This window comes from Musca autumnalis, unplaced genomic scaffold, assembly GCF_047663935.1.
Source record: "Musca autumnalis isolate F117 unplaced genomic scaffold, ASM4766393v1 scaffold_4, whole genome shotgun sequence".
Classification (NCBI taxonomy): domain Eukaryota; kingdom Metazoa; phylum Arthropoda; class Insecta; order Diptera; family Muscidae; genus Musca; species Musca autumnalis.
Window position 1 is genome coordinate 8981792 of NW_027411977.1, and position 1153433 is coordinate 10135224.

The 1153433-nt window shown below is 35.7% G+C and overlaps 12 protein-coding genes and 2 long non-coding RNA genes across 30 annotated transcripts in view; 9 read left to right on the top strand and 5 right to left on the bottom strand.

Annotated features, from left to right (window-relative positions):
• Positions 1-5893: 5893 nt before the first annotated feature.
• Positions 5894-63173, top strand: LOC141404138 (LITAF domain-containing protein-like). 4 transcript variants are annotated; one of them, XM_073987459.1, is made up of 3 exons: positions 5894-6034; positions 57088-57662; positions 62306-63173. In XM_073987459.1, exons 2-3 carry the CDS (start codon positions 57370-57372, stop codon positions 62409-62411), a joined length of 399 nt encoding a protein of 132 aa, XP_073843560.1. In that variant the 5' UTR covers positions 5894-6034; positions 57088-57369; the 3' UTR covers positions 62412-63173. The 4 variants fall into 4 exon arrangements, with proteins under 4 accessions (XP_073843560.1, XP_073843562.1, XP_073843561.1 ...); XM_073987461.1 differs by having other exon boundaries at positions 5897-6034; positions 57155-57662; XM_073987460.1 differs by lacking the exon at positions 5894-6034 and adding an exon at positions 56682-56749.
• LOC141404139 (lipopolysaccharide-induced tumor necrosis factor-alpha factor homolog) lies at positions 5897-56150 on the top strand. Of its 3 annotated transcripts, none has more exons than XM_073987463.1 (3): positions 5897-6034; positions 54881-55496; positions 55663-56150. In XM_073987463.1, the coding sequence occupies exons 2-3, from the start codon at positions 55213-55215 to the stop codon at positions 55766-55768; spliced, it is 390 nt and encodes a 129-aa protein (XP_073843564.1). In that variant the 5' UTR covers positions 5897-6034; positions 54881-55212; the 3' UTR covers positions 55769-56150. The 3 variants fall into 3 exon arrangements, with proteins under 3 accessions (XP_073843564.1, XP_073843566.1, XP_073843565.1); XM_073987465.1 differs by lacking the exon at positions 5897-6034 and adding an exon at positions 6394-6495; XM_073987464.1 differs by lacking the exon at positions 5897-6034 and having other exon boundaries at positions 54862-55496.
• Positions 63174-67676: 4503 nt separating the features above from the next.
• Positions 67677-85235, top strand: LOC141401074 (uncharacterized). 6 transcript variants are annotated; one of them, XR_012412266.1, is made up of 7 exons: positions 68115-68471; positions 71476-71610; positions 77931-78665; positions 78726-78907; positions 78980-80608; positions 80677-80858; positions 84493-85235. XR_012412266.1 is itself a non-coding variant. In XM_073980900.1 (6 exons), exons 2-6 carry the CDS (start codon positions 68354-68356, stop codon positions 84706-84708), a joined length of 1389 nt encoding a protein of 462 aa, XP_073837001.1. In that variant the 5' UTR covers positions 67768-67848; positions 68065-68353; the 3' UTR covers positions 84709-85235. The 6 variants fall into 6 exon arrangements, 3 of the variants coding, with proteins under 3 accessions (XP_073837002.1, XP_073837001.1, XP_073837003.1); XM_073980900.1 differs by lacking the exons at positions 77931-78665; positions 78726-78907 and adding an exon at positions 67768-67848 and having other exon boundaries at positions 68065-68471; positions 79871-80608; XR_012412267.1 differs by lacking the exons at positions 80677-80858; positions 84493-85235 and adding an exon at positions 77803-77868 and having other exon boundaries at positions 68130-68471; positions 78980-79485.
• Positions 85236-92252: 7017 nt separating this feature from the next.
• LOC141402496 (palmitoyltransferase app-like) lies at positions 92253-582485 on the bottom strand. 3 transcript variants are annotated; one of them, XM_073983961.1, is made up of 14 exons: positions 581740-582378; positions 444687-444727; positions 400327-400387; positions 391977-392016; positions 342509-342625; positions 164839-167086; positions 140352-140512; positions 139937-140121; positions 122892-123003; positions 122487-122641; positions 122259-122380; positions 120837-121029; positions 120211-120301; positions 92253-94526 (listed from the first exon to the last, which is right to left on the bottom strand). In XM_073983961.1, the coding sequence occupies exons 6-14, from the start codon at positions 165024-165026 to the stop codon at positions 93415-93417; spliced, it is 2319 nt and encodes a 772-aa protein (XP_073840062.1). In that variant the 5' UTR covers positions 165027-167086; positions 342509-342625; positions 391977-392016; positions 400327-400387; positions 444687-444727; positions 581740-582378; the 3' UTR covers positions 92253-93414. The 3 variants fall into 3 exon arrangements, with proteins under 3 accessions (XP_073840062.1, XP_073840061.1, XP_073840063.1); XM_073983960.1 differs by lacking the exons at positions 391977-392016; positions 400327-400387; positions 444687-444727 and having other exon boundaries at positions 581740-582485; XM_073983962.1 differs by lacking the exons at positions 120211-120301; positions 391977-392016; positions 400327-400387; positions 444687-444727 and having other exon boundaries at positions 581740-582485.
• On the bottom strand, positions 116057-120205 carry LOC141401523 (uncharacterized; the record flags this gene model as incomplete). Its single annotated transcript, XM_073981812.1, has 1 exon — positions 116057-120205. A coding segment is annotated over one exon (927 nt), but the record flags the coding sequence as incomplete, so codon positions are not given.
• A 7980-nt stretch (positions 582486-590465) lies between the features above and the next one.
• On the top strand, positions 590466-593499 carry LOC141402498 (uncharacterized). Its single transcript, XM_073983963.1, has 2 exons — positions 590466-590627; positions 590699-593499. Exons 1-2 carry the CDS (start codon positions 590601-590603, stop codon positions 592178-592180), a joined length of 1509 nt encoding a protein of 502 aa, XP_073840064.1. The 5' UTR covers positions 590466-590600; the 3' UTR covers positions 592181-593499.
• Positions 593500-599115: 5616 nt separating this feature from the next.
• Pbgs (Porphobilinogen synthase) lies at positions 599116-600745 on the bottom strand. The gene has a single exon (XM_073983964.1). The coding sequence runs from the start codon at positions 600326-600328 to the stop codon at positions 599342-599344; it is 987 nt and encodes a 328-aa protein (XP_073840065.1). The 5' UTR covers positions 600329-600745; the 3' UTR covers positions 599116-599341.
• An 8534-nt stretch (positions 600746-609279) lies between these two features.
• rasp (protein-cysteine N-palmitoyltransferase Rasp) lies at positions 609280-613918 on the top strand. 2 transcript variants are annotated; one of them, XM_073987384.1, is made up of 2 exons: positions 609280-609515; positions 609640-613918. In XM_073987384.1, the coding sequence occupies exon 2, from the start codon at positions 609687-609689 to the stop codon at positions 611181-611183; it is 1497 nt and encodes a 498-aa protein (XP_073843485.1). In that variant the 5' UTR covers positions 609280-609515; positions 609640-609686; the 3' UTR covers positions 611184-613918. The 2 variants fall into 2 exon arrangements, with proteins under 2 accessions (XP_073843485.1, XP_073843486.1); XM_073987385.1 differs by having other exon boundaries at positions 609291-609560; positions 609640-613324.
• Positions 613246-632975, bottom strand: Sms (spermine synthase). 2 transcript variants are annotated; one of them, XM_073987387.1, is made up of 4 exons: positions 632535-632975; positions 620731-620839; positions 614712-614834; positions 613246-614645 (listed from the first exon to the last, which is right to left on the bottom strand). In XM_073987387.1, exons 1-4 carry the CDS (start codon positions 632814-632816, stop codon positions 614062-614064), a joined length of 1098 nt encoding a protein of 365 aa, XP_073843488.1. In that variant the 5' UTR covers positions 632817-632975; the 3' UTR covers positions 613246-614061. The 2 variants fall into 2 exon arrangements, with proteins under 2 accessions (XP_073843488.1, XP_073843487.1); XM_073987386.1 differs by lacking the exon at positions 620731-620839 and adding an exon at positions 621927-622038.
• An 8893-nt stretch (positions 632976-641868) lies between these two features.
• Positions 641869-642279, top strand: LOC141402628 (uncharacterized). The gene is made up of 2 exons (XR_012412681.1): positions 641869-641986; positions 642050-642279. It is a non-coding gene; the product is annotated as an uncharacterized lncRNA (long non-coding RNA).
• Positions 642280-642942: 663 nt separating this feature from the next.
• LOC141403927 (uncharacterized) lies at positions 642943-644005 on the bottom strand. The gene is made up of 3 exons (XR_012412923.1): positions 643793-644005; positions 643432-643737; positions 642943-643371 (listed from the first exon to the last, which is right to left on the bottom strand). It is a non-coding gene; the product is annotated as an uncharacterized lncRNA (long non-coding RNA).
• Positions 644006-662284: 18279 nt separating this feature from the next.
• INPP5E (Inositol-3-phosphate synthase) lies at positions 662285-696088 on the top strand. Of its 2 annotated transcripts, XM_073981071.1 has the most exons (8): positions 662285-662400; positions 662714-662762; positions 680099-681072; positions 688642-690088; positions 690155-690283; positions 690345-691002; positions 694526-694779; positions 694854-696088. In XM_073981071.1, exons 4-8 carry the CDS (start codon positions 688827-688829, stop codon positions 694960-694962), a joined length of 2412 nt encoding a protein of 803 aa, XP_073837172.1. In that variant the 5' UTR covers positions 662285-662400; positions 662714-662762; positions 680099-681072; positions 688642-688826; the 3' UTR covers positions 694963-696088. The 2 variants fall into 2 exon arrangements, with proteins under 2 accessions (XP_073837172.1, XP_073837173.1); XM_073981072.1 differs by lacking the exon at positions 662714-662762.
• A 151655-nt stretch (positions 696089-847743) lies between these two features.
• Ir64a (Ionotropic receptor 64a) lies at positions 847744-903233 on the top strand. 2 transcript variants are annotated; one of them, XM_073984307.1, is made up of 13 exons: positions 847744-849021; positions 854358-854866; positions 881062-881215; positions 881285-881412; positions 882495-882662; positions 892300-892466; positions 892546-892710; positions 892769-892980; positions 893044-893302; positions 893365-893527; positions 893594-893696; positions 902305-902496; positions 902553-903233. In XM_073984307.1, exons 1-12 carry the CDS (start codon positions 847957-847959, stop codon positions 902488-902490), a joined length of 3279 nt encoding a protein of 1092 aa, XP_073840408.1. In that variant the 5' UTR covers positions 847744-847956; the 3' UTR covers positions 902491-902496; positions 902553-903233. The 2 variants fall into 2 exon arrangements, with proteins under 2 accessions (XP_073840408.1, XP_073840410.1); XM_073984309.1 differs by lacking the exon at positions 882495-882662 and having other exon boundaries at positions 847830-849021.
• Positions 903234-1047084: 143851 nt separating this feature from the next.
• The window catches only part of LOC141402635 (lachesin-like), a 422330-nt gene continuing 315981 nt past the window's right edge, over positions 1047085-1153433 (top strand). The window contains exon 1 of the mRNA XM_073984311.1: positions 1047085-1047334. The gene's annotated coding sequence lies outside the window, so the exon portion shown is untranslated. The remainder of the gene's footprint in view (positions 1047335-1153433) is intronic.

A 1153433-nucleotide genomic window follows, 5' to 3' on the forward strand; every position in this document is an offset into this window, starting at 1 on the left:
TGTAATTCTCTTATTAACGCCTCGTTTTTTCTATTTTTTCATACATCTGCCTATACAATTCTACGGCCCCTAGAAACAGATTTTATGTAAAATTTGCTCATAATAAGAAAGCACATTAATTTTACAGGCCGATTGTAATATACATTGAATCACAGTTAAAAGTATCCACTTCAGTTTCATTCATTAAAACTGCGATTGCTACCCAGCAAAATTTGAAGGAAGTGGTTCCATGCGATGACGTGATTTCATGTCATCTTTTGCATTGGTTCAAACGAAGTCGTGAAAGATCCGATCTTTTCATTAGCATTTGAATCAATGCAAAAGAATTCGTGAAAGATCCGATCTTTTCATCAGCATTGGAACCCATGTAAAGGATGTCGTGAAAGATCCGATCTTTTCATCAGCATTTGAACCCATTCCATCGATCCAATAGAGTTGAATTTTGAGTTTTTATTTGTACACATTTTTCTAAATACAGTTAGTCAACTATATTATTGCAAAACCAATATTATTATAAATTTTTAAATAAAACATAATTTTATTGGTATAAATAAATATTATTATTAATATTTTTGTTAACAATACAATTCTTACACATGTTTATTAATATAATAAAATAAAAAGTAGCTAAATTTCACTAAACATTTTCTTAAAATTAACAAAAATGAGTACAACTCATTATTTGCACTGACAACTAAAGAATTGCAAAATTCACAACTTTTCAGTTTTTCACGGTATTTTTCGAAAAGTTGGTTTTAATATTTCCTATGCCCACATTTGTCATCAAAAACAGCTTGTAAACGTATCTGAATTTAATAAATAAGTTTCGGAATGTCATATTCCAATGGTATTTTTTAGCCATTCTTCTTTATTACATTGTATTTAGTACCCCAGGATAGTGGGCGACCTATTCCCGACTTTTTTCTTCAGGTGTACCTATGAATTGTCGATGTTGGGTTAATATTTAGGCTTTGGACTGGGGTGTCAATGACTTTGGTGCAGTTGTATAACAACCAAGTCCAACATAAATACGATTTATGCGTAGGGTCGTTGTCTTGGTAGTATTCATATTGCAATTTTTTGCATTTTCAGGGTCAACAGGTCCAAATTTCTTGACGTTTTTTTGGTTAAATAATTTTTAAAACACCTAAATAAACGTACTCTGTCATTGTTTCCTTCAAAATCTGGATGTCACCAACGTCACTGCTTGGTATACAACCCAATACAATAATTGACAGTTTTCCGAACTTTGCGGTATGTATTTAATTCTTGTTTTCCATGACTATAAATGGGTTTCGCAGTTCTTTTTGAGGCCCATCGTGATAGTACAACATAATTTTAGTCTTATCAGAAAATATAACGACATCCCAATACATAAGATGGCATGAAAAGTTATGGTAACAAGTCAGAATAGTTTCTATATGTTGTGCTGGGAGGGCAATAGTTTTTACCTAGTCACTCATGATGAAGGCTTGTTATTATGTAGCACTTTTCTGACTTTTCCATGTGAAACACTTACTCCAAATTCTATTTTGATTAGAAAAAGCAATTATCTGTTGCTGCTTTGGGGTCTTTCGTAAATTTCTTTAATCAGTCTCCTGCCAATTCGTGGATTTACTACTTTTGGCCTAAAGTGTGACGTCTTTAGTTTGAACCTGCCTTCTCTCTCGGTGCGGTATATGATGTTGCATATAGTTATCAGCTTATGAGAAGTGATTTTAGCGATTTCTCTGGCGGATTTACTATTATTATAATTGGAATAGACCAAATGTAGCATATTTTTCGAAATCCGTTTACCAGAGTTTATCTTTTTCGGAATATACCGTCTATGTTACACACAGAACAATTAATTTATGATAAAAAATTATGGGTTTACATGTCCACATACCATAAAATCATAAAAATCATTAATTGAAAAAAAATCGCTGGTAAAATCCCACGATTTTACTGCACATTCAGTAATTTTGTAATTATTTAGTTGACAACACAAAAACCAGGTAACTGTACTTTTTGCCCGTTGTTTTTGTAATTTAGGACCGATTTCTACATTTTTTGGCTGGATGTTGTCATTAACAGGTAAATCAACAGATATGTACAAAAAACCCAACATTATTGAAAGAATTTCTTGTAGTAATTCCTAATTAAAAATCTAAATGTTTAACAATTCATCGTTTGCAATAATATAGTTGACTAACTGTATATAAGATTAATTATTTACAATAGGCTTGATGTTGTCGGCAAAGACATAAATACAACAAGATAAGACATTTTTTTGCTATCATTCTTCAGTGAATGGCTTTTGAATTTAACATAATGTTATATCACGATATGGTGATATAACAATTTTTTCTTTTATACATTTTTACGTATTTAACCGAATTTACCGATCCAATTGACATAGAATTATTCTTGAATAGATCCTTGAATTCATAAATTTCGTTTCCGATACCATTACATGAAATGTTCCTCCTTGGTTGCGATTTTGAATTAGCTGCAACCTGTTAAGGGTAATGTTTCTATACAAAGTTTCGTAAACATTTTTTTGTTGCATGCATTTTGTCTAGTCTTAGTTGTATTTATGTCTTTGTTGTCGGAGACTCGAAATCACAACCAACGTTCTTAAAACTCTCGTCGTATGATAATGTCATTGCAAAGGGTGGGTGAAAATGGCATGCCAAAGCATTGGTGGATGTGACATGCCAAAGCATTGATGAAAATGACATGTCAAGGCACTGGTGTAAATGAAATGCTTTGGATCCAAAAATGAATAGCATCTTTTGGGGATCAGGCTCATATAAAATTCATCGATGAAGATGCTAAAAAGATGACATGCCAGATCACGTGCACCCATGATTGAATGGCATCTTTGGCGTCGAACATTTTGCTGGGTAAGAATTGGTTAATGATAGCGATTTCATTCCTTTTTATATTTTTACATTAGTTTCTTAACTTAAATATAATAAAATAAAATGAACGAAATTCAGGTAAATTTAAATAAAAAAAATAAAAATGGTTAAACAACATCGATTTCTACCTCACAGTGAAAAGTATGCAATCTAAAAGTTTCATGAAACAAAAATGAATTTTTAGGGTTTCAGCCCTATGACATCCTTTGTTATCCTTTACAGCTTTTAGCCTTTTTGGCAAAGATTTAACTAAGTTTTCGGGGCAAGCTTCGGAATTTTTCCCCATTCTTCTTGCAAGGCATATTTCAGGGTTCCTATACTTTAGATGTTACGATTTTTTATATTTGTCTCCAAAATACTCCATAAATTACACTGGTCAACACGACTTTTGTTTCAACCGAAGTTGTTGTTGTTTCTAAATGAAATCGGCGAGCTATTTTCAAATCTGGTCACGGTTTTTCTCCATCAGCTCTTGTTCATGAGATATAGCTCAAAATCGGTTTTTACGAGTTTCACCCAGAATTTCGTTATTTTCGGATACAAACAAATATTTTTTGCGGGTTTTTCGCCACTAATATTTTTTGAAATAATTGTGGCGAATATACAGTCAGGGACAAAAGTTTACATACACCCCCAAAATCCCGGGTATTAGGGTTAGTAGTGATTTTTATGAAATTCCAAGTATGCAGTTTTATTTCGTCTCACTAATAAACAATATTTAATAGAACAAAAGTATATTCCATAATACAAATAACGGTAAATTTTACAAAAACCTAAAAATGATGGGGACAAAAGTTTACATACACCCCAAGGAAATATGCGTATTGCCCTGTAATTTATGGAAATAACAGTAAAAGTTATACATTTTATTGTTTTAGCGAATGCCTCTGGGTGTTTGAGATATATTTTAGAGAAAAGAAAATAATTTTGGGGGTCAAATGCCGTTATTTAAGGTCAAACTTATTGTATGGCTTGTTAAAGCTGACCCTTGCTTAATTCTTTGCGATTTTAGGTAATGCACTTTAAAAAAAAACCACAAAGTTAGTATCAGATTACAAATGTTGAGACCCTAGAAAGCTTTGGAGTTGATCTTGTGCAAAATATTACTTCTTGAACGTCGATAAATGCCCGCTTTCCATCAGATTTCTCAGGAAGTTAATAGATTCCGCGGGATTCTTGGTGCAAATTACATATAGAAGGCCTTGAATTGCGTTGTGATATGGTCTGATACAATCCTCTGGCATCAATTAACTCAGAAATGTACAATTATACAAAACTTTTCGCCCCTATAGTGACGGTAATGATCATAATACGAAAACGACGTTGTTCACAGTACAAATTTCATGCTTTTTTTGGTAGTGCTTACATTTTGATGCTTTGGAAGCTTCGGGAACAGGTTTGTAACAGAATATTTCACATTTCTGATTCAATTGATGCCAGAAGATTGTATCAGACCATATTACAAGGCAATTCAAGGCCTTCTATATGTAATTTGCACCAAGAATTCCGCGGAATCTATTAACTTTCTGAGAAATCTGATGAAAAGCGGGCATTTATCGACGTCCAAGAAGTAATTCTTTGCACAAGATCAACTACAAAGCTTTTTAGGGTCTCAAAATTTGTAATCTGACACTAATTTTGTGGTTTTTTTAAAGTGCATTACCTAAAATCGCAAAGAATTAAGCAAGGGTCAGCTTTAACAAGCCATACAATAAGTTTGACCTTAAATAACGGCATTTGACCCCCAAAATTATTTTCTTTTCTCTAAAATATATCTCAAACACCCAGAGGCATTCGCTAAAACAATAAAATGTATAAATTTTACTGTTATTTCCATAAATTACAGGGCAATACGCATATTTCCTTGGGGTGTATGTAAATTTTGTCCCCATCATTTTTAGGTTTTTGTAAAATTTACCGTTATTTGTATTATGGAATATACTTTTGTTCTATTAAATATTGTTTATTAGTGAGACGAAATAAAACTGCATACTTGGAATTTCATAAGAATCACTACTAACCCTAATACCCGAGATTTAGGGGGTGTACGTAAACTTTTGTCCCTGACTGTATATCAAAAAATATAGAAAACATACGATGCATCTTGTAAAAATTGAATTATTTGAGTACTTTAAGCTGTAATTACGTCATCGGGGGAAGTTATAGGAGCTTCATATGGCATTCCGGATATGCTCAGGGTGTCTACTATATAGTCCTGTATTCAAATATATAATATAAAATTCATAGCGCCCACGATTCGCCAATAACCTAAAAATCGTCGCCGACTGATTATAGTTCAGTGAACTATTGAACTATAATGAACTAGAGCTGGCAAACCATCGATATTCCCAACATTAGATATTTTCGATATAATAGTTTAAAATATCGATTACTATCGATATTATCGGTAAGCTGTCAACACCATTAATTTGGAGATGAAAATGGCGGAAATGTCAATGCTTTTCTTGACATTTTGCACAAGTAGTTTACAGAAATGCAAAGGAGAATAAAAATTGCTTTTATTTTATAAAAATATTAAAAAATACATTTTACCTTTCCGAAAAATATGTACGTGTGACTACGGGCTTATTTTCTCACACACACAAAACCGAAAAGCAGCGAAACTTCTATTTATTTTAATGAGTTTTGGGTTGGGGGTTTTTGTTCAAAACTATCTATCGATATTTAATTTTTAAAAAACAATCGATTTTATCGATAGTGCTATCGATTTTTTGCCAGCTTTATAATGAACTATATCGACTGATCTAGTTCATACGCTGTATTCAATGAATCGTTCAATTGAACTAGTTCGGTCATGAACTATACAACTCTATTTCGAAAGTCGATTAAGAATAATCGATTATTCGATTTTCTCACATTAAATAGTCGACTACGACTTTTAGAAAATTTACGGCTAAAAATCGATTAACCATAATCGACTTTACTTATCCCTAGACTAGCCAGTTTATATTTTTCCGTCTTTGGTGAAATACGTAAATACGTGTGTTAACTTGTTTCTATCGAAAAGAAACTAAACAATTTTTCATAAAAAAAACGCTTACGTTCGTGGTGAAATCGTTTTTTTTTACATATAGGAGGCATTTTGTGTGCAAAACGCCAGGAAAGAAGTATGTGTGGCTAAAATTTAATATATTCTACCAAGAAAATACCAAATAGAATAGCAATTCTAAAACCAAAGAGAATTGGTGAAGTGTGTGACAAAAGAAAACAAAAAAACGTAACGAAGGAGATGAAAGAGTTGGCAAATAAAACAACAGGTTTTGTTTGATACGTAAAGAATTGGCATTTCTGTTGTAGTGTATTGAAAGAAAAAACGCAAATACTCTATTTGTATTTATCCTGCGAGAAAAAAAAACAGATGTCTGTCCATTATGGAATGCAAAAATATATTATGTTGATTTACAGTGCAAAAATTTAGCTGATGACCTAAAAAATAGTAAAACAAATTGCATAATTATAAAAATAGACTTTTGAAATATTGACAGTGTATTTGTATTACAAAATAGCTGACGTCAATTACATGTACTTGTGTTTTTTATTTATCATCTGGAAATCTCGAAATACGAATGTATGTTGCAATTTTACTACTGTCTGCACAAGTGTTTGTTTTATAAACAACCAATACCCATCACCCATCCATCGATAATAAATACAGTGTAGCGCTGGTTTGCTTCGGTGATTATTGGGGGGATTGTGATGATATTTCCACCAAAGATCATTAACCGCCATGAAAGAAATATAACATTAAAACAAAATCGAAGGTGATCTTTGAGATGTGTCAAAAATAACATCGAAATGACGTCATTTGCCTAAATCAATATTCATTCCTCAGAAACGAAAGAATACACGCTTACAGAGACGGACAGATACAAATTCGTTTTGTCTGAGGGACAAACAAATGCCCAGAGCTGCCAAAAGACAGATGTTTTTATTTCTTGATCATTCTTTTGTTTGCTTTTTTATTATTATTGCCCACTTCTTTCCATTCTGTTTCACACCTTCATTAAAGACACAATTAGATGTTGTTGGCATCTTTGAGATACATTTCTTAATTTGATATTTCACACATAATTGTTTTTATAGGAGAGAATATGTATATAGGCTACTTACTGTTCCCAGTTTGTCGTTGTCTTCCTCTTTGCATTGTCTCAATTAAAGCAATGGTGCCATTATTATTGAATAAACTGGGGTGGAAGACGTTTATACATTACATTGAACTGTGTTAATTTGAAAATAAAATTTTTTGTACGATTTTTTATCTTTATTTCTTTTTTTGCCCTCAGTATTTAAGCGCAAATACGGCCACTTTTTTTTAGCAGAAAAGGAGGTTTTGGAGTACAGTAAGGATTTTCTAGCAAACATTTGATAGTACTGGAGGGGTCCTTCCTATATTACAGGTTCTGAAAGACAACAAATGTTTTTAGGGCCCACATGATTTTGTGCAGCATGCGCCTTTTCTGCCTACTAAAGCATGTGCTCGTCAGGGTTCAAACATTGTTTTCTTACTAAGATGGCCCTGTTTAGTTTACTAATGAAAAATCAGGGTTTCCACTGATAGCTCAATGGCGGTATAGTGAGTACTGAAGGAGAAAAAAATACAAGAGCAATAGTTAGTATCAGGTAAATATTAGCCGCTAGCAATGAAAATTCCAATTGTCGCAATTAAATTAGTCCAGTAGGTACTAGTTTACATTTCTTTTGTTTTTGTAACAACTAGGTACTTATTTATAACCAAATTTTAAAGCCCATATGTACCCATGTTATTCAAATTTGGGAGGCTGAGCAAAGCAAAGTAAAATTGACAAGATCCAAAAGATTCAAAATAAAATACTCCAAAGTACCTATAGTACAAGGTACATTCGAAAAACCGATCAAAACCTCGACAAAAGTGTTTTATCTGAAGAAATAAAACAAATGCACATACCTACGTACATCATGAAAATGTATCGTCATTCAAACATAGAAATTACAAAAATATACCACGAATGCATCAACAGTAACACCAGAAGGCCACGAATGGGCTTAGTCACATATGTCGTAAATGTCGTATTCTTTACAGTGTAATTATTGAACTATTTACTCACCTAAAACCCCAACCAATATAATATGAATGTAAAATAATATTAGATTGCTTGATGATTTAAACTCCGTTAAAATACACTGGTGCAGGTCAGGGAATTATTGACTTGATTACGCTCGCAATTAATAGAGTAGTTCGCTATGTTTACGGCATTAATAGGCGTGATCACATTACGCCATATACCATTAAATTTCTAGGGACCTTTTTTCCAAATTTTATAAAACTTCGATTACTGGTGTTTTTCTATAAGTTGGTTCGTAACCAATGTCCTACTTTGTTATTGTCTTTGTTCAACTTCTCCACTTTTACAAGAAGGAGCCAATTGAATATTTCTAGTGCTATTTTTTTAATGGATAGATCATTCCAAGTAAGAGTAGCGCGGCTATATAATATTTTGCCCAACAATTTAAAAGTATTTAATATATCACCAGCTTCTTTCTCAAGACATCTTCTGCAACACCTACTCTGACGCTCAGATACTTTCTCTTTCCATCGTTTGATGAACGCCAAATTGTTTTTTTTTATTATTTTAGTGATCTCACTGTTTTTAACTGTCAGTTCAAATATGAAGGGTTATAACCTTATTATTATCTATAGTTTATTTTTTTACATTTTTTTTTAATCTTTTCTTACATTTGAGTAGTGGGAATATAAATATTTGTATTTTGTTTTAGCCTTATGGCTTGGAGTATTTGTAATTATAGGATTATATCATATACCTAGTTTTATATGCACTCTGAGTAGTGATAACATACACATATGTAATATAATGTAATTCATTTAAATTGGCCCGATGGCTTAGCATTATTGTAAAGTTGATAAAAAAAATAAATAAAATACTTACTTATTTATAAATTCTAAAAAAAAAAAAGTTAATAATGTAAAAATCTGTAGCCAGCCTTATTCATTCTTCATCATATGCCGTTAAAATTATTGGTTCAAATGTTATGATTTTTGGAACAAAAAAAATTACGGGCTCCGATCGCCAACGCTTCTCCACATATTTCCTGTAAAATTATAATATCAAGCTTTGTGTGTTTGAAGAGAAACCCATGGATGCGAAAATGTGACAGTATTTAATAACATCATGTTTTGCGAATTAACCGACAATAACATGTGGAGTCTGAAGAAAATGTGCATAAATTTCGCATACCAGTGGCAACTCTGGCTTTCACGCCATCATTAACCATTTATATTATTCTTTGCACATCGATAATCTACATTATTATTCTGCTGTCGATCTTCTTCCCATCCACTCATTTTTCTAGTTGTTCAATTGATATTTTTCTATTGGCATTCCTCTGGAGAGTGGTTTAAAGCCGATCTGCATTTTTAAGCCATATATAGATAGTGCTTGTTTTTTGCAAGCATTTAATGTTGTTTCAAAAACTAGTTAGGAAATCTCATTCCAAAAATTTTAGAAAAATGGAAATGTTTCTCTGATATGTACATACGTACCTATATTCATTTTACGCTTATTTCACTAAATGGTTTTGCTTATTTGTATATAACACCCACTACCTGTTTTTACAGTAGAGAGGAACAGAATACATACAGTTTCACTAAGACGATTCGAAACCAATATCGTTCGAAATAATATCAAACTTTTGTTTTTGAAAAATATTTGATTCAATTGTGTTTTCAATAAAAAATCCAATAACAGGAATTTAGTAGCAAGTCGAACGAATTTTGTTTCGCATCGTTCAAGGCCTATAGAAGGTCGGCCATTAAGAGTTCTGTTAACAACTTTTGACAACAAACATAATAGATTTTACATTATTGTGATTTAAGTTTCTTTGTATTTTAAATCACAATAATGTTTTTGAAAACAAACAACAATCAGCTGGGCTTATTGTCCGACTGTATAGACTGTGGAATCGTCTTAGAGAAGCAGGCCAATAGATTTTGCAGGTTATGGAATTAGACGAAAAAAAATAATAACCGAAAAATAATAAGGAATTAACAAAAATCAAAAACATGTCGATTTGTCTATGTACTACTTACATATCTCCAGAGAAAGCTATCATAAACTGTAAGAAGTAAAAGAAAAAGTTAATTGTTCTTCAATGGTCTCATTAAAGACTCATTTGCCTTTTGAAGATTGAATAAAAATTGAAATTTTTATTTGTGCGGATTACCACTAAAGAAATCTGATAATCGCTTTAATTTTTTGCCTTATATGGTTGCCAAACAACAATGAAGCTTAGTGAAGCGCGCCAATAAAAATACACATGTATTTACATTAGGGCTATTACCAAAAATAGGTCGATTCGGCAGCGATTTCAAAATACCTTTTGATCATATTTTTTTTTTCCTTATAACATTTTCGATTTTCATTTTTGGAACAAACATTTTTGTAAACATACAGTTTGTGAAGTAATTGTTTTCACGCTAAGAAAACACATTTTTCATGCATTAATTAGTGAAAAAAGACAATGGTTGTGATAAAAATGTCGACTTTTTTTGCAAAATTTTCGGTAAATGCTTAAAACTTATGGCATTTGATGAATTTTATTCTTAACAAGGATTAACAGCTAACAAGTATCAACAATATTAGGCATAGAATATCCTACTAAGAGGGTTGCCATATGGACCATTCAAAATTTACATTTTACTCAAGTTATTAAAAAATGTGCTATTCCGATGAAACAATTTAACCGTACAACTTTTGGGATTTTTGAAAGAAAATTAAAAAAAACAAGTAAAAAAGTATCAGTCGGCTTTGCCGACAGAGATATACCCTCAGCCTGTGTCTATTGAAACATTTTTTTTTTTCCAAAAAACGCATGTATTTAGGGAGTTTTAAAAATTTTGGGCGTTTGAACTAACAAAAATGTTGATTATGATTTAATATCAAAAGTTTTGCGGAGGAGATACTAAAAAGAATGGATCTCCAGCCACTACATATGGTACCATAGGGGTTCTTTAGAACTTCAGGGATATTTGCTCAAGAAGTATGAACTTGCCCCTGAAACAACTTTTACCATCGCAATTGAGGCAGCAATGCAAGTTGCTTCAACAAAAATCAAAGTGATTCGAAAGCAGGTCTTAAAGTGAACATGTATCCGACATTTTCAGTGGGAGGTACCGGATGGAGTGGACAAATATAGTCCATATTTGAACCTGATCTATATCTGGTAGATATATTAGGATGTGTAAAGTATGGACCAATTCGGCCACTCTCTTCAAGAGTTATCGTACGCACAATTTTTCCGAACATTTTTGAACTTTTGGGGGAGGTACCTGAAGGAGTGGACCGATATGGCTTATCTTCGAACTTAAACTATGTTTGGACAAAATATTACTAAGGCCAAACTTTGGACCGAATCGGCAGACCTGTTCGAGAGTTATTTTGCCCTCCAACCTCCTCACACGGTGTCATAGGGGTTTTTTGCAACTTTCAGGCTATTTTCTCAGGAAGGATGGACTTGTCCCTGATGAAACTTATACCGTCGTATGGAGGGCAGTGAATACAAGTTGCTAAAGCAAAAATCAAAGCGATTCGAGAGATGTTCCTAAACTGAACTTTTCCAAAATTTTGTGTGGCAGGTACCCGACGGAGTGGACCGATTGAGTCCATATTAAAACCTGATCTAAGTCTGGTACACGCTCCACGATGGGCAAAGTATGGACCAAATCGGTTACACCCTTCAAGAGTTATCGTGCGTACAAATTTTCCGAACATTTTCGAACTTTTGTGGGGGAGGTACCGGAAGGAGTGGACCGATATAGCTCATCTTCGAACTTAAACTAAGTTTGGACAAAATATTACGAAAGCCAAAATTTGAACCGAATCGGTTCATCCCTTCGAGAGTTATCGTGCGCTCCAGCCAGACAGACAGACGGACGGACATTGCTCAATCGACTCCAAATTGTCTGAAACACATTTCGTCCAAACATACTTGGGGTCTAAAACCATTATTTCGATGAGGCACATTTTGCCCGTATGAAAGTGTATATACCCTTCATAGCCTAAAGGCTGAGGGTATAATTATAACGGTACGTTATCGAAGCCAAACTTTCTGTTGAAAGATACTTCATAAAATTTCAAACCAAGATACATACAGTGATGTGCGAAATAATAGAGCCACTGAAGTTACAACGCATTAAACGTTTCTAAATCACTTCTGAAAAGTGTTTAATGGCCCAAATTGCATTTTTATAGTGGAACATTATCCCATAAATAAAATGCAGTCAACATTTGTCCAATTTGGGGGTTGACCTTGTATTAGGCAGGGTAGAGCCTGTAAAGAGGTGTGCGAAATAATAGAGCCACTTTAGGTAAATAAGACAATTTCTTAAGGAAATTTAAACTTGACCGTCAAAATCATAGGGAAAATTTTAGTTTTCCTTCCTAACATTATTTTTCTGAATGAACCTGTACCAAAAATTAAAATTATAATTCCCCTTCTAGAGTTAATGGGGCTGAAAACCCATATGGGCCCAGAATCAAAGATAATGCCCCATAAAGACCTCCAATATATTGCAAATATCATTAATATTTGTGTTTGTTAAGAAAATGTGCTAAACTACTTTCAAAAACAAGAAAACATAAAAAACCGATCGAAAAAAGTTAATATTTTTATGATTTTAGAGCAAAAATATGGGAGGTCCTGTACGGAATATTACGCTTTGTAGCTCCTCTGCTCCAATAAACGAGTAAATAATGGATTATTATGAACTCTAACAGATCTTAGGTGTGATTTAAAAACAGACTTAAACAATTTATGGGTACAGAAATCACGAATCTTAAACATAAAGACAGAGTATGTTGATAACAGTTCTCGAAGAATACCCATCTCTGGCTACCTCCTTTATTGCTGAGTATTTCAGCCCTCATAAAATATCGAGGTTGGCTTTATTAAATGCCCAGGCTACCAGTGGTGAATGAAAATGATATCCGAAGCTGTCCCTTCGAGTTAAATAAATGTTGTACCACCTGTCAAGGAAAATGTTCAGCCATAGGCCAACCCACGCGTTCATCTACGATCACGTGTAAACATATTCTGTCTTTATGTTAAGGATTCGTGATTTCTGTACCCATAAATTGTTTTAGGCTGTTCTTAAATAACATCTTAGATCTGTTAGAGTTAATAGCAATCCATTATTTGCTCGTTTATTGGAGCAGAGGAGCTACAAAGGGTAATATTCCTTACAGGACCTCCCATTTTTTATCTAAAATCATAAAAATATTAACTTTTTTCGACGGGTTTTTAATGTTTTCTTATTTTTGATAGTAGTTTAGCACATTTTCTTCACAATCACAAATATTATTGCAATTTGCAATATATTGGAGGTCCTTATGGGGCATTATCTTTGATTCTGGGTCCATATGGGTTTTCAGCCCCATTAACTCTAGAAGGGGAATTACAATTTTAATTTTTAGTGCAGGTTCATTCAGGAAAATAATGTTAGGAAGGAAAACTAAAGTTTTCCCTATGATTTTGACGATCAAGTTTAAATTTCCTTAAGAAATTGTCTTATTTACCTAAAGTGGCCCTATTATTTCGCACAGCCCTTTACAGGCTCTGCTCTGCCTAATACAAGGTCAACCCCCGAATTGGACAAATGTTGACTGAATTTTATTTATGGGATAATGTTCCTCTATAAAAATGCAATTTGCGCCATTAAACACTTTTCAGAAGTGATTTAGAAACGTTTAATGCGTTGTAACTTCAGTGGCTCTATTATTTCTCACATCACTGTATATAAACTTTCCCGAGGTTATTCCACGGAAATCGACTAAACTGAAGTAACAAAAAGCAATTTGAAATGTGCTATTGACATGAAGCAGAGTGTATGTTAGACAGGAAGGTTAGAGTGTCTATCTCATATCTGCCTAGTGTACGGTATCTCCTTGTTTGCAACATGGGACACCCTCAAAGCAGATGTTCGACAAACTCTATATTCTCCGCATCTTCACATAGTCTGCAGTAGTCAATGCCACTGTCGTCCCATTTTGAAGTTAGGGACCTCACTCTGCAGTGACCAGTTATAAGTCCCACCGCGATTTTCATCCCTAACTTATCAAATGAGAGTAGGGAAGCCGTTCCTCGACGACATATCGTCGGTGTCATGCTTAAGTATTCCATACGCCATTTGCCTGATTCGAGAAAAACTCAAGTTAATGTTTAAGACCATACAGGACAAAATAGGTACAATAATCCAAAACTTTAAGAGCTCAGTTCTACTTAACTAAACTCATAGAATATATCAGTAGTTTATTTTAGTCAGATATCTGTGATAGTCTAGAAGTTATGGCCAATTTTTGTTATTGCAAGAAGTTGCTGAATTGTTCCATGGAATCTTTTTCTCATGTTTTTGGCAGTTTGGGTCACATGGAACACATTTTGTCACATTTCAACCAAAACACTTTTTATCAATCGTGTTCCACCTCCCTTATATGAAGTGCTACTGTGGAGTTTAAAAATCAGGACTTTAAATGAAACATTTATTTTTCTCATATAAATACAATAAGGACCATTATTATAAGTTTCCTTAACATTTATTTAAGGGATTGCCTCCACTTATCACTATTTTTTGTGGTAACATCAAACAAATCGGATCGATATTTTGCATTTCTAAGGTAACATAAAACATTTAACGCGTCTTTCTTATAATACCATTTTTTAGTCGGTGTCCACACTAGCTTCAAGTCGAGTGAACGTTTTTGCGTATATTTTTGTGGACTTACATCAAAATTTTGTCTTTAATCTAGGGATTTTTTTGTTTAAACGATTGATTGATTTTCGGTTTCATATAACAATACAATATTCAAAAATATTTGGATTTAGAAACTATTATTCTTCAGTTTTTAATACGGCGTTTATATTATAGTTTTTTGCAGGGTTAACCTTCTTTATGAGGATTTGTTTGAAGTATATACAATGGAAATGACATTTGAAACCCAGACCCACTGGGTTAACCTTGTTATATATAAACGGCCTATAAACCAAGTCCTTTAAAACAATTTGTTCCATACGCCATATTTTTCCGTAACTTGGCAAAACATGGCAATTTTTTGTTCCAAACGCCATCATTTTTGGTGCGGAACAATTCGTTTTTGTCTATTTTTGTTCCATACGCCAAACGACATGGATATGGAACTAAAAAGTTCAAGATTGTTTTGTTCCATACGTCAGGCATTGTGGATATGGAACAAAACGACACGGTTTTTTGGGTCAAAAAGCGGATATGTAACATAGTGGCATCTGAATATCTCAGAAACTATAAGAGATAGAGAAAAATCGACCAAAAAATCTGAAAGAGCATGGTTCAAAATCGTGTAAGGTACCTTTATCTCAAAATGTCAAAAATGGCGTATGGAACACTTAAGCATGACACCGACGATATATAGTCACCGGTCCTGTAAGACTGCCTTTAAGCCATTTCACCAATTCAGATGCTTTCTTGATAGCAAGAATCTCCGCCTGAAAACACAACAATTATCGTCAAGCTTATATGAGTTTTTTATTGGTGGATTCTCGCAGTAGACGCCAGCGCCAGTACCTTCTTCCATCTTGGACCCATCTGTGTAAATTGCCAGACCTTCCAGAGGAGATATGCACTCAGCCCATGCGTCTCTGCTTGGGAAGATAATAGTTAAGGAGTCAAACTTGAATGAGGTAGGCATATAGTCGCTTACGCAACCATTGTCACCTAATTCAAGTTTGATAGTCGACTACTTTTAAGACATTCGACATTCGAGATCCATGCTACAGTGTTACCATGGAAACCAAAACAACTTAGAGAAGTCTAAGTTACAAAATCAGTATAAACTGGTAATATCTTACATATGCATTTCTAAGCGATTTTGTTACTTTTTGGCCATATTTTGATTTGTTTATGGGAATGCCCCTATTCCTTAATCCAATTTTAGTTAAATAAACCACTTTTAGGCGCGTGTTATGGAACTTGTTTGGTGTCTTTTACTGTAAATATGGCCTGGTATTCTTTAGTAGGTAGTATTTATTGTAATTGATGGCAATACTCCCTCGGACAATATGGTAACCCTGTTAGTAGGAATATTCTATGCCTTATATTGTTGATATTTGTTAGCAGTTAATCCTTGCAAAGAATAACAATCATCAAATGTCATGATTTTTGAGTATATACCGAAAATAGGGGGTATTTTGGAACTTAAAAATTTGAACTTTGAGTGCGATTTACTTCAAAATCCCTCCCTCATCTATGAACATTGTTGCTTCAGAATCCGCAAAAAAATTCCCAGATGTAAGCCGTTTTCATTTAAAGTTAGTTAAGGGTACCGTACCTGATATTGTTTTATAGGGAGGCGATATTTCAAATATTGTAAAACCAAGGAAAAAGTCACAGCTACAACATTTTCTTTAGTCCCATTACTATAGGTCTTGCGGTTTCCAAGCAAAACAGTGAAAACCTAAAAAACCCTAAAAATGTGAACTTTGACTGCTATTTATTTGAAAATCCCTCCGGCGATTTTTTTGTTTTTTAATTTTTCTCATCTATGAACACTGTAGATTCCATTACGACGGTAAAAGTTTTTTTCAGGGCTAATTTCATATTTCTTAGTAAAACAGTCCGAAAAGTGTAAAAAATCCCTATGTCACCGACTGTTCAACTGATTTGGTCCAACATTTGGTCTTCGTCATATTATATCCAAACTTGGTTTCATGGGGCAATACCGGTCCACAACGTCCGGTACTTCTCCCCGATATTAAAAAATGTGACTAAAATGCTAGGACGATATCACTTGAATAGGGCAACCAATTTGGTCCAAACTTTGGATCTCCTAATATTTTGTCAAAATTTAGTTTCACTTCTAAAATGACCCATATCGGTCCTCCCTAAGGGTACCTTCCCCACAAAAGTTCAACATTTGTGTCTTAGTGCAGTTAACTCTTAATCCACATTTTTGTCGACAAGTTCAAATGTACAAAAAGGGCCACACAATTCTAAAGAGACATTAAATACATTCGATCTGTCCGTAGGTGAAAGTTTCACTTCACATTGGCTGATCGGCAAAGCCGTCTGACACTTTTTTACTTGTTTTTTACAAAATTTCGAAATTGCCATTTTTACATGGTACGGTGCAGTTACATTTATTTATTATTATTTTTTTTTTTTTTGCATGGTTCAGTAAATATTTGAATTGAACACTGTAGATTCAGAATCTGCAAAAAACTTCACAGGTGTAAGCACCTTTCATTTAAAGTTAGTTAAGGCGCACCGTGAGAATGATCGGATATTCCATATATGTACATACAATTCAATGTCTGTTCCTTCCGGAACCTGTAAGAATTTACAAATTTTTACTACGATAACAATTTTTCAACTACGATATCGAAAAATAGTAGAAATATGTAGATTCTTGCAGTTCTGGAAAGGACAATCAAATTCAATAAATTAATAGCTTAATATAGAATGATTTTCTGTGGTAATGCAAAAATAAAAGAAACTGTGCGGAAACTTTTTAACGGTAGGGGAATGTGACAATGAATTTCTAAATATTTTTGATATTTGCAAAAATGCAAAAATGTTGTAACCCTAATGTACGTTGTACGTATTTATGTTTACCAGAGATCTGCATGAAATGGCGAAAGGGCACATTCTGGGGTTTTTTCCAAAATAGTGAAGTGTCAAATGTTGTTTGGTGTTTATCTTTGAGTATTTCTATCTTTCTTTCTTTATTTGCCAACCCGTATTCGGGTGTTAGCGATCATACAATTATGTTTTACATTGTTAACAATTTAATTATATTTTTTATTCCATTATAGATAGGTTTCGATTCTTGGCAGCATTCAGGAGGTTTCTTTCGTCTTGCATTCCCGTCCATTCTTGAATATTTCTTATCCATGATGTTTCTTTTCTGCCTCTTGGTCTTCTTCCATCTATTGTGATTTGGATAATGGCTTGGAGGAGCTTATATTTTTCATTGCGCATTATATGACCCAGATAAGATGTTTTTCGGATTTTTACATCGCGTGTATTTCTATCATTGATATATTATTATTAATGTTATTGTTATTATTAATATTATATAGAAAATGGATTGATTGTGTTTTCAGAAAAAATCCAGTGGTTGATTGGAAATACTAGAATGCAATAACATAGGATATGATGGCAGTTGAAAACAATAGAAACCCAAACAGTATGCGATAATGAAATACGATGGAATCAGCTCGTGCAGATCCCTGAGTTACATTGTATACCTCATTGTAATTACATACATATTTATGTATGTACAAATGTATACACTGTTATTATAAAAGCGTATACCTTCACCACTTCATTCACTGTTTATTTTTGTTTTACCCTTCTCCAGTTCGTTATTTTCAACAAAAAAGCAAAAAATGTTTTGGTTAATAAATAAAAACAAGTAAATCATATTGAATTACTTCACTTGAATTTGCATGCAATGATGACGAAAACTATTCTCGGCTGTTAATTATGACAAAAGGGGGGGACGGAGAAATGCAAAGCTCTGCCGGCGATTGAGTTTCAAGTTGATAAATTCCTAATTAACCGCCATTTTGATGTCAGACTGCAATAAAAAATAATGACTTTAATTCAATTAAACTGAATGCTCCTGCACGAGAAAATATGCATTTGACATTTTATTTTGTCCGATGTGTGTTGCAGCGTACTAAACACTACTGGGCATGTACAGTAGGTTGTCCAAAAAATAAAAAACAGAACAAAAAAAAAAAAGGAAGAAATACCCACCAAAAGTTTTTCATTTGACCCAAATCTTTAAATAGAAATTATTATGGTGATCGGTTAACAATACACTAGCCACCACTGCCATCTTTATTTGCATATTAATTTGTATAAGCACACAGATATGCAGTCAAAACTCGACGACTTAATAATAGCCCATTTAGCAAAAGCCTGTTTAAAAATTTACACAACAAAGACAAAGGTTTAGCAATAACAAGTTCTTAAGCGAAAACAGTGCATAGACTAACATTAAATTTAAAATCGGCAAAGCAAACTGCGGCTCCTTCATTAAGAAATAACCCATAATTTTTTTTCTTGCTGTTTATGAAGTTATTTTGTAATGGACCATTCGGCACATGTGACTTACAAATTTTTGCTGGGCTAGATTGGCTCGGGCGGAAAAATCTTTAAGAATATTTCAAATATAGAAATATGCAGGGCTATTCGCATAAATAAAAGTTAACAAACTCGATCTTTGTCTAGCCACTCATAATATGCCTGATGAGCTGAACAACCAACGAATTTAGCATTATTATTCTCCCAGCCTTTAGGCTAACGAGGTTATATACCCTTTGATAATATTAAAAATGTACCTCATGGAAATAATTTTTTTAGACCCCACGTATGTATCGTTCCACTAAAAATGTACCTCATGGAAATAATGGTTTTAGACCCCAAGTGTGGATCGGTCCACTAATTATTTTGACAAAATCTACATTTGTCGTAAAAGGCATATAATTATTGTCAGCGTTCCTAAAACGGGGTATTAACCGGATATGCACATTCTTTGACCTCTCAGAAATGAAAAATGTATGGGCCAAAGAAATTCTAGCTTCAAAAAAGTGTTGTCACGGCGTGTTAGCGTTCAGAGCCAAACTCATTACTTTCAAAGGCTACGCTAAGCGTTTGTTATGGAAGACATTCAATGAATGGACAAATATCCATCTTTGTAAAAACAAATTGCATTTGAAAGAGAAAAAGTTTGATGACAACGAAGCCACTCCACAGCCGATATGTCTGATGAGCCTCTACCAAAGAGAATAAAAGCAGATCAAAGTGACCATATTTGGAAAATGTTTGCTCAAAATTTAAGTTGTTTATTAAAATACTATAGTATCTAAAATAAACAATGATTTTTGAATATTTTTTGTAATTGAAAGGTGTGTGAAACGAATTTAAAATGTTGAGTGTCTCCAATGGAGTGTACGTTTTTTAATAATTGATGTACGAAGTTGTTAATTTTTTTCTAGGTAAATTTTTGCAATAAATGATGAAACTAGTTGTGAGTAAGATCGAGTTGGGCTGTGTACCTTGCAGATATATACATATGTATTGTCGTTGATTCTGAATGTCAGAATATAGTTAACACTGAAAAAAAAGCTTCATAATATAAACGAAATCTTACGTTCCATCAATGAAATTTGTCATTGATTGTGAACCAACATAGAGCTTCATTGAATAAACGAAAAAAGTTTCATTGAAGTAAAATTAACGAATTTGTTCATTAACGCAATGAAATTTTTTCATTGATGCAATGAAACTTTTTCTTTATTGCAATGGAACTTCTTCACTGATGCAATGAAGCCTCTTCATTAATGCACTGAAACTCTTCATTGATGCAATGAAACCTCTTCATTAATGCAATGAAACATCTTAATTAATTCTTTCATTAATATAATGAAATACTTTCATTAATACAATGAAGTACTATCATTAATGCAATGACATATTTTCATTCATGTAACGAAATACTTTCATTAATGCAATGAAGCATTACGTTGATTCAAAATCAATGATACATTTCATTGATGTAACGTAGAACTTCATTTATGTTATGAAGTCGTTTCATAATCACGTAATGAAATAAAAACAAGTAATAAAAGTCTATAGTCGGACGGAGCCGACCATGGGATACCCTATACCACTATCCCTGGACAATCGCTCTCCACGGAACTTCTTTTCAATGATTGTGAAAATTTAATTATCAAATATCAGAGATGAATTGTATTATACTTATGACCAAAACCAAAAAAATTTCTAGCAAGACAAAGACATTTTTGTAGCAGAAAAGGGAAAATTTAGTTCACACAAACTAAAATGTAATGAAACCCACTTATGTAGTACTACTACTTCCGTTGTTTAACCGCTATGTTATTGAAGTTTTTACCAATTTCACAAAAAAGTTTTAGTCCATTTAACCAGCTAAGTATTATCTGATCTTCACGTTGGTTTGTACGCTTCTTCTTCATCATAAACTCAAAATTTGTTTAAAATTTTGCGGGTTATTATTTTGACCTACAGAGCCGCTACAAAATTGGTTATAATTTTGTTTTTGGTCCATTTCATTCCCTGAACATTTCAGATCATCAGCAAAACTAATCATTTCTATTCTGGCCCGAACCCAACCTCCTTAAAAAATTCGTTACAATCGGTCCATAATTGCGGCCTTAAGCTTGTTTACAATTTTTAATGGACGGACACATATCGCTAAATCGCTTTATTTCGCCGAGAGATGAATTTTGGTATACCAAATAAGAGGTCTAGGACAAATATTTCGTAGTGTAACATAAACTTTTGGAGAGACAATATGTAGCATGGGATAAAAATGTGGTTCTCTACACAGAACCCATTATATATTAGGCAGAAGGTCCGTTATCTAGCAAACACTTTATTGCAATTTACATCAGAGGAAAGGTCAGTAGTTTTTTCCCATATGTAGGCTACTTTGCGAAATATATATGTCCTAAGGAATTAAATATCGACCATAAATAAAATTTTATATTTTTCATACAAAAGTAATGGTCCATTTGACCCGCTAAATAATATCAGATCATCATTCAAAATTGTAGGCATCTTTTTCGACCTATACTCTTACCCGGTGCAAAATTTCGGGACTATTGATGTATAATTGCGACTTCTAGCGAGTTTATTATTACACTACAAACAAAGAACGGAATATATTAGGCTGTAACTCTGTTATCTGATCATGCACACCAACATAATTGGCATCAATTGAAAGGTCAAGCGTTCCACTTTCAAGTATATCTCACTTGTCCGGAATGTCACTTCCAAGAATTAAGATATAAGCTGTATATTAAAAATTTTCACAATTTTCACACAAAAGTTTTGGTCCATTTAACCCTCTAAATATTATCCGATCGCCCTCTCAAATTGCAAGCTTCTTCTTTGTGATATACTCTTACCTTTTTTAAAATTACGCGTTGATCGGACTATTATTGAGACCTACAGAGCCGCTAGAAAATTGGATAAATATTATGTTTTTGGTCCATTTCACCCGCTAAATATTTCGCGATCATCACCAATAAGAATAGGGATCTATTCTGATCTGAACCCGACCTCCATACAAAATTTCGCGACGATCGGTCCATAATTGCGGCCTGGAGCGTGTTTACAATTTATAATGGACAGACGGACGGACTGACGGACGGACACACATCTCAAAATCGCTTTGTCTCGTCGAGATATGAAGATTGGTATACCACATTGGGGGTCTCCGACGAATATTTCGCGGTGTTACATGAATTTTTACCAAAACAAACTTATAATACCCTTTTCCACATTGTGGTATAGGGTATAATTAAGTCAATGCCAAATATGTTTAATTCAATGTATGCATTGCAATTAGTTTTGACCATGCATTCAACACTAATTTTTAATTCCTCAGGTATTAACTACATACATGACTGATAATCCTCGTATTCTTGTCAGTAAAGTTGCTAAAGACACCATATACCTAAAGTGCAAAGATTCCATGTAATCTTAACTCAAATATTTCCAAAACTGTAGAAATGGTAGAATCTTGATTGATACCGATATTTCCTTGGTATGTAAGTCAAATAGAGATTTCATTTCTTTGGTGACTTATTGTAAAATTTAGCGCAGAACATTGTCTTGGACGCCATTCTTCTAAAATAAAATTTTGTATGACAATTTTGCCAAAAATCCCATGAAGTACGACCTTAACCCTAAAATTTGTTTTTAATTTTGCATATTTCTGGAGTTTAGGTAAGATATAGAGTTTTGGTGTATTCTAGGACATATAGTAAAAATTGATGGCGAACAAATTTTTAGAATAGTTTGATCTGATACGATCACATTTTGTAGGAGAAGGGACAAAAAAGACACCTTTAATGTCCGTCTGGGGTTAAAAATATGAAAAATGAAACCAGCTACCCTAAAAACATAAGAACCCAAGGTTAGATTTAATGAATGAATGACATTTTTAGAGTTTATGCCACGTTTGCCGTAAAATTAGTCAATGAGCAGCGTCGGCAATTAAATTAAGGTATGAAATGTTTTTATACCCTCAGCATTTATGCTAACGAGGGTATATACACTTTCATACGGGCAAAATCTGCCTCATTTTAGACCCCAAGTATGTTTGGAGGAAATCCATTTCAGACAATTTGGAGTTGATTTTGCAATGTCCTTCCGTCTGTCTGTCCGGCTGGCTGGTGCGCACGATAACTCTTGAATGGATTAACCGATTCTGTCCAAAATTTGGCTTTCGTAATATTTTGTTCAAACTTAGTTTAAGTTCAACTCCTTCCGGTACCTGCCCCACAAAAGTTCGAAAATGTTCAGAAATTTTGTGCGGACGATAACTCTTGAAGGAAATAACTGATTTGATCCAAACTGTACACATCATGAAATTTCTACTAGACTTAGATGAGGTTCAAATAAGTTTTTTTTCGGATAAGCTCAGATTAGGACCTGCTCTCGAATCGCTTTGATTTTTGTTGCAACAAATTGTTGCCATACGACGGTACAAGTTGCATCAGGGGCAAGCCCATACTTCCTGAGAAAATAGCCTGAAAGATTCAAAAAGCCCCTATGACACCGTGTGTAGTGGATGGAGCGCAAGATAACTTTAGAACGGATCTGCCGATTCGGTCCAAAATAAATAGTTTAATAGTTTAAATTCGAAGATAGGCCATATCGGTCCACTCCTTCAGGTACCTCCCACACAAATGTTCAAAAATGTTCCGATGTAATCCATACTTTGCACATCCTAATATATCTAAAAGATATAGATCAGGTTCGAATATGAGCTATATTTGTCTATTCCTTCCTCACACAAAAGTTCGGTTAAATTCACTTTAAGACCTGCTCTCGAATCACTTTGATTTTTGTTGAAGCGATTTGCATTCGCTACCTCCATTACGACGGTAAAAGTTTTTTTCAGGGCCAAGTCCATATTTCTTAGTAAAACAGCCCGAAAAGTGTAAAAAATCCCTATGTCACCATATGTGGCTGTCGGAGAGCACGATAACTCTCGAACTGTTCAACCGATTTGGTCCAACATTTGGTCTTCGTCATATTATATCCAAACTTGGTTTCATGGGGCAATACCGGTCCACAACGTCCGGTACTTCTCCCAGATATTAAAAAATGTCACTAAAATGCTTGGACGATATCACTTGAATGGGGCAACCAATTTGGTCCAAACTTTGGATCTCCTAATATTTTGTCAAAATTTAGTTTCACTTCTAAAATGACCCATATCGGTCCCCCCTAAGGGTACCTTCCCCACAAAAGTTCAAAATTTGTGTCTTAGTGCAGTTAACTCTTAATCCACATTTTTGTCGACAAGTTCAAATGTCCAAAAAGGGCCACAAAATTCTAAAGAGACATTAAATACATTCGATCTGTCCGTAGGTGAAAGTTTCACTTCACATTGGCTGATCGGCAAAGCCGTCTGACACTTTTTTTACTTGTTTTTTGCAAAATTTCGAAATTGCCATTTTTACATGGTACGGTGCAGTTACATTTATTTATTTTTTTGTTTTTGCATGGTTCAGTAAATATTTCAAAATTTGTATTGTTGATATTCATGGAAACCAGAATTGTTATCTGGTAATAATCGTTTGTTTTTCAATAACATATACATAGGTACATATATGAAAAATGTTTTAAGTACTGCGTTTTTATTAAAAATTATTTTAAATTTATTTCCAGACTTTACCAGTAACTGTACTACTGTTTCTATTTTTCTCGTGTCATTTGTTTGTGTGGTTAGTATATTCCCAAGTTACGCGCCACTAGAATGCTTCGTAACTTTGAATGTTCCAACGTAATTGTTGTTTTTGTTGTTGGAAATATTAGTCATGCACCCAAAGTCTTTGGTTTAGTCCAAGCACAGACATTCAAAGTACAAAAATTGCACAAAGCCAAATGTTGTTGGTATTAAATTCCATTTACAATAAATGCCACCACTAACAACGGTGTGTAGATGAATACACTTAAAGTGGAAACTTTCACTTATTTTTTGTTATGTTTTCCTCTTTTTTTTGCAAAAAACGTAAACAACGTTGTGACTAAAAAGGCTAAGTGGTATTCATGTCCAAAAGGTATAAAGAGAATATGGTCACAGTATATTAGCAGATATTCTAGAAAATAAAAGTAAAATAATTTAAATTAATTTTACTTTGGTGGTAAAGTTTGAATTGCTTTGATGGCGTTTATTGCCGCATTGGAAGAGACGTGCGATAAAAGGAAAGTAAATACATACATACAATATTGCAGAGACGGTGCAAGTGGTCATCTGTTTAAGTTTCGCAATTAGGGTTGCGATGAAACGCTATTTTGAAAGAGGCATTTAAACTAAATGCTAAAACAGCTTGTGAGCGTAGCTGATATGGCTTCATACGAAAGAACAACACAAGATTTCTTTTGAATGAATACTTTTACTCTTTGTTTAGTGTTTATTTCCAGCTTATGAATCTATATCCATCAACTTGGGCAAGCGTGGTAGATTATAAACTTTCAATGTTGGCTAAACAAGTTAGAGTGACTTTATTGAAATTTGGATTCGTTTAAGTACTCAACGTGAGAAGCGAGTAAGTCAACTAGTATTGGTTGTATACAAAAGGTAGTAGGATCAAAGATGTAAATTAATAGTAATGTTTACAAAATATGTACATGGTTGTATTTTTAGCTGTTAAATTCTAATATTTAAATCAGGGTTGTATTCTTAATATCTAAATGCTAAATGACAACGTAAGTGTTTAGACTATGATAAATAAAATATGTACATAAGTGGAATTCAGTGAAAAGTAAACATATGAAATAAAGTAAAAATAAAATAGTTCATGGTATTTTAAAGTTGATCCGCTTCAGTCTCCCCCTTCTGATGCCCTAATCGTCCCGATTAAGCATCAGAAACTTTACTTTTTCGCCTTCCTCTGCGTCTTGGGGTTCTTCTCTGTCGGAACCTTGTGAGCTTGTCTGTGGGCATCTCCCCCTGGAGTAAAACTGCATCAAGAGCATCAATGTTTGGTATGGTGACATTTGTTCGTTCGTGAGAAACTACAACATTTTCTTTCGACATGCGAATTCCAATACTGTACAACGGCAGGAATATGCTGTCTATGTACTCATCGTCTTCTTTACGTCTTGCCTTTACCGGTGGTCCAAACAGCCTTGACGTATCTCCTGGAGTTATTTGATCAGCTGGGATGGCACCACGAAATATGTTTTGGATGGAATGAGGCGAGTATTCATGGTTTTGCTGCATAATGGCCATTGATGATACTGCAGGAGCATTGCCTGCGAGAGGAGAAGGGTGAAGATTCTGAATTTCCCGCAATACTCTTGGTGTTGGCGGTATTGGAGAAATCTTTCTCTGCCCTTCCACGAACTCGATGAATTTCGAAATGCCAGCAACGGCTTTAGTTGTTGGTGAGTCTTCATGGCCCTGGACATCCAATGAAAAGACTTGCATCTCCAATGGATTGGTAAACGAATATCTTGTCTTCGGCTCATCTTCGAAATACCAATATCGTTGCGCCATATTCAGTGTGATGCCAGATTGCTCCATAAAATCTGCACCAAGGAGTGTTCTGTTTTTTGTGGCATTCGGGAGACAGACAAATCTAATTTTTCGTTTTCTCTTTCCAATACGTATGTCGCATATCGTAGATTCCACGTTTTCAGTTGTTGATGAGCCATCAGCCAAACTGACATCGGCTCGCACCTTTTGGAAATTGCAACCATTTTCTCTCAGTATGTTTCTTAAATTCATGCTGGCAACACTAATTTTTGCGCCGGTGTCGAAAACAGCTTCTCCCAATAAACCAAACACCTCGACATGAGTTGTAGGAAGAGCGCGACCAATAGTACCAGCGGCAATGGTGTTGAATGAAAGTGGCTGAGGGCTGTCCTTGTTGTTGTTGCTACATGTAGTGCAATTCGCCCTGTAAACACCAGGCGCACCACATCCATAACAAGCAACTGTTGGTTTTCTCTGCTGCACACTTTGAGCTGACGTCTGCGGACGTTGTTGTTGATCTTGCTGCGAGTTCTGTTGTTGTTGTTTTTGCTCTTGTCGCTTCTTTAGTTTTGCACATGCATTCACTTGATGGCCTTTTTCTCGACAGAAATTACAACGAACAGAATTTGCTTCAATTTTCTGCTTCTCTTCTTTCGTGTGCGCTTCTAATAACATTAATTCTGCTTCTCTGCAGGCAGACAATAATTCTTCAAATGTTTTCACATTTTCTCGACGCACACGCTCTCGCATATTCGTGTTGAGCAAACCAAACACGATATTCAATTGGACTTCTTCGGCGATAGGCACTTTCAACTGCGAAAACAACAACCTTTTCTTGCAAATGAATGTGTCTGTGTGCTCTTTTGCTTGTTGCCTGGTCTCATAAATCGACGAAAATATGCGCCAGTCAGGTAGTGGCGGAGAAAATGTGTTTTTTATGAGTTTTATTGCTTCGCTAAATGTGGTGACTGTGTTTTTCACCCCTATCCACCAGTTAGCAGCATAATCCTCAAAAAGCAACTGCAACCCTTTTACTGCGTCGGCGTCAGAGATCGATTCAATTTCTTTGTAAACCGATATGGCTGTTACAAACTCCTCAACTGCGGCGGCATCTCTCTGCCCCCGAAAACGCGAAGTACAATGCGAAAACGAACCCGTCCGGTTATTGTTTTGCATTGCCTGGATCAGTTGTTTGAATTGGCTGTCTGTAAACTGCGCCATCTCTGCTTCTTCGCCTGACACGTACTCGTCGCTATCTGCTTTGGTTTTTTCTTCGTCTTCAATCTTGGTGTCGTTGTTCGTGGCCACTTCGTTGGGCGTCAATAAAGCAGCTTGTTGTTGTGCTCCACGTTGGTGCATCAATAAAGCAGCTTGTTGAGCGTAGCTGATATGGCTTCATACGAAAGAACAACACAAGATTTCTTTTGAATGAATACTTTTACTCTTTGTTTAGTGTTTATTTCCAGCTTATGAATCTATATCCATCAACTTGGGCAAGCGTGGTAGATTATAAACTTTCAATGTTGGCTAAACAAGTTAGAGTGACTTTATTGAAATTTGGATTCGTTTAAGTACTCAACGTGAGAAGCGAGTAAGTCAACTAGTATTGGTTGTATACAAAAGGTAGTAGGATCAAAGATGTAAATTAATAGTAATGTTTACAAAATATGTACATGGTTGTATTTTTAGCTGTTAAATTCTAATATTTAAATCAGGGTTGTATTCTTAATATCTAAATGCTAAATGACAACGTAAGTGTTTAGACTATGATAAATAAAATATGTACATAAGTGGAATTCAGTGAAAAGTAAACATATGAAATAAAGTAAAAATAAAATAGTTCATGGTATTTTAAAGTTGATCCGCTTCAATGCGTATTATAATTGTTGCCATAGCTGGAGTCAGTCAAAAGTCTATTTTCGTATTATCAGCCATAAAATACTATTTAAAATCCCCTTATTTTTCTAAAAATAAATTTTTAATATTGCAAATTCATTCGATTTCATTTGACGCTTCCAAATAATCATTTTTTCGTAAACATTAAATATTAACGCAAAATTAGTGACGTCACCTCATAACAGATCTACATATTTTTTATATACCAAATTTAACATTGTTCCAGTTCTCATTGGCAAATTTCCTCTCGAACAGATGTTTCAATTTAAATTCTTTATCTTTGCTGTTTTTTTTTTTTGTTCATTTGAATTATTTATGAGACCTTTTTCGCCTATTGTGAAATTGTCATTGTATTTATTCATACTAACATTCTATTAAGAAATTATGGATGTATACATCCATGGCGTGTCTCTTCCCATCTATGTGGAAGATGTTACGTTCACTATCGTACAATCTAGACAAACAAAAACACTCAGACTAAGCTTGAAGTAATCTTAGTTTTGATTGCGTCATTTTTGAACTTTAATAGAATTTCATGTTCGACTTGAGCTGAGAAATTTGAATAGAGAGATTGTAAAAAAAATTGACGACGTTATGGTGAATGATTTCGGAATAAGCAGTGTCAATTATACACCTCAAATCCATATAAAACATATTTGGGATACTATGGACCATGTTACAATAAACAAGATGGCATACTAAGACCAGCTGACCAGCTACAAAGTAAGGTAAACAAGCTACCTTTTGTATTACCAGTGGACTGAAAAATAATGGGTTATTTATTTAAAATTTTAGAATGCAATAATACTTTTTTCTTATTACGATGTAATGATTTACAGTGCCAGAGAGTGGTTGTAACCGACTACAAAACAGAGAGTTGTGAGTTCAACGCTCGCTGTCGGTAATCGAGTTTTTTAACAAAAATAAGAAAAGTTGTTGTTGTGTATTAGACTGTCCCAAAAAAAGGCAAACAATTGTTTTTTTTTTAAATGCATATTAGGGTTATGACTTTTCGCATTTTTTTCTTGTTGCAGGTATATTTAAAAATTCAAATTGTATTTTTGTGAACAAATTGATTTGTTTTTAGTCATATAAATCCAAAAGGGGTAGAAGTGTTAAGTCTCATGGCAAAATGAGACACTGATCATAGAAATCGATGAACATCCTTTGTTTTTTAGAATTAAGAATGTACAGTGAGCGTCAAAATAAACTTTACAACTATCAAAAAATGTTTATTTACATTATTACACCGACATAGAAATATTATAGATGTAAGATATAAATGAAACTTTTTAAAGTATTTAGTGGCGAATTAAAATCTAGAAAATATTAGACCCTTCCAACGTTTCGTTAGGGAATAAATGAAGATTACAAAAATAACCCATAATTTGACGCGTCAAAATAAAATGCCTGTTCCACAACCTCCAAGAATCTACATTAAATCAACCAGTGTTTTGTTGTAATCCGATGATATTTCCCCCATTGGACCCGTAGTACCGATTTCGTGAATTTTTATACCCTACACCACTATGTGGTAAGGGGTATTATGTGTTAGTGCATTTGTATGTAACATACAAAAGGAAGCGAGATAGACCCATAGTTCCTTCTAGGGATATACATAGAATCACTTTCTGAGTCGATTTATGCATGTCCGTCCGTCCGTCCGTTCGCAACATACAGGTCGCATTTGTTGACCGATTTCGCTGAAAATTGGGGAATACCATTTTTTTAGCCGTCGGAAGATCAAGTTCGAAGATGGGATATATCGGTCCACGTTTTGGTATAGCCCCCATATAACGGTACCCGATTTGGCTATAATTTGACATTTAGGGTTCTTAAGTGTCAATAAACATATATAACAAAACTTGTGGACATAGGTCCACGTTTTGGTATAGCCCCCATATAACGGTACCCCCGGATTTGCGGTATTTTGACGTTTTTAGCTACATTTTCAGACCGTTTTAGCTATAACTTGACATTTAGGGTTCTTAAGTATCAATAAACTTATATAACAAAAGCTGTGGACATAGGTCCACGTTTTGGTATAGCCCCCATATAACGGTACCCCCCAATTTACGGTATTTTGACGTTTTTAGCTACATTTTCAGACCGATGTAGCTATAATTTAACATTTAGGGTTCTTAAGTTTCAATAAACTTATATAACAAAAGTTGTGGACATAGGTCCCCGTTTTGGTATAGCCCCCATATAACGGTGCCCCCCGATTTACGGTGTTTTGATGTTTTTAGCTACATTTTCAGACCGATATAGCTATAATTTGACATTTAGGGTTCTTAAATGTCAATAAACTTATATAACAAAAGTTGTGGACATAGGTCCACTTTTTGGTATAGCCCCCATATAACGGTACCCTCCGATTTGCGGTATTTTGACGTTTTTAGCTACATTTTCAGACCGATGTAGCTATAATTTGACATTTAGGGTTCTTAAATGTCAATAAACTTATATAACAAAAGTTGTGGACATAGGTCCACGTTTCGGTATAGCCCCTATATAACGGTACGCCCCGATTTACGGTATTTTCACAGTTTTAGCTACATTTTCAGACCGATTTAGCTATATTTTGACACTTAGGGTTCTTAAGTGTCAATAAACTTATATAACCAAACTTGTGGACATAGGTCCACGTTTTGGTATAGCCCCCATATAACGGTACCCCCGATTTGCGATGTTTTGACGTTGGTAGCTACATTTTCAGACCGATGTAGCTATAATTTGACATTTAAATTTATTAGGTCTATAAATAAATGTACCAAATTATATCGAAATCGGTTCAGATTTGGATATAGCTCCCATATATTTTTCCCCCGATTTGGCGTATTTGCTGCACCAAACACGCTATATACGTCCGATTTCGATGAAATTTTGAATGTGTAACTGAATTCGGTCTCAAAATAAATGTCCCAAACTACATCGAAATCGGTTCATATTTGGATATATCTCCCAAATATATTTTCGGCCGATTTGACGTATTTGCTGAAAACACGCTATTTACGTGCAATTTTGATGAAATTTGGAATGTGTGACTGAATTTAGTCTAGAAATAAGTGTAACAACTTATATCGAAATCGGTTCAGATTTGGATATAGCTCCTATGTATATTTTCGCCCGCTCTGTCTAATTTTGATGAAATTTGGGATGTGTATATATATGTATATAAATCAGTTCAAATTGATACATATCTCCTATATTTTACATATTCACAGTGGTGTAGGGTATCATATAGTCGGCCCCGCCCGACTATGATCCTTTCCTTACTGGTTTTATCATAAAATATGCCTCTTTTTAACTTTCTGTCGAATTTTTTTTTTCTGAGGACTCAATGAATTTCAAGTCTAGAGATTATATTGATTTTTCCTAGACACATACATATATGTATAGCAGCATGTTATTCATAAATATGGGCGAACGCTTCAGAACCCTGCCCATATGTTAAATACACCTTTGGCATTAGCTCCATTTCTCTACCCTAGGGTCTTTATCCATTTGAATCCCGAATTTTGTCCATAGAGATAAAAATATTTTTTATATTTATTATGATTAGTAGTCCCAAAAACATGTCCCCTGCGAAAAAGTTCTTATCAATTCCTCGCGGTTAGGAAGTTGCCAAATCGCCGGTGTCATGCTTAAGTGTTCCATACGCCATTTGCCCGTTTTGAGATAATCGCATTTTAATGTTTTGCTTCACAACTGTGTGGAGCTGACTAAAGCAAATATTTATATTTTTGACTTGAAATATTAATAATAGTATATAGAACATATTTGCAAAAATTTAGAGGAATATGTATTGGAATATAAAAGTTATAGAGATTTAAAAAAAAAAGAATTTTTGTCGATTTGTTCCATAATGTTCCATAATGACACAAATATGAAATATTGTAAATCACATGGAACAAAGTGACAAAAATTTTTTCCATATTTGCCTCAATTGCTCTGTTCCACAACCTGCAAGAAGCTACTATTTTTTACTACGATAACAATTTTTCCTTTATGTTATCGAAAAAAATAGTAAAAAGTTGTAGATTCTTGCAGTACTGGAACAGACCAAATAAATTAAATACTTCTAAATCGAAAATTAAAATTCTGATTTTGAAATGTGTTTTTAAACTTGTAAGTTTTTAAAATATTAATTTCATAACCGAAAAAAGTTTATGCTTTCCCGTCGAGGCGTGGATATCTCGCAAACTAGAGCAGATAGGAGAAAGCCGACCAGAAATTCAGAAAGAGCATACGGGAAAAACCTATAAACCACCTGTATCTCAAAAAGTCAAAAATGGCGTATGGAACATTTAAGCATGACACCGACGAAATGTTGCGTGTGGGCAACATTGGGCCATTGTGGTTATAACAAGTAAAAAAGTATCAGTCGGCTTTGCCGACAGAGTATACCATCAGCCTATGTGATTTGAAACTTTCATCTACGGACATATCGATTGCATTTAGAGTCTTTTCAGAATTTTGTGGTCGTTTTGGACATTTGAACTTGCCAACAAAAATTTGGATTAGGATAAGGTAATTGCGGAAGAGGTACTTAAGGGAATGGTATGTCGGTCCAATATGGAAGTGAATATTATTTTCGGAGTTATATCTTTTAGATAAATATAATTCAACTAGTCATTTCAGTGGGTCAAATGTTAAATTTTTGTGGGGGAGGACAAAATATGATGCAAAGATGCAAAGTTTGGACTAAAGAGAGATATCGTGCACACTATTTTAGTGAATTTTTTTAAATATTGGGGGAAAATACCGGATGTTGTGGACCGGTATTGCCCATCTTCGAACTGGACAAAATATGAATAAGGAAAAATTTTGACCACATCGGTTGATCAGTTCGAGAGTTAACGTGCTCTCCAGCCACTACATAGGGTGCCATAGGGGGTTTTTACACCTTTCGGGCTGTTTTCTCAAGAAGTATGGACTTGCCCCTGAAAAAACTTTTACCGTCGTAATTGAGGCAGCGAACGCAAGATGCTTCAACAAAATCAAAGTGATTCGAGAGCAGGTCTGAAATTGAACTTATCCGCAATTTTGTGTGGGAGGTACTCGAAGGAGTGGACAAATGTAGTCCATATGCAAACCTAATCTATATTTGGTAGATATATTAGCATGTGTAAAGTAAGGACCAAATCGGTCACTCACTTCAAGAGTTATCGTGTGCACAATTTTTCCGAACATTTTTGAACTTTTGTGGGAGAGGTACCTGAAGGAGTAGACCTATATAGCTTATCTTCAAACTTAAACTATGTTTGAACAAAATATTACTAAGGCCAAATTTTGGACCGAATCGGCAGATCCGTTCTAGAGTTATATTGTGCTCCAACTACCACACATGGTGTCATATGGGTTTGTTTTGCACCTTTCTTGCTATTTTCTCAGAAAGTATGGACTTGCCCCAGATGAAACTTGTACCGTCGTATGGGGCCGGTGAATACAAACTGTTACAAAAAACAAAAAGCGATACGAGAGCGGGTCCTAAACTGAACTTTTCCGAACTTTTGTGTGGGATGTACCCGAAGAAGTGGACCGATTGAGTCCATATTGGAACCTCATCTAAGTATAGTAGAAATTTCACGATGTATGGGCCAAATCGGTTACTGCCTTCGAGAGTTATCGTCACACAAATTTTCCGAACATTTTCGAACTTTTGTGGGGGAGGTACCGGAAGGTGTGGACCGGTATAACACATCTTTGAACTTTAACTAAGTTTGGGCAAAATATTACGAAATCCAAATTTTGAACCGAATCGGTTGATCCGTTCGAGAGTTATCGTGCGCTCCAGCCAGCCAGACAGACGGACGGAAGTCCTAAATCAAGTTCAAATTGTCTGAAGCGGATTTCGTCAAACATAAATGTAAATGTGTGTATTATAAAATGTTCTACAAAATACCAATTACTACAATTCACTATCTCTATTTATAGTTTTGCTTTTAATCTTTTACTAACCTAGTTACAAAATTCCCTACTTATACAAATATTCACAAATTACAATTAATTTCAAAGGAAACAACTTCAATAGGTCATTAGATTTACAATCATATGCATTTTTTCAAGTGGTAAATTTTTCTGAATTTAAGTTCCATGAAAAATCAAAATTTTTCTACATTAAAAATAAAAATAGTGTATGTATGTTCCTGTGAAAAATAACATTGAATTGTATGAATATACATATGTTTATTAATTGCTTTTTTTTTGTAAATCCACATTTTTTGCCAGTCAAGGTAATTTGACGAACGAGAATAATTTGTAGCACAAAATAGCAACAACGTTAAATAAAACAACAAAAGTACCAGGCTTTTTCGATTTTTCTTTTTGATATTTTTATACCAGTGATGTAAATCGGCATTGGTGTTGTTTTTCCTCTGATAGATGATTCATTCACCATCGTCGTCATCATCAGCATTGATGTTTTGGGTGATATGTGGTACCGACACAGCGGGAAATCATCTATTATGAGGTGGTGTTTTTTTGGCGTGTCTTTGACTATAAAAAATGTGTATAAAATAAATCAGCATAAACTTATTTACACTAAAACAGGGTTATAGCGACCATGTCGATGACATTCATTTACATGAACGACCATTTGCATAAACCCTCTTTTCTTTGCTTTAACAAATAGTCTGTAACAACTCTAATATGTTCATTAAAACCACACTTGACTGTAAATGAAAAATACGCACACATCATTTAGTAGGACGGACATGAAATAAATCTATTTTAGTATTGGTCAAAAAATACTCACAGAAATGTATTTTCGTTTGTAGCTCATTTTTTTCCGTTTGGTTTTTTGTTTGTTATTCATGAGTTGGCTGGCTAATTGCAAATTGAATTGTTGGCTATGACACCGTGTGACATTGCTCCCTGCTGACTGTAAGAAATGCTTTAGGGTAATTTCACCCAGGGAGAATGTTATTGAATTGAAAAATATTTCCAGAATTTCAATGTCATTCTTTCGCCTTTTTTCGTCGTTAACTTTGATTTGTAGTTTAACTTGTTTGTGAGAGGGATTCCCAATAAATGTTATTTATTGATAAAATATAGACGGTCATACTTTGCGTGACAGACAGTGTATTATGTGAAAACATCCAATATCATTACATGATAATAATAAAGTTTCTATTAATTTCATTGAATTAAATTATTGTCATATTTTTAAAGTAAAATGGAGATATTTTATAGCGTGGAATGTGAATATCACATGAAATGATCAAAGACGTGACTCAAAAACCATAAGTTTACAGGATAAGCCAAAAACGTTATACAATGAAAACTGTTTTACAGACTATAAATCGTAGGAGGGCAAGCATGCATTTGATTCCTAGAACTATCCAGTAACATTCCTCCCTTTTTCCTTCCTCCTCCTAGCACTTGCAATTATCGATTCTAGTTAACAACGCAACTGTGTTTTATACATATTTTGTACATGTACGGATGGGAGTAAGTTATGTAACCAAAACCGCGAAAACGCTTGATTTTGGCATCCTTCAATACAACAACATCTACAATTTTCCCATTTCCGGATATGCTATTTCTTGAATAAGATCGTCATTTTTAAACGTAGAAGCTTACCACTTTCGAATCAACTGTCGAAAATTTCCCTTGGCTGTAACCAACGTTACTGCCTAGAAAGTAACTTCAAAAATTTCCCTGGCACATTAACACGCAATCGTTCGTTTTAAAATGAAGTTTCGATTCATATCCTGAACTGTCTGCGAATTAATTACATTTGCAGATGCAGGTTAAGCGAAACATTTTATTGTTTTAGTGGAAATTCTTTAACATTTCACATTCAACCTTTTCGTGTGAACATTAAAATACAAACAAACAAAAAACGAAAGTCATGCATTTGATTCCTAGAACTATCCAGTAGCATTCCTCCCCTTTTCCTTCCTCCTCCTAGCACTTGCAATTATCGATTCTAGTTAACAACGCAACTGTGTTTTATACATATTTTACGATTTTACAAAACTGGATACTGAGAACAATTGGATAAATGGAATGAAACTATAACAACAACAGAGTGTCGTGCAACTGCACAGCTGTTGGAAAATCACACATCATTCTTTGATACTGTCTGTTGTGGTCAATGCAATTACTCCTTGTGTGTGACAATTTGACCCACATCACCAGTTATACTCCATTGGCAATTTAATTACGTGTTAGCCAACAGGGATTCATGGTTGTTGTGGTATTTTTCCTCCTTTTGCTTTTCCCTCTTGGAGGGACATGTTGCAAATGACAAGTGCATTGAAAATGGAAAAATACAGACAGAAATGGTTGCAACATGTGTGCCTGTTGTAGTTGCTAGTTTTTCCTGGAAGAGTAAAAATTAGAATTAGAACTAAAGAGGAAATTTGGAAAATTGTTACCAAACAAGTAAAAAAGTATCAGTCGGCTTTGCCGACAGAGATATACCCTCTGCCTGTGTATATTGAAACAATTTTTTTTCCAAAAAACGTATGTATTTATGGAGTTTTAAAAATTTTGGGCGTTTGAACCGTCAAAAATGTTGATTAGGATTAAAGATCAAAAGTTTTGTGGAGGAGATACTGAAACGAATGGATCTCCAGCCACTACATATGGCCCCATAGGGGTTTTTACACCCTTCGGGTTGTTTGCTCAAGAAGTATGGACTTACCCCTGGAAAAACTTTTACCATCGTAATTGAGGTAGCGAATGCAAGTTGCTTCAACAAAAATCAAAGTGATTCCATATCAGGTCTTAAAGTGAACTTATCCGAAATTTTGTGTGGAAGGTACCGGATGGATTGGACAAATATAGTCCATATTTGAAGCTGATCTATATCTGGTAGATATATTTGGATGTGTAAAGTATGGACCAATTCGTCCACTCCCTTCAAGAGTTACCGTGCGAACAATTTTCCGAACATTTTTGAACTTTTGTGGGGGAGGTACCTGAAGGAGTGGACCGATGTGGCTTATCTTTGAACTTAAACTATGTTTGGACAAAATATTACTAAGGCCAAATTTTGAATCGAATCGGCAGATCCGTTCGAGAGTTATCTGCGCTCCAACCACCCCACACGGTTTCATAGGGGTTTTTTTTCAACTTTCAGGCTATTTTCTCAGGAAGTGTGGACTTGTCCCTGATGAAACTTGTACCGTCGTATGGAGGGAAGTGAATACAAGTTGCTAAGACAAAAATCAAAGCGAGTGGGAGGTACCCGAAGAGTGGACCGATTGAGTCCATATTGAAACCTTATCTAAGTCTAGTACACATTTCACGATGGGCAAAGTATGGACCAAATCGGTTACTCCCTTCAAGAGTTATCGTGCGCACAAATTTTCCGAATACTTTCTAACTTTTGTGGGGGAGGTACCGGAAGGAGTGGACCGATATAGCCCATCTTCGAACACACACGAGATTGAAAAAATTCCACATTCTGAGTTCCCAAAAAAGAACATACAATATTTTTTCAAATATTGGTGCAATGGTATGTTCATTGCCCGATTTCGATTCCCATGCCAGACAACATCATATTTTCAATGGTGACAAAATACACCGTTCATATGCCTTTATATTATAATTGACCTAGACAATGAAATCGTTGCAGTTCGATACGCTTAATTATGTCGATATCGGTATGCAGCTAGACGCCGACATTTATTTTCAAACCCACCAAATACCGTCTCATCTGTTTGCGTAAGTAAGTGCCCATCATCACCAACATCGAGATTCAGATCCATGCATGGACAGACCCATTTTTGCACACTAGGATGACGTTAACCCGTGTCACCGCCAATCTTTGTTCCCATAGTAATTTTTATAGGACCAAAGGTGCATTTTCACGAAAATTCTCTATAGGCCGCAATTCTTGTGGGTAAAAAACGAATCCTACAAAAGTTTGTGGAAATCGGATTTTGATATAGCTATAAAGGGCCCAAAATCGGCCAAATATACTTATTGGAGCTTTCACAAATTTTTGTAGGATTGTTTTTTTTAACTACAACAATGAACTGCTAAAGTTTTTTTCGTCGATTGGACCTTTAGAGAATCTTCACACCAACCATCTCTGCTCTGCATTTCGTGTCTCATTTCCAGTAGAATGTTGGCACCTTGCTTGAAAGATTCGTAGAGATTTCTTGTATTTTAACCACTGATATCAAATCATCATGCATAGCTATACAGATTTCGCAGGACTGTCACACTTGGCTTGAAACAGATTTCATGTTTTAGTCCGAGTTCAGTAGTGCGATTCTCTAACTCATTTTTTGAGTTACCGACAAATGTCGGTAAAATTAAAATGCTTATAATTTCGGTAGTTAACGATATTATTCGGTAAGTTAGCTACCAATAAAAAGTAGTCGTAAAGTTCTACCGATAGCAACAATGTTGTCAACTTTTATTTGAACTTTTCATTCATAATTTTGCGTTTTAATGTTACCGATTTTTGTCGGTAACTCAAAAAATGTGTTAGAGAATCGCACTACAGATATGTTTTATATAGCTGATATACGAGGAAATAAAAGCCAATGTTATGACGATAAATTTGATATTGTTATTTCGGAATCTTGAAATCAGGACCTCATATGCGCAAGACAGACTGCAAGAGTTTCCACGCTCACGTTCTTCCTGTTTTCAAAAACTTTGATTTTCCTTTTCTCCCGATATTTCTTCTCTCGTTCGTGTCTCCCTGCTGCTGTCTTTAACAGCATGGGATAATAATGGGGATTCAAGCAACTGTCAAAGTTGCCAGATCAAGGTGTCATTTGAGTGAATTTTTAGTTTGTGCAATTTAAGTTTTTTGTAGCACACTTTGAGGTGTTTGGGCGTTTTGTTTTACGGAAATTAAGCCAGACTATTTCGAACAATTATGAAAAGCGTTAAGTTCGGTCGGGCCGAACTTTTTATACCCTCCATCGGAAGGTACCGTTCTATGGGGGCTATATGATGGCGTGGACCTATACCTACAAATTTCTGGGGGAAAGTTTTATACCCCCAACGAAGACTATATACCAAATTTCAGCCATCTCGGTGTGATAATGAGGCCAAAACCTTCAAAATACCGAAAATCGGGAGATATCGTCCTATGGGGGCTATATCAAAACGTGGACCTATATAAACATTTTATGGTAGAAATGTTTCTTAGCCTCTGGAAACACAAAATACAAAGTTACAACCGATTCAGTCGTCAAATGGGACCAATACATTCAAAATATATTAAAAAGACGTGTACTTTATATGGGGCGTTTTATGGGGGCTATACCAAAACGTGGACCTATATAAACCAACTTTGGTAGGAATGTTTTTTGGCCTCTGGAGACACAAAATACCAAATTACAACCAATTCGGTGGTAAAATGGACAAATATCTTAAAAATTCCTTAAAACGACGACTCGTCACGCGTCATTTTGTATTGGGTCTATACGAAAGCGTGGACCTACATAGCCCGCTTTCAATACCAAAAGTCCTACGTACAAATAACAAAATTTCATCCACCTACGTCAATCCGTTCGGATGCTAGAGTGATTTCCACAGGCGGACGGACATGGCTATATCGATGTAGAATTGCACGCTGATCAAGAATATATAGTTTGTGGGGTCTACAATGATTATTTCGAGTAGTTACAAACGGAATGACAAACTTAATATAACCCCATCCTATGGTGGAGGGTATAAAAATTGGAAATTTCCAGTACTATTTTATTATTTGAGATTATTTTTAGTTCGTGTCTACACTGCACGCTATCTGTCGGCAAATCAAACAACATACATAGGTTTGTGTCTTCGCTACACACCCTGGCAGCACTGTAATCAGGGTGGCATACTTTGATGTGGCAACTCTGACATCAGTTTCAATCCCCAATATTATCCTACTAGCATCCTTGCGACATTCTTTGATACAATGGATTTTAGGTGTCGGTTTTCTTATACCAAGAATGTTGCCATATATTAGAGAGAGTGTGTCCTTTAAACTATCCTGCGTACATCACTGCATTTTAAGCATCAGTTTCTTATCGGATGTTAGCTCATAAATTCTGAACTTGTCGACAGTTTAATCATTACATAGAATTGATTTATTATGCCCTCTTCACCTATAGAAGTAGATTAAATTAAAAGTTATTACTATATTCTACATGACAACTACCTTACTTGTTTGAGTCATTTTCATAAAAATCCGCAAGGTCTATGAACGATAACTACGAAATGTTGTAATAATTCATTATCTTAATACGTGGGGGTTAAATATTTCTATTTACATTTTTAAGAAATGCTAAACTTAACTGCTGTGGGTTGAATAGTATTACACCAGCAGTGCCGCTCACTTGCAAATTTTGTGACAATTCAGCTGAAATATTAGAACGGAAGTATCACCTCTCTTATTCCAACATCAACTACATAAACTAGGTATTACTGAAGTAAAACTTAATAAAAACTCACAACAAGAATGAGGTGTTTTATCTTATACGTACATATGTATATTAGTTTCAAATGTATGTACATACATATATATGTGTGTTAACTGTCATTCTACTTCCTCTTTTCAGTGGTGACAGCAGCCAACCAAACACGTAAATGCCATTCATTTTTGTTTTCTCAACAGAGAAGTTATGATGTAAATTGCAAAAGTTAAAGCTTATTTAATGTCAACACACAAAACACCCTCAATACCTTTACCTACATGTACATATTACAAAGTGATGCCACTACCTTCAACTCAAATACCCAATAGATAGATGTGACCTGCTCTACATTGTACTTACAAAGTTGTTGGCATCATTGTCATCATCATCATCATCGGCACCATCGACATTACGTATTGAATTTACTTTGTATTGGCCCACAAAATGTGATTGGATGTTACTGCCACATAGCATTCCACCCAATTCTGCATGTGCTTCGCATACCAACCGACGACTGGCAATGACAGCCTCTATGGTCTGCCGTGATGTGTATTATGACAATTCCAGTCTACCCCCCCTCATTGTTAACATCAACAAAGAGATCGTCTTCGCCTCCAATCATCACTATCCACATTCCATTCATCGATTCAGTGAAAGCACAATTGTTGGATTTTCTTTTTCTCATTTTAACGCTTGGCATTCATGGTGAAATTAAGCGTCTGTTTAATATGATTTAAGCAAAAAAACAAGACGAAATTGTGTAATTCCTTTTCTAAGGCTAAGACAATTACAACAATATTCTCTAAGAAATGTAAATATTTTTGCATGTGTACGCCTCAAACAAAGTTTAGTAGATAAAGCTCAATATTAGTTAATTGTTAACTTTTCAAGTAGTTGCTACTAGGTATGGACACACAAATTGTAATTGGATAATTAATTACCTTGGGGACTGCCCCTAAGAGAGTCCTTTTTGTTTTATTAGATAATTACATAGGTTGTCAAATTGTGTTTAATTACAGACAGTTGTTGTTTGTTTAGTTTATAATTAGCAATTGTTGTCTAGAGACTAAGAATGTGAATGTTTGTGCAGGTGGTAGTTTATAAAAGGAAAATTTGATGATATTGAAACATACAAATAAGATTAAAGTTGTGAGTTATTGTCAAACAATCTTTCAAATAGGAAGAAATATACAATTGAGTAAACAAAAGTCTGTCATTGTAAAGGTACATTGAAAAGCTTTCATGTTCCAACTTGATCTGATTAGTTTAGACATTTAATCAACCATACATTTATCATGGTATGCCATGATAGTTGTCTTATGACACTCCTAATGAAGTTATGAAATTTTAGGTAGCGGTTTTTGGTACCCAATTATAGATCGTATGACAGTTTGAAGAGATCGGGCTGTTTCTTGCCATTATGTTTGTGGCCAATTCCGGAAAAACCTGGCCAAAATCGAACAAGTAAGAAAAGCGTTAAGTTCGGTCGTGCCGAACTTTTTATACCCTCCACCACAAATTTCAGCCATTTCGGTGGATTAATGTGGCCACAACCTTGAACATACCGAAATTCGGAAGGTACCGTTCTATGGGGGCTATATGATGCCGTGGACCTATACCTAAAAATTTCTGGGGGAAAGTTTTATAGCCTAAAGAGGACTAAATATCCAATTTCAGCCATCTCGGTGTGATAATGAGGCTAAAACGTTCAAAATATCGAAAATCTGGAGATATTGTTGGCTATATCAACACGTGGACCTATATAAACATTTTATGGTAGAAATGTTTCTTAGCCTCTGGAAACAAAATACAAAGTTACAACCGATTCTTCGGTCAAATGGGTCTAATACATTCAAAATATATTCAAACTAGCAAATGCCCGCTACTTCGTATGCGGAAAAGAAACGAAATATATATAAACAATATTTAATACGGGAATGGTGAATACTGGAGATTCTGTTGTACTAAGACCTATTTTTATTACCAATATTTTTTCGATTGTAGTCAGAATTTAAAAAAATTTGCCGTATCGCATCCCTACACAGCTACCATATTTTTTATTTCGAATTTCCAAAACTACGTATCATATTGCAAATTTCAGATTTGACTCCTAGTTTTACCCCTTCACTAACACAGCATTCTTTTCCAGTACGAATTTCCAAACACTAAACTTTATCTCACCCCTTCACAACAACAATCACGCACATTCACAATTCAAGGTTCTAGCTTTAGCGGTTTCGCCCAGAACCCGAATAGGTCCGTTAAATTTTCGGCCACGTTTTCGTATATCCCCATATAACGGTACCTCTCGACTTAGTGTATTTTTAAAGAAGAACAAATGTATTTTGTCCAATTTTCTTTAAATTTGAATACTCAGCTCTATCCGTTCACCTAAACCCAAATTATAGCCAATGTAGTTCAATTTAGCACTTTTCCATTAGTACGAATTTCCAAAACTACCTCAATCCTACACTCCAACAATAATCTGTTCACGCAAATACAAATTATAGTGAATTTCGTACCATTTAGTACTACTTCGTGCACATTAGTACGATTTTCCAAAGCTACCTCCATATCTCAATTCTAAATTCCAACAGTAATCTTAATTCCAAATTTCAGGATTCCAGCTCTTCAAATCCAAATCATACTAAACTCATTACCATTTACGACTTTTCGACCTTTGGTACATCTTTCTTACTCTTCATCAGTGACCCCCATTCCAAATTTCAGGATTCCAGCTCTATCCGTTCACCCAAACCCAAATTGTACTAAATTTACTACCATTTATTACTTTTCGTACTCTTCATCAGTGATCCTCACTCTAAATTTCAGGATTCCAGCTCTATTCGTTCACCCAAATCCATATTGTACTAAATTTAGTACCATTTAGTACTTTTCGTGCACTTTTAGTTCTAATTTCTAAAAACCTTTCTTTGTTACTCTCCATCAGTGACCCTCATTACAAATTTCAGGATTCCAGCTCAATCCGTTCACCCAAATCCAAATTGTACTAAATTTAGTACCATTTAGAACTTTTCGTGCACTTATAATTCGAATTTCCAAAAACCTTTCTTTGTTACTCTTCATCTGTGACCCTCATTCCAAATGTCTGTATTCCAGCTCAATCCGTTCACCCAAATCCAAATTGTACTAAATTTAGTACCATTTAGTACTTTTCGTACCCTTATAGTTCGAATTTCCAAAAACCTTTCATTGTTACTCTTCATCAGTGACCCTCATTCCAAATGTCTGTATTCCAGCTCAATCCGTTCACCCAAATCAAAATTGTACTAAATTTAGTACCATTTAGTACTTTTCGTACCCTTGTAATTCGAATTTCCAAAAACCTTTCTTTTTTACTCTTCATCAGTGACCTTCATTCCAAATTTCAGGATTCCAGCTCTATTCGTTCACCCAAACCCAAATTGTACTAAATTTAGTACAATTTATTACTTTTCGTATACTTATAGTTCGAATTCCAAAAACCTTTCATTTTTACTCTTCATCAGTGATCCTCATTCCAAATTTCAGGATTCCAGCTCTATCCGTTCACCCAAATCCGAATTGTACTAAATTTAGTGCCATTTAGTACTTTTCGTACCCTTGTAATTCGAATTTCCAAAAACCTTTCTTTTTTACTCTCCATCAGTGACCTTCATTTCAAATTTCAGGATTACAGCTCTATTCGTTCACCCAAACCCAAATTGTACTAAATTTAGTACCATTTAGTACTTTTCGTACCTTTATAGTTCGAATTTACAAAAACCATTCATTGTTACTCTTCATCAGTGACCCTCATTCCAAATGTCTGTATTCCAGCTCAATCCGTTCACCCAAATCAAAATTGTACTAAATTTAGTACCATTTAGTACTTTTCGTACCCTTACAGTTCGGATTTCTAAAAACCTTTCATTCTTACTCTTCATCAGTGACCCTCATTCCAAATGCCTGTATTCCAGCTCTATCCGTTCACCCAAATCCAAATTGTACTAAATTTAGTACCATTTAGTACTATTCGTGCACTTCTGGTTCGAATTTTCAAAAACCTTTCTTTGTTACTCTCCACAAGTTACCCTAATTTCAAATTTCAGGATTCCAGCTCTATCCGTTCACACAAATCCAAATTGTACTAAATTTAGTACCATTTAGTACTTTTCGTACCCTTGTAGTACGAATTTCCAAAAACCCTTTGGTACATCTTTCTAGCTCTCCACCAGTTACCCTCATTCCAAATTTCAGAATTCTAGCTCTTACCGTTTGCCTAATACAAAGGGTACCATATTTAGTACCTTTTAGTACTTTTCGTACACTTCTAGGTCGAATTTCCAAAAACCCAGCCTTATCTCACCCCTACACACCAACAGCAACCTACACCCAAAATTTCAACTTTCTAGCTTCAGCGGTTTCGTCTGGGCGCTGATGAATCAGTCAGTCAATCAGTCAGTCAGTCAGTCACTCACCTCACTACTCTTTTATATATATAGATGACGCGTACTTTATAAGGGGCCTTATGTGGGGGCTATACCAAAACGTGGACCTATATAACCCAACTTTGGTAGGAATGTTTTCTGGCCTCGGAAGACACAAAATACCAAATTACAACCAATTCTGTGGTCAAATGGGTCTAATACATTCAAAATATATTAAAATCACGCGTACTTTATATGGGGCCTTATATGGGGCCTTATATGGGGGCTATACCAAAACGTGGACCTATATAACCCAACTTTGGTAGGAATATTTTTTGGCCTCTGGAGACGCAAAGTACCAAATTACAACCAATTCGGTGGTAAAATGGGCCAAATATCTTAAAAATTCCTTAAAACGACGACGCGTCACGCGTCATTTTGTATGGGGGCTATACGAAAGCGTGGACCTACATAGCCCGCTTTCAATACCAAAAGTCCTACGTAGAAATAACATATTTTCCCAAAATTTCATCAACCTACGTCAATCCGTTCGGACGCTAGAGTGATTTCCACAGACGGACAGACGGACGGACATGGCTATATCGATGTAGAATTGCACGCTAATCAAGAATATATATACTTTGTGGGGTCTACAATGATTATTTCGAGTAGTTACAAACGTAGTGACAAACTTAATATACCCCCATCCTATGGTGGAGGGTATAAAAATATTGTATCAAGTTGCACTAAATACTCGTAGTGTAAAATATTGTTTATAGGGTCCCACTGTGTGTAGTCAGTCGAAGGTCCCACTAGAGTGGTTTCATCGAAACTTTTAGGGATTCTTAAATCGAGTTCCCCACTACAGCAACTTCATGATTTTACTCTAGTATGGAAATCAAGCTAGGAACCCTGGTTTTCATGAAATTGTTTCAATGAAACCATCTAGTGTGACCAAGGACTTATGACGAAAATGTATTCGTTTCTTGTGTAGTACGTTGGCAGTCAAAGTCACCCTATTTGGAATTTTTGTTGTAACAATATTAAGGTTATTAATATAAATATAATAGCTGTGTCTTTTTACGTGATAATTAGTAATAATGTTGCAGATTTTAACAGTTGTATAAAGGAAAAGTTGCTGAAAAAAAAGAAAAACATTTAGTAAGTAAAAAGACACAACAAATATCTACATTTTTTTAATTGTAATGACGTTTATGTGATAGTGTCGCCAATCAGTTTGGAGCAGTTTAATATCCCTCCCACTCACTCCTTCCTTGAGTGGTTTTAATTCATTCTTTCTGAGTTAAAAAAAGTATCAGTAAGGAGGTGTCCAATATAAAAATCCTTTTACTCTTAATTATGCACAGTATTTTGTTTGCTTTTGAGTAGTTTAGTATCCCGTCCTTAATATTTTTAAGCTAATATATTTAATTCATAATTTTTGTTATTTTAACATAAAATTTAGTATACAGCCCTAAGGTCGAAAGCATGGTAGAACAAGAAAAGGTAACAACAATGCCCAGCTGACTGAACTGGGCTGTAATGTTAGTGTCAAATTCCATACGACATTTTATATATTTATTTCTATGTTCGATGTATATTAGGGATATATATTTTTTGAAGAAAAAAATTATTCATCAGAAAAAGAACTATTTCCCATAAAGATTTCTTCATATAATTGATATATAACCTCATCCAAGTCCGAACGACGTGCCGCACACTAAAACACCGCTTATAGAGGCGGTACAATATTTGTTAATATGTGTGGTATTTTGTTAAACTTGAAAAAATAAAGCCCTAATAAACGTGTGCTGTTTTGATTTTAAAAACAAAAGATTGAAGCAACTTCTATTTTCGATGAATTACCAGCGACCCCAAACTTTTTTGCAAGAATTCTACTTTCTGCGAGAAATTATGCATTTAGTGGAATGATATGGAAACATTTAAATTGAAAATCTAACGACTTTTCATTCATGTTCAATCAAATGTGAAAAAATATTAGTTTTTTAAGTTCCAATAATATATAGGGGGAATTCCAAGTGAAATCGGACAGTTCGGAGAAAAGTAATTTTTGATTTCAATTGTTTTTGGATCAATTTATGCTCCTAGCCAACAAAACATTTTAGTATATTTTAAAATTATTTTTTGACCAATGGTAAAGAGATATCGCCTACTGAAATTATCGCATTTTTAAAGAACTATGTTCAAATAAATACTCATAACTTCTTTAATATTGGTCCAAATGGGACCATCTTTTTTTTGATTTGTTTGTTTTTTTTTATCAGCTATCGAAAGAAATATTTAAAAGAAAAATGCACAGTGGGCTTCAATGCAATTTTCGGGATTTAATATTTAAAATCAATTTTTCAATACAATTTTTCCTTAATACCTTTGTCCTATGTCAGCTATGTGGAAATGGGATTCGGACGATTACTATTTTTTCTGAATTTTTTAAAATTTGTCAATACAATTTTTCCTTAATACCTTTGTCCAAAATTTGTATTTCTGTATTTTTGAAGCTAAAGTACATATTTATTATTATATATTATATATTTATCATAAAAAATAGAAAAAAATCCACAGTGCACTTTAATGGAATTTTCGTTGATGCATTTTCAAAATCGAAAAATTACGCAGTTTTTAAGATGTTTGAGATAAATTCATAAATATAAAATCAAAACAAATATTTATAAATGAAGCTTTTAATTTTTTTAATAAAATAATAAATTTTGGACAAAGGTATAAAGGAAAAATTGTATTGACAAATTTTAAAAAATTCAGAAAAAATAGTAATCGTCCGAATCCCATTACCACATAGGGCTTAAAATTTTTGTAATTGAACGTAGTTTAACATAAATTTTTTTTGAAAAAATCGAAGGGTGCAATCATGTTTAAAAATTGATTTTAAATATTAAATCCCGAAAATTGTATTGAAGCCCACTGTGCATTTTTCTTTTAAATATTTCTTTCGATAGCTGATAAAAAAAACAAACAAATAAAAAAAAAGATGGTCCCATTTGGACCAATATTAAAGAAGTTATGAATATTTCTTTGCATGTAGTTTTTACAGAATTTGACTTTTTCAAGGCGCGATATCTCTGGAACCGTTAGTCAAAAAAAAATTTGAAAATATACTAAAATGTTTTGTTAATCAGCAGCATCGCCACAGCAAAAAATAAAGGAAATCAAAGACCTCATCTTGAAAAAGTGTCTGATTTCACTCAGAAATCCCCATAGACATTTCCTTGTTTTGTTTACATTTACCGATGACAGTAACATTACAAACAAAAACACATTTCTATGTGGTTGTTGTTGAGTTGTATTTGTTTTAGTATTAACTTTAACTGGTTTGTTCTACCATGGGTCGAAAGACTGGGCATTAAGAATTGAAATACATTGAAAGTGAAAATTGAAATTTATGTCCATACTTGCTGATTTTTTTTTATCAATTTTTACAATAAATTTTGAAAAAAGTCGTGAGTAAGATCGATTTGGACTGTGTACCTAAGCATTTCATAAAAAGTGAAGAGTATTTTTTACCAATTTCCATCGAAACATCCTGCAGAGATTTGAAATTTTCGTTTTTATGTGGCATTTCGTCTTGCAGATATAAAGAGATTTTTAACGATTTTTATAAACAAATAGACCAAATTAACCCTAAAAACCCCTAAGACCCTTTTGTGATTAGTGATCAATCCAGCATTTTTTTGCTTTTGGTTTTTTCTCATCTATGAACATTGCTGTTTCAGAATCCACAAAAACTTCCCAGGTGCTTTTAACATCATTCGTGTCAAATAATGTTTTATAGGACAATTTTGCATAAACTCACATGAAGTACGACTTTAACCATAAAATTGTTTTCAATTTTTCCATATTTCTGGATTTTCGATAAGATGTAGAACTTTAATATATTCTAGAATCTATAGAAACAAATTTGTAGAATATTTTGATCTGATACGATCACATTTTATAGGTGAAGGGACCAAAATTACCACCTGAGGGTTAAATAATATGAAAAATGAAAACAGCTACCCGAAAAACATAACCCAAGGATAGGTCAAAATGCATTAATTTCTAGAGTTTTGGCCAGGTTTTTCATAAAATTGGCCACTGTGCATTGTGTGAAAACACACACTCTTTTTTATACAGTAGTTTTGACTTAGCTGCCAAAACAAGTTTTGCACGCATTTTGTGGCAGCAAAGCGAATTTCGCACTTATCTTTAATATTTCTAGCTGCCAAAAAGTGGCAGTTATCCGATTCGTTCACCTGCCAAAGAATTGGCTCTTCATGTAATATTCACCTTCAGATTTCTTGATATCCGAAAACTGTTTGGAGAGGAATAGTGAAAAAAATAAAAATATATAATCAAAAAGATTATTTTGCATCAGCTGAAAGAACCAAAATGGAATTAAATAACAATTATTATCGTTATATTTGCCTCCACATCTGTCATTCAATTTCTGTTTCAAAGAAAGTGATGTTAACTTTTTCTTTGTATTATTGCAACAACCTGCAAGTGACGCAATAAATATGCCTTGAACCTGCAGATGTGATATGAGAGAAGTCTTCCTTGTCCCTTCTGGGATGTTTGTGGAATAATTAATAATTATTATTAATTAATATTAGATCCACATTGACAGTTTTGTTGAGATGTGTATTATTTTATTGTTGTAAAATAATTTCAGCTTTTTCAGATTAGGGTATCGAATTATTTTGTCCAGATTCGATTTAAGTTCGAAGATGGGCCATATAGGTCCACTCCTTCAGGTACCTCCCCCACAAATGTTCAAAAATTGTCGCAAAACTTGTGCGCACGATAACTCTTGTAGGGAATAACCGATTTGGTCCATACTTTGCACATCGTGTAATTTCTACCATACTTAGATGAGGTTTCAATATGGACTCAATCGGTCCACTCCTTCGGGTACGTCCCACACAAAATTTCGGAAAAGTTCAGTTTAGGACCTGGTCTCGAATCGCTTTGATTTTTGTTTACGCAAGTTGTATTCGCTGTCCTCTATACGACGCTGTAAGTTTCATTAGGGGCAAGTCCATACTTCCTGAGGAAATAGCCTGAAAGTTACAAAAAAACCCTATGACACCGTGTGTAATGGTTGGAGCGCAAGATAACCCTCGAACGGATCTGCCGATTCGGTCCAAAATTTGGCTTTCGTAATATTTTGTCCAAACTTAGTTCAAGTTCAAAGATGGATTATATCGGTCCACTCCTTCCGGTACCTGTGCGTACGATAACTCTTGAAGGAAGTTACCGATTTGGTCATTACTTTGCACATTATGAAATTTACCTACCAGACCAGACTTATATGAGGTTCCAATATGGACTCAATCGGTAAACTCCTTCGAGTACCTCCCACACAAAATTTCGGAAAAGTTCAGTTTAGGACCTGCTCACGAATCGCCTTGGTTTTTGTTGTAACATCTTGTATTCACTGTCCCGTATACGAAGGTACAAGTTTCCTCAGGGGCAAGTCCATACTTCCTGAAAAATAGCTTGAAAGTTGAAAAAAGCCCTATGACACCATGTTTATGGGTGGAAGCGCAAGATTATGCCGATTCCGGCCAAAATTTGGCCTTCGTAATATTGTTTCCAAACTTAGTTTAAGTTCGTAAATAAGCCATATCGGTCCACTCCTTCAGGTACCTACCCCACAAAAGTTCAAAAATATTCGGAAAAATTGTGCGCACGATAACTCTTGATGGGAGTGACCGATTTGGTCCACACTTTACACATTCTCATAATATCTACCAGATATAGATCAGGTTCGAATATGGACTATACTTGTCCACTCCATCCCGTACCTCCCACACAAAATTTTGGATAAGTTCACTTTAAGACCTGGGCCCTATTCCACGAAACAACTTATCGCTTTTCATTTTGCACTTATCAAAAAGTAGTTATTTTGAAAAGTGATAACCCTTTTTTGTTCCACAAAATTACTTTTCAATTTCCCTTGCACTTAGCAAATTTGTCTATCACTGTTCTTTTAGCACAGTTGTTGTGCTCTCTTGCTCAATTTTTCCGCCATCTTGGTAAGTCTCTCAGTTCTCTTGCAAAGTGTGAATGATATTTGTTCCACAGAACGTTTTATCATCTTTGCATTATTTTTTACTTGGCAATAATAAATAAGAAATGTAAAATTGAGACGAGCGAAAATATGAAAAGAAACTGATATTATTAAAAGTAAATAAAATAAAATTAAATTAAATAAATTAAATTAAACTGAAATAAAATGAAACAAAATAAAATAAAATAAAATTAAATAAATAAAATAAAATAAAATTAAATAAATAAAATGAAATAAAATAAAATAAAATAAAATAAAATAAAATAAAATAAAATAGAATAAAATAAAATAAAATGAAATAAAAATAAAATAAAATAATTTTAATAAAGATTAAATAATAATTAAATGAAATAAATTAAAATAAGATCAAAATAAATTAAATGAAGTAAAATAAAATAAAAAATAAAATGAGATAAATTAAAAAATAAATAATAATAAAACAATATAAAATAAAGTGAAATAAAGTAAAGTAAATTGAAATAAAAAGTTAAAAAATAAATAAAATAAAGTAAAATAAAATAAAACTAAAAAAATTAAGTGAAATAAAATAATCTAAAATAAAATGAAGGCAAATACAAATAAAATAAAATACAATAAAATTAAGTGAAATAAAACAAGTAAAAAGCGTTATGTTCGGCATAGAGTAATTAGTTTTCTTTCTCCACAAAAAGGAGAAGTTACTTGCCAAATTATAACTAATTCGTTCTAGAAATGTATCTAAAAACCTTAAAATAGCTGAAATCGGACGGTACTGCTATATGGGGGCTATAAAAAACGTAGACCTATATCCATAATTTTTTGTGGAGACGTTTCTTGGTGATTGACTGAATTATACCTAATTCGGCCTGGAAATGTAGCTAATAACGCCAAAGTAGCTGAAATTGGGCAGTATATGGGGGCTATAATAAAAGATGGACCTATGTCGGTAAGTTTTGGAAGCATATTATAACTAATTCGTTCTGAAAATATAGCTAAAAACCTTAAAATAGCTGAAATCGACGGCACTGCTATATGGGGGCAATAACAAAGCTCAACTTCCAACTTGATTTAAGACACGTGTGAACAGCATTTCATCCCCCTATCTCAACTCGTTCGGAAGATAGCGTGATTACAACAGACGGACGGCCGGATGTGGTTACATCAACTTAGAATTTTACGCTGATCAAAAATATATGTATATACCTTATAGGGTCGCTAATGATTATTTCGATGAGTTACAAATGAAATGACAAACCTAATATACCCTCCAAATTATGGTGGAGGGTATAGCAATAAATAAAAATAGTCTCTCAAATAGAGTTTAGTCTAAATGTAAAATCGAGAAACATCGATTTGTGAGGTTGTTCGCAGGGTGGAATTTCGGAGAGTGAGAGTTCGAAGTAGGATAGTTGATTCAGAGGGTAGAAGTTCGGAAAAATCTTTACAATTTCTTGTCATAACCGTGTTTTCACTATTTCCGAACAAAATCTCGCTTTAACAATGTACATTGGCAATGAGAACGTTTACCTCGCAAATTATAGGCAAACTTATCAAAATTTGATCTGCAAAATCAAAATGCATAGTTTTCTGGGGAACGAAAGAGCAAATTTTTTTGCAAAATCTTAGCAAAATACGCTTTGCCGTTACAACTTTTCACTTAGCAGAAATAATGTTTGTGGAACAGAAATCAAAAAAAGAGCTACATTATTTTGAAAAGTAAGCAAACTCACTTTATAATTAGCAACTTATCACTTATCAAAAAATAATGGTTCTGTGGAACACTTAACTTTGAGCATTGTCAAAAATATTGATAAGTGCAAAATGAAAAGTTGATAAGTTGTTTCGTGGAATAGGGCCCTGCTATTGAATCACTTTGATTTTTGTTGAAGCAACTTACATTCGCTGCCTCAATTACGATGGTAAAAGTTTTTTTCAGAGGCAAGTCCATTCTTGAGAAAACAGCCCGAAGGGTGTAAAACCCCCCTATGGCACCCCATGGTCTATTTCGGTCCATTCCTTTAAGTACTTTTTCCGCAAAAATTTTGAACTTTAATCCTAATCAACATTTTTGTCGGTTCATACGACCAACATTTTGAAACCCCCTAACTACATAAGTTTTTTGTGAAAAAAGTGTTTCAATTTGCCCATGCTGAGGGCATATCTCTGTCCGCAAAGCCGACTAATACTTTTTTACTTGTTTTCCATAATATCATAGGTTGGCTACAAATGATCAACATAAAACATTTTTCTTCTGTACAAAAGACCCTGTGCATGAGTTAGCAAATGTCGCATGACGTGATTTTAGTTTTGGCTGGTAAATACAAATTTCTCTGTGAAAATGCGTTCATTTTTCCAAATATTATTGGTAGCTAAATAAAATTCGCACTTAGATGAATAGCAGTTAAAAGTGTAATTTGCATTGAAAATTTGACAAAAATGCCAATATTTTAGTGTTTTGGCAGGAAAATCAAATTCGCACTAAAACGATTGGCAGCAAAATCAAAACTACTGTAGTATACGAACGCTTTTGTAGCATAAAATTGAAAAAATAGTACAATATAAAATCATGTTCGAAAACTTCGCAAGTAAAACGTACTTGCAAGTACTTCTCAGTTCTCTTTTACTGAAGAAGTTTGTTATCGAACAGCATCTTTTTACTCGAGTTTGTACGAATTTGTACAATTTTTTGGGTTATCGAACAGGCCTAAAGTGGGGTACACACGATCAGTTTTGCTCAAATAATCTGTTGCTTGCCAGTGTGGACGTTCATTTTTGTCAGACATCAGGCAAAATATTTAGTGGTTGCCGGACAGTTTGACATTTATCGATATTTCCGAAAAATCGACAGTCAAAACTGATCGTCTGTACCCCGCTTAATGTATTAAATTTATAACACAACACGAATATTGACATCTTTGCAGTGCACAAAATTGTATATATAAATTTGGTTCAGGGAGCAGATGTTTGCACATTAAAAAATTGTTGCTTGACTGAAGCTTTTCCTTTCACACAATCAAGCAAAACAATTTTTTGTATGCTGACAGAAACCGATGTTTTTGTCAGCCAAAATTCCTTGCCTTATGCCAGACTCATGAAATTTGTTCGAGTTTTTGGGTAAGAAGATGAAAGGGACTGAGTTTTACCTCCGCTCTCTCCTTAAGCTAACAATTTTTCATGTTATATTTTCCATATCTGACAAAAAGCTTTACTCTTAACAGAGAATAATTTTATTAAGCTATACCAAGAGTGGTAAATCAGTTTTTGTAGAAAATAAACATGATTTTTAACTCGAATTATTTATCAATTGAGTCTGATAAATCTCAAATAATATTACACCGCCTAATCTTGTTTATTCTTAAGAAAAATGAACTAAAGCATGAAATTACAATTTGTCTCCCACTCGACAAAATCATTTAATTTAAGCACAACATCCTTTACAAGAAAGAAACATGAAATCGATTTAAATTTTTCACTTCGTCGTCGCTGTCTTCGATTTTTTTTTTTTTTGTGTAGAGTTTCCACTTCGTTTCACTTTGCCATCAAAGAAACCAAAGTCGACCGCAAATTTATTATTAACATTCCACTCCTTTCTTCCTTTTCCTTCCTTTCCTTCCGCAACCATTTATAGGAAACGGTGAAAAAGCAAATACATTTGAAGCAAAAAATCTAAGGGGAAAAACCCGAGAGAAGTCAAAAGAAAAGAATTAATGCATTTATATGGGAATACAACTGCATTTTAAACTACACCACGAAACGACACACGCATCCCCACTTTAAGAGGTAGTCTTATATGTCCTTATTCCACCATCAGCACAAAGCAGCTGATCTGAAAAACCAACAACAGAGTATACACGACTTGTAGCATTGTTTCAAAAGGCAGAATAAATACAATAAAAACCCCTACAACAGCCGCCGAATACAAAAGCTTACTTACTCTACCTAGAGTCGGGATTACAAAACATGAGTAAAGCCACTACACCACAATACACCTATATACCACCACCAACTGCTCCGCCATCCTATCAGGAGGCTGTGGGTGGTGTAAAGCCTGTGGGTCCATTTACTCCCGTTGTATATCCTGTGGTGACAACCAGAAACGACGACATTGTTACTACCGTTGTGCCCATAGGACGTACTGCCACGCACATGATTTGCCCCTCGTGTCATGCAGAAATTGAGACAAATACACGCCGCACGCCCAGTATGATGGCATATATATCCGGTTGTCTTTTGGCATTATGCGGGTAAGTGTTGCAAATGCAATGAAATCTAAACCATGTTTGTGGCTGCCTGCCAGTTGTGGTGGCTCTGCTGGATGAAGGTAGGCGACAGGCAGGCAGTCAGATACAAATGAATTATGCAAGTGGAACAAAATAATCTTCTTCGCATTTCTTCTCATTTGAATTACAGATGCTTTCTGGGCTGTTGTCTGATACCCTGTTGCATTGACGATTGCATGGAAGTGCATCATACTTGTCCCAATTGCAATTCTTACTTGGGTCGTAATGGACGTTAAACTAAGCTAGCTTATAAACTGTCATTTGGAGAAGAGATGCAACATTTTAAATACGATATTGTTCAAAACGAAAAAAAAGAAAATACGAAAATAAGTACAACTAACTTTTAAAGTTAAGCAAGCAGCTCAACACTACTAATGACGAAAAATAATATAATCTAAGTTATAATGGAATACTTGAAAAGTTTCCTTCACTCTAACTCCAAATTTTAACAGAATTTGTGCGACAATAATTTTTATGGATCTTTTGCGGGTCCTCCCAGCTGGAAGCTAACAAAAGCTACTCGAATATCTTTTTAAATAGTTTTACTAAATTTTTTTTGTATAAAATTATATTTTTTTTTATAAATTTAATAAATGTTATTGGAAACTAAATGGAAAATTCTTTTGTAATTAATTCCTTTAAAATTTTACACACATCATTTAAACATTTCCCTGGAAAAATTCTCATTACAAAACCCTTTACTAACCCATTATTTTAACAATGGTATGTCGGGCGAAATAAATAGTTATTTTTTTCGCCAGTAAAATAAGTTTTTAACTGAGAAGTTACGATTTTTTACTGGGTTTATATGCTAAGGTAATTGAAATATGAACAAAAGTATTTCCGCTACTAGAAAAAATAAACACCCGCATCAGCTAAATACTGATTACTGGCTATGATATTTTATGAATTACCAGTAGACTACGCATAATTAGGTTCTTTCTTTAAAATTTAAAATTGCAAGGAAAACTGCTAACTTTACTCATTACTAAGTAATGAGTAGCGTTGATACGGGTGTGATTATCCAACGGACACACAACTAACAAAAAAAATGAAGTAAAATAAGTTTATTTAAATGCGAGAAATTAACTTATAATTAACGTATTCTAATCTGCGTATAACATATAAAATAACATATTTTACGAAAAGAGTTTCTCAGATGCGGCAAACAATAGCATTATGATTTTGAAATATCATGGACTATGTGGTAGAAACAGGTAAAGTTGTTATCATGAAAATAATCTACCACTAACTTATTTGTAGATCGTTCAAGCTAACAACCTTAACCTTAAGTTTTGAATTTGACATCATTAATTTTCTGCTCCGACCACTGTGAATAAGCTTATGTTTCTCTTCTTCACAATGTAATAAAATATTCATTGATTTCACCACACATACATACATAGATATTTCACTTTAAAATTGATTTCCAAGAAAATGTGAAATTATTTGAAATATCTGCACTTCATTGGTTCTCTTTGGGATTTTGCCATCAATATCAATGCTAACAAAGAAAGATTCAATAAATTTCTAACGCATTTTTGTCTCTTTACAGAATATAAACCTAAAGGCACACCAGAGCACACACAACTAAATAAAGACTTTTTGCATTTCCATCCTAGCATAGAAAATAAAAAACAACTGGTAACCATAATCAGGATACTTTTGCTGACATTCATCTTTATATTGTATTGAAACAACAAAAACTCACAATCACATTGAGAAACTTCGCATCGCACAATTCTTGAAAGGAAAGCTCAAAGGAAAACCACCACGCCGCTGTTCGCAAATACCTACATAAATATCCATCTAAAGAAGGCAAAACACTTTTGTAAAAATGAGCAAAGCCACAGGTCCCACACCACCACAGTACACTTATGTACCGCCGCCCTCTGCTCCACCATCCTATCAAGAGGCTGTGGGTGGTGTTAAGCCAGTTGGCCCATTCACACCAGTTGTTGCACCCGTAGCAACTGCAACAAATGCCACCATTGTAACTACAGTTGTACCTATTGGACGTCAGGCCACACATATGATCTGCCCCTCATGTCATGCTGAAATTGAGACAACAACACGTACTGAACCTGGAATGATAGCATATTTATCTGGTTTTGTAATTGCATTACTGGGGTAAGTTGCAATTTCTGATAAACTACATGCGAACATATGATGTGAAGATGAAAATCAATTGGAAATGTATTACATGTGCCTCACACTTGTGGTGGGGAGATGGGCGTAACAAAAAGAATCGAATTAAAAAAGTAGAAAACAATGAAAATATGTATATAAAATCGTTGAAAATATTTATACGGGCTGAATTTGTATGAAGTTCTAGAGGTATAATACCAACTGTGGACTCAAAATGTAAAATATTGCTATAACCTGGTGATATCTAAAATTTACAGAACTCCTTAAATCGATCCGAATCCTTTTATGGGGGACCTAAGCAGAACGTTCATAAACATTAAAACATTTTTTCCAAGAGATGTTTAATCCCTAATACCCGACAAGCTATAATATAGGCTCCCACTTAAAATTTCATGCGGCCCAATTTATTAACATAAGGCTGTACATATCCTTAGGACTGTGTTCTCTTCGTATGGTCAACTACTCGACTGGATTCACCTGAGCATATTATCATAAAATGAATCCTTTTAACAGACATCAGTTGCAATGATATGTTTGAAAATTTGATTACTGATTTCCCACTAACAGTAGATCTCAGATTCGTTACAAATACATAATATTTCCTTTTGACAATGGTGCTGTTCTTCGTCATAATTAGGGAAATCGGTTCACAATCCTATTATCAATAAATGTTAAAATGTTAGGTAATTTATGAAAGAGTCAATAAAAACAAGTAAAAAAGTATCAGTCGGCTTTGCCGACAGAGATATACCCTCAGCCTGTGTATATTGAAACAATTTTTTCCCAAAATACGTATATATTTAGGGGGTTTTAAAAATGTTGGTCGTTTGAACCGACAAAAATGCTGATTAGGATTAAAGATCAAAAGTTTTGCGGAGGAAATACTAACAGGAATGGATCGACATTGACCGTTATGGAAGTGGATCTCCAGCCACAACATATGGTGCCATAGGGGTTTTTTACACTCTTCGGGCTGTTTGCTCAATAAGTATGGACTTTCCCCTAAAAAACTTTTACCGTCGTAATTGAGGCAGCGAATGCGAGTTGCTTCAACAAAAATCAAAGTGATTCGATATCAGGTCTTAAGGTGAACTTATCCGAAATTTTGTGTGGGAGGTACCGGATGGAGTGGAAAAATATAGTCCATATTTGAACCTGGTCTATATCTGGTAGATATATTAGGATGTGTAAAGTATGGACCAATTCGGCCACTCCCTTCAGGAGCTACCGTACGAACAATTTTTCCGAACATTTTTGAACTTTTTTGGGGGAGGTACCTGAAGGAGTGGACCGATATGGCTTATCTTCAAACTTAAACTATGTTTGGACAAAATATTACTAAGGCCATATTTTGGACGCAATCGGCAGATCCGTTCGATAGTTATCTTGCGCTCCAACCACCTCACACGGTGTCATAGGGGTTTATTTGCAACTTTCATGCTATTTTCTCAGGAAGTATGGACTTGCGCCTGATGAAACTTTTACCGTCGTATGGAGGGCAGTGAATACAAGATAATAAAACAAAATTCAAAGCGATTCGAGAGATGGCCCTAAACTAAACTTTTCCGAAGTTTTGTGTGAGAGGTACCCGAAAGAGTGGATCTATTGAGACCATATTGGAACCTCATATTACTCTGGTAAAAAGTTTACGCTATACACAGTATGGACCAAATCGGTCACACCCTTCAAGAGTTATCTTGCGCACAAACTTTCCGAACATTTTCGAACTTTTGTGGGGGAGGTACCGGAAGGAGTGGACCGATGTAGCTCATCTTCGAACTTAAACTAAGTTTGGGCAAAATATTACGAAAGCCAAAATTTGAAACGAATCGGTTCATCCGTTCGAGAGTTATCGTGCGCTCCAGCCAGCAGGACAGACAGACGGACGGACATGGCTAGATCGATTCCAAATTGTCTGAAACACATTTCGTCCAAACATACTTGGGGTCTAAAACCATTATTTCGATGGGGCACATTTTCATCGTATCAAAGTGTATATACCCTCCTTAGCCTAAAGGCTGAGGGTATAATGAAAGAGTAAATATCAATATTGCGTATCAGATGAACCATGTGGGCGTTCAGAGAAAGAAGTTTATTCCCCAATATAGAATGTAAAATATTATCTTCTTAGCAGAAATTGAAATTTCTATAGAAGTCGCTTCCAAGCTGTTTCTTAATGTCGTCAATTCTAACTATTTTGTCTTCAGATTCTACTGAGGGAGTTCTTAATGCAGTTTCTGTGTCAGGTTCCAAGACATCGTTATAACCGCAATATCCTTCTGCCAAGGAATTCACAGCCTTTTTAATCATTTATGTTTCTGGCTGGTTCAAGGTTAGGTTAAAAGGTTTCGCAGCTGTTTTGACTCGGGTGAGGTCTCTTGACCTTCAGGTATGATTCATCAGTTGACATAACTCTCTTCACATTGTTTTTGGTTGAGAAAAGGGTATAGTTTTGGTATAAACCCACGTGCCCACGTTTTGAGGTCGGTGCTGAGTCAGTTTTGACAGTCCTCTGTTGCCTTGATTTATTTTTGGGTTGATTCTTCTCCTTTAAGTTTACATCATTCAACGGTGTGATGAGGTCAAAGAGGATGGGTAACCCCTGAGAAATTTAACCATCGCTCCCGTTGTGTGTTTAGGGGATATTGGGTTGATTTTGAACTCAATTTCCGTCTGTGGAGATTGGAATGAGAGAGAGTTTGTTGGGGTCAGAATTTCTCCATGGAAGTGGTATGTCCTTCCAAATTTGATCACCACCTACGGTAAGAAATATTTTCTTTAGTCAACCGATGTACGACACTAGCTGGGGTGGTGGGAACTTCCCCACTTATTTCTTTTTCTAGTTTTATTTCTCAACTTCTACCAACTTCGGTCGATGGACAGTCCTCCTAGATTCGCGACGGTTTTGTTTTCATAAGGTTAGTGTTTTCTACTGGGGCAGAGGCCAGTTATCGTCCTCGAATAAACTGAAGGGCTAGCAATTGTCTGCTTTGAACCTTTGGTCGGTCAATATTGTTATCTCTGGTTGGTTCGAAGTCTGTGAAGGCATCGAATTCAATTTTGGGCCCCTGGCTCGTATCGTCAGGAAGAAAGAGCTTATCGAACTAATCGAGTAACCAAATTGGTCATAACTAGACATGGGATTTTTGCATATTTTAAAAACTCTCAACCAATTGTAACTACGTTATTATATAGAATTATATAGTTCCAATTAGAGATGGTAAATGGGTAAATACCCATTAAAATGGGTAAATTGGGCATAAATGGGTAAATACCCAATATGTGGGTATAAACTACAGAAACTAAAATCATACAATTGGATGCGAAAACGTAGTGTTTTAGCAAATTTTATTTTAACTGACTATGAATAAAATTACGTTTTTTTGGATACGGGGCAAGATAAAATATGACCAAGTTTGGTCCATATTTTGTGGTAAATCTCTCATATATTGTGACAGCATTTTTTTGATATTTGATAGCTTTTAGAGCGGTTTGTTGTAGTTGTCCATGCAGAAAAACATAAATGCTGGATCGAGATCCAAACTTTATAATATATCAGGTGGATTAACCCACGACTTCAGTGGATAATCTTGAGATTTAAGTCCTCCTCAACAAAGCAATAATTTTTGCATTTATCGTTAAATTTTTCGCACAAGTAACTCCAACAACCGATATGACATATAAAAAGTTTATTCCGGCTGGTTAAACCGTTTATCTGGTATTCTTTTTGATTTTCTGTTTGACAGAAAAACAAAATTTTCATTTCAAAATAAAATTTTATTTACCCAAATAAACACCCAAAAGAGAAATTTATCGGGTATTTAGGGATTTTATGTAGAATCCCATCTATAGTTCCAATGATAGAAATTCGATGTCTTATTGAAAATAATCAATAATACGTACAAAACTCCAGCTTCTATTGTTTAATAAACGAATTATCTGCATTATAATTTTTAAAAATATGCAAAAATCCTATGTCTAGTTATAACTTTGCATATGGTAATATTACTTCCAGGCATAGATCTGATTTGAATCCACACAAAATTTGTAAAAAGTACAGTTTAACAGCTCGTCTCGGATCGTTTTGAAAATTTGTTTAACAAGTCGGGCTCTGTAAAGTCGGAGAATTTTTTTGGGGTTCAAGTTCTTACATCCTGAGAAAATGGCCCAAAAACTCAAAAAACCTGCCGGCACCAAATAAACCCTCGAAGGGAGAAAGGGATTTGGTCCAATCGTTGTACTCAAAAAACCTTTAGACGTCAGAAGTATTGTGCTTACTTCTTTTCTTTAGGTCTGAGGCTATCTCTGTCGGGTTTATCTCTGTCGGTACAGCTGACAGATACTTTCATACTTGTTTCTGTCCCTCGCTCGCTCTTTTGCTAATTGTACTATATTAGCAAAAGAGCGAGCGAGGGACAGAAAAATGACGACCATTATAACTTTGGATAAAATGTTAAAAAAAATTGAAGAAATGTTTTTTGGATATGGAAACACTTGTTTCGGCTAAATTTCGATTCTGGAACAGCGCTATTTTCTTATATTCTTTCTTATATTCTTATATTTCACCCATTCTTGGTTCATTAAAAACAAGCATTTATAAATATACCTATTCTGTTGTTTTACAGATGTTGGCTGGGTTGCTGTTTGATTCCCTGTTGTATTGATGACTGTATGGATGTACATCACACATGTCCTAATTGCAAAGCTTACTTGGGTCGTTATCGACGATAAACAACTACGGAATGGCCATCGAAAATGCACAAATACAAATGCATAGAAAAGCACACACACAATGTTCTTATATTACAAAAAAATTTTATATAGAGAAATACGCTTAGAATGTTTACGAAATCTTTGGCTTCGAAATGGAAAACTAATTAGAGAAGATTTATTAAAAAACAGAGACTAATTTTAAGAAGAATATGGCAAGGCAAATTAAAAACTAAAACTCGAAACTAGCTTTGTTTAAAAACGAAAAGCCCAATGTAAAACACCTATAATATTGTTCCTTATAAACAAATTTTGATAATCTTAAACTGTCAATCAATGTTGGAGTCATATCATTTGCTCAAATTATGTATTTGTTCGATTCTTGCTTTTCTTTGTTATTCACAGGCTAAGAATTACAATTTCAATTTTTAAAAAATTGAATTGATAATTTAAATGAAACATACACCTTTCCCAAAAATTGAAGTCGTGTTCAAGTAAAATAATAAAAAAAAAAACAAAATAATATTAACAAAAAATAAAACAATGATATAATATGCGTATATTGCCTGGATACAAATGCAACACACCCCATAATATCTACCTACCTATGAATAATGCATGTAATCTCGTTTAATTTTTCAAAGATAATTATTATTATAATTAATTACCAACTTTATACTAAGTATGTATTACATTTACGTAATAAAAACAAACAGAAAACATAATTTTTTCTTAAACAAACCATGTAAACTTTTTATGTACAATAAATGTAATAAAAACGCATTTAACTTTAGTGTTTCATTTTCGTACTTAAAACCCATATCTCGAAATGCTATAATAGAAGTAAAAAAGTGAGCGAAGGCTATAGACGTGATGTGGCCGACAATTTTATACCCTATAATATTACCCCTGTGCATTAGCTTTTCTTTTAGCGAGATGAATGACTTACCAACCAAAATAATTACAGCAAACTCGGAAACAAGATACATATTGTCATAAGCTTGTTCCTTTACGTGCAAGAATCTTCAGATTTTACCACTTTTTACTCGAAAAGTGCTCCTTTACTTGATGTAAGCTCCAATTGGTATGAGAGCATTTCAAAACTTTTACTACTTTTCCCACTTTTACCATTTTTTAAAGCAAAGGAACAGACCAATAAATGTGCATCGATTGCTGCAAAGCTATGTCATATAGAAATCTCGAAGGACTGGACAGACAACATCGGCGCTATCTGTATTAGTCCCAATTTACATTAGGCGAGTTTACTTGCGGCAATTGTCAGTTTGATGGAGAGAGAGGTGAGGTATATGGTAACCCTTTGCCTCTCAACACCCTCTCTCACCCACAAACTGACAATTGCCGCAAGTAAACTCGCCTAATGTAAATTGGGACTTATTTCCAAGAAGGAAATCCTCTGAAAACTATGACTAAAGACTGGAAAGTTACAAAAGTTTATCAAATGAAATTATCAGTCATGTCACAGAAAGCAATTCCGATTGAAAGTGGAATTGATTCCGTATTTAGTTTCTTCAGAAACCGAAAAACGAAATTTTTTCGGAATGAAACCAATTTTAATTTCTCAAGTGGAATTGTATTTTTTTTTTTTTTTTTTTTGGAAACATGGCACTTTAAAACACTCCAAAAACACTTAAAAATATTTGTTTTATTAACAAAATTACATTTAATTTCATATCTTTTTATTTAAAAAATTCGCACATTTCTATTATTTCTTAATCTACGAAAACAATTATTCATATTGGTCTTATAGGCCATTTATTACATGAATGGAAATAAATAAATAACACTGTGGCACAAAATGGAGGTGAACATCTGGGGCAAAGATAATTGCTTTTGGGGATGAAAGACCTTGGTGAGTATATAAAGAATCACGAAGGACAGATCCGCCGTGAGTCGAACTTCCGAGTTATGGCGCGATTAAGTTTCTGCTAAAGACCCTGTAAGGCATCCGAAATTATGAGATGACATGTCTTCAGTCAAATCGAATGAGGATTATTTTCGTAGAGCATTTCGACCTTCTTACTCGCTTCCTTCTATATCCTTTTCGTGCTTTATTTTAAGAACCGCTATAAAAGTACCATCGCACAGTGATCCCACTTGTATGGAAAAGAGTGTCAAAAATAGTTCTAATCGAGCTACCGCCAAAAAGATAGAAAACCATTTTTAGTGGATGTAGGTCCATATTTGGGTATAGCTCCCATAGAAAGGTACCGCCCGATTTTTGATATTTTGATGATTTTGGCCAAATTTACCAACGGATTTGGAGGTTATTTTGCATTTTGAGTTCTGAGTGAATAAACTACCTCCTTGCAAAAAATATTCAATTTAGGTCCACGTTTAGGTATACCCCCCATAAGTGTACCCTCCGATTTTCCTTCTTTTCACAATTTTAGCGAAATTTTCCAACTGATTTGGCTGTAATTTTGCATTTTACGTTCTGAGTGAGAAAAATACCTCCTTTCAAAAAATGTTCAGTGTAGGTCGATGTTTAGGTATAGCTCCCATATAAACGTACCTCCTGATTTTCGGAATTTTGACGATTTTACAGGCGTGGTATAAGAGGAATAACTTAGCGGGTGGCAGATGGGGGCAGCTGGACTTTTTTTAATTGTAAACTAGAGACTATCCAATTTTAAAACCAATTTCGAGACCCACAAATGCTCACAACATTAGTAAAACTCAACATAAATTAATAGTAATTATATTAAAAATAGCAGAAAAGGTCATTTATAAAGAAAGTCAGAAAACGAACTATGAATTTGTTTTTTCGTTAAAACATTTGCTCTGTTCCAGAACCTGCAAGAAGCTACTATTTTTTACTACGATAACACTTTTTCCTTTATGTTATCGGAAAAAATAGTAAAAACAAGTAAAAAAGTATCAGTCGGCTTTGCCGACAGAGATATACCCTCAGCCTGTGTATATTGAAAAAAAAAAATGTTCCCAAAATACGTATGTATTTAGGGGGTTTTAAAAATTTTGGATATTTGAACCGACAACAATGTTGATTAGGATTAAAGTTCAAAAGTTTTGCGGAGGAGATACTAAAAGGAATGGATCGACATTGACCGTTATGGAAGTGGATCTCCAGCCACAACATATGGTGCCTTAGGATGTTTTTACACTTTTCAGGCTGTTTGCTCAAGAAGTATGGACTTGCCCCTAAAAAAACTTTTACCATCGTAATTGAGGCAACGAATGCAAGTTGTCTCAACAAAAATCAAAGTGATTCCATAGGAGGTCTTAAAGTGAATTTATCCGAAATTTTGTGTGGGAGGTACGGGATGGAGTGGACAAATATAGTCCATATTTGAACCTGCTCTATATCTGGTAGATGTATTAGGATGTGTAAAGTATATACCAATTTGGCAACTACCTTCAAGAGTTACCGTACGAACAATTTTTCCGAACATTTTTGAACTGTTGTGGGTGAGGTACCTGAAAGAGTGGACCGATATGGCTTATCTTCAAACTTAAACTACGCTTGGACAAAATATTACTAAGGCCAAATTTTGGACCGAATCGGCAGTTCCGTTCGAGAGTTATCTTGCGCTTCAACCACCTCACACGGTGTCATAGGGTTTTTTTGCAACTTTCAGGCTATTCCCTCGGAAAGTATGGTTTTGCCCCTGCTGAAACTTGTACCATCGTATGGAGGGCAGTGAATACAAGCTGCTAAAACAAAAATCAAAGCGATTCGAGAGCTGGCCCTAAACTGAACTTTTCCGAAATTTTGTGTGGGAGGTACCCCAAGGAGTGGACCGATTGAGTCCATATTAAAACCTTATCTAAGTCTGGTACACGCTCCACGATGGGCAAAGTATGGACCAAATCGGTTACTCCCTTCAAGAGTTATCGTGCGCACAAATTTTCCGAACATTTTCGAACTTTTGTGGGGGAGGTACCGGAAGGAGTGGACCGATATAGCCCATCTTCGAACTTAAACTAAGTTTGGGTAAAATATTACGAAAGCCAAAATTTGAACCGAATCGGTTCATCCGTTCGAGAGTTATCGTGCGCTCCAGCCAGCCAGACAGACAGACAGACGGACGGACATTGCTCAATCGACTCCAAATTGTCTGAAACACATTTCGTCCAAACATACTTGGGGTCTAAAACCATTATTTCGATGAGGCACATTTTGCCCGTATGAAAGTGTATATACCCTTCATAGCCTAAAGGCTGAGGGTATAATTAGTAGATTCTTGCAGTTCTGGAACAGACCAATTGTCAATGCCATCACCTATAAAGGGGTGTTTACACTATCTATGAATGTCATATGAGATGTCAAATTTTCTACCTGTGAATGTTGCACAGATATGGTCTGTTTTTACTATTTGCTTTCGATTTCATAAAGGAAAAATTGTTATTATTTCGCTTTTCAAAATTGTCAGGCTTATCCCATAGTCGTTGTTTTAATATTTTATTAAAACAACTTAAATTTATTAGTGGGAAAATTTGGCGACGTTTACCAAGAGGTAAGGTAGGGAAGACTATAGTTTCGGATCTCGCCTCAGGCTGTAAAACAACGACTATGGGATTAAAACCTCGGTAAAACGTCTGTTATACTATGATTTAAACTGTCAATCCCATACAATATACGTAAAATAAAATCCAGTGGATTTAGAACTACGATTTATTTGACTATATACTATGGAATTGACATTTGAAATCAAGTGGATTTATAAGTCTAATAGTACGTTTATATATAACCGGATTTAACAAACCCACTGGGTTTCAAATGTCAATTCCTTTGCGTATACGTCAATTAAATCCTCATTAAGAAGGTTAACCCTGCAAAAGGCTATAATATAAACATGGCCTAATACCCCCTTTATATATAACCGGATTTAACAAACCGACTGGGTTTTAAATGTCAATTGCATTGCTTATATTTCAAACAAATCCTCATAAAGAAGGTTAACCCTGCAAAAAGCTCTAATATAAACAGCATATAAACGTACTATTACACTTAACCGGATTAACCCAGAGGTTTGGGTTGCAAATGTCAATTCCATAGCGCAAACGTCAAATAAATCCTCATGCAGTGGGTTAACCCGGCAAAAAACTCTAATGTAACCGTACTATAAGCCTGACTATTTTGAAAAGCAACATAGTTATCGTAGTAACATTTTACCATTTTCGATCTTTACCAAAAATAATTAAAAATTTCGAAGCTGAGGCGTCTACCTTATTAAACTCACAATAGTTGCGTTGCCAACTTACATTACTAAATAGTATCGATAAGAGTCATCGGTCATCGATTATGACACATAAAAACCATTTCCCATCCCATCTCCAAGCAAAAAATAAAACTTTAAGATAAAGGCAGAACGAAATTAAAATTTATTTAAATAATAGAGGTGGAATAATAGAGATTAGTAACCTAAGCCCCCTTTTAAGTGAAAAAACCCCTAGAGCGGACGAGCTATTTGAAATGGTAATTTTTGCTACGGAACTGTTTTTGTGTTATGTGTTGTTATCCTTTGTTTTTATTGGATTACACATTCCAATCGTATTCGTAAACAAACATTCAATGTTTTTCTCTGATTTCCCTCTTATTCGACGTATTCCTTATTCTCTTACGTCTTTTTCATATGTGTGTGTGAGTTGAGAGGGAGAGTAAGAGAGAATGTGAAATGAAATAAAATAAAAGTGGGAAATGTATGCGTACGATAAATGAAAGAAATAAAAAAATTAAAGATTAGAAGAATTTTTTCATTTTGACAAGCTAAAAGCCCGAATGAAGGTGTGAAACGCAAGAAAACGTCCTCATCGACATAAAAATAATAGAAAAGCAGAAATAAATTGCATTAAACGCGTTGGAAATGAAAAATAATTTAATAAAAAGAGCGCAAATAACGAAAAGTAACAAATTGTGTTTTGTGTCCAATAATTACAAGCAGGCGAAATATAATTAAGTGAAATTTGTTCTCCCCAACAAAATGGTACTTCGTTCGGGAATTATCATTCCATTTCAGTTCCGAGACACAAAAAAATTATTGATGATTGGAGTGCCTGAGGAGAATCGAGATTTAAGTATTTGGGATTTGAAGAATGTCGGTGAGTGTTTGAGTGAAATAAAAAAAACATATTCTACGGCCTGGCCTTCTTCTTTCCCAATGGCTAATTAATTAATAGAAACAAATTCCTTTTAGCGTACACATAAAACAATGTAGTATGTTCCACCGTTAGCGGCGCCTCCTTGCCTCATCTATCACAATTTTAGAAAATTCAAGTGTGTATTCAGTGCAATTAAAATTTTTTGTTGTCTACTTCGGATGAATGTTGTGTCTGTTCTATGGTAGTTTTGTATTTTTGCCATCAGGTTTGCCATGTATTGTGGAATTTATTACTCCGCCAAGGGATTATGAAAATTACCAATATTTGTTTAAATAAATGAGTGACTCTGCTTGGTATATCAAATCTAGTGGATTTAAGTTTCAGATGTGAACGTAACCAATCTTTATTTTGCTATTATAGTACGGTTACACTAGAGTTTTTTGCAGGGTTAACCCACTTCGAGAGGATTTATTTTACGTTTGCGCTATGGAATTGACATTTGAAATCCAAACCCACTGGGTTAATCCAGTTAAGTGTAACCGGGGTATTACATAGATGGCAACATGTCAATGCTTATGTTTTCGTGTTGAATCCTGTATTTACTAATGATCCACCCGTTATAAATGCAGATGCACCAACACCAAAAAGCTCGTATTATTACGAATACATTAAAAATATTGTTTAATATCGCAAATGACATTGTGGCAAAAATTTATATTGTTGCACTAGATATCAACATTCACCACCTGTTTTTATGTCAATCACAACAACCTTATAGCAACTTAATTCAAATTGTTCCTTGTAACCTGTTAGGCATTTGATCCAATTCATTAGATCACAAATTTCACTAGAACATTCACGGAATCCTAATTCGTTGGCCCTTTTCAAATTTGTAAATTTTCCTATGTCTAAAACATATAATTATCATTATGAAAAGATCAAATTTGAGAACTACTTAGCTATATATAATGATATAGTTATTGCCTCTTGCAAACGAGGATAATTATAATATACAAACTAAAAAATCTATTGTGAAAAATGCTATTGGACTTTTAAAATGCGTAGAAATTTAAAAAAGTGGCCGATATAAATACAATAGAATGTCATTGCGAGACACCAATATTGTATGCACCATTACCGCTCATTAGTCCAAATTTATTGCTAAACTAAGAAGTCTAGAAGTCTGAACAAAGGTTATATTCCTTGTTAACGTGGATGGCGTAGGGCACAATTTTCAGTAAGGACATGAAACGCTAATACTGTGCAATGTAATTTCCAAAGCAAGCAAAAACATGATGATTTAGATATAGTGAACGCAGTTATAAACTCGAAATTAGACTTGAAGAGTCACAAAGAAGATTTAAAAAAATTCCGTTACTGCAACAGATCAGCACAAAGAAACTTTCCCCCGAAATTTCATGTTTTAATCTATCGCACAATGGTTCCTGGCTGTCAAAAACAGTTGTCTTCCTTATACGATTATATTTTGTTATAATCGTATTTTGTTTTGTTTTTTCTTTTATATGATATTCTACAACATCCTTCTATGCCAATGACCATTTTGATTCTGAATTAGTTTTAGAAGAATTGGTAAAAGTTTCCTTAAGTGTAGTCGGTTATGAACTTGATCACATTTTTTCTAATTCTCAATTTGTCACAGATAGCTGTGGCATAATCGGGTAATATGAAAACTTTTGATTGTGACTGTCAGGACTAGTTTTATTTTGTAGTGCCGCTTGAAAGAAGGCAATTAGCGTACGCTCATTCACGTATGATACGATCTCTATGGCGTCTATAGTATGGAATACAGGATAAATAATATACATAGCTTTTACTTCTTGTTGGTAAACATCAAGTACGTCAGTCATCTAACCAGTTTACAATTGTTTAAATTTTCAAAAATATGCAAAAATCTGATGTCTAGTGATCAATTCGGCGGTTTACTGACGGTGACTATTAAATACAGTTGGTCTAACGATTATGTATGCCAGCTCAACTCTAGACGTAATACCAAAACACGTGAAATAAAGTGAAGTCGTCTAGTCTTCCAGAACTTGTGTTATAAATAGCTGTACAGCCCCATTCCATTCTGCGTTACTAGAGTCCAGCTATTGTACAATGTCCAATTTAATTTTCAGCAATTGGGTTTCCTAAATTATGGGCCATTTAATTATGAGTTCATTGGCCGGATTTAGCGCATTATCAGGATTTATTTGCGAAATCTGGTCATATTCTACCAGATGTACCATACAAAAATAAATCCTCGTATTGAGTGGATTTGTTTTAAATCCGGCATTAATATAATGCTTGGTTTGCATTTACGAAATCCACTCGATTTCAACTGTCAAATCCATAGGTTAAACGTCAAATGAAATCCAGATGAGATTTCATTTGACGTTTGAGCTATGGAATTGACAGTTGAAATCGAGTGGATTTCGTAAATGTAAACTTAGCATAAAACTCTGTTTGTTGCATCATGATGGTTTTGCCGCATTTGATTCCAAAGTACTGTGTACTTTTAAATGTATTAACCACAAAACCATTAAAAATACCTAAACCCTCTGCAAAAAACATACACATGGCAATCTTTGCCAAATACATGTTCAATTACTATACGTTCGGTGTTTATTCCGAACCTTTGTTTTGTTTTCATTCGTTGAGCAAGTCAATGGGAAAATTGTGCTACCTCGCTATTCATTGACGAGAAGAGCATGGGCATGATTCTTGTGTGTGTTTTTGTGTTGGAAGAAGAGAGAATATGCTTCTATTTTTAACTTTTTATTATTATGCTTCTATATTAATTACTTGTAGAGCTTTCTGTCTGCTATATTGCGCGCCATGAACAATAATAACACAAACCATCAACCACCGTCGTCACAAACAATGCGAAAACAAATGATAATGGATTTTTAATTTATTATATTTTATTATGAACAGCCCTCCATCCCCCTTTCTTCCAAAGATTTTTATATTTTACTAATTTATGTGTTGTTTACATTTACAGTTCGAGCGGCTTTTGGAATTTATAATTTTGAATTTCGCAACAAAAAGATTGGTTTCAATATACCCGATGAGCTGTTATTACAGTATTTAGCCCAACGACATGACTTAACCAACTTCGTTATAGAAATTGGTCAGGGTAAGTTTGTTTAAATTGTGAAATAATTTTCCATTTAACTGTTTTAGTAATTCATGCTTATTGTGTTTGCTAATTCTATTGAAATTGTTATATTTGAGGTTGTTGTACCTACATTTTTATTCGTAATGATTGGCCCTAAAAGGCTCGGTACATAAGAAGCCTCGCTAGCTGGCTTTTTTGCATCGCATCATAATAAGAATAATAAGAGAACCAATTTCGAACTACTACGCGGCCCTTCCTTTTTTCTTTATTCTTTTATTTTTATTGTCAGAAATGAAGCGGAACAAGAAAGCCAACCGGTGAGGCTTCTTATTTACTGAGGCTGGATTACTGTACTTGCATAAATATATTAAACTGTCTACAAACTATTTTATTATTAATTTCCTAAAACAAACTTTTTAGCCTACATTATAACTTATATGAGGAGGGTATTTAATACTAAAAATGTACCCACATTACCTTTTCAACAATTTTACTCATTTTTTTTTTAAGTGTTAACAGTTACAGAATTGGCCTATTGGTTATGTTAGTAGAAACATGCGCTGCGGCTGGAAATCAATGACGGCCACTAATCTGTCCAACGGGAGTAGCAATGGTAACGATTTTCACTCAAACGTTCCTCCTAAGCCAGCCTGTTTAAGGGTTTTTTTTACGTTTCTGACCATGGACCACAAAAGTTATTTTTCCCTCAGGCAGCAGACATTTACCATCTGAAAATGAAGAGATCGTTGATTGTATGAATTTTGGGAGATATTCCATTGTCTTATTTGTGAAGCCTTTAGAACGTTGGAAGGACGAACACATTGGACAATCTTATGATGTTGTGACCTTAAGCGAAGATTCTTGCTTCTTAGACCGTCCCCTCACTTAGCTTCCTTTCTGTTTATGGGTTTTAAATTTTCGGAGATATTCCATTGTCTTATTTGCGAAGCGTTTAGAACTTTGGAAGGAGGAACATGTTGCTCAGTTTTATGATGTTGTGGCCTTAAGCGAGGGTTCTCGCTTCTTAGTTTTTGCAGCATATCCTTTTGACAATTACTCGCCATGTTAGTTTTCGTTCGGTTTCGGAGCATATCTGACAGTATTTCAGTCCACCATTGTACAATGAGCAACAGATTCCGCCTATTTTAGTTTCGTGAGGATAGATTCTTTCGAACTTCTCCATGAACTTGAGTTTGCTAGGGATATAGAAAATCTCGTTGACTTGATGTTAATTCATCATCAGAATTCATATTTATAATTTATCTTTATACCTAGAGATGGACAATGGGTAAATACCCGGTAAATTGGGTAAATACCGGGTAAATACCCATTTGTGGGTATTTATTTGGGTATTTACTATATTGAATCGCCAATACAACATCTTAAACCCTATTTCTGGGTTTAGGTTGTATAATCGTTTCAAAATGGATAGTTTTACAATACTTTAAACAAGTGGGTAAATACCCGAGTATTTACCCAAATATTGGGTAATAACTCTGCCGAACCACTTGACATATGCTGACAAATTTTGGCTCAAAACTTTCTTATGTCAACAGTATTAAAGGTATTGAAAATGGAGTCCCTGGGTCCATGTTTTGGTATTGCCCCCATATAGCCATACCTCCCGATTTAAGGTATTTTTCATCCATTAGGCACTTTCATCATCCATTAGGCATCATAGGTCAACGTTTTCTTATAGCCCCCATATAAGGGTACCCCGATTTCGAGTATTTACCCAAACGTGGGTAAAAACTCTTTATCTGCCGAACGACTTGACATATGCTGTAGAGTTGTGTAGTTCCGGAACGAACTAGTTCCAAGGAACTATTCCGGACAAGGAACTATTGGAACTATATCCGGCTCGTTCATTTATATAGTTCCTTTAGTTCATAGTTCCAGCCGTGCATATAATTCGTTTCATTTCATTTCTTCGATCATTTTCATTCATTCATTTTTTTCTTCGATCTTTCACGTTTGGTTCCTTCATCATTCAGATGCGGCCACATTGTTAAATAAATGTAAATTACATCCTCGTTACATTGCTGCAAATTTTTTATTTTTATGTCAATTCATCCACCAAAAATTTAAAACAAAAAGAAAGAGAAAGATGCGTTAAACTACTTCATTCTCGGAACTATTTGGAATGAAGGAAATAAAAAGAACGAGGAACGAGAAAGATGCATTGAACTATAACGGTCCCGGAACTATTTGGAATGAAGGAAATAAAAAGAGCGTGGAACGAGAAAGATGCATTGAACTATATCGCTCTCGGAACTATTTGGAACTATGGAACTATATTAAGGAACTAGTTCCTTTTGGCAAAAGGAACTAGAAAGATCGATCCGCTCGAGGAACTATATTGCCCAACTCTAATATGCTGACAAAATTTGGCTCTAAACTTTCTTATGTCAATAGTAATAAATTTATTGAAAATAGAGTCCCTGGGTCCATGTTTTGGCATAGCCCCCATATAGTCGTACCTCCCGATTTAAGGTATTTTTCATCCATTAGCCACATTTTATAACCAAATTGGCTGTAATTTGGCACAGTGAGTCCTCAATGAGTATAAAATATCCTTGCAAACATTTGTCAACGTAGGTCCACGTTTTCTTATAGCCCCCATATAAGGGTACCCCGATTTCGAGTATTTACCCAAAAGTGGGTAAAAACTCTTTAACTGTCGAACCACTTGACTTTGGCTGACAAAATTTGGCTCAAAACTTTATTATATTAATAGTATTAAAGGTATTGAAAATTGAGTCCCTGGGTCCATGTTTTGATATGGCCCCCATATAGCCGTACCTCCCGATTTAAGGTACTTTTTACCTATTAGCCACATTTTACAATCATACTGACTGTAATTTGGTACAGTGAGTTCCCAATATACATAAAATATCCTTGCAAAAATTTTTTCGATGTAGGTCCACGTTTTCTTGTAGCCCCAATATGGGTTTCTGAATCGGGAGGTACGGCTATATCAAAACGTGGACCCAGGGACTCCATTTTCAATACCTTTAATACTATTAATATAATAAAGTTTTGAGCAAAATTTTGTCAGCCAAAGTCAAGTCGTTCGACTGTAAAAGAGTTTTTACCCACTTTTGGGTAAATACTCGAAATCGGGGTACCCTTATATGGGGGCTATAAGAAAACGTAGACCTACGTTGACAAATGTTTGCAAGGACATTTACTACTCATTGAGGACTCACTGTGCCAAATTACAGCCAATTTGGTTGTAAAATGTGTCCAATAGGTGAAAAATACCTTAAATCGGGAGGTACGGCTATATGGGGGCTATACCAAACTATTTTTAATACCTTTAATGCTACTGACATAAGAAAGTTTTGAGCCAAATTTTGTCAGCCAATGTCAAGTGTTTCGGCAGATAAAGAGTTTTTACCAAATATTTGGGTAAATACTCGAAATCGGGGTACCCTTATATGGGGGCTATAAGAAAACGTAGACCTACGTTGACAAATGTTTGCAAGGACATTTACTACTCATTGAGGACTCACTGTGCCAAATTACAGCCTATTTGGTTATAAAATGTGACTAATGGATGAAAAATACCTTAAATCGGGGGGTACGGCTATATGGGCGCTATACCAAAACATGGACCCAGGGACTCCATTTTCAATACCTTTAATACTATTGACATAAGAAAGTTTTGAGCCAAATTTTGTCAGCATATGTCAAGTGGTTCGGCAGATAAAGTGTTTTTACCCACGTTTGGGTAAATACTCGAAATCGGGGTACCCTTATATGGGGACTATAAGAAAACGTTGACCTATATTGACAAATGTTTGCAAGGACATTTTGTACTTATTGAGGACTCACTGTGCCAAATTACAGCCAATTTGGTTATAAAATGTGGCTAATGGATGAAAAATACCTTAAATCGGGAGGTACGGCTATATGGGGGCTATACCAAAACATGGACCCAGGGACTCCATTTTCAATACCTTTAATACTATTGACATAACAAAGTTTTGAGCCAAATTTTGTCAGCATATGTCAAGTGGTTCGGCAGATAATGAGTTTTTACCCAATATTTGGGTAAATATTCGAAATCGGGGTACCCATATATGGGGGCTATAAGAAAGCGTGTTTGCAAGGATGTTTTATACTCATTGAGGACTCACTGTGCCAAATTACAGCCAATTTGGTTGTAAAATGTGTCTAATAGATGAAAAATACCTTAAATCGGGAGGTACGGCTATATGGGGGCTATATCAAAATATGGGCCCAGGGACTCCATTTTTAATACCTTTATTACTATTGACATAAGAAAGTTTTGAGGTGGTGGTGGAGTGGTTCGACAGTTAAAAAGTTTTTACCCAACATTTGGGTTAATACTCGGGTATTTACCCAAGTATTTACCCACTTGTTTAAAGTATTGTAAAACTGTCCATTTTGAAACGATTTCACAACCTATACCCAAGAATTGGGTGTAAGATGTTGTATTGGCGATTCAATATAGTAAATACCCAAATAAATACCCACAAATGGGTATTTACCCGGTATTTACCCACCGTTTAGGTATTTACCGGGTAAATACCCGGTAAATACCATCTCTATTTATACCAGCTAGAGATGTAGGTGCCAAGGCATCCACATCTAAACCTGCTAGGCTCACCATTGCATTACCGTTTCAAATTTTCGCATAGCGGTAATTTACTTTGGGGGATTACTCCGATCCTTTATTAGAGATAGAGAGTGAGAAAATCGCCGGGGTTAGAGAACATCCCGAGTCATCTTTACCTTCGTAAGAGTAAGAAATTATTCTGCACCTGATCACATTTTACTCTATCGAAGTGCAAATTGAAGCGGATTTTTTAATTTTTCGGGATTCTCAGACATGAAGAGACAACACTTTCTGAGAGTATTCTCAGATAGAGATGAGTCAGAGTATCCCAGCAACAATTCTTTGAAGTTGTTCTATGTGAAGTAGTGATTGCATAGCATTTTTTGAAGCAGTCCATGCAGAGTAATGAAAAATGCAATCCGACTGCTTCAAAAAATGCTATACAATCACTACTTCACATAGAACAACTTCAAAGCCTAGCAGGTTTAGATGTGGATGCCTTGGCACCTACATCTCTAGCTGGTATAAAGATAAATTATAAATATGAATTCTGATGATGAATTAACATCAAGTCAACGAGATTTTCTATATCCCTAGCAAACTCAAGTTCATGAAGAAGTTCGAAAGAATCTATCCTCACGAAACTAAAATAGGCGGAATCTGTTGTTCATTGTACAATGGTGGACTGAAATACTGTCAGATATGCTTCATACATAGGACCACTTCAAATAATTTTAGCTGGATGTGGTATAAACTGAGGGGCATATTTTTAGAAAAAGAAAAAAAATTGGAAATATGTATGTATTAAGTACTGCGTTAGAGCTATTAAGTAAGGTTTACACTTATTTAAAATTCAATTTTGAGTTTACCTAGTCAAGTGACTCAATCCAGAAAGATCAACATTACTCGATAAAACTTTTTAAGATATATTACAAGATTTTTTGCACGTTTTCATATGACGGTGTAGTCTATAAAATTACATATGCATATTGGCACTCAAATACATATACATGTATTTGGGAGAGTAAACAAACCCAATTCGACCTCCTTCATTTGTCTAAACTTTCTCATTTCCGTACAGAGCCTCAATATTCTTTAAAATCTAAAAGCATTGGATATTTGATATGTAGGATGCCAAGTGTTTAGATGTCCAGTAGTACGTTCTGTAATGTTTTATTTATACATGCGATGGGAATGTACAATGCATCATTGCCTTTTATTGTCTTATTATATTATATCTAAATACATTTCATTGTGGATTTGAAATATATTTACATATTCTAATGATACAGTATATGTATTTCTGTATGATCTGTTTCACTAAGACGATTGGAATACAAATTCGTTCAAAATGCTACCAAACTTCTGTTTTTTGATAAATATTTGATTTATTTTTATTTTCAATCAATGACAATTTTTCTACAACAACAGAAGTTTGGTAGTACTTCAAACGAATTTTAATTCGAATCGTCTTAGGAAAACAGGCCATTAATGTTTTAAGATTCATTTTCCATGAAATTTGTTTAATGAGTTGGAATATTTTTTAAACTACTGTTTTTTTAATAGTAAATGTTTGTAACTTCATAAATATATGTTAATATTCATTTTAAATCTATTACATTAAGTGTTCGCGACAAAGAGAAAAAATTGTCCATAAATTCTGCGTCCTACGTCCCGTTAACTTATTGCTTGTAAGTCTAAAAGTTGATATTGTCTATTAAAACGCAGCATTTTAAAATGCTTTTTCTTGCAGGTAACGATGAGACCAACATGCTGAAGGAACAACATCTTAACTATGAGCCATCCTGTTCTCAAAAACAAACATGTGTGACTTTGCCACAAAAATCAAGTGAATCATCATCAAATTTGGATTCACCTTTGCCACCAGGCTCCCAATTAGCATCACAATTGTATGTTGGAGGTGGTGGTGGTGGAATGAATGTATCGACTAATATGGGACTAATGTCAAGATCTCGTTCACCTCTCGACGTTATTGACAATCAAAGTGATAACACTAGCAATCTTGAAACCGAACATAAAATAAGAGTATCTCAGGTTTATAATCAAAATAATTCGGATACAATTACACAAGCGATAGGTCCTATGGTTGTGCCCAAATCTGAACAGGATGATACCGATATGATGGAATCAAGAGACTTGAGATACGATCGACCTGAACATGTTATGCAACAACATCAGTTGCAGCAGCAACAACAACAACATCATCAACAGCAACAACATGAGCAGCAACATCACCAGCAACAATTACATCAACAACAATTGGTACAACATTTTGGCGGAAACTATGGAAATCATCATTCAATATTGGCAAGCCAAAACAATTCGCCATTGAGTAACCAATCATCACCATTAGGTCAAGGTCCCTCCTCACAGACATCCGTACAAGGTGTAGCAAATGTTCAACATAACTTAACACAACCTTCGCATCAATCACAATATTCCCCCGTTATGATGAATAGGTTTAGACGTAAGTTTTGAAATTTGAAATAGATTTCAATTTTTTCTCATTTGTCTCCATTATTTTCAGGAAGAGGTGAACGTATGTCAAAGGACCAAAAAGAGTTATATGTAAAATTTTTCGAAGAAAATCCCTGTATGCTAACCCAACGACGTAATGATGTTTTACTGGAGCCATTATGGAATAAATTAGCTAATTTATTGAATAGTGTTCCACAGGGCGCAGTGAAGAATGTTGAAGAATGGAAACAGGTTTTTATCCTTTTATAACATTGACTATAAAGAAAAATCTTATCATATGGTTTAATTTTTGAACACTTTCAGACATTTGATGCCTGGCGATATCGCGTTTTCATGTACACCCGTTACAATAGTAAATTAGATGGAGCCGCTGCCCAAAATCCCAAAAATTATAAACCACTTACACCCACCGATCAACGAGCCTATGCCATGTGGACTAGTCATAAGAGTACCGCACCTCAAGATTTCGAAAAAATGGAAATGTTTTCATCATTAGACGAATCCCAAGCCGATTACGATTACTGACTACGACATTTGCAAATGTCTTCCTCTTGCTGGCGAAAATACTAGAGAGAACTCAAAGTTGTCTTTAGTCAGAGGCGCTTTTAAGGCGCCATAACACACCAGACATATACTAAAAATATGTTTTAAAATTTAAATTATTTTATTATAAATTTCTCTTCTTAATTTACAAATGACATATTTTTATAAACAATTATATCATTATTCCATAAGAAAAATAAACCACTGTGTTTATGCCAAAGTGCAATAAAAAACAAAGAGACCACAAAATCTATTCAAAACTAAAATTTAATGTGTTGTGAACATTTTGATTCGGAGTATATTTTATCTTCTTGTTGATGTCCAATCAGGCATGACATCCTGATCACCCTCTCGCAGCATAGGACAATATTCTTCTGATTTTAAGCAGGAGTTGTATATCAAAGTGGAAGTTAAATGTCACGTGACCTTTAGATTGATTTGTATTTTCCATTACATATGGGGATAAAAGGGGAAAAAAGTTTAAATTGAAACAAATTGTGAATCCATAAATTTGAAAGCTGAAAGCAATTTTTATATTCGCTTTTACAATAAATATCAATATAAAATCTCTACCTCCCTCTATAACCCTTTTTCAAAAATACACATGAATTTAATCAATTACATTTTTGTATTCTCTAATCTTCTTTGCAGTTTTTGATCCCTGTAAAGACAACTATCACACTCTTATATCAAATTGTTTTTCCTGCCGTTGTGGTTCAACACAAAAACAAGCTTTAGATTTACATGAACCTTCGAAAAACCAACACAACACTGCCAGTGGACCAGAACACAACAGCCATCATCACCACCATCAACAACAGCATCCAACAACAGCTCATCCTTTCAGTAGTGCTTCCAATTCACAACATTCACCGGATAACGATGAAGAGCCACCCTTGAAATTACGCATTTCAAATGTGAATTTACTGCCGACCAATAATATGGACAGTTCTGCCACCGAACATTTTGAAATAGAGCCCAAAATAGACTATGATGAAGTATCATCTCCACCACCTGCAGTACACACACAAGAACAACAACAGTCACAACATCACCATCAACCTCCGCCACCATCACAAGCATCAGTTGAGAGTAGCTCAGTGGCAAGCCAACAACAGGCTGCAGCAGCAGCGGCGGCGGCTGCAGCTTTGGCCTTAAGCTCATCAACATCGGCTTTAAAATTGCACAATAATCCCGATACCGATGAAGAGAGCACTTATATGGAAAGGGAATTACAGGAACAGGAATTGCATTTAGAACGCATGCATGAATATTTTCTACAACAACAACAGCATTTACAACAACAACATCAACATCAGCAACAACAACAGCACCAGCCACATATAGAATCTTTATTGCATGAAACGACTACATCAAACAGTTTGAGACGTAAGTTTTGTTGGAATCATTTCAGAAAATTAGCTTAACTTGTTCAATGTTCGCCTTTATTCCTGTAGAGCGTAAAGAACGCATGTCCAAAAAGCAAAAAGAAGTCTATGTCAACTTCTTGGAACAGCATTCAATCATTAATGAACATAGACGCAATGATCCCGTATTGAATCGTTATTGGATTAAGTTGGCCGACATACTAAACTCAGTACCTCAAGGAGCAGTAAAACATGTTGCCGAATGGAAACAGGTTGGTTTTGTGTATTTTTAATTACAACTCTGGGGAAAAAATAAAGAGAGAAGGAGGAAACTAGGGTAATAGTTTAAGTTGCATATACATACATAGGTTTCCACAACATCACCGAAGGGACAAGGTAGATTTCTCTCATTTCGATGAGTGCACCCCGATTCAGAATGGCTTGATTTAAGTTAACCATTTCTTAAAATTCAGTTTTAGGGAAATATGTGTGTATGTAAGATGTAGAATGCATATATGCTTTTGTCATTTCTGGTAAAAGAAGAATAGACATTATTGCGCCATAACAACGTAAACATGAATGATAGCCGCTTACAAATAAAAATGTTTAGAGAGAGCTTCTATTATTTTTATAATTAATCATTACCTCATTCAATGGATATTTACGCCCCTTTTGAAGACTTCCTTGTGGATTCCACTCACAACACAATTTTAATAATAATTATAATTTGTATACCCTCAGCATTTATGCTAACGAGGGTATATACACTTTCATACGGGCAAAATGTGCCTCATCGAAATAATGGTTTTAGACCCCAAGTATGTTTGGACGAAATCCGTTTTCAAAATTTGGGTTTCGAAATATTTTGTCCAAACTGAGTTTAAGTTCGAAGATGGGTTATATTTGTCCACTATTTCCGGTACCTCCCCCACAAAAGTTCGAAAATGTTCGCACGATAACTCTTAAAGGGAGTAACCGATTTGGTCCATACTTTGCACATCGTGAAATGCACTCAATCGGTCCACTCCATCCCACACAAAATTTCGAAAAAGTTCAGTTTAGGGCCTTCTCTCGAATCGCTTTGATTTTTGTTGTAACAACTTGTATTCACTGTCATCTATACGACGGTACATGTTTCATCTGGGGCAAGTCCATATTTCCTGAGAAAATCGGTCCACTCCTTCCGGTACCTCTCTCACAAAAGTTCTAAGCTTTTCGATAAAATGGTGTGCACGGTATCTCTCGAAGGTAGTAACCGAGTTGTTCCGTACTGTGCACACTGTAATATTTCTAAGAGACATAGATTAAGTTCGGATATGGACTATATATGTCAACTGAAAATCCCTTTGATTTATGTTGTAGCAGTTTGTATTCGTTGCCCCCATTATGACGGCACAAGCTTTTTCAGGGGCAAGTCTATAGTTCCTGAGAAATGACCCGAAAGCTGTAAAACCCCTACGACATCAGAAGCTGGAGCGCACGGTAAAATTTCGAACAGATCAGCCGATTCGATGCAAAGTTTGGCTTTCGAAATATTTTGTCCAAACTTGGTTTATGTTCGAAGGTGATCCATATCGGTCCACTGCTTCGAGTACCTCCCCCACAGAAGTTTATATCTCTTAAACGGACATGCCGATTTGGTCCAAGGGGATCAAAAGATCTCGTAATATTTTGTCCAAATGTAGTTTAACCCATATCGGCAAAGCCGACTGATACTTTTTTACTTGTTTTAATAATTATTCAGCAAACTAACACGTTACAGATAATATTCAGAGTTCTATATGTTTTCCAAAACGACCTACATATGTATGTTGATAAATGTTCAGACAAGTTTTCTAGTCTAACCCTTGAAATATGTATATTTTTATATATTTTGATACATTTTGGAAGATGATGATTAAACCTGCCAGTTTCTGTATGGTCTAAACGAGTTGAAAATAGGACCTATGATGTGTAGGTAACAAATTTTATGCGTGAGAAATTTATAGTTGTCTAAATTCTTCAAAATACTCGGAATATGATTTATCGATGAACGCTGGTGATGACTATTAGACGATTTATCTTATGGAGAACAAAAATTCAATTAAATACGTGGTTATGCCCTCAGCCTTCGAACTAAACTAAAATGTGCCTCAAGTATGTTTGGACGAAATCCGTTTCACACAATTTGGAGTCGGTTTATGCCTGTCTGAAGCACTCGATAATTTTTTGGTCCAAACTGCAGGTTATCCTTACGAGCTCTATAACGAAGGTAATAGTGTGAATCCATACTTCCTGATATAATGGCCAAAACGCTCGTTAAACGCGTTCGATAACAAACTTGTTCAGTAAAAGTGAAATGAGAAGTACTTGCAAGCAGGGCTTTAGAGTCGAGGTAAAAATTGGCCGACTCCGACTCCGGAGTCGACTCCGAAAAAGACAAAAATTGCACTAAAAGGATTTCTGATTTCTCTCGATCTGTTAAAGGATTATTTATAGGTAAATAAATGTTTTTACTCTGTGGTTTATGTATGTATGTGTAAAGTGTATATGAAAAGCAATATGTAAAAGTTTTAGGGGTCGATTATGGATAGCAACTCAACTGTAGTTGCGTTGCCAGAAGAGAAAATCATGCAATTGAAATGAGAAAAAATTCGGAAATTTGTGTAAAATTCAATCAATGAGTCTGTCTGGTAACTTGTCCAGCAAGAACTTTCTCAGAGAGTTAGGGGTTTTTATTCTCTTTTGCTAGAAAATTGTAAAAAGTAAACAGACACCTTCCTAGCAAAAACCAGAAAGCAATCAGCTGGCTTGACAAAACAGAACAATTTGTCCGCCAATAAAGGAAGCAAACACGTTGTATTTTATTAAAAATAAAAAAGAAAATTAAACAAAAAAGTATTTTTCCACTTTACAAATTCGTTTTCCATAAACAATGCAATTAGACTATGTTATTTCCACAATAAAATAGTTTTTAATTTTCACTAACATAAATAAAAAAAAAAAAAACAGATGATTGACTGTTTTCAGGAAGAAGAAGAATTTCTAGTGCTAGCTAGAAGAAATTTGTCCAGCAAGAATTTGCAAACTCTCAGTGAAAGAACTGTCAAAATGTCTCTCTCGAATCGCTCTCTTTTGTTGGTTTTTTGTGTTAACAGACGACTTCCAGCAACAATTGGTACAAGTTGTTACACATTTTAGGGTAACCAGACAGACCTAATATCAGTGCTTTGAACCTTAAGTTATTAATTTAATTGTAAAAAAGTATAAATTTTAATGCGGAAGTAGAAAATTCTTTTACTAATACCCTAGACAGACGGCAGCGTTAATTTGCATTAATAACTGTATTTAATTTTGGCCTGACAGACGACAGTTTCTGCATTTACGAAACAGCTGATTGCTGTTTTGTTGTTGTTTGCAATGTATTTTTTGTTTTCCTTGTGTCTCAGAGCATGAATATGCTCTCTCCTCCATATGAATATGGGCTCTCTTCTACGGCATTGCCATATTGAAATACCTAAATGCCTTTTAAATGCAGCTCGATTTTGTGCATTAAGAATGTGGATAATGCACGAATTAATTTGAATTAAGGCAGTTAATGCAAATTAACGCTGCCGTCGGTCTAGGGTATAAATTTGCTGTGAGCAATGCAACTGGAGTTGGGTTGCTATCCATAATCGACGCCTTAATTGTGCGTTTGCATATAACCGGATATAATAAATAAACCCATTGGGTTTCAAACGTCAATTCATCAATCATTGCACATACGTCAAAATAAATCCCCATAAAGAATGTTAACAAAAAGCTCTGATGCAAACGGCGTTTAAGATTTCAAAGGAATTTATAATACACCTGTTGTTCTGTTTTACTATATCATTATCTCTGTAACATATGTCTATTAATTATTTACTGTTTTTCTACTTTCAGACATTTGACAATTGGCGTTATCGTGTATTCCTCTATGCGCGCTACAATTCAAAAATATCCGGTGAAGAAGCCCTGAATCCCAAATGTTTTAAACCGCTTACACTTACAGATAAACGAGCCTACAATATATGGATACGAAATCCCGATACTGCACCGCCAGATTTGGAACATATGCGCAATGTGTTTATGAATCTTGAAGAGGCTCAACCTGAATAACAAATGGCTGATACCAAATAAAAATAACGCTGCTAATGGTTACAATTTCTAGACTATGTTCAAATGGAGTATTTTTCAAACTTTGTGCTATATATACATACATACAAATCAACTACAACCGCCATGCCATCACTTTTGTGTGCTAATAATCACTGATAAGCAAATAAACAAAACATTACTACTCACTGCAAAATTTCAAAACGGATGAAAAAGGATGTTACAACAGAAACATTTCGTCACTACCGCAACTTTACTAACATTACAACAAAATTCGCATACTACTACAATAATTGTTGTCTGTTTTAGCCAAGTAGTTTTTTCTTTTATTTTAGAAATACATTTTTACGTTTTTTATTTTTATTTTTTACGAAGAGAAATGTAAATTCTATATTCTATACACTTGTATAATGCTCAATAGTTTTTAAGAGTATGTTTTTTGTTTTTTTTTTGTAATTATTTCTTAACCGTTAATAGTTATATGTTTATATAATTTTATGTTTTGTAAATAAATTGAATATAAATGAAAATGTTGGTTTCTTTTGAGAAAATGAGGGACTTTATTGTATGATTTAATGATAAACAACTTTTGAAACAATTGTGTCAACTAAAAGTTGCTTAAATATTCAGGAAATTTTAAAATTAAATTTCTTAAAGACACATGCGAATTTTAGCAAAAATTGACTGCGAAAAAATATCTTGCGTTTTTGAATCATGTATTTCAATAGATGGCGCTATCCGGACATTTTTGCCAGAGTTGCCAGCGTTATTGGTATTGCCATTTACGGCTGAAAGTATGCTCTAACATTATAAGGAAACGTTTAAACGATTGGCAACACTGACAAACCTGACCGGATAGCGCCATCTATTGAAATGCATGATTGAAAAACGCAAGATATTTTTTCACAGCCAATTTTTGCAAAAAATCGCATGTCTTTAAGAAATTCGAAGAAATTTAAATTTTTTTTCAAAGCTAATTTTGGCTAAAAATTACATGTCTTTAAATTATTAAGATTCTAAATAAATAATGCATGTCATTATTATTATAACTTTTTACAAAAAAATAAATAAATTACTCTCTGTAATAATGAAGTTAAGCCATTGGGGGGGGACATAATCCAGACTTACACCCATTATTACAAGTCTTCTTTTGTTATATTTTGGATTTACCGAACAGATTTAGAGCGTTCCGCCTAACTTAAAGTTAAAAGTGATGATTGAATTTCAAGGAGGAGCTTCTTGGCATTAACTTTCAATGTAAAAATTATATTTTTAATGCCTCCAAATTGGTTGGTTTATTTTGCGTTTTCAAACCCATCAGATAGTAAAAGAACACATATAATAATGACCCTTAGACAATAAAAAAATTAAAAATATTGACTTCCGACGAAGAAGTTATGTTGCTGCATAAAATTTATACACATATCTGTTTGAATTAGGTTCAGTCAATTAACATAATATAATATACTTACCTTATTCTATACCAAAATACAAAATTTTGCATATTTACTTTTATATATTTTATGTATATATTTTTTCTTTATTTTCATTCACAACATTTTCAATTTATTTATTACACATTTTTTTGTTATATTATCATATATTTTTTATTTAATAATTTGTTATATTTACTATACTCGTTTTGTTTCGTTTCTTTTTTTTAACATTTAAATGTGATGACATTTTGTTTGGAGTGTTTATTATTAATAATTTGTTACTATTGCAATATTCTTCAAATGATATATCTCTTATTTTATTCTTGTTGCTTGGTTGACGTGTTTTTGGAAATATCATGGTTAGTTCCTTTTTTCAGTTGATGTCATAGTTTAACGTTTGTTACGTTTCCTCGTTTATATTCACTTTGTTTCTTATTTGTTCTTTACAATAAATATTTATTTGTAATACATGTTTGTATGTATACGGATTTGTTTCCTGGTAATTTAATTGCATTTGTTTTAAAAAATTTGTTATGTCATTCTCAATGTTAAAACAATATATTCATTCCGTATAAAAATGAATAACTAAAAACAGCTTAATACTTTTTTTCTATTCATACTTTGTATTTCATTTATTGTTTCTCTTTCTTTTGCTCATTATTAACATTTATAACTTATACAAAAAAATGAATGTAAAATAAAAACTTATAAAATGTTTTTTTTTCATAATTGCTAATATAGTGTAATTTATTAATAATTTCGTTCTTCATTTATAATTTCCGTTGGTAGTTTACTTTATTTTTAAATACAAAATATACAAATGACATCTTATGTTCATACTCCATTATGTATAATAATTATATTTTCGGTTTTTTTATTGTTAACATTTTGTTTAATTTCATTTGTTTAAGAGCATATGGTCGTCGTTATGTCTAACTAAAATTTTATATGGTTTTTTAACAATATTTTTATTTATTATTGTAACAAGTCAAGTTCCCCTTTTTTCTTTAGAGAACACAATGCTACAGCAAGATTTGATCTTCTTAGGACACACAATCAGGGTGATTATGAATGTGAACTCCCGGTGATTTCTGCCTTTCTGCCGTTTCAATTTAAAGGGAAAAGTGAGAAAACTCACGGGGAGCTAACATTTATAATTGGGCTGAATATATTCACTTTTGACTGTTGTACAAACTGGAGGTTATGGCAAATTGTAGGAAAATAGTAAAGTATTGCATGACTGGTGTCTGCTTCATTCTACCTGGAGAATTTTCATATGACTGTCGACACAATTGTGTTGGGGTCATCCTAAAAACGATTACCTGTGGCGTTTGATATTTTGTTAGCACAAGATATTTGCGTTAACTCACGATTTTGACATACGCTTTTGTATTACAGTTTGCGCTGATGCCAGAAATGAAAATGAAAAAAAAAAATTGCGAATGGAGATACGAAAAGGCACTGGAGACGCATTTAATTTCCTTACGCATCGAAATAGATAGTAACCCCTCAGAAATAATGAATATTAAAATGCCATTAACAGATCCATCACTGTCGACGCGAATAAAATTCGGGTTCCTTTTATTAAATAAAACCAATTGAAGTTAAACCAAAGCGAATAATTTGTAAAACGTGGGTTTTTTTTGGGTACGTTCGCGACTTTTATGTAGAGATATATAAACTTCGCAAAAAATGATTATCATTATTATTGATGATGATTATCAGAAACGTTTACTTGTGGGAGGTTACTGACTTTCACTATCCCGCTCTATTATGAATTCACAGAGAGGAGCAAAAAACGAATACTCAGGCGTGTCACAGAAACGAATTTCGATTGAAAGTGGAATAGATTCCGTATTTAGCTTCTTCAGAAACCGAAAAATGAAACATTTTTTTGAATGAAACCACTTTTATTTTTGCAATTGGAATTGCATTTTTTGGAAACATGTCACTTTAAAACACTCTAAAAACACTAAAACAATTATACAAATATTGTTCTATTAACAAAATCACATATATTTTTTTTTTAAATTCACAAAATTTCCATTATTTCTGAATTAACGAAACCAATTATTGCCACATAATTTGTTCATGAGAATTATAAATTTAAGCAAAGATAAAAGAAAACAAAAGAAGAAGGAACTCAAGCAAGGTATTTTTAATGTTAAATTCGGGCATGTTCTGGAATTCACCGTGCATCCATTTCACATTACATATGCACTTCACCTGTGAAAGCAATTGCGTTTCTGTATTTCACGTGAAAAGAGCTTTCATATTTCACGAAAGAACTTTGGAAAGCTTTATTAGAGCTTTCAAACTCTATCAATAACAATGAAAAAATATCAGTCTGTGTTGGCGCATCAAGGAATGTGGGTATGTACGCTTTGTTCCTTTAAAAAATAAGGATTCACTCGGCTCTCGCCATCAAAATTACAACAGTGTGAGGAATACACCCCTACTAGGTGTAAAGTGTTTTGCAGAACAGCTTTAGGTGTGTTCGATACACGTGAGGGGCAGAGGTGTATGCCAGAAGAACATTCCCGATTAATTACAGTGCGCCTCGATTACAGAAACAATAGAAAAATTGAAATTTCAAGAAAAATTAACTTTCTTTTTGCCCAAACAAACTTTCTTTAAACAGAATATTTTCACAATTCCCACTTCTACAATGTTTTCTAATCATATGTTTTTTTTTTATTGATTTCTCTAATGTTACCCTATTTATACTAAAAAATACGATTTTCGAAATTCACAAAAAATCGATTGAAATCGGAAGAAGCTAAAACAAAAACGATCGAAATGAAATTACGGAATTGAAACCATTCCGATCGGAATCTGTGACATGCCTGATTAGTAGTCTGATTACACTATGCAACATTGAAAATGCAAACAACTTCTAGTATGGATTTTTTGAAAGTACACATTTAGACTACAAAAATCCTAGTTGGGTTTTGTCCTGTCAGATCCAGTTCGGATTTTATGGCCTCATCTAAACTACAAAAACTGCACTTTTTTGCATTACTCAAGCCTTTATCTCAAAAACGAATAGGAATTTGGCCTTGCTGTCTTTAGCAATATTGTAGCCCTAAACTAATAGAACTTTTCTGTTGAACACACCAGACAAGAAAAACTTCATCCAGGGCATCAAAATCGATAAAATATAGAAAATTTTACATAATTTCTGGAATTGTGGTTGGTATCAGCTAAACTATTGGGAGTTGAACCAAGTAACCTTTTGCAAAAATCATCCAAATAATGTTCTCAGCAATTCTTCAGAACATTCTGAAACTCTAAAATGCTTATTTCACGTTGTTTTAGCGGTATTTGGTATCATATCTTTTACAACACCCACTTCAAACACCTTTCACACGAACACTTTATTATCTCATTTGGGATTTTACGACATTATTGACATATTTATTAAATCGTCGTTGAAAAATATACTAAAAACCACGTGATAGAGGCATTTTACAACAATGGCATGTTCTGAAGAGTTGTGTATCACATTCTAGACATTTAAAAGAAAACATTAAGAACAAATTAACAGTTTTGGATATATGGTGCGAAATGTATAAAAATTAGGGAATTTTTAGATATATTTTGAAATTTGAGACAATAAATGTAGTCTTTCGAGATCATTATTTTTCCAAATATATTATTCTTGTCCTTATCTACAAATTTGATTCAGAGTTCAGAAGAAGGTTCGCATTGGTTTCAGAGATATAGCCACGAATTTCTTTAAAAACGCAATATTTAACTATATTTAGTTAGATGGGGCCATAAAATCCGAGCTGGATCTGACACACCAAAACCAACTAGGGGTTTTTGTCGTTTGGGTCAGTACTTTCAAAAAATCCTTAGTTCGAAGTGTTTGCACAAGATCACCTTAAAAATGTTGCACAGTGTTATCGAAATTAAAATATTAAATAACAATATGCAACACTGAAAATGCAAACCGATTCTAGTAGGCGTTTTCTGAAAGTACATATTGAAACTACAAAAACTTGTTTGGGTTTGAATTTTATTGCCTTATCTAAATCGGGCTAAACAACCTTGTTTTGTACATGTCGAAACTTTATCTCAGAAACTAATAGGAATGAAATATCTTCAGCAATATTGTAGCCCCAAAGGAGTAGAACTTAAGTTTCAAACAGTAGCAGTTAAACTATTAGGATTTGATTTGAGAAAACTTTTGCAATGGAATGAAGGTTCCAAGAGTTGTGTTTTTAATACCAGCGGATGTTTTTTCCAAAGATAACACTACGAACAATTCAACAGTTTTGGAGATATGGTCCGATATACATACAAATTATGAAATTTTAGATATGCATTTTGAGACAATAAATGCATATTTCTCTAAATATTTTCTTCTTGTCCTTATCTACAAGTTTGCTGCAGACGTCAAAACAAGATTCGAAATGCGTTTTAGAGATATGCTCTAAAAAGTGAATATTTAGCCATGTTTAGGTGATGCTATAAAATCCAAAGTCGATCTAACACAACAAAACCCAAATATAGTTTTTGTCATTTGGGTCTGTATTTTCATAAAACCCTCGGTGGAAGTAGTTTGCACACGATTACCTTAAAAATATTGCACAGAGTATTATTATTTAATATTTTAATTTGAAAAGTTTTCCTTCTTATTTTGGCTTCTCACTGTTCATTTGCATTCATTCGAGCAGGTTCTGGAACAGAGTAATTGTTGTAATTAAAAATTAACAACATATATTTAAATTCGGACAAAAAATAATAAATACGTATAGTAGGCCGGGGCGATTTGTGTGGAAGGGAAAAAACCTTAATGGGCCCTTCACGTTTCTGATTCCTGGGATTGAACTGAGCAAAAAAATCCACTGGACCATATATCTACGATGAAAATCGAGCCTCCCGATTTTGACTTGAAGTTTTTTTATTGACGATTTTTGGATATTTTGGCATATAACAGTCAAACCATTGAGATCTGCCAAAACAATTATCAAGAACTCTCTAGTACATCGCAAAAGTATTGGAATGCTCCTTCAGGCAGTTTTGGCCTTGAGGAGGTGCAAACTATTCGGCAAATGCCGATAAATGACATTGTGCTACAAAAGTTGACCAGAACAATATTCAAGCGTTCTGATGCAAAATTTTATCGTGTTGGGATCCATGGACAACGTAAGTGCCTTTAGTTCGTTTGGGTCACTTCGTTTTGTTTTTTATAACGGCAAAAGTAGTGAAAATTTGGCTTTCTTACATTTTCAAATTTAAACGGACATATCTTCTTTTTTCACAACGGATATCTATTGATCCTTCTTCCTTTTTAAGGGGCGAATAATATCTTTCGAACAAGTTATTATTTTTTTTAATCGTTTAATAAATGGCTAAGTTATAGTGGCATAAGTCTGAAAACCCCCACAAAAAAACTATAACTGAATTTCTCACAATAAATAGTTATTTTTTCTACGACTTCTATTTTATCAGGTGTAAAATTTTCATGCTGATATCTTTAAAATTCAACGCACATTCACTACGAGTTTGGCATAATTCAACAAAAAAGTTTTTTGAGTTTATGAAGCACTAAAACACTTCAAATCATGCTTGATCTTGAACAGAAATTTAGCACTGATATCTGGCTAGCTTTTTACAAAATATGGGTCTAAGAAGTTATTTTAGTTTTTGTGTAATAACCTTTTTAAGTTGGGAAGTCAAATTTCAATCGCCAACTTAAAACGCGTTTTTCTCGAAACTGGATTTTTGATATATTCTCGATAGAATTGAAATATTTGTCATTTATTTTTGATTGAAAAATTTGTTTTGACAGCAATGAATTCGCCTTTTGGGTAACCTGGTAATTACATCATGGTTCAAGTGTTTTAAATATTTCAAAACTACAGTTTGTACAACATTCAATAAAATTTATACTGGGTCACATAGAAAATATTACTTCCTGTTTGTAGCATAGTGTAATTAAGTATTAAGGCAGACATACAATCAGAGATCGGCAGGAGTGAATACCAGTCTTGAGTTGAACTCAAATTTTAATCTCTGACTGTGTTCGACAGTTCTTTTGTCTATTCCTTTTCATGCAACATTCTTTTTTGCGGGAAATACTTAATATATTTTCATTTGATGTTTTTAATTTTTGCAATAATTTAATAACGTCTTTAGTATTAAAAACGAAACTTAATATATAATTTAAAAAATTTGGAGTTTTAAAGCATTCTAAGTTTAAAATCTCAATTGATAAAAATTGTTGTAAATATTGCTACAATTTTTAATTTGGTGTCTTATTTAAGGAATTAGTAATAATATTGAATTTGGATAAGACTTTAATTCAATTAAAACTGGTGCTTTATTTAATATATATTAATTATAGATTTATTTAAGGTTTTGAATACGATGTTATCCGGGGTATATGTTTTTTTTAGTGGCTTTATGATTATTTCTTAATTGGGAGTAAATAAGAAAAGAAAAGATTTTAAATAATTTTTACTGGTCTAATGTATTTTTTTATTTATATTGCTTTCAACTCTTATTAAAACAACTTTTGAATGATAGGTAAGCGAAACATAGCCAATAACTTGGAAGAAAATTTAACAATTTATATTTGGATACTTTTTTCATTGGTTATCATTTTTCACCCGGGGACAAATAATACCACATGTTGCACAATAACATCTAATACATAATAAATGTTCTCATTTTGTATTAGAAATTATTTTGCAACCCGTGACTTGGTTCTTATTGATCATGTTTAAACCTCAAGCTAAATTATATTCAAATATGACATACATAATTTGAACAAAGAAACAATCAAAAAGATTTTCTCTGATTTTAATAATTAAAAAACATTACCACTTCCAATTTCTCACAATAATTGAAAATAACTATATTAAAAGACAATTTAATATTCTATATATTACATGCAAGTAAAATGATAAAACTATTACCAAAAACTTAAAACAAATTAATTAAGTAATATAAATAATAAAAATAAAACATAGATAGCTATACATATGTATGACAAATTCCTGATGCTATACTTATTGTTGTTGCAGTTGTACAAAAAAGCACTAATAATCTAATATCTACATAGTTGTGTGTGTTAGTTTATATATAGGAGTTGTTTTCATTACTTATTACTCAATATTTCTGTCATTAACCAAATAGCGGTGGTCACATTTGCCTCATCATCACAAAGTCAGAGAAAATAATAATAAGGTATTAGTTTGTAGGTTAGGCTGAAGTTAAGATTTCCATGATATGCCCTCTGGACTTACAGTATTTTTCATTGTTACACCTTAAAACCTATGGTGGCTGCTGTTGGTGGCGTGGAGGGTGTATTCGTTTGGGTCTTCACCAAACATGATTGTGAGGTATTGGCTAAACTGGCATCATCTAAACTATCCAAATCTAAAGCAGTATCAATCATGGTGGTATCGTGCAATATGCGCAAGCGACTCGAACTCAGTTCATTGGCAGACATCTTTTGTAATTTAACATTATCGGTGGCCGATGAAGAAACTATCAAGGACTTGGGTGTAGTGACCGTTGTTATTGAGCTTAGGACATCGGGTTTATTATTGCTAAAATTAAACGTGCGTTTATCACCCATATTTTTGGAGGAATGCTGAACCATTATGGAAACTGGATCATCTAAATCCAAATCATCACACAGCAGTGTAGATGATAGGTCCAAAGGATTGTGGGCGGCGGTGTGTACTACAGAGGTAGTGGGCATAGCGGATGTTACATTGATTTTATTGTTGTTATGCTGATGTTGATGTTCATCAATTAGATTGGAATATACATGGATATTACTATTATCCTGCGTTGATTCTTCTTTAACATTGGCCACCACGGGGGGTATGTTGCTGTACATGTTTTCCGATTGAGAAATCGATTTGGGTAAAGTACCATTAGCTGGGGTTGTATGCACGTTACTTACACCCATAATGGCGGCGGCCAATAGATTAGCACCACTTCCTGCTGTTGATAAATTTGGCATTTCACTAAGCGGTGATGTTGCCGGCGTCGCTTCATTCGACAGTGTGGCCTCAAAATCACCATTAAATAAATTATTATAACTATCGGAAAGATTGTGACGTTCTCTTGCCTTATTGGTAGCTGCTATGGCCGATACGGCTGCCACTACCTCTGTAGTACCTACCACTACAACTTCATCGTCATCCAAGTTCTCCGTGCTGCTTAGTGCTAAACCGTTGGCATTACCCAATTCTATGTCGTCTAATTCATCACCTGAAGAATCCAAATGATTTCGTTGTTTGTGATGACGAAAGCGTCGCGATTGCTGTAAATGTGATTGTGAATGATGATGGGCAGGGACATCCATTTGTGATAATGGTATTTCATTATCAACCAAATGAGCTAAACTATTGGAATTACCTGTAAAGAGAAAAGCAAAGGTCATGTTATTTGGGTTTATTTCAAATGTGGTGTCGGCAACAAAGAACTTTCAAACAAATCAAAACAAATACATTTAGCAATAGGTGTGTATACTGACAGTGTGTACCAAAGTAATGTAGAATGTTTCTATCCAAGGGACTATGGAATGTATTCCTAGATTGCATTCGGATCTCATGATACGATACTTTTATGAATCTTGGCTAGATCTTGATATTTTTCATTAACTTTGGTTTTATATTTAGAAAACCCTCCACCATACGATGGGGTGTATATTAAGTTTGTCATTCCGTTTGTAACTACTTCGAAATAATCATTGTAGACCCCACAAAGTATATATATTCTTGATCACCGTGCAATTCTACATCGATATAGCCATGCCCGTCTGTGGAAATCATTCTAGCGTCCGAACGGATTGACGTAGGTGGATGAAATTTTGGGAAAATATATGTACGTAGGACTTTTGGTATTGAAAGCGGGCTATGTAGGTCCACGCTTTCGTGTAGCCCCCATACAAAATTACGAGTCTTCATTTTAAGATATTTGTCCAATTTTACCACCGAATTGGTTGTAATTTGGTATTTTGTGTCTCCAGAGGCCTAAAAACATTCCTACCAAAGTTGGTTTATATAGGTCCACGTTTTGGTATAGCCCCCATATAAAGTACGCGTCATTTTAATATATTTTGAATGTATTAGTCCCATTTGACAACAGAATCGGTTGTAACTTTGTATTTTGTGTTTCTAGAGGCTAAGAAACATTTCCACCATAAAATGTTTATATAGGTCCTCGTTTCGATATAGTTCCATAGGACGATATCTCCCGACTTTCGGTATTTTAAAGGTTTTGGCCTCATTATCACACTGAGATGGCTGAAATTTGGTATTAAGTCTTCGTTGGGGGTACAAAACTTTCACCCAGAAATTTGTAGGTATAGGTCCACGCCATCATATAGCCCCCATAGAACGGTACCTTTCGATTTTCGGTATTTTGAAGGTTGTGGCCACATTAATCCACCGAAATGGCTGAAATTTGTGGTGGAGGGTATAAAAAGTTCGGCCCGACCGAACTTAACGCTTTTCCTCCTTTTTCAAATTGATATTTTTTCTGTAGTCTATAGTGGAATTCTGTAACCCATTTTTTCAGTTACCGACAAAATCGATAAAATTAAAATGCTTATAATTTCGGTACTTAAAGCATTAATTTTACCGTTTTTTGTCGGTAACTAAATATGATTTACATACTTCCACTACTGATCTCCTGGAGATATTTCAAATATATTTTATAAATTAATTTATAAAATATACAAATTAAGGCGCAGGGAAACACAGACTATATGCCCATGATTAAATACAAAGTTTTATATAATAAAGAAGAGGACAATATATTATACAAATATTAACAAAATTTAATTTAATATTTATGTAAAGAAATATAGAATGTAGGTTCAGATTTAAACTCATGGAGATATTTTCCTTTGCAATTCATGTTTTTGGTGAACAGATTCTATAAAATACTATATTACCAGAAAAGTCCCTGGACTTGTTAAATTACTTATAGGCAGAAAATCTGAAAACTGTTTTAATTATGGAAACTAATGTTTTTTTATACCTATTATTCATCATTGAACATTTACTCCTTGACCGTATTTTCCACATCACTTTTTTTGGTACACACTATGTATGAAAGGATAATTAAATGCCTATATAAAATAAGTTATTATATAAATATAAATGTTAATTACATAATAGCATTCCAATTTGATTGGTTGTTGTGTTTATAGTACAAAAATAAAATAATATTAAAATTAACAAAACACATCTATTATAAATAACAATTTTTTGCCAAAAGCTTTAATTTTAATACATAAATAATATATTAAAAACAAAAGGTTTAACTTAAAAATTAATTAAAAAGCAGCAACTTATTTTAATTAAATTATCTACAATTGTATTTTTTTTATAATCTAATATTTTTTGTTTTGTAGGGGGGCATAACTTATAAATGTTTTGTTATTTACAAAAATCAAAGAATTAACAAAAAAATTATTTTCAATTAAAATTAAAAAAAAATCACAATCTCTACTTGCAAAAATTTGTCACTTATTTCACATATCCTTATCATTCAAAAACTTTGTGAACGTTCATCGTTTCCCAGTAGTAGGGGTACAACTAAATCAGGGGCTTCAATTCAAAATGAAAAAACGTGATTGAAAATAGAAAAAAAAACAAGAGGTAATACACAAATTAAGAGATTTAGGAAAAAAGTGTTTTGTCAATAGTTGACAGATTGATCATTTGATTGCTTAGTAACGTTTAGACAACAAAATTGATAATTATGAACGATTGTGAATGTAAATGAAGTTGAAGCGAATGTTTTGATTGCATGACAAATATAAATGTAGGAGAATTTTTTTCGTTCAAATTACAGTGAGATTGACTTGGAATGAGAAAACAAACCACGGTATTGAGAAAAAGTTTTTTTTTGTGACTTAGTCTTCTATTTCAATTAGTTTATTAAATTAAATTATTATTAAAATCTCGCGGTACACCTGCTGTTACCCATTATGGAGAGTAGAACACGGGTACCTGACATAACTTTCAACGGTCATAAGACCAGCGTTGCCGACAGTTTTGGTCGGAAATTGTCAAATCGTCATCAAAATTTTGAAAATCGTCAACATAGTCCAAAACTCGGTTTTGATATTTTTGTGAATGAGGCTGGCAACATAAGATACACAACTCACAGCAATAAATCTAACCCAATATCGCTTAAATACCGCTATATAAAATATGATAGTTTCCTTCCGCCCATGTTTGTCGGTACACGTACATTTTGGTTGTTGGACAGTCGGAAATCGATAAAAATTGTCATTCAAAACTGCCTGACAGCTTAATGGCGGCATTAATAGGAAGTTAACAAAGCTGGACTCATATTTTTTACAACAAAATAGATACAATTAATATTTTATCTCGAAAAGTTTTCAAGGAAGATTTTCATCCATTAACAAAAATAAACGAAAATTTTCAGCTGATGTAATTTGAATGTGGGCCAAAAACTATGAAAATACCTGTATTCCAGATATGTGCCTAAATATAGCCACTCCGTCTGGAAATTGCATTAAAAAAGCTCCAAAATCGAGTTTGGAACATTGTTTTCTTAAAATCTTTCGTGAAATTTTGGTCAAAATGTAGTTATCGTCTCTTATTTCATGCATTTCTGTTTTAATGAAAAATCGTCATTTTGGACCATAAAATCGTCAAATCGTCATTTTTCAATTTTGGGCCAAAAAATCGCCAAATTCGGCAACACTGCATAAGACGCAATTTAGTTTTCAGATGTGGCGCAGAAGCGCCACCTTGGTACAACCAAAAACAGTAAACATGAAATGCTCGAAGATAAGTAGTGAAGAGAAGCGTATTGTCAATAGAAAAAGCAAAGAAAAAACGTAAGCGTGATAAATTAGAGATATTCAGGAGTCATAATGATGTCCGAATATATACCTGTAGGAAAAAACTATAATTGATTGGCACATACTCCTCAAAAGAAGATGGAGGGATGTGGTAATTGATACATATAGTTATGCCGACAGGAGGTGGTGGCAATGTATTTAAGGTCTCTTCAGAATTTTGTGGCCCTTTTTGGACATTTGAATTTGCCGACAAAAATGTGGATTAGGAATTAACTGCACTAAGACACAAATGTTGAACTTTTGTGTTGGAGGTACCCTTAGGAAGGACCGATATGGGCCATTTTAGAGTTAAACTAAATTTTGACAAAATATTAGGAGATCCAAAGTTTTTTTACACCTTTCGGGCTGTTTTCCTAAGAAATATGGACTTGCCCCTGAAAAAACTTTTACTGTCGTAATTGAGGCAGCGAATGCAGGTTGCTTCAACAAAAATCAAAGTGATTCGAGAGCAGGTCTTAAAGTGAATTTATCCAAAATTTTATGTGGGAGGTACCCGAAGGAGTGGACAAATATAGCTCATATTCGAACTTGGTCTATATCTGGTAGATATTTTAGGATGTGTTACGTATGGACCAATTCGGTCACACCTATCAAGAATTATCGTGCGCACAATTTTTCCGAACATTTTTGAACTTTAGTGGGGGAGGTACCTGAAGGAGTGGACCGATATGGCTTATCTTCGAACTTAAAAAAAGTTTTCACAAAATATTACGAAGGCCACATTTTGGATCGAATCGGCAGATACGTTCGATAGTTTTCTTGCGCTCCAATCAAAACACACGGTGTTATAGGTTTTTTTTTTTTTTTGGAAATTTTCAGGCTATTTTCTCAGGAAGTATGGACTTGCCCCTGATAAAACTTGTACGGTCGGATGGGGGGCAGTGAATACAAGTTGCTACAACAAAAATCAAAGCGATTCGACACCTGGTCCAAAACTGAAGTTTTCCCAAATTTTGTGTGGGAGGTACCTAAAGGAGTAGACCGATTAATCCATATTGAAATCTCATGTAAGTCTAGTAGAAATTTCACGATGGGCAAAGTATGGACCAAATCGGTTACTCCCTTCAAGAGTTATCGTGCGCACAAATTTTCCGAACATTTTCGAACTTTTGTGGGGCAGGTACCGGAAGCAGTGAACCGAGATAACCCATCTTCGAACTTAAACTAAGTTTGCACAAAATATTACTAAAGCCAAATTTTGGACCGAATCGATTCATCCGTTCGAGAGTGATCGTGCGCACCAGCCAGCCAGACAGACAGATAGACGGACATGGCTAAATCAACTCCAAATTGTCTGAAACACATTTCGTCCAAACATACTTGGGGTCTAACACCATTATTTCGATGAGGCACATTTTGGCCGTATGAAAGTGTATATACCCTCGTTAGCATAAATGCTGAGGGTATAACAAGAGACAGGAGCTGTACTGTTAGGTATAATAATAATTGTTCCAAAAACATCCCAGAAGGGACAAGAGAGACTTCTCTCATATCAATGATCACACCTCGGTTCATATTAGCTCAATGATATGGGAACTACTGTTTATTGCCGAGTCCGAACGGCGCGTCTATGACACCACTTGTAGAGAGGTTTTACATGGCTGAAATATTCAGGAAATGTGGCCAACATTACTGAGGTCACCGTTGAAAAATGTTTGATGTTGCCTGGAAGCGGAATCGAACCCACGACCTTCATTGTGCAAGGCGGGTGTGCGTACCATTACACCACGGTGGTTGATAAGTTGAGTTGGGTAATCTAGTTCCTAGTTCGCCTTAAATATAACGTGTGATATTACGTATACCCAGCTTGTTCATACTGGTATTGAAGGCGTTACATCAGTGAAACTTGGGGTAAGGACAGAAACTAATTGTCGGAAAAAAATAGAAAGCAGAAACTGATGGTTTGCAAAATGAATTGCTTAATGCCATTGATAACGTGCTTACAAGGATTAAACATCAGCTTACTTTTTCTGACTATATAGACAGTACTGGAATTCTCTAACGCATTTTTTTGGCTACCGACAAAAATCGGTAAAATTAAAACCCAAAATTATGAATGAAAAGTATAAAAGTTGGTAACACTGTTGCTATCGGTAGGATTGAACGACAACTGTACCAACAAATTTCGGTAATTACCGAAATTATAAGCATTTTAATTTTACCGATTTTTTGGTAACCAAAAATGGGTTAGAGAATCCCACTACTGGCCCCTATCACACACACGGTTTTATCGAGCGTATTAGGAAAAGATTTAATGACGGTGGCCTACGAAAGACTCATGGAAAACAAATCGATTATTTTATTCATCGAGTACAAGGCCTTTGACAGCCGAGCCCATACGGCGTGTTTTTTGCGACACTGCTGGCATGAGAAGTTCCGCATGGCTGAATTACTTAGGAAATGCTCCCAACACTACGCTGGGTGCGATAACTGCCACCACAAATCAGAGGAACTCTTTCAAAGTGAGTCTGGAACTAAACGATTATGATATCTTCAACAGACTCATGTTACTCGTACTATTACCGGATTATAGACATTGGATATTGGATATTATGCAATGTGAGAATGTTGTTTTATAATTTTCTTAAAAGTGGATCTAGGAAATATCGACTCATACCCAATCGTTAGATCGAGTGCACATGATAAAAGAAAATATGTGTGAAGCGACTGTGGAGGTAAAACTCTACTTCCCCTCCAGATATGAACAAACTATTATGGAGTACTGTGTGAATGAATAATGGACTACGTTAGAATCGCGTCGTACCAATATTCTTATCGACCTAACAAATGAACTATAGACTAGTTTTTCGCATTAGAAAAATGTAGTAATAAAGCCGTCATATCGGAGTTACCACAATGAATTTTTAAAATTGAAAACATCGAGGTTTCAGACAAAATGGTAGTGTGTCGTGACCTTAACTATCTTAAAGAAGGCCAATTTGAATAGAAATGGAACTGTATAATGATCGAATTACAACTATTAAGTTGTCTAGATCATTTCATAATTCCATATAAGAACGGAAACTTATAGCCTTCAATAAAAAGCCAAAGCTCGGCTTAAAATTACAAAACATGCACTAGTTTAGAGAAAATGGAGAAAATACATCTTTCAAAAACCTATGAGTAACGTCATACAAACAAACGTGTGAAATTAAGTATACACATTTTTGCCATACAAACTACCGGAGTTCATTGAACGAGACAGTGAACCGGATCGTTCAATTGAACGAGATTGGTACAACTCTAGTTGACAAGAATGTGCATCAGAAAGCTCAACAATCAATCATGAAGCTCATTTTAATTGATATTGAGTTAATAGAATAATAATATCGAAAAAGGATTTTTACTGTGTTCAACAAATCACAAGCAACCAATGGTGAAGGTGAACATAGAAAGTCCACATTTAAACTATTGCTCTTAAATATTTTTGCCTGTTGGAAGAACTGTTTAAAATGTAGTCGGGTCTAGTCTATTCTTTTGAAACAGAGAGGTAAAGAGATGCTAAATATTTAAAACTTGTTAAGACAATTTAATAAACTGTAGGTGCTCGATAAAAACATTTTTTTAATTTTTAAAATCTTTTTCTCAATATCGTTTTTGTTTTCATTATTAAGGGATATACAATAAGAGGTACAATAACATAAATATATTTCAAAAAAAGTGTCATTAAATAAAAGTATCTTCAATAGTAAAAAAATGAAATAAACGACAAACAAAATACATATATTTAAAAACAAAACATTTTTTAAAAGTAGTTAAGAAAAAGAAAACTTAGTAGAAGAAGCTATTGCAACAAAATCAAATAAACTTGTCAATTTTACTAACTTTAGGATAACCCAAAATGGAAAAACAAACTTAAAAAAGTGAATTATTGTTTTCTTTTTTTTTCAAACAAAAATAGTATAGAAATATTTTATATATATTTTAAATATTTATAAATAAATTTGTTTGTGATAATTTATTGTTGTTTAATTGAATTTTATGTGTTGCTTTTTTTACAATAAATAACTTTAATTTTATGTTAAAGTTTTGTTAATTTATTTTGTTAAACTCACCGTCATAAAATGCTCAACAAAAATGTTATTTTTTTAACCGCTCAAAAAATTCGCATTTTTTTAGTTAGTGTTTTGTTTTTTAGTTTTTTTTTTTTTTTGGGATAACGAAGCGTAAAAGTTAAAGAAAATTATGTTTTAAAAATGTTGTTGTTTAGAAATGTTATTTTGTAGCAAAATAATTGAGAGAAATAATATATATGAAAGAGATTGTTAATATGTAATAGAAAAGTTGTTGGCAATCGACATTATGCCAGATTTTTGATCAAACACCAGGGACTATTCTACTGGAATGTTCAGCCGTTATTTTTAACGAAGACGACAAATTACTCCCCTCGGGGAAGCATGGTTGAGTGCTACCGAACGCAGAGATAACCAGTATATTGTTGTCGTGGACAGTTCAGTGGGTCTCAAGGAAAGTCTTCAAATAGTTATTAGAGTGCTCGTGACAAGTTTCACAATTTTTTGTGTAGTAGAACACACACATGGCTACTCTGGATTCATTTTGGTTGATCAAACAATTTCCTAATCTGTGCAAAACCATAGTTCATCAAAACCATACTTCCTTCTTATTTGTAATCATGCTTAAACCGAAGGGAAAGATAAACATCCATATACATACTCTAGAAGCGCCTAGAGAGATCATATGACCACTGAAATGGAAAATGTGTTTGGCCACATGGTCCTCAAGTTCAACCTTCATGCCCAGCATGCGGTATAGACCCGCACCGCTTTGTGGTTAGAAACTAACGAATGAGCCACTTTCATGACCTGGTTTTTCAGACAACGTGGAAGTACAATGGCTGCAATTAGCCCATCCTTTCAAATTACCGCAAAATCTATACTTGGATACAAAAAAACCCATGCTTCAATCAGGAGTTTAGTAATGTTAGTAAAAAAATGCGGCATACAAGGCAATCCTGAAGTCGTTAGCAACACGAAGTGCGGAAAAAACATGTCGGTAGACAAGAAAGGAGAGAAGTATATTTTTAAAATAAAATGAAGGGACAATAAAAAGTTTACCGCAGCAAGTAAAAAAGTATCAGTCGGCTTTGCCGACAGAGATATACCCTCAGTCTATGTGAATTGAACCTTTCATATACGGACAGATCAAATGTATTTAGGGTATTTTCAGAATTTTGTGGCCCTTTTTGGACATTTGAACTTGCCGACAAAAATGTGGAATAGGAAAGTTCAAAAGTGTTGCGGAGAAAGTACTTAAAGAAATGGTTGGACATAGTCTATTATGGAAGTGGATCTTTTTTTGAGAGTGAGTGGGTCATCGTATAACTTTAGGACCAGTATGTCAGGAAGCATGGATTTGTCCACGGAAAACATAATATGGCTGTAGGCAAGGCCACAACGAACAGGATCGGTATACATTTCCAAAGGATCTTCGCACAGACCCTAAACTGCACTTAGACGCAAATTTTGAACTTTTGTGGGGGAGGTACCATAAGGAGAGCTGTAGGTCCTCTGCTTAGGGCCTTTTTGGAAGTTAAACTAAATTTGGACAACATTTTAGGGGAAAGTTTGGACCAAATTGTTTGCCCCGTTCAAGAGATATCGAGCGTACCATTTTAGTGTCATAGGGGTTTTTACACCTTTCGGGCTGTTTTCTCAAGAAGTATGGAATTGACCCTGAAAAAATGTTAACGTCGTAATGTAGGCAGTGAATGCAAGTAGCCTCAAAGGACATCAAAGTGATTCGAGAGAAGACCTTAAAGTGAACTTATCCGAAATTTTGTGTGGGAGGTACCCGAAGGAGTGGACAAATACAATCCATATTCGAACCTGATCTATATTTTGTAGATATATTACGATGTGTAAAGTATGGACCAAATCGGTTACTCACTTCTAGAGTTATCGTGCGCACAATTTTTCCGAACATTTTTGGGGGAGGTAACTGAAGGAGTGGAGCATTATGGCTTATCTTCGAACTTAAACTAAGTTTGGACAAAATATTACGAAGGCCAAATTTTTGACTGAATCGGCAGATCCGTTCGAGAGTTATCTTGCGCTCCGACCACTACACACGGTGTCATAGGATTTTTTTGCACCTTTCGGGCTATTTTCTCAGGAGGTATGGACTTGCCCCTGATAAAAATTGCACGGTCGTATCGGGGCAGTGATAACAAGTTGTTGCCACAAAAATCAAAGCGATTCGAGAGTAGGTCCTAAACATAACTATTTTGAAATTTTGTATGGGAGGTACCCGAAGGAGTGGACCGATTGAGTCCATATTGGAACCTCATCTAAGTCTGCAAGAAATTTTACAATGTGCAAAGTATGGACCAAATCTGTTACTCCCTTCAAGAGTTATCGTGCGCACAAATTTTCCGAACATTTCCGAACTTTTGTGTGGGAGGTACCGGAAGGAGTGGACAGATATAACCCATCTTCGAACTTAAACTAAGTTTGGACAAATTATTACGAAATCAAAATTTTGGTTGATCCGTTCGAGAGTTATCGTGCGTTCCAGCCAGACGGACGGACATGGCTAAATCAACTCCAAATTGCCTGAAACTGAATTCGTCCAACCACACTTGGGGTCTAAAACCATTATTTCGATGAGGCACATTTTGCCCGTATGAAAGTGTATAGGCCCTCCTTAGCATAAATGCTAAGGGTATAAAAAAGGACGACTTCAGAATCGTCAGATGCTTTGCCGTTTTTAAACATCGTCAAAATATTGCATTGCATATTCATGCATTGTTACTCGAATATGTAAATGTATCAGAAATAAAAATGATATATGTTTGGTTTTTACCTGCGTTAAAAATACGCAATGGTGACGTTTTGAAGTACAAAGCTTTGCATTTGTTAAGTATTACGGCGTTATGAACTACAATACTTAACACATTTTCGGACATTTGCAAAGCAGCTGACGTTTCGAGAGTCAGTCAAAGTGAGAACGAAGTCCGAAAATTTTAACGGATGACGAAAGGGTTCTGCAAGGACAATTTATCAAGCTTTGGTATCAAATATTGGCGGTGATGAAGGTATTCCGGAACTAATTTCAACAGCGGCATTGAGTATTGTAACCACGACCGACTTCCGTATTGTCAGTTGCTTTGTATTCGTGCATGAAACTAGGGGTTCTTAAATCCATTTCCTAATTACTGCAATTTCATAAAATTACTCTATGTAATTATTCATGCACGAATTCAAAGCAACTGACAATACGGAAATCGGCCCACCTTTCCAACGGATAATCAGCCAAACTCTTCCCCACAGGCGTCAACAGGCTAATAAGGGATATGCATCCGGTAAGTAGAAAATGTTGGCTGGACGAACTCATACCCAATAGTTGAAATCAGTGTAGTTGACAGAAGACATAAGGTATGACGTGACTCAGAAGTTACGATTCTCTTCCTCCCAGAGAGAAATTATTATGGAATACTGTGTGAGTAATGGATATGGGCAACGTTATAATTGTGCCAAGCCAATACGGTTGGCGACCTATTAAATTCAACATACCCCAGAAAAAATCCAGGAAACTGGTCAAAAAACTCCTAAAAGCATTTGAGACAGTACTCGGTATATTTGGATGAAATTCCAAAAAACCATCCATGGGTTAAACTCCGATCACGATGAATATCTGCGCCGTATTAACTAAGAGCTGTAACAGAAATACACCTACATAGTTGAAAGTTAATTTATGGGTTATATTAGTCGCCCATCTTGGCAAAAATACGAGACAGTACTAGGGCTGAGTGAAAATTATACGAAACATCAATGTTTCATCAATGCTGTTCAGTGAAAATCTGCCTTGTATGAAGCACGAGCTTAAGCAGTTATACATGTACTGGCTAGAACATTCAATGAGGATGTCAAAAGATGTTCCAGTTAAGAAGTAAACAAAAAAGTACCGGAAATGTAAACGGATAACCTAACAAGTCAAGGTTAACATTAACATTTCCGAGAGTCCACTCGGGTCATTTATTTTATTAAAATATTTACAGCGGACAGACAGACATTCAGTTCTTCACAGATATTATATAATATTTTTCCTTGGTGCATGATGCTTAAAATGGGGTTTATATCTTAGAAAGAAATCAATGAGAGAATAAGAAAATGTTTGATTAAGAATGAAATTGTTAAAAGTAATGTTTCATAGAAGGAGAGAGATAGAAAAAGAAAACAAATCAAAAAAGTATTCATCCACCCAAGTCCCCCGCCGTTACAATAAATTATATTCATTTATATTTTGCTATAAATTCCCATTGAAAACAATATCACATCAAGGCTAATAACTAAAATGGCTAAACTAAATATAATTAATATAAAAAAATTCAATATATAATTATAATAAAAAATAACAAATTTAAAGTTAAATAAATCAATACTAAAGACGTTGTTAATAATTGTTAGTTGTTTTTTTTCAAAATTTCAATTAAAAATCAAATAGTTTTCTTTTCATTTTAGTTGGTATGCGATGATTTGAATTTTGTTTTTAAATATATGTATATATTTTGTTTATTCTTTTTATGTTTTTTATATGGATTTTGAGTTCGTTTTTTTTGGGTTCGAAGCTTCAGCAACATCAATTGTGTTCCAGTACAAAGTGTTTATATTTATAACTAGTTTTATATAAATATTTAATTTCATATTTTATAAATATTTTCAATGACAACAATTTGTTTTAAATTTATGGTGTGATGTTTTTTTTTCTGTTAACATGCTTAGTATTTGATTGTATACAATACATGAAAGTCAAGGGTCTTTAAGACATAAATAAAAAATAAACACAATTTATTTTGAGAAAAAATTCAAAGATGGAAGTTTTTATGTGGATTACTGCATAAAAAGGTTTGCCTTTAACCATTTCCATTCCAATGAAAAAAACCAAAGCAAATTGTTTACACAAAATGGAAGTAAATCATTGTAACTTTAAAGATTTCTGACAATTTATAAAGAAAACATCCTCGGTCCCTCAACATTCATGTATTATTTACAACGAATGTATGTATAAATATTTCCATGATTTTTTAAATATAATTATAACACTTATTATTAGACAATGTCATTAAGATGTACTTTTTATTTATTGTTTCTATTGACATTTTTGCTATTTGTTATGTTTTTGTTGTTGTTGTTTAAAAATCATTATACTGTTTGTTTTGTGTAAAAGGAACTTAAATATGAGTTTGTATTTGTTTGTAATGTTTGTTTTCTGTTTCAATTGTTAAAAATACACTTAGGTTTTACTGGTTTTCGGTAATTTCAACTGCACTTGTAATTTTTGTCCATTATTACATTTTATTATAATTATTTGGTTTTTTTGTTTCGTTTCAATAAAATGGCAGTTCTTAGCTAATTTGTTTCAATTATTTTTGTTTATTTTCGTAATATTTTTTCCTATAATATTTGATCTTTTTCTGTTTTACGGTATAATTTTCCTCTTTGTTTCTATAGTCTGATAATAATTTGTTGTTGTTGTTTTCGTTTTCAATAAAATGTCAGTTATTTAATTTAATATTTTTGTTATATAAAGTGGAAATAGCCACTTTTTACTATTTTTTTTAACTATTTTTTTTTTTGTTTCGTCTTAGTTTTTTTCTTTGCTTTTGTTCGTTTAATTTCAACATTTTCAAATTGAAACCTCATATAAAAAAGTTACAAAATCTTTCAAATAAAAATCTTTGTATTATTGTGAACTTATCTAAATTTGTTTTTTTTCTTGTTATTTTTTTTAGGTAAAACTTACATACTTTCATATATTCTACAATATCATTATTTTATATATAAATATTTCGTTTTTATTTATTTATTTTATAAATAAATGTCATTGATTAAGAGCTCTACAAATAATGTGAGATTTTGAAGAGAAGTGTTTAAAAATATATAACAAGAAAAGTAGTTTGTTTAGAAATAGTTTTACATTATGTGAAGCTACCTTGAAAGGTCACTAGTTAAAATTTGGCGCTCAACACCATCACCCATAAAAACGATAAGAACGTGGGTTAGGGCGTCGGTATACCATGATAGAAAATATTTTAATGAAAAATAAATAATGAACAAAAAAACAAAAAATGTTGACAACCCCCGAAAACTATCTACATCTGGTATATGAGCCCTCTGAATAGAACACGAAATTTGGAATTGGCACCTTCTGTGTAAGGAGGTACAAGGACTTAGGCTAAGTTAGGAAATATGGATTTCCCAACCAAAAACGTATATCGTTATGATCAGGACTATATTTGATAAACAAATCAACATTTTAAAATAAAATAAAACCAGTAAGGAAAGGATCAAAGCCGGGCGGGCCCGACTATATGATACCCTACACCACTGTGAATATCTAAAATACAGTGTTGGTCACAGAATTAGCACACCCCTTTGGTGCAAAATGATTTCAGTCAGCTAAGAGTTTTGATAGGACAAATTGAAATATTTTCGTAAACAAAATCCTTTTCTATAATGTATTTAACAGATTTAATGATATAAGTGAATAGTATTATCAGTAGTTTTTTGAAAATAAAAGTTTTGTGAAGACGCCCAAACTATCAAGGGGACATTTAATTAGCACACCATAATATTTTTTAATTTAATTCAGTTAATATACAAAAATTAATTTATATTGACGTTAGTTCATATTCAAAACTTATTGAACAAATCATTTCTTGAAAGAAAAAATAATTTATCACCCCGGAATCTCAAAATACATATATCCCAATAGAGGACCATTTTTCGTAATGTACACTTAAACTTCAGAAAGTCGCCACAACTTTAAAAACAAATGTACAATTTGATCTGAAATTATTGGAATTGTTAACCGATTACCGAAATTTAAATATAAAGTGCAAAATCTTTTCAAAAAGTGTTTAAGGTCGATGATTCATTCAAGAAAATTTTCGATTTGGAAGGGGTTTATAGAAAGAAGATCAATAAAATGCACCCTTATGTGAAGAAAAATCAACTTATAACACCATTTGTAATTAAAAATTACACGTCTGAATAACACCAAGGACCTATCATTACAAAACTGTCAATTAAGCACTAGATGAACACGTGGCACGTGGGTATGTTTAAAGGTATGACCCCTTTCTGACCATAAGGGATTTTGAGGTTTGCTGAAATTGGTTAAAATCCATGAAAGTAGGCATATACTATTCAAGATAAATGTTTTTTGGATTATTGATTTTAAATTTAATCGTTTTAAGCTCCGGGAAACATATTATCTTGCGGTCTCACTAGACTATCTCCCATTTGCCTTATGTTTAGAAAATTATTGAAATTTGTGTAGGTCCCATAGAGATGAACATAGGTTTATCGTGACATACATCACGACATATCGGTAAAATTCAGTCCAGATGGATAAGTATTTATAAAATCAATAGCTCAACGCATCATATTACAGTTTTTTAATGAAAATTTTTGTGTCAAACGGACTTTACAGATGCACACTGCTGGTGGGTACATCCCACTATTCGCAAATTTACAAAGATGAACAAGAATATGATGTTTTATTTGATGTTTCTATGAACTACTTGCCTCAATGAGTTTGTTACATGTGAAAAAATCGATAGAAAAAACACTAAAAAACTGACATTTCCATCAGTCCTTGGGACTCAAGGTGTACCCCATATAATTCCCATCTGACACTAAAATTTCGGAGACTGGAGGAGAGTATAACTAGCAGACTGGAACTTATTCCCAAACGAAAGGGATTTAAAACTGAATATGGACGAAAATATTGAAACTATTCACAATATTAGTGATTCTTTTAAGGTGTGCTAATTACGTGTCCAGTGAATTTTAGGACATTTTTTACATTTTTGGAGGTTATTCAAATTGACAATTATGTTTCAGTTTCTGTATTGCGTTGTATTCTTTAAGCATACTACTGAGAATATATTAGTACAAATACTTTATTAAATACAACTACTTTTGAAGGACTTTTTAGGCAAAATAAATGTTGGTAGTGGGGTGTGCTAATTGTGTGACCAACACTGTATATATGGGAGCTATGTCCAAATCTTAACCGATTTCGATATAAATTGGCACATTTATTTCTAGACCGAATTCAGTCAAACATTTCAAACTTCATCAAAATCGGACGTATAACATGGCACACTTATTTCTAGACCGAATTCAGTTACACATTCTAAATTTCATTGAAATTGGACTTATATAGCGTGTTTGGTACAGAAAATCGGACAAAAAATGCGATCTGTACGTTGCGAACAAAAATACATGAAAGACGGACGGACATGCATAAATCGACTCAGAAAGTGATTATATGTATATCCCCAAAAGGAACTATGTGTCTATTGCGTTTCCTTTTGTATGTTACATACAAATGCACAAAGACATAATACCCCTTACCACAGTGTGGTGTAGGGTATAAAAATACATTTAAACGAAAAATGTTGACCTCTTGTGGGGGAGCAACAGGAGTGGTAGATTGATAAACTTCAAACGTGATGTTAGTTAGGGAGAAATATTATGATGTGCTACAGGTTGAGGGTATAAACAACAACTGCGGATTTTATTCTTGATCACAAAACCTCCCGAAAGTATTGTATTTGCAAAAGTCCTTCGAAATGTATTAAATAAACCCCCATTGGGGGTTGAGTACTAAGGTAAGGAGAATTTTGAATGCGTAGAAGGCTTGAAGTACGTCCAAGCTGAGCTGATTTAATTTTTTAAATTTGAATTTAGCATATATTCTAATCTACTGTTTCCTTAACCCCAAAGCTATTTTAATACTAACTATACCCAAAGAATTGCGACTTTTTTACCTTGGTTTTAAGTCAACAGAATTTCTGTGTTGCGAATATCTTAGCGACAAGTAGATAATATTTTCACCGAGATGTTTTTCTCGATACATATTTATAACCAATGTAAATGTATTTATATATGGGAGTAAAGGTTTTTATTCAAATCATTTTAACTTTAGAACAAACTTGCTTAAATTATTTAAACGAGTTTTAATTGTTTTAAATTACTTTTTAATTTATTTTTTGTAATTAATATGAGCTTTTCTTAGATATTGAAGTTATGGATCTTTTATTTGTCCGAATGAATGTCCGTTTTTAATAGGGAATCAAAACTAAGATTTTCTGGTTGGTTAGTTTCTACGATTTTCTACGTATTATTAACATATTGAATAGGAACGTAAAACAATAATACGCCACATGTGTTGTTAATTGATATTGATCATACGTCACAGTTCTCGTGACACCTTAACATTATGTTTAAACTTATTATACCCTCCACCATAGGAGGGTATAATTAAATTTGTCATTCCGTTTGTAACACATCGAAATATTCGTCGGAGACCCTATAAATTATATATATTATTGATCAGCATAAAATTCTATGTCGATTTGACCATGTCCGTCTGTCTGTCCGTCTGTCTGTTGAAATCAAGATACAGCTCGCAATTTTAAAGATAGAGAGTCAAAATTTGGTATTGAAGTTTTTATTACTTGCAGGATGGTTGGTATTGAAAATGGGATATATCGGTCCACGTTTTGATATAGGCCCTATAGAACGGTACCTCCGATTTTCGGTATTTTTAAGGTTTTATCTTCATTATCCTACCAAAATGGCTGAAATTTGGTACGTTGTCTTCTTTAGGGGTATAAAACTTTCTCCCAGAATTTTATCGGTATCGGTCCACACCTTCATATAGCCCCCATAGAACGGTACCTCCCGATTTTCGGTATTTTGAAGGTTTTAGATTCATTATCACACTAAAATGGCTGAAATTTGGTACTTAGTCTACGTTGGTTATATAAAACTTTCCCCCAGAACTTTGTCGGTATCGGTCCATGCCTTCAAGTAGCCCCCATAGAACGGTACCTCCCGATTTTCGGTATTTTGAACGTTGTGGCCTCAATATTCCACCGAAATGGCTGAAATTTGGTATTTAGACTTCGTTGGGGGTACTCAAACTTCCCCTTTAAATTTGTCGGTATAGGTCCACGCCTTCATATAGCCCCATGGAAAGGTACCTCCCGATTTTTCGTATTTTGAAGGTTGTGTCTTCAATATTCCACCAAAATGGCTGAAATTTGGTATTTAGTCTTCAATGTGATATAAAACTGTTCGCCAGAAATATGTATGTACAGGTCCATACTTTCATATTGCCCCATTTCTGACTAAAATTCGTCGGTATAGGTCCACGTTTCGATATAGCCCCCATAGAACGGTACCTCCGGATTTTCGTAATACTGAAGATTGTGACGTCAGTATCCAACCGAAATGGCTGAAATTCGTTATTTCGCCTTTTATGAGTTATAAAATATTCCAGAAGTGTATTATCAGTATAGGTCCACGTCTTCCTATATCCCCATAGAAGCTTAATTCTTGATTTTCGGTATTTTTTTAGTTTTAGCCACATTCTCTTACCGAAATATAAGAAATATGGTATTTTGTCTTCTTTGAGCCTAAAAACTTTCCGTCAGAAATTTGTCGGTATAGGTCGACGTTTTGAAATAGCCCCCATAGAATGGTTCATCACATTGTTTTACCGAAATTGCTGAAATTTAGTATTAAGTCTTCATACACGAAAGGAAACTAATTATTCCATTTTACTCCAATACAACTTGAGTGGAGGGTATAACAAGTTCGGCCCGGCCGAACTTAACGCCGTTCTTACTTGTTCTTTTTTATGAAATTTAATTAGTTCATACTTACATTAGGCAATTTTCCTTGCGCCAATTGTCAGTTTGTAGGTGAGAGATGGTGTTGAGAGGCAAAGGGTTACCATAGGCCTCACCCCTCTCTCCATCAAACTGACAATTGCCGCAAGTAAAATTGCCTAATGCAAATATGGACTTGTACCCTCAGCCTTTAGGCTAAAGAGGGTACTCGTATATACACTTTGATACAACCAAAATCGTGCCTCATCGAAACAATGGTTTGAGACCCGAATCCGTTGACTTGTGCGCACGGACGAATCAAGCGATTTGGTTAATAATTTTATGTATCGTAATATTTTGTCCAAATTTAATTCAAGATCGAATATGCATACTAGAAGTGTCGGTCCACTCCTTCCGGTACCTCCCCTTCAAAAGTTCAAAAATGTTCGCTAAAATGGTGCGCAAAAACTCAAAAAACCCTATAGACGTCAGAAGTATTGTGTTTACATCTTTTCCTAAGGTCTGAGGCTGAGCGTACATCTCAGAATGCATATTTTGTAAGCATATATCCTACAATACTATATTGGAACACAAAATGTCAGTTTTATACCAATTCGGTTTGAATATGTGTCTATAAATGTGTCCTTAAAATAATTAATATCGGGCGGTACCGTTAAACTATAGATTTATAGCAATATGTCGAAAATTTGTCGATTGGAAGTGTGGCTATAACCTTCAAAATACCTTAAATCGAGCTATACCTACATATGGGTGGACGTACATATTTTTCTCAAATTCTACTGACTTTAAATACATTTTAAAAAATGTCCTCCACCTACTTCAATCCCTTTGGAAACCAGACTTATTTATATAGGAGTTACAAACGGAATGATCAACTTAACCCACTTAGCACAGAAAAATGTTTTTTTTTTTTTGCGAGAAAAACTTAAAATGTATGTGAAAATTATATTTGTGAGACTTTTTAATCATTGTTAACAAATAATTTTTTTTCTCTAAAACGTATAGTTTTCCTGCAATCGGACCGGACCGGACCGTCTTCTAAAAGTTCCGAAAACTTTGAAGGGTACTACAGGTGTATTCTTACATGCCAATTCCTTAGTTTTTGATTGAGAAAAGACTCTTACTACATTCCTAACAAATCCTTGACATTATTTGAATGATACATTAAATTTTAAATCAAAAGTCGAAAATTATAAAAAAGTCGATTTATTGGAATTGCTTGCATTTTAGGCCAAATGCGTGGAAATGCATAGACCAAATGAATCTTTATAAGCTTGGAAGGACAGATGACAGACAATACTATAAGAAAATGCAATAAATTTTAAAGTGTTAAAATGTGTTGTTATTATAAAAAGTTTGAACGTCTACGTATAATTAATGTGATGAATAGTACATAAAACAATCATACGTATTACATCGAAGGTATTGGTTACACTATGCAACACTGAAAATGCAAACAACTTCTAGTATGCATTTTTTGAAAGTAGATATGTAGACCACAAAAACCCTAGTAAGGTTTTGTCCTGTCAGATCCAGTTCGGATTTTATGGCCTCATCTAAACCGGGCTAAATCTACACTTTTTTGCATTTATCAGGCCTTTATCTCAGAAACGAATAGGAATTTGGCCTTGCTGTCTTTTGCAATATTGTAGCCCTGAACTAGTAGAACTTATCTTTTGAAAAAACCACCTAAGAAAAACTCCATCTAGGGCATCAAAATCTATAAAATATAGCACATTTTATATAATTGCTGAAATTCTGGTCAGTATCGGCTATACTATTGGGAGTTGAACCAAGTAACCTTTTGCAAAAATCTTCGAAATAATGTTCTCAACAATTCTTTAGAACATTATAAACCTCTAAAATGGTTACTTCATGTTGTTTCAGCGGTATTTTACATCATATCTTTTACAACAGGTATTTCAAACACTGTTCACACCAACAGTTTATTCTCGCATTTCGGATTTCTCTACATTATTGACATTTGTATTAAATCGTCGTTGAAAAATGTACTGAAAACAACGGGATAGATGCATTTTACAACAATGAAATGTTCTGAAGAGTTGTGTATTGAGTTCCAGGGAAAATATTCAGAAAAAATTAACGGCTTTGGAGATACGGTGCGAAATGTATAAAAATTGTGGAATTTTTGCATATATTTTGAAATTTAAGGCAATAAATGTAGTTTTTCTAGTTCATTATTTCTCCAAATATTTTATTCTTGTCCTTATCTACAAATTTGCTTCAGAGGTCAGAAGAAGATTCGCATTGGTTTCAGAGATATAGCCCCTATTTCTTTAAAAACTCAATATTTAACCATGTTTAGATGCGTCCATAAAATCCGAGCTGAATCTGACACAACAAAACCCAACTATAGTTTCTTGTCGTTTGGGTCTGTACTTTCAAAAAATCCACAGTTAGAATTATTTGCACAAGATCACCTTAAAAATGTTGCACAGTGTTATTATAAAAAGGTTTGAACGTCTACGTATAATTCAATTCCAACTGGAAAATTTAATGATTGCACAATTTTTGAAATTGTTAAATCACATTCGAAATTTTTAATTTATGAATTATGACAATTATGGGAAACGATCTATGATCAGTTAAAGCTTTAATAAATAAATAAATTAAAAAATAAATCTTAAAGTGTTTAAATATCTTAATGGACAACATTTAATATTTAGAATGAATTTAAAGATTATAAAATATTTAAATGATTATTTTTCTGGTTTATAAATTATCATCAAAATCACAGTATTTATTTGGTTTATTTAGCAGAGCTATAACATTTATATATGTATGTTTATATTTAATATATCAATTATTTTTTATTTATAACTATATTTATAATATATTTATATTTAATATTATATTGTTTAGGAAGCGCTTTTGTTTATCAACAAATATCTTTATATTTACACACACAGACACACTCATGGAGACATTGATTGAATGTCTTCAGTTGATTATTTGAAATTTCTTTACTCAAAAGAAACACATAATCAGCCATCGAGAATCAGTTAAAATGAGTGTTCAGTTATCGCGTTCTTTTTTGTTCTGTTTTCTGTTTATGTCTTTTATTACAAAATTCACATTTATGCTATGTTTTATTGATGATGTTCATTCATCATCAGTTGCAACAGTTGGAGGTGGCGGTGTTATATTTTTTGTTTGTTTGAAAAAACAAACTCATTATTATTTAAATGAAATTGAAAACAAATGAATGGATTATCTTTAAATGAAATTAGAATATTCAGATTGAACAGATTGATCTATGATATATATTGGAAGAAAATAACAAAACGAAACACAAACAAAATGGAGAAAACGACACAAAGGAAGATGGAAATTATTTCAAGTGAATTTCAATTTTTGGTTGGAGAATTTAAAAAGGATGAGCTGAAGAGAAAAAAAACACTTAAAAGTTAATATTGAATTTGTTAAAAATTTACAAATATCTAATATTAACAGTTAAGTGCCTTTGAGGCGATAGGAGATTATTCTATTTCTAAACACTGTGCTCTAGTAATGAAAAATTTAAATGAACCATTTGGAAGATGGTGTTGCATTTAACATAACTTGTTGGTTAGGTGGTTGCAATTAGGGGTCGGGCGGGGATAATATTATCACACTACTTAGACAGGCAAGGGGGGTTTGGTTGTTGGAGGTCATGTATGTATATACAATAGAGTTGTGGGTCAAGGTGGCATCAACATTACTAATACAAAGCAAGCATTTGGGGGAAAATAAATTCATGTTTGAAAACATCGTCAGTCGTTGATGTTCAGCAGGAAACGGAAACATTGTACACAGTTGTTATTACTTGTGTATGTGTATGTAACACTAAATTAACATAAACATGTTGTATTTTTTTATCTACATTTTAATAGCGGAATTAAAATGTTTTTTGTTTTATTTTAAACTATTTACGGCAAACATATACTGTAATACTTGAACTAATTGCAGTTATTAATATATTTTTAACACCAATTTTTAGTTTTGAAAGATAACAAATACCTTAATTTTTGGGTTCCCTTACTGAAAACGCTCTTTCATATGACTTTATCGGAATCTTCTTCTTTATTTGCCTATTCGTCGTACGAATTTTGGCGATCAATACAATTACAATAAAAATTCGATTTTAAATAAAAATATTAGACAAATTCATAAATTTTTCACAATATCAGCAAATATGTCTCTATTTCTGGCAGCACTTATCGGAATAAATAAAAACAATTTTAGAAAACCTAACCAATAGACAATTTTTAAAATATTTAAGAGAAAATTGAGAATAATTATTTGAGTACATTTTCTCAGGTCCAGGAGAAAATTGCCATGCATAGAAACATTATATGCAGCGTTGTCAGTATTTTTTAGACTCTTTTCCCCAACTTGTCCAAAACTTTTCCCCAAAATTCCCCAGATTTTATTAAATTTCCTCAAAAAAATCCCCAAAAATTGTTTAACAAAAAATTCAAAAGTAATTTTGTTTTACTATTGAAATTCATATTATTAAACTTGCAAAGTATTCTATACACTTATATATGAATTAAATTAACAATATTGAAAACTTCACTTTCAAGTGATTCAGAGTCATCAGTCTCATTGGATTTATATATATTTGTATAATGAAAGAGTTGTAACGTTTCTTTAGGTGGGTCAAAATTTCTACAACAAATGGAGTTGTTAGAATATTTATTCTAGTAACTCGTACTGCATTTTATTTCTGAATATAGTTCAAAATAGAAGACTCTACTTAAGAATTACTTGTTGGAGCAGAAAGCATATTTAATACCATCTCCAACTTACGAATGATAACTTTCTCCATTGCGATTCGTAAACAATCTTGGTGATTTTTATGTTGACAACTGGTTCTAAAAAGGTTCGCATAGAGCTAAAATTGTGTTGACCCAGTGAATTGCTGCAAATATTGGGGTAAAATTGCTTGTAAGTTTAAAAATTGCATATTTATAGGCATCGGTTTCAGCATTTGTATTAACAGCGTTTAAGATATTCGGCACTGGTCTTTTTAACTTTAATAATTGTTTACTCAAAAAAGTACAAGCCTAGGTCCATGGCTCCTCATGGTAAATATGCCGAGTCGTCTTCGATCGACTCCACTATATTTTTTAAATATCTTCTTAATTTTTTTATAAATGGTTTCAATATTCGAGTGCACAGGGAAAATTCATATTAGCAGACGAGGCAGCTTATGTACCCAGGCCTTAAGTCCCCTTCAGAAGTAAAAATGATGGAAAATGTTATTTCAATTCAACCCACTGTTCTAGTATAAATTATTAGAGCTGCGACCAGTTAGTATATGATGCATGTATTTTGTGCGTCACGCGTGCGCTACTACTATTCACGTACTGAAATTAAAAAAGATCAGATAATCTGATGTAATTAGTCAAAAAAGAAATTCCCCAAAAATCCCCAAATATTTTTCAGATTTCCTCAACATTTTCCCAATTCCCCAAGTCGAAATTTTTTCCCCATTTCAAATAAAAATTCCCCAATTTGGGGAAAAATCCCCAATACTGACAACGCTGATTATATGTGTCCGAACACGACCCTTAGCTATTAATAATTTAATTTGCGTGTATTCTGACGTGAATATTATAATATCAACATTTACATTTGAGTATTCACATTCCGTTGCAAGAACAGTGACTGCAATTTAAAAAAATTAAATTTAAAATTTATTTTCTCTATTGATTTGTAGCTCAAAATTAGTTTATTATCAATCTCGACATTTTTGATGATCACTTGTTGCTTCTCCGAAAACAGAGTACATGTGTCTAAAGGTGTTTTAGTAACAACACTTGTGTCTAATCCTCTTGCACATCGAATATATCGGTAAGATATAGACATTAAATTAATGCTTGCCCTGAATTGTAGTCATATATTAAATAAACCACATTTTTAAGTTGAAAACTTCTGAAAAAATTTGAAACGTATTTACAAAACTAAAACAAGAAGTTCTAGACTTCCTTTGGCATTTCCATAGGGTGTGGCGAAAGCATGCATTCAAAAGAATCAATCATAACATACATAAGTGGCGGGGAAGGCACTTAAAACAATATCTTGACTGCAGCATAGGGCAGCAGATCAGAAAACCATTTTGGGGGGGTCTTAAAACAAAATTATTTTCGAAATTAAAAAACCAATAACAGAAGAGAAAGAAACAACATTCCACATCTCTGTGTGTACGTTTGTGGAACATTTGTACTGCCAACTCCAGTCTTTAGAGATGATATCAGTTTCAACACAACAAAAAGACAGCGACGACATCGAATTCTATTCGATGCGAATCGATGAAAACCACCACCAATTTTCTTTTGGTTTGGTGCCAAATTTCGTCGTCATGAGTTGTTGAGACGACAGACAGTAGCAACAGTACCAAACGCGATTTAGAACATCGGCAACAAACTCCCACAGTAGCAACAACTGAAACAAAAGAGAGTGGATTTCCATGAGGAGGAATATCCATTCGCCTTTGCTGTTGCAGCTGCCGACCATGAGGTGAATTGCTGATGTTGCCACCATTGTTGGTACTGTTCCTCGAAAGAAGATGATGCTGGTGATTTCGTACTATGACGAATCACTACCCGCCGCATCTTCTATAATTGAATTAAGATCGATATTAAATGAATACTCATAGAGATTCGAGTAGCGATCACGCTCCTTCCAGGGTGATCGGTGATTCATATAAAGATTTCTTTTACTAACACGAAATATTTGGCTATCTTTAATGGATTGATCGTCGTCACATGGCTCACCGCCACCACCAAAATCACATTCACGGATGGTTAGGCGATTCGTGGGCGACTTCAGTTCGAACATAACGTCCTGATGCTTGTAGCGCGGCCGCATCGGCAGTGGCTGGTAGCCGGGTATGACAACCTTTTGTGAGTCAACCGATTGCGTGGATTGGCGGCGCATGCCTCGCCCCTTGTTGAAGGGGAAATTGCGCAGCAGATTCGAATCCGTACTGCGTTGCGGTGAATAGTATTTAAAGTCTGTTGGCGCTGGTGCTGTAGGTCCCGTCGTATGGATGGTGGTCAGTGTTGTTGTACTGGCCGATGGCGCTGCCGATGCCTGTAGCTGGAGTGTCGAGGGACGTTTTGGCTGTGGATGGGTCGTTTGCGATTGCAATGAGACTCCCGTGGCCGATACTGGCGTAATGGCTGGTTGGACTGTTGTTGTGGCCACCGTTGTCGTGGCTGGCTGGTGATGCGGATGATGATGCAACAAAGGCAGCGGTGAGTTGCGAGAATCGAACGACGGTGACAGGGGCAGGTGCAGTGAACGCTTGAGACTCAAGCGATAGGAGGACACAGCCGGTGGGTGCATTAGCGAGGGTGTGGCCAATGCACTGGGCGTTGTATCTTGATGCAGCTGAAGCTCTTGTTGTTTTTGGTATTTGTTATTGAATTGATGAGCAGGTGGTAGTAGTGTTTGTAGTGAACATTTTTGATGCTGATGTTTTTGTTTTTTGTGATGATGTTTGTTGCGTGACTTACCGTTTTGTAAATTGTCATAGCTGCGCGGCCTATAAACACCGCCGGCAGTTGCAGCACTTCCAGCTTCCATGGCTGAAGATGAGGTATTCGACTGGTGTGTGGATGGTTGTGGTGGTTGTATGTTATTGGAGAGTAGCAAATGAAAAACGTTGTGAGTGTAATGAGAATCCACACAAAAGGGGGGGAACATGGCCAAAATGAGAGATCCACAAACAAACAAAAATGTTGATTGTCACATGATGTCAAGGTGTTGGTAATGTATTTTTTTGAATGTTGTTTTTGTCCAATTCAATTGTTAATTTTTATTTGGATGTCATTCGTGTTAGAAAGTGTTGTTGTTGATGTTGTTTTTACGGTTTTTTGCAAATGGGAAATAAACAGAGAAAAAAGAACAAAAAAATCCATGTTTTGATCAGTGCATTATTAGTTGAAAACGAAAAAAGGAAAATACATGTTTTTCTCTTTCAAAGGAAACACGGGTGCTTTCAAAAAATAGTTTTTTTTTATTTAAAAAATCACACCGAGAATTTTGAAAATATTGTAGGTAAAATGAAAGAAAGTTTATCAATTGCACGCACTCATCAATCAGGCGATGCAAATGTTAAAAACTTAAACTCAAAACTTACCTCATCGTAATATCTTGACTTGAGATCGGAACCGCCTATACTAATGCCACCACCGGCACCACCAATCATTGGTTGTGACGTGATCATGGCACCACTACTCACATGTGTGGCACTTATCACATCGCTCAGGGGATGGCGAGGACTTGAATGTTGTTGCATTTGTAAAATATATTCATCGGTAGCGATGCCACGTCTAGAAAAAAATTGTTTGAGAATTAAAAAATAAAAGTTTCTTATTAAGGTTTGAGAACTGAATAAAATTTGTTTCATTCTGTCACGACTCCGACGCGATAAGAATTTCGTTGTTCGTTAAGTCCGTAGTCCGTAATATGAACATATTTTTTAAGTTTTGAAATTAAAAAAAAATATTTTAATTTTTTTTTATTTTATGTTTATTTTAATCGCTGCTCCTCGCACAGGAGTCAATTAAAAAATTAATCTAAACATATTTATTAGCACTCGTATATTTGTGTTTGATTTTGCATGAAAACCGCAGGTCCTATCGAAATGCGATTAGACAAAATCTTGTAGCTGTAAAAATTCTCTACAATACTGACCTTTATGCCTTTTTTCTAGGTTTTACCATTTTTGAGATATAGAAGTTCAAATTGGGACAATGCACTGACTGTATCGCCTCCTTAAAAAACAACGTCATGCTCGTGCATGACGCCTTAACTATCATAAAATGAAAAGTACTTACACCTGAAAAGTTTTTACGGATTCTGAAAAATCGACGGATGGATTTTTAAATACATCGCGGTCAAAGGCCACATTTTTTAGTTTTTTTAGGTTTTCAGTATTTTGCTTGGAAACCGCAAGGCGAAAGCAGTGATGTCGCACCAGCTGTTCGAATATGAAGTGTCAATTGCCTTTATAATAAAATTATTTTTGTTTTAATTTCATATTCTGACACAGCAGCGTTATAGAAGACGAAAAATACAAAAATGTACCTTAGATCTCAATAAACAAAGCAAAGGCAAACTAGTTGGAATTTGGATCGGCTGTTCTTTTTTTGCCAGAAATTACTTCAGCTAAAATGCTATTTATTTAACGAGGCCTTTAAAATGAATAACAAAAGATAACTTGTAATAACGGGCAAAAACCAAAACTATTTTTTTTAACGCAATGAACTTGGTTTAGTTGACATTTGATGTGAAGTCTGGCTTTCTTTCTACTAGTCCCCGTAACATTCCTTATATAAATACTTGATGCTCCTATTAATTAATCCTCCAGCAAAAATACGCACATTCATTTTCTTGGAATTTAAATTGATTTCATATTTCACAATGCCCAAAAAGAATCTTATTTTAAATCTACAATTTAGATTTTATTTCCACGAAATGTTAAAACGTATCTTAATGTAAGGTACCCTCCCTTTAACCTCCTCATTTTAACGTAATTTCAAATTTTGTAAATGCTTACCTATCTATTAAGGAAGGTGTCATGGGACCGCATAATATATGACAACAATTTAAACAAATATTCCCTCTGGAATATGGATTTAAATTGCGTTGGCCGCCTTTGGAAGAAAATGAACCTTTGAGCTGAAAAAAACAGAAAAAAAAACACAGAAAAGTACAAAACAAAAGACAGTAAAAAAGGGCAAGAGGTTTATTACTTCAACACACAACATTTTATATTAAAACTTACATCTTCATTTGTTGTTTGATCACTGGTGGTTAAATAGGTATGAAATCCCGCTAAACCGATCACAGACCAAATGGAAAAGAAGCAGATAAAAACCACAATTACGGTAAATGGTGCCTTTTTGATGACTTCGAATACTTCCTGTTCAGTTTTCATTACTGCAATGAGAAGGAAATTGGAGAAACAAAACAACAAAAAAGAAAAAATGCGAAAAAACACACACACACACAAAAGGAAAGATAAATCGTGGATTTTTTGCATTTTTTATACAAAAAAAGGAGGATTTGTCTCCTTTTTTGGGGTGTTCTATTGCGGTTCCTTTGAATTTTTATACGTAGCCGCCTTCCTTATTTTAATTTTAATTAAGACAATTTTTATTCTTTTTGTTGTTTTTGGTGTTGTACTTACATAATACTAAATGCGTCACAGAGCATGAAAATATGAACACGGCTAAAAAAGCCAACGAGACTAGAAACAGATAAAAGAAGCGATAATTACGTTTACCCACACAATTGCCAACCTAGAAAAGAAACAAAAGAACATTAGATGAATGAACAGAGTGGACAAGAATAAAAAAATTAAAGTTTGAGTTTCAAAAACAAACAGGATGACAAAGATGTTGACAGGCCATGAAAACAATAGAAGTGAATTCAAAGCATACAAGAATAAAATCAAAGGCCTTGTTACAATGCAAGGTCCCTTTTTTAATTTTTAGCAATAAAGGTAGGATATAACTGGGTTCGCTTTTACAGCAATTTGTCAATCAGAATGTTGAATTTGTTAATATGGGTTGTTCGTTCTAGTTCCTGTTTCCCTAATGATTACTCTAATAATTTAATTAGCAAATGAACTCAATAGATCTATAATATTTAATTTTCACAAATCACAAAAAAGTTGATACTCAACCGAACGGTAATTTTTGCTGATTCGCTTCAGAGTCATTAAAAAGAATATTTTTTCGCTAAGACCCATCTCTCGAAAAAGACATATAAGCTTCGTTACAGAACCAGAAAGTTTTTATTTTTTTTTTACATTTTCATAACTTTTTGCCGTACTGCAAAAAGTAACAAACTTCTACGTCTCTTCAAATAAAAATGCCGCTGAATAGCTTTCTCTCGAAAAACTTTTTACATAACAAATTTGCGGAAATAAAAATTAGCAGCATGTGAAGCTTCTGATTGGCTGGTATGGCCGCTTCGACATTTGTTACATTTTTTTGGCGTCTCTGCCATTTTCCGTTCTCGTACTTTTTGAACAACCTTTTGACAGATCGATCTTTTGCAACTTTACCATTAAAAAGGCACGGAAAGGGAATTACGGGGTTATTCCTAGTTGTGTAGACCAAAAAAAAAAATCATAAATTTTAAAAAAAAAAAATATTTTTTACTAGTTCTTTCTTTCATCTGAAAGATCACATTTACATACATTTGGAATTTTTATTGTTGAAAAATATTGTATACTTTTGTGGTAAATTGCTACCTGCGAAAGGATTTTTTTGTAAAAGCGTTTTGCGTTGCCAACGACACCTCGAAAAAATTCTGAACTGTCAAGTTAATTTTTCCTCGTAGGGTTTTGTCCTGTCAGATACAGTTCGGATTTTATGGCCTCATCTAAACCGGGCTAAATTTACACTTTTTTGCATTGATCAGACCTTTATCTCAGAAACGAATAGGAATTTGACCTTGCTGTCTTTAGCAATATTGTAGCCCTAAACTAGTAGAACTTATCTTTTGAAAAAACAACATAAGAAAAACTCCATCTAGGGCATCAAAATCTATAAAATATGGAAAATTTTACATAAAAATTCTGGTCAGTATCGCCTAAACTATTGGGAGTTGAACCAAGTAACTTTTTGCAAAAATCTTCCGAATAAAGTTCTTAACAATTCTTTAGAACATTCTGAAACTGCTTACTTCATGTTGTTTCAGCGGTATTTTACTTCATATCTTTTACAACACGTATTTCAAACACAGTTCACATCAACAGCATTTCGCATTTCGGATTTCACTACATTATTGACATTTTTATTAAATCGTCGTTGAAAAATGTGCTGAAAACAACGGTATAGAGACATTTTACAACAATGACATGTTCTGAAGAGTTGTGTATTACATTCCAGGGAATATTTTTCCAAAAGAAAATATTCAGAAAAAATTAACGGTTTTGGAAATACGGTGCGAAATGTATAAAAATTGTGGAATTTTTGCATATATTTTGAAATTTGAGGCAATAAATGTAGTTTTTCGACTTCATTATTTCTCCAGATATTTTATTCTTGTTCTTATCTACAAATTTGCTTCAGAGTCCAGAAGAAGATTCTCATTGGTTTCAGAGATATAGCCCCGAATTTCTTTAAAAACTCAATATTTAACCATGTTTAGATGGGGCCATAAAATCCGAGCTGGATCTGACACAACAAAACCCAACTAGGGTTTCTTGTCGTTTGGGTCTGTACTTTCGAAAAATCCTCAGTTCAAATTGTTTGCAGAAGATCACCTTAAAAATGTTGCACAGTGATATATAAAATAGGTTCACGTTTCGTAATTAATATCTGAATTTGAAGTTTTAATGGTAATATTTTGGTCTGCATTACATTTTGATGTCTAAATGAAAAAATCCAATTTGACGCCCAAAAATATAATTCGCAACATTTAATTTTTTACTTGTTTCTGTTCTGTTTCAAGCAAACAAATCAAAAGGCTATTATATCTTCTTTTTTTGAAAATGGTTCACATTTCTTTTTATTCACTTTGAATAATAATACTTTTGCGACAACTTCTACTATTTTTGATTTTTTTTTTATATTTCACCAAGGTGGAAATAACTAACTAATTAAAAGTACAAATGTATAAAAGATGACTAGTTACATAAAAAACTTAAATATGCTTGAAGTTTTCGGTTTCCAAGGGTGTGTAGAGGAGTTTCTACCACTAGAAGGAGCAAGGAATTTATTTTATATGACATTGCATTTTTAAATGCATTTAATTTCTAGGGTCTTCTCTGCTTTCACACCAGACATCAGAAATGTACGCAAATATTTCACCCCCAAAGGCCATGCAATAAAAATAAACTAACTCATAGCTCATGGAAATGATAAAAAAAACTGCAATGCAATACATCGTTGGCACAGTATCCAACTTAAGTAAGTTGCAGTAGTAGTTAACGAAGTGGGTAGGTAGTAGTTTCAAAACTATAAATGCCTTCACACATAATTTAAAGTGTAAAGTATTTCAAAACAAGAAATAACAGGTGGAAGGACTGAGAAGAGAGTGATGTAAGTTCAACGTTGATATATATGGCCAATCCAAAATGTTGGACGCTATGAGCATAAAGATCGCGGATTATGGCCCCTTTTTACTAAGGATAGGATCATTTTGAATGTATATATGAATTTGAGTCTATTTAACACGGACACATTAAATGCCGGCCGAAGGCTAGCTAACCCGACTATCTGAATTTAAAACTATTCCATACATATAGACGACTTTTTATTTGCCAAGATCAAAAGCTGCCTTCTGTTTTACGAAGGCTGTTACCCTCAGCCTTTAATTTGTCGAGGGTAGGTATACTAGGGATATGACTTTTACAACCTCTTAAAATCTTAATTATAAAGGTGATTCGATAGAAAAAAGCTCACGCACACAATGCTTTTAATGTTATCATACATCAGCTTTTTCGAACAATTTTTTGGAGTCACTTTAAGCGCATATATTAACTCAAAACAAGCTTTAAAGCCACACGACATAACCAAAATGACATAAGCTTTTGTTTCTCACCAATTTTATCGCCATATCATTACATATATCATTTTATATCATATGGGGATGACTGAGCGAAATCCAGGGTTTTGGAGTCGGAGTCGAGCAATTTTGCTGCAGTCGGCCTTTTTTTTCTAAATTATAGAAATATAGCATAAAATTCGGGACACCAAATTGTTTTTCAAAATATCATTTATTTTGAAAAACAAAGTTGGAGGGCGATTCATAGGATATCTACTATCCTTTGAAGTCAAATCTCTTCATCTATATTTTGATTACAAAATGCATGTAGAGAATATTTTATGGTCTAATTGATGCTTTAATTTTTTGCAAGCAAAAGTAAAGTTCTATGATATTCGAATTATAATTGGACATTTAACGTCTTCCGTACAAGTTCTACAAGCCTTCTGTCAGAAGACCTACTGGTCTTCTCACAAAGATCTAAAATCAAATATTTTTTACAAAATCGATGGATGAAGCACTAGATTTTGATGCTCTTGATAAGAAATATATGGCAATCGGTTTAGTTTTCGAGTTGGCACCGCAAACGCTTTTAGTTTGCTTTTAGTTCATTCATTCCCGCTACGGAAATCGTTTTTGAGATAAAAGGTCAACAAGTCATAACCCTAATACGACCCCAAGTATGTTTGGACGAAATTCGTTTCCGACAATTCGAAGTCTATGCAGATCAGTGCGTCCGTCTCTCTGGCTGGAGCGTAGATATCTTACAAACGGATTAACCTATTGGCCGCGAACTATTTTGTCCCAACTTAGATCAAATTCGAAGATATGCTATATACATACGTCCACTTATTCGCCACAAAAGTTTAACAATTTGCGCTGAATTGGATCGCACGATAACTCTCGAACTGAGTAAGCGATTTATTCCAAACTTTGCACATCGCAATATTTCTTCCTGACATAGACGGGTTTATATGGACAATATAGATATAGGTCCACTCTTTCAGGTACTTCCCCCCCCCCCCCCCCAAAAAATTTTCGCAAAAGTTCGGTTCGAAGCCATGTCTCTGATCGGTTTGAAATTTTTCGTATTTCGGTCGGACTTTCGGTCTGTTCTTAATAGACCGACAGCTTAAAAAAACAAGTAAAATTACTATGGCTTATGAATTGAGTATTTAATTCGGCTCAAACTTTACACATGTTAAAATTGCTATATTAAGTTCCAAGAGGGTCTTTATCAGACAATCATGGATACCTCTGTTACAAAACTATCCCATATAACATCCACTTTCCAAATGGATTATATGTTGGTCCATTCATTAAGGTAATTACACCACAAAAGTTCAACACTTTTGCTCTTTAGTTCACATCAAACAAAACTTAAGCATTTATTCGGAACGTCCATAGCATAGCTAAGATAAATACCCTAAAAGTTCAGATATTTTGTCGGCAAGTTCAAATCCTATAAAGACATAATTTTTAGGAAAAAGGATTCCGGTTGTGTATTCGATTTGTCCATAGATGACAGCCTCAATTCACAAGGGCTGAGGATATATCTCATCAAATTGTAAAAACCACACTTCTCCATATCGAAATAATTCGATTGAGCTAATATTGCATACGAAAACATGTTGGAAAATAAAAATACAGAAGAGATCGGTGTTTTGCTAGTCTTATTAAGTTTGTGCAACGGATTAAAGCTGATACGACATTCCTCAGTTAAAATAGGACATAATGCCTCCGAAATGTTTAGTAACAAAAGGTGTATCAAACAAGGGTACAACAACATACTGATAGAGAAGGTTATGCGATATACAGATTTGTGTAGAACTGACACAATGTACAACAAGGTTAGGATAGGTTGTAGGATGTGCAGCTGCTATTGTTGAAAACAGTTTCTCAGCTCGTTGTGTCCTGCAGTATTTTTTCATAGCAGCGGGTTATATCGAAGATAAGTAAAAGAAAAATATAATCTCATGATCACCAAACAGCCTGTGTCCTTTGTTCATTAGATTAAGGTACATGCAGAGACGGTGCTCGATCTTTTCAGCTTTTCTCGTTGGCAGTGACCAGTAATAACGACTACAGCAATTATAATCTCTGACTTGCTATGTGAGAGTAGGGATGCAGTTCTACATCCTGAGATTACCGGCCAGATTGGCTACGATACCGAGGAAGAAGCAGAACGGTGGCTTGACACAGTTCTACACTTGCTAATTCATAAACTATCCCATTTTCTCAACATTGCAGTGCCCAGGTAAAAATTAATTATAACTGTTCCACAAGTTTTTAAAACAGATCCACAGCATTGTATGATATCCAGTTCTTCTTCGACCCATTGGTGAACATTGCCAGGCTGTCTTACACCCACTCATTCCTATCCAGAATGACAGGAACAGTGTCAACGTCAAGAGTTAAATGTAATCGGTTTCGGTAGTTTTAGTTTACATAATAACCACGATTTTAAAGCTTGACCTAATCATTTAGCCTAACTACATTTGTACTGGCCAAAATTTATATATTTTTTATACCCTCAGCATTTATGCTAACGAGGGTATATACAATTTCATACGGGCAAAATGTGCCACATCGAAATAATGGTTTTAGAACCCAAGTATGTTTGGAGAAATGTGTTTCAGATAATTTGGAGTTGATTTAGCAATGTCCGTCCGTCTGTCTGTTTGGCTGGCTGGAGCGCACGATAACTCTCGAACGGACCAACCGATTCGGTCCAAAATTTGGCTTTCGTAATATTTTGCCCAAACTTAGTTTAAGTTCGAAGATGGGTTATATCGGTCCACTCCTTCTGGTACCTCCCACACAAAAGTTCGAAAATGTTCGGAAAATTTGTGCGCACGATAACTCTTGAAGGGATTAACCATACTTTGTACATCGTGACATTTCTAGCAGACTTAAATGAGGTTCCAGTATGGACTCAATCGGTCCACTCCTTCGGGTACCTCCCACACAAAATTTCGGAAAAGTTCAGTTTAGGACCTGTTTTCGAATCGCCTTGATTTTTGTTATAGCAACTTTTATTCACAGTGGGCAAGTCCATACTTCCTGAGCAAATAGCCTGAAAGCTGCATAAAACCCCTTTAACACCGTGTGTTGTGGTTGAAGCGCAAGATAAATCTCGAACGGATCTGCCAATTCGGTCCATAATTTGTCAAAACATAGTTTAAATTCGAATATAAACCATGTCGGTCCACTCCTTCAGGTACCTCCCCCACAAAAGTTCAAAAATGTTCGGAAAAATTCTGCGCACGATAAGTCTAGAAGCGAGTCACTGATGTAATCCATACTCTGCACATCCAAATATATCTACCAGATATAGATCAGGTTCGAATATGGACTATGTTTGTCTACTCCTTCTGGTGCCTCCCACACAAAATTTCGGATAAGTTCACTTTAAGACCTGCTCGCGAATCACTTTGATTTTTGTGGAAGCTATTTGCATTCCCTACTTCCATTACGACGGTAAAAGTTTTTTCAGAGACAAGTCCATATTTCTTAGGCAAACAGCCCGAGAGGTGTGGCAGTCACGATAACTCTCGAACAGTTCAATCGATTTGGTCCACATTTGGACTTCATCATATTTTATCCAAACTTAGTTTCATGGGGCAATACCGGTTCACAACTTCCGGTACTTCTCCAAATATTTAAAAGATGTCACTAAAATGCTAGGACAATATCACTTTAATGGGGCAACCAATTAGGTCCAAACTTTGGTTCTCCTAATATTTTGTTAAAATTTAGTTTAACTTCTAAAATAGCCCATATCGGTCCTCCCTAAAGGTACCTCCCCCACAAAAGCTCAACATTTGTGTCTTAATGCAGTTAATTCCTAATCCACATTTTTGTTGGCAAGTTCAAATGTTCAAAAAGGGCCACAAAATTCTTATGTTTCTTAAAAGTTTCACTTCACATTGGCTGAGGGTATCTCTGTCGGCAAAGCCGACTGACACTTTCTTACTTGTTAAGATTATTTTTTTAAAAAAATTTTAAAATTTACCTGCTTTTTCATTCATCTAGTTTCCCCTCATGACTATTCTCTACCTTTTAAATAACATTTTCAGTTTCCATTTTGCTTTTAAAGTTATTTTTCTTCTATCTACTAAAAATTTAAAAGGCTGACGGCCATTTCTATCTGCTGCAACTTTTAGGAACAGCAACAACACCTTCGTTTTTACACTGTTTGAAGGTCGTTTTATTTATGAAATTGAATTGACGACGGCGAGGTGTACATGCAGGAAAGAGAAACAGTAAAAGGCCAAAAGAAGTGTGCAGCAATGCGTAAGGGAGAAGCAACATGTTTGTTTACATAAAGCACCATATTTGTTTTTGTTTTTTTTTGTTAACACATGTTTAAAAGCAATCCTGTTTGTTGTCGTTATTTTTAATGGAAAATTCATAGAGACAGTTTTGTTTTTATTCATTCGTCTGTCTATGTTGCTTCTGCAACAGCTGCTGCTCTTCTTTGAGTGTAATGTGCCAGTGACTGACTTTTGCCAATTATCGTCAAAGAAATGACCAGCATACACTGTATTAAGCGCTTTGTTCAAACAACGCAACCAGTCTATCAGTCAGTCAGTCATTTGTCTGAGACTAGGCTTTGTTGTCACAACATTGTCTGCTTTGTTAGGCATAAAAGGTGGTGGTGACAAATTAAAATCAACGCAATATTACAGCTTCAAACAAATGCGTCAATTAGCAACGGAACTTTACAGCACACACATATATTCACACATATACAGGGTGTGGCAAAAGTAAGGTCACACAAAAAACTTTTGGTTTAAGGACTTGAAAATCCATCCAAAGTTACAGAATTTGAAACTACAATCCACAACAAAAACCACTTCCAAGAGATATGGTACTGTCGGAAAGCATGTTTATATTCCTTCTAATTTCTTCCAATTTGTTTGGACATAATTAACACCACCCTGTAGTTGTCAACATTCAAATAAAACTGTTTGTGATCACAAAAACCTTTGATAAACGTGCCTTCATTTAGCCGAATGAATGTTTGATGGTTGTAATGGCTAATGACTAGACAGCGGAATTTTATGCAACCCCTATTTTTGGTCCGATTCATGTCAAATTTTGAGACTGGGCATATTTTTGGCTTCTGATTACATTGCAATCGAAACATATGACATATGCAAAATTATGCAAAATGCATAAATTTTTGCATATGCAAAATTTATGCATTTTACATATTTTCTTATGCAACAAATATTTCAATAATGGGTACAAAAATGTTTGTGTGTAATTTTTTTTTTTGTTTAAAATTCTCTTCAGACTAGTCAATAAAATAGAGAAATGTATAACCACAGCCACAACCTTCAAAATACCGAAAATCGGGGGGTATCGCTCTATGGGCACTATATGAAGCCCTGAACCTAAACCGACAAATTTTAGGTGGAAAGTTTTTTACCCCCAAGGAAGACTTAATACCAAATTTCAGCCATTTCGGAGGGATATTGAGACCACAACCCTTAAAATACCGAAAATGGGGAGGTACCGTTCTATGAAGGCTATATGAAGACGTGGACCTATACCGTCAAATTTCAGGTGGAAAATTTTATACCCACATCGAAGACAAAATGCCAAATTTCAGTCATTTCGGTGGGATATTGAGGCCACAACCTTCAAAATACAGAAAATCGGGAGGTACCCTTCTATGGGGGCTATATTAAGACGTGGACCTATATCGAAAATTTTCAGGTGGAAAGTTTTATACCCCCAAGGAAGACTTAATACCAAATTTCAGCCATTTTGGATGGATGTTGAAGCCACAACCTTCAAAATACCAGAAATCCGGAGGTACCGTTCTATGGGGGCTATATGAAGACGTGAACCTATACCGAGAAATTTCTGGTGGAAAGTTTTATACCCCCAATGAAAACCAAATACCAAATTTTAGTCATTTCGGTGGGATAATGAGGCCGCAACCTTCAAACTACAGAAAATCGGGAGGTCCCATTATATGGGGGCTATATGAAGACGTGGACCTATGCCGACAAATTTCAGGTGGAGTGTTTTATACCCCCAACGAAGACCAAATACCAATTTTCAGTCATTTCGGTGGGATATTGAGGCTACAACTTTTAAAATACCGAATATCGGTAGGTACCGTTCTATGGGGGCTATATGAAGACGTCGACCTATGCGGACAGATTTCAGTTATAAAGTTGCATACCCCTAACAAAGACTTAATACCAAATTTCAGCCATTTTGGTGGGATTTTTAGACCACAAATCCTTGAATATATTTTTGCATATGGTTTTGCATATGCTCATTTTATGCATATATGTACAAATATGTCAAAATATGCACGATATGCAGAATATGCAAAATATGCAAAAATTTCTGGGCCTAATTCGTTTTATTTTGTAATAAAACGAGTTTCTGTCTAATCAGATTTTCTCTACGACCATCCTAACCATATATGCATTTGCATAGGATTCCGCAGTCTACTAATGACGTTATTGTTCGAAGGTACGAAGCATTGTTGGCAGTTGTGTGTGTGTGTTTAGCTTGTGTTAAGCCCGCAAATTTCCCATGGAAACAAAACCTAATTATTATCGAGGGCAATAACGAGGCAAAAGCATTCAGCACACAAAAGAAATGACTGCCAATCAAAAGCTTGATGTTGAAATGAAAATAAGGAAAACCTCAAAATCATTGAAGCAAAGTTGCGGCTATGGAATTTCAACAAATACGTTTTTCTCGAAAGGTAAGAAAATGAAGGAGGATTGACTTAATTAATTAAAGGATTTGTTTTCTTCCTTTTTGTTTGAATACACGGGAAATTGATAAGCAGCTGTATTTTTGGTAAATTGCTGCTGCCGCTGATGTTGTAGTGGCACGTTTTGTTATTGTGGAATCCTTTTAGGCGTTAATTACACCAAGGATTTCACGAAACTTTACCGCAAATTATGCTAAATAATCAGAGATTTTCATTAAGAACGGCAGCATTAAACAATTTATAAAACTTTAGAGGAGGAAAATGTTAATGATTTTATTTTCTTTATGCTTTTATTTAGGTCTGGGCGGCAAGGTAAGAATTGTCCAAGGGATATCTTTTTAAAATGAGAAAAGGCGACCTTAAAACTTTTTCATTTAAATAATAAAGTTATATTTTGTTGAAAATAATTCCTGTGGAAACAGAAATTGAGTAGCAGTAGCATCGACAGTCAACTGTAATTTTGTAGCAAAATACAGTCGTATTGTGGTTCCAAATATAGTGAGGTTTGTTTTGCCTATTAATTGCAGATCTGCACGACTATTACCATAGTTCAATATGAATCGGAATTTAGTGTATTTGGACGGGTTAGATGTAGGACATGACATGTCGTAATCCAGAACTTATTTTGGTTTCTCCATAATTGCAAGTAAAAAAGAAAGTTCGTGATTGTTATCGGTGGAGCTACTAAAGTAACAGTAAGAAATTGAATTAAATAGTGTTGCTGCACTTCAAAAGTCTTTACCTCTCCGCATGTACGGAGACATGCCGACATGCTTGCAACAATATTTAAAGATGACACACCGTAGTATAGGTTACATGAAACAAAAAATGGGTTTGCGTTTGTGTTTTTTTTTCGGTAGTAATCTCGTAATAGGAGTTGTAGAAAGAATGTCTTCCCACGGATTGGTACGCAGCAGAAGCAATGAGAAAACTGCTACAGAACTCATCCCAGAAGACGCATTGAACGCGTAGGTAGAATAAGGTCAAGACAGCAGAAAGCAGTCTTAAGAATGATAAGGTAGCAGGTGTTTATGACTTACCTGTCGAACTGTTTTAGATCAGGGACGATATGATGACGAGGTGTAGTTATCACCATCTGGCTTTCAAGCGAGGGAAGAGCCCATCTTGTTATATTAACATTATGCAGCCGAAGGTTATGCGAAATGGTGTTTCGAACAAAATATCATGGCACTCGCTTTTGCCGCGGACATTGACATTATGTGTTTAACTTTTCCAGGTGTAAAAAAAAAAACAACTTCAAAAAAATAATCTGCTAAGGAGACGCTGGATGTAAATGTCGAAAATATCATATTGATGGTATGAACATCCAGTAGAAGTTGGACTGTACCCGTACCTTCTGATTTAATCTATTATTAATATCCTGACCAATACGACAGTCTTGGAACTTGATATAAATCGGTTATTCCTTTTGAGAGTATTTTGAGCTTTCATATAATTAGCTCAGGAAGCTCGACGTATCCTGAGAGGCCCCTAAATGCTAATTTTTACGCAAAAGTTCAAATGTTGTCCATTGGGTCCTCCGAAGTGGGACTAGCAAATAAGCTTGTATTCTGCGGATGCAAGCACAAGCGGAAAAAGTGGATAAACAACCCGAATCAATGTAAAATTAGTACAGGATTGAGTAGATTGTAGGCAACGGGTAAATCACTCTTGCATTCGGGATATTTTTCAACCGCGTGACAGTGACAAATCGGAAGAGGAATGCGCGTTATTTAATTTAATTAATACAGTACTCCGAGGAAAAGCTACCACAATGAGAGGATCTTTAAATGGTATATATTTAAACCAGATACAAGCAAGGTTTGCATCACATCGGCTGTTCTTTTGGAGTTAACGTACGAATCAACAATACAAACAAATAAACGGACGAACAAGGCTAATTCGAAATTGTGAAATCGAAAGCCATTATATTCAAAGCCTAAAGTCTTTGAACTATACAAAATACTATAAAATATACCTCTGGCACGACCAATGCAGTCTGATACTACTACCCCTTGTTGCAATATGACTGAGAGGCCTAGGCACACAATTTGGATGATTTTGAAACGCGAGGTGTTTGAGCTATACGCCTAACAATGAAAACGCGAATATTTACAATCAAAAATAGATTTATTGTTGTCTCCAGAATTATTTATACACTTTTTCATGTGCTCAAACCAATTGTTGAAGCACTTTTTTCACTTCGATTGTGACAGTTCCAAAAAATCGTTTTTGAACGTATCAACAGCACCTTCTGGCGACGCAAACCGTTGATCACGCTTTTTTGTCTTGATGTGCGGGAATCAAATGGAGTCATTGGGTTCGAACACAGGACGGTACGGCGGATGACTTATCAATTCCACGTTTTGTCGGTTAAAAAGGGCGCTGGTTTGAATCGATGTGTAAGAGCTCGCACTGTCATGGTGCAATTAGTTTGCCTGAAGTCGAATCATTATTTCAGGCAAACTAATTGTAGCGTACCACTCAAAATTAAGCATCGTACGTTTCTCAAGTCGTATAGTACTCACATGGTCAGTTTAGCCGAAGAAACAGGTGACCATTTGCATCGATGTGCTTCTTCCATGAGCAATTTTCGTTGCATTTGGCTTATCTTCGAAGACCCCGATGGTCGATTGCTGATTTTTTTCGGGCTCATACGCATAGATCCAAGATTCGTCTGGGACGATCTTATAAACGTCGTTTGCACCAATCGACAAGAGCCTTTTTTGAGCGATTATCAAATTGTGCTGGAGCTAACGAGTAAACCCCATTTTTGCGGCCAGGTGTTCATGCAATATCAAATGTTAGTTGGTGGAATATATGTCCAAGGATGCATCTATCTCACGGTATATAACATCGCGATCTTGCATTATTCGTCCACGTACGGCATTATTTTTTTTTCTGGCACAACGGCCGTTTTTGGAAGACCCTCATTAAATCCATTAAACCAGTTTTTCATAGTGCTATAGGATGGCACTTGGGTGCTACCGTGGTGCAATGGTATGCACACCCGCCTTGCACCCTGTACGTCGTGGGATCGATTCCCCGACCAGTCAACATCAAAATATTCAACGGTGGCAGTAATGTTGGCGACATTTCCTGAGTAAAACTTCTCTACAAAGTGGTGTCTCAAGACACGCCGTTTGGACTCGGCGATAAACAGTAGGTCCCACATCATTGAGTTAATATGAATCGGGGTGCACTCATCCCTTGTCCCGTATGGGATGTTTGTGGAACAAATATTATTATACCCTCAGAATTTATGCTAACGAGGGTATATACACTTTCATATGGGCAAAATGTGCCTCATCGAAATAATGATTTTAGACCCCAAGTATGTTTGGACGAAATGTGTTTCAGACAATTTGAAGTCGATTTAGCAATGTCCGTCCGTCTTTCTGTCTGTCTGGCTGACTGGTGCGCACGATAACTCTCGAACGGATGAACCGATTTGGTCCAAAAGTTGGGTATCGCAAAGTTAGTTTAAGTTCGACACAAAAGTTCAGGAAATTTGTGCGCACGATAACTCTTGAAGGGAATAACCGACTTGGTCGATACTTTGCACATCGTGATATTACTACCAAACTTAGATGAGGTTTCAATATGGACTCAATCGGTCCACGCCTTCGGGCACCTCCCACACAAAATTTCGGAAAAGTTCAGTTAAGGACCTGGTCTCGAATCGGTTTGACTTTTGTTCCAACACCTTGTATTCACTGCCCCTCATACGACGGTACAAGTTTTATCAGGGGCAAGTCCATACATCCTGAGAAAATAGCCTAAACGTTGCAAATAGCCCCTATTACACCGTGTGTAGTGGTTGGAGCGCAAGATAACTCTCGAACGGATCTGCAGATTCGGTCCAAAATTTGGCCTTCGTAGTAATTTGTCCAAACATAGTTCAAATTTAAAGATAAGCCATATCGGTCCACTCCTTCAGGTACCTCCCCCACAAAAGTTGAAAAATGTTCGGAGAATTGTGCGCACTCTTGAAGAGAGTGGCTGATGTAATCCATACTTTGCACATCCTAATATATCCACCAGATATAGATCAGACTGGAATATGAACTATATTTGTCTCCTCCTTCTGGTACCTCTCACACAAAATTTCGGATAAGTTCACTTTAAGACCTGCTCTCGAATCACTTTGATTTATGTTGAAGCGATTAGCATTCGCTGCCTCCATTAGACGGTAAACGTGTTTTCAGGGGCGAGTCCATATTTCTTGGGAAATCATATGTGGCGGTCGGAGCGAACGATAACTCTCGAACTGTTGAATCGAGCTGGTCCAACATTTGGTCTTCGTCATATTATATCCAAACTTAGTTTCATGGGGCAATACCGGTCCACAACTTCCGGTAATAATTGTTCCACAAACATCCCAGATGGGACAAGGGAGACTTCTCTCATATCAATGAGTGCACCCCGATTCATATTAGCTCAATGATATGGGACCTACTGTTTATTGCCGAGTCCGAACGGCGTGTCCTAGACACCACTTGTAGAGAAGTTTTACAAGGCTGAAATACTCAGAAAAAGTCGCCAACATCACTAAGGGGTATTTTGCCACCGTTGAAAATTTGATGTTGTCTAGCGTAGGAATCGAACCCACGACCTATAGCGTGCAAGGCGGGTGTGCATACCATTGCACCACGGTGGCACCCACAACTTCCTGTACTTCTCCCCAATATTTAACAAAATGTCACTAAAATGCTAGGACGATATCACTTGAATGGGGCAACCAATTTGGTCAAAACTTTGAATCTCCTAATATTTTGTCAAAATGTAGTTTAAATTAAAAAATGGCCCATATCGGTCCTCCCTAAGGGTACCTCCCCCACAAAAGTTCAACATTTGTGTCTTAGTGCAGTTAATTCCTAATTCACATTTTTGTCGGCAAGTTCAAATGTCCAAAAAAGGACCACAAAATTCAGAAGAGACCTTAAATACATTCGATCTGTCCGTAGGTGAAAGTTTCACTTCACATTGGCTGAGGGTATATATCTGTCGACAAAGCCGACTGACACTTTTTTACTTGTTATTATATAGGATGCCCCTTTGTCGACATATAAAGATTTAATTTGACCGATGCATTCTTGCCGTGATTATCATCGTCGAAATTTGTGTTTCCTAAGTAAATTCAATTTTTTTGCAAAGTTAATTTTTTCATGTCACTGTAAACAACACTACTTACTTACTTAGTTGGCCCATTACAGAACATTTGTTCCATAGACCGAACTAAGAAAAGATCTCCATTCCTCTCTGTTTTTCGCTTGACTTTTTGGAATACCGCGCCTTTCCATTTCTTCATCCACTTGTTTGCTCCATCGAAGCTTAGGCCTGCCGATTCTGCGTGCACCGCCATGTGGCATGTATTCATACGCCTTTTTAGCGGGTTCATCATCGCTCATTCTCATGATATGGCCTAGCCAACGCAATCGTTGCATCTCGATACGTTTAACTATATTCATGTCTTTGTATAGCTGATAGAGCTCGTGGTTCATACGACGTCGATATTCACCGTCAACGCAAATCGGCCGGTAGATCTTTCGAAGAATTTTCCTCTCAAACACACCAAGCACTGCCTTATCTGCTTGCGCAAGTACCCATGCTTCGGAGCCATACATTAGCACGGGTAGTATCAGCGTTTTGTATAGTGTTATTTTTGTTTGACGAGATGTGGCTTTGTTTTTAAATTGCTTAGGGGTAGTTTACACTATATGTAAATGTCATATGACATGAAATTTTCCATCGTTATATATTCGCTAATATGTGTAATATTGGAGATTTTCCTTAAGCCATTTACTGTGCGTCCACATCAGCAAAAATGTAAAAAAACTACGTCTCCACATTGCCTCCGTGGGTAAATATGGAATGTTTTTATTTCGTGTCATATGACATTGATATATAGTGTAAACTACCTCTTACTTAGACCATAGTAGCATCTGCAACTCTACACATGATCGTATGTCAAATTGTCCTGAGTACATTTAGGTTAAAAACTGGCAAACTTTCCAAAAAACAAATGACGCCTGGCAACACGCAGTGTCGCCTAGACTAGAAGGTTATCGTGCAGTCCTCGTATACATATACCTCGACAACAGTGTCATGGCCCAGGCCATACTGTAAAAATTACCACTCATTAACCACTTGGGCACTCATGCTAAAGTCATGTAGGAATCTCGATTCTGAATGTCGTCAACAACTTTTTATTTTATTTCCAAAATTGTGAATTCAATCGATGTTCTCCATGACAATCATCCGTATGACACATAATTCTATATAACACATTGTTTTAAAAAGTACAAAAGTAAAAAGTTCTCAAACTAAATTTTCTCTTTATAACGAATTTTCTCTATGACCTAGAAATTCTTCGTTCCCAGCGGCTGCGTTATTGAAAAGATTGACTGTTTTTGAAAACTAATTTGATTGCTTGAGTGGAGTATTCCCCCATTGGCTCAACTTCATTTATTACCCTCTATTACAGAGAGTGATGTTTTTCAAAACGAACTGACAGTGTTGCAAAATTTTACTGATCGCTACCAATATCATGATTTCATCCCGGCGAAGGGAATTATCAATTGGCTTCTCAGTTTTTGGAATGATGCCTTTTTAGCGAAAAACCGAACTCTTTAAGTGTCTAGTATTCCCATATGAATGTGAATCACACTTACTTTTCGGCTTTTCCAAAGAAACACCGAAATCAAAATATTTTGCAACATGTTTTTGAAAACCGTAAACAAAACGTGATGTTGTTTTCATTTTGACATTTCTGAGTGTTGTACTTATAAAATTTATTATTTGTTCGCAGCTGCAAGCATATCTAGGTACTCTATTTACTTGACTTTCACATAACAAATTATGCGAATTTTATGATTTTGTTTATGATGGTCATGACCAGTCATGTCATTGTTATTGAATGCAGTAAAAATATATAAAGTGTCCCATACAATAATAAAAACAATGTCTATTCCTTTACTTACCCAAGGACAATGGTGATCAAAACGATCAACACAATTATCACATAAACTGCAATGTGAAGCACGGGGCGGTCGGAAGATCTTGCATGTAAAACAATATTTCAGTTTTACGGTTTGTCCTTTGACAAGGACTTCTTTTGTACGTGGTGGCGGTCGATATGTGGGACTATTTAATGAATTTGGCACTTCTGCAAAAGAGAATAAAATAAAAAAAACACATTCATAAAAGCAGAAGAAAAAGGAAAATAATAAACAATAAAACTAAACACAAACTACCACAACACAATATATGTATGTTTGTATGTTTCTACAAATTGGCCATAAAAGTTGACCATCACATGATGGCTTGTTGTTGTGATATTATGGTTGGCAAAGTAATCAAATGTCCAAGATAAGAATATGAAATGGGAAAACTTACCAATTTGTTTTTCTATATAGGCTGCCTCATCATATGAGGCACGCGGTATAACACCGGGATCTGTGAAGGTCGTTCGTAGCAAGGAACTCATAGTAAAAAAGTACAAAATAGCACCAACAATGGGTATAATGGGATTAATACGTGTGGCCAAAAAGGGGCAGCTGTAAAGAGACAAAGAAGAAACGAACATAAAAAAGCGGAATCAAACAAATGAGCCTCTAAATGAAATGAAGTACAAACAGTGGAATCGAAAAAAAATGGGGTAAGTGGCCACCAGTCATGCCTTGGCCAACCAACACTTTATATCATCCGTTTGTCGCGCATACACACACAATACAAATTGCCAGCAAATACAGTTCATTTATTTTCACTCTCTCTCTTTCTTTCCGGCTCTATTGCCTTTTGCTTTCCCAAACAAAGAAAAATGAAACATGTGACATACTTTTCGGTTGCCCCCCTTTTATTCTTTCTTGTGTTTTTATCATTGTTAAGTTAGTGGCACGACCCCAGGCCTGACTAGAACTGAACTACTAGGACCAGGCATAAAATATTTATACGACTCTGGGGGGAATTTTGTTTTGTTGGATGAAAAAACACAAACATTGCAACTTTTTTGCTGTTTGCTTTCTTCTTTGTCACAATGACTTTAACAGAAGTCTCTAAGGTCCTTTCTTTGTTTGTAGGTTCGCCGCTTCGTTCATTCCTCCATTTGGCGCAATGTTAGTTTTCTCTGCGTGGTTTTTACTCTACGCTAACTCAACTGGTATTCGCTGGTATTATTTACTGGAATCAAATGCATTTTAGAATGAAAAAAACCTATGTTATGTATGTAGGTTTGGTTGGTAAAATACGACATTACTGTGACTGCATCAAAAACAGCAACAACATTTTTGTCATTTAAAGTGTTGAACTTCATTACTAGCGGAATGTGTTTTAGGGATGTTGGTATGCAAATTGTGGTTACGTTTTTAGAAGTGAACATGGAAAGAATTCAACATCCGTAAGAATGCTCTGTACAAGTCGTATACTCTCAGCATAATTGAAATAATGGGTTTAGACTCCAAAACACAAATCCATTTCGGAAAATTTGGAGACGATCTACCTGGTTAACACGATAACTCTTTTGGGTCCGAACATTCAACATCGTAATATTTCTTCCGAAGTGGACTAGAAGATGGAATATACCACCTTCGGGTACCTGTCCCAAACTTTGTACATCGGAATATTTCTTTCAAACATAGATCAAGTTCGAAGATGCACCTCTTGAACAAAAGTTCACAATTGTTTTATTATATGATTAAAATGATAAAATTTATTTCGTTGGCAAATATATACTTCCTGATTTTAAATACGTAGGGGATGAAAGATACCAAGGAACGGTCCTGACCGGCTTTAACATGGCAAAGTCCAGGATTTATCTTGGTCCCTCTTCATCTCAAGTGGACGCTGACCTCCCCGTGGTGTCACCTGGGGAGCTGCCTTTAACACCCGTTAAAGGTAGTGAGCTAAAATGTGCCGAGCGTTCACCCATAAGAACGTTAAAAACTTTGGGTTTGGCGCAGGGTTAGTAACCCCCCCATAGAAAAAGCAGCCTATTATGAAAAAACAAAAGAAAAGAAAAACAAATCCCTCTAAAGTTGACGACCCGCGCAAACGTTTTAAGGACCATGATCTACGAATCTGCACATGGAATGTTCGCACTCTTTATAGAGAAGGTGCAGTTTACGCATTGGCATATGCACTGGAAAAGTACTAGGAAGTACGATGGAATGGGAAAGGCGTCACAACAACATCTAAAGGTGACGCACTGTATTATAGCTGCCATGACGCAAAAGCATGAGTTTGGTTGCGGATTTGTAGTTGGTCGGAGGTTAAAACACCTGGTGAATGTAGGACATGCTACAATTCGAATAAAAGCTAAATTCTTCAACATCAGCTTTATTTGCGCTCATGCACCCACTGAAGACAAGGAAAGATATATTTTATGAGCGCTTAGGACCGTTGTCCTGCCCATGACATTAAAATTATTCTAGGCGATTTTAATGTCAAAATTGGAAAGGAGAATATCTTTGGCCCAACAGTCGGGAAATTCAGTCTCCACAGTGAAACATCTGACAACGGTATGAGACTGATAGACTTCGCAGCGGCAAAAAATTGGTAGTTAGCAGCACCAGATTTCGACATCTATAAGGGCAACTGGCTGTCTCCATGTGTGAATGTGTGTGATAGATGGAAGACATTCATCGAGCGTGTTGGATGTGCGTTCGTTCCGAGGAGCAAACATAGACTCGGACCACCACCTTGTTGCAGCAAATGTACGCACCCGGTTAAACGTAGCAAACAAAGTACGAACAGACACAACACGAAAGTTAGACATCGGTAAGCTGCAATCACAACAGATAGCCACAGCAAATTCCACTCAACTAGCCCAATTGCTTAATCAAAGCACTCCTCATCCCGATAACATATCAGCGCAATGGCAACGTATTGCCCACTCCATGCAAACAGCCGCAAAATCCATACTTGGATACCAGAGACCTCCACCAAGGAATCCATGTTATGATCAGAAGTGTCGTGCTGCTACCGAAGAAAAAAATGCGGCATATAGGGTTACTTTACAATCGGGATATCGGGAGAAAAGGAAAGAGGAGAAACGTCTTTTCCGCAGGAAAAAGAGAGAGATGGAGAAGAGGGAGTGTGAACAAATAGAGATGTACAGGAGACAGAACGAAGTCCGAAAATTCTACCAAAGAGTGAAGCATCAAACTGATGGCTTTGGTACAGGCACGTCCTCCTGTAGAGACCAACAAGGTAATTTGGTAACTGATACAGATAGTGTGCTCAGGATATGGAAAGAACATTTTTCCAAACTGTTGGTATCCAATAGCAGCGAAGACGACGAAGATACCACAGACCCAATCCCAGAAGATGGTATTGAATGTATACCGCCCAGCCATGATGAGGTAAAGACGGCAATAAATCGGCTGAAGAATAATAAGGCAGCAGGAGCCGATGGCTTACCAGCCGAGCTGTTCAAAACCGGAGGCGACACGCTGATAAGGTCATCAGCTAGTTAACACCATCTGGCAGGAAGAACGAGTACCCGAGGATTGGAACCTGAGTATCCTGTGCCCAGTCCACAAAAAGGGAGATAAGACTGTATGCTCTAACTATAGGGGCATAAGTCTACTCCCTATTGCCTACAAGATCGTGTCAGGGATATTGTGCGAACGACTAAAGCCTATGGTCAACGAGATAATTGGACCATACCAATGCGGCTTTAGACCTGGCAAGTCCACCATTGACCAGATATTTACCCTGCGGCAAATCCTGGAGAAGACCCAAGAGATGGAGATCGACACCTATAACCTTTTTGTCGATTATAAAGCAGCCTTCGACAGCCCGCTGCGTTCAAAGGTATTCCAAGCCATGTCTGAATTTGGTATCCACGCAAAGCTCATCCGACTTTGTAAAATGACTTTAACTGACACGAGGTCCTCAGTTAAAATATGAAAGAACCTCTCTGAAGAATTTAGTACCAAAAGAGGTTTCAGACAAGTAGACAGCCTTTCGTGTGATATCTTCAACATCCTGCTGGAAAAGGTTATAGGCAAAGGCAAACGTCAAAAGAAGTGGCACAATCTACACCAATAGCCACATGTTACTTGCTTATGCTGATGATATAGACATCATGGGACGATCAGTAAAAGAAGTAACCGATACTTTTATGAAGGTCGAAGGAGAATCTCCTAAAGTGGGTCTGGCGGTAAACGGGGGGAAGATTAAGTTGATGGTGTCGACGCGCAATGCGTCCATAGAGATCGGGCCAACTGTTGAGGTAGTAAAAGACTTCGTCTACCTCGGCACCTAAACGTAAACACGACAAACGACATCAGTTGTGAAATAAAAAGAAAAATTGTATTGGCCAACAGATGCTACTTTGGTTTAAGTAAGCAGTTTAAAAGAAAAGCCACATCTCGTCAAACAAAAATAACGCTCTACAAAACACTGATACTACCTGTGCTGATGTATGGCTCCGAAGCCTGGGTACTTGCGCAAGCAGACATGGCAGTGCTTGGTGTGTTTGAGAGAAGAATTCTTGGAAAGATCTACGGACCAATCTGCGTTGACGGTGAATATCGACGTCGCATGAACCACGAGCTGTATCAGCTATACAACGACATCAATATAGTTAAACGTATCGAGATGCAGCGATTGCGTTGGCTAGGCCATATCATAAGAATGAGCGAGCGATGATGAACCCGCTAAAAAGGCGTATAAATACGGACCGCTTGGCGGTGCACGCAGAATTGGCAGGCCAGGTAATAGATGGCGCAAACAAGTGGATGAAGAGATGAAAAGGCGCGGTATTCCATAGTGCGAAGCAACAAATAGAGAGAAATGGAGATCTTTTCTTAGTTCGGCCTATGGAACAAATGTTCTGTAATGGGCCAGCTAAGTAAGTAAGATTTTAAATACTGTTCGATAATAGTTTTGGAATTTTTACTGAAGGTAGTCCGTGTGGTCCTGTTCGATAACTTTCTGGCCTAACAATGAAAAAGCGAATATTTATCATCATAAATAGTTTTATTGTTTTCATAAGTAGTCTCCAGCGTGATTTATACACTTTTTCTTGGGCTCAAACCAATTATTGAAGCACTTTTTCCACGGATGACCCACCAAGTTCACCATTTGTCCGGTAAAAAAGGCGGTGGTTTGAACAAATGTGTGAGAGCTCGCATTGTCACGGTGCACAATGAGTCGTCTTCTCTTGTTCGCTTTTCGAATTTCTCAGAAGACTTCAGGCAAACAAATTGCAGTGTAATCATTTGCTTTGAAGTGCTTCTTCCACGATCAACGTTCGTTGGAATTGGCTCATCTTCTAATACCCCCACGGTCGATTGCTATTTTGTTTCGGGCTCATTCGTATAGATCCAAGATTCGTCGTCTGTGACGATCTTATAATAAACATCGTTTGAAAAACCACGATCGTAGCGAGAGTGTGTAACTTCAGAAACTAATAGATTATATGGCAACCGTATCATCAGACTAACATGCATATATTATTCAAATCTGATTTATCTTTGGCGACATTTACTAAGAATAATCTCGAATCGAATTTTAATATTAAACCATAGATGGCGTTTGGGTATAACAGACAATTAACATAACATTATGTTAGAATCTAGTTCCATCTGCGAGGTATAATAGCAATGGAAATGTCCCACCTAATTATATTATATGTCTTTGCTAATTAATTAATTTAGTCCATTGGGATTTGTGGGTCCTTGAGTTGATTTTTAATAGGAAACCAAACCAGAACCTGAATCAAAAATCTCTACGACCAACAACTTCCCGCCCTCGTAGCCAAGTAACAACAGTTAAATATTAAACAACAGCACTTCCACCAACCACTTGAATGCAAAAGCCTAGTGAGTATTTTAAGTTGGTTGTTTGTATATGATTTTTAGTGTTTATATAAGACTGACTGTGCAGCGAGCGGTGCTCATAAACTGTGCAACAACTAAGGGCTTTCGACGTCCGTGTGGTGCACAGCAGAGTATTGTGTTTTGTTATTATTTATTCATAAAATGTTTAACATAGATTACATAAAAAACGCCAGTGGCAGCAGCAGCATCAGCATCAACAATGACAACAGCTAACATATCAGCGGCAGGGCAAAACTTGCCAGTTGCCAGCAGCAGTGTTTTGTGGCAACAACTGTCGTGGTGGTGGTGTAGATGGAGATGGCAGTAGTGGTAATGGCAGTAATATCAACATTTTGTAACCGCAAGTGGCATGTCCTTTTATTGTTCGCTGCAATGCATACAACTACTCAACTGCATCACTTAATGTCCCCATCACACATTGGCACTCTGTCAGTGAGTGAGCGAACAAAGCCACTACTTATTTACACGCTCCGAAAGGATACAACAATACAAACGCAATGAGACACAATCAACGTTTTGTGTATATTTATGTTAGAAACATGAGTTTTTGTTTGCTGTCCTATGCAATGGCAAATGTCTGTCTGCAGCACAAATATTTCAAATACAATAGGACCACTACAATTCAATAAACCGCCCGTACGTCCGTCTGAATGTCCTTGATGTAGCAAGCATAACATTTATGCAAGTTTGACTATTTACATATTCGAGTGGAGGTACAAATGTATGTATGTGTATGAATAATAGCAACCACAGTGGTTTCACCTACATTCCTATATATTTTACCTCTTCAAATCTAAATCTTTGCATTGAAAATAACTCTTTCAGACAAGCTTTAAAACATTGGTTATACCCTCAGCATTGTAGAGATGTTTTACATGGCTGAAATACTCAGGAAATGTCGCCAGCATTACTGAGGGGTATTTTGCCACCGTTGAAAAGTGTTTTGATGTTGCCTGGCCGGGGAGTCGAACCCGCGACCTTATGCGTGTAAAGCGGGTGTGCATACCATTGCACCACGGTGGTACCCCTGGTGGTGTGTTAGACACGCCGTTCGGACTCGGCGATAAACTGTAGGTCCCATATCATTGAGATAATATGCATCGGGGTGCACTTATTGATGTGAGAGAAGTCTCTCTTGTCCCATCTGGGATGTTTGTGGAACAATTATTATACCCTCAACATTTATTCTAACGAGGGTATATTCGTATACACTTTCATACGGGCAAAATGTGCCTCATCGAAATAATGGTTTTAGATCCCACGTATGTTTGCACGAAATCCGATTCAGACAATTTGGAGTTGATTTAGCCAGTCCCTCAGTCAGTCTGTCTAGCTGGAGCCAGACTTTCTCTTTCTCCGTTGATCTCGAACGGATCAACAGATACGGTTCAAAATTTGGCTCTCGTAATATTTTGTCCAAGCTTAATTTAAGTTTGAAGATCGGTTATATCGGTCCACTCCTTCCGGTACCTCCACCACAAAAGTTCGAAAATGTTCTGAAAATGTATGCGCTCGATAACTCTTGAAGGGAGTAACTGAACTTGTCCATACTTTGCACATCGCGCAATTCCCATCAGACTTAGATAAAGTTGGACCCAATCGGTCCATTCCTTCGGGTACATCCCACACAAAATTACGGAAAAGTTCAGTTTAGAACCTGATCTAGAATCGCTTAGATTTTTGTTGTAACAACTTGTATTCACTTCTCCCCATACGACGGTACAAGTTTCATCAGGATCAAGTCCATAATCGCTGACAAAATAGCCTGAAAGTTGCAAAAAACACCTATGACACCGTGTGTAGGGGTTGGATCGCAAGATTACTCTCGGACGTATCTGCCGATTTGGTCCAAAATTTGGCCTTCGTAACATTTTGTCCAAACTTAGTCTAAGTTCGAAGATTAACCATATTGGTCCACTCCTTCAGGTACCTCCACCACAAAAGTTCAAAGACTTTCGGAAAAATTTTGCGCACGATAATTCACATCCTTATATATGTACAAGATATAGATCAGTTTCGAATATGGACTATATTTGTCTACTCCTTCGGGTACCTCCCACACAAAATTTCGGATGTTTACTTTGAGACCTGTTATCGATTTTTGTTGAAGAAACTTGTATTCGCTGCCTCCATTACGACGGTAAAAGCTTTCTCTATGAAGTGTAGTGGCTGTAGACCACGAAAGCTCTCGAACAATTGGAGTCGATTTAGACATGCCAGTCCGTCTGTCTGGCTGGTGCGCACAATAACTCTCGAACGGATTATCGTCCCACTCCCTCGGGTACCTCCCCATAAGAGTCCAAACTTTTCTCAAAAAGTATACGCACAATAACTCTCGAAGAAACTACCCAATTTGGTCCATACTTTGCACAGCGTAATATTTTTACTAAACGTAGATAAAGTTCGAATATTGTCTATATCGGTTCACTCCTTCGGGTAGCTCCCACACAAAATTTTGGAAAAGTGCAGTTTAAGACCTGGTCTAGAATCCTTTTGATTTTTGTTGTATCAATTTGTATTCGCTGCCTTACGACGGTACACGTTTTTTGGGGGCAAGTTCATACTTCCTGAGAAAATGGCCTGCAAGCTGTAAAAACCCGCTATGGCATCATGTGTTGTAGATGGAGCACCTTAGTTTAAGTTCTAAGATGGGCCTTATCGTTCCTCTCCTCATCGTATCTCACCCACAAAAGTTAAAAAATTTTCGCTAAAATGGTGCGCACGATAACTCTCGAAGGTAGTAACCGATTTGGTCAATACATTGGACATCGTAATATTTCTATGAGACCTAGATCAGGTCCATACTAGATCAGGTGGAATATAGACTATATATGTCAACTCCTTCCGATACCTCCCTTCCACATCAAATTTCGGAAAAGTGCAGGTTAGGACCTCCACTCGAATAGTTTTGATTTTTCTCGCAACAAGTTGCACTCAAGGCCCCAATTACATTACAATAATAAAAGTTTTTTCGTTGGCAGGTCCATACTTCTTGAGAACATGGACCGAAAACTGTAAAAAAAACACCTACGGCCAGCATGTGTAGTGGCTGGTACGCACGACAACTTCCGAACCGAATACTGAGTAGGTCCACACTATATCGTAATATTTCTTCGAATATTAGATGAAATTCGGTACCTGCTCTACAAAAGTTCGAAAATATCCGCAAAAATTGTAAGTGCAATATCTCATAAACGGAGCAAACAATTTGGTCCAAAATTTAGATATCGAAATATTTTGTCCATTCCTTAGGGTACCACCCACATAAATGGGCAACAATTTTGTTTAAGTGCGGTTAAGGGTGTGTGCGACAATCCTTTAGAAATTTTTACCGAAGGTACTCCTAGTAGCCATTTTTACGGCGACACGATGGTTTTCGTGGGCAAGTCCATGTTTCCTGATATAATGGTCCTATCCACTCCCAAAATAAGACACACTTCCAAAATGGACTATATCGGTTCATTCCTCTAGGCACCTCCCCCGCAAAACTTTTGAGATTTCAACCTAATTTATATATTTGTCGGCTACGGCATACGCCCAAAATTTTGAAGACCCCCTTTTTTGGGAAATTGGTGTTTAAATACATACAGGCTGAAGATTTACTTCGGTTGGCAATAGGGGCCTGATACTTTTTTACTTGTTTTCCTTTGATTCCGATTAATTTATCTCATTTGTTAAACCACTGTACTACCTTTGGATGTACCAACGTTGTCCACTTTTTGAATGTCTACCTCCTGACTGACTGGCAACCTGCCTTCCAGGCTAAATTTAGAAAAAAATCCTAACATGCGTTCTATGTCATTTGAGAATGGCTTTGTACTCTTCTCAAACATCATTGTCATTTTACGAGAATATGTATGTGATGAAGTTTTGTGATTCATATGGGGGGAACGAACATTGCCTGGTACCAATTCGTTTTTTGTTGTTTTTGTAGAAATACTCATTGTCCTCATAGTCAGTTTGTATAGAACAAAAACGACAAAAAAAAAAATAAAAAAAACGGCACAAAAATGGAAAGTTAGATAAACATCAGAGATTTTTGCATAGTTGCATATCTAACAGATTCACTGTATTTGATGGTTGTTACGACTCGTTTTCCGATTACAACGACAATGAAATTTAGGATTTTCATGATATTCATTCCATTCATGTCGTTCTGCATTAGCTTGATTCATAAATAACGGAGTACAAAATGCTTGTGAATTTGTTGAATTTGAATTTCTGTTCAGTTTTCATTTTTTTTCTTTTTTTTCATATTTTATGGAATGTGAAATGCATTTTTGTTACAGTATTAGGACAGACATGAACATGTAAAAAATTAAAGTGACAAAATGTTGATTACAACAAAATTGTGCATAATTAAAATTTCTTACATGCATTTGAATGTGTGTGTATTTTTGCAGAGATGGAAACATATAATGTGGTAATATCTGAAAGTTTTAGCCACTTCATTCACCTGAAATGACTGAAATTTGGTATTTAGTTAGTTTTCACTAGGGGTATAAAACATTTCTTTAGAAAATAGAGCGGCACCACCCAATTATTTTGAAGGGTTTTTACCAAAATATAGGGCCGAAATCGCTTAAATTTGGAATTTAATTTTTCCAATGGGTATAAAACGTTCCTGCATATAATTGTCGGTAGGGGCCCTCTATAGAGCGATACTGTCCCATTTTTGTTATTTTTATGGTTTTAGCCACATTATTCAACCGAATCAGCAAGCAGATTCCTTTTCGAATTTTTCAAAAGTGCCTGTTACCGCCCATTGTTCGACCAATGATATCGATATCGTTGACACAAGCAATTAACAAGCCCAATATTTATCGCATAATGCTCTCCGTTTAGATATTGGTAATGTCACACTACAGGCTGTCTCCTTGTCTGAAAACTCGTTTGGTTCTGAACTGTTCGGAGAGTTTTTTCATACTTAAAGTTCAGATCAAGTACCACTTAATGCTATTATACCCTCAGCATTTATGCTAACGTGGGTATATACACTTTCAATGTGCCTCATCGAAATACTGGTATAATAGTTTGGACGAAATCCGTTTCAGACAATCTGGAGCCGATTTAGCAATGTCTGTCCGTCTGTCTGGAGCTCACGATAACTCTCGAACGGATCAACCAAAATTTGGCTTCCTAATATTTTGTCTAAACTTAGTTTAAGTTCGAAGATGGACCATATCGGTTTAAGTTCAAAGATGGGATATATCGGTCCACTGCTTCCGGTACCTCCCCTACAAAAGTTCATTAGGGGCAAGTCCATACTTTCTGAAAAAATACCCTAAAAGGTGCAAAAATAACCCTATTAAACCGTGTGTAGTGGTTGGAGCTCACGATAACTCTCGAACGGATTAACAGATTTTTTCCAAAATTTGGCTTTCGTAATATTTTCTCCAAACTTAGTTTATGTTCGAAGATGGGCCATATCGGTCAACTCCTTCACAAAAGTTCAAAACTTTGCACTAAAATGGTACGCACGATAACTCTTGAAGGGAGTAGCCGATTTGGTCCATACTTAGCATATAGTGAAACTTCTAGCAGACATAGATGATGTTCCTATATGGACTCTATCGGTCCACTCCTTCGGTTAGCCCCCACACAAAATTTCGGAAAAGATCAATTTATGACCTGCTCTCGAATCGCTGTGATTTTGTTGTACCAATTTGTATTTGCTGCTTCTGTACGACGGTACAAATTTTATCAGGGGCAAGTCCATACTTCCTGAGAAAACAGCCCGAAGGGTGTAAAAAACCCTCGTGGCCCATATGTAGTAGTTGGATCGCACGATAACTCTCGAATGGATGAACCGATTTTGTCCAAAATGTGGCCTTCGTAATATTTTGTTCAAACTTTAAGTTAAAAGATGAACCATATCGGTCTACTCCTTCATGTACCTCCCCCCACAAATGTTCGAAAATGTTCGGAAAATTTGTGCGCACGATAACTCTTGAAGGGAGTAACGGATTTGGTCCATACCTTTCAGCAGACATAGATGATGTTCCAATATGGACTCTATCGGCCCACTCCTTCGGGCACCTCCCACACAGAATTTCGGAAAAGATTAACTTATGACCTGCTCTCGAATCGCAGAGATTTTGTTGTACCAATTTGTATTTGCTGCTTTCCATACGACGGTACAAATTTTATCAGGGGCAAGTCCATTCTTCCTGAGAAAACAGCCCGAAGGGTGTAAAAAACTCAAGTGACCCATGTGTAGTTGTTGGAGCGCACGATATCTCTCGAACGGATGAACCGATTTTGTCAAAAATTTGGCCTTCGTAATATTTTGTCCAAACTTTAAGTTAAAAGATGAACCATATCGGTCTACTCCTTCAGATACCTCCCCACACGAAAGTTCGAAAATGTCCGGAAAAATTGTGCGCACGATAACTCTTGAAGGGAGTTAACCGATTTGGTCCATACTTTGCACATCGTAAAATTTCTACCAGACGTATATGAGGTTCCAATATAAACTTTATTAATCCACTTTTTCGGGAACCTCCCACACAAAATTTCGGAAGAGTTCAGTTTCGGACCTGCCCTCGAAACGTTTTGGTTTTTTGTCGTAACACCTTGTATTTGCTGCTCCCATTACGACGGTACAAGTTTTATTAGGGCAAGTCCATATTTCCTGAGAAAATAGCCTGAAGGGTGTAAAAACCCCTACGGCCAGAAAATGAAGTGGCTGGTGCACACGACAACTCTCGAACCGAATACTGCGTTGGTTCACACTTTGCATATCGAAATATTTGTTCGAATATTATATGAAATTTTAAGATGGTACTTACAGGTCCACTCCTTCTGATCGAAAATATTCGCTAAAATGGTACGCGCGATATATCTAAACGGAGCAACAGATTTGGTCCAAACTCAGGATCTCGAAATATTTTGTCAAAACTTAGTTTATGTTTAAAAGTGAGCCCTATCGGTATAATCTTTAGAGTACCACCCACACAAATGTTCAACATGTTTGTTTAAGTGCGGTTAAGGCTCGGTGACATAATGCTTTGGTCATTTTTACCGAAGGTACTCCTAGTAGCCCTGTTTACAGCGATATGATGTTTTTCGTGGGCAAGTCCATGTTTCCTGATATAATGACCCAATAGCTCTAACTGACCAACTGAAATATCGGTAGGAATGACTAAAAAAAAAACAATGGACTATGTCCGTCCATTTCTTTAGGTAACTCCACCGCAAAACTTTTAAACTTTAATCCAAATCAATATTTTTGAAAGCAAGTTTATACGCCCAAATTTCTGAAAAACCCCTAAATACACACGTTTTTTGAAAAAAAAAAAAAAAACATTCTGTTCACACAGGCTGAGGGTATACTTCTTTCGGTAAATCCGACTGATACGTTTTTACTGTGTCAAAGTGTACATAACATCGTACAGCATAAGGCGTAGGGTATAAAAACCCAATTTATACTTTATTAGGACATTTATACGTAGATCCAAGGGTTATATAACCCTATTAACACTGAAAGTATGTTATGAAGCCCATATGGTTTGCCATAATTTCCCCAAGTAATATTATGAAAATTTGCGGTTAGAGTGGCTATAAAATCCAGACTTCATATAATACTTTTTATATGACCCATAATCATCCAAATTTCATATATTTCTATGCTATTCCCCACTTTTTATGTTGGCGATTATTCCTAAATCCCTAAACAAACACACACACAGTTGCAAACGTTTCAAATGCCAAGCAACTAAGGGCACATTTTTGAAACACATTTTGCCCAAGTAGCATAACGAAAATAAGTGTGAATATATTTTCAATTTGCACAAAAAAATTCACACCATGACAAAAAAGCATGTACTATGTATATTTGGACCAAACATTTGCTTGCTAAGGAACATTCATGTAGAAGGGGGATTCCCCCTTCTCTTCATGTCTAAAGTAACAAAAGACATTGTTTTGGTTTGCAAATGTGGATATGTATGTACAGATATGTGTTCATTTTTTATGAAGAAAAAAAAAAAAACGTTCCCTGTCAGTTTTACGACACAATTCATTATCAGCATTCATTGCATAAAACATTTGTTCCTTGTTCCACAAAAATATATCATAGCATCTTTTATCTCTCCCAATCTCTTGTTGCCCCTTTCCCTGTTTTATTTGTTTGTATTACTAGGATGATAGAATTTTGATGAGTTGTAATGTGGTCTATGACGACAACAACTTTGATGATGATATGGGTGGGTAAGCAAGCTCGTTTACACATTGACAATTGAATTGCAATCTGAGCCTAAATAATAATCTTCCTCATCCCACTGCGTTCCGTTCCTTACTCTTTGGGTGGTTTATGTCACATAAAATAAAAGAAATTTTGCATTTGTCTTGGTTCTTCTTTTACAACTCTTTGTGTTGTGGTTTGGCTTTGTTTTGTTGTTCTTTTTTTCATTTATCACATTTTCTGATGATGTTTCTGATTCCGTTTCAGATTTTTGTCAGTACTGCTGATACAGCTTTTGATATGGACGGATGGGCATAATGGCGTTAATGACTTTTGATGATTTGACATTTTACGAAGGGTTCGTACATTGGTGGATTTCATTAAATGAGGTTTGTACATGTACATACATACGAACATATAGATATGTTTGTGGCTTTTTGTTTTGTTATGAATGATATTCCCTTTGTGTGAAAATTTTAATCATGTGGAACTTAATTTTGATTATCAAATACAAGATATCAAAGAAGTGTTGCATTGAAATAAACGTTCAGACATGAGGTTTGGTTTTACTTCTCTCTATTAAATTATTGATTTGGTGCTTAATTTTGAAATAATGTGCATTGACTCATCACATTGTGCAACAGCCAATCTGGGAGTGGAAAATTCCAAAGTCGATTTTTTAATTTTATGATAAAGTCCCCATATAAAGCTACCTTCCCAACGGATTTATTAAGTGGGTTACAAACTCGCACCATCTTCGAATTTTATCTAATATTCGAACAAATATTGGGTGCCACCGCACAGTGTCACGACCGTTGCCAAAAATGGTCAAAATCAAGTACTTCGGAATACAAATTTATTGATGAGAAATCATAGTAAACATTTCAATTTGAAGGAATTTGAATTATGGTATTGATTTGTCAAGAAGTTTTGTCCATGGGAAGGTTCAAATCCGATAATTGTTGCAAAAATGTTTTTTTGTCCTTATTTCACTAAAGTTAATAACTTGTATTATGCTCCAAAATTTTAATATTTAAAGTAATTTATCGTTCTAAAATAAATTTTTATTTTAATTTTGTTTGGAAGTAGATAGTGATCATATGGTATTTACAGCTACCCAAGTCTGTGGTACATAGTACAAATTTTAAAATTAGTGGAGTGGGAAAAAATGTATAAAAGTATCGATATATTATTTGCTGTTTGAGTTGTGAAAAGTGAGTACTTCAAACGTATAAAGGTTCCAGCTGCAGAGATTTGCAGACGAACATGTATATCTCTTTTTCAGCGATCACCTCACTCAGGGGTTACCACCTATTTTACCAATGCGCCTTGCGGTGTTGGTTATAGCGCGAAAACGAATGAACCGATCATCATATATTTTTGTGGGCTTATTAAGTACGTAATAATCTGGCTTCAAACCGAGAGACTTTTAAAAATATAAATTTTTTTAAAAAAAATGGTGAATAGCGAAAGTCAAAATTCAATTTTTATACCCTCAGCCTTTAGGTATATACACTTTGATACGATGAAAATGTGCCTCATCGAAATAATGGTTTTAGACCCCAAGTATGTTTGGACAAAATGTGTTTCAGACAATTTTGAGTCGATCTAGCCATGTCCGTCCGTCTGTCTGTCTGTCCTGCTGGCTGGAGCGCACGATAACTCTCGAACGGATGAACCGATTCGGTTCAAATGTTGGCTTTCGTAATATTTTGGCCAAACTTAGTTTAAGTTCGAAGATGACCTACATCGGTCCACTCCTTCCGGTACCTCCCCCACAAAAGTTCGAAAATGTTCGGAAAGCTTGTGCGCACGATAACTCTTGAAGGGAGTGATCGATTTGGTCCATACTTTGTATTGCGTAAACTTTCTACCAGAGTAATATGATGTTCTAATATGGTCTCAATAGGTCCACTCCTTCGGGTACCTCCCACACAAAATTTCGGAGAAGTTCAGTTTAGGGTCATCTCCCGAATCGCTTTGATTTTTGTTTTAGCAACTTGTATTCACTGCCCTCCATACGACGGTACAGGTTTCATCAGGGGCAAGTCCACACTTCCTGAGAAAATAGCCTGAAAGTTGCAAAAAAAACCCCTATGACACCGTGTGAGGTGGTTGGAGCCAAAGATAACTCTCTAACGGATCTGCCGATTCGGTCCACAATATGGCCTTAGTAATATTTTGTCCAAACATAGTTTAAGTTTGATGATAAGCCATATTGGTCCACTGCTTCAGGTATCTCCCCCACAAAAGTTCAAAAATGTTCGGAAAAATAGTTCGTACGGTAACTCTTGAAGGGAGTGGCCGAATTGGTCTATACTTTACACATCCTAATATATCTACCAGATATAGATCAGGTTCAAATATGGACTATATTTGTCCACTCCATCCGGTACCTCCCACACAAATTTTCGGATAAGTTCACTTCATGACCTAATATCGGATCACTTTGATTATTGTTGAAGCAACTTGCATTCGCTGCCTTTTACGATGGTAAAAGTTTTTTAGGGGCAAGTCCATACTTCTTGAGCAAACAGCCCGTATAGTGCAAAAACCTTCTATGGCACCATATGTTGTGGCTGGAGATCCACTTCCATAACGGTCAATGTCGATCCATTCCTTTTAGTATCTCCTCCGCAAAACTTTTGATCTTTAATCCTAATCAACATTTTTGTCGGTTCAAATGCCCAACATTTTTAAAACCCCCTAAATACATACGTATTTTGGGAAAAAATTGTTTAATATACACAGGCTGAGGGTATATCTCTGTCGGCAAAGCCGACAGATACTTTTTTTGCTTGTTTACAAAAAAATGACCGTTTGACCATAAATCGGTCAAAAAACGTTTTTAAAGAAAAATTCTCATATATAAAGACAAGAGTTTGATGTATTCAATAAGATCACAAAAACTATGAAGACTGAACACCAAATTTCAATCCTTTTTGGGTGGGTATTGAGGCCACAACATTCATTCATACCGTCCTATGGGGGCTATATGAAGGCGTGGACCTATGCAGACAAATTTCAAGGTAAAAGATTTATGCCCCCAACGAAGACTAAATGCCAAATTACAGCAATTTCGGTGTAATAATGAGGCTAAAATCTTCAAAATACCGATAATCGGGAGGTACCGTTCTATGGGGGCTATATCAAAACATGGATTGACCATCCCAGTTTTTTGTCCTGGAGATTGTAAGTCAGTAATAGATACGTATACTCAAATCTATGCACCTACAACAACTCCTTCTTTTTTTGGCCACAGTTAATATGAACTCTCGACATAGTGCACCGTGGTGCAATGGTATGCACACCCGCCTTGCACGCTGAAGGTTCCGAAGCGAGGCAACACCAAATTTTTCTCGGTGGTAAAATACCCCACAGTAATGTTGGCGACATTTCCTGAGTATTTCAGCCATGTAAAACTTCTCTACAAGTGGTGTCTTAAGGCGCGACGTTCGGACTCGGCAATAAACAGTAGGTCCCATATCATTGAGCTAATATGAATCATGGATATGAGAGAGGTCTTCCTTATCCCGTTTGTGGAACAATTGTTGTTGTTTATTCGAGGAAATATTACGATATGCAAAGTGTGGACCAACGCAGTATTCGGTTCGAGATTTGTGGTGCGCACCAGCCCCTACACATGCTGGCCGCAGGTGTTTTATACAGCTTTCGGGTCATTTTCTCAAGAAGTATGAACTTGCCACTAAAAAATCTGTATCATCGTAATAGGGGCCTTGAGTGCAACCTGTTGCAAGATAAATCAAAACGATTCGAGAGGAGGTTATAAACCCCCTGCAATTTATATATATAACCTACTCCACGTCTCGTAGAGCAAAGTATGGACCAAATCGGTTACTGCCATGAGAGTTATCGTACGCACCATGGACCAATATGGCCCATCTTCAAACTTAATTTAAGCTTGGGCAAAATATTACGACTGCCAAATATTGGATCAAATCGGTTAATCCGTTGGAGATTTATCGTGCGCTGCATCCACTACACATGGTGCCTTAGCGGATTTTTACAGCTTTCGGACCATTTTCTCAGTTAGTATTGGCTTGCTCCTAAAAAAACTTGTGCGGTCATATTGGGGCCTGCGAATATATGCTGTTGCAACAAAAATCAAAACTATCCGAGAGGAGTCCTTAAACTGCACTTTTTCAAAATATTGTTTAGGAGGTTCCCGAATGAGTGGACCGATATAGTCCATATTCGAATTCAATCTATGCCTTGGGTTCGAAAACCATTTTTTCGATGAGGCACATTTTGTCCGCATAAATGCTGAGGGTATAAAAAGGTAACATTCATGCGAATTTTGTTACCCTTTACAAGGATCGGTATAGAAGTACATACTAATTCACCAGATACCTACACGTAGAAAAATATATGTTAGAAATATGTATGTTTGGATCCAAACAAATATTTTTTCCTCCGTGTATAAATGAAAAATCCCATGAATGAAAAAATTGGTCTGAGAATGCAAAACCCTTTTGATGTTTTGTTCTCCTGGCCTTACGTTTCGTTTCTGTAATCGTTATGATTGGCCACAGCATCCGATCCTAGTGTTGGGGCTGCCAACTAACCCTATGGGCCGGGTAGCCCTCTCGCGTCTGAGAAAATCTCCAATCCGTTTTATGTGTGTGAAGTTATATTGAAAAAAAAAAATTATTTTTAGCAAATGCACAAACCATTTTCAGGGTGATTCAGAGATATTTATACCTTCTTCATATATTTTGTTCAGAATTATTTATACTTTATAGTTATTCTAATAGTAATGACCATAAATTAAAATTTGCGATTAAATTTGTTCTACAATTTTAATTAAAGATGTTTTCCCTGAATCACCCTGTTAATGGTTTGTGCCTTTGCTAAACATAAATTTTTCCAATATAACTTCACACACATATCCGATTTGGCCTTACATGCATCTGGAATTTACCACACCCCATACCAAATCGGTTCGGAACCTGGACTTGGGAGGTACAGTTTATATGGGGACTTTTTCATAAAATAATAAATTGGTGTGAGAATTCAAAACGTTTTCGGATTTTACTTTTCTGACCTAATACAATCACATCCATATGGAATTTTTCGCCACTCGGACAATATCGATTGGGAACTTGGACTTGGGAGGTACCGTTATGGGGGGACTTAGTTATGAAATAAAAATTTGGCTGAGAATTCAAAGTTCAAAATCGCGGTAACCCTTATGTGGGGGCTATACCAAAAAGTGGACTGGCATGACCCATTTTCTGTACACATGACTCTATAAGTAATCCAAAGATCTCTGTCAATTTTCAAAGCATTATCATTAATCTTGTGAAGTATATAGTATAATATTAGGAACCCATTGATTTTGCGTAAGCTTATATATAAGCCGCTTTAAAAATCAGTTATACTAACCGAATACTATTACCTCCACTTGGAATTTCCCACACCTCCAACCATGAACCGAATATTGTTGCACAGTGTTATCAGTGATCCGTGACGATGTTGAAAATTATGTTTGAATTTTGAATATATTACCCTCAGCCTTGAGGCATATTTGTGACCAACTAAAATGGGTGCTTGACACTATAACTAGGGCAAAGGGAAACCCCAATAGTCGATTTGTCCACAATTCACACAGACGGAGTTTATATCTCTGTCGGCAAAGCGGACTGAAACTTTTCACTTGTTCACAATATTTACTTAAATTTACGAAAAATTGAATATTGAATATTTGTCTATGAATGAACGATGCTACATTTTAATATCCTCCTCTAAAATCAATACAGTAAGCTGCTCAAGAGACTGTCTTGAAACTTACAACATAGCATCACATATTACTGTCATAATTTGCCTCAAACAACACAAACACCGAGCAAGCAACACCAACAAAAATCAAGTTACAAAGAAATGAATATTTCAAACTCTACCCTGAGACTATGGAGTTTCCTTGTTCTTACTGAACCCTCAAGCTAAAGCACTCTCAAAAGACTTGTTGAACACCACATCATTGTCGTCATTGCAATCACCGTGTCATCTTTTAGTGTAACCTCGTCACCGACATGCCTTCCGCAATGGTTGCAATAATTTTATAGTTTGCAAATAATGTCACTTTCATGAGAGTGTCTGTGATTGGTGTGTTGGTGCGAGTACCACACTCTGGAAGAGTTGTTGGTCGTAGGTGTGGGATGTGTGTGTGTGTGTGTATGGACCAAGTAAGTGGAGTACAAGTTTAATACCTTTGGGGCTTTAGTTTCAAAACTTATACCAGAAGTCTTTTAATGCTGCTGATGATGTTGTTTAGAGGTTTCGTTCCATCGTTCCTCTCGAACAGTTTAATGCAATACTGTCAACAAGCATCTTCGCATTGAGGATGGCAAGCAACATTGCGGAAGTGTTTCACATCACCGTCAACGGTCAGGAAGTTCTGTCGTGGAAACTCTGGTGTTTGCTATTCAATGCGTTACTTATAAATTCTTCAAAAGCGGTGGCAGTGTGCGTGTTATATCGATGATTTACTTTTAGTATCGAACTAAAGAGGAGCAAAAAAGCGAAAATAAGTATAAAGTAATTTCCCAAGTACTTTGTGTGCATACATGGATCGCGGAGCTTCATTGCACTGTATGAGTTATTTATGTGTAGTTTTATATGCTGCTACCCACCCCTCAAGGCAATGACAAATCGTTAGACTCATTGCACACCAATACTTCGCAGCATTTCCGCATTGTAAAAGTTTTTCGGTTTTGACAAAAAAACTTGAAAAATTGTTTTTAAGATACGAAAACCTTTTCAGAAAAACAGGAAGGAAATACGAATTGCAATTTTCATAGTTCTCTTGCACTGAGTGGGCTAGCAATGTGCTGCTATTCAATCTGTTAGACAAAAGCTTTTGAAGAAGCACGAAATCCCTTTTTGACAACTTCATGAAAACATTTTGCTGACATTAATGTTCTTAAAGTGTCACCATTCAGTAGTTTATTGTTTTTTGTTGTTGTTTTTTCTTTTGAACAAATTGTAACAAAATAAAAGTTACGCCAAAAGATTTCATTTAATTAAAAGGACATCAGAGAGAAAATCTTTAATTGCGAATAAGAGATACTTTATGGACAAAGCACAGCATGTGGTATAATTTGCATGTATTCGGCAAATCAGTTGGTGCTAATACCATCCACCTATCCAATTGATGCGATTGTCTCCACGCTTACCTGCTCAGCGATAATTGATTATTTTGAAAGTAGCACTTACTCATTCGCCGGCAGTACATAGAGTCGTTTGGGAGGATGATAATGCACCTTAAACGAGCAAAAGGAAGTATAACCCAACAGCCATTGCTAGACGTTTTGCTTTAATTTCAAAGCTGTCGTCCCTCAAAGCAGCAACGATGTGCACCAGCATTCCGCAGGGGGCATTGAAATTCTAAGCCAATGTCGATCAGGAATCCACAGGCTATCTTCAAGGAAGCGTCTCGGGTGAGGGAGCACCTGGTAAGCACGCTTTACCTGGAGAAGTGGAGCATGCACCCTGTGAACAATTTGCGCAAAAACAATAAAAATACAATCCGCTTCTATTAAAGAACACTTTTACATTGATTTTTGTTTTTCTCCAATTTTCTTTCCATATTTGCTACACAAATACCTTGAGAGATTTTAATATCAGGACGTGGTCCTCAAAAATGTATCCATAGAAATTAAGTTGGCTGCCTTCAAATTGAAAGATGGCAAAGCTCAAACAGTCACAGAAGGATTCTAGAATATGTTGGATGAGTTCAATCTGTGGGAATCTATTGTGATTGTGATTGTTGTCGATACAACAAGCGAGAATTCCAGCTAAACGACAGGCATTGTAGTTCGACTGCAGTAATGAAGTTTCTCTTCTACTGAATGGAGTGACATTAAAATATCATATAAGGCTATGTTGTAAAAAAAGTCATCACCCTAATATACACTTCAAAACCACTTCGGGTGATCGGGGACCCAATGGTCAAAATCGAATTTTTGCGAGTAAAATATAAAACAGACGTCTAGAAATTGTCCGTTACAGGGACCCCCACCTGCTGCCTTCTTCGGAGAATCCGTTAATATATAACATGGAAGGATGTTTTTGTGGAGTAGGTAATTGAGTGAATGGGCCGACATATTCTATCTTGGAACTTGATCAGAGCTTGGGAGTTACTCCTTTCGTTAGTTAACGTGTCCACTAGCCTTTTAAGTTGGTCACCGTAGGATTTGTTTTAGCGTTTTCGGACCATTATGTAAGAAAATGTGCACTTGCTAACGAAAAAAATTATATCGTTATAATCGGAACCACGGTAAAAATTTCAAAACGGCATCGAATAGCCCTTTAATTGCACTTAAGCAAGAACTTGTGTGAAGAAGGTACCCGAAAGATTTGTCCGACAAAGAACTTACCAGAACTTGGACCGACCTCTCTTTCTAGATCATTAAGATCTTTCCTACATACCTGGGTGGGGGAGTCCTATCCACCATACAGTGATTGGGATGGTTCTAACGATAACACCCAAGCATACCATTGTACTGGAATAATCTTTGCCTCCTCAGGTAGATGGTCCACTGAAGAACAGGGTGCAGATCTCAGGACGGCATTCTGACAAGTTTAAATATTTTTCCAACGCGTTGCACTTACATTCGCGGAGCACACTGGTGCGGCATATCTTATCAAAGACCGATCTGTCACGCTATATGTAGTCAACAATGTTTCTTAATCTACACCCCAAGTCATTCCTACATCTCCGTTTGACGCAGATAGCTTTGGCATGCGCGGACGATGTGAACATGCTGTCGAATATGTGACCCCTAGAATCTTGGTGTAATTGGTGATCGGAATTCTGCTGCCATCGACCATAACTCAGTACTCATCTCTGCCGTCCATGTGGTGAACAGAGTGGCCGTAGATTTACAACTAAGTTTAAGTTCGAAGACGGGCCATATCGGTCCACTCATTCAAGTACCTCCCCCACAAAAGTTCGAAAATGTTCGGGAAATGTGTGAGCACGATAATTCTTCAAGGGAGCAACCGATTTGGTCCATACTTTGCACATCGTGAAATTTCTACCAGCCATAAATGAGGATCCAATATGGACTCTAACGGTCCTGCAGGTAGCTCCCACACAAAATTTCGAAAAAGTTCTGTTAAGGACCTGCTCTCGGATCGTTTTGATTTTTGTTGTAGCAACTTGTATTCGCTGCCCCCATTACGAAGGTACAAGTTTTATCAGAGGTAAGTCCATACTTCCTAAAAAAAGGCAGAAAGTTGTAAAAATCCCCTATGGCACAATGTGTAGTGGTTGGAGCGCACGATAACTCTCAATGTGACCATCGTAATATTTTGTCTGGACATAGTTTAAGTTGGAAGGTGAGCCATATCGGTCCATTCCGTTAGGTACATCTACCACAAAAGTTCGAAAATATTAGGAAAATTTGTGCCCACGATAACTCCTGAAGGCAGTAACGGATTTGGTCCATACTTTGCGCATCGTAATATTTCTACGAGACATCGATCGGATTTGAACATGGACTATATATGGCAATGTACCTCCCACACAAAATTTTGGAAAAAATGCAGTTTAAGGCCTGCTTTCCAATAGCTTTTATCTTTGTTGTAACAACTTGTGTTCACTGCCCCCCATGACGACGGTGCAAGTTTTTTCAGGTGCTAGAGAAAATAGCACGAAATCTGTAAAAATCCCTATGGCACTATGCGTACGATAACTCTCGAACGGATCAGCCGATTCCAAAATGTGAGCTTCGTAATATTTAGTCCAAACAAAGTTTAAGTTTGAAGATTGGTACTGTCGGTGCGCACCTTCCGGTACCTACCCCCACCCCAAAAGTTAAAAATGTCACTAAAATAGTACGCCCTATATCTGCTGAACGCCCAAACCTTGGATGTCTTAATATGTAGACCAAATGTAGTTTTACTTCAGAAATCGGTCTTGTCCTTAGGGTACCTGCCACTCAAAAATTTTTGTTTAAGCGCAGTTTAGAATCTGTTCGAAGAACCTTTGGAAAATTATACCGATGCTTTGGACAAGTCCATGCTTCCTGACAAAACTCTAAGTTATGCGGTGACCAACTGTAATGACTGGTGGACACAAAATCTATCAAAAGGAATGAATCCCAAAATAAGATCCATTTCCAAAATGGACTATGTCGGTCCATTCCTTCAAGTACATCCTTCGCAACACATTTGAGCTTCAAACCAAATATATTTTCTGTCGGCAAATTTCAAAAAGTGCTACAAAATCCGTAATCCCTAGATTTAACATGTCAATAGATGGGCGTTTCAAATCACATAGGCTGAGGGTATGTCTCTGTCGACAAAGCCGACTGATATTTTTTTACTTGCTTTTTTATTTTTCTCATCTATGAACATTGTAGTTACAGAATCTGCAAAAACTTCCCGGGTGTAAGTCTTTTCATTTAAATTTAGGTCAGCCGCACTTAATTCTACATTTTACAGTAAAAACCCAAATTGTAACAAACAAAAAACAAGACCAATATGATGTCCTTTTCCTCTAAGGGTCTGATCAAACCTAGTGACCTGTTATATAACAGACGAATGAGTTGCATGATTTTATGAATAAACCGTATTTTTATTATTCAAATTTTAATTGGAATTTGTGAAATTAGTTTGTCCATACAATTCCCCTACGGGGTGACAATAGCACCGTATTCTGTAAACTATAACGAATCCAGACCAGCCACAGTTTGAGCTGGCAAACTTATTCAATAATAACAAATTGTATTACATTTACACCGAAAACTTTCTCTCCGGAGGAAAAAAGAAGTAAATAAAAAACAAATTTGTAAAAAAATGAATAAAAAAATTCATCAGTACTTACTCGAAGGCAAAAAATAATGCACTTGTCCCCGTTATCAGGATGCACGTTAAATAAAATACGCCCGTATGCGGAGCAGACATTAACAAACCATCACAATAAAATTTATTACGTCCGGCAAATAGTTCCCATTTGCGTGTGACGCGTGTATTTGGTGCCATGTTACAGCAGCAGCAACAGAATAAATTCATTTAGGTCCCGACGGCGACGACGAAAACAACAGCAATGGCAGCAATAATATAACAGCACACACGTTCACACTCAAACACACACGTTGTGCTGCTGATCCTCCTGGCTGACTGACTCATACACCCGCCGCACATGTACAGAATTGATTTGCACTTTGGTTTGGTAGTATATCCAAGCGAATCAAATTCCCGCCGAGTGATGGTGAAATGATGACGCCGGGTTTTTGTTGTAGTTGTTGTTTTATTGTAGACTATGATAATAGAGTTGCAACAAATTGCAGCAATGAATCCACAGTTGGGTGACAACCGAAATGACGTTGGTTTTCTTGGTGTGTGTGTGAGTGTTACACATGCACCCACTCCTCGGAGAGCTATACAAATCCAATTGAGTAATTGTTTGCAGTTAAATGATGATGTTGTTATTGCTGTTACTGATGATGGTGTTCTTGGTTGGTTGGCTTGTTGGGTTTGTGCGTGTGTGCGGTGCCTGTTGTAGTTCGGCAGACAGACAATGCAGAAGGAGTACCTCTATAAATATAGTCAGACTCTGTTGACTGTTAGCTTGTTTGCCTGGTTTGTAAAGCGTAGCACGTGGTTGTTGTTGCTGCTCTTGCTGCGGTTTAATCTTAAGGATTTAAAGAGGAAGGTCGTCTTAGTAATCCCTGTTGTTATTATCGTTAGCTGGCTGACTGGCTGGAACTGATGTTAATGCGTGTTTTGCAATGTTCCCTTGGTGTTTTTCTGGTTTGTTTCGCCTTCTTTCGTTGCTTCCTCCTTTGCTCGTTTAGTGTATTTTGCAATGCTGGCAGACAGCAAATAACATCATGTCGAGCAATGTTGCCTCCTGTCCAGTTTTACAAACGACACCAGCAATACACATTCATAAAAATTTCGAGAGATCGAGAAAGTGGAATGGTAATGGTCGAAGAAAAAAAATGGAATTACGAAAAATGAAAACGTTTCATTCACGCAAATGATTTTCCTGCTGTTGTTGGCTGGCTGATGGCTGGTGATGATGATGACGACGACTCCCTTCTGTGTAGTACTTGTTGTCGTTATGTTAAATGCTGTTGCTGTTAATGTCCTGGTGGTTGGCCTTTTTTCTTTTTGTTCTTCTCTATTTTGGGAAACAGTAAACGCTGGGGCTTGCACTTTTTGTGGGAGGTGGCGAGAGGCGGGTAGTAAAAATTGAGGATGTCTTCGCACCGACACTTTTAACATAAAATTTGGCTAATTTTTACAGTTGTAGTTCTGCGAAGGCTGAATGCTGATGATAATGACAAGGACGTGGTGAAGCACAAGAAGTGGACGAAGAACGACAATAATGTTGCTGCTGTTACTTTTTCAGTTCTCGTTTTCTTTTTGTAGTTAGATTTTTTGTTCAGTCGTTTTTTATAAAAAAATTATGTTGATGTTATTTTTATTGTTGTTGTTGTTCTTCTTCTTTTTTTTGGTGTTTTATGTTCATTTGTAAAAATTACTGTTTATTTTGTTTTCTTATTATTTTTATTTTCTCTTTCGCAAATCGTTTTAATATTTAAAAAAACTAGACAGGAAATATTATTGTTGTTGCCCGGTTGGCTGTGTTTCTCTGTTCTCTTCCCTTTCTTTGTTTCCGCTTCTTATTCACATTGGTGCTATCGTTGATGTTGCTGCTGCACTTGGTTTTGTTGCCGTTGAGGATAATGATGATGCTCGTGATGGTGGTGGTGGCGTTGGTGATGGTTGTCGTCGTAGCTTCCGTTTCCCCTATTTAATATTTTTCTAAATTTCCCTTCAATTGCTTCTTCTTCGTTGTTGTACTTATTTGCCGTATGTCGCAGTAACATTATGTCCCCTCACTTGGCCCTCTTTCCCTCTCTTTTTGTTTTCGGTTGAGCAAACAGCAAGTTTTTGGGAATTTCGTGCGGAATCTTTGTTTGTATTTTCGCAATGTTTATTGCCGTTTATTATGTTCCTTCAAACTCCATATTAATATTCACTTCATTCAGTTATATTACTGTAAACATTTATTATGCGATGGTGGTTAGACACTTTCCTCCAGACTGTGTGGCTGCTTTGTTCTGAAAAGAAATAAAACAAAAACAAAAAAGAAAGAAAGAACATTATTGAAATGATGTGGTGGATGCTGCTAGAATAATTTTCGTTTATATTATAACTGACACAAGAGACTGACGTAGCGGTGGGGAGGATAATATTCAATGTATTAACATTGCAACAACATGCTATTGAACAATATTTTCGACAGCAATGGACTGACTTCCTGCAGTTTAAGTTATTTGTGTAATTCCAATTATGCATAGAAAACGCATAAAATGTTCTTTTTTGTGTTTATAATTGAAAAAATATGTTGATGAAAGAAAGCGTACATGTTTCGTGGAGGGTGTTCCCCTTATAACGTATCAGTAACGTGTTTTGTTATTCATACGCCACATGGGGTGAGAAGCAATGTAAATTTTATTTTAGTGATTCATTGTCACGAACTTGCCGAACATTTGGGGGAATATTTGAGAAATATTTTATACAAAATTTTGCAATGCACAGTTTAAAATCAAATAAAGTGACAGATGGATTTGCTGAAAACTTCAAGTACAACCTTAAATTAACAGTAACAAATTTAGGTAGAAGTACACGATGCGCCTTAACAAACTTTAAATGAAAAGTGCTTACAACTGGGAAGTTTTTGCACATTCTGAAACTACAAAATAAAAAACTTCCATTTCTATAGAACGGTAAAATCGATGAAAAAAACATAAAGGTCAATTTGTTTGAGAATTTTCGCAGCTACAAAATGTTCTCTAGTCCCACTTCGATAGGACTTGCCGTTTTCAAGCAAAACCCTAAAAATATAAAAACTACAATATTTTTTATTTTTCTCATCTATGAATCCGCAGAAACCTCCCAGATGTAAGCACTTTTAATTTAAAGTTAGTTAAGACGCACGGTGATTAGCAAAAATATGCACAGACGTCCACTCAAGCATGGTGTGTTCAAATTTTACTCTTTGACACGTTTAATGTAACCGCTTAGAAAGAATCTCAGACAAATAAGTTAAAATTAAAAATTAAATTAAACCAGTTAGGGACAAGCGGTATGGTATATGGCGTGTTATGGCAAATTAACAAATTTAATAGCGTATTCTGATTTTTAAATAAAAAAATGCATTCTGTTGGTCGGGATTGATCTAAGGGTTATGGCCACTTACAAAATCGAAAAAAAAATTATTGGCTCATTTTAAAGTACAGGTAGAAAAGAGTTTTGAGGCGGTCGGACACAAATTAACTGAGATATGAGCGTTAAAAATGAAAAATTTTTGCGGTGCCCACTGTAGCTCGAAAACGGATAATCGGACCTTCATATGTTTTTGTGGGATTATTAAACACATAAAAAGCCTGCCCTAAGTTAGAGGCTCTAAAGCTATTCATTTTTTGGTTAAAATTGAAATTTTGACTTTGACAGCTCACCATTTTTTAAACGGATATTTTAAATTCCGTTTCGCCTAAGGACAAGAATACTAGGTTCTTAATGATCCCACAAAAACATAGGCTGATCGGTTTATTAATTTTCGAGCTAAAGTGGGCACCGCAAACTACTTGAGTAACAAGTAAACAAGTGTCAGTCGGCTTTTACGGCAGAGGTATACCCTCAGCCAATGTGAATTGAAACTTTAATTTGCGGACAGATAGAATGTATTAAGCGTCTCTTCAGAATTTATTGGCCCTTTTTCAACATTTGAACTTGCCGACAAAAATGTGGATTAGGAATTAACACAAATGTTGAACTTTTGTGGGGGGAGGTACCCTTAGGGAGGACCGATATGGGCCATTTTAGAAGTTAAATAAATTTTGACAAAATATTAGGAGATCCAAAGTTTGGACCAACCTAACATTTTAGTGACATTTTTTAAATATTGGGGAGAAGTACCGGAAGTTGGGGACCGGTATTGCCCCATGAAACTAAGTTTGGATAAAATATGACGAAGACCAAATGTTGCACCAAATCGGTAGAACAGTTCGAGAGCCACATATGGTGACATAGGGCTTTTTACACCTTTCGGGATGTTTTCCCAAGAAATATGGACCTGCTCCTGAAAAGACTTTTACCGTCGTAATGGAGGAAGCGAATGCAAATCGCTTCAACAAAAATCAAAGTGATTCGAGAGAAGGTCTTAAAGTGAACTTATCCGAAATTTTGTGTGGGAGGTACCCAAAGGAGTGGAAAAATATAGTCCATATTCGAACCTGATCTATATCTGGTAGATATATTAGGATGTGCAGAGTATGGATTACATCAGTCACTCCCTTCAAGAGTTATAGTGCGCATATTTTTTCCGAATGTTTTTGAATTTTTGTAAGGGAGGTACCTGAAGGAGTGGACCGACATGGTTTATCTTCGAACTTAAACTATGTTTGGACAAAATATTACGAAGGCCAAATTTTGCACCGAATTGGCAGATCCGTTCGAGATTCATCTTGCGCTCCAACCACTACACACGGTGTCATAGGGTTTTTTTGCACCTTTCAGGCTATTTCTCAGGAAGTATGGACTTGCCCCTTATGAAACTTGTACCGTCGTGTGGGGGACAGCGAATAAAGGTTGCTACAACAAAAATCAAAGCGATTCGGGAGCAGGTCCTAAACTGAACTTTTCCGAAATTTTGTGTGGGAGGTACCCGAAGGAGTGGACCGATTGAGTCCAAATTTAAACTTCATCTAAGTCTGGTAGAACTTTCACGATGTACAAAGTGTGGGCCAAATCGGTCATTCCCTTCAAGAGTTATCGTGCGCACAAATTTTCCGAATATTTTCGAACTTTTGTGGAGGAGGAGTGGACCGATTTAACCCATCTTCGAACTTAAACTAAGTTTGGGCGAAATATTACGAAAGCCAAATTTTGAACCGATTCGTTTGCTCCGTTCGAGAGTTATCGTGCGCACCAGCCAGCCAGACAGACGGACGGACATTGCTAAATCAACTCCAAATTGTCTGAAACACATTTCGTCCAAACATACTTGGGGTCTAACACCATAATTTCGATGAGGCACATTTTGCCCGTATGAAAGTGTATATACCCTCGTTAGCATAAATGCTGAGGGTATAAAAACAGTGCTTCGTAGGCGGTCAATTGTTAAAAAACTGTGGAATATTTTTCAACAACAAATTTCCGAAAGTAGGTCAAGGTGTAACCTTTCAGATAAAAACAAAATCTTCTAAAAGGGTTTGGTAGATTTCTTTTAAAAACATCATGAATAATGGTTTTTTCGTGCTCAATAATTGGTGATAACCCCTTAAACTATTGTAGTTGTCGTGCCCACCATCCATTTTATTTGGTCACCGTAGTATTTCTCGGGGGAGGCTGTAATCCCTAGAGAACGCGTCGCAGGTGGTGGATAGCGAATGCTTCCCAGATATGGATGGTAGGAGGGAAATGAAATACCTCCCGCGGACCAAACAGGCCTGAGACGTAATATTGATATACTACAACTACGGCGGACGAACCAACCACAACTCTGCTGCGTCTGTTCGAGAGTCGACGGCTACAAAACCTCTGCTCGCATTAAGTGGGGAGTACTATGGTATGCTCGGAAGCCAAGAGGTAGCAGCCCTACCACTATACAGTCAAAGGGCTATACAGTCAAAGCATAATCCTTTATGTACTGCTGAAATTTATAAAGATTCGAGTATTTACAAAGATAATGAATAATAATGGAAATCAGTTGACGACACATGGCAAACGGAAAAGGATAAGGTGTGAACATTGAAATGTTAGAACATTGTTTCAAAGTGGTAAATTTGATTACCTTACAGCTGAATGCGCAAGATTAAACATGGATACATGAACATGGAAACATGGAGCGAAAGCGGGGAAACTCCTGCAAAAACGGCGGACTGCTTTTGCACTCTGGAATGCCAAACGAGAAGGAACCTCACATAAAAGGAGTTGGAATTTATCTCTCCATAAAAGCAAAAAAAGCCTTATTAACATGGAAACCAGTTTTCGAAAGAATCATCACTGCTAGGCTGGCAGCAAAATGCAGAAACATAACTATAGTGCAGGTGTACGCGCCTACAGAGGACGGGGAATTCGCTCACAAAGAAGCCATGTATAGCTTGTTAGACGAAACCCTATCAGAGATACCAAACAGATACATCACTATACTAATGGGCGACTTCAACGCCCAAATAGAATGCGACAATCATGATTATGAAAGTATAATGGGGAAACATGCGCTGGAATCCTGCAACGAAAATGACGAGCTGTTACTAGAGACATGCAACAATCACGATCTAAAGATTGCTGGGTCTGTCTTCCCGCATAAGAAAATACATAAAGTAACATGGAAATCACCGACGGGAACATTTGAATCTCAAATTGACCATATCTGCATCTCCCGAGAATGGTTTAATATTTGCTCTGATGTCAGGAACAGAAGAAGCGTCGAAATAGGAAGTGATCACTATCTTGTGGTCAGTGAACTTAGATTAAACATTCTAAGGGCATAACCACAGGAAGAAGAAGATTTGAAGAAATTAACTGCGAAGAAAAGTGGAGGAAATAAATATCAATTATGATGATAGCACCAACGACGAGATATGGCAAAGGCTAAAAAAAGACCTAAGGAATGCATGCGAATACAGCAAATCCGAGCGGAAAGAATGGATAACAGAAGAGAGTTGGAAACTAATAGAAAATCGGCGGGAAGTAAAGCGGAAAATGCTAGCCACGGAAGAGAATAATGTTCCACCATATGAGGTATTTAAAAGAGATTACGAAAGGCTAAACAAATCAATCAAGAAACAAACCAGAGCTGATAAAAATAAGTATATGGACGACCTCGGAAAGATGCGGAAAAGGCTGCTGGAAAGGAAAATTGCAAGGATGTTTTTAAAACCAAGACCAGAAGTTCCAATATGATTGTAGACGACAACGGCACTCTATTGACAAAAAAATGAGCAAATGTTTGCGTGGAAGCGACATTTTGAACGAACACTAAATGTTATCCCGAACCACCCACATTCAAAACGGCCGGAGCCGATGCAATACATACGGAATGTTATAAGGTCGATCCACAAAAGGTGGCACAGCTGTTTCTGCACCTTTTTCAAATGATTTGAAATGAGGAAGATATACCAAGTGAATGGAAGGAATTTATAGGAATTTTTTAAAAAGGGAGATTTAAAGAACAGGAACAATTGGCGCGGTATATCAATTATTCCGTCCGTAACCAACATTTTAAATAAAATATTACTGTGCCGAATAGTCGCTTAACGACAATATCTTACGCACCTAAGCTGGATTTAGAGCAAACAAGAGTTGCACAGACCATATCAACAGCATCCCACCAAAATCAGAATTTTCAAAATCATCATTTTTCGTGTGTGGAATCTGTTTTTATCTATGGAAGCGAGACCTGGTATGTAACAAAGGCGATAGCTCACAAACTACATTGCTTCGTTAACTGGTGCCTACGCAGAATTCTAAGAATATGGTGGCCACGAACTTTAAGCAACGAACGATTATTGCAAGTGACGAACCAAATTGAAATAGAACGTTACGAAAGGACACTAACGATGTAACTCATGCAGCCCTGGAGTGGAATCCACAGGAAAAAAGAAAAAGAGGACGCCCTAAATCTACTTGGCGCAGATCAGTGACTCGAGAAAAATCTAAATCATTTAGCGAACTTAGAACAATAGCTTGAGAAATCAATGGAAAATGTATACAAATAATCTTTGTGAATAGGCTAAGGTTTATTACAAGATGTAAATAAACATGCCATAATAATACCGTAGGATTTGGCGCTTTTGGGACCACGAAAAAAATTATATGATTGTATAAACGACCCCACAAGTAATACCTTCGGTGAAAATTTCAAACCGATCCTCGAACAGCCCTTAAAGTGGACTTAAGTTTGAACTTTTACTGACAGTTAAACAGACGCAGTGTATCGTGTAGACCCAACCCAAAAGAAGGACATGTGTTGGATCAAACCGATCCTCGAACAGCCCTTAAAGTGGACTTAAGGGACAAGTTTGAACTTTTACTGACCAGTTAAACAGATGCAGTGTATCGTGTAGACCCAACCCACAAGAAGGACATGTGTTGGGAATTGTGTTGTTAAGCCATTCGTGTTTGCCTTGGCTGCTGGCGTTCTTCTGTTGAACTGTATGGGTTGGTATCCGAGTACGCCATTTAATGCCTTTGAACTGACGGTGAGCCACCGTGGTGTAGTGGTAAGCACGTCCTCCAGTTCTCTAAATGTTCAATATCTGGCCAGAACATCAAAATTGTCGACGGTGGCAAGTGTAATGTTGGCTTACATTACCTGAGTATGTCCGCCATAAAAACATCTCTATAAGTGGTGTCGAAAGACACGCCGCATAATTGTTCAGAAATCGATTTTCCTGGCTAAAACTCCAATTTTTTGCCGTTCAGACTCCGCGATTAAAAGTAGGTCCCATATCATTGAGTCAGGTTGAAGCGCCGTACACTCATTGATATGACAGAAGGAGGGAGCCTCATTTCAGCCGCAGTGAATTTAGGAGCGGATATTTTCATATTCCTCAAATGGAAGAACTGTACTAAGTCCTATCCTATCACATATGCCATCGACGATAGGACCCGACGCCAAGATTGTACAATCATCCTCATATGAATGTACATTACAATCTCTATGCAGACTAATTTTGGAATTCTGTCTGTTCTGATGTGTGTGGATATGGCGTACAATACTTTAGTGGTACTATGCATTTTCCGTAAACCATTTTGATGTTGGGCAACTGGGAAGCAGTTTCTCGTCACAGGGAAGAGTATTGCCTATATAATCTTCGAAAATTGGGTAGGAGGGATATCGGCATCTGCAATTTACCCCTGCTGGCATATTTGACTGAAATTGAGAATTCTTGTCAAAAATAGGTCCGATTCAGAACCAATTCTAGCAAAATACATTCCAACATACATAAGGTCTCGAGTATCCATGTATTGTTGATATACAAAAATGAAAATGATAGCATATATTCAAACCAATAGAATAAAGTCTGACAAAAACGCACACAGTGTAGTGAAATCAATTAAACTGCATCTCCATACCACAATATGTAGGTATTTTTATGTGTGCAATATAAAATCTATTTTAGTTAACAAATGTAAATAACTAAAAGTTTATTTTAATTTTCCAAAACAATGATAAAAACAAACAACAACAAAAACAAACAAAAATTTCTTTAACATCAACAGTAATTTATACCGCACATGAACAGGAAATAAATAAAACTGTCTGTTTTCTAAGTTTCAACGATAATAAATTGCATTTTAAGATCCGCCTCTACATCTTTCAGTTCTTAGTTCGCACTTCATCTTCTTCTAGGTCTTCTGCTTCTTCTGTTTTTTTCAACATTTGAAATGTTGTTGGCATCTTTGTGCTGCTGTTGATTTTAATGCTGCTGCGAATGATGCTGTTGCTGTTCTACTTGTCTTTTTTTATATGTAAAAATAAAATAAAATATATAGGAGCACACATTTTGAATATTGTTTTTACCCATTAAAGTGTACAGACGGACGGACATTCATGCAACTATATGTATAATATTATAATGCAAAGTCCAGTATGTTTATATTAGAAGTTTATCTGTTTTATCTGGACAAACAGTCGATCAGATGCAGACAGATAGACGGATGGAAAATATGTAAACACATTTAAGGACAGCAACAACAAAGATGACGACATGTACATGTAGTTTAGCTTTGGGCAAATCTTAAGGACATTTGGCAAAAATGGCATCAACAGTTAGGATAATCTATGGAAAATCGGTTTATCAAGTAAATATAAATAATATAAAGAATGATAACAAAAGTTTTTATAGCATTTAAGTTTAGTTTTGAATTTACTTCAATATATATTTACAGTTCCAAAATTTCTTAAGCAAATTTGTTTAATGGGGGTAACAAATTTCAACTGGATAAATAACAAGTAAAAAAGTGTCAGTCGGCTTTGCCGACAGATAGATACCCTCAACCAATGTGAAGCGAAACTTTCACTTCCGGACAGATCGAATGTATTTAAGGTCTCTTTAGAATTTTGTGGCCCTTTTTGGACATTTGAACTTGCCGACAAAAATGTGGATTAGGAATTAACTGTACTAAGACACAAATGTTGAACTTTTGGTGGGGCAGGTACCCTTAGGGAGGACCGATATGGGCCATTTTAGAAGTTAAACTAAAATATTAGGAGATCCAAAGTTTGGACCAAATTGGTTGCCCCATTCAAGTGATATCGTCCTAGCATTTTAGTGACACTTTTTAAATATTGGGGAGAAGTACCGAAAGTTGTGGACCGGTATGGCCCATGAAAGTTTGGATATAATATGACGAAGACCAAATGTTAGACTAAATCGGTTGAACAGTTCGAGAATTATCGTGATCTCCGATCGCCACATATGGTGACATAGGGGTTTTTTACATCTTTCGGCTGTTTTCCCAAGAAATATGGACTTGCCCCTGAAAAAACTTTTACCGTCGTAATGGATGTAGCAAATGCAAATCGCTTCAACAAAAATCAAAGTGATTCGAGAGCAGGTCTTAAAGTGAACTTATCGGAAATTTTGTGTGAGAAGGAGTAGACAAATATAGTCCATATTCGAACCTGATCTGTATCTGGTAGATATATTAGGATTTGCAAAGTATGGATTTCATCGGTCACTCCCTTCAAGAGTTATCGTGCGCAAACATTTTCCGAACATTTTTGAAGTTTTGTGGGGGACGTACCTGGACCGATATTGCTCATCTTCGAATTTAAACTATGTTTTGATAAAATATTACTAAGGCCAAATTTTGGACCGAATCGACAGATCCGTTGGAGGGTTATCTTGCGCTCCAACCACTACACAAGGTGCCATAGGGGCTTTTTGCACCTTTCCGGCCATTTTCTCAGGAAGTATGGACTTGCACCTGATGAAACTTGTACCCGCGTATGGGGGGAAGTGAAAACAAGTTGTTGCAACAAAAATCAAAGCGATCCGAGAGCAAGTCCTAAACTGAACTTATCCGAAATTTTGTGTGGGAGGTACCCAAAGCGGTGGGCCGATTAAGTCCATATTGGAACCTCATCTAAGTCGGGTAGAAATTGCACGATGTGCAAAGTATTGACGAAATCGGTTACTTCCTTCAAGAGTTATCGTGCCCACAAACATTTTGGAACATTTTGGAACTTTTGTGGGGGAGGTACCTGAAGGAGTGGACCTATATGGTCCATCTTCGAACTTAAATCAAACAAGTGAGCCAAGGCTATAGTCGGATCGGGGCCGACTATGTGATATCCTACACCACTTCCCCTGTGCATAAGCTTTTGACTGGTAAAATTCAAAATATTAAAATTGGGATAGCTTAGCGCCTTTGCTCTGAATGTCTTCATTTATAAAGGACAATTGTATTGAAACGCGTTTAAGTGCATCGTTAGAATAACTCAAATAAAAAATAGAAAAGTGGGATGTATGCCAACTATCAACCATCACATTCCGACCCCTGAATAATATCCGACCATTACCAAAATCAATAGGTTTATTCCTCTGTGGGACCCCCATTAACACCCAAAATTTCGTGACGATCCAATCAAAATTACGACGTGTAGCGTGATTACAAAAAATTAAAAAATAGGACGTTTTACCGACTATTGCTATATCTCCGTTATTTGGCCACATACGTCAACATGCTTTACATCAATGTAAAGATGGGATTTTCTACTTTCATAGTCGGACTTTGCTTTTGGAAGGTCCCCAACCAATGCTGAGCTATTCGTCATTATTATTAAAATCGCAAAAATGAGAAGTTGTGTTTTAATAGCGGCTATTGCGATATCTTCATTATTTTACCACCTACGACAACCTACGTTACATCGTTGCAAAGGCGATATTTTCTACCTTCATCAGCAGGTTTTGCTTTTGATATACCCCTTATAGAAGCGGAGATATTCGCTTTGAAATAAAACGTTGACTTTTTCCCCAAATAAGTTGTTTGCCCATTCCGACCCCTGAATATTATCCGACCATCACCAAAATCAATAGACTTCTTCCTATGTAGGACTCCCATTAACCCCCAAAATTTCGTGACGATCCGATCAAAATTGCGACCTGTAGCGTGATTACAAAGAAATGGAAAAAATGGGATGTATTTACGACAATTGCGATATCTCCGTTATTTGGCCACCTACGCCAACCTACTTTGCATCATTGTAAAGATGGGATTTTCTACTTTCATCGTCAGACTTTGTTTTTGGAAGGTCCCCAACCAAAGCTGTCATATTCGTCATTATTATTAAAATCGCAAAAATGAAAAGCTGTGTTCTATTAGCGGCTATTGCCATATCTTCGTTGTTTGACCACCTACAACAACCTACTTTACATCGTTGCAAAGGCGATATTTTCTACTTTCATTAGATTTTTTTTTGCTTTTGGCATACCCCCTATAGAAACTGAGATATTCGGTTTGAAAAAACATTGTCTTTTTCTCCAAATGCCCATTTCGACCCCTAAATATTATCCGACCATCACCAAAATAAATAGGCTTTTTCCCCTGCGATCGATCAAAACGATCCGATCAAAATTACGACCTGTAGCGTGATTTCTTTAAAAGTGGAAAAATGGGTTGTATTACCGACTATTGTGATATCTCCGTTATTTGGCCACCTACGCTAACCTACTTTGCATCATTGTAAAGACAGGATTTTCTACTTTCATAGCCAGGTTTTGTTTTTGGAAAGTATCCAACAAAAGCTGTGTTATTCGTCATTAGAATTAAAATCGAATAAATGAAAAGTTGGGTTCTATAAGCGACTATTGCGATATCTTCGTTGTTTGACAACCTACGACAACCTACCATACATCGCTGTAAAGGTGATATTTTCTGCTTTCATTAGCAGGCTTTGCCTTTAATATACCCCTTATAGATACGGAGATATTCGCTTTAATATAAAACGTTGACTTTTTCCGCAAATAAGTTTTTTGCCCATTCCGACCCCTAAATATTATCCGACCATCACCAAAATCAATAGGCTTCTTCCCCTCCGGGACCCTCATCAACATCCAAAATTTGGTGACGATCCGATCAAAATTGCGACATGTAGCGTGATTACAAGGTTTAGATGGACAGACGGACAGACGGACGGACGGACGGACTCACATAGCCAGATAGACTCAGCTCGTCGAGACATTCATTTCGGTATATATAAGTATGGGTCTACGACCATTATTTCGATGCGTTACAAACTTTTTGGCCAAAACCAACTTATAATACCCTCCCCACATAGTGGTGTAGGGTATAAAAATCTGGACAAAAAATTTCGATACCCAAAATTTGAACCGAATCGATTGATCCGTTCGAGAGTTATCGTGCGCACCAGCCAGACAGACCGACAGACAGACAGACAGACGGACGGACATTGCTAGATCTTCTCAAAATTGTCTGAAACGGATATCGTACAAACATACTTGGGGTCTAAAACCATTATTTCGATGAGGCACATTTTTGGTCGTATCAAAGTGTAAATACCCTCTTTAGCCTAAAGGCTGAGGGTATAAAAACCCTGTAAGCTACTTGCCATATATAAAAAAAATCAAATATTTTGTTCTGATGTTTTTTGGGAAAACCGAAAATCTCATTTACATGAGAATGCTTGATGCTTAAAGAGTTCAGGTTTTCACCAAAGAAATCATCAATTCAAAAACTGAAAAGCCAATTGATAATTCCCTTCGCCGGGATGAAATCATAATATTGGTAGCGATCAGTAAATTTTGCAGGCTGTCAGTGCGTTTTGTAAACATTACTCTCTATAATTGGGAGTAATGATGAAGTTAAGCCAATGGGGAAATACTCCAAAAAAGTCATCTTTAACAATTTTGTTTAAAATTTCTCAATTTTCCAGCATTTACAACTGTTTTGAGCTTAATATTGTGTTATATAGTTTTGGTAAAATCTTGCTCGAACTGGAAGTATTTTTTTTGCTCAAATTTAAAGTGTTCATTCTCAAAGATTATACTTCTCACATATACTCGTCGCATCAACTCAGCACTCTATTCTAATAATAATGAAGATTTATTTTTAATTCTTATATAAAAGATTCTACTAAAACATATTCAAATATTTTACATTGCAATAGTGGAAAATTTACCGTAAGACAAATGAATTTCAGAATTCCAAGCAGTGTCTTCCACATAAATGTATTAAATGTACTATTATTACATTTACAGCTAGCCAAGCTTCTTTTTCAGCAATGACCCATACATTCGTATGCATACTATTGAATAAATATGTATGTGTATTCAAGCTCATATAATATTTATAAAACATTTAACCAGAAAAGGCAAACATATGCAATTTATCACCAACATATTCGACGAAACAAAAAGGACAAATGAAACGCCTTCCAACAAAACACACAAAATCCAAAGGATATTTACCATAAACGGGCGTGCAAACATAGAGAAACACCCACACAGACACGCACACACATATGTTATGCTAATAAATGACTCATTTGTATGGTCGCATGGTATCACAGGGAAAATATAGTAGAATGTCTTGTTAAGTAGCAGTTGTAGGTTATGTGGTTTGCGATTTGGCCAAAAGCAGAAAATTCAATTGAATCACATATAATAAGAAGTCTACTGGCCACCACCCACATTTTCCTTTCCGAGCCCCATTGAATTCGAAACAAACAAAAAATATTACGCACTGAACTGACAAATGCAATGGCAAATATTTTTGTTTATTTTCTTTTTCAGAGGAGCACGAATTAAGTTGGTTATGCCTTTTTATAGGGAGATAAGGCGAAGAGATTCAGAAGCAAGGGATAGGTAATTCTTGTAATAATGTATAACGTGATCATTGTATTGTATATTTAACTATGTATATATACTTCCATTTGAAATCTCGTTTTATGAAAATAATTGTAAACGTGCCAATAAATATTTATTGACATTTTCCAATGATCCCATCTGCAGGGATTGCGAGTTAAATGCGAAGAAAATTGTTGTGAATATCAATTTCATGATAATCACATCATTTCCATAGTGTGTTTAGCATACCTAGCTGTACAAATCGGCATTGACAACTACGATATTAACTTTTATAAATATTTTTATTAGAGATTTTCTGTTTACAGTCATTTTATTTTCCAGAGAATTTTTACTCAAATAAATGTTAATAGCCATATATAATAATATTGTGGCCATCTTAATATTGTGTAAAATGACCAAAAACTTTATATATGAAATTTTATGACGATCGGTTAAGGTTAACCCGTGCCCACCTAGCAAGCTTTCTTTCCATGGTAAATTGTATGTAAGGTTCAATTTCACAAATATTCTCTAAATGCCATGATTATGGTCCGATCGATGAAAAAACATTACCAGTTTTCTACCAACAATTTTGAAAATTGGATCGGTTTAACCTAGGTTGGCACGGTTTAACCTTAACCGAACGTCATAAAATTTCATATATAAGGTTTTTGGATCAAATGAAAAAAAAATGGGAAATCAAAAACCAAAATTTTTTTTTTTTTTTTTTTTTTTTGGTCACTCTAATGGACATGTTCCCACAGCATTCACGAAGGGACAGGGGAGACTTTGGTCATATCAATGAGGTACACGTCGATTCATATTGTCTCAATAGGACGTGTCTTAAGACACCAGTTGTATAGAAGTTTTTCTTGGCTGAAATACTTAGAAATTGTAATCCAACATTACGTTGAGGGGATTGCAAACTTTAGAGGGGTTTGTTTGTCTTCTTCGTCGTGATTTGATAGTAGAGTCGCAATTTTGATGGGATCGCGACGAAATTGTGAGGGTTGTCAGGGTTCCCAGAAGGGAAGAAGGCTACTGATTTTGATGATGGTAGGGTAATATTCAGGAGTCAGAATTGGCAAAACACGTACATATGTTATCAATGTTTTATTATTATGCTAATATCTCTGCTTCTAATAGATGAATTCCAAAAGCAAAGCCCGTCAATTGAAAAAGGAAAGACCACTAACAATGGTGCCGTACATCTCAGTTTTCCATTTTTTGATTTGAATTGTACTGACTAATATTTCAGTTTTGGTTGGGTGTATTTCTGAACTATAAATTGATCCCAAATATAACAAGTAGGAAAATCGTTAAGTTCGGTAGGGCGGAACTTTGTATACCCTCCACCAAAATTTCAGTCATTTCGGTGGATTAATGTGGCCACAACCTTGAAAATACCGAAAATCGGAAGGTACTGTCCTATGGGGGCTATGTGATGGGGTGGACCTATACCTACGAATTTCTGGGGGAAAGTTTTATACCCCAAAAGACTAAATAACAAATTTCAGCCATCTCGGTGTGATAATGAGGCCAAAACCTTCAAAATACCGAAAATCGGGAGATATCGTCCTATGGGGGCTATATCAAATAGTGGACCTATATAAACATTTTATGGTAGAAATATTTCTTAGCCTCTGGAAATGCAAAATACAAAGTTACAACCGGTTCTGTTGTCAAATGGGGCTAATACATTCAAAATATATTAAAATGACGCGTACTTTATATGGGGCGTTATATGGGGGTAATACCAAAACGTGGACCTATATAAACCAACTTTGGTAGGAATGTTTTTTGGCCTCTGGTGATACAAAATACCAAATTACAACCAATTCGGTGGTAAAATGGGACAAATATCTTAAAAACTCCTCAAAACGACGACGCGTCATTTTGTATGGGGGCTCTACGAAAGCGTGGACCTACATAGCCCGCTTTCAATACCAAAAGTCCTACGTACATATAATAGATTTTCCCAAAATTTCATCCACCTACGTCAATCCGTTCGGACGCTAGAGTGATTTCCACAGACGGACATACCGACGGACATGACTATATCGATGTAGAATTGCACGCTGATCAAGAATATATGTAGTTTGTGGGGTCTACAATGATTATTTCGAGTAGTTACAAACGTAGTGACAAACTTAATATATGGAGAGTATAAAAAAAAAACGCCCATATCCTAATTTCCAATTTGTGGAATTTTTCTAATTCGAATATCTCTGCTTCTGTGGGACATATTATAAGGGGAGGGCTTGATAGTAAATTTAGACCATCTGAGTTTGAAGTTAATACTAAATATTTTGACATTCTAGAGCGCACAACTACTACTACTACTACTTCTGGCTTAAGTGTATGTCCACCAGGACATGTGGGGATTACTCGCCCCTCTGTTCAACCTAACATAACCTAAAAATTTTGACATTGACAAAATATCAGAGTTATTGCAAAATGCACTACAAGCTAGCTCAATTTCAATATTTTAAAGTATTTACTATAATGGTGACCTCCAATTGTAAAGCCCAAAAAAGTCTTTTTTAAAGATTATTTCCCAAAAAAAAAGTTCAAAACTTTTTTGGTAGATTTCATTTTGGTGGAATTAATCTAGTGTCTGATTTTTTATACCCTCAGCCTTTAGGCTAAATACCCTCTACACTTTGATACGGTCAAAAATGTGCCTCATCGAAATAATGGTTTTAGACCACAAGTATGTTTGTACGATATACGTTTCAGTCAATTTTGAGTCGATCTAGCAATGTCCGTCCGTCTTTCTGTCTGATAACTCTCGAACGGATCAATCGATTCGGTTCAAATTTTGGGTATCGAAATATTTTGTGCAGATTTGATTTAAGTTCGAAGATGGACCATATCGGTCCACTCCTTCAGGTACCTCCCCCACAAAAGTTCAAAAATGTTCGGAAAAATTGTCCGCACGATAACTCTTGAAGGGAGTAACCGAATTAGTCCATACTTTGCACATCGTGACATTTCTACCAGACATAGATGAGGTTCCAATATGGACCCTATTTGTTCACTCTTTCGGGTACTCCCCACACAAAATTTTGCTTAAGTGCAGTTTAAGGCCTGCTCTCGAATCGCTTTGATTTTTGTTGCAGCCACTTGTATTCACTACCCCCATTACGACGATATAATTTTTTTCAGGAGCAAGTCCATATATCCTCAGAAATCAGCACGAAAACTGCAAACAACCCATATAATACCATGCGTCGTAGTTGGAGTGCACGATAACTCTCGAACGGATCAACATATTTGGTTAAAATTTTGGGTCTCTTAATATTTTGTCCAAACTTAGTTTAAATTCGAAGATAGACCATATCGGTCCACTCCTTCCGGTACCTCCCCCACAAAGGTTCAAAATTTTTCGCTAAGATTGTGGGCATGATAACTCTAGGAGGGAATAACCGAATTGGGCCAAACTTTGCTATTGGTAATATTACTTTCAGGCATAGATCGAGTTCTAATATGGACTATATCGGTCCACTCATTTGAGTACCTCCCACACAAAATTTGGAAAAAGTATAGTTTAACAACTCCTCTCTGATCTTATTAATTTGTGACACAGCAGGTTGCACTTGCGGCCCCTTCCAATGGGAGTAGTTAAAGGGGATATCTTCAAACACTATCTATCACTGGCTGAAAGTAGATGGGACAAAACGGCAATTGGTAACCATGCAAAACGTTTAAATCTACCGCACAATGACCACTGTCGTAGCTGCGGGAATGAAGAGGAGGAGGAAACTGTTGAGCACCTCCTCTGTTCCTGCTCTGCACAAATGCAACGACGATTCAAAGCTCTAAGACAACCGTTCCTTCGTGATATCACAGAGATAACAGAAGTAGGTCTGGGAGACCTTCTGCGATTCCTTAACTCATCAGGCTGGATTTAACTGCCAACATGCAACAACGAAATAGCAATCTCTGAACGAGTGGTGTGGTTTTTCAAAACGGTTCTCTTACATACTAATTGAGGCTATAAAGTATAGCCACCACGTAAACCAACCAACCAACACCCTACCCAAAGTTTGGGAAAAATGCACTCGTCTTGGATCATTTTGAATTTTGTTGCAACATGTAGTTTTTTGCGGCCCTTTCCATCCTGGAAAATTTTCCCAACAGCTAAAAAACCTACAGAAGTATTGTGTTAACTTTTTTTCTTCGGGTACGTGGCTGAGGGTATATCTCTGTCGGCCCAGCTGACTGATACTTTCTTACTTGTTTTTGTTAAAAAATATTATGTGGCTTTGTGGCAAATGGCCGTCCACGAAACCATCTTCTTGTAGAAGTGTAATCATGTAGTACTTTTATAGCGGCTCTTAAAATAAAGGACGAAAAGGACATTGAAGAAAGCGAGTTAGAAGAACAGTGAACAAAGATATAACGCTAATTCCTGATGGTTTATAGGGTTTCTAGGAAAAATTTCATCACGCCATAACGCGGAAGTTCGACTCACGGCGGATCTGTCTTCTTCTGGTACCTTCCCCACAAAAGTTCGAAAATGTTCGGAAAATTTGTGCGCACGATAACTCTTGAAGGGAGAAACCGATTTGGTCTATACTTTGCACATCGTGAAATTTATACCAAACCTAGATAAGGTTCCACTATGGACCCACGCCTTGGGATACCTCCCACACAAAATTTTGGAAAAGTTCAGTTTAGGACCTGCTCTTTGTTGTAACAACTTGTATTCACGGTCCCCATACGGAGGTACAAATTTCATCAGGGGCAAAATCATACTTTCTGAGAAAATAGCCTGAAATGTTCAAAAAACCTCTATGACACCGTGTGCTGTGCTTGGAGCGCAAGATAACTCTCGAACGGATCGCCGATTCATTCCAAAATTTGGTCTTCATAATATTTTGTCCAAACTTGGTTTAAGTTCAAAGATAAACCATATTCGTTCACTCCTTTAGGTACCTCCGCCGCAAAAGTTCAAAAATTTTCGAAAAATTGTGTGCACGATAACTCTTGAAGGAAAGGACCTATTTGGTCCATACTTTACTCATCCTAATATACCTACCAGATATAGATCAGGTTTAAATATGGACTATATTTGTCCATTCCTTCGGATACCTCCCACACAAAATTTCGGATAAGTTCACTTTAAGACCTGCTGCCCCTATGTCACAATAAGTTTTGAACTGATAAACCGATTTGGTCCAAAATTTGACCTTCGTCATATTTTGTCCAAACTTAGTTTAACTTCTAAAATGGCCCATATCGGTCCTCTCCGTAGGATACCTCCCCCACAAAAGTTCAACATTTATGTCCAAGTGCAGTTTAGGGTCTGTTCAGAGATCCTTTGGTAATGTATACCTATGATGTTCTTTGTGCTCCTGTTTATAGCCATATTATGTTTTCCGTGGACAAGTCCATGCTTTCTGGCATACTGGTCCAACAGGTGTAGGTTAATCCACTGAAAAGATATGACTCTCAAAATAAGATACACTTCCGTAAAGCACTTGTCGGTCCATTCCATCCTTCGCAAAACTTTTGAACTTTAATCCTAATCCACATTTTTGTCAGGAAGTTCAAATGTCGAAAAAGTGCCACAAAATTCTGAAAAGACCCTAAATACATTCGATCTGTCCGTATATGAAAGTTGCAATTCACATAGGCTGAGGGTATATATCTGTTGGCCAAGCCGGCTGACACTTTTTTACTTGTTAGTTTCTATGTTGCATACAAAATACAATAATTTTGTCCCTTCCAAATATCATATCTCAGGTAAAATTGTTCCGATCGACTTGAAAATTTTACCACATAAGCCAATAAACATTTTTTCGATTTTCTGAAATTTACAAGTGGGGGTCACCCCTTAATGAAAAATACCTCTGCTTCTTTTCTTTTGCTCTTTTGCAAAGCGTTCAATCAGTACGAAGTTCATTGTCGACAGTGGTCATATATAAAATTACTAATTATTTTGGTCTAGTTTGGGCCATTGTATCTTTATATTTCATGGGCATAATTACAGTTACAAATCACAGGTAGGTCTGTGACAGTTGTTCTGAGAATTTACAACATTTTAGACCAAAACAGAATTATTATAGTCTCCTACATTGTTGTGCTAGTTGTAAAATGTAAACACTTAGACTTAATCCGACAACTTAAATTATACCCAATGTCCCCTCTAGGATATTCGTTGGTAATATTGTAATATAATATAATGACGTAAATATGTTTTCTTCTTTCGGAATATGCCAAAAAGGCCTTCCTCTGTTTTTAATTGAGTATCATTCTCTAAAGGTTCGTTTATTTTCCCTTATCTTCCTATATTTTTATGAAAGAAGAGTCTGCAATGTAATTTTACCCCCATACTAATAATAATCACACAATAATAGGTTAACTGACTTGAAGCACACTTCAACACACTTCTTCGTTTTCTTTCGACAATAGCACATATTATTCTTGAATATTTAATAGAAAACGTGATTTGATTTCAATCTCTGATATTTATAAACATAAACGAATAATTTTATGAAAATGAGAAAATATTAGCAACAATTTAATGCTCGATATGAACTCAAAGAAGCATTGCAGCATTACAAAACAGAATTACATTTATATACAAACATTGGCGTAGTCAAAACTGCTTCTATGGGGGTTGTTTACACATTTTTGGTTTGTGCATAAAATGCTCCTGGAGCATTTTAAGAGAAGGAATAACTTCCCTCACAGTAAACAGTGTTGTAGGATTGTGTTTTAATTCAAAAATATCTTATTATTGTTAAATGAAACGATGCTTTACATTGCCGAAAATCATCAACAAAATTACCAAAATCAATGATGGGTATAAGCTTTTCCCGACTAGATTATTATGTAAATTATAAAATCCTATTAGGGTTTCTAGGGTTCATTATAGCCCCCATCTACATACTACACATTTCTACGAACATGTTTGCTATAAAAATCTAATAATAAATTCAGGTTTAGAAGGGCAATTTCATAATTTATTTCTGTCTCACTTCATAATTCCCTTTTAATAACATTCAGACCTACAACCATTTATATATGTGTGCGCAGTTAATTATATACGTATGGGAAACAAATATATCCTCTCAATTTTATGAGGACTTCCCAAATTATGGTATTAATTCTCAAAAATTATTTCCTCTTTGTTGTTATTATTGTTGAACATTTTATTGTATTTGATTATTTGCTCGATATGCTGTGGAGTGCAGCAAAATTGTATGTTGGCTGGCTGAATGGCCAACCGGTTGTTGTTAAACACAAAGAATGCTTCCGCATTTTGTGGTTTTAATTGGCACTTGAATGGGTTTTAATGTAGTTACAATGCCTGTTGTCGTCATTTTAATGATATTTACTATACCAGCAATCGAAGGCAGCGCACACACAGTAAGACACACTGACACCATTTGGACATTTGATACAAACACTTAACCACAGCATCATAAATTTACGCACTCACTCAGAAACACACACATTGACATACAAAATTATATTATGTATATTTAAACCATGTTAAACCGCCTAACTACCTACTACTACATACTACAATTGACTGACAGTGTAAATTATTGTAACGGCAGCAACAACACCAACAATAGCTGATAGTCTTTCATTGTTACCAGTGATTGTCAGAACATCAGATTCAATCACTTGTTTGGTTTACTTTGGTTTGTTGAGTTCAAGTTGTTGTTGTTAGTTGAGCTGATAACTGAAATTGATAGCGATGATGTTCACACATATATCTATACATACATATTAATATATAAACATCTATTTAGTCAATTTGTCCCTTTGTCAGTTGGGCGCATTTGTGCCACACCATCACCGCCAAACTAAAAGTACGTTAAAACAGTCATCAGCGACTGTTAAGTGGTTCTGCTGCTGGTAACTGACTAACTTGTCATTTGTTGAAATTGATACCATTTGCGCGCCTTACAACAGAGGCAAACAATTTGATTGTGTAAACTGGAGGTATATTAGATAGGGTGCGTGACCCTAAAGCAATATGCAAATAAAATGTTTTCTTCCTTCAGCCTTATGGCTAAAGAGGGTATATACACATTGATGCCATTAAAAATGTGCATTACTGAAATATTGGTTAAAAACCCCACCAAATCTTAATCAGACTATTTGGAGTCAATTTTGCCTTTTCCACCAAAAATTTTAGATATAGGTTCACGTTTGGGTATAGGCCCCTTTTTAGGAACCTCCCGATTTTCGGTATTTTGGCGGATTTAAGCTACATTTCCCGACAAAATTTTATGTAATTTGGTATTTGGAGTTCCCAGTAGACACAAACATTTTCCACCAAAAATTGTGGACGTAGGACGACATTTTGGTATTGCCCCCCATATAACAACAACACCCAATATTCGTTATTTTGGGGATTTTGTCCATATCTTCAGACCAAATAACCTGATTTTTGGCATTGGAGATTCTGGTTGTTTCTACACATTCTCCACCAAAAATTGTAAACATAGGTCTACGTTTTGATATAGATCCCATATAACTATCCCGCCCGATTTTTGGTATTTTGAGGATTTACGCTACATTTTCAATTTGATTATTCGTAATTTAGGAAGTCGAATTTAATGTGTCAAGAAATAATTGGACTTAACAGTACAGAACATTTGTAGTTACGCTACATTCAACAAAAGTATATTACACTAAAAACCAGGGTTTCGGAGTCAGAGCCTACGAGTCGAAGTCGAGCAATTTTGCTGGAGTCGGAGTTTTAGTCGAAACAAGTAAAAAAGTATCAGTCGGTTTATGTGAATTGAAACTTTCATCTGCAGTCAGATCGAATGTATTTATGGTATTTTCATTATTTTGTGGCCTTTTTGGACATTTGAACTTGCCGACGAAAATATGGAGGTATATAAAGGAATGGACCGACATAACCCACTATGGAAGTGAATCTTATTTTAAGATATATCGCCCTCTAGTCATTTCAGTGGGTCATCGTATAACGGAAAACATAATACCGTTGTAAGCAGGGCAACAACGAACAGCATTTTAGAAGTTAAACTAAATTTGGACAACATATTAGGGCATCCAAACTTTGTACCAAATTTGTTCAAGAGATATCGTGCATATCATTTAAGTGACATTTTTTAAATATTCGGGGGAACTACCGGAAGTTGTGGGCCGGTATTGCCTATCTTCGAACTGAAAGTATAACAAAATATCAGGAAGGCCAAATTTTGGACCAAATCGGTTAGTTCGAGAGTTATCGTGCTCTCCAGCCACTACATATGGTGCCATAGGGATTTTTACACCTTTCTGGCTGCTTTCTCAAGAAGTACACTGCCGCTCACTTGAATAGAACCCCCCTGCAAAATTTTATTCAACCTCCATTTTTTCCGAACTATACAAGATATGAAGTTTTTAACTTTTATTATATTTTGCGTCATGTGTTTGGAGTAACCTTAGTCATTCATTTGCATTGAAATCCAATTTATATAAGAACTATACAAGAAATACTAAATTAAATCAAAAATTGGAGTAAAAAATTTGGCTCATTTGAATAGAACCCCCCTTTAAAAGTTGAGAATACAGAAAGATTGTATTAGAATATCGATGCATATTCACTCTATATTGAAAACGAAGTACTTTCAGTAATATTCAGTAAAAGCATATCCCTCCTCATTAAGGATACACCCGTATATCCTGCTTTGGCAAGGATCCTTTAAATAATCAGGTGTAATGCCCAACAAAGCTTGCTTTTTTCATTCAACAAGTTTATTTTTGGATGCGTGCTGCCTCCTCTAGTCGTATATTTTACGCATAAGTCATTCCCATACATTTTAGAGAATATTTACCACTGTAGAATATGGTGGCCCCTCCAGGATATCCGCATTTCTATTCAAATCTTTAAGTTTCGATGACTCGAAGTGTACAAAAGTTTATAAAATCGTAATGAAATTGCCACTCGGGATATCTGAAAATGTTTCTCAATACTTAAAATGCCTGTTTTAGAACTCCTTTGTAAATTGTCGTGCGCATTTAGGGTAAAAGAAATTAACGCCCAAGTCCTTCATAATTATTAAGGATTCTCCTCATTAAGTAAACAATTGTATAACAATATAACTATTATTTTCGCGTCTACTGAATGGAAGACCATCTTCTAAATTGTTTCTGTAGCGATGAATGAGTTTTTATTGTGCTGGAACGCATTACTAATTATCAAGGACTTGGGCGTCAATTTAGTTCACCCTAAATGCGCACGACAACTTATAAAGGAGTTCTAAAACAGACATTTCCAGTATTGAGAAACATTTTCGGATATCCCGAGGGCAATTTCATTACGATTTTATAAACTTTTGTACACTTCGAGTCATCAAAACTTAAAGATTTGAATAGAAATGCGGATATCCTGGAGGGGCCACTATATTTAACAGTGGTAGATATTCTCTAAACTGCATGGGAATGACTTATGCGTAAAATATACGACTCTAGGAGACAGTACGCTTCCAAAAATAAACTTGTTGACAGAAATAAGCAAGGTTTGTTAGGCATTAAACCTGATTATTTAAAGAATCCTTGTAAAAGCAGGATATACGGATGTATCCTTAATCAGGATGGATATCCTTTTACTGTATCCTTTTATAGTACTGAAAGTACTCCGTTTTCAATATAGAGTGAATATGCATCGCTATTCTAACACAATCTTTCTGCATTCCCAAGTTTTAAAGGGGGGTTCTATTCAAATGAGCCAAATTTTCTACTCCAATTTTTGACTTAATTTAGTATTTCTCTTATAATTCTTATATAAATTGGATTTTAATGCAAATGAATGACTAAGTTTACTCCAAACACATGACGCAAAATATAGTAAAAGTTAAAAACTTCATACCTTGTATAATTCGGAAAAAATGGAGGTTGAATAAAATTTTGCAGGGGGGTTCTATTCAAGTGAGCGGAAGTGTATGTACTTGCCCCTGAAAAAAACTTTTAGTGTCGTAATTGAGGCAGCGAATGCAAGTTGCTTCAAAATTCAAAGTGATTTGAAAGCAGGTCTTACAGTGAACTCGTCCTTAGTTTTGTGTGACAGGTACCAGAAGCAGTGGACAAACATCGTCCATATTCGAACCTGATCTATATCTGGGAGACATATTACCTCGGTCACTCCCTTCAAGAGTTATCGTGCGAACAATTTTTGAAATTTTTGGCTTATTTTCCAATTAAACCTATGTTAGGACAAAATATTACGAAGGCCAAATTTTAGACCGAATCGGCAGATCCGTTCGAGAGTTGTCTTGCGCTCCAACACACTTTTTCATAGGGGTTTTTGCATCTGTCAGGCTATTTTCTCAGGAAGTATGGACTTGCCCCTAATGAGACACCTACCGTCGTAAGCCGGGCAGAGAATACAGGTGGCTACAACAAAAATCAAAGAGATTCGAGAACAGGTCCTAAACTGAACTTTTCCGAAAATTTGCGTGGGAGGTACCCGAAGGAGTGGACCGATTGAGTCCATACTAGAACCTCATCTAAGTCTGGTAGAAATTTCACGATGTGGACCTAGTCGGTTACTCCCTTCAACGGTTATAGTGCGCACAAATTTTCCGAACATTTCCGAACTTTTGTGGGGGAGGTACCGGAAGGAGTGGGGGAGGTAACTGAAGGAGTGGACCGACATGGCTTATGATCGAACTTAAACTATGTTTGGACAAAATATTACGAAGGCAAACTTTTGGACTAAATCGGTTGATCCGTTCGATAGTTGTCTTGCGCTCCAATCACTACACACGGTGTCATAGGGGTTTTTGAATCTTTCAGGCTATTTTCTCAGGAAGTATGGACTTACCCCTAATGAGACATGTACCGTTGTAAGCCGGGCAAAGAATACAAGTTGCTACAACAAAAATCAAAGAGATTTGAGAACAGGTCCTAAACTGAACTTTTCCGAAATTTTGTGTGGAGTGGACCGATTGAGTCTATACTAAAACCTCATCTAAGTCTGGTAGAAATGTCATAATGTGCAAAGTATGGACTTAATCGGTTACTCCCTTCAAGAGTTATAGTGATTATTTTTACTTTCCCGCCGCTAGATCAGTTATTTCGACCAGTATGTGTCTGTCTGAATGGTTGGTTGGAGCATACCAACTCTCGAACGCAGTAAGCGACTTGGCCCAAACTTAGCAAAACCCAATATTTTTTTATCCGAACTTAATTTAAATTCGTACCTTGACCCTATCTGTCTTCGTTTTAAAAAATTATATCATAAAGTACGTAATTCATACATTCCAGTTTAGTTAGCAACATTTTCCAACATCGTCTGTAACTTGGTATTTCGAGTTCTCTGTGGAAAGGTAGTTTCTATATGTACCGCGTATAAAGGTTCCTACCGCAACAATTCCTTTTAATATTTTTTACTTGTATGGGCTTTTTTGGATTTTTAATCTAAGAAACATGTTTCAATAAAACTAAGTCTCATATACATATATACATTTTGGCGATCCAAAACTATTTTTTCGGATCTCCGACCCCCTTTTATCCATTGGATCCAATGGTTAACGTTAACCCGTGTCCCCGAGCGATCTTTATTTCCATAGTAATTTGTGTGGCCCAAGGTGCATTTTCATGAAAATTCTCTAAAAGCCGAAATTATGATCCAATCGAGAAAAAAACTTTACCAGTTCTTTGTTGTGGCTAAAAAACGAATCCTACAAAAATTCGTGAAAATAGGATTGGATTATTTTGAGTCGCCCTGGCATTTACAGTGGTGGCCAATATATTTGCATCAAAATTGCACGTTTTAGAAAAATGTCTCTAAAATATTTTTTTGAAAGTGAAATTAGTTTTAACGTCAATAGATCAGTATTACTCACCCTTATAAGGGTCAAATCACTACGATCATATGTTTTTCGACGCCCAGACTTCTGACTTTTGCTAATAAATTATATAACTGCACTCTTGACTCTGAATTTTATTAAATCAAAAACTGAAATGTGAAAAAATTTCCATTATTTCCGAAGCTTCTGACTCTTGCACCCATGTTCATTCCTCTCTCCTATGACCCGCCAACCCACCGGTGAAGTACGTATGACTGATATCAGTTTAAAAATTTTACTTACTTTTAGACTTCCCAAAAAAAGGAAATGATTTGAGTCATATAAAAAATGATATTTTACAAAATATTGACGATTTTTGCATGCCATTTGGTTCAATTGAATCAATTAAATTTTAAGGCGTGTTAAGTATTTTCAAAAATTTTCATAACTGTTGTTGTATGTCGGGTCAAAATGTTTTATTTTCTTATTTTTGAAGCATAAAACTATACATAATTACAAAAAATACCTAATTTCACTTTCAAAAAAATAGTTTAGAGACATTTTTTGTGCAATTTTGTTGCAAATGTATTGGCCTCCACTGTATGTCTTGACTTTTATATTACAAAGGTTCCTGAAGAAATCCTCCTGTGATGTTTTTTAGAAAATATGTATTTTTTTGAAAGTAGTTCTTACCCACTTTCATGTACGCATCTGGTTGTTTGATTCTCAGTAAATGTCAGATGGTTTTATTACTGCTTTTCCCCCTCACAAACTTCAAATAATTTCAAAATGTTTCGCAGCTAAATGAGTTGTCAGCGAACGCGTAGTGTGTGCTCCAGCGTTTGTCTCTTTGTTTGTCGGTGATTTATAGAATTATTATATATAAAATTTATTGTTGTTGGTAATGCAAATGTGTTAAGTTGTCACAAATTAGTTTTAATTACCCATTGACAATAGAAAGGCAATTTTATAGTTTGCCGGGTAATCATCAGCTGTGGACAATTGGCTTTGACAATTACCACAGTTATTAAACATGCCTTTTTGTGATTCATCGAGTTTTAAGAAGTAATTTAGACTGAAAATTTCATTAAAATATTATATTTAATATGTGTTTTAAATACCACTTGCCGTATACGCGTTGATAATAATCATACGCACTACCATCACTTAATTACTTATTATAAGTGGCTTTATATTCTAAACATAACGTTTTGTTCCGTAGACCGAATCTTATCTAAGATTGATATGGAGACACGGTGCAAAGAATGAATTGGCGTCTGAAGGAAAAACATTCGGTAGTACATTTTTCTGATTTTTCATAGGATACCCGGCTAGATAACATTGGGGAGTTGTTAAGAAAATCAGAACCACCACTAAGACTGCTAAAAAACTTTAGTGTGAGAGGTGTATGAAGGATTTATCTTAAATATTGGGATATATTAGACTCATGTCTAAGGAGGTATTGACTTGTTTATGAAATCCGTATTATGTTCTTGCGTCAAAGCCATCATTTTGGTTTTTCTCGTTTTTTAGAAATGTCGGAATTCCTTCCGATGTGTGTAGACTTCGGGTGACGTAGGGGATGAAAGATACCAAGGAACGGTCCTGACCGGCTTTAACATGGGAATGTCCAGGATTTATCTTGGTCCATCTTTCATTTCAAGTGGACACTGACCTCCCCCTGGTGTCACCTGGGGTAGCTGCCTTTAATACCCGTTAAAGGTAGTGAGCTAAAATGTGCCGCGCGTTCACCCGTAAGAACGTTAAAAGCTTGGGTATGGGCGCAGGGTTAGTAACCCTCCCCTAGAAAATAGCAGCCTACTATGAAAAAACGAAAGAAAAGAAAAACAAATCCCTCTAAGATTGACGAACCCGCAAACGTTTTAAGGACCATGATCTGCGAATCTGCACCTGCAATGTTCGCACTCTTTATAGAGAAGGTGCAGTTTGCGCATTGGCAGATGTACTTGAAAAGTACAAGGCCGACATTACTGCCATACAGGAAATACGATGGAATAGGAAAGGCGTCACAACAACACCTAAAGGTGATGCACTGTATTATAGCTGCCATGACACAAATCATGAGTTTGGTTGCGGATTTGTAGTTGGTGGGAGGTTAAAACATCTGGTCTCCAGCTTCACCCCAGTGAATGAAAGACTTGCTGCAATTCGAATAAAAGCAAAATTCTTCAACATCAGCTTTATTTGCGCTCATGCACCCACTCAAGACAAGGACGAACTGACCACAGATATATTTTATGAGCGCTTAGAAGAAATTTATGACCGTTGCCCTGCCCATGACATTAAAATTATTCTAGGCGATTTTAATGCCAAAATTGGAAAGGACCTTTGGCCCAAAAGTCGGGAAATTCAGTCTCCACAGTGAAACATCTGACAATGGTATGAAGCTAATAGACTTTGCAGAGGCAAAAACATGGTAGTTAGCAGCACCAGATTTCAACATCTCGACATTCATAAGGGCACCTGGCTGTCTCCAGATCAGAAGACAAGAAATCAAATTGATCACGCGTTGATAGATGGAAGACATTCATCGAGCGACATTCATCGTATCGAGGAGCAAACATAGACTCGGACCACTACCTTGTTGCAGCAATGGTACGCATCCGGTTAAACGTAGCAAACAAAGTACGAATAGACACAACACGAAAGTTAGACATCGGTAAGCTGCAATCACAACAGACAGCCACAGCGTATTCCACTCAACTAGCCCAATTGCTTAAAGCACTCCTCATCCCGATAACATATCAGCACAATGGCAAAGCATTGCCCACGCCATGCAAACAGCCGCAAAATCCATACTTGGATACCAAAGACCTCAACCAAGGAATCCATGGTATGATCAGGAGTGTCGTGCTGCGACCGAGGAGAAAAATGCAACGCGTAGCGGACGAGAAAGGTATCGGAAGAAACGTCTTTTCCGCAGGAAAAAGAGAGAGAGATGAAAAAGCGGGAGTGTGAAAAAAATCGAGATGTACAGGAGCCAGAATGAAGTCCGAAAATTCTACCAAAGAGTGAAGCATCAAACTCTTTGGTACAGGCAACTCCTCCTGTAGAGACCAGCAAGGTAATGTGGTGACTGATACAGATAGTGTGTTCAGGATATGGAAAGAGCATTTTTCAAATCTGTTGGTATACAGCGAAGACGACGAAGATACCACAGATCCAATCCCAGAAGATGGTATTGAATGTATACCGCCCAGCCAAGATGAGGTAAAAACAGCAATAAACCGGCTGAAGAATAATAAGGCAACAGAAGCCGATGGCTTACCAGCCGAGCTGTTCAAAACCGGAGGCGACTCGCTGATAAGGTGTATGCATCAGCTAGTTAGCACCATCTGGCAGGAAGAACTAGTACCCGACGATTGGAACCTGAGTATCCTGTGCCCCTTCCACAAGAAGGGCGATAAGACTGTATGATCTAACTATAGGGGCATAAGTCTACTCCCTATTGCCTACAAGATCGTGTCAGGGATATTGTGCGAACGACTAAAGCCTATGGTCAACGAGATTATTGGACCATACAAATGCGGCTTTAGACCTGGCAAGTCCACCATTGACCAGATATTTACTCTGCGGCAAATCCTGGAGAAGACCCAAGAGATGCAGATCGACACATACCACCTTTTTGTCGATTATAAAGCAGCCTTCGCTGCGTTCAAAGATATTCCAAGCCATGTCTGAATTTGGTATACCTGCAAAGCTCACCCGGCTTTGTAAAATGAATTTAACTGACACGAGATCCTCAGTTAAAATAGGAAAGAACCTCTCCGAAGAGTTTTATACAAAAAGAGGTTTCAGACAAGGAGACAGCCTTTCGTGTGATCTCTTCAGCATCCTGCTGGAAAAGGTTATACTAGAGGCAAACGTCAAAAGAAGTGGCACAATCTACACGAATAGCCACATGTTACTTGCTTATGCTGATGATATAGACATCATGGGACGATCAGTAAAAGAAGTAACCGATAGCTTTATGAAGTTCGAAGGAGAATCTGCTAAAGTGGGTTTGATGGTAAACGGCGAAAAGAACTTGGTCTTGGTGCGCAATGCGTCCATAGAGCTCAGTTAAAGTTGGCTCTTATAATTTGGAGGAAGTAAAAGACTTCGTCTGCCTCGGCACCGCTGTAAACACAACAAACGACATCAGTTGTGAAATAAAAAGAAGAAGTATATTGGCCCACATATGCTACTTTGGTTTAAGTAAGCAGTTTAAAAACAAAGCCACATCTCGTCAAACAAAAATAACGCTCGCCCGTGCTGATGTATGGCTCCGAAGCCTGGGTACGTGCGCAAGCAGACATGGCAGTGCTTGGTGTGTTTGAGAGAAAAATTCTTCGAAAGATCTACGGACCAATCTGCGTTGACGGTGAATATCGACGTCGCATGCTATACAACGACATCAATATAGTTAAACGTATAGAGATGCAGCGATTGCGTTGGCTAGGCCATATCATAAGAATGAGCGATGATGAACCCGCTATAAAGACGTATGAATACATGCCACATGGCGGTGCACGCAGAATTGGCAGGCCAAGGAATAGATGGCGCAAACAAGTGGGTGAAGAGATGAAAAGGCGCAGTATTCCAGAGTGCGAAACAACAAATAGAGAGAATTTGAGATCTTTTCTTAGTTCGGCCTATGGAACAAATGTTCTGTAATGGGCCAGCTAAGTAAGTAAGTGTTTAGACTTCTCCGAACCTCTGTTGTCATATGAGCGGCTCAGTGCACACATTGATTAACTCAATAAAACGAAAAGTTAAGAAACGCGATGTTGTAATGTAATTTTGCCATTTAACGATGCTAATCTTTATTATTCAGGAAAGTTATTATAAATATAAAACGTTTTTGCACTGAGCGGCTCCAATACCACCTGTTTCCTGCAGAAAATACTTTTCCTTTCCACGTTTTTTTGAGAACTAGCATTGTGATTGTGCACAATAATTCGTCTTTTCATATCTGTTTTTCGAATTTCCCCGGGGACTTCAGGCAAAAAAAAAAAAAAAAAAAAAAAAAAAAAATGTGGTGTACCACTCAGAATTAACCGTCCTACGTTGTTCAAGCCGTATAGTCGGCACATGGCCAGTTTTTTTTTCGAAGCAACTGGCGACTATTTCCTTCGAAGTGTTTCTTCCATAAACACCTTTCGTTGGATTTGGCTCGCTTTCGAAAAACCATACAATCGACTGCTGTTTTGCTTCGGGATCCTAAGCATACATACAAGATTCGTCGTCTATGACGATCTTATAAACGTCGTTTGAAGCATCGCGATCGTTTTTATTTCCACTATTAAATTCATTAAACCAATTTTTCATTGTGGTATGGGATGGTCCATGGTCGCTGACAGTAGATCTAAAAATATGAAACACGTGTAGCGGCGTTTTTAAAGTTTACGTCGGAAAGTAACCGTAGTAGGCGGGGCAAGTTTCGCCCATTTCTAGTTTTTTCGAAATATACGATATAAGATATCTTGGAAACCTAGCATTTTAGGTATATAGTGTCTTTGGCAACTTCACTGAGGAGGATATGGGGAATATTTCTGTTAAAAGTTTCAACCCTCATGCGGTTCATCAAAAGGGTCTTTTTGGTCCTTTTTTCGAAAATCTTTCAAAAACTCCTTTAAGATGTGATTATATCAAATTCAAATATTATACAAAATTATTCGTCATAAAATTTTACTATAGGTCTCAGGACACACAAAATCTGTAAATCGTATCAAATCGCCAGGAATCTCTAAAAATTAAAAACACGTTTTAGGGTTAAAGTCGGACTTTATCTGAGATTCTTAAAAACTGTCCCACAAAACATAAATTTAGAGAGATGTCATCAAAGACAAAAATATTCTTCGTCAGATTTCACTATATATCATGAAAATATCAGTATCAATTTTGCTGAAAAAACATGAAAATATTTCCCAATTTTTTTGATGAAAATTTTTTCAGTCTTTTTTCGATTTGATCCATGAAAGTAATATATATGAAACTTGGTTCTAGGTGAAAAGTGTAAGAAGAAAAATTCTACACAAAATTGCGCTATGAGTTTCGGAATAAACCATATATCTAAGTATACTATTTCTATAAGAAAGTTAGATTACAAATTTGTATATTTTAGGATGAAATAATTCTCATATTTTAGGTCTACTTTCATCATCTACACGGCTTTTCTCATAATTTTGAAAAAAAATTGAATTTTGTTGCACAGTGTTATAGACATACAAGGATTAAATTTGATCGATGCACTCTTGCCGTGATTATCAATGTCGAAAGTTGTAAAAATTGATCGGACGAAAATGTTCACAAGAAAATACATTTTTTTGCAAAGTGTTTTTTTTTTTTCAAGTCACTGTAAACAATACAAACCATGGTCGTATGACAAACTGACCTGAGTACGTTCAGGGTAATAACTGTCAAACTTTACAAAAAAATTTCAAATGGCGCCTGGCAACACGGATACTTTTCGTGCAGCCTTCTTATCCTATTAATTTCTTTAATTGATTATTATTTATATGTTGGAGCACAGATATTGACCAATGACCAATTTCATTTATAGCAATGCAAAATGTTTATTTTAAACGTCTATATATGCTGCACATGTATGTTATATATGTATGTACATGGTACACAATATCAAAGACAGAAACACCACATAAAGAATATTATGAGATATCATTTGTTTGTTAACACATGGTTTAATGGTCAAAGTTGCAATAATATATTGCAACAATTATGATCGACAAAACGACCTACAATGATGATGTGTGAGTATTTACAATGTACATATGTGTACATCACAATGTGTATGCAAACGTTGTAACATGCTGTGAATTGTTGAGATAAATATGGTGAGTGAGTCTGTATGTGTCTTGTCAATATTTATGCTTATTTGGGGAATTATACATTGTGTCACTGACATACGTACGTAACTCATTTTTTACATACCCCTTCTCATCTACCATTTCAATTGTCTATTGTACTGGTGCAATGTCTCTGTTTGTACAACAAAAAGAAATAAAAAAACTGAAAATTGTGCAATCATAATTTCTTTAATGGCTCAGACATATTTCATTTTTATTCATTTTATTTGTACATTTATTGGACAACATCAACATAACAACAATACACATTGCAGGAGCATGACCATAATACTGTTGCTGCTCTCTGCTATATGTCATGGGAATGAACGTTTGTATATTGTCCGTTTTAATAGTTTTATATAATGACTTAAATGGGATTTTCAATGGATATTCATTCACCCAGCACATTACTCCCAGCAGCACGTTGTCCAAAGACCACCAAGGGGAGAGAAACAGAACAGATTGTCATCATATATGACACAACAGTCTCATTTGTTATGTTACAACAAAATCATTCTTCTTATAGGTATTTGTGTTTTTTATTAACTTGTATCACTGCACTGTGATATGGTCCTATTATTTGAATTAAGGTTAGAGGGTGAGATGAGTAGTATTGGGTAATGACCCAAATGACATTTTTAATATCTATAGTTCTATAGTGTGTAAAGTTATAAAACTATTTATTATAAATGCTTTAAATGTTCATGTGACTACCAGCTTATAGTGAATCAAAGTGAAAATGCATACGCTTCTCATGTTATTATTTTAAATTTTTATTGACTTTGTTTTATGTATTAACAAAATTTTATACTCGTATAGTACATTATAAACATCCTCTAAACGAAAAGTTAATTTTCCCACGTATGACACAGTTTTATAACTAATTACTAGACATCGGATTTTTGCATATTTATGAAATTTCACCCTATTGTAACCAGAGTTCGAAAATAAACAGTACACTAACATAGTGTACCGCTCCGAGAACAGTATCACTAAAATATTTTTAGCGTTAGTGTTCCGGAACACAAACACTAAAAAATATTTTAGTGATACTGATCCGGAGCACAACGATAAACGTAGTGTTCCACATTTTGGTACACTAAAAACGTTGGGTACCGCAGTCGGAACACTAAAAATCGTAGTGCTCCGCAGTCGGAGCACTAAAAATCGTAGTGCTTCGCAGTCGGAACACTAAAAATCGTAGTGCTCCGCAGTCGGAACACTAAAAATCGTAGTGTTCCGCAGTCGGAGCACTAAAAAATCGTTGTGTACCACATGTCGGAACACTAAAAAATAACGTAATGATAATGTACCACACACGAGTTTATTATGATTTGCGAGAAAAATTAAATATTTATAATTTTTGAGATAAGTACAAATTAAGACATAAAAACTCAGATACACCTCTTAAATCCACGTATGTATACATATTAATTAATTACGTTGGGATCTTAAGTAGAAAATATGAAAAACATTGATGCGGTTGTTGTACATTGGCGCACTACAAATTGTAGTGTTCTGACTGTGGATACATGAGTTTATTATGATTTGTGAGGAAAATTAAATATTTTATAATTTTTTTAATAAATACAAATTAAAAAATAAAATTTAATAGAACACGTGAAAAACGCCTGATTTGATTTTTGGACAATGGATCAATAAAAATCGTAGTGTTCGGTTGCGGAGCACTAAAAATCGTAGTGTTCATACTGCCGGATCGCTAAAAATCGTAGTGTTCCGACTGCCGGATCTCTAAAAATAGAAACAATGGAACAATAAATCGTAGTGTTCGGTTGCGGAGCACTAAAAATCGTCGTGTTCCGACTGCCGGATCACTAAAAATCGTCGTGTTCCGACTGCCGGATCACTAAAAATCGTAGTGTTCCGACTGCCGGATCTCTAAAAATCGAAACAATGGAACAATAAATCGTAGTGTTCGGTTGCGGAGCACTAAAAATCGTAGTGTTCAGACTGCCGGATCACTAAAAATCGTAGTGTTCCGACTGCCGGATCACTAAAAATTTTAGTGTTCCGACTGCCGGATCTCTAAAAATCGAAACAATGGAACAATAAATCGTAGTGTTCGGTTGCGGAGCACTAAAAATCGTAGTGTTCCGACTGCCGGATCACTAAAAATCGTAGTGTTCCGACTGCCGGATCACTAAAAATCGTAGTGTTCCGACTGCCGGATCCAAAAACCAAAGAATGGAACAATAAAAATCGTAGTGTTCGGCTGCGGAGTACTAAAAATCGTCGTGTTCCGACTGCCGGATCACTAAAAATCGTCGTGTTCCAACTGCCGGATCTCTAAAAATCGAAACAATGGACTGAAGCTGGAGGAAGTGCCCCAAAGAAGGCAAAAACAATTCAATCGGCTGATAAGGTTATGGCAAGGTTATGGGACTTCAAAGGTATTTTATTGATTGACTATCTGCAAAAGGATAAAACAATAAATTCAGAGTACTATTGCAACCTTTTGGATCAATTAAATGTACAAATTCGAGAAAAACGTCCTGGCTTACAACATAAAAAAATAATTTTTCATCAAGACAACGCACCAGCGCACAAGAGTGTTTTAACAATGGCTAAAATCAACGAATTAAAGTACGAGTTGCTTGACCACCCACCTTATTCTCCTGATTTAGCTCCCAGTGACTTTTACTTGTTCCCAAATCTAAAAAAAATTCCTTGCTGGCAAGCGTTTTACCTCAAATGAAGATGCAATTACAGTTGTAAACCACTATTTTGAAGACCTTGAGGAAAACTATTTTAATCAAGGGATAGAATTGCTAGAAAAGCGTTGGACTAAGTGTATTGAATTTTCAGGAGATTATATTGAAAAATAAAAATATTTTTGAAAAACTAACTATTCTCTTTCATTGGTAGGCTAAGAAGTTTCCGAACCCCCCTGTATATCTAAGGTCTAACAGCTCAACTCGAAAGAGAAGTAATTAAAAAACCCCTCTAAAGTTGACGAACCCCGCAAACGTTTTAAGGACCATGATCTGCGAATCTGCACCTGGATTTTTCGCACTCTTTATAGGGAAGATGTAGTTTACGCATTGGCAGATGTACTTGAAAAGTACAAGGCCGACATTACTACCATACATGAAATACGACGGAACGGGAAGACCTCACAACAACACCTAAACGTGACGCACTATATTATAGCTGCCATGACACAAAGCATGAGTTTGGTTGCGGATTTAGTTGGTCGGAAGTTAAAACATCTGGTCTCCAGCTTCACCCCAGTGAATGAAAGACTCGCTGCAATTCGATTAAAAGCAAAACTCTTCAACATCAGCTTCATTTGCGCTCATGCTCCCACTGAAGACAAGGATGAACAGACCAAAGATATATTTTACGGGCGCTTAGAAGAAACTTATGACCGTTGCCCTGCCCATGACATTAAAATTATTCTAGGCGATTTTAACGCCAAAATTGGAAAGGAAAATATCTTTGGCCCAACAGTCGGGAAATTCAGTCTCAACAGTGAAACATCTGACAATAGTATGAAGCTGATAGACTTCGCAGCGGCAAAAAACGTGGTACTTAGAAGTACCAGATTTAAGCATCTCGATATTCATAAGGGCACCTGACTCTCTCCAGATCAAAGAACAAGTAATCAAATTGATCATGTTGTGATAGATGGAAGATCGTTCCGAGGCGCAAACATTGATTCGAACCACTACCTTGTCGCAGCAAAGATACGTACACGTCTAAACGTTGTAAATAAAGCACGAGCAGATACAACGCGGAAGTTGGACATCGGTAAGCTGCAAACACAACAGATAGCCACATCATAATCCACTCAATTAGCCCAATTGCTTAATGAAAGCACTCCTCGTCCCGATAACATATCAGCACAATGGCAAAATATTGCCCACTCCATGCAAACAGCCGCAAAATCCATACTTGGATACCAGAGACCTCCACTAAAGATTCCATGGTATGACCAGGAGTGTCGTGCTGCTACCGAAGAGAAAAATCCGGCATAAAGGGCTACTCTACAATCAGTAGCAACGCGCACGAGAGAGGTATCGGTAGAAAAGGAGAGAGGAGAAACGTCTTTTCCGCAGAAAAAAGAGAGAGATGGAAAAGCGGGAGTGTGAACAAATCGAGATGTGCAGCAGCCAGAATGAAGTCCGAAAGTTCTACCAAAGAATGAAACATCAAATTAATGGCTTTGGAGGATGTGCCTGTATCCTCCTATAGAGACCAGCAAGGTAATTTGGTAACTGATACAGATAGTGTGCTCAGGATACGGAAAGAACATTTTTCAAAACTGTTGGTATCCAATATCAGCGAAGACGACCAAGATACCACAAACCCAATCCCAGAAGATGGTATTGAATGTATACCGCCCAGCCAAGATGAGGTAAAGACAGCAATAAGTCGGCTGAATAATAATACGGCAGCAGGAGCCGATGGCTTACAAACCGAGAAGTTCAAAACCGGAGGCGACACGCTGATAAGGTGTATTCATCAGCTAGTTAGCACCATCTGGCAGGAAGAACGAGTACCCGACGATTGGAACCTGAGCATCCTGTGCCCTGTCCACAAGAAAGGAGATAATACTGTATGTTCTAACTATAGGGACATAAGTCTTCTCCCTATTGCCTACAAGATAGTCAGGGATAATGTGCGAACGACTAAAGCCTATGGTCAATGGAATAATTTGGCCATACCAATGCGGCTTTAGACCAGGCAAATCCACCATTGACCAGATATTTACCCTGCGGCAAATCCTGGAGAAGACCCAAGAGATGCAGATCGACAATTGCCACCTTTTTGTTGATTACAAGGCCACCTTTGACAGCCCCCTACGTTCGAAGGTATTCCAAGCCATGTCTGAATTTGGTATTCTTGCAAAGCTCATCTGGCTTTGTAGAATGACATTAACTGATACTCGATCATCAGTTAAAATAGGAAAGAACCTCTCCGAAGAGTTTGGTACCAAACGAAATTTCTGACAAGGTGATAGCCTCTCATGTGATCTTTTCAACATTCTACTGGAAAAGGTTATACGAGATGAGAAGGTGAAAACAAACAGATCGGCAAAGGAAGTAACTGATACCTTTGAAAAAATCGAAAGGGAATCTGCTAAAGTGGGTCTGGCGGTAAACGGCGAGAATACAAAGTTAATGCTGTCGTCGCGCAATGCGTTCATAGAGATCGGGCCAACTGTTGACGTTGGTTCCTATAATTTTGAGGTAGTAAAGGACTTCGTCTACCTTGGCACAGCCGTAAACACAACCAACAACATCAGTTGTAAAATACAAAGAAGAATTGGGTTGGTCAACAGATGATACTTCGGGCTGAGTAAGCAGTTTAGGAATAAAGCCACATCTCGTCAACCAAAAACAACGCTTTACAAAACACTGATACTACCCGTGCTGATGTATGGTTCCGAAGCCTGGGTACTTGCGCAAGCAGACAAGGCAGTGCTTGGTGTGTTTTAGAGAAAAATTCTTCGAAAGATCTATGGACCAATCTGCGTTGACGGTGAATATCGACGTCGCCTGAACCACGAGCTGTATCTGCTATACAACGACATCAATATTGTTAAACGTATCGAGATGCAGCGATTGCGTTGGCTAGGCCATATCATAAGAATGAGCGAAGATGAACCCGCTAAAAAGGCGTATAAATACGAACCGCTTGGCCGTGCACGCAGAATTGGCAGGCCAAGGAATAGATGGCGCAAACAAGTGGATGAAGAGATGAAAAGGCGCGGTATTCGAAAAAGCGAAGCAACAAGTAGAGATAATTGTTCTGTAATGGGCCAACTATGTAAGTAAGTAATTTAGTCTTTCTCCAGAAATTTGCAAAAATTCCGTATTTTTCAAAATAGCTCACACCTTCCAATATATTGACCTAATTTTTATACCCTCAGCATTTATGCTAACGAGGGTATATACACTTTCATACGGGCAAAATGTGCCACATCGAAATAATGGTTTTAGACCCCAAGTATGTTTGGACGAAATGTGTTTCAGACAATTTGAAGTCGATTGAGCAATGTCCGTCCGTCTGTCTGTCTGGCTGGCTGGAGCGCACGATAACTCTCGAACGGATGAACCGATTCGGTTGAAATTTTGGCTTTCGTAATATTTTGCCCAAACTTAGTTTAAGTTCGAAGATGGGCTATATCGGTCCACTCCTTCCGGTACCACCTCGAAAATGTTCGGAAAATTTGTGCGCACGATAACTCTTGAAGGGAGTAACTGATTTGGTCCATACTTTGCCCATCGTGAAACGAGTACCAGACTTAAATAAGGTTTCAATATGGACTCAATAGGTCCACTCCTTCGGGTACCTCACACACAAAATTTCGGAAAAGTTCAGTTTAGGGCCATCTCTCGAATCGCTTTAATTTTTGTTTTAGCAACTTGTATTCACTGCCCTCCATACGACGGTACAAGTTTCATCAGGGGCAAGTCCACACTTCCTGAGAAAATAGCCTGAAAGTTGCAAAAAACCACTATGACACCGTGTGAGGTGGTTGGAGCGCAAGATAACTCTCGAACGGATCTGCCGATTCGATCCAAAATTTGGCCTTAGTAAACATAGTTTAAGTTTGAAGATAAGCCATATCAATCCACACCTTCAGGGACCTTCCCCACAAAAGTTCAAAAATGTTCGGAAAATTTGTTCTTACGGTAAATCTTGAAGGGAGTGGCCGAATTGGTCTATACTTTACACATCCTAATATATCTACCAGATATAGATCAGGTTCAAATATGGATTATATTTGTTCACTCCAACCGGTACCTCCCACACAAAATTTCGGATAAGTTCACTTTAAGACCTGATATCGAATCACTTTGATTTTTCTTGAAGCAACTTGCATTCGCTGGCTCAATTACGATGGTAAAAGTTTCGTTTAGGGGCATGTCCATACTTCTTGAGCAAACAGCCCGAAGAGTGTAAAAACCTTTATGAACCATATGTTGTGGCTGGAGATCCACTTCCATAACGCTCAATGTCGATCCATTCTTTTTAGTATCTCCTCCACAAAACTTTTGATCTTTAATCCTAATCAACATTTATGTCGGTTCAAACGCCCAACATTTTTAAAACCCCCTAAATACATACGTATTTTGGGAAAAAATTGTTTCAATATACACAGGCTGAGGGTATATCTCTGTCGGCAAAGCCGACTGATACTTTTTTACTTGTTTTTTTTTTTTTTGTTTTTGTTTTCTTAGTTATGATTACTGTCGAATCCCATATAGAGCTTGTGTTCAATTATATATGTATATTTGCTTACAGTGACATTTAAAATAATTTTTTGCGTGTGGTTTTTTATGGAATCGGAATTGTAGAAGATGGAGTTAATCTATATATAATTCGTCAAATTGTACAGACAGAACACCGGTTAAACGATCGAAATACCCATTTCAATTATAACCCCAAAGAAAACAACACACATAAAAATGAAAATTTAATTATTTAAAGTTTTTTTGTTAATAATGCCAAAAATTTTACTATAAAATGTAAGCATTAAAGCTTGAACCATATTAATATCAACGACAGTATTCGGCGTTTCAGAGATTACCATTTTTTTGTGGATAATACAATCGCCTTAACCATTCTCCAATGTCTGAAAAACTTTACAGACTCTATGCGAATCTGGTGAATAAAAACAAAAAAGCGTGCGCACACACACACACACAAAAGCAAATAACGTAAAATAATAAAGTATTATTTTAATTCCCGTCATAAACATACCAACAACAACTAATACCACCATACAATCATCCTTTACTAAAGATTTTTCCCTGATACATACTCGTATATATTTTTGCTGGTATTAATAGTTTTCCCAGACTACAACAAATTGCTTGTGACCAGAAAAACAGGAGCCAGAAAAAGTCAAACAAATATCCAACTCACACAGAATTTCCAAAAGTTATTTTAAAACTTCCCAAAGTTCGTTTTAATCAGACGCGGTGGCAGGCAACAAAGAAAAACTCTTTGATTGCAGGAAATTTAATCAAATAAAAATGTGTGTTTTTGCTTCTATAGTTTTTTATTTATTTTACAAGGTTTGCCATGAAACTAAACTGAAGGCAAACCGAAATAAACGGCGACATGTGGGTATGTTTCTTTCAAAACCTAATATTTATACTATATATGTATTTAACCGCATATTTTGTTTGATAACTTTTTAACTATATGACATTTTCTAATGTTTGGGACCTCCATAAGATTTTGATTATAAAATTAATTTAAGAACGAAGTGATTTTAAAATGTGATGATTGGTTGCTAAGGGATTTGCAAAGGTGACAGGAGTAAATACACAATTAATTGTGGTCTTACCACACTGGGAAACCTATAGATTTTCCTCTATTTATTTATTTATTTCTTTTTTGGCTAATCTACAGTTTTCTGTAATGTTTATTACAATTATATCAAACATGAAAAACTGTCCACCAACATCTATTTATAACTGAAAACAATACTAATTTTAAAATCAATAACAAGGTATAGAGTTGGTCATAGAACAACAAATTTGCAGTGCCGTATAACATGACAACAGAAAAATATGAACAAATAGCTGTCATAAAACCGATATACACACGTACATATCTACGCGCCTAGTTGGCTCCACTTATGACTACCACACATCATAACCAATGATTATACAGAAACACAAGATCCACCACATCCCAATTGTTTACCTAACTTTTGTTGTTTGGCAATAATCTTGATGTGGTTGTGACCTCTTCTCGAAATGACCGCTTTTCAATTGCAACGCACGGTAGGGTAGAGGAGAGCCTAGTTGTGTTACAAAATTCACATGCCACAAAACCAACAATCTCAGGTGGAGTTGTAGGCCATTGTTCGTGCGTGTGCTCGAGTGCTGTATGTATGATGTCTTTTGTTATTCTTGGCTCAGAAATGTGTTTACCAAAAATTCTACTTTACGACTTACTTGAAATCGAATAATAAATCTCTATTTGCTGCTGTGTTTATTACTGCTGCTGCTGTTGTTACAAAAACAGGATTATGGGAACAACAACAAGACAATGTTCGAGCATAATGCCAACTGTAAGCCTGTATATTTTTTTGGGGGGAACAATGGAGCCTACCTGGTGGCTCATGTCCCAAAAATAAAAGGAAGTTGGAATATTTTTAACAACAAAAGCAAGTAATGGAAATCATAGCCGGTCGAGGTCCACTACATTATACCGTACAAAATTAATATTTGAAATTAGGCCTAAAATTATAAAAGTCCAAAACATTTCCTGACTTTAAAACAAAAAGAGGCAGTCTTTGACTGCTCTTTTGCGAAAAAATTTTAACTCATTTTCAAAAGTATGGGAGCCAAAGGCGAATTGTACTAAATGCAGCAATTATTATGTAGTCAATGAGAGCATTTTACCTCTTCATTGTTGTAACTAAAAACGAATCTTATAAAAATTAAGAAAATCGGGTCAGCGTTTGATATTGCTCCAATATGCATATTTGAGCAATTATAGGTAATTGGGGTCCTATAAAAATATAGCTAATATTAAAATCCGAGCTGATTTTCACAAATTTTTATACCCTCAGCCTTTAGGTTAAAGAGGGTATTTACACTTTGATACGGCCAAAAATGTGCCTCATCGAAATAATGGTTTTAGACCCCAAGTATGTTTGAACGATATCCGTTTCAGACAATTTTGAGTCGATCTAGCAATGTCCGTCCCTCTGTCTGTCCGTTTGTCTGGCTGGCTGGTGCGCACGATAACTCTCGAACGGATCAATCGATTCGGTTCAAATTTTGGGTATCGAAATATTTTGTCCAGATTTGATTTAAGTTCGAAGATGGGCCATATCGGTCCACTCCTTCAGGTACCTCCCCCACAAAAGTTCAAAAATGTTCGAAAAAATTGTCCGCACGATAACTCTTGAAGGGAGTAACCGAATTAGTCCACACTTTGCACATCGTGACATTTCCAATATGGACCCTATTGGTTCACTTTGATTTTTGTTGCAGCCACTTGTATTCACTACCCCCATTACGACGATATAATTTTTTTCAGGAGCAAGTCCATATATCCTCAAAAATCAGCACGAAAACTGCAAACAACCCATATAATACAATGTGTCGTAGTTGGAGTGCACGATAACTCTCGAACGGATCAACATATTTGGTTAAAATTTTGGGTCTTTCAATATTTTGTCCAAACTTAGTTTAAATTCGAAGATAGACCATATCGATCCACTCCTTCCGGTACCTCGCCCACAAAGGTTCAAAATTTTTCGCCAAGATTGTGGGAATGATAACTCTAGGAGGGAATAACCGAATTGAGCCAAACTTTGCTATTGGTAATATTACTTTCAGGCATAGATCGAGTTCTAATATGGACTATATCGGTCCACTGATTTGAGTACCTCCCACACAAAATTTGGAAAAAGTATAGTTTAACAACTCCTCCCTGATCTTATTCATTTGTGACGCAGCAGGTTGCACTTGCGGCCCCTGTTACGACGTTGTAACTTTTTTTTCGTGGGAAAGTCCATACTTCCTGAGATAGTGACCCAAAAAGGTCCAGAAAATCCTACAGGCACCACCTAAACTGGCTAATGTGTAAAATAACCCTTTAAGAGAGAAATCGATTTAGCTCAAACTTTGTAAATTGAAAAGTAAAATTGTAATATATTTAAATTCAGAAAATTAAGTACAACATATTTAATTATATAGTCTGTAAGGAAAATATCCATAGACTAATAAAGAAAAAAAAATATTTCCTACAGATTTGTATTAGGTCCGAATATGTACTACATCGGATCACTCCTATGGGTACACCCTACCCAAAGTTTGGAAAAAAAGCACTAGTCTTGGATAATTCTGAATTTTGTTGCAACATGTAGTTTTTTGCGCCCCTTTCCATCCTGGAAAATTTTCCCAACAGCTAAAAAACCTACAGAAGTATTGTGTTAACTTTTTTCTTTCGGGTACGTGGCTGAGGGTATATCTCTGTCGGCTCAGCTGACTGATACTTTCTTACTTGTTGTAGAAATTGTATTTTAGGAACAGCAATGAATGAACTGGTCCATTTTTCATTGCTTGGATAATAACTGTGGCCTGTGAAAAATTCTATGGGGGTACGGTTAACGTTAACCGATCGCCAAAAAATTCATATTTAAGGGTTTTTGGATTAAATGGAAAAAATTAGAGGGTGAGCCATTAAAAAGAATGACTGGGGGTATAAACCTAGAACGTTATAACATATATGAATATCTTAAGAGATCGTTCAAAGGCGGTTGATCCTAATTGTTGGGATTCTTATGTAAATTTGGAGTCGATTTAGCCATGTCCGTCTGTCGGGATAGAGCGCACCATAACTCTCGAACGGATCAACCGGGTTGGTCCAAAATGTGGTTCTCTTAACATTTTGTCGAAACATAGATCAGCTTCGAATATGTAATATATCGGTCCACTCCTTCGGGTACATCTTACAGGAAATTTCTGGCACAAGAGTAGATGTTTGGCACAAGTGTATATTAAAAACACTTCTCGGATTGTCATAAAACATTTTGCAGGAGTTTGGGTTCGCAGCAGGGCTAGTCCATATTTCCTGAGATAATGTCCCAAGAATTTTTCGAAACTTAGCAGATCGTGCCACCGTGGTGCAATGGTATGCACACTTGGCTTACACGCTGAAGGTCGTGAGTTCGATTCCCCGGCCAGGAAAATGTTTTCATTTTTCAACGGTGGCAAAATACCCCTCAGTAATTACCTGATTATTTCAGCCATGTAAAATTTCTCTACAAGTGGTGTCTTAGACACGTCGTTCGAACTCGGCGATAAATAGTAGGTCCCATATCATTGAGCTAATATGAATTGGGGTGGACTATGAGAGAAGTCTCCCTTGTCCCTTCTGGGATGTTTGTGGAACAATTATATTATATACATATACAATTGGACCTCGATTATCGATTACAGCCGGGACTGGGGGCATTACGGATAATGGAGTTTCCCATATAATGAAGTAACACTGTTTCTCATATTTTTGTTATCAAACACAATGTTTGCACATCGTAATCGTTCTTCCAAACGTATGTGAAATTCGCAGGTGGACTATATAGGATCACTTCTTCCGGAACCTGCCCCTAAAAGTTTAAACATTTGGGCTTACAAACCTGTGGATAAAGTTTAAACGTTAAATTGGATAGTTTTCACAATACTCATTACAACAAAAAATTTTTTGAAAAGCATTCCATGTTGCGTTCGCTTCATCTCATTGCAACCGCGTCAAAAATATGCTGACATTATTAAGCAAAACAATTTGGTTTTTTTTTTTGATTTTTTGCTCTAATTGCGCAACTTGATTTGTTTAAAAGCTTATTATGTGTTTGTAGTACGAGGGCTATACGATACATATCTAACCTAAAGTTGCATTTGTCCTACGCATTTCCACGCATTTGGAATAAAACGCAAGCAATCCAAAAAAAGTCGACTTTCTTGTAACTTTCGATTTTTGATCAAAAATTTAAATATGCCATAAAAATTTAATAAGAAATCTTACATTCATATAACTTCAGGGTTTTTTTCGGAATCTAGTAGGAGTATTTTCTCAATCAAAAACCAGGCGATAGTCATGTAAGAATACACCTATGTATGTATGTTACCCTTCAAAGTTTTCGGCACTTTTAAAAGAAGTCTCGATTGTTGGAAAATTATTCGTTTTAGAGAAAAAAGTTATTTATTAAAAAATTCTTAAAAAGTCTCAAAAATATAATTTTCAAAAAAATATTTAAGTTTTCTCGCAAAAAATTCTCGGCGCTAATTGTGATAAGCATTTTCCACCATACACTTTTTCATACGCTCAAACCAATTGTTGCATCATTTTCTCTACTCCGATTTTGACACCTAAACATATTACACATTTGAAGATATGAAGTCTTTTTGAAGCGTTTTACTTATCCCGTCAACCTAGTGTCTTGTCTAGAATCATTTCTCAATAGATACACATTTACATTCGAAGATGGGGTTTCTTCATGAATTGTAATGCCTTTCATTTCGGAAATTTGATATGATAGTGGCTTAGAACGCTAAGACCTCGGCAACATTGTCCGTTTGTTGGAGAGGACCCAGGTTCCAAACTCAGTCGGGGCAGCGCGGCTTTGCTGTGAATTTTTATTTATTGTTGTCTTATGAGGACAAAGGTCATTATTAATGAATGTTTTTAATTAATTGAATTTTAATCAAGCTAACATGGCCTAAGAAGTTGTTGTATTGAATACTTTTACAGAATCGTCTGGCGACGAAAATCGTTGACCCCGCCTTTTTTCTTGATATGAAATCAAATCAACATAATCAAAAATGGCAATGAAAACTAATTGCTTTAAAATAAGTCCTATTATATTTAGACGTGAAGACTGACACCTTTAAATGTTGATATTTATAATTGTAAACGACATGTCGATATGTAACAAATTTTAGATACAACATAAACGCCCGTTAATCTTATGTGTAGCAGAACTTAATGCATTTAAGGTAAAGTTTTCCCATTTACCATTGCCAAAATTCAAATTCTAGTTGTTCTTATTAAAGAGAATTTCTGTTAGCCCCTATTTGAATCAATCCGAAACGATTGCTGTAATACGAGAAGAATGAATTTGCATTTTTAACCAAATGTGTAATGCAGCTCTTTAAGATTTTTGTTCCATTCTATTGGAATGGTTATCAGATTTTCTTATTTCCCCCACACACACACACACTCGAACGCAAATTGCCTAATCATAAAAACCAACACAAATGCTCTCTGGTATTGAAAAAAAAAATCCAAAAATGCCACCAGCATCCATGGACAGCAAATACATGTGATGGTTTGTAGTAAAAGTGTAACATATTGGACATAGGTAGAATTTTTAGCTAATTTTGTAGATATACACCCAACAAAGTACTTCCCCAAAAATGTAATTACTAGCCACAAAAGTTGCCATAATAGATATGTATAGTTTCTCATGTTTTCATAGGTTAACAGATGAATTTATCGGACTAGGCAATAAGAAGTAGGTCCCATATCAGTGAGTCAATATGAATCGGCGTGCACTCATTGATATGAAAAAAGGAGTACCCGGCCCCTATACCCTATTTCTTTCAAAATGCTATTTTAAAATAATTACCAATGTATCGGTTTGAAAATTAATTTTCGAGACAATTGTGGTTGTGTCTCCGACATTACCTACTTTTTTGGACCTAAAGACTTTTTTCTACAAAAACTACTGAACCGATTTCCCTGAAATTGTCAGGGAATGTACAGTGACGATCCGATCCCGAAAACAGGCTACATATTTTATTTATATCTCCAATACTACTGAACCGATTTCCCTCAAATTTGCAGCAAAAGAACAATGTTTGACGTTGTTATGTATATTTTATGAATTTCGAAGGAGGTGGGTGGTAATTTCCCCACTCCTTTCTTTTAAACGCTATATGGATAAGTCCAACTGTTCCACTGGGCATTCGTGCCAGCTGTTCCACAGGGCATTCGTGTCAGCTCTTCCACAGGGCCTTCCGGTCAGCTGTTTCGTACTTAGCACACAGTAGCGCATGGTAGACACTAGTCGTAGCCCAGACTAACACCCCAACATCGGCAGACGAACTCCGAATACATCGTGGTCCCGAACATCTGCAGCCGAATACATCGTTCACGCCCGAACGCATGCTCCCCGAACATCTACAAACTGTCATTTCGATTTCCTACGAGCATTGTCAACTTACCTGATTCCCGATCATATACGAACCGCCAGTTTCCCGATTAACCACCAGTGAACCATAGCATCTAGCAGAGGGCACGCCAACTCGCCATGAAGTCCCCAGCTGCCAAAACTTCTGCAGTAACGCCGAAGCCCCCGCAATCAACTCCAACGATATCCAACGCATATATTCAACCCCCAGGAAAGGGAGAATACTAGTCTTCTCATTTCGTAAGGTTTATGAGGTCCTTATGGAGAACCTGGACGCGACTGAGCTTACCCCAGCCGACGACAAAACCTCGTTACACTAGGTACATATTTGGAGCCAAATACAGGACCACGCCCACTTTTTTAATACATTATTTTCCAATACTACTGAACCTAATATTTGGCAATTTATAGAAAATGTTCAGGAATATCCCGTTGTCCAAAATGCTATATATTTGTAGACGAATTTCAGGAGCCTATTGTTTTGTAATCGCTATATTTGCTAAACTAGTGATTGCATCGGCTTGCATATTAATTTTCGAGACAACGGTGGTTGCGCCCCCGATCAAGAAAAACGGTATATTTACGAATTTCCTTAAATGGTGAGGTTGAACGGTCCATCAGCGATGAAAAACTAAAACATATAAGTCTCCATAAGCGGGAGAATTCGACTTTAACATATTTTTTTTTACTTTTATAATTAGATCGCTTTAGGATAAAGACAGGGGACATGGAAGATAATAAATCCTAAACAGCATTAATGGGCAAAAAATCCGACAAAGTCCATAAGAGAAAAAAAAGGCTACAGACCAAATCTGTTGATATATTTAAAATCCTCCTCGGTTTGACAATGGACCGAAGAAGTAAGGTACAAAATACTTATTTTTGAATTGTCAAGCATAAAGTCCATAAAAAGTTCTCATTAAACCTCAGCAACGCGGACAGGGGCCTGCTAGTTTATATATAAAATGTTTCATATATAAACAACAAGATGAGAATCATACGTTTTGTACCATTAAATAAATCCTTTGGTATTTTCACCCACCTTAAATTACAAATCTTAGCTCCTAATACAGACCATTACTGATGGTACTTATCTGAAATCCTGGCATGGACAAAAATATGAAAAAGGAAATAACGTCAGTTGACTGTTATGATGTGCAAGTGTGTGTGCGTGTGTATGCATGGCAGTGTGTCTGTCTGTAAGTGAAAAGCATAACAATGACAATGCCAACATTTTATAGGTGACTTGGGTGCCTGCCTACCTGCATCATTTCTTTTGCTGCATCACTTCCTTCCTCCTACAAACCTAGTATTATTATGGCATACTCCAGCATCAGAATGAACACAAAAAAGAAGATTATAACTGTTCTCTGGTAGCTCTTAAACTAAACACCATTGATTACCACCCAGCAGCACCTGCAGATTAGCAAAGAACGTATGAGAGAAAATTTAATAACTTTGTGAGTAAAGTTCAACAGAGAAAAAATTGCTATGACCTCATAATCACAGAGCAACGGATATGCAAAGCTTTAAGCAGTGTTCTTTTTAATATCCAATGTCACAAAGAGGCCACAAACGCACACATGTAGACAAACGCCTATTGGAGAAAATTCAACATTAAAGACTTCCAGAAATGTTTGTTGCCACATGACTTTAAGCATGTCATTATTAACATGCTTTCCATTGGCGTAGATTACTTAACTTGTCATAAGATAATTTATTGAAAATTTGCAATTTTTTTTTGCCAAGTTTTTATGTGTAGATTTAGGAATCCCCGAAAAAATGTTTGTCTATACTTGTGTAGCTACGCCAATGATCTCGTTCATCCCATTAAGTATTTTATTTATTTATAACTTTATTATTGTTGTTATGCAATAATAGAAGAAGTGTTATTACTTTGTTGGACTTTTAATTATCCACATTGGCTTTGTTATCGAAGATTTTCTTTCGAAAGACATGTCATAACTTTCTTTGATTATCTCATTGGCTTATTGCCGGAGTTTGTGGCTAAAGTTCATTCAATTTGGTATTTGCTTGGCTTAGCAAAAAATGTTTTTTGTTTCTGTTTTCATGTTATGGTAAGTAATTGTTGTGAATAAATGTTGGCTTTTGGGTGACGCAGAGCATTTTGTATACTAGACCAGCTGACTGACTTTAACAGTACAAAGTCAAGGACATAGACAGCTAGGTCAAACTTTAATCTTTATTTGCCCCAATGGTGCAAGCGTGGGAAACTAATAGTAATGAAAATGGGTTTAAAAGTTCTGCGAAAAATCTCTACCCTTAAAAACTTTATAGTGGTTGAAGTGTCGGCTTAGTAAAAATATTACGGTGAAAAAATAATAAAAAAGATGAACGGACCGGCTAACGTTTCTGCTAGTGTCCACATGAAATGCCAACACTATTATCAGGATTTACGGAAAATGAGTTTGCCATGTCAGTGAGGCAAAAGCAAGCATAAATGTTTACCCAAGTTTGTTTGGATAAAATCCGTTTCTAATATGTTGGACTCGATTTAACATTGTCCGCCCGTCTATCTGATAGCTTCGCACGATAACGCTCGACGGGAGTAACTGATTTGATTCACATTATAATATTTCTTTTACGCATACATCAGGCTCGATTATGGACTAGATCGGTAATTCGCGTACCCCAACATAATTTCAAAATTTGTACATGTGTTGAAAACTCTTGGACATTTGGAGGGCAATAACCGCCTGGTGTTAGGGGACTTCAATGATCATCATGAGATCTGACATTCCATCGTGGGCAAGACAAGAGGGGTGCGGCGTGACCTAGTAAATTGAAGAGCTTCACATTTTGCACGGTGAACGAGGACGTTCCTACAAGACATCACTATTATGGACCCCATTCTGAAAAATTACGTGTCGTGCCAACCAAGTGAAATGACGCTTCTCTAAGACTATCTTTCTATCATCCTATCCGTTAACAGACCACGCGACTTCATATCCTCTGACTGCCGTAAACTTCTGGAGTTCAAAGAATTTACCAATCACCGTTTCAGAGAGATCCACATTCCCTCATATCCTCGGGTAGCTGAGAGAATTTTCCGGGGCATCATCACAACTCCAGCCCCTCGCTACATTTCTATAGGCCCATACCATAAAATAGACCAAACAACCAGAAGCGTACGGACTCTGAATACCCAGGCTTGGACAGATGGCAGGGTAGCCGCTGTATTGAAGCCAAACAAGGATGCTAACAGATGTGAATTGTGCAGGCCGATCTCTCTCCTGTCGCCAGTCGTGTAGAATCATGAGGTGTTACTCCTCGTGAGCTGTTTTCTAGTTGGCCAACATAAACATGGATTCCCGAAAATGCGCAGTACCACAAAAGCATTACACGCCATATCAATCGAGGATTGAACCAGAAAATGCCGTTCGACCGAACAGTTTTGACCTCTGAAGGGTCTTCGATGCGGTTTAAAAAGTTGGAGAATCATAAATAAGAAGTGAAAGATTCGTAGAGTGAAAAAGAGGGATCCCCAAGACGGAGTGATATCTCTGAATGTGTTTTAACATTTACCTTTCTGAAATCCACACGCTCCAGACGGCATTATGATAGGTTAAATATCTACACATAGCTGACGTAATGCAGTTTTTTTAGTCTGAAATGAAAATAGCCGCCGCTAAATCTACTGTCACACTGCTCACCACCAGGATGACTTAAATTTGGCTCCGCTTGAAGATATTGGTCGATGGTGTTCTAATTCTGACTACTAACTAGAGCAAGTAATTTGCGACAAGGTCAGAAGTAGGAACAAGGTTCTCAAAGTCGCAGACCGACAGTACATAGGATGCTGACAAAGAAGCTTTGTTGAGCTCTTATAAAGCAATAGGCCGGTATGCGCGTGATATGCAAATGGTAGTACTACGCAGTGAATGAATTTTAAAAACTGCTAGAATGTGCCCTGAGGATCGGAACAGGCCAGCAAATAACATCATTACCAAATCATGGGGTTTTATAGTGATTTTTGATAGTCGTAACTACTTACAAAACACTGTACAATCCTATTATTTTAACAAGGCATATCGAACTGCATAACTAGTTATGCTCTAACCAATAGAATACCAATAGGACCAATAGGTGTTGAAAAATATACGAGGGGAACTAGAAAAGTTTGCGGCTTAGGAAAAACGCAGTGTCGCCAGGCGTCATTTGACTTTTTTTTAAGAAAGGTTGACAGTTTTTAGCCTATGCGCACTCAGGACAGTTTGACATGCGACCATCTGTTGGCTTGTTTGAGACACCTCCAAAACATGGTTTTTGGACGCTTTTCCAGCACCTTCTGGCGATTGCTGCGATTTTTCGAGCTCATACCCATAGTTTCATGATTCGTCACCTGGATCCATCTTATAAACATCTTTTGAAGCACCGCGATCGTACTTTTACCTTGTTACATTACTTTGAAATAGGTAACATAATGACTAACGGATTCGAGTTTTTGCTGGGAGGGCACCTTCACACGACATATTTGCGCCATTTTCATGAGGAGTCTAAGGTTTTACCGGGACACCAAAAAATGTGATCTATGCAGTACCTGCTTGTGAATTATTGCCCTGAGCATCCCTATCACAACCTAGTTTACAGGCTATCCCTATCAGGCGGACAATGAAAGATCTTCATTATCTATAAAGAAGTAAAAACGAGAACCTCTACATCGCGTAGTCTTTCAGGCAGACAAACTGATGTAGTTGCGCAGGCAGTACAAAGATACAGTGTGAACTAGGAGATCGCAACCCATCATTTACAGCAAAGAACACGTTTGCCATGGCAGCTGGTGGATAGTTTTAGACCAATTAAGCCCAATGCAGCCGCCACAATTCGTGCTTGACAACCAACACATACCATGCATGTATATTGGGACCGCGCGGCAAGCTGCGTTATTTTAACAAAGGGAGAATATAGCAGGTCATTACAGTATTGTCCGAAATTGATGATATACAATTTATTTGTGAGAAACTCTATTACGCTACCGTAATATAGACTCGTGCGAAATTTAACCCATATTTTTTGGAATTTCTTTACAATATCTCAAAATCTCTTTCTGATGTTTACTATTACTATTTACCTTTTATTACAATAGTTGTTAATTACCTGAAAAAGAAGAAAGAAAAAACTAATATTAATTATGTATAACTTATAATAAAAGCAACATAAAATCACTTCATTTACAAGAATAATTTCAACAAAATCAAACAAAGTTACGATTCTTTGCAACTTCAGTAGCGAAATTTTGTTCACTCCGTCTTAAATTCATGTTTAATAATTTCAAATGCAGATTTATTAAAATTGTATTCTTATTATAATGAACCATAATGTTTTAATTGCATTACCAAACAACTTTGGATATTTTAAATGTATTTCCCTCCAAATAGAGAGAGAGGGAGAGGGTGAAAATATCAACTAAAACAACTTTCTTAAACAACTTCATTTTTTGTTGTTGTCGTTGTAGAATAAATCACCAGTTTTACACAGTTTACAACTTTGATAAATGAACAAAATTTGTCAAGTTGTAGATGAAAGTTTAAAGTGATTTCAATTTGATTACAAAACATTTCATCACATAACTTGCAACAACAACAACAAGAACGAAAATAAAAGCATGACACAAAAAAACAACTAATTTCAAAAACTTGAAGATGAAGTGGAAAATTGAAAGTGATTTAATGTATGGAAGAACGAGTCACCACGACATGGTCGAGAGAAATATGTGAGGGGAATGTTGGGGTCACAAGTTAGGAAGGAAAATATGTTACTCAAATAAGTTGATTATAATTTCCATAACTTTGTGACTTTTAGTAAATAATTTAAGCAAAGTCATTGCATTTTACCAACTGTTGACTGAGTTGGAAAATACCAACCAAGCAAAAAAACAGCAACAACAAGAACAACAACTGCAGTATAAAGCCACAGGCTAAAGTGTTACAAAAACAATTTATGCTATAGCATACTTGCATGGTACTATGGTAATGGTCTTTAAAGTAAAGCATACTTTCAGGATGGTCTTGTGATAATATGTTTGCATAAATTTTTATTGCATACTTCTTCGAGTTCAGCTTCGTCTTCTTCGTCATCGTTTTCTTATGCTTCCACTTTATATTCATTTGCCTTACATAGAGAACGAAGAACTTAACCGTAAGAATAATAATAATAACAACAACAACTATTTTTGTTGTGATGAGAAAACAAAGTAAAAGAGTAAACTTTGTAAATATTTTAATACGTTTTATTGGCAATCCTTAGTAGTGTGCCATGTAATAAATATTGAAATATATGCTCAGTCCCTTGTAATATTCATGTAAACGTTGTGGTAATGCTTGTTGATATGTAAACTTTAAATCTGTATGGAAAAATATATAATTGATATAATTGCCAATTATTTTGCGAAAAGTCAACGGTTGTTGCAGAAAGGAAAATTTAGTTTATTGATCATCAATTCACATACAAATAACTGATGATGATAACTATGATTGATTGACTTATTTATTTATTCTTCAACGACTGGAGAGACCTAAGGAAAATAGTATATTTAATTTTTGTATGCGGCTGATTGAAGGAGCTAAAAAGACATCCGGCATTCAAATTAGTACAGGCGATTTTAATGCCATAAATTAAAAGGAGAACATATTTGGTGCCACAGTCGGAAAATTCAATATCTTCAATGAAACATGCGACAACGGATGGAGACTCAGATTTAAGTATCTCGTCCTGGTTTTAGCCAGATCAAAAAAAAAAAAAAAAAAAAAAATATATTGATCACGTTGCTATAGCTAGAAGACATATATCGAGCATGTTGGATGTACTATCGTTCCGAGGAGCAGATATCGACTCGGACCACCACCTTGTTGGGGACAAGTTAGGTACCCGATTAAAACTGACAAAGTACGAACAGACACCGCACATAGCCACAGCGCAATTGCGTAATGGAATCACTCCTCTTTCCGATAACATATCAGCACCGTGAAAAAGTATTGACAAACAACAAGCCACAAAATACACTTGGATACCGGATGCCTTCACCAAGGAACCCATGGTATGACCAGGACGGTCGTCCTGCCATCAGCAACAACGCAACAACGCGTGGTGCACGAGAGATGCAGAAAACACGCCTTTTCCGCAAGAAAAAAAAACTGACAGTTTGTTACTAACAAATATGGAGAAGATACCACGGATTCAATCCCAGAAGATGGTATTGAGTGATGGTATTGACATCACTATATTAGCTGAAGGATAATAAGACCGCCGACGGAGATGTTGAAAGCCTGGAAAATCAAAAAAAAAAAAAATCTCCGGAGGGGTTTTCAAATAAATCGCGGTCAAAGTTCACATTTTTAGAATTTTTTAAGGTTTTCAAGATTTTGCTTGTAAATTTCAAATTGGGACAATGCACTGACTGTATCGCCTCCTTATAAAACAATGTCATTTAGGGTGCGCCTTTAAAATAAAAAACCGCTTACACCTGGAAAGTTTTTGCGGATTCTGAACCAGCAATGTTCATAGATGAGAAAAATCCAAAAACAAGAAAAAAAATCGCTGGAAGGATTTTTAAATAAATCGCGGTGAAAGTTCACAGTTTTAAGTTTATTTTGGGTTTTCGTGATTTTGCTTGGAAATCGCAAGTCCTATCGAAATGGGGCTAAAGAAAATGTTGTAGCTGTGAAAATTCTCTAGAGGATTGACCGTTATGATTTGTACCTAGGTTTTACAATTTTTGAAATATAGAAGTTCAGGTCACATTTTTAGGTTTTTTCAGCCTTTAGGCTAGCAATGTTCGTCCGTCTGTCTGGCTGGCTGGTGCGCACGATAACTCTCAAACGGATGAGCCGATTTGGTCCAAAATTTGGCTATCGTAATATTTTGTCCACACTTAGTTTAAGTTCGAAGATGGACCATATCGGTCTACTACTTCAGGTACCTCCCCCACAAAAGTTTGAAAATGTTCGGAAAAATTGTGCGCACGATAACTCTTGAATGGAGTAACCGATTTGGTCCATACTTTGCACATCGTGAAATGTGTACCAGACTTAGATAAGGTTTCAATATGGACTCAATCGGTCCACTCGGACCTGCTCTCGAATCGTTTTGACTTTTGTTGTAGCAACTTATATTTACTGCCCCCCCCCCCCCCCCCCCCATACGACGGTACAAGTTTCACCAGGGGCAAGTCCATACTTCCTGAGAAAATAGCCTGAAAGGTGCAAAAAACCCCTATGACACCGTGTGGTTGGAGCGTAAGATAACTCTCGAACGGATCTGCCGTTTCGGTCCAAAATGTGGCCTTCCTAATATTTTGTGCAAACTTACTTTAAGTTCGAAGATATGCCATATCGGTCCACTTGTTCAGGTACCTCCCCCACAAAAGTTCAAAAATGATCGGAAAAATTGTGCGTACGATAACTCTTGATGGGAGTGACAGATTTGGTCCATACTTTACACATCCTAATATATCTACCAGATATAGGTCAGGTTCGAATATGGACTACATTTGTCCACTCCTTCGGGTACCTCCCACTCAAAATTTCGGATACATGTTCACTTTAAGACCTGCTTTCGAATCACTTTGATTTTTGTTGAAGCAACTTGCATTGCTGCCTCAATTGCGATGGTAAAAGTTGTTTCAGGGGCAAGTTCATACTTCTTGAGCAAACATCCCTGAAGTTCTAAAAAACCCCTATGGTACCATATGTAGTGGCTGGAGATCCATTCTTTTTAGTATCTCCTCCGCAAAACTTTTGATATTAAATCCTAATCAACATTTTTGTCAGTTCAAACGGCCAAAATTTTTAAAACTCCCTCAATACATGCGTTTTTTGGAAAAAAATTGTTTCAATATACACAGGCTGAGGGTATATCTCTGTCGGCAAAGCCGACTGATACTTTTTTACTTGTTTGGTGTTCTATCACACTGTAGAGTCAGTGATATGTATGTACCGTAATGTGGGGCTATACCAAATCATTGACATATACCAAACATTTATAGTAACCAAACTTCTTCATAAAGGACTCGAAATATTAAATTACTTTAAACAAACTTTGAAAATAAAAATTGAAAGAGTTTTAGAGTTATCTTGCGCAATAGCCATTTTAGTATATGCTGGCAGGGTTTTGGAGCTTTTGGCCCATTATCTTAGGAAGTATTGAGTTACTCCGGAAAAAAATGTACCGTTGGGAATGGGCGGCTAGAGCAACCTACTGAGAAAAAGAATCAGAACGATGCGAGAGGAACTCTTATACTTTAATTTATCCGAATTTTTGTGTGGGAGGTACCCGAAGGAGTGAACCGATATAGTCTTTATACCAACCTGATCCATGACTGGATGAAATAGCACGATGTGCGAAGTCTGCACTAATCAGAAACCCCCTGCAAGAATTAACTTGCGGATTTGCCAGTATCTCAGGAAGTATGGACTCGCGCAAGAAAAAAAATTGTACCGTCGTAAAGGCAGCCGCAAGGAAAACTTAGTGAACAAATTTCAAAACTATCCGAGAGGAGTTCTTAAACTTCACTTTCTCCGAATTTTTATGTGGGAGGTACCCAAAGGAGTGGACCGATACAATCCACATTCCATCCTGATAAACGACTGGATGAAATAATACGATTTGCACAGTCTGCACCAATCAGAAACTCCCTGCGAGAATTATCTTGCGGATTTGCCATTTTGGTTGGTGCCGTGAGGGTTTCTTGGAGCTTTTAGGCCAATATCTCAGGAAATATGTACTTACGGAAGAAAATTGTAACGTCGCAAAGGGAGCCGCAAGGACAACTTACTGAAAAAATGTCAAAACGATCCGAGAAGAGCTCTTAAGCTTCACTTTATCAGAACTTTGTGTGTGAGGTACCCAATATATATAGTCCATATTCGAACCCGATCTATATACCAAATCAATTGGTCCCTTCGAGAGTTATCGTTCACACCATTTGACAGACTTTTGTGGTGGAGGTACCCGAAGGAGTGGACCGATATGGCCCATCTTCGAACTTGAACTAAGTTTGGACAAAATATTACGATACTCAAAATTTGGTTCGAATCGGTTGATCCGTTCGTGACTTATCGTGTGCACCAACCAGACAGACGGACGGACATGGCTAAATCGACTCCAAATTGTCTGAAACGAATTTTCGTCCAAACATACTTCTAAAACCGCTATTTCGATGAGGCATATTTTTAGTAGTATCAAAGTCCTCGTCTACTCACATAATTGGTTTTTTATATACGAGTATAAGGCACATTAGTTTTCTATCTATGAAAGATCTCCATCCATCAAGATCCTCCGTCAAGAACCTCCATCTATTGAAGACTTTATTGTTTTTAGATTTTTAAAAGATATCATTGCTCTTCTATCTATAGAAGACCACATTGGTCTTGTATCTATTAAATATTTCAATGGTTTTCTATTTGTAAAATACTAACTTGTTCTTCCATCTATAAAAGATCTCTGGTCCTAGATCTATATATAATAATAATCGGCTAAAAAATCGACGTTAAACGGCCAACAATCTTAATTTAGGATACTTCGAAGATTTTACCATATGATGCATATTTTTTTGTATATTTTGCATATGCAAAAATAAAATATTAAATTAAATTTTCTTTGAAACGAATTTTGGTCCAATCAGAATCCTCGTATCTTCATTAATAAAATCATGGGTGCAAGTGATCTGGCATGTCATCTTTTTAGCATTTTTCACTCATGAATTTTATTTGACCATAAGATGACATTCATTTTCGGATCTTAAGATGACATTCATTGTCGGATCCTAAGCATGTCATTTTGACCGATGCTTTGACATGTCATTTTCACCTACCCTTTGGCATGACATTTTCATGTCTTGTTTGGAAAATGGAAAATTCTGTATTGAAATATGATTTTCATGACAAACCAAACTCTTTATTAATTCAAACTAATTCATGAAATAACTAGACTAATTTATCAGCATAAAGTTTACACCCAAAATTTCAATTTTATCACCGCCGCTGCACCGCAACAGAGTTTACTTCGTCCACTCTCAGCCACTGATTTTGTTTCATCTTTCAAAAGCTTTTCTTTTGTTTTGATGTCGCTACATGTAGGGATGTACAAATCGACTTCTTTGTTTCTAGTGATCTGTACAAATGATTCAAATGCCGATGAAAAGATCGGATCTTTCACGACTTCCTTTGCATGGGTTTAAATGATAATGAAAAGATCGGATCTTTCACGACTTGCTTTGAACCAATGCAAAATATGCCATGAAATCACGTCATCGCATAGAACCCCTTCCTTCAAATTTTGCTGGGAAGTCTTTCAAGTCCTCCTTAATACAATACATCATCGGTTCTCTATCAAATGAATACTAGAATACTGCAGAAGATTGTTTTTTTGATTTTTTGGGAATTGTTTTGTTGTACTATTTTGAAAAGGAAAGCCTTGTGTTCCTCAATCCGGATAAATAACACAGTTGGTAAGCCCTCATAAATCTCTCACCGTTATATAAATACATACATATTTCACGAACATTCTAGAAGCGTCAAGGGAGAATCTTTTCATATTAATAATTACTCCCCGATTCATAGCAGACTCCAATCGGATTGTGGAAGGACACCATATGTAGAAATGTTTTACATGACTGAAATACTCAAAAATGTCGCATACATTAAAGGGAGAAGGTCATTGTCCGGCATTCAATATTTTAATAGTGAAAGCTTATCTATAAACACTGTCATACCACGTCAACACGCGATCGAGTTCGGCACTGTTAACATTAACATAATAAAAATAAATAAATTCTTTTTTGTTAAATTCAAACACCAAATTGTGTCATAATTCAAAAACTACAAACTCAAGGATCTTCTTTTAATATTAAGTAGTCCTTGTTATTATGACAGCGTAGTAGCAAACTAGGTCACTTAGCTAGTTTATTTCACTTTTTTTTTAATTTTTCTAAAAGCACAAAACTTGTCATGGCTTTCTTTTCATCTCCAATCATTTGCTTGAGAAAACGCCCTCCTCAATTTGTTGTTCTTATTTCTTTTTTTCGCTCTCTCTCTCCTTCGCTTCTGTTTGATATGGCATCAATTGGGAATTCATATTTCGTCAAGGTACTTGACATCCTTGATGCATTAATGCATTTAAATGTGTAATGATTTCTATTTGTATAACACGGAGAAGGGGGGTGGGGAACGAAAAACACCACAGCCCATTCTCTAAATAGTAATCTCAAGGGGGTGCAGACAGAAAGGAATGTTACGTTGTCAAGTAGCTGCTGCATTGTCTTTCATATTTGCATTACAAATTAACCTAATTTAAGATGTGTGTATGACACGTCGTCTATATCTTAAAGAGAGCAGCTGATTAAAATCTACTCAAGTTAAGTGCAAAGATATCTTACAGAGGACATACATATCAAATATGTCTTATGTACACCCTTTTCGATGTGAGAATCCTTTTGAAGTTGAAGATGAATTTGTTGTACAATCAAGTGATGACAGGTGATGGGTATCTTAAAGGAAATCGAGCGACCAAAAGTGAGTTTAAGGAGAAAGTGATAAAGTGTGGGTGTTCCACAAATACTTATTGGCCTACATTACACAATGAGTGTTATGCGTTTCATGTTGTTCAGTTAGACACACATACATTTTTTATTAGGGTTCTTCGTATTTAAAATCGCTTTGTATAGAAATTGTCCTATATACTTGGTATTAGCGGCTAACAGCTACCACCCACTATGTTTTTGTTTTTGCTTTTTTCCTCTCCAAACAATTTAAGCCACAATCAATATGTCAATTATTGATATATACAATTTTGTATAACATAATTATGTTAAATGAATAAACGCAGTTCGTTTTGTAAGTCAATTAAACATTTATCAGTAGAAATAAGTAAACTAATTTCGGGTAATTACATTTACAAATAAATAAAAGATTTTATTAAATTTCATATTAAACCATCAAAGTTTGCACTAAACCGCAAAGAGCTTTATTTCGACTGAAAAAAACCATAATGTGTTTATGTCAACAAATTAATTGAGCTGGCAGATTTGAATGCCACCTGTAATTGTTCAACCACAATCACATTTTAGTATGCATTTATACATTCATACACACATACACGCACACACACTTAGACACATAACCACATACTTTTTGGTTTATGAATTATAATTCATTTAATCGATTTTTAATTCGACAAATTGCAAATGCATGTTCAAAATACAAAAACACAAATACACAAACAGAGTGGCTTATGTGTCAATAGAAAACCATATGCTATTACTGCTTCGTCACAGTTATGTGCGTAAGTATGTGTTTTTAGACCACATATTTACTGTAAATATTTCTTCATCTGCTATTCTGGAAATCTCTATTCAATATTTCCAAACAATTGAACATTAATTTTCAATAAATGGAAACGTGAAATATTTTCAATTTGTTATTGAAAAGATATTAAGTGTATGCGCGTAGAATGCAACAATGAACTCTTTTTGAGACAGGAAATACACACACACATATACACAAACATTTACATATTCACACTAAACGTGCCGTTTGTTAGAATTACATGACAAAAAAATGTACTTAGACATTTGATTGATACCAAACAACCAACCAACCACCAGCTGCAATGAAGAGGAAAAATGCGACACCATCAACAAGATTGGTAGTAACGGAAGACTTCAATTTGACAATTCATTCTTGGAAATGTCTCATTCCCCTTTTTGCACGTCTTTTTTACAGAACGCAGACTCTTTTTAACCATTCTTGTACAAAAGACGATGACAAATGTTGTTGTGCTAAAAGAAAATTGCATTGCATTTTGATTGCCAGACAATGATTTACAAGTACTTGCATGGATAGACAAGCCAAAGTGATAAATAGTGGGAGAGGAAGACGTCTAATGTATGGGAAATGAGATGATAACATATGTGAACGGATGGTTAGCAAAATAATTGAAGCAAAACTAATAATAGGTTTAAAGAAAGGGTAAATATAGAGTTTTTTTCATTTTGGACTGAACGAACAGTCCAAAGTAGCATTTATTAACAAGTGCTTACTTCTTTTGTTTCAAAACTGGCTGGTAACGCCATGCAGGGAAATTGCAGGTGATAAGCACGGACGAGAAAGGAGGAGGGCATAGGCGATGGGTTGGTAACACTGTGCGACACGAAAAAATTAACCACATTCTGACACCGCAGCCTGATAGAAGACGAAAAATAAGAAGACACGTGTCTCGGCGTTTTTCCCTGTTACTTCGAAATTCGCGGTTATGGGCCCCCAAAGACCTGAGGCGTTGATGTCAAAAAGGACCATTTTGTCAGGCTCATATCTTCTAAACCGCTAAGAATTTTGGTTTACTCGTGGAGGCAAAGTTGTAGCCCTCATCTTAAAGAATAATAATTGTGAAGACATAAAATCCATTCAACCTTATCTTCAAGGTCAAAATCGTTAAGGTCAAGTTTCCGCTATAATTTTTTCTCAGATTTTGGCCTACAGATATCAAACCGATCAAAATTGAATCAAACAACCAACTACAAAAATGTACCTCAGATCTCAACAAACCACTTTCTAGAACATACAAACCCTGTAGAAATGGTTCTTAAAGGACAAAATAGCAAAACAAATGCAATTTTTATTTTATTTTTTCGGTTTCTGCTCCATAGAAATTAAACCATTCAAAATTCAAGAAAACATTCAAACACAATAATGTAGCGAATATATCAGTATACAACTTTGTGGAACATCAGAGCCCACTACAAACTGTTCTTAAAGGTCAAAATAGGAAAAAACTTTGGAAAATATTCGATTTTTATACTTTTTTCTCCAATTTTGGTCAATAGATACCGAACCGTTTGTATGTTCTAGAAAGTTGTTTATTGAGATCTGAGGTACATTTTTGTAGTTGGTAGTTTGATTCAATTTTGATCGGTTTGATATCTGTAGGCCAAAATCTGAGAAAAAATTATAGCGGAAACTTGACCTTAACAATTTTGCCCTTGAAGATAAGGTTGAATGGATTTTATGTCTTCACAATTATTATTCTTTAAGATGAGAGCTACAACTTTGCCTCCACGAGTAAACCAAAATTCTTAGCGGTTTAGAAGATATGAGCCTGACAAAATGGTCCTTTTTGACATCAAGGCCTCGGGACTTTGGGGGACCATAACCGCGAATTTCGAAGTAACAGGGAAAAACGCCGAGACACGTGTCTTCTTATTTTTCGTCTTCCATTACGCTGCGGTGTCAGAATGTGGTTAATTTTCCATGACACAAAAAATTACACACAGTGTAACCCGCCCTTGTAAAAAAAAAAAAACAAAAAACAAAGGAAAAGAAAAGGAAATCCAAATGTTGACACACCCGCAAACATCATGATCTGCGCGCTGAACTTGGTATGCACGAACTATAAATTCAGTTGGCGAAGTTCGTGCCCCGGCAAAAGTACTTCATGAGTACAAGGTCATTAGTCTAATCCAGGAAAATACCATGGAAGGTCTCTAAGATGATGCAAACGTAGATATGAACTCCAAGAGAGCACCGACCGACGGAGAATTGTAGAATGATGTTGAAGCCGATTCTCCTCCCCTAGAAAGTCATATGCACATGATCGACAGGGCGGTAAACAAAAAACTTGTAGGCTGAAGCTTAGATGGAAAGAACTTTCAACTGTTCTGATGACATCGAAGACCTTGGTATCCCCAAACTGGGAAGATTTTGCTAGAGATCGGTAAAGATGGAAATATGTCCTTAGTTCGGCTTATGGAACAAATGATCTGAGCGAAAGCGGAGTCACCAAAGTAAGTAAATTAACTACAATAAGATTTTTATTAGTAAGGAAAAAATTTGATCTGTTTTAAGCACCTTGTATACCCTCAGCATTTAGGCTAAAGCGGGTATTTACACTTTGATATGACCAAAAATGTGGCTCATAGAAATAATACTTGGGGTATGTTTGTATGAAATGTGTTTCAGACAGTTTGGAGGTGATTTAGCCATGTCCGACCGTCTGTATGTCTGGCTGGTGCGCACGAACACAGCAACCGATCGGGTCCAAAATTTGGCATTCGTAATATTATTTCCATATTTAGTTTACATTCGAATATGGCTATATCGGTCCACTCCTTCGGGTACCTCGCCCACAAAAGTTCAAACTTGTGCGCACGACAACTCTTAAAGGGCGTAACCGAATTGGTCATAACTTTGCATATGGTAATAGTACTTCCAGGCATATAACGGTTTCGAATATAGACTATATCGGTCCACTGCTTCGGATCGTAGTGAAATTTTCTTCAGCAGGTTGTCCTTGCGGCCCCCTTTTCGACCATACAATTTTTTCAGGGGCAAATCCATACTTTCTGAGATAATGGCTTAAAAGCTCCAAGGAACGGTACCAAATACATGCAAATCTGCAAGATATTTCTCGCAGGAAGTCTCTGATTGGTCCAAACTTTGCACATCGTATTATTTCATCAAGTCACGTATCAGGTTGGAATATGGACTATATCGTTGCAGTCCTTCGGGTACCTCCCACACAAAATTTAACAGCTCGCCTCGGATCGTTGTGATTTTTTTGGAAAGTTCTTCTTGCGGACCATGTTACAAGTCCATACTTCCTGAGATAATGGGTAGTACGTAAGGTAACCCTCTAAGGGAGAAAATAATTTGGTCAAAACATTTTATATCGTACACTGGCGTACACTAGAATAGAACCCCCCTGCAAATTTTTTTTCAGCATCCATTTTTTTCCGATTGTACTAGAAATTAAGTTTCTAAGTTTTATTATATTTTGCTTTATGTGTTTGGAGTAAACTTAGTCATTCATTTGCATTCAAGTCCAATTTGTATAAGAATTATACAAGGAAAACAAAATAAAGTCAAAAATTGAAGTAAAAAATTTGGCTCATTTGAATAGAACCCCCCTTAAAACTTTGGAATACATAATAATTGCATTAGAATATCGTTGCATATTTACTCTATATTGAAAACTAAGTACTTTCAGTAATATTCAGTAAAAGAATATCCCTCCTGATTAAGGATACACCCGTATATCCTGCTTTGGCAAGGATTCTTTAAAAAAAATAGGTGTAATGCCTAACAAAGCTTTTTCTTTCAACAAGTATATCTTTGAAGCGTACTGTCTCCTTTAGTCGTATATTTTACGCATAAGTCATTCCCATACATGTTAGAGAATCTTTATAATAATAATTGTTCCACAAACATCCCATAAGGGACAAGGGAGACAAGGGAGAATCTTTACCACTGTAGAATATGACGGCCCCTCCAGGATATCCACATTTCTTTTCAAAAATTTAAGTTATGATGACTCGAAGTGTACAAAAATTTATAAAATCGTGATGAAATTACCACTCCGGATATCCGAAAATACTTCTCACTACTGGAAATGCCTGTTTTAGAACTCTGTTGTAAGTTGTCGTGCGCATTTAGGGTGAAAGAAATTGATACCCAAATGCTTCATAATTATTAAGGACTCTCCTCATTAAGTAAACAATTGCATAACTATATAACTATTGTTTTCGCGTCTATTGAATGGAATACCATATTCTAAATTGTTTCTGTAGCGATTAATGCGTTTTTATGGTGCTGGAACCCATTACTAAATATGAAGGAATTGGGCGTCAATTTCTTTCACCCTAAATGGGCACGACAATTTACAAAGGAGTTCTAAAACAGGCATTTCCAGTAGTGAGAAGAATTTTCGTATATCCCGAGTGGCAATTTCATCACGAATGACCTTCATGTATGCTTTTGGGGGAAAGAGACTGAATTTTTCAATTCCAATTTTTATACCATTAACCTTTAGGCTAATGAGGGTATAAATGAAATAATGGTTTTAGACCCCAAGTATATTTGGACAAATCTGGTTTCGGAAAATTCGGAGTCGATTTAGCTATGTCCGTCCGTCTGACTGGAGCGCACAATAACTCTCGAACGGATCAACCGATTCGAAACAAATTTTGCAGTTAATAATATTTTGCCCAAACATAGTTCGAAGATAGGCCATATCGGATACCTTCTCCACAAAAGTTCAACATTTTTCTGTGAAATGGTGTAAACGATAATTTTCGAAGAAAGTAATTAAGTAAGTAATAATTTGGTCCAAACTTGGCACATCGTATTACTCCTTCCAGGTATAGATCAGGTTCGAATATGGACGATATCGGTCGACTCCTTCGGGTACACAAAATTCGGAAAAAGTGAAGTTTAAGAGATCTTCTCGGATCTATTTGTATTTTTTTTTTATCAGGTTGTCCTTGCGGGGCCAAGTCCATACTTCCTGAGATAGGTTATTATTGAAACCACCTGACGGCACCAACTAAAATAGCAAATCTGCAAAATAAGTCTAGCTGGGAGTTTCTAATTGGGCGAAACTTTGCACATCGTATTATCAGGTTGAAATATGGAGTATATCGGTGCCGTCCTTCGTGTACCACCACACAAAATTTGGGAAAAGTGCAGTTTGAGGACTCGTCTGGGATCTACCTGATTTTTTTTGCAGAAGGTTGTTTTCGCGATACAATTTTCTCCGAAGAAAGTCCATACTTCCTGAGGTTATGGCATAAAATGTACAAAACCTGCCGACACATGCTAAAATGCCTAGTGTGCAAGATAACACTCAAACTATTTCAAAACTGTCTTCCAAATTTAATTTAATGTAAATTAAGATTTGGAGTTATCTATGAGTCAGAATTTTGTTTGCTAAAAAATCTTGTATGTCACGAAAAATTTCTAAAATCGTCTTTTCCATTTCAAAAAAAAAAAAAAAAAAAATGTTTTTGATACTACATCACTGATTTTTGGTACATACTCGTAGATTAAGAAATAAATCGTTATTCCAAATCTATTTTCGTTACCAACTTTGATCGTTACGCGCAAAAGATATGACCGTTTTAATTAAGATAATTACAAAAAACTCTAAAAATCGTTGCAAACATACGAATTTGTAATTCGAATAATTTCATTTGTAATTCGAAATTTGAGTGTTTTATTCGTTTTCTAGCTACAGTGGACACCGCAAACTGCCTTAGTAAAAACAGTGTTTCGTAGGCGGTCATTTGTCTGCACACTTTGCCTTAAAAAAAAAAATCGAAAAGTAGTTCAAGGTGTGATCTATCATATGAAAACAAAATATTCTGAAAAAAATTAGATTTCTTGTAAAAAGTTCATGAAAACTGTAATTTTTCGTGCTCAATAAGTGGCCATAACCCCTTAAGCCATTCTTATGTTATTTTTGTCATTAACTGCGTATACTGAATATTCAGAATCAGTTTATTAGTAATACGCCACATGGAACGATCATTGTTAGCAGTCACTTGTTTAAGGGGTTGCCCCTAGCTGCAGACCAAAAAAACTAATTTTTTATGATTTTTTTAAAAAATGCATATATCGTATACAAATCTTTCTATTATCTTTTGACATATCCGTCTGACAGGGCTATTAGTCATTTATTGCGTGTACATACCTAATATGTCGATTTACTTCATTGGTCATACGCCACATTGAACGGCCGTTGTTAACAGTCACTTGTGGAGTGGCATGGTGATACGAGAGTTTGAATTACGACGTTCTTCAACGAAATCAGAGCAAAATTCTGACTAGATATAGATATGTCGTTCTTCCCGTCTGATGCAATAATTTCAGATTAGACTCTAAATGATTCTGTACATAGGCGCTTTTTGTTTGCAGGTCGCTCAAGTTCGAAGGTGGTTATATCGAACCACTTTTTACAATAGCCCTCATATAACAGTACTAACCGAGTTTAGATACATATTTTTAACTCTTCATATAACAGAACCTCATGGTTTTGGGTATTTAGAAGTTTGTAGCTACATTTCCGACTAAATTTGGAGCTACAACTAAAATCCGAACGAGACATTTGGTATGTGGAATTATCAGTGGCCAACTTTTCCTCAAAAAATGTAAGAGTTTTTTAAACTCCTCATCCAAATTTCCCAGCCTCAATTCACAAACCTTCGTCCTTAAGCAATCTTTTTGCCCATCACATGTGAAAATGGAAATAAAAACGAACAACAAAATGTTGAATACAACTTAAGAAACATATGCCAGACACGCACGCACGACGTCATCTTCAACAAATATCATGAAATGGAAAAAATGTCATAAATAAATCACATAAGTAATGCCAACGATGATGCTGTTCTTCTGATGCTGATTGCGAAGGCGTACCCCTGATGTGAGAATTCAGACAATCTACGTATTTTGTGTCGGGAGTGAGTGGCAGCACAACACACAGAAGACACTCACCAACAGCTTTCAACGAAGTGATTTATGTTGTATTGTTACCAAGTTTTTGGTTAAGTTTTTACAATGATTTGACCCTGTTGAACCTTCTCGTATACTTTCATCTCCTAACGAATAGAGTCAAATAAAGTTTTTTTTACTACAAAACCACAGAGGAAATGTTGTTGATTTAGTTTTCGCCTTTTTATGCAAAACGAGCAACAACAAGAAAGAAAAAACTCAAATTTTGTTGTTTCCAAAAGTTAACACCAAAATTATAACAGCTACAACAAATGATATATTTTACAAAAAAAAAACTTGTTTAAAATTCATTTAGAATCACATCTGAGGCGTTGGTGTATGCAAGTGTGTAAATGTGAGTGGTTGCTAACACCCATTTATGGTGTCGTTGATTACATTTTTAAGAGGGCAAATATGTATTTATGTTTGTCTAAATAGAGCGATTTGTCAAACTTTTGTCTAAAGGCAATATGTGTGCGTAAAATGTTAAAAATGTGCATAGGTATATAGTAATGTGAAATTTGTTGTAACATTTGCATGTCGAGACCATACACATAACAAAATTTCGATAACCGAATTACAACCCTGATTGGTTAGGTTGTTTTTAAAAACCGTCGATCTGTCTTCTATTAATTTTGAGATATTCAATGGTTAATATGTTCCATATCCACAATTGAGTTAGACCTGTTTCTTCTATATTCTCATGGAAAACCTATTATTCTTGGCAATGTCACTAGTACATTTTTTCAAAGGCGGCTAAATTCAGAATCGGGTTGAATTCTTTAATATAGAACCTTCGTTTGTTGTTATACCCTCCACCATAGTATGGAGGGTATACTAAGTTTGTTTTCCATTCGTAACGCATTGAAATAATAATTTGCGACCCTATAAAGTATATATTTTCTTTAACAGGGTCAAATTCAAAATTGATCTGCAAGGTGCTTTTGAAGCAAATTTAAATGGAAGGTGCTTGCACCTGGAAAGTTTTTACGGATTCTGAAACTACAATGTTCGTAGATGAGAAAAATCAAAAAACAAAAAAAAAAAAAAAAAAAAAATCACAGAAGCGCTTTTTAAATAAAACGCGATTCAAGTTGGCAGTTTTAAGGGGTTTTTAGGTTTTCACGATTTAGCTTAGAAACCGCAAGTCCTATTAAAATGGGACTAAAGAAAATGTTGTAGCTATGAAAATTCTCTACAAGATTGAAATAGGGACAATTCAAATTCAATTCAATTCTGTACCCCTATAAAACAATGTTATGACTGCAAATTCCCAACTTAAACTTATATATCTAAAAAATTGTACAACATAGGATAAGTTACTTAAGCCAGTCTTGTACAGAATTTTCACAGCTTTAAGATTTTCTCAGGTCCCATATCGATAAGACTTGCCGTATTCAAGCAAAATCGCGAAGCCCTAACAAAAAACCCTAAAAATGTAAACTGAGCTTCTTTATCTCAAAAATGGTACAGCCTGGGAACAACTCATAAAAGTCAATCCTCCAGAGAATTTTCACAGCTACATTATTTTTTAAGCTCCATTTCGATTGGACTTGCGGTTTCCAAGCAAAATCGTGAAAACCTAAAAAAAACCTAAAAATGTGAATTTTGACCGCGATTCACACACCACACACATTTTCAAATCGAAATACCTATTTAACATTTAGGGTTCCTAGTGATCAACAAACTTACATTTCAAAAATTATGGACATGGGTCCATGTTTTGGTATAGCCCATATATAACGGTACTTCCCGATTTTCGGTATTTTGAGAATTCTAGCTACAATTTTTAACCGAACTAGCTGTAGTTTGACATTTAACGTTCTCGGTGGCCACAAAACTTCTCCACCAAAAATAGTCTATATTGGTCCATGTTTTGGCATAGCCGCCATATAACGGTACCTCCCGCTTTTCGGCATTTTGAAGATTTTAGCTAACATTTTTAACCGAACTAGCTGTAGTTTGACATTTAACGTTCTCAGAGATCGCTAAACTTCTCCACCAAAAATTGTGTATATAGGTTAATGATATGGTATAGCCCCCGTATATCTGTACCTCCCGATTTTCGATATTTTGAGGGTTTTAGCTACAATTTCTAACCGAACTAGCTGTAGTTTGACATTTAACGTTCTCAGTGATCGCTAAACTTCTCCACCAAAAATTGTCTATATAGGTCCCTGTTTTGATATAGCCCCCATATAACGGTACCTCACGACTTTCGGTATGTTGAGGATTTTATCTACAATTTGTATCCGAACTATCTGTACTTTGACATAAATGGTTCTTAGTGGTCACACAACTTCTCCACCAAAAATCGTCAACATAGGCCCATGTTTTGATGTAACCCCCATATAACGGTTCCTCTCGATTTTCGGTATTTTGAGGATTTTAGCTACAATTATTAACCAAACTAGGTGTAATTTGACATTTGAGGTTCTCAGTGACCAGGGGTTGTAACTAAAATTTTTAACCGAACTAGCTGTAATTTGTAACTTGAAGTTATCTGTGGTCACGAAACTTCTCCCCAACAATCGAACTAGCTGAAGTTGACATTTGAAGTTTTCAGTGGTCACGAAACTTTTTCACTAAAAATCGTCTACATAGATCCATGTTTTGGTATAGCTCTCATGTAACGGTACCTCCCGATTTTTGGTAGTTTGAGGGTCTTAGCTACATTGTTTGATGGAACTACCAGTAATTTGACTTTTGAGGTTGCCTGCAGTTATAAAACTTTTCCACCAAACTTTGTACAGATAGGTCGACACCTTTGATATAGCGCGAGTTCATATTAACTGTGGTCAAAAATAGGAGCTTTTGTAGGTGCATCAATTTTGTAAACGTACCTATTATTGACTTACAATCTCCAGGACAAAAAACTGGGATGGTCGGTCCACGTTTTGATATAGCCCCCATAGAACCTTACCTCCCTATTTTCAGTATTTTGAAAGTTTTATTTATAATGACCAACCGAAATTACTGAATTTTGGTGGTTAGTCTTCAACAGAGGTATAAAACATTGCAACTGCGAATTTTGGGTGTAGGTCAACGTTTTGTTATAGCCCCCATAGAACGGTACCTCCCGATTATCGGTATTTTGAAGATATTAGCCCCATTATTACACCTAAATTGCTGAAATTTGGTATTTAGTCTTCGTTGGCGGCATAAAACTTTCGCCTTGAAATTTGTCTGCATAGGTACATGCCTTCACATAGCCCCCATAGGACGGTACCTGCCGATTTTCAGTATTTTGGAGATTTTAGCCTGATTATCACACCGAAATGGCTGAAAATTGGTATTCAGTCTTCGTTGCGGGTTTATAACTTTCCACCAGAAACCTGTCAGTATAGGTCCACGTCTCCCTTTAGCCCCCATAGAACCGTACCTCCCCATTATCGGTATTTTGAATGTTGTGGCCACAATATCCACCCGAAACGACTGCAATTTGGTGTTCAGTCTTCATATTTTTGTGACCTTATTGAATACATTAAACTCTTTTCTTTATAAATGGGAAACATTTAAAAACATTTTTTGACCGATTAATGGTCAAAAACGGCCCATTTTTTGAAAAAAAAAAATCGAATTTTGACTTTCGCTATTCACCATTTTTTTTTTAATTTATATTTTAAAGGTCTCTCGTTTCAAAGCAAGATTATTACGCACTTAATAAGCTCACAAAAATATATGATGATCGGTTTATTCGTTTTCGCGCTATAGCCAACATCGCAAGGCGCTTTGTTAAAATAAATAACATGTTCGTCTGCAAACCTATGCAGCTGGAACCTTGATACGTTTGAAGTACTCACTTTTCACAACTCAAGCAACAAATAATATCGATATACACTTTTATACAATTGTTTCCCACTCTAATAATTTTAAAATTTGGTTCACAAAATCGATGTACTAAGTACCACAGACTTGGGTAGCTGTAAACACAATATGATCACTATTGGCTTCAAAACAATATTAAATCCATGTTTATTACACCAATAGCAACTTTAAAAATTTATTTTAGAACGATAAATTACTTTAAATTTTGGAGCGTAATACAAGTTATTAATTTTAGTAAAATAAGGACAAAAATAAATATTTCCAACAATTATCGGATTTGAACCTTCCCATGGACAAAACTACTTGACAAATCAATACCATAATTCAAATTGCAATGTTCACTATAAATTCTCATCAATAAATTTGTATTCCGAAGTACTTGTCGTACCTTTCACCTGGCTGAACACATTTTAGGCATTTGGGGTACTCCACCTAAAATTATGAAAGGAAACTAATTATTGCATTTGAATTAAGACTTTTTATGGTGGAGGGTATAAAAAGTTTGGCCTGGCCGAACTTAACGACTTTTTACTTGTTTTCAAATAATTTACCTAATTGTTACACATTTCTCTTTAAATATTCATCACTAGCGTTTATTTGTTAGTGCTACCAATTCAAAAAAAAAAAACCAGATGATCTGCACAAATGTACACTTGATAACAATGCAACACCAAATACAATCAACAACAGTTGCACAACACATCAAAAAATGGGAATCAAATGCACGTTGTTTCTTTATTTCCTTTTGAATTCATTCAAAAACATGCATTCGTTCAGTAGCTGGATCACATATTCATTCTAACACATACTGAAAAAAAAAACATACAAAGGCTACTAAGGACACAGACACATGCACACATATTCCGCACATGCTGTGCTATTCATGCCATTATGAATAACTGTTGTAGTATTGCTTACAGTTTTGATGTAGTAACAGCAGTATACAACTGCAGAAGCAACCCAGTAAACATTTTATTACTAAATATAGGAAAGGCCCCAATTTTTTCCCCCAACGAATCATACCTATTGAAAGGAACGTCCAATATGTGGAAAAATTGTTAACTGGGAGTTGTCAACAATTTCCGTGAAGATAGTAGTTGGAATTGTACATACATTGACTGTTGCATACTCGTACGCATATAGTAAACAAGGATCTTCATATTTACAAATTGTTAGCGTTCATGCATGCGTTTGAATTTGACAACAAACAACAAAAGTATAAATGTACACAAGCAATGTTGACTTGAGTGCAACAAAGGCTATTCTCTTTTTTCTTTTTCATAGAAAACATGGAAGAACACCGAAGAAAAATGATGACTGTTCGGTTCATTGGATGAAGAATAAGTCATTTATGTATACGTTATAAAGCTTTGGTGGTCAAAGCAAAGAGAAAGTGACATTACAAAAAAGTGGCATGCTAATTGTTACGGTTAATTGCTCAAAGTGCATAAATATTGATACAATATCCAACTGAAACCCGTTAATAATGTTAGCAAAAACAAGTAAGAGATATACCCTCAACCTGTGTGGATTGAAATACCTTTTTCCCAAAAAAAATATGGATTTAGGGGGGTTTTCAAAATTTTTGGCGTATGAACCGACTAAAGTATGGATAGGATTAGAGCTCAAAAACTTGCGGGGATATCGATAGATAGGGCTTTTTTATCACACTACCCTACGAAAAACATAATATTGCTGTAAACAGGGCCACTAGGAAAACCTTCGGAAAAAATGTCCATAGGATCCTCGAACAGACCCTTAACCACACAAAAATTTTAAACATTTGTGTGGGTGGCACCACAAGGATAGGGCCCAAATTTGAACATAAATTAAGCTTCGACAATATTTAGAGATCTAAAGTTTGGACCAATTCGGTTGCTACGTCTATGAGAAATCACGCGTACCATTTTAGAGAACATTAAAACCTTGGTACAAATCATAAAGGTCAATTTTCTAGAGAATTTTCGCAGCTACCAAATTTTTTAGCCCCATTTCAATAGTACTTGCGGTTTAGAAGCAAAATCGAAAAAACCTAAAATAAACTTAAAAATGTGAACTTTGACCGCGATTTATTTAATAAGCGCTCCGGCGACTTTTTTGATTTTTCTTATCTATGAATAATGCAGTTTCAGAATCCGCAAACACTTCCCAGGTGTAAGCACCTTTTATTTGAAGTTGGTTCAGGCGCACCGAAAGTAATTTTCTAAATATCGATTCCATGTATGCAAAAAATACTTCAAAGTAAAATGTCTAATTTAAAGGGTTTTTTAGGTTTTACAAAAAAAAAAAAAAAAAAAAAAACAAATACGTTGAAGATCACTGTTGCCAATCTGTACCAACAAATCATACTACTACGCATAGTAGGAACCGTTAATATGAAAGAGGGCAGCCCACTCTCTTCAAACTGTAGCAAAAACCTATACTTGGTTTCCAATAACTACCTTCCAAAATCCATTGGAATGATCGGGAGTGTCGTGAGGCTACTGAAGACAAAAATGCGTCATACAGGGCAACCCTGCAGTCAGAAGCAATATGAAGAGCCAACGAAAAATATCGAGAGAATATGAGAAGTGTAGGTTCAGAAGAAAAAAGAAAGAGCAGGAAAACGTCAGCGTGAGAAACTCGAGATGTTCAGAAGCTAGAAGTTTTGTCTGCTGTTTAACACTCCAACTTCTAGCTTCTGAACATCCAGAGTTTCTCACGCTAACGTTTTCCTGTTAGTGGAAACCAAACTTTTAGTTACGCACCCGATCGTTTTCCCAGAAAAAAAATATTTTAGAAGTTTTTTAGAATTGTGTGGTCAATTTTAACTTGCCGACAAAAATATGGATTTGGATTAAACTCAAAATGGTTGAGGAGGAGGTACCTGTAGGAATGGACCGCATTGTCAATTTTGGCAGTGAATCTTATTTTGCGAGTTATTTCTTTTGATAAATATCGTGGGGAGTTACCGGAAGGAGTTAACCGATAAAAGCATCTTCGAACTTTATCTGAGATTCCCAGAAATATTAAGATATTGCAGCGCTGCTACATATTGTGGCATTATGGGTTTTTACAGCTTTCGTGCCACTTTCTCTGGAAGTATGGACTTGCACCCATAAGACTTGTACAGGCATAATAGTGGCACTGAGTTAAGTCATCCATTTCAAATAGTTTTAATTTGTTTTGCACTTATGTGAAATTTTGTACCCGAAGGAGTGGACCGTTATAACCAATATTCGAACATGATCTATGTATGTCTGGTAGAAATTTTAGGATGTGAAAAGTAGGAACTAAATCGGTTACTCCCTCCGAGAGTTATCATGCGCACAATTTTGGCGAACAATTTTGAATTTTTGTGGGGGTGGTACTAAGTTTGGACATGTTGGGTGGAATAATCCAAACATTGAACAAGTAAAAAAGTATACCCTCAGCCTCGGACCTAAGGAAAAAAAGTAACACACAATACTTCTGATGTCTATATAATACGATGTTCAACGTTTAGACCAAATTGGTTTCTCGCTCGAAGGTTTATCTTACCTTTTTTGCAGCTTTTGCGCCATTGTCCCAAGAAGTAAGAACGTGCCCCCGAAACAACAACAGTCGTAATGGGGAAAGCGAATACAAGTTGTTCAACAAAAACCAAAGGGATTCGAAACCCAAATTTTGGACCGATTCTGCTGATCCGTTCGTGAGTTATCTTGCGATCCAGCCACTACTCATGCTGCCATAGGGGTATTTTAAACCTTTCGGACTAGTTTCTCAAGAAGTATGGACTTTCCCCTAAAAAACGTGTACCGTCGTAATGGAAGCAGTGAATACAAGTTGTTACAAAAAGAAGTAAAACGATTAGAGAGCAGACCTTAAACTGCACTCTCCGCAAATTTTGTGTGGGAAGTACTCGAATATAGTTCATATTCGAAACTGATCCATGTCCGTAGAGATATAACGATAAGAAAAGTATGGACCAAATCGGCTACTCCCTTTAAGAATTATCGCGGGAAAATTTGTTCCGAACCTACTACATGGTATATCATCGAACTTAAACTAGTTTCATACAAAATATTAAGAGCGCTAGATTTTAGACCGAATCGACTGATCCGTTCGAGAATTATCGTGCGCTCCAACCACTAGACATGGTGTCATGGAGGTTTTTTAAAACTTTCTGACTATTTTCTCAAGAAATATGGACCTGCTCCTGATAAAACGTGTACCATCGTAATGGTGACAGTGAATATATGTTGCTACAACAAAAAATTTGTACCGAAGGAGTGGACCGATTGAGTCCATATTGAAACCTTGTCTATGTCTGGTTTCACGATGTGCAAAGTATGGACCAAATCGGTCACTCCCATCAAGAGTTATCGTGGCCCAATTTTTCCGAACATTTTTGAACTTTTGTGGGGTAGGTACCTGAAGGAGTGGACAGATATGGCTTATGGTTTGTTTTTCAACTTTCAGACTATATTTTCAGGAAGTATGGACTTGCCCCTGAGGAAACTTGAACCTTCGTATAGGGGACAGTGAATACAAGATGTTACAACAAAAACCAAGGCGATTCGAAAGCAGGTCCTAAACTGAACTGTCCGAAATTTTGTGTGGGAGGTACCCGAAGGAGTTGGCCGATTAAGTCAGTATTTTAACCGCATCTAAGTCTGGTAGAAATTTCACGATGTGCAAAGTGTGGACCAAATCGGTTACTCCCTTCAAAAGTTATCGTGCGCACAAATTTTCCGAACATTTTCGAACTTTTGTGGGGGAGTTACCTGAAGGTGTGGACCGAGCCATAAACTAAGTTTGGATAAAATATTGCTAAAGTCAAATTTTGGATCAAATCGAGAGTTATCGTGTGTACTAGCCAGCCAGACATACAGACGGACGGACATTATTAAATCTACTCCAAAGTGTCTGAAATACATTTCGTCCAAACATATTTGGGGTCTACAACCATTATTTTGATGTGACACATTTTGCCGTATGAAAGTGTATATACCCTCGTTAGCACAAATGCTGAGGGTATACAAACTATAGTAATGATCGATCGCGTATGCAAGAATAAGGCTCCAGTACAATATACAAAAGTGCAGATGAACTCAATACGTACTCACATATAATGAACACGGTTCCATTTATATTAAAAAGTTTTCCTAAAGCTCCTAAAAGTAGAAAAATTGCAGTTTGGACTTTTGAATTTTTCTACTAAAACCCATATTTAAGCTTAATAAGCTCCAATTTCTCCTCTGCAACACCACAAAAACGTGGCCTTCTTTACAACGGGGCAATATGTGTTTCAAATCAAGTTCTGCCATCCATTATGGTTTCAAGTTCTTTTGTTTCTGTTCCCGTTTGTCTGGACAGAATGAGGTCAAATTAAGTTTTAGATATTTCCTTGGCTTTTGCTTGCTATGTCGTCGGTTACCACACACACATACACAGTATATAACAATGGTCTTCCCTAACAAGACAAGACAAAAGAGAGAGAGAAAGAAACGCAAATAACCACATAAACATATAGAGGCGCTTAATGCACACAATTGCAATTGTTGCATACATCAAAGCGTGAAACCTAACAAAGTTGTCTACATGAAAGGACCCTTACTTCCTTTAGCATTTCTTCTACTTTGGTGAGAAAGCAAGGACATGGACATGAAATATCCTTAAACACTGCCCGTGGCAAACGAATTGTCTGTCGTCTTATGCAAAAGAATGAAAAGCGAAAGCAAAAAAAAAAACAATGAACGAATGAAAACAAAAGTGAAAAGAAACGCACTTTTACTTTTTGCCTTAATGTTGTTTTAACAGCTGCTACAATTGTTATTCTATTTCGAAACATAACATGTAATATCGGGACACAGACAGGCAAACCAAAGACAAATACACAGACAGACAACCAACCATTGATATACGAACCAACGAAATGTTGTTGTTGCAACCAAATCCGAAAAGTGAAAGTTTAGCATAGATTTGGCACAATACCATGCCACACACACACCATTCCTTACTTTCTTGCCATTCACACAATACAACAATGACAACTGAATCGAATTTGCATTTCAATTTTGCTGTTGATACTCTACACTAAGTGATGTCGTTTTGAGTTAAAATTGTGCAAGTCATGCAAATCCAATTGGTATACATTTTGTTGGAATGGAAACATTTTATGAAGCGATGGAAAGATCATCACGAAACTTCGTATTAATTGAAGTGGTGCAAAACTGTTGAATGTTTATCCTGGGTCCAGTCTCAGGAACAGACGTTCTGCTATGGCCCCTAGAATGCATGTAAGGGCTGATAGGTAGCCCTCAGAACTTATTTTCATACAATTATTTTATGTCCAGTGCTCGAGATGTGATATAAGGTGGTAGCATGTGTAAACTTGTACGTAATAATTCAGCTTATTATCTCATGCGATATTTTATGGTACGCTCCATAATGGCGAATTGGGGACAACGTGGTGTTGTGGCAAGCACGTCCGCATTGCATTCAGAAGGTCTGCGGTTCAATTCCTGACTAGAAAATCATTTACGGCGCACAATGGTTCAGGAAAGTGTTTTCCTGGTCAAAACCTCAATTTTTTATCCTCACCGATTGTTAATTTCTATAAGGATTCGATAATCATATTGAAACAATGGAAACCAAAAACTTAGTTTAAAATATTGGAAGGTTTGGGCGTGGCTTGCTTCTAAAGACGACAATTTTTCCCAATTTTGGAAAATCTGTCATTTTTGGAAATTTCTGGAGAAAGAAATAGCTATTTCTTGCAAACTATAACACATATTGTGTTCATTGTTTTTTTTTTTTGTTAGGTAGGTAGGTAGAATTGTCTTTCAGAATCTTTTCTCTTTTGTACCCGTCCCGATCCGTCCGTTTAACACTTTTTTAAAACTTTTTGAAATTACATGGAAACAGAATAGGAATGCGTGCTTCTTATATTAATTATAGATTTCATAAAAAATGGGATTTTTTTTAAATATAAGTTTTGGTAAGAGTTTTATGAAAACTAAGAGTATTTTTTAAATTTTGAAAAAAATTAATTTTTTTACATGTTTGTATTTTTATGGATTGTTTATAGGTGTTTCACCTTTTTATATCTTTAGCATTTTTGCTAACAGAGGTTTCTGATTCCTGGGATTGAACTGAGCAAAAAAGTATACTGGACCATATGTCTACGATGAAAATCGAGCCTCCTGATTTTGTCTTTAAGTTTTTTATCTACGTTTTTTTTTTTTTTGACATCTTGGTATATAACAGCCAAACCAGTGGGATTTTCGAGCCAACACAAAGACAAAAATTGTAGCCAAGAAGAACTCTCTAATACATCGCAAAAGCATTGGAACGCTTTTTCAGGCAGTTTTGTTCTTCAGAATGTGTAAACTTTTCGGAAAATGTCGATAAATGGCGCTGTGCTACAAAAGTTGACCAGAAAAATATTCAAGAGTTCTGGTGCAAAATTCCATCGTGTTAGGATCCATGGAGAACGAAAATGCCTTTAGTTCATTTGGGTCACTTCGTTTTATTTTTTTTATAACGGTAAAAGTATTGAAAATCTGGGTTTCTAATATTTTCAAAGTTACACGGGCATATCTTATTTTTTACACAACGGATTTCTTTTCCTTCTTCCTTTTAAAGTGGTGAATAATATCTTTTGAATAAGCTTTTATTATTTTAAATCGGTTAACAAATGGCTAAGTTATAGTGGTTTATGTCTGAAAACCCCCACAAAAAACCTATATCTGAATTTTGTGTTGGCTCGAAAATCTCAATGGTTTGGCTGTTATATGCCAAGATATCAAAAAACGTAGATAAAAAACTTAAAGTCAAAATCGGGAGGCTCGATTTTCATCGTAGACATATGGTCCAGTAGCCTTTTTTGCTCAGTTCAATCCCAGGAATCAGAAACGCGAAGGGCCTATTAAGGTTTTTTTCCTTCCACACAAATCGCCCCGGCCTAGTGTATACACTTTCATGCGGGCAAAATACGCATCATCTAAATAATGGTTTTAGACCCGAAGTATGTTTGGACGAAATCCGTTTCAGACAACTTCAAGTGGATGTAGCAATGTCCTTCCGTCTGTCGGTCTGTCTGGATGGAGTGCACGATAACTCTCGAATGGATTAACCGATTTGGTCCCAAATTTGGCTTTCGTAATAGATTGTCAAAACTTAGGTTAAGTTCGAAGATGTACCATATCGGACCACTCCATCCTTCGGGTACCTCTCCCACAAAAGTTATATTTTTCGCAAAAATTATGTGCACGATAACTCTCGAAGGGACTAACCGATTTGGTCCATACTTTGCAGATTGTAATATTTCTACCAGACATAGATAAAGTTCAAATATGGACTATGTCGATTCAATCCTACAGGTACCTCCCAGACAAAATTTCGGAAAAGTGTAGTTTAAGACTTCTTCTCGAATTCTTTTGATCTTTGTTGTAAGAACTTCTATTCGATGCCCCCCATTACGACAGTGGAAGTTTTTTCAGGGGCAAGTCCATACTTCCTGAGAAAATGGGCTTTATCGCTCAACTCCTTTGGGTACCTCCCCCTCAACTTTCAAAACTTTTCGTCAAAATGGTGCGCACGAAAACTCTCGAAGGGAGTAACCGATTTGGGTGCCACCGAAGTGCAATGGTATGCACGCCCGCCTTGCACGCAGATGGTCGGGGGTTCGATTCCCCGGCCAGGTAACATCAAACATTTTTCAACGGTGGCAAAATACCCCTCAGTAATGTTGGCGACATTTCCTGAGTATTTCAGCCTTGAAAAACTTCTCCACAAGTGGTGTCTTAAGACACGCCGTTCGGACTCGGCGATAAACAGTAGGTCCCATATCATTGAGCTAAATATGAATCGGGGTGCACTCATTGATATGAGAGAAGTCTCCCTTGTCCCGAATGGGATGTTGTGGAACAATGTTTTTTTTTTTGTTTTTTTAACGGATTTGGCCCATACATTTCACATCTTAATATTTCTACCACACAAGTCCAGGACAAGTCCATACTACCTGAGAAAATGGCGTGAAAGTTGTATAAACCCGCTATGGCACCATGTGTTGTGGATGGAGCGCGCTGTAACTTTCGAACGGATGCGATCCAAAATTTGGCATTCGTAATAGTTTGCCCGGAGTTAAATCAAGTTCTAAGATGGACCTTATCGGTCCACTCCTTTGGGTACCTCACCCCAAAGTTCAAAATTTTCGCTAAAATGGTGCGCAAGAAAACTCTCGAAGGGAGTAACCGATTTGGTCCATACATTGTACATCGTAATATTTCTAGAAGTCATAGATCAGGTTAGAATATGGACTATATATGTCAACTCCTTCGAATACCTGCCACACCAAATTTCGGAAAAGTGCAAGAGGTTACACTCAAGTCCCCTTTTGCGATGTACAAGCTTCTTCAGTGGCAAGTCCATACTTCTTGAGAAAATGACTCGAAAACTGTAAAAAAAAACCCTACGACTAGCATGCATAGTGGCTGGAACGGAATACTGCGTTGGTCCACTTTTTGTATATCGTAATATTTCTTCGGATATTATATGAAATTCGAAGATGTTGCTTATAAGTCCACTCCTTCAGGTACCTCCCCCACAAGAATTCAACAATTTTCGCCAAAATCGTGCTCATGATAACTCTCGATGGTAGTATATAGGTTCGAATATGGACTATAACGGTCCACCCGAAAAGTGTAAAACAAATTAAAACTATCTGAGTTGGAGGCCTTAACTCAGTCATATAGGTGCAGATCATTCTAGAGAAAATGGCACGAAAGCTGTAAAAACCCCCAACTGCCACCATATACAGCAGCTGGTGCGTTCGACAACTCTCGAACCAGATACTGTGTTGGTCCAAAATGTCAATATCTTAATATTTCTGTGAATCTTAGATAGAGTTCGAAGATGGTGCTTATCGGTTAACTCCTTCCGGTAACTCCCCACAGAAGTTAAAAAAGATTCGCTAAAATGGTAAACGAAATATCTCATAGGCGTAGCAACCGATTTGGTCCAAACTTTGGTTCTCGAAATATTGTGTCCAAACTTAGTTTATGATCAAAAGTGGGCGCTATCGGTCCATTCCTTAGGGTAACACAGAAAAAAAAGATGAACATTTTTGTTTAATTGCGGTTAAGGGTCTGTGCGGGAATCCTTTGGAATCCTTTATCGAAGATACTCCTAGTAGCCCTGTTTACAGCGCAAGTCCATCATTCCTGATATAATGGCGCTATCGAGAGGAATGACTCCAAATATAAGACCCACTTCCAAAATGGACTATGTCGGTCCATTCCTTTAGGTACCTCCCCTGCAAATGTTTTGAGATTTTATCCTAATCCATATCTATGTCGGCGTGTTCATACGCCCAAAATTTTGAAGATGCCTAAATGCATACATTTTTTGGGAAAAATGTGTTTTAATTCACACAGACTGAGGGTATACCTCTGTCTCCAAAGCCGACTGATACTTTTTTATTTGTTCGTACTCGGCGATCAAAAGTACGTCCCATATCATGGCGCCAATATGAATCGGTGTGCACTCAATGATATGAGATAAGTGTACTTATCTCACCGCTTCGAGGATATTGTGGGAACACATGTATGTATGTAATAATATACGACAAATATTGTCGTCGTATAAAATACGAACCAACAGAGCACCATCGCAATCTATGATTGAATGAAGAAGCAGTACCTAATGAGGATGTTTTACATTGGGTACTAAAAGTAAAAGATCACTCCTTTTTAAATCTATTCTATTTTCAGTTTATAGAACTTTTTTACATACATAAATGAATTAATAGAAAAATCCATTCATTATAAGTTCAGATATCAGTTTATTATGATACCAAAACGTTCAATGCACGACAAAATTAACACATGGTAGTGTATCACATGGCTGGAATTGCCAATCTGTACTTGATTCGTACTTGTTTCCCCTTTACGTGCTGAACAAAACTCAAATATTGGCCAATAGACAGAAAATTGCATGAAATTGGTTGCGTGGAAAATGTGTGTGTGTGTTTTCAATAGAAACAAAAACAAATGACCTAAAATCATGCTACTGAACTGAATTTCATTTCAGCGCCTAAATGCAGGCAATGAAATCGATGCTAACAACGATAGCAGTAAGTGATGATAAAAGTACACTTAGAAAACGCTCAAGTTGGCCACTTATTGAGGCTTTAGTGGTGGTTAAATTGTTTGGTTGGACGTCGATATAATTCCTTGTAATATGCCCTCCCGACATCCTTTCATTCAACTCTTCATTGCTGCTGCTGATGATGCCTTGAACTGAAAACATTGCTCTTACTGGCAATTAAACAATTAAGTCTCAAAAACTACGCTACAACCGTTGATGTTGTTGTTGTATTTTGACAAAGTATAGTCCCAGAGAATTTGAATATAGAAAATGAAAATACAAAAACAAAACACTTGTGCCTGAAAACTATGGTCTTTTAGTGTACAAGTGTCTATTGTTAACAGCTTATAAAAAATACGAATAAAACTATAACAAAACCAAAGGACTATAACAATAAATTTTTAATGCACAAAAACACTCGGCTGGCTACCTAACGCTTTCACTCTCATCTTCCGCAGAAAATTTACAAAAAAGACTATAACGACGACAAAGGGTCCGAAAGCTGAAGCAACAGCATCTGAAGGAAATATGAGGAGACTAAAGAATTCATTCATTTGAACAATGAAATTGAGTAAAAGAAAACAAGAACAGCAGAAAAGGGTTATAACAAACACCCATACAAATATAGCATGAACACAGATGACAAATAATAGCAATGAATTCATGTTAAAGAGGGGAAAAAAAAACAACAACTTGATGCACATTTGCTGTTTTTGTTGTTGCAACAATTGTTTTTTCTTTTTCTTTCTTTATAGTACAAGTGAAAGTGAGAATGAATTCAAGTATGAAGAAATGAAAAGAGAAAAGAAAAAACTTTTCTGAAGCATACTTTGAGGAGTACACAATTTATTTATATACAAGGGCTGTTATGACCAGAGGGCCTTTTTGTTCCTTCATTATATACCCAAGACCTCAATCTCCGTTATCTTGGGACTTTGTTTGAGGCTTTGTTTGAACATCAAAGATAACAATCTAGTAAGTCAAATGGGGTTAAGAAATCGAAATGGGTCCTTAGGGATCAAATTTATAAAGAAATGATACATTTAAATGAATTTTGATGGGTATTGTTGTTTTCAATTTTAATATTTTATTAAATATATAATAATAATTGAATGTATTGGTATTTCGTACTTTCTGGGTAGAATGAACCTTCTTATCAAAATTTGTAAACATGGACCCACATTCCGATACAGCCAGCATGTAACTTTACGAACAGATTGCAAGTGTTTTAATTACAAAATACCTGTTTTAGGTGACTTCATAAACTGATTTAAAAGGTAAGCATATATAAAAACGAGGTATCTTCGTTATTCAATTTTAAACGGACATAACTTAAACTGAAGATACCAAACATACTTTTACGAAAAAGGAAATAAAGTAAGCCTTCGAAGCAAAACAACAAAATATGTCATAAAAACGGTGAGTTATGTAATTTTTGTGGTTCAACTTGTTGGTTTTTATAAATATTTTGTATTTCCTAACAATGAAGCCCTAGTGGGTATGATTGCTATTATAATCTTCCCAATTAATAACAATCATACGCCTTAGATTTCCATTGTTAAGATTTTTCGATTTTTTTTCTTCCAAATTTGGCGATATGTTTCATTCCAGAATCTAACAAACTTTGTCCTCTGCCAACGTTTTTTGAATGCAAAACTACAACCGATTCAAATCGAACGGGACACAAGAATCATCAAAATATCTGATATCAGGGAGTAACGTTTATTTATGGGTCCATTCCGTATTGCGACAAGATTCGAGTCACGTTTTCAGTCGTCTCTGCGACAAAATTCAAAATTCGTATTACGTAAAGCGATCAAAAAAATCGCCGATAATGAGTTATCGGCAATGTAATGGAACGTTTTTTATTTTGATTTCAATAAATGAGAAAAAAATAGCAGAACAAATTGTAAACAAAAGGAATATTTTTTCAAAAATGATAAGCACAGTGGAACTATTTGTTGATGATAGAGGAAATATACTTAACGTAGCATCTATAAGAAGACATTTAAGAGGAAAATCGAAACCTTTATCCTTTTTATATAAAGAAGAACGTCTGTTGAAAGCCGAAGATAGGATTTAAACCAAAAAAATTAACAATTATTTTGATAAATATTTGAAACAATTCATCAAAATAATTGTTAGTTTTTTAGGTTTAAGAGACGTTCTTCTTTATACAGCAGAGACATTAAAAAAGACTTTAAAAAAGTGGAACAACTATTCTGTTCCGTAACATCCTTCCATAACTCTTTAAAATTGACCTTAGTTGCGACAAAAAATCTGACTCCACGAGCTACCATTCCATTTTTTAACAAGCATTTCAAATTGCTGTTTTGTAGTAATTTTTGCCATTATTGATACTGAAATACCAAAACCATATCGCTCATTTACTCAAAGAGCCGCCTAACTCAAAAAATGCGTTTTCTGAGTTAGCAATTTTATTTTTTCTACGACTTTTATTTTATCTTGTGTCAAATTTTCATGTTGATATCTCTAAAACTCAAAGAGTTACAGCTCATTTACTACGAGTTTGGCATAATTCAACAAAAATGTTTTTGAGTCTTTGAAACACTAAAACACTTCAAATCATGCTTGAGCGCCGAAATTTAACAGTGATATCTGGCTAGCTGTTTACAAAATATGGTCCAAGTAGTTATTTTAGTTTTTGTGTAATAATCTTATTAAGTTGGGAAGTCAAATTTCAATCGCCAACTTAAAACGCGTTTTTCTCGGAACTTGATTTTTTGAGATGTGTCATTCTTTGAGTAAATGAGCGATATATAATATTAAAAAATTCACTTAAAATAAATGAAAATGTTACTTATGTTTCAATTTTTCGTTTTTATTCACTTGTAAATATGCACGGCGACAGCTAATTTGTTGTAGCCCGAAAATGAACGTTATGGCGACAAAATTTAACGGCGACAATTGCCATTTGAAATCTAAAAATTGGAACTGGCAAAGCGAATCGACGCTTGTCGCAATACGGGGTAGATCCATTAGACACAGTCGGATGAACTTGATATTGTTTTATAGGAATTGCGGTGGCTGTGGATTTGTGGTAAGACGTAGGACAAACATCTAATTTGCCGATTCGCAGCGCCGGATTATGGTCTGGCGAAAATTTAGGATTTTTATTTTGCGACAGATAAATGTATGAAATATATTATTAAAATTATTACAGGCGACTTTATTGTCAAAATTAAAAAGTTAAATGTTTTTAGCTCGAATGTCCGTGAAATTTTACCTCCACCACGAAACATCGGACAACTGAAATGATACTGAAAGACTATAAATCGGTTGATCCGTTTGAGAGTTATAGTCCATTCCAGTAAGCCGGGCAGACAAACAGGGGGACGGACATGAATGGATAGATAGACTCCAAATTCACTGAAACGGATTCCGTCCAAACATACCCAACGGATTCGACTTAAACAAGGGTCTAAACCATTATTTCGATGAGGCACATTTTCATTGTATCAAGACTGCAGCAACAGGACATAGAATTATATTAGAAAATTCTACCAGAAAGTAAAACAACAAACTGATAACCTTGCCACAGCGACATTCTCCTATCGAAATGACCAAGGTTTTCAGTTAATAAATACAGATATCACGCTGAATTTATGGATATAATATGGCGAATAGAAAATGTCATTGAATCGGTATATGGACAATATTTTTTAAAATTTAACATGATTGAAGCCAAGGTTTACTCTTTTATTACCCGCGATGCTTTTAGCTAAATTAAATGTTTTTGGACTTTGCAAAAAATGGGTCTTTAAAGTTAATTTGCGTGCAAGCTTTGGCTATATTTATATTTTGAAGCCAAATTTAAAGTGTTTTTGATAGTTTCTTCTAGTCGCGTTACGGGAACAAGTTTTTCAAAAAAAAAAAAAAAAAAAAAAAAAAGAATCATTTATAGGATTGTAGTACTCGCTATTATGAGTCACGCAGGTTCACAAGAATCTGTATCCAAAGGCCGAAATTTTGTGCGAACATTTTTCTGAAAAATACAGTTAGTCAAATTAATTATTGCAAAACCAAAGTTATTACAACATTTTAAATAAAACATCATATTATTGGTATAAATAAATATAATTATTAATATTTTTTCCCGTTGGAATCGAGCTTGATGATCAATCAATAATGCAAATGAAAAAGGAAAGCCGACGACGACTCGAACCCACACACCCACCACTATGTGACATGACATGTTTCGACTTTGGTAAAGTCTCCTCAGACATATCGGATGTGGAGCGGCTTCGCTGTCCTCGAACTTTTTCTCTTTCAAATGCATATTGTTTTGTTCTTTACAACAACAATGGGGAGAGAAATTAATTAAAAATTAATACTAACAAGTGAGAAAAGGCTATAGTCGGTACGGGGCCGAATATGTGATACCCTACACCACTACCGACCTTGGACTTCATTAGCAGCTTGTTAACGCCTCTGAATTTAATAAATAAGTTTCGGAATGTCATATTCCAATGGTATTTTTTTGTCATTCTTCTTTATTTAGTCCCTCCTGCTAGTGGGCGACCTATTCCTGATTTTTTTCTTCAGGCGTGTCCATGAATTGTCGATAGGGTTAATATCTAGACTTTGGACTGGGGTATCAATGACTTTGGTGCAGTTGTATAACAACAAAGTCCTACATAAATAGGATTTATGCTTAGTGCTGGGAGGGCAATGGTTTTTACCTACTTACTCGTGAGGAAGGCCTTTTATTATGTAGCACTTTTCTGAGTTTTCCATGTGACACATTTACTCCAAAATCTTTTTTAATTAGAAAAAAACAATATTCTGGTGGAGCTTTGGGATTTTTAGTCAAATTATTTAATCATTCTCCTGTCAATTGTTGGGGTTACTATTTTTGGCCTGCCATGTAACGTCTTTATTTTGAGCCTGCCTTCTCTCTCGGTGCGGTATATGGTGTTTAGACAGCGGAATTTTATGCAACCCCTATTTTTGGTCCGATTCATGTCAAATTTTGGGACTGGGCATATTTTTGGCTTCTGATTAAATTGCAAACGAAACATATATTTTGCATATGCAAAAATGTATGCATTTTGCATATTTTTGTATGCAACAAATATTTCAATAATAGCTACAAAAATGTTTTTATGTACAATTTTTCTGTTTAAAATTATTTTCAGACAAGTCAATAAAATAGAGAAATGTATAACCACAGCCCCAACCTTTAAGATACCGAAAATCGGGAGGTATCGATCTATGGGGGCTATATGAAGGCCTGAACCTAAAGCGACAAATTTTAGGTGGAAAGTCGTTTACCCCCAAGGAAGACTTAATACCAAATTTCACTCATTTCGGAGGGATATTGAGGCCACAACTTTCTAAATATCAGAAATCCGGAGGTACCGTTCTATGGGGGCTATATAAAGACGTGAACCTATACCGACAAATTTCAGGTGGAAAGTTTTATAAGCCCAATGAAGACTTAGTACCAAATTTCAGCCATTTCGGAGGGATATTGAGGCCACAACCTTCAAAATATCAGAAATCCGGAGGTACCGTTCTATGGGGTCTATATGAAGACGTGAACCCATATCGAGAAATTTCAGGTGGAATGTTTTATACTCCCAAGGAAGACTTAATACCAAATTTCAGCCACATCGGGGGGATATTGAGGCCACAACCTTCAAAATACCAGAAATGCGGAGGTTCCGTTCTATGGGGGAAAGTTTTATACCCCCAACGAAGACTGAATACCAAATTTCAGTAATTTCGGTGGGATATTGAGGCTACAACTTTCAAAATATCGGAAATCGGGAGGTACCGTTCTACGGGGGCTATATGAAGACGGGTCCACGTCTTGCGGACAAATTTCAGGTGTAAAGTTTCATACTCTAACGAAGACTTAGTACCACATTTCAGCCATTTCGGTGGGATTTTTGCATATGTTAATTTTATGCAAATATGTAAAAATATGTCAAAATATGCACGATATGCAAAATATTCAAAATATACAACAATTTCTGGGCCTAATTCGTTTTATTTTGTGATAAAACGAGTTTCTGTCTGATTTTCTCTACGACCATCTTAACCATATATGCATTTGCATAGGATTCCGCTGTCTAATGATCTTGTATACAGTTCTCAGATTATGAGAGGTGATTTTGCCGATTTCTCTGTCGGATTTAACAAAAAAAAAAAAAAAAAAAAAAAAACATTGTTCCACAACATCCCACACGGGACAAGGGAGACTTCTCTCATATCAATGAGTGCACCCCGATTCATATTTAGCACAATGATATGGGACCTACTGTTTATCGCCGACTCCGAACGGCGTGTCATAAGACACCACTTGTGGAGAAGTTTTTCAAGGCTGAAATACTCAGGAAATGTCGCCAACATTACTGAGGGGTATTTTGCCACCGTTGAAAAATGTTTGATGTTGCTGGCAGGGGAATCGAACCCCGGACCTTCTACGTGCAAGGCGGGCGTGCATACCATTGCACCACGGTGGCACCCTCTCTGTCGGATTTACCATTATTATCAGGCATGTCACAGATTCCGATCGGAATGGTTGCAATTCCGAAATTTCATTTCGATCGATTTTGTCTTAGCTTCTTTAGATTCCGATCGATTTTGTGAAGTCAAAAAACTTAATTATTTATTTTAAATGCGAAATTATATGTAAATTTGTTAATAAAACAACACTTTAATTATTTCTAAGTGTTTTTAGAGTGTTTTAAAGTGGCAGATTTAAACAAAATAAAAATACAATTCCGTTTGCCAAATCAAAAGTGGTTTCATTCCGAAAAATTCTTCATTTTTCGTTTTCTGAAGAAGCTAAATACGGAATCAATTCCACTTTCGATCGGAATTCGTTTCTGTGACATGCCTGTATAATTGGAATAGTCCAAATGTAGCATATGTTCTGAAATCCGTTTACCTGACTTCCCACGATTTTATTGCACATTCATTCGTATTGCAATTATTTAGTTGACACCACCGAAACCTATTTGCCCGTTATTTTTGTTATTTCCGGCCAGGTAAATCAACAGATATGTACAAAAAACTATTGAAAGAACTTCTTGTAATAATTTCTAATTAAAAATATAAGTTTTTTAAAAATTCATTGTTTGCAATAATTTAGTTGACTAACTGTATATTTTTCCTTGTACTTCATTACAAATTTTAGATTTTTAGATTCCGGATCAAATAATCTTTACCCGTGAATATCCATCTACAAAAAATAACAAAAATATTACAACCAATCAACATTCCTACATACCCAATATTATGTTTGGATCGTCAAATTACCTGCAATGAGAAGAAATGAAATGTTATTTAAAAATTCAATATTTAACAATTGATTATAAATTTTGCAAATTATTGTACCTTTTAAAATATTTAAAAATTATACACTTTTATATTAGACAAATATTGACAGGATCTTATTGTTACATCTTTTAACTTGCTGCACAATGAAGCAATTATGCTGAAAAAGAATGAAGTACACCACCTTCAATTCATTACATAGCCCTTTTGTTGCATTTTATTTCATGGCAAATAGAAGGATACAATAGAGCTAATTTGCAGACAACAAGAAAATTTGCATTACAAACACCACGTTTAGATTACTTTTGTCCCTGGTCCATTGTCGTTACTTAGGCTAAATGTTAAGAGAGCACTCTTTTATTGCATACTTAAAGGCATTGACGTGGCACTAAAAAAACTAAAACTGAGAAAATGCAATTTATTACAATGAATAATAGTTACACAAACACTGGCATGTTAGAACAAGACAGGGGGAGGGGGCAGAGATAGACATAAACTGTTCCTGCGGACAATTGCAGAGAATAGAAAAAGCAGTTAGTCAATACAGCATGACCAGGAACCAATTGTGCCTGCTTGGTTAACTTGGCAACTGGCATTTGCTTGGAATTGTTTGCAATCAAAGAGAGAAAAAGGATATTGCAAAACATTTAACATTGTCTGTGTTTTCATATACAACAACGACAACAATAACAAATTCTGTCTTCCCCATCTTGAGGTGCCGGAGTATCTTGAATCTGTTCTACCACTTGCTTTCCTTAGAAGCAAGCAGCACAAGATTTGAGTATCTAAAGAAATCTAGGGTTTGGATGGACAGTAGCAAAAAAAAGTTTGATAGCAGCAAAGAGGAAAAACTAAGAAAATGATGAAGAATTAAGGTTTAGACAAGTGCAATTTTATTGGATACAAGCCAAGCAACTAATTTTACAATGCAACAGCAACAATACTGGCTGTCAGTCAGTTAGTCAGCCATTCAGTCATCCAGCAACATATAACAACCCATAGCCACACCACTCACTCAACTGTTAAACGAAAACGAAACAAAGCAAAGCAACATTGAAGGCAAACACAAAGGCACTGACGACGCTGCTAATGTTCACAAAAAAAAACACCCCAAACAGAAGAAATCTCTCAGGCAAACATAAAGCATAAAATGTCATAGCATAATCCAAGGCGCTTCTCGTCACATCAACTGTACAGTGTACAGCCAGCCACCAGCAGCATAACACCCTCAGCAATACTCGGTGAGAGTGCTAATATTCATGCGGTGAAATCCATTCACGACGACGACAAGTCTTTTTCATTCAAATGTAAAAACGTGGCCAACTGAAAATATTAACAACTTAACTGGTTATTGCTCAGCGAACAGTGCCTTAATAAGCCACTGCAGCAACAATGGCAATAAGAAGAGCATTCGTTCGTTTGTTTGTTCGTTCGTTCGTTATGGCAGCAATGGCAATGTGGAAATGAGAACGAGCATCACAAAAGTTTAAGCAAATAATTTTATTTCATTATTTTTATTTGTTATTTCTTTGCGAACACAGAGATTCACAATGAATAATTGAAGATTGCTTGAGCACACAAAAAAAGCTAAGAAAAAAAGTAGTATTTAAATAAATTGAGGGTCCAACAACTACAATGGTTAGGGATGGAATGCGTTTTATAGCCCAGCAAAAATTTGGTAGGCACATGTCATTACTTTCTGCATTACCAGGTAATGAGTACTCATTACCCTCCGCATTATCAGACAGTACATATATAACCGTTAACATATAACTAGTTACATCCTTACTTACTACTTACTTAAAAAGGAATAAGTACGGTGGCACAGGGCTAGTGTGTCTGACTACAAATCCTAGGTTTGTGTGTTCAAAGCTCACCGTCAGCATGGGAGTTTTTTGTTGACAAAATTACGAAGAAATGTTGATGTACATGAATATTTTTAAACAACCCTTACTATTTGTACGAGTGGCCTAGTGTGTAGTGTGTTTGGCTAGAAATCAGAAGTTCATGTGTTCGACACCGGCAGGAAGCGGAATAAAAGAAAAAAAGAAATAAAAATAAAAAATAAATGGAATGTTGAATTTGAATAAAATTTCACCACATTTGTTCTAAAAATAGAACATATGCTTTTTAGCTTTTTTTTGACTACTGGTAAGTGGTTAAATATGTACTTAAAAAACACATTTAAGGAAGTACTTCCTCCCTATGACATCCCCATGTAAAAATAATGACTTTTACGGTCAATTAGTAAGTAGTTACAACTTCAAAAATTTACTGAATAAAGTCATTATTTGGTAATGACTTTTTTTGCTGGGAGGGGTTTTAAGATGAAATACAGTGAGGATCTGAATACAGTGGTGATATATTTTATTTAAAAAGTCAACATGGAAATACGTTTTAAAATGTACAAGCAGTGCATAAATAAATTCCTTTTGGGGATAAAAACTATGGTAACAGCTATGGCAAGTTTTCGACATATGGCAAGTTTTCGACTTATGGGGTGATAACTTTTTCGATTGCCGCCCAAATTAAGTGCAAATAGACACAACACTGAAGGTGAACGTTGGAGAGCTGCAAACACAACAAATAACCCCAGCATATTCCACATAACTTGCCCAATTGCTTGATAACAAGTAAGAAAGTATCAGTCAGCTGTGCCGACAGATATATATATCTTAGCCTCTATATATACCCTGAGGTCTACAGGGGTATGGATTCACTCCAAAAAATTGTACCGTTTTAACTACGGCCGCATACAAAACATGTTGCACTCTTTCTCAACTTTTCGAAAGTACCTGAAAGAGTGGTCCGATGCACCTATATTCGGACATGATTCGATACCGTAAGGATTAAATGTTTGAACCAAATCGATTTCTCACTTCGACGGCTATCTTACGGACTACCCAGTTAAGTTGGTGGCAGCAAACTTCTTAGGAGCTATCGGCGCCGTCGTTGACAGGGTCCGCAAGAATAACTTTTAGGAAAAAAATTTCAAAACGATTCGAAAAGAGCTGTTAAACTGCACTTTTTCCAATTATATGTGGGAGGTACTTGAAGGACGGGGCCGATATAATAAAATGAGCAAAGTTTGGACCAATCAGAAACTCCCTGCGAGAGTTATCTTGCGGATTGGCCATTTTAGTTGGTGCCATCAAGATTTCTTGGAGCTTTTGTACCATCGTAAGGGCCGCAAAGACAAAATTCTGAAAAAAATCAAAACGATCCGAGAGAAGATCTTATATTTCATTTTTTCCGAATTTTGTGTGGGAAGTACCCGAAACATTGGACCGATATAGTCCATATTCGAAACCGATCAATGGCTCAAAGTAGTATTACCATATGCCAATTTGTGACCAATTCGGGTAATCCGTTGGAGAGTTGTCGTTAGCAACATTTTAGAGAAAAATTTTGAACTTTGAACCCGCTCCCGGTTGCTTCGTTCAAGAGTTATCACGTGCACCAGCCAGGCAGGCAGATGGATGGACGGACGGACATTGCTTAATCGATTCCAAATTGTCTGAAACAGATTTCGTCTAAACATACTTGGGGTCTAAATCCATTATTTCTTATAAAATACCACAAGGTATTCTCATTGATGACCACGTGGCCTTCCTTTAAAATACCACAAGGTGTCCTCTATAAGGAGGATAAGGTCTTCTTCAAAAATAAGGCAAGGTCTCTTCATAAAAGACCACAAGATCTTCTTATAGAAGACCACAAGGTCTTCTTATAGAAGACCACAAGGTCTTCTTATAGAAGACCACAAGGTCTTCTTATAGAAGACCACAAGGTCATCTTATAGAAGAGCACATGGTCTTCTTATAGAAGACCACAAGGTCTTCTTATAGAGGACCACAAGGTCTTCTTATAGAAGACCACAAGGTATTTTTATAGAAGACCACAAAGTCTTATTGTAGAAGACCACAAGTTCTTCTTATAGAAGACCACAAGGACTTCTTATAGAAGACGACAAGGTCTTCTTATAGAAGACGACAAGGTCTTCGTATAGAAGACCACAAGGTCTTCGTATAGAAGACCACAAGGTCTTCGTACAGAAGACCACAAGGTCTTCGTATAGAAGACCACAAGGTCTTCATACAGAAGACCACAAGGTCTTCGTATAGAAGACCACAAGGTCTTCGTATAGAAGACCACAAGGTCTTCGTATAGAAGACCACAAGGTCTTCGTATAGAAGACCACAAGGTCTTCGTACAGAAGACCACAAGGTCTTCGTATAGAAGACCACAAGTTCTTCGTATAGAAGACCACAAGGTCTTCGTATAGAAGACCACAACGTCTTTGTATAGAAGACCACAAGGTCTTTGTATAGAAGACCACAAGGTCTTCGTATAGAAGACCACAAGGTCTTCGTATAGAAGACCGCAAGGTCTTCGTATAGAAGACCACAAGGTCTTCGTATAGAAGACCGCAAGGTCTTCGTATAGAAGACCACAAGGTCTTCGTATAGAAGACCGCAAGGTCTTCGTATAGAAGACCACAAGGTCTTCGTATAGAAGACCACAAGGTCTTCTTATAGAAGACCACAAGGTCTTCGTATAGAAGACCACAAGGTCTTCGTATAGAAGACCACAAGGTCTTCGTATAGAAGACCACAAGGTCTTCGTATAGAAGACCACAAGGTCTTCGTATAGAAGACCACAAGGTCTTCTTATAGAAGACCACAAGGTCTTCGTATAGAAGACCACAAGGTTTTCGTATAGAAGACCACAAGGTCTTCGTATAGAAGACCACAAGGTCTTCGTATAGAAGACCACAAGGTCTTCTTATAGAAGACCACAAGTTCTTCGTATAGAAGACCACAAGGTTTTCGTATAGAAGACCACAAGGTCTTCGTATAGAAGACCACAAGGTCTTCGTATAGAAGACCACAAGGTCTTCGTATAGAAGACCACAAGGTCTTCTTATAGAAGACCACAAGGTCTTCGTATAGAAGACCACAAGGTATTCTTATAGAAGACCACAAGGTATTCTTATAGAAGACCACAAGGTATTCTTATAGAAGACCACAAGGTCTTCTTATAGAAGACCACAAGGTATTCTTATAGAAGACCACAAGGTCTTCGTACAGAAGACCACAAGGTCTTCGTATAGAAGACCACAAGTTCTTCGTATAGAAGACCACAAGGTCTTCGTATAGAAGACCACAACGTCTTTGTATAGAAGACCACAAGGTCTTTGTATAGAAGACCACAAGGTCTTCGTATAGAAGACCACAAGGTCTTCGTATAGAAGACCACAACGTCTTTGTATAGAAGACCACAAGGTCTTTGTATAGAAGACCACAAGGTCTTCGTATAGAAGACCACAAGGTCTTCGTATAGAAGACCGCAAGGTCTTCGTATAGAAGACCACAAGGTCTTCGTATAGAAGACCACAAGGTCTTCTTATAGAAGACCACAAGGTCTTCGTATAGAAGACCACAAGGTCTTCGTATAGAAGACCACAAGGTCTTCGTATAGAAGACCACAAGGTCTTCGTATAGAAGACCACAAGGTCTTCGTATAGAAGACCACAAGGTCTTCTTATAGAAGACCACAAGGTCTTCGTATAGAAGACCACAAGGTTTTCGTATAGAAGACCACAAGGTCTTCGTATAGAAGACCACAAGGTCTTCGTATAGAAGACCACAAGGTCTTCTTATAGAAGACCACAAGTTCTTCGTATAGAAGACCACAAGGTTTTCGTATAGAAGACCACAAGGTCTTCGTATAGAAGACCACAAGGTCTTCGTATAGAAGACCACAAGGTCTTCGTATAGAAGACCACAAGGTCTTCTTATAGAAGACCACAAGGTCTTCGTATAGAAGACCACAAGGTATTCTTATAGAAGACCACAAGGTATTCTTATAGAAGACCACAAGGTATTCTTATAGAAGACCACAAGGTCTTCTTATAGAAGACCACAAGGTCTTCGTATAGAAGACCACAAGGTCTTCGTATAGAAGACCACAAGGTCTTCGTATAGAAGACCACAAGGTCTTCTTATAGAAGACCACAAGGTCTTCGTATAGAAGACCGCAAGGTCTTCGTATAGAAGACCACAAGGTCTTCGTATAGAAGACCACAAGGTCTTCTTATAGAAGACCACAAGGTCTTCGTATAGAAGACCACAAGGTCTTCGTATAGAAGACCACAAGGTCTTCGTATAGAAGACCACAAGGTCTTCGTATAGAAGACCACAAGGTCTTCGTATAGAAGACCACAAGGTCTTCTTATAGAAGACCACAAGGTCTTCGTATAGAAGACCACAAGGTTTTCGTATAGAAGACCACAAGGTCTTCGTATAGAAGACCACAAGGTCTTCGTATAGAAGACCACAAGGTCTTCTTATAGAAGACCACAAGTTCTTCGTATAGAAGACCACAAGGTTTTCGTATAGAAGACCACAAGGTCTTCGTATAGAAGACCACAAGGTCTTCGTATAGAAGACCACAAGGTCTTCTTATAGAAGACCACAAGGTCTTCGTATAGAAGACCACAAGGTATTCTTATAGAAGACCACAAGGTATTCTTATAGTAAACCACAAGGTCTTCTTATAGAAGACCACAAGGTCTTCTTATAGAAGACCACAAAGTCTTCTTATAGAAGACCACAAGGTATTCTTATAGAAGACCACAAAGTCTTCTTATAGAAGACCACAAGGTATTTTTATAGAAGATCACAAGGTCTTCTTAAAACTATCGCAAGGCCTTCTCATTGAAGACCACAAGGCCTTTTCAAAGAAGACCACAAGGTCTTCTTATATAAGAGCGCAGGGTCTTCCCTTAAAATACCAGAATGTCAACTTATAGAGAACCACAAGGTCTTCTTATGGAGGAACGAATGGTCTTCTTATAGAACACTACACGGTCTTCCTATAGAAGATCACAAGGTCCTCCTATAGAATGCCACAATCTCTACACAAGGTCTTCTCATAGAAGACCGTAAGACCTTCTCATAGAAAACCACAAGGTCGTCGACATGCAGTTCGACAATTTCAATCTGCCTTCGATAGCCCTACAAATGCGAAGGTATTCCAAGCATTGTCTGAATTTGATATTTCCGGAAAAAGCCTCTCTGAGCAATTTAGTACCAAAAAGAAATTTCATACAAGAAGACAGTTTTTCGTGTGATCTTGTTAACGACGTCGGGGTAGACAAACGTATCGAGTTACAATGATTGGATTAGCAAGACCATGTCATGAGAATGAATGAGACCATGTCATGATAAAACTAGTAAAAAGTAGAGTTGAACAAATCTAGTTCTAATCGTTCCAAATAGTTCCAACACCGATACAATGTTCGTTTTTCTGTCCTTCGAAATACTTCCTAAATCAATATAATTAAATGAATCTTTCAATTCACCGTTATTTTCTATTTTAACACGTTTTCAAAGTTCTGTTCTCCGGAGTTTTTTTGGTGAAGGAACTAGGTAGTTCCGATACTGCCAAACTCTACTAAAAAGGCGTCTGCTCCACTTTGTTGCACAATGTAATCAGTTCTAGACACTTTAAGCAATTTCCAGGATTTCCATACACATACGGCAGTTATATAAATAATAAAATAATAAACTTTACCTTCATCAAAATCACTGTTCATTCAACAAACGGCAAACGAGAGAGGGCGTTGTAAATACAAAGGTTATGGCAAGTTAAATAAAGTGAAAGAAACATTTTCACAAAGTGTGAAAATACAAAAGAAAAACATAAAAAGTGCCACTTTGTTATTGTTTCTTTACACTGCGGCGAAAGGATATGCAGTGTATCCTTAATAGAGAAATGAATATTTAAATTAAAGTATTTAAAACCAAAAATAAACAGATTCCACTTGGTTTATGGCAGGCTTTACATTCAAACACCCACACACACGATACAACAAAAAAGCCTACAGTGTTTATTTTTGCATACTCCTACGTGAAATGTATTGACACCCACACATACATACGTACGAGTACATGGATAACTGCAAGAAAACACGGCTAGTATCACTATAAATGAAACCATAAAGCTTTTGTTTTCTCATCTCAGCTATAGGAGATGCCAACAACGTGTGCAAACAAAATATTGTTCTGGGTGAGAAGGTTCAGTTACATGGATATTTTCTATAAAAACAAAAAAAAACGACAGCTTCCTCATCCTTCTCTTTCACAACAACGTTTAACAGTTATTCAAGAAATAACAACAACAAGAAATAGGCATGTCATTGATATACTTTGCCAGTTTCTGTGACACTTGTGTGGTTATCCGCACACTCACACCCTCACTCACATATGCCCTCCCGCAGCCAAGCAACCAAGTACACGTGTGAACACCTGTACCTGAATGTGAAAATCAACTCCCCAGGCAGCGAGGTATTCAGTAAAAGTTTTGACAGTTTTACAAAATTAATTTTTAATATTAAAAGTGCCAATGGTTTTTTGAGATTTTTTTTTACTTCACCATCCCAGAAAAGAGTTGAATGAATATATGAGTACACACACATATGGAAGGATATGTGTGAAAATATATTGACAAAAGGCGAAGAAGAACGGTCTTTACGGCAAGAAATATTTATGTAGAAAGAAATATTGCTACAGGCATATCCTCCTGTAGAGGTAACAAATCTATATTGGAAGCTCTCCATGAAATATTAACAACGAAGATACCCCCGAATCAACTAATCCGATAAAATGGTTCAACTTCCTAGCAATAGGGCAGTACAACAATAAGCCGGAAGCAATAAGCCACAAGGAAGTTAAATAGGCACGTTGTCATTGGAGAGGATGAATTTCTGTAAGAGGTTGTTCTTCATGATGCAGGAGTTGTATAAATCGTGCATAACCTTGATCTCCATCTTTTGCAGTGGGTCTTCAAGCATTTAAGAGCTTTTGAGTAGTCATTCAGAGCAACATATTACTTACTTCATTAGATGGTTTTTATTCTAAACAGAACGTTTTGTTCCATATGCCGAACTAAGATTTTCAAACGCACTGATATCTTTATCATGGTTTTCTATGGAAGTCTTCCAGGATGTGGCCTTCCTTTGGGAAAGTATACCGTCAAATTGCTCGTTTTCATAAGCCGTTCTGGCGGGGGCAGCTTGTTCCACCCTTTTGACGCGACCCTGAGTTGGTCAAAGTCTATTGGACGTCTTTGGTATTGATACCACAATCGTGGTCTTGTCGCCGTTTACTATCAGACGTACACTAGCATACATTTTTTTTAATTTTTCCAGAGGTGGCCTTGGTGTCATATGCGTAGGTCAATAACATTACGAGCTCTGCACGATAACTTTCTGGCCTAACAATGAATATCATCATAAAAATAGTTTTATTTTTGTTTTTTTTTTTTTAAGTAGTCTCCACCATGATTTATGCACTTTATGACCCATCAATTCCACGTTTTGTCCGGACAAAAAGGCGCTGATTTGAATCGATGTGTAGGAACTTACATTGCATGATGCACAATGATTCGTCTTTCTTGTTCGTTTTTCGAATTTCTCAGGAGAATTCAGGCAAACAAACTGTAGTGTACCACTCAAAATGAAGGACATAGGACGCTACGTTGCTCAAGACCCAAACGGCCGATTGCTGATCGTATTTATTCCCAATTTCTTTGCAAATATCGACAAGAGCCTTTTTTAGCGATTGTCAAATTGTGCTGGATCTAACGATAAACAAGTAGGAAAAGCGTTAAGTTCGGTCGGGCCGAACTTTTTATACCCTCCACCACAAATTACAGCCATTTCGGTGGATTAATGTGGCCACAACCTTCAAAATACCGAAAATCGGAAGGTACCGTTCTATGGGGGCTATATGATGGCGTGGACCTACACCTACAAATTTCTGGGGGAAAGTTTTATACCCCCAACGAAGACTAAATAACAAATTTCAGCCATCTCGGTGTGATAATGAGGCCAAAACTTTCAAAATACCGAAAATCGGGAGATATCGTCCTATGGGGGCTATATCAAAACGTGGACCTATATTAACATTTTATGGTAGAAATGTTTCTTAGCCTCTGCAAATTCAAAATACAAAGTTACAACCGATTCTGTTGTCAAATGGGACTAATACATTCAAAATATATTAAAATGACGTGTACTTTATATGGGACGTTATATGGGGGCTATACCAAAACGCGGGCCTATATGAACCAACTTTGGTAAGAATATTTGTTGGCCTCTGGATACACAAAATACCAAATTACAACCAATTCGGTGGTAAAATGGGACAAATATCTTAAAAATTCCTTAAAACGACGACGCGTCACGCGTCATTTTGTATGGGGGCTATACGAAAGCGTGAACCTACATAGCCCTATTTCAATACCAAAAGTCCTACGTACAAATAATAGATTTTCCCAAAATTTCATCCACCTTCGTCAATCCGTTCGAACGCTAGAGTGATTTCCACAGAGGGACATGGCTATATCGATGTAGAATTGAACGTTGATCAAGAATATATATAGTTTGTGGGGTATACAATGATTATTTCGAGTAGTTACAAACGGAGTGACAAACTTAATATACCCCCATCCTATGGTGGAGGGTATAAAAAAATGCATTTTTGCGGCCAGGTGTTCATGCAATATGAAAAGTTAGTTGGTGAAAGAAATGTCCAAGGATGGCTCTATCTCATGGTATATAACATGACGATCTTGCATTATCTTTTTAAGCACTGTTTAATTTGTTTGGGGCACAACGGCCGTTTTTGCACGACCTTCGTTTTTAGCGAGTGTCGGCCGCGATTAAATTCATTAAACAATATAGGATAATCCTATAACGGCATACAAATATTTATTTTGATCGATGCACTTTTGCCGTGATTATCCATGTCGAAAGTTGTGAAAAGTGATCGGTAGTAGTCAAACTGTCCTTTGTACGTTTAGGCTAAAAACTGTCAAACATTGCAAAAAAAAGTTTCAAATGGCGCCTGGCAACACACACTGTTGCCTAGGCCAGAAAGTTATCGTGCAGCCCTCGTAATTCCATATCGTATATAGAGCTATATTTATCATTTTGTATATTCGTGTACATTTGCCTCTCATATGAACTTTTACAGCAAATTGTTAAATAGGTCGGTCATACGATAGGCTGTCACATTGTCGGAAACAGCGTTTGGTATTGAAAGTCTCAGAGGGGTTCTATCGTATTTTAACTGCTGATCTTGTGTCAGTTAAAGTTGTTCTGCACAATCATATTAAATTTGCAGGAATACCAAACTCCTTTGACTTTATCTAGCTGCCGAAGGCGGCACTAAAGTCGGCAAACAGGTAGTATGTGTCGATATGTTTTTCATGGGTCTTCTCTAGGATTTGGTGTACAGTAAAGATTTGATCTATTGTAGATTTACCACGTCTAAAACCACATTGGTATGACCGGATTAGTTCATTGACCATAAATTTTAGCCAACCACACAATACGCTTGACAGCAGGAGACTTAACGCATCGATCGCTATATAAGCACCGGGTCATTTCTGGTAAAAGATAATAGGACTTGGCCGTTATTTTATCCGAAGTGACTTAAGAAAGCATGCAATTTCTCTTATATACTGAGGCCTCTATGCCTCCGTAGTTGGCACAAACTGCATTGTTTCTTTTCTGGAGCACGGAACGAGCAGACTGAGGTTTCAATCGTTGGGGAAGCATTCCTCCGATTAATTGCTTCCGTGAACTCACTTTGAGTAGGCGTTAAACTCTAAATGTCGCCGATTGGGTTTGGTTCAAGGGTATCTGCATCTTCCGCCCATGTTTGATACTAAATGCTTGATAAAATGCTTCTTCCACTTTCTCAGTATGCTATCGGTATCAGTTACCAGGTTCATTACATCGTCTTTGCAGGAGAATGTGGCTGCCTTGTGTTTTACACTATGGTAACATTTTCCGACCTCCTGAGCGTTTAGAGTTTCTAACGTTCAAACAATATGCTTTTCCTCTCTCCGACCTCCTCTCTTGCCGACCGTGGGATCAAATATATTTTCCCTCTCAAATTTCTCCTAGAACAATCATACTCTTTTTTATTCATTGCAGGAATATTGTGATGTCATGGCTTTTTACTATATCTATATCATTAATACTGTATTTCTGATCTTACTTATTGTTGCTTATGATAGCTTTTTGCCCTCTTTTTTCTCTTTTGTGATTAAGGCTGGGGAGCAAATTATAATTATTATGCCTCATCGAAATAATGGTTTTAGACCCCAAGTAGGTTTGGACGAAATGTGTTTAAGACAATTTGGATTCAATTTAGCCATGCCCGCCCGTTTGTCCATCTGCCTGGCTGGTTGGTGCGCACGATAACTCTCGAACGGATCAACCGATTCGCACCAAATTTTGGGAATCGTAATATTTTGTCCAAACTTAGTTTAAGTTCGAAGATGGGCCATATCGATCCACTCCTTCAGCTACCTCCCCCACAAACGGTAAAACATTTTCTGTAAAATGGCGTGAACCATAAATCTCGAAGGGAGCAATGTATTTGGTCCAAACTTTGCACATCGTATTATTCCTTCCAGATATTTATCGGGTTCGAATATGGACTATATCGGTCCATTCCTTTGGGTACCTCCCACACAAAATTCGGATAAAGTGAAGTTTAAGAGCTCCTCGCGGATCGTTTTAATATGTTTTCAGTAGATTGTCCTTGCTGCTTCCTTTACGACAAGTCCATACTTTCAGCTATATTGGCCTAATAGCTCTAAGAAACCCTGGAGTCACCAACCAATATGGCAATTCCGCAAGATGATTCTAGCAGGGAGTTTTTGATTGGAGCAGACGTGGCACATCGTATTATTTCATCCAGTCATGTATCAGGTTGGAATATGGACTATATCCGTCCACTCCTTCGGGTACTTCCCACATAAAATTCGGGAAAATTGAAGTATAAAAGCTCCTCTCTAATCGTTTTGATTCTTTTTTCAGTAGTTTGTTCTAGCGGCCTTATTTACAACGGTATCATTTTTTCTAGAGTGAGTCAATACTTCCAGAGACAATGGCCCAAAAACTTCAAAACCCTGTCGGCACATACTAAAATAACTATTATGCAAGATAACTGTAAAAACTTTTCAAAAATGTCTTCCAAAATTATTATTTCGTAATTTAATATATCGAATCCTTTATGAGGAAGCTGACAGCTGACTGATACTTTCTTACTTGTTTTCTTCGATTTTTTGAAAGTGATAAGTAGAGGTAACCCCTTAATCCAATTTTCACAGTTATATAGGCTGGTGCTTCATCGCCATGCAAAGATTTAAGAATATTGATGCTCTCTAATGGCGATAATTCACGTCGAAAGTTGTGAAAAATTATCACACGAAAATGTTTTTTTTGCTTCGATCAGCCTTGGGTGCTGATTATACTGATGTTGAAGAACTTTGATTTTATACTGTGGCCATTCTTAAATCCACCGGGGAAAATCACAAATTCAACACCCAGCCCACTGTTATCTTTCCGTGATCATTACGCACTTCCCGTAAGGCGATAACATTCCCCTTGAATTTGTAAAGTATATCCGCCGGCGCACAAACTCTACCTACACTGTAAATAGTTCGGACATTCCAGTAGTTGATTGGCACATCATCGCCCTTAAAATGGGGTTGTTTTTCCTTTTCATTTCTTTTTCATAGTACAGTCATTTTTTTTTATAGAATTGGGTACTAACCCGACAACCAATCCAAGTTTTTATTGGTTCTTATTGGTGAACTCGTAGTAATGTTCCCCTGGTGACAGTCCGGCAGTTCAGTCTCCGCTTGAGATGAAGAATGTGCCGTATCGCATCCCTACACAGCTACCATATTTTTTATTTCGAATTTCCAAAACTACGTATCATATTGCAAATTTCAGATTTGACTCCTGGTTTTACCCCTTCACTAACACAGCATTCTCTTCCAGTACGAATTTCCAAACACTAAACTTTATCTCACCCCTTCACAACAACAATCACGAACATTCACAATTCAAGGTTCTAGCTTTAGCAGTTTCGCCCAGAACCCGAATAGATCCGTTAAATTTTCGGCCACGTTTTCGTATATCCCCATATAACGGTGCCTCTCGACTTAGTGTATTTTTAAAGAAGAACAAATGTATACTGTCCAAGTTTCTTTAAATTTGGACCTTGAATACTCAGAGGACATAGAAGTTTAATTTAAAAAATCTCCACTTCAATCCACGTTTATTAGAAGACATATTTTGAAGATTTAGACTATTCTGAAGATCTTCTGCACATTTTCCAACCGAAATTCGGAATTTGTGGCATGAAAGATTAGAAAACTTCTTTACAAAAAATTGTACTTAATGTGCACCGGTATGCCAACCGTATATAACGGAAAATTTTTTGAAGGCATTTCAATTTAGGATTTTTTAATATCAGGGATAAATACCTTCTAGTTAACAAAATTGTCGCATTGGGCCACGTTTTCAAATTTACATACCAAAGCGGTCAGAACAAAACACATTTTTTGAAAAGATACTTCACGTTTGACTACTTAATTTCAGTACATTATTTAGAAACTCCTTGGCGTTAACATCAAATCAATGGGACAATATTCAGTACAATTTTTCAAACTCAGAACTTTGTCTCAAACTTTAGAGCGATCTTCATAACAAATATTTTTCCATTTCGTATTTTTTGTACAAATAGCGTATTTTTAAACTATATATAATCCCAGCTCTGTTCCTACACCCAACACCAAATTTAGTACCTTAACTATTTAAAATGGTTTTGGTATCAACATGTTACCCAAGTTTTCCTACACATAGGTAAACGTTTCAAAAATTACTTCCATATATTCAACATATATCCTAACCCCAATTCAATTTTCCAGTTTTACCAGTTCCCCTGAAACCCATTTGAGGACTATTTAGTAGTTTTTGTATAAATAAGTACAAATTTTCAAAAACTCCTCCCTACCTCCACTCTAAACACCAATTTCTAATCTAATACCGAATTTCAAAATTCCAGTTGTACCCTTTACAAAATCACAAATTGTACAAAATTATATACCATATAGCAAATACCAAAAGGTACCACATTTTATTACTTTTCGTACACTTATAGTTCTAATTTCTAAAAACCTTTCTTTGTTACTCTCCATCCGTGACCCTCATTACAAATTTCAGTTTTCCAGCTCAATTTGTTCACCCAAATCAAAATTATACTAAATTTAGTACCATTTAGAACTTTTCGTGCACTTATAATTCGAATTTCCAAAAACCTTTCTTTCTTACTCTCCACCAGTGACCCTAACTTAAAATTTCAGGATTCTAGCTCCATCCGTTCACCCAAATCCAAATTGTACTAAATTTAGTACCATTTAGTACTTTTCGTACCCTTAAAGTTCGAATTTCCAAAAACCTTTCATTGTTACTCTTCATCAGTGACCCTCATTCCAAATGTCTGTATTCCAGCTCAATCCGTTCACCCAAATCAAAATTGTACTAAATTTAGTACCATTTAGTACTTTTCGTTCCCTTGTAATTCGAATTTCCAAAAACCTTTCTTTTTTACTCTTCATCAGTGACCTTCATTCCAAATTTCAGGATTCTAGCTCTATTCGTTCACCCAAACCCAAATTGTACTAAATTTAGTACCATTTATTACTTTTCGTATACTTATAGTTCGAATTCCAAAAACCTTTCATTTTTACTCTTCATCAGTGATCCTCATTCCAAATTTCAGGATTCCAGCTCGATCCGTTCACCCAATTCCGAATTGTACTAAATTTAGTACCATTTAATACTTTGCGTGCACTTATGGTTCGAATTTCCAAAAACCTTTCTTTTTTACTCTCCATCAGTGACCTTCATTCCAAATTTCAGGATTCCAGCTCTATTCATTTACCCAAACCCAAATTGTACTAAATTTAGTACCATTTAGTACTTTTCGTACCTTCATAGTTCGAATTTACAAAAACCTTTTATTGTTACTCTTCATCATTGACCCTCATTCCAAATGTCTGTATTCCAGCTTAATCCGTTCACCCAAATCCAAATTGTACTAAATTTAGTACCATTTAGTACTTTTCGTACCCTTACAGTTAGAATATCCAAAAACCCTTCATTATTACTCTTCATCAGTGACCCTCATTCCAAATGCATGTATTCCAGCTCTATCCGTTCACCCAAATCCAAATTGTACTAAATTTAGTACCATTTAATACTTTGCGTGCACTTATGGTTCGAATTTCCAAAAACCTTTATTTTTTACTCTCCATCAGTGACCTTCATTCCAAATTTCAGGATTCCAGCTATATCCGTTCACACAAATCCAATTGTACTAAATTTAGTACCATTTAGTACTTTTCGTACCCTTGTAGTTCGAATTTCCAAAAACCCGTTGGTACATTTTTCTAGCTCTCCATCAGTTACCCTCATTCCAAATTTCAGAATTCGAGCTCTTACCGTTTGCCTAATACAAAGGGTACCATATTTAGTACCTTTTAGTACTTTTCGTACACTTCTAGGTCGAATTTCCAAAAACCCAGCCTTATCTCACCCCCCCACACCAACAGCAACTTTCTAGCTTCAGCGGTTTCGTCTGGGCGCTGACGAATCAGTCAGTCAGTCACTCACCTCACTACTATTATATACATAGCTAACAAAGACACAATGCAATCTGTGCCATACATGAAAATTGGCAACTTTTGCAAAGTAGTTTCGTATACCCCAAAAAATTGAAATGCACAATTAGAATGAAATATTATTAAGTAATAAAGCCAAAATCAAATACACAAATGTTAAGTCTAAATTTGTTTCCGGCACTTTCGGAATCGATTTAGCCATGTCTTTTCTTCTGTCTGTCTGCCTGGATAGCAACATAACTCTCGAACCGAAATAACCGATTTGGTTTTCAAGACTTTATCCACAATTCCCATCCGAATGGGCGGCAAATTGCATTCTGGGGTCGCAATGGACAGGAAACAACATCTGCACGAATAGTTGTTGACATTAGGGTTATGAATTTTTGCAATTTTTTTCTCAAAAATAATATCCTGTAGTGAGAATGAATGAACTTTTGCCTATTAACGCCTAAACTAACATTCATTCCATTTTATTGCACAAACAATTTTGAAAAAATTCTATGAAATGAAAAAAAATGACTTCCTGTTGCACGAATGAATTGTCTTTTGCCTATTAATGACTAAAATTACTTTTATTCCATTTAAATTTTAAAAAAAATGTCCCGCACAATCCTGTCTTAATTTTTATGATATATGAAATATAGTTATATATAATATAAAATGATATACATATATGTTATAATAAACAACAACAACAACATTGTTCCACAACATCCCATACGGGACAAGGGAGACTTCTCTCATATCAATGAGTGCACACCGATTCATATTTAGCTCAATGATATGGGACCTACTGTTTATCGCCGAGTCCGAACGGCGTGTCTTAAGACACCACTTGTAGAGAGGTTTTACATGGCTAAAATATTCAGGAAATGTGACCAACATTACTGAGGCCACCGTTGAAAAATGTTTGATGTTGCCTGGAAGCGGAATCGAAACCACGACCATATGCGTGCAAGGCGGGCGTGCATACCATTGCACCACGGTGGCACGTTGTTATAATACGATGATAAAATTAAAGAGAATGAAGCGGTTGTGTCATTTTGGTTATGTCGTGTACCTTGTTTTCAGTTAAATATCTGCGTGCGGTGACTTCAAAAAATTTACAATAGTTTTGAAAAATAAAAACTTTAAAAGATTTTTGTGCGGAACCTTTTTTCATCGAATCACTTCATCAAAATATCATACAGGGATGCGAGTTTGTAAAAAATTTCATAACCCTAGTTGACATAGACAATAATTTAGTGTAGCTCCCATTAGCCAATTTTTCGAGTTCTCTGTGGACAGGAAATTTCCTCTCCTTGTTTTAGTACAACCGCCTACATAACGGTAACTAGCGTATTTAGTTATTTGTAAATACAGGCTATAAATGTTCTTCAATTATATTTTATTGTTTTTCTCAAATTTCAACGAATGACTAGCGTAACATTTATTTTATTTCATTTTTTATTATATCTACAAGACATAAAATGTTTGGAAAAAAGTTAAACTGAAATAACATTACAATTGCATTATATAAATTACAACAAAGGGGGAATATAAAATTATATTTTATTACATTTAAAAATGTCAACTTGGCTGCCATAACCCCTCGTATGAAAAACGACAACTACAACAAAATATCCTTGCATTCACTCACTCATTCCTCGTCATCTACATCAACAGTGTGCTCATCATCATCATCGTCATTGCCATCGTCATAGCGCAAACTGAGCCAACTGTCGAGAGATTTTATATTGCAGCATTTTGTTGCATCTCTTCTTCTGCTTCTTGATTTTTATTATAATTTTCTCTGCATGTTTGTCATATTGTTTCTATAGGATTGTATGTTTGTATTATACAGGGCATATCGAACGACACGTGCATAACCAGCAACCCACACGCTTGCACTAAACACTCGCCCATCCTGGTGACATAAAAGCACATGCAACATGCCGCTAAAGGATCGTAAAGAAAACATCAGCAATGTTTTTTTCTTCTTCTTCTTCTCCTTCGGTACTGTTGTTGTCTTCAGATGATTTCTTTAGGGCTAAGTAGACTGAGATGGCAGGCAATGGCATGTGTTTTTGCTGTTGTCTGTGTGTGTGTGTGTGCGTGTGTTTAACAACAGTGTAATTTTTATACTGCAATCTGCATTATTTTAAAATGTTCATAAAATTTGATGTTATTAAAGGTACGAGAAGTGTAAAGACTAAATTATAGTAGTTGCGCAGTTGTAGTTGTTGCTCGTCTTACACCAACACTTACAAGCTCGGATGCTTTTATGCATGCATTCATGAGTATGTGGCACTTTGCGGTGAATGAGTGAGTGAAAAAGTGCCACAGCCGCCCGCCATGGCCGTGAGTGTTATTTTTGTCACACAAAAAATTACATAATTTAAGGTGACATTTGAATTTAGTATTTCATTTTAGTAGGTGTTGGAAAATAGCAGATTTTTAGGGCAGCTTTAAAGTAGTTGCAGATTTAAAATAATGCAGAGGAAAATGGGTTACTTTTTTGTAAACTCGGCCTTATGGCTACAGAGGTTAGAAAGGTGGCTCATTGCAATAATGCCTATGGACCCCACATATTTTAAGACCAAATACGTCTGTCTGTCTGCCCCTGGCTGGTTTATTGTAATATTTTATCCAAACTTAGATCACGTTCGGAGATGGGCTATGTTTATCCACTTCGTCGTATACCTCATACATAAATTCGTTAGTACAGTTTAAGGGCGAATTGTTTGGAATTTTTAACGAAGGTTTTCCACAAGCACAACTATTAGAATGATATCATTTTGTCTTCAAGTCCATATTTTTTGAGATAATGGCTTTAAACCTCTCAAAACCAATTTAAATGACTGAAGAGCTCGACAACTTTCGAACTGAGTATATAATTTTGATATATAATTTTTTTCGTGGACAATTCCAGACTTCCTGCCATACGGACCCAAAAGCAGAGCTCCGAAATACTCGCTTGAATTCTACTTGCGAGTGAAATTCGAGCGAGTTCGAGCGGGAGTACTCGCGCGAGTAGAAAAAATAAATCGAGTATACTTTATTTTTACTCGTCACTCGCGAAGCATATTTCAGACTTGCTTTTACTCGCGAGTGAAAAGTGCTTGCGAGCACGAGTGGGAGTGGAAATGCTCGAAATAGAGTACGAGTTTACTCGAAGAGTAAAATCGAGTAGAAATGAATTGATATATTTTTGGAAAAATTTTTGTGTAGTGTTGGGGGAAGTTGTGTGGGGGCTAGTTGGGGGAGGGAAAGCTGAGGGGGGATATGTTGAAGGGGGCAAGATGGGGGTATGCGGTGGCCGACTAAAGTGGATCCGGAGGGCATGATAGCTGTCAAATTGAGTGACTCCCAAAGATTAAATATGGCCTATTCCTTCACGTACTCATCCACAAATGTTCAATCCCTCGGAGGAATCTTCGACCAGGGAAAAACTCCTGTTGCTTGTAACTTCGCGATGTTTACAGCGTTTTACGGAATGATCGTACAAGAAGGGGATGAAGAGGATTTAACTTCCGTATACACCAGATTGTCCAGTATAAACATAGCATTATTGTGACCTTATAGGGAATATATAGTGGTAGCAGAATTGCTTAATGTATACATACCGCCGACGCCTTGCCGTGCGTTATTTGTCCGACAAATGTTCGTTATTGGAGGGCAAAAATCGTCTGTTGCGAGGGGACTTCAATGCCCACCATGAGCTTTGGCATTCCGTCCTAGGCAATGACAGAGAGTATAGTGAAGGAAGACGCTACTCTTTGAAGATAAGAGGAGATTTCGACTGATACATGATGCAACCCTAAATTTAGTTCTGCTCAGACGACCACCTTCTTACCATCTTCTCCGTTAACAGACCCCTCCTGACTTGATAACGTCTGACCACCGTAGTTTTCTGAAGCAAGGAAATGCTATTGGCAAGGATTCTGAAAATATACCAATCACTGATTCAGACAGCTGCCCATTCCCTCAGATCCTCGGCTAGCTGAGAGAATTTTCTGGGACATGATCACAGCTGCAACCGCTCGTCACATGCCTGCTGGCAGGGTTATTCGAATTATTTTAATTGTAATTAAAGAATTCTATTTGAAATTCGTAAAATTTCATTTGTAATTTGAGAATTCCATTTGTAATTCGAATTATTCCATAAGAAATTTGAATTATTCCGATTGCTAGCTGAGAGAATTTTCTGGGAAATAAGCACAGCTGCATAATTATATTTGTAATTCGTAAAATTTCATTTGTAATTTGAGAATTCCATTTGTAATTCGAATTATTCCATACGAAATTGGAAATTTTGCGATTGTAATTAGACTTATTCCAGTTGTAATTCGATTTATTCCATTCTAATCATTTTATTATATGCTTTAAATTTCCAATAAAAAAATTTAATTACAAATGAAATAATTCGTATTACAAATGAAATAATTCGAATTACAAATGGAATAATTCGAATTACAAATGGAATAATTCGAGTTACATATGGAATTCTCGAATTACAAATTAAATCTTACGAATTACAGCTAATCTGTTTCGAATTACATCTGAAAAAGGTGTAGAGGCACTATCTTTCCCGAACAGTCGCGGTGGCTCTTGACCTATCGAAGGCATCCGATACCATAAACCATGCCAAGCTGTTCGAGGACATAGAGAAGACTTTCAACTATATTTGTGGACGCCAATCGTTTTTGGAATTTACAAATAAGAAGTCTTAGGGAGTTTCCCAAAACGGGGTATAATCTTGCAGAAATATTACGATATGCAAAGTTCGGTTCGAGAATCGCCATTCGCACCAACCGCTACATATTAGTGCCACAATAGTGGTTTTCATAGCTTTTTTGCCATTTGACGGGAAGTATGGACTTGCCGTTAAAAAAAAATTACCGTCGTAATAGGGGCCCGAGTACAACATGTTGCAAACAAAATGAAAACGACTTGAGATGAGGTCTTAAACTGCACTTTCCCGACATTTTGTATTGGAGGTACCCGAAGGAGTGAATTTGATCTATGTCTGGTAGAAATATATATAATAATATAATTGTTCCACAAACTTCCCAGAGAGACTTCTCTCATACCAATGAGTGCAACCCGATTCATATTAGTTCAATAATATTGGACCTACTGTTTATCGCCGAGTCCGAACGCCACTTGTAGAGAAGTTTTACAAGGCTGAAATACTCAGGAAATGTCGCCAACATTACTGAGGGGTATTTTGCCACCGTTTGTTTGATGTTGAATGGCCGGGGAATAGAACCCACGACCTTTAGCGTGCAACGCGGGTGTGCATACCATTGCACCACGGTGGCACCCCTGGTAGAAATATTACGATGTGCAAAGTATGGATCAAATCCGTTACTCACTTCAATAGTTATCGTATGGAATATTTTAGTGAAAATATTTGAACTTTTGTGCCCTTCTACGAACTTGAACTATGGACAAAATACTATGACATCCAAAATGTGGACCCAATCGTTTGATCCGTTCGAGAGTTATCGCCCTAACCTTACAGACACTTATTGTATTTTTATGCAGTAATAGACCGGCGGAATTCAGTTTTCGATCATGCCGACTCAATATTTTTTTACTTATTGCTTTTTGTCAACTGCCGATTACTAGAATGTCACATGCTTTGACACAATTTAAAATTCAAGAACAAAAAGAGGAAGATAAATGTGCAAATTAGATTTTCAATTGTATAGCGTGCAGTCTATACGTTTAAGAAAATTTTGTCAAACTAATAGGCATTTATCACGATAGACAATGACACCACTAATTTGATAATTCTTTTTTGGGTGTTGTTGCTAATTTATTCAAATGTAACACGAAAAGTTATAGAAATTTTAAAGTGAATTGACAAACAATTCAAATAAACAAATTCCCCATCTCCATCCAACTGTCTGAGGGGGTACTTGCAGTACTTTGCACATTTAACCACAAATATTTTCATCGCAAAAAAATTAAATTTTAGTTTACACTTCACCAAAGCAATAAAATTTAACCATTGAAGTGTGAAATTATTTTTGTTCGCATTTAATTTTAATTTCAAATTCAATGCTAAGTAATAAAGTGTTTGGAAATTATTTGTAATATTTAATTTAAAATCATTCGTGTTTAATTAAATTCAAAACAATTAAATATTTACCAAATGTATGTTGCAAACATTTTATATATTTCATTGATTGTTTTACCTGAAAATAGAATAAACAATTTTACATGAAATAAATATTTTTTGTTAAAAACAAATAAATGTGTATTTAGTATACAGTGTGTCGAACTATTTTGAAGCATTTGCTTCAAACTGTCTAAAGAAATTGTCATATATTGTTCAAGCAAACATAAAGATATACATACATATTTAAACACACATTAAATTTACTGTTTTCCATAGAACGTACCATTTTAAAGCGCAAAAAGTTCCCGAAATAGAACATTTATTAGCTGTTTAGTTTCGAAAAAAATGTAAATTACTCTTTATTCGACAATTTAAAAATTCTCTACGATTTTATTGTTTTCTTTTGCAATAAACTGCAAGTGATCAGCCAGTATTCGCCAGTTGAAATATAGCTCCCGGAACAAAGTAACACAATTCAGAGAAATTTACACAATCCAGTTAAATGGGCCAGCAATTTGTAACACAGATTGAATTACAAGCCACTAAAATAAAATAAAAGTTAATGGTCTGATGACAATGTATTTTAAAAAGTAAACCACTTTCGAGAAAGTAACTCTTCTCTCTCGGTTAGTGTTGATTGGAAAGGATGTGTGTATGTGTGTGTCTTAAAAAACAGGATACGTTGTTGGATATGGAACGAAACATAACAACAGCAAAGGGGATATTAAGTAAACGAAATATAAGGTTCAACAATTTCATGAAATAGGTGAAGTAAATACTGAAAATTGTAAATAAAAAGGGTAACAAGGGTTTGCCAGTTCACCGTGAGATACGGGCATCTTTGGGAATGTGGTTTTCTCGTTGGATTCCGTGTTGATGGCCGCAAGAAATTTCGAAAAAAAAATATCGCGGTGTTTCAAAAGACGTTTATAAGATGGTCCCAGGTGACGAATTATGGAACTAAGCGCATTAGCCCTAAAAAAGCAATCGCAAGAAGTTGCTGCGAAAGCGTTTTAAAACCATGTTGCGGGGGTGTCTCAATCGGAGTGGAACAATTGATTTCAGCGCACGCAAAAGTGCATAAATCATGCTGGAGATTACTTAAGAAACGAGTAAAAAAAGCAGGAGTCGGGTTGGCCGATAGAGATATACCCTCAGAATTAAAAAAAGAAGTAACAGACAATACTTCTGCCGTCTATATAATACGATGTACAACGTTTGGACCAAATCGGTTTCTCCCTTCGAGAGTTATCTTACGTACTACCCATTTTAGTTTGTACAAGTTCCGATACAGGCGTATGAACGTGTAGGGGTTCTAAATCTACAGAGTAGCTTTAGAACCCAAATTAATTGTTGTCCAAAGGCGAACAACAACAACACTTTGACAGAGATGATATGACATTTTATGACAGCTTTTATGGCGCAAATAAATATAAATTGTCGAGGTTATCGATACTGACATCCGATAGGCTCCAAACCTCGACATAGTTGCTGCCGGCAGCCTTTTTCAGAGCTTTTGGGCCATTATCTCAAGAAGTAAGAACTTGCCCCTTAAAAAATATGTACCGTCATAATGGGGGGAAACGAATACAAGTTGTTAAAATAAAAAAAAAGGGATTCGAAGTCCAAATTTTGAACCGATCGGCTGGTCCGTTCGAGAGCTATTGTGCGCTCCAGCCACTACACATGGTCCCATAGGGGTGTTTTAAATTTTCGGACTATTTTCCTAGGAAGTAGACTTTTCCCTAAAAAACGTGTACTGTAGTAATGGAGGCAGCGAATACAAGTTGTTACAAAAAGAAGCAAAACGATTTTAGAGCAGGACTTTAAATTCACTCTTCGCAAATTTTATGTGGGAAATACTCGAAGGAGTGAACCTATATAGTCCATGCTCGAACCTAATCTATATCCCGTAGATATATTACGATACGAAAAGTGTGAACGAAATCGGTTACTCCTTTCAAGAATTATTGTGCGCACAATTTTTCCGAACATTTTCAAACTTTTGTGGGGGAGGTACTTCAGGTATATATATATATATATATATATATATATATATATATATATATATATAGTGCTGCTCAAAACATTTGCAACTCAGATGCCTATATCACATTCAGTCTATTTTTAGGGACATTTTGAGTTTTGAAATATGTTTGTTTTTGTTATTTGATTTTTTATTGACCATATTTTCAAGATTTAGAAAGGATTATTCAGATATGAACACTTTTGTTTAAAAAATGTGTGAAATATCGGAGGAACACATGTTTTTGCCTGCTCAAAACATTTGCAACTCCATGTTTCGAATATCTATTAGTTTATTTTTGACGAGTTTTTTGTATTGATTGGCATCAAATTGCTTTTGAATCAGAAGAAAGGGGCAAAAAGCTTTCATGGGGAGTACATTTTATCCCACATATGTTTACTTCTGATAGACAAGCAGGCCGAAAACAAGACATGTCTAATTTTTTAAGAAAAACTTAAATTATGATCAGAAATTTTTATCAACGCTTTGCTAAAAATGGTAATTTTTGAAAATTGTGGATCCAACGAGTTCCAAAAGTAAACATATGAACATCACAATATCTAAAACAGATCTGGATACCGCGTAAAAAGAACAAAAACGCCATAAGATGGGAAGGACATGCGAGGACAACAACATCTACTGCAGGGGATGATCAAATAATTATACGAATTATTAAGCATATCTCTCAGAGGTCATCAACAGATGTTAAAAAAAGACTTGACACCAATAAATCTGTACAAACACCTCCGATACATACCAAGGATACCGCTATACCAAAATAGGCAAATTTTGGGAAAACAGTAATTTCCAGGAAAAATGAAATTCTTCATAGAAATTATGCAAAAAATGTGTGGTTATGTTTTTGGAGTAGTGAAACCGAGTACTTCTTTTCGATTTAAATCAATATTTAAGTTATATGACTCGAAAAATTTGATTGATCACCAGAACGAAGGACAATAAAATTTGTCCCATTATACGAAGAAGTTGACCCAAAATGTAGAAGGTGTTTTATATTGCCCTGGAGGTATTTTTATGGACAGAAATGGTACAGGATGCATGAGGTCGAGATATTTAACAGATCCAAGAACTAACCGGACATATAGCATGTCAAAATAGCACCATTTACACTCCAGAAGTGTCGTATAACAGGATGTTTTGACATAATACCGCTTCCAAACGTATATATAACCACGTAAAACTGGTAATTTTTTGCAAATATGCTTAAGTTCTTATCGGACCTGATCAACTCAAGTAATCTATATTCATATAGGAGGTCCCGGGACTCTAATCTGGACTCTAGACTATTAAATATCGAATAAAACCTTGGTATTTAGCAATTATCCTTAGAGCACAGGATTCCAGGGATATATTAATTTATTTAGTTAACTTGTTTACTTTACGATGTCCCCAGATAATAAATAAAATGTTTAATTCACAATATATTAACAAAACAAAAATAATTTCTTCAGATTTTGAATCAAATTTTCTCAGTTGCAAATGTTTTGAGCAGAGCCAAAAGTGGGTTCGAGCATTGCTTTGTAAATTTTTTTGTAAAATAAGTGCTATTTTTGCAAATTAATTTTTAAATCTTTAAAAAGGATCCAATAAACAATCAATCTACTAAAATATTTGCATTTCAAATCCACAAACTGCCTCAGAACTTCATAAAATATGAACTAGTCATTCGAGTTGCAAATGTTTTGAGCAGCACTGTATATATATATATATATATATATATATATATATATATATATATATATATATATATATATATATATATCAGGAGTGTATGTATATCCATTAAAAGGAATCCAATTATTTGAACGTCCTTTATATCTTTAGCTAGATATTAGCATGGATTCGACAAAAATAATGTGCGTTTTCTCTTACAAAAATTTTATAATTTGGCTCAAAACTGATTTGTATAATTTTGGTTTCATTTGAATCTTCGCGATGTGTACATTATGTAAATATTTTAAAGATGCATAAGCAGCTTACGTAGGGGATGAATGATACCAAGCAACGGTCTTGACCGGCTTTAACATGGCAAAGCCCAGGATTTATCTTGGTCCCTCTTTCATCTCAAGTGGACACTGACCTCCCCGTGGTGTCACCTGGGGAGCTGCCTTTAACATCCGTCGAAGGTAATGAGCTAACATGTGCGGCGCGTTCACCCATAAGAACCTTAAAAACTTGGGTTGGGCGTTGGGCTAGTAACTCACCCCGTCAAAACACCGCCTACTTTGAAAAAACAAAGAAAAAGAAAAAAAACCCCTCTAAAGTTAACGAACCCCGCAAATGTTTTAAGGACCATGATCTGCGAATCTGCACCTGGAATGTCAGGACTCTCTACAGAGCAGGTGCAGTATGCGGACTGGCGGATATACTTGGCAAGTACAAAGCTGATATTATCGCCTTACAGGAAAAGCGATGAACCGGGCAGACGTAAACGAAACATGAACTAGGTGTTGGATTTATGGTAAATAGGAGGCTTAGAAATCTCGTCTCCAGCTTCACTCCTGTTGATGAGAGAATTACCACAATCCGAATAAAAGCAAAGTTTTTAACATCAGTCTCATCTGCGCCCATGCCCCGACCGAAGAGAAAGATGAACAGACCAAAAATATATTCTTCAAGCGCCTAGAAAGAGCATACTACCGCTGCTCTGGCCATGACATTAAGATTGTTCTACGAGATTTTAATGCTAAAATTGGGAGAGAAAATATCTTTGGTCCCACGATCGGAAAGTTCAGCCTTCATGACAACGGAATGAGGCTGATCGATTTTGCAGCGGCAAAAAACATGGTAGTGAGCAGTACCGGACTCCAACACCTCGACATACATAAGGCCACGGGGATATCCCCAGATGGGAAAACGAGAAACCAGATTGATCATGTTGTGATAGACGGAAGACACTCGTCCAGTGTGTTAGATGTCCGATCGATTCGAGGAGCGAACATCGATTCGGACCATTTCCTTGTAGCAGGTACGCACTCACCTTAATGTTGCGGCAAAAGTGCGACCTAACACAGGACGGAAGCTGGATGTCGAGAAGCTGCAAACACAACAAATAGCACAAGCCTATTCCGCCCAACTGACTCACATGCTGGAAGTCGGAACTGCTTGTCCCGATAATGTTTAAGCGCAGTGGCAAAGAATAGCCCACTCACTTCAAACTGCCGCAAAATCTGTGCTTGGGTACCAAGTACCACCTCCTAAAAATCTATGGTACGATCAGGAGTGCCGTAAGGCTACTGAAGAAAAGAACGCGGCATACAGAGCAACCCTGCATTCAGTAGCAACACGAAGCGCGAAAGAAAAATATCGGGAGAAGAGGAAAGGCGTATTTTCAGAAGAAAAAATAAAGAGCAAGAAAAACGTGAGCTTGAGAAACTCGAGATGTTCAGGAGTCAGAATGAAATCCGCAAATTTTACCAGAGTTTAAGACATCGGACTGAAGGGTATGGTGCAGGCACATTCTCCTGCTAAGATCATGAAGGTAATGGTAACTGATACAGATAGCGTATCGAATATGGGCGGTGATGAAGATACACCAGAACCAATCGCAAACGACGACGATGAATGTCTTCCACCTAGCCAAAGCGAGGTCATGGCAGCAATTAATCGGCTGAAAACAATAAAGCAGCAGGAGCTGATGGGCTGCCCGCCGAACTGTTCAAGACCGGTGGCGAAATGCTGATAAAGGAGTATGCATCCGTTAATTACCGAAATTTGGCAGGAAGAGAGCATACCCAACGATTGGAACCTCAGCCTCCTATGTCCCGTACACAAGAAAGGAGATAAGACGGTGTGTACAAACTCCCAATCGCATACAAAGTGCTGCCGAGTGTGCTGTGTGAACGTTTAAAACCCATGGTCAATAATATAATCGGGTCATACCAATACGGTTTTAGAACCTGGTAAATCGACAATTGACCAAATCTTCACACTGCGCCAAATACTGGAGAAGACCCACGAAAGACAAATCGACACATACCAACTGTTCGTCGACTATAAGGCCGCCTTCGACAGCCCAATTCGATCAAAGGTGTTTCAAGCCATGCCTGAGTTTGGTATCAGAGAAATGCGTAAGTAGCTGATTTTGACACTCATAAGCCACATGCTAAAAAACAAGCGTATGTGCGGCTTGCTACTCTAAAAAATAAATAGAAGTGTTGCTTGCCATTCTCAAAATATGTACGAGTGTGGCTATCCACTCACAAATATAAGTTATTTAAAAATGGATATTTTTTCACACTTGTGTATGCTTTGCCAAGTAGTTTTAAATACGCAATTACATTTTCTGTTTTACTTTCTTGCTCATCGCACATCAAGTGTTGTTTTCAACCCTTGTAATTCAACCGGTTGTCTTACGTTCTCCGAGAGAGTGAGAGCAAAAATCATTTTCTAACACTGATTTTCAAACGTTAGAAGAACATGCAAAAGCACGCATAACATTCCAAGCAAATAAAGAAAATCACACACAAACGAAACAACAACAAATAAAATTAGAATTGTTAATTTTTTGTAATGTTGTGTGTGTGCTTCCACATGATAAGTCACTTGGCAAACCATCTACGATTGCATGTCTTGTAACAGTGCAAAATATGATGAATACTTGTTTTACTTATTACGCACAAGCAACGGTCTTGATGCGTCGCAAGTATTTTTGTGATGGTGGAAAAAAATACAGAGTGCAAGAAAACACACACATTAAAAAGCAAAAGGCCCGAAAAACTTGTACGTGCACAATTGGCTTACGGGGGCAAGTAACTCATTGATGATCTCTGTTTGGTATCCCTGCAAAACTTATAAAAAATGCTTGTTTTTTGCAATATTTATATTTTTTTACATACAAATAACCTGCTTACATGGTGGGAGGGGGTCAGCTGCCCCTCCCTAGCTATTCCTGGCTACGCCCATGCCCCTTTAGCAAGTCCTGTAGGGCTCTTTCAGTACCTTTAGGGGTTTATTACATACTTTCAAGCAAAAACCTAAAACGGTCGTAATACGAACTAGTTCTGAGAGTCAGTCATTTAAAGGGCCGATTGTCGACTATTGAACTGAATTAGCAGGAAATACAAAATGTGTCTCCTATACAACTCCCATTTCAAAAAACGTATATATACTTATAATGTAGAATGCACTGTCTTATTATACTTACCTGAAGAATATATAAACTTTAATATACATATAAAACTTTTCGAACTATTTTTATTTTCTTGTACGACCCATTTCTATATGCATGACATACATTTTTATATGTGTATGTATTCAAGTTTTTTAAATGCGATTAAGTTTTAAAGACGCCCCAGGTATGCAACATGACTATTGATGTCTGCATCAAGAAGTGTATACAATGCTGTTCATATACACAGCAACATACACCTTTCTTGTTATTTACAAATTCAAGTATATGTGTGTATATGTGCACATGCAAAGGTGAGAACACCAAGAAACCCACTGATTTTTGGTTGATTGTTGGCTTACGAAATTAAAATTTAAAAGAAACAGGAAAACAGAAGGATATTGTCGAAACACACGCTCAAACATGTAGTATAGACCACCACATAGACTAAAGGATAATTCATGCTGTTCAGCTTTCACACACACACATAGACACATAAACAAGAACCATATAAGAACTTTAACTTTTGGACATACTTTTAAGACACTTAATTTCTTGTTACAATGTGTGTGCGTGTGTGTTTTCGGTCTTATATACCAGCAATCAACCACAAGAGTTTTCCATGTGTCCGTGTGGTAATGACGCGTGTGTGTGTGTTCGAGGAAATTTATACTCATTTAAACAAAGGCCTAAAATGTCAACCACATAAACTTTCTAATTTTATTGGTTGGGTTTGTTAAGTAGAACAATAAACTGACCTACATAAATCTCAGTTCACATTGTGTGGTTGTTGCTTTTGTTGTTTTGGTAGACTTTTCCTGCAACCCCAATCAATATTTGTTAAACCGGTAATTAAGAGAAATATTTGTCTTCCGCAAAGAATTGGTTGGTTATCCTTAATTTTGCACTCCGACCATAACCATTATACTCAGATCTGCTCTGCCTTGGTAAATATAACCAACCAAACCTCATCGTTGTCGTTTTGAAACTTTTTAATCATTTGTCTTCTTCTTCTTTCACTACGTTCAACAGTTCGCTGCAGTTATAAACAAGTGTCAGCTTAAATTTGTTTGCTTTTGAGACATAAAACAGAAAAATTCCATTAAAAGTGCTGCAGCAACAAAGTTCCCCACACAAACAAATAATTAGAATTTTCGAGGAGTGAACAGGAACAGTGGTTGAATCAGGTGGGGTTGGCAATTGGGGACACTCATATAATACGTACTTATATGTATAAATTTTTTTTAAGGCAACAATTTTTTCAAACATCTTCAGACCTATATGCGTGGACTTTTTAGCAGACCTTAGGTCTACTATGAGAGGATCCTCTATGAGAAGACGTGGTAGTTTTCAATAAGAAGATCTTTTAGTCTATAACGAGAAGACCTTTTTGTCTTATTGTCATATTGAGAAGATTTCTCAATCTTTTATGAGATGGAATTTTGGTCTTTAATGAGAAGACATTTGAGTCTTCAAGTCTTCTATGAGAAGACCTTTGGGTCTTCTATAAAAAGACATTTTGGTCTTTTATTGGAAGAACTTTTAGTCGTCTTCTATAGAATGTCATATGAGCCTTCAATAAGAAGACCCTTAGGGTCTTCTATGAGAAGGATTGAAGTGTTCTATGTGAAGACCTTTGGGTCTTCTACGAGAAGGCTATTCCATGAAAGACCTCTGGTTTTCAATGAGAAGACCTTCAGGTCTTCTATAAGAAGACCTTTAGTCCTTCAATTAGAAAACCAATGTGTCTTATATGAGAAGACCTTTGGGTCTTCTATGAAAATACCTTTGGACCTTCCATGAGAAGACCTTTAGGCCTTCCATGAGAAGACCTTTGGGTCTTCTATGAGAAGACATTTGAGTCTTCTATGAGAAGACATTTGGGTCTTCTATGAGAAGACATTTGAGTCTTCTGTGACAAGACCTTTGGGTCTTCTATGAGAAGACCTTTGGGTATTCTATGAGAAAACCTTTGGGTATTCTATGAGAAGACCTTTGGGTCTTCTATGAGAACACAGTTGGGACTTCTTTGAGAAAACCTATTAGTCTTCTATGAGAAGACCTTTGGGTCTTCGACGAGAAGACCTGTGGGACTTCTATGAGACGATCTTTGGGTCCTCTATGAGAAGACCTTTGACTGAATTATGTATGAGAAGACCTTCGTATCATCTATGTGAAAACCAATGGGTCTTCTATGAGAAGACGTTTAGGTTTTTTATAAGAAGACCTTTGGGTCTTCTATGAGAATACAGTTGCGTCCTCTATGAGAAGACCTATGGGTTTTCTATGAGAAGACCTATGGGTTTTTTATGAGAAAACCTATGAGTTTTCTATGAGAAGACCTTTGGGTCTTCTATAAGAAGACCTTCAGGTCTTCTATAAGAAGACCTTTAGTCCTTCAATTAGAAGACCTATGGGTCTTCTATGAAAGGACCTTTGGGTGTTCTATGAAAGGACCTTTGGGTCTTCTATGAAAGGACCTTTGGGCCTTCCATGAGAAGACCTTTGGGTCTTCTATGAAAGGACCTTTGGGCCTTCCATGAGAAGACCTTTGGGTCTTCTATGAGAAGACATTTGAGTCTTCTATGAGAAGACATTTGGGTCTTCTATGAGAAGACTTTTGGCTCTTCTATGAGAAGACATTTGAGTCTTCTGTGACAAGACCTTTGGGTCTTCTATGAGAAGAGCTTTGGGTATTCTATGAGAAGACCTTTGGGTATTCTATGAGAAGACCTTTGGGTCTTCTATGAGAACACAATTGGGACTTCTATGAGAAAACCTATTAGTCTTCTATGAGAAGACCTTTGGGTCTATGAGAAGACCTCTGGAAGACCTCTTCTCAAAGAAGACCGTTAGACCTTTCAGTCACCCATGAGAAGACGTTTAGGTCTTTCATAAGAAGACCTCTGGGTTTTCTATGAGAAGACCTTTGGATCCTCTATGTGACGACCTTTGGGTCTTCTATGAGAGGACTGTTGGGGTTCTATGAGAAGACCTTTGGGTCGTCTATGACAAGGCCTATGGCTTTTCTATGAGAAGACCTTTGGGTCTTCTATAAGAAGACCGTTAGACCTTTCAATCGTCTATGATAAGACGTTTAGCTCTTGTATGAAAAGACCTTTAAGTCTTCGATGAGAAGAACTTTGAATCCTCTATATGAAGACCTTTGGGTCTTTTATGAGAAGACGTTCAGTTGTTCTATGAGAAGACCTTTGAGTCTTCTATGAGAAGACATTTGGATCCCTTTATGTGAAGACCTTTGGGTCTTCTATGAGAATACCTTTAATTCTTTTATGAGAAGACCTTTGTCTCCTCCATGAGAGGACTTTTGGGTCTTTTATGAGAAGAAGACTTTTGAGTCTTTCGTTGAGAGACCTTATGGTCTTCTGTTGGAAAACCTTACGGCCTTCTATGATCAGACCTTTGAGTCGTCTAGGAAGACCTTTTACTCTTATATGAGAGAACTTTCGGTCTTATATGAGAAGACCTTTTGTTTTCTATGAGAAAAACGTTTGACCTTTACCATAATAACGAAGGTGAAATAGTTGGTGGGCACAATTGATAACAGGCGGTATATTGGCGTGCCTCTGATAGTATCGACAACTTCAAAAGCCTCTTCGAAATTAGAACTGTTGGTTTTAAGAAGGATGATCTCTTGTGAGGGACAGACACCAGTTGAGAATTGCTATCACAATACTGAGATGAATTTTTTGTCTTCAAGATTTATACATCCTGTTCAGATGTGTCCTTGAGTCCCACCGGCTATAATAAATCACAACGTCTGCTTAATTACCACTGTTCTAAAAGTTATTTACCTTTGGCGTACAAAAACCTTTGTACTCGAAAAAGATTAAAACGTATCCATTTCGTTCTAAATATAGCAGAAGGGTAAACATCAAGCATTGCAGGACTCAGTGCAATTGAAACAAAATGGAAGTGGACACACTCGAAAGACGAAAGTAAACACAAAACAAAACAGAAAAATAAACAACAAAACAACACTACACAAAAATAATAGCAAAACCTTGCAACGTGTGCACAATACAACAAAAACAAGACAATGGAATTGGTATGCGACAACAGCAAAACAACAACACAAACTATTTCCTGTTTCAGCAGCGCCAACAACAGCAAACAAAAAACGCAATGGAAATTTCAGGTTGAAAATAAATTTGTATCTTCCTCGTTTGGCGTTGTAGCCCATTAAACACTCCACTCTTGCCCCAAACATAGGCATATCCTCACAGAAACCGCCAAAATGGGAAGGATGGTACGAGTGTGTGTACAAATACGAGAGAGAGAGAGAAAGAGAATGAAAACTGCCATCGCATAGCGTATCTAAAACAAATAACTAGAGTATGACACAAGTTCACGTAAACGACCAAATAACTGCCGTTGCAGCAGCTGATTTTTGATAGAAGGAGAGGGGGGAGTAGTTGGTGAAACCTCCTGGGGCGCATTTGTGCTAGTCATTGTGGTATTCTTTCACATTGGATATACGACGAACGACCACAGCAAGCAGCCAAACATGTTCTACTATGAAAACGTGCATTATAGTCATACAGAACTGCTGCAGACTGGTAGTAATAGTATCATCATACAACAACAACAAAAACACTGGCACTTTCAAACACACACATGTCCGTCTGCACACACAATCACACAGCCTTGTGGCACACAACATGGAAACTAGTAACCTAGATCCTCAAAAATGTGTGTCATCTACAATTTACAAGAATTCAGGTTGCAACACAAGAATTTTTGTTGTCATTTTTGGGCTGCTGCTGCTGCTACTGTCACAGCCATTGTTATTGTCCTTTTCCAAAAAAAAAAAAAAGGCAGAAGGAAGACAAAACTTACGCTACATTGAAAATATGTGAAAAATGAGAATGAACCCTAAAATAAAAGGCAAGAAGAACGAAAAAAACAACTGTTAAAAAATTTCTTAATAACAATAGAATGAATATATATTTTCATTAGCATACTTTTAGGAATTTTGTGCAAAATATATGAGGGCTATACTTTTAGCTTGGACCAAGGTTGTCAGGACTTTCAAGCAACACTTTAAATGTTTTGAAAAATCACTTTTATTAAGGACCACAGCTTGGCACACTGCATATGTCCCTTCACAAAGCAAAGTATACTTTATGAAAGCAGATGGGTGTTAGAAAAAAAAATATGTAATACAATTTCAGCTGCATGAACACATTAACGCTCCATATTAGATTTTTAGGTGTCTGCATTTTATTGTTGCCATAAAATATAAAATACAATAAAACGTGGACTTGAGACTAAAATGTAAATTTCACAAGTAGTTTGTGAAACAATCCACTTTTTTTCTCGTTCAACACAACGAAAAAGGGTGTGATTTAAACATTTTGAAATAAAGAAAAAACTAACAAACTTATAAACAGAAATCTCTCTTAAGCTTTTTTTAGCACTTGTTAAAAGTACACTTGAAAAGCTTAAGCTTTGAAATGAAATGTTGTCCATTAGTAATAAAAGAAGAACAAACTTTTGGAATAATAAAGAAGAAAACAAAAAAAAAAACTAGTTGGATCTTCAAAGCGAAACATACACGAGCACACACACACACACATCATTAGCATCACACTAAGAGCAAATGTTGTAATTCCAGCAAAGAAAACCGACAAAGCCAACAGAAGAACAGAACTTTATAGCCGTAGACACTTAATTGTTGAAGTATTCTACTTAGACTTAGACAACAATAAATAAATACAATAACAAAAACAATAAGCAGATAATATCATATCAAAGAACTGCTGTTGGATTTTTTTACAGAGTACTGCAGGAGGAATGTACGCAGATAATAAGAAATTTTTAAATTGCTCATTATTATGCTAATGGCCAGGCAATCTAAAGATAAAGTGGCACTTAAACTGTGATACACATCTTAAAATGCATACATCTATCAGGAAGTGTGGGTAGGGTTTGTTGATGATGTCAAGGAATAGTATAAGAGTTTTTTATCATCAACTTTAATAACACACAGATGTGCGAGCTATATTCAATTACGAGCAGAATAAATCACCAATATTTTTAAAAATTCAACATGACGAAGGCCAGGATTTGTCTTGGTCCCTCTTTCATCTCAAGTGGACAATGACTTCCCCGTGGTGTCACCTGGGGAACTGCCTTTAACACCCGTTAAAGGTGGTGAGCTAAAATGTGTCGCGCGTTCACCCATAAGAACGTTAAAAACTTGGGTTTGGGCGTCGGGTTAGTAACCCTCCCCTAGATAAAACAGCCTACTATGAAAAAACGAAAGAAAGGAAAAACAGACCCCTCTAAAGTTGACGAACCCCGCAAACGTTTAAGGACCATGATCTGCGAATCTGCACCTGAAATGTTCGCACTCTTTATAGGGAAGATGCAGTTTACGCATTGGCAGATGTACTTGAAAAGTACAGGGCCGACATTACTGCCATACAGGAAATACGATGGAACGGGAAAGGCGTCACAACAAAACCTAAAGGTGACGCACTGTATTATAGCTGCCATGACACAAAGCATGAGTTTCGTTGCGGATTTGTAGCTGGTCGGAGGTTAAAACACCTGGCCTCCAGCTTCACCCCAGTGAATGAAAGACTTGTTGCAATTCGAATAAAAGCTAAATTCTTCAACATCAGCTTTATTTGCGCTCATGCTCCCACTGAAGAAAAGGACGAACAGACCAAAGATATATTTTACGAGCGCTTAGAAGAAACATATGACCGTTGCCCTGCCCATGACATTAAAATCATTCTAGGCGATGTTAATGCGAAAATTGGAAAGGAGAATATTTTTGGCCCAACAGTCGGGAAATTCAGTCTCCACAGTGAAACATCTGACAATGGTATGAGGCTGATAGACTTTGCAGCTGCAAAAAAACATGGTAGTTAGCTGTACCAGATTTAATCATCTCGATATTCATATGGGCACCTGATTGTCTCCAGATCAGAAAACAAGAAACCAAATTGATCATGTTGTGATAGATGGAAGACATTCATCGGATGTACGATCTTTCCGAGGTGCAAACATAGACTCGGACCACTACCTTGTTGCAGCAAAGGTACGCACCCGCTTAAACGTAGCAAACAAAGTACGAACAGACACAACACGAAAGTTAGACATCGGTAAGCTGCAATCACAACAGATAGCCACAGCATATTCCACTCAACTAGTCCAATTGCTTAATCAAAGCACTCCTCATCCCGATAACATATCAGCGCAATGGCAAATCATTGCCCACTCCACGCAAACAGCCGCAAAATCCATACTTGGATACCAGAGACCTCCACCAAGGAATCCATGGTATGATGAGGATTGTCGTGCTGCCACCGAAGAGAAAAATGCGGCATATAAGGCTACTTTACAATCCGTAGCAACGCGTAGCGCACGAGAGAGATACAGGGAGAAAAGGAGAGAGGAGAAACGTCTTTCCCCCAGGAAAAAGAGAGAGATGGAAAAGCGGGAGTGTGAAAAAATCGAGATGTACAGGAGACAGAACGAAGTCCGAAAATTCTACCAAAGAGTGAAACATCAAACTGATGGCTTTTGGTACAGGCATATCCTCCTGTAGAGACCAACAAGGTAATTTGGTAACTGATACAGATAGTGTGCTCAGGATATGGAAAGAACATTTTTCCAAACTGTTGGTATCCGATAGCAGTGAAGATGGCGAAGATACCACAGATCCAATCCCAGAAGATGGTATTGAATGTATACCACCCGTCCAAGATGAGGTAAAGACAGCAATAAGTAGGCTGAAGAATAATAAGGCAGCAGGAGCTGATGCCTACCAGCCGAGCTGTTTAAAACCGGAGGCGACACGCTGAAAAGGTGTATTCATCAGCCAGTTAGCACCATCTGGCAGGAAGAACGAGTACCCGACGATTGGAACCTGAGCATCCTGTGCAATGAACAGAAAGAAACAAAACGATTCCCGTACCAATCACACAACGCCACAAACTTTTCAGCTTCTCTGAATCGTTTCATTCTCACAACCAAAACAAAAACACAAACTTTTCAATGTAAAAAGATGGAAACCGTACGATTGCTGAAATGTAACTTCGGCTATGCTTTGCCGAGTTGTTTCATTCACCACCCAAACAAATGGAATTTTTGGCAAACATTTACTCAGTAAATTTTACTGTGCGAAATGATCAACGACACACTCATACACACACACATTTGATTGCTTAACAACCCTCTTATCGCTAACATCAACCCAGAAAACCAAATGTCGGATGTCCGACACGTCTGAACAATTTCGGAAGCAACGTCGTTCAGATTTCGTTCCGGTTTCTAAACGATTTTTCGGAGCGGAAATAGTTCAGATTTTGTACCGATTTCGGAACGAATTTCGGAAAGAAATTTCATTTCCGAATTTCCCAAGGATTTTCTTCAGATTTCGTTACGAAATCGGATCGAAATCGATACGATGTGGCTCCGACATTTCGTTCCAAAATTATGTCAACCACTTCATACAACTTTCGTTAAGATATCGTTACGATTTCGGATCAGACATCGGACGTATCGTCCGAATTTTGTTCCGATTTCGTTAAAATGTCGGTACGATTGGTTTGCTGGGAACATACTGAACATACTACGGTTGATGTTTTCAACCACCAAACGAATCATTCGTTCATTGAATCGTTCATGTGTTTTGAACTTTTTCGTTTTCTGTCTGTTGTTGTGGAATTGAGAACTTTTCGCTATTCGTTTTGTTCGCACACACGAATGTAAACAAAACAAAACTAAACAGTGAGTTCGGTATTGTTCCTATGGAAAATACGAAACGATTGGAAATGTTATTTAAAGTATTTTTACGTACGCTGATCCTGTGTCCCGTCCATAAGAAAGGAGATAAGACTTTTTGTACCAACTATAGGGGCATAAATCTTCTCCCTATCGCCTACTTGATAGTGTCAGGGATATTGTGCGAACGACTAAAGCCCATGGTCAACGAAATAATTGGACCATATCAATGCGGCTTTAGACCTGGCAAGTCCACCATTGACCAGATATTTACGCTGCGGCAAATCCTGGAGAAGACCCAAGAGGTGCAAATCGACACCAACCACCTTTTTGTCGATTATAAAGCAGCCTTCGACAGCCCGCTACGTTCAAAGGTATTCCAAGCCATGTCTGAATTTGGTATCCCCGCAAAGCTCATTCGGCTTTGTAAAATGATTCTAACTGACACAAGATCTGCAGTTAAAATAGGAAAGAACCACTCCGAAGAGTTTTGTACCAAAAGAGGTTTCAGGCAAGGAGACGGCCTTTCGTGTGATTTTTTCAACATCCTGCTAGAAAAGGTTGTACGAGTGCAAACGTCAAAAGAAGTGGCACAATCACACCAATAGCCACATGTTATTTGCTTATGCTGCACAGTGTCCGATTTTCCGAAAAACCTGGCCAAAACTCTAAAAATGAATGGATTTTGACCTAACCTTTGGTTCTTATGTTTTTCGGGCCGCTGATTACATTTTTGATATTATTTAACCCTTAGGCGGTCATTTAAGGGGTCTTTTTGGTCCCTCCTCCTATAAAATGTGATCTTATCGGATCAAAATATTCTACAAATTTGTTCGCTATCAACTTTTACTATGGGTCCTAGAATACACCAAAACTCTATACCTTACCTAAACTCCAGAAATATGCAAAATTATAAACACATTTTAGGGTTAAGGGCGTACTTCATGTGAGTTTTGGCAAAATTGTCATACAAAGCATCCTTTAAGAAGAATGCCGTCAAAGACAAAAATGTTCTCTGTAAATTTCACTATAAGTTGCCAAAGAAAAGAAATCTCTATTTGCATTACATACCAAGAAAATATCGGTATCAATTTTGCCAAAAAAACCAAGAAACTAAAATAGGGTTGCAAGCTTCCACCATTTCTACAGTTTTGGAAATATTTGAGTTAAGATCACTTGGAATCCTTGCACTTTAGGTGTATAATGTCTTTGGTAACTATACTGACAAGAATGCGAGGAATATTTTTCTTAAAAAAATTAACCCTCGTGCGAGTCATAAAAGGGGTCCTTTTGGTCCCTTTTTCCACAAATCTTTAAAATCTCCTATAAATGTGATCGGTTCAGACCAAAATATTCTAGAAATTTGTTCGCCATAAAATGTTACTATAGGTCTTAGAATATACAAAAACACCAAATTATACACAAACGCCAGAAAGTGACCCTATACTATATTCTGACATTGTATGAAAGAAAATCTGTACATACCTGCAAGACAAAATATCACATAAAAACAAAAAGTGCAAATATGTGCAGGATGTTTCGATGAAAATTGGTAAAAAAACCCTCCCATTTTTAAGAAATGATAAATTACACGGCCCAACTCGATCTTACTCACAACTATTTTCATAATTTATTGTGAAAATTTATCTTGAAAAAAATTAACAAGTATGGACATCAATTATTAAAGAACGCACAATTCATTGGCGACACTGAACATCTTAAATACGTTTCACATACCTTTCATTACAATTACAAAAAGCAAATATCTAATAACCGTTGTTTATTTTGCATATTACCATCGATTTATAAACAACTTAAATATTGAAAAAAAAAACAAATTTAAAACAGGGTCACTTCGACCTGCATTTATACTCACTTATTAAACAAGAAATGTATATATTTTTCCATAACTACACGCACTGGGGTCCTATAAACAATATCTGACCCTTTTTAGTGCAATTGATAATTTTTTTCGATTTTTGGCCAGTTTTTTTTTTGGAAAATCTGACACTGTGTGCTGATGATATAGACATCATGGGACGATCAGTAAAAGAAGTAACCGATAACTTTATGAAGGTCGAAGGAGAATTTGCTAAAGTGGGTCTTGCGGTAAACGGCGAGAAGACCATCATGGGACGATCTGTAAAAGAAGTAACCGATAACGCTTTACAGAACAGTGATACTACCCGTGCTGATGTATGGTTCCGAAGCCTGGGTACTTGCGCAAGCAGATAAGGCAAGCAGACGGACCGATCTGCGTTGACGGTGAATATCGACGTCGTATGAACCACGAGCTGTATCTGCTATACAACGACATCAATATAGTTAAACGTATCGAGATGCAGCGATTGCGTTGGCTATGCAATATAATAAGAATGAGCGATGGTGAATCCGCTAAAAAGGCTATAAATTGAAGCCACATTGCGGTGCACGCAGAATTGGCAGGCCAAAGAATAGACGGCGCAAGCAAGTTGATGGAGAGATGACAAGGCGCGGTATTCCAAAAAGCGAAGCACTAAACAGAGAGAATTGGAGACCTTTTCTTAGTTCGGTCTATGGAACAAATGTTCTGTAATGGGCCAGCTAAGTAAGTAAGTAAAAGGCAAGGTTTACCCTTTCAAAACACCGGACTTGTGATTGTATATTACACTGTGTGTAATTTTTTGAGTGATGGTTTATTAACCATATTCTGACACCGCAGCGTGAAGAAGAACAAAAATAAGAAGACACATGTCCCGGCGTGCTTCCCTATCACTTCAATTTTCGCGGTTATGGCACCCAAAGACGTGATGCCTTGATGTCAAAGGGTATCATTTTGTCAGGCTCATATTTCTTAAACTGCTAAGAATTTGGATTCATTTACGAAGTGAGCTGTTTTATTTTTCTTCAGGTACTAAATTGTTGTGAAATTCCAATTTTGTGGACTAGAAAAATGGAACAAAGTTTCGTTTTTGCAGAATGATGCCTGCGAGTTTTCTCTTCCCATGTCGTTTCCGCTTGTTTACATAAATTGACATTTTTATACCCTGCACCACTATGTGGAAAGGGTATTATAAGTTTGTTTTGGTAAAAATTCATGTAACACCGCGAAATTTTCGTCGGAGACCCCCAATGTGGTACAGCAATCTTCATATCTCGGCGAGATAAAGCGATTTTGAGATGTGTGTCCGTCCGTCCTTCCGTCCGTCCGTGTCTGTCCATTATGAATTGTAATCAAATTCCAGGCCGCAATTATGGACCGATCGTCACGAAATTTGGTATGGAGATCTGTTTCACATCAGAATAGATCGCTATTTTAATTGGTGATGATCGTGAAATATTTAGCGGGGGAAGTGGACCAAAAACATAATTGATGTCAATTATGCTGATGTACGCGATCAGATAACAGAGTTAGAGCCTAATATATCCAGGTTTTTGTTTGTAGTGTAATCATAAACACGCTATTATAGCTCAATTGCTCGCAATTATAGCTCAATAGTCACGAAATTTTGCACGAGGTAAGAGTTTAGGTTGAAGAAAATGCCTATAATTTTGCATGATGATCTGATATTATTTAACGGGCGAAATAGACCATTACTTTTGTAAGAAAAACATACAAATTTTATTTTTGGCCCACATTTTAATTCCTGGAGGGCATATACCGGCAAAGTAGCATACATATGGAAAAATAACTACTGACCTTTCACCTTGATGCAAATTGCAATAACGTGTCTGCTAGATAATGGGCCTACCGCCCAATATATAATGGGTTTTGTGTAGATAACCACAATTTCCTCCCACGCCACAAATTGTCTCTATCATTACAAAGAAATTTTCAGTTCAATTGTCCAATTGGATTTTTTATACAAATATTGCAGCCTCAGGATTTTTGGGTAAAGGGGATACATACAAAATACGACCAAAGATGTGCCTCATCGAAATAATGGTTTTAGATCGCAAGTATGTTTGGACAAAATTTGTGTCAGACAATTCGGAGTCGATTTAGCCCTGTCCGTTAATCTGTCTCTCTTACTGTCTAGCTGGCTGGTGCGCACGATAACTCCCGAACGGCTTTACCGATTCGAACCATTTTTAAACTTCGTAATATTTTGCCCAAACTTAGTTTAATTTCGAATATGGGCTATATCCGTTCACTCCTTCCAGTTATGTATCAAGTTGGCCCGTCCTTCGAGTACCTACCACACAAAATTTAGGAAAAGTAAAGTTTGAGGACCCGTCTCGGATCTATTTGAATTTTCCAGAGTAAATCCATACTTCCTGAGATAATGGTCCAAATGTCCAAAAAATAATTCAAAAATCAGAAGTTTGCTTAATAAAATTGATTTCGTATAGCTGTACCTTTACGCCAGAACACGTGTCTTCTTATTTTTGATCTTCTATCATGCTGCGGCACACAGTGGTTCAGAAATTGATTTTCCTGGCCAAAAATCAAAATTTTGTTTTGTAAAAGATATTTCATTTCTATATGGGATTCGAAAGTAGGTTCGAAAATTAGGTCAAAATATTGGAAGGTGTGGGCGTGGGGTGATCATAAAGACAAACATTTTTTTTCCATTTTTGGGAAATACGTAATTTTTGCAAATTTCTGAAGAAAGAAATAGCTATTTCGCGGAAACTATAACAGATATTTTGTTATTTTTTGTTATGTAGGTAGGAGTGTGGCCGTAGCGTCTACACAACATGAACTATTTTTTGAAAATGTGCCTGTTAGGGAGAAGATAATTTTTAATGCTTTTTATTAATTTTCTCGTTTAGAGTTAAGCTTCGATGTTAGTTGGTCAGCTCTTCAGACATGGAACTAAAACTTTTGGTTTTTCAAATGCAAATGTGTTTTTATACAATAACGGACATTTGGCCGTTGTATTGTATTTCTTCATGACAAACGCTTATTTTGGGCTGCATTTGAACGCTAACACGCCGTGACAACATTTTTATACCCTCAGCCTTTAGGCTAGAAAGGGTATATACACGTTGATACAACCAAAAATGTGCCTCATCGAAATAATGGTTTTAGACCCCAAGTATGTTTAGACGAAATTCGTTTCACACAATTTGGAGTCGATTTAGCCAGAGCCAATAACTCTCAAACGGATCAACTGATTCGAACCAAATTTTTTAAGTTCGAAGATGGGCCATATCGGTCCACACCTTCGGGTACCTTCCGCACAAAAGTTCAAAATCTGTCTGTAAAATGGTATGAACGATAACTCTCGAAGGGAGCAATCGATTTGGTCCAAACTTTGCACATCGTATTATTAATTCCAGATATAGATCGGGTTCGAATATAGATTTTATCGGTCCACTCCTTCGGGTACCTCCCACACAAAATTCGGTTAAAAAGGAGTTTAACAGCTCCTCTCGGATCGTTTTGAAATTTGTTTCAGTAAGTTGTTCTTGTGGTTCCCTTTACGACAGTACAATTACTTTCTTGCGCATACTTCCGGAGATATTGGCTTAAAAGTTCCAAGAAACCCAAAATGGCAAATCCGCAAGTAATTCCCGCAGGGAGTTTCTGATTGGTGCAGACTTTGCAAATCATATTATTTCAGTCAAGTTGGAATATGGACTATATCGGTCCACTTCTTCGGGTACCTCCCACACAAAATTCGGATAAAGCACAGGCTATACAGTCGGACTCTCAGCCCAAACTAGTTAGCCCTGACTATTTAGTTTGCTGTCAAATACATTATTGTGACATAAAATACAAAGGAAATCAAATCACAATAATGAACAATCTATTATGTTTGTTGTCAAAAGTTGTTAATAGAACTCTGAATGGCCGACCTTCTTTAGACCTTGGGATAAAGTGAAGTTTAAGAGCTCCTCTCGGATCGTCTTGAATTCTCTTTTAGCAAGTTGTCCTTGTGCCTATTGGCCTTAATGTTCCAAGAAACCCTGACGGCACCAACCAAAATGGCAAATCCGCAAGATAATTCTCGAAGGAGTTTGTGATTGGTGCAGACTTTGCACATCATATTATTTTATCAGTCATTCATCAAATTGGAATATGCGCTATATTGGTCCACTCATTCGGGTACCTCCCACACAAAATTCGAAAAAAGTGAAGTTTAAGAGCTCCCCTCGCATCGTTTTGATTCTTCTTCCGGAGGTTGTTCTAGCGGCCTCATTTTCAACGGTACAATCTTTTTCCGGAGTAAGTCAATACTTCCTGAGATGATGATCCAAGCACCAAAACCCTCCCGGCACATACTAAAATGGCTATTGTACAAGAAAACTCTAAAACTTGTTCAAAAAATTCTTTCAAACTTAGTTTAACGTAATTTAATATTTCGAGTCCTTTATGAAGACGTTTGGTTACTAAAAATTTTTGGTATATGTCAATGATTTGGTATGGTCTCACATTTCGGTACCCACAGATATTAAAGCAAACTCGTGAAACAAAATCAATATACATATGGTAAATTTCAAATTTCCTTTACAATTACATAGAAAAAAAATTAAAAACTTTTTTGGCGAGCACATCCGCCATTTTTGGTACATGGTTTACGAAAAAATCGTGGTTTCAAATCTGTTCGCGTTCACAAAATTGGATGCTGCACTCAAAAGTTATATGCGGTTTTACTCTCTTGTAAAGAAAATATATTTAAAAATTCCTATTGTGTTGTAATAAGAACATTTATATACGAATCGTTAGCAGCATTTGATATCTATCCGTAGATGCTAAAATAGTTGCTAAATTTATTTTTATTTTCGCGGAAAATCAAAAAATATTGAAGAAATCTTGGAATAAATTTTATTTATTCTAAATCAGAGTCCAAAAAATCTCTAAAAAATAATTTAAAAATACGTACAGAATCTAGACAACGCGTAGAAAAATGTGAGACTAAAATTATAAAGATCGCGTTTATAACATGCATATTACAGCAACAACAAAGAACGGAAACTTATTGTTGGAAATTATTTCAAAAATATATTTTTGGTTAAATACGAAAAATTTGAAAAATAAATGTTGGGAGTTATTATATTATTTCGCTAAATTTCGATCCAAATCCTGAAGTATTTTGCTTAAACTTCTACGAGAAAAGTAATTAGTCATCGTGAAAGTATATTCGCTTTCTGTGATAAGCAATAGAAATAAGAAGTAGAGAGTAATATTGAAATTACAATCAAAGAAAAAACATAGACGTTAAAAACCGTATAATTCGCGAATTGGTTTAAATCGGTTGAGGTGCATGTGCTTTTCGGATACAGGGAGTCCATGTCTATCAATATGCATGGATTTTCCCATGTTTCATTCAGCGGCCAAAGTGTGCCATCAGTTGCATCTTACTATTTAAAAAACCTTCAAGTGGGCAAAAATTACGCGATGATTATAAGGTGCATCCGATTTCAATGGCCCCCTATTATTAATACGTCAATTTAAATTATTTTAGACAGATTCGTCAAGAACTGCGGATGTGCCACCGCATTCTATTTTGGGATAAATAGGGATATTACTCCCGAATCCTTGTAATTTGTGACACCTCTTTTTGGCAAATATTATAATCGCGTATAAAGGATTACATTTATGTAAAAATAATCAAAGAAAATCGCGGTTCAATTCGGGGAATTGTCAAAATATATTTTTGCAGAATTTCCTACTTTCAAGGTATATATATCCGGCGTTTTAGTGGATGGATTCGAACGCGAAAGGTCTTATTAGATCCGGCACGAAAAAAACTAAAATCACGCGGGGTTCAGGGGTACCTGTACGACAGTTGTAAATTTTAAAGCCAAAAAATAGGTTTTTTCAGAAAATTTACGCACTAAATTTCCGCCTTTGGACTCCTATTACTAGGAAGCTGTATGGAGCACACTCATGAGATATACATCGAACGACGTGGAATCGCGAGTTCTACTATCCTATAAACTATTTTCGATTATTATCTAGTTGCACCATCTAATTATAAGAAAAATTCGAAAAACACTGAAATCAAAACTCCAAAATGTCAGCATCGATTTTGGGGGATGCAGTGTATATATCGAAAAGTCATACACTAGAACCATATTGCCTAAGGGGTATTCTTTAGTTCTTTCTTTGAGCACAGGTTTGAATTTTCCGTGGTTTGGCCAGAAATCAAGAAAGAACACAAAAAAACTTGTAAACTTCAACACATTTTTCCCATTTTTTTATATTACCACCAGCGCAGCTTCCACGAAAATTATTTGTTATGGTCCATATTATGAGATCGTAGCTAAAACACTTCAATATATATAAATGTATTCATATTTTATAAAATATATTAACAGTTCGCGACTCATTAAATGGTGAACCTCAACTTCAATGATTGTAAAACTTTTTTGAATATTACCATATATTATATTCGGCATAATATTTTTGTTTGGTTTGGTTTTTTTTTTTTTTGTCAGTACAGCTGACTGATACTTTCTTACTTGTTTCGTATGCGGGTTCAAAACCCAGCCGGGTTCAGCCTGTTTTTTATTTTTTGAAATTTTGTCTGTTAGGGCGAAGATCATTTATAATGGTATTTATTTTTTTTCTCGTTTAGAGTTAAGCTTGCGGACCAATTCCTAAGTATGTGAATACTGCCACTTTATAAACATTCGGTTAAAGTGAAAAATAGCTTAAAAATATAAAACATGTGTACATTGATGGAAGTATCCCACAGCTAATAGTTGGCATGGGATGTACCCAGTGATTTAGTTAATATCTCGGAATTTTTCTGTATATCCCAGTCCCATATTTATAAAAATTGTTAAGGTTACAAAGGATTTTTGGACTTACTTTTTTTGTTGTGAATGTTTACATTTACATGAAAAATTTTGCCTTATCTTACAGTCAGAAAAGAACGAGGATACGTACCTGCAAGAAATGAAATTTAAATCATTAAATGGGTAATATTCAGTCAATAATCTGTTTTAAATTCTAGCTACATAGTAAATCTTAACTAAACAATCAATACCAAATTCAAGAATTTCACATCCCTTACAAACAGGACCAAATTGCTAAGCTTTGTATTGACTATTAGACATTTCCACCAGGATAAAAAATTGCCATACTCTATTAAAATCAAAACAAAAAACATACATCTTTGTATTTGTCTTATAAGCACTTTGCCCTTATTCTATTTTGAAATACCAATTTCTTTATTGTTATGGTCAACAACCTGAAAAAACTGTTTGGGGTTATTGGGCTATTATGGCGATCACTGAAAACATTGACATTTAGTGCCACGACCTGGAGCATTAACAAAAATCATGTTTGACAAATGGATTTGATTTCAATCGAACAAATCCCTGGAAACTAACTTTTCACATCCTAAATAAGGGATAAACAAAACGTAATGCGTAGTTCTATAATTATGATGGTGCTCACAGGTTTAAAATTGTTTTAGGATTTTTTATTTTTGTTTGCTACAAAAAAAAAAAACAAACGTTTGTTGGTTTCAATTTCTTGGTAAAAGTTAGTTTTGGTCAAGCATTTCGGTCTCAAACTATGGAGGTCATTGTGTACGTGCTTTTTAAAGAATTCTCTTCACAGCCATCCACTATGAGAGTGTTAAGATTTCGAACGGAAAATGGAAACAAACGGAATAAACACGTATTTTGACGTAATTATGTTTGACATTGTTTATTTGCTCCCCACTTTACCCTTTTCAGTTGCTCCGCACACTGAAACCCAAACATGTCACACTTTTCACATACCATTAAAGTGGACAGGAAAAGTACTTTGTGCCCAGCAGTTGGTTATATTTATGGAATTAGCAAAGTAATATCCTACAGCAAAAAGGAGAAAAACGAAAAAAGAAGTACTAAATAAATCCTAAATAAATATTGACCGAAAAGAAATAAAGTTTTGCTAAAAGAAGAAAAAAAACGACCACGGCACAGCAATCATCATCATTAGCAACAACACCATGAAACAACCGAGTGGTGTTGGGGTATGGCAATAAACTTTGTTTATATTTAACCAGATTTTAAGTGGCCGCAAATGTTGCAATGATAACACAACGATACAGGGATTCGTAAATAGTCACATAATGTTGACAACGACGATGATGATGATGATGGTAAATTGATGAGGTTTAACTACAACCCCAGCAAAGGAAAACTTTGATGAAACAACTATGAAGAACGAAAAACTGGTTCATCATAACTAAAAAGTTGAAGTGATTGTGACAAATTGTTGCTACGTGTAGTGAAAGTTTTTTTTAAAGAAACAAGTTTTTTATACGGGTTGCGATGACATGGCTGCAATGAATGTTTATTCTTTTCTTTGGACAAACACGAATACCACAGCTTTTGAAAATAACAACACCAATGATCAGTGCGGAAGATATGGGAACAATGAAAAAATTGTAGGCATCAATAACTATAAAAATATGGGAGCAAGTATAACAGCTAAGCCAAGGAATTATTTTTAATAGTCAGCAGTATAATAATTTACATTTATTAGAGGCCAAACTGAATTATACTATTTTTTGAGGCGACCGACAGCAGTTTGTTATATATCATAGGGATACGCATTATCGTGATTTTACTGTAAATGTATGTAGGTATGCATGTATTCGAAATATTAAATTAGGATCTAATCGCAGCCATAGTTGAGAAGAAAACAAATAGAAATGTACAAATAATTTTAAAACAAGTAAATAAAGTATCAGTCGGCTTTGCCTAAGCCTATGCTCATTGCCTGGAAGCAAGGACTTCCCCACGGAAAACATAATATCGATGTAAACAGGACAACAACGAACATTTACAAATAATCTTCGAACAGACCCTAAACTGCACATACACACAAATGTTGAACTTTTGTGGGGGAGGTCCCCTAAGGAGAGGACCGGTATGTACCATTTTAGAAGTAAAACTAAATTTGTAAAAAATATTAGGAGATCAAACGTGTGGAACAAATTGGTTGGTGGTATTTTTTAAATATTGGGGGGAAGTACCGGAAGTTGTGGACCGGTATTGCCCATCTTCGAACTATGTTTCGAAACTAAGTTTGGACAAAATATGACGAAGGCCAAATTTTGTACCAAATCCGTTTATCAGGTCGAGAGTTATCGTGTTTTCCAGCCACTAAATGTGTTGCCATAGGGGTTTATTTACATCTTTCGGGCTGTTTTCTCAAGAAGTATGGACTTGCTCCCGAAAAAAAAACTTATTGAGACAGCGAATGCGAGAGCAGGTCTTAAGGTGAATTTATCGGACATTTTGTGAGGAAGGTACCCGAAGGAGTGGACAAATATAGTCCATATTCGAACCATATTCGAATGGTCTATATATCTGGTAGATATATTAAGATGTCTAAAGTAAACATCAAGAGTAGGGTTTTGGGTAGGGAAATCCCGCACCGGGAATTCTCGATTTTTTGCTACGGGATTTTCCTGGCAAACAAAATCATATTTCCCGGGAAATCGGGAATGAATGGAATGAATAAACTATAAACTTTTATACCAGAGAATCAGAGTTCGATTAGATTTTACTGAATCTGGAAATGACAAAAGATTTGGAAATAACTGTAAAACACAAAAGTTTGTTTTTCAGGGAAAAAGTTATAAAACCTGACTAACTTGGACTATAACAACGCATTTTTATCTAAATGAGTGCGAAAGAATATTTAATATTTTAAAGTCAGATTGTTTTTAAACAATCTTAAGCATAAGAACATATTTTTCAAAACATAAGATTTCCGAGGTCCATAAATAGGCATTTCTGTTAAATAACTTGATTGTTTGAGACAAATCTCCTGCCATTGAGCGATTTTCGTAGCTTAAAAAATGGAAAAGTTCAGTGAATCCGGACAACATGGTGGCAGAGGCTCAAATTCGTAATCAAATCCATCATTTGTTCCATATTTTTTTTCGTTTTTACTCGGTGGAGCGAAAACTTGTCAGCAATTTTTTGGAACGGTACTCTCTGAAAATATGCTCTAGGACTCTTAAGAAATGGAACCGGTATTGTATTTCATATACATATGTAACTATATTTCATATACATATGTAACTATAGAAAAATCATGGAAACATTGATCCATCCTCGTATTTTAAATTTCCCGGGAAATCCCGGATCCCCCGGAATGAAGATTTTGTGATTCCCGTTTCCCGGGAATGAAAAAAACCGGTACACACATTTTTTCCGAAAAATTTTGAACTTTTGTGGGGGAGGTAACTGAAGGTGTGGACCGATATGACTTAAACTAAGTTTGGACAAAATATTACGAAAGCCAAATTTTGAACCGAATCGGCAAATCCGTTCGAGAGTTATCTTGCGCTTCAACCACTACACACGGTGTCATTGGGTTTTTTTGCACCTTTCAGACTATTTTCTCAGGAAGTATGGACTTGTCCCTGAACTTGTGCCGTCGTATGGGGCAGTGAACACAAGTTGTTAGAACAAAAATCAAAGCGATTCGAGAACAAGTCCTAAACTCAACTTTTCCAAAATATTGTGTGAGAGGTATCCGAAGGAGTGGACCGATTGAGTCCATATTGAAATAAGTTTGCTAAAAATTTCACCATGCGCAAAGTATGGACCAAATCGGTTACTCCCTTCAAGAGCTATCGTGCGAACAAATTTTCCGAAGTTTTGTGGGGAAGGCACCGGAAGGAGTGGACCGATATAACATCTTCGAACTTAAACTAAGTTTGGACCAGATATTACGAAAGCCACATTTAGGACCGAATCGGTTGATCCGTTTGAGAGTTATAGTGCGCTCCAGCCAGACAGACAGACGAACGGACATGGCTTAATCAACTCAAGTGTGTCTGAAACGGATTTCGTCCAAACATACCATTATTTTGATAAGGCAACAATTTATCCGCACGAAATTGCATATACCCTCGTTAGCATTAATGCTGAAGGTATAAAAATTGCTGTACATTTAGTCCGTCAAAATAGACATTGAAATAGCAAAAATTCCCACAGAGCTGAATTTTGGTGGAGAGATAGGGTTTGCCATTAGAAGCAACGTCCTAAAAGTCCCCATCGATCCCATGTGTTCAAAAAAAATATTCGGGGTCAAAGGTAAAATTTTAAGGGTTTTTAGGTTTTCGGATCTATTTTTTGATAACGGTTGATCTAATCAAAAAGTAACTAAAGTAAATATTGTAGACAGAAAAATTATCTACAAGTTTAATTTTATAATTTTTTTCCTAGAAGGAACCATTCTTGAGATATAGCTGTTCTAAAAAACACATGATTTTTATGCACTTATAAGGGAAATATGTACATATTCAGACGAAGCGGCTAAAATAAGCGAAGTAATCGGGTCTGTCCCCCAAAAAATATATTTTCTTAAAGAGCGAAATTATAGCTATCTTCTAAAAAAATTCCAACAAAATCGGAGCGTGTTTAGTAGAGTTATTCAATGTTAGAGTCATTTTATGCAAAAAATAGCCCATTTAACCCACATGTATAATCGAAAGCCCAACGTGAACGACCCCAACAAAAACTCTCCGTTTTTTTTTTTCAAGTTTTGTCCGAAGGTAGGGTTTGTTGCGCTGATTACGGAAACGTATGATTTTCAACGGTTGCGGATACGGTTCGCCGGTTATTCGACCCGAAAGGCCAAATTTAAAAACCGGGTTAGACCCGGTTCTACTGAACCGATTACTGCAAAGTGGATATCCTTTGAAAGCTTACGGAAGTATCTAACACATAGTGTCGTTACTTTAACCGGTTCGCCTCATAATGTACTTACGCGGCTAATTTTTTATTTGACCTTTAGATCGAGATATCTCGAAAATGGTAAGTCTTTTTTAAGAATCATAAAGACCACTCTTGTAGACAATTATTGAATATACAACTTTTACTTTTGCCGCATTTTGCTTCTTACCGCCTCCAAAAATGTCCTTTGACCCCGAATAACTTGTTTTGCACACATGGGATCGATGGGGACTTTTAGAACGTTGCTTCTAATGGCTAACCCTAGCTATCCACCAAAATTCAGCTTTGTGGGAATTTTTGCTATTTCCCCCTTATAAGCATGTCTATTTTGACCGGACTAATTACCTTCATTAGGAGACGAGCTCTTGCCGGTGCTTCAGCACAATTTTTCAATATGGACTCAGAGGAACCTGAACCGGACAAATGAAAAGATATACGAACGAACACATTTACATTGATGCAACAACAACAACGAAACGTTGCAACACTTTGTCTGCCATTGCCAAATACATAATTATCTTGTCTTTAAGCGAGATATATTTATATACCCTCAGCCTTTATGCTAACGAGGGTTTATACACTTTCATACGGGCAGAATGTGCCTCATCCAAATAATGGTTTTCGACCCCAAGTGTGTTTGGACGAAATCCGTTTCAGACAATTTGGAGTTGATTTTGACATGCCCGTCCGTCTGTCTGTTTGGAACGCAAGATAACTCTCAAACAGATCAACCGAATCGATCGAAAATTTGGCTTCCGTAATATTTTGTCCAAACTTAGTTTATGTTCGAAGATGGGTTATATCGGTCCACTGCTTCGGTACCCCCCACAAAAGTTAGAAAATGTTCGGAAAATTTGTGCGCACGATAACTCTTGAAAGGAGTAACCTATTTGGTCCATACTTTAAACATCGTGAAATTTCTACCAAACTTAGATGAAGGACTCAATCGGTCCACCATTTCGGGTATCTCCCACACAAAATTTCAAAGAAATGCTTTGATTTTTGTTGTAGAAACTTGTATTTACAGCCCTTAATACGACGGTACAAGTTTCATCTGGGATAAGTCCATACTTCCTGAGAAAATAGCCTGAAAGTTGCCAAAAACCATTTGACACCGCCTTCGTAATATTTTGTCCAAACTTAGTTTAAGTTCGAAGATAAGCCATATCGGTCCACTACTCCAGGTACCTCCCCCACAAAAGTTCAAAAATGTTCGGAAAAAATGTGCGCACGATAAATTTTAAAGGGGGTGATCGATTTGCTCCATAGTTTACACATCATAATATATCTACCAGATGTGTATCAGGTTTGAATATGGACTATATTTGTCTACTCCATCGGGTACCTCCCACACAAAAGTTCGGATAAGTTTACTTTGAGACCTGCTCTCGAATCACATGCATTCGCTGCCCCAATTACGACGACAACATTTTTTCTGGAGCAAGTCCATACTTCTTGAGAAAACAACCCGAAATGAGTAAAAACCTCTATGGCACTACATGTAGACTTTGTCATTTGTTGTCCAAACTTATTTTCAGTTCGAAGATGGGCAACAAATTCCGGTACTTCGCCACAATTTTTAAAAAATGTCACTAAAATGGTATGCATCTCTTGACCAATTGGTCCAAACTTTGGATTTGTCTAAATTTAGTTTAACTTCTAAAATAGGCGATATCGATCTTCTCTTCTTTAGGGTACCTCCCCCACAAAAGAGCAACATTTGTGTCTAAGTGCAGTTTAGGGTCTGTTCGAAGATCGTGATAGTGGGCGCGATATCTACCATAAACATATTTTTTATTGATTTATTAATTACAACTGAGTTCAAAAACTCATCTAGCAATATAAATGTAATAGACAATGGGAAAAAAATAGCGGTATAATTTGTGATGAGTATGTAATTCATTAATTACACTCTAGCATTACTTCCTTCCGGGGTTATGTGGCCAAATCCATAGGACATGTCTGCCTAAGTCTTCGGGAATTATTCGTGATATATTCGTGGTATATGTTTTCCATATTTGCGTTTCTGTGTTGACGGATTTTGATAACATACGTCTGCGATTGCTGTTTTATTTAGTCGGTGACAAAATTTATACGAAGATCGCGGAGAAGATCGGCATTTCGTATGTACCGTGGGGCATTTACAATGGATCGAAGAATTTTGTTTTGTAACTTTTGAATTTTTTGAATTTCATGTTGATTTGTATATTCCCATAATGGGTGACCATAGGTCCATATCGGTTTTATTAGTTGATTATATATCAGAATCTTATTGCTTATGCTAACAGTTGATCTTGCAGCAAAAATCCAATTTAGTTTTTTCCAATTTTATTTCCTGTATCTTTTTCTTTCAATTTGATATTTGTATCTAATGTCATTCCAAGATACTTTGAGGTATTTGCGAATGGTATTTTTATTTGTTATGCTATTAATCGGTTTGTGAAAAACATATGTATTGACTTATTCTCATTTAGTTGCATTCTCTATTTTTTACCCAGGAAAAAATTTCGGAAAGTGCTGTTTGAAGTTTAGTTGTAACATCTTTTTCTGTTTTACCACTAGCTAATAAAGATATAATTCTAAAATAAGATCCACTTCCAAAATGGACTATGTCGGTCCATTTCCCCTGCAACATTTTTGAACTTTAATCCTAATTCTGATTTTTGCCGTCATGTTCAAATGTTCAAAAAGGGCATACAAATCTGAATAGACCCTTGATACATTCGATCTGTCCGTAGATGACATAGGCTGAGGGTATATCTATGTCGGCAAAGCCGACTGATACTTTTTTTACTTGTTTATTATTTTTTTGGCTGATCAAATATATTCGTAGATCAACCCATTCATTTTCGAGCTATGGTTGGCACTGCAAAATGCTTTTATAAACAAAGGGGTTTCGCATGTAGCCATTTACCACAAGACTATGTAATATTTTTTAACAACAATAATTCCAAAATTAGTACGAAATGTGCTCTTTCAGTTGAAATAAAGAACTAATCAAAAATATTGATAGTTTCTTTGATAAAATTCATGAAATATTCGTTTTTTTGGTCTGCACAGCTAGGGATGACGCCACATCTCTCCTTTAGAGAACTTGTCATTAATGAATTTATTTGACAAATTAATGAATTTATACAGCTCAAATAAGATGTATGGTAATAAATTGTAAGGTCCCTCCACATGCCCTTTTAATTTTCATCACTTATCTTGGGAGTTATTAAATATTTTAATGTCTCTTTTCAAATTTTTACTTTATAAACGTTTCTTCTATTCAAAACATAAGAATCTTTAAATAGTTTACGAAATTCATCACTTAAGCAAGAAATATTTCAATTTAATTTCAGACATTCCACGTGTCGAAAGGAGTTTTGCCATGTTCATATAGAAGAAGTAAGGAATTCAATTTCTACAGAGAAATGATGACACAAAAGTTAAAGCTTGAACATGAAGAGAATAATCAATCAGTCAATCTCAAGCCACAATAAAATTGCAACAAATACATACATACATAAGAGGATGTTCGCATGAGTGTACGTGTGTTAATATTGTTCAATATAATCCTCGCAATCGATCTTCTGCAAATGTATTAAACATGAACCATAAGCTTATATCTTCTGTTGTGATATCCCAAAAACTTGTTAGAGATGACAATGATTGTTTCCCCCCTCAGCCAATGTATGTGTGTTGTTGTTGGTTGATACACTACTAAGGACGCCTTTCAAATTTGTTTGAAATCGTGTTTAACTACAGGTATTACATGGTGTAGCTACACGACGAATGGCAAGGCACTTCCTTTCTGTTTTTGCAACTACATGGGCGATGTATGGTTTTGCCTTCCAATATTCGTGTTGTGTGGTGCTTGCAAAAAGTAGAGTAGCAATAAAATATATAGCATACATTTAGGGTTTGTCAAATGCTTCGTTTACCTTTTTTTGGGGAAAAGGCAAACAATTTTTTTGCTTAGGTTAAGTATGTGTTAAACAAAGCATCATTTATTAAATGAAGGAAAACGAAAAAGAAGAAAACACATGAATGAATGAGTGAATGGGAAAAAACCAGAAACAAAATGTACAAACAACATGAAAAATATTGTGCCCCTACGATACTAGCATAACTTGGAAAACGTGATTGGAAACAAATATTCGAAGTGGGTATTGACTCTAAATGCTAAGGATGAACTGGTAAATTGACATTTGACATGAAATGTAAACATGAAAGTGTGTCAATCGTTCTTTGTTCCTTAACACTTTAAGTTGTTGTGACAATTTTTCAAACCATGGAGGAAGTAAGTAATATAAATTGACAGAAATGTCAATATAAAAAAAGGTTTTCTTTCTATTGAAAATAAATGTAACACACATACATACATATGTGTGTATATTCGTGAATGATTGTTTCTACCAAATATCCTGAAATTAAATTATTGCTAGATGTAGTTATGTAGGTACTTCAAAAAAAAGGAAATTTTTGAATATAAAGGACATTAAAGTATCCTCCTGTATAGTTATTAAACTGAATATTCTCTACTTATTTTTAGAAATGTGTATGTGTATTGTGTTTCATTAAGAAATATATGTTTGTATGTATATGTACCCTAATTACATTCCATACCAATCAATTCCATATAAATCAATATATGTACATATTTAACACATAAAATACCAAGATCTATGACTTCTATAGATTACGGCATATTTAAATATGCACAGCAAGACGTGGGGCTAAGGGGAGAAATATGAGAAATCAAAGATAAACACAAACATTGTCATAATTTTGTAGACATTCCCAAACCACAAAGACAAAGAATGAGGATTTGCTAAGTTTTACTCCGACATCCGATATGATTTGAATCTTCGAAACTTTGCGAAGGCAAAAAGGAGTATGTACTCAGAGTCTAAAGATGAATGAATTCCATGAAACTTTTACACAAAGCCAGTATGAGTTTATATTGCTAGAAGTAGACAGCCACAGGCAATCAGTTTAAATAGCCCGATTTATATTCATTGACTGCCTTCGTTCGAAAACTAAAGAAGAAAAACAACTTAAGAAGATTTTTGCAAACAACAAAAAAGCTAAAAGAACAATACAAACAGACAATTAGATGAGGTACATAGAGATATGTCGGTTATTTGCTTTGTGAGCGCACAGAAGTTTCTGAGCTTACAAGAATAACAAGCATGGTGACGATGATGGTAAATTTCGAAGTTTTAAAAATGTTATTTTAATGTCCAATATGCAAGAAGAATATGTAACCTACTCATCAGGAAGACCAGCAGAGCCAAAAATAGTTTAAATGGAGCTACCGCCCAGAAATTTAAAGGTTTATAACGAGAAAAAAATAGAAAAAAATTAGTGGATGTAGGTATAGCCTACATGTAAAGGTACCGCCCGATTTTTGGTATTATGACGAATTTTAGACATATTTTGCAACCGATTTAATTTTAATTTTGAATTTTGAGTTCTGAGTGAACATAGCAGCTCCTTGCAAAAGATATTCAAAATATGTATGTCTACTTTTAGGTATAGCTCCCATATAAACGTACCTCCCGATTTTCGGAATTTTGAACTATTTTTGCCAAATTTGCCAACCGATTTAGCTGTAATTTTGGATTTTGAGTTCTCAATACATAAAATACCTCCTTGCAAAAAATTTTGAATATAGTTCCAATTTTATTTAGTTATATATAGCTCCCAAATAAACGTACCTCACGATTTTCGGAATTTTGACGATTTTAGTGCCGTGGTATAAGGGGAATAACTAACCGGGGGCAGATGGATTTTGTTTTATCGTAAACCAGAGACTTTCCCTAGTATTTAAAAAAATATATGAAGTCTCCCAAATACTCCCAACATTAGTAAAAGTCAACATAAATTTAAAAAAAAATGTAATTTACAGAGAATTTATTTTTAAGGAAGTAAGAAAACTATGTACATCATCAATTATAAGTAGACATCGGATTTTAGCATGTTTTTTATTTCTTATCCGATTGGACTCAAATTTTGGATCTAGGCGTTTTGAGGGTCAATTTTTCGATATTTGGGGTCATATCAAAAATATGCAAAAAATATGCAAAATATATGCAAAAAATATGCAAAATATATGCAAAAAATATGCAAAATATATGCAAAAAATATGCAAAATATGCAAAAAATATGCTAAATATGCAAGTGTTTTTTTGACAAAAATCGTAAATTAAACTTGGAAAATCATCAAAAAAGCATTCTAAATTAAGTTTTTTGACGTTTAACATAGTTTTTTGCAGATTATTATGTTATTGAGACTCTCCAGATATTCCGCCACAGCAATAAATCTAGACTAACAAGACTTAAATCAGTTTTCACAAGGTGAGAAAATGTCAAACAACCCAGCATTCCTATTACAACATAATTTGTAATTTCCTTTACAAATGTATACAGATAATGGAAAATTTTCAAAAACTCAATCAGAAATGTCAAAATCAACGTGTCCAAATATGGTGATAGTTTCTAATCGGCCAAAATTGTCTAGCAGAAAAACAAAGGAGCTAGAGTTAGTCATCGCTATTTTTGTTTAGATAAAAGCGCAATTTTTTCTAGTTTTTGGAAAAAGGGTTCGTTTTTTAGCGAAAAATGGGAAAAAGTACTAAAGTCCAGGTTCTGGAATATAACTATAATTAGAAGTATACGTTTTGAATATCCACATATTAGATTTTAATATATTTTATAGTGTTTAGTCCTTTATTCAGTTTATACAGACATAAATTGGCAATTTTTGTTCTTTATGGTCAAAAAGCTTCTTTGGAAAAATGCTCTAACTGCCGCTTTAATACTGATGACATGGTTTTAGTTTAATGCACTAAAAATACATAATTTTATAATTTCGGTCTATATTGTACGCATAATGCAGAATTGGAAAATGTTCACTCCTCGGCGAAAAGTAATGCATTATTGCAGTGGTAAAATAAGTCAAAAACCTTGGAATTGTCTTTAAAATGGCAAAACCACTCACATATTTCTGCTAGAAAAGTATTTGGAATGCTAAAAAATATAGTTCATTCATTCCTGCTACAGGAAAACAATTTTGATAACACAGTCGAAAAGTCATAACCCTTTTGTATACACAATTGTTTAATTTATACCTGTCCGTGTACTCGATAATTTGTACTAATTATTACCAATGCTTTGAATTTTGAAAGTTGTTTAATGGAGAAGTTGGTAAAAAAAATTGTTTCAGCAACATTTAGTAAAAATTATCGAGTACAAGGACAAACCTTTCATGACACATTAGTCTTGTTGTATAGGATATAAATAAATATATTAAAAACAAGTAAAAACCTATCAGTCGGCTTTGCCGACAGAGATATACCCTCAGCCTGTGTATATTGAAACAATTTTTTCCCAAAAAACGTATGTATTTAGGTGGTTTTAAAACTTTTGGGCGTTTGAACCGACATAAATGTTGATTAGGATTAAAGATCAAAAGTTTTGCGGAGGATATACTAAAAGAAATGGATCGACATTGACCGTTATGGAAGTGGATCTCCAGCCACAACATATGGTGCCATAGAGTGTTTTTACACTATTCGGGCTGTTTGCTCAAGAAGTATGGACTTGCCCCTAAAAAAACTTTTATCATCGTAATTGAGGCAGCGAATGCAAGTTGCTTCAACAAAAATCAAAGTGATTCGAGAGCAGGTCTTAAAGTGAACTTATCCGAAATTTTGTGTGGGAGGTACCGGAAGGAGTTGACAAATATAATCCATATTTGAACCTGATCTATATCTGGTAGATATATTAGGATGTGTAAAGTGTAGACCAATTCGGCCACTCCCTTCAAGAGTTACCGTACGAACAATTTTTCCGAACATTTTTGAACTTTTGTGGGGGAGGTACCTGAAGGAGTGGACCGATATGGCTTATCTTCAAACTTAAACTATGTTTGGACAAAATATTACTAAGGTCATATTTTGGACCGAATCGGCAGATCCGTTCAGGAGTTATCTTGCGCTCCAACCACCTCACACGGTGTCATAGGGGTTTTTGCAACTTTCGTGCTATTTTCGGAGGAAGTACGAACTTGCCCTTGATGAAACTTGTACGTTCGTATAGTAGGCAGTGAATACAAGTTGTTAAAACAAAAATCAAAGCGATTCGAGAGATGGCCCTAAACTGAACTTCTCCGAAATTTTGTGTGGCAGGTACCCGACGGAGTGGACCTATTGAGACCATATTGGAACCTCATATTACTCTGGTAGAAAGTTTACGCTATACAAAGTATGGACCAAATTGGTCACTCACTTCAAGAGTAATCGTGCGCACAAACTTTCCGAACATTTTCGAACTTTTGTGGGGGAGGTACCGGAAGGAGTGGACCGATGTAGCTCATCTTCGAACTTAAACTAAATTTGGACGGACATGGCTAGATCGACTCCAAATTGTCTGAAACACATTTCGTCCAAACATACTTGGGGTCTAAAACCATTATTTCGATGAGGCACATTTTCGTCGTATCAAAGTGTATATACCCTTCATAGCCTAAAGGCTGAGGGTATAAAAATATTCGCGCAATATTGTCATTAAAGTTGCCAAATGCACTATACACCTAAAAGATTTTATGGAATATTAATTTACAAAACGATGAAATTATGCATCTGTCTCTAGGTTTGCTTACATCCTGATGTAAACTTTAAAAACGCCATATTTCTAGCACTACTTTCACAATCTGATTGGCTTTTTCTTTTTCTGGATTTTCGAGTAGAAAAATCTCACTAGTTTTTACACGTAGAGCACTTTCATTTAAGTGTTCGTAATTAGCAGTTACAATTTAAAAAAGTATTATTATATAACTTCCACGAGTGATTTAATCATATAAAATAATTTATTTTCCTTACAATTCGTTAATCCGAACATTTTGATAATTCGGACACCGCCGAAACCTGTGGTGTAGGGATTATCGCGAATCAACTGTATATATGGGAGCAATATCCAAATCTGAATCAATTCTTACCAAAATAGGGATCGCCCTAGGGCCAAAAAATCCCCAATTTTTATGCAAAGTGGTCTATAAATGTGACCTGTGCTTTATTTTCAAAAAGACATGGCGAGATGGATAAGTGCGAATCTATGCAGATCATCAAAAGGAACTGTGGGTCTATTTCGTTTCATTTTGCATGTTGCAAACTCATTCACTAAGACATAATACCCTTAGGGTATTAAAATATAGTTATCAGTGCAATCATGAATAAAAATTCCGTGCAGAATTTGTTTCCTTTCCCCAATTTCACAATTTTTTATTTCCGTATTTATGCTCAAAAAGGGAATATTTTTGTCGATTCGACTAGTATACGCCATAATGAAGCGAATCCAGTACTTTTCAACTTTTAACAAATATTGATTTTAGAAGAATTTCATTTTTAAAAATTATTTTCCGTGTGGAAAATTCAGAGGGAAATATTCATGATGGCACCGTATATATTTGTTATATGTTTTTAATTAAATATGAAAGATTTTATGTAATATTCAATATTTCCTTAGTCTTAATTTCTGGCTCATTTGTTATTCTGTCAGACAATTTTGGCCGAGCAAAACCTATCAACATATTTGGATACATACATTTTGACATTTCTGATTGAGTTTTTGAACAAATTTGTATTAGAAAGCAACTTATGTTGTAATAAGAAGAATGTGTTATAGGAAATTTTCTAAGTCTTTTAGTCCAGATTTATTGCTGTGGCGGAATAATAACTAATAACATGATAATCTGCTAAGAAATCGACGTTTAACGGCAATAAACTTAATATAGAACACTTTCTGATGACTTTCCAAATTTAATTTGATGATTTTTGTCAAAAAAATTACTCGCATATTTTGCATATTTTTTGCATATTTTGCATATTTTTTGCATATTTTGCATATTTTTTTGCATATTTTGCATATATTTTGCATATTTTGTGCATATGCAAAATATGCAAATATGCAAAAAAATAAAAATATGAGCCTGTCATTGCATTCAGTTTTCTTCAAAACGAATTTTGGTCCAATCAGAATTTTCGTATCTTTATTAATAAAAAATATGCAAATATGCAAAATCCGATGTCTAATTATAAGTCATAAGCAGCGAATGCTCTGAGGATGTATTTTACGTTTTTAAGGCACCACCCAGCAAACACAATGTCGGACGTCCGACGCGTCTGCTCAAAGTCGGAAGTTTTTTCCGAGGCGTCTGACCGACTTCGGTCCGAACTCTGTCCGACTAGTCTGACGAACTTTTTCTTGTCCTCTCTCTCCCTCTCTGAAGGAAATTTTTCTATTTTCTCTTGTGCTGCTTTGGCAAAATTAAGTGTAAATAAGCAGAGAGAAAAGAATTGTACATGTTTCGCTCGCACATTGTAAATGTGTAATTGTTGATGTGCCGACATTGATGCAATACGAAGAAAAATTTAGTGCTCGGGTTTTAATTTCTGTATCGGAGAACAAATTTGGCTTATTTTTGTTATGTGTGTTGATGCATGATACTGTTTAAATGTTATTCATAGTGATCGGTTGCATACATATTTCTTTATTTTTGTGAAGTTAATTAAAGTAAAGATTTTCTTCGTTTTTTGCATGTGAAGACATGTATTTCCACAGATCGTTTTGACGAATTTGTTGTTCTCTACAGTTTGTTTTCCGCATTTAACACAGCATAAGATGATATTAAAGCCTTTAATATGTTTATAGTAGATAAACTTTTATAGGATTTGGATATTTCTTAATTAAAACACTTTCGAATTTCATAAGATTTTACTTCCGAATTCGGACCGATAGCTGTCCGAAAGTCGGTAAATAAATCAGAAATTTATACGATAGTTCATCAGAGTTCGGCCGAATTCGGTCCGAAAGTCGGCTAAAACATCCGATTTTCATCCGAATTTCGGTCAGAGAACACGTCAACCACGCCATATGACTTTCGGTCAGAGTTCGGACCGAATTCGGATCCGAACTCGGACGTTTCATCCGACTTTCGGACCGAATTCGGTCCGAACTCTGATGTTTATTCCGATTTTGGTTTGCTGGGCACTTACAAATTTCAACTTTTTCGACTTAGTTTGACTTATTACAGCTGTAAATTGGCAAAAATTATACTAGATATTAAAAACTTGACGTGTTTACAAAATATTTATTTCAATCGCAATCAAATTTGTTGCCATAAATTTTTCGATTTTTGTCCACGGGCGGAACCACAGTGCAGATCTTTAAATTAGTACCTAGGTAACTTGGTCATATATAAAACATACAACAAAAGGCTTCAAACATCAACAAGTAGACGTTAATTTCGTGCAACTTTACATTCTTCAGTCGTAGTTGTTGTTGTAACAGTGTTGTTGTAAGTTCATTCTTCTGCCTTATCTGGCTATAGGTCTATCTCCAGTTCTAAGTATGTGCTTTGATAGGATGTAACCACAGATCTACTGGAGTTAGTTGAATAGGTTTGGCAGGGCAGTTGAAACTGTGCAGTGTGTCGTGCGTGTTTGTCGTGGGAGCAGACACTTCTCAGCTGCGATCGACGGGGGATGTTCTCCGAGTACCGCATTCATACTATAGTTGTTTATGACTTTCACAAATGACAACAGGGAATGTACCAGACGTCAAGATCGTACAATCGTCCGCACACGTTACGAGCTCAATGGCCTCTGGAGAAGTGAGAAAAACGAGAGGTAGATGTGGAAGTGTTCCGGAGATAACACCCCATCTTGTTTTACTCTACAGGGCTTGGACTTCTGAAGTCCACACATATACGGGGGTATCATGAATGAAATTTCCCCGTGAGTTTTGTCTTTCCGCCGTTGCAACTTAAGGGAGAACGTGAAAAAATTCACGGGGAATTGCCTTTCATGATAACCCCCATAATTGATTATCCGGCGCTTCAAACATGGCAGGAGAGTTGCCTGCTCGATGTCCTCAATCAGCGTGGAATACTTGACAGTATAAAAGGCTTTTGATACGTCAAGCACCACCATCACTGTTCTGACACACCGCTTGCTCCGAATCAATGCTGATAATCGGCAACTGTATAGCTGTTTCTGACGCTCGGGACGACTAAAGCCTAAAGGATCTTTGTTACGGGCAACAAAAACAAAATCGGCCTGTACGATTCACTTTTGCTGGCATCCTTGCCTGTCCTCTGTAGCGGGACCACCCAGTGAGATACTTACAACCAACTGCTTCATCATTAACATGAAGATTCCATCATGGTCCAAAGCTTTGGATGATTTAGCGTTCCTGATGACATTCACAACATCATCTATTGTAAATATTGGTGGTTCATATTCGGCAGGCAACGTAGTACTCTTCTCTTCGCCCTGCCACTACCGGGTTGCTCGACAAACTGGTGATTGAAATAACTTGCACACCTCTTTGGATCAGTCAGCGTAACGTCACCAAACGTGACTGAGATCTTCCTTCTCTCCAGGGTTCGAGAGTGACTTAACCGTTGCACAAAATTTACTTATTCCGGCTTCAATGTTGCAACTCTTCAGATAATTTAACCACTTGTTCCGTTTATGCTTACCGACCAAACTAGTTATTAGCTGTCAGCTCATTGACTCTGAGGTCACTGGGGTAGACACAACGAAGATCATCACGCTAGTCCCGTCGCCTTTGCTGGCAAGTTTGGGCTCAGTGCGGATATTCCGAGCCGAGCTGATACAGCAGTGGTGATGTCTCGGAACGTCCTTTCCGCTACCCGAACATCAGAGGGATTTGAGATCTCTGACGCGGTGATTAGTAAACTCCTTTCCCATGATTGATGAAAGTGCGACGTTCAGAGGTGATGAAATTGAGCGGTCTGCTGATGGAGACAATTATGGGGAGAGGATCCAAGAGAAACGACGGGTTGCTAATTCTGGTAGGGGCGTCCTCATTGATAGTACAAAACGAGAGTTATCAATATGCTCAGCCAGCACTATACCCCTCTGGTCGCTTCCGAGGACCTAATGTCACAACCCATGATGTAATAGGAATGTTAATTCCCCACGTCAACTTCTGATACGATCCTACCTCAGTTTTTTTTATTTTTATTTTTATTTTTTTTTTTTGTTTTGTTTTTTGAGCTTAGGTTCCTGCACAGCTGCGACTTTGATATTCTTCCAACTCATGAAATCCACTATTTCCTTGACTTTACCTCGCAATCGACCTTCCATTGCAATTAAATTACAAAAAATATGAATTTTCAGGGATTGGAATAACAGCGGCTGGTGTTAAGAGCTGTATGTGCGACTGTATGTTGTTGAGGGGACTGCGGGGGAGTCGCGAGATCAGATGATGAAGACTCGCTGGGGACTGTGCTCACTCAGCATGCAGCTGCATAGTCTCTGTCGTAGCCCCTCGCATTGACGAGTCCAGAACCCAGATATGCATCCACTCTCGACATCTAATACATGTCGCCGAACCTTGAGTGCGACGGATGCGGGCGTGACAAACTGAGAACAACAGCGAAAAAAGATTCATAGCAAACATGGGTGTTTTCTTCAGTCGTAGTTTCTGGAAAAATACTCCTTCACTTCACAAAAGTTGTTTGACTATTTCACTCCTTTACATACCTGAAGTTAGCATTTTTAACCTGTAAAGCGTTTCTTTACCCCAAAAAGTGGTAAAACCGGAAGCAATTTCTATGCGGTTGATTATGGATAGCATCTCAACTGTAATTGGGGTGCCAGATGAGAAAATCATACCTGAAATCATAACTAAAACGACCGAAATTTTTGTCAAATCCATTCAATATCAATGTTTTGAACCTTCAGCTTTTAATTTAGTTGTAAAAAAAGTATGAATTTCAATGCGGAAATGGAAATTTCTATTATTATATTTGCTGTTGGCAACGCAACTGGTGTTGGGTTGTTATCCATAATCGACCCCTAAGAAAGAATGAAAATGGCTTTCTCTTTTACTACAGGCTACCAAAAATTTCTTCAGGTAAGAAAATATTGAGACATTTAATTCAATTCAATTGAGCGTTTAACACTTTTTGCGTCATTGTAAAACAGGATAATTTTTTATTCTGTGTTTTCCACGTAAGTATAGCTTATAAAGTTTTAAGATTGAAAACGATAAAACGTTATGTTGTACACTATGGATAAAGTGCAACTAAAGGAATCGCTTATTCTCCTAACAATATGTTGTAGAGAAGAATATTCAATAATGTGTTTAGTAAACCATATCAATATAGAAATACGTACAGATATACATAACATGGTATGTATGAATATCTATATTGCAGCATACGGTAAAATACATACATGTTACTGACAATGGATTGTTGAGACTGTGTGAACCTACCATACATATGTATGTAGTATAGTAATTTATGTGTATATGTTGTTTATATGTCTTCATAGCGGGTTATTGGTTCATTGCTCCTTGGGCCCAGGATAATCATCTTACCGTATTGTGTAACAAGACAAGACTGTGATTTGTGTGACCCTATTGGAAGGAAAGGAGCCTTTTTCTTTACTTCCTCCTTATGTTGTGTGTTCGACATTCTCAATTAATGTTTGCACAAATAGGGAATGATGGAATGGGATGGTATGGGACGGTATGGATGGGATACGAGAAAGTGGCAACACGGATGAATGGTGTTGGAACCACATACATGACTATTTTATCGCATTTTTTGTAATTTGAAAGGTATCTCCATGAATAATATATGTATGTGTATAGCATGAAGAATTGAATTAAGTGTGGTTAAAATATACCTTAAAGAACCATGCAAGATATGCAAACTTTGCCAATTGAGAATTGTGTAGCTGTTACTGGAGAATTGGTATTAGGAATTATAAAAGGTAGCAATTAGAGTTGAACGATCCGGATCACTGTCCTCGTTCAAAGACGAATGAGTAACATCATAAAAACCAATGTTTGAAATTATGTATACACAGTTTTGTCAAAGAAATCACCGGTGTCCATTGAACGAGATAGGGATCCGGAAAGTTCAATCGAACGAGGTTGCCAAACTCTAGTTGCAATACCTGTGGTTCAGTGTTGCGTATACACATTACAAATAATTATTAATATGAATTATACGCAACATGTTACGCCATTCAATAGCATTTGTTCCATTGTAGGTAGTTAACACGAGCTATCAATGTCATATGATCCGAAATAAAAGCATTCCCAGGCAACGTGGAGACGTAATTTCACTGCATTTTTGCTGGTGTGAAAACAAAAAGTAAATTGTGTATGGAAAATCCCCCAATATTGCACACATTAGAGACTGTATGGAACATTTCAGCACATATGACATTGATAGATAGTGTAAACAACCTCTTAGAAAACCATAGCAAGTTGCTTGATGAAAAAAAAACGGGATTAAATTATGAGGGCAATAAAGAAATAAGTCAATTTCTTCCACGAACAGGTCTCAACTTAAAGCCAAAATTTTTGAACTTTTGTGAGGGGGAGGTATCGGAAATAGTAGATCAAGGAAAGAATTTTTATGAGGTGGAAAATTTGAGTTAAATCAGATACTCATTTCAAAAGTTATGATGTCCAATGATGTCAATTTTAGTTGGTGGCCGTGTGGTTTATACAGCTGTAGGGCAATTAATTATCTCAGAAAGTACAAATCTACCACAAAAAATATACCTTCACAAAACGCGAGGCTGGGTTTCCTGGTGCAAAAAGAACACTAAAACGATTCGAGACATGTAGTAAAACTGAAATTTTGAGAAAATTTTTGAAATTGTGTATGGGAGGTAGCCGAAGTAGTGGATCGATACAACCCATATTACAGGTGTCCTTTGAACGAGATAGTGATTGCCCAACTCTATAAATGATATCATTCATCCTCGAAATTGACCGAATTCCAGACAAAGTATTGGTTCAAAATTTGGACAAAATCGTTTGATGACATAGTTGAAGCCAAGGTTTACCTGTTTATAGCTCGCGAAGTCTGTCAAAGTAAAAGTAGAAGCCAACTGAATAAGGATTATCTCACGAATGTATAACTTTTCAAAATTTGATCTACGTCTACCATTCAATGATGCTAACATTTTTAAGTGTGTGTGTTTTTTTTTTAAAATTTTCTTCTAATTTCATTCCGCAAACAGGTTTCTCAAAAAATCAAGTATAGGATTCTAGAACTCGCTCTATTATTCTTGCGTTTGTGTAAACATTTTTTTCTAAAAATCATATTTTTCGGGCGTAATTTTTACAATTGTCATTCGATTCCCTCGTACTGCATTGCAAATTTTAGATTTTTACGTTGCCGATCTAAATCTAATATCGCGTTTTCTGAGCGTTTTGAAAAAACTGGTACAGCATCTTGGTTTGCGGAAACAAGTATCAGTCGGCTTTGCCGACAGAGACATACCTTCAACCTGTGCCAATTTATAAAAAAAAAAAACATGTATTTAGGGGGTTTCAAAATGTTGGGCATATGAACCGACAAAAATGTGGATTAGGATTAAAGTTCAAAATTGTTGCGGAGGAGGTACTTGAAGGTATGGACCGACATATTCCATTATGGCAGTGGATCTTATTTTGGGAGTCATATCTTTTCGATAGATATCGCGCCCACTAGTCATATCAGTGGGTCATCGTATTACTTTAGGACCTGTATGCCAGGAATAATGGACTTGTCCACGGAAAACATAATATATGTGTAAACATGACCACAACGAACAGCATCGGTATGCATTTCCAAAGGATATTAGAACGGAACATAAACTGCACATAGACACAAATATTGAAGTTTTGTGGGGGAGGTACACTTAGGAAAGCACCGTTGTTGCACACTTTAGAAGTTAAACTAAATATGGACAAAATATTAGGAGATCCAAAGTTGCAACAAATTGCTTGCCCCGTTCAGGAGACATCGTGCATACCATTTTAGTGCCATTTTATAATATTGGAGGAAAGTACCGGAAGTTGTGGACAGGTATTGCCCATCTTCGAACTGAAACTAAGTGTGAACAAAATATGACGAAGGCCAAATTTTGGATCAGGCCGAGAGTTATCGTGCCCTCCAGCAACTATGTATGATGCCATAGGGGTTTTTTACGCCTTTCGGGCTGCTTTCTCAAAAATCAAAGGAGTGGACAAATACAGTCCATATTCGAACCTGATTTATTTCTGGTAGATATATTAGAATGTGTAAAGTATGGACCAAATCGGTCACTCTCTTGAATGTTATCGTGCGCACAATTTTTCCGAACATTTTTGAAATTTTATGGGGGAGGTACCTAAAGGAGTGGACCGATACGGCTTACCTTCGAACTTAAACTAAGTTTGGACAAAATATTACGAACGCCAAATTTTAGACCAAATCGGCGTATAGGGTTTCAACCAGTACACACGGTGTCATTGGGGGTTTTTGTAACTTTCAGGGTATTCTCTCAGGAATTATGGACTTGCCCTGATGAAACTTGTTCAGCGAATACAAGTTGTTACAACAAAAATCAAACCGATTCGGGAACAGGTCCTCAACATTTATCTCAATAACCCCACTACTTTGCTCAAAGGGGAAACCTTCTATGTAAATGTAGATAAAGCAAAATCCGCCCGTTTTTTTGAGAGTTTCAAGAAAAATAATAAAATTACTCCTTTAGATTTTTTCCAATACTTTCAACTCTAGAATGCATATGAAAACTATTTTTTCAAACCATAATTTATTTTTTGTTATCCAAATATGTTCTTATTTCGGCTATAACATCCAAACTATTATCCCGATCATTATATCAGTACTATTTTTTTTGTAATTATTGGCGGTTAAATGAAAAAACTCGGCTCACATTTAAAGTTTTGTCAATTTTTTGTCAACAATTTTCTCGCTAGCGGGTTTGTACTTGTGAATTTTTTAACCTATGTACCAAAAATCATTGATGTAGCGCAAAAAGAAAAATTTTATTTTTTTGGAAATGGAATATGAAAGAATTGGCAATAATTCCCATATACCTTAGCCTAAAGACTGGAGACACATTGCACAAATGACTAAATCAACTTGTCTTAAACCTATAGTAACATTTTTACATTGTGCATATAACCAAGCTTTTTTGAAATATACTGCGAATATTATTATGAAAAAGACAAGCTAACGCCATCCTATATGATTTGGTACATACAAGCGTATACTAAATATGAAATAGTTTCGATATCACTTATACGACACCGTGTACAATTTTCTAAAGAACATTTCTAAGGGGTTTACACCAGTTGTGAAGCTTTAAAAATGTCTTGATCATGATTGTTTTTTTTTTTCAGAAAACAACCGAACTCCTTCAATATAATTTGTTTACTTTTTAATCCCACGACGGTCGGACTGACTCTTCGACCAAGGGCCGTCAACTCAACAATTATGTGTTTTTGGAGTTCGTATATTTTTGTCACTATGGAAGCGGCAATATATACTGTAATACCTACTTCGAGCTTGTATCTTGTAGATAAGAACCCCAGACCTAGGCTGCTTTGACTTAATCATCTCCAGTACTAATGAGATATGGGTAATCTGATTTATCTCCGTCGGAGAGATACGAGAGACACCCGCAGTTTTCCCAACAACAACAAACACAGACACACACAACACAACAAATACACATCTTACATGACAATCAAAGGTTTGAAAATTCAACGAAATTGTAGACTTTATGAGTCGGAGAAACATCATGGTTACCGCAGTCTAGAAAACATACTCGCCACCACCTGTAGCCTGCAACGTTGCGATACAACATTTTGGGGAAGAACTCTACAAGAATTCTGTGCAGTACCGACCCTCTCGCTTGAGCATGGCTCTGGTGACCCATACATGTAATGTCAGTGGGTAGCAGTAACGTGGGGTGACAGTGTGGTATGATTGATTTTAGTCCGCTTTTGAAAGGCAATAACTGTCTGGTGCTAGAAGACTTCAATGTTCAACACACTCATATGAAGATAAGAGAAGATTGTCACTGTTCGGCAGACATCACCATTATGGTACCCAATCTGATAAATGAATGGTGTCCTCGCAACTCAACATTTCCCTTGGCTCAGATCACCTGCCTATCATCGTCACTGTTAATAGACCACCCGTCTTCATAACCTCTGACCACCGTATTATTCTGAACTATTTAACAGCTAATTTGCAAGATAATTTACCAAACACCACTACAGAGAGCTACCAATTCATTACACATTCTCGGGTAGCTAAAAGGATTTTTCGGAACACCATCACAGCCGCTCGCTACATACATGCTGGTCGAATACCCGAAATTATGCCAAATTTCCCAGCATATGCGGCGGAATTAGTAAATGTTCGTGACAATGAAGACCTAAAAATTAGGGAAGTCAACATACTAGTAGGGATTCAGAACCCGAAAAACTAGACCACCTGGTGCATTGGAACATTGATATTGGAGTAAATTGTGGGGAAATCTTAAATCAATCTACAATACGGGAAGGATGATAGAACTGTTGTTTCGAGCGTAACGGTAACTGACACGGAGAGGTGCCCGTGTTTTTTAAGGGGAAATTTTTGTATAACCGTAGAGTGAAAGGGCAAAGAGGAGTGTCAAGGGGAGGCGTAAGCACAATTAACCATGGACGATGTTGTAGATGTCTTCCGATACGTTAAATCACCCAAAGCGTTGGGCCCAAAAGTATTCTCAATGGTAATGCTTAAGCAACTGTATGAACCCGGAGTTGAGTATCAGAAGCCTGGAAACTACTTGTATCATAATAAGTAGCAGTTTCCCTTTTGCACAACATCAACATAAAGTCCGAAAAATGCACAGTACCACAGTACTACACATATCAGTCGAGGACCGAACTAGAACAGGCAGCCCGTACGACCGAAAAATCATGGTGCCTCTTAAACTGTAGAAGGCCTTTTTTACCGTCTAGCACGCTAAGCTGTTTGAGGACATAAAGAAGACTTTCCTCCATCCGTTCTTGAAACATTCGATAATCAAATATATGTGTGGAATTTAGAAATAACAAGTCCATGAACCGAAGTTGTGTGCCGCGAAAGTTGGCAGGGAAGTCCCGCAACATAAGCCGGACAAGGATGCCAGCAAAAGTGAATCGTACATATAAATTGATTTCTTGTCGACAGTTGGGAAGATTCTAGAGGTAGTAGAGAGAAGATAAGCCGTAAGGTTGGATATCCATCCATCCATCGCAACAAAATGACGCAAGCTGCCAAGGCAGACGAGACCGGTTGTAGCCCAATTAAAATTCGGAAGATGCTGAATTAAATTGAAAGTACTACACCCAACTAAGCACTACATGTGGATTAGGACCGAACGATACGCTGCATTTTTTAACTGACCAGATAAACCCATGCACCTGCCTCCTGTTTCATTCATGCGGACAGTCCAGTATGCGTAATTGTTGAGTATGGGCACAGAGGAATCTGATAACTGAAAAATACTCAACAAACGACAAAATAATTAATTGAATTAACCGAGCTAACATGACCTAAGGAGTTTTGTATTGAAAAAGTGAATTCTAGCGAAGTCCACACATCCAACCAATATGCATGTTACGAACGTTTCGCTGCTGGTTTAATTCAGTTCATCGAGCATATGGGATGTGAACGGCTAGAATGCCGAGTTTGATAACTTCAATTTATACAAACATTATTAAAAATTTGCAGATATGAAGTATTTTTGAAGCTTTTTTCTTATCAAGTCAACCTAGTGTCTTGTCTAGATTCATTTCTCAATACATACACATGTATAAATCGAAGGGGGTGTTCCTTCATGAATTTTAATGCCTTTCATTTCGGAAGTTTGATGTCATAGATTGGCAGTGGCTTAGAATGCTAAGACCTCGACAACATTGTCGGTTTGTTGGAAAGGACCCAGGTTCAAACCTCAGCCGGGGCAGCCGGCCTCTGTGCTGTAAATTTTTTAGGGTTTGTAGTAGTTAGGCTTTGCCGACAGAGATATCCTCTTAGCCCGTGTGAATTGAAAGAATTTTATAAAAAAAACGTATGTATTTAGCACGTTTTCAGAATTGTGAGCGTACGAACTTCCCGACATAAATATGGATTAGGATAAAAGCTCAAAACTTTGCGTGGGAGGTATCTGAACACATAGTTCATTTTGGAAGTGTGTCTTATTTGGGGAGTAATTCTTCTCCATAGATATGGCACCCACCAGTTGGTCACTATATAATTTAGAGCTTTTTGGGCAATTATAGCAGGAAACATGGACTTGCCCACGAAAAACATAATGTCGCTGTAAACAGGACCACTAGGAGTACCTTCGGTAAAAATTTCCAAAGGATCATCGAACAGACTTTTAAGCGTACTTGAACCCTAAGGAGTGTACCGAAAGGGCCCACTTTCGAACATAAACTAAGTTCGGACAAAATATTCCGAGATCCTAAGTTTGGACAAAATCGGTTGATACGCGTACCATATTAGCGAAGATTTTGTGGGGGAGGTACCGGATGGACAAAGTATTACGATAGTCAAATTTTTTACCAAATCGGTTAATCCGTTCGAGAGTTATCGTGCGATCCAGTCAGCTGTTATCTTAAAGGCTGAGAGTTTTTATTTCACATACAAAACTCAACAGATTCGTTCCATTCAACGTTTTTATTTCAGTAACTTTTGTTCTGATCGACTTGATATTTTTTATCGAATTTTCTATCTTGCGAAAATTAAAAAAACTTACAGTGAAAAACTGCTGCCAGCAATTCGGCGCTTAATAAATGAGCTTAAAAACAATTTTAGATTTATGACATTATCTTGCGGTTATCTAACCATGTACGAGTATGTATGTGAATAAATGTATTGTTGCCTCAAAGTTTCTTTATCATTCAGAACTGCTCTATGCGGGTGTTATTAATTTACAAAAGTTTTGTTATTTTTATAGAGTTGTCTCTTGATTTAAATGTTCTTTGATGCCAATAATTCTTTAGTTCTAATGCCATGGTAGGGGTTCTACTGAGCGATATCGTTGCATGGATGTGTGTGTGTTTTAGTTGCTCTGTATGTTTGGTATTGAATTACTGCTGTAGTTTTTTCTTTCTTATAATCGTTTGCTGTGATTGATAAAATTTATTGTCAAAGATTTTAAATTATTGTTTTGTAAATATATTGTGAAGCCATTAGGATATCGAATAATTGTTTTTTTGGGAATAATACAGAGTCCATATTTTTTGTGGCTTCTGGCGCCAGTTGAACAAAAATAAAATTTAATTCCCTCACTTAACTTCCCCTCAGTGTAATAAGTATCACTTCAAATTAAAAATAAAGCTGAAAACTGTAACAAAACTCTACTACTTTTCAATATACATACATATATTCCCCACAGTTAATTATTTTAACTAAATAACATTCGAAACAGGTTAAGTACAACTCCGAACACAAATAATTGCACAGTAATGAGACGACAAAAAGTTAAAACAAATTCCCCTTCACCAAGGGGATCGTCATCAACAACCAACGTCCTAGGAATTAAATTACCCCAAGTTTGCACCACCCACCCACCTACAGAGTTTCAATTGAAATAATGCAAAAAACAGAACAAATTATGTACTTCAAACATGTTCGAAACAATTACCATACCCGGAGAGACAGAAGATAACAAAACGAAAACACACGATGTTTTATTTGCTATGGTAACACACTGACATAATTTCTACTAACCTTTTGACCAAATGTACAAATATATACAGCAAATGCACACACACAGAAACACACGAGCACATAGCACAAAAGGCAAATATGCAAATGAACTTTTGTTAGTGAAAATTTAACATTTACGTTTGTGACCACCCTTTGGACGGTGGAACGGAGGGAGGGGCAAATAATGTGCCGGACCAATTATTGGTAGTGGAGGACAGATATAATCTGTTAGTTTTTCGCACGTTTAACAGGGGAAATTATAATAATACAATTTGTAATGCGCTTCCATTATCGGAACTTTGTACAAAAGCTTGAGGTTATTTTTTCAAATATTTTTACAATAATACACACTGATATTTTATACAAACATTGTTGTTTTCACAATGAACATTTTTAAAGGGGTTGAACAATAAAGAGTCTACATTCAATCCTGTACACGAGCTACAACTTTATTTTCGTTGCTAACGAAAAAAGGTGGTATGTACGCCAACAATCAATAGGCTTCATCCGATCAAAATGCCGACCTGTAGTGGATTGCACAAAAAATGGAAAAGGGGATGCATTACCGACTATTGTGATATCTCTGTTGTTTGACCACCTATGGCAACCTCTTTCACATCGTTGTAAAGGTGATATTTTCTACTTTACTTGCCAGGTTTTGCTTTCGATATACCTCTTACAGAAGAGTGATATTCGCTTTGAAATAAAACGTTGACCTTTTCTCCAAATATTTTTTTCTTTTCCAAATTCCGACCCCTGAATAATATCCGACCATTACCAAAAAAATAGGGGTTTTCTTCTGTGGGACCCCTATTAACACCCAGAATTTCGTGACGATCCAATCAAAATTGCGACTTGTAGCGTGATTGCAAAAAAAAAAAATGGAAAAATGTGATGTATTACCGACTATTGCGATATATCCGTTATTTGGCCACCTACACCAACTTCCTTTACATCATTGTTAAGATGGGATTTTCTGCTTTCATAGTCAGACTTTACTTTTGGAAGGTTCCCAACCAAAGCTGTGTATTAGTCATTATTATTAAAATCACAAAAACGAAAAATTGGGTTCTATTAGCGGCTATTGCGATATCTTCGTTGTTTGACCACCTACGACAACCTAAGTTTCATCGTTGCAAAGGTGATATTTTCCACTTTCAATAGCAGGAATTGCTTTTGATAGATATATATGGGAATCTTTGCAGAATCCCTGTTGGATTATACTTATCCGTTCACAAGATGGATTGAAAGAGTTTTGTTTATTAAGATTAAACAATTTAAAAGTAATGAGTTTATTGAATGTTAATAAAATGATATTAAATGGAGTATGTAATAGAATGAATTGATTAATGTAGTAAATAAAATGAATCGAATGGAGTTTATGATTTGCTCACGCCCGTCGTTGCGATTGCGCGTCGTTGAATACACGTCTACTCGGTTAGACTTCTTCGCTTGCACGTCTGCACGGTTTGAATGCTTCTCTAACACTAACTTGTGGGGGTTGTTTGTTATGTTGTGGTAGGCCTAATTTTCTCTCTTCCTACAACTCGGCCATCCTGCAATCAGGTATGTCGTCATCACTTAGGTTATCGGGCCATGGTTTCATGTATTCGGCGCAAGTTGTGGTATATCTCGGTCCTTCACTGCTACCAATTTTGATTACGTCGTAAGTGTTGTTTGATTTAACTTTAACAATCTTGTATGGTCCTAAATATTTTGGTTTGAGCTTGAGTCCTCCACCAAGCTGGGTTCGTTTAATTGCTACCACGTCGTTCTCGTTGTACTGGTTCGCTGGTTTACGTTTCTTGTTGAAAACACGCCTATTTTCCTCCTGTACGGCAAGAATTTGTTGCTTTGCAGAATTTCTTATGGATTCTCTTTGTTCGTCGTAAATAGCAATAAGTTCTTGATCGAGTAGTTCTTTCAAATGTAAGTCTTCTTTGCTTCTCATCTTCGTTCCAATTAGCATTTGAAATGGTGTTGTATCTACACTTCGCTGGTACGTCGAGTTTATAAGTTGTTGTACTGCACTAACATGCTTATACCATTTAGCTGGATCGTCAATACTTAATTTTGATAGTACGGATACTATGATGCTGTTCAATCTTTCGATTTGACCATTTGCACCAGGAAGTCCTGTAGTTATCTTGATATGAACGATATTCTCGTCTTCACAATACGTCTTGAATTCATCACTCGTAAAAGCCGATCCTCGATCTGATATAATTCTCGCAGGATTACCAAAAATAGTACTTTGTGTTGAAAGTCTGGAAATAGCGTCTTTGGCAGAAGTCGTTTTTGTGGGATACAGCCAACAAAATTTGGTAAAACTATCGATAACGGCAAAAATATGGTTGTAAAGTTTACTTGTTGCTTGAAGAGGTCCAAGAAAATCTATGTGGTACGTGTGTAGCGGTGTATCGTCTTTAGGTATCGGATTTAATTCGCCTTCTTGCTTACCACGCTTTCTATTCAAAATAACGCAAGGGATACAGTTCGATATCTGTTTCTGGATTCTCTCTTCTAATTGCGGAATGAAATACTCTTTTGCAATTATCTCTTTGGTTTTCTTTACGGAGAAGTGTCCTTTCTCATGAGCAGTTCTAATAATTTCACTACGCATTCCTTTCGGTACAACTATCAGTTCGTTATCATCAACCAGTTTGTACAAAATGTCTCCTTTTATGAAGTAATCTTTATAGTCTGGCTTATCTTTCAAAATTTCTCGAATGGTGTTTAGATCTTCGTCTTGTATCTGTAAGCGACTTATCTTCGACGTCAAATTCTGTTCGTTGATTATCATAATCGGTTGTCTGCTTAAAGCGTCGACATGTCTCATCTGTGTTCCGGGACGATGTTCTATAACATAATCATATTCTTGCAGGAATAATACCCAACGTGCTACTCTGGTACACAAATCCTTTTTATCTAACGTCTTCGCAAAGGCATTGCAATCAGTGACTATTTTAAAACGTATTCCGATCAGGTAAACTCTAAATTTTTTCAAAGCTTGTATGATTGCTAGCACTTCTAGTTCGTAGCTGGTGTATTTCCTCTCGGCGTCGCTGGTTTTATGACTCATGTAATAGACTGGATGAAGTAAATTGTCATCTGGTGACTTTTGTAAAAGCACAGCCCCGTATCCATCTATTGAAGCGTCTGTATGAACTTCAGTCTCATAATTCGGGTTAAAAATCCTTAAAACAGGTACGTCGCATAAAATCTGTCTAAGTTTGTTGAAAGCTGTTATCTGTTCAGCGTCGAATCTAAACAGAGCATTTTTCTTCTTTAAGTCGGTTAAAGGTTTTGCTATCAACGCGAAATCTGGTATAAACTTTCTAAAATATCCCGCTAATCCAAGAAACCTTTCTACTTGTTTAACGTCTTTCGGTTGTGGATATTTCGCCATAGCTTTGATCTTTTCTGGTGTTGGTGAAATCTGTTGATTTTCTATTATGTTACCAAGAAACTGGATTCGTCGTTGTAGAAAATGACATTTCTTAATGTTGATGTCTAATCCGTAATCTCTGCATGTATCTAGAACTCTTTCTAAATTTGATACAGCTTCTTCTTCGGTCTTCGCTGGAACTATAACGTCATCAACGTAAGGTAACGCTACACCTTCTCGCGTTAAGTCTCTAAATATAGCATTTACATGTCGCTGAAAAACGGCAGGTGAGTTACTTAGTCCAAAAGGTACTTTAAGAAATTGGAATTGTCCGTTATGGGTAACAAAAGATGTATATTTCCGACTATCGCTGTTGACATTGACATGAAAAAAACCGTTGCGTAAATCTATGGTACTAAATATCGTCGCTCCTTGAAGTCTATCGAGCTGGTCTTCTATCAATGGCAGTGGAAAATGATCTTTAACGATGACTTTGTTTATCTTTCTATAATCCACGCAAAGTCTGTGTGTAGAGTCTTTCTTCTTGACTAAAACAATTGGACTACAAAATTCCGATTCCGATGGTTCAATGATACCTTCTTCAAGCCATTTATCTACTTGTTCGTCAACTATTATTTTCTCTTTCAAGGGAAGTCTTCGTGGTGTACAATATATCGGATTGTCGTCAGTCAGGGTAATACGCATTTCTACATTCGTCGTTTTGATCTTCTGAGGTTTGTAATTCTGGATCATATTCTTCACTTTCAGGATTGAATCTTCGCTAGCTTTAGGATCTATATTGATGTGGTGTTCGTCGTCGGTACAAACGTCCATTTTCATAATACTATGAGTCTCATCAGATACTGAATCATTTACCTTTTTGATTTTCACGCCATCAGCTGTAATACTTATTTCAGCAAATCTGCAAAATTCTTTTCCTAAAATTACCTCGACGTCGGTTGAAGAATTGGGTACTACATGGAATGTCAAATCATATTGTTCATTGTCTATTTGCACTTCATGGTTAAAGTATCCTAAAGGTTTAACTTTATTCGCGTTCGCGTTTTTACCGAATCCGACTAAATGAAAGTTTGATTTCAAAAGTTTCGGTTTGCCCAATCGATTATATAGATTTTCGGAAACTATATTGAATTTACTACCTGTATCGAATAATGCAAGTATTTGAATGTCTTCACGAAATTTAACATTTTTTCTCATTATATCATCTGCAATTAATCGTACATTTGTCTTTTCACTTTTCAAAGGGCAATCTTTTGATATGTGTCCGAATTTGTCACAATTAAAACACTTTAGTCCTTTTCCTTTGTCCTTACAGTATTTCGACGAGTGTCCTTTATTTCCACAATTAAAGCATAACATGTTTTTGTCACTTTTAACATTAGATTTATCGCCAGAGTGTTTCGTATCGTTATTGTTTCTGAATTTAAACCACATTGTTTCATAACACTTAAGTTTTTCTTTAAATTCTGTTAGATTACGCGCACCGTATAAAATTGCTTTGTTCGAAATAGAGTCTTTAATACCGTCGATACAATATTGAATTAGAGCACTGTCCTCTATAGAACCACGAGATGCTAATTCTTTCATATGTAGGAAATATTCATGCACACTTTCGTTTTTATTCATTTTTCTCTCAGTGAGTAGTTTATGTAATTGAGCACTGTTCATGGATGATCCAAATTCGCACAAAAGGGCCTTTTTTAATTTGTTCCATGTTGTGATTCCTCTTTCGCTTGAAATAAATAATTTAGCTAATCCCGTCAATGATTTTTTCGCGAATACAAATTTCTGGAAATCATCCCAATACATAACACTAGCCATTTCTTCAAATTCTTCGAGCCATGATTGAATTGACAATGTGCCAGATCCATCAAACAATCGCATTGAATCTTCTATGTCTCGAAAACTCATGGAAAATCTTGGTACATTTACGTTAACTAGGTCACACTGTTGTTTCATCAAATGTTCATCGTTACTTGTTTTGTTTTGATTATTATTAAGTCGTTTTTTCTGTTTAACCGCGGAGTTAACTTCGTTATTATTTTTCTCGTATGTTTTCTTATTGTTGTATGTGTTTTTATTCTTCGTCGCATTATCTTCATATTTCAGTGCATATCGTGAGGCGCACAAGTTAACTTCATTATGATGTGTTTGAGCAGGAACCTCATCATCATCACTATCATTGTCGTTGTCTTGTAAAAGTTCTAATTTGTTTTGAGTGTTGACTATGGTTTGATCGTTTTCGTCGTTGCTAGCCGAATTTTGTTCTTCATCGGTTTCATTCTCTTCGTTCTCCTCATCGTCGGTGACGTCGTCGTCATCACCCTGAGCAACATCAGCGGTCGTCAGCAACATCCCCTTTTTCAAATTTGCAAACACATGTTGAAACAAATCGTCTACGTCATAGTCGATTCCTAACAAACAGCAAATAGAAATAAGGTCTGATGTTTTCATGTGCGTCTTCACATATTCTGATTTTTTGTTGTATTGCTCCTCGTCTTCTTCACCAAAAGAGAAACCTTCAAAACTTCGCAGGCGTTTACGATTACCTCTGTCTCCTTCGTTCTCAAAAACAAATTGATGAAGCATAGTAACTGTCGTTTTTTTCGCCGTCGCCAAATTGTTTCTCACCAATGCAAAATCTCCGAGCATAGGCATTTTGACGGTTGACAATTTTACTTTTACACGTTTCTTTTCTTTTTAGTAAATGATCTAGAGAGTTCGATAGATAGTTCGTTACTTTTCTATTGCGAGAATTGCGTATTTCACAATGTTACAAATTACAGCGAGTAATTTCGTCACTTAGAATTTCTGTTTTTTATGTCGAGTTTGCCGTTTGCAATGTTCACTTTTTATTATTTCGTCGAGTTTGAGTTTTATTAACTTTACATTCGGGTTGAGATTTTCACTTTACATTCGGGTTGAGATTTTCACTTTACATTCGGGTTGAGATTTTCACTTTACATTCGGGTTGAGCCCCCAAATTTATGGGAATCTTTGCAGAATCCCTGTTGGATTATACTTATCCGTTCACAAGATGGATTGAAAGAGTTTTGTTTATTAAGATTAAACAATTTAAAAGTAATGAGTTTATTGAATGTTAATAAAATGATATTAAATGGAGTATGTAATAGAATGAATTGATTAATGTAGTAAATAAAATGAATCGAATGGAGTTTATGATTTGCTCTCGCCCGTCGTTGCGATTGCGCGTCGTTGAATACACGTCTACTCGGTTAGACTTCTTCGCTTGCACGTCTGCACGGTTTGAATGCTTCTCTAACACTAACTTGTGGGGGTTGTTTGTTATGTTGTGGTAGGCCTAATTTTCTCTCTTCCTACATATATGTATGGGGGATAGAAGCGAATATATACGCTTTGAAATAAAATGATGACTTTTTCTCCAAATAAGTTTTTTGCATATTCCGACCCCTGAATATTATCCGACCATCACCAAAATCAATTGGCTTCTTCCCCTCCGGGACTTTCATCAACACCCAAAATTTGGTGACGATTGGATTAAAATTGCGACTTGTAGCGTGATTACAATGTTTAGATGGACAGACGGACGGACGGACATAGCCGGATCGACTCAGCTCGTCGAGACATTCATTTTGGTATATATATGTATGGGTCTTTCCATGACTATTGAAAATATTGGCAACTTAGTTTTCTATGCATATGCTTTTCTCCTTTCCGAATGGGAGTAAAATACGATTGAAATGGAGCAAATTTTACTCTTGCGAATCCCATATGCGCCCACTCCCCAACCGAAGGCTAAGTTGAACAGAACACGGATATATTCTACGATCGCCTTGAGAGATTATTTGACCGCTGTCATAGCCATGAATGGAATCTAATACAGAACGAAAGCTGGATGTCGAGAAGCTGCAAACCCAAGAAACCTACACCGCTTACCCTACTTACCCACATGCTGGAACCAATAATATGGAAGATCGTAGTCACCAAGAATAACCCACTATCTTTAAATTGTAGGAAAAATCTACTCTTGGGTTCCAAAACCCATCTCCTAAAAATCCATTGGAACATTCGAAGAGTGGTGAATCTACTGAAGAGAAAACCTTGGGGTCAATAGCAACACGAAGAGCCAAGAAAAAATATCGGGAGACAATGAGAAATTTAGTTTCAGAAGAAAAACGAAATAACGGGAATAACGTGAACGAGGGAAACTCGGCATGACCAAAATGAAGTGCGCAAACTTCACAAGAGTGTAAAATATCAGAGTGAAAGGTATGGTAGTGCAGGCACTGAAAGCATACTGAGGAGCTGCAAGGAGCGTTTTATCAAGCTTCTGATATCAAACACGGGTGGCGAATATACCCCAGAACCAAACAAAAACTACGCCATTGAGTGTTTACCGCCGAACTAAATTTGGCTGGAGGAATGCATACCCAACGGTTGGAACCTCAGTCTGCTATGTCCTGTGAACGGCTAAAATCTATGGTCAATGGAATAATTGGGTCCTACCAATGCCATTATAGACCTTGCAAATCTACAATGGACCAAATCTTCACTTTACGCCTACTCCCAGAGAAGATCTATGAACAACTGATCTGCATATCGTCACCATAAATGCCCGAAGACGTAACCCACAAAACCAAAACTTTATAGGATATGCAAAAAACGTTATAAAATTAAAACTGTTTTACGGAATATTAATCTTATGAAGGCGACTATATGGGATATTATCGTCAATATACGAAGGGGAATAAGTAGTGAAACCAAAACCGCTGAGTTGCTTAGTTTTGAGATCCTCCATCACAACAAAATCTGCAATTTTATCCCATTTTCCTAAATGCCATTTCTTGAATAGGATCGTTGTTTTTGAACGTAGAAGCTTGAAATTTTGCCATAGCATGTATTTTAGCTTTATATATCAGATTACGTCAAAAAACGAATTTCGATTTTCATGTCGGTTACGTCTTCGGGCATTTATGGTGACGATATACCAACTGTGGACGTGGAAAAATTAAGTACTTATTCCGCAACACTTTTGATCTTTAATCCTAATCCATATATTTGTCGGCACGTTCAAAGGGCCAGAAAATTCTGAAAAGATCCTCTATTCATTTAATCTGTCCGTAGATAATAGTTTCAATTCACAAAGGCTGGGGGTATATCTCTATCGGCAAAGCCGACTGATACTTTTTTACTTGTTTTATTGACGTTCTGGAGTCAAATGAAGTCATTAGGTGCCAAGGCAGGGTTGTACGGCGGATGATCCATTAATTCCATGTTTTGTCCGGTCAACAAGGCGCTGCTTTGAATCGATATTTCATAGCTCGCATTGTCATAGTGCACAATGATTCGTCTTCTCATGTTCGTTTTCCGGAGACGACAGGCAAACAAATTGTAGTGTACCACTCAGAATTGACCGTCCTACATTGCTCAAGGCGTATAGTCGGCACATGATCGAAGAAACAGGCGACCATTTGCTTCGAAGTGTTTCCTCCATGAACAACTCTTATAGCATTCGGCCCGCCTTCGAAGACCCACAGGGTCGATTGCTGTTTTGTTTCGATCTCATACGTCAAATGGGCTTGTAAAAAAGCATAACCCTAGTGTACATAGTCTACTAGTGTCTATTGTTGTTTGTTATAAAATCTGGTCTCGTCTGGATACCGGTATACTGCAATGTTGTGGAAAATGAGTTCGTTAACGACTGGTCGATGGAAGACTGTGCCAAGCACCGCTTCACTTCTTTCTTCACAAAAAAAATAGGGGTCATCACTCAAGAGTCGGAGCACAACAATATTGAGCACTATAGGCTCTGTGAAGATTCGGAAGAAACCTAAACCATGGAGAATCCACTCTATTAGTGTCCTGGTCGTATGAACAAACGGCACAAGTCGTTTGATGTCTATGAGGAGAATATCTTTTCTACTTATATTTTGTAGAACCTGAAGCAATGAGGCGGGCCAGTTGTTGTAACAGCATTTGATATGATAGTATGTTCGATTTCCTGATTAATGTGGATCTAACTCCATCTCCATGTGGCTGCATCGATAATTTGTAACTACAGAAGTAGTGTAGTTGGTTTGGTTGCACCATCCCGAACGTATTTGAGCCATAACTACTCTGGTATATCAGGACCGCTGACGTTTTTCAGCTGCGGTAGTTGGGGGATTTACTCCGATGACCGAATTCCCGCAATAGTTGCTTATGGCATCTGTGACTGCATCGGTGTGAATCCATTCTAAATCTACTTGATAGACCTACTGATCTGGGGATTCTCTCTAATATCTATCGTATGACAATTCCCTCTAGGTCATGAAGATCCCTGCGGACATGTCTGGGTGGAAGAGTCTTATCCACCATGTATCTCACAATAATGTCCCGAGTAAAGGGAGGAAGTTGGCATACTGTAGTTTGATATTCTTTCGGTTCCCCCTTTGGTTCCAAGAACAAACACTTCGGGTATATCCCCCCAGCATTTATAAACTTCGTTATTGCTGGTTAAGAGCTGTTCGAAATTTTTACTGAATGTAGACCTTGTGGTCTTGATTACAACGATGTCATTAATTTTTAATGGTCCGACTGCTCTTCAAAATCCTACGCCGACAAACTGAAATGACTGATGACACGATACCAACCGAAAGGTAGAATTGACATTGGGCATCGTTTGTCATCGATCAAATCAATGATTGGATTATTCCAAGCAACTCCTTCCAGTATCTTCTCCACAAAAGTTCCAGTTCTTTTCTTAAGTGCAGCAATTTTTACTAATTGTTCCACAAACATCCCATGCGGGACATGGGAGACTTTTTTCATATCAATGAGTGCACCCCGTTTCATATTAGTCCAATGATATGAGACCTACTGTTTATCGCCAAGTCGAACGGCGCGTCCTAAGACACCACTTCTAGAGAAGTTTTACATGGCTGAAATATTCAGGAAATGTCGCCAACATTACTGAGGGGTATTTTGCAACCGTTGAAATTTTGGATGTTGCCTGGCCGGGGAATCGAACCCACGACCTTTAGCGTGCAAGGCGGGTGTGCATACTATTGCACCACGATGGCACCCGATAGTCCTTCTTACAACTATAAATTCCCTGTGAATTTTCTCACTTTTTTCTTTAAGTTAAAACTGCGGAAAGACAAAACCCCCCTATATATGTATTTAGGGGATTCCAATACTCTCCGAAATGTGGGCCCAAAATATCACACTATTTAGGGCCGTCCAACATACCTAACGGCGGTGTACGTTTACCACCACTCCTGATTAGTTTTTTAAGTCATTTAAGTCTATCGACAAAGGCGACTGTTTTGTTTACCTTTTTTAGAAGAATTTTTAGAAGTGCCGACTAAAGTTATGTTTTACTCTGGCCCTAGTTGCTAGTTGCGAACTATATAGTATATCTGTATTTATCCTGTCGAACATCTATTACTATTTCTTAATTAAACTTATACAACAAAAAATGTAAAATGGGATTATTGTGATAATGATTTATTTATTTGTTAGAAGCTATAAATGATGATAGAAAATAATTGTACTGTCAGGATGAAAAAGGTTGAAAAACTATTGAACAACTTCCTAATTGAATTTCACAAATCAAATTAAATACATTACAAATAAAAACAAAGTAATTACCTTTTTGCTCTCCTTTGTTCGTTTTATGATTGCCGTCAAAGTATTTCAATTGTTTGGGTCAGCAGCTAAATGCAGTTAAACACTCGCGCACACACACACAGACGGTTACAAAATAATCTGTAATAAAGCAGAAATTGGTAAAAAAAAAACATTCATCATTAAGAAGAAAAACCGAGACAACAACAAAAATAATCCATTTATACAAATGCAATTAAATTAATTGGAAAATAATGTTCCTAAATCCTTTCGCCCACGCAAAAAAAGGAAATACGAATTGTAAACACAAAAATAAAAGCATGGAAACGTAAACACAAAAAATGTAAATTTTTGTTTGTTTTGTTTCAACCCTTCGAAAATGGCGAAAATTCAGAGCTAACAAAAACAAGAAATTATTGTTTACACAAAAACAACAACCAAGCAAAAAAATATCAATATCAGTGAATTAGTGAAAGCTCTGCCTGAATTCATAATAAGTTATTTATTTGTATTTATATTTGTTTTGAAAATAGCTCGTGGCTATTAGATAATAACTTCAACTTCATATAAAACCACAAAACATATATTTAATAGTTTAACTTAAACATCTGGAACATATATGTTTTTTTTTCTTGTGATAACAATAGCGACAGAATAAATTCAAACTTCATATTTATGACGATTTATGTGCGAGATTAAAAAGAGGTAGGAGATGTGAAATACAATGCGGGTGGTACCGGTAGACTAAACATTGTCAGGACTTTTTTTGGTCCATCTATGTCCACGGTGAGCGGACATCACTCCCAAAATGATTTTGAGCGCAAAGCAATGCGGACATAACACCAACAAATCGCGGAAATAACACCCAATTTTTTTTTTCTTATTTCAAAATTATTTGTTTACTTAATTTTGAAATTTATAAATATAAAAATTGTCACAAATTTTAGAGAAGAAGTTAGAATGTAGAATGTATGTTATACATTTGGAAGGACTAAGTGCCAACCAATGCCGAAGTACCCAGGGTAGCCTCGTGATTTCATAAAATTATTAAAAAACAAAATTATGCCCGAAATCATGTCAGTAGCAGTTCGTAGAAGTATTACTACGGTATTCGACAAAGACATTTTGTATACATGATAATCATTTAAATTTTTCAATATAAACATGTAAATATATTTTTCTTAATTCTTCATAGTAAATTGTGATGGTACCTACTCGGCTGAAGTCTGAGGCGTAGCAACTCATCTTTGCCCAATCATTCTCGGTGTACATTATAAACTGCCGATTAAAATAATACGAGCTGCCCTTCCAAACTGTCACCGTCACGACGTTGAAAGTAACAGCCGGCCATTATTTTTTCCTGGATTCAAGACTGATTTATCCGTGGCCCACTATTTACTTAATACTGTACCTATACTAGGGGAACTAGAAAAGTTTCTGGCCTAGGCAACACTGCGTGTTACCAGGCGCCATTTGATTTTTTTGAATGTTTGATAGTTTTTAGCCTAATCGACCTCTGGGTTCTGGAATACAACCGTGGATTGTGTTGCTTGCAATGACTTGAAAAAATCAATTTGCAAAAAAATGGAATTTACTTGTGAACATTTTCGTCCCATCATTTTTTCACAACTTTCTACGTGGATCACGGCAAGGACCCTCTTATTGCACTATGAAAAACTGTTTCAATGGATTTTAATGGTGGCCGACACTCGCTAATAAACAAATGTCGTGAGGTTCGTCCAAAAACGGCCGTTGCCCCAAAAAAATTATGCTGTGCCTGAACGGATAGAGTAAGATCGTCATATTATATACCGTGAGGTAGAGTCACGACGAATCTTGGATCTATGTGTATGAGCCCGAAACAAACCAGCAATACCAAATCCAACGAAAATTTTTCATGGAAGAAGCGCTATGAAGCAAATGGTCGTCTGTTTTTTCGGCTAAACTGGCCATGTACCGACTATACGGCTTGTTTGCCTGAAATCTCCTGAGAAATTTGAAAAACAATGAGGAGAAGACGAATCATTGTGCACCATGACAATGTAAGCTCTCACATATCGATTCGAACCAGCGCCTTTTTTGACCGAACAAAACGTGAGATTGATGGGTCAGCCCTTATTTGGAATCCAACGACTTCGTATGATTCCCGAACATCAAGAAAAAGGCAAGGCTAACAATTTTCTTCGACTGACGATGCTGTTGAAGCGTTCAAATACCATGTTTCAAGTTTGAGCGCATGAAAAAGTGTATAAATCATGCTGGAGAATACTTAAAATAACAACAACAAAAAAGAAATAAATCCATTTTTGATGATTCACGTTTTCATTATTAGGATAACAACTTTTCTAGTTCCCTTCGTATTGCATTGCATCAAGTGGCCTAGCCAGTCTTTCGACTTATGACTAGCGTGTTCAAAAGTTTCTCAAATCTTGGGTCTTCAGGGTTCGTACGACAATGCTCATCACGCTCATTTGCTAGTCCCCTAGCACGAAATGGTTATTGCTCTTCAAAAGCGAACCAATTGCAGGCATATAACGCAAGGCATAGCTATTCATCGTTTTAAATTTGTGTAGCTTTAGGGTAATTTTTTCAGTCAATATGGACTTACCCCGATAAAAACTATACTGTAGTTCGATGTAAAAACGACATGTCCCTAAACTGCACATTTGCGAACAATTTTGAAGATGATCTTTTCTTGGACAACATATTTTGAGAACCAAATTTTGGACCAATCATTTTATCAATGTCAACCACTTATTTTTATATATTGTTTTCTTATTAGGACGAAGTTTATTATTTATGAAAGTTTTTTAATTAATTCGATCCATTTGCACTTTAGTTGTTTAGCAAGCATATACTTGCCCACGAAAAGTATTGAACAGGAAAACAAGATGTACCTTCGGTAAAAATTTGAAAACGCCAATTTTGTTGTGGGATGTACCCGATGATGTTTTTCAATGCATGCCTTCTTGGAACTTGATGTACTTTTTGAAGATGTTTTAGCTGCGCAAAGATTCAGCCAAATCGGATTCTTAATTCGTACGTTTCATCAGTCCTTTAAGTTGGTGTCAACATGGTTATTTAGACCTGTTGGAACATTACATCAGGAAATATGGACTTGCCCCAGAAAAAATTTTACCGTCGTAAAAGGAGCCGTAAGCACAACAGACTGCAAAAAGACAAGTCACTAAACTGCATTCGTGCCAAACATTTTGAAATTGTGTTTCGAAGTAACCCGAAGAAGTGGACCGATTCTATATCTGTTAGATCCTGATCTACTTCTGGTAGAAGTATTACTATGTTCAAAGCATGGGACAAATCGGTAATTCACTTCGAGAGTTACCGGGCGCACAATTTTTGCAAATTTTTTTAACTTTTGTGGGGGTAATGCCACCCATACATTTACTGCCAAACTGCTGCTGCCGATTAACCCTTTGTGTACGTGTGAGATTGAGTAGTGTGGAATTCCTTCAATCCACATTCCAGAAATCATAAATTTTCCTCCAAAACACGGTATTTAGTTGAAGTTTTCAAAAATTGTAAATTTCCCCACAAGCAATATTTATTATTTTCAATAATTGTTTTTTGATTACATCGAAAATAAACAAAATTCATCGGATTGAAAGGTTTTCATTTCCAAAATCAAAATAGTTTTGATTTCTATCATGCAAAAAATATTCACACATACATTGATAAATGCTTCAAAATGTATTACAAATGCTGTCCTGCATGCCCACAGTGTTTGGGCCGCATACCCCATGGGTGTACGAGGCCCAATCGCAGCCAGATAGACGGACGGGGCTAAATCGACTCAAAATTGTCTGAAACTAATTTCGTCCAAACACACTTGGGGTCGAAACCATTTTTTCGGTGAGGAAAATTTTGGTAGTATGAAAGCTATGCCCTCAGATTTTATGCCACCAAAATGAACAAAAAACCGTTCCATCGAAGGATATCATTAAAGCCGAGCTATTTGGTTTTCGATTTCATTAAAAGCTCACTGTAATCTGATTCTGCCACAATCAATATCTGCAATAGCCGGGAAAACATAGATGCTTTCCTTAAGCGGGTTAGCGCTATTACCAACAAATGAAACTGAAGTGGCATTATTAAAACAAAAGTTCTTATTATTATTTTTGTGTTCCAATTTCCTGACTCAATACCTGGCATTTTGGTGGCCTCATTTGTGTTATATGAAGGTATAAACTTTACTTTTTTATGAAATTTAAGGATGGTTTTATGATGCCAAACTTTTTTTGCACAGACAGGGCAAAGTTATAAATAAAATTGTGGGTAAATGACAGCACCAAGTGAACAAAAAACTGCGAAAGTTAATGGTAAACGCCAGGAAGCAAAAAATGAGGACTGGTTGCTGTGTGGAGGCGGCATTGGGCGAGGGTAGAACAAAAGGAATTCTATGAATTGAATTTAGGTTAATTGATATCTGATATAATATTTGATTTATCGAGCAAAGTAGGTGGTGATCGGAAAAGCTGTTTAAAGGGTATCGTACACCATGTAATGTGATGGAAGATAGCTGAGACTAATTCACAAATTTAATTATTAAAACAATATTAATGAGTCATTTATTGCTTACTTTACTTAACTGGCCCATTACAGAACATTTGTTCTATAGGCCGAACTAAGAAGAGATCTCCACTCCTCTCTATTTGTTGCTTTGCACTCTGGAATACCACGCCTTTTCATCTCATCCTCTACTTGTTTGCGCCAACTATTCCTTGGCCTGCCAATTCTGCGTGCACCATGTGGCATGTATTCATACGCCTTTTTAGCGGGTTCATCATCGCTCATTCTTATGATATGGCCTAGCCAACGCAATCGCTGCATCTCGATACGTTTAACTATATTGATGTCGTTGTATAGCAGATACAGTTCGTGGTTCATGCGACGTCGATATTCACCGTCAACGCAGATTGGTCCGTAGATCTTTCGAAGAATTTTTCTCGCAAACACACCAAGCACAGCCATGTCTGCTTGCGCAAGTACCCATGCTTCGGAGCCATACATTAGCACGGGTAGTATCAGCGTTTTGTATAGTGTTATTTTTGTTTGACGAGATGTGGCTTTGTTTTTAAACTGCTTACTTAAACCAAAGTAGCATCTGTTGGCCAATACAATTCTTCTTTTTATTTCACAACTGATGTCGTTTGTTGTGTTTACGGAGGTGCCGAGGTAGACGAAGTCTTTTACTACCTCAATATTATAGGAACCAACTTCCACAGTCGGTCCGAGCTCAATGGACGCATTGCGCGTCGACACCATCAACTTGGTCTTCTCACCGTTTACCGCCAGACCCACTTTAGCAGATTCTCTTTCGACCTTTATAAAGGTATCAGTTACTTATTTTACTGATCGGCCCATGATGTCTATATCATCAGCATAAGCAAGTAACATGTGACTATTGGTGTAGATTGTGCCACTTCTTTTGACGTTTGCCTCTCGTATAACCTTTTCTAGCAGGATGTTGAAGAGGTCACACGAAAGGCTGTCTCATTGTCTGAAACCTCTTTTGGTACCAAACTCTTCGGAGAGGTACTTTGCTATTTTAACTGAGGACCTCGTGTCAGTTAAAGTCATTTTACAAAGCCGGATGAGCTTTGCGGGAATACCAAATTCAGACATGGCTTGGAATACCTTTCAACGCAGCGGGCTGTCGAAGGCTGCTTTATAATCGACAAAAAGGTGGTAGGTGTCGATCTACATCTCTTGGGTCATCTCCAGGATTTGCCGCAGGGTAAATATCTGGTCAATGGTGGACTTGCCAGGTCTAAAGCCACATTGGTATGGTCCAATTATCTCGTTGACCATAGGCTTTAGTCGTTCGCACAATATCCCTGACACGATCTTGTAGGCAATAGGGAGTAGACTTATGCCCCTATAGTTAGAGCATACAGTCTTATCTCCCTTCTTGTGGACGGGGCACAGGATACTCAGGTTCCAATCGTCGGGTACTCGTTCTTCCTGCCAGATGGTGCTAACTAGCTGATGCATACACCTTATCAGCGTGTCGCCTCCGGTTTTGAACAGCTCGGCTGGTAAGCCATCGGCCCCTGCTGCCTTATTATTCTTCAGCCGATTTATTGCTGTCTTTACCTCATCTTGGCTGGGCGGTATACATTCAATACCATCTTCTGGGATTGGGACTGTGGTATCTTCGTCGTCTTCGCTGCTATTGGATACCAACAGATTTGAAAAATGTTCTTTCCATATCCTGAGTACACTATCTGTATCAGTTACCAAATTACCTTGCTGGTCTCTGCAGGAGGATGTGCCTGTACCAAAGCCATCAGTTTGATGCTTGACTCTTTGGTAGAATTTTCGGACTTCATTCTGGCTCCTGTACATCTCGATTTTTTCACACTCCCGCTTTTCCATCTCTCTCTTTTTCCTGCGGAAAAGACGTTTCTCCTCTCTCCTTTTCTCCCTGTATCTCTCTCGTGCGCTACGCGTTGCTACGGATTGTAAAGTAGCCCTATATGCCGCATTTTTCTCTTCGGTGGCAGCACGACACTCCTCATCATACCATGGATTCCTTGGTGGAGGTCTCTGGTATCCAAGTATGGATTTTGCGGCTGTTTGCATGGAGTGGGCAATGCTTTGCCATTGCGCTGATATGTTATCGGGATAAGGAGTGCTTTGATTAAGCAATTGGGCTAGTTGAGTGGAATATGCTGTGGCTATCTGTTGTGATTGCAGCTTACCGATGTCTAACTTTCGTGTTGTGTCTGTTCGTACTTTGTTTGCTACGCTTAAGCGGGTGCGTACCTTTGCTGTAACAAGGTAGTGGTCCGAATCAATGTTTGCGCCTCGGAATGATCGTACATCCAACACGCTCGATGAATGTCTTCCATCTATCACAACATGATCAATTTGGTTTCTTGTTTTCTGATCTGGAGACAGCCAGGTGCCCTTATGAGTATCGAGATGATTAAATCTGGTACTGCTAACTACCATGTCAGATGTTTCACTGTGGAGACTGAATTTCCCGACTGTTGGGCCAAAGATATTCTCCTTTCCAATTTTGGCATTAAAATCGCCTAGAATGATTTTAATGTCATGGGCAGGGCAACGGTCATATGTTTCCTCTAAGCGCTCGTAAAATATATCTTTGGTCTGTTCGTCCTTTTCTTCAGTGGGAGCATGAGCGCAAATAAAGCTGATGTTGAAGAATTTAGCTTTTATTCGAATTGCAGCAAGTCTTTCATTCACTGGGGTGAAGCTGGATACCAGATGTTTTAGTCTCCGACTAACTACGAATCCACAACCAAACTCATGCTTTACGTCATGACAGCTATAATACAGTGCGTCACCTTTAGGTGTTGTTGTGACGCCTTTCCCAATCCATCGTATTTCCTGTATGGCAGTAATATCGGTCTTGTACTTTTCAAGTACGTCTACCAATGCGAAGACTGCACCTTCTCTATAAAGGGTGCGAACATTCCAGGTGCAGATTCGCAGATCATGGTCCTTAAAACGTTTGCGGGGTTCGTCAACTTTAGAGAGGTTTGTTTTTCTTTTCTTTCGTTTTTTCATAGTAGGCTGTTTTTTCTAGGGGAGGGTTACTAACCCGACGCCCAAACCCAAGTCAGTCATTTATTGGATTAGTGGAATTATCAAAAAATGTTTTTTTTTACAATTCCCTGCCACTCACATCGAACGAAACTAAAAATAAAAAATAGGTTCTGTTCAGGGTTTAAAATGCTAACGCCATATTAGCAAAAGCACCGAATATTTGCAGCTTTGCCTGCTAAAATTTCTCCGAAATATGTTTAGCAACAATGAACAACGACAACATGTAGCAACAAATTTCACAAAAATATTGCTAGCGATGCTGACGCTAATTGATATTGTTGCTGTAATAAATCAGCATCGGATACGCATACTCATATTTTGCAGCACACATGATCAACACATATCAGAAAAGAGAATAAGCAACAAAGTTTCAACGGCTTAGCCATGTTTTCAGCAAACAATTGTTTTTGAGATCAGGGTTACCAGTGTAATGCATTAAAAATCACGATATAATTAATTCCACTTTTTCGTTCAAAGGACATGTGAATTTTTGGTGAAGCCGTTCAAAATATATTTTTTTATTTTTAAACAATAATAATTAGTATTCTTTAGATTCTACCATATGATGGGATCATTTTGACATTAAATTACATATTTTTTATTGCTGCGTTGGCAACTATAATGACAAAAAACACCCTCTCTGGCTAATTCGCTGCGACGAATGGTCAGCCGACTGTTAAATATGTAGCGTGGTTGTCGATTATGCCTAACGAAAAAAAGATTAGGCGTAAAAAACGAAATAAGCAAAATTGTACAAAAATAAATATGCGTTCGGTTGCTTATTTAGCCGTGTGTGTGAATATTGTGTAGCAGTTTAAGTGTACAGCTAATGCTAATGTTTTTAGATGCTGGCTTTTAAACCCTGGTTCTGCTCGTTAAAACTAAGAACAAGTAAAAAAGTATCATTCGGCTTTGCCGACAGAGATATACCCTCTGCCTGTGTGAATTGAAATGTCCATCTATCGACAGTATCGAATCTACGGATTACGGATTTTGTGGCCTTTTTGGAATTTGCCAACAAAAAATATATTTGCATTTTGGAAGTAAATCTTGAAATTTTGCCAGAACATGTATTTTAGGTTTATGTATCAGATTACGTCAAAAAACGAATTTCGATTTTCATGTCGGTTACGTCTTCGGGCATTTATGGTGACGATATAGAGCGTTTTTACCTCTTTCGCGCTATTTACTCAGGAAGTATGGACTTGCCCCTGAAAAAACTTTTAAGGTCGTAATGGCGGCAGTGAGTAAAAGTTGTTACAACAAAAATTAAAGCGATTCGATAGCAGGCCTTAAACTGCATTTACCGAAATTTTGTGTGAGAATTACCCAAAAGAGTTGAAATATATAAAGCTGATTTTCGAACCAGATCTATGCCTCGTAGAAATATAACGATGTGCAAAGTATGGACCAAATCGGTTACTACCTTCGAGAGTTATCGTGTACACCATTTTAGCGTAAAGTGTTGAACTCTTGTGGCGGAGGTACCTAAAGGAGTGCACCGATATGGCCTATTTTCGAACATAAACCAAGTTCGGACAAAATATTACGAAGTCCACATTTTGGACCCAATCTACAGATCCGTTCGAGAGTTATCGTGCGCTCCAAGCGCTACACTTGGTGCCATAGGGTTTTTTTACAACTTCGGAATGCAGGGCAAGCCCCTGATAAAACTTGTACTGCCGTAATGGGGGCAGCAAATACAAGTTGTTACAACAAAAATCAAAGCGATTCGAGAACAGGTCCTAACCTGAACTTTTCCGAAATTTGGTGTGGAAGGTATCCGAAGGAGTGGACCGATAGAGTCCGTATTGGAACCTCATCCATGTCTGGTAGAAATTTCTTGATGAGTATGTTATCGTTCTCACAATTTTTCCGAACATTTTGAAACTTTTGTGGGGAAGGTACCTGAAGGATGTACCGATATGGCTCATCTTCGAACTTAAACTAAGATCGGACATAATATTACGATGAATAATTTTTTGGCCTAAATTGCAGATCCGTTTGAAAGTTATCGTGCGCTCTAACCACCAGACTTGGTGTCAGGATGTATGGACTCGCCCCTGATAAAACTTGTACTGCCGTAATGGGGGCAGCAAATACAAATTGTTACAACAAAAATCAAAGCGATTCGAGAGCAGGTCCTAAACTGAACTTTTACGAAATTTTGTGTGGGGGTACCTGAAGAACTTGACCGATGGGGTCCATATTAGAACTTTTGGTAGAAATTTCACGATGTGTAAAGTATGGACCAAGTCGGTTACTACCTTTACAATTTTCCGAACATTTTCGAACTTTTGTGGGGAAGGTACCTGAAGGAGTGGACCGATATGGCCCATCTTCGAACTTTAACTAAGTTTGAACAAAATATTACAAAATCCAAATTTTGGACCGAATCTGTTAATCCGTGAGCTCCAGCCAGACAAACAGACGGACATTGCTAAATCGACTCCAAATTGTTTGAAACGGATTTCGTCCAAACATACTTGGGGTTTAAAACCATTATTTAGATGAGACAAATTTTGCCCGTATGGAAGTATACACGCATAAAAAATGCTGCAAACAAATAATATGTTTGGATTCAAACATATTTGTTTGCAACAGTTTCAAACGTAACATACATTTTGCACCCAAACATATTATTTGTTTGCTGCATTTTTTTCTCCGTGTATATACCCTCGATAGCATAAATGCTGAGGGTATAAAAAGTTTAAGAAATATATATCAAGCGAAACCAAAGTTCTGCTAGCGATGTTGGACAAATATGTATATCTTCTTTAACACACATTCGAAAACCCAGCGTTGTTACGCACAACCATGCTCATCATTTTAAAGAACATACTCATTTATATAATTTGTGTCTCCGAAAAATTGGCTGCAATGACAAACGAGAAAAATAACAAATATCACAAAATTGCATTGGCAGAACCCATAAAATAATTAACTTTTGAGTTATGAATTTTCTCATTTAATTTTTGGCTTATATATAATTTCAAATTTAAATTTACAATGCGGTAAATTTTAGTTTATTTCAGCCAAACCTAAAATACCAAACACACACACACACAGACTCAAAACACCAAATAAAAACTTGTCAAAAGCATAGAAATTCAATTTTCCTAAATGGCTTTTAAATCAATGCAGTGCAACAACCATCAACGCCAAAACTCAGCTCAACACCGCGCCAGGAACAAAATTATCAGCCCCCTCAATCATCATTCCTCATAACGACGAACCACCATACTGCAGGACCAAATGAATATAATACTACATGCATGTGTATTTGTTGCTTGCTTGTTCTCCAGTTCATCACTTTTGTCTGGGGCAAAGAGAGCGTCAGGCAGATGCATTCATTTGAATAACATCATTAGTTTGTTGGTAATTTACTTTATGACTGCACACACACATACACATCCATTTACACAGATTTTAGGCAAATATTTCATTCATTAGGTTTTTGTTTTGGCCATATAAAAATGATGTTTACCATAATTTCATAAGCCACGATTTCATAAACTCCCAAACTTTATTATATTATTATTTGCCGCCACAGCCACCGCTGCTGCTGCTAATAACGGGAATGCATTTAGTTTTGCTCACCACAGTCAAAGCTAATAATTGTGGAGTCTGGAGTGGGCAGCAGCAACACTGTTCAATGTATTTGAAGTGTAAAATTATTATAAACACAAATTGAGTTGCTTTTAATCGTGGCCATTAGGAAAGAAAATTTAAATATTTTTGAAGGCATTTAGAGAACGGTAGAGTGTGTCATTGAACTTTAAAGGTAAATGCGTAAATTATTCATATTGAGTGGTTAAAGCAAAATAAACTATTTGAAGGATATTACAGGATAATTGGCCACGGGTGGATACCAACAAAAAAGTCAAGTGCCACAAGAGTCGATTAAACCATTATATAACAATTTGCACTAACTGCCATGTAATGAGTTATAAAGATTTACAAGGTAAACAAGTTATAATATATTTAAGAGAGTCGTTATACAAGCAATTTCCAATTCGCGAGCACAAGATGGTTTCCTAACATTGGGCCTGCGAATTGGAAATTGCTAAGTAAACACAATCAAAAAAAAAAATCTTAAGATAATCATCAGGATCGACCGGTTTCATATCTCAACAAGTAAGAAAGTATCAGTCAGATGTGCGACACAGATATATCCTCAGCCTCCAAACTAAAGAAATTAAGTAAACACAATACTTCTGACGTCTATAGAGTTTGAGTTTTTGGGCCGATTTTTCAGGAAGTATATATTCTTTCCGAAAACCGTGTACCGTTCTAACTAGGGCCCCATATTTAAAAAAAAAATCCCAGACGAGTCCTTAAACTACACTCTATCTAAACTTAGTGAGGGAGGTGAACAGTGGTTCAGGAATCAATTTTTCTGGCCAAAACCCCAATCTTTTGCCATCATCGATTGTTAATTTCAAGATAGTATTCGATAGTAAACATATTAAACCTAAGGAAACCCAAAAATTAGGTCAAAGTATTGGAAGATGTGGGCGTGACGTGCACCTAAATATGACAATATTTTAGCACTGTTTGCAAATTTCTGGAGAAATAAATAGCTATTTCTCGGAAACTACAACAGGCATTGTGGTTTTTTTTTTTTTTTTTTTTTTTTTTTTTTTTTTTTTTTTGTAGGTTGTCTTGATCCAAAATGTGGCTTTCGCAATATAGTTCAAGTTCAAGTTCGAAGATGGGTTATATCGGCCCACTCCTTCCGGTACCTCCCCCACAAGAATTCGAAAATATTCGGTAAATTTGTGCGCACGATTACTCTTGAAGGGAGTAACCGATTTAGTCCATACTTTTCACATCGTGTAATTTCTATTAGACTCAGATAAGGCTACAATATGGATTCAATCGGTCCACTCCTTGGGGTACCTCCCACACAAAATTTCGGAAATCTTCAGTTTAGGGCCTGCTCCCGAATCGCTTTGATTTTTGTTGTAAAAACTTGTATTCACTGCCCCCCCATTCGACGGTACAAGTTTCATCAGGGGCAAGTCTATTCTTCCTGAGAAAATAGCCTGAAAGTTTGAAGCAACCTCTATGAGACCGTTTGTAGTAGCTGGAGTGCAAGATAACTCTCGAACGGATTTGCTGATTCGGTCCAAAATTGGGCCTTGGTAATATTTTGTCCAAAGTTAGTTTAAGTTCGAAGATAATACATATCGGTCCACTCTTTCAGGTACCTCCCCCACAAAAGTTCAAAAATGTTCGGAAAATTTGTACGCACGATAACTCTTGATATGAGTGGCCGATTTGGTCCATACTGTACAAATCCTAATATATCTACCAGATATAGATCAGTTTCGAATATGGACTATATTTGTCCACTCGCTGTCAAATACGACGGTAAAAGTTTTTTTCAGTGGCAAGTCCATACTTCTTAGGAAAACAGCCCGAAAGTTGTAAAAAACCCCTATGGCACCATATGTAGTAGCTGGAAAGCACAATAACTATCGAACTAATATACCGATTTGGTCAAAAATTTGGCCTTCGTCATATTTTGTCCAAACTTAGTTTAACTTCTAAAATGGCCCATATCGGTCCTTGGGAATTGGAAGTAGTGCAATGTGGACTAGTTCTGTCACGGCATGTTTTGATGCAGTTCAAACGGAGTCGTGAAAAAGGCACTCCAGTCCTCACATGTTAACCACATTTGGATGCAATCCAAAGAATCACATCCCCTTGTCACATTTTAACAACATCCGGATGCAGTTCAGCGGAGTCGTGAAAAGGCACTCCAACTCCTTAGAATTTAACAGCATCCGGATGCAGTCCGAACGGAGTCGTGAAAAAGGCACTCCGTTGGCTACATTTTATTAGCTGTTGTTAGATATCCTTACATGTACATAAATCAGTTTGTACATCTCTACAGGTAGCGGATACATTTTCCAAAAAGAGATAAGCGTGTTAACATTTCCAAACACTTGTTAAGACAAACTAAATAATATTTGTGAACATTTTTCCGGTAACTCAAGAGAAGAAAATTTCCGAATGGAGTGCAGTTGGAGTACATGTCGAAATCTTAACTGGTGATGGGAAGACAACCCATTTAGCAGATGAAGCAAAAACAGCTTGCATTAAATGGAGAGCCGTGGAAACACGCATGTTTGCGATTGAATTCAATGGAGAATTTTCATAATTTGTGTTAATGTAATAAAGATATTAATATTATTGTTTTAAACAAATAATAAATGCATTTTATTTGTTCTGGGATATTTTGTAATGGCTTGCACAATTTCCGCAGAATGCCTGTATCAAAACACGTGCTTTTGACTGCTCCTATTCTACCCCAAAGGTTCAGTTAAAATGCAGTGCCATAGGGTCAGTTAAAATGCAGTGCCAAAGGTTCAGTTAAAATGCAATGCCAAAGGGTCAGTTAAAATGTGGTGCAATGGAGTGCCTCTTTCCGGGGTCACTCCCTTGTAAAAATCATGAGTGAAAATGCATAATTTGATGCACTTCCATATCACTTGTACATATCATTTAACTGCCTCTTTAGAGGCAAAATTTTTGCTGGGTACCTACACCACAAAAGTTCAACAGTTGTGTCTAAGTGCAGTTTAGGGTCTGTTCGAAGATCCTTTGGAAAATTATACCGATGATGTTCTTTTTACACCCATATTATGTTTTCCGTGGACAAGTCTATGTTTCCTGGCATACTGGTCCAACAGGTGTACAATAACCCATTGAAATGACTAGTGGGCGCAACTTCTATCGAAAAGATATGACTCTCAAAATAAGATCTATGTCGGTCCAATCCCTCCTCCGCAAAACTGCAAGCTCAAATGTCCAAAAAGTGTCATAAAACTCTGAAAAGAACCTAAGTACGTTCGATCCGTCCGTAGATGAAAGTTCCAATTCACATAGGCTGAGGGTGTATCTCTGTCGGCAAAACCGACTGATACTTTTTTACTTGTTTATTTTGTAAAAAATTTAAATTTTTTGAAAAAAAATGAAAAAAGTCCTCCTCCACGATACTGTGGGGGGTATATTAAGTTTGTTATTCCGTTTGGAACTACTCGAAATAATCATTTTAGACCCCACAAACTATATATACTTGATCAGCGTGCACTTCTACATTGATATAGTCATGTCCGTCCGTCTGTAGAAATCACTCTAGGGTCCAAACGAATTCAAGAAGGTTGATGAAATTTTGGTAAAATCTATTGTATGTACGTTGGAAACGGGCTATGTAGGCCCACGTCTTAGTATATCCCCTATACAAAGTGATGCGTCGACATTTTAAGGAGTTTTTAAGATATTTGTGCCATTTGACCACCGAATTGCTTGTAATTTGGTATTTTGTGTCTCCAGAGTCTAAAACACTTTTCTACCAAATTTTTTTATATAGGTCCACAAGGGCTGAAATTTGGTATTTAATCCTTCTTTGAGCTACAAAGCTTTCCCACAGAAATTTGTCAGTATCGGTCCACGTTTTGATATACCCCCCCATAGAACGGTGCATCCCAAATTAAAAAATGTTCACCTGAAATTTATCGGTATTCGGTAATTTGAAGGATTTGGCCTCAATATCCCACCAAAATGGCTGAAATGTGGACATTTAGAAAGTTTTAAAAACATTATAACAGGTACAAAACATTTATTGCAAAAAATCAGGCAGCATAAGTCCACGTTTTGCCAAAGGCTACTTGTAACGGTACCACCCAATTTAAAATTTTTTGAAGATTTTCCTATCGAATTGGTTGTTAATAGGAATTTTGTGTTCCCAGGAGATAGAAGAGTTATTCGCTAAAAACTAGCAATTTCTATTTTTTCTACGACTTTTATTTTATCTTGTGCCAAATATTCATGTTGATATCTCTAAAACTCAATGAGTTGCAGCTCATTTACTAAGAATTTGGCATAATTCAACAAAAATGTTTTTGAGTTTATGAAGCACTAAAACACTTCAAATCATGCTTGATCTTGCACAGATAGCAGTGATATCTGGCTAGCTGTCTGCAAAATATGGTCCAAGTACTTCTTTTAGTTTTTGTGTAATAATCTTTTTAAGTTGGGAGGTCAAATTTCAATCGCCAACTTAAAACGCGTTTTTCTCGAAACTGGATATTTTGAAATGTGTCACTCTTTTAGTAAATGAGCGATATGTAGGTTTAATCTAAACTTCATGGACCGGTGTTGCCCAATTTTATGTATATCTAGAGGTTTTTGTCAAAATTTCGAACAGAGATTGCTGTAAATTTGGTATTGTGTTTAGTCAGAGGATAGAAAGAATAACGATGGTCCCTTTTTATGAGTGGATGTTTGGAATCTCAATGGGTAGAAAACCCCACATAGAAAATTATCTGTATAAATTGATTATCATCAGTTAAGATATTATACTCCTCCAACCAATTATACTTAACGTAGAGAAAGAGCTTAGAGTTACTAATTGTTCATATTTACTTCAATGCACTGCCACCACTGCATTTCGGCCCGGCCGAACTCAACGCCGTTCATATTTGTTTTGTTCGATTGTTAGCGTTTGTCCTTTTTTAAATAGTTTGAGCATATTGAAAAACTCAAAAACACTCATATTTTAATGCAAATTATGAAAAAACTCACATTTTTAACTTAGACCTTGAATTCCTCTGCAACTAGTAAACTGAATTCGAATGTTTTTAATGAATCGGAAAGCTGATTATGTTATCTGTCGAACAAAAAACATATGAAAATATTTCTATCCGTTTTCCGTTTTGACCACGAAAAAGCGATTCTGAACCACTGTGCGCCGTCGTCACAGGACCCTTACGAAGAACTTTTTGGAAAAGGAGATGAGCTGTTAAACTGAACTGTTCCCAAAATTTGTGAGGGAGGTACCCGAAGGACGTTTTTTGGATATATACAGCCAAACCATCGAGATTTTTGATCCAAAACTACGACAATTGTTGCCAAGACAATAATTAAGAACTCTCTAGTACATCTCAAAAACATTGGAACGCTCCTTCAGGCAGATTTGCCCTTAAGAAAATGTAAAATTTTCGGAAAATGTCGATAACTGGCACGGTGCTAGAAAGTTGACCAGAAAAATAGTCAAGCGTTCTGAGGCAAAAATTCTATCGTGTAGGGGTTCATGTACAACGAAAATACCGTTGGTACCTTTGAGTCACTTGTTTTTTTTTTTTTTTTTTTTGCAATGTATGTAAATGTGGTGAAAACGAGGTTTCTAAGATTTTCTAGTTTAAACGAAGAGAAATGATTCTAGACACGACTTTAGGTGGACTTGATAGAAAAAAATTCAAAAATCCTTCATATATAATGTGTGTATCAATAGAAGTTTTCAAACTCCACCTTTGTCTTCTAGCCAGTTTTAATTCGTTTTCAATTCTTTACCTAGCTTTTGCGCACAAAAGATATGGCTGTTTTACTTTTGCTTTTAAGAGAAATTTTAATAAAAAAGGCTAATACTTGCAATGAGCAGATTTGTTAATATAACGTTTTCACAAAATCCCCTCGATGTATAGACGACATAACATTTTATAATGTTTATCAATTTTAATTTTAAACTTTTGTCAGCATACTGTGGTGGACATTTTGCTTTCATAAACATCACCATCACAAACTAAAAACATCATATTTTTGAATAAACAAAATAAGCGGACGACAGAAAAAAAGACATGCTCGAGTGTAAAGGATATTTGTTTCGTTCCATAAAAAGTCATTTATTGCGAACAGATCAAATTTGAATAAGGGATACAATTTGATTTGATATTAATTTGAGCACAGTCAGACACATAAACTCGCACACACTCATACACTCATTCACATACCCACACACTCTGATGCAGGCAATTTTATATACATGTGTATTCATGTCGTGTTGCGAAACGTACCAGAGGAGAAAATTAAAAATCATATGCAAATGGATTTTTATGAAGTTCTGGTGCAGTGACAGGCCACCAGCCAACGCTTGCCTTCATCTCCTACTCCTCTCCTTTACAGTGGTGTGACATAGCCAACATCACCACAATATACACCAGGGCGTTGTGTGTGCTGCCTGCATTGAAGCAATTTGGCTGATGGACCAACGATTGGAAATATCATAAAAATGGAACAACAAAAACATCAGCAGAAGCAACTAAAAATATCATCCAACAACAAAATTGGCAACATGAAAAACGTTACCAACACCAAGCTAACAAAAAAAAGTAGCATCATGACAAACACCCAACCGCCCACATCATGCTTAGAGAAGCAGACTGTGATGCAGCAGCTACTGATGACAATATTGGCGGTTACAGTGATGACACACTGCCCTACCACAGAGACTCCAAGCAAAAGTAAATTGAATTCAAATGATGAGCTAAAATAGCATACAGATAGTTTTGATCGAAATGCATGCATTCTTTACGAAATCAATCTTGTTTATGCAAGCTACTTAACTATGTAGTTAGATAAGCACATTGGGCATCTACCTCCTCTTTCACACCTTTGTATGGGCTATTGATAAAGTGCAGTGATCTGTACCGCTTGATGAGAAGATGTTTTGCACACTCCCTTCCTGTTTTACGCGCAGAGAAAAATATGGTTGATCCAACAATATTTAAAAATCCAAAATGTGTATTATAATGATATCGTTAGATTCAGTAGGGACAATTTTACTTGTCCTGAGCCAGTTACATCATTTCTCCTACTAAGAATAAGTATGATTGCTTCAACGATACAAAGTGGTGGGCCAATCATATCATTGGTCGATTTAACAATATATATGATCACATCCATTATACATATATTCCGGTGTGGTGACAAAAACAGTTTTGGTGATAAAATCATCGGAAAACTACTTTTTTTGCAAAATTTGACCGTTTTTAGCCTAAGCGTACTCAGGACAGTTGGACAGACGACCATGTGTTGTGTTGAAAAAAAATCACTTTGCACTCAAAAAATCACTTTTTCACAACTTTCGACATGGATAATCACGGCAAGAGTGCATCGATCGAATTAAATCTTTGTATGTCGATAAAGGGCCATTCCATGTTATATACCGTGAGATAGAGGCATCCTAGGACATTTCTTCCACCAACTAACATTTGATATTGCATGAAGACCTGGTCGCAAAAATGGATTTTTTCTCGCTAGATCCAGCAAAATTGGCCAATCGCTCAAAAAAAGGCTCTTGTGGATTTGTGCAAAGAAATTGTGAACAAAAACAATCGCAGTGCTTCAAACGACATTTATAAGATCGTCACAGATTACGAATCTTGGATCTATGCTTAGGAGCCCGAAACAAAACAGAAATCGACCGTTTGGGTCTTCGAAAGCGAGCCAAATCAACGAAATTTGTTCAGTTAAGAAACACTTCGAAGCAAATGGTCACCTATTTCTTCGGCAAAGCGACACTACGTGTTGCCTAGGCCAGAAGGTTTTCTAGTGCCCCTCGTATACCAGCGTAACCTTAAGTATTTTGGGACCTGACTGTATGTTCTACGCATCAACACTAGCTGAAGTATGAATGAATATTCTTCATGTAGATACTTTACTGGAGTCATGATCAAGCAACTTAATGCATTCAATCAGATTTGAATACTTTTACGTTGAACGTGTTTATTTTTTGTAAGGAGGACAAAGGCAAAACCCTTACATTATCCTTGGCTGGCATTTTCTCCAGACTTCAATACATTTTTTCAGATTTCGGATACATTGTCGATGATAATAATCGACTCCTGCCTGGAGCCATAGAGCTATTTCAGCATTAACATAGAGATATCTTGTTGGTCCACCTCATTGGATGAATGAGCGTTTCGAACCGAAGATATCTCTTCTCTCCACCTTGCAATTGAAAATAATTTTGCCATCTTACAAACATGATTGAAATCCTTGAAGGCTTTTTCTAGGAGTTTAAGAGTGACTTAAGGGGTTATCCCTAGTTGTGCAGACCAAAAAACTAATTTTTCATGATTTTTTTGTTTTTTTTTTTTTAAGAAACTACCAAAGGCTTAAGTAGTTCTTTCATTCTTCTGAAAAAGCACGCACATCTTGCACAGTTTTGTGGAAACCTACTACCTTCGAACCCCATTTTTTGTAAATGCGTTTTGCAGTGCATAGCTCGAAATCTAACACTGAAAGAAAAATGCTTCGTTGTATCAATGAACGGGTTTCATTGATTATTTTTCATTGATGCTATGAAATGTTACATTAATACAATGAAATGTTTAGTTAATGCTATGAAACCTTACGTTAACTAAAATTTAATGATTTTTGGTTTCATTGAATAAATGAAACGTATTTCATAGATGTAATGAAACTTCTAATATCTTTAAATTTTAAAAAATATGTGAGTATTGAAACTGTGCTAAATAGTACGTGCTTAAAAAACTAGTATTCAAACATCTTTTAAGAAAATGGTGGAAAATTTGATATATTTGATGTTTTTAGTTGGCTCCAAAAATTAATGATATAGTTTCATTAAATAAATGAAATAGTTTCATTAAATAAATGAAACAGTTTCATTGAATAAATAAAACATTCTCATTAAATAAATGCAAGAGTTTCATTAAATAATTGAACCATTTCTGAAGTTCCCAACACTATTTTGCGGAATGAAAACAGGGTCTGAAATCTTATCTATATTATGACCCTTTTCTAATTATTTTTCTTTATTAAACAAATGTTTTAAATTTTCCACAATCATAAACAGTATACATTTATAAATCTGCCAAGTACATACATACATAAGTGTGTATAGAATCACATACATCAAACATACATACAGCAGAAGCGTCTCTAAAAGCGTAACTGTACAAAAATTCCTTACTTGCTTTACTAGCGATTGGATTTGATATACATACATATTCATTCTCATTAAAATGTTTGTCTCATTTTTTCTACTTGGGTATCAAGGCTTATTCTCTCGGTATGTTATTTCTCTGTCGTTCCTTGTTATGTATTTCATTGTTGTTATGAAGTAAATTCCAGCTGTGCGGTGTGAATGTGTGTGTGTGCGTTTAACAACCAGAAAACAAGATTAGACAAAACAACAAACAAAATTTGATCAGCAAATTGTCAACAACATTGTTTTAGTTGACATTATAACGCCGCCATGTGCGGATGAATAAAAATTTTACGAATCGTGTTTTTAACTTAGAAAAGTAAGTATGTAAATATTGGACAAACACTTTCTGTTAAGTTTTATGTATTCATTTGTTTATATAAGCGAATTTACATTTATTTGGTTTTTCTCTTTGTAATAGATGCAAGCAATAGAAAATCTAAAGAAGAACGGAATGACGGAGAAAATGCCAAGAGTTTGGTTTCCAGCGACAAATAAAGACAAATAAATTACTAACAGTTTTTATGATTTTCAATTTTTCTTAATGGTGACAAAGCCCAATAGGATCATAAACTTCGTTGAAAGTAGGTATGAAGTGTTTAATGTGAAAAGAAAATACAAATATTAAACTAAAACCCTTTCATGTAGTTTTTATATGTACAGTTGTTTTATGTGAACTTTGTATGCTGTATCCCAACATCATGGAAGTACACAGGGGATGACTGAGCGGCAAAATATGAAGGTAAGTTATTGTGTAGAAAACCAGTTACTTAGTAACGAATTGTTTATTCTTTCAATTTTACTTACAGATGACAACGACCAATGGTATCATTAATGTATTTAGTTAATACCTAAGGAATCAAAAATGACGTATTGTATCCATGGTCAAAACTAATTGCAATAAAATGTATTAAACATATTTAGCGTTGACTTAATTTTTATGCATTACGTGAGTATGAAATGACTTCATAAAATAAATGAAATCTTACGTTACGTTACAACGTAAGGCTTCATTGCATTAAAGAAAGTATTTCTTTACATTAATGAAAGTATTTCATTTCACTAATGAAAATATTTCATTGCATTAATGAAAGTATTTCATTGTATTAATGAAAGTATTTCATTATATTAATGAAAGTATTTCATTGCAATAATGAAGAAGTTTCATTGCATTAATGAAGAGGTTTCATTGTACTAATGAAGGAGTTTCATTGCATCAATGAAGAAGTTTCATTGCAATAATGAAGAGGTTTCATTGCATCAATGAAAAAGTTTCATTTCGTTAATGAAGATATTTCATTGCATCTATGAAGAAGTTTCATTGCATCAATGAAGAAGTTTCATTGCAATAATGAACAAATTCGTTAATTTTACTTCAATGAAACTCAATGAAACTTTTTTCGTTTATTCAATGAAGCTCTACGTTGGCTCAAAATCAATGACAAATTTCATTGATGGAACGTAAGATTTCATTTATATTATGAAGCTTTTTCTTTCAGTGAATGGGCTAATCTTTTATAATTTTGTGGGCGTTTTAAGAACTCTTTAAGAATAATCCTGTCTTTAAGAGGGAAGGAATTTTAACAAATCTTTAAAAAAAATGAGCTATCAAAATCTAAATTTCGATTTCAACATCAAAATTTACCGTTTTGGACAAAATTCGGGCAAAAAAGTTTTTTAAAAAAAATCTGTTTCGCTTAAAGATTTTCGTTTTCGAGTTATCGTCGATTCGTTTTCGAGCTATTGTTGGCGCCAACTTCATAAATGGCATTTCGAGAAAAACGTGTTTATACGAAAAACACTACTAGGGTTTCTTCACTTTGAACGGTCATATCTCCGCCAACTTTGCTCCGATCGGCTTTGCGGCATACTCTATATTACCTGTACTTCAAAATGAGCCAAAGCTATTTTTCCATTTTTTGAAAGTGATAAGTAGAGGTAACCCCTTAACCGTTTCAAACCTTCAGATGATCTGGCCATTTTTCGTTGACTCCTTCGGAAAATACTATCATATATTTAGGCATTTGACCTCGTGGTATATAGCGAACTGCTGCAGCAGTGCTGCAGTGATGGTGTTACGAAAAATAATTTATATAAGCCGAACATCACGAAGATTGGGCTGTTCTCTGAAGTGGCGATTGGTAATCACTCTGGAGACGATAACACTGTGCAACAAAATGGAGGTGAAAGTCTGGGAAAGAGATAATTCCTTTTGAAAATGGATGTCCTTGGTGAGTATATTAAGAAATGTGGTAAATGTCAAAAATGACTATGAAAACACAACAAAATCGTTTAGTTATCAATGAGAGCGGTACCTAAAATTTTCTGAGCGACATTTTTGGAGAACATTTCGAAGCTGAAAAACGTCATAGCGGCTCTTAAAATAAAGGACGAAAAGGACATTGAACGAAGCGAGTTTGAAGGTCGAAGTGCTCTACGAAAATAATCCTCATATGATTTAACTGAAGACATGTCATCTCAAAAATAAGCTTAAGCAACAGCGAACAAAGATATAACGATAATTCCTGATGGCTTACAGGGTCTCTAGCAAAAACTTCATCACGCCATAACGCGGAAGTTCGACTCACGGCGAATCTTTCCTTCGGGGTTCTTAATATACTCACCAAGGGCTTTCATCTCCAATAGGAATTATCTCTTCCCCAAAATTTGTGTTCACAGTGTAATAAGAAGTTTCGAAAATAAATTATGGATGACCAATTAGCGATATTTGTTAGACCGTGTGACACTTATTCACATTCACCGTCAAAACGTAAAACAAATGTGCCAGCGCTCGACCTTTCAGGTCATTGTCTAGGATGAAATGGCTCAACTCTTGATGTGATGTGTGGCCGGAATACACACGTTGAGCACCACTACTTCGGAATATCTACACTTGACTGCTACCCACCACGTACCCCAAGTAAAAAGTATCAGTAGGGTTTATCGACAGAGATATACCCTCAACCTGTGTTAATTGAAACGTTCATCGAATACCGGCTACGCAACCAAAATCCTGTTCCCCTATAATTATGTATTTAGGAAGTTTTAAGATTTCGTGGTTCTCTTTGGACGTATAAACTTGCCGCAAAAAATACATATTTAAACCAAAGGTCAAAATTGTTGCGTACCTAAAGGAGTCCATTTTGGAAGTGGATCTTATTTTGGGAGTTATTTCTACTCGATAGATAGCGCGTTCACTAGTCATTTTAGTTGGTCTTCGTCCAATTTAGAGCTTTTGGATAACTATGTCAGGAAGCATGGACTGCCCACGAAAAACATAATATCACCGTAAAGAGGACAGCAAGGAGAAAGAAGCATAGGTGTAATTTTCCAAAGGATTTGCGAACGAACAAGACCTAAACTGCCCTTAAACAAAAATGTTGAGCTTTTGTGGGGGAAGTACACTAAGGAGAAGACCGATATGAAATATTTTGGAAGGTAAACTACATTTGGACAAAATACCAGGAAATCCAAAATTTAGACCAAATCGATTGCTTCGTGACATTTTTTTTAGCTTTTGGGGGGAGGTACTGAATGTCTGGATCGATATTGCCCATTTTAGAACTTAAAATATGCTTGAACAAAATATTACGAAGGTGAGTGTAAGTTCTTGCATAACATTTAAGCTATTTGAAAGCACGCCTTAAACTGCACTTTTCGAATTTTTTGCGGGAGGTACCCGAAGGAGTGGACTGATATAGTCCATATTCGAACCTGAACTATGTGGAAATATTTCGATGTGAAAAGTATGGACCAAATCGGTTACTGCCCTCGAGAGTTATCGTTGGCAAGTCTTTAGTGAAAACATTTGAACTTTTGTGGGGGAGGTACCTGATGGAGTGGACCGATATTACTAATGTTCGAACTTAAACTAAGCTTGAACATTGAACATTACGAAGGCCAAATGGGCTGATCGTTTGGAGAGTTATCGTGCGCTCCAGCCAACCAGACACACAGACGAACGGACTTTCTTAAATCGATTTCGATGAAACACACTGTTTGGACCCTGGAGTTATATAGCAATAAATTTTCAAAAATCATTTTTTTTTGTAATATACGTTTGTTGAATGCAGCGTAACTACAAAAGTTCTGTAATATTCAGTTCAATTTTTTTAACAAATTAAATTGGACTTCCTAGACTCCAAATAACCAAATTTGACTACAACTAGCCACAAATCTTGCTGACAAATGCATGGAAAATGTAGCTTAAATACTCAAAATATTGTTGTTCGTATTTAGTCCTTTATTATCCACGGACCCAGACTGAGTTTGTGCAATATTTCAGAAACATATCTCCATCTCCAGCTTTGAAGTTATTAATTTCGCGCCGCTAGGATCAGTGATTTCGACCACTGTGGGTAAATGCTGAGGGCATAAACCAGCGTCGCCCAAAAATTGCCATCAGTGTTTTAGTATGCGTTTATATATGGGTGAAGAAAACAACAACCACATGATGTTTATCGTTTGGGAGCCCTCACTATACTTCTTTGCAAAGAAACCCGTCTCTGGTATAACAGACACGTACAATACACGGTGTGCCTTAACAAATTTAAATGGAAGGTGCTTACACCTCGGAAGTTTTTGCTGATTCTGAAACTACAATGTTCATAGATGAGAAATACCAAGAAGCAAATAAATCGCCGGAGGGATTTTCAAATAAATCGCGATTTAAGTTCACATTTTTAGGGGTTCTTTAGGTTTTCACGATTTAGCTTGGAAACCGCGTGTTCTATGTAAATGGGTCTAAAGAAAATGTTGTAGCAGAGAAAATTCTCCTTGGCCTTTATGATATTTTCGTAGGTTTTACCGTTTTTGTATCGCCCCCCTCGATACAGAAAAACAAGACAGTCGGTCTGGTGTTAAATGTAACTTCCCAGGCATATCCCCGAGGAGGACACTAGCCTGCCTCCCTGTAAGCTGGATAAAAACACCAACAGAGCCCTGAATTTTAATATGATAGAGGGAATGTGCTTCATTTCTTTGTCTAGCATCCCATCATCATCTGAGCCAACCTATAACTATATTGGTTCTATTGTTCTTTTGAGCCTATATCGATCTAGAAAAAATAAATGACTTCGCTAGTTCTCAATCGTAGACGAATGTACAGTGTATATGAAACAGAGTGTATGATTGTATCTCTATTGATCATCAACTATAGGTTACCGCCTGTATTGATCGTTTACTATATCTATTATGTATCTATAAATTATAATATAATGTCAACCGAAATGCGTGTCTGAAGACACCACTTGTAGATAAGTTTTTCATTGCTGAAATACTCAGGAAATGTTGCCAACGTTACGCCAAGGGGTAGTTTCGCCACCGTTAAAATTGAGATGTTGTTTGTTGCAAGCAAAATCAATGAAACGTATAGAAACCTCATGTACAGTACCTCCTAATGGAGAAAAAGCCAAAAATGTATACAATGTGTTGGGTTACGAAATATTTACATAACAGACCAACGAAAAATATTCGCAAAACACACACAAGAACCAACACAATGTATATTGGAATAGCGGCCATAGACAGGTAAGTCAAATAGGACATGTAACCAGTCGCATGTGTCCCACTCAAAAAAATGCATAACAAATAACATGACATACATATGTATGTAACAAAAACATTAAATGAATCAGAAGGTTTTTGATTTTTCTTCTTTTAGGTGCCATTGATAGTGTTATCGTCTCTCTTTTTTCGTCCTTTGTCATAGAAATGAAATGGAGCAAAAACCAACAAAAACAGGTAGGTTTTTGTATGTGCCCGGCAACATAGCAGTCAGCGAAAAAACGTACAAAGTCAATGATGATGAAGGTAATGCAAATATTACAAGAGTGTGGGCTGGATGGATGGATGGAAAAATCTCCATCGAAAAATATGGAAAAAGTGAAAGCACACACACTCACCAACATGGCATTTTATGGTGGCAATAGACAAAAATTTACATAAAAAAGGACATCGAAAAAAATTATAAATTTCAGTTAGTCAATAAGTCAACTAACCGGCCAGGCAGCCAGCCAGTCGTTCATTGATTGATCAAAATGTAATTAAGCTAAAAACATATGCAGATTATTAGTTTACCACTACTCGCACACACACACATAGAGAGAGAAAAAACGATTTGACTTTCGTATGCATATAAGCGGATATGAACATTTATTGTTGTTGTTCATTTTATTGTTTACTTTTTTTGAAGTGTCCTCTATTCAATGGCATTGGCGATGTTGATTGAAAAAGTAAAAGAAAAAACTTTTTCAATTTTCTACTTCAGTTTCATTGCAAAACATGTTGATTGTACAAATAAACGCAAGTGAGAAAATACTACATAGTTTTTTTTTTTTCCTTTCTCTCTCTCTCAAGAGTAGATATATGAACATAAACACAAATATCATCAAGTCAAATGAAAATATTGAAAATTATTTTGAACAAACTTGTTGCACACATCACAAGAGAAACCGAACGAGTGACCTCTTTAGAAGGGTTAGGTAGGAAATGGTCGTTGTGGGGTGAAAAGTTTAAAAATTTAATATTGACAATATATAAACAGAAATGCATTAAGAATGTTTTTGCAAAATTGTTTTATTTAACGTATCAAGCTAAGAAAGCAAAACAATTTATTTATCATTCAGGCAAGTTACTTTCGAACGGAGTAAAAAACGCTAAGGTCACCAAATAGGGCCGCTTTGAAATTGGTCACCATCTACAACAGTGCCGAATAGCCATTTGTCGCTGGTTACGAAGATTTTCGGCAATTCACACACATACGATCCGAACGCAAAGAAGGATCGTGCTAGAGAGAGCAAAAGTTTTGATTTGTTTTTGTTTTGTAGCTTGCGTCATAAATGTCATAAATTGTCAATGTTTTGAATACATTCACATTTGTGTCTTCGATCTTCTTGGTCGGCACTGATCTACAATGGCCAATGAGCACGATAACTACTAATAAATATCCTACTCGGCCCAAATCTCCTGTTCTATTTACTTTTCCGTGTTTTGCTTATTTGCTTTTATGCGTCTCTCTTGCTTGATCCAAACGCCTTACTTTTTTCATGTCTTCAACAGTTAAGATGGCAGTCCGTCGACTCCTGTTTGACCTCATTGGGAAGTACACACGCAATTGGCTGTGTGCGATCGCCATACAGGAAGTGCAATGAAATCTGAAGTGCAATGAAATGCCGACAGAGGTATACCCTCAGCCTGTGTGCATTGAAACACTTTTTTCCCAAAAAAAAAAAACGTTTGTATCTGAAGACCTCCAAAGATTGGACGTATGGACTTGCCGTCAAAGATATGGATTAGGATAAAATCTCAAAAGTTTTGCGGGGGAGGTACATAAAGCAATGGCCAGACATAGTTCATTTTGGAAGTGTGTCTTATTTTGGGAGTCATTCCTCTCGATAGGACCATTATATCAGGAAACATGGACTTACCCACGAACAACATCATATCACTTTAAACAGGGCTACTAGTAGAACCTTTGGTAAAAATTTCTATAGGATTCTCGCACAGACCCTTAACAGCACTTAAACAAAAATGTTGATCATTTGTGTGGGTGGTATTCTAAGGAAGGGGCCGATAGGGACCACTTTTGAACATAAACTAAGTTTGGTCAAAGTATTTCGAAATCCAAAGTTTGACCAAATTGGTTGTTCTATTTATAAGATATTGCTTACCATTTTAGAGAATGTTTTCGAACTGTTGTGGGGGAGGTACCGGAAGGAGTGGATCTATAAGCATCATCTTCGAATTTCATCGAAAGTTTGGACTAAATCGGTTGTTCCGTTTATGAAATATCGCGCGTACCATTTTAGTGAATATTTTCGATCTTTTGTGGGGGAGGTATCAGAAGGCGTGGGCCTATAAGCACCATCTTGAAATTTCATATAATATTCTAAGAAATATTACGATATGCAAAGTGTGGACCAACGCAGTATTCGGTTCGAGAGTTGTCGTGCCCACCAGCCAATATATATACATGTTGGCCGTAGGAGTTTTTTACAGCATTCGGGTCATTTTCTGAAGAAGCATGGACGTGCCACTCAAAAACACTTATACCATCGTAGTAGGGGCCTTCCGTGCAACCTGTTGCAAGAACCATAGAAATAACAATGTGCAAGGTATTGACCAAATCGGTTACAGCCTTCGAGAGTTATCATGAGCACCAGTTTAGCGAAAAGTTTTGAACATTTTTGGGGGAGGTACCAAAAGCAGTTGATCCATATGACCCCATCTTAGAACATGATTTAAGTTTGGGTAAAATATTATAACTTCGAAATTTTGGACCAAATCGGTTTATCCGTTCGTGCACTCAGCTCCATCCACTACATGTGGTCCCTCAGCGGAATTTTACAGCTTTCAGGACATTTTCTAAGGATGTATGAATTTGCCTTCTGAAAAAACTTGTACCCTCGTAATGGGGGCAGCGAATACAAGTTGGTTCGAACAGACCCTAATCTGCTCCTAGACACAAATGTTGAGCTTTTGTAGAGGAGGTACCCGAAGGAGAGGACCATTATGGGCTATTTAAACTAAATTTGGACAAAATATTAGGAGATCCAAAGTTTGGACCAATTTGGTTGCACCGTTCAAGAGATATCGTGCATACCATTTTAGTGACATTTTTTTAAATATTGGGGGGAATTACCGGAAATTGTGGACCGGTATGGCACATGTTCGAACTGACACTAAGTGTGGACAAAATATATGAATAGACAGCGGAATCCTATGCAAATGCATATATGGTTAGGATGGTCGTAGAGAAGATCTGATTAGACAGTAACTCGTTTTATTACAAAATAAAACGAATTAGGCCCAGAAATTTTTGCATATTTTGACATATTTTTACATAACTGCATAAAATGAGCATATGCAAAACCATATGCAAAATATATATTCAAAGATTTGTAGCCTCAATATCCCGCCGAAATGACTGAAATTTGGTATTAAGTCTTCGTTGGGGGTGAACAACTTTCCATCTGAAATTTGCCGGCATAGGTCAACGTCTTCATATAGCCCCCATAGAACAGTACCTCCGGATTTCTGGTATTTTAAAGGTTGTGCCCTCAATATCCCTCCGAAATGGCTGAAATTTGGTATTAAGTCCTCCTTGGGGGTAAAAACTTTTCACCTAAAATTTGTTGGTTTAGGTTCAGGCCTTCATATAGCCCCCATAAAACGATACCTCCCGATTTTCGGTATTTTGAAGGCTGTGGTTATACATTTCTCTATTTTATTGACTTATCTGAAGAGACTTTAAACAGAAAATTTTGCATATCCCATATGTTTCGATTGCAATGTAATCAGAAGACAAAAATATGCCCAGTCCCAAAATTTGACATGAATCGGACCAAAAATAGGGGTTGCATAAAATTCCGCTGTCTATATATGACGAAGGCCAAATTTGGATCAAATCGGTTGATCAGTTCGAGAGTTATCGTGCTCTCCAGCCACTACATATAGTGCAATATGGGTGCTTTACAGCTTTCGGGCTGTTTTCTTAAGAAGTATGGACTTGCCCTTGAAACAATTTTACTGTCGTAAATGAGGCTGGGAATGCAAATTGCTTCAACAAAAATCAAAGTGATTCGAGAGCTGGTCTTAAAGTGAACTTATCAGAAATATTGTGTGGGAGGTACCCGAAGGAGTGGACAAATACAGTCCATATTCTAATCTGATCTATATCTTGTAGATATGTATATTAGGATGTGCTAAGTATGGACCACCAAATCGGTCGCTAATATTAAGAGTTATCGTGCGCACAATTTTCCGAACATTTTTGAACTTTTGTGGAGAAGGTGCCTGATATAGCTTATCTTCGAATATAAACTAAGATATCCGTTATCTTGTGCTCCAACCACTACACACGGTGTCAAAGGGATTTTTTGGAACTTTCAGGCTATTTTTCCAGGAAGTATGGACTTGCGGCCGATGAAGCTTGTACCGTCGTATAGGGGACAGTGAATAAAAGATGGTACCACCAAACACCAAAGCGATTCGAAATTTTGTGCGGGAGCTACTCGAAGGAGTCCATATTGGAACCTTATATAAGTCTGGTAGAAATTTCACGAAATTGACCAATTCGGTTACTCCGTTCAAGAGTTATCGTGCGCACAAATTAAGCGGAATGAGTGGACGGATATAACCCATCTTCGAACTTAAACTAAGTTTGGACAAAATATTACGAATGCCAAATTTTGGACCGAATCGGTTGACCCGTTCAAGAGTTATCGTGCGCTCCAGCCAGCCAGACTGACGGACGGACATGGCTAAATCAACTCCTAATTGTCTGAAATGGATTTCGTTCAAACATACTTGGGGTCTAAAAGCATTATTTCGATTAGGCACATTTTGTCCGTATGAGAGTGTATATACTCTCGTTAACATAAATGCTGAGGGTATAAAAATAATCAGATTCTTTAACCTCCCACAAATCTGATATTCTTCTAATAAGCTTATGGTTTTACAAATTAAATTTGCATTACAAATACTTATCCTATTATGTCAGTCAATTTACACATCATCCAACCGACCATTCACTCTTCTATCCACATTCATTTTCATCATGGCAAGTCTTTGAACATCCTTTATTGGTATTATGGTCAATTAGAGTCATTACCACAAAATCAAACCAACGTTGGCAATGACAGCAGCAAATATCGATGCAAATGTAAACTGAAATCTTAAGCAAAATCCAATTGAATTTGCCGTAAAGCCGATTTAAAACAAAAGAAATCTCCCAATAAAACCAGCAGAGGTAGTAAAGGCAATTAGAATATCAAAAAAACTAGATTTAAATATTTTATAACCACTTAAAAGTTGCTTGCTCTTCTTTGTAGTAAAAAGTGGGAACATTTGCCGAGAGTTAACATTTAAATTTACTTAGTCCATGGTTATAATGGCCGTTATGAACACCTAATTGATATTGCTGCTGTATTTTTTAATAGTCTGTTCTCTGTTGGCAACAATATTCTCTGCTACCTCCTTTTTTCTATTCTTGGCTTAAGCATCTTCATCCATTTTGGGATTTCGAAGAAGTTCAACATTTCCGTTTTTAATAAGCTTAAGAGGATAATAGTAGAGATTTTACACTTGTATGGCTTTCTAAAAGTGTTTCTTCTTCGTCTAACTTCCCTCGCTCAGTCTGCTGGACTCACTCATAGCTTTTAAAAAGTCAATTTTTCCTCGCAACATCAGCATCATCAACAGCAGCAAAAAACGTTTTCTTCTTTACATCCTCCACAGTGTTTGAATAAATAATTGAATTTGTGTGAGTGGTAGAGAAGTGTGTATAGAGGACGACGATAAAACCTACTACTGCTGCTGTAAATGTTACCTACAACAAAAGAATCCAATATCCGTCCAGATATTTAACAACAAATCTACGATTAACTAGAACACATTCAACACTAACAACAAAAATCAAAAACTCAGGTCCACCCACATGAAAATCGTTTGGCTACCATGGCAATCTAACAAAATATTCAAAAAGAAAAAACCTTGTATCCTTTTCACTTAAAGGATTTTCACACCACCTCCCCTCCCCCTTCAACCTAACGCATTTCCTATTTTGTATTGAATGGATTTTCCAACACACAAAAGAAGAATTTGTATTGAATTTCCTCCTCTGTAAATTTAAATTAAATGACCCAATCCCATGTAAGTGTGACTAAGCATTTACATAATAATGGCTGTACAACAATCCATTCCATGCCGTCCATCCATTCACTCGTTCGATAATTCATTCACAGGTTGACTTAAATCCCTTATTTTGTGGTCACCAAACATTGATCACTGGGACAGTCAGTCCAAAGAGAATTGTAAAAGAATATAAAAGGAGAATTTCCGCAAAGTGATTGATAAATGGCCGAAGAGTCAATTGAGTGGTGCAGTTGTGTTCCATGGACAAGAAATAGAAAGCCAACATAAATGGCTGGATTATCCAATGAGAAATGATTTCTATTTTATATTCAAAAAATCACAAAAAGTGAAGACGATAGACATCGTTACGTTCAATGTTGGATTTAAAATTTAGAATATAACAAATTGTTTGTTTCCTCTTTATGTCGAATGAACTTTGTCTCTGCGTGTAGAGAGGAGCTAACCTTAACATCCGTTGAAATCCTGGACTTCAAGAGCACTTTTATTGGAAAAAAATTAACGACGCACAGTGGTTCAGAATCGTTTTTCCATGTCAAAACTCTGTAATTTTTTTAGGGATAACACCATCTGCTTTCTTATGCATCAAATACGATCATAGTCTGTCACGTAGCTGCAGAGGAATTTAAGGTCAAGGTCAAAGTTAAAATTTTGATTTTTATACCCTCAGCATTTATGCTAACGAGGGTATATACACTTTCATACGGGCATCGAAATAATGGTTTTAGACCCCAAGTATGTTTGGACGAAATGTGTTTTAGACAATTTAGAGTTGATTTAGCAATGTCCGTCCGTCTGTCTGGCTGGTGCGCACGATAACTCTCGAACGGATCAATCGATTCGGTTCAAATTTTGGGTATCGAAATATTTTGTCCAGATTCGATTTAAGTTCGAAGATGGGCCATATCGGTCCACTCCTCCTTCCGATACCCACAAAAGTTCGAAAATATTCGGAAAATTTGTGCGCACGATAAATCTTGAAGGAAGTAACAAATTTGGTCCTTACCTTGCACATCGTAAAATTTCTACAAGACTTAGTGAGGTTCCAATACGGACTCAATTGGTCCACTCCTTCGGGTACTTCCCACACAAAATTTCGGAAAAGTTCAGTTTAGGACCTGCTCTCGAATCACTTTGATTTTTGTTGCAGCAACTTATATCACTGTCCTCCATACGACGCACAATGGTTCAGGAATCGATTTTCCTGGCCAAAAATCAAAATTTTGTTTTGTCAAAGATATTTAATTTCTATATGGGATTCGATAGTAAACATATTGAAACTAAGGAAACCAAAAAATTAGGCCCAAATATTGGAAGGTGTGGGCGTGGCGTGCCACTAAAGACGAGCATATTCCCCATTTTTGGGAAATACGTAATTTTTGCAAATTTCTGGAGAAAGACGAAGCTATTTCTCTGAAACTGTATTTTCAACCCTACCTACATTTTGTAAGGTAGGTAGGGTTGTGGCCTTTCAAAATCGTTTTAGTTAATTACCGTAGCGTTTACACAACATGATCTATTTTATTTTTCCTCGGGTACTAAATTATATGAAATTCCAAATTTAGTGGACTAGAACTTTTGTGGAACAAGTTGGAACAAAGTTCTGTTTTCACAGAAAGATGCCCGAAGGTCTCCTCTTTAAGCCCATATATACTTTTGTACCCGTCCCGTTCCGTCCGTTTAACACTTTTTTCAATTTATTGAAATTACATGGGTAAAAATTTGTGTTTTTCTATACTGTTTCCATATGAATTACAGTTTTTTGACACAAATTACAACTTTTTTGAGTATATGAGTTGTTATACGAGTTATATAAGTTTTATTAAAACCCAAGGAGAATTATTTTAATTTTTGAAAAAATTTAAATTTTTTTGTAATTTTTTTTTACAAATTTTTTAAATTTTTTTTTCGACTTTTTTTCGATTTTTTTTTAGTTTTTTTTTTTTTTTTTTTGGTAATTATTTTGTTTATTTGTTGGTGTTTGACCAACTTTAATACAAAGGAATATATAAAAACCACAAAAACACTCATATTTTGATGAAAAATAGTTAAAAAACTCAAAAGTTTAACTTTGGCCTTGAATTTCTCTGCAACTACCAGACCGAACTTGACCGCTTATAATTCGTCTGAAAGCTGATTGTGTTATCTGTCTAACAAAAAAAGAATTATGAATATATCTCTATCCGTTCAAAAGTTACAGAATTTTGACCAGGAAAAAACGATTCTGAACCACTGTGCGACGGTGCAACTTTTATCAGGGGTAAGTCCATACTTACTGAGAAAATAGCCTAAAACCTACATATAACCCCTATGACACCGGGTGTAGTGGTTGGAGCGCAAGATAACTCTCGCACGGACCTGCACATTCGGTCCAAAATGTGGCCTTCGTAATATTTTGTGCAAACGTAGCTTAAGTTCGAAGATAAGCCATATCGGTCCACTCCTTCAGCTACCTCCCCCACAAAAGTTCAAAAATGTTCGGAAAAATTGTGCCCACGATAACTCTTGATGGGAGCGACCGATTTGGTCCATTGTTTACACATCCTAATAAATCTACCAGGTATAGATCAGTTTCGAATATGGGATATATTTGCTGACTCCTTCGCGTACCTTCCAAACAAAATATTGGATAAATTCACTTTAAGAACTGCTCTCGAATAACTTTGATTTTTGTTGCAGCAACTTGTATTCGTTGCCTCAATTACGATAGTAAACACGGTGTGCCTTAACCAAACTTAAATGGAAGGTGCTTACACCTGAGAAGTTTTTGGAAATTTTGAAACTACAATGCTCATACATGAGAAATATCAAGAAACAAAAAAAAATCGCCGGAGGGATTCTCAAATAAATCGCGATTTAAGTTCACATTTTTAGAGGTTCTTTAGGTTTTCACGATTTTGCATGAAAATTCTCCACAAGATTGACCTGTATAATATTTTCGTAGGTTTTATTGTTTTTGAGACATACAAGTTCAAATTGAGACAATGCACTGACTGTATTGCCTCGTTATAAAACAATATCATGCACAGTGCGCCTTAACTAACTTTTGATGAAAACCGTTTACGCATGGGAAGATTTCGCGGATTCTGAAATAGCAAATGTTCATATATAAGAAAAATAGAAAAAACAGAAACAATCGCCCGAGGGATTTTTAAATAAATCGCGATCAAAATTCACAATTTTAGGGTTTTTTAGGTTTTCACGATTTTGCTTAGAAATCGCAAGTCGTATCGAAATGAGTCCAAAGAAAATGCTGTAGCTGTGAAAATTCTCTACAATACTGACCTTTAGGTTTTTTCGTAGGTTTTACCATTTTTGAGATATATAGGTTCAGTTTAAATATTTAGGTTTTTATCTTAAGTCTTCAAGATTTTGCTTGGAAACCGCAAGTCATATCAAAATGGGACTAAAGAAAATGTTGAATCTGTGAAAATTCTCTACAAGATTGGATGATTTATTTTTTCCTAGGTTGTACCATTTTCAAGATATATAAGTTTAATTTGAGAAATTGCAGTCATGACATGGTTTTATAAGGAAGCGATACAGCCAGTGCACTGTCTCAATTTCAACTACTATATCTGAAAAACGGTAAAACCTACGAAAATATCGTAAAGGCCAATCTTGTGGAGAATTTTCATAGCTACAACATTTTCCTTAGGCATATTTACATACGACTCGCGGTTTCCTAGCAAAATCGTGAAAACCTAAAGAACCCTAAAAATGTGAACTTAAGTCGCGATTTATTTGAAAATCCCTCCGGCGATTTTTTTTTTTTTTTTTTGTTTCTTGATATTTCTCATCTATGGGCATTGTAGTTCCAGAATCTGCAAAAACTTCCCAGGTGTAAGCACCTTCCATTTAAAATTAGTTAAGGCGCACCGTGTAAAAGTTTAGGGCAAGTCCATACTTCTTGAGAAAACTACCCGAAAGTTGTAAAAAAAAACCCTATCGCACCATATGTAGTGGCTGGAGAGCTCGAACCGAATACTGCGTTCGTCCACACTTTGGATATTGTAATATTTCTTTGAATATTAGATGAAATTCGAAGGTGGTGCTAATAGGTATACTCCTTCCTGCACCTCCTTAAATGGTACGCGCGATTTCTCATAGACGTAGCAACCGATTTGGTCCTCTAAATATTGTCAAAACATATTGTCAAATTTTGGCCCTATCTGTCCAATCCTTGTGGTACCACCCACACAAATGTTCAAATTTGAAAAAACCCCTAAATACATAAGTTTTTGGGAAAAAAGTACTTCAATCCACACAGGCTGGGGGTATATCTCATTCGGCAAAGCCGACTGATACTTTTTTACTTGTTTTTTCATATTTTGCATCAAAATATGCGTTCACCCAGAAGAACGTTAAAAATTTGGGTTTGGGCCTCGGGTTTGTAACCCTCCCTTGGAAAAAACTGCCTACTATGAGAAAAACGAAAGAAAAGAACAGCAAACGCGGCGACCCACGCAAACGTTTTAAGGATCATAATCTGCGAATCTGCATCTGGAACGTTCGCACTCTTTAAGGCCGACATTACTGCCATACAGGAAATACGATGGATTGGGAAAAGGCATCACAACAACACCTAAAGGTGATGCATTGTATTACAGCTGCCATGACAAAAAGCATGAGTTTGGTTACGGATTTGTCACAGTTAAAACACCTGGTCTCCAGCTTCACACCAGTGAATGAAAGACTTGCTACAATTCGAATAAAAGCAAAATTCTTCAACTTCAGCTTTATTTGCCCTCATGCTTCCACTGAAGACAAGGGCAAAAAGACCAAAGATATATTTAACGAACGTTTAGAAGAAACATATGACCGTTGCCCTATTCAGGACAAGAAAATTATTCTAGGTGATTTTAATGCCATAACTGGAAAGGAGAATTTCTTTGGGCCAACAGTCTGGGAACTTAGTCTCCACCGTGAAACATCTGATAATGGTGTGAGGCTGTTTGACTTTTCAGCGACAAAACATGGTAGTTAGCAGCACCAGATTTAAGCATCTCTACATTCATAAGACACCTGGCTGTCTCGAGATCAAAGAACAAGAAATCAAATTGCTCACATTGTGATAGATGGAAGACATTCATCGAGGGTGTTTGATGTGCGATCGTTCCGAGGAGCAAACATAGACCGGACTACCACCTTGTTGCAGCAAAGTACGTACCAGATTAAACGTAGCAAACAAAGTGCGAACAGACACAACACGAAAGTTGCACATCGGTAAGCTGCAATCACAACAGATAGCCACAGCATATTCCACTCAACTAGCCAAATTGCTTAATTAAAGCTCTCCCCATCCCGATAACATATCAGCGCAATGGCAAAGTATTGCCCACTCCATGCAAACAGCCGCAAAATCCATACTTGGATACCAGAGACCTCCACCAAGGAATCTATGGTATGACCAGGAGGGTCGTGCTGCTACTGAAGAGAAAAATGCGGCATATAGGGCTACTTTACAATCAGTAGCAACGCATAGCGCACGAGAGAGGTATCGGGAGGCGAAACGTCTTTTCCGCAGGAAAAAAGAGAGAAATGGAAAGAATCGAGATGTTCAGGAGCCAGAATGAAGTCCGAAAATTCTACCAAAGAGTGAAGCATCAAACTGATGGCTTTGGCACTGGCATATCCTCCTGTAGATATCAGCAAGGTAATTTGGTAACTGATACAGATAGTGTGCTAAGGATATGGAAAGAGCATTTTTCCAAACTGTTGGTATCCAATAGTAGCGAAGTCGACGAAGATACCACAGATCCAATCCCAGAAGACTGTATTAAATGTATACCGACCGCCCAGGCAAGATGTGGTAAACACAGCAATAAACCGGCTGAAGAATAATAAGGCAGCAGAAGCCGATGGTCTACCAGCCGAGCTGTTTAAAACCGGAGGCGACACGCTGTTAAGCATCAGCTAGTAAGCAAAATCTGACAGGAAGAACGCGTAGCCGATGATTGGAACCTGAGCATCCTGTGAACCGTGCACAAGAAGGGAGATAATACTGTATACTCTAACTAAAGGGCATAAGTCTGCTCCCTATTGCTTATAAGATAGTGCCTGGGATATTGTGCGAAAAACTAAAGCCTATGGCCAGCGAAATAATTGGACCTTACTAATGCAGCTTCAGACCTGGCAAGTCCACCATCGACCAGATATTTACCCTGCGGTAAATTCCTTGAGAAGACCCAAGAGATGCAGATCGACACCTACCACCTTTTTGTTAAGTATAAAGCAGCCTTCGACAGCCCACTACGTTCAAAGGTATTCCAAGCCATGTCTGAATTTGGTATCCCCACAAAGCTCACTCGGCTTTGTAAAATGACATTAACTGATACTCGGCCCTCAGTTAAAATAGGAAAGATCCTCGCCGAACAGTTTCGTACCAAAAGATGTTTCAGACATCGAGACAGCCTTTCGTGTGATCTCTTCAACAATATGCTGGAAAAGGTTATACGAGAGGCAAACGGTAAAAGAAATGGCATAATCTACACCAAAAGCCACATGTTACTTGCTTATGCTGATGATACAGACATCATGGGTCGGTCATTAAAAAAAGTAACCAATACTTTTATGAAGGTCGACGGAGAATCTGCTAAAGTGGGTCTGGCGGTAAACGGCGAGCACACCAAGTTGATGGTGTCGACGCGCAATTCGTCCATAGAGCTTGGACCAACAGTGAAAGTTGGTTTCTAAAATTTTTAGGTAGTAAAAGACTTTGTCTACCTCGGCACCCCCATAAACACAACAAACGGCCTCAGTTGTGAAATAAGAAGAATTGTGTTGGTCAACATATGCTACTTTGGCTTAAGTAAACAGTTTAAAAACAAAACCACATCGCGTCACACAAAAACAACGCTTTACAAAACACTGATACTACCCGTTCTAATGTATGGTTACGAAGCCTGGGTACTTGCGAAAGCAGATAAGGCAGCGCTTGGTGTGTTTGACAGAAAAATTCATTGAAAGATATACAGGCCAATCAGCGTTGACGGTGAATATCGACGTCATATGAACCACGAGCTGTATCTGCTATACAACGACATCAGTATAGGTAAACGTATCGAGATACAACGATTGCGTTGGCTAGGCCATGTCATAAGAATGAACGATAATGAAGCCAGTATACGCAGAGCTGGCAGGCCAAGGCTTCGATGGATGGAACAAGTGGAAGACGAGATCGAAAAACACGGAACTCCAAAAGCATAGTAACGAACAGAAAGGATCGGAAATCTTTTCTTAGTTCGGCTTATAGGACAACTGTTCTGTAATATGCCAACTAAGTAAGTAAGCATCGAAATATGAGTGCTTTTGAGTTTTTTATATGTCCCAATCTATTACTTACTTACTTAGCTGGCCTTTTCACAACATTTGTTCCATAAGCCGAACTAAGAAAAAATCTCCAATCCACTCTGTTTGCTGCTGTATTTTCCCAATCTGGGATATGTAGCTTACTGATATCTCGTTTAACTTGTTCGCTCCAACGAAGCTTTGGCCTTCCAGATCTGCGAGAACCTCCATGCGGGCCGTGTTTATACGCCTTTTTAGCGGGTTCATTATCACTCATTCTTAGAACATGGCCTAGCCATCGCAATCGTTGTATCTCGATTCGTTCAACTACATTGATGTCATTGTATAGTTGATACAGCTCGTTGTTCATACGACGCCGATATTCGCCGTCAACACAGATTGGCCCGTAGATCTTTCGAAGAATTTTTCTCTCGAACACACCAAGCACTGCCTTATCTGCTTGAGAAAGTACCCATGCTTCGGAACCATACATTAGCACGGGTAGTATCAGTGTTTTGTAAAGTGTTACTTTTGTTTGACGAGAGGTGGCTTTATTCCTAAACTGCTTACTCAGCCCGAAGTAGCATCTGTTAGCCAACACTATTCTTCTTCGTATTTCACAACTGATGTTATTTGTTGTGTTTTTGGCGGTGCCGAGGTAGACGAAGTCCTTTACTACCTCAAAATTGTAGGTACTCTTCGGAGATGTTCTTTCCTATTTTAACTGAGGATCAGTTAATGTCATTCCAATAATTTCATTGACCATAGGCTTTAGTCTCTCACACAATATGCCAGATACTATCTTATATGCAATAGGGAGCAGACTTATGCCCCTGTAATTGGAGCACACAGTCTTATCACCCTTCTTGTGGACTGGACATAGGATGTTCTCGTTCCAATCGTCGGGTACGCGTTCTTCCTGCCAGATGGTGCTAACTAGCTGATGAATACACCTTATCAGCGTGTCGCCTCCGGTTTTGAACAGCTCGGCTGGTAGGCCATATGCTCCTGCCGCCTTATTATTCTTCAGCCGGTTTATTGCTGTCCTTACCTCATCTTGGCTGGGCGGTATACATTCAATACCATCTTCTGGGATTGGATCTGTGGTATCTTCGCCGTCTTCACTGCTATCGGATACCAACAGTTTGGAAAAATGTTATTTCCATATCCTGAGCACACTATCTGTATCAGTTACCAAATTAACTTGTTGGTCTCTACAGGAGGATATGCCTGTACCAAAGCCATCAGTGTGATGCTACACTATTTGGTAGAATTTTCGGACTTCGTTCTGTCTCCTGTACATCTCTATTTGTTCACACTCCTTCTTTTCCATCTCTCTCTTTTTCCTTCGGAAAAGACGTTTCTCCTCTCTCCTTTTCTCCGATACCTCTCTCGTGCGCTACACGTTGCTACTGATTGTAAAGTAGCCCTATATGCCGCATTTTTTTCTTCGGTAGCAGCACGGCACTCCTGGTCATACCATGGATTCTTTGGTTTTTTTTTTTCAAAACGTTGATTCTTTACAGAACTTCCGTCAACATATATCAGATAAATTTTAAATTTTTTCCTTCAAATATTATTTTCTATCTCATCCTACTACAAATTAAATTTCTAAGATAGCTATACAGAATTTAAAACCAAATAACTTACCACACACATTTTAGTTCTTTAACTATGGTATCGAAGTTCGAAAAAGTTCTTAATTCAGAGAGAGTATCGGTTACTTGCAAAACACGCAAATGTTAACATTTAACACAAACGCCGCCCTACTTGTTACACAGATATCTAAAACACAGCAACTCGTAGCTCAAGCAGAAGACTCTTAGCTCCACCAACAAATAAACTACTATCTACAGCAACAGCAACCAACAAATTTTGGGAAAACTTGTACAAGCAGCCAAAACCACATATAGGCGGTCTTACATAGTCCCCATCAGACGACGACTTATGCAAATAGTTGTGGTTACTAAACCGAAAATGTAAAGAAAAAGGGACCACCGCCAAAGGCTACAACAACATGGATATTCATTCAATGAAACCATTTTACAAGATATTTGAGTGTGTGTGTGTGTGTGTGTGTGTGTGTGTGTGTGAGTGTGTGCATTTGAGTTTTCTACAAAATACAAAGACAACAACGGATTGAAAACGACAACGAAATATGGCTACAAGAAAAGGAATGAATGAACGAATGCACATACACACTCACATGCATGACTACCAAAGAAAAACTGCAACAAATTGGACTTAAAAGCCACATCTGTCAGTATCTGCAAATGCAGATACGTAGCGAAAAACAAACAAACAAACACACATAGCCAATGTAGTTGTTGCAAGTTACGAATTGTGTGTGTGCTACAGATATAGGCAAATATACAGAATGTGTTGCACCATCTGCATTCGGTCATGCACATGAATGAGAAACGTGTTGTTTGAATATTCCAAAAACTCAATACGAATTGTAACAGACGATGAGGATGATGATGATGCAAGCAGTAGTAAGCAGGGCATAAGGGTATAACGTAATGCTTGCTAACAACAACTACAACGAAGCCATTTACGTGTATTTGTTAAATAAAACACTTGGAAAATTACTTTGAATTGGATGTAAACATTGTTTATGTAAAACGATAAAATTATCGAGGTGAGTATGAGCATTAAGTAGGGATTATATTAGAGCTACATTCGACAGTAGGGATTGCTACAAAACCCGTCCATAGGTTGCGAATAGTGACATGTCCAGAAAATATATTGGACATCTGAGAATTCAATACACAGAAGCATACAGCTAAGCGGATCTGGTGGATCTAAGTGGATTGATGGAGCAAATCGTTGAGTTCCAGGAAAGTGTTAAAAGCAATGGGGTTGCCAACTCCGAAAAGTTGATGTTCTGGCCAGAGATAGAACCACATAACTTCAAAGTGCAACGTGGACGTGCTTGCTACTGCACCACGGCAGGTGGCCGATATGCATACCTGCGAAATACATCGTCGTTATTTCCGCTTTACTGATAGACTGGGAAAAAGAGACACAAATTGCATGAAGACCTTCGTTTGTATGTTTGTAGTTAGACGGAGGCTAAATCTATAATTTGCACAGGTTGGACCAATGTCAGTCACTTCCTTTGTTGTGATCGTAGCTACGCAAATATGAGTGTATATACTTCAGTTATCTGGTTCTGGTTCCTCTGTGTCCTCTGTTTAGCTGTGCAGTTAAACAAATTCAACGTGTCGTGCCAATGTCGCACTGTGGGCGAAATTCAAATCTAGCGGGGAAAAAGTCCGAAAACTTACCAAGAGCTAAGTAAAAATCATTAATGCAGTATTTTTCCAAACATACAGGTAGACCTAAAAATAACAATCAGTATTGCATTTAATAGTTGTCAGTTATAACGGTACATTTACTAGGAGTTTTTTTGCAAGCGATAAAATCGACTTTTTTGACGACTAGTATATTGACAAGTAATATGGACAAATGAAAATAAATATGACCGTAATTTAATTTTTTCAGATAGTTTGGAAGTAGTGTTTATTAAAAAAATAATTGTAGCATTATTTGATGCAGTAAATATTCCGAAAAAAATTGTTAAACATTTGTATGAGATTTTTTCTACTTAGAGCACGGAAACACTACAGGACTTTTTTAATATTAAATTACATACTCCGAGGTATCTACTCCCAAAATTTCGTCTGCCTTTTTTCGTGTTATCAACAATTTTATAAACCCATTTTTACATGAAAATACGTAATATAAAGTAGGGCATTTGTATGGGGGATATACCAAAACGTGAACCTAAGTGAATAATGTTTGGTGTGTAGATGTTTTGTCTATATAAAACTCGAAAACAAAACTTGCAGCCACTTCCGTTGGAAAATGTTGCTAAAACCTTCTTATTCTGGATATCGGGAGATACCTATATATATGGGCACTACATCAAAACGTTGATCTAGGTCCAACATTTTTGGTACGGAGGTTTTGTGTGTACTTAGAACCCGAAATACCAAAGTACAGCCAATTTGATTGGAAAATATGAAGAATACATTATCCTAAGACCCCCATCATTGGAACTAATGTTATATACCCCCTGAAGATCCTAAATACCAAAATACAGCAAAATTAACAGTGAAATGTGGTCCACATACCCAAAATACCTTATATGCGGAGGTACCGTTACGAGGACGATATGCTTTAACGGTGAGCTATATTCGCCTTACTCAGTGTAATCATACATATACATATAAGTAACATCTGTACCAAATTATAGCCGCATACCTCAGTTAGTTTAGGAGTTATTAATTTTTCCCCGCTAGATTTGGATTTCGCCCACAGTGTGTCGGTTCCAATCCGCATGCTGGACAATAACACGGCAGCGGGTTCTTTCGTACCGAATTGACCCGCGACCATAGTGTTTCGGCCAACGGCTGCCAACCCAGCATCAAACCTGTGTTTCACGTAGGTTTCTATGCTGCTACAACAACAACATCCACATCGTGTTTTCGTGTCTGAATCGTCCGGATTAATTGACCTAAAATCACTAGAGTTTGCCATGTCAGTTGGCGTTTTTCTGGATGGGGGTGGTCTTCAATGACGAGAAATCAAGGGCCACCCAGACTTTTCCGTCGCACGACTTCTTATGGTCCTGGCTTGTGGTACTGCCCAGTTTCCATGCTGAAGGTGGGCAACTGGGAAACAGAAATTGTGGATCTGGAATCATAGCTAATGGCGATAGGAGGGAAAACGGTGTGCTGGCATGCTTGCCTGGCTTCAGTAGCGGGACCAACCTGCCAGTCTTCTGGTACAATGTGGGTGGCTAACGATAAATGGAGGATGCATGTCAAATCCTCAGCCGCGGGTTCATCCGGTTGCTATTGCAACTGTTGCATTTAGATGCCCACGTTTTGGATTATTTCGCTTTTCGGGTGAAATCAACAACATCAGTTATAGCAAACTGTGGTGGTATCTGCTCTGTTGAGAAAGCGCTTAAACGGCGTAGCTCCCTCTGCCACTTTCGGGGTGTTCTGTCGGTTCAACTAACTCGCTCACCTATTTGGATCTGCCACTGTCACCTCGAATCACAGGAAATTCGTGAATTCGAGCAGCAGGTATGTGGTTAGCAGGTGCAGATGTGATGTTGACCCGAAAATTCTCTAAGCTGCCATAGGATTGGATGTAATGGGCAGCACTCTCAAGCGGTAATTGGTAAATTATCTGAACTGGCTAATTTCCATGCGTCAGAAGTCAGTCAGAGGTTATGAAATCGGGTGATCTGTTAACAAATACGATAATATGAAGATGACCTGAGGAAATTAAATTACGGACACACAAGGCGACTGTGGTAATCTCTTTTTATCCTCGTAATAGCGTCTTCTCTCACCGTGCCAAATGTAGGGCTATCAATTTGTTCGACCAGCGCTGATGCGAAAGCTCATAATGAGCATTGACGCTTATTACCTTCCAAAAGCGAACTAAAATCAGGCATAAAACGCAGGGCACAATTATTCATCGGCGGAATGTACTCATAATGCAACTCTACCTAGGCAGTCTCACGCTTTACTGCTTGCGCCATACATTCTCATGTATGGGTCACTAGAGTCAAGCTCACACGACTTAGATAAGAAGGATAAGAAGGCAAGTTTTCATCCTCCGCAACATTCCAAGCTAAAGTTGGGATTTGTTTCCTGGATTGCGGAGACCATGATGTTTCTTCGACTTCTACAATTCCGCTGACGTTGTTGCGACGGCCGCTGCATTTCCAAATCGCTGAACAACAACATCTGGTGTAAGATACTGTGTTTGATGTTGTTAGGGAGACTGCGAGAGGTGTATAGTATTCCGACGACGAATTTGAAGACACGCTTAGAGATGTTCTGGCGTAGAAAACAGCAACGTAACTCCTATCGTCGTAGTCTTGGACCAGACCAGAGCGGCTAATACCAGAGCAGCCAGGGAAATGCAACCATTCCCTACATTCATTACATACATCTCACCGATTTTGACATATGGTGGATGCTGATCTAACAAATGGAACAGTTCTACATACATGAACCCAAACACAAACCTGTTTAGTTGACAGGCCCTGATCGAAGATTCATCTGAGGCAATTTGGTGCATAAAAACGGCCGCCGTATGATTAAATCACTCCCTTTGATAGTTACCGTGCTCACCAGCCGTGACAGTTGGTCACTGTTGGATTTATACACTTTGGCGAACACATATTATATTGTTGTAAAGAGGGCCACGAGGATAACCTTCAATACGATCCTCATGGGCTTACCCACGAACACATATTAGATTGTTGTAAAGAGGACCACAAGGAGAACCTTCAGTACGATCCTCAAACACTCCCTAAACTACACTTTAACAAACACTTTGAAGTTTTGTGAGGGAGGTAACCGAAGACGTTCTCCGATGTAGAATTTGAGAAGAAATTTTGTGACATGCAATGTTTTGGCCAAATCGGATATTTAATACCTATGTTATCAAGCTTATGAGGCATTTTAGGTGGTGTCGGCAATAGCAGTTTAGAGCTTTTGGACCATTATCTCAGGAAGTATGGCCCCTGAAAAAACGTGTACCGTCGCAATAGGGTCCGTGAGGACAACCTGGTGCAACAAATACCAAAGCTATCAAATACATGACCATAAACTGTATATTAGAGCGACCGAAAAAACAAATATTGTTTTTTTTTTTTGCATCTGACCCAAAAACCTTGTATGCGAAATTTTATGACGATCAGTTAACGTTAACCCGTGCCATCAGAGCGTTCTTTGTTTCCATACTAATAAACTGGTAAAGTATTTTCATCGATTGGACCAAATTTGCGGCCTTAAGAGCATATTCGTGAAAATGCACCTTGGTCCCCATACAAATTACTATGGAAACAAAGATCGCTCGGGTGTCACGGGTTAACGTTAACCGATCGTCATAAAATTTCACATATAGGTTTTTGGGGTCAGATGAAAAAAATTTAGGGGGTAGGAAATCCAATAAACAATTTTTTTCTTTTTTTTTTGGGTCGCACTGCTGTACATTGCACAGTGTCCGATTTTCCGAAAAACCTGGCCAAAACTCTAAAAATGAATAGATTTTGACCTAACCTTTGGTTCTTATGTCTTTCCGGCCGCTGATTACATTTTTGATATTATTTAACCCTCAGGCGGTCATTTAAGGGGTCTTTTTGGTCCCTCCTCCTATAAAATGTGATCTTATCGGATCAAAATAATCTACAAATTTGTTCGTCATCAATTTTTACTATGGGTCCTAGAATACACCAAAACTCTATACCTTACCTAAACTCCAGAAATATGCAAAATTATAAACACATTTTAGGGTTAAGGGCGTACTTCATGTGAGTTTTGGCAAAATTGTCATACAAAGCATCATTTTAGAAGAATGCCGTCAAAGACAAAAATGTTCTCTGCTAAATTTCACTATAAGTTACTAAAGAAAAAAAATCTCTATTTGCATTACATACCAAGAAAATATCGGTATCAATTTTGCCAAAAAACCAAGAAACTAAAATAGGGTTGCAAGCTTCCACCATTTCTACAGTTTTGGAAATATTTGAGTTAAGATCACTTGGATTCCTTGCACTTTAGGTGGATAATGTCTTTGGTAACTATACTGACAAGAATGCGAGGAATATTTTTCTTAAAAAAATTAAACCTCGTGCGAGTCATAAAAGGGGTCCTTTTGGTCCTTTTTCCACAAATCTTTAAAATCTCCTATAAAATGTGATCGGATCAGACCCAAATATTCTAGAAATTTGTTCGCCATAAAATTTTACTATAGGTCTTAGAATATACCAAAACACCAAATTATACCCAAACGCCAGAAAGTGAACCTATACTATATTCTGACATTCTGATTGAAAGAAAATCTGTACATACCTGCAAGACAAAATATCACATAAAAACAAAAGGTGCAAATATGTGCAGGATGTTTCGATGGAAATTGGTAAAAAACCCTACCTTTTTTATTAAATGATAAATTACACGGCCCAACTCGATCTTACTCACAACTATTTTCATAATTTATTGTGAAAATTGATCTTGAAAAAAATTAACAAGTACGGACATCAATTATTAAAGAACGCACAATTCATTGGCGACATTGAACATCTTAAATACGTTTCACATACCTTTCTTTCATTACAATTACAAAAAGAAAATATTTAAAAACCGTTGTTTATTTTGCATATTATCATAGCTTTATAAACAACTTAAATATTGGAAAGAAAAAAAATCAAAATAGGGTCACTTTGACCTGCTTTTATACCCACTTATTAAACCAGAATTGTATATATTTTTTCACAACTACACGCACTGGGATCCTATAAACAATATCTGACCCTTTTTAGTGAAAATTTATAATTTTTTTTCGATTTTTGGCCAGGTTTTTTGGAAAATCGGACACTGTGCATTGACGAAAAATATTGAAATTTTGTGTGGGAGGTACCCGAGGAAGTGGACCGATTCCTATCATTATGGCACACATTAATCTTATTTACACCGTTTGCCTTTATTAAATATGCAATATATATTACCTAATAACCTCTAAATTAATTAATGATTTTCAAAAAACAGACCCATTCCTATTTATTTATGCTCTACCCTCGATTCAAAATCGATATAACCCAAAAGCTGGTGCTCACCCAAACAGTCATTCATTCATTTATACACTTACTACAGTTAAGTCATCCGTGGAGCAATTTCAAATATACAATTGGTTGTGTAAATGGTTTTTCCTACCAACATATGTACATACATATATATGTAAGTAAACTGGGATCTTCAGATGTTTGCCGGCCTGTATGGGTGGGTGATGTAACGGAAGTAGCATTTAAATAATGCGTATAATTTACACAAGATATTGATTGCATTTGGGTTTATTTTCGTGTCGTTGTTGTAGTTTTTGGCATCGGCATCTTTGTCTCAGACTCCATGTCATTGCATATATGCGGTTACCTATAAAGCTTTACTTGTCTATATGTGTGTATTTGTACAAAGTATCAGGGTGGCAGCAGCACGTTTATCTCTGTAATTGTTTGTGTGAGATTTAATCGAACTGTAGGAAGAAAATTTAATTGATCACTTAAGATTTACAATACAAATACAGGTGCGGGTGCAGGTGACACAACACGCAGACACAACAAACGCATTTAAATTGATGTACGCCATATGTCTTAGTTTGTTGCGGAATTAGCGGTGACACTGGGCCCAGAAAAGGAATAGTTTCAGCAACCAAAGTTTGGATATGGAAAAAAGTTGGATCCTGGATAAAATTGGGACTGTAAATATACAGTTTCATATTTATCCAGAATCCACAATTTGAAAGAATTATTCTGCACAATTAAAATATACTAATTATTTTCTACATTCAATATTCTGTCAAGGCCTTTGTCATTTCACGCCCTTACACTTTAGTTCATGCTAGCACAAGGAACGAGATTTTAAACGTAAATGCACTTTTTCACTTACTGGAATGTGAGTGTGTGTGTTGCTTGTGGTAAGCTTTATCGATAGCTCGGTTGCCGGTTGTTTGGTTTATCTTTCCGCACATATTATCTATCGCCCACACATGCCAGCAGCAGCAGCAGATGCATTTTAACAACTCACCCATTTCCACCCACCGGGGGTAGATTAACTTTCAAGAGTTTTAGGTAATGATTGTGGTTTTAAAACGGTTTTCATGTAGTCGGAGAAATGCGAAGAATTTCCCTGTTTAAACGTTATTATTTCCCTTGTTGATATTTTATTTTCATTCGCTTTTCTTTTCGATTTTCTTAACACATGCCGGTGCTATAGTTTACAGAGCGACCTTTGGCCAACCATGGAGCAGCGATGTATTGAGAAAAATTAATTGAACAACAAAAACAACTATAATGATTTATTGGCCATTTTGTTGGCGGAAAATGATTTCATAGTCCATTGATTTGATTTGTAAAATAAATTAAGAAATCAAGATATCCGAAATGGGGAGCGAAAATGTAATTGAAAGAAAATAAATTGAGTTTTAAAACTGTGTTGAAAGTGGTTGCAAAATGAGTATATTTTAATACATGAAATATAAATACATATATAAACTTGTATGAGATTTATATGAACTATCTTAAAAGTTTATATTATTTATGTGAGAAGATTTGGAAAATTCAATATTTACCCAATTCTGATTATAATTTAACATCCTGTTTTTAAATTACCTGCAAATAAATATAAAATGGAAAGAATACTTTAGTAATATTAATATTACATAAATTTGCATAACTGACGACTAACAAAAGCAGAACATAAATAAAACACAAGAAAATACATAAATAGGATGGCATTCCAGACTTAAAAATACTTAAATATTAGCCATAATTCATAAACGTCTTAATTATACCCTCAGCATTTATGCTAACGAGGGTATATACACTTTCATACCGGCAAAATGTGCCTCATCGAAATAATGGTTTTAGACCCCAAGTACCTTTGGACAAAATGTGATTCAGACAATTTGGAGTTAATTTAGCCATGTCCGTCCGTCTGTCTGGAGCGCACGATAACTCTCGTAATATTTTGCCCAAACTTAGTTTCAGTTCGAAGATGGGTTATATGGGTCCACTCCTTCCGGTACCTCCCCCACAAAAGTTAGAAAATGTTCGCAAAATTTGTGCGCACGATAACTCTCAAAGGAAGTAACCCATTTGATCCATAAAACATAAAACACTCATCGCCACATTCAACACGGTGCTTGATAGACTAGTGATAATCCGGATAACAGCTAAATTGTTCAACATCAGCCTTATTTGTATGTGCCAATGTCCAGATTGAAAACTAGGACGCCTAAATGTATATATTTCTGAGCGACCAAATACCTGACAATCACATTAAATCTGTTGAAGACATTTTAATTTTTTAGTCTCCACAAAAAATCACAGACCATTATATGCCATACACAAGACCAACTGGATGTCCCCAGATGAAAAATTAAAAAACCACATCGATAATGTTCTCATAGACGGAAGACAATCTTCCAGTGTGCAAAAGAATTCGAGAAACGATCATCGATTCGGACTATTTCCTTGTGTATTCATTTTCTTGCATATTCATTTTCTTATCGACATACATAAACAGGCCCTTAATGTCGAAAATTTGCCAGCACAACGGATAACTCAAGCATACTTCGCTCAGCTTACTGACATGATAGAAGGCGGCAATCCTTGCCCAATTATGTGGACGCGCAATGGTAAAATATCCCACTCCCTTCACACTGCTGTAAAATATATACTTAGGTACCAAAAAGGAACACGTAAAAATCAATGTCAATGTCATAAGGCTACTGAAGAGAAGAACGCGGCAGTCAGTATCAATACGAAACACTAATGAAAAACATAGGGAGACGAGGAGAAGGCTATTTCGAACAGGAACAAGTAAAAAAGCGGTAAGTTCGGCCGGGCCGAACTTTTTATACCCCCACCCTGGAAGACTCTGATCGTTCGGTCGGTGCCTTTATAGCTAATTCGGTAGCTAAACACGTCAAAATACTTGAAAATGGGAGGTACCGTTATATGGGAGGTATACCAAAACGTGGACCTATATTAATTTTATAATTTTTAGTGGAGAAGTTGTTTGGTCATTGGGAACGTTAAATGCCAAATTTCAGCTGATTCGGTCAAAAAATGGAGCTAAAAGCCTCAAAATACCTTAAATCAAGAGGTACCGTTGTATGGGACCTATACCAAAACGTGGACCTATCTTCACCATTTTTGGTGCAGAAGTTTTTTGATCTCTTGAAACTCCAAGTGCCAAATTGGAGCCGATTTGGGAGAAAAATGTAGCTAAAGTCCTCAAAATACCTTAAATCGGGTCGTACCGTTATATGGGGCTATACCAAAACGTGGAACAAGAGATGTGCAGTAGCCACAATGAAGTCCTGAAATTTTATAAGATTATAAAATACCAGACAGAAGGTTGTGGTGTAGACATACGATATTTTCCTACAAACGTGATGAAGGGAAACTAGAAATTGATGCAGATAGCGTACTTAGGATGTTGAAGGAGTATTTTATCAAGCATTTGGTATCAGACATGGGGGACGATGAAGATACCCCAAAGTCAACCCCAAATAACGTGTTTACCACCTAATGTCTGGTCATGACAGCTATCAATCGACCGAAGAACAATAAGGCAGCAGGAGCTAGCTGAGGGGCTACCTGTCGAACTGTTCAAGAACTTTGACCACATATCGATAAGGAGTATGCATAACTTAATTAGCAAAATGGTTGACTGGTTGAACTCATACCCAACGATTAGAACCTCAGTCTGCTGCACGGGACGTGCAAGAGAAAGGAGACAAGTCCGTCGCATTGTGTGAGCGATTAAAACAAATGACCAATGGAATAGTCAGGTCATTTCCATGCGATGTTAGACCTGTCAAATATACTATAGATCATGCCCTGGATTCTTGCTTTATGAAACTATGAAACGAAAATAATTTTTCATTTGGCATTTTTTGCCTTTTATAAAAGTTTACATTTCACTTATTCATTGAAACAGAAATGGACTCCATATCTACCACCTGTTCGTCGAATATCATGCCGCATTCGGCAGTCCAATTACTTCAAATGTATTCCAATCCATGTCTGAGTTGGGCATTCCTGCAAAAAATTTTCGAATATCTATATTGTGGTAGGGGATCAGCAGTTAAAATATGAAAGAACCTCTCCGAGCCTTTTAATACCAAACGAAGTTTCAGACAAGATATACTGTCCATCGTGTGACCTAACATAACATATTGCTGGAAAAGCTCTTACGAGATGCAGACAGAAATATACACTCAGCCTATGAAATTGAGACATCTATGGACAAATAACCGATATAATTTTCCCCTAATTTTGTGGCCCCATCGAATAAATGCATGAATAAATTTTGCTAATAAATTTAATTTGGATTAAAGCGCAAAAGTGTTGAACTTTTACCTGAGTACCTGAAGGAATGGGAGAACATGGGCTACGTTGGTTTCCTTTGAAAGCGGATATTGTTTTGGGAATCATTCCTGTTGGACTCCAATGCCTTATAGTGGAGACACAAAGAGGCATAAAACCTCTCCAAATAAAAGACCTGAGTTGAAGTTTTTTATTATTTATTGGAGGTGTCTGGGTCTCCTTGACCAACTTCTTTTAATGTTCAAACTAAGCTAACTACATTATAAATTTTTAAAAATGATTTACTTTATCTGAGTTCATCAACGGTTTTTATGTAGTATATGATATTTACATACACATAACTATGGATAAGCAAAAAGTGTTATGTGCCCTTCATGGGCTAAGTAGCAATATAATAAGAGTGAGCAAAAGAGAGAAATGTACTATTTGAAAGGAAGTAAATAAATAATATTAAATAAAAACAAGTGAGCAAAGGCTATAGTCGGGACGGGGCCGACCATGTGATACCCTACACCACTACCCCTGTGCATAAGCTTTTCACTGGTAAACATTTATTTTAGGGAACATAATCCGACTACCACCAAACATATTTTGGTTTTTAATCAAAAAAATATGCCTCTTTCTCTCTGGGACCCCCATAAGCAACCAAAATTTTGTGACCATCGGATCAAAATGTCGACCTGTAGAATGGAAGAATTGGATGCATTACCGACTATTGTGGTATATCCCTTGTTTGACCACCTTCGCCAACCTACTTTACACCAATGTACAGGTAATATTTTCATCTTCCATTGACAGGCTTTGCCGTTGAAAAAAACCCTACTAAAAATCGATATATTCAAAAAGAATAAAATTTTGAATTTGTCTCCACATGAGTTTTTCCCCATTCCGATCCCTAAATATTATCCGACTATCACTAAAATCAATAGGAATCTTCCTCTGTGGGCCCCCATCAACTCCCAAAAATTCGTGACTATCCGATCAAAATTCCAACCTGTAGCGTGATTACAAAAAATGGAAAAATCTCGGTTGTTTGCAAACTTACGCCAACATATTTTGCGTCAATATAAAGGAAATCTTTTCTTCTTCCATTGGCGGGCTTTCCTTTTGGAATACTCCTACTAGAAGCGGAAATATTCGCATAAGAAAAAAAAACGTTGACTTTTCTCCACATAAGCTTTTCGCTTATTCCGACTCCTGAATATTATCCGACCATCACCAAAATAAATAGGCTTCTTCCTCTGTGGGACCCGCATATAATTCCAAAAACTTTGTGACGATCCGTTCAAAATTGCGACCTGTACCGTGATTACAAAAAAAAAATAAAAAATCGGAAAATGGGATGCATTACCGACTATTGCGATATCTCTATTGTTTGAGCAGCTACGACAACCTACTTTACATGGTTGTAAAAGTGATATTTTCTGCTTTCCTTGCCAGGTTTTGCTTTTGATATACCTCTTAAAGAAACAGAGATATTGGATTTGAAATAAAACGTTGACCTTTCTTCAAATAAGTTTTTTGCCCATTCCGAACCCTAACTATTATCCGACCATCACCAAAATCAATAGGCTTCTTCCTCTGTGAGACCCCCATTAACCCTCAAAATTTCGTGACGATTCGATCAAAATTTGGACCTGTAGCGTGATTTAAAAAAAATGGATAAATGGGATGTATTACCGACTATTGCGATATCTCCGTTATTTGGTTACCTACGCCGACCTACTTTACATCATTGTAAAGATGGGATCTTCTATTTTCATAGTCAGACTTTGCTTTTGGAAAGTTTCCAATCAAAGCTGTGATATTCGTCAATATAATTAAAATCGTAAAAATGAAAATTGGGGTTTTATTTGCTAGTATTTTGATATCTTCGTTGTTTGATCTCCTACGAGCACCAACTTTACATCATTAGAAAGGTTATATTTTCTACTTTCATTGTCAGGGTATACCCCATATAGAAGCTGAGATATTCGCTTTGGAAAAAACGTTGTCTTTTTATTCACCTAAGTTTTTTGCCCTTTCCGACCCCTAAATATCACCCGACCATCACCAAAATCAATAGGCTTCTTCCCCTCCGGGACCCCCATCAATATCCAAAATATACTTATTTCGTCAGTTATCGTGGTAATTGTTGCTGACTGGGTTATTTACAGGTTTCTGTCCATCATCTCAGGAAATATGGAAAAAAAACTGCCATTGTAATAAGAAATTGTATGTGGGAGGTACGTACCTGACGTATTGCACCAATATAGACAGTCACCCAGACAAGCAGACGGACAGGACTAAATCGACTCCAAATTGTCTGAATAGTATTTCGTCCGATAATATTTGCGGTCTAAACCCGTATTTCGATGAGACACATTTTCATCGTACGAGAGTGTGTATTAGACTGAAGGCCATAATAAAGATATTAACTACATTAAGGCGAAATATTTTGAACTGTAGAGGGAGAGCGGTACCCAAAGTAGACCAACTTTGAACGTTATCTAAAATTCGTAGAAATATTACGAAATGCAAAGTTTAGAAGAACCTAGTATCCAGTTCGGAAGTTGTCGTGCTCATCAGCCACTACATATGGTGGATTTTTTAAAGCTTTCAGGTCATTTTCTCAGGAAATATGGACTTGCACTTGAAAAACTTTTACGTTCTTAATAGGAACAGCGAATACATGTCATTGAAAAAAAAAATTATAACGATTCAAGAGCAGGCCTTAAACTGTATATATCCGAAATTTTGTATGGGAAATTCCAGAAGGAGTGGACCGATATAGTCCATACCAACCTGGTAGAAATATTACGATGTACAACGTATGAACCAAATTGGTTAACTTCGATAGTTATTGTGCGGACCATTTTAGCGAAAAGTTTTGAAATTTTGTGGTGGAGGTACAAGAAGAAGTAGACCGATATGAACCATCTTCGAACGTAACTCTGTTTGTTGAAAATATTAGGATGTACAAAATACATATAAACATACTTGGGATCTTAAACCATTATTTCAGACAGATTTTAGTCATAAGAAAGTGCACGACCAAAAAAAAATTTAATTTAATTTAAAATTTTACTGTTTAATCCAAAAACAAATTAACAAATTTAAAAATTAAAAAATATAGTATTTATTCGAATCCCACTACCAAATGGGTATTATAACTTGTATAATTTATCGTAGTTTAATACAAAAAAAAAATCAAGAGTACAAACGTTGATAAAACTAGATTTTATATATAAGTTAAAGGACAATTCACATGATATATTTACTATCCTCTGAAGTGTATTCTATTCATCCCTGTTTTGTGGATCCAATTGATTCTTTACATTTTTGCAAACAAAAGTAAAGTTCTATGACACTCGAATTAAGATTGGACCTTTAACCTCTTTTTCACAAAAGTCTATTGGTATTATCATCTTGTTTTTATAAGAAGTCATCCTTGTCTTCACAAAATGGAAGTCAAGATCTGGGGGTGGAAAAATTCCTTTTCGGAATGAAAGCCCCAATTGAGAACCCCAAAGGATTCCATAGATGAAATTACTGAGTTATGACATAATGCATTTTTGATCAATCATTGAGAAAATAGTTCTATATCTCTGTATGGAGATATTGTTTCGCCATTTTTAGATGGCATGTTTTCAGTAAAATATAATGAGAAACCTTTCTGACAAATATGCTGTCCTTCTAGGACTCAAAAAGTAGAACAAAATGAATTTTTCTACAAAAATGTTCCACTGAAAATTATATGTAGGTTTCCCATATCCAAGAAATCGAAATTGTCACGTTTTCAGGGTCCTTTATCAGTTTTACCCGTTACTTTCTCAAAAAAAAAACCGTAGTTTATATATTTCGGTAAATTTCGCATAATCTATTAACTATATATCAAATTTGGATGGTTACGCTTCTGAATTGGGGCATCATAAATTCGTCGTTGGTCAATGACAGATTCATCCCGCCATAACTTAGAAGTCTGACAAACGGCGAATCTTTCTGCTAGGATTCATTATATACTCAGTGAGGGCTTTTGATGTAGACATTCAAATAACCGGATCTGACCGCCAGGAACAGATATAGTTCATATGTATCCGAGTTTTCTACACAATCAATAGCATATACGAAATTCAATGAAATACATAATCATAGAGTTTTCATGAGGAAGGATCGGGTAAAAGTGATAAAGGACAATGAAAATGTGACAATATCGATTTCTTGTCTTAGTGAACCGATCCGACCCTACATAAAATGTTCCTAGCAAAATTTTTGTAAAATATTTTCATGCACGAAATCTCATCGTGTGCAAATTTTTCCTTTCCAGAAAACATCCATCTCCTACGTGCTGGGTGGTGTACACAATATATCTCAAATATTTCAATAAAATTATCCACTCCACACCAAAGTTCAAATTGTAAGTGCTGAATTTTAGTTTAAGGGGTGATCCCTACTTATAAATTTCAGAAAAAAGTTGAAAGTATAAATAGCATAGAATATGTGGTCAAATAAGTCCATCGGAACAATATTGCCTTAGTATGAGCGTTAGATGGAAAAAATTTATTATATGTTGTATGCAGCATATAAACTGTGTTTTTCTCGACAATTGGTTTAATAGTTTTCGAGCTAGAGTTGGCACCGCAACATGCTTTAATACAAAGAGGGTTTCGTAGACAGCCTCAAAACATTGTAACATTTTTCTCTTTCATATGAAGAAAAAAATCTTGCAAAAAATTTCGTAGTTTTTTTTTTCGAAAAAAAAAAAACATGAAAAATTGCCTTTATTGAGCTTTACAACTGCGGGTCTCCTTTTAAGTCTAAGCACACTGAAATGTTGGCTTACATCCAGTTTGAACTTGGCCATGTATTGCTTATAAGTTTTATTGCATGTAGCCCTTATGATTGTATTGACCCTTCATTTTCACATATTTTGAAAGCTTAAAGATTTTCTCAAGGGGAAGAATTCCGTCCTCAATTTGCTCGTGCAAAAAAGGAAAACCGACAAAAACTTTCTAACTTCGATATTTTTCAATGTAAGATTCGGCAGAAACAATATTTATATGTTCGAATGTATTCGAACGAATGCCCTTTCTAATGAAAATATATGGAAAAAATAACACAATAGCCTATATAGGCCAAAATATAGGAAAAAGTTAAACATTTGTGCACATTTTATTAATTTTAGTGGTATAGAAATTCACTCTCGAAGTCGACCTGGAGTCGTGAAAAAAACTCGTGTGGTTGAAATTAAAATTTTGACTTTGACAGTTTACCATTCCTTTTGATATGCATATTTTTTAATTCCGTTTCGCTCAAGGACAAGACTATTAGGTACTTAATGATCCCACAAAAACATATGCCGATCGGTTTATTCGTTTTCGAGCTACAGTGGGAACCGCAAACTGCTTTAGTAAAATGGGCGGCCATTTGACTGATCACTGTTCAATATTTGTTTAACAAAAAAAATCCGAAAGTAGCCGTTTGTGTGATTTTTCAGGTGAAAACGAAATCTTCTAAAAAGTTTGGTATATTTACTGTAAAAAATCGTGAAAGATGTGTTCTTCCATAAGATTCTGATTAAAGGACAAATTGTTTAATATTTACCCTATTTTCTGATGATAGATTTTCCTATGTTTACATAGTTTTTTGAAACAATTTTAGTTACCTGTAAAGAAACAAAGAAAAATAAATTAATAAACTTCAAAAGGGATACTTTAAAATACTTAAACAATTGTCTTGTACGATAAAATATGAGTAATAGAAAATTTTGCCCACTGTGCAAATTACTTTATTTTTCTCGAAAATTATATATGAAATGGACCATGATATTTGTTAAAATAAATGCTTAAATATTTATTTCAATTACAAGATGTGCCTATCTTGTGATGACTGATTCCCTTCTATATAAACAATTGTCGAAGTCAATGAGAACTCCTAATTCACGTCTAACAACATCAACGATTAACATCACATTAAAAGAGCAACAAGAATACTCACTGTGTAATGGGAAACAAACATAGATATGTAAACATTCCTTGTAAATAGAATTTCCGATTCATTGCATACTTTTGGGAATATTTAACGTATTTGCCTTTGAAAGAAGAAACCTAACAATTCACACAATTTCTTATTTAGGCTCTCTGTCTTTCCCTCAACAAATAACAAACAAAGCATACTCATCTCTCTAAACAGTTTACACACAAACACAGGCACGCCCGACAAGTCGAGAACTCAATCAAGCATGAATTACAACTCATTAACCAGAGGCATTTTAATTTCACGGCTTAACTTCTTTTGTACCATTTCCTCTCCTCCTCCACCATCTTTTCTTTGTGTTATAGTGATTAAGGCTCATTTTAAAGCAATTTGCATTCAGCTCAACACGCCAATGACTTGTTTGCTTCTTCACCTCCTATCAAATGACTTCTTCTTCGTATTCTCTTTGTCTTTCCACACTACAGCTAAGGATTATTCCTAGCCGTTTCTTGGGGGATTTTTTAATTTCTTTCTTATTTCAAGGACAATAAACAAAAATTATACGCTTTGCTTATGGCTGCAACTTGCACTACTGTTGCTCTCAACTGCAATGCCTTGCATTGTTTGCCAGTCCATTTATATGTGTGTTTCTGTCCGTCCTTTCTTACCCAGTTTCATTTGGGTTTGTCACACTGAATGGGCCGGGCTATATGCATACCGCCACTAAGGACAAAAGTAAACAGAAAAAACTTTTTTTCTGCTCCTTCTTCTTCGTGTTCCTCAGGCTTAGAAAACTGACTTCTGAAAACAAAAGATATCAGCATGAGGTGACAAGACGTGCTTGCAGCACAATAAGCAAATAAAGAGGCAGGCAATGCCAATGCAATACTCGAAGCAATCACAAACTTTGCCACAAAAGGACGACAACCAAGACGACTAAGCAACCAAACGAGTCAGCAAATGCCATTCGAGTCATTGTTAGACTGAAATGAGAACAAAAAGTACAACGACAACAACAACAAGAAAAAACAGAGCAGAGTAAACTTTTCGTCATAAATTCCCACAGAAATTCAAATGAATTTTGCATTTGAAACTAACAATGAATGCTAACTGAAATGAGAACTACCCGATGAAAAGGTGGAGGAGGACTAGAGGAGGTGACAAGAATGTGAAGAAATCTTCATCAGATTGAAGGTCATTAGTGCGTAAATCATGAATAGTTTCTGATTATAAAGTGTTCCAACAATTTCAATGATTTACTGTGAAAATTGTATATGACATTCCGTTCGTTGTTGTTGTTGTCGTTGTGATTTATAATTAAAAACCAAGGTCTGACTTTTTAACACTCTCAACATTAAAATTGAAAAGACAAAAGCAGATAAAACAAAAGTAATTTCAAATGATGTTAATGAAGATGTATGGGGTGTTTTAATACCCTAACTGAAATAAAGAGACAATTTTCAAGACTCAAGAGGTAAATGAATTGGAAATAAATAAATTATGCTACTTTAAAAGATATTCGTAAATTTTTTCCATGAATATTCCCCATCAACAACAGTGACTCGACATTTTGTTTACACTGACTAAACCCTTATTTTTTCATCGCCACTTTCTATAATACATGTACATATGTACATGGGAATTAAAAGCAAACATATTAAGTGTAAAAATATATATTGTTGCTGCAACAATATATTTTGCGACAGGCGCCTGATACAAAATATATGATAGAAGTTAAAATACAGTTAGTCAACTATATTATTGCAAACGATGAATTTTTCAAAATTTAGATATTTAATTAGGAATTACTACAAGAAATTCTTTCAATAATGTTGGGCTTTTTGTAAATATCGGTTGATTTACCTGTTAATGACAACATCAAGCCAATAAATCCAGAAATCGGTTGGAAATAACAAAAACAACGGGAAAAGAAGGATATGTAAACGAATTAATGTGCAATGAAATCCTGGGGGTTCCCAGCGATTTTTTGCATTTAAGGAACGACTTTTATGGTATGTGGACATGTTAGATCCATAATTTTTGATCGTAAATTAATTTTTATGTGTGTAACATAGACGGTATATTCAGAAAAAGAGAAGGTCAGGTAAACGGTTTCGGAAAATATTCTACATTTGGTCTATTCCAATTATAATAGTGGTATATCTGAAAGAGAAATCCCTGAAATCACCTCTCGTAAGCTGAGAAGTGTATAAAACATCATATACCGCACCGAGAAAGAAGCCAGGCTCAAACTGAGGGCGTTACATGGCAGGTCCAAAATAGTAACCACACGTAGAATGATTAAAGAAATTAACGAAATAGCCCAAAGCAGCACCAGAAACTAGCTTTTTCTAATTAAAAATGATTTTGGAGTAAGTGTGTCACATGGAAAAGTCAGAAAAGTGCTGCATAATAACAAGCACTCATCACGAGTGACAAGGTAAAAACCATTGCCCTCCCATCAAAATATATAGAATCTATTCAGACAGGTAATAGACAACTTTTCACACCATTTTTAGCATTGGGATGGCGTTATATTTTCTGATAAGACTAAAATTATGTTGTACTATCACAATTGACCTCAAAAAGTATTGGGAAAACCCTTGAAAGCCGTGGAAAACAAACATTTAATACATACCGTATAGTTCGGAAAACTGTCAGTTATGGTATGGGGTTGTATACCAAGCAGTGTCGTTGGTAAAATCCTGATTTTGGAAGAAACAATGACATAGGAGGTTTATTTAGATGTTTTAAGAAAAGATTTAATCAAAAGCGTCAAAAAATTTGGGCCTGTTGGCCCTGAACATTCAAACAAATTGCAATATAAGTACTACCAAGACAACGACCCTAAGCATAAATCTAATTTTGTAGGACTTGGTTGTTATACAACTGCACCAAAGTCATTTACATCTCGTTCCAGTGTCTAGATATTAACCCCATCGAAAATTCATAGGTACACCTGAAGGAAAAAGTCGAGAAGAGGTCGCCCACTAACCTGGGGGACTAAATAAAATGCAATAAAGAAGAATGGATGAAAAATACCATTGGAATATGACATTTCGAAACTTATTTATTAAATTCAGATACGTTTACAAGCTGTTTTAGATGCCAAATGTGGGCATACGAAATATTAGAACCGGCTTTTCGAAAAATACCGTGAAAGACTGAAAAGTTGTGAATTTTGCAATTCTTTAGTTGACAGTGCAAATAATGAGTTGTACTCATTTTTGTTAATTTTAAGAAAATTATTAGCGAAATGTAGCCACTTTTTATTTTATTATATTAATAAACATGTGTAAGAATTGTATTGTTAACAAAAATATTAATAATGATATTTATTTATACCAATAAAATGATGTTTTATTTAAAATTTTGTAATAATTTTGGTTTTGCAATAATTAAGTTGACTAACTGTATATATGTAAAGACTTTTAAAATATCTTATTTTGTTATCAGAATATAAACGCCAAAAATTATAAAGGAATATAAAAATGTTTGAAGATCACAATGGTTTCTTCAAGGAGGATACAGAGTCGTTTTAGAAATTTTTTAATTCGGAAGTAAGCGTAGACTTGTCATTAAAAAATGTTAAAGTGTATTGTCTACATGAGACGTGCTATTATTAGTTCATGAACGAACCGACTCAAATGAACGACTCCGTGAAAAGAACGAACGGATCCGCATCCATCTCATTCGTTTAGACATTTACACATTACCATGCTGCTGCAACAGACACAAAACCACCCCCATTAGCTTTGCAGACGAACAAGCAAGCAACACAAGTGCATAGGGTTGCTGAGTTGTGTCGTTCATGAACGATATTTTTCAAAAGAACGAACGCACAGTGGAAAAAAGTACCGATTTAGCGCGCCAAAAGTAAACGTCTATGTTTTATTGTATGTTTGTCCATAAATTCGATATGAACAGCTATAGATGGACAATTTTACTTCATTTATTAATATATTTGGTAAATTTGTATTTTTACCGTAGAATGATACCTATCGATTTTACCTAAAGATTTCTACCACATTATCCAACCGAAACGGCAAGGATTTGGCATATAGTCTCCGTGGGGGTTATGCATACACTCCTATAAACATTTTCGGTATAGGACCACGTTTTCATATAGCCTCCATAGACCGGTACCACCGATTTCGGCAATTTTGGAGGTGTTAGCCATATTATCCAACCGATATAGCTGAAAGTTGACATTTAGTCTTCGTTGGTGGTATAAAATATTCCGACGAAGAATTTTCGGCACAGGTACACGCATTGATATGGCCCCCATAGAAAGGTACCGCTCTAATTTCAGCATTTTTACATAAAAAATGATATTAATAAAAATAGTAATAAAATAAAATGTTGCAGTTTGTTGCAGCTAAAATTTTACAAATTAGTTAAGAACTATGTGTACTAAAAATAAAATAAAAAATCAACGCGCCATCCCGCGACACTCCTTAGTAATAGCTTTAACAAAGTGCTCAATTTGGAAAAAATCGGATGTCACATGTTTTGAGTGTAAAATCCGAGTTGCAATAAATAACATTTTATATTCAACGTTTTTTAAATCACCTGCTTCACGAAATGTTAAATTCAATAAAGCTTTAAAATTACTTTATAGGAAGAGTGCATCCGACGATCACAAATTTACTACTAAACTATATTATGAAAACTAGTTCAAAAAATGTCAACCAAAAACGGATCATTATTCCGCTTAGACTGATGCAAAACTAATTATTTTAAATGCCGTTGCATTCTGTGGACACCTTAGATTAATACTGCAACAATCAATTTTATAGGTATAAATTAAAAATATATTAATATTATTTTGAAATAAAAATTAGTTTTCAATATTGAATGGAAAAATTATATACGAAAATTGACTATTTATGCAGAGAACGAACAAAGACATAAATACAACTAAGACTAGACAAAATGCATGCAACAAAAAAATGTTTACGAAACTTTGTATAGAAACATTACCCTTAACAGCAGAGATCATCAATGAGTTACTTGCCCCCGTAAGCCAATTGAGCACGCACAAGTTTTTTGGGCCTTTTGCTATTATAACGCATGTGTTTTCTCGCACTCGGTATTTTTTCCACCACCACCAAAAATACTTGCGACGCATCAAGACCGTTGCTTGTGCGTAATAAGTAATACAAGTATTCATCATATTTTGCACTGTTACAAAACTCGCAATCGTAGATAGTTTGCCAAGTGACTTATCAAGTGGAAGCACACACACAACACTACAAAAAATAAACAATTGTAATTTTATTTGTTGTTGTTTCGTTTGTGTATGCTTTTCTTTATTTGTTTGGAATGTTATGTGTGTTTTTGCATGTTCTTTTAACGTTTGAAAATCAGTGATCTTAGCTCTCATTCTCTCGGAGAGCACGAGACAATCGGTTGAATTACAAGGGTTGAAAACAATACTTGATGTGCAATGAGCAAAAAAGTAAGACAGAAATTGTTATTGCGTATTTAAAACTACTTGGCAAAGCATACGCAAGTGTCAAAAAATATCCATTTTTAAACAACTTATTTTATGAGTGGCTAGCCACACTCGTACATATTTTGAGAATGGCAAGCAACACTTGCATTTATTTTTTAGAGTAGCAAGCCGCACATACGCTTGTTTTTCAGCATGTGGCTTATGAGTGTCAAAATCAGCTACTTGCGCACTTCTCTGCTTAACAGGCTGCAGTTAATTCAAAATCGCAACCAAGGAGGAATGTAATGGTATCAGAAACGAAATTTATGAATTCAAGGATCTATCCAAGAATAATTCTATGTCAATTGGATCGGTAAATTCGGTTAAATACGTAAAAATGTATAAAAGAAAAAAATGTTATATCACCATATCGTAATATAACATTATGTTAAATTCAAAAGCCATTCACTGAAGAATGATAGCAAAAAAATGTTTTATCTTGTTGTATTTATGTCTTTGGAACGAACGATATTCACAAGAAAATGATAGACTGAAATGTTTTATTGAAAGAAAAAGAACCAACGAACAAAGTGAACGAACCGGATCTTTTTGGTGAACGGAATGAAAAGGAACGATCCGCTCAATGAACGAGATTGCCCAACACTGGCTATTATACTGTAGGACGTTTCGACACTTTATACCGTCAGCTAGAAAGCTGCAATTTTTACTGTTGGTTGCTGTAAGTGTGTAGGGGTGAGACACGGCTGGGTTTTTGGAAATTCGACCTAAAAGGGTACGAAAAGTACTAATAGGTACTAAATATGGTACCCTTGTATTAGGCAAACGGGAAGAGCTAGAATTCTGAAATTTGGAATGAGGCTATCTTAACTGATGGATAGTTAGAAAGATATTCCAAAGGGTTTTTGGAAATTCGACCTCTAAGTGTACGAAACCTGAAATTTGAAATTACGATTACTCTTGAAGTGTATGATTGAGATAAGGGGGTAGTTTTGTAAATTTATACTTATGTGTACGAATAGTACTAAATGGTACTACATTTGGTACAATTTGGATTTAGGTGAACGGATAGAGCTGGAAACTTGGAATTAAAATTACTAACGGAGTATAGGATTAAGATATGGGGGTAGTTTTCGAAATTCGTACTTATGTGTACGAAAAGTTGTAAATGGGACTACATTTTGTACAACTTAAAAACTTGAAATTTGGAATTAAAGCAACTGTGTAGGAAGTGTAGGATTGAGGTATGGGATAGCTTTAGTACTTATGTTTACAAAAAGTACTAAATGGTACTAAATTTCGTAAAATTTGGATTTTGATGAATGGAATCCTGAAATTTGGAATTAAGATTACTGTTGTACTATAGGATTGAAGTGGTTTTGGAAATTCGTACTTATGTATCAGAAAAATACTAAATGTTACTAAATTTGTTTTTCTTTTTGTCAAAACTTTAGTAGACAATAATTGATGATCAAAAAAAATCTTCTGATATAGGAGAACAATTACTAATGATGTAGGAATAAAACTTACCATAGTATTTGTGAACATTGAAAAATGGGTTTACCAAGCAGGAATATAGGAAAAGTTTGGAGTTTCAATTAACTGACATAATTTCGCATATGCAATTATCTAATGAAGTGCGATATATATACTAGTTTCCAAGCTTTGCCTTCGTCTGCCACAACAACAACATCCTAATACACCTGAAGATCGTTTTTACCACCCGTGAAACGTAGTGTAATGGTTGGATGCGTGGGACTTCGGTAGACTACTAATTTTTCAATGTATCTCTAAAGGCCTAACAGCTCAACTCCAAAGAGAATTAATTAAATTTACTAAATTTGGTACAATTCGGATTCGGGGAACGGGTAGCGCTGCAATTCTGAAGTTTGGAATCAAGATTACTATTAATACTTGGTATTATTGTCAGTGTAGGTTTGATATATGTGGTTGTCGAAGAATACGAGAATTACTAAATGGTACTCACTTTGTTATTGGGTGTAGGGACAGAGCTGATATGTAACGTTGGTACAGTACCGTGCAAAATAATAGCAGTGCGGAACTGCTATGTACGAAAATTGCAATAATACTGTTATAAATCGATAAAGCATTTTAATTATCTGTATCAGGCTAATGCTTATAAGGTGCCAGACCTCGCGGGCCAAAATATTTCGCACCATTAATGTTTTCTGCTGAGGAAGCAGCACTTTTATGGATTGGCATGGCCTTCATTTTTGTTATCCAGAACTAGAGCAACAAGTTTGCCAAAGATCCAAAAATGAAAATCCAATCGGTTTCCGAGATATGAAGACAACACCTTATAAACATAAACTAAGATTAGCCGGCTGTAGATAAAGCCATAAAGTGACCGACTAGTTATTGCAGATAGATTACACATAAAAATTCATTACATTTAAAAATCTGTTTTAAGAGCATGTCGGGACTATAAAAATCGTCGATATCGATTTCTTAGTGGTAAATAGTGTAATCTATCTGCAATAACAGCCCGGTCACTTTATGGCTTCATCTACAGTCGGCTAATCATTGTATATTTTTATAAGTTGTTGGTTTCATATCTCGGAAACCGATTGGATTTTCATTTTTGGATCTTTGCCAAACTTGTTGCTCTAGTTCTGTTAATTTTACTTGGCTTACTTGCACTGCTATTATTTTGCACACGAAAAAAACTTCCTCAGCAGAAAACGTTCATGGTGTTTCTTAATAGTTGCATATGTATCTAAAATATTTTAGCCCGTGAAGTTTGGCACCTTATAAGCGTTTGCCTGATGCAGATAATTAAATTGCTTTAAGGAGTGGTAACAGTATTATTGCAATTTTCGTAATAACATTCCCGCACTGTTATTATTTTGCACGCAACTGTATATGAAAGTGGATTAAGAAGTACGTACCATAAATTTACGAAAAGTACCAAATCGGTCTAAATTTGATATTGGGTGTAGGAACACAGCTGGAATTCTTTCTCTTCTTTCCCTTCTCTTTGTTCTTAGAGTCATTGTTAAGATATGGAGATGGCTTTGGAACTGCATACTATAAATAGTACTAAATTGTACAGACTTTGGTACAATTTGTTATTGTGTAAAGGGACTAGCAGGAATTTTTATATACTGGGAGGGTTTCGGAAATTCGTACTTATGTATTTATATTTAAAGTACTATAATTGGTGATGGGGAACTGAGTTGGTATATTGGGTTCAATTTTTTTTAGATTATACCCGGGTGTACGAAAAGTACTAAATTTGGTACCATTTTGGTATTACATGAACGATAACATAAGGATTTTTTTTTGAAATGCATACAAATTCTGATATTTGGCATGAAAGTCGCTGAGGGCTGAAATCGTATTGGAAATACCTACTATGAAGCTACGAAAAATAACTAAATGATACTAAAACTGTGGACCCTCTCTGGACTGAAATCCCTTAATTAAAATACCTCAAAAAATGTGGCTCTCTGTTGATGTGTAGGGGTGAGATACGACTAATTTTTTGAAAATCAAACTAAAGTGGTACGAAGGGTACTTCAATTAAAAAATATTTATTAAAATAGGTATTAGTACAAGAAAATGTTCAGTATTCACCATGTCCATATTAAATGTTGTTTTTTTATATCCTTTCGGCATACGATGTAGCGGGCACTTTGCTAGTATAGACTATATCGGTCGACTGCTTCGGGTACCTCCCACACAAAATTCGGAGAATGTCAAGTTAAAGAGCACCTCTCGGATCGTTGTGAAATTTTCTTCAGGTGGTTGTCCTTGCGGCTCTCTTTTCGACTGTATTTTTTTTTTTTGGCAAGTCCATACTTCCTGGGATAATGGCTTAAAAGCTCCCAGAAACCCTCACCGTACCAACTAAAATGGCAAATCAGCAAGATAACTATCGCAGGGAGTCTTTAATTGGTCCAAACTTTGCACATCGTATTATTCCAACTAGTCATTTATCAGGTTGGAACATGGACTATATCGGTCCCTTCCTTCGGGCAACTCCCAAACAATACTTGGAAAAACTGCAGTTCAACATTTGATTCCAAACGTTTAACATCGTTTTATCTATTATTGTCTTTTTAGGACGAAGGCCATTATTTATGAAAGTTTTTAATTAATTGGATTAATCGAGCTAACATGGCCTAATCTTAAATAAAAACCCATCAAACTCTGATACTAAATACTAGAGTTGGGCAATCTTGTTCAATTGAACGATCTGGATCACTGTCCTCGTTCAAAGACGAATGAGTAACATGATAAAAACAGCGTGTGAAAGAAAGTACACGCAGTTTTTTTCAAAGAAATTGCAGGTGTCCATTGAACGAGATAGTGATCCGGATCGTTCAATTGAACGAAATTGCCCAACTCTACTAAATGCATGACACTTAGCGTTCTCATAGGTGAGTGTGGCGTAGGACGTTTCAAGGTGTCTATGAGTTTCTTCGATGATGGAAGCACTCGGGTGAGACTATTCCGAGAGTTTTCTTAATTTTTTGTTGACAAACGTGACTACCCTCCACTGCGGGGAATCCTAGTCATCTGGAATACTATCGGTTATATTGTACTATTCCTTGTCCAACAACTTGCGTATTTTATAATACTTTAAGGCATTGTGGCAAAAACAAACACTTTTCTGGTAATTATTTTTGAATCACTTAAGGGGTTATCCCTAGTTGTGCTGGCCAAAAAACTCAATTTTTATAATTTTTTTCTGAGAAAACTACCAATATTTTTAGGTTAATCTTTTATTCCTATGAAAGAGCACATCATAAACTACCTTTGGAATTTTGTTGAAAAATTTTGCACAGTATTGTGGTAAATGGCTACCTGCGAAACCCATTTTTTGTAAAAGGGTTTTGCGGTGCCAACGCTTGCTCGAAAACGAATGGGCCGATCTTCATATATTTTGGTGCGCGTTTTAAGAACTTAATAATATTGTCTTTAAGCGGGACAGAATTTCCAAAAATCTATTTTAACAAAAATAGTGACCTGTAAAAGTAAAAATTTCGATTTTAACGAAAAAAATGGACGGATTTTTGTCCAAAAATCGGCCAAAAAAAATAAAAAAAATCTGTTTCACTTAAAGACAAGGTTTTTATGTATTTAATAAGCTCACCAAAATATACGAAGATCGGTCTATCCGTTTTCGAGCTATCGTTGGCACTGACTTCAAAAATGGCATTTCGAGAAAAACGCGTTTGAAGTTTTTATTTCGGTTTACATTAATAAAAAAATGTATTTTTGGTAAAATTACAATGAGTCATCTATTCCTGGTCCATACAGGAGCTCTTCCGCCGACGCCGACGATACAGCTTGTAAAATGGAAATTTCTCCACTTTGAAAGGTCATATCTCAGCCACCTTAACCCCTTAAATTCTGCAATTTTCTTTATTCTCACATAAAATGAGTTTTTTAACAAGCTGTCTACCTCAAATATCTCAAGTAGCTTTCTTCTACCTTCTCCATGCCGCATGTCTTCCACTCAAGTAGCGTTTACCCCCACAAATACCGAATTGAATTAAGCGGCAAACATCATTGTCGTTTTCATTGCCTTAAGGTGAACGAACAACTTTGTAATGTGAACTATTTGAACCTTAAATTGGATTACCTGCAATCGATTTAATTGTCCTGACATTTGTTTCGTTAACAACTGTCAATGGGAGTAAGAAAAATGTGCAAATTCCCAAGAAATTAGAGTTCTGCAAGGCTTACACAATTATTGTGTGCCATTTGCAATTGGTTGAATAAAAATTCCTACTGGAGTATTTTTCTTAACAACCAATCCCGGTATTATCCACAAAGGAGTGCACTTACAAGCTGCTAACTATGAGCTTGTCATCAGGTAGTAATGCAGGATGTATTGGCTGGCCATGAGATGGGATGTTGTGTTTGGTATTACATTTGTTGTGGTTGTAGTCATCGACCATGTTTTGAGGCAGTAAATAAAATAAAAATGACAGTTTAAGATTTCCTGCAACATCACACACACACACTCAGAGAGTTCTACATAGCACACACAACTACTAAACAAAACACTAAGGCACACAATTTATTTGCCAATGGAATATTTCGATATTCTAGGAAAACTACAACAACTTTCACAACTCAAGCATTGCATTATGGTGGTATAATTATGAAGGATTGTGTTGACAAGAGCAGCAAGGTGGTGGAGTAAGGGGAGAAGAATTACAATCTATGCTCAGAAAATGAAAGCCCCCAAAGTAAAGCAAGCTGTGCCCGGCACGACTTCCCTAAAAGGCAAAAGTTAAAATGTTTTGCCATGGGGACTCTGCTTAGCCTTGTGCTCGGTGGTGCTGACATGCAGCAGATAAAGGAACAACAACTTGTATTGCGCCTCATTCTTTTTCCCTCCATGCAGGAAAGATTCTAAATGGCAAAAACAAATTCTAAGAAGACAATCTTTAATTTCACCAAGGAAATCATACAACTCAATGCCACAAAGTTAGTACAACCAGAGGAAAAAGAAGACAAAGAGATTGCCACATAATCTCTTTTCGATTTCCCGCCATAACCAACAGCAGTTACCTCGCTTCACAACAAGGCTAAGTAATCCAGTTTATAAGTAATATGCAGCGACTTGTGCTTGTTCTTATTCTTATTAAGGGCAATATGCCTCTGCGGCCAAACAATGACATTTGTAAAGGAATTGTGTGACAAAACAAGTAGGGATATAACAACAACACCATTATACTTTACTTTTTTCGTGATAGGAACGAACAACTGTAATAAAGGTTTTCTCTGTGGTTGCTTAAAAGCCAACTTATTACTTTTTCAATAAGGATTTGTAAAAGAAGGCGTAATCAAGGATGTTTAAAATCTTTTTAAGATATCGCATTTAAAGTCATTTTGTAATTTATACTGAAAGTATGGCTAAAACATACCTGTGATGTGATATTGTCTGGAATGGGAAGGGAACACTGTGGCATTCAGTGTGTAGGCGGGGATGCCTAAAATTGTGCCACGGTGGCTCCCAAAAATTTTGACCAAATATTAAATTCAGGACACAAACCAATTTGTTAACTACTTAGTTACCATTAGTTTAGCAACCTTACAACCTATCGTAGTTTTTTTGTAGCATTCGTAGCAAAAATGATCAAAAAGGGCACTAAGTAAATTATTTTAAGTACCAAGTAGCCTGAAAATTATCCTAGCATGATGATTCTCCAAAAATGTTCAACATGCCTTGAGCTTTTTTACTATTTTATTATTTCAATTGATGGTAAAGCTTATTAGATTTACGTTGATCCATTGTCCAGGCAGAATTGTGGACGCAATAAAAGACTTCCATCTCCGAACACTTAACCCATTTAAAGACACTGCTGATTGCAAAATTGACGTAAAACTGGTGTATTTTCGCATATTTTTGTGGTTTTTTGCCTTTTTTATTAATGTATTGTCTATTATCTGTAATTCATGCTTATAAAGTTTCTTTTGTTCTATGCTTTTATTTCCACGCATTTGGCCTAAAACACAAGCAATTTAAAAAAGCAATTATTTGCAATTTTCCATTTTGGATGAAAAACATAAATATGCCATATAAATTTTGTCATAAATGTTACATCAATTTGAAATCTGGAATTGGTTAGGAATATAGAACGAGTATTTTCTCAATTAAAAGCCAAGTGATTATCAGTAAGAGAATACCATATCCTTCAAACTTTTAGGCTTCTTTAAAAGAAGGCCTGATTGCAGGAAAACCATACGTTTTAGAGAAAAAAAATATTTAAAAAAAAATGCTTAAAAAGGTCTCAAAAATATAATTTTCATATACAATTTTAAGTTCTCGGCTCTAAGTAGGTTAAGATACTCAATCCACGTTATAAATATTCATAACCGCGACTTTGATAGCAATTACAACAATACACTGCAAAGTGTCTTTTTTATCCTTATTACTCCAAATTGAGCAAAGAACTACGATGTTTTACAGATTCTAACGAATCGTCGTCACGGGAACTGAGATTATTTGGCAACAATCAAAACTATAGTCTTTCCTGCCTTAAAAACAACAACAATGGGATTAAGGCAGACTATTAAAAAAAATATAAAAAAAAACAAAAACAAGTGAGAAAAGGTTATAGTCGGGACGGTGTCGACTATGTGATACCCTACACCACTACCCCTGTGCATAAGCATTTCACTCATAAACATTTCTTTAGAGAGAAGTTTTCACCAATCTGGCTTTTACGACAAATGACATAAGGCGAACTGAACCAAAATAATTAAAAAATTATAATTGACTACTGTCGACATCTACTTGGACCTTCATTCATGAAATCAAGGGTTCTTAGGTCGAGACTAATGTCATGAAGTTGCCGTAGTCGTTAGCTCGATCTAACAATACATAAAAGTTGCAATGATACTACTCTTGTGGGACCTACGACTTAGCAGTTTACATGTCTTTTATAGAAACAGAGGTATTTGTCATTAAAGTAAAAACTTCAAAATATTAAAATAGTCATAGTTTAGCGCCTTTTGCAATAACTCTGATATTTTACCATTCCAAAGATCACATAATTCAGTTTCATTATTAAACTCTCTCCTTGGAATATGTCCATCGGAAGTAGAAATATCTGAGATGGAAATAAAATTGCATAAATTGGAAATTGGGATATATATCTAGTATAGAATCAAAGATATTCCCATTGAAATAAAACGATGACCTTTTCTCCAAATATGTTTTTTGTCCATTCCGACCCTTGAATATTATCCGACCAATAACAAAATAGGCTTCTTCCTCTGTGATACCCCCATTAACCCTCAAAATTTCTTACGATCCGATCAAAATTTCGACTGTAAAAAAAACTTAAAAAATGGAAAGTATTACCGATTTCGTCATTATAATTCAAATCACAAAACCTACTTTTTTTATTTTTAACATTCATTGTAAGGTTTTGCTTTTGGTATACCCCCTATAGACGCTGTCATACGCTGTCATATTTGGAATAAAACGCACAAAAAAAGAAAATGGGATGTATTATCGATTATTGCGATATCTCACTTATTTGGCCACCGACGCCAACCTACTTTGCCTCATTGTAAAGATGGGATTTTTTACTTGCAGGCTTTGCTTTTGAAAAGTCCCTAACCAAAGCTGTGATATTCGTCATTATAATTAAAATCGAAAAAATGAAAAGATGAGTTTTAATTGCGAAAAAACGTTTTCTTTTTCTCCAAATAAGTTTTTTGTCCATTCCGATCCTTAAATATTATCCGACCATCACCAAAATCAATAGGCTTCTTTCCCTCCGGGACCTGCATCAATACCCAAAATTTGGTGACGATCCGATTAAACTTGCGACCTGTAGCGTGTTTACAAGGTTTAGACGGATAGAGGAGGGAAGGACGGACAAACACAGCCAGATCGACTCAGCTCTCGAGACATTCATTTTGGTATATATAAGTATGGGTCTACGACCGTTATTTCGATGCGTTACAATCACATAGTGGTGTAGGGTATAAATACCCTTTTTCAATTATGATTGTGACTATCAAAATCCAAAATATCAGGAGAATAGAAGATGTGTATTTTCGGAAGAAAAAGAAAAGAGCAGGTGAACCACGAGCGTGGGAAATTAGAGATGTTTTGAAGCCAGAATGAAGTCCGAAACTTGTCCCAGAGTGCAAATCAGCGGGGTATGTTGTAGGAATATTCTCATGCAAAAATGATGAAGGGAATCTGGTAAATGATAAAGATAGCGTACTGAGAATTTGCAAGAAACATTTTATTAAGGCTTTGGTATCAGTGTGTGGTGACGACAGTAATTAATCAGCTAAAGACTAATAAGGCTGAAGGACAGCCAGCCAAATTAAGACCGGAAGTATTGTGTGAACAGCCAAAATTTATGGTAATGAAATACTCGAGTAACATCAACGTGATAAAAAAAAAACTTCTTTAGACTATATCCTTGCTCTACGCCAAATCCTTGCGAAGATCCATGAAAAACCCGCTGACTTCTACAGCCCAATAAGGTGTTCCAAGCAGCGCCTGAGTTTGGTAATCCTGCAAAACCGATACGATTATTTAAGATAATGCTAGAAAAGTTCATACGAAATGCAAATATGTATACTCATATAAAATAGGGTAATGAAGTCTTAACAAGTTCACATCCTTGCATCATATCTTGATAAGTTTTTATTTTAGATTTTATAAAAATGTACATAAAAGATGATTTGATAAAAACCTAACGGGAACGCACTACAATTCTCGAACGAATCTGCCGATAAGGTCTAAAATTTTACCATCGTTATATTTTGACCGAACTTAGTTTAAGTCTGAAGATGAACCATATCGGTCCATTCCTTAAGTTACCTCCCTCACAAAAGTTCGAAAATGTACGAAAAATTTGTGCCCACGATAACTCCTGAAGGCAGCAACGGATTTGGTCCATACTATGCGCATCGTAATATTTCTACGATACATAAATCAGGTTCGAATATGGACTATATATGTCAACTCCTTCAGGTACATCCCACAGAAAATTTCGGAAAAAATGCAGTTTACGGTCTGCTTTCGAATCGCTTTTATCTTTCTTGTAAAAACTTGAATTCGCTGTCGCCATTGAGACGGTGCAAGTTTTTTCAGGGGCAAATTTATGATTCCTGAGAAAATAGTCCGAAAGCTGTAAAAACCCCTAAGGCACCATGAGTACGATAACTCTTGAACGGATATCAACAGATATTTTTTGTTGGAAAGTTGAAATTTTTGGGTTATGGCCGAAACATAGGCGCTATGAATTTTAAATTATATATTTGGACTATATAGTAGACACCCTAAGCATATCCGGTATGCCATATGAATATCCTATAACTTCCCCCGATGACGTAATTACAGCTTAAAGTACTCAAAATATGCAATTTTAACTATATTTGTTGATATACATATATTAATCATAATTATTCCAAAAATGTTTTGTATCGAGCGTACATCTCTTCGATATATTAGTGTCGAAAAATCCACAAAAAATATTTGTTTGTATCCGAAAATAACGAAATTCTGGGTAAAACTCGTAAAAAACAGGTTTGAAAAAAACTAGCCGATTTCAGTTAGAAACAAAAAAAAATTTCGGTTGAAACACTCAACTTTTTCAATTTTGTTGAGCAGTGTTATAAACAATTTAGAAAGTGTACCTCCATTGTAACCATCAGGACTCTTTAAAATTAAATTGTTTTTTTTTATCATTATATTGCTACTAAAAAATTAGCCAATTGGAAGCTTAATTAAAGTTGGTTTATTTTTTATTTTTACACGATTAAAATGGGCCATTTAACGTGAAAGGTTGTACTGCGATGCCATTTGCTCCAGCATTTTTTTATTAACGTAAAACAAAAAACGTATAAGGATGTCTTTGGCGAAGATTCTTGCGATGTGTAAGCTTATTTTAGGATTATTTTTCTTGTCATTCTTGTTAAAACAAAAAACAAAGTTGGTAATTTTGTTAAACTTTTTTCGATATAATGAAAAATAATGTCGCAAAATTGTTTTTCTTTGGCTAATTCATTTACCGCTAATCTCCTTACGACAAACAATAACGAATGATGGATGGGCCTTATGGTATTCTGGAAAAAATGTTTATAGCCTTTTAAAATTATTCTACAAAAAACAATAGTCCACAAAAAATACATAAGAAGATTACCTTGAAAAGACCATCGAGGATTAAACTTCGGTTATAAGGAAAAATTCATATTAAAGATGACTTAACATAACAATGATTTATACGATGAGATATAAACTGTTATTATCCAAAATAAAAAGGAAATTTTTTATTGCGATTAACAAGATCTTTCAATGGCATTTTTGCCCAGACATGGTGAAATTCTACAAACTATGTTTAGAGACCAAAAAAATTAAATTTATTTTACATTAAAAAAGTGTCTTTATTTTCTAGAATTTAATATGATTTCGTAAGGACAATTATAAATTTTTTGTATGTAATTTTATACACAAAATTTCTTGCTTCAAGTTGTTTCCATGAGCGCTCTTCAAATAAACGTCAATAGATTATCGAACAATAAAAAATATCCATGATAGTCAACAATTCCTTCTATGAATGCATATGAATGAATACATACGGAAAATAGTTACCAAATATGTTTATGAATAGCTTTGTAGAGTGGAAATATATCGAATAACAATGGGAATATTGTCAATGCCATTGTAATGGTAAATATCCTTGTTGACAATTGTTTCCCATGTATTGATGCGAATAAGGGACGACTGTATACCATAGCGCTATTCCGCTACCAAATTGTAGTTGAAAGAGGAAAAAAACTTAGCTTCCCATTTCTATGGTTCCCCCCTATTTTTCCTTTATTCCATGAACTCAATGCTGACTGCTGCTGCTTCGCTACATTGCTATTCATCCAGAGAATTGTGAAGAGTCTTCTTATTCTCCAACAATGAAAATGATGCTAAGAAGTGAATAGCTTGCTTGCAGCTTGTAGCTGTTGGCATTATTGTTTTCCTACTGACAATAATAACTGCTTAAAATTGTCAAAAATGTACTTTAGAGTCTGTCAGACACTACCAAGCGACAAAAAAAACAAACTAAGCAAAAAAGGGAGACATCTTTGAGTACAGAATATATTTTTTTAGAGTTAATGTTGCTTCTTTCTTTGTGATTATTTTTCTATTATCGAGAATAAAAGAAACTATTCTTCCCTAAAAGACGAAATTGTTGTAAGTATATGAAACATCATCTTTACAAAAAGGGGTTTATTGCATTTTAAAGCAGTAACATCGACTACCAGTGTTCCCAGAGCAACAATGATATCGTTGATATCATAAACCATCCAACAACAATGACTGGAAAGGATATTTAAAAAAAGGGGAGAACAAATCCGAAATAGGGAAGGAAATGATTTTTTCAATGTAAGCATAGATCAATGACAACAATGATTTAAAATGAGGTTAAACGGATATATTTCTGTAAAACGTTTTTTTACAACTTATTGACAATGTGTTTTGCACTTGAATTAGCAATTTTTTGAATTAACAATTAAAGTTTGGAAAATTTTTACTTTTCACAATGTGTTACCAGCAGTAATAATGATTAGACATCGGATTTTGCATATTTGCATATTTTTTATTAATAAAGATACGAAAATTCTGATTGGACCAAAATTCGTTTTGAAGAAAACTGAATGCAATGACAGGCTCATATTTTTTATTTTTTTGCATATTTGCATATTTTGCATATGCACAAAATATGCAAAAAATATGCAAAATATGCAAAAAATATATTTTGCATATTTTTTGCATATTTTGCATATAAAAATATGCAAAATATGCAAAATATGCAACTAATTTTTTTTGACGAAAATCGTCAAATTAAATTTGGAAATTCATCAAAAAGTGTTCTAAATTAAGTTTATTGTCTTTAAACGTCGATTTCATAGCAGATTATTATGTTATTAATTATTATTCCGCCACAGCAATAAATCTGGACGAAAAGACTTAGAAAATTTCCTATAACCCAGCCTTCTTATTACAACATAAGTTGCTTTCTAATACAAATTTGTTCAAAAACTAAATCAGAAATGTCAAAATGAACTTATCCAAATGTGTTGATAGTTTCTGCTCGGCTAAAATTATCTGACAGAATAACAAATGAGCTAAAAATTAAAACTAAGAAAATATTGAATATTACATAAAATCTCTTATATTTTACTAAAAACATATAACATATAAAAACATATACAGGGCAGTCATGAACATTTCCCTTTGAATTTTCCGCACGGAAAATAATTTTAGAAAGTTAAACTCTTTTAAAATCAGTATTTGTTAAAGGTTGAAAGCTACTAGGTTCGCTTCATGATTCTAGTCGAATCGACAAAAATATTCCCTTTTTGGGCATAAATATGGAAACAAGTAAAAAAGTATCAGTCGGCTTGGCCTACAGAGATATACCCTCAGCCTGTGTATATTGAAACAATTTTTTCCCAAAAAACGCATGTATTTAAGGAATTTTGGGCGTTTGAACTGACAAAAATGTTGATTAGGATTAGAGATCAAAAGTTTTGCGGAGGAGATACTAAAAAGAATGGATCTCCAACCACCTCACACGGTGTCATAGGGGTTTTTTGCAACTTTCAGGCTATTTTCTCAGGAAGTATGGACTTGCCCCTGATGAAACTTATACCGTCGTATGGAGGGCAGTGAATACAAGTTGCTAAAGCAAAAATCAAAGCGATTCGAGAGATGGTCCTAAACTGAACTTTTCCAAATTTTTGTGTGGGAGGTACCCGACGGAGTGGACCAATTGAGTCCATATTAAAACCTGATCTAAGTCTGGTACACGCTCCACGATGGGCAAAGTATGGACCATATCGGTTACTCCCTTCAAGAGTTATCGTGCGCACAAATTTTCCGAACATTTTCGAACTTTTGTGGGGGAGGTACCGGAAGGAGTGGACCGATATAGCTCATCTTCGAACTTAAACTAAGTTTGGGCAAAATATTACGAAAGCCAAAATTTGAACCGAATCGGTTCATCCGTTCGGGAGTTATCGTGCGCTCCAGCCAGCCAGACAGACAGACAGACGGACGGACATTGCTCAATCGACTCCAAATTGTCTGAAACACATTTCGTCCAAACATACTTGGGGTCTAAAACCATTATTTCGATGAGGCACATTTTGCCCGTATGAAAGTGTATATACCCTTCATAGCCTAAAGGCTGAGGGTATAAAAATTGTGAAATTTGGGAAAGGAAACAAATTAGGTACGAAATTTTTATTCATGATTGCACTTATAACTATATTTTAATACCCTAAGGGTATTATGTCTTAGTAAATGAGTTTGCAACATGCAAAGGAAACGAAATAGACCCACAGTTCCTTTTGATTATCTGCATAGATTCGCACTTATCCATCTGTCCAGGTCTTTTTGCAAACAAAGTACAGGTCACATTTATAGACCAATTCGCATAAAAATTGGAGATTTTTTGGCCCTAGGGCGATCCCTGTTTATTTTGGTAAGAATCGATTCAGATTTGGATATTGCACCCACACCACAGGTTTCGGCGGTGTCCGAATTATCAAATTGTCCGGATTAACGAATAGTAAACAAAACAAACTTTTTCTGTGATTAAATAACTCGTGGTAGTTATATAAAACTCTACGTGCTCTGAGTGTTAAAAATAGTGAGATTTTTCTATACGACAATCCGGACATTTTTATTGGCATTGCCCGTATTTGTTCCTTTCCTTACTTTTTACCAATTTACCATGCAACAAGACTCAATTTTCCCAAATTACAGAAAACGCCAATCAGATTGTGAAAGTAGAGCTAGAAATATGACGTTTTTAAAGTATACATCAGGATATAAGCAAAACACGGGACAGGTGTGAAATTTAATTTTTTTTTTAAATTAAGATTCCTTGAAATCTTTGCCTTTTAGGTGTATAGTGCCTTTGGCAACTTTAATGACAATATTGCGGTGAATATTTTTCTTAATATATTTATTTATATCCTAGACAACAAGACTAATGTGTTATAAAATGTGTTATATCCTTCTACTCGATATTTTTTTCTAAATGTTGCTGAAAAAAGTTTTACAGCAACACCTAATTAGTTCAAATTATCGAGTACACGGTCAGGTATAAGTTAATTCATTGTATAATTTCTTTTCTACTGTATTATCAAAATTGTTTTCCTGTAGCAAGAATGAAAGAACTATATTTTTTTAGCATTTTAACTACCACTTTAAATAAAACTTTTTGTTTTTAAAAATTTGAAAACAACAAAACCCGAGATTAAGCTGAAATTATTTTACAACAATAAAATAATACACATCTCAAAAAAACTGCCAAAAGTGAATCTAAAAATAATGCATTACTATTCGCCGAGGAGTGAACATTTCCCAATTCTGCATTAAGCGGTTGTATGCTTACAATATACTTATAAAATTATGTATTTTTTTAGCTTTTTGACCACAAATATAGGACTAAACACTATAAAATATATTCAAATCTAATATGTGGATATTCAAAACGTATACTTCTAATTATAGTTATATCCCAGAACCTTGAATAGTAAATGGACTTTAGTACTTTTTCCCATTTTGCGCTAAAAAACGAACCCTTTAAACAAAAATAGCGATGACTAACTCTAGCTCCTTTATTTTTCTGCTAGACAATTTTGGCCGATTAGAAACTATCACCATATTTGGACATGTTGATTTTGACATTTCTGATTGAGTTTTTGAAATTTTTCCATTATCTATCTACATTTGTGTAGGAAGCAAATTATGTTGTAATAGGAATGCTGGGTTATTTGACATTTTCTCACCTTGTTAAAACTGATTTAAGTCTTGTTAGTCTAGATTTATTGCTGTGGCGGAATATCTGGAGAGCCTCAATAACATAATAATCTGCAAACAACTATGTTAAACGTCAAAAAACTTAATTAAGAATGCTTTTTTGATGATTTTCCAAATTTAATTGACGGTTTTTGTCAAAAAAAAAACACTTGCATATTTAGCATATTTTTTGCGTATTTTGCATATTTTTTGCATATATTTTGCATATTTTTTGCATATTTTTTGCATATTTTTGATATGACCCCAAATATCGAAAAATTGACCCTCAAAACGCCTAGATCCAAAATTTGAGTCCAATCGGATAAGAAATAAAAAACATGCTAAAATCCGATGTCTAATAATGATACAAGACATATCTGTTTTGCTTGATCCCTCTTTTAAGACCAATTAGTTTTCCATAATTTGGTAAAAATGTAATGCCCGTACAAAAAGTCATTGATGATCGAATTAAATGTTATTAGACATGGATAAGGTAAATATGAAACAACTTGACTGTCCAGGTCAACGTACTACGTATTATGGGCAAATATCTGTCCATCTGAACCTGAAATATCCATACTCTTCACAGATAAATTAGAGCCTAACTTCTGGTGGAGTAGGTGGAAAGATATTCACAATTTACAGGATGAGCGATGGATGGAATAACTCGCACCACCACCATGTTGTAGCAAAGCGACAGCATATTCTGCTCAACTAACAAAATTCTTTGAATAATGCAAACTTCACTCAGATGAACTAACAAGAAAAGATTTCCAACCGCATCGATCTTCTTTGCTTCGCCAATTACAGAAAATCGTACCGAAAATCTCAATGGTTTGGCTGTTATATCCCAAAATATCAAAAAAAAAAAAAAAAAAAAAAAAACGTGGATAAAAAACTTCACGTCCAAATGTGGAACATGAGTCCGAAATCTCTGCGAGGGACGGAATAGCAAAAAACTCTTCGTTGGACAGAATACCGAAGTCTCAGGAAATAGAGGTCTATGTGTGAGCAGTAACAAAATTATATGAGACAATGTATTATTTGCATCGCCACAATGGGTAGGTCTTTCCAAAATTTGTAAACACAACCTCTGAATCAGGATTTGCTTGGCGGATAGCAACCCCCCTGTAGTACCAAGCTTCTCTTTAGCATCCGTTCCTAAAATACTTATGTGATCAGTAGACATCGGAATTTTATACAACCCCTATTTTTGGTCGGATTCATGTTAAATTTTGGGTCAGGGCATATTTTTGGCTTCTGATTAAATTGCAATTAAAACATATGCAATATGCAAAATGCATAAATTTTTGCATATGCAATATAATAATAGGTACAAAAATGTTTGTATGTACAATTTTTCTGTTTAAAATTCTTTTCAGACATGTCAATAAAATAGAGAAATGTATAACCACAGCCTCAACCTTCAAAATACCGAAAATCGGGCGGTATCGTTCTATGGGGGCCTGAACATAAACCGACAAATTTTAAGTGGAAAGTTGTTTACCCCCTAGGAAGACTTAATACCAAATTTAATCAGCCATTTTGGCGGGATATTGAGGCCACAACCACAACCTTCAAAATACCGGAAATCGGGGCTATATTAAGACGTGGACCTACACCGACAAATTTCAGGTGGAAAGTTTTATACTCCCAACGAAGACTTTATACAAAATGTCAGCCATTTAGGTGTTATGTTTAGGCCACAACCTTTAAAATATCGGAAATCAAGAGGTACCGTTCTATGGGGGCTAACGAAGACTTAATACCGTATTTCAGCCATTTCGGTGGGGTTTTTAGACCACAAATCATGGTATATACCTATGCATATGGTTTTGCATATGCTCATTTTATGCAAATATGTCAAATATATGTCAGAATATGCAAAATATGCAAAAATTTCAATTGTAGTAAATTGAACAAATACGACATTGCCTATGAGAATTATATGCGACGGTGGTGCAATGATAAGCATGCTGCTTTGCAAACTGAATGCCCGGGGTTCGATTACCAGGTCAGGCTTCATCACATTTTTCAGATGACAAAATAAGCGACAACTCCTGAGTATTTTTAAAAACATACTTTAATAAAATAATAAATTAAATAATAAGAAATGCCTTAAGTCAAAATAATCAAAACAAAGGATAACGACACAACAGTTCAACACTAACAGTACAAAAATAAAAATAAATGAAACAAGTAAAAAAAGTATCAGTCGGATTTGTCGACAGAGATATATCCTCAGCATATGTGAATTGGAACTTTCATCTACGGACAGATCGAATGTATTTAGGGTCTTTTCGGAATTTGTGGTACTTTTTGGGCATTTGAACTTGCTGGCAAAAATGTGGATTAGGATTAAAGCTCAAAAGTTTTGCGGAGGAGGAAAAGGACCGACATAGTGCATTACGGAAGTGTATCTTATTTTGAGAGTCATATCTTCAGTGCGTTATCGTACACCTGTTAGACCAGTATGCCAGAAAGCATGGACTTGACCACGGAAAACATAATATGGCTGTAAACAGACCCTAAACTGCACTTCGACACAAATGTTGAACTTTTGTGGGGGAGCTATCTTAAGGAGAGGATCGATATTGGCCATTTTAGAAATTAAACTAAGTTTGGACAAAATATGACGAACGCCAAATTTTGGACCAAATCGGTTTATCAGTTCGAGAGTTACTGTGCTCTCCACCTACTACATATGGTGTCATAGGGATTTTTTACAACTTTCTGGCTGTTTTCCCAATACGTGTGGACTTACCACTGAAAAAACTTTTACTGTCGTAATTGAGACAGCGATTGCATGTTGCTTCAACAGAAATCAAAGTTAGTCAAGAGCAGGACTTAAAGTGAACTTATCCGAAATTTTGTGTGGGAGGTATCCGAAGCAATGGACAAATATAGTCCATATTCAAACCTGATCTATATCTGGTAGATATATTAGGATGCGTAAAGTATGAACCAAATCGGTCCTTTCCTTCAAGAGTTATCGTGCACACAATTTTTCCGAACATTTTTGAACTTTCGTGTGGGATGTAACTGAAAAATTTAACCGATATGGCTTATCTTCGAACTTAAACTAAGTTTGGACAAAATATTATGAAGACCAAATTTTGGATCGAATCGGCAGATGTGTTCAAGAGTTATCTTGCGCTCCGAGCAATAAACACGGTGTCATAGGGGTTTTTTGAAAATTTCAGGCTATTTTCTCAGGAAGTATGGTTTTGCCCCGGATGAAACTTGTACCTCCGTACAGGGGCCGTGAATACAAGTTGTTACAACAAAAATCAAAACTATTCGAGAGCAGGTCCTAAACTGAACTTTTCCGAAATTTTGTGTGGGAGGTACCCGAAAGCATGGACCGATTGGGCCCATATTGAAACCTTATCCAAGTTTGGTAGAAATTTCACGATGAGCAAAGTATGGACCAAATCGGTCTCTCCCTTCAAGAGTTAAATTTTCCCAGCATTTTCGAACTATTGTGAGGGAAGTTCGAGAGTTCTCGTCCGCACCAGCCAGACAGGCAGACGGACGGGCATTGCTAAATCGACTCCAAATTGTCTGAAACACATTTCGTCCAAACATACTTGGGGCCTAAAACCATTATTTCGATGAAGCACATTTTGCCCGTATGAAAGTGTATATACCCTCGTTAACATAAATGCTTAGGGTATAAAAGGAAATATTATTTTCTTCTTTTTATTTAGTTTTATTTTTTGATTCTTATTTTAATTATTACTTTATAAACGTATGTTTTTTAGCTTATACTAATTTTTTCATTTGAAAAAAATGTCTACTGGTCTAGGAATCGAAACAGGGCATTCAGATTGCAAAGCGAGCACGCTTACCCATATTAGCGTGTTAATAACTTTTTGAATTGGACACTCACAAAAAGTATCTTATGAGTGGAACAGTTATTTCCGAGTGCTTGATCTTTTTGGATAAGAACGCGACTATCGCATTCGTTGGTGCAATCGTATTCAAGTGACTTATTGACCATGTAACAGATATCAAATATTTGCAGGGAAACGCACTGTAGGTCTTTGGTTTGCTAGTTGTTGCGAAGGTGGTAGTATCCCTGCAAACATTTGGAAGATTGTTGGACGATTTTTTGATCGTATGATTCTTCTGCGCTTCTCTTTGGCGATATTTTAGCGAATTTTTATATAAAAAAAAATTATATAAAATTCACGCGAGTAATTTGCCATTCGTAGACGATTCCCAAAAATTATTGTTTATAAGCAATCGCTAAGACGAATCTTCTGCTATGCTTCTTGGCGATCTTTCCACGAATTTGTATTATGTTCCGCTGTTGTTAGTGCAGGCGAATAATATATTCTTCCGAACCCTGATCACACGATTGTTACAAAAATATTACAGAACATTTGTTCCATAGGCCGAAATAAGAAAAGATCCCCATTTCTCTATATTTGTTGCTTCGCACTCAGGAATACCGCGCCATTTCATCTCTTCATCCACTTGTTTGCGGCATCTATTCCTTGGCCTGCCAATTCTGCGTGCACTGCCAAGCGGTCAGTATTTATACGCCTTTTTAGCGGGTTCATCTTCGCTCATTCTTATGATATGACCTAGCCAAGGCAATCCCCGAACTCGATACGTTTAACTATATTGATGTCGTTGTATAGCAGATACAGCTCGTGGTTCGTAGATCTTTCGAAGAATTTTTCTCTCAAACACACCAAGCACTGCCATATCTGCTTGCGCAAGTACCCAGGCTTCGGAGCCATACATCAGCACGGGTAGTATCAGTGTTTTGTAAAGCGTTATTTTTGTTTGACGAGATGTGGCTTTGTTTTTAAAGTGCTTACATAAACCAAAGTAGCATCTGTTGGCCAATACAATTCTTCTTTTTATTTCACAACTGATGTCGTTTATTGTGTTTACGGAGGTGCCGAGGTAGACTAAGTCTTTTACTACCTCAATATTATAGGAACCAACATCAAAAGTTGGCCCAATCTCTATGGACGCATTGCGCGTCGACACCATCAACTTAGTCTTCCCGCCGTTTACCGCCAGACCCACTTTAGCAGCTTCTCCTTCGACCTTCATAAAGGTATCTGTTACTTCTTTTACTGATCATCCCATGATGTCTATATAATCAGCATAAGCAAGTAACATGTGGCTATTGGTGTAGATTGTGCCACTTCTTTTGACGTTTGCCTCTCGTATAACCTTGAATGATGTTGAAGAGATCACACGAAAGGCTGTCTCCTTGTCTGAAACCTCTTTTGGTACAAAACTCTTCGGAGAGGTTCTTTCCTATTTTAACTGAGGATCTCGTCTCAGTTAAAGTCATTTTACAAAGCCGGATGAGCTTTGCGGGGATTCCAAATTCAGACATGGCTTGGAATACCTTTGAACAGCGGGCTGTCGAAGGCTGCTTTATAATCGACAAAAAGGTGGTAGGCAGGGTAAATATCTGGTCATTGGTGGACTTGCCAGGTCTAAAGCCGCATTGGTATGGTCCAATTATCTCGTTGGCCATAGGCTTTAGTCGTTCGCACAATATCCCTGACACGATCTTGTAGGCAATAGGGAGTAGACTTATGCCCCTATAGTTAGAGCATGCAGTCTTATCTCCCTTCTTGTGGACGGGGCACAGGATACTCAGGTTCCAATCGTCGGGTACTCGTTCTTCCTGCCAGATGGTGCTAACTAGCTGATGAATACACCTTATCAGCGTGTCGCCTCCGGTTTTGAACAGCTCGGCTGGTAAGCCATCGGCCCCTGCTGCCTTATTATTCTTCAGCCGATTTATTGGCTGGGCGGTATACATTCAATACCATCTTCTGGGATTGGGACTATGGTATCTTCGTCGTCTTCCCTGCTATTGGATACCAACAGATTTGAAAAATGTTCTTTCCATATCCTGAGTACACTATCTGTAACAGTTACCAAATTACCTTGCCTTGATGCTTGTCTCTTTGGTAGAATTTTCGGACTTCATTCTGGTTCCTGTACATCTCGATTTTTTCACACTCTCTCTTTTCCATCTCCCTCTTTTTCGTGCGAAAAATACGTTTCTCCTCTCTCTTTTTCTCCCGATATCTCTCTCGTGCGTTACGCGTTGCTACGGATTGTAAAGTAGCCCTATATGCCGCATTTGTCATTTGGTGGAGGTCTCTGGTATCCAAGTATGGATTTTGCGGCTGTTTGCATGGAGTGGGCAATACTTTGCCATTGTCCTGATATGTTATCGGGACGAGGAGTGCTTTGATTAAGCGGTTGGGCTAGTTGAGTGGAATATGATGTGGCTATCTGTTGTGATTGTAGAATGAAGCGCAGAGAAGATGTAAACAAACTTTGTCAACCATACTGTTGTACACATAACCTAATCTTAATATTCAATATGGAGACAAAGAAATTTCGAAAGCAACCGCATACCTGAATAAATATCCCTCCGTCATTAGGCCCAACTTTAAGAGGAAAATAATAACAACTCAATCACAATATTCTTAATATATAAAACACAAACAATCACCATTAAAAAAACGACCGCTGTTTAAAACTTATGCAGCAACAATACAGACAATACTCAAGATTTTAAAGAACTCTATAAGTTTGACTTTATCAGTCAATCTATGTTAACGAACATCAAATCAAGAAAAAAAAAGGCAAACAAACAAAAGAAGAATAAACAAAATATGCGTTCAAAGCAAACACAAAACTTTGCATAACTGCAAACAAACTATTCTATAAAATATAGAAAGAAGATGAAGAGAAACAAGCTACAGCATATTGTATTTCAATAAACTTTGAACTATGGTATAGAAGGGTGGGTCTTTAAAAGTGATTCACCTTTCAATATTTTATTGGTGGTAAGCAGAAAAAAAATGAAGGAAAACCAAACAATGATGAATATGAAAACTATGGTAAAAGTATTATTATAAGTTTCTCTTTTGAACAGAACCAAAAGGAAATATGCATATATTCGAATTTTTCAAATATTGCAAAACTTACAAACAAAAGCCTTCAAAACACACACACACATATTCACAACTGAATTCATAAACATATTTTTATTCATATAAGACCTTCTATCTATATCTAGCTCTCATCACTATTCCAACATATTGAAATATTACCTGTGTTCTACAAGATTCAGTTTGTCGACGGGAAGGTATGCAGGATACAAGCATAAATATTTCCTCCATTGTTAAAGGAACTCCTCGGAAGTAAGAAACACACGTCTTCACAAGCAGACACTACTATCGACGATAACAAAGGCAATGGTGTGCGTTTACAAAGCAAAGCTTTTAGAAATGCAAATTATGTGGGTGGGTGGATGTTTGATGGCGGTGCTGGTTGTGCTGTTGACAGACATCGGACGCCACATTTCAGTTAAAATGGAACAAACGAACGAAGGGAAAGACCACTCTCGTTTGGTCACTTTTACATGACTAATGCCGGCAATAACCATGAGACATTATTTTATAAAATTCAATTCATCTTCAAAAGCCATAAAAACAAGCGTTTGGCATTACTTCACGTCAGCAAAGGATATATTCAAATTACGAATATTCAGAGTGGGGGATGTTGTGAGGAGATCCAGAGGTACAACTGCAATAAAAGTGCTTTTTAATTTTGGTTTATTGGCCAAATCACAAGCACAAAATGCAAACCGTTTTAAGCACAGTAGATGCAAGCGATACAAATCGAAAAAAGTTAGCTCTTTGGCATGTGGCGTGGATAAAGGGAAAAAAGAAATAATCACAGATACCACCGGTTAGATTAAAAGACTGACTGGGAAAACTGACAATGATCGACTGCACGGCAGTGTGAGTAGCCACCGTGGTGCAGTGGCAAATCCGCCTTACTCAGAAGGTCTGCGTTTCAATACCTGACGAGAAAGAACGTCAAAATTTTCGTCGGTGGCAAATCACCACAGTGTAATGCTGGGTTACCTTTTCTGAGTATTTCTGCCACAAAAAACTTCTCTACAAGTTGAGTCGTAAGACACGCCATCGTACACGGCTATAAAAAGTAGGTCTCATATCATTGAGCCAATATAAATCAAGTCGCAGTGATTGATATCAGATAAATCTACCTTGTCCCTTCGGGAATGTTGTGGGAACATATCGTTCATTTACTCAAAGAGTGTCACATCTCAAAAAATCAAGTTTCAAGAAAAAAAAACGAGTTTTAAGTTGCCGATTGAATTTTGACTTCCCAACTCAAAAAGATTACTACACAAAAAATAAAATAACCACTTAGACCATCTTTTGGAAGATCTAGCCAGATATCAGTGATAAATTTCTGTGCCAGATCAAGTAGTATTTGAAGTGTTCAGTGCTTCATACACTCAACAAACTTTTTTGGTGATTTATGCTAAACTCATAGAAAATAACCTGTAAGTTGCTGAGTTTTACAGATATCAACATGCAAATTTGACACATGATAAAGTAGAAGTCGTAGAAAAAATATAAATTCAAATATAAAATATAAATCAAAAACGCATTTTTTGAGTTATGCAAGACATGTAACAGACATCCAAAAGCATCTACCCACCCGCAATAAAATAACACGGAGGTCTTCTATCCTATAGAATCCTCCTACGGAGGTCTTCTATCCTATAGAATCCTCCTACGGAGGTCTTCTATCCTATAGAATCCTCCTACGGAGGTCTTCTATCCTATAGAATCCTCCTACGGAGGTCTTCTATCCTATAGAATCCTCCTACGGAGGTCTTCTATCCTATAGAATCCTCCTACGGAGGTCTTCTATCCTATAGAAGCCTCCTACGGAGGTCTTCTATCCTATAGAATCCTCCTACGGAGGTCTTCTATCCTATAGAATCCTCCTACGGAGGTCTTCTATCCTATAGAATCCTCCTACGGACGTCTTCTATCCTATAGAATCCTCCTACGGACGTCTTCTATCCTATAGAATCCTCCTACGTAGGTCTTCTATCCTATAGAATCCTTATACGGACGTCTTCTAACCTATAGATGTCTCCTACGGAGGTCTTCTATCCTATAGAAGCCTCCTACGGAGGTCTTCTATCCTATAGAAGCCTCCTACGGAGGTCTTCAATCCTATAGAATCCTCCTACGGAGGTCTTCTATCCTATAGAATCCTCCTACGGAGGTCTTCTATCCTATAGAATCCTCCTACGGAGGTCTTCTATCCTCTAGAAGCCTCCTACGGAGTTCTTCTATCCTATAGAATCCTCCTACGGAGGTCTTCTATCCTCTAGAAGCCTCCTACGGAGGTCTTCTATCCTATAGAATCCTCCTACGGTGGTCTTCTATCCTATAGAAGCCTCCTACGGAGGTCTTCAATCCTATAGAAGCCTCCTACGGAGGTCTTCTATCCTATAGAAGCCTCCTACGGAAGTCTTCTATCCATTAGAAGCCTCCTACTGAGGTCTTCTATCCTATAGAAGCTTTTTACTGAGGTCGTCTATCCTATAGAAACATCCTACGGAGGTCTTCTTATCCTATAGAAGCCTCCTACGGATGTCTTCTATCCTATAGAAGCCTCCTACGGAGGTCTTCTATCCATTAGAAGCCTCCTACGGATGTCTTCTATCCATTAGAAGCCTGCTACTGAGGTCTTCTATCCTATAGAAGCCTCCTACGGAGGTCTTCTATCCTATAGAAACATCCTACGGAGGTCTTCTATCCTATAGAAGCCTCCTACGGAGGTCTTTTATCCTATAGAAGCCTTTCACGGAGGTCTTTTATCCTATCAAAGAATCCTACGGATGTCTTCTATCCTATAGAAGCCTTTTACGGAGGTCTTCTAAGCTATAGAAGCCTTTTACGGAGGTCTTCTATCCTATAGAAGTCTCCTACGGAGGTTTTCTATCCTATAGAAGCCTCCTACGGAGGTCTTCTATCCTAGAGAAATCTTCTACTGGGGTCTTCTTTTCTATAGAAGCCTCCTACGAAGGTCTTCTATTTTGAAGAAGCCTCCTACGGAGGCCTCTTATTTTGTGGAGGCCTCCTATGGAGGTCTTTTATCGTATAGGTATCCCCTACGAAAGTCTTATATCCTACAGAAGTCTCCTACGGAGGTCTTCTATCCTGCAAAAGTCTCCCACGGAGGTCTTCTATCCTATACAAGCCTTCTACGGAGGGTTTCTATGCTACGGAGGTCTTCTTTCCTAAAGAAGCCTCATACGGGGGTATTCTATTCTATAGAAGCCTCCTACGGAGGTCTTCTATCCTATAGAAGCCTCCTACGGAGGTCTTCTATCCTATAGAAGCCTCCTACGACGGTCTTCTATCCTGTAGAAGCCTCCTACGGAGGTATTCTATCCTACGGAGGTTTTCTATCCTTCAGAAACCTCCTACGGAGGTCTTCTATCCTATAGAAGCCTTTTACGGAGGTCTTTTATCCTATAGAAGCCTTTTACGGAGGTCTTTTATCCTATCGAAGCCTCCTGCGGAGGTCCTCTATCCTATAGAAGCCATTTACGGAGGTGTTCTAAGCTATAGAAGCCTTTTACGGAGGTCTTCTATCCTATAGAAGTCTCCTACGGAGGTTTTCTATCCTATAGAAGCCTCCTACGGAGGTCTTCTATCCTAGAAAAGTCTTCTACTGGGGTCTTCTTTTCTATAGAAGCCTCCTACGAAGGTCTTCTAATTTGTAGAAGCCTCCTACGGAGGCCTCCTATGGAGGTCTTCTATCGTATAGAGATCTCCTACGAAAGTCTTATATCCTATAGAAGTCTCCTACGAAGGTCTTCTATCCTGCAAAGGTCTCCCACGGAGGTCTTCTATTCTATACAAGCCTTCTACGGAGGGTTTCTATGCTACGGAGGTCTTCTTTCCTAAAGAAGCCTCATACGGGGGTAATCTATCCTATAGAAGCCTCCTACGGAGCTCTTCTATCCTATAGAAGCCTCCTACGACGGTCTTCTATCCTATAGAAGTCTCCTACGAAGGTCTTCTATTTTGTGGAAGCCTCCTTCGTAGATCTTCTGTCCTATAGAAGTCTCCTACGGAGATCTTCTATCCTATAGAAGTCTCCTACGGAGGTCTTCTATCCTATAAATGCCTCATATGGAGATCTTCTATCCTATAGAAGTCTCCTATAGAAGATCTTCTATCCTATAGAAGTCTCCTACGGAGGTCTTCTATCCTATAAATGCCTCCTATGGAGGTCTTCTATCCTATAGAAGTTTGAATACTTCCTGAAATATGGACCCCCGGTCAGTGTGGAAGTTATAGTCCAATATCCTTTCTGTCTGCATTTGACTATTTATTTGAGTCATTTATACTGAAACGTCTAATGGCTCTAATTGAAACTAATAGAGTCCTCAAAGTCTGGCAATTAGGTCTTAGGATGAGTCACTCGACGTCTTAGCACTTTATGTCTTCTTATGGCATGGGACGATCGCAGTGACGTTAAACTTTGCCAAGGCTTTTAACTCGGTCTGTCCCAATAGAATTTTGCACAACCTTTCTCAGGGAAATGAACTTCATGTTCAAGGTCGTAGACTCGCTTTCAAGCGGCCGATCTGTTAGAGCAGGGGTTCGTCAGGGATCTCTTGTGCATCCCATAATCTACATTATTTTTGTCAGCGACATACTCGAGCCCCCTGCTAGAGGCTGGTTAACAGTTATTACCTGTTGATGTCATCTGGACTATAATATCTCGTCCGAATGCTCACCTAGAAGTTCTACAGGCATAAACATATCTCTGAATGGGTTCTCAAGCTGAATGTTACCAAGTGTCCAGCAATTGTGTTAGGGGAAAAACAAATGTATAATTTTAAGTATTTCCGTTCAGTCCAGAAAACGGGTTGGGTGCGAACTTAAGATAAGACATCTTGGCTTCATCTTCTGTGAAGGGTTGGAGCTTGTGAAGCATACTACTATGTGGAAAGTTTGGACAAAACTGCACACTTTTGTGTAGGCGGTATAGTCCACTTTGGAACTTAATTTTATTTTGGAGGAAATAGTAGCTTGTCTAAAAAATGGTTCAAATTGATTCCTCCGTTCGTTCCGAAGCTGATATTATGTTACCCAAATCAACCTTCTTCGATCCAAAACACAGTGCTGGCTGACATGACTGAGAAATGGCTTTCAATAGCATTAAAAAATTTAAAAACAAAAAGCAACAACAACAAATGTTTAAGAGGATCAGAAGGAAAGACATAACAACGCGCAGCAGGACATATTTTATAGTAGATTTATGGCGTTTAGTTGGCGTACCACCGAATGACTAAATAAATGGATTGGATATGAATGTTTTGCAATAGAAAAAATAGGAGGAGGAGGAGGAACACAAGAAGAACAAAACCAAAAACAAGGAAAACATCCAACGGAACCGGGTACGGAAATCACGCAAATGTTAAAAGTTTACGTGCAAATGTCAAACTAATAAAAGCATGGTGGAAACATGAAGCAATGGCCGGACCAGAGAATGAACGAAGAAAAAAACGGAAATGGCAGAAATTGTAGTTAAATTGTAAAATAACCACATTTTATGGAGGATGAAAGGAAGGCATTGTGAGGATTAATTTTTTGTCTATGGCTTTTCAGCGCTTTTTGTTTGAAAGAAAACATTAAAAGCTATTAGCAGGTGATTTTCGGTCCACAAAAAAACTGAGAAACCCAAAAAACCATTAAGATTAATCTTTTGAAAATAAAATCGGGTACAAACATGACAGTTGGTTTACTGAAACAAGAACCATTTATTTATGACAGTTAAGGAATTAAAAATGTGTTTTTTAACAAGTAAATAAAAGAGCACTTATCTCAATATGTTCTTTCATGTTTTTGATTATTAATGATTATTAATTTAATTATTAATTCGAAAACGAAACTGGAAAAACAAAAAATATTTATTTTTATTTTTTTTCGATGTTTTTCGATTACTGATGCTTTGTTAAACAATCTTGATTTTATTAAATTCATATTAAATTTTGTTTGGCAGATAAGCGAGGTATGTGCATATCCACAGTTTTCAAATAAAAATAGTAATAAATGCACGAAAGTAATTCAATCATTACTCAACGTTTTTAAGTAAATCTCTAGGAACAATTATTTCACTACACCCTTTGTTAAATTGTATTTCAATATTTCCACACACACATTAAACTCCAACAATTAAGAAGTCATAAATTTTGATTTCACACGGCAACGTTTCACTTATTACTCCCCCCAACTGCCATAAGACAACAATAAAGTCATTTCAATTATACGGCAACAATTCCAGAGATAACCACCACACACAAACGTAACTCATAACTCTACACACTACAAACCACTTAAATGATGATAAATATGAAAATAACTTCCAGGCAAGTTAACGTGCGAGTCGAAAGTCCTTAGCACTTGTTATCTCTGCAAACACCTTGATTTTGCAACGTTACCACCACCACCACCATACGACCACACATCATCCATATATATACCTGCAATACCGGCGACGACTACCTCCGTAGCATACATACATAATATTTGCCATAATGATCTTAACTCGGTTAGTAGCAGCAGCAACAGTCATTCGTTTGAGGAAGATGAGAAGAACAAAGCGCTCTTTAAATAAATGTTGCAGCAGTACAAATTACGCACTTACATAATTAGTTATTATTTCATCTGTGATGAAAGCAAGTAAATGAATAACTCATTTCACTCTAATGAATGGAGGGAGGGAGAGGAGTGTATGAAGGAAGGTAATATAACAAGAATATTACCTGTAACGAGTTATGGTTTGTGGGGCATTAAACAGAACAAAAAAATATTTATAATAATCCTTTCAATAGCAAAAGTCAGTGGTCTATTCAGACATGTAAGAATGTTACCCAGCAAACATTCTGGTTTCAAGAAAATCACTCCAGTGTTATTGGCACCCATGTCCCCACCTAAGGCCCATACATATAATGTATGAGACTGCCGAGTTATGGGTGCCTGCCTAATGTGTACACACCGCCGATGAGTTATATGCCTGATGTTAGCTCTTTTATGGTGCTAAGGGTTTTTAGTACTGCGTAATTACAACGGTAAAACGAGGATAAGAGGAGATTGCCACAGTTTGCCAGACGTGACGATTGTGGTACGTGGTCTGATAAATGACGTGTCCAACCAAGCATCTCGTCATTCCACTTGGAATAGCTGATCAAAGAATTTACCAATCACCGCTTCAAAGAGCTGTCCAGTCCCTAAGATACTGAGGGGTTGAAGAGAGAATTTTCCGAGTGTGCTATGTCGTATTAGATCTCTCTCAACAGAGGAAGTACCTCCACAATGTACCATGAGCGATATTGCAGATGTCATCCGAAACAAGATGTCAACCAAAGCGTGGACCACACGGAATCTCGATGGCAATGCTCAAGCAACTGGATGAACCCAAGGTTGAGTATTTGACAATTGTCCTTAACCCACTTAGAGTCGATATTTTTTTTTGGGAGAAAACATAAAATTGTATATTAAAATTATATTTTTGAGACTTTTTATTCATTAAAAAAAAATACAAAAAAGTCGACTTTTTGAATTGCTTGTGTTTTAGGCCAATTGCGTTGCAATTCATAATTCAAATGAAGCTTTATAAGCTTGAAATGGCAGACAACAGACAATATTATAACAAAATGCAAACTTAAATTTTTGCAACCATTTTGTGGCCTTATGTGGGTTAATATACCGCTAGCCACCTAGGTATATTGTACAACAATTACATGTTGTCAGGAATCAGTTTGTCAGTTGCACAACATCAGCTTGGATTCCGGAAAATGCACAGTACCGCAAGCACGGTGACCATTAACTAACTTTAAATGAAAGGTGCTTAAACCTGGGAAGTTTTTGAGGATTCTGAAACTACAATGTTCATAGATGGAAAAAATCAAAAACAAACAAGCAAAAAAGCGTTAAGTTCGGTCGGACCGAACTTTTCATACCCTCCACCATAAAATAATTTAAACAATTTTTGGTCGAGTAACTTTTGGACAACTGGAACCGCAAATGACAAATTACATCTAAATCAGCTAAAAATTGGGAAGTACCGTTTTATAGCGGTTATAACAAAACATGGACCTATGTTGATAGTTTTTGATGGAGATATTTTGTTACCTATGGGAATCTCAAATGTCAAATTACTTATAGTTTGGTTGAAAAACGTAGGACAAATTCTAGCTAGTTCGGTTAAAAATTGTAGCTAAAGTGTTCAAAATACCGAAATTCAGGAGGTGTCGTTATATGGGGGCTATACCAAAACACGGACACGTAGAGGTATAGTGACCACAGAGTACTTCAAATGACAAATTGCAGCTAGTTCGGTTAAAATTTGTATGTCAAATCCTGAAAATGCCGAAAATTGGGAGGTACCGTTTTATATGGGCTATATCCAAGCATATACCTATGTTGGTGTTGGCCACCACAACTTCGAATGTCAAATTACAGCGAGTTCGGTTAAAAATTGTAGGTAAAATTCTCAAAATACCGAAAATCGGGAGGTACGGTTATATGCGGGCTATACCCAATTGTAATTCGTAACATTTCATTTGTAATTCGAATTATTCCATTTGTAATTCGAATTATTCTATTTGTAATTCGAATTATTCTATTTGTAATTCCAATTATTCTATTTGAAATTCGAATCATTCCACTTGTAATTCGAATTATTCCATTTGAAATTTGAATTATTCCATTTGTATTTCGAATCATTCCATTTGTAATTCGAATTATTTCACTTGTAATTCGAATTATTCCATTTGTAATTCGAATTATTTTATTTGAAATTACAAAGGAAATCATTCGAATTACAAATGGAATAATTCGAACTTCAAATGGAATAGTTTGAATTACAAATGGAATAATTCATATTACAAATGGAATAATTCGAATTACATATGGGATAATTCAAATTTCAAATGGAATAATTCGAATTACAAATGGAATATTTCGAATTACAAATGGAATCATTTGAATTAAAAATGGAATCATTTAAACTACAAATGGAATAATTCGAATTACAAATGGAATTCTCAAATTACAACTGAAATGTTACGAATTACAAATAGAATTCTCGAATTACAATTAAAATAATTCGAATTACATCTGAAAAAGTTGTAGTTTGTCGTGGCAGCTGACGCTCCTCAGCTGCAATAGATGGGGGATGTATTTCGAGGTCTTTATTCACACTATAATTGCTTAAGGCCTTGGCAACTGCATCCGTGTAAATACTATTTAAACCTACTTGATACGCTTGTTGATCTAGGGGTTCTCTCCTGTATCGTTGGACCTCTCCCTCTAGAGCATGGATATCCTTCCAGATCTGCCTGTATGTGTCGGGCATACCCACAAGATGGTAATTGGGATGGCTCACACGGTAACATCCAAGCAGGTACTGCAACGAAAGCATCTCATTGTGTTGCTTTACTGGAAGAATCTTTGTCTCCTCATGTAGATGGTCCACTGAAGATTTGAGGAGGCACCATGTTGCTGTTCTCAGGGCGGCATTCTGGCAAGTTTGAATCTTTTTCCAATTCGTATCACACAACCTCGGGGAACAGACTGGCGCCGCATAACTTACCCCAAGTGCTGCGAGGGACTTGAGGACCTTGTTCCTACTTTTCAGTTTGTCGCAGATAGCTGTGGCGTGCGCGTACGGCGTGAAAGTAGTGTCGAATGTGACCCCTAAAATTTTGGGGCAGTTTGTGGTCGGAATTCTGCTACCGTCGACCACGACATTCAATTCTATGCGCTGTCCATGTGGTGAACAGAGTGGCTGTTGATTTTGTGGCGGAAATCTGCAATCCTCGAATGGAAAAAAGGTGGTAAGATCGGTTAAATAGTTGTTCAGTCTTTCGCCGATGTCATCAGGATAGGTACCCGACGCCAGGATCGTGCAATCATCCGCATACGTTACGATCTTGATGCCGTCTGGAGGGGGCGGAATACAGTAGAGGTAGAGGTTAAACAGTTCCGTAGATGTCACCCCACCCTGGGGAACTCCCTGTTTCACTCTACGGGGTTTGGACTTCTTGTTCCTGAATTCCACGTACGACTGGCGTCCACACATATAATTGACTATCCAACGTTTCAAGCTTGGCCGGAGGGTTGTCTGCTCAATGTCCTTAAACATGTCCTTAAACTATGTCCATATTTTTTTTTAATATAAGTTTTTTTGTAGCTAATTCGATCTAAAAATGTGACTTAAAACGTCAATATACCTGGAATCGGGCGGTACAGTTATTAGCTATTCCGAAACATGGACCTAGGTGCACAAGTTTTGTTATATAAGTTTCTTGACCAGCCTGCAAACAAAATACGCAATTACCCCAAATTTCAGCGTCCTATCTCCATTTTTGTGAGTGCTAGAGTGATTACAACAGACGAACGGACGGACGGACATGCACAGATAGACCTAGAATTTTACTCTGATCAAGAGGGAGGGATTTTCTAATAAATCGCGGTCAAAATTCACATTTACAGGGTTTTTTAGGTTTTCACGATTTTGCTTTGACTAAAGAAAATTTTGATTGGAAACGGAAAGCCCTATCGAGATGGGACTAAAGGAAAGAAATGTAGAGGATTTTCACTGCTCCAACATTTTCTATAGTCCCATTTCGATAGGACTTGCCGTTTCCAAGCAAAATCCTGAAAGCTTAAAATAAACCTAAAATTGGTCTAAATTGTGTGACCTTTAACCGCGATGTATTTAAAAATCTCCCCCGCAACTTGTTCTTTTTTTGGATTTTTTTAATTACGAACATTGCTGTTTCAGAGTCCGCAAAAACTTCCCAGGTGTAAGCGGTTAGCATTTAAAATTAGTTTAGGCGCACCGTGCATCCCATTGCTTTATATGAAGGCGATACAGTCAGTACATTGCCCCAATTTAAAGTCAACCTAGTAGAGAATTTTCACAGCTACAATACTTTCTCTGATCCCATTTCGATATGTCTTGTGGTTCCTAAGCAAAATCGTGAAAACTCAAAAAAATCCTAAAACTGTGAATTTTGGCAGCGAAAACGTCCCAGGTGTAAGCAACTTCCATGTTTATCCGCTGGTTTGAATCGATGTGTGAGAGCTCACATTATCAAGGTGGACAATGATTCGTCTTCTCTTCTTCGTTTTTCGAATTTCTCAGGAGACTTCAGGCAAACAAATTGTAGTGTGCCACTCAGAGTTAACCGTCCTACATTTTTCAAGCCGTATAGTCGCCACATGGTCAGGTTTGCAGACGAAACATGCGACCATTTGGGTTGGGTTTGGCTCGCTTTCGAAGACCCAAAGGGTCGATTCCTATTTTATTTCGGGCATCAATCGATTCCTATGCATCAATCGACGAGAGCTTTTTTTTTGAGCAATTTTCAAATTGTGCTGGATCTCATGAGAAACCCCTATTTTTGCGGCCAGTTATTCATTCAATATGAAATGTTAGTTGGTGGAAGAAAAGCCCAAGGATGCCTCTATCTTAAGGTATATAACATGGCGATCTTGCACTATCTGTTCACGCACGGCTTAATTTGTTTGTAGCACAACGCCCGTTTTTGGACGACCCTCGGGACCTTCGTTTTGTAGCAAGTGTCGGCCAAGATTCAATTCATTAAACCAGTTTTTGAAAGGGCTATAGTAGGTTGGTCCTTTATCGAGATACAAAGACTTAATTTTATCGATGCTTTCTTGCCGTGATTACCCAAGTAAATTCCATTATTTTTTTTGCAGAGTGATTTTTTTAAGTCGAGGTAAACAACACAACACACGGTCTTGTGTCAAACTGTCCTGATTACGTTTAGGCTAAAAACTGTCAAACTTTTCCAAAAAAAAAAAATGATAAAAAAAATACGGAAATGGAACTAAGTTCCAGAACCAATGTAACATTTCCGTAAAAATGTCATCCAACTCATTAACAAAATAGTTAACTGGGTACTCTTCTTCACTCAAACACACTCAACATTCCACACACACTCTCAAAACATCAAGCACTCGTAAGTAATACTCTTAAATGTTACAGATTAAAAATTTATTAACACATCCACTCTAAAGTGCATACCAACGGACAGAGACCAACTAAATGACTCATTCGTTCAGTTCTTATAAATATAAAAACGTCATCATTCTAGTATTCCTCTTCCACCCACCTCCAGCCACTTCTCATAACAAACTAAACCAAGTTGTTGGTTTATTGCAGCTAATTAAGAGCCACTAACATTTTGTTGCGTGTGTGAGTGTGCAGTGCAGAAGCAGAAGCAGCAGAAAAACGAAAACGCACTATAGTGCAGGAAAAAAATCCTGGTCAAAAAGGAACTAAAAATCCCTCTTAAGTAAAAAAACAAACACCAAAATCATGTTGAACACATAGACTCAACCGAAAAGTAACTGCCATGTCCGGCCATGCTAAAAAGCTTTAAATAGAAATTTCTTTTTTTTTCGTTCGTCTAATGAAATACTCGCCGCCGCCGTCACTGCAGTTTAGAGACTCTTTATGCTCAGCGAAGCGTTAAGGACCAAGTGCAAGATAACCAACACTAACAGCCAAAGGTTTAATAGAAGACTAAAGGCAAAAATTAAGCCCACGAAGAGGGAGGGGAATGTGATAACCACAAAGAAAGGTGTCCAGGCAAAAGCGAACATTTTAACAGTGTTTTAAATACAGTTTAAGTTAATGTAAAGAATGTTAAAATGCAAACCTTTCTAAATGAACGATAAGCTTTCCAATGGTACCCATGTTGTCCCGGCAGAATTTTCCTAAAAGGATCTGTGGTTAAAAAAATTATCCTTATTGCAGGGTTTATCCTGAAAACACTTAATATCGCGACATCGGGCAATATTTTTTGAAGATTTTATTATGGCAGGGGATAGCACTCTCGATAAGCTTTCCAATGTTACCCATGTTGTCCCGGCAGAATTTTCCTAAAAGGATCTGTGGTCCAACTAATTATCCTTACTACAGGGTTTATCCCGAAAAAAATTAATATCGCGACATCGGGCAATATTTTTTAAAGATTTTACTAGCGCAGGGGATAGCACTCTCAATAAGCTTTCCAATGGTACCCATGTTGTCCCGGCAGAATTTTCCTAAAAGGATATGTGGTTAAAAAAAGTATCCTTATTGCAGGGTTTATCCCAAAAACACTTAATATCGCGACATCAGGCAATATTTTTTAAAGATTTTACCAGCGCAGGGGATAGTACTCTCGATAAGCTTTCCAATGGTACCCATGTTGTCCCGGCAGAATTTTCCTAAAAGGATCTGTGGTCCAACTGATTATACTTATTACAGGGTTTATCCGGAAAAAAATTAAAAATTCAAATTAATATCGCGACATCGGGCAATATTTTTTAAAGATTTTACTAGCGCTGGGGATAGTACTCTCAATAAGCTTTCCAATGGTACCCATGTTGTCCCGGCAGAATTTTCCTAAAAGGATCTGTGGTTAAAAAAATTATCCTTATTGCAGGGTTTATCCCAAAAACACTTAATATCGCGACATCGGGCAATATTTTTTAAAGATTTTACTAGCGCAGGGGGTAGCTGTTTCCATAAGCTTTCCAATGGTACCCATATTGTCCCGAAAGAATTTTCCTTAAAGACCCTAAAAAAGATATTTTTACAAAGAAATCCATTTTTGAATAGCTCTGTTAACATTAACGGTGCTCTGCTAACGCGCTGTTAGCAAAAGCGTTAACAGAGCTCTGTGTCTGCGCTACAGTGATTTGTGTCTTCGCTAGAGAGATTTGTGTCTTCGCTAATTAAATACGAATTTATCTTAATGGACATCATATTTTGATATAGCTCCCATACAAATGCACAGCTAAATTTTAACTAATTTCAAGATAAATATCATCTTTTAAAAGTCCAGTTATCAGAAGATTTGTAAATATTTGCACCCATATTCGGAATCCAGGGAGTCCAATTTCATTCATTAAAAAATAATGGAACCCATGTTCAGACAAGTTTACAAGATGCACACTATACAATTTTGGAAAATTTATTGCTACATAACTATGTACCTCCAGGCCCCAAACTATTTTTTATAATTTAAATCCCATACTCCTCTATCAATTAAAACTAAATGTTGATCATTTTTATTACGAATTTTACGTTTAAGCAAATAGGAAGTTAATTTTTAGCAGCAATTTTTTTTAATCCGATGCAGCAAAATATGTTGTATTTGATAGTGAATAACTGAGTGAATATTTACAACAACAAACAAGTTAAAAAGCTTTAAGTTCGGCCGGGCCAAACTTTTTATACCCTTCATAATAAAATACTCTGAGCTAATATGGAATTATTAGTCTTCTTTCTGTTGCGAAAGTACCTATGCACACAATTTTAGCTGGAGAAGTGACTTGACCACTAGAAACCCTAAGTGACAAATTATAGCCAATTCGGCCGGAGCATGTAGCTAAAAACTTGAAAATACCGGAAATCGGACGGTACCGCTATATGGGGGCTAAAAGAAAACGTGGACCTATGCCCATAATTTATGGTGGTGAAGTTTCTTGGTCATTGAAAACCCTAAGTGTCAAATATAAATATATAGCTAATTCGGTCTGAATATGTAGCTAAAAGCGTCAAAATGGCTGAAATCGGACGATACCGCTATATGGGAGCTGTACCAAACCGTGGACCTATGACCATAACTTATAGTGGAGAAATTCCTTGATGATTAAAAACCCTAAATGCCAAAGTATAGCTAATTCGACCAGATCATGTACTAAAAACGTCAAAATGCTGGAAACCGGGCGGTACCGCTATATGGGGGCTATAAGAAAACTGGTTTCTTGCTCAATGGGAACCCAAAATGTAAAATTATAGCTAATTCAGTCTGAAAATGTGGCTTAAAACGTCAAAATATCTGAAATCGGGCGGTACCGTTATATGGGGGCTATACCAAAACCGATATAGCCCATCTTCGAACCTGATCTAAGTCCAGACCAAAAAACAAGTGTACGAAATTTCAGCCCTGTAGCTCAACTCATTCGGAAGATAGCGTGATTACAACAGACGGACGGTCAGGGCTAAATCGACTTAGAATCGCAAATGATTATTTCGATGAGTTACAAACGGAATGACAAACTTAATATACCCTCCATATTATGGTGGAGTATATAAAAACAAAATTTTATTCCAGAGAGTATCTGTAATCGATACAATATTTACAATTTTATAGTTTGATTTTTTGATTTTGTTTCGACCAGTGTGTGTCAGATGTAAGTTATTAACCGAAATGATTTTTTTTTTCTTCGCACAATAATAGAACAGTTATTACCTAGACAAATGACAACTTACCCCTTTACAGAATCGGTAAATTTAGACCCTAATTTCCATACCTGAAATTAAAAAAAAAAAGAAAATATATTTTAACAAGCAAAAAAGTATCAGTCGGCTTTGCCGGCAGAGATATACCCTCAGCCTGTGTATATTGAAACAATTTTTTCCAAAAAATGCATGTATTTAGGGAGTTTTAAAAATTTTGGGCGTTTGAACTGACAAAAATGTTGATTAGGATTTAATATCAAAAGTTTTGCGGAGGAGATACTAAAAAGAATGGATCTCCAGCCACTACATATGGTACCATAGGGGTTTTTTAGAACTTCAGGGATGTTTGCTCAAGAAGTATGAACTTTCCCCTGAAACAACTTTTACCATCGCAATTGAGGCAGCAATGCAAGTTGCTTCAACAAAAATCAAAGTGATTCGAAAGCAGGTCTTAAAGTGAAGATTTATCCGAAATTTGGAGTGGGAGGTACCGGATGGAGTGGACAAATATAGTCCATTTTAGAACCTGATCTATATCTGGTAGATATATTAGGATGTGTAAAGTATGGACCAATTCGGCCACTCTCATCAAGAGTTATCGTACGCACAATTTTTCCGAACATTTTTGAACTTTTGTGGGGGAGGTACCTGAAGGAGTGGACCGATATGGCTTATCTTCGAACTTAAACTATGTTTGGACAAAATATTACTAAGGCCAAACTTTGGACCGAATCGGCAGACCTGTTCGAGAGTTATTTTGCCCTCCAACCTCCTCACACGGTGTCATAGGGGTTTTTTGCAACTTTCAGGCTATTTTCTCAGGAAGTATGGACTTGCCCCTGATGAAACTTATACCGTCGTATGGAGGGCAGTGAATACAAGTTGCTAAAGCAAAAATCAAAGCGATTCGAGAGATGTTCCTAAACTGAACTTTTCCAAAATTTTGTGTGGGAGGTACCCGACGGAGTGGACCGATTGAGTCCATATTAAAACCTGATCTAAGTCTGGTACACGCTCCACGATAGGCAAAGTATGGACCAAATCGGTTACACCCTTCAAGAGTTATCGTGCGTACAAATTTTCCGAACATTTTCGAACTTTTGTGGGGAAGGTACCGGAAGGAGTGGACCGATATAGCTCATCTTCGAACTTAAACTAAGTTTGGACAAAATATTACGAAAGCCAAAATTTGAACCGAATCGGTTTATCCCTTCGAGAGTTATCGTGCGCTCCAGCCAGCCAGACAGACAGACAGACGGACGGACATTGCTCAATCGACTCCAAATTGTCTGAAACACATTTCGTCCAAACATACTTGGGGTCTAAAACCATTATTTCGATGAGGCACATTTTGCCCGTATGAAAGTGTATATACCCTTCATAGCCTAAAGGCTGAGGGTATAAAAATGTGAATCTTAGAATAAAACCTAATATTTGAAGACACTGTGGCCATTGTTAATTCCCCGCTAAATTTTGTCCTCATGTCAACATTCGTATGCTTGTGGTTGTGTGTGGCCGTAGGTTTATGTGTGTTTAATATACGCAGACGATGGCTGTCTTATGGCTTTTAACTAATGTCCACTTAATAGCGAATGTCCGAACGAACAAAAGGTCGGTCGAATGGTTGGTGTGTTCGTTCGTTCGTTCGTTCCTTGTTGGCTTAGTTAAGAGAGTTAGGACGAATAATTTATTACTTCCATATGTTCGCGAATGTGAGCGGTTATTAAGGTGTAGTTAAGTTTTGTGCTGGTGTTTGTAAGATTTCCTTCTGTCCATGAGTGTTTGGTTTCTCAAAGTGACTATAAGCTTTAGCTAAAGGACATCATAAATTTGGGCAATTTGTTAAGTTAATAAATGGAAGTACATCTTAAGTGCCGGTGTTGGTTTTGTGTGGTGGGGGTTACTTATTCTGAACAACAACTTAATGAAAATTGTTCAGTCATGATTTAAGATACAAAAAGGAATCGTCGTTTAACGTCATCTTCATGAAATATAGATTGAATCAAATTGTTTAAGCCATACCTCTTATTATCATAGTTCACAAGATTTGTTGTTGTATTTACCTTCAAAGCCGGAAAATTAAGCAAATAGCATTACATGCCGCCAAATGAACCGGCAAAAAAAACATCAAAAGCTATCACAGAGTAAAGAACAATAGAATGCCGCAGTTGTTTGCAGCACTTGCAAAATATTTGACGGAAAATTAAAAGTGTAAAAAACAACAGCGTCACTAAACCAAAATTATAATCAAAACAAAAAAGGAATAAAAACGCCAAAACAGAGGACATAGAGCAGCAAAATCCAAAAAGACACAAATCATCAAATAAAAAAACAACATCTAAAGTGTAATTAAATGAAACCTAAAAAAGGAAGCAGAGAAAAAAGTGAACATAGAAAGACCACACCTAAATGAAGCCGCCTGAATGTCACCACTTTGTAATTCAAAGGAAATTAAGTAAGGGTCCCTTTTTATTCCTCTACGGTCGCGAAATAATGGCAACTAAAAACCGTGACATTTTGTCCAACATGGTTTGTTTGCATCACAAGAAAAAATCGTAATTCCCTTCTTGTTTGAAATAAAATCTATCTCTAAATGTGAAAATGGTATCAGTAGCATTTTCACATTTAGAGATAGCGCAGCTGCCATAGATTTTGTTTTCTTAGGTAGCTTAATTATTGTTGACCTGAAAACAGGGGGTATGGTTTACAAATATTGGAAGTTTCTGTAAACGCAGGGAAAAAAATATGATTGATCCAACAAAATTTGATGGGAGGGGTTCTTTGCGATGACGTGATTTCATGGCATCTTTTGTATTGGTTCAAAGGAAGTCGTGAAAGATCCGATCTTTTCATTAGCATTTGAACCCATGCTAAAGCTGTCGTGAAAGATTCGATCTTTTCATCAACATTTGAACCCATTCCATAGAAATGATTTTTTTATTTTTATTTATAAAAAAATTTTTATAATATATAAGATTAATTATTTACAATGGGCTTGATGTTGTTGGAAACCAACATAGTTTTTGTAAAAATTCCAGATTATTATAGTTCCTACCATATGTATTGTCAAAGATTTTTACAATATTGAGGAATTTCGCAATTTGTTTTTGTTTTGTATTTTTGGTTTTGCAATTGTAATGCTTGAACAAAACAAATGAATTGTTGGAACAAAAATAGATATTGTTGTTCCAACAAAAGAGAAAGATATTTTGTCTCTGCGTGTAGTATAAATATATTCTTATTAATGTTAGCGGTGCCTGTCTGTCCATGAGGATTTTCAAGGTTAACCGTTGAGATTGAACTCCTGTCCTTGAAAGGATAACCTCCCACTGATATTCATCCTCATCATGTTACATACACTCATTGATATGAGAGAAGTCTCCCTTGTCCCTTCTGGGATGTTTGTGGAACAATTATATTATCAAGGTAAAACTACTTACTTCACTACTACAAACAAAACTACTACAAACCCAAGGGTTGTGTGTTCAACGACCGCCGTTGGCACGCCAGCTTTTTGTTAAAAATATAAACAGTTGGTGTTGCACATGTAAGTGTTTAAACTACACTTTATGTTGGTATGCGTAGCATAGTGTGAGTTCCGCTACAAATTAGAAGTTCGCATGATCAAATCCAGCAGAGAGCAAAATAAAAAAAATAAAAATATGAAGTGTGTTAAAATGGAAAACAAATTCCACCTCAACTGTTCCAAAAATATTTGGTATTTATTTGGTATATTGTCCTTTCGGGTATGTTCTGAAAACATATGTATGTATATGTGTATCCTCAGAGCATATTAATTAATTAAATTAAATAAGTAAGATATTATTAGTCAGCCGTGCCGACAGAGATATCCCTCAGTCTCTGAATTTTTGGACCAATTACTAAGGAAGTATGGATTTGCCCCCAAAGTATGGATTTGCCCCCAAAGTATGGATTTGCCCCCGTTTTTACTAGGGCCGCATACCAAATATGTTGCCAAACATTTAAAAACGATCCCAGGCGAGTCCTTGAACTGCACTCTTTCTAAACCTTATGTGTGAGGTACCCGAAAGAGTGGTCCGATGTAGTCGATATTCGGACCAATTCGTGGTTGTAATAAATAATACTATGTACAACGTTTGGAACAAATCGGTTTCTCCCTTCCAGGGTTATCTTAGTTACTACCCAATTTATTTATTTTTATTTATTTATTTATTTATTTCATACTGTAATACAAAGCCTTTATGGCCAAAAATATATTACATTTTGATAATACCTGAAATGTTAATCATAATACATATAATTAGATATCGTTGGCTCCCCAGCCCCTTTTATACCCTCCACCATAGGATGGGGGTATATTAAGTTTGTCACTACGTTTGTAACTACTCGAAATAATCATTGTAGACCCCACAAAGTATATATATTCTTAATCAGCGTGCAATTCTACATCGATATAGCCATGTCCGTCCGTCTGTCCGTCTGTCTGTCCGTCTGTGGAAATCACTCTAGCGTCCGAACGGATTGACGTAGGTTGATGAAAATTTGGGAAAATATGTTATATTTACGTAGGACTTTTGGTATTGAAAGCGGGCTATGTAGGTCCACGCTTTCGTATAGCCCCCATACAAAATGACGCGTGACGCGTCGCCGTTTTAAGGAATTTTTAAGATATTTGGCCAGTTTTACCACCGAATTGGTTGTAATTTGGTACTTTGTGTCTCCAGAGACCAGAAAACATGCCTACCAAAGTTGGGTTATATAGGTCCACGTTTTGGTATAGCCCCCATATAAGGCCCCATATAAAGTACGCGTCATTTTAATATATTTTGAATGTATTAGACCCAGTTGACCAAAGAATCGGTTGTAACTTTGTATTTTGTGTTTCCAGAGGCTAAGAAACATTTCTACCATAAAATGTTTATATAGGTCCACGTGTTGATATAGCCCCCATAATACAATATCTCCCGATTTTCGATATTTTGAACGTTTTAGCCTCATTATCACACCGATATGGCTGAAATTTGGTATTTAGTCTTCTTTAGGTGTATAAAACTTTCCCCCCAGAAATTTGTAGGTATAGGTCCCGCCATCATATAGCCCCCACAGAACGGTACCTTCCGAATTTCGGTATTTTAAAGGTTGTGGCCACATTAATCCACAGAAATGGCAGAAATTTGTGGTGGAGGGTGTAAAAAGTTCGGCCCGACCGAACTTAACGCTTTTCTTACTTGTTTACATTGTAGTTATTTCAAAAATAAATCAATTTAGTCCTATTAGCAATAACATTACCCAAAGTCTTATTGTACGATTTGTTATTTATAACTAGTTTGTGAAAGGTATATATCAAGGAAGAATATCGTTATATTATTATTGTTTATGTAAAATTCATTGCATTGGTAGAATAAAAACTATATAAGCAGCCATTTATTCCGAACGATTAGACAAGTGTGCCCTAATCTTAAGTCGAAATGCATTATTAGAATGCGAAAAGATACGCAAATCAAGTGGTAAATAATTCCAGCACCTGGCAACTCGCACCACAAACGAGCCTTCAAACCAAGAGTTGTGTATAATAGGAATCATTATTTGAGTATTTCTGATCGAGCCCAAAAAAGTAAACAGATTACACAAATTCTTAGGAAATCCTGTTTTCACAACTTTATAAAAGTGTAACATATTACGTATATCAACATAATCTCGAAATGAACTCCCTAAAAACTTAGTTACAAAGCAGGAAATATGTTCCCGTGTGCGAATATTGTAAACAAATCTAACTATAGTATTCAGAATACGTTCTAATTTCAAAAAAATAGTTTCATTCGCACCTGATATAATCTCAATAGCATATATAATTCTAGGCATCAAAAGTGAATGAGCAATTCTAATTTTAACCCAAGAGGGTAAAAAAATACTAGTTGAATATAACTTACGCAAAATATAGTAAATTTTTGATTGAATAGTATCTATATGGAATCCAAATTTTAGTTTATTATCCAGTACAAGTCCCAGACATTTATGACTATCCACTACCTCAACACTAGACTGTCCTAAAGAAATATTAAGATTTTGTACTTCAGATCCAATAATAATGGCCTTAGTTTTCAGGGGGTTAATTACTAACGAATTATTTTGAGTCCAGCTCAAAGTCTGGTCTAAACAATTATTGATTTTATTTTCCAAATCAATTATATTATTTTTATTCGAATTGAAAAGGATAAACACATCATCAGCAAATATATGTAACGAACATATACTCATATCAAGGTTTTCTGGTAAATCATTCATGTAGATAATAAAGAGCAATGGACCCAAAACGGAACCTTGGGGTACTCCAGATGCTAAAGAAATAATATTGGATTTCACTCCATTTAATTGCACAAACTGCGACCTGCCACTGACGTAGGACATAATCAGTCTACATGCAGAAGGAGAAAAGTTAAACTGATTCCTAAGTTTTAAAATCAACAGTTCATAATTAATAGAATTAAAAGCTTTAGATAAATCAATCGAGACTAAAGCAGACATACGATTATAATTGCTATGATACCTAATACAGTCAGTCAAATACAAAAGCAGTGATGTTGTGTTATGACCAGAACGGAAAGCATACTGTTCATTAATCAGATTTGTCCTAACCTTTGAAATAATCTGACTTCTCATTATGTGTTCGCAAGCTTTAGATAAAGCGGGGAGTATGGAGATTGGTCGTAAGTCATCTGGATCTCGAATAGTAGATACCTTAGGAATTGGTATAACCCGTGCAACCTTCCACGAAGAAGGAAATACAGATGAGGTTAAAATTGCATTGAATAAGTCAACTAGTATATCAGACACATAAGGAAAAACCTTCTTCAAAAATTCTATAGATATATTATCAATCCCTTGAGATTTAGATTTTATTTTTCCTATAGCATTTAGAACCTCAACAACACTGACACATGAAAAAGAAAAATCGTTATCATTTTCGATAAACGATGCCCAATTTACATCTACATGTCCCTGTGACACTCCACAGGATGCAAAGGAAGTATTAAGTGTTTCAACATCACAGTTATTTTGTAAATTATCTTCTCCCACACATCCATGACATCGAAGAACCCTCCACAAGGTTCGTGTGTCCATATCCCGAAATTCCCACATAAAATATCTACGTCTTTCATTACGTATAGTCCTCTTAGCTTTATTGCGATATTTAGTGAAAACCTTCCAATTTGAATCTGTGCGATCTTCAAGAAAAGCCTTGTAAGCCAAATCTCTCAAATTCTGGGCCAATAATATACTCCTCGATCTAATCCAATCACAATCTTGGGACTTAATACGCCTTCGAACTACAGGAACATTCAAATAAAGGTCTTCTAAAAGTTTGGAAACAATAGAGCATTTGTCATCAACATGTAGAGTAACGTAAAATTCATGATAGTCAAATGATGACAAGCACTGAAATATCCCATCCCAATTTATATTTTGAAAATCGTAGAACTCAACAATTTCTTCTGAAATATTGATCATAAGATCAAAGCTGGCAAAAATTAACGCATGATGCGAAATAGCAGGACATTGCAATTGACTTGTAAAGTAGGACTTCACATCATCACTAATAAGAATAAAATCAATTAAGGACGAACCACCGTGAACCATGTCATAGTGGGTGGGTTTTGAATTATGTAACACTGTAAGATTTAATCTGAGACAAGTAGAGCGTATAATAGAAGCTCGAGATACTGAAAACATGTTGCAATTAAAATCCCCAACCACAATTATGTTGGAGTAATTCAAAAACAGATTAAGGTGTACTTCTTCAAACTTAGATATATCTCCTACAGGTGGTAGATAAACTACTCCAAAAAGAATTTTTGTAGATCCAGACATAAGTTCAATGAACAGCGATTCACACTTTCCAGCAATAGTGCTCTTAAAAACCAACTTATGTTCCAACCTTTTTAGCACATAGATGCCAACCCCACCCCCTCTAGAATGTGGACGATCATTCCTATAAAATTTGTAACCAAAAAGATGCACCGCCCTAGAAGAAATTTCTGACTTTAGCCAGGTTTCTGAAATACCAATAACGTCTAACAAAGACCCAGATAAAATAGATTTTAGCTCATTAAATTTGATAGAGTTATGAGACGGCCTCATACTTTGGCAATTAATGTGCGCTACATTGAACTTGTTACTCAAAGGTCTTAAAATCGACTTCAAGTAACAGTTATTACTAACAACAGGACCTAAATTATTATCAAAAGACATCAAAATTTAATAATGTAATTGAATTGGGGAACCAACTAATAATCCATAAAACAATAAAATATATCATTAATATACAATGTTACAGCTGATTATTATTATTAAATATTGTATATAATCAAGACATCAAGAAATAACATTTGCTTCAAGTTCAAAATATGTTGTATAAGTCGATATATCCGACTATACCTCACCCTACATCATCTCAGTGTCAAAAATAAACAATACATGGTTTTCTGGACAAAATTATTCTTATAAAAAGCAGAATTAAAAATATCAATTATCAATTAGAGATGGAATCAAGTATAGTTGTAGGAATAGACCAGACGGACCGCGGACCAAAAACTTACCCACATATATGTATGATGTAGGGTATAAAAAATCTATATTAAAACACAAAAAGTAAAGTTAGGCCAAAACTGGATCCGCATTAGCTAGGAGAGATGTACATTGTTCCAAGTTACATAAGTCATCAGTTCCATTAGGAAAGAACAGCTTAGCTCTCAGCTTATCCGCATTAAGAATTTTAAACTTTTTTATCAGCCCCTTTTTTAGCAACTTTCTGCAAATCAAGTTTAGGTCTGCCGCAGCTGGCGAATAATGATCATTTAGGTATACGCGTTTGTTAATATCGGATCCTGGACCTTCAACAATATCAGACATTTTCAGGGTTCTGGTTTTAAAGTACTCCTTCATAATTCCATCTCGAATATGTATTGAGTTATATTTTATTAAAATCATTCTTCGACCATGCATGTAGCATACATGGCTTATTTCATTTCTGGATACATGAATTTTGAAGAAATCTGCCAATTTTACTGCTATATCCACAAGGTCCAATACATCTTCAGGCAAACCACTTACAACGATATCACCTCTATTCAATCTTCTGTACAATATATTATTCTCAGCCTCCAACTGGGAGATTTTAGATGCATGAGAAGAAGAAACGTTTTCTATTTTCTTGTTACACTCAACAATATCGTGCTTCATTTCTTTCAGGCAAGTAGTCATCTCTGTTTTTATTTCACCAAGAGCCGATTTAATACTATTTTGTTCAGATTGGTAGTTTGTGAATAAATCATCAAATTTTTTATTTAACACTTGAATGTCTTTAGCAACACCCTCCTGGTTAACCCTACTGTCTAAGTTAGAGTCGCATGTACTGCAAATGTAGATTGTTTTTTTAATTGCTTTAAGGGCATTTAGCTCAATGTCGGTGATGTTGACACATAAAGGATGATACCATTTAGAACAAATTCTACATTTAACGCCTCCGTTTTTTCCTAGGTTCGCATTGCAAGAACCACATAAAGTCTTAGCAGCACCAGGCATCATAAATCTCGTAAACAAACAGCACAATAAGAAGAATCAGCAACGAATTCGGCAGACAAAGAACATCCAATAACAGTTATATTGAATTCAGCAATATAGTTATTACAATATAGTAACAACAACTAGTTGGTTTCTTATGAAGTTTTCAGCATCAAAAATAAAACATTTAATTTTGTATAGTTTTCAGTTTCTTTTTATAAAATCCAATATCCTCCGATACAGTCGATACTGATAATCAAGAATTACTCAAAATTTTGACTTATTTCGATGTAAAGCGCGAAAAATTAGATAAAATGATCAGCTGCTATGTTTTGCACTTCTATTCAGGCATAGCGTTGCCAGATTTTTTGATGCAATTTAGTTGGTACCGGCAGGCTTTTTTGGAGGTTTTATGCCATTATCTCAGGAAGTATGGACTTCTCCGAAAAAAATTGCGCCGTCGCAACAGACACCGCCAGAATTTTTTTGGAATAAATTTTAAACAGATCCAATACGAGTGTGGGGACCGATTTACCCCATATTCCAACCTGATAAATGACTGCATGAAATAATACGATGAGCAAAGTTTGGATCGGTCAGAAGCTCCCTGCTAGATTTATCTTGCGGATTTTCCATTTTAGTTGGTGCCATAAGGATTTCTTGGAGCTTTTAGGCCATTATCTCGAGAAGTATGGACTTACGCAAGAAAAAGATTGTACCGTCGTAAAGAGGACAGGAATGACAACGTGCTGAAAATTTTTCAAAACGTTCCGAGAGGAGCTCTTGAGCAAAGGGCTCAAAAGCCAACTAAAAAGTTGATTACAATCAGAACTCCGATTTACTCGCGTATGAAAAGTAGGTGGGAGGTGGTAAGTATTTGGATGCAATTTTTGGTGGGGGTGTGGCAAGTTTATTTGGGGTGGGGTAAGTTGTTGTTTGGTGGTGGGAGGGGGCAAGTTGCCCATTTCAACTTGCTCGATTTCAAGAAAAGTTTCACTCGCGAGTGGAATTCGAGCAAGCATTCGGATCTCTGATTACAATAAATTTAGAACTAAATGTATTACTTTGTTTTTTCTCCTTAGCCAAATTTTAATGGTAAACTATGTCATGTTGAAATGTGCCAAAAGATATTCAGTGGAACTGAATTTACTTAAAATGTTTTTAGTTCTTATTACCAGGTGTTACAAATGGGATGACCTATATCAAAAATTCCTCTATTTAAATATCCCCCCTTTCTTATTTAATAATTTTACCATACAAATTCCGTTGAAAATATTTACATTTCAGTTTCAAACATTGTAGGTTTTTTTTAATTTAAAACAGCAGACAAACCAAAAATAGAAAAAAAAAATAACAAACCACCAACAATCAAATAAGTAACACTAAACGTCAAGAACACCAACAACAAGAAGGAGATTACAATTCCCAGACAAGTACTGGGAAACACCAAGAAACTTTCCGAATTTAATTATGCGCCGTTTGGAAGAGAGCAACCGAAAAGCTTGAGCGGGTAAGAAAAAGAGCAACCAAAAACTAACCAACAATCTTAACCATGTCGGCTAAATGAAAAACAACAGCAACAATAGAAATACAACTACAACCAGTCACTGACAGCAACTTAGGTTTCGGCGGACAATGAAGTAAAGCATGGCTTGAATGAACTTGAGTCTGTGTGAGTGGGTGCTTTTGAATTTCCATTTGCATTAAATAAGTGTTGCTTCTGGAAAATCACAGTCACAACTAACAACTGCTGCCACAACAGTAACCACCACTCTTTACCACTGTAAACTTGGGAAAAGAAAATGATGTGAATATTCTTGTGAAAGTGTTTGTATTGTTGTTGTTTTAACAACAAAAAAAGCAATGTAAAACAAACAAGAGACCCATGTTATGCCTCTTTAATGCACTGACGGACAGTAGTGTCACGGCAGTATAGAGTTGCGTGTTCCGCTAATGATTATGATTCCGATTCTGAAGCTTACTGCATAAGCAACCATGTCCCTGCGATGTCTTGCTATTAATATTAAATACATTAAATGCTTTAACAAAATCATTACAAACCAATTTCATTCTTTCCATTAAACATGACACTCATTTCGTTGTGAATTCAGACTACTACACTAAAAGATCTGTTAGCCAGTTTCACCTTTGTGGATAAAATCTACATTCTTCAAGATCAGTCTTTTTTCCGAAACAAAGATTACCTACTATTTTTTTAAGAAATTTTTACAAGCTTTTTGAGAAAACATATAATCAATTACAGTCGAAATCGTTTATAACGTCACCGTTTATAGCGAAGAAATTCAAATGTCCCAAATGTATTTTGCCCGCACAAAACATATATCGCTTATTATGACATACCGTTTATAGCGTCCGACTCCGTTGGTCCCTTGATCGTCATTTGAAGCGATTTCGAATGTATCTAACCATGCAAAACGTTATAGCTACATTTGCCCTATCCACAGCGTACGTAAAAATACTTTATGAAACATTTCCAATGATTTCGTGTCGTATTTGCCATATGAACAATACAAAACGAAACATAAATCACGTTGACCGAACTCGATGTTTAGTTTCGTTTTGTTACATTCGTGAGTGCAAACTAAACGAATAGTGAAAAGTTCTCAATTCCACAACAACAGATAGAAAACGAAAAAGTTCAAAACAAATGAACTATGATTCTTTTGGTGGTTGAAAAACATACCCAGCAAACCAATCGTACCAATAGTAGCGAAATAGGAACAAAATTCGTACGTTACGTCCGATATCTGATCCGAAATCGTAACGATATCTTAACGAAAGTTGTATGAAGTGGTTGACATAATTTCGGAAAGAAATGTCGGAGCGAAATCGGATCGATTTCGGTCAGAATTCGGAACGAAATCGGAAGAAAATCCTTGGGAAATTCGAAATGCGAATTTTTCCCTCCGAATTTTCGTACAGATTTCTGAACGATTTCGGAATAATGTCGTATGAAAATCTGAGGTACCTTCCGAACTTTCGTAACGATTTCTGAACGATTTTGGAATAATTTCGTATGATTACCAAAGGAAAACATTTTTCGCTGATGCCTCTTTTTTATTGATAAATTTTCTTTGTTATGTTTTTTTATTGTATGATTATAATTTCAAAAATATCTAATGGTTTTCACTGTTGTTATCATTTTGTAGTTATAGTAGAACAATGTAAACTTTGTGTACGAATATGTTGAGTCTATCAGCACTAGCTTGAATTATTATATGTTGCATTTATATTTAAAATATTTAAAAAATGTATATGCGAATTTTATAACCAACCATTTTGTTTTTCGACAACAAACTAAAATGTTGCTTGTTAGATATATACAAAAGGTGGTTGTTGTGCGAAGGGAAATTTGTTTCCGACATATCGATCCGAATTCGTAACGAAATCGGAAGAAAAACATTAGCATATTCGAAGGGAGATTTACTTCCGACATTTTCTCCGAAATCGGAAAGAAATCTGAACGAATTCCCCTACGATAAATCGTATAGAAGTCGATACGAAATCTGAACGATTTTGCTTCCGAAATTGTTCCGATATGTCGGACATCCGACATTTGGTTTGCTGGGGACTTTCAACCATGTACATATGTTTCAAGTATGTTGTTGATGTTAGCAGATAGGGTTGTTAAGCAATCAAATGTGTGTGGCACTGATCATATCGACAGAAGATGTTTGCCAAAAATGCTTTTTGTTTCGGTTTGAATGAAACAACTCGGCAAAGCATAGCCGAAGTACATTTCAGTATTCGTACGGTTTTCGTATTTTTGCATTGAAAAGTTTGTGATTTTGTTTGAGAGCGAAACTATTCAGAGAAACTGAAAAGTTTGTAACTTTGTGTGATTGGTACGGGAATCGTTTTGTTTGTTTGCGTTCATTGCCTATCCACCTTATCACTCCTCCACCTTGAGTTTGTATGAAACAATAGTCCCTCCTCTCAACAATATTATGACTTTCTTAACCTAACTTAATGTACACTCCACCTAAATGTTCTACTACAGTTCCCGTTACGCGTTTATTTACCACTGGTATACCTCTCTCGTTAATATCATACCTTCTTATACCCTCAGCCTTTAGGCTAAAGAGGGTATATCGTCTGCTCCGTCGGAAAAGGTCGTAAGTCCCTCTCAATAAATTTTTCAGGAGGAAGAAAAAACATTCCAGCGCTTTCTGTATTAAAGATTTTATTATGGTGGTAAAGGCAGTATTTTTCGTTTATTTATTCCGCTTCAATACCTGTACTTTGTTTGATAAAGTTCCGTCGCGTTTGGGAGATAATTGGATGTCTTTGGACTTACGACCTTTTCCTTGTACAGTTTTGTATTTTTGTAGGGACTTACGACCTTTTCCTACAATTTACGGACGTTTTAAAATAAAATATTTATACTTTACAAAACAATGTGGAAAGGGTATTATAAGTTTGTTTTGTTCAATATTCGTGTAACATCGCGAAGTATTCGTCGTAGACCCGCTCCCCTTGCCTTTTTTCCATATCTTGTCGTGATAAAGCGATCTAGCTATGTGTATCCGTCCATCCATTAACAATTGTAATAAAACTCCAGGCCTCAATTTTGGACCGATCATCACGAAATTTTGTGGAGAGGTCGGGTTCCGACCAGAAGTGACCCCATTAGATGTTAGTTATGATCGAAAGATGTGAAATGGACGAAGCCCACAATTTTTACCCGACTTTGTAGCTGTCCTGTAGATCGCAGTAATATTCCGATCAGCGCGAAATTTTAAGAATAAATTGAGTTTAAGACAGAGAATAAGCTTGCAATTTAACATGGTGACGGGATAATTATTAGCGGGTTTAATGGACCAAAACTTTTGTGTGAAATCTAATATATAAAAGACAATGTGTGTATGTTTGTATATTCCGCATAGACTCAAAAACGGCTAAAACGATGTTTTTTGAAAATTTCAGAGAATATACAAGGAACAACCGAGGTGGAAATAGGCTTTATATTTTTTGAACTTCGGAGGGGGTGGGGGCAGGCCCTATTTTTTTAAAAAACGCTTTTTTGCAAAAGTTGTGAAAGTATCGATCATAAAATTAATTTGCGCGGCAACGGTTGTTGAATCTCCGACCCTATTACTTCTAGGATGTTTAGTATTGACGCCTTCATATAGCCCCCATAGAACGGTACCTCCCAATTTCCGGTATTTTGAAGGTGTGGCCTCAATATTCCTCCGAAATGGCTGAAATTTGGTATTTATTCTTCGTTTCGGGTACAAAACTTTCTCCCATATATTTGTCTATATAGGTCCATGCCTTCATATAGCACCATAGAACCGTGCCTCCCGAGTTTCGGTATTTTGAAGGTTAGGCACATTGTTTTACCGAAATTGCTGAAATTTGGTATTAAGTCGAAATAAACGAAAGGAACTAATTGAAGTAAAACTTAATAAAACTCATGGTGAAGGGTATAACAAGATCGGTCTGGCCGAATTTAACGACGTTCTTACTTGTTATTGATAGTCACTTGCATATCCCAACTAATTTGCAATGCAATAAAATATAATTGACATAAGAAAAGGTAACATAAACTGTTTCAAGGGCCAGGAACGTGGACCGGTTCGGCTAATATTTTTAATATAAAACATGACACGTTGCACTTACCACCTTGTATTTTTTTCCTTATGACCTTTTCCTTCAATTAAATTTCATGATTAATTCCGTTAATGTACGTGGTTTCTTAGCTACATTGTAATCCCAAATAGTGTTCTTTTTTGTCTTCCCAAGTATTTCTGCCCCAACTCCCTGCATATTTTGTTTTTGTCTACAAACCATGTAGAATCTTCAGCATGCAATGTCTTCATGTGTTTAGGAAGTTTATCATCAGAGCTTTCAGAATCGCCGTGAAAACCATAGGGAACTAGACCCACGACACCATAGTCTAATTCTATTCCCAATTCATACTGCTCTTTGTTAGCAAAAACCATTATGTCTTCTTAGTTTAATACAATTTTAACAATTATTATTTTATAATCATTTAAGAATATAAACATTGCACTTACCCGTCCATTAGAAAGTATTACTTTATTGAATTCAGAATACAAACTAATCTCGTTATGTGAATAGATGTCCCTAGAGTAACCGCAAATAACCAGTTGATAAAGTTAAGTAAGATATACGACAGAAAAAACAGTAAAAATTTTGATTTTTTTTTTAAATTTTTCAATATATGAGGTATTTGAACACATAGAGCATCCCAATTTGTATCAATGAAAAGGCCAGAAGTCCATCTTTCATATTTAGTTCGCTTATAGTGGAAAATAGATCTCAAATGTAAATTTTCGATGCAATATAGAATTTATCACATTTTTGTTCAAAAGTTTGGTCCACAGGCTCCGCCAAATATCATCCGATTATCATCCAAAGGTGTAGGCAAGTTCTTTACATTGTACCCCAACCATGGATGACGTTAAACATTATATCTGAACTACATTAGTTGTAGTATTCTTTTGAAGTATACATTTTCCTGTGGACTTACGACCTTTTCGTACTCAAATATGTACGTTTTGTGGACTTACGACCTTTCCGACAAGGGCAAAACATAGAGAAAAACGCGACATACTACCATTTTCTTTGTATCATACGACGTGTTTTGACTTGTACTATCACCCTGTAACAAAAACGCGATTTTCAAAAAAAGTGGACTTACGACCTTTTCCGACGGAGCAAACGATATACACTTTGAAACGACCAAAAATGTGCCTCAAGTATGTTTGGACGAAATCAGTTTCAGACAATTCGGAGTCGATTTAGCCAGGTTTGGTCGTCTGTCTGCCTAGACACCATAAATCTTGAACGAAGCAACCGATCAGGTCAAAACAAAAGTGCATTCGTACTATTTTTTCCAAACTTACTTTAATTTCCATGATGGGTCATATCGGTACACTCTATCCGGTACACCCCCACATAAGCTAAAAATTTTTCTCTAAAATGGTGCACACGATAACTCTCGAAGGGAGTAACCGAATTAGTCATAACTTTACAAACGGTAATATAACTTTCAGGCAAAGATGGGGTTAGAATATGGACTATATCGGGCCACTCCTTCGGGAACCTCCAACACAAAATTCGGAAAAAGTGAAATTTAAGATCTCCTCTCGGATCATTATACCCTCAGCATTTACGCTAACGATGATATATACATACACTTTCATACGGGCAAAATGTGCCTCATCGAAATAATAGTTTTAGACCCCAATTATGTTTGGATGAAATCCGTTTGAGACAATTTGGAGTCGTTTTAGCCATGTCCGTTTGTCTGTCTGGCTGGCTGGAGCGCACGATAACTCTCGAACGGATCAACCGATACGGTCCAAAATTTGGCCTTCGTAATATTTTGTCCAAACTATGTTTATGTTCAAAGATAAGCTATATCGGTCCACTCCTTCAGGTACCTACCCCACAAAAGTACAAAAATGTTCGGAAAAATTGTGGAACGAAAATTTCGGAAGGGAGTGACCGATTTGGTCCATACTTTACACATCCTAATATATGTACCAGATATAGATCAGGTTCGAATATGAACAATATTTGTCCACACCTTCGGGTACTTCCCACACAAAATTTCTGATAAGTTCACTTTAAGACCTGCTCTCGAATCACATCGATTTTTTTGAAGCAACGTGCATTCGCTGCCTCAATTACGGCTGTAAAAGCTTTTTCAGAGGCAAGTCCAAACATCCTGTGAAAACAGCCCAAAAGTTGTAAAAATCCTATGGCACCATATGTTGTCCCTGGAGAGCACGATAACTCTGGAACTGATCCCCCGATTTGATCTAAAATTTGGCCTTCCTCATATTTTGTCCAAACTTAGTTTTGGTTCGAAGACGGGCAACAACTTCCGGTACTTCCCTCCAACATTAAACAACTCACGGGGAAATCAATTTGGGCCAAACTATGGATGGATATTTTGTCCAAATTTAGTTTAACTTCTAAAATGGCCGATATCGATCTTCTCCTCGTCTACCTCCCCCACAAAAATTCAACAATTCTGTCGATCTATCCGTAGATGAAAGTTTCAATTCACATAGGCTGAGGGTATAACTCTCTTGAAGGGAGTAACCGAATTGGTCATAACGTTGCATATGGTCGTCGAATATTTACTTATGGGTCCACTCCCTCGGGTACCTCCCACACAAAATTTGGAAAAAATTAAGTTTAAGATCTCCTCTCTGATCGATTTGAAAAATTTTCAGGACATTGCGGCCCATTTTATGATGGTACAATTTTTTCAGGAGCTTCATGAAACGCTGAAGGCACTAACCAAAATAACTCTCGCAGGGAGTTTCTAATTGGTCCAAACTTTGCACATCGTATTATTTCACCTAGTCATGTATTAAGTTGGAATAAGGACTATATCGGTCCCATCGTTCGGGTACCTCCCACACCAAATTTGGGAAAAGTGCAGTTTAGTATCTCATCTCGGATAGTTCTAATTTTTTTTAAAAACTTCTTCTTGCGGGCCCTGTTACGACGCCGCATTTTTTTCGGGGGCCCAAAGGCCCCAAAAAAAGCGTACCTACGCCAACTAAACTGGGTAGTACGAAAGATATCCCTCGAAGGGAGAAACCGGTTTGGTCCAGACTTTGCACATAGTTTTATTCCTTACCGCCTCGAATTACGTCCGAATATAGAGTACATCCACACAAAGTTTGGAAAGAGTGCAGTTTAAGGACTCATCTGGAATCGTTTTTAAAATTTCGACAACATGTTAAGGCGGTACATTTTTATTCAGCGGCAAATCCATACTTTTTACGAAATTGGCCCAAAAACGTAAAAAGTATTGTGTATGCTTATTTTCTTTAGTTCCGAGGCTGGGGGTATATCTCTGTCGGCACAGCTGACTGATACTTTCTTACTTGTTTTAATATTGAATACACATACAATGAAAATATTTATATATAATATAATTGTTCCACAAACATCCCATAAGGGACAAGGGAGACTTCTCTCATATCAATGAGTGCACCCCGATTCATGTTATCTCAATGATATGGGACCTACAGTTTATCGCCGAGTCCGAACGGCGTGTCTTACGACACCACTTTTGTAGAGAAGTTTTACATGGCTGAAATACTCAGGAAATGTCGCCAACATTACTGAGGGGTATTTTGCCACCGTTGAAAATTGTTTGATGTTGCTTGGCCGGGAAATTGAACCCACGACCTTCAGCGTGCAAGGCGAGTGTGCGTACCATTGCACCACGGTGGCACCCGAATGAAAATATTTACCTCAGTTTAAATAAATGTGAATACTTTCCAAGATGTGAGGAAATAGTTCTGAATGAATTCATATAGCTCCTCGAATAAGTATTTCTGCTCCTTGCGATCCTTCCGGATTCGTAAATCGTTCAGTTCCTGCGATCCGTTCGGTATGGAATTCGTTCGATTCAAGCTTAATACGATCGTCACTTACCAGGCGGAGTTAACCAAATTGTCCCAACGACTACACCAAACCAAGTATGATAATTTGTTTGTTGTGGATATCTCTATTTTAGAATCTCAAGAAAAGTACAGAAATTGTTCCAAATGACATGAGTATTAGTGTGTAGGAGTGGGACGATATCCTTAAAGGTAGTAAAAATTTTCATATAATATGTTTTTGATGCCCACTAATTCCCATTTAAGTTTAACAACTCCCACTAACTTTCCCTAATCCTTCACACATTCATAAATGAAGCCTACAGTGTAATTTTAAAATAAGCATTCTTTCTTGGGGGAAGTCATCTATTGTATGGCTATACGATTGGCAGTGAGAGTTTCGGAATAACAATTGTAAAAAACAACAACAAAAGCTTTTTAAAAGAATGGAAAACAATACCTACGAAAATTTTTTTATTTAAATATTTACACGCAATGTGTTTTGGTGCCATTAAAAGAATTTCTCTTTTTTGTTACAACAATTTAGGGTCTGGGCGCTTTGTTCTACAAATGAGCGTTTCCCGAGAGCGATGAGTACAAATGTGAAGAATATGTTTCAATTTCACATTCTTTACAATTTCTATTGTTATTTTTTTTTTTTTTTTTTTTTGCACATAAAATCTCTATACGGCTTTCCTCTTGCACATCACAGCAAATATCTATTGTTCTTCAAATGTTGGAAACAAATTGTGTTAAATGTTTAACGCATTTCATTCCCACATCGCAACATACACTCATACACAATGGTAGAAAATTTCAATGCAAAGAAGAATGAATTTAATTATTTTCCAACAGCAACAACAAAGGAACGATGCAGACGGTAGCAGTGGTGTTTTGGTTAGCAGCAGTTTGTTCTTTATAAAAACTAGGTTACTAAACCATATTTCAGTGGCCTATGTCGAGGTTGAACTAACATCATCAGCGTGTTCACCTGCCCATTGTTGTACTCAGTGATTTGGAGAAACATAAAACGTTAATGATTTCCACTGGAACAATCAATTTGCAAATGCTCAGTTCTGTTGAGTGCAGATGCAGGTGAATGTTTGGTATGAAGTGTATAATTGTTTCATATGTTGGGGAAAATAATGTTTGCTTGGATTGCCAAAACAAATCTGCTTCTAAATTAAGAAGGTTCTCTCGGGAAGACCATGTTAAAATTGTTTAGTGTTGAACAAATGCTTTTGTGAAGATATTATTAAAATTTTTGAATATTTCCATTAACAACAATTATTACATATATTTATTGTTTACTTCCCTTTGGTTTATTGCCAAAAATCCAACTATATCGGTCCACTCCTTCCGATACCCCTCCCACAAAAGTTCGAAAATTTTCGGAAATTTGTGCGCACGATAACTCTTGAAGGAAGTAACCATTTGATCCAATCTTTGCACATCGTGAAATTTCTACCAGACTTAGATAAGGTTCCAATATGTACTCAATCGGTTCACTCCTTCGGGTACCTCTCACAGAAAATTTCGGATAAGTTTAGATTAGAACCTGCTCTCGAATCGCTTTAATTTTTGTTGCAACAACTTGTATTCACTGTCCCCCTTACGACAGTACATGGTTCATCAGGGGCAAGTACATACTTCCTGAGGAAATAGCCTGAAAGAAGCAAAAAGCGCCTATGACACCGTGTGTAGTGGTTGGAGCGCAAAATAAGTCTCGAACGGATCTGCCGATTCGGTCCAAAATTTGGCCTTCGTAATATTTTGTCCAAACATAGTTTAAATTCGAAGATAAGGCCTATGAGTCCACTCCTTCAGGTACCTCCCCCACAAAAGTTCAAAAATGTTCGGACAAATTGTGCACACGATAACTCTTGAAGGGAGTGACGGATTTGGTCCATACTTTACACATCCTAATATATCTACCAGATATAGATCAGTTTCGAATATGGACTATATTTATCTACTCCTTCTAGTACCTCTCACACAAGTTCACTTTAAAACCTGCTCTCGAACCACTTTGATTTTTTTTTTGGAAGCGATTTGCATTCGCTACCTCCATTACGAAGGTTTTTTCAGGGGCAATTCCATATTTTTTTGGGAAAACAGTCCGAAAGATGTAAATAAAATCCCTATGTCACCATATGTGGCGGTCGGAGAGCACGATAACTCTCGAACTGTTCAACCGATTTGGTCCAACATTTGGTCTTCGTCATATTATATCCAAATTTAGTTTCATGGGGCAATACCGGTACACAACCTCCGGTACTTCTCACCAATATTTAAAAATGTCATTAAAATGGACGATATCACTTGAATGTGGCAACCAATTTGGTACAAACTTTGAATTTCCTAATATTTTGTCAAAATTTAGTTGAACTTCTAAAATGGCCCATATCGGTCCTTCCTAAGGGTACCTCCCCCAGAAAAGTTCAACATTTGTGTCTTAGTGCAGTTAATTCCAAATCCACATTTTTGTCGGCAAATTCAAATGTCCAAAAAGGGCCACAACATTCTGAGGAGACCTTAAATATATTTGATCTGTCCGTAGGTGAAAGTTTCACTTCACATTGGCTGAGGGTTAGGTCGGGGCGATTTGTATGGAAGGAAAAAAGTGATAGTGGGCGCCTGGAGTTTCTGATTCTTGGGATTGTACTGAGCAAAAAAGTCCACTAGAGCATATGTCTACGGTGACTTGTCTACGGATTTTGACTTTAAATTTTGTTCAAGGATATTTTGGCCACACCATATCTCAGACACTTGACCTATCCTGAAAATTTCCTTTTGCGTTCTTAGTACACTCACCAAGGGCTTTCATCTCCAAAAGGAAATTTCCACCCACTGACTTTGAGTCAAATTTTGTAGCACAGTGTAATTTATCGATATTTTCCGAATAATGTGCACTTTCTCGGGGCCATAACTGCCTGAAGGAGCGCTTCTGCGATGTACTAGGGAGTTCTTAATTATTGTCTTGGCTATATTTTTGTCTTTGTGTTGGATCGAAAATCTCAGTGGTTTGGCTGTTACATATATGCCAAATATCCAAAAAAAACTTGAAAAAAACTTCAAGTCAAAATCCGGGGGCTCGATTTTCACCGTAGACATATGGTCTAGTGGACTTTTTTGCTCAGTACAATCCCAATAATCAGAAAATCCAGGCGCCCGTGGTGGTGTTCAAATCGCCCCACCCTACTGAGGGTATATATCTGTCGGCAAAGCCGACTGACACTTTTTTACTTGTTTTTATTCATAAAGATAAGGCGTTTTTTTTAAATATGCCCCCTTCAAAATTCAAGAAAATATGCATACTATTTTCACCGGGGGCCATCCCTGTACATTCTCTGACATTTTCAGGAAAATCGGTTCAGTAGTTTTGTAGATGTAACATATTTTAAAATGTGGGTGTGGTCAAGTCTTTGGGTCCTAAAAACGTGGGTAAGATTGGAGACACAACCACAATTGTCTCGCAAATTAACTTCCAAATAGATACATTCGTAATTATTGTAAATATATCATTTTTAAAAAAATAGGGTATAGGGGAAGTGCCCCACCGCTTCCGAACTTAAGCAGATTTCTTATAACTTGTGCAATTACAATGGGTTTATTCTCTGAACAATTCGTAATTAACCGACAACACATGCATTTAATTCTTAACATCTTTGCTTAACTTATTTTTTTCTCCTATTGAGATCTTTTAAACGACTTATGTATTAAATTTATGAAAATGCCCATTGAACACTTCAAGGAACGAAACACTGAAAACACAAGTGTCTGCTTTACCCATTTTCTTTATTCCATTGAAACGTTACAAAATTGGCGTAAATCGTTTTATCATCCTTTTGGAATACGCTAATAATCTCATTTGAATTTGCCTCATCTTTAACCCAAAATTGGGCGCAAAGTAAATAGCACACAACAAGAACCACATTTCTTCATTACGAAAATGGAAGAAAAACGAACGAAAGCGAAAGAAGAAACCACTTGAAGTGCCTACTTCGAATTGCTACTTAATGTGCTGCAATATTTTCTGATTTCATTCAGAGATACGATACGGACAAGTATCATTGGTTTCGCCTCATTCAGGTTGTCTTCCAACAAAACCAAAAGACTTCCAAAAAAGGAAGAACACTTTATTTCTACACAAAAACCCAAATATATTCCTTAAGGGGGGAAATAAACCAAGAAGGAGGATAAATGAGGAAATAGTATTTTATAATTGTTGACAACAAAGAAAAAATGAAGTAGAAAAAATGGTTTTGGTTTTTTTCTTTTGGCAGTGGCATATTATTTGGGTCAGGACTATAAAGTGTATTGCAAATAATCATAATTCAAATTCAAAGGCCTACCTCCTAGTCGTCCTTCCCAATGGATACAGGAATCACAACATAATTCCAGCAATTATTCAATGGGATAAAAATATCAAACTTAAGTAAAATATGAATACCAGTAACAGTAAAAAGTTACGTTACTTGGTTTCGAAACACAATAGTTACCCTAATTCCCCATAGGACGTGTGAAGGGAGGGGTCTTTTGTACATACCGCAAAACTTGCTTCTAGTTGGCCAAAAGGCAAGCATAGGTAAAAGAAAAGAACAATTTTTATTAGCTTATCAACACCTTTGGTAATAATAATAAATGTTTTTTTTTTTTCTTTCTTTTTCCTTCACTTCAAGCAAACTTATAAAAATATTTTAACACAAAGGAGTGCCAAGTAAAAAATACAAACTGAAAGAGAGAAAAAACAAAGCTTATTACAATGTTTATAAATCTTTGGAAGTTCACGCTTTAAATGTACCCCTAAAACATAAATAGGGAAGAAACACAGCACACATAGGAGCAGCTGAAGTGAAAGAAATATCAACAACACCAACAACAATGGTTAAGAGTTCATAGCCACAAACACAAATAGGGATAGGTAGCAGAAGCTATTGTGGGGTTTACAAACAAAGTAGCGGTTTATTGTTTTTTACTTGCTTCCTCAATATGAGCTTAAAACTTTTTTAGTTTCTGCTGTTTGGTTGTGCACGAAGTGAAGTTCTAGCAAGAATGAAACTGCCAACGAGGCTTGTTAAATGTAAGAGAAAAAACTTTGAATGAGTTTGGCGGTAAATCCTAGTAAACTTTCTTTGTACGCAGTGAGCACACACACATATACAGTAGATAGTCACACACACTCATGGTAACAAAGGTGAAAGTTATGCCCTTGTTGTTTTTTCTTTGCTATAATATGTGTGCTTGGTCTTGCGGCATTAAAGTATCTTTAAGTTTTGTATGGATTTTCCTGGTGACTCATTTACCTACAACGACCTACTTTTTCCATTATCACAGTTATATGCAATCTTCCACATAGTTGGGAATGTGCATAGACATACATATATTGCAATTATACTTTGAGAAATTGTTTAAAGAATATCAAGTTACATGTATTTTCAATTAGTTTATTATACTTGTACAAATTCGGAGTTTTGCGAAAAAAAAAACAGAGCAAAATGTCCATACTCTTATAGAGAAGGTGAAGTGTATATACTGGCGGATTTTCGATGACACGGAAAGTCGTCACATCAGCACCCAAAGTTTGACACACTTTCAGCTGGTTGATATTTTATCCTTGAGGATGAAAGACAAGCAACAAAAGCTCAGAATCAGTCTTATCCGCGGTCACGACGATTGGAAGACTATAATGATCAAACAAATGTTTTACGATCGCCTAGAAGAACAAATTACCGATGTGTGAATTTTCTCCAATTTAGAACCATCACAAAGACTATACTATGTTCGACTACAGTCCTAAATCTTAAGAGGTATTAAATCTAAAGAGGCTGGACAGTTTTCTGGTGTCTCCGAAACCTCCAACGTAGTAACTTATTGGGTCCAAACCTCGCACGTCATACGATAAGTTTCATACTTACGTTAAGTTATGGAGACGGTCCATTCCTTTGGATAATAATAATAATATTTGCGCCCACAAATATTGTAGTGCAATCTCTATTCACACTAGCTCAATGATATGTGACCCATTATACTGGGGGTTCTTCGTGAATTGTTTTGAAATTCCCACCGATAGTATTTCTTGATTACAATTTTATAATTTTTTTCTTGGGCAGCCCTAGAGTCCTGACATAATGGACCAAAAGTTCAACATATTGAAAGGAGTTATTGCCATAGTCTAGCCTGTGCACATTGATATATTTTTTTTTTTTTTTCAAATGTATATCACACGCAGAAAAATATATGTTTGGATCCAAACATAATTTGTTTGTGTCCAAACAAATATATGTTTGCAACATTTTATAACATATCTCAATTGTATATGGGTGGAGAGATGAGTTTTGTCAAAGAGAGTAACAGCAGGGCTCTCGCGGCTGCGGAATGCTGTGTCTGTTGTTGCTTTTGTATTTCTATGCCTTTCAATAAACCAGCACCATTTATAAATGTGTGTATATGTTAGAGATAGCCAGTGAGGGCTTACTGAGAGCAAGTGAGCATACATTTCAATGTGTTTTACATTGAAAACAAGTAAAAAAGTGTCAGTCGGCTTTGCCGACAGATATATACCCTCAGCCAATGTGAAGTGAAACTTTCACCTACGGACAGATCGAATATATTTAAGGTCTCTTCTGAATTTTGTGGCCCTTTTTGGACATTTGAACTTGCCGACAAAAATGTGAATTAGGAATTAACTGCACTAAGATACAAATGTTGAGCCTTATGTGGGGGAGGTACCCTTAGGGAGGACCGATATGGCCCATTTTAGAAGATAAACTAAATTTTGACAAAATATTAGGAGATCCAAAGTTTGGACCAAATTGGTTGCCCCATACAAGTGATTTTAGTGACATTTTTTAAATATTGGGGAGAAGTACCGGAAGTTGTGGACCGCTATTGCCCAATGAATCTAAGTTTGGATATAATATGACGAAGACCAAATGTTGGACCAAAGCGGTGGAACAGTTCGAGAGTTATCGTTCTCTCCGACAGCCACATATGGTGACATAGGGGGTTTTTACACCTTTCGGGCTGTTTTCCCAAGAAATTTAGACTCGCCCCTGAAAAACGTTTACCTTCTAATGGAGGTAGCGAATGTAAATCGCTGTGAACTTATCCGAAATTTTGTGTGAGAGGTACCAGAAGTAGGAGACAAATATAGTCCATATTCGAACCTGATCTATATCTGGTAGATATATTAGGATGTGCAAAGTATGGAATACATCGGTCACTCCCTTCAAAGGTTATCGTGCGTACAATTTTTCCGAACATTTTTCAACTTTTGTGGGGGAGGTACCTGAAGGAGTGGACCGATACGGCTTATCTGAGAATTTAAACTATATTTGGACAAAATATTACGAAGGTCAAAGTTTGGGCCGAATCTGCAGATCCGTTCGAGAGTTATCTTGCGCTCCAACCACTACACACGGTGTCATAGGGGATCTTTGCAACTTTTAGGTTATTTTTTCAGGAAGTATGGACTTGCCCCTGATAAAACTTGTACCGTCGTATGGGGGGTAGTGAATACAAGTTGTTGCAACAAAAATCAAAGCGATTCGAGAGCAGGTCCTAAACTGAACTTTCCAAAATTTTGCGTGGGAAGTACCCGAAGGCGTGGACCGATTGAGTCCATATTGGAACCTCATCTAAGTTTGGTAGAAATATCACGATGTGCTAAGTATGGACCTAGTCGGTCCCTTCAAAAGTTATCGTGCGCACAAAATTTCCCAACATTTTCGAACTTTTGTGGGGGAGGTACCGGAAGGAGTGGACCGATATAACCCATCTTCTAACTTAAACTAAGTTTGGACAAAATATTACGATAGCCAACTTTTGGACCAAATCGGGTCATCCGTTCGAGAGTTATCGTGCGCACCAGCCAGACAGACGGACGGACATTGCTAAATCGACTCTAGAACCATTATTTCGATGAGGCACATTTTGCCCGTATGAAAGTGTATATACCCTCGTTAGCATAAATGCTGAGGGTATAATTACGCTACCTTGCTCTCAGCAAGGGCCCACTGGTACATGTATTTGTTTTTGTGGCTTTCGGGTTTGTATTTATATTATAGCTAAACAATTATCTGTTTACACCTAAATATAAATTTGGTTGCACCCTCCGTGCACATTCAAATATGAACATCAACATTTTCACTTTAGAGTATTTTAATCGCTGTTTGAAGATCGTTTTGCAATTTTTACTGAAGATACTCTTTATGATCCTGTTTAAATCACCAACTAAAATGGCAATTGGGCTCGATAACTGTCAAAGGGCGTGTCTGACATTGGTCTAATTTTTGCACATCCGGCAACTTTTTCTACGTGACCAACTCAATTCCGAAATAGACTACATGTCGGCTAATCCCTAGGTTCCTATGTCCTCCGCAAAAGATCAAAATGTCTGTGCTTTAATCCAGCCTAACGCCACTTTCCGGATTATGTTGAAAGTTAAAAGCGGGTACACGTTGTGGTTACGACTATAACATTTTTACGCTAGGAGAAGTCATTACTTCCTGAGGTATGAAAGACCGTAATGTGGCAATATTTAGGATCACTACGTCATATACCTTTCGCACCAAAGATCGACGCACAATGGTTCAAGAAACGATTTTCCTGGCCAAAAATCAAAATTTAGTTTTGTAACAGATATTTAATTTCTATATGGGATTCGATAGTAAACATATTGAAACTAAGGAAACCAAAAAATTAGGTCAAAATATTATTGGAAGGTGCGGGCGTGGGGTGCCTCTGAAGCCGAACATTTTTCCCATGTTTTAGAAATACATAATTTTTGAAAACTTCTGGAGAAAGAAATAGCTATTTCTCGGAAACTCGATGTTTTCTTTTGGCAATGGCAATTGGGCTCGATAACTGTCAAAGGGCGTGTCTGACATTGGTCTAATTTTTGCACATCCGGCAACTTTTTCTACGTGACCAACTCAATTCCGCAAAAGATCAAAATGTCTGTGCTTTAATCCAGCCTAACGCCACTTTCCGGATTATGTTGAAAGTTAAAAGCGGGTACACGTTGTGGTTACGACTATAACATTTTTACGCTAGGAGAAGTCATTACTTCCTGAGGTATGAAAGACCGTAATGTGGAAATATTTAGGATCACTACGTCATATACCTTTCGCACCAAAGATCGACGCACAATGGTTCAAGAAACGATTTTCCTGGCCAAAAATCAAAATTTAGTTTTGTAACAGATATTTAATTTCTATATGGGATTCGATAGTAAACATATTGAAACTAAGGAAACCAAAAAATTAGGTCAAAATATTATTGGAAGGTGCGGGCGTGGGGTGCCTCTGAAGCCGAACATTTTTCCCATGTTTTAGAAATACATAATTTTTGAAAACTTCTGGAGAAAGAAATAGCTATTTCTCGGAAACTCGATGTTTTCTTTTTTTTTTTTTTTTTGGTAGGCAGGTAGGATTATGGCTTTAAAAATAAATTAAAAAATTAGCGTGGCGTTTACACAACATGAGCTATTTTATTTTTCCCACTGTACTAAATTTTATGAAATTCCAAATTTAGTGGACTAGAACTTTTGTGGAACAACATGGAAAAATTTTCTGTTTCCACAGAAATATGCCCATATATACTTTTGTCCCCGTCCCGTTCCGTCCGTTTAACACTTTTTTAAATTTATTGAAATTATATGGGTAAAAATGTGTGTTTTTCCATACCAATTCCCATATGAATTACAGCTTTTTACACAAATTAACATTTTTTGGAGTATATGAGTTTTCATATGAGTTATATAAGTTTTATGAAAAACCAAGGAGCATTTTATTTTTATTTTTGAAAAAATTTAAATTTTTTGTATTTTTTTATGTGAAAAATTTGTGAAAAAAATTTTTAATTTTTTTTTCGAAATTTTTTTTTTTTAGTTTTTTTTTGTATTTTTATAGTTTATTTATTGGCGTTTGACCATCATTAATATATAAGAACATATAAAAACACAAAAACACTGATATTTTGATGAAAAATAGTAAAAAAAAATCAAAAGTTCAACTTTGACATGGAATTCCTCTGCAACTACCAGACCGAATTTGACAGCTTATAATTCACCGAAAAGCTGATAGTGTTTTCTGTCTAACAAAAAAAGAATTGTGAAAATATCTCTATCCGTTCAAAAGTTACAGAATTTTGACCAGGAAAAAACGATTCTGAACCACTGTGCGGCGTACAGAAGTAAGGCCCCATGAAATAACACCCCCAATTGAAAATGAAAATAGACCCCAACAACAACAACAAAGCTTTTGGGGCCTATTTTCGTCTTTTTGGGACCTTTTTTCATCAGCTGTTGGGGTCAATTTGTCTTCACAACAAGTAAATCGAAAATTTGAAAATCAAATTGGGATCTAAATAATATTGGGGTCTAATTGCATTTTGGGGCCTTTTGGCACGTGTTTAGGGCCCAAATGCAATCCAGTGTTTAACAGAAACAACGAAAGTTGTTATTAAAAAAACGAGAAAAATAGGGTGTAATTTCATAAATTTTATTAAGAACAAAAAAACTGTGCCCGGACGTAACTTGCACGGACATAACTCCCAAAATTCGTTGGGTGTTATGCCCGTTCTTAATTTCAAAGATTTGTTTGCTTTTCGAAATTTTTCATTATTTATTATTGATCAAAAAACTGTTATAAATTTAGAGAAAAAGTTAGAATACAAACGGAATTGTACATTTGGGAAGGCTTAAGTGCCAAACAATAGCGAAGTCTCAACAAAATCTTCTAGATTTCATAATATTATTTAAAAATTAAATTATATCGGAATTTGTCAGTAGCAGTTCGGAGAAATTTTCCAGACTACGGTATTCGACGAAGACACAGTCGTACATACGAGAATATTAATTATTTAATTTGAAAAACAATTTAAATCGGAAAATTTTTTAAGTATTTGCATTTCTTTACAAAAACTCTGTATGTTTTCAATAGTAAAAAAATATTTTTGTAAAAAATCGCGCGATGACAGTTTGGGGCATAAATGTAATATTTTTTGGTGCCAAATTTCCTAGTTTGGGGCCTTTTTGTATTGGGGTCATTTTTCATTGAAAGAACACCCCAATAATTGGGGTCCACTTTCATTTCCGTTTGGGGTGTTATATCATGGGGCCTTATTTAGTAGACATTGTAGTGCGCTGTAAATTTTTCCATATTTTCTCCGAGGGACGTTCAGGGCATCAGTTTCATTGCTGCCAGGTATGGTCAATATATAAGTTACATACTTTGTCCCTCATCTCCCCTGCTCCATCAATCAAGGGTGCTGAATGGCACACTGGCATCTCCTCTATAACTCCCACTGTGGAGACCGTAAAGCGGGGATCGCCGCTGGGCAGCAGTTATTGTTGGTTTGCCTCATTTTCATTCAATTTATTGTTTTCACTGGAATAACTAAGTATGTATTAGTGTATGACATGGTATTATGGTAAGTCACAATACTTCAAAAATTTCGATTTAGTTGATTGACCCTATTTTGTTAGTAACACAAATAAATATTATTGTATATGAAGGACATTCCTCCTAGGTTTCAATTCCTACAGTAGAAGATCTATCCACGGTCTTCTAACAATAGAAAAATATCTTCCTCTCCAGCCCTTTGAACCAAATAACTTAATTTCCCCTTTTCACCTATTGGTGTAGGGTATATAAACACCCGCTTTACACATCACCACCCATGGTTCATTTGTGAAGCAACACATACCAATGAAAATATTCCCCTCATAATATGCTCAGAATAAATGACGAGCAATTGAAGTTAATTGCATGGAAATAAAACTTGGCGGTTGTTTGATAAGTAAATAAAAAAGACACAAGACATATCGAGTGAACACCAAACAAACGAGATTCATAACATAATGAAGATGGCGATGCTATGCAAATGAAATTCATCACGCCCCTACCGCCCTCACTATAGAATCGTATACGTTCACACACCCATCTTGACAAATTATGATGAGAGAGCGTTATTTTTTTATTATTATTATTTTTACATATGAGACTCAAACAAGAAATCAATCTAAAATGTCAGCAACAGACATCTTGAAGTTGTTTTAAATGAAAAAGGGAAACATGTGACAGGATAACAATGATATGAATATATAACACAAATGATGCATACAATTAGATTGTGGTTGGTGGTATGGGTGTAAAACTTTGTTGAAGGGCGAAGGGAGGGGAAGATAAATACATTGACAATTAATAACTTTATGAATAAATAAATGTGGGTGTTTGGAAAGATAAGAATAAGTAATGAGTGTGTATTCAATTAGATTAAATACAATGGGATTAGGCAATCAAAAAATTCAATGGGCTGGGCTTTAAATAATTGGTAGGGTTAGAATTCCAATTAATCCTCCAAAATTAATACTCAATGTGTCACACAAAATTACAATAACAGAGAACATTTTTCCAATGTTCCATTTACAAGAATATGTTAATCCTTTGCCTTTCGGAATAATATTAATGTTTGGAAAGAATTCCTTGGCCAAAAACTTCAAGAATTTGTCCCATAACTATCATTCATTTGACTACATGCTTTTTCCTTTTCCTTGAAACATTTAAAGAATTTCAAGAAAATATTTTAAAAATTCCTCAAGGTAAGCTATTTATATCTTCATCCTATTTTTTCGCAATTCTTCAACAGAATTCCTTCAGATGCATTTCAACAACATCTCACTTAAATACACATATACTCGCATATACATAAATACCCAAATACTTCTCTTCGCAGAAAAAAGCTAATCCCAACAAACAACAAATATTGATGCTCCTATAATAAGCAACGAACCAGTCAACCGAGCCATTGAAATTCCTTTGAGAAGAATAAAAAAACAACGATAGCAAGATATTGAAATAGAAGTGAATCGAAAAAAGACGATGAAGAAATTCTGCTCTTTTTCTTCTTCGTTACATTTGCTGCCACTGATGATAATGTCAGTTTCAATCTATTTCTCTGCCTTTTTCTTCTCTAAATCCATCCCGATGGTGTGCGTGTTCCCATTTGGAATGGCAAAAGGTAAATATTCTAAACATGTTAATGCACCTGAATACAACAACATAATCACACGTTTAATAGAAGACGAACACAAATGTTATTCCAAAAGAAAGAATGATAGATACGAGGGATGATTGAAACCTCATAGGAAATGGCAGGATTTGTGTTCCAGTATATGATATTGATTCAAGAATCTGCTAGACATTTTACATCTTTTTAAGCCCTACCAACATAATGTTAATGGTGGTTAATGGTGGATTTTTTAATAATATATTTCAGGGCCCGTGGATTTTTATAACAAATATTTTTCGGGGCTCATGGATTTTTTAAGAATATTTTTCAAGGTTTCTGGATTTTTTTAAGAATATTTTTGAAGGCTCCTGGATTTTTAGGAATATATTTCAAGGCTTCTAGATTTGTAAGGAGAATATTTTTCAGGGGTCTTGGTTTTTTACGAATATTTTTAGGGGTCCTGGATTTTTTTAAGTATATTTTTTAAGGGCTCCAAGATCTTTTAAGAATATTTCTTTAAGGGCTCGTGGATATTTTAAGAATATTTTTCAAGGCTTCTGCATTTTTTTTTAATATTTTTAGGGGCTCGTGGGGTTTTTGCGAATATTTTTCAGAGTTCGTGGATTTTTTAAGAATATTTTTCACGGCTCGTGGATTTTTTAAGCATATTTTTCAGGGCTCCTGATTGTTTTAAGAATATTTTTCAGGGCTGAATTTTCGAAGAATATTTTTCAGGGCTCGTGGATTTTTTAAGAATATTTCTAAGGGCTCCTCGATTTTTAAAGAATATTTTTCAGGGCTCGTGGATTTTTTAAGAATAATTTTCAGGGCTCATGGATTTTTTAAGAATATTTTTCAGGGCCCTTGGATTTCTTTAAGAATATTTTCAGGTCTCGTGAATTTTTTAAGAATATTTTTCAGGGCTCGTGAATTTTTTAAGAATATTTTTCAGGGCCCGTGGTTTTTAAGGAATATTTTTAAGGGCTCATGGATTTTTTTAAGAATATTTTTCAGGGCTCATGGATTTTTTTAAGAATATTTTTCAGGGCCCGTGGATTTTTCTAAAAATATTTGTCAGTGCCCGTGGATTCTTTAAGAATATTTTTCAGGGCCCGTGGATTTTTTTAAGAATATTTCTAAGGGCTCCCCGATTTTTAAAGAATATTTTTCAGGGCTCGTAGATTTTTTAAGAATAATTTTCAGGGCTCATGAATTTTTAAGAATATTTTTAGGGCCCTTGGTTTTTTAAGAATATTTTTTAGGGCTTGTGAATTTTTTAGGAATATTTTTCAAAGCCAATAGATTTTTTGAGAATATTTTTCAAGACCCATGGTTTTTTTAAGAATATTTTTACGGGCTCATCGATTTTTTTAAAGAATATTTTCCAGGGGTCGTGTTTTTTAAGAATATTTTTCAGGGACCGTGGATTTTTAAGCATATTTTTCAGGGCTTGTGGATTTTTTAATAATGTTTTTCAGGGCTCTCCGATTATTAAAGAATATTTTTCAGGGCTCGTGGATTTTTTAAGAATATTTTTCAGGACACATGGATTTTTTTAAGAATATTTTTAAGGGCCCGTGGATTTTTTGGAAAATTTTCAGGGATCGCGCGCACATGGTCTCAGTCACCCGGCGCCTTTAAATCTATATTTTATAAATTAATTTATAAAATATTTGTAAATAAATAAATAAATAAATAAATTTTCAGGGATCGTGGATTTTTTAAGAATATTTTTCAGGGCTCATGGTTTTTTTTAAGAATATTTTTACGGGCTCATCGATTTTTTTAAGAATATTTTTCAGGGCTCGTGTTTTTTAAGAATATTTTTCAGGGCTCCTGGATTTTATAAAAATATTTTTCAGGGATCCTGGATTTTTTTAAGAATACTTTTCAGGGCCGTGGATTTTTTAAGAATATTTTTAGGGCTCGCAGATTTTTAAAGAATATTTTTCAGGGACCGTGGATTTTTTAAGAATATTTTTCAGGGCTCATGGATTTTTTTAAGAATATTTTTCAGGGCTCGAGTTTTTTTAAGAATATTTTTCATGGCTCCTGGATTTTTTAAGAATATTTTTCAGGGCTCCTGGATTTTTTAAGAATATTTTTTAGGGCTGTGGATTTTTGAGAATATTTTTAGGGCTCGTAGATTTTTAAAGAATATTTTTCAGGGACCGTGGATTTTTTAAGAATATTTTTCAGGGCTCGAGTTTTTTTAAGAATATTTTTCAGGGCCAGTAGATTTTTTAAGAATATTTTTTAGGGCCCGTGGATTCTTTAAGAATATTTTTCAGGGCCCGCGGATTTTTTAAGATTATTTCTAAGAGCTTCCCGATTTTTAAAGAATATTTTTCAGGGCTCATGGATTTTTTTAGAATATTTTTCAGGGCCCTTGGATTTTTTAAGAATATTTTCAGAGCCCGTGAATTCTTTAGGAATATTTTTCAGGGCCCGTGGTTTTTAAGGAATATTTTAAGGGCTCCTGGATTTTTTAAGAAAATATTTCAGGACTCTTGGATTTTTTAAGAATATTTTTCCGGACCCGTGAATTTTTTAAGAATATTTTTCAGGGCCCACGGATTTTTTAAGAATATTTATCAGGGCTCGTGGATTTTTTTAAGAATATTTTTCAGTGCTCCTGGATTTTTTAAGAATATTTTTCAGGGCTCATTGTTTTTAAGAATACTTTTCAGGGCCCGTGGATTTTTAAGAATATTTGTCAGGGACCGTAGATTCTTTAAGAATATTTTTCAGGGCCCATGGATTTTTTAAGAATTTTTTTCAGGGCCGTGGATTTTTTAAGAATATTTTTAGGGCTCGTAAATTTTTTAAGAATATTTTTCAGGGACCGTGGATTTTATAAGATTTTTTTAGGGCCCACGGATTTTTTAAGTATATTTATCAGGGCTCGTGAATTTTTAAGCATATTTTTCAGGGCTCGTGGATTTTTAAGCATATTTTTCAGGGCTCGTGGATTTTTAAGCATATTTTTCAGGGCTCGTGTATTCTTTAAGAATATTTTTCAGGGCACATGGATTTTTTAAGAATATTTTTTAAGGCCCGTGGATTTTTTTAAGAATATTTTCAGGGATCGTGTATTTTTAAGAATTTTTTTTTGCACGGCTCGTGAAATTTTTAGATTTTTTTTAGGACACCTGGATTTTTAAAGAATATGTTTACGGGCTCATGGATTTTTTAAGAATATTGTTCAGGGCTCATGGGTTTTTTAAGAATATTTTTCAGGAACCGTGGTGTTTTTAAGAATATTTTTACGTGCTCATGAATTTTTTAAGAATATTGTTCAGGGCTCATGGGTTTTTTAAGAATATTTTTTAGGGACCGTGAACTTTTTAAGAATATTTTCAAGGGCCCGTGGATTCTTTAAGAATTTTTTTCAGGCCCGTGGATTTTTTAAGAATATTTTTTAGGGGTCGTGGATTTTTTAAGAATAATTTTCAAGGCCCGTGGATTCTTTAAGAATATTTTTCAGGGACCGTGAACTTTTTAAGAATATTTTGCAGGGCCCGTGGATTCTGTAAGAATATTTTTCAGGCCCGTGGATTTTTTAAGAATATTTTTTAGGGGTCGTGGATTTTTTAAGAATAATTTTCAAGGCCCGTGGATTCTTTAAGAATATTTTTCTGGGCCCGTGGATTCTGTAAGAATATTTTTCAGGCCCGTGGATTTTTTAAGAATATTTTTTAGGGGTCGTGGATTTTTTAAGAATAATTTTCAAGGCCCGTGGTTTCTTTAAGAATAATTTTCAAGGCCCGTGGTTTCTTTAAGAATATTTTTCAGGGCCCGTGGATTTTTTAAAAATGTTTTTCAGTGCCCAGAATATTTAATGACAATTTGCCTAAGAATGCCTATTGTGCTTTATTCACTAAAATGTATCCTACATTTTTTTAACCGCCTTCGTTCATAGACGTAGTCACGCATTCAGAGATAGATGTTTTTTCAACTATAGTAGCATTACTATGTAACGTAAATATGCATTTGAAATGTAGCAACAAATGTTGCAAAAGTACCTTGTTTTCTGAAAACAAAAAAAAAAACAACAACGCAAACACACAGCATCGGCTCTTCTATTCATGTCTGAAAAAATAACAAACATGAGCATGTAATTCTAAAGACGAATAAAAATATTAGGGTGGTGAATAGCCAACGAAAAAATAATAAAAGGAATTGTGCATCTAAATCAGCCCTGCTCAGATCGGTCACTATCAGTAAGAGCAGTTTATCTGGTGGGAAAAAATGCTCAACCCTCGTCAGATCCAGCATGTTGGCTTCAAGAGCTTCTTGGGTATTCAGGTTAGGAAGAGGTCCACCGCCTCTTCTGAGAGATTTGGTCTTATCTCTCTGGCAGCTATATCATCGTCGATATCCGCAAAATTTTCTCAGTTTCCTGATGGTCTGAAGGACGGTACAGGCGTCAAAAATGGCCAATGAAATTATACGAATCAGTTTTCCGATTGTTCGGAAAAGTACAACTTTCAGAGGTTGTGAGGTCTATGTTTCGTTAACGGATGATAGGAGGGTAGAATGACGGATTGACAAGACATTTATACGACTTAGAGATATCTGCGGAGCTGCTACCGGACAAAACAGAACCATTGTAAATATATAACGAAAGGCACTGTTATTCTTCGATGGTATATAAACATTAAGGGCCTTCAGAACCCCCCCCCCCCCCCCCCCCCCCCACAATTACACACTTTGCAGTTACCCCATCATTCAAAATGTGCGTCGCTATAGACGCGATTGAGCGAGATAGGTATATGGTATGTTCCTATAACATGGAAAAACAAAAATCTCGCTTACATACACCCTATTGTACAAAAAAAGAACTTTTGCAAATGGTTGAGTGAAAATGTTAGTTTATCTTTGGTGTAAGGTGATGTTTAAACATAACAATTTTTGCATATCTTAAAATTTATAAGCAAACTTTAGCTTTTATTAGAGTTGGGTAATCTAGTTCCTAGTTCCTTGTACTAGTTCCAAAACGTATGAGTAACATCATAAAATGTAACGTGTGCTGTTAAGTATACGCAGTTTGTTCAAAGAAAATATGTGGGCCATTGGAACTGCGAAGTGAACGAGATAGTTCCAAATAGTTCCTTTGGCACAACTCTAGCTTTTATCCTCTCTTCTAACTCTAGACATGTTATCTTTCAGACCCACAGACACACATACATTTAAACACGACAACATATCTGAAACGCCTACCAAAAGCCCAAAAATGTAAAGGGAATATGTACAAACGAATTTAAATTATGGTAAGTGTGGGGAACAATCATTTTTTTCAACATGAAGAAAATAGCAATTGCAACAAAATGATATTCCTGAACATTGAAGAGCAAAAGATTTTAGTTTCTACAAAGCAAGAAGTGTACAAAGTACATGTACTGCTTACTCTAACAAAACAAAACCCATTACAACTCCACCTCCATAATACAACTTGAATGAATACGTATGTACATATGTTTGTGTGTATGTATGTACGTGTGCGTGCCTTGTTTTTCTAAAACATTCTTCCTGTTGAAGCTATTCAGTGGCTACATTGTCGTCGGTGTGTGTGTGTGTGTGAGTTTTCTTTGAGCAAATTGTATTCATTCTTTACAAGCAGCTTAATTTTGTTGTGTTACTTTTTTCCCTTGTTGTTGTGTGAGGTCGTTACTGATTCATTCATGTAATCTCTGGAAACACGTAGCATTGATGGTGGACAGACAACAAAAAAAAATAATACAGAGTAAAGGAAACATTTACAGGCGAAATGTTATATTTGATTTGAACATTAAGTTTAAAGCTACATTTGTAATAGAAAATTTTGAAATGACAAGTGAATGTAGCAACAAATGGCACAATATAAACTCATCGCTCACAAAATGTCTCCATTATGTTATTTAAGTTTTTTTTTCTCTTTTTTGTGAAATGATAAATTACAAAATTATGTTACATTTTGTTATTTTTCTTCTTCGTGTGTTAGACATTGTTGTTTACAATCATCCAACCAATAGCAGGAGCATTGCTACTCAGCTTCCATTGACACCATTGGTACGTATGATGCATTGCATGTCATTAATCATACGCACCCACAAACCACAGACAGGCAGCCAATATATTATGATTTCCTTTATTGTTTGTGCTTGCTCTACCTTAGAGAATTAGCTAACAAATTGAGTTGTTAAATCAAATATTCTGAACATATTTTATTGTGTTCTTGTGTTGGATAAATTATTGTAAATGATTAATTTGTTTTTACAGTGTTTTGTTAATTTGATATTAAAAACAAATGAAAATAATATTGGCTGGTGGTAGTACCTACATGCTACATTAGGTTGATGATTTTTCGACTTTTACTCTGAAAAAAATATTATTTTTCGAGTTGAGCTGTCATGGGTACATAGACTCGTAAGACTGTTATCTTTACAATTTACCTCTTAGGCCATAACAACTCTCTCGTTTAAATTTATCTGTATCTCATTAAAAAAAAAATACGTTACCGAGTTTTCATGATACTCAAAACAAAAGAAAATTAATGAAAAACTAAATGTTATTTTATGTATGCGGGAGAAAACTAATGGACACTCTTAAATTATAGCAAAATACCCCTCAGTAATGTTGGCGACATTTCCTGAGCATTTCAGTCATGTAAAACAAGTGGTGTCTTAGACACGCCGTTCGGACTCGGCGTTAAACAGTAGGTGCACTCATTGATATGAGAGAAGTCTCCCTTTTGGGATGTTTGTGGAAAAATTATATTATATGATATATCAGATTGAAGAACTGTCCTAGGTCAGCTATGTAGACATTTAAACTAACACATATGTCATCCACAAACATAACGATCTCAGTGCCGTCTGGAGGGTGTGGAATTTCAGACAGATAGAGGTAAAACAGATCCGAAGATAACATCTCGCCTTGGCGAACTCCCTGTTTCACTCTACCGGTTTGGACTTCTTGTTTCTGAACTGCACAAACAACAAATGTTGTTGATTATCCTACATTTCAAACAAGGCTGAAGAGTGGTCTTCTCTATATCCTCGAACAGCTTGGCATGGTTGACGGTATCGAAGGCCTTCGATAGGTGAAATACCAACATGACTGTTCGGTCGCACGGCCAGTCTGGTTCAGTCCTCATTAATATGCGTGGATTTGGCGTGCAATGCTGTTGTAGTACTGGGCATTTTGCGGAATCCATGTTGATGTTGTGCAACTGGGAAAACAGCTTCTCTTCGTGGAGAGGAGTAGTGCCTCTAGAATCTTTGCTACTGGCGACAGGAGGGAAATCGACCTGTACGATTCATCTCTGCTGGCATCCTTGCCAGGCTGCAGTAGCGGTAGCACCCTGCCAACTTTCTAGGCTTCTGATCCAATATGTGTGGCTAATGATAGGTTGAGAACACTTGTTAAAACCTCAACTCCGGGATCATCTAGTAGCCTAAGCAATAACATTGATTTTGCGTGTGGGTCCAACGCCTTGGATTATTTCGCATTTCTGATCTCGGTTCAAGTGAAATTGAAATGATCCAAAGTTGAGATCCATTCGTTCATACAGTTATCGCACTAAAGCTTTATTTGTCCTGCCATTTATTATTAAAATTTCGCATCTGTTAGAACATTTGAGTCATCCACTCCTTTTTTAATGACAGGCGGAGGGTGGATATCTGTCAGCAAAGCTGGCTGATACTTTTTTATTTGGGCTTTGTCGCGCGTGTTGGATGCTGATCTTTCCCTACGAGAACATCCGACACCACCAACTTTGATTTAGCCTAGCAGGTCTCGAAAATATGACTAAGCAGACCCTTTTTGTTTCCTACATTCATCGGTTTCTTGTTGTCTGAATCTCTTTCTTTCAGTCTACCTCTAGTTTTCCCTAATTCTGCCGATTTTAATATAATATATATAATTGTTCCACAAACATCCCATACGGGACAAGCGAGACTTCTCTCATATCAATGAGTGCACCCCGATTCATATTAGCTCAATGATATGGGACCTACAGTTTATCGCCGAGTCCGAACGGCGTGTCCTAAGACACCACTTGTAGAGAAGTTTTACATGGCTGAAATACTCAGAAAATGTCGCCAACATTACTGAGGGGTATTTTGCCAACGTTGAAAATTTTGATGTTTGCCTGGCCGGGGAATCGAACCCACGACCTTCAGCGTGCAAGGCGGGTGTGCATACCATTGCACCACGTTGGCACCCATTTCAATACTTCTATTAAATCTAACCCTAACTCTATTTATCTTCTATTGGTAAATATTTCTGTAATTGTTCGGCTTCACGATTTTCGTGTATAGGTCTTGTTATACCCTCAGCCTAACGAGGATAAATACACTTTGATATGATATAAATGTACCGACAAAAATCTGTAAAATTTAATTGTTGCTAATTCCGGTAATTGTAGAAATTTGTCGGTAATTTAGCGATTGAAGTAAATTGGTCGGTAAGTTCTACTGATAACAACAGTCAGCATGTCATTTATAAGTTTGCGTTTTAATTTTACCGATTTTTGTCGGTCCACTACAGATATATTCGAACGAATTTCATTTCAGACAATTTGGAGTCGATTTAGCCATGTCTGTCCATTTGTCTGTTTGGCTGGCTGAAGAGCAAAATGACTCTCGAACAGATCGTAATATTTGTCCAAACTTCGAGCAAGTTCGAAAATGGGCAATATCGGTCAGCTCCTTCCGGTACCTCCCATGCAAAAATTTAAAGTTTCTTGTTAAAATCGTACGCACGACAACTCTAGTACGAATTAATCAGTTTGGTTCAAAATTTAAATGAATTCAATCGTGGACGAAACTCGCAGAAAACGAAGATCGTGAGGGTCGACCAGAATCGGCCGTTGTGCCAGAAAAAAATTAAGCCGTTCGTGAACGGATAATGCAGGATCGCTATGTTATACACAGTTTGATAGAGGCATCCTTGGGAATTTCTTCCACAACTAACATTTGATATTGCATTAACACCTGGCCGCAAAAATGGATTTTTCTCGCTAGATCCAGCAAAATTGGCCAATCACTCAAAAAAAGTCTCTTGTCGATTGGTGCAATCGATATTTATAAGATCGTCACAGACGACGAATCTTGGATCTATGCTTAAGGTGCTCGAAACAAGACTGGAATCGACCGTTTGGGTCTTCGAAAGCGAGCCAAATCCAACGAAAGCTGTTCATGGAAGAAGATTTTCGAAGCAAACCGATCGTGTGGCGACTATACGGCTTGGGAAATGTAGGACTGTTAATTCTGAAATTCGAAAAACGAACAAGAGAACACGAATCGTTCTGCATCATGACAACGCGAGCTCTCACACATTGATTCAAACCAGCGCCTGTTTGACCGGACAAAACGTGGAATTTATGGGTCATGCGTCGTACAGCCCTGAGTGGGGATTCAATGACTTCATCTGATTCCAGCACTTTAAGAAAAAAAAGGCGTGGTCAACGATTTTCGTCGCCAGTAGATGCTGTAAAAGCGTTCAAAACCCATGTTTTGGAGTTGTCTCAATCAAGCCACCGTAAACAAGCCAACACATGGTCGCATGTCAAACTGTCCTAAGTACACTTAGGCTAAAAACTGTCAAACTGTAAAATGATTCTTGGCAACCATGCGTGTTGTCTGACTAGAAGGTTTTTAGTGCATTTTGCATTTTGGCTTAGCCACATTTATTTATTCAAAAAACTTATAATTAACAGGAGATGTGACTTACTCCTAAAATCTAAAATATCTTATGATATTGCCTAATATTATTCAGGCTTATAAAATCGGTTTAAAATGTCGGACTTTTTAGCCTCATTATACATTAAGCCTCATATATACATTAATTAATGTCTTCTTTTATATTTCCCAAAAAAATTAGAATAATTAAAAAATGGAATCTATTTTTTCTTAATACTAAGTGGATACAAACTAAATTAACTTAAAACTACTATTTACAAACTAAATCTAATATTTACATATTTACAAAGTTTTTGGGCCGTGGTAGCAAACGAATCCCTAAACCAGCTTTTTATTGAGTTGTTATATAAACTAAATCGTTAATATTAAAACTATTAAATCTTCTATGATAAAATAGAAGTTTTCCATCTTTGTATATCAATTCTTCCTCTTCAAGTTTTGTCAGTGTTGATGGCGGTAGGTGTTTCCACGTACGGATTTGCTCAAAATCATCATCACAGCGTACCATTTCTGTGATAAGTTCGTTATCAATATCTTTACTTTTTTCTAGAAAACGGGCCCCGTTTACCAGAAATCTGTCTATTCTGTCAAAGTTATAACCATCGTATATCCTTCTACAAGAAGGGCTTTTGATGGTACCATCAGATGTTATAGTGGGGTGAAGGCCAAGGCATGACCTTAGGACTTTTCTTTCCCATATACGAAGTCTGTCCATTTGGGCAGACGAGATCCCAAACCACGCGGGGAATGCGTAAGCCAATGTTGGTCTCACTATTTGGCGATAGATGAGGAATTTTATTTGAAGAGATAAGCCATCTCTCATTTTTAGAAGGCCTTGGTAGGCATGAAAAAGACCGTTTGCCTTACGCAAGGTATAGTCGATGTGCCTACAAAAATCAAAAGTATCGTTAAATACCACACCAAGGTATTTAATGCTTTTAGAGTTGCCAATTTGTTCGCCTCCAATCTTCAATTTCGGCGCGAAAGATTTGAAGTTTGGGTATGCCACCTTAGGCTTTCCTTTGAACATAATTGCAGTACACTTACTAATGTTTAATCTAAGGGCCCACTTAGAAAAATAATTGTTCAACTCCTCTAAATAGGTGTTGAGTAGGTTGTTGATGAGACTTGCCTTGGGGCCACGTAATGCCACCAAAACGTCATCGGCGTATGTTAATAAAAGTCCTTCTGGAGGTGGACAGGGTATGTCACAGACATAAATATTGTACAGCATGGGTCCTATTAATGAACCCTGCGGTACACCAGCTTTAATAGGGCGTGGGTTAGAGAGATTTTCCCCCACTCTGACTCTAACAGAACGCTCTTTTAGGAAGCTTGCAACTAACCTGCACGTTTGTCTGTCAAAGCCAAACGACAGTAGTTTATGCAAGATACCATCGTGCCACACCGTGTCAAATGCCTTAGAAAAATCTAAGGCAACGGCGATGGTACCCTTCCGCCTATTAAGACCATCACATACATAGTCTGCTAGAGCAGACAGGGCATGTGAGGTCGAGTGTTGCGGCCTAAAACCGAATTGGAAGTCCTTAAGGATCCCATTATCTTCAGCATATCTCTTTAATCTGGCTAGAATAAAAAACTCAAAGAGTTTACCAAAGGCCTATAGTAGAGATATCGGTCGATAGCTGCCACAAAGTTTTGGGTCCGAACTAGGTTTAAGAATAGGGACCATCATCGCACTTTTCCACATTTTTGGGAAATATCCATTGTTTAGACAGTGGTTGAACAGTATCACTAAAAATGTGAAAAGTACACTGCCTGCCTTCTTTACCGCAACATCAGGGATGTTATCTAAGCCCCTGGACTTTTTGGAGGGTCGCTTTGTTAAGGCGAACCGAATGTCCTCATTGACAAGGAAACCATTCTCCCTCCAGGACGAAGCATCTGAGATGATGCTAAGGTTGTTAGTGCCCCTCGTATATATATATATATATATTTTTTTGCAATAGGCTAACTTTAACCGGTCAGGCAGTCTGCGTTTCCATAGTAATTTGTAAAGTGGGACCAACGGTGAATTTTCACGGTTATGGTCCGATCGATCCAGTTGATTCTTGAGCCCAAAAAGGAATCCTTTCCAAATAAAAGTGTATTTATTTATTATTTATTTACTTATTACACTGTGCAACAAAATCGAGGTGAAAGTCTGGGGCACGGACAATTCCTATTGGGGAAGAAAGGCCTTGGTGAGTATATTAAGAACCTCGAAGGACAGATCCGCCGTGAGTCGAACTTTCGCGTTATGGCGTGATTCAGTTTTTGCTAGAGACCCTGTAAGCCATCAGGAATTAGCGTTATATCATTGTTAACTGTTATTTTTGCAAAAATGTCGCTCAGAAAATTTTAGGTACGGCTCTCATTGACAACTAATCGATTTTGTCACATTTTCGTGGTCGTTTTGTGCATTTACCCTGTTTTTGTTCCGAAAAAGACTATATTTTGTTTTTTGTGCATTCGTTACAGAACATACAAAAAACAAAACACAGTTTTTTTTCTGAGAAAACAGGGGTAAATGTAAAAAAATGACTATGAAAACGCGACAAAATCGATTAGTTGTCAATGAGAGCCGTACCTAAAATTTTCTGAGCGACATTTTTGCAGAATATTTCGAAGCTGAAAAACGTCATCTTGTGGTACTTTTATAGCAGCTCTTAAAATAAAGGAAGAAAAAGACATTGAAGGAAGCGAGTTAGAAGGTCGACGTGCTCTACGAAAATAATCCTCATTCGAATTGACTGAAGATATGTCATCTCATAAATACGCAAAAATAAAAGTTAAGAAAGATATAACGCTAATTCCTGATGGTTTACAGGGTCTGTAGCAAAAACTTCATCACGCCATAACGCGTAAGTTCGACGCACGGCAGATCTGTCCTTCGGGAATCTTTATATACTCACCAAGGCCTTTCATCCCCAAAAGGAATTATTTCTGCCCCAAAATTTGTGTTCACAGTGTTATTTATTTTATTTTATTTTATTTTCCATTTGAGTCAAAAATCGTATACATGAAATTTTATGGCAATCGATTAACATTTACCCATGCCTGAGTGGTCTTTGTTTCCATAGTAATTTGTTTGGAACCAAAGGTGAATTTTTAGAGTTGGGTAATCTAGTTAATAGCCCACTGCACTAGTTTCAAGACGTATGAGTAACGCCATAAAATCTAACATGTGATATTAATTATACGCAGTTTGCTCAGGGTGTCCGAACTAGAACGCAATTTTTAAATTTGGCTCCATTCGAAGTGCCATTGTTTGACATTTGAACAATTGTTATTGTTTGCTAATAGAATGTACGAGGGGTTAGAAGGAAGGAGGAAAATCCTCGAGTGATTCACGAGAAGCAAATGCATCCTCAACGTGTCCCTGTGTGTTGTGGTGTTTGGGCTGTAGGAATCATTGGACAGTCAATGGTATTCGGTATCGTGAAATCATAACCAGTTTTTTCTTGACTAGAGTTGAAGAAATGAATATGGTGGGCGTGTAGTTTGAACAAGACGGCGCCACATGTCATACAGCCAGAGAAACAATTCAATAGCTTTATTTAAAATTTAAAATTTGCGTTCTAGTTGGGACACCAGTTACAAATGGTGTGGACCATTGGAACTGCGAAGTGAACTAGATAGTTCCATATAGTTCATTTGGCACAACTCTATGAATTTTCACGAAAATGCTTTAAAAATGCTTTAGACTTATCTGAAAATAAAAATACTTGGAAAAGAAAAATAATAATTTCCATATATTTATAAAAGCTTCAAATATTGTAAATATGTAGATTATGTTAGTCTGTAAGGATTACATATATCCTATAGACTTAATAAATAAAAAGGGCCGAAGTTTTAAACAGTCTTTGCATCAGGTTACATATTATTACAACGGAACAATTTTTTTTTTTTTTTTTTTTTGAGGGCGTGTCCTACTTCCTGTGATAATGGCCAAAACTGTAGCCGTCCGTTGAACTATAGCCTTTTTTACTTTGTTTATTTCGAGATGTTAAAAAACGTTGCCCTGTTAGAACACTCTTTTATGTATCGCGTTCAAAATTGAATTAAATTTCATCATAAAAACTATGGAAATTTGCAGTAATACAAACAACTTCCCTAGAGACTGTAAGCTTTTTGTAAATCATTTGCGTGACTTACAAAAGTGTAGACAAATAAAATTAAAAGGAAAATGACCAACTACATATATACTTATAATGCGATTACCTTACCAATTTAAATATTAAAATATTCCTTGAGAGCATTACCTGAAAAACAGAAAATGGAAATAGGAAACCATTAGTAAAATTCAGATGACAAGCAAATTTATTCCCAAAATATCAAAAACAGAAAGAAATTCTGAAAATCATCAAACAGTTCATAATAGAGAATGACTTAACAAGTCATTTCAATTTGGCCACACAAAACAACCATTAAAACCATAACTTTTCCCACTGCATTCATCCCCCGGGAGGTAAATGATATTGGTTGGCCATTATCTTTTCTTTCTTTTTTTTTCTTTGGGTCAATAAAATTGTTGTTGGGTCAAACATATTATTTGTGTCATTTCATTTAATATTTAATAAGGCAAGAGGATTGTCCTGCAAAATAGAGGAATGAGTGTGACGGTGTGTGTCTGTGCGAGAGAAGCTGTCAGTTAATGTGAATATTTCCGTTTAACATGTCAAGTGAGTTTCAGTGACCGACCTGTTGTTGTCGTTGTTGCTCCAGTCTAGTCTGATAGCTTTAGAATGGCGAAAAGTGTATGTGTGTGTTGATGTGTTTTTTGTATACATACTACTTATTGTAGGGAACGAACTTTGTGTATGAAACATGCGGATAGCATCATTGTCTGTTGTTGTCGTTTTTTTATCTCATTCTCCATGTGTCCAACTCTATCAATACTGTTGCGCTGCTGTTGATGTCAATAGACTTGTTACACTCAAATTAAGTTTGTCTTGTCATTCAATGCTGCTGAAACTATTAGACTCGTTAAGAAGACTTGACGACACGCTTATACTGTAGCTAGTTTTCTATACGTATCAATCACATGTCATTTTAAGGGATGTCATTTGATGACTGCAATAGAAGGGAAACGATTATCGTTATATGCACAATTTTAGACAAATATGAAATAAGATTCCCAAATTCCTGAAAACGAACTACAATTTTGTTGGTTTGCTTATTGTTATTTTGTAGTCTGCAATAAGTTCGACTCATTGTTGAAATATTTTGATAGGAGCGACCTATGTATGTACTATGTGGTCTACAACAGACTGATGTCAGTGTTGCTCTGATTTGTTAACGATTGATGCTGAGGATATAAGCATTTATGCTAACGATAGTATATACAATTTCAAACCGGCAAAATATGCCTCATCGAAACAATGGTTTCTTTCAGACTCCAAGTATGTTTTGATGAAATTTCTTTCAGACAATTTGGAGTCGATTTAGTAATGTCCGTCTGTCTGTCTGGCTGGAGCGCACGATAACTCTCGAACCGATCAACTAATTCGGTCGAAAATTTGGCTTTCGTAATATTTTGTCCAAACTTAGTTAAGGTTCGAAGATGGGTTATATCGGTTCACTCCTTCCGATACCTACACAACAAAAGTTCAAATCGTGTGCGACGATAACTCTTGGAGGGAGTGGCCGATTTGGTCCATACTTTACACATCCTAATACATCTTCCAGATATAGATCAGGTTCGAATATGGACTATATTTGTCCACTCCTTCGGGAACCTCCTACACAAAATTTGGGATATGTTCACTTTAAGACCTGCACGGTGCTGTTGAAACAATTTTAAATGGAAGGTGCTTATACCTTGGAAGTTTTTGCGGATTCTGAAACTACAATGTTCATAGATGAGAAAAATCAGAAAACAAAAAAATCGCCGGAGCGCTTTTTAAATAAATCGCGATTTAAGTTAACATTTGTAGGGGTTGTTTAGATTTTCACGATTTTGCTTAGAAACCGGAAGTCCAATCAAAATGGGACTAGAGAAAATATTGTAGCTATGCAAATTCTCTACAATAATGCCCTTTATGGTATTTTCGTAGGTTTTACCATTTTTGAGATATAGAAGTTCAAATTGGGACAATGCACTGACGGTATCACCCCCTTATAAAACAATGTCATGAAGGGTGCGCCTTAACTAACTTTTGATGAAATCCGCTTACACAGGGAAAGTTTTTGTGAATTCTGAAACAGCAATGTTCATAGATGAGAAAAATCCAAAAACAAGAAAAAATGGCGGTCAAAATTCACATTTTTATGTGTTTTTTTAGGGTTTTCACGATTTTGCTTGAAAGCCGCAAGTCCAATCGAAATGGAGCTAAAAAAATGTTGTAGCTGTGAAAATTCTTTAGAGGATTGACGTTTATGATTTGTTCGCAGGATGTACCATTTTTGAGATAAAGAAGCTCAGTTTACATTTTTAGGTTTTTTTTTTTTTGTTAGAGTATCGCGATTTTGCTTGAATACGGTAAGTCTTATCGACATGGGACCTGAGAAAACTTTAAAGTTGTGAAAATTCTCTACAAGACTGGCTTAAGTAACTTATCCTTAGTTGTAACATTTTTTTAGATATATAAGTTTAAGTTGGGAATTTGCAGTCATGACACTGTTTTATAAGGGGGCGATACAGAATTGAATTGAATTTGAATTGTCCCAATTTAAACTTCTATATCTCAAAAACGGTAAAATCGACGAGAGTACCATAAAGGTCAATCTTGTAGAGAACTTTCATAGCTACAACAATTTTTTAGGCCCATTTTGATAGGACTTGCGGTTTCTAAGCAAAATCGTGAAAACCTAAACAATTCTAAACATGTCAACTTAAATCGCGATTTATTTAAAAAGCGTTCGGGCGATTTTTTTGCTTTTTTTTCTTATCTATTAACATTGTAAAGGGTGTTTTTTTAAGCTAGATAGAACTTTAAATTGTAAAAAGTAACACAAAAAATTAAACTTTGATGAAACTTTTTTTATTTTTTTCAGTATACTCTGACAAATCATCATGAATAGACTCACGCTTGAACAACGCTACGAAATTATCCAAATTTACTTTGAAAATCAGTCGTCGATTCGCGCAACTTATAGACGACTTCGTCATTTGTATGGCGTTCAGCGATGAGGCGCATTTTTGGCTTAACGGGTTTGTTAATAAGCAAAATTGCCGCATATGGAGTGAGACCAATCCACAAGAGACCCTACAGACTCCATTACATCCAGAAAAATGCACCGTATGGTGCGGTTTTCACGCTGGTGGCATCATCGGACCTTATTTCTTCAAAAATGAGGCCGGAGCTCACGTTACGGTCAATGGAGATCGTTACCGCACCATGATCAATGATTTTTTGTTTGAAAATATGGATGACATTGATCCGGAGGAGATGTGGTTTCAACAGGACGGCGCTACGTGCCATATGGCGAACGCAACCATCGACTTATTGAAATCAAAATTTGGCGATAAGTTGATTTCGAGAAGTGGACCGGCAATTGGCCTCCAAGGTCGTGCAATTTGACACCTCTCGATTATTTCCTGTGGGGCTACGTGAAGTCACTGGTTTATGCTGATAAACCAGCAACAATTGATGCCTTGGAGGCCAGCATTGTTCGTGTTATTCGTGACATACGGCCAGCAGTGCTCGAAAAAGTGGCCAAAAATTGGACGTCCAGAATGCAATTCGTCAAGAACAGCCGCGGTGCCCATATGCCCGAAATCATTTTTAAATGTTAATGTCACGTATTGATCTTTCGAATAAAAAAAATTTGATTACAATTTAATTTTTTGTGTTATTTTTTACAATTTTAAGTTCTATCGGGCTTAAAAAAACACCCTTTAGTTTCAGAATCCGCAAAAACTTCCGAGGGGTAAGCACCTTCCATTTAAAATTGTTTCAGAGCACCGTGCCTGCTCACGAATAACTTTGATTTTTGTTAAAGCCACTTTCTTTCGCTGCCTCAATTACAACGGTAAAAGTTTTTCAGGGACCCGTCCATACTTCTTGAGAAAACAGCCCGAAAGGTGTAAAAACCTATATGGCGCCTTATGTAGTGGATAGAGAGCACGATAACTCTCGAACTGATCAACCGATTTGGTCCAAAATTTGGCCTTTGTCATATTTTGTTCAATCATAATTTAACTTTGAAGATGGGCTAATACCGGTCCACAACTTCCGGTAATCCCCCCACCCCAAAATTAAAAAAATTTTCACAAAAATGGTATGCACGATATCTCTTGAACGGGGCAACCTAATATTTCGTCCAAATTTAGTTTAACTTCTAAAATGGCCAATATCGACCCTCTACATAGGGTACCTCTCCCACAAAAGATAAACATTTGTGTCTAAGTGCAGTTTAGAGTCTATTCGAAGATCCTTTGGAAATGTCGGTATACCTTCTTTGTGGTCCTGTCTACAGCGATATTATGTTTTCCGTGGACAAGTCCATGCTTCCTGGCATATTGGTCCAAAAGTTATACGATGACCCACAGAAATGACTAGTGGGTGCGACATCAATCGACAAGATATGACTCTTAAAATAAAATCCACTTCCATAATAGAGTATATCGGCCCATTCTTTTAACCCACTTAGCGCCGAGAATTTTTGTTGCGTGAAAACTTAAAATTTTATATGAAAATGATAATTTTGAGACATTTTAAGAAATAATTTTTTTTCTCTAAAACCTATATCGGACCTTCTTTTTAAAGTCCCGAAAACTTTGAAGGGTAATGTCTATCCCTTGGTTTTTGATTGAGAAAATACTCTTACTATACTCCTAACAAATTCCTGACTTTATATGAATGTAACATTTATGATTAAATTTTTATCGCATATTTAAATTTTTCATGAAAAGTCGAAAATTACAAAAAAAAAATCGATTTTTTTAATTGCTTGCGTTTTAGGCCAATTGTGTGGAGATGCATAGGCTAAAAAAAGCTTTAACATGGCGATCTCGCATTCATTATCCGTTCTCGCTTGGCTTAATTTTTTTCTGGCACAACGGCCGTTTTTGGACTGCCCTCACGACCTTCGTTTTTAGCGAGTGTCGACCACGATTGAATTTATTAAGCCAGTTTTTCACAGTGCTAAAGGATGGTCCTTTATCGGCATTATCTGGCCGTAATTATTCACGTCGAAAGTTGTGAAAAATGATCGGATGAAAATGTTCACAAGTAAATTGCTTTTTTTTTGCAGAGTAATTATTTACAATTCACTGTAAACTACGTAGCACATGATCGTATATCAAACTGTTCTGAGGACGTTAGTAGATATATGGGGAGGATTCAAAATCCATTAAAAAACTCAAATTACAAGTCATATAGTAATTAAAAGTATCAAATTACATATCTTAAGTAAACAAATGGGGTAAAAAGGGTCGCAGACTCATTTATAAAGTAAACAAACAGCATACCATGAGATGGGGTGACCGTGGGAAATTCTTGGAATTCCTTATGCTGGGGGGAAGCATGTCCACTATCAACGTGGGTGGCTTCGTTTGTCCGTCCGTCTGTCCGTAAGCATGCTGGATCGTGTCCATGATCAATGTGGGTGGTCTCGTTTGTCCGTCTGTCTGTTGATTGATCTAATTATGAAGCATTGACCATTGTTGAGGCATTGTGTTTATTGTATGTTTGTGTGTATGTCGTTTGGTTCCTTTTGCTTTGCATTGGATCAGCAGCCACGATAGCTTTATTGTATGTTTGTGTGTATGTCGTTTGGTTCCTTTTGTTTAGCATTGGATCAGCAGCCACGATAGCTTTATTGTATGTTTGTGTGTATGTCGTTTGGTTCTTTTGCTTTACTTTAAGTCAGAGGACAAGTGTACTGAGTATTTACTGTGTGTTTGAATATGAATTCGATCGATCTTTTCGATTTGTTTATTATTATTATTCGATGAAGGCGACAAAGTCTTTAATATTTAATTGAAGGGTGGATTGAATTTTTGGTTGCTTCAAATTGATCTTTGCAATGGATTTGGATATGTATGCAAATATGATTAGGGGAGTTAAGGGGGAAAGGGGAACCAATGTGTACAAATGAAAAATCGATTACCATTGTTGAGGCATAGCGTTTGTATGTATGTTATTGAGCTTCCTTTAAATTTATACTGTGTATGTTTGCATTAAACCTACATTCAATATTACTAAATATTCAATTTGTTTTGATTAAGTGTTATGATTCTGGGTTATTGATTTTTTTTTTGTTTAAAGACGACACCACGTCTTGTTCTTTAAACCCAATGTATGTATGTATAGATGTATGTATGTTTGTGGTGATATTGACCTTGAAAAGGAATATGTTTAGATTATGACTTTGATTTCCTTACATCTGTGTATGGAAGAGTGAAGAAAGATTTATAAAGCTACTGTAGGAATCAGTTCCTCACTTTCAATTGAGAGTTTGAAGGAATAACATATCCCATTCAACATCAGCTTAAGTTAAAGTTCCTTAACGATTTCAACAAATCCAAAGATTTCTAAATAGTGAACTCATACTATAGTATAAAAGGAACAAGTGCAAAAAAAGTTTAAGATTTAAAGTGCTTTTGAAAAAAAAAAATGGAAAGATTCGAGTGTAACGTTTGCTCCAAAAAGTGCGTGTCTAACGCTGCATTAAGGAAGCATTTGCAGTCCCACAAAATTTGCAATATATGCAATAGAATACTGCTACATTCGCAAGCGCTTAGAACACACTATGCTGTTTATCATCCGGAGTATCCGCAAGGACTACAACGTCAGGTTAATCATCAGCAGCCGAGATTAAGACAGGTGCCTCATTATCAACCACAACAACCTCTTCAGAATCATGGAATATGGCAAAATAATGGATTTTGGAATCAAGATAATCGATTATGGCAGCGATATAATCAACAGCCTCAAGCACTCCAACAATATCAAGACTTATGGAATAACTCTCCTGGATTTTGGCAGCCGTACAATCAACAGACTCAAGCACCCCAACAATATCAAGACTTATGGAATCACTATCCTGGATTATGGCAGCAATATAATCAACTGCAACATACACCACAACAACAAGTCAATCAAGATTTCGGATTATGGCAACAAAACAATCAACAACAGCAGGTACCCCAACAATATACAGGTATATGGCACCAAGGTCATCGGTTATTACAACAACAACAAGCAGAATTTCAACATCCATATACTATGAATCAACATCCTCAACAATTACCGCAACAACAGGAACAACAAGTTGATCAAAGCACTCCTATATTTAAATATTGCGAATATTGCAAACTTTTTGTAATAAGCACAAATTGGATTCAGCACTGTGAAACAAAAAGCCACAGACAGAAAGTAGGTGGACGAATTAATGATGATATGACATTGGTCAAAAGTGGCTTCAGCAATAGGGTGCAAACTTTCCAATATAATATAAAAAGGGATACAATTGATGTCGACTACATATTTCGTGAATCGAAAACAGCTCTAATGAATCAGCTTGATGATGCCTTAATCCGCCATGATTTAATAAAATTCTATTTGGAGCTTGGAGGAAAATATGTCAAAATTTCTCAAGAAAAGGTGATAGAAAAAAATATTTACCACAACACAAAAATGAAACAACTCTCTAGATCTGATAATATAGAGAGTCAAATAAATGATCATTTTGACTGCATTAAAGTTAAAATGTCTGAATTTCAAGAACGGGGATCTGGTTGGGCTCTTTCAAACATAATGAGCCTGAAAATTCACATTAATAAGTGTTGTCCTATAAGAGGTTCGCACTACATACCAACCCCCGGAGAACTGCTTGATAGACGTGCATGCATAAATGTATACAATAAAGATATATATTGCTTAAAGTGGAGTATAATTGCAGCGTTGTTAAACCCCAAAAACCCCTCAAAAACGTCATCATACGGGAGGATTAATATTGAATCAGATTTAGTCAGTTTGCGGAATGGCATAGTCCTCAATTTTAAAGGGATGGAGTTTCCAGCAGATGTCAAACAAATAAAAATATTTGAGGAAAATAATCCAAACATAAGTATAAATGTGTTTGGATATGATTATAAAACAAAAGATATTATAGGTCCATATTACATCACTCAAAAGGAAAAAGATACGCATATAACGCTGCTACTTCTAGAAAAGGAGGATAAAGCTCACTATATTCTAGTGAAGCATATATCTAGGTGAGTTATAATAGTTCAAGTATTATTTTAACATCGTTATACTAATTTTTTATTTTCCCTTAGGTTAATACGTCCACAGATATCTAAGAAAAAAAGACGTGTATACATCTGCAACCAATGCTTACATTATACGTTTAATAAAGATTTAATGGATAGACATAAGAATATATGCAGCAGGATTGTGACCAGAATGCCTGTAGAAGGTAAATCGACCTTAGCATTTAAGAATTTCAAAAAACAAATGTATGTACCTTTTGTTATATATGCAGACTTTGAATGTATTTTAGAAAAATCAGGTAATAATGACAATATTGTTAATAAGCACATTCCCTGTGCTTTTAGCTTTTATATAAAATGTAGTTTTGACAGTAGCTTAGATAAGTTTTTTATATACACTGGTGAGGACGCAGCCAAAAAATTTGTTGAAATGTTAGATAAGGAATGTAAAGAAATCTATACAAACTATTTAAGCGTCAATAAACCTATGTCACCTTTAACTCAATCACAATTAGAAGATTTTGATGCAGCAGTAAATTGCCATATATGTGAAAAGAAATTAGACAATGATAAAGTTAGAGATCATTGTCACATTACTGGCGAATATAGAGGGGCTGCACATAATGAGTGCAACCTCAACTATACAGTTCCAAAATTTATCCCAATTTTATTTCACAATTTTTCATCGTATGACTGCCATCTGTTTATAAAAGAACTCATTAAGTATATACCTAGGAAGAAAACCAATTTAATTCCTCAAAATAAAGAGCTATACATCTCCTTATCTCATATCATTGATATGGGAAATAATGAAACACTAGAATACAGATTTTTGGATAGTTATAGATTCATGGCGGCAAGTTTAGACACTCTAGCCAAAAATTTGAAAGATGACGACATGTTATCGGTAAGATCACACTTTCCTAACAATAATGAATTCTCGTTAATGAGGAGGAAGGGCATATTTTGTTATGAGTATTTAGATTCATTTCAAAAGCTCAATGAATCAACTCTTCCTCCCATAGAGGATTTCTATAGCAACCTAAATAATAAACATTGTGATAAAGACGATTATGAGCATGCTAAGAAAGTGTGGGAAAACTTTAATTGTCGATCATTGAAAGATTATATGGAATTATATTTAAAAACAGACGTGCTCCTACTGACTGACGTTTTTGAAAATTTTCGCAAGTCTTGCAAAAAGGATCACCAGCTCGATCCTTGTCAGTATTATACTGCGCCAGGGTTAGCTTTTGATGCGATGCTGAGACATACAAATGTATCGCTTGAGCTGATTAGGGATTTAGACATGTTTAATTTAATTAAAAAGGGTATACGGGGTGGTCTAACCCAATGCTCAAAAAGATATGTCAAAGCTAACAATAAATACATGAAGAATTTCGATAAGGATTTACCGTCAAACTTTTTATTATACCTAGATGCAAATAATTTATACGGTTGGGCAATGAAACAATTTCTTCCAATTTCAAATTTTAAATTTCTGGAGCCAGAAGAAATGATTATAGATGAAGAAGAAATAAAGAAGCTTCAACCAGATTCTGACATTGGATACATATATATAGTTGACTTGGACTATCCAAAAGAACTTCATGATAGTCATAATGATTTACCCTTTTGTGCACAAAATAAAAAGGTAGGGGGTTCTAAATATGAGAAGCTTATTGCTGATTTTGCTCCAAAGAGGGAGTATCCAATTCATTATATGGTTTTAAAGCAATGTCTTGAAAATGGACTTAAATTGAAAAAAGTTCATAGCGTTATTTCCTTCAAACAAGCTCAATGGCTTGAGCCATATATAGATAAAAACACAGCTAAAAGAAAAGAAGCAACCAATTCGTTTCTTAAAGATCTATATAAATTATATAATAATGCAGTATTTGGTAAAACGATGGAAAATGTTGACAAACGAAAAATTGTGAAATTAGTAACTGAGTGGGAAAGTGAAAGTCGATGCAAATTAGATGCCAGAAAATTAATTGCAAAGCCAAATTTTCATAGTATGTCGCAATTTGATAATGATCTTTGGGCAATACAAATGAATAGAGTAAATGTATTATATGATAAACCAATCTATCTAGGATTTTGTATTTTAGAATTAGCAAAGTGGAAAATGTACGATTTCCACTATAATTATATTAAGAAAAAATTCGGAAATCGGGCCACTTTATGCTATATGGATACAGATTCTTTCATTTATGATATTTTATCAGAAGATGTTTACGAAGAAATTAAACCTGATATAGATTTATACTTTGACACTTCCGATTATCCTGAAAATAATATTTACAACATACCACGGAAAAACAAAAAAGTAATCGGAATGATGAAAGACGAGAATTGTGGCAAAATAATGAGTCTTTTCGTGGGTTTAGGAGCAAAAATGTATTCTTTTAGAACTGAAGAGGATGAAGAGGTAAAAAAGGCTAAAGGTGTAAAGAAGAGCGTCATATCAAAATATTCCATATATGATTATAAAGATTGTTTATTTAATGAAAGCACTACTAGTGACATAACACTTAATTTTAGATCTAAGATGCATCAAATATATACAAATATAATGCATAAAGTTGTCTTAAGTTCTAAAGATACTAAGAGAAAGATTATGCCAGATAAAGTACATACTTTAGCTTGGGACCATTATAGTATAGAATTAAGTTATTTAAATAACGTGCCTGAATTGAATGATTTAATAAATTTACCTGAATTTGTAACCGATATGGATATTGATTTAGATACATCACTCAGTACCGAAGATTTTAATAACTTACCCCCATTTTAAGGTATATTCTTATTGTAATACCTAAGAAAATACTTACATTATGAAAAAGAACATCTAAATAAAACAAAACTTGTATATTGTTATATAATAAACATGTGTTTTATTTCATTATTGAATTTGCATGATGCAAAGGTAAGTATACAAATACATACAAACTTATACTATTTTTCTGACAATTCCAGTCAATGGAACATACTCTACCAGACGATCATGGATAATTAAGCAGTATGCTGAGGTATTTTGAGGAATTGGTGTATTGGTTTCAAATTGAATTTTTAAATCGATGGGTCCATTCTTCACAGTTTCGTTTTGATTGCTGATGTCAATAAACTTGCATATGTGAGAAGTGGTTTTGGTTCCCTCATATAATAAGATTGTTGAAACTTGGCATACATGTCATAGAGTACTGCATAACGATTTTCTTCAAACTTTAGATTCAAATCATCATACGGATAAGTTTCAGAGTTCAAGTGAACTTTAATATTTTGAAGTTCACAGTGTTGTAGCTTGTTGTCTCTTTCAAATATCAAAGCAACGTATCGAGGTCTTTCGTGATTGGCAGACAATTTAACACTCCAGCTGTGTTGCCTTCCACCAGCAAAAGTTGGATTAAAGTAGCAATCCCAGTAGGATAATAAACAATAGAAAAGGTGAATACACATCTGTGGGACTAAGTTTTAGTAATCTACTACTGTTAATCATGTAATTATGAACATTTAAGCATATTAAAGATGCATATGGTGTTGAGGTTGGTTTCAGGTTAGTTTGACTTGGGTTCGGGTTCGGGTTAGGTTGGGTTCGCGTTAGGTTGGGTTCGGGTTAGGTTGGGTTCGGGTTAGGTGGGGTTCGGGTTAGGTTGGATTCGGGTTAGGTTGGGTTCGCGTTAGGTTGGGTTCAGGTTACGTTGGGTTCGCGTTAGGTTCGGGTTAGGTTGGATTCAGGTTGGGTTCAAGATAGGTTGGGTTAAGATCAAGGGATACACTATTTATTTTGTGACAATATCCCACATTTAACAGTAGAACTCTAACTATGGAAGAAGAAATGTTGAAACGATTGGTTCAATCCCGCAATGTTTTGAAAAGAAAATTTCAAAACATTAAAAAGGGAGAACAAGCAAGAACAACCCAATTGGAAAATACCTTCAAACCAATAACAGATGAACTAAACAAATTAGTTAAAACCACAAGTGAAAATGCATCCAAATACATGATATCCAAGACAGAAAATATGCATGAATATGAGAAAACACCGTTTTCCAGTATCAGGAAACATAAGGAAGATTTTAAAAACGAAATCACTGCAAACGATGAAGAGTACGAAGAAGATAATAATCAAGATGAGTCAAGCAACGATGAGGGTGGAGAAGAATCTTTTTATTCTGATCATGATGATTATGATTATGAAAACAATCTTCTTCAATTGAAAATCAATAATAATCTGGACACTGTATACGGTCCACATAAAGATGTTAATGGGGAATGGAAATTTGGAGATAAACCTTTAGAAATAAATAATGAAAAAATTATCGTAGGAAACCAGAATTGGGCGCTCACACCAGGCTTATTTGAACTTCTCTTTCATCAAAAACCCAAAAACTACGATGAATCAGAGTTGGAGATATATAAGAAAATTTTACTGGGATCCAATGCACATAAAGTAAACTACAGCCATAATGAACGAGTGAAATCTAACAAAGGATATAAATACACCAATATAATAAAGAAGATAATCGATGGTACTCACACTGGTAAAGGCCTAATGAGAGTAAATTCCGAAAAACCTCAATATGTATATTGGAACGATCCCAATGTTCTTGTTGAACGACTAAAGCGGTTGGTGGAATCAAATCAAAATGGAAAATATGACCACACAAATGAGATGGTTTCTATAATTGAAGAACTACGAGAGGCAGATATTATATATTAATTATTCAAATGTGTACACTGCGATTACGAAATAAATGCAATCTATGGTCTTCTGAATATCATTGTTTTTTATTTCATTTTTTGTTTTAATGAGTAATATGGTACAGTTATGTACGCAAGTCAGCATTTATAATATCTTCGTAATAATTTAGGTATCGATAGCTCAACCACTAGATGGCATTGTTTAAGTTTCTTTTCCTTTGAATTTTCAATTTGAGTGAGGTACACTAATATATATTTGCTTGCTTTTTTAACTTTCATAAATTTGAAGCAAATGGTATGTTTGATAACTATCAAAATGTGTTCCTTGTATGAAGAGGTTCGATCTTAAGTGAAGAGGGTTGAGTACGAAACTGTTGAATAAGATTAGGGAGCTCTTAAGTTATAATATGAAGCTGTTTAACTCTAAGAGAGTGCTGTTGAACCAAATTAGGGATAGGGTGAGCTATAATAATAAGTTGTTGAAACGAAAATCGAGCTGTAGCACGAAATAGTGACTGTGTATAGTGTTGCCATATTTTTGCTAAACACAGCGACAAAATTTTAGATTAGAAGATGACAATTATACATAAACCATTGCATTCTCTTCCCCCAAAAAATATGCAACAAAAATATTTGTTTATTTCTTATTTATTAATAATCATTTAAATTCAATTATTATTGACATTTGTGATTTTCTCCATCCTTTTTAAAAGCTTAAGGATTCTGTTTCTGTCCGTTTTCAAACCATGTGTTATATAGAATTCCGCCTGAATTTCATCCGTTATTCTTAACAAATATTTGTCTGCTTCGATATCCTTCGACTCCCTTAATGTGCTTTCCTTGAAGATTTCAGGAAGAATATATTGAGAATCCATATTGTACCAGTTTGAAAGTATGTTTCTGACTAATAAAATTATTACAATATATGTATGCATTTATAGATCTTAAATGTTAATGAAGAGTGAGATTTTTGTTTTTCATAATTTGTGTATTAAATTGCGGAGAAATGGGGTGATATTTAGATGTTGTGATAAAAAAAGCAACATAAGCATATTTTCAAATTTTATTTCAAGGTCAAGTTGAAGCATACTTTTGCCTCTATTTGATGTTCCAGCCACATTTCTTATCTTTGAAAAAGGTCCAATAATCCATAATAATAACAAAATTGGATATTGAGTAATACTGAATGAAAAATCAATGATTCCTTCTTTTGTTTTAATGTAAACATATAACAACAAAAAGTTGATGGTCATACATAATAATGCCTCAACAATGATCATTGCTTCAATCGAATAGTCGCAGAACAATGCTTAAACAGAGCTTAAGGCAAATTCTATTCTTTCCCTGCATTCCCCCTTCAAATCTCTTAATCATAATGTAAACCAGTGTTGCAGCATAATTCCATACTTTCCTTATAACTGTAAAGAATAAAACATACACACGCACCCACATTTGTATATTCCAATAACCCGAATCTTAATTTGACTTCCAAAACAAACATATCTAAAAAATCTAACGAATTCATGTGGAGCATTAATGTCATACATTCTTCACAACTGCAAAGATCCACTTATATCCAAATCACCCCTACAATTCCATATTCAAGTCTTTGACGATTCCTAGTTTGACTTTTGAAATAAACAAATCGAAAAGAACATGAATTTCACAATATTGTGGAATTCATTAAGCATACATATGTTAAGCCAACTAAAAGTTCTTGTCGATTTCTTATTTGTAAAGATTGATTTCTTTTTTTTTTTGCTATTCCCTTTTCCCCCTTCACTCTCCTAAAATAAACATATCTTCACTTTTCCATACACAGAGGTAAGGAAATCAACGTCATAATCTAAACATATTCATTTTCAAGGTCAATATAACCACAAATATACATACATTTATACATACATACAGGGTTTAAAGAACCAAACGTGGTGTCGTCTTTAAAAAAGTCCAATAACCTAGTTTCATAACATTTAATCAAAACAAATCCGATATTGTGTAATACTGAATGAAAGTTCAATGATTCCTTCTTTTGGTTTAATGCAAACATACACAGCATAAATTTAAAGGAAGCTGGACTGACGTACATATAAACGCTATGCCTCAACAATGGTCATCGATTTCTTATTTGTACACATTGGTTCCCCCATCCCCCTTAACTTCCCTAATCACAGGCACTTGTCGCATTTTGCTTTCGTTAAAGGCGACAATTACGCCTGCTGATTTAAAGGAATGGAAAAAGAACCAAACGACATACACACAAACATAAAATAAAGCGATCGTGGCTGCTGATCCAATGCAAAGCAAAGGAATCATACGGCATACACACAAACATATGTACATATAAACTCATTGCTTCAACAATGGTCACTGCTTCAATCGAAGGGCAACATTCATACAAATATATGGTTAATGCTCTAGCTAATCTTAAAGCATTCGATGCTTGCTTTCCCCTTTCAACCTCTTACTCACAAAAATTGCTACAACATAATGCCAATACATTCCTCATAACTGCAAAGAATCAAACATACACACGCACCCACATATGCTTTAATATCCCAAACCATCCCTTCAATCCAATATTCAAGTCTTTGCCAATTCTTTGCTTAACTTCTGAAATAAACAAATCGAAAAGATCCAAATGAATTCATTTGGATCGTTTCGATTTTATGCACTCAAAGAAATTCTTGTTTCGTACAGTTTCAATCAAAATTATTTAAACCCAACTGATGATGACGTCATTTATTTCATAACATTAGGAAAATATATCAATGAACTGGCAAACGGACGGACAAACAGGACCACCCACGTTGATCATGGATACGATTTAGCATGCTTACGGACAGACGGAATTCCAAAAATTCCCGCGGACGGATGGACGGACGGAATTCCAAGAATTGCCCCATGGTAACACGTGTTATTTGTTGCATTACGGACAGACAGACTGAATTCCAAGAATTTCCCACGGTCACACATGCATACATATTTTTCCAGTGTACCACCACAAACGCTATGCCTCAACAATGGTCATCGATTTCTCATTTGTACACATTGGTTCCCTTTCCCCCTTAACTCTCTCAATCATATTTGCATACATATCCAAATCCATTGCAAAGATCAATTTGAAGCAACCAAAAATTCAATCCACCCTTCAATTCAATATTAAAGATTTTGTCGCCTTCATCGAATAATAATAATAAACAAATCGAAAAGATCGATCGAATTCATATTCAAACACACAGCAAATACTCAGTACACTTGTCCTCTGACTTAAAGTAAAGCAAAAGAACCAAACGACATACACACAAACATACAATAAAGCTATCGTGGCTGCTGATCCAATGCTAAGCAAAAGGAACCAAACGACATACACACAAACATACAATAAACACAATGCCTCAACAATGGTCAATGCTTCATAATTAGATCAATCAACAGACAGACGGACAAACGAGACCACCCACATTGATCATGGACACGATCCAGCATGCTTACGGACAGACGGACGGACAAACGAAGCCACCCACGTTGATAGTGGACATACTTCCCCCCAGCATAAGGAATTCCAAGAATTTCCCACGGTCACCCCATCTCATGGTATGCTGTTTGTTTACTTTATAAATGAGTCTGCGACACTTTTTACCCCATTTGTTTACTTAAGATATGTAATTTGATACTTTTAATTACTATATGACTTGTAATTTGAGTTTTTTAATGGATTTTGAATCCTCCCCATATATCTACTGACGTTTAAGCCAAAAACTGTTAAACTTTCCAAAAAAAAAAATTAAATGTCATCTGACATTACTACTTGTTCCCTAGGCCAGAAACTTTTCTAGTTCCCCTCGCATGTAAGTATGTTCTATACCAAATACATTTTCTACATAGTCTATAACTGACGATGTCATTGCTGTCCTGATGTTGTAAACGATTGATGTTCTCCTTTTTTGATATAATTTTTTGTTTAGCTTTCCTATTTTGACGACGAGTAAGTGCACTTTGTCCCACAGTCTGCTGAGGACGTGCGATTTTCAATAGAACAAAATAAAGGACAACATATCAAAGGCACGTAATGTCAGCAGATAGTAAGGATTGAGGCCACGTCTACAAAGGCACATTAAATCACAAACATCTATCAGAGAGGGGCCATTAAAATAAATGGAACATAAAATACGCCACAGGCCATCATGGCCCCCCAAATGGCATTTCACATTAATGTCATGTTTAAATTATCAATAAAAAAAGAATTATTAAATTAAATTATTACTTTACTGTGCTATAGCTTGAAGGCAGGTTGCCTGAACATGATTATTGAATTATAAATTACACACACTCACTCACGTTTAATTTCATTTCCGTTTTAATATTTAATTTATTCAAAAGATGGCAAATACCAGTTTTTGCCACATCCCCTGAAGGTTTGTGTAAAGTTAAACAAATATGACACCCCTGATTTGTTCACCAATATTTTATCTCAAAGCAAGCTGTGCCAGCAGCACCACATTGCATATTGACAACGTGAGCGTATGATTAATGTTACATTTGTGGTATCCGTGGCGTCGAAAAGTAGAACACTTATACACACAGGTGTACCCACCAAACATCCGGACTGATTGCCGCCTCATTGGCTCCATTTGGCCAGTCAAATAACTAGCCATTCATTTAAGCAGCCACTATGGTCATTAATTACAATTGAATAACGACGACAATTCGTTCATTAACGCCACAACAGGCAACTGACCCAGCAATCAGTCGTCGGTGTCGTTGTTGTCGTCTTTTGCAGCACCAGCAGCATTGGGTGATTTGGGTTACGACAAGCTGTTTGTATGTTATTGTAACACATGCCTCTACTGCCAAACTAAATCGATATCCTTTCATCATTGTCATCGTCGTCGTCATCATCATCATCTGCTGCTGATGTTTTTGTTGTTGTTTCTGTTGTCGGCTAGGCCATTATCCTTTGGATAGACGCCATGTAATTTTCATTATTTGTAATTTTCCTGAGTGAATTGATGGACGACAACAACATGGGATGCATTTAGCGAAATGTATAACCGGATTTAGTCATTACGTTTAACAAAGATAATAATTATTGAACTGAGGAATTAAGTAGATGATGTGTCTGTTGTTGTTGTTACTCTTGTAATATGTAGGCCATGCTATTAATGTATACTTTAAAATATTCAAAGCCGATTAAAGATACAAAAGTGAGTTGTGACTATGGAACTATTGGTATCCAGTCGAAACAGCAAAGAGAAAGTCACAATCAATGTAACAAAGGACTGAAGTATAATAAAGCTATAAGAGTCAATAGGTGCGAGCTAAACAATTTCAGACCATAGGACAGATCGGATGTATTTACGGTCTTTTCAGAATTTTGTGGCCCTTTTTGGACATTTGAACTGGCCTTTGAACTTAGAAGTTAAACTAAATTTGGACTAAATATTAGGAGATCCCAAGTCAAATTGGTTGGCCAGTTCAAGAGATATCGTGCATACCATTTTAGTGACATTTTTTAAGTAACGGGGGGAAGTACCGGAACTTGTGGACCGGTATTGCCCATCTTCGAATTGAAACTACCGGAAGTTCGAACGGAAACTAAATTTGGACAAAATATGACGAAGACCAAATCAGTTGATCAGTTCGAGAGTTATCTCCAGCCACTACATATGACTAGGGGTTTTAACACCTTTCGGGCTGTTTCCTCAAGAAGTATGGATTTGCCCTGAAAAACTTTTACCGTCGTAAAGGATGCAGCGAATGCAAGTTGGTTCAACCAAAATCAAAGTGATTCGATAGCAGGCCTTAAAGTGAACTTATCCAAAATTTTGTGTTAGAGGTAACCGAAGGAGTGGACAAATATAGTCCATATTCAAACCTGATCTATGTCTGGAAGATATAGTAGGATGTGTAAAGTATAGACCAAATCGATCGCTCCCTTCAAGAGTTATCGTGCGCACAATTTTTCCGAACATTGTTTAACTTTTGTGGGGGAGGTACCTGAAGGAGTGGACCGATATGGCTTATCTTCGAACTTAAAATAAGTTTGGTCAAAATATTACGAAGGCCAAATTTTAGATCGAAACCGCAGATCCGTTCAAGAATCATCTTGCGCTCCAACCACTACACACGGTGTCAAAGGGTTTTTTGCATCTTTCAGGCCATTTTCTTGTTCCTTCGTACAGGGAACAGTAAATACAAGTTGCTACAACAAAAATCAAAGCGATTCGAGAGCAGGTTCTAAACTGAACTTCTCCGAAATTTTGTGTGGGAGGTAACCGAAGGAGTGGACCGATTGAGTCCATATTGGAACCACATATAAGTTTGGTAGAAATTTCACGATGTGTAACCCATCTTCGAGCTTCAACTAAGTTTGGACAAAATATTACGAAAGCCAAATTTTGGACCGAATTGGTTCGAGAGTTTTCGTGCGCTCCAGTCAGCCAGACAGACGGACATGACTAAATCAACTCCAAATTGCCTGAAGCGGATTTCGTCCAAACATACTTGCGGTCTAAAACCATTATTTCGATGAGGCACATTTTGAGGGTATAAAAGACACATTTGCTGAGGGTATAAAAAAGGCTAACATAGGGACGAGCCAGACTATGGCCTTCATCAGCTTTTTATGGAACAAAATTCCTTCAAGAACAAGCAAAAGGTATCAGTCACCTTTCCCACCTGGGATATAATCAAACTCAACTTTTGCGACAAATTGGATACAGCTCCCATTTCGAAAAATGGAATAACCTGCTTTCTAAGCCATGTCTGAGTTATGAATATGTATTCCTGAATGGGAAAGCACCTCTCCGAACAGTAGAGTACCAAAGGAGGATTTAGAAGAGAATGCCTTCATTCCTGTCACATTTTTAACATAATCATGCATAAGGTTACACGAGATGCGGAACTAAACTAGGACACAAATAGCATGATGTTACCCCTATTGATGTTGTAACACGGAATGTGGCTGTCTCGATGAGTTGCAACCCTTAAGCTATTGGAGTTAGTTGATTAGGTTTGACAGGGCAGGGGAAAAGTGTGGTCCTTTACCGCATGCTACTTAGAGATGTTGCACGGTATTATCAAGACTGCGCCATCCATTTGCCGTCACCACATAGCTTACCATAAAGTTTCTTTATCTGCACATCAAAGTAATACTCGCTAATGACTTGAGGATCTTGTTCCTACATCTCAGCTTGTCGCTGATATCTATAGTGTGCGCCGACGATGTGCATATGCAGTAATATGTGACCCCGGCTGGAGTTAGTAGTAGGAATTCGGCTACCATGGACCATGGCATTCATTTATGTTTTCCGCAGTTCGGGTGGTGAACAGAATGAACATAGACTTAGTGGAGGTATACGAAAATATTTTTCACGCGGATAAAGTTGGTAGGATCGGTTCAATTGGAGTTCAGCCTATCACAAATTACATTACGGAAGGTACCCGACGCCATGATCGTACAATCAGTCGAATACAGAAAAGGTGCAGTTTAAAATGTTCCTGAGATATCAACTCACCTTGGGGAACAACTTGTTTCACTCTTCTCGGCTTCGACTCCTGGGGGGTTACTTTCTATTACGGTGCGTAAGCAAAATGCGATGCGTAAGGAAACTAAATGCGTCTCCAATGCGTTTTTGCATCTCCTTTCGCAACTATTTTTGTTCCATTTTCCTTTCTGGCATCAGCAAAATCTGTGCATTAACGCAAATATCTTGCTCTAACAAAATACCAAACGCAAACGCATAGCAATACAGAGTAACCCCCCTGGTTCCTGAATTCCACATACGATTTCGTCCGCACACACATATTATCCAACGTTTCAAATTTTGACGGAGGAAAGTCTGCTCGATGTGCTCAAGCAGTGACTTTTGATAAGTCGATCGCCATCAACACAGTCCAATCAAACGTATCGTTCTAGTTGAGTCCTCGACTGACATGTTTTGGAGACGCGGTAGCTATTTCTGAGGCTAAAGTCTCAAGAGTTTTTGGTACGGGAAACAAAAGTGAAATCGGGCTTCAGTAGCTGGACCACTGCTTTAATTATTCCATACTGTGGCCAGCGACAGGTAGATTACTTTGGTGGGATACTAAACTATCGACTCATCCATTTTCATTAAGCATTATCATGGAGATTCCATCAGTGCCCAACGCATTGCACGAAAATTTTGTAAATTGCGGTGGTTCCTCCTCGGGAGGAAGAGATCTAATGTGACGTAGTAGTCTTCTCTTCGCCCATTTACTCCCGGGGTGCTCGACAAATTTTCAATGAAAACTAGTAAAAAGTATCAGTCGGCTTTGCCGACAGAGATGTACTCTAAGCCTGTGTGAAGTGAAACATTTCTTTACCAAAAAAAAACTGGTTTATTTATGGAGTTTTCCTAAAGGAATGGACCAACATAGTCCATTTTTTAAGTGAGTCTTATTTTGGGAGTCATTCGTATAGATATATATCGCGCCCAACAGTTATTTCAGTTGGTCATCATACAATTTATACCTTTGGGCCATTATATCAGGAAACATGGACTTGTCCACGAATAACATGTTACGGCTGTAAACAGCGACACTAGGAGTACGCTCGGTAAAAATGTTCAAAAAATCCTCGAACACAAACAAAATGTTGAAAATGGTGATGACTAACGCAGTATTCGGTTTGAGTGTTGTGCGCACCAGCCACACTTGGTGGCCGTAGGGGGTTTTTACTGCTTTCTGATAATTTTCCCAAGAAGTTTGGACTTGCCAGTTCGAGAGTTGTCGTGCGCACCACCCACTACACTTGCTGGCCGTAGAGGTTTTTACAGCTTTTGGGGCATTTTCGCAAGATGTATGGTCTTGCCAATAAAAAAACCTGTACATCGTAATAGGGACCTTGAGTACAACCTGTTGCAACAAAAATCAAAATGATTCGAGAGGAGGTCCTAAACTCCACTTTTCCGAAATTTTGTATGAGAGGAACACGAAAGGGCGGACATATATAGGCCATATTATAACCTAATCTATGTCACGTAGAAATATCACGATTTTAGCGGAAAGGAGTGGACCGACATGGCCCATCTTAGGACATAATCTAAGTTTGGGCAAAACATTACAAGTGCCAACTTTTGGATCGAATTGCTTATCCGTTGGAGAGTTGTCGTGCTCTCCATCCATTACACATGGTGGCCTTAGCGAGTTTTTACAGTTGGCGGGTCATTTTCTCAGGAAGTATGGACTTGTCCCTGAAAAAACTTGCACCGTCATAATGGATGCAGCGAATATGATTCGAGAGGAGGTCTGAAACTGCACTTTTCCGAGAGATATCGCAAGCAGTGGACAGATGTAGTCCATATTCGAAATATATCTGCCAAAAATATAACAATGTGCAAAGCATGGACCAAATCGGATAATCCCTTCGAGAGATATCTTGGCCATATTTTTTGCGAAAAAATTTGAACTTTTGTGGGGGAGGTACCCTAGGTAGTGGACATATACATATATGGCCCACCTTCAAACTTAAACTAAGTTTGGACAAAGTATTACCAAAGCCAATTTGGGACCAAATCGGTTAATACTTTCAAGAGTTATCGTGAGTTCCAGCCAGAAAGGCAGACTGACGGACATTGCTAAATCGACTCCAAATTGTCAGAAACGAGGGTCTAACACCATTATTTCGATAAGGCACATTTTGTCCGTATGCAAGTGTATTGACCCTCGTTAGCATAAATGCTGAGGGTATAATAACTGGGGTACATCGTAACATCACCAAACGTGACTGGCATCCCATCTTCTTTCATCCTAGGGTTCGAGGTTGACTTAACTGTTGCCCAGAATTCAATTATTCCGACTCCAATGATAAAGCTGCATCCACTTATTCCGATTGTACTCACAGAGTGTTAAAATCTAGTCTTAACTATCTGACTCTGGATCTTGTACGGTCATTAGAGCCAGGTTCATGCGAGATATGTCTGTATTGAACAGACTGGTGTAACATGAAAGCTTCAACCTTCTCTTCTGGTGCGATCCTTTTTAGTACGTTCTTACCATGACAACGCTGTAAGCTGCAATTGTTGTTGAACTTGAGTTCTTAAACTTCGCGTTCATGGTATTCTTTCGACTCAGGAACATAGTGTCTCACATGGATGAGTGTACGGCACGTTTTCCCGACATATATTGCATTTCACTGAAGTTTTAGTGTGGTGGATGGGGATGTGACAACTCAATTTATCCTGGATTTTCCTACGGCCAGGCACGAATTAAAATCTGTACACTGAGATGGCAGCCGCTGACCGGAACGCTGATGTACTGACGTTACGGGTCAGTCCTATCGATTCTGTCTATAGAGAACCCGAAATGCAATATTATATATATTTTGTAATATTCGTGAAAAGAACAGGTTCCGTTATATGACGGAATTGGCAAAACAATGGAATGTTAGGCGACAGACGAACGGAAACAAATTTTGTACAAAACATATTTGGTTTCTAAAACCATTATTTCGATGAGGCACATTTTTGATCACATCAAAGTTTATACTAGGGGAACTACAAAAGTTCAAAAATAGTTTTATTGTTTTCCTAAGTAGTCTCCAGCATGATTTACACACTTTTTCATGCGCTCAAACCAATTGTCGAAGTACTTTTTCCACTCCGATTGAGACAGCTCCAAAACTATTTTTCGGGCTCATATGCATAGTTCCATGATTTGGCACTTGGATGCATCTTATAAACGTCTTTTGAAGCACCGCGATCGTATTTTATCGAAATTTCTTGCACCGATCAACACGGAATCCAACGAGAAAACCCGGTTTTTGCCGGCAAGTGATCGTGCAATAACAAATGTTACTTGGTGGATTAACTGCCCAAGGTTGCCTCTATCTAACGGTATTTAACATGGCGATCTTGCATTACGCCTTCACGCAGGGCTTGATTTTTTTCTGGCACAACGGCCGTTTTTGGACGACCCTAACGACCTTCGTTTTTTGGCGAGTGTCGGCCACGATTGTGTTCATTAAACCATTTTTTCATAGAGCTACAGGATGGTCCTTTATCGACATAACGACTACATTTGATCGATGCACTCTTGACGTGATTATCCACGTCGAGGGTTGTGAAAAGTGTTCGGACGAAAAGGTTCACAAGTAAATTCAATTTTTTTTTGCAAGTGATTTTTTTCACTGTAAACAACACAACACATAGTCGTATATCAAACTGTCCTTTGTACGTTTAGGCAAAAATTGTCAAACTTTCCAAAAAATGTTTTCAAATGGCGTCTGGCAACACGGCGTGTTGCTTAGGCCAGAAATGTTTCTAGTTCCTCTCGTATAATCTTAGCCTTAGACTGGGGGTATAACATTTAATGGTGTCTCTGATTTTGATGCATCGAATTAACTTTTCAATTGTAAAAAAATTCTAAAATCCAATATTTCTAATATTTAATGAATTTTCAAAACTGTAACTACATTTTTCAATAACAAGTTTCAGAGAATTTTTGTCATATTTGCCTTAAAAGTTTGCTAATATAAAAAATGCTCTTCAAGCTAAAAAATTTGTGGTCTCAAGAATAGCAGAAAAGAACAACTTTTGCATGACATGCATGAAAAATTGACGAAATTTTAATGGATCTGTCATGGTTAACAACAACAACTAATTTGCCAACAGAGTTTAACTGGAAATCTGATGGAAACTATTTTTGACACATAGCTGATGCATGAACAAACAGGAAAGCTAGTTTAAATACATATTACACAAGGACCACCATGATAGGACTGCAGTGTGGTGGTGGGGTTGATTATGAGGTTCATTTATTGTTCATAATTTGCACAAGAACATTAAGTGAGTCATCACAGCTTTCCCCTCTAATAATATATGAAGGGAGATTTAAAGGGACAGGGAGGGGGGAATTAGTTGCATATTTAAAATATGTTTTGCATGATTCCCTCAGGCGTACAAGCAATGAGAACAACATAACTGTTCTACAATGTTAATGAACATTTCCCTGTTTTTCTTCATCAACCAGTCAGCCAACCCGCCAACTCGCCAACCCAACCAACCACGCATACAAAATAAACAAAAGAGAAATAATCCGAAAAATGTTTTTCCTTATTCAATAATGAAGCAAAAAACGCCCTCACACACACTCATGCAAACTTACCGGGAAAAAGTGTAATTAAACACAGCTGGAGAGAGCGTAAAAGGTAATGCAACTGGAGCCGTAGTGACAGGAAGGATAGCAAAAAAATGAAAATCTTAACTAATGGTAACATATGCAGCAGAATACGGGAATGCTAAATGGCTAAAAAGGAAAGCTATACGCGAAGCAAATAACTGTTCCTAATGAGATTTCCTACTCCACACCCAACCTCATATTCTTCCGTTTATCGTCACCTCCGCTGGGTGATGTAGCGTAAAATAAGTCAATCACCAGGTATGATTTGCATGCCAGCGTAAAAAAACATCAGAAAAACTCCACTTCTTTTACGTAACATAAATTTCCATTTGTCCTGGTTGTGTACGTGGTTCAGTTGAGTTCCTGCCTGGCCTGTTCATTTCTTGTTCTTTTGAAGAAAAAAATTCAAGTAAATCAAATCAAGCACAAAAAAGTTTATAAAAAAAATAAAATCAAGTAAAGTCTACAATGAAGAACATGAAAAAAAAACAACAGCGAAAACTTAAGGAATTACGAAAAAATATGTCACGACAACATCACAAGTTACACATAGTTACCAGGGAGGAAAGCTCCTTCATGGCAACCAAGTAACGACGGCAAACGACAAATGTTGAATGGTTGATATCAAATAAGTCAACTTTTGATTTTTTTTATTAAACCTGACTACGGAGGTAAAGGATTTCTTTTTGATAGGTAAAACTCAACGACAAAGGCAATGGGAACGGAAATGAAGTTGTAATTCAATGATTTGAGTTTATGTTGAAAATGATAAAGTAAAAGTTTGCCAAAGATTCCCCAGTACACCGGAAACAGTGGTATGCATGTTGCGAATAATTGGGGATCTTTTGAATACATTTTTTATATGTTCATTGCTGTTTATCATTACTTTGACTTTTAATAGCAGACGACTGAAACTGAACCAAAATAATAACAACAATAACAATAATAACATTCTTAACATAAATGTACGCCGACTACTTCAAAACTATGTCCTGGAGAAAACTCGACGAACTGGGTTAAACCATATCAACGCAATCTGTTTAACTTTATCAAACCGACTTTGTATCATTGAAAGGGTCAGACTTTCTACTTCCATTGTCAGGTGAAATACTAGTAGCGGAGAAATTTGTATAGGTATAAAAAGTTAACTACTTCCATCACCACCGCTATCTGACCGTTACAAAACTGAATAGGCTTCCTCTCTCTGCAACCTCCATCCCTACCGAAAACTTCGTAACTATAAAAATAATTGCAAGCTTTAGATGAATAGACGGACGGACACATTGAGACATTCATTTTGCTATACATAAAAATACGTCTATGACCAGGGATGCCAACTGTTCAGAGGTAAAAATCGTTACAGCCACATACGCACCATAGGTCTGTAGCGATTTTTACCTTAAAACACTTGACATTCCTGCTTAAACAGTGGTTTTTGTACGTCAAAAATCACCACAAGTAGCGGGAAAACCACCAAGTTGGCATCCCTGTCTATGACGAACATCCGATGCGCTCGAGAACTCGAAGAACTCTCCACTCCTATATTTTAAGAGGCACACAAGCTATAAAACAAAAACAAATCAAAACATTTGCTCTCTCTTCAACGCTCTTTCTTCGCGTTAGGGTCGTGTGTGTGAATTGCCGAAAAACTTCGACCCCAATGACAAATTGCTCATTTTAAGAGTGAAATCTGCTTGCGAAGTTTTACTCACACTCGAAAACGAGCAAATCATATGCACTCTTATTCGAGTTGCATAGAAAAATAGAGAATACTGATTTTTACTCAGGTGAGTACCTACTCTCCCGAAAACGTTGGAGCTCTTTACGACCGTTATTTCGGTATGACAAATAGGGTGTTATATGCGTTGTCGATTTTTTTTTTGTTCAAGACTGGAAGATTTCGGTCCTGGCCTGTCATCACCTATTTTTTTTTTTTTTTATTTGATCGAGTTCGGTGGTTTACAAACGAACTACAAAACAAAAAGAGACCCTTTTTGGCAGTAATAGGTGAAAAATAGTTTGATAAACTCCCTCGTTTACAGACAAGGTTTTGTTTTACTTAATAAACCCACCACAATATATGAAGACCGGTTCATTCATGCATCAGAGTTCCGGCCAGCGGCTTCCAGCTCTACGTAAATATGTTTGTATTGTATAATTTTTTCTATATTGGGAGCAAAATGTCCTGGAATGCCTGCTCCGCATTCCCTTGGTCCGTGCCGATACGGAGGAAAGTACACATACAAATGGGATGTGCTCGGCTTATCACTTCTGTAAGATACCATTGGTGTCGGGAACACAGCTCCCAATGAGTCAACGTCGTCCTCAGAAACTAGACTCTCCGCTTTCCACTCAAAAGCAACCCCACAAGCAGCACTTAGCACAAGGCGTTGCTATTTCAATCCCTGAAAACGCATAATTTTTGCAATTTAATGGCAATGGAATCCGAGGTAAGATTGAAATAATAGCCGACATCATGAGTTGGAAGAAAATCATGATCGCGGCAGTGCAGGAAAACCAAGCTCCACAACAGCTGCAGGTTAAAATGTTGTGGAGATTAAAACATACTGAGGTGCACGTGCGGGACCAGTCTGATCGCTATCTAGCTTGAGAATGGACCTTGTGACTCGTACCTGGATTGTATGGTAGTAGTCATGAGTGCAAATACCGAGGTAGGGTTGGCTTACGTATACATCCCGCCGATAAATAGTTATAAGCCCAACATTAGCCCGCTGTTGGAAGGTAATCATGATTAGTGGCATTCGATACACGATTGATAAACCTACGGTTCGCACGGTCAATGAAGTGGTGTCTACCAAAATATTTTTTTTACTCTAGTTTGGACCGGGACTAACCGGTATTACCACCTTTCTCCGTGCGAGTAATATGTCAATATCCGCTTCTACATCTATGCCCACTCTGTTCACCACATGGACTGAAGTGATAAACACAGACATGAATTTCCTGGTACATGGTAGCGGAATTCCGAGCTATGCAGCGCCAAGTATATTTCTCGAACATAAGTGCAACCTGATGGAACAATATTAAAACCTATCAGAACGCGGCCCATAAAACTGCAGCTGGGTGACTCATTATGTAGTCAGTGGGACATTTCCATGAACTATTGTCAGATGATTGTAGGTTAAAATTCATCTTGGATTTCGGAAAAAGAGAATGTTGACTGAGCATGCACATTGAGTAGAAAATCATGTCAAAATCCTATTTTTCACTAGGAAAACTACGTTTCTATGTAGGAAATGTATGATCTATATATCACAAGACATCTCTGGTTACATCCACCAAAATACCGCCATAGCCGCAATTTTCGTCTACATTTTGTGTGCACTGTATTTTGTTTTTTTTTTTTTTTTTTACTTTTTTCCCTTAATTTATCATGGGACAATATTTCCATATAACTTTTTCTAGACTATAAAGTAATTTCCACACACCAACGCCCAAAATATAAAAAGACGGTCTAAGATTAAAGTGTGAAAACTTATGAATAATCATAAATAGGTGTGAAATATGTAAAAAGAGATGTGATGGGCGCAGCTTAACTTTGTAACAAATTCATCATCGTCATCATCACCACCACCATTAGCATTTTCATAAGACTGCAAATTTATGCAAAGCCGAATAAAGTATTCCCAAAACAACCACTGTTTGCCTTTTTTGGCATCTCTTGGACGAGCATATCAAATGAAAAACGACAACCTGTGATGCATAGCATTACTTTCGTGAAGGCAAATATAAACTCTTTTTTGGGAAATGCGTTAAATCTTTTTTTCTCCGTCATGGTGTTGGGGTAAAAATTTGTGCAAGCCGGAAAACAGCAACACATGTTACCTGAATTTACTACATATTTTTTTCAATTTTCCTCTTTTTATTTCAAACTGCATCAAGCTGTGCAATCAGCCAGGAAATAAATTTCACTTATTTTAGACATTAAAAAACACTTCAAATTGTCACAGACAACAGCAACAGCGGGTGGTGGTGAGTGGCAGGAACAAGAAACTTTTTATCACTGGCCATTCATTTCCTGGCTTTCAAAGGAGAGAATAAAAAAAATAAGAATGGGTTGAGTGGAATATTGATAACCTGTACACCACCCGTGTCTTTCCAAGGTAATGTTAAAAAAACAAGTAATAAAGTATAAGTCGTCTTTGCCGACAGAGATATACCCTCAGCCTATGTGAATTGAAATTAATTTAGGTATTTTCAGAATTTTGTGGCCCTTTTTGGATCTTTGAACTTGCCGACAAAAAATGTGGATTAGGATTAAAGTTCAAAAGTCTTGCGGATGAGGTACTTAGATGAAAGGGCCGACATAGTCCATTATGGTTGTGGGTCTTATATTGGGAGCCATCTATCGCGCCCACTAGTCATTTCAGTTGATCATCGTATAACATTTGGACCAATATGCCAGAAAGCATGGACTTGTCCACGGAAAACAATATCGCTGTAAACAGGACCATAACGAACAGCATCGGCATACATTTCCAAAGGATATTCGAAATATTGAACTTATGTCGGGGAGGTAACCTAAGGAGAGGACCGATTTGGGCCAAGTAAAAATAAATTTGGACAAACTATTGAGAGATCCAGAGTTTGGACCAAATTGGTTGCCCCGTTCGAGATATCGAGCATACCATTTAAGTGACATATATAAAATAATGGGGGAAAGTATCGGAAGTTGTGGACCAGTATAGCTCATCTTCGAACTGAAACTTAGTTTGGACAAAATATGACGAAATCCAGTTATCGGCTCTGCAGCCACTACACATGGTGCCATATGGGTTTTTAACATCTTTCTGGCTGTTTTCTCAAGAAATATGGACTTGCTCCTGAAAAACTTTTACTGTCGTAATTAAATCAGGGAATGTAAATTGCTTCTACAAAAAGCAAAGTGAATCGAGAGCAGGTCTTAAAGTGAGTTTATTCGAAAGTTTGTGTCGGAGGTACCCGAAGGAGTGGACAAATACAGTCCATATTGGAACCTGATCTATGTCAAGTAAATAATTAGGATGTGTACAGTATGGACTAAATCGGTCACTCCCTTGAAGAGGAGCGCACAATTTTTCCGAACATTTGGGGGGGAAGGTACCTGAAGGAGTGGACCGATATGGCTGAACTTAAACTAAGTTTGAACAACATATTACGAAGGTCAAATTTTGGACCGAATCTGCAGATCGCAGTTCGAGAGTTATCTTGCCCTCCAAACACTACACATGGTGTCCATAGGGGCTTTGCAACTTTCAGGCTATTTTCTCCGAAAAATTGTACCGTCATATGGAGGGCAGCGAATACAAGTTGTTACAACAAAAATCAAAGCGATTCGAGAGCAGGTCCTATACTGAACTTTGCCGAACTTTGTGTGGGGGGTATCCATAGAAGTGAACCAATTGAGTCTATATTGGAACCTCATCTAGGTCTAGTAGAAGTTCCACGATGTACAAAGTATGGACCAAATCGGTTACTGCCTTCAAGAGTTACCCCCAGTTTATATATTTCGAAACGAAAATGTGTGCGCATGAAAGACACCCAAACTTTGGTTTTCGAAATATTATTTCATTTGCTTTTGCTTCAAAACAAAAAACAAATTTGAAATACACACTCAAATTTGGTAGTTTTTCTTCCGCATTCGTTTTCTTATCGACATACATAAACAGGCCCTTATGGTGCGCCCAATTTTCCGAACATTTTTGAACTTTTGTGGGCGAAGTAGTGGACCGATCTAACCCATCTTCGATCTTAAACTAAGTTTGGACAAATTATTACGAAAGCCAAATTTTGGACCAAATCGGTTGATCCTTTCGAGAGTTATCGTACGCTCCAGCCAGACAGACGGACGGACAAACAGACGGATGGACAAACAGAGAGACGGACAAACATATGGATAGACAGACAGACGGACGGACATGACTCAATCAACTCGAAATTGTCTGAAACAGATTTCGTCTAAACATACTTGGGTATAAAACCATTGTTTCGATGAGGCACATTTGGCTCGTATGAAAGTATTTATACCCTCGTATATACACTTAAATCCGGAGGGAATAATGAACAGGAAAGAGCCTCCGAAAATTGCCCTATAAATTTCTTGTCATAAGGTAAGTTATGTATGCTATAAGGCATTTGATTTTGGTATTCGTCGTGGACATAGTGAAGAAACTTGTCAAAGGGGTCCATATTTAGGGGGGGGGGGGGGGGAAATCCCTTGAATTTCGAAAAGTCAAATAATTTGCATTTTTTTAAAAGACAAGTATCACCGGATATTTTTAAAATACAAGTATCACAGGATATGTTGAAAATTTCGATTGGAACAAATTTTTCTGAGATATGAGCGTTGAAAGAAGCCAATTTCGAACGAAGAAAACAATAGCGAACAATTGGAGAACCCTAAGGTCTTCTTGGAAAATGTTCTTCGTTTGGAAGAAGAAAAATGAAATTAGACACTATAAGCCTGGTCCAAAAGGACAGGCGTAAACTTCCAACCCTCCACGACATTAGTCTATAAGCTCACAATTTAAGGGGTCAGAAGAGAAAATCATACAATTAAAATAGGAGAAACAACAGAAAATGTTGTCAAATTCATTCAATGTCAGTGTTTTGAATTTTTAGACATTAATTTAATTGTAAATATTTTAAAAAAGTACGAATTTCAAAGCGGAAAAGGAAATTACTATTAATAAATTTCCTGTCGGCAACGCAACTGCAGTTGGGTTGCTATCCACCATCGATCCCTAAATTAAAACTTTAACATCTGCTGTTGATTTATTGTTACCTAATAAACAAATTATCCAACAACAAATAAAAGCTCTTAACTCCTGCAACCAAAAACCTGTAGAAACACGTTGGAAAAAAATAATTAGGCCAATCACCATGTCAACCACAAATTAGTTACAATTAAATAAAAAATCCCTGCAATTCCATTAAAATTAATCACAAAATGTCCTCACATACAATACCAGGCTATTCCATGGAACAAAAAACAGCAACAAACAACAAATAAATTGCCTCAACTTTGACCTACATTTCAACAAAATACCATATTAACTTTGTATATAATCCCAAACTATTACAAATGCAATTCAATATCCCACGGCTATGATTTTCAAATGTGTGCTGTGAGAGTGTTTATGTGTGTGCGTTAGTGTTAGTGTTGAGGTTACACAAAGCTAAAAAAAAATTTACCACATGCAGCGATGGTCTATAATTTTTCAACATTTTGTGGCAGGTCAATGCAGCAACAGCTCCGAAAAGACTCAAGAGCCAACAAACGCAGCAGCAAGAATGGCAGTAAAACACAACATAAACATTGAGAACAGCAGCAAAGACAGCAACAGCTGCACCAATAACGCAGCTAGCTATTTTGTAAATCGTATTCAAAGCAATTGTTATAAATCAAACAGCAGAACATAGAGGTGGATGTAAAAAACCATGCAATGTTCCCGTTTGTGTATGTGTGTGTGCGTGTAAACGCTTGCTAAGACTTATGACCAACAACATAAACAAACAAAAGTCATAACAAAGGTTAAAGTGTGGTAGTTCTTGGCTGGCTCACATCACACACTCACACCAAAATATACCTTTGCCTTTCAGTACACATCCTTTTACCACCGACATTACCTTTTGGCCTTTTGAAACATCTTTGATTTACAACACAGCGAAGGTATGCAGCAGTGAACTTTCAAGCACAACACACCATGTAAAGTCTAAAACAAAAAATGTGAAACAACAACAACAGCAATTCTCAAGTGGTTGAAACCAATCGAAGGTTTTGCTTTCAAGGGAAAGTATAATAACAACAACAATAACAACATACAGTACAATATACAAAGTGTTATATTTTTATTGTAGTATTTAAATGGTCTACACAGTCAGGTTTCGTATGTAAGGATGCACGCACAGTGGATGCGCCCAACGATAAAAATCAAAAAATTTAAAGATGCAAATCCACATTCCAAATTTTACGAAACTCAACTTTTATTGCTAATTTTTAATGAGGAAAAGCCTTACAAACATGACTACTTTTGGGGAAAAAAACTTATTTTAAATTAGAAAAAATTGATGATAATCGAGTTTCTGAAACAAAGGACTATCAATCACGCCTTAACTTAATTTGAATGATCTAGTAAATATCCTAAGCTTCGTTTTCCTACTTATAAAAATTCTTCTAATTTGCAAATCCTACCAAATGTTTTAGTTATAATATTGGTCAAAATGAAAATATTTAATTTCGACGTTTCCTTAACCCAAGGAAAGCAACTGGTCGTTTAAACGCCACAAAAAATGGCTGCAAACAATTACGTAAAACTCTGTTTTTTCGAATATTTTTGTGAGGTTTTTTGCATTTTGTTACAGTATTATCTGTTATCTGTTATTTCACACTTATAACGCTTCACTTGACCTATGCATTTCCACGCAATTGACCTAAAACCCAAGCTATTCAAAAAAATCGATTTTCGAATTTGGTGAAAAATTTAAATATGCGATAAAAGTTTAATCGTAGATTTTAAAATCGTATAAAGTCAGGGATTTGTTAGGAATATAGTAAGAGTATTTTCTCAATCAAAAACCAAGTGATTGACATATAAGGATACAGCTATAATACCCAACAAAGTTTTTGGCACTTTTAAAAGAAGGCCCGCTTGCAGGAAAAAAGTTATTTATACCCTCAGCCTTTAGGCTAAAGAGGGTATTTACACTTTGATATGACCAAAAATGTGCCTCATCGAAATAATGGTTTTAGACCCCAAGTATGTTTGTACGATATCCGTTTCAGACAATTTTGAGTAGATCTAGCAATGTCCGTCCGTCTGTCTGTCTGGCAGGCCGGTGCGCACGATAACTCTCGAACGGATCAATCGATTCGGTTCAAATTTTGGGTATCGAAATATTTTGTCCAGATTCGATTTAAGTTCGAAGATGGGCCATATAGGTCCACTCCTTCAGGTACCTCCCCCACAAATGTTCAAAAATAGCCGCAAAACTTGTGCGCACGATAACTCTTGTAGGGAATAACCGATTTGTATGGACTTTGCACATCGTATAATTTCTTCTAAACTTAGATGAGGTTCCAATATGGACTCAATCGGTCCACTCCTTCGGGTACGTCCTACACAAAATTTCGGAAAAAATCAGTTTAGGACCTGGTCTCGAATCGCTTTGATTTTTGTTTACACAAGTTGTATTCGCTGTCCTCTATACGACGCTGTAAGTTTCATCAGGGGCAAGTCCATAATTCCTGAGAAAATAGCCTGAAAGTTACAAAAAACCCCATGACACCGTGTGTAGTGGTTAGAGCGCAATATAACTCTCGAACGTATCTGCCGATTTGGTCCAAAATTTGGCTTTCGTAATATTTTGTCCAAACTTAGTTCAAGTTCAAAGATGGATTATATCGGTCCACTCCTTCCGGTACCTCCCCCACAAAAGTTCGAAAATGTTCGGAAAATGTGTGCGTACGATAACTCTTGAAGGGAGTAACCGATTTGGTCCATACTTCGCACATTATGAAATTTCTATCAGACTTAGATTAGGTTCCAATATGGACTCAATCGGTAAACTCCTTCGAGTACCCCCCACACAAAATTTCGGAAAATTTTGTAGCTATGAAAATTCTCTACTAGATTGACCTTTACGGTATTTTCGTAGGTTTTACCATTTTTGAGATATAGAAGTTCAAATTGGGACAATGCACTGACTGTATCGCCTACTTATAAAACAATGTCATGCTCGGTGCGCATTAACTAACTTTAAATGAAAACCGCTTACACCTGGGAAATTTTTGCGGATTCTGAAACTACAATGTTCAGAGATGAGAAAAAACAAAAAAAAATCGCCGATTCAAGTTTCCATTTTTAGGGGTTGTTTAGGTTTTTGCGATTTTGCTTGGAAACCGCAAGTCCTATCAAAATAGGAATAAAGAAAATGTTGTAGCTATCAAAATTCTCTACAAGATTGACCTTAATGATATTTTCGTAGGTTTTACAACTTTTGAGATATAGAAGTTGAAATTGGGACATTTCAAATTCAATTCAATTCTGTATCGTCTCCTTATAAAACAATGTCATGCAATTTTCCAACTTAAACTTATCACAGCAAAAATTCGGATCCAGTAGTCATTACGTAACCCACTACAAAGTAATGTAAACAAGCTACTTTTCCCATTACAAGTAATCTGAAAAGTAATGGGATACTTCTTAAAAAAATACAAGGCACACCTACTTACTTTGCTCCTCACTAAGTAATGAGGACGGTGGCACAGTGAGTGTGTGTCCGACTATAAATCCTAGGGTTGTGTGTTTAACGCTCACTGTCGGCACGCGAGTTTTTTTAATTAAAAAATAACAGTTCGTGGTGCACAGTGCACTGCACATTTAAGTTCTTAAGCAACCCTTAATGTTCGTGTGCGTGTGCGGTTCGTGTGTTCAACTCGCACAGCGATCGAAATAAAATAAAGTAAAATAAAAGTAAGAAAGTGTGATGAAATTAAAAAAAATCTCTACATCAACTGTTCTAAAAATAGAATTTTTTTCTACTTACTTTTCAACTTCTAGTGGCCACAGAATAACTAGTTATTCTAGTGGTCATAAAATAACTACAAACTGAGTGCGACATGCCCTTGTAAAACTAATGGGGAAGAAAGGGGGTTTGCGAGTAGTTACGGCTGCCAAAAATCCCTTACAAAACCCATGATTTTGGGAGGACTTTTTTTGCTGGGTATATATCAACAAAAATGGTACAACCTAGGAAAAATTACATAAGCCAGTCTTGTAGAGAATTTTCACAGCTATAAGATTTTCTCAGGTCCCATGCCGATAAGACTTGCAGTAGTCAAGCAAAATCGCGAAACCCTAACAAAAAAACCTAAAAATGTAAACTGAGCTTCTTTATCTCAAAAATGGTACAGCCTGAGAACAAATCATAAACGTCAATCATGTAGAGAATTTTCACAGCTATAACAGTTTCTTTAGCTCCATTTCGATTGGACTTGCGGTTTCTAAGCAAAATCTAAAAAACACCTAAAAATGTGAATTTTGACCGCGATTTATTTAAAAATTCCTAAAGCGATTTTTTCTTGTTTTTGGATTTTTCTCATCTATGAACATTGCTGTTTCAGAATCCGCCACAACTTCCCATGTGTAAGCGGTTTTCATTTAAAGTTAGTTAAGGCGCACCGAGCATGACATGACATGACATTGTCCCAATTTGAACTTCAATATCTCAAAAATGGTAAAACCTACGAAAATACCGTAAAGGTCAATCTAGTAGAGAATTTTCATAGCTACAAAATTTTAAGTTTCATTTTGATAGGACTTGCGGTAGGCAAAATCGTGAATACCTAAACAACCCCTAAAAATGTCTACTTGAATTTAAAAAGCGCTCCGGTGATTTTTTTTTATTTTTTGATTTTTCTCATCTATGAACATTGTAGTTTCAGAATCCGCAAAAACTTCACAGGTGTAAGTACCTTCCATTTAAATTTGATTCAAGAGCACCGTGTCCCTTTTTCTAGATTATACGATCCTAGAGATATTTCTAAAATCCAAAGAGGTCTGATGATACTTTATACAAAATATTCTCATTATTAAATTCATACCATTCATCAAAAAATGTAGAATCTGTGGTTTTGCTCCTGGCTACTGCAGTCTTCAAAAATCAGTGATTGTGTTGTAAACCTAAACATATTGGCAAGTTATTGTTTCTTTCGGGTGTCATTAAATTTTCAAATCAACACACAGAGTTTGTGTGAGTATGTGAGTCTATTGTGTTGAATAATAGCAGCAGACCAATCTCAGAAGATTTCAAAAACATCACCATAAAATTCCCAGTTCTAGGAAATGTTATTAAAAACTTGCCCTTCCTTTAGTCAAGAAATTCGAATTCATTTTTAATCAACTGATATTATAGAGCAGGACTCCGGAGCGCTACGTTCACACATACGTAAATACATATGTATGTATATCCTTTCCGTTTTGATTAATTTATTGCTTTCAGGCCAGACATACATACATACTGTATTCAAATGGTAACAACACGAAATGTGTTGTGGTAAGTTTTGGCTAATGTGCATGGTCGAGTGTGTGCGTGTTAAAAAAAGCTCAAGAATCAAAAGCCAACACCTTCAGCAAATAAGTTTACGTGTGTATGCATGCAGGTGTATGTTTTTATAACAAATGTTGCACACAGTTCAATATTTACTTTTGAACGCATGACGGTATACAAGTCATCGATCCAATACATGACACTCGCACATGGCGGAACGTGACAGACCTAAACTACAAATACATATAAATATATGTTTATAATAAGATGTATATACATTTTTTTCATGAAATCAAGCACAGCCATTTCAACCACTCTCATCCATCAACAGTCTTCAATGAGCATAAAAGCGTAGTCTAGTTGTCGTATGAGTGTTGGCGGCGTCTAAGTGCAATAGCGTAAAATTGATTATACGCATGAGTGTACCAGGCAGACATTGCATAAGGTAGGAGGTGGGTATGTATGATGGACGACGGCAGATAATAAAAGGAGCATTACATTCCGCATTTACTTGCTGCCGAGGTAATTGCTTTTTTATTAAAATCAATGTTTGAGAAATTACTGTTAGGCCTCTTTAATTCACGTTGTATAATTAAACGTCAATTAGTTCTGTAGTAAGTAACCTTACTACAGTGGATGATATGCATGCCTATTAGTGTGGGAAGATTTGAACATCTTAAAGGGACGCTTCGCGTTTCTGATTCCAGGGATTGTAGTGAGCACAAAAGTGTACTAGACCATACGTCTACGGTAAAAATCGAGCCTCCCGATTTTAGCTTCAAGTTTTTTTATCAGACTCTTGTCATGTTTTTTGGATATTTTGGCATAAAACGGCCTAGCCATTGAGATTTGTGACCCAATACTAAGACATAAATTGTAGCCAAGACAGAATCTCTTCATTGCAGACACGCTTCCAACCAAAGCTGAGATACTTGTCAGTACAATTCAAATAAACAAGTAAAAAAGTATCAGTCGGCCGACATAGATATACCCTCAGCCTGTGTGGATCGAAATAATTTTTTCCCAAAAAAAACGTATGGATAGGAATAAAAGCTGGGATAACGATAGATAGGGTTTTTTTATCACACTAGCCTACGAAAAACATAATATCGCTGTAAACAAGGCCACAAGGAAAACCTTCGGTAAAAATGTCCACAGGATCCCCGAACAGAACATTAACCACACGAAAATGTTGAACATTTGTGCGGATGGTACCACAAGGATTGGAAAAACAGGGCCCAAATTTGAACATAAAATAAATTTCGACAATATTTAGATATCCAAAGTATGGACAAATAGGTTGCTACGTCTATAAGTTATCGCGCCTACTATTTTAGCGAATATGTTCTAACTTTTGTGGGGGAGGTACCGGAAGGAGTGGACCTATAAGCACCACCTTCAAATTTCGAAGAAATATTACAATATCCAAATTGTGGACGACCACAGTATTCGGTTCGAGCTCTCCAGTCACTACATATGGTGCCATAGGGGTTTTTTACAACTTTCGGCTGCTTTCTCAAGAAGTATGGACTTGCCCCTGAAAAAACTTTTACTGTCGTAATTGAGGCAGCGAATGCAAATTGCTTCAGCAAGTGAATTTATCCAAAAATGAGTGGGAGGAACCCGAAGGAGTGGACATAGTCCATATTCGAACATGACCTATATCTGGTAGATATATTAGGATGTGTAAAGTATGGACCAAATCGGTATCTCCCATCAAGAGTTATCGTTGGCCACAGTTTTTCCGAACATTTTTGAACTTTTGTGGGGAAGGTACCCGAAGGAATGGACCGATATGGCTTATCTTTGAACTTAAACTAATGTTGCACAAAATATTACGAAGGCCACATTTTGGAACGAATTGCCAGATCCGTTCGAGAGTTATCGTGCGCTCCAACCACTTCACACGGTGTCATATGGATTTTTTGCACCTTTCAGGCTATTTTCTCAGGAAGTATGGACTTGCCCCTGATGGGACTTGTACTGTCGTATGGTGGGCAGCGAATACAAGTTGCTACAACAAAAATCAAAGCGATTCGAGAGCAGGCCCTAAACTGAACTTTTCCGAAATTTTGTGTGGGAGGTACCCGTAGGAGTGGACCAATTGAGTCCATATTGAAACCTTATCTAAGTCTGGTAGACATTTCACGATTTGCTAAGTATGGACCAAATCGGACACTCCCTTCAAGAGTTATCGGGCGCACAAATTTTCCGAACATTTGCGAACTTTTGTGGGGGAGGTACCTGAAAGAGTAGAAAGAGTAGAAAGTTTGGACAAAATATTACGATAGCCAAAATTTGGACCAAATCGGTTGATCCGTTCGAGAGTTATCGTGCGCTCCAGCCAGACAGACAGACGGACGGACATGGCTAAATCAACTCCAAATTGTCTGAAACACATTTCGACCAAACATACTTGGGGTCTAAAACCATTATTTCGATAAGGCACATTTTGCCCGTATGAAAGTGTATATACCCTCGTTAGCATAAATGCTGAGGGTATAATTAGGAATCCACCGAAGTACCACACATCAATCATATCAAATGGTTAGTATGTCTGATAACCCTCGAAGGGTTGTACATCGTATTATTTCCTGCAGACTCGGATTATGTCCGAATTTTGACGACACAATGTTTGGAGAGAGTGCAGTTTAAGGACTCGTCTGGGATCGTTTCTAAATTCTTGGGAGCATGTTGTTTATTCGGTCGTAGTTACGATGGGGACAAGTCCATACTTCCCGAGAAATTGACCCAAAAAATAAAAAAAAAAACAAGTGAGCAAAGGCTATAGTCGGGACGGGGCCGACCATGTGATACCCTACACCACTACCCCTGTGCATAAGCTTTTCACTGGTAAACATTTCTTTTAGGGAATATAATCCGACTACCACCAAAAATAATATGGCCCCCACCCATAAGCAACCAAAATTTCGTGACCATCCTGTAGCTTGATTGCAACAATGGAAGAATTGGATGCATTACCGACTATTGTGGTATCTCCCTTGTTTGACCACCTTCGTCAACCTGCTTTACACCAATATAAAGGTAATATTTTCTTCTTCCAGGCTTTGCCGTTGGAATACCCCTACTAGAAGCCGATATATTCACAAAGAATAAAACTTTGAATTTGTCTCCAAATGAGTTTTTCCCCATTCCGACCCCTAAATATTATCCGACTATCACCAAAATCAATAGGCTTCTTCCTCTGTGGCGCCCCATCTACCCCCAAAAATTTCGTCACTATCCGATCAAAATGCCGAGTTGTAGCGCAATTACAAAAAATGGAAAAATTGGGTATATTACTGAATTTTGCAATATCTCGGTTTGCTCCCTTACGCCAACATACTTTGCATCAATATAAACGAGATATTTTCTTCTCCCTTTGACGGGTTTTCCTTTTGGAATACTCCAACCAGAAGCGGAGATATTCGCATAAGAAAAAAACGTCGACTTTTCTCCACATAAGCTTTTCGGTTATTCCGACTCCTGAATATTATCCGACCATCACCAAATTAAATAGGATTCTTCCTCTGTGGGACCCGCATCAACTCCCAAAAAATTCTTGACGATCCGATCAAAATTACGACCTGTAGCGTGATTAGAAACAAAACGGAAAATGGGATGCATTACCGACTATTGCGATATCTCTGTTGTTTGAACAGCTACGACAACCTACTTTACATCGTTGTAAAGGTGATATTTTCTACTTTCCTTGCCAGGTTTTGCTTTAGATATACCTTTTAAAGAAACAGAGATATTGGTTTTGAAATAAAACGTAGACCTTTTCTCCAAATAAGTTTTTGCCCATTCCGACTCCTGAATATTATCCGACCATCATCAAAATCAGTAGGCTTCTTCCTCTGTGGGACCCCCATAAACCCCTAAAATTTCGTGACGATCCGATAAAAATTGTGACCTGTGGCGTGATTACAAAAAAAAATCGGAAAATGGGATGCATTACCGACTATTGCGATATCTCTGTTGTTTGAGCAGCTACGACAACCTACCTTACATCGTTGTAAAGGTGATATTTTCTACTTTCTTTGCCAGGTTTTGCCTTAGATAATCCTTTTAAAGAAACAGAGATATTGGCTTTGAAATAAAATGTTGACATTTCTCCAAATAAGTGTTTGCCCAATCCGACCCCTAAATATTATCCGACCATCGCCAAAATCAATAGGATTCTTCATCTGTGAGACCCCCATTAACCCTCAAATTTTCGTGACGATCAAATTAAAATTGCGACCTGTAGCGTGATTTCCAAAAGAGTGGAAAAATGGGATGTATTACCGACTATTGCGATATCTCCGTTATTTGGTTACCTACGCCGACCTAGTTTGCATCATTGTAAAGACGGGATCTTCTACTTTCATACACAGGCTTTGCTTTTGGAAAGTTTTCAACCGAAGCTGTGATATTCGTCAAAATAATTAAAATTGCAAAAATGAAAATTGGGGTTTTATTTGTTACTATTGTGATATCTTCGTTGTTTGATCACCTACGAGCACTTACTTTATATCATTAGAAAGGTGATATTTTCTGCTTTCATTGTAAGGTTTTGTCTTAGAAGCTGAGATATTCGCTTTGAAAAAAACGTTGTCTTTTTATCCACCTAAGTTTTTTGCCATTTCCGACCCCTAAATATTATCCGACCATCACTAAAATCAATAGGCTTCTTCCCCTCCGGGACTTCAAAATATTTAAAATGTGATAGCTTATCGCCTATTGCAATAACTATGCTATTTTTTCGATTTTTCAATGCTACATTTTGTATTAATTTAAAGCTCAGATGGTTTAGATTCATTATCAAGCACTCTCCCTGGAATATGCCCAACAGAAGCAGAAATATCTGACATGGATATAAAATACCCCAAATTGGAATAACCCAGCGTCTTTTTCAACATTACAAGTATTTCAATTTCATTTCATTTCAATAACGCAATTGGAAACATTTTAAAGCTCAGAATCGCTTTATTGCAGATACGCTTCCAACCAAAGCTGAGATACTTGTCAGTACACTTCAAATAAAAAATGTGTAAGTGTGATGTGCGCCAAACTATTTTTCCTTATCCAATGACGGGCTTTCCTTTTGGAATACACCTACTAGAAGCCGAGGTAATTTTTTTTCCGTTCCGAGCCCTGAATATTATTCGACCATCACCAAACTTAATCGTGACGATCCGATCAAAATTGAGACCTGTAGCGTGATTAAAAAATTGCGCTATCTCCGTTATTTGGCTACCTACGCCAACCTACTTTGCATCATTGTAAAGATGGGATTTTCTACTTTCATAGTCACGCTTTGCTTTTGGAAGGTCCTCAACCATAGCTGTGATATTCGTCATTCAACTCGTCGATTATTTCGAAGCATTACAAACTTTTTGGCTAAAATCAACTTATAACCCGCATAGTGGTGAAAGGTATAAAAAAAACCTTATATATGTATGAAGTATTGTGTTTACATCTTTCCTTTACGTCCGCGGCTGAGGGTATATCTCTGTCGGCACAGCTAACTGAAACTTTCGTACTTGTTCCTACATCATTTGCAGTTGTCTCAAATTTGTATTAATAACAATTCCTAATGCTTGTTTGTCATACGAGTATGTTATTGTATTCGATGACAATTTGTTTTATCGACATTTTTTCTTGTATTCTTTTTTTTGGTTAGCAAATGATTGATGGAATACCAAAAAGATTAAAAATTGTTTAACATTGCATATCACAATTCATTGACCCACTCCCTCTACCCTTTTGCAATTTCACATGAACAAGTTGGGGAAAAAAGAAATCACACAATGTTAGTTCGCCTTATCTTTGAACCTCAGTATCTATAGATAAGATTTTCATGTTACTATAGTTTTCGAAAAAAAAGTACAAGAATACAAACTGTAACATTTTTCTTTTTTGCTTTCACAACTCGACGCTTCTGCTGCTGCAAGCAGAAATTGAATTGCAAATGAGCTGCTGCTCCCCTGCTTGTTTGGGTGGCTCGTTGAGATTTTATTCATAGAATTTCATAGATAAACATGTTCGGAAGGTTGGTTGGCTTGGTTTGTTGTTACGTAGGGGGTGTTAATGCGATAACACTTTGAAATGGAAAACAGTAAACAAACGTGTTGGTGTATTCTTGTTAATGAAATTATCAATTGAAATCGAAATCTGAACGAAAACAAAAAAAAGAATTGGGAAAAGAAAGAAAATATCATATCATGATGGGTAAAATAAATAAACAACAGAAAGTATTCAACCAAATGAAATGCAAAACGAAGGAAAGCAAAGACATGTAATGAAGATGATGAATACATATGGCAATCAGTCAATATATTCTTGATTACATTTTTGGGGAAATGGGAAATTCGAAGGAGTAATATTTATGTTTGTTTTGCTTTAGTTGAAGATTCAAACATATGATTGCTAAAGTCTGGAGTATTCCCCCTTTGGCTTAACTTCATCTTTACCTTTCAATACAGAGAGTAATGTTTACAAAACGCACTGACAGCCTGCAAAATTTACTGATCGCTACCAATATCATGATTTCATCCCGGCGAAGGGAATTATCAATTGGCTTTTCAGTTTTTGAATTGATGATTTCTCTAGTGAAAACCTGAAATCATTAAGCATCGAGTATTCTCATGTTAATGAGAAGGATGCTCACTTTTCGGCTTTCCCAAAAAAACACCAAAACAAAATATTTACAAGCTGACAGCACGATTCAACTAAGAAATCATCGATTTCTGTGAGTTGAAGTAACATCAACACAGTTGCCTGTGAGTACATTGTTGGAATTAAAAAATTGCCTTTTGCGTTTTATAAACATTACTCTCTGTATAGAAAGATAAGCCATATCGGTCCACTCCTTCAGGTGCCTCCCCCACAAAAGTTTAAAATATGTTCGGAAAAATTGTGCGCACCATAAATCTTGAAGGGTGTGACTGATGGAATCCATACTTTGCACATCCTAATATATCTACCAGATATAGATCAGGTTCGAATATGGGTTATATTTGTCTACTCCTTGTGGTACCTCTCACACAAAATTTCGGATAAGTTCATTTTAAGACCTGCTCTCGAATCACTTTGATTTTTGATGAAGCGATTTGCATTCGCTACCTCCATTACGACGGTAAAGGTTTTTTCAGGGGGCAAGTCCATATTTCTTGGGAAAACAGCCCGAAAGGTGTAAAAACCTATTTGTCACGATATGTGGCGGTCGGAGAGCACATTTGGTCTTCGTCATATTATATCCAAACTTAGTTTCACGGGGCAATACCGGTCCACAACTTCCGGTACTTCTGCCTAATATTACGATATCACTTGAATGGGGCAACCAATTTGGTCCAAACTCCTTATATTTTGTCAAAATTTAGTTTAACTTCTGAAATGGCCATATCGGTCCCCCCTAAGGTTACCTCCCCCCACAAGTTCAACATTTGTGTCTTAGTGCAGTTAATTCCTGAAGAGACCTTAAATACATTCGATCTGTCCATAGGAGAAAGTTTCACTTCACATTGGCTGAGGGTATATATCTGTCGGCAAAGCCGACTGACACTTTTTTACTTGTTATTCTGCATGTTTACAAGGCATGGCGACAGCTAATTTGTTATCGCCCGAAAATTAACATTATGGCGACAGAATTTGCCATCCATAATGTAAAAATTGCAACTGGCAACGCGACTCGACGCTTGTCGCAATAAGAAATAGACCCATTTTTTTTTTTTTTTTGACAAATATTTCCAACGAATATCTATCTACATAAAAACTAGATTCATAGAAATTAGTTTCCAATAAAACAGAACTATCAAAAAGTTTTTTTTAGTCAATGTAGCTATTTAAAATAACTACTTCAAATAATTGGATACAAATACCATTATTTTAAATATTGAGTAAAAATAACCAAAACACTAATTTTCAACTAATGATATATACCATATGTCAAATTATTCCCAATATTATATGGCTTGAATAAATAACATCAACAATAATTTTATTGAGTTTTTTTATTAAATAATTCTAGAAAAAATATTATTGCTACAAATCAATGTAAACGCTGCCCTTATCTCTATCGATGTTTTATTTAATTTGTTTCTGACATGAGTATTAATTACCTATAGAAGAGAGATAAACAAAAAACGGTTATATTTACAACACATAATAGCTGGTGGATATTGATAACCAAATGTAGATTAAATCATCGTTATGAATATAATTTGCATAAATATAGAAAATATATAGTTTTGCCAGAACTGCGGACACAGGGGGCCGGACCCCCGGGCCTCCCCACTGGTAGCCAGTCGGTGGTTCAGAAATCGATTTTCCTAGTCAAAACTCCAATTTTTTGGCCTTCACCGTTTGTTAATTTCTATATGAAACATACTGAAACTAAGGAAACCAAAAAATTAAGTCAACATATTGGAATGTGCGGACGTGACGTGTTCCTAAAGACGATCATTTTACCCATTTTGGAAATTTGTACAAATTTCTGGAGAAAGAAACACCATAACTGACATTATTATATTCATTGTGTTTTTTGTTAGGTATGTGGGATTGTGCCTCAAGAGTCGTTTTAACGTAGCCTCTACACAAAGGAATTTTTTGTTTTTTCTCAGATACGAGGGCTGAACGATAACTATCTGGCCTAACAATGAAAACGCGAATATTTACCATCAAAAACGATTTTATTGTTTTCTTTAGTAGTCTCCAGCATGATTAATACACTTTTTCGTGCGCTCAAACCTATTGGCGAAACACTTTTTCCACTCCGATTGAGACAACTCCAAAACATGGTTTTTGAACTCTTCTACAGTATTTTCAGGCAACAACAAGTGGGAAGAGCGTTAAGTTCGGTCGGGCCGAACTTTTTATACCACAAATTTCAGCCATTTCGGTGGATTAATGTGGCCACAACCTTCAAAATACCGAAAATCGGAAGTTACCGTTCTATTGGGGCTATATGATGGCGCGGACCCATACCTACAAACTTCTGGGGAGGACGTTTAATATCCCCAACGAAGACTAAATACCAAATATCAGCCATCTCGGTGTGATAATGAGGCCAAAACCTTCAAAATGCCGAAAATCAGGAGATATCGTCCTATGGGGGCTATATCAAAACGTGGACCTATATAAAACTTTTATGGTAGAAATGTTTCTTAGCCTCTGGAAACACAAAATACAAAGTTGCAACCGATTCTATTGTCAAATGGGGCGTTATATGGGGGCTATACCAAAACGTGGACCAATATAAACCAACTTTGGTAGGAATGTTTTTTGGCCTCTGGAGACACAAAATAACTAATTACAACCAATTCGGTGGTAAAATGGGACAAATATCTTAAAAATTCCTTAACACGACGACGCGTCACGCGTCATTTTGTATGGGGGCTATACGAAAGCGTGGACCTACATATCCCGCTTTCAATACCAAAAGTCCTACGTACAAATAATAGATTTTCCCAAAATTTTATCCACCGACGTCAATCCGTTCGGACGCTAGAGTGATTTCCACAGACAGACAGACGGGCAGACGGACGGACATGGCTATATCGATGTAGAATTGCACGCTGATCAAGAATATATATAGTTTGTGGGGTCTACAATGATTATTTCGAGTAGTTACAAACGGAATGACAAACTTAATATACCCCCAAGCTATGGTGGAGGGTATACAAATCGTTGAACACGCCTTTTTTCTTGATGTACTGGAATCAAATGAAGTCATTGGAACGGATGACCCATCAATTCCACGTTTTGTCCGGTCAAACAGGCGCTGGTTTGAATCGATGTGTGAGAGCCCACATTCTCGTGATGCAGAATGATTTGTCTTCTCTTGTCCATTTTTCGAACTTCTCAGAAGACTTCAGGCAAACAAATTATAGTGTACCAATTATTAACCGTCCTATATTTCCCAAGCCATATAGTCGCCACAAGGTCAGTTTTTCTGAAGAAGTGCTTCTTACATAAATAACTGTCGTTTGAAGCACCGCGATCGATTTTATGCTCAATTTCTTTGAACCAATTCACAGGAGCCTTGTTTTTTTGAACGATTTCCAATTTTGCTGTATCTAACGAGAAAAATCCATTTTTCCGGCCAGGTGTTTATGCAATATCAAATGTTAGTTGGTGGAAGAAATGTCCAAGGATGCCTCTATCTCACTTTATTTAACATTATGATCTCGCATTGTCCGTTCATGCATGACATTTTTTTTCTAGCACAACGACCGATTTTGTGCGACCTTCACCACATTCGTTTTTTTGCGAGTGCCGACCACGCTTGAATTCATTAAACCAGTCTTTCATAGTCTTATAGGATGGTACTTTATCGACATACAAAGATTTAATTTGATCGATACACTCTTGCGGTGATTATCTACGTCAAAAGTTGTAAAAAATTCTTGGACGAAAATGTTCACAATGTTCACAAGTAAATTTCATTTTTTTGCAAAGTGATTTTTCCAAGTCACTGTAAACAACACATAACATGGTCGTACGAAAATTGTGTGTCATTCCAGACTGGTGGATATTCTATAGAACATTTTCCGTCAGTCACTGAGTGATAGATTTTCTATAGGAAAATTTCAGTCCTTCGTGACTGATTGATTTTCTATAGACAATTTTCAGTCCTCCGTGACTGATAGATTTTCTATAGAAAATGTTCAGTCCTCCGTGACTGATAGATTTTCTATAGAAAATTTGAAATCCTCCGTGACTTATAGACTGATGGATTTTCTATAGAAAAAATACAGTTCTCTATTATCATACATCCGATATATGACTTGAGTAAGTACTTTACTTTTGAGGAAAATATGTCTATTCGCCTCACATCTTTTGATATTTCTCACAATCACATACATGAAGACAATGTTCATATGTAACAAATATAAAAACTCGTGCTTATTGAAGCATGAAAATATTTTTTTCATTTAACCTATCAACACCTACCTAAATTCGATTGCATGAATAGAAGAACTTGGAAGCCTTAGATTCCAATTTGAACAAATCACGTACCACAGTCAGTCGTACTCGTCAATTCAATAAAATTGAATTGAATGCAAAACTCGTGAATGGTTTCTTAATAAAATTTTATTATCGAAAAGTGTACGATGGTATTTTTCTATTACAAGAGATCTGCTTCTCAGACCACATATGTAAGATCGAGAAAATGGAAATCACTTAAAAAGTGTAATGGACAATAATATTTAAATTACACATTCATAAAAGAATATTTTATTACCGATTACAGTATTTACGTTTATTGAAAATTATTATGAATATATTACTCAGGAGTAAGTAAAGTTTTGTAAAAAAAAAATATTTTTCTAAAATCGATTTTTCTTAAATTAAAGCAACGTAAACTGAGGAAGCGATGTCCAAAAATGCATTTCCTGGTGAGCCAATTATTCAAGTAATAATATAATGAACCTGTTGTGCAGAACCTAGATGATACCAGTTTCATTTGTCAATATAAAACTTAATTTGAATCTTCTTTTACCAATTTGAGATGAATATCAACATAAAAATATAAACACAAATTGGAATGGTAATCAACTTTCTCTCTACCTGATGTTATTTTGTCTCGAGTATCATTCGTTAAGAAAATTCCTTTCAAATAATTGCTTTTATTTTTCCTTCTCGTTTCTTTTTAGACAACAACGAGAACGTCATTCATTTTGTCAACTCAACGGAAAATAAACAAAACAATTTGAAATGAAATCCACACACACATCCCATCTCTTCAACCGCCACCACTACAACTGGATGTTGGTTCTAAAGGAGAGATGCAAACAAATCTATTTCGGCTTAGGAAACAACAGCAGGAAAAATTGGAACGTCAACTAACAGTGTTTCTATTTACAGACAAACAAAGAAAGTATTTCTTTGGAGTTGAGATGAGATCTATGTACCTTTGCTGCAGAATTGGATGGAATGAAATCGAAAATAGACTCAACGAAAAAATATGCTGTGGTGATGAGAAGATGATGGAAGCAATTGTTTCGCGATGGTTGACTTAAAGGAATCGTAAACGAAGTACGTACATATGAAAGATTTGTATGACTAAGCGAAGGAACAACAGATGCCACCGCTTAATAGGATGAGGTAAAAACTGGTAAAAAGAAAATAGAAATTGACAAAATATCTAAGAATGATGTACACAAATTCGAGGGAATATTTTTGTTCAAAGATTTGTTAAATCCAAAAAAATCATACTTGTGATTCATTCTTTCATTAGTGAATCATCTCGCTGAAGAGTTTCTATTTTTGTAATTCCTTACACATCAGTTTGTATAAGTTAATTTGCAGGTTATTCACCGTCGCTTATTTTACCCTTACGCTAACATTTCCAGCTTTTATTTTCTTGCACATGCACATACAAAATTCTTAGTGTACAATACTTAAACATTCAAAAGAACCAAGCGCAACGTAAAACAACGTAATTTGCAATGTCGAGGCTAAAAACAAAGGCAACATACGCGGCGAATTTGTTTGATTAGGTTTGATGGCTCAGTGAATTTTCGATTTGGCATTTTGGTCGTCGGCATGGACTTTGTTGCAGCTATGGTTGTTGTTGTAGCTAACTATTTTTGGTTTTTCTTTATCGTCTATTCTCTTTTGGTGAAAAGCAGACTAATCCCTCAATATATGCAACATGCACGCATCAAGGTATTATATAACACACACAATAAAAAATATTTTTACTACTTAAATTGGGCTTTGCCCTCCGTGACTGATGAATTTTCTATAGAAACATTTCTTTCACTCCTCCATTTTCTATCACTCACTGACTGATGCATTTTCTATATAAAATTTCTATGACTGATGGATGTTCTATAGAAAAATTTCAGTTAATACTGGCTGATGGATTTTTAAGTCATTTTCTATAGAAAATCCATCAGTCGAGATGGGAGGACTGAACATTTTCAATAGAACATCCATCAGTCATAAACATTTTAATTTTATCAGTCAGTGAGTGAGGTAGTGACTGACTGAACATTTTTTATAGAAAATCCAAGAGTTAGTGAGTGACAGTATGAACATTATCTATAGAAAATCCATCAGTAAGTGAGTGGATCCATCAGTCAGTGAGTGACTGACTGAACGTTTTCTATAGAATATCCATCAGTCAGTGCGTCACTGACTGACTGAACATTTTCTATTGAAAACCCATCAGTCAGTGAGTGACTGACTAAACGTTTTCTATAGAAAATCCATAAGTCAGCGAGTGACTGACTGACTGAACATTTTCTATAGAAAATCCATCAGTCAGTTAGTGACCCAGTCACTGAACATTTTCTATAGAAAATCCATCAGTCAGTTAGTGACAGAGTGGCTGACTGAACATTTTTTATAGAAAATCCATTAGTCTGTGAATGACAGACTAACTGAACATTTTTTATAGAAAATCCATCAGTCAATGAGTGACTGAACATTTTCTATAGAAAATCTATAAGTCAGTGAGTGACCAAGTGACTGACTGAACATTTTCTATAAAAAATTCATCAGTCAGTTAGTGACCGAGTGACTGACTGTACATTTTCTATAGCAAATTCATCAGTCAGTGCGTGATTGACTGAACGTTTTCTATAGAAAATGTATCAGACTGTAGTTTTTTCTATAGAAATTTCATCAGTCAATAAATGACTGACTGACTGAACATTTCCTATAGAAAGTCCATTAGTCAGTGAATGACTGACTAACTGAACATTTTTATAAAAAATCCATCAGTCAGTGAGTGACTGACTGTATGAACATTTTTTTTCTATAAAAAATCCATCCGTCACTAAGTGATGACTAAAAATTTTCTATAGAAAATCCATCCGTCACTGAGTGATGACTAATACTTTTGTATAGAAAATCCATCAGTCAGTGAATGACTGACTAACTGAACATTTTTTAGAGAAAATCCATCAGTCGGTGAGTGACCGAGTGGCTGACTGAACATTTTTTATAGAAAATCCATCAGTCAGTGATTGACTGAGTGACTGACTGAACATTTTCCATAGAAAATCTATCAGTCAGTGACTGAACATATTCTATAGAAAATCCATCAGTCAGTGAATGGCAGGCTGAACATTTTCTATAGAAAATTCCATCAGTCATTGAATGACTGACTATCTGAACATTTTTTTATAGAAAACCCATCAGTCAGTGAATGGCAGACTGAACATTTTCTATAGAAAATCCATCAGTCATTGAATGACTGAGTGACTGACTGAACATATGAAAATCCATCAGTCTGTGAATGACAGACTAACTGGAAATTTTTTTATAGAAAATCCATCAGTCAATGAGTGACTGAACATTTTCTATGGAAAATCTATCAGTCAGTGAATGACCGAGTGAACATTTTCTATAAAAAATCCATCAGTCAGTTAGTGACTGACTGAACATTTTCTATAGAAAATCCATCAGTGAGTGAGTGACTGACTATACATTTTCTATTGAGAATTCATCAGTCAGTAACAACAGACTGACTGAAAATTTTTCATAGAAAATCCATCAGTCAATGAGTGACTGAACATTTTCTATGGAAAATCTATCAGTTAGTGATCGACTCACTAACTGAAAATTTTCTATAGAAAATCCATCAGTCAGTGATTGACTGACAATTTTCTATAGAAAATCCATCAGTCAGTGATTGACTGACTGAACTTATTCTATAGAAAACCAGTCAGTGAGCGACTGAACCTTTCTATGGAAAATTCATCAGTCAGTGAGTGAGTGACTGGCTAAACATTTTCTATAGAAAATCCATCAGTGAATGACTGACTGAACATTTTCTATATAAAATCCATCAGTCAGTGAATGACTGACTGTATGAACATGTTTATACCCTCCACCATAGGATGGGGGTATATTAAGTTTGTCACTACGTTTGTAACTACTCGAAATAATCATTGTAGACCCCACAAAGTATATATATTCTTGATCAGCGTGCAATTCTACATCGATATAGCCATGTCCGTCCGTCTGTCCGTCTGTGGAAATCACTCTAGCGTCCGAACGGATTGACGTAGGTTGATGACATTTTGGGAAAATATGTTATATTTACGTAGGACTTTTGGTATTGAAAGCGGGCTATGTAGGTCCACGCTTTTGTATAGCGCCCATACAAAATGAAGCGTGCCGAGTCGTCGTTTTAAGGAATTTTTAAGATATTTGGCCCATTTTACCACTGAATTGGTTCTAATTTGGTACTTTGTGTCCCCAGAGGCCAAAAAATATTCCTACCAAAGTTAGGTTATATAAGTCCACGTTTGTTGTAGCCCCCATAGAAGGCCCCATACAAAGTACGCGTCATTTTAATATATTTTGAATGTATTAGACCCATTTGGCCACAGAATTGGTTGTAATTTGGTATTTTGTGTTTTCAGAGGCCAGAAAACATTCCTACTAAAGTTGGGTTATATAGGTTCACGTTTTGGTATAGCCCCCACATAAGGCCCCTTATAAAGTACGCGTCATTTTAATATATTTTGAATGTATTAGACCCATTTGACCAAAGAATCGATTGTAACTTTCTATTTTGTGTTTCCAGAGAAACATTTCTACCATAAAATGTTTACAAGTCCACGTGTTGATATAGCCCCGTAATACAATATCTCCCGATTTTCGATATTTTGAACGTTTTAGCCTCATTATCACACCGAGATGGCTGAAATTAGGAATTTAGTCTTCTTTAGGCGTATAAAACCCCCAGAAATTTGTAGGTATATGTCCATGGCATCATATAGCCCCCATAGAACGGTACCTTTCGAATTTCGGTATTTTGAAGGTTTTGGCCACATTAATCCACCGAAATGGCTGAAAGTTGTGGTGGAGGGTAAAAAAAGTTCGGCCTGACCGAACTTAACGCTTTTCTTACTTGTTTTTCTATAGAAAATCCATCCGTCACTGAGTGATGACTAAAAATTTTCTATAGAAAATCCATCAATACGAGATAACCGGCTGAAAATTTTCTATAGAAAATCCCTCAGTCAGAGATGACTGAAAATTCTCTATAAAAAATCCATCAGTCAGAGACGACTGAAAATTAAATTCAATCGATCAGTCATGGAGGAGGATTGAAAATTGTATACTACTGTATAGAAAATTGTCAGTTGTCCATGACTTAAAAATTTTCAATATACAAATATTTAGCCCACCGCGACTGAGAAATTTTCTGTAGTATATTGACAGATTTTTTACAAAACAAAATTCAGCCCTCCGCGACTGATGTATTTTGTATAGAAAATGCTCAGTCGTTACGAATCCCCAGGTAGTCATACAGGTATGTGATGAATTCGGAATCAATTTGCAATGAAAACGATTTGCCCAAAACGAGTGAATTGTTTTTAGATGTGATGGCAACCGCATCGAATTTCAATCCTCGAAATTTTGTTGTCCTATTTGTCCTATTACATGAGAACTATAGACTGTGAGGCGGGTGTTCACCAATTTGGAGAAAACAAACGTGTTAAAAGTAGATTTTTTATCTCTGCCTTTTTTAAATAGAAATATCAAATATTTCCGTAACAAAATATAGAAAAAATAAGGCAAATAAATATAAATTTACCTATTCTATATCCGTGTTTAAATTTCAAGTTTTTTTTCTAAAAAAATTCTGAAAATTCATTACATCGTTTATAAATCGACCACAAAAATATGACCGTTTTCAAAGCGAGAAAAATAAACGATTATCGGATTGCATCACACGTGGTTTTGATCAAGTTTTCCATAGAACACAATGGAATATGAAACCGATATCGAAAACAATTCGAAATCGGAAAATGTACATGCATCACACAGTCGTTTTTGACTCGTTTTGCGCTCGAAATCGATTTCCATCACATACCCGATAGTCTTCTTATAGAAGACTACTTACTTACCCCTCCCTTTCCATGGTCAAATCATAAATGTTTCCACCATATATTTTCCTCATGACCACTGTCAGCAGGAGTAGTGTTGTATTGGCTTCATTTGCTTTTGATATTGGTGCCACTGACTCTGTGGTGTTAGCAAATGAAAATGAAAACAAATTTGATTCAAGCTGAATGTGATCCGAGATCTGAGGTGGCCAATAAAAATTGTTTTGCCGCCACAATGGCTACTGCAATGAAGTCATTCAGCAGGCATGTCTGGCTTTTATATTGGAATGGCATGTATGGGTGTGTGTGGATGTATGTTCATATGTGTTTGAGTATGAGTGCAGCCGGGACTGCGACAAACAAATACAATAAAAGTACATACACGGATGAACTCACACATACATCCATGAAAACTAGTGATAAGTTCAATAACAAGGCAGAGGAGACATCCCAGCAAACCAAATGTCTGATGTCCGACACGTCTGAACAATTTCGGAAGCAAAGTCGTTCAGATTTCGTTCCGATTTCTAAACGATTTTTCTGAGAGGAAATAGTTCAGATTTTGTACCGATTTCGTTCAGATTTCGGAACGAATGTCGTATAGAAATTTCCTTTCCGAATTTCTTAAGGATTTTCTTCAGATTTCGTTACGAAATCGGACCGAAATCGATCCGATGTCGCTGCGACATTTTGTTCCGAAATTATGTCAACCACTTCATACAACTTTCGTTAAGATATCGTTACGATTTCGGACGATACGTCCGACATTTTGTTCCGATTTCGTTACGAAGTCGGTACGATTGGTTTGCTGGGATAACAAAAAAGTATGCGGCAGTTAGCAGCAAAAAAACTATAAACACTTGAAATATTGCACAATTTGTAGAACAAAAAAAAAATCATAAAACACGAGAACACTAGACGAGGGTGTTATAAAGTAAATAGGCAATTAGGAACATCAAATGTGGGATGTTTTCATAATGGAAGGGTTACTGTTGGCGACACAATTCCCAGAAGCAAGAGAAAAGCAAAAATAAACTTGACATTCAATTTGTTAAAAACAATTATTAAAATGTGTCACACAATTTACATACCATTGTCATTCTCTTAGCGTAGCTTTGTGCTGGAAACTCACACTGTGTTGTGGTGGTCAGTTCAAGTTCTTCTGAAGCGGGTTTTTGTGAGGGAATCGATGATAAAGATATGTAAAACCCACCCAATATCAGAAACAGATGTAAACAGTAAAAGCAGCAGCCAAAATGTATGTGTATGTATATAATACATGCATATATACATATGTATGAACGGTATTCGCAAACGAAAAAATCGAATGAAATTGAACTGAATTGAAATGAATTTTTATTGTTTCCATGATGCAGAGAAAAAATGCAGATGCATTTAATATTATACAGACATACAAACATATACATATTTACACAGATCAATACAATGACATAAAGAATTTTTCAACACAAACTGGAGAGTGTTGACGATTTAATAAAAACAATTTTTTCTATGCAAGTATGGGGAAAAATGTTCGAAATTTAGCAAGTCTAACGAAATACGTCTGTCTCAAAACGAGACTTGATTCTATATCTGACTTGACAATTTACATTACATGGTGAGGTATTGTCTTGATTGTGTATAAATGAAGTAAACATGGCTTCGGATCAGAATCAAAAGTTAAAATTGCTTCATACAACAATTGTAGGTCATAAAGCCTATACATTACTCGTATTTTAAATTTTTATCTACTCGTGAAATAGTCCCTCACAAATGTCATTCACTTTTGTCCTTTAAAGTCCAAAAATCACACAGCAAACAAATCGATTCAGTTCCTCTTTTTTACCCGTTCGTGTGTATGAATCTCTTTGTAAAGCAATTGAACTGTAAGTGAGCAAGCCGGAGGACTTTGACTTTTTTCCCCAACATTGTTGTTATTTGTTTGTATGTAGTTGTCGTGGTTGTTTCGTTTCAATTTCAACTACGGATGATTGCTTCATCTATTGTTCGATTGAGTCCTTTTAAGGCAAAAAAAAGGAATTGAGAGAAACAAGAAAGTTGTAGCAGAAGAACAAAAAATGCTGGAAAACTAAAGTTTCTACTCTTACTCTTTTAATTGGTTGAATGATTGCCCAAAACGTTATCTCAAAGTAGAGTATACATAATTGAGGAAAAGATTTTTTATTAGTGCACAGATTTCTAACAACTACAAAAATAGCAAAGGAAGAAGAACAATAGTCGGCAGTTTTTATCGAAAAAAAAAATAAATAAATAAATTAAATGAGCATCATATGGTAACATAACTAGCACCTTATATGTTATGCCCGCTATGTGTTCACGGTTCTAACTCCCAACAAATTTTGGAAGCTATGTCCGACTTCATGGAGGTCAGAAATCCCAAGTCTCTATTTTTTTGGAATTAGATCTGGACACCTGTATTTCAAACGTCCAAGAAAAAACGTATGGAAGGGGAAAGTCACCGCAACCATACCTAATCTGCCGCACTATAATATATCTGTCATTAACAAGTTCGCGGACGCAAAAAAATCAGAGAGGTGCACAAAATGGCACCCAATTATTTTCCAAATTAGTTATATTGTATTTATTATTATTGTTTCAAACATATAATTTGTTTGCACCCAAACATATATTTGTTTGCAGGACCGAAACAAATGTTATGTCAAGTCCTCTTTAATAAATTAACGCTTACCATATACAGTAATTTTAAATTTGCGTACCTGAAAGTACATAGAAGAAAAATTATTAATGAAATAAAAAATCAGTCAAAAAAGTATAGAAATCGTTGAGAAATTTATATTCTCCAATTCAAAAAACCTTCAAAACACGTTTCAAGAGTTGTCAATGCGAAAAATGTAATCAAATTTTTTATATTATTTTTCAAACAGTCCCACCTAATTGTATTTTATGGGCTTGATTTGAGTCACATCGGTTTTGTCTTCACGACTATCCTAAACATATATAAATTATATAACGATATTATACCAACTTTTATTTTAGCTTTATACCTATCACTTTTTAATTTGCCTTGCATTTTTACGTTGATTGACGTGTTACTCCACATCCCATATTTACAAAAATTTAAAAAAAAATTAATTTGCCCTCCCCCTGACAAACTGACTAATAAAAGCTTCAAATTGTTTTTATACTTCTTTCTAAGTTTGTATTATTGAAATACATTTACCCCCTAAACAAATTTTAACTGACGTTTGCTTAAATTTTGCCTCAAATGACTCAATAATCATTCTAACACCAGAGAGTTAAGTGCCTTTAATGGACTCATTTTGTTGTGTTCATAAAAAAGGGATCAGATGTTATTTGTTGTAATGGTTCTTTTGATTTTGCTAACTTTGGGTAATTTGTGTACGTGGGTATGTGTGTGTATGAGATTTTATATACATATTTAATATTCAACATGTAGTAGCAAAGTAAGTCATGAATTACAATAGACCATATTATTAAACAGCGCAAGTCACTTAACGTAGCAGGAGGGTGTAATAAATTCACCATATTTTTAATTATTAAAAATATGCAATGCTTGAGGAACGGATGGTCATAAAAGCGCTTCAATAAAAACACTACGGATATAAATAAAAATATGCCAACATAAACTGTTTTCCACTTCAACTACTTTAACCTTCAATAAAACGCATAAAATCGCGCACTACTTTTGTATGAATATCTTCTTTTCGATTAAAAAACATCATGAAATGCGAACTGAATATCTGACCAAACAATACGTGTTTCATAGTTGAATCCGAAGTTGTGTGCGTGTTTTTGTGAGAAGAAATGTGCGAGGATAATAAAGTTGAAATAAGAAACAAAAACAAAAGTGGCAGAATATAAAACGTATTACAAGTCATAAGAAAATATGTGTTATATCCGTGGAAATGAATTCATGCAGTAAAAATGGTCAATTACTTAACCCATCTTAACGGTAAAAGACGAAGAAAGATAAATAAATCTGTAAAGAGAAGTCATATTAATAATTGAATTGTTAAAAGACAGATTTAATATTTATGCAAGTCATAATGGGTCAAATGGACCAATTCTCTTTCACGAACAGAAAGGAAACAATTTATTTATAGAAGAAACACGTTGTGCTCCGCAAGTAAAAAAGTCAGGTTTTATATTGGTAACAGCAACAGCTTCGTTGTTTGAGATGACGTGTGTTTCATTACATATTCTTTTGTAGGAGTCTTTATTAACGAACACGGTGCTCTTGAATCAACTTTAAATGAAAGGATCTTACACCTGACATGGGAAGTTGAAAAAAAGAAAGAAAAAAAAATCGCCGGAGGCGTTTTTAAATAAATCGCGGTCAAAGTTCACATCTTTAGAGTTTTTTAGAGCCCTATCAAAATAGAATTAAAGAAAATATTGAAGCAGTGAAAATTCTCTACAAGATTGTCCTTTATGATATTTCCGTAGGTTTTGCCATTTTTGAGATATAGAAGTTCAAATTGGGACAATTGACTGTCTATATCGTCTCCTTATAAAACAATGGCATGACTGCAATTTCCCAACTTAAACTTATACAGTGTTGACCAAAACATATATATGACCAACTTTTTTCTAGACCTAATTCCGTCCCACGTTTTCAATTTCATAAACATCGGACATATATAGCGTGATTGGTGCATCAAATACCTAAAATAGGGTGGAAATATATATGGAGCTGTATCCAAATCTGAACCAATTTCAATATAATTTGGCAAACTTTTTTCTAGACCTATTTCCGTCAAACGTTTCAAATTTCATCAAAATCAGACATATAAAGGGCGTCCCAACTAGAACGCAATTTTTAAATTTGGCGCCATTCGAAGTGCCATTGTTTGAGTTCGTTAATAAGATATTGGAGAGACAACATGAAAAAACTGATGTTGCCGATAAAATCATCTTCAGTGATGGCTTCGCATTTAGGGTGATGAAAATCCTCGAGTGATGCACGAGAAGCAAATGCATCTTTATCTGTGTGGTGTGGTTGTTGGGATGGAGGAATCATTGGACCTTTTTATGAAAATGAGGCAGGTCAAGCGCAAAGAGTCAATGGTGTTCGGTATCGTGAAATGATAACCAGTGTTTTCTTGCCTAGAATTGAAGAAAATAATGTGGAGGACATATTCAATTGTTGCATCAGTCATTTCCCGGTCGTGTCATTTCGCGTTTTGGAGACCGGAATTGGCCGCATAGATCGTGCGATTTAACACCTTTAGATTTTTTTCTTTGGACGACGACTCAAGCCTTAGAAGAGGAAATTGGACGGTGCATTAATGAAATACCGCATCGTTTATACAAAACGGTCATTGAAAATTTCATTAAAAGATCGCGTGTGCCAGCAAAGCCGCGGCGCCCATCTGCACGATATCTTGTTTCATACATAACCTCATTCTGTCTACTTTACGATATAATAAAGTTTCACGACTTTATTTAATATGTGTTTTATTTAAAATGTAAAAATTGCGTTCTAGTTGGGACTCCCTTTATAAGGTGTTTGGTGCAGCAAATACGTGAAATCGGACGAATATATATATATGGGAGACAAACAAATTCTTACCAAAATAAATAGGGTTCGTCCTTTGGTCAAAAAAGTAACTTCCCAATTTTTATGTTAATCGGACAATAAATGCGATCTGTACTTCGTTTTCAAAAATACATGGACAGACGGAAATGCGTAAATCGACTCTAAAAGTGAATCTATGAAGATCATCAAAAGAAACTATGGATTTATTTCGCTTCCTTTTGCATGTTACATACACGCAGAAAAATATATGGTAGAAATATGTTTGGATCCAAACAAATATTTGTTTGGGATTGGTTACAAACAAATATATGTTTGTGTCCAAACAGCCATATGTTGGCAACATTTTGTAACATATCTCAATTTTATTTGTTTGGGTACCAACATATTTTTTTTTTGTTAGAACATATGTTTTTATGGGTGGAGAGAGGATGTTTGTCAAAGAGTGTAACGGCAGTGCTCTCGCGGCTGTGGAATGCTGTTTTATAATAAAGAGCTGTGTGTATGTTATAATAGAAGACGTAGAGGCGAAAAAGGGGGCTTTGTGGGGAGAGTATGCGTCAAACACGTGTGTTTCTTGTTTTGTTGTTGTTAACCTACGTAGCAAGCGAAGAGGAAAAGAAAAAATGAATTATGAATTATCTCGTTCTTTTTTCAGTTTTTTTTAAATACCATCGTGGAGTAAAGACGGTAAAGTGATTGAATAAATCAGTGTTTTGTGTTTTCTTAAAGAAATTGTGCTTTTCAGTAAATTAAATGCCCAATACATTTTATAATTGAATCGAAAAGGTGAATGGAATTATTTTATTGGACAAAGAAGAAATCGCATTTAATATTGGTAACTACATACATATGTATATTTGAAATATGATATATCCATATTTATTTATTACATTACATAATCATTTGATTCCAGATGTCGATTCCCCGCTGATGATTTCAACTTTGAGGAAAATGTGTTTTATTTCACAGCTAAGGAGAAGCGCTCAACTATGTTTCTATATATTTTTTTCCTTTTTAAAAGTGTGACTATTTACAAATTATTTCATTCAGTTTTTTTTCTTTCATTAAAGTATGTTATGTATTTCTTTGGAATTTTGTATGTCTGATGTTGCTTTGCCTTTCAATAAACAACCACCATTTATTAATGTGTGTAAATCAGCATCAGGCAAAGGGTGCACGCACGCTCTTTGGGAGCGTACATTTATTCACGTATACAACATGTGGAGAGAACAAAACAATTAACCCCCAGTTTTTGTAAAAAAATTTATTCTTCTCACACGAGTTGTCAAATTTTGTAGATCGATTTACTCGCTTTAGCGCAAATGTAGTGCGCTGATTTTTAAATGAGGAATCCTTAACGATATATGGAACGGGTATACGAAAAATTAGATGTGTATGTCATCTGGGGGCTGAGCTATGAATGCTTAAATTATTACGAATATAGACGAACGAATAAAAATAAGTTACAAAAACTGGGGGTTAGTCTCAGCTGAGCAGGCAATAAAGGCGGTTGTGTGTCGCTTCTTTTGTTTTTTTGTGTATGCGTCCCCTTAGCGAAATGACTATTAAGCATGTTATGTCTCCAATACTAATGCAAACAACGCAATGTGCGTTGGTATGGGTTTTACATTAAAATTTACGCTCCCTTGCTCTCAGTAACTGGTGCATGTGTGTTTTTTGTGGCTTTTGGGTTTGTATTTGTTTGCACCCAAACATATAATTTATTTGCGCCCAAACATATAATTTGTTTGCAGGACCCAAACATAACATATGTTTGGGACTGCTTGCAAACAAATATGTGTATGCTGCAAAATATGTATGTTTGGGACATATGTTAGAGAAGCCTTTTTTCTGTGTGTAAAAATGCACAAAGACATAATACCCCTTACCACAGTGTGGTGTAGGGTATAAAAATATATATTTTAATTCAACAAACAGTATTATTTTTCTAATTATTATGACCGTAATGAATGTTGTTATTATTGGTTGTTGTATATTATTTGTACAGATCTGAATTGGTCAGTGTTTTAATGAAAATAAAACTAAATTATTTAATTTTTTTTCAACGTTTCGTTGTTGAATTTCCACTTCATCAGGAGATTTATTGAAAATCCTATTATATTTGCCTCCGTTGTCTGTATAAAAATAACAGAATGTAATTCTTCTTACAACATACGAATATCAAATATCGATATTAGACATCATAAATGCCGTGGAAAATATCTATGAATAAAACCGCCACACACTATTGCATATACACTTGCAATTCGATTGACCTTGTGGTAAAAGCTATTAACAAGAGTGTTTGCCAAGCAACACACACAGCCAGCTTAGAAGGGGCCAACCACCGCAGCAATCGACATAATCAACGGCATTATCGTCGTCGCTGCCGAAGCAATCACAAGTCCTCCATGAAGTGTGGTCGAGGCAAAGAGCATCCACAGTGGCGGTAAGTACACTTCACACGTTACACACATTCACAGCGTTTTGTTATATTTCTCAATGGTTAAACGACGACTGCTAATAACACATCGACAGCAAATAAATGACCAGCTAGCAAGCGAACAATACAAAACACAAAACGCCACGTAATTGAGTAATTATCGCAAAGGTTAAAATGAGCATAAATTGAAATGGTAAACAAACGGTTATGTAGGTTCTATCTATGAACGTGTCAGCCAGCTAGAAAACGTAATAAAAACGTTAATGAATTTAATCAATGATTTCATTCATCAATGAATGCGTTTTGAAGAGGTTGGTAGTATCTGATGAAAGGATATGTTGATCAACTTGTACACAAAGCCAACTCTCGGGAAACAAACTCACACCCCATAAAATGCTGATGTTAATGTAGTCGGTATATGGTAGTACTCGTAAAATCTACGAGCTTGTCTGCGTTGACGATGAACTTCGTCATCATATAAACCACGAGCTATACACAGAAAAAAAATCCACCCTGAAAATTTTGATTAAAAGCTTTATCACCATATTTTTGTCGAATGGCGATAAAATATTACGAATATATAGGCAAAATGTTTATCAAACATGAAAATGTTACTAGAAAGCGATCAATAAACAATTTCAAACAAATAATTTATTGAAATTTGTTTATGGTTATTAATAAATTTCTGTAGTTAAAATGGTTTTCAACGTTTGTCGCATGTTTTCGCTCTCAAGAGCGAGAGAAACAACAACATTAGGGCATAAAGAGAGCGCTACAACAATGTGATGTGTTTTTTTTCTTGAGATGTGAGTATCGTTGCTATGTATATTTCAAAGCATGGTCATGGAATGAAGGGATGGAGCGTTTGTGTGGCATTTGGCTTGTTTATTTATTTGTGCTCGGGTGAAGGCTTGTATGTAAGTTTGTTACTGTTTTTGTTGCTGATTTTTATGAACCTAACAAACGAAGAGGGAAAGAAAAAAAAAACGGTACGAGTTCTCATGTTTTGTTCTGTTTGTGGTTATGAAAGGCAGATAACATTTTTTAACCGTCAGTTTGGTATTTTTGGCAGTCTCTTTAAATCAGTCGTTCTGTGTGGATCGGTAGTGCAGAAACAAATCAATGTTTGTGTGATTTCTTAAAGTAAAGGTGCCTTTCAAGTAAATTAAATGCCGAATACATTTTATAATTGAATTCACGAATATGAAAAAGGATAATAAGAATATTTTATTGGACAAAGAAGCAACCGCATGTGATATTGGTAATAACATCAAAACATTTTATATATTTGAAATATATATAGATGTACTATTTCTCACATTACAGATACCCATTTTCCGCTGATGATTTTCAAGGTGGCAGAAGAATGTGTTTTATTTCACAACGTTCAATAATGTTCCCTGTATTTTATATTTAAAAGTGATTTATTTGTTTTCTTATATTAAAATTAATGTGTGGCACTAAATAATTATGTACTTCTGTTATTAATTATTCCATTCCGTTTTTCTTTCTTTCATCTGTTATTTTTTATGTACCTATGCGACTGGCGTTGCTTTTGTACTTGGCATTTCAAATAAATAAATAACCACGACCATTTATAAATGTGTGTATGTATCTTTTTCTGTTGCGTTTGGGTTTGTATTTAACAAAAAAACGACAAAATAATTGTAAATATGAATATTTTTTATTGATTGGAAAAAATGCATTCAACAATTTTTTTAATCAATAAAATATTTTGTTTTTATCAAGCAAAATGTGAAATATTTTGATAAATATTTTTGTCAATATGTGAAATGTTTTATCAGTTCAAAATAAAAAAAATCGATAAATATTTTAATCAATATTACAATTTTATTTTATCAACATGTATTTTTACTTTGTGATCAAAAAATTTTATCGAATTTTGTCAATATGACAATTTTTTTTATTGCCGGAAAATCGATAAATTTTTGGTTGAATCTTTGAATTTCTTTATCAAATGGCTACAATTTTTTTTTTTCTGTGTACTTGCTATCTACTGACATCAATATAGTTAAACGTATGTTGTATCGAGTTACAACAATTGTATTGGCTAGGTCATATCATGACTCATGAGAATGAACGATATGCGAACGGTAATCGAAGATCAAGTTGGGGCCAAATCTTCGATAGAAAGAGCAAGCGAAAGAAGATATCCTAAAATGGGAAACGAATGCAAGAGATCGAGGAGAATGGAAATTTATTTTTAGTTCCAAGTAAGTGAAAAAACTGCAGACGTATGGAGTTTTCTGACCTTTTAGTAGGAATATTTTAGCATCCCGAATGAAAAAGTCGGGCAATAAGAATTAATTGCGACAAGATTTACACATCTACACGAATAAAATCCGCCATCTTACCTTCATTACAAAAGGATAATTTGAGTTAATTTTTGATGTGCATCAGTACTGACCAAGAAGAGGGCACACCATTGAAAATATTGCCAACTTTTTACAGTGTGTTGATAAGTTTGTACATACGCAAGCTGCAAAACAAAAACAAATCAAAAACATTTGTTCCCTTTATTACTCTCTTTGCGTTCGATTCGTGTTTGTGTGAATTGCCGAAAAATTTCATAACCAGCGGTAATCGTGTGTTCGGCACTGATCTAGACAATTAGACAGAATTAGATTATATCTAAAGGACCACAATTATAAAAGTTTCGAAACTATCTGAGAATTGACCTAAAACTGCTCATAGGGATAACTATGTTTAAGTTTTGGGCGAAAGGGTTCGGAAGAAAAAATCCAACAACGGCTACGCAAAAAAAACTTAAAAAAAAAAATGATATGTTGACTGATGCCTGCAGTTTTCATTGGAAAACGTCGGTGTCAGATGTCAGTGCGTATTAACTTCTGCATGTACAAAAACATAATGTTATAACAACGTTTTAAGGCCAGCTAGAGAAATGGCGGATGTACTTTGAAAGTACAAAGCTGATATTATCGCCTTACAAGAAGTGCGATGGTATCGGGCCGACGCAAAGATTAAAAATGATCAGAGCTCCGAGAGAGTATTACTCTCTATTCGAATTCGAGCAGGAGTACTCCTGAGAGTAGAAAATAGAAATCTTTATTTTTCTATACAACTCGAATAAGAGCGAATATACTTTGCTCGTTTTTGAATGGGAGTAAAATACGATCGAAATCGAGCAAATTTTACTCTTTCCGAGTCCCATATGCGCCCACTCCCCAACCAAAGGCTAAGTTGAACAGACCACGGATATATTCTACGATCGCCTTGAGAGATCATTTGACAGCTGCCCTAGCCATGGCATTACAATTACTTTAGGAGATTTTAATGCTAAAATTGGATAGGAAATAACTTTGGGCCAACGGACGGCAAGTTCAGTCTTCATGAGGTAACATCCGCAAACGAAATGAGACTGTTCGATTTTTCAGCTGAAAAAATTATAGTAGTGAGCACCACCATATTCCAACACCTCAAAGTGCACAAGACCGCGTGGTTGTCCCCATATGGAAAACCCAGAAATAGGGATATGAAAGTGGACTTTCCATTTATCGACTTTCTACAGTCAAAAGTCTAAAAATCGTAGTCGACTTTTGTCTGGAGGGAAAATCGCATAATCGATTATCATGTGATCGATTTTCGAGTTTGCCCATAGATTTTGACTTGGCGGTTTTTGCAGTTTCGGCGGCTTTACAGTTCCAAAGGAAAACTCAAAAATCTACGAATAATCGATTTGCTGCGGTTATGAAAAAGTCGAAAGTTTTAGACCCAAATCCGAAAGTCGAAGAATCGATTATTGCTTTCCGTCAACTGTCCCTACCCAGAAACCAGATCGATCATTTGTGGTAGACGGGTGACGTTCTTCCAGTATCCGAAAAATGGTTAGATTCCAAAAGAAAACTGGATGTTTAGAAGCTGCAAACCAAACAAGACTACACCGCTTAAGCAAAAATTTGGATCCGGTAGTCATTACGTAACCCATTACAGAGTAATGTAAACAAGCTTATTTTCCCATTACAAGTAATCTGAAAAGTAATGGGATACTTCTTAAAAAATTACAAGGCAAACCTACTTACTTTGCTCCTCACTAAGTAATGAGGACGGTGGCACAGTGAGAGTGTGTCCGACTATAAATCCTAGGGTTGTGTGTTCAACGCTCACTGTCGGCACGCGAGTTTTTTTAATTAAAAAATAACAGTTCGTGGAGTACATGTGCACTGCACATTTAAGTTCTTAAGCAACCCTTAATGTTCGTGTGCGTGGCATAGTGTGTAGTGTCTTTGGCTAGAAATCAGAGGGTTCGTGTGTTCAACTCGCACAGTGAGCGAAATAAAATAAAGTAAAATAAAAGTAAGTAGTGTGATGAAATTAAAAAAAATCTACATCAACTGTTCTAAAAATAGAATTTTTTCAACTTCTAGTGGCCCCAGAACAACTAGTTATTCTAGTGGTCATAAAATAACTACAAACTGAGTGCGACATGCCCTTGTAAAAATAATGGGGAAGAAAGGGGGTTTGCGAGTAGTTACGGCTGCCAAAAATCCCTTACAAAACCCATGATTTTGGGAGGACTTTTTTTGCTGGGCGATAATATTGAAGAGCGCAGTGACCAAGAATAACCAACTATATTTAAACTGTAGGAAAAATCTACACCAGTGTTCCAAAAACCATCTCCCGAAAATCCATTGAAACGTTCTGAAGAGTCGTGAATCTACTGAAGAGAAAGCCTTGGGATCAGTAGCAACACGAAGAGCCAAGCAAAAATATCGGGAGACAATGAGAAATGTATTTTCAGAAGAAAAACGAAATAACGTGAATGTGAGAAATTCGGCATGACCAGAATATAGTCCGCAAACATCACAAGAGTGTAAAATATCACATTGAATGTTTAGGTGGTGCAGGCACAATCGCAAAATCTGCTATGTCCTGTGAACGGCTAAAACCAATGGTCAGTGGAATAATCGGATCGTACCAATGGCATTGTACACCTTGCAAATATACAATGGACCAAATCTTCACTTTATGCCTACTCCCAGAGAAGATCTATGAACAACTGATCTGCACATACCAACTGTGGACGTGGAAAAATTCAATATGAAGGTAGTTAATTCCTTTTTGCAAAGACAGTATACTCCGCGATCCCACTGAGTTGTCTTTGCATTTGCTTTTTCCCTCACGCTCTCTCTCTCTCTCTCTCTCTCTCTATCTCTCTCTCTCTTTAATCAATTCTGCTTTAAAGCCTTGACTTTGCGATCTGTCTCTTGGTTAGCCGCTAGTAATATTCCCTTGGCTACCTTAGTTTCCCCAACCCTACGCAAAATATTCTTGACTTGCTTCTTTAGAGTTTTGCAAGCTTGAATACGTCCTCCTTCTCCTTTAATTGTCTTGATATAAGCTTCTATTTTCTTCTTGTCTGCCACATGGTCGTTGCGTTGTATCCGCTCCAATCCTTTCTGCAGGCCACGTACTCATCAATCACCGAGTTGATGAGATTAAGTACTCTCTCTCTATTTCATCCTCACTTCTTGCTCGATTTGAACGCAGCATGGTGAACATCCTTTTTCCGAGTTCATTATTTTTCCAAATATAAGTCTCGCCCTTATCTACAAATTTGCTTCAGATGTCAGAAGAAGATTCTCATTGGTTTCAAAGATATAACCCACAATTGAATTAAAAAGGCAATATTTAACCATGTTCACCATGAACATCCTTTCTCTTAAGTATCGGTATTCACTCTAGGGTGATAGTTTGTAAGACTACACCACTGCTTCCTCTAGCTGGCCGAATATCCTCCCTATTGATGGAAATTGTCAGCTTACCAGAAGTTTTGGTTGATACGGCTCGAAGGCCGAATGTTAAACTGGGATCTAGTATTTCAAAGAAAAGGCAACACGTCTTTCTTCTCCAAGTGTTTGTAATTCACAATTTCTTTAATCTAAAAATATTCATAAGAACTAAGTATTATTATAACTTATGAACTAAGTATGACTTAACCTTTTATGACCTCCTGCGAGAAGATGGTCTGCTTACCAGATGTTAAACAACACTCAAACTGTACTTAAACAAAAATTGTTAAATTAATTAAAAAAATGTTAAAATTTTTTGGGGAAGTAGTTACAAGTGTTGACTGTTATTGTCAATGTTTGGACTTGATCTATGTTTGGAAAAAAATGATATAAAAATTTTTGACTCTATCCGAGAGTAATCGTGTTCGCCAGTTAAAATGATCCGAAAAGCCCTTAAACTGCACTGCAAAGCAAAAATGTTGATATTTTGTGGGGATACTGCCGATCTGTTTGGGAAAAATATGACAATTTGCAAAAGTTTTAACAGAATGTCACATTTGTCATTAATCTAAAGAGGACTTCATGAAGACCCAAGTGATCAAACTTCTAAATGACACCTCACTTATCTTATGATAGTTTAAAATGGGATTGGTTTTCAATCTACAGAACACCTTATTGGTTTTCTATCTTTGGAATAATTTGACTTCACTTTCATACGTGCAAAATGTGCCTCATCGAAATAATGGTTTTAGACCCCAAGTATGTTTGGACGAAATCCGTATCAGACAATTTGGAGTTGAATTAGCCATGTCCGTTCGTCTGTCTGGCTGGAGCGCACGATAACTATGGAACGGATCAACCGATTCGGTCCAAAGTTTTGCTTTCGTAATATTTTGTTCAAACTTATTTTAAGTTGGAAGATGGGTAAGTTGGAAGATGGAAGATGGAAAAGTTCGAAAATGTTCAGAAAATTTGTGCGCACGATAACTCTTGAAGGGTGTAACCGATTTGGTCCATACTTTGCATATCGTGAAATTTCTACCAGACTTAGATGAGGTTCAAATATGGACTCAATCAGTCCACTCCTTCGGGTACCTCCCACACAAAATTTCGAAAAAGTTCAGTTTAGGAAATGCTCACGTAACGCTTTGATTTTTGTTGTAACAACTTGTGTTCACTTCATAACAAATTTTGCACTTCGTAATATTTTGCCCAAACTTAGTTTAGGTTCGAAAATGGGCCATATATTGGTCCACTCCTTCGGGTAGCTCCCACACAAACTTTCGAAAATGTACGGAAAATTGTTTGTGCGCACGATAACTCTAGAAGAAAGTAACCGAATTGGTCCATACTTTTCACATCGTGAAACTTCTACCAGGCTTAGATGAGGTTCCAATATGGACTCAATCGATTCACTCCTTCGAGTACCTCCCACACAAAATTTCGGAAATGTTCGGTTTAAGACCTTCCCTGGAATCGTTCTGATTTTTGTTGTAACAACTTGTATTCACTGCCCTCCATATGACGGTACAAATTTCATCAAGGGCAAGTCCATACCTGCTGAGAAAATAGCCTGAAAGGTGCAAAAAAACCTATGACATCGTGAGTAGTGGTAGGAGCGCAAGATAACTCTCGAATGTATCTGTCGATTCGGTCCAAAAGTTGACCTTCGTAATATTTGGTCCAAACTTAGTTTAATTTCAAACGGTACACTCCTTCAAAAATGTTCGGAAGAATAATGCACACGATAACGCTTGAAAGGAGTGAGCGATTTGGTCCACATTTTACACATTCTAACATATCAACCAGATATAGATCAGGTTCGAATATGGAATATATATTCCACTCATTCGGTTACCTCCCACATAAAATTTCGTATAAGTTCACTCCTCTCGAATCATTTTGATTTTTTTTTAAGCATCTTGCATTCGCTGTCTCCATTACGACCTTAAAAGTTGTTAGGGGTAAGTCCATACTTCTTGAGAAAACAACCCTATGGCACCATATGTAGTAGATGGAACGCATGATAACTCTCGAAGTGATCAATCGATTCGGCCCAACATTTGGTCTTCGTCATATTTTCTCCAAACTAAGTTTCAGTTCGAAGATGGACAATATCGGTCCACAACTTCCATTACTTCCTCCCAATTCGCATAGGCTGAGGGTATATCTCTGTCGGCAAAGCCGACTGATACTTTTTTACTTGTTTTTTTTTTTTCTTTCCCAACAATTTTGGAATTTCTCATTAGTTTGCAAAAAATGCCAAATAGAATAACATGTTAAAAGCGAATTAATTTGTTTCCAACTTATTAAGGCATCAAACAACCGACCCCACGAATTACTAATTCCATAATATGTTGAACAAGCAAAATAAAGTGAAATAAAACAGAACAACAAAAACGTTAATTCAATTTGTAATCCTTTTGTTACAGCTTTCGTTTTCTTTCAGTTTCTATAAAATTGATTTATGACGCTTAGTCGGAAAGCTTTGAATGAAATAAAAAAAAACGACAACCGGCCCCAGACATAAACAACCTTTTTAGAAATATTTGTTTGGAGCGTTCATTGTTATTTTATTTGTTATTCTTTATTTTGCTTTGACAAGAATAGGAGAAAAAGAAACCTACACAAAATATGTAGCAAAAACAAAACACCACAACCATTTCCATTCTATTGAAAATAAATATAATTATTTTATTGTTGTTGTTGTTGTAGTTAAACATTTCTTGTTTATAGAATTACAGAGGAGGTGGGTTTTAGCTGCGCATATTTGATAAAAATGTATAGCAACAAAAGCGCTTGGTAGGCATTAAGCCATAAATACCACAAATCATAGGAATGAAATGTGGTTATTGCGGTGGGTTTGTTTTCTTTTTTATTTTTTTTTTTTGTATTTTTAACTCTAGTTGTTAGAGTATTTATTTACTTAGCTGGTGTAACATCTATTAATAAGTTAATTCATTACCAACAGTAAAAGGAATTCTGCTTAAGGGAATACGAAAGATGGAAGAATCGATAGCACATACATAAATGTTACTAATGAAGTAATATGCAAGCGATCATTTGCTATTGATAACAAAAAACCCTCTTCCATAATTAATATTGGGCGAATCTGTTATGCATTCTCCAGTAATTGAAACTGGAATATAACAAAATGAAAAAAAACTACATCCTCCCAAAATACCACAACAAATCCTGCTATATCCGAAAATAGTAAAACGAAACGTAACGTTAAAAAGGAATCGAAATGGATATCTTTTTTTGCTTACCATGAATGAAATGGCATGGAATGGAAAGAAAATGTTTCATAATAGACGCGACACAAAAGGTGATGGTTACAATGCTAGTGGTGGCATATGTGGGTTGGTTGGTCGGTCAGTTAGTTAGCTGATTGCTAGTCATGTTACACTGTTATGGCTGGTTGACTAGCTTCCAAACGAACGAATGAATAGACAAATGAAATGAATGAACAATTGAAACATACAAACATACGATATGCCATTGCAAATAGCCACCACTAATACCATTTCGGTTGTATGTGTCCAGCAGTTCCAGAAAAAAAGAAGAATGCACAAAAGAAGAAATTGCAAAAAATAGCAAATACTTTCACTTAATAAAGACTACCAAAAATGTTAGACAACAACCATCAATGATGAGAAGGTAGAAAACGGAGAGAAGAAATCACATACTCACAGAACGACTGTTGACCGGCCAGTTAACTATGTAGTTGTTCGTAGCAGAATTAAGTTTTTCAAGCACGTGGAATTATGCTTGATTTTGTTTGTGCGTGAACACAAAGTTGATGAAGCATTCTTTGTTCTCCGGCTGCTAACATTGTTGGTCTGTGTGTTTAGTAGGTCTTCTAGTAAAATGAAAAGCAATAATAACAAGAACAGCAACAACAACAAAATAAACAAACAATTAATAATTCGCAATGCGTATTTAATGAAACGAAAGCGTAAGTAATTTATAACGACGCGTCACAACATGTGTTCTACAATAGAAGAATGCCTGACAGTGGTTTCAAATGGAAGTCGAATTTATGTTCCACTTTTTTTGAGGCATTTTGTAAAATGTGTGTCGAATTGTTGGTAAATAGTTGGTGTGGCAAATGAATCACTACAGAAAGTAAATTTTGGATATTAACCCCCTGTTTTTGTAACTTATTTTTGTTCGTTCGTCTATATTCGTAATAATTTAGGCATCCATAGCTCAGCCCCAAGAAGACATACACATCTAATTTTTCGTATACCCGTCCCATATATCGTTAAGAATTCCTCATTTAAAAATCAGCGCTCTAAATTTGAGCTAAAGCGAATAAATCGTTCTACAAAATTTGACAATTCGTGTGAGAAGAATAAAAAATTTTACAAAAACTGGGGGTTAATTGGAATTCAGAATTTGATCACATTATTATACACGGTGCGCCTTGACTAACTTTAAATGAAGGGTGATTACAACTGGTAATTTTTTGCGGATTCTAAAGAAAAATGAATCAAAAAACAAAAAAATCGCCAGAGGGTTTTTAATTAAATCGCGGTAAAGGTTCACATTTTTAGGGTTTCAAGAAAATGAAAATTGTGAAAATTCTCTACAACATTTTCTTTAGTCCCATTTCGATAGGACTTACCGATTCCAAGCAAAATTTTTTTAAAAATCCCTCCACCGATTTTTTCTTTGTTTTGGATTTTCCTCATTTATTTTTTGCTTCCCAGGTGTAAGCGGTTTTAATTTAAAGTTAGTTAAGGCACACCTTGGTTGTATTGTCTTATAATATACAGTCACTGCATTATGCGATACAGTCAGTGCATTGTCCCAATTTGAACTTCTATATCCGAAAATGGTTAAACCTACGAAAATACAAACAAAAAAAACTTTGTTCCACAACATCCCATACGGGACAATATCAATGAGTGCACTCCGATTCATATTTAGCTCAATGATATGGGACCTTCTGTATATCGCCGAGTCCGAACGGCGTGTCTTAAGACACCACTTGTGGAGAAGTTTTTCAAGGCTGAAATACTCAGGAAAAGTTGCCAACATTACTGAGGGGTATTCTGCCACCGTTGAAAAATGTGTGGTGTTGCTTTGTCGGGGAATCGAACCCCCGACCTTCTGCGTGCAAGGCGGGCGTGCATAGCATTGCACCACGGTGGCACCCAAACCTACGAAAACACCATAAAGCTCAATTTTGTAGAACGTTTTCTTTAGTCCCGTTTCCATAGGTCTTGCGGTTTTCAAGCAAAATCGTGAAAACCTAAAAAACCATAAAATTGTGAACTTTGACCGCGATTTATTAAAAAGCCCTGCGGCGATTTTTTTTTTTTTTTTTTTTGTTTTTCTCATCTATGAACATCGTAGTTTCAGAATCCGCAAAAACTTCCCAGGTGTAAGTACCGGTGCCGTGACATAACCCCCACGGACTTGGTTTGCGGACATAACTCTCAAATTGTTTGGAGCTATGTCCGACCCCCCATAGCGGACATAAGCCCCAATGGGAGTTTTGTACGTTTTTAAAATTTATGTGATTTTTACAAATTTTAAAATTTAAGTAATTTTTTATATAATTTTTATATAAATTATGAATTTATATAATTCATAATTGAATTAAAAATTTTAAGAAAATTATGTACAAAATAAGTAGTAGCCAATACAAATCGAATTGTATTCAAAATTTGCCTTCAAACCTATTTCCTAATTTAAACGAAAAATTCTGCCTACAGGAAAATAGAAAGAAAGAAAATAAAACATTTTATTTAAAATTCGCAAATACTTTCTGAAAAACGAAAAGCGCCGCAGGCTAAAATATTTTTGTAAAAAATCGCGAGATGTTTGTAAAAATATTTTCACAATTTAAGATTATAAAAAGTTTTTGTAAAAATATTCAAATACTTTCTGAAAAACGAAATGCGCCCCAGGCGAAAATATTTTTTAAAAAAATCTCTCAATTTTTTACAAAAATATTTTCACAATTTAAGAAGATAAAATGTTTTTATAAAAATATTCAAATACTTTCTGAAAAACGAAATGCGACGCAGGCGAAAATATTTTTGAAAAAATCGCCCGATTTTGTACAAAAATTATTTTTAAATCTTAGAATGATAAAAAGGTTTTTTCAAAATATGCAAATAATTTCTGAAAAACGAAAAGCGCCGCAGGCGAAAATATTTTTGAAAAAATCGCGCGATTTTCTTAACAAATATTTTCACAATTTAAAACTTCTCCGGACTACTACTTACAAAATTTCGGGCATGATTTCGTTTTTAAATTAGGCCTTCTCAAATGTATAAGTCTAAATAAGTACAAAAATATTTTCACAATTTAATAGATAAAAAGTTTTTGTTAAAATATTCAAATACTATCTGAAAAAAGAAAAGCGCAGCAGACGAAAATATTTTCGAAAAAAATCTCGCGATTTTTTTTACAAAAATATTTATCACAATTTAAAAAGTTAAACAGTTTTTGTAAAAATATTAAAATGTTAAACGAAAATATTTTTGAAAAAATCGCGCGATTTTCTTAACAAATATTTTCACAATTTAAAACTTCTCCGGACTACTACTTACTAAATTTCGGGCATGATTTCGTTTTTAAATTAGGCCTTCTCAAATGTAAGTCCGCTTAAATCCTAACTTCTACTCTAAAATAAAAAAAATATAGCTATAAATTTCAAAATTATGCTTGGTTTACATTTACGAAATCCACTTGATTTTAACTGTAAATTCCATTGTTTAAACGTCAAATAAAATCCAATAGATTTGAAATGAGATTTCATTTGACGTTTGAGCTATGGAATTAACAGTTGAAATCGAGTGGATTTCGTAAATGTAAACCTAGCATTAAGCAAAGAAATAATTTATAAAATAAGAAAAAAAAGTCGTTGGGAGTTACGTCCGCGATTTGGGAACGAATTTTGGGAGTTCTGTCCGTGGGAGTTATGTCCGGGCACCGTAAGTACCTTTAATTTGAAGTTAGTTCAGCAGCACCCTGTATGCCCTCAGCCTAGGCTAGCGAAGGTAAATACACTTCAATACGACACAAAATGTCGTCAACCGATTCGAACCAAATGTTGGGTATCGTAATATTTTGCCCAAACTTAGTTTATGTTCGAAGATGGCCATATCGGTCCACGCCTTTAGGTAACTCCCCCACAGTTCAAAAATTTTCTGCAAAATGGTATTAACGTTAACTCTCATCTGTGCCTAGAACCTAAATCGGTCAGCACTTCTGAACTTTTAAAACTTTGAGGATGAGTGGAGTTATCAGAGTTGAATGAAAATGGTCTCAATGCGTTACATAATTTGTATCTATTCAGATTAAACGAACTTTTTTACCATCTGTCAAGGAAATGTTCAGCCATACGCCAAACCACGTGTTCCTCTGGGGACATGCATAGACATATCCTATCTTTCCTTCAAAATCTCGTGATTTTTCTCCCAATAAATACTTATAGACCATTTTTAAACAATACGTACGTTCTATTAGAGTTCATATCAGCCAAGTTTCACTTCATATTTTGGAGCAAAGAAATTACAAAGGGTGATATTCCTTATAGGACCCACCATTTTTATACCCTCAGCATTTATGCTAACGAGGGGATATACACTTTCATACGGGCAAAATGTGCCTCATCGAAATAATGGTTTTAGACCCCAGGTATGTTTGGACGAAGTCCGTTTCATACAATTTGGAGTCGATTTAGCAATGTCCGTCCGTCTGTCTGTTTGTCTGGCTGGGTGGTGCGCACGATAACTCTCGAACGGAGTAGCCGATTTGGTCCAAAATTTGGCTTTCGTAATATTTTGTCTAAACTAGGGATACACAGTGAAATGCTATAATCGGTTTTTCGATCATTCGGTTTTTGTGAAAAAACTAAAACACGATTTTCGGTTAGTTGATTATTCGAGAGTGTTGAAAAAGTCGACTTTCGATTAATCGTTAACCGCCGAAAACCGATTATAATCGACCATTTTCGTTGACGCGATCCGTGGTGGTTATATGTATAAAAAAAAGTCCATTTGAATACGCGGTTTTAGCACATACAATACATAGTCAACTGCGACTAATAGTCGACTTCGTTTAATAGTAGACTACGAATAATAATAGAATACGACTGATGGTTGATTACGAATAATAGTTGACTCCGTCTTCCGAAAGTCGACTTAGAATAATCGATTATCAGTTTTTCGCACATTCAATAGTCGACTACGACTTTTAGAAATTTTACGGCTAATAACCGATTAATTGATTAACCGAAATCGACTTTACGTATCCCTAGTCCAAACTTAGTTTAAGTTCGATGATGGGCCATATCGGTCCACTGCTTTAGGTACCTCCCCCACAAAAGTTCGAAAATGTTCGGAAAATTTGTGCGCACGATAACTCTTGAAGGGAGTAACCGATTTGGTAATCGTGAAATATCTACCAGACATAGATGAGGTACCAATATGGACTCTGTCGGTCCACTCCTTCAGGTAGCTTCCACACAAAATTTCGGAAAAGTTCAGTTTAGGGTCTGTTTATTTGCTGCCCCTATTACAACGGTAAAAGTTTTTTCAGGGGCAAGTCTATAGTTCCTGAGAAAATGACCCGAAAGCTGTAAAAACTTACTAAGGTACCATGTGTAGTGGATGCAGCGTAAGATAATTCTCCAACGAATAAACCAATTCGATCCAAAATTTTGCTGTCGTAATATTTTTTGCAGACTTAAATCATGTTTTATCACGGACCATATCGGTTCACTCCTTTGGGCACCTACCCCACAACAGTTTAAGATTTTCGTTAAAGTGGTGTGCACGATAACTCTCGAAGGCAATTCGTCCATTCTTTGCACACCGTGATATTTCTATGAGACATATATCAGGTTGTAATATGGGCTGTATATGTCAACTAGTTCGGGTCCACCTACGCTATATTTCGGAAAAGTGAAGTTTAGGCTCTCCTCCCGAATCGTACTGAATTTTCGTAAACAAATTTGGTAACAATTTTTTGAGTGACAAGCCGGCACTTCTTCAGAAAATGACCCGATATCTGTAAAAAAAACTTTGGATCTCGAAAAATTGTCTCCAAACATAGTTTATCTTCAAAAGTGAGACTTATCGGTCCACTGCTACACAAATGTTCAACATTTTAAGGGTCCATTCATGGATCGTTTAAAAATTTTATACCGAAGGTACACCTAATGTCCCTGTTTACAGCGATAATATGGTTTTCGTGAGTATAAACCAACTGAAATGATTGGTGGGTGCGATATTTATAGAGAGGTCCATTCCTTTAGGTACCTCTCCCGCAAAACTTTTGAGTTTTAATCCAAATCCATATTTTTGTCGGCCCAAAATTCTGAAAACCCCATAAATAAATACGTGTTTTGAAAAATAATTGTGTCAATTCACACAGGTTGAGGGTATATCTCTGATACTTTTTTACTTGTTTGCTCTGAAATTTTCGAAATAACAAATTTTTTCAAACGGTTTTTGGTATTGCCTTATTTTTGTTAGAAGTTTAGACCACTTCCGGGGTCTAAATTGTAATTAGCGATGCGGAATTTATCCTGGGAAGAAGTGCTAGGAACGATAACTAACTTTTCGGCTAAGATTTTAATGGTAAAATTAAAATTTTTGCAAGAAATATTCTTGTTAACATGGGTTAGCTCTATTATTTTTATACTACTATTTCGTACTATTTTGTGGCAATACTTTTTAACAAAAATTTCGCTGATTATATTAACTGTGGTTTTTTTCTAACGAAACCACTGTGCATATTCCTATAGTGCTGCTGTTGGCCGGTCGACCGGCTCCTCCCTAAGCACATAATTAATTAAGACAGAAAAGTTATTTTCGACAAAGTTTTCTTATTTAAATCTAAATTGTTTACTTTTGGACTTTCTACTTCTTAGCGCAAACATAATTAATGACCAACTTATTATTGTTATTAAGTTCAAAGTTCAAGCCTTCCCGCCTGCTGTAGCTTTGAAGGGAGGAGAAGTTCATTTAAAAAAGACTTAAAAATCATCATCAATTGTGCTACGAATATAGCTACCGCAGCAGCAACATCATTATCATCATCATCCTCATTACTGAACAATGCAATCGAGAGAAATATAACATCAATTTTAGTAAACTTTTACCAAATATACTTGACCCTGATTAGCTGCCTCATTGAAACCAATTTAAGTTTGCAGAGCGTTTATTGAGTGCAGCAGCAACAAATTTGTGCGGAAAATCTAAAAACAAATACCACATAATGCCACTGCTTGTAGAAGCAATGAATGAATTGATGTTTTCTCGTACTTACTTATACGCTCTAAATTACCAATACAAAGCAATTTATTTGAGAGTTAAAAAAAAGAACAACAACATCAACAAATTGAAGGCATTCAATGAAATAATTCATACGCCTAATTTACAAGCCGATGGCGGGGAAGTTTGAGTGGGTATATTTCTCATTCCATCCTGCAAGTTCATGTATTTAAAATAAAGAATATTTTTGTGTATCTTTTAATTAGTATTGATGCTTAAAATAAATCATAAACACATAACTAATTATGTTTGTTTTTCTATTCTAAACTTAGTTAAACCCAAAACTTAAATTGATTCTCCATCCTCGTAATAGTTGTAATTTAAAAGAAAATTTACATTCATAATATGTTATTGGTTGTTTATACTCTTTTCGTTTATTTTGTGCGGTTTTTAACACCGCCGTATAATCTCACATTACGTGGAATAAGAAAAAAATTAAAAAAAAATAAACAGAAGTGTAAACTTGTATTTTTATTTCTGACTAAACGATTGAAAAACAAACAAACAAAAGCTGATACACTCTGGAAACTGTTGAATATGACGACTAATTAACGAAAGATAAACGAAATAAAAAATTAAAATATTAACTTGTTAATTAATTCAGCGAAGTCAATCGGAGTATTCATAAATGAAATGAAAATTGTTTAAGCACTGATCATATCCCGGGGTAGCAGTGAAGAAATGAATGGAAAAGAGGAGAGTAGGTTTTATTAAAAATTGACTTTGTTTTTTCAAATAAAAAATATATATAACTAACTAATAGATATTGTACCCATAACATAGAGTCTACAAATATTTTTTCTATCGTTGACCATAGGGGGAGTATAGGTCAAAAGTTGCTCAAAACTGAAACAGTAACCGGACTTTTTCCCTAGTCACTTCAACCATCTACATCTTTCTGAGATAAACCAATATAACGCACCAGCCGATTTATCTTAGCCATACTGGAAGCAAGAAAGTACATGTTTCGCGAAAATATAAATTTTTCAAGATTTGTTGTTTCTGTGCATATTTATACCCTACACCACTATGTGGTAAGGGGTATTATGTGTTAGTGCATTTGTATGTAACATACAAAAGGAAACGAGATAGACCCATAGTTTCTTCTAGGGATATACATAGAATCACTTTCTGAGTCGATTTATGCATGTCCGTCCGTCCGTCCGTTCGCAACATACAGGTCGCATTTGTTGACCGATTTCGCTGAAAATTGGGGAATACCATTTTTTTAGCCGTCGGAAGATCAAGTTCGAAGATGGGATATATCGGTCCACGTTTTGGTATAGCCCCCATATAACGGTACCCCCCGATTTACGGTATTTTGACGTTTTCAGCTACATTTTCAGACCGATTTGGCTATAATTTGACATTTAGGTTCTTAAGTGTCAATAAATATATATAACAAAACTTGTGGACATACACATATGGCCAAAATAATAAGTACATCATAGTTTATGTTTGATTGTGTGCTCCACAATCAGTTTTTTCAAAAACGATGTGAACTGCTTTACATTTCGAAACTTCTATTCGTAATAAATGATGCAACAAGCATAAACACGCAAAAAATTGGTAATATTTTGTTTTTGTGCCACTTTTTTCTAAAAGTTCAAAATTTTGTTGGCCAAAAAAATAAGTACATTTTGGATTTTTTATTATCTACCAATAACCGAGTAAATTTTAATAAAGGTTGGTTAGTAATTTAGCTGTGCTAATAATATTAGACAAAAATAAAATAAAAATTAATTAGTGGATGGGACGAAATGAGCACTATTACACTGGAGAGGGGAGATTGGCGTAAAAATTAAGAAATGAGGGATAACATTTTCGATAATAGCCAAATCCCTGGAAAAGCCGGTGGGTTTTTTCTAAAACACATTGAAACCAAAATGAAACTGAAAAAACACGGTGTAGGCCTAAAAAGGCAACAATAAACAGTCGATAGACCCATTGTTGCTCTCGCTTTAGAGACCTATTAAACTCATCTTGGGTAAGTACTTTTGGCATAGGTAATGTTATATTCACCCGAATAGCTCGATAATTAACAAAAGGCGTTCAAATGTTTCGGAAAAAAATTTTGTTGACGAGGTCTTCCTTAGCTAACAATGATATGGGTCGGTCGGGAAAAACTTACATGGACAAAATTGGCGAAATTTTCTCTAGAGCATTGAAATAAATATGAATAAAATAAGTTTATTCGGTAACAATTACGGCAAGATGAATTTCAATCTCAAGGGAGAGGAATTTCATACAATAGTTACAAAAAACCAATTAAACACGGAGGTAGCCACCTAATGGTGTGAGACTGATTATTTTTTCCTGGTATGGTCTTTATCCAATATATCACATTACAGATGTTGGGACCCATTTCCAATACAAAAACATATTGGTCAACACATTGTTGCTACTAACAGAAGAAAATTTGTTTTTTATATGGATTTTTCAACAGAACTACGGTCCAAAAAATGCATCCCTATATGTCAAGGATGGGTTCCAGGACAATATAATGAAGTAACTTGACTCGCCTATGCAGTAATCGGATATGAATGCAATAGTAAACCTTTGCGGACACTTAAAATAGCGCATTGGTACACAATCGTTCCGAAATAAACAGCAAATTTGGAATTTTATTCAAAAAGTTTGGTATTAAATAACTTTTGAAAATTACAGCAAACTTCTAAGCAATATGCCAAAAAGAATACAAAAAGTAGGTCAAAATAAAGGTGGAAGCAACAAATATTTATAATATAAACATCCTAAATTACAATCTATCCTAAAACAACTGAATATACTAATATTAATTAATATTATTAATGATTAATATTAATGATTTCCAAAATGTACTTATTATTTTGTCCATCAATTTTTATGACTTTTTTCTTAATATCGCATTTAGAAGTTTGTTTATCTTGAAGATCTACGCAAAATTTATTTTTTAAGTGTCATTTATGTTGCAAAACTTAAATTTAAACTGAATATTGTCTTACAGTGAATACAATTTCTGAATTGAACGAAAAATATGCATACTTATGTTTGTACTTATTATTTTGGCCACATCTGTAGGTCCACGTTTTGGTATAGCCCCCATATAACGGTACACCCGATTTGCGGTATTTTGACGTTTTTAGCTACATTTTCAGACCGATTTAGCTATAACTTGACATTTAGGATTCTTAAGTGTCAATAAACTTATATAACAAAAGTTGTGGACATAGGTCCACGTTTTGGTATAGCCCCCATATAACGGTACCCCCCGATTTACGGTATTTTGACAGTTTTAGCTACATTTTCAGACCGATTTAGCTATATTTTGACACTTAGGGTTCTTAAGTGTCAATAAACTTATTTAACAAAAGTTGTGGACATAGGTCCACGTTTTGGAATAGCCCCCATATAACGGTACCCACCGATTTGCGGTATTTTGACGTTTTTAGCTACATTTTCAGACCGATGTAGCTATAATTTGACATTTAGGGTTCTTAAATGTCAATAAACTTATATAACAAAAGTTGTGGACATAGGTCCACGTTCCGGTATAGCCCCCATATAACGGTACCCCCGATTTACGGTATTTTGACAGTTTTAGCTACATTTTCAGACCGATTTAGCTATATTTTGACACTTAGGGTTCTTAATAAATAAACTCATATAACAAAACTTGTGGACATAGGTCCACGTTTTGGTATAGCCCCCATATAACGGTACCCCCGATTTGCGGTGTTTTGACGTTTGTAGCTACATTTTCAGACCGATGTAGCTATAATTTGACATTTAAAGTTCTTAAATGTCAATAAACTTATATGACAAAACTTGTGGACATAGGTCCACGTTTTGGTATAGCCCCCATATAACGGTTCATTTCATATTTTCGTATAGCCCAGATACCTCCGAACTAGCTGTTAACGACATTTGAAGTTCCCACGTTATGTACCGATTTTCGATATTTTGAAGATTCTAGCTAAATTTTTTAACCGAATTAGGAGTTATTTGACATTAAAGGCTCCCATCAAAAACTGTCAACATAGGCCCATGTTTTATTATTACCCCTATATAACAGTACCTCCCAATTTCTAGCCCACCAAAAATTGTCAACATACATAGTTAGATATAGGCACCATAAAAAAGGGCCTCCCGAATGAAGCATAAATGTACATAAACATTATCTGACATTTTAACGTACCCACTTAAAGTTGGGGACAGGAATGAAAAGTAATTATTCCATTTTAGTTCAGAATATTTTATGGTGGAGGGTATGAAAAGTTCGGCCCGGCCGAACTTAATGCTTTTTTACTTGTTTTATAATAATTTTTAGGATAACTCAAACTTCAAAAGTAAAAAAGTTCATGATGCGAACGTTTGTGGGCCATAATTATTCTTGCAATATTTTGTCCAAACTTAGTTTAAGTTCGAATATAAGTCATATCGATCCACTCCTTCAGGTACCTCTCCCACAAAACTTCAAAAATGTTCGGAAAAATATGCATTATATTTGACCACTCCTTCGAGTACCTCCCACATAAAATTTCGGATAAGTTCACTTGAAGGGGTTATCTCTACTTGTCACTTTCAAAAAATCGAAAAATTGAAGTAAGGTAGTTTAGAGTACGTCGCAAGAAATTTCAACACGATCGGAGTAAAATTGTCTGAGATATGAGCATTGGAAGTGAACAATTTAGTGTGATTTGTATGTAGCGTGGAAACTTTAAACGCGTGTTTCTCGAAATAGCATTTTTAAAGCCGGTGCCACCGATAGCTCACGAATCGACCGATCTTCACATGGTTTGGTGAGCTTAATATATACATAAAAAGCTTGTCTTTAAGAGAGACAGATTTATTTTAAATTTTTTTACCCTAATATTGGACAAAAAACTGTCAATTTTTTCGTTAAAATTAGAATTTTTACTTTGACAGCTCACAATTTTTTTTAATCGATTTTTTAAAATTTCGTTCCGCGAAAAGACAATATTATTAAGTTCTTAAAACGCCCACAAAAATATACGAAGATCGGCCCATCCGTTTTCGAGCTATCGTTAGCACCGCAAAACGCTTTTATAAAAAAAGGGTTTTGCAGGTAAAGTAAGCAATGTTTTTCAACAACAAAAATTCCAGAAGTAGTTCAAGTTGTGCTCTTTTAGGTACAAAAAATATCAACCTAAAAATATTGGTAGTTTCTCTGAAAAAAAGTCATGAAAAATAGTTTTTTGGCCTGCACATTTTGTCCAAAATTTCGGATAAGTTCACTTTAAGACATGTTCCCTCAAATCGCTTTGAGTTTTGTTAAAGCATTTTGCATTCGCTGCCTCAATTACGACGGTAAAAGTTTTTTTCAGGGGCAGGTCCATACTCCTTACATACACCGGTCAATACAATACTGGTGTAGAACTGCCGGTACTTCCCCCCAATATTTCCCTTGAACGGGGCACCCAAGTTGGTCCAAACTTTCGATCTCCTAATATTTTGCCTAAATTTAGTTTAACTTCTAAAATTACCGATATCGATCTTCTCCTTAGGGTACCTCACTCACAAAAATTCAACATTTGCGTATAAGTGCGGTTTAGGGTCTGTTCAATGATCCTTTGGAAATGTATACCTATACTGTTCGTTGTGCTCCTGCCTAAAGCGATATTATGTTTTCCGCGGACAAGTCCACGCTTCCTGAAATGACTAGTGGGCGCGATATCTATAGAAAAGAAGATCCACTTCCATGATATAAGTCAGTCCATTCCTTAAAGTACTTCCTCCGCAACACTTTTGCACTTTAAACCTAATCCACAATTTTGTAGACAAGCTCAAATGTCCAACAGGGCCACAAAATTACAAAAATACCTTAAAAACATTCGCTGAGGGTATATCTCTGTCGGCTTAATATTTTTTACTTGTTTTTTTTCAAAAATGCCCGTTTATTTGAAAGTAGGAAAAATAGGTTTGCCAACCATGTCGAACTATTGAAAAAGTTTAGAATTAAATAACTAATGCCATGTTCATACAGGCATTTGAATAACGTCGTTCGTTCTCATAATTACGTACACGAATTAACCCGTTCATACGACATGGTACACAATTCATAGCAACATGATTCATATTTTCATAGTTTTTGTTTACTGATTTGAAGGAAAGTTTCAGCCATAAGAAGAGTAAAGTTAATTGATATGAACTGAAAAAATATTTGTCCATCTTTCGGATATCTATTTAATATTAAATTATATTAGTTTCATTCATGTTTTCTATTATTTCTCACGATTTTCGTGTTTTCAGTATATTTTCAAATTTTTCTATTTTAAAAATTAACGAGAGAGAGAGACCTTTCCAAAATAACTTTTTGGTATACAGACTTTCCGGCAGGCATTTGATTTTTGTTTCTAAATTTGAACGCGATTGAAACGATGGACAAGAAATGCAAATGCAATGAAAGAGAATACACAATTTGCTATGATTTGAGTATATACTAGTCATTAAACCGTTTACTTTTCATTCATATTTTGAAGTTTTTCTAAAAATGTTTGGGTTTTTAATAAATTTTGTATTTTTTTTGTCATAATTAATTTATTTCGATAAATTCTCTCATTTGTTAGAGATGGGACATATTTTATCGTCGTTCTGAGAGTAATTTAAATTGAACAATCTACACAAATCGTTGTTCGTTCTCATTATTTTGTATGGGAAATGAAGTAATTACATCGTAATTTGGGGTCGAACAACGAATAGAGAGCGAAACACCGTCAGTCTGAACAAGGCATAACATGAATTCAAATATACAATTTTCGAATGTTTTTACATATAAATGTCTGTTTCCAATCTTAGCCTTCTTTCACCCACAAAAATTGCACTCTAGTCAATGAAACATATAAAAACGTCCTTTTGCATATCTCTACATTTCTGAACAAGTACTTGAATGAAGAGAAGGGCTTCTCGGGTACCCATAGCCTCTTTGAACCCAAATTTAGAGTTTCCCATAGCAGCTTCACATTTGGCATATATCCGTTTATGGATAATTTCAAGAAACAATTTTAGAATGTGGCACATCAAGCTAATAAGTCTGTAGTCGCAACACGTTTTTGCATTTGATTTTTTCGGTATTGCAATAAAGGTTGAGATTAGCCAATCATATGGATATTGGCCTGTATTATATATGTGATTAAATAGTTCCACTATCAATAGTATATTATTTACATGTATTAATATCAGTATTTCTGAGGGGATTTCGTCTGGCCCTGTTGCTTTCTTGTCTTTTAGAGCAGACATGACCAAGAAGAGAACAGAGAAAATGTGAATGTATTTAATATATTGGCAACTATGTATTCACGCAAGCTACAAAACAATAACAAATCAAAACATTTGCTCTCTTTTGTAAGCTCTTTCTGTGCATTCGGGTCGTGTGCGTGTAAATTGCCGAAGATCATCGGCACCGCCGTGCCTAATGTGATCATGTATGTTTTAGAGACGTTACAGCTTGTTCCACCTCAGATCTCGTAATAGGGGTTCCAGTGACGTCAGCATTCAAGTCGGTTATATTTTCTGATCGATTTTCATCTGTGAACATTTGTTTAATATATCTTTTCCATAAATCCTTTTTTTCAGTTGCTTCGAAGATCGGCTGGTTATTTTCATCTACGAGAATTGCTGGAGCTATTTTTCTGTAAATTCCTGCCGTTTCTTTCAACTTTTTATGTAGGTTGAAGTCGTCATGCATGTATTGGAGGTGTTCAATTTCTCGGCATTTTTGATTAAGTAATACATTTTTTGCAGCCCGTGTCGCAGCGCGGATTTCCTTATTAATTTCCCAATATTTTTCGTAATCTACGTTTTTATACTTGCTTCGTTCTTCTCGAAGTTTTATGATTTCATCTGTCATCCATTCCTCTTGATTTTTTCTTGTACTGTTTCCTAGGGAGTTGTTTGCTACATTGCAAATTGTCTCTTTGACGTTATGCCATATACTATCCATATCGTTCACATCAATAACTTCAAGTTTATGGTTTAGGAGGTGCTTGATTTCATTTTTTGTTGTTGGATTGTTGAGGTTCTCTGTGTTCAATTTACGGGAAGTTTTCTTTTTTTCGGATTACTGCCAATTTTATTCGCATATTCATCATCAAAAGGTTGTGATGTGAGGGTACGTCCGCTCCTGGATAGGCTGAGCATTTCGTCACAGAGGATCTAAACCGTCTATTGATGATTTTAAAATCGATTTGGTTCTGTACTATGATTCCTCTATTATCTTGTGGCGATTTCCATGTGTAAAGCCTTCGGGGATGTAATCGAAAAAGTGCGTTGGTAATAGTCAGATTATTTTCTTGACAGAACTCTATTAGCCTATCTCCTCTATCATTTCTTTCTCCCAAGCCATATTTTCCTGTTATTCCATATACCTTCTCGCTTCCAATTTTGGCATTAAAGTCACCTTGAATAATCGTTATTTCATGTGATTTCGTCATTTTTATCAGTTCGTTGATGTCATTGTAGAAGTTTTCAACTTCATCGGTATTTCCATCACATGTGGGGGCATAAACTTGAATTATGTTTAAATTTAATGGTTTTCCTGTGATTTTTATCATCATTACTCTATCTGACATAGCTATCGAGCCAGCAACACTATTAGCTATGTCTTTTCTGACTATAATAGCTACACCTTTCCAGTGTACTCCATCCATATTTCCTGAGTGATACACCATAACATTTTGGGATTTAAACTCTCCTCTATCTATCCACCATGTTTCACTGACACCAAGTATATAAATTTGGAGCTTATTCATTTCATTAATGGTATTGTTTAATTTTCCAACTTCGTACGAACTTCTGACATACCACGTTCCAATCTTCAGCTTGTTGTTGTTTTTACCTCCGGGGATTCTTAGCACCCTCGTTTGGCCGGAGACTGAGGGCCGTGTATTTTGATTTTCGTTTTACATATTGTACGATTTTCAAGGGAAATAATTACTTCAGTGGTTTTCCGTTGCCTTCTGAAGGTACGATATGACATACATTTTATTATATCATTTGTGATCATATTAACCCTTTTTAGCGGGTTCATCATCGCTCATTCTTATTATATGGCCTTATTATATGGCCTGATGTTGTTGTATAGCTGATACAGCTCGTGGTTCATGCGACGCACAGTGTTGCCTCAGTGGACAAAAATCGAAAAATGTGTTCTTGACTTTTTTATAATTTTATGGTTTTATTTTATTGAGAACACTTCAAATAGGACAAACCTCAAAGATGTTGTCTATATTTGGTGTTACTATAAAGTTATAGCTCGTTAAACATAAAACATTTTTCGTATGTGACATTTACTAAAATGTATTTAAAAAAGAAACCCATGCTCATGGAAGTTTTTTAAAGAAGTTATTGACATATTGCACAACTTTTGAATAGGGAATTAAAGAGTGGTCGATAGTCTTGCAATTTATGAAAAAACAATTTACATATAATGTGTATACATAAAGTACCGTTATGTTGATTGAAACAGTAACGTGTTATACAAAACTCACGAATTTCGCTTCTTTCATGGAGTGCATCTAAAAATTGCAGCAAATTGCAGTTTCGACGATTTGGTACATGAAACAGACATCCCTTTCGAATTAAAAAATGCAAAGTTTACATCCTATAAAATCCGATTCTCGGAGCCACAACCATATCATCATAAACAATTTGTACGAAAGGAGCAAGAATCCATGTTTTGCCTCAGTGCACAGAGGGGAAACATAGGCCTAAAGTTGCTCAAAACTCTAAATATGAAAATCGTTTTTTATGAAAAATATGTTGATAAACGGCAACCAGACTCTTTTCTACATTTGCTATAACCATCCTCGACTTTGTAAGATTAACCAATCCAATGCAGCAGTCGATTGAACTCAGCCATACTGAAAACAAAAAGTAAATTTTCGAAAACTAAGAAATTAGGTGAACATTAAAATGACATTATTTTCGCGAAAATTTATATTTTTCAAGATTTATTGTTTTTGTACAGTCTCCGAACAAGATTAGCATTTAAAATTTTCAGATTGATTTTACATCTTTGCTCTTTAATAATGGTGATACACATCCTCTTTATGAAAAATTTTTATGATAATTTTTAAGATTACTACAATTTCAATAGTGAAAAAGTCTATTTCCCCGTCGTTTCCCGACCATAGTTTCTTCTAATGTTTTCTGCGCTTGAGTCTCTAATATCAGATTCAATCATAAAAAATTGCGCATTTTTGCGCCATTCCGAAAAAATCTAATTTTTCTCAACTAAAATATGAAATATTTTTATATGGAATTGCAAGGTTTACTCACACTTTTTTGTTCCGCCTTATATCCGGGGCTCTTATTTATCAGACTAATCCAACACCTTTCAAATATGTTTGCATTATTCAGAAACATTCACGGCTTTTCTCATGTGAATTGAGAAAAATTTAAATTAAGTTAGTTTCAAAAAATAAAATTTGGAATGAAATATATGTATATGGGACTACATATACATCTGTACCGATTTGTTTGAAAATTGGCTCAATGTTTTTTTAGGCTATATCAGGTTGCATGTGTCAAATTTCAGTGATTTTGGTGCATTTTTATCTCATATCAGATGCGAATATATATGGAAGCTGCATCCAAATCTGGACCGATTTTCATTATTTTCTATAGGATTAATCCTTGTACCGAAGATATGCTTTGTGCAAAATTTTATATCAATCGGACTATAAATGACCTTTCTAGGGCTTTTGATCAACTTTTAACACAAATTTCCCCTCTGTGCAGTGGATAAATTCACTTGATTTGACTGCTTCGTGTTATATATCCAAATATGAAGCGATTTTTAACAAAATCGGTAAAACTGATCAGAGGCCCAAGCAAATATCGCATATTAAATTTGAAGGCGGTTCAAATAAAATTGGCTGAGTTATAGCAAAATCGGCGAAATATATATATGTGGGGGCTCTATCGAAATCTGATCCGATTTTTATCAAAATCGGTGAAACTGATCAGAGCCCCAAGCAAATATCGCATATAAAATTTGAAGGCGGTACAATTAAAATTAGCTGAGTTATAGCAGAATCGGAGAAACATATATATGGGGGATATATCCAAATTTGAACCGATATGGACCAAAACGAGAATTTTGCATTCCTATGCCCGCATAAGTACTTGTATAAAAATTCATCGACCTAGGTCAACTCCTTCTATTTTTGTCCACGTTTACAAGGAAGCGGCAACACTGTGCGACGTCGATATTCACCGTTAACGCAGATTGGTCCGTAGATCTTTCGAAGAATTTTTCTCTCAAACACGCCAAGCACAGCCTTATCTGCTTGCGCAAGTACACAGGCTTCGGAACCATACATCAGCACGGATAGTATCAGTGTTTTGTAAAGCGTTATTTTTGTTTGACGAGTTAAAGCTTTGTTTTTAAAGTGCTTACTTAAGCCAAAGTAGCATCTGTTGGCCAAAACATTTCTTCTTTTTATTTCACGGATGATGTCGTTTGTTGTGTTACGGCGGTCTTTTACTACCTCAACATTATAGGAACCAACTTCAAAAGTTGGTCCGAGCTCAATGGACGCATTGCGCGTCGACACCATCAACTTGGTGGATTCTCCTTGGACTTTCATAAAGGTATCGGTTTCCTCTTTTACTTATCGTCCCATGATGTCTATATCATCAGCATAAGCCAGTAACATGTGGCTATTGGTGTAGATTGTGCCACTTCTTTTAACGTTAGCCTCTCGTATAACCTTTTCAAGCAGGATGTTGAAAAGATCACACGAAAGGCTGTCTCCTTGGCTGAAACCTTTTTTGGTACAAAACTCTTCAGAGAGGTTCTTTCCTATTTTAACTGAAGATCTTGTGTCAGTTAGAGTCATTTTACAAAGCCAAATGAGCTTTGCGGGGATACCAAAGTCAGACATGGCTTGGAATACCTTTTAACATAGCGGACTGTCGAAGGCTACTTTATAATTAAGGGATTCTTTTAAAAGACAGTTTATCTAAAGCTCCCGCATTATGCATTATTCTAAATCTGTCAAGTTTTATGTACCCCATATCCACACAGGGTGACGAGATCTACCTGGAAAAAATTGCATACCGATCTGAGCTTAATGGGTAAACTCGTCTTATGCCAAATGGGCAAAACGCAACCATATTTTTTTAAATTATTTTATTTTTTCAAAAGTAGTATTATTTTATGCCAAATTCAAAGAATATTCATTTTAATGGTCCAAAATGTTGATATTTTTTCATGAAATAAAACGTCGTCTGCACATTATGACACAAAATAATTTCAAACACTGAATAATAAGAAACACTGAATAATGAGAATAACCGGTCGATGGGTCAGTTACAATGGACATGCAAACGATTTTTACTGGCTCAGGTTGCATTATTTTCAGGAGAATTTAAATCAGCCAGCTGAAAGATGGGATGTTCTGTCATCGAAATTCGAAAATAGCCAGAAAAAAGCAAAATATAAGAGCAACATACGAAAATACAAAGCAAAAGAATAAATCGTCGTACTACACTCACACATTCTTCAACTTTCATTAATTTCATTCCCTTATTATTAATATTATTATTAATTTAGTTTTCTGTTAGTCGTCGTCATCCATAAAATGCATTAAGGAGTGAATAGCTTATGGGTCGGTTGTTCGTTTTTTTTTTCAGTTTATTACTGACCTGTTATGATTTTTATCTTTTTTACAATGCCTCTGTTGTTTTTTAATGATGCCTCACACTCTCTTTTTGGTTCTCTGTTCCCATGTATTTCTGGTTTCTCTCTTTTGGTAGGCCTCTTTGTGTCGCGTGAATGACACTTTGCACTTTTTTTATTTTGTTGTTGTTGCTGTTGTTGCCACTGCCGATGTTTTGTACTTCTTATATTTTACTGTGCTGCTGCAAACTGCTTTTCCGCTATTTGTGGTTGTGGAGGCGATGTTGTTGCTGCAGTTTGTTTTTCCCATATCTTTTCCCATTACAGCCGACACACAAACTCTCCAAGCTTTACTAAATGCACCAAAATGACATAAAGTCAACAACAACAACACACTCACTCACGTTGAAAATACAAAAAACAACAACAACAAAAACATGTGTAAAAACAACAACCATAACGACGTCAACGGTCATGCAAGCAAGCGGCATGACAATGCAAAACACACAAACAAATAATTGTAGAAGAGGAAACTTTGAAAACGCCAACAACAACAACAATTAAACATGAATACCTCCTCTGTCCCCACTAAAGCAACACAATAAAAATTTAACAACAACAACACTATACTATAAAGTTCTTTTTTTCTTGTTCGCCTTTAATTTGGAGCAATAAAGAAAAGAATTTTCTGACAACAAAACTAGAAAAAATGTTTAAATTTCTTTGTACTTTTAAAGCTAAATATTAAAGATTAATTCTTCATTCATTCAATTTCGTCAACACTATCATGAACTTTTCCATGCGGTCGTCGGTTGTCTTTAAGTTTTTTGCTACATTTTGATTATTACCTTTTTTCTTCTTAAAGTTTACTTGTTTGTTTCTTTCGCTTTGGCTGTGGCTTCTATTATGAAAAATAAAACACAAAAACAACTTAAAATTTTATAATATGATGACTCGTTTCGTTTTTACGGTTTCTTCTCTTCTTTTAGTTGCTTGCTTTTTTTGCTTATTTATTATTTGATTTTGTTGTTGTACGTTAAACAACAAGATACGACGTCAAACGTACGTCGACGTTCACTGCGACTGAGAACAAATCGAAATTCACGCGTTTATTATTTCGAAAAGAATTTTGTTGCACTACTACTATACACTTGCAATTGATTTGGGACAAGTTAACAAACACACCAATGTCGTTCGTTTTGAATGGACTTTTTTACACAATTTTATGGAAAACACACATAGAAAAAGCTTCAAACTTCGCTTTGAATGAAATGAGGTTAATTTTTTAGGGCAAAAATTCCTTTGCACAGTATGTTTTTTCTTTGTTTTCTTTCTTTTTCTGTTTTAAATCAATTCGATTAAGTTATAGCTTTGATTCACGATTCATCATCCGCTATCAGTGTTTTATTTTTCTTTTGCCAGCGCCGTGCTTCGGCCAATTTTCCACAATTTTCAATAACTGACTAACTAAACTGACTGTTTGCGACAAACCTCCAACTTTAATTTTTTTACTCTCACTCTCCCACCGAATCAAAGCTGAGTCTCTTCAGGCTGTTGAAATGAAAGTAACCATGTACTCGGAACGAACCGAATCAAATATTAGAGTTGTACAGTTCATGAACGAACTAGTTCAATTGAAGTGATATGTGCGAACACACAAACGGTTAAAAAATTTCAAACGAAATAAAAGCTCTGTTCCTTTACGTGTAAGAATCTTCAAGTTTTACCACTTTTTACTCGAAAAGCGTTCCTTTACTTCAGACACCATACAATTCATATGAGTGCAATTTACAACTTATAGTACGTTTATATATAACCGGATTTAACAAACCCACTGGGTTTCAAATGTCAACTCCTTTACGTATATGTCAAATAAATCCTCATTAAGAAGGTTAACCCTGCAAAAGGCTATAATATAAACATGGCCTTATAGTACTTTTGCCGGTTTTACCACTTTCAAAAGTAAAGGAACAGACTAAAAAATGTCTGATTATTTGAACAATTATTTAATAGTGTTTGACCAATTTGCAAACTTTACAAATTTTGTAATATAAAATAAATGTATAATATAAATATGCTTTTTCGCAGAAGTTTTGTTTGATGCCCGTTGTGTTTTGGATTTTGCCACCGATGTCTACGGTTTAACTGATTAATAGTACGGTTACATTAAAGTTTTTTGCCGGGTTAACCCACTTTATGAGGATTTATTTGACGTTTGCGCTATGGAATACATTTGAAGCCCAAACCCACTGGGTTAATCCGCTTAAGTGTAACCGGGTTATAACTCCTCCCCCACTCATCAATTTTATTTACTCTCACTCTCCCACCGATTTCGTGCCAACACTGACAATGTTAACGACTGTTCATAACCCTGCGTTTACAAATGACAGGACAGTTGAATTCATGTATTGATTGTCAAAATCCCACAATTTGCCTGTGTGACGTAGGCGTCCGGACAACTGCAAAAACAGTTCTAAAATTTTGAATGAAAATCGTCTATTTCTTTTTGTTTTCCGTTCACATGTCTTGTTGTTGTTCATGTTCTTTTGTTTTCAAGATATTTCAATTATTATCTCACTTATTTTTACAAAAATGCCAAAAATTTGTCTTCTCTACTGTCTGTGAAAAAATGCTGGACAGCTGAGAGACAAACGACAAATATATATATGTGTTAGTAAATTAGAGTTGTATTTGAAGACAAACTGTCTGGTAACGGCTCGCTCGCTTGTTGAACGCCGAAATAGAAGATTACTTTTGTTTGTGAGTTTAGTAACCGGTACATGAATACAACACTTCCAATTTTTGAACTTATGTTCAGTGATTGAGAATCAGCTGTTTATCTCTCACAATCAACAATAAACTTGAGTGGAAACAACATGGTAAAAACGCAATGAGTTGTGCAGTAATGCCAATAATGTAAAAGACAAAAAACGCAAGAATGTTTGAGTGTGTTTCATTTCAACTTTTTTATTATTTCACGTAGTCATGGCATAGACTAATGAAAACATAGACGTCGGAACTTTCTCACCGAGTATGTTTGAATTTCTTGGGTAAGTTGGTTTTACGACCGGGCTACCAACCCTGAGCAACCCCATTTACGTCAGTGGGATACGTACTGGTGATTTCGTAATCTTCAGGCGTCCAGTCTCACCTTATCAATCACATTTATATAGCGGACCGCTTGCTTCAAGACCGACGTTCGCTCGTAACCGCTCCTAAGATGGAGAACAGACGTTACGTGGGTTATTGGAGATGCTAATGTAAGACGGCATCTACTCGTCTTGTCAGTGTTACCACCCGCTGATTGTCCGGGACTGCTTATTTGTGTTTCACTTATTCCGCCCTATGTTCCGTGTAGGAACGGCATATTTTTAACAAAAAATTATACATGCAATGTTCAAATGTACATATGAATGTGTTTTATAATTGTTAAATAAATGTTGCCAAGGAAATAAAAAAAAATGTTTGAATTGAGATTGGTAAATAATAAGCTCAATATAAAATGCCAAAAAATACAACTTAACAAATATTTCGTTATTTCCCCAAAAATCGTCTTCGAACTTTTTTGAGTTTTCGGGTTTGAGTGACTTGACCGCGAAAAAATTGAGTGATCCGTCCTCTGTATATTTATTAGTCTATGGTCATGGCATAGACTAATGAAAACATAGACGAAGGAATACTCAATTTTGCGCCGTCAAGTTACTCAAATCCGAAAACTCAAAAAAGTTCGAAGACGTTTTTTTGGGGAAAATGACAATATTTTCTTGGATATTTTTATCTGAAGATATTGTTCCCATCAAAAACTAACCCCATGTAGCCTTTTGCCAGAACAAATTATTTATTAACTTGTATTTTTTAGCATTTTATTTTGAGTTGCTTTTTCTGCACACTCAATTCGAACAAACTCGGTGAGAGCATTCCGATGGTAGCATTCTATGAAGGTAGCATAGAATAATGAAAACATAGACGACGGAATGCTCTCACCAAGTATGTTCGAATTGAGTATGCTGAAAAAGAAACTCAAAATAAAATGCCAAAAAAACACAAGTTAACAAATATTTTGTTCTGGCAAAAAGCTACATGGGGTTAGTTTTTGACGGGAACTATATTCTCAGATAAAAATATCCAAGAAAATATTGTCATTTTCCGCAAAAAACGTCTTCGAACTTTTTTGAGTTTTCGGATTTGAGTATCTTGACAGCGGCAACATTGAGTATTTCTTCGTCTATAAATTTATTTGTCTATGGTTATGGCTGCGTTTTCACTGAGAGAAGTTGGCAACATTTTGTTTGAGTAGAAATAACATATAGCACCTGTTCAACAGAAGGGTAGTAACTCAAAATTTTGAAATTTTCACTTTTTGTTAAAAACGGGAAATACTGATCAACTCCACCAACTGCAAAATTCTCATATTATTTTGTCGACAGCTTCGTCAAAAATACCTTTATGTCACTCTTCTGGCACATACGGTACGTTGTGCGTTGCGTCACGCGTTAAAAACAACAACCACATGAAAAAAATGTAAGTGATGCCAAGTTTGTTCTTGAAGTTTTCATGTGGTTGTTGTAACGCGGCGCACAACGTACGTGACGAGGGCTTTCATGTCTTCAGTGTCATTATTTGTGTATCAACAGTGTTTTGTCTCTACTGAACAAAACAAAATTTTGAGTTGCTACCCTTTTGTTGAACAGGTGCGTTATGTGCGCGCGCCGAGTTCTATTTCAATTTAAGAGCATTTTGTTGTGAGAAGAGAAATATTCGGAAATTGAATTGACTTTTCGCACGGTGAAAGCATAGACTAATGAATGAATAGACAGAGAATTTGTAATGTGTTTGTTTTTTGTAGGGGGTCTCCCTTACACTCAATATGCTCTGTGTCCACTCATTTATATTATATATATTATATTTGTAATTAATACTTTTTTGAATAAATTGAATTAAAAAAATGCATTTTGTTTCGGGGTAAATTGCAAGATCTTGTTGATTTTTTTTGAGAATGTAGTTCCGGCCAATATTACTCACATATTTGCAAGAATCTACTAATTTTTACTACATTTTTCTACGAAGATTTAATAAAAATGTCAATAATGTAGTGAAATCGGAATTGCGAGAATAAACTGTTGGTGTGTGATGCAAAATACCGCTGGAACAACATGAAGTACGCATTTTAAAGTTTCAGAATGTTCTGATGAATTGTTGGGAACTTTATTTGGAAGATTTTTGCAAGAGGTCACTTGGTTCAACTCCCAGGTCACAATCAACTCCCGATACTGACCTGATTTTCAGGAATTATGCAACATTTTCTAGATTTTGACGTCCTAGATGGAGTTTTTCTTATATGGCCTGTTCAAAAGATTAAGGCCTGCGTACATATGCTGCCTTGCTTTGCTGCATCATTTCTGACATAATAAAAATAAAAGAATAAAGATGGCCGACCAAATTTCGAACTGGTTATGTACTCACCCCTTAAGTTCTACTAATTTAGGGCTACAATATTGCTAAAGACAGCAAGGCCAAATTCCCATTCGTTTCTGAGGTAAAGGCCTGATAAATGCAAAAAAATGTAGTTTTAGCCCGGTTTAGATGAGACCATAAAATCCGAAATGGATCTGACAGGACAAAACCCTACTAGGGGTTTGTAGTCTAAATATGTACTTTCAAAAAATGCACACTAGAAGTTGTTTGCATTTTCAGTGTTGCATAGTGTAATTGAACCATGAAACAAACAAAGTGCGAACAGACCCCACACGGAAGTTTGACATCGGTAAGCTGCAATTGCTTAATCAAAGCACTCCTCGTCCCGATAACATATCAGGACAATGGCAAAACATGGATACCAGAGATCTCCACCAAGGAATCCATGGAGTGTCGTGCTGCTACCGAATAGAAAAATGCGGCATATAGGTCTACTTTACATTCAGTAGCAACGCGTAGCGCACGAGAGATGTATCGAGAGAAAAGGAGAGAGGAGAAACGTCTTTTCCACAGGAAAAAGGGAGAGATGGAAAAGCAGGAGCGTGAAGAAATCGAGATGTACAGGAGACAGAATAAAGTTCGAAAAATCTACCAAAAAGTGAAACATCAAACTGATGGTTTTGCCACTGGCACATCCTCCTGTAGAGACCAGCAAGGTAATTTGGTAACTGATACAGATAGTGTGCTAAGGATAATGTATATTGATTGGATTGAATGTATACCACCCTGCCAAGATGAGGTAAAGATAGCAATAAACAGGCTGAAGAATAATAAGGCAGCAGGAACCGATGGCCTACGAGCCGAGCTGTTTAAAACCGGAGGCGACACGCTGATAAGGTGTATGCATCAGCTAGTTAGCTCCATCTGGCAGGAAGAACGCGTACTCGACGATTGGAACCTGAACATCCTGTGTCCCGTCCATAAGAAAGGAGATAAGATTTTGTGCTCCAACTATAGGGGCATAAGTCTTCTCCCTATCGCCCACAAGATAGTGTCAGGGATATTGTGCGAACGACTAAAGCCCATGGTCAACGAAATAATTGGACCTTACCAATGCGGCTATAGACCTGACAAGTCCACCATCGACCAGATATTTACTCTGCGACAAATCCTGGAGAAGAGAGAGATGCAGATCGACACCTACCACCTTTTTATCGATTATAAAGCGGCCTCGACAGCCCGCTACGTAAAGGTATTCCAAGCCATGTCTGAATTTGGTATCCCCGCAAAGCTCATTCGGCTTTGTAAAATGACTCTTAAGTACAGTACACATTGTCAGTTTTGAATGACGATTTTTTGCAATTATCGATAACTGTCCTACCGTCCAGCAACCACAAAATATTTTGTGGTTGCATGATGAATGACAAAAATGAACGGCCACACTAGCAAGCAAAGCTGTCATTTAAAACTGACAATGTGTACCCAGCTATAAGGTTTGAACAGAATGAAATACGCCGCTTTTTTCACGCTCAGTTTCATGTAAAAGATCTTTTACGCGAAACTGAGCGTGAAAAAAGTGACGTATTTCATTGTGTTTGTACATTTAAGGCCTCGACACATAAGAAGCCTGGCATTCTTGCTTAAGTCATATCTGGTAAATGACTAAAGACCAAGTTCGACCTAATTCAAATGTGATTCTAAAATCTTTTTATTAGGTCGAACTTGGTCTTTAGTCTTTTATCAGATATGACTTCAGCAAGAATGCCATGCTTCTTATGAGTCGAGGCCTTAAATGTATCAGAAATAAAAGTGATACATATTTGCTTTTTACCTGCGTTAGAAATGGGTATCTTTGACGTTATGAAACACGTAATACTTCGCAGATTTTCAGACATTTGTAAAGCCACTGACGATACGGAAATCAGCCATAGCTTTGTTCCCGTACTTTTTAATAGTAAAACTCGTAAGAGAGAAAAATTGCTGTCACACAAAAGTTTTTTCAAAAAGTTCCGAAACGCCATGGTATAAGTAAAGAGGTAGATTTAAATGAAAACAATCTATAGAACCCTTGTTTTTCCTGAATTCCTAAAGGGGTGTTTACACTATCTATCAATGTCATATGCCCTGTCACTTCGTTTATCCATTCGACATCCTTTATGTTTGTCAAAGTCCATACCACTTTTAGTTTTTGAGTTCACACTAGCATACAATTTCATATGACCACAAAATATATATCACGCCAGTAACACAATTTATATTGTTAAAAATTTTAATCGCACTCACATTTTCGTTTTCTTTAACTACTTCCTTCATTTTTTGGTAAAATTGTTTTCTTCTAACAATTAATTTCTCAACTGCATACGAAAATACATGGCCGAATAGAGCGCTCCCTAAATGAAAAATACACATATGAGTTGTCACATGATTTTGATAGATGAAAATTTTCATAGTGGTCACACTATGTGCACAACATTTACAGGTAGCAAATTTGACATCTCATATGACATTCATAGATAGTGTAAACACCCCTTAAAGTGTAGTACACATTGTCAGTTTTGAATGTCGATATTTCGCAATTATCGATAACTGTCAAACCGTCCAGCAACCACAAAATATTTTGTGGTTGCATGAAGAATGACAAAAATGAACGGCCACACTAGCAAGCAACAACAAAGCTGACATTTAAAACTGACAATGTGTACCCAGCTTTAAACGTCAATATTAGTAAACACAAAAGCAGCAAGTGGGTTTGTTTACAATACAATTTTTGAGCATTTCTCCACATAATTGAGTTGTGGATATGATAAAATGTTTGTTTCAATGCTAAGCTGACGAATTTCTTCCATACAAATGTTCAAAAAACAAATTTAAAAATCGTTGAATTCGATTGTTTTTAAAATTGTTTGGCACATTATTCAAACAGCACACACACATACACAGATTTGACGTTTTAGGAACAGTCGAAATAAAAAAAATAAATTGACAAAGCTTTAGCTAACCTTTCTTATAAAACCATGCCGAAACGCAAAAATGAAATAAAAACGTCAACAAAACTGGAACAAATGTCTTGTCGGCGTACCAACCAATCAGACTCCGGCATCCATGTTATTACTTTTTACACGCTCAAATTTGTCGAGTAAAAAGTTTTTAAAGGCAGCGTCATTCAGCGCCATTTTTGTTTAAAGTGAAATGAACATTTTACAAATTTTTTGTGTACGTGAACGAATTTTCTGGTAAAATGTGTAAAAGTCGTAAAAATTGTAAAAACTTTTTAGTTCTGGAACAAAGCTCATATTTTCGTTTGGCCATTCAAAGGCAATACTAAGTCCCGGTCCACACTAGAGTAATTTCATTGAAAACAATTAATGCAATTATGCGTTTCTAGATCGATTTCCATAGTAGAGAAAAATCATGAAATTGCTTTTTTGGGGAATTCGATCTAAAAACGCATAATTATTCAAATTTTTAAATGAAATTCACTCTAGTGTGGACCGGGACTAAAGGCCTGCGTACATAAACAGCCTTGCCTGCTTACCTTGCTTACTTCTGATAAAAGAATAAAAAAGAAAAGGGCAACCCAGTTCGAAATTTTCTCGGCCTAATTTATTCCTTTATTTTTATTATGCCAAAAATTAAGCAAGAAAGCAAGGCAACCAGGCGAAGCAGCTTATGTACGCAGGCCTTAAGGCGATATCCTTTGTGAAAATTAAATTGAAAACAAGGGAGTATGTATACGTTTATAGATAATAAAATTAAAGAAAATGCAAAAAAATGTTGCAAAGAATAAATACACAAAACAGAATTTGCGAGTACAGGTATGTTTGTAACCCCTTTTATTCCCCTCTACTCCTTCGCCCACAATCTCAATTGTCATTCTCATTAACTTTGAATGTGTGAATTTTGGTTTACTGAAATTACTCTAGTGTGGACGTGGATATCATTGAAAAAATTCATGAAATTATACTTTTCTAGATCGAGTTCCATAGTAGAGTAAAATCATGAAAATGGCGTAGTGAGGAATTCGAACTAAGAACGCCTAATTTCATGAAACGTTTTAATGAAATTCACTCTAGTGTGAACCGGGACTAACTATAAGTACCCATAAATTGAATCTGTTACCAATTCATTTCAAGTATGTACTTGATTACCAATATTTTTTACAGCACTAACAATGAGCCAATGTTGTTGCCTAGAGAGAAAAAAATACGACAAAGAACAGAAAGAACAGAGCGATATCAAGGAAAAATTTAGATAAGGAATTGGAATTTGTTTAGTTTGGGAAATTAAATAAATTATGGCTAACCAGGATTTGATAAATGAGGTAATACAAAATTACATGACGGTATACATTTATCTGTGGAAACATTAAATCGTCTTTCTTCATTTTTATAGATAAAACAAAATGTCATCGACAAATTTTCTGAGCTCAAATCTGCTGTAATGATGCGAGAAAAGTTGTTGCTCAGGCAACTTGATGTTATCAACACGACTAGCAAACAACAATTGCAACGACAGGACGATGTTGATGACAAAATAACTCCTAGCATTGAGTTCTTGGCTGATAATGAAAAAGAGCTGCTGGCAGCATTAAGAAACTTTGGGCGCTTTCAACTTACAAATCTTAACTTGACTCTGCAAAACCAAAATGAAGATTACATTAAACCATCTGATGACCATGAGACCATGTTCAAAGGATTGAATCAAAGTGTGGTGGAAGGCTATCAGGAGGCAGATGAAAGTATTGTTGTTGACTTTTCACATCACAAAACACTGATGGAGCGTAATGCCAAAATGGTCAATGATAGTATTATCAACATAACACTGAAAGAAGCCAAAGAGTTGATAAAGCAGGCAAAGACAAAACGAGAAATTCCTGTGCCACCTTTGAATCTCGAAGAATTAGATGATGAAGTAGAATCATCAATTGCTGATGTTGTCTCGAGTTTGGAGGCCAATTCTGAGCAATATTCTGTCGGTAATAATAATAAATATTCTCAGACACAACAGGACACAAAGCAGAAACGTTTCAAACCAAAAATCACAATCAACAACTGTAATGGTACTATAAATTTAAGGAATATTGCCTCATTGACCATTAATTGTTCAACAGAGGAAAATATTCAAGCCCAAATTCCTGTTAAATATGCCCGGGCCGGGGGACAAGAAGGAGATGGCGAAGAAGATGAAGAGCCGCATTCATCTACATCCAATGTTAAGGACAATCATTCATCAAAGACGTTAGTTGAGTCATCAGTGGTTTCATCGAGTTCCAACACAGAGGAATGCACTTCACCCACCTCAACCAGTCAGACCACCACTCCCAATAGTCTATCCAACTATTCGAGTAATAACAGTTCACGTTCTCACTCCAAAAAGCATAAACCAAAAAAAGCTCATAAAACTCAAGCAAATTCCCTGGAAAACAAGCCACTGGCAACTGGGACGACAGATTATGCCGCTGCCGATTCATCGTCACCGAATGAAGTCACATGCGATTTCTATAATCGTCTTTTAAATGAAATTAAACGATCCATAAATCAACAACAAAAGACCCGAACAAAATGTTCCTCTACAACACAAAACAATCGTCAGCTAAATGCTGCAGATTCCACTACCTCTCAGCCAAGTGCAACAACCTACAGTGATTACACGGGAGACAACCAAAATGGCAACAGCCGACGATTTGTATTGAAAAATTTTGAAAATCTCAAAATCATATTAGAGGCAAATAGTAGTTGTGACGAAGAATCATTTCATCCGGTGCAAATAGAACAATGGCTAGCTGAGATTATTTCAGAGACTGATTTAGAACCAATGCAAAATACCGATATATTGGAACATTCAAAAATTCACAACGAATCTCAAGATACATAAACAATTTTAATCTAAGCGAAAAACACTCGAATTAAGGAATATTACTGTTTGTTTGCTAACCACTGTTCAAAAGTTTTGAATTTTCGATATTGGTAACATTTTTAAAATTATAAGAATTTTAGACTTAATCTTCGTTTGTCGTTGTAGTCTCGGTAAACAAACATTTCTTCGGCTAGTGCTTTACTTTGGCACTAACCTACCACACAGAAATTGTCGCTCTTTGGCCTTAATAGACTGGCAACATCCTGAAAAGTTTTTGTGTTTATATTTTCGAGTTATGTAATTCGTAGTTGACTGGGTCTTAACTAGCCAGGTTCATAAGGTTAAGATATTACATATATAGATTACTTTCATTGTAATTAGTGACCAAAAAGTATTCACAGAGGCATTCCAAATAAAACCCAATATTTGTAAGGTTTGTACATATATACATACAACTCTTTCTTTAATAACAAGTTTTTCTTCAATCCCAAAAAGAGACTACAGCGACTAAAATTTCTCAAGAGTTTGGAAATTATTTTTACGGGATCAAGTAAATATCTCTAATATTTTGGGTCCTTTAACGTATTAGCATAGTAATGTTTATATTTGATATTTGTAGCAGGAAATGCGGTTAAACAAATACATTAAATATACATTTTCATTTGGAAACTTTTAATAACAATTATAGATTCTATTAAGCTTGAAAAATTGCATAAATTGTTGAATCTGTGCATTGAATCGCTTATACAATTTTAAATAATCTATTTCTATTTTATAACAACAAACATTTTTTAATATTCTGTTTAACACATTTATACGTATATCTGTGCTTTCAAAATAGCTGTATTTTTAATTAATGTTTTTACACTTTTTAAGACTGTCTTCACCAAGTTTTTTACTTTTTGTATATGTACGTATATATTTTATTGTAATTATTTATGACGTGCTTTTTATATTGTACCTAATTATCGTCAGATTCATTTCAAGTGTAAACAAATCTCATTAAATGTTACACGTAGATGAGACACTTGTCTCATCCCATCACAATATCATTGAACAACAACTTATACTACTAGCACAAACAAACAAGAACGTTTTCAATCATTAATAGATTTTTATATTTCGTAGATAACTTTCACACAGTATTGCAAGAAAGATCTCAATATGATGAGAACACTCATTTTCATTTATTCTCTAAATGTACTTAATTCGTCCTCAGATAGTATTCCTGTGTATAAAATCGTATTAGGTGTATTCGATATAATTTTTTGTTATACACTGAAACCACGTATTCGAGAAAATAATAGTAATAAAATTTTAAGTGTATCCAAACAGCAGCAAAATGTATTTTATTTATTGTGTAACTAGATTATCGTTTACTTTATTTATTTATTTATTTGCTTTGCAATTGAAGCCAATTTTGAGGCCAATTTATATAATTACAAAGAATCCACCTAGATATCATAGCTACTCTAAAAACAATTTCATATATATAATTCATCTTAAACCTAGAAATTGGAGATCTAATTATTTTGGTTACAATTATATTCTTTAATTTTTTTTTTAAATTCTTCATTACGTCATAGCTACTCCAATTTTAAAGCAACAGATTGATAATAAGTATATCGTATAAGTTATTAGTTAAATTATGAAATGATCATTAAGAGATGTATGATGTGGTATGCAAATGATAATAAGTTTTCGCGCAGTGATAAAAACTGGTTAAAGCTAGAAAAAATTCTTCATTACATCATAGCTACTCCAATGTTAAAGCAACTTGTAAATTGAATACAAATTAATAATACAATATAAAAAATTTAATGTTTATAATAATCAACAGATATATGATGTGGTATGTATGTAAATGACAATCAATTTTCGTGCAGGGAAAAAAGTTGTTAAAGCTAGAAATTGGAGATCTAATTACTTTAATTACGGTTTGCTCTTCCGTTTTTTTTTTTTTTTTTTTTTTTTTTTAGAAAGTTCTTCATTACATCGTAGCTACTCCAATTATTTCATAGCTACTCGGTTTATTGCCTACTCATAGTGGAAAATATTTATAACAATTTTCGCAAAAAAGAAGCACATAATATACAGATAATCAGTTTAGTCGACGTGACGAGTGGAAAATAAGCTAAAAATGAAACATCAATTATTCATTTCAATTTCAGCAAAATGTTGAAGAAGCTTTCTTTTATAAGTAGAGTACGAGTAGCAAAAAACTTTAAGACTATTCGGAAGTATATTAAACAGCCTAGCTACTCTAACTGCAAAAGATTCATTCATATAAGGTCCAACTACGGGTATGATTAGTTGATTCAATCGAATCGAATTAAAGAAATTAAAGTAGTTTGTTATAAACTGTGGATGTTGTTGTTTGTATATCTTGTAAAACAGTAACAATAGTCTATAGTTTACAAATGATTGAAAGGAACAGCCTAAAAAAGAATTAACACAGGGGGAAATGTGGTCAAAAAGACGTCGAGAATATAGATATCGCACTACTCTATTAAAAACAAGTTGCAGTTTTGACAGCTGCCTTGCATCCGTACCCGAAAATACTTCCAGACAGTACAGAATGTTAGGCATAATAAGGGCATGAATTAGTCTCTTCTTTTCAGTACGGGGCAACACTAAATCTGTATTGTACAACTGCCGAAGGGCAAAATTCGTATGCGCAACCACCGTGTCTATGTGGTATTCAAACGTAAGTTTGTCATCCAATACTACCCCTAAACATTTCATATGATGAACAAATTCTATATTCACTCCCCTATATTTTAATTGCAAGCTAGGAAGGTCTCTGTTTGAGAATAACATTGCAGTAGTTTTAGCAGGGTTTACACAAAGGTGATTATTTAACATCCAATCACTAAGCTTGTTTAAAACAAGGTCAACTTTCGATTGCAGTACATTAATGTATTTGTAATCACCCGCAAAAAGCAACTGCACATCATCCGCATAAGCATAAGGAGTACACCAGCTATCCAAATACGTATATAAGTCGTTTAAATATAGAATGAATAAAAGAGGGCCTAAAACGGATCCTTGAGGAACCCCGCTCTTAACGGCAAGAACATTAGATGAACAGTTTTTAAGATATACAAACTGTTTCCTATCACAAAGATAGGAGTATAACAACTTGCAAGCGGTCCTATTGAAATTATAAATACTGCTAAGTTTTTTAACCAAGTGATAATAATCAACTTGATCAAAGGCTTTTTCTAGGTCGAGGGAAATCAAGACACAACATTTGTGTTGGGCAAGGTATCTTCTCGTAGTATCCGTTAAACCAGACAGCAACATGGATGTTCCTCTACCAATTCGAAATCCACACTGGCAATCATTAAGCATACTCTTGCTTTCAATGTATGAAATTATTTGACCACGCAACACATATTCAACAACTTTTGAAAGAACTGGCAATAAAGCAATCGGACGATATTCGCAACTAGAGGCACCATGATTTTTCTTTCTGATGGGGTTTATTTTTGCAGTCTTCCAGCCACATGGAAAAGTAGAAGTCAATATAATGGTATTGATGAGGTGTAAAAAAAATCTTGAAATGTACGGAAAGACCAACCTAAAAAACTTTCTTGGAAAACAGTCATTGCCCGCAACGTTAGATTTTACTTTGGAAAAAGCCTCCATCATTTCATTGTAGGTTATACCAGAGAATGAGAACCCATATTCATTGTCAGTAAAACTTAGCCAATCATCAACTCGACCTTGAGGATCTAATTGGTTATTAACAAATAAGGACAGTTTTGGATTTTTAGAAGACTAAGATGAAGTTATGTTATGTCTATTGTACACCAACCTACAATGATTTATTATTCTCAAAACATTTTGTGCTCTCCGTTACACAAAAACTTGTAAACATTTTAAAATTTAAGACATTGCTGTCTCATGCAAATATATTGAAAAAGAAGGAAGACGACATATTGTAAAAACTGGAAAGGGGCAGGTGATTTTCAAAATGTACGGGAAAATTCCTATTATTTAGTTTGGAACTTAAAAATGTTTCGCTGAAATGATGCACACAAACGGCTGATTTCCGTATCGTCATTTGCTTTGTGTTGTTTAAACTTCGTCGAAATATTTCAGTTGCATACTCATACATTGTTCCTCGAAAATTCAAATAAATGTATCATAAATAAAAATGATACATGTTTGCTTTTTACCTGCGTTGAAAATGCGTATTTTTGATGTTTTGAAACACGTAGCTTCGTAGTTGTTAATTGCAACGGCGTTAAGAAACATAACACTTCGCACATTTTCAGTCATTTGTAAAGCAACTGACGATACGAAAGTCAACAAAACTCTCGAAGGCTGTAATTTATTTGATCCAAATCGATTTCTACCAGAAATCGAATATCGGTCCACTCCTTCGGGTACCTCCCACACACAATTTTCGGAAATGTGCCGTTTGCTGCACGTTGTCCTTGCGGTACCTTAAATGATGGCACAATGTTTTTAACTAATACAAACATGTGTACAGTGAGGTGAAACACGGGTGTTGTGCGTCGCGGGTCAATCCGTTATCGAGGAACCCGCAGCTGTGGGATTGTGCTGGCGGCATCAACTCAAATAACTTTCGAACACGAAAACATACGAATTGAATATCCGATTGAGACGAACATTTTCACACCGTAAAATTGCCACAGTGGTGCAATGGTATGCACGCACGCCTTCCACGCTGAAGGTCGTGGGTTCGACTCCTTGGCCAGGCAATATCAAACGTTTTTCAGCGGTGGCAAAATACCCTCAGTAATGTTGGCGACATTTCCTGAGTATTCCAGCCATGTAAAATTCTCTACAAAGTGGTGTCTTAAGACACGCCGTTCGGATTCGGCGATAAACAGTAGGTCCCGTATCATTGAGCTAATATGAATCGGGGTGCACTCATTGATATGAGAGAAGTCTCCCTTGTCCTTTCAGGTATGTTTGTGGAACAATTATATACAATTTCGTCCAAATGTTCATCAAGTTATAAAGTTTACATTTTTCGCTTACGTGCAATTTATGGCCTGTTCGAGGACTTGTTGTTGTCCTGTTTTTCATGGACAAGTCTTTGCTTCCTGACATAATGGTTCAAAAGCTATACCACGGTGACCAATTAAAATACTTAAAGGGCACGATATCTATCGTGAGGATATTACGACAGTATAATTACCTTAAAGCTGTAAAACCTTTGCGGTCTAAAAGGCTAAAGGGATTTGTCGATTTGGTTCAGTCTTTGCACATGATAATTGTCCCTCAACGACGTGGGAACATCAAATCATGGGAATTGAATTTTCGAAATTCGAAATTAGTTACACCAAATTATGATAGCATACTTTTAGGGGGCTGTAATTTTGTTTTGTAATACAAAATGCCTATTTGCATTGAATTCGCGGTTTTTGAATTAGATTAGCAAAAGCACAACTTACTTAATTCAACAACCGTGCATTGATTTATGGATTTTTTAAGTGAATGGAGTCAACGATGTGTGATGTTGTTCTAATAAGCACATTTTCTTCAGATTGTACGAATTGGTGTAAGCATTTTTTAATTAGTAGGCAAACATAATTATTATGTAAAAAGTAATAGGAACTTTTTAAGTTTGTAACGAATTTAAAAATTGTATGTTGATACCGAGTAATTTTAGTTAGGGGTTTAACGAGTATATCGCTAGTTTTACTTATTCCTAATGATCGCTAGAACTCGTATTTAGCATATTTTTAAAAAAATTCAAAAAGATAAGTTCGGATATTTTTCTCGATTATTACATATTTTTGCTTGTTATTACATATCGTCACCATAAAAATCCGAAGACGTATCTCAAAAAAAAAAAAAATAATAATAATAATAAAATACGTTTGTGATTGAATCTAAAACTAAAACACATGCCCTTGCAAAATTTCAAGCTTCTACGTTCAAAAATAACGATCCTATTCAAGAAAAGGCATTTCGGAAAATGGAATAGCATTGCAATAATTTGGCATATATGTATGTACGCCTGTGATCTTTGTCGTGTCGTTGAGGAGACTAACACGTTTTCAATAGAACGTTGGTCGTCTGATTTAAAAAACCCGAAAGTTATATTACGAAAATGAATAAAAGTTGTAAAGATTGTATATTATGGTTATTTTCCAATTTATTTTAATAATTATTGCCAAAAATTCTTTTGAAATTGATTTGTTTTTACTTGTTGTTCTGCGTTAATAGAATCAACCATGACTCTTTTTCTCGTATTTCAATACATATGGTCTGTTCCAGAACTGCAAAAATCTACTAATTTTTACTACTTTTTTTGTTTTGTTCGATAACATAAAGGAACATTTTTTATCGGTGTAAAACATGTTAGATTCTTGCAGGTTTTTGTATCATATAAGAATATGCAAAATCCGAAGTCTACTAATGACATATTTTACAGTACATTTTGTATGCTTTTATTAAGCAAACACATGGCGATTATAAATATTTGCAATAATTTTGTCGTGTAGATGTCTTAAAATATGAAATTTCTTGAATTTTTTTTTTTTCAAACTCCCACACTGTTTGCTGGGGAGATTTTTCCCACAAAAAGACACAAATTCTCCCACAATTCAAGATAGAGAATGTATACTTTTTTCCCATGGGAACAAATTCCCAATTCGAACTTCATTCAGAATGAGGGGAGATGGGAAATGGGAAAAAAAAACTCCCACAAAATTTTGTTCAGAATACGAAAATGTGGGAATGGGAAAAAATTCCCAACTCCCATGCGTTCAGAATAGGGCTGATAGAAAATTATTCTAACATCTGGAAACTCGAAACTCCAAATAACCACCATTTCGACGTGGACATGGGTATATTGTATCTTTGCTATTGTCTGATCTAAATTGTCTAAGGTCGAACGATAAGTAAACCACTTTAATTATGTTTTGCTTACCTTTCTAACATAAATTATCATAAAGAAAGAAATTGAATTTCCACAACAGATAGACGTAGGTATGTATTAAAATGTATTGCACAAACTTACATAGTATAGGTATAAATCTAACACCAATGTTCTTTATATTGTTTCAGCTTGTCTTATCAACGTATGTATGTATATTCCAGAACGAAGTAGAAACTTAACAATTATTTAGTCTATAGTAAGTACACTTATTTCAATGCTAACGGACTTGTACTCCCTCTTCTTTTCACCGTATATCATTTCTCTTCCAGCAATATATCCAACAACTGTGGGGTGAAATATGTAATAATACAGTCGGCACCGGCTCGACGAAAACCTTTCATAGTCTCCATTAAAGCTTGTTTCAAATCAATTGCTCCATGTTGGGCTGCATAATGGAGCATGGCATATTCCCCGGATACTTGATAGACGTACAAGGGATGATTGGGATATGTGTCTTTTGTTTGGCGCAAAATATCCAAATATGGCATACCCGGTTTTACCATCAGCATATCAGCTCCCTCGAGCACATCTCGTTGTACGGCACGCATAGCCAATCCCTTCGAGCCACTAGGCAATTGATAACATCTTCGATCTCCGAAGGCGGGGGCACTTTTGGCCGCATCTCTAAAAGGTCCATAGAAATTTGAAGCAAACTTGGCGGAATAGGATAACAATGAAACACGATTCTCCAGTTTGGCAGCTATAAGCCCCTCTTTAATTGCTTTTATACGATTATCCATCATGTCTGAGGGAGCAACTATGTGGGCTCCAGCTTTTCCATATGCCACAGAAACTTCGGCAAGACGTTTTATGCTATCTTCATTGCGCAGACCACCTTCGTCTAGTATGCCACAATGACCGTGTGACATATAAGGGCACAAACACACATCACATGCAATCAACAAGTTGGGGAACCATTTTCGCAGCAAAGGTAAAGCTCTTACAACTGGATTTTCTTTCGAATCAGCATGACTTGCGTTTTCGTCTTTCATATCGCAATCGACAACACCAAATATAAGAATTGAACTTAAACCTTTAGCTACCAAGGGTTCCAAATGCTCCTTTAGTTTATTGACACCCATTCTTGCTTGGCCGGGCATACTTTCGATAGGCTGGAAGGCATCATCGTCACACACCACAAATACGGGGTACATTAAGTTATGTGGCGTTATCTCACATCCGGATTCTTGAAGCAAACGCAAGGTGGGGTGGTGAATACCGCTATGAAGTTTCCTATCCATAATAATTGATGATGAGCTTTTCTTAGTGTCGTAATCAAATTTATATCTACTCCGCTATAGATTATATTGTCGGCCGGCAGGTTACTTCAATAATTGATTAAGTAATAAAATGCAGTCAGTCAGACCGTTGTCGTCAGTGTTTAATGTTGTTTTATTTTACGTTTGCATTAATTTGTACTTCCAAAAAGTGTGTCTTCCCGCTCCACAGTTCTCTTCACCTGGCCAAACTTTGATTGATACTTCGCGTGTTAATTTTAAATATTTTTTTGATTAATGTGTACTCAACCAAGAACCGATCCAAAATGTTGTTGTGTACACGCTCTTCAGATGGTTTCCTAAATAAAATCTTTACTCGTGTCTCACTGGCTGGTGAGGGCGATTAAGAAAATCTCTCTACAAATATATGTTGTTGTTGTACGTCTTATCAGCTGTTGAAGCAGCGTTGTCAAATTGGGATTTAGTTTTTGGAAAATGGGGACAAAAAGTCGTCTTGGGGATTTGGAGTACTTTTGAGGAATTCTTTTCAAAGTATATTATCTCAACCAAGGCAAATGGAAAAGGTAGTGGCGTCGACATATTTGAATATGTTACGTCAAAAAGTTTCTTTGTGTTGTTTGGAAAATTACAGTAATAAAATTTTACTTCAAAGGGGTTTGACGTTTCATATTCAAGCTGTATATCTACAATGATCTCAACTCAAGGTGAATTTAACAAGGTGATCCAAAAGGCGAATTGAGGCGTATTCTGATCGTGGTCTTCATTTGCTGTCAACTTTTTTTGCACGAAATATACCCAAAATGTCAAAGAAAGCGGTACAATTTTCTTCGCGAAGCTTAAATAAAGATGTTGTACACAGATATCCATTATGGAAGCGAAATATTTGTTATTTATTTTTTTATTTAATATTTTGTTTTGACAGCAAATGAAGACGTCAGTTGGTATTGTTGCATCACCTTCTTTCTTGCACCATGATCTCAACTGTCAGCATACAAATGAAGACAATGAAAAATTAATTGAATTCATTAGGTTTGTCCTTGTACTTTCTCAGTAAATATTACTCAGTAACTTCTTTTTAGAGAGTAAAGCATTTTATACTCTTTCAAAGGAAAAAATTAAAAAAAGTAAAAATACAACATTCAGTAAAAATTTTCAATTTGATTAATATTTACGATTATGATATTTGAATATTTTAAACTTTTGACAACTGCCTAAAGCTAAAAAATGTTACTGAACAAAATTCCTTCAGTAAAAATTATAAGTTCTCAGTAATAAAAATTTCAAAACAAGTCTCTCAATTCATTCACTTTTACTGAACATTTGTTTCAAAAAACAACATTCAGTAATAATTTGTTAAGGCCCCCACTCATTAGTCAGTCTGACTGCCAGCATTTATGGTAGTATGTGTAAATTTTTGAAATTTTGAGAATGTATGTGTGAGTTTTCCAAGACTGATGAAAATCAAAATAGTTTTGATTTCAAAATGAACCCCCATCAGTCTGGGTGAATTGTGTTTATTTTCAAATTGTCAATAAATAATTTTGAAAAACAGAAAATAATGTTGGTGTTGGAACACAAAAAACGTAGAATTCATTCATTTTTGGAGGAGAAATTCAAGATTTTTAGACTTGACTGATGGTTCGTGCTACACACTTGTCAGTCACACATACAGAAAAGGTTCATCGGACTGACGGCACAGACTGATAAATGAGTGGGGGCCTTAATAATTATTACAAATTATCGAGTACGCAGACACACTTATTGTTTAATAAGAAAGGTTAGCCAAAGCTTTATGTCAATTTAAATTTTTTCATTCGAGTATTCCTAAAACTTCAAAACAATATACACAAACTTTGTATGTGTGTGTGGAGTTTGAATAATATGTCAAACAATTTTAAAAACAATCGAATTCAATGATTTTTAAAATTATTTTTGGAACATTTGTATGGAAATAATTCGTCAGGTTATCATTGAAACAAACATTTTATCATATCTACAACTTGATTACCCGGAGAAACATTGGTCCTTCATTAATTTTTCGCGATTTTTATAAAATGCTCAAAATTGGTGTTGTAAACAAACCCACTTGTTGCTTAACCCTCCGTTGGACACCGGAGTCTGGCCAGGCCTTTTTAATTTTATTTTACATTTTAAACTGGGTTACGATAAAGCTATGAACCTGAGATTCCAGGTAGCTTCATGAAATTTTCTTACCTTTCAAATGAAGGAAACATGAAGTCAAAAGGATCACCAGAAAAGGAGCTACAAGGATTTTTTGACATACATATCACATTCGTAACACATGAGTCTGGCCAGACCCCACCCATTTTTTTCAAAAATTTCCGACATTTTTCTTAAAATTTGATTTTTACCTACATTATTTGACAAATTGAATACCCTTTTATGAAAATTGTCGCATTTCAACCTACCATGTCTTCAAAATTTCACATAAAAACGTCGCAAACGCAGGATAAGGGTTTGAAATCAGTGAATGTACCACAACCTAAAAAAATCCCTTGCAAATAGTGTTACACTTGTATCCTAGACAATTATACACATAAGTGGACTAATAGAACCCATTACATAGCTTTTCTGCTCTTTTTGTGGGGTAGATTGGTCCAAATATAGGATTCACCATATGAATTATAAGAAAATCCTTAGGATATGTGCCTTTATTTACCTCTTGATATCATCGTTATTGCACTGCAATAAGCTGCAAAGTTATAAAATAGACACTCTTCATTCTGAATAATAGGCCAAAATAAAATATAGTGCATCAAAATGAAATATAAATAGAATTTTCGAGCTTAGAGACAAGAAAACTACGAATTTTTTACTTCGTAGGCATATGTCCTGTTTTACTAACTTGATAATATCATATAAAATTTATAGTTTTTCGGCATGTTTTTTGACAAATAAGGATTATTTATTACAAATTAGGGTCCTTTAAACATATTCTACAACTTTTTATATGAAAATGTTAATTAAGTTTACTAAAAAAATATAAATAATTATATGGGTCTGGCCAGACTCATGTGTTACGAATATGACAAACAATATTGGTGTCCAACGAAGGGTTAATTTTGAAGTTTTAAGTGGGGTTCAGACGATCAGTTTTGACTGACAGCTTTTGGTCAAATATCGATTGCTTCAGTTTTGTTGTGCTGTTCGTAGCGGCCAAACAGTCATTCCATGATACAATAAGAAGGTAGCAGCAACTGCCGTTTTTGGTAACATAAGATAAATATAAATAACAACTTTTATTAATAAACATGGATGACAAAAAGATTGGATGTGCATTTTTGATCATTTCGCTTTTGAGGAAGAAAATAAAGTGACAAGAAGAAGGAAATGGGTAAAAAAATGGATAGCCTCCCGAAAACAATATTCACATGTGAATATTTTAAAAGAAATTCGAGATTCACATTCTAGCTCCAGAAGATTCAGATTGCTTTATTTTTTTTTTCAATTCCCTTCTGTGCGATGAGCGGATTACGTTTATTTTCTTCTTGACGTCGTCAATAGAACAATCCTTCTTGTATTTCTTCATAACATTTAGTAGTTCTCCATATGCTTTTGTTTTAATGTCGCGCATCATATATTCTGGACTGGTTATGTCCCAGAGGCATCTTTGCATTTCGTAGCAACATAAAAATTCCTTTAAAAATTCATTTTCGTTGTCCATGTTTGTCGTTTTGTTTGCAATTTTTTGCTTGGCCGATATTAAAATAAAGGAAAAGATTTTTGTCTGCTATTTTTATCTCTTATTTGCAATAATAATCAATCAAATTAATAAAAACACACGACTTTTTTAAATTTTATTTGATATTTACTCTTCTAATTTATTCCTTGACTGACGTTGTTTCGTTCACACGGTCAAACAAACAAACAAGCAACAGCTGACTGTCCAACATCCACAAAAATTTTTGTGGTTGCCTGATGACTGACAAAAATGAACGACCACACTGGCAAGCAACCGATTATTTGAGCAAAGCTGTCAGTCAAAACTGATCGTCTGAACCCCACTTTAGGAATTCAGGAAAAACAAGGGTTCTATAGATTTTTTTCATTTAAATCTACCTCTTTACTTATACCATGATTGAATTGGTTAAAACCATGGCAGAACTACCAGGTAGTGGTATCACACCAGTTGATCGAATATGAAAAGTGAATTTCCTTTATAAAAAAATATTTTTACAACAGAAAGAAAGATTTGACATAACATATTCAAAATTTTACGATGCCACTACCTGGGCAACCCAACCTTTACACATGCCAGTGACAGTTCGAAAAATTCAATACATACACAATTTTTTACTACCACAATTACATTTTTTGAATTGTCGACTCCACTGGCACTAGATTTTTCATGCCAGCAAAATTTTGAGCTGGCTGCCAGTGATATGTCGAAAATTAAAAAAGAGTTGCCGAGACCATTTTTTAATCCATGTACATTTTTGTTTCTTTTAAGAATGCAAAGATTTAATGCATATTTTCAAAAAGATTAGAAAACACAAATAATACGTCTTGGTTGCTGCAATATATTAGTGCTTTGTAAAGACATAATTTTGATGTTTTTCATGCAAATATAGGTTGATATATAATTTCCCCTCTGGGATTATACAATATTGAAAAGGCGGCAATACCAGATTCATTATTGGTCTGTTCCAGTACTGCAAGAATCTACTATTTTTTACTATTTTTTCCGATAACATAAAGGAAAAAATGTTATCGTAGTAAAAAATAGTAGCTTCTTGCAGGTTCTGGAACAGAGCACAAGTTTATGATTAAAAACTAGGGACAGGTAATGGAAAGCAATAATCGATTTTTCGACTATTCGATTATGGTCTAAATCTAAAAATGCGATTTTTCGGTCTTGCGATTATTTCAGTTGTCTTAAAACTCGACTTTCGACTTTTTCATAACCGCAAAAAATCGATTATAATTGACTATTCGTCGATTTTCGAGTTTTCTTTTGAAACTGTAAAACCGCCAAAAGTGTAAAACCGCCAAGTCAACAATCTATGGTCAAACTCGAAAATCGATCACAAGATAATCGATTATGCGATTTTCCTTCCAGACAAAAGTCGACTACGATTTTTAGATTTTTGACTGCAAAAAATCGATTAATCGATTAACCGAAAGTCGACTTACCTATCCCTATTAAAAACAATCCTTTTAAAACGAAATAAAATAAAAAGTAATAAAATATGTTGAATTGTGTTTTAAATCTGAAATATAATAGTGCGGTTACACTACAGTTTTTTGCCGGGTTAACCCACATTATGAGGATTTATTACTTAATCTGGTCAAATTTGACCAGATTTGCCATACAAAAATTAAATCCTCTCACGACTGGGTTTATTTTAAATCCGGCACAAATCCACCAAAAATACAGTGTTGTATTCGGTATTTGTGCAAAAAAATCCAACTCTACTCAAAAAGTACCAAAAGTTGCAACTGTTTTTGCAACAGAGTTTGTCGTGTTTTACACGTTTACGATTGGTCGTATGAGATTTTATGGAGTTAGTAAATCTAAAGTTATTTGGAAATCATAAAATTATTTTTTTTTTCATTAGACACTTTTTTAACAAAAAGTACGCCTGATACCATGATACAAAAATGTATCCCTATGTAAAATATACCAATATGAGCAAAGAGGGGACGATATCTCATACGAGAAATCGTAAAAGTGTAACACACGACTTTATTAGTTATTTTGTATGTATACGTAAACAAACATCAGCTGGCAGTTTATATCCTCGAAAAGCTAAGTGTAACCAGCAAAGATTAACCCACTGGATCTATTAAACCCAGTGGGTTAACCATCAATAGTGTAACCGGGGTATAATGCACTTTTGTGTGTTATGCCAAGTTTACACTTGCGCTCCAAAATCCACTGGATTTCACGAAATCCTGAAATACACCCCGGTGTTTACACTTATGGCCTGTTCCTTTACTTTTGAAAATGGTAAAACCGGCAAAAGTGGTAAAAGTTGTAAACTGCTCCCATATGAATTGTATTGTGTCGGAAGTAAAGGAACGCTTATCGAGTAAAAAGTGGTAAAAATTGAAGATTCTTGCACGTAAAGGAACAGAGCTTTATTTTTTGTTGATTTCAAACATATCACAATGATCAAGGTAGATGTATATGCGCAGCTGATCGAACATGAATTTTCAAAACAAGTTGTAAATTGAATTAATCGTCAAAAATATACGACAATATGGAACTTTACAACTTTATTTGGAAAATTATCGTAAAATTATCTATATATGGTATTAATTGTGTATAGTACTAACAAATGAAAAAATAAAAAAAAAATGATTTTATCGTTAAGATATAAGACATAATAATAAATTTTGATAGATAAAAGTTGTGCTTAGAACCTGCACAATATTAGTACTTGCAGTAGTTTTCCCGTTTAGTGCTACAAATGCGTTCCCGTGCTTCGAAATCTAGCAAGACACCCTCTTCTCCTTTTTTCTGCCATACAATTTTGGCCTACATAGTAGAAACTAGCAGCAAGCATGACCATTGGCATCTAATATGATAGCTGATACATTGATTTTGACATTTATGCTGGAGTTTTTGCAATTTCCGTCACTTTTCCGTTCCCGTATTTTTTAAGAAATTTGTATGGGGAAGCAATTTTTGACAATTTGCTCTTTTTTCTAACATTACCATTAAACAAGTACGGGAACACAATGAAAAATAGCATTGTAACAAAGTAATTTAATATTTTTATCACATTGTTTACAAATTTTGATACTAAAATTTTTTGTGGCAGCAATTGACCATCTACCTTGTTTATTGTGATACGTGAAAAGTGTTGCAACTTTTGGTACTTTTTGATGCAAAAACTGGGTTGTATATCATGTGTACTGTGATTTCGATGTTGATTTCGCTGAAATCACGAAATGAGATGATTTCATTTTTGTATGCGAAATCATGATAAATTTTGCTTGATTCCGCGCGAAATCACGAAATGCCTTCGAAATCACGAAACGACGCCGAATATAAACCAAGCATTAATGCGGCTTAAAATAATTTTGAAATTGAACTTGCACTGGCATGTGTAAACACACAAGATAACTGCGTGCCAGTCGAACACTTTTTCGGCATTTTCGAGTATAATACATGTACTCAATTGGCACCAATTCACTGGCATGTCCCGGTCCACACTAGCGTGAATTTCATTAAAATAATGCATGAAATTAGGCGTTCTTAAATCGAATTTCCCACTACAGCAATTTTACGATTTTAATCTACTATGGAAGTCGATCTAGAGACGCATAATTTCATGCATTTTTTTCAACAAAATCACTCTAGTGTGGACTGGGACCATGTGTAACTGAAGCGTAATTGTGCCATGATAAAACCATGACACAATAATGCTTGGTTTACATTTACGAAATACACTCGATTTCAACTGTCAATTCCTTTGCGTATACGTCAAATGAAAACTCACCTTAAATCCATTGGATTTATTTTGGCGTTTAAGCAATGGAATTGACAGCTGAAATCGAGTGGATTTCGTAATTGTAAACTTACTATAGCACCTTCTTATTCCACCATGGTTAAAACGACTCGTCATATTTACCATTTACTCTTGTGCCAGACATTGAAAATAGCACATTTTTTTTAGGTTTAGGAGAGACAAGCTCAAAACATTTTCATGAAAATCTTCATAGTCTGACACGAGACTACCATGGATCTGTTGGGGAAATCTTTTGAGCGGAGAGGAAAGAGCTCTTCAGCACTCTTGCCTACCCTCGGTTACTGGTAATGCAATGAAGGGACGAAGACTTTAGAATTGACTGATTACTGGTAAAATGAATAGACAATTGCCTTCACACGACTATCGAATTGGGTGGTTACTGGTAATGCAGTGAGGAGACAATAGACTCCTTCCTATGACATCCCCATGTTGAATTCATCAGTCTATAACATTGCGAGTAGATTGGGTGGTAACTAAGGGTGTTTACCAGTAGCCAGCAAAATTGCTAGTTATTCCCTAGTTACCCGAACACCTGGATAGTTTTGGAAATAAAATATTAGGTCTGTACGATAACTCAAAAGTTTGTACAAACTTTTACAAAATGCTGTTCGATAACAAACTTGGTCAGTAAAAGAGAACTGAGAAGAACTTGCAAGTAGATACTTTTTACTTGCGAAGTTATCGAACAGGCCTATTATTTCCATTGCTTTTGCTTCAAAACAAAAAAGAAATTTGAAAAACACACTCAAATTTGGTAGTGTTTCCTGCGCATTCATTTTCTTATCAACATACATAAACAGGCCCATAAAGTCCCGAGCCACACTGCAGTAATTTCACTGAAATTTTGATATGAAATTATGCGTCTCTAGATCGACGTCCATAGTATAGTAAAATCATAAAATTGCTGTAGAGGGGAATTCGATTTAAGAACACCTAATTTCATGAAATTTTTTAATGAAATTCACGCTAGTGTGGACCGGGACAAATGAATCAAATAAACAGAAGTTTGACAGTAAGTCCCAATTTACATTAGGCGAGTTTACTTGCGGCAATTTTTCTCGTTCCTTTTTAAACTTGCCTCTTGCGTTTATAAAAGACAATTCTGTTCCGACAAGTTTTTTTTTCAAAACAATGAAAAAAATGTCAAATACGAAAAATATAAAATGAATTGCCGGTACGAGCAATTTTTTCCATTTCCATTCCCCTTACGTGTCTCCTCTACAAACTGGGACTTGCCGCAAGTAAACTCGCCTAATGTAAATTGGGACTAATTCGAACAAATTTAAATTGTAACATCTTAGAGACACAGGGCATACACCAAATTTTTTAAATTATTTTTTTTTTTTTTTGGGATTTTTGGGGAATTTTTGAGAAATTGGCTGAAAAATTCCGGCAACCATGATGAAATAGACATAGCTGGCAACGCTGTACTGAAGAGCAAAATCAGGGATGTGAAGTTCAGACACATTAACACAGGTAGATATAATGCCGAAAACAGAATTAAAATAAAGATGCATTAATTTTTTTGGGCTCAACGCAAACAATAAAACAACAACTAAACAATTATTCTGTTTTCAGCTTAGAGCATGTCTACATTTACGAAATCCAGTGCATTTATACTGCCATAGAGTTGGGTAGCCTTCAATGAGAACTCTGCTGTGGTCTATTAGCTATTTTGACTTCAGGACATGGTATGTTTTTTAAATACAACAGATCTTCACATCGTATGTAAAAATGTAAAATTATAATATTTTATAATAATAATTTAATATTTATCTAATTGATCTATCTATAAATATATTTTATCTACTTCAGTCGGATGTGGAGCTCATGTAGACCATTCAATATATTTGGTTTTTGGAATGGAGAAATTACGTTTGAACAAAAATGAAATTATTTTGTACTTTGGTGTTTATGTCGTCTATGTTAGCTATCAACTATGGTCGTTGATCACTGCCAGACACAAAATTCTTGCCGTAGCTCAATATGAATTCCCAGAAGGATGGTCCATTCTCAACTCTCGGAAAGATGACACAAATGATGAATTCTATGCATTTACAGAGTATATTAAACAATACTGGCATTGGTATATCTTCCATTTTGCCATCTGTAGTGTAATACGAACATATCAACCAAAATGGCAAAGTCTTGGATATGTTCTGGTGACATGCGTCATATTGAGTTGTACCATGAAGTTAATATCCATAGCACTGATTAGCAGTCTTGTAATGACATATTATTTGGTGGCACAGCTGCATTCGAAGGCATATGTTTGGTTACTTTCGCTGCTGTGGATGATTGTTATGATTTTTATGAAATCCAATAACATGTTACAGGAAAACATGGGATATATGGAGTTCCATAATGTCATGGTAACGTTATGCTGGTGTATTCTGAGAGGATGCAGTTATGGTTTGCAATTGGCAAAATCCCATGCTAATGGTGACGATGACATCGAACGGAAATATGCCTTTGCTAATTTTTTGGGTTATAGCTTATATTTCCCATGTTTTACCTTGGGACCATTCATGGGTTATCATCGTTATACGCATTCGGATGAAAATATTCCAATGAAATGCAACATCAACGTATTTCTATGGCACATCGTAAGGGTTGCATTTTGGTGGCTGGTTTTGGAGATTGCGATACATTTCATCTATGTCCACTACATGGCCTTGGACATTGAAGCAATCAAGGTGCTGGACACAAAATTTGGTTTGTATGCAGTCGGCTACTTTATGGGACAATTCTTTTTTATGCATTACATCATTGTTTATGGTTTGGGCATAGCTTTTGCCCAATATGATGGACTGAGGCCACCAAAGAAACCACGTTGCATTGGTTTGATTCATCGTTATTCGGATATGTGGAAATATTTTGATGAAGGATTATATGAATTTCTGTTCACCCACATTTATGCTGAATTGTGTAGTAAACATTCTTCTCCGTTAAGAAAAATCATCTCCACAGCAGCCACATTTTCATTTGTATTTCTATGGCATGGTCATTATTGGTATGTTTTTGTATGGAGCGTTTTGAATTTTTTCTGTTTAGTCTTGGAGAAGGTGCTTAAAACATTAACAACATCGTCCATGTATAATAATGGGTTGCGAGAGAAATTTAGACTAAGTGAAGCGGGTGTCCAGCGTTTTAATGCATTCTTAGGTTCACAGATATTTATTCCAGCTGCATTTTCCAATTGTTATTTTATTAGCGGTCTAGATGTGGGGAATTTTTTAATGCATGAAGCCTATTTGGGAGGTTGGTGGAATTATTTGACGCTATCATTTTGTACTTATTGCTTCTATCAGTGTTGTGAAATTGTAATGAACAAAAGACTTAAAGATATTAGACGGTAAAAATGTACATATGTTTTGCCAATTTTTTGTAAAATAATAGTATTAAGTTTGTAATGTTTTGTAATAAATTTAAAAAAATGTAATATTTTTGTAAATTATAAATTCTTAGGGCCTGTTTATGTATGTCGATAAGAAAACGAATGCGGAAGAAAAACTACCAAATTTGAGTGTGTATTTCAAATTTGTTTTTTGTTTTGAAGCAAAAGCAAATGAAATAATATTTCAAAAACTAAAGTTTGGGTGTCTTGCATGCGCACACATTTTTGTTTCGAAATACATAAACTGGGGGTTAGTGTTTGAATTTATTAAAGGAGGAAAGAACCACTAAATTTTAAAAATGGCGATCTTGTTGTTGTTGAGATAAATAACAGAAAATGTCCATTGTCCAACATTCAATGAAATGTAGAAGTGGACCTACAATATTCCATATTCGAAAATAATGTATGTATGGGAGAAATATTACGATTTGTAATGTTAGGGTCATATCGGGTACTCCCTTGAAATGTTACCATGTATGTGGTAAGGTTTTTAAAGCTTTCAGGCCATAATTTTTTATCATTTAATTAAATATTAAAACTTTTGTTTGTCGAATCACTTGTGTGGGTGGGTATATTTCGTGTGTAAAAGTAATGGTGGTGGTTTTGTGTTCTGCTGCTAATTGCGTAAGCAGCAACGGCTTGGTCATCAGGGGTTTAACCCGATTTTAGCACTGATGCACAGTGGATCCACCCATTGGCCAAAAATATAAAAATGAATGTCAAAATTTTGGTACAACATCTGGCAACTCCGACAGCTATGACATGGACCTTTTTAAAAATATATTAGTTTTTCTTTCATTCGAAAGCGATCTTCTTAAGAATAGCTTCAAAATTCGGAACATTTGACTAATATTTTTTGTTGTGAGTACAGCCTATATTTTAAGTGCAAGTAAATATATTCAAAATATCCCGAAACTAATACGTATAGCAAAATATTATAGTGGATTTTGAAAGAGAAGGTAATAGGTTAATTTTTATTAAAAAATAGTGTTTTAGCGTGTTGTGGAATTCTAGTTAGCTGCATATTTTCGTAGTGTATTTTGTAATGCAAATTCGATCATATACTTAAACTTTAGTCATGATGCCCACCTCGGGAATAATTTTCCAAAGTAGTTAATGGGTTTAAGATTATTCAGTATTAAAATCAGCTGCCATCTAGTGCCAGACTATAAATGGTGGGTTGCTGACTAAAGCTGCCCCAGAATAGGGTTTCTATGGATATATTAGCGCCTAACTCTGTTATCTGACCCCACGTACATTAACATAATTGGCATCAGTGGAAAGATGAAGAAATCTTCTTCCAAATTTGTCTTACGTTGGCGGTACGTGCCATCCAGGAAGAACGCTATAAGATCTATATTAAAAATTTTACCAATTTTCAGACAAAAATGTTGATTTTTTTAATCCGCTAAATTGGTTGGATTTTATGTTGTTTTGGAGATTGTTTTGTTTCCCCAAGCCTATTTCTGCATCATAAGATAACCGGGACCGTTGTTCTTGTAATTTAGTATTAACAGCATAAAACAATTTTTACGTATTACGTATACCCCCTCCAGAGGGGAAAGGGGGGAGAATGTTACGCTCGTGGTTTCTTAAAACACTCTTCGCAGCAGCACAAAGCTGTAACCGGCGCATTGGCTTGATTTTTACACTTTAAATATTTTTGGCCACTTTCTCCATACAAGTGGATCCACTGTGTGATGTAGTATTTGGATCCTACATAATGTGCGTTAATGGGATTTGTGTTGGATGACAATATATATTATGTGAACTGAAACTTATATGAACACGACTCTAAGACCTAAAATCCAATTGAAAAACTAAATGGAAGTTCATATCTAAAACATAGTGTTTCCAATAGCAAAAGCAGCGAAATATGATAAAATCGCCTGCCGTTGCTGAGTCTTGTTTTGACAACTTTTGCGGGATGTATATGATATACTTTAAGGCCACTGTTAGCTATTGCCACTGACCTTTAATTCTTGAACCGTGCTAATACAAAAAAACAAATAAAACACAAATAATTTTCACAATATTCTGCGTACGACTATATTTAAGTTTGTTTTTTAGTGTATTTCACAAATAAAACATTGTAAATAAAAATTAAAATTTATCCTTCTTATTTCTCTTAAATCTGGTTATGTTTTAGTATTAGTTTCACTTATCGAACAGGAACAACATAAAATAAATTTATAGATAATATGATACTGATCATCATATCCTGCTTTACACATACTGTTGTAAGTACAATTGTATATCAACCGAATACACACTATTTGGGACAGTTTTACTCCAACTTTTATAGAGGACTGGATGGAGCGGGGAACACAAAAAATGTCCAATTTGTTAAACTAAGAGGAACCTAATACAAACCACAATTTTTGGGTAGAAATCTAATAGTTTTGTTTAAATGTATGATGAAAACTGCGGTGAACTAATTCTGTCATTTGTTACTTATTCACATGTTAACTAAATGCTAACTTAAAATAATTATAATTTGTTCTTAAATATTTGGTATGCTTCTTTAAATAAAAAATGTGAAAATCAAATGTATACGAAAGTACTGCTAAGTATTTGTTAAATGAATTTTTGCTCTGCTCAAGCTTAAGATGAGTTGACTAAGATATGGATGTGTGATAGAGAAAACGCCTGTGTTTTTGTAGAGCCGTTTCACAGTCGTTTTTGAAGAGAGAACAATCCATTGATAAGCTATTACCAACATGGTTGGCACTTGATGATTTTGTGATAAAGGAAGCCTCAGTGTTTTGGTTATTATTGTTTATTGAGTTTAGTCGTCGCTGTGTGTTGTTAAAATATAGCATTTCTTCCACTTCACCTCGTCAAGCCAAGGAAACTTGATAGAAGAGCCATTCTTCCATAAATGATGGCACAAATGCCTTGGATGTGGTAAACTTAACCTTGGGTTTCAACAAACCTAGCTGCTCCTCGAACAATTCCAAAGATTCCAAGCAACTGGTACCATTTCCATGGGTCAAATATTTACCATCTGGTTTCAAAATCTTAAAGGAGTGCTCCAAAATTGTGCGTATAAAATCCCAGCATTCACCGACAGGTGCACCCGAAATTGGAATATCAGTTAAGTCACCAAACACATAGTCGAATTTACGTCCCTCGGCAATAAATTTTTTCATGTACTCGACGCAATCGCCAACGATAATTTCATAATTGTCGCTCTTACGTTTCTCCAAAACATCACCGCAAATACTGTTGAGGTATTTGTTACAGGCTTGCATAACCAATTCATCGATTTCCAGCATAACAACGAACTTAGGTTTCTCCTTCAATAGCTCGTAGAGCAGGGCACCATCACCACCTCCCAAAATACAAATTTCCTTTCCTTCGTAATTTTCAATACCACGGCCCATAAGGGTTTCGGTGTAAATTAAATCGGACTCAGCAATATCTGGAATATAAATAAATGAAATACTTAAGAGGAAATCAAAAGTCGTAGGTTCCAGCATCCACTTACTTTGCAATTCATCCAATATCAACATGTTGCCCAAAGTTTTCGAGTGCATAATTTGGATTTTCTGGAATGGTGAACGTGCTTCATAGACCAAGGCATCAATGTCGTATTCGATAATACGTTCATCTAGAAGCACATGATAAACCAAAATTATAACGCTCTTTAATATTTTTTATTCATTTTAATGTGCATCTTAGAACAATTATTAATGTCCATGGTTAGTGTACAGAATGTTATGTTCTATATACATATGTTATTCTATCCATGATGCATTGTGGAATGTTAATGTGAGTCGAGGTTGCGAGGGCGAGGATGTTAAGAGTATTCAAGGTGTTTAAAAGTATGTACCATGGAATGAGTGGATGTTCTTTTATTTTGTTTATTTTTACCAACACATCACACACATACTTATATTTATCCACAGAAGGAGACAACAAAAACAATAAGATTCATACTTTAGAGCTATTAAAATGAATGGTTTTTAATATTGTATAAGGGCATCATCATGCATTTATTATGAAAAAGCTCTAGGTTGTTATTTTTCTTTTATTATTTATATTTAATATTTGTTCAGTGCATATTTTAGCAAGAAGTGTTAGTTAAAGCAATTTTTAAGGCGACTATGTAAAGATAAATAAATAAATTAAAAAATGTGATATTTTTCATTAAAATTCATAAAAATCACATATATTATATGAACTTAAAATTTGTGTATACATATTTTAAATATAAATTTATGATATTTAAAGAAATTGCAGCAAGATGAAACAAGTAAAAAGTTAAGTTCGGCCGGGCCGAACGTTTTATACCCTCCACCGTAAATTAATTAAAATGGAATAATTAGTTTCCTTTCACAATTTTAGGTGGAAAGATGTTCCCGCCAATAATACCCTAAATTCCTAAATTCTCTAATATACTCTAAAAATATGTTCAGCAAGGTGAAAGGTATCACCTATGGGTCTATATTAAAGTGCTGGAAAAGTTTAAGAACTGCAGGGAACCTCAAAAGTCAAATTACGGATAGTCAAACATTGTAGCCAAGACCCTCAAAACCGTTATATGAGAGCTATACCAAAATATGAACGAGCCCATGCTGACGATTTTTAGTGAAGAAGTTTCGTGACCACTGAAAATTCAAATGTCAAATTGCAGCTAGTTCGATTTTTGGTGGAGAAGTTTCGTGACCACTGAGAACCTCAAATGTAGCTAAAACCTCAAAATACCGAAAATCGGGAGGTACTATTATATGGGGGCTATACCAAAACATGGACCTATGTTAACGATTTCGGACATGGACCTATATAGCCCAACATTGAACTTGACCTACCTGCAAACAAAAGACGCATCTTCCCAAAATTTCAGCGTCCATCTCCATTTTCGTAGATAGATGCTAGAGTGTTACCACAGACGGACGGACTGACATGCACAGAATTTTACCCTGATCAAGAACATATATACTTTAAAGGGTCACATAGACTGTCGTTGAAGTACCATAGTAGAGAATTTTTCCACACTAATGGTGTCCGCCAATAGCGACAACGAAGATGTTTGCTCCACGTCAACATTGTTTCAGGGAAGCTTTTAGCACAATCCCGGCTTTGCAAGAGATACCCACAAATAATGTGAATGACCGGAATCTACGAAGACCACCAGAACGGCCATTGTGGTCAAACTTGATCTGTCCAAGGTGTTCGATGCTGCAGACCTTTCAAAGCTATTTATAACATTATGAACTCCAGTTTTCTTACGTTGGATTGATATTCCCAGCCAAAAATCCACGTTCTGCAAGATTAAAATGATAATCGCAAGCTGACTAGACAGTTCCTGTTGGCGTGTTGCCAGCCATGTCTCCCTAACCATCATCATGAGGACATCAAATACGTAATTTCATCAGACCTCAACCGACTGTTAATAAAATCCTCGAACAACATCTTCCAACAATTTTTGATATTGAGCAGTTTCAAGGCAAACACGATATATACTGGCGCTACAAACGTCCAGCTACAATACCATTCTTAACTCCTAAGAGAACACATTGTTTCCGGTGACCCCCCTACAATTTTGTCTTTCTGTTACGACATAAGAAAGTACCATATGATTGAAATCTCGGCATTCTTTTTTTTTTTGTTCCACAAACTTTCCATACGGGACAGGGAAGACTTCTCTCATATCAAGGAGTGCACCCCGATTCATATTAACACAATTATATGGGACATACTTTTTATCGCCGAGTCCGAACGGCGTGTCTTAAGACACCACTTTGTAGAGAAGTTTTACATGGCTGAAATACTCAGGGGTATTTTGCCACCGTTGAAAATGTTGATGTTGACTAGCCGGCGGATTGAACCCACGACCTTCAGCGTGCAAGGCGGGTGTGCATACCATTGCACCACGGTGGCACCCAAATCTCGGCATTCTAAGCAACTCTAACATATCTTTACCCTTTTCAAGCATTTCAGTGCAAAACAATTTTTTGTGATGTAAAAAAATAGTGTTTAAATAGCGAACAATTAGGAAAGATAGGACGAAATCGTCCGCTGATTGCAATTTAGCGTAGGTCCAATAATCTCAATCACTGAAGAATCCGTGTCTAGTGTTTTTTTTAACATTTGTATAGTAGGTACTCGACTGTCTCTGTCTCCTCTTCACATAGCCTGCAGTAATCGACATTGCTTTCATACCACCAACAATGTATGAATCTTTTAGACCAGTGTCCCGTGATGACCCCTACAGCAATTCTCATAATCATATTTGTCTCCGCTTTTTTTGAGTAGAAGTAAGGAAAAAGTTCTACGATCTGATTAACTGTTCGAGACAACCGACAAAGACAAGACAAAGTAGGAGTTGTCGAGTTTGGTTATAAAAACGAGACAGTGGGCAATATCCAGATTCCTCAATTGTAAAATTTGGAGATTGTTATCCGTCACGTGCTAGCATATCGGCAATCTCATTTCATTTAATGTCACAGTGTCCCGGTACCCAACAGAATATCGGCTTCGTATGAATCACAACTTGTGCCAGCTATACACTGATACTGAAAGTTAATGTTTAAATAATGTAATCGAGTTAGAAATATTATTATGTGAATGAATGGTGAAGGCATATCAATGCAATCAACAATAACGATGGGTTATGTGAAATTATATTTTAAAACTTGGTATAATTTAAATGTGTTTTGAGCCTTTGAGTTACGAGCAACCTAAAGACGTTCAAGAGGTGTCACATCATTCAGAGAAACAACGGTTTCTTGTGGTTTGACCGTTGGTAGAATCATCAGCCCATATTTATTCAAAAGTGATATCGGTAAGGTATTCCAAGCAATGTCTGAATTTGGTATCCTCGCAAAGCTCAGTCGGCTTTGTAAAATGACTTTAACTGACACAAGATCTTCAGTTAAAATAGGAAAGAACCTCTCCGAAGAGTTTTGTACCAAACGAGGTTTCAGGCGAGGAGGCAGCCTTTTGTGTGATCTTTTTAACATCCTGCTAAAAAAGGTTATACGAGAGGCAAACGTCAAAAGAAGTAGCACAATCTACACCAATAGCCACATGTTACTTGCTTATGCTGATGATATAGGACATCATGGGACGATCAGTAAAAGAAGTAACCGATACCTTTATGAAGGTCGAAGGAGAATCTGCTAAAGTGGGTCTGGCGGTAAACGGCGAGAAGACCAAGCTGATGGTGTCGACGCGCAATGCGTCCATTGAGATCGAACCTACAGTTGAAGTTGGCTCCTATAATTTTGAGGTAGTAAAAGACTTCGTATACCTCGGCATCGCCGTAAACACAACAAACGACATCAGTTGTGAAATAAAAAGAAGAATTGTATTGGCCAACAGATGCTACTTTGGTTTAAGTAAGCAGTTTAAAAACAAAGCCACATCTTGTCAAACAAAAATAACGCTCTACAAAACACTGATACTACCCGTGCTGATGTATGGCTCTGAAGCCTGGGTACTTGCGCAAGCAGACATGGCAGTGCTTGGTGTGTCTGAGAGAAAAATTCTTCGAAAGATCTACGGACCGATCTGCGTTGACGGTGAATATCGACGTCGTATGAACCACGAGCATCAATATTGTTAAACGTATCGAGATGTAGCGATTGCGTTGGCTAGGCCATATAATAAGAATGAGCGATGATGAACCCGCTAAAAAGGCGTATAAATACGGACCGCTTGGCGGTGCACGCACAATTGGCAGACCAAAAATAGATGGCGCAAACAAGTGGATGAAGAGATGACAAGGCGCGGTATTCCAAAAAGCGAAGCACGAAACAGAGAGAATTGGCGATCTTTTCTTAGTTCGGTCTATGGAACAAATGTTCTGTAATGGGCCAGCTAAGTAAGTTCTTCAGATTGCAATTTATTGGTATTAAATGTGAGGCGTTTCGATTCTTTGGCTGTGTATTGACGAGCCTGTCTTCGGAGCATGATTTTAAATTCAGCTATTAGAAGAAAGTGATCTGTGGCAATGTCGGCACTACGTAGCACTCTTACGCTTGCAGCATTCTAAATTTCCTTTTACTTAGGTTTGGACGAAATTCGTTTCAGACAATTTGGAATCGATTTAGCTATGTCCGTCCTTAGTTTAAGTTCGAAGATGGGTTATATCGGTCCACTCCTTCCGGTACCTCCCCCCAAAAGTTCGGAAAATTTGTGCGCACGATAACTCTTAAAGGGAGTAACCGATGTGGTTCACACCTTGCACATCGTGAAATTTCTACAAGGCTTAGATGAGGTTCCAATTAGGACTTAATCAGTCCACCTCTTCGGGTACCTCCCACACAAAATTTCCTATAAGTTCAGTTTAGGGCCTGCTCTCGAATCGCTTTGATTTTTGTTGTAACAACTTGTATTCACTGCCCCATATACGACGGTACAAGTTTCATCAGGGGCAAGTCCATACTTCCTGAGAAAATAACCTGAAAGTTGCGAAAAATCCCTTTGACACCGTGTGTAATGGTTGGATCGCGAGATAACTCTCGAACGAATATGTCGAGTCGATCCAAAATTTGGCCTTCGTAATATTTTGTCCAAACTAAGTTTAGGTTCGAAGATAAGCCATATCGCTCCACTCCTTTAAAGTTAAAGAAATTTTGGATAAATTCACTTTAAGAACTGCTCTCGAATCGCTTTAACTTTTAATGAAGCAACTTGCATTTGCTGCCTCAATTACGACAGTGAAATTTTTTCAGGGGTAAGTCCATACTTCTTGAGAAAACAGCCCGAAAGTTGTATAAATAAATGTAGTGGCTGTAGAGGTCGAACCGAATACTGGGTTCGTCCACACTTTGGATATCGTAATATTTCTTCGAAGAAATTCGAATATTAGAAAAAGTTAAAAAAATTCGCTAAAATGGTACGAGCGATATCTCATAGACGTAGCAACCGATTTGGTCCAACTTTGGATCTCTAAATATTGCCGAAACTTATTTTATCTTCAAATTTGTTCCCTATCTGTCCAATCCTTGTGGTACCACCCACACAAATGTTCAACATTTTTGTGTGGTTAAGGGTCTGTTCGAGGATCCCTTACTATGTTAAAAAAACCTATTTATCGATATCCCCGCAAATTTTTGAGCTTTAATCCTATCCATACTTTTGTCGGCCCTTACGCCCAAAATTTTGAGAACCCTCTAAATACATAAGTGTTTTTGCGAAAAAAAAACTACTTCAATCCACACAAGCTGAGGGTATATCTCTGTCGGCAAAGCCGACTGATACTTTTTTACTTGTTTTAATAATAATCATCCAAACTTAGCTTGTCTCAAACTGCAGTTACCTGTAAAATGATATGTTAACATATAATTATGAGAAAAGCGTAAAATGTTGAGTGAGCGCAATGCATTTAATTTATAATTTAAGATATCTACTCTACATTATTGCTTATACTAACAGACAAGGACAAAATAATCATAACATTACGAAAAATACAAATTTAAAGTTAAGGCTTAAATGTGTACACACTTTAAAAATTATTGATTACAAAACAAAGTGAAAAAGAACAAATGTTTCATTACCTGATGATGGGAAATATCTAGCAAAGTCGCCACGTTTAAGTGGAGGCAATACTTGTCCAGAAAAGACTTTCAATTTCTTGGCAATGTTATTTTCAAGACGTTTTGATGACTTTTGGGACGAACGAACGATGATTGTATTGTAAATGTTTCAAATCAAAATTGTGGTCGAGGTGGTGTTGGTGGTTGTTTGGTTGGTCAATTGGTGTATTTAATAATGATTTGATTGATTTGGTGAGAACAACAGCGAGAATAAAAGAAGGATAGATATCAATTTTTGAAAATGTTTGTTGGTTTGGTTTAAAATGATAATTTATAATATAATTGTAGATATATAAATTTACAAGTAATATTTTATAAAATGAAATTGTAGCATAGAATACAACCTATAAGAAATGATATTTATGCATGTAAATTGGAGATACAAAAAACAATTTAACAAATTTCCTTAATAATGTACATGCCATAGAACATAAATTTAAAAATTATTATTATTATTTATTTATTTATTACATTAACTAGTAGTAAATACAAAGTTAATGAGAGGGTAGCTTTGGCTACAAAGGCCATCAGCTAGCATTTTTAAAATACTTATTACAAATTAAAGACTAATTTTGTTATATAATGAAGTTAGAATGTGTTATGAAGTTATATACAGCATTAATGTTGAAAGAAGTCGGTGACTTAAGCATTGCTAATATACAATTTTTTGTTTTTTTTTTGTTATTATTGTTGGAGGTTTCTAATTTTCCAAAAGGACCTTTACAAATGGTGGTCAATCAATAGAGAAAGAGGATTGATTCATTGAGCTAATTTAAAATCTCTCAATAACAATAAAAAGCTTTAGGTTTTCAGAGTGAAGGGAAAATATCTAGCAATAAAAACAGCAAATAAACTGAATATACGAATATGTATGCAAGTATGGGTGGGTGGAAAGAATATAGATACAAATGCAATATACAAATAACTGATAACCTTTTTTCAGCTTTGGTAACTTCGTTTACTTTTCAAACGTGATCTATTTTAATTAAACATCGAACTTTTGCTTTTTGACTTGAAGGATGAAGGAAATGATGGAAAGAAAAAAATATATATTGAAATGCGCATTTGATTTGTTGACTGAAGAAAAAAAAAGAGAACTTGAATACATTTCTAGAATCAAACTAAATATGCAAGAAATTCATCATTACTATGCTAACCTGAAGTTGTCATGTAAATATCAATATATCCACCACGTTTTATAGGCGGCAAATATTTGGAATTTTCTGAATTTAATTTTTGTTGTAATATTAATTCCAAAGCTCGCATGGTCTGTAATACATTTGAGACACATACATTTATAGTTTATGTACAAATGAATATATGTTGTAGTTGTTTGTTTTTAATTTTTAGTTAGGAATCTCTATATTAGAACAAAGAAAATGAAAACAATACTATAAAAAGGCAAAACAAGAAAAGAAAAACAATAACATAAGCAAATGCTTAATAAAAATGAAAGCAAAATTAAAATAAATCATTATAACAAACAAAAGATTGCACAAACATTAAGACACGTTTTGCCATCAGCCAAAGAAAGAAAGAAAGGTATGCAACAGCATCAGCGTGTGTTAATATATTTTATTAATTTATTATAAAAATAAACACACATAGAAACAAGTGAAAATGTATTAATATTTAATTGTCTAATCTTTATAATATGTAGAAGTATTATGCAAAGAACTATTTGTGATTAAAATGCTACAAATAAAACAAGAAAACAGATGGAAAATTAGTCGAAAGGAATTATTATTAGCAATATGCCAATTAGGCTTATTCGAAAAAAAGTTGACTGGATTTTTTGATCAGTAGCGCGATTCTCTTACACATTTTTTGAGTAATAGTGGTAAAATAAAAACTCAAAATATTGAATGAAAAGTTCAAATAAAAGCTGACAGCAATCTTGCTATCGGTAGCATTTTTCGTCTACTATTTATTTGTCGCTAACTTACAGAAAAATATCGTTAAATACTGAAATAATAAGCATTTCAATTCTATCGATTTTTGCGGTAACTCAAAAATTAGTTGGAGAATCGCACTACAGAATGTAAATATCTTTACGAAACTCTATAGGACTTGATTCGGAAACATATGTATAAAGAATGCAAAATCAATTTTGTTTAGGGAAACTAAACAACTGTTTGTATAGCTCAATCCAAGAGGACAAGTCTAGCCAATGCCACAAAGAAATAAATAAAATTACTATGAGAGGAGTTCACTATATTTATTTTAATTTATTTATTCTATTTTGTGCAATATAAGCCTATGGACTTGCATTATGAATTACTATATTAGTAATTACAATTTAATCTGTTTAAAAAAGTAATGAACTTCTCCTATGCAAAGATACAGTTGAACCTCGATTATCCGTGAATCGATTATCCGGGAACCTCCATTGTCCGTGATAGAAAAGAAATGTTGGACTTTGTTCCATTTCCTCTATTTTTCGTTATAAACTTCATTACCCGGCATTAAAAGAGCACTTTCCAAGTAATTTGATTAAGCAAACAAAAGGTAAACAAACAAAAACTGGAAATTCTCCCCGTATTACATACACAATTTGTGTATATATGGTATCACAAAAACCATGGGACAAAGTCAATTCAGATGAATCTGATGATATTAAGTATCTTATAAAATTTTGGGGGATTGCCGTAACAAACTTAAAAAAATTGCAGATGTTCATATTATTATACGATACTATGCCATTTTTACTTCAAAATATGTTCAAAAACTGCATAAAAGCATTGCCTCCATTATCCGGGAAAATCGATTATCCGTAATGCCTCCGGTCCCGACCAACACGGATAATCGAGGTCCGACTGTATATCAATGTGTAAGCGAGAGATTGAGGACTACTCCAATAACATTTTTATAGATAATGTTCTCTGGTTATTTATATGACAGATTGAGAAGTACTCCAATTTTACTGATTTGCACCTTTTCCATTTAAAAAAGCAAAGATCAAGCCTTAAGCCGGCTATGATTCGAGGGGAACTAGAAAATTTCTGACCTAGCCATCACGTAGTGTTGCCAGATGTCATTTGACTTTTTTTTTTGAAAAGTTTGACAGTTTTTAGCTTCAGCCCATGATACAATAAGAAGGTAGCATTATCAGCCCAGCTGATGGTAACATAATGTGTCAATTGCATTGAATTTATGTCAAATTTTGACATCTTATGTTACCAAAAACGGCAGTTGCTGCTACCTTCTTATTGTATCATGCTTCAACCTAATCATGACCAGGGTTTCGGAGTCTACGAGTCGGAGTCGAGCAATTTTGCTGGAGTCGGAGTCTGAGTCGAAAAAAATAACTCGACTCCGACTCCGGGCAATTTTTTTTTCACGTTATAGAAATATAACATTAAATTTTGAACAAGAACATTTTTTTAAAAATAATTATTTATTTTAAAAGAAATGTATAAGAAACAAGTAAAAAAGTATCAGTCGGCTTTGCCGACAGAGATATACCCTCAGCCTGTGCAAAATGAAACACTTTTTTCACAAAAAACTTATGTATTTAGGGGGTTTCAAAATTTTGGTCGTATGAACCGACAAAAATGTTGATTAGGATTCAAAAAATTTGTGGAAAAGGTACTTAAAGGAATGGACCGACATAGACTTATCCAAAATTTTGTGTGGGAGGTACGGGATGGAGTGGACAAATATAGTCAGTCCATATTCGAACCTGATCTATATCTGGTAGATATTATGAGAATGTTTAAAGTATGGACCAAATCGGTCACTCCCATCAAGAGTTATAGTGCGAAAAATTTTTCCGAACATTTTTGAACTTTTGTGGGGGAGGTACCTGAAGGAGTGGACCGGTAGGGCTTATTTTCAAACTTAAACTAAGTTTGCACAAAATATTACGAAGGTCACATTTTGGACTGAATCGGAAACTTGTACCTTCGTATAGGGGACAGTGAATACAAGATGTTACAACAAAAACCAAGGCGATTCGAGAGCAGGTCCTAAACTGAACTTTTCCGAAATTTTGTGTGGGAGGTACCAAAAGGAGTTTACCGATTGAGTCCATATTGGAACCTCATCTAAGTCTGGTAGAAATTTCATAATGTGCAAAGCATGGACCAAATCGGTTACTCCCTTCAAGAGTTATCGTACGCACAAAATTTCCGAACATTATCGAACTTTTGTGGGGGAAGTACCGGAAGGTGTGGACCGATATAATCCATCTTTGAACTTGAACTAAGTTTGGACAAAATATTACGAAAGCCAAATTTTGGACCGAATCGGCATATCCGTTCCAGAATTATCTTGCGCTCCAACCACTACACACGGTGTCATAGGGCTTTTTTGTACCTTTCAGGCTATTTTCTCAGGAAGTATGGACTCGCCCCTAATGAAACTTACAGCGTCGTATAGAGGGCAGCGAATACAACTTGCGTAAACAAAAATCAAAGCGATTCGAGACCAGTTCCTAAACTGAACTTCTCCGAAATTTTGTGTGGCAGGTACCCGAAGGAGTGGACCATATTGGAACCTCATCTAAGTTTGGTAGAAATTACACGATGTGCAAAGTATGGACCAAATCGGTTATTCCCTACAAGAGCGACAATTTTTGAACATTTGTGGGGGAGGTACCTTAAGGAGTGGACCTATATGGCCCATCTTCGAACTTAAATCGAATCTGGACAAAATATTTCGATACCCAAAATTTGAACTGAATCGATTGATCCGTTCGAGAGTTATCGTGCGCACCAACCAGCCAGACAGACGGACAGACAGACGGACGGACATTGCTAGATCTACTCAAAATTGTCTGAAACGGATATCGTACAAACATACTTGGGGTCTAAAACCATTATTTCGATGAGGCACATTTTTTGTCTTATCAAAGTGTAAATACCCTCTTTAGCCTAAAGGCTGAGGGTATAAACATAGATGCAAACGGTATATTATACTAAGTTAATGGATATTTACTATCCTCTGAAGTGTAGTCTATTCGTCCCTATTTTGTTGATCCAATATGGGAAATCTTACTGAAAACCCTGCGACACAAAATGGAAGTCAAGATCTAGGGGTGGAAAAATTCCTGTTCGGAATTTCGGTAAATTTCGCATAATCTATTAACTATATATGAAATTCGGATGGTTACGCTACTGAATTAGGGCATCATATTCGTCGATGGTCAACGACAGATTCATCCCGACATATCTCAGAAGTCTGACAAACGGCGAATCTTCTTCTAGGATTCATTTAGATGTAGACATTCAAATAACAGCATCTGATCTGACAGAGATAGTTCATGTGTATCCGAGTTTTCTACACAATCAATATCATATACGAAATTCAATGAAATATATAATCATAGAGTTTTCATGAGAAAGGATCGGGTAAATGTGATAAAGGACAATTAAAACATGACAATATAGATTTCTTGTCCTAATGGACCGCCCCTACATAAAATTTTTTAGCAACATTTTTGTAGAATATTTTCATGCACGAAATCTCATCGTCTGCTAATTTTTCAGTTCCTGAAAACATTAATCTGCCTACGTGCTGGGTAGTATACACAATATATCTCAAATATTTCAATAAAATTATCCACTCCACACCAAAGTCCAAATTTTGAGCTCTGGATTGTAGTTTAAGGGGTGATCCCTACTTATAAATTTCAGAAAAAAGTAGAAAATATAAATATCATAGAATAGGTGGTCAAATTCTTAAGTTGATCGGAACAATATTGCCTTAGTATGAGCGTTAGATGGGAATAATTTATTTTATTTTGTATGCCGCATATAAACTGTGCTTTTCTCGAAATCGGCCACATAAATATATGACAATTGATTTATTAGTTTTCGAGCTAGAGTTGACACCGCACAATGCTTTAATAAAAATAGGATTTCGTAGACGGCCTCAAAACTTTGTAAAATTTTTCTCTGTCAGATGAAGAAAAAAATCTGCCAAAAAGCTACGTAGTTTTCTCGAAAAAATCATGAAAAATGGTTTTTATTGAGCTTTACAACTGGGGGTCTCCTTTTGTGGCTAAGCACACTAAACCCACCAAACACCAGTTTGGAACTTGGTCATGAATTGCTTATAATTTTTATTGCATGTAGTCCTTATGATTTGTATTGCCCCTTCATTTTCACATATTTTGAAAGCTTAAAGATTTTCTCACGCGGAAGAATTCCGTCCAGACTATTCTCGTGCAAAAAAGGAAAATCGACAAAAACTTTTTAACTTTGCTGTTTTTCAATGTAAGATACGGCAGAAACAATATTGATATGCTCGAATGTCCTTTCTAATGAATATGTAAGGAAAAACTAACACATTAGCCTATATTGCCCAAAATATAGGAAAAAGTTAACATTTTGTGTATATTTTATTCAATTTCAATTTATTTTTATTAAAAACACAGTACCTAGCCCACAGGGCCAAAACGGTTGCAAATACAACAATAAAGTTACTACTCCGAAAACTTAAAACTAATATTATAATGTATATAAATTTTCCACTAATAAAATAGTTGTTTTAAAATATTAAAACAACAACAATGGGATTAAGCCAGACTATTTTGAAAAAACAAAATTGCAAACGCTATCCCAATTAAACAAAACGCCACAATGCTTCAAATTGAAGACACTGGCACGACGTGTGTTGTTTTTGCTGTAAAGCAGACCAACCAAATTTTGGTGTGTGCATTTGTCGAAATTCGACGACACATATAAGTGGAAGAGGTTTGAATTGTTTTCGCAGACACTTTCATCGGAGTTGTATGAGGTTGCCAAGGAAAAACTTCTCATTGAACTTTTTTCTTTGCTTACCTTTATACTTCGAGCTGACGATTGATGTTTGGGTATAAAAAGTTTCTTGTTGAAGAAGTTATTGAAAAATAACTTCGGTGGAGAATATCCACAAACAAGAAACAAGAGAACTGATGAGATCCAGTGGTGTGGATCGAAACTTTAGTATTCCCTGCCTTACCCCTTGGCGAGCAATGCCAAATCTTTTCCACTAATAAAATAGTTGTTTTAAAATATTAAAACAACAACAATGGGATTAAGCCAGACTATTTTGAAAAAACTAAATTTAAGATAGGCAAAATTTAATTTTATATCACACTAGAAAAAATATAATTGAAAAAAGTAGAAATAAATAAAAATTTAGTGGTATAGGAATTCACTCTCGGAGTCGAATTGGAGTCGGAGCCGGAGTCGTGAAAAAAACTCGTCTGGAGTCGGAGTCGAGCCAAAAATACCTCGACTCCGAAACCCTGATCATGGCACCTTGACATAAGATCATGCGTTGTATTGTTTACAGTGACATGAAAAAATCACTTACAAAAAAATGGAATTTACTTGTGAACATTTTCGTCCGATCATGTTTCACAACTTTCGACGTCGATCACTATAAATCTTTGTATGTCGATATAGGACCATCCTATGATACTATGAAAAACTGTCTTAATGAATCCAACAGTAGCTGACACTCGCCAAAAAACGAAGGTCGTGATGGTGATCTAAAAACGGCCGTTGTGGCAAAAAATTAAGCCATGCGTGAACGGATAATGCAAGAGCGCCATGTTATATACCGTAAGATAGAGGCATAACTGTGGCATTTATTCCACAAAATAGCACTTAATATTGCATTAACACTTGGCGGCAAAAAGGGGGTTTTCTCGTTGGATCCAGTGTTGATCGGTGCAAGAAATTTCAAAAAAAAAAAAAAAAAAAAAAAAAAAAACGACCTTGTACCAAAATCTGCAATAATCTACAATTTTTTAATTTTTTGACAAATTTATGAAGGAAATTTTTTAAAGGATTTTAAAATTTTACCGTGTTATGTGCTGCCGACCTTTTTGGTACTTCTCAGGTTGTTCTGTGACAAGCTAGCAGCACCTCTAACAATTATTCTACCTTCGCAATTCCGTGGCATTATCTTTGCACTCCATGTGATTTACAGTTTGGTCGCATATGTAGTGATAGATATTTAGATGTATCTTGTCGGAGGAAGGCGGTAAAAGCGATTAAATATGAGTTTTATCTTTCCCATCGATTCATCATCGTAAAATCAATCGCATTCTTATCGATCTCTATGCTATATTAAGGGAGTGGAATACAGGAAAGAAGCAATTAAACCGATCCTGGTGGTTATCATCACCAGGCTAGATTAGATTAGTAGCCGACTCATCCAGCAATTTTAATATTGTCATGGGTCCGGGTTCAAAATATGCATACTATTTCGTTGGCAATCGAAACATCATTAATAATAATGTACTCATCAGTAGTACATCCCTGGTAGGAATATATTTTGGTCGTCTGAATACTCTTCTCTTAGCCCTATCACTCTCGGGTGTTTGACAAATTGTCGCTTATAATAACTTGAGCAATCCCATGGCGATGGATTATACGACACCGAATTAACCTAAACCACAATCATCCAGAGAATGTAGTAATACACGTATTCTCTGCATTCTTTTTGTGGTTAAAACTTTTATAAACATAGAAAGTGAAGATTAGGACATTTTGAAATTCGTGAACACGTTAACTTAACAAAATAGAACTTTATGTATAGACGATTTGACTATGACTATTATTTTCTATAATTTCGAATCCTGCACTGGAAAAAAGAACTTCCAAACTGCTCTTCTGATATATTCATAGAGAAATATGTAAATAGAACAACCCATTAACATCTAAAAAAACAATGTAAAACATATTTTAAACAAAAACATTTTGCAGGTTTCAACTTCCTATAATACACGTTGTATGTATAGAGATGTTTATTTTTTAACAAATGGCTTTCCCTTTCATTTGTCTAGAAAACACAGCACATGTCTATGCTGTCTATCGTTGCTTGTGTATCGAATTATTTTTAGCAAATATAGTTTATTTTGTCGCTAAAGAGACTGAAAGAGGGAAATAAATGAGGTTAATCATATGTGCCAGCAGCATTGCAAAAAAGTAATATTTTTGTATGAAATACATATGTATGTACTATTTTAGATAATTAATAAGAGATTGAAAAAGTACTCTCCCAAGAAATCACAAACACTATGAAACGATGCTTTTTTATTAATTTAATATAAAAAAGTTTGTAAGAACTCTTTTATGATTAGAAAGAATTGAAAATATTTGTCTAGAAATGCAAACTTGCAATTTCATTGTTTACTTTTCCATTTCCTAATGCTATGTATTTGTGTTATGAATTTTCCCGCCAATAAAACTTTGTTAGTACATATTATTTGCCTTCTATAATGTTGAAGACAGCGTGTTTTGTACTTTTCGTATATTCATTGTAGGTAAATACAACACCACAATGGCATACGCAACCGATAGGTAGTTGATGGATCGACCGACTGATCACCGTGTTGCCGGTAAAATTTGTTTATACAAAACGATAAGAAATATAAACAAAACATTATTGCTCCATTCAGAGACACATCAACTAAAACAATAAAAAATGTTATCACAATTTTTTTATATTGACAATTTTTGCTCAATTAATGTTATGCAACAGAAGATTATACACATTTAAGATGATGTATATTAATACTATTATTGCATATTTAAAATAGTATTTTTATTGTATATACCTAAGGGTTTTGTTTTGAAAAAGTCTAATGACCTTAGTGTATTTTATATTTTGCAAAATGAAGAACAAAGCCACATGTAGGCAAATACACATCACGTGTTTTTAGGTTAATAACGACGGTGCGCCTGAACCAACTTTAAATGGAAGATGCTTGCACCTGGGAAGTTTTTGCGGACAATGCACTGAGTGTATCGCCTACTGTTAAAACAATGTCATGACTGCAATTTCCCTACTTAAATTTATATATGTCAAAAATGGTACAACCTGGGAATAAATTACAAAAGCTAAATATTTTCTCTTGCCCCATTTCGATACGACTTGCCGTTTTCAAGGAAAATCGTGAAAACCTAAAAATGTGACCGGAAACTTGTACAAATCATAAAGGTCAATCTTCTAGAGAATTTGCACAGCTACATTTTCTTTAGCCCCATTTCGATGGGACTTGCGGTTTCCAAGCTAAGTCACGAAAACCTAAAATAAACCTAAAAATTTTAACTTTGACTGTGATTTATTTAAAAATCCCTCCAGCGATTTATTCTTGTTTTAGAATCCGCAAAAACTTCCCAGGTGTAAGCATCTTCCATTTAAATTTGGTTCAGGCGCAAGGTGATATAGAATGTTTCAAAAATTTCCGTCATTTTGAATCGATTTAGAATTTTGCGCTAATAAAGACATTTTTTAATTTTTTGTAAAGCCTAAATTTGGAGGGTCCATTCCAAATCTTCGACAAATTCTATAGGCAACATATCCAGTTGAAAAGGTGTTATATGGACACTTGGTTACATTAAATTTAGATCTTTCGTTGGCTGAAAACTCCTGGGTTTAGGGTTAATTCGGTACATAGAACGCACACCGTCGTATGACTGCCACCAGATCAAGGACAAAAGAAACTAAACAGATCTTGTTGTGATAATAGTGTTTATTGTGATGATCGATTAGAGGAGGAGGAAACACCGACCAACAGACTTAACATACCGAACAGAACTGAAGCAACAGAAAAGCTGTAGTGGTAAACAACAATCCTATGTCTTTCGTACAGACAAATCCTCCTGATGATCTGGTAGTTTATATCGTCACCTGAAATATCCAAAGACGTAACCCTTTGAGGGTTATGGTCGATGGGTTAACAGCAGTTTACTTCTAGATCAGAGGCTGCGAGCTGCTAAGGCGTTTACATCAGCTAATAAGCAACATATTAGACCACATGTTCAAATTACAAGGTCATAAGTCGACTTCCCCTCGTGCAAAGGATCGCATCCTGAATTCTGCCTAATCAATGAAATTATTAAGTCGTATCAATGCTGGTTTAGACCTGGCAAATTCACAATAGATCTATGTAAGTCTTGTGGATAACTCAGGAGATGAAAGAAGTCGGATTTAAACTGATTCGAGTCTTAATCACCCCTTAATTTTCCTAAAACAATCCAAACTTAGTATACTTTTGTTACACAGTGTATGAGAGAATATGAAATAATTACCCCTACTGTTGCATATTTTACTTGTGCATCTTGCACATGGTTTTAAGATTATAACTATTTCCTGCTAATCTGACCTTGGCCAACTTTATGCAACTAAAAAACTAACATACAACAAACATTTATGTTAATCAAGGTCATTCAAAATTTATTCTATTTCCAAAGCTCCCAGAAGCATTGCAAAAAATCAATGACCGCCGGTAAACGTGTATTGTAAGTACATAAAAAATGAAAACACACAAATGATATAATTGTGTCCAAAGTTGAAGGCTACTATAGTCGTGTGCTATAAGGGTGGTGGTTGGGGACGATTAAGTGTGATGATGGGCACAACCTCAACATTGCTGTTTGTGAACTTGAAACGACACCCTTTCAACAATCGTCCTCCACGAATAACCAGCTGTGGTGGCCAGAAATCGTTTACAAGAGAGGGGTGACGAAGATGAAATCAGAGAAATAAGGAAACAGAAAACCAACGAACCCCTCACAGCCAGATAGAGACTGAAGGCCAGCGCAGCGGGACATATGCAAAAAAAATTCCAGACAGTAACAACTTTTGAACAAAAAGTAGTGATTAAACATCACTTTTTCAATGAAAAACTAATAAATCAAAAATAATTATAATTTAGCATGCCAAAATATTCAACAATAAATAAGAAATAAAAAAAAAATAATTAAAAATATCATAAAATAGCCATTGAAATACATAAACCAATGAAACAACAACAATCTTACATCGAATGACAAAAGCTGTTCTTTGCCATTTTCCAAATAATATTCCAAATTGATGGTAATCAAACCCTGACCAAAGATGCGCACGGTAATTATGGTCTCCTTGTTCTCGGTTAAAACTGCAAAATATCCATCATCCATTGGCATTTGGTATTGTTGCTCCAACTGCGGGAACAGACACTCCAATTCATGCCGTAATACTTTGGCAATTTCTTGTCTCTCCTTGGCATCGGAAGTGCGTACGGGATCCACAGTGAAATCAAATAAAACTGTTTGTGCGGCCATTATGAATTTATTTACGGAATATCACTTAATATTAGTACGATTTTATTTCATAAATTATGAAAAACTTTTCCGACAAACTAGTATGTCACCCGTAACAACAACACAGCAACCCGAAATACCAAATAAATGTTCTGTTCAAATCAGACAACGAAGTGAATCAATTTTTACGGCGGCGGCGGCTCATCACTTGCAAGGGCGGCGCTTCCAATTTTACCGGCGTTTGAATTTTGGCATATAATGCTTGATTTACACTTGGCCATGGCAGAACTACCAGGTAGTGGTATCACACCAGCTGATCGAATATGAAAAGTCAAATCCCTTTATAAAAAAATATTTTTGTTGTAATTTCCCCAACAACATAAAGAAAGTTTTGACATAACATATTCAAAATTTTACGATGCCACTACCTGGGTAATTGTGCCATGCACTTGGCATAGTTTTGTACTTTCATACAGTGATGCCAGTAGTGCGATTCTCTAAGTCCCGGTCCACACTAGCGTGAATTTCATTAAAAAATTTCATGAAATTAGGTGTTCTTAAATCGAATTCCAAACTACAGCAATTTTATGATTTTACTTTACTATGGAATTCGAACATGCAAATTTTTCAATGAAATCACTCTAGTGTGGACTAACACTATGTTTACATTTACGAAATCCAATGCCAATTCCATTGCTCAAACGTCAAATGAAATCCAATCGATTTCAGATGAGTTTTCATTTGACGTATACACAAAGGAATTGACAGATGAAATCGAGTGGATTTCGTAAATGTAAACATAGTGTTAGTCCACACTAGAGTGATTTCATTGAAAAATTTGCATGTTCGAATTCCATAGTAAAGTAAAATCATAAAATTGCTGTATAGTAAGTTTACATTTACGGAAATGGGCTTCCCAGCCTATCATGTCAATTCACTAGTTACAGGTAATGCGGCGTGTAATATATTGACTATTTTATAGACTACCGATGGATAGTGTAATCGACAATGTTTCTCTCTTGTCAACATTATTTCTTTTTTAACAAAATAGAAAAACTATTCTGTCATTTTGTTTAGTCATAATTAAAAAAGTTATTGACAGTGTTCGAAAAGAAACAGTACACTAAAATAACGTACCGTACCAGGTACGGTATCACTAAAAAATATTTTAGTGTACCGTACCGGTACGCAACCACTAAAAAATATTTTAGCGTACCGTACCGGAGCACAACGAAAATTGTAGTGAACCGCAGTCGGTACACTAAAAAATCGTAGCGTACCGCAGTCGGTACACCAAAATATCGTAGTGTACCACTGGTCGGTTCACTAAAAAATAACGTACCGGTAATGTACCACACATGTGTTTTTTAATTATGAGGAAATATGAATTGTTATATGCTTTCTTGGGAAAGAAGGCAAGTATAATAAATAAAATTCAATATTGTATAAATTAATTACATTTTAATCGTTTATAAATATTGAGAAAATTACTAGAAAATATAATGTTGTTTAAGAAAATCGTGAATTATAAAATCATTTACATGAATGAGTAAAGAATAATTTTACTTTTTTTGATGTTATTAGCATTTTGTGGAAAAAGATTATTCAGAAAAATTTAATATTTGCTATACAATCCACATTAATATTACCAGTACCAACAAAAAATACCCATCTATTTTGTTTGTAGCGAACAGTACTGTTCATCACTAAGGTTTTTTCCAAGCTATGTTTATTTACACATTTAAAAGTATTTGTAGCCAAATTACAAATTTTATTATGATTTTTTCAATATGGAATGTATTTATCATAACACCAGTATGAGGTTACTAATTGTCATAAGGATGTTTAAAAATCCCCTCGTGCAAAATCATTATTATTGGCGGCACCAATAACAGAAAATCTATTCATAGCAAGGTAATGTGGACGATCAACGAGAATTTTGCCTGTTACTTTGTGGTACTACTGAAAAGGACGAAGCAGTAAAACTTCGTAGTTCGTATTGTTGGAACAATGAAAATAATATACGTATCTGTAATGTAACATACATGTGTTTTTATGAATTATGAGAAAATGTAAAATATTTAATGGTTTTTTGTTTTATTATGGAAGACTATATAAATTGACCCCATAATTGTGTTATATACATATGTATATCCAAAATATTTGTATAAAGTAATAAGGCACGTGTTGGTGTCACATTGATGTTTTTTTGGCCAAACGAACAGTGGAAAAAATACAGATATAGCGCGCCAAAACTTAAAAAAATCACATACGCCTATGTAAAAATTATTGGTGCAGTATTGATCTAAGGTGTCCACAGAATCTAACGACAGTTAAAATAATTTGTTTTACATCAGCCAAAGCAAAATAACGTTTAATTTTTTGTTCACAATTTATGGACTGGTTTTTATAATATACTAGCGGACCCGGCGAACTTCGTCTCGCTATTAAGGAATAAAATTTTATACAAAAACTCAATTTTCGATTTTTCCAATTTTCCGACTTTTCCAGAGAGATTTTCCAAAATTTTCTTCCGTAAAGACCTTCTCCTCGAAAATACGAATAACTGACAAAAAATTTTACAGAAATCGGCCTAGCCGTTCTCATTTTATGAATTACTATACATTTTTTACACCATTTTTATATATATAGATTTTAGTAGTAAATTTGCGATCGTCGTATGCAGTCTTCCTACAAAGTAATTTTAAAGCTTTTCGTGAAGACAGGTGAGCAAAAAATATTTTATATAATATGTTATTTATTGTAACTCGGATTTTACACATATGTAAATCACGTGACATCCGCTTTCAAATTCTGTACTTTGTTAAAGCTTCTTAGTAGGGAGTGTCGCGGGATGGCGCGTAGATTTTTTATTTTATTTTTAGTACATATAGTTCTTACCAAATTTGTAAAGTTTTAGCTGCAACAAAGTGCAACAAAATATTTTATAATTGTTTTTATTATTATTTGGGTGCCACCGTGGTGCAATGGTATGCACACCCGCCTTGCACGTAGAAGGTCGTGGGTTCGATTCCCCGACCAAGCAACATCACAATTTTCAACGGTGGCAAAATACCCCTCAGTAATGTTGGCGACATTTCCTGAGTATTTCAGCCTTGAAAAACTTCTCTATAAAGTGGTGTCGAAGGCACGCCGTTCGGACTCGGCGATAAACAGTAGGTCCCATATCATTGAGCTAATATGAATCGGGGTGCACTCATTGATATGAGAGAAGTCTCCCCTGTCCCGTCTGGGATGTTTGTGGAACAATTATTATTTTATTATTATTTTCTATCTAATATTAGCAAAATTCGAGCGGAACATTTCTATGGGGGTCATATCAAAACATGAACCTGTGCAGACAATTCTCCGTCGGAATATTTTATACTCCCAACGTAGACTAAATGCCAAGTTTCAACTAATTCGGTTGGATAACGTGGCTACAACCTTCAAAATAATCAATCAATAATCGGCGGAACCGTTCTATGGGGGCTATATAAAAACGTGGACCTGTACCGAAAATTCTTATAGGAATGCATGTATAACCCCAACGGACACTAGATACCAAATCTAAGCCATTTCGGTGGGATAAATTATGGACAAACGTAAACGTATTCTACCAGCAGAAAGTTTGAGTTTTTGGAGGCATTATTCTCATATTCTTACCATGGCAGAACTACCAGGTAGTGGTATCACACCAGCTGATCAAATATGAAAAGTAAAATCACTTTATAAAAAAATTATTTTTGTTGTAAGTTCCCCAACAACATAAAGAAAGTTTTGACATAACATATTCAAATTTTTACGATGCCACTACCTGTGTAATTGTGCCTTGATTCTTACCATTTTTTTTGTTACCTATTACAAACGGATTTTATGTTTTATGCAATTTCATTTTAATTAATTCAAACATATCAACATTAAAACTTCAACAGAATAAACATATTAAAATTTTAAAATATACTACCTGGAGACTCAATCTTTAGTGATCCGACTGTGGCTGTTTTGTTTGTTCATGTGGATTGGACAACAAACATAACCTTTCTATGAATTGACTTTTGCCGCAAATAAACATCCTTATGACACCAACATATTAACGTTATTCTTTTCCATTCATAGAAATGGTTTTATGATACATGCATTATCACCCCTTTTTACTTGTAAAAACTGTCTAATTTTTAACTAGGGAACAAATAATATTTAAAAAGCAGTGTTTTAATATGTACATTGACTACAAGGACCCTAATGAGCCCATAATAAAATTTTCTCAAAGCGAGTAAATAGAAATACATACATTAATAATATGGGTTTTAAACCTAATACTATAATAGAGGGTAAATTTATTAAAATATGTATTGGTTGGAAATTTTAGCTAATTTCATATTTTATACTAATTTTCTCAACATTCGTATACCGACCGAATTTACCACATTCGTGCATTTAATTTATATAATCTTGAATTTTAGTTACTATTCTTGCCCTTATTTTCAAAAACATCAAACATATAATTTTTCATCACAATTTACAAAAAACACACGTGCGGTACATTACCGGTACGTTATGTTTTAGTGAACCGACCAGTGGTACACTACGATAATCGTACTGTACCGCAGTCGGTTCACTAAAAAATCGTAGCGTACCGCAGTCGGTACACTAAAAATCGTTGTGTACCGCAGTCGGTACAGTAAGATTTTCGTTGTGCTCCGGTACAGTATCACTAAAATATTTTTTAGTGTTTGTGTACCGGTACGGTACATTATCGTAGCGTACCTATCCACCTTGCTACGGTACAGAACGGTACGGTACGATTCCATAGTGTTTATTTTCGAACACTGGTTATTGATGCGTTTGTTGTGAAAAAAATTAAGATACAACAAGTAAAAAAGTATCAGTCGGCTTTGCCGACAGAGATATTACCCTCAGCTTGTGTATATTGAAACAAATTTTTCTCAAAAAACGTATGTATTTAGGGGGTTTTAAAAATTGTGGGCCGACAAAAATGTTGATTAGGATTAAAGATCAAAAGTTTTGCGGAGGAGATACTAAAAATAATGGATCTCCAGCCACTGCATATGGCGCCATAGGGGTTTTTACACCGTTCGGGCTGTTTGATCAAGAAGTATGGACTTGCCCCGGAAAAACTTTTACCATCGTAATTGAGGCAGCGAATGCAAGTTGCTTCAACAAAAATCTAAGTTAGTCCATATCAGGTCTTAAAGTGAACCTATCCGAAATTTTGTGTGGGAGGTACCGGATGGAGTGGACAAATATAGTCCATATTTGAACTTGATCTATATCTGGTAGATATATTAGGATGTGTAAAGTATGGACCAATTCGGCCACTCCCTTCAAAAGTTACCGTGCGAACAATGTGGGAGGTACCCGAAGGAGTGAACCGATTGAGTCCATATTGAAACCTTATCTAAGTCTGGTACAAGTTTCACGATGTGCAAAGTATGGACCAAATCGGTTACTCCCTTTAAAAGTTATCGTGCGCACAAATTTTCCGAACATTTTCTAACTTTTGTGGGGGAGGTACTTGAAGGAGTGGACCGATGTGGCTTATCTTCGAACTTAAACTATGTTTGGACAAAATATTAATAAGGCCACATTTTGAATCGAATCGGCAGATCCGTTCGAGGTACCCGAAAGAGTGAACCGATTGAGTCCATATTGAAACCTTATCTAAGTCTGGTACAAGTTTCACGATGTGCAAAGTATGGACCAAATCGGTTACTCCCTTTAAAAGTTATCGTGCGCACAAATTTTCCGAACATTTTCTAACTTTTGTGGGGGAGGTACCGGAAGGAGTGGACCGATATAGCCCATCTTCGAACTTAAACTAAGTTTGGGAAAAATATTACGAAAGCCAAAATATGAACCGAATCGGTTCATCCGTTCGAGAGTTATCGTGCGCTCCAGCCAGCCAGACAGACGGACGGACATTGTTCAATCGACTCAAAATTGTCTGAAACACATTTCGTCCAAACATACTTGGGGTCTAAAACCATTATTTCGATGAGGCACATTTTGCCCGTATGAAAGTGTATATACCCTCGTTAGCATGGCACAATTACCCAGGTAGTGGCATCGTAAAATTTTGAATATGTTATGTCAAAACTTTCTTTATGTTGTTGGGGAAATTACAACAAAAATAATTTTTTTATAAAGGGATTTGACTTTTCATATTCGATCAGCTGGTGTGATACCACTACCTGGTAGTTCTGCCATGCTCGTTAGCATAAATGCTGAGGGTATAAAAAAGAACGTGTTACGAGCTAAATCATAGAAAAGATGATTAATTTAAGAAGAATATTTATAATATATAAGTATGTATGTGGTAGTATTGATACATATCTTGACGCAATTCATTATCGCGCCATTTCATTAAACTTCTATATATTTTATTCCAGAAACTTTTGAATGATCTGAAGGACCCGCGAGAAAAACATTCCGAGGACCAAATAAACATAAGTCGCTGTATCAAGTAGTCATACACTAGTTCCAGCATCAAGGATCAAGATCTATATGTATACAAGACTATATTGTCCTTTGTAAAATATTTGCACTCCATTTAATAAAATAAACAACTTAAAGTTACTTGTATTTTTGGCTATCATTTCTAAGTACCGAATTGACTGGTTAAGGGCTGTTTACACCATCTATGAATGTCATATGAGCTGTAATTTCTTTCACCCATTCGACATTCTCTATGTTTGTCAAAATTGACGTCATACGTACAACATTCAATTTGTGCGTTCATACCTACAAGTGTTATTTTCGTATGACATAACCTATAAATATAAAAACAGCTGTTTTTGTCATTATTTACATTTATTGTTGAGTTGCAAATTTGCGCAAATTTTAATTTTGGTTGAAGGAAAATGAATATCTAGCATGTTTGTTGTGGTATAATAGGCTTTTGGGGTTATAGAGGCATTTATGTTTTTGGCACAAAGCAATTGGCCTGTTCCCGTACTTTATAAAGTGGTAAAAGTCGTAAAAGTTGTAAAAGTCGTAAACGATTTTCATATAAATTTTGTGTACGGGAACGCAAAATGTGTAAAAGTGGTAAAAATTGTAAAAACTTTTTAGTTCTGGAACAGAGCTAATAATTTCCAAGACTGCTTCTTTCGACCAATCGATCTGAAAATAACATACAAACACCATTTATATACTTTTCAAAATATTTAAATATACATAACTCTCCATTTTCTTTTTTAAAAGATTTTGTTTTTCAATTTTTTTGAGAATGCCAGAAAACAGCTGATTAATTGGTGTTTACATACGAGAATGCCGTATCAAATAGAGCGCCCCCCAAATGAAAAATTTACATATGAGTTGCCAAATCATTTTGATAGATGAAAATTTTCATAGCGGTCACACTATAGCTGTGTTCCAGAACTAAAAAGTTTTTACAATTTTTACGACTTTTACACATTTTACTCGAAAAAGCGTTCCCGTACACAAAAAAGTTGTAAAATGTTCACTTCTCTTCAAATAAAAATGGCGCTGAATGACGCTCTCTTTAAAAACTTTTTACACGACAAATTTGGGCGAGTAAAAAAATAGTAACATGGTTGCCGGCGTCTGATTGGCTGATACGCCGACTTTGACATTTGTTCCAGTTTTTTTGACGTATTTTCGATTTTTCCGTTCCCGAACTATTTCAAAAAACGTGTGTGTGAGAACAAATTGTTTGCCGTTCTCTCTTTTACGAGTTTTACCATTAAAAAGTACGGGAACGAAGCTTATGTGTACAACATTCGCAGGTAGAAAATTTGACATCTCATACGACATTGATAGATGGTGTAAACAGCCCTTTACTGGTAATGCAGTGAAGGGACAATTGGGTTTCCCAAGACTATCGATTTGACTGGTTACTGGTAATGCAATGAAGAGACGATTACCTCTCACACGACTATCGAATTGGGTGGTTACTGGTAATGCAGGTGGGGGACTATAGACCCCTTCCTATGACATCCCCATGGTACAATGAAGGAGAGGTAGGCCAGGTATGAAAATCACTGAGAAATGCCACCCTGCAGCCATGGCTTAAAACGTCAAATGGCATGGTACAATAATAATGGTAGATTTACCTGCATAGCTATCCCGTATTAAAAAAAAAACATATGGAACTTAGAGCTTCACTTTTTAAATGTTAAAAGTGCCATATAGTGTAAAAACATTTCTTTATCTAGGCTCCAGAATATTCTTGTTGGTAAAGTGTTCCAAAAATAGCAAAAGTTCTTCCCAAACTTATGACAGTGAAAAAATGTCATTCACTTATTTTCTACTTGACAAGTTTGGCTAATCTGACATCGTGATTGCTGGCATCCGATTTGCAGATAAATGTCAGCAGAATTTTTACAAAAATTTTAATTTTTACATTCCCGTACTTTTGGAACAAATTTAAATTAATATCAATATTTGATAAAAATTTCATTCGTAAGTTTTGCTAAAAAAATCTACAATTTAGTTTGCCACGCGAATACACATTTTTTGTCCTTGTTTTCAATTTTAAGATATAGTGTTACAGCAGAAGTTTTTTGTTGGAACAATTCAGCGATACATCTACCTTTATGATTGCATAATGACAAAAACAGTACAAAATTGCTCTGTTCCAGAACCTGCAAGAAGCTACTATTTTTTACTACGATAACATTTTTTCCTTTATGTTATCGGAAAAAATAGTAAAAATTAGTAGATTCTTGCAGTACTGGAACAGACCATATGTCAACCCTGCTTTTGACAGATTAGGCCATAAAAAGAAAAAAATTGTAATCAGCTGTGAGCTGTGGCCTACCTTTACTTTATTCTACCATGGACATCCCCATGTTAAATTCACCAGTCTATAGCATTGCGATTATATTGGGTGGTAACTAGTTGTGTTTACCCGTAGCCAGCAATATTGCTAGTTATTTCCTAGTTACCCGAACAACTGGGTATTTTAGAAGCCCATACCCAATATCATGGTACAATAATACAGGTAAAAGCAAGTCCCAGCTGATTAGATTGACACGTAATACTAGTGTCAAAAACAATATGACGTTTAATACATGTTGTTCTTTTCGTTAATTGTCAATTAATATTTATGTTTTTTACTTTCTGATAAACAAACATAAAACAGCAAATGGTGTAAGAGAACAAAAGGCCGTTTAAAATGGTGTGCCAGGAATTTGCGGATACAGGTCAGTGCAATATTTATTCATGGTAAAGTGGGTATATATGCATGTAAAAATATCTCATTGCAGACAAGGATCTGATTGAAAACATTATGAATGGAATCTCAATATATTGGATGCACTGTGAATTATACGGAATAAGATAAGTTCAGAGTATGGTTAGCCTTTTATTACGGAACCTCAGCCGTGTTATTTTGGCTAACTATGGCGAAGAAGATTTGTTCTAAATATCCCTAGCAGGGAGGTATCAAACAGCAGTTTTTGGTATTTGCATGTCAAATGGCATTATAAGAGATTTCGTTGGACCATATTTTGTATCGGAAGACAACATGGGATTTGCGAGACCTACCCGTTATTTACGTTTAAGTCCCAATAATGTTGAGGGATGATCTTTAATGTGGGACGAAGCAGTATCTAAAGCTTCCGTGTTTTATGGCACACGAATGCACAATCTCTTCTGTGACAATTGCCATTCGCATGTAGCGACTGCATTAAATTGTATGCGCTACAAAGATTCCAGTTGTAAAGTTCCATGGTAAAGTTGGCCGCATGGATATTCTTCTGTGGCAGATATGTTAGTGTTGTGGGCTTCATCAAAACGTGTTTGCCCTTTCTTATTGTTGTACGCTATTGGGAGTGTATTTTTAATATTTGTTATATTGAGAGAGCATACAAATGACAGACTTCCTAATGCATTTTTAGATCGGAGTTTGGCTGCTTCTTGTATTATAAACATAATTTTTTTATTTTGAATGTTTTAATAGATGTTTACGCGAATTTTCCTAATATTAAGTTTCAATATTAGTCAATGTATATTGTTTTAATGCAAATGTATATAATAGTTAATTTTAATAAAATGCATAAACATAAATTTGATTATTGATTAAATTGTAATCGATATTTGAGTCCATCTATAAATGATATTTTTAACGGTAAAAATGTATAATTAGCAATGCGTTTTAAACTTCTTTTGCGACTGCATCTTGTTAATAGAACTGCAACATTTATTCAGACTCAATTTATACTGTTTCATGGCTGCAATAGCAATTTTAGTCTGATGTTCACGTTAAATGCGTATAATAAAAAGGTGATACCTTACAACATTGTCAATAATGCACAAATTCTGGTTTGAAAACATATGTATTTAGCAATGTATACTTTAATAAAAATTGAAACGTGTACGTTGCTCTATCCAATTGAGTCGGAATATTTTCAAATATGACTTAAGGTCCCACATATGTATGCTTCGTCCGATCTCATATTTAGCTGCGATGTCGTCATAAAAGATTTCCGAAATGTTTAATTTAGACGGTGTACTCCATTTGTTTCTTTGCCAACCAAACTCATAGCGGAAATCTTTGTCTTTCAATTCATAATGGACCTGATAGATGCTATAGTTAGAAAAAGATTAATTTTAAGCATTTGTTATAATGCAAACAATTTCCACTCACATTCTGCCAGAATTCTGTACCAAATCGGTGATGGATATTTCAGTATAATTAAATTTCTCAAAATCTGTCTTAGCTTGTTGTTTTGCTACTGGCACATGCTAAGGAAGAGGTATCAGAACAGCAGTCTCGTCTCAGGTGTTGCTGTGGTTGGCATCACGAAAGCAATCCTATGTGGTTGTTGTTTTTATCTACACAAAACGTTGACACTCTCCTTTCGTTACCACTTTTTATCCTTACACCTGTAGGGATGAAAATAGTGAACCAAGTTTGCATCTAGGAACATCAGCCAACAATTTTTGGGATAATCTGAAATAAACTATGAATTATTTTATTCTGGATATTTAGATGCATTAATACTTACAATCAACATTTTTACGGAACATACCAAGCAGAAACGTTATTGATTTTAATTTAATTAGTTTTTATTCATTTTTTTAATTTACAATTATGAAACTTCAAAACATATGTATGTATTTATATTTCATATTTTGTTTACATTTTTGAAAAATTAGATTGACACTAGTATTACGTACAACAACAAATTTCTATGTGGTTGTTGTATCGATTGTTGTACAACAACACTTGCTTTTACCTGTAATAATTGTACCATGACCCAATATCCAAAAACCCAAATACTTATAGCCCGTTTAGACTATACCCTTATACGATGATTAAGGTCATTATATCGATTTAAGTGCTTAATCCACCCAAATCCACCCTGATTTACCATACAAAATTAAATCAACGCAAAACTTGGATTTGTTTTAAATCAAATGTTAAATCGAAATATTTTGATATACAACACTGCTTTTTGCTCCTAAAAATGCAACTATTGCAGTCTGTACCAAACTTGGCAACTATGTTCATGTGTCGTTTATTTACTAGGGTTATGACTTTTTGACCTTTTTTCTCAAAAATGATTCCCTATAGCGAGAGTGAATGAACTTTTGCCTATTAAAAATTTGCTCCACAATTTTTTTCCTGTTGCACGAATAAGTGACATTTTGCCTATTAACGACTAAAATAATTTTTATTCTATTTAAATTTTGAAAAAGCTCCCGGACAAAGCACTTTCAATTTATGTGATACATGGAATAAAGCTATATATGATATAAAATGAAATACAGTTGAACCTCGATTATCCGTGATTCGATTATCCGGGAACCTCCATTATCCGTGATAGAAAAGAAATGTTGGACTTTGTTCCATTTCCTCTATTTTTCGTTAGAAACTTCATTACCCGATATTAAAAGAACACTTTCCAATTAATTTGATTAAGCAAACAAATGGTAAACAAACAAAAACTGGAAATTATCCCGTATTATACAATTTGTGTATTTATGGTATCACAAAAACCATGGGACAAAGTTAATTCAGATGAATATGATGATGATATTAAGCATTTTTTAAAATTTTGGTGGATTGCCGTACCAAACTTAAAAAATTTGAAGATTTTCATATTATTGTACGATACTATGTCATTTTTACTTCAAAATATGTTCAAAAACTGCGTAAAAGCATTGCCTCCATTATCCGGGAAAATCGATTATCCGTAATGCCTCCGGTCCCGACCATCACGGATAATCGAGGTCCGACTGTATGTATATCTAATAATATAACGATAAAATTGGTGAGAAACAAAAGCTTATGTCATTTTGGATATGTCGTGTGGCTTTAACGATTGTTTTGCGTTATTTATGTGATTAAAGTGACTCCAAAATTTTTTTCAAATAGCTCATCTATAAAAATTTAAAAGCTTTTTTGCGTGAGGTTTTTTCTATCGAATCACCTTGTAATTAGGACTTTATCTAATATTATGCAAAAGCTCATCAAAATATGACACATGGATGTGAGGTTGTAAAAAAGTCACAACCCTATTATTTACATTTTTCAATTAACTGTAAACACAAACACACAAAAACAAACAGAAGCGGAAAAATAGAAAACATATTAAATAAAAATTAAATGGATGTAGCTTTAATTTAATATAAATTTTAAACAACATATTTAATAGCAATTTGTCAGATTATTTTTTGCAGTATTCCATTTTTAATTGTCAAGCAATTCTTGCAAATTCGCGTATGTATACGTAAACAAAGATCAGCTGACTGGCACATTATATCATTTTAGACTAGTCTAAACAACTAGGATTTGAAAGTTGGATTTAGAAATCGAGTCGATTTAAAATGGCTAGTCTAAACGGGCTATTAAAAAATGTTGGTCCTGTAGCAATTAAAAAATGTACGTAACATGGATCCATGGCAACCCTAACCCTGTTAATCCTGTTTTCTATGCGTCAAAAATATTCGGTTTTTGTAAAGGGCCAAATACATACGGTGCGTTTTGCGATGCGTTGCGCGTTAAAAACAACAACCACATGAAAAATGTGTAAGTGATGCCAAGTTTGTTCTTGAAGTTTTCATGTGGTTGTTGTATTGTATATAAAACTTTTTCTGCAATAATAATATACATTTTAATAATTGTGAACAGAATCTTTGTTCCTGTATGCAAAAATATTATATTTTATAGCAAATTATTAAAATGTAGGGCTAAACAGGAAAATGCTATTCCTGGTGCTCTAGGCTGCGTAGAAGACACTAAACTGCGTAATTATTTACTTTTATCAAGAAGGAAATTTAGTTAGCTTTTGTGTTTTAACTTTTTGGGTTTTCCTTTATAAAAGTTGGTACCTTGGTGCGTATGATTGTAGTTTGAATTTGTCTAGTTAACAATTATGCACAACAGAGAACTGCGTAAGTAGCTGATTTTGACACTCATAAGCCACATGCTAAAAAACAAGCGTATGTGTGGCTTGCTACTCTAAAAAATAAATGCAAGTGTTGCTTGCCATTCTCAAAATATGTACGAGTGTGGCTAGCCACTCAAAAAATAAGTTATTTATAAATGGATATTTTTTGACACTTGCGTATGCTTTGCCAAGTAGTTTTAAATACGCAATAACATTTTGTGTTTTACTTTTTTTGCTCAACGCACATCAAGTATTGTTTTCAACCCTTGTAATTCAACCGATTGTCTCGTGCTTCGAGAGAGTGAGAGCTAAGATCATTTTCTAATACTGATATTCAAACGTTAAAAGAACATGCAAAAGCACACATAACATTCCAAGCAAATAAAGAAAAGCATACACAAACGAAACAACAACAAATAAAATTAGAATTGTTTATTTTTTGTAATGTTGTGTGTGCGCTTCCACTTGATGAGTGACTTGGAAAACTACGATTACGAGTTTTGTAACAGTGCAAAATACGATGGACACTTGTTTTACTTATTACGCACAAGCAACGGTCTTGATGCGTGGTAAGTGTTTTTTGTGGTGGTGGAAAAAATACGGAGTGCAAGAAAACAATTGTATTAAAAAGTAAGCGACTCAAAAAACTTGTGTGCGCTCAAGTGGCTTTCGAAGGCAAGTGACTTGTTGATGATCTCTGATGCACAAGGTACCAATCTTTCATAAAGGAAAAACCAAAAAGTTAACACACTAAAGATGGCATTACTCACGCATTTTTCAACCGATTTCATTGGGTTTTCCCATTTTGTAAAACTAACTAAATTTCCTCCTTGATAAACGTGAATAATTACGCCGTTTGGTGTCTTCTACGCAGTCTAGAGCACGAGGAAAAGCATTTTCCTGTTTTTTAGTGCGTTTTTGTCACACTTAAATCACTATAACTTAACCATTTGTTTCCCGATTTTTAAATATTATGGCTTGTTCGAAAACAAGCCAGCTGTAATGCTAAGTTTACATTTACGAAATCCACTCGATTTCAACTGTCAATTCCATAGCTCAAATTTCAAATGAAATCTGGATTTCATTTGACGCTTAACCTATGTATTTGACAGTTGAAATCGAGTGGATTTCGTAAATGTAAACCAAGGCTGTTCAAAGTGCGCACCTGGCCTGTCGGTATATGTCAATTTGCTCACACACACAATTTAAAAAGAGAGCTTTTGTTTTTGTTTTGAATATTTTCAAAATTACCAATCAGTTTCTATTAAACATTCAATGAGGAAGGTTCTGTTTCCGATTTTGTCTATTAATTTATATGCGTACACTGAAAATATGAATGAAGATACTGAATACCAATTTTTATTTGCCGAAAATTATTACGGCAAATTAGAGTGTTTGGTTTGTCAGCGCACTTTGGCGCAACAAATTATATCATCAACAGTCATATTTGGTCAAAATAAAATAATTCTTCTACTTTAAATTTTGAAACATAAAATAAAAAAAAAAAACTTGTACAATATTTCTCACAGTCTACAGAGGCAAAATGAAAACATTGAAATTTGTGTATTTCAAAACCAACACAGTAACAAAATGTATTTGTATGTGTGTGAGCAGGCCTAATGTAAACCAAGCATAAATGTGGAAAAAAGAAAATTCAAGAAACCCCGTTTTTACTACATTTTCCGTTATAAAATCAAAAATCGAAGTGACCCAAAGAAACCAAAGGTATTTTCGTCTTTCGTGGACACCGACAATACCGAATTTATGCATCAGAACCCCTGCAAAAAATTTTTGTCCACTTTTGTATCACAGTGTTATTAAAATGTATATTAATATTGCAGAAAAAGTTCGATAATGACCTGTATTTTGCCAAAATATTTAAGTCTTATGCCCGACTATGAACATTTGCATGTACGTGAAAATTAGTTTATAGGCAAGAGGTGTGAAGGGGGTGAAACTCTGTACACAAGGTTCTGTAATCTGAAATTATTCTTTGTGTATATATTATATTATTATATATATTATTCTTTTGTTAAAATTCGTAACTCTCAAACCAATACAAAGCAACGAAAATAACAAAATTTTCATATGATTTCATATATGTGCGTAGACGTCAATGAAAATTTGGAAGAAAATGGCAAAACGTTTTCAATAAAAATTTTCATAGTCTGGCATAAAACCCGATTATTTTTGACGCATAGAAAACAGGGTTAACAACGTTTTCTTTGTTATTCTCGCTTATAGGGCTGCCATGGATCCATGTTACGTACATTTTTTAATTGCTACAGGACCATGGTGCAATTATTACAAGGTAGGACACAGCAAACATCTGATTACAATTTTTTTTTGTCCTTTTTTCTGTGGTCCTCCTATTGTGTCAAAACCGTTTTGACAAAGTTGACAAACGACAAAAAAATAAAATCAAATTGAATGCATACAAAAAAAAAATGTATTTAGATATTGAAAAAAAAACACAAATATCTTCAACATTGCCGACGGGCGCTTTTATTAACCAATTGGGCCAGATTAGTGGAATGTGCTGTGGATATGTGTTGTGATTGCAGCTTATCGATGTCCAACTTCCGTGTTGTGTCTGTTCGAACTTTATTTGCAACGTTTATTCGGATACGTAGCACGTTATACCCTGCACCACAATGTGGAAAGGGTCCCAGTTGTTCAAGAAAGGACAATTGCCTACTTTGACATAGTTATGTAACTAGTTACCCATTGATCCTACTTACTTTACACCCAAACATGGCACAAAAAACATCCTATAGCTTAGTCCCAATTTACATTGGGCGAGTTTACTTGCGGCAATTGTCATTTTGTAGGAGAGGGAGGTGAGGCATATGGTAACCCTTTGCCTCTCAGCACCCTCTCTCACCCACAAATTGACAATTGCCGCAAGTAAACTCGCCTAATGTAAATTGGGACTTACTTTTGTCACTGGAAATGGGCTCCCCTGCCTTACATGTCAATTCCCTAGTTACAGGTAATGTCATGTTCACACGAGCGTTTCGATTACGTTGTTCGCCTGTCGAACGACGTTCACGAATTAACCCGTTTCCACGATACCATTCGTAATTAACAGAAACATAAACAAAATTTCCTTCATTTTTGTTTCCTTGTTTTCACGATAATTTGAACCGAAAACACATAAAATAAACATTAAATGAATAGGAAAAGCAATAGACTTTCCTTCAAATGTATCTTCTATATTTAACTACACACATTTCATTCATTTTTTCCATAAATTCTGAATAATTTTGTATTTTCAATACATTTTTATATGTTTTTATTTTCAAAATTAAAGAGAGAGAGACGTGTCAAAACAATGTTTGTGTATACAAACTTTCAGTTATTTGTTTTCTTTTTGTTTCTAATTTTTTACGCGATTTTGAACTAATGGAGAAGAAATATGTGTGGAATTAAGAAGGAAACACAACCATCTTCCTTCTGCATCTATATAGAATGTTTAGTTCATTAATTTTCATTCATCTTTTTCCTTTTTCCTAAAAATTTTTGTGTTTTCAACAAATTTTTCAATTTGGAATTTAGACATGTCATAATTAATTTTTTCGATAAATTCTCTCATTTGTTAGGGATGGGACATACTTTTTCGTCGTTCAGAGAGTATTTCTAATCGAACAACGTAGAAAAATCGTCGTTCGTTCATAGAATTTTGTGTGGGGAAATAAGTAATTTATTCGTAGTTATGGGTCGAACAACGAATATAGAACGAACAACGTACCGTGGAAACGGGCTATAATGCGGCATGTAATACATATATTGACTATTTTATTGACTACTGATGGATAGCGTAATATACAATGTTTCTCTCTTGAAATCTCTTTTTGAAAACAACATAGAAAAAATGTTTTGTCACTTTGTTTAGAATTTTTATTGCAAAAATTGAAGATGCAAAGAACGTGTTACGAGCTAAATTATAAGCTTTGTTCCTTTACTTTTTTAATGGTAAGGGTGGTAAAAGAGAAAAGTGTCAAAATTGCTCAAAATTTCTCTCTCATGAACATTTTTACCAGAAAAGTAAAGGAACGGAAAAATTGTAGATCTGGCAGCAATGTCAAAAATAAACATAAAAAAATCAATTTTCGTCTTTTATTTCTCAGTTTTTAATTTAGTTTTGTCAGCGTTCGACTTTTTCTTCTGTTTTTCGTCCATTTTCTTTTTCATTGTGAAATAATCGTCAAACAAAAGTCGAAAAATCAGTCCTGCCATTTTTTACCTGCAGAAATTTTGCTGGTAGCCTGTGGTAGAAGAGAAAGCCATTTCCGCTCTCTCTCCACTCTCACTCTCTTAAAAATTGCTTCCAGTTTTGCCACTTTTCGGGGTTAAGGAACGCTTTGCAGGTTAAAAATGGTAACCTCAGGTACTAAAGGAACACAGCTATAGAAAGGATCAATAATTTAAGAAGAATGTTTATAATATATCTGTGGTAAGTATTGATACATTTTTTGACACAATTCATTATCGCGTCGTTTCATTAAACTCTTATTAATATTATATCAGGGTCTTTAGAATGATCTGAGGGACACACCGACGAAATAAACATAAGTCGCCAAGGACCAACTAAACATAAGTCGCTGTATCAAATAGTCACACAGAAGTTCCAGTGTCAAGGATCAAGATGGACCTGTCATATCCATAAGTATACAAGATTATATTGTCCTTTGTAAAATTTCTGCACCCCATGCAATAAAATAAAGTGTGACTAATGCATACTATATGCATTTACCCATTTATCTGACTCCAACTTACTAGTCATTTTGGCTATCATTTCTGACTACCGAATTGACTGGTAACTGGTAATGCAGTAAAGGGACAATTGTGTTTCCCAAAACCATCGAATTGACTGGTTACTGGTAATGCAAAGAAGAGACAATTGCCTTTCACACGACTATCAAATTGGGTGGTTACTAGTAATGCAGTGAGGGGACAATAGACCCTATCCTATGACATCCCCATGTTAAATTCACCAGTCTATACCATTGCGAGTAGATTGGGTGATAACTAGTTGTGTTTACCAGTAACCAGAAAATTTGCTAGTTATTCCCTAGTTACCCGAACATTATTATAAGTTTGTTTTCCCGAAAATTCATGTAACAACGCGAAATATGTATATACCAAAATTAATTTCTTGACGAGATAAAGCGATTTTGAGATGTGTGTCCTTCTGTCCGCCCATTAAAAATTGTAATAAAACTAAAGGTCGCAATTATGGAACAATCGTCACGAAATTGTGTATGGAGGTCAGACCAGAATAGACGGGCACCTATTGGTATTGGTGATGATCGTAAACTATTTAGGGGATGAAATGGACCAAAACCGAAATTTTTCACCGATTTTGAAACGGCTCTGCAGTTCGCAATAATAATAATACACGGTGAAATTAGCCATAGTTTTTGTGTGAAAAATATTCAAACTTACTGTCTGTTTATGTATGTCGACCGAAAGGTTTCTTGCGCTTCCGGAGTGCAAAAAAAATCATTTTCTGTTCATGTAAGCCATTCGAAATAACACATAAACGTACACTTTTCCATGTAAATTTGGTCTATTTATTTCGAAAGGACTGTCTTTTGTAGAAAGAGAATGTCAGAATCACTCACTTGCTTTGTAGCTGTCGAGTATTCTTTAAACAAAATAATATTTTTTAGACACGTTTTAAAGGCGGTTTCGTTTATTATTTTGATGAAATCAATTAAATAAAATAATTCAAAATACTGACACATTTTATGTTCTCAAACAAAACAAATGAAACATATTCCAATGTTTGTGTGTATATGTGGATAATGTTTTTTTTTCTCATTTGGCTCTCATTTATGGAACATAGTTTTACAAATGTACATTCAAATTAGTAGTATTTCGGATAGGATACGTAACGGCAGTCGCAGCCTTTAGGCTAATGAGGGTTTATACTCTTTGATATGAACAAATATGTGCCTAATAGAAATAATGGTTTTAGAAATTTGTTTCAGACAATTTGGATTCGATTTAGCCCTGTCCGTCTGCCTGGCTGGCTTGTGCGCACGATAACTCTCGAACGGTTCAACCGATTCTTGAACTTTTTGAACTTCGTAATATTTGCCCAAACATAGTTTAAGGTCGAAGATGGGCAATATCGGTCCACTCCTTCAGGTACCTCCCCCAAAAAAGTTCAAAATCTTTCTGTAAAATGGTGTGAACGATAACTCTAGAAGGGAGCAATTGATTTGGCCTCACATTAGCACATTATATCATTCCTTCTAGATATAGATCGGGTTCGAATATAAGTACTGAGTACCTTCCTCAAAAAATACTGGGAAAGTGATAGTTTTGAACTTTTTTCAGCAGAATTTGAATTTGAATTATTAAAAATTTTGGTAGTAAAAATATTATAAATTTTGGTATGGTTGGTATAACACCACATTACAGTACCAAGAGATTCCATGAATACAAATTAAATAACACATAACCTGTAGCAATAGTATAAAACAAATTCCATGGAAAACTAATGGCCAGGCAAGTGGTGTAGGGTATCACATGGTCGGGCCCGTCCGACTATAGCCCTCTCTTAATTGTTTTTCAATAGTATTGTTGTTCAACTAAAAAAACGTTCCTCTCAATAACTATAACATGTTATCGGCAAATTTTATCAGTGGTTTTACATAATACATGTTTTGATTTGTGTCGCCGCGTCAACGGGTTACCCAACAGAAGTTCGGTTGCAATATGGAATAGACCCATTATGTTTAAGAATGGGAATGAAATGTTTTAGCCTTCGGTTAATCACAAATGCACTGAAATACTCATGATAGCCAGAATATCGCTGAATTTTGATGTTCAAAAATTTGAACCAAATCGATTACTCCCTTATGACTTTTTTACAACCGCGTATCCCTGTATGATATTTTGATGAGTTTTTCCTAAGATTGCATAAAATCTTACTTATAAAGTGATTCGATTCGCACAAAAAGCTTTTAAAGTTTCTATTTTTCAGAATTTTGAAAATGTTTTGAAGTCCCTGTAAGCAGATATTTGACTGAAAACGTGGAATAGGGGCACACCCATAGCCGAAATGACATAACCGTTTGTTTCTCTCACTAATTTTATTATCGTATTATAACATATCTATAATTTAATATTATATATAACTTTATTTCATATTTCATACAATTTAAAAGAGGTTTGTGCGGGACCTTTTTAAAATTTAATTGGAATAAAAGTTATTTTAGTCATTAATAGGCAAAGAACCATTCATTCGTGCAACAGGAAATATTTTTTTTTTCATTTCATAGAATTTTTTCAATTTTTTTTTTTCAAAGTGGTTTGTGCGCAACCTTTTTATACCCTACACCACTATGTGGAAAGGGTATTATAAGTTTGTTTTGGTAAAAATTCATGTAACACCGTGAAATACTCGTCGGAGACCCCCAATGTGGCATACCAATCTTCATATCTCGGCGAGATAAAGCGATTTTGAGATGTGTGTCCGTTCGTCCGTGTGTCCGTCTGTCCATTATAAATTGTAATCAAACTCCAGGCCGCAATTATGGACCGATCGTCACGAAATTTGGTATGGAGGTCGGTTTCACATCAGAATAGATCGCTATTTTAATTGGTGATGATCGTGAAATATTTAGCGGGTGAAATGGACCAAAAACATAATTTTTATCCGATTTTGTAGCTGCTCTGTAGGTCGCAATAATAGTCCGATCGCCTTGAAATTTTAAATAAGGTAAGAGTATATGACAAAGAAATGCATGCAATTTGAGATGGCGATCAGATAATATTTAGAGGGTTAAATGGACCACAACTTTTGTGTGAAAATTGTGAAAATTTTTAATATACAGCTTATATCTTTTTTCCTATCAGAGACATTCCGGGCAAGTAAGCTACACTTGGAAGATGATGTCTTGACCTTTACATTGATGCCAATTATGTTGATTTACGTGCTCAGATTACAGAGTTACAGCCTAATATATCCAGTTATTTGTTTGTAGTGTTATCATAAACACGCTAGAATTCGCAATTATAGCTCAATAATCACGAAATTTTGCACGAGGTAAACGTTTAGGTAGAAGAAGAGCTTACAATTTTGGATGATGATCTGATATTATATAGCGGGTGAAATGGACCATTACTTTTGTATGAAAAATACAAAAAAAATATTTTTGGTCTATATTTTATTTCCTGGAGGGCATATGCCGGCAAATGCCCGTAATTTCTACGCGTAGTTATCTATGAGTTCATAGATATCCCCCGTGTAAGCAAACTTTCATCATTTCAATCCATTGGTAACGTTACCGGGTCGAAAACGGCCGTGTTACTTACACCAAGGATTTTGCCTGGTTGATCGTTGCCAATGTGTTAAAAATTGTAAAACACTTATATGTGGCAATGTTTTTACGAAATCATGAATGAAAATCAACAATGTTACCACATGTTTTCAAAATTTACACGCTTCGGTAAATTACACGTAGATATTACCAAACGCGTAGGTAAAGATAACTAATAGGTAGCTACCTACCCGGTTACCTGGGGCTAGAAATTACGGGCAAAAGTAGACTACATATGGAAATAGAACTACTGATCTTCCCCCTGATGCAAATTGCAATCACGTGTCTGCTAGATAACGGGCCTACTGCTTAATATACACTGCCGCTCACTTGAATAGAACCCCCCTGCAAAATTTTGTTCAACCTCCATTTTTTTTTCGAATTATACAAGATATGAAGTTTTTAACTTTTATTATATTTTGGTTCATGTGTTTGGAGTAAACTTAGTCATTCATTTGCATTCAAATCCAATTTATATAAGAATTATGCAAGCAAAAAAAGATAAAGTCAAAAATTAGAGTAAAAAATTTGGCTCATTTGAATAGAAACCCCATTTAAAACTTGCGAATACAGAAAGATTGTATTAGAATATCGATGCATATTCACTCTAAATTAAAAATGAAGTACTTTCAGTTGGTTGGATTCTTTAAATAATCAGGTGTAACAAAGCTTGCTTTTTTCTGTCAACAAGTTTATTTTTGGAAGCGTACTGTCGTATATTTTACGCATAAGTCATTCGCATACATTTAAGGGAATATTTACCACTGGATTTCTGCAATTGGATTTTTTATACATTTATTGCAGCATGGGGTCGCTTCGCCACCTTTTTGTCAAAATGTTTTCGATGTCGCTACCGTTAAAGTTTTTTTGAAGTAATAATTTTGGTGAAGGCACCGTGGATGTACACTCACAACCAATTTTTGGGATAAATCGGATACAGCTTCCATACCGCTAAACTTTTTAAAACTCTAATCTGCGATATTTTCAAAAAAATTTTTCGCATTTTTTTAATTTTTGCAGTAGCCGTTTCCGCTCTTCAAGTGGATGGATTTTCACTCTATGATTGATTTATATGATCCGGAACTAAAATATCGCGGGGTACCAGCACACTCAAAAGAATATTGCAAATACTCTACCCAAAAAATAGGTTTAAAAAAAAAAATATTGCACTAAATGTTGGCTTTAGCAGTAATTACTGTGATACGGTGTGGACTACATAGTCAATATACATACTGTTACGAATGTAACTGATAGGTTTAAGTTAATTTAGTTTAATTTCCGTTAATTTAAAAATTTGAATTGTAACGTAAAGTTTTATTACGCAGTTACTTTATTTATGCAACAACAACTACCATGTAGAACTCTCTTCATTATTCTAGATGTTACTTTACCTTTTATTAATGTGCATTTGTTTGTTTTGCCACAATCATGTAATTATTGTTTAGTTGTTACTTCTTTATTTCTTGCATTTGTTTGTTGTTGTAATTACGTCATTACTGCGCTTGTCTACTTGTATGTATGTGAGTATGGTTGTTCGCTTAGTGCGAATGTGCGTCTGTGTGTTCGTTGCACAGATTCGAGATGTTGCCAGATTTTGTGGATAATTCTACACCAAGGAGATTTTGGGTATAAATAGCGTTAGGAACGGCAACATTGGAGTGAGTTGTGTTTTAAGCGTTGAACTGAACAGATCGGTAAAAGAATAGCTGCGTGCTAACTAGAGACTTGCTGTGTGCTTAGTAATTAAAGTCGGTTCCGAATAAGTGTAATAAAGTAAATAAAGCATTGTAGCAACGTAATCTAAAACGAACCCTGTTTTATTTGGTACAAATCGTACTGGGGAATAAAACAACGTCTACACGGAGATTAGTTAAATCTAATTCCGTAACAATACATATCAAATTATGGGTAATCGCGAGTACTTTAATCCTATTATTGGTTTTTTGAAATACCCGACTTATTTTACCTATTCTTATTAATTTACGCGGTCACGCAAATTAGATTTTGTTGTCAAATTTTTGAGATACAAAAACACTTAATTTGATCAAGCAATAGTCATAGTTACTGGTAAATTACAATAGTTCGCTTATTAAAATAAGGCAAACCTTGGCTTCGTGGAAACTAAATTTTTTGTCTTTCACTCATATATATGTTTATATCACAATGATATCGCCCTGAAAAACATGGCACAAGTGCACAATTTTTGAACGACAGATCTTCAATAATTTCACAATTGTCACTTTGACAATTTTTATATAGCATTTGTAGTGTTCAATAAATTGGAGGAGTGCCATTGTAACTGGAAATATTTGTACTCCAAAAAGGAACCTGATGTTCAAAGACAATTGCACAAACATTTCCTGACCAGGCAACATAAATTGTTCAACCCCTCAGTAACGTTAGCGAAATTTTCTGAGTACTTCAGCCATTTCTCTACAAGTGGTATCTTAGGACACGCCGTTCGTACTCGGCCATAAACTGTAGGTCCATATCGTTAAACCAATATGAATCGGGGTGTAGTCTTTGATATGAGAGAAGAGAATTTGTTCCATAAAGGAATTTGGATTTGTTCAAACCTAATTCCCAGGGGTAGTGGTGTAGGGGATCACATGGTCGGCCCGTCCGAATGTTATTTTAGGCATTAATAGGCAACAGTTCATTCATTCTCATTACAGGAAATCATTTTTGAGAAAAAAATGTCAAAAAGTCATAACACTAGTGTACAGCAGCGCTCAAAAAAGAAAAAAATTATATAAGCCGATTTAAAAATGATTAGTGCAGTATTGATCTAAAGTGTCCAGAGAATAGTAGAGTTGGGCAATTTCGTTCAATTGAACGATTCGGATCACTATCTCGTTCAATGCGTATACTTAATTTCACACGTTGGTTTTTATGATGTTACTCATTCGTCTTTAAATGAGGACGGTGATCCGGATCGTTCAATTGAACGAGATTGCCAACTCTAGAGAATAGTGTCGCCAGGCGTCATTTGATATTTTTGGAAAGTTTAACAGTTGTTAGCCTAAGCCATGGCACAATTACCAAGGTAGTGGTATCACAACAGCTCACTGTGGTTCCGCCCGTGGACAAAAATCGAAAAATTTATGTCGACAAATTTGATTGCGATTGAAATAAATATTCTCTAAATACATTAAATTTTTATTATCCAGTATTATTTTTGCCAATTTACAGCGGTAATATGCCAAGTTAAGTCGAAGAAGTTGAGATTTGTATGTGGTACCTTAAAAACGAAAAAAAGATCCGCAAAGCATTCGTAGCTTATGAGTGAAATTATAAAAAAAAGTTAAGAGGTAAATGTACAACTTCCAAAATGAAACTAATAGTTGATGGCATTGACAATATTATAACGAAAAAGGAAATTCAAAACATATACTAATAAATTTATAGACGAAGAAATACTCAATGTTGCCGCTGTCAAGTTACTCAAATCCGAAAACTCAAAAAAGTTCGAAGATGTTTTTTGGGGAAAATGACAATATTTTCTTGGATATTTTTGTCTGAGGATATTATTCTCATCAAAAACTAACCCCATGTAGTCTTTTGCCAGAAAAAAATATTTATTATCTTGTGTTTTTTGGCATTTTATTTTAAGTTTCTTTTTCAGCACACTCAATTCGAACATACTCGGTGAGAGCATTCCTTTGTCTATCTTTTCATTAGTCTATGTTCAAAATTCGTTTTCTAAGTTCCTTAAAAATATTTTTTTTTGTAAATGACTTTTTGTGCTATTTTTAATATCATTGCTATATATTTATGTTTATTATATGGGAGCTATACCTAAATTTGGACCTATAATGAACATTTTTTGCACGGACGTATGATCTTCCCTCCGAAGTCAAAATACAAAATTACAGCCAACTCGCTTAGAAAATCTGGCTAAAATCGTCAAAATACCGAATATAGGGAGGTACGTTTATATGGGAGCTATACCTAAACGTGGACCTATATTGAACATTTCTTGCAAGGTGGTATGTTGTTCCCTCACAACACAAAATGCAAAATTACAGCCAAATCGACTGGAACATTTGGCTAAATCGTCAAAATATAAAAAAATGGGGGGGTACCTTTATATGGGGGCTACACCCAAATGCGGACCTACATCCATTAAATTTGTTTTTCTCCCTTTTGGGCTCGTTATAAAACTATGTTTAAAATTTCGAGGCGTTAACTCGATTAGAACTATTTTTGGCACCCCTTCCATACAAGTGGGACCACTGTGCAGCTGTTCGAATATGAAGTGTCAAATCGCTTTATAAAAAAATATTTTTGTTGTAATTTCCCCAACAACATACCACTACCTTGACAATTGTGCCATGACCTAAGCGTACTCGGGTCAGTTTGGGTTGTCTACAGTGACTTGGCACTCCTTTCCATACAAGTGGGACCACTGTGCAGCTGTTCGAATATGAAGTGTCAAATCGCTTTATAAAAAAATATTTTTGTTGTAATTTCCCCAACAACATACCACTACCTTGACAATTGTGCCATGACCTAAGCGTACTCGGGTCAGTTTGGGTTGTCTACAGTGACTTAAAAAAAAAAATTTGAAATTAACTTGTGAACACATTTGTCCGATAATTTTTCACAATTTTCGACGTGAATAATCACGGCAAGAGTACATCGATCAAATTAAATCTTTATATGACGATAAAGGACCATCCTATACAGCGTTGCCAGTATTTTTTAGCCTCTTTTCCCCAACTTGTCCAAAACATTTCCCCAAAATCTCCCAGATTTTATTGAATTTCCTCAAAACAATCCCCAAACATTTTTTAACAAATATGATTACAAAAAAATCAAAAGTAGTTTTATTTTACTATTGAAATTCATATCATTAAACTTGTAAAGTATTCTATACACTTATGTATGAATTAAATTAACGATATTGAAAACTTCACTTTCAACTGATTCAGAATCATTAGTCTCATTGGATTTATTTAAATTTGTACAATGAAAGAGTTGTAACATTTCTTTAGGTGGGTCAAAATTTCTACAACAAATGTAGTTGTTAGAAAATTGATTATTTATTCTAGTAACTCGTACTGCATTTTATTTCTGAATATGGTTCAAAATAGAAGACTCTTTCTACTTAAGAATTATTTGTTGGAATGGAAAGCATATTTAATACCATCTCCAATTTACGAATGATAACTTTCTCCATTGCGATTCGAAAACATCCGTGGAGATTTTTGTGTTGACAACTAAAATTGTGTTTACCCAGTGAATTGCTGCAAATAGTGGGGTAAATTTGCTTGTAAGTTAAAAAATTTTCATATTTGTAGACATCGGTTTCAGCATTTGTATTAACAGCGTTTAAGATATTCAGCGCTGGTCTTTTTAACTTTAATAATTGTTTACTCAACAAAAGTACAAGTGAAAATTAAAGTCAGGTCCATGGCTTCTCATTCCGAGTCGTTTTCAATCGATTTCTATATATTTCAATATTCAATGGCACAGGGAAAAATGCATATTAGCAATGTGCATCGGTTTGAAAAATTAGATTAAGGCCCGTTCTTACATCTTTTCTTTAAAATCCCTTTTTGTTATACCTTACTTTAAGAAAAATAAGGAATAAAGTTCACATTACCAGGGATTTGTTTCACATCTTCCATTCCGAATTTACTCAAATCGGATTGGTTGATTTGAATTTGCTCTCAAATTGTTCTTGTTTTTGGGCGCAATTTACATTTTGAAAGGAACACAAAGTTCCCTTTAATTTATCTGACACTTATTATTAAAGCAAACTTGTAGGAATAAAACACGAGTTATCTGTCCGATATCGGCCAACATTTAACTACAAAAAAGATATAATAACGAGCCTAAGCATATTTATCTCTTTTATAATTGGAGTTATGAATGTTAAATAAAGTTTAATTTCATCATTGCCCATCAATCCAGAAATTATTTCTGCAGTTAAGTCCCCTTCAGCAGTAGAAATGATGGAAAATGTTATTTCAATTCAACCCACTGTTCTAGTACGCTGTCTGTCTTCAAACCGCATGATAACACTTCAAATCTATCATAAATTATTACAGCTGCGGCCAGTTAGTATATGATGCATGTTATTTGTGCGTCACGTGTGGGCTACTATGTACTATTCACGTTCTGAAATTAAAAACTGTCAGATAATCTGAAGTAATTAGTCAAAAAAGAAATTCCCCAAAAATCCCCAAATATTTTTCAGATTTTCTCAACATTTTCCGAATTTTTTCTCCCATTTCAAATAAAAATTCCCCAATTTGGGGAAAAATCCCCAATACTGACAACACTGATCCTATAGCACTATGAAAAACTGGTTTAATGAATTTAAGGGTGGCCAACACTCGCCAAAAAAACGAAGTTTGTGAGGGTCGTCCAAAAACGGCCGTTGTGCCAGAAAAAATTAAGCCGTGTGTGAACGGATAATGCCATGTTATATACCGTGATATAGAAACATCCTTGGGCATTTATTCCACCAACTAACATTTGATATCGCATGAACACTTGGCGGCAAAAATGGGGTTTTTCTCGTTGGATCCCGTTTTGATCGTTGCAAGAAATTTCGAAAAAATACGAACCCGAAAAATAGCAGCAGTCGCCAGAAGTTGCTGTAAAAGCGTTCAAAACCACTGTATTTCTACGCATGGTCGTATGTAAAACTATCCTGAGTACGCTTAGGCTAAAAACTGTCAAACTTTCCAAAAAAATGTTAAATGACACCTGGCGACACTGCGTGTTGTCTAGGCCAGATAGTTTTCTAGTGACCCTCATATTACTTATTGTAATTCGGATTTGTCAATTAAAATATGTGGCATATGATTTTCTTTAAACTTATATTGGTCAAGCTATTTAGTAGGGAGTGTCGAGGGATGGGGTGTAGATTTTTTGTTTTATGTTTAGTGCACATACTTCTTAACGAATCTGCTAACATTTTAGCTGCAGGAACGAAAGATATTATAACCATATTATTATAATTACTTTTTTATATAAAAATGCCGAAAATCGGGCGGTACCTTTCTATGGGGGCTATATCAAAACGTGGACCTGTACCGACAATTCTTACAGCAATGTATACATAACCACAACGGAGACTAAATACCAAATATATGTAGGTTGAATACTGTTGTAGAAATCCTTAAAATATCGAAAATCGGACGTTACCGTTCTAGGGGCAAAAATAAAAATTTACCAAATTTATTAATAAATCAAGTAAAATTGCCAATCTAGAGCTTTGCTTATCCAAATTATCTATAAAATACAATAAAACATCGACTTTTACTTTTTGCGCTAGATCTGCATTTTTCCCGACTGTGCGATGGAAGGACATGGTAAACGATTGCACATTTTTTGAATCGGACTTCTACCAACGTCTAAAAATATTGCAAATTTTCATACGACCCGATTTTATGATGTAGAATACCAAGTAGTCGACCACTTTCGTAGCTGCTTGTATTTTGTTATGCTTTCCTAATCAAATTACAGTATCAAAATAAAGAACTCCCACACGACTTTTCTCTCTGATGAATTTATACTCTCTGAGCTTGTTTCCGGTTGCTGAAGGAACATCTCAGCTGTTTTGATTTTTCTTACGGGAAAATGTGAATTATTTTGAAAAGTGCTTTAGAAAATGGAAATGTTTGATTCTCATTTATCACATGAACGTATGGGACACTAAAGAGCGTATGTGCATGTCCAAGAGAGACATGGAGAGAGAGAGAGCTTTGTTTATGTGGGGTAAATTGTAGCCAGGTCTCCCCGATGACAAAGTAGTTGCGGACAAATTTTCATTGAGTGAAGACGGGTTGGCTAATAAAAGAAAAAACAAAGCACAATAACATAATACAGTGAACATAAAATAAAAGCACAAAATAAAAACAAAAAAATGTAATCAAGAAAAAAATACATAACGAATAAAATCAAAACTTTAAAATGCTGCCATTCGAATGAATTATATAAACCATTAGAATATTAAAATAATAAATAAAAAACTTAATTTTCTTGGCTCCGTTAAGAAAAAAATCAATACTCCTCATGTTAATGCCTGGGAATACAACAAAATATACAAAAAACAAAATTTTTGGCAATAAAATTAGCAACAAAATAATCACAAAATATAAGTAAAATTAGTAAAATCGCTGTGTTCCAATCAAATCATTCGCCAGAAAGATTTTTGTTTTAATTATATATCTGTCTGTAGGTTTTTAATACCCATGAACCTGAACTTGAAGGAAGGAAACACTTTATGTGTAAGTTGTAACTCAGTGAGTGTGTGTGTGTGTGTTTGTGTGAATGTGGAAACAAATTTTGCTTGTGTGTTGCAAACACTAAAAACAAATCACAGTGCGTATGGAAGAAAAATGTGTGTGTGGGCGTTTGAGTAAAAAAATACTAAATAGCAAAACATTAAACCAAAAGCCATAATATCATAAATTATTTTAAAGAATTTAAACGACAATATAGTTTTCACAAAATATAAAATAAATTAAGAAAATGTAAAAGTGACTGTAAATTTCAACCCCCTCTAAATTAAAGAAACCCCACCTACCCTGCTGCATGCAACAACGATGACGAAATGAGTCTCATTTTTTTATGACTATGTTGGCGCCAATTATTATGATTTTTGTCTTGCTGCCAAACCTTTCTTCGTTCGACCGCATTGACAAAAGCAACCCCCTCGTTATAAATCACCACTTAAAAGCTATTTGTCTTGGCTACATAAAAATTTCCACTTTCACCCATGTGAGTCAACTTGCTGGCCTGTTTAGTCCTTTGGATAACAACAAAACTCCAAACGTCGTCGACGTCACCTCCACCGCCACCATTGCCGTTGTCGACGCCAGCAATACAATTATTGGTATGGTTGTGCATACATATTTGTTTATGTTCCATTACATACCGCTGCTTACCATTACCATGGTTTCTTTTTGGCAAGTACTATATACATACATATGTATGTACATATACTTATGTATGTGAACTGATGTTTGTTGTGTTGGCCTCTTTTGTACAAAGAAATGACTTTATTTCTTAAAATGTTATGTTGCTCCTTCAACTTATTTTATTCCGAGTACATCAACATTTATACATACTTACACACATACATATGTATGTTATTGAGTAGTAGACCTAAATTGTAAGTGTATATTAAAAAGTTCTGACTCCACAATCACATTGCTGTTGGCGTGTTGCAGTCGCATACAAGTTGTTGTATCTACATTCAAACATATATACTTACACATACATATGTATGTAGTGTCCAGTTTGTGGGTTGGTTGTGATGGCATTGTTGTTGCCGGTGGTATGATTCATTATTTTGTCGTTTTATTGCCTACAGTGGGCCCCTCAAGTTAAATTCACACATTTTTTTCGTCAAGGAAAGCCATGTCTTTAGGTCCTGGGAACACGTGACTCTGTAAATTAATTAAAAATTCAGAGTTTGTCGCAGCTTTAATCTGATATGGGATAATGAAGTATATAGGAGCTAAGTAAATGGTGATCCATTCGGAGGTTCCTACTTTCTTTAAAGAACAAAACATAGAAAAATCAAATTGAATGGGGAATGTTTACTATCATTTGAAAGAACTTTCGATGACATTTATTTTCTGCAGATTATGTCTAACAAATATTAGTCCAGGCTACGTCTCAGACGGTCCATCCGTTGAGTCCAATTTTTAATGACTCGTTCAAGCTTTTCGACTGGTAACTGGCGAATGGCACGTCTGATATTTTCCCCCAAGTCCGGAATCGCAGCGTCTTTATCCGCATACAATTTTGACTTTGCATATTCTCACAGGAAAAAGTCTAACGAAGTGATATCTTTGTCCAAAACGTGCTCACCGAAGTGTTCTTTCAATAAATCCATTAACTGATGAAATGTGTGGGAAGTGGAGCCGTTTTGTTGAAACCAAATGTCGCCGAGATTACGAGCTACAACCAAATATCAAATATGTAGTCGGTTATCACGGCGAAATAACGGTCGTCAGTGACGATGAAGTCCTAACCGTCATCATTTTGAAGAAATAGGGTCCGACGATTCCACCGACACACAAACCGTTATTTTTTGGATAAAGTGACAGCTCTTGAATCTCTTTAAGTTGCTCTGGTTCCCAAATGTGGCAATTCTGTTTCTTTACATACCCATAAAGTCAGAAATCATCACTTAACAAAATTAGACTCGAAACACACTCCCCATATAACGCGAATTTTCATTATAAAGTTGAACGATTTGTAAATGTTGTAGAGGCGTGAGCTTTCCACGATAAAATGTCAAACAGTACTGATGCGATAGTCGATTATAGAGTCGGACTCTTTCTTTGACCGCTTATAACAGGGTATTTAAAATATGTAAAAAACAAATAAGAATGGTGTTAATCTCCGTGCCCGAACTTGTTGTACCCTCCACCACGAGTAGTATTGAAGTAAAATGGAATAACTAGTTTCCTTTCGTTTCGGTAAAACAATGTGCCTACGTTCAAAATACCGAAATTCGGGAGGTATGTGGGCTATAATAAAACGTCTATCTATACCCACAAATTTCTGGCGGAAACTTTTTAGACTCAAAGAAGACTTAATATTAACTTTCTGATATTTCGGTAAGATAATGTGGCTAAAACCTTAAAAGTACCGAAAATTAAGAAGTACGCTTCTATGGGGCTTCTATACTGATAATTCTCTATTTTATAACCTCATGGAGACCAAATAACAAATTTCAGTCTTTCGGTGGGATATTGACGTCACACCCCTCAGAACTATGAAAATCGGGAGGTACCGTTCTGCGGGGGCTATATCGAAACGTGGACCTATACCGACAAATTTCAATCGGAAAGGTTTTTATCTCCAACGTAGACTAAATCCAAATTTCAGCCATTTCAAAATACCGAAAATCCGGAGGTACTGTTCTATGGGGGCCATATGAAGGCGTGGACCTGTACCGACAAATTTCTGGAGGAACGTTTTACACCCCAACAAACACTAAATAACAAATTTCAGTCTTTCGGTGGGATATTGACGTCACAACCTTCAGAACTATGAAAATCGGGAGGTACCGATGTACGGGGGCCATACCGAAACGTGGACCTATACCGACGAATTTATATCGGAAACGTTTTTACCTCCAACGTAGATAAATAACAAATGTATGCCAAATTACCAAATTACATGTGATACCCTACACCTTTACCCCTGGGAACTAGCTTTTCACAAATCAAAATCGGTTACTTTGCCGATATATGTCCTCAAAGAATTAAAATATCGACCAAAAATAAAATTTGTATATTTTTCATACCAAAGTAATGGTCCATTTCACCCGCTAAATAATATCAGATTATCATTCAAAATTGTAGGCGTCTTCTTTGACCTAAACTCTTACCCGGTGAAAATTTCCGTGACTATTGGGGTAAAATTGCGACCTCTAACGAGTTTATGATTACACTATATACGAATAACTGAAAATATTGGGATGTAACTCTGTTAGCTGATCATGCACACCAACACAATTGGCATCAATTGAAAGGTCAAGAGTTCCATTTCCAAGGGTAGCTTACTTCTCCGGAATGTATCTTCCATGAATAACGATATTAGTTATCTGATCGCCATCTCAAATTGCAAGCTTCTTCTCTGTCATATACTCTTACCTTATATAAAATTTCGCATTGATCGGACTATTATTGCTACCTAGAGAGCCGCAATAAATGTTATGTTTTTGGTCCATTTCACCCGCTAAATATTTCTCGATCACCACCAATAAGAATAGGGATCTATTCTGGCCTGAACCCGACCTCCATACAAAATTTCGTGACGATCGGTCCATAATTGCGGCCTGGAGCGTGTTTACAATTTATAATGGACAGACGGACGGACGGACACACATCTCAAAATCGCTTTATCTAGTCGAGATATGAAGATTGCTATACCACATTGGGGGTCTCCGACGAATATTTCGCGGTGTTACATGAATTTTTACCAAAACAAACTTATAATACCCTTTCCACATTGTGGTGTAAGGTATAAAAATTGCGAGCTGTATCTTGATTTCAACAGACGCCAATCATGACTGAGGTCCTGTATTCCTTCTTAAAAGGGTTCGAGAGTGACAACCATTGCCCACATTTCACTTATTCCGGCTACAATTTTGGAACTCTTCAGATAATTTAACCACTTGTTCCGCATATGCTAACTGACTAACCTGTTAACTTCCAATGTCAGCTCTCTGACTCTGGGGTAAGTGAAGTTGCCACGCTCATTTGCTAATCCCGTCACCACTTTGGTCTCACTTTGGGTATTCGACCAGCAGGTATATTGCGAGCGGCTGCTGCAGTACTGATAACTCGGAACGTCAGAACTCTGAAGCGGTGATTAGTGAGCTCTCTGACACCCGGCCAATTATCTTTCCCATGATTGACGAAAATGCGGCGTTTAGAGGTGATGAAATCGTGTGGTCTGCTGATGGATATAATTATGGGGAGATGGTCTGATCCAAGTGAAATTTGCCAGACCAGGTAACACGATGGTTATGTCTGGCGAACTGTGACACTCTCCTCTAATTGTGGTAGTGGCGTCCTCATTGAACGTGCAAAACGTAGAGTTACATATCTGCTCAGCCAGCGCTATACTCCGCTGGTCGTTTCCGAGGACCGAATGCCCCAAGACCAGACGGTTATGAGTTTTCAAATGCGGGCTAATGTTGGGTGGGATGCTATCCCCATACATTCCATGTACTGGTCATTAGAGCCATACTCAAGCGTGATAGGTCTGTATTGAACAGACTGGTGCAATAGCTAATTCACCACTTCCACTTCTGGTGCAATCCTTCCTCAGTACCTTGTAACCACCACAACGCTGAAAGCTGCAGTTGTTGTTAAGCTTGATTTCCTGCACCGCCCCGACCGTTATATTCTCGCAACTCATGAAGTCCACTCGATCATACATTGGAATCCATTGCAATTAAATTGCAAAAAGAATGCATTTTCAGGGATTGGAACAGCAACGGATAGTGTCAAGTGCTGCGTGTGTGGCTGCTGTTGGGGGGACTACGGGGGAGTCCCGTGATCTGGCGACGACAACTCACTGGGGGCTGTGTTAACACAGAATGTCGTCTCAACTCAATCGGTCAGTTTAGGACCTGCTCACGAAACGCTTTGATTTTTGTTGTAACAACTTGTGTTCACTGCCCTTCATACGACGTTACAAGTTTCATCAGGGGCAAGTCCATGCTTCCTGAGAAAATAGCCTGAAAGATGCAAAAAGCTCCTATGACACCGTGTGTGGTGGTTGGAGCGCAAGATAACCCTCGAACGGTTCTGCCGATTCGGTCAAAATTTGGCCTTAGTAATATTTTGTCCAAACATAGCCTAAATTCAAAGATAAGCCATATCGGTCCACTTCTTCAGGTACCTCCCCCACAAAAGTTCAAAAATGTTTGGAAAAATTGTGCGCACCATAATTCTTGAAGGGAGTGACCGATTGAATCCATACTTTGCACATCCTAATATATCTACCAGATATAGATCAGGTTCGAATATGGACTATATTTGTCCTCCTTGTGGTACCTCCTCCACAAAATTTCGGATAAGTTCATTTTAGGACCTGCTCTCGAATCACTTTGATTTTTGTGTCTAGTGCTGTTAATTCCTAATCCACTTTTTTGTCGGCAAGTTCAAATTTCAAAAAGGGCCACAAAATTCTGAAGATGCCTTAAATACATTCGATCTGTCCGTAGGTGAAAGTTTCACTTCACATTGGCTGAGGTTATATATCTGTCGGCAAAGCCGACTGACACTTTTTTACTTGTAATTTTTACGATACATATATGATGGGTGCCACCGTGGTGCAATGGTATGCACGCCCGCCTTGCACGCAGAAGGTCGGTGGTTCGATTCCCCGGCCAGGCAACACCAAACATTTTTCAACGGTGGCAAAATACCCCTCAGTAATGTTGGCGACATTTCCTGAGTATTTCAGCCTTGAAAAACTTCTCTATAAGTGGTGTCTTAGAACACGCCGTTCGGACTCGGCAATAAGCAGTAGGTCCCATATCATTGAGCTAAATATGAATCGGGGTGCACTCATTGATATGAGAGAAGTCTCCCTTGTCCCGTATGTGATGTTGTGGAACAATGTTTGTTGTTTTTGTTATATGATGGCGAAGAACTCATGTACATACATATATCCGTTCTCGGGCAATGTCTATAAAAATCACAGAATTAAAAAACTCTCGATTTAAATGAAATCAATATTTGTTATAGACGTCAGGAGTAAAAGATTTGGATTTTCTTATTTTCTTTAAGTCACAGGCTGAGGGCAAAACCGACTGCTACCTTTTTACTTATTAATTCCTGAACGAAATTTCAATTTGTGCTGGAATTTGTTACACAGTGTCATTGGTGGGCCAGCAATCTTATAGAATTTTTTTTAGTACCGGACCTCGTACTCATAGCCCAAATAGTTATTATAACGATCGAGTCATTAATCATGTCTGTGAAAATGTAGACATCCATTCATCTGTCTGTCAATATAATTATTTATTGAGTTGAAATTTCTGAGCCAATTTGGTTGTGGGTGGTGACATTGGTGTTATGAGTTATGTGAATTGATATTATGTATACGACAACTATCCACAACTAGTATGTATGAATATTTTGTGATTTTTGCCAAATATTTGCAAGTTTTCTTTTGTCCGTCATCAATGGAATTTTGATGTTATATCAAATTTATACATTCTTCTTTGGTATTTATTTGTTGATTTTCTTTTGTGACACACTGTTTTTCCTTTGGTGTTGGTATTGGAATGCTCTTTGATTTGTCACACATTGTTGGACATCGATGTGATGGCATCACGAGTTTTATGGTGTTTTATTTTTCACACAATGAATAATGTCGGCACTTCGAATTGATTTTTATATCTGCAGATGATGTGGCAACAAAAACAAACAAAAACATGCAATCCATGTGCACAAACTTTCTTTGAAAAAAAAAAAACGACAAGCATATACACAATAAACAAATCGATAGCCGGCTATTGAAATATGTATGTATATATGTATGTAGGTGTGCATACAGGGAAAACCCGGTCATTTGTGTGGTCACTTCAGAAATGTTTATGAGTTTTATTGATGGGAAAAATAAGAAAAATGATGAAAAACTTTTTCTGTGATGTGTGTATGTATGAATTGTTTATTTGCTTTTTGTTGCAGATACAGGTAAACGAACAGACTGACAGTGAAAAGAAATTGAAAACAGATTCTCAAAAGACAAACAAATGCTATGGCATGTGATCAAAACTATAACGTAATATATTATTATTGAAATGATCCATCCCTCTTCTCGTCGTCTTTTCCTTCTTCTTCTTCTTCTTAAAACACAAAGTGGCGACATTGACATTTCACATAACAGAACAAAAAAACAACAACGAAACAAACAAAACCTTTTCATAAAAAACAAAAATGTCTAGCTGCAAAAAATGTCTCACCGAAATGTATCACGTCATAGATTTCAAAATGATTGTGACCAAGTAAGCATTTGCCAACATCTGTTTATGGCCAGACATCTAGGAAGTGTCACCACCGCCAGCCATTACAAACCCAAAAACACACATTACATATCAATCGTAATTGTCGCAGATAATGCCAGAAAAAATAGCCACAGAGCATCAGCTCATCAACTCACATGAGCAGTGTGCCCCCTACAATTTTCAAAGAAATTGCATGTGTAAATCAAAACTGTCTATTATATCTCGTTGCAAATATACAGACATAAATACATACATATGTATGTAAGATGTAAATATTTACAGTGTTTCAAAAAAATTATAGTGTTTCTATCAAGTGTGTATTATATGTAGGATCTAACAAAGCGAACATTAAGAATTCGGAAAGTGGAAAGTAAAATTCGGAAAATTATTTAAAACTTTGACTAAAAAAAATTCCCACGTACATTCCTAAAAGTACAAGGTGGGACTATTCTCATAAAAATCAATGATTTATCGAATTTGGGGTTGGAATTGTAGAAAGTTGCAAGTTAAACCCATTTCTTGTCTATTGTCCGTCTATCATCATGTCTACCATCTACATTTGTTGACCCTACGTTTTAGACTATTTCGAGGGGAAGTTCTTTCGACATTCTCGAATAGGTCATATCGACACCTCCAAATAATAGTATGCTAAGTCTAAAAAGTGAGTTTTGCAGGAGAAGCTCTCAAAGTGTGGACATTTTTTTGAACTTCAGTACTATGCTAAGTCAATATTTGTTTATAACTTCTGTTCGGATTGACCGATTATTACCAAAATTTGACAGAATTTAAGTTAAAGGACGTTAAATATAAAAATGTAAAGAACTTGAAAACATGCTAAGTCGACTTAGCATACTATTGTTTGGAGGCGTCGATATGAAAGTTTATAAAAGTTCTAGGTGTTGTAACACGGCGTTTTCGGATTGAGACCTCGACTGATATTTGAAGATGGCGTGTAAAACTGTTGTGGTACTATTTTTATACTCTCAGCCTTTAGGGTTATGCATTTTTTACCACCTCGTATCCCTGTATGATATTTTAATGAGTTCTTACCTAAGATTAGATAAAATCTTAATTAAAAGGTGATTTGATAAAAAATCTCACGCACAAAGTAAATTTTCTATATGAGCTTTTTTGACAACGATAATCTGATATACACTCCACGTCAGTAGAATAGAACACCTAAATTTAAAACGAATGAATCTACGATTTTAATCTTGTAGGGATTTAAAGCCTATGATGTTCCGTATCAATCACAGGAAGAATTATGTTTCTAGCTTTTCGCGAAATGATTTTCTGATCATTTTTCCGATAGTACTATGAAAAATAAGCATTTATTTTCGGTCATCAGGATAGAACAGTCATTTTATTTTCGCGAATTGTGGAGATATTAACGCAATTTTCTTTCAGTCGATAAAGCGGGGCATTCTAATCATTTTTCACAAATAAAACCATTTAAAAAATTCCGCGGACGCCGAAACAACAGCGTAAACGGGTTTAAATTGACAGATAAAAGCTATGTCATATTTCTTCACAAAATGATAGAATATGACACAGACAACCACGACGGATACAATCGAGTGCTTCGGATGCTGAAAAGATGGAACATTTTCAAAATAAGTATGAAAAACGTCAAAATTTCTTATAAAAACATTGATTTATCTTCAATAAAATTACTTTTCCACGAACAAGTCTGCCGTTTAAAGGTTTGGACATGTGCTCCACATTTAGACGAAGATAATCTGATATGAAAACATCCACTATTTTAATACACTGAGGGAAATTTTAGCACATTTTTCAAATTGAACACACCCTTTGGACTTTACATTTTATATGTGTTCTTATTTCGGCGTCCGCGACTGTTTTCAATAGTGTTATGTTCCAATAATAATGGACCAGGTTATGCTCTCCATACCGGATTTTACGAATTAGTCGTTTTTTATACCCTCAGCCTTTAGGCTAAGGAGGGTATATACACTTTGATACGATGAAAATGTGCCTCGTCGAAATAATGGTTTTAGACCCCAAGTATGTTTGGACGAAATGTGTTTCAGACAATTTGGAGTCGATCTAGCCATGTCCGTCCGTCTGTCTGTCCGTCTGTCTGTCTGTCCTGCTGGCTGGAGCGCACGATAACTCTCGAACGGATGAACCGATTTGGTTCAAATTTTGGCTTTCGTAATATTTTGCCCAAACTTAGTTTAAGTTCGTAGATGAGCTACATCGGTCCACTCCTTCCGATACCTCCCCCACAAAAGTTCGAAAATGTTCGGAAAGTTTGTGCGCACGATAACTCTTGAAGGGAGTGACCGATTTGGTCCATACTTTGTACAGCGTAAATTTCCTACCAGAGTAATATGAGGTTCCAATATGGTCTCAATAGGTCCACTCCTTCGGGTACCTCCCACACAAAATTTCGGAAAAGTTCAGTTTAGGGCCATCTCTCGAATCGCTTTGATTTTTGTTTTAGCAACTTGTATTCACTGCCCTACATACGACGGTACAAGTTTCATCAGGGGCAAGTCCATACTTCCTGAGAAAATAGCATGAAAGTTGCAGAAAAACCCCTATGACACCGTGTGAGGTGGTTGGAGCGCAAGATAACTCTCGAACGGATCTGCCGATTCGGTCCAAAATATGGCCTTAATAATATTTTGTCCAAACATAGTTTAAGTTTGAAGATAAGCAATATCGGTCCACTCCTTCAGGTACCTTCCCCACAAAAGTTCAAAAATGTTCGGAAAAATTGTTCGTACAGTAACTCTTGAAGGGAGTGCTCGAATTGGTCTATACTTTACACATCCTAATATATCTACCAGATATAGATCAGGTTCAAATATGGACTATATTTGTCCACTCCATCCGGTACCTCCCACACAAAATTTTCGGATAAGTTCACTTTAAGACCTGATATCGAATCACTTTGATTTTTGTTGAAGCAACTTGCATTCGCTGCCTCAATTACGATTAGGGGCAAGTCCATACTTCTTGAGCAAACAGCCCGAATAGTGTAAAACCCGCTATGACACCATATGTTGTGGCTGGAGATCCACTTCCATAACGGTCAATATCGATCCATTCCTTTTAGTACCTCCTCCGGAAAACTTTTGATCTTTAATCCTAATCAACATTTTTGTCGGTTCAAACGCCCAAATTTTTTAAAACCCCCTGAATACATACGTATTTTGGGAAAAAATTGTTTCAATATACACATGCTGAGGGTATACCTCTGTCGGCAAAGCCGACTGATACTTTTTTACTTGTTAAACTGAACTTGCATATGTAAAAGCCCCGTTTTCGCGGGAAAATACAGTCATGGAAATTAAGATTTTAGGTTGCGTAAGTTGCTTTTAAAAAGTATTAAAATTTCGTTCAGTTTATTAAAATAACGGTTGTTTTCATATCAGATTATCTTCCTCTAAATGTGGAGCATATTTCCAAACTTTTAAAAGGCAGAATTGTTCGCGGAAAAATCATTTTATTGAACAAAACATCAAGGTTTTTATAAGAAATTTTGACGTGTTTCATACTTATTTTGAAAATGTTCCATGTTATCAGCATCCGCAGCACTCGAATGTATCCGTCGAGGTTGTCTGTGTCATATTCTATCTTATTGTGAGGAAATGTGACATAGCTGCGCGACTCTTATAGATATTCCGAGATGTTTCTATTATCTGTCAATTTAAACCCGTTTATGCTGTTGTTTCGGCGTCCGCGGAATTATTTATATGGTTTAATTGGTAAAAAATGATTAGAAAGCCCCGCTTTATCGATTGAAAGAAAATTCGGCGTTAATATCTCCACAATTCGCGAAAATAAAATGACTGTTCTATCCTGATGACCGAAAATAAATGCCTATTTTTCATAGTACTATCGGAAAAATGATCAGAAAATCATTTCGCGAAAAGCTAGAAACATAATTCTTTCTGTGCTTGATACGGAACATCATAGGCTTTAAATCCCTACAAGATTAAAAACGTAGATTCATTCGCTTAGGGATAAATAAGCTAACATTAACAGAATTTTAGGTGTTCTATTCTACTGACGTGGAGTGTATAACTGAAAATAAGCTTTCGAGCCACACGACATAACCAAAATGCCATAATCTTTTGTTTCTCACTCAGCATTTATGCTAACGAGCATTTATGCCTCATCGAAATAATGGTTTTAGACCCCAAGTATGTTTGGACGAAATCCGTTTTAGACAATTTGGAGTTGATTTAGCCATGTCCGTCCGTCTGTCTGTCTGGCTGGCTGGAGGGCACGATAACTTAGTTTAAGTTCGAAGATGGGTTATATCGGTCCACTCCGGCCGGTACCTCCCCCACAAAAGTTCGAAAATGTTCGGAAAATTAGTGCGCACTATAACTCTTAAAGGCAGTACCCGATTTGTTCCTTACCTTGCACATCGTGAAACTTCTACAAGACTAAGATTCCAATATGGACTCAATCGGTCCACTCCCACTTGTATCAACTTGTAGTCACTGCCCTCCATACGACGGTACAAGTTTTATCAAGGGCAAGTTCATACTTCCTGAGAAAATAGCCTGAAAGGTGCAAAAACCCCTATAACACCGTGTGTTGTGGTTGGAGCGCAGTATAACTCTCGAACGGATCTGCCGATTCCGTCCAACATTTGGCCGTTGTAATATTTTGTCCAAACTTATTTTAAGTTCGAAGATAATCCATATCGGCCCACTCCTTAAGGAACCACCCCATCAACGTTCAAAAATGTTCGGAAACATTGTGCGCACGATAACTCTTGAAGGGAGTGACCGATTTGGTCCCTACTTTACACATCCTAACATATCTACCATATATAGATAAGGTTCGAATATGGACTATATTTGTCCACTCCTTCGGGTACCTCCCACACAAAATTTTGGATAAGATCACTTAAAGACCTGCTCTCGAATCACTTTGATTTTTTTTAACAACTTGCATTCGCTGCCTCGATTACGACGGTAAAAGTTTCTTCAGGGGCAAATCCATACTTCTTGAGAAAACATCCCGAAAGGTTAAAAAAACCCCTAGGGCACCATATGTAGTTGCCGGAGAGCACGAACTGATCAACCGATTTGGTCCAAATTTTGGCCTTCTTCATATTTTGTCCAAACTTAGTTTCAGTTCGGAGATAGGCAATGCCGGTCCACAACTTCCGGTACTTCCCCCCAATATTTAAAAAATGTCAATAAATGCTATGCACGATATTTCTTGAACGGGCTGAGGGTATATCTCTGTCGGCAAAGGCGACTGATACTTTTTTACTTGTTTTATCATCATATCATTACGTATACATATATAATTTTATATAATATATAATTGTATTTCACTATATAAATGGAATAAAAGTTATTATATTTAATCATAAAATTTATTATAATCAATGACAGCAAAATGTCATTTATTCGTGCAACAGGAAATATTTTTGGTTTCAATTTTTTTTCATTTCCTGGAATCTTTCAAATTTTTTTTTTAAATGGTTTGTGCGTGACATTTTTTAATACTTAAATATAATAAACGTTATTTTAGTCATTAATAGGCAATAGTTCACTCATTACCGCTACAGGAAACCATTTTTGAGAAAAAGGTCAAAAAGTCATAACCCTAATATACAATTTGATACGACCAAAATATGCCTCATCGAAATAATAATCCCAAGTATGTTTGGACGAAATCTGTTTCAGACCATTTGGAGTCGGTTGAGCAATGTCCGTCCGTCTGGCTGGCCAGTGCGCACGATAACTCTAGATCGAAGCAACTGTTCGGGTCCATAATTCGGCATTCTTAATATTTTGTCCAACTCCTTTCTGAACCTCCCCCACAAAAGTTTAATCATTTCCACTAAAATGGTGCGCACGTTAACTATTGAAGTGATTAATCGATATGGTCATAACTTTGCATATGATAATATTACATTCAGGCATAGATTGGGTTCGGGTACCCCCCACAAAATTCGGAAAAATTGAAGTTTAAGAGCTCCTCTCGGATCATCTTGAAATTTTTTTCAGCAGGTTGCCCTTGCTACCACCTTTACGACGATACAAAGCTCCAAGAAAAATGGCAAATCCGCATGATAACTCTCGCAGGGAGTTTCTGATTGCTCCAAACTTTGCACATCGTATTATTTTATATAGTCATGTATCAGGGTACTTCCCATACAAAATTAGGGAAAAGTGGAGTTTAACAGCTCATCTCGGGTTGTTTTGACATTCTTTCCAAAAAGTTCTTCTTGCGGTCCCTGTTAAGAATGCGCAGTGTACCTATTTCCACACAAAGTTTGGAAATAGTGTCGTTTGAGGACTTGTCTGGGATCGTATTTTTAAATTGTTGTCAATGTTTTGTGAATGCGGTCCTAGCTAAGACAATTTTTTTTTTGGGGCAAATCCATACTTCTTGAGAAATTGCCCAAAAAACTCAAAAAACCCCTATAGGCGTTAAAAATATTGTGCTTGCTTCTTTTTAGTAGGCCCGAGGCTGAGAGTATATCTCTGCCGGCACAGCTGACTTTCTTACTTGTTTTTAATTCACTTGAGATACTCCTGTTGACTTCCCACGTCAGTCCTCTGTCTTTGGGGTCAATAGGTTTCGAACGGCGAACCTTACTACACTTATTTGCTAATTTCGGATATTCACCCAGCAGGCTATAGTTTTAAGTATATCATGGAAATTTCCTTCTGCTAATAAAACATCTCACTTCAAAAACATCTGAAGGGCTCCTGACGATTACCAGATCACGCAACAAGATAGAACACATTCATCGAGTATGCTGGATATACGACCGATCCGAGGAGCAAACATTACTATTAAGCGTAGCAAATAATGTTCGGACAGACACAATACGGGTGTTGAACATCGGAAAGCTGCAAACAGATAGTTAAAACATATCTCACTCAACCTGCCCAACTGCTTAATGGAAGCACTACGCTTTCCAAGAATATACTCCATGTTAAAAGCTGCCAAATCCATACCACGTGCCTCACCAACGAACCCATGGTAGGGTTACTCTGCAATCAGTAGCAAGGCGTACTACACTTGAAAGATATTGGGAGGAAAAGAGAGAGGAAAGAAACGTCTCTTTCGCAAGAAAAAAAGAAATGGAAATGGAATGGGAGTTGGAAAAAATCGAGATATACAGGAGCTAGAATAAAGACAGGAAATTATACCAAAGAGTGAAACTTCAAATTGATGACTGTGGTATAGACACTTCCTTCTGTATACCCGAGGAAGGTAATCTTGTAACCGATAACAATAGTGTGCTCAGGTTATGAAAAGTAAAGTTATCCGAACTATTGCTATCCAATACTAACGAGGAGTGGTTGGGAAATTGTGTAAATGGCTAAAGCTTATGGCCAATTAAATAATTCGCCAATTTGATATTGGCTGCGGCTTCTTTAAAAAAAAATCTGAAAATAGAAAACATAGTAAAACAAATTTGGATTAAAGCTCAAAAGTGATGCGGAGGAGGTAGCTGCAGAAATTGACAGCATTGCCCATTTTGGGAATTTTTTTTAATTCCTTCCTTTCTATAGTTATCGCAACCATCAGTCATTTCAGTTGGCCACCGCTTGGAACTGCCCACGAAAAACACAATATCGCTGTAAACAGGAGCAGACTCGGTAAAAATTGCAAAAGGATCAGGAACATACATTAAACTGCTCTTAAACAAAAAGTTGAACTTCTTTGAAGGGGTAGACCGATTATCCCTAAGTTTGGACAAAGTATTACGAGATCCAAAGTTTCGACCAAATCGGTTGCTCTGTTTATGAAATACTCACCGTACCATTTTAGCTAACATTAAATCTAAAATTTTGTAAGGTAACGGTAAGCTGCATCTGCACAGGTTTGAACCAACTCAATATCCTGTTCGCAAGTTGTCGTGTACACCAGTCGCTACACATGGTAACCATAGGCGTTTTTTACAACTTTCGGGGTATTTTTTTCAGGAACTGTGTACTTGTACCTGAAAAAATTTGTACCGTCTTAATAGGGGCCCAGAGAACAACGTGTTGCAAAGATGTAAAAAATTATCAGTCGGATTTGCGGACAGAGGTGAATTGAAACACTTTTTCCCAAAAACGTTTGTATTAACTTCCCGACAAAAATATGGATTAAGATCAAATCTTAAAAGTTTTACGGCGGAGGTGCCTAAAGGAATGGACCGACATAGTCAATTTTGGAAGTGTGTCTTATTTTGGGAGTCATTGCTTTCGATAGGACCATTATATCAGGAAACATGGACTTGTCCACGAAAAACATGATATCGCTGTTAACAGGGCTACTAGGAGTACCCTCTCTAAACATTTCCAAAATATTTTCACACAGACCCTTAACCGCACTTAAACAAAAATTTTGATCATTTGAAATGGACCGATTGGGCCCACTTTTAAACATAAACTAAGCACTATTTTAGTTAAAAGTTTTGAACTGTTGTGAGGAAGGTACCTAAAGGAGTGGACCGATATGGCCCATCTTAGAACACTAAAATTGGGTAATCTAGTTCCTAGTTCCTTCTACTAGTTCCAAACCGTATGAGTAACATCATGAAATATAACGTGTGATAGTAAGTATAAGTATACGCAGTTTGTTCAAAGAAAAAATGTGGGCCATTGGAACTGCGAAGTGAACTAGATAGTTCCATATAGTTCCTTTGGCACAACACTATAGAACACATGGTGCCATAGTGAGGTTTTACAGTTTTTAGGCCATTTTCTCAGAATGTGTGAACTCGCCCTGGAAAAAACTTGCACCGTCGTAACGAGAGAAGGGAATACAAGATGTTATAACAAAAATCAAAAGGATTCGAGAGGGGGTCTTAAACTGTACTTTTCCGATATTTTGTGTGGGATGTACCCAAAGGAGTGGACCGATATAGTCCATATTCGTATGGTAGAAATATTACGATGTACAAAGTATGGAATACATCGGATACTCCCTTCAAGAGTTATCGGGCGCACCATTTTTGCCAAAATGTTTGAACGTTTGTGGGGGAGGTACCCGAAGGGGTTCACTGACATGGCCCATCTTCGAACTTAAACTAAGTTTGGAGAAAATATTCAGAATTTTGACAAGAAATCGGTTGATCCGTTCAAGAGTTATCGTGCGCACCAGCCACCCAGAGAGACAGACGGACGGACATTGTTAAATCGACTTCAAATTGTCTGAAACAGACTTCGTCCAAATATACTTGGGGTCTAAAACCCTTTATTCCGATGAAACACATTTTGCCCGTATGAAAGTGTATATACCTTCGTTAGTCTAAAAACTGAGGGTATAAAATTTTTATTTATAAGGTCTACGGATAAATCTGAATATTGACGTCATATGAGCCACGAGCTGTACCGACTATACAAGGACATCGGCATAGTTAAATATCGCTTTGGAAATTTTTCCCAATTTTTAATTTCGCCACCGTTGAAAATGTGACGTTACTTGGCCTGGCAATTTTGATTTTGAATCACTGTGCGACGTGGATTTCGTAGGGTAGATTATTCTAGGATATCTGCGTAGGATACCAACATAACGTAGCGTTTTAAAAATAAATAATAAAATAAAATAAAAAATCATGTTTGTGTTTTTATCATACTTTGAGGATATATGCCAATCTGTCATTATTGTTAGTGGACTGGGTAATTGTGATATCTATTTCGTCATCAGATAGTTTCTGTAATAGTCGTAGGTCTTACACGAGATTGATTTCCTTTCATTTCAAACCCATAAACTTGGCAATATTCCTAAAACCATCATCAGGTTTCAAACGTGAGTCGCTATTTTATTTCATTTTCAAAACTATAGCCTTTCAGTATAAAACGAATCCTCATAATATGTTAAAACTGATGAAGTTTATACGTCGTTTACAATATTGTTGACAGACGAAAACTAATAACATCGCTATACAGACCATTTTTGGCCAAAATAAGTCCTGGACATTTTCATACTGAAGTCAATGAGATGGCATTTGTTGGTGTCTAACATCCCCTATATTTCCTTATATTTTCTATACCAATCCTTTCTTTCTCAGTATGTTTTTGTACCACTGTTTATTAAAGCGTCTTTATATTCTTTTCTTCTTTGCAGCTACAGCTACAATAGGAACATTATCAAAGAAAAACAAAAATGCCAAATATTTGAATAATAACCAAGAACCGAACAACAACAACGTGTTTAGATAAATGACCAATTAGCATAAGAAAAATCTCGTCTACAATAAAAACAACTGCAACAATAACAATTACATCAGCAACTATGACAACAAACCCCATCTAAAGCAGCAGCAGCAACAGTAGTGGCAACGTCAGAAGCCGCAGCAGCATCAACGACATTCATTTCTAAAGACGACACGAAACGTGAACGAAAACAATTGTCAACACAAATTGTCACGCAAATCGGCGCGACCTAAAGAGAAGCGGTAAACAGCAACAAACGAATTCAAAACGAAACGCCAGAAACAAAATCTCAGACCTCGACATTAGAATATTCAAAAATGTTTGCTCATTCGGATACGGCTGTTGGTCATTGTGTGATATTCTAGTCTAGATTTTGGGGCATTGTTATCATCGTTGCCGTCAGCCGCCAGCATAGCAAAGCAACCGAATAAAAAATACAAAAAGATTTACATGAAAAAATATTAAATTGCATATTACGTCGGAAGAAAAAAAAGCCCCAACAACTAAGGTGTAGAATTAAATATTTTTAGTGAAATTTATTGCAATACAAGTGGATTACATAAAAAGTGTTTGTTATGGTTGATGACAAAATTAAAAAAAACATGCAGTGAATGTTTGAAATGTAAAGTGTTATTGTTATAGAAAATCAGAAAATTGTTTATTAAAACTTAAGAAGTAAAATATCTTCAAACATAAGTTGTTAACAATTATTGTAAAAAAAAATAAATATTTAAGAATAAGTAAACACTTTGAAATAGGCTTTTAAGTGATATGTGATAAAGACAGAATAACCTTTGCCAGCCGAATTATTACTTTTGCGCCTGAAGATATGCCACAAACAAATATTTACCTGAAAATGTGCAACAAGGAAAACAAACTATAAAGGTATTTTTATTTACTATTTATTTACTTCTTTGAATTTATTTTTATTACAATCTATTTTTAGCAGAATTGTAGATATATTTGTATTAAAACTGAAATTATCGTAGGTCATTATCCGCTTGTGTCCATTGCGTGATGTCTGCTTTCTTTTTAATTTATTTCGTTGATTCAAATGAGTGGCGAGGTCTTAAAGCTTCTGAGGGCTTAAAACGTATGAGCGACTTCAATTGAAAGTAAATATTTTTCGTGCGGTATATTTTTATGTCGACAGGATATGTCATAGTATTATAAGTTGACTTTTTTAAGTTGATATTTTCGTAGGTTTTACCATTTTTATACCCCTGCATTTATGCTAACGAGAGTATATACACTTTCACGCGGGCAAAATGTGCCTCATCGAATTAATGGTTTTAGACCCCAAGTATGTTTGGACGAAATGCGTTTCAGACAATTTAGAGTGGATTTAGCAATGTCCGTCCGTCTGTCTGGCTGGCTGGTACGCACGATAACTCTCGAACGGATTAACCGATTCGGTCCAAAATTTGGGCTTCGTAACATTTTATCCAAACTTAGTTCGAAGTTTGAAGATGGGCCATATCAATCCACTCCTTCCGGTACCTCAACCATAAAAGTTCGGAAAATTTGTGCGCACGATAACTCTTAAAAGGAGTTACCGATGTGGTCCATACTTTGCAGATCGTGAAATTTCTACCACACTTAGATGAGGTTCAGGTACCTCCCACACAAAATGTCGGAAAAGTTCAGTTTAGGATCTGCTCTCGAATTGCTTTGATTTTGTTGTAACAACTTGTATTCACTGCCACCCATACGACGGTACAAGTTTCTTCAGGGGCAAGATCATACTTCCTGGGAAAATAGGCTGAAAGTGCAACAAATCCCTATGACACCGTGTGTAATGGTTGGAGCGCCAGATAACTCTCGAACGCATCTGGCGATTCCGTCCAAAATGTGGCCTTCCAAATATTTTGTCCAAACTTAGTTTAAGTTTGAAGATAAGCCAGGTACACTCCTTCACGTACCTCCCCACAAAAGTTTATACATTTTCGGAAAAAAATCGGGATTGACCGATTTGGTCCATACTTTACACATCCTAATATATAAATTATCTTCAAGTTTAGCTTTTGTAATTTTTTCCTAGGATGTTTCAATTTTTACAGTGTTTCCCTCAGTGTATTAAAATAGCGGTTGTTTTCATATCAGATTATTTTCCTCTAAATCTGGAACATATTTCCAAACCTTTAAACGGCAGACTTCTTCGCGGAAAAACCATTTTATTGAATAAACTTCATGGTTTTTACAAGAAATTTTGACGTTTTTCATAATTATTTTGAAAATGTTCCATCTTATCAGCATCCGAAGCACTCGATTGTATCCGTCGAGGTTGTCTGTGTCATATTCTATCTTATTGAGAAGAAATATTACATAACTGCGCGACTCCTATTGATATTCTAAGATGTTTCAAATATCTGTCAATTTAAACCCTTTAACGCTGTTATTTCGGTGCCCGCGGAAAAATTTACAGGTTTGCTTTGGTGAAAAATGACTAGAAAGCCTTGCTTTATCGACTGAAAGGAAAATCGGCGTTAATATCTCAAAAATTCGAGAAAATAAAGTGACTGTTCTATCCTGATGACCAAAAATAAATGCCTATTTTTCATAGTACTATCGGAAAATTGGTCAGAAAATCATTTCGCGAAGAGCTAGAAACAAATTTTTTTCTGTGTTTGATACGGAACATCATAGACTTTAAATCCCCACAAGATTAAAAACGTAGATTCATTCGCTTCGGGATAAATAAGCTAACATTAACAGAAATTTAGGTGTTCTATTCTACTGACGTGGAGCGTATAAGTTTAAGTTGGGAAATTACAATCATGATATTGTTTTATAGGGAGACGATAAAGTCAGTGAATTGTCCCAATTCGAACTTCTATATCTTAAAAATAGTAAAACCTACGAAAATATCATAGAAAATGTTCACTACTACAACATATTTTTTATTTCCATTTTGATAGAGCTTTAAGTTTCCATGCAAAATTCTTAAAACCTAAAAAGCCCCTAAAATGTGAACTTTGACCACGATTTAAAAAAACGCACCCGTTTTTTTTTTTGTTTGTTTTTTTTTTTAATTATCTCATCTATGAACATTGTAGTTTCAGAATCCGCACAAACTTCCCAGGTGTAAGCAACTTCCATTTAAAGTTGGTTCAAGAACATCGTGATATGTTTTTTGAAATGTTAGTTCATCTAGATATGAGCGTTCGATGAGCGTCTATCTATAATCGAATTGGTCTACATTGTGGTGGATGTCGGATATTATAAATGTCAATATCGGCAAAAAGTAGTTTGGTGTAACTAAAGGCCTAGCCATAAGAAGCATGCACTTTTGCTTATGTCATATCTGGTAAATGACTAAACACCAAGTTCGACCTAATTCAAATGTGATTCTGAAATCTTTTTATTAGGTCGAACTTGGTCTTTAGTCTTTTATCAGATATGACTTCAGCAGGAATGCCATGCTTCTTATGTGTCGAGGCCTTAAGCCATAGATGAACGAAATGAACACACGCCTTTACGTTTTCGTACAATTTACACTGTGTGTAATTTTTTGAGTCATGTTTTATTAACCATATTCTGACTCCACAGTGTGATAGAACGCCAAAAAGGGGAAGACACATGTCTCTCCGTTTTTTTCTATCGCATCAACTTCGCGGTTATAGGCTTCCACCGGTTTGTGGCTTTGATGTAAAATGGGTCATATAGTCAGGACTATATCTTCCAAACCGTTAGGAAATTTGAATTTATCTCAGAGGCAAAGTTGTAGCCCTTGTATTAAAGAACAAAAATTGTGAACACATATAATCCATCAAACTTCATCTGCAAGGTCAAAATCGCCATGGAAAAATTTATTTTAAAATTTGTTCTCAAGTTTTGTTATGCAAGCTATCAAACCGCTTAAATTTGAAGCAAACAACCAACTACAGAAATGTACATCAGGTCTGAATAAACATCTTTTTAGAATATACGAACTCCGTACAGACGTTTCTTAAATGTGAAAATAGCAAAGCAAATGTGATTTGTATCTTGTTTTCTCTGGTTCTGATCCGTTCAATAATCAGGAAAACAACCAACTACAACAATGTAGCAAAGGCATCAATAAACAACTGGTACATGCGAAATGCGTATGAACGGTTGTTTATGGTAAAAATAGTAAAACACTTTTGAAAATATTAAATTTTTACATCGCCCAAAAATTAAGGATACCGTCAACCACAAAAATGTTCCTAAGATTTCAATAAACAACTTTTTAGAACATATTACAATTCTAGGAATGATTCTTTGGGCTGAAATTCACGAACAATTAAATTATTTTTAACATTTCCCCTGTTCAGGTTTGGAAATAACAAACTGTTAAAAACTCAAGGAAATTTTAAAGGTTTGTTATTTAAGGACCTGCACAGGAAAGAATGATCTAAAATAATCGAATTTTGAGCTTGAAGAATCGTTCCTAGAATCTTCATTTGTTCTATAAAATTGTTTGTTGAAATCTAAAGTATATTTTTGTAGTTGACTGTATCCTTAAATTTTGGGCGGTTGAGTATCGCTGGACCAGAGTCGGAGAAAAAAGTATAAAAATTGGATATTTTTAAAAGATTTTTGCTATTTTTACAATTCGTTCTTTATTGATGCCTTTGCTACACTATTGTGGTTGATTGTTTTCTTGAATAGTATCTGTGTATAGTACCTGTGGAGCAAAACCAGAGAAAACAGGATAAAAATCACATTTGCTTTGCTATTTTCACCTTTAAGAACCGTCTGTACAGAGTTCGTATATTCTAGAAAGATGTTTACTGAGATCTGAGGTACATTTTTGTAGTTGGTTGTTTGCTTGAAACTTGATCGGTTTGATTGCTGTATAACAAAACTTGAGAAAACAAGTAAGAAAAGCGTTAAGTTCGGTCGGGCCGAACTTTTTATACCCTCCACCACAAATTTCAGGCATTTCGGTGGATTAATGTGGCCACAACCTTCAAAATACCAAAATTCGGAAGGTTCCGTTATATGGGGGCTATATGATGGCGTGGACCTATACCTACAAATTTCTGGGGGAAAGTTTTATACGCCTAAAGAAGACTAAATACCAAATTTCGGTGTGATAATGAGGCTAAAACGTTCAAAATATCGAATATCGAAAATATCGAGATATTGTATTATGGGGGCTATATCAACACGTGGACCTATATAAACATTTGATGGTAGAAATGTTTCTTAGCCTCTGGAAACACAAAATACAAAGTTACAACCGATTCTTTGGTCAAATGGGCCAAATATCTTAAAAACTCCTTAAAACGACGACGCGTCACGCGTTATTTTGTATGGGGGATATACGAAAGAGTCGACCTACATAGCCCGCTTTCAATACCAAAAGTCCTACGTAAATATAACATATTTTCCCAAAATTTCATCAACCTACGTCAATCCGTTCGGACGCTAGAGTGATTTCCACAGACGGACAGACGGACGAACATGGCTATATCGGTGTAGAATTGCACGCTGATCAAGAATATATATACTTTGTGGGGTCTACAATGATTATTTGGAGTAGTTACAAACGTATTGACAAACTTAATATACCCCCATCCTATGGTGGAGGGTATAAAAATGTAAAAGAAAGTTGACCATGGCGATTTTGACCTTGCATATAAAGTTTGATGGATTATATGTGTTCACAATTTTTATTCTTTAAGACAAAAGCTACAACTTTGCCTCTGAGATAAATACAAATTTCCTAACGGTTTCGAAGATATAGTCCTGACTAAATGACACTTTTTACATCAAAGCCTCAAACCTTTGGAAGCCTATATCCGCGAAAGTTGATGAGATACGCAAAAAACGGCGAGACACGTGTCCTCTCTTCTTTGGTCTTCTATCACGCTGCGGAATATGGTTAATAATTTTCGTGTTGCACAGTGTTACCATACAAATGCTCTCTTTGTGTTCTTCATTGAACTAATCAAAGATATATGGGAATGTTTAGCCGGTAGCCTTAGATGCTAGTGCTATTTTTTACATAATTTTATTTTGACTTTGTATTAAAATAAATATTTGAAATGGATAAAATAAATATATGGGAATGTGCTATACTAAATAATTTTTATTGTAATCCGTCCGTCTATTGAGGAATTATTTAATGAATTTTTATAAAATAACACTGTGTGTAATTTTTTGAGTCATGGAAAATTAACCATATTCCGACACCGCAGCATGATAGAAGACCAAAAATATGAAGACACGTGTGCCGGCGTTTTTCCCTATCACTTCGAGTTTCGCGGTTATGGGCCCTCAAAAACCTGAAGCCTAGAATGTTTGTATGTTCTAGAAAGTTGTTTATTGAAATCTTAGGTAGATTTTAGTAGTTGGAAGTATACGTAATTTGTACTCGGTCCGGTATGTGTGGACCAAAGTCGGAGAAAAAAAGTATAAAAATTTAATATTTTCCAAAGTTTTGTTTGCTATTTTCACCTTTAAGGACTCAAAACTCAATATTTAACCATGTTTAGATGGGGCCATAAAATCCGAGCTGGATCTGACACAACAAAACCGAACTAGGGCTTCTTGGCGTTTGGGTCTGTACTTTCAAAAATCCTCAATTCGAATTGTTTGCACAAGATCACCTTAAAAATGTTGCACAGTGTTATAGTAGTTGATTGTGTTCTTGAATTTTGAACGGTTTGGTAGCTATGAACCGGAATCGGAGAAAAGAGGATAAAAAAAGCATTGGGAGTAATTTCTTTGGTGCAATTTATTTGGTGGGGGTTGGGCAAGTTTGTTTGGGGGTGGGGTAAGTTTTTGTTTGCTGTTTGAGGAATTTGAGAAGAGTTTCCCACGCAAGTGAAATTCGAACAAGTATTCGAAGCTCTGATTAAAATTCGTCTTTTATTTGCAGGCAGGTTAAGTTCGAAGATGGGCTATAGCGCCCTATTTCAGGTAATTTGGGGTTTTTAGGTAAATTTTCTGACCGAATTAGCTAAAATATGTGGTTAACAAACTTTTCCACTAAAAATTGTAAACATATCCCTGATTTTAGGATATTAGCTAAATTCTTTTTTTGGTACAAATACTAAAATTCTCCAACAAAAATTTTAGAGACAGGTCCACGCTTTGGTATGATCCCTTAAAACGTTACCACCGATTTTAAGTTTTTGTTTAGTTTTTATCTACTTTATCGGGCAATGTCCGATGTCCTTTGGCATTTACGGTTCCCAGTGGTTAAAAACTTCTCCATCAAAAATTGTTGATATAGACCCACTAGGCCGGGGCGATTTGAAAACTTAAAACGGCGCGTCGCGTTTCTGATTCCTGGGATTGTACTGAGCAAACAAGTCTACTAGAGCATATGACTACGGTGAAAATCGAGCCTCCCGATTTTGTCTTGAAGTTTTTTATCAAAAATTGTATATATTATTGGTTCACAAACATCCCGGACGGGACAAGGGAGACTTCTCTTAAAACAATGAGTCCACCCCGATTCACATTAGCTCAATGATATGGGACCTACTGTTTATCGCCTAGTCCGAACGGCGTGTCTAGGACACCACTTGTATGGAAGTTTTACTAGTCCTGGCCCACACTATAGTGATTTCATGGCAAAAATTCATGAAATTATGCGTTCTTAGATCGAGTTCCATACCAAATTGCTATATTGGAATACTCCTTTAGGTAGTTTTGGCCTTGGGACAGTGCAATTTTTTCGGAAAATTTCGATAAATGATACTGTGCTACAAAGTTGACCAGAAAAGTGTTGAAGCGTTTTGATGCAAAAATGCTTTCGTGTTGCGGCTTATGGTTTGTATTATAACGGTAAATGTAGTGAAAACCGGGGTTTCTAAGTTTTTCAAGTTTAAGCGGACATAACTTTTTTCACAACGGATTTCTATTGATCATTTTTCCGTTTAAAGATGTGAATAATATTTTTTCGGACAAGCTATTATTTTTTAAATCAGTTAACAAATGACTAATTTATAATGGATGAAATGTGAAATAACGCACAAAAAGGGAAAAAGATGTTCCTCGTCCTCTAGGCTGCTTTGAAGATACCAGACAGTACAATTATTTATTTCACCAAATTAAATTAGCTTCCGAAAACGGGAAAAACGTATGAAAGCGGTTGAAAAATAAATGAGTTATGTAAATTTTTGTGTTTTAACTTTTTGGGTTTTTATGCAAGTCCGCCTCTCCGTCCGATACAAAAATTGAGATAGACCGATGAAAGTTTGGAAAGATGGGTCGTTTGTTTGGGCGCATTTCAAGTTCGAAGATGGAGGATATCGTTCTACCTTTTGTTATAGCCCCATATAACGGTACCAGCCGATTTAAGGTATTTTCAAGATGTTAGCTGACCGAATTACCAAAAATTATATATATGGGGTACCCAGTGGTCAAAAAATGTTCCAACCATAAATTGTGGGCATTTTAATTTTTTAAAAATTTTTGTACACTACACTATATATATTTTGATATTAACATATAAATCTTATTTTCATTTTCCAGGTTGCACCACACAAAACCGCAACAAAAACAAAACAAAATTAAAACTGGAGGTTCCTGATACAAACAACAAAGCAACAATTTTATTTTCACTCTCAACTCTTATCTCGCCTAAAATAATGCTCAAATTCTAAATTTTATTGAAACTACAACAAATAAACAAAGTAGCACACCCACATCCACTCAACATGCAGCGTGGCAACAGTGAAGAGCGCATTGGAAGCGCCAACTCAAGTCCTCGACATTCAAATAAATCAACAGGGTCAGCACTTCTTGGCCTACTTACAAAACGTTCCACAAAAGTTGAACCACATCCAAGTGTTGAAGTGGAGCACAACAATAAACCTGCCAACAGTGGTGGGGGCAATAACAATCACACGATGAGCACATCTTATGATGGCAGCGGGCATGACACCTCATTTGCCAAGTGCAATTCAGAAAAGAAATCACCCTCACTCATGAATGATACCGCAAATCATGTGGCGAATAAATCCAAGAGTCACACACTACCCAATAACATCACCCCAGGGGACATGATGAAAGATGCAGCCAACATGGAGAAGTCACACAGCAGTGGTATTATTAATCTGCACCGCAAGGTTAAGGCGGGGAAGAATAAAAGTCACATTCATCGCCACAGCACAGATGGTTCACAGAGTGATGGCGGTAGCACAGATGTGGTACTAAGGAAGGCACCCAAGCATCGTTCACCCAACCACAATAGATTTAGTCATCAATTCAGCCTGTGCTGCAAGGCGGAAAAGAAACCAGCAACACCACCCGTAACGGTGCGTTACAATTCCATTCCAGATGCTGCACAGGCTGTGCGAAGAGATAATATGTCCCTGAGTTGGACCACGGCGGACAATGCCTCTTTGTCCCTAAATTCGTCTATACTTAATGCCAACTGCAGTTTGCAGCCACCTGGCGGCTTGGCCACAAGTGCCAATTTAACAGAATGTGCCAGTGCTCCACAAAGTCCTGTTACCGGCAAACCCATGACATTTCCTATGGTTGACAGCTCTTATGGCTCTCCTTCCAATTCTTCCTTACGTAGTAATTTAAGTGATACTCCCAATGGGGCGGGGGCAGTGGCAAATGGACCCATACGACCCATTGCTGTACAGGCTTGTCGATCCCGTCTGAGACTAAAACTGTATCCACCTGGCAAGGAACTACCACCATTTGGAGCTGGATTCTTACCACCTGAAGAAAGCAAAGTATCGGCCATAAAGAGGGCCACTACACCACAGCACATGTCATCGCCTAATATTGCCACACAGCCGGAAGCCGCATTTACCACTGAAGAGGCAGAGACCCAGGCTATACGTTTTATGTCGCAGGATAATATGCAATTGGAACGGCAAGGGTCGAGTTCGGGATTGGCGCGGCAGGCCCTAATGGCAGCCCAGGTGTTAAGTTTAATACCCACGGAAAAGGCAAGAGAGAGGTAAATTATTTCCATGGTCCCGATAATGTCAAATGGGTTGAAAAATAATTGAATTTTGAATTCCAGGAGTTATCTAGATGGTCGTTTGGGATCCTCATCATTGCTGGGGCCAAGTGAATTGAGCAGAGTTTTACCCAATATGGAGGTGACAATATTCGTTGGTACCTGGAACATGAATGGACAAAGTCCACCCAAGTAAGTGGTTATTATTAAGTCATCATTTTTAGGGGGAAATTAATGCATTTTCCACTTTTAGAGAATTAAATGACTTTGTGTTACCACCAAATGTGGAACATGTTCCCGACATTGTGGCCATTGGCACCCAGGAATCCAGTCCCGATCGTTTTGAATGGGAAGTTACCATACAAGAGACTCTCGGTCCATCACATGTTCTATTCCACTCCACCACCTTGGGTACCCTTCACTTGGCTGTATACATAAGACGTGATTTAATTTGGTATTGTTCAGCGCCCGAAGATGCCAGCTTGTCGGTACGAACCGGTTCAGCATTTCGCACTAAAGGCGCCGTGGCAATATCTTTTTGTTTATTTGGTACATCAATGCTTTTCGTTACCTCGCATTTAACGGCACATCAACAAAAAGTCAAGGAGCGTGTTTCGGATGTTAAGCGAATAATACATGCCCTCGACTTACCGAAAAACCTGAATTTGCGGCATAAAAATAAAGACGTTACACAGAATTTTGATAACGTGTTCTGGTGTGGTGATCTTAATTTTCGTTTGGGTGAACCACGGGAAAAATTGCTGGAGTGGATACAAAATACGAAATTTCCCTTGCCCTCGCATTTGCCACACGGTTATATGCACACGGATCAGTTGTCATCGGTTTTGGCTGATGGTGCTGCATTTCGGGGTTTTATGGAGGCGAATATAACATTTCCACCCACCTATAAGGTAAGCTACATTATTGAAATGTACGTATGTATTTGTTGGAACCACTAACGGCAAAAATAGGAATGTTGGGGGAATTGTTATGTGATTGTTAGGGCTTGCTTGAGTATTTTGGCACAGAGAGTAGACTGCTCGCACTTGTATGGTCATTTACCAACTTTAGCTCATTACTTGTCGTAGTAACGCAGTAGAGGACCCCAGCAAAGGCAACTTCAATACGGCAGAGGTTCGGAGAGCGTCTGATGAACATTGAAAAATTGTACCTGTACTGGAAAAAATCAGGTAGCAACATGATACTTCACCGGTCCGATGAATGTTGATTGTGCTTAGTGCAGTAGATGTTGAATATTGGATGGATATAAGTTGACGACACATAGTTTCGTGGCAGCGGTATTGACTGTGAGGACATACAGTTTGGTCGAAATTGAAAGCCGATGGCACTCCTTTGATGATCAGCTTATAATACCTGTTGGGTTATGATTCCCCTTGCTTGTTGATGCTGCTTTGTCATCCTCAAAAGCATATGATAAGCTTGTATATTCATTTGCTTAATCTGGCCCTGGGTCTCCAGTTCTAGGACTGTGACTGCATCGATATGTTGTAACCTACTACTGGAGTTAGTTGAGTAGGTTTGGCTGGACAGTTGAAAAGGTGCAGTGTATCGTGCAGGGCTATTCAGCAAGCTGGGCAGACATTTTGCACGGTGTCATCAATCCTTGCCATATAGGAATTTAGACGGCTGCACCATCTCGAGCGTAGTTGAGCCAAAACTACCCTGGCTTGGCGCGGCAGTTGACGCTCATCAGTTTCGATAATTGGGGGTCCTATCCACCATATGGTGATTAGAATGGCCCTCACGCTAACATCCGAGCAACTACTACAACGAGAGCATGCCATTGTGTAGATGGTCCACTGATAACATAAGGAGACACCCTGTTGCAGCTCTAAGGTTTTAATATATTTCCATTGCGTTGCACTTATATTCACATAGCTTACCACAGACCGATAAGTCGGGTTATGTGTGGACCTTGTCCTCGAATATGAACCCTAGAATCTTGGGGTAGTTAGTGGACGGAATTCTGGCGGTCAGTCAAATATGAGGTCAGGCTTTCACAAATATCCGACACCGTACCGTACAATAACTTTTCCGGAGACTCGACTAATATGTGTGGAGATATACTTACGGAACCCATGCTGATGATCGGTAACTGGACAGCCATTTTTGATGCTGGGGAGGAGTAAAACCTTAAGAGTCTTAGTTAAGGGCGTCGGAATAAGATTCGGTCACCTTTGCTGGCATTATTGCCTGCCTTCTGTCCACTTCCCAGACTTCGGGCAAGATGTGGGTGGATTGGGACAGGTTGAGAACTTTGGTGAGATAGTCAACTTCTGGCTCATTAAGCTTTTCCATGAAGACGTAGTACTCTTCTCTTCGCCCTGTTACAACCGGGGTGCTCGACCAACTGCCGATTAAAATAAATTACACACCACTTCGGGTCAGTCACCAGTCAGTCAGTAACGTCGCCAAATGTTACAGAGGGCATATCTTCCTTCTTTTCAGGGTGGAAGACTGACTTAACCGTAGCCCACAATTCGCTTATTCCGGTGCGAATGTTGCCTGTTAACTTCCAGAGTTAGCTCCCTAACTCTGATAGGAAACTCCCGCCACCTCTGCTGAAAATTTGGTCTCACTTCTGGCAGGTATTTAGCGAGCGGCTGCAGCAGTGATAATGTCTCGCAACGATCTCTGAAGTGGTGATTAGTGAATTCTCCGACTGATGAGAGTGCGGCTTTCAGAGGTGATGAAATCTGGCTATTTGTCAGAGCAGGTGACATGATGGTTATATCTGGCGAACTATGACACTCTCCACAAATTCTGGTAGAGGCGTCCTGATTGACAGCTCAAAACGTAGAGCTATCTACTTGGTCATTGCCGCGGATCAATGCCACAACTCATGATGTTTCCCTAAGACTATTCAGTTATGACATTCCATAAACGAGCTAATGTAGGACATGTACAGCGGAATGTATACGTTACCGATCCTCCTTCAGTACCTTGTAACCATCATAACGACGTAAGCTGTAAGTTACTGGTATTCGACCAATAGGTATTTAGCGAGCGGTTGCAGCAGTGATAATGTCTCGGAACGATATCTGAAGTGCTGATTAGTAAACTATCTGATTGATGAAAGTGCGGCGTTTGGAGGTGATAAAATCGGGCGGTTTGTTAATGGAAGCAATTATGCGGAGATGGTCTGATCCAAGGGAAACGACTGTTTTCCAGGTGACGTTTTGTCAGAGCAGGTGACACGATGGTTATATCTGGCGAACTATGACACTATCCGCTAATTCAAGTAGAGTCGTCCTCATTGACAGTGCAAAATGTAGAGCTATCTTCCTGGTCATTGCCGCGCATCAATGCCACAAGTCATGATGCCACCCTAAGACTATCCAGCGAGCTAATGTTGGACATGTACAGCGGGATGTATACGTTAAGGACATTTGACTGACTCCTACCCCCACACATTTAATCTACGCTTAAGCGATATACGTCTATATTAAAACAACTGGTACAACAGGAAAGCTAATCCCACAACTCCACATCTGCTGCTATCTTTTCTCAGTACTTTGTAACCATCATAACGATGTAAGCTGCAGTTGCTGTTGAGCCTTTTTTCCCGAACCGCCGCGACCATGATATTCTTCCGACTCAAAAATCCGCTTTTATTTGAAAAAGTCGTATTGTCAGGGAATGGAGCAGTGTTGGGGAACGACTCATTGGGGGTTGTGTTCACGCCGCATGCAGTAGCATAGTTCCTGTCGTAGTCCCTCAGATGGACGAGTCCAGAGCAACTCCTGAGATCCATCTACTGTCGGCATCTATTGCATCTCACCGAAGATTGAGTGTGCTGGATTCATCCCGGTACTGACCAAAAGCATCCGGAGCAGGTATTTCGGGATACAAATACTAACATATGTACACTGCGGTGGCATTCGCTGACCCGAACACGGGTGTTGTGTGGTTCCGGGTCAATGCGGTATCGAAAAACCCTCCGCAGTGGAATAACCGAAGGACTACCTGAACACCTGTTGGATGAGTGTGTTTCTTTCGGTACAATCAGGTATCGCTACAAACAACTAAACTAAAATTGTTGTTCTTTAAGATGAGAGCTACAACTTTACCTCCAAGAATACACCAAAATTCTCAGCGGTTTAGAAAATATGAGCCTGACAAAATTATCCCTTTTGACATCAAGGGCTCGAGTCTCTGGTGGCCTATAACCGCAAAAGTGGATGTGATAGGAAAAAAACGCCCGGACACGTGTATTCTTATTTTCGGTCTTTTATTGCGCTGCGGTGCCAGAATAGGGTTATTTTTTTGGGTCGCACAGTGTATTTAAATAGAATAAATGTTATTTTGCAGGAAAATAATTTAGAAAAAAGTCGAAAATTACATTCATACAATTTATCTATTATAGCCCTATTTTCCTTCCATTAAATAATTATTTTTGCACTTTACTTTCAGTATGATCCTGGTACCCAACACTTTGATACATCTTCCAAACAACGGGCTCCAGCCTATACCGATCGCATACTCTACAAGTATCGTCAACCTCAGGGTTTAATGATGCGTCGTCAAAGTACAGTACCCGGTTTGCCCTCACCAACACCACCATTTGTACAGTGTCTACTATACGATTCGGTACCGTCCATTATAACCTCCGATCATAAGCCGGTGTGGGCACTATTTAAGACATTAATCAGAGCGGGTACAGATTCGTAAGTAGTTCATTTAACCATTTGTTTTTTCTTCTTATTTCCCCCCACTAATTTCCATTTCGTTTTCTCCTCAGCATTCCATTGGCAGCTGGTCTCTTCTGTCGTGATATTTACCTAGAGGGTATGAAACGTAGACTTAATAATCAATATAGCGGTTCTTCAGCAGTCTGTTCTATACAGTAATGGCAATAATATTAAAGTACGCACATAGTTTTAACGTACATATTTTACAATTATGTTTGTTATAGAAATTAGAAAAAATATGCAAAATATTATTATTATTATTAATTTTTGGAGAGGCTTGGTAATTGTTTAATTTAGATAAGTAATTTAAATGTGTTAGTGATAGTATTGTTTTGTGATTTTGCATTATAAAAATATATTTATTATTATCTCTTAAATTTAAATTTGAAAGTGAAGAATTTTGATTTCAAGTTATTTAGATGTCAAATAACGAAGAAGGGTTTGTCCTCAATTTGCGTTCGTGGTTATTTGTAATGAAAACGACTTGATTTATTTTTTCTGAAACTAGAAATATACTTCTCAATAAATTGGGCAGTTCAGTCAATGCATGCCATGCGTGTTGATGCCATCAATTTAACAACCTTACCAATCATTGGGAATGCCATTTTCATGAGTTCATTTGAACGCACTCAAAACAACCTGAAAGCATCTAACATCGAACCTTTTCCATTTGATATCGCTGGGTAACCGTGGGTAAGTGGGTGTCACCGTGGTGCAATGGTAGGCACACCTGCCTTGCATGCTGAAGGTCGTAGGTTCGATTTTCGGGCAAGGCAACATCAAAAATATCCCTCAGTAATGTTGGTGACAATTCCAGAGTATTTCAGCCATGTACAAATTCTCTGCAAGTGGTGTCTGAAGACACACCGCACAGTGGTTCAGAATCGTGTTTTTCCAAGTCAACATTTTGTAAATTTTTAACGGATAGAGATATTTTCAAAATGCTTTTTGGTAGACAGATAACACTATCATATATATAAGCGGTCAAATTCAGTCTGATAGTTGCAGAGAAATTCAAGGTCAAAGTTAAGCTTTAGAGTTTTTTACTACTTTTCATCTAAATATGAGTGTTTCTGTGTTCTTTATATCTTCCTATATATTAAAGACCAATAAATAAACTATAAAAATACCAAAAAACTTAAAAAAAATTCGATTTTTTTTTCAAAAATTCAAAAAAAGGAAAATTACAAAAATTTTAATTTTTTCAAACATTAAAAAAATACTCCTTGGATTTCATAAAACTTATATAACTCGTATGAAAACTCACATACTCAAAAAACAAAAATTTTTTCCCATGTAATGTCAATAAATTTAAAAAAGTGTTAAGCGGAAGGAACCGGACGGGTACAAAAGTATATATGGGCTGAAAGAGGAGACTCTCGGGTATCTTTCTGTAAACAGAAGATTGTTCCATGTTGTTCCACAAAAGTTCTAGTCCACTAAATTTGGAATTTTATAAAATTTAGTACCTGAGGAAAAATAAAACCTTACAAAAAACAATGAACACAGTATCCCAGCAAAAATCCTCATTACAAACCTCCTTTCCCACCCATTATTTTAACAAGGGCATGTCGCGCGAAATATTTGGTTATTTTGTAACCACTGAAATAAGTAGTCAGAATCTACTCAGTATCTACTTCTTTCAGTGGATACCATCTGCCCTTTTCAGTGGTTACAAAATAACCAGATATTTCGCGCGACATGCCCTTGTTAAAATAATGGGTGGGAAAGGAGGTTTGTAATGAGGATTTTTGCTGGGTATCTATTATAGTTTCTGAGAAATAGCTAAATGTTGGTCTTTAGCGGCACCCCTCGCCCACACCATCCAATATCTTGACCTAATTTTTTGGTTTCCATAGTTTCAATATGTTCACTATCGAATCCCATATAGAAATTAAATACATATCTTTTCAAAACAAAATTTTTGGCCAGGAAAATCCATTTCTGAACCACTGTGCGCTGTGTGAAATTATACATAACAAAAATACTCCGGAAATGCAGGCCGTGTTGTTCAATCAACCTATACCCTACACCATAGGAAAAACTGGAAGTTCAAAAAAAAAAAAATACCTGAAATTGGGATGAACTGTATATGGGGCAATGCCGCAATATATAATTATTTGACTATTAAAATCAAGAGCTACAGTTATAGAGTATAATGCAGGAAGGAAGTTAAAAATATTGGTGGAAAAGTTTTGTGATCACTGTTTAAGTTACATAAAAAACAGAATGAAGCATGATCTCACTATATCCTTGTATCTAAAATTCTAGATTAAAACTTAAACCGTTATAAAGTTATAATTTTAGTTTCTATAAGACAAGTTGTTTTCCTTTATTCAAATCATTTCATCATAATGGAAAATTGAAAACTGTATAAACAAATTCTATTGAAACAATTGATATGCCTTACATTATAAAAAAACATTTCACAACACTCAAATAGCTTTTCTATACCATAGCAAAATTAATATAATAATAAATACTATATTTAAAAAAATTGGAATATTTATAGTATATAAACATTAAGAAAAACTAAATAAATAGCAATTAAATACAAAGTTGAAAGACATAGCTTTTAAATATAACATCAATTACTATTATATAAAATCATCAGTTTCAAATATAAAAAAATCAATAGTGCTTTAATTATACTCATTGAAAAATGTGTCTGTCATTACCTTCAATTGGTTAGTTTTATTAATTTGGTTATTTCCCTAATTTCGATTGTTGTAATATATATTTGTTTTTAGTAATACATTTACACTATATTTTATTTCTATTTACAACACAATTTTTGTGGAATTCTTTGTTTATTTATATACATTTGAATTGTTGATATTTTAATTGTTATTTTCTACATAAAAAATTAACAATAAATAAATTACCAATAAAGTTAGATTTTTCAGTTGTTTTATTAAAAGGTAGAAACAGCATTTAAACATTGCAGTAGGCGTACGTAATTTTTATCTTGTCTCTTGATTTTTTTTTTCAAACAGCAACAATATAATTATTCCTAAATTCTCGACTTAGAAAAAAAGACACTTATTGAGCACGAAAAATGGCATTTTCGTGAATTTTTACAAGAAATATACTAAATTTTTTAATTTAGGAAAATGTGACGTAATTATTCGTAATTGAGTGACATCGGGCGAATTTATATATGAAAGGCATATTCAAACATGTACCCGTATGTACTTATGCAAAAATTCATCAACCTAGGTCAACGCCTTCTATTTTTGTCCACTTTTGTATGGAACCCGCAAACGTTTAAAGGACCATGGTATATGAATCTGCACCTGGAATATTCGCACTCTTTATAGAGAAGGTGCAGTCTTCACATTGGCAGACGTACTTGAAAAGTACAAGGCCGATATTACTGCCATACAGGAAATACGATGAAATGGGAAAGGCGTCACAACAACACCTAAAGGTGATGCACTGTATTATAGCTGCCATGACACAAAGCATGAGTTTGGTTGCGGATTTGTAGTTGGTCGGAGGTTAAAACATCTGGTCTCCAGCTTCATCCCAATGAAAGAAAGACTTGCTACAATACTGATAAAATCAAAATATTTCAACATCAGCATTATTTGCGCTCATGCTCCCACTGGAGACATGGACGAACAGAACAAAGACATTTTTTACAAATACAACCAATTGTTTAATCAATGCACTCCTCGTTCCGATAACATATCAGCACAATGACATAGTATTGACCACTCCATGCAAACAGCCGAAAAATCTATACTTGGGTACCAGAAACCTGCACCAAGAAACCAGTAGTGTCGTGCTGCTATCAAAGTGAAAAATGCGGCATGTAGGTCTTCTCTACAAATAGTAGAGAAGAGCATTTCGAAGCTGAAAAACGTCATCTTATGGTACATTTATAGCGGTTCTTAAAATAAGGGACAAACAGGACATTGAAGGAAGCGAGTTAGAAGGTCGAAATGCTCTACGAAAATTATCCTCATTCGATTTGACTGAATACATATCATCGCATAAATAAGCTAAAACAACAGTTAACAAATATATAACGCTATTTTCAGATGCCTTACCCGGTATTCAGCAGAAATTTCATCACGCCATAACTCGGAAGTTCGATTCACGGCGGATCTTTACTTCGGGATTCTTAATATACTCACCAAGGGATTTAATCCCCAAAAGGAATTATTTCTGCCCCAGATGTTTACCACCATTTTGTGTCTCATTGTTATAGAGCAACTTTCGACAGCCCCATGCGTTCAAAGGTATTCCATGCCATGTCTGAATTTAGTATTCTCGCAAAACTCTTTAGGCTCTGTAAGGTGACTCTAACTGATACCAGGTCATCAGTTAAAATAGGAAAGAACCTCTCCTAACAGGTCTGTACCAAAGGAGGTTTCAGACAAGGAGACAGCCTTTCGTTTAACCTATTAAACATTCTGGTGGGAAATGTTACACGAGATGCGAACTTCAAAACAAATGACACAATATACATCAATACTTAGGTCGATTAGTAAAAGAAGTAACTGTTACCTTTAAAAAGGTTGAAGAAGAATCTGCTAAAATCACAAAAGCCGTTTCTGTCTTTCACCTGTGTATAAATTCAAATTTTAAAGTTGGGCAATCTCGTTCAATTGAACGATCCGGATCACAATCTCGTTCAATGGACACCGGTAATTTCTTTGACAAAAGTGCGTATACTTAATTTCACACGTTTGTTTTTATGATGTTACTCATTCGTCTTTGAACGAGGACAGTGATCCGCATAGCTCAATTGAACGAGATTGCCCAACTCTATCAAATTTGCCTATGTTTGTTTTATGGACATAAAAGTAAACAAGAAAAACGGATTTTTTTACGCGAATTTGTTATTTTTGTGACTTGAATTTTTGCATACATTTTAAGAACATATTAAACTTTGGCCTTATAGCTTGTTTGGCGGTCACTTTTTGTTCGTATAAAAATCAAGAATACACCCAGCTCTCACCAAGAAATTAAGAGTGTGTCAAAGTCACCAAAATTGGGTATAGTATGTTGCAGTAACGCTTTGAGTGTGTAGTTTTTAGTTGGACTGGTGAGGCGAATGGCAGAACAGGCCCGAATATGTATATAATGTGGCGCCATCTCTTAACGAATAGCATTACTATATATATTAATATATGTGGAAATATTTGGTTGATGTCAAAAATAGAGAACAAAATAGCTATAATTATGGCAATGAATAAATCAAACAATGTGTCCTAGCTAGCGTATAATAATAGTATGTTTGTATACGTTCAAAGTATTTATACCTACTTACTTGACCATAGTAGGGATTATTTTTCCGTATGTAACGGAACGGTCCCTATAAAGTATAACTTAAGTTCATTCGCCAATGACTTAATCTATGAAAGCATAGATTAGGACATTGCAATGCTCAGTATCAGACGTGGACTTAAGTTGGGCAATTTGACAACCTAGTTCAAAAACGTATGAGTAACGTCATGCAATCTAACGTGTGATATTACGTATACGCAGTTTGCTCATAAAACGACCGGTGTCCATTGACTTCAATTGCTTCTATCACTTTAATTGAACAACTTTTCGAAAACACATAAATATAAAAAACAACAAAGAAGTCGAATAAACCATCGTAATGATGAAGAAACACACAAACTTTGTCAACCCTACGGTGCTCCATGTCAGGACTTGGGAATACAAAACGATATTACCGCTTTAAAGGCCAATCCCGGAGTGACGGGAATAACAACAAAAGGTAACGAACAGTATTATAGCTGTCATTAATTGGATTGTGTGTTTATGATCATTCACCTATAAGGAAATATAAATCGCTGATTTTAAAACGAAATATTCTTAGCTATATATGGAACATGTAAAAAAAAAATAATAATAATAAAATAAAATAAGGTCTTTACATCATATAGAGGCTGAACCATCGATGTCTAATTTATTACGAAAATAGACGATCGAACGCAATTTGATTATAAAAAAGTAAAAAAGAATCAGACGACTATACATAGTTATACCCTCAACGAGTGTGAATTTCATCTATGGTCAGATCGAATACCTGCTACACAACCAAAATCCTTATCCCCAACAAGTTAAACTAAATTTGGACAATATATTAGGAGATCCAAAATTTGAATCAAACTGGTTGCCCCTTTTTAAGATTTATCGTGCATACCATTTTAGTGACATTTTTTAACTTTTGGGTGAGGTATCGAAAGGAGGGGGCCGAACTTAAACTAGGTTTGAACAAAATATTACGAAGGCCAAATTTTGGGCCGAATTGGTTATTACATCAAAAATTAATTGAATTCGAGAGCAGTTCTTAAACTGTACTATTCCGAATCTTTTGTTGGGAGGAATCCGAAGGTGTCGACATATCGTCGGTGTCATGCTTAATTGTTCCATTGCGTCACAACTGCGTGGATCAAACATAAGAAAATATTTGCAAAAAATATAGAGGAATATATTGGAATATAAAAGTTAGAGAGAATTTTTTAAAAATATAATTTTTGTCTTTTTGTTCCATATCCACACTTATGACACTAATGTGAACTATTGTACACCATATGGAAAAAAGTGACAACAATTGTTCCATCTTTGCGCAATAAATTAAAAACCTCTAAATCGAAAATTAAAGTTCTGATTTGAAATGTGAAATGTGTGTATATTTTTAAAATATTAATTGTATAGCTGAAACAAGTTTAGGCTTTCGCGTCGAAGCGTGGATATCTCGGAAACTAGAGCAGACAGGAGAAAGCCGACCAAAAATTCAGAAAGAGCGTAGCCGAAAACCCTAGAAAGCACATGTATCTCAAAAAGTCAAAAGTGGCGTATGGAACACATGAGCATGGCACCGACGATATAGGTTTTTGTTGCACTTTTCTGGCTACTTTATCAAGAAGTATGGACTTGCCCCTAATGAAACTTGTACCGTCGTATGGGGGGGCAGTGAATACAAGTTGTTACAACAAAATTAAAGCGATGCGAGAGCAAGTCTTAAACTGAACTTTTTCAAAATTTTGTGTGGGCGGAACCCGAAGGAGTTGACCGATTGTGTCCATATCAGAACATTATCTAAGTTTGGTAGAAATTTCACGATGTGCAAAGCATAGACCAAATCGGTTATTCCATTCAAGAGTTATCGTGGACATAAATTTTCCGAACATTTTCGAACTTTTGTGGGGGAGGTACTGGAAAGTGCAGACCGATATAACCCATCTTCGAACTTAAACTATGTTTTGGGCAAAATATTACGAAAGCCAAATTTTGGACCGAATCGGTTGATCCGTTCGAGAGTTATCGTGCGCTCCATCCAGATAGACAGGCAGACGTACGAACATTGCTAAATCAACTCCAAATTGTCTGAAACGGATTTCGTCCAAACATACGTGGGGTCCAAAAGCAGTATTTCGATGAGGCACATTTTGCCCTCGTTAGCATAAATGCTGAGGGTATACAAAATGAAATTGGTTTGTGTGTATTCTTTTTTAATACTTAACTAGAATAAAGTTTATTTTAGTGATTAATAGGCAAAAGTTAATTTGTTTTTGCTACAGGAAATCAGTTTTGAGAAAAAAGATCAAAAAGTCATAACCCTAGTGTATACCCTTAAGGCTGAGCGTATAATCAATGAATATCAGTCCTCAGACGATATATATATATATATATATAAAGCAAATCATGGCATATTAATGATAAACCATATTTTATAGATTTCAGTAGTAAAGGATTTGAGTTTAGAAAAAACCCTTACTGACCCTTCCTCAATAGTTCTTTCTAATCCAATTTTTTTGTTAAAAAGTCATAACTCTAGTACATACAGTTGATACACAATAACTTTCGAAGGGGTCAACTAATTTTGTCCAACTTTAGATATCGTAAAATTTCGTCCAAACTTAGATCAAAAGTTTAAATTTTTTAATAAATTGGTCGAAAACTCTCGGAGTGAGTCACCGATTTAGTCCAAGCTTTGCACATCGTAATATTTATTTCATATTTTCCGTAATTTGAATGTTTTAACTTCGCTATCCCACCGAAATGGGTGCAATCTGGTATTAAAAGCGTTGTGGGTTTTAACATTACTACAGACAGTAGACGGTATGTGTCCACGTTTTAATATAGCTCCCATAGAACGGTGCCTCCCGATAAAACCAGAAACATATTTTTTCCTTAAAGCAATCTTGATGCGAACAATCTGAAATATATAAAGAGATAGTGCTTAATGGTTTGTTCCCTTAAAAGGGATTTTGCTCAGTGTGTGACTTAAAACAAATTACTGTGGCTATATATTATAAACATTCAGAACAATATAAACTGTCATAAATTACTGTTGAAATAAGACGAAGTTTTTCCTGGTTTTGCTGGGTTAATGAAAATATCAATCCGAAAACCCCCGATATAGAAAACAAGAAACCACAAAAATTTTACAGTAACGATCACAGCGACGGTTGGGAAGGAAAACAATCAAATAAAATCGAATTCCACTATTTTGTTTGGTTTGTTTGCTTTCATATTTCTGTGTCAATAGGGTTTCCATTTAGAGTAGTGTTTTGCTGCTTTTATTTCCATTTTGCAAAAAAAAAAAAAAAAAATAACGAATGTGAACCGCTGAATAAAAAAGACAGTGGTTAGAAGTTGATTGTTAATTTGAAAATATTTATACTTAACTAAACAATTGAAATCTCTTTTTCTCAAAGAATTTGTAAGAAAAAAACATGTCAAGGTTGGAGTGGCAATGTGTGAATATGATTTCTCTTACCATATTGGGATAGATGTTTTTAATTTAGTCTAAATTTCATCTGTCCGCCCAATACCCAATAAGTTCGCAATACGAAATAGGTAGCAAAATTGTGAGTAAAACGGAATCGAATGTACTCCAAATATTTACACACAGTTCACCAATATGTAACTTCAACATACATATACTTATGAATGAAGGTATACCTACACACACATGTTTATATAAGAGTAAAGTGTTGGTTGTGGCATTTGGGTTTTCACTTCATTATTCATGCCACGCTACCCTTGCTCTGTGCATTACAATTTTAAGTTTATAAATTATTCGGCAACACTCAACATTTTTGCCACAGAGGCATTTGCACGTAACACTGACTCTGCTGTGTCACTGTGTGTGTGTGTCGGTGTGTGGGTCCAACTGACTCTTTCGTAAGTGTAAATGTATATGTGTACATATGTATGCTTAACATTCGGCAATAAGTTTTTTTCTTCCTTCAAAGTCTTATTCCCTATTCCAACCTCGAAAAAAACAACTTCCAAGGAAACCATATGTTTTTGTTCTTCTTTCCCAAGTTGTTTTTTCTCTTCTCTTACTACATTTATTCATCGCGTATGCACACGAATTGAAAAAGAAAATGCATTCATTCTTCTCCTGGTCTTTTTATTTTGCTCCGGCTTGTATTTGGGTAATGTGTTGCTGTTGATTTTGTTGTTCCTTCACGAAATGCGGAAACGTTTTGAATTTCTCATGAATTCAAAGGAAATGACAAAGAATAAAATTTGCAATGGTACTATAACTGTTTCCTTGAGTTCCGCTCCCTCTTGAGTTAGCGTCTGGTCATGCTGATACAGGGTGGCACAAAGTGTTTAAGATAAGCAAGAGTTTAGGATAAAATAATGTAATATTTAAAGATAAGCTTTCGAATAAGTTATTCTCAGCCAGTCTCACACTTTGTCTCCAATTGTACCCCGGTAGATAAAATATTTACTACAATTCGGATAAAACCTAAATTTTTCAATATAAAGGAGTATATCTTAAGTCCAACAGTCGGAAAATTCAGTCTCCACAACGAAACATCTGACAACGGAAAGAGGCTGGTAAGTACCCAATTAAACGTAGCAAATAAAGTACCAATAGACACAACACGGAATTTGGACATCGAGGAGCGTCAATCACAATATATAGCAACAGCATACTCCCAATTGCTTACTGAAAATACTTCTCGTTCCGATAACATATCTACACAGTGGCAAGGTATTGAACACTCCACCTAAAATCCATACTTGGATACCAGAGACTTTCATAAAGGAACCCATCGACGAGAACAGTACGGCATATAGAGTTACTCAACAATCAGTAAGGCCCCAGCAGCCCGATGTCTTACCAGTCGAGCTATTTAAAACTAGAGGTGACACGCTGATAAGGTGTACACATCTGCTAGTTAGCACAATCTGACAGGTAGAACGAGTACTCGATGATTGGAACGGGATCCTCCTATGTCCCATCCACAAGAAAAAATGTAGAGTGTGCTCAAACTATAGGGGCAGAAGTCTGATCGCTTTTGCATATTAGACAGTTGTTGGAATATTGCGAAGTAAATTGGCTATATCAATGCGGGTTTAGTTCTGATAAATTCACAACTGACTGGATATTTAACTTGCGGAATAGGCCCAAGAAATGCAGATCAACACTCAGCATAATTTGGCAGCCTTCGGCAGACACATACACCCAAATAGCGGTGCAATATGCACCACGAACTGTATTGGCAACGATATCGGCATTGCTAATCGTATCGAGGGAAAAAATTGTATCGTTGTAAACATCACAAGCATCGATAAATTTTCAAAACAATCTTCAAACAACCCTTAACTTCACTTAAGCGAACATTTTAAATTTTTGTGAGGAGGCACCGTAAGAATTTGTCCGATATAGTCTATCTTCAATCTTCTTAAGTGAAAATTTTGATCTTTTGCGGAGGGTGTTGTTGTCCGATATAGACCTTCTTGGAACTTGATGTAATTTGAAAGACATTTTAGATGTGCGAAGATTCAGCCAAATTGGCTGGAAGTAATCGTGCTTATAATAATTTTAGTTGGTGCCGGCAAGGTTTTTTAAAAACTTAGGACTATTATCTAAAAAAATAAGGACTTGCCCCCACCAAAAAAAAAAAAATTACGTTGCAATAGGGACTGCGAGGAAAAAATTTTGCAAAAAAAAGTCCGAGACATGACGTTAAAGTGCACTTTTGTAAAATTTTGTGTGGAAGGTATGTGAAGGAGTGCACCGATGTTGTCGAAGTTCGAACCTGATCTAAGTCTATCCTCTCGATAGTTATCTTTTTAATTCCTTTATTTAAAATAATTTCTTTTAATGTTTTAGAATACAAACAGTAGGCTAAAACAGTAAAAAAATAATTCAAGAGTTTATAGTGAACATAGGGCGTCAACAAACTCTCTTCATCTTGTACGGTCATTTGCTGAGATTACATGTGATGTTACAAGATTGACATTGGTTTTTATACTCTCATACGAGCAAAATGTGCCTAATCGAAATAATGGTTTTAGACCCCAAGTATGTTTGAACGAAATCCGTTTCAGACAATTTGCAGTTGATTAGCAATGTCTGTCCGTCTGTCTGGCTGGAGCGCACGATAACTCTCAAATGGATTAATCGATTCGTAATATTTTGTCCAAACTTAGTTTAAGTTCGAAGGTGGGATATATCGGTCCACTCCTTCCGGTACCTCCCCCACAAAAGTTCGAAAATGTTGGGAAAATTTGTGCGCACGATAACTTTTGAAGGAAGTAACCGATTTGATCCTTACTTTGCACATTGTGAAATTTCTACTAAACTTAGATGAGGTTCCGAAATGGACTCAATCGGCCCACTCTTTCGGGTACATCCCACACAAAATTTCGGATAAATTCAGATTAGGACCTGCTCTCGAATCGCTTTGATTTTTGTTGCAACAACTTGTATTCATTGCCCCCCCATACGACGGTCAAGCTTCATCAGGGGCAAGTCCATACTTCCTGAGAAAATAGCCTGAAAGATGCAAAAAGCCCCTATGACACCGTGTGTAGTGGATGAAGCGCAAGATAACTCTCGAACGGATCTGCCGATTCGGTCCAAAATTTGCCCTTCGTAATATTTTGTCCAAACATAGTCTAAATTCGAAGATAAGCCATATCGGTCTACTCCTTCAGGTAACTCCCCCGCAAAAGTTCAAAAATGTTCGGAAAAATTGTGCGCACGATAACTCTTGAAGGGAGTGGCCGATGTAATCCATACTTTGCACATCCTAATACCAGATATAGAACAGGTTCGAATATGGACTATATTTGTCTACTCCTTCTGGATAAGTTCACTTTAAGACCTGCTCTCGAATCACTTTGATTTTTGTTGAAGCGATTTGCATTCGCTACCTCCATTACAACGGTAACAGTTTTTTTAGGGGCAATTCCATTTTTCTTAGGAAAACAGCCTCCAAATAATAGTATGCTAAGTCTAAAAAGTGAGTTTTGCAGGAGAAGCTCTCAAAGTGTGGAATTTTTTTTGAACTTCAGTACTATGCTAAGTCAATATTTGTTTATAACTTCTGTTCGGATTGACCGATAATTACCAAAATTTGACAGAATTTAAGTTAAAGGACGTTCGACACCTCCAAATATTAGTTTGCTAATTCTGAACAGTGAGTTTTGCAGGACAAGCTCTAAAAGTTTGGAAATTTCTTTGACCTTCAGTAATATGCTAAGTAAATATTTGTTTATAACTTCTGTTCGGATTGTCCGATTATTACCAAAATAATATTTGTCAAAATTTAGTTTATCTTCTAAAATGACACATTTCGGTCCTCCCTAAGGGTACCTCCCCCACAAAGGTTCAACATTTGTGTCTTAGTGCAGTTAATTCATAATCCAAATTTTTGTCGGCAAGTTCAAATGTCCAAAAAAGGCCACAAAATTCTGAAGAGACCTTAAATACATTCGATCTGTCCGTAGGTGAAAGTTTCACTTCCCATTGGCTGAGGGTATATATCTGTCATTTTTAAAACATATTCAAAACGTTTAGAAGGGCTATGTCTTTTTTCCGTATGGTAATTATGTTGACCTCCTTCTAGCATTCTGCTATGGTGTCTTGCTTCCAATGCTCTCTTATTATAGGGGTTGGGGCTTCAGCAAAAGGTTCACCACCGTATTTTAAAAGCTCAGCCGGAATATTGTCCGGGCCAGGTGACAATGTACTCAATACCTCAGAATATGTAGGCGTTGCAGTAGAAATGTTTCTTCTTGGTAGGCGTCGATCTTCAGGCCAGGTTCAAGAGAAAGTTTGGAGTGTTTCCGACATTGGGGCGGAGGAGTTGAACAATTCTCTCCAGCAAGATAATTGCTCCTTTCTGGAAGAAATTTCATTTCAATTTTTGTCTATTGTCACACCAGTAGTGCTTGCCTTCTTACCTTTAAGCTGTTAACTGGCATTGTATGGACACTTTTTTCATTTCAATTGATTTTGCTGTAAATTGGTATATTGAGTTTTCAGCGGATAGAAAACTTATGTAGGTTCGCGTTTTTGGTATAGCCCCCATTGAATGGTACCGGCCGATACGACATATTTTATATGTTAGAGACATCCAACGTATTTAGTTGTATTTTGGGATTTTATGTTCTTCGTAGATAGAAAACGTCTGTGCGATATATTAGAAACGTAGGTTCGTGTTTTTGGTATAGCCCCCATATGACAGGTTCCCTCATTTTAGGTATTTTAAAGGTTAAAGACAAAAATTGTAACCGATTTTGATGCAAATGCAAATTTTGAGATTTTAAACAATAAAAAACCTCCTCGCATAATAACTGTCAACAAAGGTCCACGTTTGGGTGAAGCCCTACAACCCTACACATCCATTAAGGAGTAAGGAGTAAAAATTATGATGTTGGTATGGTTTTGGCATATCGATGCCTTACTTTCTCAAACTCTATCTTTCAGGAGAGACAAAAAAAAAACGATTTATCTTTTGATACATCGGTGTTTGGATAAAAGTGTAAAAGGCAATTATTACGGAATTGAGTGCACCTATACATAGTATTAGTAGTAATAACACTGTGCAGCAGCATTTTTGGGGGTTGGAAAACTTCATTTGGAGATGAAAGCCCTTGAAGTTTGACCTACGGCATAACTGTCCTTCCGGGTTCGTAATATTATCTTCGTCGACTTTCATCGCCAAAAAGAATTGTTCGCCCCCAGCCTTTGATCTCCATATTTGCGCGTACTAATATCTTTCCTTAAAAACGGGTTAAGAAAACGGTTTTTTTGTTATAGAACTGCAACTAGCAAAGTTTTCATAAGCGAATTAATTTAATTTGATTGACATCTCTATAAGCTTTTTAAAGGTATACATATAAGTTTAATCGGTTACTTAAAACCGGTTCAAAAATTGGTTTTAACGTCGGAAAATCCGGTTCAAAAATTCAGATAACCGGATCCATCCTCCAAGAAAATTTGTTGTTAACGTCTTCGTCATTATAAGAGCTATTTGTGGTAAATATTTCCGAAACACCCCAGATGCCTACATAATTTAATTTGATTGACATCTCTATAAGCTTTTTAAAGGTATACATATAAGTTTAATCGGTTACTTAAAACCGGTTCAAAAATTGGTTTTAACGTCGGAAAATCCGGTTCAAAAATTCAGATAACCGGATCCATCCTCCAAGAAAATTTGTTGTTAACGTCTTCGTCATTATAAGAGCTATTTGTGGTAAATATTTCCGAAACACCCCAGATGCCTACATAAGCAATAACCAATTGTTATGTCTACATACCAATAAATAACCAATGACGAATATGCAGAAAAACAAAACATAGTTTATTTCTGAACCAAAACCGATTAAATGTCAAAAAGGACAATGAAAACGGGACAAAATCGATTAGTTGTCAAAGAGAACCGTACCTAAAATCTTCTGAGCAACATTTTTGTAGAATATTTGGATGCTGAAAAATCTCATCTTGTGGTACTTTCACTACGGTTCAAAAAATAAAGGACGAAAACGACATGAAAGGCATTGAATTAGAAGAATGAAATGTTCTACAAAAAGATTCGCCAATCGATTTGAGAGATATGGAGCTATTTTTCCAAGTATTGTAGGGAAAAATCAAAAACTTCATCGCGCGATATCTCAGAAACTTGACCTATGGCGAAAATTTCCTTTTGGGTTCTTAGTATACTCATCAAGGGCTTTCATCTCCAAAAGAAATTTTCCACCCCCCCCCCCCCAGATTTTGAGTTCCATTTTGTGTCACAGTGTAATCTATATAAATAACAAGTAAAAAAGTATCAGTCGGCTTTGCCGACAGAGATATACCCTCAGCCTGTGCAACTTGAAACACTTTTTCACAAAAAACGTATGTATTTAGGGGGTTTCAAAATTTTGGTCGTATGAACCGAGAGAAATGTTGATTAGGATATAAGTTCAAAAATTTTGCGGAAAAGGTACTTAAAGGAATGAATCGACATTGACCATTATGGAAGTGGATCTCCAGCCACTACATGTGGTGCCATAGGGGGTTTTTATACCCCTCGGGCTGTTTTCTCAAGAAGTATGGACTTGCCCCTGAAACAACTTTTACCATCGTAATTGAGACAGCGAATGTAAGTTGCTTCAACAAAAATTAAAGTGATTCGAGAGCAGGTCTTAAAGTGAACTTATCCAAAATTTTGTGTGGGAGGTACGGGAAGGAGTGGACAAATATAGTCCATATTCGAACCTGATCTATGGTCAAATCGGTCACTCCCATCAAGAGTTATCGTGCGCACAATTTTTCCGAATATTTTTGAACTTTTGTGGTGTAGGTACCTGAAGGAGTGGACGGATATGGCTTATCTACGAATTAAAACTAAGTTTGGAAACAATATTACGAAGGCCAAATTTTGGCCGGAATCGTCATTTCCGTTCGAGAATTATCTTGCGCTTCCACCCATAAACATGGTGTCCTAGGGTTTGTTTTTTAACTTTCAGGCTATTTTTTCAGGAAGTATGGACTTGCCCCTGAGGAAACTTGTACCTTCGTATAGGGGACAGTGAATACAAGATGTTACAATAAAAACCAAGGAGATTCGAGAGCAGGTCCTAAACTGAACTTTTCCGAAATTTTGTGTGGGAGGTACTCGAAGGAGTTTACCGATTGAGTCCATATTGGAACCTCATCTAAGTCTGGTAGAAATTTCATAATGTGCGAAGTATGGACCAAATCGGTTACTCCCTTCAAGAGTTATCGTACGCAACAATTTTCCGAACATTTTCGAACTTTTGTGGGGGAGGTACCGGAAGGAGTGGACCGATATAATAAATCTTTGAACTTGAACTAAGTTTGGACAAAATATTTCGAAAGCCAAATTTTGGACCGAATCGGCATATCCGTTCGAGAGTTATCTTGCGCTCCAACCACTACACATGGTGTCATAGGGTTTTTTTTGTAACTTTCGGGCTATTTTCTCAGGAAGTATGGAATTGCCCCTAGTGAAACTTACAGCGTCGTGTAGAGGACAGCGAATACAACTTGCGTAAACAAAAATCAAAGCGATTCGAGACCAGGTCCTAAACTGAACTTTTCCGAAATTTTGTGTGGGAGTTACCCGAAGGAGTGGACCGATTGAGTCCATATTGGAACCTCATATAAGTTTGGTAGAAATTACACGATGTGCAAAGTATGAACCAAATCGGTTATTCCCTACAAGAGTTATCGTACGCACAAGTTTTGCGACAATTTTTGAAAATTTGTGGGGGAGGTACCTGAAGGAGTGGACCTATATGACCCATCTTCGAACTTAAATCGAATCTGGACAAAATATTTCGATACCCAAAATTTGAGCCGAATCGATTGATCCGTTCGAGAGTTATCGTGCGCACCAGCCAGCCAGACAGACAGACGGACGGACATTGCTAGATCTACTCAAAATTGTCTGAAACGGATATCGTACAAACATACTTGGGGTCTAAAACCATTATTTCGATGAGGCATATTTTTGGTCGTATCAAAGTGTAAATACCCTCTTTAGCCTAAAGGCTGAGGGTATAAAAATCAAATGTCATTCGTTGGTAATGGCATCAGTTGAGAACGGCTTAACCGATTTGGATAATTCTTTCTGTAAAATGTACGCCTTAACCCGACATAGGTTGTTATGCAAGATTTGACCACGCCCACTTTTTTCAATTTTTATCTTTTCTACAAAAACTACTGTACCGATTTTCCTGAAATTGCCAGGGAATGTACAGGGATGGCCCCCGGTTAAAATAGGCTACACATTTAGTTGAATAGCGGAAGGGGCGGGGTCCTTACGCTATACCCTATTTCTTTAAAAATGCTATATCTTTATAAATAAAAATCAAATCTCGTCCGTTGGTACTGACCTCAGATGAGAACGTCTGGACCGATTTCGATAAATCTTTCTGTAAAATGTGCGCCATAATCAGACATAGGTTTTTATACAAAGAAAATTTGATCACACCCACCATTACGCCCACTTAATTCAACTCTTTATAAATAAAAATCAAATCTCGTTCGTTGGTAATGGCATGAGATGAGAACGGCTAGACCGACTTGGATAATTCTTTTTGTGAAATGTTCACCATAACCCGACTTAGATTTTTATGCAAAGAAAATTTGACCAAGTACACTTTACACTCTACAAAACTACTGAACAGATTTTCCTGAAATTTTCAGGGAATGTACAGGGATGGTGCAAAAAGGATGCATATTTTCATGAATTTTGAGGGGGCGGGGTACCTTCCTTTGCATATAAATAAAATAAAAACCAAATGCCGTCATAGTCCAACTTAGGTTTTTATGAAAAATGAATTTTACCACGCCCACTTTTTTCAAATTAATTTTTTTCTACAAAAACTACTCAACCGATTTTCCTGAGATTGCCAAGGAATGTACAGGGGTGGCCCCGAAAAGAGGCTACATATTTTATTGAATTTTAGAGGGGCGTAGTACTTCTATATTTGCAAAAATTACGCATGTATCGGTTTAAAAATTTACGGATTAATCTACAATTTCTTTTGTTTCGGGCCTAAAGACCCGACCACTGGGCGATAATAAATCCTAACCAGCATAAATGGGCGAACAAAGCCCGTAAGAAAAAAGATAGGTTACAGACAAAATCTGTTGATAAATTTAATATCCTCCATGAATAACTTCCCAGCAAAATGTTTGACTCCAAAAATGCAGCTTAATCATATGTTCAAGTGATCTGGAAGTACATCAAATTATGCATTTTCACTCATGATTTTTACAAGAGCGTGACTACTGAAGGATGCACTCCATTAGCACTGCATTTTAACTAACCCTTCGGCACTGCATTTTAACTATCCCTTTGGAATCGCATTTTAACTAACCCTTTAGGGTAGAATAGGATGCAGTCCAATTTGCATCCAAAGCACGTATTTTGATGCAGTGCTTTGGATTGAAGTTAAAGGCACTCTTCGGAATGTGTTTTATGCAGTTCAAAGATGCAATAAAAATGCAAAACATTACAAAATATCCCAAAATAATAAAAACGATTTGTTGTTAGTGTAAAACACTATCGCTTGGACCAAAATTCTCTCTGCCAACAACAAAGACAACATTCCCGTTGTTCAACATTATAGCAGAGGGAGAAGACTGTATTCAGACGTTAGGGAATCGTGAAGAGCAAGAAAATGGTAGGATTAATTTAGTAACTCTCATAAATGAGCAAATGAGAAATATGAAATTGGGAAAAAGAGATCGTTTTGTATTAGACACAGTGGCTCAAACATCACGATTTTTGAGTGAAAATGAACACATTTTAATATTAAATGCCGATAAAGGGGGAAAGACGGTGGCAATGTTAAAATCTGACTACGAATTAAAAATGAATCAAATTGCGATGGATATATGTACATATAAAAGACTGAAAAGAGATCCGACCAATAGTTTACAAGAGAAAAACAACAAGTTGGTAATGAAGATGTTTGATTTGGACTTGATAGATGAAAAAGAAAAGAACAGATTAATAAATAAAACTGCGGTAGCGCCTAGAATATATGGCCTACCAAAGATTCACAAGGAAGGATCCCCTCTACGTCCAATTTGTTCCTGTGTAAATTCTCCTACGTATGAGCTTTCAAAATATATAGCTACAATCTTAAAAACTTTAACGAAAGAATCTATATAAAATATCAAGGATGCAGAGGAATTCAAAGGAAAGATTAACAAACAGCGCATCGAAGATGATGAAATATTAATATCTTTCGATGTAGTATCATTATTTCCAAGTGTACCGATAAACTTGGCATTAAGTATAATAAAAAACAAATGGATCCTCATAAAAAAAACACACCAACATACCAATAAACATTTTTGTTGAAAGTTTAATGTTATGCATCAAAGATTCAAGATACTTCATATATAAAGATAAAGTTTATGAACAACAGAAGGGAATGCCTATGGGGTCGCCGATTTCTCCTATTGTCGCCGATATTGTAATGGAAGAACTACTCCATGAAACAATCAAAACATTAAAGTTGAAACCGAGGATAATAACAAAATACGTTGATGATATTTTTTGTATTATAAAGAAAAACCAAATAGAGAATACATTAATGGTCTTGAATAACTTCAATAAACAAATTAAATTCACAATGGAATGTGAAAGTAACAACCAATTACCATATCTAGACGCGGTGGTGCAGAGATATGGAAACCGACTACTTTTGGATTGGTATCAAAAACCGACTGCCTCGGGTAGGATCATAAATTTTCACTCAAAGCACCCAAGGAGAATAAGGATAAACACGGCGACCAACTTTATAAGGAGGGCAGGGACGTACGCAGGGGGGGCACGGGGGGCCCGGGCCCCCCCCGAAATGGTTTGGTCGAACAAAATTTGTTAAGCTACTGTAACTAGTTATTATATGTTTTTCTCATAAAAATGTTTGTATGTTTGCAGATTTCAAATTAAAACTTTTATTTTCTTAAGTCTCTGAACAAAAAATGTACATCATTAACAAGTTTTGCAAGAAAGTATTTTAAAAATTTTTATTTGTATGGTGTATTTGAATGAAATCTGAATTACTTCTTCATGTCATATCTTTCCACTATCAAATGCGAATTCCTTAATGAATATACTCCAAGTTTATTCATATTCGAACTAAATAGAGCTCTCGAGGCTTAAAGCTCATCCTGTAAAAACAAAAATAACGAGTTCAGTATTGTGGGAATGGAAGTAAATGAAAAAATGTCTTTTGGATAAAATGTATGTAGGGTCGGTCCTTCGTGGACTACATCTTGAAAGCCAATTAGATATTTGTTTTACTGCCATCGCCAAAACTTTGTTATTCGATCTTAGACAAATATGCTGCTAAACAGTATGAGAAAATATTGAAGACAAATGAGTTTTTGTGCGTCACTTGATTTTTTTCCTTATCATCACCGAAGTATATTTGTAGCTTCAGACTTTAAGGTTACGATATTATGTATACAAATAGGTCTCATCAAAATAATGATTTTAGACTCCACATATCGAACCTAATATGGACTATCTCGGTCCACTCGCAAAATTAATTCCAAAAGTACATCAAGTTCCAAGAGAATATGTTTGGACAACATCTTCAGGTCCTCATACAAGTCTAACATAACAGTAGTTTAAAGACTGTTCGAGGATCCTTTGGACTTTTTGTAGTCTTGTTTACAGCGATATCCTATTTTCGTGGACAAATTCATGCTTCCTGACAAAGCTCTAAATACTACGGTGACCAACTAAAATAGCTTATGGGCGCGGTAACTATCAAGAGGAGTGTATCTTAAAATAAGATCCATTTCTAAAATTAATTAGCTTATTATTAGCGAATAATTAAGTGGGGTTCAATAAGGATCGATTGTTATTTGTCAAAACTATATAGAACTAAGTCCATCAAAGTGTTTGTCATCGAGTCCAAAAACTTCTAACCGTACAATTAAGAAAAAATATAACGCTTCTTTTTTAACATTATATTAAAAGTAAAAATAGTCCTGGTATCAGACTCTAGAGGCACTATGCTCCTCAAGGAGTTAAACGGAAAAGAATATGATCAGACTCTATCTCTCCCGGTAAATAACACTGTGCAACATTTTTAAGGTAACCTTGTGCAAACAATTTGAAGTGAGGATTTTTTGAAAGTACAGACCCAAAGTACGAAAGCCCTAGTTGCGTTTTGTTGAGTCATATCGGGCTTGGATATTATGGTCCCATCTAAACATTGTTAAATATTGACTTTTTAAAGTAACTCGGGGCTATATCTGTGAAACCAATGCAAATCTTTTTCTGACCTCTGAAGCAAATTTGTAGATAAAGGTCAGAATAAAATGTTGGACAAATAATGAACTGGAAAAACTACATTTATTGCCTTAAATTTTATAATATATCTAAGCACTCCATAATTTGTATAGATTTCGCACCATATCTCAAAAACTGTTAAATTTTTCTTAATGCTTTAATTTGGAAACATATCAAAGACAACGGCAGCCGATATTCTTAAAAATTCGGCTAAGATCATCGAAATAGTAAAAATCTTGCTATAGCAAAGACAACGGCAATTCTTTGTGGTTGTAAAATTCTGCAATAAACTATAACGTGGGCATGTATGATTTAAAACTTCAATATACTAAAAACGGGGCGTAAATTTTACATGGCGACTTTACCGAACCTGGCCCGATATTGTCTATTTTCAATTCTAAATATACTACACGGTGATTTAAATGGAAGGTGCTTACACCTGGGAAGTTTTTGCGGATTCTGAAACAATGTTCATAGAGGAGAAAAATCAAAAAAACAAAAAAAATCGACGGAGCGTTTTTTAAATAAATCGCGATTCAAGTTGACATTTTTAGGGGTTGTTTAGGTTTTAAGAATTTTACTTAGAAACCGCATGTCCTATCAAAATGACACTGAAGAAAATGTTGTAGCTATGAACATTTTCTACAAGATTGACCTTTACGGTATTTTCGTAAGTTTTACCATTTTTGAGATATTAAAGTTCAAATTGGGACAATGCACTGACTCTATCGCCCCCTTATAAAACAATGTTATGAAGGGAGTGCCTTAACTAACAGGGTGATTTTGTAAAAATGCTTGCCTGTCACACGAACCGTTCGTACTAAAACGTATACGTTCAAAATTTGGTTCTTGTAAAATTTTACGAACCATTCGTTTTTATCTGAAAGCTTTCGTCTATTTCATAAAAGCTTTTATATTTCAGGGTTTCCATGATACTTATTTTGCGAATTTTGCATAGGCATCTGCACGTAAAATGTTTTACTTGATGGCAACCCCGATAAACAGATGACAAACAAAAAATAAGAAAAAAATGTAATCAAATTTGTACAAAAATAATTGTGATAATATGAAGAAACGGATGTACATATACGCGTGTGCTTCTATGGAAATAAATAAAATTGCATTCCCTTCCATATTTCGTGTGTTTTGTGCCATTTATTACTCAAATTATTTAATTTTCATTCAAAACGATGGGTCTTTTCCATTCGATTATTTTTGACGTATTCGATCGTCTGATTTTGTTACGAAAACCAAAAAAATTACGAAAATAAAAAGCTTTCATTTGTTTGTGACACGAATACAAACGTCAACCGCTATGAAAACCAAATTGTGTCTTCGTTCATGAAATCGACGAACGAATGGGCAAAAACATTTTACAAAAACACGCTGTAACTTTTAATGAAAACCGCTTACACAGAGAAGTTCTTGTGAATTCTGAAACAACAATGTTCATAGATGAGAAAAATCAAAAAACAAGAAAAAATCGCTGTAGGAATTTTTATAAAAATCGCGGCCAAAATTTACATTTTTAGATGTTTTTTAGGTTTTCACGATTTTGCTTGGAAACCACAAGTCCAATCAAAATAGAGCTAAAGAAAATGTTGTAGCTGTAAAAATTCTCTACAGGATTGACGTTTATGATTTGTTCTCAGGCTGTACCATTTTTGAGACAAATAAGCTCAGTTTACATTTTTAGGTTTTTTTGTTAGGGTTTCGCGATTTTGTTTGAATACGGCAAGTCTTATCGGCGTGGGACCTGAGAAAATCTTATAGCTTTGAAAATTCTCTACAAGACTGGCTTATGTAATTTTTCCTGGGTTGTACCATTTTTTTAGATATATAAGTTTAAGTTGGGAAATTGCAGTCATGACGTTGTTTTATAAGGAGACGATACAGAATTGAATTGAATTTGAATTGTCCCAATTTTAACTTCTATATCTCAAAAGTTGTAAAACCTACGAAACTATTATTAAGGTCAATCTTGTAGAAAATTTTGATATCTACAACATTTTTTTATTCCAATTTTGATAGCACTTGCGGCTTCCAAGCAAAATCGCATAAACTTAAACTACCCCTAAAATGTCAACTTGAATCGCGATTTTTTTAAAAAGCACTCCGGCGATTTTTTTTGTTTTTTCTCATCTATGAATTTTGTAGTTTCAGAATCCGCAAAACCTTCCCATGTGTAAGCACCTTCCATTTAAATTTGATTCAAGAGCACCGTGACTACTCTGCAAATATTTAAAATTGTATCCTAAATATTTTGAATTCTTTCTATTGAATTTACATACTTTGTACCAGTATTTCATATAAAATTCGAAAAATCGAAACTTTTTGGCTCATTTTAAAGTACATGTAGAATGGAATATGTGCCAAAATTTCCAGTCCATCGGACAAAAATTTACCGAGATATTAGCTTTCGAAGGGAAACATTTATTGTGTTTTGTATGTAGCATAGACACTAAAAACGTCTTTTTTGGCACTTTTGAAAGCGGTGCTTTTTTTGTTAAAATCGAAATTTTGATTTTAACTGTTCAAAATGTATGAAAATTGATTTTTTTAATTCCGTTTCGATAATGGAAAAGATTATTAGGTTCGTAATGATCCAACAAAAATATATGCTGATCGCAAACTGCTTTAGTAAAAACAGTGCTTTATAGGCAGGCATTTGTCAGAAAGATTTTTCAAAAAAAAAAAAAAAACATTAGAAGGTAACTCAAGGTTTAATAGATGTCTTATAAAAAATGCATGCAAATGGTTTTTCTGATGCTTATAAGTGGCCATAACCCCTTTAAATATCTTTACGTAACGCTACACAACATTTAATTTTTTTTATAATTTTTGGTCAAGTTGGGCCCCCCCCGAAATGAAATCCTGCGTACGTCCCTGAAGGAGGGTATTCAATATTAGTGATCAAACATTTCATTCCAAAAATGAGAAGAAGATTCGCAAAATTCTACAAATGAATGATTTTCCTAAACACACAATAAATCAACTAATTATACAAGCAAAAACAAAAACATCCAACAATGTAGAAAGAGATACAAAAATATACAAACGATCAAAATATGTGCATGGTTTCTCAGAGCGATTCTCTAGATCCAATTTATATAACAAGGAACAGTACCAAATAGCTCTAAAAAGTACGAACACAAACAACAAGTTTTTCAGCAACACAAAATCCAAAATACATTACGATGACAAATCAAATTTAGTATACAGAATAGCATGCAATGGAGACAAGTCCAACATATGCCAAAAGGTATATGTTGGCACAACAAAAACAAAATTAAAAACTAGACTCAGTGGTCATAAGTCTGACCAAAAGTCAAAAAACAAACCATTAGAACAAAAAACTGCTCTGGCAGTACATTGTTCCCAAACAGGTCACATCCCGAACTTTAAGGATGTGAAAATCTTAGCTCAAGAAGATAATTATAAACGTCGATATATGTTGGAAATGCTCCACATAATAAACTTTCCTCCGGAAAAAAAGAATAAATTATAAGTCAGACACAGAACACTGTGCACAAATATATCGAAATGTCATGCAGAAACATCAAAACCAAAAACAGAAACATCAGTTCAACACCACCAGTGACAAAGGATGAAAGTTGTTTGCTAGTTGAATAATACCAAAAAGTAAATATTGTTTTGTATTTTTGTTATTATTTTATATAATTAATATTCATGTTTATTTTAACTAAAATAAAGATCCCTGATGATGACCGTCGAAGACGGCCGAAATATTGGAAACAAAATAAAACAAATAAAACAAATGTAACGCTGTTTTATTAAATAGAGACCTACAGCCGAACAAACTACAACAATATAAAAAGATCAAAGGTCGACAAAAATATAATCATAAGTAAAACAAGAATAATAAGAACTTTATTGCATTAACACAGAATATGAAATTTCTCCACTAAATTCAATCGCAACTGAGTTTGTTTCGTCCGCTCACCATTTAAACCAAGCTGAAATGTTTTTGCTTCATCTGCTAAAGGGGTTCTTATATTGTCTTCCCATCACCAGTTGAAATTTCGACAAGTACTCCAACAACACTTCATTAGGAAATTTTCTTCTCGTTAGTTACCGTAAAAATGTTCTCAACTTTTGGTTGTATTTTTTTATTTTATATTAAAATTCTGTATTTGTAGGTATCTACAAATTGGCTTGCTTGCTAGGGATCACTAAGCAACTGCTTGTAAAATGTATCGAACGGAGTGCCTTTTTCACGACTCCCTTGAACTGCATCCGGATGCAATTTTAATGTGTGAAATGGATGTCAATCGTTGGATCGCATCCAAATGCTGTTAAAATGTAAGGAATTGGAGTGCCTTTTTCACGACTCCGATTGAACTGCATCCAGATGCTGTTAAAATGTGAGGAAAGGATGTCATTAATTGAATCGCATCCGAATGCGGTTAAAATGTAAGGAATGGAGAGCCTCTTTCACGACTCCGTTTAAACTGCATCAAAACATGCCGTGAAAGAACTAGTCTACATTGCACTACTTCCAATTTATTTTGCTGGGTTGGTTTGACAATGGACTCGAAGAAATTAGGTAGAAAATACCTATTTTTGAATTGTAAAGCATAAAGTCCATAAAAAAGTTGTCATTAAAACTCAATACGACGGGCCAGCAGCGCGGACCCGGGTCTGCTAGTAGATTAATCTTTTTCCGTTTAAGCACGAAACATTTATTGAGATACGAGTTTGCTGCACTAACAATAATATTAATAACACCGTGTAACATGAACAAATTAACCATATTCTGACACTGCAGCGTTTTAGAAGACCAAAAAAGAGGAGATACGTGTCTCGGCGTTTGTCGCTAGCACTTGCACTTTCGCGTTTAAGACTTGATGTCTCGATGCCAAAAGGGATAATTTTCTCAGGCTGATATCTTCCAAACCGTTAAGAATTTTGATTTACACCCTATTGCAAAGATTGAACTCATGCCATAAAGAACAAACATTGCAAGCATATAAAATTCATAAAACTTCATCTTAATGGTCAAAATCGGTTATGGACCCCACAGTCTCGAGACCTTTATATCAAGATGAATATTTTTTTCAGGCGTATATCTTCCAACCCACATACACACCTACACCTTAATAGGAACCCTCTCTCAAAATTTCAAGATTCTAGATCGCCTCTGTGTTGATTACCAGTAAGTCACTCAAATCGTACAATTTTAAGTTCATTTTAGTACTTATCGAACCTTACTAGTACGAATTTCCAAAAATACAGCCTTATCACACACCTAATCGCCATTAGAAACCCCCACTCAAAATTGCAGGATTCTAGCTTCAGCCGTTTGGCCTGGAAATTAAGATACGAGTTTGTTGCATTTACGAAAATAGGAGTGAATGAGATACGACAATACTTTTTACTCATTTTTACAGAATAGCGACGACAGATAATAAGTTGTTGCAGTAATAAAACGCAAAAATAGCAATCGGTTGATATGAAAAAGTCAAAAAATGAATATTTCTCAGATACGAGGTTGAGAAAGTAAAGCATCGACATGTTCTTTTAGCGTGGTTTAATTCATTTTCTGGAGAGTTATAGTGCTCAACCTTTTAGCGAACAGTGAACCGGAAACAGTGAACCGATGTGGTCCGCCCTCGAACTTGATCTAAGTTCAGAGGAAATATTTCGAGAACCGAATTGTGGGCCAAATCGCACATAAATACTTTTGATTTTATTATGGGCAGAACACGAACATGATGGAACATTTCGCTCTGTAGCGTTGAAAGACCACGTAATTGTTCAGAAGGTTGGAGTTCTATTCTTAGGTTGGCTTATGTGACAGGTGTTTAAAATCCATATTTTGTGCTAAATATAGTTTAATAGTATAAAGTGTTACGAAATTTCAACAACATTGTTGTTTAAGCCCCTAACAATTAAAAAACACATTTACAACATGTGCTACCCTGTACTATTCTGATAGATAGTAGTAAAGTTACATACTCGTGTTAGCAGCACTTCCATTACCAATCTACATAAATATTCCAAATGTGTTTGAGACCTTATGGTCTCTGTGATAATTTAAAAACTTTGCTATCTTCTGTTTTTTAAGTTTCTTCTTTTAGTTTCTTTTTGCTTCTGGTTTGTTTTGTTTTTGTGGTATTAAGAAAAAAACTGCACTCTTCTTCACAAGCTCACCAAGACGCGTTTTATAACATTGACCTTACGATTGGAATAATGGCAAGAGTAATGGTTTAATAGTGAAGTCAATTTTTGTTCTGCTTGTGAACTGTGAGCTGTCTATAAAGTTTAGTATCTCAAAGGGAGAGAGATAATCGCGAATTTATGTAAATGCAGGTTTTACGTGCAAATGTGAAAAGTGTTGCATAAATTCACCTTAGGGTCCTTACCTTTACGGCAAGATGTTCGATGATGCGGAAACGAATTTGAAATTTATAGAAATTAAAATGTTTTAATAGTTTAGCTATTCGAAGAATATAAATTATTGTAAAGAAATTGTAAATTATGGCTGCATAAAAATAAATCCTTCTTATTGATGGTTTTAATTTGGGCTTCTAATGTTCTTTTTCAGTATGGATGGTAAGAGATTTTCAAATTAGGGTGTGGTATGGATGACTCGCCCTGCCATTCATTTTACTAGTCTTCTTTTTAATTTTAATTTTCTTCCTTCAGATTGATCAAAGTCCTCCTCATAATGTCACTACGACACCATTTTCCCATTCATATTTTCATTTTATTTTAATAATCATTTCTTCATCCTTTTTCCAAATGCCCCAAAGACATAACTCCATCAGCAGTAGTAGCAGCAGCAATAGTGTGTACGAGTATATAGTTCGCAAGCGTTTCATCTTCTTGCTGCCAGTCAAGTATTTTAAAAATATGAAATTATGAATGTGTTTCTTTTGCAGGACTTTGATTGTTGATGTTAGCCAAAGGATATGAATGTCAGTTATTTGATATTTGTCTTTAACATCAAAAGCCACAAAAAAGTGATTTTCAATAACCCAAAGGCATTGTTCAATTTTTGTGTGTGCAACGTCATCATCCACATCATCAGCAACAACCAGTAAAGGGTTTCCTTCCTCTTTCTCCACATATCCCGAAATGTGATTTTTATGATGTTAGCATGAGTGGGACATACAAACAAATGTGATGAGTGAGACATACATATGTGATTAAAATACATACATACAATGGTATGTTGTTTTGTTAAAGGGGGAGTAAGTAGTGCTTGTTGTTGACACATGCCTGTGAATGTACAGCTGTTGTTTTTATTCCATAAAAGGGTTGCGCGCACCAAATTATGTTAAATATGCTTCCTTGTTTTTGTTTGTAACTTCTTCCTAGCAGGCATAGAAAATTCATGTGAAATAAAACACATTTACAATTAAGTTTTGTCACAATAAAATTTACGAACTGCTAGTTATTAGAGGCTAAATTAACTTAGTGTCTATATGGTCAGATATTTAAATTTAGAAGTTTCGAAAAAAAATGCAAAAAAGACAGATTGACAACATACAGAGTTAATGAACTGTCTTGGTAGGATTAAACATGATAAAGTTGAGAACTTATCGTGGTGGTTAAAGAAAGCGTGGTATTATTTTATAACAAATAAGAACCAACAATTCTAAATAACAACTAAGCTAAGCGAAGCTTTCCAAAATAACTCAAATTGGACGTTTCGGTTACATGGGGCTTAAACACGTGGTTAAAATGTGGATCTATATCCATAATTTTTTTCTAGGGAAGTTTCCTGACCAAACAACAGGTTTGATTAAAATATGTTGCGCAAAAACCCACAAAATACCGAAGACCGGGGGCTATATTCAAACCCTTTTTATACCCTCAGCATTTATGCTAACGAGGGTATATTCACTTTCAATCGAATTAATGGTTTTAAACCCCAAGTATGTTTGGACGAAATGTGTTTCAGACAATTTGGAGTCGATTTAGTAAAGTCCGCCGTCTGTCTAGCTGGCTGGTGCTCACGATAACTTTCGAACCGAGTTGGTCCAAAATTTGGCTTTCGCAATATTTTGTCCAAGCTTAGTTTAAGTCCGAAGATGGGTTATATCGGTCCACTCCTTCAGGTACATCCCCCACAAAAGTTCGAAAATGTTCGGACAATTGCTCACCATAACTCTTGAAGGAAGTAACCGATTTGGTTCATACTTTGCACATCGTGAAATTTCTACCAAACTTAGATGAGGTTCCAATATGGACTCAATCGGTCAAAGCCTTCCGGTACCTCCCACACAAAATTTGGGAAAAGTTCAGTTTATGACCTGATCTCGAACCGTTTTGATTTTTGTTGTAGCAACTTGTATACACGGCCGTTCATTCGGCGGTACAAGTTCCATCAGGGACAAAACCATACTTCTTGTGAAAATAGACTGAAAGGTTCAAAAAACCCGTATGACACCGTGTGTAGTGGTTGGAGTGCAAGATAACTCTCGAACGGATCTGCCGATTCGATCCAAAATTTGGTCTTTATAATAACCATATCGGTTCACTCCTTCAGGTACCTCTCCCCATGGTCCATACTTTACGCATCCTAAAATATATCTATCAGATATAGATCAGTTTTGAATATGGACTATATTTCTCCATTCCTTCGGGTACCTCCTACACAAAATTTCGGATATGTTCACTTTTAGACCTGCTCTGGAATCAATTTGATTTCTGTTGAAGCAACTTGCAATCACCCAGAAAGTTGTAAAAAGCCCATATGGAGAACACAATAACTCTCGAACTAATAAACCGATTTGGTCCAAAATTTGGCATTCGTCATATTTTGTCCAAACTTAGTTTAACTTCTAAAATGGTCCATATCGGTCCTCTCCTTAGGATACCTTCCCCACAAAAGTTCTACTTTTGTGTACAATTGCAGTTTAAGGATCCTTTGGAAATTTATACCGATGATGTTCTTTGTGGTCCTGTTTACAGCCAATTATGTTTTCCGTGGACAAGTCCATGCTTCCTGGCATACTGCTCCAAAAGTTATACGATGACTCATCAAAATGACTAGTGGGCGATAGATATCGCTATCGAAAGTATTTGACTCCCAGAATAAGATCCACTTCCATAATGCACTATGTCGGTCCGTTCCTTCAAGTACCACCTCCGCAACACTTTTGAACTTAAATCCTAATTCACAGTTTTGTCTGCAAGTTCAAATGTCCAAAAAGGGCCACAAAATTCTGAAAAGACCCTAAATACATTCGATCTGTCCGTCGATGAAAGTTTCAATTCACATAGGCTGAGGGTATATCTCTGTCGGCAAAGCCGACTGATACTTATTTACTTGTTTTCATTGACCTGACTATCTCAATTGCGTAAGTCTTGCATAGCTTTTTTTGCACGCTTACAGCACTGGTTGTTTCGGGAAAAGTTGATTGAAGATTCACTTTTTTTCAGGTGGTCTTCAAGCATTTGACAGTTCAGAGCTACAAAATTAATCCGAACAATTGGCTACTGAACCAAGGATTAGTCCATGAGTAAGAAATTAATGAATAGATTTTACGCAACCTATTCCAGGTTTCAGCCATCAGAATAAACGTGCATTGTGCAGATATTTGGGATTTGCTTAAACTTTACAAAGGGGAGGGATCTAACTCCTCTGGTAGGAGCGAAACTTCATGTCGTCTCTGCAACGGTGTGTTTTCTTAATCTCAGTTTTGTCATTTTTGAAGCCTGTTTTCTATTGAGCATAATAGCTCACCAAAGTATTCGGAGTTTGGTGATTTTTTTTTTTAATTTTGACAGTTATCTTGCACACTAGCCATTTGAGCATGAGCCGACATGGTTGTTTGGACTTTTGGGCCATTATCTCAGGCAGTATGGATTTACTACGGAAAAAATCTTTCCGTTGTAATAACAACCGCGAAAACACCCTTTCGCAAAAAATTTCAAATAGATCCGAAAAGAGCCCTGACACTGAAATTTTCTCAAATTTTATATGTGGTGTATCCGAAGGACAGGACCGATATATTCCATATTTCTATCTGATAGTTTGGATCAATCAGAAACTCTCTGATAGAATTATCTTTACCAAATTAATTGTTGCTGTCAAGATTTCTCGTAGTTTTTAGGCCATTATCTCAGGAAGTATGGATTTGCACCGAACATTTTTAACATCATAAAAGGGACCGCAAGTACACCTGCTGAAAAAAGTTCAAAACGATCGGCGGGGCTCTTAAACTCCACTTTGTCCCAATTTTATGCGGGAGTTACCCGAAGGAGTATAGTCCATATTCGAATCCGATCTATATCTAAAATTGATAAGACGATGAACAAAGCTGAGACCAGGTGTTGTTTTGTTTTGTGTTTTAGTTGTTTGTTTTGGTTGAAATATTCTGACCTGAAACGGAACAATTAGTTTATTTTCCTGTCCACAATATCAGGCGGAGACATTTCCTGACCACTGAGAACCTCATAACCAAATTGCAGCCAATTTAGGCTGAAAATGTAGAAAAATTCAAAGAACTTGAAATCTGACAGTACCATTATATGGGGGCTATACCAAAACCTTAATCTATGTCCACACTTTTTAGTTTCCAGATCAATGAGAACTCCAAATATCAAATGACAGCCAATTTGGGCCTTAAATGTAGACAAAAGCTTCAAAATACTTGAAATCTGGAGGTACCGTTATATGTGGGCTATACCAAAACCTGGACCTATGTCTATAATTTTTAATGTAGAAAGTTTCTGACTACTGGGAACCCTAAATACCAAATTACAGCCAAGTCGGGCCGAAAATATAGATAGACGCTTCAAAATACCTGAAATCGGGTGGTTCCGGTAAATGGGGGCCATAGGAAAAACTGTCTCATATTGACGATTTTTTGGATAAAGTATTTTTTACTTATTTTAAGCATTTACTGAAAAAATCAGATCTATCCGAAGATTAGAAATATATTGTCGCACCTTCCTATACAAGTGGGACTACTGTGCAATGTGGTTGAGTATTATATTCGAACAAACATATGTGAAAAAAATTAAAAACTTTTGTATATTTTATTACTTTTGAGGGTTAATGGAAATTACCCTCGGAGCCGAAGTCGGATCTGGACTCTGAGTCGAATCAACAATGGCTCGACTCCGAAACCGTGGTTTAGGCCAAATTGATTGCTTCCTTCGAGAGATATGGTTCACATCATTTCACAGAAAATCCTGAAAATTAAACTAAGTTTGGCAAAAATATTTGGAATCAGCTCATCCGTTCGGGAGACATAGGGACGGACAGGCCTAAATCGAATTTCGTCTAAACATTTTTGGGACCTAAAACCATTATTTCGATGAAGCCCCGTTTTGGTCGTATCAAAGTGAATATACCCTCGACAGCTGTTCCAGAACTGCAAGAATATATTCATTTTTACTATTTTTTTTCGACATCATAAAGCAACAATTGCAAAAAATATACATATATAGACGTACATATACGAACAATTCTGAACCGATTTCAATCTAATTTGGCAAACTTCTTTCTATAGCACATACCGTCACACATTTAAAGTTTAATCAAAATTGGACATACATTGCGAGGTTGGTGCACTAAATACCTAAAATCGGGCGAAAATATAAATGGAAGGTATATCAAAATTTTAACCGATTTCAATATAATTTGGCAAGTTTATTTCTATTGTGAATTCGATGAAATTTTCACAATTTCAATAAAATTGGACATAATTTGCGTGTTTGGTGCTATAACGAAATCTGAACGGATTTCAATTTGCAAACTTCGTTGAATACCAAATTCCGTCATACAATTGAAATTTCTTCAATATTGGACTTACATAACGTGAATGGTGCACAAAATACTTCAAACCAGCGAAAATATATATTGGAGCTATATCCAACTCTGAACCGATTCTTACCCAAATAAATAGTGTTCGTCCTTTGGCAAAAAAGGTCTTTCCCAAATTTCAGGAGAAACGGACAATAAGTGTTTACAAAATACATGGACAGATAGACGGACGGACATACAGACGGATTTGGGTAAAACGACTGAGGAAGTGATTCTGCGTATATCCCTAAAATGAACTATGCGTCTATCTCGTTTGATTTTGCTTGTTACAAACTTATGCATATCCCTTACCACAATGTGGTGTAGGGTATAAATAAAGCACGTGTGCCTAAAATAAAGTATTGTACTCTCTAATTGACTACGGTAATAGAAACTTCTACGAGTAATAGAAACTTCTTTGCCTAATTTTAAAGGTATACCTTAATATTGCGAGCTGTATATCGATTTCAACAGACGAACGTACGAACAGACATCGTCGGTAGCCAATGTCGGTAATACATCCCATTTTTGATCTGAATTGTAATGACTAATATCACAGCTTTAGTTTGGCGCATTTAAACAAAAGTGATAAATATTGAAGAAGACATTGGAAGTGCTTAGAAACATAGAAATAAAATTTTACATTTTTATATAAAAAATTCGATTTTATGAATGCAAATCATCCTGAACTAGCACAATTTTATTTTGCTGGGTACCACATTATTTCGTGCAATTTTTTTTAATTCGGTATAACGTTACCAACATTTGATATTGATATTTATAGAATACAAAAATAATTAATTATATATACTCTTAAATTACACTGTACAACACACAAAATAATTACAGATAAAATCGGTCAGATTATGAAAGATGGTCGAAAAGTAGAAGACACGTGTATGGGCGTATTGAAAGTTAATGTCGGCAAGTACCCTAAATGCATGGAGGAAGTGTCCCCTATTTGTAAATTTTTGGAAATATCATCTGTCGCTTAGCCTCAATAAGTATATTCTTCCTCGTGATGGAATCCCTCATATAAAACGCTTGCATTTAAATTAAAAATGGTGCCAAATTAAACGGCAAGCATTTTATTTGAGAGGTTTCATCACTAGGAAGAATATACTTATTGAGGCAAAGCGACAAATGATTTTCTAGTTTTAAGTGCATTTATAAATAAAACACTGAAACTTAATTTTTATACCCTACACCACTATGTGGGGAGGGTATTATAAGTTGGTTTTGGCCAAAAAGTTTGTAACGCATCGAAATAATGGTCGTAGACCCATACTTATATATATCAAAATGAATGTCTCGACGAGCTGAGTCGATCTGGCTATGTGTGTCCGTCCGTCCGTCAGTCCGTCCGTCCGTCTGTCCGTCTGTCCATCTAAACCTTGTAATCACGCTACAGGTCGCAATTTTGATCGGATCGTCACGAAATTTTGGATGTTGATGGGGGTCCCGGAGGGGAAGAAGCCTATTGATTTTGGTGATGGTCGGATAATATTTAGGGGTCGGAATGGGCAAAAAATGTATGTGGATAAGAAGACAACGTTTTTTTCCAAAGTGAATATCTCAGCTTCTATACGGGGTATACCAAAAGCAAAACCTGACAATAAAAGTAGAAAATATCGCTTTTCTAATGATGTAAAGTAGGTTCTCGTAGGTGATCAAACAACGAAGATATCACAATAGTCGCAAATAAAACCCAAATTTTCATTTTTGCAATTTTAATTATAATGACGAATATCACAGCTTTGGTTGGGGACTTTCCAAAAGCAAAGCCTGGCTGTGAAAGTAGAAGATCCAATCTTTACAATGTTGTAAACTAGGTCGGCGTATGTGACCAAATAACGGAGATATCGCAATAGTAGGTAATACATCCCATTTATCCACTTTTTTTGGAAATCACGCTACAGGTCTCAATTTTGATCGGATCGTCACGAAATTTTGAGGTTTAATGGGGGTCACACAGATGAAGAAGCCTATTGATTTTGGTGATGGTCGGATAATATTTAGGGGTCGTAATGGGCAAAAAACTTATTTGGAGCAAAAGACAACGTTTTTTTCCAAAGCGAATATCTCAGCTTCAATATGGGGTATGCCAAAAGCAGAACCTGGCCATGAAAGTAGAAAATATCGCCTTTCTAATGATGTAAAGTAGGTTCTCGTAGGTGATCAAACAACGAATATATCGCAATAGCCGCTAATAGAACCCACCTTTTTTTTGCGATTTTAATAATAATGAGGAATATCACAGCTTCGGTTGGGGATCTTCCAAAAAAAAGTCTGACTATGAAAGTAGAAAATCCCACCTTTACAGTGATGTAAAGTAGGTTGGCGTAGGTGGCCACATAACGGAGATATCACAATAGTCGGCAATACATCCCATTTTTTCATTTTTTTGTAATCACGCTACAGTTCGCAATTTTAATCGGATCGTCACGAAATTTTGGGGGCTAATGGGGATCCTACAGGGAAAGAAGCCTATTGATTTTGGTGATGGTCGGATAATATTCAGAGGTCGGAATGGGCAAAAAACTTATTTGGAGAAAAAGTCAACGTTTTATTTCAAAGCGAATATCTCTGCTTCTAAAAGGGGTATATCAAAAGCAAAACCTGCTAATGAAAGAAGAAAATATCACCTTTGCAACGATGTTACGTAGGTTGTCGTAGGTGGTCAAACAACGAAGATATTGCAAAAGCCGCTAATAGAACACAACTTTTAATTTTTGCGATTTTAATAATAATGACGAATATCACATCTTTGGTTCCGGACCTTCCAAAAGCAAAGTCTGACAATGAAAGTAAAAAATCCCATCATTACAATGATGTAAAGCAGGTTGGCGTAGGTATCCAAATAACGGAGATATCGCAATAGTCGGAAATACATCCATTTTTCCACTTTTTTGGAAATCACGCTACAGGTCGCAATTTTAATTGGATCGTCACGAAATTTTGGGTGTTATTGGGGGTCCCACAGAGGAAAAATCATTTTGATTTTTGATAATGGTCGGATATTATTCAGGGGTCGGAAAGGCGCTAAGCTATCCCAATTTTAATATTTTGAATTTTATTAGTCAAAAGCTTATGAACAGGGGTAGTGGTGTAGGGTATCACATAGTCGGCCCCGACCCGACTATAGCCTAGGCGCACTTGTTTTAAATTATTTTTTATTTTTGTATATTATAGTTGACCTTTGATCAGTATTATCTTCTTCTACTTATTTGGCTTGAGGTCAGAATAACTGAAAAGTCAGGAAGTTTGCAGTTTTTTTTTCAATTTTGTTTTTTATTTTTAATATTTCGACAATCGTCGATAGTCTTCATCAGGGATTTTGTTTCAATTGGATCAATAATTCTTCTTCTTTAATGCGACCGCTTGTTTCATCCACTCCTGTTGAGGATGGAACACACAACTTTTCAATTTTTCTGACCTCAAGCCAAATAGGTAGAAGAAATTAATTTTTTTATTTTAAAACAGGTAAAACAGGTACAGTGTTGTATAACCTTTGTAACCTTTTACGAAAAAATTACTGAATTCTGTGACATGGTCACATTTCCAATATATAAATTTGTACATGTGTACATAAAATAAAAATTTCATTTAATCTAGAACAGGATATTTTTATATATGTATGCAGTATTTATCTGTATGTACATACATATGCATGTATTTTTACTGACGTTGATGCCTTTCAGTGTCTATAAATTGCTTAAATCAATAAACACGTGTCCTGTGTGCCACGCACACATTCACTCAAATCATTACAAACATACAGACAACACCTGTACACATTCAATGGCAATTATGCAATTTGTTGCCTTTACATTGCCTTACACCTGGGGTGTGTTTTAATTGATTTATTTAACAACGTTTGGGTTGTCCTTGCCTGCAATTTAACGTTTTTATTTGTTTTTGTTGCTGTGTGTATATTTTACTTATTTCGTTGGCTTCGCCAAGGCAATGAAATTTAATACAAATGCCCACAAAAGAGGATTAGTATTTAAGTTGTCATTTAAATGCTCTTTAAAGGGATTTAGTTAAGTTGTTGTGAACGGCTTTCGAGGAAACCCCATTTTAAGTGCAACAACAATAATAGCAATTTGTGGTAATATGTATATGGTTTTATGTCCCTCATATTAACATCACCAAGGACTGGCCGGCGTTCTCATGTTACTTAAAACTTTAAGTGTTTTGCTGCCAAGCAGAAGATGTGATTTGTCTTTGTTTACATTTATCTGTTTTGTTTTTATTTCTTCATAAATGTCAACATTTCAAATGAAGTGGAAGCTGGATATCTTCTTTCCTGTCGCTTGCGGATACATAAATAAACATCAGTTATTTTTCTTGGCAACTTTGAAAAATAAAAACAAATCAGCAACAAAAACACATCTAAGTAAATACATTTGCAAAGATCTTCTCGGGGGAAATGCAAGTTTTTTTCTACTTTAGTTTTTATTCTTCATAAAGTCTTTTGATATTAGGACAAGGTCGATATGAAATGTTTTGCAATTCTAAGTCCTTGGTATATGTTTATTCTCATAAAGATGTAACATTGAATTGAATGAATAGTTAATGAAAATGAAGTAGTTTTTAAACTACTTTATTGAAACAAGTAAAAACAGTGACAGTGGAGAATAGATTGTGCTCTGCACCGTAAAAAGAAAACAAATTTTATTAAAAAAAAAAATAATTAAAATGAATGATATTTTAAAAAGTGCATAATATAGTAAGAGAGTTTTGTAAACAGAGCTAACAAATAACAAGTAAGTGGTAGCAGTAGGCTTTACCGACAGAGATGTACCCTCAGTCTGTGACATAATGAAAAGAAGAAAACCCAGAACATTACTGAAGTAAAAAGTACCGATCGAACTATCCGAAATGTTTAGAACACGCCTGAACCTGCTCTTAAGCCTAAGTGATTGAATTTTTGACGATATATTACATCTTCAAATTTTAGTTAAGTTTGTAAAAACGATTGCGATGTGCAAAGATTGTATAAAATCGTGGACTCACTTTGTAGCGTGACACTATGATCACGTACATAACACAACAACTACCACCAAGAACAAAACAAGACAAGTGTGAATTGCATTTCAGTGCAACGTCACAATATTCATTGTCGTTGCCTACAAAAAGTAATTCTCATATACTTTATACCTCCAGTCACTCAAATATTTCAGAAGTGGACGCTCAAGGCGAGCCGGCTACTGTAGGGAGTTAGCTACACCGGTTGGAACTGAAGGCTGTTCTAAATCCGCTAACGTACACCTTGGGGTTACAGAGTTGGAAATACTTTTTGAGAGCTATCCATTAAGTAGCACTATGTGTAATTTTGGGAATCATGATTTATTAACCATATTCTGACACCGCAGCGTTATAGAAGACCAAAAATAAGAAGATACGTGTCCTGACGTTTTTTCCTATCACTTCAACTTTAGCGGTTATAGGCCCTCAAAGACCTGAGGCCTTGATGTCAAAATGGATCATTTTGTCAGGCAAGTATCTTCTAAACCGCTAAGAATTTGGGTTTATTCGTAGAAGAAAAGTTGTAGCTCTCGTCTTAAAGAATAATAATTGTGAACACATAAAATCCATTCAACCTCACCTTCAAGGTCAAAATCGTCAAGGTCAAATTTCCCTTTTAATTTTTTCTCGGATTTTAGTCTACAGATACTAAACCGATAAAAATTGAAGCAAACAACCAACTAGAAAAATTTACATTAGATCTTAGGAAACAACTTTCTAGAATATACGAACTCTGTAGAAAGGGTTCTTAATGGTCAACATAGCAAATCAAATGCGATTTTTATCCTCTTTTCTCGGTCCGTGCTCCATAGATACTAAACCGTTCAAAATTAAAGAAAACAATGGACCACAATAATGTAGCAAAGATTTCAGCAAACAGCTTTCTGAAACATACGAAATGTCTATGACGGGTTCTTAAATGTGAAAATAGGCAAAAACTTTTGAAAATATTCGATTTTTATACTTTTTTCCCCGATTCCGGTCCACAGATACCGAACCGCCCAAAAATTAAGGATACAGTCAACTACAAAAATGTACCTACGATTTCAATAAACAACTTTATAGAACACTAGCAAAATGCCCGCTACTTCGTATGCGGAAAGGATTTAAAAAACAAATAAAAAATATATAATATGGAAATGGCAAACACTGAAAATTTTGTTGCACTAATACCAATTTTAATCAATATTTATTTTTATTGTCAGCCGTATCTCACTCTTACACATTACAGGGATATCAACGTTGCACACCAATACTCACCCTAACTCAAAAAGTTACAGATTCCAACACTGTCCCTATACACAAAAACAAAGTGAGTACTATTAAGTACTTTTCGTATACTTATGGTACGTATTTCGACGACATATCTCAACCATACACTGACATTAATACAAAATAATTACAGTAATCGTAATTTCAAATCTCAAGATTCCAGCTGTATCATTTCGTACTCTTCGTAGCCATAAGTAATATTTTCCAAAACTACCTCAATCCTTCAGCTTAACAGCAATTTTAATTCAAAATTTCAGGATTCCAGCTCTATCTAACGGATAGAACCAAATCCAAATTGTACCAAATTTAGAACAATTTAGAACTTTCGTACCGTAAATACGAATTTTCAAAACTTCCTTAATGCAACAGGGCAACAATAATCATAATTTCATATTGCAGGATTCCACCGCTATCCGTTCACCGAGATCCAAATTGTACTGAATTTAGTATCATTTAGTACTTTTCGTACCTATAAGTATGATTTTTCAAAACTACCGGAATCCTACTCTTCGACAGGATTCCAGCTCCGGTAATTCATCCAAATCCAAATTGCACAACATTTAGTACCATTCAGTACTTTTCGTACCCATACGTACGAATTTTCGATACTACCTGAATCCTACACTTATACAGTAATATTAATTCCAAATTTCAGTATTCCAGCTCTATCCGTTCACACAAATCCATATTGTACCATATTTAGTAACATTTAGAACTTCTCGAATCCATACACGCAGAAAAATTTATGTTAGAAATATGTTTGGATCCAAACAAATATATGTTTGGGACCGGTTGCAAACAAATACATGTTTGGATCCAAACATAATATGTTTGTGTCCAAACAAATATATGTTTGTAACATTTTGTAACATATCTCAATTTAATATGTTTGGGTAAAACATATTTTTTATGTTAGAACATTTTTTTCATGGGTGGAGAGAGGATGTTTGTCAACGAGAGTAATAACAGTGCTCTCGCGGCTGTGGAATGCTGTTTTATAATGAAGAGTTGTGTGTACTGTATACTAGAAGACGTAGAAGCGAAGAAGGGGGCTTTGGTGGCATGTATGCGTCAAACTCGTGTGTTTCTTGTTTTGTTGTTGTTAACCAACATAGCAGGAGAAAAAAAGAAGAAATAATATGAATTATATTTTTTTTCTTTCTTCAGTGTTTTAGATGCCTTTGTAGAGTCAAGACGGTAAAGTGAGTGAATAAATCAGTGTTTTGTGTTTTCTTAACGAAATTGTGCTTTTTAGTAAATTAAATGCCCAATACATTTTATAATTGAATCGGAAAGTTCAAAGGAATTTTTTTATTGGACAAGGAAGAAATCGTATTTAATATTGGTAATTACATACATACTTATGTATATTTGAAATATGGCATATCCATATTTATTTATTACATTACATAATCATTTGATTCTAGATGCCGACTCCCCGCTGATGATTTCAACTATGAGGACAATTTGTTTATTTCAAAACTAAGGAGAAGCGTTCAACTAAGTTTCTATATATTTTTTTCTTTTTAAAAGTGTGACTATATACAAATTATTTCAATCAGTTTTTCTTTTATTAAAGTGTGTTATGTATTTCTTTGGAATTTTGTATGTACCTATGTGTTTGTTGTTCTTTTGCCTTTTAATAAATAACCTCAACATTTGTGTGTATACTATAGAGATAGCCAGTGAGTTCTTACTGAGAGCAAGTGAGCACACATTTCAACATGTTTTACATTGAATTTTACGCTCCCTTGCTCTCAGTAAGCGCCCACTGGTGCATGTGTTTGTTTTTTTTTGTGCCTTTTGGGTTTGTATTTTTTTGCATCCAAACATATAAAATGTTTGCACCCAAACATATATATCTTTGCACCCAAACATATATATCTTTGCACCCAAACATATATTATGTTTGGGACTGTTGCAAACATATATATGTTTGCTGCAAAATATGTTTGGGACATATGTTAGAGAGACCGTTTTTTTTGCGTGTACGTACGACTTTTCCTCAATCCTTCACTACAACAGTAACCTTAATTTTACTAAAATCCAAATTGTACCAAAATTAGTGGTTTCCGTACCCATAAGCACGAATTTCCAAATCTACCTCAATTCTACAGTAGTAGTACTGCTCGTACTCATAAATACGAACTTCCAAAACTATTTCCTTATTTCAACGCCACTTCCCAACCTTGATTCCCATACCAAATTTGAAGATTGTAGCTAATATATTGTAGCTAATATATCCGTTTAAAATGTACAATTAGTACCAAATTTAGAAACTTTTAATACTTTTCGTACAATTATCGGTCGAATTTCAAAAAACCCTTTGGTACATCTCTATAACACTCCATCAGTGACCCCTCGTTCAAAATTTCAGAATTTAGCACCCTTTAGTACTTTTCGTACCTTTCTAGAACGAATTTGCAAAAACCCCTTTACACAAAAACAAATTGTAGCAAATTCTGTACCATTTAGTACTTTTCATAGTACGTATTTCCAAAGTCAACTATCTGCATATATTAACCCCAAACACAAACAGTGGCTCTAAGAACAAATTGTAGAATTCCAGCTCAAATTTAGAACGATTTAGTATTTTTCGTATATTTATGGTATACACGTATTTCTTAAACCACCTCTATATACCAACGCTACACACCAACACTCTCCCTGACTCCAATAACAAATTGAGTGTAATTTTCATATACATATGGTACGTATTTCGACAACCACATATATCAAACCTACACTGACATTAATACCAAATTATAACAGTAATATTAATTTCCGTTCGTCCAATAAAAATGTACCAAACTTAGTACCATTAAGTACTCTTCGTACCCTTCACTTCAACAATAACCGTAATTCCAAATAACAGGAATCCAGCGCTATCCGTGCACTCAAATGCAAATTGTACCATTTAGTACCCATAAGTACGAATTTCAAAAACTTAGTACTTTTCGTGCACATTACTACGAATTTCCAAAACTACCTCAGTCCTACACTCCAACAGTAATCCTAATTTCAAATTCCAGGACTCAAGCGCTATCCGTCGCCCAAATCCAAATTGTATCACATTTAGTACCATTTAGTACTTTTCATGTCCATAACTATGAATTTCAAAAACTATCTTAGTCTTACACTCCCATAGTAAAATCAATTCCTAATTTCAGGATTCCAGCTCTATCCGTCCACCCAAATCCAAATTGTACTAAATTTAGTACCATTTAGTACTTTTCTTACACATGATTACGAATTTTCCAAACCATTTCCTTTTAGAAGCACCACTTCCCAACCTTGATTTCCATACCAAAGTCCATGATTCTAGCTATATCCGTTCAAAATATATAATTGGTCCTAAATTTTGTAAATTTTAGTACTTTTCATACACTTAGAGCTTGAATTTCCAGAAACCCTTTAGGACATCTTTCTAACTTTCCATCACTTACCCTCATTCCAAATTTCAGAATTTTAGCTCTTCCCGTTTGCCTAATACAAAGGACACCATATTTAGTACCTTCTTTTAGTACAGTTCTAGTTCGAATTTCCAAAAATCCAGCCTTAAATGACACCTTCGGACCAAGAGTGACCCTCACCCAAAATTTCAAGATTCTAGCTTTAGCCGATTAGTCTGGGCGATGATATGTCAGTCAGTCACTCACTCATCACTAAGCTCTTTTATATATATATAGATTATTTATTATTTATTATTACTTCCTTTTATAAACACCACTTCCCAACCTTCATTTACAACCCAAATCCAAGTTGTACTAAATATAGTACTTTTCGTTAACTTTAAGAATTTACGAATTTCCAAACCTATCTCAATTCTACACTTTAACAGTAATCTTAATTCCAAATTTCAGGTTTCGAACTTTATCCTTTCACTCAAATCCAAGTTGTAGTAAATTTAGTACCATTTAGTACTTTTCGTACACATAATTACGAATTTCCAAAACTACCCCCATATCTCAATCCTATACTCCGTCAGTAATCTTAATTCCAAATTTCAGGTTTCCAGCTGTTTCCGTTAACCCAAATCCAAGTTGTACTAAATATAGTACCATTTAGTACTTTTCGTTCACATAATTTACGAATTTTCAAACCTACCTCAATTCTACACTCCAACAGTAATCTTAATTCCAAATTTCAGGTGTCGAACTTTATCCGTTCACCCAAATCCAAGTTGTAGTAATTTTAGTACCATTTAGTACTTTTCGTACACATAAGTACGAATTTCCAAAACTACCCCCATATCTCAATCCTATACTCCGCCAGTAATCTTAATTCCAAATTTCAGGTTTCCAGCTCTATCTTTTCACCCAAATTCAAATTGTACTAACTTTAGTACCATTTAGTACTTTTCGTACACATGAGTATGAATTTGCTAAACCATTTCCTTTTATAAACACCACTTCCCAACCTTCATTTACATACCAAATTCAAAGTTTCTAGCTAAATCCGTTCAAAATATACAACTGGTACTAAATTTTGTAACTTTTAGACATTTTCGTACACTTAGAGGTCGAATTTCCAAAAACCCTTTCGTACATCTTTCTAACTCTCCATCAGTTACCCTCATTCCAAATTTCAGAATTTTGGCTCTTCCCGTTTGCCTAATACAAAGGGTACCATATTTAGTACCTTTTAGTACTTTTCGTACCCTTCTAGGTCGAATTTCCAAAAACCCAGCCTTATCTCACGCCTACACACCAACAGCAACGCACAGTCAAAATGTCAGCTTTCTAGCTTCAGCGGTTTCGTCTGGGCGATGATATGCCAGTCACTCACTCACTCACTCAGTCATCACTAAGCTCTTTTATATATGGCAAATAACAAAATTCCTTTGCAATTCCATTTGAAAAAAATTTTTTCGCGAGCACATCTACGATTTTTGGTATAGAGTTAAAGAAAAAAAAATCTGGTTTAAAATCTGCTCGCGTTCACGAAATTGGCCGATGCGCGCAAAAGTTATAGCGGTTTTTATCCTCTTATAAAGAAAAAATATTTTAAAATTTCTTATTTTTGTATTGAGAAAATTTAAGTATATAAGTTAGAAAAAATATTTTAAAGTTATCTAACTATTTCGCTAAAATCTAATACATAAATTAAAGTATTCTGCTAAAACTTTATCAAAATATATTGTTTACCATCGTGAAAGCTTAACTGCTTACTGTGATTACTGAAATTACTATCATTTAAAAGATATGAAAATTAAAAAGCCTTTAATTCGCGAATTAGTTAAAGTCGGTTGATGTGCATCCGATTTTGGATAAAGCGAATCAATCTCTTTCAATATTTGTGCATATTTCGATGTTTCACTCAGCGGCCATTGTGTGCCGCCAGTTGCATCATGCACTGCAAAAAACCTTAAAGTTGGTAAAAGTCGCGCATTGTGCATACGATTTTGATGCGCATCCGGTTTCATCAGCGCCCATCAAAAATACGTCAATATACACCTATTTCAAATAGATTCTTCAAAAACCGCGGATGTGCCTCCACATTAAATTTTTGGCGAAATACCCATATTACTCGCGTATCTCTGTTTTTTATGACACGTGTTTTCGCAAATATTATAATCGCGAGTCAAGGATTCCATTTATGTAAAAAATTTTAAAGAAAATCGCGGTTTAGTACGCGGATTTGTCAAAATATATTTTTGCTGATTTTCCGATTTTCAAGGTATCTATATCCGTGGTTTTAGTAGATGAATTCGATCGCGGAAGGCTTCATTAGCACCGTCGCGTAAAAAAACTAAATTCACGCGGGTTTCAAAGGAAATTGAATGACAGTTGTAAATTTTACACGCAAAAAATATGTTTTGTAAGAAAATTCACGCATGAAATTTTGGCCTTTCGACTCTAATTACAAGGATGCTGTAAGGAGCACACTCATGAGATATGCACCAAACGACGTAAAATCATAAGTTCTATAATAGTGTTATGAGTTTGGAATATTATCTTCTTGCGCGTCCGGATTATTAAAAAAATTCAAAAAACCCTGGAATTCCGGCTTCAAAATGTCAGCATCAATTTTAGGTGGATGCAGTGGATATATCGAAAAATCATACACTGCTATCTTATTGCCCATTGAGTATTCTGTGATTCATTCTTTGGGAATAGGTCTATAAAATGTAAGGTTAAGCCAGAAATCGCATGGGAACATAAAAAAACTTGTTGGCTTCAACCCATTTTTACCCATTTTTACCCATTTTTCTACATTGATGCCAACACAGCTTCCACGAAAATTAATTTTAATGGTCGACATTATGGGATCCCTCCTAAAACACTTCATTTTAAAGAATTGTAGTCATACTTTATAGAATATGTTAACAGTTCGCGAATTCTGATAGGGTGAAACTCGGATTCATCGATTGCAAAACATTTTTGTTATTTACCATATATAGATTAAAAGATTGTAGGAACGGTTTGTTATTTACGGACCTGAACCGGAAAGAATGATATAAAATAATCGAATTTTGAGCTTGAAGAACAGTTCCTAGAATCGGTTAATGTTCTAGAAGGTTGTTTAGTGAAATCTTAGGTACATTTTTGTAGTTGACTGTATCCTTAATTTTTGGCCGGTTCGGTATCTGTGGACCGGAATCTGAGAAAAAAGTATAAAAATCGATTATTTTCTATATTTTTTTGGCTATTTTCACATTTAAGAACCGGTCATAGACATTTCGTATGTTCAACAAAGTTGTTTGCTGATATCTTTGCTACATTATTGTGATCCATTGTTTTCTTGAATTTTGGATCAGGGGCCGAAAAAAGAGGATAAAAATTGCATTTGATTTGCTATTTTGACCACTGTTTCTACAGAGTTCGTATGTTCTTGAAAGTTGTTTACTAAGATCTAAGGTACATTTTTCTAGTTGGTTGATTGCTTCTATTTTGATCGGTTTGATATCTGTAGACTAAAATCCGAGAAAAAATTTAAAGGGAAATTTGACATTGACGATTTTGACCTTGAAGGTGAGGTTGAATGGATTTTATGTGTTCACAATTATTATTTTTTAAGACGAGAGCTACAACTTTTCTTCCACAAACCCAAATTCTTATAGGTTTAGAAGATACTTGCCTGACAAAATGATTTCTTTTAACATCAAGGCCTAAGGTCTTTGGGGGCCTATAACCGCGAAAGTTGAAGTGATATGAAAAACGCCGGGACACGTATCTTCTTATTTTTTGTCTTCTATCACGCTGCGGTGACAGAATATTGTTAATAATTTTCGTGTAGCACAGTGTAACGGTGGCTAATACATTTGGCACTGGACCTTCGGGTTTACAGTTCTACAGGGCCTTCCGGTCAGCTGTTCCTCTGTTTAGGTATAGTAGTACATGATAGTTACTAGACCGTAGCCTTAGACAACCCCCGAACGCCGTATACATAGTCTTCCCGAACATCTACAGTCGAACAGCTAATAAATCGTCTGCCTCATAATATGGAGCCGAACACCGAATACAACGTGTTCCCGATCATCTGCAGCCGAACACCGTATACATCGTTTTCCCGATCATCTACATCCGAACACCGAATACATCGTCGTCACGACCATTTGCAGCCGAACACCGAATACATCGTGTTCCAGATCATCTACAACCAAACACCGAATATATCGTATTCCCGATCATATGCAGCCGAACGCCGAATACATCGCCTTCCCGATCATCTGCAGCCGAACACCGAATACATCGTCTTCACGACCATCTGCAGCCGAACACCGAATACATCGTCTTCTCGATCGAATACCGAATACATCTTGTTTCCGATCATTCACACACGAACACAGAAAACGACGTTTTCTTCGAAAAAAAAACCCGCTAATTCAACAGGAGCTCCTCAGCTGCCAAAACCTCAGCGAGTCTGCAAAATCTTCATGTCAACGATTAATCCAATTATAAACCCAATGAATTCATTCTTATCGCATTCAAATGTAAATTAGTTATTAATCAATAAAATCCCAATTTAAACCTCAGGAAAGGGAAAATACTTGTCTTTCTTTCGTAAGGTTTAGTGGGTCCTTATGGAGACCCTGGACGCGACTGAACTTACCCTAGCCGACGAACACAACCTCTTTACAACATTAGGAGCTATAGTTTTTGGTGGTATGGTTTTTACAGATTTAGGGTAATTATCTTCTTAAAAAAGGACTTACACCCGATAAAAACTATACTGTCTTAATATAAACAGCCAGGACTAACTGCTGTAAAAATTTTAGAACGATCCTAGACATGTCCGTAAACCGCACATTTGCAAAGAATTTTGAAATTTCGAGTGGAAGGTACCGACCAATGCAGTTCCTATCTGAACCAGTTGTATGTCTGGAAGAAATATTACAAAGAAATATTGTAAAGTTTGTACCAAATCGGTGCATCCATTCGAGAGTTATCGTTGAACTTTTGCGGAGGAGGTACCCGAAGTTGTTTTCCTATATAGACCTTTTTGGAACTTGATGTACGTTTGAAGGAATTTTACAATGTGGAATGTTCCGGCCAAATCGGATGCTCAAGTCGTAAGTTTTCGACCACATCAGTCGATCTGAGAAGTTTCCCTAAACAACAATTGCGCGAAACATTGTGAAATTTTAGTTCGCGTTCGAAGGTGTTCTTTATCTGGAAGAAATATTAAAATATGCAAAGTTTGGACCAATTTGATTACTGTCTTAGAAATTTATCGTGCGCACCATTTTAGCAAAAAAATTGAACTTTTGTGGGAGATGTACCCGAAGGATTGGACCGATGTGGTCCATCTTTGAACTTGATCTAATTTGGATAAAATGTTACGAGAAATAAATTTTTTAATAAATCGGTTAATATGTTCGACAGTTATCGTGCAGATAGACTGACATGGCTTAATTATCTAAAACGGAATTTGTACAAGCATACTTGGGGCTTAAACCCATTATATTGATCAGGCACATTTTCATCGTATACATCCTCCCGAGGCCTCGTTGGCCTAAAGGCTGACGGATCAACCTCTCGAAGGGATCAATTTGTTGTAAGATTTACATCTAGTAATATTTTGTCCCAACACTCCTTCGGATACCTTCCCCACAAAAGTACAATTGACTTACACAAAAATTCTCGAACATTGTAATATGTCTTCCAGACAACAGCAAATTTTCACCGTTACAACGGTATAATCTGTGCGAAGTCAAGTCCATACTTCCAGAAGTAATGACCTAAGAGCTCATGAATCGACGGCGGTCTGTTCTATACACCTTAATATTTATGTGTTTGTGCATTTTTCACGGCATTAAGTTCGGCCGGGCCGAACTTTTTATACCCTCCACCATAAAATAGTCTTAATTAAAATGGAATAATTAGGGACCTTTCAAAATGTTAGGTGGAACAACTTTTCGACAATGAATACACTCCTACTGCCTCCCACTATTGCTTAAATTACACTGTGAACACAAATGTTGGGGCAGAGATAATTCTTTTTGGAGATGAAAGCCCTTGGTGTGTGTATATTAAAAACCCCGAAGGACAGATGTGCTGTGAGTCGAACTTCCGCGTTATGGCGTGATGAAGGCTTTGCAAGAGACTCTTTAAGCCATCATGAATTAGCCTTATATCTTTGTTTGTTTTGCAGACTTTCACCTCCATTTCGTTGCACAGTGTTATCTAATCTAATCTAAAAAATGTGTTCAGCTAGGTGAAAGGTACCACCTACGGGTGGCGGAAAAGTTTTATAGCTGCAGGAACTTCAATAGTCAAATTGAGGGTAGTTTCATCAAAACTATGTAGACCCTCAAAAATGGACTCATGTTGACGAATTTTAGTGAAGAAATTTCGTGACCACTGAAAATTCCCGAAAATCGGGAGGTACAGTTATATGGGGGAATATACCAAAACATGGACCTTTATTGACGATTAGTTTTGAATAGACAAAATTGTAGATAAAATTCTTAAAATACCGATCATTACAGCTAGTCCGGTTTAAAATTGCAGCTAAAATTCTCAAAATACCGAAAATCGGGAGATACCGTTATATGGGGGCTATGCCAAAACATGGACCTATGTTGACGATGTTTCGTTGGAGATGTTTTAGGACCACTGAGAACTTCAAATGTCAAATAACAGCTATTTCGGTTAAAAACTATAGCTTAAATTCTCAAAATACAGAAAATCGGGAGGTACCGTTATATGGGGGCTATACCAAAACATGGACATATGTTGACGATGTTTGGTGGAGATGTTTCATGACCACTGAGAACCTCAAATGGCAAATTACAGCTAGTTCGGTTAGAAATTGTAACTAAAATGTTCAAAATACCGAAAATCGGGAGGTACGATTATAAGGGGGCCATACCAAAACATGGACCTATGTTGACGATGTTTGGTGGAGATGTTTCATGACCACTGTGAACCTCAAATGTCAAATTGCAGATAGTTCGGTTACAAATTGTGGCTAAAATTCTCAAAATACCGAAAATCGGGAGGTACAGTTATATGGTGGCTATACCAAAACATGGACCTATGTTGACGATGTTTGGTGGAGATATTTCATGACCACTGGGAACCTCAAATGTCAAATTACAGCTAGTTCGGTTAGAAATTGTAACTAAAATGTTTAAAATACCGAAAATCGGGAGGTACGATTATAAGGGGGCCATACCAAAACATGGACCTATGTTGACGATGTTTCGTGGAGATGTTTCATGACCACTGAGAACCTCAAATGGAAAATTACAGCTAGTTCGGTTAAAAATTGTAGCTAAAATTCTCAAAATACCGAAAATCGGGAGGTACCGTTATATGGGGACTATACCAAACCATGGACCTATGCCCATATCCTCTGGGATATAAGTTTGTTGATCACTAGGAACCCTAAGTGCCAAATTATAGCTAATTCGGTCTCCAAATGTGGCGAAGAACGTCAAAATACCTCAAATCCGGAGGTACCGTTATATGGGGGCTATACCAAAGAGTGGACCGATATATCCCATCTTCGAACTTGACCTGCCTATGGAAAAAGACCCTCGGGTGCAAAATTTCAGCACTCTATCTCAATTATTGCGGACGCTAGAGTGATTACAACAGACGGACAGACGGACATGGCTAGATCGTCTTAGAATTTTATCCTGATCAAGAATATATATACTTTATAGGGTCGCAAATGATTAGTTCGATGTGTTACATACGGAATGACAAACTTAATATACCCTCCATACTATGGTGGAGGGTATAAAAAAATATTGATGTTACTCATGATGTTACTCATACGTTTTTGAACTATTGCAAGAAACTAGATTACTAAACTCTGCGTTAGCATTGTATCCATCTGGCATGCGATAGGAGTTATGATGCTTTATGATGCCTTTTGATGCTCGTCGTCGAAATACAGGACACCTCCAAAATCTTCCTAACAACAAAACATATTCTTCAGCCCGACCCTGGAATGCATCGTTCCTTTATTTCAATCGCAACGGTCTCCGTAACAAAGTCCGCGATATTGTAGACTCTATTAGCCGGAGAAACATCACTCGATTCGTTGAGGTGGTTACAACGTTAAGCGGAGGGGAAGTACAAGAGGCGGAGGAGGTCTGCCCAATACAGACCTATCTCGCTTGAGTTTGACTTTAGTGAGCCATACGTCGTATATGTGGGGGTAGCAGTACAGTGTGGCACTGCCGAGGTAGATCTGCTAAACATATACATTAGGGTTGTAACTTTTTTGCAATTTTTTCAGATATATAAAATACCATCATACCTTGTAAAACATGGACAAATATTAAGAAACGCGTTATCGTTTTCCCCCTTCAGTTAAAAAAGTTTACGATTTGCATACATTTTTTCCATTGCAATTGTCTGTTTTAGGTTTGGAATCATTGTGACAAATCGTTATTAAGGATAAGTTTAATGTCCAAATCGCGTTTATTTTAACTTATATAAGTCATATTTATGCATAAAAATTTTTGTTGGTGTTCATGGTGGCTCTTGACCTATCGAAGGCCTTTGGATTGTTGACAAGATGCTAAGCTTTTCGAAGATATGGAGAAAAAGCCCCTCCAGACGTGCTTAAAAGTGGAATAATTAACTATATGTATGGGCGCCAGTTGTTTGGTATAACAGGGAGTTCCCAAAGGCGGGTGATATCTCCGGAACTGTTTAGCCTTTACGTTTCTGAAATTGCACACCCTCCAAACGTCATTGAAGTCGTTGCGTATGCCGATGGTTGTACGATTTTAGTATCGTCACATATATGTTATAGGTTAAATGTCTAAATAGGAGTATGATATTATTCGTCACTAAATCCACTGGCACACCAATCAACATCTGAACGGCTGAAATGAGGCTTCCCTGAACATGTTGGTCGATGGTGTGTTCTAATTCCGATTACTAACCACTTCAAGATATTGGTTGTAACGTTGGTGATATTTAAATGTAAGAATATTCAAATCTGTCAGAATACCGATCTATCAACAGTGGACCACCTTCATGGGTGGTGGGGGGGGGGGGGTCGATGGATTAACGGCTTTGGTGTTATTAACATGAGCATCCCCGCCGGCGGCATACTAGTAGACAAGCTTCCCCTACCCAGGCACGCCAGAAGAGGTATTCATGATCTAAAGAGAGAGAGAGAAAGGTCCAAAAGTACAAACGAGAACCTCAAGATCAACGAGCCTATCAGGCTTGGATAGCATTCGCACTGCTGTAGTTGCACAGGCAGTTCAAAGGTATCGTGTGGATGTCGTACTAGGAGAGGCATCCGTCTCAATTCATATGGGTCGCTAATTGATGACACGATACCTAATACATGGCCTGCATGTGGATTGCATCCACACTGCACGCTGCATTTGTTTAGCTGCCCAGTTAACCAGATTCTTTATGGACGCAGTCAGTCCAGGTTGCAGCATTTTTGAATATGGATACAGAGGAACCAGATAATTGAATAAAATATACGAACGAATAATAAAAATAATTGAATAAAATATACGAACGAACATATTTGCATTGCTACAACAAAGAAATCGGTATCCTATTTGGCCTGAACTTTTTACATCGTAAAATTTCTCCCAAGCATTCAACTTTGAGACGATATATAACGGACAACACCTTCGCTTATATACCTCTCAAACAAAATTCGCGTGAGAGCAATTTAAGGTCCATTCGAGGATCATTTTGAAATTTTAGAGAATGTACTGCTTGTGGTCCTGTTTCCAGCGATATAATGTTTTTCGTGGTCCAAATTCTCTAGAAATTCTAAGGTGGCCAACTAAAAGGGACGACGCACACTATAACAATATGTCTCTCAAACTTAAACCAAGTTCGAGTATGGACTACGGACTAGGTCTTCCGTTAACTTCAACACTAGATAATTGTTTTGAAAGTTTTAGCGGATGTAGTCAGAATCACGATTACAAAAGACCCAGTAGGACTATGTCTCTCTGTTCCTTCATGTACCTTCTCCTCAAAAGCAATGAACGTAAACAAACAAAACGTTTCCCGTACAAATCACACAAAGCCACAAACTTCTCAGCTTCTCTGAATCGTTTCATTCTCACAATCAAAACCACAAACATTTCAATGTAAAAAAGATGAAAACCGCACGATTGCTGAAAGGTACTTCGGCTATGCTTTGCCGAGTTGTTTCATTCACCACCGAAACAAAAAGAATGTTTGGCAAACGTTTGCTGTGTGTTATGGTCAATGACACACTCTGGCACACACACACATGTGATTGCTTAACAACCCTATAAGTTAGCATACCACAGTGAATGTTATCAACCACCAAACGTTTTTGATTTATTCACATGTGTTTAGTACTATTACGTTTCCTATCTGCTCTTGTGGAGTTGAGTACTTTTCGTTTTGTTCGTACTCGCGAATGTAAACAAAACGAATCAAGCTCCGCCAACGTAGGTTATGTTTCGTTTTTATTGTTCCTATGGAAAATACGGAACGAAACGATTGGAAATGTTATTTAAATTTTTTTTTTACGTACGCTGCTCAAAATTGCCACACTTTTTTAATCCAATTTATGTCCACTTCTCGGGTTGTGTTGAACTTTTAATAGCGGACAGTAGTTATGATCATAGCTTGTTTGTGTTTGCTAGAGGATATTTCCTGAGATGTGAAATTCAGCTGCCATCTAGTGCCAGACTATAAATGGTGGGCTGCTGACTAAAGTTGCCCTAGAATAGGGTTTCAATGGATATATTAGCTTATAAATCTGTTATCTGACCTCGTACATTAGCATAATTGGTATCAGTGGCTAGATGAAGAAATCTTCTTCCAAATTTGTCTTACGTTGGCGGTACGTGCCTTTCAGGAAGAACGCTATAAGATCTATATTAAACATTTTACCAATTTTCAGACAAAAATTTTGATTTTTTTAATCCGCTAAATTGGTTGGATTTTATGTTGTTTTGGAAATTGTTTTGTTTCCCCAAGCCTATTTTTGCATCATAAGATAATCGGGACCTTTGTTCATGTCATTTTGTATTAACAGCATAAAACAATTCTTACCGTATATCCCCTCCAGAGGGGAAAGGGGGGAGAAAGTTACGCTTAAAACACTCTTCGCAGCAACACAAACCTGTAACCAGCGCATTAGCTTGATACACGGGAAATATTTTTGGCCACTTTCTCCATACAAGTGGATCCACTGTGCATTATTGGCATTTTTATTAAATCATCGTTGAAAAATGTACTGAAAACAACGGCAAAAGAAAATATTCAGAAAAAATTAACGTCTTGGAGATTCGGTGCGAAATGTATAAAAATTGTGGAATTTTTGCATATATTTTGAAATTTGAGGCAATAAGTGTAGTTTTTCGAGTTCCGTATTCCTCCAAACATTTTATTCTTGTCCTTATCTACAAATTTGCTTCAGAGATCAGAAGAAGATTGACATTGGTTTCAGAGATATAGCCCCCAATTTATTTAAAAACTCAATATTTAACCATGTTTAGATGGGGCCATAAAATCCGAGCTGGATCTGACACAAAAAAAACCAACTAGGGTTTCTTGTCGTTTGGGTCTGTACTTTAAAAAATCCTCAGTTCGAATTGTTTGCACAAGATCACCTTAAAAATGTTGCACAGTGTATGTATATGGATGCGCATAGACTGTGTTGGGTGGATTAGGTAGTTGGATAATTGGGCCCACTGTGAATCCTAATTTATTTATTTGTATTTACATCATACAGATGCATATGTCCACATTATTTATAAAAAGCAAAAGATATGTCATTGCCAGTGCATTGTGTGAATGGTGCATCCATGCATCGGCTATCAGGAAAGAAGTACATACACTGACTGACAAATGTTAACGAATGATATAAAAACAATGCCAAAGGCTAAAAGGGAGATGCACAAAAATAAATGTGTCAAGAATCAGAAATAATTTTATGTGTTATGTCAAGTATGAAACAAAATTGGTTTTAATTTTGACAACATTGCCGTTGCCGATTATGTTCTGCACGACTTGCAGTTGTTCAGTCAAGGACACGCACACAAAGACAAAATGGCTCGGAGGCCAAGAGGAAGAGTAATAGAACTGCATGGGCATACCAAAACAACAAAAGATCAAAATGAAAAGGGTATTGGGTTGTGTGAGGGCAAATAGAACATCGGTGCACACTGATAAACCGGCGAACTTCCGCAAGGATATGATGTTGCCTTGCAAACTTTTGTCCAGTATCTTGTTAAAAAGGAATGTATTAAAGTAACTTTTGGTGTTGGGTTGTTGTTGCTGTTTGCTTTCTTTTGGGGTTACATCATATTCTTTTTGATATTTCTTTATTCTGTTCGTTTTTTTTCTATTTTCATTGTTACTGTTATTGTTGTGAGGTTATAATAAATGTTTTTCCTGTTAGACAATAAGTTGTTCTTTTTAGAAGAAGTGTTGTTTGTGGTAACATCAAAGTCATGTTTGTTTGTTTTCAGGCTTGTGGATGGTGGTCTGTCCGTGCACGAAGTAAATGTGGTGGATACCATATTTCATAATTTCGGTTGTAAACATGGCTTTTAATATGTGCTGCTGATGCTGCTGCATACTTGAGGGAAGTTTGATAGCATCGTTCATAACAATAAGTTCAGCATTGTGTTTGTCCTCAATTTAGAAACTAAGATATAAAAACATTTGCTTATTTGTTTTCTGTAAAAGTTTTTATTGAAACGGCTCAATAAATGTTAGCTTAAATTTCTTGAGTACATTTAAATAAACTTATAAACTTAAATGACTGAATGAAGTATCTGATTTGACCGAAACTCTGCATATCGTAAAAGTACATCAAGTTTCAAAAAGATCTATATCGGACAATATCTTCGTAAATCACACTCATAAAAAGCAATTCACAAATTTCGCATAAGTCAATTCGGGGGTTGTTTTGAATTATTTACAGAAGGTACTCCTATTTTCGTGACAAGTACATGCTTCCTGACATAGTAGTACAAAAGATCTAACCAAGAGTGACTGATATTGGTGTAAACTTTGCACATTATAATATTTCTCTCAAACATCGCAGACATCTTATTCCGGTACCTTCGTTGCATAGTTTCTAGAGCTATTTCTGTGCTGGGGAGGAGTAAAGCCTTAGGCGTCTTTGCTACCAACGCTTTGGATGATTTAGCTTTCCTGGTGACATCTTAAATTATAGTGGATCCTCCTCGGCAAGGAGAGATATAATGCCACGTAGTACTCTTCTCTACGCCCTGTCACTCCCGGGGTGCTCGACAAACTGTCGATTGAAATAACTTGCGGACCTCGAATCAGTCAACGTAACGTCACCAAACGTGACTGAGTTCCTATCTTCCGTCCTTCCAGGGTTCGAGTATGACATAACCGTTACCCACAATTCACTTATACCGGCTCCAATGTTGCAACTCTTCACACGATTTAACCACTTGTTTCGCTTATGCTTGCCGACCAGCCTGTTAATTTCCAGTGTCAGCTCCTGACTCTGGGGTCATTGGGGTTGGTACGACAAAGCTCATCACGCCCAATTGCTAACCCCGTCGCCTCCGCTGGGAAGTTTGGTCTTACTTCGTATATTCGATCAGCAGGTATATGGCGAACGGCTGCGACAGTGATGATGTCTCGGAATGTTCTTTCCGCTACCTGAACATTAGAAGGCTTGATCAGGTCTCTGAAGCGGTGTTTAGTGAACTCTCTGAAACACGGCCAATCAGCTTGCTATGATTGACGAATGTGCTGCGTTCAGAGGTGGTGAAATCTGGTGGTCTGCTAATGGAGACAATTATGGGGAGATGGGTTGCCAAGTGACGTCGTTTATCAGACCAGGTGATACGATGGTTATGTCTGGCGAACTGTGACCCTCCCTCTAATTGACCGAGCAAAACGTAGAACTGTCAATCTGCTCAGCTGTACCCATCTGGTCGTTTCCGAGGGCAGAATGCCACATCTCATTAATGTCCCCCAAGACCAGACGGTTATGACCTTCCAAGAGTGGGATAATATTAGGATCGTAACCTGAGATACAGCAATTTATCGGCGGGATGTATACGTTCAGCAACTCTATCTCGGCAGTTCCACGCCTGACTGCTACCCCCCATACAGTTCATGTATGGGTAATTAGAGACGAGCTTAAGCGAGATAGGTCTGTATTGAACAGACTGGGGCAATAGGAAAACTAATTCCCCACCTTCACTTCTGGTGAGATCCTTTCATAGCACGTTGTAAACATCACAACGATGTAAGCTGCAGTTGTTGTTGAGCTTGGTTTCTTGCACCGGCGTGACCATGATATTGTTCCAACTCATGAAGTCCACTATTCCCTTGATCTTACCTCGGAGGTCATTGCAAATTAAATTGCAAAAAAGGATACATTTTCTGAGATTGGAAAAACAACGGCTGGTGTTAAATGCTGTGTGTGCGGTTGCTGTTGAGGGGACTGCGGGGGAGTTTCGTAATCATGCAGCAACATAGTCCCTATCGTAGTACCTCACATGGACAAGTCCAGAGCAACCTCTTAGATGCACCCAATCCTGTCATCTATTACATCTTACCGAAGGATGGATGTGGGTGAAGATTGGATGAGACAAACCGAGCACAAATATATTGGTCCTGGGTTTTCCTCCATCCCGGCACGGACCAAAAGAATCCGGAGAAGGCATTCCGGGATATGCTGCTCCCAAGACAGAAAAACGAAACAAATACAAACAGATGTACACTGAGGTGGCAGCCGCTGGCCGGAACACTGATGTTGTGTGGTTCCGAGTCAATCCAGTACGAGAGAACCCGCTGCCGTGGGATTGACGTGAGTTGATTGGGATTGGATGTTTGACTCATCTAGCTGTTTAAGAATTACCATAGAGATACCCTTTGGACTAATGTTTCGGATGCTGGGAAAATTAAAGCCTTAAAAGTCTACGTGCTACTCAATTTGTTGGTATCCTTTAAGGGCATCATTTTGGAGACATCATTGCAAGAACCAATTTTCGCGACCAATCTATCCTTTATTAATACTTCTGAGACGATTTGGATGATTATCGGCAGTGTGAGGACTCTATTGATATGCCCCACTCGTGGTTAATCTCACTGTTCGAGGTTCGGGGAAGGTCATCAGCAAATTTAATGGACCCGCTGCTTTCGAGTATTTGACTAGCAGGTAGAGCAAGCGGCTTTAACAACCCAGCAAAAATTCGGATCCGTTAGTCATTATGTAACCCATTACAAAGTAATGTATACAAAAATAACTGCTTATATTACCCCTTACTAAGTAATGAGTACGGTGGCATAGAGCTTGTATGTCCGATTACAAATCAGAGAGTTGTGTGTTCAACCCTCACCGCCTGCCGGGTACTTTTTTTAAACAAAGAACAGTTGCTGGTGCACATGTGAACATATGTCCGCTTTCAAACAACCCTTAATGTTCATAGGCGTGGCCGAGTGTGTAGTGTGTTAGGCTACAAAGCAGAAGTTCGTGTGTTCAAATCCAGCAGAGGACGATATAAAAAAATATGAAGTGTGTTGCAATTTAAAACAAATTCCACCTCAACTGTTCTAAAAATAGAAAATATAGTTTTTTAACTTATAGCTTATTTTTCGACTTCCAGTGGCCATAGAATAACTAGTTATTCTAGTGGTTATATTGATCATAGAATAACTAGTCATTCAGTGCGACATGCCCTTGTTAAAATAATGGGTTAGTAGGGGGTTTTGTAAGTAGTTACGACTACCAAAAAGTACTATAAAAACCCCTTATTTTAGGAGGACTTTTTTTGCTGGGTTTTTATTGCTGATGAAAGTTCGATGTATAGAGGCCGTGATAGGTGTGAGGTAACAATATGGCTATGCCTAGCAAACTGTGACGTTCTCTACTACTAAGCACACACAAACTGCCAAACTCATGTCCATTTCATGACAGCTGTTATACAAAGTGTCACCTTCAGTGAGATCCAAATTGTGTTTTTTTTGTGATCGACGCCACAATCCAAATGTTTTAGTTTTTATAGGTCTATAGAAAACATTGAAAGTAACGTTGTACACTGGCAACGCTTCTTTAAATGTAAACCGCAATTATAATTAACCACACAAAGTTACTTTGTGATTATTTTCAGAATTAATTCCGACTATGAACAAAAAAAAAAAAAACGAATTGGAAGATTACTCTATCAAACAAATATCCGATGACAACAGACTGGTGGTACTAGGAGTGGATTTTCGTTTCGTTAGCAGATATTTCCATTCCACATTTATATCACAGAAGTCCGACACCACTGCCAGGTCCTTTCTATTGTGTAGCTGTTACATCCCGTTGTTAATTAATTTTATGTACCTTTCAGCATGATTTCATTTACACTGCCATCGCCTGAATTTGTTTGTTTTGTTTTGTCTTTTCTTGTGATGTTCTGAGGATATCCTTGGACCATTTGCTACGCAAATCATAGATTCTTACAGTTACAACAGAGTCACTTGGCAAAAATCCAACTAGAGTCTACCACGAAGAGGAAAATCCCACCGAAACTCAAACAGCAGAGTGGATGTGCCATCATCGCAATTCATAGCTCATAGCAGCTTAATACAACAACACGTTTGTCCTCCACCATCTCCTCCAAATGACCATCTCTGCTTTGGTTAACTGGTACCTGGAATTGTAATTTAAAACTATGCAGACGAAATAGAACACAGGACACAAAATTCATTCATATCATCCTTCCATTGTATGGAGATGTCAGATAACACTCTAACTCACACACACATATACTCAAACACACCGAAACAGTACACATTGAATTAAAATTTAAACCATTTGCATTTTTTGTTTTTTTTTTTGCGTTTTATTTAATTAAAATGTCATTTTGTACCCAGTAATTTTCATTCCGCCAACGAAAATAATGATTTTGTTACAGCTTTGTTATCTTCTTCTTCTTTTCGCATTGGTGTTGCACATTTTCATCGCCCCAGAAATGCGTTGACATGGAATTATAAAATTAAAACATCAAAGCCATTTCAGGTGAATTAGGTTTTGAATTAATTCAGTCATTATTTAGTTAATCAACACCAACTAAGTCGTGCTTGAGTTTTAAATTTTTTGGTCAAGGAGGTTGCATGGTGTCAATTAGAGATTGACTTTGTGTAATTGAGATATTTAAATAATTTATGGAAACAATTTGGTCGGACAAATTTTTAAAGGACAAAAAATAATTTTTTTTAATTTTCTCAAACATCTTTATCTTGGGTATTCTACCAGGAGGGAATGACCTGGTACTTGCAGATTTTATGATTTTCTGAAACATTTTCAGTCACCCGAGCATCTGTGGGAGTCGGCTATTCCCTGAAGCAATTTCCACTGAGCGCACTGAGTTTTTGCCAATAGGCCTTATTAAATTTTTATTTAAGTTCGGAGTTGAAAGGTAATAAAGTCGGTTGAGCGAGTTATATATATGTTTAGTATCCAAGCGATATGCCACTTCCTCTGGAGTTTCCCCTGGAAATCAACAAGCCCGGTAGAAGAGTTGTGACTATAGGAGATTAGCAAAAAATTAAGATTAGGGAAAACCTTTTTAATATTGTAGATATGTTCTAGGTCTGTAAAAGATCCTCCAATAAGACAAAACTTTTAAATATGTAGTTTTGCGAATGAGGAAACACTTGTATACTGAAGAAACAAGTAAGAAAAGTCTATAGTCGGACGGAGCCGACCATGGGATACCCTATACCACTATCCCTGGACAATCGCTCTCCACGGAACTTATTTTCAATGATTGTGAAAATTTAATTATTAAATATCAGAGATGTAATGTATAATACTTATGACCAAAACCAAAAAGTTATCTAGCATGACAAAGACATTTTTGTAGCAGGAAAGGAAAATTTAGTTCACACAAACTAAAATGTAATGAAACCCACTTATGCAGTACTACTACTTCCGTTGTTTAACCGCTACGTTATTGAAATTTTTACCAATTTCACACAAAAGTTTCAGTCCATTAACCCGCTAAGTATTATCTGATCTTCACACTGGTTTGTACGCTTTTTCTTCATCATAAACTCAATCTTTGTTTAAATTTTGCGGGTTATTATTTTGACCTACAGAGCCGCTACAAAATTGGTTAAAATTTTGTTTTTGGTCCATTTTATTCCCTGAATATTTCACGATCATCAGCAAAAACTAATCATTTCTATTCTTGCCCGAACCCAACCTCCTTAAAAAATTCGTTACAATCGGTCCATAATTGCAGCCTTAAGCTTGTTTACAATTTTTAATGGACGGACACACATCGCTAAATCGCTTTATCTCGTCGAGATATGAATTTTGGCATACCAAATAAGGGGTCTAGGACGAATATTTCGTGGTGTTACATAAACTTTTGGAGAGACAATATGTAGCATGGGATAAAAATGTGGTTCTCTACACAGAACCCATTATATATTAGGCAGTAGGCCCGTTATCTAGCAAATTTACAATTTACATCAGAGGAAAGGTCAGTAGTTTGATTCCATATGTAGGCTTCTTTGCGAAATATATATGTCCTCAAGGAATTTAAATATCGACCAAAAATAACATTTTTATATTTTTCATACAAAAGAAATGGTCCATTTCACCCGCTAAAGAATATCAGACCATCATTCAAAATTGTAGGCATCTTTTTCGACCTATACTCTTACCCGGTGCAAAATTTCGTGACTATTGATGTATAATTGCGACTTCTAGCGAGTTTATTTTTACACTACAAACAAATAACGGAATAAATTAGGCTGTAACTCTGTTATCTGATCATGCACACCAACATAATTGGGATCAATAGAAAGGTCAAGCGTTCAACTTTCAAGTATATCTCACTTCTCCTTTGTGATATACTCTTACCTTATTTAAAATTACGCGTTCATCGGACTATTATTGAGACCTAGAGAGCCGCTAGAAAAATGGATAAATATTATGTTTTTGGTCCATTTCACCCGCTAAATATTTCACGATCATCACCAATAAGAATAGGGATCTATTCTGATCTGAAACCGACCTCCATACAAAATTTCGTGACGATCGGTCCATAATTGCGGCCTGGAGCGTGTTTACAATTTATAATGGACAGACGGACGGACACACATCTCAAAATCGTTTTATCTCGTCGAGATATGAAGATTGGTATACCACATTGGGGGTCTCCGACGAATATTTCGCTGTGTTACATGATTTTTTACCAAAACAAACATGTTCTGGCATTCACCTCTGCACCTCACGTGTATCGAACACACCTAAAGCTGTTCTGCAACACACTTCATACCTAGTTGGGGTGTATTCCTCACACTGAAATTTTGATGGCGAGAGCTGAGTGAATCCTTATTTTGTAAAGAAACTAATTGAAAATTTCTACAAAAAAAAAAATTAAAATTTAATATGTTTTCTATGAGAATTTAAAAAAACAAAATATGATTTAAAATGTATTTTTCTTGAAGTACTAAATTCAACATGTACGCGCTCTTTTACGTGCTCGTTTCGTTGTTTACGTCTGTTTCGTAAACAATCAAAAGAACAAAGCGTACATACCCACACACGCATGTGTATTCGTTAATGCGCCAACACCGACTGATTTTTTTCATTGTTAATGATAAAGTTTGAAAGCTCTAATAAAGTTTTCCAAAGTTCTTTCGTGAAATATGAAAGCTCTTTTCACGTGAAATACAGAACAGCAATTGCTTTCACAGGTGAAGTGCATGTGTGATGTGAAATGCATGCACGGTGAATTCCAGAACATGCCCGATAATTTTTATACCCTCCACCATAATATGGAGGGTATAATTAAATTTGTCATTCCGTTTGTAACACATCGAAATATTCATCGGAGACCCTATAAAGTATATATATTCTTGATCAGGGTAAAATTCTAAGTCGATATAACCATGTCTGTCTGTCCGTCTGTTGAAATCAAGATACAGCTCGCAATTTTTAAGATAGAGCTTTGTAATTTGGTATAGAAGTTTCTATTACCCCTAGGACGTTTTGATATAGCCCCCATATAACGGTACAACCCGATTTTCGGTATTTTTAAGGTTCTAGCTTCATTATCACACCGAGAGGACTGGAATTCGGTACTTAGTCTTCGATGGGGGTATACAACTTTCCCCCCTGAATTTTGTTGATATAGGTCAACCCTTCATATAGCCCCCATAGAACGGTACCCCCCGATTTTTCGGTATTTTGAAGGTTGTGGCCTGAATATTCCTCCGAAATGACTAAAATTTGGTATTTAGTCTACGCTGGGGGTATAAAACATTCCTCCAGAATGTTGTAGGTATAGATCGACGCCTTCATATAGTCCGCATATAACGGTACCTTCGGATTTTCGGTATTTTGAAAGTTGTGGCCTCAATATTCCACCGAAATGACTGGAATTTGGTACTTAGTATTTATTTGGAGTATGAAACTTTACCCCAGAATTTTGTTGGTATCGGTCCATGCCTTCATATAGCCCCCATAGAACGATACCTCCCTATTTTCGTTGTTTTGAAGGTTGAGGCGTCAACATTCCACCGAAATGGCTGAAATTTGGTATTTAGTCTTCATTTGGAGAATAAAACTTTCGTCCAGAATTTTGTTGGTGTAGGTCCACGCCTTCATTTAGTCCCCATAGAACGGTACCTCCCGATTTTCGGTTGTTTGAAGGTTGTGGCCTCAATATTCCTCCGAAATAGCTAAAATTTGATATTTAGTTTTCGTTGGGGGTTTTCAACTTTCCCCTCTAATTTTGTCGGTATAGGTCCACGCCTTCATATAGCCCCCGTTGAACGGTACCTCCCGATTTTCGGTATTTTGAAGGTTGTGGCCTCAATATTCCTCCGAACTGGCTGAAATTTGGTGTTAAGTCATAATTTGGGATATAAAACTTCCCACATGAAATTTTTGGGTATAGGTCCACGCCTTTATATAGGCCCCATAGAACGGTACTTCCCGATTTTCGTAATTCTAAAGGTTCTGACGTCAATATCCCACCTAAATGACTGGTATTTTTATTTAGTCTTCCAGAGGGATATACAGTATTCCTGAAAAGAATTATTAGTATATATCCACGTCTTCCTTTATCCCCCATAGAAACATACCTCTTAATATTTGGTATTTTTTAGTTTTAAACCACATTATCTTACCGAAATATCGGATATTGGGTAATTAGTCTTCTTTGAGTCTAAAAACTTCCGCAGGCATTTGTCGGTATAGATCGACGAAATTTGGTAAATCGTTCCATTTTACTTCAATATAACTCATGGTGCAGGGTATAACAAGTTCGGCCCGGCCGAACTTAACGCCGTTCTTACTTGTTCATGATGGAATCTCTCTCGAATAAAACGCTTGCATTTGAATTAAAAAATGTGACAAGCGTTTTATTTGAGAGATTCATCATGAACAATTATTTTCTAGTTTTAAGTGCATTTATAAATAAAACACTGTAACTTAATTTTTTTAATTATTTTTTATTTTAATTTTGTTCTTGTCGCACAATGATATAAAATAAAATGTTTTCAGGTAAATACAGGTAAATAAAGCTAGGATATTGAAATTTTGGGAAGTGTTGCACTACATAAAGGATATTAATACATATTTTTTTGAGAAAATAGCAGGATGTTTTCATAGGATTTTTTAGTATTTAATTTTCAAGGACATTTTTGATGTCCTTGTTATCCTTGAATGCAATAAATGAATTATTATAAATTATATAAAGCCAATATTCTCCTCTTTAATATGACACCAATAACAGCATCGTGCGATGAGTACAACTATTTAAAATATTTTTTTTTGAAAAATGTTGTCCTTTGAATTTTACATGCCTTTTAATAACACTATGCAACACTGAAAATGCAAACAACTTCTAGTATGCATTTTTGAAAGTAGATATTTAGACTACAAAAACCCTAGTAGGGTTTTGTAATGTCAGATCCAATTCGGATTTTATGGCCTCATCTAAACCGGGCTAAATCTACACTTTTTTGCATTTATCAGGCCTTTATCTCTGAAACGAATAGGAATTTGGCCTTACTGTCTTTAGCAATATTGTAGCCCTAAACTAGTAGACCTTTTCTTTTGGAAAAACCATATACGAAAAACTCCATCTAGGGCATCAAAACCTATAAAATATAGACAATTTTACATAATTGCGGAAATTCTGGTCAGTATCGGCAAAACTACTGGGAGTTGAAACAAGTAACCTTTTGCAAAAATCTTCCAAATAAAGTTCTCAACAATTCCTTAGAAGATTCTGAAACTCTAAAATGCTGACTTCATGTTGTTTCAGCGGTATTTTGCATCATATCTTTTACAACACGTATTTCAAACACAGTTCACACCAACAGTTTATTCTCGCATTTCGGATTTCACTACATTATTGACATTTTTATTAAATCGTCGTTGAAAAATATACTGAAAACAACTGCATAGAGGCATTTTACAACAATGACATGTTCTGGAGAGCTGTGTATAACATTCCAGGGAATATTTTTCCAAAAGAAAATATTTAGAAAAAATAACTGTTTTGGAGATACGGTGCGAAATGTATAAAAATTGTGGAATTTTTGCATATATTTTGAAATTTGAGGCAATAAATGTAGTTCTTCGAGTTCATTATTTCTCCAAACATTTTATTCTTGTCCTTATCTACAAATTTGCTTCAGAGGTCAGAAGAAGATTCGCATTGGTTTCAGAGATATAGCCCCGAATTTCTTTAAAAACTTAATATTTAACCATGTTTACATGGGGCCATAAAATCCGAGCTGGATCTGACACATCAAAACCCAACTAGGGTTTCTTGTCGTTTGGGTCTGTACTTTCAAAAAATCTTCAGTTCGAATTGTTTGCAAAAGATCACCTTAAAAATGTTGCACAGTGTAAACGAAAAATCTTAAGTGTCATTTTACTCCATTTTTTCTATAGTTTCAGACGAATATAGTCCGGTTCATGTGTAACGCCATTTTTTGAAAATTGTCGGGCGGTGTAATTGGTCTCCCCAACATTAATGGTTGTCACCGTGGTGTAATGTTATGTACACCCGGGTTTCTATGTGATTTCTAAAAAGGTAGCGATTACTATTAGATTAAAAATCCTGAAACTTTGGCCACTATTTTCTGGGGAGGGAACAATTTTAATCCTAATCCAGCGGTTGTTGTGCTTAAAAAAACTGTTTATGTGATCCCCAATGAAATCACAAGGACATGCAAAGAGAAGAAATGGTAAGTGCTTTTTAAACATTCCCCTCTAAACAATATGGGTGGGTTTTGTAATCGCCGCATCAAGGTTTCTCTAAATACTTTGCTGTGGAACTTCACTTTAAATGCTGTTGCTGATGTTCCATAACCTATGGTGGATAGTAGCGGTTAGCTTCGTTTATTATTAGGGCATGGTAATGGTCCGTGCACATGTCCGCCTTGTCTTTATGCCGTCGCTTCAGGTTACAACAAGTAATCTTTTGTAATAATGTGGGTTGGAATTTGTATGGAGGATTTGTTCCTTAGCTACTTAATATGTATGGAGTGTTGAACATGTCTGTCATGTATTTTATTACTACAAGTTGGCTTAATGTATCCATGACGTGTTGGTGTGAGCACTTGTAAGTGTTTAAGAAGACGCTTGCCAGTAGTTTGTAAAACCATTTCAATGTTATTGATATGCTCAGAGTGAACTGCCTGTAAAGATAGAGACAGCCAAGGACTTGTAATATATCAATAACATATGTATATTTTCAAAACCTAGAAAATTCCTGCTTATAATGGGACGAATGCTTCGTTAGTATGCCGAAACCAATAACATATTTTGGCAATAAAAAAGTGAACATTTTACATATGTTTGGCTTGTAGCATTGACGTAGCTGGGCCTGACTGGTGGACACTAAAGTTTGCGGCCAGCATCAGGTAACTGTAACAGCTACGCCAATGCGAAAAAGAACTGAAACAGCAACGAACTTTTAAATGTTTATTTTTATTTATATTAAAAAAAGAACGTGGGTGAAATTTGATATTAGCATCTTTCAACTATGGTCGTTTAGGTCACGGTTGTAAGCCAAGCCACCGCCTAAACCAAACATTGATTTATGATTTTAAAAAAATATTACAACGTATATTTGAGTGTTTTCATATGTAACACCCACAACCAAATACGAAACATATCGCAGTCATGTTCGACAAGGAAATAGAATAAATATCCAATCATCCAATAACTTTGTGCTTGGTTGCTTCTTTCTTTGAATATGTTTTTGTTGTTGTTGCTTTTTTGTTGGTCCTTTGTTTGAGTTGTGTTTTTTTGTTGGCCCTTATAAAAGAGTTTATATCAGATACACACCATTCATACATATGTTAGTTGGCCTAGAGCCAATGCCATCAGGCTTTGTAGCCATATTCTATGGTTAATTGAATACATTTGCATGATTTGGCTTATTTCCAGGACATGATGGCTTTTACATCAAAGAAAACTGTTTACAATTCTCAATGGGAAATGTTTTTCTCAAAAACGCAAAACAAACAACAAAAACATGCATATACAAATTGGCCGTAATATTTATTCGCTGGAGGTTTACGATTTGTAACCACTAATGGTACAATTCGATAAATAAATATTTTTTTGGTTTTGCTGGAAGTGGAAGATGCCAATGGAGTGTTTTTTTAATATTGAATATTATACGAAAATGTGGTTGGAATCCATAGTGGACTAAGTCGTATGACTTAGGAAAAATGGTAGATTCTACAGAAAGCTTTTTCCTTAGTGATATGGACAGTTTCCACAAGAGTTGGAGTATCGAGACCCAATAAATATAAAATATAATCATAAAAGCTTCGAGAGGGTAGGAGGAGAGGGAGGAGTTGAGTACGTTCGATTTTGGAATTTTTTCTGTTATGTTGGTACACATATCTATTTTTTATGTTATGCAGCAGGTTGTTCTCGCGGCATTAATTGTAATGGTACTTCCTGAGATAAAGGATGTAAAAAACCTGTCGACACCAAATATAATGACTGTTGAGCTCGATTAGTTACGATTTGAGAATCATTTTGGCTGACATTTAAAAATGGCAAAACTTCTATCAAGGGTACATCAAGCTCCAAGAAGGTCCGTGTCGGACAATATCGGGTACCTCTTTCACAAAACTTCAAAATGTTCACTGAAGTGCATTGTTAAAAGACTGTTCGAATATAGTTTTGGAATTCTTGCCGAAGGTACTCCTTGTATTTCATCTGTCCACAGATGATGTTTTCAATACAAATATGATGATGGAAGGATACGTCTCAGTCGTCAAAGGCGACGACTGCTATTTTTACAGTGTTTTATTTAACTTGCCTTGGTGTGTGTTTAGTTCAAATCTGGTAACTCATTTTTAACACGGTTGCAGTTGACCAATCGAACTAAAACTTTGCACACTTCTCAGATTTGGATGACAATACACGAATATGAAATCAAAACCAATATTGGTCCATTTTTACACTGTTTTACAGTGTTTTATCTAATTTGCTTTTCAAATCTGGTAACTCATTTTTCACATAGTTGCAGTTTACCAATCGAACCTTAAATTTGCACACTTTTTAGATTTGGATGACAATACATGAATATGAAATCAAAACGAATATTGGTCCATTCCTACAGTGTTTTTACGGTGTCTAACCTGACCCCCTTTTAAAATCTGGTAACTGATTTTTAGCACGGTTGCAGTTGACCAATCGAACTAACACTTTGCACATTTTTCAGATTTAGATGACAATACATGAATATGAAACCAAAACCAATATGGGTCCATTTTTTCCTATAGCCCCCATATAACGGTACCACCCGACTTCTGGTATTTTGAGGATTTTGTCTTCATTTTTAGCCCGAATTTGCTGTAACTTGGCATTTGGAGTTCTCAATAGTCCAGGAACTTCCCCACTAAAAATTATGGACGTAGGTCAAGGTTTAATATAGCATCCATATAACTGTACCACCCAATTTCAAGCATTTTAATCTACATTTTCTGCTCAAATGGACTTTGGGGATCTCAGTGGTCAAAAAAATTATTTACTAAAAAGTTAAAAATAAAAAATAATTTAAAAAAATTAAGTTTCAGTGTTTTATTTAGAAATGCACTTAAAACTAAAAAATAATTTGTCGCTTAGCCTCAATATATATATTCTTTCTCATGATAGAATCTCTCAAATAAAACGCTTGCCGTTTAATTTTGCCACCATTCATAATTTAAATGCAAGCGTTTTATTTGAGAGATTCTATCATGATATATTTATTGAAGCTAAGCGACAAATTATTTTTTAGTTTTAAGTGCATTTCTAAATAAAACACTGAAACTTAATTTTTTTAAATTATTTTTTTTTATATGTTATCCACATTTTCGGTTTAGGGTTCCTAATGGTCAAACAACTTCTTATCCAAAAATTGCGGACATAGGTACACATTTTGGTATAGCCCTGATATAATGTTTGTTCTCAATATTATTAATTTTAGTAACAATGAATAAGCTTTTGCTCATTAATCATTTAAATATTGAAAAGTGTCACGAATAAGTTGGAATTATATTATTGTGAAAAAGCCGCATTGGTAACTCCAGCGGCAAACCACCAACCCATGAAAGAGAGGACAACAGAAGGGAATGTATCAACATTTACTAGTTCAGTGGTATCAGATTGTTCCGAAAGTACCACGGACTCATCCGACAGCAGTACAGCTAGTTCTTAGGAGGATGACAATGCTGCATGAATGAGCAAAATGATGCATAACCTAACAGGCATTGCAAGACGTTTTGTTATAAGCAAAAAAGCTGTCGTCCCACAAAGCAGCAACGGTGTACCACCAGCTTTTTGTGAGGGCATTGAAATAGCAACCCCATGTAGTCAGCAAAATTTAAAGAAGCAGAAAGCTCCAACGATCGCAGGAGATCTCTAAAATTAGTTCAACCTGTTGGGATACGATGAATCTCCTTCTTTGCATTGTCATGGAATATGAACTCCATGGGTAGCCTAAATCAAACATGCGGCACTTGTTTGTGCAGATGAGCATTTATGCTCGATTGATAGCTGTTTTCACCAATGGTAAAACTGAGATTAAGGAAATAATCGGCAGAGACTACATGAAGTTCTTAACGTATATATCCCGCCTATTAATACCTTTATTCAAGGTTATAGGACCAACTTTATCCCGCTTTTGGAAGTTCATCATGAGTTGTATCATTCGGTCCTAGGTAACGAATAGAGCAGTTCGATAATTTTACGTTTTGCATGGTATAGTTCGCCAGACATAACCATCGTATCACCTGGTCTGATAAATGACGTCATTTTGCTCTTGGGTCAGACTATTTTGCTATAATCGCCTCCATTTGCAGACCGCCCGACTTTCCTAAAAACCGTTGATTCTGTTACGCATTCCACGCTGTTTGAGGGCATCGCGCAGTTTATCCTACGTCCAAGTTTGAAACATCGGATAATTAATTATAGGTTTCCACGGCAGTTGTATGTGGAATGCAGGAACGAGAAGCCGAAGCTCCGTAGAGTGAAACAGGGAGTGCAGCAAGTTGGGGTGATATGTATTACATCCTTTCAGACGCCATAGTGATAGTCACGTAAGCGGATGATTGTACGCAATTGACGTAGGTACCCGACGTAGGTCCCTGATGTCTTTTGGGAATAACTTAAATCCTGTTTGTTCGACCTTATCACAATTTTCCGCGGGAGAAGTATGCAACTATCAGCCACTAAGTCTACGGCCACATTATACTTAGTGAGCTCAGAACTGATTTTCCTGGTCGATGGTAACCGAATTCCGAATAATAATTATCCCAAGATTCTAGAGCTAACATTTGACAGAATGTTCACGTGGTCCGCGCACACCACAGCTATTTGCGACAAGTTGAGATGAAGCAACAATATCCTCAATTCCCCAGACGGCGCCACACCACGTGGGGTGCTGACGAAGAAACTTTGTTGACTAAATATAAAGCGAAAGATTATTATATGGTAAGCTACGCGGCGCCAGTGAAAACGCGAACATTAGTGCAATGCGATGGTACAGTATTCAAATCTTCCAGAACGCCGTACAGTGGTCGAAACCACTGATCTAGCGGCGCGAAATTAATAACTTGGAAACGAATGAAGATATCTTTCTGAAATTTTGCACAAACTCAATCTGTGTCTGTGGGTAATTATGGACTAAATATGAACAACATAGGCAAATATTTTGGTATAGCCCCCATATAACGGTACCTCCTGATATTCGATATTTTGAGGATTTAAGCCACATTTTCCTTCCAAATTAGTTGTAATTTGGTACTTAGGGTTCCTAGTGATCACTAACCCTTTCCACCAAAAATTGTGGACATAGGTTCACGTTTGGGTATAGGCCCCTTTTAAGGTACCTCCCGACTCTCAGTAGTTTGGGGATTTAAAGCTACATTTTCAGACCAAATTAGGTGTAATTTGGTATTTGGGGTTCCCAGTGGACACAAAAATTCTCCACCAAAAATTGCGAACATAGGCCTACATTTTGATATAGCCCCCATATAACCATACCGACAGATTTTGGGTATTTTGAGGATTTAAGCTATTTTTCAAGACCATTTATCAGCAAGATTTGCAGCTATTTGCAGCTAAATTTTGGTTATTCGGAATCTAGGGAGTTCAATTTAATTATTAAAAAAATAACTGGACCGAACCTCGGTGGACCTTTGTAGTTACGCTCCATCCAACAAAAGTATATTGCACTAAAAACATACAAAAAATAATAATTTTTGAAAATTTATTGCTTTATAACTATGTAACTTCAGGCCCCAAACATTTTATTTTAATTTAACTTAAACCCTCCCTATGGGATGTTGTGGAACAATTATATTATTATTATCAATAAAAAAATAAAGTTTGTTTAGTTTTATTACGAATTTATTTAACAATTAAACAAATATGAGATCAGGTTTTTAGCAAAAATTTTATTAGAATCTGATCCGTAAAAATTTCTTGCACTTGACACTGAATAACTGAGTGAATATTTACAACAACAACAAAAGTAAAAAACAAAATCGTAGTCAGCAGAGTGTCTGTAATCGATATAATGGAAAACATTTCGCAATTTTATACTTTGATTTTTTGACTTTCGCGCCGCTAGATCAATGATTTCGTCCTCTGTGCGCCGTCCTGAGAATTGCAACAGCGTGCCTTCTTCTGTCTGCATGAGGAGTAAGCTTTGCAGAACTCGTTCGGGTGTTATAGTGAACGTTATCTCAACCTCTGTATGGTGGATGGGAATCCTCCACCCAGGCATTTCAGGAGGAATCTTCATGATCTAGAAAGAGAGAGGTTCAACGAGAGCATTCACATTGATGCACTTGCAGACGCCATAAACAACTATGTTCTGAATGTGGTCCTCGGAGAACATCCCCATCTAAGGCAGTTGAAGAAGCTGTCACGACAAACCAGAGTAGTTTTGGCTTAACTATGTTTAGGATGGTGCAGTCGTCTAAATTCCTATAGAGCAGTGCCGCTCAGAGAAATATAAACAAAACATATGCATGTGTGAATGTACGAGTAAAACAAGTAAGAAAGTATCAGTCGGCTTTGCCGACAGATATATACCCTCAGCCAATGTGAAGTGAAAGTTTCATATACGGACAGATCGAATGTATTTAGGGTCTCTTCAGAACTTTGTCCCTTTTTGGACATTTGAATGTGTATCAGGAATTAAATGCACTAAGACACAAATGTTGAACTTTTGTGGGGGAGGTACCCTTAGGGAGGACCGATATGGGCCATTTTAGATGTTAAACTAAATTTTGAAAAAACTAACCAATGTTTGGACCAAATTGGTTGCCCCATTCAAGTGATATTGTCCTAGCATTTTAGTGACATTTTTTAAATATTGGGGAGAAGTACCGGAAGTGGACAGGTATTGCCCCATGAAACAAAGTTTGAATATAATATGACGAAGACCAAATGTTGGACCAAACCAGTTAAACAGTTCGAGAGTTATCGTGCTCTCCGACCGCTACATACATATGGTGACATAGGGTTTTTTTTACCTTTCGGGCTGTTTTCCCAAGAAATATGGACTTGCCCCTGAAAAAACGTTTAACGTCGTAATGGAGGTAGCAAATGCAAATCGCTTAAACAAAAATCAAAGTGATTCGAGAGCAGGTCTTAAAGTCCGAAATTTTGTGTGAGAGGTACCAGAAGGAGTAGACAAATATAGTCCATATTCGAACCTGATCTATATCTGGTAGATATATTAGGATCTGCAAAGTATGGATTACATCGGTCACTCCCTTCAAGAGTTATTGTGCGCATAATTTTTCCGAACATTTTTGAACTTTTGTGGGGGAGGTACCTGAAGGAGTGGACCGATTTGGCTTATTTTCGAATTTATACTATGTTTGGACAAAATAATACGAAGACCACATTTTTGACCGAATCGGCAGATACGTTCAAGAGTTATCTTGCGCTCCAACAACTACACACGGTGTCATAAGGGCTTTTTGCATATTTCAGGCTATTTTCTTAGGAAGTATGGACTTGCCTCCTTATGAAACGTGTACCGTCGTATGAGGGGCAGTGAATACAAGTTGTTGCAACAAAAATCAAAGCGATTCGAGAGCAGGTCCTAATCTGAACTTATCCAAAATTTTGTGTGGGTGGTACCAGAAGGAGTGGAGCAATTGAGTTCTCATCTATACCTGATAGAAATTTCACGATGTGCAAAGTATGGACCAAATCGGTTACTCCCTTCAAGAGTTATCGTGTGCACGAATTTTCCGAACATTTTCGAACTTTTGTGGGGGAGGTACCGGAAGGAGTGGATCGATATAACCCATCTTGGAACTTAAACTAAGTATGGACAAAATATCAGAAAGACAGATTTTGGACCGAATCAATTGATCCATTCGAGAGTTATCGTGCGCTCCAGCCAGCCAGACAGACAGACAGACGGACGGACATTGCTAAATCAACTCCAAATTATCTGAAACCATTATTTCGATGAGGCACATTTTGCCCTATGAAAGTGTACATACCCTCGTTAGCATAAATGATGAGGATATAAAAAGCAACAACCAAATGATGTTTTTTTGTTTGTTTTTGTTGACGCCAGTTTACGTGATCGAGAAAAGCAAATGCAAAGCCAACTCAGTGGGATCGCTGAGTATACTGAATTTGCAAAGAGGAGCAAGGATTGATGACACTGTGCAAAACATCTGTCCAGCATGTGGTACATGCCCACATGACACACTGCACCTTTTTAACTGATCCGCCAAACTACTCAACTAACTCCAGTAGTTTTGTGGTTACAAGCTATAGAAGCAACCTACCTGATCATAACAGCATGCATGCTGAAACACTCTCGTGCCATTCTAGGTCTTCTTCCGTTTATTCTGATGCCTGAAACCCGAAAAAGGTTGCGTAAAATCTGTTCATTTCTTACTCATGGGCTGAGCCTTGGTACAGTAATTAATTGTTCCCCACTTAAGGTTCTAAAGAACCATATGTAGCTATAAATGACTACCCAAAATCTGTCAAATGAAGACGCACTGGAAAAAAGGTAAATCTCCCGAAACAACAAACATTTGATGGTTAATACTTTTTCGCAAATGTTGAAGAATATCCAATAATATTCAGAGAAAAACCTCTTGTCGGTTAATTCTCGATTTGTTCTCTATCGGATACTAGCATGACATCAATGGTCTCCCATCACTCCCCAAAGTTCTTCAAGCTAGGAAATGTACATGTGGGGTTAGTACCTCTGTTTCATATTGTTAGGTTGTTAGTATTAACGAAATCTAAAACGGACTCACCTTTGTCGTTTATTTAAGAGCTGACCCACTATGTATGTCTTGCAATGACATCTCAGCCAATAGTTATTGTGTCGTGGGTTTGAATGATTCCACACCTCGCTTGGCGGAGCTTCACATGAGTGACTCATATAACAAAGGCAATAAAGCTAAAAACACATCCAACGTTTGGGTAAAGTTTTGTGTGGTTTTGGCCGTTTTTACACTGTTGGGCATGATGCCGAACAATTCAAATTCATTTGAAATATATGCCGGCAAACAGATCAACGTTGGAGTTTGGTGTCCGCGTCGCCTTGTTGTTGTTGTTTTTTGCTCAACGCCCAACACAAAACTTTACTCAAACGTTGGATGTGTTTTCAGCTTAAGGATCTCTTTACCCTTTTGTAGTTCTACTCTTGACACGGTGAGCTCTTCTTATCTTAGTTTCCCAATAGAACATTTTACGTTTTTGGAATCAAGATGTTATTCCAGTAACTTTATCGATAAAAATCGATGAAAGCGCAAATTTTTTAAAAATGAAAAGTTCACATCTCTGTTGTTATGGGTGGAGCTTATCGATTACTTTATTTTGATTGCTAACTTAGCGCAAAGCTTTGTTAATTCGTAACGACAATATGGCTTAGATAACCGCACTGCAGACTTCCATTTTGATTAGATGATTTTAATCTGGACTTACGGCTTGATGTCGAAGGTGTACAAATAGTTTATCCATTTGAAACATTTCCACCGTCAACCTTTTAACCATATTTACGAATTACGACTAATCGTTGCATATCTTTTGTGCACTTCACATACCCCGTACATATGTATGTGTGTGGTATGTCTTTATAAATACCTGATTACCTAAATTCATAGACACATGACGACATTTTGTGTGAAATAATCAACGATGCTTCAAGGAAATCTTAAGCAGATGATTTTATGTAAATCTGTATTCATATTCTTGCATAAGTTAACCCTTTAAGCTACAAAATGGAAATTATGCCATTTGGTTATGCAACATGTGCAAGTTTCAAAATTTCGTTACCTTCATTGGAACAACTTATTACACCCAGTGAACATTTTGGTTATTTTTAAAGGGCAAAATGTGGATAGATTTTATTACCGCTGTTAATTAATTTCTTTTTTGCGGAATTAGCCTGTGGCCTTCGCCGTGAAAAGTTGGCATTCTTTAATTTCAGCGTGGCATATCTTAAGTTATAGGAATTTGGAACACTCGCAGTATAGAAGAATTCTGTATTCACATATATATGATTACAATATTTCATCTACATTAATCAGCCCAAAGTGTTGTCTGTTTGTTATTTTGGTACCAGGAATTTTGCCTGAGTTTTTTGAAATGAGTATTATTCACCCAACCTTTTTTGGGCTGAAATTTTCTTTCATTGGGTACTGGTATTTATTACTTGTTCGCTTAACAATACTTACATATTTTATCCAATTCGAAGAAAGTTCCCAAAGAAGTGTTCACTGGGCATAAGTACGTATTTACATTTAAACATAAACGAACATACTCATTCATATACGTATGTATGTAGTTAGATTCCCAAGAGTGCAATTTCGCCTCCTTAATGCACTTATGTGAAGCATACTTCCACGTATTCCCATCAGTGTGCACTTTAACCGCCAACGAAGCTGTTGTGTTTGGTGTCTTCAGTGCTCTTGCTCTGTGTTCATCTCGGAAAACAACCAGCAGCAGCTTGGAAGAATAAGGATTTCCTACGTTTTTTCTCCATTATTTTTTTCGTTTCATAAAAACATGCTGCTTTATATAAAGCTACTGATGGAAATAAGGACATTACACAGAGGTGGAGATTTGTATGCTAAGTAGCACAAAAATACTTTGTGCACCATCAAAGATCAACAAGGTGTAAATGCGTTTGAAAACATTGTTGGCCCATTTAACCTTCGCCCCAGACTTTTCCGTTTCCTTCGGGCACTTTTCGTATATATAGATAAATGTACTATTTTCTTTCGTCTCTTTGTGTACGAAAATAGCTCTTAGCATTTTCCTGAAACTTTTGTCAGGTGCAGTTGGTGGCGGTGATGCTGCTGTTACACACTCAAACTTTTCACATCCCCATCCACATTCCGAACACATGGAGGGCATGATTAAATTAAAAATTCGCCATAAAAGTTTACACAGCAAATTACATTTTTATTTAAATATAAAAAAGAGGAACTATGAGATTTGATGTTGTAGCCAAAATAGCTAACAATTGAGATATCAAATGGAAACAAATTTGGTTGGTTCTGTCAATGTTTTGTCCCCATTGAGAGTTTGTTTTTCGGAGATAGCATTTTTGTTGTCTCTTCATTCTAATTTGCCTCAACAAATCTTTTCTGTCAAGTTTAATGGCCGTGAAAAGATTTATGGTACCTAATATTCGAACCCTAGCAAAAGAGAGTGGACATGATATCAATCACAGCATAGCACAGGACGTGTATTGCTGTGCTTTGATGAAATGGGTTGTCCAGTAACGGTTCTCCTTTAGTCAGCATAAAATAAATACCACATGAAGGGAGATAGAAAGAAACTGGTTGACTTTTAGTAATAAGAACTGGTCAAGAGTTATAGTTTGAAATACGTTGTATAAAAAACGAAATATGGCTTGCTATTGGCATGAGTTTTGCTGTAGTGAAAGCAGAGTAGAATTATTCAGGGGTGAATAACATAGGACATGATATGTATACGGGTATTTAGCAACGGTTATCGCTTAAAATGGTAAAGTCTAATACTTATCTAAGTGACTCCTTTTGCACTAAAATCCGCACATCGGGTAACAAAGGTGGGTAAAAAACACAATTATGATAAAAATATAAGGTTGCGTGTATGTGGGGTAGATGGTGCCTTAAACACATTGTCAATGACATTAAAATTATTCAAAGAAGTGAAGTTTAAGAGCTCATCTCGGATGGTGTCGATATTTTTGTCAGCAGGTTGTCAATGCGAAACTTTTTCCACCGCTTCATTTTTTTCCGGGTGCCAGTACACACCTCCTAAGATAATGGCCTAAAAGCTCCAAGAAACCCTGACGGCACCAACTAAAATGGTAAATTCGAGAGATAACTCTAGCAGGGAGTTTCTAATTTTATAACCTTTGCACATCGTATTATTTCATCCAGTCATGTATCAGGGTGGAATATGGACTATATCGGTCTAATCCTTCGGGTAGCTCCCCCACAAAAGAACACATTTTTTTCTGTAAAATTGTGTGAAGGGAGTAATCGGGTTGGTACAAACTTTGCACATCGTATTATTCCTTCTAGATATATATCGTGTTCGAATATGGACTATATCGGTCCACTCCTCCCACACAAAATTCGGAAAAAGTGAAATTTAAGAACTCCTCTTGGATCAATTTTAAGTAGGTTGTCCTAGCTGCTCCCTTTACAACGCACTATAGGTAATGTGGACAGGTTTTTAGGCAAAAAGTCGATTTTTGTATTTTTAATAACGCGAGTTTTCTAATTTGATTCGAAGAAAGAACATATCAAATTCTATGGATGTGCAATTTGTTTATAAAAATATTCAAAACTCGCGATACAATTCGATGTTAAAATCAAAATTTCGAAGACAAAATAAAAAATGTAAAAAAATATTAAAACTCAGAGCAGAATTTAAACGCAATTTGTAAGAGTTTGCTAATAATCAAATACAAAGATATGATATTCAGTGGAATGCTGGCGGTGTGTACTTTCTGTTTTAAGAAATAATTTTCTTCAAAATGTTTGTTACAGCAGAAAAAATCGTCATACAGGATACAACCTAAATTATTTTTATTTTTTTACAAAATTATAGTTTTATATTATAGACTTTTACAAAATTGTTCAACTTTGACCGAAATTCTGCCACCGGGAATATCTTCAGCAAAGGGTTCTGAATCAACTACATAATTACCAAGGTGCGATTTTTTGCGTTTTTTGAGTTATATCGCTTTTTTGAAGGTGCCCTCCTTGCAGAAAAAAATATTTTTTTTAATTTTTTTGTTTGGTAAAGGAATATTAAACACATTAAAAGCATCCGATTTGAACTAAAAAGACATTTTCTTTAAAGAAATATTCTCCATGTGTTCTAAAAAATGTACAGACGTGTTGTGGTCAACATTTTTGTTAATTATAGCCGTAATATGTTCGAACTAGGGATCATGATTGCCTGATTTCTTTGGTCCTTAAAAAAAAATAATATTTATAAAGATCTTTTCGCGAATCAATATTTTTTAAGCATATCAATGTTTAAAAAAATTTTTGTCTGATCAGTACTTTAGTTCATTTAACCGTTTTTGTTTTGTTTAATCCGAATTTTACGGTGTAATTTTTTGTTTTATTTTACTTTTGCATATAAATCATTAAAAATGTATAAAAAGCCCACATATCCACCGCTATTAATTTTTGCCTCAAAAACAGGCCAAATTACCTATAGTGCAACGGTACAAATTTTTTCCAGAATAAGTCCATACTTCCCGATATATGGCCGAGAGGTTAAAAAACCTTGCACCAGGGCCCAGTGCAAGATAATTCTCAAAAATGTCTTCCAAACTTACTTTAACGTAATTTAATATTTGGTGTGTTTTATGAATCAGAAGTTTGCTTATTAAAAGTTGCGATATCTATAGAGGTTGAGGGCATATCTTCGTCAGCACAGATGACTGTTATTTTCTTACTTATTAGTGTAGAAGTTTTGTGGGGCCTTTACCAAAACGTGATCCGAAATAGCCCATCTTCGAACTTGTCGTATAATTGTTCCACAAATATGCCAGACGGGACAAGGGAGACTTCTCTCATATCAATGAGTGTATTCCGATTCATCACTGTTTATCGCTAAGTCCGAACGGCGTGTCTTAAAACACATTTTGTAGAGAGGTTTTACATGGCTGAAATTTTTGCCATCGTTGAAAATTGTTGATGTTGCCTGGCCATGGAATCGATCCCACGACCTTCAGCGTACAAGGCGGGTGTGCATACCACCCTCGAACTACCTATGAAAAAAAAACTCGGATGCAAAAATTCTAGCTCAATTACACTGTGCAACATTTTTAAGGTGATCTTGTGCAAACAATTCGAACTGAGGATTTTTTGAAAGTTTTGTCATGTCAGATCCAGCTCGGATATTATGGCCCCATCTAAACATGGTTAAATATTGAGTTTTTAAAGAAATTCGTGGCTATATCTCTGAAACCAATGCGAATCTTCTTCTGACCTCTGAAGCAAATTTATAGCGAAGGACAAGAATAAAATATTGGGAGAAATAATGAACTCGAAAAACTACATTTATTGCCTCAAATTTCAAAATATATGCAATAATTCCACAATTTTTATACATTTAGCACCGTATCTCCAAAACCGTTAACTTTTTCTGAATATATTCTTTTGGAAAAATATTCCCTGGAATGTATTACACAACTCCTCAGAACATGTCATTGTTGTAAAGTGCCTCTATGCGGTTGTTTTCAGTACATGTCAATAATGTAGTGAAATCCGAAATGCGAGAATAAACTGTTGGTGTGAACTGTGTTTGAAATACGTGTTGTAAAAGATATGATGCAAAATACCGCTGAAACAACATGCAGTAAGCATTGTAGAGTTTCAGAATGTTCTAAAGAATTGTTGAGAACTTAATTTGGAAGATTTTTGCAAAAGGTTACTTGGTTCAACTCCTAATAGTTTAGCCGCTACTGACCAGAATTTCAGCAATTATGTACAATTTTCAATATTTTATAGATTTTGATGCCCTAGATGGAGCTTTTCTTATGTGGTTTTTTTAAAAGATAAGTTCTACTAGTTTAGGGCTACAATATTGCTAAAGACAGAAAGGCCAAATTCCTATTCGTTTCTGAAGTAATGGCCTGATAAATGCAAAAAAGTGTAGATATAGCCATAAAATCCGAACTGGATCTGACAGGACAAACCCCTACTAGTCTTTTTGTAGTCTAAATATGTACTTTCAAAAAATTCATACTAGAAGTTGTTTGCATTTTCAGTGTTGCATAGTGTTATTGTTGACACTAGAGTGAGTATGGTCCATACTTAACCCATACTATCTACGAATTTTTGAAATTACGTATGAGAAATGACGTATTTAAAATTATATATCTGTTAGATATATATATATATATATATATATATATATATATATATATCTATATATGGGAAATGTGTATTTTACGGTATACCCAAAGGCCAAGACCCTGATGAGATAAACAGGTTCGTGCATCGGACATGACTGACTCTGCATTTAAGCTTTGATGCGCTCAGTAGTTGTTTTGAATGAAATCTTGAAAACCTTTTTCACAAAAAATTTTTGAAATATGAGAACCATACACATGTTGGTATAGCCTCCATATAACACTTTTATCCGATTTTTACTGAATTCTTTATAAATTAAAAGTGTAACTGCATGTTTTGAATTCTTTTGAGAATTTTAGTCACATATTTCTACAGAATTAGTTATTATTTGCAATTTTGATTTCCCAGAGAGTAGAAAAATTCCCCGCCCGGCAATTTGGCCATTATATATGCTGCGTGATATGCGAATAGTTAGTGAAAGTTTTCTGATATCACATCATTAGTTAGATTAACTGCATAAACATTTATTTCAAACATTTTGCCAATTCTTAACATCGAAATGCATGCCCTTTACTTCTTAAGTCGTTCTAATAAATATTTATGTGCATATTTTTCATTATTAATTTTGTTTAATATGATTTCGTATGTATTTGTAATTTCCTTTTTTCATACAAACTTATGTCATATGTATATTTATTAAATATTTTGTATGCACATATACAAAGGGTTCGAGAAAATAGTTTCACTGGCTCGAGGCCAATACATGACAACGAGCTTTTTAATGATATTCGAATATGAATTCAATTTATTTGCATGATTTGGCTTTCATCCAAACCTTCGTTTGTTTTCCTTTCTAGATGAAAGAAAATATTTACAATTTCCAATGGGAAAGTTACCACAATGAACAGTTGGTCAGCACATCCTTTGCGCTGGTTTTAATGATAAACATACATGGGTTCATATGTGTGTATGTTCACAAATGAATGTTTATTTTATAATTATCATAATATGTTGATGCATATCTTTGAAGTTATTTCGTATTTATATTTTTGTTTCTGTATTTCTTTATTCTATATATTTTATTACAAATAAACACCATACTATGATAGGAATATTAGTAATTTTGTTTTTAGTATAAGCATAACAAAAATATTGATTAATACAGTATGTAATAATAAATGTCTTGTCTGCAAAGACTTATAGTATGTGTGTAGAACATGTATGTATATTTAACATAATGTTATGTCACAATATCGACTGTAATGTTAAGATTTCGTGACATAACACGATGTTATATGTAATAGAGTTGAAATTTTTATGCGCAATTTAGACGTTATTTACAATCCTATGTACAAGAAATTGCAGACTTTGATTCATCTGTGAACGTCTTGATTCATTGAGGGCCACACAAATCATCTGAACAGTTTTCGAGTAGACCGAATTCCAGGATGTGAAGGACCATGAATTGAATCGAATATTTATTTACGCATTTCTTTAGGAATGTAAGGTCGAAACTTGCCAGTTGAGGCATAGACAAATGAATTGTATAGACAAAGAAATGCTCTCACCAATGTTGTTAAAATTGAGTTAGTTGGCAGAACAACTCAACTAAAAATGCCAATAAATACGATTTAATAAACATTTTATTCTAACAAAAACTGTATGGGGATAGTTTTTGACGAAATATACATCCTCAGATAGAAATATATATGAAAATCTTCTCATTTTCCCCAAAATCGCCTGCGAACAATTTTTAGTTTTTCTGTTTGAGTCGGTTGACAGCACATACCATGAGTATTTCTTTGTCTATACCATAATTTGTCTATGGTTGAGGTGTCGCAATAAATTTCAGTTTTGCTTCCCGGAATTTGAAAAGGTTTTATTTCAAGACTTGATTTTTATGATAACAGTTGACGTAGTTCCTCATCATTTTTTTGCGCCAAATGTAGACTTGTGAAGTCAATTGTGAATGGACAATGTATCAGCAACGACATTGTCTCGACCGGAAATGTGACGAATGTCGTAGTCAATTGGTCAATCAAATCAAAATGTAGCCATTGTCTCGGACTCGATTTATCAGAATTTTTATTGAATGCGATACTTAACGGCTTGTGTCGGTGAACAATATCAATTGGCGTCCTTCTAAAATGCACCGAAAATGGCGGATTGCTTCATAAGTGGCAAGCGATTATCGATCGTTTGCGCTGTATTTAGTTTGAGCAGGGCCTAACTTCTTAGAGAAAAACGCTAAGTGTTGCCAGTTGTTGTCTACCATTTGTTCGACCACCGCGCCAATGCCAAATTTTGAAGCATCCACCATAAGAACTAGTGTGGCATTACGAATGGGATGTGCAAGTAATACAGTATTAGCAAGCAATGATTTGCAAGAATGAAAAGCTTCTTCTGACTGTTTTGTCCATACAACTGGTCGTTTATCCTTTTTTCGATCACCTTGAAGATAAGCATTGAGTGGTATTTGAATTTCAGCAGGATTCGGTAAAAACGGCGATAAAAATTTGCTATGGCTAAAAACTGCTGAAGGTCCCGAATAGTCTTCGGTTTCGGAAATTACTGAATTTTTTCAACTTTATAATCCATTGGAATAATAACTTGGGAATTTAATTTTTATCCGAGAAAATTTTCCTCGGATTGTCCGAAATTGCATTCCGATTGATTTGAAATGATGTCGTAATATTTAAACCGTTTGAAAACAATTCTCAGATGTTCTAAATGCTCCTCCTCATTTTTAGACACAATCAGTAGCAGTACACAAAATCTAATCCGCGAAGAACATTATCCATTAAGCATTGAAAACTTTGAGCGGCATTTCATAATCCAAAAGGCTTTTTCAAATATTCATACAAACCGAATAGCGCCACAATAACCGCCTTCTTAATATCGGCAGGATTAATGTCGATCTGATGATAGGCGCAGACTAAATCCAACGTTGAGAAAACAGTACATCCGTTAAGTTTTTGGTTGCAGTCTGTCAAAAATGGAATGTTGTATAGATCCGGAATAGTTTTCTTGTTAAGACCTCTATAATCTCCACGTAATTTCCACGTTCCATCCTTTTTGGGTATCAAATGTAATGCACTGGATCACTCAGAATGTACTCACATTCTTTCTTCGCAGTCACTAACTTCTCTGAATATAGACGGCGAGTTTTTGTATGACACAGAGGGTCATTGGTTTCTTTATGATGATACACAGTATGCTGAGGAAGTCTTTGTAAAACTTTAGCCATCTTACAAATGTCAGGAAATTCAGAGAGTAATGCTGAGTATGGAGAGTTATCGATGCGTATTGCGGTAATGCTATTCCATGATATATTTGCAAGCTCTGCTTGAGACTTCATTAATGTTTTACCGTCAACTAGTTGATTATTTTTTAAATCTGGAAGGATATGCAAATGTGTTAGGATGCCTGAAAAGATTATTGCTTTGGTTACATCCGCTATAACAAATCTCCATTCGAAATTGCGCCGGAGTCCTAGGTCCAATGATACAATACAGGTTCCGAAAGTTTTAATTGGTGTACCATTTGCAGCAAACAGATTGACGGCAGTGTTTTTATTATTTATGATGAGCGTGAGGAAGGATTTTGGTATAACAGAAACGCCAGCACCAGTGTCTACCAAAAAATCATTTTTGGAAGTATTGATCATAAATTCGGATGCCGCGACCTCCGAATACAAAATTAAATGTGTAGAAACACATTTTAAGGTTTTGTTTTTAAAATTGTTGTGATACCAACAATGGGTGACGTAGGGGATGAAAGATATCAATGATCGGTCCATGAATGGTCCATCTTTCATCTCAATTGGACACTAACCTCCCCGTGGTGTCACCTGAGGAACTGCCTTTAACATTCGTTAAAGGTAGTGAGCTAATATGTTGCGCGCGTTCACCAATAGAGCGTAAAAACTTGGGTTCGGGCTAGTAACCCTCCCCTAGAAAAAATCAATCTACTATGAAAAAACGAAAGAAAAGAAAAACAAACCTCTCTAAAGTTGACGACCCACGGTGGTCGAAACCACTGATCTAGCGGAGTGAAATTAATAACTAGCAAACTAATTAAGATACGTTACTGAAATTTTGCACAAACTCAGCCTGTGTCTGTGGGTAATAATGGGCCAAATATGAACAATATCGGCTAATGTATTGGTATAGCCCCCATATAACGGAACCTGCAGATATTCGATATTTTGAGGATTTAAGCCACATTTTCGTACCAAATTAGCTGTAATTTAGTACTTAGGGTTCCTAGTGGTCACAAAACATTTTCACCAAAAATTATGGACGTAGGTGCACGTTTTGATATAGTCCCCATGTAAACCTACCTCCCTATTTAAGGTATTTTGAATATCATGACCAAATTTTTCAACCGACTTGGCTGTAAATTTGCATTCCGTGTTCTCACTGCGTATAAAATCTTCTTACAAAACATTTTCAACATTGATTTATGTTTCGATGTAGTCCCTTTTATGGTACCCCTGATTCGTTGAATTTTTACTTGTTATCCCATATTTAATAACATATTTAGCTATTATATGGCATTATAGTGTCTCCGGGGGTAGAACTCCTCCTTGCAAACATTTCTCAAGGTAAGTCCATATTTTGATTTAGCTCCCATACAAATGCACAGCTAAATTTGTATGAATTTCATGCAAAATCCTTAATTTTAAAAATGCAGTCATCAAAAGATTTGCAAATATTTGCAGCCCAAATGTGCAGCCCAGAGAGTCCAATTTCATTCCCCAAAAAATAATCGAACCTAAATTCGGCCAAGTTTACAAGATGCACTCTATGAAACAAGCGCGTACAACCCATAAAAAGATTAAAAAATTTAATTTTTTCAAAATTTTTTTTTGCTATATAACTAAGTACCTCCAGACCCCACACTAATTTTTATAATTTAAATCACACCCTCTGCTATTAATTACAAATAAATCTTGTCCAGTTTCATTACGAATTTATTTAGTATTGAAACAAATATGAAGTTAATTTTTTTGCAACAATTTTTTAAAATCTGCTGCAACAAAAACTCTTGTATTTGATAGTGAATACATTAGTGAATATTTACAACAACAAAAATTAAAAAACAAAATCTTTGTCTGCAAAGTGTCTGTAATCGATACAATGGAAAATATTTCGCAATTTTATAGTTCGATTTTTTGACTTTCGCGGCGCTAGATCAGTGATTTCGACCAGTGTGCAACGCCTAGGTTTGAGTTTGCAGAATTTTTTTTTCGCTAGACATCGTATTCACTATACGGGGTTACCAATGTAGAATACACCAATATTTATTAAAAACGCTTTTAGTTCTGATGATACTGAAAAATGATTTTTAAAAAATGTGTGCACAATTTTCTGAAAAATGAAAACTAAAATACTATGGTTGCTTCGCCACAGTTTCTATACATTGCTTAATAAACAGTTTTTGTATGAATTATTCTTATTCTTATATTCTTATTAGCTTTGTCTTTTTGGACTTTACGCCATCTGGGGGCGTATGAGCAATGCACAACAATGTGACATAACTCATTCGTAATGTTGGTATTAAGAAATTTTAATTGATTAACTCAATAAGGGGAAACAAAAAGTACGATTTGGCACATAACAGTGGAAGAAGGTTTGCTTATTTTTTCAAACTCTTTCGTCGGGGTAATGTGAGGATGCCAAAGAAAAACTTCTCATTGAAGTTTGTTTTTTGGTTCACCTTTATACTTCGAGCTGACGATTGATGTTTGGGTATAAAAAGTTTTTTGTTGAAGAAGTTATTGAAAAATAACTTCGGTGGAGAATATATACAAACAAAAAACAACGGAACTAATGAGATTCTGTGGCGAGGATCGAAACTAGTCTTCCGTGCCTTACCCCGTGGCGAACACTGCCAAACCTTCTCCACTAATAAATAAGTTATTTTAAATATTAAAACATCAAATGGGATAAAGCCAGACTATTTTGGAAAATCAATTTTCTTGATCAGAATACAAATCTGAGTCAGTATTGTCATGTCTGTCTGGTATAAACCCATATAACGGTATCTCCCGATTTTCAGTATTTTGAGCATTTTAGCTACAATGATTAACTAAATTACCTGTAGTGTGACATTTGAGGTTCTCTGTGGTCTCGAAACTGTTCCACGAAAAAATCGTCAACATGGGTCCATGTTTTGATAAAGCTCCCATATAACGGTACCTCCCAATTTTCGGTATTTGGGGATTTTAGCTATAATTTTTTTGATGCCACATTACTTCTCAACAAAGAAATTTTGTATAGTTCCATGTTTTGGTATAGGCCCCATATTTATATAGCTCCCATATAACGGTACCTCCAGATGTTCAGTATTTTCAGCATTTTAGTTAAAATATTTAACCGAACTAGCTGTAATTTTACATTTGATGCCACATTACTTCTCAATTACGACAGTAAACGTTTTTTCAGGGGCAGGTCTATACTTCTTGCATACACCGGTCAATACAATATCGGTCCACAACTCCCGGCACCTCCCGATATTTAAAAATTTTCCTTAAAATATTTTGTCCAAATTTAGTTTAACTTCTGAAATGGCCTGATGAGACTGACTCCTCGTCTCATCACTAAGTGCAGCCAGAAAACTCCGACGCACAATGGTTAAGAAACGATTTTCCTGGCCAAAAATCAAAATTTTGTTTTGTCACAGATATTTAATTTCTATATGGGATTCGATAGTAAACATATTGAAACTAAGGAAACCAAAAAAATTAGGTAAAAATATTGGAAGGTGTGAGCGTGGGGTGCCCCTAAAGACGAACATTTTCCCCATGTTTGAGAAATACGTAATTTTTGAAAACTTCTGGAGAAAAAAATAGCTATTTCTCGGAAACTAGGTAGGTAGGTAGGATTGTGGCCTTTAAAACAAATTTACGTAGCGTTTACACAACATGAGCTATTTTATTTTTCCTCAGGTACTACATTTTATGAAATTCCAAATTTAGTGGAGTAGAACTTTTGTGGAACAACATGGAACGAAGTTCTGTTTTCACAGAAATATGTCCGAGAGTCTCCTCTTTCAGCCCATATACTTTTGTTCCCGTTCCGCTCCGTCCGTTTAACACTTTTTTAAATTTATTGAAATTACATGGGTAAAAATGTGTGTTTTTCCATATCATTTCCCATATGAATTACAGCTTTTTTTACACAAATTAACATTTTTTGGAGCATATGAGATTTATAAGTTTTATGAAAACCCAAGAAGCATTTTATTTTAATTTTTGAAAAAATTTAAATTTTTTGTATTTTTTTTTGTGAAAAATTTGTGAAAAAAATTTTAAAATTTTTTTTTCGATTTTTTTTGGTTTTTTGTTATTTTTGTAGTTTATTTATTGGCGTTTGACCATCTTTAATACATAAGAAGATATAAGAAAAACACAAAAACACTGATATTTTGATGAAAAATAGTAACAAATTTCAAAAGTTTAATTTTGACCTTGAATTCCTCTGCAACTAACAGACCGAATTTTACCGCTTATAATTCACCGGAAAGTTGATTGTGTTATTTGTTTAACAAAAAAAATTTGTGAAAATATCTCCACCCGTACAAAAGTTACAGAATTTTCACCAGGAAAAAACGATTCTGAACCACTGTGCGACGCCACTAAAGGAACTCAACATTTATTTGATATTCTACCTAACACTAAATCTGAGAATCTAACATCATGTCTATAAATACATTATGCAGTCATGCACACACACGTTGCGGTGATAATGGAAAATACATATTTAATTATAATTAAGGATGCTGTTCAAATTTATAGGTTAAATTTCGGTCATTCAGTATAGCTTTTTTGGTTGATCTACCAAACCTGTATAGGTTTGATTCGTTGCAACTCAACTGTTCGAGCTTAGTCGATTACTGATGCAGATTGACATCATCAGGCATCTCCTCTACATGTTTCCTCTGCAGACACCGTAGAGCGCAAATGCCAAAAGAATAGTAAGTTGCAGTAATTAACGAAGTAATTAACCAAGATCTTCTGCGATCCAAATGAACTTCTGCGTTCACTTAACTTGTCGACCAAACTTTGGAGAGAGTTAACTAGTCGCGATTTAACATAATATCTACGCATTGTTACTATCAGTCCTCTGTCGCCACTCCAGATTTCAATGTAATCTTTCTTGTTATATAGAAAATATATAGAATCATCAATAAACCAACTTATCAATATTATTATAAATTGATACTGTTTGTGTTTTATTTCCTTTATTCTTTTCTTCCCTAAGCTGCTCATCAATCGCTAATTTGAGCTATCTAAGCCTATGGAGTTCCCCTCCCCCACCTAAACAAATCCTTTTAACTTACCATTAGTAGTCTCATTATATATTGTCCGATTTTCATATATATTTGATACTCACCATATTTTTTAGTTTGGTTCACACTTATCTTAATTATAATGTGATTTTACTATAATTACAAAATTCAACATTTCCCCAATATCAAACATCTCATTGTCTTTAACTCGCTGAATCGCTAAGCGAAATATTTGCCTTTTATGCGAAAAGCCATTTAACCATAATGTAGACCACAAAATCACTTGACAACTTCAAGTGTAGACATGAAAATAAAAGTGAAAAAGTTTTATCTAAATTACACAAATGACAAAAGATAAAGGCTTAGTGGAATGGTGTGTCAATTGTCTGTGTAAATATGTATGTACATTTAAACACTCAACAAAAGCCGAGCGAAGTTCTGTCAAGCCACCACCCACCACGACTGCTAACAAAAAAGTAATTAAAATACTAAACTTTTTCTTTGTTCAAGCCATGAATCATTACCATCGCATTTCGGCACTGATGACTGTGTTTAGTTTAATAATCATTATTCCCACCATTTATCCATTAGAATTCTAAGTGATGTTGTTGTTGTTGCACTAAACTTTGTCCGTCACCTTCAACGATAGACAAACTTTATGAAATATTTAATAATTTGGGTGACTTTTTCTCAGCGACTAAATCGAGTTTGAAATGTTCATTGTTTTCGAGTTTCGAGAAAGAGTTTTTTATTACAGTTTTTTGTTCAAGGATGTTTTAAGCGAAACCATAAATTTTGTTGCTGCTGTTGCACATGTGTTGGTGTTTAGGGGGGGTCTAATGGTAGAGTAAACTTTGTGTTTTAATTTTGTACTTAGATCATGTTTGCATAAATTATATGCTCTGTAATGAAAGGACTGATGTCATGCATTTGTTCTGATGAAATTAAACAAAATAATATTTTTATATATTATATTGCTACTTTAAGGGGATGAAAGTTACCAAGCAACGTTCCTGACCGGCAAAGCCCAGGATTTATCTTGGTCCCTTTTTCATATCAAGTGAAAACTGGGTTAATAACCCTCCCCTAAAAAAACATCCTACTGTAAAAAAACTAAAGAAAAACAAACCATGACCATGATCTACGAATCTTCACTTGAAATGTTCGCACTCTTTATAGAGAATGTGTAATTTACGCACTGGCAGATGTACTTGAAAAGTACAAGGACGATATAACCGCCATACAGGAAATACGATTGCCTGAACTAACTTAAAATTAATGGTGCTTACACCTGGGATATTTTTTGTGCATTCTAAAACAATAATTTTCATAGAAAATAAAAAAAAATCAACGTAGCGTTTTTTAATTAAATCGCGTTCAAAGTTCACAAACAAATTATGTTTGGATCCAATCAGTCCCATTTGTTTGCAATCAGTCCCAAACAAATATTTGTTTGGATCCAAACATATTTCTAACATATATTTTTCTGCGTGTATGTTTATTTTAGGTTTTCAGGATATTGCTTGGAAACTGCAAGTCCTATCGAAATGGGACTAAACAAAGTGTTGTTGAGAAATTTCACTGCTACAACGTTTTCTTTAGTTCCATAAGTCCAGCTGTTTTCAAGCAAACTCTTGAAATCCTAAAAGAAAGCTAAAAAATGTGAACGTTGGCCGCTATTTATTTAAAAATCCCTCCAGCGATTTTTCTTGTTTTTGGATTTGTCTGTGAATATTGCAGTTGCAGAATCCGCAGAATGCTTTAGTCCCATTTTGAAAGGGTTTGCGGTTTCCTAGCAAATTCGTGGAAACCTAAAAACCCCTAAAAATGTGAACTTTCAACGTGTTTTATTTAAAAAGCGCTCCGACGATTGTTTTGTTTTTTCTTTCATTTTTTTTTCATTTATGAACTTTGTTATTTCAGAATTTTCTAAAACTTCATTCAAAGTTAGTTCAGGCGCACCGTCTCTCAACAACGCCTAAAGGTGACGTACAATTCTTCAACATGAACCTTATTTACGCTCATGCTCCAACCGAAGACAAGGACGAACAGACCAAAGATATATTTTACGATCGCTTAGAAGAAACTTATGACCGTTGTCCTGCCCATGACATTAAAATTAGTCTAGGAGATATTATTGCCCAAATTGGAAAGGAGAATATCTTTGGCATAACAATCGGGAAATTCAGTCTCCACAGTGAGACATCTGATAATGATATGAGGCCGATAGACTTTGCAGCTGCAAGAAAATAGTTAGCAGTACCAGATTTAAGCATCTCGATATTCATAAGAGCACCTGGCTGTCTCCAGATCAAAGAAAAAGTAATCAAATTGATCATGTTGTCATATATGGAATACATTAATTGAGCGTGTTGGATGTGCGATCGTTCCGAGGAGCAAACATAGATTCGGACCACTACCTTGTTGCTACAAAGAAACGTACACGTCTAAACATTGCACATAAAGCACGAATAGATGCAACACGGAAGTTGGACATCAGTAATCTGCAAACACAACAGATAGCCACAGCATATTCCACTCAACTAGCCCAAATGCCTAATGAAAGCACTCCTCGTCCCCATAACATATCAACACAATCGGAAAATATTGCCCACTCCATGCAAACAGCCGCAAAATCAATACTTGGATACCAGCGACCTCCACCAAAAAACCCATGGTGTGACTAAGAGTGTCGTGCTGCTACAGAAAAAAAGAAAAATTCGACATATAGGGCAACTTTACAATCAGTAGCAACGTGTAGCGCACGGGAGAGGTTTCGGGAGAAAAGGAGAGAGGAGAAACGTCTTTTCCTCAGGAAAAAGAGAGAAATGGAGGAAAAAGAGTGTCATAAAAATCGAGATGTACAGGAGCTTGAATGAATTCCGAAAATTCTACCAAAGAGTGAAGCATCAAACTGATGGCTTTGGTGCAGGCACATCCTCCTGTAGAGACCGGCAAGATAGTTTGGTAAATGATATAGATAGTGTGCTCGGGATATGGAAAGAACATTTTTGCAAACTGTTGGTACCCAATACTAACGAAGACGACGAAGATACCACATATTTAATCCCAGAAGATTGCATTGAATGTATACCGCCCGGCCAAGTTAAAATCAGTAATAAACCGATTGAAGATTAATGAACCAGTCGAAGCCGATGGCCTAGCAGCCGAGTTGTTCAAATCTAGAGGCAATTTTTAATGTAGAGTTTTGTAATTTGGTTTTTATTACTCCTAGAATGTTTGGTAGTATAAATGGGCTATATTGGTCCACGTTTTTATATAGCCCCCATAGAACAGTACCTCCCGATATTTGGTATTTTGAAGGTTTTAGCCTCATTATAACCTCAAAATGGCAAAAATTTGGTATTTAGTCTTTGTTGGGGGTACAAAACTTTCCATAGATATACGTATATGTAGAGGCTCACGGCTTCATATAGCCCCCATAGAACGGTACTTCCCAAATTTCGGTATTTTGAAGGTTGTGGCCTCCATATCCCACCGAAATGGCTGAAATTTGATATTTAGTGTTAGCTGGGGCCTCAAAATGTTCTACCTGAAATTTGTTGGTATAGGTCTACGTCTTCATAGAGCTCCCATAGAACGGTTCCTTCCGATTTTCGATTTGTTGAAGGTTGCGTCCTCAATATCCCAGTGAAATGACTGAAATTAGGTAGTTAATCTTCGTTTGGGTTATACAATTTTCCACCTGAAATGTGTCGGTATAGGTCCACGTTTTCATATAGCCCCCATAGAACATCCTGATTTTCTGTATTTTGAAGGTTGCGGCTTGGTATTTTCTCTTCGTTGGGGTCATAAAGCTTTCCACGTCTTCATATAGCCCCCACAGTACTGTACCCTCCGATTTTAGGTGTTTTGAAAGTTTTAGCCACATTATTCAACAAGAATAACTGAAATTTAGTATTTTGTCTTCGCTAAAGGTACAATATATATCCAGTTTTAGGTCTATCCGGTATTGCCCAATTTTATGTATTTTGAGGTTTTTTGTCTAATTTTCGAACCGAGATTGCTGTGATGTTATATTGTGTATTGCCAGGAGTTCAAAAGCTAAAGGAAGTATTATCTATGTTTGGAAAAACTACGATGACGACCCATAAGACCTCTTCTGAAGAAAGTATTATCACTTGCCATATACTACTCCTGCAATAAGAGGAAGATTTTAGTACTTTCATAAACGATTGTTTTTATTCACTTCAATACAGTACAGTTCGTGGTGGAGTGTATACAAAGTTCTGCCCGGCCGAACTAAACACCATTTTTACATGTTGTCTATTATAAAGCAGTCTTCGACAGCCCTTTACGTTCAAAGGTATTTCAAGTCATTGCTAATTTTGGTATTCCCGCAATGCTCATTCCGTATTGTAAGATGATTTTAAGATGACAAAATCGGTCCTCAGTTAAAATAGGAAAGAATATCTCCGAAGAATTGATTACCAAAGAAGAGGTTTCAGACAAAGAGACGACCTATCGTGTGATCTCTTCAACACCCTGTTGGAAAAGGTTATACAAGATGCGAAGGTCCAAAGAAGAGGTACAATATATATAAACTGCCATATCGATGCCAAACTTCCTTAACCTCGTAACTTAAAAATACAATTTTTGAAGAGAGATAAAAATGATTTTTGGATACATCGGGGTCTTAGAAAAAGTTTATCTGCAATTATTAGGGAATTAGATGTACCCAACTTTCTAATAATTGCGTTAAAATTTTTTTCCAAAACTGCCGATGTATTCAAAAATTTTATTTTTTAAGATACGAGGTTGAGAAAGTAAAGCATCGATATGTTACATGCTTAGGCCGACGACATTGACACCATGGGTCGATCGGTAAAGAACGTAACTGCTGCAAAGGTCGAAAGAAAATCTGCTAAAGCTGGTCTGGAGGTAAACGGCGATCGAATCAAGTTGTTGTTATCGACGCGTAATGCGTCCACGAATCTGCACCGACTCTGAATGTTCGTACCTAAAATAGAAAAAAAAACTTCGAAAGATCCTCGGGCCAATCTGCGTTGACGGTGAATATCGACGTTGTATGAACAAAGAGCTGTATCTGCCTTTGGCAGAGGCTCTTCAGACATATCGGATGTGGAGCGGCTTCTCTGTCATCGAACTTTTCTTCTTTCAAATGTATTTTTTTACAACAACAATGGATATTTGCCATTTAGTTGTGCTTTCGTGAAAAACGCTTACCGCTGCGTTTGAAAACAATGAGTTTGGCTCTGAACGCTAACACGCCGTGACAACACTTTTTTCTTGTGTTTTTCGAGGACGTGGGTTCAAACACTAGCCTGGCTCATCTGATTTTGTTTATTTGAAAATTTTGCCTTTTAGGGCGAAGCTCGGTATAGTTAAAGGAATCGAGATATACCGCATGCGGTGGCTAGGCAATGTAATAAAAATAAGTGATGATGAAGCCGCTAAAAAGGCGTATAAATACGGGCTCACACCATCGTTGGAGCGAATAAACAAAACGCGACATCAGAAAACTTAACACCCCGGATTGGGAAATTGCAGCAACGAACAGAGATATCCATTACTCTCTGTTTTCTTGGTTCGGCTTATGGAACAAATGTTCTGTAAAAGGCTACCTAAGTAAGTAATATATTTTTCAATGACACTCACATCGGCAAATAAATAGATTTTCCATAGGTTGGTTCAAACTAAGTTTTTATTATTATAATTTATGAAGTTTTTTTTCACATTTTAGGTACTCAGTTAACACCACATCAGCCTAATCTTCTACTTGCACAATTTTCTATTATTTTCCCTAGTATATACTTTTAGAAATTTAAGATCATTATGTATGATTAAAATCTGATCACCTGTTCACAAGTTTCCATACAAACAATTTAATTTACTACTTTACGTTTTATAGCTTTCTGAACATTTAAATTACAAATACACATCTTATGAGGAAATGAATACATGCATACATACATACATACATAAATAAAACGTACATAGAGATCATTGTTCTTAGAATTTTCTTACACATACATACATATCTACATATGTATGCCATTGATTTATATTCTAAGAATTATTCTTTTGGAATGATTTGTTCTTCAAGAAATACCCATTCATTAACAACGATAAGGAGCTCTTTCATCAGGTTGTCAAGGCTGCTGCAGATGTTGAACTGCGAGAAATCATATGGGACCATTTAATTTCCATTAAATCCATATTTCATTTCCCTATCTGAATAGGGTATTGACTGCACATTTAATTGTCAAAGTTTTGCAATTAATTTCTAATTGAATAAAAATGTTTTCAACAAAACTCACAAGCATGAAGGCAAATGTACATTTGTATGTGTGTGCACACATACATATGTATGTATGCATGAATAAAGTTTGAATTGCCATTTGAATATATCCTTTGAACGTTCATCTTGTTCTTGGAAAATTATTACAGTAATTTTCAGCAGTTCCTGTGTCTTAACTTCAATATTTCTTTCGAATTTCAAATTTGCAAATGAAATAAAAACGAAGAAAAATTGAATAAAAGAATGAATAGCAGAATAAATGTACATAACTCAAATAAGAACGTCAATTTGTCTTTACAAAAAAGGATGATATTCACGAAAAATCTGAAGCATAACTGATGTTAAGAGTGAAGATAATAGTAATAGTAGAATGCATCTTAAAATGTATAGTGGAATTTCGAATGTCTTTATAAAATTACATAATTACTATTAAATTAGTAAATATTTTACCTAAATAAAATATTAAATAGTTTATTGCTTAAGTCTGGAGTATTCCCCCATTAGCTTAACTTCATCATTACGTTTGAGAGTAATGTTTACAAAACGCACTGACAGCCTGCAAAATTTACTGATCGCTACCAATATCATGATTTCATCCTGGCGAAGGGGATTATCAATTGGCTTTTTACTTTTTGAAATTATGATTTTTCTAGTGAAAACCTAAACTCTTTAAGCATCGAGTATTCTCATGTTAATGAGAATGATGCATGATGCTCACTTTTCGGCTTTCCCAAATCATGATATTGGTAGCGATCAGTAAATTTTGCAGGCTGTCAGTGCGTTTTGTAAACATTACTCTCAAATGTAATGATGAAGTTAAGCCAATGGGGGAATACTCCAGACTTAAGCAATCATATGATTGAATCTTCAACTAAAACAAAACAAACAAAAATTAAATATATAAGCTAAAATAGTACAGAACTGTAATACAAGGGCTACATTTTAACGTGCATTCATTAGACGGGGTTTTGCAAACACCAAATGTCAATCTACAGCCAATTAATTTGAAAAATATGACGAAAAGTTAAAAAATACCTTTAATCGCTGGTACCATTATTCGGGGGCTATACCAAAACGAAAATCAATATTTTACCAAGAATATTCTCTACACCTGACAACACAAACTGTCAATTTACACCCATTTAGTTTGAAAAATGTAAGCAAGGAGTGCTGGAGTTACACCCAGTATGAGCGAAGTTGACTTGTGGCAGTGTTCGCAATCTACATTCTGCTTCCAGTAATACTCGGTGGAGTTCATCAAAGGGCTTCAAAAAATACCAACTTGTGCACAATATGCTCAAGTCCCTAGAAGGCAGCACTTAGGGTGCAGATAAAGAAACCTAGCTGACCACATATGGTCGGTCTGTTGTAAGCTATGCGTCGCCAGTTTGGATGGAAACATATTGGATGGAAAAGTATACAACCCTGTTAGAATGCCGCCTTGAGAAATGCAAGAGGGTGTCCCCTCATGTCTTCAGTGGACCATCTGCATGGTACATACCTCCCGATTTTTGGTATTTTATGGATTATATAACAGTTCCGGATTTAAGGTGTTTTGAGGATTTTAGCTACAGTTTTTGACCAAACTACCTGCTATTTGACATTTGAGGTTCCCAGTTGTCACAACTTTTCTATTGAAAATGGTCAACATAGGTTCATGGTGTGGTATAGTCCACATGTAACGGTACCTCCTGATTTTCGGTATTTTGAGGGTTACCTAAATATTTTGACAGAACTACCCTTAATTTGACATTTGAGGCTCTCTGCAGTCATGAAACTTTTACACTAAAAATTTTCAACATAGGTCCATGTTTTAGTATAGCCCCCATATAACGGTACCTAGCCATTTTCGGTATTTTGAGAAGTTTAGCTAAATTTTGCACATTTGAGGTACCCAGTGTTCGCAAAACGTATACCCCTAAAATTGTCAACATAGATCCATGTTTGATATAGCCTCCATATAACGATTCCTCCCGATTTTAAGGATCTTGCGGATTTTAGCTACAGTTTTTTTTACCGCAGTAGCGGTAATTTGAGATTTGAGGTCGCAATAATTCTACACCAAAAACGATACCCCCGATTGTAGGAGTAGACCGAACAGTGCCCACGACAAAACTTTTCCACCAAAATTGACAAAATAGGTCCACACTTCGATATAATTATAATTCTTCCACAAACATCCCATAAGGAACAACTGGGACTTCTCTCATATCAATGAGTGATTCATACTAGCTCAATGATATGGGACCTACTGTTTATCACCGAGTCCCAACGGCGTGTCCTAAGACACCACTTGTATAGAAGTTTTACATGGCTGAAATACTCAGAAAATGTCGCAAACATTACTCAGAGGTATTTTGCCACTGTTAGAAATTTGATGTTGCCTGGCCAGGGAATCGAACCCACGATCTACAGCGTGTTAGGCGGGTGTGCGTACCATTGCATCACGATATAGTCCCCAATATAATGATACCGCCCAAATTATATATGTCATTCCGTTTGTAAAACATCGAAATATTCAACGAAGACCCTATTTAGTATATGTCCGTCCGCCCGTCTGTATGTTGAAATCAAGATACAGCTCGCGATTTTTAAAATAGAGCTTTATAATTTGGTATAGAAGTTTCAACTATTCCTATGATGTATGGTGTTGAAAATGTCCACGGTCAATGTTTTCATATAGCCCCATTCCGATTCCGATTTTCGAAATGGCTGAAAATTGGTATTTAGTCTTCGTTGGGGGTATAAAACTTTCTACCTGACATTTGTCGGTGTAGGTTCTCGTCTTGGAATATCTTCATATAGCCCCCAAGAACGGTACCTCCCGATTTTCGGTAGTTTGAAGATTGGTGGCCTCAATATCCTACAAAAATGGCTTAAATTTGGTATTTTGTCTTTGCTGAAATTTGTTGAGATAGGTCCACTTGTTTATATATCCCCTATACAACGGCACCTCTCGATTGTCTGTATTTTGAAAGTTGTGGCCTCAATATCCCAACGAATTAGCTTAAACTTGGTGTTTAGTCTTCGGTGGGGGTATAAAACTTTCCGCCTGAAATTTGTCGAAATCGGTCCTCGTCCCATAGAACGGCAAGGTTGTGGCCTTAATATCCCACCAAAATGGCCTAAATTTGTCATGGTTGTAGTCTTAATATCACATCTAACCAAAATGGCTGAAATTTGGTATTTTGTTTTCGTTGGGTTTGATATAGCCTTTTAAAAGTCTTAGCCAAATTATGCAACCGAAATATCTGACATTTTGTGTTTAGTTTTTGATAGCAGGTTGGAAGGTAAATGATATTGCCCGATGTGCTGTTTTTAAAGAATTTTTCTACTAAATTAAATTTAGCTTGGTATTTCGCGACCAACCCCATCTGGTATCCGTATCCACCTACTTGATACCGAGGCTGCTTTCCTACTTTACTAACATATACTACAACATCAACTATCTCCATACTATCTGAAACTTATGCTTACGAAATTATATAAATAAAACTGAAGCGCAGTTCCATCGTGTCTCATCTTTCTTAAGGTTTGTGGGTCCTTGAGTCGACCCTGGAGCGGCTGAGCTAACCTCAGCCTTTGGTAAAACCACTCGTTATAATGGTTGAAAAGTTGTTTTTACTCTCTGGTTTAGCACACCAATATCTAGCTCGTCTCGTTTCTTTGCAGTGCGTAATTAGTTGTCTCATTACCCATATCCTTCTTAAATGCACTTCCTGTAAGGCAAAGTAACAGATTAGAACACATCCGTCGGTGGGAAAATGGCGCGTACAGGTGCCATATGAATACGGGTTTTTAACACGTTTTTGGGGTGAATAACCCGATGGTGGGGATCATTCTATGTTTTTCTTACTAAGAGCTCTTACGAAAGTTGGGATAATTACCCGATGTAAGACATGTTGTTATACCCTCAGCCTTTAGGCTAAAGAGGGTATTTACACTTTGATACGACCAAAAATGTGCCTCATCGAAATAATGGTTTTAGACCCCAAGTATGTTTGTACGATATCCCTTTCAGACAATTTTGAGAAGATGTAGCAATGTCCGTCCGTCTGTCTGTCTGTCTGTCTGCCGTCTGTCTGTCTGGCTGGCTGGTGCGCACGATAACTCTCGAACGGATTAATCGATTCGGTTCAAATTTTGGGTATCGAAATATTTTGTCCAGATTCGATTTAAGTTCGAAGATGGGCCATATAGGTCCACACCTTCAGGTACCTCCCCCACAAATGTTCAAAAATTGTCGCAAAACTTGTGCGCACGATAACTCTTGTAGGGAATAACCGATTTGGTCCATACTTTGCACGTCGTGTAATTTCTACCAAACTTAGATGAGGTTCCAATATGGACTCAATCGGTCCACTCCTTCGGGTACCTCCCACACAAAATTTCGGAAAAGTTCAGTTTAGGACCTGGTCTCGCATCTCTTTGATTTTTGTTTACGCACGTTGTATTTACTGTCCTCTATACGACGCTGTAGGTTTCATTAGGGGCAAGTCCATACTTCCTGAGAAAATAGCCTGAAAGTTACAAAAAACCCTATGACACCGTGTGTACTGGTTGGAGCGCAGGATAACTCTCGAACGGATCTGCCGATTCGGGTCTAAATTTTGGCTTTCGTAATATTTTGTCCAAACTTAGTTCAAGTTCAAAGATGGATTATATCGGTCCACTTCTTCCGGTACCTCCCCCACAAATGTTCGAAAATGTTCGGAAAATTTGTGCGTACGATAACTCTTGAAGGAAGTAACCGATTTGGTCCATACTTTGCACATTATGAAATTTCTACCACACTTAGATGAGGTTCCAATATGGACTCAATCGGTAAACTCCTTCGAGTACTTCCCACACAAAATTTCGGAAAAGTTCAGTTTAGGACCTGCTCTCGAATCGCCTTGGTTTTTGTTGTAACATCTTGTATTCACTGTCTCCTATACGAAGGTACAAGTTTCCTCAGGGGCAAGTCCATACTTCCTGAAAAAATAGCCTGAAAGTTGAAAAACAAATCCTATGACACCATGTTTATGGGTGGAAGCGCAAGATAATTCTCGAACGGAAATGCCGATTCCGGCCAAAATTTGGCCTTCGTAATATTTTGTCCAAATATAGTTTAAGTTAGTAGATAAGCCATATAGGTCCACTCCTTCAGGTACCTACCCCACAAAAGTTCAAAAATATTAAAAAAAAATTGTGCGCACGATAACTCTTGATGGGAGTGACCGATTTGGTCCATACTTTACACATTCTCATAATGTCTACCAGATATAGATCAGGTTCGAATATGGACTATATTTGTCCACTCCATCCCGTACCTCCCACACAAAATTTTGGATAAGTTCACTTTAAGACCTGCTATTGAATCACTTTGATTTTTGTTGAAGCAACTTACATTCGCTGCCTCAATTACGATGGTAAAAGTTGTTTCAGGGGCAAGTCCATACAAGTCCAAAATTGTTGAACTTTAATCCTAATCAACAATTTTGTCGGTTCATACGACCAAAATTTTGAAACCCCCTAAACATATAAATTTTTTGTGAAAAAAGTGTTTTAATTTGCACAGGCTGAGGGTATATCTCTGTCGGCAAAGCCGACTGATACTTTTTTACTTGTTTTTAATGGAATTTCCTCGGTGACGATGTTGAATAGCTTTTACTTGTCACGATCAGTAGACACTCCGTCCTTAAAAGTTGATTGAGTCGGTACAGGGTATTTAGAATATGTAATGTTTCAGCGACACTACTCTATATATACCGTTAGAAATACTTATAAAATAAAGAAAACATTCATTCAAACTAAAAATCCAATTAATTCATCACAGATTTGAGTGTGACACATGCAACCCGTAAATGAAATCACATTTATGATTCATTTTGGAAATTGGAATCAAGTTGGGCACTAGTTCAAAATTTCAATTATCAGACTATTGTCCATCCATTATCTGTAATGTGGCCATAATTCTCCTGCACAATATGCTAACATGACCGACCATTCATAAAGCATTTGTTTAATCTCCGGTTGTCCATTCTGCCTTTGCCAATGGGTAATTGTGGTCTGTGTAATGAAGTCGATTGGCTTACTGCATCATTGTGGCCAGCAGAGTACATCTGCATACAAGGCACGAATACTCCTATATGCGTGCATGTGTCATTGTGATAATGACCACCAGGTAAAACGATTGTCCTGGCATTAAAAGTACAGGAGAATTCCTTGTAAATACGACACGTTCATGGCTACCATTACCATCAAAAGCATCAGCAGCAGAAGAAGCTTAAAGTTAAGATATATTTTATTTGTAATCCCCCATCTTGGGATATCTGACAAATCCTTAAATGCGTGCAATCACCTGAACGTAAAAGTCATAAAATGGATTTTAAAGTTGAACATGTCGCATACAAATTTGCCCAGGTGAATAACCACATTCTGTGGTGCTTGCTGGATGGATGGATAGTCGTCGTGTTCAAAGTAAGTGCGAATGAATGAATAAAGCTCAATATCTGAAAACTCTGCATCTGCTGGATATCATCATTGTTATATAGTCTTCGTCTTTCATGGCATAGTCATCATTTATTGTCGGGGATAGATGCTGTAAAGTGTTGTCGCAGTAACGGAAGGAAGCATATCCATATCCTTGTAGCCATCATCGTACCAGTAAGTACGTTAATATGACGTCTAAAGTTTAAATGTGTACTTTGTGCGTGTGCATAACGTTCGAGTGTAAATCAGGGGATTTGTAAACTGTCAAATAAATGCAGTTGACATTTTGTTAAGAGGGATGCTATTGACTCGTCTTTTGATTGAGTGTTTGCTGGCAAAGGAAGAGGAGGCCAGAGCTTTCCTAAAAAACGGGGATGTTATTTAAATCTCATAGTTTTTAGTAAGGAATTTAGCTTTTTTGTATTTGTATACTTTTATACACAGGGTGCTGGTATGACTGCAGAGATGTGCCTTCTCTGAAAGGACGAACCCGTAAAATAATTCATACAGAAACAAGAATGTCTGTGAATCACAACAGAAAGTCTGTGAATTGGCGCACAATGGTCCAAGAAACGATTTCCCTGGCCAAAAATCAAAATTTTGTTTTGTCACAGATATTTAACTTCTATGTGGGATTCGATAGTAAACATATTGAAACTAAGGAAACCAAAAAATTAGGTAAACATATTAGAAGCTACGGGCTTGGGGTGCCCCTAAAGACGAACATTTTTCCCATGTTTTGAGAAATATGTGATTTTTGCAAACTTCTGGAGAAAGAAATAGATATTTCTCGGAAACTATAACAGATATTGTGTTCATTGTTTATTTGTTTGGTAGGTAGAATTGTGGCCTTTAAAAATAGTTTAAACAAATTACCGTAGCGCTTACACTACATGAGCTATTTCATTTTCCTCAGGTACTAAAGTTTATGACATTTCAAAAATGTGTATGTTTTCCACACCATATCCCATATGAATTACAGCTTTTTTACACAAATTAAAATTTTTTGGAGTATATGAGTTTTTATATAAGTTTTATGAAAACCCAAGGAGTATTTTCTTTAATTTTTGAAAAAGCTCAAAACTGTGGTATTTTTTTTTTCAAAAAAATTTTTAAAAATTGTTTGTGTTTAATTTATAGGAAGATGTAAAAACATAAAAACCCTCATATTTTGGTGAAAAATAGTAAAAACAAGTAAAAAAGTATCAGTCGGCTTTGCCGACAGAGATATACCCTCAGCCTGTGTATATTGAAACAATTTTTCCTCAAAAAAAGTGTTTACGGGCTTTTAAAAATTTTGGGCGTTTGAACCGACAAAAATATTGATTAGGATTAAAGATCAAAAGTTTTGCGGAGGAGATACTAAAAGGAATGGATCGACATTGACCATTATTGAAGTGGATCTCCAGCCACTACATATGGGGTTTTTACACCCTTCGGGCTGTTTACTCAAGAAGTATGGACTTGCCCCTGAAAAAAACGTTTACTATCGTAATTGAGGCAGCGAATGCAAGTTGCTTCAACAAAAATCAAAGTGATTCGATATCAGGTCTTAAAGTGAACATATTCGAAATTTTGTGTGGGAGGTACCGGATGGAGTGCACAAATATAGTCCATATTTGAACCTTATCTATATCTGGTAGATATATTAGGATGTGTAAAGTATGGACCAATTCGGCCGCTCCCTTCAAGAGTTACCGTACGAACAATTTTTCCGAACATTTTTGAACTTTTGTGGGGAGGTACCTGAAGGAGTGGACTGATATGACTCATCTTCGAACTTAAACTATTTTTGGACAAAATATTACTAAGGCCAAATGTTGGACAGAATCTGCAGATCCGTTCTAGAGTTATCTTGCGCTCCAACCACCTCACGCGGTGTCATAGGGGTTTTTTCAACTTTCATGCTATTTTCTCAGGAGGTACCGGAAGGAGTGGACCGATATAGCCCGTCTTCGAACTTAAACTAAGTTTGAGCAAAATATTACGAAAGCCAAAATTTGAACCGAATCGGTTCATCCGTTCGAGAGTTATCGTGCGCCCCAGCCAGCCAGACAGACAGACGGACGGACATTGCTAAATCGACTCAAAATTGTCTGAAACACATTTCGTCCAAACATACTTGGGGCCTAAAACCATTATTTCGATGAGGCACATTTTGCCCGTATGAAAGTGTATATACCCTCGTTAGCATAAATGCTGAGGGTATAAAAATGCAAAAGTTTAACTTTGACATCGAATTCCTCTGCAACTACTAGACCGAAGTTGACCGCTTATAACTCACCGGAAAGCTGATTTTGCTAACAAAAAAAAAAGAAAATATCAGGTATTTACAAAAAATTCTCCCATCTTAAAATAGAAAAATCCACTTTATTTCAATTGTGGCAAATTTGAGCACGATTTGACTTCTGAATTTATTAGTACAGACCCCTTTGCAAAGGTGGGAAAACACCTTAATTTATTTTCATTTTAAGTTTCATATAAAAATTAATGCCCACTCCAAAGATATAAACCAAAAAATAGGCGATTTTTTGAAGAAATACCATTTCAAGTGTTTTTTCTAGCAATTTTCTTCATATATGCATCAATTTTGGATTTAACATTATATCTGGTATCCTTGCAGACCAATCTTCAAAAAACCCCTCATAAATATCTAATTTTTTCAACGAGTTATAGCATTATTTTTAAATGTGTACAAATGTTCCCGGTTAATATGAATATCTATAAAGCAAAATCCGTATATTTTATTGGAAGATTTAAGCAAAATGAAGGAAGTATTCCTATAGATTTTTCCAATATTTTCTACTACATAAAGCATGTGAAAACATATTTTTTCAATTAAGAATTTTTTTGACCAAAATATGTGCTTATTTTGGCTGTAACATCGAAACTATAATACCAATGATTTTAGTCTCGTTTGATTCGCCGTGAAATTTTAATCCACAACAAATTGGTCCACAACGTAATGGTTGAATGTGTGGGACTTCGGTAGACTCCTAATTTTTCAATGTATATAATAGGTCTAATAAGCTCAACTCGAAAGAGAATTAATTAAATATCACTATAAATGACCTTCGCCTTAATAAGGCAAAAATAAAAAATAATTTCAGCATGAGCCAGGCTGGGATTCGAACCTGGGTCTCCGACAACTGAGCGTCAAGGTTGCCGGCGTCTTAGCGTTCTGAACCACCATCAACTTGTCAAAACTTTAGTAGACAATAATTGATGATCAAAAATCTTCTGATATAGGAGAGCAATACTAATGACGTAGGATAAAACTTACCGTAGTATTTGTGAACATTGTAAAATGGGATTACCAAGCAGGACTATAGGAAAATTTTGGAGTTTCAATTAACTGACATAATTTCGCATATGCATTTATCTAATGAAGTGCGATAGATATACTAGTTCCCAAGCTTTGCCTTCGTCTGCCACAAAAACAACAATATAAAACAACATTCAATACGTCTGAAGATCGGCTTAACCACCCGTGAAACGTAGCGTAACGGTTGAATGTGTGGGACTTCGGTAGACTCATAATTTTTCAATGTATATAATAGGTCTATAAGCTAAACTCGAAAGAGAATTAAGAAAATATTTTTCATTTCACATTTCAATAGAAAAAAAATGGAACCCCAGGTTCTAACATGAACTATATCGGGGCACATCACATTGGTATTTTCTAAATTTTTCGCAAAAATGCACATATAGATCAACACTCGGATAATTACTAAAGCTTGGCAGGGGTGTGAGCAAAGGCTAACAATATAGGTCAATTTCACTTCTGTCACCATTAGCAAATTTACAGCACCAGAGCGTGCTATCCAGTTGCGGACCATCAACACGAGTTCCCGAAGCAGCATAGTACCACTCAAGCACTGCATATCATTTCCACAAAGGCCATGCCACAGACAGCATTCGACCTGACTACAGCTGTCATGTTAAGCTGTTCGAGGGTGAACACTACCCTCCGGCCTTATTTGAATCGTTCGGTCACCAAATATTGTAGCCAGTCATACGTGGAGGGGTGATACCTCCGCAACTGTTTAACGTCTATCTTCCTGCAATTCAACTCCCTCTCGATGGCATTGATATAATTACTTAGGGTCATGGCGTATGTACGGTAACATCGTTGATAACATTTGTCTAAGGCTCTTCCATGAAGAAGAGAAAAATTGAAATATCCGCCACTAAGACAATAGCCAGCAACACTGCTCACCACATGAACTGAGGAGATGAAGCTATCATTGAACATGCAGGTCGATGGGTCAATAATGCCGTTCAGTGGTCATATTCGATAGCTTATATAAGTTGTCCGCACAGCTTCAGCTTTCTGCTATAAGATGGGTTGTAAGAAAAGGTCTTTAAGTTCTTATCCAGCAGCACTCGGCACCGACGTAGACAGATATAGTATTTTTTATTTATTTTATTTTTATTCGTCGGAAACCCTATAAAATATATATATTCTTGATCAGGATAAAATTCTAAGTCGATATAAGTATGTCCTTCTGTCCGTCCGTCAGTCGGTCCGTCTGTTGAAATCAATATATAATTAGCAATTTTTAAGATAGAGCTTCGTAATTTGGTGTAGAAGTTTCTATTACTCCTAGGATGTTTGGTATTGCAAATGGGCTATATCGGCATAACAAGTTCGGCTCGGCCGAACTTAACGCCGTTCTTACTTGGTTTTGTATATTTTACACCCAAAATATCAAATTTTTCCCGACCACGGAGATTACCCACCTCTCCGTGACAGCGGATGAACAAGAGCTGGCTACACAAACAGGAGTTGCTTTGGCTCAACTAAGATCCGATTGGTGCGACCGCCTCAATTCTTACTGGGTAAGAATTGATGGCGTAATGTAGAACATCTGCCCAACATGCAATAACGACACGCATGATACACTGAGCCTTTTCAATTTCCCGGTCAAACCAACTCAACTAACTCCTGTCTCATTATGGACTTATAATAATCAGGTGCCTTCATTTCTGATCTTGATGTTGGTAGCACAGCCGAATCAGTAGCTGCTATAATAACAACCTGGATTGTTTTCAAATTTTGTCGTTCTCGTGGTCCCTATTACGACAGTACATTTGTTTTTTGAGGGAAAGTCCATACTTCCTAAGATAATTGTCGCAATAAAACCAAAGTTGCTTGCGCACTAGTGCGTAATAGTTCTTCCGAGAATACGTTAAATTCAAAGATGGACTATATCGGTCTACCCCTTCCAGTACCTCCTCACAAAGTTTGACCATTTCAGCATGAGTACAGACTGAGACCTCTTCGTTGATAAATTTAAAGTATATATTTCTCGCGGTTTTTCTACAACACTGTAACTTTTTTTCATAATTTGTTTCCTAACGAATTCATTGTGGCTTTATTTGTTTTTAAAACAAACTTTGCCAAATGACTTTTATCATTGTATTGTGGTTACACCCTTTGTTTTCACGTCATGATTGTATGTGGGTGTAACCATACAAAGATTAGTCACACAGATGGAATAACATTTATTGTTCAAAAAGCAAAAAAAATAACCCTTTCCGTTTGCCACATTTTCTAAGCTAATGATGTGGTAACATATTCCTAACAATAATATCTATATTATGTTTTTTTGAGCTTTATGTTTACGAATTTCTTTTGAACAATCACCCATTGGATAAAATCGAACGTTTTATTTTGACGTTTCATCGGAATTGTACACATATGAAGGAGAAGGCTATTCCTTTTTCTGTGAAAATGTAAATAAATATGCAAATGTGATTCATCCTTTTTGGTATGGCATATAAAAAACAATATGAAAAATATGCAAATATTTATATTTTAAATGGTTAAATCAACATGTGAAAGAAAGAATTCAAGAACGAAATAAAGAAATTTGCATTATTCTATGACAATCTGTTGTATCATTGTCCGGCTTTGTTAGCCAGTCCTGGGATCATTTAGGGCAAATATTTTAACTTTTCTGTTAAAACGAGTTTTTATTTAAGTGAAAGATTTGTTACAAATGATTGCAGTATAATAAGAAATAAAACAAGTCAGAACGGCTTTAAGTTCGGCCGGGCCGAACTTGTTATACCAGGAGTGGTATTAAAGTAAAATGGAACAATTAGTTTCCTTTAGTTTATGAAAAAGACTTTATGTCAAATTTCAGCAATTTCGGTAAAACAATATCGCTAACCTTTAAAATACGGAAATTCGGGAGGTACCGTTCTATGGGGGCTATATCAAAACGTGGAACGATGTAGCCCATTTGCAATACCAAACATCCTAGGAATAATAGAAACGTCTACACCAAATTTCAAAACTCAATCTTTAAAATTGCGAGCTGTATCTTGATTTCAACAGACGGACGGACCGCTGGACATGTTTATATCTATTTAGAATTTTACCCTGATCAAGAATATATTTACTTTATAGGGTCTCCGATGAATATTTCGATGTGTTACGAACGGAATGACAAATTTAATTATACCCTCCATATGATGGTGGAGGGTATAAAAACAAAATATGTTAATGAGTGATTTATAATTTAACCTTTCTTGGATTCTAAGGAAAATATTAAAAAATTTCCTATTTATCTTCAAATAAAAATATAACTCAATTAGTTTTCTATATTCAAAATAAATCAATTTTTGAAACGCTATGTTTTGTTACCCAAAATTTTCCTATTGGAACTAATGACATAGGCGGCTTTTACATCTATACTACCATACTTCTGATATAATGGACAAGAAACCTCCAAAGCCGTCAATTTCATAGAAAACCTGTCAAATAAATTACGTAAATTCCCAAAAAAAAAATGTTTTAAATGCAAATATAAAATGCGTTTTACATATATTTTGAAATTACAGCTCATTTACTACGAGTTTCGCATAATTCAACACAATAGTTTTTGGAGTGTATGAAGCACTGATATACTTAAATTTAGTACTGATATCTGGCTAGCTGTTTGTATAATATGGTCCAAGAGGTAATTTTATTTTTTGTGTAATAATCTTTTTAAGTTGGGAAATCAAATTTCAATCACCAACCTATAACGCGTTAATCTCGAAACGAGATTTTTGAGATGTGTCACTCTTTGAGTAAATGAGCTACATATATGTACATGTACATGCACATAAAAATCTATATTTTCTTTTGGTATGTTAATCAAGCAAAACGAAAGAGGAAAAAATATAATGTCTGTTATTCGATTTGCAGTAATAACATTCTAAATAATAACAATAACAATATGGAGAATAATAAAAATTGTGGGACCAACAATCATATCCTAAATAAACGATGAATGAAAATAAATCCTAGCGATTCAGAGACACAATGAACATATATATATTTAGGACCTAATAAAAATAAATTGCATTCTGTACGATTTAGATTTTTGTGATATTGGGTTGGTCTTTTTTTTAATAAATAAATATTGTCAATTATTTCATATTCCATTTTTGATATATGGTAAAAACAAAATTTCCATTCCAATTCCATTTGAAAAAATCTAAAAATTTTTTTTGCGAGCAAATCTACAATTTTTGGTGTGGAGGTTAAGAAAAAAATTTCTGGTTTCAAATCTGTTCGCGTTCACAAAATTGGACTATGCGCGCAAAAGTTACAGTGGTTTTCATTCACATATAAAAAAAATATTTAAAAATATCTTATTTTTTGTTATGAAGAAATTTATGCATAAATCGTTAACTTAAAATTTATAATCATTTTTGCGGAAAATCAACAAATAACAAAAAAGTTTTGAAGTAATTCCAAATTATCCTGTCCCAGAGTCCGTACAAACTCTCAAAAAATAAATTAAAAAATATATGCGGAATCTAGACAATGCGTAGAAAAATATGAAACCAAACTTATAGAGATTGGGTACATAAATTGCATATATATTGTTGCAAATATGTATATTTTTTGGTTTGATTCGAAAAATTGGAACAAAATATTTGGGAGGTTTCCAACTATTTCGCTGAAATCCCATACAATAATTAATGTGTATTGCTGAAACTTCATCAAGAAATATGGTTTACTATCGCGAAAGCTTAGTTGTTTACTGCGATAACTTATAAGGATAGGAAATTAAGAGTAATATTGAAATTACAATCATTCAAAAAATGTGAAAATTAAAAAGCCTACTATTCGCGAATTAGTTAAAATCAGTTGATTAGCATCCGTTTTTGGATACCACGAATTAATCTCTTTCAATATTTATGCATATTTTGATGTTTCACTCAGCGGCCATTGTGTGGCGTCAGTTGCATCTCACCATGCGAAAGACCTTGGTAAAAGTCGCGCAATATGCATACGATTTTGATGCGCATCCGGTTTCGGTAGCACCTATCAAAAATACGTCTATATACACATATTTCAAATAGATTCTTCAAGAACCGCGGATGTGCCTCCACATTATATTTTTGGTAAAAAACCCTTATTACTCGCGAATCTCTATAAATTATGACACGCGTTTTCGCACATATTATAATCGCGTATAAAGGATTCCATTTATGTAAAAAATTTTAAAGAAAATTGCGGTTTAATACGCCGATTTGTCAAAATACATTTTTGCTGATTTTCGTATTTCCAAGGTATCTATATCCGCGGTTTTAGTGGATGGATTCGATCGCGGAAGGACTCATTAGATCCGTCGTGTAAAAAAACCAAATTCGGGGTACAAAGGAATGGAACTTGTAAATTTTAAACGCAAAAAATAGGTTTTTAAAAAAAATTCACGCATGAAATATTGTCCTTTAGACTCCAATTACTAGGATGCTGTAAGGAGCACACTCATGAGGTATGCATTAAACGACGTAAAATCACGAGTACTGTAATCCTGTTATGAGTTTGGAATATTATCTTGTTGCGCGTCCGAATTAATAAAAAAAATTAAAAAGAACCCGAAATTCCGGCTTCAAAATGTCAGCATCAATTTTAGGTGGATGCAGTGGATATATCGAAATATGATACACTAGTATCATATTGCCCATGAAGTATTCGTTGAGCCTTTCTTTGGACATATATCTATAAAATGTAAGGTTAATCCAGAAATCGGAAGGGACCATAAAAAAACTTGTTGGCTTCAATCCATTTTTATCTATTTTTCTACATTGATGCCAACACAGCTTCCACGTAAATTAATTTTAATGGTCGACCTTATGGGATTCCTCCTAAAACACTTCATTTTAAAGAATTTCAATCATACTCTACACGCAAAAAAAAAATCGGCCTCTCTAACATATGTCCCAAACATATTTTGCAGCAAACATATATATGTTTGCAACAGTCCCAAACATGATATATGTTTGGGTCTGCAAACAAATATATGTTTGGGTGGAAACAAATATATGTTTGGGTGCAAACATATATATGTTTGGGTGCAAAGATATTTATGTTTGGGTGCAAAGATATATATGTTTGGGTGGAAACAATTTTATGTTTGGGTGCAAACATTTTATATGTTTGGGTGCAAAAAAATACAAACCCAAAAGGCAGAAAAAAACAAACACATGCACCAGTGGGCGCTTACTAAGAACAAGGGAGCGTAAAATTCAATGTAAAACACTTTGAAATGTGTGGTAACTTGCTCTCAGTAAGAACTCACTGGCTATCTCTATAGCATACACACAAATGTTGAGGTTGTTTATTGGAAGGCAAAAGAACAACAAACACATAGGTACATACAAAATTCCAAAGAAATACATAACACAATTTAATAAAAGAAAAACTGATTGAAATAATTTGTAAATAGTCGCACTTTTAAAAAGAAAAAATATATAGAAACGTAGTTGAACGCTTCTTCTTTGTTGTGAAATAAAACAAATTGTCCTCATAGTTGAAATCATCAGCGGGGAATCGGAATCTAGAATCAAATGATTATGTAATGTAATAAATAAATATGGATATGCCATATTTCAAATATACATAAGTATGTATGTAATTACCAATATTAAATGCGATTTCTTCCTTGTCCAATAAAATAATTCCATTCAACTTTCCGATTCAATTATAAAATGTGTTGGGCATTTAATTTACTAAAAAGCACAATTTCTTTAAGAAAACACAAAACACTGATTTATTCACTCACTTTACCGTCTTGACTCTACAAAGGCATCTAAAACACTGAAGAAAGAAATAAAATATAATTCATATCATTTCTTATTTTCTTCTTCTCCTCCTATGTTGGTTAACAACAACAAAACAAGAAACATACGAGTTTGTCGCATACACGCCAACAAAGCCCCCTTCTTCGCTTCTACGTCTTCTATTATACAATACACACAACTCTTCATTATAAAACAGCAATCCACAGCCGCGAGAGCACTGTTATTACTCTCGTTGACAAACATCCTCTCTCCACCCATGAAAAAAATGTTCTAACATAAAAAATATGTTGGTACCCAAACATATCAAATTCCATCGATCCAATAGAGATGAATTTTGTATTTTTATTGATACACATTTTTTAAATATATAAGATTAATTATTTACAATAGGTTTGATGTTGTCGGGGACTCGAAATCACAACCAACGTTGTTAAAACTCTCGTCGTAATGTTAATGTCATTGCAAAAGGGTTGGTGAAAATGACATGCCAAAGCGTTAGTGAAAATGACATCTCAAAGCATTGGTGTAAATGAAATGCTTTGGATCCAAAAAGGAATAGCATTCATCGGTGAAGATGCTAAAAAGATGACATGCCAGATCACTTTCACCCATGATGGAATGTCATCTTAGGCATCGAACATTTTGCTGGGAAATGCTGAGGGTATAATGAAGTAACAAATAAAAATTTGAAATGTGCTATTGAAATGTATACATTAAACGACGTAAAATCACTAGTTCTTTAATCCTGTTATGAATTTGGAATATTATCTTGTTGCGTGTCCCGATTATTAAAAAATTAAAAAAAAAAAAACTTTGAAATCCGGCTTCATAATGTCAGCATCAATTTTAAGTGGATGCAGTGGACATATCGAAAAATCATACACTATTATCGTGTTGCCCATGGAGTATTCTATCATTCTTTCTTTGGGAAGAAGTCTATAAAATGTATGGTTAATCCAGAAATCGGAAGGGAAGAAAAAAAACTTGTTGGCTTCAACCCATTTTTACCCATTTTTCTACATTCATGTCAACACATCTTCCACGAAAATTAATTTTATTGGTCGACATTACGAGATCCCTCCGAAACACTTAATTTTAAAGAATTTCAGTAATACTATGGAGAATATGTTAACAGTTGGCGAATTCTGAATGGTAGAAACTCGGATTCAATGATAGTAGAACATTTTTGGTTTTTACCTTACATAAAATCTTCGAGACTGCCATGATGTTCGAAATTTAACTTCTCCGAAACGGCTGGACCGAATTTGATGAAATTTTGTAAGTGGAGTTTTTAGGTCTGAGAATAGGTCGTAAGCTAGTTTTATAGGGCTAAGTTGAGGGGCTTGCTTGCAATACTAGGGTAATAACTGTCTTGAACCTAAAATTTAAATTTAAAAAGAGGGACAGCAAACACGCCGAGTTCATATTAACTGTGGCCAAAAATAGAAGGAGTTGTTGTAGGTGCATCAATTTTGGTACACGCACCTAGTATTGACTTACAATCTCCAGGACATAAAACTGGGGTGGTCGGTACACGTTTTGATATAGCCTCCATAGGACCGTACCTCCCTATTTTCAGTATTTTGAAAGTTTTAGTCATAATGGCCAAGCTAAATTACTGAAATTTGGTGGTTAGTCTTCAGCAGAGGTATGAAACATCCCAACTGAGAATTTTGGGTGTAGATCCACGTTTTGATATAGCCCCCATGGAACGCTACCTCCCAATTATCGGTATTTTGAAGATTGTAGCCTCATTATTACACCGAAATTGCTGAAATTTGGTATTTAATCTTCGTTGAGGGCATAAATGGGGAAATGACTGAAATTTGGTGTTCAGTCTTCATATTTTTTGAGCTTATTAAATACATCAAACTCTTTTCTTTTTATATGGGAATTTCCCTTTTAAAACGTTTTTTGGCCGATTAATGGTCAAAAATGGTAAATTTTTTGTAAAAAATCGAATTTTGATTTTCGCTATTCACCATTTTTTTTTAAAAAATTTATATTTTTAAAAGTCTCTCCTTTTAAAGCAAGATTATTAAGTTCTTAATAAGCCCACAAAAATATATGATGATCGGTTCATTCGTGTTCGCGCTATAGCCAACACCGCAAAGGGCTTTGTTAAAATAGGTGGTAACTCCTGTATGAGGTGGTAGCTGAAAAAGAGAAATAACATGTTCGTCTGCAAACCTCTGCAGCTGGAACCTTTATACGTTTGAAGTACTCACTTTTCACAACTAAAACAAAAAATTATATCGATATACACTTTTATAGATTTTTTTCGTACTCCACTATTTTAAAATTTGGTTCACAAAATCGATGTACTAAGTACCACAGACTGGGGTAGCTGTAAACACCATATGATCACTATTTACGTCCAAAGCAACATTAAAAAATTATTTTAAAACGATAAATTACTTTAAATATTAAAATTTTGGAGCATAATACAAGTTATTAATTTTAGTAAAATAAGGACAAAAATACATATTTCCCACAATTATCGGATTTAAACCTTCCCATGGACAAAACTATTTGACAACTCAATACCATAATTCAAATTCCTTTAAATTGAAAAGTTTAATATAAATTCTCATCAATAAAGTTGTATTCCGAAGTACTTGATTTTGACAATTTTTGTCCACGGTTGTGACACTGTGCGCCGTGGACATTGACCTCAATGCCTGGGATAACGCGATCAAGACCACGTTTTTTAATACAGCAAGGTCTGGATAATTCTAACTCGCATTTTGAACTAATTTAATGAATCAGTACATAATGTATTAGTAAAAACGGCGTTAATTTCGACCGGCCCGAACTTTTATACCCTCCACCAGATTTCAGCCATTTCGCTGGAATAACGTAGCTAAAACATTCAAAATCCCCAAAAAATCGGGAGGTATGGTTTATGGGGTCTATATCAAAACGTGGACCTATACCAACAATTCTCTGCCGAAATATTTGATGCCTTCTAGCCACTTCGGTGGGATAATGAAACTAAAACCTAAAAAAATATCGAAAATCGGGATGTTCCTTTTAAGGGTAGAAATATTGGACCTGTACTAATAATTTTCTGCAGAAATGTTTTATGCCTCCAAGGAAGGCTACAAACCTTAAAAAATATCGAAAATCGGAAGGTACCGTTCTGTGGAGGCTATATAAAAACTTGGACCTGTAGCGACTATTCTATGCGGGATTACTAAACACCAAAGTTAAGCCATTTCGGTGGGATAATACGGCTAAAACCATGAAAATAACAAAATCGAACGGTACAGTTCTATGGGGATAAACGAAAATATGGACAGATATAACCCACTTTCAATATCTAAAATATTGCGAGCTATATCGTGATATGTTAAATCTGGAGATATAAAGATTATGACAAAACATCGATTTATTTTATGAAATGTCAAGAAGAAAACATAATTATCAATTCTATTCGAAAATCTATATATATCAATAGTAGATATATAAATATGAAAATATATTTCTAAGGGTTACACAGAAAACTCAATTTGATTCAAAAATATAGATTATCAATAAACAAGTGAGCCAAGGCTATAGTCGGGTCGGGGCCGACTATGTAATACCCTACACCACTACCCCCGTTCATAAGCTTTTGACTAATAAAATTCAAAATATTAAAATTGGGATAGCTTAGCGCCTTTGCTCTGAATGTCTTCATTAACACAGGTCAATTTTTTGTAAACGCATTTAAGTGCATCGACAGTACAACCCAAATAAAAAATGGAAAAGTGGGATGTATGCCAACCATCAATAGGCTTCTTTCTCTGTTAGACCCCCATCAACCCCCAAAATTTCGTGAGGATCCGATCAAAATTTTGTAGTGTGATTGCACAAAAATGGAAAAAGGGATGCATTACCGCCTATTGCGATATCTCTGTTGTTTGACCACCTATGACAACCTACTTCACATCGTTGTAAAGGTGATATTTTCTACTTTCCTTGCCAGGTTTTGCTTTCGATATACCTCCTACAGAAGGGAGATATTAACTTTGAAATAAAACGTTGGTCTTTTTTCCAAATATTTTTTTCACATTACGAGCCCTGAATAATATCCGCCCATTATCAAAACTCAAAGGGTTTTTTCCTCTGTGGGACCCTCAATAACACCCAAAATTTCGTGACGATCCAATTAAAATTGCGACCTGTAGCGTGATTTCCAAAAAAGTGGAAAAATGGATGTATTTCCGACTATTGCGATATCTCCGTTATTTGGATACCTTCGCCAACCTGCTTTACATCATTGTAATGATGGGATTTTTTACTTTCATTGTCAGACTTTGTTTTTGGAAGGTCCCGAACCAAAGCTGTGATATTCGTCATTATTATTAAAATCGCAAAAATGAAAAGTTGTGTTCTATTAGCGGCTATTGCGATATCTTCGTTGTTTGACCACCTACGACAACCTATGTTGCAAAGGTGATATTTTCTACTTTCATTAGCAGGATTTGCTTTTGATATACCCCTTTTAGAAGCGGAGATATTCGCTTTGAAATAAAACGTTGACTTTTTCTCCAAATAAGTTTTTTCCCATTCCGACCCCTGAATATTATCCGAACATCACCAAAATCAATAGGCTTCTTTCTCTTTAGGATCCCCATTAACCCGATCAAAATTGCGACCTGTAGCGTGATTACAAAAAATAAAAAATGGGATGTATTGCCGACTATTGTGATATCTCCGTTATGTGGCCACCTACGCCAACCTACTTTGCATCACTGTAAAGATGGGATATTCTACTTTCATAGTCGGACTTTGTTTTTGGAAGAAGCTGTGATATTCGTCATTATTATTGAAATCGCAAAAATAAAAAGTTGGGTTCTTTTAGCGGCTATCGGATATATTCGTTGTTTGATCACCTACGAAATCCTACTTTACATCTTCAGAAAGGCGATATTTTCTACTTTCATGGCCAGGTTCTGCTTTTGGTATACCCCATATTGAAGCTGAGATATTCGCTTAGGAAAAAACGTTGTATTTTTCTCCAAATAAGTTTTTATCCCATTACCACCCCTAAATATTATCCGACCGTCACCAAAATCAACAGGCTTCTTCATCTGTGTGACCCTCATTAACCCTCAAAATTTCGAGACGATCCGATCAAAATTGCGACCTGTAGCGTGATTTCCAAAAAAGTGGAAAAATGGGATGTATTACCGACTATTTCTAAATCTCCGTTATTTGGTCACCTACGCCGACCTAGTTTACATCGTTGTAAAGATGGGATCTTCTACTTTCATAGCCGGGCTTTGCTTTTGGAAAGTCCCCAACCAAAGCTGTGATAATCGTCATTATAATTAAAATCGCAAAAATGAAAAGTTGGGTTTTATTTGCGACTATTGTGACATCTTCGTTCTTTGATCACCTACGAGATCCTACTTTACATCATTAGAAAGGCGATATTTTCTACTTTTATTGTCAGGTTTTGCTTTTGGTATACCCCGTATAGAAGCTGAGATATTCGCTTTGGAAAAAAACGTTGTATTTTTATCCACATAAGTTTTTTGCCAATTCCAACCCCTAAATATTATCCGACCATCACCAAAATCAATAGGCTTCTTCCCCTCCGGGACCCCCATCAACATCCAAAATTTCGTGACGATCCGATCAAAATTGCGACCTGTAGCGTGATTACAAGGTTTAGATGGACAGATGGACAGACAGACACACATAGCCAGATCGACTCAGCTCGTCGAGACATTCATTTTGGTATATATAGGTATGGGTCTACGACCATTATTTCGATGCGTTACAAACTTTTTGGCCAAAACCAACTTATAATACCCTCCCCACATAGTGGTGCACATAAAACTCAAAAGACGGTCCAGCAACGGTTCATCAATCGGTTCATCCTGATTGTAGTTTCATGTAATTGATATGTGGACTATGTATTTTTTGTCGGCAAACCCAAACAGGACACTCCGGTATTTCATAGCCAAATTGACTAAAAATGGGGCGTGGTTGGTTTGGTTGGTGATGGGTGGTTTTAATTATCGCCGAAAATGTAATTTTGTCTTGTCGGATTTTTATCAACGACCTTCTCTTTGCAAGACGTCATGGCCCCTTGAATGTAGTGAAAGAAAGACATGTATTTCTTGAGGCAAGAAAAACTAACTCCTTTCATAGAAGTATTTATTAAGACCTCTCTATTGGAATTATTTTGGATAATTGTTACTTAAAAAAAGGATTTTCGTATGACTCAAATTTCTTCTTAATTCACAATTCACAACTGGTTTCTAGTAACCAACAATTTTATTTACATGCTGCTGTTGAAAACAGGACATTGCAATGGGAAAGGGAGGACTTTTTCACATTTGTACAAATGTCTTTTGATTTGAAATGAATATCTTTTCGCAGCAGTTGTTTTTTTGTTGTTTTTTGCTTTTGCCCAATGCTTGTTCGGTAAACCTTCTGCTTAGAACGACCTTCTCTGTTGAAATGCCAGGAGTGTTAAATCCCCAAAAAAAATGTTTATGGTTTTTACATATTTTTGTGTTAAATACATTTTGATGCAATAATCCTTTTTGGGATCCATACTGTGGCAAGATTGTTCTGGTATAATAGCCACATTTTAGGTTTTTGTAATGTGGGCAATAATAACAAGTAAGCTTTTGGAAAGAGGACTCAAACACACACATACACAATTCACAAAAGTGACACAAACTACTGGCATAAAATGAAAAATTGTATTTCTTTTTCATAACATGATTGTGGTGGAGGAGGAGGGAGAGATAGGCCTTTGGGGTTAAGCTGGGATATGAGAAAACATACAATTCTCAACATAAATAGTTGAGAATTTTTTGGGAAAATTTAGAAACATTTTGTGGCAACATAAGGACTGACATCCTTAATGGTAAATGTTACTTAATATGTCCACAAAGTTTTACTAAGACAGAGAGATTTAATGTTTCTACTTTTGTTGATGATGGATGAATGATGAATTTGGAATTTTGTTTCCCCTAACAATTTAAGTGTTTTATTTTAGCAGATTAAACTGGACACACGTTTGAGTTGGAGAAAAAAAGTTTAAAATTAGATGTATAATTTAATATGGTATTTAGGAATACATTTAAAGCAACGGAGGTAAAATTCAGGAAGCACATACATATTTCACTTCTTATCCACTTCTCATGAAAACAGAAGCTTCCAGGCTTCTAGATCGCTAAGTTGGTACGGCTTAACCTTAACCGATCGCCATAAAATTTTATATGTAAGGTTAATGGATCAAATGGAAACAAACAGGGGAGGGGGCTTAGGAGTTTCGAAAACAAATTATTGTTTTCTTTTGGGTTGCTCTATATACACCTAAAGAACCCCTCTTCTGCTTCCCCTGGAAACAGAATATAATGTTATATTCATGATTACAACGACTACTCGATTTTAAAATTTCAACACGACCTTAAACTAACTCAAAAGTGTTGAACTTTTGCGAACGAGGTTATTATATCGATGTAATCTGACAGAAAAATTCTTCGAAAGGTCTACGGGCCAATCGTCGTATGAACCACGAGCTGTAGCTGCTATACTACGACATCAGTACTGATGGACGTATCGTGATGCAACGCAATCGACGATGAAAGGCGTTTAAATACGGGCCACATGGCAGTACACGCAGAACTGGCAGGCCAAGGCTTCGATGGAGCGAACATGTGGAGAAAGAGATGGAAAGACGCGGTATTCCAAAAAGCGAAGCAACAAACAGAGAATTGGAGATCTTTTCTTAGTTCGCCTTATGGAAATGTTCTGTAATGGGCCAGATAAGTAAGTAATTTGAATCACAAGGAAGCATTTACAAGGAAGCATGGCCCTCTGTGGAACGTTTGTTCTATAAGCCTAACAAAGAATATATTTCCGTTTTTAGTGGGTTCATCATTGCCCATTTCCATGATATGGACTCACCGTCAACACAGATCGGCTCGTAGGTAATTCAATTTTTTTTCTCAAATACACCATTAATTTTTGTCTTATCACCTTGAAGATGTATCCAGTATTTTTAAACTGTAATTTAAGTTCGACAGTATGTTGCTTTGATTTTAAACTGCTTAGTTAGCCCAAAGAAACATCTGTTGGCCAATGCTTTTCTTCTTCAAATTTCAGTGGTTTATACTGTGTCATTCCTTTTATCTTTTCAATCTCGTATGGATTTCTCCAGCAGATTGTTGATCTTTTCAACAGAATGGTTGTTTCATTGTTTGAAACCTCTTTTTGTAATAAACTGTGAGGAGAGGTTTTCATATTGTAAATGAGGATCTGCTAGTAATTAGTGACTTACAAAGCCGAATGTCCGTGTGGAGTTATTTTTTGTTCATTTTTTTTCTCCCATCGGACGCCTCCCCAGGTGGTGGATAGGGGAACGCTCATCAGATATGGCGGGTACCGCAAAAATAAAATATGCGGGGCGAACCAAAAAAAAAAAGGAAAACAAAGGCAGCGTCTGATCAACAGTTGGCGGCAGCAAACAGCGTCTGAATTCCAGGAGGAGCGGCTGAATTGAAGAAGGAAAACTACAAACCCTTTAGAAGGCAACGGGAAACCACTAAAGTAACATCCCTAGAAAATCATACAAATGCAATGGATATAAGAAATAACACACGGCCCTCAGTCTCCGGCCAATCGAGGGTGCTAAGAATCCCCGGAGGTAAAAATAAAACAAACATAAATATCGGAACTTGGAATGTAAGAAGTCTTTACGAACCAGGAAAACTAAACAATACCATACACGAAATGAAAAGAATGAAGATAGAAATACTAGGAATCAGTGAAACATGGTGGACCGAAAGTGGCGAATTTAGATCACAGAATACGAAAGTATATCATTCGGGAAACAACGAGGGTGTTCACAGGAGAGGTGTTGCAATCATTGTAGAGAATAAAATAGCCGATTGTGTAAATGGATACATCCCATTATCGGAAAGAGTGATGATGATAAAAATATGTGCCAAACCACTTAATATAAATATTATCCAGGTCTATGCACCTACGTGTGATGCAAATAACGATGAAATAGAAACATTTTACAACGATGTTGAACAACTTATGAAAATGACAAAGCCTAATGAGATCACGATTATCCAAGGAGATTTCAACGCCAAAGTGGGACAAATAGAAACAACCGATGTTACGGGAAAATTCGGACTAGGCACCAGAAATGAAAGAGGGGACAGGCTTATACAATTTTGCCAAGAGCACAAAATGAAAATAGCCAATACTCTATTCTGCCATCACCAAAGACGACTGTATACATGGAGATCGCCACAAGACAGTAGAGAAAATCCTGTTAGAAATCAAATCGACTATATAATAATAAATCGACGATACTGCTGACGTCCCCTCCGACCATAACCTCCTATTATGTAAAATTCGCATAAAGTTGGGAATGCCGAGAAAAAAGAACCAAAAAAGCAAACCTGATGTAGAAAAACTGAAGGATCCATCAATAAAACAAAGGGTAAAAGAATATATGAACACCGAACTTAACAGTGTCAACAGAGAATACACTGAAGATTAGTGGGACAAAATGAAAACAATTTTTAAAACAACCACAAATATCCTAGGAACAAAAGCAAACCAAAAGGAAGAATCCTGGATCACAACAAAACAACCACAAATATCCTAGGAACAAAAGCAAACCAAAAGGAAGAATCCTGGATCACAGCAGAGATTCTAGAACTCCGCGAAAAACGAAAAATATACAAAAACAGCAACTACGAAACTTATTGGGAAATAAACCAAGAAATTAAAAACGCCACAAGAGCTGCAAAGAACGCCCAGTTAAACAAACAATGCGAAGAAATTGAAAAGTTACAGAGATTACATGACGACTTCAACTTACACAAAAAATTAAAAGAAGCATCCGGAATATACCGGAAAACTCATCCCGCTCTACTCATAGATGAAAACAAAAAAGCTATTTTCGAGACAGAAGAAAGAAAGTGTGTTTGGTACAAATATATTAAAACGACATTTACTGATGACGAAAGACCAGAAAATAACAGTATCACCGAATCGGACATGACAGGAAACCCGATCACCGAAGACGAAATTAAATCGGCAATCCAATCAATGAAAGATAAAAAAGCCGCCGGCCCTGATGAAGTACCCGCTGAAATTCTGAAATTAATCGAAGATAACAACATTCAGCTACTGTTGAAACTCTGCAATCATATTTATGACACAGGACAATACCCAAATGACTGGTTATAGCTATACCACGTTTATAGCTATACCAAAAAAAGCAAATGCCCGAACATGCGGTGATTACAGACTCATTAGTCTAATGTGCCATGTCCTAAAAATATTCATTAAAATACTACACAAAAGAATATACCCCAAGTGTGAGGCATATATGGGGAAGACACAATTCGGCTTTAAAGAAGGCATGGGAACGCACTGTTAAGTATTCAAGTCCTTATCCAAAAATGCAGAGATGTCCAAAAAGATATTTTCTTATGTTTCGTCGACTACGAAAAAGCCTTCGACACGGTCAGGCATGAAAAATTGATGGAAATTTTGATTGATACCGGTATAGCAGAAAAGGAAATAAGATGCATAAAAAACCTTTATTGGCAGCAAACTGCAAATATTCAAGTCGATGGAGAACTTAGTGACACTGTATTAATATCCAAAGGCGTTAGACAAGGATGCATCCTTTCACCATTATTATTCAACATATATTCCAATAAAATATTTCAAGAAGCAGTAGAAAACGAACAAATTGGTGTAAGGCTAAACTACTCTGAAGTAATAAATAATATACGATACGCTGACGACACAACATTAATTGCCAGTAGCCTACATGGCCTACAGAGACTAGTTACCTTACTCAATGAAAAAAGCGAATTTTACGGTCTAAAAATAAATATTAAAAAGACGAAATATATGGTAATAAGTAGGAGAAATAACCAAAACAGCACATCGCTCATAATAAAAAATGATGAAATAGAACGGGTAAGGAACTTTAAATACCTCGGGGTCCTCATAAATGACCAATGGGATGCGTCAAAGGAAATAATGTGCCGAATTGAAGTAGCCAGACAAACTTTTTTCAAATATTATAAAACATTAACAAGTCATGACATCAACATTGCAACGAAGATGCGACTTATTAAATGCTACATATGGTCCACTTTACTTTATGCTGCCGAAACATGGACATTAAAATCAACGGACGAAAATAAATTGAACGCGTTTGAAATATGGATTTATCGCAGAACTCTAAAAATTCCATGGACAGAGCGTGTACCAAATGAAGAAGTGCTACGAAGAATGCACACAGAACGACAGCTGCTTGCCACCATAAAAAACAGGAAAACATCTTATTTCGGACACATAATGAGAAACGAAAAATACTCAATCATCCAGAACATAATAAAATGCCAAATTGAGGGAAAAAGGCCAAGAGGAAGAAGAGAAATGTCATGGATAAAAAATATTCTAGATTGGACAAATACGCCAGATGAGAACAACCTTATAAATGCTGCGAGGAATAGAGAACTCACCATTGCAGAATAAATTTACACAATAGATATTAAATATACATCTAAAATATTCAATTTGTAATTGTATGATCGCCAAAATCCGAATACGGATCGGCAAATAAAGAAGAAGAAAGCCGAATGAGCATTGCGGAAATACCAAATTCAGACATGGCATGGAATACCTTTAAAGGTATAGTGCCTTCGAAGGTTCTTTATAATCGACAAATATATGGTAAGCGCAGATCGGCATATCTTGAGTCTTTTCCGATATTTTCCACAAGGAAAACATCTGGTCACCAGTGGCAGGTCTTAGCCGCACTGAAATCGTGCAATTATTTCATAGACCATATGGTTTAGTCGTTTAAACAAAATACTGGACACTACCTTATAGCCAATAGGGAGCAAACTTATTACCCTATAATTTAAGCGCACAGTCTTATCACCTTTCTTGTGGATGGGGCATAGAATGCTCCCGTTCCAATCAGCGGGTACTGGATCCACCAGTCAGATGTCGCCTTCGGTCTTGAACAGCTCGGCTGGTAAACCAACGGCTCCTGCATCCTTATCATTTCTCAGCCGGTTGATTGCTGTCACCCTTGCCGGACTATATATACTCAACATCATCTTCTGGCTTAGGATCTGTGGTATCTTAGTCGTCTCCGCTAGCAGTGGATACCAAAATTTCGGAAAATGTTTTTTCCTTAACCGGATTATGCTATCGGTAAATATTCTTGGTACACTCTTTGGTAAAATTTTTGGACTTCATTCTGGAGCTTGAACTCCTCTATTTTTCACACTCCCGCTTTTCTTTTTTTCTTGTTGAAATTAAATGTCTTCTCTCTTCTTTTTTCCAAAAAACTCTCTCATTGTACAGTGGCCAATATTCCGAAAAAACCTGGCCAAAAAACGAAAAAATTACAAATTTACGCTAAATAGTGTCAAAAGTTATCGTGCGTTCCAGCCAGACAGACATACTGACATGGCTAAATCGACTCGAAATTTTCTAAAACGAATTTCGTCCAAACATACTTGGGGTCTATTGAGGCGCATTTTTGGTCGTATCAAAGTGTATATACCCTTTTTAGCCTAAAGGCTGAGGGTATAAAAAGAGAAGAGTTTTTTACCAACATCCATCGAAACATCCAGCACAAATTTTCATTTTTTCTTTCTACGTGTAGAAATGCAAATAGAGATTTCATTTCTTTTGTGACTTAAAGTGAATTTTAGTGGAAAATATTTTTGTATTTGAAATAATTTTTCTTAAAGAATGGTTTGTGCGACAAATTTACATAAGCTCAGATGAAGTACGACTTTAACCCTACATATCGACACCTCCAAATAATAGTATGCTAAGTCTAAAAACCGATCGGTCAACGTTCCAGCTAACCAACAATCGCTCACTGGGAACCCAATCACTAAATCTGAGGTGGAATGTGCAATAAAATTACTACGTAATAAAAAAAGCTGTGGACCAGACGAAATTCCCGCCGAATTGTTAAAATTAATAGATGACGAAAACCTACAGCTTTTGGTAGTGCTATTTAATTACATATATGACTCAGGCCGATATCCTCAAGACTGGCTGAAATCAACTTTCATCACAATTCCAAAGAAAAGCCACCCAAGACAATGTAGCGACTACAGACTTATAAGTTTAATGAGCCACGCTCTCAAAATTTTTCTAAGAATCATTCACTCCAGAATTTATAAAAAATGTGAAGAAGCCATGGGATTATCTCAATTTGGATTTAAAGAAGGCATGTGTACAAGAGAAGCCCTACTCTCTATTCAAGTGTTAATACAGAAATGCAGAAATGTACATAAAGATGTTTACCTATGTTTTGTGGATTACGAAAAAGCCTTCGACACCGTACAACATGACAAAATGGTGGAAGTCCTCACATCTATTGGCATCCAAGGAAAAGAATTACAATGCATCAAGCAACTATATTGGAACCAAACAGCACAAGTCGACATTAATGGAGAACTGACAGAATGCATTGCAATATCGGAAGGAGTTAGACAGGGTTGTATATTGTCGCCATTATTATTCAATATCTATACCGAAAGAATTTTTGAAGAATCAATGTCCAACGCTCGTAAAGGCGTATATATTAGTGGAAAATTCGTCAACAATATCAGATATGCAGATGATACCACTTTAATTGCGAGTAGTGTATCAGAACTAAACCAAAGTACAACCGAAATATATATAAATAATACACATATCGATAAAGTACAGAACTTTAAATATCTTGGCGTCAAAATAAATGAAAACTGGGACAACTCGAAAGAAATACGATGCAGAATTGAAATGGCAACAGATGCATTTTTCAAATACAAAAATATTTTATGTAGTCATGACATAAATATGGAAACAAAAATACGATTTATTAAAACTTATGTCTGGTCGGTTCTGCTGTACGGCTCAGAAGTATGGACACTAAAAACCGCTGAAATAAAGAAATTGGAAGCCTTTGAAATGTGGATCTACCGTCGTATCCTAAAAATTCCATGGACACATCTAACACCAAATTCTGTGGTTCTTTCAAGGGTTAACCGTCAACGGGAACTCATTGGAACAATAAAAAAAAGAAAAACATCATATCTTGGACATGTAATGAGGAACGCAAAATACAAACTGCTCCAAACCATAATCACTGGAACAATAGAAGGGAAGCCATCCAGAGGACGGAAAGAAATATCATGGATTGGCAATATTCTTAAATGGACCGGCATTGGAACTATCTCAACCCTACTGAGTGAAGCCAGAAATAGAGACGCCTTTATGGAGATCATGGAAAATATATGAACATACCTTAAAATTTGTAACAGATAATTATATATAATTGTATTGGTCGCTTATATTCGGAGATCGAATATGCAAATAAAGAAGAAGAAGTCTAAAAAGTGAGTTTTGCAGGAGAAGCTCTCAAAGTGTGGAAATTTTTTTGAACTTCAGTACTATGCTAAGTCAATATTTGTTTATAACTTCTGTTCGGATTGACCGATCATTACCAAAATTTGAGTTAAAGGACGTTCGACACCTCCAAATAATAGTTTGCTAATTCTGAACAGTGAGTTTTGTAGGACAAGCTCTAAAAGTTTGGAAATTTCTTTGACCTTCAGTACTATGCTAAGTAAATATTTGTTTATAACTTCTGTACGGATTGTTCGATTATTACCAAAATTTGACAGAATTTAAGTTAAAGGTCGTTAAATATAAAAATGTAAAGAACTTGAAAACATGCTAAGTCGACTTAGCATACTATTGTTTGGAGGCGTCGATATGATGTGTTTTTAATTTTGACATATTTCTGAAGTTTAAATAAGGGATAGAGTAATAAAATTTAATGGCGAACAAATTTGTATTCGATACGATCACATTTTGTAGGATTAGCGGTCAAAAATACCCCTTAAATGAAAAATGTTATCCCCCTTAAATGGATGAAAAATGTTATCAGCAACCTCAAAAACATAAGTGCCCAAGATTGGGTCAAAATCCATTAATTTTTAGAGTTTTGTTTTTTTTGTTTTTTCCGGAAAATTGGTCTCTGTTCATAAGTTCCTTGGTGGATGCTTCTAGCGCCCAAGTATGACTTTTGCGATTGTTTCAATGGATAGGGCCATACTTCACCACTGCGCTGATATGTTATCGGAACATGGAGTGCTTTCATTTAGCGAATGGGCAAGTTGAGTATAATATGCGGTGGCTGTATATTGTGACTACATGTTATCGATGTCAAACTTCCGTGTTGTGCCTTTTTGTACTTTATTTGCAACGTTTAATTGGGCAAGTACCTTTGATGCAACATGATAGTGATGCCACTCAGCGTTTGCTCCTCGGAACGATCGTATATCTAACACTCTCAATGAATGTCTTCCATCTATCACATCCTGATTAATTTGTTGTTTTTTTTTTGCCGTTGTCAAGTCTATCAACCTCATTACTTTGTCAAATTTTTCATCGCGAATACTGAATTTCGCAACTGTTGAGCCAAAGATATTCTCCTTTCCAATTTTGGCATTCAATTCGCCTAGAATGGGCAGTACCCAGCATGACTAAGCGGTTGTTAAAGATATGTATCTTTGGCTGCTTATTTCATAGGATGACGTTTTTTGTGTGTGAACGCGCGACACACATTTGCGTGCTACCTCTGAAGGGTGTAAAAGGTAGCTCCTCAGGTGTCACTAACGGGGATAAGATTGTCACTTGAGATGAAGGAGGGACCAAGGTTTTTAAAGTCGATCTGGACCCCTACATCAAAAGGACTACATCATTAAGATCACTTTTCATAAAAATTTCAAAACATTCCTCGAACAGCCGTTATGCGAAACATGTTAACCTTTCCGAGGAGGTATCGGAAGTTTTTGTCCAATGTAGTCCATTTTCTCCCACCGCACAGTGGTTCAGAATAGTTTTTTCCTGGTCAAAACTCTGTAACTTTTGAACGGATAGAAATGTTTTTATAATTATTTTTTTGTTAGACAGATACCATAATCAACTTTCCGATGCATTAAAAACCTTCGGTCAAGGTCAAACTAAAAAATTTGAGTTTTTTTCATATTTTTCATCAAGGTTTTCATCTGTTCTAATTATTTGAACAAGGTGAAACACTAATAAAGAAACCTTAAAAATAAAAAAAATTAAAATAAAAAATTTGGAAAAATGTTTTAAAATTTTTTTCCAATTTTTTTTTAAATATAATTTTTTTCCGAAATTAAAAAAAAAAAATCGTCCTTGGGTTTTCACAAAACTCTTATACAAACTCATATATTAACAAGTAAGAAAAGCGTTAAGTTCGGTCGGGCCGAACTTTTTATACCCTCCACCACAAATTTCACCCATTTCGGTGGATTAATGTGGCCACAACCTTCAAAATACCGAAATTCGGAAGGTACCGTTCTATGGGGGCTATATGATGGCGTGGACCTATACCTACAAATTTCTGGGGGAAAGTTTTTTACGCCTAAAGAAGACTAAATACCAAATTTCAGCCATCTCGGTGTGATAATGAGGCTAAAACGTTCAAAATATCCAAAATCGGAAGATATCGTCCTATGGGGGCTATATCAACACATGGACCTATATAAACATTTTATGGTAGAAATGTTTCTTAGCCTCTAGAAACACAAAATACAAAGTTACAACCGATTCTTTGGTTAAGTGGGTCTAATACATTCAAAATATATTAAAATGACGCGTACTTTATAAGGGGCCTTATGTGGGGGCTATACCAAAACGTGGACCTATATAACCCAACTTTGGTAGGAATGTTTTCTGGCCTCTGAAGACACAAAATACCAAATTACAACCAATTCTGTGGTGAAATGGGTCTAATTCATTCAAAATATATTAAAATGACGCGTACTTTATATGGGGCCTTATACGGGGGCTATACCAAAACGTGGACCTATATAACCCAACTTTGGTAGGAATATTTTTTGGCCTCTGGAGACACAAAGTACCAAATTACAACCAATTCGGTGGTAAAATGGGCCAAATATCTTAAAAATTCCTTAAAACGACGACGCGTCACGCGTCATTTTGTATGGGGGCTATACGAAAGCGTGGACCTACGTAGCCCACTTTCAATACCAAAAGTCCTACGTAAATATAACATATTTTCCCAAAATTTCATCAACCTACGTCAATCCGTTTGGACGCTAGAGTGATTTCCACAGACGGACAGACGGACGGACATGGCTATATCGATGTAGAATTGCACGCTGATCAAGAATATATAATCTACAAAGATTATTTCGAGTAGTTACAAACGTAGTGACAAACTTAATATACCCCCATCCTATGGTGGAGGGTATAAAAAATTCCATTTGTGTAAAAAAGTTATAATTTATATGGGAAACGGCATGGAAAAACACATACTTTTACCCAAGTAATTTAAAAAAAAAAAAACCAATAAACAATCCTTAAAAATAAAAAAATTAAAATTAATTAAATTAAAAAATTAAATAAAACATTTGGAAAAATGTTTAAAAAAAAATTTCAATTTTTTTTTTTAATTTAATTTTGTTTCCATTTGTGTAAAAAAGCTATAATTTATATGGGAAACGGCATGAAAAAAAAAAAACAAACTTTTACCAATGTAATTTCAAAAAAAAGTGTTAAACCAAGACGGTACGGGTACAAAAGTATATGGGCTGAAAGGAACACTCTCAGGCATCATTCTGTGAAAACGGAACTTTGTTCCAAGCTGTTCCCTAAAAGTTTTGGAATTTCACTAAAATTTAGTACCTGAGGAAAAATAAAATAGCTCACTTCGTGTATACGCTACGGTAATTTATTGAAACAGTTCTTAAAGACAACAATCCTACCTACCTAACAAAGAACACAATATCTGTTATAGTTCCAGAGAAATAGCTATTTCTTTCTTCAGCAATTTGCAAAAAATGACGTATTTTCCAAAATGGTGAAAAAATGGTCCCTTTTGAAGCACGCTACGAAATGATGGATTGATATGACCTAATTTTGGGAAAATATTGTTGGGAAAAATGAAGTAAAACTTGAATTATTTTCATAAAATTACACAGTACAACAAAATTAATTTTTTTTTAATTACAAGAAACCCCGCACAGATTATGAAAGTGGACCAAAAAAAGAAGACGCCTGTATCGGCGTTGTGAAAGTTTACGTCGTAAAGTAACCTAAATAGGCGAGGCAATTTCCGCCCATTTGGAATTCTTGCAGTTTAGGTATAAAGTGTATTTGACAATATTACTGACAACAATGCGGGGTATCATTTTATGACAAAAAATTAACCCTCATACGAGTCACTAATGGGGTCCTTTTGGCCCCTTTTTCAAAAACGTTTAAAAACTCCTTTAAAATGTGATCATATCAGATCAAAATATTCTACAAAATTATTTGTCATAAAATTTTACTTTAGGTCCCCGAATACACCAAAACTCTAAATCGTACCTAAACGCCAGGAATCTGCCAATTCAGTCCTCTTTCATAATCTGGCAGAATTATCTTGTAATTATTTTTTGTGTTGTACAGTGTTATTGACTGACAAAAAGATCAAACTTCCAAAATTAAATACATTGTGAACATGCACAAATCTGCTAATTCGGTTTAAATTGGTTACCGTACCCATTCTACACAATATGACAGAACTTTTCAACTTTTTTCCATAATACCATGTTGCTTGAATAAACCGCCTACATATGTATGTATGTCCATTGTACATACGTACGTATGAACGAATATATCCTTATCATTTCACATTTGTAAATTGTTTGCAAAACAAATTGTTTTATTTGTTTGTTATCACACCTTTGGGGAGTTCTATGAACACTTTTGTATCTTTTCACATGTACGCAGCAAGGATCTGTTCACAGTCTAAATGATTTTCCTTTATTCAATTGTAACACCGATTATATATCCCGTCTCTTATTGTGTGTAATTGTTAATAACCCCAAAGGCTTTTGGGAAATTTATCCAGCGTTTGTGAGCACCTCCCCAAGCAAAGGATTACAACAATTGAAGTGTAAAAGTTCGTTGTCCTTTTTTAGCTATTGAAACCAAAGGCAGATATATTGTTTAGCTGGTGCCAGACAATAATCTCTTGAGATGAGACGCATATGTATGTGTTTATTTTCCAAAGAAGAAGTTTTTTTTTTGTAAATTGGCTGTAAGGAATTGTTTATTAAATAACTGTAACACAAATTGAATAAAAGTGCCACTGTCTGTATATTTTAGGTTTTAAATTTGCATAGATGTATGTATGATTATGCTTATATGAATGTATAAATAGCAAGGCTTCATACCAAAAAACGGAATCATTGAATAAAACATTCCATTGGTTGGTTGGCACTTCTGTGGCTGCTGCTGATTGAATTTTGTAATAATTTAAGCCGACAACAAATGAGCATCGAAAACATTTTGATGTTCATTCATTCATTTGCGGTCGCTAGGAGACCTGCCATTTTTTCATTTTACGGAAACCGGGGAAAAAACGTACACAATCATACATACGTAACGTAGAGTTACATATTCATTGAAACAATGATATGTTGTGGAGGAACAGAGAAAAAAAACTTGATTTCCCAAGTGAACCGTTTATATTGTAAAATAACTAAGAATCAACAAAAATATTGGGTACAGAAAACGCTTTATATTTGGGAACAATATTGTCGTATACATATCGCTCGTTTTCTCAAAGAGTGACATAACTTGAAAAATGTGTTTTCTGATTTAGTTTTACACGACGTCTGCTTTGTCCTGTGTCAAATATTTTCTAGTAGATTAACATAAATCAACAACATTTTTTGTTGAGTTTATTAAGCACTAAAGCACTTAAAATCTTGCTTGATCTTGCACAGAAATTTAGTACTAATATCTGACGAAATCTTTGCAAAATATTGTCCCTGTAGTTATTTTATATTTTGTGTAATAATCTTTTTATGTTGGGATGTAAAATTTCAGTCGCCAACTCAAAATGCGTTTTTCTCGAAACTGGATTTTTTGAGATGTGTTAATCTTTGAGTAAATGAGCGATATGTAAATTTTTTGTAAAATTTAAATCCTTGTTAATGTAATTATTAATAAAAATGTGAATTTCATGTGATTATTGTTGTGAACGGGAAAAATGTGAATGAAAAACAAGTAAGAACGGCGTTAAGTTCGGCCGGGCCGAACTTGTTATACCCTCCACCACAAGTTGTATTGAAGTAAAATGGAATAATTAGTTTCCTTTCGTGTATGAAGAAGACTTAATACTAAATTTCAGCAATTTCGGTAAAACAATGTGAGGCACCATTCTATGGGGGCTATTTCAAAACGTCGATATATACCGACAAATTTCTGACGGAAAGTTTTTAGGCTCAAAGAAGACTAAATACCAAATTTCCTATATTTCGGTAAGAGAATGTGGCTAAAACTTAAAAAATACCGAAAACCAAGAAGTACGCTTCTATGGGGATATATGAAGACGTGGACCTATACTGATAATATTCTTCTGGAATATTTTATAACTCTTGGAAGACGAAATAACGAATTTCAGCCATTTCGATGCATATTGACGTCACAATCTTCAATATTACGAAAATCGGGAGGTACCTTCAAAACCTTCAAAATACCGAAAATCGGGAGGTACCGTTCTATGGGGGCTATATGAAGGTGTGGACCGATACCGACAAAATTCTGGGGGAAAGTTTTATACCCCTAAAGAAGACTACGTACCAAATTTCAGCCATTTTGGTAGGATAATGAAGCTCAAACCCTCAAAATACCGAAAATCGGGAGGTACCGTTATATGGGGGCTATATGAAGGTGTGGACCGATACCGACAAAATTCTGGTTTTATAGTTTTATACCCCTAAAGAAGACTACATACCAAATTTCAGCCATTTTGGTAGGATAATGAAGCTAAAACCTTCAAAATTCCGAAAATCGGGAGGTACCGTTATATGGGGGCTATATGAAGCTGTGGACCGATACCGACAAAATTCTGGGGGAAAGTTTTATATTCCTAAAGAAGACTACGTACCAAATTTCAGCCATTTTGGTAGGATAATGAAGCTAAACCCTTAAAAATACCGAAAATCGGGGGGTACCGTTCTATGGGGGCTATATGAAGGTGTGGACCGATACCGACAAAATGTTGGGGGAAAGTTTTATACCCCTAAAGAAGACTACGTACCAAATTTCAGCCATTTTGGTAGGATAATGAAGCTAAAACCTTAATAATACCGAAAATCGGGAGGTACCGTTCTATGGGGGCTATATCAAAACGTGGACCGATATATCCCATTTTCAATACCAATCATCCTGCAAGTAATAAAAACTTCTGTACCAAATTTTGACTCTCTATCTTTAAAATTGCGAGCTGTATCTTGATTTCAACAGACAGACGGACGGACTGACGGACGGACGGACAGACGGACATGGTCAAATCGACATAGAATTTTATGCTGATCAATAATATATATACTATATAGGGTCTCCGACGAATATTTCGATGTGTTACAAACGGAATGACAAATTTAATTATACCCTCCATATGGTGGAGGGTATAACAAGTAAAAAGGTATCAGTCGGCTTTGCTGACAGAGATATACCCACAGCCTATGTGAATTGAAACTTTCATCTACGGACAGATCGAATGTATTTAGGGTATTTTCAGTATTTTGTGACCCTTTTTGGACATATGAACTTGCCGACAAAAATGTGGATTAGGATTAAAGTTCAAAGATGTTGCGGAGGAGGTACTTAAAGGAATGGACCGATATAGTCCATTATGGAAGTGGATCTTATTTTGGGAGTCATTTCTTTTCGATAGTCATTTCTTATCGTATAACTTTTGGACCAATGTGCCAGGAAGCATGGACTTGTTCTCATAAAACATTATGTCGCTGAAAACAGGACCAAAACGGGCAGTATCGGTATACATTTCCAAAGGATTTTCGAACAGACCCTAAACTGTACTTAGACACAAATCTTGAACTTTTGTTGGGGCGGTACCCTAAGGAGAGGACCGATATGGGCCATTTTTTAAGTAAAAGTAAATTTAGACAAAGTTTGGACCATTCAAGAGATATCGTGCATACCAATTTAGTGATATTTTTTGAAATGTTGGGGGCCAGTATTGCCCATCTTCGAACTAAAACTAAGTTTGGGCAAAATATGACGAAGGCCAAATTTTGGACAAAATCGGTTGATCAGTTCAAGAGTCATCGTGCTCTCCAGCCACTACATATAGTGCCAAGGGGTTTTTTACACCTTTCTGGCTGTTTTCTCAAGAAGTATGGAATTGCCTTTGCAAAACTTCTACCGCCGTGTGGGGGACAATGAATACAAGTTGTTACTGAACTTTTCCGGAATTTTGTGTGGGAGGTACCCGAAGGAGTGGACCGATGGAGTCCATATTGGCATCTCATCTATGTCTGGTAGAAATTTCACGATGTGCAAAGTATGGACCAAATCGGTTACTTGCTGCAAGAGTTATCATGCGCACAATTGTTCCGAACATTTTCGAACTTTTGTGGAGAAGGTGTGGAAAGATATGGCTCATCTTCGAACTAAGTTTGGATAAAATAGTACTAACGCCAAATTTTAGACCAAATCCGTCCATTCGTTCGAGAGTTATCGTGCGCACCAGCCAGACAGACGGACGGACAGGGCTAAATCAACTCCAAATTGCTTGCAACGGATTTCGTCCAAACATACTTGGGGCCTAAAAACATTATTTTGATGTGGCACATTTTGACCTAGAGTGTATACACCCGGTAGCATAAATTCTAAGGCATAATTCTAAATTCAAATATTTTAATTGGTGGTCTTTAATTACTACAACTCGTGAGAGGCTTATTAAAGCGTTTCTTTTGATAAGGGAAAAACGGGTGATTCTAAAGTCGAAATTTTTTCTACAGCATAAAATATCACCAATATTTTTGAAAATTTAACATAGCTGAAACCAAGATTTACCATTTTTGAACACGCGTCTTGTGATTGTATATTTTACAAATGAAATATTTTTGGATAAAATTAAATGTTTGGAAGATGTGGCTATATTTATGTTAAACAAATAAGAACGGCGTTAAGTTCGGCCTTTCGTTTATGAAGAAGACTAAATACGAAATGTCAGCAATTTCTGTAAAACAATGTGGCTATCCTTCAAAAAACCGAAATTTGGGAGGTACCGCTCTATGGGGGCTATATCACAACGTCGATCTATACCGAAAAATTGCTGGCGGAAAGAAGACTAAAAACCAAATTTCCGATATTTCGGTAAGATAAAGTGTCTAAAACCTCCAAAATATTTTTGTTCTTGACCTTTTGTAAATCAAGAGGTACGCCTCAATGAGGGATATAGCAAGACGTGGATCTGTACTGGAATATTTTATAACCCCATGAAAGGCTAAATAACAAATGTCAGTCATTTCGGTGGAATATTGACTTCACAACCTTCAGAATCACGAAAATCGGGAGGTTCCCTTCTACACCGACGGATTTTAATCGGAAAGGTTCTTATCAAATTTCAGTCATTCCGCTGGGTTGTTGGGGCCAAAAACCTCAAAATACCGAAAATCGTGAGGTACAGTTCTATGGGGGCAACATGAAGGCGTGGACCTGTACCGAAAAATTCCTAGGGGAATGTTGTATACCCCCAAATACACTAAATAACAGATTTCAACCATTTCGGTGGAATATTGAGGCGATATCCTTAAAAGTACCGAATATTGGGAGGTACCGTTCTATGAAGGCTGTATAAAGGCGCGGACATATACCGACAAATTTGAAGACTTAATACCAAATTTCAGTCATTTCGATGGAATACTGAAGCCAAAACCTTCAAAATACCGAAAATCGGGAGGCACCGTTCTACGGGGGCTATATGAAGGCGTAAAGCTTTACCGACAAATTTCATATGGAAAGCATTGTACCCCCAATAAAGGCTAAGTATTCAGCTATTTCGATGGGTTATTGTGGCCACAACCCTCAAAATACCGAAAATCTGTAGGCACCTTCCTATGAGGGCTATATGAAGGCATATACCTGTACCGACAAATTTCTAGGGGAATGTTGTATACATTCAACAAACACTAAAATTTCAGTCATTTCGGTGGGATATTGAGGCTACAACTTTCAAAATACCGAAAATCGGGAGGTACCGTTGTATGGGGGCTACATGAAGACGTGGACCCATGCGGACATATTTCAGGTGTAAAGTTTCATACCCCTAACGAAGACTTAATACAAAATTTGAGCCATTTCGGTGAAATATTGAGGCCACACCCTTGAAAATACCGAAAATCGGGAGGTCCCGTTCTATGGGGGCTATATGAAGGCGTAGACCTATACTGACACATTTCTGTATACCCCCAACGAAGACTAAGTACCAAATTTCAGCAATTTTGGTGTGAAAATGAGGCTAAATCAAAACGTGGAGCGTGCAATACCAAACATCCTAGGAGTAATAGAAACTTCTATACCAAATTGCAAAGCTCTATCTTTAAAATTGCGAGCTGAATCTTGATTTCAACAGACGGGCGGAATTGATTATTTCATTTAAATTGGTCCTATGAATTTCATAGACATATTCGTTGACATCTCGTCATTTCCATTTATTACACCCCTGTAATAACATGAGAGATTTCAACGACTATTCACTTATCAACCGCCCTCTTGAATCATCTATGCAGATGTCAACACAAAACATTTATATATCTATATCTTATATATATAAATGAGCTTGGTGATAAGTGATTGACTGACTGACTGACTCATCATCAACGCCCAGCCAAAACGGCTAAAGCTAGGAGCTTGAAATTTTACCAGTGGGTCACTGTTGATGCAAATGTGCGAGATAAGGCCGGGTTTTAGAAAATTCGTCCTGGAACCACAAAAAATAACAACAACAAAAATCCTTATTTTTCATTACTATTACGTACTTATTCACTTAGTTGGCCCTCTGCAAGACATGTGTAAAATTAACAATGCCATAACTTCTTGATATCGTAAGAGATCACACATAATTTCAAATTTTGTAGTTTACTTCTAGGCGCACTTATTTTATCGTAAACCACTAAATAATAGAAAGACAAGACATTTGTTATCTTCCATTGCAACAGATGTCGCAGTTGGTGATAATGGTGTATAAACATCAATTACGCAAATGAACAAATGAGTTGCTGTTGAAGACAACATTAGGGGAATAAATTCAGAAATCGGCCAGAAATAACAACAACTAAAAACTGTATGGACCTGACTTTTTGGTAATAACTAAATGTTTGCAAATCAATGAAAGTGCAATAGAATTGTGCATATTACCACGATTTATTTGCAATTAAGAATTTTATCGTATATGGAGATGTACATTCATAACTATTCAATTTTCAATTTCAAAATCTGTAATTTGATGAAATCGCTAAATAATTAATGAAATCAATAATAGGCCCCAGGAATATAGGAATATAGGAATTTGGTATGGAAATCAAGGTTGGGAAGTGGTGCTTCTAAAAGGAAATGGTTTGGAAAATTACCAATCATGTGTACGAAAAGTACTAAATTTAGTACAATTTAGATTTGGGTGAACGTAAAGAGCTGGAAACCTGAAATTTGGAATTAAGGTTACTGTTGTAGTGTAGGATTGAGATATGAGGGTAGTTTTGGAAATTCGTGCTTATGTGTACGAAAAGTACTAAATAGTACTAAATTTGGTACAATAGGGATTTGGGTGAACGGATAGAGCTAGAATCCTGATATTTGGAATTGAGATAACTGTTGGAGTGTAGGATTGAAGAACTTTTGGAAATTCGTGTATGAAAGTACTAAATGGTACTAAATTTGATACAATGGGGATTTGGGTGAACGGATAATAGCTGGAATCTCGAAATTTGGAATTGAGATTACTGGTGGGGTGTAGGATTGAGGTAGTTTTGAAAATTCGTACTTATGGGTACGAAAAGTACTAAATGGTGCTAAATTTAGTACAATTTGGATTTTAATGAACGGATAGAGCTGGAAACCTGAAATTTGGAATTAATATTACTGTTGAAGTGTAGGATTGAGATATGAAGGTGGTTTTGGAAATTAGTACTTATGTGTACGGAAAGTACTAAATGGAACTAAATTTTGTATAATGGGGATTTGGGTGAACGGATAGCGCTGGAATCTCTAAATTTGGAACTGAGATTACTGGTGGAGTTTAATATTGTGGAAGTTTTGGAAATTCGTACATAGGATACGAAAAATACTAAATAGCACTAAATTTGGTACAGTTTCGATTTGGGTGAACGGGTAGGGCTTGATTCCTCAAATTTGGACTGAGGATCACTGATGAAGAGTAAGAAAGATGCACCAAAGGGTTTTTGGAAACTTGAGTGTACGAAAAGTAATAATTGGTACTAAATTTAGTACAATTTGGATTTGAGTGAACGGATAGAGCTGGATTCCTGAAATTTGGAATTTATATTATTGTTGGAGTGTAGGACTGGGGAAGTTTTTGAAATTCTTACTTATGTGAATGACAAGTACTAAATGGTACTAAATTTGGGACAATGGGGATTTGGGTGAACGGATATAGTTGGAATCTCGAAATTTGGAATTGAGATTACTGGTGGGGTGTAGAATTGAGGTAGTTTTGAAAATTCGTACTTATGGGTACGAAAAGTACTAAATGGTACTAAATTGAGTACAATTTGGATTTGGGTGAACGTATGTATGTAGCTGGAAACCTGAAATTTGGAATTAAGATTACTGTGAAGTGTAGGACTGAGATATGAGGGTGGTTTTGGAAATTCGTACTTATGTGTTCGAAAAGTACTAAATTTGGTACAATAGGGATTCGAGTGAACGGACAGAGCTGGAATCCTGAAATTTGAAATTGAGATTACTGTTGGATCATAGGATTGGGGAAATTTTGGAAATTCGTATTTATGTGTACGAAAAGTACTAAATGGTACTAAATTTATTACAATTTGGATTTGGGTGAACGGATAGAACTGGAATCCTGAATTTTAAGTATCAAGGTTGGGAAATGGCATTGAAATAAGGAAATGGTTTTGGAAGTTCGTATTTATGATTACGAGCAGTACTAAATTTGGATTTGGGTGAACGGATAGAGCTGGAATCCTAAAGTTTTGAATTAAGATTACTGTAGGGGTGTAGGATTGAGATAGTTTTAGAAATTCGTACCTTTGAGTACGAAAAGTACTAAATGGTACTAAATTTGGTACAATTTGGATTTGGATGAACGGATAAAGCTGGAATTCTGAAATTTGGAACTAAGATTACTGTCGGACAGTAGAATTGAGGTAGTTTTGGAAATTCGTACTTATGGGTACAGAAAGCACTAAATTCGGTACAATTTGAATTTTAGTAAACGGATAGTGTTGAAATTAGGAATTAAGATTACTGTAGGAGTGTAGTATTGAGGAAATTTTGAAAAGTCGTACGTGTGCGTACGAGAAGTACTAAATGGTACTAAATATGGTACAATGTAGATTTGGGTGAACGGGTAGAGCTGGAATCCTGAAATTTTTGTTTGGGAAAGAAATGGTACTAAATTTGATACAATTTGGATTCGGGTGAATTAATAGAGCTGGAATCCTGAAATTTGGAATTACGATTACAGTCGAAGAGTAGGATTCAGGTTGTTTTGAAAAAGCAAACTTATGGTTACGAAAATCACTAAATGGTACTAAATTTAGTACAATTTGTATGTAGGTGAACGGATAGCGGTGGAATCCTGCAATTTGAAAGTATGATTATTGTAGCCCTGTTGCGTTGAGGAAGTTTTGAAAATTGGTACGAAAATTCTAAATTGTTCTAAATTTAGTACAATTTTAATTTGGTTTAACGGATAGAGTTTGAATCCTGAAATTTGGAAGTAAGATTACTACTAAAGTGAAGGATTGAGGTAGTTTTGGAAAATCTTTCTTATGGATACGAAGAGTTCGACTTGATACTAAGTTTGGTACAATTTGGAATTGGACGAACGGATACAGCTGGAATCTTGAGATTTGGAATTACTGTAATTATTATGGAATTTACTGTAATTATTTTGTATTAATGTCCGTGTATGGCTGAGATATGTCGTCGAAATACGTACCATAAGTATACGAAAATTACTTAATGGTACTCAATTTGTTTTTGGGTGTAGGGACAGTGCTGGAATTTTTATTTTTTGGAGTTAGGGTGTGTATTGGTGTGCAACGTTGATCTCGCTGTTAATGTGTAAGGGTGAGATACGGCTAATCTTTTTTAAAAACGAACTTAAGGGGTACGTACAGTACTAAGATAAAAATAAATATTGATTAAAATTGGTATTAGTGCGACCAAATTTTCAGTGTTTGTCATTTCCATATTATATATTGTTTATTTGTTTTTTATATCCTTTCCGCATACGAAGTAGCGGGCATTTTGCTAGTCTATATATATAAAAGAGTAAAGTGAAGACTGACAGATCTACAACGCCCAGACAAAACGGCTGAAGCTAGAATCCCCAAATTTTGTGTGAGGATTAGTCTTGGGGCGAAGGTGCTCGATAAGGCTGGGTTTTTGGAAATTCGTCATAAAAGGGTACGAAAAGTACTAAAATGTACTAAAAATGGTACCATTTGTGTGGGGGGCCGACTAAGGATCAACGCCCAGACGAAACGGCTGAAGCTAGAATTCCCAAATTTTGGGTGAGGATTAGTCTTGGGGCGAAGGTGCTCGATAAGGCTGGGTTTTTGGAAATTCGTCCTAGAACGGTACGAAAAGTACTAAAATGTACTAAAAATGGTACCATTTGTGTGGGGGGCCGACTAAGAATCAACGCCCAGACGAAACGGCAGAAGCTAGAATTCCCAAATTTTGGGTGAGGATTAGTCTTGAGGCGAATGTGCTCGATAAGGCTGGGTTTTTGGAAATTCGTACTACAAGGGTGCGAAAAGCACTAAAATGTACTAAAAATGGTCAAATTTGGGTGAGGGGCCGACTTAGAATCAACGCCCAGACGAAACGGCTGAAGCTAGAATTCCCAAATTTTGTGTGAGAGTTAGTTTTGGGGCGAAGGTGCTCGATAAGGCTGGGTTTTTGGAAATTCGTCCTGCAAGAATGCGAAAAGCACTAAAATGTACTAAAAATTGTCAAATTTGTGTGGCTGACCGCCTAATAATCAAATCCCAGACGAAACGGCTGAAGCTAGAAACCTGAAATTTTGTGTGAGTGTTAGTCTTGGGGTGCCACGGGTGCCACCGTGGTGCAATGGTATGCACGCCCGCCTTGCACGCAGAAGGTCGGTGGTGCGATTCCCCGGCCAGGCAACACCAAACATTTTTCAACGGTGGCAAAATACCCCTCAGTAATGTTGGCGACATTTCCTGAGTATTTCAGCCTTGAAAAACTTCTCTATAAGTGGTGTCTTAGGACACGCCGTTCGGACTCGGCGATAAACAGTAGTTCCCATATCATTGAGCTAAATCTGAATCGGGGTGCACTCATTGATATGAGAGAAGTCTCCCTTGTCCCGTATGGGATGTTGTGGAACAATGTTTTGTTTGTTTGTTTGTTAGTCTTGGGGCGAAGTTGCACGATAAGGCTGGGTTTTTGGAACTTTTGTCCTACAAGGGTGCGAAAAGCACAAAAATGTACTAAAAATGGTAGCATTTGTGTGGCTGACTGATTAATAATCAACGCTCAGACGAAACGGCTGAAGCTAGAATCTTGAAATTTTGTGTGAGGGTTAATCTTGGGGCGAAGGTGCTCGATAAGGCTGGGTTTTTGGAAATTCGTCCTAGAAGGATTCGAAAAGCACTAAAATGTACTAAAAATTGTCTCATTTGTGTGGCTGACCGCCTTATAATCAATGCCCAGACGAAACGGATGAAGCTAGAAGCTTGAAATTTTGAGTGTAGGTTGGTGTTGGTATGTAGGCGTGAGATAAGGCTCGGTTTTTGGAATTTCGACTTAGAAGTGTACGAAAAGTACTAAAAATTATAAAATTTGGTACCAGTTGTATATTTTGAACGGCTATAGCTAGAATCTTGAAATTTGTATGGAAATAAAGGATGGGAGGTGGTGTTTATGAAAGGAAATTCGTTATCATGTGTACGAAAAGTACTAAATTGTACTAAATTTAGTACAATTTGGATTTGAGTGAACGGATAAAGCTGGAAACTTGAATTTTAAAATTAAGACTACTATTGAAGAGTAGGATTGAGATATGAGGGTTATTTTTGGAAATTCGTACTTATGTGTACGAAAAGCACTAAATTTGGTACAATTTGGATTTGGGTGAATGGATAGGGGTGGAATCCTGAAATTTTGAATTATTATTACTGTTAGAGTATAGGATTGAGGTAGTTTTGAAAATTTGTACTTATTCGTACGAAAAGTACTAAACGGTCGTGAATTTGGTACAATTTGGATTTGGAAGAATGTATATAGGTGAATCCTGTAATTTGGAATCAAGATTACTGTTGGACTGTAGGATTGAGTTAATCTTGGAAATTCGTACCTATGGGTACGGAAAATACTAAATTTGGTACAATGGTACTAAATTTGGTACAATTTAAATTTAGGTAAACGGACAGAGCTGGAATCTTGAAATATTGAATTAAGATTTCTATTGGGCTGTAGGATTGAACAAGTTGTGGAAATTTGTACGAAAGTACTAAATGGTACTCAATTTGGATTTGGGTGCACGGATAGAGCTGGAATCCTGAAATCTGGAATTAAGGTTACTGATGGAGTGAAGGATTGAGGTAGTTTTGGAAATTCATACTTATGGGTACGGAAGGTACTAAATGTACTGAATTTGGAACAATTTGGATTTGGGTGAACAGATAGAGCTGGAATACTGAAATTTATAATTTATAATAAAGATTGAGGTAGTTTTGGAAATTCGTACTTATGGGTACGGAAAGTACTAAATTTGGTACAATTGAAATTTACGTGGACCGATAGAGCTGGAATCCTGAAATTTGGAATTATGATTACTTATGGAGTGTAGGATTGAGGTAGTTTCGGATGTTCGTACTTATGGGTACGGAAAGTACTAAATGGTACTAAGTTTTGTACATTTTGGATTTGGGTAAACAGCTAGAGCTGGAATCCTGAAACTTATAATTAAGATTACTTATGGACTGTAGGATTGAGGTAGTTTTGGAAATTCGTACTTATGGGTATGGAATGTACTAAATGGCACTTAATTTAGTACAATCTATATTTGGTTGAACGGATAGAGCAGGAATCCTGGAATTTCGAGTTAAGGTTATTGTTGGAGTGTAGGGTTAAGGAAGTTTTGGAAATTCGTACTTATGTGCACGGAATGTACTAAGTGGTAGCAAATTGGTACAATTTATATTTGGGTGAACGGAGAGAGCTGGAATCCTGAATTTTAGATTACTGTTGGAGTGTAGGACTGAGATAGTTTTGGAAGTTCGTACTTATGGTTACGAAAAGTACTAAATGGTACTTAATTTCGTACAATTTAGTTTTAGGTGGATGGATAGGGTAGTATCCTGAAATTTGGAATTACTGTTGGAGATAGTTATTGAAATTCGTACTTTCATACGAAAAGTATTAATGGTATTATGAATAGAGATGGAATTCGGAAATTTGGTATTATAGACCCTCTTGATGTGTAGGGTTGAGATATGGATGTGGTTGTGGATATACTTACAAAATTACAAAATGGCACAGAATTTGGTTCAAACTGTTATTGTGTAAATTAGTAGAGTTGAAATTGTGAAATTCGATATTATGTGTACGTACTTATGTATACGAATAATACTAAATTGCGGTTGGGATTATGTTTTGGATAAAAGGCAGTAGTTAACTTATACATATTATAGGTACTGAATTTGGTACCAGTTTGGCGTTGAAGGGATAAAGTGGAATTTCGAATTGTTGTTGAGGGATGTTGTTGGTGTTTAGATAAGATTTTTTTTTTTAAATGCATACAAATTCTGAAATTAGGCTTAGGGCTGGCTGACTTATTGAGAAATACACAATGGTATTAAATTTGACGTTGGTGTAGCAATGAAGCTGGAATAATATAATTAGTGTGTGAAAAGTACAAAATTGCAATCAATTTGGTATTGGGCTAAGGAATAGGTATATCATCTATTTGGCAGGTTCATTTTTAGAAGTGGTCGTACAATAAATGTACTAGGAGTATTAAGTAATACTAAATATTGAAGCACTGGTATTGGGTGAATCGATAATTGAAATTTGTTGTGAGGATCACTGTTGAGATTGGATCAGAATGTTTATTAAAATCCACCTTTAAATGTATGAAAGGTTTCCACATGTAATACTATTGACATTGGGTGAACAAGTAGAGCTAAAACTGTAACAAGCTAATGAGCTAAGGTTCTGGATTCTAAAAATTTTACTGAATAATGTTCTATTGTTTCTATGTTAACACGAATTCGGTTTCTAAATAATGTAATAATTGTTTCAGAAACATCCCAGACGGGACAAGGGAGACTTCTCTCATATCAATGAGTGCACCCCGATTCATATTAGATCAATGATATGGGACGTACTGATTATCGCCGAGTCCGAACGGCGTGCCTTACTACACCATTTGTAGAGAAGTTTTACATGACTGAAATACTCAGTAAATGTCGCCAACATTACTGAGGGGTAATTTGCAACCGTCGAAAATTTGATGTTGCCTGACCGGGGAATCGATCGGTTTTCTACTTTTTGATATCACAAATTCCAAAATTCGGACTGAAATTTAAAATGTAGGTCGCTGTTGAAGTTTAGAGGTTTTTTTTTGAGATTCGAACAAAACATGCACGAACAGTACTGAAAGAAATTAAATATCAATTTAAATAGCTATAAATACATAAAAATGTTCAGTGTTCACCATATTAAATGTTTATTTGAATATTATTTCTTTTCCGCATACGAAGTAGCGGGCATTTTGCTAGTAACTAATAAATAAAACAACAAGAAGAGATCGATCGACAGCTTGTCTTGCAAGCAACACCCGCAATTGAGCCAACCTTTTACTAAAAACTATCGTGTTTTATTTACTTCTTTCGTAGTTCTATCGACTTAGAATTTTACCCTGATCAAGAATATATATACTTTATAGGGTCTCCGATGAATATTTCCATGTGTTACAAACGGAATGACAAATTTAATTATATCTTTCATATTATGGCGGAGGGTATAAAAATGGGTTGAAGCCAACTTGTCTTTTTTTGTTTTCTCTCGATTTGTGAGTAAACCACGCTTCTAACGATTTTCCTGTCAAAGTATAAGTGGAAGCAATCTAAATACGGATAATCTCACAATGTATTACTTTTCAAAATGTGATCTGCTTCTACCATTAAATGATGCTGACATTTTGAAGCCAGATTTCCATTTTTTTTTTACATTTGCTTGTAGTTGCGTTCCGCAAACAGGGGTTTCAAGAAATCATTTATAGGGTTGTAGTACTTGCGATCCGTATATTGTGAATGTAGTCTGCACAGCTTCATAGAAATCTGCATCCAAATGCGAAAATTTTGTGCGAACATTTTTCTAAAAATCATATTTTTCGGGTCTAATACACTATGCAACACTGAAAATGCAAACAACTTCTAGGATGGATTTTTTGAAAGTTCATATTTAGACTACAAAAACCCCAGTTGGGTTTTGTCCTGTCAGATCCAGTTCGGATTTTATGGCCTCATCTAAACCGGGCTAAATCTACACTTTTTTGCATTGATCAGGCCTTTATCTCAGAAACGAATAGGAATTTGGCCTTGCTGTCTTTAGCAATATTGTAGCCCTAAACTAGTAGAACTTATCTTTTGAAGACACCACATAAGAAAAACTCCATCTAGGGCATCAAAATCTATAAAATATAGAAAATTTTACATAATTGCTGAAATTCTGGTTAGTATCGGCTAAACTATTGGGAGTTGAACCAAGTAACCTTTTGCAAAAATTTTCCAAATAAAGTTCTCAACAATTCTTTAGAACATTCTAAAACTCTAAAATGCTTATTTCATGTTGTTTCAGCGGTATTTTGCATCATATCTTTTACAACACGTATTTCAAACACAGTTCACACCAACAGTTTATTCTCGCATTTCGGATTTCACTACATTATTGACATGTTTATTAAATCGTCGTTGAAAAATGTACTGAAAACAACGGCATAGAGGCATTTTACAACAATGACATGTTCTGAGTTGTGTATTGCATTCCAGGGAATATTTTTCCAAAAGAAAATGTTCAGAGAAAATTAACGGCTTTGGAGATACGGAGCGAAATGTATAAAAATTGTGGAATTTTTGCATATATTTTGAAATTTGAGGCAATAAATGTTGTTTTCCGAGTTCATTATTTCCCCAAATATTTTATTCTTGTCCTTATCTACAAATTTGCTTCAGAGATCAGAAGAAGATTCGCATTGGTTTCAGAGATATAGCCCCGAATTTCTTTAAAAACTCAATATTTAACCATGTTTAGATGGGGCCATAAAATCCGAGCTGGATCTGACACAACAAAACCCAACTAGGGTTTGTTGTCGTTTGGGTCTGTACTTTCAAAAAATCCTCAGTTCGAATTGTTTGCACAAGATCACCTTAAAAATGTTGCACAGTGATATCTACTATCTACTTAAACGCGATTTACGAGAAATTCCAAAGTCGGAAAATCATCTAAAATTGTTTCTCAAAATATCGAGTATTTTATCGCGTTTTCTGGGGTAATTTCCACAGCAATGAAAAAACTGATACAGCATTTTCGTTTTGCGGAAACAGAGATATAAAAACTTCACTGATAAAGGAGCTATAAAAATTTTATCCCAAAAATGGTGTTTGATGCTAAATTAACGGTTCTTGATTAATCGGCTTGAAATATATATAGGTATATCGATGTAGATTTTCATGGTGACACTGAAGCCGGATGACTTGTGTGCACTTTGCGCAAATTAGCGATATTTTATAGGCTTTTTAATGCTAAGATGCAGCCAATGCTACATATTAGCCTCCAAATTAAATTTCGAAAAATATATGTATACAACTTAAAATACATGGTCTTGCCATGAAAATCACATGCCGACAAAATGATTTTGATAATTACGCGATTTACACGTATTTTAAAATGCATATAAATTAAAATGGGTTATTTGGCATCTATTTAATTTTAGAAGCCTTGAGACCCGATTATCTTCCTCAATGAGAAAGTCTTAATATGAAAATCTATAAAGCAAAATCCGTCTATTTTATTGGCCAATATTTTCAACTACAAAAAAATAAATTATTTTTTTGACCAAAATATGTCCTTATTTTGGCTGTAACATCGAAACTATAATACCAATCTGTATGATTTTAGTCTCATTTGATTCGCCGTGAAGTTTTGATGTACAAAAATTTTTTATGTAATTTTATTACCGGTAAATGTAACTTTATTTTGAAAAGGTTAACTTATATTCCATAATTGATCAATTTTTTATACATTCCGCGAATTCTGAGTAAAATTTTACGTGTATTATGCAATCTGCTCACTGAAGTAACTTCGAGAGAACTTTTAAGTAACAATTGAGCTTATTAAAATAATTAGCCTTTTTATAATATTTTCTTTCTTAAAAGCAGGGTTTCGTAGTCGAGGTAATTTTGGCTCGACTGCGACTCCGACTCCAGACGAGTTTTTTCACGACTCCGGCTCCGACTCCACGGCGACTTCGAGAGTAAATTTCTATACCACTAAAAATGAATAAAATGTGCACAAATTTTAAACTTTTTCCTATATTTGGGCCTATATAGACTAATGTGTTAGTTTTTCCTTACATATTCATTCGTTCGAATACATTTTAACATATCAATATTTTTTCTGTCGAATCTTACATTGAAAAATAGCAAAGTTAGAAAGTTTTTGTCGGTTTTCCTTTTTTTGCACAAGCATATTCTGGACGGAATTCTTCAGCGTGAGAAAATCTTTAAGCTTTCAAAATATGTGAAAATGAAGGGGGAATACAAATCGTAAGGACTACGAGTTTCAAACTGGGCTATAAGTTGCAAACTGGAACAAGTTTCAAACTGGATGTAAGCCAACATTTTAGTGTGCTTAGCCTTAAAAGGAGACCCCCAGTTGTAAAGCTCATTAAAATCCATTTTTCATGATTTTCTTTTCCGAGAAAACTAAGTAACTTTTTGGCAGAACTGTTTCTTTATCTGAAAGAGAAAAAAATTGCGAAAATTTGAGGTAGTCTACGAAAACCTGTTTTTATTAAAGCATTTTGTGTGCCAACCCTAGCTCGATAACTAAGAAACAAATTGTCATATATTTTTGTGGCCAAATTCGAGAAAAACACAGTTTATATGCTACATAGAAAATAAAATAAATTGTTCCCATCCAACGCTCATAATAAGGCAATATTGTTCCGATTGACTTAAAAATTTCACCACATATTCTATGCTACTTTTTTTATATTTATTCTAAGCTAAAATTCAGCGCTCACATGGGTGAGGAGTGGGTAATTTTATTTAAATATTTCAGATATATTGTGTTCACCACGCAGCACGTAAGCAGATTTATGTTTTCTGGAACTGAAAAATTAGCACACGATGAGGTTTCGTACATGAAAATATTCTACAAAAATGTTGCTAGGAAAATTTTATGTAAGGTCGGTCCACTAGGACTAATCGATATTATCATATTTTCATTGTCCTTTATCACTTTTACCTGATCCTTCCTCATGAAATCTCTGTAATTATGTAATTCATTGAATTTCGTATATGCAATTGGTTGCGTAAAAAACTCGGATACACATGAACTGTATCTGTTCCTGGCGTATATATCCGGTTATTTAAATGTCTACATCTATAGCCCTCATTGAGTATATAACGAATCCTAGAAGAAAGATTCGCCGTTTGTCAGACTTCTGAGCTATGGCGGGATGAATCTGTCATTGACCAACTACGAATTTATGATGCCCTAGTTCAGAAGCGTAACCATCCGAAATTCATTTACCGAAATACATAAACATACGTTTTATTGAGAAAGTAACTGGTAAAACTGATAAAGGACAATGAAAACGTGACAATATCGATTTCGGTGGAACATTTTTGAGCTAGAAGGACAGCATATTCGAAAGGTTCCTCATTCTATTTAACTGAAAACAATGGTGAAAAATGATTAAACAATATCTCCAAACGGAGATATAAAGCTATTTTCTCAGAGATTATTGGGGGTCAATCAAAAAATTCATTATGTCATAACTCAGAAATTTCAGCTATGGGATCTTTTGGGGTTCTCAATTGGGCTTTAATTCCGAAAAGGAATTTTTCCTCCCCCAGATCTTAAGTTCCAGACCACAATATCTTTAATAGAAGACAAGGATGACTTATCATAAAGATGAGAATACCAATTCCATTTGTGAAGTCCAGTAAGAGAAGACCAGTAAGTCTTCTGACGAAAGAGGTTAAAGGTCCAATCTTAGTTCGATTGTCATAGAGCTTTACTTTTGTCTGCAAAAATGTAAAGAACAAATTGGATCAACAAAGTAGGGATGAATAGGTTATACTTCAGAGGATAGTAAATATCCTGTGAATTGTCCTTTAACTTATATTCTATATTTTTATTATTTATTCTTATATCTTTTAAGATAAATATAGATTTTTAGAAAAAAATTATTGTTCCAAATTTAATGTTATATTACTATAACGTGGAAAAAATTTTGCCCGGAGTCGGAGTCGGCTCCGACCAGCAAAATTGCTCGACTCCGAACCCCTGCTTAAAAGCCGAAATAAAACCGCCATAACTTTTGTCCGCAACAATCAAAAATTGGCTCGCGAGCAGATTCGTACTGGGGAATTTTTTCTTAACCTATGTACCAAACATCGTTGACATAGCGGGAAAAAATTTAACCTTTTTTGGAAATGGAATATGAAATAATTGACAATATTTGTGATATACCCTCGTTATACCCTAGACAGACGGCAGCGTTAATTTGCATTAATAACTGTATTTAATTTTGGCCTGACAGACGACAGTTTCTGCATTTACGAAACAGCTGATTGCTGTTTTGTTGTTGTTTGCAATGTATTTTTTGTTTTCCTTGTGTCTCAGAGCATGAATATGCTCTCTCCTCCATATGAATATGGGCTATCTTCTACGGCATTGCCATATTGAAATACCTAAATGTCTTTTAAATGCAGCTCGATTTTGTACATTAAGAATGTGGATAATGCACGAATTAATTTGAATTAAGGCAGTTAATGCAAATTAACGCTGCCGTCTGTCTAGGGTATTAGTATAAATGCTGAGGGTATAACAAGTAAAAAAGTATCAGTCGGCGTTGCTGACACTCAGCCTGTGTGGATTTAAACACTTTTTCCCACAAAAAAACTTGTGTATTTAGGGGGTGTTTTTTAAATTTTAGGCGTATGAACCGATAAAATAGTGATTGGATTAAAAATTTGCGAGGGATATAGATAGATAGGACTTTTATATATTCCATACTTGCCTACGATAAACATAATATCGCTGTAAACAGGGCCACTAGGAAAACATTCGGTAAAAATGTCCAAAGCATCCTCGAACAGACCCGTAACCACACAAAAATTTGGAACATTTGTGTGGGTTTTATAATGGAGATTTAAAAGACTGAGGAAATTGTGGATGTTGTTGATGTTCTGGTGTGATGGATTATTCAGTGTTTCCAATGCATTGACAGGTGAAAAGCACCTTGATCGAAGGTTATGAAGGGCTGGACATTCCACGATTAGATGATAGGTCGATAAGGGGGAAATTTTGCAATAACTACATATTGGTGGTGATTGTTTCTTGAAAAGGTGTGAATGCGTTAAGCAGCTATGCGATAATTTCAATTGTGTATAGCATTTATTTTGATGAAAATTCGTGGTTGACGGTAAAGCGATGTCCAAATTTTGGATGAACGCATTATTCGGTTCGAGCTCTCCAGCCACTACATATGGTGCCACAGGTGTTTTTTTACAACTATCGGGCTGTTTTACCAAGAAGTATGGACTTGCCCCTGAAAAAAAACGTTTACTGTCGTAATTGAGGCAGCATCAATAAAAATCAACGTGATTCGAGAGCAGGTCTTAAAGTGAACATATCCGGAATTTTGTGTGGGAGGTACCGGATGGAGTGGACAAATATTTGAACCTGATCTTTACCTGGTAGACATATTAGGATATGTAAAGTATGGACCAAATCGGCCACTCCTTTCAAGAGTTACCGTACGAACAATTTTTCCGAACATTTTTGAACTTTTGTGGAGGAGGTACCTGAAGAAATGGACCGATATGGCTTATATTCGAACTTAAACTAAGTTTGCACAAAATATTACGAAGGCCACATTTTGGACCGAATCGGCAGACCTGTGCGAGAGTTATCTTGCGCTTCAACCCCTACACACGGTGTCATAAAGGTTTTTAGCTACTGTCAGGCTATTTTCTCAGGAAGTATGGACTTGCCCCTGATGAAACTTGTACCGTCGTGTAGTCAAAGTGATTCGTAAACTGGACTTTTCCAAAATTTTGAGTGGGAGGTACCCAAAGGAGTTTACCAATTGGGATTATATTGGAACCTCAGTTAAGTCTGGTAGAAATTTCACGATGTGCAAAGTGTTGACCGAATCGGTTACTCCCATCAAGAGTTATCGTGCGCACAAATTTTCCGAACATTTTCGAGCTTTTGTGGGGGAGGTACCAGTAGGAGTGGACCGATATAACCCATCATCGAAACTTAAACTAAGTTTGGACAAAATATTACGAAAGTCAAATTTTGGACCGAATCGGTTGATTCGTTCGTTCCAGCCAGACAGACAGACAAATTGTCTGAAACACATTTCGTCCAAACATACTTGGGGTTTAAAACCATTATTTCGATGAGGTACATTTTGCTCGTTAGCATAAATGCTGAGGGTATAAAAAGAAAAGCAAAACTCCTTTATCAAATGAAATTTGATTCAAAATACGTCAAACTTTCAATGACCGCTAGCGTAATTTCATTTCATTGCTTTAAAATGACTGGTTTGTCATTTTGCCCCAGTTTGTCTATAAAATGAATTTTCTCTTTAACGTAGTAAATCGTCGGTCCCCAACTGCTACGTTATACAGTTGTTCGACTGTATGTACTTTGATGGTGCAGATGAATATATGTATATAAATCGGTTCATAAAAATCCAACGGAGTGTTACCTTGTGAAAAAGCTCTTTATACTCTTAGACTTACGATCGAGAATATTAAAATAATGAAGCGGTAGAACACAAGGATGTGTAAAATGTTAAGGAACCTCTAAAAACTGCAAATTGAGAGCAAAGACGGCGCTAGTTACTCCAGCTTCAATTCTACTGGTCCCAATACCATCTCTTATCAAGCAAAAGAGTACAATGGAAGCGACTGTGTCCACACTTGTCAACTCAGCCATACTGCAGACAAAGGAACAACCGTTTGATGATAGGGATCCACAGGGCTATATATGTACAATGAAGCTGCTCTGATGAAGGAGTACTTGATAATCCAGCTTTATATGGAGAAGTTGATCGTGCTCATTCACGGCAAACACTTTGAGAGCTTTGAGTACCAGACCGTGGTTCTCAATTATAGACATTAAGTTGGTTGTGCTCAAATTGAAGATATACCATAGAAAAAATGTGGGCTGTATAATGAAGACTATGTAGTACTAACATATGTACCTGCTTTCCTCCTAAATAATGAAACATAATTGTAATGCTTAATAATGGTGTCCTTTAGGGGATACCTCTCATATATCTAACGCGTGATATATTACCAACAACTGTTTGACAAAGTACGCCGATAAACTATTCCTTGTTCTATGTCTACCATCACACCCTACAGTAGCCTTGAAACCCAGTTTTTCTATTATCCTTAACTAACTTTTTAGCTTTAATATTTTATTACAACATTGTCATTCTTTTTCTCATCTCTTTCTTCCTGGCACATGTTTCACATTCATGAGAATATCTATAACTCTAGTGCAGCGTTTAGCTTTAATGCAATTTTAATATGGGTTTCAATGACATTGTGACAGCCTGTCACAAATTATGATATGGGAATTTCATTGCACAGAAGAAGCAGAAGAAGAAAAAAAGTCGAAATAAAATGGCCAATGAAATTCAATTGAATTTAAGATTGTTGATTTATAACGTCATAATCAAAAAAGTCGATAATAGGGAAATAATAAATCACAGAGCGACATTAGAGAATGATGGAGAGAGAGGGGCAGAATTTTAGAAGGGGAATCGAAAGCGCAAACCTATTGCCTTGTTGTATCGAATCATGATAACGTTATGTCCTCCTGCCGCAACAAAATGGAAGAAACTCGCCATCAACATCAACAACAATATTTATTATGCAAAATTTTCAATTATCCTTGTAGAGGACAGCGATAACTTTACATTACTTTAAGTGACATTTCTGTCAATGTGTTGTGACAGGAAAGACATGAAACATGGTAGGAAGCATTATTTTTTTGGTTTGGAACCGGTCTCTCTTAAATTGATGAAAGAACCATAAAAACCATTCAGTTGCAGCCATAACATTGAAGTGAATGAATGGCCAGAAAAAGGCCATAAAAAAGCCAAGAGAATTCTTCAAATAACCGTGAAACGTGACTTGTGTAGAAGACCCGTTTAAATTTACGATGTTGCAAACAATGCATAAATATTTTAATAACAAAATAAAAGTGCTGCTGTTTTTAATATTAATATTGACATTAAAATGGCAACATGGTGTTTATGGCGAATCAACCGTAACATATGATGCTCCTGGTGGTGTTGATGTCAATGGGAGGACAAAGGAGATTAAGAATTCCAGTACAGAAAGATCTGTAATGTCACCAATGACCACAGCTCCTACGGAGTATGAAGAGAAAGGGAAACAAAATAATGATAATAATACATTGATTTATGACAACATTAATGAGAACCGTGCCAATAAATTATTGCAAACTGGTATTGTGGTCGAAGAAATTCAGCAGGAGGGAAAAAATGAGCAACAAACATCCAAGAATTTATTGAAGTCCACATTATCAACAGCACAAGAGCTTGATGATGGCATGACCAAGGATCAATTAAATGAGAAAAATAATGCAAATGTCCCTGGGGAGCCAAAATATGCCATGGAATGCAGTAAGGACAATAACAAAGACATGGCATGCTATGAGAATGTGCAAAGTGGCGACATAAATGAAAACGAAAACAAACAGGACATAAATCAAAATGAACTTACCATTGACGTCAAAGTAAAGATTCAGTCGCAATTAATACGTCAATTTGCTTTAGGTCACAAGAAAATAAACCGTGTCAATTTGTTTACATGCAACATTATGACATATAATGGGGACAATGATCAAATTTCCAAAGGATTTTCGCGCAAACAAATGCAACGTAATAAAGCAGCAGCAACACTATTGGAGCAATTATTCATTGACAAATCGTCTGATACAACAAATGAAGTTTCGAAGGGCCTAATTTTGAAAGTAATACAAATTGATCATTTAATACCCAAAAAACGCCAAGATCCCAGTTCTGTTAACCAGCGAAATCGTTTTGAGAGAACAAATGCCAGAACGGCTGGAACTTCAAATTCCCGCAGTTCACTAACTAATCCAAATTGGTTGGATCAAGTTTTACGCCCGGAATATTTTTCTCAACTTGTTGTTGTGGATCTTTCATGTCCTGTGGCAAGTCGTAAACTTCTCGAAATGGTAAGCTAGAAACATATTTCATATAATTTCAATGTACTCATTTTTTTGGATATTCGTATATGCTGGACTTAAAAAAATCGAATTCTGCTTTCTGAGAAATATCTGATTCATTCTTGTTTTCAATCAATAGGAATTTTATAGTAATAGGATATTTATAGTAATTCGAACGATTTTGAATTCGAATCGTCATAGAGAAACCGGTCATTAATTTATAGTTAGAAAAAATTTTTTATGTATAATTTCTCGTTTATCATTCTACTAATACACTGAAAGAGAAATGTGTCATTGATTTTAAACCATCGTAGAATTTCATTGACTGAGTTTCTTCATTTTTCCAATGAAAATGACTCAATTATGTAATGATACTTCTTTATTAATTCAATAAAGAAGTTAGAAGTTATAATTCTATTATTGCTATGAAACTTTCTCATTAATACTATGAAACAATAATGAAAGTTATTTTATGAAACTCAATGAAACTTCTTCATTAATACAATGAAGTCTTACGTTGGTTCAAAACCAATGACAAATTTCATTGATACAACGTAATTTCCTTTCAGTGTATTCACAAGATACCTGTGAACTGTATGTTCAAAAATTACAGTTGAGTAGCAGTGTAACTATCTACTTCATCCACAGAAAAAGTGAATAGGGCGTTAAGTTTGGCCGGGCCGAACATTTTATACTCTCCACTATATTATATTGGGACTAGATTTCAGCCATTTAGGTTGGATAATGTGGCTAAAACTTTCAAAATACCCAAAATCGGGCGATATCGTTCTACAGGGTCTATTGCGAAACGTGGACCTATACCGATAATTCTGTACAGAAATATTTAATAGCTCCAACGGAGACTAAATACGAGTAATGTGTGTGAGGGTAATGTGGGTAAAAATTTTAAGTACCGAAAATCCAGAGGTATTGTTCTATGGCGGGTATATTAAAACGTGGACCTATACCGACAATTATCTGCGAAAATGTTTTAATTCCCCAAAAATTGCAGCTAGTGTGGTTGGATAATGTAGCTAAGACCTTACAATTCCCCAAATCGGGAGATACCATTTTACGGGGCCTATATCAAAACATTGACCAGCACCGACAAATTCTGGAGAAAATTTTGTAGCTCATCCGAAGACTAAATACCAAAAATATCAGCTATTTGGGTGGGATATGACAGTTAAAACCTTAAAATTTTCCAAAACCGGAGAGTGCCTCTCTGTGGGCGTTATTTGAGAACGACAAATTTCTGGAGACAAGTTTTGTAGCACATCCGAAAAAATATCAGCAGGTGGGTGTTAAAACCTTACAAATTTCCAAAATCGGAGAGTACCGTTCTTCGCGGGCTATATCAAAAAGTGGACCTTCCCCAATAAGTTTCTGGAAATAATTTTTCTATCCGACGCGAAGACTAAATACTAAATTTCGATGGGTTAATAAGACTACAACCTTAAAAGTGCCGAAAATTGGGACGTACCGTTCTTGGGGGGCTATATCAACACGTTGACCTGCTCCGACAAATTTCTGGAGATTCGAACTCCAAGAAGAGAGAACTAATGAATCCAAGTGGCGTTGGGCGAACTTAGTCTTCTCTGCTATCCCCTAAAGTAGTCAATTTTAACTTCATCCCACTTTAAACTTGTTGCTTTCAAATTTGAAAACAACAAATATGAGATTAAGCTCGACTTACATACAAATAGTAAGTAAAACACACGTTTCAACAAAACTGCAAAGTGAATCTAAAAAATTAGTTTTAAACAAGTAAAAAAGCATCAGTCGGCTTTTCCGACATAGATATACCCTCAGCCTATGTTAATTAAAACTTTCATCCAAAAGTGTATTCATGGTCTTTTTAGAATGTTGTGGTCCTTTTTGGACATTTGAACTTGCCGACAAAAATGTGGATTAGAATTAATGTTTAAAAGTGTAGCGGAACCGGTACTTAAAGGAATGGACCGACAAATGTTGAATTTTGTGGGGGAGAGAAACCTAAGAAGAGGACCGATATGGGCTATTTTAGAAGTTACATTAAATTTGGACAAATTTAGGAGATCCAAAGTTTGAACCAAATTGGTTGCTCTATTCGAGAGATATGGTGCATACAATTTTAGTGTCATATATCTGTACTGCGATTCTCCTCGCCCTCGTAATCTATATCTGGTAGATATATTAGGATGTGTAAAGTATGGAACAAATCGGTCACTCCCTTAAAGAGTTATCGTGCGCACAATTTTTCTGAACATTTTTGAACATTTGTGGGGGAGGTATCTGAAGGAGTGAACCGATATGGATAATCTTCGAACTTAACCTAAGTTTGGACAAAATATTACGAGGGCCATATTTCGGACCGAATCGGCAGATCCGTCCGAGAGTTATTTTGCGCACACGGTGTCACAGGCGTTGTTTGCAACTTTCAGGCTATTTTCTCAGGAGGTATGGTCTTGCTCCAGATGAAACTTGTACCGTCTTATAGGGGGGCGGTGAATACAAGTTGCTACAACAAAAATCAAAGCGATTTGGGAGCAGGTCTTAAACCGAACTTTTCCGAAATTTTGTGTGAGAGGTACCCGAAGGTGTGGACAGATTTCGTCCATATTAAAACCTTATCTAAGTCTGGTCAAAATTTTACAATATGCAAAGTATGGACCAAATCGATTACTCCCTTCACGAGTTATCGTGTGCACAAATTTTCCGAACATTTTTGAACTATTGTGGGGGAGGTACCGGAAGAAGTGGACCGATATAACCCATCTTCGAACTTAAACTATGGTTGGAGAAAATATTATGAAAGCCAAATTTTGGACCGAATCGGTTGATCCGTTCGAGAGTTATCGTGCACTCCAGCCAGACAGACAGACGGCCGGACATTGCTAAACACGGTGTGCCTTAACCAAATTTAAATGGAAGGTGAAGTTTTTGCAGATTCTAAACTACAATGCTCATAGATGAGAAATATCAAGAAACAAAAGAAATCGCCGGAGGGATTTTCAAATAAATCGCGATTTTAGTTCACATTTTTAGGGGTTCTTTAGGTTTTCACGATTTTGCTTAGAAACCGCGTGCCCTATGTAAATGGAACTAAACAAAATGTTGTAGCTGTGAAAATTCTCTACCAGATTGACCTTAATGAAATTTTCGTAGGTTTTACCGTTTTTGAGATATAGAAGTTCAAATTGAGACAATACACTGACTGTATCGCCTCCTTATAAAACAATGTCATTACTGCAATTTCCCAAATTAAACTTATATATCTTGAAAATAGTACAACCTAGGAAAAAATAAATCATCCAATCTTGTAGAGAATTTTCACAGCTTCAACATTTTCTTTAGTCTCATTTTGATATGACTTGCGTTTTCCAAGCAAAATCTTGAAGACTTAAGATAAAAACCTAAAAATTTGAACTGAACCTCTATAACTCAAAAATGTTAAAACCTACGAAAACCCTAAAGGTCAGTCATGTAGAGAATTTTCGCAGCTACAAAATTTTCTTTACACTCATTTCGACACGACTTGCGGTTTCCAAGCAAAATTGTGAAAACCTAAAAAACCCCTAAAATTGTGAATTTTGATCGCGATTTGTTTAAAAATCCCTCCAGCGATTTTTTCTGCTTTTTTTATTTTTCTTATCTATGAACATTGCTTTTTCAGAATCCGCGAAATCTTCCCATGTGTAAGCGGTTTTCATCAAAAGTTAGTCAAGGTGCACTGAGCATGATATTGTTTAATAAGGAGGCGATACAGTCAGTGCATTGTCTCAATTTGAACTTCTATATCTCAAAAACGGTAAAACCTACGAAGATATCATGAAGGTCAATCTTGTGGAGAGTTTTTACAGCTACATTATTTTCTTCAGGCCCATTTACATAGGACTAGCGGTTTCCAAGCAAAATCGTGAAAACATAAAGAACCCCTAAAAATGTGAACTTAAATCGCGATTTATTTGAAAATCCCTCCGGCGATTTTTTTGTTTCTTGATATTTCTCATCTATGAGCATTGTAGTTTCAGAATCTGCAAAAACTTCCCTGGTGTAAGCACCTTATATTTAAATTTGGTTAGGGCACACCGTGTAAATCGACTTCAAATTTTCTGAAACGGATTTCGTCCAAACATACTAAAAACATTATTTCGATGAGGCACATTTTGCCGTATGAAGAGTTGAAAATATTGGAAAGAAATCTTCTTAAGAGTTTCAAAAAATATAAAAGATGTACTCTTATACTTCGTCATTTTTTCTTGAAAGAAAATGTGCGGATCCTGCTTTATCTACATTGACATAGAAGGTTTCCCATTGAGGAAAATTATCGGGTTATTGAGATAAATCATTAGGCTTCTTAAAATGAAATAGAGTTCAAATAAACCTTTTTATCTGCTTTTTTGGGCTATTTGGACGAATTGAAAATGATTAATTTATATGCATTTTTAAAATATGTGTAAATAGCGTAATTATCAAAATCGATTTGTCCGCATGTGTATATATCTTTCAATTTGTATATATTTTTCGAAATATAATTTGGACGCTAAAATGTAGCATCGGCTGCATCTTAGCATTACAAAACCTATAAACCTATATCGCTAATTTGCGCAAAGTGCATACAATTTTGTTCCGCATCAGCTTTCAGTGTTACCATGCAAATCTATGACAATTGTAAGCTGTGTAGGCTACATTCATGACACATATATCAAATAACTCAGAATCGCGAGTTCTACAATCCTATATATGATTTTTTGAAAACCCTGTTTGCGGAACGAAATTAGAAGGACATTTCAAAAAACATTAAAAATCTGGCTTCAAAATATCAGCATCATTTATTGGTAGACGCATATCAAATTTTGAATAGTTATACATTGGTGAGAATTTCCTTCTTTAGTTGGAAGCTACTCTTGCTTTGATAGGAAAATCGCGAAAAGTGTGGTGTAATCACAATTTTTACCCATTTTTAACATAAATATAGCCACAGCTTCCACGCAAATTAACCTTTAAGTCCAATACTTTTTGCCAAGTCTAAAAACATTTTATTTTATCCAAAAGCATTTAATTTGTATAATATACAACCATAATTCGCGAGTTATAAAAGGGTAAACCTTGGCTTCGACTATGTTAAATTTTCAAAATTATTGTTATGGATACATAACTTTAATGCTTCTTTTTTTCATTTTTGTTCTGTTTGTTTTTCTCTTCTACGCGTCTGGATCAATGAATCGACAATGTACATACATTTGGGTGATGCTATTGTTGACGTCATCTTTATCATCATCTGTTTCTGATGCTCGACGACGGAATATGCTTGACTATGGAAATGGATTGGGTTGGGAATTCTTTTACAACATTATCATCAGGCCTCCAATAAAGCTCTTTTTAACTCCTTGTATCACTGGCTGTTGATGGAGGATTATACATTTAATGGACAAACTGAAATCAATGATGCGGATGATATGAAAAACAAGATGAACAGTGACAGCCAAACAGGAACCAGGCGAAGCAATACAACCACCAACAGTGGTGGTGATGATGATAATGTTGGAATGGAGAATATTGAGAATTTTCTTGAAAAACTCAACATCAATATAAATACCGAGTTAATATTGGCAAAGAGACGTGTGCGTAGCATTACGCCAACTGTGGCTGATGCAAAAGAAACAACAACAAAAACAACTATTGCTACTGAATCAACAACTGCGGCAACTGTTGCTGTGTCTGAAACGGACACAACCTTTAAAAGTGAAGCACAATCTATTGTAATGGCGTCAGTAGCAGAAAATATCGACTCTTCCCCAAACTACCCTTTGGCGGATGCAGACAACGAAACACTTCAAACGATGGATTACTACATATTGTACGATGTTTGGTAAGTTTTCCATGTTGACCTAGCCTTATTCCTGTGTAATGTTGTCTAAGTGTATATAGATAGAATAATGGAATGATAAGGATGATGAATGAATGTTGAGGAACACACACCACAGGTTTTTTTTTCTTACAATGGAGATTCTTGTAAACCGTAATATTTACATAGTAAAAAATTTTAAACATGCTTTTGTCATGAGATATCTTTGCTGTATATTGCAATTAGTATTTTTATGATAATGTAGTAATACATATATTAAGTCATTTATAGGAAACATGAACATACGAGGTCTGATCAAATAACCGTTATTTTCAAACTTCGTGAGCTACGTAGCAAACTAGGACTAAAGAAAATGTTGCAGCTATGTAAATTCTTGTATATATCTTGTAGCTATAATCATTAAACAGCGACATAATAGGTGTTCGATTGTCTCTATCTCTTCTTCATTCTCACACAGCCTGCAATACATGCATACATGAGTTGATATACACGATAACTAGACAGCGGAATCCTATGCAAATAGTTAGGATGGTCGTAGAGAAAATCTGATTGGACAGAAACTCGTTTTATCACAAAATAAAACGAAGTAGGCCCGGAATTTTTTTGCATAATTTGCATATCCTGCATATTTTTACATATTTGCATAAAATTAGCATATGAAAAAACATATCAAGGACTTCTGACATAAATATCCCACCGAAATGGCTGAAATTTGGTATTATGTCTTCGATGGTGGTAAAAAACTACCACCTGAAATTTTTCTTTATAGGTCCACCGGATTTCTTGTTTTTGAAGGTTGTGGCATCAATATCCCTCCGAAATGCTGAAATTTGGTGTAAAGTCTTCCTTGGGGGTATAAAACTTTACACCTGAAATTTGTCGGTATAGATCCACGTCTTCATATAGCCCCCAAAAAATGGTACGTTCCAATTTGCGGTATTTTGAAGGTTGTGGCCCCAATATCTGCCCCAAATAGCTGAAATTTTGTTATAAGTCTTCCTTAGGGGTGTAAAACTTTCCACCTGAAAATTGTCGGTATAGGTATATAGCCCCTATAGAACTGTACCTCTCGATTTATTTTGAAGATTGTGGCTGTGGTTGTACATTTCTCTATTTTATTGACTTGTCTGACCAGAATTTTAAACAGAAAAATTTTACACACAAAAATGTTTGTACCTATTATAGAAATATTTGTTGCATAAGAAAATATGTAAAACTCATAAATTTTGCATATGCACAAATTTTTTTGCATATGTCATATGTTTTGATTGCAATTTAATCAGAAGCCAAAAATATGCCCATTCCCAAAATTTTACATGAATCGGACCAAAAATAGGTGTTGCATAAAATTCCGCTGTCTAACGATAACATAACAGGGATATAGCACATACATACACCGTCATTGCTGCAGTCGGACAGTTTTGGCTACATGGTATACATACATACTTGTTTCTTCACAAAATTAAAGTTTGCATTAACGCTTAGATTAGTGAATACTCAGAGATCGTCACTGGGAAGTTTTTGCAGCCTACACAATAGATTCCAAAGAAATTTTGTGGAGTCGGGTTAAACAAATTCAAAATACTTTTAGAAATAGCTTTCGGTATTTTACCAATGAAAGAACGACCAAATGTAGCACAAAGCCATCAAGACCCCGTAAATCATACTAATTAGCATCACTTACAAAACAAAAAAAAAACTTACAGTTTCTCTACCATGATTTCAAAACTTTACTGTATTGATTGCGACATTTTGTAAGATGGAAGGTAAATGTAGTTCTTTAACAAGTAAAAAAGTATCAGTCGGCATTGCCGACAGAGATATACCCTCATCATGTGTGAATTGAAACGTCCATCTATTTACATTATCGAATCTACGGATTTTGTAGCGCTCTTTGAAATTTGAAATATATTTGGTTTGAAGCTCAAATGTGTTGCGGAGGATGTGCTTGAAGGAATGTTCCGACATATGCCGTTTTGGAAGTGTATCTTATTTTGAGATTCATTCCTTTTGATCGATTTTGTGCTCACCAGTCATTTCAGTTGGTCCCCGTATAACTTAAAGGTTTTGGGTCACGATGTCAGGAAGCATGGACTTCTCTACAAAAAAACATAAAATCGCTTAAACAGGATCACAAAAAAAGCATCGGTATAATTTTCCAAAGGTTCTTCGAACAGAGCCTAAACTGCGCTTAAACAAATATGTTGAAATTTTATGGGGAGGTACCCTAAGGAGAAGACCGAGTTCTAAAGTAAAACTACATTTGGACAAAACATTAGGAGATCCAAGGTTTGGACGGTTGCTTCGTTCAGCAGATATAGCGCGTACTATTTTAGTGACATTTTTTAATTTTTGGGGATGGGAGAGGTACCGGAAGTTGCGCACCAACAGTGCCAATCTTCAAACTTAAACTTAGTTTGGACTAAATATTACGAAACCCAAATTTTGGACGGAGCTTTCGGGCTATCTTCTCAGAAAGAATGGACTTGCCCCTGAAAAAAGGAAACTTGCACCGTTGCGACTCACAGTGTTGCCTCGTGGACAAAAATCAAAAATGGTGATGTTAACTTTTACATATGTTCATGATTTTTTCTTACAGTAAACACATCCTATACAACGAATCTGAAAGAATTTTGTCGATATGTGCATCCATAATGAAGTTATAGCCCTTGAAATATAAAAAATATTTCCCAGGTAATCTAAAGTGGTAATCATATGAAAATTAGACAATTTTTAAAATAACATTTTCTGAAAAGTTTGTTGATAAAATTAAAAGTTTTGGATGAGGATTTGATGGGTGGGCTATAAATAGAAAATTTTAGTACAAAAAGTTGACATCAACTGAACGTGGACAATGTACCGTTATCAGGAAATCAAAATTTAAATTTGATAAAAAAAGTCAAATTCTTATTATTTAGTAGAGCAGATCTTTTGATTGCCACCTATTGCCACCTCGGCTCTAGTTTTCCGTTAATTGGACATCTCTTCCAAATAAAAATGTTCAAAAACTTTCTGCCCATCCCTGCAACCTTCTGAGATATATGGGTTCAGATTTTTGACTTAAATTTGAATTCCAATTTTCTACTTTATTGTCGTCGAAGAAACATTCTTCCAGACCAATTTTCGAACATTTATGATACTTGTGGGCAATTATGGTGGATTTGTGAGCATGATAATACTTAAATTTGTACTGCAAGGATAGTTGAAAAGTGAAACTTGAACTAAAATACCAACTATTTTCAATGATCTTTCTAATTTATCGATCATAATAATATGGCTACACTTCGTATTTGCTTTCAGACAATTTTCGGAGCTCAGAAGAGATCTAACGAAATCAAAAAGTCATTTAAAGCAGGTTTATTAAACGTTTTTGTTGGAATATTTCTTGATTTTATCTGAAAGTTCTTGTTAACTTTTCCAGGTTGAGAATTGAACCCACGTTCCTAATAAAGGGGGTCAGCTTTGTTGTAAGATTTATCAGAATGTTCCATTTTACTAAACTATACCAAAAAACTGTGCAATATTTGCATTGGTAGTACAATTTTTCAATTTTATTTGATTCAAACCTATTCTGATGATCGCAAAAATTTGACACTTTTTTGTACATTTTTTATTCTAATTGGGATATTTTCCGAAAATATGGCAACACCGTCAAGTTTTTTCTTGGGAATGTTGGCATAGTATAGGACTCTCAAAAAGTTAATAGTATGGGTCTGCAATACGAACACATCAGCAGATACCTTAACATATAAAAAGAAAAAAATTCAAACCTATTCAGATGACCGCTAGTGTATATATCTTTTCCCGATTTAGCTACAACTTGTTCAATTTTGATCGGATAGCCTTCAAATTTAGTACGTGTTATTTTCTTAGGCACCTGAATAGCTACACCGATTTTCACAAAAATCGGTTCAGATTTGGATATAGCCCCCATATATATCTATCATCGATTTTGCTATAACTCGGTCAATTTTAATCGAATAGCCTTAAAATTTTAGCCTTAAATTTTTAGGCCCCTGAATAGATTCACCGATTTTCGTAAAAATCGGTTCAGATTTGGATATAGCCCCCATATATATCTTCCCACGATTTTGCTATAATTCGCTCAATTTTTGATGAATAGTCTTGTTCCTCAGGCCCCTGTTCAGTTTTACCTTTGACCTAGGTTGATGAATGTTTGCACAAGTACTTATGAGGGCACAGGAATGAAAAAAATCAACTTTGGTCCATATCGGTGCAGGTTTGAACATGGTTTCGATATATAATTTCGCTCGATGTCACTCAAGTACGGATAATTACGTCATATTTTCTTATTTAACCAATATTTCACATACATTGCGTGTTAAGTGAAAATATATATGAGAGCTATATCCAAATCTAAACCGATTTTTATCAAAATCGGTGAAACCTAAAGAGGCCTTAAGAAAACATCCCATGTTAAATTTGAAGGCTATGTTTCAAAAATTGATCGATTTATAGCAAAATCGGTGAAAGATATATATAGAGCCTATATCCTAATCTGTACCGATTTTTGCGAAATCAAATCAAAATCGGTGAAACTGAACAGTGGCCTTAGGAAACATACCATGTTAATTCATCAAAAATTGAGGGATTTATAGCAAAATCGGGGAAAGATATATATGGGAGCTATATCCAGATCTAAACCGAGCTATATCCAAATCTGAACCGATCGGTGAAACTACTCGGGGGCATAAGAAAATATCACATATAAAATTTGAAGGCTATTCGTTTAAAATTGACCGAGTTATAGCAAAATCGGGGAAAGATATATATGGGGACTATATCCAAATCTGATGCGATTTTTGTGAGAATCGGTAGAGCTACTCATGGGCCCAAGAAAATATTACATATTAAATTTGAAGGCTATTCGATCAAAATTGACCGAGTTATAACAAAATCGGAAAGATATATATGGGGGCTATACCCAAATCTGAACCGATATGTGGGAGAGGTTCCTTAAGGAACGGACCGATATGGCTCAACTTCTGATTTAAACTAAGTTCAGACAAACTATTACGATGTCCAAATTTTAATCCGAATTGGCAGATCCGTTTGAGAGTTATTGTGCGCTCCAACCACTACGCATTGTGCCATAAGGCATTTTTACAACTTTCTGGCTGTTTTCTCATTAAATATGGACTTGCCCCTGAAAAAACATGTACCGTCGTAATGAGAGCACCGAATACCAGTTGCTAAAACAAAAATCGAAACGATCCGATAGCAAGTCCTAAACTGAACTTTTCTGAAATTTTGTGTGGGAGGTACCCGAAGGAGTGGACCGTTAGAATCCATATTGGAACTTCATCTATGCCTGGTAGAAATTTCACGATGTGTAAAATATGGACCAAATAGGTTGCTCCCTTCAAGAGTTATCGTGCGCAAAAATTTCCCGAACATTTTCGAACTTTTGTGGAGAAGGTACCCGAAGGAGTGTACCGATATGGCCCATCTTCGAATTTAAACTAAGTTTAGGCAAAATATTACAATAGTCAAAATTTGGTACGAATCGTGCGCACCAGCCAGCCAGACAGACAGACGGACATTGCTTAATCGACTCCAAATTGTGTGAAACGGATTTCGCCCAAACATACTTGGTTAGACCCCAAGTATGTTTGGGCGAAATCCATTATTTCGATGAGGCACATTTTGGCCGTATGAAAGTGTATATCACGAATGTTGTCAAATATTTCATATTCCATTTCAAAAAATATGTTAAGTTTTTTTTCGCGCTACATCAAAGATTTTTGGTACATAGGTTAAGAAACAAATTCCCAGTACGAATCCGCTCGCGAGCCAGTTTTTTGTTGATGCGGACAAAAGTTATGGCGGTTTTATTTTCGTTTTAAAGAAAAAATTATTATAAAAACGCTAATTATTTTACCGCGAGCAATTGCTACTAAAAACTTATCTGGAAGTGGCTTGAGTTAGTAGATTGCATAATATTTGTTAAATGTTACTCAGTACTCGCGCAATGTATAATAAATTGATAAATTATTGAATGTAAGTCAACTTTTTTCAAAATAAAGGTCCATTTACCCGCTATAAAATTACGAAAAAATTCGTATGGGAGCAAAACTTCACGGCGAATCAAATGAGACTAAAATCATACAGATTGGTATTATAGTTTCGATGTCACAGCCAAAATAAACACATATTTTGGTTAAAAAAAGATTTTTTTATTTGAAAACATATTTTTTTACATTCATTATCTATATATATAAAATAGAAAAATGTTTGTATGTTTGTTTGTTTGTTTGTTTGAAATTTATAGACTCAAAAACCGCTGAACCGATCTTGCTGAAATTTTCAGGGTATATTACTACATCGCCTGAAAGTAACATAGGCTATAAAAAGTTTCGAAATTCCCCTCTGATCCGGAGATATAGCATCAGAATCGGAGGTACCTCCAAAAAATTTAAACTTTGTATGCAAATATCTATAGAACGGTTACAGATACAGACTCCAAACTGGAAATGTGTGATGGATTTTAGCCTAAAAATAAATGTGCCAAAATATATCGAAATCGGTTCAGATTTGGATATAGCTTCCATATATATTTTCGTCCGATTTCAAGTATTTGATGTACCAAACACGCTATATATGTCCGATTTTCATGAAATTTGGAATGCGTGACGGAACGTGGCTTATAACAAAATGTGCCAAACTATATCGAAATCGGTTCAGATTTGGATATAGCTTCCATATATATTTTCGTCCGATTTCAAGTATTTGATATACCAAGCACGCTACATATGTCCGATTTCAATGAAATTTGGAATGTGTGACTAAATTTGTTGCAGAAATTAGTATGCCAAATTATGTTGAAATCGGTTCAGGTTTGGATATAGCTCCTATATATATTTTCGGCCGATTTCATGTATTTGATGCACCCAACCCACTATGTATGTCCAATTTCAATGAAATTTGGAATGTGTGACTAAATTTGTTGTAGAAATGAGTATGCCGAATTATATTGAAATCGGTTCAGATTTGGACATAGCTCCTATATATATTTTCGGCCGATTTCATGTATTTGATGCACCCAACCCACTATGTATGTCCAATTTCAATGAAATTTGGAATGCGTGACTAATTTTTTTGCAGAAATGAGCATGCCAAATTATGTTGAAATCGGTTCAGATTTGGATATAGCTCCTATACATATTTTCGGCCGATTTCATGTATTTGATGCACCCAACCCACTATGTACATATGTCCAATTTCAATGAAATTTGGAATGTGTGACTAAATTTGTTGTAGAAATGAGTATGCCGAATTATATTGAAATCGGTTCAGATTTGGATATAGCTCCTATATATATTTTCGGCCGATTTCATGTATTTGATGCACCCAACCCACTATGTATGTCCAATTTCAATGAAATTTGTCCCGTATGAGATGTTGTGTGACAATGTTTAGTTTTGTAACTAAATTTGTTTTAGAAATGAGTATGCAAAATTATATTGAAATCGGTTCAGATTTGGATATAGCTCCTATATATATTTTCGGCCGATTTCATGTATTTGATTCCCCAAACACGCTATGTATGTCCAATGTGTAACTAAATTTGGTGTAGAAATTAGTATTGAAATCGGTGTTGATTTGGCTATAGCTCCCATATTTGTGCGGTATCTACGAGTGTATCTATAACGGAGGAAAATGTTTGTACGTTTGTTTGTGTAAGGTTTATGGACTCAAAAACCGCTGAACCGACCTTCCTGAAACTTTCAGAGTATATTACCACATGGCCTGAAAGTGTCACAGGCTATATAAATCTTAAAAATTCCGCCCCGATCTGGAGATATAGCCTCAGGATCGGAAGTACCCCCAAAAACTGTAGACTTTGTATGCTGATATCTGACGAACGATTATCGATACAGTCTTCAAATTTGGTATGTCTGACGGAATTTGGTCTAAAAATAAATTTGCCAAAGTAATTTGAAATCGGCTTAGATTTGGATATATATTTTCGGCCGATTTAATGCATTCACTGTTGGGCAGAAATGCTCGGCCTCATACACAAAAGTGTAAAAAATACATGAGTCTCTCGCAATTTGCCCACCATTGAATGCATTTAATGCATAAAACACGTTTTGTATGCCCAATTCCAATGAAATTTGGAATGTGTGACGGAATTTATTGCAGAAATAAATGTTCCAAACTATCTTGAAATCGGTTCAGATTGGGATATATTTCCCACATATATTTTCGGCCGATTTCATGTATTTTCTACACCAAACACGCCATGTATGTTCAATTTTGACGAAATTTGGAACCTTTGACGGAATTGATCCTAGAAATTAGTTTGCCAAATTATATTGAAATCGGATCAGATTTGGATATACCTCCAATATATATTTTTGGCGGATTTCATGTATTTTATGCAATAAATACCTTATGTTTGTCCAATTTCAATGAAATTTGAAATATGTGGCGGAAATTGATCTACAAAAAAATGTGTCATATTATATTGAAATCGGTTCAGATTTACATATAGCTCCCATATATATTTTCGGCCGATTTCATGTATTTGATGCACCAAACACGCTATGTAAGTCCAATTTCAATGAAATTTGGAATATGTGGCGGGAATTGGTCTACAAAACCAATTGTTAAATTATATTGAAAGAATTTCAGTCAATAGAATTTCAGGAAATGTACGAACGTACAAATCCATTGATACTGTGGCAACTGAAGACGACGCGGTTAACTATCCAGTTGAATTCCTAAGTTCGTTGGATCTTCAGGCTGTCCACCACATTTAGTGCTAAAAGTTGTGCTAAAAGTTGGTGTTCCTATTATTTTATTAAGAAGCATAGACCCACCTCTCCTTTGCAATGGTACAAGGTTAATAGTAAAAAAACTACATAGCTATTTAACTGAGGCAACGATTATTACTGGGAAGTATATAGGTTCAGATGTACTTCTACCTCGAATCCCTCTTATAGCAACAGAAACGCCCTTCAATTTTAAAAGATTTCAGTTTCCTGTACGTTTGGCATTAGCAATGACTATAAATAAATCCCAAGGACAGACTCTTCGTGTATGCGGCCTAAATTTAGCATGTTCTTGCTTTTCTCATGTTCACGTGTTGGTAGACCGGCCAATTTGTTTGTTTACGCTCCTGAAGGAAAAACAAAATACATTGTATATCCTAAAGCATTACAATAAATACTTTACTTTAAATTTTTGAATTTGATTTCTTTCTGATTTCAAAAATCCGTAAAATTTCAAATGCATATCAATCTAAAGGGGTAGCGAAGCACACCGGGTTTAGCTAGTGTAGTATAAAATGTTGGAAAAATCTATAGGAATACTTCCTTCATTTTGCTTAAATCTCCCATTAAAATATACTGATTTTGCTTTATAGACATTTATATAAAAGCTTTCCTATTGAGGAAGATAATTGGGTTGCTGGGGATATATCGCAAGGCTTCTGAAATGGAAATAGGGGTCACATAACCCATTTTAATTTATATGCATTTTAAAATCCGTGTAAATGGCGTAATTATCAAAATCATTTTGTCCGCATGTGATTTTCATGTACAGCAAGACCATATCTTTTTATTTGTATATATTTTTCGAAATTTAATTTGGAGGCTAAGATGTAGCATTGGCTGCATCTTACCACTAAAAAACCTATAAAATATCGCTAATTTGCGCAAAGTGAATACAATTTTTGTCCGCATCCGATTTCAATGTCCACCATGAAAATCTACATCGATATATATCTATTTCAAGGCGATCAATCAAGAACCGTGGATGTAGCATCCCACACTATTTTTTGGAGTAAAATGAATGTAGCTCCCTTATCATTGAAGTTTTCAAATCTCTGTTTCCGCTAAAACGAAGATGCTGCACTAGTTTTTTATTGCAGTGGAAACGATCCGCAGAAAACGCGATAAAATACGCGATATTTTCAAAAACAATTTTATGTGATTTTTCTACTTTGGAATTTCTCGTAATTCGCGTTTTAGTAGATGGATTTTCACGAGGAATGATCTATTGGATCCCGAACGTAAAAAACTAAAATGTGCACTCAAGTACGAGGAAATCGAATGACAATTGTAAAAATTAGGCCCGAAAAATATGATTTTTAGAAAAATATTCACACAAAATTTCCGCATTTGGATGCAGATTTCTATGAAGCTGTGCAGACTACATTCACAATATACGTATCAAAAAACTCAGAATCGCAAGTACTACAATCCTATATATGATTTTTTGAAAAACCTGTTTGCGGAATGAAATTAGAAGACAATGTCAAAAAACACTGTAAATCTGGCTTCAAAATGTCAGCATCATTTAATGGTAGAAGCAGTTCAAATTTTGAAAAGTAATACATTAGTAAGATGATCCTTATTTAGTTTGCTTCTACTTTTACTTTGACAGGAGAATCGAGAGAAGTGTGGTTTACTCACGAATCGAGAGAAAACAAAAAAAGACATGGTGGCTTCAACCCATTTTTACACATTTTTTAACATGAATATTGCCACAGCTTCCACGCAAATTATCTTTTAAGGCCAATATTTTTTGCCACGTCCAAAAACATTTCATTTTATCCAAAAATATTTAATTTGTATAATATACCATCACAAGTCGCTTGTTCTAAAAGGGTAAACCTTGGCTTCAGCTATGTTAAATTTTCAAAAATATTGGTGATATACCCTCGTTAGCATAAATGCTGAGGGTATAAAAACAATAAATACAATGAAAATCAAATTGAGGCGTACAAAGGCCTTAATACACATTTGGTATACATATGCAATTTTGGCCAAAAAACTAAGCAAAAAAGGTGTCACAAATACTCCAAAAAAAAAGGTTTTATCCTTTTCTGTCATGAGATCATTCCGTATTGGTGCGAATTGTCAAAATCAGTTCAGCGTTTCTTGTGTTATAAGCGAAGTAACTAACAACATTTCCATTTATATCTAACTAGCTGACCCTGTCCGCGTTGCTGGCCCGTTGTTTGGGTTCTCTGTGTAAACTTTAGTTATCTGCCCAGTATTGATGTCAATGTTTTGACATAAATTCCATGTAATGGTATCTCCCAAAATTAAGATATAAACTCTCTTTTATTATACCCTTCACCATAAATGGACAGTTTAAAGCGATTGTGACCCACATATAATGGTCGGTGCAGGTCAATTAACATTGCTATAAATTGGTTTGTTGGTCTCGGTTGGGGTCATAAATATTACTGCAGAGAATTGTCAGCATAGGTCCACGTTTTGATACACATAGCTCCCATAGAACGGTACCGGCTGATTTTCACTATTTTTTAGGATTTAACATCATTATCACACTATTTTTGGTGGGTTTAACCTCATTCAGCCCGATCGAACGTAACGCCTTTTTTCTTCGCGCTCTATTTTACCACTATTGCATGGTAAAATACCCCTCAGCGAAATGTATGTTCCTTCGGTATATGTATGGCACCATTTATATAATTCATAAAAAATTACTTCTATAAACTATAAACTGAAATCAATGCTCATGAAGTTTCACTTCCCACATTTTGAGATTTTATCTGTAATTGTAATATTTTCAAAAATCGGACACTATCGCGGTATTCTGATTCTAATGATGATATTGTTTTATATATCAATAACTTTGTCTGATGTCCAATCATTTTTCTGGAATTTCGGTCTAGTGACATCTCAAGTTATCGGGATTTCACTGTATTCCAAAATGTGGAGTTGATCGAGCTATCCCACTTATTGTTAAGTGTTCAGGGTTTGTAGCGTTTTTTATGCACACTTACAAAATTATGTGTATTATCTGAAATAATACATGTTTGAACGTTTTGTGATGACCATAATATTTCACTTCCGCGAAGACCATTCAGGGTCAAGACAGTATTACAATAGTATTGCAAACAATCTGTAAACAGTACGTTCAAAAATATCATGGACTTCAGATTTTTTTTTTAAATTTTGAACGAGAACCTCCGGTCACTACCTCCGGCCACTACCACTTGTTCAAGCTAGTGTTTATATCATTTTTGTGCCACGCTTACTAAAATTATGTATATTAATTGAAATAATACATTTTTGAAAACTTTGTGATGACCGCGATTTCAGATTCTATTAAAAACATTGTAGGGGACGACCACCGGTCACTACTCTTAGTCGTATAAAAACAGCTTACGAACGTTCTAATTAATACATTTTTGAAAATTTTGGGATGACCGCGATATTTCACTTCCGCGACGACCATTCAGGGTCAAGACAGTAATTACCATAGCATTGCAAACAATTTGTAAACAATATATTATTTCGCGGTTTTCTTAAAAAATTGTGGGGAGGACCACCGGTCACTACACTTAGCGGGTTAAATAAATAGATTACGACCTATTCTCAGACCTAAAAACTTCACATACAAAATTTTATAAGATTTCCCAATCGATTTTTCGGAATTGCTTTATCGTGACATCTCAAGTTATCGGGATTTTACTGTATTCCAAAATATGGCGTTGACCGCGTTATCCCACACATAGAAGCCAGTGTTATAGCGGTTTTATAGTCACGCTTACTAAAATTTGCTATACTATCTGAAATAGTACATTTTTGAATAATTTAGGATGACCGCGATATTTCACTTCCGCGACGACCATTTAAGAAAATATATAGCCTATTTTCACCACCGGTGTTCCCAGTACATTATCGGAAATTTTCCAAAAAATCTATTCAGCCGTTTTTGAGTCTTTTCGTTTTTGAATAATTTGGAATGACCGCGATATTTCACTTCCGCGACGACCATTCAAGAAAATATATAGCCTATTTTCACCACCGGTGTTCCCTGTACATTATCTGAAATTTTCAAGAATATCTGTTCAGCCGTTTTTGAGTCTATTCGGAACATACAAACATACAAACATAGTAACATACACACATTGTCTTTTATATATTAGACTAGCTGACCCGGTCCGCGTTGCTGGCCCGTTGTTTGGGTTCTCTGTGTAAACTTTAGTTATCTGTCCAGTATTGATGTCAATGTTTTGACATAAATTCCATGTAATGGTATCTCCCAAATTTAAGATATAAAATCTCTTTTATTATACCCTTCACCATAAATGGACAGTTTAAAGCGATTTGTGACCCACATATAATGGTCGGTGCAGGTCAATTAACATTGCTATATATTGGTTTGTTGGTCTCGGTTGGGGTCATAAATATTACTGCAGAGAATTGTCAGTATAGGTCCACGTTTTGATATACACAGCTCCCATAGAACGGTACCGGCTGATTTTCACTATTTTTTTAGGATTTAACATCATTATCACACAAAAATGGCTGTAACCTGGTTTTAATATAATTTAAAGATGAGAGCATAAATATTCGGATCGACCGAAAGACACGCATTTTTCTTTGCGCTCGGTATGCAACAGCTATAGGTTCACGTTTTGATATATCTCCCAAAAAACAGTACCTCCCGATTTTCGATAGTTCGGAGATATAGCCACTGTTGGGAGTCGTAAACAGACTTGCAGAAAATTTTCAGTATACGTCCTCGTTTTGATATACATAGGTCCCATAGAACGGTGGCGACTAATTTTCTCTATTTTTGGTGGATTTAACCTCATTCAGCCCGATCGAACGTAACGCCTTTTTTCTACGCGCTCTATTTTACCACTATTGCATGGTATAATACCCCTCAGCGAAATGTATGTTCCTTCGGTATATGTATGGCACCATTTATTTATATAATTCATAAAAAATTACTACTATAAACTATAAACTGAAATCAATGCTCATGAAGTTTCACTTCCCACATTTTGAGCTTTTATCCGTAATTGTAATATTTTCAAAAATCGGACACTATCGCGGTATTCTGATTCTAATGATGATATTGTTTTATATATCAATAACTTTGTCTGATGTCCAATCATTTTTCTGGAATTTCGGTCTAGTGACATCTCAAGTTATCGGGATTTCACTGTATTCCAAAATGTGGAGTTGATCGAGCTATCCCACTTATTGTTAAGTGTTCAGGGTTTGTAGCGTTTTTTAAGCACATTTACAAAATTATGTATATTATCTGAAATAATAAATGTTTGAACATTTTGTGATGACCATGATATTTCACTTCCGCGAAGACCATTCAGGGTGAAGACAGTATTACAATAGTGTTGCAAACAATCTGTAAACAATACGTTCAAAAATATCATGGACTTCAGATTTTTTTTTTAAATTTTGAAGGAGAACCTCCGGTCACTACCTCCGGCCACTTCCACTTGTTCAAGCTAGTGTTTATATCATTTTTGTGTCACGCTTACTAAAATCTAATATATAAAAGACAATGTGTGTATGTTACTATGTTTGTATGTTTGTATGTTCCGAATAGACTCAAAAACGGCTGAACAGATTTTCTTGAAAATTTCAGATAATGTACAGGGAACACCGTCGGTGAAAATAGGCTATATATTTTCTTGTATGGTCGTCGCGGAAGTGAAATATCGCGGTCATTCCAAATTATTCAAAAACGAAAAGACTCAAAAACGGCTGAATAGATTTTTTGGAAAATTTCCGATAACGTACTGGGAACACCGGTGGTGAAAATAGGCTATATATTTTCTTAAATGGTCGTCGCGGAAGTAAAATATCGCGGTCATCCTAAATTATTCAAAAATGTACTATTTCAGATAGTATAGCAAATTTTAGTAAGCGTGACTATAAAACCGCTATAACACTGGCTTCTATGTGTGGGATAACGCGGTCAACGCCATATTTTGGAATACAGTAAAATCCCGATAACTTGAGATGTCACGATAAAGTAATTCCGAAAAATCGATTGGGAAATCTTATAAAATTTTGTATGTGAAGTTTTTAGGTCTGAGAATAGGTCGTAATCTATTTATTTAACCCGCTAAGTGTAGTGACCGGTGGTCCTCCCCACAATTTTTTAAGAAAACCGCGAAATTCAAGATACTTTTTAATATATTGTTTACAAATTGTTTGCAATGCTATGGTAATTACTGTCTTGACCCTGAATGGTCGTCGCGGAAGTGAAATATCGCGGTCATCCCAAAATGTTCAAAAATGTATTATTTCAATTAATTAGAACGGTCATAAGCTGTTTTCATACGACGGTGGTCCTCCCCTACAATGTTTTTAATAAAATCTGAAATCGCGGTCATCACAAAGTTTTCAAAAATGTATTATTTCAATTAATATACATAATTTTAGTAAGCGTGACACAAAAATGATATAAACATTAGGATGAACAAGTGGGATAGCGCGGCTGTGAGCTATTTTAATACGGCTAAGGGTAGTGACCGGAGGTTCTCCTTCAATTTTTTTTTTTTTTAAATCTGAAATCCATTATATTTTTGAACGTATTGTTTACAGATTGTTTGCTATACTATTGTAATTACTGTCTTGACTTTGAATGGTCTTCGCGGAAGTGAAATATCATGGTCATCACAAAATGTTCAAACATTTATTATTTCAGGTAATATACATAATTTTGTAAGTGTGCCTAAAAAACGCTACAAACGCTGAACACTAAACAATAAGTGGGATAGCGCGATCAACTCCACATTTTGGAATACAGTGAAATCCAGATAACTTGAGATGTCACTAGATCGAAATTCCAGAAAAATGATTGGACATCAGACAAAGTTATTGATATACAATACAATATCATCATTAGAATCAGAATACCGCGATAGTGTCCGATTTTTGAAAATATTACAATTACGGATAAAATCTCAAAATGGGGAAGTGAAACTTCATGAGCATTGATTTCAATCCTTGGAATAGCTAGATAAAGATACATTTTTTAAATACAGCAAAATCTCGATAATAACTACTACAGTTTATAGAAGTAATTTTTTTATGAATTATATAAATGGTGCCATACATGTACCGAAGGAACATACATTTCGCTGAGGGGTATTTTATCATTATTGCATATAGAGCGCGATCGGGCTGAATGAGGTTAAATCCACCAAAAATAGCTAAAATCAGGCGCCACCGTTCTATGGGACCTATATCAAAACGAGGACGTATACTGAAAATTCTCTGCAAGACTGTTTACGACCCCCAACAGTGGCTATATCTCCGAACTATCGAAAATCGGGAGGTACTGTTTTATGGGAGATATATCAAAACGTGAACCTATTACTGTTGCATACCGACCGCAAATAAAAAGGCGTGTCTTTCGGTCGATCCGAATATTTATGCTCCCCTCTTTAAATTATATTAAAACAAGATTGCAGCCATTTCGGTGTGATAATGATGTTAAATCCTAAAAATAGTGAACATCAGCCGGTACCGTTCTATGAGAGCTATATCAAAACCGAGACTAACAATCCAATATATAGCAATGTTAATTGACGTGCACCGACCATTATATGTGGGTCACAAAGCGCTTTAAACTCTCCATTTATGGTGAAGGGTAAATAAAAGAGATTTTATATCTTAAATTTGGGGGATACCATTACATGGAATTTATGTCAAAACATTGATTTATATTATGGAGTTTCTAGAGGGATGCCTAATTATGGCTGTATCAATACTGGACAGATAACTAAAATTTACACGGAGAACCAAAACAACGGGCAAGCAACGCGGACCGGGTCAGCTAGTTATGTATATTAATTGAAATAATACATTTTTGAAAACTTTGTGATGACCGCGATTTCAGATTTTATTAAAAACATTGTAGGGGAGGACCACCGGTCACTACTCTCAGTCGTATAAAAACAGCTTACGAAAGTTCTAATTAATTGAAATAATACATTTTTGAAAATTTTGGGATGACCGCGATATTTCACTTCCGCGACGACCATTCAGGGTCAAGACAGTAATTACCATAGCATTGCAAACAATTTGTAAACAATATTTTAAAAAGTATCTTGAATTTCGCGGTTTTCTTAAAAAATTGTGGGGAGGACCACCGGTCACTACACTTGGCGGGTTAAATAAATAGATTACGACCTATTCTCAGACCTAAAAACTTCACATACAAAATTTTATAAGATTTCCCAATCGATTTTTCGGAATTGCTTTATCGTGACATCTCAAGTTATTGGGATTTTACTATATTCCAAAATATGGCGTTGACCGCGTTATCCCACACATAGAAGCCAGTGTTATAGCGGTTTTATAGTCACGCTTACTAAAATTTGCTATACTATCTGAAATAGTACATTTTTGAATAATTTAGGATGACCGCGATATTTCACTTCCGCGACGACCATTTAAGAAAATATATAGCCTATTTTCACCACCGGTGTTCCCAATACATTATCGGAAATTTTCCAAAAAATCTATTCAGCCGTTTTCGAGTCTTTTCGTTTTTGAATAATTTGGAATGACCGCGATATTTCACTTCCGCGACGACCATTCAAGAAAATATATAGCCTATTTTCACCACCGCTGTTCCCTGTACATTATCTGAAATTTTCAAGAAAATCTGTTCAGCCGTTTTTGAGTCTATTCGGAACATACAAACATACAAACATAGTAACATACACACATTGTCTTTTATATATTAGACTAGCTAAACCCGGTGTGCTTCGCTACCCCTTTAGATTGATATGCATTTGAAATTTTACGGATTTTTGAAATCAGAAAGAAATCAAATTCAAAAATTTAAAGTAAAGTATTTATTGTAATGCTTTAGGATATACAATGTATTTTGTTTTTCCTTCAGGAGCGTAAACAAACAAATTGGCCGGTCTACCAACACGTGAACATGAGAAAAGCAAGAACATGCTAAATTTAGGCCGCATACACGAAGAGTCTGTCCTTGGGATTTATTTATAGTCATTGCTAATGCCAAACGTACAGGAAACTGAAATCTTTTAAAACTGAAGGGCGTTTCTGTTGCTATAAGAGGGATTCGAGGTAGAAGTACATCTGAACCTATATACTTCCCAGTAATAATCGTTGCCTCAGTTAAATAGCTATGTAGTTTTTTTACTATTAACCTTGTACCATTGCAAAGGAGAGGTGGGTCTATGCTTCTTAATAAAATAATAGGAACACCAACTTTTAGCACAACTTTTAGCACTAAATGTGGTGGACAGCCTGAAGATCCAACGAACTTAGGAATTCAACTGGATAGTTAACCGCGTCGTCTTCAGTTGCCACAGTATCAATGGATTTGTACGTTCGTACATTTCCTGAAATTCTATTGACTGAAATTCTTTCAATATAATTTAACAATTGGTTTTGTAGACCAATTCCCGCCACATATTCCAAATTTCATTGAAATTGGACTTACATAGCGTGTTTGGTGCATCAAATACATGAAATCGGCCGAAAATATATATGGGAGCTATATGTAAATCTGAACCGATTTCAATATAATATGACACATTTTTTTGTAGATCAATTTCCGCCACATATTTCAAATTTCATTGAAATTGGACAAACATAAGGTATTTATTGCATAAAATACATGAAATCCGCCAAAAATATATATTGGAGGTATATCCAAATCTGATCCGATTTCAATATAATTTGGCAAACTAATTTCTAGGATCAATTCCGTCAAAGGTTCCAAATTTCGTCAAAATTGAACATACATGGCGTGTTTGGTGTAGAAAATACATGAAATCGGCCGAAAATATATGTGGGAAATATATCCCAATCTGAACCGATTTCAAGATAGTTTGGAACATTTATTTCTGCAATAAATTCCGTCACACATTCCAAATTTCATTGGAATTGGGCATACAAAACGTGTTTTATGCATTAAATGCATTCAATGGTGGGCAAATTGCGAGAGACTCATGTATTTTTTACACTTTTGTGTATGAGGCCGAGCATTTCTGCCCAACAGTGAATGCATTAAATCGGCCGAAAATATATATCCAAATCTAAGCCGATTTCAAATTACTTTGGCAAATTTATTTTTAGACCAAATTCCGTCAGACATACCAAATTTGAAGACTGTATCGATAATCGTTCGTCAGATATCAGCATACAAAGTCTACAGTTTTTGGGGGTACTTCCGATCCTGAGGCTATATCTCCAGATCGGGGCGGAATTTTTAAGATTTATATAGCCTGTGACACTTTCAGGCCATGTGGTAATATACTCTGAAAGTTTCAGGAAGGTCGGTTCAGCGGTTTTTGAGTCCATAAACCTTACACAAACAAACGTACAAACATTTTCCTCCGTTATAGATACACTCGTAGATACCGCACAAATATGGGAGCTATAGCCAAATCAACACCGATTTCAATACTAATTTCTACACCAAATTTAGTTACACATTGGACATACATAGCGTGTTTGGGGAATCAAATACATGAAATCGGCCGAAAATATATATAGGAGCTATATCCAAATCTGAACCGATTTCAATATAATTTTGCATACTCATTTCTAAAACAAATTTAGTTACAAAACTAAACATTGTCACACAACATCTCATACGGGACAAATTTCATTGAAATTGGACATACATAGTGGGTTGGGTGCATCAAATACATGAAATCGGCCGAAAATATATATAGGAGCTATATCCAAATCTGAACCGATTTCAATATAATTCGGCATACTCATTTCTACAACAAATTTAGTCACACATTCCAAATTTCATTGAAATTGGACATATGTACATAGTGGGTTGGGTGCATCAAATACATGAAATCGGCCGAAAATATGTATAGGAGCTATATCCAAATCTGAACCGATTTCAACATAATTTGGCATGCTCATTTCTGCAAAAAAATTAGTCACGCATTCCAAATTTCATTGAAATTGGACATACATAGTGGGTTGGGTGCATCAAATACATGAAATCGGCCGAAAATATATATAGGAGCTATGTCCAAATCTGAACCGATTTCAATATAATTCGGCATACTCATTTCTACAACAAATTTAGTCACACATTCCAAATTTCATTGAAATTGGACATACATAGTGGGTTGGGTGCATCAAATACATGAAATCGGCCGAAAATATATATAGGAGCTATATCCAAACCTGAACCGATTTCAACATAATTTGGCATACTAATTTCTGCAACAAATTTAGTCACACATTCCAAATTTCATTGAAATCGGACATATGTAGCGTGCTTGGTATATCAAATACTTGAAATCGGACGAAAATATATATGGAAGCTATATCCAAATCTGAACCGATTTCGATATAGTTTGGCACATTTTGTTATAAGCCACGTTCCGTCACGCATTCCAAATTTCATGAAAATCGGACATATATAGCGTGTTTGGTACATCAAATACTTGAAATCGGACGAAAATATATATGGAAGCTATATCCAAATCTGAACCGATTTCGATATATTTTGGCACATTTATTTTTAGGCTAAAATCCATCACACATTTCCAGTTTGGAGTCTGTATCTGTAACCGTTCTATAGATATTTGCATACAAAGTTTAAATTTTTTGGAGGTACCTCCGATTCTGATGCTATATCTCCGGATCAGAGGGGAATTTCGAAACTTTTTATAGCCTATGTTACTTTCAGGCGATGTAGTAATATACCCTGAAAATTTCAGCAAGATCGGTTCAGCGGTTTTTGAGTCTATAAATTTCAAACAAACAAACAAACAAACATACAAACATTTTTCTATTTTATATATATAGATATATGATTTATTACACTGTATGCAATTTTTTGAGTCATGGTTTATTAACCATATTCTGACACCGCAGCGTGATAGAAGACCAAAAATAAAAAGACACTTGTCCCGGCAAATTTCTTATCACTTCAACTTTCGCGGTTATGGGTCCACAAAGAGACCTGAGGCATTGATGTCAGAAGGGATTATTTTGTGGTCAAAATCAAGGTCAAAATCATAAAAGTCGAATTTCCCTTATAATTTTTTTCGGATTTTAGTCTACAGATGTCAAACCGATGAAAATTGAAGCAAGCAATTAACTACAAAAATGTACCTTAGATCTCAATAAAAAACTTTCTAGGAAGTACGAACTTTATAGAAACGGTTCTTAATGACCAAAATAGCAAACCAATTGCGACTTTTATCCTCTTTTCTCGGTCTTTGCTCCATAGATACTAAACAGTTCAAATTCAAATTAGTTTGTTTCGCAAACACTTTCGTCGGAGTTTTGTTAGGTTGCCAAAGAAAAACTTCTCATTGAAGATTTTTCTTTGTTCACCTTTATGATGTTTGGGTATAAAAAGTTTCTTGTTGAAGATGTTATAGGAAAAATAACTTCGGTGGAGAATATCCACCAACAATAAACAAGGGAACTGATGAGATCCAGTGGCGTGGATCGAAACTAGTCTTCCCTGCCTTACCCCTTGGCGAACAATGCCAACCTTTTTCCACTAATAAATTAGTTGTTTTAAAATAATAAAACAACAACAATATTTTGAAAAAAAAAAAACAAAATTGTATTAGCTATCCCAATAAAAAAACGACGCCACCAATGTTCGAATTCAAAAAAATAATTAAAAAAGGTAGATATTAAAGATATCAGCGAACAACTTTCTGGAATATTTGAAATTCTATGAACGGTTCTTAAAGCTGAAAATAGTAAACCACTTTTTATAATATTCGATTTTATTTTTTCTCCGATTCTGGTCCATAGATACCAAACCGTCGAAGATTTAAGGATACCGTCAACTACAAAAATGTACCGAAGATTTCAATCAACAACTTTTTAGAACATATGAAATTTCTAGGAATTCACAAACAATTGAATTCTTTTTAACGTCTTCCCTGCTCAGTTCTTGAAATAACAAACTGTTCAAAACTCAAGGAAATTTGAAAAGTTTGTTATTCACGGACATGAACAGGAAAGAATGATCTATAATAATGGAATTTTGAGCTTGAAGGACCATTCCTATATTATTTATATGCTCTAGGAAGTTGCTTATTGAGATCTTAGGTACATTTTTGTAGTTGACTGTATTCCTAACTTTTAGGCGGATCGCTATCTGTGGACCAGAATCGGAGAAACAAGTATACAAATCGAATATTATTGCTTAAGTCTGGAGTATTCCTCCATTGGCTTAACTTCATTACTATCCTCTTTGCAGAGAATAATGTTTACAAAACGCACTGACACCTTGCAAAATTTACTGATCGCTACCAATATCATGAGTTCATCCCGGCGAAGGGAATTATCAGTTGGCGGGATCAAATCATGATATTGGTAGCGATCAGTAATTTTTGCAAGCTGTCAGTGCGTTTTGTAAACATTATTCTAGTATGTTCCAGAATGTTGCTTACTAATATCTATATATATAAAAGAGCTTAATGATAAGTGAGTGACTGACAGATCATCGCCCAGACGAAACGGCTGAAGCTAGAAGCTTGAAATTTTGAGTTTGAAATTTTGGTATGTAGGCGGTATGTAAGGCTCGGTTTTTGGAAATTCGAACTGGAAGGGTACGAAAAGTACTAAAAGGTACTAAATATGGTTTCCTTTGTATTAGGCAAACGGGAAAAGCCAGAATTCTGAAATTTGGAATGATGGTCACTGGTGGAGAGTTAGAAAGATGTACTAACTGGTTTTTGGAATTTCGACCTATAAGTGTACGAAAAGTACTAAAAGTTATAAAATTTAGTACCAGTTGTATATTTTGAACGGCTATAGCTAGAATCTTAAAATTTGGTATGGAAATAAAGGTTGGGAAGTGGTGTTTATGAAGGGAAATTCGTACTTATGTGTACGAAAAGTACTAAAGTGTACTAAATTTAGTACAATTTGGATTTGGGTGAACGGATAGAGCTGGAAACCTGAAATTTGGAATTAGGATTACTGATGAAGTATATGATTGATATATTGATGTAGCTTATCTGTACGAAAGTACTAAAATTAATAAATTTGGTACAATTTGGATTTGGATGAATGGATAAAGGTGGAATTCTGAAATTTAAAATAATGATTACTGTTGGAGTACATGATTGAGGTAGTTGCGGAAATTTGAACTTATATGTACGAAATGTACTTAACGGTACAAAATTTGGTACAATTTGGATATGGGTGAATGCATAGAGGTGGAATCCTGAAATTTGGAAATAGGATTACTGTTTAGGTGTAGGATTGAGTTATGAAGACAGCTTTGGAAATTCATAATTATGTATACAAAAAGTACTAAATGGTAATAAATTTGGTACAATTTGGATTTGGGTGAACGGATAGAGCTGGAAACCTCAAATTTGGAATAATGATTACTGTTGGAGTATAGGATTGAGGTAGTTTTGGAAATTCGTGTTTATGTGTACGAAAAGTACTAAATGTGATACAATTTAGGTGAAAGCATCCTGAAATATAGAATGAAATATTGAAATTCGTACTAAATTTGGTACGATTTGGATTTGGGTGAATGTATAGAGGGGAATCTGATATATGGAGGTATTTTTTGAAATCCGTACTTAAAATATACTAAATTTTGTACTATTTGGATTTGATTGGAGGATTGTAGGTATTTTTTGAAATCCGTACTTAAAATGTACTAAATTTTGTACTATTTGGATTTGATTGAACGGATAGGGAAGAAATCCTGAAATTTGGAAACAAGATTACTGATGGAGTATAGGATTGAGGTACTTTTGAAAATTCGTACTTATTGCGTGCGAAAAGTACTAAATGGTACTAATTTGGTACAATTTGGTTTTGTGTGAACGCATAGAGCTCGGATTCTGAAATTTAGAATTAAGATTGAGATGGTTTTTTGAATTTCGTATTTATGTGTACGAAATGTACTAAATGGTACTAAATTTGGTACAATTTGGATTTGGGTGAAGATTACTGTTAGAGTGGAGAATTGAGATATGGAGGTATTTTTGGAAATTCGTACTAAAAAGATACTAAATTTGGTACTATTCAGATTTGATTGAACTGATAGAGACGGAATTCTGAAATTTGGAAATATGTATACCCACTGGTGCTATATTTGGTACAAGTTTGATTTTGGAGGATTGAGATATGGAGTGGAGGATTGAGATATGGAGGTATTTTTGGAAATTCGTACTAAAAAGATACTAAATTTGGTACTATTCATATTTGATTGAACCGATAGAGACGGAATTCTGAAATTTGGAAATATGTGTACCAACTGGTGCTAAATTTGGTACAATTTTGATTTTGGTGAATGTATAGAGCTGGAATCGTGAAATTTTTTAATTATTATTACTATTGCGTGGAGCACTGATTTCGTAAATTCGTACTTATGTGTTCGAAAAATACTAAATTTGATACAATTTGGATTTGGGTGAATGGACGGAGCTGGAATCGTGAAAATTGGAATTAGGATTACTGTTGCTTGGAGGATTGAGACAGATGTCGGAAATTCTTATTTATGTGTACGAAAAGTACTAAATCGTACTAAATTTGGTACAATTTAAAAATGGGTGAATGGCTAGAGGTGAAATCGTGAAATTCGTAATTAAGATTACTGTGGGAGTGGAGGATATTGGTTGTTTGGAAATTCGTACTTATGTGCACGAAAAGTACTAAATGTGATACAATTTAGATTTGGTGAAAGCATCCTGAAATATAGAATTAAGGTTACTGTTGGAGTGGATGATAGAGATAGTTATTGAAATTCGTACTTTCGTACGAAAAGTATTAAATGGTACTAAATTTAGAATTCTGAAATTTCGTATTATAGTTGCTGTTGCTGTGTAGGGTTGAGTAATTGAGGTAGTAGTTTGTGGATATAGGTACCATAAATGAACGAAAATTACTAAATGCCACAGAATTTGATTCAAATTGTTATTGTGTAAAGGGGTAAGACTGAACTTCTTAATTTCGTTATTAGGATAGCAGTTGGCGTTTAAAGTGGAGAAAAGGAGGGTTTTTTTTTTAATTCGTACTTATGTACACGAAAAGTATTAAATATTGCTATAATTTGTTTTGCGAGAACAAATAGACCTTTAACTGAGTATCCCGGTTGGGGTATAGTTTTGGATATAGGGATGTACTTTTTTAAACTAATACCTTTTATAAGTACTAAATTTGGTTTTGATGTTTCATAAAGGCAATAGCTGGAATTTCGAATATTTTTATACTAGGGTCTATGCTGGTGTTTGGAGTTTATAAGGTGCACACAAATTCTGAAATTAGGTACGGAGGTCGCTAAGGACTGAATTATTGAGTTGGTGTTGGAAATATGAAAATTACAAAATGGTACTAAATTTGGTGTTGGGTGAAGCTTGAAATTTACAGTTAATATGTGTGTACGAAACGAATAGAAGTGGAATTTTGATTTATTATTTGTCAGATTCCTTTTTTAGATCTAGGAAATGTTTCTGCATGTATTACAATGGATTTTAAAAATTGTCTGGATAGTGTACTTCAAGTTAACTCTAAGGCGGTTTCTAAATAATGCACTGAAATCAAAAAGTCAAAGATACGTTGAACATTACTGTTTTTTATATATATTCTGAATGTGACTTTTGTTTTACAAGAAGGTTTTTATCCCCTAAGAGCAAAAGGGATAAAAGTAAAATGTCTTAAAAATGAACTGTTATATAGGGGCATTGTCAAAGCGTGCGCAAACAGCAAAATTTTTTGAATATAGGTTTTCTCCATTTTGATATCACAAATTCCGAAATTACAGCTACTTCTTCAAAAATATCCTGTGGATGTGGTCCTTTTTGGGAAATTCGAACTAAAATAAAATTAAATATCACCACGACCATTTTCATATTACAAATTGTTTATTTGTACATTATTCCCTTTCCGCATACGAAGTAGCGGGCATTTTGCTAGTTTTTTTATAAATTAATGTGGTTGATTATTTTCTTGAATTTTCAACGGTTTAGTTCTATGAAGCAAAAGCCTAGAAAAGAGAATAAAAGACGCAATTGTTTTGTTATTTTGGTCATTAAGAACCGTTTTTACAGAGTTCGTACGATCTAGAAAGTTGTTTACTGAAATCTGAGGTACATTTTTGTAGTTAATTGCTTGTTTCAATTTTGATCGGTTTGATATCTGTAGACTTAAACTCGAGAAAAAATATAAGGGAAATTTGATCTTGCCGATTTTGACCTTGAAGATGAGTTGAATTGACTGATAAAGTGATCCCTTTTGACATCAACGCCTCAGGTCTTTGTGGCCCCATAACCGCGAAAGTGGAAGTGATAGAGGAAAACACCGAGACACTTGTCTTCTTATTTTTGGTCTTCTATCATGCTGCGGTGTCAGAATATGGTTAATAATTTTCGTGTTGCATAGTGTTATTAAAACTATAAATTTAAATGTCAATAGGAGCCCCGGACGTCAATATGGAGGCAAACTGAATACTTCTGAGGTTGGGGAATTTACAGCAAAAGGTTTGGCACTAGCCGCTTGGTACAGCAGTTCGTCCTTCATAATGCGAAGAATGAATATGCATTTGGCTCGCATACGCTGTCTTGTTGTGGTAAGTTTCTTTATTTCATTATATTAAATCAATAAAACTTTTAAATAACAACTATAATAATTGATTTAGGTAACTCATCAAAACAATTCAAATTCATTGCATGAATATCTTACCAGTCACAATGACACCCATTTGGATTCCATGAATCGATTTAATTTCGCATTATTATCACATGTTCGAGATTTATTCAATTTCAGGTTAGTTTTGTGGTTGTTTTCTGTGTGTTTTCCGAACAACATTTCAATCACATTATAAAACGAATCAAAAACACAATGAATAATTCAATGAACGAGACGTAGAGAGAGGAAATATTATAGTTTTGGTTATTGTTGTATTCATGAATTCATTTTTCTTCTTCTGCACAAATACTCGTATGTATGTATATACCCAGCAAACCAAATGTCTGATGTCAGACACGTCTGAACAATTTCGGAAGCAAAGTCGTTCAGATTTCGTTCCGATTTCTAAACGATTTTTCGGAGAGGAAATAGTTCAGATTTTGTACCGATTTCGTTCCGATTTCGGAACGAATGTCGCAAAGAAATTTCCTTTCCGAATTACCCAAGGATTTTCTTCAGATTTCGTTACGAAATCGATCCGATGTCGCTCCGACATTTCGTTCCGAAATTATGTCAACCACTTCATATAACTTTCGTTAAGATATCGTTACGATTTCGGATCAGATATCGGACGTATCGTCCGAATTTCGTTCCGATTTCGTTACGATGTCTGTACGATTGGTTTGCTGGGTATATCTGTAGTGTAGTAGTGTTCAACAAAAAAATAAACCTCAATTTAAAAGTCATCAATTATAATTTTCACAAAATCCATTGTCAGTGTATGTGGGTGTTGTTGTGCAGTGTGCAACGTGTGTCTGATATTGCATTGGCTCTTTTTTCAGTTATCGATAAAAGCACATTTTGTGAGGTGCAACCAAAATCACCTGAAAACCACAATTAGATTTTCACCTCTTGTCTGAAGTAAATAATGTTTTACTTGGTTCACAAGGCAATGTACCTCTTCATGTTATTTGTGTTTTTAAAGATTCTGTGCTCGGTTATCCACCTCCTTGCAAAGGCTATTAGAAATTCAATGCACCATAGGTGAGACATCTCATCGATATTGTTTTAAATGACCCTTGAATGTTATTGTCGGTTTACCTCCTGCTGTACAAGATGTGTTTGTTGTCGGTGTTTTCTGTGGAGATTTCCAGTCGGTTGCTATACGAATCATTTATTATTCGCTTCCAATATTGCTTTCTCATTTTCTTTGCATGCAGTTTCATTTTGTCGAAAACCCCCACCTGGGGTTATTTAAAGAATGGCAAATTTGATGGCATGATTGGTGCATTGGTCCGTAAGCAAGCGGATATTGGTGGATCGCCCATATTCTTTCGCATTGAACGTGCTAAAGTGATTGATTATACCACAAGAACATGGGTGGCTAGGTGAGTTGAAAATGTAAAAGAAATAAACAAATCAATAAAAAGAAAATACCTATTATATTGAATTGAATAAACGTATAAGAAACAGAGCGGTAATGATAATATATTACTTTAAAGAAAACAGCTTACATGATACTGTAAATTAAGTACTTACATTGAGTGGTTTTATCATGGGCTGATCTTAACTCTGCAGTTGCCAGGGTTGGCTTTAGGGGTCATCTCACATTCAAACCAGTAAGGAAAGGATCATAGTCATACGTCAAATCGGCCGAAAATATATATTGGAGCTATATCCAAATCTAAACCGATTTCGATGTAATTTGGCACATTTAGTTTTAGGCTGGATTCAGTCACACATTCCAAGTTTCATCAAAATCGGACGTGTTTTTAGTGCGCCAAATACGTCAAATCGGCCGAAAATATAAACGGAAGCTATATCCAAATCTGAACCGATTTCGATGTAATTTGGCACATTTATTTTAAGACGGGATTCAGTCACACATTTTAAATTTCATCAAAATCGGACGTATATAGCGTGTGTCGTGCAGCAAATACGTCAAATCGGCCGAAAATATATATGGGAGCAATATCCAAATCTAAAGCGATTTCGATGTAATTTGGCACAATTATTTTTAGACCGAATTCAGTCACACATTCTTCTTCTTCTTTATTTGCCTATTCGATTTCCGAATGTTGGCGACCAAAATGCAAATATATGAATATTATTACAATAGTTTTATATTATCATACTTAAATTATTAAATATCTAATATATAAAAGGCAATGTGTGTATGTTAGTATGTTTGTTTGTTTGTATGTTTGTATGTTCCGAATAGACTCAAAAACGGCTGAATAGATTTTCTTGAAAATTTCAGATAATGTACAAGGAACACCGGTGGTGAAAATAGGCTATATATTTTTTTGAATGGTCGTCGCGGAAGTGAAATATCGCGGTTATCCCAAATTATTCAAAAATGTATTATTTCAGATAATATACCTAATTTTAGTAAGCGTGACTACAAAACCGATATAATATGTGGGATAACGCGGTCAACGCCATAGTTTGGAATACAGTAAAATCCCGATAACATGAGATGTCACTATATAGAAATTCCGAAAAATCGATTGGGAAATCTTATGAAATTTTTTATGTGGAGTTTTTAGGTCTGAGAATAGGTCGCAATCAATTTTTTTATCCCGCTTAGTGTAGTGACCGGTGGTCCTCCCCACAAATTGTTTAAGAAAACCGCGAAATTCAAGATACTTTTTAATATATTGTTTACAAATTGTTTGCATTGCTATGGTAATTACTGTCTTGACCCTGAATGGTCGTTGCGGAAGTGAAATATCGCGTTCATCCCAAAATTTTCAAAAATGTATTATTTCAGTTAATTAGAACGTAAGCTGTTTTTTACTTCTAAGAATAGTGACCGGTGGTCCTCCCTACAATGTTTTTAAAAAAATCAGAAATCTTTGATATTTTTGAACGTATTGTTTACAGATTGTTTTCCCTGAATGATCGCGGCCATCACAAAGTTTTCAAAAATGTATTATTTCAATTAATATACATAATTTTAGTAAGCGTGACACATAAAAATGATGTGAACACTAGCTTGAACAAGTGGGATGCGCGGTCGTGAGCTATTTTAATATAGCTAAGTGTAGTGACCGGAGGTTCTCCTTCAATTTTTTTTAAAGTCCATGATATTTTTGAACGTATTGTTTACAGATTGTTTGCAATACTACTGTAATTACCGTCTTGACCCTGAATGGTCTTCGCGGAAGTGAAATATCGCGGTCATCACAAAATGTTCAACCATTTATTATTTCAGATAATATACATAATTTTGCGTGCCTAAAAAATGCTATAAACGCTGAACACTAAACAATAAGTGGGATAGCGCGATCAACCCCACATTTTGGAATACAGTAAAATCCCGATAACTTGAGATGTCACTATTCAGAGGTTAAATCCACCAAAAATAGCGAAAATCAGGCGCCACTCTTCTATGGGAGCTATATCAAAACGAGGACGTATACTGAAAATTCTCTGCAAGACTGTTTACGACCCCCAAAAGTGACTATATCTCCAAACTATCGAAAATCCGGAAGTACTGCTTTATGGGAGCTATATCAAAACGTGAACCTATAACTGTTGCATACCGAGCGCAAATAAAAAGGCGTGTCTTTCGGTCGATCCGAATATTTATGCTCTCCTCTGTAAATTACATTAAAACCAAATTTTAGCCATTTCGGTGTGATAATGATGTTAAATCCTCAAAAATAGTGAAAATCAGCCGGTACCGTTCTATGGGAGCTATATCAAAACGTGGACCTATACTGACAATTCTCTACAGTAATAATTACGACCCCAACCGAGACCAATAATCCAATATATAGCAATGTTAATTGAGGTGCACCGATCATTATATGTGGGTCACAAAGTGCTTTAAACTGTCAATTTATGGTGAAGGGTAAAATAAAAGAGATTTTATATCTTAAATTTGGGGGATACCATTACATGGAATTTATGTCAAAACATTGATTTATATTATGAAGTTTCTAGAGGATGCGTAATTATGGCTGTATCAATGCTAGATAGATAACTTAAGTTTACACGGAGAACCCAAACAACGGGCCAGCAACGCGGACCGGGTCAGCTAGTTGTTTATAATATCGGCAAAAGTCTCTCTGTTTCTGGCTTCGCTTAGCAGATTTATGACATCACGTATAACGGTCCATTCTTGGATGTTGTTGATCCATAGTAGTTGTTTCCTCCCTCTAGTAGGCCTTCCTTCAATGTTTACACGGATAATACATTGCAGCAGTTTGTATTTCGGATTCCTCATAATGTGGCCCAAGTATGCCGTTTTCCGTCTCTTTAAGTTGTTCAGCAGTTCTTTTTCTTTATGTAATCTTCTTAGAACTTCATTATTTGATATGAATTGTGTCCATGATATCTTTAAGATGCGGCGATATGTCCACATCTCAAATGCTTCCAGTTTTTTCATATCTACGGGTTTTAAGGTCCATGTTTCCATGCCATACAATAGGACAGACCATACATATGTTTTTATATATCTTATTTTGGTTTTTAAGTTTACATTATGGCTTGTGAAAACTTTTTTATATTTAAAGAATGTGTCTCTGGCCATTTCAATCCTGCAGGCTATTTCTTTAGAAATGTCCCATTCGTCGTTGATTATCGCTCCAAGATATTTAAAACTTTGGACTCTTTCCACATTTATTTCATTAATTTTTAATGGGGCCGCATTAGCATATGTATGATGTTTACTGATGACCATGTATTTCGTTTTTTGATGTTAATTTTAAGACCGTATTTTTCGCTGCAAGTGGTCAATCTGTTAACCAGTTCTTGAAGTGCTGTCATATTATCGGCTATGAGAGTGGTGTCATCGGCATACCTTATGTTGTTAATGAACGTTCTATTTACATATATTCCTTTCCGGACACCATTTATTGATTCTTGGAATATTCGTTCAGCGTATATGTTGAATAATAGAGGGGACAGGACACAACCCTGTCTAACACCTCTGGAAATATTAATATTTTCGGTCAGTTCGCCATTGACGTTGACTTGCGCTGTTTGGTGCCAGTACAAATTTTTTATGCATTCAACCTCCTTCTCTTCTACTCCAATGGACAATAAAATCTCGATCATTTTGTCATGTTGGACCGTGTCAAATGCTTTTTCATAATCAATAAAGCATAGGAACACGTCTTTCTGCGAATTTCGGCATTTTTGAACTAACGCTTGTAAAGCGAATAGAGCTTCGCGGGTTCCCATCCCATCTTTAAACCCAAACTGGCTGGTCCCCATAGCCTTTTCACATTTCATGTAGATTCTGGAGTGAATAATCTTCAGAAATATTTTGAGTGCATGGCTCATTAGGCTAATTAGTCGGTAGTCATTACAGAATTTTGGACGACTTTTTTTAGGGATGGTTATAAAAGTTGATGTGAGCCAATCTTTGGGATATTTACCAGTTTCGTGAACGTAGTTAAAAAGCTTCGTAAGAAGGTTTACGTTATTACCATCAATTAACTTTAACAATTCTGAAGGAATCTCGTCTGGACCGCACGCTTTTTTATCTTTTAATGCCTTTATGGCTGTTTCAACCTCTGTTCTTGTGATAGGTATCCCGGATAATTGTTGGTCTACCCGTCTTTCATAGATTGACCGATTTTCGTCAGTGAAAATGGTTTTTATGTAATTGCTTCATATATTTTTCTGTTCAGTAGTATCCAAGACGGCTTGATTATTTTCATTATATAACACTTTTGGTATTCCTCTGTAGTATATCCCAGCCGCTTCCTTAATTTTTTTGTGAAGATTGAAATCGTCGTGTAATTGTTGCAGTCGCTCTATTTCCCTGCATTGGTCATTAAGGTATTAATTTTTGGCATGGCGTATATTAATTTATATTTCCCTGTTTATTTCGTAGTACAATTCGTAATTCGTGTTTTTATATTTTCGCCGTTCTTCCATTAAGTCCAGTATCTGTTTTGTCATCCAATCTTTTTTTTGTGGTTTTCCTGTGTAAGAAAGATTGTTGTCAGCAATTGTTTTAATGACACATTTTATGGATTCCCAAATATTTTCTGCATCTTCACTGTTTACTGGGGTGAGTTCGTTGCTTAAAAGTTGCTTTACATTTGTTCGAACTGTTGGCTCCTCTAGTTTCTGTACATCAATCTTTTTCTTGTGGTTGGCCCGCTTAGCATGTGCAGAAAGTTTAATTCGTAATTTAGACATTAATAAGTTGTGATCCGAAGGCACGTCCGCCCCGGGATACGTCGAAGTCTTTTTTACGCTTGAGCTGAAGCGTTTATTAATAAGAATATAATCAATCTGATTTCTAATAATATTGTCCTTTCTGTCCAGGGGTGATTTCCATGTATAGAGGCGTCTTGCAGGCAAGCTAAACAATGTGTTAGTTATAATCATTTTGTATTCTTGACAGAATTGTACAAGTCTGTCACCTCTTTCGTTTCTTGATCCTAGACCGTAATGACCTGTAATTCCAGGGACCATATGTTTGCCAACTTTGGCATTAAAATCACCTTGGATTATGGTATTTTCGTGAGGTTTTGTTAGTTTTAGTAGGTCGTTAATTTCTTCATAGAAGTTTTCTATTTCATCTTTGCTTTTGTCAGCTGTGGGAGCATATATTTGAATTATATTTATTTTCACTGGTTTTGCATCGAGTTGTATAAGCATAGTTCGGTCCGATTTTGGTATGTAACCTGTTACGCTTCTTGCTATACTTTCCTTCATGATTACTCCTACCCCATTCCTATGGTTTCACATTCTAAATGTCATTAAAATCGGACGTATATAGCGTGTTTGGTGCACCAAATACGTCAAATCGGCCGAAAATATATACGGGAGCTATATCCAAATCTGAACCGATTTCGATGTAATTTGGCACATTTATTTTTAGACGGGATTCAGTCACACATTCCAAATTTCATCAAAATCGGACGTATATAGCGTGTGTGGTGTAGCAAATACGTCAAATCGGCCGAAAATATATATGGGAGCTATATCTAAATCTGAACCGATTTTCACCAAAAGCAATAGCGTTCTTCCCATCGCTAAAAAACTATATTTCCCAATTTTCAACTGAATCGGACAAAAAATGCGACCAGTACGTTGCGAACAAAAATACATGGACAGACGGGCGGACGGACATGCATAAATCGGACCAAAAGGAGCTATGGGTCTATTTCGTTTCCTTTTGCATGTTACATACAAATGCACAAAGACATAATACCCCGTAACACAGTGTGGTGTATAAAACTAGAGAGGCGCAAATACATATATATAATTATCGGCCCTAAATGTTAAAATTTTAAAATTTCCGTTATATGGGTGCTATACGAAAACGTGAACACACAGTGGTTCAGAAATCGATTTTTCTGGTTGTTGATTTCTCCCATTGTTAATTTGGATTCGATAGTAAACATATGAAACTAAGGAAACCAAAATGTTGTAAGGTGTGTGCTCTTAAAGGCAACAAATTTTCCCCAATTTTGTAAACTACGTCATATTTGCAAATTTCTTGAAAAAGAAATAGCTATATCTCAGAAATTATAATAGATATTGTGTTGACTGTTTTTTTTTTTTTTTTGTTAGGTAGGTAGGATTGTTGTCTTTAAGAACCGTTTTAATAAATTACCATAGCGTTTACACGAAGTGAGCCATTTTATGTTTCATCAGGTACCAAATAATAGTTAAATTGCATCTTTTAGTTAAATAACAACTTTTAGGGAACAGCTTGGAACTGATTTATGCCCGAGAGTGTCCTCTTTCAGCCCATATATATTTTTGTACCCGTCCCGTTCCGTCCGTTTAACAACTTTACAATCAATATCTTAGGATAGTAACTGGTCAGAATCAAGGCACCATCGATCACTATGTTCAGTATGGCAGTGGATTCAGTGACGGATATCGAAAGCTTTCTACAAGAACTGTTTGGTCGCACTGCCTGTTTTGGTTCAGTCCTCGACTTATATGTGAGGGTATGCTGTTGTGGTGTTTGGTTTTTATCGGAATCCATGCTGATGTTGGGGAACTGGGAAAATTTTTCACATCATGTGGAGGAGTAATGCCTCTAGAATCTTTGCTACTGGTTACAGGAAGAAGATCGGCATGGACGATTTACCTCTGCTGTCATCAGTAGCGGGTCCACCCTGCCACCATTCCAGCCTTCTAGATCAATGTGGGTGGCTAACAATAGACTGAGGACACTTGTTAAATACAATTACCATTGAATTTCTCTTTGGATGATTTCGGGTTTCTAATGACGTCCGGAACATCGCCCAACGTTAATTGTGGTGGTGCCTCGTTCCTTTCGCCGTATCACTCTCGGGGCACTCTATAAAGTGCCGCTTAAAATAACACGCTCACCTCTTCTGATCAATTACCGTCATGCCGTTGAAAGTAATAGACGTTCTATCATCCTTCTTTCGCGGATTCCATAGTGATTTAACAGTTGCCCACAATTTACTTAATCTTGTAGCAATGTTGCATTGCTTCAGGTGGTCTAGCCACTTTTCCGTTTATGTTCGCCTACTAGACTGTTGACTTCAATAGTAAGTCTCTAACTCTTGGGTCTTCAGGGTTCGTACGACGAAGGTCATCACGCTCATTTGCTAGTCCCGTCCCCTCTGCACGGGAAATTATTTCAGCTATCCTAGGATCTGAAGGAATGGACACCTCACTAAAGCGGTGATTGGTAAAGTCACCGAACCCTTGCAATTAGCTTTTCCATGGTTACGAGAGATTTCATTCATATCAATGAGTGCACCCCGATTCATATTGGCTCAATGATGTAGGATCCACTTTTTTTGCCGAGTGCGAACGTCGTGAACATAGAAGTCCCCTAGCACTAGACGGTTATTGCCCTCCAATAGCGAACTAATGTGGGTCATACAACACAAGGCCCAGTTATTTATCTCTTTATTGCTATCCCCATACATTCCATACATGGGATACTAGAGTCAAGCTCCTGCTAAATAGCTCTGCACGTAACCATCGCAACGTTCCAAACTACAGTGGTGGAGATATTTGCTTCCTGGTTCGCGGTGACCATCATGTTCTTTCGACTAATAAAATCTACTATTTCCCTGACTTTGTTGCGGATGCCGCAACTGTCGATGAAGTTGGAGACTAGGGTTATGACTTTTTTTACATCCTCATATCCCTGTATCACAGCGTGATGAGTTTCTACATAAGATAACATAAAATCTTAATTATAAGGTGATTCGGTGAAAAAAACTTCACGCACAAAATTATTTTCAAACTTGAAGAAAATGTTGTAACTATGAAAACTTTCTACAAGATTGACATTTACGGTATTTTCGTATGTTTTACTATTTTTGAGATATTGAAGTTCAAATTGGGACAATCGCCCCCTTATAAAACAATGTCATGAAGGGTGCGCCTTTACTAACTTTTAATGAAAACCGCTTACACAAGGGAAGTTTTTGTGAATTCTGAGACAGCAATTTTCATAGATGAGAAAAATCCTAAAACAAGAAAAAATCGATGTAGGGGGTTTTAAATAAATCGCGGTCAAAATTCACATTTTTAGGGTTTTTTTATGTTTTCATGGTTTTGCTTGGAAACCGCAAGTCCAATCGAAATGGAGCTAAAGAAAATGTTGTAGCTGTGAAAATTCTCTAGAGTATTGACGTTTATGATTTCTTCCCAGGCTGTACCATTTTTGAGATAAAGAAGCTCATTTTTAGGTTTGTTTGTTTGGTTTCGCGATTTTGCTTGAATACGACAAGTCTTGTTGATATGGGACCTGAGAAAATCTTAAAGCTGTGAAAATTCTCTACAAGACTGGCTTAAGTAACTTATCCTAGGTTGTACCATTTTTTAGATATATAAGTTTAAGTTGGGAATTTGCAGTCATGACATTGTTTTATAAGGGGCGATACAGAATTGAATTGAATTGTCCCAATTTGAACTTCTATATCTCAAAAGCAGTAAAACCGAAGAGAATACCATAAAAGTCAATCTTATAGAGAATTTTTATAGCTACAACATTTTCTTTAGTCCCATTTTGATAGGACTTGCGGTTTCTAAGCAAAAACGCCAAAACCTAAAAAACCCTTAAAGCTGCTAATTTAAATCGCGGTTTATTTAAAAAGCGCTCCTACGATTTTTTTTTGTTTTTTGATTTTTCTCATCTATGAGCATTGTAGTTTCAGAATCCACCAAAACTTTCCAGATGCAAGCAATTTCCATTTAAATTTGCTAAAAAAGTACCGTGATATATTTTTTTAACAAAAACAAAAAATCAATTTTTTCAAAGTGCTTTGTACATGACTTTTTTCAATATTTGAATGGAATAAACGTTATTTTAGTTATTAGTAGGCATAAGTTTATTCATTCGTGCAAGAAGAACCCATATTTGAGAAAACAAATTTTTACACTTCATATTCCAAAAAATATTTTTTAATCGATTTGGGCGTGTTTTTTTATTTCAATGGAATAAACGCTGTTTTTGTAATTAACAGGCAAAAGTTCATCCATTCGTGCTACAGGAAATCTTTTTTGAGAAAAAATTTCGAAAATCATACCCCTATTGGAGACATGCTTGGAGATGCTCTGACAGTTGCCCTGAAGGCAACTAGGACCTGAGTAGCCTCTGAAGTCCACCCATTCTCTTCATTTATTACATCTCACCTACGTTGACATATGGTGGATGTGGATGTGGCTAACGAAACAGATTGTTCTCTATCTAGCCCGGATTTGTTCTCTATCCCGCTCGGAGCAGGCATTCCGGAATATATTGCCGCTCCCAAGGTGAAAAAAGCATACGATAATTTCTTCGAGTCAATCTGGTGTATAGATCCTGCAGCCGTGGCATTGCTTCTTCTTTATATATAAATGGTTTAAAACCGTTAAAAATAAAAAGATATATGGAATGCGAATATTCATAAATTTAAATCGGAATCGGTTTCATTATATTTTCGTATTTGTTTACTTATTAAAGACACAAACAATATTCACTTTCCAAAAAAACCCCTTTCCCTTAGAAGGGACGTTTTATATCACTCCTATTTAAGTTACCGAGTATTAATTCTAAGTATTTACTTGCAGACCTTGTTTCATATTTCGTCATCCACGCAGTACCAAAAAGGATCGTATCGTATTTTTGCAACCCTTTTCTAATGATGTCTGGATTTTGTTGGCCGGTTGTGGTTTGGCTACAATTTTACTGTTGTGGCTGTTGACATCATTAGAAACTGAGGGTAGGCCGGCTTCAGGTGATGATATATGATTAAGTGTTTTTCTTAAAAAGGCCAACAATTTATGGAAATAAATTATTTCTTTTGCAAACAGCAGCTATTTCAACAAAATCGTTGCCAGTGGGAAGGCTTAAAAGGCGTTTTATACGTTGGGGTGGTTTGCTTTGTGGTTATGACATTAGAGATGATAATGCGGCAACACAAAAAGTTGGCATGTTCTTGGAGTCCCTCTTGTTTTATGTGGGTTCCATTTGTCAGCAGGGTATGACCTTCAGTGAAACCTAACAATTTAAATAATTTACAACATATATTTTTCGAAGGTTTAACATTTTCAACGAGATCATTTTCCGGGCGCTGCATTGTAACCACTTCGTTGTTATTTTCATTTGCAATTTATCAATTCTATTCGGCCAGTATTGTGGGTACATTGCTTATGGAGAAACCCAAAACCATAAGGACTTTAAGAGATTTAATACATTCATCGTTGGAAATTGGTATTGAGGATATTGTCTATAATAGAGATTATTTTTTGGTAAAGACTTTGAATATGTTTTGTATTTATACATACAAAAATTATGGATGGTTTTCAATTTAGCGTACCAAAGATCCCGATGCCCAGGAGTTGTATGCTAAAAAGGTTACCAGTATGCCGGCAGCAGATGGCACTGGATTTGTGGATGCACCACCTGATAATTTGGTTTTACCCACTTCGCTAACACCCATGACGGAGGCCCAAAAGGCCAAGGCTTATCGTGATATTTTACACAGTCATGAAACTGGGGCCCATGCAAAGACTAACGAGGCCTCCAATTGGTATGAACCAGAATATGGTGTGGCTAAAATCAAGAAGGGACGTAAGTGTTATGTTGTTTACTACTTTTTATTATAGCATTTTTATTAAAACTATTTTATACAGACTTTGCTTTTCATGTTGATGTTGCTACCGCTTACAAAATTATGGCTGACACATTTACGGAGAAAGAAATTTGCGATCTAACCGAAATTCAATTATTTCCACCTCAGAAAATGGTTAGCATTGTTCAGAAGGGTTCACCGTTACGTAAACCCATAACTTATGGGTAAGTTTTCAAACAGTAGTATATTTTTGTATATGATTATAATTTTTCATATATGTATGAGTGTAGGTTAAGACGTGTTACAGAAGTTGGTCTAATGGATTATGAGCGCAAAATTTGGCATTCACCAAAACCCCGCTGTGTTAAACAATTGCACACCGATGATCTTCAGGTAATTTTTAGCAGTAAACGGTAATAAAATTTTATGAGAATATTCATTGGATTATTACAATGCTTTCACAAATACCTTACAATTTTAAACCTTTGTGTGGGAGGTATCAGTAGGAGTGAATCAGTGGTATTAGAAGTCGTGTAGTGTTCTAATGATCATATTCGCTTAAAGTACATATTGAGGCTACAAACACCATAGTTTGGGTTTGTCCTGTCAGATCCAGTTCGGATTTTATGGCCTCATCTAAACTGGTCTAAAGCTACAGTATTTTGCATTTATCGGTCCTTTATCTCAAAAACGAATAGGGATTTGGCCTTACTGTCTTTGGCAATGTTGTAGCCCCAACTAGTAGAACTTATCTTTTGAACAGAAATTGCTGAAATTCTGGTCCGTATCAGCTAAACTATTGGGAGTTGAACCAAGTAACCTTCTGCAAAAATCTTCCAAATAAAATTCTCAGAAATTCTTCAGAACATTCTGAAACTCAAAAATGCTTACTTCATATTGTTTCAGAAGTATTTCGCATCATATGTATCTTTTACAACACATATCGCTCATTTACTCAAAGAGTGACACATTTCAAAAAACCTTGTTTCGAGAAAAACGCGTTTTAAGTTGCCAATTGAAATTTGACTTCCCAACTTAAAAAAATTATTACACAAAAAATAAAATAACTAATGGGACCATCTTTTGTAAAGAGCTAGCCAGATATCAGTGCTAAATTTCTGTGCAAGATCAAGCATGATTTGAAGTGCTTAAGTGCATCATAACCTCAAAAAACTTTTTTGATGATTTATGCCAAACTCCTAGCAAATAAGCTGTAACTCGTTGAGTTTTAGAGATATAAACTTGAAAATTTTACACAATATAAAGAAGAAGTCGTACAAAAAATACAAACTACTAACTCAAAAACCCCTTTTTTTTGAGTTATGCCACTCTTTGAGTAAATGAGCGATATGTATTTCAAACACAGATCACACCAACAGTTTATTCTCGCATTTCGGATTTCACCACATTATTGAAATATTTATTAAATTGTCGTTAAAAAATATACTAAAATGTTTGATAGAGGCATTTTACCACAATGACATGTTCTGAAGAGTTGTGTATTACATTCCAGCGAATATTTTTCCGAAAGAAAACATTAACGGTTTTATGGACATTTTCCATATTTTATAAAATTTGAGCCAATAACTATAGTTTATCGAGTTCATTATTTCTCCAAGCATTTTATTCTTGCCCTTATCTACAAATTTGCTTTAGAGGTCAGATGAAGATTCACATAGCTTTCAGAGATATAGCCCAGAACTGCTGTAAAAAGTCAATATTTAACCATATTTAAATGGGACCATAAAATCCAAACTGAATCTGACACAACAAAACCCAACTAGGGTTTTTGTTGTTTGGGTCTGTACTTTCAAAAAATCCGCAGCTCAAAATGTTTGCAGATAACCTTAAAAATTTTGCACAGTGTTATTGACCAAACTACCTGTAATTTGATATTTGAGTTTCCCGTTATCACAAAACTTCTCCAGCAAAAATTATCAACATAGGTCAACGTTTTGGTATAGCCTTATTAAATTCTAGCACCGATTTTAGGGTTTTCTTATCTATATTTTCAGGTAAGATTGGATGTCCTTTAGTATATATGGTTCCCAGTGGTTAAACACTTATCTATCAAAAATTGTCAACAATGTTCCCATATAAAGGTCCCATATAACGAATTTATCTGACTGAATTAGCTAAATTAATTCTGAAATTTAATGATTCCATAAAAGTTTAGAATATTTCATGCTGGAGAATATGAAAATTTCGGCACTTTTATACCCTACACCAGTATGTAGGGAGGGTGTTATAAGTTATTTTTGCTCAAAAAGTTTGTAACGCAAGGAAATAATGGTTGTAGACCCATACTTATATATACCAAATTGTATGACTCGACGAGCTGAGTCTAGCTGTTCATGTGCGTCCGTCCCTCCGTCCGCTCATCCATCAGTCCATCTAAACTTTGTAATCACGCTACAGGTTGCAATTTTGATCGGATCGTCACCAAATTTTGGGCGTTGATGGGGATCCCGGAGGGGAAGAACTCTATTGATTTTGGTGATGGTCGGATGAAAACGTCAAAATTTTTTCAAAAGCGAATATCTCAGTTTCTATAAAGGGTATACCAAAAGCAAAACCTGACAATGAAAGTACAAAATATCACCTTTCATCGATGTGAAGTAGGTTGTCGTAGGTGGTCAAACAACGAACATATCGCAATAGTCGCTAATGAAACCCAACTTTTTATTTTTGCGATTTTAATTATAACGAAGAATATCACAACTTTTGTTGGGGACCTTCCAAAAAGCAAAGATTGACTATAAAAGCAGAAAACCACATCTTTACATTGTTGCAAAGTAGGTTGGCGAAGGTGGCCAAACAACGGAGATACCCTTGAAGTCGGTAATGCATTCCATCTTTTGTTATCATGCTACAGGTCGCATTTTTGATAGGATCGTCACGAAATTTTGGTGGTAAATAGGGCTCTCAGAGAGGAAGAAGCATATTAAACTTGCTGATTGTCGGATAATATTTAAAAGTCAGAATGGGCACAACATTGTTTGTGGACAAAAATTCAAAGTATTTTTCTTATGCGAATATCTTCGCTTTAAGTAGTCATATTCCAAAAGGAAACCCCATCAATGGATAAGGAAAATATCACCTTTATTATGATGCAAAATAGGTTGGCGCACATCCCACTTTCCCATTTTGTATTTGAATTGTATTGACGAGTATCTCAGCTTTGTTTGTATGCCTTTCAACAATGAAGACATTCTGGGCTTTAAAATGTTCCCAATTGCGTTTCCAAAATTGGTGAAATGCTTGTGATGTTGAAAAAGACGCTGGGATATCCCAATTTAAAATTTATGGAATTATATTTCCATGCTAGACATTTCTGCTTCTGTTGGACATATTCCAAGGAACGGTCCTGACCGTTTAACATGGCGAAGTCCAGGATTTATCTTGGTCCCTCTTTCATCTCATGTGGACACTGACCTCCAGTGGTGTCACCTGGGGTAGCTGCCTTTAATACCCGTTAAAGGTAGTGAGCTAAAATGTGCCGCGCGGTCACCCATAAGAACGTTAAAAACTTGGGTTTGGGCGCAGGGTTAGTAACCCTCCCCTAGAAAAAACAGCCTAGTATGAAAAAATAAAAGAAAAGAAAAACAAATCCCTCTATAGTTGACGACCCCCGCAAACGTTTTAAGAACCATGATCTGCGAATCTGCACTTGGAATGTTAGTACTCTTTATAGAGAAGGTGCAGTTTACGCATTGGCAGATGTACTTGAAAAGTACAAGGCATAAGTTTGGTTGCGGATTTGTAGTTGGTCGGAGGTTAAAACACCTGGTCTCCAGATTCAAACCAGTGAATGTAAGACTTGCTACAATGCGAATAAAAGCAAAATTCTTCAACATCAGCTTTATTTGCGCTCATGCTCACACTGAAGACAAGGACGAACTGACCAAAGATATATTTTATGAACGCTTAGAAGAAAAATATTACCGTTGTCCTGTCCATGACATTAAAATTATTCTAGGCGATTTTAATGCCAAAATTGGAAAGGAGAATATCTTTGGCCCAACAGTCGGAAAATTCAGTCTCCGCAGTGAAACATCTGACAATGGCATGATGCTGATAGACTTCGCAGCGGCAAAAAACATGGTAGTTAGCAGCACCAGATTTCAATATCTCGACATACATAAGGGCACCTGGCTGTCTCCAGATCAGAAAACAAGATATCAAATTGATCACGTTGTGATAGATGGAAGACATTCATCGAGCGTGTTGGATGTGCGTTCGTTCCGAGGAGCAAACATAGACTCGGACCACTACCTTGTTGCAGCAAAGGTACGCACCCGTTTAAACGTAGCAAACAAAGTACGAACAGACACAACAAGAAAATTAGACATCGGTAAGCTGCAATCACAACAGATAGCCACAGCATATTCCACTCAACTAGCCCAATTGCTTAATCAAAGCACTCCTCATCCCGATAACATATCAGCGCAATGGCAAAGTATTGCCCACTCCATGCAAACAACCGCAAAATCCATACTTGAATACCGGGGACCTCCACCAAGGAATCCATGGAATCCATGATCAGGAATGTCGTGCTGCTACCGAAGAAAAAAATGCGGCATATAGCGCACGAGAGAGATTTCGGGAGAAAAGGAGAGAGGAGAAACGTCTTTTCCGCAGGAAAAAGAGAGAGATGGAAAAGCGGGAGTGTGAAAAAATCGAGATGTACAAGAACCAGAATGAAGTCCGAAAATTCTACCAAAGAGTCAAGCATCAATCTGATGGCTTTGGTACAGGCACATCCTCCTGTAGAGACCAGCAAGGTAATTTGGTAACTGATACAGATAGTGTGCTAAGGAACATTTTTCAAAACTGTTGGTATCCAATAGCAGCGAAGACGACGAAGATACCACAGACCCAATCCCAGAAGATGGTATTGAATGTATACCGCCCAGCCAAGATGAGGTAAAGACAGCAATAAATCGGCTGAAGAATAATAAGGCATCAGGAGCCGATGGCTTACCTGCCGAGCTGTTCAAAACCGGAGGCGACGCGCTGATAAGGTGTATTCATCAGCTAGTTAGCACCATCTGGCAGGAAGAACGAGTACCCGACGTTTCGAACCTGAGTATCCTGTGTCCCGTCCACAAGAAGGGATATCAGACTGTATGCTCTAACTATAGGAGCATAAGTCTGCTCCCGACTGCTTACAAGATCGCGTCAGGGATATTGTGCAAACGACTAAAGCCTATGGTCAACGAGATAATTGGACGATACCAATGCGGCTTTAGACCTGACAAGTCCACCATTGGCCAGATATTTACTCTGCGTCAAATCCTTGAGAAGACCCGCTGCGTTCAAAGGTATTCCAAGTCATGTCTGAATTTGCACGGTGCTCTTGAAACAATTTTAAATGGAAGGTGCTTACACCTCGGAAGTTTTTGCGGATTCTGAAACTACAATGTTTATAGATGAGAACAATCAAAAAACAAAAAAAATCGCCGGAGCGCTTTTTAAATAAATCGCGATTTAAGTTGACATTTTTAGGGGTTGTTTGCCTAGTAGCGATTTAGCTTAGAAACCACATTTCCTATCAAAATGGGACTAAAACAAATGTTGTAGATATGAAAATTCTCTACAAGATTGACCTTTATGATATTCTCGTCGGTTTTACCGATTTTGAGATATAGAAGTTCAAATTGGGACAATTTAAATTCAATTCAATTCTGTATCGTCCCCTTATAAAACAATGTCATGACTGCAAATTCCCATCTTAAACTTATATATCTAAAAAAATGTTACAACTAAGGATAAGTTACTTAAGCCAGTCTTGTAGAGAATTTTCACAGCTTTAAGATTTTCTCAGGTCACATGTCGATACGACTTACCGTATTCAAGCAAATTCGCGAAACCCTAAGAAAAAAAAAACTAAAAATGTAAACTGAGCTTCCTTATCTCAAAAATGGTACAAGCTGGGAACAAATGATAAAGTCAATCCTCTAGAGAATTTTGACAGCTACAACATTTTCTTTAGCTCCATTTCGATTGGACTTGCGGTTTTCAAGCAAAATCGTAAAAACCTAAAAAACACCTAAAAATGTGAATTTTGACCGCGATTTATTTAAAAATCCCTACAACGATTTTTTCTTGTTTTTGGATTTTTCTCATCTATGAACACTGCTGATTCAGAATTCACAAAAACTTTCCCTGTGTAAGCGGTTTTCATCAAAAGTTAGTTAAGGCGCACCCTACATGACATTGTTTTATAAGGGGGCGATACAGTCAGTGCATTGTCCCAAGTTGAACTTCTATATCTCAAAAATGGTAAAAACCACGAAAATACCATAAAGGTCGATCTTGTAGAGAATTTTCATAGCTATAATATTTGTTTTAATCCCAATTTGATAGGAAATGCGGTTTCTAAGCAAAATCGCGAAAACCTAAACAACCCCTAAAAATGTCAACTTAAATCGCGATTTATTTAAAAAGCGCTCCGGCGATTTTTTTTTTTTGTTTTTTGATTGTTCTCATCTATGAACGGTGTAGTTTCAGAATCCGCAAAAACTTCCGAGGTGTAAGCACCTTCCATTTAAAATTGTTTCAAGAGCACCGTGTTTGGTATACCCGCAAAGCTCATCCGGCTTTGTAAAATGACTGTAACTGACACGAGGTCCTCAATAGGAAGGAACCTCTCCGAAGAGTTTTGTACCAAAAGAGGTTTCATACAGCCTTTCGTGTGATCTCTTCAACATTCTTCTTGAGAAGGTTATACGAGAGGCAAACGTCAATAGAAGTGGCACAATCTACACCAATAGCCACATGTTACTTGCTTATGCTGATGATATAGACATCATGGGAAGATCAGTAAAAGAAGTAACCGATACCTTTATGAAGGTCGAAGGAGAATCAGCTAAAGTGGGTCTGGCGATAAACGGTGAGATAACCAAGTTAATGGCGTCGATGCGCAATGCGTCCATTGAGCTAGGACCAACTGTGGTAGTAGGTTCCTATAATTTTTAGGTAGTAAAAGACTTCATCTATCTCGGCACCTCCGTAAACACAACGAACGACATCAGTTATATTGGCCAACCGGTGCTACTTTGGTTTAAGTAAGCAGTTTAAAAACAAAGCCTGGGTACTTACGCAAGCAGATAAGGCGGTGCTTGGGGTGGTTGAGAGAAAAATTCTTTGAAAGATCTATGGACCAATCTGCGTTAACAACAACATCATATAGTTAAGTGAATGTAAGACTTGCTACAATGCGAATAAAAGCAAAATTCTTCAACATCAGCTTTATTTGCGCTCATGCTCACACTGAAGACAAGGACGAACTGACCAAAGATATATTTTATGAACGCTTAGAAGAAACATATGACCGTTGTCCTGCCCATGACATTAAAATCATTCTATGCGATTTTAATGCCAAAAATTGGAAAGGACAATATCTTTGGCCTAACAGTCGGAAAATTCAGTCTCCGCAGTGAAGCATCTGACAATGACATGAGGCTGATAGACTTCGCAGCGGCAAAAAACATGGTAGTTAGCAGCACCAGATTTCAACATCTCGACATACATAAGGCCACCTGGCTGTCTCCAGATCAGAAAACAAGATATCAAATTGATCACGTTGTGATAGATGGAAGACATTCATCGAGCGTGTTGGATGTGCGTTCGTTCCGAGGAGCAAACATAGACTCGACCACTACCTTGTTGCAGCAAAGGTACGCACCCGGTTATACGTAGCAAACAAAGTACGAACAGACACAACAAGAAAATTAGACATCGGTAAGCTGCAATCACAACAGATAGCCACAGCATATTCCACTCAACTAGCCCAATTGCTTAATCAAAGCACTCCTCATCCCGATAACATATCAGCGCAATGGCAAATTATTAGAAAAATTCTTTGAAAGATCTACGGACCAATCTGCGTTAACAACAACATCATATAGTTAAACGTATCGAGATTCAGAGATTGCCTTGGCTAGGTCATATCATAAGAATGAGCGAAGATGAACCCGCTAAAAAGGCGTATAAATACGGACCGCTTGGCGGTGCACGCAGAATTGGCAGGCCAAGGAATAGATGGCGCAAACAAGTGGAAGAAAGGGCGCAGTATTCCAGAGTGCGAAACAACAAATAGAGAGAAATGAAGATCTTTTCTTAGTTCGGCCTATGTACCAAATGTTCTGTAATGGGCCAGCGAAGTAAAGTAAGTAAGGCGAAAACGTTAGTATCTCCCTAAAAGAAAAATTTACGAGTAAAAAGCTTATGTACAGTGGTAGTTGTATAGAATATCACATTGTCGGCCCGTCCCACTCACTTGTTTTCTATTGAAACACATCCTCATCGGTTTTTTTTTGTATTGAAAGAAAAATCTAATCTAAAACTGATATGGATAATTCCGAAACTGAATTTGTGCAGTCCATCTTCGAATACAATCTGTTCGAGAAGTGTCGTGCGCTCCAGTCAGCCTGAAAGAAGAAGTGACATTGCTAAATCGAAATTGTCCACAACAATGTTTTAAAATATGTTGGTCTATTTTGGTGAGGGACATTTTTAATCGTATCAAAGAACTCCAATAGCCACACAGCTTAGGGTATAACAAGTCTTCAGACGATATATATAACGCTATATCCTCATGTATGAGAAGCAAATACCCATTACGCCGTAAATCAAAATTGAACTCGCATATGCCTTGTTTGGTTTTGTGATATATTCACAATGTGCTTTGGTGCGAATGCTGCAATACTGAATTTGTTGTACATCCACACTGCCGTTATGAGGTACTTTCAATACAAATACTGACTTGAGTAAATGTTTCTTCTGTATTTCAAGCATTACTGCTAGTTGTTTAGTAGCTTTTTATCAAAAACTCTTATGTGAGCTATTTTTCTGAAATTGACGGCGTATTACAAAGGGCATAAACCTTCTTATAAATTCTATGCTAATACTCGTATGCCATTTACATAAACAATATCCCTTCAGTGTTTTATCGACAAATATTGACTCATAAAACAATTTCAATAAATATTCCCAGGTTGATATGCAAACATTTACATCAGCTTTTTTCGTTCTGTTGTTTGGATTCTTGGTCAGTGGCCTTATATTATCCTTAGAGATTATGCATCATCGAATGTGGCAACAATATACAACAACAACAATAATACCATCAACAATACCAAAAACAACAACAATGCCAAAACGAGGGTCATCAAACGAATAAAATGAGGTAAGAACTTGTGCAAATATTACTCTGAATATTTAAAATATTTGCTTCGTTTTTAGGGGTTTTGCTCTACTTCGATATTTACTTTCAAATAAAATTCAGCAGCTCCTGTTCAAAGAAAGGCCATTTATATTGCCATTTCAAATATGTTAATCGTTTTTTGTTATTCTCTTTATTTGCTAATGTATGCTCTTTGTTTGGTCGGCTTATTTGTAAATTTGTTTGCTTTTTGTTGTTGTTGATACTTTTATTCAATGCTAAGAATCATTCAATGTCTGTGTGTAGTTGTTAAATATTTATGAAAAAGAAAGGACTTTCAATAGCCCTTAAACAAATAAACTCTCTATTATGGACTAACTATGGCACTATGCGAAACCAGTGGCGTAGGCACCAAGGATATCTATCGCACTGATATAAACAAACTTGTTTCAACAAACTATTTAAACTGCACTGTAAACCTGAAGAAACTGAAGCTTTTGCTAACTGCGCCATTGTCATATTCCCAAAAGAAAATGATAAGCAAAATACTCGTTGCATAAAGCGCACCAGCAAAAATCTACATTTATATCTAGAACGGAACGGCCGAACCATGCTAATGCAATGTGGTTTCTTTTCTATCCAACTAACAGGGATAAACGGTATGCGAAGGAGAAAGAATCCTATCCTATATATTTGTATATGAATAATAATAAATAATTGTACACACAACTAAAATAAAACAAAAGCGTAGAAGAACAAAAGAGATGTTTCTTTGTAATGCTACTTTGGGGAAAATAAAAATATTGAATTTATGCATTTTTAATAAAAACCATTACAATAAAACCACCAGCGTTTTCTTGTTTTATTTCATGTTTTCCTTTGATGTAGGAATTTGTATTTGTTTATTTACAGTTGCCTTTTCTCTTGTCTTTATTGGGTTGGAATTATTTTTTCGATTACATTTTGGATTTGCTTTCACTGTGATCTTCTTAAATACAAATTGAGAACAACAAGTGAAAATAATGTTAAGTGAAAATATTGACCGAACTTTTAATACGAGTTTTATTGAAGCATAATGAATAATACTAAGCTCTTCTGTCACGTCAAGGCTTATTCCTAGGAGAAGTGGAATGTGCTAACTGGAGAATATCACTTTTTTTTAAAAAAAATGTGTAATTCGAAGGAGACATCGATGTTTTCTACGCATTCAAAATCCAAAATACCATCTTACAGCCACTCCATTCAGAAGATGTATGCACAATTGGGTGGTTTTATCCTAACTCGAAAAAATATTCACTTGGCAAAGTATTCTAACTTTAACGCAAAATATGTTTTATTTCGAAAACAAAAGTAAAACAAACCATAAAATCAAGGTCTCTACCAAGGCGAATTTAGGAAGGTGATCCAAAAGGCAAATTCAGATTTTCATTTGTTGTCAAAACATATTTTTCAATCAAAAATAAATAACAATATTTCAGTTTTGTCAAGAATATATCTGTGCAAACTCTTTAATTAAGCTTCGCGAAGAAAATTTCATTGTTTCCTTTATTCTTTGGTGGATTATTCGCACAATAATTTTTGACAGAAAATGAAAGTATGAATTCGCCTTTTGTATCACCTTCTTAAATTCGCCTTGGCAGAAACCTTGATTTTAATTTTATAAAGAATATTTTATCGTTTCCATCTTTCTTTGGTGGATTATTCGCACAGAAACGTTTGACAGCAAATGAAGAATAAGGCTTGAATTCGCCTTCTGGAAAACGTTACTAAATGAACCATGGTCCATACTATAGGTGTCCATATGAGCGCCCATGGGCTGTCGGTCTGTGTCAATTTGCTCACACATACAATTATAATAATTGTTCCACAAACATCCCAGATGGGACAAGGGAGACTTCTCTCATATCAATGAGTGCACGCCGATTCATATTGCCTCAATGATATGGGACCTACTTTTTATTGCCGAGTCCGAACGGCGTGTCTTACGACACCACTTGTAGAGAAGTTTTTCATGGCTTAAATACTCAGGAAATGTCGCCAGCATTACTGAGGGGGAATTTTGCCACCGTTGAAAATTTTGATGTTGCTTGGCCTGGGATTCGAACCGCAGACCTTCTGAGTGCAAGGCGGACGTGCTAACCATTGCACCACGGTGGCCACACACACAATTAATCAAGTAAAAAAGTGTCAGTCGGCTTTGCCGACAGATATATACCCTCAGCCTGTATATATTGAAACAATTTTTTCTCAAAAAACGTATGTATTTAGGGTTTTTTTGGGAAATTGAACCGACAAAAATGTTCATTAGGATTAGAGATCAAACGTTTTGTGGAGGAGATACTAAAAGGAATGTATCTACATTGACCATTATGGAAGTGGATCTCCAGCCACTACATATGGTGCCATAGGGGGTTTTTACACCCTTCGGGATGTTTGCTCAAGAAGTATGGACTTGCCCCTGAAAAAACGTTTACTATCGTAATTGAGGCAGCGAATGCATGTTGCTTCAACAAAAATCAAAGTGATTCGATAGCAGGTCTTAAAGTGAACTTATCCGAAATTTTGTGTGGGAGGTACCGGATGGAGTGGACAAATATAGTCCCTATTTGAACCTGATCTATTTCTAGTAGATATATTAGGATGTGTAAAGTATGGACCAATTCGGCCACTCCCTTCAAGAGTTACCGTATAAACAAATTTTCCGAACAGTTTTGAACTTTTGTGGGGGAGGTTCCTGAAGGAGTGGACCGATATAGCGTATCTTCAAACTTAAACTATGTTTGGACAAAATATTACTAAGGCCAAATTTTGGACCGAATAGGCAGATCCGTTCTAGAGTTATCTTGTGCTCCAACCACGTCACACGGTTTTATAGGTTTTTTTTTGCAACTTTCATGCTATTTTCTCAGGAAGTATGGACTTGCCCCTGATGAAACTTGTACCGCCGTATGTGAATACAAGTTGCTAACACAAAAAATCAAAGCGATTCGAGAGATGGCCCTAAACTGAACTTTTCCCAAATTTTGTGTGGGAGGTACCCGAAGGAGTGGACCAATTGAGACCCTATTGGAACCTCATATTACTCTGGTAGAAAGTTTACGCTATACAAAGTATGGACCAAAGGAGTGCACCGATATAGGCGATCTTCGAACTTAAACTGGACGAAATATTACAAAAGCCAAAATTTGATCCGAATCTGTTCATCCGTTCGAGAGTTATAGTGCGCTCCAGCCAGCCATACAGGCAGACATACAGACGGACGGACATTGCTCAATCGACTCCAATTTGTCTGAAACACATTTCGTCCAAACATACTTGGGGTCTAAAACCTTTAGTTCGATGAGGCACGTTTTGCCCGTAAGAAAGTGTATATATATAAATCGATAGTTAAAAATGATAGCCAAAATTACTAGTATGTTTTGATCAGTTAAATGGATAAATGCTTAACGTGTAACGGATATTATATCAGTTTAAAAAATATAATTATAACAGTTGATCTGTATATGCGCTTTATTTAATTACATGACGTGTATATACATACATATATCACAAAGGACAATTTAATGTTATTCTTTAAATTCCTTGATATTGAAACTAGTGCGTGAATCCTTGATACTGGGACTTATGTTGCTTATGTTTACTTGGTCCTGGGAATGTGCATCTCAAGTGTGCTTCAGATAATCCAGATGTACCTCAAATAAAATGCATACAAGTTTAATGAGATAATTAAAGAATGTATTGTCCCAAAAAAGTATATATACTTACCAAATATTCTTCTAAAAATATTCTTCCTTTTTTAATTTAGCCCAATAACACGTTTGTTGCATCTTTATTTAACAATAAGTTTTTGCACGTCAAACGCACCAAAAACTTTTTTTTTTAATTCAGAATAAAAAATACATTTTATACAAAATGACTCAGGCGCTCATCGCCTTGTAAAATTAGTCAGTTGGCATAAGGGAAAATAATCGATAAAAAGCCACTTATGTTTAAAAAAAAGCTAGCTTTATGTGGGCTTTAAATCGGCCACCATCCCTACAAGGTTTGTTGTCAACTACCCCATCAAAAATATTCGGAAGTAGTGCAAATGATTTCACTACATCTTTCAATATTCACTACACATTTTATAAGCAGTTTGTTGATCCCTACAAGCAGAAACATAAGTTTTCTAAGGATATAAAAGAGTGTATACATTTCTAAGAATTTGTTATAAAATAAAGAAATACAAACTAATGTTGCGCACATATTTGCGGTAATTCACGAGATGGAAATTATTTTTGTAGTGGAGTTGGAGTCCATGTCAAAATCTGAAATGGGGATGGGAAGACAATATAAAAAACCTTTTGTATAATGAAGCAAGATCAGGTACGCTTTTATAAAATAGAGAACTGAGGAAGAAAGCTCAATTGTGTTTGAATTTATTGAAAAGGTTTTATAATTAGTGATTATTTAATACAGTTCTTAATATACTTGTTTACACAAATAAAAAATGAACTTTAATTATTCTAGGATATTTGCTGTGGAAACAAAATGGTCTGAATGGATATCAAAGTTCACATTTTTAGAGTTTTTGGGACTAAAAACATGTTGTAGCAGTGAAAATTCTCTGTAAGATTGGCCTGTATGATATTTTCGTAGGTTTTACCGTTTTTGAGATATAGAAGTTCAAATTGGGGCAATGCACTGGCTGTATCCTCTCCTTATATAACAATGTGATGCAAGGTAAAACCTTGGAAAATATCATTAGGGTCAATCTAGTAGAGAATTATAAATTTTTCATATAATATCAGAATCCGCAAAAACTTCATTTATGTTAGTTCAGGCGCAATGTGATCATCATTAGACATGACAAAAAAAAACTATAGTTGTAACCAAAAGTCACCTACATTTCAGATAAATGTTTTTCTCAACCGAAACGAAACTCCAAAAACAAAAGTTATACAAGAACAATTACTGTTCATAAACATGGCAAGGGCATGATGCCAACTGGCATAGGGTTACTTGTTTTACAATTTGTTGCATTCACAACAAGAATTCAATTTCTTCAATGTAGCAGTACAAACATACACATTCGCTCCCACAAACACAAGTTCATAGAAATGTCACATTTATTTGTCAGCCTTTTCAAAATTTTGCTATTTAGGGAAGAAGAATTTGTGGCTGTAATAGGTCATTATAACACTATATTGAACTATTGGCTTAAATAGCTATTTAAAAATTATTTTCGGTGGTCTATAAAATAATATTCGAGGTACCCACTATCCATGTATTGGTGCTTTGTTTTTTAATAGTTAATTTTATTGTTATTTTACTTTTATCTTAGTTTTCTGATGTTGATGGAATCATTGAATATCCGTCGTCTTCGCCGACCATTGCCTTGTTTACTTTGCTTTTCTATACGTTTCAGCTTGTCCTCTAAAAGTTGTAAACACAATATTATTATTCCAACAGCGATAAGGATCCTTCCTTCTTGGTCATGGCTTGCTAGCAGTGAAATATTGTTTTATTGTATCCGTAATGGGTAGGAAATTTTGTTCAAAGTTCATTCCATCTTTTTCCGCCTAATGGGTTACTAATGTGTTGTTCATTACTGTGGCGTGGCTTTCAACCAATGTTTCTCGGTCAAATGTCATTTTAGACTTATATCTTTCAAAACAAATAATTGAGGAAGAAACAGCAAAAAAAAAAAACGCCACAACAATACTAGAAATAGTTACAGTGAGTCACAGAAAAAAATATCCATTTGTTTTTCTTTCATTAAAGCTGCGATTGCTAAGAGTTAATTAATAGGAGTGATTTAATTATTTTTATATTTTTACATTAGTGTCTTAACTTAAAATAAAATTAGCAATATTCTGGTAAATTCAGATAAAAAAATAATAATTGTTTAACAACATTAACCCAGCAAAATGTTCGACGCCACAGATGCCATTCAATCATGGGTGTAAGTGATCTGGCATGTCATATTTTTAGCATCTTCATCGATGAATTTTATATGAGGGTGAACCCCAAAAGATGCTATTCGTTTTTGGATCCAAAGCATGTCATTTACACCAATGCATTGACATGTCATTTTCACCAGTGCTTTGGCATGTAATTTTAACCAATGCTTTGGCATGTCATTTTCACCAACCCTTTGCAATGACATTATCATTAGGACAAGAGTTTTAACAACGTTGGTTGTGATTTCGAGTCTCCGACAACATCAAGCCTATTGTAAATAATTAATCTTATATATTTAGAAAAATGTGTATAAATAAAAACACAAAATTCATCTCTATTGGATCAATGGAATGGGTTCAAATGCTGATGAAAAGATCGGATCTTTTACGACTTCCTTTGCATGGGTTGAAATGCTGATGAAAAGATCGGATCTTTCACGACTTCCTTTGCATTGGTTCAAATGCTAAAGAAATGATCCGATTCTTCACGACTTCGTTTGAACCAATGCAAAAGATGCCATGAAATCACGTCAACGCGTGGAACCCCTTCCTTCAAATTTTGCTAGGTAATTTTTACCTCACAGTGAAAAGTATTCACTTGGTAATACTTAAAATTTTATGACAGTTAACAGTTATTTTTGTGTTGAAATTACGAGCACAATATTGCAAATGTTGTTTTTTACACATTCCTCATACGTGTGCAAGTTGAGAAATCTTTTTTTTTTTCGAATTTAGACAATGGGGCGCTGAAAAATATGATTGGGGACAACGTTCCAATTTTATCATGATAATGACCCCAAGCACAAATCACACATTGTTCATGATCGGATGCTATATAAGTGTCCAAAAGTGATTCCCCGCATTTGAATCCTATAAAAACTAGCAAAGTGCCCGCTACTTCGTATGCGTAAAGGATATAAAAAATTAATAAACATTATTTAACATAGAAATGGCGAACACTAATACCAATTGCACTAATACCAATTTTAATCAATATTAAATTTTATTTAACTAAGGGTTTTCTGTCCTCAGAAGGTAAAACATTCTTGTAGACAAAGAAACCCAAGACCAATGTTAATACCATGTAGTACTTTTTGTAGCCTTATAGTAGATATTTCCATACCATTTTAGCCATCAACGACCCGCATAACAATTTTCAGTATTTATAAGCATCTCAAAAAACTTATATTATCGTTCATGCATTAACAACATTGTACCAAATTTAGTATTTTTCGTACACCTGGGTATAACCTTAAAATAAAAATGACCTTCTTATGAACCATTTATTTCGCTCCATCAGTTCCATCAGTTCTTCCAAGCCCAATAATAGTAATTTACATATAAATACCTAAGCATGAATTTCCGAATCCTCCTCCTAAAATTTCAAAAATCCTGCTAACTCTTTTACACAATAAAAATTATATAAAATTCTGTTAGATTTAGAATTTTTCGTACACATAAGTACGAATTTTCAAAACTTTCTCAATCCTACATTCCCACAGTAAACTTACATAATTCCAAATTTTAGGATTCGAGCTCTATCCGTACCATTTAGTTCCATTTACTACTTTTCGTAACCATAAGACGTTGTCAATCCTACACTCCAACAGTAATCTTAATTCCATATTTCAGGGTTCCAGCTCTATCCGTTCAACCAAATCCAATTGGACCAAATTTAGTACTATTCAGCAAGTTTCGTGCTCATAAGTACAAATTTTCAAAATAGCATCAATCCTACACCCCAATAGCAATCTTAATTCCAAATCTCAGTATTCCACCCCTATCTGTTCACCCAAATCCGAATTGTAACAAATTTAGTACCATTTAATACATTTCGTACACGTAAGTACGATTTTCCAAAACTACCTCAATCCTATACTCAAACATTAATCTTAGTTTCATATTTCAGGTTTCTAGTTCTATCAGTTCTCCCAAATCCAAGTAGTACTAAGTTTAGTACCATTTAGTACTTTTCGACCACATAAGTACGACTTTCCAAAACTACCTCCATATCTGAATCCATATCTGAATTTTAGCTTTCCAGTTCTATCCGTTCACCCACATCCAAATTATACCAAGTTTAGTACTATTTAGTACTTTTCGTACCCATACGTACGAATTTCCAAAATATCTTTAATCCTACACTCCAATGCCAAATTTCAGGATTACAGCTTTATCCGTTTGCCAAATCCAAATTGTACCAATTTTTTTTTTTTGCACCAATTATTACGAATTTGCAAAGCTACGTCAATCCTGCACTTCAACAGTTATCTTAATTCCAAATTTCAGGACTCCAGCTCTATCCGTTCACCCAAATTAAAATTGTACCGAATTTAGTACCACTTAATACTTTTCGTATACATGAGTACACATTTACCAAAACACCTCTTTGTATCAACCCTACTTCTCAACTTTGATTCTCATTCAAATTTCAAGCTTTTACCTCTGTCCGTTCACATAATATTAAATTTTACTAAATTTAGTACATTTATCGCCCCAAGACTAACCACCACCCAAAATTTCAAGATTCTAGCTTCAGCCATTAAGTCTGTGCGTTGATTATTAGTCGGTCAGCCACACAAATTACACAATTTTTAGTAAATTTTAGTACTTTTCTCACCCTTCTAGAAGGTATTTCCAAAAACCCAGTCTTATCGACCACCTTCGCCCCGAGACTAACCACCACCCAAAATTTCAAGATTCTAGCTATAGCCATTTAGTCTGGGCGTTGATTATTATTCGGTCAGCCACACAAATTACACAATTTTTAGTACATTTTAGTACTTTACTCACCCTTCTAGGACGAATTTCCAAACACCCAGCCTTATCGACCACCTTCGCCCCATGACTAACCACCACCCAAAAATTTCACTATTTTAGCTTCATCCGTTTTGTCTGGGCGTTGATTACTTGCCGGTCAGCCACACAAATTTCACAATTTTTATTACATTTTAGTACTTTTCTCACCCTTCTAGGAGGAATTTCCAAAAACCCAGCCTTATCTACCACCTTCGCCCCAAGACTAACCCCCCATATAACAGAACATCCCGATTTTCGGTATTCTGAGGGTTTTAGCAACCTTTTTTAATCGATCTAACCGTAATTTGACATTTAAGATTCTTAGGGGTCACAATACTACTCCACCAAAAACTGTCAAAATAGGTCCATACTAATGTATAGCCCCCATATAATAGTACCTATCGATTTTCAGTATTTTGAGGGTTTTAGCTATAGTTTTTAACCGATCTAGCCGTAATTTGATATTTAAGGTTCTTAGGGTTCACAACACCAGTCCACCAAAAACTGTCAAAATAGATCCATTTTTAGGTATAGCCCCTGTATAACGCTACCTCCCGATTTTCAGTATGATGAGGATTTAAGCTAACATTTTTTAACTGAATGATCTGTACCACGGTGCAAAATTTTTAAGGTAATCTTGTGCAAACAATTTGAGCTGAGGATTTTTTTAAAGTACAGGCCCAAACGACAAGAAAAAACCCTAGTTGGGTTTTGTTGAGTTAGATCCAGCCTGGATTTTATGGCCCCATCTAAACATGGTTAAATATTGTCTTTTTAAACAATTCTGGGCTAAAACCTATGTGAATCTTCACCTGACCTCTGAAACAAATTTGTGGATAAGGCCAAGAATAAAATATTTGGAGAAATAAAGAACTCGAAAAAGTACATTTATTGACTCAACATTTTATAAAATACCGAAAATTTCCATAATTTGCATACATTTAGCATCATATCTCCAAAACCCTTGATTTTTTCTTCATGTTTTCTTTTGAAAAAAAAAATATTCGCTGGAATGTAATACACAACTCCTCCGAACATACCATTGTTTCAAAATGCTTCTATCACACTGTTTTCAGTATATTTTTCAACGGCGGTTTACTAAATATGTCAATAATGTGGTGAAATCCGAAATTCGAGAATAAACTCTTGGTGTGAACTATGTTTGAAATACGTGTTGTAAAAGATATGATGCAAAATACCGCTGAAACAACATGAAATAAGCATTTTAGTGTTTCAGAATGTTCTGCAGAATTGCTGAGAACTTTATCCCAAAAGTTTAGCCACTACTGCCAGAATTTCAGCAATTATGTAAAATTTTCAAAAAGATAAGTTCTACTAGTTTAGGGCTACAATATTGCCAAAGACAGCAAGGCAAAATTTAATTTAGTTTTAGCCCAGGTTAGATTGACAGGACAAACCCCTAGGGTTTTTGTAGTCTCAATATGTACTTTCAAAAAATGCTTAGTAGAAGTTGTTTGCATTTTCAGTGTTGCATAGTGTAATTTGACATTTAAGGTTCTTGGGGCCACAACACCACTCCACCACTCCACCACTTTACTTAGTTTTACATTTAACTCACATAAATTCACGGGTCGTTTAAACGCCACAAAAAAATGGTTTCAAAAATTGACATGAAACTCTGGTTTTTCGAAAATTTTTGTGGGGTTTTTGCATTTTGTTATAGTATTGCCTGTTATCTGTCATCTCACGCTCATAAAGCTTTATTTGACTTATGCATTTTAATGCAATTGGCCTAAACCCAGCGTTGCCGACAGTTTTTGATTGGAAATCGTCAAAAAAATCGTCAATAAAATTTGGAAAATCGTCAAAAATCGTGAACATAGTCCAAAACTATGCTTGGTTGCCGCTTAATGTGAATTTCGCTTATAGTTATGACAATAATAGAGATATACAACTCACAGCAGTAAAGCTAACTTAATCTCTCAGTGCTTCCCATATGGCTATTGAGTTTGTGTGGAATCGAAGTGAGGGTGAAATTGAAGGAAGGAGGATGAAAGGAACTACATGAATGCAAGAGCTGGATATAGTTCCAATAGTTCCTTGTCCGGAATAGTTCCTTCGAACTAGTTCGTTCTGCAACTACACAACTCTACAGTTTTGAATAACAGATTTGCTCAAATATCCCCTGATTGATTGTGTGACCGTCCATGTCTTACGGCCATGACTCATGACTCACTATCTGACCTCTTAAAGAGCCCAGAAAGCTGGAGTCCTATATTTTTCACAACGAGATAGGCGATTTTCCGCCATTAACAATCCTAAACGAAAAATTTCAACTGATATAATGCGAATGTAAGGCAAAAAAGCTCAGAGATGTACCTAAATATAGTCAATCTGGCTGAAAATTGCAAAGAACATTAAAAAAGCTCATAAAATCGAGTTTGCATTTTGTTTTCTTTAAATTTTTTCGTTAAATTTTGGTTTAAATATAATTATCCTGTTTTATTTAATGCAATTTTGGCTAACGTGAAAAATCGCCATTTCAGGGCATAACATCGTCAAATCGTCATTTTCAGATTTTGGGCCAAAAAATCGTCAAAATGACGATAAATTGTCAAATTCAGCAACACTGCCTAAAACCCAAGCTATTAAAAAAATCGACTTTTTTGTAATTTTCGACTTTTGATGAAAAATTTATGATAATTTATATGATAAAAGTTTAATCATAAATGCTAGATTCATATAAAGTCAGGGATTTGTTAGGGATGCAGTAAGAGCATTTTCTCAATCGCATTTTAATTAAAGAAACTCAAGTGGATACTTTTGACTGTGACTCACTGTACATTAAGGACAATCAAGACTTAAGAAGGACATCGATAAAAAGAGAAACAATTACCGACTGAGAGACATTTAATTTGATTGTTTGTTTTTAAAATGTATTTCTTCTTGTAGTTGTATACGAGTAGGTAAAGACTTTCATTTGTTGCTCTAATTGTTTATGAAAATATTTTTATTATTATTATATTAGATTGGATTTTTTTCTTTACGGTCCCAAGAAAATTGTCTTTAATGTGACATTTCCATTAGTGAAGAATATTTGAGGAACTTTTCTACTAATTACAATATCCTGACATACATACTAACTGCACTTGTGTCTTGTAGACCTTTGGGGTGGGTTGGTGAGAACTATGACAAATAATGTTTGTCCTTCATAACAGTAGTTATCATGTCCTTCATTGCTTGTGCGTGTGTCTGCGTAAAGAAACATTTGAAACATTCAAGCTGAAATTAGCCGGCAATGCCGTTGTGTGTTGTTACAAGTATTCATTTCTACCAACCGACCAACTAGAATTCAATTAAGCTTTGTTTTGGCTCTTTGTTTATTTCTTTTGTTTTCTGGAAAAACACAACCTGTAATTTAGTGCAATTGTTGAGATTTCTTAATTGCAGGTTAACATTTTTGTAAGTTTTCTTCTAACAGCCTCGTTCTTCGTAAAATATAGTTCATGAAATTTATATCGTAATTACTGGGTTTCGTTTTGTAGTGTTTAAGTACAAAAGGTATGAATAAAATAAAAGTTATGAAGTAAAGGAATAAAAAGGGAAAAGGATTTCCCTCCAACATCCCTGACCATGCCACGCAAGACTTAATCCATATCAGCAAGTGGAGTTTAGACATTTTTAAGCTCACTGATTTTAGCACATCCGTATAGTGATTCATAAGTCGATTTTCCTGTTCCAATTTATCATCATGTAGTCAATCCTGGTTTCTAAACTTTATATGGAATTCAATTAGGTCAATACATTGAAGTACTGGACTTGTTGTGATATTAAAATAATTATTTGCTCTTATTTTTCTAATGTGGTCACCAGATTTAAACAACAAAAAAAAAAAAAACATTGTTCCACAACATCCCATACGGGACAAGGGAGACTTCTCTCATATCAATGAGTGCACCTCGATTCATATTTAGCTCAATGATATGGAACCTACTGTTTATCGCCGAGTCTGAACGGCGTGTCCTAAGACACCACTTGTAGAGAAGTTTTTCAAGGCTGAAATACTCAGGAAATGTCGCCAACATTACTGAGGGGTATTTTGTTGAAAAAATGTTTTGGTGTTGCCTGGCCAGGGAATCGAACCACCGACCTTCTGCGTGCAAGGCGGGCGTGCATACCATTGCACCACGGTGGCACCCCACCAGATTTAAACACATCGGTATATACGAGGGTTGTACCATAATTTTCTAGCCTAATAACGAATATTTATTATCAAAAATGGGTTTATTGTTTCCGAAAGTAGTCTTTAGCATAATATATACACTCTTGTATGCTCGATGGGAACACCCCCATTGAGACACCTCCAAAACGAGGTTTTTTAACTTTTCTACAGCATGGTCTGCGTATTTTTCGGGCTAATATGCTTAGTTCCATGATTCGTTACCTCGCTTTATTTTCGAAAGTTCTTGCACCGATCGAGACGGGATACAACGAGAGAACCCCATTTTTTCTGGTAGTTGGTGGAAGAAATTCCCAAGGATGCCTTTATCTCACGGTATGTAAAATGTCGATCTTGAATTATCTGTTCACGCACGTTTAATTTTTTTCTGGCACAACGTCGGTTTTTGGACGACCCTTTTGGCCTTTGTTTTTTAGCGAGTGTCGGCCGCGATTGTAGTCATTTTGTCATTGTGGCGCTTCATCGCCACACAAAGATTGAATTTCATCGATGCACTCTTGCCATGACAATCCTCGCCGAAAGCTGTGAAAAACATTTCACAAGTAAATTCAATTTTTGTTGCAAAGTGGTTTTTTTAAGTCACTTTAAACAACACAACATATGGGCGTATGTATGTCAAACTGTCCTGTAGGCCTACTCTGTAATTTTTATCGATTGAAAAGTTGTTAAAATTTCTTTTGGTTTTGTAACAACTACAAAACAAACAAATTAAATAGTTGTAAAATAAACATTGTGTTAAGTTGTTAAAAAGTTACAGAATAGGCCCCCTGAGTACGTTTATGCTAAAAAATATCAAACTTCCCAATGGAAATGTCAAATGCAGCTTTGCCTAGGCCAGAAATTAACCGTCCAGCCCTTGTACATAAATAAACATGGCTCTACCAGATCTACTCACAAGATCATATTATGATACATGGGAGGCCCTCATTAATTTTGTTGGTTTTATGTTTGATCTGAGGTGTAAAAATCGACGCCGGTTACTACCTTCTAGCAGCAAAGGTTCTCACTCGAACATAGCTAATAAATAGACAGCGGAATCCTATACAAATGCATATATTCAATATGTTTACTATCGAATCAATCTAATTAACAATCTGTGACGAGAAAAAAATCGGATTTTGGCCAAAAAAATCGATTCCTGAACCACTGTGCTGTGTGAGATGAGACTTTTTGCAATCTGACGAAAAAATTAAAAAATTAAATTTAATTTAAATATGCCACATTCACTGTATTTTTTTCTATGTATTATCATGTACTGGCTGTTGAAATGAATTCGTTACTTCCTTACATACATTTACATACGTTGTAACATTAACATGAATTTTAACATTACATGAAATGAGAATCTATTTGATGTGGAGAGAGATTCTTGTTGAGAAATTTTCGTTAAGTTTTCAATATTACATTCATGTTATGACCTACCACAACAATCCATCATTACAACAACTAACTAGATGTATTCGGCAGTTCGTAACAGACATTTCTCTGAGAGCGTAATGGGGTGCGCAGGTGCTTTATTTTACATTTTATTGACATTCAAATGTTAACGAAAAACTTTTCAAAAGACTATACAAAGACATAAAGACACATTATGAGAAGCAAATAAAAAGGCCTAATACTTACTTATTATGCATATTAATAAGGCACATGGTTTAACCAAGGCATAAGCACAAATCTAATTGGCTGTTTGGGAAAAAATAATGGAAAGCATTTAGAAGCAAATCAACGAAACTGCGCATTTGGCATTCATGTGATTAGTTGAAAGCGACTTTACTCGACAAAGGATTTATGATTTGGCCATTTGTCGATTTTGCGTGAACCATGCAATTGTGAGTTCTCGGAAATTTTTAGTATTTGCTATTTTATCCCATAGTTTAGATCCAGGGCTATTAACAAAAATCTTTTTACATAGTTGGACTAAGAACATTTGTTTCACATTCATTTAGCCTTTTGATTTTTATTTCATATATGTTTATATAACTCCCAAAATATTATGTAAAACCTAAACATACATATATGAAGGAGATTTACATGTCAAGGTAAAAGTAGAAGCGTAATAAATGTCACAAATATATAACTTCATGTTCCTAAAGTATAACTTTTCAAACTTTGATCTACCTACAGATGTGTTCAAAATAATAGCTCATACACACCAAGTTAATGGCCGATAAAACATGGTTGAATTTCTCCATTTTGGCCTATTTTGCATTTATTTAACATTGTTGACATCGCAACTGTTAATTCAGTAGCAAAAATGTGGCAATTTGTTTTAAATTACACTATTCAACACTGAAAATGCAAATAAATTGTAGTATGCATTTTTTGAAAGTAGATATTGAGACTACAAAAACTCTAGTAAGGTTTTGTCCTGTCAGATCCAGTTCGGATTTTATGGCCTCATCTAAACCGGGCTAAAACTACAGTTTTTTTTTGCTTTTATCGGGCCTTTATCTCAGAAACGATTAGGAATTGCGACTTGCTGTCTTTGGCAATATTGTAGCCCTAAACTAGTAGAACTTATCTTTTGAACAGATCACATAAGAAAGCTGTACTCCATCTAGAGCATCAAAATCGATAAAATATAGAAAATTTTACATAATTACTAAAATTTTGATCAGTATCAGCTAAACTATTGGGAGTTCAACCAAGTAAACTTTGCAAAAATCTTCCAAATAAGGTTCTCAGCAATTCTTCAGAACATTCTGAAACTTTAAAATGCTTACTTCATGTTGTTTTAGCGGTATTTTGCATCATATCTTTTACAACAAGTATTTCAAACAAAGTTTACACCAACAGTTTATTCTCGCATTTCGGATTTCACCACATTATTGACTGAAAATAACGTGATAGAGGCATTTTACAACAATGGTATGCTCTGAGGAGTTATGTATTACATTCTAGCGAATATTTGTTCAAAAGAAAAAATTAACGGTTTTGGAGATATGGTGCTAAATGTATACAAATTACGGGAATGTTCGATATTTTGTAAAATTTGAGGCAATAAATGTAGTTTTTCGAGTTCATTATTTCTCCAAATATTTTATTCTTGGCCTTATCTACAAATTTGCTTCAGAGGTCAGATGAATATTCACATAGGTTTTAGAGATATAGCCCATAAATTTCTTAAATAAATCAAAATTTAACTATGTTTACATGGGGCCATAAAATCCAAGCTGGATCTGACACAACAAACCCCAACTAGGGTTTTTTGTCGTTTGGGTTTGTTTATTGACAATATAAACTGGCTATCAAAATAAACAAATTTCTGGGATACCAATCATTATATATTGTTCGAGATAACAGGCAGAGCATCAAACAGCTCTAATCAGTAAAAGTTTGGCCTACAAAATTCATTGAGTTACCCAAGAAGTGTCCAATTTATGACAAACTCGCAGCAAGTACAATAGCCTGTTTTTGGCTACCTCCAAAGGACTTTTGTTTTCAAACAGCCGTCAAATCTATTGTATTCATTGCTGCCAATTAAAATATTGACAGTTTTGATCCTAAACTCAACTAAACATATTTTTATTGTTTTTTCTTCCACGCTCCTATTTTTTAAGCAAACAATTTGAAGGCGATTTGTAATGTTGGTGTAAACACTAAATAATTTAAACAAATTTCCACATATCTGCTCATAAATTAACAGTTGAGATGTCAACAATGTTAAACAAATACAAAATAGGCCAAAATGTATAAATTTAACCATGTTTTTTTTCTCATTTCCTTGTCTTGTATGGACACTCCTATTATTTTGAACGCAACTATATGTCTACCATTAAATATTTTGAAGCCAGATTTTAAGTGCTTTTATATTATTTTCCAATCGCCGCTCTTAGCGTTCTGAGCCACCATCTGCTTAACAAAACATTAGTAGACAATAATTGATGATCAAAATCTTCTGATATAGAAGAGCAAGTACTAATGACGTAGGGATATAACTGACCATAGTATTTGTGAACATTGAAAAACGGGATTACCAAGCAGGACTATAGGAAAAGTTTGGAGTTTCAATAACTGACATAATTTCGCATATACATTTATCTAATGAATTACGTATATATACTAGTTACCAAGCTTTGCCTTCGTCTGCCACAAAAACTACATCCTAATATGCCTGACGATCGGACTAAACATTCGTGAAAGGTAGCATAATGGTTGGATGCGTGGGACTTCGGAAGACTCCTAACTTTTCAATGTATCTCTTAGGCCTAAACAGCTCAACTCGAAAGAGAATTAATTAAAGAAAATAAATTGAATTTTCAAAATAAAATTTATAAAGTTGTATATGATTTAAGAGTACTCCTGATTCTTAGTTATTTTATATACATACCGTGTATGCTTCACTAAAATCTGCATGCAAAAGCGAAAATTTTGTGCGAACATTTTCTATTACTGGGTCTTAATTTTTACAATACCCTTTTATTGATCTCAAACTCTCAGAACTTTTAAGAGTTGACGTTTCGGATCATATAAATCCTTCCTGCGAAAATCCATCCACTAAAACACCGGACACAAGAAATTCATTCATTCATTCAAATTGGTTTTTAAAAGATCGCGTATTAAATATATAATAATGACACAGCATTTTCGTTTCAGAAATCTATACAGTAGAATCGCGATAATTCGTACCTCGATAATTCGTAACAAACTGCCGGTCCCTTAAAGCCATTCCCTTCGCATTTTAAACCCGTTAATTCGAAATCCTCGATAATTCGTAGGAAATGGCCGGTCCCTTGGACTGCTCTTGATTGACCGTGTTGGAATTGTTATAAATCGATGTAGAATTTCATGGTGGACACTGAAATGGGATGCGAACAAAAAGTGTATGGACTATGGGCAAATTAACGACGTGTTATAGGTTTCTGCACACTAAGAAGCAGCATCTTAGACTCCAAATAAAATTTCGAAAAATATATACAAATTAAAATGTAGGGTTTAGGTAGCTTTAATAACTACGCGACTGGTGTGCTCTTGATATTTTACTATTTGAAAAAATGGATCAAAGAAGAATGTTTGCTTCGACTGCAATGGCGTGGTGCATCATGACTTCTTGCCACAATGTCATTCGGTCAATAAGGAATACTACATTGAAGTTATCCGCTGTTTGCAAGAAGAAATTCGTCAGAAATGCACAGAACCAATAATGGTGTATGCACCATGATAATAATGGATTTTGCCATTTCGGAAGCATCCTTATGCTATCAATAACCCGATTATCTTCTTCCATAGGAAACATTTTTATGAATGTAGATAAAGTAAAATCTGACCATTTTCCTGGGAGATTCAAGAAAAATTAAAGAAGTACACCTTTAGATTTTTTCAAAACATTCAACTAATATTTGAAAAATATTTTCCAAATAAAAATTCTTCAGATGAGGCGCTCAGTGCCAAAACGCCCTACCACACATGCCCAAAAAATCGAACTGACTATAAAGATCTAACCGGAACCTTTTGAAATAACTTCTAAAAACTCCATATTGCATTGAATAACACTAGCTTATAAAAAGGTTCCAAAAACTCTATAATTCAGAACCCCCTCCAAATACGTAATTTTTGCGGATATCGGTTGTGTAGCCGGTATCAGATCTGTTCAATAGTAGTCTTAGTTCAAGATATCAACTATGGTCCAATATTATTTTTTTCTTTCCAGGTCATGCTACCATCCATGAAAAGTCCTAAAAAACTTCAAAATTTTAATTCTTTGAATTGTACACTTGGTCCGAGTCATGGGGAATGTAAGCGTTGTTTGCCATCTCATAGTTCATCCTAGGTTACCCTAAATGAACTATAGCCAATCGAAACCCAACAATTTTAAATGGAAGGTGCTTACACCTAGGAAGTTTTTGCGGATTCTGAAACTACAATGTTTATAGATGAGGAAAATCAAAACAACAAAAAAAAAAAAAAAAAAAAAAAAAAAAAAAAGCCGGAGCGCTTTTTTAAATAAATCTCGATTTAAGTTGAGATTTTTAAGGGTTGTTAAGGTTTTCACGATTTTGCATAGAAACCGCATGTCCTATCAGAATGGGACTAAAGAAAATGTTGTAGCTATGAAAATTCTCTACAAGACTGACCTATATGGTATTCTCGTCGGTTTTACCGTTTTTGAGATATAGAAGTTCAAATTGGGACAATTCAAAATCAATTCAATTTTGTATCGCCTCCTTATAAAACAATGTCATGGCTGCAAATTCCCAACCTAAACTTATATATCTAAAAAATTTTACAACTTAGGATAACATACTTAAGCAAGTCTTGTAGAGAATTTTCACAGCTTTAAGATTTTCTCAGGTCCCATATCGACAAAACTTACCGTATTCAAGCAAAATCGCGAAACTATAACAAAAAATCTAAAAATGTAAACTGAAAATGGTACAGGCTGGGAACAAATAATAAACGTCAATCCTCTGGAGAATTTTCACAGCTACAACATTTTCTTTAGCTCTATTTCGATTGGACTTGCGGTTTCCAAGCAAAATCGTGAAAACCTAAAAAACACCTAAATATGTGAATTTTGACCGCGATTTATTTAAAAATCCCTACAGCGATTTTTTCTGGTTTTTGGATTTTTCTCTTCTATGAACACTGCTGTTTCAGAATTCACAAAAACTTTCCCTGTGTAAGCGGTTTTCATCAAAAGTTAGTTAAGGCGCACCCTTCATGACATTGTTTTATAAGGGGGCGATACAGTCAGTGCATTGTCCCAATTTGAACTTCTATATCTCAATAACGGTAAAACCTACGAAATTATCACAAAGTTCAGTCTTGTAGAGAATTTTCATAGCTACAACATTTTCTTCAGTCCCATTTTGAAAGAACTCGCGGTTTCTAAGCAAAATCGTAAAAACCTAAACAACCCCTAAAAATGTCAACTTAAATCGCGATTTATTTAAAAAGCGCTCCGGCGATTTTTTTCTTTTTTAATTTTTCTCATCATCCGCAAAAACTTCCAAGGTGTAAGCACCTTCCATTTAAAATTGTTGCAAGAGCACTGTGTACATGGAAGTTTACAATATAAAACACCAAAAACTCTACGGAAAAGAGAAAAACGCCAAACATAACGTTATCTCACAAACAAGCTCATATTACAAAATAAGCAAGTAAGAACGGTGCACAGTGGTTCAGGAATCGATTTTACTGGACAAACCTCCAATTTTTTGTCATCACTGATTGTTAATTTCTTTATGGGAGTCGATAGTAAACATATTGAAACTAAGGAAACCAATAAAGTAGGTCAAAATATTGTAAGGTGTGGGCGTGGCATGCTCCTATAGACGAAAATTTTTCGCTATTTTGGGAAATACGTCATTTTTGCAAATTTCTGGAGAAAGAAATAGCTAACTATAACACATATAGAGTTCATTGTTTTTTGTTAGGTAGGTAGCACTGTTGTCTTTAAGAACCGTTTCAGCGTTTACACGAAGCGAGCTATTTTACTTTTCCTCAGGTACTAAATTTTAGTTAAATTCCAAATTTGATGGAATTTTTTGACATTTTTTTTCCAATTTTTTTTTATTTTTTTTTTGTATTTGCATGGCTTGTTGATTGTTTTTTGACCTTTTAGAAATAGTCAGAATAATGAAAAAAGACACTCTGACCGTAAAAGCTGATTATGTTATCTGTCGAACAAAAAAGAATTATGAACATATCTCTATGCGTTAAAAAGTTACAGAGGTTTGACCAGGCAAAACGATTCTAAACCACTGTGCTGCGTTAAATTCGGCCCGGCCGACTTTTTATATCCTCCATCACGAGTTGTATTGAAGTGAAACTGAACAATTAGTTTCCTTTCGTTTATGAAGAAGACTAAATACCAAATTCCAGAATTTTCGGTAGAGCAATGTGACTAACTTTAAAAATACCGAAAATCGGGTGGTACCGTTCTATGGGGGTTATATCAAAACGTGGACGCAATACCATGCATCCTTGGAGTAATAGAAACTTCTATACCAAATTACAAAGCTCAATCTTTAAAATTGCGAGCTGTATCTTGATTTCAACAGACGGACAGGCGGATATGGTTATATCGATTTAAAATTTGTTAGGGTCTCCGATAAATATTTTGATGAGTTACAAACGGAATAACAAATTTAATTATACCCTCCTTATTATGATGGAGGGTAAAAACAACAAGTGAGCCAAGGCTATAGTCGGGTCGGGGCGGACTATGTGATACCCTACATCACTACCACTGTGCCTAAACTTTTAAATGGTTGAAATTCGAAATTTTAAAATGGGGATAGCTTAGCGCCTTTGCTCTGCATGTCTTTATTAGTACAGGTCAATTTTGTTGAAACGCATTTAAGTGCATCTCGAATAAAAATTGAAAAAGTGGGATGTACGCCAACCACCAATAGGCTTATTTCTCTGTGAGTCCCCCATAAACCCCAAAATTTCGTGAGGATCCGATCTAAATTCCGACCTGTAGTGTGCTTGCACAAAAAATGGAAAAAGAGATGCATTACCGACTATTGCGATATCTCTGTTGTTTGACCATCTATGGCAACATACTTCACATCGTTGTAAAGGTGAATTTTTCTACTTTCCTTGCTAGGTTTTTCTTTCGATATACCTCTTACAGAAGAGATATATTCGCTTTGAAATGAAACGTGGGCCTTTTCTCCAAATAAGTTTTTTCACATTCCTACCCCTGAATAATATGCGACCATTCCCAAAATCAATAGGTTTTTTCGTCTGTGGGACCCCCATTAACACCCAACATTTCGTGACGATCCAATTAAAATTGCGACGTCCCAGCAAAAATCCTAATTACAAACCTCCTTTCCCACCCATTATTTTAACAAGGGCATGTCGCACGAAATATCTGGTTACTAGGGGACCCGGCGAACTTCGTCTCGCAGTTTGTTAGGTACAGAACTTTATGGCTTTGGTTCAAACCTATAATACTATTATTGCTATCACCTTGTTCAATGGCAAATATTTCTTTGTTTTGAACTGTTTAGGACGATCTTTGAAGCAGATGCACATTAGATAATTGTACTTTCGACAATTGTCAGTTTGACGAAGAGAGAAGGTACTGGGAGGCAAAGTGTTTCTATTTTCCTCGACTCTCTCTTCTATAAATTGACAATAGCCGCGAAAAAAATTAGGTAACTCCAAATCGGGAATAAGATATATTTTTTAAGCAAATAACACGTTTTGCGATGTAAATAAAAATATTTGGTAGCACAGTTTAAGCAAAATAATATCATAACGCCCTACTCGTTTCATAATCAATGGTTTTCTGCAATTCTTGTTTCCACCACTGAACACTATATTTCACTCAAGCAATTGAATATGAATTTGAATTAAATGCTGAATATAGTGCTTATTTAAATTTGCGTTTTAATCAATTAACCCATTTTAACCTATTTACCCATTTTGATCCGATCGTTATCAGGTAACCACCTTCGTCTGTTTTTATACCCTCCACCATAGTATGGAGGATTTACTTAGTTTGTTTTTCTGTTTGTAACACATCGAACTAATCATTTGCACATATATTCTTGATCAGGATAAAATTGTAAGACGATCTAGCCATGACCGTCTGTCTGTCTGTCTGTCCGTCTGTTGCAATCACTCTAGCGTTCGCAATAATTGAGCTAGAGCGCTATATTTTTGCACCCGAGCGTCCTTTTTGCATAGGCAGGTCAAGTTCGAAGATGGGTTATATCGGAACACTTTTTGGTATAGCCCCCATATAACGCTCCCTCCCGATTTTCGGTATTTTGCGGATTTTAACTACATTTTTGACCGAACTTCCTGTAATATCACATTTGGGGTTCCCAGTGGTCACAAAACATCGCCACCAAAAAACCGTCAACATAGGTCCATGTTTTGGTATATGCCTCCATACAACGGTACCTCCCGATTATCGGTATTTTGAGGATATTAGCTAACATTTTTAACCGAACTACCTGTAATTTGACAGTTGAGGTTCCTAGTAATCACAAAACATCTCCACCAAAAACTGTCAACATAGGTCCATGTTTTGGTAGAGCCCCTATATAATGGTACCCCCCGATTTTCTGTATTTTGTGGATTTAAATTCCATTTCTGGACCGAACTATCTGTAATTTCAGGTTTGGGGTTCCCAGTGGTTCCCAAAGTATATCCACTAAAAACAGTCAAGGTCCATGTTTTGGTATAGCCCCCATATAGCGGTACCTCCCGATTTTTGGTATTTTAAGTATTTTAGCTAAAATTGTTGATCGAACTACCTGTAATTTGACAGTTGAGGTTCCTAGTAATCACAAAACATCTCCATCAAAAACTGTCAACATAGGTCCATGTTTTGGTAGAGCCCCTATATAATAGTACCCCCCGATTTTCTGTATTTTGTGGATTTAAATTCCATTTCTGGACCGAACTATCTGTAATTTCAGGTTTGGGGTTCCCAGTGGTTCCCAAAGTATATCCACTAAAAACAGTCAAGGTCCATGTTTTGGTATAGCCCCCATATAGCGGTACCTCCCGATTTTTGGTATTTTAAGTATTTTAGCTAAAATTGTTGATCGAACTACCTGTAATTTGACCGTTGAGGTTTCTAGTAATTACAAAATATCTCCACCAAAAAACTGTCAACATAGGTCCAAGTTTAGGTATAGCCCCATATATAACTATACCTCGCGATTTTCACTTTGATATAGCCCCATATAAGGTTCCTTACCGATTGAATACATTTTTTATGTTTTTTACCTTATTTAGGTATTAGAGATCACAACATATCTTCGTCTAAAATTGTGGACAGGAAAGAATATAATTATTACGTTTTAGTTTAGAATATTTTATGGTGGAGGGTATAAAAAGTTCGGCCCGGCCGAACTTTACGCTTTTTTACTTATTTATTCTGACTTCTCTATTTAATGGCGGCATCATTTTTTTTGTATAATGACAGAATCTAAACAGTATCAAAATATATCTGGTACAGCTTAAATATTATTCCGCATACATCGGAAGTTTATCTTTCGAAGATGTTTTTACCTACGGTTTAAAAGTATACATATACGCCACAACTTCACTTCCAATTAAATTACCTCGGAGCTCTTGATGTTTCAATTAACCCACCAATTTTGTGGATTTGTACCTTTTTCCTCAAAACTGAGGAAACCACTTTTGACATTATCATCTTAGTCTTTTCAATCGGTATCTGACCGAAACCCCCACTAATCTTTACAAACTCTAAACTAAGCTGTTAATTTCCTAAAAAGACGCTAGAAAATAAATGAAAATCGATTTGATTGTGAATAAAAAATTCTATACAACTTTCAAAAATTGACAAAACAGAGGCGTACAATGGACCCTCACAGTAGGTGCAAATACAATTTTCGCCAAAAACTGTCAAATAAGTGCCAAGATTTACTCCAAACGCGAAGCTCGATAGAAATTTGTGGAAAAATTGACTTTATTGAAAAAAATATTTTTGCAAATTTTTCGCAAATTTTCCCGATTTTTTTAGGTTTTATCCTTTTCTGCCATTAGACCATTCCGAATTGGTGCGAATTGTCAAAATCTGTTCAGCCGTTCTTGAGTTATAAGCGTAGTAACTAACATCATCCTTTTTTATATATATAGATTTTGTAACCACTGAAATAAGTAGATACTGTAGATTCTGACTTATTTCAGTGATTACAATATAGCCAAATATTTCGCGCGACATGCCCTTGTTAAAATAATGGGTGGGAAAGGAGGTTTGTAATGAGGATTTTTGCTGGGGTGTAGCGTGATTACAAAAAAAAAATAAATAAAAATTGGATGTATTACCGACTTTTGCGATATCTACGTAGTTTGGCCACTTACGCCAACCTGCTTTACATCATTGTAAAGATGGGATTTTCTACTTTCATAGTCAGACTTTGCTTTTGGAAGGTACCCAATCAAAGCTGTGATATTCGTCATTATTATTAAAATCACAAAAACGAAAAGTTGATTTCTATTAGCGGCTATTGCGATATCTTCGTTGTTTGACCAGCTACGACAACCCCCGTTTAGTCCGGTCAAAATAGACATGCGTATAAGGGGGAAATAGCAAAAATTCCCACAAAGCTGAATTTTGGTGGAGAGCTAGGGTTAGCCATTAGAAGCAACGTCCTAAAAGTCCCCATCGATCCCATGTGTGCAAAAAAAGTTATTCGGGGTCAAAGGTCATTTTTGAAGACATTATTCAGTTTTTTTAATTTTTCCCAAAAACGGTAAGACTTATCAAAAGCCGGCTAAAGTAAAAGTTGTAGACTTAATAATTGTCTACAAGAATGGTCTTTATGATTCTTAAAAAAGACTTACCATTTTCGAGATATCGCGATCTAAAGGTCAAATAAAGAATTAGCCGCGTAAGTACATTTTGAGGCGAACCGGTTAAAGTAACGACACTATGTGTTAGATACTTCCGTAAGTTTTCAAAAGATATCCACTTTGCAGTAATTGGTTCAGTAGAACCGGGTCTAACCCGGTTTTTAAATTTGGCCTTTCGGGTCGAATAACCGGCGAACCGGATCCGCAACCGTTGAAAATTATACATTTCCATAATCAGCGCAACAAACCCTACCTTCCGACAAAACTTGAAAAAAAAAAATCGGAGAGTTTTCGTTGGGGTCGTTCCCGTTGGGTTTTCGATTATACATGTGGGCTAAATGGGATATTTTTGCATAAAATGACTCTAACATTGAATAACTCTACTAAACAAGTTCCGATTTTGTTGGATTTTTTTTAGAAGATAGCTATAATTTCGCTCTTCAAGAAAATATATATTTTTTTGGGGACAGACCCGATTACAGCGCTTATTTTAGCCGGTTCGTCTGAATATGTGCATATTTCCCTTATAAGTGCATAAAAATCATGTGTTTTTTAGAACAACTATATCTCAAGGAAAAAAATTATCTAGGAAAAAAATTATAAAGGTCAAACTTGTAGATAATTTTTCTGTCTACAATATTTACTTTAGTCACTTTTTGATTAGATCAACCGTTTTCGAAAAATAAATCCGAAAACCTAAAAACCCTTAAAATTTGACCTTTGACCCCGAATAATTTTTTTTGCACACATGGGATCGATGGGGACTTTTAGGACATTGCTTCTAATGGCAAACCCTAGCTCTCCACCAAAATTCAGCTCTGTGGGAATTTTTGCTATTTCAATATCTATTTTGACCGGACTAGTTACATTGTTGCAAAGGTGATATTTACTACTTTCATTAGCTTTGATATACCCATTTTTTTTTGCTTTTGATATACCCCATATAGAAACGGAGATATTCGCTTGGAAATAAAATGTTGACTTTTCTCCAAATAAGTTTTTTGCCCATTCCTACCCCTGAATATTATCCGATCATCACCATAATCAGTAGGCTTCTTCCCCTCCGGGACCTTCATCAACACCTAAAATTTGGTGACGATCGGATTAAAATTGCGACCTTTAGCGTGACTACAAGGTTTAGATGGACAGACGGACAGACGACGACTCAGCTCGTCGAGACATTCATTTAGATATATATATGTATGGGTCTACGATCATTATTTCGATGCGTTACAAACTTTTTGGCCAAAACCAACTTATAATACCCTCCCCACATAGTGGTGTTTCCCGTGTGGGCTTAGCTAGATCCTCCATCGGGACCCTCCCATTGGCGAATTGGGGACGCTCTGGCCAAAAGGTGGAGTACCAGGGAAATAAAATACCTGGGGGTGACCAAAATCTAGCTTAAGGAGTGGCAGCTGGCTCCTTAATATCTTTGGATGGCGGAGGTTGAGTCAACCGGTACGGCAATCATCGAGGAACAATCGGCGCACAGAAAACTAATAAGCGGCGATTGTACAGCGAAAAGCGGATGTCTGTTTTGGATCAAACGATTCGCTATACAAATGTGTTTACCTTAAAGGCGGGATGGTGTCTTTAGTTGGGAGCCCCAACACCATCATAGGATACAGAGGGCCGATCACCCACTTATCTGAAACTCAACGATTAACGAAATAACTACAAGAGAAAATGATAATCCCTACCTGATGACGAATATTGGAATACGAACACGGCTACGAATAGGACAATGGAACGTCAGGACGCTACGAGAAACGTCAAGGCTATCTCAGCTAGAGGCCCAAATCAAAAAAATTTTACATCGACATTCTGGGTATAAGCGAAATGAGATGGTGTGGAAAAATGACCTCATATCAGGAAATGGAAATATTGTGCTGTATAGTGGAAAAGACAAAAGAGCGGAAAGCGGAGTGGGATTTATAATTTCAAAACACCTACGGAAGACACTTGCTGAATGGAATCTTGTATCGGACAGAGTCATAACAGCGCGGTTCTATACCAGTATCAAAAAATATCTAACTATCATACAATGTTATGCCCCCACAGAGGACACAGAGGATATAGAAAAAGATGAGTTCTATGAGCAACTATATGCAACCTTACGCAAAACACCAAGCCGCGACATAATGATGCTAACAGGGGACTTCAACGCAAAAATTGGCACTGATAACCACAACCTCTCACACATAATGGGTAAACATGGAATGGGTTTAAAAAATAGCAATGGAGATAGTTTCATTGAAACGTGTCAGACTTTTGATTTAGTCATTGGTGGATCAATATTTCCACATAAGACAATCCACAAATATATGTACATGGACATCACCTAACGGGAATACGCATAACCAAATAGATCATATGTGTATTCGACGAAAATGGAGAGGATGTTTGGAAGACGTGCGCACCAAAAGAGGTGCCGATATGGACAGCGATCACGAGCTATTAGTAGCAACAATAAGGATAAAATTAAGGGAAATACACCAAAGGCTCACTCAGAGATGAAACAAAGAGAAGATTAGTTGATCAAAAGATCTTAGAATATTCGCAATCAAGTGTAGAAAGAACATCATGGGAAGACACATGCAAAACACTACAGGATATCGGAAGAGACATAATCGGTTACAAACAAAAGGAAAATCGAAAAGCATGGATATCAGAAGATACGTGGACACTTATACAGGAAAGAAATTAATGGAAAAAGCGCAAACTTGACAGTGATGAATCGTTACAAAGATACATAACTGTAGCCAAATTTGTGAAAAAATCTGCCAGAAAAGATAAAAGAAATTATTTTAAAAATATAGCCAATGATGCAGAAGCTGCTGCAGGAGCAAACAACATGAGGGAATTGCATAAACTTATCGGGCGACTAAGTAATCAAAATAGAAATTGTGATCACATTGTGAAAGATAAAAACAGCCAACCCATCACTCAAGTTGAGGAACAAACGCACCGATGGAAACAACACTTTGAGTTTATAAGCAACGTAAACGAAGATAATCTATCGAACCCAGAACCGTTAATGGAGCACCACATAAACAATTCAATATCCACAGAAACACCAAATCCGAACGAAATAAAACAAGCCATTTTAAGACTGAAAAGAAACAAGACACCAGGTGAAGATGGAAATCCACCAGAACTCCTACAAGGTAATCCAGCAACTTCAGCAGAGATGTTATATCCCCATATTCGAAACGCATGGATAAACGAGCAACTACCCAACTCGTGGAACAAAGGCCTTATAATTAAACTGCCCAAGAAAAATGACCTATCTGAATGTGACAACTGGAGAGGTATCACACTACTCAACACCATCTACAAAATAATGGCAATCATATTAAACGATAGACTGCAAGTAATCGAAAAAACGCTCAGAGACGAACAAGCCGGATTTCGCCCCCATAGAGCTGCCTGGACTAAACAAACACTCTACGAATAATTATTGAACAGACGCTAGAATGGAGAACACCTCTTTAGTTTTCGTAGACTTCAAAAAAGCCTTTGTCTCGATAAGAAGGTCTGAAATATGGAACGCACTAAAAGCGAAAGGCGTGCCTATGAAATTAATTAAAATAATCCAAGGCCTATACAATAATGCAGAAACTTGCGTTCTACACAGAGGCAGAAAAAGCGAATCCTTTTATACCAATGCAGGGGTTAAACAAGGATGCCCTCTCTCACCTCTCTTTTTTGCAGTAGTTCTCGATGAAATTATGATTAAAATATGCGAGAAGAAACGTGGCATTGTATGGGGTTTCAACAATCGCATTGAAGACCTGGACTTCGCGGACGATATATGTCTCTTGTCCCATAAATTCAGCGATATGCAAAGTAAACTGGACGACCTGACTGTGCTTGCAAACAAAGCTGGACTGGAAATAAACATTGATAAAACAGAGGCAATGCGAATAAACACCACCAGCGACAACGCATTTAATATCAAAAACAAAACCTTAAAATATGTAGACAATTTTTGCTACCTCGGGGTTACTATGTCATCAGAAAATGGTGTAGAAGAGATTGTTGACAATAGACTTAAGAAAGCTAGATCCGCATTCGGAAGACTCAGCAAAACTTGGCGATCAAACCAAATCTATATATATAAAAGAGCTTAGTGATAAGTGAGTGAGTGACTGACAGATCATCGCCCAGACGAAACGGCTGAAGCTAGAAGCTTGAAATTTTGAGTGTAGGTTGCTGTTGGTATGTAGGCGTGAGATAAGGTTCGGTTTTTGGAAATTCGAACTGGAAGGGTACGAAAAGTACTAAAAGGTACTAAATATGGTACCCTTTGTATTAGGCAAACGGGAAGAGCTAGATTTCTGAAATTTGGAATGATGGTCACTGGTGGAGAGTTAGAAAGATGTACAAAAGGGTTTTTGGAATTTCGACCTATAAGTGTACGAAAAGTACTAAAAGTTATAAAATTTAGTACCAGTTGTATATTTTGAACGGCTATAGCTAGAATCTTGGAATTTGGTATGGAAATCAAGGTTGGAAAGTGGTGTTTTAAAAGGAAATGGTTTTGGAAAATGGTACTAAATTTAGTACAATTTGGATTTGGGTGAACGGATAGAGCTAGAAACTTTAAATTTGGAATTATGATTACTGTTGAAGTGTAAGATTGTGATATGAGGGTGGTTTTAAAAATTTCTTGCTTATGGGTACGAAATGGTACTAAATTTGGTACAATTGGGATTTGGGTGAACAGATAGCGCTGGAATTTGGAATTAAAATTACTGTTTGAATGTAGGATTGTAGTGGTTTTGAAAATTCGTACTTATGGGGTCGAAAGTACTAAATGGTACTAAATTTGGTACAATTCGGATTTGTGTGTATGGATAGCGCTGGAATCCTAACATTTGGAATTAAGATTACCGTTGGGCTGCAGAATTGAGGAATTTTTGGAAATTTGTACTAATGGGTACGGGAAGTACTAAATAGTAAAACATTTGGTACAATTTGGATATGAGTGTACCGGTAGAGCAGGAACCCTGACATTTGGAATTAAAATTATTGTTGGAGTGTAGGATTGAAGTGGTTTTGGAAATTCGTACTTATGGGTACGAAAAGTACCAAATGGTACTAAATTTGGTACAATTTAGATTTCGGTAAATGAATAGAGCTGGAATCCTGAAATTTTGAGATTACTGTTCTGCTGTAGGATTGAGGAAGTTTTCGAAATTTGTACTAATGGTTATGGGAAGTACTGAATGGTACTAAATTTGGTACAATTTAGATTGAGTGAACGGGTAGATTACTGTTGGAGTGTACGATTGAAGTGGTTTTGGAAATTCGTACTTATAGGTATGAAAAGTACTAAATTTGGTACAATTTGGATTTGCGTGAACGGATAGCGCTGGAATCCTGAAATTTGGAATTAAGATTACTGTTGGGCTGTAGGATTGAGGAAGTTTTAGAAATTTGTACTAGTGGGTACGGGAAGTATTAAATGGTACTAAATTTGGTACAATTTGGATTAGAGTGAACGGATTGAGCTGGAACCCTAAAGTTTTGGAAATTCGTACTCATGGGTACGAAAAGTACTAAATGGTACTAAATTTGGTAAAAATTAGATTTGGATTGAAATATGGATTTGAGATTACTTTTGGAGTGTAGGATTGAGGTAAATTTGGAAATTCGTACTTATGGGTACGAAAAGTACGATCTGAAATCCTGAAATTTGGAATTAAAATTAGAAAAAAATTAGAAAAGTTTTAGAAATTTGTACTAGTGGGTACGGGAAGTATTAAATGGTACTAAATTTGGTACAATTTGGATTAGAGTGAACGGATTGAGCTGGAACCCTAAAGTTTTGGAAATTCGTACTCATGGGTACGAAAAGTACTAAATGGTACTAAATTTGGTAAAAATTAGATTTGGATTGAAATATGGATTTGAGATTACTTTTGGAGTGTAAGATTGAGGTAAATTTGGAAATTCGTACTTATGGGTACGAAAAGTACGATCTGAAATCCTGAAATTTGGAATTAAAATTACTGTTGGACTGTAGGATTGGGAAAGGTTTGAAAATTCCTACTTATGGTTACGAAAAGTACTAAATGGTATTAAATTTGGTACAATTGAATGAACGTGTAGTGCTGGAATCCTTAAATTTTGAAGTAAGATTACTGTTAGAGTGTAGGATTGAGGTTGTTTTGGAAATTCGTACTTATGGACGCGGAATATATTAAATGTTTCTACATTTAGTAAAATTTGTATTTGGGTGAACATATAGAGCAGGAGTCTTGAGATATGACATTACGATTACTGTCGCAGTGTAGAATTTAAAAATTCGAACCTATGGGTACTCAAAGTACTAAATTTGGTACAATCTGAATTTGGGTGAACGGTTCGAGCTTGAATCCTGAAATTTGGAATTAAGATTGCTGTTGTCCTAATTGGCACTAAATTGCCACAATTTGGATTTGGGTGAACAGATACTGCTGGAATTATGAAATTTGCAATTAAGATTACTGTTAGTATTTGGTATTAATAAGTATACTAAATGGTACTCAATTTGTTATTGGGCGTAGTGACAGGGCTGGTATATGCGGGTGGTTTAAGAAATACGTACCATAAATTTACTAAATTTGTCTAAATGTATGAAGTGTAGGAACAGAGCTGAAAAAAACTTTGGTACAATTTGTTATTGTGTAAAGGGATTAGCAGCAGCATTTTGGTATATTGGGAAGAGGTTTCGGAAATTCGTACTATAATTGGTTTTTGGGGGAACTGATAGAGTTGGAAATTAGAGTCGCGGTTGACATATTGGGTTGATATAATAAAGTAATTTTTTGAAGGTTATACTCAGGTGTATGAAAAGTACTAAATTTCGTACCTTTTTAGTATTGCATGAAATGCGTACAAAGTCTGAAATGTGACATGGTACCAAAATTAGTCTTGGGTGTATTCTTTACAAGAATATTTTACCATATTGGGACAGAAATCTTTTAATTAAAATGCCTCTAAAAATGTGGATCGCTGTTGATGATTTTTAAATGGAACTAAAGTGGTACGAACAGTACAAAAATAAATATTAAATAAAACTGGTATTAGTACAACAAAATATTTAGATGTTGAACACTAATTCCATATTAAATATTGTTTATTTTTTTATGTCCTTTCGCATACGAAGTAGCGGGCATTTTGCTAGTATCGTATAAAACAAAACTGCGTTTGTTTAATGCATGTGTGAAATCCGCATTGCTTTACGGAAGCGAAACTTGGCCCGTAACAAACGCCATAACACAAAAACTCCAGGTATTTATCAACAAATGCCTCCGGATAATAAGCAAAATATTTTGGCCCAACAAAATCTCAAACCCTGCACTATACCAGATGGCAAATGAAGAACCAATCGCCCGGCAGATTGCAAGGAGAAAATGGAAATGGGTAGGGCATACGTTGCGAAAACCACACAATAGCATTTCCAGGATGGCTTTGGAATGGAACCCACAAGGAAGCAGACGAACTGGCCGCCCAAAAATTACATGGCGCAGAACCAGAACTCAATGAGCTGAAGCAAACACAACTTTAGATGATATCAAAATATTATGTAACGATAGAATAAGTTGGAACAATCTTGTAGAAGCATTATGTTCCCAAGTGGAATAATAAAGGAAAAAACCTAGTGTTGTAGGGTATAACAAAGTGGATGAAGAAACACAGTATAACTAACCACAACAATATAAGGAATATGTAATTAAAAATCTTAACAAAGTAGAAAAGAAAAATCAAGGCAAAAATTAACCAGTAAGGAAAGGATCAAAGTCGGGCGGGGCCGACTATATGATACCCTACACCACTGTGAATGTATAAAATATATACCCAGCAAAAATACTCATTACAAATTGGCCTACTTTCTCATTATTTTAACACGTGCATGTCATAGGGAGTAAGTACTTATTTTTTGGCACATAAAAGTAAACAAAAAAGTACTTAAATAAGTAGTTACGACTTGAAGTAACCAGGGAGTAACTACTTATTTATCTACTTTTTAGTGGATAAAAAATAAGTACTTACTCCCTATGACATGCCCGTGTTAAAATAATAAGAAAGTAGGCCAATTTGTAATGAGTATTGTTGCTGGGTATGGGAGCTATATCCAAATCTTCACCAATTTCGATGCTATATCCAAATCTGAATCGATTTCGATATAATTTGGCACATTTATTTCTAGACCAAACTGAGTCACACATTCAAAATTTCATCAAAATCGGACGTATATAGCGCGTTTGGTGCAGCAAAAACGTGAAAACGGGCGAAAATATATATGGGAGCTATATCCAAATCTGAACCGATTTTCACCAAAAGCAATAGCGTTCTTCCTATGGCTGAAAAAATTGTAGTCTCCAATTTTCAGCTGAATCGGAAAAAAATGCGACCTATACGTTGCGAACAAGAATACATGGACATAATAAATCGACTCAGAAAGTGATTATACATATGTATATCCCCAAAAGGAACTATGGGTATAATTCGTTTCCTTTTGTATGTTACATACAAATTCACAAAGACATAATAACCCTTACTACAGTGTGGTGTAGGGTATAAAGAAAAGGACCACAAAGAAGAATTAAAAATAATCTTCCTTTAGATCTTCTGAAGATCTTCCATATTATTCGTCTGCGACTCTTGGTCGCGATTCGCTTTGAGTAAACACTTACTTTATGTTGGTAACACGTGGAAGATCGTTAGGTGCGCTTATCGGTGATTTACTTTACTTTCCTTACGAGATAGAAAATGTTTGTAGGGTAGGAGACATGCCAATAATCACAACCCTAATACAAGGTTTGCACGTCAAACGTCAAAAACCTAAAACACACAGAGTCATCTGGGTCGGAAACATGTCAGTATACCCCAAACCGGTTATCTGCTGTAGCCTTGGCAGATATGCTAACAAAGATGGAAGCTATTCTATATGTGGGCAGAAAGCAATGGTTTCCACCTACATTTGGCTGACAAGGTCTCAGGTAGCTTTCACTTCATCATACCGATTCTACTCTAAATTTTACTTTTAAATTAAAAATCCCTCTTGTCCCATTTCCCACAAGACCAACTTCGTCCGACAATCGTAACTATTGGCATTACTCTACTGATTATAAAATTTCCCTCACCTAAGACATAATGGATCTTTCACAAATGCTCGTAAGACAACGTTAGATAAGATTTTCTAGGCAAATAATAAATTAATAATTTGAAATGAAAATTTAGATTTTATTGGTCATTAACACTTTTCATAATGAACCAATCAATTGATTAGCATTTGTTTAAATTTCTAATCAATGAATTATTTTCCATTTTATAAAAATAATTTAATTATTTAGTTAATATTTACATACATATATGGAAGTGTTAATTCAGTTTTGTGTTCCTTGGGTAAACATTGTGAAGTAAACATTTTCTTGTCGAGGTTATGTTGTTATGACATGCGGTAAAGTCATGTTCCTAATTTCAAGAAAGTTGATTAGAGTGTCACAAAAAAACATTCTTCTTTATTTGAATACAGGCACTCAACGTTTGTGCCATTTGATCACGGAAACCTAAAAAGTATTATCCCGAAATTAAATCGCTGTAAGGGTCGCACATAATTAAAATTCTTTCAGTAAATAGTTTTGGCTAAACAACGAATTGGGCAATCTGCACATTTTTAACTTTTTTAGGTCACTATCATGAAGACGTAGAATTTTTAAACCGATTGAACAATAAATTAGACCTATACAACGATTTATTGAAATAACAAGTAAGAACAGCGTTAAGTTCGACCGGGCCGAACTTGTTATACCCTCCACCACGAGTTGTAATACAAAATTTCAGCAATTTCGGTAAAATAAATGTGAAGCACCGTTCTATCGGGGGTATTTCAAAACGTCGATCTATACCGAGAAATATCTGACGGAAAGTTTTTAGACTCAAAGAAAATTCAATACCAAATTTCAGCCATTTTGGTGGAATATTGAAGCCACAATCTTCAAAATACCGAAAATCAGGAGGTACCTTTCCATGGGGGCTATATGAAGCTGGGGACCTATACGACAAATTTAAAGAGGAAAGTTTAAAACCCGCAAACGATGTCTAAATACCAAATTTCAGCCATTTCGGAGGAAAGATGAGGCCACAACCTTCAAAATACCGAAAATTGGGAGGTACCGTTCTATGGGGGCTACATGAGGGCGGGGACCTATATCGACAAATTTATAGGGGGAAGTTGTATACCCCCAACAAAGGCTATATACTTCAGCCATTTCGGTGGAATATTGAGGCCACCACGTTCAAAACACCGAAAATCGGGAGGTGCCGTTCTATGGGGGCAATATGAAGGCATTGACCTACACCGACAAAATTTTAGAAGAAAGTTTTATACCCCCAACGTAGACTAAGTATCAAATTTCAGCCATATCGGTGTGATAATGAAGCTAAAACCTTCAAAATACCGAAAATCGGGAGGTACCGTTCTATGGGGGATATATGAAGGAATGGCCCGATACCGACAACATTTTGGCAGAAAGTTAAATACCCCAAAGACTAAGTTCCAAATTTCAGCCATTTCGGTCCGATAATGAAACTAATACCTTCAAAATACTGAAAATCGGGTGGTACCGTTCTATGGGGGCTACATCAAAACGTGGACCGATATAGCCCATTTTCAATACCAACCATCCTGCAAGTAATAAAAACTTCTGTAGCAATTATTGGCTCTCTATCTTCAAAATTGCGAGCTCTATGGGGTCTCCGACGAATATTTCGATGTGTTACAAACGGAATGACAAATTTAATTATACCATCCATATGGTGGAGGGTATAAAAATAGTTTTATTTAGCGTTTTGTAATTTGTAAATATTAAACAAATAATTGTTGGGTATGTATTTCAATAAAACAGAATTGTTTCTTTTTCGGCACCCTAATGTGCATATGTAAATGCAATGTAAATTTTATTCTATCGGCATATGAATGCACGCTCAACGGACTTTGGCTGAAAAGTCTCGAAAGTACATAGTAAAGAAAATTTATTTGAATGTGTAGTATTTAGACAGCATAGCATAGATGATTGCGAAATATATATGTATGTACATACATAACTAAAGACTGAGTTACATCCCTAATTTGTTACTCTATGAAATTATAAATATTTCTTTTGATATCAAATCTAAAGAGAATGTTACGGAATTTCTTGTAAATTGCAAATTAATTTCATAAACAGACTGTTGTATGAATGAAATTGTTTTAAGAATAACAACAAAATTGGATATGTGTGAAATGATTTTTATTTAAATGAATTTGTTGTTTTGTAAACCATTGAAATATGTATATTTATTAAATTTAAATACATACACATAAGTTATTGTTTGTGTAACATTGCATTTAGTACTAGTAACATTTCCAAATAATCTTTAAAGACATTTGTTGCAATTTTGTCAAATTTTTGCAAATTCTTGTTTTTCTTCATTATTGTCAGAATGTCAGATTTTTTATTTCTTCAATAAAAATATACACAAAAGGAAACATGTGTTATAAGGAATAGGTTGCATTTCAAACCTTCAAAAAATATATTTGAAAATAAATGTAATGTTATCTCTTTATATCCTACACCACACTGTGGTAAGGGGTATTATGTCTTTGTGCATTTGTACGTAATATACTAAAGGAAACGATATAGACACATATTTTCTTCTAGGCATATACATAGAATCACTTTCTGAGTCAATTTATGCATGTCTATCTGGCCGCCCGTCCGTGTGTTACGTACAGATCGCATTTATTGTCCGATTGAGCTGAAAATTGGGGAATATAATTTTTTTAGCCATAGAAAGAACTATTGCTTTTGGTGAAAATCGATTCAGATTTGGATATAGCTCCCATATATATTTTCGGCGTATTCTAATCTTCTTAATAAATATACAAAATATATATTTTACATATACACAGTGGTGTAGGTTATCAACATACATACATATTTATTTATAAAAATACCCTCTTTCAATTTTCAACTTTATAATAACGTAATTAATATTTTATGTTCGGTAGTAGGCCTTTTGCTTCAAATTGAATATGGATATTTTTTACAAAATATTGACAATTTAAACCATGCAAAATATTTAATTATTCTTCCGCCGATAATTGTTTAAATTAAAACATTACGTTCGCCCTGTCAAAGGTCAATGCCATTTGGTGGAGATGTTGTTCTGGTGTTGTACACACATTGTTGTAGGTTCGTGTACATTTTTTCATATTAATAAAAGCGAATGTGCGAAAACGTTGATATTAATACAAATTTATACCGTTATGGAAATGGCATGGATAATAACATGTACATTTGTGCAACAACACCAATATATCTTTATATGTATATATGTATGTGTATCTATCTTACTTATTTGCATAGTTTCCCCCTTTCAGAACAGCCGAACTTAGAAAATATTCCGATTATTCTTAGGGACGTTCTAATATCGTATCTTTAAAGTTTATTTTTGTTATCTGTTACTTTAAGAAAAGTGAGGGATAAAGTTTTCGTTTCAAGGGAGTCTTTTTTATACCCTCAGCATTTATGCTAACGAGGGTATATGGCAAATAACAAAATTCCTTTGCAACTCCATTTGAAAAAAATTAAAAAATTTTTTCGCGAGCACATCTACGATTTTTGGTATAGAGTTGAAGGAAAAAAATCTGGTTTCAAATCTGCTCGCGTTCACGAAATTGGCCGATGCGCGCAAAAGTTATAGCGGTTTTTATCCTCTTATAAAGAAAAAATATTTTAAAATTTCTTATTTTTTGTATTGAGAAAATGTAAGCATGTATCAGTAACAGCATTTGATATCCATCCGTAGATGCACCAAAATTTCCAAAATGTGTTTTTATTTTCGCGGAAAATCAAAAAAATTAAAAAAATCTGGCAATAAATTTAAATTATACTAACTCAGAGTCCGTATAAACCTCTAAAAAGTAAATTAAAAATACGTACAGAAACTAGACAACGCGTAAAAAAATGTGAAACCAAAATTATAAACATTGGCTTTATAAATTGCATACTATAACAACAACAAAAGAGAAAAAACTCATTGTTGGAAAATATTGTTACAAATATATTTTTTGGGTTGTTTCGAAAAATTAGAAAAAAATATTTGAGACTTATCCAACTATTTCGCTTAAATCTAATACATAAATTAAAGTATTCTGCTAAAACTTTATCAAAATATATGGTTTACCATCGTGAAAGCTTAACTGCTTACTGTGATAACTTATAAGGATAGGAAATTAAGAGTAATATTGAAATTACTATCATTTAAAAGATATGAAAATTAAAAGGCCTGTAACTCGCGAATTAGTTAAAGTCGGTTGATGCGCATCCGATTTTGGATAAAGCGAATCAATCTCTTTCAATATTTATGCATATTTCGATGTTTCACTCAGCGGCCATTGTGTGCCGCCAAAAAACCTTAAAGTTGGTAAAAGTCGCGCAATGTGCATACGATTTTGATGCGCATCCGGTTTCATCAGCGCCCATCAAAAATACGTCAATATACACCTATTTCAAATAGATTCTTCGAAAACCGCGGATGTGCCTCCACATTCAATTTTTGGCGAAATACCCATATTACTCCCGTATCTCTGTTTTTTATGACACGTGTTTTCGCAAATATTATAATAGCGAGTAAAGGATTCCATTTATGTAAAATTTTTTTAAGAAAATCGCGGTTTAGTACGCGGATTTGTCAAAATATATTTTTGGTGATTTTCCGATTTTCAAAGTATCTATATCCGCGGTTTTAGTAGATGAATTCGATCGCGGAAGGCTTCATTAGAAGTGTCGCGTAAAAAAAATAAATTCATGCGGGTTTCAAAGGAAATTGAATGACAGTTGTAAATTTTACACGCAAAAAATATGTTTTGTATGAAAATTCACGCATGAAATTTTGGCCTTTCGACTCCAATTACTAGGATGCTGTAAGGAGCACACTCATGAGATATGCACCAAACGACGTAAAATCACGACTTCTATAATCGTGTTATGAGTTTGGAATATAATCTTCTTGCGCGTCCGGATTATTAAAAAAATTCAAAATACCCCGAAATTCCGGCTTCAAAATGTCAGCATCAATTTTAGGTGTATGCAGTGGATATATCGAAAAATCATACACTGCTATCTTATTGCCCATGGAGTATTCTGTGATTCATTCTTTGGGAATAGGTCCATAAAATGTAAGGTTAAGCCAGAAATCGCATGGGAACCTAAAAAAACTTGTTGGCTTCAACCCATTTTTACCCATTTTTCTACATTGATGCCAACACAGCTTCCACGAAAATTAATTTTAATGGTCGACATTATGGGATCCCTCCTAAAACACTTCATTTTAAAAAATTGTAGTCATACTTTATAGAATATGTTAACAGTTCGCGAATTCTGATAGAGAGAAACTCGGATTCATCGATTGCAAAACATTTTTGTTATTTACCATATACACTTTCATACGGGCAAAATGTGCATCATCGAAATAATGCTTTTAGACCCAAAGTATGTTTGGACGAAATGTGTTTTAGACAATTTGGAGTCGATTTAGCAATGTCTGTCCGTCTGTCTGTCTCGCTGGCTGCTGTGCACAATAACTCACGAACGGATGAACCCATTTAGTTCAAAATTTGGCCTTCGTAATATTTTGTCCAAACTTAGTTTGGATGGGCCATATCGGTCCACTTCTTCCGGTACCTCCCCCACAAAAGTTCGAAAATGTTCGGAAAATTTGTGGGCACGATATCTCTTGAAAATTTGGTCCATACTTTGCACATCGTAAAATTTCTACAAGACTTATATGAGGTTCCAATATGAACTCAATCGGTCCACTCCTTCGGGTACCTCCCACACAAAATTTCGGAAAAGTTCAGTTTAGGACCTGCTCGAATCACATTGATTTTTGTTGGAGCAACTTGTATTCACTGTCCCCCATACGACGTTACAAGTTTCATCTGGGGCAAGTCCATACTTCCTGAGAAAATAGCCTGAAAGGTACCAATAACCCCTATGACACCGGGTGTAGTGGTTGAAGCGCAAGATAACTCTCGAACGGATCTGCAGATTCAGTCCAAAATGTGATCTTCGTAATATTTTGTTCAAACTTAGCTTAAGTTCGACGATAATCCATACCGGTCCACTTCTTCAGGTACCTCCCCCACAAAAGTTCATAATTGTTCGGAAAAATTGTGCGCACGATAACTCTTGATGGGAGTGACCGATTTGGTCCATAGTTTACACATCCTAATAAATCTACCAGGTATAGATCAGCTTCGAATATGGACTATATTTGCTCACTCGTTCGGGTACCTCCCACACAAAATTTTGGATAAATTCACATTAAGAACTGCTCTCGAATCTCTTTGATTTTTGTTGCAGCAACTTGTATTCATAGCCTTAATTACGATAGTATCTTTTTTAGGGGCAATTTCATACTTCTTAAAAAATAGCCCTAAAGTTGTAAAAAAATCCCTATGGCACCATATGTAGTGGCTAGAGAGCTCGAACAGAATACTGCGTCCGTCCACACTTTGGATATTGTAACATTTCTTTGAGTATTAGATGAAATTCGAAGGTGGTGCTAATAGGTCTACTCCTTCCTGTACCTCCCCCACAAAATTTCGAATATATTCGCTAAAATGGTAAGCACGATGTCTCATAGACTTTGCAACCGATTTTGTACAAACTTTAAATCTCTAAATATTGTCAAAACTTAGTTTACGTTTAAATTTGGGCCCTATCTGTCCAATCCTTGTGGTATCACCCACACAAATGTTCAACATTTTTGTGTGGTTAAGGGTCTGTTCGAGTGGCCCTGTCATAAAAAAACCCTGTCTATCGATATCCCCTCAAATGTTTGAGCTATAATCCTATTAATACTTTTGTCGGTTCATACGCCCAACAATTTTGAAAACCCTGTTAAATACATAAGTTTTTTTTGGGAAAAAGTAAGAAAAAGTATATCTCTGTCGGCAAAGTCGACTTATAGTTTTTTATTTATTATAATTTCTATTTACCATAAATGTTATATTATGTAAAAATATGGAAAATCAAGCCAAGAAAACTGTATTCTTTAAGTATACTCGAATCTGATTGGTTGATTTAAATTTGCTGTAAAATGTATCTTGTTTTTGCTGCACTGGTTATATGTCCGATACCGGTCAACATTTAACTACAGTAAGATTATAATAGCAGGCCTATGTGTGTTTTTTTTTTATTCAATTTGAAATATAGAGTTTTTCGGTCTTGTCGTTCACTTGTTTACTCCATCGAAGTCATGCCCTTCCAGTTTTGCGTAAAGCGCCATGCGGCCCGTATTTATACCAATTTTTAGTGGATTCATCTACGTTTGTTCTTATAACATGCTAAGCCAAGGCAATTGTTGTATCTCGATACGTTTAACTGATGTCATTGTATAGCCGATACAGCTCGTTGTTCAAACGACGTCGATATTCTGCGTCTAATCTTTCGAAGAATTTCTCCCAAAGCAGGCACAGACATCGGAATTATATATTAGCACTTAAGCCAAAGTAGCATCTGTTGGGTTTGTAGTTATCCCGATGATGGATGTTTTAACCACCATATTCACCAAATGCACTAAAGCTATACAAAATGGACTTTAAAATTTATCCGTCACCAGGTCTCAACCTGTACCAAAACCAACATTTTCTAACTTTTTACGTTGAGGTACCGGAAGCAGTGTACCGTTATACTACATCCTAGGATTTGATGTATATTTGGGAAAGACTTTTACGAGGTGCAAATTTTGGACCAAATCTGATACTCCATTTGAGAGTTATATTTCGCACTAACCATTTAAGTTGGTGGCCGCATTTTTATACCCTCCACCATAGTATGAATCATGCATTAGCACTTAAGCCAAAAAAGCATATGTTGGGTTTATAGTTAGTTCGATGATAGAGGTTTTAACCACCATATTCACCAAATGCACTAAAGCTATACAAAATGGACTTTAAAATGTATCCGTCACCAGGTCTCCACATGTACCAAAGCCAACATTTTTTAACTTTTTTCGTTGAGGTACCGGAAGCAGTTTACCGTTATACTACATCCTAGGATTTGATGTATATTTGGGAAAGACTTTTACGATGTGCAATTTTTGGACCAAATCGGATACTCCCTTTGAGAGTTATATTGCGCACTAACCATTTAAGTTGGTGGCCGCATTTTTATACCCTCCACCATAGTATGGAGGGTATATTAAGTTTGTCATTCCGTTTGTAACACATCGAACTAATCACTTGCGACCCTATAAAGTATATATATTCTTGATCAGGATAAAATTCTAAGTCGATCTAGCCATGTCCGTCCGTCTGTCCGTCAGTTGTAATCACTCTAGCGTCCGCAATAATTGAGATAGAGTGCTGAAATTTTGCACCCGAGGGTCTTTTTTCTATAGGCAGGTCAAGTTCGAAGATGGGCTATATCGGTCTACTCTTTGGTATAGCCCCCATAAAACGGTACCTCCGGATTTGAGATATTTTGACGTTCTTCGCCACATTTGCAGACCGAATTAGGTATAATTTGGCACTTAGGGTTCCTAGTGATCAACAAACTTATATCCCAAAGGATATGGGCATATATCCATGTTTAGGTATAGTCCCCATATAACGGTACCTCCCGATTTTCGGTATTTTGAGAATTTTAGCTACAATTTTTAACCGAACTAGCTGTAATTGTCCATTTGAGGTTCTCAGTGGTCATGAAACATCTCCACCTAACATCGTCAACATAGGTCCATGGTTTGGTATAGCCCCCATTTAACGGTACCTCCCGATTTTCGGTATTTTGAGAATTTTAGCCACAATTTGTAACCGAACTTTCTGCAATTTGACATTTGAGGTTCTCAGTGGACATGAAAAATCTCCACCAAACGTCGTCAACATAGGTCCATGTTTTGGTATGGCCCCCTTATAACCGTACCTTACGATTTTCAGTATTTTGAGCATTTTAGTTACAATTTTAACCGAACTAGCTGTAATTTGACATTTGAGGTTCTCAGTGGTCATAAAACATCTCCACGAAACACCGTCAATATACATAGGTCCATTTTTTTGGTATAGCCCCCATATATAGGTACCATTGCCATTTGAGATTCTCAGTCGTCATGAAATATCTCCACCAAACATCGTCAACATAGGTCCATGTTTTGGTATAGCCCCCATTTAACGGTACCTCCCGATTTTCGGTATTTTGAGAATTTTAGCTACAATTTTTAACCGAACTAGCTGTAATTGTCCATTTGAGGTTCTCAGTGGTCATTAAACATCTCCACCTAACATCGTCAACATAGGTCCATGTTTTGTTATAGCCCCCATATAACGGTACCTCTCGATTTTCGGTATTTTGAGAATTTTAGCTAAAATTTTTAACCGAACTAGCTGTAATTTGACATTTGAAGTTATCAGTGGTCATAAAACATCTCCAACGAAACATCGTCAACATAGGTCCATGTTTAGGTATAACACCCATATAACGGTATCTCCCGATTTTCGGTATTTTGAGAATTTTAGCTGCAATTTTTAACCGAACTAGCTGTAATGATCGGTATTGTGAGAATTTTAGCTACAATTTTGTCTATTCAAAAATAATCGTCAATATAGGTCCATGTTTTGGTATATCCCCCATATAACTGTACCTCCCGATTTTCGGGAATTTTCAGTGGTCACGAAATTTCTTCACTAAAATTCGTCAACATGAGTCCATTTTTGAGGGTTTGGATGAAACTACCCTCAATTTGACTCTTGAAGTTCCCTGCAGCTATAAAAATTTTGCGCCAAAAAATTTAAAGATATGTTGAATCTTTGATCCGCCGTGAGTCGAACTTTCGCGTTATGGCGTGATGGAATTTTTGTTAGAGACCATGTGGGCCATCAGGAATTAGCGTTATATCTTTGTTCACTGTTGCTTAAGTGCTCTACAAAAACAACAAACAAAGATATAATGCTAGTTCATTATGGCTTACAGGGTCTCTTGCAAAAACTTCATCACGCCATAAGGCGGAAGTTCGACTCACGGCGCATCTGTCCTTCGGGGTTTTTAATATACACAAACCAAGTGCTTTCATCTCCAAAAGCAATTATCTCTGCGCCAACATTTGTGTTCACAGTGTAATTTAAGCAATAGTGGGAGGCAGTAGGATTCTATCCATCGTCGGAAAGTTGTTCCACCTAAAATTGTGAAAGGACCCTAATTATTCCATTTTAATTAAGACTATTTTATGGTGGAGGGTATAAAAAGTTCGGCCCGGCCGAACTTAACGACTTTTTACTTGTTATTACAGCGTTAGGGTAATTCTCTCAGGAAGTATGGACTTGCTTCACAAAAACATTATACCAACGTGATTGGGTACCGCAAACAAAAAATGTCATAAGAAATTAAAAACGATCAGGAAACTGACCTAAAGCTTTACCTGTCACAAAAAGTTTGGAATTTTGTGTGGTAGGTACCCGAAGGAATTGAAATATTACCTTTGCAAAGTTACTCCCTTCTACAGTTATCGTGGAAACCATAGTAGCGGGCAATATTGAACTTTTGTTAAGGAGATATGTATATAGATACCCGAAGGAGTGGACCGATATAGCCCATCTTCAAAATTAATCTATGTTTGGACAGAATAATACGAGATGCAACGTTTTATTCAAATAGGTTAATTCATTCGAGACTAGTCGGACACGCCAACCATACATCCAACGTACTATTGGAGTACAAAACCACCTAAAGATTGGAGTATACAAAATCTATCCATCCCAAATTTACGGAGTTTTTCTAAAAAATTTTAAACAATATTTAGTAACTTCTTGATAAGAAGTTATCAATTAGAACAAAAACTAGACATATGTTTGTATTACGATTTAATTTAGTCATTTTGATTAAATAAATATTTTTCATTATTATTTTTTCCCTGTCATGATGTACGTATTTACATATGATGTATGTGTTTCATGATGAAAGCCCTGCAAAAAGTATAACATATAGTTTTTTATTTCATTCTTTACCACTACGCAAACAGACATACATACATATCCTCGGGGCATGAAAAGGATTTCGTAACGAATTTTATATTTTTCGTTTATCCTGGGGCCAATACAAATCATCATATTTCTTCACGATGTTGATGTCTTTTTTTCAACGTTATCAGTTACAGTTGAAACTTAGCCATGTCAGTTTGTAGCCTGATGTGTGTTCACAAAAGCTTTTTCATACTGCAAACCGCTAGAACAATAATAACTATGTTGCCAGTCCTTTTGGCAAGTTTTTTGTGATGTTGCAGCAATTTGTAAAACAATATTCGTTGGGAGGTTTCCCCCCAAACATCCAAAAACAATTTTGTATGGCGTAATGTATTTGCAGAGATGCTATAAAAGAAATTCTGAAACCCTATTCTACGAACAATAATAACAATTGGATACAATAAATAAAAGCAGGGGGTTGAAAGATGTAAAATAAACGGTACGTAGATGTATATTTAAATTTAGTTATAGTACAATAAATACCAGCCATGCTTAGAAAAATTTCCATGCCATTGTGTTTATATACCTAACATCTCTTACATTGAAATATAGTTTTTAAAGTATGCTTTAATTTAAGTACAAATTAATGTATTTTGAACGGAATTGTTTTAAAGTTATTTTTAAAACATGCATCTCGTGAGTGCGTGTAATGTTCTGTTTTGTTTTGCTGTTTTTGGAAGTCCGACAGGAGTACTCTAATAAAGATAATTGCTCTTTTAAATGTTAATAAACTTTATCTGCCCAGGAAGCTATTACCATATTCCCCAAAGTTTTTAGACTGACGATGACCCCACAAGTGTTACGAAGGCCACCAGGCACCAGAGTAAGTAGATTTTTTTGTTTTTATTTGTTATAACGCGTTTATGTACGTGATTTGTTTTTCTTTGACGGAGGGTGTGAGATAATATTCTTGTTTGCAATGGCCCTTTATTTGCAGTGACTTTGGCAGTAGTCAAAAATACGGTCTTGTAAAAAAGCCAGGAAGTTGTGTTATGATTGCGAGCAATAATTTTAACAAATCCAGGGCATTCGCAAGAGGATGTGAATAATAAATTGGTAAAGCAAAATTAAATACAAGTTCCACAATTTTAAGTTGAAAAAGTCCAGCTGCAGGATAAGTCTTTTTTGTAATATGTTACTTCCGATTTAAAGGCTTTTAATGTAGCGTGCGATGAGTTTGTTCCGCGTTCACGATTTCAGGATGAAACTAACTTGGATCCGGGCGTCAGACTAAATATTCCACACATAGATGACACTGTAGCAGCTTTAGAAAACACTCTACGAGCGCTAATACATATATTTCTAGTCTAATAATGAAAACGCGAATATTTATAATTAAAATGGTTTTATTGCTTTTAGTGTATTTTCCAGCAAATTTGCGTGCCCACAAACCAATTGCCGAATCTCCTTATTCCACTCCGATCGAGATACCTCCAAACATGTTTTTTGAACGCTTCAACAACGATTGCTCGTGTTCATCACCTGCGACGGTATTTTGAAGCACCGCGGTCGTATTTTTTTAAATTTAAACCTAGGAACTTAATGGGGTGGGGTGATTGCACCACGGCTTTGGCTCTTTGTTTGGTTACCTATACCGATAATTTGGTGATTCTTGCATCTCTTTTGGTTCCGTCTTGACTAAAATTACTGTATACTTGGGCCATAAACAGTGGCCTGGAGGTGAACACAGTGAAAATGAGATGGTGCTATTTATGCACTACAAAAACCAAATATGGAATCTCCAATCTAATACAATTATTAGGTAAAGTTATACACTTTTACCGCAAAGCTGCGTGCTCCAGGAATAATGGATCAACAACCACGACACCAAAGCATATATGGACGGCGAAATAGCCAAAGCAGATTCATTCCATTATGAACTCCCAAAGGCGTCAGACGCAATACCAATGGTATTAGTTGTACCTTCCACCATAAAATAAATAATGTTCATAATTATACACCACCCTGTGGTAAGGGTATTATGTGTTAGTGCATTTGTATGTAACATGCCTAAGGAAAAGAGATAGACTCATAGTTCCTTCTAGGGATATGCATAGAATCACTTTCTGAGTCGGTTTGCAACGTACAGGTCGCATTTATTTTTTCGATTTGGCTGATAATTGGGGAAGACCATTTTTTAGCCTAATGAAGAACGCTATTGCTTTTGGTGAAAATCGGTTCAGATTTGGATATAGCTCCCATATATATTTTCGGCCGATTTGAGGTATTTGATGCACCAAACACGCTGTATCTGTCCAATTTTGATGAAGTTTGGAATGTGTGATGGAATTAGGTCTATAGATAAATGTGCCAAATTATATCAAAATCGGTTCAGATTTGGATATAGCTCCCATATAAATTTTCGGCCGATTTTTGGTATTTAGTGCACGAAAGACTTTATATATGTCCGATCTCAATGAAATTTGGAATGCATGACGGAATTTGGTCTAGAAATAAGTGTGCCAAATTATATCAAAATCGGTTCAGATTTGGATATAGCTCCCATATATATTTTTGGCCGATTTTTGGTATTTGGTGCACGAAACACGTTATATATGTCCGATCTCAATGAAATAGAAATAAGAGTGCCAAATTTTATCGAAATCGGTTCGGATTTGGATATAGCTCCCATATATATTTTCGCCCGATTTAAGGTATTTGATGCGCCAAATACGCTATGTACGTCTAATTTTGATGAAATTTGGAATGTCTGACAGTGTTTGGTGTAGAAATATATGTGCCAAATTATATCGTTATCTGTACACATTTGAATTTAGCTCCCATATGTATTTTACCTATTCATAGTGGTGTAGGGTATCATATAGTCGGCCCCGCCCGACTTTGATCCTTTCCTTACTGGTTTTATTTGGAGATTTTTTGAGCACTAGAACGCCAAATACCTAATTATACCCTGCTCCACAATATGGGAAGGGTATTATAAGTTTGTTTTCTAAAAATTCATGTAACACCGCGAAATATTCGTCGTAGACCCCCAATGTCATATACCATTTTTCATATCTCGACGAGATAAAGCGATATAGCGATGTGTGTCCGTCTGTCCATTATAAATTGTAATCAAACTCCAGGCCGCAATTATGGACCGACCGCCCACAAAATTTGGTATGGAGGTCGGTTTCACATCAGAATAGATCGCTCTTGTTATTGGTGATGATCGTGAAATATTTAGGGGGTGAAATGGACCAAAAACAAAATTTTTATCCGAATTTGTATCTTCTCTGTAGGTCGCAATCATAGTCCGATCAGCGGGAAATTATAAATAAGGTGTGAGCTTTTGACAGAAAAGAAGCTTGCAATTTTACATGATGATCAGATTGTTTTTAGCGGGTGAAATGAACCAAAACTTTTGTGTGAAAATTTGAAAAGATTTTAATATATATCTTATATCTTTATTCCTGGTAGACACACTCCGCCCACGTCGGTCATTTTGGAAAGACGATATCTCGGCCTTTCCATAAATGCCAATTATGTTGATGTACGTGCTCAGACAATAGAGTTACAGCCTAGTATATACAGAAATTCCACAGTTTTAATTCTGTGTATAGTAACCATAACCACGCTAGAGTTCGCAGCTGTAGTTTAATACTGACAAATGTTTACACGAGGAAAGAATTTTGGTCAAGGAAGACGCCAACAATTGTGGATATTGAGCGGATAGTTCTTAGCGGGTGAACTTTTGTGGGAAAAATATCCAAATTCAATTTTTGGTCTACGGCAATCTACGAAAATAAACTTGAAAACTAACATGAATACGAGTATAGCGGTTAGATAACTGAAGTACTGCATAACATATAAGTGGTTTTTTTATTGTTTGGATTTTCTTACATTTACATTCCATGTTGCAAAATGTCGCAATCACGATAGAATAGTTTTCAAATCATGAAAGAACGATTCCCAGGTTTTTAAATTGTTACAAATTACAATGCTGTACGGTGTCTTGAAGTTTTTGTGACACCTTTGGTAAAAAGTAATGAAGTAGTGCCTCGAAATATTGGTATTTTTTCATTGATAGATTCGATAAAAATCACAGAAAACTATTTCACAAATTATTTTAGTATTTGTTTATACCCTTAACATTTAGGCCAACGAAATTATCGAAATAATGGTTTTAAACCCCAAGTATGTTTGGACGAAATCAGACAACTTGGAGTCGATTTACCCATGTCCGTCCGTCTGTCTGTTTATGTTTAAGTTCGAAGATGGACCATATCGGTCTACCCCTTCCGTTAATAACCCCCATAAAAGTTCAAAAAATTTCGCTAAGATTATTCCAAAGATAGTTCCAGAAGGGACTAACCGAATTGTTCCAAACTAGGGATAAGGAAATATTACTTCCATGCATATATCAGATTCGAATATGGACTATATCGGCCCACTCCTTTGGGAAAAGTATAGTATAACAGGTATTCTCGAACCGTTTTGAATTTGTTTGAAACATGTTCGCCTTGCGGCCGCTTTTACGAGGTAATTTTTTTGGGTCAAGCTTTTACTTCCTTAGAAGACGCTTAATAAACTGACTAGTACCTGAGATAACCCTTGAAGGGAGAAACAGGTTTGGTCTTAATTTTGTACATCGTATTATTTCTTAGAGACTTGGATTACGTCCGAATATGGACTACATCGGAACACATCTTCGGGTGCTTCCCCACAAATTTTGGATAGAGTGCCGTTTATGGACTTGTCTCGGATTGTTTCATTTTTTTTTGCATTTTTTGTCTTTGTGGTTCTTATTACGACGGTAAAATTTTTTTTGGGGGTCAATGACCATTCATCTTGGGAAATTGGCTCAAAATTTTAAAAACCCTTAGAGACGTTGAGTATAATTATTTTCTTTGTGTCCGAGGCTGATGGTATATCTCCGTCGGCACAACTGACTGATACTTTCTAACTTGTTTTAATAATATGTAGCGAAAAAGCCCCGATTGGTCATTATAAAATACGGAAAATAATACCGTACGTTTCCAGTAATGACGGCGTATATATGTATGTATGTATATTTTATATCTCTGGTATGTTACCATGTATATCAACTTATGTATGTACGACCGGACGTCTAAAATATATCGCAATCTTATAAAAGATATTCCTTGGAAAAAGTGCCCAGGTGTAGTGGATAGTCCGACTATAACCTTCTTTTACTTGTTTTAGCTAAAACAAGTAAAAAAGTATCAGTCGGCTTTGCCGACAGAGATATACCCTCAGCCTGAATATATTGAAACTTTTTTTCCCAAAAAACGTATGTATTTAGGGGGTTTTAAAAATTTGGGCGTTTGAACCGACAAAAATATTGATTATGATTAAAGAGCAAGCGTTTTGCGGAGGAGATACAAAAAGGAATGGATCGACATTGACCATTATGGAAGTGGATCTCCAGCCACTACATATGGTGCCATAGGGGGTTTTTACACCCTTCGGGCTGTTTGCTCAAGAAGTATGGACTTGCCCCTGAAACAACTTTTACCATCGCAATTGAGGCAGCGAATGCAAGTTGCTTCAACAAAAATCAAAGTGATTCGAAAGCAGGTCTTAAAGTGAACATGTATCCGAAATTTTGTGTGGGAGGTACCGGATGGAGTGGACAAATATAGTCCATATTTGAACCTGATCTATATCTGGTAGATATATTAGGATGTGTAAAGTATGGTCCAATTCGGCCACTCTCTTCAAGAGTTATCGTACGCACAATTTTTCCGAACATTTTTGAACTTTTGTGGGGGAGGTACCTGAAGGAGTGGACCGATATGGCTTATCTTCGAACTTAAACTATGTTTGGACAAAATATTACTAAGGCCAAACTTTGGACCGAATCGGCAGACCTGTTCGAGAGTTATTTTGCCCTCAAACCTCCTCACACGGTGTCATAGGGGTTTTTTTGCAACTTTCAGGCTATTTTCTCAGGAAGTATGGACTTGCCCCTGATGAAACTTATACCGTCGTATGGAGGGCATTGAATACAAGTAGCTAAAGCAAAAATCAAAGCGATTCGAGAGATGGTCCTAAACTGAACTTTTCCAAATTTTTGTGTGGGAGGTACCCGACGGAGTGAACCGATTGAGTCCATATTAAAACCTGATCTAAGTCTGGTACACGCTCCACGATGGGCAATGTATGGACCAAATCGAATACTCCCTTCAAGAGTTATCGTGCGCACAAATTTTCCGAACATTTCCGAACTTTTGTGGGGGAGGTACCGGAAGGAGTGGACCGATATAGCTCATCTTCGAACTTAAACTAAGTTTGGGCAAAATATTACGAAAGCCAAAATTTGAACCGAATCGGTTCATCCGTACGAGAGTTATCGTGCGCTCCAGCCAGCCAGACAGACAGGCAGACAGACGGACGGACATTGCTCAATCGACTCCAAATTGTCTGAAACACATTTCGTCCAAACATACTTGGGGTCTAAAAACATTATTTCGATGAGGCACATTTTGCCCGTATGAAAGTGTATATACCCTTCATAGCCTAAAAGCTGAGTGTATAAAAACTGAAATTTGTTGTATCGTTGTATGGGGTCATACCAAAACATTGACCTATGTAGACACATTTTGGTGGAAAAGTATTGTCTTAACTGGAAATCTCAAATATCAAATTAAAAAAAAATTACAGGCAGTTTGGTCTAAAAATTAGCTAAAATCCCGAAAATATCAAAAATTGGGAGGTACCGTTATATGGGGGCCATACCAAAACATGGACCTATGTTGACGATTTTTGGTAGAGAAGTTTTTTGACAGCAGTGAACATCAAATGTCAAAAATTAGGGTAGTTCAGTCAAAAATTTGAGCTAAAATCCACAAAATACCGAAAATCAGGAGGTACTGTTATATGGGGGCTATACCAAAATATGAACCTGTGTGGAAAATTGTTGGTGGACAAGTTTCGTGACCACCTCAAATGTTAAATTACAGCTATTTTGTTTCAAAGTTGTTGCTAAAATCCTCAAAATACCAAAAATCGGGAGGTAACGTTATATTGGGACTATATTAAAACATGGGCCTATGTTGACAATTTTTAGTGGAAAAGTTTCTCGAACCCAGAGAACTCCAAATGTCAAATTACGGCTAGTTCGGTTAAATATTGAAGATAAAATTCCCAAAATACCGAAAATCGGGAGTATGTCAAATTACGGCTAGTTCGGTTCAGAATTTTAACTGAAATTCTCAAAATACCGAAAATCGGAAGGTACCAGGGGCTATACCAAAACATGGGTCGATATTGGAAGATTGATTACAACAAATACACATACGGGAAGGATAAAATACAATTTTAGTAGAACGGAACTGTAAATGAAATATTTTTCTATGCCATCTTAAAGACAACGTTTCAGCCTAAAAAAATATTTTTTTAAATTGTTAAAAAAATCTCTACTCGTTTCGAAGTTATCAACGATTAAATATTTTAGTTCAGGTTGCATAATTTTCAGTGGCACCCACTGAAATATTGTGGCACACGCAGAGATAAAAGGGGATAAGCCTTCAACATGTCTATGTATCGTGGTTTTGTCGCTGGCTGGGGTAAGCTCAGTCACAAGTTCTTCATGAGGACCCACTATTCCTTACGGAATGAAAGACCAATATTCTCCCTTTCCTGGGATTATTATTTTTTTTTTCGAACGGTCCCAAGGCCACACTTACCCGCCCCTGCCGACCGAGGGGGCGACATCCCCATAACGTGGGGTTCGCGTACACACCATTTTCCGAATCATGGTGGGGCAGTATGTGTAGGAAGAATACCAGCTACAGAAAATTCTTCAGCCAGTTAAGCAATAATATAGCTAAATAAATTATGCATTTAAAAAAGAAATTATATTCGACTTAATAGCTTCAATATTCATGCAAAAGTCAATATTACAATAAAGGGAGTTAAAATCAGAACACATTTGCTAATAGGTTCACTAGACGAATAGTTAGTACGATTAAAATTAGTGTATAAAAATTTATAAAATCTAGATTGTCTAAATGGAACATTTATTTTAACTGATGCAACAAGGAAGTCTGATGGTACATCTCCATTTAATGTTTTGTAGACCATAATTGAATTAAGCATTGTACGTCGACTTTTTAGAGTTGGTAGTCTGATTAGTTTTAGTCTGCTAGTGTACGAGGGTAGTACAAAATTATCATTCCAATTCATACCCCTAACGGCGAAGAGTAAAAATTGCTTCTGTACCGATTCAATTTTTTCACTATAAATTCCATAATATGGGTCCCACACTACGGACCAATATTCTAATATAGGTCTTACTAGAGCAGTAAATAGCTGTTTAGTAACATAAGGATCTGAGAACTCCTTAGCCCAACGTTTAATAAAACTTAGGACTCCATGAGCCTTATTTACCATTGTTGTAATATGGTTATTGAAATTTAATTTTGTATCCACCAAAAGACCAAGAGTAATGAACCACTAGTACTGTATTGTGTACGCAATGGAGATCTTCTAGAGAAGCACATATTTTTACATTTCTTTAAGTTAAGACCATATTATTAATGTTGCACCATTTGGATAGTGAGTCTAAATCATTTTGGAGTAATGTAACTTGAGTTAGTGACTTATGAGTTAAGTATATCTTAACATCATCAGCATACATAAGTATTCTAGAGTTATGAATTGAAGAAGGCAAATCATTTACAAATAATAAAAACAGAATAGGACCAAGGTGGCTACCTTGAGGAACGCCAGATGGTACTGTAATAGATTTAGATAAAGAGTTTCGAAATGAAATGACCTGAGACCTGTCAAGTAGATAAGAAGAGATCCAGCATAACAATGAATTACTAAAGCCTATCCGGTCAAGTTTATAAAGCAATAGCTTATGGTTAACTCTATCAAATGCCTTACTAAAATCTGTATAAATCGTATCAGTCTGCTTACCATGAACAAAACCGTTTATCACATCTGAAGTGAAATTAATAAGATTTGTTGATGTGGATAGACCCTGACGAAAGCCATGTTGTTGGGGGCAGATAATAGGCAAAACTTTAAAAGTGATTACTTCTGTTATGAGCCTTTCAAATAATTTAGTTATAGCACTCAATTTAGCTATTCCTCTATAATTTGAGACTTCAGACAAACTACCAGATTTATGAAGTGGTATTAGAAATGATTCTTTCCATACAGAAGGCAAGTAACTATATTTTATGGAATAGTTATATAGTACTGTTAATGGAATAGCCAATGTAGTTGAGCAATATTTTAAAATACTACTTGGAATGCCATCGGGTCCAGGGCAATTATTTATTTTCAAAGAGCGTAAACCTTTTAAGACTTGAGCACTTTGAAGGAAGGGCATGGATATTGTACTAACCGAGTTTATCTGGTACGGGTACGGACTATTTAAATTACAAACATGGTCTGAATATGTTGATGAAAAGAAATTTGCAAAACATTCTGCTATTTCCTTGTCAGTAACAAACTCTTTATTATCGCTTTTAATAACAGAGGGTTTAGAGGAAACCTTACGTTTCATATTAACAAATTCATAAAATGACTTTGGATTTGTTTTAAATCCATCTTTAACTTTTTCTAGATATTGATTATATGCAATTCGAGAACCTAATGTGAATTTTGATCTAGCTATAGAATAATTAGCATAGTCAGTAGTGGAACCGGTTTTCTTAAATTTTCGAAAAAGTCGATTCCTGGAATTTTTTAGAGATACTAATTCAGGATTGATCCATGGAGATCTGTCAGAATTTACAATACGGATTTTCGGAACACATTCTAGTAAGAAATTATTTAGAGTGGAATAGAATTTATCCAGAACTACGTCGAGGTCTGAGGAATCATTACAAACGCAAATAGAGTTCCAGTTAAATGAAGATATTAATAAATTTAGTTTTTGAAAATTAGTTTTCTTGAAACAAAACATTGTTTCATAAGAAGGTATAAATATATATTGAGTAAGTACCTTGTCTTTTAGCTCGATGAAGTTCTAGGTAATCGGGAACATGGGAACATGATGATATGTATTCGGGTATAGATTATCGGGAAAACGATGTATTCGGCCTTTAAGTAGATGTCCGGCAACAAGGTGTATTCGGCGTTCGGGTGTAGTAGAATCTGCTAGTGTTATGAAGTCCCTGTGGAAAGGCTGACCAGAAAGACAAGTGGAACAGTGACACAAAGTCCCTGTGTGTATGTATTGACCACCACAAATTAATGGGTTCCCTTCATAAAAAAAACTACAAACGTAATGACACTGTTTGTAGCTAACTCCCTGCGAAAGTTCTCATCAAAATCCATGTTTTAAAATACTTAAGTATAAAGTCAATGAGAATTCAATTTACCTCATAAGTAGTTAGGTTGTTAAATTGCACTGAACTACTATTCTTTTTTGTCCAGTATGTTATCCTAATAACGGCGTGTTGTAATAAAGTAGTGTGTGTAGCTTACTGGATGGTTGTTTTTGTATGTCTGTATTATGTTGTTACATCTATAGAGCGGCTACGGATACAGTCTCCAAATTTGGCATGTGTGACGGAATTTGGCTTACAAGTAAATGTGTGACAGAATTTGGCCTATAACTAAATGTACCAAAATATATCGACATCGGTTTATATTTGGATATAGCTCCCCAAAAACGCTATATATATGCGACGGAACTTGGCATACCAGTAAATGTGCTGCGGGGTAGCGAAGCGCACCCGCTTCAGCTAGTCTTATATAATAATTCAATCATGGGTGAAAGTGATTAACATTATAGCATCTTTATCGATGAATTTTAAATGAGCGTGGACCCCAAAAGATGCTATTCATTTTTGGATCCAAAGCATGTCCTTTACACCAATGCTTTGGCATGTCAATTCCACCAATGCTTTGGCATGTCAATTCCACCAATGCTTTGGAATGTAATTTTCACCAACCCTTTACAATGACATTATCATTACGACGAGAGTTTTAACAACGTTGGTTGTGGTTTCGAGTCTCAAGCCTATTTTAAATAATTAATCTTTTATATGTAGAAAATTTGTATACTCTTCTTAATATTTTTGTTCGGCTTGAGGTCATCAAAAAATAAAAAACAGCTTGTAGTTAGTTTTTTATTTTATAACTTTTATTTTTCCGATATTTCGATAGTCGTCGACTATCATCATCAGGGTTGTTAACTTTAAAAATAAGAAAACAATAACACTTGGTTATATAAAATTGTTAAAACAAAAATTAAAAATTAATTAACAATAATTACATTTGTTAGTTTTTGTTAATAAATTGACGAAAATTCTCTTCCACTCATGCTCAAACGTGTTTTCCTACTGAAGTGTTTTTGTGCTTTTCTATTGTGCTTCTATAGATTTGAGCACAATGTTCTGTATCTGTCTTGTAGTTGATGCGGTGTTGTGTTGGTACATTTATGATGTGTAGCATTTCCAGCATGTATCGTCGTCGGTAGTTGTTTTCTTGCGACAGTATTTGTACTTCTTTTAGATCAGGTGTATGTCCTGTAGCTGCACAGTGTGCTGCTAGTGCAGTTTTTTGTTCTATTGGCTTGTTTTTTATTCTTTGGTCAGATTTATGACCACTGAGCCTTGTTTTTAATTTTGTTTTTGTGGTACCAACATATACTTTTTCGCACTTGTTGGAAGCATCACCGTTGCATTTTATTTTGTATACCACATTTGATTTTTCCTCGTTAGGAATTTTTGCCTTTGTGCGGCTGAAGAAGTTGTTGTTGGTGTTATCACTTTTCATGGCAATTTGATATTGTTCTCTATTAAACAAGTTTGAGTTAGAAAAACGTTCTGAGAAACCGGGTACATATGTCGATCTCTTGTATATCTTTTCTGTTTTTGGATCTGTGTTGCCAGTTTTGCTGTTTTTTACTTGTCTTATTAGATCATTAATTGTTTTGCTTGGAAAGTCATTCATGGCTAAAATCTTTTTAATTTTGATTTCATTGTGTGCGTGAAACTTTTTATCGCTAATATTGAGCACTCTACGGATGAAGTTTGTAGCAGTATTTATTTTTATGCGTCGTGGATGTTTTGAATTATAGTTAATAATTCTTCCAGACGCAGTTGGTTTTTGATACCAATCTAGGAACAGTCTGTTACCTTGTCTGATTACCAGTGAGTCTAGGTATGCTAACTGATTGTTTTTCTCACTCTCCATTGTGATACGTAGCTGTTGGTTATATGTATTTAAAAGATTAAGGGTAGTATCGACTTCATCCCTTTTTAATATGCAGAATATGTCATCGACATACTTGGTCAGGATCCTTGGTTTTTTATTCAAAGTCTCTAAAGTCTCGTCCAGTAATTTCTCCATAACAATATCAGCGATTATTGGTGATATTGGAGAACCCATTGGCATACCTTTTAATTGTTCATATATTTTGCCATTATATATGAAATAACGTAAGTCTTTTATACACATGGAGAGAATATCTATAAATAGATTCATTGGAATGTTTGTGTGTTCTTTGAGTGTGGTCCACTTTTCTTTTATTATGGTTATCGCAAGATTTACACGCACACTAGGGAATAAAGAAACGACATCAAAGGAAATCAAAATTTCGTCATCACTAATGAATTGTTGGTTCACCCTAGATTTGAACTCGCAGGCATCTTTTATATTGTATTTTGAGTCTTTCGTCAAAGATTTCAAAATGTTGGATATGTATTTCGATAACTCGTACGTTGGTGAATTTATAAAAGAACATATGGGACGTAATGGAGTCCCTTCCTTATGAATTTTTGGTAGTCCATAGATTTTTGGTACTACCGAAGTCCTGTTTATAAGTTTATGTTTATCATTTTCATTGATGACTTTTAATTCAAAGAGTTGCATTACAATTTTGTTGCACCTTTCTTGTAAAGAAGTTGTAGGATCCTTTCTTACTCGTCTGTACGTGCACATATCCATTAGTAGTTGTTGCATTTTTGACTCATATTCGCTTTTTAGCATAGCAACCGTTTTTCCGCCTTTATCTGAATTAAGGATTAATATCTCTTTATTATCTTTTATGAATTTATTAGTTTGTCTCACTGTATTTAAAATAAAGCGATCTCTTTTACTCAATTTTAAGTTGCGCATGTGGTCGTTGATGAGAGTAACTAAGTTTATTCTCGCATTCTCTTGTTGTTCTCTGCTCACCAGTGTCTGGATACAGTCCTCTCCCTCAGCAATAATATTGAACAGTGGGAAAGTAGTCTTTGTTGTTGGGAGCGCGAATTTAGGTCCTAATGAAAGCAACCATTCCACATTAGTAGGTATGTTGGTGTTCGTTGTATTAACAAACCACTCTTTTTTGTGTTCTGTGATCAGTTCCCGATAAAAGATAATAAAGAGATATTAATCCTTAATTCAGATAAAGGCGGAAAAACGGTTGCTATGCTAAAAAGCGAATATGAGTCAAAAATGCAACAACTACTAATGGATATGTGCACGTACAGACGAGTAAGAAAGGATCCTACAACTTCTTTACAAGAAAGGTGCAACAAAATTGTAATGCAACTCTTTGAATTAAAAGTCATCAATGAAAATGATAAACATAAACTTATAAACAGGACTTCGGTAGTACCAAAAATCTATGGACTACCAAAAATTCATAAGGAAGGGACTCCATTACGTCCCATATGTTCTTTTATAAATTCACCAACGTACGAGTTATCGAAATACATATCCAACATTTTGAAATCTTTGACGAAAGACTCAAAATACAATATAAAAGATGCCTGCGAGTTCAAATCTAGGGTGAACCAACAATTCATTAGTGATGACGAAATTTTGATTTCCTTTGATGTCGTTTCTTTATTCCCTAGTGTGCCTGTAAATCTTGCGATAACCATCATAAAAGAAAAGTGGACCACACTCAAAGAACACACAAACATTCCAATGAATCTATTTATAGATATTCTCTCCATGTGTATAAAAGACTCACGTTATTTCATATATAATGGCAAAATATATGAACAATTAAAAGGTATGCCAATGGGTTCTCCAATATCACCAATAATCGCTGATATTGTTATGGATAAATTACTGGACGAGACTTTAGAGACTTTGAATAAAAAACCAAGGATCCTGACCAAGTATGTCGATGACATATTCTGCATATTAAAAAGGGATGAAGTCGATACTACCCTTAATCTTTTAAATACATATAACCAACAGCTACGTTTCACAATGGAGAGTGAGAAAAACAATCAGTTAGCATACCTAGACTCACTGGTAATCAGACAAGGTAACAGACTGTTCCTAGATTGGTATCAAAAACCAACTGCGTCTGGAAGAATTATTAACTATAATTCAAAACATCCACGACGCATAAAAATAAATACTGCTACAAACTTCATCCGTAGAGTGCTCAATATTAGCGATAAAAAGTTTCACGCACACAATGAAATCAAAATTAAAAAGATTTTAGCCATGAATGACTTTCCAAGCAAAACAATTAATGATCTAATAAGACAAGTAAAAAACAGCAAAACTGGCAACACAGATCCAAAAACAGAAAAGATATACAAGAGATCGACATATGTACCCGGTTTCTCAGAACGTTTTTCTAACTCAAACTTGTTTAATAGAGAACAATATCAAATTGCCATGAAAAGTGATAACACCAACAACAACTTCTTCAGCCGCACAAAGGCAAAAATTCCTAACGAGGAAAAATCAAATGTGGTATACAAAATAAAATGCAACGGTGATGCTTCCAACAAGTGCGAAAAAGTATATGTTGGTACCACAAAAACAAAATTAAAAACAAGGCTCAGTGGTCATAAATCTGACCAAAGAATAAAAAACAAGCCAATAGAACAAAAAACTGCACTAGCAGCACACTGTGCAGCTACAGGACATACACCTGATCTAAAAGAAGTACAAATACTGTCGCAAGAAAACAACTACCGACGACGATACATGCTGGAAATGCTACACATCATAAATGTACCAACACAACACCGCATCAACTACAAGACAGATACAGAACATTGTGCTCAAATCTATAGAAGCACAATAGAAAAGCACAAAAACACTTCAGTAGGAAAACACGTTTGAGCATGAGTGGAAGAGAATTTTCGTCAATTTATTAACAAAAACTAACAAATGTAATTATTGTTAATTAATTTTTAATTTTTGTTTTAACAATTTTATATAACCAAGTGTTATTGTTTTCTTATTTTTAAAGTTAACAACCCTGATGATGATAGTCGACGACTATCGAAATATCGGAAAAATAAAAGTTATAAAATAAAAAACTAACTACAAGCTGTTTTTTATTTTTTGATGACCTCAAGCCGAACAAAAATATTAAGAAGAGTAAGTCCAAAGGTCAACTATAATACAAAATAAAGAAAATTTGTATAAATAAAAACACAAAATTCAACTCTATTGGATCGATGGAATGGGTTCAAATACTGATGAAAAGGTAGGATCTTTCACGACTTCCTTTGCATGGGTTCAAATGCTGATGAAGAGATCGGATCTTTCACGACTTTCTTTGCATTGGTTCAAATGCTGATGAAAAGATCGGATCTTTCACGACTTCGTTTTAACCAATGCAAAAGATGCCACGGAATCACGTCATCGCATGGAACCCCTTCCATCAAATTTTTCTGGGATGTTGGCGGGATACCCAACTTCACGAGAATTGACCACCACGGTGTTGGCCCGGTCAATTTGTTACCTGCACACTGGCTCGGCAGTAATTTCAGTTCACTTATTTCACTGTTTATGGTCATCAGGGGACACCACGAGTGATGCCCCTGTAGTGCTTTTCCCCTATGCACCTACATTACAGCATTAAACGTACAAACTTCCTGATTATTATTATTATTATGGAAGGAGCATGGAGAGTTTTAAAACATGAATAAGATACGAGTACAATCACAGTATGCAACACTGAAAATGCAAACAACTTCTAGTATACACTTTTTGAAAGTACATTTTGAGGCTACAATAACCCTAGTTGGGTTTTGTCCCGTCAGATCCACACCAAAATTCTTTTCACGAATGATCCAAAGTGATACCCGGAGGTAATTTAAAGATTTGTTCAAAATATAAAGCCGATTTTTCTTTTAAATTTTTCGTATATTTCTGAATGTATGGTTTACATAAATATAAAATGATCAGTACAGGGACTGAGTTCGCCATTTTACACTTGTTAGTTCGTCCTATAACACTTATAAAATTTATCATTAAAATTTCAATTTTTTGTGATTCAATTTAAGTTGTCATTTTCCTTCTTGTTAAGGCCGTGTTGGCTATAGCAGTTATGACATTAGGAACTAAGCCCCAAACAATGAAATCACATTTCCAAGGGAAAATATTTTAACAAACCACTTTTAAATATAACCTCTGTCGTACATGAGAACTCTACAATTGTTGGCCTTAGTACTTTTAGTTGCTCATCTTCACTTTTGGCGAGGTGGTGGTGGTGGACATGACTGTTAAAAACACTTAAATTTACATAATTTTCCAAAAAAGTTTTATTTTTTCCCAGGCTACGGAATGACACTCCGTGGATTAAAACAAAAAGTGAAAAGTTCATACTCTGCCGTACTCAGACAGGCGGGTATCATGCCCAGAGTTTATTGTTTTGCAATTTATGTTTTAAACATTGTCAACAGCTTTGGCCTTATCAACAAAATATTATTACCGCGACTCGTTTTATGGCGTTTTTAACGTCCTGCATGTGACAATACAAATTTAAAGGAAAGGAAATGAAAAAATGTTGTTGGAGTTAATTTAAGATTTTTGTGATGACATTATAAGCAGATATTATTACGCAAGAGTTTTTTGGAGTTTTGTGAAATTTATTTAGATAGGATAAATATTAGCTGTTTTCTTTTACTAGTGCTATAAATATGCATTTATCACCCTTTTGAAAGAATGTAATGTCCAGGGTAGAACTTAAAATATTAAAAAAAAAATACTTATGTTGTATAGTGGGAAGGACGATAATATATAAAGCGACTCAAAATTATTTCTAAGCGGTTATGGGAATTTCTATGATCTTATCTTCTAATGATATCTAAAATACTGGACCCCTGCTTAGTGTGGTATACCACCACCTTAGTCTTATAACTATCATCTAGGTAATATAGAAAAATTTTTTGCTGGCGAAAAATTTCAACAATTCACATTTTGTTATATACGTTTTACTTTTTTAAGACGACTGACTTTGCAAAGTTTCCAAAATTTACATTAAAATGCAAATCGCAGCTTAGTGGTAACAGTTGTATACATGATAACCTAATTAAATTTACATAAATCTTTCCTTTTTAAAGGTTGGTAAATACGTAAAATGTCCTGACTACGGTAACGTGTCTCATTCTCTTACAGCTGCTGTCAGTTCTGGCATGTTTTTCCCTTTTCACAATTTCAAATATGGGATATGTGAACAAGTTGAGTAATCCCTATTGAAAAAGTGTCATAAATTTTATAAATAAAACCCATTTCATTCAATGTTGTTCCATGTGAATACTTCTACTTCTACGAGCACCGTCAACCTATTTTGCAACATGTGTAAAATGTTTAACAAGAATTTATTTGTAAGGGATTTCATAATCCCAAAACAATGACTAGTGGAATATAAATAATAATAAAAGAAAATTATGTAAATTAATTGTGAAATAAATATGAACATTTAACTAAAAAGTTTCCTCAAATTGGTCAATGCTGTAGAAAAAGTGTTAGCTAATGGACATGTATGAGTATTTTTGATAATATCATACGTATGTATTTTATCTTCAGAAAGGTTTGAGGTGGACAAATAAATGTTGGTATAAAATACATAATTTTAGTGGACATCATTATACCCTACACCACTACAGGGACGTACGCAGGATGGGCCCTGGGGGCCCGTGGGCCTTAATTATTAATTATTTAATGGAGAAAACTTTATTGTTGTGCGTCATAAAGTGCTAATATCTGCTATAAGTAGCATACCCACCTGATTTTTTTCCTATCATTAACAAAGTTGTAGCTGAAAAGAACCGCAAACAAAATTAATGCTCAAACATTGGTTAAATGGTATTAAAATCTGCTGTAATTTCGGGCTTTAGGCTAACGATAAAAATATTGAAATAATGGCCTTCGACTTCTCATATGTTTCGACAAAATCCGCTTCAAATAGTTTGGTGTCGATTTAACCCAGTTCTTTCGTCTGTCTGGCTCGACTGCATGATAACTCTCGAACGGATCAACTGAACTTTATGTCATATCGGTCCACTCCTTTTTTCCCACAAGTCTACAAAATGTTTCGCTAAAATGGTGCGCACAATAACTGTCCAAGGTCCAAATCAATTTCTTCGAGACATAGATTAGGTTCGAATATGGATTATATCGGTTTACTCCTTCAGGAACCTCCCATACAAAATTTCAATATCTGATCTTACCGAAACTTTGAACATCCTAAAATTACTTCTGGACGTACATATGTGTATCAAGAACCAAGAAGGTCTATATGAGACAACATCTTCGGATACATCCCTCTCAATCCATTGGACCTTTTTTTGGCAATGCTACCCCATGTTTACAGCGATATTCTATTTTCCGTGGGTAAGTCCATGCTTCCTGACATAACGGTTCAAAGGCTCTAAATCTTACCATGACCAACTAAAATGACGGATTTATACGATAACTATCAAAAGGAATGACTTCCACAATTAGGTCCACTTCCAAAATGGACCATTCTTTTAGGTATCTTCTACACAAAAGTGCAAAACTTTTGCGCTCTTATCGAAGTCAAATTTATTATCACAACATAAACATTTATTCGCAACGCTCACAATCGTGAAGTTTTATATCCGAATGTTTCAATATTTTTGTCGGAAAGTGTATACGTCCAAAAAAGACCACAAAATTCTGAAACTCCCTGACTACACAATTTTTATGACAGAGATATTGGTTATGAAGCCCGTATTCGATCTGTCTATAGATTAAAGTCTCAACTCACACAGGCTGAGGTTATGTCTATGTCGGCAAACCCGACTGATACTTTTTAACTTGTTTTCGAGAAAACAAAAGTTATGAATTTTCATAAGTTGGTGCCGACAGAAGTGTTTAATTTTTGGTCATAGACATGGAAATGTCATCTTTTGCATTGGTTCAAAGGAAGTCGTGAAAGATCCGATCTTTTCATTAGGATTTGAACCAATGCAAAGGAAGTCGTGAAAGATCCGATCTTTTCATCAGCATTTGTACCCATTCCATCGTTCCAATAGAGATGATGTTTGTGTTTTTATTTACACACCTGTTTATTTTCATTTTGGTATGTTCCAGTACTGCAAAAATCTACTAATTTCTACTATTTTTTTTTCCGATGACATAAAGCAAAAATAGTTATCGTAGTAAAAATTAGTAGATACTTGCAGGTTCTGGAACAGACCAAAGTTGTTAGAACTGTCGTCGTGATGTTGTCTTACATTTCCTGCATATCAGACAATTAAAACTTCTAAACAGTTGGTATTGTATGAAGCTTGAAATGTCTGCAATAAAAATGAAGTCCCAATCATCCAGCTAAAAATAGAATCGGACTGCACACATTGCTATTTTAAAAGTTCCCTTGTCTGACATACATAGAAGCTTTGTTCCCGTACTTTTTAATAGTAAAACTCGTAAAAGAGAGAAAGAGAAAAAAATTGTTGTCACGCAAAAGTTTTTTCAAAAAGTTCGGGAACGCAAAAATGGAAAGTACGTCAAAAAAAAAACTGGAACAAATTTCAAAGTCGGCGTAACAGCCAGTCACACGCCGGCATCCATGTTACTATTTTTTACACGCTCAAATTTGTCGAGTAAAAAGTTTTTTAAGAGAGCATCATTCAGCGCCATTTTTGTTTAAAGAGAACATTGAACATTTTACAACTTTTTTGTGTACGGGAACGGGTTTTCGGGTAAAAGTCGTAAAGTCGGGTGTAAAAGTCGTAAAAATTGTAAAAACTTTTTAGTTCTGGAACAAAGCTAGTACGAAATCAATCAAATCTCGTTTCTTGGAATTTGAAAAAAAGTCCGAAACGAAAAGGAACAAGAATCTGAAAATAAAGAAGAAACGACTTTGGGAAAGAAATAATTAAAAATAAATTAATTAAGCATAAATGGTATTTTCCCGAAAAAGTCTCTCCTCCCCGTTCGTTACATTTTGTTCTTAGAGATCCCTAAAGCAAGCCGGGTTGTAGATCCCTACATATTTTCGTCACTAAACAAAAGAGTATAAATTTCCATAATGTTGTTATAAAATAAGAAAATTATAAAATAAAAGTAATTTGCGAAATAAAAATACTTAAAGGAGTGCATTTGGAGTCCGTGTCGATATTTGAACTGGTGATGGGAAGATAATAGAAAAAACCTTTTGTAAGATGAAAGAATATCAGTTGAGGAGAACGGAGGAAGTAATCTTTTGCGTTGCATCGGTGGTGATTACATTGCAATTTTGGATGTAAACTTTTTGCTGATCAATTAATTGTAGTTATTTCGTGAATTCGTTTGAATGAATAAACAGTTTTGTTTGTCCATATTTCAATAGAGCATTTATATTTTCCAAACAAGACATGAAAATGTCATGCCAAGGGGTTGGTGAAAATGACATGTCAAAGCATTGGTTAAAATGACATGTCAAAGAATGGGTGAAAATGACGTTCAATGCATTGGTTAAAATGACATGCCAAAGCATTGGTGGAAATGGCATGTCAATGCATTGGTTAAAATGACATGTTTAGGATCCAAAAAAGAACGTCATCTTTTGGGGGTCACGCTCATATAAAATTCATGAGTGAAAATGACAAAAGATGACATGCCAGATCACTTGCACCCATGATTCAACTCATGATTTTGCATCGAAGATTTTACTGGGTATTTGATTGGAAATGTTCGGTACAAGTCGAATCTGCACTTGGAGATTCGAGTTATTTTTTTTTTGAGTTATTTATTTCAATTAATTAATGGTATACAAATAATATTAATAGGTTTTTTAGATAGATCTTCTTATCAGCATCAGTCCTCGCGGTAAAAATTTGTCCAATTGATAACTTAATAAGGCAAAAGTAACACAAAACTTTTTAATGGGATTGAAGTTAATATATGGATATGTACTTTAAAGAATAAGAAATACTGAAAATCTTTGAAATAGAATCGAAAATGTCAAATAAGAGCTACTATGGTTAAAAATTCTGGGATACACCAACACCTAAACCTACATGTGTAATATTCATTTGAAAGATTTTTTAGAATTTGTACTCACGCTACAGGTCGCAATTATGATAGGATCGTCACGAAAATTTGGGGATCCTGGAAGGGAAGAAGCCTATTAATTTTGGTGATTGTCGGATCATATTCAGGGGCCGGAACGCGCAAAAAAACTTCTGTAGGGAAAAAAGTCAATGTTTTATTTTAATGCGAATATCTCCGCTTCTATGAGCAGTATCCCAAAGCCAAGCATGATAATGAAGAGGTGGGGGTCACCTAAGTAAATCCCAAAAAAGACAATTTTTCATATTTTTTCCCAAGAACATCATCATCTTAAAGAGTACACCTTTATTTAGTTTCAGAATTTTCGTTGTTGAAAAATATTATGTTTTTTTGTGGCAAATGGACGTCCGCGAACCCCATGTGTTTGGAAAAGCGTTTTGCGGTGCCAACTCTAGCTCGGAAACTAATTAACCCATATTTTTGTGGGCTTATTTATAGCATATAGATCTAGTCCTTCATCGATCGATTTTTTAAAAAATATTAGATTTTACAGAAATAGTGGACCAAAAAACTCAAAATTTCAATAGTTGGCTTAAAACCTAATGTTTTCTGGTCATAAAAAGGGCAAACAATTTTTTTTAATAAAATCAATCGAATAAATTCTATATTTTGATGTCCTTAATAGCTCCACAAAACTGTATGACAATCGGTTCATTAGGTTTTGAGCTAGAGTCGGCACCGATTTCAAAATGTCATTTCGAGAAAAAACACGTTTCTAGTTTCTATATTGCATACAAAACATAATAAATGTTTTTGTTCCAAAGCTCATATCTCAGGCAATTTTGTTCCGATCGAATTGGAAATGTTACCACATGTTCTATGCTACTTCTACTTTAAAAGGAGAGAATAAACATTTTTCGATTTTCTGAAATTTACAAGTGGGGGTCACCCCTTAAGAGAATTCCAAAGGAAAACCTATCCGATCATTATCAACAATTATTGGCACTATCCTTGACCAAAACTATTACCTCGTAAAAATATTTACCGCTAAGTATTGTCCGATTATCACGTTAAATTGCAAACTACTTCTCTGTCGTAAACCCAAACTTTCCATAAAATTTCTCGCCGATCAGACCAGGGCTGCGGAGTCGGAGTCGGAGTCTGGAGTCGGAGTCTAGCAAATTTTGCTGGAGTCGGAGTCGGAGTCTGGAGTCGTGAAAAAAGCTCGACTCCGACTCCGGGCAAAATGTTTTTTTCTACATTTATCGAAAGAGTTTTTATTTTTTTATGATAGAGAGATTAACTTTATTAACATTTTGATAAATCGTTTATTCATTTTATAGGAAATCTATGAGTAAACTTGTAAGCAAAGGATTTATTATATTTAGTAATGTTCCATGACAAAAGAATTATAATTGCATCTTTCAATATAAATCGATTTCTTAATATACCATCACATTTATGACAAAACTTATATACACTCTGGAATACTAGTTTTAGATCTCACATATTTATACTTCACAATATAATGTGGAAAAAGTATTATAAGTTTATTTTGTCCACAATTAAGGGGTTATGGTCACTTATTGTGCACGAAAAATGAAATTTTTCTTGAATTTTTACAAGTAATCTACCAATTTTTTCCAAAAGATATTGTTTTCATCTGATTTATAATACCTTGAGCTACTTTCAGAATTTTTTTTTTTTTTTGAAAAATATTGCACAGTTTTCTGACAAATGGCCACCTACGAAACACTGTTTTTACTAAAGCAGTTTGCGGTGACCACTGAAGCTCGAAACGAATAAACCGATCAGCATATGTTTTTGTGGGATCATTGAGAACATAATAATCGTGTATTTAAGCGAAACGAATTAAAAAATATGCATTAACAAAAGAAGGGAACTGTAGAACTGTGTTAAAAGCTGATCAAAAGTCCTAGAAAGCTCATTTATACTTCGATTGATATAATATTTTGCACAAAGCATATCTTCTGCACAAGGATTAATCTATATATATAAAAATGGTGTAAAAAATGTATAGTAATTCATAAAATGAGAACGGCTAGGCCGATTTCTGTAAAATTTTTTGTCAGTTATTCGTATTTTCGAGGAGAAGGTCTTTACGGAAGACAATTTTGGAAAATCTCTCTGGAAAAGTCGGAAAATTGGAAAAATCGAAAATTGAGTTTTTGTATGAAATTTTATTCCTTAATAGCGAGACGAAGTTCGCCGGGTCCGCTAGTCCTATATAAAATAATGAAAATCGGTACAGATTTGGATGCAGCTTCCATATATATTCGCATCTGATATGAGATAAAAATGCACCAAAATCACTGAAATTTGACACATGCAACCTGAACTAGCCTTAAAAAACATTGAGCCAATTTTCAAACAAATCAGTACAGATGTATATATAGTCCCATATACATATATTTCATTCCAAATTTTATTTTCTGAAATTTAATTTTTCTCAATTCACATGAGAAAAGCCGTGAATGTTTCTGAATAATGCAAACATATTTGATAGGTGTTGGTTTAGTTTGATAAATTAGAGCCCCGGTTATAACGCGGAGCAAAATTTAGTGTGAGTAAACCTTTCAATTCCATATAAAAATATTTCATATTTTAGTTGAGAAAAATTAGATTTTTTCGGAATGGCGCAAATATGCACAATTTTTATACCCTCCACCATAGTATGGAGGGTATATTAAGTTTGTTTTTCCGTTTGTAACGCATTGAAATACTCATTTGCGACCCTATAAAGTATATATATTCTTGATCAGGGTAAAATTCTAAGTCGATCTGAGCACGTCCGTCCGTCCGTCCGTCCGTCCGTCTGTGGTAATCACTCTAGCATCCACAAAAATAGAGATAGGACGCTGAAATTTTGGGAAAATGCGTCTTTTGTTTGCAGGCAGGTCAAGTTCGATGATGGGCTATATCGGTCCACGTTTTGGTATAGCCCCCATATAACGGTACCCCCCGATTTACGGTATTTTGACGTTTTTAGCTACATTTTCAGACCGATTTGGCAATAATTTGACATTTAGGGTTCTTAAGTGTCAATAAACATATATAACAAAAGTTGTGGACATAGGTCCACGTTTTGGTATAGCCCCCATATAACGGTACCCCCCGATATACGGTATTTTGAAGTTTTTAGCTACATTATCAGACCGATGTAGCTATAATTTGACATTTAGGGTTCTTAAGTGTTAATATACTTATATATTAGAAGTTGTGGACATAGGTCCACGTTTTGGTATAGCCCCCATATAACGGTACCCCCCGATTTACGGTATTTTGACGATTTTAGCTACATTTTCAGACCGATTTGGCTATAATTTGACATTTGGGGTTCTTAAATGTCAATAAACATATATAACAAAACTTGTGGACATAGGTCCATGTTTTGGTATAGCCCCCATATAACGGTACCCCCCGATTTGCGGTATTTTGACGTTTTTAGCTACATTTTTAGACCGATTTAGCTATAATTTAACATTTAGGGTTATTAAGTATCAATAAACATATAACACAAGTTGTGGACATAGGTCCACGTTTTGGTATAGCCCCCATAAAACGGTACCCCCCGATATACGGTATTTTGACGTTTTTAGCTACATTATCAGACCGATGTAAATATAATTTGACATTTAGGGTTCTTAAGTGTTAATAAACTTATATATTAGAAGTTGTGGACCTAGGTCCACGTTTCGGTATAGCCCCCATATAACGGTACCGCCCGATTTCAAGTATTTTGAGAATTTTACCAACAAGTGTTAACAGAATTATCTGTAATTTGAACATTTGAAATTCTTAGTGGTCACCACACCTCTCCACCAAAAATTGTCAAGAAAGCCCCCATATAACGGTACCTCCCGATTTTCAGTAATTTGATGATTTTAGCTACAATATTAAACCGAACTAGCAGTAATTTGACATTTGAAGTTCTTAGTGGTCGCAACACCTCTCCATAAAAAATTGTCAACATAGGTCCATGTTCGGATATAGCTCCCATGTAACGGTACCTCCCAATTTTCAGTAATTTGGCAATTTTAGCTACAATTTTTAACAGAACTAACTGTAATTTGACATTTGAAGGTTGTAGTGGTCACCACACATCTGCATCAACAATTTTCAACGTAGCCAATATAACGATACTTCCCGATTTTCGATACGTTGAGTATTTTACTTAAAATGTTTAACCGAACGTAGGTCCATGTTTTTGTATAGCCCCAAAACAAACCTCCCGATTTTCCGTTCCTTAGCTTTATTTTTTGGACGAAATTTCTGTAATTTGAAATTTAAAAGTCAACAAAAATTGTTCATTTAAGTTCATATTTTCGTATAGCCCACATACCTCCGAACTAGCTGTTAATGACATTTGAAGTTCCCATGTTATGTACCAATTTTCGGTATTTTGAGGATTCTAGCTGCAATTTTTAACCGAATTAGGAGTTATTTGACATTAAAGGCTCCCATCAAAAACTGTCAACATAGGCCCATGTTTTATTATAACCCCTATATCAGTACCTCCCAATTTCTAGCCCACCAAAAATTTTCAACAGTTAGATATAGGCACCATAAAAAAGTAATGTATGTACATTATCTGACATTACTCACTTAAAGTTGGGGACAGGAATGAATATTTTATGGTGGAGGGTATGAAAAGTTCGGCCCGGCCGAACTTAATGCTTTTTTACTTGTTTATGATTGAATCTGATATTTGAGGCTCAATCGCATAAAACATTAGAAGAAACTATGGTCGGGAAACGACGGGGAAATAGACTTTTTCGCTATTGAAATTGTAGTAATCTTAAAAATGATCATAAACAATTTTCATAAAGAGGATATGTATTACCATTATTAAAGAGCAAAGATGTAAAATCAATCTGAAAATTTTAAATGCTAATCTTGTTCGGAGACTGTACAAACACAATAAATCTTGAAAAATATTAGTTTTCGCGAAAATAATGTCATTTTAATGTTCACCTAATTTAGTTAGTTTTCGAAAATTTACTTTTTGTTTTCAGTAAGGCTGAGTTCAATCGACTGCTGCATTGGATTAGTTAATCTTACAAAGTCGAGGATGGTTATAGCAAATGTAGAAAAGAGTCTGGTTGCCGTTTATCAACATTTTTTCATAAAAAAACGATTTTCATATTTTGAGTTTTGAGCAACTTTATGCCTATGTTTCCCCTCTGTGCGTCCGTACAAAATAATTTAATCAAACTCGTCAGTTCTACTTGTTTTTGTTTTAAATTGATAATCGGAGGATATACTCGTACATATATTTCGGCAAAATTTACTGAAACTTTCTAAATTCTTTCTGTTGTTGTTGTTCTTTTTGATATAAGATACAGCAGATTCAATACGGAACATCAATTTTACATCGCATTGCATTACAAATTGTCTTAGAGAAAAGCACAGATAGGGTCCTAGTATAGGAAAAGTTGAAAAATTTAGCAAATTTTATTAATTTTTAGTGGTATAGGAAATTACCCTCGGAGTCGACTCCGGAGTCGGAGTCGTGACAAAAAACTGGCCTGGAGTCGGAGTCAGAGTCGAAGGAAAAATGGCTCGACTCCGAAACCCTGGATCAGACTACAATTGCGACCTACAGAGCCGCTGCAAAATAGGATAAAACAATTGTGTTTGGTGCATTTCATCCCCTAAATATTTCACGATCTAAGGGGGTCTATTCTGGTCTGAACCCGTCTTCCACACAAAATTTCGTGAAGATTGATCCATAATTGCGGCCTGTAGCGTACGTACAATTTTTAATGGACGGACAGAAGAACGGACACACATCTCAAAATCGCTTTATCTCGTCGAGATATGAATTTTGGGATACTACATGGGGGGTCTCCCCTGTCCCGCCTGGGATGTTTGTGGAACAATTATATATATATATTACATGGGGGGTCTACGACAAATATTTCGCGGTGTTAGATGAATTTTTCGAAAAACAAACTTATAATACCCTTCCCACATTGTGATGTAGGGTATTATTAATAATTATTTTGGTTCAGTTAACCCCAAGTCACTTGGTATAAAAGCCATGATGTTGAAGGTAGATATCAACATTTTTGTACCCGAGAGTCGTTTTGCCATATGCAGGTCAAGTTAGAAAATTGGCTACATCTACCCTCATTTTGGTATATCGGTAACGGTAACGGTACATCTCAATTTTCAGTATTTTGAGGATTTTAGATACAATATTTAACAGAACTAGCTGTAATTTGACATTTGAAGTTCTTAGGGGTCACTAAAATTGTCAACATATATAGATCAATGTTTTGGTATAGGCCCATATAATATTAATTCCCGATTTTCGGTATGTTGAGGGGTTTAGCTACATTTTTTGACTGGACTGCCCGTAATTTGACATTTGAGGTTCCCTGCAGTCATAAAACTTCTCCACCAAAAATTGTCAACATAGGTCTATGATTTGGTATAGCTCCCACATAACGGAACCTACCAATTTTAGTATTTTTAGCTACATTTTGTGACTAAGCCAGGGTTTCGGAGTCGGAGTCTACGAGTCGGAGTCGAACAATTTTGCTGCAGTCGGAGTCTGAGTCGAAAAAACTAACTCGACTCCGAATCCGGGAAAAATTTTTTCTCACACTTATTAATAAACGCTGTATTTTATTCTTATATGAAAAATATATGAACACAATATGTTTTGTTGGCCCGTTTATTCATATAATAAGAAGTCTATGAAAACATGCATGCAAAAACTTTATTACACTCAGTTAAAGGATGAGACAGAGGATATTTTTAATATTATTTGAGCTCCTCCATAATTAATTTCTATGTCGATTTAGCCATGTCAGTATGTTTTTTGAATTCAATACAGAGTTTTAAGGTATGCATGTATATCTTTTAAATTTGGTATTGAATTCTTATCAAACCAAATTGTATTAATTTCACATATTGTTTCTTATATAGCACAACGTTTTTATAGCCCCTTCAAGCTGACAATGTTCAAAGCTTGAAGATTTTCATACGGAGAAGGGTACCAATTGATCAGATTTATTTAGTTTTCATTTTTATACGATAAGTTCAGAATTTATATACAAATTTTCTAGTTGAGTATTATATTAGAAGGAATGTTCTCTCAAGGAATATCTTATGAAAAAGCAATATACATATAGGACAAAATTGGAAACTTGTACATGTTTTATTCATTTTTGAGTGGTGTTGAGTCGGAGTCGACTCCGGAGTCTGGAGTCGTGAAAAAAGTCGACTCCATAGTCGGAGTCGGAGTCGAACTAAAAATGTCTCGACTCCGAAACCCTGGACTAAGCTAACTGTTTTTTGACATTTGAGGTTCCCAGTGGTCACAAAACTTCTCCAACGAAGCTTGTCAACATAGGTCAATGTTTTGGTACCTCCCGATTTTCGATATTTTGAGGATTTTTCTACAATATTTAACAGAACTATGTAGCTGCAATTCGTCATTTAACGTTCCAAGCCAAAAATTATCAATACAGGTCTATGTTTTGGTATAACAACAACATTGTTCCACAACATCCCATACGGGACAAGGGAGACTTCTCTCATATCAATGAGTGCACCCCGATTCATATTTAGCTCAATGATATGGGACCTACTGTTTATCGCCGAGTCAGAACGGCGTGTCCTAAGACACCACTTATAGAGAAGTTTTTCAAGGCTGAAATACTCAGGAAATGTCGCCAACATTACTGAGGGGTATTTTGCCACCGTTGAAAAATGTTTGGTGTTGCCTGGCCGGGGAATCATACCACCGACCTTCTGCGTGCAAGGCGGGCGTGCATACCATTGCACCACGGTGGCACCCACAAAGTAGTCAAACAAAGTAGTCTATGAATCACATAAAGTGAAAAATATGTCAAAGCTGAAATGTTTTGGTATAGCCCCCACAAATGTCAAAATACAGGTAGTTCGGTCAAAATATTTAGCTGTAATTCTGAAAATACCGAAAATCAGGAGTTACCGTTAATTTTCAGAATTACAGCTAAATAGTTTGACCGAACTACCTGTATTTTGACATTTGAGATTTCTTTTAGTGTTCACAAAATGTCTTTACCAAAAATGGTCAACATTTAAGTCATGAATCTTCTCCACCAATGGTCTTCAATATAGGTCCATATTTGGTATTGGCTCCACATCATTTTCCAATTTTTGTCTGAACTGTAACTTGACATTTGAGGCTCCCTGTTGGCACGAAACTTCTCCAACAAAAAAAGTTTGATTGTTAAAATCTCAACCGGGTTCATGTTTATTTTTATTTTATTTTAAATTTAATTGGAAACGATTTGTTTATTTCACAAACGATTTGAAATGTGATAATGACAACAACTAATTAAACGTCAATCTACTAAATTCAACATCTTGTCTTACAATTTGTGGATGTCATTGTTTTTGCAAGAACTTTAATGATGGGCGTATTGCCAAGTAATTATTGTGGCGGAAATTTTATGAGCAATCATGTGCACGAGGTACGTATAGTGTAAAAAGGAAAAACAAAACACAAAAGTTTTAAATAATTTTATAAGCAAATAAACAATCTCACAATTCTCACAAACATCCCAAAAATGTCAGGTACGTCTTCTGTTATTTGAAACCGGATCTATTTCTATTTCTTCGAACTAAAATATTTACAAAATGATGTCTTTGTTCCGATGATGGCGTCATATCAGAGTTTCAACCGCACCATATTTAAACGCCGCAATAATGTACAGTATTATTTGCTTGGAATTTCTTTCCCTCGCATATTCGCATACATTCTACAAACATACATACTCATTTACTTCATAATTCAGTTCATTGCAATAGCGCCAACTCATTCGAATTTCACTTACATATTTATGGATGTTAACATTAAAATACCCATTACATAATTACGCAATGACACACGGCATAATGACCGAGAAAACAAGCGTGCAAGTGAAACAAATTAGGCCATTTACAATCATATGCAACTCCCACATGTACACGAACACAATTAAGACTTAAATCTATTTAATTGATTAAATTGAATGATGAATGAATATCCATGCAAAATATTCTTTAACGAAGAACTTAGGGACCGATGAACTAACTGGTCGAAATCACTGATCTAGCGGCGCGAAAGTAAAAAAATTAGTTTATGAGATTGCGAACTATTTTCCATTGTTTCGATTACAGGCGCTCTTGCTGAATAAAATTTTGATTTCACTTTTTTGTTGTAAATATTTAATCAGTTATTCACTATCAAACGCAAGAAATTTCCTATACATTTCCATTTGAATAAATTAAAAAAAAAATTGCGAGCACATCTACGATTTCTGGTATAGGAGTTAAGGAAAACAATTAAAAAAGTATCAGTCGGCTTTGCCGACAGAGATATATCCTCAGCCTATATGAATCGAAACTTTCATCTACGTAAAGAATTTTGTGACTCTTTTTGGATATTTGAACTTGCCGACAAAAATGTGGATTAGGATTAAAGTTCAAAATGTTGCGGAGGAGGTACTTGAAGGAATGTCCAAGTTGATCTTATTTTGGGTTCATATCTTTTCGATTAATAGCGCCCACTAGTCACTTTAGTGGGTCATAGTATACATTTTTTATCAGTATGTCAGGAAGCATGGACTTTCCCCGGAAAACATAATCTCGCTGTAAACGGGACCACAACGAACAGCATCGGTATACATTTCCCAAGGATCTTCGAACAGACACCAAACTGCACTTAGACATAAACGTTGAACTTTTGTAGGGAGATCCCGGAAGGAGTGAACCGATATAACCCATCTTCGAACTTAAACTAAGTTTGGACAAAATATTACGAAAGCCAAATATTGGACATAATCGGTTGATCCGTTCGAGAGTTATAGTGCGCTCCAGCCAGCCAGACAGACAGACGGACGGACATTGCTCAATCGTCTCCAAATTGTCTGAAAAGGATTTCTTCCAAACATACTTGGGGTTTAAAACCATTATTTCGATGAGGCACATTTTGACCGTATGAAAGTGTATATGCACTCGTTAGCATAAATGCTGAGGGTATAACAATCTGGTTTCAAATATGTTCGCGTTCACAAAATTGGCCGATGCGCGTAAAAGTTATAGCGAAAAAAAATATTTTAAAATTTCTTATTTGTTGTATTGAGAAAATGTATGCATATACAACTTCTAGTATGCAGTTTTTGAAAGTACATATTTAGACTACAAAAACCCTAGTAGGGTTTTGTCCTGTCAGATCCAGTTCGGATTTTATGGCCTCATCTAAACCGGACTAAATCTACACTTTTTTGCATTTATTAGGACTTAATCTCAGAAACGAATAGGAATTTGGCCTTGCTGTCTTTAGCAATATTGTAGCCCTAAACTAGTTGAACTTATCTTTTGAAAAAACCACATAAGAAAAACTCCATCTAGGGCATCAAAATCTATAAAATATAGAAAATTGTACATAATTGCTGAAATTCTGGTCAGTATCGGCTAAAATATTGGGAGTTGAACCAAGTAACCATTTGCAAAAATCTTCCAAATAAAGTTCTTAACAACTCTTTAGAACATTTTGAAAATGCTTACTTCATGTTGTTTCTTTTACAACACGTATTTCAAACACAGTTCACACCAACAGTTTATTTTCGCATTTCGGATTTCACTACATTATTGACATTTTTATTAAATCGTCGGTAAAAAATGTACTGAAAACAACGGCATTGACATAGACAGGGAATATTTTTCCAAAAGAAAATATTCAGATAAATTAACGCTTTTGGAGATACGGTGCGAAATGTATAAAAATTGTGGAATTTTTGCATATATGTATTTTGAAATTTGAGGCGATAAATTTAGTTTTTCGAGTTCTATATTTTTGCAAATATTTTAGTCTTGTCTTTATCTACAAATTTGCTTCAGAGGTCAGAAGAATATTCGCATTGGTTTCAGAGATATAGGCCCGAATTTCTTTAAAAACTCAATATTTAACCATGTTTATATGGGGCCACAAAATCCGAGCTGGATCTGACACAACAAAACCAACTAGGGCTTCTTGTCGTTTGGGTCTTTACTTTCAAAAAATCCTCAGCTCAAATTGTTTGCACAAGATTACCTTAAAAATTTTGCACAGTGCACTGTGCAACAGTGGATTTTATCGCCCGATTATGGTTAAATATTGACTTTTAAAGCAATTCGGGACTACCAATGGGAACCTTCTTCTGACCTCTGAAGCAATTTTGTAGATAAGGAGAAGAATAAAATATTTGGTGAAATGGTGAACTCGAAAAACAACATTTGTTACCTCAAAATTTATAAAATATTGAAAATTTCCATAATTTGTATACACTTCGCACCATACCTCCAAAGCCGTTTTTTTTTCTTAATGTTTTCTTTCGGAAAAATATTCGCTGGAATGTAATGTACAACTCTTTAGAACATGTCATTGTTGTAAAATGCCTCTATCACGTTTTTCAACGACCATTTAATAAATAATCCGAAATGCGAGAATAAACTGTTTGTGTGAACTGTGTTTGAAATAAGTGTTGTAAAAGATAGGATGCAAAATACCGCTGAAACAACATGAAGTAAGCATTTTAGAGTTTCAGAATGTTCTGAAGAAATGCTGAGAACTTTATTCGGAAAATTTTTGAAGGTTACTTGGTTAAAATCCCAATAGTTTAGCTGATACTGACCAGACTTTCAGCAATTATGTACAGTTTTCTATATTTTATCGACTTTGAGACCCTATGTGGTCTAGTTTAGGGCTACACTATTGCCAAAGACAGAATGGACAATATCCTAATCGTTTCTGAGATAAAGGTCAGATAAATGCAAAAAAACTGTAGTTTTAGTTCTTTGAATTTTCAGTGTTGCATATTTTGTGGTTCGATTAGAAAAATTAGAAAAAATATTTGGTAGTTCTCCAACTATTTCGCTAAAATCCCATGCAATAATTAATGTGTACTGCTGAAACTTCATCAAGAAATATTGCTTACCATCGCGAGATCATAACTGCTTACTGTGATAACTCATAAGGATAGGAAATTAGGAGTAACATTGAAATTACAATCATTCCAAAAATATGAAAATTAAAAAGCCTGTTTTTTCGCGAATTAGTTAAAGTCGGTTGACACGCATCCGGTTTTGGATACAGGGAATCAATCTCTTTTAATATCTATGCCTATTTTGATGTTTCACTCAGCGGTCATTGTGTGCCGTCAGTTGCATCTCACAATGCCAAAACCGTAAAGTGAGTAAAAGTCGAGCATGCGATTGTGCATACGATTTTGATGCGCATGCGGTTTCATTTGCGCCCATCAAAAATACGTCAAAATGTACCTATTTCAAATATATTGTTCAAGAACCGCGGATGTGCCTCCACATTGTATTTTGCGTCAAAAACCCATATTACTTGCGTATCTCTGTAATTTATGACACGCGTTTTCTCAAATATTATAATCGCGTATAAAGGATTGAATTTATGTAATTTTTTTTTTTTTAATCGCGGTTTAGTACGCGGATTTGCCAAAATATATTTTCCTATTATCAAAGTTTCCGTATTCGAGGAATTGCAAAACACTTTTAAACTCCAATTTGCAGGGAATGTACAGGGATGGCCCCCGGTGAAAATAGGATGAATATTTTCTTGCATTTCGAAGGGGGCGGGGTAATTACTTCTCTTTGCCTTATTTAAAAAATGCCACATTTTTTATGAATAAAAAAAAAATGCCGTCATAACCCAGCTTAGGTTTTAATGGAAAAATATTTTACCACGCCCACTTCTTTCAATTTTCAATTTTCGGCAAAAACCGATTTCCATCAAATATACAGCAAAAGCACAATGTTTGCCGTTGTTATGTATATTTTATGAATTTCAGAGGTGGAGTACCTTCCCCATGGCTTTCTTTTAAACGCTGTATGTATAAGCCAACTTATGAGTATATCGGTTTCAGCATAAATTTTGTGAGGCAATGGAGTTGTGTGTAACGTAGGTTCATATTTGGAGCCAAAATATCGGACCACGCCTACTTTTTTAAATATATTATATCTTAAAACTGATGACCACGCCACTGTTTTCAATACATTATTTTTCCAAAACTACTGAAGCAAATTTCATTTTCAGAAAATGTTTAGGGATGTCCCATGGTCCAAAATGCTATATACAAGGTGGCGCAAAAGTAATCTTCCGATGTTTTTTGGCTGTAATTAAAAAAAAAAAGATGAAAAACTTTGATTCTTCTTGTGGATTATTTTTATTTGTTCTTTTAATTTTTTTACATCAAGTCGAGAATATGATATCAGATAAATGGCCGCCGCCACAGTTTATGGTCATTTGAGCCCTTTTTATGGCATTTTCCATCACTTTGGCCAAAACTTCCGGCGATAGGTCCTCACATTCTTGGCGGATATTGCCTTTCAGAGCTGAAAGAGTCTGAGGCTTGTTGACATAAACCCGCAAATTCAAAAAGCCCCACAAAAAGAAGTCTGGAGTGCCTCATCACTCATGATTATTTTTGATGAAAAATCATCTTTCTCTTGGTGGTAATTAAGGATGGCTTGATCGTATGTTAGATGCGATTGGCGGTCAGCATCTAACAGCTGATGCACCGTCTGAACTTTGTACGGAAACGTCTTCAAATCTTGTACCAAAATTCGCTGTAAAGACCGTCAACTGATACCCATTAGCGTGGCACGTCGTCTGTTCTATGTCGACGGCGCTTCCATGACATCCTCGGCTACAGCAGCAATATTCTCTGCAGAACGGATACTCCGGGGTCTGCCATGCCTGGCAGCATCACGTGTTGTGCCAGTCTCTTCGAGGCGAGCGACTAAACGTCTGCGACGAAATTCACGTTGTGCCAAAGTCATCGACCGATTATTGGTCAAATAAATAGTCACCAATATTCCGCGTTCTGGATCAGTGTAGCGTAACATTGTTTATTAACGTGTATTTCGCACGTGTTTACTACACAAATGTCAAAACGGAACTGACATTAGGGGCCAGTCGCAAAAATTATAGCATTTTCTGATAGGAGGATTACTTTTGCTACACCTTGTATTTGTTGACGAATTTCGGGGGCCTATTGTTTTATAATCGCTATTTTTTCAAACATATGCATCGGTTTGCAAATTAATTTTCGAGACAACGGTAGTTGCGCCCCCGATCAATAAAAACGATAAATATATATTTACAAATTTCCTTAAATGGGTGGACATTTTAAACTCAATTCAACGGTCCACAGGAGCTCTTCGACTCCATTTTGTTTCAATGATTTGATCTTCGACATCCGTCCCATTTTCTCCTGTAGAAAATGTCCACTTCTTATATATTCCTGTTACAAATGTTTTAGTATCCGATGTTTTGTTCTCCTTAGTCCCAACAAATTTTTATAAAACTCCACGCTCTGTGCCCCAAGATGTCTCAGACTATGTGTTTAACATGAGCAACATTAATTGCAACACAATTACCTAATGTGAACATTAAAGCCGATTTTATTTATGTTCAAGCCATAACTTTCTACAAGAAAAAAAAAACGAAGAAGAAAAAACAAATATAAATAAATATGAAAGGACTACAGTTGTCCAGAAGGAGACTCCAAAAGCCAAAACAAAATTATTTCATTACAATTCCCATTAAGGATTTATGCTTGAACACCATTTTAAGCCGTAGCCAGCAATTGTTATTTTTTTGTGCGCAATTCGAATACTTTGACCGAAGAGATGCGGCATTTGTGGCGGTCACTGGTGGTTTTGGTTGAATTCTTTTATTATTTGGGTCAACGCACATTAAGTGCATTCTTCTGCTGAAATACTTGTGAGTGGAGTGTGCTGAATATGAAAAGATATATAAACGAACAAACATACATACCTTCACTCAATTACGGCTACCACAATTCTTTCTATGGAGTGAGACAAAAATTTGTGCACTGCTGTATTTCATATTTTAATTTATTCTTCAAAGCAATTTCAATGCTACCTTTGCCCAGGCAAAATTGTTCTTCATAATCTTTTGTGTGATCCAGAATAAAGAGAATAATATCCACCACTTAGTTTCTAATGGCGAGAGCAATTTATATTGTCTACAAAATAATTGAAGATGCCAAAAATAAAATATGGTTATAACTACTACAGCTACACAAGATAATACAAAGAGTCGTAAGGACTCGCAGTGGGTGGAATTGAACGTAAAGAAGAGACAGCAATGGGTTAATATTCAAAGTGGGTTTAAAAAGGGTATTTTTTGAAAGCGAGCACATGAAGAATTTAAGTGTCCGTATGTGTGCAATATTTGATTTGGATTATTATTTTTAGTATCGCTGCAAGCAACTAGTGTTGTTCTCAAAAGAAGTTATACTATTTTTGTTAACAACTCACTTTACTGATTATAAATTTCTAAACACATTCAACTTTTCACAAACTCGATTATCTGTTGACATAAACTTTTTGTCATCTTGGCATTAGACAGACACATGTCATTCTGAAGCGTTTATATGTCTGCTGCTCAGTCGATTGTAGTCGTCAAATTGAGTGAAGGATATCACACTTTGCCATCCTGTTAATCCTTTTAACAGTTTTCTTGTATTCTCCAACTTGGTTCAAACTTTGTCCCCGACCAACTTCTACACTTTGCACCTTTGTTTGGCAATTTCAAAATGTGCGTTCACGAGCATTGACAGACATTTGCAAACCTAATCGCCATGGAAACCTCCATTGGAACTATCTTCTTCATCCATTCTTTCGCTCGTCGTGTTTTATTGGAATCAATAAATCTGCAAATTGCACTTACTGTCACTTACAGGATAGGAAAGTTAATACCCCGAAGGAAACTACAAGTGAGATGACACTCAAAGAAATGAAAACTGCTGTGTACACCGAAGCAACCGACCCCTTTGGTTTCTCCACAGAAACAAAATGAATCGCAAAAACGAAACCAAAGTCATTTCATGGAAGACGTAATAAAGGAATGCACATTTGAAAATTAAAAAGGGTTGGGCGACGGAGTACTCTTTGAAAAGGCTTCTATTAAATGCTTGTGGACAATTTAAACTCAATTCTTTAGAATTTAAGCGCGATGCATCCATTGAGCTCGAACTAATTGTGGAGGTTGGTAATTATAATTTTGACGTAGTTAATCACTTTGTATACCAGATCACGGCGTTTCTTAGGTCATGTCATGAGAATGAACGATGACACCTCCTAAGAAGGCGTAGGAATATATGCCACAATGCGGTACGTGAAGAGCAGGTGGTATTACGTAAGTAATTTTCCATTTTGAAAGTAATGAAATTCCTTAAAACTCTTGTGCTTTTTATACCCGACACCACTATGTGAGGAGGGTATTATAAGTTGGTTTTGGCCAAAAAGTTTGTAACGCATCGAAATAATGGTCGTAGACCCATACATATATATACCAAAATTAATGTATTGACGAGCTGAGTCGATCTGGCTATGTGTGTCCGTCCGTCTGTTCATCTAAATCTTGTAATCACGCTACAGGTCAGTATTTTAATCCGATCGTCACCAAAGTTTGGATGTTGATTAAGGTCCCAGAGGGGAAGAAGCCTACTGATTTTGGTGATGGTCGTATAATATTCAGGGGTTGGAATGTACAAATAACTAATTTGGACAAAAAGTCAATGTTTTATTTCAAAGCGAATATCTCCGCTTCTTAAAGGGATATATGAAAAGCAAAACCTGCTAATGAAAGTAGAAAATATCACCTTTGCAACGATGTAACGTATCGCAATAGCCGCTAATAGAACCAAACTTTTCATTTTTGCGATTTTAATAATAATGCCGAATATCACAGCTTTGGTTGGGGACCTTCCAAAAACAAAGTCTGACTATGGAAGTAGGAAATCCCACCTTTACAATGATGTAAAACAGGTTGGCGTAGGTGGCCAAATAACGGAGATATCGCAATAGTTGGTACATCCCATTTTTATACCCTCCACCATATTATGAAGGGTATAATTACATTTGTCATACCGTTGGTAACACATCGAAATATTTATCGAAGACCCTATAAAGTATATATATTCTTGATCAGGGTAAAATTCTAAGTCGATCTAACCATGTCCGTCTGTCTGTCCGTCCGTCTGTTGAAATCAAGATACAGCTAACAATTTTTAAGATAGAGCTTTGTAATTTGGTATAGAAGTTTCTATTACTCCTAAAATGTTTGGTATTGCAAAATGGCTATATCGGTCCACGTTTTGATATAGCCCCAATAAAACGGTACCACCCGATTTTCGGTATTTTGAAGGTTTTGCCCTCATTATCACACCGAAATGGCTGAAATTTGGTACATAGTCTTCTTTGGGGGCATAAAATTCCCCCCCAGAATTTTGTCGGTATCGGTCCACGCCTTAATATAGCCCCCATAGAACGGTACCACCCGATTTTCGGTATATTGAATGTTTTAGCTTCATTATCACATCGAAATTGCTGAAATTTAGTACTTAGTCTTCGTTGGGGGTATAAAACTTTCCCCCAGAATTTTGTCGGTATCGGTTCACGCCTTCATATATCCCCTATAGAACGGTATCTCCCGATTTTCGGTATTTTGAAGGTTGTAGCCCAAATAGTACTCCGAAATAGCTGACATTTGGTATTAAGACTTCGTAGGGGGTACTCAACTTTCCTCTTTAAATTTGTTGGTATAGGTTCACGGCTTCATATAGCCCTATAGAACGGTACCTCCCGATTTTCGTTATTTTGAAGGTTGTGGCCTCAATATTCCTCCGAAATGGCTGAAATTTGGTATTTAGTCTTTGTTGGGGGTATAAAACTTCCCTCCTCTAAATTTGTCGGTATAGGTCCACGCCTTCATATAGTTCCCATTGAGCGGTACCTCCCGATTTTCGGTATTTTGAAGGTTGTGGCATCAAAATTCCTCCGAAATAGCTGAAGTTTGGTATTTAGACTTCGTTGTGGGTACTCAAACTTCCCCTTTAAATTTTTAGGTATAGGTCCATGCCTTTATATAACCCACATGGAAATTTGTCGGTATAAATCGACCATAGAACGGTGCCTCACATTGTTTTCCCGAAGTTGCTAAAATGTAGTAATAAATCTTCTTCATACACGAAAGAAACTTATTATTCCATTTTACTTCAATACAACACTTGGTGGAGGGTATAACAAGTTCGGCCCGGCCGAACTTAACGTCCTTCTTACTTGTTTCATTTTTTGTAGTCACGCTACAGCTCGCAATTTTGATCGGATCGTCACGAAATGTTGGGTATTAATGGGCGTCCCACAGAGGAAAAAGCCTATTGATTTTGGTAATGGTCGGATATTATTCAGGGGTCGGAATGTGAAAAAACTTATATAGAGAAAAGGCCAACGTTTTATTTCAAAGCGAATATCTCTCTTCTGTAAGAGGTATATCGAAAGCAAAGAAAGTAGAAAATATCACCTTTACAACGATGTGAAGTAGGTTGTCATAGGTGGTCAAACAACAGAGATATCGCAATAGTCGGTAATGCATCCCTTTTTCCATTTTTGTGCAATCACACTACAGGTCGGAATTTTGATCGGCACCTTACGAAATTTTGTGGGTTGATGGGGGTCTCACAGAGAAAGAAGCCTACAGCGTACATCCCACTTTTCCCTTTTTTATTTGAGTTGTACTGACGATGCACTTGAATACGTTTCAACAAAATTGACCTGTATTAATGGCGACATTCAGAGCAAAGGCGCTAAGCTATCCCAATTTTAATACTTTGAATTTTACCAGTCAAAACTTATGCACAGGGGTAGTGGTGCAGGGTATCACATATTCGACCCTATAGCCTTGGCTGACTTGTTAGAATTAATGTTATTTTCATAATCCTTTAAAACTTCTTCTCCAAAAAAAATACTTTAAAATATTTTCAAATATATTTTCTTTAAGAAGCTTATGACCACAACCCCGCCTCGACTACTGTAGCCCTTTCTTTGCTTCATTCGTAATACATATTTCATTTTAGATTAAAAACGGAAATTGTTTGCTATATTTTGACTTCTGTGTTGTTTTGTTGCAAATAAATCAAATAGGATTTGCAATTTTACCACCATTTATGACAGCACGAGTAGCACAAGTGAAGCTCTGGCAAAACATAAAAAAGAAACATTGTTCCTGCTTCAAATTCAATATTACGTTTTAGTGGCTGATTGTGGTGGCTCACGTTTCACACAATCTTGTAAAGTGTTGAAAGTAATCCCACTGTTGTGTGGAATGTCACACATAAGCTAAATGTATGGTTATCGTGGCTTAAATCTGTCACAATATTTCGTTTTTCAAATTATTTTACGATAGAATATGTACACATACACACAAATATTTGTTGTATTTTAGTTTGAGTTTGATATCTTGTTTTCGTTATGTCAGTTAGGTTTAGATTTAATTCTATTTTTTGGAATTCCTTGGCATTTTCGGTACAGTTTTTCAAATGTAGACATTGTGGCTGGCTACATACCAGAAATATTACAAAGCGGGGAGATGATTCCTAGACGATCAATTACGTCTTATGTTTAACGAAATTAGTCTAGTCTAATCATGTTTTAGGAAAGTACTTTTGGGTGACTAATTTTTCAGTAGTATAAACAGATGCTAAACTCTGGCAAGACAACATGATTTTTTACGGAGGGGAAATCACTCGATGTAAGCCAGATTACTAATGTAAGAACATTTTTGAGCATAGAGATTATATTAAAATAAGAATAATCGGACGCAATGAACCCTGCAACAAATCATCGAAATATATTGAATGTTATCACTACAATTTTGGTAGCTTAAAAGTTTTAGCCACAATATCCAATGAAATGACTGACTGACTGTCTGTTGAAATCAAGATACAGTTCGCAATATTTAAAAAATAGAGCTTTGTAATTAGTTACAGGTATATTACTCTTTGGATGTTTGGTATTGAAAATGGTTCATGTTTTGATATATCACCCAAAGAAAGGGGGCTATTTTAGTCATTTTTAAGGCTTTCATACGACCAAAATGTGCCTAATATGTTTGGAGACGATTTAGTCCTGTCCGTTCGTTTATTGGTCGGTCTGGCTGGAGCGCATGATAACTCTGGAACGAATCAAACGATTCGATCCAAAATTTGAGCCTCGTAATATTTATACCTTCAGCCTTTAGGGTAACGAGGGTATATGAGTGAAAGTCAAAATCAATCGTTGAAGCTAAAGTGAACTATTGTAGTTTACCAGTAACTATGACTATTTACCAGTAACTATAATGGTTTTAGACCCCAAGTATGTTTGGACGAAATCCGTTTAAGACAATTTGGAGTTGACTTAGCCATGTCGGGCCGTCTGTCTCTCTGGCTGGCTGAAACGCACGATAACTCTCGAACGGATCAACCGATTCAAAAAAATTTGGCTTTCGTAATATTTTGTCCAAACTTAGTTTATGTTCGAAGATGGGTTATATCGGTCCACTCCTTCCGGTACCTCTCCCACAAAAGTTCAAAAATGTTCGGAAAATTTGTGCGCACGATAACCTAGATGAGGTGCCAATATGGACTCAATGGGTCCACTATTTCGGGTACCTCCCACACAAAATTTGGGAAAAGTTCAGTTTAGGACCTGGTTGTAGAAAGTTGTATTCGCTGTCCTCTATACTACAGTACAAGTTTTATCAGGGGCAAGTAGACACTTCCTGAGAAAATAGACTGAAAGATTAAAAAAACCCCTATGACACCGTGTGTAGTGGTTGGAGCGCAAGATAACTCCCGAACGGATATGCCGATTCGGTCCAAAATTTGGCCTTCGTAATATTTTGTCCAAATTTAGTTTAAGTTCGAAGCTGAGCCATATCTATCCTCTCCTTCAGGTACCTCCCCCACAAAAGTTCAAAAATGTTCGGAAAAATTGTGCGCATGATAACTCTTGATGGGAGTGACCGATTTGGTTCATACTTTACACATCATAATATATCTACCAGATATAGATTAGGTTCGAATATGGACTATATTTGTCCACTTCTTCGGGTACCTCCCACACACAACTTCGGATAAGTGCACTTTAAGATCTGCTGTCAAATCACTTTGATTTTTATTGAAGCAACTTGAATTCTCTGCATCAATTACGACGGTAAGCGTTTTTCAGGGGCAAATCCATACTTCGCGAGAAAACCGCCCAAAAGATGTTAAAAAACCCCTATGGCACCATATGTAGTAACTGGAGAGCACGATAACTTTTGAAATGATCATCCGGTTTGAAACAAAATTTGTCCTTCGACATATTTTTCCAAACTTTCGGCACTTCCCCAAAATATTAAAAAAAGTCACTAAAATGGTATGGAAATGGTATCTCATGAACGGGCCAACAAATTTGGTCCAAACTTTGGATCTCGTATTGAACATTTGTGTCTGAGTACAGTTTAGGGTTTGTTCGAAGATTCTTTGGAAATGTATACCGTTCCTGATCGTTGTGGTTAAAGCGATATTATGTTTCCATGGATAAGTCTCCCAAAATAAGATAAGACTCCCAAAATAAGATCCACTTCCATACTGGACCAAGGCGGTCCATTGCTTTGAGTACATCCTCCGCAGCACTTTTGAACTTTAATCCCAAGTCACATTTTGTCGGCTAGTTCAAATATTCAAAAAGGGCCGCAACATTCTAAAAATACCCTAAATAGTTCGATCTGCCCGTAGATAAAAGTTTAAATTCACATAGGCTGAGGGTATATCTCTGTCAGCAAAGCCGACTGATACTTTTTTACTTGTTTTAACAAAGCTCAAAAAGTTGGCTGAAATAATTAATTTCAGTGGAAGTTAGACCGCGTAAATGAAAAAAAATTAAAAACATGTTGAAGCTAACGAGTTTTTACGTTGTTATGTGATTCCCAGTCAAACCAGTGAAATGACTGACATTTGCCCAAAGAAAAAGTAGAAGAATGCAAAATGAAGATTACAGTTCTAATGTATTACTTTTCAAAATCTCTACTGCATCCACCCTTATATGGAAGCTGGCATTTTGAAGCCGGATTTTGGGTGTTTTTTGTACTTTTGATCTGGATGCGGCGCGCATTCGTCTGTTTCTAAAAATCAGTCATAGGATTATAGTACTCACGATTACGGATAATTTGATATGTATAACGACTATGTAGCCCAGACTGCATCTCAGTAGTCCACTGCTAAAAAAATAATGTGATATTTTTTCTAAAAAACTGCTTTTTGGGTACAGTATTTATAATGTATTTTCGATTGTGCTGGGTCCCGCGATATCTTACTTTTTTCTTTGATAGTTCCGATCATATAAATCATAAATAGTGAAAATCCGTCCACTGGAACAACAGAAATGGCTACTGCAAAAATAGAAAAATTGCAACAAATATTTTGAAAATATGGTGGATTTAATAGCGTTTTCTGTGGATCGTTTCCTTTTCAGTTAAGAAACCGACAAATCATTCGCGATTTTGCGAAAACAGCGGTTTAAAAATCTTTTGGGGTTATGGAAGCTGTATCCCAAAAATTGTGAATGTACATCCACGGTTCTTGGTTATTAGTGAAATTGGATGCCCATAAAAAGCGTATGCACATTTTAGCGGTAGAAGTAAATCCTGGCAAACGTGTACAAATTAAAAGATAAGCATTCGCTGCATTGGTAAATCGCATGCGCATTATGTGACTTTTAGAATTTCGCGATTTACGCGCATTTTAAAATGTACATAACCCGATACCGTTTTATTTCAAGATTATTCCAAATTTCAATGAGCATCCTATATATCCTCCGCAAGATGTTAATATGTATTCGAGAATATATTTGCGTTTTTGCTTGAAAATTAACTAAAATAGAGGAACAAGTCCGTACTATTTTCCTACAATTTTTTCAACTTACTCAAAAAATAAATTTGAAAAATATTTTTTCTTAATCCATATCTACACTAGACAATTTTCCTTGCGGTAATTGTCAGTTTGATGGATAGAGACGTGAGGCATATTGTAACCCTTTGCCTTTCAATAGCCTCGCACCGACAAACTGGCAATTGCCGCAGGGATGTAATTCGAAACATTTTACTTGTAATTCGTAAGATTTCATTTGTAATTCGAGAATTGCATTTGTAATTCGAATAATTCCACGTGTAATTCGAATTAGTCCATTTGTTATTCGAATTATTTTATTTGTAATTCGAATTATTCCATTTGTATTTCGAATTATATTATTTGAAACTCAAAGCAAAAAATGTTTGAATTACAAATAAAATGATTCGAATTACAAATGGAATAATTAGAATTACAAATGGAATAATTCGAATTAAAAATTGAATAGTTTGAATAACAAATGGAATAATTCGAATTACAAGTGGAATAATTCGAATAACAACTAGAATTCTCGAATTACACTTTTTAAAATGAATCGAAAAAGGTGTAGATATAAGTCAATACAAACATTTTATAAATTTGCTAAGTATATTTATACCCTACACCACTATGTGGAGAGGGTATAATAAGTTTGTTTGGTAAAAATTCATGTAACACCGCGAAATATTCGTCGGAGACCCACAATGTGGTTTACCAATCTTCATATCTCGACGAGATAAAGCGAATTTGAGATGTGTGTCCGTCCGTCGCTCCGTCGCTCCGTCCGTCCGTCTGTCCATTGTAAATTGTAATCAAACTCCAGTCCGCAATTATGGACCGATCGTCACAAAATTGTGTCGGGTTCAGGCCAGAATAGATCCCCATTTTTAATGATAATGATCGTAAAATATTTAGTGGGGAAATGGAAGACATTTATCTAATTTTGAACGGCTCTGTAGGTAGAAATAATAGCCCGATCAACGCGAAATTTTACATAGGGTAGGAGTATATGACAAAGAAGGAGCTAGAAATTTGAGGGTTAAATAGACCACAACTTTTGTGTGAAGAGACATTCCGGTCAATTAAGCTATACTTGGAAGATGATACTTTCTATTGATGTCAATTGTGTTGGTTTATATGATAAGATAACAGACTTACATCATTATATACTCAGTTATTTGGTTGTAGTGTAATCATAAACACGCTAGATGTCGCAATTATAGCTCAATAATCAAACAATTTTGCACGTGGTAAGAGTTTAGGTAGAAGAAGATGCCTACAATTTTGGATGATGATCTGATATTGTTTAGCGGGTGAAATGGATAATTACTTTTGTATGAAAAATAAAAAAAATTTTTTGGTCTACATTTTATTTAGTGGAAAAAGAACTTCTGACCTTTCCCCTAAATGAAAATTGCAATAACGTGTCTGCTAGATAACGGACCTACTGGCTAACATATAATGGGTTTTGTGTAGAAATTCACATTTTCCCATTCTCAGTTTTTGCATTATTGCAAATTACATGGTGCCCTAGCGTATGAATTGTCCAATTGGATTTTTATACATACATTGCAGCATGGGTCGCTTTGCCACCTATTTTCAAAACATTTCAAACGGTGGCAAAATACCCTTAAGTAATGTTGGCGACATTTTCTGAGTATTTCAGCCATGTAAAACTTCTGTACAAGTGATGTCTTAGGACACGCCGTTCGGACTCGGATATAAGCTAAGGGCCCATATCAATGAGCGAATATGAATCGGGTGCAATCATCGATATGAGAGAAATCTCCCTTGTCTCGCCTGGGATGTTTGTGGAACAGATTATTATTATTGTTATTATTATTATTATTATTATTATTATTATTATTATTATTATTATTATTATTATTATTATTATTATTATTATTATTATTATTATTATTATTATTATTATTATTATTATTATTATTATTATTATTATTATTATTATTATTATTATTATTATTATTATTATTATTATTATTATTATTATTATTATTATTATTATTATTATTATTATTATTATTATTATTATTATTATTATTATTATTATTATTATTATTATTATTATTATTATTATTATTATTATTATTATTATTATTATTATTATTATTATTATTATTATTATTATTATTATTATTATTATTATTATTATTATTATTATTATTATTATTATTATTATTATTATTATTATTATTATTATTATTATTATTATTATTATTATTATTATTATTATTATTATTATTATTATTATTATTATTATTATTATTATTATTATTATTATTATTATTATTATTATTATTATTATTATTATTATTATTATTATTATTATTATTATTATTATTATTATTATTATTATTATTATTATTATTATTATTATTATTATTATTATTATTATTATTATTATTATTATTATTATTATTATTATTATTATTATTATTATTATTATTATTATTATTATTATTATTATTATTATTATTATTATTATTATTATTATTATTATTATTATTATTATTATTATTATTATTATTATTATTATTATTATTATTATTATTATTATTATTATTATTATTATTATTATTATTATTATTATTATTATTATTATTATTATTATTATTATTATTATTATTATTATTATTATTATTATTATTATTATTATTATTATTATTATTATTATTATTATTATTATTATTATTATTATTATTATTATTATTATTATTATTATTATTATTATTATTATTATTATTATTATTATTATTATTATTATTATTATTATTATTATTATTATTATTATTATTATTATTATTATTATTATTATTATTATTATTATTATTATTATTATTATTATTATTATTATTATTATTATTATTATTATTATTATTATTATTATTATTATTATTATTATTATTATTATTATTATTATTATTATTATTATTATTATTATTATTATTATTATTATTATTATTATTATTATTATTATTATTATTATTATTATTATTATTATTATTATTATTATTATTATTATTATTATTATTATTATTATTATTATTATTATTATTATTATTATTATTATTATTATTATTATTATTATTATTATTATTATTATTATTATTATTATTATTATTATTATTATTATTATTATTATTATTATTATTATTATTATTATTATTATTATTATTATTATTATTATTATTATTATTATTATTATTATTATTATTATTATTATTATTATTATTATTATTATTATTATTATTATTATTATTATTATTATTATTATTATTATTATTATTATTATTATTATTATTATTATTATTATTATTATTATTATTATTATTATTATTATTATTATTATTATTATTATTATTATTATTATTATTATTATTATTATTATTATTATTATTATTATTATTATTATTATAGTTAAGAACGTAGTCGACACTGCCGACCAATTATAATTGTTCGAATCAGCATATTATTTCTGCACGCGCCCAACTCATACCATCATCAAAAGCTTAGTTCCATTCACCTTTACTTACGACCAGCTAAAACCACTGACCAAGCATTGCACGCGCATCCGGCCCAATTACACTATTCCCTGATCATGCATTTCCCACGACTCAAAATATATGCAATACCATCGATTGGGAGTTCTGCTGAAGGCATTAATCGAATACAGAAGTTAGTCTTAGTTACGCAGTCGATTGTAAACGTTGTCTTATAATTAAAGTGTCAAGTAATTCAAAGTAATAATATAAGTGTCAAGTAAATTAATAAAGTGAATTAAAAGTGATAACTTCAGTGTTTTACTAATAAGAAACAGGCACCGTGGTTTGCCTTTGAAATATATTTTTTTAATTTAACTCGACTGGAAATCCTTAACTGGCGCCCGGGGCAGGGACACCGCTACAAAAGTGAAAAGTGTAAAAAAGCGGGATCCTTAAAATAACAAAAAATTCTGCGAATCCTACGGGACCTTCCAGAATCATTGTTAGTTATCCTCCTTCGCCAAACCGGTATTCCTGGTGATCAATTAACCCTAAAATATCACAGAAGGTTACCGGAGTGAATGTGAAGCTACCCGTACCCGAGTAGGTTACCGTGAGCATAAAAGCGGTTTTCCAAAAAGGAAAAATACGGACCTTCCTCGAGGATAACAAAGGATATCCAGTCGATCGCGTCGCGTCGCGTAACTAAGGCTCAACGAGCAAAAAAATACATATCCTTAAACGGAAAAAAGAATAAAATATAAAAATCAAAAATACTACACAAAAAAGGAATAAAAATCCTTTAGAAAATTGAAAAAAAAAGAAAGAAAAATATTCCACAAAGGAAAGAAATATCCTTAAATAGGAAAGAAAGAATAAAACATAAATCAAAAATACCAAATAAAAAAGGAAAAAAATCCTTAAAAAAAATTTGTAAAAGAAAAGAAAGAAAATATTCCAAAAAGGAAAGAAAGAAATAAAGAAAAGGAAGAAATCCTTAAAATTTTTTCAAATAGAATCCAAAGAAAAGAAAATAAATCTTAAATAAAAAATCCTATAAAGTGAGAAGTGAAGTGAGAGTGTTCAAAAACGAAACAAGCCGTATAACCAGGTGAGTCCTTTTACCATTTCAATTTGTGACAATAATGGAGGAAATGAGAACGACTTTGACAACCCTTACGGGGGCGGTCAATAGGCTTTTAGAACAGGTCAAGTTAGTAGAGAATAGACTAGGGAGACTTGAACAATCAAATGATATGACGGAATTAAATAGGAGACTTGACGAGTTAGAACGGCTAAGGCAAAATGGAACCCCAAACACTGAGGAAACGGTGTATACATTAGCAGTTCCTAGAACTGAGGAAGACCTTAAGTCAATATGTCGGCTACCGGATAGTGTCAAAGAGTTGCGCACTTTTGACGGTAACCCGCTTCATTATGTCTCTTGGGTCCACTCTGTGGAGATGGTCCTAAAGGACTTCGAGATCGTAAAGGATAAGCCAATATATAGGACAATCATGCAAAGTATTAGGCAAAAAGTTATTGGAGAAGCGGACACGGCACTGGTGTCCTACAACATCTTCGACAGTGACTGGAAAGACGTAAAGAAAATATTATCATTGCATTATGCAGACAAGAGGGATGTCCAGACGCTGGAGCATCAACTCAACCAGCTATCTCAGGGATCGTCGAAGGTCGACGAATTCTATTCAACTGTGAATAACCAGTTGTCCCTGATAATTAACAAAATAAAAAGTGAATCATATAGCGAAGAAACTATTAATGCTTTAATAAGTACCCATAGGAACAGAGCATTAGACATATTTATACGAGGTCTTACCCCGGCTCTGTCCAGAATGGTGATCATACAAAGACCAAGGACATTGCCCGAGGCATATTCTGCTTGTCTTGAGCTACAAAATCTAACAATGAGGAATAATATTTTGCATCCAGGAACGCATAAGAATTCGCAGTCAACAATCAGTCAAACAGATACATCTCCACCTACACCAGCTCGACCACCCAAACATTGTAATAATTACAACAGGCAGAACAATAACTTCAAAGCCAATAACTGGCAATCAAAGAATAACAGTCATGACTATAACCCGAATTATAGGCCAGTTCCATACCCCAAGAAACCGCAAATCAAGCATGAGCCTATGGAGGTGGATCGTTCTGTACAATCAAGGAATGTTAATTACATGAATCGCCCCAGGCAACCTGAGAAAAGACATGGATCTGAAATTCATAATAGGGACAAACAGCCGCGTATTTTTCACCTAGATGCTAATTGTGAAGATCCTGATCCATATGATATCAGTGAGGAAGCACTGCCTGACGAAGTCAATGACGAGACGAGTGAACAGAATTTTATGGAGGAAGGCCATCAAGCCTACCTTACATAGAATACGTAGACCGAAAAAATATAATATTACAGTTTTTGATCGACACCGGCTCGAACAAAAACTTTTGCAGCCCAGACCTGTCTGCCGGAAGTACACCCTTAATTAAACCAATTGTAGTTAATACGGCGGGTGGAGAAATTCTGATAACCAAAAAAATAACAGGAGCATTTTTTTCCAGGTTTGGAATATCAGACAAAATTACCTTTTACATTTTACCCGGACTAACAACATTTCATGGAATTATAGGTGACGACTGTCTTAAAGAACTAGATGCATTGATAGATAGAAGGGAGAATATTCTCCTTATCAGAAATAAGAAAGTAATTCCCCTAAAGGCTAAATTAAGCAATGCTTTAAATTATGTACTAGACGATTCGGTACCAGTTAGTACTCGAGAAAAAATTAACCAACTTCTGGAAAAATACAAAAATTTATTTGGGCCAATAGACAAAAGTCAAGCAGTTTCAACGAATGTAAAAGCGGAGATACGAACAACTACACCTGACCCGATTTATACTAAAAGTTACCCATACCTAGCCGCAATGAGGGAAGAAGTAGAGAAACAAATTAAAGAAATGTTGTCTGAAGGAATAATACGTCCATCCAAAAGTCCTTACAATTCCCCCGTTTGGATAGTTCCAAAAAAATCTAAACCAAACGGTGAGAAACAATTTAGACTGGTCATCGATTATAAGAGACTTAATGCAGTAACTATACCAGATACATACCCCATACCCGACATTAACGCTACATTGGCAAGTCTTGGTAATGCCAAATATTTTACAACTATAGATTTGACTTCTGGGTTTCACCAGATTCCAATGAAACCCTCTGATATACCGAAAACTGCATTTTCAACGATGAATGGTAAATTTGAATTTCTACGATTACCTTTTGGATTAAAGAATGCTCCGGCAATCTTTCAGAGGATGATCGATGATGTTTTAAAGGACTATATCGGAAAAATTTGTTATGTCTATATTGATGACATAATTGTGTTCGGTAATAGTGAGAAGGAACTACTGAATAACGTTGACTTAGTTTTTGGAAAACTCGATGAGGCTAATTTGAGAGTTAATATTGAAAAAACTCACTTTATGCAAACAGAGGTTGAATTTTTAGGATACATCGTGAGCGCGAGTGGGATAAAACCGGATCCGAAGAAGATAAACGCTATAGAAAATATCTTACCCCCAAGTAACCTCAAGGAACTAAAATCATTTTTAGGAATGACATCGTATTATAGACGGTTCGTTAAAGACTACGCAAAGGTAGCGAAACCTTTGACAAATATGACCAGGGGGGAAAATGCACAAGTCAAAGCCAACCAGTCTAGGAAGATTCCTATAGACTTAACCGATGAGGCACTTGTAGCTTTTCAAAAGTTAAAAACTCTATTAACATCAGCGGAGGTTCTAGCATTTCCAGAGTTTGATAAGGCATTCAACCTTACAACAGATGCATCAAACTATGCTATAGGTGCTGTCCTTTCACAAGGAGAAATAGGCAAAGATAGACCGATTGCTTATATATCACGTTCACTTAATAAAACTGAAGAAGCATATGCAACTAACGAGAAAGAGATGCTAGCCATCGTATGGGCGCTTGATAATCTACGGAATTACTTATACGGTGCCAAATGTATAAAGATATATACGGACCATCAACCACTTACCTACGCATTAGGTAATAGGAACTTTAACTTCAAGTTAAAAAGATGGAAAGCACGTATAGAAGAGTATAATCACGAGTTGATCTACAAGCCTGGTAGATCAAACTTCGTCGCTGATGCTCTTTCTAGATTAAAAACAAGTGTCAACCACATCAGTGAGACATCGACGGATACTGCTAGTGAAGGCGATTCGCAATATACAAGAACAGCATCGGAAGGTACAGTAATAGTTTCGGAGATCGATAACGAAGACATTGAATCCACAGGATCAACGGCTCACAGCGCAGATCAAGATGCTTCCGACCTTATACCCCACATGCAAGTCCCAATTAACGTTTTCCGAAACCAGATAATTATACAAAATGGACCGGAACTCCAATCAAATGAAACACCACACAAGAATTTCATACGTCATTATGTTTCGTCTCGTGAATGGAATCGAGAAACACTACTACGAAAATTAAAAGAATTATTGAACCCAGGTGTGGTTAATGGTATAAAAATTCCAGAGTGTTATTTGTCGATATTACAAAGTCTCTATTTGGAGCACTTTTCAAAATACAAGATCAGGATAGCCCAGAACAAAGTTACTGACATTAACTGCGAAAACCGACAGTTCGAAATACTCAAGGAAGAGCATTGTAGAGCCCATAGGAATGCCAAAGAAAATAAGAAACAAATATTAGACAAATATTATTTTCCTCACATGTTTGCACACATTCGGAAGTTCGTGGCAAATTGTGATATTTGCAACACAAATAAATATGATAGGAAACCTACAAGACCACAATTTCAAGAGACACCTATACCGACGATGCCTTGTGAGATTTTGCATATGGATATAGTTGAAATTCAAGGTCACAAATTTATATCAGTACTTGATAAATTTTCAAAGTTTGCTAAGGTATTTCACATCAGCGATAGGTCAGTCCTGACAATCCGAGAAAAACTCGTGAAAATATTACATTTTTTTACCGCTCCGAAAATTCTGGTAATGGATAACGAGAGTAGTTTCATTAGCCCATTAATTAGAGATTTTCTAGAAAGATTGGGTATAAAGATATACCTAACTCCATCACAACGCAGCGAAGTGAATGGCCAAGTAGAGCGATTTCACTCTACTCTTCATGAAATTTACAGATGTTTAAGGGCAGAAAAGGCGGAGCTTAGCGTTCTTGAACTCACATACGTTGCGGTGGACAGGTATAACAATACAATACATTCAGTCACAGGAAAAAGACCGAACGATATATTTTTTAACAGATTTAATACAACAGACTTTGACAAATTAATAGAGGCACGTATAAGTATAAATAGAGACCTTAGAAATATTATAAAGAGAAATGCAAAAGAAAAAAATAAACGCATGAATATGAAACGTTCACCACCGAGAAAATTTAGGAAGGGCGATGCTATTTTTGTCCGAATTAAAAACATACAAGGCAAGAATAAGCCAGTTTATAGGAAAGAAATTGTAGATAAAGATAATAAAGTCACAGTTCGCACGGTAAGTGGTAAAAGGATACACAAGGCACACATAAAAAATCTGAAAAAAATTAAATAAAATCCTCCACTTCCTTCCACTGGATTTATGAATTACTGAGTGTGGTAACGATTCCCGTCAGTTGAAAGGTTCAAAAGGTGTCCATGGCTTAACGAGACTTCCTTTTGTTCTTTCTTATACTGATGGAAAATCATTCTATTACTCAAAGAGAAAAATCATGATATATGAATGGCAAATGCCTAAAACTGGAAACATTACGATTTCAACGATTATAATAAATGGCCAAGACAAAAATTAATGTACAATATGTTAAAAATAAAAAATTAAGTAGGGAAGATTCCTATCGGTTGAAGGACTAAAAAGTTGTCCATGGCTTAAGAGACTTCTTTTTTACCTTTCTTATAATGATAGATAATCGACCTTCACCTTATAAAGAATAATAGTAAATTGAAAATTGGGATATCCCCATGTACATTGGCCAAAAAATAAACTAATTTGTAAAAAAAAATGTAATCAGATACTACAACCAAAAATAAATATATATACTAACCAATAATTAACTATACAAAAAAAAAAAAAAAAAAAAAGGGCTTTGCCTTTCTACTAACCCCTAATCAACACAATTATTACATTATAGAGATATGCTTTTACGAGAAGTCTTCACCATCTTGGCAGGCTTTGCCATATATACATTGGAGGGAGCAAAGATTTTTCAGTATGACGTCCCCATAGTGACCATTCGAGTGGGAAACGCGTGGATAATAGATGGAAACTTCAAGTTGGTTCACGTCATCAACCTACAGGACTACGCCAAAATTGCAGAGGAAATTTCTGAACTGGTCGGGAATAGGATGCCACCAACCCAAAAGAAGCATATGATTGAGTACCAAATCGGCCAAATCAAGAAAATGTTGGAGGAATTAGGTTGCGCTACGAAGCAGAAGAGATCCATAGATTGGATAGGGTCAGCATGGAAATGGGTAGCCGGAAACCCTGACGCAGCGGATTGGAATAATTTGCTCAGAAGCCAAGACTCCATCGTTAGAAATAACAATGAGCAATACAAAATCAATGAAAATCTTCTTAACTCTACGAGAGATGTAATTCGGAAAACCAATGAACTTGTCGACTCCATTAACCAGATAAGCAACGGCAGAGAAAACGAGGAAATTGGACAGAACACCATGAACCAGGTCATTGTCTTGAAGGACGTCCTCAAGGAGATAATTAGGGCATGCCAACTGGCAAAAAACGGCATCATCAACACCAATCTCTTAAACAAAGGCGAAGTCGAGGATGTCATAGACGAAATGGAAACCTTGCCATATGCGAATGCAGTCGAAGCCATTGAATACGGCACTCCATCAATTTATACAAATGGATCCGTGTTACTATATGTGCTGTCCATACCAAAATTGAGAAAAGATCTTTACCATCGACTCATCCTCAGAGCCCCTATTAAAAACGGAAAACAAATCGAACTACCCTACGATGAAGTCCTTGTTAGCGAAGCTGAAACTTATGGTGTTTATAGCCCTTGCCTACAAATCAATAATGTAACGGTATGTCGACAATCTTCACTAAAGCAATTACCTGAGGACACATGCATACCACATCTTCTTAAAAGCAGAAACGCCAGCTGCCGATACAAGCTAACAAATGAACATACTATAGAAATGATCACTACGGACATCCTGTTCCTTACTAACTACAAAGGTGCTATAAATCTCCAGCAACACACCAAAACCCTCAACGGTACTTATTTAATTAAACTCTACAACGAAAGCATTACTATTGGTGACAGGAACTTTTCCAGTACATTAAGTTCCAGATTGCAGCCATTACCACCAGTCCTAATGAATGTAACTACCGAAAGTTTTGTTTTGGACATTGATCACGTACATAGCATTGGATTGCGCAACATTCAAAAACTTCAAAGCCTTGCTTCGAAACTGGATATATCTCTAGGAACTTACATTACGATCTTAATACTAGCTGGCATCTGTATTGGGATTCTCTGGCATAAAATCACCAAAAAACTAAACCTGCCAACAATCCAATTACCACAAGCCATGAATACCCCTACCCATGTGATCTGCGGGACGCAGATTTTTAAGGAGGGAGGAGTTAAGAACGTAGTCGACACTGCCGACCAATTATAATTGTTCGAATCAGCATATTATTTCTGCACGCGCCCAACTCATACCATCATCAAAAGCTTAGTTCCATTCACCTTTACTTACGACCAGCTAAAACCACTGACCAAGCATTGCACGCGCATCCGGCCCAATTACACTATTCCCTGATCATGCATTTCCCACGACTCAAAATATATGCAATACCATCGATTGGGAGTTCTGCTGAAGACATTAATCGAATACAGAAGTTAGTCTTAGTTACGCAGTCGATTGTAAACGTTGTCTTATAATTAAAGTGTCAAGTAATTCAAAGTAATAATATAAGTGTCAAGTAAATTAATAAAGTGAATTAAAAGTGATAACTTCAGTGTTTTACTAATAAGAAACAGGCACCGTGGTTTGCCTTTGAAATATATTTTTTTAATTTAACTCGACTGGAAATCCTTAACTTTATTATTATTATTATTATTATTATTATTATTATTATTATTATTATTATTATTATTATTATTATTATTATTATTATTATAGTTAAGGATTTCCAGTCGAGTTAAATTAAAAAAATATATTTCAAAGGCAAACCACGGTGCCTGTTTCTATTAGTAAAACACTGAAGTTATCACTTTTAATTCACTTTATTAATTTACTTGACACTTATATTATTACTTTGAATTACTTGACACTTTAATTATAAAACAACGTTTACAATCGACTGCGTAACTAAGACTAACTTCTGTATTCGATTAATGTCTTCAGCAGAACTCCCAATCGATGGTATTGCATATATTTTGAGTCGTGGGAAATGCATGATCAGGGAATAGTGTAATTGGGCCGGATGCGCGTGCAATGCTTGGTCAGTGGTTTTAGCTGGTCGTAAGTAAAGGTGAATGGAACTAAGCTTTTGATGATGGTATGAGTTGGGCGCGTGCAGAAATAATATGCTGATTCGAACAATTATAATTGGTCGGCGGTGTCGACTACGTTCTTAACTCCTCCCTCCTTAAAAATCTGCGTCCCGCAGATCACATGGGTAGGGGTATTCATGGCTTGTGGTAATTGGATTGTTGGCAGGTTTAGTTTTTTGGTGATTTTATGCCAGAGAATCCCAATACAGATGCCAGCTAGTATTAAGATCGTAATGTAAGTTCCTAGAGATATATCCAGTTTCGAAGCAAGGCTTTGAAGTTTTTGAATGTTGCGCAATCCAATGCTATGTACGTGATCAATGTCCAAAACAAAACTTTCGGTAGTTACATTCATTAGGACTGGTGGTAATGGCTGCAATCTGGAACTTAATGTACTGGAAAAGTTCCTGTCACCAATAGTAATGCTTTCGTTGTAGAGTTTAATTAAATAAGTACCGTTGAGGGTTTTGGTGTGTTGCTGGAGATTTATAGCACCTTTGTAGTTAGTAAGGAACAGGATGTCCGTAGTGATCATTTCTATAGTATGTTCATTTGTTAGCTTGTATCGGCAGCTGGCGTTTCTGCTTTTAAGAAGATGTGGTATGCATGTGTCCTCAGGTAATTGCTTTAGTGAAGATTGTCGACATACCGTTACATTATTGATTTGTAGGCAAGGGCTATAAACACCATAAGTTTCAGCTTCGCTAACAAGGACTTCATCGTAGGGTAGTTCGATTTGTTTTCCGTTTTTAATAGGGGCTCTGAGGATGAGTCGATGGTAAAGATCTTTTCTCAATTTTGGTATGGACAGCACATATAGTAACACGGATCCATTTGTATAAATTGATGGAGTGCCGTATTCAATGGCTTCGACTGCATTCGCATATGGCATGGTTTCCATTTCGTCTATGACATCCTCGACTTCGCCTTTGTTTAAGAGATTGGTGTTGATGATGCCGTTTTTTGCCAGTTGGCATGCCCTAATTATCTCCTTGAGGACGTCCTTCAAGACAATGACCTGGTTCATGGTGTTCTGTCCAATTTCCTCGTTTTCTCTGCCGTTGCTTATCTGGTTAATGGAGTCGACAAGTTCATTGGTTTTCCGAATTACATCTCTCGTAGAGTTAAGAAGATTTTCATTGATTTTGTATTGCTCATTGTTATTTCTAACGATGGAGTCTTGGCTTCTGAGCAAATTATTCCAATCCGCTGCGTCAGGGTTTCCGGCTACCCATTTCCATGCTGACCCTATCCAATCTATGGATCTCTTCTGCTTCGTAGCGCAACCTAATTCCTCCAACATTTTCTTGATTTGGCCGATTTGGTACTCAATCATATGCTTCTTTTGGGTTGGTGGCATCCTATTCCCGACCAGTTCAGAAATTTCCTCTGCAATTTTGGCGTAGTCCTGTAGGTTGATGACGTGAACCAACTTGAAGTTTCCATCTATTATCCACGCGTTTCCCACTCGAATGGTCACTATGGGGACGTCATACTGAAAAATCTTTGCTCCCTCCAATGTATATATGGCAAAGCCTGCCAAGATGGTGAAGACTTCTCGTAAAAGCATATCTCTATAATGTAATAATTGTGTTGATTAGGGGTTAGTAGAAAGGCAAAGCCTTTTTTTTTTTTTTTTTTATATAGTTAATTATTGGTTAGTATATATATTTATTTTTGGTTGTAGTATCTGATTACATTTTTTTTACAAATTAGTTTATTTTTTGGCCAATGTACATGGGGATATCCCAATTTTCAATTTACTATTATTCTTTATAAGGTGAAGGTCGATTATCTATCATTATAAGAAAGGTAAAAAGAAGTCTCTTAAGCCATGGACAACTTTTTAGTCCTTCAACCGATAGGAATCTTCCCTACTTCATTTTTTATTTTTAACATATTGTACATTAATTTTTGTCTTGGCCATTTATTATAATCATTGAAATCGTAATGTTTCCAGTTTTAGGCATTTGCCATTCATATATCATGATTTTTCTCTTTGAGTAATAGAATGATTTTCCATCAGTATAAGAAAGAACAAAAGGAAGTCTCGTTAAGCCATGGACACCTTTTGAACCTTTCAACTGACGGGAATCGTTACCACACTCAGTAATTCATAAATCCAGTGGAAGGAAGTGGAGGATTTTATTTAATTTTTTTCAGATTTTTTATGTGTGCCTTGTGTATCCTTTTACCACTTACCGTGCGAACTGTGACTTTATTATCTTTATCTACAATTTCTTTCCTATAAACTGGCTTATTCTTGCCTTGTATGTTTTTAATTCGGACAAAAATAGCATCGCCCTTCCTAAATTTTCTCGGTGGTGAACGTTTCATATTCATGCGTTTATTTTTTTCTTTTGCATTTCTCTTTATAATATTTCTAAGGTCTCTATTTATACTTATACGTGCCTCTATTAATTTGTCAAAGTCTGTTGTATTAAATCTGTTAAAAAATATATCGTTCGGTCTTTTTCCTGTGACTGAATGTATTGTATTGTTATACCTGTCCACCGCAACGTATGTGAGTTCAAGAACGCTAAGCTCCGCCATTTCTGCCCTTAAACATCTGTAAATTTCATGAAGAGTAGAGTGAAATCGCTCTACTTGGCCATTCACTTCGCTGCGTTGTGATGGAGTTAGGTATATCTTTATACCCAATCTTTCTAGAAAATCTCTAATTAATGGGCTAATGAAACTACTCTCGTTATCCATTACCAGAATTTTCGGAGCGGTAAAAAAATGTAATATTTTCACGAGTTTTTCTCGGATTGTCAGGACTGACCTATCGCTGATGTGAAATACCTTAGCAAACTTTGAAAATTTATCAAGTACTGATATAAATTTGTGACCTTGAATTTCAACTATATCCATATGCAAAATCTCACAAGGCATCGTCGGTATAGGTGTCTCTTGAAATTGTGGTCTTGTAGGTTTCCTATCATATTTATTTGTGTTGCAAATATCACAATTTGCCACGAACTTCCGAATGTGTGCAAACATGTGAGGAAAATAATATTTGTCTAATATTTGTTTCTTATTTTCTTTGGCATTCCTATGGGCTCTACAATGCTCTTCCTTGAGTATTTCGAACTGTCGGTTTTCGCAGTTAATGTCAGTAACTTTGTTCTGGGCTATCCTGATCTTGTATTTTGAAAAGTGCTCCAAATAGAGACTTTGTAATATCGACAAATAACACTCTGGAATTTTTATACCATTAACCACACCTGGGTTCAATAATTCTTTTAATTTTCGTAGTAGTGTTTCTCGATTCCATTCACGAGACGAAACATAATGACGTATGAAATTCTTGTGTGGTGTTTCATTTGATTGGAGTTCCGGTCCATTTTGTATAATTATCTGGTTTCGGAAAACGTTAATTGGGACTTGCATGTGGGGTATAAGGTCGGAAGCATCTTGATCTGCGCTGTGAGCCGTTGATCCTGTGGATTCAATGTCTTCGTTATCGATATCCGAAACTATTACTGTACCTTCCGATGCTGTTCTTGTATATTGCGAATCGCCTTCACTAGCAGTATCCGTCGATGTATCACTGATGTGGTTGACACTTGTTTTTAATCTAGAAAGAGCATCAGCGACGAAGTTTGATCTACCAGGCTTGTAGATCAACTCGTGATTATACTCTTCTATACGTGCTTTCCATCTTTTTAACTTGGAGTTAAAGTTCCTATTACCTAATGCGTAGGTAAGTGGTTGATGGTCCGTATATATCTTTATACATTTGGCACCGTATAAGTAATTCCGTAGATTATCAAGCGCCCATACGATGGCTAGCATCTCTTTCTCGTTAGTTGCATATGCTTCTTCAGTTTTATTAAGTGAACGTGATATATAAGCAATCGGTCTATCTTTGCCTATTTCTCCTTGTGAAAGGACAGCACCTATAGCATAGTTTGATGCATCTGTTGTAAGGTTGAATGCCTTATCAAACTCTGGAAATGCTAGAACCTCCGCTGATGTTAATAGAGTTTTTAACTTTTGAAAAGCTACAAGTGCCTCATCGGTTAAGTCTATAGGAATCTTCCTAGACTGGTTGGCTTTGACTTGTGCATTTTCCCCCCTGGTCATATTTGTCAAAGGTTTCGCTACCTTTGCGTAGTCTTTAACGAACCGTCTATAATACGATGTCATTCCTAAAAATGATTTTAGTTCCTTGAGGTTACTTGGGGGTAAGATATTTTCTATAGCGTTTATCTTCTTCGGATCCGGTTTTATCCCACTCGCGCTCACGATGTATCCTAAAAATTCAACCTCTGTTTGCATAAAGTGAGTTTTTTCAATATTAACTCTCAAATTAGCCTCATCGAGTTTTCCAAAAACTAAGTCAACGTTATTCAGTAGTTCCTTCTCACTATTACCGAACACAATTATGTCATCAATATAGACATAACAAATTTTTCCGATATAGTCCTTTAAAACATCATCGATCATCCTCTGAAAGATTGCCGGAGCATTCTTTAATCCAAAAGGTAATCGTAGAAATTCAAATTTACCATTCATCGTTGAAAATGCAGTTTTCGGTATATCAGAGGGTTTCATTGGAATCTGGTGAAACCCAGAAGTCAAATCTATAGTTGTAAAATATTTGGCATTACCAAGACTTGCCAATGTAGCGTTAATGTCGGGTATGGGGTATGTATCTGGTATAGTTACTGCATTAAGTCTCTTATAATCGATGACCAGTCTAAATTGTTTCTCACCGTTTGGTTTAGATTTTTTTGGAACTATCCAAACGGGGGAATTGTAAGGACTTTTGGATGGACGTATTATTCCTTCAGACAACATTTCTTTAATTTGTTTCTCTACTTCTTCCCTCATTGCGGCTAGGTATGGGTAACTTTTAGTATAAATCGGGTCAGGTGTAGTTGTTCGTATCTCCGCTTTTACATTCGTTGAAACTGCTTGACTTTTGTCTATTGGCCCAAATAAATTTTTGTATTTTTCCAGAAGTTGGTTAATTTTTTCTCGAGTACTAACTGGTACCGAATCGTCTAGTACATAATTTAAAGCATTGCTTAATTTAGCCTTTAGGGGAATTACTATCTTATTTCTGATAAGGAGAATATTCTCCCTTCTATCTATCAATGCATCTAGTTCTTTAAGACAGTCGTCACCTATAATTCCATGAAATGTTGTTAGTCCGGGTAAAATGTAAAAGGTAATTTTGTCTGATATTCCAAACCTGGAAAAAAATGCTCCTGTTATTTTTTTGGTTATCAGAATTTCTCCACCCGCCGTATTAACTACAATTGGTTTAATTAAGGGTGTACTTCCGGCAGACAGGTCTGGGCTGCAAAAGTTTTTGTTCGAGCCGGTGTCGATCAAAAACTGTAATATTCTATTTTTTCGGTCTACGTATTCTATGTAAGGTAGGCTTGATGGCCTTCCTCCATAAAATTCTGTTCACTCGTCTCGTCATTGACTTCGTCAGGCAGTGCTTCCTCACTGATATCATGTGGATCAGGATCTTCACAATTAGCATCTAGGTGAAAAATACGCGGCTGTTTGTCCCTATTATGAATTTCAGATCCATGTCTTTTCTCAGGTTGCCTGGGGCGATTCATGTAATTAACATTCCTTGATTGTACAGAACGATCCACCTCCATAGGCTCATGCTTGATTTGCGGTTTCTTGGGGTATGGAACTGGCCTATAATTCGGGTTATAGTCATGACTGTTATTCTTTGATTGCCAGTTATTGGCTTTGAAGTTATTGTTCTGCCTGTTGTAATTATTACAATGTTTGGGTGGTCGAGCTGGTGTAGGTGGAGATGTATCTGTTTGACTGATTGTTGACTGCGAATTCTTATGCGTTCCTGGATGCAAAATATTATTCCTCATTGTTAGATTTTGTAGCTCAAGACAAGCAGAATATGCCTCGGGCAATGTCCTTGGTCTTTGTATGATCACCATTCTGGACAGAGCCGGGGTAAGACCTCGTATAAATATGTCTAATGCTCTGTTCCTATGGGTACTTATTAAAGCATTAATAGTTTCTTCGCTATATGATTCACTTTTTATTTTGTTAATTATCAGGGACAACTGGTTATTCACAGTTGAATAGAATTCGTCGACCTTCGACGATCCCTGAGATAGCTGGTTGAGTTGATGCTCCAGCGTCTGGACATCCCTCTTGTCTGCATAATGCAATGATAATATTTTCTTTACGTCTTTCCAGTCACTGTCGAAGATGTTGTAGGACACCAGTGCCGTGTCCGCTTCTCCAATAACTTTTTGCCTAATACTTTGCATGATTGTCCTATATATTGGCTTATCCTTTACGATCTCGAAGTCCTTTAGGACCATCTCCACAGAGTGGACCCAAGAGACATAATGAAGCGGGTTACCGTCAAAAGTGCGCAACTCTTTGACACTATCCGGTAGCCGACATATTGACTTAAGGTCTTCCTCAGTTCTAGGAACTGCTAATGTATACACCGCTTCCTCAGTGTTTGGGGTTCCATTTTGCCTTAGCCGTTCTAACTCGTCAAGTCTCCTATTTAATTCCGTCATATCATTTGATTGTTCAAGTCTCCCTAGTCTATTCTCTACTAACTTGACCTGTTCTAAAAGCCTATTGACCGCCCCCGTAAGGGTTGTCAAAGTCGTTCTCATTTCCTCCATTATTGTCACAAATTGGAATGGTAAAAGGACTCACCTGGTTATACGGCTTGTTTCGTTTTTGAACACTCTCACTTCGCTTCTCACTTTATAGGATTTTTTATTTAAGATTTATTTTCTTTTCTTTGGATTCTATTTGAAAAAATTTTAAGGATTTCTTCCTTTTTTTCTTTCTTTCCTTTTTGGAATATTTTCTTTCTTTTCTTTTACAATTTTTTTAAGGATTTTTTTCCTTTTTTGTTTGGTATTTTTGATTTATATTTTATTCTTTCTTTCCTATTTAAGGATATTTCTTTCCTTTGTGGAATATTTTTCTTTCTTTTTTTTCAATTTTCTAAAGGATTTTTATTCCTTTTTTGTGTAGTATTTTTGATTTTTATATTTTATTCTTTTTTTCCGTTTAAGGATATGTATTTTTTTGCTCGTTGAGCCTTAGTTACGCGACGCGACGCGATCGACTGGATATCCTTTGTTATCCTCGCGGAAGGTCCGTATTTTTCCTTTTTGGAAAACCGCTTTTATGCTCACGGTAACCTACTCGGGTACGGGTAGCTTCACATTCACTCCGGTAACCTTCTGTGATATTTTAGGGTTAATTGATCACCAGGAATACCGGTTTGGCGAAGGAGGATAACTAACAATGATTCTGGAGGGTCCCGTAGGATTCGCAGAATTTTTTGTTATTTTAAGGATCCCGCTTTTTTACACTTTTCACTTTTGTAGCGGTGTCCCTGCTCGGGCGCCAGTTAAGGATTTCCAGTCGAGTTAAATTAAAAAAATATATTTCAAAGGCAAACCACGGTGCCTGTTTCTATTAGTAAAACACTGAAGTTATCACTTTTAATTCACTTTATTAATTTACGTGACACTTATATTATTACTTTGAATTACTTGACACTTTAATTATAAAACAACGTTTACAATCGACTGCGTAACTAAGACTAACTTCTGTATTCGATTAATGTCTTCAGCAGAACTCCCAATCGATGGTATTGCATATATTTTGAGTCGTGGGAAATGCATGATCAGGGAATAGTGTAATTGGGCCGGATGCGCGTGCAATGCTTGGTCAGTGGTTTTAGCTGGTCGTAAGTAAAGGTGAATGGAACTAAGCTTTTGATGATGGTATGAGTTGGGCGCGTGCAGAAATAATATGCTGATTCGAACAATTATAATTGGTCGGCAGTGTCGACTACGTTCTTAACTTTATTATTATTATTATTATTATTATTATTATTATTATTATTATTATTATTATTATTATTATTATTATTATTATTATTATTATTATTATTATTATTATTATTATTATTATTATTATTATTATTATTATTATTATTATTATTATTATTATTATTATTATTATTATTATTATTATTATTATTATTATTATTATTATTATTATTATTATTATTATTATTATTATTATTATTATTATTATTATTATTATTATTATTATTATTATTATTATTATTATTATTATTATTATTATTATTATTATTATTATTATTATTATTATTATTATTATTATTATTATTATTATTATTATTATTATTATTATTATTATTATTATTATTATTATTATTATTATTATTATTATTATTATTATTATTATTATTATTATTATTATTATTATTATTATTATTATTATTATTATTATTATTATTATTATCATTATTATTATTATTATTATTATTATTATTATTATTATTATTATTATTATTATTATTATTATTATTATTATTATTATTATTATTATTATTATTATTATTATTATTATTATTATTATTATTATTATTATTATTATTATTATTATTATTATTATTATTATTATTATTATTATTATTATTATTATTATTATTATTATTATTATTATTATTATTATTATTATTATTATTATTATTATTATTATTATTATTATTATTATTATTATTATTATTATTATTATTATTATTATTATTATTATTATTATTATTATTATTATTATTATTATTATTATTATTATTATTATTATTATTATTATTATTATTATTATTATTATTATTATTATTATTATTATTATTATTATTATTATTATTATTATTATTATTATTATTATTATTATTATTATTATTATTATTATTATTATTATTATTATTATTATTAACTAGCGGAATATACAAAAACTCAATTTTCGATTTTTCCAATTTTCCGACTTTTCCAGAGAGATTTTCCAAAATTTTCTTCCGTAAAGACCTTCTCCTCGAAAATACGAATAACTGACAAAAAATTTTACAGAAATCGGCCTAGCCGTTCTCATTTTATGAATTACTATACATTTTTTACACCATTTTTATATGTATAGATTTCTACGAGACATATGTCAAGTTCGAACATGGACAATATACATATGTCCACTCCTTGGGTACCTCACACACGAAATATATAAATAATGAGATATAAGTCACGCTAGAGATTACTTTAGAAAACAATAAAACTATTTTTGATTATAAATATTCGCATTGTCTTTATTAGGCCAGAAACTTTTTTAGTAGCCATCATATAACAAAAATAATAAACTTAAAAGCAAGAGTAGTTTTATTACTGCAATAATTACAATATAAGTATATTTATACCATCCACCATAATATGGAGGGTAGAATTAAATTTGTCATTCCGTTTGCAACACATCAAAATATTCATCGGAGACCCTATAGAGTATATACATATATTCTTGATCAGGGTAAAATTCTACGTCGATATAAACCTGTCCCTCTGTACGTCTGTCCGTCTGTTGAAATCAAGATATAGCTCGCAATTTTTAAGATAGAGCTTTGAAGAAGTTTCTGTTACTCCTAGGATGTTTGGTATTGCAAATGAGCTATATCGGTCCACGTTTTGATATAGCCCCCATAGAACGGAACCAACCGATTTTGGGTATTTTGAAGGTTTTAGCTTCATTATCACATCGAAATGGCTGAAATTTGGTTTTTATTCTAGAAATTTTTCGGTATAGGTCCACGCCTTCATATAGCCCCCATAGAACGGTACTTCCCGATTTTCGGTATTTTGAAGGCTGTGGCCTCAATATTCCACCTAAATGGATGGAATTTGTACTTGGTCTTTATTTGGGGCATTAAATATTTCATATGAAACTTCCACGCCGTCCACGCCTTAGTATAGCCCCCATAGAACTGTACCTCCTTATTTCCGTTATTTTGAAGGTTGCGGCCTCAATATTCCACCGCTTAAATTTGGTACTAAGTCTTCGTTGGGGGTATACAAATTCCTCCCTGAAATTTGTCGGTATAGGTCCACGCCTTCATATAGCCTCCATAGAACGGTAACTCCCGATTTTCGTAACTCTGAAGGTTGTGACTTCAATATTTCACCGAAAGACTGAACTTTGTTATTTAGTATTCCGTGGAGCTACAAAATATACAAGAAGAGAATTGTCAGAATAGGTCCGCAGGTTCCTATATTTATTTTATATATTATTTATTTTAGAAGCATGAAGGTTTTACCGAAATATCGGAAATTTGGTATTTAGTCGTCTTTGAGTCTAAAATCCTCCGCCAGAAATTTGTATGTATAGATGCCCGTTTTGATATAGCCCCTGTGGAACAGTATTTTCCGAATTTCGGTATTGTGAAGTTTAGCCACAGTATTTTACCGAACTTGCTGAAATTTGGTATTTAGTCTTCTTCATAAACGAAAGGAAACTTATTGTTCCAGTTTACTTCAATACAACTCGTGGTGGAGGGTATAACAAGTTCGTCCTGGCCAAACTTGACGCCTTCTTACTTGTTTCTATTTCTTTCAGCAAAATATTACATAATTGCTGCCTTTGGAAATATTTCAGTTTGCTTCATTATTAAGAAAACCATCAAACCTCGAATTTAACGCCTTTTTAACCCAACGAACAACTCATGCCAACATCACAGAACTTTGCGACCATAGAACCACTTGAGAAATTAAAGAACAAGTACTTAAGCGGAGAAAAGTTTTTGTTTGCAACATTTTGTTAGCTCAAAGTCTTAATTTTATGTTGTGTCAAGTGCGTGTAAACTCATCTCTTGTTCGATGTAATGTTTGCTGTTGAGAATGAGAAAAGTTGCAATTAAATAATGAAAACTTTATTCTTCTTATTTCAATTGGGCAAATACATACTTACGTACATAATATATACCGTTTTATTTTCAAGTGGTAAACTTAATTTTATTTATCATTGTAGTTGCGTTTGAGGAGAGTCATTATCATATTGTAAAATAATTCATTATATAAAACACTTATTATTCAATTAGCAAATATGTTTTTAAAGAACAGTAAGGTGAGTTTTTTATAAAGCGTACAGTTATTATACTGTACGCTTTATAAAAAACTCACCTTACTGTTCTTTAAAAACATATTTGCTAATTGAATACATATATTCATATGTAGTTGTAATTGTTCTTCATGTGTACCATCGGCTCTCTATATATAGGATATTTGCTATATAAAGCGAGTCTCAAGAAATACTTTTTGATAAATATTTTAAAAATGAAAATGTCCGTATGTTTGATTTAACATTCCGCTTACTAATGAATCAATCTTGCATTTCGAGCCAATTTGCCAGATATTTTCGATTTGATGACAATCACAACTTAAATCATGTATTACCAAATCATGAATTACCTTTAAATATTTGAAGTATTAATATGTATATCCAAAGAAAAATAGACTAAAATTCGATTGCGTTAAATTAAAGCTGCTGGACCACATTATTTATTACAATATACATACAAACAATCCAATTTTTGTTGAATTTATTTTCATACTTATAACAATTCAATTTGAACTTGCTTTTTCAAAAAGGCAGAAATCATTGTAGGTATCATGTTTCTCTTACCCTTTAAAAATGTTTCAGAGAATTTTTGTTAGATATTAAGCTGTCTGTCTGGTAGGGTCGGATTTTGTTTAATGCTTTGGGTGTTAAATCCTTTTTAAATCTTACTTTTTTTCAAGCTTTGAGTGTTAAATATACTTTGAGGCTATAACACTTTGTTGTGGGATTGTTGTTTTCTTTGATTGAATGAACACAAGGTTAAAATCTTTATACAACATAATGTTAGGTAGGGGAAAGAAAATCCCTCTGTGTTGCACACAAAGCAAATAATGTGATATTTTAGAACATTACAAAGTTTGTGGGTTGCCTATTATATCATACAAGTTATTGGAAGTTTTAAATATGTTAATTTGGTTGGTAAGGTATGATCAACATATTTATGTAATTAATAAATACATAAATTGGTCCTGATTAGTTTTATTCTTTTGATATCCAATTTCTGTTAATTGTGAAAGCATATTTTTTTCCTTTATTATTATTGCCTGATATGTATTTGTGTACATTATCAGCTGTGTACAAGACAACAATTTGATCATGTTGTGGTGGATGCACTCATCGAATATATAACTTACCTCTTCATACTAGCTCTTGAATATTAGGAATTGAAAATACCAATTGTGGTCTGATACTTCTGGGACGACATACAAAAAATCTGCTCGGTTTTCGATATTTTGAAGTTCTTAACCAAATTCTCCAACAACATTGAAGCAGATAAAAATCGTTCAAAAAATTAGCCATACAAGTTCACATTTTGGTATAACTCAGAATTTTCCAACCAAATCCACTCTTCTTCCCAGAGAGAATTCCTAATTTTACAATGGCAAGGTTTTCAGTAATTCGAAGATCTTAGTATATTTTTTAAGAATATTGCAGAAAGTGGTCAGAAAATGTCCACGTTTTAATGCAATCCCTATATACATATCTAAATCTATTCGCGAATATGGTGAAGGGTATAAGCAGTTCTCCCCGAACATTACGGTTTCTTTCTACTTTAAGAACATATCGAAATACCACACCTTAACTTCAGTCCCGCACCAAATGCATTGAAGTTCAGTAATGCATTATTTAATTTTATTTGTTACTAGCAAAATGCCCGCATGCGGAAAATGAAGAATATACAAATAAACAATACTTAATATGAAAAAAATGTATGTACCAACACCTATTTTAAATGATTTTTAATTTAATTTAATATTGTTCGTACACCTTTAGTTCCAATTTCTAAAAAAAAGAAAAGTTGTATCCACTTTTTCCAACCGAAGTAGTTGTAATTTCGGAATTTGTGATATCAAAATGTATTTCCGCATTTCCAACAACAGCTCAATACCTTGGCCCTCAGTGACCTCCATACCTAATTTCGCATATAAAAAACCTCCTTATCTAAAAACTAACACTCAACCTAAACAAAAATGCGAAATTACAGCTATATCTCTTTATGCAACAACAAAACGGTACCAAATTTAGTACTAATAATAGGTAATAGTTACAAAACTTACATCCCTATATCAAAAACTATATCGCAACAGCGATACCTATTTAATGATCCTCATCTCCTTCTATTCCCCAACCGCAATCCTAATACCGAATTTCACAATTTCAGCTCTACCTTTTATGGTACGTATATCCACAATGACATCCATAACTCAAACCTACACACCAACAGCAACTATAGCACCAAATTTATTTTTTAATTTCCGTATACAAAATTTAGTACCATTTAATACTTTTCATACGAAAGTACAAATTTCAATAACTAACTCAATCCTCCACTCCGGCAGTAATCTTAGTTCTATATTTCAGGACTTTAGCTCGATGCGTTAACCAAATCCAAATTTTATCACGTTAAGTATAATTTAGTACTTTTGGTACACATAAGAACGAATTTCAAAGGTTACTTAAATCCTCCACTCCAACAGTAATCTTAATTCCAAGTTTCAGTACCATTTAGTACTTTTTTTACCTAATATTAGATATTTCCAATATCATTTCAGCCATCAACGACCCTCATACCAACTTTCAGAATTTGTACGCATTAAAAAACTACTTATATGATCGTTCATCGTACCAAATTTAGTACATTTCATACACGTGGGTATAACCTCAAAATATTACTTTCTTATATCAACCATTTGTACCAACCGCGATTCTCATTTCCAGCTCTATCAGTTCCCCAAACTAAATTATAGTACTTTAGAAATACATAAGAACGAATTTCCGAAACCTCCTCCTAAAATTCCAAAACTTCCTGCTAACCCCTTTACACAATAACAAATTATATCAAATTCTATACCACTTACTACCTTTTATAGTATGCATTTCCAAAACCATCTCCATATCTTAACCCACCATACCAACAGTGACTCTAAAAACAAAGTTTAAAATTCCACCCGTGCCTACACCCGATACAACATTTAGACATCTTTAGTACTCTTCGTAAATATACAAATGTTACACACCAATACTCACCCTAACTCCAAAAATACAGATTCCAGCTCCGTCCCCACACCCAACAACAAATTGAGTACCATTTAGTAATTTTCGTAAACTTATCGTACGTATTTTGGAAACCACATGTCTCAACCCTACACTGACAATTATACAAAATAACAACATTAATATTGATTCCAAATCTCAGAATTCAAGCAGTATCTGTTCGTCCATTATCAAATTGTACGAAACATAGTTCTATTTAGTATTCTTCGTACCCATAAGTACGATTTTCCAAAAGTACCTCAATTCTTCACTTTTACAGTAACTTTAATTCCAAATTTCAGAATTCCAGCTCTCTCCGTTCAACCATATATAAATTGTACGAAATTTAATACTTATCATAACGATCTTAGGGGGCCACCGTGGTGCAATGGTTAGCACGTCCGCCTTGCACTCAGAAGGTCTGCGGTTCAAATCCCAGGCCAAGCAACATCAAAATTTTCAACGGTGGCAAAATTCTCCCTCAGTAATGCTGGCGACATTTCCTGAGTATTTAAGCCATGAAAAACTTCTCTACAAGTGGTGTCGTAAGACACGCCGTTCGGACTCGGCAATAAAAAGTAGGTCCCATATCATTGAGCCAATATGAATCGGCGTGCTCTCATTGATATGAGAGAAGTCTCCCTTGTCCCATCTGGGATGTTTGTGGAACAATTATATATATATACATAACGATCTTAATTCCAAATTTCAGGATTTCATCGCTATCCGTTCATCCAAATCCAAAGTGTACCAAATTCAGTACCATTTAGTACTTTCCGTTCCCATAAGTATGAATTTCCTAAACTTCCTCAATCCTACAGTCCAACAGTAATCTAAATTCCAAATTTCAGGATTCCAGCTCCACTCCAACATTAATCTTAACTCCAAATTTCAGGATTCCAGTTCTATTCGTTCACCAAATACAAATTGTACCAAATTTAGTACCATTTTTTTTTCTTTCAGTACCCATAAGTACGAATTTCCAATACTACCTCAATCCTATACTCCAACAGTAATGTTAAGTCCAAATTTCAAGATTCCTGTTCTATCCGTTCACACAAATACAAATTGTAAAAAAATTTAGTACTATTTTGTACTTTTCGTACCCATAATCACGAATTTCCAAATCTTCTTCAATCCCACACTCCAACTGTAACCTTATCTCCAAATTTCAGGTTTCCAGACCTATACGTTCAATCAATTCCAAATTGTACCAAATTTAGTACTTTTCGTACACATAAGTAAAAATTTCCTAACCTATCCCATATCTCAATCCTACACTGCAAAAGTAATCTTAATCCCAAGTTTTAGTTTTCCAGCTATTTCCGTTAACTTAAATCCAAGTTATACTATATATAGTACCAATTAGTACTTTTCGTTCACATAATTTACGAATCTCCAAACCTATCTCAATCCTACACTCCAACAGTAATCTTAATTCTATCCGTTCACCCAAATCGAATTGTACTATATTTAGCACCATTTAGTAAACAAAACTACCCCCATATCTCAATGCTATACTCCGTCTTAATTCCAAATTTCAGGTTTCCAGCTTTATCCTTTCACCCAAATCCAAATTGTACTAAATTTAGTACCATTTAGTACTTTTGGTACACATGAGTACGAATTTCCTAAGCCGCTTCCTTTTATAAACACCACTTCCCAATCTTCATTTACATACCAAATTCCGAATTTCCAGCTAAATCCCTTCAAAATATACAACTTGTACTAAATTTTGTAATTTTTAGTACCCATAAGTACGAATTTCCAAATCTTCTTCAATCCCACACTCCAACTGTAACCTTAACTCCAAATTTCAGGTTTCCAGACCTATCCGTTCAATCAATTACAAATTCTACCAAATTTAGTACCATTTAGTACTCTTCGTACACATAAGTACAAATTTCCAAAACTACTCCCATATCTCAATCCTACACTGCAACAGTAATCTTAATCCTAAATTTCAGGTTTCCAGCTATTTCCGTTACCCAAATCCAAGTTGATACAGTACCATTTAGTACTTTTCGTTCACATAATTTACGAATTTCCAAACATATCTCAATCCTACACGCCAACAGTAATCTTAATTCCAAATTTCAGTTTTCGAATTCTATCCGTTCACCCAAATCCAAGTTGTACTAAATTTAGTACCATTTAGTACTTTTCGTACACATAAGTACGAATTTCCTAAACCATTTCCTTTTATAACACCACTTCCCAACCTTCATTTACATACCAAATTCCAAGTTTCTAGCTAAATCGGTTCAAAATATACAACTGGTACTAAATTTTGTAACTTTTAGTACTTTTCGTACACTTAGAGGTGGAATTTCGAAAAACCCTTTGGTACATCTTTTTAACTCTCCATCAATTATGCTCATTCCAAATTTCAGAATTCTAGCTTTTCCCGTTTGCCTAATACAAAGGGTACCATATTTAGTAACTTTTTGTACTTTTCGTACCCTTCTAGGTCGAATTTCCAAAAACCCAGCCTTATCTCACCCCTACACACCAACAGCAACCCACAGTCAAAATTTCAGCTTTCTAGCTTCAGCGGTTTCGTCTGGGCGATGATATGCCAGTCAGTCAGTCACTCACTCACTCACTCAGTCATCACTAAGCTCTTTTATATATATAGATAATGACATATATGCGCTTTTCGTATTAACTTATTAATAGTTTTAATCTAATTTAAAATCAATGTCGAACCATTCTGGACCAATAATGAACCGATATGACTGAAACTAATTATGGGCAAAATATTACATAATCTGGACAAAATTGGTTGATTCGTTCAAAAGTTATATTTTGCTCCAGCCAGACAGACAGCGAGATAAAGGGATGGACTGAGCTAAATCGACTCAAAATAAAACCAATTTCCTTCAAGTGTATGTAGAATCTATAACCATTATTTCGACGAGGCACATTTTTATCGTATCAAAGTGTATATAACCTCGTTAGAGTAAAGGCTTAGGGTACAATTCTACAATACAAATTATACAAATATACAAATTATACAATACAAAATTACATTATTTTAGTCATTAGTAGGCAAAAGTCCATTCTTGCTGCATGAAATAATTTTTGAAAAAAGTTCAAAAAAGTCATGTCGGTATGCAACATTTAGCATATTTTAATAGTTTTTGAGGCACAACGATTCATTTTTCTTCATTATGTCGTTGGTTTTGGTGAATGCGTTGAAAAAATGTTTAACATTTTCGAGATATAGTCTACGAAAAGTCCCTAATATATAGAACATTTTGTCCAATAGACATTTAATTTCATTCAGTTCCATTACCATAATAATTGCTCACTTAATAAAATATTAAAACAATAACACTGAAGTAGTTAAAGCTTTGTATTTTAAAATAACATTGCAAAAATTGTTTCAAAAACAATGACTAAAATCAAAAATTTTATTTTTACAAACTACTTTATAATTCCCTTTTTTATAGAAGAACAATCAATAAGTAATTAAGTATTTATACATACATATGTATGTGCATAAATACTAAAATAACATACAATTTAGTAAATGTAACAATTAATTCTCAATATAACGTTGTTGTTACAGGAAACTTTCACTGTAAAACAAAATGGTACATATCCGGCATTTAAATAGAATTGTAGGGACATCAGTCCCTGCAATGGTCACTGTAGATAAATTTTAAAACAATGTAAAAATATTTGTACAAAATTTTATTTTGGGATTTGACACCACAAGCATACATTCATATATTCAGTCGAACAACTACATTTACATTTTGTCATACTATTCGCCAGGGATGCGGAGTAGTGGCATTTTTTCTTCAGTTTCATTATGAATCAATCAACTTCGAATTTAAATTACTAAACGGTACGTATGTAATGTTTTACTCGTATTAATCAAACATTATTGTTAGAATATTTCTATCACCACGGAATACTGATCTAAGCCAATAGACTAATAGCTAAATGGGGATATAGTACGAAAATTTCGTGGTGTTCAGGGACGTACGCAGGGGGGGGGCACGGGGGGCCCGGGCCCCCCCCCGAAATGGTTTGGTCGAACAAAATTTGTTAAGCTACTGTAACTAGTTATTACATTTTTTCTCATAAAAATGTTTGTATATTTGAAGATTTCAAATTAAAACTTATATTTTATTAAGTTTCTGAACAGAAAATGTGCATCATTAACAAGTTTTGTAAGAAAATATTTTAAAAATTTTTGTTTGTAAGCTGTTTTTGAGAGAAACTTCCAATAAAATCTGAATTACTTCTTCATGTCATATCATATCACTATCAAATGCTAATTCCTTTATGAATATACCCCATGTCTATTATTTATTCGAACTGTATAGTGCTCTCGAGGCTTAAAACTCATCCGGTTATAACAAAAATAACGAGTTCAGTATTATGGGAATGGAAATATATAAAAAAAATCTATTGAATAAAATGTATGAAGGGTCGGTCCTTCGTGGACTACATATTGAAAGCCAATTAGAAATTTGTTTTACTGCCATCGCCGAAATGTTATTATTCTGTTTTAGACAAATTTGCTGCTAAACAATATGAGAAAATAATGAAGACAAATGAATTTTTGTGCGTCACTTGATTTTTACTTATCATTACCGATGTAAAATTGTAACCTCAGACTTTAGATTACGAGATTATATACACTACGATTGTATCGTATAGATTTCTTCAAAATAATGATTTAAGACTTCACATATGTTTGGACGATATTTGTTTCAGACAAGATGGAAGTACTTACCACCGTCCGTCTGTATCTCTGTTTGTCTGGCAGGTTGGAACTCATGATAACTCTCGGTCCAAGTTATGGATCTCGTAATGTTTTGTCCAAATTAAATTTAAGTCATATCGGCCATAAAAGTTAAAAAATATTCACTAAAATTGTCGAAGGGACTAACCGATTCAGTCTAAAATCGAACCTAATATGGACAATATCGTTCCACTCGCAAAATTACTTCCAAAAGTAGATCAAGTTCCAAGAGAATATGTTTGGGCAACATCTTCAGGTCCCTCATACAAGTCTAACATAACTGCAGTTTAAAGACTGTTTGAGGATCCTTTGGACATTGTGTAGTCTTGTTTACAGCGATATTCTATTGTTCGTGGACAAGTTCATGCTTCCTGACAAAGCTCTAAATACTATGGTGACCAACTAAAATAACTTATGGGCGCGATAACTATCGAGAGGGGTGTCTCTCAAAATAAGATCCATTTCCAAAATTAATTAGCTTATAACACTATGCAACACTGAAAATGCAAACAACTTCTAGTATGAATTTTTTGCAAGTACATATTTAGACTACAAAAACCCTAGTAGGGTTTTGTCCTGTCAGATCCAGTTCGTATTTTATGGCCTCATCTAAACCGGGCTAAATCTACACTTTTTTGCATTTATCAGGCCTTTATCTCAGAAACAAATAGGAATTTGGCCTTGCTGTCTTTAGCACTGTTGTAACCCTAAACTAGTAGAACTTATCTTTTTAAAAAACCACATAAGAAAAACTCCATCTAGGGCATTAAAATCTATAAAATATAGAAAATTTTACATAATTGCTGAAATTCTGGTCAGTATCGGCTAAACTATTGGGAGTTGAACCAAGTAACCTTTTGCAAAAATCTTCCAAATAAAGTTCTCAACAATTCTTCAGAACATTCCGAAACTCTAAAATGCTTACTTCATGTTTTTCAGTGGTATTTTGCATCATATCTTTTCAACACGCATTTCAAACACAGTTCACACCAGCAGTTTATTCTCGAATTTCGGATTTCACTACATTATTGACATTTTTATTAAATCGTCGTTGAAAAATGTACTGAAAACAACGGCATAGAGTCATTTTACAACATTGACATGTTCTGAAGAGTTGTGTATTACATTCCAGGGAATATTTTTCCAAAAGAAAATATTCAGAAAAAATTAACGGTTTTGGAGATACGGTGCGAAATGTATAAAAATTGTGGAATTTTTGCATATATTTTGAAATTTGAGGCAATGATTGTAGTTTTTCGAGTTCACTATTTCTCCAAATATTGTATTCTTGTCCTTATCTACAAATTTGCTTCAGAGATCAGAAGAAGATTCGCATTGGTTTGAGAGATATAGCCTCGAATTTCTTTAAAAACTCAATATTTAACGATGTTTAGATGGGGCCATAAAATCCGAGCTGGATCTGACACAACAAAACCCAACTAGGGTTTCTTGTCGTTTGGGTCTGTACTTTCAAAAAATCCTCAGTTCGAATTGTTTGCACAAGATCTCCTTAAAAATGTTGCATAGTGTTATTAGCGAATATGTGGGGTTCAATAAGGATCGATTGTCCATCAAAGTGTTTGTCATCGAGTTCAAAAACAATTATAACGATTCTTTTGTAACATTATATTAAAAGTAAAAATAATCCAGGAATCAGACCCTATCTCTTCCGGTAAATAACACTATGCAACATTTTTAATGTAATCTTGTGCAAACAACGAAGTGGGGATTTTGTGAAAGTACAGACCCAAAATACAACAGCCCTTGTTGCGTTTTGTTGAGTCAGATCCAGCTTGGATTTTATGGCCTCATCTAAACATTGCTAAATATTGAATTTTTATTGCTTCTGAACTCTGAAGCAAATTTGTAGTTAAAGGCCAGAATAAAATATTTGGAGAAATAATGAACTGGAAAAACTACATGTATTGCCTCAAATGCTATAATATATCTAAAAATTCCATAATTTGTATACATTTCGCACCATATCTCCAAAACTGTTAAATTTTGCTTAAAGTGTTCTTTTGGAAACATATCAACGACAATGACAGACGATATTCTTAAAAATTAAGCTAAGATCATCGAAATAATGAAAATCTTGCAACGACAACGTCAATTCTTTGTGGTTGTAAAATTCGGTAGCATAAAAACTGAAAACGCATTTTCCTCGAAGAGGCACTTTTGAAAGCGGTGCTCACTGTATGTTTTGTGGGACTCTCTATATGTTTTTGGGGGACTATTATACATATAAAGCATGTGATTAACCGAGAGAGTCTTTAAAAAACTGCTGACGGAGTCCGACAAAAATTTCAATTTTCTTCCAGTTTTTTTTGTTAAAATCGAAATTTTGATTTTAACTGTTCAACATTTTTAAAAATTTATTTTTTTACTTCCGTTTCGATAATGGACAAGATTATTAGGTTCGTAATGATCCCACAAAAATATGTGCTGATCGGTTTATTTTTTTTTCAAACTACAGTGGTTACCGCAAACTGCTTTAGTAAAAACAGTTTTATAGGTGGGTATTTGTCAGAAAGATTTTTCAAAAAAAAAAAAAAAAAAAAAAAAAAATAGAAGGTAACTCAAGGTTTAATAGTTTTCTTATAAAAATGCATGAAAATAGTTTTTCTAATTCTTATAAATGGTCATAACCCATTAAAATAGCTTTACGTAACGCTACACAACATCTGAATTTTTCATGATTTTTGGTCAAGTTGGGCCCCCCCCGAAATGAAATCCTGCGTACGTCCCTGGTGGTGTTGCATGTACTTTGGGCAAACAAACGTATAATACTCTTTCCACATGTTATAAAATTGTAATAAGGACCACAAACAATTCTTAAACATCTTCAAAAAGCCCTTACACTGTGTAATATAATAATAGTACCACAAACATCCCGGAAGGGATAAGGGAGGCTTCACTCATATCAGTGAGTGCACCCCGATTCATATTAGCTCTATGATATGGGACCTACTGTTTATCGCCGAGTCCGAACGTACAATAATTTGACATCAACTGGACATGGACAAAGTACCGTTATCAAGAATTAAAAATATAAGTTTGATAAAAAATATAAATTCTTAATACTTTGTATAGAAGATCTTCGTTTCCGTTAATTGGATATCTTTTCCGATGCGAAATGTGTAAAAACTTTTTGACATCCCTGCAACCTTCTGAGATATATCAATATTTTAATGAATAGTCCATTTTATATTATTGAACATCTATACCTTTCCTCCTACTTTATAACAGTGTTGCCGCTTCATGTTCATGGAGTTAACCTGGGGCTCAATTCTGCTTCTATGAAAATGTGAAATAAAAACTTTTACAAAGGAGAAAACTGTCAAATGAAAAAAATTATAAAGGAAACATTTTTCATTTCAAATTTTCATAGAACAAGAATCCAGCCCCTGGGTTAATGAATTTGTGTACAACTACTTATGATGGCCTTGGAATGAAAAATTCCAACTGTTCAGATATGGATATAGCCCCCATATATATCTTTCACCCGATTTTGCTATAACTCGGTTAATTTTAATTGAATACCCTTCAAATTTGATATGCGATACTTTGATCAATTTTACCGATTGCTACAAAAATCGGTTCGAATTTGGATATAGCTTCCAAATATATTTTCGCCCGATTTCATGTATTTGGTACACTAAACACGAAATGATGAAATTTGGAAATGTAACGTAAGTAATTACGAATAATTACGTCACATTTCCAAATTAAACAGAACAAAATTGTGTAAGTTATGTAAAACTTTCGGAAACATGTGTAACTTATATCCAAATCTTAACAGATTTTTGTCAAAATACACATAATTACAATCTGATTTTGAAAGAGAATGCACATAAAATGTATGATTTATAACTATATCGGTGAAATGCGTATATAAATGGGTGCTATATGTAAATCTGAACCGATTTTTCAGGGGCCCTAGGAAATATCACATCTATTCGATCAAAGTTGGCCTATTTGTAGCAAAATCGGGGAAATATATTTATGGAGGCTATATCCAAATCTGATCCTATATAGACCACAGTTATTTTTTTCGTTCCTATGCCACCATAAGTACTTGTGCAACAATTCATCAACCTAGGTCAACTCCTTCTATTTTTGTCAATTTTTTTATGGAAGCGGTAACACTGTGCGGCGTGTATAAAACACCACTTGTTGAAACGTTTTACATGGCTGAAATACTCAGGAAATGTCGCCAACATTACTGAGGGGTATTTTGCCACCGTTGTTAAATGTTTGATGTTGCATGGCCGGGGAATCGAAGCCACGATCTTCATCGTGCACCAAGGTTGCACTATATTTCATAAAAAAAAAATAAATAAATATTTGTGGAGGAGTTGCGCGAAGGATTTATCTAAGTCACTGTTTAATTTTAAGTTAACACTGACCTCCCCGTCGTGTTACCTGGGGAGCTGCCTTAACAACCGCTAAAGAGAGTGAGATAAGTGTGCCGGTTGGGCGTCAGGTTTGCAACCCACTTTATAAAATACATCCTACTTTTAGTTCTCATAACAAAACCACAAATCCCTCTAAAGTTGACAACCCCACAAACGTTTAAAGATTATGGTCTGCGAATCTGCGCATGGAATGTTCGAACTCATAGGAATGTTCATAACTGCCATGCCACGAATTTGGTACCGGAATTTTAGTTAGTGGATGAAAGACTTGCTATAATTCCGATAAGATCCAAATTCTTCAACGTCAGTCTTATCTTTACCCGTGCCTCATCGAAGACAAAGGCGAGCAAACCAAGGATATATTTCATAAGCGCTTAGAAAATTCATATTCTTGGCATTTCAATGCCAAAATTGGAAAGGCAAAAAGCCTAGTAGTTGGAAGCACCAGATTTAAGCATCTAGAACTTTATAAGGGCTCCTGGCTGTCACCACATCAAACAAATTGATCACGTTGTGATGATGTAAATACGTCAATAAACTGCCTATAAAATTATAAGGCCGTTGGGGCGGTGGCTAACCAGCCGATATATTCAAGAATAAAAGCTGATGAGGTATATGCATTCGCTAGTCAGCACCATATGGCAGGAGCAACGCATAATCGATTATTGGAACGTAAACATACAATGTCCGGTCCACAAGAAAGGAACTAAGACTGTCTGCTCAAGTTATAGGGGCAAAAGTCTGCTCCCTGTTGCATTTATGATAGTGTCTGGTATATTGTGTTAACGTTTAAAGTATGTGTCCCAAAAAATAACTGGTCCATATCACTGTGGATTTATACCTGGCAAATACACCATTGATCAGATATTCACCTTGCGACAAATTATGGAAAAGATCCAAGAGATGCACTTTCCATATTTTTGAAGATAACACTATGCAACACTGAAAATGCAAACAACTTCTAGTATGAATTTTTTGAAAGTACATATCTAGACTATAATAACCCTAGTAGGGTTTTGTCCTGTCAGATCCAGTTCGGATTTTATGGCCTCATCAAAACCGGGCTAAATCTACACTTTTTTGCATTTATCAGGCCTTTATCTCAGAAACGAATAGGTATTTGGCATTGCTGTCTTTAGCAATATTGTAGCCCTAACCTAGTAGCACTTATCTTTTGAAATAATCACATAAGAAAAACTCCATCTAGGGCATCAAAATCTATAAAATATTGAACATTTTACATACATTACATTGCTGAAATTTTGGTCAGTATCGGCTAAACTATTGGGAGTTGAACCAAGTAACCTTTTGACAAAATCTTCCAAATAAAGTTCTCAACAATTCTTTAGAACATTATGAAACTCTCAAATGCTTACTTCATGTTGTTTCAGCGGTATTTTTCATTATATCTTTTACAACACGTATTTCAAACACAGTTCACACCAACAGTTTATTCTCGCATTTCGGATTTCACTACATTATTGACATTTTTATTAAATCGTCGTTGAAAAATGTACTGGAAACAATGGCATAGAGACATTTTCCAACAATGACATGTTCTTAAGAGTTCTGTATTACATTCCAGGGAATATTTTTCCAGAAGAAAATATTCAGAAAAAATAACGGTTTTGTAGATATGATGCGAAATGTATAAAAATTGTGGAATTTTTGCATGTATTTTGAAATTTGAGGCAATAAATGTAGTTTTTCGATTTCATTATTTCTCTAGATATTTTATTCTTGACCTAATTTACAAATTTGCTTCAGAGGTCGGATGAAGATTCGCATTAGATTCAGAGATATAGCCCCGAATTTCGTTAAAAACTCAATATTTAACCATGTTTAGATGGGGCCATAAAATCCGAGCTGGATCTGACACAACAAAACAACTAGGGTTTCTTGTCGTTTGGGTCTGTACTTTCAAAAAATCCTCAGTTCGAATTGTTAGCACAAGATCACCTTAAAAATGTTGCACAGTGTTATAAAGCAGAATTCGACAGCCCCATATGCTCGAGGGTATTCCAGTCCATGTCTGAATTTTCTATTCCCGCATTTGTAAGATGATATTAACTAATACCAGGTCCTCTGTTAAAATAGGAAAGAACCTCTCCGAATAGTTAGGTACCAAAATATGTTTCAGACAAAGAGACAACCGTTCGCGTGATCTCTTCAACGTCTTTTTGGAAAAGGTTATTCGAGATGAAACGTTAAAATAACTGGCACAATATACACTAATAGCCACATGTTGCTTGCTTATGCCGATAACATGGAAGGGTCGATTAGTAAAATAAGTAACTGGCTCCTCTAAAAATCGAATGAGAATCTACTTAAGTGGATCTGACAGTGAACGGCGACAAGACCAAATTCATGGTATCGACGCGCAATGCGTCCGCAGAACTGTGATCAACTGTGGAAGTTGGCACCTATAATTTGGAGGTGCTACTTTGGCGTTAGTAAACTAATTAAAAACAAAGTCCCATCTCCTCAAACAAAACTAACATTTTAAACAAATGAGCAAAGGCTTGTAAACATATCTATCAGGGAGATACTACAGTTTTCACCTATAGTTATTCCAAATGACTTAAGACGGACTGAACCGAAATAATTAATATTTAATTTTATATTTGACTACTGTCGACATCTACTTGGTACTGATTTAAAGCTTTGCTGGTCTTCTTTATTAGCATTTTACATGTAAAGTAAAGAATGTAAAAACTTCAAAATATTAAAATTCTAATATGTTAGGGTCTTTAGCAATAACACTGATATTTTACCATAAATGACACATTTTGTATTAATTGAAAGCACAGATGATTTAGTTTCAGTATGTTGCTCTCTCCTTGGAATATGTCCAACACAAGCAGAAATATCTGACATGGTACTAAAATTCCATAAATTGGAAATTTGGACATCCCAGCGCCCTTTTCACCAATTTTGGTAACGCAATTGGAAAATTTTAAAGCTCAGAATGTCTTCATTGTTGAAACGCATCCAACCAAAGCTGAGATACTCGTCAGTTCAATTCAAAAACAGTGAGAAATTGGGATGTGCGAAAACCTATTTTGCATCATAATAACAGTGACACTTTCCTCATCCATTGACGGGTTTTCCTTTGGGAATACGACTACTAAAAGCGGAGATATTCGCATAATAAAACTTTGCATTTTTGTCCAAATAAGTGTTTTGCCCCTTCTGACTCTTGAATATTATCTGACCATCACCAAACACAATACAATAATTCCTCTCCGGGAGCTCTATTAACCACCAAACTTTCGTAACGATCCTATCAAAATTGCGACGTGTAGCGTGATTTAAAAAAAAATATGTAAAAATGAGATGTATTGCCGACTATATATTTGTTATTTGGCCCCCTACGACAACCTACTTTGCATCATTGTAATAATGGGATTTCTACTTTCATAGTCAGGCTCTGCTTTTGGAAGGTCCCCAACCAAAGCTGTAATATTCGTCATTATTATTAAAATCGCAAAAATGAAAAGTTGGGATTTATTTGCGACTATTGTGTTATCTTCATTGTTTGATCACCTACGACAACCTGCTTTACATCGTTAGAAAGGTGATATTTTCTACTTTCATTGTCAGGTTTTGCTTTTGGTATACCCCATATAGAAGCTATGATATTCGATTTGGAAAAAACTTTGACTTTTTATCCAAATAAGTTTCTTGACCATTCCCACCCTTAAATATTTTCCGACCATCACCAAAAACAATAGGTTTCTTCCCCTCCGGGACCCCATCCACATCTTGATGACGATCCGATCAAAATTGCGACCTGTAGCGCGATTACAAAGTTTAAATAAAGAGACGGACAGACGGACGGACACACACAGCCAGATTGACTCAGCTCGACGAGACACTCATTTTGGAATAAATAGTATGGGCCTACGACCATTATTGAATTGGAATTAGGAAAGAAAAGCAACGCATACAATATAGTGGAATATATTCATAGATCGGCTTATAGGACAGATGTTCTCTAGAGGGCCACCTAAGTAGGTATGTGTGTTACCAGAAGTAGTGGACTATTTTAGTCTAAATCTGAACTTGATCTAAGTTTTTAGAAATATAACGATATAAAAAGTTTGTTCCAAATACTGTGCTCACTTCAGAGTTTTGTGACAGATGGAGCGGACCGATATTGCCGACCTTTCTTCGATAATGATGTGTTTTTGGACAAAAAAATATTACGTTGTCCAGCCAGATAGACAAACGGACAGGACTAAATCGACTTCAAATTGTCTGATACTAATTTCGCCCAAACTACCGTATCAAACTGTATATACGCTCATTGATCTGATAGATGAGAGTAAAAAAATTAAGAAGGGCTGAATAAATATGTTAGGTTCGGTTGTTTTTCTCACTGCTTCAATTATGGCAAAATTTGTGTACTGCAGCTAATAGACGCTGACTCCACAGACCTGCTCATCGAAACGAATATGTATATGTTTATACAAAATAAATGTACAATGAAGATGTCATTATTTACAGTGCAAATTAAAAATGTATGTATGAGCATATGTTTGTATGTATATTTGTTGAATATTTATTTAAGTTAATTGAATTTTCGAAAGCTGAATGTGAATATTGCATGGAAACCATTTTCCACTGTGATAATTGGAATGTATTTCATTGGGGAATCTTTTAATCTTTTTCTCTAGTTTGATGTATTCCTAACCAATTGATGATTGTCATAAATTACATTGGGGGAATGTAAGTTTGTATGTAACTATTCGCACAGCTTCATAAAAATATATCAACATTTTAATTAAAAGTGCATTCGATAGTTGAATTGAACTTTGGTAAATCAGAACTATGATGTGAGAAATATATGTATGGGCTATAGTTAACATGTTCTTCAGGGTCTTGTACTTGGAAGTTGGAAGTTCCAAGTGAAGTTATTATGTTAACAAAGCAAATCCCAAAAAGGAAGTTAAGTTCTCAAGCCAATATATAATGGTCCATCATATGTTATTAACTCTTATTAAATAGGACACCAATGGTGCCACCGTGGTACAATTGTATGCACACCCGCCTTGCGCGCTGAAGGTCGTGGGTTAGATTCCCCGACCATGCAACGTCAAACATTTTACAAGGGTGGAAAAATATACTCAGTAATGTTGACAACATTTCCTGGGTATTTCAGCCTTGTAAAACTTGTCTACATAAAAAAGTGGACAAAAATAGAAGGAGTTGACCCAGGTTTATGAATTTCTGCACAGATTTCAGATTTGGATATATCCGCCATATATATCTTTACAAATAGGTCAACTTTGATCGAATAGATGTGATATTTTCTAGAGCCCCTGAGTAGTACTGCCGAGTTTCACAAAATTTGATTCAGATTTGGATATAGCACCATATACGTATTTCACCAATATAGTTATAAATCATGCGTTTTATGTCCGTTCTCTTTCAAAATCAGATTGTAATGAATTTAGCTAGTCTATGGGCCATAATTATATGTGTTCTTTTACTATAGCATGCATTTGAAAACGCAAAATAAACCAATTTGGAAGCATTAACAATATAAGTTTGAGTCCATATTTACATTAGGTAATTTTCCTTGCGGCAATTGTCAGTTTGATGGTGAGAGGGGTGAGTCATAACCTACAAACTGACAATTGCCGCAAGGAAAATCGCCTAATGTAAATATGGACTTACATTAAAAGCTAATGACATGAAGGTCTTCCTTGCAAGTGTAAGTGATCATTAACACTTTTGACTTTAAGTACACCGGAACGCTATAAATCTGAAATCTAAAATTCTAAAATTCTAAAACCTTCAAAATTCCCAATATCGGGAGGTACCGTTCTATGGGGACTATATGAAGGCGTGAACCTATACCCACAAATTTCAGGAGGAACGTTTTATATCCTCAACGAAGACTAAATACCAAATTTCAAAATACAGTATATCGGGAGGTACCGTTATATGTGGGCTATATGAAGGCGTGAACCTATTACAACAAATTTCAGGTGGAAAGTTTTATAAACCCAACGATAACTAAATACCAAATTTCAGCCCTTTTGGTGGCATAATGAAGCTAAAACCTTCAAAATACTGAATATCGGGAGGTACCGTTATATGGGGGCTACATGAATGCGTGGACTTATACCAACAAATTTCAGGTGGTAAGTTTTATACACCCAACGATAACTAAATGCCAAATTTCAGCCATTTTGGTAGGATAATGAAGCTAAAACCTTAAAAATCGAAACCGAAAATCGGGAGGTACCGTTCTATGGGGGCTATATCAAAACGTGGACCGATATATCCCATTTTCAATTCCAACCATCCTGCGAATAATAAAAACGTCTGTACCAAATATTGACTCTCTATCTTTAAAATTGCGAGCTGAATCTTGATTTCAACAGACAGACGGACGGACGGACAAACGGACATGGTTAAATCGACATAGAATTTTATGCTGATCAATAATATATATACTTTATAGGGTATCCGACGAATATTTCGATGTGTTACAAACGGAATGACAAATTAAATTATACCCTCCTTATGGTGGAGGGTATAATGAAAAGGGTGGTTTAATCTCAAATCGAGAGAAAACAAAAAATACACGTTGGCTTCAATCCATTTTTAACCATTTTTTAACATAAATATAGCTTCAGCTTCCACGCAAATGAACTTTTAAGACCAAAATTTTTTGCCAAGTCTAAAAACATTTCATTTTATCCAAAAGCATTTAATTTGTATAATAATCAACTATGTTAAATTCTCAAAAATATTGCACATATACACTTTTATACGGGCAAAATGGCCCTCAACGAAATAATGGTTTAAGACCCCATGTATGTTTAAACGAAATTAGTTTCTGACAATTTGTAGTCGATCGTCAGTCTGTCATGCTGCCTGGAGCGCACGATAACTCTCGAAGTGATCAACCGATTCGGTCCAAAATTTGACTTTCGTAATATTTTGTTCAAACTTAGTTTAAGTTCGAAGATGGGTTATATCGGTCCACTCCTTCCGGTGCCCCCCAGAAAAGTTCGAAAATGTTCTCAAATAGCTTTGATTTTTTGCTGTAACTAATTGTGTTCACTGCCCCCATTACGACGGTTCAAAATTCAACAGGGGCAAGTCTATACTTCCTAAGAAAATATCCTAAAAGGCACAAAAAAACCTATGGCACCGTGTGTAGTGGCTGGAGCGGAAGATAACTCTCGAACGGAACTCCCGATTCGGTCCAAAATTTGGTCTTCGTAATATTTTGTCCAAACTTAGTTAAGTTCGAAGATAAGCTATATCGGTTCACTCCTTCAGGTACCTCCCCTACAAAAGTTCAAAAATGTTCGGAAAAGTTCTGCGCATGATAACTCTTGAAGAGAGTGACCGATTTGGTCCATACTTTACACATCCTAATATATTTATCAGGTATAGATCAGGTTCGAATATGGTCTATATTTGTCCTATACTTCGTGTACCTCCATCACAAAATTTCGGATTGGTTCACTTTATTACCTGGTCTCGAACCACTTTGATTTCTGTTAAAGTAACTTGCGTTCGCTGCCTCCATTACGATGGCAAACATTTCTTGAGAAAACAGCCCGAAATGTGTAAAAACAAAGAAAGTACGTATCAGTCAGCTGTGCTGACGGAGAAATACCCTCAGCCACTGACCAAGAAAAAAACATCAAAACCAAAAACAATAATTAAGCCGTATATAAAATATATTGATTTTATATCACGAATTTGCTGTAAAATCTGTAGGTACCGTAACATGGGCTTATACACAATCATTGACATATACCAAACATTTTTGGCAACCAAACTTCCTCATAAAGGACTCAAAATATTAAATTATGTTAAAATAAGTTTAAAAGAAATTTTTGAAAAAGTTTTAGAGTTATCTTGCACAATATCCGATAGGTTTTGAAGCTTTTTGGCCATTATCTTAGGAAGTATTGAATTACTCCGGAACAAAATGTACCATTGTAAATGAGGCCGCTCCAACAATCTACTGAAAAGTAGTCTATATTTCAATTCCATACTGGACTGGATGAAATAACACGATGTGCAAAGCCTGCATCAATCAAAAACCCCCTGCGAAGATTATCTTGCGGATTTGCCATTTTGGTTGTTGTCGTCAGGGATTCTTGGAGCTTCTAGGCCAATATCTCAGGCAAAAAATGGTACCGTCGTAAAGCGAGCCACAAAAAAACTTACTGAAAAAAAAATTTCAAAACGATCCGTGAGAAGCTCTTAAACTTCACTTTATCCGAATTTTGTGTTTCAGGAATCCAGCTCTATCCGTTCACCCAAATCCAAATTGTACTAAATTTAGTACCATTTATTACTTTTCGTACACTTATAGTTCTAATTCCAAAAACCTTTAATTTTTACTCTTCATTAGTGATCCTCATTCCATATTTCAGGATTCCAGCTCTATCCGTTCACCCAAATCCAAATTGTACTAAATTTAGTACCATTTAGTACTTTTACCCTTATAGTTCGAATTTACAAAAACCTTTCATTGTTACTCTTCATCGGTAACCCCCATTCCAAATGTCTGTATTCCAGCTCAATCCGTTCACCCAAATCAAAATTGTACTAAATTTAGTACGATTTAGTACTTTTCGTACCCTTATAGTTGGAATTTCCAAAAACCTTTCATTGTTACTCTTTATCAGTGACCCTCATTCCAAATGTCTGTATTCCAGCTCTATCCATTCACCCAAATCCAAATTGTACTAAATTTAGTACCATTTAGTACTATTCGTGCACTTATAGTTCGAATTTCCAAAAAGTTTTCTTCGTTACTCTCCACAGTTGACCGTAATTTCAAATTTCAAGATTCCAGCTCCATCCGTTCACACAAATCCAAATTGTACTAAATTTACTACCATTTAGTAATTTTCGTACACATAAGTACGAATTTCCAAAATCACCCTCATGTCTCAATCATACACTTCAACAGTAATCTTAATTCCAAATTTCAGGATTCCAGTTCTATCCGTTCACCCAAATATAATTTGTACTAAATTTAGTATCATTTAGTACTTTTCGTACACATTAGTACGATTTTCCAAAAACATTTAATTACATCAACACCACTTCCCTACCTTGATTTCCATACCAAATTCCATGATTCTAGCTATATCCGTTCAAAATATACAATTGGTACTAAATCTTGTAAATTTTAGTACTTTTCGTACACTTAGATGTCGATTTCCCAAAAACCCTTTGGTACATCTTTCTAGATCTCCATCAGTTACCTTATTCCAAACTTCAGAATTCTAGCTCTTACCGTTTCCCTAATACAAAGGGTACCATATTTAGTACCTTTTAGTACTTTTCGTACACTTCTGTGTCGAATTTCCAAAAACCCAGCCTTATCTCACCCCTACACACCAACAGCAACCTACACCCAAAATTTCAACTTTCTAGCTTCAGCGGTTTCGTCTGGGCGGCGATGAATCAGTCAGTCAGTCAGTCAGTCAGTGAATACCTCACCTCACTGCTCTTTTATATATATAGATAGCCTAAAGGCTGAGGGTATAAAAACCCTATGGCACCATATGTATTGGATAGAGAGCACAATAACTCTCGAACTGATCAAGCGATTTGGCCTAAAATTTGGCCATCGTTATATTTTGTTCAAACTTAGTTTCAGATCGAAGATGGGAAATACAACTTCTGGTACTTCCCACCAATATTTAAAAATAGCACTAAAGTGGTATGTACGATATGTCTTGAACGGGGCGACCAATTTGGTCCAAACTTTGGGTCTCGTATCGGTCCTCTCCCTAGGGTACCTCCCCCACAAAAGTTCAACATTTCTGTCGAAGTGGAGTTTAGAGTCTATGCCAAGATCCTTTGGAACGTATACTGATGCTGTTCGTTGTGGTCTGTTTACAGAGATATTATGGTTTCCGTGGACAAGTCCATACTTCCTAAAAGTTATACGATGACCCATGCGATATCTATCGAAAAAATATGACTCGTAAAGAAGATCTACTTCCATAATGGACAATGTCTATCCATTCCTTCAAAAGAACCTAAATATATTCGATCTTCCCGTAGATGACAAATTCGGCTTTACCGACAGATACTTTTTTACTTGTTGATATTTGTAACTTTAAGGCGACTCCATTACGGTTTTGACATTCTTAATTAAAATCGTTTTTACATATTTAATAACTCTTTTGCAACTCTTTCTTTTATGCCGTCATAAACACAGACAAGGGCAGAATGAAAGCAAAAGAATGTTCGTTGTCAATTATCTCATTTGGCTTTTATATTCACAAGGAAAACATACGTATGCACGCATTTGCCTTTGGCAAACATAGAACTAAGTGCAGCTATGCAATTTGACTTTTCAAAGGCAGATTCATTAAGGTTTCTTGGTGTATGAGTGTGAGTGGGTGCGGGTGCTCGTGTGCTCTGCAAAATAGAGTTAACTTGTTCGAGTGTAGAGGGTTTTTTGCATAAGACACAGCAAAGAAAAACATTTTCCTGATATACTTTAACTAACCACCTAGAGCTGTTATTGCTATTCTACTCTAGTGACTAATGGACTGACTCTAAGTGACTGATGGCAATGTTTTTATAGCCTCCAGAGATTTTTTTGATTTTACTGTATCTCTCTTTAAGAATTAATTTAAAAGGCTCCACTTAAGTAAGTATAGTGTGTTTTATTCATGTATATATCCATTTTACTAATATATGTTTTTGTTCGCTTTAAGAAAACTTTTGGTGTACCGATTTTTATTCCGGCATGATAATTCGATTTAGAAATGTTAGTCTGTCTGTCCAAAATTCCCTTTTGAAAATTTCGAATTGTATACTCTTCATATGTTATTTTCACTGCCAGTTATTTAAAATTGTCATCCGTTTCTATGCGATATACACATTTTCCTATTTGTGAACAAATACATGCAGATAACTATAAATATGTGCATGTTTTATTTTTGGAATCTACTAAAATATGTACATATGTACCTAACACTGCATGTGTTACGTTTTTATTTCATATTTGCAAATGGATTACTAAACAAATTGTTTTATGTGTTTGTTACGATACCTGTGGGAAAATTGCGAGTTTTGTATTAGTCGTGTTTTTTATTTTTTTTTTTATTTTATTGTTGTTTGTGAGCATACCTCTTATGATATGTGTATGTGCCACATAACTGCCAACAAGCAAGAAGGCATTTATAAACATTTCTCACGTTATTTTTGATTTTTTTAAGTACAGTAGAACACGATTAAAGCTATGTTTTCCGGACCTTATTGTGCATCATTGCAAATAGGGAGAAATGTTCCAACCATTTCATATCTTGGCAAACTATCATATCTTGAGCAATGAATATCTGAGTTTCAAAATGTTATGGGTAGCCCGTGCCCAATTTTAGGATCTTGCATCCCTTTGTATGTGCTAAAAATGCCATGATCGTCGGTGTCAGACCCAAGTTTTCACATTATGCAAGTAATCCATTGTTATATTCGTGACAGAGTCGACCATGTGATAGCATAAATTATTTGCCGTGGTCTTAAGCTCTTCACGGATCATCAAGCTCCAGCTATTCCATAAGAAGATTATAAAGAATTTAAAAGTATCAGTCATGCAACGTGTACCTAAGTTCAGCGGTAATTCAAAATACTAAGAAGCGATTAGCATTTTTAATGTTTTAAATCCAAGACATGGATGTTTTGATTTTTATCGTTGGACGCAACCAACGCTATGTCGGGAAATTTTTTGCTATAAAAAAAGTCGTTACTACAGATGTTCGTTGTAAACGCATTCGACTGTGTCATGAAAACGGAAATGTTATTATTCCCTTGTGTTTTTTTCCTTTGGCTTTGTGGCCATAAATTTGTTAACATTATTCTAGAATTATACATATGTTGAAATTTCATTGGAAACTGTTAGGAAATTGGATAATCAGTCAATATTGAATAAATAAGTAAATAATGCAATAAATAACACCAGTTACCAGTTAGTACCAAAAAAATTCTAATATCAACTACGTATGCACTGTGGTCTCATAAAGATGTAAGAAGAAGATTTCTGCTCAAATTATTGACTAAATATTGGCAACATGGATTACTAAAAAGCAAACATGATTGTGAGAAAAAAACCCTATAATTTAGGTATTTTGACGGATTTGGAAACATTTTCCAACCAATTTCGATGAAATTGTTTGTTTGAAGCTATAAATTAGTATAAGCCTATATGAGCAGCATTGCCGGAATATTTCCTTCAGATTCCTGGGATTGTAGTGAGCAAAAATGTCCACTAGACCATACGTCTACGGTGAAAATCAAGTCCCAATTTTTATACCCTTAGCCTTTAGGCTAACGAGTGTATATATACTTTGATACGGCCAAAAATGTGCCTCATCGAAATAACGGTTTTAGACCCCAAGTATGTTTGGACGAAATTCGCTTCAGACAATTTGGAGTCTATTTAGCCATGTCCGTCCGTCTCGACCGGATCAACGAATTCGAACCAAATTTTGGGTATCGTTATATTTTGTCCAAACTTAGTTTAAGTTCGAAGATGGACCTTATAGGTCTACTCCTTCAGGTAACTCCCCCACAGAAGTTCAAAATATGTCTGTAAAATGGTGTGAACGATAACTCGGTTTGGTCCAAACTTTGCAGATCATATTATTCCTTCCAGAACGAGATCGGGTTCAAATATGGACTATACCAAGTTAAATAGTTCCTCTCGGATCGTTTTGAATTTTTTCAGTAAGTTGTCCTTGCGGCTCCCTTTACGACGGTACAATCTTTTTCTTGCGCAAGTTCATACTTCCTGAGATATAGGCCTAAAAAATGACAAATACGCTAGATAATTCTCGCAGGGAGTTTCTGATTGGTGCAGATTTTGCACATCGTATTATTTAATCTAGTCATGTATCAGGTTGGAATATGGAGATTCGGAAAAAGTGAATTTATTTTTTGAGTAGGTTGTTCTAGCGGCCTCATTTAAAACGGTAATTTTTTCCGGATTGTGTTAATACATACTACCTAAGACAATAGCCTAAAAGCACCAAAGTCGGCTAGACTGAACTACTTCCTAATATATAAGTGGTTTTTTTATTGTTGTGCTTTTCTTGCATAGAAACATAGACTGATAAATGTATAGACAAAGAAATTTTAATGTGTCTGTTCTTTTACAGTGTTTTATTTAACTTGTTTTGGTCCGTTTAGTTCAAATCTGGTAACAGTTGACCAATCGAACTGAAACTTTGCACACTTTTCAGATTTAGATGACAAATCATGAATATGGAATCATTTGTCCATTTTTACCATTTTTACAGTGTTTTTACGGTCTTTTATTTAAATTGCATTTCAAATCTGGTAACTCAATTTTGACACAGTTGCAGTTGACGAATCAGACTAAAACTTTGCACACTTTTCAGATTTGGATGACAATACATGAATATGGGCCCAATTTTTCCTACAGCCCCATATAGCGGTACCACCCGATTTCAGGTATTTTGAGGATTTTATCGCCATTTTTGCCCGAATTAGCTGTCATTTGGCATTTCCAATAATACAGACATTTCCCCACCAAATATTGTGAACACAGGTCCAGGTTTTGGTATAGCCCCCTTATAGCGGTACCAGCCGATTTCAAGTATTATGAGGATTTTATCTTCATTTTTGGCCGAATTGACTGTAACTTGGCATTTGGAGTCCCCAATGGTACAGAAACTTCTCCACCAAAAATTGTTGACATAGGTCCAGTTTTTGATATAGCCCCCATATAGTGATACCACCCAATTTCAAGTGTTTTAAGGATTTTATCTTCATTTTTAGCCAGAATTGGCTGTAACTTGGCATTTGGAGTCCGCAATGGTACAGAAACTTCCCCACCAAAAATTATGGACATATGTAAGTCCAGGTTTTGGTATAGCCTTTATATAACGGTACTACACTATTTCAGGCATTTTAAAGTTTTTATCTAAATTTTCGGCCTAAATTGACTATAATTTTGTTCTCAGTGGTCAAAAAAATATATTTACTAAAAAGTTAAAAATAAAATATAATTTAAAAAAATTATGTTTTAGTGTTTTATTTAGAAATGCACTTAAAAATAGGAAATAATTTGTCGCTTAGCCTCAAAAAATATATTCTTTCTCATGATGGAATCTCTCAAATAAAACGCTTGCATTTAGCTTATAAATGTTGCAAAATTAAACGGCAATCGATTTATTTGAGAGATTCCATCATGACAAAGAATATATTCATTGAGGCTAAGCGACAAATTATTTCCTAGTTTTAAGTGCATTTCTAATTAAACACTGAAACTTAATTTTTTAAATTATATTTTATTATGTTGTTTTATATATAATAATATAAAATAATCTTAGCAGTAGCACAAGTCTGTTAGCTTGCTTTTTGTACTGGAACTATTGTTGCCCACTCTCTCCATTACACTGTACAACACAAAAAATAATTACAAGATAATTCGGCCAGATTATGAAAGAGGACAGAAAAAAGAAGACACGTGTGTCGGCGTTTTGAAAGTTTACGTCGGGAAGTAACCTAAATAGGCGTGGCAAGTTCCGCCCATTTCTACAGGTTTTGAAATATTCAACATCAGATTCCTTGAAATCCCTGCATTTTAGGTATAAAGTTTCTTTGGCAATATTACTGACAAACAATGCGGGGTATATTTTTAAGAAAAAAATTAACCCTCATGCGAGTCACAAAACGGGTCTTTTTGGTCCCTTTTTCCAAAAACGTTTAAAAACTTCTTTAAAATGTGATCCTTTCAGAATATATTCTAAAATATTCTACTAAACTATTTGTCATAAAATTTTACTATAGGTCCCTGAATACACCAAATCTCTAAATTGCACCTAAACGCCATGAATCTGCCAAAAGTAAAATCACGTTTTAGGGTTAATGCTGTACTTTATCTGAGTTTATTAAGTTTTGTCCCACAAAACTTTATTCTAGATAGAATACGACAAAGACAAAAATATTCTCCATTAAATTTCAATATAAGTCGCCGAATAAATAAAATATGTATATGCAATATATATCAAGAAAATATATACATCAAATTTTTCATTGATCTATTCGATAAAAATCACCGAAAACTATTTCTAAAATTCTTTTAATATTTATTTATACCCTCAACTTTTAGGCCAACGAGATTATTGAAATAATGTGTTTAGACACCAAGTATGTTTGGACGAAATCCATTTTGGAGGCGATTTACCAATATCCGTCCGTCTGTCTGGCTGGCTGGAGCGCACGATCACTCTCGAAGAATCAACCAATTTGGTTCAAATTTTAAGTCTCGTAAATTTTTTCCAAACTTAGTTCGAAGATGAACCATATGGGTCTTTCCGTGAATTACTCCCACAAAACTTCAAAATTTTTCGCTAAGATTATTCACACGATAGTTCCAGAAGGGACTAACTGAATTGTTCCAAACTAGGGATGTGGAAATATTACTTCCATGCATATATCAGGTTCGAATATGAACTATATCTGCCCACTCCTTTGAATTTGTTTTAGTTTGTTTGAAACATGTTCACCTTGCGGCCCCTTTTACGGCAGTGCAATTTTTTTGCGGCAAGCCCATACTTCCTGAGACGACGCCAACTGAACTATTCAATTCAATTTTCTTTATTTTCTGATAACGTTATAAAAGATATTAAGATTTTACAGAGTTTTATACAAATAAAGAAACTTACAGCATGGTTTTTGAAAAACCGTCTGCCGGAAATTGAGTATTAAGTATATAATATTACTTCATTTTATTAACTCTAATAATTAAATTCATCAATGAGTATTTTTCTATATTGCAATGATTCTTTCAAGTACTTATACAAGCGAGACCAGCAAAAATCTTCACTACCATTTAAAATATTAATAATCTCATTTTGAGACAATAAAGTCATATTGAAGTATTTCATACGAGTACTATTCAAAACAGAACATCGTCCTATGAAATGGGAAATTGTTTCCGCTTCACCCAGGTTGCACAACGAGCACTTTTGCTCCTCCGGTGTCCTATATTTCTTAAAGTTTAGCCAGAAAAGGTCACCTCTAGCTTTCATTATCATAGAAATTTGGTCTTGATAATACTTTTCATTACAGTACATGGCTCCGATATTGGGATCAAGGTATCTATATATTCGATTCTCACTTTGTCTTGCGCTTTGAAGAAAAGTGTTATAAGCTTTTGATCTAATTTCCATGAGAAGTCTGTGACCTGATTCCATCCAGTGTGATTTGTTTCTCAATATATTGCTATTATCAATGTTATATATTGATAGTTGGTCTGAATGATCTTTGAACCAAGCCAGATTTTTGTTGGCAAGTTTTTGGGCAAGTATATATGGTAGCCGGGTATTACATAAATCGAATAGAACTTTTGCCAAGTATTGTATATGAAGGGAGTGTGTGTATATATATCCCGGTTCATTACCTGTTTCTAAGGCGATAACATAGTTTGGAGTGGAGTCTGGAAGGTTTAGAATTTTCTTTATAAAGAACCGATACAGTTTCTCAACGTAATTGTAATAAGAGTTACCCCATATCTGCGCACCATAGCTATGAATCGATCTGCAGACAGCCAGAAACATTTTCCATTTTGCTGTTAATGATATTGATGGTTTTGCTATAAACTGTTTCCATGTAAAATTTAGGGATATTTTTGTGGCTTCTTCTTTTTTTGTGAGATGTTTCGAAAAGGATAATTTAGGTGTTAAAATCATACCGAGGTATTTATATTCATTCACAGTTCTTAATTCTTCTCCTTTATAACTCCATTTCTCACTTAAGGAAAGTTTGCCACCTTTCCTAAACACCATTATCTCAGATTTAGAAAGATTTAATTCCATTCCCCATTTATCGCAGTAAGTTTCCAAATTGGTTATCATGCTTTGCAAGGTTGTCGGATTATCTGCCAGTATAACTATGTCGTCCGCATACATCAGAAGACGAATGTTGATTTCATCCACATAAAGACCCCCTTGTAGATGATCGTGCATATCGTTTAAATACAGTGCAAATAAAATTGGGGACAACAGGCACCCTTGCTTAACTCCAACTTCTGTATCAAAATATTCTGACAAATGGGTACCAGACCAAACTGCTGATTTCGTATTTTCATATATCTTTTTCACAAAATGTATAATTTTTGACGTTAATCCGGCCTCGTGTAACTTATAAATTAGGAGATCTCTTGGAATTTTATCGAAAGCCGCTTTGAAATCGACGAAGAAAGCATACACCTTTTTGTTATCATTTAATTTAAGTTTGACTATTGCAGCGAGATTGAAGATGTTGTCAACAGTGGAGTAGTTTTTCCGAAAACCTGCCTGGTATTCATTTAGTATTTGATACTGATTCACCCATTCCGTAATTCTAACGTTTATCATTCCGATCATCAGTTTTCCTACACAATTCATAAATGTTATTCCACGATAATTGTTAACATCATTCAGGTTTCCTTTTTTGTGGATAGGGAGAATTATCCCTTTTCGAAAAGTTTCATAATCGTCGAATTCATTTAGGATCCTTGTATACGCATTGCATAGAGTTAATAATAGATCTTCTGTGCCGTACATGAAAAACTCGTATGGGACTCTATCATCCCCTGGCGCTTTATTTGTTTTGACCTTTTTCAATTGGGCTTTTATTTCATCAAGCGTGAATTCTCTATCAAGAATTGGATTAGTAATGTAATTCGGCGCATAAAGGATCTGTGCAGTATTACTTATCGGATTTAGAAGTCCTTTAAAGTAAGTCTTTAGACTTTCTACAGGTATGTCACAGCTAATATCTTGATCTACCTGCTTGATTGCTTTCGCTAGTGACCACCAAGTTTTACTATCAGTGATAGAGTCAAGTTGTTGCTCCATGTTTTTGTAGTAAGAAACCTTCTTTGATTTGCATAATTGGTCATAGAATTTCTTCTGCTCTACGTAAGCGTTTCTATCATACTGATTTTCCGATTTTCTTAGTTTTTTGAGCATACTCATTGTCTTTTTTCTATGTTTTAAGCACTCGTAGTCGAACCATTTGTTCTTAAAACAGTTTGTATCTGGTTTTGTATCTTTCGGATACGACTGAGTTATCGCTGTAATTAAATTGGCGAGCTGGAACCCGGATGGTAAAACTGAAAGTTTTTGATTTAGTGATGTTTGGTATAGCTCTTTGTTTCTCTCTTTCCATTTTAGTTTTGGCGGAAGTTTGAAATTTCTAGGCAACGGCTGATTTCTGCTAGGTAGATGCAAAGTTAAGACTAATGGGAAATGATCCGACCAGATTTGATCTTCAACTCGCAGATATTTGACATAGCTTAGCATTTCCAGCGAAACCGAACATAGGTCTATCACTGAGCTACCGTTTTTATTTGTAAATGTGAATCTACCTTCTTCATCTCCTTGTGTTCTTCCGTTTAAAACAATCAGACCACTATTATCACAAAACTCCAAAAATTTCCTACCATTTGCATTAATGTTTTTGTCAAATGAATTTCTTGTGGAATAGCAGTTGTATGGGAGTTCTTGTGGCAATTCTTGTTCCTCCCCTATCCGAATATTGTGATCACCCATAACGATTTTCATATTTCCATTTTTCTCCGCACCCCGTTTCAGTTTTTCGAAATCTTCTTCCCAAATTGCTCCTCTCAGATACACCGGCAATATCTCAAAACGACAACTGTTAAACTCACACTGAAGTATGTCTTGGCTTCCTCGATTGGTGAGTGTGTGTTTAAACCCATTTCTTTCTAGATCATTTCTCACTCCATATACCTCTCCCCCAATACCTCTCCCTCTAGTACTGTTCCTACTGGCAGATCTCCAATATGTTTTGAAATTTTTAAATTTGTTTTTGTAAATTTCTTTTTTACTTTCTTCAACATGTGTTTCCGAAAGAATAAATATATCAAACTGCTGTAGGTACTCAAAGAAGCGGTGGTGAAGATTTTTACTGTGTAAACCGTGAACATTGTATGATATAATGTTTAATGTATAATGTAGTTTATTATTTATAGAATATGCATTTTGATTCTTCGGGCTATTAATATGGTTTGATTGAATACTTTGATTAAAAGATATGGCTCTTAAAAGTTTTTTGACGATAATTTAGTGAATAAATCATTATAATTTAAACTTAAGTTCTGTATGCCTTCACCAAAAATATTACTTAAAACAACAATACCGCAGCTATTCCCACACATAAGCTTATTATCTGCATTCCAGTAAAACGTTCTGCCCTCTGTCACCAGCTTTTCGCATCTAACCCCGATCTTTCTTTCCTTTCCGAGCTTCTGCAGTTCCTTTTTAAGTAGCAGCATTATTTTCTTTCTCTGCAGACGTACCCCACTTAGGTCCCTTTCAATGAAAATTGACGAGCCAGCCAAAAGTTTTGTGCTTTTTAGGACTTCCGTCACCGTTCTATTGTCTTTTAGCGCAACTAACACTGTCATTTTTTCTTTAGTTTCTTGAAGTTTTCTGACAGACTCAATTTCTGGATCAAAATTCATATTTAAATTGTAACGGAATATTTTATTGACTGCTGCATGCAAAGATGTTTGATTTGGTACACCTCGAATAACAAGTTTGTTTCGTCCAAGTTGGTCTTCCAGTCTCTGCAGTCGTTTTCTGTCTTCTTCCTTTTCTTCTCGTAAACTTTTCATTTCGGCTTTTAACTCCTGATTCTCAGTCGTTAATCGTTCGATGTCTTCTTTAACACTCGCCATATTTCTTGTAATATCGAGTTTGTCGGATTTTGTCGCTAGGTTGTCCAACTTTTCGTCTAGCAGTTTAGACATTGACTCCTGCATCATCTTCATTAGTTCCATTGTAGTCATATTTCCTACCATGGATGTGTTGTCTGGTGATATTTCCATTAACCTGCGCTTTACTTTTTGTTCACTGGGACCCACTGTATTTTTAGTACTGCGAGGCGTATTGATTGGGGAAGTTGACATACTTTTAGGCGTTAGTGAAATTCTAAGTTAATTCTTCTTCTTCTTCACATAAAGTAATACGCGATGATAGTCAAAAATTTTGATGTGGCAACTTCACAAAAAAACAATATTTGCGAGAAAGAGCAACACAGCTGTTTTTTACGACAGACACAACTCTTTTTTTCCTTTTGAGTCAGAACAAAACAAACCCCTTTCCAGTGAATAAATTGCTATTTTTTGGTTTTTAAAACACAATTTTTATAAATTTCGCTTGTGGCTATGGATAAAACTCGATAGTGACCGAATGGCAAATTTTTATTTCTGTATTTTTTCGATTGGATGGATGCGATACAGTTCCGAAAACAGTTGCTGGCACGAAAAAAGATGAGAGCCGCGTATTTGTATGTCTACTCCCGGTAAGAAATCACTCAACTAAATAGTGGCTAAGATAACCCTCGAAGGGAAACCCCGGTTTGGTCTTAATTTTGCACATCTTATTATTTCTTAGCGACTTGGATTACGTCCGAATATGGACTACATCTGAACGCTCCTTCTGGTGCCTCCCATACACATTTTGGAATGTGTGCAGTTTAAGGACTCGTCTCGGATTGTTTCAATGTTTTTTTGCATTTGTTTGTCTTTGTGGAACTTGTTATCACGATAAATTTTTTTTTGGGTCAAAGTCCATACTTCTTGGAAATTGGTCCGACATTTAAAACAATCATAGAGACGTTATAAGTATTGAGTTTACTTATTTTCTTTGCGTTGGAGGATGAGGGTATATCTCCGTCGGCACAGCTGACTGATATTTTCTAACTTGTTATTATAATATGTAGCGACAAAGCGTTTCCAGTAATGACGGCGTATATATGAATGTAGGTTCTATATCTCTGGCATGCTACCATGTATATTAACTTATGTTTGTATGACCGGACGGCTAATAAATGTCGCAGTCATATAAAAAAAATCTTTGGAAAATAGTGCCCTGGTATAGTGGAGTAAGGTATCATATGGTCGCTCTTTTACTTGTTATTTTTATACAGTTAAGGCACCTTAATCTAAAATTTTTCTGCTTTCCTTTACTAATGTTCTTAAATTTTGTTTAGATTATTTTTCATATACCATAAAATTTGCTGCAATTATTTTTTTTCGATTTTTGTTTATAAACTAAACCACTATGGAGTGATAACCATAATTTGAGTAGGTAAGAATGGTTTGTGTGCTTCTTTGTTATACCCAAGTTATTCAAAATTTAAATTCCAAAAATTCATTTCATGAAAATATTAAAATGCAAAATTATTATTGTCCTTGTAAGGATTTTTAGGACAATGACAAATGCATTACTGCATTTGCCTATAATAGGCTTAGTTTTATTGCTTATAATGTTGTAAATTCACACACACACACAAAAGTAACTTATTTTGGAATGATTTTCATTTAGTAGAAATTAAATATGTGTTCATTATACGTGTGTGTAATGTAACCAAAAGCTTATTACATCAAAAGTCAACTGCTATAATTAACTTCCATTAGAATGATTGAAATTCCTGTACCAGCAATATAAAATATGTAGCTCGTTCATACATATGAACAGATTTTAGAAATTTAAATACATTCAAGGGCAAACAAATTTAATTTGAAACTTTCATGTACTTAAAAAGTCACACAGCATTTGGCAAAGTTTACAAATTTACAGGTTTCCTTAGCTATTGTAAAAATGTACAAAATTAAGCCATATATGTAGTTGTTACATAGAATCCCCCCAAATTGGTTTTATTTGCATACACATTTGATAATAGTGAATATTTCAAACCCGGATAATAAATTAGTTTGTTCCATTGCTTGCCATTATGTTTTTTTTCTCTATAACTCTTTTAAGTTTTAGCATGCTGAAATTTAGAGCAGATTAAAAACTTTAATAAAAAATTGTCAGAGAGATTAAAATGTATTTGTGTCGTGCAACATAATATTTAAGCCTAAATGTTTTAACACCTTCGGTTATTAGCCGAGGCAATTAAGTAATTTATGCACGGAATTTTAAATGAGAATGAATTACTAACTGAATTGCTTTTTAAATTAAAATGCATGACTAACTTTTCATCAGCAGTGGATTTATGTGGCACATGACAAAAACTATGTTGTTAAATAATTTATTATGTTCAACTCAATCAACATTCAGCCCCAACCCCTTTACTAAAATAATTCGAATTCCTGCTGGTTTGCATGTTTTACTCAGCACGATATTCGTTGTGTTCTGACAAATGTTGTATGCATGGAATGTCGGTTAAAGACGATTTATAAGTTTGAAAAACTATGTGTTTATTAAAATTCCACTAAAGCATAACTGAAAAAAAAAATAATTTTACGTGTTATTAGCACATATCCGAAAGTATGTGTACATTATTACTAAGTTGATTGTTTTCCGGACATGCAATAGCGTGTGAACGTTTTGGAATATTTTTAGTTTTATTTAAGGTATGTAATAACCAGTGTAAGCTTAAGTATAATATGTTTAAAATTGAGAATATTAAAATATTTTAATAGCCATTAATTTTCAACACTTTTTTATGTGGTGCTATGTTGCGCATGGTTATTGTTGCATTTTATGGCGGATATTCATTATGCGTCTATAAGTACCATTTTAGCGGAACACGAATTTTGTTTACATCCAATGTGAAGAGTTATATTTTGGAATCTAATATGCAAATGGTGGGTGACTAGATTATTGCCATTGATAATAGTTTATTTTCATGGACAGTTTGATCAGCGCCCTATATTTACAATTTTAGGTATATAGAACATTAGGAAAACAAAGCTAAAAACGCCAAAATACCGGAAATCGGTAGTACGATGATATTGTGGCCTATTATAAAACGTTGACCTATGTGTAAATTTTTTGGTGGAGAAGGTTTTTGACTATTTCGAACCTTAACGTGGTATTTGTAAATATATCCACCATTTTTCTTTGGGAAATTTTTTAACCACTTCGAACACTAATTTCCTTATAAAAGCGATTTCCTTCTGAAAATGTAGCTAAAAATACCTGGCTAAATACCTGAAATCGGGCGGTACCATTGTATAGAGACTATACCAAAGCGTGGACCAATATAGCCCCTCGTCGAACTTGACCTGCCTGTAGGTACAACACGAATTTCTCGATTCTAGAGTGATTACCACAGATGTATCGAATTTTACCTTGATCAAGAATATATGTATATATACTTTAAAGAGTTGCAAATGATTAATTCAATGCGACTAAATATTCTCTACCTATGCATTTTCATAGTTAACATTAAAAGTTTTGGGGACAACAACGACAAGTAGTGGTACAACGATCCAAAACCAGGTTATAAAATAAAAAAGTCGTTTGTGGAGAGGTGATGGGAGGAATTGACCGAATTATCCACAACACATCAACACAACTTCTACAACATACGATCAAACACTGCCTCATTGAAATAATGGTTTTATACCCCAACTAAGTTCAGGCAATATTTATTCGATTTAGCTCTGTCCGTCTATGTCTGTCTGGATGGCTGGTGAATACTAAAACTGTGGAAAGGATCAACCGATTCTGTCCAAAATTTGGGCCTCGTATTATTTTGTCCATACTTACATCAATTTCGAAGATGGGTAATATCGGTCCCCTACTTCCCCCATTATTTTAAAATGTCACTAAAATGGTATGCACGATTTCTTTTGAACGGGGCAACCAATTTGGTTTAAATTTTGGATCTCCTAATATTTTGTCCAAATTTACCAAAATTACCCTTATCGGTCCTCTTCTTAGGGTACCTCCCCCACAAAAGTTCAACTTTGTGTGTTTGGGTCTGTTGGAATATTCTTTGGTAATGTATACCGATGCTGTTCGTTGTGGTCCTGTTTAAAGCAGTATTATGTTTTCTTGGCATGCTGGTTCCAAAGTTATACGATATCCCACTGAAATGACTAGTGGGCCCGATATCTATCAAAAAGATACGAGTATGACACCAAAAATAAGATAAACTTCCATAATGGACCAAGTCGGTCCTTTAAGTACCTCCTCCGCAACACTTTTGAACTTTAATCCTAATCCACATTTTTGTCGGCAAGCTCAAATGTCCAAAACGGGCCACACAATTCTGAAAAGACCCTAAAAACATTCGATCTGTCCGTAGATGAAAGTTTAAATTCACATAGGCTGAGGGTATATGTCTGTCGCCAAAGCCGACTGATACTTTTTTAGTTGTTTTCTTGGACAAATTCATGTTTCCTGACATTATGGTGCAAAAGCTCTATTAACTAGGTGACCAAATGAAATAAATGTTGGACGCGATATGTATCGAAAAGAATGATTCCCAAAATAAGATCACTTCCAAAATGGACGATGTCGCTCTTTTCAGGTTCCTCTACCGGAACATTTTGCGCTTTGATTCAAATTAAATGTATTGGCAAAACTTAAGCATTTATTCGGAAAGTTCACAATTGTTATGTAACGTACCAGAAATGTTTCGACATTTTTTCGCAAGGCATAAAAGGCCACAAAATTCTGAAACTAGGGGGTTAACTTTTGTATTTCTGGTGACCAGAGTTTCAGAATTTACATATAACTTTCTATATTTTCTGTGACTATTTTTAATTTCAATTCCAAGACCACCGCTTGACTATAGGCGTTGGAAAGTCTAGTTCTTGGTCACCTGTACTTACTTACTTACTTACCTAGCTGGCCCATTACAGAACATTTGTTCCATAGACCAAACTAAGAAACGATCTCCAATTCTCTCTGTTTTTCGCTTTGCTTTCTGGAATACCGCGCCTTGTCATCTCTTCATCCACTTGTTTGCGCCATCTATTCTTTGGCCTGCAATCGTTGTATCTCCATACGTTTAACTATATTCATGTCTTTGTATAGCTGATATAGCTCGTGGTTCATACGACGTCGATATTCACCGTCAACGCAAATCGGCCCGCAGATTTTTCGAAGAATTTTCCTCTCAAACACACCAAGCACTGCCTTATCTGCTTGCGCAAGTAGGCAGCGTTATGTATAGTGTTATTTTTTTTTTTTGACGAGATGTGGCTTTGTTTTTAAATTGCTTACTTGAACCATAGCACTATAGGCAATTTGCCCTGTTATGGAGACAAAAATTATTAACAGCGGAATTAAAAGAGTTTTTAACTTAATTATGTATGTGCAAAAGTGAGATAAAACAAAGATTTTTACAGATAAATTCGGATATAACAACGGTTATAAGCAACTACGTATATAACGAACAAAGCTATTTTTTCCAATGCAATTTTCTGCAAACTGTTGAAAACGATCACGGTAGCAAGTAACAAAAATTTTGTCCCCGCTAGTAGATTTTCCAACGAATTGTTACTACAGTTTTGTATATTTTTTGAATATATGTTAATAAATACGAGTTTAGTACTCCTTTAAACCGTATCAATGATTAATATGTAAACGAGAGATAAAATAAAGTTTGCTATTGCCGCACCGTTTATAGAAAACCACGGATATACCGAACAATTTGTCGCCATTACTTATTTTACTTGCAATGAAATTGTAAACAACAATATTTTTAAATGGTTTTATTTAGCTCACCCCGTTTGTTTTATTATTTATTCTTGGGTCAAATTTAGTAATTCAAATTTCACCCTCTTCCTGTCAACCGATTAATCTGAAATTTTGTACACACTTTGGATTTTGGTGACAATACAATTATGTTTATTCATTATCATTATAAATTCAAGATGGCCGCCGCTACAAAATGGCGGATAACGTAGGTTTTATCAATCCCATCAATATGGGTATCAAATGAAAGGGCTCAACAAGCAGAATACAATATACTATAAAAAATTGAAATCCAAGATGGCGGCCGCTACAAAATGGCGGATAACGTAGGTTTTATCAATCCCATCAATATGGGTATCAAATGAAAGTGCTCAACCAGTAGAATACAATGTACTATATAAAATTAAAATCCAAGATGGCGGCCTCTACAAAATGGCGGATAACTTAGGTTTTATCAATCCCATATTGGTATCAAATAAAAGGGCTTGACAAGAAGAATACAGTGCACTATACAACCTCAATATTTAAGATGGGCGCAGCCACTAAATGGCGTATAATTAAGATTTAAATTTAGAAATTGAATCTGTAATTTAGGTATCTGATTAATCCAGCCTGAATCCACCACCCAAGTCAAGATTTTTTATCGTGTTGAGGACTGTGTGGCGTTAGGGTGGCTAAAAATGATATGTCGTTAGCGGTATACCACCCAAGTTAAGGTGAAAGGTTTAAACGCGCCGAGAACTGTATGGCATTAGGGTGGATAAAAATGATATGTCGTTAGCGTTTTCCCCTCAAGACTCAGGCGCATCTTGTTGTATATAGCCTTGCCCCTTTATTGAACCTCTGGGGGGTCGACCGTTTAAATGTCCATTACTCGAGGGAACAAAATAGTAAAAAAATATATAAAAAATAACAAAAAAAAACATTGTTCCACAACATCCCATACGGGACAAGGGAGACTTCTCTCATATCAATGAGTGCACCCCGATTCATATTAGCTCAATGATAAGGGACCTACTGTTTATCGCCGAGCCCGAACGGCGTGTCTTAAGACACCACTTGTGGAGAAGTTTTTCAAGGCTGAAATACTCAGAAAATGTTTGATGTTGCTTGGCCGGGGAATGGAACCGCCGACCTTCTGCGTGCAAGGCGGGCGTGCATACCATTGCACCACGGTGCAATACAAACACAAATAAAACAGAAACTGCAACACAACGTAAACGAAGGCTTCAAAAAACGAAGAAAAGTATAAAGCAAAACGAGATAAAGAAAGTGAAGGTGATAGAAACAGTCAATTACAGAAACGACGGGAACAATTAGCGTCAAAAACACCTGAGCAATATAAGGCCAGGTTAAAAAAGCAACGTCAGCGATATACACAAATGACGGCGTCAGAAACGCCTGAAGAATATGAAGCCAGGTTAACAAAGCAACGTGAGCGATACACACAGATGATAGCGTAAGAAACGCCTGAGGAATATGAAGCCAGGTTAAGAAAACAACGGGAGCGATACACACAGATGTGTGTTGCCTTTAATACTATCATGGGCTTCTTACTTACTTACTTAGTTGGCCCATTACAGAACATTTGTTCCATAGACCGAACTAAGAAAAGATCTCCATTCCTCTCTGTTTTTCGCTTGACTTTTTGGAATACCGCGCCTTTCCATTTCTTCATCCACTTGTGTGCTCCATCGAAGCTTAGGCCTGCCGATTCTGCGTGCACCGCCATGTGGCATGTATTCATACGCCTTTTTAGCGGGTTCATCATCGCTCATTCTCATGATATGGCCTAGCCAACGCAATCGTTGCATCTCGATACGTTTAACTATATGCATGTCTTTGTATAGCTTATATAGCTCGTGGTTCATACGACGTCGATATTCACCGTCAACGCAAATCGGCCCGTAGATCTTTCGAAGAATTTTCCTCTCAAACACACCAAGCACTGCCTTATCTGCTTGCGCAAGTACCCATGCTTCGGAGCCATACATTAGCACGGGTAGTATCAGCGTTTTGTATAGTGTTATTTTTGTTTGACGAGATGTGGCTTTGTTTTTAAATTGCTTACTTAATCCATAGTAGCATCTGTTGGCCAATACAATTCTTCTTCTTATTTCACAACTGATGTTGTTTGTTGTGTTTATGGCAGTGCCGAGGTAGACGAAGTCTTTAACTACCTCAAAATTATAGGTACCAACTTCTACGGTTGGTCCGAGCTCTATGGACGCTTTGCGCGTCGACACCATCAATTTGTTCTTTTCGCCGATTACCGCCAGACCCACTTTCGCAGATTCTGCTTCGACCTTCCTAAAGGTATCAGTTACTTCCTTTACTGATCGTCCCATGATGTCTATGTCATCAGCATAGGCAAGTAACATGTGGCTATTGGTGTAAATTGTGCCATTTCTTTTGACATTTGCATCTCGTATTACCTTTTCCAGCAAAATGTTGAATAGGTCACACGAAAGGCTGTCTCCTTGTCTGAAACCTCTTTTGGTACAAAATTCTTTGGAGAGGTTCTTTCCAATTTTAACTGAGGACCTAGTATCAGTTAGAGTCATCTTACAAAGCCGGATGAGCTTTGCGGGAATACCAAATTCAGACATTGCATGGAATACCTTTGATCGGAGGGGACTGTCGAATGCTGCTTTATAATCGACAAAAAGGTGAAATGTGTCGATCTGCATCTCTTGGGTCTTCTCTAGGATTTGCCGCAGGGTAAATATCTGGTCAATGGTGGACTTGCCAGGTCTAAAGCCACATTGGTATGGTCCAATTATCTCGTTGACCATAGGCTTTATTCGTTCGCACAGTATCCCTGACACTATCTTATAGGCAATAGGGAGTAGACTTATGCCCCTATAGTTGGAGCATACAGTCTTATCTCCTTTCTTGTGGACGGGACATAGGATGCTCAGGTTCCAATCGTCGGGTACGCGTTCTTCCTTCCAGATGGTGCTAACTAGCTGATGCATACACCTTATCAGCGCGTCGCCTCCGGTTTTAAACAGATCGGCTGGTAAGCCATCGGCTCCTGCTGCTTTACTATTCTTCAGCCGGTTGATTGCTGTTTTTACCTCATCTTGGCCGGGTGGTATACATTCTATACCATCTTCTGGAATTGGATCTGTGGTATCATCGTCTTCGCTACTATTGGATACCAGCAGATTGGAGAAATGTTCCTTCCATATCCTGAGCACGCTATCTGTATCTGTTACCAGATTACCTTGCTGGTCTCTACAGGAGGATGTGCCTGTACCAAAGCCATCTGTTTGATGCTTCACTCTTTGGTAGAATTTTCGGACTTCATTCTGGCTCCTGTACATCTCGATTTTTTCACACTCCCGCTTTTCCATTTCTCTCTTTTTCTTGCGGAAAAGACGTTTCACTTCTCTCCTTTTCTCCCGATATCTCTCTCGTGCGCTACGCGTTGCTACTGATTGTAAAGTAGCTCTATATGCCGCATTTTTCTCTTCGGTAGCAGCACGACACTCCTGGTCATACCATGAATTCCTTTGCGGAGGTCTCTGGAATCCAAATATGGATTTTGCGGCTGTTTGCATGGAGTGGGCAATATGTTGCCATTGTGTTGTTATGTTATCGGGACAAGGAGTGCTCGCGTTAAGCAATTGGGCTAGTTGAGTGGAATATGCTGTGGCTACCTGTTGTGCTTGCAGCCTATCGATGTCCAACTTCCGCGTTGTGTCTGTTCTTGCTTTATTTGCAACGTTTAGACGGGTACGTACCTTTGCTGCAACAAGGTAGTGGTCCGAATCAATGTTTGCGCCTCGGAACGATCGTACATCCAACACGCTGGATGAATGTCTTCCATCTATCACAACATGATCAATTTGATTACTTGTTCTTTGATCTGGAGACAGCCAGGTGCCCTTATGAATATCGAGATGATTAAATCTGGTACTGCTAACTACCATGTTTTTTGCAGATGCAAAGTCTATCAGCCTCATACCATTGTCAGATGTTTCACTGTGGAGACTGAATTTCCCGACTGTTGGGCCAAAGATATTCTCCTTTCCAATTTTGGCATTAAAATCGCCTAGAATGATTTTAATGTCATGGGCAGGGCAACGATCATATGTTTCTTCTAAGCGCTCGTAATTTAAACACCAATAACAATTTCCAGGATCCAAAATTGACTTGTACTAACATGACTTGACTTACCGTGTAAAGTGTGTTTAACTTTGAATTTGGTCACATTGTTATGTCATTAACGCTAGAAAAGCTTATTAACCTGGGGACTTTAAACAAAATGATTGCTCATAATATAGACATTGTACTTAGTGTGTACATAAGTCTTTAAACATAACAGGTGTGTACACACAGCCCTAAGCGCATCGTAGAACTTGTTCTTGTTTGTCAGCCATAAATTAGGCATAATACTCAAACATCATATTACATATAAACGCACAAAGTAACATGGCCCATAAATGTTCCGACGTCTTTTATGATTATCGCTGCGTTTGTTACAAAATGTTATGTTTAATATATAACTGCCTTAAGAGGACAAACATACACACATACAGACATTTAAACACATTTGGGATATACAGTACAAGCAGCAACAAAACAAACAAGCTACGTCCCCTCCTACCATAAATAGTACAATAACATCTATCGCACCTACCCTGCCAGCAATTGGAAGTGAGTTTCGCACTCCCTCGCCTAAGAGGTCACTCCGGGGACACCCCAAGGAAGATCGTCGGTGAATTACACAAACAATTTCTATAGTCTTATTGTGATTACGTTCTATCGCGTATGCCGACACTTCGGAGTGACTTCTAAGTGACTTTCAAGGCGACTGTTTACATTTATTTAATGATTTAACACATTTGAACAAATATAGAACATTTTCTATCTGATGATTATATGAGACGGTGGTGCAGTGGTAAGCATACTCGCTTTGCATTCTGAAGGTCCGGGTTCGCTTCCCAAGTCAGGCCAAAAAACATCACACTTTTAAAATGACAAAATTAATGTAGGAGAATACTTTCTCTAAAAGAGAAGAAAAATTAAAAAATAAAAATAAAAAATATTAAAAAAAATAAATAAAACTAAAAAAATAAAAATAAAAAAATTTAAATTAAAATAAATAGAAAAAAAATAAAAAAAATATTTTTTAAGTTCGCGGAAATGATTTTCTAGAAGTGTCGCTGGAGTGACTTCCAAGACGACACCCCGGCGTGGTTCATTTCTTCACAACGGAGGTCACTTCAGGTTGACTTCTGCGACTATCGCCGCGACTGTTTTCATCGCCCTGGACGACACGCCTAAGTCACTTCCGCAATCGTTTTTGCTTGCAGGGTACCCTCATGTTATCAACCTCAAATGTGTATAGAATCACCCATTCAAATACAATCATCATTATGAACATGGCGAAGGCACGATGCCAAGTGATATTGTGTGCTGCTTGTTTTACAATTTGATACAGTTAAGTGCCGTTGTTGTTATTTTACGATTGTTCAAAAAATGGCTACATTTAATAAAAAAGATGAAATTTTACACATTTTAATGTTAGGAACGTGTGTGTATGTTAGTTGTTTTGAGGATCTATCGTAGCACCTGTGTAGCTTGATTTTTTTAATAAAATTAACTTATTCCCTATGTGCTGAGTTTTGATTCATAAAAAATCGAAATAATTCATATAATAATTAATAATAACGAATTAATTCATTGGATAATTTTTTCTGGAAATTTGTAATCCCTGATTGATATAAGGGCTTATTAAATAAATATAAAATCTATTAAAATAGAAATAAAATATTAGTTTATTATTTTTTTTTCTAAACTTTAATTTCAATTTACCACCGTATAACTGTACCCCCCGCTTTTAGGCATTTCAACAATTTATGTACATGTAAAGCCTCTTTAAATAACTGATATAACTCAACTAAAAATTGTTGTAAAAAAGCTATAATTAATATGGGAAACCACGCATTTTAACCCATGTAATTTCAATAAATTAAAAAAGTTAAACGGACGGAACGTGACGGGTACAAATGTATATATGAGCTGAAGGAGGACACTCTCAGACATCTTTCTGCGAAAAAGAAACTTTGTTATCAAAATGTTCTAACCCACTGTGGTTGGAATTTCACAAAAATTTAGTAACTGAGGAAAAATAATATAGCTCACATCGTGTAAACACTTCCATAATTTATTAAAATGATTCTTAAAGGCAATAATCGTAACTACCTTCTAAAGAAGTAAGAAATATCAGTCGGCTTTGCCGACAGAGACATACCCTCAGCCCATGTGAATTGAAACTTTTATCTACGGACAGAACCAATGTATTTAAGGTCTTTTCAGAATTTTTTAGGTATCTTAATTTGCCGACAAAAATGTGGATTAGGATTAAAGTTCAAAAGTGTTACGGAGGAGGTACTTGAGGGAATGGACCGACATAGTCGAAAATACTATAAGTGTCGATCTGCATCTTTTGGGTCTTTTTAAAGATTGACCGCAACATAAATGGTGGATTTGCCAGGTCTTGCTTACATAATATCCTTTACATATCTCTCTTATCTTATAATTAGAGCATACAATATTAACTCGTATCCAAAGCATACAATATTAACCGTCGTCGGGTACCCGTTATTCCTGCAAGATGGTGGTAACTAGCTGGTACATACACGTTTTAAGCGTGTCACCTTCGGATTTGAACAGATTGGCTGGTAAGCCATTGGCGTTTGTGCCTTATTATTGCTGTCTTTAGTCGTTTTATTGCTGTCTTCACCTCATCGATACCTTGTTCGTTCTATACACTTTGGTACTGACTGTAGAGTTGCCCTATACGACGCATTTTTCTCTTCGGTATACAAGTATGTATTTTGCGGCTGTTACTGTGTTGTTGTTGAGCGCTTTTATTAAGCAATGGATCCAGTTGAGGGAAATATGGTGTGGTTATCTGTTGTGATTGCAGCTTACCGAGGTCCAATTTCCGTATTGTGTCTGTTCGTATTTTATTTGCTATATTTATTCGGATACGTACCTGTGCTGCAACAAGGTGTTTGCTCCTCCGTCGTACATCCAACATCTACCATGAAGGGATCAATTTCTCGTTTTTTGGTCTGTTAACAGTCAGGTGCTCTTATGAATGTCGAGATGCTTAAATCTGGTACTGCTAACTTCCGCGTTTTTGTCGCTGCGAATTCTATCAGCCTCTCCATGTTTCCCGACTGTCGAGCCAAATGTATTCTCCTTTCCCATTTTTTGCATTAAGATCGTCTGAAAATTTAGGTTGATCTTTTTTTTCTGAGATTTTCAACATTAAACCGGCACAATTTTTTTTACAATGATGTTTGAATTAGAGTGCTCGAGTTTTGCATTGTATAATTTTAACTGACAGTAAAAGTGAGGTAAATTAAAACTTCAATGCCAAATCTGGGAAATATGTTCGGGAATTATTCCCAATTGCATCATCCATAGGGATAAGCATTGGGTTTTCATCGCTGACTTGGTGGTGTGTTGGCGTTAAAAGAAATACAAGAAAAGTCGTGTGAAGTTCACCGTAACCATACTTGTTCCGTCGGCCCTTCGTTTCGTTCGCTCCTGCCGATTCCTTCTGTCCATTTGTTCATCCTGTCAATTTATTGGCTAACTGGGACTGCTTTGCACCTATAGAGTGGTTTTTAGGAAGCAAGCAACAAAACAAAACATTTGCTCCCTCTTTCACGCTCTTGAAGTAATCGATGATAATTTTTGAAAATAACTTGATTGCAAAAGCATGATTCAAATTATTTTGTTTCAGGTAGCCTTATTTCATAAGGCATCATGGCATTATAAGCCTGGTTGGCGAATAACTTTAGTTCTTTCTCAAAAGGAATTTTTAACTGTGACAACATTATGCACAGGGTGCAGTGTACGCCGTGTTCCAAATTAAAGGTTTTGCTTACTCGTTTTATTTTGTTGAAGAAATTTTATTCTTTTCATCAAATACCACAGATATAAAAATAATGGAGTTGCTTTGTGCTATGGGAAAAGAGAAATGTGGCAAATATAGCCGCACCTGTGAGGAAACCAACTATAATTTTATTTAGTAATTGTAATACTATTTGAATGTTTAAATAGATCCTTAAAATATCGACCATAACATGACTCCAGGAAAGTACACATGTTTGTGCTAATTTTGTGCGACGTTAAATAACTTTTGTGAAAGATTAAATTTATTAAATGAAGTTTTCTTGTTTATTTTGGTTAATATTTCAATCTCGTTTGATTGTTTTTAAGTCTGGAGTATTACCCCGATGGATTAACTTCATCATTACTTTGTATTACAGATAGTAATGTTTTTCAAAACAAACTGACAGTGTTGCAAAATGCCTTTTTAATGCCTTTTTTTAGCGAAAAACCGAACTCGCTAAAAAGGCATCATTTCAAAAAGCTGAAAAGCCAACTGATAATTCCCTTCGCCGGGATAAAATTATGATATTGGTAGCGATCAGTAAAAAATTGTGCTACACTGTCAGTTCGTATTGAAAAACATTACATTTATTATTATGTTTGTATGTTCGTTCTTCTCTTCAATCTGGCTCTGGGTCTATCTCCAGTTCCAGGATAGTGGCTGCTTCGATTGGATGTAATCACAGATCCATTGGAGTTAGATGAGTAGGTTTCGTTTTTTTGTGTTTTGCTTTGCACGGCACGGTCGATTTCCGCCCAATAAGAATTTAGGCGACTGCAATATCCCGAGCGTAGTTGAGCCAAAACTACTCTAGTTTGTCGTGGCAGCTGACGCTCCTCAGCTGTGATAGATGGATGATGTATTTCGATGACTTTGTTCACACTATATTTGCATATGGCCTTAGCAACTGCATCCGTGTGAATACTATTTAAACCTGCTTGATATGCCTGTTGATCTCGGGGTTCTCTCCTATATTGCTGGGCCTTCCTCTCTAGAGCATGAATATCCTTCCTGATATACCTGAATGTGTCGGGCCTAACCAGGAGATGGTGATTGGGATGGCTATGACGGTAACACCCAAGCAAGTACTGCAACGAAAGCATCTCATTGTGTTGCTTTACTGGAAGAATCTTTGCCTCCTCATGTAGATGGTCCACTGAAGACTTTAGGAGGCATCCTGTTGCTGTTCTCAGGGCGGCATTCTGGCGGGTTTGAATATTTTTCCAATTCGTATTACATAATCCCGGGGACCAAACTGGCGCCGCATAGCTTACCACAGTTTTTTCTATCTGCACCCCAAGTGCTGCCGGCTAGGGACTTGAGGACCTTGTTCCTACTTTTCAGTTTGTCGCAGATAGCTGTGGCGTCGTTTGTGGTCGGAATTCTGCTACCGTCGACCACGACATTCAATTCTCTTCCAAACTGCGCTGTCCATGTGGTGAAAAGAGTGGCTGTTGATTTTGTGGCGGAAATCTGCATATTCCTCTCACAGATGTAATCAGGATAGGTACCTGGATCAAGATAGCTGTGGCGTCGTTTGTGGTCGGAATTCTGCTGCCGTCGACCACGACATTCAATTATCTTCCAAACTGCGCTGTCCATATGGTGAAAAGAGTGGCTGTTGATTTTGTGGCGGAAATCTGCATATTCCTCTCACAGATGTAATCAGGATAGGATCGTGCAATCATCCGCCTGGAGGGGGCGGCATACAGGAGAGGCAGGGGTTAAACAGTTCCGGAGATATCACCCCACCTTGGGGAACTCCCTATTTCACTGTACGGGGTATGGACTTCTTGTTCCTGAATTACACGTACGACTGGTGTCCACACATATAATTGACTATCCAACGTTTCAAGCTTGGCCGGAGGGTTGTCTGCTCAATGTCCTCGAACAGCGTGGAGTGCCTGACTGTATCAAAGGCTTTTGATAAGTCAATCGCACGACCGTCTCTGGTTGAGTCCTTGACAAATATATGTGGTAATGGCGTGCAGCAAATTGCAAATTGATCGGCGGCAACGGAATCGGCAACTTGATAGCTATTTCTGATACTGGGGAGGACTAAGGCCTCAAGGGCCTTAGGGAAATCGGCCTGTACGATTCACTTTTGCTAGCATCCTTGCCGAGCGGCTGCAGCAGTGATGATGTCTCGGAACTTTCTTTTCGCTACCCGAACATCAGAAGGATTGGTCAATTCTCTCAAGCGGTGATTGGTGAACTCTCTGAAACTCGGCCAATCAGCTTTCTTATGATTGACGAATGTGCGGCGTTCAGAGGTAATGAAATCGGGTGGTCTGCTAATGGAGACAATTATGGGGAGATGGTCTGATCCAAGGGAAATGACTGGTTGCCAGGTAACGTCATTTGTCAGACCAGGTAACAAGATGGTTATGTCTGGCGAGCTGTGACACTCTGGTCTAATTCTGGTAGGGGCGTCCTCATTGACCGTGCAAAACGTAGAGCTGTCAATCTGCTCAGCCAGCGCTGTACCTCTCTGGTCGTTTCCGAGGGCCGAATGCCACATCTCATGATGCGCATTGAAGTCCCCCAGGACCAGACGATTATGACCTTCCAAAAGGGTGCTAATGTTTGGCACGTAATCTTAGATACTGCTATTTCTCGGCGGGATGTATACGTTCAGCACCTATATCTCGACAGTTCCACACCTGACTGCTACCCCCATACATTCCATGTACGGGTCATTAGAGATAGGATCAAAAGAGATAGGGCTGTGTTGGACAGACTGGTGCAATAGGAAAGCTAATCCCCCACCTCCACGTTGTAACCATCAGAACGTTTTAAGCTACAGCTGTTGTTGGGCTTGGTTTCTTGCACCGCAGCGACCTTGATATTCCTCCGACTCATGAAATCTACTATTTCCTAGACCTTACCTCGGAGTCCATTGCATATGTACGCTGAGGTGGCAGCCGCTGGCCGGAACGATGATGTTGTGTAGTTCCGGGTCAATCCGGTACGAAAGAACCCGCTGCCGTGGGATTGTACCTCTGCAATAGAAAGTAATGATGAAGTTAAGTTATTGTCATAATACTCCCCACTTAAAAACAATCAAATAAAAGTTTTTCTTGCACCAGACCATCAAAATTATAATGCCTATGACTTTACATCATTACGAAATTCCTGTTGTTTCCAATAAAACTTAATGTGTACTACCTTCAATGGATTTTTGTATATTTGCGTATTACTTATTTAATGTCGGTGGTGATGGTGGGAGGACGTTTAATGTTATTTTCTGGTCATTCAAATAATAGAATTTACTTTTTCCTCTTCATCTTTGTCAAGACCAATTAAGATGGTATTTTAAAACGAATCAAGTGGGAGATTCTTATCATTGGAAATGATGCTTAAGACCATTTGAATAAATGATGCTTCCTTACGAATGCCAACACCAACCATTGATATAGTTCTCATAACTTTCGTCTTGATAAGAATTCTGCTGATGATGGCAAGTATCCACCACTTGATTGTGTTGGACTATGTATTAGGTGTTGACTTGTTGCCCTCAAAGAATTGCCTAATGCCTGAGAAAAAGTCAATGTAAAATCTGATGATGTGGTAATTTAGGAAAATGCCATTTTTTATCTCTGGCTGTAAACGAACAAGCGAGTTGATTGCTCTTCTTGCCTAGGGTGATGTGGCGTGTCATTGCACCACAAGTCAATGTCATAGAATGCTGTGTAAGCACACCCACAAAAATGATTAAGTATTTGCATCCCCACCCACACAATTCCAAAGATAACACAAGTGCCGCAGGTGGTGGAGAAAATAAAAAAATTACTTCCGAAAAATAAGAAACTTTTTTTATTATGCAACTATCTTTATATTCTACAAGCAACAGAATTTTTTCACATTGAACAAAAATTTAGTTTAGATTTTTTTTAATATGGGTCAACTTTGAAGGTCTTGGCTCTCAATTGAACACTTCACACCCACAAAAGTTATTGGCCTTAAGGTCCAACCTAAGAATGTTAGACATACTGTATCTCTGGTAATGAAGTGCTAAATGGGTGGAACATGTAAAAACAAATAAAAATGTGAAAGTCAACCTTTTTCCAATACATTGAACTTTCATACGCCCTCAGTACAGAATACACATGCCTTAATATGGAATACAAAAACTATTTGTAGGTCATGGATAATAAGATGGGGCAATTTGTTAAGTAGGAAATGATGCCCACAAGGTTGGCCTGGTAATACTTGAGAGTTGGCAGAAAGTTTAAGATTTGTTTACACCCACAAAGTTTTGGCATTTTAGCAAATAGAATAATCTAAAAAGACTTCTAAAGTCTAGTCATATCGGATATTTTAGAAATTTAATTTCTAATGGAGTGGTCCGAAATAGTTAATCGTTGATGGAAGTTGGTAAAAAATATTACGATGTCTTTCTAGTGTTATCTTGCTCACAAGCCACGGAGCGATACGAGTATAGCCATATTCGAACCTAACGTTTTAGCAACAAATTTTAAACTTTTTTGGGGTAGAACCGACGGGTGAATTGACCTATCTTCGAAATTAATCTAAGTTTGGACAAAATATCATTACATGTAAAGATTGGGCTAAATATTTATATCAGTTCGTGAATTATCGTGAACATCAGCCTGCCAGTAAGACCCACATTGAAGCGAATTTCGTCCAAATATACTTGGGGTCTAAGGTAATTACTACGATGAGACACATTTTTAGTCCTATCAGGTTTAATATTCCCTCGTTAGCTAAAAATTGAGAATATATTAAGTTATTTATCTTTTCTCCAATACACATGACCCCTTCTAATGTTTTTCCACTCAAGGAAGAAAGTAAACTACGGCACGGATAAACTTAATAAAGTCACAAAAACAAATAAAACGAGAAGACAATTTATTTCAGATTTTGCTTCAAATCTCATCATTGTATGCGGCTTTATGGGTTGTTTGTTTGGACACATGTGATTGGAGCCAAACAGACACACCCTATTAAACATACATAGAGATGACCAATATCTTTAAATAAGAATCTGTACATACATATAAATGCATAAGTCTTTTGAATTTAAGGGTAACTTTTTGGTAGAAGCAGATTGTAAAGATAAAATTTCAGTTCAGTTGTTTTTGTTCAATAAACTGGAATAGACAATTGCTTAAGTATTGAAAGATCTTGATGCTATGTTCAGAATGTAAACATTTACAACAAAGTAATTGGGTATTCACTTTATTATTCTATGTGGTCATTGTTGTGCAATATTTTGAAATCGTATTTTGATGTTAAATAAATTTAAGTTTTAAAGTAACAATTCGTATTTTGATACAAAGTAACAGTTGAAATTTATATACTCTATATCATTGCATGATTTTTGAAAGGATGAATATATTTTAATAACATGTTTGCTGGACAAGAAATATATTATCCATCAATTTAAATTTCTTAAAAATCTTTACAGTGGTTGCTAAAGAATTTTAACCTCAGCATTAATTAGTATTGTTACGGAATTAGGTTTAATCTAACTATGTGTAGATGTTGTTTTCTTACCCAACAGGATTTATACCAAGTAAAACGCGGGTTATTTTTTGTTTTGTTTTTTGTTGCACGAATGAATGATCTTTTGCCTATAAATGACTAAAATAAATTTTAGTTCACATAGATATTGTAAAAGGTCGAGCACAAACCACTTTTAATTTTTATGATACATATATGAAATAATGTTATATATAAAAAAATGAAATGATATACTTACTTAGCTGGCCCATTACAGAAAATTTGTTCCATAGGAAAGATCTCCATTTCTCTCTATTTGTTGCTTCGCACTCTGGAATACCGCGCCTTTTAATCTCTTCATCCACTTGTTTGCGCCATCTATTCCTTGGCCTGCCAATTCTGTGTGCACCGCCAATCGGTCCGTATTTATACGCCTTTTAAGCGGGTTCATCATCGCTCATTCTTATGATATGGCCTAGCCAACGCGATCGTTGCATCTCCATACGTTTAACTATATTGAAGCCGTTGTATAGCAGATACAGCTCGTGGTTCATGCGACGTCGATATTCACCGTCAACGCAGATTCGTCCGTAGATCTTTCGAAGAATTTTTCTCTCAAACACACCAAGCACTGCCATGTCTGCTAGCGCGAGTACCCAGGCTTCAGGCATTACATCAGCACGGGTAGTATCAGTGTTTTGTAGAGCGTTGTTTTTGTTTGACGAGATGTGGCTTTGTTTTTAAACTGCTTACTTACACCAAAGTAGCATCTGTTAATCAATACAATTGTTCCTTTTATTTCACAACTGATGTCGTTTGTTGTGTTTACGGAGTTGCCGAGGTAGACGATATCTTTTACTACCTCAAAATTATAGGAACCAACTTCCACAGTTGGTAGAAGATCAATGGACGCATTGCGCGTCGACACCATTAACTTGGTCTTCTCACCGTTTACCACCAGACCCACTTTAGCAGATTCTCCTTCGACCTTCATGAAGGTATCAGTTACTTCATTTACTGATCGTCCCGTCTATATCATCAGCATAAGCAAGTAACATGTGGCTATTGGTGTAGATTGTTTCACTTCTTTTGACGTTTGCCTCTCGTATAACCTTTTCCAGCAGGATGTTGAAGAGATCACATGAACGGCTGTCTCCTTGTCTGAAACCTATTTTGGTACAAAACTCTTCGGAGAGGTTCTTTCGTATTTTAACTGAGGACCTCGTGTCAGTTAAAGTCATTTTACATAGCCGGATGAGCTTTGTGGGGATACCAAATTCAGACATGGCTTGGAATACCTTTGAACGCAGCGGGTTGTAATCGACAAAAATGTGGTAGGTGTCGATCTGCATCTCTTGGGTCTTCTCCAGGATTTGCCGCAGGGTAAATATCTGGTCAATGGTGGACTTGCCAGGTCTAAAGCCGCATTGGTATGGTCCAATTATCTCGTTGATCATAGGCTTTAGTCGTTCGCACAATATCCCTGACACGATCATGTAGGCAATAGGGAGTAGACTTATGCCCCTCTAGTTAGAGCATACAGTCTTATCTCCTTTCTTGTGGACGGGGCACAGGATACTCAGGTTCCAATCAGGTACCAAGTCAGGTACCCATTCTTCCTGCCAGATGGTGCTAACTAGCTGATGAATACACCTTATCAGCGTGTCGCCTCCGGCTTTGAACAGCTCGGCTGGTAAGCCATCTGCTCCTGCTGCCTTATTATTCTTCAGCCGATTTATTGCTGTCTTTACCTCATCTTGGCTGGGCGGTATACATTCAATACCATCTTCTGGGATTGGGTCTGTGGTATTTTCGTCGTCTTCGCTGCTACTGGATACCAACAGTTTTAAAAAATGGTCTTTCCATATCCTTAGCACAAATTACCTTCTGGTTTCTACAGGTCAGGTCTGGTTTCCAAAGTCATTACTTTGATGCTTGACTCTTTTGTAGAATTTTCGGACTTCATTTTGGTTCCTGTACATCTCGATCTTTTCACACTCCCGCTTTTTCATCTCTCTATTTTTCCTGCGGAAAAGACGTTTCTCCTCTCTCCTTTTCTCTCGATATCTCTCTCGTGCGCTGCACATTGTAAAGTAGTAGTACGGATTGTAAAGTAGCCCTATATGCCACATTTTTCTCTTCGGTAGCAGCACGGCACTCCTGATCACACCATGGATTCCTTGGTGGAGGTCTCTGGTATCCAAGTATGGATTTTGGGCCTGCTTGCATGGAGTGGGCAATACTTTGCTATTGCGCTGATATGTTATCGAGATGAGGAGTGCTTTGATTAAGCAATTGGGCTAGTTGAGTGGAATATGAAGTGGCTATCTGTTGTGATTGCAGCTTACCCATGTCTAACTTTCGTTTTGTGTCTGTTCGTACTTTGTTTGCTACGTTTAAGCGGGTACATACCTTTGCTGCAACAAGGTAGTGGTCCGAGTCTATGTTTGCTCCTCCGAACGAACGCACATCCAACACGCTCGATGAATGTCTTCCATCTATCACACCATGATCAATTTGATTTCTTGTTTTCTGATCTAGAGACAGCCAGGTGCCTTTATGGATGTCGCGATGTTGAAATCTGGTGCTGCTAACTACCATGTTTTTTGCCGCTGCGAAGTCTATCAGCCTCATACCATTGTCAAATGTTTCACTGTGGAGACTGAATTTTCCGACTGTTGGGCCAAAGATATTTTCCTTTCCAATTTTGGCATTAAAATCGCCTAGAATAATTTTTATGTCATGGTCATATGTTTCTTCTAAGCGCTCATAAAATATATCTTTGGTTAGTTCGTCCTTGTCTTCAGTGGGAGCAGGAGCGCAAAAAATCTGATGTTGAAACATTTTTCTTTTATTCGAATTGTAGCAAGTCTTTCATTCACTGGTGTGAAGCTGGAGACCAGGTGGTTTAACCTCCGAGCAACTACAAATCCGCAACCAAACTCATGCTTTATGTTGTAACGTAATTCTTTCAAGTACATCCATCTGCAGAGACGTGAAGGGTAGTTTGGTAACAAATATCGATAGCGTGCTCATGTTAGGTTCTCATTTTTAAACGAAAACCTTAAAGATGCACATATACAGTCCCAGAGGATGTTATTGGCCATGTACCGCCCGGTCAGCTGTTCAAGATCGGATTCTACGCGCTGATAATGTTAGCACCATCCGCGTGCCAGATAATTGGAACGTGTGCATTCTATACCATATCTGGAAAGTGTGCAAAGTTTTAGTTCAATTGATCAACTGCAACTGTGTGGAAATTTTTTTACTAGATTTGAACTAAACAGACAGTCAGCAATGCAAGTTAAATAAAACACTGTAATAAAATATAAATTAAAAAATTGAGTTACGGTGTTTTATTTATAAATGCACTTAAAACTAGAAAATAATTCATGGCGGAATCTCTTAAATAAAACGCTTGCCGTTTAATAGTAATTTTGACCACTGAGAACCTCATAACGAAATTACAGCCAATTTAGGCCGAAAATGTGGATAAAAACTTTAAAATGTCTGAAATCGTGTGGTACCGTTTTTTAGGGGCTATACCTAAACTTGGACTTATATCCACAATTTTTGGTGGGGAAGTTTATGTACCATTGGGAACTACAAATAACAAGTTTTAGCTAATTAGGGCTGACCTTAAAATACCGGTAACCGGGTGGCATCGCAATATGGAGGCTGTACGAAAACCTTGATCTATGTCCAACATTTTTAGTGTACCAATTCGGGCTAGAAATGACGATTAAATCCTCAAAATACCTGAAATCGGGTGGTACCGCTATGTGGGGGCTATAAGAAAAAATGGACCCATATTGGTTTTGGTTTCATATTTATGTATTTTCATCCATGTATGAAAAGTGTGCAAAATTTTAGTTCGATTGGTCAACTGCAACTGTGTGGACGCAAGGATTCCAAGGAATCCTTACTCGAATATTTCCAAATATGTACATTAGGGATATAACTTTTTGCACTTTTTTGCAAATATCAAAAATACCACCACATAGCCGTGTAGAGCATGAAAAACTATTATGAAACACGGTGTCAATTTTTCTCTATCGCGAAAAAAGTTTCCGCACCAAATGCATTGAAGTTCTGCAATGCATTTTTTAATTTTATCTGTCATAACAACATATTTGCTTTTCATTAAATTTTTTATTTTTTTGCAATCTAATTTAAAATCATTATCAAAGCGTTCTGGACCAATTTCTTCTCAAATCGCGCCATTTCGGACCATATTAGGATTTTTTGACACTATTACAATTTTTGGTTTTTCTTTATAAACTCGTGAATTTTATGTTTATATTTTTTTAACCTATCGGACAAGAGAATATGGAGTCATTTGCAACTAATTCGCGAAAGTTACAGGCTGTTTTTGTTGACTTTGCCTGTGAGAATTGTATTTTCTTCTATAAATATTTATTCAAACAAAGCAAATTTAAAATTTTAAGTAGAAAAAATATCAAAAGGGTTTTAGTAATCACGGCCGGTGCGGGAACTTTTTTCACAAAATCGGTCTTAGAAACGCGTTTTCATTATTAGGACAAAATTCCCCACATGGTACTGGTGTTGTACTTTTGTAGAAAACAAATACGATTCTCACAAGCAAAGTCAACAAAAACAGCCTGTAACTTTCGCGAATTCGTTTCAAATGACCCCATATTCCCTGGTCCGATAGGTTAAAAAAATATAAACATAAAATTCACGAGTTTATAAAGAAAAACCAAAAATTGCAATAGTGTCAAAAAATCCTAATGTGGTCCGAAATGGCGCGATTTGAGAAGAAATTGGTCCAGAACGCTTTGATAATGATTTTAATTTAGATTACAAAAAAATAAAAATTTTCATGAAAAGCAAATATGTTGTTATCACAGATAAAATTAAAAAATGCATTGCAGAACTTCAATGCATTTGGTGCGGAAACTTTTTTCGCGATAGAGAAAAATTGACACCGGTTTTCATAATAGTTTTCCATGCTCTACACGGCTATGTGGTGGTATTTTTTTGGTTATAGCCCTAATGTACATTCCCGGACGCATTTGGGGTACTTCCCGAAGTAAACATTAAAAAAAGGCCGATACACGTGTCTTTTATTTTTCGCTCCTCTTTCATAGTCTGCCCGATATTATCTATAATTATTTTTTGTGTTGTACAGTGTTATTATAACCGACCAAAAATTAAGTAAACTTCATTTTTTAGTTTATATTCACAACCTAATTTTGTCTGTTCTTTGTTCCGGAATATAAACTTTTTTCTTTTTGTATACCACTTGTTTTGTGCACATCTATTCATGTTTCTGTTCCAGGCACATAACAAATTCTGGACATTTTAATTAGTGTCCAGGAAAATCACTTCTGTTTTATCTGTTGAACGAACAAGCATTAATAACATTTACATTGCTAACGTGTTAAATTTTATTTGAATTCCTTTTGGGAGTAAACGATGAAAAGGCAATGATTTATATCCTACTAACATGATCTAGGAGGAGTTCGTGCATAGAATAATGTATTGTATTATAATGTTTTTTTTTTTCATATAAAGAACTAACACATATACATATGTGTGTACATTGTACATACATAGGTGGAATTAAGCACAGCAGTGGGTGTAGCTGTGAAAAAATTGTTTGTTTTGTTTTTTAATGCTTGATTTTTTTCAGCTTAAAATGAGTTATATGTTTTAAAATAGCTTTGGTGAGCAACGTGTATTCTGCGACAATAACTAAAGGCGGAGAAAAAAATTACTGGATACAACCACAATTTTGAAAACAAAAATATTCTGGAATAAAACTCTTTCATTTTCAGTTCTTGCATTTAACTGAAGAACGTTGACACCATAATTTACGATTTTATATTTTACTAAATTTCAGATCGGTTCAGATATGGCAATAATCACAATATAGATATAATTTAAACCGACCTTTATACGCTCGTCAAACTTTGTATGTGTTTATTCTATTATTTACACTATACTAAAGTGTTAATATTAACTATATTAAGAAAATATGTGCTTAATCTTTGGCAAGTATGGAACTGCATCTTTTTATTTAAATTTTTATTTTAGTTAAATAGCTAGACAGGTCCACGGTGTTATACATTTATCGCCAATTGAGTTATTTCTTCTTCTTACACACTATGAAGAAATGATTGTTCGAAACTCCTTTCAATTGATGACTTTAACAAAGTTTTACAGTGTTACGAAACTTTCAATAAAACTTTGTTTTTTTTTATGATTGCTTCACTGCTTCGTTTATTTCCGCGGTGCTGTTTTATTCTGGAATTTTTTCTTTTTGAATTTTTCTGTAACAAATTGATGCAAATTGCATAACACTTTGCAAAGTTTTTTGTTTGCCAACTTGTGATTGTATGCAATTACAAAGAAATTTTAATATTGATTGTATGTGGGCTGATTTTATTGATTTAGTATATCAGTTTTATAAATTAACAATTAAGTTGTTATAGAGAATCTTTGCTTTGGTATTTTATGAAACCCAAAAATGTTACAATTCTGTTTGATGCATGGAAATCTTCACCTGGAACGTGCCTAGTCTGTTTAATGGCCAATGGCTTAAAATTTCGCTTTCGAAAGTATGGTTTTAGAGCCCAGCAAATCAATATAAAAATGTGGAGTCGAATTAGTCTTGGAGCATTGAATGATAACACCGATTTAATTTGTTGTGGCTGAGTTCATGCATCCTGAGATAATAAATATGAATTAATGATGAACACGATAACTCTAGAAGGTAGTACACGAACTGAAACATCCAAGTATTTATAGTTAATATATATAGAGTTCGACGATGGACTATATAGATCTATCCGATGTAGGACTTTCCCCACAAATATATTACCCCAGAAATATAAATAATATTTACTTTTGGTTAACAATACCCATCAAAAATTTGGTATCAACATATCAGTAGTCAGTGTTATTAAGTAACACTGTGCAACACGAAAATTATTAACCATATTCTGACACCGCAGTGTGATAGAACACCAAAAATGAGAAGACACGTGTCTCGCCGTTTTTCCCCATCTCTTCAACTTTCGCGGTTATAGGCCTCCAAAGGTTTGAGGCTTTGATGTAGAAAGGGTCATTTAGTCAACCACCTAAGATTTCAATAAAAAAAGTTTTTAGAACATATGAAGATTCTAGGAATGATTCTTAGGGCTGAAATTTACGAACCAATAAATTTTTTTAACATTTCGCCTGCTCACACAACAACATTTTTTCCACAACATTCCATACGGGACAAGGGAGACTTCTCTCATATCAATGAGTGCACCCCGAAGCTCAATGATATGGGACCTACTGTTTATCGCCGAGTCCGAAAGGCGTGTCTTAAGACACCAACTTTACTGAGGGGTATTTTGCCACCGTTGAAAATTTTTGATGTTGCCTAGCCGGGGAATCGAACCCAAGACCTTCTGCGTGCCAGGCGGGCGTGCATACCATTGCACCACGGTGGCACCCATTTTCGCCTGCTCAGGTTTGGAAATAACAAACTGTTAAAAACTCAAGAAAATTTTAAAGGTTTGTTATTTACGGACCTTAACAGGAAAGAATGATCTAAAAGAATTGAATTTTGAGTTTGAAAAATCGTTGTTAGTATCTTCATCTGTTCTAGAAACTTGTTTGTTAAATCTAAGGTACATTGTGTAGTTGACTGTATCCTTAATTTTTGGGCGGTTGTGTATCTTTGGACCAGAGTCGGAGAAAAAAGTATAAAAATTGGATATTTTCAAAAGATTTTTGCTATTTTTAAGATTAAGAACCGTTCATAGATATTTCGCGTATTTCAGAATGTTGTTTATTGAAGCCTTTGCTACACTATTGTGGTTGATAGTTTTCTTGAATTTTGAACGGTTTAGTGTCTATGGAGCAGAACCGAGAAAAGAGGATAAACATCGCAAATGTTTTGCTATGTTGACCATTAAAGCCTGTTCCTTCAGGGTTCGTATATTCTAGAAAGATGTTTATTGAGATCTGAGGTACATTTTTGTAGTTGGACGTTTGCTTCAAATTTGATCGGTTTGATAGCTGTATAACAAAACTTGAGAAAAAATTTTAAAATAAATTTGACCATGGCGATTTTGACCTTGCAGGTGTAGTTTGATGGGTTATATGTGTTCACAAATTTTCTTTAAGACAAGAGCTACAACTTTGGCTCCGAGATAAATTCAAATTTCCTAACGGTTTGGAAGATATAGTCCTGAATAAATGACCCTTTTTACATCAAAGCATCAAACCTTTGGAGGCATATAACCGCGAAAGTTGATGAGATAGGGAAAAACGGCGAGACACGTGTCTTCTCATTTTTGGTGTTCTATCACACTGTGGAGTCAGAATATGGTTAATAAAACATGATTAAAAAAATTACACACAGTGTAATGATACCTCATTATTATCTGCATATAGCCCAGTCAAAATAGACATTGAAATAGCAAAAATTCCCACAAGGCTGAATTTTGGTGGAGAGCCAAGGTTTGCCATTAGAAGCAACGTCCTAAAAGTCCCCATCGATCTCATGTGTGCAAAAAAGTTATTCGGGATTAAGGGTCAAACTTTAGGGGTTTTCTAGGTGTTCGGATCTATTTTTTGAAAACGGTTGATCTAATCAAAAAGTGACTAAAGTAAATATTGTAGGCAGAAAAATTATCTAAAAGTTTGGTCTCTATAATTTTCCCTAGAAGGGACCATTCTTGAGATATACATAGCTGTTCTAATAAACACATAATTTTTATGCACATATAAGCTAACTATGCACATATTCAGATGAACCGGCTAAAACAACCGAAGTAACCGGGTCTGTCCCCCCAAAAAATATATGTTTCCTTGAAGGTCGAAATTATACCTATCTTTTAAAAAAAAATTCCAACAAAATCGGAGCGTGTTTAGCAGAGTTATTCCATGTTAGAGGCATTTTATTCAAAAATGGCCCATTTAACCCACATGTGTAATCGTAAGCCCAACGGAAACGACCTTAACGAAAACTCTCCGATTTCTTTTTTTAATTTTTGTCCGAAGGTAGGGTTTGTTGCGCTGATTACGGAAAAACATAATTGTAAACGTACTCAGTACAGTTTGATGTACGACCCTGTGTTACGTTGTTTACAATGTCCTCAAAAAATCAATTTGTTAAAAAAATTTGATGAAATTAACTTCTTGCACGATATTAATATATTTGTATCCTATAGCACTGTAAAAACTCGTTTAATGAATTTATCGTGGCCGACACTCGCTCAAAAATGAAGGTCGTTGGGGTCGTCTTCGGAGTGGGAAAAAGTGATTAAACCATTGATTTGAGCGCATGAAAAAGTGTGTAAATCATTATGAATAAATATTTTTTTTCCAGTCTTATGGCTTCCTAGGGTATATAAACTTTGTGTCTATGATCAAATCCTTTTCAGATCTATTTGGTTTTGTTATGACTTGCAGTATGTGAGTCTGACTGTTTTAGCCCATTACTGACGAAGAGAGTAACCGATTTGTTCCAAATTTTGTATTTTGTAATATTTCTTTCAAACATTGATGAAGTTCGGAGACGGAATATTTCCAGAGACGTACGCAGGGACCCCCTCCCCCACGAAACGAAAATCTTTCATACACTTTCTGAAGATTTCGCTTCCACAAAGTCATATGACAAAAAAATATAGGACAGCGAAGCCACTACATAGTCGATACGTCCGAAGATCTGCTTCACCACCAGTGAAACCAGGTAACGTAATTTGGTGACTATGTGGGTTCGAGTCCTTGGCTTTCCTTTTTCACTTGCAAATAATTTCCGATCATCAAGCTTAACTCTAAACGAGAAAATTGATAACAAATCATTAAAAATGATCTTCCCCCTAAAAAGGCAAAATTTCAAAATTAAAAAACAGGCTGAGCCTGGCTGGGATTTGAACCCACGTCCTTGAAAACATATCAAAAAATGTTGTCACGGCGTGTTAGCGTTCAAAGCCAAAACTCATAACTTCAAAGGAAGCGCAAAAAGCGTTTGTCGTGACGAAAATACATTTCAGCGGCCAAATATCCGCGTAAATGTATAAAAGACATTTGCATTTGAAAAACGAAAAGTTCTAGGACAGCAAAGCCACTACATAGTCGATACGTCCGAAGATCTGCTTCACCACCAGTGAAACCAGGTAACGTAATTTGGTGACTATGTGGGTTCGAGTCTTGGCTTTCCTTTTTCATTTGCAAATAATTTCCGATCATCAAGCTTAACTCTAAAGAGAAAATTAATAAAAAACAAGTAAGAACAGACTATAGTCGGACGGGGCCGACCATGTGATACCCTATACCACTATCCCTGTGCACTAGCTTTCCGGGCTAGCTGTTATAAGATGTGCATTAGAAATTTTACCAATTTTCACACAAAAGTTTTGATCAATTTAACCCGCTAAATATTATCCGATCATACCGTTGACTTGCACGCTACTTCTTCATCTCAAACCAAAACTACGTTTAAAATTTCGCGCCGATCGGACTATTATTGCGACCTACAGAGCGGCTACAAAATCGAGCAAAAATTTTGTTTTTGGTCCATTTCATCCCTTTAACATTTCACGATCATCGCCAAAAACTAATCAGTTCTATTCTGGTCCAAACCCGACCTCCATACTAAATTTCGTGACAATCGGTCCATAATTGCGGCCTCTAGCTTGATTACAATTTTTAATGGACGGACAGACGGACGGACGGACACACATCGCTAAATCGCTTTATCTCGTCGAGATATGAAGTTTGGTATACCACATGAGGGGTCTACGACGAATATTTCGCGGCGTTACATGAATTTTTGGGAAAACAAACTTATTATACCCTTTTCCACATTGTGGTATAGGGTATAAATATAATGTTGCCATACATCCCGAGATAACTCGGAATGTGTCAGTATATGACCACGTTTTGATAAAGGACCCATAGAAAGCTTCCTATCGATTTTTGGTGGTTTGAAGGTTTTTGTCATATTATGGAAATTTGGTATTTTTTTTTTTGTGGCTACAAGGTTTTGATATACAGTCGAAATCGCTTATAACGTCGGCCAAGGGACCGACTGAATTTGTCGCTATAACCGATATGTCGTTATAAGCGATAGGGCTATAAAGGGCCCCAGAGATTTGGGACTTTTGGATATCGTCGTTATAACCGATATGACGTTATAAACGACGACGTTATAATCGATTTCGACTGTAGTTGGAAGCTTTTAGCCACATTATTTAACAAAAATACCTGAAATTTGATTTTTACTGTAACTTGGTATTTCATATTCTCAATGGTTAGAAAACCTCCACACAGAAAATGATCAATATGCATTCCGGTTCATCTGAATAGAAACAACCAATTTTGCCTATAAATACCGTTATATCTAACGGTAGGAGAGGAATTGAAAATTATATTTTTATGGACAGGTAGAGTATACCTAATACCTAACATGTTTCACATATGCGTTATAACGGTACTTTTTACTCGCTTTATAAAAAATGTCAAAATTGGCATGTTTTAATGGTTCTCTGGGATAGAACCACCATAAGAAGTTGCACAAATCCTTTGTCAGATGTGGAAAACTTTAGACCTCCAAAAAATATTCTTATGATATTTTTTTTCAAGACTACAACAAAAGAACAAAGAAGTCACATATGATAGCTTAATGAGTCCGAAACAGAAGAAATATGGTAAAGATAACTCAAATTGTTGTCTTTCCAATTCAATGATTAATACTTTATCTGAGGAAAATTAATGGAAATCTATCAAATGTGACTTCTTTGTACTCTTGAAAATATTGAACTCAATACAGTACACAATTTGACCTGTAAATTGTTTCTATCGATTTCTTGATAAGAATATTTTTTGGATATCTGAGCATCGATTTTCATCCGAGAAGCTAAAACAATTTTCCCCAATATTTGTTGGGGCCTTTATTTATTTTTAATTATAAGTAGATTTTTGTAAAAGTTTTCCACATCTGACAAAGGATTTGTGCAACTTCTTATGGTGGTTCTATCCCAGAGAACCATTAAAACATGCCTATATTTTGACATTTTTTTATAAAGCGAGTAAAAATTACCCTTATAACGCATATGTGAAACATGTTAGGTATTGAAAATTTCCGCTACTATATACTCTACATATCCACAAAAATATAATTTTCAATTCCTCTCATATCGTTAGATATAACGGTATTTGTATGCAAAATTGGTTGGTTCTATTCAGATGTAGGTTTATCTTTTGGTATATTATCTTTTGGTATATTCCGACACATTTTACGTAGTTTGATGTTAACCCTTGCTATTAGAGGGATCTTTGTTTCCATAGTAATTTGTATGGGGCCAAATGCGAATTTTCACGAAAATTAAAATAAAAAAAAGTAATTAAAAAAAAGTAAGAACGGCGTTAAGTTCGGCTGGGCCGAACTTGTTACACCCTCCACCGCAAGTTGTATTGAAGTAAAATGGCATAATTAGTTTCCTTTCGGTAAAACAATGTGAGGCACCGTTCTATGGGGGTATTTCAAAACGTCGATCTATACCGACAAATTTCTGACGAAAAGTTTTTAGACTCAACGAAGACGAAATACCAAATTTCCTATATTTCAGTAAGAGAATGTGGCTAAATCTTAAAAATACCGAAAATCAAGAAGTACGCTTCTATGGGGATATAGGAAGATGTGGACCTATACTGACAATACTCTTCTGGAATATGTTATAACTCTAGGAAGACTAAATAAAAAATTTCAGCCATTTCGGTGGGATATTGACGTCACAATCTTCAGTATTACGAAAATCGAAACGCGGACCTATACCGACGAATTTTAGTCGGAAATGGGGCAATATGAAAGTGTGGACCTGTACAGACAAATTTCTGGAGAACAGTTTTATATCACATTGAAGACTAAATACCAAATTTCATCCATTTTGGTGGAATATTGATGCCACAACCTTCAAAATACGGAAAATCGGGAGGTACCTTTCCATGGGGGCTATATGAAGGCGTGGACCTATAAAGGGGAAGATTGAGTACCCTACGAAGTCTAAATACCAAATTTCAGCCATTTCGGTGGAATATTGAGGCCACAACGTTCAAAATACCGAAAATCGGGAGGTACCGTTCTATGGGGGCCGACATACCGATACCGACAAAGTTCTGGGGGAAAGTTTTATACCAGAAACGTAGACTAAGTACCAAATTTCAGACATTTCGAAGTGATAGTGAAGCTAAAACCTTCAAAATACCGAAAATCGGGAGGTACCGTTCTATGAGGGTTATATGAAGGCGTGGACCGATACCGACAAAATTCTGGGGGAAAGTTTTATACCCCTAAAGAAGACTATGTACTAAATTTCAGCCATTTTGGTAGGATAATGAAGCTTAAACCTTAAAAATACCGAAAATCCGGAGGTACCGTTCTATGGGGGCTATATCAAAACGTGGACCGGTATATCCCATTTTCAATACCAACCATCCTGCAAGTAATAAAAACTTCTGTACCAAATATTGACTCTCTATCTTTAAAATTGTGAGCTGTATCTTGATTTCAACAGACAGACGGACATGGTTAAATCGACATAGAATTTTATGCTGATCAATAATATATACACTTTATAGGGTCTACGACGAAAATTTCGATGTGTTACAAACGAAATTACAAATTTAATTATACCCTCCATAGGGTGGAGGGTATACAAATTAAGTTTTATTGTTTTATTTATAAATGCACTTAAAACTAGAAGATAATTTAACGCTTAGCCCCATTATGGAATCTCTCTAAATAAAACGCTTGCCATTTAATTTTTCCACCATTTTTAATGTAAATACAAGCGTTTTATTTTGAGAGATTCCATAATGAGAAAGAATATATTTATTGAGGCTAAGCGACACTGAAACACTGAAACTTAATTTTTTTAAATTATTTTTTATTTTTAACTTTTTAGTAAATAAATTGCCTTGGCCCCTGAGAACCCCATACCCAACTTACAGCCAGTTAAGCCGAAAATGCAGATACAAACTTTAAAATGTCTGAAATCGAATGGTGCTGTTTATAGATCCAGGTTTTCGACCTATGTCCACAATTTTTGTTGGGAAAGTTTCTGTACCGTTGGGAACTCCAAATACCAAGTTACAGCCAATTCGGCCTAAAAATGCAGATATGTGGGCTATACCAAATCCTGGACTTTTGTCTACAATGTTTAGTGGAGAAGTTTCTGTACCATTGGGAACTCCAAATGCCAAGTTAAAAATCAGGATTAAATTCCTAAAACATTTGACATCGGGTGGTACCGCTATATGGGGGCTATACCAAAAGCTGGACCTATGTCCACAATATTTGGTGGGGAAATGTATGTATCATTGGGAATCGCAAATTCCAAATTACAGCTAATTCGCGCTAAAAATGAAGACAAAATCCTCAAAATACCTGAAGTCGGGTGGTAGCGCTATATGTGGCTATAGGAAAAAATGGACCCATATTCAAAATGAGTTAAAAATGAGTTACTAGATTTGGACTAAATCGGGTGGTACCGCTATATTGGGCCTATAGGAAAAAATGGACCCATATTGGTTTTGGTTTCATATGCATGTATTGCCATCCAAATCTGAAAAGTGTGCACAGGTTCGATTGGTCAACTGCAACTGTTTTAAAAATGAGTTGCCACATTTGAAATGCAATTTAAATAAAACACTGTGAAATGGACCAATCTTTGTTTTAATTTCATATTCATGTATTGTCATCCAAATCTGAAAAGTGTGCAAAGTGTTTCAAAATTGAGTTACCAGATTTGAAATGCAATTTAAATAAAACTCCGTAAAAACTCTGTAAAAATGGACCAATGTTGGTTTTGATTTCATATTCATGTATTGCCATCCAAATCTGAAAAGTGTGCAAAGTTTTAGTTCGATTGGTCAACTGCAACTGTGTTAAAATGAGTTACGAGATTTGAAAAGCAAGCTAAATGAAACAATGTTACATGTTAAATAAAACACTGTAAAAATGGACTGCAACTGTGTTAAGAATGGGTTACCAGATTTGAACTAAACGGACACCAAAGCAAGTTAAAAAACACTGTAATTAAATTAAAAAAATTGAAAATGGGAACAGATTTGGATATAGCTATTATGTAGGTCCCTATCGGAGCTTAATCAAAATCCGATCCGATTTTCAAAATTTGTTGTAGGTTACAACAATGAACTGGTAAAAATTTGTCATCGATTGGACCATAAATGCGGATTTTATAGAATTTTCGTGAAAATTCACCTTTGTCTTACTTATCCATACTTATTCTTCTAAGGAATAACGTTTTTTTCATAGAAGATTGAAACACAAAATACACCTGCGACCACCCTTACTAAGTGCGAAACATGTAGTGGTTTGTAATAACAATTTCTCTGGCATTCCTTTTCATTTACAAAAACTTACTTATCAATTAGCTCGTCTCGCAAGAGAAAAACGACGATATTTAGATTAGTTCTTAATGCTACGTCCTTCTGCATTAATTTCATATTTTATTTAATAGAAAAAAAGTACTTCTGTCGTCTTTGCTGAATTTATAAGGAAAGGAAAACGTTTAATGATTAATATTAAAGTGGTTTCCTTATTTCTCATGCCTTATACTTTGATTCAAACATTAATAGCTGCGTTTTAGTATCGGTAATTTTATTTTTGCTTTCAGTTCACCATTAACTGGTTATGCTTAATTAGACTGATATTTTGATGAGACGTTGATAATTTTATGAGTGATTAACTGAGATTGTGTTTTATGACTCATTATTATTTGCACACGCCTGGAGAATTATATGAAGTTTCCTTGTGGTTAACGTCTTTAACTAATATTTCGATTCGTGTTATTAATGCGAAACAACAAAGATTAAATAAATTTTTCTCATACACTTGTATGGAGAATACTTTAAGTGGATGAAAAACGGTATTTAAAAGTTAATATTTTAAAGAATATTTTAATATTTCAAAGAATAAATAATGGTATATGTGGTAAAAGTAAAAAATTAACTGTGCTTTTTAGATTTAAGACTGACGAAGTAAGAACTTTGAACCTGAAATTTGAAACTCTGCCCAGACAGTTTTTGAAGTGTATCGTTCTGATTAATTATTTTGGATTGTTTTGTGACAGTTGTGATATGAGTAAAATGGTAAACTCCCCATGTGGCCTAATGCAAATTGTTGCTAGATTTAAACAAGTTGAGTGGTTGAAAATGTTCAAAGCCTTCGATGGTTTCATTATATGTTGAGACTCGTTGTGAATTATCTTTTGTATCGCGGATAATTTTTTGACGACCTCATTAAATAAAAAATGTTTATCCTAAACTTTTTCAATTGAAATTGCCCCTACGTGTTTGTGATATAGTCAAATTTGCAAAAAATACATGCCCACTAGGGTTCTTTTAAAAAATTAGATATGTAAGCGGTGCTAACAGTTTTCAACGCAAAGCGTTCCTATCCTACGTTATCCATCAGAAGGCTAAAAATCAAATTAACGTTTTATGGTACTCTTCTATTTCCTTGAGATATAAAAAGTTCATACAACTATAATTATCACAACCTGTCAAACCACTCAAATGCGCAACACCACCTAAATCGCACCTTATATCAACTAACTGTTCTGGCGTGAAAAGTTTAAGTAAAAAAATAACAATTATTTTTATCACGATTTGCAAATTTGTAACGGCAAATGACTAGACATTAATTGATTTTTAGTTAAGCACTCTCAACAGTAATTTTCAAATAGACATTGGAGTTTTTAACAGCAACTAGTTGTTTCGAATAAAAAAAAAACAACAAAAACAAAATGTTGTGTGTCATTGTTGCAATTTTCGTTTGTTTCGTTTTTGTAAAATTTAATTAAACCTCAGCAACGTGGCCGGCAAAAGTTGCGACAGTCACACAAAAGTGTCCAAAATACAATGAGCTAAAAATAAAGCGAATAAACCTGTAAAAGTCTTTAGTTTGCCCGGCAGACAAACTAGAAATCACACGTACCACAACACTTCGGTAGGGGTAAGTGGTGATAAATAGGATTTAGCAGAGCTTTGTCATTTTATGAAGAGAGCACAATGTCGGGGAAATTGAGTGTACATTTTGTGGTACTGTGAAGTACTCTTTGACAACACTTGAGGTTATGGCAACTGACGTGCCTTTTTTGGCTAACAGCCAAATTGTTGGTTCGGATGGAAAAAGTTTATAAAATTTTATCTAACTAAATACAATAGAAGGAGAACAATGACTAGCAGAAGAGTTGATAAATAAATGTATAAAAAAATCAAAACATATCGTGAATATTCGAATGAATGTATGTACATTAGGTTTATGAACTTTAGTATTTTTAACACATTTCAAAAATATCAATGTCAATATTCCTAGAAAGGAAAATAAGTTGCCTGTAAATTGGCTTTGCCAACTGAAATATGTGTAGGTATTCAGTAAATTTTATCGATTGAAAAGTTATTAAAATTTCTTTTGTTTTTGTAACACACGGTGCGCCTTAACTAATTTTAAATGGAAGGTGCTTACACCTGGGAAGTTTTTGCAGATTCTGAAACTACAGTGGGAAATATCAAGAAACCAAAAAAATCGCCGAAGGGATTTTCAAATAAATCGAGATTTAAATTCACATTTTTAGGAGATCTTTAGGTTTTCACGATTTTGCTTGGAAACCGCGAGTCAAATGTGAATGGACCTACAGGAAATGTTGTAGCAGTGAAAATTCTCTATAAGATTGACCTTTCTGAATCTGCAAAAACTTCCCAGGTGTAAGCACCTTCCATTTAAATTTGGTTAAGGCACACCGCGAACAACTACAAAACAAACGAAATTGTAAGGGGATGGTCTCAGTAAACCGGTAAGCAAATGTTAAAATAGCAACAACGTAAACATGATACTTCTGCCGTCTATAGCGGTTTTTGGAGTTTTAGGAAAATTTTTTCAGCAAGTATGAACTGGAACTAGTGTTGGGCAATCTCGTTCATTGAGCGAATCGATCTTTTTCATTCCGTTCACCAAAAAGATCCGGGTCGTTTAGTTCGTTCGTTGGCTCTTTATCGTTCAACAATACATTTGAATGCGTTATTTTCTTTTGAAGTCGTTCGTTCTCTGCCGCATATGACGAATGGCACATTGTGTGGGGGTGGTTTTGTTTCTGGATTTAATATGAAAGAACCAGATGAACGAATGATGCAAAAGAAAGATATGACCGAGATGTGCTGTTACTGAGCGAGAGTAGCTCTCTGAATCATTGTTGGTTTTGTGTGGAAATTTGTGCTGCTTGCGCTAACGCAGCGTTTGTTTAGAGTTTGACTGCAAAACCAATGTATTTGTTTTTTTTTGCTTGCTTGTGTGCTTGTGTGTATGCAAAACTAATGGTGGCGGTTTTGTTTTGTAAGCAGCAATGACTCTGCCATCGGGGATTTAAATGAACGATATAAAAGAATGAGCTGGATACGGATCCGTTCGTTCTTTTTACGGAATCGTTCCTTTGAACCGGTTCATTCATGAACGACACAACTCTAACTGGAACCCGAAAAAAGTGTACAGTCGTAACTTGGACCACACTTCACAATGATTCTAGACGAGTCTGAAACCGTACTCTTTCTAAACTTTGTGTGGAAGGTATTTGAAAAAGTGGTCCGAAGTTGTCAATATTCGGATATCATCCGAGTCTGTAAGAAATAATACGATGTAAAACGTTTGGACCAATGCACGGTGCGAAATATGGACACTTTAGTGGAACTTTACTCATAACGTTTAATGTGAAGAACGTACGTTACTAAAATTTTCCAAAAATTTCTCTTATAGTTGAGGGTCGTATGTGGATAAATATGGGCCACTTAGTCCTGCGGTTTCCTATATCCCGCACATATCGGTGGTGACCGTTTTTAGGTATTAGGTTCATTTTTCAAACGATTTTGCTGCAAATTGGTATATTGGGGTTTCAGTGGATGGAGAACATATGTACAAAATATTGTCAATATCTGTTCGCGTATTGGTATAGCCCCCGTTGAGCGGCCAATATAACATATTTTAAAAATTCCAGGCAAATTTACACAAGCTATTTGTTTGCATTTTGGCATTTATTGTTCTTCGTAGGTAGAAACCCACTTTGCGAAATATTAGCAACGTATTTTCTCGTTTTGCTATAGCCGAAATATGAAGAGGCACTCCATTTGAGGTATTTAAATGGTGTTAGGTAATTATTGCCAACCGAGTTTGGTTTACTTTAAAATTTGGCTTCATTGAATAGAAAATATTCTAAAAACCAATTCAGAGCATAGATTCTTGCTTTGGCCCCTCCCCCATGCATCCACATACATTAGTAAATGAAAATAAAAAAATAAATTTTTGAGATTTTTTTTAGTATAGTGTCATTGATATAACATAAATTTTACAAATTGAACGTTTCGACTGAGGATATGTTTATTTTATTACACGGTTCTGCAAATGAGTGTATTACCTGGTGCAACTATGCTTTGTTTTAGGTACTTAACGATGTCATGAAAAAACTGCTCAAATTTGACAATTTTTTCTATAAAATGTGAATGAAATTCGCAAGAATAGTCATAAAACTATTAAAAGCAACATTTCTTAGTATTGGTGAACCCATTTTGGGATAAACGAAACCAACATTGACGTCTAATGCCGGTGCTACTATCAAATTTTCAAAAATATAGATATATGAATATTCCAATGACTTTCTGAAAAAGTCGCACATCTCGCAAAACTGCGCGAACCTGAAGCTTATTTTTGGTTTGTCCATAGAAAAATATCCTACATCTCAGAAAAAATAATTTAGTAAACTTTTAAAAAAGTTCATTTTTGGGGAACGAATAGCAACCAAATCTATAAACGCCAAATAATCAAAAACTTGTCGAGAATTATAACAGCGACAAAAAACTATAAAACAATTTGTACAATTTGTTTGTATCACTATATTACTTAAGCAAAGCTAGAAACAATTTTTTAAGATAATTAATATTGTAAAACAAAAATGCAACTTTTAAGTGCTTGTCTAGTTGTTTCGCGGGGTAAATCGCAAAACTGAATATGAGGCATTAGTTTTGGGTTACTTAGCAATAGAATTCAACAAGAACCTCATTAGTTTTATGTACTTTAATTTTTGAGTAAAGTTCTACTAAAGTTCCCATATTTCGCAATGTGCAATGTTTCAAAACCATCCGAGACAAGGTGTTAAACTATACACAGAAAAAAATATTTCAAGAATTTTTACATATTTTCGTCACAGACTAATAAAAGTATAGACAAAGAAATCCTTTCACCTAAATTCTCTCACTGAGTGTGAATTGAGTCAGTTAGATATGCACTCAATTTTTAAAATGGCAATAACTATACATTTTTAAACTATGTATGCTGGTAAAAGATAACATTTGGGTAGTCTTTGAGTGAGATGTCTGCGTAGTTTCCGTTAGGGCGACCCCTACAAAAAACAAGCACCCTACAATTTCTCTGTCTATTCTTTTATTTGCCTATGTTTTCGTTCGTAAAGTAGTGTTTTCATACTGTACAGGTACTTCACGTAAAATACATATGCAGTTTCTTGTATCAATCCGAAAGCCACTATTTTTTCAAAAATATGTAAGATTTCCCTGAGATGCAAAATCACTTTTCTTTTTCCCTACTTTGCTCTTATATTTCCTCATTTGTTTGGTAAATGCTCTCAACTTTGTTCTCGTCTTCTTTTGAATGGTCCATCGTCTTACCACCACATTGACACACTATCAACATCCACCACCTCTGCAAACATTTTCTATCGCCTAGAATAATTCGCGATTCTCCTGGGCGATTAATTTGTCGCAGGCGATATCGCCCAAAAAGCTTCCGCGTATCACCAACCTAAAGTAAGTGCTTATGGAATGCAAATCGCGACCAAGATTCGCTGACGAAACATTTGGAAGATCTTAGGAAGAAGAAAATATGAGGAAAAATTAATGGAAATTTATTTTTCATTCTTCTTTGTTTTTTGTTTCTTTCATTTGTTGTCTTTGATTTTTATATTTTTTGTTTTCTTTTCTGATTTGTTATAATTTTTAATTATTCCTTATGTTTTAGTGGTCTATACTGGTTCTCGGGCACTTTCTTAAGTTCACTTAAGAAAACACAGACATGTGTTTTGTTTGTCAATACTCATAATATTATACGTGTCATTTATACCAAAGTTATGTAGAATGTGTATATGTGAATTATAAGCAACCAAATCAAAATTTTAGTAACAATCGCGTGATCGGGGTTCGGAAGAATAATATACTATTCGCCTGCTCTAACAATAGAGGGACATAATACAAATTTGCGGATCTTCCAATGGTTTGTAGGGAAAATACAAATAAACGCTTTTCGCTTAACTACCACCACAACTAATAAACCAAAGAACTACAGTGCGTTTATCTGTACGGAATAGTTCGCATCTAAAATTTAGTAATTTATTTAATATAAAGGCAACATCTTGTATCTGAACCTAGTGCTGATAGACTCAACATGTACGTACCTAGCAAAATGTTCGATGTCACAGATGCCATTCAATCATGCATCTTCATCGATGAATTTTATATGAGAGTGGACCCCAAAAGATGCAATTAATTTTTGGATCCAAAACATGTCATTTACAACAATGCTTTGACATGTCATTTTCACCAACCCTTTGCAATTAAATTATCATTACGACGAGAGTTTTAACAACGTTGGTTGTGATTTCGAGTCTCCGACAACATCAAGCCTACTGTAAATAATTAATCTTGTATATTTAGAAAAATAAAAACACAAAATTCATCTCTATTGGATCGATGGAATGGGTTCAAATGCTGATAAAAAGATCGGATCTTTCACGACTTCCTTTGCATGTGTTCAAATACTGATGAAAATATCGGATCTTTCACGACTTTCTTTGCATTGGTTTAAATGCTAATGAAAAGATCGGATCTTTCACGACTTCGTTTAAACCAATCCAAAATATGTGATAAAATCACGTCATCGCATCGAGCCCCTTCCATCAAATTTTGCTGGTTACATATGGTTCATATTGTTCTGCTATGCTGACAAGAACATAACAACTACAGTGAAAATCGTTAGATGAAACGGTGAGTTACAATAATACAAACTAAAAGAATTAATAAAAAATAGAAAATTTGCCTAAGACCTTAGATGTCATGGCCTTATTTGCTTATATTTAGTTTGTAATTTTTTTAGTTATAAGCTAAATTTATAATAAATAAATAAAGAAAAAATAGAAAAAATTGTCTCTGGTTTGGTGGTGGTGTTGTGTGTGATGGTTTGTTAGTCAATAAAAACAAAACAACTCGTCAAAATTGTTTTTTTTTTCAATCTCTCAGAAGAAACCAGTATTGTTTTGCTTTATGAAAGGCGTTCATGAAATGCAGAAATTTGAACCTTGGCAAGACTTTATGAACACTATATACCTATATATGTATAGTATACCTATTTATTCTATATTCGAACATGATCTATTCCTGTAAGTAATATTACCATATGCAAAGTTATGACCAATTCGGTTATTCCGTTCGAGAGTTATTGTGCGTACCATTTTAGCGAAAATGTTTGAACTTTTGTGGGGGAGATATCGTAAGGAGTGGGCCTTTCTTCCAACTTGATTTAAATGTGGACAAAAGTTGGACAAAATCGTTTGACCCGTTCGAGTGTTAAGGTGTGCACCAGTCAGCCAGACAGACAGGCGGACGGACATGGCAAAATCAACTCCAAATTGTCTGAACCGAGTTAATCCAAACAAGCTTGGGGTCTAAAACCATTATTTCGTTGAGGCATAATTTTGGGCGTATCAAAGTGTATATACTCCTTTTAGCCTAAGGGCTGAAGGTATAAGAACTACGCTTTGCATTATCCGGATTAAATAAACTGGATGAAAGAAGTGCCCATATCATACCGAAGAGAAAGATACACAAACCAATGATATACACTATGCAACACGAAAATTATTAACCATGTTCTGACACCTCAGCGTGATAGAAGACACGTGTCCCGGCGATTTTTCCTATCACTTCAACTTTGGCGGCCTGAGGCATTGATGCCAAAAGGGATCATTTTGTGGGGCTTATATCTTCTAAATCGCTGAGATTTTGGCTTTACTCGTGGAAGCAAAGTTGTAGCTCTCGTCTTAAAGAATAATAATTGTGAACACATAAAATCCATTTCACTTCATCTTCAATGTCAAGATCGTCAAGGTAAAATTTCCCCTATAATTTTTTCTCGGATTTTAGGCTACTGATATCAAACCGAGCAGAATTGAAGCAAACAACCGCCTACAAAAATGTACCTTAGGTCTCAATAAACAATTTTCTAAAACATACGAACTCTGTAAAAACGGTTCTTAATGGTCAGTTCGTATGTTTCAGAAAGTTGTTTATTGACACTTTTGCAACACTAATGTGGTTAATTCTTTTCTTGAATTTTCAACGGTTTAGTGTCTATGGAGCAGAAACCGTAATAGCAATTGTATTGCTATTATGGCCATTAAGAACCGTTTCTACAGAGTTCCTATGTTCTCGAAAGTTGGTTGTTGAGAACTAAGGTAAATTTTTGTAGGTTGTTGTTTGCTTAAATTCTGATCGGTTTGATAAAATCCGAGAAATAATTATAAGTGACATTTGACCTTGAAGATGAGGTTGAATAGGTTTTATGTGTTTACAATTGTTATTCTTTAAGATGAGAACTACTACTTTGCTTCCACGAGTAAACCGAAATTCTCAGCCATTTAGAAGGTATGAGCCCCACAAAAAGATCCCTTTTGACATCAATGCCTCAGGCCTTTGTGGGCCCATAACCGCGAAAGTTGAAGAGATAGGAAAAATCGCCGGGACACGTGTCTTCTTATTTTTGGTCTTCTATCACGCTGCGGTGTCCGAATATGGTTAATAAACCATGACTCAAAAAAAATGACACACAGTGATATTCTACAAGCGCCTATAGACTGCCGCAAAGTCTATACTTGAGTACCAAAACTGACCATAGCCACAGGATTGTCGAAGGCTATTGAAAAGAAGAACACAGCTTATATAGCAGCCCTGTAGACAGTATCAACACAAAGCGCATCGCAAAGGACTAGAAGCGTATTTTCAGAAGAAGAAATAACAAGAAAAACACAAGCGACCTAAACTCGTGAAATGCAGGAGTCGGAATGAAGACCGAAAATTTTAACACATGGATACTGAACGGAATCTGATAACTGCTACAGAAAGCGTACTGAGAATCTGGAAAGAGGACTAAGCTTCTGGTAACCAATGTAGGCGACGATGAAGATGGCCCGGAGCCAATCCGAAACTACTGTATCCACTTAGCTAACTATATTAAAACTTTTGAATTTTTGGAAATAAATTTTCTTACCAATAATTAATAGTTCAATAATTATTAGAAAAAAAATTTTGGTTTATCAATTAAGAAATGTAGATAAAACCGTAAACCGTACACATTCGAAAAATATAAAAATGCACGAGTAATTACTGTTAATGTTACTATTACACTTGTTTATATAATATATGTAATGGTCAACTCTGGATGCGACTCATAGTGGATTAAATGTTCTAAAGAAATTTCTATATGTTAGAAAATAGATGTTCATGTTTTTATGTGTTTTTAATTCCCACATAATCTTCAACAAAACCGATGAACATAACAAAGGCGTACAGCAATTTAGTTGAAAACAGAAACGTTTGATGTGTGTGGAATGCGGTTGAATGTTTATTGACAGTGATGTCAACATATAGGAAAAATAATATTTGGTTGATTTTTCAATCAATAAATTAGAAACGTATTTCGGATAGTTATCTTCGGCCAACAATTAATTAAGCGTTAGAATCGTGCATCCGAAAAACGTTTTCTACAAATGATCGTGCAGATTCTCGAAATTCTTTTCTGAAAAATTTCAACCACAGGCACTTTGCCTAAAATTTCAATGAAAAAAATCACTAAATTGTAATATCTGCCGTCAAGGCAGCCTTTATTAAAAAAACCCCACACGTGTACATGTGGTTTTGTAAAGTTATATAAAACAAAAACTATTTAACTATTTTAGGGATTTTCTCGTCACAGTCTGACAACGAACATACAAAGGGTAATGCAGGGTTTTTGTTTCATCGAAAGTGTTACAAAAACATTACCTTTTTTGGCATCTCTTTGTGCAACAAGGATTAACTATACTTTTTGTCTGGGGCTTAAATCCAGTGTAACTTTTTTGTAAGCACTATGGCCAACAATATTTTGTTTTGTTTTTTAGTTACCCAAAACAGATTCTATATTAACCTTTATGGATATGCTAATATCTGCCTTGACTAAAGTGAATAAATCTTTTAAACAAATTATACTAATCGGTAGGGTTCTATTTAATCTCCTTAGAAATCCAGAAACTCTTTCAGACCTCATATAAATAAGTGCAACATGTTTATATTTGCCAACAGCTAAAAAAACAGTAATAGGGTGGTTGACCTAAATGTCCAAAAACAGATAATTTTAAAAGCAAATATTATTTCATAGGAGACTAAGGGTCATTATTGTGTTTCCTTTTACTATTGGATGAATTTGAAAACGCAAAATAAACCAAATATGTTTTGTGTTAGGCAACATAAACAGTGGGTCTAATTATCCACTGGCAGACCTAATCAACGCAGTCTTAAAAAATAATAACAATTCTTATTTTGCGTTTGGAATATTCGGATTATACTCGATGTATGAATGGTGTAGGGTAAGGTGGGGCGATTTGAACACCTTAATGGGCCCTTCGCGTTTCTGATTCCTGGGATTCCAAGTCAAAATCGGGAGGCTCGATTTCATCGTAAACATTTGGACTTTTTGCTCACTAAAATCAGAAACACGAAGGGCTCGTTAAGGTGTTTTTCTTTCCAAATATTACCGGAGTAATTTTTAAATAAATCGGGTGAAAGGTCATATTTTTAGGGTGTTTTAGGTTTTCAGAATTTTGCTTGGAAACCGCAAGCCCTATAAAAATGGGACTAAAAAAATCTATGAACAATTTAGTTTCAGAATTGGCAAAACCTACCCAAGTGTAAGTACCTTCCATTTAAAGTTGGTTCAGACGCACCGTGCCATTCATTGTATACGAAAGCTTTTATGGTACTCCAAGAAGGGGCGAACACTCAAGTGATGGATGTCACCCCTAAATGGTAATATTCAACAGCACTATGTATTCAGAGTATTTTAGGCTGAGTTTGGCTCAAAAGTTTATTAGACTTCGAAATAATAGTGGAAGGTCCGTCCACCTTTTTTTATACTGAAATGAATGTTGCGACGAGTTGAGTCGATATGGATATGAGACTGTCTGTCTATGTCAAAATCAACGTACATATTCACCAATCAAATGTCAGCAAACAAGCAGATAGTTTCAACTCCGCAGGTCGTATGTTCGTGTTGGTTCTTAAGCTATTGAAAGCCTTCGACCATGCCAAGTTAACTTAGGACATCGGAAAGACTTTGCTGCAGCAGTGTTTGAATCATTCGATAATAAAATATATGTCTTTTGTCGACTTCGGAAAGATGACATAAAATAGCCTAGAATGAAACAAGGATTTCCCTACCATTATGAAATTCAACACCTTTCAAGCGTTGATGATATTTGTATACGATAGATTAAGACATTACACACCATAAGAGCCGAAGGCGAATCAGAGCAGGTCGTGGGACCGAACGGTCTCAACCAATAAGTTTTACATTGACCATGCTAAGTTATTCCAGAACTTAGGGAAGACTTCCTTTCTTTCTTCGTTTGTTGACTTCAGAAAAAAAAACATAAAATACCTCACAGTGAAACAAGGAGTTCCCCACATTCTAAAATCCATCATCGTTCGAGCGTCATGGAAATCGTAAATTATAGGGCGTCGTATCCTATCGTATTGTATATGTTAGATTACTACTCTTATATACTAAATATACATATGTATATACAGACCATTTTTATACCCTTCGCCATACAAAGTAATAATTTTAGAACCCACAAGTATATATATTCTGGATCAGTGTGCACTTCAACATCGATATAACCATGTCCGCCCGTCTGTCCTTCTGTGGAAATCACTCTACCCTCCGAACGGATTGAAGTAGGTGCATAACATTTTGGTGAAATCTATTATAGGTCCGTAGAATTTTTGGTATTGAAAATGGGTTATATACGTCCACGTTTTGGTATATTCTCCATACAAACTGATGCGTGACGCGATGACGTTTTGAATGTATTAGTACCATTTGACCACAGAATTGGTTGAATTTTGTATTCCTAGAGGCACTTTTAACCCCAAAGTGTTTATATAGGTCCACGTTTTGGTATAGACCCCATAGATCGGTACCGCCCGATGTTTGGTATTTTCAAGGTTTGATCCACATTGTCTAACCGAAATGGCTCAAAGTTGGCATTTAGTCTGGTATGCAACTTTCCACCTGAAATTTGGCGGTATAGGTCCACGACTTCATATAGCTCCCATAGAACGGTACGTTCCGATTTTCGGTATTTAGATTTTTGGTACATTTGAGGCCTCAATATCCCACCGAAATGTCTGCAATTTCGTATTTAGTCCATATTTTCATTAGGCAATTTTCCTTGCGATAATTGTCAGTTTGTAGGTGAGAGAGGGTGTTGAGAGGCAAAGGGTTACCATATGTCTCACCTCTTTCTCCATCAAACTGACAATTGCCGCAAGGAAAATTGCCTAATTTAAATATGGTCTTAGTCTACGTTGGGGGTATAAAACACGTCTTCATATAGCTCCCGTAGAACGGTACCTCCCGATTTTCGGTATTTTTAAGGTTTTAGCCTCCTTTTCACAAAGAAATGGTCAAATTTGGTATTTAATATTTATGGCTACAATTTGCTATTTAATCTACGTTGAAGGTATAAAAATTACCACCTAAAACTTGTCGGTATAGGTCCACGTCTTCATATAGCTCTCTTTTTTACATATCACATCGAAATGCCTGAAATTGGGCATTAAGTCTTCGTTGGGGGTATAAAACTCTCCGTGTGAAATTTTGTTTTTGTATTTTTTACAGTACAGTGTACGTGAGGGAGAGAAGAAATGCAAAACAACTCAGGGTGTTCGCTGAATATGCAGTCATTGCAAAGAAGGGCTTCCCTGCTATAGAAACAAAACATTATAACATGTACAAAACATTCCTTGCAAAAAATCAGGTAGTATAGGTACATGTTTTTGTATAGCCATCATATAAGGGTAACCCGAGGATACAAAACCTACATTCGAAAAATTGTACATATTGGTCCATGTTTTGGAAAGAACAAGGATGACGATCAGGTTGGAGGGTATAAAGAGTTCAGCTCGGCGGAACTTAACAACGTTCTTACTGGTTAGTATGTAACAAGATATACATTTTTCCGAAGTGAAAGATTAGCGGGAAATGTGGAAAATCCAGGGACGGGAATTCCGGATGAAAAACTCTAATTAAGGCATTACTCGCCATAACAGTCGATGACTGAAGCAGAGTAAGTCGTGGGACCGAACGGTCAGGATGCCTCTTGAGCTATAGGAGGACATCGTCAACCATGCAAAGTTATTCAAGGACTTAGGAAAGACTTTCTTCCAGCAGTGTTTGAATAGTTGGACACAAAAATTCATCCCGTTCGTGGACTTTAGAAATAAAACATTAAAACCCTTAGAATGAAAAATACCTCGGAGTCACATGTATAACGTAATATATGTGACGTTGAATCCTATCGATGGTATATCCGAGGTATTTTTCATTCTGGGACTACTGACACCACTGGGACTACTGCCAATACCCCATTATATTGGTTTTATTGTTCTACCGTTTATTTAAGTAGTCCGCACATACCCAAAAAAGGTCCCCAATTCGCTGGTTGACAGCAAATCGAATATAAATCGAATAAGGTCTGTTGTAAACGGGTGTTGTGAAAATTTTAGCGAAACTCAGTACAGCGCTACTCAGTGGAGGACAATCGTTGACTCATAAATAAAACAAACAACATCAATTCAGTTAAGCAATTCGGAAAAAATACATTTTGATTACTTACTTATTTCCCGAAAACAATTCACATTTGGTTATGATTAAAAATGCACTAATTTTATGATTTGTTTAATTTTAAACTGAACATAGTTTTTGCTAATTTTATTGTTGTTAAATGTGATTTTGCATTGGTATTTGTGTTGATAGAAAATTCACAGAAACAATATTTAAATGAAAGTGTGTTAAATTTCATTAGCCAGTCAAAAACAAATTCCGCCAGAGTGAAAGTCTGTTCAAAGCCAAAAACCTACATTTTGCTGCAACAATTATCTACAAAATTTACCATGACAATTTCATTATGTATTATAGTACAAATAATGTTGGTGTTTAATTGAACTAAACAACATTTTAAATTTATAATTTCATTATACTTAATTTGAGTACAATGTCACCAATGATTTAGTTTGCACAGTATTTTATTTACTGAAATAATGTAAACAACGTTGAGTAGAAAATAAAATAAAACTCGTTTTATTGTCATACAAGCAATCTGGCCAGGAAAAGCCCAACAAAATGCATAATAAAGAAAAAAGTTAACAAAGTTGATTCGAATTAAATGTAAAATTTAATTAGGTGATTAAAATGAAAATAATTTTAAATACAAATATGTAAAATATAGTGTGAAAATGTTTCAAAGAAATAAGTTCTTGAAATATTGGAAAATAGACAGAGTTTAATTTTTTTATTATTTATAATATTTTTATATTTTATTTAATATATTTCCCTATTTAATTATCTTCATTGATTTAGATGTTGTAATTTAATTCTGCACCAGCACAGAACAGCACATGTTCATATGGACGATGTATGTGTACGTATATATGTACATAGATATAGTACAATCAAATTTGCTGCAGTCTGTCGTTTGTATGTGTAATTTGTATTCTTATTGCTGTGTTATCTAGATTTAGTTTACATATGGAATGTCGCTGTTTCATTTCACGCATTTGATTTCTGACTAAACGAGCCTTGTGGGAAATAATAATTACCAACCAATCAACAACAGCAACAATCAGCGTAGCTTTTAACATTTGATGCCTGCCAGAAGCTCGTTAAAATACACTTAACCCCATTTGATATCGACAACAAACAAACAATTCCACAGCAACAACAGCGCATTTACCGCATTAAAACCACAAGCCACTTAAAGTATTTGTCGTTTTAATTCAAATTCAATTTATGGCTAATTAGGTGATAATGTACAAATAATTGGCTTTGTGTTTGTTTATTATGGAGAGGATAAGTCTCGCGGTTTGTTATTGATTTCTCATAAATATAATGAGACATAAAGATTGGAAATTTTGATAGGTTATCCATATAGAAACTTTAGCAAATAACAATAAAAAATTAGTCCATAACACTAAGATCTCCCTTGTTTAACTCTCTGGACCGTCCCGATAAACCTAAGTTGTGTCCGAAACTTTTAGGTTTACCTTCATCAAACCACGGTTGACCGTAGGACCGTTAGTTGATCTACAGTGGGTCCCAACCCAAGACTAACAACCAGAAACAGGGGCGTTCTTAACAAGGTCTCCTACGAAGCCATATCCGCAGGATAGTTAGTTTTTGTGTTGTCAGATCCAGCCCAGGCCCATCTAAACATGGTAAAATATTGACTTTTTAAAGAAATTCTGGGCCATATCTTTGAAACCTATGTGAATTTTCATTTTAACTCCGAAGCAACTTTGTATATAAGTGCAAGAGTGAAATATTTGGACACATAATGGACTTGAAAAACTACAATTATTGCCTCAAATTTTATAAAACATCGAAAATTTCCATAATTTGTATACATTTCGCACCCTATCTCCAAAACAGTTAATTTTTTTCTTAATGTTTTCTTTTGGAAAAATATTCACTGGAATGTAATACACAACTCTTCGGAACATGTCATTGTTGTAAAATGCCTTTATCACGTTGTTTTGAAATCCGTGTTTTTGAAATACATGTTGCAAAAGATACGATGCAAAATATGGCTGAAACAACAAAAAATAACCATTTTATGTTTGAAAATGTTCTGAAGAATTGCTGAGAACTTTATTTGGAAGATTTTTGCAAAACTTTACTTGGTTCAACTCCCAATAGTTTAGCTGATACTGACCAGAGTTTCAGCAAATATGTAAAAATTTTCTATATTTTTATCGATTTTGATGCCCTAGGAGTTTTTCTTATGTGGTCACTTCAAAAGATAAGTTCTACTAGTTTAGGTCTACAATACTGCCAAGGACAGCAAGGCCAAATTCCCAATCTTTTCTGAGATAAAAGTCCGATAAGTGCAAAAAAATTTAGTTTTATTTAATTTATTCTCTTTCGAGTTGAGCTGTTTAGACCTAAGAGATAAATTGAAAAGTTAGGAGTCTACCGAAGTCCCACGCATCCAACCATTTTGCGACATTTCACAGGTGGTTAGGCCGATCTGCAGGCATATTAGGATATTGTTTTTGTGGCAGACGAAGGCAAAGCTTGGTAACTAGTATACATACGGAATTCATTAGATAAATGTATATGCCAAATTATGTCAGTTAATTGAAACTCCAAACTTTCCTATAGTCCTGCTTGGTAATCCCATTTTTCAATGTTCACAAATACTGTGGAAAGTTTTATTCCTACGTCATTAGTACTTGCCCTTCTATATCAGAAGATTTTGATCATCGATTTTTGAAACGTAACACAATGGTTGGATGCCTGGGATTTCGATAGACTCCTAATTTTTTAATGTATCTCTTAGGTCTAAACAGCTCAACCCGAAATAGAATTAATTAAATAAATATCACTATAAATGGCCTTCGCCTTAATAAGGCAAAAATAAAACTGTAGTTTTAGCCCGGTTTAGATGAGGCCATAAAATCAGAACTGGATCTGACGGAACAAAAACCTACTAGGGCTTTTTAGTCTCAGTATGTACTTTCAAAAAATGCATACTAGAAGTTGCTTGAATTTTAAGTCTTGCAAAGAATTAATAGTTTTTAATGAATTTGGACTATCCCTTTTCATATTTTTTAAGATTATCTATGAGTTATTGTTCATCAAAAGTATAGTGATCACTACAATAGCAGGTTCACATAATAACTTGAGACTTGAGTCTTGGTCAAAGGTACTGAGACCTACTAGCGTATGTGACATATTTTCTAGTACACATTTATCATTCGTCCTAATGGTCTTCTTTTCATATTGGAGGGAACAACTTGGTTGAACAATTTGTTATATGACTTTTTTCTTAATCATTTTTCAATCAATAAATCCCAACCCTTATCAGATATTCTTTACATTACAAAATATCAATCCATATATAAATTTTTTTATTTAAAACATTGTATTTGACATATATGACGGTAATATTACCCAAAATTGACAATCAATTAAACAATTGCGTTTCAACCACCAACCAAGTGTGAATAATGCTTAAAATGAAAGCCAATAGATTCATGAATAAATCGCATAATTGTCGCATCTTCATCAATGCCAAAAACATAACCTCAATTGCATGGACGAATGTAGTAAAATGAGTACTTGTGGCTGGGTAGCTAAAGGATTGCAGTGCACAATACTTCAATTAAGAGATCCCATTGTTAATTTATTACCTCCATCATTGCCATAAATGCCATTGAATAGCATAAAATTCATACAGCTTCAGTGAATTTTCGAAATGCTATTGTGAGTTTTATCGATGGGTATTTTCGATGGTACAGAAAAGGGTTAAGTTGTCATTATGGCGTAGACGTACAGATCTAAATTGTCCTTAAGTAATTTTTGGAGGAGATGTACATTCGTACATGTGTACTACGTATGTATGGGTACAGTAATACCATTAACAAGCATTGTTGTGCAGCCGACAAATTGACAATTGAACATATTTGCTTATACTTAAATAGAAGGCTTTTTATATCATAAATTTGGCCCACATGTTTTTTTTTCTGTATTCATTTGCTTGCCACATGCATATTATCCGATCGGAAATGCCATGTTGTGGGATATTAAATGTTAATACATATACTTTAGACGGTTCAGGCTCAATAGGATATGTTGAAGTTTCTCCCTCCCTTTCACATATAAAGGAAAAATTGTATTGACAAATTTTAAAAAATTAAGAAAAAATAGTAATCATTCGAATCCCACTACCAAATAGGACTTGCAATTTTTGTAATTGATCGAAAATTTTCAAGAAAATCGAAGAGTGCAATCATTGTTAAAAAATTGCGAATATTGCCTCCAAGCCCACTGTCCAAAATTGTTTTCTATTTTTAATTAAACAGCGGACAAAACAACAAAACATACAAAAAAAATTTGTTCAAATTGGACCAATATTAAATAAACTATGAGTATATAACTATATGCAAAGATAGTTTTTACCAAATTCGACATTTTCAAGGCGCGATATCTATGGAACCGTTAGTCATAAAAAAAATTAAAGATACTGAAATGTTTTGCTGATGTTCAGCGTCACTACAGAGAAAAATAAAGGAAATCAAAAACCTCATTTTGAGAAGTGTCATTTCACTCAGAAATCCCCATATACATTTGATACGATTAATATGTGCCTCATCGAATTAACAATGGTTTTAGAACGCAAGTATATTTGGACGAAATTCGTTTAAGACAATTTGGAGTCGATTTAGTCATGGCCGTCCGTCTGACCGGTTGGCTGGCTGGAGTGCACTATATCTCTCGAACGACTTAACCTATTTGAAACAAGTAAGACTATATCCAAAACTTAGATTGAGTTCGAAGATGGTCCACATTGGTTCACTCCTTTGGGTACATCCCATTTTTTTAGATTGAGTTCGAAGATGGTCCACATTGGTTCACTCCTTTGGGTACATCCCATTTTTTTTTGATAAAATGGACCACCGCTTCTGTTTTATTTTTTTTTTTTTTTTTTTTGTTAATCGACCTAGGCATCGCAGTTGTTGCAACATTCAACCATCAGTTTCCACATAAGATAAAATAGGGGATGGAAAACTATGGACTTTGACATGTTAAATCTGATCAGGACCATCTAGATTTCTTCAACCCTCTACGCCACCTAATATCCCTAATATACAATTTCTATTATCCTTAATGCTTAATTCTTAAACTATTATAAATGTTGGCATATTCATCTGAACCTTAAGACCAGTTAAAAGACAGTATTAGCGAAGTTCAGCAACGAATAATGCTTGTCTTCATAATATTCAAACGCTTTTGTAAAATTTTTTTTGTCAGAATTGCAAAAGTCTTTTGTTATTATTCAAGTTTAAGCCAAAATTTTTGTAAATCAGCCATCCAAAAGCCTTTTGTGGAATTTTCCACTTTTTTTCTTCCGTTTTGTGCCATTCGCATTTTCTATGACTGTTGGCCAACAAACCACTTTGGTCATTTATAAATTATCATCAGGTCCCTGGAGAAAGAGCAATCGCTATATTTTTGCAGCCACTGCTACTTATCCATTACTTTTCACAGTAATAAAAGTTATAGTTAAGGTTTGCAGACGAGGCAAAGCCAGACAAATCTCATGATAAAACAAACATTAATGTTTAATACCGCTGAAGATGACAGCTGGTAAAGTGTGGAAAGTAATGTTGACGTTGGCTAACCGAAAACGTATTAAAGTGATGTTTTAAATTCGGTTGTGCTGAAGGATTTTTGCCGAAGAAATATATAGGTAAACAGAAAATAAATTCTGTTTCTGTTTTAGGAATGATATAAAATATTTTATGGGGAACTACCTTCATTAACTTCGTGTGGACGTTGTTTTGCATCCCGATATTTTTAAACCAAATGATATGTGAAATGCTTTTCACTTTGCACTTATCAAAAAGTAGCTATTTTGAAAAGTGATAATTTTTTTGTTCCACAAAATTACTTTTCACTTTCGCTTTGTACTTAGCAAATTTAGTATTACTGTTCTCTTTCGAAAAGTTTTTGAGCTTCCTTGCTTTATTTTTCCGCCATCTTGCTATGTCTCTCCGTTCTCTTGCAATGTGTGGATGCTATTTGTTCCACAGAACATTTGACTATCTTTGCATTATTTTCTACTTGGCAATGATAAATAAGACACGTAAAAATGGGACACGAGAACAAAAATGAAAAGAAACTGGTGTTATTAAAAATGAGTAATGAAAAAATAAAATAAAACGAAACAAAATAAAATAAAATAAAATTAATTAAAATAAAATAAAAAATAAAAATAAAATTAAAAAAATAAAATAAAAAATAAATAAAATAAAAATAAAACAAAATAAAATAGAATAAAATTAATTAAAATGAAAAAAAATAAATAAAAATAAAATAAAAAAACTCTGAAAGAGGGTTTAGTCTTAGTGTAAAACCGACAAACACCGATTTGTGGGGTGGTTCGGTTTACAATAAGGAGGGGGTTGTTCGGTGGCTGAAAGCTCGAAATGGGGTGGTTCGGAGGTTGGAGGTTCGAAATGGGGTGGTTCGCAGGATCGAAGTTCAGAATGGGGTTGTTCGCAGAGTAGAAGTTCCGAAGTGTGTGGTTCGCAGGGTGAAAGTTCTGAGGGCGATGGTTCTAAAGGTGGAATTTCGGAAAGTAGAAGTTCAGAGGAGGTGATTCGGAGGATGAATGTTGGAAAAATTAATTCGATCCTTATAATTTCTAAACACCAGGAATCTGCCAAAAGTAGAATCACGTTTTAGGGTTAACGTTGTACTTTATCTGAGTTTATTAGGTTTTGTCCCACAAAACTTCATTCTAGATAGAAGACGTCAAAGACAAAAATATTCTCCATCATATTTCAATATAAGTCGCCGAATAAATGAAATATGTATTTGCAATATATATCAAGAAAATATATACATCAAATTTGCCAACAAAACACCCAAATATTTTTTGAATAAATTTGTTTTGTTCTTTTTTCGAATTGATGCATAAGTACTATAATGATGGCAGCTACACGTGCTCTGACAAAATTGACTGAATTAATTGACTGAATTAACCCTGTCAATCAATTTTATCAGAGCATTAGTAGCTGCCACCATTATAGTATTTAGGACCATGTCAAAATCATGGATGTTAGGACTCGTACGTCAGATATATATTCACTGGACAAAAGCCGTGGACTATCCCCGCATTTTCACATACAATATCAGGAACGTATCAGGGACGTAGCCAGGATTTCATTTCGGGGGGGGGGGCCCACCTGACCAAAATTTTGAAAGTTCATGTTAGCGAAAATTTCTTATTTAGCAAAGACCTAAACCTTATTTTAGACTTATATTACTGATGTTCATTACTATATTTTAAATAAAATGACGTAAGTCTTCTTGGCCAATGTCCCTTGTCTTTTGACAATATCACTGTGCAACACGAAAATTATTAACCATATTCTGACACCACAGTGTGATAGAACACCAAAAATGAGAAGACACGTGTCTCGCCGTTTTTCCCTATCTCATCAATTTTTGCGGTTATAGGCCTCCAAAGGTTTGAGGCTTTGATGTAAAAAGGGCCATTTAGTCAGGACTATATCTTCCAAACCGTTAGGAAATTTGAATTTATCTCAGAGGCAAAGTTGTAGCTCTTGTCTTAAAGAACAAAAATTGTGAACACATATAACCCATCAAACTTCATCTGCAAGGTCAAAATCGCCATGGTCAAATTTCTTTTAAACATTTTCTCTAGTTTTGTTATACAACTTTCAAACCGATCAAATTTGAAGCAAGCATCCAACTACAAAAATGTACCGTAGATCTCAATAAACATCTTTCTAGAATATACGAACTCTGTAGAAACGGATCTTAATGGTCAAAATAGCAAAACAATTGGGATTTTTATCCTCTTTTCTACGATTCTGCTCCATAGATATTAAACCGTTCAAAATTCAGGAAAACAATCAACCACAATAGTGTAGCAGAGGCTTCAGTAAACAACTTTCTGGAATATGGGAATTGTCTATGAACGGTTCTTAATGGTAAAAATAGCAAAAATCTTTTGAAAATATCCAATTTTTATACTTTTTTCTCCGACTCTGGTCCAAAGATACAGTCAACCACAAAAATGTACCTAAGATTTCAATATACAACTTTTTAGAACATATAAAGATTCTAGGAATGATTCTTAGGGCTGAAATTCACGAACAATTAACTTTTTTAACATTCCCCCTGCTCAGGTTTGGAAATAACAAACTGTTAAAAACTCAAGGAAATTTGAAATATATATATTTAATATTTACGGACCTGGAAAGAATGATCTAAAATAGTCGAATTTAGAGCTTGAAGAATCGTTCCTAGAATCTTCATTTGTTCTAGAAACTTGTTTGTTGAAATCTAAGGTACATTTTTGTAGTTGACTGTGTCCCTAATTTTTGGGCGGTTGCGTATCTTTGGACCAGAGTCGGAGAAAAATGTATAAAAATTGGATATTTTCAAAAGATTTTTGCTATTTTTACAATTAAGAACCGTTCATAGACATTTCGCATATTCCAGAAAGTTGTTTATAGAAGCCTTTGCTACACTATTGTGGTTGATTGTTTTCTTGAATTTTGAACGGCTTAATATCTATTGAGCAGAATCCTAGAAAAGAGGATAAAAATCCCAATTGTTTTGCTATTTTGACCATTAAGATCCATTTCTACAGAGTTCGTATATTCTAGAAAGATGTTTATTGAGATCTACGGTACATTTTTGTAGTTGGATGCTTGCTTCAAATTTGATCGGTTTGAAAGTTGTATAACAAAACTTGAGAAAATTTTTAAAAGAAATTTGACCATGGCGATTTTGACCTTGCAGATGAAGTTTGATGGGTTATATGTGTTCACAATTTTTGTTCTTTAAGACAAGAGCTACAACTTTGCCTCTGAGATAAATTCAAATTTCCTAACGGTTTGGAAGATATAGTCCTGACTAAATGGCCCTTTTTACATCAAAGCCTCAAACCTTTGGAGGCCTATAACCGCGAAAGTTGATGAGATAGGGAAAAACTGCGATACACGTGTCTTCTCATTTTTGGTGTTCTATCACACTGTGAAGTCAGAATATGGTTAATAAAACATGACTGAAAAAATTACACACAGTGTATATCAGAGTTAATATATGTTCAAAACAATAGATATATTAATCATCGCATATATTTTTGGGTGTATCATTTATCAAATAACTCACAACTACAGTGAATGTTATGTAATTCAGTGATATCACTTCGGTAAGATCAAAATAAGGAGTATACAATCGCAAACCCCTAGAAATATCTTAAGATTTAACTTTTTTGTTTACATGGAATATTGAGGACCTTTCCTTTGTCTCCTACTTCACAAAAGTTCAAAAACACGGCTTTAATTTTCCACTCCAATTTTATTGAGTAATTTGTGGAAGGAAAATGAGATTAGTAGAGAATTGATTTATGCGTGCGGATATCATGACGTTATCCAGTAGTATTTTTTATATTTACAGGTCTGTTTAGCAGTTATATAAATTAAGGAAAAAACGCCGAGACACGCGTCTTCTTTTTTGTCTTTTATCACGCTTCCGTGTCAGAATATGGTCAATTTCGGAAATTCAATCGTTGCTATTGTCATAAAGAAACCAATTGTAGTTATTTCCCTAAGTATATTTTGGTGTTCAATAGTAGATCTTATCGCAAAGAATTTCTGAAGGCTGATAGTGGTTTTCTTGATAGAGAACTAATGCTGAGCAATAGTGAGTCTATCCATGATGAAATTCTAGCACCCAATCGCGGGACAATCGTCGGGCTTCTCTTATAGAAATTCTGGTTTCCTATCGTGGATCTTCTCATAAGTTGATTAGGAACTAGGAAAACTCTGGCAACCAGTCTTGAATTCGTTTAAAATGAAATTCTGGCACAAATCCATAAACACAATTTTCCCCAACCTACATTTTTTATACTCTTAGCATTTAGTAAAAATGTGCCTCATCGAAATAATGGTTTTAAGGGCAAAGAGTGTTTGGAAGAAATGTGTTTCAGAAAATTTGGAGTCCACTTATATATGTTCGTCCATCTGGGTGGCTGCCTGGAGAACACGATAATTCTCGAACAGATCAACCGATTCTGTCCAAAATTTGGCCTTTGTGATATTTTGTCCAAATTTCGATCAACTTCGAATATGGACAATATCGATCCACTCTTTCGATATCCTTCCACAGAGTATTTCTAAAATTTTCAGAAAAGTGCAGTTTAAGACCTCTCTGGATAATTAGTAAATATGGTTTCACTTCCTTAAGGCTAATGATTTAGTTATAAGTAAAAACATGAAATAAATATACGCTTTGCTTTTTTGCAACAAGCCTTCTCGGGTCCGCTATTACTACAGTACAAGTTTTTTCAGGGGCAAGTCCATACTTCCAGAGAAAATGGCTCGAAAGCTGTAAAGAACACCTACGGCACCTACCATGTGCGCACAACAATTTTCGAATCGGATATTACGTTGGTTCAAACTTAGTTTAGCGCCATATTTCTGCGAGCCTTATATGAAGTTCGAAGATGGTGATTTTCGGTCTACTCCTTCTGGTATTTCCCCTCAAATTTCAAGAATTTTAGCTAAAGCGTTATGTGCGATTTTTCTTGAATGGAGCAACAGATTTTGGATTTAGTAATATTTTGTCCAAACTTATTTTTAGCTCGAAAATGAACCACATTGGTGAAGAACTGAAATTACTGGTGGGCGCAATATCTTTTAAAAGGAATGACCCCCAAAATAATATCTACTTCCAAAATAAACAATGTTGGTCCGGTCCATTCCTTCAGGTACTTTCTTCGCAACACTTGGGATCAATGATAAAATCTATATTTTGTTGGCAAGTTCATACGTCCGCAAATGGCTACACAATTCTGAAAACCTCCTAATACATAGCTTCGGCTTAAAGGATTTTGGTTATGAAGCCGCTATTCAATCTCTCCATAGATGAAAGTTTCAGTTTACACAGGCTCAGGGTATATTCCTGTCCGCAAAGCCGACTGATACTTGTTGAGATTTTGACGAAGAAGAATCTGTTTCCGACCAGTTTTTTTATACCCTACACCACTATGTGTGGAGAGTATTATAAGTTGGTCTCGACGAGCTGAGTTGATTGGGCTATGTGTGTCCGTCCGTTTGTCTGTTCATCTAAACCTTTTAATTACGCTACAGGTCGTAATTTTGATCGGGTAGTCACGAAATTTTGGTTGCTTATGGTAGTCGGATTATATTCCCTAAAAGAAATGTTTACCAGTGAAAAACTTATGCACAGGGGTAGTGGTGTAGGGTATCACATGGTCAGCCCCGTCCCGACTATAGTTTTTGCTCACTTGTTTGATTTCGTTTGTCGTCACAAAGTCCTTTGCCGAAGAAGGAAAAAGGAACATTTCTAGAAATGTGTATCCATTGAAAGTACGTCCCAAAATACAATTCAATTGAATGTAATTTTGAAATATTAGAAATAATATGCAATAAATAAAATATAAACTTTAACCTCAATAATCTTGATTATATTGTCATTCGAAAGGTCGAACCAAACATAAACAGTCCAATTATGAATATCAACTCCCCGTGAGAAAACTCACGAACCAAACATAAACAGCCCAATTATGAATATCAACAGGAGTTTACATTCATAATCACCCTGAAAAATAGGGCAGAAAATCCTTTTTTGTACAATAGGCATTTACTAATGTTTAGCAAGAGACCAGTTTCAAATAATCTCAACGGGCGGCACTGCGGTAAAAAAGAATTATATCATAAGAAAATGGTTGATATAGTTTTTTTTGCAAATTTCAAACATAATAAAGAATTTGTAATTGTTATGATGTTCAAAATAGTTCATTACAAAAACGTGTTAGAAACTATATACAAAAATTTTAAACCACAAAATTAAGCAACGATTTTATCTTTTATTGTTGCACTGCTCTTATCAAAAATTAAAACAAAAAAACAAAAGATCGCAAGAATGTTTTTTCTAGATGTTGTTTATAAGCCAAATTATTGGACGTAAGATGCAACAAACGTTCAACAAATACGAATAAACATCTTGTTCTGAAATCAGTAACACTTGCAGTCAGCCTAAAATTACGAATAAACAATTAAACAACACCTTAAAACTTAACAACAACTATGCGGAAAATAGCTCAAAAAGCCTAACGTGTTCATTAGTCTTTATACTTTCAAATATGTTGGACAATAAGTATACCAATGTATTTAAATAATTCTCTGTAATACTTCCTCCAGATACTTTACATATTTCTTGAAACATTTTAAAATTTTATTCAAAAACAAGTAAGAACAGACTATAGTCGGACGGGGCCGACCATGTGATACCCTATACCACTATCCCTGTGCACTAGCTTTCCGGGCTAGCTTTTGATAAATGATAACTTTTATTTAAATGTATACACAAAAGTTTTGATCAATTTAACCCGCTAAATATTATCCGATCATACCGTTGACTTGCACGCTACTTCTTCATCTCAAACCAAAACTACGTTTAAAATTTCGCGCCGATCGGACTATTATTGCGACCTACAGAGCGGCTACAAAATCGGGCAAAAATTTTGTTTTTGGTCCATTTCATCCCTTTAACATTTCACGATCATCGCCAAAAACTAATCAGTTCTATTCTGGTCCAAACCCGACCTCCATACTAAATTTCGTGACAATCGGTCCATAATTGCGGCCTCTAGCTTGATTACAATTTTTAATGGACGGACAGACGGACGGACGGACGGACGGACACACATCGCTAAATCGCTTTATCTCGTCGAGATATGAAGTTTGGTATACCACATGAGGGGTCTACGACGAATATTTCGCGGCGTTACATGAATTTTTGGGAAAACAAACTTATTATACCCTTTTCCACATTGTGGTATAGGGTATAATTAAAAATATGTGTACCATAAGCTAATATCTTATAGCCCCCCCCCCCCCTGGCTACGTCGGTGGAACGTATGACTTATCCTGATGACGTTATTTTAGTTTATAGTACTAAAATACGTAATTTTACAAAGTCAATATTTTCCCTATATATATTCACCATAAATATTCCAAATCATTTTGGATCAAGCACACATAATCATCCGAAAGAATTTATTATGAAAAAACATCAATAAAATATATTTTGTGACCGCAGATAAAGAAATAAAAACGGTAGAATATGGTCCTAAATCATATATAAAAAGCGAAAGCTTCTGGAGATGTTAAATATTATAGCTACAATTTTTTTGTTCAGAAACACATAATTAAATTTGATTTGGAACATTTCTTCTTTTGACACAATCCCCAAAAAGTGAAGTATTTTAGGAGATTTGGACTCAGTATGAAATATATTTTAATTAAGAGTCTAAAAGTTTAACAAATAATTTCTACCTATAATATCTAATTTTGTAACGTCATTTTCTTAAGGAAGTATTTTACTAAGATATCTAGTTTGTTCTGGGACTTACGGCAATATTTTGTGTAGAATATTTCTTTTTTTAACATAACTAAATTTCATGTTACTTTCATGCATCAACTCGAAAAAAGAACAAAACAAATTTATTCAAAAACAAGTAAGAAAAGTCTATAGTCGGACGGAGCCGACCATGCGATACCCTATACCACTATCCCTGGACAATCGCTCTCCACGGAACTTCTTTTCAATGATTGTGAAAATTTAATTATCAAATATCAGAGATGTAATGTATAATATTTATGACATGACAAAGATCTAGCATGACAAAGACATTTTTGTAGCAGGAAAAGAAAATTTAGTTCACACAAACTAAAATGTAATGAAACCCACTTATGTAGTACTACTACTTCCGTTGTTTAACCGCTACGTTATTGAAATTTTTACCAATTTCACACAAGAGTTTCAGTCCATTTAACCCGCTAAGTATTATCTGATCTTCACGTTGGTTTGTACGCTTCTTCTTCATCATAAACTCAAAATTTGTTTAAAATTTTGTGGGTTATTATTTTGACCTACAGAGCCGCTACAAAATTGGTTAAAATTTTGTTTTTGGTCCATTTCATCCCCTAAACATTTCACGATCATCACCAAAAACTAATCATTTCTATTCTGGCCCGAACCCAACCTCCTTATAAAATTCGTTACAATCGGTCCATAATTGCGGCCTTAAGCTTGTTTACAATTTTTAATGGACGGACACACATCGCGAAATCGCTTTATCTCGTCGAGATACGAATTTTGGCATACCAAATAACGAATATTTCGTGGTGTTACATAAACTTTTGGAGAGACAATATGTAGCATGGGATAAAAATGTGGTTCTCTACACAGAACCCAATATATATTAGGCAGTAGGCCCGTTCTCTAGCAAACACTTTACTGCAATTGACGTCAGAGGAAAGGTCAGTAGTTTTTTTTCCATATGTAGGCTACTTTGCGAAATAAATATGTCCTCAATTAATTAAAATATCGACCAAAAATAAAATTTTTATATTTTTCATACAAAAGTAATGGTCCATTTCACCCGCTAAAGAATATCAGATCATCATTCAAAATTGTAGGCATCTTTTTCGACCTATACTCTTACCCGGTGAAAAATTTCGTGACTATTGATGTATAATTGCGACTTCTAGCGAGTTTATTATTACACTACAAACAAATAACGAAATATATTAGGCTGTAACTCTGTTATCTGATCATCCAAACCATCATAATTGGCATCAATTGAAAGGTCAAGAGTTCCACTATCAAGTGTATCTCACTTGTCCGGAATGTCACTTCCAGAAAATAAGATATAAGCTGTATATTAAAAATTTTCACAAATTTCACACAAAAGTTTTGGTCATTTAACCCTCTAAATATTATCCGACCGCCATATCAAATTGCAAGCTTCTCCTTTGTGATATACTCTTACCTTATTTAAAAATACGCGTTGATCGGACTATTATTGAGACCTACAGAGCCGCTAGAAAATTGGATAAATATTATGTTTTTGGATCATCACCAATAAGAATAGGGATCTATTCTGATCTGAACCCGACCTCCATACAAAATTTCGTGACGATCGGTCCATAATTGCGGCCTGGAGCGTGTTTACAAATTATAATGGACAGACGGACGGACGGACACACATCTCAAAATCGCTTTATTTCTTCGAGATATGAAGATTGGTATACCACATTGGGGGTCTCCGACGAATATTTCGCGGTGTTACATGAATTTTTACCAAAACAAACTTATAATACCCTTTTCCACATTGTGGTATAGGGTATAACAAGTAAAAAAGTATCGGACGGCTTTTTCCCAAAAAACTTATGTATTTAGGGGGTTTTACAAATTTTGGGCGTTTGAACCGACAAAAATGTTGATTATGATTAAAGATCAAAAGTTTTGAGGAGGAGATACTAAAAAAATGGATCTCCAGCCACTACATATGGCGCCACAGGGGTTTTTACACCCTTCGGGCTGTTTGCTCAAGAACTATGGAGTTGCCCCTGAAAAACCTTTCACTGTCGTAATTGAGGCAGCGAATACAAGTTGCTTCAACAAAAATCAAAGTGATTCCATATCAGGTCTTAAAGTGAACTTATCCGAAATTTTGTGTGGAAGGTACCGGATGGAATGAACAAATATAGTCCATATTTGAACCTGATCTATACCTAGTAGATATATTAGGATGTGTAAGGTATGGACCAATTCGGCCATTCCCTTCAAGAGTTACCGTGCGAAAAATTTTTCCGAACATTTTGAACTTTTGTGGAGGAGGTACCTGAAGGAGTGGACCTATATGGCTTATCTTCGAACTTAAACTATGTTTGGACAAAATATTAGTAAGGCCAAATTTTGAATCGAATTGGCAGATCCGTTAGAGAGTTATCTTGCGCTCCAACCACCTCACACGGTGTCATAGGGGTTTTTTTGCAACTTTCAGGCTATTTTCTCAGGAAGTATGGACTTGCCCCTGATGAAACTTCTATTGTCGTATGGGGGGCAGTGAATACAAGTTAATAAAATAAAAATCAAATAGATTCGAGCGATGGCCCTAAACTTAACATTTGCGAAATTGTGTGTTTTTCGGTCCACTTTCATAATCTGTGCGGGATTTCTTTTAATGTTAAAAAAGTTAAAATTTGTTGTACTGTGTACTCTGAGCGTATAAACCCTTCTATATATTTTGGAAAAACCGACTAAAACTTTCTAATTTGTTTCTCTTGCTACTTTTCGAAGTAAGATACAGCAGAATCAATATGGAACATGCATTAAAAATAGGAAATTACCTCAGAGGCCACTGAGACTCCGGAGTCAGAGTCGTGAAAACACTGGCCTGAAGTCGGAGTCGAAGGAAAATGGCTCGACTCCGAAACCCAGAAATTTATCGGTACAGGTCAACGTTTTATACAGCCTCCATAGAACGGTGCTTCCGATGATGTTTACTATCCAAATCCAGTATACACAGGGTTAGGTCTAGTCGGTATTGCCCAATATTATGAATTTCGCTCAATTCGGAAAATTGTAAATATTAGTCCATGTTTTGGGAAGAACAACGATGTCGCCCCATATGAGCTGTTTTGAAGGGAGTATTATCAGTTGCGATATATTTATGTTCAGTACTTTCATAAACGAAATTAAACTTATTGTTCCTATTCACTATATATAACAAGTTGGGCCCGCCCGAACTTAAAGCCGTTTTTACTTATTCAATAACAAGAATCCAGCCCCTGGGGCTGGAAGAGGAAATCAAATACAGAAGATATTCAATGGAATGTTTATGGTGCACTCAAAATGAAAAATACCAAAATATGAAAAAGATACCTCTCAAAAGGGAAGATTTGTTAGCTAGGAAAATGGAAAAAGAAGGACAACCAGCATGCATTTTAAGACCAAAATTAATAACGAGGTCTTAAACGGAAATTATTTTTCAAATAGATCACTACAACATCCCTGGATGTTGTGGATTAGTTTAAGAAAATGAAAGAAAAAATGTTTATTTTTTATTAGTTCGTAAAATCTGTTTCACTTATTCCTTTACTTTTAATTTTAATTCTCTGTACTTGTGTATAAAATGGCCCAATAGTGATGATTGCGTCAATATCACTTGCATATCCATTTTAAGTATACTTTTAATAAATGTGTCAACAAACAGCCTCTGTTGCTGTTCCTGTGCAATCACTTTTCTAACGTTAAATGTGAAAATAAAAAGAAAAATGTGGCTGCCTTTCAGAAACTTAAAAAGTCTAATGCTAGGCAATCGAGTGCCACTCCATATTAGAGTGTCATAAATGAAATTTAAGAGCATTTTGAAGATTTTGCACTATGACACATACGTTGATAAAATCAGAAGAAATTTTATATGGATGCTAACGAGGGTATATACCTTTTGTTAATATCAATCAGTAAGGAAAGAATCATAGTCGGGCGGGTCCGACTATATGATACACTACACCACTGTGAATACAAAATATAGGAGATATATATCAATTTGAATTTGATTTGATTGATTTCTATATAATATGATACACTAATTACTAGACCGAATTCACACATTCCAAATTTCATCAAAATCTAACGTATATAGCGTGTTCGGTGCAGCAAATACATCAAATTGGCCGAAAATATATATGGAAGCTATATCCAAATCTGAACCGATTTCGATGTAATTCGGCATATTTATTTTTAGACCGAATTCAGTCTCACATTCCAAATTTCATCGAAATCGGACGTATCGTCAAATGGGCCGAAAATATAATATAATCTAAACCGATTTTCACCAAAAGCAATAGCGTTCTTCCTATGGCTAAAAAAATTATATTGCACAATTTTCATCTGAATCGGACGAAAAATGCGACCTGTACGTTGCGAACAAAAATACATGGACAGAAGGACGGACATGCATAAATCGACTCAGAAAGTGATTATATGTATATCCACAAAAGGAACTATGGAACTATTTCGTTTCGTTTTGTGTGTTACTTACAAATGCACAAAGACATAATACCCCTTACCACAGTGTGGTGTAGGGTATAAAAATGTGCCTCGAACAAGGGCTTTATTGGTTCATATCTCCCTCCCAATGGTTTTGCTTATGAGCAGTTTGTTTCTGACATAATATACCAAAGGTAACTAACTAAAATGGCTGTTTGACAGGGAACTCCAACAAGACATCAGAAATGAAATCCACTTTGCGCTTTAATACAAGTTAAGGTCATTATTCGAAATGACACAATATTTAGTGTCACTAGGTCATACATCTCCAACACTGTTAGTAGGCTTTGTAACAATCTGATTATTTTATTCTGTGTAAACTGTGTTAATTGGGTCTATCGGCGGAATTTACTATTTATATTTTTCGCTCATCTTCCCGTTTCCGCTAAATAGACGTTGCACAGTCTATTTTCCATTACTCATTTTTTTCTCATATTTTTTGAAACTGTTATATTGGCAACTTTTAACTGATGCTAAATTTAATCATCATCATATAATTTTTTATTATCTAAATTAATTATAGTCATATTTTACTTCGAATAGACCAATGTGCCTGCCTGATTTTACAAATACATTTTCATGACATACAAGTTCTTTAATAGAAGTGCATTTTCAAGGTTTTTCTCTTTCATTTTGCTTCTTATTTTGGAAAACGTACAAACAGCTCTTTCGCACAGACACAAGTTTAACGAAGTTATTTTCATTGCACATAAAAGCCCCAAGAATGACAACTGCAATGATAATGGAAACCTTTAATATAATTTAAAATTTATTCTACAAGGATTTAATGGAATGAAAGAAAATTCATGCTGACAAAAGCAAAGCAACAATTATATATGTCAGTTGCTAAAGTGCAGTGCAGAAATGACAGGAGCTTATTTAAAATAAAATTAAAAGTGCTTCTTTCAGGTTCTTAGGAATATGAAGTCATATTGAGTTGAAATGTATGCGTGAAGTCATAAATTAAATAGTAAGGTAGTTTTGTTTATAACTTGTGCCACTATTTAAAGTAATTGTATATGAAAACAAGTAAAAAAGTATCAGTCGGCATTGCTGACTGAGATATACCCTCAGCCTATATAAATTGAATCATTTTTTTCCAAAAAACGTATGTATTTAGGGGTTTTTAAAAATTTTGGGCGTTTGAACCAACAAAAATGTTGATTAAGATTAAAGAACAAAGTTTTGAGGAGATATGTTTTGAGGAGAATGGATGTACATTGACCATTATGGAAGTGGATCTCCAGCCACTACATATGGCGCCATAGGGGGTTCTTACACCCTTCGGGCTGTTTGCTCAAGAAGTATGGACTTGCCCCTGAAAAAACTTTTACCATCATAATTGAGGCAGCGAACCTAAGTTGCTTCAACAAAAATCAAAGTAATTCGATAGCAGGTCTTAAAGTGAACTTATCCTTATTTTGTGTGGGAGGTACCGGATGGAGTGGACAAATATAGTCCATATTTGAACGTGATCTATATCTAGTAGATATATTAGGATGTGTAAAGTATGGACCAATTTGGCCACTCCCCTCAATAGTTGCCGTACGAACAAATTTTCCGAACATTTTTGAACTTTTGTGAGGGAGGTACCTGAAGGAGTGGACCGATATGACTTATCTTCGAACTTAAACTAAGTTTGGGCAAAATATTACGAAAGCCAAAATTTGAACCGAATCGGTGCATTCGTTCGAGAGTTATCGTGCGCTCCAGCCAGCCAGACAGACAGACGGACGGACATTGCTCAATCGACTCCAAATTGTCTGAAACACATTTCGTCCAAACATACTTGGGGTCTAAAACCATTATTTCGATGAGGCACATTTTGCCCGTATGAAAGTGTATATACCCTCGTTAGCATACATGCTGAGGGCATAATGAGTCTAGTTTTTACAGTTAGATTTTTACGGACAAAGTGATTTTAATCCAGAGGTGTGAACATTATTTCACATCACAATGTGTATAAAATGGATATTTTGTGAAAGTTATAGCTATTTTGAGCCGATGTGTATCGCATATAGATCTTCTATTTGACTTAGTTATAAAAATTAATATTTGTTAATATTATAACAACCTCAAAGCTGGCGGTACCTTTAAAATGTGATAATTTCTAGCAAGGATGCTTACTCAATGAGATTCCATAATGTCATTTAAATTTGGCGGAACGATTGTTTTATAGAACTAACTAATTTCCGTAATATTTATAGTATTTTTTCTATGGAAAGATGTTGTGTTATAGGAACCGATGAAACATAAAGATATGTCCAACGAATGTTTTCCATCACTTCACGTGCAATTGTTGGAAATATTAGAAAGAAAATTTAAGCATTTTTGTCTCAATATTGAATTTGGCCACACTGTGCACAGTAACAAATTATTTTGCAGTGAAACAAGTAAAAAAGTATCAGTCGGCTCAGCCTATGTGAATTGAAACTTTAATCTACGGACATATCGAATGTCTTTTTGTTCTTTTTAGATTTTTGTGGCCCTTTTTGGACATTTGAACTTGCCGACAAAAATGTGGTTTAGGATTAAAGTTCAAAAGATTTGCGGAGGAGGAACTTAAAGGAATGGACTGACATAGTCCATTATGTAAGTGGATTTTATTTTGAGAATCATATCTTTTTGATATATATTGGGCTCACTAGTCATTTCAGTGGGTCGTCCTTAAACTTTTGGACCAGTATTTCAGGAAGCATGGTTTCGTTCACGGAAAATATAATATGACTGCAAACAGGACTACAACGAACAGCATCGATATACATTTCCAAAGTATCTTCCAACAGACCCTAAACTGCACTTAGACGCAAATGTTGAACTTTTGTGGGGGAGGTACCCTAAGGAGAAGATCAATACCGGCCATTTTAGAAATTAAACTAAATTTAGACAAAATATTAGGAGATCCAAAGTTTGAACCAAATTGGTTGCCCCGTTCAAGAGATATCCTGTATAGCATTTTAGTGACATTTTTTTAATATTGGGAGGAAGTACCGGAAGTTGTTGCGAATGTTCGAACTGAAACTAAGTTCGGACAAAATATGACGAAGGCCAAATTTTGGACCAAACCGGAGAGTTTTCGTGCTCTCCAGCGACTACATATGGTGGCATAGGGGTTTTCACAAATTTCGGGCTATTTTCTCAAGAAGTATGGACTTGTCTCTGAAAAAACATTTACCATCGTAATTGAGGCAGCGAATGCAAGTTGCTTCAACAGAAATCAAAGTGATTCGAGAGCAGGTCTTAAAGTGAACTTATCCGAATTTTTGTGTGCTAGGTACCCGAAGGTGTGGAAAAATATAGTCCATATTCAAACCTTATCTACATATATATTAGGATGGGTAGAGCATGGACCAAATCGGCCACTCGCTTCAAGAATTCTTTCGGAACATTTTTTAACATTTGCGGGGGAGGCACCTGAAGGAGTGGACCCACGTGGATGATCTTCGAACTTAATCTAAGTTTGAACAACATATTACGAAGGTCAAATTTCGGACCAAATCGGCAGATCCGTTTGAGAGTTATCTTGCGATCCAACCGCGGTGTCATAGTAGTTTTTTCGCCTTTAAGCCTATTTTCTTTCTCCCGATGAAACTTGCATCATACAAGTTGTTGCAACAAAAATCAAAGCGAGTCGAGAGCAGATCCTAAGAAGAACTTTTCCAAAATTTTGTGTGGAAGGAGTGGAGCGATATAACCCATCTTCGAACTTACACTTAGTTTGGACAAAATATTACAAAAGCCAAATTTTAGACGAATCGGTTGATTCTTTCGAGAGTTGTCGTGCGCTCCAGCCAGCCAGACAGACGGACATGGATAAATCAACTTTAAATTATCTGAAACGGATTGTGTCCAAACATACCTCGGGTATAAAACCATTATTTCGATGAGACACATTTTGCCCGTATGAAAGTGTATATACCCTCGTTAACATAAATGCTGAGAGTGAACGATTAGCATACATAACACCGAAATGATTTGTATGTGAGGATGTGGACCAAGGCGACAAACAAATCAATTTTTTTGTTTGAATTTTTCCAATTTCTTCCAAGAACCGTATGTTTGAAATTTTATGGCGATCGGTAAACGTTAACCCGTGTGTTTCCATAGTAATTTGTATGGTGACAAAATTGCATTTTCCCGAAAATTCTCTAAAGGCCGATCGATGAAAAAAGTTTTATCAGTTCAGCTCCATATGCCAAATATGCATATTGGCGCTGCATCAAAATCTGATCGGATTTTCACAAATTTTTGTAGGATTCGTTTTTTTAGCAATAACAATGAACTTGTAAAGTGTTTTTATCGATTGGACCATAATTGCGGTCTGAAAGTGAAAATTCACCTTTGGTCCCATACAAATTACTCGTAATTAGGATGCAGCTGTGGAGAAAATCTACCAAAGTCATGAAATAGGCACATGGTACTATAGGCCAATGACAGGTTTTTCAGGCAACAAATCACTTTCGGCAGTTGGACCTTTCAAATTTCGTTCCGATGTTTGTTTTCTAATTGTTGAGGATACAATCAGATAATTGCTTAAGTTAGGTGTGTGAGAAACATCAACAGAGCTACCTGTGTGTGCGCCTAAAGGCGTGTGCATATAGTTAATTGAAAGACGTAATATTTCTTCTTAAGATAAAACGGGACCAATATACATATGTCATAAAATTTGCTATGTTATATACGTTATCAATCCAGTATTAAAACATTAAAGCTGTAGGAATAAGGACGTCATAAAAAGTATTTTCATATTAGTTCACAATGTCCTAGTGGGGCAATTTTGCCATATCAACGTTCCATTTGCAAGTTTTCTAACACATACTTGCTTCGTAGTTGAATACATAATTTACAAAGCTACTCTTGTCGTTCTGGCTTTGCCTTGACTCCTCCCTCACATATAATGGTTTTATCAAATTTGTTGGATATTCCACTTGTGGCTTGGGAATTGAGACATTTTATTTATCCCTAAAGCATGTAAGGAAATTTATTGTTCCGCATAGATAATATCGAAGCAATTTTTGTATATTAGGAATATGCACGGTATCAAGGCGTTTCCATGTATTTTGAAGTTTTACTTAAAGTTTGTACTGATATTTACAAGTAAAACACATATTTAATAAGACCGGCGACGTGACCATTACAGGCAATCGTTTGTCTTAGCGTCTGATATATACTCTATCCAAGGCAGCATTCTATTGCCATTAATCGATAATACTACGTCACTAACTTAAATGCCAGCAAAGGCGAAACAGAATAAGCGTAACTGTAACACTATCTCAGCGAATCTCAGTCACTTCCCCTGTTGCTAGTCGAACAACAAATATATCTTTTCGGCTAATACAATTGTAATGCTAGCAAAATGCTTTTAAGCCAAACGAATTTGTTCGACAATATTTTGACAATAGCTTTTGCTTTCTTGCCTTTTTGCGCTATTTACTTTGCTGCGTAGGTATTTGTGTGTGTGTTTTGTGGGAAGAGCATACGATGGGATAAGTTCATTGTTCGAGTCATGTTGACACAATAAATTACTTCGTTTCAATGTTGAATTTGAAATTGTAGGATTATGTTGGAAAATATCCTGTTGACACTTTAATTGAATTGTAATTCCTAAGCTAAGCGGGTAATCGAATTGAATTTTTTTTGTGTGTGTGTTTTAACACTATTCAATGATTTGTTTTAAAGATTTTATAAAATCAGTTGATAATGATGAGAATAAATGAGACAGTGGGAATGCGCGAAGATTTGCTGTTTTAATGAAGTAAATAACAATTCAATCCGTGATGATGATTATGATCCGTTTAATTTAATCATATTTTAATTTTTTATGGGAAGTTTTGGGTGTCTTAACTGTCCAATCACAGCGTAGGATGAATAGTTTCGAATTTTGCTTATTTCGAAGATCTTGATTTCAACCGAATTATAATTTTCCAGAAAATATTTAGGACTAGATATTTAGGTATTTTTAAGATGCTGTCGACATTTGCTAACCAACGTTGTTTTGAAGTTACTATGCTTCAAAACAAGGTTGGTTGGCCTAAGTACGACAAATTAACATTATAGAATCAAATAAAATACAGAATATACCAATGCTTTCAAAATTAATCTTTTCAATCTGCAAACTACTCCAAATAATATATAAACGTGTATGTCTTATTCTCCTTTAGGCATTAAATATCCGTCCTGAATTGTCTGTCCCATTAAAAGCTAAGACGAAATGTGTAGCCTTTTCAATAAGTTCAATAATTTTGATATTCCTTTTATTAGTTAAATTTATACGCTTTGTTCATGGAGCTTCTTTCTTTTTTTGTACAATGTTAAGAACCATTCAATATATTAGCGTAGTTTTAAATATTAATGACAAAGGACATTGAATGAATATAGTTAAACGAGAACGCCAACAACTCCCACCCCAATCGTTAGTCACAATTGTTGCAGTAAAGGCATAAATCTATATTTGAATTGCAGGCAATGGTATGCATGTTGTTTTTGTTTTTGTTCTGCCTGAGTGGCAGAAGAACAAAATATGGCGACATACATATGTATAGATATACAACATACATACATATATTCAAACAATATAATAACGTTAGAAACAAAACAATAATGGACAAAGGTAATCCTCTTTCATGATCCAACAAAAATTCGGATCCGTTAGTCATTATGTAACCCATTACAAAGTAATGTAAACAAAAATATCTACTTATATTACGCATTACTACGTTAAGAGTACGGTGGCACAGAGCGTGTGTGTTCGACTACAAATCCAAAGGTTGTGTGTTCTACGCTCACCGTCGATCGGGTAATTTTTGTCAAAAAAAACAAAGAACATGTAAGCGTTTAAACAACCCGTAATGTTTGTGCTCATGGCATAGTGTGTTCGGCTACAAATTAGAAGTTCCCATGATCAAATCCAGCAAGGTGCCAAATAAACTAAAAACATGAAGTGTGTTTAACCCACTTAAAGGCACTGGTCGTTTAAACGCCACCAAAAATGGTTGCACAAATTGACGTAAAACTCGGGCATTTTCACATATTTTGTGGGGGTTTTTGCATATTGTTATAGTATTGTCTGTTATGAGTCATTCTACGCATTTAAATATTCATTTGTCTTACGCATTTCCACGCATTTGGTCTAAAACGCAAGCAATGCAAAAAACCGACTTCGTAATTTTCAACTTTTGATGAAAAATTTAAATATGCCATACAAATTTAATCAAAACTGTTACATTCATATAACTTCAGGGATTTGTTGGGAATGTAGTAAGATTATTTTCTCAATAAAAACCAAGGGATTGTGATGTAAGAATACACCTATATTACCCTTCCAAGTTTGAAAAGAAGACCCGTTTACAGGAAAACTATTCGTTTTAGAGAAAAAGTTGGTTTTAAGAAATGCTAAAAAATATAACTTTCGTTTTTAAAAACATTACTCTCTGTAATAGAGGGTAATAAATGAAGTTGAGCCAACGGGGGAATACTCCACTCAAGCAATCGAAAATGAGATTGAATCTTCAACAATAAAACAAAACAAACAAAAAACAGCCGAGGCACGGACGAATGGAGCTTTGTTAAAAACAAAATTCCAATAACAACCTCACAGGCAACTGTTGTGATGTTATTTTCAACTCACAGAATTCGACGAATTCTTAGTTGATACGTGCTTTCTTTGCGTGCGTTTCTTTGGAAAAGCCGAAAAGTGAGTGTGATTCTCATTCATTTGGGAATACTAGACACTTAAAGAGTTTGGTTTTTCACTAAAAAGGCATCATTTCAAAAACTGAGAAGCCAATTGATAATTCCCTACGCCGGGATGAAATCATGATATTGGTAGCGATCAGTAAAATTTTGCAACACTGTCAGTTCGTTTTGAAAAACATTACTCTCTGTAATAGAGGGTAATAAATGAAGTTGAGCCAATGGGGGAATATTCCACTCAAGCAATCGAAAACTTTCATAAACAATTTTAAGTTTTCCCGCAAAAAAAAGCTTGGCGCGAAGTAGATTAAATTGAAAACATAGTTCACCTCAAACTAGGTTATTTTCAACATTTAGTGGCCAAAGAATATCTAGTTATTCTAGTGGTCGTATAATAACTAGTTAATCAGTGCTACATACCTTTGTTAAAATAATGGGTTAGTAGGGGGTTTTGTAAGTTGTTACGACTACCAATGAGTACTATAAAAACCCATTATTTAGTAAGAATTTTATTAGCTGGGATTCTAAGCAGAATTTAGCAACGCTCTAATGACATTTGCAATCGTTATTCTTAAATGTTGAACTTAGATTTCCAAACGAGTCTTGTTTTTCTCCTTGCCTTATTAGCCCAGTCAAAATAGACATTGAAATAACAAAAATTCCCACAAAGCTGAATTTTGGTGGAGAGGCAACGTCCTAAAAGTCCCCATAGATCCCATGTGTGCAAAAAAGTTATTCGGGGTCAAAGGTCAAGCTTTAAGGGTTTTTTAGGTTTTCGGATTTATTTTTGAAAACGGTTGATCTAATCAAAAAGTGACTAAAGTAAATATTGTAGACAGAAAAATTATCTACAAGTGTGGAAATTTGCACATATTCAGACGAACCGGCTAAAATAACCGAAGTAACCTGGTCTGCCCCCGAAAAATATATGTTTCCTTGAATAGCGAAATTATACCTATCTTTTGAAACAAATTCCAACAAAATCGGAGCGTGTTTAGTAGGGTTATTCCATGTTAGAGTCTTTTTATGCAAAAATAGCCCATTTAACCCACATGTGTAATCAGATGCCCAACGGGAACGACCCCGAAGGTAGGGTTTGTTGAGCTGATTACGGAAAAATTTAATTTTCATGGGCGGCGGATCCGGTTCGCCGGTTAATCGACCCGAAAGGCCAGATTTAAAAACCGGGTTAGACCCGGTTCTACTGAATCGATTACTGCAAAGTGGATATCGTTTGAAAGCTTATGGAAATACCTAACACATAGTGTGGTTTTTTTAACCGGTTCTCCTCATAATGTACTTACGCGACTATTCTTGTAGGCAACTATTGAATCTACAACTTTTACTTTAGCCGGCTTTTGCTAAGTCTTTCCGTTTTTGAGAAAAATGAAAAAAAACTGAATAATACATACCTCCGAGTAAATTTTTTGGTCCTAACTTTGCACATCGTAATATTTCTTCCAAACTTAGTTCAACTTCAGACATGAGATATATTGGTCAAAACGTTATACATTTTTGTGAAAGTTTATATTAGCTGAGGCAATGACTCGAAAGCTCTAGAACTCATACTAACTCCAACTAAAGTCGCTAGTGGGTTCGATTATTGCACATCATAAAATACTAATCCAATTTTCTTCGTAGCAACGAACATGGACAAATTGGTCCAACCTAACTGTTACCTCTTCAACAAAATTTTAAAATGTTGGTTTTAAGTTTGTTTGTGGGTCATTTTTACAGCATTATAACATGTAGACCTGGTGGACCCAATCATAATTCAGACCAACTAGCTCGGGTGGTAAGCAAGATACATATCTCTATTGTAATATTCTTTATCGTGATCATTTCTTACTGATATCAAGCTCGAACATTAAATTTGAAAACTTTTCGCTTAGCTACAGTTTAAGGACTGTTCTCGGATCGTTTTGAATTACAACGATTTTTTATGCGGGAAGTACAGACTTGCTGAGATTAGTTTCCCAAAATGTTTCCCAATGGGGTTTCCCTACTGCCGCCAACCAGAATAGTTTTGATCTGATTTAGCTCCAGTTCTATGGATACATCATTCACAAATTCGAAAAGTTTGCGGGAAGCTACGATATACATTTTATAAGAGGACATGTTATTTCCCGATATGAAAAAAATTCAAAATATTGGCATGTTTTAATGGTTCACCAGGATAGACCCACCATAAAAATTTGCACAAATGCTTTGTCAGATGTGGAAAACTTTTACAATAAACTATTTATAATTTCAAATAAAGGCTGTGAGTGTCAATTGCAAAGAAATATTGGGCAACAAATTGTAATAGGATCTTGGAATATAATGAAAATCGATGCTTAGAACTCCAAAAGGTATTTTTATAAATAAATCGATAGAAGCAATTTACAAAGTCAAAATTGTATACTGAATAGGGTTCAATATTTTCAAGGCTACAGCGAAAGTACAAAGAAGTCACATTTGTTAGCTTTATAAGTCCGAAAGAGAAGAAATTTGGTAAAGATAATTCAAATTTTTGTCTTTCCAATTCAATAATTTATATTTTATCTTAGGAAAATGAATGGAAATCGATGGGTTCCACACAGTTTCATTGGTTGTGGATATCTACAGCTCCGAAAAATATCAAAACTCCCACCCCTGAAACCTTCATGCTAACATAAAAGGCTTTGGTTTAGAAGATATTGCGTAACGTGAAATGCACAGAAACAAAGGTGCTCTTTCTTGTGTAATAATGGATCAGAAATATTTTTTCGGTACATAAACCATGAGTAAAAGAGCTGCAAACATCAAAATCATCAAAATTAAATACTTTTCTTCCGATAAAATTAACCTCTGCAGGCCCTATCACTATGTTGTTTGTGCACATCAAACGTCTTGGGATCGTCCGAAATTTCATGAAGCGTTCGGCGATTGGATTTTTCTTATCTTATGTCCCCAGCCAACGAAACTGCGTGGAATCTATCGATTTCCATTCATTTTCCTAAGATAAAATATCAGTCATTGAATTGGAAAGGCAGCAATTTGAATTATATTTACCATATTTCTTCTGTTTCGGACTTATAAAGCTATCAAATGTGACTTCTTGGTAATTTTGTTGTAGTCTTGAATATATTGAAAGCAATTCAGTATACAATTTTGACTTTGTATATTGCTTCTATCGATTTCTTGATAAGAATATATTTTGGAGCTCTAAACATCGATTTTCATCATATTCCAAGGCTCTAATACAATTTTCTGCCCAATACTTCATGGCAATTGACACTCGCGGCCTTTATTTGAAATTATAAGTAGTTTATTGTAAAAGTTTTCCACATCTGACAAAGGATTCTTATGGTGGTTCTATCCTGGTGAACCATTAAAACATATTTTGTCATTTTTTCATAATGCGAGTAAAAAGCACCGTTATAACGCATACATGAAACATGTTGGGTATTCAAAATATCGACTAATATATGGGAAATGTTGCCAATTATTTCATATTCCATTTCCAAAAAATTTAATTTTTTCTTTTCGCGCTACATTAACGATTTTTGGTACATAAAATTCCCCAGTACAAATCCGTTCGCGAGCAAATTTTTGGTTGTTGCGGACAAATGTTATCGCGGTTTTACTTCTGCTTTTAAGAAAAAATTATTATAAAAACGCTAATTATTTTATTGAGTACAATTGTCACTAAAAAGTTATCATTAAGTTGATAGCATAATATTTATAAAAGGTTTCTCAGCATTCGCGGAATTTACAAAAAATTAACAAAATTTTAAATGTAATCTGAATCTTTTGAAAATATAGGTCCATTTACCCGTCAAAAATTACAAAGAAAGTAACAGTTTTAAATAAAGACTTCACGGGGAATCAAATGATACCAAAATTATAATCATCGGGATAGTAGTTTTTATAGCCCAAATAAGCACATATTTCTGTTACAAAAAACTAATTTTGGTTTGGAATAATAGTTTTCACATGCATTCTAGAGTCGAAAATATTGGAAAAATTCTATATGAGTACTTCTTTTATTTTTCTTGAAACTCCCAAGAAAATATGCGGATTTTGCTTTATCTACATTCACATAGAAGGTTTCCCATTGAGGAAAGTTATCGGGTTGTTGAAATAAATCATTAGACTTCTTAAACGGAAATAGAGTTCAAATAAACAGCTTTAACTTATATGCATTATTAAAATATGTGTAAATCGCGTAGTTATCAAAATCGTTTTGTCCGCATGTGATTTTCATGTACAGCAAGACCATATCTTTTAATTTGTATATATTTTTCGAAATATAATTTGGACGCTAAGATGTAGCATCGGCTGCATCTTAGCATTAAAAAACCTATAAAACATCGCTAATTTGCGCAAAGTTCATACAATTTCGTTCCGCATCCGGTTTCAGTGTCACCACGAAAATCTGCATCGATATATACCTATTTTAAGGCAATCAGTCAAGAACCGTGGATGTAGCATCACACACTATTTTTGTGATAAAATGAATGTAGTTCCCTTATCAGTGAAGTGTTTAAATCTCTGTTTCCGCAAAAAGGAAGATGCTGCACTAGTTTTTTCATAGCAGTGCAAGCGGCCGACAGAATACGCGATAAAATGCGCGATATTTTAAAAAACAATATTAGGTGATTTTCCTACCTTGGAATTTCTCGTATCTCGCGTTTTAGTAGATGGAATTTCACGAGTATAGATTTATTAGATCCGCAACGTAAGAATCAAAAATTTGCAATCAAGTACGAGTAAATCGAATGACAATTGTAAAAATTAGGGCCGAAAAATATGATTTTTAGAAATTTGTTCGCACAAAATTTGCGTATTTGGATACAGATTTCTCTGAAGCTGTGTAGGCTACATTCACGACACATATATCAAATAAACCAGAATCGTGAGTTCTTCATTCCTATACATGATTTTTTGAAAAACTTGTTTGCGGAACGAAATTATAAGAAAATTATGTCAGCATCAGCAAAATGTCAGCATCATTTAATGGTAGACGCAGATCAAATTTTGAGAAGTTATACACTAGTGAGATGATCCTTATTTAGTTACCTTCTTCTTTTACTTTGACGGGAAAATCGTGAAAGGTGTGGTTTAATCACAAATCGAGAGAAAACAAAAAAAGTCACGTTGGCTTCAACCCATTTTTACCCATCAAATCAACTTTGAAGGCCAATATTTTTTGCCAAGTCTAAAAACATTTCATTTTATCCAAAAGCATTTAAATTGTACAATATACAACCACTATTCGCGTGTTATAAAGGGGTAAACCTTGGCTTCAACGATGTTAAATTTTCAATAATATTGCCCATATACTCTACGTGTCCACAATTAATTTTCAATTCCTCTCCTGTCGTTAGATATAACGGTATTTGTAGGCAAAATAGGTTGGTTCTATACAGATGAACCGGAGTGTGTGTACCCTAATTATACCCTATGTGTGTGATATTATTCATAACACATCCAAATAAAGGTGGTAGATCCACCTTTACATATTTAAAAAATAATGTATCCGCAGGCTGAGTTGATCTTGCTATGTGTGTTCTTCTGTTTATCTAAACTTTGCAATCGCAGGGGGAATGTTCTGTCAATGAATGAAGAATATTCTGCACCTCACCTCACAATGATACCAAGTGGGTTGGCGTTGGTGGTCAAAATCTGATATATAGGAATAGTTGCTAATCCATATCACTTCTCTATTTTTATAAGTTGCAATAACGAATATACAAGCTTTGATTAGAGGCATGTCAGTAAAAGTGGTCATTGGTTGCAATTGTGGTTTATTGGTTCCAATTGTGTTACTAAAAGTGGCGCGGCGTTACCAAATGTCAACTATCGAAATATTATTTCCTTTACGGATACCTCTGTTTATTTTGGCCGTATTTCAGGGAAACCCCTGATAAAGAAGATAGACAGTAGTACCATTACAGTACAAAGACATTGATGTCCATTGATTTATAATTAATGTTTTTTTTTTCAAAATACAGCGGCTATTTTTGTTGTTGTTTTAAAAAATTAGGACAACGAATTGATTAGTGGAGAAAAGTGTTCATTATTCACCAAGAGGTAAGGTAGGCTATAGTTTCGATTCTCGCTACAGAATCTCGTCTGTTCCCTTGTTTTTGTGTTTGCGGATGTTCACCAGTGAAAATATCTTTCAATAACTTCTTCAACAAGAAACTTTTTATACCCACACATCAATCGTCGTCTCTAAATATAAGAGTGACCAAAGTATCATTCGTCATGAGAAGCCTTTCTTTGGCAATACAATATAGTAGCAATAGTATTCTTTATTGATTTAATTCCGTTTAAAATAGTAATTAGCAACACAAATAAAGCAAACAAAAGAATAATGGATTATGAATATCAGAGTATGGCATTGACCTGTGGTGGTCTGTCCAATATTAAAAGTAAAGTGTATGTAATTACATATCCATTGAGTATATTTATCAATTCTAATTCAGTAAGAAAGTGTTTTTGAAAGAATACTAAAAAGAAAAAAAAAGAATACTAAAGAGGTGAATATTAGTGTTACAAATTGAACATATTTTTGTATTTGTTCCAAATCTCTTGGAATTCAGTGTGAACATATCACTTCTGGTTTTCAGAATCCAGAGCATTTCTCTCTGTGTTAGTGCTTCGATGAAGCATGATCCATCTAGAGTAGGCTGTAGCTTTTTGTAGCATCGATTTGAGCTGTTCGCACTTGATAGTGCATCATTCAGTTGTTTTGTATGCAATCGTATTTCTATACATATTTGTTTGTAATTCCGTTAATAATTCGTAAAAAATCTTAATAAATTTCAACATAAGTCATTTTTAGATCAATGTAAAGCAAGATGAAGAGAATACCATAGAAAACTATTTCAAAGTAAATGTTGCATAAATTGTTTAACATTGTCATGTGGAAAGGTAAACATACTTGCTAAGCTCTAGGGAAATGTAATGGAAGTCGTAAAAGTTGGTATGAGACGAGAATACAATGCGAAACAAGAATCCTTAGATATTTTCATTTAGTGTAAAATGTGTTTAAATATTTCCGTTGTTCACTTCTATTTCAAATGTGTTTGGATAAGGCAATGTAAGAACTACATTATATACTAGTACGAGTTCAAATGAGAATAAAGAAATGTATTTGTTATATTGAGTTGTTAATATGTTTGTGTACATGTGCATGATATTGATAGGTTTTGTAGGTGTTGATGAAACATTTAACAATTGCTTATTCGCTGTCTACAGGCAAACAAAAGGTTAATCCGGTTACACAAATATTGTTTGATGTTACAACAACGTATGTTTACGTATAAAAAAGCCCTTTATATATAACTTTTTCATAAAAAGACATTCAAATGTAAATATACATGATGCAGAAATAGAAATACATATATTTGCTTGGCAGCATATGCATTACAAAGAACACTATTGACAACTTCTTGATAACACTGTGCAACATTTTTAAGGTGATCTTGTGCAAACAATTCGAACTGAGGACCCAAACGACAAGAAACACTGGTTGCGTTTTGTTGTGTCAGATCCAGCTCGGATTTTATGGTCCCATCTAAACATGGTTAAATATTGAGTTTCTAAAAAAATTCGGGGCTGTATCTCTGAAACCAACGCGAATCTTCTTCTGACCTCTGAAGCAAATTTGTAGATAAGGACAAAAGTAACATATTTTTAGAAATAATGAACTCGAAAAACTACAGTTATTGCCTCAAATTTCAAAATATATGCAAAAATTCCACAATTTTTATACATTTCGCACCGTATCTCCAAAACCGTTAATTTTTTCTGAACATTTTCCTTTGGAAAAATATTCGCTAGAATGTAATACACAACTCTTCACAACATGTCATTGTTGTAAAATGTCTCTATGCCGTTGTTTTCAGTACATTCTTCAACGACGATTTAAAAAAATGTCAATAATGTAGTGAAATCCGAAATGCGAGAATAAATTGTTGGTGTGAACTGTGTATGAAATACGTGTTGTAAAAGATATGATGCAAAATACCGCTAAAACAACATGAAGTAAGCATTTTAGAGTTTCAGAATGTTCTAAAGAATTGTTGAGAACTTTATTAGGAAGATTTTTGCAAAAGGTTACTTGGTTCAGCTCCCAATAGTTTAGCCGATACTGACCAGAATTTCAGCAATTATGTAAAATTTTCTATATTTTATAGATTTTGATGCCCTAGATGGAGTTTTTTTCAAAAGACAGCTAAAGACAGCTATGCAAAATTCCTATTTGTTTATGAGATAAAGGCCTGATAAATGCAAAAAAGTGTAGATTTAGTCCGGTTTAGAAGAGGCCATAAAATCCGAACTGGATCTGACTGGACAAAACTCTACTAGGGTTTTTGTAGTCTAAATATGTACTTTCAAAAAATGCATACTAGAAGTTGTTTGCATTTTCAGTGTTGCATAGCGTAATTATACCCTACGCCACAATGTTGAAAGGGTATTATACGTTTGTTTTTCCGAAATTATGAACTAGATTACTGATCTAGTTCAGTTAAAAGAGCTAAGCTATTGAATTAGATCTTTCAATTGAAGTAGATTGTACAAGTCTTGTTCGTAGTTTGACTATATCAGTCGACTCCTTCGGGAACCTCCCACACACATTTTCAAAACGTTTCACAAAAGTGCAGTTTAAGGATATGTTTTGTGTATCTATATCGGACAACGGGTGACGTAGGGGATGGAAGATACCAAGGAACGGTCCTGACCGGTTTTAACATGGCAAAGCCCAGGATTTATCTTGGTCCCTCTTTCATCCCAAGTGGACACTGACCTCCCCGTGGTGTCACCTGGGGAACTGCCTTTAACACCCGATAAAGGTAGTGAGCTAACATGTGCCGCGCGTTCACCCATAAGAACGTTAAAAACTTGGGTTTGGGCGTCGGGTTAGTAACCCTCCCCTAGAAAAAACAGCCTACTATGAAAAAACGAAAGAAAAGAAAAACAAACCCCTCTAAAGTTGACGAACCCCGCAAACGTTTTAAGGACCATGATCTGAGAATCTGCACCTGGAATGTTCGCACTCTTTATAGAGAAGGTGCAGTCTTCGCATTGGCAGACGTACTTGAAAAGTACAAGACCGATATTACTGCCATACAGGAAATACGATGGATTGGGAAAGGCGTCACAACAACAACTAAAGGTGACGCACTGTATTATAGCTGCCATGACGTAAAGCATGAGTTTGGTTGTGGATTCGTAGTTAGTCGGAGACTAAAACATCTTGTATCCAGCTTCACTCCAGTGAATGAAAGACTTGCTGCTATTCGAATAAAAGCTAAATTCTTCAACATCAGCTTTATTTGCGCTCATGCTCCCACTGAAGAAAAGGACGAACAGACCAAAGATATATTTTACGAGCGCTTAGAAGAAACATATGACCGTTGCCCTGCCCATGACATTAAAATCATTCTAGGCGATTTTAATGCCAAAATTGGAAAGGAGAATATCTTTGGCCCAACAGTCGGGAAATTCAGTCTCCACAGTGAAACATCTGACAATGGTATGAGACTGATAGACTTTGCAGCTGCAAAAAACATGGTAGTTAGCAGTACCAGATTTAATCATCTCGATATTCATAAGGGCACCTGGCTGTCTCCAGATCAGAAAACAAGAAACCAAATTGATCATGTTGTGATAGATGGAAGACATTCATCGAGCGTGTTGGATGTACGATCGTTCCGAGGCGCAAACATTGATTCGGACCACTACCTTGTTGCAGCAAAGGTACGCACCCGCTTAAACGTAGCAAATAAAGTACGAACAGACACAACACGAAAGTTAGACATCGGTAAGCTGCAATCACAACAGATAGCCACAGCATATTCCACTCAACTAGCCCAATTGCTTAATCAAAGCCCTCCTCATCCCGATAACATATCAGTGCAATGGCAAAGCATTGCCCACTCCATGCAAACAGCCGCAAAATCCATACTTGGATACCAGAGACCTCCACCAAGGAATCCATGGTATGATGAGGAGTGTCGTGCTGCCACCGAAGAGAAAAATGCGGCATATAAGGCTACTTTACAATCCGTAGCAACGCGTAGCGCACGAGAGAGATACAGGGAGAAAAGGAGAGAGGAGAAACGTCTTTTCCGCAGGAAAAAGAGAGAGATGGAAAAGCGGGAGTGTGAAAAAATCGAGATGTACAGGAGCCAGAATGAAGTCCGAAAATTCTACCAAAGAGTCAAGCATCAAACTGATGGCTTTGGTACAGGCACATCCTCCTGTAGAGACCAGCAAGGTAATTTGGTAACTGATACAGATAGTGTACTCAGGATATGGAAAGAACATTTTTCAAATCTGTTGGTATCCAATAGCAGCGAAGACGACGAAGATACCACAGTCCCAATCCCAGAAGATGGTATTGAATGTATACCGCCCAGCCAAGATGAGGTAGAGACAGCAATAAATCGGCTGAAGAATAATAAGGCAGCAGGGGCCGATGGCTTACCAGCCGAGCTGTTCAAAACCGGAGGCGACACGCTGATAAGGTGTATTCATCAGCTAGTTAGCACCATCTGGCAGGAAGAACGAGTACCCGACGATTGGAACCTGAGTATCCTGTGCCCCGTCCACAAGAAGGGAGATAAGACTGTATGCTCTAACTATAGGGGCATAAGTCTACTCCCTATTGCCTACAAGATCGTGTCAGGGATATTGTGCGAACGACTAAAGCCAATGGTCAACGAGATTATTGGACCATACCAATGCGGCTTTAGGCCTGGCAAGTCCACCATTGACCAGATATTTACCCTGCGGCAAATCCTGGAGAAGACCAAAGAGATGCAGATCGACACCTACCACCTTTTTGTCGATTATAAAGCAGCCTTCGACAGTCCGCTGCGCTCAAAGGAATTCCAAGCCATGTCTGAATTTGGTATTCCCGCAAAGCTCATCCGGCTTTGTAAAATGACTTTAACTGACACGAGGTCCTCAGTTAAAATAGGAAAGAACCTCTCCGAAGAGTTTGGTACCAAAAGAGGTTTCAGACAAGGAGACAGCCTTTCGTGTGACCTCTTCAACATCCTGCTAGAAAAGGTTATACGAGAGGCAAACGTCAAAAGAAGTGGCACAATATACACCAATAGTCACATGTTACTTGCTTATGCTGATGATATAGACATCATGGGTCGATCAGTAAAAGAAGTAACTGATACCTTTATAAAGGTCGAAGGAGAATCTGCTAAAGTGGGTCTGGCGGTAAACGGTGAGAAGACCAAGTTGATGGTGTCGACGCGCAATGCGTCCATTGAGCTCGGACCGACTGTGGAAGTTGGTTCCTATAATATTGAGGTAGTAAAAGACTTCGTCTACCTCGGCACCTCCGTCAACACAACAAACGACATCAGTTGTGAAATAAAAAGAAGAATTGTATTGGCCAACAGATGCTACTTTGGATTAAGTAAGCAGTTTAAAAACAAAGCCACATCTCGTCAAACAAAAATAACGCTCTACAAAACACTGATACTACCCGTGCTGATGTATGGCTCCGAAGCCTGGGTACTTGCGCAAGCAGACATGGCAGTGCTTGGTGTGTTTGAGAGAAAAATTCTTCGAAAGATCTACGGACCAATCTGCGTTGACGGTGAATATCGACGTCGCATGAACCACGAGCTGTATCTGCTATACAACGACATCAATATTGTTAAACGTATCGAGAAGCAGCGATTGCGTTGGCTAGGCCATATCAAAAGAATGAGCGATGATGAACCCGCTAAAAAGGCGTATGAATACATGCTACATGGCGGTGCACGCAGAATTGGCAGGCCAAGGAATAGATGGCGCAAACAAGTGGATGATGAGATGAAAAGGCGCGGTATTCCAGAGTGCAAAGCAACAAATAGAGAGGAATGGAGATCTCTTCTTAGTTCGGCCTATAGAACAAATGTTCTGTAATGGGCCAGCTAAGTAAGTAAGTAAGTAAGTAAGTAAGTATATCGGACAACATCTTCGGGTACTTCCCTCACAAAAGATCAACTAGTTTGCACTTTAATCTAAATAATTTTTTTGCTGTCGGTAAGTTCATACGTCCACATGGAGTCACCTTTGTGCAGTAGTAATAACATCTATCATCCACTTAGGAGGTGTGCCGTTCAATCCCTGACCACAACATCACATCGATGTTGGCAAATCCCCTCAGCGCAAAGTTGGCTTACATTTTCTGATTATTTCAGCCATGTAAAACTTCTCTTTAAGCGGTGTCGCAAGACACGCCGTTCGGGCTCGGCGATAAAAACTAGGTCCCATATCATTGAGCAATTATGATTGATATTAGAGAAGTCGCTTGTTCCTTCGTGGATATTGTGGGAACATACATACAATTTTTGGAGAAAAGGTAGATGGTGTAGCAGGTATTCGATCTGTCACACAGATTGAGGGTATATCTGTGTCGGCAAAACGACTAACAATTACCTTGGACTTGTTTTGTATCGTATATGTATGTACATTAGTTTTTATTACAGCTCCGTCCAGCAAATTGAAAATGTTCTTCACATAAACTTTCTAAAATAAAATAAATTTTGTAAATGTCAACAATTGTCTTGGAAAATTCACTTTTTTTCTCTCAAAAGACATGTAATGCTTGTGTGTAAATAAATTCAAAAGGCGAAGTAAATTAACATGCATGCTATCATATTAACCGTAACATAGACAACTGGTAACCAAAGACATTTTCGAGTTCACAGTCATTTGATATGCAGTTTGATGAAGGACTGCAAGTCATGTGGAAATATTGTAATTTTGGGAAAATTAAATATGAATATACATACTTGCTTATATATTCGTATGTATGTATATGCACGCCCTAACATCATATCTATTAGGACGGAATATATGTATATTAATTTATTTAATATGCATATAACATCCCTGTATAACGTCATACACTTTAAGAGGTCAAACATTGGATATTAAATATTACTTCTGGCAATATTAAATCATTTAAGTACAATTTAATATTTTGAAATTATTTCAGAATGCAAACTAAGTTATATACCTTAGGGATTTTCAGGGAGAATAAATTTTGCTGGGTTAGTGTATATGGAAATGGAAGCGAATGAATGGGAGTGAAACTGTCGACAAATTTCACACAACTTTGAAGAATTTCCTGAAATATTAATGTTTTAATATTTTCAAAGAAATATTTTAATGAATTTAAATATACATAGTTTAAATATCTAATCCTAATGAATTGAATTCTAACCCCTACATTAACAGAATGTAATTAAACAACTTAATGGCGTAAGTTAGTGACAGCTGTCTGCCACTTTGCGTAAATTATTTAAATATGGTAACATGGAGAGGATGTACCACGTTTTTGTTCAAAATGTTCTAATATTAACACTTTTAAAGTTTTTTTTAATATTATTTTTGGAAAAAATATAAGCATATCTTAGCTATAAATTTTGATATATAAATGTTTATAATTTTGTTTTTAAAATATAATTGTTGTTGTTGTTAATTGTTGCCCCACCAATGGGGCAGCTTTTTGTGTTTTTTTAATACAAACTATTTGGAATTCTATTCTTTAGAAGTTGTCTTTTAACTGTATAAAATATAGTTTGGATATCACCAAAGGTAAACAAAATATAACAAAATATACCTTCCATGAACTTTTTTCGCAATACCCTGAGAAACACACAACTGCGTGCATCCTCTATCATATCTTTGGTACAAATGCCAGCTTTTGGGATATGATAGATCTTTGCTAAACTCACAATTTTCTTTTTAACGGTTTTTTGTAATATTTGCAATTTTCAAGAAAATCTGCGGTGCCAAAGCCACCCCCAGATGCACAGCCGCACCATACATTCTTAAAATTTCAACGTTTGTAAAGTCACCACTTAACGCTTGGTAGTTGCAATGTCAGTTTAAATCAATGAACGGAAACAACCAAAACGATTCCCGTGCCAATCACACAAAGCCACAAACTTTTCAGCTTCTCTGAATCGTTTCATTCTCACAACCAAAAAAAAAAACCACAAACTTTTCAATGTAAAAAGATGGAAACCGTACGATTGCTGAAATGTAACTTCGGTTATGCTTTGCCGAGTTGTTTCATTCATCACCGAAACAACAAGTATTTTTGGGAAACGTTTGCCGGGCGTATTGTCAATAACACACTCAGACACACACACATGTGATTGCTTAACAACCCTAAAAGTTAGCATCAGCATACCACAGTGAATTTTATCAACCACCAAACGTTTTTGATTTATTCACATGTGTTTATTACTATTTCGTTTTCTATCTGCTCTTGTGGAGTTGAGTACTTTTCGCTTTTGGTTTTGTTCGCACTCACGAATGTAAAAAAAAAACAAAACTAAACAGCGAGCTCGGCCAACGTGGGTTATGTTTCGTTTTGTATTGTTCCCATGGAAAATACGAAACGAAACGATTGGAAATGTTATTTAAAGTATTTTTACGTACGCCGATTTAAATGTATTCATTAAAAATCCCATGAGCCAGTATTAACATATGCTGGCTTGTCAAATGGCACAATGCACAGTGGATGCATTCCTTTAGGACAGTGCGACAAAAATATTAAATATTGGTATATCATCTTAAAACTTTAGGGACTGTGTATTTATCACTACGCAAGAATCATCACAAATTTTGAGCATGATCGGGCATGCTTAAGTATCATTTCGATGCTAAAATCATATAAATACATATCAATTAATAGTACCACTTAATCAATGTAAAACAAGCAAAAAAGTATGCGGCGGATTTGCTTACGGAGATATACCCTTACAGCGTGTTTTTGTAAAAACTTTTTGCCCATTCGTTCGTCGATTTTATGAACGAAGACACAATTTGGTTCTCATAACGGTTGACGTTTGTTTTCGTGTGACAAACAAATGAAAGCTTTTTTTTTTTCGTAATTTTTTGGTTTTCGTAACAAAATCAGACGAACGAATACGTCAAAAATAAACGAATGGAAAACACCCATCGCTTTGAATGAAAATTAAATAATTTGAGTAATAAATGGCACAAAACACACGAAAAATGTAAGGGAATGCAATTTTATTTATTTCCATAGAAGCACACGCGTATATGTACATCCGTTTCTTCATATTATCAGAATTATTTTTGGACAAATTGATTACATTTTTTCTTATTTTTTTGTTTGTCATACATATGTTTATCGAGGTTGCCATCAAGTAACACATTTTACGTACAGATGCCTATGCAAAGTTCACAAAATAAGTATCATGTAAACCCTGAAATATAAAAGCTTTTATGAAATAGACGAAAGCTTTTAGATAAAAACGAATGGTTCCTAAAATTTAACAAGAACCAAATTTTGAACGTATACGTTTTAGTACGAACGGTTCGTGTGACAGGCAAGAATTTTTACAAAAACACGGTGTTAGTCTGTGTAATTTGAAAATCTGTTTTCACAGAAAATTATGTATATAGATGGTTTTCAGAATTTTGTGCCCTCTTATTCGACGTATGAACTTGCCGACAAAAATATGGATTTTGATTAAAGTTCACAAGATTTCGGAGGAGGTACCCGAAGGAATGGAAGGATATACTCGATTTTGTAAGTGGGTCTTATTGTGGGACGTATTACTTTCGATAGATTTTGCACCCACCAGTCATTTCAGTCGATCACCGTTTAATTTAGAGCCATTATACCAGGAAGCATGGACTTGCCCACGAAAAACATGATACCGCTGTAAACAGGATCACAAGGACTACCTTCGGTAAACATTTCCAAAGGATCCTCGAACAGACCTTAAACTGCACTTAAACAAAAATTTTGAACTTTTGTGAGGCAGGTACCCTAAGAAGTGGATCGATATGGCAGTTTCGAGTTTAAACTAAGTTTGGACAAAATATTACGAGATCCAAAGTTTGGACCAAATCGGTTGCTTATGAGATATCGCGCGTTACATGTTATTGAATATTTTTGAACTTTAAAGGGGGAGGTGCCGGAAGGAGTGGACCGATATGTACCATCTTTGCCCTATCTAAGATTCGTAGAAATGTTACGATATGCAATGTTTGGACCAAGGTAGTACCGAAAAATGTAGGGTTAGGGGGTTTTTTATACAGATTTCGGGCCCCTTTCCAAATTCTTCATTAAGAGGTTATGTCACAAAATTTGTTACACCATGTTCATCCGCAAATTTCCGCAGCTAACTTATACATTTTTTAAATCTTGACGCCTAAAGCTAGAAAATAATGCCAATGAGGCGGCGGAGATCGGTAGCGATACTAGTTAAAAGCTTATGGGAAGTTAGTCAAAAAACCAAAATATTACATATTTTAACATATTTTGTTGGCTGTTATTATTAATACACAAGGATCACTATGCACAGATGAAATGATATAAAAAAATTAGTTCATATCTTGAATAACAACTTCCATTTTAGAAATCGTTATATATATTTGATTTCATTTATATATTTGTACTTTATTTTTTTCGTTTTTAACGCACTATTTTTAAGAATGAACACATATTTTAATGATGCTCCCATCAGAAAATTCCGTTATAAATTGTCAAAACGTTGTTAGAACAGTGAATTTTGGTATGTGTATAACACTTTTAAGCTCATAAAAGTGTTATACACAGACATACAATTTTTCATTTTTGTCCTATGGGCGCATCCACTGTGCGATGGTGTCTGGCAACCTGAATTAAGACATCAACAATTTGATGATGAGCCATTGAAAATTTGTTTTTTTGCAGGTTCACGGAGACTTCTCACATATCAATTAGTGCACGCCGATTCTTTCTAACTCCATATAAAATTATTTTTTATCGCCGAGTCCGAAGGGCGTGTCCTACGACACCCGGTACACAGGGAAAAATACTGCATTTAGGAATAGTGTTCATAAAGTGTTAACAAAGTTCAAATTTCTGCATTTCATGAACGCCTTTTATAAATCAAAAAATACTTGTTTCTTCTGAGAGATTATTATTGACTAACAATCACCAGACACCACCAACCAAACCAAAGACAATTTTTCCTGATTTTTATAAAGCTTTTATTTTGTATTATTGTAATTTAGCGTTTCTTCTAATGATTTTCACTGTAGTTGTTATCGTCTTGTGAGCATAGCAAAACAATATGAACCAAATGTACATATCGTCACCTGAAATGCCCAAAGACGTAACCATCAAAGGGTTAGGTTGAGGGTTACGTCTTTGGGCATTTCTGGTGACGATATGTATGTAGATGTTGAGTGTATTAGCACTAGGTTGAGATATTGGGTGTTGTCTTTATATTAAAAAAATAAAAAATTGTAGATGCGAACTATATCGTACAACCAATGACTTTGTTGTTTCAACACCAAACGCACTGTAGTTGTTTTGGTTGTTAGTTGTTACGACCGTGGTAGTTTAGCGTAAAGCGTTTAGTTGTATTTCAGTCAGGTAGTGTGTTGTTGTGGTTTGTTGATACAGTCTAAATGTGATGATGGGGAGAAAAAACTACTTTTAGTTGTATTTCAGTCAGGTTGTTGTGTTGTAATTTGTTGATACAGTGTCAATGTCATGTTGAGACGATGAGACCATTCGAAAGTAAAAGAGAACAAAGTTGGGAGCATTTACTAAGCAAGAGAGGAAATATTAGAGCAAATAATGGGAATGTAGGGAAAAATAGGAAGGTGGTTTTGCATCTCATGAAAATCTTATATATTTTTGAAAAAATAGCGGCTTTTGGATGGTATAAAAAACTGCACATTTATCTTATGTGAGGTACCTGTACAGTATGAAAAAACTACATCACGACGAAAATATGTAAAAATTCTTTAAATATTTGTGTATAGAGAAATTTTACATGGTGGGAATAATTTGGAAATGTTGCCTACATTACGTTGAGGATATTTTGGCACCGTTGGAAAGTATAATGTTTTGCCCGGCCTGTGAATCGAACCGGGCATGCAGAGCGCAAGGTGGACGTCCTTACCATTGTACCAAGATGACAACCGTTGTTATTTTAATATTTTATCCAAATAACTATTTTTATTGAAGAAATTTTGGCAGTTTTCTCCAATTTTGTCTAAAGAAACAAAACCCTGACTGATCATGGACGATAAATACAAGAATCAATGGAAATTCACAGTTTTCATTATAGATCTGGTTTAGAGATTCACTCCAATGAATAAAATAATTTAAATGTCAATGCTGCGACTAAAGAGAATGATGGTAAATATATTGTTGCACGCCCAGAGGGAATATACATCTGCTGCCGACAAAATGCAGAAAAAATCAAATGAAAAGGATAGAGGAGGATATTATTTCTAAAAGAACAATGAAAGAACAAAAATATAAGAGCGCGATCAACTCGATATATTAAGGAGTCCGAAGAAAGGCCGCAAACTTTAACAGAGATGAAAATACCAACAAAAAATAATTCAATCGCTTATAACGATATATCGACGAAATCTAAAACGTCTGCCATTTATGGACCACACAAATGAATGTAGCTTTTACCGATAATAGTTTTCATTTATCGAATTTCGTTGGTCCCTTGGGTGTTGCTATCACTCGCGAGTGAAAATTTGGGGGGAGGTGGTAATTTTTTTGGGTGCAATATTTTTGTTGTTTGTGGGGCAAGTTTATTTCGGGTTGGGATAAGTTTTTGTTTGTAGTTGGGGAGGGGGCAAGTTTCCCCCCAAAACTTGCTCGAATTCGAGAAGAGTTTCACTCGCGAGTGGAATTCGAGCGAGTATTCGGAGCTCTGGTTGCTACGAATGATTTTTACTGTAGTTTGCTGAAGGTGTGAACAGTATCAAATATATATAGTCTAAAACTATATAATAATGGCAGAATTGAATGTACAGATTCTAACCAAAGACATCGGGACAGCATTTAATATATTAATAATAATTATTCACAAACATCCCAGAAGGGACAAGGGAGACTTCTCTCATATCAATGAGTGCAACCCTATTCATATTAGCTCAATGATATGGGACTTACTGTTTATCGCCTAGTCCGAAGGGCGTTTCTTACGACACCACTTGTAGAGAAGTTTTACATGGCAGAAATACGGGAAATATCGCCAACATTACACTGAGGGGTATTTTGACACCGCTGAAAATTTAATTTTGCCTGGCCTGGAAATCAAACCGCAGACCTTCTGAGTGCAAATCAGGTGTGCATGTCATTGTACCACGGTTGCACTCAACATCAATTAATAGGCCGGCGAACAAATGCGTATGCTCGCTATGTTCTGTTGTCCTGCTCATAGACGGGTATTTTGTACGAACGACTTAAACCTATACTCAAATAATCGGCTTACTCCAATGCGGTATACGATTTGAAAAAGCGCAACAAGAAAAGATCGACTTAATAAACTTGACCATCATTTCGAAGCCGCCTTAGTCATCCCCAAAGGTGTTGATGAGATTGGAGGTAATAAAAAAATTTTACAATAATGCAGAAAAAAAGTGTCAATCGGTTTTCCCTACAAAGCCTTGCCACACGGAATGGGATTACAGTTGTCTCTAGGAAGGCTGGAAGAATAAAACTGCTTAAAATTGCACAATTTTGAAATGTTGGGTTAGACCCACAATTGAAATATTTAATTGGCCGTTTCAACACGTATCCTATGTCTCTATATTTTTTGCAGAAACACCATACTAGGAACAAACAAATAAGTATCATGCTATATTCAGCTTAATATTAGAATTTTTTATAGGTATCTTCGAATTTGCTGCGTACAAAAAGCAGTATTTGTGTCAAGATTAATCATGACTGCAGTGATTTTAATTATGATTATGATTTCTAGAGCCTTCGGGCAATTTTTGCAGGAAGAGTGAACATTAACGATGACTTTTTACAACCTAGCATCCCTGATCATCTTTTGATGAGTTTTTACCTAAGATTACATAAAATCTTAATTATATGGTGATTCGATCAAAACTCAAGCACAAAGTCATTTGAAAAATTGTCTATATGAGCTTTTTTGACAAACTTTTAAGGTCACTATAAGCAGATATGGTTTGTGTGTGACCTTTTTCTATATTTAAAAGGAATAAAAGTTATTATAGTCAATAACAGACCAAAGGGCATTCATTCGTGCAAAATAATTTTTTAAATATTTTTTATTTCATAGCATTTTTCAATTTTTGTTTTTCAAAGTGATTTGTGTGTAACATTTTTTTAATACTTAAATAGAGTAAACGTTATTTTAGTCATATTTAGTCAAGTTATTCATTGTCGCTACAGAAAATCATATCAAATCATCAGAAGGTCAAAAAGTCATAACCCTAGTTTACATCCCGTAAAAAACTCGGCCTCTCACGCATTTCAAACATGTTGAAGGTTAGTTAGTACTTCTCTGTTATTAAATTTGTTTTCGAAAACATTTCAATTTTTCATAAAACTCACAGAAACCGTAATTTCCTAGTATTTCAAAACAAAGCAGCATGAATAATATTGGCATGAGTCACAAACCCTTGGAATAAACTCAAACTAAATAAACTTTACAATCTAATTATGTGCTGGTATTTTGATTTCTTAGGTCGTTGGAAAACGCTACGCTCATAGTGGGTCTTTTAGTGAACAGAGATTTTGTCGTTGTGTTTTAAATTGTGCTTAATTGCACTTAAAATTATCTCTCAAAACAATAAACAAATCGTTTTTGGCAAAGTTCTTCTCCTTAGCTATGGCTCCCATCTCCTGACAGTAAATAGTCTATGTCTTGGTTGAAGACAAGAAGTGTCCTTAAGAACTATTTGGTAGGCAAACAATCAAGATGACAATTAGAGTTTTTTTTTACTTAGTTGGTGAGTGACAATTACGTTACTTTTGTTTAAAAATCTTAAGCGGGGGTGAGGGAATAAGAAAACAACTTAAGTTTCTCAAATAATAAACTTTCAAAATACAAAAGACGTGCTCACAAAACATAATTGTATTATTTTTAAAAGAGAATAATTGACACTTCAAGATAAACCAAAGTGTTGAGCTGTTTCTAGTGGTGTCCATAAAGCCAAAATACAGTTATGATGTTAAAAGATGTAATTAGAAACATAAAACAAAGGGGTTTCTGAAATTAAAATATGAGGGGAATTTTAATGGAGGAAAGAAATAGACCTTAGAAATATAGCAACAAATATGAAATGAATAACCGAATACAAAGCAAGGTAAAAGCTTAAAATCCAAAAAAAACAGAAACTTAATAAATAAATAGAAACCAATTATTGATGTTTCTTTTGATATATCTTCCACCTTTATGTTCATCTACATTTTTTGCGGATTCGTCTGCCTTTTTTATACCCCATAACATGTAGGGTATAATTAACTTTGTCATTTGTCCGTTTGTAACACATAGAAATATTCGTCAGTGACCCTATAAAGTATATACAATTGTTCTTGATCAGCATAAAATTCTAGGTCGATATTAAATGTCCGTTGAAATCAAGACATATCTCGAAATTTTAATATACAGCTTTATAATTTTGTATAGAAGTGTTTATTACTACTAAGATGTTGATGAAAATGTGCTGTATCGGTCCATGTTATGATATAGCCCCCATTGAATGGTACTTCCAGATTTTCGTTATTTTAAATGTTTTATAATTGTTCCACAAACATCCCATACGGGATTAGGGAGACTTCTCTCATACCAATTAGTGCACCCCGATTCATATTAGCTCAATGATATGGGACCTACAGTTTATCGCTGAGTCCGAACGGCGTGTCCTAAGACACTACTTGTATAGAAGTTTTACATGGCTGATACTCAGGAAATGTAGCCAACATTACTGAGGGGTATTTTGCCTCCGTTGAAATTTTTGATGTTTCCTGGCCGGGGAATCGAATCCACGACGTTTAGTGTGCAAGGCGGGTGTGCAAACCATTGCACCAAGGTGGCACCCATGTTTTACGTTCATTATTACACCGATATGGCTCAAATTTACTATTTGGTCTTCATTGGTGGCATTAAACTTTCCACTTGAAAATTGTCGGTATAGATCCATGCATTCATATAGCCCCCATAGAACGTTTCTTCCCAATTTTCAGTATTTTAAAGGCCTTTGAGCGATACCTCCAGAGTTTCGGTATTTTGAAAGTTGTAGCCTTAATATCTTATCGAAATGGCTGAAATTTGGTATTTAGTTTTCGTTGGAGGTATAAAACATTCACCATAAATTTGTCGGTATAGCCCCAAGCTTTCATATAGCCCCCAAAGAACGGTAGCACAGATTTTCGGTATATTGGATGTTGTAGTCACATTCTTCAACCGAAATTACAGAAATTTGTTATTTAGTCTTCGTTGGAGTTGCAAAAAGTTCCTCTAGAATTTTTTCGGTACAGGTCAACATTCCGCAGAACGGAACTCCTGGTTTTCGTTATTTTGAAAATTTTAGCCACATTATTCTACCGGAATAACAGAAATTTGGTATTTAGTTTTCGCTAAAGGTGCAAAACATAACATGTACAAAACATCCCTTCAAAAAATCAGCCAGTTTAGGTCCACGTTTAGATAAAGTTTTTTTTGAAGATTGTAGTAATTTTTTTTTTTTACTGAATTGGTTGTTATTTGGATTTCTGTATTGTCAAATTTTCGAACCGAAATTGCTGTAATTCAATCTTGTGTGTTGCCAGAGGATACTGAAGCTCAATTCGGAAAATGTTAAATATTTGTCCATGTTTTGCAATGAATAACGATGACGCCCCATATGAGCTCTTTTAAAGGGAGTATTATCTGCTCCTACAATGAATAAAAGGAAATGCTAGGAATAAACAGTTCATGGAGGAGGGTATAGAAAGTTCGGCCCGGTTGAACTTAACGTTTTTACTTGTTTCTACCTAAATCTGTCTAGCATGGTGAATCTTTTACAAATAATTATGCAGAGGAAAATGTTTGCTCATTTCTATTTTGCGGAAAAGCCTTGATTTTTTTTGCTTTTTCCTGTCACATGCTACCTAATTTTGTCCCTTTCTCAGAGGCAAGCTCTAGTACTGCTACCATGCGTTCGGTGGCGAACTCCTCCACATACTAAGATTTGAACTGGACAATACTTTACCATGACTCTAATATGTTACAAGAAGGTGGAGTCTATTCAGTTTTTTTTTGTTCACGTGAATAATGAAATGACTTTATTGGTAATTTAGTTTAGAAAAGAACAAATACCAATCACTTTATTTTAATAAAGTGTAGTTTATTTCATTAAACTATCATGACAACTGCGTAACCTCTTCCATTTGGTGTATAAACTCTAACCTCAATTTCACAAACCCTTTCTCGCGAAACATAAACCTATATAATCGAAATCTACGGAGGACAACAATATTTTTTATACACTACACCACAGAAAAGAACAAAAAAAAAAACATAAATCTAAGTCACGTAAATTCCCATTAACTAACATCCCTTCTTGGATATATTGATTCGTAGCAGCGGTCAAATGTGAACGTGGTTCACCAATTTACTCATAAATCAGTTACCTCCAAATTGAACACATCTTCCAAGATAAATGGCCAGACATGAGAGTGTATGCAGTCAAACATTTGTCTTGCCACAATATAGACGATTGACTTAATTTGGGCAATGCCACTAAACTAATGTTTTCTAATAAAAAGACATATGTTGTTGTTCGAAGAATGACATTCACTATTAAACAAAAACAAGAAAAAAACATCCCGAAGAGTAATCAATTTATATGGTAGCTCCCCTTACGTGTTACATTATTGTTTTTGCTTCATCATTCCGAAAAATCAATAAGTTGTTTAACTACATGACTGGCATTCTAAGAGATACACCCACACATTCATTTTGTCATTATGTCGAATCTTCCTTGTTTGAGTAAATTACATAAATTAAGTTGTTCCAATTAAAAGTAAATCAGTTTAATATATCGAATAAATGTGTAATATTTCATTAAATAGTTTGCCAAATTTTAGTTATTTGTGTAGAGGAGTCGTCACAATGGAAATGGGAACAACTGACTGTATCAGTGCATGATATATGAGGAAATACCAAATTTTTTTAGTTTTCCATAAAAAAAAAATTTTAAAAAATTTTAAGCTACATGAAAGATTTTTGGAACATAGATTGGGAAAAAATTCCGATTCTCAAATCTGTTCGAGATACTAATTTTGGTTGCTGCGCGCAAAAGTTATGGCGGTTTTAATTCTGATAATAAGAAATAAATCTTAAAACAACGCTACTCATTATATTGCGAAACATTGTTAATTAAGGGCTTCCTACGTACTATATGATTACTGAGGTCCCATAACATTAGTGACAAAGTTGTAAATTTTTGCGGAAATTAAGAAAGAATTAAATTAACTGTTTGCTTGCAACTTGTTTTATTAAAATTTAAGTTGTTTATGCATCGGAAAATATTTTAAAAATATGTACGTAACCTAAACATCGCGACGATTCAAATGGAACCAAAAATATAAAAATCTGTTTAGCGGTTTGGACATTTTAGCAAAAACAAAAGAAATATATTGAGGGAAGTTATAAAATTTTTGTAAGAGAAAATATTTTTAAATTTTTTTGTGAGTTAGTTGAAGAAAATGTAAGAAAATAAGGTCGGAGTTATTTTTCTATTTCAGTTAAATTTCACGCAAAAAATCGCGTTTTTTTATTCTAATCACTTCTCGAGTACACGCTAACATCTAGCGGAAGATATGGGTAACGTTCAAATAAATATTGGGTTCCTTTGAATGCGGTATAATCTTCAAATATAACTGTATCATTTGAAATGCGTGTAAATCGCGAAGTCCTCAAAATCGCTTGATGCGCATGCGGTATATCAATACGGCGAATTCTTCTCTTTTAATTTGTACACATTTGCTAGGATTTACTTTGGCCGCAAAGATGTAGCATCGTCTGCAGTTTAGTGGGCAACAAACTGTATAACGCTTAAAATTTGCACAAAGTGCATACACGTTTTATGCGCATCCGATTTAACTATCATCCATGAAAAAATACATCGATCTAAACCTATTTCGATAAAATCCATCAAGAACCGTGGATGTAGCGGCACACACAATTTTTGGGATAAGTCGGATAAAGCTCCCATGCCACTAAATTTTTTAAACCGCTGTTTTCGCAAAACCGCGAGTGATGTGTCAGTTTTTTCATTGACAAGAAAACGATCCACAGAAAATGCGACTAAATCCGCGATATTTTCAAAAACATTTTTCGCATATTTTTCGGTTTTTGCAGTTGCTGTTTTCGCCGCTCTAGGGGATGCATTTTCACGATCTATGATTTATATGATCCGGACCGCCGAAAAACTAAAATATCGCGGGGTACCAGCACACTCAAAAGGATATTGTAAATACTGTACCCAAAAAATATGTTTTTTAGAAAAAATATCGCACTAAATTTTGGCCTTTGGCAGTAGATTACTCTGCTGCTGTGTGGGCTACATAGCCACTATACATATCAAATTATGCGTAATTGCGAGTACTTTAATCCTATTGATTGGTTTTTGAAATACTTGAATGTGCGTTCCAGTTAAATTAAAAATACGAAAAACACCTAAAATCCGACTTCAAAATGTCAGCATCCGTGGAAATTTCGAAAAGTGCATTAGAAGTGTAATCTTCATTTTGTATTCTTCTACTTTTACTTTGGACATATGTCGGTCATTTGAACGGTTTAATCAGCAATAAAATAGTAACGTAAAAAACCTCGTTAGCTTCAACGTTTTTTCCCTATTTTTATTCATTTACGCGGTCATAACTTCCACCCAAATTGAGCTTTGTTCAAAAACACTTGAATTGATCTAGCCATGGTCATAGTTACTGGTAAATTGCAATAGTTCGCGTATTATAATAGCGCAAACCTTGGCTTCATGGAAACTAAATTTTTTGATATTCACTCATATACTTATTTCTATTTAATTGAATATGTGTGTTTTAACCCAATTTTTCTATCTACATTTTTAGAAATTCTAAACTGCTAAGTGAGTTAGGTCGTTCAGATGAACTAGATTTTAACAACTCTACTGGAAGATATATTAATCTCCTTGCTGAATTTCTATTAGAACATCCTGTTGTCAAAAATGTTTCTCACCTTCTCCACAAGAAGGAGGATATATTAACTAATATGTCGGTTTAGCCATTTCCGATTGTCTGTTGAAATCAAGGTAGAGCTTTAAGGTAGCTCTTTTAAAAATAAAAAATATTGTATCCAAAGGAATGTATTCCTAATGGATAAATAAGTCCTTAGAATAAATTGCCAATAGTTTTTATAGTCCCCACTTTATGAAACATATTAAAAGATTAAAAATACCATACTTAAGAGAGTGCACAATGTTCAAGACAGCGAAGGTTTTACTTGTTTTCTTTTTATACCCTCAGCAGAATAAAAGTTTTATAACCTCATCGAAATAATGATTTTAGACCATAAGTATATTTGTACGAAATCCGTTTCAGACAATTTGGGGTCGATTTAGCTATGTCTGTCCGTCATAGATGAAGATCCAATGTGGACTCTATCGATCCACTACTTCGGGTACCTCCCACACACAATTTCGGATATGTTCAGTTAATGACCTACACTCGAATCGATTTGATTTTTGTTGCAGCCACTTGTATTCGCTGTCCCCCATTAAGACGATACAAGTCTTTTCTGGGCAATGTCTCCAATGGATCGGCCGGTTCGGTCAAAATTTTGTTTCGTTATATTTTGTTCAAACTTAGTTTAAGTTTGAATGTGGGCAATATCGGTCCACACCTATATTTCCTCCACGAAAGTTCAAAACTGTTTGCTAAAAGTGTGCGCACAACAATTCTCGAAGGCAATAACAGAGTTGGTTCACACTTTGCATATCGTAAATCTTCGATAATCTATCGGTCCAATCTTTCGGGTATCTACCACACACATTTTTGGAAAAGTGCAGTTTAAGAGTTGCTCTCAAATCGCTTTCATTATTGTTGTAGCCACTTGTGTTCGCAGTACAAGTTTTATCATGGGCAGTCCATACTTCCTGAGAAAATGGCTCGAAAGGTGTAAAAAACATATACGGCACCATATGTAGTTGCTGGAGCACACAATAACTTTCGAACAGATCAGCCGATTCGGTCAAAAATTTGGCCTTCGTAATATTGTGACCAAATTTAGTATAAGTTCCACCGATTCACCGACTGATATTTTTTACTTGTTAAAGAGACATTTAACATTATATGAAGATTACAAAAAATCTAGCTAAGTAGTAAATTTTCGGAGTCGACTCCGGGTTGGAGTTGCATTCGTGAAAAAAATGGATTGGAGGCGTGAAAAAATTGGACGGGAGTCCGCATACCGCACACACACCACCAACGCAAACGCCGACTTCTTCACCCTCCCGTCGCTACTTCAGTGTCTACTATTGCACCATACACACAGCTCTTCATTATAAAATAAGATTCCTGTTATTACGCTCTTTGGAAAAAATCCTCTCTCCACCCATAAAAATATGTTTTTACCTGTATATGTTTAATATGTTCCAACTCAACTTCCCGAGCTCAGCCGATCACGGATTCTGATTGACGTCATCAGGCATCTCCTCTGCCCGTTCCCTCTGCGGACACCGTAGAGCGCATATGCCAGCGTTGTTGAGTTTTCTCTCATTGGGAAATGTAAATATAGGAGTAGCTTTGTTCCCGTACTTTTTAATAGCAAAACTCGTAAAAGAGAGAAGGAGAGAAAAATTGTTGTCACACAAAACTTTTTTCAAAAAGTTCGGGAACGCAAAAATGGAAAAAACGTCAAAAAAGCTGGAACAAATGTCAAAGTCGGCGTACCAGCCAATCAGACGCCGGCATCCATGTTACAATTTTTTTACACGCTCAAATTTGTCGAGTAAAAAGTTTTTAAAGAGAGCGTCATTCAGCGCCATTTTTGTTTAAAGAGAAGTGAACATTTTACAACTTTTTTGTGTACGGGAACGGGTTTTCGGGTAAAATGTGTAAAAGTCGTAAAAATTTTAAAAACTTCTTAGTTCTGGAACAAAGCTAGTATGATTCGACTCAGATCCTCTGCGATTGCAAGTACCTATGCGTTCACTTGTTGATCAACCTTTGGATAGTACACTTGTACAAACTAACTAACGTCTACCCGTTATACTAATCGGCCTCTGTCGCCACCCCACATTACAAGGTGATCTTTGTTGTTGTTTGAAAATAATCACAATAAACTTCAAGCATATTACTTAATATTAAAACTGATACAGCTTTGTTTTTATTTTCTTTGGTTTCTTTCCTCTTTCCACTGCTCATCAAACTGTATCCTGAGCTATCGTTGAATTATTGAAAATACTTATGGATTTACCGCCCCCCACACCCTCCCTATGTTACAAAATGTTGCAAACATATCCAAGTCGACTGCATTACCGCAACCATCAACGTTGTGGCGAAGCATACTAATATTCATAGAGTACAGCTAATCGCGATCTAGCACAAAGTTTAGTTTACCTCAGACTTTGTTTGTTAGGTTAGGTTTTCTTTAACGTCACAAAAGTGCTTTTTCATATGACATTTATTCAAACATTATTTCAACAAGTATTTCCAAATACCTTCCTTTCACTAAACATTTTCACGCCATAATTCCACATGGCATTTCCTGTTTTAGTCTTCAAACACATAAATACTTATGTATGCGCTTAGGGTCTTACGCTGCCCAATGATAAACTGATAGTTTTTTGGAATTTATAGTTGGTGATTTAACCATTACATTGATTTATTACAACAATTTAATGCAACATGAACATAAGTACTGTTTTATTGGTTGTTCTTTTTTTTTCTTCTTTGTCTTCTTTTGCATCTTCTCAAATTGCGTATGGGTCAATGAATGTTATATTTCAATATGAATTGGTTTGCTACGCTTCATGAATTTCTGGTTTACCAAATCCTTTTGGATACCATGGATGTTTGAAGTGGCCATTGTGGTTATTCATATGAGTGGGTATTTCGGTGTTACATACCAAAAAACCCAAAAACCAAAAAATAAATAAAGAGGATCCCCACACGATTAATAACATTTATTTGTAGTATCATGTAAATCGAGATACTGCGGTAACATGTTTCATGTTAAAATATTGTAAGGACGATAGTAATTTGTATTAAATTGATTGTGATTTGGAGAGAGTGTACCTACCTATTGGTTGGAATGGTAAGAACGGTTTCCGTATGTTTCCATTTTTTATTAAAAATACATACACATTCATCACATCGTTTTATATATTGAAGTAATACATGTATATATCATTATTTTTTATGTATTTCTACTTTGGATTTTAACATTCCCTTTAACAAGTATCCCTTGAAGGTAGTGAGCTAAAAGGTGCCACTTCCATCCATCAGGAATGTAATAACTTTGTTTAAAGAGTGTTGTTAGTATCCCACAGCACGGACACTGCACTCGAAAGCTGCAAAAGAAACATACATACATACATACATACATACATACATACATACATAATTCCCTCAATGTATACATAATATGCATTGCATATGTATGGAGTAATGGCATATCTGCTCACTACTTAAATTTCATGGAACCATCAGTAAGCGATAAATGTGACACACAGGGCAGTGCTGAAATCAGTAACAACAACTAATGTGAGAGAAGAAAAGAAAAACCAAATTCAAAGAATTTTGAAGGGTCTGTCCCGCTTAATATTTTTCTGTCATCGCCAAAGGTATTTGTGTCTATTGTGGACTTGGACTTGAAGCCCATTCAAAATTTAGAGACAAATCGGATCTTTGTGTGATTACAAAAGTGATGGATAGACAGAGGGACGCACATAATTAGATTGATTTTCCTAGCCGATATGTGAATAATGGTAAACTTAAATGTTAGTGTTACAAATATTTTGGTAATTATTAGTATATCCAGGCTTATAAATTTATAAACCTCAAAGGATCTCCCAACCGCAATTCGGTCGTCTCAGCAAGGTCTTAAACGAATTAGCGACCTAGAGATATAAGAGTTCGTTGTATTAGTGCAGAACAAGGAATAAAGGACGCTTCAACCTGCGGAAGTGATCGTTGAGTGGTGGATTTAAATGCTTTTTATGGTTACTAATAGCGCATTCATTGAATTATACATGGATTATTGAATTAACAATAGCAGTGTTCCCCATTGGAAGATCCTTCTACGGTTATCATCCTTCCAAATTCATAGCCCCAGAAGTGTCGTGAATCCCAACCCTTTAGGCGTCCGCAATCCTTACTCATGGTGGTTACTCATGGCCCATTCCTTGAGGGCCAAGAGTTCGTAATCCTTGCTTTCCTTGTGGTCTAGCCCCTGGCGTTTCCTTAATCCTGGGGTTACTCGAGCCTCAGCTCTTGTGGTGTCTGTAATATGTACCCAGCAAAAAAGTCCTCCAAAAATCATGGGTTTTGTAAGGAATTTTTGGCAGCCGTAAAGTTCGAAGATGGGTTATATCTGTCCACTCCTTCCGGTAAATGTTAGGAAAATTTGTGCGCGCGATAACTCTTGAAGGAAGTAACCGATTTGGTCCATACTTTGCACATCGTTAAATTTCTTCCATACTTAGATGAAGTTTCAATATGGACTCAATAGGTCCACTCCTTCGGGTACCTCCCACACAAGATTTCGGAAAAGTTCAGTTTAGGACCTGTTCAAGAATCCCTTTGCAACTTGTATTCACTGCCCCCCCATATAACGGTACAAGTTTCATCAGGAACAAGTACATACTTCCTGAGAAAATAGCCTGAAAGGTACAAAAAACCCTATGAACCCGTGTGTAGTGGTTGGAGCGCAAGATAACTCTCGAACGGATCTGCCAATTCGGTCCAATATTTTGCCTTCGTAATATTTTGTCCAAACTTAGTTTAAGTTCGAAGATAAGCCATATCGGTAAACTCCTTCAGGTACCTCCACCACAAAAGTTCAAAAATGTTCGGAAAAATTGTGGGCACGATAACTCTTGATGGGAGTGACATATTTGGTCCATACTTTACACATTCTAAAATATCTACCATATATAGATCAGGTCTGAATATGGACTATATTTGTCCACTCCTTCGGGTACTTCCCACACAAAATTTTGGATAAATTCACTTGTTGAAGCAACTTGCATTTGATGCCTCAATTACGCCAGTAAAAGGGTTTTCAGGGTGTTTATGTGAGAAACGCTACAGTGGCATCACTGTAGCTTCCACTGAACATACCTCACATAAACGTTGTTCCTCATTACCACCATTTCTTACTCTCTTTCTCTCCTGCTATTCTAATAATGACTAAAACCAGTTCTGGGGCCACAATACTGCATTCCATTGCACATAACATCACTAGCGAAAGTACTTCGAAACCAGCACAAGCAGAAGAGAAAGAGAGTTCATTAAATATCATTTTGAATTGTGGATTTAATAAAATGACACAAAAGAGCCAAACATAATATAAAGTAATAAATTAGAATTTGTTAGTCGAAATATTTATTGAAAATAATAATGAAATAAATTGCCCGTGGTTGCCCCATTCTGACTCGATCTGTTTTTAATTAATGTGGAAAAAATAACTTTGGCATTGGCCCTACAAGAAGAAGTGAATTATTGCTGCCTCACGGGTAAGAATTGTTGTTGCCCCATCGCCTTGAGGAAAAGGTGTTCGTTTGCTCCAGCCAGAGACGGGAAGTTTGAATTTCTTGTGATCGGGAATTTGGTGCTGGCAAACCGAGTTGACCAGGGATTGCGGATTCGTGGTGGTCAACTTTAGAGAGTTGGTGAGTGCCCCAACACAGGGGCAAGTCCATACTTCTTTAGAAAACAGCCAGAAAGTCGTAAAAACCCTATGGCACCATATGTAGTGGCTGGAGGGCTCGAACCGAATACTGCGTTCGTCCACACTTTGGATATTGTAATATTTCTTCGAATATTAGATGAAATTCGAAGGTGGTGTTTATAGGTCCACTCCTTCCGGTACCACCCGCACAAAAGTTCGAAAACTATTCGCTAAAATGGTACGCGCGATTTCTCGTAGACCTAGCAACCGATGGGGTCCAAACTTTTGATTTCTAAATATTGTTTGTTTATGTTCAAATTTGTGCAATATCTGTCCAATCCTTGTGGTACCACCCACACAAAGGTTCAACATATTTGTGTAGTTCGAGGATTCTTTGGACATTTTTACCGAAGGTTTTCCTAGTGGCCCTGTTTACAGCGATATTATATTTTTCGTTGGCCCTATCTATCGATATCCCCGCAAATGTTTGAGCTTTGATCTTATGCATACTTTTGTCGGTGCATACGCCCAAAATTTTGAAATCCCCCCCTAAATACATAAGTTTTTTTTTTTTGGGAAAAAAGTATTTCAATCCACACAGGCTGAGGGTATATCTCTGTCGACAAAGCCGACTGATACTTTTTTACTTGTTTTACTTTATTTCGCTGTCTGCCCGAATTGAAACCACGAACCCTCTGATTTCTAGCCAAAGACATTACACACTGTGCCACGCACACGAATATTAAGGGTTGCTTAAGAACTTAAATGTGCAGTGCACCACTATTATTTTTTAATTAACAAAAACTCGCGTGCCGACGGTGAGCGTTAAACACACAACCCTAGGATTTATAGTCGGACACACACACACTGTACCACCGTCCTCATTACTTAGTGAGGAGTAAAGTAAGTAGGTTTGCCTTGTACATTTTTAAGCAGTAACCCATTACTTTTCAGATTACTTGTAATGCGAAACGAAGCTTGTTTACATTACTTTGTAATGGGTTACGTAATGACTAACGGATCCGAATTTTTGCTGGGTAGGTTTCCCATGAAGAAATTTTGTTTTTTTTTTTTTTGGGTCACTCTAATGTAGATATATCAGTCTATGTATGTATTTGTTTGTGTATTTGCACTCCAGATTATGATACGGTCCCAGATTTTCCTAAAATTTGTAGGTATCACAAATTTCTAATTTCGACCCACCAAAAATCCTCATTACAAACCTCCTTTCCCACCCAATATTTTAACAAGGGCATGTCGCGCGAAATATCTGGTTATTTTGTAACCACTGAAATAAGTAGTCAGAATCTACTCAGTATCT

Bases quoted from the DNA above. Each gene is read 5' to 3' on its own strand.
- LOC141404139 (XM_073987463.1), top strand. From the start codon at position 55,213: ATGAGTAAAGCCACTACACCACAATACACCTATATACCACCACCAACT. The intron at 55,497-55,662 runs GTAAGTGTTGCA...TTTGAATTACAG, and splicing joins TGTCTTTTGGCATTATGCGG to ATGCTTTCTGGGCTGTTGTC.
- LOC141404138 (XM_073987459.1), top strand. From the start codon at position 57,370: ATGAGCAAAGCCACAGGTCCCACACCACCACAGTACACTTATGTACCG. The intron at 57,663-62,305 runs GTAAGTTGCAAT...GTTGTTTTACAG, and splicing joins TTTGTAATTGCATTACTGGG to ATGTTGGCTGGGTTGCTGTT.
- LOC141401074 (XM_073980900.1), top strand. From the start codon at position 68,354: ATGGTACTTCGTTCGGGAATTATCATTCCATTTCAGTTCCGAGACACA. The intron at 80,609-80,676 runs GTAAGTTTTGTT...TTATTCCTGTAG, and splicing joins TACATCAAACAGTTTGAGAC to AGCGTAAAGAACGCATGTCC. The intron at 80,859-84,492 runs GTTGGTTTTGTG...TTCTACTTTCAG, and splicing joins ATGTTGCCGAATGGAAACAG to ACATTTGACAATTGGCGTTA.
- LOC141402496 (XM_073983960.1), bottom strand. From the start codon at position 165,026: ATGAATTTATTCTGTTGCTGCTGCTGTAACATGGCACCAAATACACGC. The intron at 120,302-120,836 runs GTAAGTTTTGAG...TCCACACACCAG, and splicing joins AGTCAAGATATTACGATGAG to TCGAATACCTCATCTTCAGC. The intron at 94,527-120,210 runs GTAAGTCACGCA...TTCTCTTTACAG, and splicing joins CTATGACAATTTACAAAACG to GTAATTCCAATAGTTTAGCT.
- LOC141402498 (XM_073983963.1), top strand. From the start codon at position 590,601: ATGGCTAACCAGGATTTGATAAATGAG. The intron at 590,628-590,698 runs GTAATACAAAAT...TCATTTTTATAG, and splicing joins ACCAGGATTTGATAAATGAG to ATAAAACAAAATGTCATCGA.
- Pbgs (XM_073983964.1), bottom strand. From the start codon at position 600,328: ATGGATAGGAAACTTCATAGCGGTATTCACCACCCCACCTTGCGTTTG.
- rasp (XM_073987384.1), top strand. From the start codon at position 609,687: ATGGAGAAATTACGTTTGAACAAAAATGAAATTATTTTGTACTTTGGT.
- Sms (XM_073987386.1), bottom strand. From the start codon at position 632,816: ATGGCCGCACAAACAGTTTTATTTGATTTCACTGTGGATCCCGTACGC. The intron at 622,039-632,534 runs GTAAGATTGTTG...AATGTATTACAG, and splicing joins AACAGCTTTTGTCATTCGAT to ACCATGCGAGCTTTGGAATT. The intron at 614,646-614,711 runs GTAAGTGGATGC...TTTATATTCCAG, and splicing joins GATATTGGATGAATTGCAAA to ATATTGCTGAGTCCGATTTA.
- INPP5E (XM_073981071.1), top strand. From the start codon at position 688,827: ATGCAGCGTGGCAACAGTGAAGAGCGCATTGGAAGCGCCAACTCAAGT. The intron at 690,284-690,344 runs GTAAGTGGTTAT...TTCCACTTTTAG, and splicing joins AATGGACAAAGTCCACCCAA to AGAATTAAATGACTTTGTGT. The intron at 694,780-694,853 runs GTAAGTAGTTCA...TTTTCTCCTCAG, and splicing joins ATCAGAGCGGGTACAGATTC to CATTCCATTGGCAGCTGGTC.
- Ir64a (XM_073984307.1), top strand. From the start codon at position 847,957: ATGTTGCAAACAATGCATAAATATTTTAATAACAAAATAAAAGTGCTG. The intron at 881,216-881,284 runs GTAAGTTTCTTT...TAATTGATTTAG, and splicing joins GCATACGCTGTCTTGTTGTG to GTAACTCATCAAAACAATTC. The intron at 892,467-892,545 runs GTGATGATATAT...TGCAAACAGCAG, and splicing joins TGAGGGTAGGCCGGCTTCAG to CTATTTCAACAAAATCGTTG.